The sequence below is a fragment of the Mesoplodon mirus genome (assembly GCF_964341445.2).
Source record: "Mesoplodon mirus genome assembly, chromosome: 7".
Classification (NCBI taxonomy): domain Eukaryota; kingdom Metazoa; phylum Chordata; class Mammalia; order Artiodactyla; family Ziphiidae; genus Mesoplodon; species Mesoplodon mirus.
This window is the reverse complement of record NC_138983.1, coordinates 62452836-63606268: the sequence shown is the minus strand read 5'-3', so window position 1 is coordinate 63606268 and position 1153433 is coordinate 62452836. Positions and strand designations below refer to the sequence as shown.

General features: G+C 41.1%; 9 protein-coding genes and 1 pseudogene across 25 annotated transcripts; 4 read left to right on the top strand and 6 right to left on the bottom strand.

The window, feature by feature from the left end:
• The first annotated feature begins 32972 nt into the window (after positions 1–32972).
• On the top strand, positions 32973–154377 carry IRAG1 (inositol 1,4,5-triphosphate receptor associated 1). 4 transcript variants are annotated; one of them, XM_082626809.1, is made up of 21 exons: positions 32973–33329; positions 76145–76302; positions 91376–91476; positions 92987–93057; positions 94735–94908; positions 95968–96045; positions 96792–96844; positions 97053–97097; positions 98350–98967; positions 101160–101238; positions 116236–116359; positions 119785–119815; positions 122457–122597; positions 123084–123215; positions 125229–125370; positions 133107–133156; positions 133667–133774; positions 135445–135509; positions 144695–144814; positions 146138–146269; positions 151298–154377. In XM_082626809.1, the coding sequence occupies exons 1-21, from the start codon at positions 33263–33265 to the stop codon at positions 151539–151541; spliced, it is 2733 nt and encodes a 910-aa protein (XP_082482935.1). In that variant the 5' UTR covers positions 32973–33262; the 3' UTR covers positions 151542–154377. The 4 variants fall into 4 exon arrangements, with proteins under 4 accessions (XP_082482935.1, XP_082482934.1, XP_082482937.1 ...); XM_082626808.1 differs by having other exon boundaries at positions 97050–97097; XM_082626811.1 differs by lacking the exon at positions 95968–96045.
• LOC309807842 (ras-related protein Rap-1b-like) lies at positions 102861–104030 on the bottom strand (annotated as a pseudogene). Its single transcript has one exon. The product of its transcript is annotated as a ras-related protein Rap-1b-like (transcript).
• Positions 154378–157626: 3249 nt separating the features above from the next.
• Positions 157627–171456, top strand: LYVE1 (lymphatic vessel endothelial hyaluronan receptor 1). The gene is made up of 6 exons (XM_082626299.1): positions 157627–157915; positions 161379–161550; positions 161660–161799; positions 168056–168361; positions 169000–169078; positions 169621–171456. The coding sequence occupies exons 1-6, from the start codon at positions 157831–157833 to the stop codon at positions 169805–169807; spliced, it is 969 nt and encodes a 322-aa protein (XP_082482425.1). The 5' UTR covers positions 157627–157830; the 3' UTR covers positions 169808–171456.
• Positions 171457–188842: 17386 nt separating this feature from the next.
• Positions 188843–244117, top strand: RNF141 (ring finger protein 141). 4 transcript variants are annotated; one of them, XR_014294557.1, is made up of 7 exons: positions 188844–189305; positions 206824–207017; positions 210116–210224; positions 224247–224428; positions 229564–229671; positions 234384–234601; positions 243417–244117. XR_014294557.1 is itself a non-coding variant. In XM_082626815.1 (6 exons), the coding sequence occupies exons 2-6, from the start codon at positions 206875–206877 to the stop codon at positions 234532–234534; spliced, it is 693 nt and encodes a 230-aa protein (XP_082482941.1). In that variant the 5' UTR covers positions 188843–188924; positions 206824–206874; the 3' UTR covers positions 234535–237766. The 4 variants fall into 4 exon arrangements, 2 of the variants coding, with proteins under 2 accessions (XP_082482941.1, XP_082482942.1); XR_014294558.1 differs by having other exon boundaries at positions 243413–244116; XM_082626815.1 differs by lacking the exon at positions 243417–244117 and having other exon boundaries at positions 188843–188924; positions 234384–237766.
• On the bottom strand, positions 240632–284684 carry AMPD3 (adenosine monophosphate deaminase 3). Of its 2 annotated transcripts, none has more exons than XM_082626813.1 (15): positions 284652–284684; positions 273263–273488; positions 266914–267118; positions 263512–263674; positions 261065–261284; positions 259068–259197; positions 254753–254947; positions 252797–252928; positions 252084–252247; positions 251238–251364; positions 248422–248585; positions 247273–247393; positions 245955–246128; positions 244238–244348; positions 240632–243173 (listed from the first exon to the last, which is right to left on the bottom strand). In XM_082626813.1, the coding sequence occupies exons 2-15, from the start codon at positions 273481–273483 to the stop codon at positions 242997–242999; spliced, it is 2304 nt and encodes a 767-aa protein (XP_082482939.1). In that variant the 5' UTR covers positions 273484–273488; positions 284652–284684; the 3' UTR covers positions 240632–242996. The 2 variants fall into 2 exon arrangements, with proteins under 2 accessions (XP_082482939.1, XP_082482938.1); XM_082626812.1 differs by lacking the exon at positions 284652–284684 and adding an exon at positions 284190–284295.
• A 119172-nt stretch (positions 284685–403856) lies between these two features.
• Positions 403857–406167, bottom strand: ADM (adrenomedullin). Its single transcript, XM_082627789.1, has 4 exons — positions 405981–406167; positions 405447–405565; positions 405145–405294; positions 403857–404938 (listed from the first exon to the last, which is right to left on the bottom strand). Exons 2-4 carry the CDS (start codon positions 405542–405544, stop codon positions 404623–404625), a joined length of 564 nt encoding a protein of 187 aa, XP_082483915.1. The 5' UTR covers positions 405545–405565; positions 405981–406167; the 3' UTR covers positions 403857–404622.
• A 9242-nt stretch (positions 406168–415409) lies between these two features.
• SBF2 (SET binding factor 2) lies at positions 415410–890382 on the top strand. Of its 7 annotated transcripts, none has more exons than XM_082626802.1 (40): positions 415410–415606; positions 499813–499898; positions 623926–624063; positions 642634–642756; positions 644068–644178; positions 645847–645952; positions 667475–667607; positions 668860–668968; positions 679904–680017; positions 683319–683396; positions 684515–684628; positions 685162–685290; positions 688355–688453; positions 698594–698798; positions 703159–703268; positions 704638–704787; positions 758434–758502; positions 816102–816227; positions 818561–818823; positions 820459–820631; positions 821465–821538; positions 822998–823193; positions 826573–826700; positions 828097–828272; positions 830879–831024; positions 833017–833215; positions 839288–839484; positions 841773–841913; positions 850414–850598; positions 855835–856011; positions 858477–858578; positions 859294–859479; positions 877395–877521; positions 879641–879768; positions 880938–881171; positions 882262–882366; positions 883783–883976; positions 884889–884976; positions 887361–887492; positions 888508–890382. In XM_082626802.1, the coding sequence occupies exons 1-40, from the start codon at positions 415552–415554 to the stop codon at positions 888604–888606; spliced, it is 5505 nt and encodes a 1834-aa protein (XP_082482928.1). In that variant the 5' UTR covers positions 415410–415551; the 3' UTR covers positions 888607–890382. The 7 variants fall into 7 exon arrangements, with proteins under 7 accessions (XP_082482928.1, XP_082482927.1, XP_082482929.1 ...); XM_082626801.1 differs by having other exon boundaries at positions 816057–816227; positions 888508–890381; XM_082626803.1 differs by lacking the exon at positions 623926–624063 and having other exon boundaries at positions 816057–816227; positions 888508–890381.
• A 26034-nt stretch (positions 890383–916416) lies between these two features.
• SWAP70 (switching B cell complex subunit SWAP70) lies at positions 916417–1001984 on the bottom strand. The gene is made up of 12 exons (XM_082626814.1): positions 1001793–1001984; positions 978075–978215; positions 960788–960961; positions 936760–936987; positions 934514–934660; positions 933252–933360; positions 931355–931536; positions 926458–926565; positions 924690–924856; positions 919264–919462; positions 918215–918311; positions 916417–917851 (listed from the first exon to the last, which is right to left on the bottom strand). Exons 1-12 carry the CDS (start codon positions 1001889–1001891, stop codon positions 917745–917747), a joined length of 1758 nt encoding a protein of 585 aa, XP_082482940.1. The 5' UTR covers positions 1001892–1001984; the 3' UTR covers positions 916417–917744.
• Positions 1001985–1065148: 63164 nt separating this feature from the next.
• WEE1 (WEE1 G2 checkpoint kinase) lies at positions 1065149–1079788 on the bottom strand. The gene is made up of 11 exons (XM_082626567.1): positions 1079084–1079788; positions 1077417–1077622; positions 1076891–1076954; positions 1076369–1076541; positions 1075763–1075884; positions 1071809–1071955; positions 1069224–1069319; positions 1069043–1069128; positions 1067493–1067663; positions 1067255–1067400; positions 1065149–1066480 (listed from the first exon to the last, which is right to left on the bottom strand). The coding sequence occupies exons 1-11, from the start codon at positions 1079657–1079659 to the stop codon at positions 1066327–1066329; spliced, it is 1941 nt and encodes a 646-aa protein (XP_082482693.1). The 5' UTR covers positions 1079660–1079788; the 3' UTR covers positions 1065149–1066326.
• A 16511-nt stretch (positions 1079789–1096299) lies between these two features.
• Positions 1096300–1153222, bottom strand: ZNF143 (zinc finger protein 143). 3 transcript variants are annotated; one of them, XM_082626798.1, is made up of 16 exons: positions 1153128–1153222; positions 1136223–1136337; positions 1135813–1135905; positions 1134882–1134965; positions 1134266–1134349; positions 1132181–1132377; positions 1131546–1131620; positions 1126328–1126447; positions 1124677–1124752; positions 1122950–1123075; positions 1121349–1121528; positions 1114666–1114893; positions 1112039–1112187; positions 1109705–1109866; positions 1098134–1098280; positions 1096300–1097286 (listed from the first exon to the last, which is right to left on the bottom strand). In XM_082626798.1, the coding sequence occupies exons 1-16, from the start codon at positions 1153167–1153169 to the stop codon at positions 1097203–1097205; spliced, it is 1962 nt and encodes a 653-aa protein (XP_082482924.1). In that variant the 5' UTR covers positions 1153170–1153222; the 3' UTR covers positions 1096300–1097202. The 3 variants fall into 3 exon arrangements, with proteins under 3 accessions (XP_082482924.1, XP_082482926.1, XP_082482925.1); XM_082626800.1 differs by having other exon boundaries at positions 1136223–1136341; positions 1153128–1153208; XM_082626799.1 differs by having other exon boundaries at positions 1134266–1134346; positions 1153128–1153205.
• Between the last annotated feature and the right edge of the window lie 211 nt (positions 1153223–1153433).

Here is a 1153433-nt window from a genome sequence, read left to right as displayed (position 1 = left end):
TCCTGACATCTGCTGGGCTTATAGACTTTCTAAAGTTCCCACATTTATCCCTTAAATGAATCCGGCGACACTTCCATTTGGCTGACAACTTTGCATGTGTGGATGGGTTCAGTGGGGGAGACGGTAAAAGACCGGAGAGGGCCAGCTTACGTTTCTGTTGGCATTTTATGGTTTTTAACTTGGAGCGACTGGTTGTTAAAATGAAATGGCTTCACTCCCAGTTGTAGCTAAGGCTCCAAGATCCTGGCACTTGCCAAAGTAAGATCACCTCTGAGTCCTTGCAAAGGGGTGGCCTCTCACTCATTTAAGGATATGAAAGAGTTGAAGTCAAGGGGGCCAGGAGGAGTAGACATAGGAGGGAGAGTTTGAGGCAAGCTGTCCCTGTGCTCTGAGCCCTTCCACTCCAACTCTAGAAGAGGTCCTGGAAGGCCTGAGCATTTTCTACCCTCAGGAAGCCCATAGCTGCCACTCCAGAACCATGCCACACTAGCCACAGTCTCAACAGCAAAAGGATATTCCCGTGAGCCAGTGTCTGGGGCCACCTGTGCCACAGGAAAAGCAAACACCTCCATGGCAGACTCATCAGCAGAAATAGCAGAAGGGATGGGAGCTTGGCTCACACCTGATTCCTGCCCTCCAAATCTTGGTTTTGTGTGTCTTACTGAGTGGAACCTAAATCCTTTCCAGAGCGTTGCCTGCAAAGAAGTCTGGGAAATGTAGTTTTATCTTAGCAGCTCCCGCAGAGCAGGGAACACCAGAAGGAGGTTGGAATGGGGGCTGAGCATCAGTTCACCTGATCTAACACATTCCTAGTCACACTCTGAGGCCCACATCAGATTCTACCTCCTTTCAGAGACTCCTCTCCCACTGTCCTCCCTCCCCCAGGAGAAAACTTTGTCCTCTGTGTTTCCACAGCTTATATAATCCAGTATGACTTGTCAGTCTCCTTTGTTAAGCCAAAAGGTTTTTCTTTCTTTTTTAAAAAAAATATTTATTTATTTTGGCTTCTCTGGATCTTCGTTGTGGCACGTGGGATCTTTAGTTGCAGCATGCATGTGGGATCTAGTTCCCCGACTAGGGATCGAACCTGGGCCCCCTGCATTGGGAGCACAGAGTCTTACCCACTGGACCACCAGGGAAGTCAAACTGAAAAGTTTTTTGAGGGCAGAGAATTTTTTTTTAAATTGTGGTATAGTTGATTTACAATCTTATATTAGTTTCAGATGTACAACATAGTGATTCAAAATTTTTATAGATTATACTCCATTTAAAGTTATTGTAAAATATTGGCTATATTACTTGTGCTGTACAATATATCCTTGTAACATTTATTTTATACAGAGTGGTTTGTACCTCTTAATCCACTACCCCTGTCTTGCCCCTCCCTCTGCTCTCGGCATTTGTAATCACTAGTTTGTTCTCTATATCTGTGAGTCAGCTTCTGTTTTGTTATATTCATTTTATTTTCTAGATTCCATGTATAAGAGATAAAATAGAGTATTTGTCTTTCTCTGTGTGACTTATTTCACTTAGCATAGACTCCAGGTCCACCCATGTTGTGGCAAATGTCAAAATTTTATTCTTTGTTATGGCTGCGTAATATTCCATTGTATGTATATTTATACCACATCTTCTCTATCCAGTCATCTGTTGATGGGCACTTAGGTTGCTTCCACATCTTGGCTGCTGTAGATAATGCTGCTATGAACATTGGGGGCATGCATCTTTTCGAATTAGTGTTTTCGTTTTCTTCAGAGATATACCCAGGAGTAGAATTGCTGGATGATATGGTAGTTCTATTTTTAATTTTTTGAGGAACCTCCATACCTCCATACTGTTTTGCACAGTGGCTGTACCAATTTACATCCCTACCAACAGTGTACAAGGGGTCCCTTTTCACCACATCCTGGCCAACATTTGTTATTTGTGGTCTTTTTGCTGATGGCCATTCTGACAGGTGTGAGGTGATATCTCATTGTGGTTTTGATTTGCATTTCCCTGATGATTAGCAGTGTTGAGCTGGAGGGATATCTCCAGCTCTGTTCTTCTTTCTCAAGATTGTTTTGGCTGCTCTTGCTCTTTTGTGTTTTCATACAAATTTTAAAGTTATTTATTCTAGTTCTGTGAAAAATGCCATTGGTATTTTGATAGGTATTGCATTGAATCTGTAGATTGCCTAGGGTAGTATGGTCATTTTAACACTATTAATTCTGTCAATCCATGAACACAGTATATCTTTCTATCTGTTTTTGTTAGTCTTCAATTTCTTTCATCAGTGTCTTATAGTTTTCTGAGTACAGGTCTTTTACCTCCTTAGTTAGATCTATTCCTAGGTATTTAATTCTTTTTAATGAAATTGTAAATGGAATTGTTTCCTTAATTTCTCCTTCTGATAGTTCATTGTTAATGTATGTAAATGTGGCAGATTTCTGTACATTAACTTTGTATCCTCCAGCTTACTGAATTCACTGATGAGCTCTAGTAGTTTTTTGGTGTCAACTTTAGGATTTTCTATATATAGTATGTCATCTGCAAACAATGACACTTTTACTTCTTCCTTTCCAATTTGGATTTTTAAATTTCTTTTTCTTGTCTGATTTCTGTGGCTAGGACTTCCAACACTTTGTTGAATAAAAGTGGCAAGGGCTTCCCTGGTGGCACAGTGGTTGAGAGTCTGCCTGCCAATGCAGGGGACACAGGTTTGAGCCCTGGTGTGGGAGGGTCCCACATGCTGTGGAGCAACTAGGCCCGTGAGCCACAACTACTGAGCCTGTGCGTCTGGAGCCTGTGCTCCACAACAAGAGAGGCCGTGACAGTGAGAGGCCTGCGCACCGCGATGAAGAGTGGCCCCCTCTTGCTGCAACTAGAGAAAGCCCTTGCACAGAAACGAAGACCCAACACAGCCAAAAATAAATAAAAAAATAAATAGATTTATTAAAAAAAAAAAAGAAAGCGGCGAGACTGGGCATCCTTGTCTGGTTCCTGATCTTAGTGGAAATGCTTTCAGCTTTTCACCATTGAATATGATGTTAACTGGGCTGATCATATGTGACTTTTGTTATGTTGAGGTCTGTTCTGTCTACACCCACTTTGTGGAGAGTTTTTATCATAACTGGATATTGCGTTTTGTCAAAACCTTTTCTGAATCTATTGCAATGATCATATGGTTTTTATTCTTCAATTTGTTAATGTGGTGTTTCACACTGATTGATTTGCGGTTGACGGCGGGGATTTTGTGTGACTCATTTTTGTGTCTCTTGAAGCTATACAAGGGCTGATAGGTTATGACTGTGGTGGTTTTAGAATATGCCCACAAATTCTTCTTGCTTCAAAAAGTGGAGCCTCATTCCCCTCCTCTTAAGTCTGGGCTAGGCTTACTAATTTGCTTCTAATGAATAGAATGTGGCAGAAATGATGTGTGACTTCTGAGTCTAGGTCATAAAAGATGTGACCTGATCACCCCTGGATCACCAGCTCTTGGGGAATCCAGCTGCCATGTTGTGAGGACACTCAAGCAGCCCTATGGAGAGGGCCACAAGGCAAGGACCTGAGGTGGCCTGCCAACAACCAGCAGTAACTTGCCAGGAATTTTCTTCTCCCAAGAGGGAAACTTCCATCTGACCTGGGAGGACATTCAAGGCTCTTACTTCCCCTGATCCATTAAAGTGGTTACAAACCACAGCTTGTTGACTTGCCTTTGTTTCCTATGAGTTGAGGCACAGTGGACAAGATAGAACTGAGGCTCTCTGTCTCCTCTGTTTTCATTCAGTGTTACTGGTTGGTTTTGGCCAAGCCTGATTAATCGAGCCGAGAAAGGTGAGAAGGGATATCAACAACTCAGAATCCCCTCACCTCTCCTTGTCGAAGAGGAGTTTGTGGGCCTGGTGAACCCCAGGTTTTTTGGCATGGCTCTCACAAGAGGAAGGAGAACCTATCAAGGAGTGGTCTTCCGGGCCCCATACAACCCTGGGGCACTGCGTGCGGGTGAGTGCTCTGGAAAGGCTGAGGGAGAAGGGTTGTTAGCCAGCAGTAATGGAAGAGCATTAAGCCTGGCTTTCCGAGCAGTGCCTCCAACAGGAGAGCCCACTCTCTCTCAGCTTCCTGAGGCAGTTGGGGAAAAATGAGCATACTAGCTGAGGTAAAAATTTGGTTCTCCAAGAGGGCAGGGCCTTGGCAATCCTTGGCCTGCTTTCCCCATGCTGAAATCCTACATTTTCTTTTCTTTCTTACTTGCACAATCAATACATTTTCATTGTAAAATAAACAAAGTTCAAATAATACATTTATATGGAGTAAAAAAGCGAATGCTCTCCATTATAACCTCAATCCCATTTCCTCCCCACAGGAAAGAAACTACAACTAACAGATTGACACAGAGCCTGCCAGACCTCATGGATACATAGGTATCACACTGTATATATGGCCCTGTAACTTGTCTGTTTGTTTCATTTGATGATAAATCATCAACATCTTTTGTTCATTTCAGCACATACAGAGCTAACCCTCTCTCTTTTCTAATAGCGTTCTAATTTCCATAGTATATGTGAGAGGAAGAGGAAAACTATGCTAAGAATAACCACTTTTCACTGCCTTCTCTGGAGTGGGGAGTGAGAGTGTTGAATGGAGCATTTGGGGGCTTTGGGTGGGGGAGTGTTGGGGAAGGTGTTATGGAGAGCTGAGTTGCTCTTTATAATGGGGGGGTGGGATTTGGAGCCTCAGAGGACATCTGGTTGGACAAATGAAAAGGGGTGAGGGGAATGCAGGAAGTCAGAGGTTGTTGGCAAGATGGAATAGAGTGCCCTGCATAGTGATACCTCCACACAGCCCTCACATCTTTAGCAAGCTTACTAAATTCATGAATGAGTATATTCCTCATCTCTTGAATGTTTCCTTAGAATGACATTGCAAGGGTGCTATTACTGGGTCAAAAAGCAGAATTTCTCTACAGTTCTTGTGACATTGTTTGTTAAACTTATCCCAAAGCGCTGTAAGAATTATGCTGCTACTTATAAAATTTTGCCTTTTCAAACTGTACATTAGATTAGAATATACAAATAATGACATTTAAAATGCTTATCCATGTCCCACAGAAGGTAGGGTGAGGAAGTCCTGCAATGGTGTGAAGATGGGTAAGTAGAGCTCAGAGGGAAGCAAGTCCCCTGTCACCAACTTCCTGAAGGCTGGCCTTGGTCCCAACTGGCGAAGCCCATAAGCTCGTATCTGAGACCCCAGACACTCAGGGAAGCGATGGTGGCTTGCTGATAGTGGCTAGGAAACACTTGGGAAGTGGCTGGGGCACATCTGCTGGGAGTATTAGGACCCTATCTGGTAGGAAGTCAGGGCTCAGAATCAGGAGAGAAATGAGGAAGGCGTGTTCTGTCCAGAGCTGTTAAAGGCCTTTCATGACCCTTGGACTTGAACCAGGCAGAGTAGGGCAGAGAAACCCCAAATGAAAGCTAGGATGGCTCTAAGCCTGCAGTTGGGGCAACTGCCTTACACGGGATTTCCCCCATTTGCTTCATTTGCACAAGATAAGTTATTTCTCCAGTAGTTAGACAAGACTCTACCTTGTTCCCACCAAAGTCAAACCCACGGGCATCAGCCTCAGAGACCAGTTACTTCTGACCTTGGGCAGCATCTTCCTTGAGGGGCTCCTGTGGTCTCTCCCCACCTTCTGGCCTTGAATTTCAGCCTCTTTGGTCTCTGTGGGTCCCAGATCCTGCATTTCTGCCCCTGTCCTGACCTTATTCCTTTTCAGGCTCAATTCCTAATAACTGCCCGTCTGTTTCCTGCCTTCACAGAATTCTCATTGGCTTTTCTTAGTGCCCAGTGCCACCCACCCTGTAGAACCATGACTGAACCTGTCAGGTCCATGAATACTGGCCTCACCCTCTTGCCAAATCCTGTCAGCTGGGCCTCACCTGTTGGCCCTTGCTGGCCTGTCATCCACCCTGGCTCCTGTGTGGCCATCTGGGAGCTGCCAGGTGTTTACCCCGGTGGCATGTCCAGAACCCCATTGCGTTGACAACCATCAATTGAGTGTGTCCACATGGGGAGCACGACTACCAGGCAGAGCTCACGTGGGCCTGGTTCCCACAACAGAATTATGCATCAGGACTTCCCTTCTTTCTGAGGCAGTGGTGGGTGGTGTGGAAAAGAACACGGATTTCAGAGTCAGAGGGCAGAGTTCAAATCTTGGCTCCACAACTTAATACTTTGGGCAAATTTCTTAACCTTTCATAGCCTCAGAGCCCTCGTTTGGAAAAATGAGGATAAGTAAAAGTACCTGACTCATTGGGTTGTTTTAGGGCTAATTGAAATAAGTGATGATGATTTATAGTGAGAATTTTTCAATGGTAAGAGTGTTCATTTGTTAGGGATGTCATAACAAAGTACCATGAACTGAGTGGATTAAACAACAGAAATATGTTTTCTCACACATCTGGAGGCTAGAAGTCTGAATCAAGATGTCTGCAGTGTTGGTTCCTACTGAGTGCTGTTCGGCAAGAATCTATTCCAGGCCTCTCTCCTTGGTTGTAGATGGCCATCTTCTGTGTCTGTTCACATGGTGCTCTCCTTGTGTGTGTGTGTGTGTGTGTGTGTGTGTGTGTGTGTGTATCTGTATCTGTCCAAATTTCCCTCATTATAAGACACCAGTCATTGAATCTGGCCCACCCTAGTGACCTCATCTTAAGTAATTACATCTGCAACGATCCTATTTCTAATATGGTCACATTATGAGGTACTGGGGGTGAGGACTTCAACCCATGACAGTAAGTTGTCATTATTTGTCAGGAGCTCTTATAAAGCCCTGATGACTGATGGGATTTTAGTGGAATTCAATGGTAACCATTCAACCTTCTAAGTGAACTGCGTCCTACTGAGATACCTATTGTATCAGTCACTCACTGGTAGTGGCAGGTTTGTGGGGCCCCATAAGCCTCCAGGTTTGTGTGTAGGAGCTCATCTTACAGAGGTTTTTATTTTTCCCTTTTCCCTGAGCAGCGGCGGCAGTGGTGGTCGGGTGGTGGACTCCCAGTGGTCACACAGGCTATATCCCTGAGCCTGCTGTGCATGCTGGAACCCTAGGGCTAGGGCCAAGGCCAGATCCTCTGTTCACCTCCTTTTCCTCCTACCTCCAACCCAAGTCACTAGGAAGAAGCTTCCTGCCTCACGGCAAATGCCCACATCTCCGGGAATTCGTTCCCTGAGAAGTGCAGGGGATGACAGCTCACCCTGTTCTGTAGGAAACCTGGGTTCCTGTGGGAGGGCAGGAGTGCAGGCAGTGCCCAGAGCTGACAACCAGGCCTTCTTTATGCCAGACCAGAGGAAGTGGGGAAGCTGAAGCCAAAGACGTCAGGGTGTGTGCAGAGTGAAACAAGCCTTTTCATGACCTCTATCACTTCTGCACACCTCAAGCCATCTTGATGCTGTTCACGGGAGTGCAATGTCATGGCTGACTCTCCCTGCCCCTCCTCCAAGAGAGCCATATTCTGCCCTGAGAAGGACACACAAACGAGGGTGCTTGAGTCTGGGCTGCATGCTTCTGGCATTCACGTCTCAGCATCTTAACACCCAGGTGACCTGGGTTCGCACAGTTGTTGTGTCTGCTTCTCACTAGGTCAAGGCTCTGTCTCTCAACACTGCGGCAGGATTTATGTGGCTGGAGACAGTAGTGAGCCCTTGGGATGTGGTCATGCCTAGGGACACTGCGACTTCCTCCCCAGCCTCATCCTTGAGGGCGTGCTGGGTTTGTGAGGGCACAGGGCCAGAATCTCTATTCTTTCTTTCTTCTACTAACTGCCCCAGAACTCCCTGTCTAATTTCATCCTCTAGATCAGTTCAGCTTCAGCAAATATTTATTGAATATACACACCATGCTAGCAATTTAATACACGGCACTCCCTCAAAGAGTTTGCATTCAAATAAGGGTTAAACTGAAACACAGGCAGAGAGTGATAAGGATGGCTACTTAGATGATGACAAGTACTTAGAGGCAGAGAGAAATGAGAAGTTACTTCCAACTAGGAAGGCTTCATGGAGGAAGTGGAATCTAAAAAAAAAACAAATGTGGTTATGAGGAACCTAGGGACAGGACAGGAGTGAAGACACAGAATGGACTTGAGGACACGGGGAGGGGGAAGGGTAAGCTGGGGCAAAGTGAAAGAGTGGCATGGACTTATATATACTACCAAGTGTAAAATGGATAGCTAGTGGGAAGCAGCCACATAGCACAGGGATATCAGCTCAGTGCTTTGTGACCACCTAGAGGGGTGGGATAGGGAGGGTGGGAGGGAGACACAAGAGGGAGGAGATATGGGGATATATGTATATGTATAGCTGATTCACTTTATTATACAGCAGAAACTAACACACCATTGTAAAGCAATCATACTCCAATAAAGATGTTAAAAAAAAAAGAATAAGTTGTAAAGAATGGCTAGGATTTCAATGAGTGCAGAGACAAAGGAGGGCTTCAGAGGGGAAAGAATAGACTGAAAAGATAGGACGGTTGGAACATGCAGAGCGTTATAGGAGAACAAGAATTTAAATATGGCTCAAGCACAGGGTGGGGATCCGTGTGAGACTAGAATGGGAAATGAAATGAGAAGGGAAAGTTGTGCCTCTTGATGTCCCATTGAGGGATTTAGACTTATTCTCTAAGCAGTGAGGATGACACTGAAGAGGTTCAGACCAGCTCGAGCACCTGATCCTGACTGCGCCTTAAGAAAACTGATGGGGTAGCTTTCTGTGCAGTGGATTTGTGTGGTAGGAGTTGGGGTAGGGAGGGCAAACTGCAGCCTGCTGCAATAGTCTAGTAGAGAGGTGAGGTGGGGCCTCAGATGTCTGGGTGCGTCAGGAGTCAGAGTGGATGAATGATTACTTACAGCAGTATAAGCAGGAGGGCTGGAGGCCAGGATTACCTGTTTTCTTCCCCAAAGCCCCCAGCTGGGCAGGTGCTAGGGGAAGTGACCCAATGGCAGGTGCACACTGTGGATTCTGATTGGCATGTGTGGTGACCAAGGGGTAAGCAGCAATTGTTTCACTGTCCCTCAACAACATGGATCTAAAGTAAGTTGGTGATGCATCTCTGACGGTGAACCTGAGGACAGGGAAGCCCAAGTCAGCAACAGCTGGAATTCCAGATAAGTAGCCTGGAGCCAGGAGTTCTGTTATGGATCCTGCTTAGTTGTGCATTTTGACTGGGCACTTTCTTCATTCTCTTCCATACTCAGGCCCCTTGGTCAGATCAGCAAGTGTCTGGGCTAGCTTGTCTTTCAGGTTTGTCCTTATTCAGGTGCCAGAGTCCAAGAGTCATGAATTCCATCCTCGGGCCTGATCCCTGTAACCTGAGCTTCTTCCCCAAAGTCTCCCAGGTTTTCCAAAACCCAAGCTTCAGTTGTAAAAAATATATAAAAATACCAGCTGGTCCTGTGCCCTTTGGGCATCTTTTCATGTGTCTGTTGGCCATTTGTATGTCTTCTTTGGAAAAATATCTATTCAAATCTTCTGCCCATTTTTAAAAATTTTATTTTATTTTATTTTTTTATACAGCAGGTTCTTATTAGTTATCTATTTTATACATATTAGTATATATATGTCAATCCCAATCTCCCAATTCATCCCACCACCACTCGCCCCTCCCTGCTTTCCCCGCTTGGTGTCCATACATTTGTTCTCTACATCTGCATCTCTATTTCTGCCTTGCAAACCAGTTTATCTGCACCATTTTTCTAGATTCCACATATATGCGTCAATGTACGATATTTGTTTTTCTCTTTCTGACTTACTTCACTCTGTATGACAGTCTCTAGGTCCCTTCACATCTCTACAAACAACCCAGTTTCGTTCCTTTTTATGGCTGAGTAATATTCCATTGTGTATATGTACCACATCTTCTTTATCCATTCATCTGTCGATGGGCGTTTACGTTGCTTCCATGTCCTGGCTACTGTAAATAGTGCTGCAATAAACATTGGGGCGCATGTGTCTTTTTGAAACATGGTTGTTGGGTTTTTTTTGACAGTTAGACCTGAGTCTTTTTATGCTAGGTTTCATCAAGAGTACACAGTCATGGAGGAATATGATAGGTCAAGGAGTAAGAGGTAATTATAGTAAACTTGGGGAAATCTAACAAGGCCTGCTTGTTCAGATTCTTCCAGGTGTCACTTTGTCTTTGGAGACAAGGATGTTCCTCTCACTTGAGGGTTTTAATGCTTCTTTCAAGGGAGAAGGGCAGAGGAAGGTCAGAGTGACCTTCTTGCTTCTGTCATTTTCTCAAATTTCTTCTTAAAATATACAGTACACCAAGATGCCATATTTTGGGGTAGTGTGTCCTGAACCCCATCAATGTGTACTATTTGAATGCTCAGTTTATAGACTTTGGCTCTCACTCATTTATTCCAAAGCATGAAGCACTTGTGAGAAACTTTTTTGTTTCTTGGGGCATATTTTCCTTCAAACTGGATTCTTCATGTATCCTTTCCTTGATATGTTTTTTCCTTTCTTTTTCTTTAAATTTAATATAATTTTTTAATAGAGCAGATTCTTATTAGTTATCTATTTTATGCATATTAGTGCATATATCCCAATCCCAATCTCCCAGTTCATCCCCCCCACACACACTGCTTTCCCCCCTTGGTGTCCATACGTTTGTTCTCTACATCTGTGTCTCTATTTCTGCCTTGCAAACCGGTTCATCTGTACCATTTTTCTAGATTCCATATACATGGGTTAATATACGATATTTGTTTTTCTATTTCTGACTTACTTCACTCTGTATGACAGACTCTAGGTCCATCCACATCTCTACAAATGACCCAATTTCAGTCCTCTGTATGGCTGAGTAATTCCATTGTATATAAGTACCACATCTTCTCTATCCATTCATCTGTTGATGGACACTTAGGTTGTTTCCATGTCCTGGCTATTGTAAATAGAGCTGCAGTGAACATTGTGGTACATGACTCTTTTTGAATTATGGTTTCCTCAGGGTATATGCCCAGTAGTGGGATTGCTGGGTCGTATGGTAGTTCTATTTTTATTTTTTAAGGAACCTCCATACTGTTCTCCATAGTGGCTGTATTAATTTACATTCCCACTGACAGTGCGGGAGGGTTCCCTTTTCTCCACACCCTCTCCAGCATCTGTTGTTTGTAGATTTTCTGATGATGCCCATTCTAACCAGTGTGAGGTGATACCTCATTGTAGTTTTTTTTTTTAATTTAATTAATTAATTAATTTATTTATTTATTTTTGGCTACGTGGGGTCTTCGTTGCTGCGTGCGGGCTTTTTCTAGTTGTGGCGAGCTGGGGCTACTCTTCGTTGCGGTGCGTGGGCTTCTCATTGTGGTTGCTTCTCTTGTTGCAGAGCATGGGCTATAGGCGCACTGGCTTCAGTAGTTGTGGCTCGCAGGCTCTAGAGCGCAGGCTCAGTAGTTGTGGCACACGGGCTTAGTTGCTCTGCTGCATGTGGGGTCTTCCCGGACCAGGGCTCGTACCCATGTCCCCTGTATTGGCAGGCAGACTCTTAACCACTGCGCCACCAGGGAAGTCCCCTCATTGTAGTTTTGATTTGCATTTCTCTAATAATTAGTGATGTTGAGGAGCATTTCATGTGCCTCTTGGCCATCTGTATGTCTTCTTTGGAGAAATGTCTATTTATGTCTTCTGCCCATTTTTTTATTGAGTTGTTTGTTTTTTTAATATTGAGCTGCGTGAGCTGTTTATATATTTTGGAGATTAAGCCTTTGTCTGTTGATTCGTTGGCAAATACTTTCTCCCATTCTGAGGGTTGTCTTTTTGTCTTGTTTATAGTTTCCTTCACTATGAAAAGGCATTTAAGATTCATTGGGTCCCATTTGTTTATTATTATTTTTTATTTCCATTACTCTAGGAGGTGAGTCAAAAAAGATCTTGCTGTGATTTTTGTCAAAGTGTGTTCTGCCTATGTTTTCCTCTAAGAGTTTTATAGTGTCTGGTCTTACATTTAGGTTTTTAATCCATTTTGAGTTTATTTTTGTGTATGGTGTTAGGGAGTGTTCTAATTTCATTCTTTTACATGTAGCTGTCCAGTTTTCCCAGCACCACTTATTGAATAGACTGGCTTTTCTCCATTGTATATCCTTGCATCCTTTGTCATAGATTAGTTGACCATAGGTGCATAGGTTTATGTCTGGGCTTTTTATCCTGTTCCATTGATCTCTATTTCTGTTTTTGTGCCAGTACCATATTGTCTTGATTAGTGTAGCTTTGTAGTATAGTCTGAAGTCAGGGAGTCTGATTCCTCCAACTCCGTTTCTTCCCTCAAGATTGCTTCGGCTATTCAGGGCCTTTTGTGTCTCCATACAAATTTAAAGATTTTTTGTTTTAGCTCTGTAAAAAATGCCTTTGGTAATTTGATAGGGATTGCATTGAATCTGTGGATTGCTTTGGGTAGTACAGTCATTTTCACAATACTGATTCTTCCAATCTAAGAACATGGTATATCTCTCCATCTGTTTGTGTCAACTTTGATTTCTTTCCTCAGTGTCTTATAGTTTTCTGAGTACAGGTCTTTTACCTCCTTAAGTAAGTTTATTCCTAGGTATTTTATTTTCTTTTGTGGCAAAGGTGAATGGGATTGTTTCCTTAATTTATCTTTCTTATCGTTCATTGTTAGTGTGTGGGAATGCAAGAGATTTCTGTGCATTAATTTTGTATCCTGCAACTTTACCAAATTCATTGGTTAGCTCTAGTAGTTTTCTGGTGGCATCTTTTGGATTCTCTATGTATAGTATCATGTCATCTGCAAACAGTGACAGATTTACTTCTTGTTTTCCCAATTTGTATTCCTTTTATTTCTTTTCCTTCTCTGATTACCGTGGCTAGGACTTCCAACACTATGTTGAATAATAGTGGTGAGGGTGGACAACCTTGTCTTGTTCCTGATCTTAGAGGAAACGGTTTCAGTTTTTCACCATTGAGAATGATGTTGGCTGTGGATTTGTCATATATGGCCTTTATTATGTTCAGGTAAGTTCCCTCTATGCCCACTTTCTGGAGGGTTTTTATCATAAATGGGTGTTGAATTTTGTCAAGAGCTTTTTCTGTATCCATTGAGATGATCATATGGTTTTTATTCTTCAATTTGTTAATATGGTGTATCACATTGATTGATTTGCATATACTGAAGAATCCTTGCATCCCTGGGATAAATCTCACTTGATCATGACGTGTGATCCTTTTAATGTGTTGTTGGATTCTGTTTGCTAGTATTTTGTTGGGGATTTTTGCATCTATATTCATGAGTAATATTAGTCTGTAATTTTCTTTTTTTGTTGTATCTTTGTCTGGTTTTGGTATAAGGGTGATGGCGGCCTCGTAGAATGAGTTTGGGAGTGTTCCTCCCTCTGCAATTTTTTTGAGGAGTTTGAGAAGAATGGGTGTTACTGCTTCTCTAAATGTTTGATAGAATTCACCTGTGAAGCCATCTGGTCCTGGACTCTTGTTTGTTAGAAGATTTTAAATCACAGTTTCAATTTCCTTACTTGTGATTGGTCTGTCCATATTTTCTGTTTCTTCCTGGTTCAGTCTTTCAGGGTTATACCTTTCTAAGAATTTGTCCATTTCTTCCAGCTTGTCCATTTTATTGGCATAGAGTTACTTGTAGTAGTCTCTTAGGATGCTTTGTATGTCAGCGGTGTCTGTTGTAACTTCTCCTTTTTCATTTCTAATTTTATTGATTTGAGTCCTCTCCCTCTTTTTCTTGATGAGTCTGGCTAAGCTTTATCAATTTTGTTTATCTTCTCAAAGAACCAGCTTTTAGTTTCATTGATCTTTGCTATTGTTTTCTTTGTTTCTGTTTCATTAATTTCTGCTCTGATCTTTATGATTTCTTTCCTTCTACTAACTTTGGGGTTTTGTTTGTTCTTCTTTCTCCAGTTCCTTTAGGTGTAAGGTTAGACTATTTATTTGAGATTTTTCTTGTTTCTTGAGCTAGGATTTTATTGCTATATACTTCCCTGTTAGAACTGCTTTTGCTGCGTCCCATAGGTTTTGGATCATCGTGGTTTCATTGTCATTTGCTGTAGGTAATTTTTTATTTCCTCTTTGATTTCTTCAGTGATCTCTTGGTTATTTAGTAGTATATTGTTTAGCCTCCATGTGTTTGTGTTTTTTACGGTTTTTTCCCTGTATTGATTTCTAATCTCATAGTGTTTTGGTCAGAAAAGATACTGCATATGATTTCAATTTTCCTAAATTTACTGAGGCTTGATTTGTGACCCAAGATGTGATCTATCCTGTAGAATGTTCCATGTGCACTTGAGAAGAAAGTGTAATCTGCTGTTTTTGGATGGAATGTTCTATAAATATCAATTAAATCTATCTGGTCTATTGTGTCTTTTAAAGCTTGTGTTTCCTTATTAATTTTCTCTCTGGATGATCTGTCCATTGGTGTAACTGAGGTGTTAAAGTCCCCCACTATTATTGTGTTACTGTTGATTTCCTCTTTTATAGCTGTTAGCATTTAGCCTTATGTATTGAGGTCCTCCTATGTTGGGTGCATAAATATTTACCATAGTTATATCTTCTTCTTGGATTGATCCCTTGATCATTATGTAGTGTCCTTCCTTGTCTCTTGTAACATTCTTTATTTTAAAGTCTATTTTATCTGATATGAGTATCGCTACTCCAGCTTTCTTTTGATTTCCATTTGCATGGAATATCTTTTTCCATCCCCTCACTTTCAGTCTGTATGTGTCCCTAGGTCTGAAGTGGGTCTCTTGTAGACAGCATATATATGAGTCTTGTTTTTTTTTATCCATTCAGCGAGGCTGTGTCTTTTGGTTAGAACATTTAATCCATTCACATTTAAGGTAATTATCAATATGTATGTTCCTATTACCATTTTCTTAATTGTTATATGTTTGTTTTTGTAGGTCATTTTCTCCTCTTGTGCTTCCCACCTGGAGAAGTTCCTTTGGCATTTGTTGTAGAGCTGGTTTGTTGGTGCTGAATTCTCTTACCTTTTGCTTCTCTGTAAAACTTTGGATTTCTCTGTCAAATCTGAATGAGATCTTTGCTAGGTAGAGTAATCTTGGTTGTAGTTTCTTCCCTTTCATCACTTTAAATATATCATGCCACTCCCTTCTGGCTTATAGAGTTTCTTCTGAGAAATCAGCTGTTAACCTTATGGGAGTTCCCCTGTATGTTATTTGTCGTTTTCCCTTGTTGCTTTTAATAATTTTTTTTTGTCTTTAATTTTTGTTAGTTTGATTACTATGTGTCTCAGCATGTTTCTCCTTGGGTTTATCCTGCCTGGGACTCTCTGCACTTCCTGGACTTGGGTGGCTATTTCCTTTCCCATGTTAGGGAAGTTTTTGACTATAATCTCTTCAAATATTTTATAGAGTCCTTTCTCTCTCTCTTGTCCTTCTGGTACACCTATAATGCAAATGTTGGTGCATTTAATGTTGTCCCAGAGGTCTCTTAAGCTGTCTTCATTTCTTTTCATTCTTTTTTCTTTATTCTGTTCTGTGGTAGTGAATTCCACCATTCTGTCTTCAGGTCACTTATCCGTTTTTCCGCCTCAGTTATTCTGCTATTGATTCCTTCTAGTGTATTTTTCATTTCAGTTATTGTATTGTTCATCTCTGTTCTTTAATTCTTCTAGGTGTTTGTTCTTTAATTCTTCCAGGTCTTTGTTAAACATTTCTTGCATCTTCTCGATCTTGCCTCCATTCTTTTTCCAAGGTCCTAGATCATCTTCATTATCATTATTCTGAATTCTTTTCTGGAAGGTTGCCTATCTCTACTTCCTTTAGTTGTTTTTTGGGGGTTTTATCTTGTTCCTTCATCTGGTATATAGTCCTCTGCCTTTTCATTTTGTCTATCTTTCTGTGAATGTGGTTTTCGTTCCACAGGCTGCAGGATTATAGTTCTTCTTGCTTCTGCTGTCTGCCCTCTGGTGGATGAGGCTGTCTAAGAGGCTTGTGCAAGCTTCCTGATGGGAGGGCCTGGTGGTGGGTAGAGCTGGCTGTTGCTCTGGTGGGCATAGCTCAGTAAAACTTTAATTCGCCTGTCTGCTGGTAATGGGGCTTAGTTTCCTCCCTGTTGGTTGTTTGGCCTGAGGCGACCCAGCACTGGAGGCTACAGGCTCTTTGGTGGGGCTAATAGTGGACTCCAGGAGGGCTCATGCCAAGGAGTACTTCCCAGAACTTCTGCTGCCAGGTTCCTTGTCCCCGCAGTGAGCCACAGCCACCTCCTACCTCTGCAAAAGACCCTCCAACAATAGCAGGTAGGTCTGGTTCGGTCTCTTATGGGTCACTGCTCCTTCCCTCCAGGTGCTGATGTGCACACTACTTTGTGTGTACCCTCCAAGCATGGAGACTCTGTTTCCCCCAGTCCTGTTGAAGTCCTGAAATCAAATCCCACTAGCCTTTGAAGTCTGATTCTTTGGGAATTCCTCCTCCCATTGCCAGACCCCCAGGTTGGGAAGCCTGACATGGGGCTCAGAATCTTCACTCCAGTTGGTGGACTTCTGAGGTATAATTGTTCTCCAGTTTGTGAGTCACCCACCCAGTGGTTATGGGATTTGATTTTATTGTGATTGTGCTCCTCTTACCAACTCACTGCAGCTTCTCCTTTTTCTTTGGATGTGGGGTCTCTTTTTTGGTGAGTTCCAGTGTCTTCCTGTCGATGATTGTTCAGCAGTTAGTTGTGATTCCAGTGCTCTCGCAAGAGGGAGTGAGTGCATGTCCTTCTACTCCTCCATCTTGAACCAATCTCTCTCTTCTGCCCATTTTTTAATTGGGTTATTTGTCTGTTTGATGTTGAGTTGTGTGAGTTCCCTTCTGTAAGTAGTTGTGATTGTGGTGTGCCTTTGGGAGGAGGTGGGCTCAGGTTCTTCCTACTCCACCATCTTGGCCACATACCAGCCATCTTTTGCAAGTAATGGCAGGGACTGGTTTTTGAGAGAAGTTATAGGCATTTGGGGGATTCCAAAACTTCTGTTTCACATGAACTCATTAGTCTTTTTTTGGGAGGGGGGGCTTTCATTATTTAAGGCAGTGGTTCTCAAATTTCAGTGGGAATTTCTTAGAAACCTTGTTAGAAATGACAGATTTCCCTGCACTACCACCTCCAATCTGGGGTAGAATCCAGGAACATCAATTTAAAGCATGCACAGAAGGTGATCACATGTTGAGAAACACTACTTTAGGAGAAGACTTCCAGATGTAAGCCTGCCTTGACAGAGTAACTAGGGGAGGATATACAATTCCAATTTCATAGAATTGTATTTTTATTTATACAGGGGATTTCGTTGAATGCAAAACCAAATGCAATAGGATTTTTAGGTTATCAGGAGACTTTTCTTTTAAATACATTCACAAATCAGAAAAGAAATCTCTCACTGAGTGTTTTCCTAGTTTTGGTTCAAAGCATACGGTCACCCTTCTAAGGGTAAACTTTAGCATGCCATTTGTTCGGGTGAAATGGTAATTGCTGACTCTCCAAATGCCAAGTGTGGGACTGCTTAAGGCCTTGAACGGTCTGGGCCTCCCACAGAAAGACTCTGGCACTTGGAGTATTTTCAGTGTTTTAAAATTCCTGAGTTGTTCTTCGCTGGTTAGGTTTGTTTCTAGAAATGGGAACCTCTCCTTGTGAATTAGGACAAGTTAGCCTTCTGCTTGCTGTACATTTCCTGCAGGGTGTGCTTTGGGGCTCTGCCCCTCTTGCCTCTTTTCTAGCAGAGCTGGACGCTCCCACTGTGGGAATGGTGGCAGAGAGTTGCAGCCAGAAATGGACTCGAGGAGGGGAGGTGACCATTCTTGGCAGATGAGGGAGGGGTATGGAATCCAGGACACTGCAGAGCAACCGTGACCTTTAGGGCTGGACCTGAGGAGGTTAAATTTTGACTTTCAGGATGTGGAGACAGAGAATGGGAATCTTTCTTTGGAGAGGCTCCTGGCGCTACAGTAGCAGAGGGAGTGTCCAAGAGAAAAACAGGCAGAGACAGAAAAAAAGAAATGGGGTCAAATTAGAGGAGGAAAAGGGACTGAAGAGGTGAGTATCAGAGGGAGGTAATCAAATGTGGTTTAGGGAGAAAATTCTGGAGTTAGAGAGGTTTGGGTTTGAATCAGAACTCTACACCTGCTAACTCTGTACACTTGGAAAGGATACTTCACCTTTATAAATCTTAATTTCTGTAAAATAGGGGTAATAATACTACCTACTTATAAATTCTTTTGTGGATTAAAGTAATTCATATGAAGTGCTTAACAGAGCTTATCTGGCATATGGTTACTATTGATTGCTAACTGTTACAACCATAAGCCACCTTCTTGATTTTGCATATAATTGTTATGAACTGCCTTCCCAGCTTGGAGTACAACTAAAATCATCTTCCTTAAAAATTTTAAGCACCCACATGCCTGTCTTTTAGCAGGAAGTCCAGTATCTTCCACTGGAGGTATTTTTTTTTCCCTTGAATTTTCTAATAACCTCAGAGGCTTACTCAGTCCAAAGGGACAGTCCTGCCTCCAAACACTAGGCAGAGAGAAGACCCTAGAGTCTCATTGGTCCAATGATGATTTTACTGCCCCTGTTTTTGTTGCCATCGTATGGTGTCATAGTTGAAAACATGTCTCAAGTAGTTGTGGATTGTTGCCATAACAATGCCCTCACTAGTCTAGAATTCTCTGTGGTAAATTGTCTCTACCCTCCTTGTGAAAGGATTATATTTCTCACTCCACTGCTGTCCAGCTTGGCCCTATGACTTGCTTTGGCCAGTGAGATGGAAGTAACATGTACTGCTTCTAATCAGAAACTTCAAGAGCCATCACTCTCTCTGTTTTTCTTCTGCCACAAAAATGGCTCTGTGGGGTTGCTCCTTCACTTTGAGTCCTGGAGTGAAGAGTTTATGGGGCAGACCTACAGCCAAACCATGGCCAGCATGTAATATGACTAAGACATAAACCTTTACGGCTGTAAGCCACTGAGACTTTGGAGAGTTTTGTTACTGTAGTGTAACCTTCTCTAGCTGACTGATAGAACCTCTTGGGTCACAGGAGTGTCTCTTATTTAGGTTCTAAAGTTACAGCTCTTTTAGTTCATACATTTGACTCAGGCATTACACCCAAAGCGCACCACCATGTCAGGATGGCTTGGTTGAGAGGGACCTGCAGCCCCAGCTACCTGCTCCACCAAACCCCCCACCTCCCTCCTCCGTGACCACTTAGGCTCTTGTCACTAGCTAGATCACCCTCATGATGTGTTCCCCTCTGGGGCCCTTGGTATCCCTTTCTGCTCACAGATTCCAATTGGTGCCCTCCCAATATGTCAGTGATATTGTAATAATGTTCCTGCAAAAGGAAAGGGTCAGGGGCTCAATGCCCTTGTCTCCTATACAGATTTACCGCAGTAGATATATCACAGATGTTTGGGAGAGGTAGTCTTTGTCAGGCTACAAGAGTTTGTTACATCTCTTTCCTGTGCACGAGTATTTATTTGCCTTATATTTGTTAGGGGAGGTCACTCAGCTGATTTTTTTCCCCGCAGTAGATACAATCTACCCCAGTGTAGTTTGCTATTCCCACTTCTAACCATAGCAAACACTATAGGGTTTTTTGACATTTACATGAGCAGTCCCTCTGTTATATGTAGATGTTATATGGAGGTCTTATTGAGAGGACCTGGGGGCAGAGGGAAGACGTAAATGAGTCACAATGAGGCACCATCATTTGTCCTACCCCATTCTCCTTTTTCTCCTTCTAAAAACTCCAAAAAATAAGATTAAACTCTGAGAGTTCAAAGAATTACTCTAATGCAAGATGAAAGGAGAGATCACTCAGGTCTTCATATTAACACAGCTAGTGAAGGTATGTGAAGGGTCCAAGGTCAGCAGTGGATCTTTGAAGCAGGAAGGAGGAGGGCAGACTTAGCCGGACTCAGGGAGAGGAGCTCTTGATACAGGGAGTGGAGTCCTTTCAGTCACTGGTGTCTGTTCTCCCTCTGCCAGAGGGTGTAAGCAACCAAATAGCATTTTAGAAGTGTGTCTCTGGCTGCTCTGGGGGGACTGGACTGGATTAGACAAAGGCAAGAGTAAAGACAAGGAGACTCATTAGTAGGAAGTAGAAAAGAAACAAGTTTATTGAATGAATAAATGAATACTGAGATGTGGATTTTAAGCTATGGCTTGAGTCCCTACGCTAGCCAAAGGACATTCTCTGCAGTGTGTGTCATGTTCCCTAAGGACTGTGGTGGGTCTTCAGACTTCTGGAAGAGTAAAACCCTTCCCTACTGCTCTCTTCCACTGACCCTACGGATCCCCACTCTCTCCCTTCCTGGCAGGTCCCTTTGGCTGTAGTCCCTGAGATTCTATCCTGTTTTTCTTTGAGCAAATTGGCGTTTCTGGAGCTTGATCACCAACTGGTATTAAGTCTGGTTCTGTGCTTTGGCACACTCCCCTTCTTCATCTCTCGTAGTTCTGAGATGTGTCTTGCTTAATAGCAGACAATACCTTTTTTCAGAGCCTTTCTGGTTCACATGATATTTTTAGCCCATCAGAATCCCCACCCCACCCCCTATATCCACATTTGAAGCACAAGCAGATTCCTGTGGGTCATGGGTGACAGTCTCCATGCAGAGCCAAGGTTGCTGCCCAAAGCTATGCATCTTCCAGGGGGTAACTTCTCCACTCAGTCCCTTATTGCTCTTAGGGAGCCCATCACCCAGGTGCCCTGCCCTCAGGGTCCTGCCGTACAGTTTTCCATTCCCAGAATGCTTTCAACATTCAGGAAAAAAAACAAAAACAAAAACTGAGCAGCATCCTCATCCAAGAAAAATGAGGGCAGTCCCTAGCACCCCTCAAAACTAGCTTTTGAAGAATCCAAAACATGCAGATGTCTTTTGCTTTTAATCTAGAAGAAGGAAGGATGATCACAAAGGAAGGCTCAGATCCAAAGTGAATTCTTTTGTCTAGTACATGGTTTATTTTAAATGTGAAAGTTCAAGCTTACAAAAACAAATGGATTGGATTGGGCATTTGTGAATTCTGAAGCATAGACATTTCTCCATGTTTGGAGGATGTGCTCAGATATTTGTGCAATTTTTGTCATTGTTGAAATAAAAGAGGTACTGAGCCTGAGGAACATTGCACCCAGAATGATGTGACAAATAAATAAATGATGCTACAGGGCCCAGAATCCCAAGGAGGAGAAGGAGAGCAAATATGGCCCTGGTTGGTATTATCTTCATATGGCCCCAGGGTACCTGGTTGAAAAACCTCTTTCTGATATATCACACCATAAGTTGGGTAGATTTACTGATTGAATGGAATAAATTGGGCAGGTAAACTGCCATCAAGAGGACTGACCTACAGAAATGTTCTTCCTGCTTTTCTTCCATTTTTACCTACCTGATTTTGTTAAAATCTCTTTTTATGAACTTGACTTTAGATTGCACTGACTTCTTCAGGCAGCTTTGAGAAAGAGATTTCCTGGGGATGAAAATCAAATTCATTGTCAGCAACTGGATTGAAGGAAAGAGCCAGGGCCTTGAGGTGTTCAGGTCCAGCTCTTTCAAAGAATGGCTGTGTGGTTCTGGATAAGGTATTTCATTTCACTCCCTTAACTGGAAAATGCAGACTGAACATTTTTGGGCAATACATTTTGAGAATAAGCGATGAATATAAATTGCCGTGTATAGTACCTGGTACAAAGTAAGTCTTGTAAGTCATGATATAACTCATGATGGAGAAGAAACACTCTGCCTGCTTTGTGGGGGCAAAAGAACAATTAGGAGGCAATTGCATTGATGACATGGCAAGAAATCATGGAGGCCTAGACGAGAGTAGCAGCGGTAGAAGTAGCAAGAAATGGTCAGATTCTGGACCTATTTTGAAGATAGAGCCAACAGGATTTTCTGATCGAGTCCCTGTAGGGTGTGTGGGGAGCAAGAAGGGAAATCATGAATGAGTCATGTTTTGTGTTTGAGCAGCTCGAAGGATGGACTTGCATTTTACTGAGATGGAGAAAGCTGAGGGCAAAGCAGGTCCTGCAGGTTGCATGGGTTAAGTTGGAGCTGACTATGAGACACCCAAGAGGAGTGTTGAGTGGGCAGTTGGATATATGACTTTGGAGTTGGGGGCGATGTCCAGACTGGACACGAGCATTTGAGAGTCTTCAGAGAGTTTAAATAGGTGGTATTTAAAATCACGAGCTCGAATAAGATCCTCTTGGGAGTGAGTGCAGTTAGAAAAGAATCTAGGTCTGAGAACCAAGCCCTGGAGCCGCCCAGCGTTCCCTATCAGGGAGATGAGGAAGAACAAAAGAACCTCACCCCCCTTCTCCTCTTCCTCTTTCTTCTTCTTTTGTTGTTATGAAAGGGGACTGTTCTATTTAATTCAGTTAGCCTTCACTTGAACAAAACTACTTGCAAGAGTTCTTTTGGGTTTGCTCTTAAAAAGTGATATATGCTCCTCGCAACTTCAAAGTCTTTTAAAAAGGAAAAACACCCAACTCTGGGCTGTGGAAGAGGCCTCGTGGTGCAGGCACCCAACCAGTAAGTTAGTACATCTGGAGATCAAGTTCCTCTCAGGATTAGTGAAATCGAGCTTTTGTTAGAATTAATTTAATGGTGCAATGTCAACTTGCAAACCTCAAAAATCCTTTTATGCTTCACATCTCTTTCCCTTTTTCATAAAAAAAAACCAAAACCCATACCTATGTGAAGCCAGAAAGGACAATCTGAGAAAGTTTGGCTTTTCCTTTGGTGAGATAAACAATCTTTTGTATCATGGCACCAGCACAGAAATCCTGTGTTTGAAGAACACGCTGAGACTGCAGAGTTACTCAGGATAGTTTAGGGGAGGGCAAGGTAGGGATAGCTCAATTTTTGTGATAAAGATCTGGGTGCCTTAGTGGACAATGGGTTTTCGATGAGCCAAGAATGACTTGGTTGTTACAAGAGCCAACACAATTGTAGGTTGAATTCAAAGAGGTCCTGGCCATAGGAAATGAGAATCCCCTGAATAAAGAGGCTGCTGGTTGGTTGACGCCAGTATCTGGCTCTAAAAAGGGCCACTGTATTTAACGCATGGCCCCAGCTCTGACTCTTAGACCAGAGAGAGATACCTCCTCCAAAGGTAGCTAATGACTTAAGAGACTTGGCTTAAACAGACAAGCTAAGCCAGTCAGATGTTCTTGAAAATCTGAAACAAGACACTTGTCAGGTGGTTGGGGGAAGGAAACAGCTGGAGCTGAGAGACCATGTGAGCCACAGCAAGGGAAAAGTCCAGAAAAAGCAAGACTAGAGAGAGGAGAAGGAGGAGGGAGCAGATGCACAGAGAGAAGGAGAGAGAAGGAGAGAGGGGCGTGAGAGGGAGAGAGAGACAGGCAGAGAGAGAGGGTTACATGGCCTGAGGAAGACAGAAGGATAGAGACATTAAGACAGACAGACAGAGTAGGGGCCTCAGGTCCCGACAGCTTTCTGCTCCCTTGAGGTCTGGGTATGCTTTCTTAGGTTTGGGGGGGATTCAGTTATCACTGGCACAACCCCCTTTACACTTGAGCCAGCCAGCGTGGCTTTCTGTTCTTTGCCACTTAGAGAGTCCTACACTAGGGCCCCTGTCTTTGAGGACCTCAAAATTAGGTAGGGGAGGCAGAAAAGCTCCAACGACAAGTGACAGATGTCTAATATCGAGTTTCTCTTCGGTGTGCTCCAGCATTCCCGTGGGCTATGAATGGGAAAGAGTAAGGCTGAGATGCTGATTCCTCTCAGCTCTTTGAGTGTGTTGGTGAGGTCTGGGGCCACCATAATCCCCAAATGACCACCGGCAGCCATGAACAGCTTTGTCCATTTACACCCGAGTACAGGTATGTAAGCCATGAAAGCTCTGCTCTGATGGATGTGTGTGAGCACAGGGTCCAGGGCAGCCCAGAGGAGGAGACAGACTCATCCAGACTCCTCCAAAGAGCAGTACCGTCTTCTCTGAAATCCTCCCCAGTCCTCTACCCACTTTTGGGATATCTAAGATCACTCTGGTATCGTAGTCCATTCTTATCCACATCCTCCTTCCCTTTTCCACCCACCCATGTCAGCACATAGTTGCTGAGCGCATGATGAAATGAGCCTCATTGCCATCACATCCAAGACCTCATCAAACCCCATAATTAACCCCTGCAAATTGACTTCTCATTCCACTTATTGACATGGCCCTCCCAAGTGTCCAGTAGCTTGTTCACGATCTTCACCTTTGACTTAAAGGTCTCCTAGAGATCCATATTTCTAAAATCTATGCCACCCGTCTGGACCTCTCTCAAGCAACAGTACTTGCAATCCTGTATTTCTAACCATCTTCTGGGCATCTCCACTTGGGCATCTCCATTTGATTGTCTGCATCCAGGCATCCCACCAGCACCTCACACTGAACTCATCTTTCTTAACCAGTGAGCGCCTGCTCCTGCCTGCCCTTTGGCATTAGCCTTTCTCTACCTGTCCAGGGGCAAAACTCTGGAGTCACCCGACCTCTTCTTTCAACCCCCCACATGCAGTTAGGTCACAAATTTATTGAGTCTATGTCTTTCTGCCCACCCTCATCACTGCTGTTACCACTTCTGTGCAGAGCTTCATATGTCCAGCTGTCCGTGTGTCATCTCCACTGGGATGTTTCATAGTCATCTAAAACTTAACATGTCCAAAATGGGACTCTTGAGTCTATTACTCCTGTCCCCCAGTTCACTTTCCCATCTCTATAAATGACTCTATTATATATCCATTTGCTCAACCTGGTCATCCTAGACATCTTCTTCTCTCTTGAGAGCCACTTCTTTATGGGGTGTTTTAGGAGCACCCAGGCTAATTAATGTTTACCCCAGCCACCCCACCATAGCCATGTGTTGTTCAAATATTGAGGTACTTCCCTGTCAGTTGGTAAACAGCTCCTGCCCCGAGACCCCTGACTGCTCCTCAACCACCCCAGTTTCCCTGGACTCCCCCCCAGAATTCCCTGGATCTCCCCATGATCTAGCAAGAGAAAAGTTCATGCCTGGAACTGCAGGGGACCTCTAGGACCCAGCAACGCCAGCAAGACAGCCATTGGTACCTATTTTAATTGGCCAGCCTGTGGGCCATAACAGGTCTTTTGAAGATAATCCCCAGTGTTACCCATTTTGAAGAAGAGGAAACGACACTGGAGAGATTAATTTATCTCCCCACAGTTCCTTGGAATCCATATGGCTCCAAAGGACATTTATCACTAATCTCCTGACTGGTCCCCCTGTCCTAGAAGAATCTTCCCAAAGCCTTGCTCTCATCACGCACTGGTCCTGCTTAGAAACCTCCTGGGGCTCCCAACCCACATGGAGTTAAGTCCAAACTCAAGCCTAGGGTTCAAGGTTCCCTTGTAGTCTGACCATCTCAGCCCAGACCCATGACAGAACCCCTGCCACGGCAGCCCTGAGCACTTTCCCGCTGCCACACTTAGGCCCACACCACTTACTTCTCTAGGGACCTCATCCCAGACCCACTCTCCACATCTTGGAACCTTGACCTGTGTGGGTGCATGACTGCCTCAAATGCCCACTCCTCTAGAATCGAACCTTCCTTAATGCCCCCACATCTTCTTCCTTGGAATGCCTGCAGCCCTTAGTTCAAGTTCAATGAGCCCAGTCCAGCCCATCCACGGTACTCACCACGTTCTTCCTTATAGAAGAGTTTTACTCTAACGCCTTCTGTAAGCATACCGACAGACAGTTTGCAAGCCACTTTTACACACCCTATAGTCATAGATGTTACTTACTTTCTTGACTCATATACCATAAGCTCCTGGAGGTCAGGAGTCACGTTTTGCTCGCCTCTGCAACCTCACTGCCTAGCAGAGGCCCAGGCCCAGGGTATGTGCACAGTGCATGTCCTTGAAGCAAATGGGTAAGTCGTGGTCTGGAGGCAGAGTGGAGAAAGTGGAGCACAAGTTTTCCAGTGGTTGTTCCCTCCGGGGCTGGCCTAATGCAGTTAGGATGCCAAGATCTTTTCTCTCCCCAGGGCACCCTGGGACCACTTGTGAATTCTTACTTTATTCATGGGTTATAATCCTTTATTATCATTAGTTACTTTGATGCTCATGTTGCCTCCGATTTCGCCAGTGAGAGCCCCTTCAAGTGGTCCTCTGTACTTTGGACATGTCACCATCATTCTTGAAGCAGTTCCTTACTTTTGGGCACAGTAAGATGTTCCAGGCTCAACTTGAACTTTCCCATCCCAGCCCTAGAATTACCCACTTCTCCAGGGAGCCCTGGATCCTTTTACTGGCGAATGGTATTTATAAACCAAAATTTGTGTGCAAAGTGTGTTCATTGCTACTGGAGCATCGTTATTTCCAGTGGACAGTTCAGTGGACAGAGCTAGGAAGTAGATATATGTCGTGAACACACACATCTGTATATATGTATATAAATGTAAATAAATATGTTTACATGTACATGCCCATATACATATCTACCCATCCATCCATCCATCCATCCATCCATCCAGTTTATTCCAATACTATAATTCCAACACAGCACTGCATGGTTTATTCTATTTTCTCTCCTTTCCATATTTGTCATTCCCTCCTGTGACAGTGAGAAACTTGACTCTCCTTATTTACAATGTATTTACTAATTTAGTTAATCCTAGAAGGCACAGAAAGCATTTTGAGAATTGCTAATCCGTATGTCTATGAAAAAGAAGTCTACTCAGTATTTGTTTACAGCTCTTCTTTCCCTTTAGCCGGAAGAAGGCATTTAGTCCAAATGCTGTGTACAAAAGTTACTTGAGGTAGTTCCTTGCCAGCCCTTTCTGCCCACAGATTTTAATCACCCCTTTGACTCTACATCTCATTTCTGTCCTTGTCACACCTGGCTTTTGAAGTCCAGAGCCTCTCAGGGGCACCACAGTGGCTGAGCCCCCTTCTCTGGGGGTTGTCCTGGGTCCCAGCTTCATTAGGCAGCCCTCCTCCATCCTCTTGCCTGTTCCAGAAGTGTGTGCACTCATGCCCCACCCCATCCCCTTTATGGCTAAGGATTTGTTCCTTTTTAAGGCTTCCTTTGCTATGATTTTAATGGGATCCTGGGAGGGAGAGGAGACACCTTATGTTCCCAGTCTGCACTCTTGAACTTGACATCCAGGGACTCTAGAGTCACAAAGATCTGGGTTCACAGATTGTGAGGCACCAGCAGGCTACTTGACCTCTCCATGTCCTAGATTCCTCATCTAGGACTTGGGGATGAGAAGCCCTGCATCACGTGGGTTTGGTGAGGACTGACTAGACCTTATGTGTAAAGTAGCCAACATAGTGCCTGGCATCATGTTCAGTAAATAACCCCTGTCATTGTCACCTTCACTGACACCTGGATGCCATTCCTGCCGAGTTGGCCACTCCTCTGTTCGCTTACTCATCTGGGGCCTCCTAAGTGCTGGGTATTGCGCAGAGTCCCTAAGTATAAAAGGGGTGGGAGGCCAGCACTGCCAGTACGGTTATCCCAGCAGCCAGTCCCTGAGCTGGCAGCGCTCTTGGCAAGCTGCTGCTGTTCCTGGCTTGGTCTCCCTCAGCCCCAGGACGTGCTTTTGGTCTGGGATTTTTAAACTTTTTCCCTGGCCTTGAGTCAGAGGGCCTGTGGGGAGAGCTTCCCCCAGCTGTGCGCCAGTTCGCCTCAGCTGGCGCACCTCTTTGATGCTGAGGACACATGATTGTCTCTGATGGGACTGAGTGATGAGCTGGAGATTTTGGTAGAGTGAGGCCAAATCCCTGTGTGGCTCCAGGAACGAGGATAAATATAGCCCGAGTAATTGCTCATGCTCTTTTAAGGAGTAAAAGTCAGCTTTCAGGCGAGCTGTGAAGCTCCATGACCAGGACAGCAAGGGACTCAGTGCCTTTTTTAGAGCTGTGGTCGGCACTCCTTGTGCACTGCTGGGTCCCAGGCCTCCAGACGCTGTTTCCATTTAAGTAAGGGGTCACCTCCACTGGTCTACACCCCATGAGGGCAGGGATGGCTCTGAAATGTCCCTACCACAGCTCACCAGCCAACTCTAGTGTGGCACACTCAATAAACATTTTAAATGAATATACGAGCTATGAGAAGGCTATATTTTTAAAATAAGCTTTAGAATAAGATCTGTAGTCCAGTTAACAATAACGTACCAATGCCCACTTCCTGGTTTTCGTATCAAACAACAGCCATATACAATCTCACCACTGGGGGAAGCTGGGGGAAGGTACATGAGACTCTTTGTACTATTCTTGCAACTTCCTGTGTGTCTGTAAGTATTCCAAAATAAAAAGTAAAAAAACAAAAATAACCTTTCATCAGGCTCATGCCAATACTCTGACATTTGGGGGAAGCAGTGCTGGAAGATGAATTGATTAAATCCCTGTTTCCAGCAATGCTTGTTTTTCATTACTATTTTTGAATGCAAACACATGACTTATTCATATGATTCAAAACTTTAAATGTATAAGAAAGATATACAGTGGATACTCTTTGCCCCAGCCACTTAGACTCCCTCCCCATAGGCAACTAATGTTAATGTTATTTGTTTCTTGTGCTAATTTTAGCAAGATTGTGTGCACACACACACATATGTACTTGTGAGTATGTGTGAATATGAGCATATTTGTGTGCACGTATATATATCTATACTGTCCCGTTATCTTACTTTTTCCACTTAACCATGTGATCTTGGGGGCTTTTCATGTCACTACACAAAGAGCTTTCTCATCCTTTGTTGTGGCTGTACCCATCACCTTTTATGACCCCCAATTGGTGGACATTTATGTTGTTTCCAATCCTTTTGCTTTTATAGACAAAGCTGCAATGAATAATCGTGTTCATTTGTCATTTCCCAAGTGTGGGAGTGTGTTTGTACAATAAATTCCTAGATGTGGAATTGGGTCAAAGGATACGAGCCTTATAATTTTGATCATGCTAAATTGTCTTCTATAGAGCGTGCTCCATTTCACACGCCCATCAGTAATGTGTTTTATGAAATGCTTGTGTTACTGCAAAGATTTTAAAAGTTATTTGGTGACCCCTTTGTGAAAGCTATGGGCCTGTACCCAAGAAAAACAGAAATCACACAGTGTGTGTTTTTTTTTTGTTTTTAAAAAATGTTTGGCTGCGTTGGATCTTTGTTGCTGTGCGCGGGCTTTCTCTGGTTGAGGCGAGCAGAGGCTACTCTTCATTGCTGTGCACGGGCTTTTCATTGTGGTGGCTTTTCTTGCTGTGGAGCACGGGCTCTAGGCGCACGTGCTCCCGTAGTTGTGGCTCGCGGGCTCTAGAGCGCAGGCTCAGTAGTTGTGGCGCACGGACTTCGTTGCTCCGCGGCATGTGGGATCTTCCTGGACCAGGGATCGAACTCGTGTCCCCTGCATTGGCAGGCGGATTCTTAACCACTGTGCCACCAGGGAAGTCCCCACACAGTATTTTGCATACAATTTCAGTTGGCTCAGAAACCCCTGAAGGCTATCTATAAACTCCAATTTAAGAAGCCCTGGCTGAAGAGGAGGAAGTATGGTACAGAGGGGAGAGCTTTAGGGCCAAACCACGTAAGTTCACCTCTTAGCTCTACCACTTACTGGCTGTGGAACAACAGAGAAGTCTTTTCGCCTCTTCAAGTCTCAGTTTCCTTTCCAAAAGAATGGTGTAATAATTCTATTTCATAGGGCATTTATGAGGGTACATGCTTTTATGTAGAGCATCTAATATAGTGGTTGGAATATAGTAGGTGCTCAACATACAGTCTGTATACACATATACAGACACATAGAAACACACACACAGACACAGACACAGACACACGCCCTCCCTCACGTGCACACGAAGACTTCAGTTCCATTTCTTTGGTTTTTTTTGGGTTTTTTTGACTGTGTTGGGTCTTCGTTGCTGTGCACGGGCTTTCTCCAGTTGCGGCGAGCAGGGGCTACTCTTCCTTGCGGTGTGCGGGCTTCTCATTGCAGTGGCTTCTCTAGTTGTGGAGCATGGGGTCAAGGCACATGGGCTTCAGTAGTTGTGGTGCACGGGCTTAGTTGCTCTGCGGCATGTGGGATCTTCCCAGGCCAGGGATCGAACCTGTGTCCCCTGCATTGTCAGGCAGATTCTTAACCACTGTGCCACCAGCAAAGTCCCTTCAGTTCCATTTCAACCTGTTTCTAGTTGTCTTTGTAGTATTTGCTGCTAGATTCACAAAATCAACTTTTGGAGCATCATTCCCTAAAGTGAGGTCTTTGGACTAACTACATAAGAATCACCTGAGGGCCTTAATTAAAATATAGATTCCTGGGTCCCACTTTAGATTCACAGGATTAGAATTTCTGGAAGAGGTGTCCAGAGAACTTCACACTTGGGGGTTCTATTGCACAATGAAGTTGGAGACACAGCACTAAAGAGTTTGGTAAATTCCTTCTGTTCCCTATACCTGCAATTCTAGTAGTTACCACCATGTGGCTTTACCAGGGGGGCCTGTTCCCAGCAGGTGTATAGGGGTGGACACCTGAGAGAAAGCATGACTAGTAACCAGGAGAGTCGCCTCTGGTTCCATCTGCAAAAATACAGTTATTTATGGGTGTGACAGACGGCATGCACTGCAGTCTCATCAGGAATCTCTCATAACAAGCAGGGAGGAGAGATAGTCCAGGACTGGATGCCCATGGAAGGGGCTGGAATGGAAGCCCAGTGGGCCAGGTTTGGCGGAGAAAGCCTTCCATGGCTGGGGTGACTGACCCATGGCCAGGAGCTGGGGATAAGGACTGTGTACAGCCAGGCAGCTGTCACCAGGAGGCCTTGAGGCTACAAGCCTTGAAGCACCAACCCCTAGAGCTCTCAGCATGACAGGTGAATGCTTTCTGAAGTGGCAAGTGATGGCCCACGGCTAGAATTGCCAGATTTAGCAAATAAAAATACAGGATGAGCAGTTAAATTAGAATTTCAGATTAAAAAACATATTTTCTTTTAGATATACAGATTGCCAACAAACACATGAAAGGATGTTCCACATCACTAATCTTAGAGAAAGGCAAATCAAAACTACAATGAGGTATCACCTCACACCGGTCAGAATGGCCATCATCAAAAAATCTACAAACAATAAATGCTGGAGTGGGTGTGGAGATAAGGGAACCCTCTTGCACTGTTGGTGGGAATGTAAGTTGCTACAGCCACTGTGGAGAACAGTATGGAGGTTCCTTAAAAAACTAAAAATAGAACTACCATATGACCCAGCAATCCCACTACTGGGCATATACCCTGAGAAAACCGTAATTCAAAAAGAGTCATGTACCACAATGTTCATTGCAGCTCTATTTACAATAGCCAGGACCTGGAAGCAACCTAAGTGTCCAACGACAGATGAATGGATAAAGAAGATGTGGCACATATATACAATGGCATATTACTCAGCCATAAAAAGAAATGAAATTGAGTATTTTGTAGTGAGGTGGATGGACCTAGAGACTGTCATACAGAGTGAAGTAAGTCAGAAAGAGAAAAACAAATACCGTAGGCTAACACATATATATGGAATCTAAAAAAAAAAAAGGGTTCTGAAGAAACTAGGTCAGGACAGGAATAAAGATGCAGACGTAGAGAATGGACTTGAGGACACGGGGAGAGGGAAGGGTAAGCTGGGACAAAATTAGAGAGTGGCATGGACATATATACACTACCAAATGTAAAATAGATAGCTAGTGGGAAGCAGCCGCACAGCACAGGGAGATCAGTTCGGTGCTTTGTGACCACCTAGAGGGGTGGGATAGGGAGGGTGGGAGGGAGACGCAAGAGGGAGGAGATATGGGGATATATGTATATGTATAGCTGATACACTTTGTTATAAAGCAGAAACTAACACACCATTGTAAAGTAATTATACTCCAATAAAGATGTTAAAAAAATAATAAAAATAAAAAACATATTTTTTAATATAAGTATGTCTCGTGGACTTCCCTGGCGGCGCAGTGGTTGGGAATCCGCCTTCCAATGCAGGGGATACGGGTTCAAGCCCTGGTCCGGGAAGATCCCACATGCCACAGAGCAATTGAGCCCGTGTACCACAACTACTGCGCCTGCGCTCTAGAGCCCGCGAGCCACAACTACTGAAGCCTGCACGCCTAGAGCCCGTGCTCCGCAACAAGAGAAGCCACCGGAATGAGAAGCCCACGCCCTGCAATGAAGAGTAGCCCCTGCTTGCCATGACTAGAGAAAGCCCATGCGCAGCAATGAAGACCCAACGGAGCCAAAAATAAATAAATAAATAAAAATAAGTATGTCTTGTGCAATATTTGGGACATACTTATAGTAAAAGATAAGTGTTGTTTATCTGAAATTCGGATTTAAGTGAGTGTCCTGTATTTTATCTGACAGCCCTACTCAGGGCTTCTCTGAGCTGCCTCTAACTGCAGAAGAGGGCTGGAGCCCATATGTGACTGGTTCAGGGCCCGCAGGGTGTGCTGCACCCAAGGTGATGAGGAGTGAGTCAGGGCAGGGTGTGGACTTCCAGGAGAGAGGCAGCCCTTCCTCACCTGTGTCCAGGCAGGAAACTAATTTCTGTTGATCAGCAAGTTTGAGGTGCTGGCACTCTGCTCAGCCCTTCAATATTATCTCATTGAATCCTCCTGCAACCCTAGGAGTTAGGCACATGTGATCACTATGATTCCCACTTTAGAGATGAGGAGACTGCTGGGTCTCCCTGAGGTTAAGAGCACAGGACTGTCAAGTGGAAGAGAAGGAATTGAAGCCCCGGGGCTGGTGCCAGGTCTGGGATTAGCTCATCTTCCAGGCCCTTCTCTCTGTTAATCCCAAGGGCTTAAGGTGGGGAGCAGCCTCCACCTCTGAATCCCTGGGACAGGAAATGTTCCCAGTTTCCCTGGCACTGGGCCAGGGTCTTGTCCAGGCTCACATGCTTGCTGGAGACTCCAGGCTGGGAGACAGATCTGCCGAGTTCCCCTGCTCCCCGTCTGGCCGGGACATGCCCAGCGGCATGAGCTGCCCATGGGCACTGCCCTCCGCTGTGCCGGTGCCCGTGGGAGGGGCCCAGGGCCAGCTGCTGCCTCTCAGGCCCAGCCTGCGCTGAGCCCCGGGGTGGCCTGGCCAGCTTCCCTGCCGTTAGCCCCCTGAGCCAGGCCAGAGGGGTCCCTGAGGAGCTCTGGGCTCTAAGTCCCAGCCCCTCTCTGAGGAGGCGGGCAGCGGGGCTCGGCAGCCAGAGGCTTCTCAGCTCTGAGCTCTGGAGCCAGATGTAACATTGACCTTAAATGGTAAAAGCTCCCCAGAGTGAAGAGAGGCTGGCCGGAGGAGGAAAGGGGAATAACTCAGTTTTAGGTAAGTCGTTGCTATCTCCAAGAATAACCTGCCTCTTCAGCTGGGAGCAAGGGAACACTTCTCCTCCTTAAAGGTACAGGGTGCTGGGATGGGGGCGCCTGACTTTAACTTTCCAGGGGAGTTGGCTTGGTTGGATGGCATTTCAGCCGAGTATTTTTATTGTTGCTGTCATAATTTTCAAATAAGCAGTGAATCTTGCCCGTCCTAACTTAACTAAATTGTGCTGCTTTTGCTTGCTGTTAGAAAGCATGCACAGGTTAGGGTGAAAATGTGGGTTCTGGCTGGGGATCCACAACCCCAGATTTCCTGTGGGCCCCTTTGGAGCAATAGAGGGTCCCCAGATTACATAAGCCAGCTGGTCAGGGCTTTCCCCACACCGCCTGCTACCCCTTGCCCAGCCCTGCTCTGTGCTTACTTATGCCTCTCTCTGCCCCCCACTCCCACCCTGTGCCACCCGCCCCCTGTCCCCCTTGGACCTGGTGCTGGCCCAGCCCTGTCTCCCTCCCTCACCTGCCCCTGCTTCTGTCCCTGCACTTCCCATCCTGTGTTCTGGTCACAGCCCCTGTTTTATATCCCTGTCCCCATCTCTCCTGTCTCCAGCTTTGCCCCCGTGCTCCTTCCCTGCACCCTCAAGGGGTTGCCTGTGCCTTGTCTGTGCTCCTAGCCTGCATACCTCCAGGAGCTCGGAGTCAGAGCTATTCCTAGAGTGAGCGGCACTCGGGCTGTCTTTCTCCAAAGGAAAGGCCAGTGGAAGCCAGAGGCCAGAGAGGGGCCCAGCTGTCTGCTCCCTCCTGCCCAGTAAACGGCTGTAAAAGCCTGGAGATGCTCTCTAGATTGAGTAAATACAGTGCGGGATCTGGGACCCCTGGCTGGCGCTCCCACCTCCCAGAGCTTGGCAGCTGCTGCTTTTTTAACACTCACTCTTCAGGCTGCTCTTTGAGGGTCTCGGGGGAAGTAACGCAGCCCATGGGTCTCCTACAGGAAAAGGGAAGCAGCTTCCCAGGGCTGTTAGGCTGGGAGCACTAGGGAGCCAGACCTGCCAAGGGTTCTGTTGTCCCCACCAGGGGGCAGTGACGCGCTGGTGAGACAGGTGGACTCTGGACTGCCCCTCAGCCGTCCTCCCTGTGGCTTGGCAGTCAGCAGAGGGACTGTTTGATGAGGAGGAACAGAGGCCCTGATGGGTGGGGAGGAGAGATTTAGGAGCCCCCAGACTCTGCTCTGAGCTCTTTGAGGCAGGCGGATGGAGATAGAGAACTCAGTTCTCTTGTAGTAAAAGCAAAAGGAAGCAGGAGAGAAAATGGATATGAATTGACTTTGTGCCAGGGTCTGTGCTAGAACTGTTATTTAATTTAATCCCTGTGGTAGAGATGAGGACATTGTGGTTGAAAGAGGTAAAGCAATATGCTGAAGGGAACACAGTCTGTAGGTGATGAGCAGGGATTCCAGCTCAGGCCAGCTTGGTCCAAAGTGGGCACTTCCAGTGTTAGATGCTACCCTGCCTCTAGTTAGTAACCAGGGTCTCAGGCAGTTATTGAGCATCACAGTCCAAATGATGGGAAAATCAAGGGGATTGCATTTGCCCCATGAACCTTGGAGGCCAGACCCTGAATTCAGGTGACAGCCCAGGGCAGCCTCACTGGTTGAGATGCAGAGGCAACACGACTCCGTGACCTTGGACACACCCTGCCTTCTCTGCGAGGGCCTTCCCCATGGGAGAAGGAAAACAGGTCAGCCAGACAGACAGAAAACCTCTCTGCTAATCGGCTACAGATGTAAAAAAGGAGTTAGAGAAAGCTGGGCTTAATCACCTCTCATTACTTTCTTCCCAGTACTTTTAAATTTATAATTCTTATTCAGAGTTTTTCCCTGGTAATAAAAGTAATGTGTATTCTTTGCTAAACTTTCTTGGAAAATATAGAAATAAGTATAAGTAAGAAATTCAGAAATAAACATAAAGAAATAAAAGTTCCCTCTGGAATCCTATCACTCAGAGATAAATATTGTTAATATTATGGTGTGTTTCTTTCTTTATATTTCTCTATATTTTATAAAACTAGGGCCTTACCATGTGTGGTTTGGTAGTCTGATTAAAAAAATTTTTTTAAGGGAATTCCCTGGCAGTCCAGTGGTTAGGACTCGGCACTCTCACTGTGGTGGCCTGGGTTCAATCCCTGGTAGGGGAACTAAGATCCTGCAAACCGTGAGGTGCAGCCAAAAAAAAAAAAAAATTTCTTTTTAAAGACTTTATTTTTTTAGAGCAGTTTTAAGTCACAGCAAAGTTGAGAGGAAGGTCCGCATAGAGATTTCCCAGATCCCCCTGGCTCCCACACACGCAGAGCCTCCCCCAACATAACAGCCCGACTGGGGTGGCACATTTGTTACAACTGCAGCTGATGAGCCTACACTGACACATCATAATCACCCAAAGTCCGTGGTTTACCTTAGGGTTCACTCTTGGTGTTGTACATTCCATGGGTTTGGACAAATTGTATAATGACATGTATCCACCATTATAGTATCATACAGAGTATTTTCACTTCCCTAAAAAATCTTCTGTGCTCCATCTATTCATCCTTCCCCACCAACCCCTAACAATCACAGATCTTTTTACTGTCTCCGTAGTTTTGCCTTTTCCAGAATGTCATACAGTTGCAGACAAACACTATGTAGCCTTTTCAGACTGGCTTCTTTCACTTAGTAATATGCATTTAAGATTCTTCCATGTCTTTTCATGGGTTGATAGCTCATTTCTTTTTAGTGCTGAATAATATTCCATTATCTAGATGCACCACAGTTTATTTATCCATTCACCCACTGAAGGACATCTTAGTTAGTCTTTTTTTTCAATTTTTTAAACACCGAAGTATAGTTGATGTGCAATATTATGTAAGTTACAGGTATACAACATAGTGATTCACAATTTTTCAAGGTTGTACTCCATGTGTAGTTATAAAATATTGCTATATTCCCTATGTTGTACATTATATCCTCGTAGCGTATTTATTTTATACATAATAGTTTGTACCTCTTAATCTCCTACTCTTATCTTGCTCCTCCCCCTTCCCTCTCTCCACTGGTAACCACTAGTTTGTTTCCTATATCTGTGAGTCTGTTTCTTTTTTGTTATATTCACTAGTTCGTTTTATTTTTTAGATTTCACATATATGTGATATCATGCAGTATTTGTCTTTCTCTGTCTGACTTATTTCACTTAGCATAATGCTCTCCAAGTCCATCCATGTTGCTGCAAATGGCAAAATTTTTTTCTTTTTTATGGCTGAGTAGTAGTCTGCTTTTTTTTTTTTTTTTTTTTTTTTGCGGTACGCGGGCCGCTCACTGTTGTGGCCTCTCCCGTTGCGGAACACAGGCTCCGGACGCGCAGGCCCAGCAGCCATGGCTCATGGGCCCAGCCCCTCTGCGGCACGTGGGATCTTCCCGGACCGGGGCATGAACCCGTGTCCCCTGCATCGGCAGGCAGACTCTCAACCACTGCGCCACCAGGGAAGCCCTAGTCTGCTTTTTTTAAACTGAACATTCTATCATGATTATTTCCTCATGTCATCAAAGATACTTCAAAACATGATTTTTAAGGGGTTGTATCCTACCAAATAATTTTAGCTGTGCAAAATTTAATCATCATTCCTCTCGTTGGGCATTTACAAATGTGGTTTTTCTTTGGGGCCTGTCTCAGTGGCACACACATGATGGCTTTTCTGTCCCTTTTGTGGAGTTTGGAAACTCTGCGCTCCCAGGTGGGCTTATGCAGTACGCCCTAGGGTGTGGGCTTGTTCTGCAAGACGATATTAAGTGAGATACTGACTCAACTCAAAACACATGGACTCACATCGGAATTGCCTTTTAAGTTCTTTTCTGTCCATCTGAGTTAGCCCAGCAGTGCGGGTGCTGCAGGACTTTCAGTACTGAAACCAGACGTCGGGCAAAACCAGGCAAATCAGGGCAAGTTGTTGTCCTGGGTTTGAACCTAGTGTGCCTTCAACATCTTTCACATGCTTGTTTTTCTCTCTTCTTGAGAAAATGAGAGCAAGTCGTGGGCTTGGAGGCTTCGTCAGGAATAGCTAGAATTTAATAACCATTTTCACTAAATGTATCTTTACAACTAACCCCTCTCTGTTTGTGGTATAAGTGGTACTGACTTTTCCACAGATGGTAGGGGTATAAAGTTTCCTTTTAAAATAAATGTGATGACAGGGGAAGCTAACACTTGCTGAGCGCTTATTGTGTGCTAGGTGCTGTTTCTAATGCTTTCCTTGCAGTTCCTCATTTCATCCTCCCAGCAGCCTCTGAAGTAGTTACTACTGTTATCCCTATTGTACAGATGAGGAAACTGAGGCACAGAGAATGTAAAGAACTTGGCCAACAACAGAGAGCTGGTAAATGACCCAGGCAGGACTGCAACCCTGGCTTTCTGGCTCATTGCCAGTCAAATGAAAGAAGATTAAACCAATAACTATATAGGTGGCAAACAGACATGGGAGAAAATGTGAGGGTGGTGTGCAGATGACTCAAGTTTAGGAAACATTGGCTTGGAGGAAACTGGGGTTCTGTGAGCAGGGGTATCAGTGGGTACAGGATGGGGTGGGGGGAAACTGAGCCACCCCAGCAAAACCAAGGGAAAGTTAGAAACCTGTGGGCCTGTGGGAGAGGCTGAAAGGGATGGGGCCATCCAATGATCACAGCAGGGCTGCATGGCTGGGACGTGGTGCAGAGGGCATGGTGGTCACCCCACGAAGGGACACACAGAGGCTACAGGACATTCTGCCACTGACAGGCTAACCTGGAGGGTGTTTCCAGAGAGCCCAAGGTTCCCAGTTCATCAGAAGAAAGTTTGAAGATACCCTTGCCTTTACTCATACAGGTGTGGTCAAAAGAGCACTGCCTCCAAGTTGGGAGGAGGGCTTGGCCTTGACCAACTCTTCCCTTGTGATCACAGTGGGAGCTGGTGCCTGGAGCTTGAGGCAGCATCTTGCCCTGCTGGAGAGCGCAGGCCCTGGAGTGACCATGCGACTCCACCACTGACCAGCTATATACCTTGAGCCACATCTAACCTCTCCAAGCCTCAGTTTCCTCTCCTGTAAAACAGAGATAATGATGGTGCCCACTTTGTAGGGTTAAATCCCTCAGCCTGGTGTCTGCTCTTAGCACCCAGTAAACATTAGGTATTATTATTTCTAGCCTCTGTCCGTCCCCCCACCCCAGGGATTCCATCAAGGACACTTCTGGACTGGTTGTGAGGCTCTGACTGACCATAATTCTGGGTCCCAGTCTCACCTCCATTAATACGCCAAGGGCAGTAGCAGACTTACGCTCTAGATGACTGGCCATTGGTACCTGGTGGGGTCTTTAAGGAGGCTCAGTAAAAACACCTTCTTCCTCCACTTAAGTTCTAATGCTCATCGAGAAGTCAGCCTAATATCACTCTTATGACTGATAAAGTTAATAGGAGAATGTGGTTTCCATTCCATTCCAAAGGCAAGCAGGCTTTCTAATATTGAATTGAGCAGACTGACCTGCCAGCCCTATGTAGTGCCCTCCAGGGGAGGCAGGCCCCTTTAAATCTTAGAGCCTGGAAGGGCAGAGCAGGACGTGTGTCCCAAGAGGAAGGGAAGAGGAAAGGTCCGACTCTTCATGTTACCACTTCTTGAACTCACCATCAGACAGCCATTCCCCTGGGGCAGAGCCAGGAGTCTTACATTTTTGAGGCTCCTTCCACACGGAAAGAACAGTCACGTGTGGAGAAGAAGCATTATGCTTCTAACAGAACTGCAGTGATGGTCTGGCCCAAGTCATGTTGCTAAGCTGCAGGGCTGCCATGTGGTCCCAGGAGGGCAGGCACCCTCCAGGGACCCTGCTTTCTGCCTGATGGAATGTCACCCTTTCTCCTCCTGAGATGCCTGGGAGGCACCTGTTTGAGGACAAGTGCTTCCCTGGACAAGATAAGCATCCAACTAGAAGTATCTGGTGTGATCTTTTTCTTTTTTTGCATGGAAGTTCCATTTAGGCAGCTCCAGCGAGGGAGCAAATGACCATTCTCTCCTCTGGGATACTTCATATAGACAAGAGAAGAGAGGGAAGGAAACTACCTTTGTTTGGACATGCTGTACATGCCAGGCATCTTGTGTATAATAGCTCATTAAGTCTGTACTGTGGCCATATAAGGGAGATATTTATGAGCAACTGATTCAAGGAGGTTAGGCCACTTATCTAAGACTGTTAACTAGTAACCAGTAAGTGAAGAATGGGATGTCAAATCCAAAACTATCAGACCCCCAATCTGTAGCAATTCCCATCACTCTGTGGCTTATACACCAGGCCACAGTGCAGAGTGAGAATGTCCAGCCCTTGTCCCTGCTCCTATAGTTTGAGCCCAGGAGGCCCCCGCACTGCTGCTCAGAGCAGAGGCCCTGAGCTTTGGGAGCAGGAGTCTGGGGCAGCTGTTCCACTAGGCCAGCTCTACTTTGCATCTCTCTTTTGTCTCCTTTTAGCCCGTGACTGTCTTTATCAGGTCTCATAACCTTGTCCATGAACAAGGCCCTTCTTCTGTTTAGTTGGAAAATACAAGTCTAGAACCATGAGCTTTTTATTGGCAGGAAATGCCATGTCCTACATTGTGAGTCTTGAGTCACTCTCTCTGACTCACCAAGGCTTGTGTTGGAAAAGTTCATAGATAGGCCATGGTCACCCAATCTGCCACAGAGGCAGCATGGAGTAGGTTGGGACCTCAGGTTCTCAAATCAAATGACCTGAATTCAAGTCCCAGCTCTGCAACTTACCGTGTGACGTTGGGGGAAATGATCTAACTTCTGTCTTACTTTTCTTAACCGTAAAATGAGGCTGATGGTGATAATGATATAACTTGATCAAAGAGTTGTTGTGAAGATGAATGGATTGATGTATCTACAGTACTTGTATGTGTATAAGTACTCAATAAATAATAACCGTTATTTAAGCTCCGATTAACATCAAGCACAGGTAACTCCTCTATTTTGTGTCTCCAAATGGTCAGGTTTCCCTAAGGGCTATCTTGCCATGATATTTTCAATTTGTTTGGGGATTAGTTCCCTGGTAAAAAGACTGTAATGTCCTTCTGGACTTCTTAGCTCAGACATATTTCCTGTTGCCCAGCTGAAACAGGAAACTGGTCCCTGATGGAAGGTGATGCTGATGAGGCTGAGTATTGTTAGGAGGAATCTAGATGGTGGATGCCAAAAGGACTCCTTAAGGATCATGATCTTGGGGATATTCAGGGTCCTGGACCTATCTCTAAGCCTGGTCTTTGGTCTGGAGTTGATTATGTACATGGAGACTGACTCATGATAATCAAACTCACAAGAGACTGAAGTATGTAATTCTGAATGTCTGTGTGCTAATGTATGGGGAGGAATTACCCTTTCCAGTGACCACAGTGCCTGGGAGGTGGAGATTTTGCTCAGAAGGTGGAAAGTTCTGAGGGCTATTTCATGTAGGCCATAAAGTGGCCTGATAGCCATCTCTGCCTACAACAGAGAGACTCCCCCAGAGCACAGGAGAGGTCTCTCCCCTGGGAACTTTAGATAAGCATTTCTCTTTGGAGTTCGCTTTGTCTTCTGTAGAAAGATGGGATTTGTTGGAAGGTAGTTCAGAGAATCAAAGGAAGGAGTAGACCGTTAGGCTCCAGGAAGACAGCCCCCAGGGCAGTGCTAGGAACTTGCCAGTGTTTTCTCTAGAGCAGAGGGGTTCTCTAAGGCAAAGGGTTTTTGACGGTTCATCTCATCAATTAAAAAAAATTTTTAGTATGCATTTATGTGTAATTTAATTTATCTCTAATTTATGTGTATTTATTTTAAATTAGATTCATGAGCTACTGTATTAATGTGAGTTATTTTATAAAACATGTAAAATTAGAAATTTTAAAGGCTGAGAAAGAGAAAATACTATTTGAAAATCTTGCTTTATGTTTTTAACAGTGCCAGCAGCTTTTTTTTTTTTTTTTTTTTGCTTTCCTTAAATGAGTATTCTTTTTTTTTTTTGCTGTACGCGGGCCTCTCACTGTTGTGGCCTCTCCGGTTATAGAGCACAGGCTCTGGACGCGCAGGCTCAGCGGCTGGCTCACGGGCCCAGCTGCTCCGCGGCATGTGGGATCTTCCCAGACCGGGGCACAAACCCGTGTCCCCTGCATCGGCAGGCGGACTCTCAACCACTGCGCCACCAGAGAAGCCCTAAAAGAGTATTCTTTAGTAAGAGAAATGTGATTAATTATGCCTCATTATATTTTAAGATCTCAGCACTTTGGAGAACCCCTGGCTTTAATGACTGTCATGGTTAAACCAGCCACTGTACCAATCAGTCTCCCAGTAAGGAACCAAATCCAACTCAATTGGCTCAAGAGACTTTAGCAAAAGGACTATTTATAGAGGTTTGGAAACCACAAGGGATGAGGCCCAGGTACACCCCAAAACTAGCAGCATCAGGGAGCCGTTACCAGCCCTAGCCAGGAGTGGTGAGAGAAGAAAATAATGTGATTGGAAGCCAGTGAAGAGCTGGGGAAGAGGGACCATCCAGGATGAGCTGTAATTAGGGAGGGATACGACCACTGCCACAGATGTAGCATAGAAGAAAGGAGGGGGCAGGGAAGGAAATGCCCAACCTGTCTCTCCCCCCACCTCCTGCTGGCCCATTGGCCAAACTCAGCCAGCAACCATGGAAGCCCAAGTGATGCATCCCATAGTTGTCATCTGGGAGCAGAGAATGGATCCTGGGGCAGGGCAGGGAGAGGGAGGGCAGGCAGAGGATAGCCAGCTCAGATAGCTGATGTGGAAGAAGGTATCCTTCCCTACGGAATTCCAAGTGAACTTTTCAGTTTGATCCACCAGTTTGTAAAAACCTTTTTGAGAGTTGCTTGTGGTGTTAGCGGTAGTAATATCTTCACTCCACATTGTTTGCAGGAGGCTTGTAAGGGACTTGCCCATTTTATGGTGGTTGGCTTGGTTAAAACTAGATAAATATATTTCATGAATCCACTTGGGCACATTCAAGATGTATCATACTTTGCTGAAAGCAAATGACTGCATGAGTGCGATGTCAGTCCCTTAGCATTGGAGAATTTCCCGTTTCCTCAGGACATTTCGCAAACTGGTTGTGATAGTGACCTTTCAACATTGAATGAAGGCACCATTGCCAGTCTGCTTATTTAATACTAAGGAAGTAAGAATAAATAACAGTTTCCAACTGTCTTCCCATATTCCACTGGATCATCTTACATAGTCCCTGGGCATGCATACCCCACCCTGAAGACGACTGCACTAGCACTCAGCTCCTATCTTGACCAGGTTCCAGTGGTTCCTAGTCTCTGTCCAAGGTCTTGGGGGAGAGACCCCGATGGGCCCAGCTTGGTTGGGTCTGTACCAATCAGCCATGGTCAGGTGACAGGAACATGGGGTATCGATGTGGCCATGGGGAGCCATCCCTTGTATATAGGGGTTCCTTTTAGAGAAGGGGAAATTGCTGAAAGCAAAAGTCTCTCCAAAAGATCTTGTCACATACTTATAATTGTCTTCCTGTCCTGCCTTCTGGAGATCCTGGTCAAGCCTCCCATCTCTTCAGCATTTACAGACAATTTACAGACAATTACAGACAATTTACAGACAATTTCTTGGGTTACTTCCATAGATGACTAATCATATCCCTTGCATGTGGTTTTTCACATGGCTGTACATCAGATGGCAGCTTTGTTTTCCTGCTGTTATCTCCATGTAGAGCCAACATTCCCAACAATTCTGGGGTTCACAGGACCTTACACTGGTTGGGGCAGACTATTTCTCTGGTTAGCTGGGTTCAGCAGAGAAAGATGGGTGTGGTGATTACATCAAGGATCTGGCACATTTAGATCCAAAAACACTTGCAAGTTGTCCCTCTATCATGACTCCTACAGACTGTAAACCACAGAAGTTGCATAGGCACGGGAACAAAGAAAGCCTGACTTCAGAGTCCTGGACGGGGAGGTTCAACTTGCTGAAATCCCCAGGAGCTTGTTTCACTTGACAATAACAAGAGTAATAATAATGTACTTATTTCTATCACAGCTATCATTGATTGAGCACCGGCTACATAGTGTGTTAAATGCTTTACATACATTATCGCATATTTCTGCAACGCCTTGTAAGATCAGTAATAATAATATCTATATTTTACTGATGAGAAATCGAGGCTTTCTGAGGTTCACTCGGGTTTACACAGTGGAAAGTGGCAAGGTCAAGGCTAGGTTGCCCTTGATGCAAAACACACACAGCCCATCAACAGATAGAATCTCACACTTGGAACTATCAGGCCAGGAGGAGATAGACGCTGGGCCAGTAAGGTTTTTCAAAAGGTTAGATCATTATGGGTTTATTGAGAAGTATTAAGGGAAGCTAGAACCATGGCAGGTTTAAGGTGGTTCTTGATAGATAGTGAGTGAATAAAAGAATGAACCCTCCCAGGTCTGAAAACAGTAAAAGCTTTCCAATATCCACCCCTGGTGCTGAAATGAAGACAGCATATAAGCAGTGGTCCCAGGTCCTAGGCTTGGCTCTGCTTCCAACTCATTTTGTGCCCTTGAGCAGATCACTGCTCCCTTCTGAGACCTTGGTTTCCTCATCTGTGAACAGTTCATCCTCCAAGGCCCAATGGTTCACCCCAGTGATTGCATGATTGAGGCCAACCCAGAGCAATACTTGTGTCAGACGCTGAGTCTGTGACAAAGGAGGATAGCAGATATGTTAGAAGGGTCAGCTGTTATTGTCCGTTCTCTAAAAGCCCATGCAGTGCTTTTGGGGACAGTCAGAACTGGTATCAGGTCCAAAGTAAATGGATGGCTGTGTTTTTAAGAAAACATTTGCTGCTGAAGGGACTGCTTATTCATTCTCTTTTTGTTAACAAGGCATTTGACTCATGCTTTGGACAGTTGCTGCTCCGATCATTGTCGCTAATAAAAGCAGCCTCTGGAGCTTGGTCCCTCTTCCCTTACACTATGGGGCCAGCTGCTCCCAGCCCTCCAGCTCTAGGAGCACATGAGTGTGTCCTATGGGGTGGGGATCGGGGACAAAAAGACTGGAAGTCCCTTGGAAGGGATTTGGGGCACCAGAATTTGGGGGCCTCCAAGAGGCATTGGGTACCCCTCAGAGCTCCCTACGTGGAGATCTGGAGAACTGAGGAGACTCAGAAAGATGGTATAAGCAGCTAACTACATCTTGGGGACTAAGTCTAATGCAAGTTGAAATGCCCATTTCCATCCTATAGCCAGAAATTCTAGAAGAGACCATCCTATATGGAATATATAGCCAGCACTAAGTGAGTATATGAATGCCAAGAGCTCCTGGATGGTCTTGGCTGCCAAAACCATTCTCTGTTGTCCAGTAGTACATTCTCATTCTGTATCTCATGTGATCCTCCCAGAGGACCATGGAGCCATGTGATCTGTGTCACTTTTCATGAATTCTTCAGATTTCACAGTCTTATGCACTATAGATAGCATAGCTCCTTCCATTGCCCCCACCCCTGCCCCCAGGGCCACAGTAGGATTTTGGTGGGCTCTAGGCTTTTTTTTTTTTTTTTTACTTTTTGGCTGTGCCACACGACATGCGGGATCGTAGTTCCCTGACTAGGGATCGAACCCACACCCCCTGCAGTGGAAGCGCGGAGTCTCAACCGCTGGACTGCCAGGGAAGTCCCTGGCCCCTAGGCATTTTTGCCTTCATGAGCCCCTTCTTGCTTATGAAATTTATAACTCTGTTGGTATAAAGATAAATATATTAATGTTATATTCAAACATTTTTTTACCTAAAAGTTCATTTTTTTTCCTTCTGACTCTTAAACGCGATTAAAACATTTTAATGGACACTAGGCGCTGTTCCTACCGGATATAATGGATGAGTCAGCCCTGCCCCCTCACCTTACTGTTCAGAGCGTGGTCTAGGGACGAGCAGCATCAGCGTCAGCCGGGAGCTTGTTAGAAATGCAGACTCTCAAGTGCCGCCTCAGAACTACTGAACCAGAATCTGCAGCTTGACAAGACCCGCAGGTAATTTGTGTGTGTATTATAGCCTGAGACATGCTGTCTACCACACTGTCCCATGGTACCGCTGGGGATATCTGGATCATAGGTCACACTGTTACCCCAAATTACAGCAAGAAGTTCCGTAACAGAAAATCCTATGTGGAAGATAACATCTAGCGTTAAATGGCTGTGTAAATGCCAAGAATTCCTGGACGGCCCTGTGTGCCAAAGGTGTGCTCCTCTGTTACCCAACTGATGTTCTCCCTCCTCTACCCCTCCCCCGCCCCCCACACACACTCAGTGGAGAAGTCAGTCCCAGGCGGAGGGGTCTGACCTCTTTTGCTTCTGAGTTGGTCCTTCCAGTTTTTCTGTGAAGCACCTGGCCTCCAGAGCCATCTCAACAGAGACAGAGGCAGATGCAGGAGGCACAGCCCTAAGTTCCTCTACTCGGAGGTGACACCAGTCTCTTGGGCAGAGCTAGTTATATGGCCCCAGCCAACTGCAAGGGAGGCTGGGAAATGCAGGGGAACACAGGAGTATTCAGGGAGCACTAACCATCTCTGCCCCAAGTGGAGAATCAGTGAGACAAGTAACAGCTACTGCAGGGCCTGAGGCCTCCCAGAGGCAAGACATTAAGAAACTGGGATGTGAACAACTAGAGACTCAGAGCTTGCAGAGAAGTCTTTTAAGAGCTGAGAGAGTTAACTCAGAGACAAATGCCTGCCCTCCCCCAAGGTCTTACTCTTCCAGTAAGGGGGAGGGAAGAATCAACTGGGCAACAGAGAATGGTTTTGGCAGCCAAGGTCATCCAGGAGTTCTTGGCATCCATATACCCACTTACTGCTGGCTATATATTCCATATAGGATGGTCTCTCCTAGGACTTGTTGCTACAAGATGGAGACTTAGTCCCCAAGATGCACACTTAAAGCCGCTAAGATTTTAGGTCGGTTGCAGCAGCTACTGTAAATTACCCTAATTCACTACCCAAGCACCCTTGTCATAGACCCCTCTCCCACTTCCCCAGAAGGAAAGTGACAACCTGTCACTCATGCTGTGCTCTCCTTGTGGCTTGACCATCCAGCCTCTGCCTGCTTAGTGCTCTAACCCCACCTGCTCTGTGCCTTGCCCCTGGATTAGAGGCTTACTACGTTCTATGTTATAGGGAAGGAAACTTGAGATCCCACTGGAAAATAAGTAAGGAGAGTGCAGAATCTTGGTCTTCTGACTACTATGTGCCTGTCTGTGAGGGAGAAAAAAATGAAGTAGAAATAAAAGGAGGGGGCTTCCCTGGTGGCGCAGTGGTTGAGAGTCTGCCTGCCGGTGCAGGGGACACGGGTTTGAGCCCTGGTCTGGGAAGATCCCACGTGCCGCGGAGCGACTGGCCCCGTGAGCCACAAATGCTGAGCCTGCGCGTCTGGAGCCTGTGCTCCGCAACGAGAGGCCGCGATAGTGACAGGCCTGCGCACCGCGATGAGGAGTGGCCCCCACTTGCCGCAACTAGAGAAAGCCCTCACACAGAAACGAAGAGCCAACACAGCCATGAATAAATAAATAAATAAATAAATAATTTTAAAATAAAATAAAATAAAATAAAATACTCCCAGCAGAAAGAGCATGGGGGGTCATGCTGCGGCAGACTCAGTATGTAATGTATACCTCGGCATGCCTCTGCTTTAAAAAAAAAAAAAAAAAAAAAAAAGAAATAAAAGGAGGTTTTCACAGGCATCAAGGATAGGAAGGGTTATTCCTAGGGAGCCACAGCTGTCTTTTAATTGGCTTTGCACCATCTTCATTAAGAGGTTTTATAGGGCTTCCCTGGTGGCGCAATGGTTGAGAGTCCGCCTGACGATGCAGGGGACACGGGTTCGTGTCCCGGTCTGGGAAGATCCCGCATGCCGCGGAGCGGCTGGGCCCGTGAGCCATGGCTGCTGAGCCTGCGCGTCTGGAGCCTGTGCTCCGCAATGGGAGAGGCCACAACAGTGAGAGGCCCGCGAACCGCAAAAAAAAAAAAAAAGAGGTTTTATAATATCAGAGGCCACTGTTGGCCTGGGGGCGAGGCTCGAGAAGGATTGAAAATGCCAGCTAACATCTAGTGAACACTGACTATGTGCTGAACATTGTTCTAAGAAGCTTACGTGTAGAATATAATTTACATCGTTATCATCATCCATGTTTTACAAATGAGGAAACTGAGGCACAGATAGAGAAAATAACTTGCCCGTGGTCACGCAGCTACTATGCAGCAGGGCTGAGATGTGATCCCAGGCAGCTTGGCTCCAGAGCCCACGTCACAACCACCATGCTCCCTGAGCTCTGGATACCCACTAATTAGAGGGCTTGGGGGCATCTCTGACCAGTACTATGAGGAGGACACATTGAGCTACTCCTTGAAAAAGGAGTCATTCCATAGTCATTCCATTTGACATTCCGTAGTCAAATAAGTCTGGGAAACTCTCTATACTTTCTCTCCCTCTCGGAGATTTATCCTGCATCTTTGCTTCTTAAGGGCTGAGAAAGCCTACAGGACAGAAACCTGCCTCATGCTGTCATCCGCAAGTGTATCAAAATGTGGAACCTTATTTTCAGAGCTCATAGCAGCACCCAGAATGAGGGTTGCAGAGGACATACTTTGGGAGAAGCTGGCTAGGGACATGTGTGCTTGAGTGGATGCGGCATCTAGAAAGCCCTCACCCCTTGCAGGACTGCCAAGGCAGGCTCTAAGGGGGCCAGGTCAGTTCCAAAAGCTGGGAGGCAGATGGTGGCCAGAGTGGGGACAGCACGGGCTCTACTGGTTTCCAGTCCTGCCTGGTCACCCTCAGCTCTGTTGCTCTGGAGGAGTCGCCACAGGGCACTGAGTCTCAGTCTCCTCATCTGCAAAATAACATCTTCCTTCTAGTGCAGTCGGGGGATTGAGTGAGCAGATGTTCCTAAAGCGTCAGGGACAGTGGTATGCTCTGATGAATGGTGAATGTTGTCATTCTGTTGTCTATTTTGCTTGCCTTATTCTTTACAGTCTTCTAGGTGGTTCCACATGGAACTAGGATATAAGGGTTGGAAGCTTCCAAGGAGCAGGCTGGGCCAATTCCACCCTGTCAGGCTGGAGGTTGTTGTGCCTCTTTTCTGCTCCAAAGCAGGTCAGGAGACTCCCCAGTCCAAGAGAGAGTTTCCTCCTGAGAAGGGGAAGGGGATGCTCTCGGGTTGGATGAAAGAATAAGGAGGAAATGTCAAGAGCTGAGGTGGAGCTGTGGGACACACTCAGATTTAGCTCCAGATCAACATCAAAAGGGAGCATTAACCCAGGACTCCAGCAGGTCCCAGAAGATCCAGAAAAGGCAAAAGTTGATCTCCCTGCTACAGGCAGAATCCGCCCCAGGAAAAATGTTCTGATTCTGAATGAGGTGCCAACTGGCAGAGCGTGTGAAGTCTGCGCCAGCACTGACAAGTCACCTAGCAAGGTGCATTTCTAGACAATGAGGGACCTGAGAATACATTTCAGAAGGCGATTATTTTTAAAAAGGCCTTGGACAGAGAGGGCCACTGTGGTTGTGTGGAAAGGGCGCTGGGCTGGGAGTCAACCTCAGCTGGGCCCCTGATGGCTGCGACCTTGTCAAGTCACACCACCCCACGGGAACTCAGCCTCTTCATCTGAAAAACAGACATAATAGTATCTACCCTGTAGTATTTCTGTGAGGGACAAATTAAACAGTGGATCTTAAGTAGCTTAGACAATAGAAAGCTCTAAAGAGCAAGAGGTTAATATTAAAAACTAGGAACACCCTTTAAGGATTGCCATCAGGAGACAACCATCAAGATGAAATAGCTTCCTTCTAAAAAGCTGATGGACTCTCCCAAGGTGAAGTCAGCCAAGCGGACCTAGGATGTTGGTGAAGATTAAAGACCACAAGTGTAAGAGGCTTCCCAGTAGATGCAGAATTACTATCTGACCCAGCAGTTTCACTCCTAGGTATATACCTAAGAGACTTGAAAACAGGTGTTCAAACAAAAACGTGTGTAATGATGTTTATAGCAGTACTGTTCACAATAGCCAAAAGGTGGAAACAACCTAATATCCATCAACTGATGCATAGATAAACAAAATGTGATATATCCATGCAATGGAGTATTATTCAGTCATTAGAAAGAATGAAGTACTAATACACGCTACAACCTGGATGAATCTTGAAGACATGAGGCTAAGTGAAAGAAGCCAGACACAAAGACCACATACTGTATGACTCCATTTATATAAGATACCCAGAATAGGCAAATCCATACAGACAGAAAGCAGATTAGTGCTTGACAGGGCCTGGGAGGAGGGAAGGAATGGGAAGTGAGTGCCTAACGGGTATGTTTCCATTTGGGGTGGTGAAAAAGTTCTGGAACTAGGTCGTGACGATAGGCGCACAGCATTGTGAAGGCACTTAATGCCACTGAACTGTACACTTTAAAATGGTTTAAACTGTACAATTTATGCTATGTGTATTTTACCACAATTTTAAAAAAGTTCCTGGTGAAGAGGAAATGTGATCCCAAGGCTAGATTCCCCACTCCTAGAGTTCAGCTGAGGGGAGGGGGAGGGGCTTCAGAGCTTGTCGGCTGGAAGCTGAGGTCTCGTGTCAGCAAATTTACCAAGGGCCTGTGGCAGGCAATCCTTGTGTGAGGGCCCCAGGGGGCTCCAGAATCGAGGACGACATGCTTCCTGCTCTCAAAATGTATATACATTATTCTCACTAAGGACGGACTGACAAGTACTATAGCTGACAAGGGATTAAGTGCAGGGCAGTGGGCCATTCATTCTGCCCTGGTCATCTGTGCAGGCTTCTCGGAAGAGCAGATAGTTGAGGAGGTGGAGGCTTGGCAGGTTGGTGAGGAGGGGAAGGGCTTCCAGGGAAAGGCACGTGGTGGGTACGGGGTGGGGGGATGTTTCTGAGTGGGGAACGCGGTGCTGTGAATCAGGCGCGGTATCTGCGGAGTCGGGGGATGGGGGAGAGGGTCCCGAGAGAGATGCGCTCCAAAGGCAATTAGGTCAGCTTGTGGAGGGCCTTGAAGGTGGAGCTGGGGAAGTGGGGACTTGCACTCCAGGCCGGGGGGAGCCAAGGAGTCCTCTAAGTAAGGAGTAACATGACTAAGCCCGTGTTCGAGAATGATCAGTGTGGAGGAAGATGGCCTGAAGACAAGGAGGCTGAGGACGGGAAGGTGGGCTGTGGCCTCATCTCTGCAGGGCTCAAGGAGGCCCCCTTCCTCCCCTCAACATCCCCGCCCCAAGAAATGACAGCGGGAAGGGTAAACCAAACTGGTGAGCTTTGCATTAGCCAAGATTCTTGTTTGCATGGAACAGAAACTCATTCAAATTAGATTAGGCAAGAACCAGAATTTTCTGGGTCTCATAACTGAGAGGTCTAGGGCAGTTCCAGAAATAGCTGGATCCATGGGGCTTGTTCCCTCTTTCTCTCAACTGTCCTTGGGTTCAGATCTCTCCTTAGGCAGACTTTGCCTCTCAGCGGCACTGTGGCACACACAGGTCCTGGCTTACAGCCTCCTCTCAGAACCCCCAGCAGCAAGAATTCCCCCAGTCATTCCAACGAAAGTTGCCAAATTGAATTTATTGGCCCATTCTTAGTCTCGTGTTCATCCCTTGTGAATCACCAGGGCCAGTGGTGTTCTGATTGGCCAGGGCTGACCCCACCCACCCCAAGCACAGAGATGAGGAGATGCTGCTGTTACCAGAAGAGGGGGGACTTTCTGCTAAAGGGGCATAAATTGTAGCTGTCTCCATAAAGCATCAACCCTGTGCCAAGCCATTTACACATCTCATTTCATCCTCTCAGCCATCCTGAGGTGGAATCGGTTACCTCCCTTTTACAGAGGAGGAAACTGACTTGTAAGCTAACTTGTCCTCCCTCCCTACCCCAGCCCCAGCACTTTCTCTGTTCTGTGCTGCATAGCATCTCTTAGGGACGCCAAGTACAGCCACTAAGGAGGGTGACAGCTAAGGAAATGAGAACTAAAGCGCATGATCTTTAAGCTGAGAGACACTCAGACTGCATTCAGTCAGACAGCTCATGCAGGGGTTGGAGATCCTGACCACTTAGCTGTTGGAAGATCGGAGGTCAGTCCAGTTGTTGGAGATGCTCCTTCTCTGCCTCACTTCTGTCCCGTGAGCCAGGCAGCTGGGAATCACTGTTGATCAGGAGGTGGGAGAGTGGGGGTGTGTGCATCTCTAGACATGGAGTACAACTCAGTGGTGATGCAAAAGCATTCACTGCAGACAACTTCACAAACACCATAGCTTCCCTGCCCTTAGCAAGACATCGCAGAAGAGGGTGATGGGGCATTTGTCAGGGAAGAGGGAGTAAAGGGCATTCACGCATAGAGCACAGGATGTACAAAGGCACTGAGGCATGCTTGGCGTGACAAGTCTTCATGATGATAAAATTCCCTGGGAACCCAGAATAATTCTATCAGGGAGAGACAGGCTGCCATGGAAATGGCTTCCTGTGGCATCAGCACCAAGCTAGAAGCTCAGGCTTCCCCAGGTGATTCTGCTTCCCTAGTCTTCATTTTTAGGAATTAATTTACAACTAATGACAGAGAGTCACCCAGGTCACTCTCTGCCCTTCCAAGCCATGTGCCAGGTTAAAGGCCTTTGACTTGGTAACAGCAAGCAGCATAAATCTAGAGCATTTCCTGTTTGGGCAACAGGGCAAGTGATGCAGTGTCAAGAGGGCCTGGGCAGGAGTGAACACAACCAGCAGAGCTTAACGGTTGCCCAGATCCCCACTGGGGTCTGACACAAGGCACTCTGGGTGAATGGAGATGTTCTAGAAATACTGACATCCTCAGGGGACTGGCCTGGCCCAGGGTGGAAGGCAATTTTAGATGCTCGACTACTATTTTTGGATTCACTACTGCTCCAAATGGTGGGCAGCCATGGAGGCCTTCAGGGAACCCGAGCACTGTTTCCCAGCACAGCTCTGATTCAGCCTGCCCAGAGTGCAGGCCAGTGCCCACTCCCCGCATGCTCTGGGTTTTGTGCACTTCCTAGTTATATGCTGGTAGACAGCACCCAAAGCACCCAATACTAACTCCTGCAAAGAGAATTCATCACACACTAATACAAAGGGATCAACCACCATCTTAGGATATGACTCAAGACTATGTCAGGGATACTGTGCAGCTTGGACTCTGGCTAACTTAGGAGAAAAGGGATCAGAGCCAGAGACATCCAGAAACTTCCCTGGCTTTCCCTTCTCAGAGTTGGCTGAATCAGGCAGGGAGCAGATTCTGTGCAGGGAACAGAGTCACTTTTCCTGTTGAGCTGAGATTTCCTCTCACGTGCTTGTCAGCAGTAGAGGGGCCACAAGACAGGGGAACAGGCAACACAGGATGCCTTTATTGGGCTAGCTCTGGATGGACGAAAGGAATATATAAGAATGTGCTCTGGGAACTTTCCAGCTGAAAGCCCAGAGGAGCAGTGCTGGTGTGCTTGTCACAGGTCACATTCCTTTCTGTTTCCAAAGCTAGTCCTTACTGATGAAGGGGAAGAGTGCAGGGGATCTCCAGACTGCGATGAATCCTGTCCTTGAGCCTCGTTTCATAGAGACCTCAAGACGTCATTCCCGTTTGTGCCCATACCTGGAAAAACAATATATATTTGAAGGTCTTTGCTAGCAGAATTCTAAATGCCTCAGGTGAGAAATGATGTACCCTGCAAAGATGATTTGACTTTTGGGAATGTTACATGTGTTGAGTGTGGTCTGGAGTGAGTGTGTGGATGTGGATGTGCAGTGTGCATACGTGGGCACACGTGCTGCATCCCAGCTCTCACCATCCGTGCCTTGAGTGCCTGATGAGAGCTCTGTCTCTTACTGTGGAGCTCAGTGGCTTGCTCTACCTGGTTTACTGCTGTACACAGAGCTTGGCTTTGAAGGTGATCAGTAGATATCTGCTAAATGGAAGAACAGACGAGCGATCTGCACGTGCATCTTGGCAAGTTTCTCTTTCTTTTGGGCGTAGTCTTGTCTCCACGTCTCTATGTGTCTGTCTCTCTGAGCTCATGTCCCTGGTCCCTTCATCTCTTCCTATTTCTTTTCGTCTTTCTGTTGTCTCTTTCTCCTTCATTTCTCCTCTCATAACCCCATACACACACATATACTCCATCTCTTTTCCGCAACCTGTCTCCCTAAATTTCTTGTTGTTTTCTTGTTTTTCTTTTCTCTTTTTGGGGGGCAAAAGTTTCATTTTTAACAGCTTTGTTAAGATATGATCCATATACCATATAATTCACCCAATTAAAATATACAATTTAAAAATATACAATTCAATGGTTTTTAGTACAGAGAATTGTGCAGCCATCACCACTATTTAATTCCAGAACATTTTCATCACCCAAAAAGAAACCTGTATCTATTAACAGTTACTCCCCATTCCCCCACATTCCTCTAGCCCTAAGCAACCACTAATCTACTTTCTGTCTCTATAGATCTCTCTATTCTTGACATTTTGTATGAGTGCAGTTATACAATACATGGTCATTTGTGACTGGCTTCTTTCACTGAGCATAGAGTTTTCAGGGTTCAACCATATTTCAGCATGTGTCAGCACTTCATTCCTCTTTATAGCTGAATAATATTCCATTGTATGGATATACCATATTTTATTAATCTATTAATTAGTTGGACATATGGCTTGTGTCCACTTTTTGGCTATTATTAATAATGCTGCTATGAACATTGTGTACATGTGTTTGTGTGGACACATGTTTTCATTTCTCTTGGGTATATACCTAGGAGTGGAATTGGCAGATCATATGGCAAATCTGTGTTTAACCTTCTGAGGAACTACTAATGTGTTTTCCAAAGTGGCTGTATCATTTTACATTTCCACCAGCAATGTATAAGGGTTCCAATTTCTCCATATCCTTGCCAATTCTTGTTCTTATCTGTCATTTTTCTTTTAGCCATCCTAATGGGTGTGAAGTGGTGTCTCATTTTGATTTGTACTTTCTGATGGCTAATGATGTTGACCATCTTTTCACATGTTTATTGGCCATTTGTATATCTTCTTTGGAGAAAGGTCTTTTCAAATCTTTTGTCCATTTTAAAATTGTTTTTTGTCTTTTTATTACTGATTTGTTAGAGTTTTTATACATTCTGGATACAAGTGCCTTATTAGATATATTATTTGCAAATATGTTTTCCTCTCCTATTGGTTGTGTTTTCACTTTCTCAATTGTACCATTTGCAGTTCAAAAGTTTTTAATTTTGATGATGTCCAATTTACTTATTTAAATTTCTTTTGTTGCCTGTGCTTTTGGTATTGTATCTAAGAAGGTACTGCCTAACCCAAGGACACAAAGGTTTACTCCAGTGTTTTCATCTAAGAGTTTTATAGTTTTAGCTCTTCCATTTAGGTATTTGATCTATTTGGAGTTAATTTTTGTATATGGTATAAGGAAGGGGTCCTACTTTATTCTTTTGAATGTAGGTATCCAGTTGTTTCAGAACTATTTGTTGAAAAGACTATTCTTTCCTACATTGAATTATCTTGGCACCCTTGTTGAAATCAACTGACTATAAATGTAAGGGTTTATTTATGGACTCTCAGTTCTGTTCCATTGATCTATATGTCTATCTTCACATACTACCCAGCATCATGTTATCTTACTGTCGTTTTATCTATTAAGTTTTGAAATCGAGAGTTGTGAATTACCCTTTTTTCCCCTTCTTTCTTAAGGTTTGTTTTGGTTATTCTTGGTCCATTGCATTTCCGTATAAAATTTAGGATCTGCTTGTCAGTTTTTGAAAAATGGCTACTAGAATTTTGGTAGGGATTGTGTTGGATATATAGATCAATTTGGGGAATATATCATCTTAATATTAAGTTTTCTGATCTATGAACATGGGATGGCATTCTATCTATTTAGGTCTTTAATTTCCTTCAACAATGTTTTGTTATTTTGAGAGTGTAAGTTTTTCATTTCTCTTATTAAGTGTATTCCTAATTATTTTATGCTTTTTGATGCTATTATTAATGGAACTGTTTTCTTTTATTTTTTTAATATTTATTTATTGATTTAGGCTGTGCCAGGTCTTAGTTGCGTCACACGGGATCTTCGTTGCAGCATGCGGGATCTTTAGTTGTAGCATGCAGACTTCTTAGTTGCAGCATGCAGACTCTTAGTTGTGACATGCGAACTTTTAGTTGCAGCATGCATGCGGGGTCTAGTTCCCCGACCAGGTATCGAATCCGGGCCCCCTGCATTGGGAGTGCGGAGTCTTACCCACTGGACCACAAGGGAAGTCCCTGGAACTGTTTTCTTAATTTCATTTTTGGATTTTTCACTGATAGTGTATAGAAATATAGTTGATTTTTGTATATCAGTCTTGTATCCTGCAACCTTGCTGAGCTTGTGTATTAGTTCTAATAGATTTTTGGTGGATTCCTCAGGATTTTCTCTGTATACGATTATGTCATCTGCAAATAGTGATAGTTTTACTTCTTCAAAACCAGAATTCTTGGGGCCTACTCCAGAGCATTTTTATTTCATTAGAGGGTCCTGAAAGGAGCTTTGTGGCTGGCCTAGAGAAATACTAAAGCAGTTATTCCCCCAAATTCATTGATACCAATTCCAAAGATTAGCTGTTTGAAAAAGAATTGAATTTAAACCCGATATGGCTAAGAAATTCTGTCAGTAGCTGTATTCGTTTGCTAGGGTTCCCATAACAAAATACCACAGACTGGGTGGCTTAAATAACAGAAATTTATTTTCTCACATGTCTGGGAAAGTCCAAGATCAAAGTATCAGTAAGTTTGTTTTCTCCTGTGGTCTCTCTCCTTGGCTTGCAGATGGCCACTTTCTTGCTGTGTCCTTACATGGTCTTTCCCTGTGCACACACATCCCTGGTGTCTTTCTGTGTGTTCAAATTTCCTCTTCTTATAAGGACATGTGTCAGACTGAATTAAGGCCTAATGGCTTCATTTCAGTGTAATCACCTCTTTTAAGACCCCATCTCCAGATACAGTCGCATTCTGAGGTGCTGGGGGCTAGGGCTTCAATATGTGAATTCTTGGAGAACACAGTTCAGCCCATAGCAATAGCCTCACTGGTTTTCCTCTGAGAGATCGGATTTCTGGTTAGTTGCAACTAGTGAAGCCGGAATTTATTTAAATAACCCATTCACAAGACTACCAAATGACAGTGACCTGCAGCCAGAATTAAAAGGCACTGCCTCTAGTCCTGAGCTAAAGGATCCTCACTTGTGATCTTGCATGTTCCTTGAGCTCACTTTTGTCAACCTGCCCTAGAGGCACATCAAAGAGGGTCCAGCCATCAGACTCAGACATGCATATAACACCTAGAACCTCTATTTATACTGCCTGCTTGAAAGAAAGTAATTCCAGATTCTGCTGGGTAAACAGTATGGTGACATACTTGCGTGAGGAGTCCTTCTGTGAAGTGAAACGTGAAGTTCTTAAATGGAAAGATTCCCGTGAAATGAACTTTAAAGTTCTGAAATGCAAAAGCTCACTCTAATTTTGTTCTTTTTTGAGCAAAGAGTCAGCTGTGGAAGTTCAAGATGCTAACTATTCTTTGCTCTTTAATTCTTACAATAGCCAAAAGCAAAATTAGTTACGTCTATAGAAACCAGAAATCAAGCTTTCTCTCCAGGTATTCTGAGCTGAGGATACATCTCACTTCAGCTGGTGAAATTATCTCCCTCTTTCCTCTGCACAGTCTCTGCTCCCTTTTTCAGTCTTTTATTTTTAACTCTCTTGCCTTCTGAGTGTTTTTTTTTTTCTTTTTCTTTTTTTCCTTCTGAGTGTTTTTATTGACATCTGGCCACAAACCCTTTTAGCAGGCGTTGTAAATCACCCATAGGGAAATCAATAAAAACCAGTTCAATTCATAGTTAATAACTGATTTGCTCCCAGATAACCAGGATCCTGCAGCCTCAGAAGTTATGCCCATGGGGGGATCTGCAAGGAGGGTGAAGGGTAAGGGGGGCATTGTGTTCTGAAACAGGAGGTGGGCAGCCAGCTCCCAGAAGCTCAAGGAAGGGATGGACTTTGGCCTATGTCCATGCTTTTCTCATCTGGCCTCCAGGGAAAGCTCTGTGTTGCCATTTCATCCAGCTCAGATTTTTCCAACCACATCAGTGGCATTTTCTTATCTTCTAAGAATCTGCTTCAGAGTTAAAGTATCTTCTTTAAGCCTCTAGAAGGGGCAACAGGAATGAACTGCTGGATTTGTTGGGGAGGGAGAAGATGGCAGAGTAAGTTACTGTAGCACAGAGGCGTGGAAGAGGAAAGAAGCTCTGTCAAGCTGTCTGTTGTCAGGCCACTGCTTTCCGTCCCCTCCAGGGGTCAAATGTCAGAACTTTATTGTACAGAAGGTGAAAGCTAGGCCCAGAGAAAGGCATGACTGGCCCAAGGTCACAGAGTGGTTTCATAATGAGGTCACAAAGAAATGGCCTCACTGCTTTGAAATCCTAGTTTTCTTCCCAAAAGGAACTTTTCTCAGGAAGTGCAAATTCATGGGTAGTCAGAATTTTAAAAAAGTAAGCCTCCAGAGAAAAAACATCAATCAGCTAGTTCATTTATTAAAGAGGAGTACATCAAATTGCCTACTGTAAGGGGCATCTAACAGTTTGGACCAACCATTTATGCCCTCTTGGGTAAGGGGAGCATACTAATCTTTGAAAAGAGAATTTCCTAGAAGGGGGTTTTCCTCTCCTCTCCGTCAAGGAGAATATTCTTTTTTTTCTTTTTTTTTTTTGAAAACATCTTTACTGGAGTATAATTGCTTTACAATGTTGTGTTTCTGCTGTATAACGAAGTGAATCAGCTATACGTATACATATATCCCCATATCCCCTCCCTCTTGCGTCTCCCTCCCACCCTTCCTATCCCACCCCACGGAGAATATTCTAACTGCAAGGCCCAAGGTGCTGGAGTTGGTGGGAGTCAGTGAGATCCTCTGTGGTGCCCTGAGAGCAGGGTCTCCCCTGCCCCAGGAGGGAGAATCAGGCTCACAAGTAGGACTGCAAGGTAACACTCAGAATGCCTGATTTTACTCCCCAAGTAGCCCTGGTTTCCTCAAGTTGAACATCTCTGACCCTCCAGGAAGTCTTGTCCCCTCTCCCCTTAGGTGTTTTCAGAAGACATATGCATGTAATCTGGGTTAAAGAATTATTTGATTCAGTTCAACATTTGCCAAACCCTAATTATGTATCTGGTGCTGGGGATACAAAGATGAAAAGACTGGGTTTTGAAGGATGAATAGGAGTCTGCCTTGAAGCCCAGTGAGTTGCTGTCAGCCAAGTGGGGAAGACCAACCTGAAAACAAATAATAGGAATTGTGTTAGAGCAGGTTTGGCCAACTTTATTTGTAAAAAGCCAAATAGTAAATATTTTAGGCTTTGTAAGTCAGATAGTGTATGCCTCACCTACTCTACCTCTGCCCTCGGAGTGTAAAAACAGCCATAAACAACGCATAAATGAATGGTTGTGGCTGTGTTTCAATAAAATTTTATTTACAAATAGAGTCAGTGGGTCGTATTTGGCTCAGAGGCCAAATAATTTGCTGAACCCTTTGTCTCAGGAATGTCATCATAATATGGGAACCAACCCTCCCAAGCGTCCATTTTCTGGTTTGTTATCAGCCTCGCTCACCTGGAAGTGCAAGTGAGAAATTTCCAGAAGCTTCAGCATTTCCAGAAGCTTCTTAAGAATGACTCAGCTTAAACCTTGGATTAAACTCTGCTGTTTACCAAACAGTTAACATAAGGACAGGTACTATACATATAACAAACTGCAATTTAACAGACAGAATATACGGGAATCTGATGTTAAGGATAATAACTTCTCTATGATGACTTGGTGAATCCTTAGCCAGAAAAACCTCTTCTGGTCCTGTGCTGGTGTTTTTTTTGTGCCACCCCTGCTGCCGGGTTCCGTATTGCCCTCATCATGGTGTGCTGAACCGAACCCTGGGCTTGGAGACAGACTACCCTGAGCTCAAACCCTGTTTACAGTGCTTGGTAACTGTAATGCCTGGAGCAAATTACTTAGCCTTTCTGAGCCTCTCATCTGTAAAATGGGAATAATAATATCATGCAGGGCTGTTGTAAGGACTGAATATGATAAAAGGATGTAAAGAGCCAGGTAGAGCACCTAGTGCAATAAGTCTGGCTTTTCTTCTGCTGATGCCTCGGAATTGTTTCCATGCACTCACCGTCTTCATTGTGGGAAGATGACAACTCTCCTGGAGAGAAATCCTCTGTGGTTCCTTCCTGTCTCAGATCATTAAGCAGCCGCAGTTGCTCATGCCTGTTCAAGTAGCAGCATACTGAAATTCATGTGCCTCAGGCCACCAAAATTTGCTGTTGGGACAGTCATTCCCAGGCTCCTGCCTTTACCTCCCCGCCCCCAGCCTCCCAGGCCATTGCACATCACTGTTTACCATAGCCTGCTCTCAAGCTGTGCTTAAAGACTCAAATCCTGCATCTATTTGCATAAATCTGGACACCAAGGGAATTGCTCCATTTTACTTAAGCACGTGGTTTCTTGCGGCCACAGCCTCCATTCAAGGAGCATCTTTTGAATTGACCAAACTGCAAATGCAGTTCAATTCAGATTCTCTTGGTGAAGAAAAGACCCCAGCTGAGACCCACAGCTGCTCCTGTCCCCTCCACAGGCCTCGCTGGGTGAGGTGTGAGCTTCCTCCTTGTCCTGCAAACTGAGGTCCTCACCCCAAACTGTGGGGCTGGGGTCCAGGGCAGAGGGCGGCAATCATGTTCACACAGCCTCCCGTTGCTGGGGTCTCAGGGTCTGCTCTCCTGGGGAGGGTTAACAGGTGCCATCTGACTCTGAGCCGAGGGGTAGATGGCATGAGTTCCTGGTGGTCATCTTCAGGAGGCAACGACATTTGAAAATCATTTAAAGGTTGAAATTTGACTCAACAAACACGTCTTTGTGTTCACTGTGCTATCTTTTAGGCAGGAACATGCAGGCTGCTCAAACCTAGTTCCGCCTCTGGAGGCTGAGTTTAAAAGAGTGTGTGTGGGGGCTTCCCTGGTGGCGCAGTGGTTGAGAGTCCGCCTGCCGATGCAGGGGACACGGGTTTGTGCCCCGGTCCGGGAAGATCCCACATGCTGCGGAGTGGCTGGGCCCGTGAGCCATGACCGTTGAGCCTGCGCGTCCGGAGCCTGTGCTCCGCAACGGGAGAGGCCACATCAGTGAGAGGCCCGCGTACGGCAAAAAAAAAAAAAGAGTGTGTGTGTGTAGTAGGGGGAAGGGTGAGAGGCAGGCATCGTTGTGGGGGTGGGTTTGGGTGGGGCTTCTGGGAGGATGCTGAGCCCATCAACAGGTGCAAGGGATGCAGAATGAGGAGCAGGTTCTGAGGACAGGGACATGGTGATAAGTTTAGTCAGGGGATAACTTAGGGCAAGAGCATTTGCTCCAGATCTGAGTTTTTCAGATCAAACTCTCATGTAGGCAGCAGAGTGATGAGGGAAGCGAAGCCTTTGGTGTTGAGAAAGACCCTGTAAAGCCAGTTTTCAAAGAATAAGCTGTTTGTCCCAGTTGGAAATCTTTATTGCAAGAGCCAAAAAAGCCAACATAAGCCAGTTTAAGCAGAAAGGGGTATTCATTGGTTCTTGAAACATAAAAGGCCAGGGATATCAGGCATGGCTTGATCAGGGCCTTAGATGATAGCCTCAGAACCTAGTTTCTTTTGGCTCTTTGCTGTGTTCTCTTTCACACTGATTACATTCTTAGACAAATTCTTTATCATCACAACAAGGATTCTGTTTTCACCTTCTTAGATTCAAGGTCTGCAGTTAGGAGTAAGAATCTCATTCCCAGGGATTTCCCTGGTGGTCCCAATGCAGGGGGCCTGGGTTTGATCCCTGGTCAGGAAACTAGATCCCGCATGCCACAACTAAAGACCCAGTGCAGCCAAATAAATAAATAAATATTTTAAAAAAGAAGAAGAATCTCATTCCCAGGATGCCCAGCAAAGTCTTACTGTATCTCATTGGCTCTGGCTGGTCACATGCTCACCCTTGAACCAATCACTGTAATGGGGAAAGTGATACAAAGATGGCCTCAAACTGCCTCCAGCACGGGTGTTGCCAGTTAGACTCCTCGCCACTGATTGTATGACTGCTCTCAATAGGCTCCATGGACCTCAAACTCATGGGGCAGGAAGTGGGGCACAGTCTGGCAACTTAGCCAACCCTGTACTGAGATGGGGAGACTGAGGGCAGAGTGGTGAAGGAACTCATCCCCACACAGGCCGCTGATGTCACAGTCTGCTCTTCACTCCCCCAGAAGGCTCCTGTCACCAACCCGTTATAATCCTTCCTTTGGCCTCCTGAAGCACATATTGGGCGTGACTCTGCCCTGCAGCCCAGCCCAGGTTATCGGGCTTATTTCCACAGCTTCCGAGAACTAGGATTCCCAGCGTGGAGATAAGTAGGGGGTGGGACTTGAGCTGGGTGCTCCATCCCAGCAGGGAAGAACTATCTACTCTGTTTGCCTTAGATGGAGCAGCTGCTTCCTATCTGCCCCGGGGGATGCTGTGAGAAGGACTTTCAGTTCTGTGCCTCAGCTAGGGTTGCCCTTGCTGGCCCTGAGGTAGGGCTGTGATGTGGAACAATCCAGACCCCCTGTTCGGAAACCTCTGCCAATAACTCTTGTTCTGTCTCTTCGGAGGTTAGATAGGAACAGGAGTGACTCTGCTCTTGAGAAAGAACAAAGATCCCATTTTAGGCACAGAAGACCCAGATCTTAGTCCTGACTCTGTCACCTGACTGTGTGACCCAGCACAAGTCACTTTACCCCTCTGAGACTCGATTTCCTCATCCGTGGAATGGAAATATAATACCTCCCTCACAGAGCTGAGAGGGTTCAAAAGCTAATAAATAATATCATACATACTGTGCTGTGTGTGGAGTAGGCCAGATGAAAGGTGTGGTTTGATTCCTAGAGTCCTTTCTTTCAAAAGAAGGATCCACCAGGTACTGAGCTCTGGACCCGCACTACGTTTCCACAGCTGGGAAACGTGATGAAAGCTCTCTGCCTTCAGGCTTGGCAGATGTGGTTTTGTACAGGAAACCACTGCGTGGCAGATGGGGGCAGCTGTAAGGTGCTATCATGGACCAGAGAGCACACAGCATCCCGGAGAGGTCAGGGAAGGCTTCCTGGGGAGGCAGCCTTGAAGGACACTCTTGGAGCCCCAGTGCCCAGCACGACACTGACACTGAGAGCCACTCACATGTGTTTCTTGAATGAATGAATGATTTAGGCAGGCACTGTGCAGACCATCTTTTCCTTCTGACTTTCCCAAACCAGTTCCTGCATGTAGACCCTGATGGTTACTCCCCAGAGCAAAGCTGGGAAGGGAGAGGGAGAAGGAGGGGTCATGGAGGGAAGAATGGCAAAGAAAGGCATGCTGGGAATTGGACATTCATTTGTTATTTTTGTTTGTTTGTTTGGGGATGGGGTGTTGCCGAATCAAGGAAGAAATTTTATTTTATTTTACCTTTTTTTTTTTTTTTTTTTTACCATTTTTTTGGCTGTGCTATGTGGCTTGTGGAATCTTAGTTCCGCCACCAGGGATCGAACCTGGGCCCTCGGTAGTGAAAGCGCAGAGTTCTAACCACTGGACCGCCAGGGAATTCCCAAGAAATTTTCTTTTGGTTTGGAACAAAGTTCCCAAGGTGGTAGGGCGCTGTTCCTGGCTTTTTTCAGATTGGCCGCTCCTGGTGGCTCCCTTTAATTTCTCAGGACACCAAAGAGACTATCTTTTTTTTTTCTTTTAACAATGCCATTATTTACTATGCAAGTAAGTCAGGCTCATTGTAGAAAAAAATGGGAAAATAGAGACATAAATATTCAAAAGATATTAGATTGAATTTATTCATAATTCCATTTGAAGATAACCATTTTTAACATTTGGGTTTCAAGATGGTTATCTTAACTTCTTTCCCCCACCCTCATGAATAGATAGAGCCATATATCAATCTACATATATTTCACATAAGATATATATATATATATATATATATATAGATGATTTTTAAATGAAAGTAGAATCATGCCAGCTGTTTTTCTTCCCCCTCAACCAATATATTGCGAACAAAAATGACTATGTCTAAAGCATCAAACCTTTACGCCTTTGAAGCATTTTGGATGGAGATGTTCTAAAATGGAACTCGCTCTCCAGTCTTTCCCAAGGAGCCAGCATGGGAACTCTGCTTCATTCATGCTCACCGTAGACATGCTGTCTGTACGGCAGGGATGAATGCAGGGCCTGGGAGGCTGTCTAAGATTGGCCCGGACCCAATGGCCCCAGGGTCTGGGCCACACAGAGTGCTTGTGTCTGCTCTTCAGAGTGTGGCTGCTTCCTTCCTTGTGGTCAGTTGTGTTTTCTCACTGTTTTTAATCTGCTGTGGGCTGGAAAACCAGAAAACCAAGCCCAGAGAGGAGCATTATCTAGGTTTTAAGTCAAGTCCTCTGTTGCATCAGGCACAGGTGATTTGTGTTATCAGTATTTTCTTTCTCAGATGTGAGTAAAGGAACACTTCTTAAGTATTTATTATGTTCTGGATACTTTCCATGCCTATTTTATTTAAATCTCACAACAACACTTTGAGAGAAGTAGCTTAACCCCTGTCTTACAAACAGCAGACTGGTCCCATAGAAGTTCATTGCTTTGTCAAGGGCCACTGAGCTGTAAGTGCCAGAGCTGTGATGGGACCTGGTCTGTTTCACTCCCAAATCCCTGCTTTTCTCCTTGTACCACGTCTCATGCTTGCTGCCAATTCTGGGCTGGGTTTGGTTTGATATCATTGCCAGGGGCAGGGCCACTGGACTGTGGATATGCTTCTGCATGGAGCAGGGCTTGGCTCCCACGAAGGTCTGAGGCCAGGCAAAGATCCGTCTCCTCAGGCAGCAGCTCCAGGGCCTGGACAGCAAGGAGAGGCCTGTAGAATCACACATCACCCAGAGAGCCCATGGGAGGGGGCCTCATCAGTCTGTAGAGAAGGCCAATCTCTGCTTAGCTGACTGGCCTTCTCAGATAGTGCTCACAGTTGGCACTGCTTATTGGCCTTGATTTGAATTAGATTAATTAGCAGGAAAAGCCCAGGAGAACATTTTCTCATGGTATAAATCAGAGGGGGCAATTGGTGGCTGCAGACCAAATCTTGACCAGGGATGTGTTTGTCTGGCCCGCCTGGTGTTTCTCTAACTTTTTGAATTACATTTAGCATTTATAAATTGGGAGATTTCATATTTAAACATCTGGGATTTGGGCTTTTCTTGAAAAATTGGGAGATCTAGCCAACAAAGATGGGTATTTTTTTCATGACCCCCCCCCCCAGTTGAATAGTAACTGTCCCGGTTAGATGGCACCTGTGCTCTGTGGTCAGCCACACCCCATAATGGCTGTCATTCATCTCACCTGCCTGGCCCCTGAAGGATCTGAATTTCTCGCCTTTACACGAATCCTAGTTTTACAGAAGCTAGTTGCCAATTAAAGCAAAGCCTTCTTAATCTGTTTATTAGTGATATGGTTTCATTCATTAATTAATTCAACCAACATCTAGTGAGTGGCCATTATGTGTTTTACCCTGTACTGGATGTGGGTCATAAATATATGAATATTTATTCAAACAGTCATAAAAATGTGAATAAGGTATAGTCCCTGCTGTTGAGGTGCTCAAATTCTAGCTGAGATGAGATCTGTGCAAATTGCTCTGGGAGAACAGAGAAGTGTGGTAAACTGAATAATCCTCCCCTGCTCCCCGCCAAGATGTCTGTGTCCTAATCCCTGGAACCTGTGAATATGTTACCTTAAATGGAAAAAGGACCTTTGCAGATATGATTAGATTAAGGTTCCTTAGATTTGGAGATCATCCTGCATTAGCTGTGTGGGCCCAGTGTAATTCCAAGGGTCCTTATAAGAAGGAGGCATGACAAAGTCAGACAAAAAGGAAATGTGAGGATGGAAGCAGAGGTCAGAGAAGAGAAAAGATGCTACACTTCTGGCTTTGAAGATGGAGAAAGGGCCACCAGCCAAGGAATGTAGGCAGCCTCTAGAAACTGGAAAAGCAAGGAGATGGATTCTCCCCTAGACCCTGCAGAAGGAACACAGCCTACTGATACTGATTTTAGCTCACTGAGACTGATTTTGAACTTCTGACCCCCAGAACAGTAAGATAATAAATCTGTGTTGTTTTCAGAGACCAAGTTTGTGGTAATTTGTCACAGCAGCTATAGGAAACTAATACAGGAAGGGAGAAGTTTTTTCTGGGGTGAATGAAGGAAAGAATATTTGAATTAGATGAATAGGAGTTCATCAGGTATAGAAAGGGAATGGAAGGCAACCCAGGCATAAGGAAGAGGATTATGCAAAAGGTATAAAAAAGCAGGGCATGTTTGAAGGTTGGCTATTGGTTCATCGTGGCTGGACCATAGGTGTATGATGGCTGAAATAATAGATGAGGCCAGGGAGAGGGGCTGGAATCTTGACTTAGAACTGGTTACATGGGAAAAGAGACCAGTTCTAAGTCAGGATTTCTTATAATCTCAAAGATTATAATAAAGGGAAGGGTGATCCAATTTATGTTTTAGAGAGACTGCTCTGGCATCTTATGGATGGTGGCTGGAAGGGACCAGACCAGAGGTAAGGAGACCAATGAGACTGTTGCAGTGACCCAGGTCACACAGAGCCATGGCTGGGATGGTGACTACGAGAAAAAGGGAAGTGATCAAAGACACCTGAACTAGGATTGACAAGACTTAGAATCGAGCTGAATGTGGGGAGTGATGACTGCTGGGTTTTTAGCTTGAGTGCGTTCACTAGCACACAGGAGTGGGCTTGTGGGAGAGCAGGGCTGGGGGCAGGAAGAAATGATGGGTTCTGTTTGGGACATGGTGAGTGTGAGGGGACCATAGTGCACATGGGAAGAGTTGCCTGAGGGGCTCAGTAGTGTGCTGGTAAATGGTCAACAGCTGGCTCTATGGGAAAAAAAAGACGTTGATATATAGCATTTGCTGACTCCTGCGATATAAATACTCCCATCATGACCAATTTTAAGTTACTAACTCAACATCACTAAATGTGGAGTTGGGAAGAGGTACACGGTCAGGCACCAGCATACCACTGGAGAAGTTCCCACAAAGTACAAGAAGGAAGGGCCTAAAAATCCACCTCCTTCCCAAGACAGGCTCAGTGACTCACTGAGGCCACACACCTGGGGAAGGTAGAACCAGGCCCAGAATCTAGGAGGCAGCTTCTGGTCCTCCACTGATTAGAGGCAGCCTCAAGCCCTGCTGATGGCCCCTTGGTGCCCTGGTCAGTTTTGCAGACCCGGGAATACCGTGTGGTCCTTGACCCCAGGACAATGACTCATGTCACTCTGGAGTGAGTGACTCAGGGAAGAGGCTGCTGGGTGGCCTGGAACAAAGAGAAATGGGAGGGATTTATTTCTCCTGGAAGCTCAAAGGGGGGCTCAGATACTTTTCTGCTGTTCCCTGTGCCTTTGAACTGCCTCCGATTAAGCAATTGCACATATTTCCAAGAAGAAAGAAAATTTTTTTCAAGTGGACTTAGTTTTTAAAAAAAGAATTGCTAAAGTGAACAAGCTGGAGAGGAAAGCTGGGGAGATGTTCTGGCTTACTTCCTGTCCTGGCTGAGGCCGGGGCTGGGGGTAGATAGAGGTCTCGCTGTGACTTGACCACTTTTCAGGGGGTGTAGAACATGGATCCCAGGCATTTCAGGGTTTCTCCAACCCTTCCCTGCTTCTAGAGTGGCATCTAAGGTCCAAGGGGCTTCCTGAGTGCCAGAGAGTCGGGGTGAGGAGGGCGTCCATCATTTGACAAGGTGATCCTCCTGTTTCTGTCAGTCCTTGCTTAGTAGGTAACTTCTGAACCTGCCTTTTCAAGGCACCTTCAGGTCTAGCAACTGTCTGCTCCTAGGTGCACAGAAATGATTGTGTTCTCCGCCCCGTGTCCCCCACCCTACCCGCTGTGAGGATGTCTAAAGGCCTCATCTATCAAGTCATATCAAATAGCCATTTCCTCTCTCTGGGGTCTTCTCCTCTGGGTTCTGTCTGGGAAATGGGGCCCAAGACCTCTCTGCTCTCAGATTTGGGGATCTTTTCCCACTTCCCCAGGGAAGCAGGGCACAGGCCCCGTTCTCAGGGACTCACCAGAGTCTACCCTCTCACTGCTTCCACTCCACTTTTCCTGTCTTTCCTTTGTCCCATAATCTTTACTAGTCTTGGGTTGGGGGGAGATTTACCATTACGTAGGATGTTTTTGCCCAAATCCTTTTTTCTGTGCACTGAGCCCTTCCCGTTTCCCTAAGGGCTAGCTCTTTGTGATATATAAGGCAGAGATAGACTCCCTTTCCTCTATCTCCTGCTGCTACAACTGCCCCCAGCCCCCCTCCGAGGCAGTGAGCACAGAATGGCCTCCCTGTTTGCCCGAGGGGAAGGGCAGTGGGGGAAAGGAGATGTGAGGGGAAGCAAGGAGTCTGTTAGGATTCCAGACATGCCACCTATCTTGAGTAGCCCCTGCACGCCCCCCACCAGCCGAGCATCGTGCACACTCATGTACTCTTCCTCTGGGGGCTGACCCGGCCTCCCCTCTTGGATATGGCCCTGGCACAGGTCTCAGCAGATGCTGGCTCACCCTCAGGGCTAGAGTGGGTTCTGAATCAGGGGAGGAAGGCACCCCCAGCCAAAAGAGCCCATGAGAGACCCTTGGGACTGGAGAGCATGGCCAGAGTGTGCAGACTCCAGGCCAGAGTGTCGGGAGTGCTCAGGGACTCCTTGCCAAAGCACCGCTGTGCCGCAGCCCCTGTACTCCCAGCCCCTGGACCATAAGGATTGTGCTGACGGGGAGAGGTCATTGAGAGGGTCCCTTCCGGTCCCTCATCCTCCCCTCTCTGTTGCCCCCGAGGCCCCTTCCTTCTACCCTTCTACACCCCACCCTTGCTCTCCACTCCTCCTTTCAATCCAAATCTGCTTTCAGGATGGAAACTTGGGGCTCCCACTGACATGCCGAGGACTGTGCCCCCTTCAGTCATCCATTCTCCCATTTATCCTGTGCAGCCTGAGCACTTGCACCAGATCTCAAGCTAGGTTTCATCTCTCCCTTGCAGAATAACAGCCTCTGTGCTTTGGGAGTCAACACAGGGGTGGCAGAAAGGTCAGGGTCTTTGGAACCAGATAGACTCAGGACTGACCACAGCACAGAGCTTGGATGACCACAGTGCAGACCTGGGCTGACCACAGTACTGCGTGCTGTTTCTGTAAACCCACCACTGCAGACACTGGTTGCCCCATAGCAGAGTGAATGGCCCCTGGTGGGTTTAATTCCAATTATGTCTGATGGTCTTTTATCTGATTGTCAGTACAGAGGAGAAGCCCTCTGTCTCCTTAACTTACCAGAAACAAAGCCAAGAACTCTGCCACCCAGGATGAACACCAAACTCTCTGGGCCTTGGTTGGGCTTTGGTGATGCCGTGGCTCAGAGGGCTCCGCTGCCCAATTCAGAGAATGGGAAAGGAACTCATTGAGGGTATAGTCTGTGCGGCACCCTGTGTGTATTTCCTAATTTAATCCTTACAACAACTTTAAAATGTATGTACTGTTGCCTCCATTTTACAGATGAGGAAACTGAGGCCAAGAGGAGACTAATCCAGCAAGAAAGAGGCAGAGGGAGAATTAGAACCCAGTCTGCCAAGGTCCAGAGCCCTCTCACAGCATCTCAAGGTTAGGAAGCAAGATAGGGCTGTTGTGAGGGAGACCCCAACTTGGACTCACTTGTGGGGTACAGGACTCAGCTTCGCAGTTGGCCATGTCTAGGAACCCACAGAGGCACCTCTTAGCACTTTGAGCTGATCTCTGATGCCCAGGGAGATTTTCCAAGTGTATCCAGTGCTGCCTCGGGGAAACACAGGGAGTTGGGAACATCTTCACCCACCCAAGATCAGAGGCACTGCCAAGGGATGCCTGCTTTCACAGCATGGACACATCAGCTTATTATTTACTAAAAGTAAACCTTTCAAGATAAGAGGCCAGAAGGCTGACATGTGTAGTGGGGCTGGGGGGTAGGGTTCTGGGACCTTCTCTGGCTGCTCCTCACTCACAGGTGTGGCTTTGGTCAAGTCCCTGCCCCTGTCTGGGCTTGTCGGATGGGAGCAGGGGTAGGACTGGCCCTTCTCCAGTGGCCTCCTTGTCATCCTCTGAGTTTGCAGAGGGACTGAGAGGGATGTGTGTGCAGCCACCCCAAACAATTCCCTCCATCGAATTCTTCATCTAGAGATAGACCAGTGGTATTAATAGCAACTTAATCTCTTTCAAATTCTTTGTGCTGCTAAAATGAAAGCAAAAATTCAAAGCTGGGAGAACAAAAAAAAACCTCCCTTCTGAGAATTCTGAGTCACTCCAGAAAGGTCAGTGGAGTCTAGGTTAACTCATTATTTCCCAGAAGCGCCTCTGGCTCTTCCGACACCCAAAGCTTAACAGAGGGAATATGAGAGCCACTCAGTTTGCAGGCTGTGCTCCTGGGACACCGTGGTTTCAGAGCGGGGTTTGGTCTCTTCTGGACTGGTCACAAGGCTCTGGGAGAGGCATCCCAGGGGCCATTGTAAGAGGCCACTGCTTACCAAGAATGCCACCCATGAGCTAGTGGACTTGGCCCTGCAGGGAGCTGGGGAGTCAGACCGACCTGTGGTTGACTTCCAGCACTGCCACTCATGGGTGATGCGACTTAGGGCAAGTCTTTGAGCCTCTGTTTCCTCATCCGTAAAATGAGACTAATCATAATGTTAATAATAATAGTACTTACACTATCCACCTCAAGGGTTGCTGAGAGCACCAAAGGGGATGTAAAGGCCCTTGAGAAATCATGACTCTTAATGTTGGCCCCTGTGCCTGCTGGCACATAGGCAGCCCCACAGGAAGCCACCCCACTCCCGTGACTGAGATGCGCAGGATGGAGGTGTTCTGCCAGTTGTGGATGGGCATGCCTGTGCTTTACGGCTGCTCTGTCAGAACAGCCCCCTCCTGCCCTCTCCCCACGGCCCACAGGGTCCTACAGCAGCTATTCCCAGGGGCAGAGTCTCTGCTACTCACCTAACAAGTGTGGGCCTTTCTGGGGTGAAAGGTTGGATGGACAAACTAATGGACAGTTGTATAAATAGAAGATTAAGAAGTTGAGTGGTTGAACACATAGACCCACAAACTGATGGAGGGATGAGTGGGTGAGCTTGCCACCCTACATAGTGGGGATCATGCAGCCTCTGACAGTGGGCCTGCTCTTTTTTTTTTTTTTTTTTTTTGCGGTACGTGGGTCTCTCACCGTTGTGGCCTCTCCCGTTGCGGAGCACAGGCTCCGGACGCGCAGGCTCAGCGGCCATGAATCACGGACCCAGCCGCTCCACGGCACGTGGGATCTTCCTGGACCGGGGCACGAACCCGTGTCCCCTGCATCGGCAGGCGGACTCTCAACCACTGCGCCACCAGGGAAGCCCTGGGCCCGCTCTTTTGTCCCTGTAAATCCCCTAGCCTCACAACCTGCTGCTTCCTCTCCCCTGCCCCACCACTATCTTATCCCCTCTGGGAATGCACACTCCCACTCTCCCCTGCAGAACAGCGAGAACCCATGTGGCGTTCAGCTGCTACACACTAGCCAAACTCCTGGTGGAGGGGCCAGAGTAGAAGAGGGGAGAGACAAGGGGCCTTGAATCAAACTAGCCTGGGTTATAATCCTTGGCCTGCCACTTATTAGCTGTGTGATCTTGAGCAAGTTGTTGCAGCTCTCTGATCCTTAGTTCCTTAATATATAAAATGGGAATAATAAACAAGATAGCATCTGAAATGCACCTCGCATAGTGTCCAATGTTCAGTAGGCAACCTAGAAATATCTGATGAATAAAAAGGAATAAAAGTATATTAGTTTGCTTTCTTTAATGAATAACCAGGGGCAGATAAAAATATTTAAATGTGGTTTAGAGGCTTTTGGCTTTTTCGGTGACACAAATCATTGGATAGTTATTCCAGCAGAGGCTTAGATAATTTGTGCCAGGAACAAAGGTAGCTGGAGCAGTCAAGTTGCTTCACTTCTCTGCACCTCAGTTTTCCTTCCTGTAAAATAGGCCGAGCTGTATAGTTAAGCACTGGCTGGGGGCAGAAAGAGTAGAGTCCAAAGGGCTGATGGCTCTTGGCAATGACCCACCGAACCCTTTGCTGATGAAGCTGGAGAGGCAACAAGAAGGGCCCTGAAAATGGGTTAAAGAAGGAGCGGCTCAGAGACCAAACATCACTAAATATTTTCTCCTTTTTTGGGTCGTTGCTCTAGATCACCACTTCCTGGAGACTATATTCTAAACTTTGCTGTGATGGATGCAAGGTCCATGTGCCCACGAGCTCCAGAGGAGGCCAGATGTCACCCTGGGGGAGGGACTCTGCTTTTACCTTGTTATTTTAAGCAGCGAGTTTACAATAATGGATGGGAGAGAAAGCGATGGGGCAGGAACAGCGTGGGAATGGCTTGGGAGGGTGGGGCTGCTGGGGCTCCCCCTGAGGAGCTCGGGGTTCCATCCTGTCAAGGGTGGGACCTCAGCCAGCCTCCACTCTGCTTTATCCTACAGCAGCTGACACCTCTTAGTGCTTGTCTGACTTAATTCGCTTCTGTTGTACTTTGCTTTCTGACCCAGGGACTGACTTAAGGTGTTTCTTGAGGAGCAGGAGGTGAAGGAAAGGAAGTAGAGGTATTTCTGATGCGACTTTGGAATTCCACGGTCCTAGAATCCTATGGGATGGGGCCCTCAGATCTGTGGTTTGTTGTGATTAGGAGGAGATCAGGATTTCAGGGACTCCCAGGGCTGGAACAGGCCCCTGAAGTGGGTTAGGAATCCTATGACCCTTGCCCCAGCCTTTGATGAAACTCTCCCAGGAATGGGGAGCTCATTACCTTAAAGAGCAGCCCATTTCATTTCCCGATGGTTCCAACCACTAGAAAGTTTTCCCTTGCCTTGATCTCACCTTTCAGTCATTGGCCATGCATCTACCCTTCGGGGACAATAGAATTACATGAATGGCTTTCAAATATCTGCAAAGAGATTTTATTTCTTCCTGTACCTTCTCTTTTCCAGGCTAAAGGTCTTTAGTTCTTTAAACACAGATTCTTGTCCTGCTTCCCCTTTTTAGAACATGCCCCAGAGCGTCTGAATCCCTCATAGCATGCAGAGCACAATATACTTCATGTAGATTAAGACATAAAAGAAAAGCAGAACTGCCAGCTTCCCTGTTTTGGAAACCATGCTCCTATTAAGACAGCCTGGATGGACTTCCCTGATGGTGCAGAGGTTAAGAATCCACCTGCCAATGCAGGGGACACAGGTTTGAGCCCTGGTCTGGGAAGATCCCACATGCCGTGGAGCAACTAAGCCCGTGTGCCACAACTACTGAGCCTGCGCTCTAGAGCCCGCGAGCCACAACTACTGAGCCCTCGTGCCACAACTACTGAAGCCTGCACACCTAAAGCCCATGCTCTGCAACAAGAGAAGCCACCACAATAAGAAGCACACACACTGCACTGAAGAGTAGTCCCCGTTTGCCGCAACTGGAGAAAGCCCACGTGCAGCAACAAAAACCCAATGCAGCCAAAAGTAAATAAATAAAATAAATAAATTAAAACGGTATTTAAAAAAAAAAAGACAGCCTGGAGACCTGCACACACATTACACATCATTTTAAGAGTTTTCTTGGGATGTGTAGTGCACTTTTCTGGTAGAATTGGGGTTTGTGGGTATTCTTTTGCTACCCTCAAACTCTGTTACCATATGCTTTGCCCAGCACCACTATTGTCACTGCGGCTGAAATCCAAGTCAAGGTGATGGTAATCAGTCACAGAGCTTACCTTTGGGCAAACCTGATGCTGAGTTTACTCACACAGAAACAACCTGAGCTGGGAGGCACAGCACGCCCTGGCCCCAGAGCTCTCATTCCCAAGAGCCAGGTTAAATCTGTCCTCTTGGCCATGACCCACCTTCCTGTCTCACCTCCTCCACTAGACCTCCAGCTATTCTGTTCAGAGAAATTCAGTCAGCATTTCAGTGTTCATGATTCAGTCTAAACACCATTCTAGCGTGGACTCTTCCCTAAAACTGTATTCCACTCGTCCCAATTTCTGGAGTTAGGGACCCTTTTCTGGGATCCTGCAGCTTCTCACTTCCAAAGTGTTTACCTCCTTATCTTGTTTTCCAACCTCCTCCCACCATTGGACTCCATGTTCCTTGAGGGCCAAGACCACATTTTCATGATCCTTATGGTAGAGTAGGTGTGAGTGTTGGTGGTGAAGGAATGAATGACTGCTCACGGATCATCTTCTTGAGATGAGATTTCTTGAGCCGACCAGCAGGGGTCACCCCAACTGTTTCAGAGCCGAATAGGGCTCCCTGTCCACCGCAGAGAGTGACAAAAGCCAAGATGGTGGTCACAATGACTAAAACTCCAGGGCTAAAGTTCTCCAGTTCTTTAAATACAAGTCAACAAGCATTTCTGGATGAACCTCCTGGGTATCCGTGATCAATCAGACCCCTTGCCTGCCTCAGGGAGCTCAGTCAAGAGGTGTGTGTTAGCTGGGGGTGTCTGTCAGAGCTGTGACTGATGCCACATCTGAGCTGCACCAGAGCACTCTGGCTCTAGGGCCTTCGCAAGCCATTTCTGTGGTACAGGAAGAACACCTGGTGTCCTGGGCGAAGGCAGGGCTTCCTGGCTTCTCCTCCTGCAGCCTCCAGCAGACAGCATCTTGCATAGGACCCAGGGTATAGTGGATACTCAGTAAATGGCAATGTCCTCCATTTGCCCTGTGTGTGTCCCAGCAGCCCCCTGACTGCAGACAAGGGCAGGGTCTGAGGGCGACATCTGCCTCTGGTGCCTTTCATCTGCTGTCTCCCAGAGCAGCTCCTTCAAGGAACCTCGGAAGTTGCAGAACCAGGCTGGTTGTTGGTTTTTCGGGTCCCTGGAGGTGTCATCCATCCCCCTAGGGCAGGGCACCTAAAGGAGTTTAGGGGTGGGAAGAACCCAGGCGGAGCCCTCTGGACCTTCTGGGCTGCAGAACAGCATGCAGGTAGCCTCTGTGAGCACCTACTCCATGCTGGGTGCTCTCTTTTCATCCTAGGGACAGTCCCACATGGGAGGCATTCTTATCTCTGTTCCCCTGATGAGGAAACCGAGGCTCAGAGGTGAAGCAAAGGTTCAAGGCTACACAGCCAGTGAGTGGCAGAGTGAAGACTCAGATCTAGGTACCTGGTTCCAAAGCCTGTGTTCTGTCTACTCTTTCTGCTCTCCTGCCTCTCCAGATGGAGACCTGACATGACTGGTCCCCTTTTCTTAGAGGAAGCGGAGGAGCCAGACCCATTGGCTCAGGTTTATTGGAGAGATTTTGGTCCCACACCTCTTGACTGGCAAGAAACATGAAAGTGTGAAAGCGCAGTTAGTACTTACAAGTAACAGTCGTTAGTAGTTACAAGTTAGTACAAGGAGTTACAGGTTAGTAGTTACAAGTAAACCCAGTTCAAACTGACTTAAACACTAAGAGACTTAATTGTTTCTGTAACTGGCTAGTTCAGAAAGAGTTTCAGCTGCAGGTGAGCTTTGATCAGGGCTCCAGCTCCGTTTTTCTGCAGATCTCCGGGGTCTGCTCTCCTCTGGGTGTGTCAGATTTCTCCTCAGTCTGACCTTCCTCATGGAAGCAAAATGGTGTCTGCAGCACCAGGTCTCACATCTGCACACTCCACCACCCGGAGCAAGAGAAAGCATCTGGGTCCCAGAGCATTGCCACATGCTCATTGGCTTAGGCTGGATCCATTGTCTATCCCTGAGCCAATCACTGTGGCAAGATGGATGAGATTATGCTGACTGGAGTCAACCCCAGCCAGGCCTTACCCCATGGGGAGGGTTAAGTGTAGCTTTGGGGAAGCAACCCAAGGTTGCTGAGGGCAAGCCCTGCACAAGGCACAGGAGATCCACCCTGGCTGAGCCTCCAGACTCATGACTTTAGCAGGCCTGACAGGTCCAATGAGAGCTGTCCTCAAGTGAGAGAGCCCCGTACTGAGGGTTAGAAGAGCTGCTGAAGGGCATGAGGTGAGCCATGGGGCAGGAAGTGGGGAGACACCATCCTTTCCTCCTCCCCCACCTGGCCAAGCAAGGCTGTGTGGTGTAGTGGCCTCCAAATCAGGAAGATCTGGATTCAGATGCCTTGTTCTTTGTATGATTTGGGCAAGTGACTTCTCTCTGAAGCAGTTCTCTCATCTATAAAATGTGAATAGTAATGCCTGCATCAGAGGTCATCGTGAGGATTAATTCAGGTGATGTCGGTAATGCTCCTAGGATAGTGCCTGGCGCCCAGTAGCTGCTCAACACATGTGTGACAAATACAAGTCTGGCTCCCAATGGAGTGTCCTCCATCGGCTATGGGTTTGAGGAGTTCGAAGCACTCTTCTCCCTCCTGGGATGGCTGTGTTTACTGTATGGCCCAAATTAGATGCAAAATCTCTGGGTCACCTCTGACTTTGTAAACAGAGCCAGGGAGCAGGAGGAAATGCAATTCCAAATGCCCTCTGCTCGCCTATTTTAGCCCTTGTTGATGCAAACTCAAGCAGGCTCTCTCCGCGGCTTGTGGCACCTGGAAACGGGACCCAGCATGGGTCAGGGATGGGAGTGGATTTGACTTGTCCTTTTGGCGTCTCCTCAGCCTGTGGAGCCCAGGCCTCTTGGAGCATCTTTGGGGCTGACGCAGCGGAGGTTCCGGGCGCGCGCAGCCACTCCCACCAGGAGGCTGCCATGCCCCACATTCCCGAGGATGAGGAGCCCCCCGGAGAGCCGCAGGCAGCCCAGAGCCCGGCCGGCCAAGTAAGTGCCTCCCCCCCTACCTGCAGCCCGCCCGGCCCGGGCCACGCCAAGCACCCTGGGCTGAGGCCACATGGTTTGCTGACAGCCTGTGAAGGCTGCAGTGGGCCTGGGGAAGGTGTGCAGCTTCCACGCTGAGGAATAAATACCTAAAGGTCGTTTGAATTGACCAGGGTCCCCACACATCCTGAGAGTGCTACCTTGTAGGCTGTGTCTGACTGAGGCCCCCTGGGAAGTCACACCACCCTCCTAGGATGGAGAGAGGCTCGGAGGAGGACCGTCAGCACGGAAGGCCTCGTATATCAGGGTCGTGGGCACGAGCGCAAGGTCACTTAAAGTGAATCCACTTGAAATGAAGGTCAAAATTGCTCAGTAAATAGTGAAAAAGGGTTTCAGTGAGATTTTATTATAAAAAAGGAAATGATGAAAGTGAATTAAAGGGGCTCATTGAGATTGTATTGTACAAATGAAATGGTGAAGACAAGTTATTTTTAGCTGTAGATATTCCAAAATATAGCTTATACGCTAATTTTTAAAATGAACACCGAATCTTAATCAAGTGCATTGACTTTGGTATTGGTATATTTTTTATGCCAACAAAATGAGCTTTTCATGTGTTATCACAACCTTCACATTTTACTTTATAGCACCTTCATTAAGAGATTCTGTTTGTTTAATATTTAAGGGGTTCATGCATTTTCCTAAGGACCTCTTTCAATCCCTCAATATTCAAATCGTTCCCTCATGAAGAACCTATCTTGCCATCATCCTCATAATTCTGACTCCATTTGTTAACTGGTCCGGCTCCGTCTGCTGCCCATTGGTCTAAGACCTTGTACGTGAAGTTCTCAGACATGGTTTTGTGAACTTCGTGAACTTTGCAGTTGGTTTGCACTGAAACTTATATCATCCTGTTGTATCTGACACTTCTCCAAACTGCCCTGTGCCAGAGGGATAGACACTTGTTAAGTGAGGGAAGCTTGTACGAGTGAGCATTAATGTGACAAGTGGGCAGATTCTTAGTGAACAGTCTCATGTTATGATGACATTTGTTTTCTTTACATATCATAACTGTGGGAACTAAGATAATAAACACTTAGAAAAGAATGGCCTCTTGTATCCCCACATCCCAAGCTCATGGGATTGAGATGTTGCAGAACTTGGCAGCCTTGGAGAGCCCTTGAATTTCTAAACGACAGTGAGCCAGGCCCCCATGCCTTTGGCTGCAGGCACCAGCTCAGGTCTTTATTGAGCCCCGCTCCCAGAAATGTCCTGGGCTACGGTAGGTGCTGCTCACCGGTGGCTTTCAGTGGCTCTGAGTTCTTCCTCTGCTCCTCCACGGGTGACATGTAGTCTTCCCCAAACTGTGTGCTCTGCTATTACCCCCTTCCTGCAGCTGCTGTTCCTTACCACGTGTGGACAAGTCCCCCAGAGACTTGCCAACAGTGGACTGTAAGGTTTAACCAACAAAAAATTTCCTAGTCTACTGAAAGCTTGGAGTTTAAAGAAGGGAAGGACAACACAGGGTAAAATACATCCGGATTCAAATGTCATGGCTCCCTATCCTCAGGTCACAACTTTCCCAGGTTCTGTCCCCTTAGCATCCCCACCTCCTGGCCCTGGACCACTTCTTGCTGTGGTCATCCCTGACCCCTTCCACTTTACTCACGATGATAGTGCCCTTAAGCCAGACTCTGATGCAAAATCTAGCTCCCGAATCCTGGGCAACTCCCCCAAACAGCTGCCATGCCCTGCTCCCCAAGAATAGAAGTGTTCCTAAAAAATAAATAAATGAAAGATGGGCAGAGATGCAGCTCCACCCTCAGTGAAGAGATCCTTTTACAGTGAGTTCAGTTCCTCTTGGTTCTAAACCTCTCTAATTAAAAGACACTTCAAACCTTCTCCTCAAGAGACACAAAACCAGACAGCACGAAAGCCCGCTGGCCTTTCTGACCATCATGGCTTCAAACCACACGTAGGTGTAGCTTCACTGGGTCAGAGGTGAGGGTGAGTTTCTAGGGCCGACCAAGCAGGGAGAGGGCCCCATGAGCTCACCACACAGCTGAGGGTTAGAGACCACCTAGCTGAGCAGCAGAAACTCCAGATTCTGGCCCCCCACAAGCTCACTTTCCCTGTGACCTTGAAGCAGGACCAGACTTCTATACTATAGACCATGGGCCCTCGTGGTCTCTGAAGGTCCTTCAGATGCTCAAGGAAGACAAGACAATAAAGAGACTGTTTGCAGGTCCCAATAGCCTCTGCATTGCCAGCATCCAGTGGGAGAAGGACCCACGAGGAACTCAGTTGAGCTGGAGCCAGGATGCCCAGATCCTATGAGGGAGGACCATCAGCACAGGATTTAAGAACGTGGACTCTGGAGTGAGACCAAGCTGGGCTCAAGTCACAACTCCTCCACATCCTGGTCAAGAGACGTGATGCTGAGTCTGTTAACTTTACTGTGCCTCTGGTTCCTCATCTCTTCCCTGGGCAGGTGTTAGTGGCTGCCTTCTGGACTCTTGTCTGCTCAGCCCAACTCTTGAGGACCTTCTTTGGCCTGAGGGACCATGGAACTGGGACAGGTTAGACCCCAGACTGAAGGCCACATCAGATTCAGTATTATTTTATTCTCTGCCCCGACTGACAGGCATTGGGCCTCCCTGAGTTCTCTAGAAGCCCACAGGCATCATCAGTGAAGAGGATCTCGCTCTACTGCACCTATCAGATGACCCACATTGGGTTTCTCAGGCAGCCACAGCCTCAGGGGAGGGTCAGGCCTTGTGAGTTGGGCCAGAGCCTCCAGGGGCCAAAGCCTGAGTCCCTGGGAGCAGCAGAGGCCATGGAAGCAGGGTTGGCCAGGAGGGCTGGGCTGGAACTCCCAGTACTGTGTGAATTCCCACTCTGTGAAGCAGGCAAAGAACAGAGCATCCTTCTGACTTTACAGCTCCCCGGGGTCCAGCCCTACTTCTGGTTCCTCAGGCCCCAGCCCTCATTTCCCATCACTGACATGAGCACTAGCTGAGGCCTTCTCACACAAAAACACAAAAGCCGTAGGCCTAGATCCTGTTTTTCTTTCTGCACGTACACATGTATACACACACTCACACACACGGATGCTAAACACACTTTCACTCACACACAGACTCACACAGACAGACGCAGACAGAAAGGCAGACCCTTTAGGACCCTAATCAGAAGCTGTAATCAAAACCCACAAAGAAATAAAGCCTCCTGACAAAGCACTGTGTGAGACTGCATCCTGAGCAGTGTTTCCTGGGTTGGCCCTTGAACAGGGAGGAGCTTAACGGGATGAGCTTGTAGCCAAGAGGTTCTTGCAGGAATAGAAGCTGTCAGGACAGAAGCCTAGGACCTTAGGGGACCCCAGAATGACAGGCCATCAGAGCTAGAAGGGATCTCAGGTCACAGGAAGTCCCTTCCTCCAAAGGCAGGCAAAATTCTGCATAGTGTAAGTCACCTGGGAGCTTGTTAACCCCAGATTCCTCTGCCGACCTAGACCGGCTGAACCAGAGTCCCCTGGGGTGGGTCTGTGCCGTTGTTGGCAGCTCTGTTTCCTGGTCAAGCTGGAGCCTGACTCTCCCTCAGTTCTGCCCTCACAATGGCCTGTCGTGGGGTGAAGACCCACAGATGCAGGACAGCAGTTTTTGCATCTTCCCAGAGCCTCTCTGCCTCTGGTTCTTCCAGACTTTGCTGTCATGACAGCCTTCAGAGCGTCCTCCCACCCCTCCCCTGCACACATACCAGCCTGCATCTGCCTCACCGTGGGGCACCAAACTTGGCTCCAGGCCCCAGAGGCAGTGTGACCAGGACACCAGCTCTTTCCAGGCCTGTGGCCAGCAGCCATATCAGAAACTCCACTCACTGGGACCAGATGGCCTCCTCAGAGGGGCCTTACAAACCTGAAGGTGTGGGGAAGTTCATATTAGCTATAAGAACCCAATTTTCCACCTGGTAAACCCCCCATCCTCCTCCAAGGGTTTCAGGAAGCCCCCAGGGACAGGTCAGTGCTAGCTCATAAGCTGACCTCACATCTTTCACATCATCTGCTCCAGCATCCCTCTGACCACCACTCCCTGACCATCCCCTCACTCTGTTCTCCATTATCCGCAAAACCACTAATAACAGCTAACCTCTTGCCAACAGGTACTACACTATTAACTCATTTAACTTCCAAGCCACCTTATGAGGTAGATATCATCAGCCCCATTTCATAGCTGAGGAGACTGACGCACAGAGAAGTTAATACCTTTCTCCAATGTCACACAGCTCGTAAGTGACAGGCCCAGGATTTGAACCCGGGAAGCCTGGCCCCAGAGCCCACACTCTTAGTCTCTGCCCTGCTCTGGGGCCTCTGTGAGAGGTGCCTGGACCAAGGGAATACCGTCCTCTGCTCCTAAAACCACTTGTCTGAGAGGGCCGACCTGGGCCCTGCAGAACTCACCACCACATAAACCCCGAAGCACCGCAGCTTGTGGCACTGGGTCTCACCAAATGCCTTCTGCCTGCCATCCTCTCAGTTGTGTGAGCCCGTGCAGCCAGGGGACGAAGCTCCATGTCACACATCTTGCCCAAAACCCCAGCTGCCCCTGCCCCATCCTGTGCAACCCCCTTCCTCACTCTCCTTCAGTCGGATGATGAAACAGCCCAGTTGGATGGGTACTGACCCCTAGAAACCCAGGCCACTGTGCTGTTCCTGCTTCAGGCCACATATACCCGTTACTCTCACCCCAGGCCTCCCTGAGCACTTAACTTGGTACTGGACTTTCAGATCCTCTAGACAGAAATTGATGCTTAACCCTCATATACAGCAGCGTCTGGTTGACAAGATCACTGCAGCGCTCAACTAACCAGTGGCATCCCTACTCTCAACCCAACCCCTATCCCTAAATGTTAGTTAACTAAAAATGAGGTTGGAGTGTTTTTTTGGAGAAGCAGCCCTCTGCATCCAGCCCTAACAGGAAGGGATCTGTTTGTGGAGCTCTTAGAAGCTCTGACCATGAAGCTGCGGGGTCTCCCCTTGTTATGGCCCAGAACTGGAGAGCATGGTAGCTGCCACCATAACAAACCTGGAACTCTCTTCCTGCTTAGCGTAGTAAGAGACCCATTCAGGCTTACCACCATCATCCCGCACAGCTGTCCTTTAAGAAGGGTTCCAAGCAGTGTTCCCCAAGCAACCAGGGAGTTATGGAAGGTGCAGCAAATGCTTCCGTTCCATAGGAACATGAGATATAAGCTATGTGGCAGAGTGGAAATGGCCTGGGCTTCACACCCCTGTGTTACAGTAATAGCCTGCACCCTCCCGACTAACCCAGTGAGAGCCCTCATACCGTGCTTCCTATGTGACGGGCACTGCTCTCAGCACTTTACATACAACAACACTAAGAGGTTGGTATGATTGTTATCCCATTTTCCAGGTGAGAAAACCAAGGCAGGGAAGTACACTCTAATCCTTAGAAACTGGGCAGTACCTTGAATACTCCACTTGAGGATTTTGAATTCATACTTATCTCATCCCACCCTTTGCAAAAACAGCCTCCATTCAGATCTTCAATGAAATATCTTCAAGTAAATTATCAGTAAAGCATTAGAGTCTGATGTACAAGATATTGGAGACATCTACTGGGCACCTGCTATGTGGTCTCATCTCCCAAGGTAGATATTATTATTATCTCTATTTTATAGAAGAAACTGAGTCTTTGGGAGGTTGTGTGATTGTCGAAGGTCATATGGTTGTGTCGTGGTTGAGTGGAGATCCAAACCCATTTCTGCTGAGCTGTTCCCGCTGCCTTTGTCTCCTTCCCTGGCTCCAACCAGCAGTAAAACCAGTGTCCTGGACACCAGAAGCCCCAGGTATGGGAGGCAGGTGATTGATGCCCCATCCTCTATGGAAAAGAAGCTTGGAAAGGGTCAAGAGGACTGTTCCACCAGGATGGCTTTTGGTGGTTCTGGTCAGAGAGTAAGAGCTATGAGATTGTAGCTGTAGACGTGCCTAGGACAGAGCAGAAAGTGCTTTAGAAATGTTGGTTGTTATTACAGATGGTCAGGAATGTACATTACAATTATTTGTCCTTGGTTCCTATGGTGAGCAATGGAGTAGCTTGTCATTTTTTGTCTCTCTGAGTCCCCTGTCAGATTGCATGCCAGCTACTTAGGGTCAGGGGCTATGTGTGTGTCTCCAACCCTCAGCATAAGCTCTAGCGTGTGGTAGGAGCTTAGCGAGGGAGGGAGAGATGGATGGATGGATGGTTGTGTGGATAACTGGCTGTATGGATGATTAAATGCCTAGACTTAAAGGAGGAGGAGATGGACAGGAGGGAGGATAGAAGATGACAGATGAATGGCTGGCTGGCTGAGTGATATCCCCCTACCCCACAGAGTAAGGCTATAATAGACACTGTGTGCACTGTTACACTCCTGAAGTCTGTGACATGAGAGTAAAAACAGTGATGAAGAAGGCAGGATAATCTGGGGGGTGTTGACCCCTGACTGCTAGGAATAGACTGGACAATGGCAAGAAAGAGGGTCCACGGAGGCAGGGCAGGCCATGGGTGCATGGGGAGATCCACACAGTGGGCGTTGGGAGCCTTCAGGAAACCGGGATCTGGTCCTCAGCGCTTGGCAGGGAGGAGCCCCAGGTCCAGCCGAGCTCAGCAGAGGCACTTCTGCTCTCTCCCATGCTCTTAGCACTCGCTGCTGGAATAATCATTTTTTCCGCAAGTCCACAGAGGGTCCTTTTATCCTGTCACGAGAGTGCTAAGTCCTCTTTGCGGCCAGGGCCCCCTATCCAGAGGCAGTCCCTGTTTGCCCTCCAGGCTGTGAGAGAGGGACCTGGGGATACAGCTGTAACAGTGCCTACCCTCTATCACCATCCTCACTGTCACTGTCACCCTTAAAACAAGCCTGGAAAAGGGGGATTATTAGCTCCACATAATGTTTGAGAATTTGAAACTCAGAGAAGTTAAGTGACTTGCCTGAGGTCACCCAGGTGAGATTCCGGTGTAGACCTCCCGACTTCACCACCCCACACTGCCTTCCTGCACAGTCCTCTTCCAGGCTGTCTGCCAGCATCCAAGCGCAGGAGCTAAACTCCCCACTCCTGCCTGGACTGGGGCTGGTCTGTTGCCCAGAGCTTCCGAGCCAGGCCTAGTCACGTGACATTGGGGAAAGGAAGCTCATATTCCCGTCTGTACCACTGGCCTATATTTATCCCTGCACCCAGGCAGTTAGGAAACTGTTGTGCATTCCTGGGAATTTATGAGCGAAATAAACATTTAAATGTTTCTATAAGGTTTATTTAAGGAGAACAAAATGTGACCTGCTGGCTTATTAAAGGGTGAGCTTTCCGGGAGATGGCCCAGCTCCCGCAGTGCTCGGCTGACTCCAGGGAAGGGGAATGGATCCCTGGGAAGGCTGGGCCCCTGGAAGGTGAGAGAGGTACCCCTGCTGTCTTTCCTCTAGTTGTGTGTTCAGCCTGGAGGGCTTCCTGGAGGAAGGGGCTCGTGAGGGAGGGTGCAGCTGGGAAGAATAAGAGAGGCATGTCAGAGGCCTGCAGAGCACCGGGAACCAGGGGAAGTGAGACCCAAGATCTGGAGACGACTTGTAAGGGCAGTGTGTGTACCGGGAAGGCCAACAGGCCTGGTGTTGGTCTCTTCCCCTATTTACCAGCTGTGCGGCCCTGGACATAACATGTCTGTTTTTTTTGTTGTTGGTAAAGTGGGGATTGAAGTGGGAAAAGAGGGGAGAGAAAAGAAATGAATTAATTCCCTAATTCCATGCTCAGGGCTTTTGCTTTCATCTTCTCATTTCCTCTGCACAATTCTGTGAGGTCAGGAGGTATTATCACCCCAAGTGGTTCATGGGTGTCCTGAGGTTCATTCGCAGAGTTGCTAGGAGGATTATGAGAAAACACACGGAAAGTGTCTGGGCCAGAGCCCCACATGCAGTAGGTCTGAGTAAATGTCACTTCCCTCGATCCACGTTTGTGTCTTTGCCTCTGCTCTATGTAAAAGGCATCTCTACTTTGTCTGAGATGCAGATGGTGAGAGAGGGAGTGGAGCCAGGTGAAGGTGGCCTTGGAGGTGGGCTTCCCTGGGTCATTGATTACTTGGGCTTGTGTGGCCAGATGCCCTAGGGAAGATGCTCTGTGGCTCTGTGACCAGAAGGGTGAGGCCCTCCTAATTTAACTCCAAAAGGTTGTTCAGACACAAAACGAAGAACGACAATCTCCTCAAAACCAAATTCCAAAGTCATTAATTTAGCCCCAAAGTTACCAATAACAGAATATAACATCTGACACTCATTGAGCATTTACTAGCTGCCAGGTACCCTTCCGCGAGCTTTCCATCTGGAGCTGCCAGATTTAGCAAATGAAAATACAGTTATGTCCATGCACTATTTGGGATATACTTACACTAAAAAAATGATTTGTTGTTTATTTGAAGCTCAGATATAACTGGATATCCTGTATTTTGTCTGGCAATCCTATTTCCACACCAATCTGTGGAATTCTTGTAACTACCCTGTGAGATAGTTATTTTACAGATGAGGTAACTGAGGCACAGAGAGGCGAGGTCACTTGCCCAAGGTCACACAGCTAATGCGAAAAGCTGTATGATGAATTAGTGTGGCTCCGGAGCCTGAGGCCCTTGAAGTCCGGAAGCCAGGAACTTGCCTGGTGAACTCTGTTTGAACCCGCTGACCCACAAGCTTGCTTGAGGCCCCGCCTTCTGTTTCGGCCATTCAGAGTGGGAGCAGGGATGGGTATTTACACTGCATTAAAACCTGGCAGAGTTCACCCAGAGGACCGCTGGAATCTTCCCACACTCTGCTGATTACTGTCTCTCTAGTACCTGCTAAAGTGAAAGCCAGCCAGCACAAGACTGAATGGTCCCCACAAAATCAGTTTTGCAGAAAATTAGAAGTTGCCCAGAGCTTTCTGTGAGCTGATTAGGGAGGGAACAATTTGATTTTATTACCATGTAGTTTGCACACATTGGAAGGAGAGAGTGAGGATATTCCAGGACATTCCATCAGTGTATTAGAGGATTTCTCCCTGATTGTTTTGTGTCTCCTGATTTTTAAACAGCTTCAGACTGGGTGCGTCCATGGTTACATGCTTGGTGCTTGCCACCATGGCTTGTGTCTGCCCTTCTGTGTGGGGACCTCTGCTCCTGACCTTCCTCTGAGTGAGGGTGCCTGCAGCCCCATGCGTGACAGTCACCTCAGGAGAGCTTTGCTGCAAGTGGCCTTTCACCAGGAGGCAGAGAAAACTCCTACCAGAAAGCAGCTCCTCCAGTGCCTTGCAGACCATTACCTCACAGTGTCAGCATTAAGGGCATCCGGCCTGGGCGCCACCTGGGATGGGGTAGGGGTGAGGAGGAGGGTACTTCCACCCCACTCCCCATCCCACTGTGCTAACTGGGATGCATTTCAGAGGCTGCCTAGTTCACCTTTGCCTCCAGGCCCTAGCATAGACCACAGCAAGCGCTAAGCATTCAAGAAACGTTCGCTGTATGAATGGACAGAACAAAGCATAATAATGTGCAAATGTTTACAGGCTGGCCCCCTCCCTTAGACTCTAAGACTTTTGAAAACCTCTGTGGAAAGAATTTAATGGAGCTGGAGGAATAAGCTTTGGGGGGGAGGGGGGGAGGGAAGGAGAGAGGGAGAGAGGGAGGAAGAGAGAGAGAGAGGAGACTGGGGCGGGGGGTAAGCAAGTGAAGAGTCAAAGGGGAGAGGTGAGGTGAGGGTGGGAGTTAAGGTTTGTTCTTTGAGGTGAGAATGAAGAGTGGACTTCTCTCTCTCTTTTTTTTAAAATAATTTTTATTGGAGTATAGTTGACTTACAATGTTGTGTTAGTTTCTGGTGTACAGCAAAGTGCATCAGTTGTACATATACATATATCCACTCTTTTTTAGATTCTTTTCCCATATACGCCATTACAGAGTACTGAGTAGAGTTCCCTGTGCTATACAGTAGGTCCTTATTCGTTAACTTTTATATTTAGTAGTGTATATATGTCAATCCCAATCTCCCAATTTATCCCAGAAAACATTTGCTTTTTATCTGCTGAACGATTCTCTAAGGCAGACTCTCTCAGAGACTCGCCCACCTGGATCACAGCTTCATTGGCTTTCAGATCAAATAGTTTAACTTCCGGGTCAAACCATGGATGCTAAAAGAAGCATATATTTCTCTTTATCTGCTAGGGATGTCTGTATTTATCAAATTGTTCCCTCCTTTTTATAGTTTCGTCTTTTTATGTCTTATAGTTTATTGTTGGTGACTTCAGATTGCTTTGGGAAATAGGTAGTGTGTCAACAAAATTAAATAAATAAAACTGCATTCTACTTACTTAGCAGCTGGAATATATGAGACTCTTGGAAATGGGTGTATAGTATAACCCGAGCACCACCACCACAATTTTATTTCTGGAATACAACATGCAGAAATTGGCCCCTTCTGCCCCCTTATGTAGACCTAGCCCTTCATCACCAGTGCATGCTGGGAATTTGTAAAAGCCCCTCCAAGGGATGTCAGAAACCATATGATATAACAAACGTGAAAATGATATTTTAGCCAAAATGCATTTCTTCTTGTTTACCAGAGGATTCATACAAGAAAGAAATTCTCTAAATGTGATAAACATGGAAAAGGTGATTTTCAGAGGCCAAATTTTCACTGTAGAAATAAATTCCACCGAGGGAAGGAACCTCACACATACTATAGGCATAGACAGTGTTTTGATTGGCATTGCCATGGTAACAGTCACCCATGAGGCCATACGGAAAGAAGCTCCATCAGGATGTTGTGGAAGTTACACGGCCACGAATAACTTCTAGAGATCTATTGTACAGCAGAGTGCCCAGAATTAACGCTACTGTATTGTGTACCCAAAAATTTGCTAAAAGGGTAGATCTTATAAGTGTTCTTATCCTCATCATCATCATTATAAAAAAAGAAGGCAGGAGGAAATTTTGGAAGTGATGGATAGGGATTGTGGTGAGGGTTTCACAGTATATACTTATCTCTAAACTCATCAAGTTGTATACATGAAATATGTATAGCTTTTCATATGTCAATCACACCTTAATAAAGTGGATTGAATAATAAAAGGTGATGTGGGTGGAGAAGGCTTTAAGCACAAACCTCCTGCGCTCCAGAAAACCAAGACAGGCTAAGAATCATGGGTCACAGGAGCAGTAACTCAGATGCTTTTGGGGCCAAGCAGGGAGTGTGAATGACCGAAACAAGCCAGCGTGAGCTGACTCCAACCAAGGGTTACTCGGCAGAACTGTGGAACCAAGATGGCTTGATCTCCTGTTTTTTTAGGAAAAGTAGGAAATCCAGACCTTTATGGGGATTCTTCTAATTATGAAATGTTGGTAACTAATATAAAAACTTGTAAATGCTACTCACAACAAACAGGCTCCCAGGTCTCCAATTTTCACCTCTGAGCTCAGAAGATAGGATTCAGAGGATGCTAATTCTCTAACAGATCCAAGAGGCCATGTTAGCAAGAAACCCTTTTAGTGATGTGAACAGAAGCCTCTGGGAAAACTTCAGCCCTTTCTGCTCCTGAGAATCTACCCAGGAGAAACACCTGACCCCTGCCCCACATTCCTTCCACTTCACTGGCTCTCCCATTTAGCTTGGCACTGCCTGGGCACTGCCTGCCCCAGCTCCATCATCACCTGCCATTTTGACACTCTGCTTCCCCTTCCTGACCTCAGCAGCTCCCGTGGGTGCTGTTCCACTGTGTGTCCTCAGGCCCCACACCATGACCCAAGATCCTCTGCTTCCCTCCTGGCCCCTTGGAAGGAGCCAGCCCCTCTGCTGCTTGCTGGTCTCCCACCAGTGAAGCCTGGTGGACAAAAGTTGGGGAGAACTGAGTGGAGCTGCTGTTCATCTGAGTGATAACCATGATTAATGGGTATTTGTAGATCAGATGACAGTTATAAAAGGGCATACACATTCATCACTTCATTTTATTCACACAAACATCTTCTGAGACCGCAGGCCATTGACTACTTTATAGTTATGGGAACTGAGGGACAGTGCAACAAGAGGACGAAGCAGGTGACTAGCTCATCACCAGCCCATTAGGGTGAAACTATCCACAGAAGGAGTTGTTGCTTTTGGGGAACCTTCCTGAGTGTCTCTTCCAGGAGGAGTCTTTGACAAGAAGGATGTATATCTGCGTTCTTGGAGGGACTGGAGCTCTGGGGTCATGAGGACAGGTTGGCCAGTCCTGGCTTCAGCCACAAGCATCATGCTGACTCCCTGTCACGCTACCTTGGCCAACCGTGCATATCCAACTGGAGAGTGACACGGCTCCAATTTACTAGAGAGCTCCTCAAAATTCCTATGGGGCAGAAGGCTGCTTCAGTAACAGGGCCTCTTCCAGCAACTCAACCAGTGGGAATCACGGGGATCCATGGATGGATCTGCTGTCAACATTTCTGTTTTCTCTTTGGGCCGTCAAGTCCTTCCCGGGCCTAATCCTCAGTGTTCTCCATCTCCAAAACCACAAAGACCAAACTCACTGGAGTAGCACCCAAGGTCCTTCAGAAGCTGGCTCAACCTCTTATTCTGGTTTCATATTTTGCCCCAACATTAGGTTCTTGGACCTCATTATAACATGTCAAGCAATCCTCTAAAGCATTTTCAGGAACTGAGGACAAGAGACCAAATATTATAACAAAAGATGTTTCCCCAAGCTTTTATCACTCAGAAAGTTCCAAGTGTTTGGGGAGCGGTGAGCCAGGAACTGTGGATGAAGACCAAATATATATGAAGAATATATTTTTGTCATCTGAATGACCAAATATATACATTTCTTATAAATCACAATATGGCAGCCCCCATCCCTGGGCCCTCCTATTTCACATACTCTATAGTCTATGCTCTAGCTACATTGTGAATCCCTAATGCCCAGTTATGCCTTTCACTTATGCTGTTCCCTTTGCCCCAAAACCTCTCCCCTAATATCTTTGTCTTGCAAACTCCTATTCATCCCTCAAGACCTAGCTCAAATGTCCCCTCCTCTTGAGAGTCTTCTCCAGCTCCCCTCCTGAGAGAGTTTTCTTTCCTTTTCTTTGAGCTTTCACAGAATGGGCTTCATCCCTTATCACCTTATACTTATTATAAGTGTTAAGTACTTCTCTGTATCCCTTGCTTGGCTGTGAGCTCTTGAGGGTCTTTGTATCTCAAACTGCCCCTGGCACATGATGGATAACTAAACTGTGTTTGTCGAATGAGAGAGAAAAGTAATCTGACAGTAACATTACCATTTATTGAAAACATCAGTCATGTGCTAGGTGCTGTGTCAACATTATTTTTAATCCTCACATCAACCCTGTGAGTTAGATTTTATGATCATGGGGCACAGAGTGGTTAGATAACTTGCCCAAGGACACACAGCTAGCAGATAATGAGCAGAAATTTGAGTGCAGTGTGATTCTTCCAAAAGGCAGTGCTGCTTCCTGCTCCTCCTACCCAGCCAAAGTCCCTGCCCAAACTTCCCTTCCATGTGCTCGAGGATTCTGAGGGCTTCCCCCTCCTCCCATCACTGCAGCTCCCTCCTGCTGAAAGGTCCTGGAACACAGGGGTCCAGCGTTCCCTGGCTAGACACAGAGACTCTTCTCCAGCTCACCCAGCCTCATGTTTGAGGCCAAGGGAGGGAAGAGATGCAAATAAAAATGGGAAAAGCTGGTTTCACTAAAAGTTGTGGGGTTTGAGAAGTCCAGATGGTACTGTACAGTACCCACTTGACAACAAAGAATAATGTGAAAAGGAGAGAGAGCCTCCTCCTCACCTTGCAAGGAGCCAACACCTGCATACCAAGGGCTCAAGAACACAGCTCAGCCTGGCTCTGCGAGAGCAGCCCCCGGGCCATGGCTTCAGTGGGGCAGGTAGGGGTAAGAGCAGTTAATGCGCAGGGACTCCAGAAGGACACGACCTCCAGAGACAGTGGCCATGGGCACCTGCTGCTCTGAAGATTCAGGAGGCCACACCAATAGTACAGGTGGTGTGACATGCTCGGGAGCCCAGGGAGACAGGACTTTGGCAGGGAGAGTAGGGCATTCACAGAGGGCCCGGGCTGTACCCACCAGTAAGGGGGCAGGGCAGAGGAGAAGGCAAATGATAAAGGGTCATATGACAGGACCTCTGGAGAGTCTCCCAGACATAGCTGGGAACAATTCTGAGTTGGAAATACCGCCATAGCACGTGGCAGAAGAACCAGAGAGATACTGTGTGTTACTGTTAACTGGTCCTATTTTTACCCCCAGTACACTTAGGTGTAGGAAAACACAGGTTGATATGCATCTTCATGGATCTTATTGTATATCCTATACAGTATTGTTTTTATTTCATTCATTCATTTACTCACTCAACAAGTATTTTTTCTACTCCAGATAGGGTTTTACAACTCACACAGCCACTAGCAACATAACAGTATACCAATTTCACTACAACTTCTCCAACCTAGGATGTAATAACTCTTTCGTTTTGATGGTTAGTAGTTTTGTTCTATTTTGTTTAGTGGTTGCAAACTATCTCAAAAATCTAAGGATTGGTTCCCAACTTTTGTTATTTCAGAAATGTGTATTTATGTAGATAAACATTTTTACAAAGTTACAAAAGTTAAAGCGTGTTCCATTATCCATGGAACAAATCACCTTTATTGAAAGGTCACAATTAGCCAAATGTAGGGCGTCACTGAGTATTGGGAATGTGTGGTGTCACTGCCTTTTCTGCTGGTCTCCATCCTTCCCCAACCAGGCTGGTTGCAGCCTGAGGACCCTGCACCATTCTTTTTCTACATTGTTAGTGAGAATTAACCTGGGATGGCTTAGAAGTTCCCTAATCTTAGTGCATGAAAATAGACCAAGTTAAGCTCGGTAAATGAAGGAGAAACTGCCTTTTTTTCCCCCCCTGAATAATCCAAATCAACAGCATTTGACCCTTGTCAAGAAGTCTCTAAGTGTCATGATACGTGAATAAGGGCTCCAGCTCCTGGGAGCTTAACTCCATCTGTGTTTTTGTTCTAAACAACCAGGGCCCTCCCACCGCAGGAATATCTTGCAGTCCACCCACCATCATCCTGACTGGGGATGCCAGTTCACCGGAAGAAGAAACTGACAAAAACCTGGTCAACAGGTAACCTCCTATTTGCCTAATCTGTGCTGTAAAGAGCAATATTTCCTAGCATGTGCGGATTAGACAGCTCTATTTTTTACAGATCTTTTCTTCGTTCTTGATCATTTTATTGATGAAATACAATCAAGCAGTTTTTCAAAATGGGAGAGAGACCTTGAGATTTTTGCATTATCTTTTCCCCACAAATTATTTCTTCTCTCGTAGATTTGGCTCTTTGCACTTTGTTAACCTTTAAGAAAAGCACAGCTCATAGCAGGGGAGTTTTCCATAATAACTGCCCAGATATTTTCAAACAGACCTAAAAGATGAGAATTTTTTACTAGAATCCTGCTTCTGGCCAAAGTGGGTCCTGTGTGGAAGATGATCTCCTGGAAGGGACACTGGCTCACATGCACAGGGATGTCCCTGCTTCGGTTTTACACAGCACTAGCCCATGCATTGGTCTAGCTGGAATGAGATTTTCTAAGTTTAATTTCCAAAAAGTTACAAAGATAATTCTAATACAGATATATAGTGAGCATGTGTCAAAGATTTACTTAACTCATTAACGAGGGGACCATCAGGATAACAAAGCCAGTTCAAAGGAGGATATGAGAAATGGATATACGTAGTATAATCAGTGAGGATGAAAAGAAAGCTGGAATAAGATTGCTAAGTTAGAGACTTCCCTGGTGGTTCAGTGGTTAAGAATCCACCTGCCAATGCAGGGGACATGGGTTCAATCCCTGGTCTGGGAAGATCCCACATGCCGTGGAGCAACTGAGCCTGTGTGCCACAACTACTGAGCTTGCGCTCTAGAGCCCGCGAGCCCCAACTACTGAGCCCTCGTGCCACAACTACTGAAGCCCACGCACCTAAAGCCCATGCTCTGCAACAAGAGAAGCCACCGCAATGAGAAGCCCGTGCAAGTCAACAAAGAGTAGCCCCCGCTCGCTGTAACTAGAGAAAGCCTGTGCACAGCAATGAAGACCCAACGCAGCCCCCCAAAATAAATAAATAAATACATCTTTAAAAAGAGAAAAAAAAAGATTGCTAAGTTAGATACAAGATAGGTTAATGTTTCATGGGGCAATGAAACCTTATTTTTTATCTTTTCTCCCCAACAGAAATCATCTGCATCTCTACCAGGCAATTATTCACAGTTTATGAGTTTTCTGCAAGTTATATATTCACTCAGAGTCTGAGCCCTAATAAATACTAAATCGTCAAAGTTACAAAGGGCAGTGGTTCGAAAACTTTAGAGAGCATCAGGATCACCTGGGGTTGGGGCCGGGGCTTGTTCAGTCACAGATAGTTGGGCCCCATCCCCAGAGCTTCTGATCCTGTCGGTCGGTGAAGCCTGAGAATTTGCATTTCTAACACACTCTCATATTTTTTCGCCCTTGAAAAAATAACAAGCTTGTAAGATGATGCTCTAGGATGACTTTGAAAGAATATGCAAGCATCTGGTTACCTATTTACCAGCTGTGGACACATTTTCCTAACAAGATGACTCTGTTTGGTCTTTCAGAGCTCACAGTCCCCACAGGAGGCTTTCTCACCGACACCTGAAGGTTTCCACTGCTCCCCTGACTTCTGTGGGTAAGGGCTAGGCCGATTTGTCTTATTTCTGCCACCGGAGATAGGGGTCCAACTGAAGGTGTGTTTGAGTAGGAAGACTGAGGTCTGGCAGCTTGGCCGGGCTTAGCCCCTTCCCCTCTTCTGCTTCTCAGATTAGTAGTCCAGAGGGGAGAGTATCTGAGTTGTGATTTAGAGAGTCGGACAGATAGACAAGAGGGAGGAAAGGTCATTTCGGCGGAGGAAGCAATTGTGCTGCTGAGCAGGAGCCATAACAGAGCAATTGCCTGCTTGGCTGTGGGTCAGGACTCTTGCAAATGACAGAAACTCAATTTAAACTAGCTTATGCCAAAACACATTAAAAATAAATAAAAGCCAGGGTCTGTGTTTTCAGGGAGTGCTGAGCCCAGATGCTCATGTTGGGTCATTAGCAATCATCCCATCCCATCTCCCAAGTTTCCTCTCTTGTGTGCTGGCTTCCTTCTGGGCAAATGGCTACGAGTAACTTACATCCCTTCAGTGAAAAGAGAGCTCCTCTTCCCCATATACCCACCACCATTCTCAGAGCTGCCTCTCATTGGCCTCCATGGCCATCCCTGAACCAGTCACCCAGGGGGACTGAATTCATTGGCTGGCTGAGGATGGCACTTGGGTTGAGATGGGCAGTATTGTTTAGCTCCTTCCTAACATGACTGAGACTCAGACGAGTTTCACCTGGTGCAAACCGGGGAGCTATGACCAGAAGGAAGAGGAATGGAGGCTGGAGAGGCACAACGGGAGCCATTCACTAGCAAGGGGCTGGAGGAGAGGAGTATGTGAGATCAGGAAAAGTGGCTGGGCGCAGTTTGGCATCTGGACGTCACACTGGGGACCAGGAGGAATCCTGATGAGCTGAGGCAGGAGAATTGCATGGTCAGATATGGCCCTTAGGAAGGTCACTGTGATAGGCAATGGAGGATGGGATGGAGCAGATAGCCTGGAGGTGGAGGACCTGTGAGGTGGCTGATATAATTGTGCAGGTAAGTTACAGCTGATGAGCAAGAGTGGCAATGAGGCACAGATTCCAGAGATACTTACTTGATGCTGAGTTGGTTGGACCTGGGGGCAGCTGAGGAAGAGGGAAGAGTGTGGAGTGACTCCTATGTTTCTGAGCAGCTGGGTGAGAGGTGGTGTCACTCACCCAGGGAATGCGTCCTGGAGAAGGGGCACTTATGGAGAAGGATGGGGGTAAACAACGTGAGTAGAGGGAGAAAGGAGGGAAGGTGGCCATGGGATTGTGTCTTTGGCCCATGATCTTTGGAGTGCTTCCTTTATCCACCAATGTTAAGCTCACTATCTTGTTAAAGAAACAGAGACCGAAGGAAGAACACTAGGGGAGCAGATAGAACAGGTGGGGCTCCTGATGGCCTTCCCTTATGGCAGAGTTGAGGACAGTACTGGGAACCTAGGTGGCTTCATGGCCATTTGTGATAGAGGACCTGCCACATCCACCAGCTACAAGCTGGAGGAGTCAGGCCTGCTGGGGGAGCCCTGTCTGTCCCCACGCAGCCCTCTTCAGGACCCCGCATCGGGCCAAGGTTTGGCTGGCCAAGTCCCCTCTGGGCAGTGTCCCTGGGCTGAGGGGTAGGGGCTGGGGACAGGGCTGAGGTTGGGGACCAAGGATTCCGTGGCTCTCATGCCGTGCTCACCCTCCCTCTGCAGACCCTGCGGGGCACATCATTGACCTGGTAAACGGCCAGCTGCCAGACATCAGCATCTCAGAGGAGGACAAGAAGAAAAACCTGGCGCTGCTAGAGGAAGCCAAGTCAGTGAGTGAGCGGTTCCTGACCCGCCGCGGGAGGAAGTCCAGGAGCAGCCCCGGCGACTGCCCGTCAGGTAGGACGACAGGTGGCCACCCTGAGCCCCTCCGATGGGGGCGGGCGTTGGGGAGGGCCCAGCCCCAGCTGCAACAGGAGCCCTGCTTCCCAGGGGCGGCCCTTGACGCGCCTGCCTCCAGGCCTCTTGGGCCCAGGAGGACTGAGCCTCCTGGAGAGGATCCTGTGAGGAGAGGGCATCTCGCCCCGTATCAGAAGCTCTGAAATACCGACCCAACTCTAGCCCAGAAAACTCTGCTTTCCATTTTTGGGGGTCTATGTGTGACCATTGTGTTTTCCTGCTTTGCCAAGAAGTGCTAGCCCATATGACACCCGTGAACTTGACCTAGGCTCCCCAGTCCCTGAACCCTGCCTGGAGAGAAACCCTCTGTGTGATGCCTGAGTGCACAGACACCCAGGCCACCCTGCAGGGTTGGAGTCTGTGTGGTCTCCCACCATCTCCAGGAGGCCCTGCTCTGTGGGCACCTCCTCTGCAAAGGTCAGGAGACGCCGGCCCTGGCTTCCTCTCCCTGACCTCCAGCTGTGCCCCGGGAAGGATCCTAGGGAAGGGAAGTGTGGTCTTTGGTGTCTCTCTGGAATTTCTGGATTAAAAGAAAGGTTTTCTGAAATTCTCCTGCTATGCCTTTGGCTAAAGTCACTCTTTTTCTTGAGCAAACATTTGGGGCAGTTAAACAAGTCTGTACTTAGGAGGGAAGGGGCACATTTGAAATCAGAGCCATCCTGGCAAGTGTAGGAGGTATAGCCTTTGGAGCTGTACCTGCCAAGCAACGCCAGGTCCTCTGTTTCTAGAAGGTGCTTTGGGGTGAGGCCAGGTAGACTGAGGAGTGTGACCCCAATCACCCTCCCTCTCCCCCAAGTGACCCCAGCGCCCCCCCTGTTGGGCTGGCAGCAGGGAGGCATTGGGCTGTGGTAGGAGCCTTATATGGAGTCCAGAATCAGCCCCTGAATCTGACAAGCCAGACCCAGTCCCCAGAGGCGAGAAATACCTGAAAGGATGTCTTTGTTAGGCTGAAGTCCTGAACCTTCACGAATGCTGGCCAATTTGTGTCTGTCTCCACAGCTGTTTCCCCAAACCTCAGCCCCGGAGCTTCTCCTGGGTCCTCTCAGAGCAACTGCCTCACCGTCCCCAAGCGGCCTGGTGAGGTCTACCTCCCCCCCAAACCCCACGGCATTGCCCACTCTGGCTCCCCGCCTTGGGTGGCGGCTCAGTCCCTCCCCTGGGCCCCAGGACTCCTGTCCTGCAGCCTTCCCAGTCAGGACCCCCGTTTGGCCCCCTCCCGAGGGGCCTGGCTGGGCTGCCTCAGAGGAGGAAGATGTGCTTTCTTTGGGGTTTCAAGCTAGCGTGGGGAGGTAGGCCTAGCCCCGGATGAGGATGGAGGGAAGGGGGCTATGGCTGGAGCCCTCTGCCCAGAGAGGACCTGGAGAGAGGTCACCTCAGAGCTTATTTGCAAAGGCCTCTATTTGGGCCACTCTCTGTGTTTTGACTGCTTCCCTTTCATTAGGCTGCGTTCAGGGCCACACCCTCAGCTCAGCCAGGGTAGGGGTGGGGTGCCAGGGAGAGCAGCCTACCCTTGTCAGAGCTGCGGGGCAAGCTCAGGCGCGGGCCAGGCAGCCCGGGTTCGGATCCCAGCGCTGACACTCCGGCTGTGTGGCCTTGATTTCCCTCTGCCCCGGCCTCCTCATGTGGTTTCTTTGATGATTAGATGGGGGCTCCCCACAGAGCCTGGCATTGTGAGAGGTACTCAGCAAGCACCGGCATTACTGGCTCCTGGGCCCGAGGGACCCAAGGGAGGACACTCTGGGGAGGTAGATGCGTTTTTGCTAAAGGGACAGCTGAGGGTCTGGGGTGCTGGACATCACTCGCCAGTGTCTGGACCATTTTAGGTTTGGATGCGTGCAGTGGCCCAGGGTCCCCTCTGCCCGGAGCACCACCACAGGTAACGGGGCACCGTTTGGGGTTTCTATGTCAACTAGTCTCTCCTCTAACCCCTTAACACCTGAGAGGCCCCTCCATGACCCGCTGAAGGCGAGGGTGCTGGGTGGGGGAGACATCGACACCACTGTAGGGGTCTGCTTGAGGGCCTTTCAAGAGGAGATTCGGTCTCTTCACGTTGCTGACTGACTCGTGTTTACTTTCTCCAGCAGAAGGGGGATGAGGCCGAAGTCTCTTCACCTCCCCTTGGCGAGCCTGTGAGTTTGAGGTCTGCCCAGTTTGGATGATTTGAGTGTGGGAGACACGGTGTCCCAGAAGCCTAGGCTGGCCCTGGGCAGCCTGCCAGTGGGTGTGCGTGAGTGGAAGGTCAAGGCTGAGGAAGCTAGAAGGTTCCTCTGCCCTACGGTGACTGGAAGTCTGAGGTGGAGGGGGTGAGGCTGTGGGATTCAGTGGGGATGACCTCCATGGTGGTCCTGCCCATAGTCCTACATTCCCAGTCAGGCTGCTGCCAGAGGCCAGGGGGACCACTGGACCCAGCAACAGCCAGGCAAGACTGCTGCCCCCGTCAGCTCTGGTGAAAATTGCAGGAAAGCTCCAGCCCCTAGCTGGGACTCTTCCTGGGGGCAGCCTGAAAAACCTCATCTTTGCTGATGAGCAAACGAAGAGCCCCACACCTGCTTAGAACCACCTGCTCAAGGTGGTGTCAAGGGCAGCATAGAATATAATCTCATCTAGAACTAGGTCTGGGATAGAGTCCTCTGGTAGAGTTTCAGCACACACACAAGGCAGCACACACAAATACCCAGACAGACCCACGAACCTGCACCTCACAAAGCAGGTTTCCCTTGGGAAATGAAAGAAGAGTACAGAATCTTGGAACTTCTGAACAGCAAGCTATCAGCTTCGCAAGAACCCCCTTATTCAGTGATCTATAACCTCTTTTGGATCATAGAACGCTGAGAGATTGCTGAAAGCTGTGGACTCTCTTCCCAGAAAAATACATACAACACACAAACACACATATACACTTGTATATAATTTCAGGGAGTTCACAAACCTGATGGGAAATCTGAATCCCTAAGAGTTAAGGGCCTTGCCAGGCAGAGCCAGGACTAGAATCTGGGGCAACAGAGTCAAAGCCAAAACTTGTGGCTGCCCTCCATTCCACTGTCCTCTGCAGCGCCTAGCCCTTGGGAAGTTCTTGGCAGGTTTTGAATGGCAGGTCCCCTTATCCTGTCTGTTTTACAAACCTCAGGCTTGTTTGTAGGTCCCCTTTACCGGCTCAGATGTGATTGAGAGGTCCTCCCTTTCTACCTAGCCCATACCTCTCCAACACCTCCCCACCCCTACACACACACATACACATACACATGTGCGCACGCGCGTACACACACACGTGCAGGTCCCTTAGCAGGGTCCATGGGGATAGAGACCCCACAGCAGAGGTGAATTCACCCTTCTCCCCTCCAACCTGCCCCCGGGGTCCCAGCTCTACCTTGTCTTTTTCAGAATGTCCTCAAAGGGCTAGCTGACCACAAGCAGAATGACCAGAGGAAAGTGTCTCAGGGCAGGCTGACTCCTCGCTCTCCCACAGTTGAGAAGTCCAAAGAAATTGCAATAGAACAAAAGGAAAACTTTGATCCCCTCCATCGCCCAGAGGCCATACCCAAGGGCCCAGCTTCTGGCACAGGCAGTGGTGGGAAAATGGCCCTGAACAGCCCCCAGCCTGGCCCTGTTGAGAGCGAGCTAGGGAAGCCGCTTCTGAAGACAGCCAAGGAGGGCAACCCTCTGCCCAGAAGCCCAACCCAGGGCTCTGGAGGGGTGGCTCCCCAGTCCCCCCAGGGGAAAAGTACAGTCGGAGAGCCCACAGGGTCCAAGGTTGGCTCCAAAGCTGAGCTGTGGCCTCCTGCATCCCGGCCGCCTCTGCTGCGGGGTGTCTCCTGGGACAGCAGTCCCGAAGAACCCGGCCCCCGGCTGCAGAAAGTGCTTGCCAAGGTGCCGCTGGCAGAGGAAGAGAAGCGTCTTTCAGGCAAAGCTAGCAGCAAGCTGGCCAAGGCTCCTGGACTTAAAGACTTTCAGATACAAGTGCAGCCAGTGCGGATGCAGAAACTGACCAAACTCCGTGAGGTGGGTTCCCGGGGGCCTGCTGGGCAGGGTGTGCGTCCAGGTCCCCAACCTGGGCTGAGGGCCTCTGGGCCGGGCTCACCTGGGCCTGGGGCAGGGCAGCTGTGGCCCAGACGTGGGCCTTGTGGAACCCTGAACTTCCCCACCCCGAAAACCAGCCCACTGGGCAGCATGTCCTTCACAAATATCACCTTTCGTGCCTTTACCCTGCTCACTCGGGTGAGGTCAGCTGGTGTAGAGCTGCCACACAAAGCCACATTTCAAGGGGAAGGTGGGTATATGGAAGGACACATGGGCCCTGAGTCCTGGGCTGTGTTTTCCTCTCTAACTGGAGCTGGTAGTTCATGAACAAGAAGCCTTTGATGGAGCACCTTGTCACGCCTAGGATGGGGCAAGGATGGAATGGCTTTTCCCTCTGTCTTGCCCCCCAAGCTTTCCTTCCTGATACCTGTTAACAAAGGGCCTCAAATCCATCCAAACATGGCCGTGAGGGGCTGCTCCCCCTGTGGTGAATTTCTTCTAACACCCCTGATGTCCCTAACTGTCACTGGCCATCAAACCAGGCACAGCTGTCTCTCATGGGGCTACTGCCCTATTCATGGAATGACTGGGGGGCATCCAGAGATGCAGGGGGAGAGAGCTCAGGGTGTGAGGAAGAGAAGAGTTTAACAGGACAAAGAAATCCTTACCCAAGCCCCACTTCCCCAGAGGGCCAACCGAGGCCACACGTCAAGGCAGCCGGGACTCCCTGGGGTGGGGCCTGGCACCCGCACAGCTGGAGTTGGATGAGGCCCTCCTGGCTCCCCTACAGAGGGGCCATGGGACAGGGAAGGAAAAGAGGCACTTGACAGCTGTCAAGAGCAAGTGTGGGGTTGGGGGTCTGCACTAGCAGGAATGCGTTCCAACCATGGCCACTATCCTGCACAGAAGCCTTCTGCGTTGGAGGCTCCGGGGGAGCTGGGGCCTGGCTGCTGAGGTTAAAAACATTATACACAGAAAAGCCCACCCAGCCAGGAAGACCTCACTAACTAGCGGGTCAGCACAGGCGTGCAAGGACCTCCTCTGGTGGGCCGCAGCACCAGACCCCTGGGGAAGGTGACGCCAAGGAGGTCAGACAGGCATTTGCCTTCACATGCCTCTGGGCAGCAGAGTCTAGGCCCAGGTGACAGGCCACCCCCAGACCCCTGCCAGTTCCTCTATGCAGCAAAGAAAACCACAGAGAACCTGGAGGCCCCATCCCACTAACCACTGCCCTGCGTCTGACCGCACCTCCAGCCCAAGCCAGGGTGCTGAGAGCCGCTTGGTTGTGGGCCTCTGGTTAAGGAAACAGGTCAAGGGCCCTGGCCCATGACTTCCATCTGGGCCAGAGCTCCCTCTGCTGGCCCCTTCCTCTCCTTCACCCAGGAGGAAAACTGTCCAAGTGGCCTTTGCTACCGGGACACTGAAAATACCCTTAGAAGCACAAGTCGCAGGCCCAAGGAGCTCTGTGTGGCATTTCCACTTGGGAGCGCCGGTCTTGGACTTGGAACAGGTGTGAGCCTACCTGTGCCACATACCTGCCGTCAGCATCCCCATCTCTTCTCGGCTCTGCTGGCCGAAGCCCCCAGGCAGCAGTGGCTATTGGCCTGCTGCCTTGGGACCGCAATCTGCAGGCCTCATTTGTCTGGAGAGTTTAACAACTCAAGAGGTGCCATCACAGGCCACTGAGGAACTGGGGGCAGGGGAGGTCACAAGTCCTGAAAGTGGGCACTCACTGCCCAGAATAACAAGGCAGGAAGCTCCAGGCAGCTCAGAGCACAGCCATGAGATCAAACATTGTTTCCATCTTTGGCGGCTCCATACACACCCAGGGGACCCTCCAATCCCCAGAGCCCTGGGTTCTGCTTCTGTTTGTCCTCCAGCCTTCAGCCACCATGTGGCTGGCAGCTCCCTTGCCCTGAGGCTCACAGGCTTATTTAAAAAGCCAGCCATGTGAAGGACCATTCCTGACCCAAGGAATGGGGCACTGATGGTGGAGTTTCCAGCACCTTTACAGGCTGGGAGAGGAGCAGTCTTCCTGGTGCCCCTCAGATGTCGTGACTGTCCCCGCCCCGAGTGCTGCCCCGTGAGACTGAGGGGTCACAGAGCCATAGAACCAAGGGAAGAGTCTACCCTGAGGTCACCGTCTGAAACGTTGTCTTTCTTTTCCTAAAAAGGAGCACATCCTGCTAAGAAATCAGAACTTAGTGGGGCTCAAGCTTCCAGACCTTAGTGAAGCGGCTGAGCAGGAAAAAGGTAGGTGGGATTGGGGAGATGCTCTCCTCAGGCTGGGGCTAGCTTCATTTTCTCCAGATCAAAGAAGGTGAACGTGTAAACACTGCACATCCTGTCAGGGCCTTTGTCCATCCCAGTGGCGAGTGTGGAACAGACAGAGCAGGCCCTCAGTAAATATTTGCAAATAAGTGAATCAGATGGCGTTTCCTGCCCACTCAGAAAACCTCTAAACTTGTCTCTTCCAACCAGCCCCCCTTCTGGACCCCTCCAGCCCTCCCTGAGCCTTGTTAGCACCTAGTGGGTCTGGAAGGGTGACCCAGGCCTGAACTTCTGATGCTTCCATTTCCTTTTCCTTTTCCTCTCACACCCAGGAAGCCACCCAGATAGAACAGTTCCTCTTTCTGAGACATCAGAGTCATCTCTTGCTTTCTAATCTGCTGTTACTACAAAGTCCAGACCCCAGCCCTTCCCTCCTGGTGGCTGCAAGGCCCCACCCACCCACTTGCCAGACTCGCCTTCAGAAAGTAAAACTTGGGGTCTCTTGCCTCACCTCCACCCCAGCTCCCATCTCCTGACTCACTTCTCCCGATGGCTCACGCTACTTGTGGTCATTCTCAGCATAGAAACCTTCTGCTTAAGGATTGTTCTGTGGCTGTGTCCAGGGTGCCACCAACCATGTTGGAAGCCCCTAGTCTGAAATATAGTAACTAACACCTACCTATTCAACATTGACAAGAAGATTCCCAGAAGTAAAACGTCCAACAATTTTTTTTTTTGGCAATCCAAATTTATTGAACTACTGATGCTAAGTTATGTAAAATTTCACCACTTTAATTAAGGCTTTTAGTTTATGTTTGGCCATCTCAAAAGGAGTTGTAACATTAGGTTGTTCAATTTAAATACTGTGGCTCCCTGTTGGATAGACACACAATCTTTACACCCAAACGTTAATGCATACAAAGCAACAAGGCATTGTTAAATAAAACAGCAATAGTTATGCAACTTAGGCCTTGTGACCAATTACACATAATTAAAATTACTTCCCACATTCACATCCACGGTACTCATCCACCATTTAACATCTCAACCAAAACGTTACACATTTGAAACAATCACTAACAGGCAAAAATACTAAACCTGTATATTTGGTATTGCAAATACACTTATGCACGAGCAAGCAGGGGATTCACAGTGAGAATCTACAGCTGCAGAAGACTGAAAATGATTTACAAAAATTGTTAAATCATTAAAAGATTGTTTGAAAATATACACTTCTTGTTGTAGACCCCCACTGAACACACAACTATAAACATTGTTCCCTATGTAAACAAAACAGGAAACATAATAAAAGATTTGAAAAGTCTGGATATTTCCTTCCCAACAGATATTAAAGGCAACGTCTTTAAGACATCATACTGAAAGGACTATCATATCTTAAAGACAAGATCACTGTCTCCACAGGTTTTTAAAAATTAAAAAACTATATAGCTGTGTTAAAGCACTTATTTGTACAATACAATGATAATGACCTTGAATTTGTTTTTGTTTTTTTTTTTTTTTTTGCTGTACGCGGGCCTCTCACTGTTGTGGCCTCTCCCGTTGCGGAGCACAGGCTCCGGACGCACAGGCTCAGCGGCCATGGCTCACGGGCCCAGCCGCTCCGCGGCATATGGGATCCTCCCAGACCGGGGCACGAACCCGTATCCCCTGCATCGGCAGGCGGACTCTCAACCACTGCGCCACCAGGGAGGCCCGAATTTGTTTTTTTAAAATTACAATAAGTTACAAGTATCAAAGAAGTGAAGTTATCTGGAGTAGTCTATATAGGAGCTCTTTGGACTTTCTTCTATTATGCTAAAATAGTGGTGCTTTTAGGATTTACATTATTGTACTCTCCAATACAAAATATGGGGCGTGTTAAAGTATACAGTACACCATTTTCACACATGTACAACATTGGTGGATGAAAAATGTCTCTTAACAGTAATACTGGATTGTAGCCTCTGGTTTTACCAGCTGCATACTCTAGGGCTATTATATAAGTAAAAATCTCTCTTGTGATACTGGAAAGTGATTAGAATGTGCAAACTGATGTAGTAGCTTTCATCCGCCTCTTAAAGGGTACCACCACAGAAAGTCCGTTTAAGATGTTGGTAGGTTTAACAAAGTTGGAATGCTGGCACTGTTGAATTGGGCAGCAGTTCTTCAGACCTGGCTCAGAGCTACAATGCATTTAGTATCTTAAAGCAGCTGACATGACAACTTTTTGCGGGCCTTCCCAGGCACTGGAGTTTTTCTGTTAATTTGCCACACTAGGTCATGAAAGATCTCATTAACATTTATTTTTGATTTTGCAGAGGATTCTAAGAATGCACAGTTGTTCCATTGTCTTGCTAAATTTTGACCTTGTTCCTTTCCTACAACTCTTTCTTCTTCCAAGTCATACTTATTACCAACCAGAATCATTGGAGCATCATCAGTGTCTTTAACTCTAAGAATCTGTTCTCTCAGATCTTGTAAATCGTTAAATACGGACTGTGCTGTGATGGAATAAACTAACGCAAAGCCTTGTCCGTTTTTCACGTACAAATCCCTCATTGCTGTAAATTGTTCCGTTCCTGCAGTATCCAAGATGTCAAGCATACACTGTTGTGCATTACTTCAACTTGCTTTCTATAAGAATCTTCTATCATAGGATCATATTTTTCAACAAAAATTCCTTGAACAAATTGTACAGTCAGAGCAGATTTTCCAGCTCCTCCTGAGCCAAGAACAACTAGCTTATACTCACGCATGGTGCAAACTTGTAAAATCTAGTACTTCTCGCACTGTCATCCGAGTCCCCGCAGCCAGCGTTGCCTCGCGCTCCCTCCGGGTCGCTGCTACCGGCGCTGCCGCTCCGGCTGGCTTACATGCCTGACTCTCCAACAATTTTTTAAAGTACTAATTTAAAAAAATTAATCATCTTTAGATGAAATCTTTGGAAAAATATGATATACTTCTCTACTTTGAATTTCGAACTTGTTTATTAAAGCAGATTTAAAACCCTAGGAAAAGATTTATCTTAAAATTTCACCCGCAACCCCATAAATTCTGAAAAAGCAACCGTTTTTATTCTTTCCAGTATTTACCCTTATTTATAATTTTTTCACAGTTGATTTGGTGGTGTAGATGTAACTCCCTGTTTCTACCTTTTTTTTTTTTTAAGATTTAATTTTATTTATTTTTGGCTACGTTGGGTTTTCGTTTGCTGTGCGTGGGCTTTTTCTAGTTGTGGCGAGCGGGGGCTACTCTTTGTTGCGGTGCACGGGCTTCTCACCACGGTGGCTGCGGAGCACAGGCTCTGGGCGCGCGGGCTTCAGTAGTTGTGGCTCGCAGGCTCAGTAGTTGTGGCACACAGGCTTAGTTGCTCTGCGACGTGTGGGGTCTTCCCAGTCCAAGGATCGAACCTGTGTCCCTTCCATTGGCAGGCGGATTCTTATCCACTGTGCCACCAGGGAAGTCCCCTGTTTCTACTTTTAAAATACTTATTTCGCGACTAATTCCATTATAGTTTGACTTGTCCTCATAGTTATCATTTAATGGGTGCGTAGTTTCCTTTTGTATTGATGTATCTATTGTCGGGTATTTCAGATGTTTACAGTTCTTTTAACTATGATTAACAACACTACTGTAAACAACTTTGTACTTGTAGGGTTTTTTTCTTTCTTCCTTTAAGTTACTCTCTTGGGATACATTCTCAGGCTTGAGAGTCACGGTGTCAAAGTGTAGGAATATTTGTAGGAATATTTGCATTTACCATATTACCTCCAATGGGTGATGCTCCCTATAGACTGAGTGAGGGGTCTTCTCACTAAACACTACCTGCTCTAGACTTTGCTTTGCTCTTGCTCCTCATTGGCCAGAATGTAATGAGAACAAGATGATCCAAAATAGCAATTACTACTATTAGTAGTAGTACTGCGAAATACCATTCCATTATTACTTCAGTTAATCTGCTTAAACTTAAAATTTTAAAATATTTTTTTCTTAATGGGTGAATTAACTATTTATTTCTTTACTCATGTGTTGATTTGGGTCTTGGGTTTTTTGTTGGTCATACATGGAGATGTTATAGATAGTAACCGTTCTTTGGCTGTATTTTTTGTCAATACTTTTTCATTTTTCATTTTTTTTTTTGCCTTTGAACAAAATTTGTATTATTTTAGAGAGATCATAAAGTTTTTATACAGTAATTTTAGCTTATCTTTTCCTTTGAAAGTCTTCTATTATTTAAATCATTATAAAAATATTACTTCTCCTTAATTGGGATAGCAAATCTATTTTCTGGTAGTTTATCTACAGTTTGATTTATTTATATTTATTTTGCTAATACCTCTGAAATTTGTTTTAAGATATAGGTATTTGAAGACTTAAGATTCTGTTACCTCAATAATATTTTAATAGTGTTTATATTTCTTATTACATTGTGGCTTAGATAATCATACACTGCATCTTTTTTTAATGTATAGCAAAGACTGGTTCTGGGCCCTTGATTCTGTTTTATTCTGATCAGTATTGTACCATTTTAATTACCGCTGCCTTATAATATGTTCCAGTGTACAGTGGGTTACTTCTCCCCCATTGCTCTTCTTTTTCAGAGTATTCATTATATTCTAGATACAAAGATTCAGTGCAAATTAATAGAGCAACTGGACAAGAATTCAGGAGATTGGAGTTCATGGCCAGACACCACTTAACGGTGTCTGGTGTTATGTTCCTCGGCCTCTGTGGGCCTCTGTTCCCTATTGGACTAGGACGCTTCAGAAAGCTCTTAACTCTAACCTAAGATTTATGGATTCTGGGTCTTTTCCAGTTTTGCCTCTCACCTACCTATTCTCTAAGTGAAATTTATGTCATCATATACAACATTTTAATTGTGATTGCTTTAAGGCTACACACTGGATTCAGAACTGTCCTAGTTTTGTTTGTTTTACAGTTCATAGATTTTTCAGTTATTTAGTTTGCAAACATTTAGTTCTCATTCAGGCACGTGGTTTGTCCCTCTATTAATTTAAGTATTCCTTTCTTTTTCCTGTACTAGATTTAAGGATCTTTGTAAAGGTCTTCCATATCTCTTATTGAGACAAATTCTACATGATTTATAATTTTGCTTATTTATGAAGAAGACTTTTTTCATTAGATTTTCCTAACTGATAATTAGTGTCATAGATGAACGCTGCTTGGTATTATACACGTTTCTTGTATAATAAATATTACTGTTAACAAATGGTAGAGTGGTTATAATAGTGGTTAACTAGCATGATTATTATAACTAGGGTGATTACTATGTACCAGGACCCATGCTAAGCATTTGACAATATTTCACTTAATGCTTACAGCAACCCTGAGGGGTGGGTCTTATTATACCCATTTTGCAGATAAGGAAATTGATTCAGGGAGATAAAGTTCACATGGTAATTAACTGCTAAAGCCAGGATTGGAACCCAGATGTGTCTAAATCCAAAGGCTCTTGACCACTTTGCAAAATACCGCATTTTTTCACATTCACAACCTGTTATTTTATTTTATCAAATTCACTATTTGTCTTAGTTGTGTGCTTGTGCATGTGCATGTGTCTTTCTCTTGTATATCTGTATATATTTTATTATTTTGGCAACATTCTCTAATATGACAATGCTGATAAGGAGAACTCTTGCCTTTTTTCTGTTTTTAATTGAATTTTTTGTGTGTTTTTCTTTCAAGGACCATGTTGTACCTAATTATTAAATAGATGCACTATTTTAACTTTTTATTATTATTTCATATTTATATTATCACTAAATAGGAGAACATATAATATGTAGAAAGATAAAATATATAAGAATATATTATTTCATGTATTATTTTATATTTTTATTTTTCATTATTTTAAGGAAATATATTCTTCTCTTCCGAGTTTTAAGATTCATGTTGAATTTTGTCAATTTGTTTTGCATATCTATTGAAAGAATCATATAAATTATATCATTTAATATATTAACTAATAATTTTCCATATATAGAAATAAACCCTTACGGTCCTGCAATAAAATGCATGTGGCCATGGTGTACTTTCTTTTATATTTACTACCAAATTTTCTATGTAAGTAACTCTTTTAAAGTATTCTGCAACCTTCCTGCTTTAATTAAGATAAAATCTAAGTTGCTTTGACATGAGGCCCCAAAGTATGCTAACCTATAGGAGAGAGAAGATTGTTTCATGCTCAAGTAACAATTCTAAGGTGAGCTGTCGGGTTACAGGTGGCTCTGCTCCATGTGATCATTCGGAGACCCTGGTTTCTTCTCTGTTGTCATTTTGCCATCCCCTGAGGTATTACACTTGTCTACATGGTTGAAGCTGGATCATGGGTAAATCTGTGTTCCAGTTTGTAGGAAGGGGAAACAATGGAAGTTCAGAGCAGGCTTTTTTTTTTTTTTAAGTAAACTGGGAGTTGCATATCTCTTTTTAGCTCCCAGTTCATTGGTGATGATGTGGCATGGCAATACCTAGCAGCAAGAGATACTGGGGAATGTTGTCACTAGCTGGGCTGCTGGCCATATGTCCATATTAAACTCCTTTCACATGGAAGCAGAGGAGGGCTGATTTTGGTGGATGACCAGTTGTCTCTGTCACATTGTCTTTTTTACGTAACAATATTAGAAAGTTTCTCATTTAGTGCATATGGAGCTTTTAGTTTTTTAATAAAATTTAATACTGCTTTGTAGCATTCTGTGGTATGAGGAACTATATAAATTGTTTGACCTTTGTCTTATTGATTACTATTTAGGTTGTTTGTATTCTTTCTCTACTATAAACAATGTTATAATGAACATTCTCCATGATGTAACTTCATAGAAATGCATGAGTTTTTCCATGGGATAGTATCTTAGAAGTAGAATTGCTTGATCAAAAGGTATTTATATTTAAATATATATGCATACTGCCAAGTTAACTTACAAAAAATTATAACAATGTAGACATCCACTACTACAACAACACCTCACTATTTAATACCAACAGGGGACAAGATAGATCTTAGAAATAAAATTACCAGGTAAATGAGTTTGATTCCTATAAACACTAAATTGTAAAAAATTAACCATGGAAGGTGTTCAGTGAAGGTACCCTCCCTCCCACTTTTCTCTCATTTCTAGAATCTGAGTGGTTAAAAGCTCAAGCTTCCCCACTTACCAGCTGCATAGCCTCAGGCAGGTTTCTTATGCTCTAGATGCCTTGTTTGCTCATCTATAAAATGGGGGTAAGAATAGTACCTACTTCACTGAGCTGATGTAATGTTTTTCTGTGATACTGGTCTTTATTCCAGCAGGAACCTGTCATACATTTTAATTCCTGTCATCAAGTTTGTAGAATTCTTTCTTGCCAGCTAAGTGGGACATTGTACTCCGTGCTCCACAGTATATAGGGCAGTCTGGAGATGTGGCGGGCAACCACATGTGCTTGATCAGCAGAGTTGTGACTTCCTTTTCCTACATTCTGAAAGCTCCATCAAAGAGCCTCATCCCCGCCTGTACCTGGGACCAAAGGTATTGTAAACCCCCCCTGGGAGCTGGAGAGTCTGGCCCCCTTAACAGTTTCTAAATACAACAGTGCCTATGAGCTCATTGGGAAAAACTCAAATCTCCTGATGATTGTTGGCTGTTCCTTTGGGAGATGGGGAAAATCTAGAACATTCTGGAGTCTTAAGAACTTTGGCTCTCCTTTGGTTTCTGAGGACTTGGAGCCTCTCTTCCCTGTTGCATCTGGTCTTTCCAACAAGCCAACCAGTTCTCTTCACAGGGACCCTTTGAAGGATGTTTGGGTCTTGATCATCTGCAGGTCATTTCAAGCCAAAGACATGAGGCTGACTGTGGACCCGTTCCTGGGCTGCATGTTGGGGGTGCAGAGGTGAAGGAGGCTCAGGCCCTGCCGTCATTACCAGTCCCTTGGCTCCCTCAACAACCTCCTATCCCATCCCTTTGCTTGCACTCCTGACCTCCTCATCCAGTTCAATCCACCATCCACAGGCAGCGAGAGGAATCTCTGAAATGCAAATCTGGTTCAGCCTCTTCAGAGGCTTCATTCTGCTCTCAAAATGAGCACTATAATCCTTAGTAGAGCTTAAGAGGCCCTGTGCGATTAACCCTGCTCACCTCCCCAGCATCTTCTAGGACCACTCTCCTCCTCCCTCTCAACGTCTTGGCCTTGCTTCAGCAACTCGTTCCTCCTCCTTCTTAGGCTTGGCACATGCTGTTCCCTCTACCGGCAATGTTCCTCCTCTCTTCCTCTTTGCCTAATGAACTCCCATTCAGTCTCTAGATATCTGCTCAAATGTCACCTTCCTAGGGAAGACTTTTCCAGCATGCTCCAGATGCTTCTCCCTTATAAAATCTATCATAGCATGAAAAGTAACATTTGGGTATTTCTCTAATTAATCTGTCCTGCCAGGTAACAAGCTCCCAGAGGACAGTGACACATCTGTTTTGCTCAGCATTATATGCGTAGCTCCATGCTCATTGCCTGGAGCGTAGTAAGCACTAAATAAATATTGAATAAATTAATGAGCTCACCCTCACCTTGTAGGAGAGGAAACACAAGGGTAGACAATGTCATTACAATACATTGTGTTAAGACTTTAAGACCATAAAGTACCTAGGAACACAGAGGAAGAAGCAGCCAGCTCAGTAGGGGTGAATGAGTCAGGGCAGGATCCTTGGAGGAGCACCTTGGAGCTGAGGAAGAGAAGGGCATCCCAGGCAGAGGGAATAGTGGGAGCAAAGGCACCCAGGCATCTTCTAACACTTGGCATGTTCCAGGAACAAGGAGTCCCAGGTGAACCAAGTGTGAGCCATGTGTCCCAAAGAGATGGGCAGCAAGGGTGGAGTGGAGGTGGGAATCAGAGAAGGTAAAGTTCTTTGAGGTCTAATTAATGAGTTTGAACTTCCTTTAGCACCCCTTGCAAAGCCAGAGAAGCCTGTAGGTAAGGAAGCATGAGGATCAAAGCTGAGTCTGAGAATAATTCTTCTGGACAGTTTATGAAAGCTGAGGCTAGAGGTGGGGAGACTAGGTAAGAGGGTATGGAAGCAGCCTGGTGAGAGGTGATGGGACTGTAGACTGAGATGGACAGGAGGGAACGTGGGGAGGATAGGTTTGAGAGCCATTTGGAGATCAGCTTGGCAGGACTTGATGAGGGGATGGGGTGGAGGGAGAGACCAGAAAGACCAACAGGTGTGTGTCTGCACAGCCAAGGGGGTAATGGTGCTATTAATCAGGGTGGGAGCACAGGAGAAGGAGCTCCCTTAAGGAGAAAGACAACACATTTGGGTTTGGACACCTGAATGCCTGTGGGAAGAAGCCTGGATGCCACAGTCTGACAGAACTGGCTTTGCATCCTGGCACTACCAGTATCTAGGTGGGATCCTGGGGAATCTACTTAACTTTGCTGAGCTTCAGTTTCCTAGTTCGCAGCGTCCCCAGAAAATGAGCTTAGCAATATTTGCTCTGCAAGGCTATTCTAAGGAGTAAATGAGAAAGTGCATCTAATGCAAGCTTATGTTTGATCAATGGTGGCTGTTGAAGTGGTTTTTGTTATCCTGATCCAGCGGGTAATGTCTAGGAGGTGGCTGGATATCTGGACCTGGACGTTGGGAGAGGTGTGGGCTGAGCCAGTCCTTCCAGACACCCCAGTCTGGGCTCAGGGCCCTCAGGTCTCAGGCAAGGAGAAGGCCTACCTGAGAAAACAGATCAGAAGAGAGTTGATCCCCAGGTCAAATATCTTTGACCTTTTGGGGGATCATCCTGGACCTTAGCACATATTTAACCAGAAGCCCCCAAAGTTACTTTTCCAAGTCCTGGAGATTGCCAGAAACAAAAGCTTTCATTGGAATGAGGTGGTATAGGCAGATATTTTAAAAATAATTTTACTGTTTTTATTAAAAATAGCTCATCGATTATCAAAAAATTCAACTAATAGTGAAAAACACAAAGAAGAAAGTAAAAATCGCTTACATCAAACATCCCCTTTCCCACAAATACAGAAGGAGTGAGGGAGATTATAGATTGCTCCATATACTTTTTTTAATAAAAAGTATGAAAATTTAATTGAACTTGAATTAAAGTGAAGTGAAACTGTAGGGCTTGCTGAATTTTGGTAATTGCTTCCTCCAAAAAAAAAACAGGTTAGTTTTAAAAGTTTTAAAATAGATATTATGAAATGCATTAAGGGTTTGGAGTCATTGAGGTTTGTTTTTATATTACATATTTCAAGTTTGGATTATTGCAGGGAAAGATGAGAACGGCAGTATTTCTTCCCACTTTCATATTTCTTCCTAACCTTTCCATCTCCACCTATACAAATGATAAGTTATTCTTTTTATACTCTCAAGGTTGTAACATTTACATTCCATTCTGTAACCATAATTTCCATAGTTGTTTAGCTTTAAGCTTACATGTAAATGAATTTAATGTTCACCACCAGTCCCTTTACTGTGGCTCACAATTCCCAAGCTTATGATTTTGATTTATGTCTTGTTTAGCTGGATTTCATCATCTAATAGTTTTCCTAGAAGGGCTTAGAGGTTCCTTGAATTCTAGCATGTTTGAAAACGTTGTTCTTATTCTTGAAGGACAGCTTAGATGGTTATAAATTCTGGATCACTTTTTTCCCCAGAGCTTTGTAGATGCTATGCTGTATTCAGTGTTGTAGAGAAGTCTGAGACCAGCTTATTTCCAGCACCTCTCAACCCTCACCTTTCCCTGTAGGTTACTTACTCTTTCTATGAGGGTAGTTGGAGAAGCATTTTTATGTTCATATATAGCTATGGATCTATATAAGATATATATACATGCATAGAAAAGAGTAAGGTTTTATATATATGTATATATATATATAATATTTTTTTTCTTGGTGTGCTTTTTCAGTCTGCAAGTTCAGCTTTTCTCTCAGTGGAGGAAATTTTTTCTTCTCTTATGTCTTTGAATGTGTTCTTTGTTCCTTTTGTTTTTTCACTACTTCAGAGCCACCATAATCTGTAAATTTCTCATCAGTGTCTCCACTGTAGGTCCATTACTCTACCTCTCAATACTTTAATCTTTCTTTCCTTCTTTACTTCCTTGTGCTCATCTCAGTCTCCCCCACTAATTCAGCTTGAGGCTCTATCTGTTTTTTTTTTTAAATTTTTATTTATTTATTTATTTATTTTTTCTTTTTGCGGTATGCGGGCCTCTCACTGTTGTGGCCTCTCCCGTTGCGGAGCACAGGCTCCGGACGCGTAGGCCCAGTGGCCATGGCTCACGGGCCCAGCCGCTCCGCGGCATATGGGATCCTCCCAGACCGGGGCACGAACCCGCATCCCCTGCATCGGCAGGCGGACTCTCAACCACTGCGCCACCAGGGAGGCCCTCTATCTGTTTTATTCCTTCATATTTCCAACATATTGGTTAGTTCTATATTTTTAGAATTTTTTGCTTCATTTTGTTATTTTGGTCTTCAGTTTGTTTCCTTAAATTGTAATCTTCTTCCATTTTGTGTGATCCTGTCATCTCACCTCTGATTCCTATTTTCATTTTTTCAGGTTCTAATTTCTCCTTGAGTCAAAACATTTGTGGTATACATTTTGCACAGAAATGCATTTTATGCGTTTCTTGCATCTATGTTTCTATTCTGACATCTGTCTCCAGCATGTTTCTTTTCTTCTTTCCTTTATACCTTCCCCTCCTCTTTCCTTCCTCTTTTGACGATACTATTTTTGTGTAGTTGCCATGCCATTTGTTTTCATTTAATTTTTTTTTGATATGGACATTTCTCCTGGATGTTCTCTTGACCTAGATATATTGTGTAGGTCAATTTTCACTGATTTTTTCCTACCTTTTCTGAGATCTCTGTCCTCCTGGCAGCTCTTAGTTGAGGACTGGGTATTTTGTGTCTGCTTTGTCACTGCTTGGGTGGTGGGGAAAAGAGGAAGTTCAACTGGCGCTGTGGGTAGTGGTGGTTGTGGGTTGGTTTCTGCTCTTTTTCTATAACTTTGTTAATAGTCTAACACTTGAATTTATTCCATTGAAGTGGGGGCATATCTTGTTCCCTTGGGTGGGCAGTAGTGGGCATGGATTATTTCACCAGTTCAGGGTAGAATTATAGGGACAATCTGCCCACGTGTTTATTTTCCACACTTAACCCAACTATTCCCAGCAGCCACTCTCACTCCCCTGCCAGATAAAGGAAGGAAAAGATAGACAAAATCCAAAGAGTTTGGCCACTCTGCTATTTCTCAGAAGTGCAGGATGGGGGTAGGGGTTGTGACAGCTTCAGTTGGGGCTTTCTATGTGTCTCCTGTCACTCACTCTATCAGAAGGGATTGTTTTATTTATTTTCTCTTACTTTCCTTTCTGGTAAGTCCCTCTGTGTTGTTTGAGATCATCAGCTCTGGTAGAATACTATGCTGTCATTCTGCTTTTCCTCTCCCCTCCTCCTCAGTATGAAAAGCAAATAGCAGCACAAGCAGTTTTTGTCTTGTTGGAGTGTTCTTATGATGGGATGGATATCCTTCTACTCTAGAGAAACTTTCTGAATCGCCTCTGCAGCTTGCCTGCCCATCCCTCGGTCCACTTCTCTTCCAGCTCTGTAGTCACAAAAGTGACTACAAAAGTTTGTCACAACTTTTCCTCTCACATCTTCCTCTCAGTACTGATTCTTTGAGGGAGGAAGAAAGGGTTATCAAGGGTGGGAGCCCTACATTTATTTCTAGTAAGTTCTGTTTTTCTCTGGCCATTATTTTTAAAGATTATTGCCTTTTCCTGTACTTGAGAGTTGCTGATCTATTTTTAGTTGACTTTAAATTTTTTGTTGTTGTTATTGTTAATTTGGTTGAGATCAGGAGGGTGGCAGGTTCTGGGATCACTCTATGTATTTATTTATTTATTTATTTATACTTTTTATTTACTTATTTATTTTTGGCTGCGTTGGGCCTTCGTTGCTGTGCGCGGGCTTCCTCTAGTTGCGGCGAGCAGGGGCTACTCTTCGTTGCGGTGCGCGGGCTTCTCATTGCAGTGGCTTCTCTTGTTGCAGAGCATGGGCTGTAGGTGCATGGGCTTCAGTAGTTGTGGCATGAGGGCTCAGTAGTTGTGGCTCACTGGCTCTAGAGGGCAGGCTCAGTAGTTGTGGCACATGGGCTTAGTTGCTCTGTGGCATGTGGGATCTTCCCAGACCAGGGATTGAACCAATGTCGCCTGCATTGGCAGGCAGATTCTTAACCACTGCACCACCAGGGAAATCCTGGGATCACTCTTAAGACAGCCATTTTAACAGGGCTAGAAACCCATCCCTTTTTGGGGAGTGGGGTTCTACCTAGGTGACTTTTCTAGGCAAAAGCCCCTCGTATGACTTCCCTGTGATTATTAGACCTCATACAGTTCTGTCACAATCATAGATTTCTCAGGAGCCCACTGCTTCATTATCTCTCTGCTGGGTGCAGTGGGGAATACATAAAGGTAGAGTGTGACCAGAGGCACCACAAGGTTTGCCATCTGTCACATGGAAACGTCAGACAGCAGTAAGTGCCAGGACAGAACCCAAGAGGTGACAGGTAACTAAGAGAACTAGCTACCTGATATGAGTCGAATCTCATATCCAAAGAAGAATCGCTGACTGCCCTGACTCTGACAGATGGTCCTCCGGACTTTTCTGGATTCCTTGAGTACCAGGAAACTCATGAACACTGTTCAGTTATCGGGAAGCTCAAAGTATTTAAACATTGTTTACCTGGAGCCAAACTATACCTCCTCTTTTCTCTGCATGGTCTCCCTTGGTGAGGCTTCTAATTCACATGACTCCCAATCTTAGCTCCATTTATATGGCTACCACAACTTTGCCCATAGTCCTGATCTCTGGTCTGGACTGCAGTTCTGGAAATCTGTTGGGTCAAACCCATGAAAGACGGCAAAACATGGATAACTAAAAGTCCTGCGTGCAAATGGAAAATAACCATTGTATGGGACGAAGATACCTGATTTGGTTTAAGTAAAAGAGATTCAAGGCTTTTAATCCTAAATGTGCTATGAGCCCATAGTGTAGGGCAGAGCAAGTCTGTGCTAAATGAATAACTAATGTCAATGCCAAGACCATTTGCCACTGTGCTCCTGAGCTAAGAGCTTGTTAGAGCACATCTGGGCTTCTGGGACAGCAACAACCAGAATGTGTGCAGTCAGGGGATGGTATCTAGAGGCCACAGTGAACAGTTGGGAAAATCAGGCTAAAACCTGGAGAAGGGAAGCTTTCGAGATGTATAAGAGCTGTCTTCAAGCAGGAGAAAAATTTGTGGGAAAGAGAATACTTGGTTTGTTCTTTCTGCCTTCAGAGCACAAACCCAGGACAGGTTTAGGAGATTTTTTAAAAAAGGCTATTTATTGGTTCTCTTGATGAGGAGGCATCTATTTCTGAGATCTGTAAAAGATCTAATGACCTTAGCTTTACTCTGGAAAAACCCTGTTTCTACTCCTATCTATGGGGATATGGAACCAGATGCTGACTTCTAAGTAAGACACAGATGATAGAACTGAATTCATCTGAGGAAGAATAGTTGGGCAGCAGGCCTCTTGAGAAGCCTGCCAAAGAGAGGGGACTTTTCCAAACTTTATAGCCAAAGAGCCAACAATTTTCCAGTTGCCAGAAACCAACCTCAGACCCCAGACACAAGAGCCTGCTTGGTACTATGGAGAACAATGGGAAGAACATAGAACTTAGAGCAGATAGAATTATTTGAAGCCTATGCCATTTACCAGTTCTGTGACCTTAAGCAAGTTATTAATCTTGCTGAGTCTTAGTTTACCCACCTAAAAAATGGGATGATTAAGGTCTAGCTCATTGGGTCATTGTGAGGATAAAATAACAATTATAAAGCCCCTGGCATATAACCAGGTTCCAATAAATGTTAAAGCTATTCCTTGCCTCCTGAAGCAAATTGCCAAGAGTATTACATTTTATAAATTAAACACTTTTTTTTTCAGGGCCCCCTTCTGAACTCTCCCCAGCTATTGAGGAAGAAGAGTCAAAGAGTGGCCTGGATGTCATGCCCAATATTTCTGATGTGCTGCTTCGCAAACTGCGGGTCCACAAGTCTCTCCCTGGAAGGTAAAATTGGGGCATGGGTTGCACAAGACCCCACGTTGGGTGGCCCCTGTATTCAATTGTAGATAGGACACAGGAGCACCAGACTTGATTTTTGACCCCAGAAGGGTCAAAGTCCAATAGTTCAGACAGGACTAATGCACCCAAAACAAAAAGAATAATAAAGGGCCAGGTGAGGTGGTTCAAACTCAAAGAGGAGCAGGTGGGGTTCATAGGTGAACAATGCCACCAAGAAGGTGAAAAGACAACCCCCAGAATGGGAGGAAATATTTGCAAAGCATGTATATGATAAGGGACTTGTTTCTATAATATATCTACGAAGAACTCTTATAACTCAATAAAAAAACAACTAATTTTTAAATTTTTTAATTGAAGTGTAGTTGACGTACAGTATTATATGTTACAGGTATATAACAGAGTGATTCACAATTTTTAAAGATTATACCCCATTTATAGTTATCATAAAATATTGGCTATATTCCCTGTGTTGTACCATATATCCTTATAGATTATTTTATACATAATAGTTTGTACCTCTTAATCCCCTACTCCTATCTTGCCCCTCCCTACCTCCCCCACAACTGGTAACCACTAGTTTCTTCTCTATATCTGTGAGTCGGCTTCTTCTTTTGTTATATTCACTAGTTTGTTGTATTTTTTTAGATTCCACATAAGTGGTATCATACAGTATTTTTCTTTCTCTGTCTGACTTATTTCACTTAGCATAATACCCTCCACGTCCATCCATGTTGCTGCAAATGGCAAAATTTCAATTCTTTTTTATGGCTGAGTAGTATTGACAACTAATTTTTTTAAGTGGGCAAAAGATTTAAATAGACATTTCCTCAAAGAATATATATGGGGGTCAATGAACACATGAAAGGATGCTCAGCATCAGTAGTAATTAGGGAAATGCAAATTCAAATGGTTTATCATGAATAATAAATGATAAATTCATTAAATGAATGATTTATCATTTATCATAAATGATTAAAATGAGATATAGTTTTATATCCCTAGAATGGTTTTAATAAAAAAGATGGGCAATAACAAATGTTGGTGAGGATGTGGAGGAATTGAAATTCTCAGTAAAATGGTGCAGCCACTTTGGAATAACAGTTCATCAAAAAGTTAAACATACAGTTACTGTATGGCCCAGCAATTCCACTCCTAGGTATATAACAAAGAGAAATGAAAATATATGTCCACACAAAAACTTGTATATGAATGTTCAATAACAAGCATTTTTCATAATAGCTAAAACTGGAGACAAACCAAATGTCCATCAGCTAATAAATAAATAAAATATGATATATCCATAGAATGGAATACTATTCAGCCATAAAAATGAAATGCTTATATATGCTACCAGATGGATGAACTTCAAAAACATTATGCTAAGTGAAAGAAATCAGTCATGTGTTGTATGATTCCATTTATATGAAATACCCAGAATAGAGAAATCCACAGAGACAAAGTAGATTAGTCATTGTATAGGGCTGGGGATTGGGGGAGTGACCACTAATTGGTATAGGGTTCCTTTTTGGGAGGATTAAAAAGTTCTAAGATTGACTGTAATGATGGTTGTACAATTCTATGAGTATACTAAAAACTACTGAATTGCAAATGTAAGAGCATGAAAAAAAGGAAAGAACAGTAAATGCAAAGGCCCTGGGGCCACAACGACGTAAGTGTGTTTGAAGAGCAGAATGGCGAATGTGGCTGAAGAGTGGGAAGAGTCCAGTAGGGGCCAGTTCACAGAGGCCTTTGATTTTATTCTAAGGCCTGTTAAGGCAGTTTGAATTCTGGGGCACATCCAGGGTGGTCTCCTTGTACGTCACCTGCTAGGCCTCCACCTTTTTGGAGGGTAATGGTTCTGCCCCTCCCTGCCTCTGCCAGTTCATGAGGCATAGCTCTCTGCTTCAGGAGCTGACCTTGTCATGTGGCTTCTTTACCTAAACCACACCTCCCTGGGTCCTCAGGGCCTTGTACATTTTTCAAAAATATGTTCTATAGCAAAAAAGCAGAACGTGAGTAATCAAGGTAGAAAAGTAAGTTTGGTTAATAATTGATGAAAATGTTAATTTTCACATAATATCCAAACAAAGCCAGGAATCAAACTCAAGCTCAGTGAGTTTGATAACCCATTTAAGCAAGATGTGCATGTCCTATATGACAGCTGAGATTGTGTTGGCCGGCCCCCAGAGGAAAGGGCCTGACAGGTGGGCCTGTGGCCAGAACTGCAAGCCTCAAACAGCTTTGCACTTGTTTATCTCGTGCTCTGTACTCTGCTGACTTGATGGCCATGGGGTCTTGTTGCCTCATCCTGACAGGAAGGTTCTCATAGTCCCTTGTCAGGGGTGAGAACCAACCCCTTGCAGAGATTGCTGACCCCTACCTTTGCTCTCGGGGTCCCTCCACACCCGTCAAAGGGAGGAAGCTGTGTTTCCTGAGAACCTTATCGATGGCCTGCTGTGTTGCCAAGTCCTGTGACGCCAGTAGGACTCCTCCCCGTTCTCCCACCCCAGCACAGGAAAGGGCCCGTGCATTATTTACGTCGTCCGGGTTTCAGAGCACGGCTAGTTTTAGTCACCAGCCAGAGCAGCAGCCGAGCAAGGGTGCAGAGTGAAGGATGCTTGCTGTGGGAACCGCACCCTCTGCACCAGCTGGGGCTCTCTTGCCCAGTCTCTGATTCCAGCCATCAGAAGAGGCTCTTGCTGTGGAGAAGAGCTCTGGCCACTCTTTCCTACTGTCTGTTCTCTGGCTCACATGCACCCTTGTCACACCCCTCGAAGGCAGGAGGAGGGTCAGGCTTTGCAGACGTGGGCAGCCCCAGAAAATTTATAATGGCTGTTCGGATGTATACAACTTGTGAAGTATATAGCTTGTATAGTCTTTTATTAAGTCCTCACAGCATGCCTGTGAGTTAGTCATAATAATAAACATCTCCTGAGTGCCTGCTGAGTGTGGATGTCATATGAATATACACATATGTACATATATATACACATACATACATGTGTGGACGTCATATATAGGTGAATATAGACGCATATATAAACACATTTATACATACATATATGTATTCCTTATAAGACTCCTGCAAGGTAGATATTATTCCCAATTTACAGATGAGCAAACTTAGATTAAATAACTCATCCAAAGTCACACTTAGTAGAGGTACTGGTGGAGCACTGACCCCAGGATCTAACAGTTTCCACCATCCTTCCTCTGCAGGAGTCACTATCTTGGCGAATATCTCACGGGTTACAGAACTCGCACAAAGGGTACCCTGCATCTTTTCCATCTCTCCAGCCCTGCTTACTCTAATTCCTGGAAACACCTGGTCTGATTGCTGTTCAAAGGCACCTTTTGGTTTATTTCAAAGGTTGGATAAAGTTCATTTGCATGTCTTTTCTTTTTCACAGTGCCCCTCCACTCACTGAAAAGGAAGTTGAGGTAAGTAACTCCAGTATTTTATGAAATTGAGTATTTGAGCTTAAGTGGGTTCATTCAAAACATTTCCTTCTCCAGCCTCTGCTCCTGACATTTTTATACAAACATGAGAATGAGTGGCCATGGGGGGAATATGGGCATCGTGATCAGCCCTACTGAGCCACCAAGCCCCCGACCACCACTCCAGTTAATGGAAGATTTTGACAAATTTCGTCAGGGATGAGAAGGTAGCTGGAAGTTCCACATTTCTTCAACGGTTGTTTGTTTTCTTTAAAAACATGACTTAGATACACAAAGCAGCTGGGAGGCTGCAGAACTGAATCAAATTTATTTCAAAATTGTTAAAAGATGGTCAGATTTCACATTTCAGACTTTGGTCTGGAGGAAGAAGGTGCTTTCCTTCCGAGGGTTTCAGACGTAAGGAAGCCAGCTCAGCCAAGGTGGTGGCTATGCTGTCAGCTCTCCCACCTTCCCTGATTCTCCCATGCTTCTCCTCGGGGCCTCCTTGTCTCTGTAGAGAAGCTGTCCCAGTGGGGCTGGTGAGTGAGCTGAGAGGAATTTGCATTTCATTCTGGCAAAGGGGTAGATGGTCACAGAGAATGCATCGGAGGTGAGACAGTGAGGACCTCCGACACCAGCAGTAGTTTGTTTCCATGACAATTACATTGGAATTGACAGAAGGAAGGGAGCAAGAACATGGATGATTCCAGAATACTTCACTCCAGGTTGGGAGGATGGAAGATTTTACAGTCTTAAACATGGTTTAGGGCTTCCCTGGTGGCGCAGTGGTTGAGAGTCCGCCTGCCAATGCAGGGGACACAGGTTCGTGCCCCAGTCTGGGACGATCCCACATTCCGTGGAGCGCCTGGGCCCGTGGGCCATGGCCTCTGAGCCTGCGCGTCCGGAGCCTGTGCTCTGCAACGGGAGAGGCCACAGCAGTGAGAGGCCCGCGTACCGCAAAAAAACAAAAAAAAACAAAAAAAAAACAAAACATGGTTTACCCTTGATAACAAGAAAACGAACATACACTTGCTGAGACCCAGGAGACCACATAAGCAAAGGGAGATGGACTGTGTAAAATATCTGGCACAGATAGTAAAAATTACCTGGCACACAGACATAGAACTTACAGTCTATGGCACACACATATCCATCCTTTCAGCTGACCCCCACCACCATCAGCTCTGAGAAACAGGTAGAGCGGGAAGCAGAACAAAGGAGGAAACTGAGGGACTAAATAAGTTATCTGAGATCCCAGACCCAGTGCTTAGCAGAATCAGCATTTGGAGCCAAGTGTTCTGACTGACTTCAGGGCTCTTTATATCACACTGCCATTAAGGGGATAACCCGGTTATAGAGAACTAAACATTGAGCATTATTGATAAACTTGACTGAGGCTTACACAAGACAGAGAATCCCCATCCACTGACGCTGGTGGTGATGGCTGTGGGCACTTTGGTTAAGGGTGTGCTCCTGTCCTCAGGTGTGTGCTGACACAATCTGTGCTCAGCATGGTGAGAGGAGCGCAGCCTTTGGAATAAGATAGTCTGAGGCTGAATTCTGGCTCTGCTACTCCCTTGGGACACCTTGAACAAGTTAATGACCTCTCTGCTCTCGGTCTCTTTACCCCATAAAGTGGACATAACAGTTCCTATGGCAGAGGATTGTTGAGGGATTAAACAAGCTAAGGTGTGTAAAACTCCTGCCAGTGCTGGCGTATAGCAGATACTCAATAGGGAGTAGCCTTCAATGTGGCCCTCATCATCGTCATCATCGAGCAGTTCAGGGTCTTCAGTTCTCCGTCTGGAGATGTCTGCCCACCGTGGGCCATGTTACATAAACTTCAGATGCTCAGGCAGAATCTACTCACCCTAAGGGTGTAAATCTTCTACCACTTGACACAGGCAACGTAAATGAAGGCTGTGAAAATGAAGGCCATTGCTTCCTTCCTGTGTAGAGTCCATCTGTCTATTTCTCCTCCCCAGTAGTTTCCTATTAGACCAGGAATTCCATGTCTGATCAACACCACCTTTCAAAGTTCATTCATGCAGGCTGCATTTTTGGCATGGAATATTTGTTCCAGAAAGCTTCTCCTAACAGAATCATACTTGGCTTTGTTTAATCTCCTGGCAGCTTGTGAAAGCTGCTTTCAGCGTAGGGTTTGGAATATTCAGATAAGATGCTGGTTGAAGTTTGCTTTGAGTCAACAGGCTTACATCTCAAGTGGGATTTCTTTAAATACAGTGGTTGCATGTGAAATCTCTAAAACCCACATGCCATAAATCCTAGCATGAATCCAAACTGCTTACACAATCAGCTGTGTTGGCCTGAGTTTATCTAAACCCATATACAGGATGTTATTTTCTTGACATTCAGGAAAAAGCAAAGTGTTATTCTCTATTCTTTTTCAGTAAAATGTGTTTGGTCTTCTGGTCCTGGGAAGGACCTAGCATGGACCTCAGGTTACTATTTCACCATCTTTTGTGCAGTTTACTTCATTAAGGGAGAGTTTCACTTGTTCTTGACTGCTTTGGGGGCTGGTTCCAGGAGCTGATTTAAAATCCTTGAGCAAAAAATCCACCAGCAGCCTTGCTCCCTGCAGTAACTCCTCCTAGCACCTCTCCAACACTCTTGTTCCCAACAGAACGTGTTTGTACAACTGTCCTTGGCCTTTAGAAATGACAGCTACACCCTAGAATCTAGAATTAACCAGGCGGAAAGGGAACGCAACCTGACAGAGGAGAACACAGAGAAGGAACTGGAACACTTCAAAGCTTCCATTACGGTAATTGTGGAGCCTGATTGGGGAATCCTTGCAGGAGACACTGTCCCCAAGGGCTGTGCGGGGTCTCCTGCTTTTCTCAGTCACCAAGTAGAGTCTCCTGAGGTGAGAAATGGGGCCAAGGCCCTGAGCCAGGCAGTCTTCCTCAGAGCTGGGAGGAGCTGAGGCAGAGATCCCGAAGGCTTGGTTACCTCAGGGCTATAGTTAAGGCCTCTGAGCCCTTGGCAGCTTCTCAGGAGGGGGCTGGATGACCTGGGATGGCAAAGGGAGCACCCTGGAGACCAGAGACCCAGATGTGATTCCCTTCCTTCAGGCCAGCCAGCTATAGAGTGTCCACATTGGGCTTCTCCAATCCCAGAAGTAGCCATCACCTGGGCCCTGCCGAGGCCCCTCCTCTCGGCCAGGATGGGGCCAGGGCTCGTCTTGTGACAGCCCTGGTCAAGTCTTGGTCTGTGAGGACCCCATGTGATGTTCCTTCTCCCTCCTCAGTCCTCAGCTTCACTCTGGCACCACTGTGAGCACCGGGAGACCTACCAGAAACTGCTGGAGGACATCGCTGTCCTGCACCGCCTGGCTGCCCGCCTCTCCAGCCGAGCCGAGATGGTGGGGGCCGTCCGCCAGGTGAGCTCTGCTCTGTCCACAGTAACTGGAGCAGTGATGTAAGCAGTGGCAACTACAGATACTGCTTATTGATGGCTTCCTCTGTGCCAGACGTCCTACGTCCATAATTGTGGTCGTCTCAGTGTATTTTTGATGGACCACTAAATTCTTGAGGTGCTCCCCAGAAAAAGCTTTCTATGGATACCTACATTTGAGAACTACTGCATACTACCTTCCTTTCTTGGAGATTTCTAATGCATGTTGTCATAAGCAAGGCTTTGAGAAGTCCTGTAATGAAAAAGTCTGCTTAACATTACCAACGTATTTCTCAAATGTATTTGAGTAAAGAATCACTTCCCCCTTCTTGTTCCCACAAAATACCTATTCAACTCCCAGGGAACTAGTATTTGGCAAAATGTGCTTTAGGAAAAACTGCTTTGTTTCATTAATCCTCCCAGCAACTCTGTAAAGTAAATAATCTTATCCCCTGATGAAGACGTGAAGTCTCAGAAAGGTAATAGCACTAGCGTGGGGCAAAGCTGGGGTGCAGGCCCAAGTCTGGCTCCCTCGCAGCCACTTTGAAGTCGTGAGGCACTCAGGGTGCCACCCTGATCCAGCATGGTGTTGTGGGGTCAGACTGCCTGAGTTCTCATCCTGGCTCCACAAGGATTCACTGTGTGGCCTCGGGCCTCTGTGCTCCAGCTTCTCCAACCATATAATGCGGATGCTGACAGTATCTGCCATATAGGGCACTGTGACACTTGTAAAGCACCTGGATGTCATTATCACTGTTGCTGTTACTGTGGACCCGTGTCCTGCTGCATGGTTTGCATGACAGGGGTGTTCCTGGGGCCCAGCCCTGGGCAGTTCTCATAGAATGAAGGAAGGACAAGCCACGGGGTTGTCCCACCCGTGTGCTTCTGGGGAAAGGGCACCCAACTCAGCAGCAGCACCCAGGAAGCCACTCCAGCTGGGAGCAGCAACAAAGGGAGGGCTTTAGGGAAGTGGCTGGTCTCAGCTCAGGGCTGTGGGGACTTTGTCCAGGGGACAGTCACTGAGCGTGTCCCTCTGTGGACAGGCAGGCCGCAGGCAAGGATCTCTGAGGGATCCGCGGGGTGTCAGTAGAGAAGACTCCTCCTCATTTTGCACAGCCCTCGTGAAAGTGTTTCTCAGCCCACGCACGGCTCACTCCAGCCTTCGCCCTTCTCCAAGTGGCTTCCGTGTCTCTGTCCTCACTGTCTTCTCTGGTTCCACTGGACTGGTTCAGGCACTCATCCTCTCTCCTCTTGTTTCTCTTGCTGCCACCAGTCTCACACCCTTCAGTCCAGTCTCCACTGGCGACCTGATTATGATACTCCCTTACTTTAAGACAGTCGATGGCTCCCCTCTTCCTTCAGAATAAGTCCAAATTCCTTAGTCTAGCATTCAAGGTCCTTCACAACCCAGCCCTAACTCACCTTTTCTTCTTGCGAACAAACTCAACCATTTGCTGTTTCCTACATGAGTAGGATGACCTGTGCTTTTCTGGCTTTCCAGACAATTCTGGTATATGCTTATTGTCCCAGCATAATTCTTGATGGCAGTCCCTTTCACTCTCCAAAGGATCCTGTCTGGAGGGGAAATCCTCACCTCGATAGAAGCCTTGTGATGTCCTGCCTCTGGACCTTGGTTCTCGGAGTGCCCTGGCTAATGCTCTTTGTCTCTCCTGCCCATAGCTATGTGCCCAGGCCCTACAGCACTTCACTCCGTCTCAAGAAGCCTCCCCTGACCTATTCTCTGCAAGCAGAGATGACTCTGCTCCCTCTCATCTCCTGAGGCTTTGTGGCTGCGCTCATCCTTGTTATCCCTGAGTGCAGGTGCCTGAGCCCCGTCTCAACTCACATCCCAGACAGCAAACTCTTAGAGGGCAGAGTCACGTCTGATTGGTCCTTGTATCCTTTCGAGTCCCCCAGCCCAGAGCGTGGCTCAGAGCAAACAGTGCTGATGAGCTTTTCATCCAAATGCCCTGTGTGTTCACACTCTTCTTCCCTGCAGGAAAAGCGCATGTCGAAAGCAACAGAAGTGATGATGCAGTATGTGGAGAACCTGAAGAGGACGTATGAGAAGGACCATGCAGAGCTCATGGAGTTTAAAAAACTTGCAAATCAGAATTCAAGCCGCAGCTGTGGCCCCTCTGGTAAGGAACTGGGTTCCTGCCCACCCCCGACCTTGGCCCTGTGATATTGGGTCCCTGATGGACCCAGCCTAGGATCATACCTATGGGACAGCCCCGGGGCCTGTGTTAGGGTGAGCAAAGCTTGCTGCCTGGCCCAATGCTGCCCACAGGGGCCTCACAGTCACTGTTCCTGTGAGCTTGGGGGCCTGGAACCAGAAAGCATGAATGGCCCCCAAGCAACTCCTGATAAAAGTAACCAGAGAAGCTGATCACTGATGCAAAGCCCATAGGCTGCAAGAATTCAAAACCTCCTTTGTGAGAGTGGCACACCCCAAACCTTACAACCTTTGTGCTTTGGGGTCCCCACTTTGGGCAGCACATGCTAAGGAAATTGCACTTTATCCTGGAAAGCATTAGGGATCCAACCAAAGATTTTAATCAGGGAAATGACATGATCATATATAGTTTAGAAGATTCCCTCCGGCAATGATGTGGCAATTACATTACTGGGGTAAAGCCAGAGACAAGGAAACCCACAAAGCGACTATTACAGTAATGCAGGTGAGAGATGGAGTCTGGGCAGAGGGGTGGAGTGAGAGCCTGGGCAAAGGAGATACTGCTGAGATAACTGTTAGACTCGTGGGCAAGACAAATGCTTTAAAGAAATACTCTTTTTTAAAGAAGTTCTATACAGATTGCTATAGAAGCACAGAGGAAGGGCCATCTGATTCCACTTGATATTGAGTTGCTGTGGTTTTTGTTTTGTTTTGTTTTGTTTTTTATTTTTTTATTGAAGTATAGTTGATTTACAATGTTGTGTTAATTACTGCTGTACAGCAAAGTGACTCAGTTATACATATATATACATTCCTTTTCATATTCTTTTCTGTTATGGTCTATCACAGACTTTTTTTTTTCAGGAGAATATCATTGTTATTTATTTATTTATTTTAACATCTTTATTGGAGTATAATTGCTTTACAATGGTATGTTAGTTTCTGCTGTATAACAAAGTGAATCAGCTATACGTATACATATATCCCCATATCCCTTCCCTCTTGCGTCTCCCTCCCACCTTCCCTATCCCACCCCTCTAGGTGGTCACAAAGCACCAAGCTGATCTCCCTGTGCTATGTGGCTGCTTCCCACTAGCTATCAGTTTTACATTTGGTAGTGTATATATGTCCATGCCACTCTCTCACTTCTTCCCAGCTTACCCTTCCCCTTACCCGTGTCCTCAAGTCCATTCCCTATGTCTGTGTCTTTATTCCTGTCCTGCCCCTAGGTTCTTCTTGACCTTTTTTTTTTTTAGATTCCATATATATGTGTTAGCATACGGTATTTGTTTTTCTCTTTCTGACTTACCTCACTCAGTATGACAGACTCTAGGTCCATCCACCTCACTACAAATAACTCAATTTCATTCCTTTTTATGGCCGAGTAATATTCCATTGTATATATGTGCCACATCTTCTTCATCTATTCATCTGTCGATGGACACTTAGGTTGCTTCCATGTCCTGGCTATTGTAAATAGTGCTGCAGTGAACATTGTATCACAGACTATTGAATATAGTTCCCTGTGCTATACAGTAGGAGAGTTGCAGTGTTTTAAAGTAAAAGTAGGAGTTCTCCAGGCTAAAGGGAGAAATACACCCCGAGTGGAGGAAACAGCACGTGCAAAGGCGTGGAGGTTGGGCTGAGAAGACTACGAAACAAACAGTCTGCTGTGGTTTGGGGTGTTGGAGTGTGACAGTGACATGTTGAAGGTAAGACTTGTTAGACCAGGGCCACATGCCAGGCCCTGTGAACAATCTGGGTCTTTGTCCTCCAGGCAGTGAGGAGACACCGGTGGGTTTACACCAGCCGACATAGTCAGATTTTATTTTTAGAAGATTGCTGACTTCAGAGTGGACGATGCATTAGGAGAGTGTGGACATTGAGGGATGGAGAGACGAGTTAGGAGGCTTTGCCGCAGTCCAGGAGAAGGAGGATGGTGCTGTGGACCTGTATCTTTCCTTGGGAGCTTGCCAGGGTTTGGGCTCTGGCTGATGAGGTGTGGTGTTAGCAGGAGAAAACAGACCTTTTAGCAACAGGAATCCCTGTTGGAATGCAAACATCCGTGTTACCAAAAGCAGAAGGAGGGAAAGTACACAAAGTATAACAGATGGAGAAACCTTTATAAACAGGAGGTTTCACAAGTTTCCTGGGGAATATCAGTGACGCTTCCCAGGGTCCAAAGGCAGCGTACACATGCTCCAAACCGTCTACTTCGGTCTTGGCAGCAAGGCTCCTGACCCACATGCATCTGGGCCTCTAAGAAACCTCTCTCTGTCAGTGTTGGAAGTTGGAGAAGCTACCACCAAAGAAATCCTAACATGTGTACTCTTACAGTATTGTCCTGCAAGGTGCAGGGTCTCCTGTGAACCACCTTACCCACGATTTATGGAATGAGCACAGTTGCCCGTGAGTCTCATCCATTCATTCTACAGACATTTATTGAGCATCTCTGGTGTGCCCACGTGATACTGGAATACAGAGGTGAAGTGTACCCAGCCCCTGACCCAAAGAAGTTCCCAACCTGTGGTGAGGGCGGGGCAGTGTAAGCAGTGCTGTGACAGATGTAAGCAGATTTTATGGGCGCACATGGCAGAGTCCCACATTCAGTCTGGGGGCCTGAGAAAGTGCTTACAGTCAGACGGGAGCCGGTAGTTGAGTGTTGAACGGTGAATGGGTAGTTTTCACACATCTGTTCGCACTCCACTGTTTTTCCAAGCTACACCTCAGCTTGGGCTGGTGCAGAGGGGTCGGATGTGCCCATCAGATACTCTGTGACCATTCCCTGATGGTGGTTGTTATTTAAGCTTTTATATGACTTCTTTGTCATATATGCAATCTTTGTCTGTGCCTGAAGACTACAGTGAAAGAAAAATATCTCTGATTTCAAGAAAGGTGATACACATTCAGAAGAAAAAAAAACATCTGTTTTTTTTTTCTGAATATGAAACATGCTGATTGCCTGCATTTTGGATTATTTCCTTAAGGTAGATTTCCAGAAGTGTAAATACTAGCTCAGGGGAAAGGAATATTTCGAAGGCTCTTTTTTTTCCATATAAATAAGATCTTTATTAAACAAACTGAAACAGAGAATTGAATAGTCACTAGGGAGCTTCAGGGGAAAAGTCACTTTTACCAAATATCCAGAGAGGGAAAAAAACACAAACTTCAAATGACAGGAGTTGTGACCAGAATCATCAATAAAGTAGTGTCATTGCAATGCCTAGCTTTTAGACGAAATTAATCAAGAGTCAATATAAATATCTCATAGATTCTCTCTAGTCATAGTACTCCAGGTTTACCTTTAAAAAATGGGAAACAAGTGAGGTTTGTTCTCAAGGCATCTTTTCCCACTTAGAGACCTTCATGTTGTCCCTTGACTCAAATATATCCCTGAAATCTTACCTTTGTCCATTCTACTGTAAAAAATGCCCCAGTTTTGTGTTCAATTCCTTGTATATTTGCTCTCTATATTTAATGGTGACAAACTAATATATGCTCAGTTTTCTGTGATTAATAAAGAACAGTCATTCCCTCTGTCAGGTGGATTTGCATTTTAACAGGGAATTCTGATGACAGACAGATTCAGAGTTTATGTCACTAATCTTTTTTTTTCTTTATACAGCAGGTTCTTATTAGTTATCTATTTTATACATATTAGTGTATATATGTCATATAAGGCTCTTAAAGCAAATTATTTCCAAATAACCCATTGATATTTCCATTTAATGGGTAACGGTGATGTTCAATTCATTGTGCCACGGACATTCTTGGCTTTTCTTTTTGAAAATATTTTTGATTTTGATGGGCCAATATCGTATCTCTTCCCATAGTTTTAATTTGTATTTCTTGACCTTTTCAAATATTTATTGGGCATTTGTATTTCTACTTGTGTAAATTCTCTAATTCTTTGCCCACTTGTGAGATTGGTATTTTATTAACTGTATGAACTCTTCATACACAAAGAATATTTTCTGGTTCTGCTGTTTTGGCTGACTGGAAAACTTGAAAATCCTTTGACTACAAATACTTAGAAATTTCTGCTGGATAAAGTGAAGCAAACATTAGTCTAAAAGAATAGCTGGGGCTTCCCTGGTGGCGCAGTGGTTGAGAGTCCGCCTGCCGATGCAGGGGACACGGGTTCGTGCCTCGGTCTGGGAAGATCCCACATGCCGCGGAGCGGCTGGGCCTATGAGCCATGGCTGCTGAGCCTGCGCGTCCGGAGCCTGTGCTCCGCACCGGGAGAGGCCACAACAGTGAGAGGCCCACATACCGCAAAAAAAAAAAAAAAAAAAAAAAAGAATAGCTGAATCCACAGGAAAAGAAATTGAAATACTCAGATACAAGAAAAGAAAAGAGAACTGAAACCAAGCTGACCCTGCAGCTTTCCTTGAGGATAGAGTCAGCCTCAGCTATCTGGGCTCTGGGCTTTTGCACTCACACGCAATCTGAGATGAGGCCTCGGACACCCAAGGCAGAGAGTTGACTCTGAGCCTCCCATAGAAAGTTAAGACTTTCCGAGGACTGCATCTGTGGAACACTCACCAACTCACAATGGAACAAATCAAGGAAGTTTATCTGTTTCACCCTGGGCTCTAGTAAGAAAAAAACACTTTCTCCTTCCTCATAGGAAAAGTGCATGCCCACAAAGTACATGCCATAACAAAAGTGATGATGCAATATGCAGAGATTCTGAAAAGAACATCACAATGGTGCTGCTAGGAACACTGCTGGAAACAAACATAAATCACTCTGGAGAGACACACCCTGTGCCCAGGAGACACAGGATCCTCTAAGTAAAGCTTCACAGAAGATGAGTTTACAATATAGAATTATAAACTAGGAAAACAATGTACCACAAGCAGGAATCATCAGACACCCAAACCACAGGATTATATGATAAAGATAGCAGATAATAAAACAATCTGATACATTTTTTAACGATATGTGTAAAATTATTAAAGGCATAAAAGAACAAATCAGAAATATGAGAATAGAAGAATACAACCATCAAAAAAAGAATAAAATAGAATCCTAGAAATGAGGAATAGAGGCGTGGAAATTAAAAACTCAGTTGTTTAGGAGTGGTAGTTATTAGAATTGAAGCTATTCCTCAATATTCAAATCTCCTCTTCCTGAATGTGCCCATTCAGATGGGCACACTTCTTCTCCATCCCCTTGAAATTAGGTGAGGCCATGTGATTTGGCATTAAATGTCAGTGGAGGGACATGTGTCGCACTTGAGCTGAGGTCCGTAAGAACTAGTGTGCCATTTGCCCTATGTTTCTTTGTCCAGACATGACAACCATCACTGCTCCAAAATAGTAGAAGCTCCATCAGCCTGAGTCTTGAGTGAGGGGATGCAGGGCAGAGCCTGCTGCCAACTCATAAGCAAATGGACATGTAGCAAAAGCAAGAAATAAATCTTAGTTGTTATAACCCACTAAGGCTTTGGGGTTGTTTATTATTGTAGCATAGCCTAGCTTATCCTGATTGGAACAACATTTACAGCAGATTAGGAACAGTTGAGGAAAAAATTTGTCAACCAGAAAACAGATTTGAAGAAGTCACCCAAAATTCAGTTCAGAGGGATAAATTAATTTAAATATGAAAGAAATGTGATACGAGATATAGAATGAGAAACTTCAAAATACTTTTATTAGGAGATCCATAATGAGAGAATAAGGGAGGGAAAATATTCAAAGGAATTTCCCAGGATCTGAGAATTTTCCAAAACTAAAGAAAGACATGAATCCTTGCATTTAGGAAGTACAGAGACTCCCAAGCAAAAGAAACAAAAACACATCAGAGAGAAACTTTAGAACCCCAAGGACAGAGTGCAGTTCTTAAAAATAACCAGAGAGAGAAGACGGATTATTCACAAAGGAATGGCAATTTCCAAGACCAATAATAGTACCAGGAGACAATGAAGTAGTGTCCAAAGAGCTGAGAGAAAATAACTGTCAACCTGGAGATAATACTACCAAGTAAACTATCATGCAAGCTTGCGGGCTTTGTAAAAACATTTTATGGCAACAACTGAGAAAGGTTACCTCTCACAGATCCTTGCTAAGAGAACAACTAAAGGATGTACTTGGGGAAAAATAAAATTGAGATCAAAAGAAAGTCAGAAGCAAGAAGGGATGGTGATCAAAGACATTTGTAAACATGTGGGTAAATCTAAATAAGCATTCACTGTGTAAAACAACAATCATCATAATTTGGGATTTCAAAAACAAAGTGAAATAAAAATACTGAAAAACAGGGACTTCCCTTGTGGCACAGTGGTTAAGAATCCGCCTGCCAATGCAGGGGACATGGGTTTGAGCCCTGGTCGGGGAAGATCCCACATGCTGTGGAGCAACTAAGCCTGTGCGCCACAACTACTGAGCCTGTGCTCTAGAGCCCATGAGCCAAAACTACTGAGCCCATGTGCCACAACTACTGAGCCCGCGTGCCACAGCTACTGAAGCCCGTGCACCTAGAGCCCATGCTCCACAACAAGAGAAGCCACCGCAATGAGAAGCCCGCTCACTGCAATGAAGAATAGCCCCCCACTCGCCTCTACTAGAGAAAGCCCGTGCGCAGCAACGAAGACCCAAGGCAGCCAAAAATAAATTTTAATTAATTAATTAATTTTAAAAATACTGAAAAACAATATAATTTAAGTTCAAAGGCATGATCATTTTTTTAAGGTTGATTCAAGAAAAGGATAGAGATCTTGATTCATTTAAAATCTAATGTCATGTAACATGTTAAAAGTTTAAGGGGGCACACTAAAGATTACAACTAAAATATATAAATTCCAAACCAATTTGGGGGGAGAGAAGGTTAGAAAAAATTCAATTAATGAAGCAAATATAAACTACAAAATGAGATGGTAGAAATATATCAATCACAAGAAATATAAACAACTTAGACTTGTTGGTTAATAGAAAACCTCAGATTAGATTAAGAAAAAGTGTTAGTTATGTGCTTTTCAAGAGAAACACCTAAAATACATGAATATGAGGAATAGACAGCTATACAGACTAGATGGTGTTGGTCAAACTGAATCAAACTGAATTGAGCTGTCAAAAACCTTTCTCTACACATACTGGTGTTTTCTAGTGGTAGTATTATCCAGGTGTGGTGCTAAATATTTTACATGAATTTTACATATTTTACATATCACTTAATATATGTACTAAGGAGAAGAAAATCCAGGGGTGCTAGTTTCTTTTGTTCTGAATTATTTTGTAGATGACATATTGAAATTACTGTTGTCAACAAGTTTCCATTTTTTATTGACACCACACCTTCCTTGCCCATAATTTCTGTGACTGTACATTCCTTGAATGAGCAAGAAATGACCCAATAAGCCCTGGATTGCTACGAGGAATCTTCACATACTCTCCACGGCATAACCCAGAGACCGTGTGGTGGTGTGAGGTGGAGACCAGAGGTGCAAGACTAGGGATTCTCATAGTGCCCAGAGGAGTTAGGATGAAGGCTGTGTCCCCCAAAAAAACCCACTCTGCAGATGATTGTCTCAAAAGGTCAAGTGTCAAATTCAGTGACCTCTGCACCTAGGCCCTTGGGACATCCCTTGAGGGTCAGTTCTGGCCCATAGATACCTTGGCTTAGTTTCTGCTATCTGCTTCCTGCTGGAGCCTACTCTGAAAACTAACCTGGGTTCTTCTCTGTTCCCTCCTGCTGCAGAAGATGGGGTCCCTCGCACAGCGCGGTCCATGTCCCTCTCGCTGGGAAAGGTATGCATGTTCAAGGAATACTGGGGAAAGAAAGACAGAAGTTTCCACAGTCAGCCAGGAAATCAGTCATTCTTGGATCCACAGGTTCTCACTCAGCTTCCGAACCTTGCTAGCTCATCCTCCAACCTTCCCTTGCTCGTGGCTTCCAGGACTGCACCATCTCTTTAATGAACATGAAATGATGCACAAACTTTGGTATTGCCATAGATCATTTTCATACACTATCCAGGGTTTCATACACTGTCCAATGACTGGGCGTCATTTCTGTTCCATCTCTTCAGGATCTGAGAAATTAAAATCAGAACATGTTGAGAAATCACTCATCACTAATAAAAAAATTTGTTAATTTTGGCCACTCTCTCTACACCAACCCCCAGCACCATCACTACCCTAAAACCAGGATATCCATTGAACACAGCATTTGGAATTAGTAGGCATTTCCCAGGCCTTTCTGAACTTTGGGTGCTGCCCCCTCCATGACAGTAGGCCTGATCCCTTCTCTTCCCACAGAACATGCCCCGCCGGAGGGTCAGCGTTGCCGTGGTGCCCAAGTTTAATATCCTGAACCTGCCTGGCCAGTCACCCAGCTCATCTCCCATCCCCTCCTTACCAGCCCTGGTGAGTATGATAATGCTTGCCTCCTGGGCCTCAGGCTCACAACTATGGGGGTGACCTGGATGGGGTAGGGTCAACAAAGTGAGGAAATTCCCAGCACAGATTCTGGGCTATGGGTTCAGAAGCCTCAGTATAGACCAGGCCCCAGGTCTTGTACTGCCCTGAGAAGACTCAGTGTCCTTGAGCAAGGTGCTGGCAGCTCAGAGAGTGTTCCTTGCAAAGCGTGTGTCTTTTCATGCTTAAACCAGAACCCTCCACTCTGCAGTGGGTTTAAGCAGCTGAAGATTGCATTATGGAGTACTTGGTAAGCTGAGCTTTGAACCCTAGGCCCTCTGATTCCAGAGCCTGAGTTCTTAAACTCAATGTTACCCTGCTTTGATTCATTACAGCGTTGTTTACAACATTGAAAAATTGGAAATAGCCAGAATTCCCATTAGTAAGAGATTGGTTTAATAAATTATGAAAAGCTCAATAAGGGGTTTCTATGCAGCTGCTAAATATATGATTAAAATATAAAATTTTATTTATCGACATGAAAAAAGTCCATAATTTATTATTAACAAAAAGCAAAACCCCAGTATATACAGCATAACTCTGTTTTGTAGTTTAAGAGTGTTTTTCTGTGTGTAAGCAGAAAATTCTGGAAGAATGTAAGTAAAACTACTAATAATGGTTATCTCTGGGCAATGGTAAAATCACAGGTGATTTTAATTTTCTTGATGCCTCTTTATACTTCTAGAGTAAGAATGTATTACTTATAATCAGAAAAAAAAATCCACTTCAATTTTTTTTAAAAACAAAGGCTATTCCTATAAACAAAATATTTTCTAGATTCCAGAACTTTGTGAATCTGGTTAATCTTACCTAAAACTCTTAGGAGAACTAGTTAGTGGTTTTAACAGGGACTATTTCCCATTCTATACTAAATGTATAATGTGGCTTCCAAATATATATATATTCCTTTAGACTAGGGGTTAGCAATCAGGGCTATCCATTAAAATCACATAGGGTACTTCTAAAACATTCAATGCCTAGGCCCCAACCTAAGATTGTGGATTGGATCAGTACTTTAAGAAAATATCCCCCAGGCGATTCTAACATACAGGCAGAGTTGAAAGCCATTGCTTAAACCAAATCCATTGCAGCAAAACAACGTGGTATTCCTGGGGAATTTATTATAAAGAAATTTCTGATGCCTTGAGCTTTTAGTAATGGCAGGTATCTCCTGAGCGTTGTGCTTGGAACTGCATCTCGAGGGCAGTGATGGGCTTGTGTGAATCCATCCCAGGGGCCTTGGGACCTGCATTTGGTAGGAGCTTCCCTGGTATTTAGTCCAAGTCAGTAAACAGGGAATAGAGAGAAACCGATGGCTCCCTTCCAGAATGGAGCCTCAAGATGTAAACTCTTTCCCTTATTCAAGGAAACTTGGAAGAGAGAAGGAAAATGTGCACATTGCCTGTGCTCCAGAGGGAAAGAACACCCAGGAAAGGAGGGCAGAGGAGGCCTGAGGAAGGGCCAGTGCCTGGGCTCAGATACAGATTAGAAAGCTTGGGGAGGGGGAAGGGGAAAGAGGGGCAGCAGCAACCCCTCCCCAGCATCATCGGAGACCTGTCGGCCCTGGCTTCTTCCTTCCTAGCTGATCCTCAATTCTCTGTCTCCTGTTTTCCATTCAGTCAGAATCACCCAATGGGAAAGGCAACCCACCTGTCACCTCAGCACTGCCTGCACTTTTGGAAAAGTAAGTATGTCCCTTTTCCTCTTAACTTTGGGGATCTCTGAGGAAAATTTCCCCAACTCACCTTTCCTCCCAACCTCACCCCAAAATGCGATGGAAAGCGAATTAAGTTCTAGGGGAAATGAATGGGACTCTGAGACCCACAAAGATTTCAGACCGAGTTTGCGAAATTCCTGGACCAGGAAGATGCTGCAGCTGAGTCCAAGTGTGCCTCAGTCCCAGAAGAGCCCAGAGGGGACAGAAGCCTTCTTTATTCAATGGGATCCTTTGGGCTACAGATACAAGAAAGCCCCAACTCAAAGGGGTTTAAATAGTAGGTCCACAGATGAGGCTTTTCCAGATGTGGTACAGCAAGGCCCCAGCTCAACCTCTACAATTTCCTTTTCTCTGCCCACTTTGTATGTTGACTTCATCAGCAGGTTTATGGCAAATGGCTACTACTTCCAGGTATTTCATCCAGATGTGACAACATCTAGAGGAAGAAAGGGACTATCTCTTTCCATGTTTCTTTCTTAGGAATGAACTCAGGAATCTTTTTTCAGTCTTCCTTCTTATCTTGTTAGCAAATTTGGAACACGCTCCCTTTCTGAACCAATCACAGGCTTTAGGAATGAGATTGTCATCATGGGCTTAAACTATGCCCTAGAGATGGGAAGAGCATGTCAGCTTCCCATTGACCAAAATGGCTTCATGAAGAAGAGTAAATTCATGAGCAAAATCACGTTGCTTTTAGGAAGTAGGAGGGAGAGTGAGTATTGAATTCGCAACAAACAGTGTCTGCTACCCTGACTTTTCTAGGCACCTATGCAATTTGCAGGTCTTTTTATCCTCAGCCAAAGCAAGACAGGCTATTTCTACATACTCAGAAGAGTTTATAACTTGCTTTTCCAGTTCTTTCATTTGCTTGCTGGAAAACATCTGGATCACAGCTGCCACCTCTCAGAACTTTCCCCATGTGTCTTTCCTCATTTGGTAAAACATACACCTCTATTCTTCCTTCTTCCTTGCCTTGAGACAGCTTTAGTCCTTCATTTTTCATTGATGTTAGAATAGTTTTGCTTGACCTGGCAAGGAATGTCTGTGTTGGGCCCCTTTTTTAGTACAGACAAACTCCCAGCTCCCCACCCCCAGACTCAGCCTGTTTTCCTCAGCTCTCAGAACATGCAACCACCAACCTATCGTTCAGTGACTCTCCCCCCATTAATCTTGACGTTTGCGAGGCAATTCCTCACTTTGCCACCTCACCCCAAGAAAGCTAACAAGTTCTTCATGTTGTGTAGGGTGCTTTTGTTTGTTTCTTTGTTTCCTTGTTTTCTCGATCACTACAGGGACATTGTACAGGGGTGACAAACTAACAACCACGTGGAAGTAACCGAGGCTACAGAATTTTACCAAGTCCCTAAAGTCATAGTGTCTAGTCCATGGTCTCTGAATTTCTCCAGAAATGGCCATCTGATGCCCTGCGTGAGAAGCACACTGAAATTCTCCCTTCCAGTCCTGCCTTTGGACACACCAACCCCTTTTTCCCAACAAGGCTCCATTCCTAACTGTCGACCTGCAGAGCAGGTCAAGGCAGAAAATCTATGTCCCCTCTCTCCCCAACAGACTCTCATGATGGGGCAGGACCTGGACTCTGTAGAACGAATGCTCAGGCCTGCTGAGAGCTTCCATCTGAGGCAGTGGAGGTCATCAAGTACCTGAACTATCCTTGGTAGGAGCAAGTGAGGTGCAAAATTGGGGACAGCAGGCAGCAGCCCTGAATCAGGAGTGGCAATGAATGAGGATCAATGGTGGCAGCACCATTCCAGGGCTTTAGAACCAGGAGAGAGAGGGACAGAGTGAGGATTCAGGCAAATCAAGCAAGAAGCTGTCTGCTGCTCATTCTTATGGGCTATTCAGAGAGACCACCATGATACATTACCCATGCTGTAGTTGACTTGCCTGTTGGGAATATACCCAGCCTATAAAGACGGCTGCAAAAAGGGGAGGGGATGTTCAAAGGAGGAGGGATTCAGACTAACAACAGCTTCCCCCTCTGGATTTCTAAAAGATGCTAAGTAATTTTCATCTAAATTTATAGAACTGGAAATATTGATTGCCAAGGGGCTGACAATGAGACAATCTGTGAGTGAAAATGAATTCGTATCTTCATTCTAACAGAAATACAGTTGATTCTAGCCACCTTTTCCACACTGTTAAAGAGAAATAATGCATTATGTGTTAATATGCATTGCTTTCTAGATTGCTGTATTTAAATGATCTCACATTTCCCTAAGCATACAGTGACTAAGCAGGTAGGGAATTGGCTAAACACATGAAAGATGATGAGAAGATCATACTGCCTGTGGATACTTCACAAGCAAATACCTAACCGCAGACTGCACTCCCAATATGACTTGAGAGAATTCTGAACCTTGTTCTTGCAGGTCACTTCATAGTAACCTGTTCTTCACCTCAACAAGGGTCTAGGAACCTGTAGATTCAGAGAAAAATATAGAGAGTGATATTTAAAATTAGTATTAAAGATTAAAATAGAACAAGGCTCAAGAACAGTTTCATAAGTAGAAAAAGCTATTTATTCATAGTCTTTCATTTTTCATTCCTTCAACAATTAATAACCAAGAGCCAGGCACCTAGAATGCACCCAAGGAGCTCACAGTATAATGGGAAAGACAGATGGGAAACAGCCTATTGTAATACAATGTGATGGGTGATATCAGAAGGAAGTACAGGTTACCAAGGGAATAAGACACAAGAAAATGATCACTCAACCCAGTTTTGGTATGGAGGTGGGGGGACGGAGGCTTAGAAAATGTTTCCTCGAGGAATTTACTTTAAAAGTGAAACATGAAGGTTATATAGTTAACCAGGTGAATAGGAAGTTAACAACATTCCATGCTCTAAGGCAAGAAAGTATGGAGTAGTCAAGGAACACTACTGATGATTTATCACATGCTTACAATACTTATTATTTATTACATGCTTACTTTTTGCCAAATGCTGTTCTAATTGCTTTACATTAATGATCTCATTTAATCCTTAAAATAATACCATGAGGCAGGTATACTATTAATATCTTTATTTTATAGATGAGGAATCTGAAACTCAGTGAAATCATCACTTGCCTGAAGTTACACAGCTAGTAGATAGCAGAATTCATGTGCTTAACCTCTTAATAGACCCTCAACTGGAAGAACAGAAAGAAGTTCAGTGTGACTGGTGAGAAGAGAGTGGATTTAAGAGCAAGTTTTGAAAAAGCTCCTGTGAGCTATTGTGAAAGAACCTGGTGACTGCCTGGGTGTGGAGTGGAGGGCAGAGTGGATGGGAGCAGAGGGTGTACACAGAGCCATTCAGTGAGGGATCAGCACCATCATAGATGTGGATGGTGCACAGGGCTGGTTTCATAAGGGGGCCATTATACTGCTATATCACAGAGCAAATTTTCACTATAATTTGTAAAATAACCATTTGGTACACTTTTGGAGCCCTCAAGATAAATTGCTTAAATTTATCTTGACATTATATGACATTAAATATATACAGTAAACAACTCCCTTCTGCTGATAGTATTCTGGAATGGATTAGCCCTCAATCAACTAGTAGTGGACCCCAGAAACCCGGGATTGAGTAACAGAGATTAAGGAAGCTATTGTAGCTCAGGTCCCCCGGGCTGGGCTTGTCTGAGGGAGCCTTGGCAGTGGGGGTGGCTTAGAGACCTAGGTGAGCCCGAGAAGGTAAGATCTGTCCATTGGAAAGGATTGGAGACACTTTCAAATATTGAAAAAATAGACTCTGTGGAAAAAATAGACTCTACTATATCTGCAGGTCACACAACACATTTTGATTAAACAGCCCCTCAGGTTACTGAGAGCTGAGCACAGTGACAAATGTTTTTGACCCAGTGGACATGAGAGAACAATGAGCCTCATTCTAATTAATCATCCCCAAAAGAAAGCATACAAGATTATGGGCTAGGAATAGATGCCAAGATCCATGAGTGTCTGGCCCAGAAGTCCTTAGGTGGGCACAAGCTGTGCTCAGCTCCACGTTTATAGGCATGCATAGGGATTCCTTCAGCTCAGCCCAAGCACTGAGTTCTCAGGAAATAGTCATTTACATAGAGGACCTGCCCATTTTGTAAGATTAATGGGCAGGGATGAGATGAGCCACGGTGAAGTCAATACAACTCAGCAAACAATTAAAGGCACTTACTATGTACCAAGCACCATTCAAACTGAAACACAGTCTGTCTCCCTGCAATCACAGTCATATGGAGGGATGGACATGTGTATAAAACATAAAAGCTCCCTAGCTCCAAGTTATGCTATAAAAGAGGTGCAATGAGGGTATAAAGGGAGAGAGAGATCAACTTTAACCAGAGGGTGTGAGACAGAGGAAAACATTAACAACAGTTCCACAAAGGAAAAGGTATTTGAACAGAGTCTTTAAAATGCATAGGGAGAAAATTCCAGATAGTTCGAGAAGATATTTAAGAAACTATAAACTCAGTCTAAGGGTCAGGAAATAACAGTAAACATTTTACACCCTACCATATTTCATAAAATAATTGCTTTCCCTACCCTTGGCTGTAGCTGTATTTTTCTGCTCTTGTTCTAGTCATTAGGTCAAATAGGAAACTGCACATTAGGCAAAGATCGCATGGAAGGGAGTGGATAATGTAATTTTAAAAAGGAGAAATGTTATGAATAGCTGATATTTTTAGAGCGTTATCTTTCTTGTTCACAATGGGTTTTGGTTTCCAGCCTGATGAAATGTAAATTTTACAAGGTCTGAGGGAAACTAAGACATGGGTAACTGATGCCAAGAATGAGGAGACTCACTCATAAAGCCTGTCTGAGAGGTCAGGGAGGGTGACAGCTGTGATCTTTCAGAGTCCTGGCTGAAAAGCTCTGCTCGCTGTTCTGCCTTGTTCGAGGGCTCCTCCATGACAAGACTCCCATTGGGATTCCAGACACCTAGGTAAGCTGCAGGATTTATAGAGAAGGCATGGCCATTAGGATACTTCCTTTAAACTCATGATTTCCTACCTCAAATAGGCTCCCAGCACCGTCAGCCATCCAACTATGATCTTCTAGCACGTTTGTCCCCCCACCTCCACCCCATGATTCTTACACCTGCTCTTCCCTCTTCAAGCCTTCCTAGACCTCCCTACCTCTCACTTTTAGCAGATGACCTTGTCTTCCATTTTATAGAGAAAATTTAAGCTATCAGATAGGAGGATCCCTCTCATCTTCCTTTGCCAAACTCCGAGCTCACCATCTTCATTTCCTTCCTGCCTTTGTTATGACCAAGGAGAAGTTTCTCCACCTTTCTAAGGTCTGTCCCTACTTTCTTTTTTCAAAGAATTTATTCCTTTGGTCCTCCCCTTTCTCTCATCCCCTCTACTGGATCATTTCTATCCACATTCAAATGTGCTTTCATCCCTTGACCCACTTTTTCAGCTACGTGTTCCCCTGACACAGTCTTCTATTCCCTGTCCTTGTCAAATTTCTGTCTACGTCTTCCCCTTTCTCACCTCCCATTCTTCCCTCAGCCCGTTCCAATCTGTCTTTGCTTCTACCATGTAACCAAAGCTCCTCTTGACCTCCATGTTATCCAATCCAATAGTTGCCTCTTCTGTACTCATCTGACTTGGGCTCTCAAAAGTGTGTGCGTGACACACTTAATGCTCCCTCCTTGACACGCTCTCCTTTTGTTATCAAATGGGGGTCCCACTGCGCGCTGCTTATAAAATCACTACTCACAAATAGTAGAAAGGAAAGGTGCCTTTAATCAGAATGCTGGCAATCTGGGGAGATGGTGGACTCAGTGTCCCCAAAAACCACCTCCAAAGATTCTGCTCAGCCATGAAACTTTTAAAGGGAAGGAGGGAAGTAATCTCAGTTAGTCATTGGGATGGGGATCAGAGTGGTCACCATCCCCCCACTGCATGCAGGCTCATTCACTCTAGATGTTATCTTGTTCACACAGTTTGACCACACTGTTTGTTTGGGAGATTACTGAAGGGGAAGCTAGGGAAGAGATCTGGTCATCTGTTAATTACTTATTCTTCACTTCTACCTCTTTGATCTACGGAAAGAACCAACAAGTTAGTCAAGGTATCGTGTAATCAAAAGATTTGAAAGGTGTGTGTGAGCTGGAGATGAGTAGAGCATGGGGGTGCCTGACTTAAAAGGGGTAAGAGACCTGTACTCAGAAAACTATAAGTTACTGATGAAAGAAATCAAAGATGACACAAACAGATGGAGAGATATACCATGTTCTTGGATCGGAAGAATCAATATTGTGAAAATAACTATACTACCCAAAGCAATCTACAGATTCAATGCAATCCCTATCAAATTACCAAGGATATTTTTCACAGAATTAGAACAAAAAATTTTACCTTTTGTATGGAAACACAAAAGACCCTGAATAGTGAAAACAATCTTGAGAAAGAAAAATGAAGCTGGAGGAATCAGGTTCCCTGACTTCAGACTATACTCCAAAGCTACAGTAATCAAGACAGTATGGTACTGGCACAAAAACAGAAATATAGATCAATGGAACAGGATAGAAAGTCCAGAGATAAACCCATGCACCTATGGTCACCTAATCAATGACAAAGGAGGCAAGAATAAACAATGGAGAAAAGACAGTCCCTTCAATAAGTGGCACTGGGAAAACTGGACAGCTACATGTAAAAGAATGAAATTAGAACACTCCCTAACAGCATACACAAAAATAAACTCAAAATGGATTAAAGACCTAAATGTAAGGCTGGACACTATAAAACTCTTAGAGGAAAACATAGGCAAAACACTCTTTGACATAAATCGCAGCAAGATCTTTTTTGACCCACCTCCTAGAGTAATGAAAATAAAAATAAACAAATGGGACCTAATGAAACTTAAAATCTTTTGCACAGCAAAGGAAACCACAAACAAGACGAAAAGACAATCCTCAGAATGGGAGAAAATATTTGCAAAGGAAGCAACTGGCAAAGGATTAATCTCCAAAATATACCAGCAGCTCACGCAGCTCAATATCAAAAAACAAACAACCCAATCCAAAAATGGGCAGAAGACCTAAATAGGCATTTCTCCAAAGAAGACACACAGATGGCCAAGAGGCACATGAGAAGATGCTCGACATCACTAATTATTAGAGAAATGCAAATCAAAACTACAATGAGGTATCACCTCACACCAGTCAGGATGGCCATCATCAAAAAGTCTACAAACAGTAAATGCTGGAGAGGATGTGAAGAAAAGGGAACCCTCTTACATCCTAGGTGAGAATGTAAATTGATACAGCCACTATGGAGAACAGTATGGAGGTTCCTTAAAAAACTAAAAATAGAACTACCATATGACCCAGCAATCCCACTCCTGGGCATATACTCAGAGAAAACCGTAATTCCAAGAGATACATGCACCCCAGTGTTCATTGCAGCACTATTTGCAATAGACAGGATATGGAAGCAACCTAAATGTCCATCAACAGAGGAATGGATAAAGAAGATGTGGTACATATATACGATGGAACATTACTCAGCCATAAGAAGGAATGAAACTGTGCCATATGCAGAGACATGGATGGACCTAGAGACTGTCATACAGAGTGAAGTAAGTCTGAAAGAGAAAAACAAATATCATATATTAATGCACATATGTGGAATCTAGAAAAATGGTACGGATGAACCTATTTGAGAGAACAAACGTATGGACACCAAGGGGGGAAGGTGGGGTGGTGGGATGAACTGGGAGATTGGGATTGACATATATACACTACTATGTATAAAATAGATAACTAATGAGAACCTACTGTATAGCACAAGGAACTCTACTCAGTGCTCTGTGGTGACCTAAATGGGAAGGAAATCCAAAAAGGAGGGGATATATGTATACATATAGCTGATTCACTTTGCTCTACAGCGGAAATGAACACAACATTGTAAAAAATGTTATTCCAAAAAAAAAATCGTCACAGGAAAAAAAAGTTAGTTACAATATAGCTTTGCTAAAGTGACAAGAAAATGGGCTTCCTGCTGAGGGCGGTTTCCTGCAAAGAGCTGCTTACAGTCTCTCAGCTCCCAGGACTCCATGCTCTCCGGGTTCTCCTCTTACCTCTGTGGCTGCTACTTCTCAGCTCCTCCACAGGCTCCTCCTTCTCCACCTGAGCTAAGGACAGAGATGCCTGTGGCTTGGTCCTGGGTCCTCTTCTCATCTTTCTTCATACTATGTCCCCAGACAGTCTTATCCATTCCCCTGGCTTTAAATACCATCTATATTCTGAATATCTCCAGCCTAGAGCTCTTCTCTCACTCACTTTGGTATATCCAACTATCAACTTGACATCTCCACCTGGATACCTCACAGGCATCAAAAATCTTGTGCAGAAGTTAACCCTTACCTCATTGCTCCTCTTCAGTTCCTCAAACATCTCCACATCTTTTGTATCCCGAGGTGTTCACACATCCTGCATCCTCTACCTGGGAGGATCTTCCCTCTGCTATAGATGTGGCTGACTTCTCATCTTTCAGGTCTGTGCTTCAGTTACTCCATCTCTGAGAGGCCTTTTCTGGCCACTCAATCTAAGCAGATTCTCTCCTCATTATTTTCTGTCATTGCACAGAGTTTATTTCTCTCATAAAAGTTATCACAGTTTGTAATTAATTTCATATTTTTTCTTTCCTTTTTGGGGCATTGTCTCCTGCTGTGCTCCGTGTTGGCAAAGACCTTTCTTTTGTTTTCTAATGTATCCCCAGCATATTACAAGGTGCCTGTGACTTAGCACTGGGTAGATATTTGCATGAATGAAGCAGAAGATGGACTACAGGGATGGGATGACTCTGAACATTTGGTCCACCTCCATCTTCCTCCTCTTAGTGCCCTGGAGCTCCCAATATCTGTCTGTCCACTCAGAGCATCTCCTGCAATAAGAATAAAAGTGGATTTGAGAGCAGGAGGAAAAAGGCAAGCTGGTGCAGTACTTGATGTCTGGGGGCCTAAGGAGGATTCATGGACTAAGGCCTTTATAAAATCTTAAGGTAGAAAGATTGAAATAAATTCAATCCAGAATGAGTTTCCTCACTTCCGGCCAGGAACAGACCAAAGACATGGTTTGGTTTTCAGAAGTTCCATCTGTCCCTGAAAGGACACCCTGTACTTCCTTCTTCTTGCTAGTGGGAAGACAAACGGGGACCTGGATTGTGAGGCCTCTGCTTCCGTGCCAACTCCAAGCTGCCTGGAGGGGTTTAGCCAGGAGACCAAGGCCAGGATGGAGGAAGAAGCATACAAGAAGGGGTGAGTCAGCCTTCAGCAGCCCTGAGGTCACCTGGCATTGCTCAAAAGATACCTTCCCACGGGCCTTTCCTGTCTCTGAGAGGATTTAGGGAAGCAACCCGTGGCCCTGGGACCTCCTTGCCTGAGTAAGGAACTACATAGGAAAGAGCAGTACTGTTCCACAGGAAAGACAGGAGGAAACGAGGCAAGAGGGTGTGGTAAATAATAACTAGGCTGCCCTCTTTTTTAGGCAGAAAGCCACCAGAATGATCTGGAAATCAGGGGCCCTGGGTGGGTTCCTCTTGGTGGTGCCTGAGGCTTCCTGACACATGCCCAGAGCAGTCACGCCACTGCCAGCAGTGCCCAGGAGCAGCTGCAGCCCCACTTCCTGGACCTGCCTCAGCCATCCCTTCTTCCTGTCAAAGGAGCCCTCTCAACTTCCAGCCGCCCCCTTCTCTAATTGAGCTTCAATAGCACTTTTGGCTCGTTGTCAGTCACTGATGAGGCAGAACACTGAGCAAGGCCCCAGCTGAGCCAGGTAGAGAAGTACCTCTGACCAGGTACCACATCCTGAGCTGCTTTCCCAGTAGCTCCTGAGGGAGATACAGCTTCCCTCTGATGTGGGACCTGTGGGCTTTGGTGTGGTGGCCACCTGCACCGTGGTGGGGTTGCCCCAACCCAACTGTGCTAGCCTTAAACACTCAGCTGTAGGACAAGCAAAAAGTATGTTCAGGGTGATATTAAACCTGGGAGAAGGAAGTCAGAGGGTTTCCCTTGGCAAGCCTGTCTTTTCACCCACACCTGTCCTCTGTACTTAGAATGCTTCCATCAGCTTTGTGAACATTTACTGTGAACCTGTGTGCCTTTCACTTTCACAAAGCTTCCCAACAAGCCTGTGTGACAGGTGTCACCTTCCCTAGGTCAAGCCGTATGCCTGGCACTTCCTCAAAATGTTCCAACATCCGTGCAATGAGTGCCAGCCTCTCCTTTTTACAGGGGAGGAGCTGAGGCTCCAAGGCCACACAGTCCTTAGCATGCAGTCCTTAGCCCTCCCAAATGGTTTGTAGAAGAATCCAGCCAGGAGACTCTGCACCCATATTTTTTCCCTGTCTCTTTTGTCACACTTTCACATAAACAGGAAGAATGGCCAAGGGGTGAGGGGAAATCATCCTGACAGGAGCCACCATAGGATGCGGTGGAGCTTCCCAGCTTTTTCCTATTGTGTGGAACCACAGGAAGTGAGTGTGTAATCATCAGAGATGCTCAGTGCCTCCTCTAGCAACTCAGGAAAGGATGCTCCGCCCCTGGCCTTTCCAGACTCAATTGTTTGTTGTTGCCTCCCAGATACCAGGAAGGTCTAAAGAAGACCAAGGAGCTTCAAGACCTGAAGGAGGAAGAAGAGCAGAAGACCGAGAGCCCTGAGGAAGCTGAAGAGGCAGAAGAAGCCGAGGAAGAGGAAAAGGAGCAGAGAAGCAGGTTGGAGCCCTCGCCATTGCTGAAATGGGTCCCAATTCATTTCATTGCACAACATCCCTGGAGGTGCCAGTCCAGGGCAGTTGTGGGTCTAGGGCCCAAGTGAGCAGCCAACAGAAACCAAGAGGGCACTCATGTTGGAGGAGGAGGCAAAGGAAATCCCAAAGAGCTCAAATAGTTAATAAGAGGACGTTTGCAAGAGCTGAGGGGTCAGAGGTTGTCAAGGGCTGGGCCGGCAGCAACCAGCAGTTCTCAGGAGCTGAGAAAATGCAAGGGACCACAGTTAGCTCATTGCCCAACCATTCCCATGAAAGAGCCAAGTTCAAGGAAGTTGGCCTGAAGCCCTAGAGGGGAGCTGGGACAGAGAGAACACAGGGAGGTAGGGGATGAACTCAACTTTGTGGCAAAGGAAATGTACAACAGGTTCCTTCCATGGTGATCAAACAAGTTTGGTCGCCTGGACATTGTCTCCACTTTGGTTTGGAAATACTTGGATTTTTCCTTTTTAATATACTTTATATTTCAAGTGCATTTTCCACTAAATCATGAAAGATATATGTAACAGTAGATAAAGGTAATGTAGATCCTGCATCTTGCCCTACCTGTGCCCTATGGATTTAGCGACATATCGACGTCCTGGATTTTAACAGAAGGCCCCAATTTCTTATATCTGGCCCTATTATCTCTGTTAGTACATTCAAACCAGAAGTCTTGAATTTTGATTTTTTAAAATGTAGTTACCGCAAACTTGGAACACTTCACCAAAATCATTGTTTTTAGACTCCCAGGTTACCTTGGGGTCCAGGATGGCTTCAGCCAACAATGATCAATTAATCAAATCAGCTGCTTCCTTTGGGACAGGGTATGTGTCTGTGGCTCATTGCTGGCAGACTCTGGAAATCACATGCACCCAATGAATAAGGTAATAAAATGCGGATTAGAAGTGAGATGGACATGCTTCAAAACACATAGGAATGACCAGGAGAGCCTAGTTGGTGGAAGATTCAACCAGAGTGAGAGGTGTCAGCCTGCATGAGTCAACCCCAGTGTTCAAGGGGAGAGCTGGAGAAAGGGCTTCACTGTTGGAAACAAACCTGTGCAAGGGCACACCACCTCCCCTAAGGAGAGAAGCCCAGTTTTCACAGTGAAAGCACAGTCCCTACTCCAAGTGGCTGGTTCCTATCCTTCTTGGTCTTCTGTCCCTCCTGGGTGTCCTCTGCTCTTGTTTTCCAGGCCACCAGACTGTCATCGCTCCTTTAATGCCGTCAAGCCCAGGCCTGGACTTCAAGCCCTTTCTTTGTCTCCCTTCAAAACAGAAACACAGGCTGGGACTTCTAACCCTTCCAAACACTGAGAAAGAACAAAAGAGAACTAAACAGAGAGAGTAGAGTACATGGAATATAAACAGTCTGGTTTACAAAGCACAGGGCTGGAATCCTTATCTAACTAATTTGATCTTGGGAGGTTGTCCCTCCCATTTCATGAAATCCCAGAGGAAGTGAGCCTGTGCCTGGCTTCCCCTCTGTCCAGCTCCTGGTCAGTAGCACATGGCAATGGCCGCCCTTTGCATCCATCGTCCAAGAGTATCCTCTTGGTCCTGCTGATCCTGAAAGGCCTCGTTCTCTTTCTTTCCCAACTTCTGATCCCTCTCAGATTCACTTCTTGGTCTTATGAACATGCCTGTACCTCAGGTGGTGGATACCAGGCATCAGCACAGCCCTGAGGTGGGTCCTCGACCTTCAGCACGTGGTGTAGCTTCACCTGTTCAGGCCCAGCAGTGTGGCATCATATTCTCTATAACGATAGACACTGCTATCCTAGATACTGCCCACCCACAGTTACAGGGTCCCTTCCTCACCTGTCACCAAAACCAGACTAGCCCTGAGAGCTGTTGTGTTCAGTGTCAGGCAATCCATTCATTCTCAAATCCCTTACATACACAGTTGCCTATAGGCACCTGTACTCAAGCATAATTCCCCCCATGAAATTTTGGCATCTCATTAACAAGCAAGGTCTAAGGTTATTAAAAGTTCCATGTCCTACTTAGTGCATTTTAAAACCACTGGGCTAACCCCAGCGGCTGACCCCTTATTTAAGAGATTCAACATCAAACACTAGAGTCTTTTTATCTGAATCTCTCCTCTATTATAATAATATGTAATAATATAATCTGTTGTCAATATTACTTTCTGGAGGATCAGCTTAAGTGAACTTTGGGTGAATCAACCCAATATCTTAACCATATTAAGACACAGAACACAGTCTTCTGACATTTAGGTAATGCATGGAACAAGTGAGACTCATAAGATGCAACAGGGAACTGTTGTCTTTTCTCCCACTGTCTGTTCACACTGGCTTTTTGGGGTTAAGATGATACTAGGCAGACTCCTTTACTCTTCCAATAACTCTCAGAAAATAGAAGTCCTCTGGTCAAGTTTAAGTCCCAAGAATAACCTCATTTCAGTAATGAAAATGGCCAGTTCCCTGAAATAGTCAAAAGCCTGAACTTCTCCCCATACCTCCTGGCCTCCAGCTCCACTCTGCTTCAGGAAGGAAGCCTATAGTGGAGACGGAGCTGACTTCTTGCTCTCTGTCACTCCTGCCCTCCACCCCAGCTTTGCTAATGCAGCGCCTGACCTCTCCAGAGCTAACGTTGGGAAAGGGGATGGAGATTAAGGGTAGGAAAGGTATTACCTGACTGGTCTTCTTGTGAGCGGGTTCCAGGCCTTAGCAGGCATTTAAGGTTGACCTTCTGATTTTGTTCAGTGTGGTGTTTTATGGGACCTTCAGAGAAAAGCACCCCTCCTATCCCCCAGCTCACACATGTTCATACCATTTCTGAGGATCTCTCAACTGCAGGTCCCCTTGTGAGGTCGAATGCAGCTCTTCTGGCCAGCTACTTAAAGTCCTTCTCTCAGTTCTTAGGCAGCTGGAAGTACACCTTCCACGCTCGGCTTCTAGGTAGCATTTCCGGGCAGGGTCTATGACATCCCATGCCAGCCTTCCTTCTCCTGACTACATCCAGTTAAGGTGAAATATACACTTTTGATTCACTAGTGGTGGGAGGATGGTTTTCCGTATCGTGGCCCCCTGCTCTGATGCCACCAAGCAGTTCAGCAAGATTCTCACTCTTCACATCTCTCAGGTGGGAGTTACACACAGTCTACTCAATGTGTCCCCAGATTGCAACATATCAAGCTCACCAAGCAGCATCTCCGAAGCCCCTCTCTCCAGGCCCAGGTGAAGGGGCAGCAACCTCACCCTTCCCAATGGAGGAGTAGGTAGACCTCAGAACAACCAAAAATTGATTTCCAAAGGAATTCTATTTCTAATCTAGTTCCATTTCTAACAGCTTTTGTAGGCTGGAAGTGGGTAACCAGCTAAGGGTCACGAAGCCAGATCTTGCCCTCCTCCTTTGCCAGCCCACTTCAGGATGGGGTGAGAGTGGGATTCTCCCTGCTCCAGCAGCTTGTTTTGGAGCACAGAAATACAGCCCAAAAGAAAGACTGTGTCTTAGCATCCAGTTGTATCTGAATAGAAATTAAAGAAACTAAATGGGGCTGAAAGAAACTAAGCTTCCATTTCCAAATTCTCTCTCCCCAACAGTTGTGAAAGTAACCAATGATTTTCACCTCAGCTCATGTACTCACTGTTTTGCTTTGCTTAATTGTTCCTGAAACAATCATCAGCGGGTCCCACATGGAAGAGAAACCAACCAGTGCTTTAGCATCCAAGGCAGGCACTCTGAGCATCTGATCCCTTTCTACGGAGAGTATGTGTTGAGTCTCTACCACTGTCAGGCACCTAGCTCTCTGCTATTAGAGACAATAGCTAATCTGCTATTAACTCTCTGAATTAGAGCTCTCTGCTTCTCAGCAAATGGTCTGCATATTTCAGTGTCTGTGTGAGCCTCAGGATCTTCAGAAAGACCTCATGTCCCTTTTCTCACCTCTTCCATTTGGTGATCCTCAGTATTCTCATTGTTATTTTTAAAAATAGATCCGGGATTAGAAACAGGAAGAAATTCTAGCTTAATGAATGTGTCCAAGGCTTCTCCAGAGAGCTCTAAGAATGGACTCTTCAAAGCAGACCATCTGACCAAATGTCTTTTCAAGGGGCCACAAAAATGAGTGGAAAAATTGAAAGGCAGTTGGGAAAAGAGGAAGAGAGAAAAGTGGAGTGAAGCAGGCAAACAACAGAGGGGGAGGGATGAAAGGGAAGGAGGGAAGAGAGAAAAGAGAGTTGAGAGGGAAGAGAAAAGTGTGGAGAGAGCAGAGAAAGTGGAGGAGGGGTTATTTGGGAATGAAGATGAATAGGGCTGAGAAAACATCTGGAATAAGTCACCCAGAGGTTGCTGGAGGCTACGGGTCCTCTGGAGGGCCCTGGGACAGTTTGAAGTGAGCTCTTGAGGTTGATCTGGTTCCTTGAATTACTTGTCGAGTAATTTATTACTCGACATTGAGAGTCTTCTAGGAGTTTATCACAGTCCTTCCACTCTAGATACAGTCAGGTGTGGAACTGAGGACAACAAATTATGCATCTGAACATGGAGGCGGGGGACAGGTTAGAACTCGGAACTGATCGCTGATACCACTAAGTGCAGAAAAGCTGTTGGTCCTGTCTGGATGCATGGGAGAATGGGTCAGCCAACCTGTTATCTTGGGGCTTGGGAGAGTTCAGATATCAATGACCATCTCATGAGTAGATGAGGCCATGTGCGAATGGATGAATGATCACACAAATAAGTAGAGTGTTCTAGCCTAGACTCTCCCAATATACAGGCTATAGACTGGTGGCATCAAAATCACCTGGGGAAAAAATTTAAACTATAGTTTCTTAGACCATACCTTTGGAGATTCTTATTCAGTAGACCTGGGGTATTTTGAATAATTGCTGCCAAACAACTCTATGCACAGCTGAGTTTGAGAACCACGGCTCAAGACAACATGGAGAGTATTCCAGATGGAAGTTCTGGGCATCGTATATGTGCCCAATATACTAAACCCTCCACCTATGTTTTTCATTTGACAGCAAACTTGAAGAATTGGTTCATTTCCTACAAGTCACGTATCCCAAACTCTGTCGGCACTGGCAAGTCATCTGGATGATGGCCGCAGCAATGCTGGTCTTGACTGTTGTGCTGGGGCTCTACGGTTCCTATAACTCTTGTGTGGAGCAGGCCGACGGGCCCCTTGGGAAATCCACTTGCTCGGCAGCCCAAAGGGACTCATGGTGGAGCTCAGGACTCCAGCATGAGCAGCCTACAGAGCAGTAGGAAACCCGACAGCCAGCCAGTGCCCTGCTCCAGCACACAGCCTGCTGCCCTTTCCCCAAGCATGATGTGTCAGGCCTGGGCGTGGGCACACCACTGCTGCCGTCAGGGGAACAAGCAGGGGTTCTTTCACACTCGGCACCCCTATGGGAGCTACTCACACACAGTAACTGATGTTCTTGGAGGATCAACAAAAAGCATCAGTGGACAAGGAAGTGGCCTTCACCAGGGAACTCCAACGGAAGGGATAGTTGCCTGCGTCAGCTCACATGGCTGGGGAGAAACAAAACACTTTCCTTATAGGCTACAGTGCGAAGCCCCCTCCCCCTCCCCATTTTCCTCTCTGCCATTGATCCGAAATCAGGAAGGATTGTGTCTAAAGGCTAACTCTGCCCCCAAGGATCAGACCTGGAATTTGGAGTCTCACATGAGTATCTTCCCATTTCCCATCTCATTCTTACTGGCTCTCCTTCAGCCTTCCCTTCTCCCCTTTGCAATCAGAGTTTCTCTTTAGGGAAGTCAGAAAGGTTTCTCAGAAAAACGTTTAGGCTGATTTTTAGCTCAGTGCTTGAAATGAAATGGGAAGATGTAAATGAACATATATTCCTCTGTACACATACACAGAGCACACTCGCACACAGAACACGCATGCATGAAGCCAACTACCCTCCAAACGTGTGCTCTGGGTATGTGTTAGTGTTAAAGCCAACCCACAGATTTTCACTAGGTGTGGGGCAGCCACCAGGCACCTGTTCAGTGAGCTTTCTACGTGGACTTAAGATGTTTGAGAAGCACTGAAAACTCATGGCTTCCATGGCGAACTTGCTGGTCTCCATTTCCAGGGCTAATTCTGAGCTGCTGTAGAGCACAGTCTATCCCCTCTTTGTTCTCTCTGGTTGAGAGCAGTTAACCCGCCTCTCAGGGGGAAAGAGGAGACATGATGCACTTTCAGCTTCGCTGTGCCCACATGCGAGTGTGCATCTCCACTGCAGTGTTCCAGTTTTAATGGCATTTCCAACCAAAGTGTAGGTCTCAGAGAGTTCCCATTGTTTAGCAGAAAACTGAGAGTGCATCCCACCTCCAGCTGGACTTCTCGCTCCACCTTGAGAGCTGCCGCCTGCCTTCTTGCCTCGTCAGTTCTGGGGGGTGCTGGTTTCTGTGTGGGTTTTATGGTGGTGGCTTTGCTGTCGTTTTTGTTTTGCTGTTGACATGTGTTTTTGTTTCTGACACTCATATAGAACTTCCTATGAGCCAAACACTGTATTAGGTATTCTATAGGGATTCATTCATTGAGTCCTCAAGAAAAAGAAAACACTGTGACTCTTCCCATTTTCAGATAAGGAAACTGAAGCACAAAACATGCAAAGTAACTTGCCAAGGATACCCAGTTAGTAAATCATGGGGCTGGAAGTCAAACCCAGCCAGGCCGGCCCCAGGGGCTGTGCTCTCCACCCCTGCACTAAGTTGCTTCTTCCAAAGGTCTCCTAACTGGACATCTTACATTCCAGTCCCACTCCCCTGAGTGGCCCTTCAGCCACTCCAAGCCATTTCTGGTTCCCAGACTAAACTGTTTTCTCTCACTAGTTTTTCTTCTGCCGCTCTCCTCTTTTCTTCTGGTCACTCCTCAGGACCAAGTGCAAAAATCATCCCCGCCATACACCTTTAATGGCCCCCCTCCAACTCCCCACCATACCCCACATAATAGGTCACACCCTTCTCTGTGCTTTCTGGCACTTTCTAAACATTTTCATTACTACTACTAATGACCATTACTATAGTGTATCAGAATAACTTATTTATGTGTCTGCCTTTCCTAGCATTTTTCCTCAAAGACAAGAACCATGTCTTACCCATTCTCTGGGTAAGTGCCTAGCATGGTGGCCGATACTTGGGAGGGTATCATTAAATGTTGGTCAAAAGAACAAGTGAGCATTCAAGGGGGTGGAGAGCAGTCTGGGAACAGCTGACGTTTTGCATACTTCCCAACACCAGCATCATCACCACCAACAACTCAATGAAAAAAATAACATCTTTATTAGCCTCGACTTGTTCCAATATTTTTCAGTCTACTCTGTGACCTGATTAGCAACAACGTTTCCAAGCTCAAGGGCTAGGCTTGATGCAACCACTCCTTTCAGAAAGACCCACCTAGGTTAGGCCCCACTGTAAAAACAACCTGCTGTTCTAAGGGGAGCATCCTTTCCAGTGGCTAGAAAACCACTGTGAGAGAAGCCCAAGCCAGGGTTGACCAAGGATGTGCCATTAAGGTAAAGAGGTGCAGATCATGGCAGACGGACTTTGGCTGCATGCATGGATGGTTTGCCCTGCCTCTTCCAGGGGGACTGGATACACTGGAGGACGTTTAGGCCCTCAAAGCCAAAGACAGGATACAAATGGAGCTCCAGAGAGGCTGGCTGTGGGCTGGCAACATCCAGTCTCAGCCTCCCGTGAAGAAGGACCAGGCTGAGCTGGCCCATCGCCCACTTGGTCACAGGGTTCCCACCTCTGCTTCCTGTTGAGACAAAGGCCAGGAGAGGAGCTGCAGTGAGCTCTTGACCCTCCAGCTGCTCCACAGAAAGGCCTGCAAGAATGCTTCCAGACCAGGCCCTCAGCCAAACGACTCTGTGAGTAAAGGGAGGTTGAGGATGAGAAGGAACAAAAGAGTAACCATGTTTCTAAGGGCATTCCTGAAACAGGACTTGGGGTAATTCTTCAGGAAAAGCAAAGATGACCTGAGGCAATTGGAACTGTTGCCAAAGCAGCAGTGAAATGGACAGAAACAGGCCCTGTATTTCCAACAGTGATATTGATCTGAAATAAAAGTTCCCTTCAAAATGCCTCTGAGGTCTGACATTTCTGCTTGGCTCTAGGACTCTCTGTAGTTACTCCCTGTGTACAGCCTGGCAGCCTAAGTGGAGAGGGAGATGCTGGATTTGTGTATCACTAAACCTCACACAGGTGTGCTAGCCTTGAAATATAGAGTGTCACATACCTGAGTTTGAAAATAAAAGCACATTTCCAAACCTTTGGTAGCAGCTGAATGCCTCCTCATTTTGTGGAGCTGGGCCACAACCTTGCCCAGCCCTGAATTAGAATCTACTTTCGGATAACAGTGCCTCCCAGAAGTCCCCAGCCCTCGGGTCACTATGGGCTCCCTCCCAGGGGCTGGATCAGTTCCTCTCCTTCTCATCCTCATTCCTGATCCTAGTTTCCTGTATCTTCCTGGCCTATGTTTTTTTTTGTTTGTTTGTTTCTTGTTTTTTGTTTTAATTCAGACATTTTGCTGTGATAGAGACTGTTAAGTTTTCACCAGTCTGATTTCCACATCTAGATTTTATTTTTTTTTTAAGATTTTTTTCAGTGTGGACCATTTTTAAAGTCTTTTGTTGAATTTGTTACAATTTATGTTTCATTATTTGGTTTTTTGGCTACGAGGCACGTGGGATCCTAGCTCCCCGACCAGGGATCAAACCTGCAACCCCTGCATTGGAAGGTGAAGTCTTAACCACTGGGCCACCAGGGAAGTCCCTAGTTATATTTTTTAGTCTTTTCTTGCAGCTAGGGGCAAGGGAATGTGGACCTTCCAGATCCAATTTCCTACATAGACTCTCCTGCCCAGTACTCTCTATCCTCTATATTCCCCCTTCTGCCTGTCGAATTCAGAGCATTCAGTTGAGGACCTGAGGCCCGAGAAGTTGGTGGGACCACCAGGTGGAAGCTAAGTCTTTGAATGGGCGCTCACAGAATTCAACTGTGACATGAGCAAGAAATAAAATTTTAGTATATTAAGCCACTGAAATTCAGGAATGTTTGTTATAGCCATTAGCCTACCCCAACTAATGCATACAGAACCAGAAACAGGGTACTTCAACAACAAATTTTCAAAGTATGAAACCCTGGCTTAGCAGTCAAGTGGCAGGAAACCAGAACACTGATATCAAGGACTAGAAATATGGTGACCTATGTTGTGAAGAAAACAAAAATACTTGGTAAAATTGTACCCATGGTAACTTGAAAGACAGTCCATGGGCAGCCTATAGCTCTAGGAGAAGTGACTGGAAAGAATCAGAGTGTTGGAGTGTGTGAACCTTTATTGGCTGCCTTTTGAGAGGCATTGCAAGAAAAAGAAGTACTTGGGAAAGAAATGGCTATTTGGAAACAGAAAGGAAAGAGGATATAGAGTTCTTAGATTGAGGCTTAGAAAACCTGACTCCTTCTAAACCCCAATCAGACTGAAAAGAGCTTGAGTGAAAAAGAAGCAATAAAACTTTTCAGCTGAATTAAGATCAGAGCAGCCCTATGGTAAAGGCCAGATTAAGAATATGGCCCTTTCATCTGTGGTTTCTAATGAACTCAGGGTAGCCACCACTAAATTAGAGAGGGGGGAGCATAGGGCTGAGAAAAATAAATACATCTTGAGAATTGTGACTGGGAAAGGATTGGGGGTGTGATTATTGCACATGGAATCAAATGGAAGCAAATAGATCAGAAACCTAAGTTTGTGAGGGAATTGTATTTATTGAACAGAGATACAAGCCAGGACTAAAAACTCCTTTGATTGTTAAGTTAGAAAACAACTTTTGGGATCCTAAGCTTATATCAGCAGAAATCAGATTGTACAAGCTGTGCTACCCCCAAGGAGCCCGTACTCCCTAATTCCCACTACAAATGTGGCCAAGGAAGATTCTATCCAATGAAGGTGGACATGGGACGTGAGAGTTTCTCCTAGAAAGCAGAATCGGGGTCTAATCAAAGGTAGGTAACTCTGGTTGGCAAAATTTCTAAAATGCCTCCCCTCAAGATGTACCCCCTACCCCAATCCCTGGAACTTTTGAACATGAGACATCACTCTTGTTATGTTACATGGTGTGGTTGACTTTCAGTAGGGAGACCCTTTCTGGTTCTTTTTTTCCCTTCCTGTCTTCCTTCCTTCTTCCTTTTTGTAATACTTTAGCAAATGCTTGAAGGCTAACTGTCTTTCAGGTGTGATGCTAGCTTTAAGGATAATGACGAAGAGAACACAATTTCTGCTTTCCTGTCTCTCTGGCTCCATGGTGATAGAGGGGTCATGTATATTTCTGAGGTCCCTGTAACCTAGGTCTTGTGCTCACCCAAGTAATGAGGTCTAAACTACAGCTATTTAAGGGATATTCCCCTGGTCCTTTAGAAGCTCTCTATGTTTGTGCAGAGAAGATTCTCCTTTCATTATTGGTATCTTCCACACCAATATCTAACTTTATGACCAATAACTTTTGTACGGGAAAGAACTAGTTATCCATACACCGTTCCTATAAATGACATTCCTTTTGGAGAAAACTAATAACCCTTTTCCCAAGGCATTACTCTCAAGCCAGAATTCCGTAATTGCCATGGAAGATAAACCACTGAAACTCTAGCAGGGGAAACAGAGAGTGCAGACTGCTTGTGCACAGTGCAGATAAATCTCACATTCATCAAACAAAAAAGAGGAAGTCTAAATTGAATTTTCACCTACCAGAATATGAGAAGTTTATCAAAGAGAGAGTTACTATATAAAGGACCCCTGTGGTGACCACTATTGTGAAGTATTAAATGACTGATTTTGTAAATTGCCCCCCTAGTCATGTTTTGCATGAATTTTAATGTGTCTGGTTTCTTTGAAGCAGGAATCACCTGTAGCAGGGTAGAAATTTCAAACATATAAAGAAATCCTGAAGGGAAGCATGAGGACTCTGTCCTTGGTATTTAAATAATCATTCATTTTCATGAGCCTCAGCCTCATTCCCCCACAGATCACAAGGATATGCAGTCGGAAAAAGAAAAAAAAAAAACCCACTGATAGTGGGAGGAAAAGCAGCACAATCCATGCTCAGTCTCCTTTAGAGACAGAGGCATTCCTAAGAGTATATAACTGAGTGGACTCCACAGTCAACAACGAACTGCGTAAGAACCGAGCTGGCGGGGGAGGTAGGTGGTGGCAGGGAATATGGGAATTGGGGAAACCTTCAGCAGTTCACCCTGTGCTATCTGCCTTCCTCGTTTGTGTGTTTTCTGAGTCAGCATTAGCTAAATTTTCCAGAAAGCCATCCACAAAGTACAGCCTGGGCATTCAAGGGACGTCACTCATTTCCCCTAGTGACCTTGACAAGTCAGAAGCTTGAAAGCAGGGAAATCCGGATGTCTCAGTTATGAAGTGGAGCCGTGTGGGCCCCCACTTACTTCCAGAAGTCTCCATCCAGACTGGTGATCGTCTGCCTCTGATACTGCTGGTGCCCATCTGAGGTGCTCCTCTGGCTCTGAAGGGGCTGGCACAATGGCCAAGTACTTCAGCCTGGTGTTGTTTCTTGCCTCCATCTGGACCACAAGGCTCCTGGTCCAAGGCTCTCTCCTCACAGAAGGTAGGTTTCTTACCAGATTGCCAACATGAGGCAAGGCAAGATCTTGCAAATTGTCCTAAGACTACTAAGTTCTTGACTGAATTTCTGGGGTGGGATGGCGCTCAGTGTCAACAGAAGATCTCATTGGTAGTATTGCTCTGCCAGAAATGTTTTCACCATGTTGTCAACTTCACCAAAATGATTCTCATTTACCTTTATGTTATCTTGACTTTTATTTTTGGTTATGGGATATTTTTAATGAGGATATTTTGAAACAAAACATTGAGGAGAAATCACTTGTTTTAAAAAGTGTTTCATTGAAGAAGCAAAGCATGATTGTGAAAATTTTTAAGCAATCACCAAGCCTGGGGAAAATGGTTAACTTTCACAGAATATTGGCCTGTTTTATATTTTTGGAAGTGTCAGTATCATTATTTTTAGTTTTACTATACTATCATGGAATGCTTACGTTTTTAATACGCAGTAAATGGCAAATTAACTGAAAAAAATCTGTGAAAATGTAGGTTTGAAAATTAGTCATCAGCTCCCTACCAAAGGAATGACTTGAAATGATTCCTGGGCTTTTGAGCTGCCTAAATGGTAACCTCATTCTGCACTGTAGGCAAAACAAAATTGTAACCACAGATCACTCATTGCAGCTCTGGGCAAATGAAAATATGAGCACTTTAAAAGGAAAATTATGTGTTCCTCTGTTGGAAGATGCCCTGAGGTATAAAATATGTCAGGAACAGGCATCCAGAGTTGATTCCGATATTGTCATACTCCATTTTATGAGGGAGGTTAGAGTTAATATGGTTGATTTTTTTTCAAATACCAGAACTGTTACTTTCAAATAAGTTTGGCCCTCTTTGACATCTCCCTGGGGAGACTATTCACTTTTCCCCCAAATACTGCCATTAATCCTCAAACTATTATGGAAATTGTTCTTTGACATTGACTCAGCACAGTCTTTGGACCATCCTCAATAATGGCAAAATTTTCCTAAGGGAATTGAAATTTTGGAAACAACTGAAAGTTATACAGAGCCATGATTAGGAAAAAGGTGGTTGATGAAGGTGAGTGGATGAGGATGGGCGCTAGTATTTTTGAGGGCCTATTTTTATGTACTATATATAGTATATAAAATATATATAAGAAATATATATATATATATTTCTTAAGAAGACACTTTATAGATGAAGGAACAGGCTCAGTGAGGCCAAGCAACTTGCCTAATGTCATGAAGGCAGTAAATAATAAAGCTTGGGTTTGAATTCAGCTCTGATTCCTAGGTATATACTGTTTCTACTATGCTTTTTGTTTCCTAAGAAAGCTTGAGGAAGGGGTTACTCGAATATCACTTGGATTCCAGCTCCCTGTTTTTGTCCTTAAATAGGAAAGCATAAAATCTATGAATATTTGTTGACTGTCTACTGTGGACCCAGCCTCCACTAGGTACAAGTTATATAATTTTAAAATTCTGGCAAAAATTCTGTAAAGAAGATATAACCATCCCCCTTTTACAGCTGAGAATGCTAACTTGCCCAAGGTCCCACAGCCAATTAACAATAGAAGAAATATTCAAAGCTAGGTCTATTGCCAAGAATAGGTCTATCATTACTCATAACAATAATATTTAGAGTAAAAATGATGTATGATGAGAGTATCAAGACCACATGACAGTGTAATTAATATACCTTCTCTACCGGTATTCCCAAAGAAGCAGCCATAAGCAAGCTTATGAGTGAAATGGGCCAAATTCCAGGACAAATGGTGTGTTCCAAGAGTTCAGCTCTAGTGGTGTGTGTGTGTGTATGTGTGTTTGTGTGTGTGTTCATCTTCCCCCCCATCGCACAGTGGGAAGCAGAACAGTGTCCTAGTTAAGAACTGAGGTTTTAGTATCAATCATAATTGGGTTTGTGCCCCCAAACTGCCACCTAGTTGCTGTATATCCTTGGGCTCAGGAAAGTTACTTAATCTCCCTGAACCTCAATTTTCTGTCAAAACAGACAGGGTTTGGCACAGAGTGGCATCTACAGGTGATAGAAGTTGGAATTAACATTGACATTGGTATTAATATTAATATTAATATAGTATTAATATCAGTGTTGGTGTAGGTATTAGTGTTAGCGCACACCGTCATAAGAGGCTGTTCTGTCACAAACACTCATATTGGGTGTTGGCTCTCTGGTCTCTCTTTTGGTGAGAGCAGCGTCTGGAAGCAAACAAGGCTATCCACAAATACCATACATCATGTTCATTTCCCTTCCCCCAACCCTCTGCTCCACACCAAGGTCACATGGGGGACTTAGAAATGCTCCTTCCATGTTTGCAAGAAGAAACTTGCTTTAAATTTAAATACCACCTTAGACAGTGGTCAAAGCATTTGACTAGGAATCCAGTGCACAGATCTGTGTTCAAGCAATTACTTGGGAGATTGAAATGCCCTTTTACGGACTTTTGTGGATGAAGCCCAATTGGAACAAAGGACCAAAATGCAATGCAACTTTGCAATTTCATACAGGTCTATAAATCCCAGAACCCAGAGAGAAGGGATCAAAGGAACTCTCAGATTTGTTAGATTTTGAGTAAGATATTATTCACACCTGTTCAACTGCCTCAGCTTCCCTAGGGAGGTCAGTCATTAGCAGACTAAAACCAAAGTGCTTTGAAGGTAACATAATGATACTATGTTATGATTTATTGAGTGCCTACTATGTGGCAGGCACTATGCTAAGCATTTTTATTTGAATTAACTCATTTCCCTTTCACCACCCTATACAATAGATACTGTTATTCTTTCAATTTTCTAAATATGGAAACTGAGGCTCGAAGAGATGAAGTTAACCAGCCTAAATTCACAGAGCCAGCAAGCGACACAGGCTAGATTCAAATCCAGGTCTGACTTTAAAAGTCTACTTCCTTTATTTAGTTTCTCTGCCATGCAAGCTTTACGATCTGACTCCTCTAGGAACTTCTGAGTAAGCCTGCCCCCCAATGGTCAGAGAAGGTTCACTTTCTATTATACCAAGTGCAACATTTTTCAGCCCATCTCAGAAATAGTGCTGTCCCCAACAGACATTGGAGTATTGTTCACTATTCTGTTAACCAGAGTCCTGGATTCTATCTTTCTCAAAGTCTCAGACCCTTCATTTTATAGACTCCAAAAAGGTTTGCAGAAGCTGCATCCCCTAGACCGCACCCCAGGAACTGGTAGCCAAAGCCTCCATGTAGTGAACAAGGAACCTGAGTGCAGTGAGGGACGATGGACTCGGACCTGGTGAGAGGTACAGCATGGATCCGGGCAAGCACCTACCTAACCCAGCAGGATGTCCTTGTGGAAAATGTCTGGTCTGTGTCCTATTATTTCTAAACTTCAATCCCAGCTGCTGCGTTGAGGCAATGATGCTCTACTAGGAAGGAGAGCCTGAGGGCTAGGGGCAAGGACAGCAGCACACTGAGGGCCTATGTGATTCCTTTGCAGAGCTTTCCACCTCAGGACCATGCAGAATCATGGGGGTCACTCTTGTGAACAAAAAGACACACCCGCAGCTGAATTTCACAGAAGCCCAGGAGGCCTGTAGGCTCGTAGGACTAACTCTGGCCAGCAAAGAACAGGTTGAAGCAGCATGGAAATTTGGCTTTGAGACTTGCAGGTGAGAAACAGCTGGATTCACAAACACTGTGGGAGCTCTTTTGGCTCTGTGTTCTTGTTCAGCAACAGAGATCGATGCATCCACTCAGTTCATATGTATTCTGTTACAGCTATGGATGGGTTAAAAATCAGTTCGTGGTCATCCCTCGGATTATCCAGAACCCCAAGTGTGGGAAGAATGGGGTGGGTGTCCTCATTTGGAGAAGTTCACTCAACCAGCGGCACAGGGCCTATTGTCACAACTCATCTGGTGAGTCAGATCTGCAGCCTCTCCACATAGCATGTTTTGTCTGGATTTCAATAGTTCTATAACCATTCTGAGAAGAGTAACCCTGAGCAGTAGCAGAAGCAATCATGGTGATGGCCACTGAATCCTCCCAAGACTGCCTCTTTGACCAGGGTAGAGGTGTCCCTCTCAGAGCAAAAAGTTAGAGAAAATATGACAGATTGACAACATAGGGAGAAGGCGTCCCTGGAGGCTCCATTACCCACCCCGCCTTCATCCTACGAGATAAACAGGATGAAGGGAAGGAAACATCCACTATGGACAAAGCAAGGTACTAAGTTATCTCGCTGAACCTTGACAATCTCCGTAGGAGGTGTGCTTTATCATCCCTATTTTGCAGAGGACATAAGTACATTCGTCTAAGGTCTCCTTACTATGAAGACTCACACATAGATCTAACTCTTTCCTTTATCCCACATTCCTTTACAGGAGTGGAAATTCAGATGCTATATTAGATGTTTTTAAGAACAAGACCCAATTTTCATTTAATGAAGGAAGGAATTAAAGCTAGAAAATAGAACTGATTTGCTCACAGTCATCCCTTTAACCTTGTTGGGAGACCTTGGAGGCCTTTAGCCCAAGTGCTTTACCTAAGTAACTTCTCAGAAAGTTTTTCTTTGACTAAACACTTGTTCTCACTTTATCATAAGAACCTCTGTCTGATTTATTACTCTTCACACATACTCATAAATCTGACCTTCTAAAGGTCAGATGGCTCAGTGGTCATTCTCTAAGATCCAAGAGATAAAAGTGCACCAGCAGTGTTCTGTTGCCCAAAGGCAGCATAAGGTCCGAGCGGTTCTGTGAACCAGGGAGCCTTGGCCCAGGAAGGGCCGTGAAAGAGACTTTGTCCACTTCACTCACTTCATGGATGAAACGACTGTAGCTCAGAATGGAGGTTTACCTTATTCAAAGTCTTACAGTCAGCTAGAGGCCGAGTCAAGACTGGAACATAAGCTTCTTCCCATATTTTTTCACCACCCTCCTCCCCTCGCCTCTGCCGCCTGTCTATCACTTTTGGCTGCGGAACTGGTGGTTTGCATGCTTGCTCATCTGACGGCCAGTCCATGCCGGGTAAATGGCCTGGGCTTTTAACTTCCCGGCCTTCCTGCCAGCTGTCAGTGCAATGATAGGACACCCGGCCCTATGGACTAAATGAAAAGGAGTCAGGGGAGATGACTTGGATTTACATGTTTCCTCGTGGTTTCATTTAACTGGTATTTCCATTCCCTGTGCTTCCTATATACTTAAAGTTAGGTGTAGAGGCTTGATTAGATTCATGTTTACTAGGTTTGGCAAAAATACTTGATAGATGATGTTGTGTCCTTTAGATCATATCCCAACAGAAGGCCCTTAATGTAGGTATGTCCCACTGTTACATGCTAACTTTGATCATTTGAATAAGACGGTGACTGCCAGACCTCTCTAATGAACTCAGATATGTTTTCCCCTTTGCAATGAGGAGGTAACCTATAGTGTGATATTTTGGCACCATGCAAATAGTCTGGCCCCCCAATCATCTTTTTTTTTTTTTTTTTTTTCTTTTTGAGGTACACGGGCCTCTCACTGTTGTGGCCTTTCCTGTTGTGGAGCACAGGCTCCGGACGTGCAGGCTCAGCGGCCATGGCTCACGGGCCTAGCCGCTCCGCGGCATGTGGGACCTTCCCGGACCAGGGCACGAACTCGTGTCCCCTGCATCGGCAGGCGGACTCTCAACCACTGTGCCACCAGGGAAGCCCCCCCAATCATCTTTTACCTGATAGTTCAAGCAGACATTGATGATCCTAGCTGGAATCAATTATTATATGCAGGACTGCAAAATGATAATTTTCTAAATCTATTCTTCCTTCTAAATCTATTCTTCCTTCTACATTCTAAATCTATTCTTCCTTCTAGCTGGCATTCTTTGATAAAGAAGAATATCTCTCTCTCTCTGTCTCTCTCTCTCTCTGTCTCTCTTTCTCTCTGTCTCTGCCTCTGTCTCTGTCTCTCTCTCTCTCTCTCTCTCTCTCTCTCTCTCACACACACACACACACACACAGGTCCTCCCTCCCCTTTATACAACCATGGACATGTAGCATTTTACTTACTCTGTGTTCAATATGTTATAATCAATTTTACAATTATTATTCTTTTTGATGCTCAAATTGTCCCAAATTTGGCGAGTGGGAGCCCCTTCTAGTTGACTTTTGTTTTCATCCCATTAGTATTTGAGCAAGTCATTGCTTTCTGGCATGATAACATGTCCCAGGCTCACTTTGTACTTTCTTTATCCCACACATGGAGTCAGCCATTTATTTCTCCAAGGGGCCTTGGTTCTTTTTAGTAGAGAATGTTGATTCAAAACCAAGATCTGCATGCAAGTTGTTCTCATTACTACTCTCATTTTCATGGCTTCTCGGTCCTTTTTAGTGGGCAGCTAGGAAAAAATATACATATATATATTGCATTTGCATTGATATTTCCAACTCAAGTTTAACAATTCAAGTTTTTTCTTTGTTTACTTTGTTCTATACTTGCATGTTTTTTCTCTTATATGGAAAATTCTTGTTCCCAATAAATAATATATTTTCTTATCCTACAATAATTTCAAAATTATAAAAACAGCATTATTAGGAATAATAAACCTACTGAATGGAATTTGCAATTCCTTCACGTTTCTTTTAGTCCTCAGAAGACATCCCTCTAAGGATGTACTCTCAGAGAATTGTGTACAAAAGTGACTTGAGAAAATTTGCTACCCTGTGTGCTTATGTTATCATTTTGAAATAAATCAGGTTCACCTGCTTCTGTTTGCTGTCTTTGTGAGGAACAGAGTTATCCTAGCCCTCATCTTCTCACTAACCTAGACTTACCCTATGCTTCTTTGTTTTTGTAACTTTCTTTTTTATTGCTATCTTGTGAGCTCTGAGGATCACAGTAACCCTAAACCTGACCCCAAACCTTATCCTAATTGTCTTTCTTACTGCTATCTTTGTGAGCTTTGGGAATCAGACCAAAGTGCTTCTAGTGCTCGGCGTGCACCACCTGTTTCATGCTGTTCCCTCTGCCACAACGCCCGTCCTCTTCATCACCTGGCTAACTTGTATTCTTTATTCAAGTCTCAAGTACCGTCTTCTTCAGGCAGCCTTTCTATACCCCTGACTCCTATCTTTCCTCTTGGACACCAACCACACCGTGTCTAATATCTATCAAAGCATTTGGCACATTCTAGAGAAATTATATTTGTAGTTTGGAGGGAAGGAGAGCCAGGTCCTAACACTTCCAGGTGAGACACATTGTGCCCCCAACCAGTAAGGGACCACGGGATCAGATTGCCGTTGCTCCCTCACACGGCGGCCTTCCTGGCTACACTTAATGAACAGAGAGGCAAAGGAAACTAATTCTTACAGATATTACAGATTATGCCATAGATTCTGCTAGGCCCTACACATTTACTGTTTCATTAATCCTCAGTGAAATGATACAAATGTACCACTTCTACTTTCCAAGAGAAGTAGCTGATGCTTAGAGTGTGATTTGCTGTGGCAACAGTCAATAAGGGACAGAGCCAGGATTTAAACCTTGAGCCCTGCCACTTCCACGTCACCTTCCCTGGTGATGACCACACGTCCGTAATATACCAGGCCCAGGGTGGGTCCTTCACATGAGTATTTTTTAAAAGTTCCCCAGATGATTCTAACCTGCAGCCAGAGTTGAGAACCACTTTCCTCTAGAAGATCTCTAAGATATAAGTTTTAGAATTCCAGATACTTCCGCGTTCTCCTATTTCTGTGCAATTGCAATCATCTCCTTCTTGGCTCCTGGTTGCCCTTTCTCCCATCTCTATTTCATCCTCCACACACCTCTTCTGATGATTACATCCCTCCTCCTCTCCACAGCCTTGGGTGGCTTCCTATCAGAGACTCTGATGTGAACTATGAAGACTTCTGCACATAAAACTGGGCACATATGAGAACTTCTGTATATCAGTTGGAAGGTTTGCTGCCCCCAGTTGAAAATTCCTTCTCCCACAGAATAAATTCCAAATTCTTTACCATGGCAATTATGACTCTTGATATACTGGCTCCAACCTATCTTCCCAGTCTCATCTCCTACTTGCAGTTTTTCATGCTCCCCGTCATACACACACCCTACACGCCAGCCACACTGTGCTCCTTGTCATTTTCTGACATACCTACACTTTCAAACTTCTGGATTCTTGGGTTACGCTGTTCTTATTGACTGGGATATCCTATTCCCTCTTCCATACTACATGACCTGGAGCTCTATTCCAGCCATACCAGCCTTCTAGTCATCAAACATGCTGAGATTATTCAAATTCAGGCTCTTGAATTTCCTGTTCTCTTTACTTGGAATGCTTTTGCCCTAGATCTTCAATGACTTGCTACTTTTCATCATTCAGCTTAAGGTTTCAGCTTAAGTATCACCTTCCCAACGAGACTTACTCTTATCACCTTATCCAAAGTATCTGTCCCCATTCCTGCCCCTTCCAGTTTGATCCTTATCCTGTTTAATTATCTTCTCAACATTTATCATCCTCTGAAATTTCTGGCTTATTTTTTATTTTATTTTATTATCCGTATCCTTCTTTCCAATAACACATAAGCCCTTATGAGCAAGGACTTGGTCGTATTTGCACCACATCCCTAGCATCTAGCACAGCACCTGGCACAGAGTTGGAGCTCAATAAATATTTGTTGAATGAGCGCATTAACTGTCCACATCCTGCTCATGCCGCCTCCTCTGTGAACTCCCAGTTATCGCCTCCTAGCCTCATCAAAATACTTCTGTCCTCTTGGAAACAGGAATCATCCCTTATTTGTCTCTGTATTCTCAGTTCCCAGTGCAGTATATCGTGTTCAGTATACTTTTCCCCTGATATTAAAAACTGTTCATTTTTTTGAAGGAAGTATATGGCACCTGCTTGAGAACGGGAAATGTAGCTAAAAATCCAGGGCGGCATTGGTGGTATAGTGGTGAGCATAGCTGCCTTCCAAAGTCCAGGTCAGAGGTCAAGGATGATGCCTATTTGAATAGAGGTCTTTTCAAAATGAAATGAATAGTATAAAATATTGACTGAATGCATGTGGGGTCAAAATGTTTTATCATGTTTACCATGGCCTTGGTTGGTAACTTTTACTTAATTTTCAAAAATAATAGAATAACTTCTTCTTCATGACTAACATTCCAGCTGATGCTACCCACTGTCACAAATAACTAGAGATTTAAAAGAGATGCAAATGCATATTGTAATATATTGCCTGGCTCTGCCATTTCCTGGCTATGTGATTTTAGGCAAATTATTCAATTTCTCTGAATTTCAGTTTCTTCCTGTATAAATGAGGGTTTTATAAAATTGTTTAATGAACTGCCATGGTTGACTCAGAGCAAGATGTTCAACAAATATTAGTTTCCTCTCTACCACATTCAACAGATTGGAGAGCAAACCTACATCCCTCCCTTGTCTCCCATCTCCTTAAAAAAAATTTTTTTTTTTGATGAGCACAGAGAAATCTGGTTTTAGTAGATCTCTGTCCTCAATTGGTGTCATGTGTGTATATTTGGTCTCCCCATCTGCTCCTTTCTTCATTTCACTTTTCCTTCCTTCCTTTAGACATCAAGTATTGAGCATGTACTATGTGCCAGCCACATTGCACATACCATGATGACCAAGACAGACAGGAATCCTGCTTCCAGGGAGCTCACAGTCCAGTGGGGAGCAGTGTAGTGAGAATCATGACAAGGGAAGTACAAGGAGGTACAAGAATGTATGTCTAGGGATCCAATCTGGTCTTCAAGTCTGCCTAAGAAAGAGATATTCAGTCGGAGACCTGAGGGACAAGGAAGAGTTAATAAAGAGGGGCAAAGAGTCTTACAAGTGAAGAAAGCATCCAGGTCAAAGGTTTGGATGTTAGAGGAAGCATATCAAAGAACTGAAGGAATTCTAGCATGGCAGGGGGAACGAGAGAAAGACCGATCAGGTGAGGCTGGCCATGTCAGCAGGGGCCAGATCATGGAAGGCCTTATAGGCTGTGCAGTACAGGCAGTCAGGGAAGGATTCTAAAGGAGGAAGTGATATGATTATATTTACATTTTTCTAAGACCATTCCAGCTGCAGTATAAAGGGACTGGAGGAGAGTAAGACTAGAGACAGGCAGACCCATTAGGAGGCTATTGCAATACTTCTTTCTTATTTCACTTTTCCCTCCCCGGACAGATACCTGGGTTAACTCATGCTTTCCAGAAATTATCACCACCGATGATCCCATATTCAACACGGAAACTGCAACATACACAACAGAAATGATTGTCAGTGAGAGTACACACTCAACGTTGTCTACTGATGGACCTGACTCTATTACACCCACTGTGGCTCCTGCTCTGGCTTCCACTTCTATTCCACGGAAAAGAAAATTAATTTGCATAACAGAAGCTTTTATGGAAACGAGCACCATATCTACAGAAACTGAATCATATATTGAAAATAAAGCGGCATTCAAGAATGAATCTGTTGGGTTTGGAGGTAAAAACTTTCTGTCTGCATTATGTGTATGTGTTTGAGTGTGTGTGTGTGTGTGTATAGCAGACAATACATAGAAACTAGCCTGTATCCAGATTGAGCACTCAGGACCTGACAAATACAAATAAAAGCTTAATGCAAATTCAAATTTCATAAAGTTCTAGAACTTGAGGTCTCTAAAGAGCCTTAATGATTAAACTAAAAATCATGGGTCTAAAATAGCTTCACTTTTAAAACGCAAAGACTTTTCAGAATAAATTACTATCTATTCATATGCAGAAGTTTTTAAAGTATATATACACACCTTAAATGCCTATGATTAGCAAGTTAGTGTTCCTATTTAAAGGGTCTTACACTTGATTTGCTCCAAACTTGTCACCTCAAGGCCACAGGGAGGAAATGGACTCTGTCATATTGCAACTTTTAGAGTAGGGAGAGCATGAGGCAAGGCCAAGGATTCTATAGGTAGGAAGCAAAGAAGCTCATGTGGGCCCAACTCCCCAAGTGGCCCCTGTGTGGTCACAGAGAAGGCTCTTCCGCTCTGTCTGTGGTCTCCATCACGTGTAAGGATGAGTCATTAGAAGAGCAGTGCACAGTAATGTCTACATGGAGGAACAAGGCACGGTCTCTGTCTCCCCCAGGTGTTCCCACGACCCTGCTGGTGCTTGCGCTCCTCTTCTTTGCTGCTGCAGCTGGCCTCGCGGTTTGCTACGTTAAAAGGTGGGATTGTTGGCACATGGTCAGTCTCGTCATCTTTGTCACATCCATATCTTGTGTTTATCCAGGGTTGTTATTGACATTTCCTTTGTCCAAATGGAGATGGCAATACTCTTATACCATAAATGTTCTCCCTCACCTCACCTGTCCTCTCTACCACCCAACCTTTCCTATTATTTCAGCACTTGTATGTTATCCGGCCTTTAGATATACGTCAATGGCTGTCCCTTTGAATATCAAGAAATAAAAAGAAAAGCTTGACATCTAGGGAAAAATGGATATGCTTTATTTGATTTTCAATTCTTTGTTTTTGATGAGAGGGTGTTAAGGCCAGCCTAAAGTTTTGCCTGTAAACTTACTGTCCTATCTAATTGCATCCATCCAGGTGGGGATGGGTTAAAGTATTTGAGGGTGCATGTGTTAGCATCTCTCTGAAATAAAAATACCCAGTGTACTATGCCAATATGGGCCATCACAAAACATTATCTGTTGTTTGATGTGTTACATAGAAGTCTCTCACTTTAATTTTGTGTTTATGCCTACAGGTATGTGAAGGCCTTCCCTTTTACAAACAAGAACCAGCAGAAGGAAATGATAGAAACTAAAGTAGTGAAGGAGGAGAAGGCCGATGATAGCAACCCTAATGAGGCATCAAAGAAAATGGATAAAAAACCCGAGGAGCCCAAGAGTCAACCCAAAACCACAGTGCGATGCCTGGAAGCTGAAGTTTAGATGGAAGCTGAAAGAAATAAGAGGACACACCTGAGGTTGTTTTCCTTCCTGATACACATCCTGGTCCCAGATGGGGAGCCTATAAAAGGGCCAAAGAACCAAACAAGCAAGTCTACCCTTGGTTCCTAACTAGAGTCAGCTCAGGGCTACCTTTGGACTCTGGAGTTCACCAAAGGGAATTCCCTTTTCCTTATTGCAATCCTTTCTGGATCCTACCCTCCTACCTCCAAAGCTTCCCATAAACTTTCTAGCCTGGTTATGTGTTAATAATATCCCAGTGAGAGAAAGGAGCTTGTGCAAAGCACCTAGACCTCAAACAGCTAATCAGAACATGTTTGTCAAGAGGCCTTTAGGCTGCCTGAGAATAGGTGAGCTGAGAGCCAAGAAACCATTGAGATCAAGGCTTTGTCTATTGATTGACTCTACAGCCCAGATCCTTTCTTCAGCTCTGGAAAGGAAACACTTATACCATCTGGCATGTCCTTCTGAGCCAGGCAAGAGAAAAAGAAGGAAGGAAAAGTTTAGCAACTGAAGGACATGGAGATTCCCGTGACTTGAGACCTAATCTCTGTAAAACCAAAATAAATAGAGAAAAAGAATAAGGCTGAGGATATTGACAGCATTTGTCAGGGACTGTAAATACAGACAGGGTCAAAGTGTTCATCTCTGAATAATTCTAGTTGGAATCACTTTTTAGAACTTATACACACTTACTTTTCTCTCTCTCTCCTGCTGCTGCTATTTTCTCTAGAAGAACATACTTTCTAGGGAAAAGAAAGTATATTCTTTTCTCCCCCCAAAAAAAATCTCTTAAAAATTTCTATTTTTATCATTATAGAAATTATTACTGAATAAAATTACTGTGTTAAAAAGCAGTAAAATTTAATAAACATTTGCTGAATGCCTACTATATGTCAGGTACTGTGCAAGTTATTACATTCTATAATTGAATATTATTAATAAAAAATTGCATATAGTAGAATGTATGAAGCTTATTTTTTTCAGTGTTGATATCCCCAGCTTTCCACTTCCAAAACCAATTTTTTTTTTTGCTGAGACTAATCTACTCATTATTTTCTCGTGAATATGGCAACAATTGTAGCCTTAATTTATTATTAACATACCTAAAAAGTACATCATTACCTCTATACACCAAAGTACATTTTTTAGATGTCATTAACCAAATGTATCACTAGCTCTTCTTTTTCCAGCAAAAGGAGTCTGAGAGGTGCAGAAATATTTGTGCTAAAAAATAAAAGCATTTAGAAAATTCCTTTGCTCTCTTATTTACATAGATGCTTTATACCTTTCATGCAAAACTGAAGTGATCTGTTGTTTGCAAACGTAAGAGAGACAATTTTGGTAGCTGAAATACATTTGAAAACCCAATAGTATATATATCACTATGTGAGGCTCTTCTTGCTTCAGATGGTCTTATTTTAAGTAGGTCAAGTATACACACATAAATTAGTCCTTTACTTTGGATTCAGGTCCTACATTCCAATCTGTTCCAGAGTTCACAGGAAGCTGGAGATTCAGATATCTCCTTTGTCCTGTTTCTCTAACTTTCTCTCCCCCTCTCTCTAGCCTTTCTCTCTGAGACTGCTAATATCTTCTTTCCCTCACCAGTAACCCCACAATTCCATGATCCTTTCAACTCAGAGGCCATACCTGTTGGCATAGTCTTTTATGGTTGTCCCACAAATATTAAAATTTGGTTTAATTGCCAAGAATTAAACATCAGGAGATTTCATAGATTTGTATTTCCGTTCCCTTGAAAACCGGCAAGATCTGGAACTAAAGAACCCATATTCCCTCATAGCCATAGTTACTAATACTGAGCAGTGGCTGCCCCCTTTAAATGGGAGATGCTTTCTCCACCTCACCACAGTCCTCACCACTCTATTGCAACCTCACACCAAAGTAAAGGTGCCATTTCCTATGGATTTTATAGTACTATTGCCTTTTTTGTCCACACCCAGCCCATTTCACTCATTTACAACCTACCTGGCCCTGAGCTCTATGAGTTTAAAACTCTGATTTGTCAGTCCTTAAGCTTTATCAGCCTCAACCAGTTCTCAGGGAGTGAAGAAGAAAGGGAAAGAGCCTAAATGGTGGTCTTCTGTGTTTGCTAACTGGAAAACAATCAGATCTTCCACACTAGGTCTCCCATCCGTGAGCATCTACCATATATTAGGATACTATCATCTTCTGTTAATTTAGACAAGAATATGCCCTACTCAGGAGGAGAAAGGAGGAAAGAGAAAAACCCTACCTAGCCACATATAATCACTAGATAGACCAAATGTCAATTGCAAAAATACTGACGAAAATGTAAAACTTCCATCATTATGGAAAAAAGGAAGGAAGGAAGGGGGGGGGGGGAGGGAGGGAGGAAACTATCACTTATTGAGCACCTACTAAGTGACAGTCATTTTCACATGTTGTTCTGTTTAACTGCCACATCTTCCTTGAGAAGGATTATTACTGTCATTTTTTATTAATTAGAAAGTTGGATTTTTAGAAGAGTTAAGTCAGTTTTCTGAGGTCACGTCTAGTTAAGTGATAAAGGTAAGATTCAATCCCAGGTCAGAATGACCACAGAGCCCACACTCCTTTCCCTACAATACCAGGCTTTCCTTGCAAATGACAATGTAGGGATGTAAACCATTCCAATATGCAAGCTTGAAATCAGTCACTTGGCAAAAACTACAGAGGCAAAATAAGAAAGACAACTCAGGACTCTTTTCCCAACTTCAGGGAATTTTTCTTCAAAGCCATTGCAATAACAAGGGAAAAAGAGAACCACTAAAAAACTTTGAGAACTGCTCCTTCCCTGAGGCAGACACCAACCTCAGCAAAGACTTACCTGATCCAGCTCATATGATCAGAAAATGTAAGGCTCAGAAGGACCCAAGATAAGCTCCTCTAAACTCTCTTTTCTTAGCTAAAAAAATGGAGCCCAGTGTCACGGACAGCTAGAAGTAGAACCTATTCTAGAAGTTTCCTTCTTCCTAGTCAGATTCCCTTTACTCTCCATTGAGCAAAGAGAAATTGGAATATGAGGGGCCATCCCAGGTCAGACCTACAATGCAGCCTACCAAAGACAGTCTTCAAACGAGGCAGGTAGACAGCCATGTGATTGTATTTGCAGGTGGTGCAAAGGATTTCCCTGACCAGAAATGACTCTTCTCTATGCCTGTGTCTCTGGCTCAAACATTACAGATCCACTCCTTTGGACAAAGGTACTCTGTGTTGGGAAGGAGTCCCCTGTAAAATTGCATGCTTTTTATAAAGTCCAGGCCAACTGTCAGATATTAGCATGCCAATACGGGCCCAGTAAAGACGAGCTGATTTCCAAGGGCAGAAAGCAGGATTAAAGCAGATGGCTTGAGACCCAGCACATGCTTGCATATAGTGGGAATTTCTAAATGTCCATTGGCTTGAACAGAATTGAAGCATATTGACTTTAAAGCCAAAGAATTTTACATTTTATTGCCCTTCTCTAGACCTTTAGCTAGTGCCCAGAGCAAAATCAGTTGCTCTGGGGAAGAATGGGTTTCTAAAGCTAATAATAATATGCAAGTAAATAAATTCTTCCTAAGGAACAAGAGGGTCACTCACACACTAAAAAAGAAAATGTTTGTCTCCAAACAGGAAGAAAAGCAATTATTTGTCAGTTCAATCTCCTAGTTAAATGTAAATAAAATTTAGTTGTTTACCCTATAATAGTCTACATGCAAGGTCAGGTTTGAGCTCAGAGCATTTTAATAATACTGAAGTCAGCTGGGAGCACTCTTTTTTTCCCTATTTCCACACTGTACTCTTTGGAAAGAAGTCACAACGTATAGCCCATGCTTAAGTAGGGGAGTTATGTTCTGCCTCCTTGAAAGTGGAATGTCTACATAAGTTATTTGGCATTCTCTTGCACATGATATTGATTTATTAATCTCCATTAATATATTCAATCACTTATTTCTATCAGTATGGACTCATGAATATTTATTTTCTACTTTAGTATAATCTAACATTATGTAATTTTTTCTTTTTTTTTTTTGCTCAAATTGCTCCAGCTTTGGCCATTGGGAACTCTTTCCATTTGCTCCTGTGTCCTTTTGACCTACCCCTATCATTGTGTTTTTATTGGGCACTTCCTTACTTTCTGGTACTATACAATGATCCAGGAGTTAGAAGGCAGAAGGAAGGAGAGACCAGCTTTACACTACTTCAGCTATTGCCACAGGCAAGCATGATCGTGGAGATACTGGGCTTTTCTGTGGCAAAGTTCCAGAAGCTGGCCTAGCTTCATGGGTGGTGGGAGGCAACTACAGTCGTAGTAGCTTTCAGACTTAGTTTCTAAGCCCTTCCAACAATATTGTAAATACCTAATTTCCCTTGTTAAGGTTTTTCTGTTTAAAATAGTTGGAGAGGTTTCTGTTTGCTGCAAGGGAACACTGACAAAAACAAATGATTCTTGAACACATTTTACAATTTGGCCTCCTTATCTCAGATTTGAGAATCCTTATCTCAAATCTTATCTCCAGTCATTCCTGCAAAGATACTTCATGATGCAACTACACAAGAATATTTGCCATTCCAGAATGTAATCGGTGTTATGCCCTCTCATCTTTGCAAGTGCTCTTCCTTCTGTTTCAATGACCTTTGCTTTTCTTCCTTATTGTTTCGTTATCTGTTGCTGCATAACAAATTACCCCTAACCTTAATGGCTTATAATAACACTTATTATCTGGAGTTGTTGTGGGTCAGGAATCTGAGTATGGCCAACCAGGCCTTCTGCTTCAGGGCTCTCACAGAGCTGCAGTCAAAGTGTCAGCCAGGGCTGTATTCTTCTCAAGGCTCTTCTACGGGAGGAATCACTTTCAAGTTCATTCACATGGTTGTTGGCAGGATTTAGTTCCTTGTTTGCTATTGGCCAAAGGCTGCCCTCGGTACTTTCCCATGTGGAATTATTGGGGCAGCTCACAGAATGGCAACTTGCTTCATCAGAGCCAGCAAGGCTGAAGAGTCAGAGAGTGTGCTAGTAAGATGGAAATCATCTTTTACACCTAATCTTGGAAGTGATATCTTATTACTTTTGCCATATTCTATTCATTATAAGCAAACTACTATGCCCACCTCATACTTAAGAGGAGGGGATTATACAAGGGCATGAATAAATACCAGGAGGTGGGGGATCACTGAGAGTCATTTTAGAAGGCTGCCCCCCATGACATTAATGATTCTTCTCATTCCTTCTCTTTGCAACTTGTATATCTATGTTAGCATATGCCACATGGTATTATTGTTACTTATGTTAGAAAAACTCAGTCTTCTTCCTGTGTGTCTTTCCTTTACTCTCACACTATTGCCACACTCACAGCACTTCTGACATCAGATATGTGTGGGGTTTTCTCCACAACAAGCATTTCTCTGGGACACCAGCTGGGTATCCTACAAGTTAACACAATTCTGACGCAGTCCACCTGGAGATAGTGTCAGAGGCCACAGGTTAAGGGTTCAGTTCTATGAGCCTGCCCCTCCCTCCTTCAGACACCAATCAAATTCCAGGTTGTTACCCATGCTTCTAAACCACTGGCTATAAAGCAGAGGTTCCCACGACCCCTTGCTCAGGTGATCAATTTACTAGGATGGCTCACGGAACTCAGGAAAACAGTTTGCTGTTTACCAGTTTATCTAAAAGGATGTGATAAATGATACAGATGCACATCCAGATGGAAGGATGCACAGGACAAGGTATGTGGGAAGGGGTACACAGCTTCTATGCCATCCCCAGATGCACCACGCTACCAGCACCTACAGGTGTCACCAACCTAGAAGCTCTCGGAACTCTGCACTTTGGGGATTTTTATAGAGGCTTCATCACATAGGCATGATCACTCATTAAGTCCATTTCCAGTCCCTCTCTGGAGAATGGGGGTGTGGCTGAAAGTTCCAAGCTTCTGATCGTGACTTAGTCTTTCTGATGACCAGCCACCATCTAGAAGCCTACCAAGAGTCACCTCATTAGAACAAAAGGCACGGCTATCACCCAGGAGAAAATTCCAAGGGATTTAGGAACTCTGTCAGGAACCACGGTCAAAAACAAAATATTAGAACAAAAGATGTGCTTTTATCACTTAGGAAATTACAAGGGTTTTAGGCATTCTGTGCCTGGACCTGAGGGTACTATATGTATGTATTAGCACACACATAGCTGGCTCTCAGTAAATGCTGAATGAATGAATGCATACACTTGTTCGGATTTCATGAGCTCCAAGTCAATACCTTTATCCAGCTCTCTGTATTGAGTGTTAAGATCATTCAGTACAGGGCCAGTGGTTCCTGACCACCCAAATATTGTTCTTCCTGGTGACTTTTTTCTTGGTTTAGAATGCATTTGTGAACAAGCCAGAAGAATACATAAAGGCTATTGTATTTGAACTTTACTCTGAGCTGACCATTGACTCACCTCTATGAGTAATCTCATATTAATATTTATTTTAGCAAGGAAACTGCAGTGTTTTGGACTGTGGTCAAGTTAAAGAAAGTTGAGCTCCCTCAGCAACCACAAAACCAATAAATATAGGCAAAATTTGGCTCCTCGGTCTCTAGACTTTTACTTTAGTCTTTGAAGTCTAGGGTGCTTTCTTGGCAGCCTGAAATTCTGCATACTAAATTCTAAGATTGTCTAGAAATTAGGACCATTTGGGGGCATTTCCAGACTTTTTTTTTTAACTACTCCAATCATTGTTGTTATTTTGTTTGGGTTTTTGTCTTCAGGTAAGTTGAAGACATTCTTCTGTGATCAAAAAAAAAAAAAAAAAGACAAAATCAGTTAAAAGTAAAATCTCTATGAATATCAAAAGACCTAATAGAATACTATGTTGTGCATATTCTTTTACCTATGAAGATTATCATTTCATCAAAAGCTAAAATTGTAAATAGTAGTAATAACAAAGACTTGGATGTTACAAAACTGCATAAAGCTGCAGTATCATAGCAAAATATCTTAAAATCACATCATGTTTTCTCCACTAGTGGATTTCTTAAAAGATTCTATTAAAGGTGTACTATCAAGTGGAACTTCTATGTAGTAGAGGTATGGGGAGGAGATGTCTAAATCTGAAGATCCAGCATGGAAACTATGCTTGGGTTATAAATCTGGAAAGGGGGGTGGGATGAGGCATATGCCACTGTTAGACATCAGAGATGATGTGAACTCACCATGGGTATTGACTAGTGTCTAGGCAGAGGCAAGAGGCAAACCTGATGCCAGTGTGGACAGAAACATGGCTTTGTCTGTGGGACATCTTGACCTATGTCTGAAATCCAAGTGCAGGTAGATCAAAGCACTAAGATGCTCAGTGAAAATGACACAATGATACTTCAGTGAGTAAGCTGGGTAGCCTGCATCTGCATGGGGAGAAATGTCATGTGGTGCCAACCAGAGCTGGGGAACACTTCAAACTTTACCGGAAGCAAGAGAATATTCCCATCCTTGCTCCCACCTCTGTATGTCCACTTTTTAATACCCCCTCATGAGAAGAGTCATTGCTAACCTGATTGATAAAGACCAGGACCTCTAGTAGGCCTTATTTTACTGGTGAGTGGAGTTACTCTGCATTTAAGCTTGGGACTTATTCATGGCACTCAACTGTCAGCTTTCTGCCTCAGATCCTGGCATGGCCTGGTCCCTAGAGGCACTGTAGCCATCCTCATCCATCACTTCCACACTATATATGTGGTTAGATAAGTGGACTTGTGGCTCCCGTTGCATCCTTTTTTGGACAGTAGTTAGGCTTCCAGCCTTAAGCCCTATGCCCAAAGCAGCTTCCACAGAGAGCCCTGCATTGGGGTTTATTGGCTGATATAAATAAAGTGTGGGTAGAGGCAGAGATCATTATCCTTTTTACACTATCTATACTTCCTTTATTCTCCTTTTCTAGAATGATGGCTTGGGAAGCACCAATGTAATCTGCATTTATCTGGCTCTGTTGAACCAGAATCCTACTCCTTGAAAAAAAAAAAAGTAACCCTCCGTGTTTATCCAGAAGCAGGCAACTCAGATGTGTTCACGAGCAAGTATGGTCACCTTCCACCTGGCACTAAGTTTTTTCCCACTGCTCTTGGTCTAATTCCACTCCAGTAAGTGCTATCATATCTTCCATTAGGCACTCTGGCCACTTCTGCTTGTTTCTTCCTTTTCCCACCAAGCACCATGACTGTTTCCTCTAGGTATCAAGAAATCTACCAGGCACCACAGTCTCTACTGAGTACTGTTTCTATTTCCTCGGGGAACTGCCACACCAACAAGACACCGCTGACTTTGCCAGACTCTGCTGCTGCTTCCCTGATAATATCCTCTGTGGCATCTACCAGCAATGCTGCTTCTATTGATGACACCTTGTCTACTAGAGACTGCTGCTTTTTCCTCTAGTCACCACAAAATTCTGCAGGCACTGCCATCTCTACCAGCTATTATTGCAGTTGCCTGACACCAGTGCTGATGCACTGGAATCCCTGATGTACCAAAGCTAAGGAATGTGCTGGATAGGCTTGTTGGATTTAGCAAAACAAACACCAGGATGCCCAGTTAAATTTGAATTTCTGGTAAACAATAAATAATATTTTAGTCCCAGTTATTTGTGTGAAGTAACATTTGGGACATAGTTACACACACAAAAAATCTGTTGTATACCTGAAATTCAAATTTAACTGGGCATCCTGTATTTTATCTAGTAACCCTAGTGTGAAACAAGTGGATGATTAGTGCTTCTCTCTCCATTTGTGATTAAATCCATTTGAAATGGACCAAACCAGTACTTACCATAACCTAATATTCTGACTTTTTAGTGCAGACAGCTGTTGCAATTTTTATTAACATCCCTCTATAAATCTATGACATGGACTTGATTCCATGGGAATTGGTTCATGGATAAAATCTACTTAAAATCACCTCATTCCAGCCTACTCTCCATCCCATGACAAAGGCTTTATTAGGCAATCATTCATAATGGCCTGGCTTCCTTTTCCCTTCAGATGAGTTCTCTCCATAGAGGAAAAAAAGAGCAACAGAGGAGGAGGTTATCCCAACCAGATATTAAAACATATTATAAAGCCCCTATAATTAAAACAATGCAGTACTAGTACATGAAAAGACTGATCAAGATTTAAAATCTTGTAATATTAAATTTAAATTAGGAATATCAGTATGAACTCTAGATTGTTATTTTCTTTTCAGTTTCCCTAGTTCTGTCTACTGAAAAAGACTAGAAGTAATGACAATCCAATAGCTATGGATCTATCTAGCGACCAGATTGGATCTCTACATACCATTCCCCAATAAAAGGATCCAGAATTCCTTGGAGGAATGGTAGTTCCAGATCTGGAGCAGGAAATATAGAAGATAAGCCAGGGACCAGAATGTAAGCAAGCTATAAAATTCTTGTCAAAAAGACCATATACTGTGACTACCATTGGCTAAATATGGGACAATATAAATATCAAAAGTAATAATAAATGCAATTGATCAAATATATAAAACCCATGAATTCATAATTATACTAAAAACGTTAAAATTCCACACATTGGACACAATTGCAAGTAACTAGGTACCAACTCCTTAAGAGGAAAGAATTTGGTATTTCCCCTGTCTTTCCTGTATGGAAGTATTTCAGTGTAACCAAATAGCCTTGGTTCATAAGGAAAAGTTTTTTACAGAAGTGATGTTACTGAGTTCTGATAATTAGAAAATCATGCTAGTTTTGTAATCCCTAATAAAATGGATTCAGACTACCACCATAATGGATAAAGGCATTAGATGAAATATTGATGGGAACCCCAGTGACCAGTCTTAATAAAGCAGATGTCACGGGCCTCCTGATGTGATGCAGCATGAAGCACACGGCACAACCTATGAAGTATTCATGCCAAAACAGTTGAACATGAAACAAATCAAGCCTCTAAAGCCAAACTGCATATATGGGAAATATGGCAAGAAAAGGGAACAAGGTAAATGGAGGAAAACAGATAAATCCAGAATGTAGGGAGAGTCTATACAACCACTGACCCAGAGTGATAGTCCTTATGCGTTTAGGTAGCTAAACCTTGCTCCCTCGTTATTCAATCAAACACTCACCTAAGTGTTGCTGTGAAGGTATTTTGTAAATGTAATTAAAGTCTGTAATCAGTTGACTTTAGGTAAGGGAGATTATCCTACATAATCTGGGTAGGTCTGATTCAATCAGCTGAAAGAATTTAAGAGCAAAGCTGAGGCTTCCCAGAAGAAATTCTGAGTGTGGTGGTTTCCACTCAGGCCCAAGAGCTCCAGCCTGCCCTTCCTGACAGCTTGCTCTATGGATTTCCAGCTAAGCCCAATAGCCCCGACCACTAAATCAATTCCTTGCAATAAACTTCTTAGTTTATACTTCCTACTTGCTCTGTTTCTCTGGTTGAACCCTAACACACCCAGTTTTTGTAACAAGTTGATAGTATGAAAAAAGCAGGAGAGACAGACTGTTCTAAATTTTAAAAACCTTAAAATTTAATGATCAAATGCAATGAGAGGCCATAAAGGGCTACGCTGAGATCAGTGATCACAGGACATAGTGAGGAAGGATTGTTTGGATCCTAATCCAAAACAAATTAGTACAAATTTACTATCTGTAAAAAGACTTTTTTTTTTTTACATAATCTGGGAAATGTAATTATGGACCAGCTGCTTCTAGTCCTTGTTTTCCATGTAGCAGAGTGCTAAACTGACCTGGGTTTTGCTCTCCTGGGATAGACTTTATCATTTCCCGTTCATCTGTCTCTCTGACAACAAGGACCCAAAAAAACCAAGGTGAAGAGCTTCCAGGATTGGAGCAAGTAATCTCTACGTTGTTCTTGAACTTTCTCCCTTCATTTCCCCCAGCCCGGTCCGTAGGCATTGGATTGATCCTTCCTTAGACTATACGTGATAATGGTAAGGTTTGAGGCTCACATTTGCACAAGGAGAAACATGACTTCTTTCATCTGTAGTATTATTAGGCCCAGCTGGTTTAGGAAAAAACAGACTTCTAGAGGGAAGAGCTTAAAGGAACAGAGACGGCTAATTGCTGGAAGTAAAACATTGTTGTGAAAGGATCTGACAGCGAGGGAAGAGAATGTTAACTTGTCTCTTAGCCAAAAAAGGTTGTCAGGGAAGTGGATTCCTCTGGTTTCAGTAAGGTAGAAAGTGTTCAAAGAAAAAGCAGAAAATGGCAGAGGAGTTGTTGGCAGGAAAACGGGAATTCCTAGGGTCAAACTGAGATGGCTGAGGCAGAGAAGAAGCTTGCTTAAGGTAAGGGATGAGTTATGACAAAGGTAAGTGGGCCATGAAGAGTTGTGTTAAGATCAGTGATCACAGAACATCGTGATGAAGGATTGTTGGGGAGGGTGCTCGGAGGTGGCTTGGATTGACCGGATAATGCTGGGGATAGATAGTATACAGAGCTGACTCTCCCCAAGATCCAGATAGATCTTTGGGGCAATGGGGTGGTAAATTCATCCATTTAAAACAGTTCCCAAACACTAAGGCCCATTTTGTTGACCTGCTCTGGCTTAATATTGAGTACCAGCACCTTAATGATGTAGACTTAAAAGATAATATTTTAAGTTGCTTGGTCTGGCAGCAAGATACAAGATAGACTGAAAAAATATGTTTCAGGATAGGTTGATCGGCTAAGGTATACTAATCTATCTGTGGAGGTGGATCTAACATGGAACTTAGACTGAGATGATAGGAATAAACAAGAATGGGTTAAACCCAATAGTAAAATACAGTAGCTAAAACGTGAGGTTCTGAAATCAGACAGTGGGTTTGAATCCCTGCTCTGCCATGTATGCACTATATGAACTTGGGCAAGTTATTTCACCTCTCTAGGACTCTTTTCTCTTCTGTAAAATTGAGATGATCTTAGTAGCTTTAAAATCTGTCTTTTAGGACCATTGTGAGGCTTACAGGAGATAATATATAGAGAACACTAAGAACGCAAAAAAAAAAAGGATTAAAAAAATGAGAAGAAATTTTAAAGAATGTACAGGATACCATGACAGAATACTTTAGGAGACAGAAAGAAATCTCTTCATATGATTGAGCCTGGGAGACCAGAAGGAATATTGAGGCCACTTTGATATAGAAATTGTTGAGTTCAGGTGCCATTACTGTGGTATTCATTCCTATGGGAGATACCCTATGTAATTAGGGAAGTACAGGATTGATGCACCAATGAAAGTTAACAATTGGCAATGTTGATTTGGGAATCATCTGTATACAGGTGATAATTGAAGCTAGGAGTGCATGAGCTCTCCAAATGTTTAACAAATAAAAGCAGAGGGCTGAGGCCAGAGCTTGAGAAGCAGCAGCCTGAGAGGAGGGATCAATCAGATGTAAAAACCTCAAAGTGCAGCATCCTGGAAGATGATGCTTTCATCTCAACTGTAGGTGACTCGTTGTTCCTCTGTATTCTACACTGATCTAATTAAAAGCAGTAATTAGAGTGAAAGCAGTACATTGTGAGGGGAAAGCACTAGACTAGTGGCCAGAAAATCTGGATTCTAACCCAGCTTAGTTAATTTGCTCTGTAGTCCTTAGTTGAATCATTTCCCACCTTTGGATCTCAGTTTCCTCATCTATAAAAGAAAAATGTTAGACCAGATGATTTATTAGACAGTTCTTTCGACTTTATGATTTTATGAATTACATACAGGAAGTTAAAAATGTTTACAATCCATAGCCACTGAAAACCTTCCTCATATATTCCCACAGTCCTGTCACAGATGTTTAGTAACCTTACGAAAAGCAGGAGACATTGGACATACTTTCCTAGAAAAGTATTTCAAGTCTCTCAAATTTTCCTGGTCTTCACAACAGGACGGTGTTTACTACAATTTTATTGAAGCCTCTGTGCTTTAACTGGAAAATACCTATATAAACTATGACAACCTGAATACACATTACAAATTGCAAGATTCATTATAAAAGGATCCTTCTTATAAAAGGATTGCCTTAGAGGTTTCTTCTCCCATAACTCTTCTTCAAAGTTTTTCTTGAAATTATAGTTGGGGCTTCCCTGGTGGCGCAGTGGTTGAGAGTCCACCTGCCGATGCAGGGGACACGGGTTTGTGCACCGGTCCGGGAAGATCCCACATGTCGCAGAGCAGCTAGGCCCGTGAGCCATGGCCGCTGAGCCTGCGCGTCCGGAGCCTGTGCTCCGCAACGGGAGAGGCCACAACAGTGAGAGGCCCGCGTACCGCAAAAAAAAAAAAAAAAAAAAAATTATAGTTGATTTACAAGGTTGTGTTAGTTTCAGGTGTACAGCATAGTGATTCAGTGATATATATATTCAGATTCTTTTCCACTATAGGTTATTACAAGATATTGAATACAGTTGGACCTTGTTGTTTATCTATTTTATATTTAGTAGTGTGTATCTGTTAATCCCAAACTCCTAATTTCTCCCTCCCCCCATAACTATTAATATTTATATTTATGGTTTCCTACAAACATTCTTCCTACACTTTTTCTATATACGAAAGAAAAATAAAGGCTTCCTTATCTTGCTACAAAACAACTTCATAAGACCTATTCCAGAGAGAATCCTAACCTCTTCTATTATGGTTTTTAAGATAATCCTTATTACTGTCCTATTGTTTTACATTCTAGCTAATTCATTATGCTTGTGCAAAGTTAAGAAAAAAGCTGTAGTGATGAAAAAGAACTATCTAGAGATGTCAATAATAACACTAAATTAATACTAATTTTTAAATGTTTTAGTCTTGTAGTCTTGCCTATAGTCTAATCCTCACTATACTCTCCATGAGGTATAGAAGAGTATTGGCCCTGTTTTACAAAAATTTTTTTTTTGGACTTCCCTGGTGGCGCAGTGGTTAAGAATCCACCTGTCAGTGAAGGGACGATCCCTGATCCTGGTTTGATCCCTAGTCTGGGAAGATCCCACATGCTGCAAAGCAACTAACCCCTTGTGCCACAACTACTGAGCCTGCAGCCTAGAGCCTGCAAGCCACAACTACTGAGCCCACACACCACAACTACTGAAGCCCGTGTGTCCTAGAGTCCATGTGCCTCAACTACTGAGCTCATGCGCCACAACAACTGAAGCCCACGCATTCTAGGGTCCACGTGCCGCAACTACTGAGCCCATGTGCTGCAACTACTGAAGGCCATGCTCCTAGAGCCCATGCTCCACAACAAGAGAAGCCACTGCAATGAGAAGCCTGTGCACCACAATGAAGAGTAGCCCCCACTTGCCGCAAATAGAGAAAGCGCACATGCAGCAATGAAGACCCAACGCAGCCAAAAAGAAAAAAAATTTTGTAATAAAATTAAATTAAAAAATTTTTTTTCTTTTCAGTTGCACCAGGTCTTAGTTGCAGCAGGCAGGCTCCTTAGTTGTGGCTCGTGGGCTCCTTAGTTGTGGCACATGTGCTCCTTAGTTGAGGCTGATGGGCTCCTTAATTGCAGCTCAGGGGCTACTTAGTTGTGGCATGAGTGTGGGATCTAGTTCCCTGACCAGGGATTGAACCCATGTCCCCTGCATTGGGAGGTGGATTATTAACCACTGCACCACCAAGGGAAGCCCCCCCAGTTTATAAAATTGAAGGCAATTTGCAGAGTGATTTTCCTGATTCCCAGGCTCAGATCAGGCTGAAATATAAAGCCTCTTAAAATGTTAATAGATATGTCTTTTTTCCCCAATATCATTAAGGTATAATTGGCATATAATAAACTGCACATGATAGAAGTGTACAATTTGAGAAGTTTTGACACATGTATATACCTATGAAACCATCACTATAATTAAGAAAATGAACATATCTATCACCCCAAAAAGTGTCCTCCTGCCCCTAAGTAATACCACCCTCCCACTCATCTCTACCCTGGCACATTTTCATCCCCCAGCCCAAGTAACCACTGACCTTTGTGTCACTATAGTTTGGATTCTCTAGAATTTTATATCAATGGAATCACACAGAATGAATTGTTTTTTAGTCTGGTTTCTTTCACTCAGAATAATTACTTTGAGATTCATCCATGTTGTTGAGTATATCAGTTGCTCATTGCTTGTTATTCCTGAGGAGTATGCCATTGTGTGGATAAACCATAGTTTGTTTTCCATTCACCTGTTGATGGACATTTGGGTTGTTTCCAGTTTGGGCCTATTACAAATAATGCTGCTATGAATTCATGTGTAAGTCTTTGTGGGTAAATACCTAGGAGTGGAATGGCTGGATCATATGGTAGGTGTATATAGGTCTTTTAAAAATAGCCAAACTTTTTCCCAAAAAAGTTGTATCATTTTACATTCCCAACATGCAGTATATGAGAATTCCAGTTGTTCCACATCCTTGCCAACACTTTATATGATCAGTCTTTTTAATTTTAGCCATTCTAATAACTAGGGTGTGCAGTGATATCTCATTGTACTTCTAATTTGCATTTCCCTAATGATAATGATGTTGAGCATCTTTTTGTGTGCTTATTTTGTCATCCATATATTCTCTTTGGTGAAGTGCCTATTTAAATTTTTTGTCCACTTAAAAAAATTGGTTATCTTCTTATTGAATTGTAACATTTCTTTATATATTCTACTTAGAAGTCCTTTGTCAAATATACGTTTTGCAAATACTTTCTCCCAGTCTGAGGCTCACCTTTTCATTTTCTTAAGTATGTTTTGAAAAGCAGAAGTTTTAATTTTGAGGAAGTGAAACTTATTACATGTAATTTTTTTCCTTTTATGGATTGTGCTTTTTGTGCCGTTTTCTTAATCTTTGCCAAATCCAAGGTCACTAAGATTTTTCTCCTATGTTCTCTTCTATAAGGTTTATAATTTTAGCACTTAAATTTAGATTTATGATCCATTTTTAGTTAATTTTTGCATATGATATAAGGACAGGATCAAGATTCTTTTCTTTATTTTTATTTTTAGCATATGTTATCCAGTTGTTCCAGCATCATTTGTTGAAAAGATTATCCTTCCCCCATTGAACTGCTTTGGCATATTTCTTGAAAATCAATTGACCATATTTGTGTGGGTCTGTCTCTGCACTCTATTCTGTTACATTGCTCTATTTGCCTGTCTTTACACCGGTACCACACTGTGTTGATTGCTGTGTCTCTTATAAAGTCTTGAAGTCTGGTAGTCTAAGTCCCTCAACTTTGATTTTCCTTTTTTTTTTTTTTTTTTTTTGCGGTACACGGGCCCCTCACTGCTGTGGCCTCTCCCGTTGCGGAGCACAGGCTCCGGACACGCAGGCCCAGCGGCCATGGCTCACAGGCCCAGCCTCTCCGCGGCATGTGGGATCTTCCCGGACCGGGGCACGAACCCGTGTCCCGTGCATCGGCAGGCGGACTCTCAACCACTGCGCCACCAGGGAAGCCCTCAACTTTGTTTTTCTTGATCAAAGTTTGGGCTACTCTAGGTAGCATTTTCATAGAAATTTTAGAATCAGCTTGGTAATTCCCACAAAATGAACCTGCTATGATTTTTATTGGACTTGCCCTAAGTCTATAGATCAATTTAGAGAAAAATGACATTTTAAAACGATTGAATCTTCTGATCCATGAACATGATATATCTCTGTATTTAGATCATTAATTTCTCTCACAATATTTCAGAGTTTTCAATTTATATGTCTTTCACATTTTGGTCAAATGTATCCCTAAGTTTGTGTATGTGTGTGTTTGTTTTGGGGGTTTTTTGCTGCTAAATGGTATTTAAAACATTTCAAAGTCTAATTTTTCATTGTTAGTATAGAGAAATAAACTGATTTTTATACACTGACTTGGTATCCTTCGAAACTCACTTCTAGTTCTAGTAGATTTTTTTGTAGTATTCTAAAGTATTTTTGTCTGCAAATACAGTGTTCTTTCTTTCTTTCCAATGTAATGCCTTTTAAAAATTTCTTTGTCTGGTTTTGTTGCACTGACTAGAACCTCCAACACTACATTTAACTGAAAGCAATTTTTTTCAGAGAAATAGTCCTGACTCCTGGCCCAGATTAGGTTCAACTATAGGACCTTGTTGAATTTAATTAGATTTTTAAAAATCATTATGTATGGTTCATCATTAGGCTGTTAGTTTTTACCACATTCATATATTCATCAAATGTTCAAATGTTGAAAAATTACTGCATGCCAGGCTTTGTGCTGGTTGTCAGGGAGACAATCCTCAGTACACTCTCCATAAGGTATATAAAAGGAGTACACATAACACAACACTGTAAATCAACTATACTTCAATAAAAAAAGTTCTTAAAGGGATACACAGACACATGGATCTGGCCCTAATGAAGTCTCACCACCTCACTGAGGCAGTTTAGAACAAGAGTTAAAAAACACAGGCTCAGGGTTTCCCTGGTGGCGCAGTGGTTAAGAATCCCCCTGCCAATTCAGCGGACACGGTTTCGAGCCTTGGTCTGGGAAGACCCCAAATGCCGCAGAGCAACTAAACCTGTGTGCCACAACTACTGAGCCTGCGCTCTAGAGCCCGCAAGCCACAACAAGAGAAGCCACGGCAGTGAGAAGCCCACGCACTGCAACAAAGAGTAGCCCCCGATGACTGCAACTAGAAAAAGCCTATGCGCAGCAACGAAGACCCAATGCAGCCAAAAATAAATTAATTAAATAAATAAATTTAAAAATATATACTTTTTAAAAAGCACAGGCTCAGGGTTCAGTCAGCTTGCGTTTGAATCTGCCTCTGCTCCTTACTGATTGGTTGACCTTGGAAAACTTGACTTTCTTAAGCTTGTTTCTTCAACTGTAAAATGAGAGTATTAATACCTACCTCATAGGACTGCTGTGTGGATTAAATGAATTAATACCTTTAAAGTACCTAGAACAGGGCTTGGCACATAGTAAATTGTCAACAAATATATCTATTATTAGAGGGCAAGATTAGTTCTTGCAAGGTAAATCTACAAATGACTGGGGAAGGATGTGTGGCAACATGCACAAGCATAAGAAGTAGTTTAATTTAGCTGCTAAGCATAAAGGCGATAGTGAGAGTCATACCTGGGTCTAAACCCTTGCTCTGCTGTTTATTGGCTGTGCAACTTTAAGCGAACTATTTAAACAAGAGCAATGCCTGTAAAGTGCCTAGTAGAGTATTTGGCACACAACAGATGCTTAATATACAGCAATTATCCACTACGGACGTTCTGAAAAGCCATGATCTCGCCAACATGTGTTCATAATAATAATAGTTGCCATTTACTAGGGCTTACCATTTTGGACTCTCTGCTGGTTACTTCCTATATATTCTCTCTTTTTTTTTTTTTTTTTTTTGTGGTACGCGGGCCTCTCACTGTTGTGGCCTCTCGTGTTGTGGAGCACAGGCTCCGGACGCGCAGGCTCAGCGTCCATGGCTCACGGGCCTAGCCGCTCCGCGGCATGTGGGATCTTCCCGGACCGGGGCACGAACCCGTGTCCCCTGCATCGGCAGGCGGACTCTCAACCACTGCACCACCAGGAAAGCCCCTATATATTCTCTTTTATGCTTCTTAATCTAGCTAGGTGAGCATAATGGGCCCCTTTCATGATAAAGAAACGAAATGATCTTTGTGTAGCTATAACCAGTGGGAGGTTGGAGGCCTAATAAGTAGTGGCTTGGAATCCAAGCCTTGACCAAACCGGGGCTCGCAGTGCCTTTGCCACTCGCTGGGCTCTCGCTCAGGGGATGGGGCCAGGAGAGCCGGCACCCGCCAGGCCGCACCCACTGAGGCCCCACGGAGCCTTAGCCTCGAGGAGCCTGTCAGGCGAGGCCTCTTCCGCCGCCCCTAGGGCACGGCCCCCTCCTTGGCCTCCGCCGCCACACTTCCCTATCGGATGGCCTTCGGGACCGGGGCCTCGCAGGTCCTCAGGAGAAGCTGAGCCAGCTAGCAGAAATTCTGGGGAGGAAGGTTGGGCACCGTCTCTAAGCAACGCGCTGGGGCGGGGGGGGGGAGGTGCACGCCTTGTACGTCACCGATGTGCGACCGGGTAGCGGCCGGAGCCGCCGCCACCGCCTGCGGGTCTGAGAGGCTGGCTGAGGCGGCGCCGCTGCTGCCGGAAGCGCGATGCCTTGAACCTGGGGTGAGCTCCGTAGCGCTGGTCTGTCGCCGCTTCCCCTGCGCTGCTCCACAGCCCTTGGACAGGGAGGAGAAACGCCGGCCAGGCCTCGAATGCCGCGCCGGGCTTCCGTGGGGAGACAAGCCCCGACCCGCCGCCGCCGTCTCTAGGCCTCGGCTTAGGGTGTGGAGCTGGCTTGGGAGGCCCTTCCGTGGTCGCACTGTCTCTAAGCCAGTGGTTTCCAGTGACAGAGCGTGGAAGTGGCTTGTCCCGTTTTGGGGGGGAGTGGTTCTGGGGGATCAGGAGACAGCTTTTCCTCCTCGAGCGCGGATCCGCTTTTGAATGTTGCCGCCGGCGCAGTCAGTCGGCCCTCGGACGTAGCTGTTGGTGCAGGTGCGAGTGCAGGTGCGCTTGAGGCGGGGTGGTGGGTGTGTTGAGTTAACGCGCGAGTGAGGCTAGAAACCTGTGCGCGCCCCCCACCCTGGACACCCCAGTTAGAAACCCTTGCCTGGGTGATGGCTCAGAAATGGCCAAGTCCGTCTACTTAACCCGTCCTCCCGTTCTAAATTAGCTTAGGCTGCTCCCCTTGCCAAAGACCTGGCCTTGTCGAACCAGCCACCGTGAGACCCGGCAGAGACCAGAAGTTTTCTGGCTACTAATTGTAGTATTCATTCTTGGAAAGGAAACTTTCTGTGTCGCTTTTGAAATGATTTCTTTGTTATTTTTATCGTGTTACAGAATGTGAGTTTACTATTATTGTTCAAATTTATCCCCAGCCCCTTTAAAATTGCAGTGTACGTCCGTGTTCTGACCCTGTCCTATTTCACCGTGCCAGGTGATGCAGTTCTCATCTCTGGCGTATTTCTAAAGCGGCCGTGACACTTCCTATGGCTTCTTAGATCTTATGCATGAAGTGATTCTTTTCCACCTCCCCTCCTCCCTGCGCGCCCATTCTTCCTGCTGTAAAATGAGCTCCAAACGTTCTGAATTTCATCTGAAACATGAGGTGCCCCGGACTAACGATCCTAAATTAGTCGCCTCTATATTGGAAAGCCTTCTGAGAAGTGATGCTTTCTGAATTCAGAACTCAAAAATAGTATGAATATTTCTCCTTTCCTCTGATGCTGCCTGGCTGCAGTTTCTAAATATTTCCCTCCAGGATATGGTTGTGTGTTTCCAAAATGTGTTCTTTGTCATTTGATAAAAGTGAGTTTTATATTTGGTGTGTGTTGTCTGATCCTTCTAAGTTCGCATTTAAGCACTTGACACACTTCCTTTCCCTTTCTCTTCCCCAAAAAGCAGAGAATGTCCAGAGAGAATTCTTACAAGTCTAGTTAGTGCATTTTTCCACATATTAAATGTATTTAGTAAACACCCTGGTGATATCAGAAACCCATGTTTTCAGTCTCCAAGTACTATCCTTTTGTAGTTTTTCTTTGCATAAAATTTTTGTCTGATTAGGGTCTTTGACCCCAGAACAGGCATTCTAGACTCTACAGTGGCTCTGACTAGTCTGATAGTTTCACCATGGTCTGTAATAACTGCTGTTATTTTCTTGTCTTGCAGGACAGCTGATAATCAGTTTACAGATCTAGAGTTTGAGTAAACAATGAGTAATAAAATAGGGACCTAGTTTTTAGTACTTAGTTTTTTTCACTGATGCTAAAACGGATTTAACAGTGAAAATAGTTGATGATTATTTCAACTATAAATATCTCTCCTGTAAGTAAAGAAGTTGATACAAAATTTCATGGAGGTCTCAGAGAGGTTTTCTAAATCCTACAGTATTTGTGAGCTAGTCATCTTGTACTTCCAGGCTTTTCATCTTTGCTTTAATCCTTTTATGAATGGATATGGTTTAAATTTTCATCAAGGTTTTTTTTTTTCCAGTTACCCATGATGTGCTTTACAAAGAATATTTGAACTACAGCAATTCATTTTGTTAGAAAAAGCACTGATCAAGTGTATGTTACCACCCACTAGGGAATGTGGCATTTTTAGAATCCTTGATATTCTTATGAGTTTCAAAATAACAATTATTCTTTATTTAGAAAATCCTTCAAATGTTTTTTTGAAAGCACATTGTTGTCCTGCTTGAAAGGACTAAATTATAGGGGCACAATAGTATGAGAGCTGCCAGTTCTTTGAGAAGTCTTGACCAGAGATTTATCTTTTGCTGAATTCTATGCCAGTGGTTTGCAAATTAAGTTCCTATTCAATACTGCTGTTTCATGATCTAGAGGGAAGTATTTTGCTTATACCAAATAATGAAAATTTCTCAATTTACATAAACATTAATGATACATTTTTACAATTTTATATTTTTTCTTCCATGTATTTTTTTAACTTCAGCTTCTCTGCAACTAGTAGATGACTGAACAAGTTAACAAAACCCAAAAGAATACCAAGTTAATAAAAAACCAGAAACTGTCAGCAATAGTTACTGTATCCATTCATAAACATTTATTGTGTGCTTATGTATCTGCCAGAAGAGAGAACACAGCTACTACCCTCAAGGAGCTCACAGAGGGGGATGGTCAAGTGACCTAACTGATGATATGTGCTGTGATAGAAGAATGTGTCTAGTCACCAAAGACAAACATTGAAAAACCTGTGGCGGGTGACTAGAGGGTGGCCTCAGCAGATTGTTTCATGAACGTGCATGCACCCTTGATTGTGGTTTTATTGCATCTAGATCACAGAGTCATATTTTTATGCCCATGATGGACATTGACATTTATCATTTTATGGTATTCAAAATGAACTGTAAATCCTGGGCCCTCTCCACTGAACCAGGTTGAGAACCAATTTTCCGTGTTCTTTCAGTAGTCTCTAGATAGTGTTCCCTTTTAATCTGAGGAGTTAATAATCAGGTTTCCCAAATACCTGATACCAAGTGGAATTATAAGATAACAAGTTAATATGCTACCTCAAATTATAAATTTTACTCAAAGTTAGGACTCCAGTTCAAAACAATGCAGAAACAAAAGGGACTATTTTCTTTTTTTCGGGTGTGGGGGGGTACTGTTTACTGAGGTATAATTGATGTCAATATGATATAAGTTTCAGGTGTACAACATAGTGATTTATAATTTTTAAAGGTTATACTCCATTTATAGTTATTATAAAATATTGGCTATATTCCCTTTTTTGTACAATATATCCTCGTAGCTTACCCATTTTATACACAATAGTTTGTATGTCTTAATCCCCTATCCCTATCTTGCCCCTCCCCTTTTCCCCCTCCCCACTGGTAACCACCAGTTTGTTCTGTTATATCTGTGAGTCTGTTTCTTTTTTGTTATATTCACTAGTTTATTTTTTTAGATTCCATATATTAGTGATGCATATGGTGTTTGTTTTTCTCTGTCTGACTTCAGTTTCAGGTGTACAGCAAAGTGAATCAGTTATACATATACATATATCCACTCTTTTTTAGATTCTTTTCCCATATAGGCCATTACAGTGTACTGAGTAGTGTTCCCTGTGCTATACAGTAGGCCAATATTAGTTAACTATTTTATATATAGTAGTGTGTATATGTCTTTTTCTTTTTTAAGAAGATGTTGGGGGTAGGAGTTTATTTATTTATTTATTTATTTTTGCTGTGTTGGGTCTTCGTTTCTGTGCGAGGGCTTTCTCTAGTTGTGGCAAGTGGGGGCCACTCTTCATTGCAGTGAGCGGGCCTCTCACTATCGTGGGCTCTCTTGTTGTGGAGCACAGGCTCCAGACGCGCAGGCTCAGTAGTTGTGGCTCGCAGGCCTAGTTGCTCCGCGGCATGTGGGATCCTCCCAGACCAGGGCTCGAACCCGTGTCCCCTGCATTAGCAGGCAGATTCTCAACCACTGCGCCACCAGGGAAGCCCATGTAGTGTGTATATGTCAATCCCAATCTCCCAATTTATCCCTCTCCCCCTTTCCCCTTGGTAACCGTAAGTTTGTTTCCTACATCTGTGACTCTATTTCTATTTTGTAAATAAGTTCATTTGTACCATTTTTTTAGATTTCACATATAAGTGATATCATATGATATTTGTCTTTCTCTGTATGACTTAAATCAGTCAGTATGACAGACTCTAGATCCATCCATGTTGCTGCAAATGGCATTATATTTCGTTCTTTTTTATGACTGAGTAATATTCCATTGTATATATGTACCACATATTCTTTATCCATTCATCCACTGATGGAGATTTAGGTTGCTTCCATGTCCTGGCTATTGTAAATAGCACTGCAGTGGATATTGGGGTGCATGTATGTTTTCAAATTATAGTTTTCTCTGCATATATGCCCAGGAGTGGGATTGTTGGATCATATGGTAGCTCTATTTTTAGTTTTTTAAGGAACCTTCATTTTGTTCTCCATAGTAGCTGTACCAATTTACATTCCCACCAAGAGTGTAGGAGGGTTCCCTTTTCTCCACACCCTCTCCTGCATTTATTGTTTGTAGATTTTTTGATGATAGCCATTCTGACTGGTGTGACGTGTAGGTTTGATTTCATTTCTCTAATAATTAGTGATGTTGAGCATCTTTTCTTGTGCTTGTTTGGCCATCTGTATGTCTTCTTTGGAGAAATGTCTGTTTAGGTCTGCACATTTTTTGATTGGGTTGTTTGTTTTTTGAAATAGAGCTACATGAACTGTTTGTATATTTTGGAGATTAATCCCTTGTCAGTTGCTTCCTTTGCAAATATTTTCTCCCATTCTGTGGGTTGTCTTTTCGCGTTTATGGTTTCCTTTGCTGTGCAAAACCTTTTAAGTTTAATTAGGTCCTGTTTGTTTATTTTTGTTTTTCTTTTCATTACTCTAGAAGGTGGATCAAAAAAGATCTTGCTGCGATTTACATCAAAGAGTGTTTTGCCTATGTTTTCCTCTACGAGTTTTATAGTGTCTGGCCTTACATTTAGGTCTTTAATCCATTTTCAGTTTATTTTTGTGCATGGTGTTAGAAAATGTTCTAATTTCATTCTTTTACATGTAGCTGTCCAGTTTTCCCAGCACCATTTATTGAAGAGACTGTCTTTTCTCCATTGTATATTCTTGCCTCCTTTGTCGTAGATTAATTGACCATAGGTGCATGGGTTTATCTCTGGGTTTTCTATCCTGTTCCATTGATCTATATTTCTGTTTTTGCACCAGTGCCATACTGTGTTGATTACTGTAGCTTTGTAGTTTAGTCTGAAGTCAGGGAGCCTGATTCCTCCAACTCCGTTTTTCTTTCTGAAGATTGTTTTTACTATTCGGGGTCTTTGTGTTTCCATACAAATTTAAAAAAATTTTTTGTTCTAGTTTTGTGAAAAATGCCATTGGTAATTTGATAGGAATTGCATTGACTCTATAGATTGCCTTTGGTAGTATAGTCATTTTGACAATATTGATTCTTCCAATCCAAGAACATGGTATATCTTTCCATCTGTGTGATCTTTGGTTCCTTTCATCAGCATCTTTTAGTTTTCAGAGTACAGGTCTTTTGCCTCCTTAGGTAGGTTTATTCCTACGTATTTTATTCTTTTTGCTGCAATGGTAAATGGAATTGTTCCCTTAATTTCTCTTTCTGATCTTTTGTTGTTAGTGTATAGGAATGCAAGAGATTTCTGTGTATTAATTTTGTATCCTGAAACTTTACCAAATTCATTGATGAGCTCTAGTAGTTTTCTAGTAGCATCTGTAGGATTTTCTATGTATAGTACCTTGTCATCTTCAAACAGTGACAGTTTTACTTCTTCTTTTCCAATTTGGATTCCTTTTATTTCTTTTTCTTCTCTGATTGCCATGGCTAGGACTTCCAAAACTACCTTGAATGAAAGTGGTGACAGTGGACATCCTTGTCTTGTTCCTGATCTTAGAGGGAATGCTTTCAGCCTTTCACCATTGAGAAAGATGTTAGCTGTGGGTTTGTCATATATGACCTTTATTATATTGAGGTAAGTTTCCTCTATGCCCACTTTCTGCAGAGTTTTTATCATAAATGGGTGTTGAATTTTGTCAAAAGTTTTTTCTGCATCTATTGAGATGATCATATGGGTTTTATTCTTCAGTTTGTTAGTGTGGTGTATCACTGACTGATTTGTGGATATTGAAGAATCCTTGCATCCCTGGGATAAATCCCACTTGATCATGGTGTATTATCCTTTTAATGTATTGTATTCGAATTGCTAGTATTTTGTTGAGGATTTTTGTGTCTATGTTCATCAATGATATTGGCCTGTAATTTTCTTTTTTTGTGATATCTTTGTCTGATTTTGGTATCAGGATGATTGTGGCCTCATAGAATGAGCTTGGGAGTGTTCCTTCCTCTGCAATTTTTAGGAAGAGTCTCAGAAGGATAGGTGTTAACTCTTCTCTAAATGTTTAGTAGAATTTGCCTGTGAAGCCATCTGGTCCTGGACTTTTCTTTGTTGGAAGTTTTAAAATTACTGTTTCATTTTCAGTACTTGTGATTGGTTTGTTCATATTTTCTGTTTCTTTCTGGTTCAGTCTTGGAAGGTTGTACCTTTCTAAGAATTTGTCCATTTCTTCTAGGTTGTCCATTTTATTGGCATGTAGTTGTAATAGTCTCTTATGATCCTTTGTATTTCTATGGTGTCAGTTGTAACTTCTATTTCATTTCTAATTTTATTGTTTTGAACCCTCTCCCTTTTTTTCTTGATGAGTCTGGCTAAAGGTTTATCAATTTTGTTTATCCTTTCAAAGAACCAGCTTTTAGGCTCATTGATTTTTTTCTGTTTTCTTCATCTATTTCATTTATTTCTGCTCTGATCTTTATGATTTCTTTCCTTCTACTAACTTTGGGTTTTGTTTGTTCTTCTTTCTCTGGTTGCTTTAGGTGTAAGGTTATGTTGTTTATTTGAGACTTTTCTTGTTTCCTGAGGTAAGATTATATTGCTATAAACTTCCCTCTTAGAACTGCTTTTGCTGTGTCCCATGGGTTTTGGATCTTTGTCTTCCGTTGCAATTGTCTCTAGGTATTTTTTTGATTTCCTCTTTGATTTCTTCAGTGATCTATTGGTCGTTTAGGAACATGTTGTTTAGCCTCCACATATTTGTGTTTTTTACAGTTTTTTCCTGTAATTGACTTCTAGTCTCATAACGTGGTCAGAAAAAATGCTTGATATGATTTCAGTTTTCTTAAATTTGCTGAGGCTTGATGTGTGGCCCAAGAGGTGATCTATCCTGGAGAATGTTTCATGTGCACTTGAGAAGAAACTGTATTCTGCTGCTTTCGGATGGAAGTATATATTTATATATATTTATGCTGCTTTTGGATGTAAATATATATTTATATATATTATATAAATATAAATTAAGTCCATCTGATCTAATGCATCATTTAAGGCCTGTGTTTCCTTATTGATTTTCTGTCTGGATCACCTGTCCATTGATGAAAGTGGGTTGTTAAAGTCCCCCACTATTATTGTGTTACTGTCAGTTTCTCCTTTTATGGTTCTTAGCATTTGCCTTATATATTGAGGTGCTCCTATGTTGGGTGCATATATATTTACGATTGTTATATCTTCTTCTTGGATTGATCCCTTGATCATTATGTAATGTCCTTCTTTGTCCCTTGTAACAGTCTTTATTTTAAAGTCTATTTTGTCTGATATGAGTATTGCTACTCCAGCTTTCTTTTGATTTCCATTTGCATAGGATACCTTTTTCCATTTCCCTCACTTTCAGTCTGTTTGCGTCCCTAGATCTGAAGTGGGTCTCTTATAGACAGCATACATACGGGTCTTGTTTTAGTATCCATGCAGCCAGTCTATGTCTTTTGGTTGATGTGTTTAATCCATTTACAATTAAGGTAATTATTGATATGTATGTTCTTAATGCCATTTTGTTAATTGTTTTGGATTTGTTTTTATAGGTCTTTTTCTTCCTTCTCTTTTGTTCTCTTGTCTTGTGATTTGGTAACTATCTTTAGTGTTGTGTCTGGATAGCTTTCTCTTTTTTGTGTATGTATCTACTGTAGATTATTGGTTTGCAATTCCCGTGAGGTTTTGATATAGCAATCTATATATATATGATTGTTTAAGTTTCTGGTCTCTTAATTTCTAATGCATTTCCAATATCCTGCATTTGTACTCTCTTCTCACAGTTGCTGGCTTTGATATCATATTTGTGTGTGGATGATTTCCTACCTTTACTTTATATTTGTCTTTACCAGTGAGCTTTCCCATTTGTAATTTTCTTGTTTCTGGTTGTGGCCTTTTCTTTTCTGCTTAGAGAAACTCCTTTAGGATTGTTGTAAAGCTGGTTTGGTGGTGCTGAATTTGCTTAGGTTTTGCTTGTCTGTAAAGCTTTTGATTTCTCCATCAAATCTGAATGAGACGCTTGCTGGGTAGAGTATTTTTGGTTATAGGTTTTTCCTTTTCATCGTTTTAAATATATAATGCCACTCCCTTCTGACCTGCAGAGTTTCTGCTGAAAAATCAGCTGATAACCTTATGGGGATTCCCTTGTATGTTATTTGTTGCTTTTCCCTTGTTGCTTTTAATATTTCTTCTTTGTCTTTAATTTTTGTCAGTTTGATTAATATATGTCTTGGTGTGTTCCTCCTTGGGTTTATCTTATATGGGACTTTCTGCACTTCCTGGACTTGAGTGAGTGTTTTCCTTCTCATGTTAGGGAAGTTTCCGGCTATAATCTCTTCAAATATTTTCTCAGGCTCTTTCTGTCTCTCTTCTCCTTCTGGGACCTCTATAATGCGAATGTTGGTGCGTTTAATGTTGTCCCAGAGGTCTCTGAGACTGTCCTCATTTCTTTTCATTGTTTTTTCTTTATTCTGTTCTGCAGCAGTGATTTCCACCACTCTGTCTTCCAGCTTACTTATTTGTTCTTCTGCCTCATTTATTCTGCTGTTGATTCCTTCTAGTGTGTTTTTCATTTCAGTTATTGTATTGTTCATCTCTGTTTGTTTGTTCTTTAAATCTTCTAGCTCTTTGTTAAACATTTCTTGTATCTTCTCGATCAGTGCCTCCATTCTTTTTCTCAGATCTTGGATCATCTTTACTATCATTACTCTAAATTATTTTTCAGGTAGATTGCCTATCTCCACTTCACTTAGTTATTCTTTTGGGTTTTCATCTTGTTCCTTCGTCTGGAGCATATTTCTCTGTTGTCTCATTTTGTGAAACTTTCTGTGTGGATGGACTCCTTTCCACAGGCTGCAGGATCATAGCTCCTGTTGCTTCTGGTGTCTGGCCCCTGGTGTGTGAGGTTGGTCCTGAGACTTGTTCAGGCTTCCTGGTGGGAGAGACTGGTGCCTGCCCACTGGTGGGTGGAGCTGGGTCTTGTCCCTCTGGTGGGCAGGGCCGTGTCAAGGGGTGTGTTTAGGGGTGGCTGTGACCTCAGTACAGCTTTAGGCAGCCTGTCTGCTGATGGGTGGGGCTGTGTTCCTGTCTTGCTGGTTGTTTAGCCTGAGGCGTCCAGCACTGGAGCCTGTAGGCTGTTGCGTAGGGCCAGGTCTTTGTGCCAAAATGGGGACCTCCAGGAGAGCTCACGATTATCAGTATTCCCTGGGGCCTCTGCCACCAGTGACCTTACCCCCACAGTGAGCCACAGACAACCCCTGCCTCCACAGGAGACCCTCCAAACCCACAGGCAGGTCTAGCCCAGGCTCCTATGCAGTCACTTCTTTGTGCTGGGTCCCAGTACACATGAAATCTTGTGGGCGCCCTCAAGAGTGGAGTCTCTGTTTCCCTCAGTCCTGTGGAGCTCCTGCACTCAAGGCCCACTGGCCTTCTAAGCCAAATGCTCTGGGGGCTCCAATTCTAGGCCCTCAGGCTGGGGAGCCTGACATGGGTCCCAGAACTCTCACTCCTGTGGGAGAATCTCTGTAATACAATTATTTTCCAGTTTGTGGGTCGCCCATCCGACTGGTATGGGATTTGATTATATTGCAGAAGTGCCCCTCCTACCATCTAGTTGTGGCTTTTCTTTGTCTTTGGATGTAAAATATCTTTTTTTGTAGGTTCCAGTCTTTTTTGTCCATGGTTGTTCAGCAGTTAGTTGTGATTTGGGTGTTTTCATGTGAGGAGGTGAGCTCAAGTCCTTCTACTCTGCCATCTTGTCGGGAATCGAGAGGTTACTTTTGGTTTGGATACTTGCTGCCTCTTTCCTCAGTGTGTGTTGGCTGTTATTCTTTTGATATGAGGTGTGTAGGTGCAGCAGGCCATGCACACACCTGATACAGTAGGGACAGCAATTGGCTCTTCCTCCCGTGTATCCCAGTGGCAACCATAGTCCACACAATCCCTGGACAGCAGGGGCAGTGCTTGACACCTGCTCGCTGCCTGTGCACACTCCCCAGATGGTGGGGGCAGCAATTGCCGCCTGCTCGCAGGTTTCCCAACAGTAGCGGTGGCCCACGCCCCACCCCGGGACAGTGGGGGCAACACTTGGCACCCATTCACGGGTCTTGCAGTGGCGGCCCTCGCACTCCCAGGACAGCAGGGGCAGCAACTGGATCCTGCTCGCAGGTCTCTTAGTGGTGGCGGCTACCTGTGCCCACCTCTGGAGCCCATCATGACAGTGGCGGTGGCCTGTGCCTGTCTCTGGAGCCCACAGTGGCAGTGGCAGCTCACACCTGCCCCCAGAGCTTGTGTAGGTGGTGTTCTGTTGCCTGAGACCATGCGTGCAGGGAAAGAAGCTCCTATAGTGGTCCCACCCCTCTCCTTGCACACCCCCCAGCAGTGGCACCTTGCCTCTTGGTTGGCCCAGGCTTCTTCTGAGCACACCCTCAGTTGCCACACTCTAGCCTCTTCAGGCTGTCTCCACACAGCCAACCCCGGTCCTCTCCCTGGGTCTGACCTCCGAAACCTGAGCTTCAGCACCCAGCCTCTGCCCACACCGGTGGACAAGTGTCTCAGCCTGGGGAGTACAAGGTGATGGTACCAACATCTGTTCAGGTCACTCTCCATTTTGCCTTCCACAATCCCGTTTCTGCACTCTGCTCAAGGCTCCAAACTCCCCTTCCATCCAGGCTGATCTCCCCGCCAGTGAGGGGACTTCCCAGGGTGCGGGAACCTTACCTCCTTCACAGCTCCCTCTCTAGGGTGTAGGTCGCATCCCAATTCTTTTCTCCTTCTCTTTTCTTTTTTTCTTTTTCTTTTGTCCTTCCTGGTTACATGGAGGTTTTCTTGCCCTTTAGGAAGTCTGAGGTCTTCAGCCGGTGTTCGGTAGATGTTTTGTGCAAATCGTTCCACTTGTAGATGTGGGTTTTTTTTCTTTTTTTTTGCGGTACGCGGGCCTCTCACTGTGTGGCCTCTCCCATTGCAGAGCACAGGCTACGGACGTGCAGGCTCAGCGGCCACGGCTCACGGGCCCAGCCGCTCCGCGGCATGTGGGATCTTCCTGGACCGGGGCACGAACCCGTGTCCCCTGCATCGGCAGGCGGACTCTCAACCACTGTGCCACCAGGGAAGGCCTGTAGATGTGTTTTTGATGTATTTGTAGGAAGAGGTGAGCTCCATGTCTTACTCATCTGCCATCTTGATTCCTCTCCCTCATGTAGTTTTGATTTGCGTTTCTCTAATAATTAGTGATGCTAAGCGTTTTTTCATGTGCCTATTGGCCATTTGTATGTCTTCTTTGGAGAAGTGTCTATTTAGGTCTTCTGACCATGTTTTGATTGGGGTTTTTTTATTATTATTATTGAGTTGTATGAGTTGTTTGTATATTTTGGAAATTAAGCCCTTGTCAGTTGCATCATTTGCAAATATTTTCTCCCAGTCCGTAGGTTGTCTTTTTGTTTTGTTTATGGTTTCCTTTGCCTTGCAAAAGCTTATAATTTTGATTAGGTCCCATTTGTTTATTTTTACTTTTATTTCTATTGCCTTGGGAGACTGACCTAAGAAAACATTACTACAGTTTATGTCAGAGAATGTTTTGCCTATGGTCTCTTCTAGGAGTTTTATGGTGTCATGTCTTATATTTAAGTCTTTAAGCCATCTTGAGTTTATTTTTGTATATGATGTGAGGGAGTGTTCTAACTTCATTGATTTACATGTGGCTGTCCTGCTTTCCCACCACCACTTGCTGAAGAGACTATCTTTTCTCCATTGTATGTTGTTTCCTCTTTTTTCAAAGGTTAATTTACTGTAGGTGTGTGGATTTATTTCTAGGCTTTCTGTTCTGTTCCATTGATCCATATGTCTGTTTTTGTGCCAATACCACACTGTTTTGATTACTGTAGCTTTGTAGTATTGTCTGAGTCTGGGAGGGTTATGCCTCCATCTTTGTTCTTTCTCCTCAGAATTGCTTTGGCAATTCTGGGTCTTTTATGGTTCCATATAAATTTTAGGATTATTTGTTCTAGTTCTGTGCAATATGTCATGGGTAATTTGATAGGGATTGCATTAAATCTGTAGATTGCTTTGGGTAGTATGGTCATTTTAACAATATTAATTCTTCCAATCTAAGAGCATAGAATATTTTTACATTTCTTTGAATCAGTTTCCTTTATCAATGCTTTATAGTTCTCAGCATATAAGTTTTTCACCTCCTTGGTTGGGTTTATTCCTAAGTATTTTTTCGGGGGGGTGTGTGTGCAATTTTAAAAGGGATTTTTTTTTTTTTTACTTTCCCTTTCTGGTATTTCATTGTTAGTGTAAAGAAATGCAACAGATTTCTGTATGTTAATCTTGTATCCTGATACCTTGCTGAATTTATCTACCAGTACTAGTATTTTTTGTGTGGAGTCTTTAGGGTTTTCTATATATATTATCATGTCATCTACATATAATTAAAATTTTACCTCTTAAAACCATTTTGTAACTCAGTAAACAAACAACTAAATCTCTTTAATATCTGTTTGGTGGGCATATTGATTAAACTATCATTAATATTTTACATGAAATCTTAAGACCATATATTTCAAAAGTTTAATTTTTTCTTTGTTAAGAATTGTAGGTATAATTTAAAGTTTTCAGTCTGGTTGATTAGAATATTGTATTGCATTTTTATTAAATCAGTACAGGAATGCTAGAGGGAATTTAAGTTTCACTTTGGGAGTGAAATATTAGGTTATTTCACTTCTCATTAAAGCAAAAAATTTCTCTAAAACACTAATTAGATGAACTTCTTATTTTTGCTTAAACACCTCCACCTTTTCAGTGAATGCAAGCTCACATGCTTTGCAAGACAGCCCTTAACCCTTCTGGATAATTATGGATTATAGGAAATTCTTATATTGACCTGAAATCAGCCTAATTTATACTGGCCATTCTGGTCTCTGTAATTATATAAAGTAAATATTACTTCCCCTTCCACATGAAAGCTCTTCAGGTGTTTGAACAAACCTGTCACCATGCTCCATGTTGTTACTGAACTATGATTATCTAGAATAAATTGCTTTGTTTCCTCTTCTAGATCTGTAACATCTTGTGTGCTTTCCCAAATATATTCAAATGATTAGTGCCCTTTAAAAGTGTCACTGCTTAGAGCTGATTAGAGAACTCTGGTGTGTTGGAACCATTACAGAGAACAGTGGAACTAGGCTCTTGCTCTGGACATCTGCTTCTAGCAAGAGTTTAGGATTATTTTAGCATCTTTCTTACCGCTATTTACTGTTTACTTATTTTGACTGGAACCCTCAGACTTTTTATATTTTATTTGCTTTTAAACATAACTTACCTATGTGCTTTATGTGCCTTTCAAAACATTCAGGATTTAACTTTTAGTCATATTTGACATAAAAATGTATTCGATTTCAGAACATCAGTATCCATTTTCAGTCTTGATTCTGGTATTCTGTGGACATTATTCATTCATTCCAGTTTCAGTCATCCACAGATTGGACAGGCATGCAGTCTTGTCTTTGTGTCATAAACAAAAATGGTAAACATCCCACCTCTTGGTGCCAATCTCCCTCTCCTTCTGCCTAGGCTTTAGTCGCTCTGGCTTTTTTTGTTTTTTTTTCCAACCTCTAAGTCACCATACTCCTTCCTATGTTAGGCACTTTCTATAATCTCTGCCTGGAATGTCCTCCCCTTGCCATTCCTCTATCCCTCTCTTCTCTGGCTAACTCTGACCGATAGCAAATCAGATGTTTGCCCAAGGACTTCTTCCCTGTCACAAGACTAGGTCAAGTCCCCCTTTTATAGGCTTTCAGCACCCTATACTTGTTTGGCTTAGCACTTATTATTTTGAAATTATGTATTTATTGGTGTGATTGTTGTCTCTTCCCCACTGAATCAGATGCTCCATGGTGGCAAGAACCCTGTTTCTTATACTCACTATTGTATCCCCAGAACACAGCACAGTGCCAGGCATATGGTGCTTGTTGAATTTAATTTTTTAAAAGGCCATGTAACAGTGGCTCCCTAACACCAGTCTACAGCCTTTGGCTCCTGATGATGTTTTCACACATCTGGATTAGAACAAGAAAAATAAGGACCATAGTGTTACTGTATGTAGTATACGTCAGTGTGAAATTACTGCCTTCTTGGGAAGGACTTTTATTCGAGTATTATATCCTTCTATTTCCTAGGTTATAAGTTATTTTTTAAATTTTTGTTAAGTTTTAGGGATTTTTTCATTTATTTTTGGAAACTATCCTTACTTAGAATAGAAATAAATGTGCAACACCATGGTGCTTTGAGACTTTACTAGACTATGAAATCCAGAAATTACTAATGTTGAGTACTCTAGAGACCTCCTCTAAGCTAAAATCTTTGTTTCTCTTTGAATACGATTGCTATGAATCCACTTGGCTATATTTAAAGTATATAATTTTGCCTTCAGAGATGTTTTTTTAGCGGCCTGGATCTTCCTCAACAACTTCCTTTCAATTATCTCTGTAATACATATTCATCATTGCCAAGTAGGCTCAGATTCAAAACAGTAATTGTTGGGTTTTCTCTTTAGAACAGTTGTACTTTTCCTATATTTAATGTGACTAAAAGAATAAACCTCAAATATAACACATTAAATTTGAATACAAAGCAAAAATTTCATATTTATGGTTACTGAGAATTCTTATTGTAAATGATTTTATATTTTAAAGTTATATATTTTATAGTTTAGAGTTATAACTTTTCATTTTTTTGATTAAATGATAAAGCAGGTTTCCTGACAAAATTTTTACTATAAATTGTTACTATTTCACCTGCTTTATATGATATGAGTGTTAATTCAGGTGAGGTAAAGTGATAGTCTTTGACTTGTAAATAAAATGGAATTTCTTGTAGGAGGGGGGAGGATCAGATTCTTTTTAATTTTAATGCTTTTTTCTTTTTCTAACTTTATTTTTTAAAAAAACTCTAATATTAGCTTTGTGGCTTTGTTAATTTAACCTCTCTGCTTATTTCCTTAGTTATCTTGTTTCTTCATCTGTGAAATGGTTATCATGAGGATTTAAATGACTAAATTCATGAATACATATAAAGTACTTAGAAGATTGTGTTACACAGTAGAAGTGGTGAACGAATATTAGTTGATTTTACTATTACTAGTAGTGGTATTCGTATTGAATTGGGATTTCCTTATTCAGCTGTAGAATATATCAGGATACATAAATTTATCTTATTTTCTATTTTAACCATATCTCAGTGCTTAATATTTTGATAAATCATTATTTACCAAAGGAGAAAAAACTCTAGAATAAACACATCCAACTCTTCTCTAGCCACAATACATAGAATTATATCCTTCAAGACTTTAGAGTGATTATTAAATAAATGTCTTGTGATTAAATTTTAAGTCAATTCAGTAATTTATTGATCTACATTGATAGTAGATTATTAAAGTAGTGATCCAGCCTTTTAACTAAAATATCACCTTCATATTTAGAAAACAAGTTATATAAATTCTAAATTAAAAATACCTAGAGGGGCTTCCCTGGTGGCGCAGTGATTGAGAGTCCGCCTGCCGATGCAGGGGACATGGGTTTGTGCCCCGGCCCGGGAAGATCCCATATGCCGCGGAGCGGCTGGGCCCGTGAGCCACGGCTGCTGAGCCTGCGCCGTGGTCGCTGAGCATGCGCGTCCGGAGCCTGTGCTCCACAACGGGAGAGGCCACAACAGTGAGAGGCCCGCATACGGTTTAAAAAAAAAAAAAAAAAAAAAACCTAAAGGAGGGACTTCCCTGGTGGCGCGGTGGTTAAGAATCCACCTGCCAGTTCGGGGGACATGGGTTCAAGCCCTCGCCCGGGAAGATCCCACATGCCCTGGAGCACCTAAGCCCATGTGCCACAGCTCTTGAACCTGTGCTTTAGAGCCCATGAGCCACAACTACTGACCTGTGTGCCACAACTGCTGAAGCCCGCGTGCCTAGAGCCTGTGCTCCTCAACGAGAGAAGCCACCGCAATGAGAAACCCATGCACTGCAACGAAGAGTAGCCCCCGCTCGCCACAACTAGAGAAAGCCCTCATGCTGCAACAAAGACCCAATGCAGCGAAAAATAAATAAATAAATAAATAAATAAATAATTAAAAAATAAATACCTAGAGGAGTTAAAAAGCAAAAGCACTTTTTTTCTAAGCAGAAAATGTAACACAGTTGAATTAGCTAAGAAGTCTGTTTAATTTACATATATTTTACAATTAAAAAGTTGTACATTTATAAATAAAGTAATTCTACAATAAATTTTTTAGCTGATCTATTTATATCACGATTATACATCACAGTATATCATAGCGTTAAAGAATATAAGCACTAGAATCTAAAAAACATGAGTTCAAATTTCACTTCAACCATTTACCAACTTTTTCATATAAATTTATTATTTATTTTTGGCTGTGTTGGGTCTTCATTGCTGTGCGCGGGCTTTCCTTCTAGTTGCAGCAAGAGGGGGCTACTCTTTGTTGCGGTGCACAGTCTTCTCATTGCGGTGGCTTCTCTTGTTGCGGAGCACAGGTTCTAGGTGCATGGACTTCAGTAGTTGTGGCACGCAGGTCTCAGTAGTTGTGGCTCGCAGGCTCTAGAGCACAGGCTCAGTAGTTGTGGCACACAGGCTTAGTTGCTCCGCGGCATGTGGGATCTTCCCAGACCAGGGCTCCCTGCATTGGCAAGCGGATTCTTAACCACTGCGCCACCAGGGAAGTGCTACCAACTGTTTAACTTTTTGGGGGGGGTGCTGCGTTGGGTCTTTGTTGCTGCTCATGGGCTTTCTCTAGTTGTGGCGAGCAGAGGTTACTCTTCGTTGTGGTGCGCGGGCTTCTCATCCAGTGGCTTCTTTTGTTGCACAGTATGGGCTCTAGGCGTGCAGACTTCAGTAGTTGCAGCCCCTGGCCCCTAGAGTGCGTAAGCTTCAGTAGTTGCAGTGCATGGACTCAGTAGTTGTGGCGTGCAGGCTCAATAGTTGTGGCGTACAGGCTTAGTTGCTCCTTGGCATGTGGGATCTTCCTGGACCAGGGATCGAACCTGTGTCCCCTGCATTGGCAGGCAGATTCTTAACCACTGCACCACCAGGGAAGTCCCCAGCTGTTTAACTTTAGATAAGTCACTCAACTCCATTTCCTTATCTGTCAACTAGGAATATAATAATGCCTACCTCTTAGGGTTATTGGAAGAAATAAATGAGATAATATATGAAAGCCCTTAGTTTGGAGCCTGACATGGTAAGCAGTCAGGAAATGTTCTTAGGAAAATTATATGAGGTAAACAAACTTCCTGTTAAATACAATCACTTAAATGCCTCTGTGTGTGTGTGTAATGGTTTTTAACTTGGCAAAATTATAGGAATTCACCCTCCCAATAAGATAAATGAATCCTGTATTCTCATTTACCTGTATGATCTTTAAAAAATAGAACTGTAAATCTTTACTTTAAAATATAGTTGTTTAAATAAATTCCACCTTAGGCTCATGTAAGTCTGTTGAGATCTCACTTAAAAGTATTCCTGTTTTTCTTTATTTTCTTGAAGGGATGGGTATGTTGCCATTTTTATATTACATGTAAAAGTAACTTTTATGTATATTTGACAGAAACGATGTGAAGCAACACTCTTTTTGGATTTCATAAGACATCATTTCATCATGGGACAGCAAATTTCGGATCAGACACAGCTGGTTCTTAACAAGTTACCAGAAAAAGTAGCAAAACATGTCACATTGGTTCGAGAAAGTGGCTCCTTAACTTATGAAGAATTTCTTGGAAGAGTAGCAGAACTTAATGATGTGTAAGACTTGCTCTTTTTCATTTTATTTTCTCCCCCTGACATATTGTCCCAGTGTTGTGACTGTCTGAGAGATAACCACATGTATTGGTTGGTAAGAGAATGTTTTCAGCGGCAGTTAGCAAATATTTATTGAGTACTTTTTTTTTTTACAACTTTATTGGAGTATAATTGCTTCACAACGGTGTGTTAGTTTCTACTTTATAAAAAAGTGAATCAGTTATACATATACATCTGTTCCCATATCCCTTCCCTCTTGCGTCTCCCTCCCTCCCTCCCTCCCTATCCCACCCCTCCAGGCGGTCACAAAGCAACAATTTGAGTACTGTAAGACTTTCTATGTATCTATCTAAAAATATGTTATAGGACTAAAAGAACAGAAGGAACTTAAAACTGAATTTTGAACACAGGCATGTAAATTGACCCTTGTTTGAAAGCACTAAAGGAGGTGCATAACAGAAGAGAATATACCAGTTAGTCATCTAGAGAAAGGTGCCTAGGATAGTCAGAGGGCACTTCAGGTTTCTGAATATCAACCAATTCATCTAGTTAATAAATAAATCTTCTGTGTTTGTTCATTGAACCATTATTTTGCCAGAGAAATATATATATGGTAAGAATTCATTTGTCATCACTGAAGAATAAGGTATTTTGTTTATAAATATTTTCTAATTAGCTATCATGTTTACACCTCTACTTAACTCTTGAATAGATTTCTAAGATGGAGTATAAACTTCTCTGCCTCCTTAGCACATCCAATAGAACAGCCTTCTCTTTGTGAATTATTCTTTATTAAATCAATTTTTATACTGATCTGTATAGAAGCTATTAAAATATACCGAGCTCTGTCCCTGAATGACCCCAGATTGTTATACTTTTAAAATATTCCATTTTTGTTTGTGTGTTCTCCCTTAGTGACAGGAGAGCAGATGTCGCTTCTTTCTATTAAGTCTTCCTCTAGCAGCACCCATCTCCGCTCTCTTTGTATATGTGTCTTCTGTCTCCCTGGGGGTATAGTTATAACTTATTGTTATTGCCTTTTAAATGAGATCTTAAAGGTTCTTTCTTTAGTCTATTCAACTTAGCTAACGTTCACTGAGCACATAATATGTGTAAGGCACTCTGCTGACAGTCAGACATTTTAACTGAGGCCTGAAGTGATTACCCAAGTATCAATGGCAGATCCAGCTTTCCCCGAGTCTGAAGATCTTTCCACTATCCCATATTACCTCTCCTTAAACCCCAAAAAGGCTAAACAAAATCACCAAGCAGTTTGGAACCACTTAGTATATATACATTTATATTATAGTCACTATTAATAGTTTAGGGTAAAATACATGAATGTACTCCTTAAGCTTTACAATAACTATATTGTATAAGAGACATATTATACTTGGCCATTTAGAACACATTAGATAAAGAGAAGGAAATGCAGTCTTTTTATGGACATGGCTGGAGGGTCCTATTATTAGCCAGTCATGAAGAATAAAGCATTCTTAACTCTTAAAAGTTATCTTAGAAGATCATTTCTTTTAAGAACACTGGATTTCACTCATTAAAAACAGACAAACCAAAAAAAAAGCCCTGTATGGATATATGGATGGATCCTGTGTAGATGTATATATATATAAATGCATAGAAAATGAACTGGAAGGATATACACAGCTCTCTGGGGAGGTGATGGAAAAGGGGAGCAGAGAAGGGAGATTTTACATTTTACTGTGTATATTTGTGTATTGTCTGATCTTTTATAATAAAAATGTACTCATGGGTTTTTAAAACTCTAGCATTTTACTTTGTTCTTTTTTTTTTAAAAGATCATCCAAATGGTAACACTTGAGGCATTACTTCTGAGACTATATTCTTAAGGAATAAAATTCGATTGAGAATTTAATAGTATCATAAGAGTGGAATTTTTATGTTTATTGTGTCAATTTTTTTGAAGAGTAATCAATGACATTTGCCATCCCTTTAGAGTCTTAGAACTTATATACAAAAAAACCTAGTCTATTATATGAAATTTTGTTTTTTGGCCTAAAGATACTGGATAAAATGTGTCCTATGAAAACATCCTCAAGCTAAGCTTAGTGTGTAATATAGAGGTGATGGTAAAAGAGTATCTCCCTTTTATTTATTAGCTCAGAATGTTTCTGACTGGATTTGCTTCTTAAAACCAATTCCCCTGGGTCAGAGTTGGGATTTCACAAGTTCAGTGCTGTCTGAGAACTATAAAGTTAAACCTACACAAAAGACGCATGGCTTGATAGCTAGAAAACAGAACTGGGAACTGGCAGTACTACTTTCACTGGCAGACTTTGTTACCTAGGGCTAGTTACTTAATTTTCAATGGCCTCAATTTATTTAGCTGTAAGTTTCTTAGTTCTGAGTGTGATATCCCCACTGGTGCTCAGAGAGAAATGTGAGTAATGATAAAAGGGAGCTGCAATACTTATGTCTTTGAACTGATTTAAATTGGCATTGATGCATGATATTGAGTTATCCTAAAAAGTGTTATATTTTTATGTTAGTATCCTGTTGCTTTCTAAATCAGAATTACTCTGCTAGGGGAGGACAGTAAAGTTACATAAGCGTCTCAAAATCATTTGCTTCATCCAGTTTCAAATTATCTGTAAAAATTGTCTTCAAAGAGGTATATAAGTGTTGTTGCTTAAGGAAGGACTCAACCAAGATCAAGATTTTTTCACACTTTATATACATCTGAGGCACTAGTCAAAATATGGATAAATGAAACCAGCTAAAGTTTTTCTTTTAAGTACCTGATTCCTTGCACATGTTTTTCCTAGCTGTCTTTGTTAGAAATTTAAAGACCATTGAGATATAGATATGAAAAAAATAGATTTATAAATATCATTCCACTATGCTTTCCACCTTGAAAATTAAATTGTATGTTTATAGTCAAAACATTCTCTATCCCTATATTTTAAAAATCTAATTATTACAATCACCATTATTGTTATTTGTCTTTCTGTGTTTTCTTCACATTTCCTCCTCTGTCTTAAACTTTCTTGAATCTGGTTTCGTAGCTCCATTATTTTACATGACTTTTCATAAAATTAACGAATGTGTTTACCTCTTTTCAGAACTGCTAAAGTGGCTTCTGGCCAGGAAAAACATCTTCTCTTTGAGGTACAACCTGGGTCTGATTCCTCTGCCTTTTGGAAAGTGGTTGTACGAGTAGTCTGTACCAAGGTGAGAGTGATAGAGATTTCCAACTCTGAGCTTAAACTATTTTGGTGGTTAGAACCACATTTAATAGTATAATATAATATAGTGGAAATAAATGTTTATAATTTGGTTGTTATCAACATTTATTTGTAAAACCATATAAAACAGTTTTGATACTATTTTTGCCTTCCAGGTTAACTGTTTGAATTTCATTGGTTGTATAATTGCCATATAGCAGAGATTTATTTTTTGATTTAATTTATTTATTTTTGGCTGTGTTGGGTCTTCGTTGCTGCATGCAGGCTTTCTCTAGTTGCGGCAAGCAGGGGCCACTCTGTTGCAGTGCAAGGGCTGCTAACTGCGGTGGCCTCTCCTGTTGTGGAGCACCGGCTCTAGGTGCTCGGGCTTCAGCAGTTGCAGCATGTGGGCTCAGTAGTTGTGTCACACAGGCTTAGTTACTTCACGGCATGTGGGATCTTCCCAGACCAGGTATTGAACCCGTGTCCCCTGCATTGGCAGGCGGATTCTTAACCATTGCGCCACCAGGGAAGCCCCAGCAGAGGTTTTTGATAATCAAGGAAAGTGGCAGTAAACGCTCATCCTTATCTTGTACCTCTCTTTTTGGATTTTAACTGACTGTGGAATCCTAAAGTAACACCCTACTTAGCTCTAAGATGACTTCTTAAAAATTGAGTGTCTCTTAGTTCATCTTTAAATTTTAGATAATAGAGTATATCAACTGTGCTAAAAAATATGATGGCAGCTGTCATAGAGTATTAGGAAGCCTCATCCACTAATGGGTAGATTAGAATATGTGGTTCTTAACCTTTTTGAGGCCATAGAACTTTTGGTGAAATTGAAGGCATGAATTTTATTAAGCTTCCTCCTATCCCAACCCCTGCTCTAAAACACAATAAAATCATCCACGTGCATATAAACAATAAGTTGAGCATTCATGAATGCCTTTATTTCAACTCCTGATCAATCCATGAAGAACTCCTGGGTAAGGAGATTTTTTTCTTTTGTATCATGGACCCTGGATGTTACCCAAATAATATGCCACATTTCCCCAGTGGGTTGATTGCCACTACTATGCTATAAGTGGAGTAGGATTGATTGTGTTTAGTTGATCGAATTTGAAGGTCTAATTATTTAAGTAATAAAAGAACTTTAAAAAGGATTAGAGGAACAAAGACAGAGAGATCTTAATTCCAGACTTGGCTAAGTGCCTGAAGTTGAATGGCGCCTGTTAAAGTTTACAGTTGATTTAGAGAAAATACATAGTATAGTTTAATACCACTCAGCTGGGTCTATCAACACTGAACATTTGCTTATTGATTTTTTTTAAGTCCAAATGTTAAAAAGCACTTAATAGCTGCCAGAGAACCATCATTCAAAAATTTTTTGCATTATTCATCACAGAGGTAGTTAATGTGATACTAGTGTGGTGTGGGTAGCAGTGTAACTTTATATAGTGTATAATATGTCACAAATCATAGTAACAGAATACACACTGAAATACAGCTTGATCCAAGATCACATTTTGTTATTTATACTTAGATTACTGGGCTCAAAAACTGTATACCAGGGCTTCCCTAGTGGCACAGTGGTTAAGAACCCACCTGCCAGTGCAAGGGACATGGGTTCGAGCCCTGGTCCGGGAAGATCCCACATGCCGCTGAGCAAGTAAGCCCGTGCACCACAACTACTGAGCCTGTGCTCTACAGCCCATACACCACAACTACTGAAGCCCACACGCCTAGAGCCCCTGCTCCACAATAAGAGAAGCCACCACAAGGAGAAGCCCACGCACCACAACGAAGAGTAGCCCCTGCTCACCACAACTAGAGAAAGCCCGCACGCAGCAACGAAGACCCAACACAGCCAAAAATAAAAAACAAATAAATAAATAAATTTATTTTTTTTTAAACGGTATACCAGGGCTTCCCTGGTGGCGCAGTGGTTGGGGGTCCGGCTGCCAATGTGGGGGACGTGGGTTCGTGCCCTGGTCCGGGGGGATCCCGCGTGCCACGGAGCGGCTGGGCCCGTGAGCCATGGCTGCTGAGCCTGCACGTCCGGAGCCTGTGCTCCGCAACGGGAGAGGCCGCAGCAGTGAGAGGCCCGCATACCGCAAAAAAAAAAAAAAACTGTATACCAAACACATATTTTTCCATTTTCTGTTTGTTTTGGGGTTTATATTATATTTATATTAAGTTCATTAGCGGTTTTTTACAGTGTTATAAATATGCATACTCCCAAAAGAACTTTGGGAATCTGCAACTTTTGAATTTGCAAAGGAATAAGGTAAGAAGAAATGAAGAACTGTGCTTAAAACATGTAAAACCATTCAAATAGACTAAGTAAATCCCATACGGTACTCCCATCATCTTCGAGTTTACACTGCACATAATCTTTCAGGACTATTTGAAAGTCAACTTCAGAGGACACATGGGTGAATTTATAAGAACTGTAGTGACAAAGGTCATTTCTGAGAACTGTGCATTCTTTCTCCTTTTCTTGCTCTCTCTTCCACAGTAACCATCCAGCTGATCTTTTCAGTTTTACCTCTACTAAGTTTCACTTGAGTTTATTTGTGACACAAAGTTCACACTCTCAAGGAGACTGTAACTAATGCTCAGGCCCCTCTTTCTTCTCATCCAGATTACTTTAGATTCTGTGATTAATCTCCACGCCTTCAGACTCTTCTCCTAATTCCAATTTATTTATTTATTATTATTTTTTAATAGATCTTTATTGGAGTATAATTGCTTCACAATACTCTTAGTTTCTGTTGCACAACAAAGCGAATCAGCCATATGCATACACATGTCCCCGTATCCCCTTCCTCTTGAGCCTCCCTCCCATCCTCCCTATCCCACCCCTGTAGGTCATCACAAAGCACCAAGCCGATCTCCCTGTGCTATGCTGCTGCTTCCCACCAGCCAACTATTTTACATTCAGTAGTGTATATATGTTGATGCTACTCTCTCTTCTCCCCACCTTCGCCCTCCCATCCCATTTCCTCAAGTCCATTTTCTGTGTCTGTCTCTTTATTCCTGCCCTGCAACTAGGTTCATCAGTACCTTTTTTTTTTAGATTCCATATATATGCATAGCATATGGTATTTGTTTTTCTCTTTCTGACTTACTTCATTCTGTATGACAGACTCTAGGTCCATCCACCTCACTACAAATAACTCAATTTTGTTTCTTTTTATGGCTGAATAATATTCCATTGTATATATGTGCCACATCTTCTTTATCCATTCATCTATCAATGGACATTTAGGTTGATTCCATGTCCTGTCTATTGTAAATAGAGCTGCAATGAACATTATGGTACATGTCTTTTTTTTTTTTTTTTTTTTGCGGTACGCGGGCCTCTCACTGTTGTGGCCTCTCCCGTTGTGGAGCACAGGCTCCGGATGTGCAGGCTCAGCAGCCATGGCTCACGGGCCCAGCCACTCCGCAGCATGTGGGATCTTCCCGGACCGGGGCACGAACCTGCGTCCCCTGCGTCGGCAGGTGGACTCTCAACCACTGCGCCACCAGGGAAGCCCCATGTCTCTTTTTGAATTACGGTTTTCTCAGGGTATATGCTCAGTAGTGGGATTGCTGGGTCACATGGTAGTTCTATTTTTAGTTTTTTAAGGAACCTCCATACTGTTTTCCATAGTGGTTGTATCAATTTACATTCCCACCAACAGTGCAGGAAGGTTCCCTTTTCACCACACCCTTTTCAGCATTTATTGTTTCTAGATTTTTTGATAATGGCCGTTCTGACCAGCGTGAGGTGATACATCATTGTAGTTTTGATTTGCATTTCTCTAATAATCAGTGATGTTGAGCATCCTTTCATGTGCCTCTTGGCTATCTGTATGTCTGCCTTGGTGAAATGTCTATTTAGGCCTTCCGCCCATTTTTTAACTGGATTGTTTGTTTTTTTGATATTGAGCTCCATGAGCTGTTTGTATATTTTGGAGATTAATCCTTTGTCTGTTGTTTCATTGGCAAATATTTTCTCACATTCTGAGTGTTGTCTTTTTGTCTTGTTTATGGTTTCCTTTGCTGTGTAAAAGCTTTAAGGTTAATTAAGTCCCATTTGTTTATTTTTGTTTTTATTTCCATTACTCTAGGAGGTGGGTCAAAAAAGATCTTGCTGTGGCTTATGTCAAAGAATGTTTTTCCTATGTTTTCCTCTAAGAGGTTTATAGTGTCTGGTCTTAAATTTAAGTCTTTAATCCATTTGGAGTTTATTTTTGTGTATGGTGTTAGGTAGTGTTCTAATTTCATTCTTTTACATGTAGCTGTCCAGTTTTCCCAGCACCACTTACTGAAGAGGCTGTCTTTTCTCCACTGTATGTTCATGCCTCCTTGTCGTAAATTAGGTGCCCATATGTGCATGGGTTTATCTCTGGGCATTCTATCTTGTACCATTGATCTATATTTCTGTTTTTGTGCCACTACCATACTGTCTTGATTACTGTAGCTTTGTGGTATAGTTTGAAATCTGGAAGCCTGATTCCTCCAACTCCGTTTTTCTTTCTCAGGATTGCTTTGGCTATTTGGGGTCTTTTGTGTTTCCATTCAAATTGTAAAAATTTTTGTTCTAATTCTGTGAAGAATGCCATTGGTAGTTTGTTAGGGATTGCATTGAATCTGTAGATTGCTTTGGGTAGTATAGCCATTTTCACAATATTGATTCTTCCAATCCAAGAACATGGTGTATTCCTCCATCTGTTTATGTCATCTTTGATTTCTTTCATCAGTGTTTTATAGTTTTCTGAGTACAAGTCTTTCACCTCCTTAGGCAGCTTTGTTCCTAGGTATTTTATTTTTGTTGCAATGGTAAATGGGAGTGTTTCCTTAATTTCTCTTCCTGATTTTTCATTGTCGGTGTATAAGAATGCCAGAGATTTCTATGCATTAATTTTGTATCCTGCAACCTTAGCAAATTCATTGATTAATTCTAGTAGTTTTCTGGTGGCATCTTTAGGATTTTCTATGTATAGTGTCATGTCATCTGCAAACAGTGACAATTTTACTTCTTCTTTGCCAATTTGTATTCCTTTTATTTCTTTTTCTTCTCTGATTGCTGTGGCTAGGACTTCCAAAACAATGTTGAATAGTACCAGTGAGACTGGGCAACCTTGTCTTGTTCCTGATCTTAGAGGAAATGGTTTCAGTTTTTCACTATTGGGAACGATGTTGGCTGCGGGTTTGTCATATATGGCCTTTATTATGTTGAGGTAAGTTCCCTCTATGTGCATTTTCTGGAGAGTTTTTATCATAAATCTGTGTTGAATTTTGTTGAAAGCTTTTCCTGCATCTATTGAGATTATCATATGGTTTTTATTACTTAATTTGTTAATGTGGTGTATTACATTGATTGATTTGCATATATTGAAGAATCCTTGCATCCCTGGGATAAATCCCACTTGATCTTGGTGTAGGATCCTTTTAATGTGTTGTTGGATTCTGTTTGCTAGTATTTTGTTGAGGATTTTTGCATCTATGTTCATCAGTGATATTGGCCTGTAGTTTTCTCTTTTTGTGACATCTTTGTCTAGTTTTGGTATTAGGGTGATGGTGGCCTCGTAGAATGAGTTTGGGAGTGTTCCTCCCTCTGCTATATTTTGGAAGAGTTTGAGAAGGATAGGTGTTAGCTCTTCCCTAAGTGTCTGATAGAATTCACCTGTGAATCCCTCTGGTCCTGGGCTTTTGTTTATTGGAAGATTTTTTTTTTTTTTTTTTTTTTTGCAGTATGTGGGCCTCTCACTGCCGTGGCCTCTCCTGTTGCGGAGCACAGGCTCCGGACACAAAGGCTCAGTGGCCATGGCTCACGGGCCCAGCCGCTCCGTGGCATGTGGGATCTACCCGGACCGGGGCACGAACCCCTGTCCCCTGCATCGGCAGGCAGACTCTCAACCACTGTGCCACCAGGGAAGCCCTATTGGAAGATTTTTTTTTTTTTTTTTGCGGTACGCGGGCCTCTCACTGTCGTGGCCTCTCCCGTTGCGGAGCACAGGCTCCGGACGCGCAGGCCCAGCGGCCATGGCTCACGGGCCCAGCCGCTCCGCGGCATATGGGATCCTCCCAGACCGGGGCACGAACCCGTATCCCCTGCATCGGCAGGCGGATTCTCAACCACTGCGCCACCAGGGAGGCCCCTTATTGGAAGATTTTTAATCACAGTTTCAATTTCAGTGCTTGTGATTGGTCTGTTTATATTTTCTATTTCTTCCTGCTTCAGTCTTGGAAAATTGTACCTTTCCAAGAATTTGTCCATTTCTTCATGGTTGTCCATTTTATTGGCACATAGTCGTTCGTAGTAGTCTCTTATAGTCCTTTGTATTTCTGCAGTGTCAGTTGTAATTTCTCCTTTTTCATTTCTAATTTTATTGATTTGTGTCCTCTCCCTTTTCTTCTTGATGAGTCTGGCTAAGGGCTTATCAGTTTTGTTTATCTTCTCAAAGAACCAGCTTTTACTTTTATTGATCTTTGCTATTGTTTTCTTCATTTTAATTTCATTTATTTCTGCTCTGATATTTATTATTTCTTTCCTTCTACTGACTTTGGGTTTTCTTTGTTCTTCTTTCTCTAGTTGTTTTAAGTGTAGGGTTAGAATGTTTATTTGAGATTTTTCTTGTTTCTTGAGGTGAGATTGAATTGCTATAAACTTAGCAATTTCTTAGAACTGCTTTTGCTTCATCCCATAGATTTTGGGGCGTCGTGTTTTCATTGTCATTTGTTTCTATGTATTTTTTAATTTCTTCTTGGATTTCTTCAGTGATCTCTTGGTTATTTAGTATCTCACTGTTTAGCCTCCATGTATTTGTGTTTTTTGTTTTTTGTTTTTTTTTGCGTTACGCGGGCTTCTCACTGTTGTGACCTCTCCCGTTGTGGAGCACAGGCTCAGCGGCCATGGCTCACAGGCCCAGCCGCTGCACGGCATGTGGGATCTTCCCAGACCGGGGCACGAACCCGTGTCCCCTGCATCGGCAGGCGGACTCTCAACCACTGCGCCACCAGGGAAGCCCGTGTTTGTGTTTTTTACAGTTTTTTTCCTGTAATTGATTTCCAGCCTCATAGTGTTGTGGTCAGAAAAGATGCTTGATATGATTTCAATTTTCTTAAATTTTCTGAGGCTTGATTTGTGGCTCAGGATGTGATCTGTCCTGGAGAATGTTCCATGTGCCCTTGAGAAGAAAGTGTATTCTGCCACTTGCAGGTGGAATGTCCTATAAATATCAATTAAATCTATCTGGTCTATTGTGTCATTTAAAGCTTGTGTTTATTTATTTTGTTTGGATGATCTGTCCATTGGTGTAAGTGGGGTGTTAAAGTCCCCTACTGTTATTGTGTTACTGTCAATGTCCCCTTTTATGGTTGTTTTAGCATTTGCCTTATGTATTGAGGTACTCCTGTGTTGGGTGCATAAATATTTATAATTGTTATATTTTTTTCTTGGATTGATCCCTTGATCATTATGTAGTGTCCTTATCTCTTGTAACAGTCTTTATTTTAAAGTCTATTTTATCTGATACGAGATTGCTACTCCAGCTTTCTTTTGATTTCCATTTCCATGGAATATCTTTTTCCATCCCTTCACTTTCAGTCTGTATGTATCCCTAGGTCTGAAGGGGGTCTCTTGTAGACAGCATATATATGGGTCTTGTTTTTGTATCCATTCAGCCAGTTTGTGTCGTTTGGTTAGGGCATTTAATCCATTTACATTAAAGGTTATTATCGATATGCATGTTCCTATTACCATTTTCTTAATTGTTTTGGGTTTGTTTTTGTGAGTCTTTTTCTTCTCTTGTGTTTCCCACTTAGAGAAGTTTCTTTAGCATTTGTTGTAAAGGTGGTTTGGTGATGCTGAATTCTCTTTAGCTTTTGCTTGTCTGAAAAAGCTTTTGATTTCTCCATCTAATCTGAATCAGATCCTTCTGGGTAGAGTAATCTTAGTTGTAGGTGTTTCTCTTTCATCACTTTAAGTATATCCTTCCACTCCCTTCTGGCCTGCAGAGTTTCTGCTGAAAAATCAGCTGATAACCTTATGGGGACTCCTTTGTATGTTATTTTTTGTTTTTCCCTTGGTGCTTTTAATATTTTTTTCTTTGAATTTAATTTTTGTTAGTTTGATTAATATGTGTCTTGGTGTGTTTTTCCTAGGGTTTATCCTGTATGGGACTCTCTGTGCTTCCTGGACTTGGATGACTATTTCCTTTCCCATGTTAGGGAAGTTTTTGACTATAATCTCTTCAAATATTTCCTCAGACCCTTTCTTATTCTCGTCTTCTTCTGGGACCCCTGTAATTCTAATGTTGGTGCATTTAGTGTTGTCCCAGAGGTCTCTGAGATTGCCTTCAATTCTCTTCATTCTTTTTTCTTTATTCTGCTCCTTGGCAGTTATTTCCACCATTTTGTCTTCTAGCTTACTTATTCGTTCTTCCCCCTCAGTTATTCTGTTATTGATTCCTTCTAGTGTATTTTTCATTTCAGTTATTGTGTTGTTCATCTGTGTTTGTTTGTTCTTTAATTCTTCTAGATCTTTGTTAAACATTTCTTGTATTTTCTCAATCCGTGCCTCCATTCTATTTCTGAGATCCTGGATCATCTTTACTGTCATTACTCTGAATTCTTTTTCAGGTAAATTACCTATTTCCTGTTCATTTATTTGGTCTTGTAGCTTTTTACTTTGCTCCTTCATCTGTGACATATTTTTTTTAACATCTTTATTGGAGTATCATTGCTTTACAATGGTGTGTTAGTTTCTGCTTTATAACAAAGTGAATCAGCTATACATATACATATATAAAATATGGAACGCTTTATGAATTTGCGTGTCATCCTTGCGCAGGGGCACGCTAATGTTCTCTGTATCATTGCAATTTTAGTATATGTACTGCTGAAGTGAGCACTGTGACTTGTTTTTTTGCCATCTCATTTTTTCTTTTTTTTTTAATGAGTGGGATTGTGTTCCTGTCTTACTGGTTGTTTGGCCTGAGTCTTCCAACACTGGGGTTTGTAGGCTATTGGGTAGAGCTGGGCCTTGGTGCCGAGATGAGGAACTCCATGAGACCTCGCTCCGATGAATATTCCCTGGGGTCTGAGGTTCCCTGTTAGCCAGTGGTTTGGACTCGGAGTTCCCACCACAGGAGCTTCAGCCTGACCCCAGGCTCATGAACCAAGATCCCACAAGCTGCCTAAGGTGGCAAAATAAAAAAAGAACAATAACAAAGTAAAAAATAAAATTAGACTGGGAAACTAACAGATATGTTAGGAAGAATATAAAAATGAAAATATAGATGAATCAACAACCAGAAGGTACATCAGTACCACAATAGTAAAAACGAGGAGGAAGGAAAAGAAAAAAAAAGGGTTGGGGGGAGGCCTTGGCTGTGGAGGGTGGGGCCTAAGCATTGGTGAGGTTTGGGTGGTGGGCGGGGACAATGCTCAGGACCCACAGGGCTGGAAAAGGCCCTGTGGGCTGTGGGGGGTGGAGCTTAGGCTCAAGGAACAGAAGAGGCCCAGGTGTGTCCCCCCACCCCTGGTCTCAGAGGGCAGTGGACCTCACCTGGGAGTCCATCAGGCTTCCTGGGCTCAAATGGGTGGGGCAAACGCCCTCCTCTCCTCTGGTCTGGGAGGGCCCCTCCCACCTACCTCTCCTCATCTCCTCGGCTTCCCTCCTGTACCTCCAAGGACCCACGTGGCCTGGAGGGGATTTTGAGGGCAGGGGATCGGCCTGGGAGCTCATCAGGCTCCCCGGGCCCGAATGGGCAGGGCAATTGCCCTCCACTCCTCTCCCACTCTTCCCAGAGAGTCCCTCCCGCCTGCCTCTCCTGATCTCCCTGGCCTCAGGGCACCGATCCTGTCTGGCCTCCCCTTGTCCTCCCGCCTCAGTCCCCCATATGTCCTACCAGTTCACTTTGGGGTTCCTCCCATCTCCTTGGGTGTCAGAGTCTCCCACCAGTGGCTGGCAGTCACCTTAGTTGTGGGGAGACGCTAACCCCACGTCTTCCCACACCGCCATCTTGACTCCACCTCAGTTCTAATTTATGATGCTGTGAGAATAACCTTTCTAAATCACAGCTCTCATCAGATCACTTTTCTGTTTAAAATTCCTCAACAATTCTTCCTTGGCTTCAAAATAGTCCCAACTCTTTGACCTGGCATTTGAGGCCCGCTACAATATGGCTCCAAGCTATGTTTTCTGTTTTACCACTATCCCCTTTTGCAATCTACAGTCTGACCAGGCTTAACTAATTTAAGGCTGTATAGCTGTTACTTTCCTATCTCGATGCCTCTGCTTACTGAGTTCCCTCATCTAGAATGTCCATTCCTCTGTCGTTTAAATTGCCATCAGATACAAGTCACAAAAAACCCTATTCCACCAGTTTAAACAGAAACAGTATTTATTTTCTCACTTATCAAGAAACCCTAATGTAAATTAGCTCCTGGACTGGTTAATTCAAAGACCTAGCAGATCCCTCTTTCAAACTCATTGGGTCAATGTTAGTTCACATTCCCCTTCTTACACCTACACTGGCAGAGGGGATGTGATTACTGTGATTGGTTTAGATGAGACTGACCAGGATTGACTCCTGAGTCATTTCAGGGAGTGGTAGTCACCAAAACAAAATTAGAGCACTACGGGCACAGTAAAACGTGGGAATGGCATTTGGATAATCAGCCAGTAGTTTCTGCCACATCTTTTATTTGCATGTCTAAATTTGAGGTCTCCTTAAAGGTCCACCTCAAATACCATCTCATCCATAAAGTTAACCTAAAGACATTCTTCTGGCTCTTCTAAACTCCAAAAACACTTTATTTATACTTCATGATTAAATTTTACGTTATGACTAAAATTATTTATTTAGGTTCTTAGTTTCCCTAGTAGATAGTAAGCTCGTGAGAGCAGGAACTCTGTCTAGATTCATCCTTGTATCTCTTACAGCCTGTAATGCTTAGTACCTGGTAAGAACTCAATATATGTTGAGTGAACAAAAATCTGTTGAAGAAATATTCTCATTTTAAATGACTGGGATAGGTTGAAGCTTTCCTTGTGTATTGATATAGTATAGTACCTAAACTACATTCTCCATCTTTGTTTTATAAATTACTCAGCTCACATCGAAGGGCCCAGTAGAAACTGTAGAAAACTGTAGGAATATGAATGTAGCAGATTTCTGATCCCTTAGTTTTCTGTTGCTCTTCTTTGGCAAACACAGCATTAATGTTTGATTTTACTATTAGTCAAAAGAATTTTTTTTGCCTCAGTATCTCTAACCATTATATCTTTATGGTGATTAAACATCATCCTTAAAATAAGATTCTAAGTTACAAAAACAAAAGTATTAAAAACATAGGCAATCAGACCTTTCATTTGTATAATTTTTCTTGATTTTAGATCTAAAGAAATGTTTTATTTGCATTTCTTAATTTCTTCTTGAAAGACTCTATGAGAAGTCATTGTTAATGTTAGAAAAAAAGAGTTAAAGTCCAGTATAAAAAGCTGATGGTAGACTGAAATTTTATATTTCTTAATCTTAAGCAACTAAAAGCCAACTTACAGTAAGACCTTAATCCTGAGTATCTGCTATCTGCTGTGACAGTTATACTCAAACATTATAAAAAATAATCTAAATAATGTTTAAATGGAATATTTTGTGGGAATAATATTAGAAAAATTAATGGGTTAATTAAAATTATGGACTAAGGTGGCTGTTAAGAAGCTTCATGAATTATATTATTTTCATCCGTCTTTTTACTTAGACCAACACCTTGGAGTCATCCTTGACTTTCTTTCTTTCTCTCTTATACCCACCCCACAGTCAGTGTATGAGTGAATCCTGTCAGGTTTCTCTTCAAAATATATTCAGAATGTGACCAACTCTTACCATTGTCACTACTATCACCTTATTCCTAGCAACTATCATCTCTCACTGGGATTATTCCAATAGCCTTCTAACTCGTCTCCCTGCTTCTGCCCTTGTCCCCATTATGTCTAGTCTCAGCACAATAGCCAGTCTATTCCACCTATAATCTGAAATGAAATTAGATCTTATTACTCCTTGGCTCAAAACCCTCCAGTGACTTGCCATGCCCTTGGAGTAAAAACCAAAGTCATTACTATGAACAGCAAAGTTCTATACATTCTGTCCCCACCTCACTCTCTAACCCTATCTTCAACCACTCCTCTCTCTCTCATTCTGTTCCAGCCACCCTTGGCTCCTTGCCAGGTTCACTTCTGCCTTTGCACTTGACTGTCATCCTGGAATGCTCTTTCCCCCAGATATCCATATGACTGATTCGTGCACCTCTTTAGTTCCTAAATGTCACCTACTCTGTAAGGCCTTCCCTGTAGCCTTTCAGCATTTTCTCTCCTCTGTTTAATATTCTCCATAGCACTTATTTCCATCTTATCTAATCTGTATTTTATTTGTCTGTCTCTCCTACCTAGAGTGTAACCTCCATGAAGACAGGGATTTTTGTCTGGTTTTTACACACTATGTCACCAGTGCCTAGAGCAGTGTCCATAGTACCTGTAACACCCACGTAATGGGTACTCGATAAATATTTGTTGTGAGAATCGTATGATTATAATAATTACAGTTTGTAGGAAGACTCACGGATATAGAGAACAAACTAGTGGTTACCAGTGGCAGGGGTGGGTAGGTAGGGGCAATATAAGGGGAGGGGATTAAGAGGTACAAACTATGAGGTATAAAATAAGCTACAAGAATATATTGTACAGTACGGAATATAGCTAATATAATAACTATAAATGGAGTATAACCTTTAAAAACTGTGAATCACTATATTGTATACCTGTAACTTATATTGTACATCAACTATACTTCAATTTAAAAAATTGCAGTTTGATGAGCTTTGCTATTAAATACTAAGTTTATATGAATTATTCCCTAATTTCTAAACTGTGCAGTTCCAAAGGAAGACTGGCCCAGTTTCCTCAACCCTGAAAGTCTTATTTTGTAAGCCTGTATAAATTCCTATCACCTTTAATGCTATTTATTTGTTCTCTACCCCATGTATAGTCTTTTATTACAAAGGATCTTACATATTTGCATCTCTATAGAGACCTTACCTTCCCCAAATTTAATGAATTTTCTGATTATTAGAGATGGTTCTACCATTTTCACAGTATGGAATCTGATTCATACTTGATTCTGTTTTTTCTCTTACTGCCTTCTCAAGTAATAATTAATAAATGCTAGTTACAAATATTATTATTTTATTCAAAATATTGAACTGTTGCTATAATCATGTCTTTTTAATATAACCTAACTATTGTACTTCACTTTCTCATGTCTCCAGATTGTAAGTTTGTTATATAATAGAACTTAAGATATTCAAGAAGGAAATCTGTTGTTTCAGTTATAGTAGAATGGCATGTGGTTGTTGGATTCAAATAAATCTTTAATTAAAAAATTCTGTAGGGGCTTCCCTGGTGGTCCAGTGGGTAAGACTCTGCACTCCCAATGCAGAGGGCCCGGGTTCGATCCCTGGTCGGGGAACTAGATCCCACACGCGTGCTGCAACTAAAGATCCCACATGCCACAACAAAGATCCTGCATACCGCAACTAAGACCCAGCACAGCCAAAATAAATGATAAATGAATAAATAAATAAATATTTTAAAAAACTGAACCTTAATTTTTTAAAAAAAGAAATTTTTTAAATAAATTAAAATGAAAAGGATTGTCAATACTGATCTCTAAAATTAATTTCTTAATTCTGGGAAAGTTGCCTGACCTCAACAACTAAACAGGATGATGGCTAATCAACCCTACAGGTTATTTTGAGTATCACATGAGATAATATTGTATATTTTGAACCCCACAAATGTAGGGGACATGATATTATTCATTTGCTCAGACTTTTTGCTCTCTTGTTAGGTAATTTGCAAACTTTGAAAACTTCTGTTTCCTAGGATGTTTGACTAAATATTTGTTCCCCTTTTTTGGGAAAAATCGATCAGAAAAATTATCAAAAAATTTTTTCATTTTCTTTGTATTTTTAGATTAACAAAAGCAGTGGCATTGTGGAAGCATCACGGATCATGAATTTGTACCAGTTTATTCAGCTTTATAAAGACATCACAAATCAAGCAGCAGGAGTATTGGCACAGAGCTCCGCCTCTGAAGACCCTGATGAAAACTCATCATCTGTAACATCTTGTCAGGCTAGTCTTTGGATGGGAAGGTATACAGTTCATAAATAACATGTTTCTCTTATTTTCCAACATGCAAAGTACTGAAATCGCATTAATATTTTTGCTGGTGTTCTCCGTGACATCTTAAATCACATTACTTTTTGTCTCAGTTGATATTATATCCCAGATATGCTTTTGGATTATTCTGTGTTTCAGGACATTGTTAGAGTGCCAAATTAAAGAAAAACTAAGGTGGCTCACACCAGGTAATGTTTCTGTCAATCTAGTTTCCATGAATCCACTCTGCGCTCTACTTGCTTGCATTTAATGACAAAGGATATAGTTAGTTAATACCCCTCTTATAATAGGCATTTAGGTTCTTAGACAACCAAAGCTCTTCAGGGAATTAGGTCCAAGAATCTGGCAAAACCATTCCAGTTTTTCTTAAAGATATCTGACTAATTGGAGCATTAACATTGTAAATACCATCTCCAGGACTTGGCAGTCCATTCAGGAATGAACAAGTAGTTGGTGCACATATCGCATGTACTGAGTTACCAGAAGGAAATGAAGTCAGACAGCGTTTTCTGTGATGGTGCTTGTTTACTCAGGCCTAATATATTATTGTTCTATCTAAACTTTCTTTTCCTTCTCTATAATACTTTTGGCATGTGAAAGCTCCCACCTGTTGCCATTTGACAACCATGACCATAATTTAACTTTATAAATGCATCATTGGAAAAAGGCTTATGTGGGTCCAGACATGTTGACATCCTGTCTTATTGTCATACAGGGTAGACAGCACAAATCTGAATTGACAGTGTCTTTTAACTTGAAGTTAAGAATATGGTTAACAAGAACTTCTTTTTTATTGCTCCATTTACAGTTGCATTTTCCTATCCATTCTTAACCACCTGGTTTCCAAATACTCTGTTGTAGTAAGATTGTATTTTAACTTATCATTTCCTGTTTATCTTTAATAGGATTGTTTGGTTTTCTACGTTTGGGCTGTACAAGTGTTGCTGATGAAATGCCAAATGAGTTTTAGAGTATTATAGGCAGGATTTTGGCTTATCTTTTCTGTATTTTGTAAAGTTAATCTTTCAAAGACAGGCGTCTGATTTTCTGCTTTTTTTCCTCTCCCTCTTCAGAATCGTGACTTTTTTTTGAGTATTTTGAAAGTTGACAATAGTATTTACTAGTAAATAGTACTTACTAAGCTCGATGGTAGCAAATTAATTGAAAGTAATACTTTTTTCTTATTGCAGTCATTGTAATGAAGGAGGTAAGAGTGTTATTCCTTTTCATGTGCCCTTGCGACTGGGAAACTCAATGCCTGATTGGTAGGTTAGGGATGCTTCTTGCCTTTGTATGTTTTTTTGGTTTTTTTGTTACACCCTGATATACTTAGTTCATAGAAAAATAGACTTTTCAAGTTGAGAGGGATCTTAAGAGGTATTTATTTGGTTCAGCCTTTCATCTGGTGCCTATTTCTATTAGTGGTTTATATTTATTAAGTACTTGTAGGGTATTAGGCATTGTGATGAGTTCTTTACACGTATAAACTCATTAAATCACAACAACCCCATAGGAATACAATTATTGGTTCATTACAGATGTAGAAACAGGTTTAGACAAATAAATGACACGGCTAGAAATTGGCCTAGCTGAGATTCACATTCTGGCCTGTCTGGCAATACAGCCATGCTCGCAGTCTCTGCATTAGTACTCTCTGGTGCAGGAAGATCCTATACTAGAGTGCTTCTTAAACTTTAATATTCACTGGTTTTGAGAAGGAGCTTGAGATTCTGTCAGGTTCCCAGGTGTTGTCACTACTGCTTATCCATGGATAGCACTTTGCATAGTGAGACTTAACCACATTTAGCCAAGTGGTAGTCCAGCTTGTACATGAACACCTGCAGCTGTAAGGGCCTCACTGCCTCAGACAGGCAAGCCTTTTGATTCACAAATAGCTTTAATCACTATGTAATTTTTCCTTTTGCATTATTTTCCTCAGAGCCAAAATCTGGCTCTCTTGGGACAGCACAGCACAGATTCTAGAACCAAATTGCCTGTGTTCAAATCCTGGCTCTACTCCTTACTGTGTCACTCTGGACAAGTTACTAAACTCTCTTTCCTCAGTTTCCTCATCTTTTAAACGAGGATGACAATGATAAGATCTACTTCATAGGACTCTTGGAAGAGTTAAGTGAGTTGATATATGTAAAATGCTTGGGGGCTTCCCTGGTGGTGCAGTGGTTAAGAATCCACCTGCCAATGCAGGGGACACGGGTTGGAGCCCTGGTCCGGGAAGATCCCACGTGCCACGGGGCAGCTAAGCCCATGTGCCACAACTACTGAGCCTGCGCTCTAGAGCCCGTGAGCCACAACTGAAGCCTGCGTGCCGAGAGCCCATGCTCCACAATAAGAGAAGCCACCGCAATGAGAAGCCCGCGCACCACAACTAAGAGTAGCCCCCACTCGCCGCAACTAGAGAAAGCCTGCACACAGCAACGAAGACCCAACGCAGCCAAAAATAAATAAATTAAATAAATAAACTGCTTGGAACAGTGCCTGGCCCATAAAAAAAAAAAGTCTGTAAAAGTTAACTATCATTATTCTTAAATTATTATTGTATTCTACTTATTTCAGTGACAGTACCCTCTGGAAATCCACCAAACAAGTCTGTTCTCTCTTTCAGCCCTTCAAATACTTGAAAACAGAAATCAGATTCTCACTGAGCCTCTGTTCTCCAGGATAAGCCTCCCCGGTTCCTTCGGCCTTTGTTTGTATAGGTCTCTTCTATATCCCAGAGGCTTTCCTGGATGATCTTTTATTTGTCAATTTGTCTTTCAGGGTAGGGGGCAGAGAACTGAATTCTCCACTTTACAAGTGGTCTAATAAGGACAAACAGAGCAAGACTCTTCCTCCTTCCTTCTTCTGGTCACTGTATTGCTAGGAAGGTAGCAAGAAAAGTGAACATAGTACAGCTTCCACTGGCTGCTTCTGTGTCTCCTGTTCTTTCTTTTACCTCCATCCAGAATGCTGTTCTTTGTAACCCTCTACTCCTCAGTTTTAAACTCTAACCTTCAGGACTCTGTCACTCTTTATGGATTCAATTATATTCTCTGCTACTGACACCCAAGTCCATATTCTTAGACATAAATTGTAAACTCTTCAAGAGCAGAGACCCTAGTTCTTCTGGATCTGGCACAATACGTGGCACCTAAAAGGCATTTAAACATTTAAATGAATAGAGATAGAAAAATTCAAATACATTAGATCCACATCCATCTAGGGTTTCATTCAGTTTCCCCATTTCAATTCAGGGGCTGCCCTCTTTTATACATTGCTAAAGCATAGCATTTAATCTATTACCACATCCTGATGATTTGTCTTTTGTAATGCCACTTAGACCAGGCCCTGATTATCTCCCAGGTGAATTGCTGAAATAAGGATCTGATTGGTGTTCCTCCCTCTAGACTGTCCTTCATACTGCTCTCCCAATTAATCGCCTACAGCATTATTTCCAATGGGGGTTCACTTTCCCCTTGATTAAACTCTGTCAGAACAAGTTTAAACTTATTATTTTGACATACAAGGATCAGATTATCTCTGCTATACTTAAGCAATCTTTTCTCTTATTTTTCTCCCCGGAGCATGATGTTAGCCTCCTTGTTACACACATATACAGAGTTTTGGGTTTTTTTTTTTCCTACCTCTATAGCTTTGTTTATTCACATAGAATGTCCTCTGTCTGTCAAAATCCTATCATTTTTTCTACCTCATCTTTCTGACAAGTTTGAAATATACTGATTTCTTCCTTCTTTACTTAGCACTTACTACATGTAATGCACATTTGACATTTGCTTATCTTCTATATACAAATTGACAGATTTTAAAATACTATATAATGTCTTATATACAGTGGTAAAGCACAGCAGGGAATAAAAACATGTTAGAGATAGTTCCTACCCTCAAGAAGCTTATAGTCCAGTGGCTATACTTTGAAACATTTAATTTTTGTATAATTATAAAAGTAGTACATACTTGATGAAGTAAACCTAAAAATTACAGAATAGCACAAAGATTAAAAGCAAATTAAAATCACTTCAAGAAACATGTATTGAGAACCTCAGACAAACTCATTGTATTCAAAGAACTTACAGTTTATGGATAGACCAACCAACAGACCAACCAATAAATAGCCAATTAAAATACAGTATTTGGGCTTCCCTGGTAGCGCAGTGGTTGAGAGTCTGCCTGCCGATGCAGGTGACACGGATTTGTGCCCCGGTCCGGGAAAATCCCACATGCCATGGAGCAGCTGGGCCCGTGATGGCCGCTGGGCCTGCGCCTCTGGAACCTGTACTCCGCAACGGGAGAGGCCACAACAGTGAGAGGCCCGCGTACCACAAAAAAATTAAAAAATTTTAAAAATAAAATAAAATATAGTATTTAAGTCCTTTAACTGAGGAAAATGTTGGTTTTGAGAGCATAGAGAAGATGGTATCTTGAGCTGAGTAACTGAGGTTGGAGTTTACCAAACTCACAAGGGTATGCCAGGAAAGGAAAACACCACATACAAAGGTCCTTGGCTCATTCAGGGGCATTCTGAATTGTGGCTGGAGTAGAAGGTTCAATATCTCTTTTCTTCCCAAGATGAAAGAGCTCTTTGAGGACAAATAACTTTGCTTTCTAACTCTTTTGTATTTTATACAGCAAGCACCTGATCCTTAAGACTAAGCTATTCTTTCACTTATATGCCCATTATCAGCAGTAGCATAACAAGACCCTGATGGCAGGATCCCTATTTTAGAAAGCTTTGTATCCTGCATGGTGAATAAATCATATATTGGTTGAATTCATTTATAAAAATTCAATATGATTAAAATGGGCTAAGTTATTTTCCAGTTTTGGTCCATATTTTCCTTTTAACCATCTCAGGATTTATCTTTTATCCAGTTGTTTCTTTATGGAATTTGCCCCTCTAGTACTTCATCCCTAATATATTTGCTATCCCTAAAAGATAAGTTAATTTACTCTGATATTGCATGAGTCATATTGTGCTTTATGTTGAGGGCACATAGATGCTTGATAATGCTTTTTAAGGCAATGGAAACAAAGTTTACTGCACAGTGACAACAGAGAATATCATTGCTCCAGCTCAGTTTTCACATTGCAGGGTAAAGCAGCTGACTGACGAGGAGGAGTGCTGTATCTGTATGGATGGTCGAGCTGACCTCATCCTGCCTTGTGCTCACAGCTTTTGTCAGAAGTGCATTGACAAGTGGTAAGTAATCTGCTGCCTTCATGGGTTAGGCCAAGATCAAGAGGGAGAGTGTATATGAATAAACTTCAAAAAATGCAAAAATATTATAGTTAAGTATAAGAGATTTTGTTCTTTAGTACTTTGGATTTTATGACATGCCTCCTACTGGTTAAAATATTTTTATACCTAAAGTTTATAAAATGTGGGGATGTATCTTAGTTTTGACAATTTACTTTTGCTGTAAGGAGATTTGTGCCTGTCTAGAGTCTAGAATCAAACATTCCCCCTTTTCTTCTATTTTCCTCCTCATTTCTACTTTTTTCCTCCATGTATGATTAGAAAGAATAATATGAATCCTTGAATATTGAATATTGGACCTGGAGAGAACTTTAGAGAACAGCTAGTCAAGCTCATTATTTTACAAAATAAGAATCAAGCGTTCAGGAGAATTTATAATTGACATACAATATGTCAATTATAACTACATATATTTAAAGTACAATTTGATATATTTTGATATATGTATATGCCCATAAAAATCATCATCACAATCTAGGTAATGAACAAATCTCTCACTCCCAAAAGTTACCTCATGCCCACTGTAAGGTCTCCTTCCCCCACCCCTTCTTCTAGTCCCCAGACAACCACTAATATGCTTTCAATCACTATAAAATAATTTGGATTCTCTATAATTTTTATAAATGGAATCATACAGTATGTACTCTTTTTTTGTCTGGCTTTTTTCATTCATTATAATTATTTCAAGATTTACTTATGTTGTAGTATGTATCAGTAGCTCCTTCCTTTTTATTACTGAGTAGTATTCATTGTATGGATATACCACAGCTTATTTATTATCCATTCACCTGTTGATGGACATCAGGTTGTTTTCAATTTTTGGCTATTACAAATAAAGCTGCCTTTATATATACTTTAAATGTACATTTGTGGACAACTGCTTTTATGGACATACATTTTGTTTTTTCTTGGATAAATAACTAGAAGTGGAGTGGCTAGATCATACGGTAGGTATATGTTTAACTTTTTAAGAAACTGCCCACTGTTTTCCGAAGTGGCTGTGCCATTTTACACTCCCACCAGCAGTGTATGAGAGCTCCACTTGCCACACAACCTTGCCAGTGCTTGGTATTTGCCAGTCCTTTTAATTGTAGCCATTCTAATAGATGTGTAGTGGTATCTCACTGTGGTTTTAATTTGCCTTTCCCTCCTGACTGATGATGCTGCGCACCTTTTCTTATGCTAATTTGCCATCTGTATTTCATCTTTGGTAAAGTATTCATTCAGATCTTTTGCCCATTTCTTTATTGGGTTGTTTTGTATTAAGTTTTGAGTGTTCTTTATGTATTATGGATACATGTCCTTTATCAGATATATGATTTGCAAATATTTTCTCCCACTCTGTGATTTATCTTTTCATTCTCTTAAGAATGTCTTTCAAAGAGTAGACATTTTTAATTTTGATGAAGTCCAATTTCTCAGTTTGTGATTAATGGATAATGATTTTTTACTGTCATATCTAAGAAATCTTTGTGTAACCCAAGGTCACAAAGGTTTTCTTCCATTTTTTCTTCCAAAAGATTTATAGTTTTTAGGTTTTACATTTTGGTCTATGATCTATTTTGAGTTAATTTTTGTATATGCTGTGACGTGTGGATCAAAAAATTTTTATTTTACGCTTACATAGCTTTCCAGTTGCTCCAGCACAATTTGTTAAAAAGACTATCTTTTCTTCACTAAATTGCCTCTTCACCTTTGTTAAAATCAGTTGTTAAAGCACAGGTGAGACTATTTCTGGACTCTATTCTGTTCCATTGACCTATTGTCTATTTCACACCAATACCACACTACATAGGTTAGTGTAGCTTTGTAAGTCTTAAAATCAGGGAGTGTTAATCCTCCAACTCTGTTCTTTTTCAAAATTGTTTTGGCTTTTCTAGATCTGCATTTCAATGTGAACTTTATAATCAACTTGTCAATTTCTACAAAAAAGCTATAAGAATTTTGATTGGGATTGCATTAAATAATTTTGAGATTGTTAACTTCTTAACAATACTGAGTCTTCCAACCCACATCACAGTATATTTCTTCATTTATTTAGGTCTTCTTTAATTTCTGTCATCAATATTTGTAGTTTCCAGTGTTGCATATCCTTGACAGATTGATCCCTAAGTATTTTATAATTTTTATGCTACTTTAAATGGTATTTTAAAATTTCAGTTTCTGATTATTATATTTCTGTGTACTAGCAATAAACAGATTTTGTGTATCTATCCTGCAACCTTACTGATTTATTTATTAGCTCTGATAGCTTTATTGTAGATTCCATAGGATTTTATCAAGTGTGTGAAAAACACTTTTGAAAGATATTTTTTCTGGATATAGAATTCTAGACTGAAAATATTTTTTCTCTCAGTACTTTAATGACGTTGCTCCCCCCCCCCCGCTTCTTGCTTATATCATTTCCTTTGGGAAATCTGCTCTCATCCTCATCATTTTTCCTCTGTAGGCAATGTGCCTTTTTTTCTCTGGCTGCTTTTAAGGTTTTTTCCCTTTATCACTGATTTTGAGCAATTTGATTGATGTGCGTTAGTTTTCTTCATGTTCCTTGCACTTAGGGTTCATTGAGCTCCTTGGATTTGTAGGTGTATAGTATCATCAGTTTTGGAAATTTTTCAGCCAGTATTTTCTGAAATATTTTTTTCTGTTTTCTTTTGTCCCCTCTCCTTCTGAGACTCCAGTTACTCATGTATTAGACCACTTTAGGTTGTCCCACAGTTCACTGATGCTATTTTCCTTCTTTTTTGAGTCATTTTCTCTGTATTTCATTTTGGATAGTTAATATTGCTATATCTTTTCAAATTCATTAATCTTTTTTTCCTGCAATGTCTAACTTGCCATTAATCCCACCCAGTGTATTTTTTTCTTCAGATATCTTAGTTTTCATCCAGAAGTTTAAGTTATTAATATCTTCCAATCTCTGCTTAATGTTTGTCTTTCCTCTACTTTTTTAATATATGGAATATAGTTATCATAACCTTTCATTTTCTTGCTGCTAATTCTAATATCTGTGTGAGTTCTGGATTACTTTTGATGGATTTTCCTCTTCATTTTGGGTTGTATTTTTATACTTCTTTGTATGACTGGTAGTTCTTAACTGGGTGCCAGACATTGTGATTTTTTTACCTTTTGGGGTACTGGATTTTTTTGTATACGTATAAATATTCTTGAGCTTTGTTCTGGAATATAGTTACTTGGAAACAGTTTGATCCTTTTGAGTCTTGCTTTTATGGTTTGTTAGGCAGGACCAGAATGATGTTTAGTTTAGAAGCTAATTATGCCCCACTAATGAGGCAAGACTTCAGAGTACTCTACCCAGTGCTCTATGAATTATGAGGTTTTCCACTCTGGCTGTTGGGAACAGGCAATGTCCCAGACCCTGTGTGAGCTTTGGTTACTGTTCCCTCAAATCCTTTTGGGTGATTCCTCAGCCTCAAGTAGTATCCTCACATGCACACACTGATCATTACTCTACTGAATATATCTACGGGGACCTTCAGTAGACTCTGGGATTCTCCCTTTGTGTAGCTTTCTCCTTTGCAGTACTCCACCCTATGAACGCTAGCTGCTTTGGCTTCCCGAGGTCCTCAGCTCTGACTTGTCAACTCAGGGAGTCTACCGGGCTCCATCTCAGTCTCCCCTGCTTGCTCTGTAGCCTGGAAACTCTCAAGGACAGTAAGCTGGGCAATTATAGGGCTCACCTTCTTTTGCTTCCTGTCTCTCCAGGGTTATAATCTTTTGTCATCTTATGCTTAGTGTTGAAAACCATTATTTCACGTATTTTGTCCAGTGTTTTAGTTGTTTCAAGTGGGAAGATAAATCTGTTCCCTATTGGCCAGAAACAGAAATTGACTGTTTTAAAATTGTGACTTTTGTGCACAGAAAAGCACACAATTATCTTGAAAAATATCTCTGAGGAACCAGAAATGAATCTGAATTATATATGCCAGCTCTACTTTCACATTGAGTTTTTGGAACAGATTTCTAAATTTTTGCACAAAAGCCAAGGAGCAATTGATATAATTTAATTACTTTGGTCTCAGACTTCACTGAGAGATGAAGAGAAAAATATTTTCCCTCTATGACATGTTTCTGGCTCAAATATGTTATTTTTGAAATTTCCAAAATAATGTTTGACGAGACAAAAAATCCCTTTGGAAAACATAATCTTATTTAAGTGATTATATATAAGCTCTTTTCTCCCCCCAAAATTACTCTGCATGTAAAGTTCATTTATTATTTTAAACCTTGAATGCTTCCATTCCATTGTTTATAGCAGCAAAAGATAGGAAAAAACCTAAATGTCCTTCTATGGGAGACAAGTTAAATGAAGTATGGCCTATCCAAACAGTGTATGTTTATTTTGAATAGACAGCTCTAACATGTGCTGATACTTGTAAAAAGAGCAGTGATGTATAGATACACACAAGCTTGGTCATGCCTGGTCTATCTCTAAAAGAATGTATAAGAAACTGGTAACAGTGGTTGCCTCTGGGGATAATAATTAAAGACTGGGATAGGAGGAAGAGATATATTTTTCACTATATACTTTTATGCTGTTTACTTTTAAAAAACAACATGTACATGTATTGTTTCAGATCCATTTTTTAAACAGAAAAATAAAACAACTGTTCTTTATTTGACTTCTCTAATAGGAGTGATCGACACAGGAATTGCCCGATTTGCCGCCTACAGATGACTGGAGCAAATGAATCTTGGGTGGTGTCAGATGCACCCACTGAAGATGATATGGCTAACTATATTCTTAACATGGCTGATGAGGCAGGCCAGCCCCATAGGCCATGACCTTGGGGTGAAGTGTTCTGTTGCTAATGTGGGCTACAAACACTTTGGTCATGGCGGAAGAATGCAGGTATGTTGTAGGACAGACACAGAGAAGTCAATTTTCCCCACCCTCTTATTTTCGCTATTCTGACAATTTGTCCATTTCCTTTGATAAACTTTCCATGTCTTCCATTTATGGTAAACTAAAACTTGCTACTGTTTTAGACCATATTTTCCTATTGTTTATCTGTTCTAATATATATTAGGACTAATTGCTCTTGAATCCTTTGCTGAGGTAACAGCAACATTTCCAGGGGCTTCAGAAATACTATTATTTTTCAGGGCAAGAGTATTCTGGAATCTATTTAGTTAGGTTTAAAATAAACCTTGAATGTTAAAAAGCTGTAGCCATCTGAGAGAAAATCTTAAATGACTGAAAATGTAGAATACATCAAAGTGCATGTTACTACTTAAATTAGTCTTACTGCTGGAATCTAAGGAGTATGTATGCCCCCTTGTGGTTAGCTATTGCTCCTTTTATAGTTTTTACTTGAAATAAACCACAATTATTTCATAGCTTTAAGTGTTTTGGAACTACATGTTTTTCACTTAAAAGTCTTCTCCCCCCTCCCCCATGCTGTATAATTTGGATTAGGACTATAAACTTGGGCAGGACTTTGCCTTGTAAATGGATTTCTGCTGGAGAATCTTCTTGGCTATTCTGGAAATGCTTCCCACAGCTGGGAAACTGTTCTAAATAGCTTTTGATAATACGTATGCATCTTACCGTTTCAGATGGAAATTTTTCTTCATCACAAACCCTAAATTTTATGTCCAAATTATGATAAATCATTCAATATTGGTTTATGGTGCTTTTATTTTCTTAATTTGAAAGCACCTTTCTGAGGTCCCAAAGTCTTCAAATTTCTTAGATTAAGAGAGAAGAAAATGGGGTGTAGCCTTTTAACCATATGTACATAAAACACCTCTGAAAGTTAGGAGATTGACTTTCTTACTGTTTCACTGCATTTTATTTGAAATACCCTGAAAGAGTATAATTATGTTCAGTGGCATTTGAACAATTTTTTAAAAATTTTGCTTATAAAGTAAAATTTTTATTTTATGCAAACACTAACATTTCAGCATATAATAAACTAGGGCCTGATGTCTTTAAAAAGTATTTTAACATTCCACGTAACTTTTCTGATTTACTATTGGTAAATTGCAAATGTTACTATTTTCTAAAGTACCAAAGTATACAATTTAAGTTGCTGCTTATTGACAGAATTTTTGGATACTAGGGACTTTAATAGGCATGCAAACTAAGTAATTCATTTTTAGGAAAAATGTCTGGCAAAAGGTAGCTTGATTTTACCCCCAAAATACTGATAACTAATTGGTTGACATTCATGCTGGGGGCAGCTCACTACCAAATAGCTAAACACTTGCTATGGATGCTTATGCAAGTAGAGTACTGGGGACTGTAGCCTATCAACCTGGCAGTGCACTTGATGGCTGTGTGACCTAGAGAAAGCCCCTTCCTCTGGTTTGTAGGTTCTTACTTTAGAAACAGACTTTATCTGTGGTTTTCACACTTTATTTCAGCAATAGAACTTTTTTTTTCAAGTAAAAATCTTACTCAGAACCCTTACACACACGTGCTGCACATGCATGAACACACACACACCCTACCCCACTAAATGTCATTTTATCATTATAAATTTCCTTATATAAACTTTATATACCATAATAACTAAATATTTATGAAGTCAACCAATGAAAACATGTATTAATGCACTGGTGATTACCAGTATATTGGAATTTGATGAGTAATACAGTTGTATGATGGGACTTGTTTTTAAAATTTTTTTTCCAAAAGAAATAAGTCAAAATCCAGAACTCTGAATCTCCTCCATGGATTCTTAGCACTCCATGGGACCTATTTTGAAAACCTTGAGACAGAGAATCCTCTGAGGTGTTTTCCAGCTCTAAGATTTTAAATTGTCTTTATGGATTAGATTTTCTGAGTCTCATTCAGCTTGCCCAATTTAAGAATGTTTCTGAAAATGAACAAAGTGGCTTTACTGATTTTTGGATCTTTCCAGGTATAGCCAATGATTTTATCCCCCAGAATCCTTCACCTTTCAAGGAATTATTTAACAGTGAGCCCAGTGACTTGATATTGCCCAAACCTTTTATTTTCCAATATGAGCTCCAAGACACTAACTGATCTACTGTGAAATTAAATGTTTTTACTAGCCTTATCAAATAAAGGAGCACAGTTTTTTGCTCACTCCATTAAACTGGGTGATAATTCTTTAGATGTGAATGTTAGGTAGGTTCTACTGTAATAGCTAATCGTAGAAGTTATAAATTTGTTTAATGGATGAAATGTATACTTTTTGTATTCTGTACAGCTTGTCTTTTTTAAATATGAAGTACTTAAACGCACTTACTATGATAGGAAATATGTGTGCCTTCTAGGATTTATGAAGTGGTTTCATGAACTCTTAAGAAATTTGTTTTATAAGTTATAAAGTTTCCCTATCTTAACCCAATAACAAAGGGTTTACTCATAATACTGTAGAACTTTAGTTTGAGAAAGTGGATTTGACTATGTACTGAATTTAGAAGTTGAAAATAATAGTATCTGTTTTATTCTTAGGGCAAACTGACATATTGTGCAATAAATAATCTTTAGCAAGTAAATTTTAGCTAATTGAAGAGATTTTTTTTTTCTTATCATGTAGTTTCACATTCTTATATACTGTGTTTATATTCCTTAGAGGACTATTTTGTATTGTGCTCTAGGGGATTGTAATGTTTTTGTGCTGTGTTTTAAAACTCATTTCAAACTTCCCTCTTAGAACTGCTTTTGCTGCATCCCATAGGTTTTGGGTCATAGTGTTTTCATTGTCATCTGTTTCTATGTATTTTTTAATTTCTTCTTTGATTTCTTCAGTGATCTCTTGGTTATGTAGTAGTGCACTGTTTAGCATCCATATATTTGTGTTTTTTACAGTTTTTTTTTTCCTGTAATTGATTTCCTTCCAATCTCATCGCATTTTGGTCAGAAAAGATGCTGGATACGATTTCAATTTTCTTAAATTTTCCGAGGCTTGATTTGTGGCCCAAGGTGTGATCTACCCTGGAGAATGTTCCATGTGCACTTAAGAAAGTGTATTCTGCCACTTGCAGGTGGAATGTCCTATAAATATCAATTAAATCTATCTGGTCTATTGTGTCATTTAAAGCTTGTGTTTATTTGTTTGGATGATCTGTCCATTGGTGTAAGTGGGGTGTTAAAAGTCCCCTACTGTTATTGTGTTACTGTTGATTTCCCCTTTTATGGTTGTTTTAGCATTTGCCTTATGTATTGAGGTATTCCTGTGTTGGGTGCATAAATATTTATAATTGTTATATTTTTTTCTTGAATTGATCCCTTGATCATTATGTAGTGTCCTTATCTCTTGTAACAGTCTTTATTTTAAAGTCTATTTTATCTGATACGAGTATTACTACTCCAGCTTTGATTTCCATTTGCATGGAATATCTTTTTCCATCCCTTCACTTTCAGTCTGTATGTATCCCTAGGTCTGAAGGGGGTCACTTGTAGACAGCATATATATATGGGTCTTGTTTTTGTATCCATTCAGCCAGTCTGTGTCTTTTGGTTGGGGCATTTAATCCATTTGCATTCAAGGTTATTATTAAGATGTATATTCCTATTACCATTTTAATTGTTTTGGGTTTGTTTTTGTGGATCTTTTTCTTGTGTTTCCTGCCAGGAGAAGTTCCTTTAGCATTTGTTGTAAAGCTGGTTTGGTGGTGCTGAATTCTCTTAGCTTTTGCTTGTCTGAAAAAGCTTTTGATTTCTCCATCTAATCTGAATCAGATCCTTACTGGGTAGATTAGTCTTGGTTGTAGGTGTTTCTCTTTCATTACTTTAAGTATATCCTTCCACTCCCTTCTGGCCTGCAGAGCTTCTGCTGAAAAATCAGCTGATAACCTTATGGGGATTCCTTTGTATGTTATTTTTTGTTTTTCCCTTACTGCTCTTAATATTTTTTCATGAATTATATTTTGTTAGTTTGATTAATATGTGTCTTGGTGTGTTTCTCCTAGGGTTTATTCTGTATGAGACTCTCTGTGCTTCCTGGACTTGGGTACCCGACTATTTCCTTTCCCATGTTAGGGAAGTTTTCCACTATAATCTCTTCAGATATTTTCTGAGACCCTTTCTTTTTCTCTTCTTCTTCTGGGACCCCTATACTTCAAATGTTTGTGCATTTAGTGTTGTCCCAGAAGTCTCTGAGATTGTCTTCTTTTCATTTTTTCTTTGTTCTGCTCCTTGGCAGTTATTTCCACCATTCTGTCTTCCAGCTCACTTATTCATTCTTCTCCCTCAGTTATTCTGTTATTGATTCCTTCTAGTCTATTTTTCATTTCAGTTATTTTGTTGTTCATCTCCATTTGTTCTCTAGTTCTTCTAGATCTTTGTTAAACATTTCTTATATTTTCTCAATCCATGCCTCCATTCTGTTTCTGAGATTCTGGATCATCTTTATTATCATATCGCTGAATTCTTTTTCAGGTAGATTGCCTATTTCCTCTTAATTTATTTGGTCTTGTAGGTTTTTACCTTGCTCCTTCATCTGTAACATATTTTTTTGTCGTCTCATTTTCTTTTTTTTTTTGGATGGCTGGGATTGTGTTCCTGTTTTGCTGGTTGTTTCATCTGAGGCTTCCAGCACTGGAGTTTGTAGGCTGTTGGGTAGAGCTGGGTCTTGGTGCTGAAATGAGGACCTCACTCTGATGAATATTCCCTGGGGTCTGGGAATATTCTCTGTCAGTCCAGTGGTTTGGACTTGGAGCTCCCACCACAGGAGCTCTGGCCCAGCCCCTGGCTTGTGAACCAAGATCCCACAAGCTGCATGGGGCAGCAAAAAAAAAAAGGAGAACAATAATGAAGTGTAAAAAATAAAATTAGATTAGAAAACTGATAGACATGTTAGAAAGAATAAAAAAATTAAAATATAGATGAAACAACACCCGGATGGTAAAACAAAACCATGATAGTAAAAAAAAGAGGAGGAAAAAAAAAGCTTGAAAAGGCCTTGGTTATGGGGCGGCGGGGCTTAGGCAGGGATGGTGTTTAGGTGGTAGGCAGGGCCTATGCTTAGGACCCACAGGGCAGGAAAAGGCCCTGGGGGTGGGGGAATGGAGGGGGGCTTAGGCTCAATGCAACAGGAAGGGCCTCAGCCCTGGGGCGGAGGAACAGGTCCAGGACCCCAGCAGGCTCGCTGGGCCTGAGTGGGTGGGAGAAACACTAGGCACATCCCCCCAATCCTCTGATCCCACAGGGCCCCTCCCCATTGTCCTCTCTTCTTCTCCCCCCCTTCCCTCCTATGCCCCAGGGCCCACGAGGCTGGAGGGGGCCTTGGAGAATGGAGTACCAGGCCCAGGAGCCCAGCAGGCTTCTCAGGCCCCAAGTGGGTGAGGGAGAAACGCCTGCCACACCTCCCCTGATCCTCCCGTCCCAGAGGGCCCCTCCTGCCCACCTCTCCTCATGTCCCCGCCTCCCTCCTATGCCCCTAGGACCCATGCAGCCCGGAGGGGGCCTTGGAGGGCGGGGGACCTGGCCTGGGAGTCCAGCAGGCTTCCTGGGTCCCAGTTGGTCAGGGGAGACACTAGGCGTGCTCCCCCTTGATCCTCCAAGCCCAGAGTGTCCCTCCAGGAGTGGAAACCCCTCCCCTCTCCCAACTACCCCTCAGGTGCATTGGTCCTGTCCAGCCTCCACTTCTCCTCCCCCGTCACTGCCCCCTTATCCTACCTGGTTGCTCGGGGGTTCTTCCCGTCTCCTTAGGCATCGAGGTCCCCCACCAGTGTCTGGCAGGCACCCTAGTTGTGGGGAGACGTGAACTCTGTGTCCTCCCCTGCCACCATCTTGACTCTGCCCCCTCTATACTTGTTCTTTATAACAGTCGTAGTTCAGGTAGAGAATACCTAGGTATATTACCAACATACCACCTTCAGTTGTATCTGCAAACCCAGAGAAAGGTCAATATTGTTTCACCAACACAGCACTCAAACAAGTAAAGAGAAAACCATAGGGATGTGCTTTCAACTCAGCTTTATCCAAGGTAAGAGAAAGTAAAGGCCCAGGACAGGCCTTAGTAAATACCAACCCAGGAGCTTGATTGGCTTTTATGAGGCAAAGAACAATGATATTGATCATTTCAACAATGCAGTTTGAAGTAACATATAATGTGAACTTGAGCCTTTTAGAGTAAGCAAGGGATAACATGCCTCAAAAACCATTCTTTTAGAAATGTGGGCTAGTATACAATTGGTTTTGAGTCCAACTGGGATCACAAAAGAAAGTAGAGATCCACCCAAAAAGGCCAATTAGGTACAATGATGTAATAACAGTGCACAATGCTATAGAAAAAGGTATCTGAAAAGCTTGCAGGACAGGTAAAATCCAACAGGCGTTGGCTGAACAGACTGAAGTTATATCCAAGGAAAAGGAAATGACCATGTGAGGCTTTGGTCATGAACTGTTACAGCAAACGTTAGAGAAAAAAAGCAAAGTTTTACCTTCTGGGTTTTGCTTTGTAAAGCTTACTTTGCAAACTTCAGTTCAAAATTTCTGAGTTTTCCTAGTGAATGTCATCCATATCTGAACCTTAGTAAAAAGATAAATTAGTAGTTATTATTGATAGCTTTTCATGATGCCCATCTTTCTTAAAAACTTAAAGATATGCCTTAAATAGTTTAAAACTACTAGTCTGTTAGCCACAGTCCTAACAGACTTTAATAATAAAAACAAAGACTTGATACAGATAAAATGACAATGAAAAACTGTACAATACTTGCTATGTTAGGGCAAAAGTATACAAATGGCTTTTCAAAAAATAGTGAATGCCTAACACAAATACTTGGTTTTCATTCAATTTCATGATTAGCTGTAAGATAGCACGTCTGCCTAGTAAAAAGACTACATTTATTGTTCCGTACTAAGTTGACCAGTAGAGGTGATAAGCATTATAAAGTAACAGGACAAGACAATCTAAAGTCAGATAAGCATTTTCACAGGCAAAAATAGGGTTCTTCTAACTCTGTAATAATTCAGAAGGGCCTCCTGTAGTCTGCATTTGCCCACAGAGATAGACAGGAAGGTCCTTGAGCAGCTTGGTGAGTACCAGAAGCACACATCCTTAAAAAGTTGCCAAAAGAGGAAATTCATTCATTTATTTAATATACATTTATTGAGCACCTACTATGTACCAGGCACTAGTAACACAGATGAAGAATACATTGGTAAAGCTTAAGTTCAGACTAGTCTTTAAAAATGCTTTCTACCTGGCCCCAGGGACCACTTATATCTTCTGAAGAAGTCTGCATATTAGGTAAAGGTGAGATTTCACCTTGGGGGAAAAAAAATGCACCAGGTTACAGTGACAAAAAAAATCTAAATTTGTGAGGTCTGATGGAAAAAGAACTGGATTAGGATTAGAGAAACCTAGTTCTAGTCCTATTACTTATTAGACCTATGTGACCTTAAGCAAACTTTACTTCTGTAGCCCTAACTCTTCATAAGTAAAATGATAATTGGGCTACAATCATAGAATATTAAAGCCAAAAGGAATAGAGGTCATCTAGTCCTGTGCTTTTCAAAGTCCTTAGTTCAAATGTAAATACACAGAAGCCCCAACGTAAAACTGATGAAAGCAGAGTCACCTTGAAGAAGTAAAAGCAGCACCCCAGAACCTCACTGCCCCCTGCCCACCCCTGCCTTGAAGTGGTCCAGGAGGGGAACTCACAGAACACCACCTGAAAACCACTCATCTAGTGCAAACTCTCACCTTTCAGATGAGGAAACCAAGACCCAAAATAGGAGTGATGGTTGTGATGTGAATATTTGGTTTCCTAAATAGAAAGGGAGGAAGGCTAAAGAAAAGTTTTAAAAACTCATTAAAAAAAAAAACGCAACAAAGGAAGTTTTCTAATTCTTTCGAAGTAGCTCCTTTATGAAAGGGAGCTTTGAAACAGATTTTAAGGCAGCCAGCCCATCAGAGGCTGAAATGAACAAATACCAACTAGTCTGCAGGGCCTATAAAGAGGACCGTGGCAGAAAACCACACAGCCCTCATATGTCAGTGGGCACTGGACCACGTAAGATCCTGGCCCCAACAATGCAAGCATTAGCACTTTCAAGAGAAACATTTGGAAAATTAGGAATGAGTACAGACAAGTGTCCAGCTCCCAGATCCCCAAGGAGGATTCACCATCTATTACTCAAAATATTAACAGAAGTGGGCATGTTAGACCTTAAAGTGAACAGTGCAACCAAAAATCACTAGTTTGAAAGTTCTTCACAGGCATCCTCTCTGTGGAGGATAGTTTGGTATCTTGAACACTGTTAATCACAGCAGATTTGAAATTAAACCAGAATGTTAAAATGCATGTCCAGTACTCGACTACTTGGTCAGGGCTGTGATCTCTTCTGATTTCATGGCGTCAGACAGGAAGCTGAGCTCATTGCATAAGGTCTCATATCGGAACGCCATCCGGATCTGAGCAACATTTGTCTTTCGAATATCATTTCCTTCAGGTCCCTCTTTATAATAATTTTGTCCCAGAAATTTTTGCTTTTCCTGTGGACCAAGAGATATACGAATGAAACAATATACCTTAGAATCACTTTCTGTATCCACATGGAAGCTCTGACATTAACCACACCAAATCAGGCTAGTCCTCCAAAGCAGGTCCTCTGTCAAGACATCTTTCCCCACAGAGCTCTTACAAAATTCCTCCTGGCCTCCCTCTCCTCGAGGTTGTCACCCTAACAACCACATTCATTCCCTTCATTTCTAACTGTGCTTTCCTTGATCAGAAAGGCAAGAACTACAAGAGCTGCTGGCAATGAAGAAGGCAAGGTGAAGGCGTGAAGACTCTAGCAAGGCTCTCCCGGGAGCTGACAAGAGCACACAGGTGTGTCTGGGGACAGCCAGTCCAAGGAATCAAGTCCCCACAAAATGAATCTTGAGCCTTAACTCTTGTCTGCATCAGCATCCAACAAGAGCAGCAAGATGCAGCCCTCTCCCTGTACCAGTGACACCACCCAGTGGAGGTACCCAGGGACCTAAGACACCATCTGGAGCAATGGTTCTCAACCCTGGCTCCATGTCAGAATCACCTAGGGAGCTATAAAAAAATTTTTTTAATTACTGATGTCTGGGTCCCATCCCTAGAGTTTTCTATTCAATCTAGGTACTATTCATCTATTCAAGAAGTATTGAGTGCCCACTATGTGCCAGGGTCTATTCTAGGCCCCAGGGATATAATGCTGAACTTACATTCTAGAAGGCAAGACAGAAAAACACATGACTACATATGGCAATGTCATATAATAATAAATGTTATGATGGAGAATGAGGGCAAGTGTGTGGCTATTGTAGAATGGGTGATCAGGGAAGGCCTCTCTGAGGAGGTGACATTTGAGCAGAGGTCTGAAAAAGGTGACAGAGCATCCATGAAAATTCAGGAGTCTCCACAGCGTTCTCCCCTAGAATATGAATTTTCAGTATGACAGAGACCCTGCTTGTTCTGTTCATCCCCAGTCCCAGGGCCAAGAAAGTGCCTGGCACACAGTAGGCATTCGATGTACACGTGTGTTGAAAGGACAGGAGGGACGGGGTGGTGCCATCACATGGCGTACCTGATGCGAGAGGCCGCTCTGCAGCACGCTGTTCCTGGCGATCTCACACAGGTCACACGTGCTCAGCTTCCACACTTGAGCCGCAATTGCATATTCTTCCATAAGTGCTTCCTAGATTCCCCCAAAGTAAATGTGTTAGATGGGAGACTATCCATTTCAATGCTTCATATATTTCCCAAGCTAGAAACATCAGACTGACATTGCAGATTTCATTTTTCTTTAAGGACTGGCACCTGAATAATCAAACAACATCCCCCGCCCTTAAATTACAAATTCCAGAGATCTTTTTTGTGTGAAAGCTCAGGTTGCCAAAGACAGATATATCAAAGAACACCTACAGATTTATCTGTTGACCAACACATGTTCCAAGCCCTGCGCCCATGACTGGGGATGCCAGCCTTCTCTCCTGTGCCTGTCTCCCTGTCGTGCACACTTTTAGTACCCACTCTATAGTCTTGCTTTGTATTTAACACATTTTCTTAAGATCATCCAAAATAAAAGTTAATCTGGGTAAAGAACAGAGATGGAACGTTAAATAGGAACGAGAAGTGATCAAGGATCAGTAGTGAGATAGTGTTAGCCCAGAAGCATTTGGGTTTGAGCTGTGCTTACGCTTTGTCCTCTGGGATGTGAAATGTCTGACATTTATCACAAGCCCTTCCATCACCTCTTTGCCACACCATTGCCTCTGTATTGTAGAGCAGTGGTTCTGAAAACATGGTCCCAGCATTCATGAGAGTCCCCAGGGCCTCTGGAAGGTCCTCCCTTTTCCAACTATGCATTTTGTGAGGCAAGATTTTCTTCATACACTTTGATAAAAGTAATTTATCACAGCAGATTGACTGCAGAGCAGAGATGAGAATCCAGCTGTCCTCTATTAAACTAGACATTAAAGAGATTTTCAAAATGCCATTCTCAGTATTTTGTTATTGTAGTTTGCAGAAATATGGTTATTCTCATAAAAATTGCTAAGTTTGTTAACATTTAATGATTTATTAGCGTTATTTTACATGAGTTAACATTTTTCAATTTCACACGGTTAAGTATCACTAGATACAAGGCATGTCAACCACAGCTCTCTGAGGGCCTCAGTTCTTCAGAATATAAAGGGGTCCTGAGACCAGAAGCTTGGAGCTTGGAGCCTGTCCTAGAAGACCCAGGCACCTCTATTTTTACTAATCCATGGCTGGTCTTATCAGTACCACCCAAACGTGCTCGTACACTAAGTGACTGGTCCCTATGCATGGCATCGCCTTTCCCTTCCTCTTCAGTTTCCCAGAGATCCACAGTGTGCTAGTAATAATAGTGGTAATAAAAATGGTACCTAAACATCTTTAATACATGCTGTACGCAGACACTACATTAGACACTGATTCACTATCTTAATGAATCCTTACAATAAGGTAGAGGTGGACATAGGGACAATTTTATCCCTATTTTACACATGAAGAAGGATAAAATACAGAGAGGTCAAGTAAGTAGCTCTACCAACATCACAGAGCTAGTGAATATCAAAGACGGAAAATGAAAGGCAAAGAAAAATCCTCAAAGATTCAAGAACCCCGAGGGCTCCTGGAAGGAGCGCTTCCCTCACCAGAAAGTAACCTCTTGTCTTCAGTGGGCCACCAGTGCCACCCCGAAGGCAGAGCTGAGCCGTGTGCTCAGGTGCTGGCAGTGGGAGGACCTACAGTCCTTGTCTTCCCCCTAAAGTCCTCACCTTCGTGTAGTGGAACTGCATGGGGTCATCGGTGGAGAGAGAAACATGCAGTCCCTTATGCAGGAATTCCCTCAGAGGGTTTTTGGAATATTCGAGGAACAGACTGTTGTTGCTAAGAGGAGACATGGCAATGGGGATCTGAGCAAGGTAGTAGAGATACTGCAACACCGGACTCTGCAAAAGAACCACCAAACTCAGGAAACAAGAGCCAGCGAGGGGAGGGAGGGATGGGGGAAGCATTCACCAGGGGAAACCAGGGGTCCGGGCAGTGTCTGCAGGAGCCCCCAGTCACCCCGAGCTCCAAAACGCCAGGACCCCCAGGCCCACCCTCCACATTTACCTCACTGCTGCATCAGGGCCCATCCCTCCCTGGGACTGCTCTCCTGCCCACTAAGCGCTCCCTCCTGGCTCCAGACTAGAGGCACAGCTCAGGGCAGGAAGGGAAGGGCACCTGCAAGGCCCCGGGCTGACCCCAGCCTACGTCCTCAGCTGCCCTTCCCCAGGAGCTGACCACAATAGGTCAGTCCTGGAGATGCCCCACTTTTGTTGCTTTGCGCTCTGACCACAAACATTCAGGTTGAGACTGTAAACACTGCAGCTCCTCGGAGGTGGGAAGGGGCAGACCTGACCGGGCTAGAGTGGTTCTCTGACGTAGCACCCACCCCACACAGAAACGTGAAACACGGTTCGCCCTCCCCAGGACCAGGGAAGGAGAGGAGTTTGAACAAATATCCTTCCTATGGAAGTGAGTCAAAATACGGAGAAGACAATGCATAGAGTTCATGGTAGCATGATTTACATGAGCAAAAAGTTGGGTGGATTCTGTGCAACAGCTGGAGCCTGGCTAAATCAGTCACAGCCCAACCCAGTGGCGGCCGTCCTTTCAGCAGCCTTTAGAATGAGCAGCGCAGAAAAACGCTTGTGATGATAAGTTAAGGGACGAAGAAGGAACCAAAAATCTGTGTTCTTTATGATAATAAGCATATTAGAAATATGTTCTGGAAAAAGATGGGAATTGGAAATACTAAAAAGCTAATAGTGCTGTTTCTATTAAAGTAATAACAATAAGGACTTTTTTCCATTTCTCCATTTTTTTGGAAAATCTAAATTGTGATGTATTTGGCTATATTTTTTCATAATTAAATATGAAGCCAAGAGACTACAGACGGCACAGCCCAGAAAAAGGCCTGGCCTTCCTGCCTCACTGGCCAGAGCCTCCCAGGGCGCAGGCAGGAGCCCAGGTGGTCCCACTCCTCCCCAGGGCAGCCCCGGGCAGGACTGTCACTGCAGGGCAGCCATCTGTCAGGGGCCCGGTTACCTTCTTGAGGAGCAGCCCGTGGGAAATGTTGTCGGCAGTCAGGAAAGCAGATACCAAGTGAGTGATGGAGCCAGACTCCCCGCAGTGAGGCCGGAACAGGAACGTGCTCAGGCCCCGTTCCCTGCAGACATGAGGCTTGTGGTGAGAAAGAACCCCTGGTCCACCTGCCCCGGGGCCCATGGGCCTGCACTGCTAGCTCAGGGCCCACTCCAGGGGAGACAGTCCCCCATGGCAGGGTCCGCACAGCTGAGGCAGGGCACCCTGGAAACCACCTCTCCCCAGGTGCTGAGGCCCAGGCCCAGAGCTCCTCAGAACCAAGAGACGTCATCTCTGGGAACAGAGAGGGCCTCGTCCTCCATCCTCTCCTCCCCTTCCCCAGGGCCTGGTAGCCCAGATTCATAGACCTTCAGAGCAGGAAAGCCCACAAGAAACTGTGGAGTCCAGCCTCTTTGTTATAAAAAGGGGGTAAACCCAGATGTCAGAAGCCACTGAGCAGGGCAACAGCAGAGCTAGAACTAGAGCCCCTGCCTCAGAGAGCTCAGCCCAGGACTCCAACCCTGGCCGTCTCCTTTCAATCATGGTCCCACTCAAAACTTCCACACCCACAAACTAGCGCTGGCTGAGGCTGAGCTCTGAGGCCCCATGGCCCAGCAGGGGTGGGAGGATGCTAGACGTGTAGGGAGGGACTGGCTCAGCATCCTGCCTCGTGGGCCTCGCCTCCGTGTGTGTGCTGGGGGGAGCCTGGGCGTGAGACCACTGGATGGAAGCTCTGTGAGCGTGTGGATGCAATCTGTTCTGTTCCCTATTATGTGTCCCGTGCCCAGGACGGTGCCTTCACATGGCAGGTGCTGTGATTCGCTGAATGGATAGACGCACGTGTGAACACCATTGGTGTGGAGGTTAGTGAACGTGTGTCAACAGGTCCTGTGTCTCTATCATATCAGGGACAGATGTGCACACGTGTAGGTGTTGGTGAGTGTGTGTATGGACGTGTGTCCAGGCATGGGGTCTGGCTGCCTTGTATGTGTGATCGTATCTGTTGCAGCAGGCACGCCTGCATGTGTGTGTCGCCCTGTGGGTACGTGCCCTGTGGGGTGGGCTCAGGAGCACCCCCTGGTTTGAGGTGTGCACAGGGGCCAGCTCACCCACCTGCGGAGGTTGTTGAGCACCATGATGTTGGCATACATGTAGTACAGGTAGTAGCTGTAGGGCGGGTTCTGCTCGCTGGTCCAGACGTCTGGGCTGGGGCTCTTGTCTGAGAACATGTGATCGCTGTGCTTGGACTCATCATCCACGCTGTCAAACCCCGTCACCTGGACAGGAGGAGGGGTCCTGCGTCAAGCCAGGGCAGACGAGCTGCCAAAGGCCTTAGTATATGTGCAGCTGAAGTGAGCCTGCTAAAGGCGTTGGAGCCCAGGCCTCTCAGGTGTGAAACCTCAGCTGGGGACCCCATGGCCTGCCTAAGCCACATTCTTCCCAGGGATAGGGAGTGGGCACAGCGCCTCAGTCTGTCCCTCCGGGGCTTCCAGAGGTACCCCGGAAGTCAGTCTGGAGAGCGCCAAGCCCCTGTGTGGTGGCAACAGTGAAGGGAAACTCAGGCCAGGCCAGGTGAATGGTGAGGCAGCTACACTCACCTCCCATCCTTCGGCTGTGCCATCAGCAGCGGTGACAACAGCTGTGAGGGGGAAGGGGACAGGCATTTCCCCTGCACCTACTGTATGTCAGGCCCTGCTTGAAGCACCTACCACACATCAGCTAACTTAATACTCAAGTGACCCTGTGAGGGAGGGCTTGGCTGACAGCAAAGCAGGGCCAGTTAAGGAGCTTCCCCATGTGAGACAACCAGCTCTGAGCCTAAATGGGCTCAGGGTCTGCACTGTTTGGGGCTGTAGGTGGAGGATGCCCTAGAGTGGCCATGATGTCCCAGGTGTGGCCAGCTGGGATGCCTCTCAAAACAGGCCAAGGTGTGCGCCATCCAAGAGGGCCCCTTGGCAGGCTGAGCCATGGCTCTTGGGGACGGCCCCCCAGGCAGGGTCAGAGCAGCTCAGGAGATGCCCATCCTCCCACTGCACTTACACCTCAGCTGGGGCCCACACTACGCCTCCAGGGCCCCACCCAAGTCACAGGCTTCCCGTCACCTGCTCCCAGAGGTCTGGCCCTGACGGAGGATGTACCTGCGAAGACCCAGCTCTCAGCCTGCATGCAGGGCAGTTTTGCTCCTGTCACTCAGCCACAGCTCTGCTTTGGGAAGGGGCCCCTGAAGGACCGGCTGAGTCGCCTGTTCCGAAATGGCAGTAGGGGCCCAGAGGAGCAAGCGACCACCAGGGTCTTGGCAGAATCTTCCCTGTCACGGTCATTATGTGTCAAAGGAAATGACAGGGTCCCACTGCAGCTCTCAGCACAGCCTGGACAGGTCTGGGTGCCGGGGCGGACCTTGAGTTCCGCTCTCCTCTGCGCTCACTAGCTCCATGCTGCACCTGAACTCTGGGGGCCCAGCACGGGGGCAATGTCAGCCCCTCTCCTGGGCTCTGCTAATGCAGGGCCCCAAACTGGGCCTCCCATAGCCTCAAGCACAAAACATGTCCAAACCCCAACTCCTCCTCCCCAAGCCTGCTGTCCCCCCATAGTTGGCAGTGTACCCTGAAAGGCACACCATCTGCTCCCCAACAAAGCCAGGCGCCGGGAGGCTCCCCGTGACTCTTTCCCCTTGCTCACCTTCAGGGTGTGCCCAGGCCCCATCCATTCTCCACCCGTGCCCACCGCGCCGCCCAGGGGCCCTGCCCACCGTCTGTATACGCCTCACTTTCTTTAATGTGGGGATGACAACACCTGGGCCAGGGCCCTGGGTACGAATTCCACTTCTGCCCCTTTTTAGCTCTGTGATCTCTCAGTTTTCATTTCCTCACGTGTAAATCAGAGCTAGTAGCTTCACAGGACGGTTGTAAGGATAAAGTGAGATAATCCACAGTGTCTAACACACAGCAACACATAATCATGCTGCTTACTATTAACACCTACAAAATGATGTCAAGGGGGGCAGTCGTGAGGCTGAAGCAAGATCACGTCATGGCGTGCATCACCGGAGCAGGGAGCGAATAATCAGTGTGAGCTGCGACTGCTGGTTCAAGCCCCCCGCAGTCTCCATTGCTGGAGCAGGCCCCTGACTCTCACCTTGCCCCCTACCCCCAGCTCCTTCTGTTCCAGACCTTTTTTCACACAACAGCCTGCAGGGTGTTTGTCTAAGACATAAATTCAGTGCCGTCCCTCAGCCCCTTCACTCCTCCCTGGCAACCCCCCAACTCCCCCAACCCCTACTACACACACACTCACACACACACACACTCACTCAGTCACCCCTCCCTCCCCCACCCCCAGCCCTCTGGTATCTTCCCCACCTCCCTCACTGTCGGAAACCATCCCCATAAACTCTACCAGGCACTGAACTTGCTTCTCACCACCTGCAGCCAACTCTATTCTGGGCACCCAGGGGGCGGGACCAGCTCCTGTCCCCCTGATGCCCTTTCTGGTTAAGTCTCTCTTCCACCCTTCTCACCCTCTCCCACAACTAACCAGATAAATATATTTTGTGGGGCTTGTGTACTTAACCAAACAAGGTGGGAGGACCATTGGTTTCTAAGCAAAAGCAGGAGCCTGAAATGTCTGCATTTGTAACAACCTGAGGCTACAGCTGGGACAGAGGCCAGTCCTTCCAGCCCCACCTGGTCAGGAACTAACTCCTCAGTCTTTCTGCCTCATGGCTGCCTTCCCAGCACCCCACCCATGCCCGCAGGGCTGCCCCAGAGGAGCAAGCTCATTATTCTAGAAATTCAGCTTCTTGGGCTGGCCACCTCATGCCTGGGGCACACCAGTGACAGGATCTTAGAAGGGAAGGCTGACCCAACTCCCCCAGAATCCTCTTGTCCCTCCCTCACTGGGCACATTGCCTGGGTGCCACCCACACTTACATATCTGAGGAAGAGGTGAAGCTCTCGGTGATCTTGAGGATTAATGGTGGCTTCAAAAAGGGGCAGGAAGATGTTCTCCAGCATCTTCCCAAAGCTTGGCAGCAGCTTCTTTGACCTAAATATGTCACTGGGGGAAAGCGGAGACTTGCTGATTAAGGTGGACCCAACAGCCCCCTTGGCCCATCAGAGACAAGCCCCCCCGGTCCCTTCCCTCAGGCAGCACAGATCCCCATTTAAACACCCAGGGTAGAGTCAGAGGTAGGGCTCCAATACAGATCCTCCCCTCCTCGCCAAGTTCTGCAACACTAGGCATTGGTGGCACACTCAACACCTACCCATACCCATCAGAGAGCTTTCTCCAGCTAGAGGCCAAGCTGGGAGCGGGGCGCTGGGATTCAGGCTGATCCAACTCACTCCCCTCAGCTCAGTTCCCCTAAACTACGTGTCCCAGGCCCATTAAGGGGCCACATTGGCCAGATTGGAGAGGACAGTGGTGGTCTGAGTCATATCCAGGGAGAGGGCCAGCAGTGTAGGCCCCCATCAGGTCATTCAGACCCTGGGCCTCACCCAAAAGGATAGCCCATCCTCAAACCGCAGTGACAAGAAGATGGGCAGTAGCTAGTTCCCACCAGGCCTCTGCACATGTATGTTCTTCAAAGAACAGAGTTGAAGTGTCACAAGGAGGTCTTTGCCAACCACCCCGCCCTGTAGGAAAATCCCTGGGGCAGAGAGGCCTAGGCTGGCACTGGAACAGCCCCTATCCCTCAGTAACACAGACTCAGCAGCTCCTGTGGGACAGGTTGGTGACCCCAGAGGACACAGGTAGACAGCAGCTGCCTCACTTACTAGATCCGGGGCACCTGGATGATCCAGCGCATGTTGGGTGAGTAGACCTTGTGCTGGATGAACCAGCGGGCCAGGTTGTGCCACTCCTCAGGACTGCAGCCGTAGATGGAGAGCCGTGGCTCTGAGTACTGGTACTTGCTCTCCTCCAACTCCTGGGCCACCTCCTGGCACCAAGAAGAGCTCAGGTCAGCCCAGAGCACCCCAGCTGCTAGATCCTGCAGCTCCCTCAGCCACCTGCTCCTGGGCTCAGAAGGCCTGATGTAAATCCCCTTGCTGCCACGTCAGCACTAACTCCACCTTCCTAGGGAAGAAGGCCTTGGACAGCAGGCCTTGGACCTGCACAGTCACACACATGACCAGGCCAGACAGCAGAAGCATCTCCAAATGGGGCTAACCTATACCCAGTGCAGGCTGCAAACACACAGAGCAGCACGCCTGGATGCTGAGAGTTGGGCCAGCGGTGGACACCCTCCCCCTCCTCTTGCCTGCAGTCAGCACAGTCCACACACAGCACAGCCTGCACACTCGGGAGTCAGTGGCCAGGGCCACAGCACTTGGCACCCAGGCACCTGCACCTCGCCTAAGCTGGATGGTGGATGGATGGGGATTCACGAAGGGGAAGAGGATAGGAGGCCCTGCGGGGCCCCCACCCCATGAAGGCAGATGCTGTCATGAATCCAAGGAGGGCTTGGAGAGGTCCAGGGCTCACCCACCTTGACCATCCGAGCAAAGTACTCTCCTCCCAGGTAGTTTTCAGTTTTCAAATACAGGTCTCGGAGCTCACTGGCCCCCACAGGGTTGTATTTGGAGTTGAACTTGTCAAAGCGGTGGAACGTCTGCCGGCCCTGGAGAGAAGAGACATCAGCCAGATCACCATGCTGTTCTGCAGCCACCACACACATAACCCCTCCAGGCCTTTACAAGGTGGCCTCTGTGAGCCACACTGAAAGATACCTTCTGTGTCAGTTCTTGAATGAAAACTTGCAAAGTCCCAGGGCCAGGATCATGCATCCTTACTCAGCCAGCACTGGAGTCCTTTTGTGAGGCCCTCTGTAAAGGAGGATCAAGGGCCTCATGCCTCCAGGAGCAGGACTGGCTGAGTGAGCCGAAAATACTGAACCATCAGTAATAACGTGTGTCCTATTACTGTTTAGGCTTCATAAGGCATTTTCTCCACATTGCCCCATTCAGTGTCTGGTTTAAGATTTTTTTATTGTGGTGAAATGTACATAACACAAAATTTACCTTCTTAACCATTTTTAAGTATACAGTTCAGTGGTATAAAATACATTCACGTTGCCATGCAACTATCACCACCATCCATCCCCATAACTCTTTTCATCTTGTAAAACTGAAACTCTGTACCCACTAAACAATAGCTCCCCCAGACCCTGGTAACCACCATTCTCCTTTCTGTCTCTATGCGTTTGCCTATTCTAGATGCCTCATACAAGTGGAATCATACAGTATTTGTCCTTTTGTGTCTGGCTTCTTTGACTTATCATAATGTTTTCAAGGTTCATCCATGGATGTAGCAGATATCAGTACTTTATTCCTTTTTAGGACTGAATAATATTCCAGTGTGTGTGTGCATTTTATTTATCCATTCATCTGTTGATGGACACTTGGTTTGCTTCCACTTTTTGGCCACTGTGAATAATGCTGCTATATAAGCATTAACATGCAAGTAACAGTTTTAGTCCCTGCTTTCAATTCTTTTGGGTACATACCTAGGAGTGGAATGGCTGGAATATATGGTAATTCTATATTTAACTTTCTGAGGAACTGCCATACTGTTTTCTATAGCAGCTGCAACATCAGTTAGTATTTTAATAACTTTGTAATGTCAGTAAGGCACGTGGCAGTCACCATTTTATAAGCAAGGAAATAAAAGCTTAAGTGAGTTGCTTAAGGGCACACAACTCCTAAGTGGAATTAGAACAGGGACCTATCTGACCAAGTCACACACTCTCTTCCCCTGTCCCAGGGCTGCTCCCAGCCCTGTTACTCTCTGAGGACAAACTACCTCTCACAGTCCCCATGAGACAGGCTGGGACCTGGGACTCCTTGCTGCAGTGCTTCAGTACTTGCACCTGGACAAACGTCTCCTCAAGCAGCAAAATGCAAAGAAACTATATGGGACTAAAAATAACCGTGTGCATGCACAGTTGGGGCAAATTATGGACAAAAGATACAAAGAGACCAAAAAACCCAACTGCCACTTCTGAAGAGCCTGGAGCAAAAACAGGGTGTTGGAAGCAAAAGCAAGGTACTGAGCATGCCCCCTGCACTCAACACCACCAGAGGGGTGGGCAAACCATCTAAGCCACCACTCCCGCCCGACCCCGGGACACATCCCTACCCTTAGCCCATATAAGGTACTAGCTCATCCCCCGCTCAGGGAGCGAGCACGCAACGGAACCTGTTTGTTCTCGCTCCCCCCTGCTGCAGCAGGGTCCCCAATAAAGCCTTGCCTAAATTTCTTGTCTAGCCTCCAGTCAATTTCTATTGATCGGAAAGGCCAAGAACCCTGTTCCGTATCACCCACAGCTAGAAGAGAAAGAGATGCCTACACGGCCAGCCTCTCTCCAAGCCCAATCCTGGCTCCTTTCCAGAGGGCTGAGCCCCCCGCCAGGACTGCACGAGGCCCTGCGGCCGAGCCCACTCACCGCATGGACATCCAGCGAGTCCACAGTGAGGTCGTACGCGTCCATGTGCAGGCTGTCAAACACCTGCCGCAGGGTGATCTTCCGGCCCCTCTTCTCGGCAACTGTCCTGTCGGGCTCTGTCTGGTACGTATGCTTGATGAAGCGCAGCAGGTGCTTCTGGTTCATGCAGGCAGCCGCGTGGATGTGCGTGTCCACCTGCAACACAGTGGCCCCCAGCACGTGAGCTGGGCCACCTCCCCCGGCAACAAGAGCCAGGACACCCAGGCTTCGGTGTGGAGCGCAGAGCCTCAGCACCTGCACTGACGCCAGATCCCCCGCCCCATTTCTTCTGTAGACTTTGGAACTGGTCTTCCTCTGTCTAGCCTTGCTACCCAATCCCCCTCCTTGCAGCATCAAGAGATCTTTTTTAAATGTAGGTCAGACCCAGCCACTATCCCTGTTAGCAAATCATCAGTGCCCCCCAAGTGTTCAAGATAAAGCCTAAGCTCCTTAGCCTGAGATTCAAGGCTTACTTCAAGCCTTAAGTCTCACCTTGCCACTGCCCTGCTCTCTGCTCCAGCCAGGACACCCCACTTACAGGTGCCCGAGGTGCCATGCTATTCCACACCGTGTGTCCTCAGCCTGGCATGCCTTCCCTCCTCCCCACCAATCCATCCACCAGGAAATTCCCCACGATTTCCTCCACGTGGCAGCCTGTCCTGATCCCCCAAGCACAACGGATAATTTTTTCCCTTGCCCAACCTGGGACTCTAGCACAGACATTCCTGTCACTGTTTATGTCCTCCAATCTGATCTAATAATTTTCTGTCTACTTCATCACTAGGCTGGGAGCTCAGTCCTCAAGGACAGGGACCATGTCTGATGCATCTAAGCCTCCAGCGCCTACCCCAGAGCCTGGTATGATGTTGAATGGATGGATGAATGGACCAATGAACAGGTGTGGGAGGTTCCAATAGTTTCGATGGTATCCGCAACCTCACAGAAACCTGAGGACCCACCTAATGCCCCACAAAATCCCACACTTGCCATTGACCTCTCTGGAACCCTCAGAGCATTCCCCTCAGCCACTAGCCCTAAAGCAACGGAGCCCTGGCTAAGCTGAGGGATGGCCTGAAGTCACAGTGAACATCCTGACCCCCTTCCATGAGCCCAAGGGGCCTGAGGGAGGTTCCCCCAGGAGGGTAGCAGCAGCCTCACTGACCAGCGTGCTGCCAGCTGCCAGCCCACACTCTGCAGTCCCTGCTGCAGCCGACTGGGCACTCTGCCAGGGCTGGGGTGAGGAGGCGGCTGACCTCAGGCCAAAGAATGCTGTCCACAGCTGGCCAGGCATCTCCAAGTCATGCCAAACCAGACATCTGATCCATTGAACCTCTGTGAGCTTTTTAATCAGCCAGCCCATATCACTGACCAACATCACTCACTCACCAGGGCCCCTCCTGCCCTTAATCCTGCCACTCCTACCAGAAAGACAGACCACTAGGCATCAGAGAAAGGAAGCACCAAAAGTGAAAATGTCATCCACAGCGCAGTACACGGGCTCAGGCACAACACGGGTGGGCTGGGCTCATATGGGACACACAAGCGGAGGTCAGCCGGAGTTATCTCATCTGGACACAGCTGGGCTCAACTACCTCAGCATGACTTAGCACATTCTGGGCTTTCTTGCTGTCCTCTAGCATACGAATGACACACTGCAGTGGGTGCAGCCTGTCCTCATCCCCAGGAATCACTAGATGAGGGAGGAAAACAACTGGATAATCCAGGAAGCATCTGATCCAAACTTCAGAATTACCAAGGTGATTATTTTAGGAACAAGTAAAAGAGCCTGTCATTGGAGGTCAGCATTTTCAATTCACCAGAAGATCCAAGAGCATTCCTTACTTTCATCTAAGATCTGGGTCTAAACAAACAGTAGAGTTTCTAAACAGGGCTGGCCAATACCTGGCCCCTAAGCTGACTATTTCCAAACCCATGGCAAACATAAGTAACCAATTACAGCACTCTTCACTAAGCTTCGGGAGTAGCCTCAGGTAGCCACTCCCAGTTGGTCAAGTTTGGCACAGAAGGTGAAACCTATCTGCTATCCCTGATATGACACTTAAACCGAAGTGGGTAAGGCCTAATCTTACCCAGCTCCCAAGCAGCGAACACATTCAGCCCCTCATTATCAGCTCTGAGCAGAAAACAGTCATCTCAGTTACACAGTCCTGCTGGTTTGGCCTCATGGGGCCATAACCCATGACCTGATGTGATGTTGCAGGTAATTTCACAAGTACCGCCCACACTGACCCACAGCCAGGCACAGCTCCTGCCTCAGAGCAGGACCCTGGCCTGCCCCCATGACACTGACAGCCACTTGGAAGTATGGAGGCCACCTCCCAGCCCATCCTGAACTTCAGAAAGTCAGCTCTCCTCCCCTAGCACAGGCTTCCAGGGTAAGATGAAACAGCCAGCACTCAGGAGGCAGGGAGGGGCAGGCACAGCCTGACCTGGACCTGCGTTTATGGATAGCTGTGGTGCCAGAGAACAGCCCACTGTGTCAGAGCACGGGGCTCAAGGCCATCTCTGTCCAGAGAGCACATGAACCCCCAGACTGACAGGGAACGCGAGAATGGGCTCTGGTATGTAACCACAGCCCCTTCGCCCTCTGGCCCCTAGGACTCTCACCCTCATAGTGGCCAGAGAGCGCAAACACCCACTGGGGCCCCGCCTTAGAAGCAGACAGTGTCGGAGCCAGTGCGGTCAGGTTCAGGCAGCAGGAAGCAGTCAGGCCCAGAGCGTGCACGTGGGCAGAGGGCAGGGCTGCGCAGGGCTGGGCAAGGAGTTTTCTTGGACACCCATCTGGGCGTTGTAGGGTTCCTTCGGGCAGGGCAGAGAGGAGCTGACCTAATGACGGAGGCACCCAGCTGTCTGAGCACCTGAGGATCACAGAGAAGAAACAGATGGTGCTTGAAGGTGAATATGCCACGGAGGTGGTGTCTAACACACATCCTTTCACCTCTGCCTGGAAATCCCCGAGACTCTTCCATGAGCCTCAGAGCCCAGGAGCAGAAGCCTAACTTGCACTCTGAAGGCTCTTGATCCCATCCAAGTGGGATGCGGCTTAGCAGAGGTGATCTCGGGGCCTCGCTGGAGAAGGCCGTCCATGTAGTACTGCTGAGAGCTCCCAGGCAGGGGGTCAGGGAGGCCTGAGCTGGGCTCCCCAGAGGAGACAACCTCCTCTGGCCTACCCTCCCTTGTCAAAGCTGACCCCAGGGAGGGGGTGGCACTGGGACAGAGGCCCCTGTGGCCACGACAACCCTGCTGTGACTCAGTTCAGATGTGGCCACCCCTCCTCCAGGCATAGCCTCACCCCACCCTTCTCCCGGGGCTTCTGTCCCAGAGCAGCGCCACACCCCCGCCCGCCTCTCTGCCGCCTCTGACAAACCCGCGGGCCCTTGAGTGATCCAGAACCTCACCCACACCTGCAGGTTCACTCCCCACAGCCCGCCACGAGCCTCTGCCCCCACCCCTGAGCTCCAGCCACACTGCACCCCTTGCCGCTGTGCCAGCACCCTCGCGCTCCCTCCCGTCTCAGGGCCGCTCTCCCCCTGCCGCTGCTTGTAGCCACAGCTCCTCTACCTGCTGGGTCATCACTTCCACTCCCCGCCCTGCCCTCTGCCCGGCAAACTCCTACTCAAAGTCAGCTCAGTCCTGGCCTCTCCCTGAAAGACACCCCAGTCACACACCTATCACACTAACAGTAACAGGCTGGGAACTGCTGGTGGACAGGAAGTGACTCTCATTAGGCATCAAAGGCCCCACGCTTGGCACTGATCCCATGCTCGCTGTATATTTGTCACACGGAATAAAATGGCAAAGCGGAAGGCCGTGATCATTTAACCTGCACGTCGGCCCCGACTGCGGCCCCTGCAGGCTGCGGGCCCTGAGCTCTCCACTCTAGGGGAAGTCCAGAGAGGGGAGCACATCGGATGCTCTTCCTTAAATACGCCCCATCCAGAAGGAAGCAGGGCCACAAACTCCCAAGTCCAAAGGGGTCTTAATAGCCTTTCTCGATCCATGATACATTTAATACATTCTCCACTCATAACCAATTAATAGGCCATGCCCTGTTTCTCAAGAAGGAGGGCACGTTCCAACAGATACACAACACGGACAAAGGTTTCCACCGTGTCATACCAAGTACCACCTGAGGCGTGGCCTGCTGCACGGAAGGCAACTGGCCGGTCTTCCCTCTGTACATAGGAAGGCTACGCGGGGGGCCGAGCCCGGACGGGCCAGGGCCCCGGCTCTGGACACCGGCCGGCTCACGCACCTTCCTCACGTTATAGAAGTCTCGGTGAGGGTTGCTCTTCAACTCCTTGAACTCGGCCATTTCATTGAGCATCTCGTGAAGGCTGAACTTGGATTCCAGAAAGTTCAGTCGCCGGTGACAATACGTCTTCCTGCAGATTGGGAAGGGGGAGAAACCACAGTTGAGGAGAAGGCACAGCAAGCTCTCCAGTTTGGAGACCTCCAGTGTCTGCGGGGACCGACCCCTGGGCAGAAGGTCAGGACGGAGCAGGGAGGGACATGGAGGGGCCCGCTTCCTGCAGACCCAGCTGCAGTGTGGAACCACAGCCATGTGAGTCGATGGGGGCAGTAGAGAGCTGACTGTAACCTCACACGGGTTCCTTGACTTCTAGCCTCACTGGCTTCGTTGATTCATCCCAAGCTGCTGTCTCTCGTGAACAGATATGGAGCCAGCAATGCCCAAGACTTGAAGCGAGCGTTAAACGGCCTTGTGTGTGTGAAGGGCCCGACTCAGCAGAGTGGACACTCAAGGAAGATCTCCCTCCTTCAGCCCTTCCGTCTTTCTTTCCTCCCATCTATCCTCAGCCACCTTTCATTCCTTGAAAAGAGTTTCACCTCTGCCCAAAAGATTGATAATACAGTCAAACCCTAAGGCGTGACCTGCCCACCTTGGCTGCAGAGAACCACCCTGTGACCAAATGACATCCCCCAAACCCTGAGACCTGAAGATTTCTCAGTTCTGAGGCTTCAGGATGAGGGGAGGATATTCTGCATCATGGGCAGACTAGAAATGTAGGGGTGTTGTTACCAGGACAGAAATCTCTGCAAGGATTGATGTCCCCACCGGCTGGCAAAGGCCACTGCGGGTGGAAGCACTCACTATTCTCAGCCAACTGCCAGGTGCCTGTGTCCACAGCCATGTGGAACCTTCAACCACAAGCCAGGCCACTCTGCTTCCCTGTGGGCCCCAAACACACACAGCTCCTTTAGCACCCAGTCACTGAGACTCTTCCTAAAAAGCAACTGCCAGCCCTGCACCAGCACCATCATCTGTCAGCTGGATGAGCCCCAGAGCCAATTCCCAAGGCCATATCACCCAGTCCCTTCCCCAGTGGGACCCACCATGACAGCTTTCCGGGCAGGACAGCCACTGCTCACACACGTGGGGAGCTGTCCCATCCCCAAGGCTTCCCCTCAAAGCTCCTGCTCTCATTGGCTGAGGCAAGCTCCCAGGAGCTACCCTTTCCCCTCCCAGCTCTTACGTCTGCCCTGAGATCACCGAGGACCAAGACCCACTCTGTCCATCCCTTCGGGGCCCACCCTCCCGCCTTGGACACTGGCATCACCCCATTCCCAGCAAACCCCAAAAGGCAGGGAAAGAGATAAGTCCCTCAGCCGTGACCAGCTTCCTCACCCTCCCCCAGACCCCCAGTCCTGGCTGGGTATTCACAGCACAGCCGCTCTCAGAGGGGCTCAGGGCCCGGGCAGGCTGAGCCTCCGCTGCTGATTGGCTGAAGTGCTCACCAAGAAGCAAGGGCCCAGGAAGACAGCTCCCTGCCAGGTCAGCTCGAGCCAAGCCTACAAGCAACACGGGGGTTGTGGCTAAGTTCCCAGGCTCCCTGTACTCTCCCCTCCAGAAACACAGAAAAACCAACAGAGGAAGCAACAGTCTTCATCACTCCCCCACCTACAGTAAGGCCCTAGGCTGGTAACTCTCCGCAAGGCTGCCGTCCTGCCTGGGGGGTGGGGAGTGACCACCCTTGTAAGGTGCACAGGTGGCCACCGGCAAGCAGGTGCCCCACACCTGCGCGTGCAGAAGGGACAGGTAGTAGCAACTTTAAGAATATGCCAGCCTGTGAAGGAAGATTGTGACAGAAACCCACAAAGCACTGGGGAAAGGGGAAACCACTCTCTTTCTGGGGTGGTTTAGCTGAGGGGAAGCCCAGAGCAAGAGGCCTCTCCCGGTCCCTTCCTATAGGACAGCACCCCTGCAAAGAGAGGCAGACTCGGGGGGCTTACGTGGGGCCATGGGTGATGAGAGCCAGGATGTGGCTCATGTCCACCGTGTAGGTCTCCAGGTCCGGGTAGGGCAGGCTGTGGGGCTCCTGGCGCTCCAGCATCTCTGTGTTGTCGTACACGTAGAGGATGCCCCCCTGCATGCGGACCAGGAAGCCCAGGTTTCGGGGAGCATCATCCAGGCAGTAAGGGTCTTCCTGGGGCAGTGGGGGAGGGTGGAAGTCTGCAAAACAGGATTGAGTAAAGGCCAAGTGCCCCTCACCTCAGGAGCTCATAGGGGCTCAAAAGTCACGTCCCCACCGAGGCCTGCCCCGGTTGTCTGATCTAAAACCTAACCACTCCCACTGCCCCCGATATCTCATATCCCCTTCCCTGCTTTATTCTGTCTCCTCAGCACTTGCCACTATGTAAAATAATTTCTCTTCTTTACCTTGGGTAGTATATGTTCATTTTGTTCACTGCTGTATCCCCATTCCCTAGAACGGGCCCCGGCACACGGCTGGCCCTTTACTGTTTTAACTGAAATGAGCTTCAGCCTCCTGGGTACTTCAGGGACACGAGGCTTATGAAAAAGGGCAGCTGTGTCTTCTCCTAATAAGAGAACAGAGAGAACCTGGCACTGCCCGGTGGGAATAACTGTCCCTGCCCTTCCACATCTTCCTGAGCCCAGGGAGGCTCAGGGGCTAGATGAAGAAGCCATCCCCTCCACAAATAAGCACAGAATAGAGAAGGTCTCCCCCAGAGACAGAGCTGTCTGTCCCTAGGCTGTGGGCTGTTAGCCCCCAGGAGCCAGAAAATGCCTCTCCGCTATTTCCCAGCTACGACTTGGAGCAAACAACTTTACCTCCTGAACCTGTCTGCTCACCTGAGGATGACACCCTGCCTTAATGGGCTGTTGTGAGGGCTGCACTAGCAGGTAGAGGAAAATGCTTTGTAAACAGTAACACACCGTAGGGCATTATTCTCACTACTCTCATAGTGGGTTTTCCTGGCTCTCGATAAGCTCTGTTCTGGCCAAGCAACAGGTTATGCTGAGCAGCAGTAGAACTGGGGGCTTCAGCCCTGCACATCAGCCAACCCCGCACAGGGTCCAGCTGCCTGGCTGCCACCCCAGGCAGGAGGAAACCCTGGAATCTTCATCAATGGAAGCAAGGAAGGCGGAGTAGCTGCCTGGGCGTCCCCCATCCGTGCTCGGAACAGACTGCCCTAGAGCAGATGTGAGGCATCACAGGGGCTTCAGCAGCACGGGGGCGGGGAACTGATGCCCCCCCACACACACACCAGGCACAGCCACAGGCCAGCTCAGGAGTCCCTGATGTGTGCCAGTGCCTGTGAGACACACGCAGTCCAAAGGCCTGGGGGGACCACTGCCTCCACGTCACCACACTCACACCCGGGCCCCCGGGGACTCTGTTCTGTATAAAGTACACCTTCGACAGTCATTCCTGCCTGCCCTTGCCAACACTGGAGCGGGTAGGATCAACTTCCCTCAGACAGATAGGGAAACGGGTTTGGGAGGGCTGAGACTTACCCAGGGCCCCAGGTAGTAACAGATGCCCAAAGTCGAGGTCTCAGAGCTTCAAGGAAAGCAAGAGACAGGAGACATCTTGGCACCAACTCCCCCCAGGGGCGTAGCCAGGGTCCAGGGTGCTGGCACAGACTACCAGGCCCTCATCCGATCCCCCACCACCAACTTTCAAGATCGAGGTTTCCTGTTGTCTTCATTCATATTAGCTAACTTACAGCCTCTACTGCTCCTGGGTCTTTCACAGGCCAAACAGACTCCACCAGAAACCATCCTGCCTTCTCTGACCCCTCCTTCCCCAAACTCCACAGCATCAATGTAACTCCTATTTACCAGTCACTCCCCAGATGCCAGAACTGCACTAACCACGTCATGTGCATTCTCTCGTTTCATCCTCACAACTGGCCCAAGAGATAGATATTATTAGTACTCCCATTTTACAGACTGAGAAACTGAGGTTTGGAGAAATACCTTCCTTGCCCAAGAAAGTGGTGGAGCTTAGATCGGAATGCAGGTGTGTTGGACTCCAGAGCCAACTTCCCTGCCCTGGGAACACACCCTCTCTACTTACCCACACGCCACCCACCTCACCACCAATCTGGCATTTACTGTCTGATTGTGTTTAAATATCCAGCATGAGACTGCCTGTCTCCCTAGAGGACTCCCAAGATCAGGGACTGTCTTTCCCCCCCTCCCCTACCTTGTCTCTCTCAACTTATACAGCCCAACCAAGGGCAAGGCACACAGTGCACATGGAATCAATCCTTGGGGAAACCAGCAAAAAAAATCAGTGCAGGAGAAGCCAATACCAGGGCTCTGCCCTTAAAACACCATCTGGGGGAAATACATCCAACCAGTAAAACCTCCTGGCCAACCCTCAGGCCATGCCCTGCTTGGAAGCCCACCTGCAGCCACAGCGCCATACCTGGGAGGCCCTCTTCCAGAGGTGGAGCGTCTGCCTGCCAGTGACCCAGGTACTGGGCTGTGGTGCGTGGGAAGCGGTGGTAGGCGAGCCGGGCATACTTCTCCCGGATCAGCAGGGCCTTGGCCAGGCTCTTGGCAGCCTGCTCATAGTCCTCCACGGTGATCTGCAGAAAAGGGTTCACACAGCAGGCCTGAGACCACTGACCTAGCAAGACTTGCCACAAGGTTGGCCCTTGACTGGCAGCAGGGAACTTGGGTTTGGGGAGCATTCCCACCACTGTGGGCCCAGGGGCTCCCTGTGCTTGAACGGTTTGTACAAATACCATGGTTAATGCCGGACACCCAAGTTCCTTCTGGGAGCCTGGAATTGAGGGATGTGCTCTGCAGACGTGTGGCCAGCCCCAGTGAAAACCTTGGCTGCTGAGTCTCTAATGAGCTTCCACGGTAGAGGACACTTCACACATGCTGTCACAATTCAACGCTGAATGGATTAAGTGCGTTCTGGTGACTCCACTGGGCGCGGTTGCTAGGAAGCTTGCTGCTGGCCTCTTCCAGACTCTGCCCCATGTACCTCTTCCCTTTGCTGACTTTGCTCTGCAGCCTTTCCCTGTAATAAATCCTAGTCCTGAGTACAGCTCTGCGCCGAGTCCCAGGAGTCCTTCTGGCAAATCACTGAACCCGGCAGGGGTCTTGGGGTCCCCCAACACAGGAGGAGACTTGGGGCTGTTGGGAGAGAGGCAGGTACCCCAGCCTGCACACCGCAGGCCAGCCTTAGTGCGGCTGATTAAACCACAAGCCAGCTGCTGCTGCCCCCGGCCCAAGAAGAGGCACAGCCTGGACCATACCCCTGATCAGGGTTAGCATCATCATTTTCAGTTGAGAAAATACATGGTTTCTTCGGAGGTAAAGCTAAAAACTTCTGGGTGCTCAGTCTGCTGCTTTGCCAACCCCAGGCTTCTGACTCATCTGGTAATCACCCCAGTTCACCCTGTCAACAAGCACTTGTGTGTTATGGGACAGACCCTTTTTGTAGATTTCATTTTGGTCCTCACTGCAACCCATTTTACAACTGGGGAAACAGAGACCCAGAGAGGATAAATCACAGGAAGTCACGAAGTCAAACTTCAGACCCTGATCTGATTGAGTCCCAAAGCCCAAGTATGCTCTGCTTTCCCAGAGCTGCCTCACACTCAGAGATAAATGAGATAAATTCCCACCTTCCAGTGGGCTCGTTAATCTTTGTCTGTTGGGAAGGACAGGTGTGGAAGAAATCTGAACGTGCTGGGGGAGACAGTCATTCATAAGAGGGGATGGATATGAGATGCAGCAGAGGGAGATACAAGAAGGAGCACAGAGCCGGAAGGCTGGGGCCTGGACCGTGACCCCTCTGGCTTTAGTAAAAAAAAAATCATTTTTAGTTTTGAAATGTTGTAAACATACAGACAAGCACTGGAGATAATATGACAGACGCCCATGTATACCTTCCAGAGCTAACAATTTTAATATTTTTATTGTTGTTTCAGATGTCTTATATGCTTACATAAATAAATCATCTCAGATAAAAGCTAAAACTCTGCCCTCCTCCACCCACTCCATCCTCAGAGGAAGGAAGTTGGTATCTATCTTTCCCATGAACATTTTTATACTTTTACTTTTTTTTTTTTTCTTTCCTTGCTTCTTGTTAAGGAAGGAGCTTCTCCTTTCCTGACTCCAGGTGTCCCCATGAGGGGGTGTTAATTCCATTTTACACTTTCTGATGGCTTAGGAGAGCAGCAGGAATAGGTGAGCGGACAACACCGTAGACACAAACATGTCCCTGCCAACAATAAAGCCAAATACTCTGTCTGCAGGACCGAGGGACTCAGCAGGGCAAGGGGCTCAGGCCACAGCTGGAGGTATCAGAGACGTGCTCAGAGTCCCAGCGGACCAGCCAACCTGTAAGCACTTCAGGCCTCATGCCTGGCAGCTGACCCACTGGGGGCCAAGGCGACCTGCAAGGTCAGCCTGCCTCTCGTGGACTGATGGCTCTCTGGGGACCACTCGCCAGTTCAGGGGCTCTATGCCCTACAATGTGCCAAGCAGGAGACGGATTGAAAGAAGCTAGTTAATGCACCAGGCCAACGTCCTCCCCACCTTCCGCTGGCTGTCAGCCCCCCTCTAGTCTCCCCTTCCACTGTTCTGCCCACGTGCCAGAGGCTGGGTGGACACCACGGACTCCTGGTCAGGATGCTGTATCTCCAGACAAGGCCTGTGCTGTTTCCAATCCAACCAAAATTCCCATCCATAGAAAGGAATTTAAATAAAGTATGGTTCATCCACACAGTGGAATACTATGCACTTGTGAAAAAGAAATAACAAGGACGTTCTTGATGTATTGATATGGCATTATCCCCAAGATGTACTGTTACATGAAAAACCTAGGCTCAGTATAATGTATAGTAACTACCATTTGTGTAAAAATAAATAAATCAACTACATGGGCATAGTAAACTGTAGGTACACAGGCCATCTATGTGAGAACACACCAGCAACCAAAACCAAGGATTGCCTCTGAGGAGGGGAATCGGGTGGCTAGAGGACTGCTATAATTTTTGTACCTTTTAAATTTTAAGCCATATGCAAGGATTTTCTATTGCTCAAAAAATAAATTTTTTTAAGCTAGAAGAAAATGTATAGAAGAGTAATAAGTCACTTTGCTTTCTCAGATACACTATATATTCTAAAACTACTGTTAAAAAAGACGAGAGAATAACAAGGCCAACTGAGGCACGGGTAGTAGGTTGAGGGCCAGGGAGATGGAACCAAACCTGGCACTAAGTGATATTTCTCTTCAAGAAACAAGCAATAAAAATGCAACATCCAACCAGGTGAAAGTAGCACATTTTCAGTGACTAAGTTAACCGACTTGGTGCAAACCAAGCTTGTTCATTTTTTTGTCAAGACCTGCTCGCCCTGCTTGGCTGGTCTAGCCTGTATTTAAGGACATGAGTCCAAGCACAGAGGAGGAGCTGAATCAGCAATAACTGATTGCGCACAAACCAATCAACCCCAGGACTTAATCCATTCAACATCTGGGAACACTAAAGAACCCAAGCTGGAACCGTCCCCAGTGGGCTACAGGGACAGAGAGCAGTGTTTCTGGGCCCAGAGAACATATGGAACCTACGGGCCACACGGTGTACCAACATGCAGCCCCTAGGCCCTCCTCACAGGGAGAGCAGCACCCTAGACACACACCTCACCTAGAACCCTCCTTCTCTCCAGACTCCTGTGCCTCCTGTCTGCCACCTCCCAGACACCCACAGACCAGGCCAGGCTTCAGGGCTGGGCGGGACCCCACGGGACCCCAGCTTTGGCACAAGGCACATACAACACTCACACAGCCCCCGCAGAGACGCCTTACCCCAGCACAGTAGTCTCCACTGATGGTGACCCGCTGGAACTCGGGCATGGCATAGGGCATGGATGCGGGCTGCGGAGGGGCTCCGGGGAGCACAGGAGCTGCGGCAGACGTGGCTGGGCAGGCTGTCGGGAGGCCCTTCCAATCTTGCTGCGTCGGCATTTGCAGAGACAGGGACTGGGACCGAATCATCTTAAAACTTTTCTTTCTAAAAGTCGAGGACAAGGAAAAGTGAAAGAAAGCAGCAGCGAATTGGGGCGAGTGATGAAGAGTCTCTGTTCTGGACATGGCAGGAGAATTTGTCTCTGATGAATCAACGGTGCTGGTCCTACCGTTAAGAAGTTTCTAATCATTTGTGCCTTCCCCTCACACGCGTCTCTCTGCATGCAATATCCCAGACACCCCTCCTTGCAGCCACTAAGAACTGCTGTGGCCTGCGTTTGCAGGGCACGTGGAACATTCAAGTAGGCAAATGTCTCAGGAGACAGAGGGCAGACCACCCTGCAGGAGTCTAACATCAAGGGCAGGTGAGGTGAGCACGATGTCGAATCAACCACCATGCTATCTTCAGATAAGACAAACTCTGAGTCCCAGCATATGAACAGTCTCAATCACAGTGCACTTCACAATGTTACTAATTGGGGGCATTGGAGCCAGAAGAGATTGTGACAATCAACCAGTCCCACCTCCTGTTTTCACAAAGGAAGAGTCAGGGGACCAGAGATGGGAAATGGCTTATACAAAGTCACGGCAAGGTGCAGCTAGCCCTTAGCTTCCCACCTCCCTAGTACCCTGTCACCCCGGCTGCTCCTTCCTCTAGCCTGGCATGTGTCCTCCTGGCCGCTGCTGGGGCAGGCACAGATCTGTAGCTTTGTTATGGGAAAGGGACTGATCAGTGTCAATTTCAGGTCTCTCTGGACCTGTCACCTTGGCACCAAAAGATGATTTCACAAACTCTTGGGGAAGTAAGCACAAGGTAGGTTTAAAATGCCACGAGCTCGTGCTTATCTGCAATACTGATTTGTGAACCCTCACCTTCCTCATTAACTAATTAGTAATGTTTCAAATGACACCACCCCAAGTCCTAGGATCTCCAGACATAGAGTTAAGCAGCAGGGAGGTGAGGCCATCAGCACTCCCCTCTCCCACGTCTCTCCCCAGCACTGCCACCCAGTGATGTCCAATGCCAGCTGACTACTTGCCCTCCTGTGTCACAGGGCCCAGCAGCCTCCTGGGTACTATCCCAGCACAACCAGGGCTTACAGACACCAGCGAAGGACTCAGTGACAACCGTGACCCACCAGAGCCCCTAGAACCCCTCCTTTTCTCCAGGCACCGGCGACACCTACAGGGTGTGGAGAAATCAGCTGATCTCCAAACGGACCTTATGACTCACCCAGAAGCAGCTGTCTTCTTCCTGGCACTTGGACAGGTCTCTTCTCACAGATTCACGGCTGATTTTTCAGGAACCACCAATTTCTCCCTGCCCTGTCTATACACCACTGCTTGCCATGGCTCTCTGGTCCTTATCTGCCCACATGTGTTATCACCTCTTTGAGGACAAGACTGTTTAGACCTGGAAAGTGGAGGCGGCCCTTTTTCAGAAGTCTGTCTTTGCCCTGACCCCGACCCTACCTAACAGATGCACTGAGTTGTTCAGGAAACCCAGGCTGGACTCCAGGAACCTCCAGCCTAGGCTTTCCCCAGCCCACCATCCATCCATCACACGGAGCTGAGTCAAGTATCCTATTCCAAGGAAGATACCAACTCATGCCTGTCAATCATTCCTCAGAGGCAGACTCACCTTGAGCAATGAGGTTCCCACTTTGGCATCTTTTGGATGTTCACACCGAGAGGAAGAGCCGTTACTTTCGGCTCCCTCTCATATTCTGACAGGGTCAGCCAGACCCTGTGAGACTCTGGCTTCAGTGTCACCCACACATCTGCCAGGTCACTGTTTTTATCTCTATGCCAACTATACCCCTGCAAGCCTCAGCCAATGCCGCCTGATGACCAGTCCTGCTAAGGAAAAGCAAGGTGACATCTAAGGTGAGAAACAGGTAAAAAAGTTAAAAACAACAACAACAAAAAAAAACCACCACAATCAGAAAGCTGGAAGGCTGCCTGAGCCAAAGCCACCCGACTTGTCCAAGGAATGTCCACATTCCTCTGTCCCGGTGAGGAAGCCAGAACCCATCCATTATGGCTCCAGCCTTGGTCTTCAGGTGAGCCCCAGACTGTCACATATGAACATGGGCTGGGAGCTTGGACTTTGCAGGGATAAGGGACAGGTTTAACAACAGATGGGGCAACTCCTTAGGGCCCACACGCCATGGGCAAGGGCTTGGAATAACCAGAGCTAACCACTAAAGCTCATCTCTAAGAAAAGCAGAAAAGCTAAACGGAGCCCAAGGAGAGGGCCCTGTGTTCATCTTCTATGGCTGCACTACAAATTGCCACAAGCCTGGTGGCTTCAAGCAGTCCCCACTTGCTGGCTCGCAGCTCTGTAGGTGAAACGTCGGCGTGGGCTCAGCTGGACTCTATGTCCGGGGTACTGAAAGGCCAAACCCAGGCTGGCCACACTGGGCTCTTAGCTGGAGACCCTGGGAAAGAATCCACTTCCAAGCTCATGCAGGTGGTTGGCAGAATTCATCTCCATGTGGGCCTAGACTGAGGCCCAGGTTCCTCACTGGCTATTGGGCAGGGGTCGCCCTCTGATTCTTGTATGTAGCGCCCTCCATCTTCAAAGCCCGGCACAGCGCCTGGCTCTGGCAGGAAGGCTCCATATTACCACTTATATTCCAGAATTTCAGGGAGCAGCCAAAGACAAAGAGGAAGCTGCGGAGGAGAGGGTTCCTCTTCCGAACGATTCACATCTGAATATTTGCATAACGGTCTCTACTGAACAGCGAGGCTGAAAGATAAAGCTGGGGGCGCACAGCTCCAGAGGATACTGGGACATCTGACAGGCAGTCTAGGGACCAAGCTGTCCTCTGGCAGAAAAGAAGCCAGTGGGCAGCAGGGAGCTATGGTCCAGCTTTTCCCTCCATTTCATTCAGAAGCCGGCAATTATACCCTGGGGAGCAGCCCCCAGTGTCATTCCAGTGTCTTCTCGTGGAAGCAAAGACCCCAGCCCTGACTGGAGGTGGGACAGCCTCGTGGTTAAAATGTGGGGTTCTACCTTCCAAAGACGTGGATTTTAGTCTCTGCCCTGTCACTTACTGGCTATGTGTCCTAATCAGCAAAATCGAGATAAGAATATCCACTTGATAAGCTTCATGTGGGGCTTAAAGAATGAAAGTAAACGGCACAGGCCAGCACTTAGCCCACAGTAAGTAGTAGCTGCTGTTGCCGCCCATCTCTGCCGCAGGAAGCTGGACAAATAGTTAACATCTCCATGGGGCTTACTGTGATCCAGGCGCTGCCCCAAGCCTTTTGCGTATGTTAATTCCCTCATTCCTCACAACACCCCAAGAAAGTAGCTCTTTACCATATCTACTTTACAGATGATGAAAAACTGGGGCACAGAAAGGTTTCCTAATGGGCCCAAGGTCACAGAGTGTACCAGGGAGTGGTAGAACACAGTGGCCCAGAGAGCCGTGGCCACCCTGAGGTAGTATCTGTGGTGGCAGTGGAGAAACAGGATGTCTTTCTTTTGCCGCACATACACTGCTCACCGACACAGGCCAAGTCCTGGGCTGGATCCTGAGGATCCGGTGGGAGCCAGATAATGTGCTCAAGGAGCTTCCAGTCAAAAGGGGCAGACAGGGGCTTCCCTGGTGGCGCAGTGGTTGAGAGTCCACCTGCCGATTCAGGGGACACGGGTTCGTGCCCCGGTCCGGGAGGATCCCACATGCCGCGGAACGGCTCGGCCCATGAGCCATGGCCACTGGGCCTGCGCGTCCGGAGCCTGTGCTCCGCGGCGGGAGAGGCCACAACAGTGAGAGGCCCGCGTACCGCAAAAAAAAATAAATAAATAAAAGGGGCAGACAGATGCAAACCAAGACCATCACAACCTAACAAGTAGAGAAGGAGAAAAATTTCTGGAGATGAGCTTACAGAGGAATTTCTGGAAACCACGGAGCATCGTTTGGACTTAGAGTAAGAAGGCTTCTATTTTGCCATTAGCTTGGGCATTGATAAGAAGAGAAGACTCGGGCCTCCCTGGTGGCGCAGTGGTTGAGAGTCCGCCTGCCGATGCAGGGGATGCGGGTTCGTGCCCCGGTCTGGGAGGATCCCATATGCCGCGGAGCGGCTGGGCCCGTGAGCCATGGCCGCTGAGCCTGTGCGTCCGGAGCCTGTGCTCCGCAACGGGAGAGGCCACAACAGTGAGAGGCCCGCGTACAGCAAAAAAAAAAAAAAAAAAAAAAAAAAAAAGAAGAGAAGACTCTCTTTTGCAGACGTCAGGCCCAGTGTCGCTCTGTAATGGAAACTGGCCTCAGAAACCTATTTCTAGTAATACGAAATGCCAGGTCTCCTTCTCATTATAAAGGGTCCAAAATGCTCAATTCTTAAGACACAGAACGCCCTGCAGACCATTCAGTTCATAACGTCAGCCCTCTGTTCAGTCAGTGCAGTGTGGACCAGGGTCTCCCCCATCAGGCTCTTCTTTACCCTCCAGGGATGACCTGTCCCCACCTCACTCAGCACAAGGCCGGCACTCAGAGCTGGCCGATGGCACCAATGACCCCTTCACTTCACAGCCCCTCAGAGGAAGGAAAACACTTATTTTTTGGATAATGAACCTCTGTTCTTGCCTTCATACAAGTACTTGACTTTTTTACTACTTTCCAAAAAAAGTTAAGGAAATACTGAAATTCTGTCCTACCAAGAAAGGAAAGGACTTGCCTTTTAAAATAAGGCGGTACCTTAGGAAGGACCTGATGATGGACTAGGTTGCAGAGAAAGCCCAAGTTCTACTACGTTAGCTGTTGGGGTCTGCAGTATGCCAGCCAGCCAGGCACCCAGCTACAGCCCTGCCAGACACGTTCTCAAAGCTTTTTATTCTTTAATTCTGCTCTCCCAGGTGAGATAAGCTAAAAGGGTGAGGGCTTCCCAATGCACTTGGACAAAGATCCAAACTATTGGGTTGGGTAAAAAGTTTATTTGGGTTTTTCCGTAACATCTCGCAGAAAAACCTGAACAAACTTTTTAACCAACCCAATGCTTATCAGGGAGCACAGACCAATCTGATCTGGGCCCTGCCTACCCCTCCAGCCGGAGGTCATAGCGCTTCCCCCTTAACCACACCTCTACCCAACATGGGCCTCCTTGAAGATCCCTGAGGGCCTTTGTCCTGGCTGCTCCACCTGTAAGACTCTCACCCAGCTCTACCCAGAGCTAGCTCCTTTACACCCTTGCATCAGCTACAATGTCACTTCCTAGGAAAGACCTTCCCTAAGTACCCAGTCGGAAAAAGGACTCTCCCTCTCCATGCGTCAGCTGGCAGCTGGCTAGGTTTGGCCAGTGGCAACCAGTGGGGGAAACTGGAACATGCCAGAAGGATTAAAGCCAGGTATCTCTGCCTCCATCTCTGCCTTGGGAGGCATCTCTGCAGCTGTTGCCTCTCCCCCTAGGCTACATTTTCCACTGACAAGGCCACCGCATTTCCAACTTCTCTACCCCAGGCTCCAGCGACACCACCTCTCTCCACTGTCTCTCTGCCTGGGGTGGTGGCTGCTTCCTACTGTGTCTAATCTCCAGGCTGCCTCTCTCCCCACTGCTTACCTCCTCAGTTCTCTACACCCTGTAACCAATTCCCTGCATGAAAATCCTATTTCCATTACTCAAGTAGTTCCTGTCTTTCTGGTTAGACCCTGACCAACACAGCACTTATCATAACTTGTCATTTTTCAATTAAGTGATCCAGTCACTTAATTACTGTCTAGACCGGCTGTAAGCTCTACAGAGCAGGGACTATATCTAACTTGTTCACTAATGCATCCCCAGTGCCCAGCACAGCACCTGGCAAATAGTGAGCTGAGTTAATTAACAATGCAAAGTACATATACATTGTTAATTAACAATGCAAAGTGATGAAAAGAAGTAAAACTGATGTTTCCCAAGAAATCCAAGTTTTCAGAAAGAAAACAGAAAGGTCATTTGGAAACGGTGTGTATTTGTGCACATGATTTGTTATTAAAACATCAGTAGAGAAAGTGGTTTTTGATCTTTTCAACCAAACAAAGGCACCAAGACACACTTCAGTGAATAAGTGGTGAGTTCAGTAGTCTTGGTTAAGAAATAAACTCAGTACCCAAGACAGCCACGTTCACACGAAGCGTCTCATCCGGGACACACACCCACAGCCCGCCTGGGTCTGAACAGCCCCACACAAGTCAGGGGGACAAACCTTTTCGCAGTCTCCACAGACTTCTGCTCCGCCAGCTCCTTCTGCAGCTCCCTCTCCTTGGCCTCCTTCTGCCCGATGGGGCAGTCCTCGGGGACGGTGAAGAGGGACAGGGCATCTTTGCTGTCCTCTTCTCGGAGCACTTTAGCGAACACCTTCTCAGCCAGGAGCCGGACCTGCTCGTCCACCTCGGAGATGTTCAGCTTGGGGAACTGGCGCGGCATCTCGACTGGCAGAAAAAGAACCAGCGTGAGCCTTCAAGAATTACTGGACCACCTGAGTCACTGCTGCGTGGCAGGGGAAGATACCGAAAAAAGGGCCAGGTGCCCTAGTCCCTGTGGTCAGCTGTCTACTTAGGAACTCCCCAGACCAAACCCCGCAGGCCAGTTTTTAAAACTAGCTCCCTAAGTGACTGGATGTGAAGGGTGTAGGTCCAGTTACATCTCACGAGAAAGCAAACGTTCAGAAGCGAAAGAATGAACGGTCCAACCAAGTCTACTTCTGTTTTCCTGAACCCGGGGGATCCTTAGCGTGTGGGCAGCCCCGCCCTTCCCGCCTTGGTTTCCATGACAGATCAGGAAGATGAGCATTCAGAAGCCCCGTCCTGCAGGCTACGAGGAGGCTGTGCCACATACTACAACGTCCAGACTTGCTCCCCACTGCACAGAGGGGAAGACGGAAGACCAAAGGGGTTAATGATTAGCATAAGGTCCCAGGAGATCCGCAGCTACATGCCTCACCACATAAAATGAGGCCTTTTGCTGAAATGAAATCATAATTCCACCATCTCCCAGACCCTCTGGAACTTCTAACAAGACAGCAAATAAAATAAAGGTTTGGGGACAGGGAGACTCTTTACCTTTCACAACGCGACTGAAAACTCACTTCCTCAAAGAAGCTTGCCCTTCTCCTCCCCTCTGCACACTGCGTTCCTCACTGTCAGTAGCTGGTCTCAATCACCTGGTTGGCTCCTTTCTTTCCTGTCTTTCTGCCTGTCTGTCTTTCAACACTTACATAGCCCATAGTAAGTACACTCCGCCAAGCCCTGTAAATTTACTAGCTCAGTTAATTTCCACTTTACAGATGAGAGAAGGAAGGCAGAGAGAGCTAACTTGCCCAGGGTCACACCTCTAATAAGTGGGCAGAGACCTGAGCTGTTCTCAGTCTCTGGCTCCCCTGGCCCTTTCCTCTCTAAGCCTCTGCTGAGGGATTTGAATGCAGGCACCTGGTTCCTGCATCTGTCCTCTAAACCACTACTCTGTGCTGCTTCTCTCTGCCTATTTGGGGGTCAGGGCAAGTGTCCTCACTGTCCCTCACGCTTATGGAACAGACCAATACTGCATCCTCTCCACAAGCCACCTTCACCAGGAGCGGCTCTGGAAGAGGCGTTTCCTGTCCATCCAGTTTCTTTAAGGAGGGTTTAAAGAGAGAGGTGGCTTTGTCAGCCACCAGAGGAGGATGAAGGTGAGACAGGGCCCAGTTGCTGCCTGGCAGGGAGAGGAAGCAATTACCAAGGAGGAGGGACTCACTGAACAACCTCGGGGCAGTCATTCCCTCGGCCTCACAGCGTTCTCACCTGTGAGATAAGGGGATTAGACTAAGTGATCTCCAAGGCCCTCTCAGTTCTAGGTACCAGGGGGGCTTCTGGTGCCTGGGGAGCCTTGCTGCTCTGGTCTCCTCTGCGGCACGTGGGTCTAATTCATGACACAGACAGGAATGAAGCAAGCAGGCTGGTAACGGGCGGCAAAGTACCCCTGTGGGCCCTTAGACTGTGAAACCAATTTCCTCCTTCCCCCCAACCCCGCCCCCAGGGCCAGGCCTTTCTTGGGCCTCCTTCACCCTCAGGGGCTTGAGTGGGAGGGAGCTGGGAGGAGAGAGGCAGCCCAGCATGCAACTGCTGGTCTGCGGCAGCAGAGACCAAGACTGCAAAGGCCTATCCTGCAAAGATGAAGAGGAACAGCTGACTGTGGAGATTTCCACATCCTGATAGCAGAGAGAAGGGGAAGCTGGAAACTATCAGAGCAGAGGCCAGAGAAAAAGGTGACAGAAGAAAGAAATGGAGAGAAAGACAAACAGCTAGACCCAGGAGGAGCTGTTACGGGAGAACAAAGCTGGGCCCCCAGCCCTCAACTCTAAGGCCCTGGGCAAGTGCAACATTCCAAAACCTCACATCGCATCTCAGAAGTAGACCTCCAAAGGGCCCCAAGCGAGAGGCAGCAAATGCCATAAACCATTCAAGCATCTGACAGAGTAAACCCACTTCTAGAAATTGCTTCTAAGAAAAGAATCTGAAGGAAGGAAAAAGCACAAACATGTTTACCTGCACTCTTCATATAAATAGCTTTAAAATGTCCAAATGAGAGCATACTCACTTGAAAAAAAACATTAAGCAACCAAAATTATAACTATGAGGACAGTGCAATCACATAAAAAATACCTTGTGAGAACTTCCCTGGTGGCGCAGTGGTTAAGAATCCGCCTGCCAATGCAGGTGACACGGGTTCGAGCCATGGTCCGGGAAGATCCCACATGCCGTGGAGCAACTAAGCCCCTGCACCACAACTACTGAGCCTGCGCTCTAGAGCCCCCGAGCCACAACTACTGAAGCCCACATGCCTAGAGCCTATGCTCCACAGCAAGAGAAGCCACCGCAATGAGAAGCCCGCACACCACAATGAAGAGTAGCCCCTGTTTGCTGCAACTAGAGAAAGCCCGCGCACAGCAACGAAGACCCAATGCAGCCAAAAATAAATAAATAAATTTATTTTAAAAAAAATTACCGTGGGAGATAACAGCAAATGAAAAAATTAATACATGAAACTGTACCTGTGCTTTGATTACAATGATAGGAAAATGCATCCCCTCATGGGCGAGGGCTGCAAGAGACACACACTCAAATGACCAGATGGCAGGATCACCTGTGTGACAGGCAATATCTGATTTTGATCATTAATGCTATTGTAATGCCATTTGCACAGAACAAACAAGATAGGGCTTCCCTGGTGGCGCAGTGGTTGAGAATCTGCCTGCTAGTGCAGGGGACACGGGTTCGAGCCCTGGTCTGAGAGGATCCCACATGCCGCAGAGCGGCTGGGCCCGTGAGCCACAACTACTGAGCCTGCGCGTCTGGAGCCTGTGCTCCGCAACAAGAGAGGCCGCGACAGTGAGTGGCCCCCACCTGCTACAACTAGAGAAAGCCCTTGCACAGAAACGAAGACCCAACACAGCAAAAATAAATAAATAAATAAATAAACTCCTACCCCCAACATCTTCTTAAAAAAAAAAGAAAGAAAATGAATAGACTTAAAAATTATAAAAAGAGAAAAATATGAAAACTAATCAAACCTTTACATCCCAGGTTTTGGCAATCAGGGTCCTCTCCCACCTAACCCACACCAGAGAGAGGCTGGTCCAAAGGGAATTCCATCACTGAGATCCATCTCTGCATTAGTTCTTGCCTTGGATGGAAGCTGCCCACCATCACCTTCCTACACCCCACACAAACACACACAGGCCTCACCCAGCCACACCCCACTAGGTACCCTCAGAAATGGGCACTGTGGGGGGGTCCTTTGTGTCTGAGGGCTCTTACGCCAGATCCTGCCATGTTTTTCCATGAAGCATTTTTAGTTTGCTCAAGTCAACTAAACACACTCTTCAGGATGCATCTTTCTACAAAAGATCTTCCTTTTTCTTTAGCTCAAATAGCTTTCATCAGTCTTCTCCAAACTTGGTCCCACTAGAAGTCAATACCTGTTGCTATGAAACAGGTCCTGTGGTCAGTTATTAGGCAGACGCTGCATTCCACAGCCTCTTCACCCCAGATACACAGGGCACACCAAAGACTTAAGGATCACAGAGTACCATCTCCCCATAGACCCCTTTTTGTCAGAATCCCTATGGATCTCCTACAGAACTACTACCAATGTCTTAAATAATTGGTGAAGTCTCCATTCCATGCTTTAGTATTGACCAAGTAACCCAGCTGGGGTGCTAGGCTAAGTCAGTGGGCCTTAGGAGCCTTCTGGACATTTGCTGTCTCTTGCACATCCTTGGCAGACAGCTCCCACCTGCCAACCCCTCCCTCCAGAGCTTGCCTCTCTTCTCAGACCCAGAGACCCCTGCCAGGCCAGGCATGCGGAAGAAAGCCCACCATACACACGCCCAGCAGAGCTTCAGCTCCAGCTGCCAGTTCAAGCCTGGCTTTCAACCACTTGTCAGCTGAAGCCAGCAGGCTTAGGAGGCTCAACTGTGAGTTCACCCGCATTGGCTAGTGATACAGCTTATGTCGTTGTTACATATAATACAATACCCTCCAATGAGCTTGGAGGCAAAGTGTCCCGAAGTCAGAAAGCTATAAAACACCACCAATTTCAACAAACAGGAACGTTTTCATAGCATCATGGCCCCTCCAGAAAGGGAGCACAGTGCCTCTTAAATCCCCTCCTCATACAAATGATGCTGTTTCTTGCTCTTGCCAGACTCCCACAGTTAGAACCCATGACACAGACCTGAGCCTGGCACTGGAGTCTCCATGGCTGATTCTGAGGATGCCACCCAGGTGACGCACTTGGGCCAAGGGCTGTGTGCTGCCAGGGAGGCTGAGCTGAGTCAGTGTAAGTGCAGCTAGTCGGGTTCTGTCTGCTGCTGGGGTGGGAGGTCTCTGCTTTGCATATCTGTGAACAGCCCTCAGCAAAAGCAGGAAGAGCCTGGGCTGCAAATTCTTCCATGAATATGAAATGGAAGTGGAAAGTTTCCAAGAGTCCTCCAGGGCCCAGGTAATGCTAGTTATCATGGCTGCTGTGTCCAGAATGCAGCGTCCTGGCCCCGTTCACAGCCCTCTTCAGAGCAGGAAACTAAAGCAACTGCTGCCCAATGCAATCGTGCATTCAGCCTTCCTGACAAACCACAGACGATAAGCCACAGCCTCCCTCGAACGTCCAGACCCCTCCTGAAAGCTGAGCACTAAACTGCAATACCATCACCCGTGCTGCTTCCGTTTTGAACCCCACCTCGGGCTTGGCCTGGTGACCCGGTTCATCTTACCAAGGGAAGTAGTCTATACACACAGGGCCTGCCCTGGTCCCCTCAGAGGGTCCCCCAAAGGGCCCCCAAACAGTCCTGAGGGCACCCCAGGACTGGCGGGGGGAGCTCTGGGCCAGTTGCCAATAAGAGCCTCTCCCCACCCCCTCTAAAAGAGGGAAGGGCCAGGAACTGGAAAGGACAGGGACTCAGGGGGAGGGGACATCTCAGCGCAGGAGCAGGCAAGGCTGAAGAGACGGGCATGCCCTGTCTCATTCCTTCCCTTCTTCCCTGAAGAGAGCTGCACATCACAGGTGACAGGGCGGCCTGACCAGCTCTGCCAGAGCACACGTGCCTGCCCACCCATCCACACCCAGGGAAGAAGTGCCTCCCGCCTGACCCACCCAAGCCCACCTACCCCAGCCTCCCCTTCTTACTGCTGCTCCCGGCTCCCACGTGGGCCTCCAGCTCGGAGGAGCCTCCTGAGCGCCGGCTGGACGCGGCCACCCAGCCACCACAGCTGCCGCTCTCCCTGCCTCAAGTGACCCGCAGAGCAGTCAGGGTGGATCACAGCAGCATCACAGGTCGCAAAGCTCCACTCTTCATCTGCCGTTTAGGAGGATGGTCCTCTGTGGGGAAGCTCACAACAGACACACAGCTTCCCCGGGACTCAGACCAACAGCATGGGTCTGGGAAATAACCATGAGCAAAAGGGCTATTTCTGTGGTGCTGTCGAAATCCTGGGGAGAAGCGCCCAGATAGGATGGGGCCAGTTGTTTACCGGGAGGCTGGCTCCAGCCCTGACCTGGGCCTGAGTCACCTCCTCACGTCCAATCATGAGGTTGTGCCTTCCTGAGCCCACATAATAATTCCTGTGGGTACAGAGCAGGATTACAGGGTTGACACACGATCCTCAGGCCGCTGCTGGGCTTTAGCTACCCAGAGATTATGACCCCCCTGTCCTCACAGCTGTTTCATAAACAGTGCAACCAGCAGGCTACAAGCAACCTAGAGGGAGGGTAATGTGTATTCATTAAATAATTAAATGACCTTAAAATGGAAAAAAAAAAAACCGGAGCCCTTAGTACTATCCTGCCAGAGGGAGGAGAGGCAAATGATTCCTTCTGCTAGTGTGCTTGGGGGGCGGGGTTGGGGGCACGTAGGATGGGGTTGCCATGGGAGCATCCTAGCCCATGCATCTGAGAACCGACTTAGACCCAGCACATCCAAGGAATCTTATTCTGCACCTTTAACCAGACCGTGGATACCCTTGGTCTAAACAAGCATTTTCCAAAGTGTAGTCTGTACAACATAAAAATGTCAGAAGGCTTGGACAGTACTGCATACCACAGTCCTTTATGGGGATTCACACACAATTCCTACTACCAGGTTCTAAACATCTGAGAAGTCCTCCAGTCAAGAAAGCTGCTTAACTTTGTTTAACCCAACACACTTATTTGACCCTCCCACCACTGCCACCATAGGTAAAAAATACCCATTAATATCCTGGGCATAGGCTTTGGAAAATGCCTTCCACTTTGAGCCTTCATTTTCCAACCTGGAGAAAGCTGCCTTCCTGGGCCCCAGTGACCAGTGTGAGATCTACTCCATCATGTCCAGAGACAGGCAGCAGACCCACTAAGATGACACAGGTTGGGACAATGGCCAAGGGTCCCGCTGTAGGGATACAAGACCCTCCAGAACAGCTTAGGAGGAAACTGTGGCTCTGTTTTGGGAGGGCAACCCTTGCTCAGGACCTAACAATTCCACCTTGAGCCTAACCTGTCTCTGCTCCTCGTGGCCCAGAAGTCCCCCTGGATGGAAGAGCACTGGTCCCAAACGCAAAGCCTTTTCCTTTATGAAGGAACATTAAGACAATCTACGATACTACTGAATGGAAGAAAATATTGCTAATGATATAACCGATAAGGGGCTAATATCCAAAATATCAATATAAACAGCTCATAAACTCAACATCAAAAACACAAACAGGGCTTCCCTGGTGGCGCAGTGGTTGAGAGTCCGCCTGCCGATGCAGGAGACACAGGTTTGTGCCCCGGTCTGGGAAGATCCCACATGCCGCAGAGCAGCTGGGCCCGTGAGTCATGGCCGCTGAGCCTGCGCGTCCGGAGCCTGTGCTCCGCAACGGGAGAGGCCACAACAGTGCGTACCGAAAAAAGGAAAAAAAAAAAAAAAAACACAAACAACCTGATTAAAAAATGGGCAGAAGACCTGAATAGACATTTTTACAAAGACGACATACAGATGGCCAACAGGCACATGAAAAGATGCTCAATATCATTAATCAGAGAAATGCAAATTAAAATCACAATGAGATATCACCTCACACCTGTCAGAAAGGTTGTCATCAAAAAGTCCACCACAAATAACAAATGCTGGCGAGGATGTGGAGAAAAGGGAACCCTTGTACACTGTTGGTGGGAATGTAAATTTGTGCAGCCACTGTGGAAAACGGTATGGCAGTTTCTCAAAAAGCTAAACACAGAACTACCATATGACCAAGCAATTCCACTCCTGAGTATATATCTGAAAAAATGAAAACACTAATTCAAAAAGATACATGCACCCCAACGTTCACAGCAGCGTTATTTACAATTGCCAAGATATGGAAGCAACCCAGTGTCCATCAACAGATGAATGGATAGAGAAGATGTGGCACATATATACAATGGAATACTACCCAGCCATAAGAAAAAATGAAATTTTGCCATTTGCAACAACATGGATGGACTTGGAGGGTATTACGCTAAGTGAAATAAGTTAGAAAAAGACTAATACTGTATAATATTATTTATATGTGGAATCTAAAAAATACGAATGAATATAACAAAAAGGAAACAAGACTCACAGATATATAGGACAAAATAGTGGATACCAGTAGGGAGAGGGAAGTGGGAGGGGCAAGATAGGGGTAGGGGATTTAGAGGTACAAACTATTATGTATAAAATAAATAAGCTACAAGGACATATGGTACAACACAGGGAATACAGCCAATAACTTATAATAACTATAAATGGAGTATAACCTTTAAAAATTATGAATCACTATATTGCATACCTGTAACTTATATAATATTATACCTCAACTATATCTCAACTTTTAAAAATAGACTTTAAAAAAAAAGACAATCTATGATAACCAGACCCAGGCCTGCACCTCCCACCCAGGAGACCAGACTGCATTCACTTTTTTTTTTTTTCATTGCCATGAGATAAAGACCTACAATATTTATTAGGTTCAAGGACATAAAGTTATTGTGCCAAATCAGATTGCATTCACTGTTATCACTTAAGTGTCCCTTACAAAACCCCAACAAACAGGAAAGGCTGGAATCAAATTATGACTCATCCAAAAAGATACGACTCTCCCCTCCCCAAAAGGGTGCTGTAGGGTGGCCTATAGGGGCCCACTTTCCTTCTCATTTCTGAGGTGTGCATGACTCAAAGAGGCATTGGGCAAAGGGGCTTTGCCCACTATATATCACCTCCATGACAGACCTTGCCCACCTCATTCACTATTGTATCCCCATGCCTGGAATATAGCAGGTATCAAGAAATACTTGTTGAATGAATGAACGCATAACATAATGAATGAGTCAGTGAGCTAAGTGGTGAATCTATCTATGCCAGTGTCAAGAGTCAGTTCGGTGTGTGGTTAAGAATATGGATTCAAGCCAGACTACCCAGGTTGGACTCCTGCCCCACCACTAAGTTGCATGACCTTGGGCAAGTTACTAATTTCTCTGGCTCAGTTTTATTCCCTCTAAAATGGGGATAATAACAGTGCCAACCTCATAGGTTGCCATGACAAATTAGTTGGCACGTGTAAAGTGCATAGAATAGTACCTGGCATATAATGTGTGCTTTATAAGTATTATCTCTTGACTCATTATCACCCTGATACCAGGTGCGAGAAAGTCCAGCTGGGAAAATGAACATGACCTTTCATGTAGACACCAAATCCTTTCACTCAACATTATTTACTGAACACTATTATGTGACAAGTACTCTCTCAACTCCTATTTGGGTGCAAGGAGAAGGCAACCATGTTCAAATGTGAAACCGGATCAGGAAAAAGAGCCTTCTCCTCTATGAGTGATACCTCTTGCTGACTTTGCATGGCCAGCACCCCAGCCTTGAGCCCATCCTCTTGGGCCCTAGCCCCTCCTAGATCAGAGCCCAAAGCCATGATCTCCTGTCCTAGATATGCAGCAGCACACAGAAGAAATAAAGGATTAATATTTGGGGGGAAGAACCAGGGAGGCCAATGAGTAGCTTTTGGGGAGTGAAGATCTTCTCCCTGCTTAACCCTAAGGCTACATTTTATCTGCCCATATTTTCAAAACCAGGGATTGATTTCAAAGCCATTTGAAGAGTGAGTCACCTAGTGTGAGGACAAGGAAAACAGGTCTCACCTGTCCAAGAGCTTCCTGACCTTGCTGAGAGCCACTCACTCCTTACTGAGGATCTCCAAAGAGCCAAGGTTGGGCTGAGGGTGGGGCTCAGAGGTCCCAGAGTCTTCCAGCAAACCACCCACATAAGTCCCATGATTCTTAGTGCAGCCCCGAACCGGCATCTTCAGAGTAAGCCGGCCCCTCAGAGTTGCAGCCAGGTCAGGCTAACTACTCCAAACCTGCTAACACTCCAGAAGGTGAGTGCTGACAGGGGCTCTGTCTGCCTGGCCCTATGGCTTGACTACCACTCAACACTGATGCTTCACAGCCAGAGGAGGAATTTCTCCCATGAGGGTTCCAGCTGCAGCCAATTCCCCCCTAAAGATGGCCAAATGTTGGTCACCACATCCAAGGGGATAGCCAGCAAGGGCTCAGGACCATGCTGAAATTCCTACTAGTGCTTCCAGCTTTCTTCACTCAGCTCCTTTGCTAATTTGTCATCACTAAGCTTCCAGCCACATACAAGGACCCAACAGTTAGTGTAAGTGACACTCTAGTTAGCAAGCCTCTCCTACTCCAGGGCCTCTCAAGACTCACCCCAGAGGCCTCTGCCAGCCAAGTCAAGCAGTTCCACTGGCAAAGCAGCTACCAGGAAGTTCAAGGGCAGAAAGCAGACTGCCAGATGCAGTACACCTACCTCCCTTGCCAGGAAAGAGCCAAAGAGGTAAGGATGAAGGCCTCCAATGACCCCATCACTCAGCCATCCTGTGCATCCCCCTGCCTCCAGGTGGAAATCCTCAGCCCTTGGTATCTGGCCAGTCCTCAGGCACTAGAAAGTGGTCCGGGCGCTTAAGTGGCGGCAAGTCCCGAGTCCCATAATTTCTCTAAACCTTTCGAATCCAATGTTGGTCGCCAGGGAGCCGAGATGTGGCGGGCTCACCTGAGGCCTCTGGAGCCCAGGCCACCACAGGGACTGGGACAGGAGCACAGCCCAGGGCCCAGGCAGGGGATGAGCCCGGGATCGGAGCCGCCGCCTTAGCGGGCGGGGAAGCCCAGGGCCAAGATTCCGACCTGGGGGCGCTCCGACTCCCACTGTGGGCCGCCGGGGGCCGCGAGCCGTGGGCCCAAGGTCAGCAGGGCAGCGTCGCGCGCACTCACGGGCTTCAGGGGACAGGGCCATGCAGTGGGCCGAAGAGGGCGGCCCGCAGTCTGGAGCGCAGGTGGCGGCGCGGGGCAGGGCGCACAGCAAGCGCCGCAGAAGGGCTGCCCCACCCTGCCGCCGACCCGCGGAGCCCGGGCCAGGCCTCGCCCCACAGCGGGCGCTGGGCGGGAGCCGGCGGTGCGCCCCGCGGCAGGGACAGGGGCCGGCGGTCCCGGGGCGCGGTGCTGCGCCGCGCCAGCCCAGAGCTCCCGGGCCGCCGGGCGGGAGGAAAAGGGCCGCTTCCGCAGGGGAGAATCCCGGGGGTCTCGCGCCGCCCCAGCCGGTGACCTACCTGGGCGCGGAGCAGAGGACAGGAGAGGAGCCAGCGGCAGAGGGGCGCGGGCCGAGCCGCCGCCGCGGAAGTCTGCCCTGTCCGCCGCCCGCCCACCCGGCCAGGCCGCCGCTACCTGAAGCGCAGGGCCGCACGGCCAACAGGAAAGGAAACTTGAGAGCGCCCGGGACGCGGCGGCCGCCGCCCTGTCCCTCAGCCGGAAGCGCGCCCGCCGCAGCCGGGGGGTCAGGTCCAGCCCGGCATCCCGCACCTCGCCTCCGCGGTCATCCCCGGGCCCCAAAGCTTTTCTCACGATGTTCGGATCTTCCCAAACCTCCTCCCGTGCCGGGACTTGTCCCAAGGAGAAACTCTGGGGTCAGCGCCCCCAACCAGGTGACTTACTCCCTGGAGCTGAACTGACAGTCTCTGTTCTCCAACCCTGTGCTCTGGCTTACACACCCGCCCCTCTAAGTCCGGACTGACCTCTTAGTTGCCGAAGCCAGTGGGTGCTTTGTAGCCTCCCCTAGTCGCTTCTCCCCAGCCTTTGAACCTGCTGAGCACACCTTCCTTCCTGCAACTCTTGGAGTACAGTTTCCAGAGTCAGAGCCTGCAACCACCTCCCCTTTCTCTCTCCAGATTTTCTACACACCTTAATGACTGCAGCTTCTCAGCCTCCAGGGCCTGGCTTTTCATTGTGGTGGTGTTCTCTGGGGTTCCACTGCTGGGCTGCCTGCCCCTTCTGGGGATCTCACCCACTCCCATGTTAAAACCTCCTGCCTGCTAATGACCCTGGAAACTCCTCTCCAGCCCAGAATGCTCCAGAGCTGCAGATGGCATATCCAACCAACTGGACACATCTCCACTAGAGGTTCCTAGGCTGGAGGAAATGTGTCCAAACTCAAACTCCTAATTTCCTTCCAGGAACGTGCCAGAACCTACCCCCATTCCTGTGTTTCCGTAACCAAGCAGGACCCTATAAGGCCTTCTAGGAACAGACTCCTCCCACCCTCCCTGTCCTCCACCTGCCTCTTGTTTATAGAAAAACTTTAGCATCCTAGGCCTTTCCTGAGTTCCAAATTTAATCAGAGAAGTGAGAAAATGCAGAAGCAAAGGAAAACAGTCAAGTAAGACAAAAATAATAATAGTTTAGCTATAAAACAAAGTCAAGGACCTTTAGTTCCTCTTCAAGGGCTATATAGATAATATTCTGAGCCATATGCTTGAGCTGTTTTGCAGATACTGAAACCTCCACCAGGTGGAAGGCATTAACTGCATGCTGATCAACAAGCACATAGACCCCAGACAATTAGAACCAGAAGGCTGATGATGTTGACTCCTAATTATCTCACCACCCATCAGAAGAATGTCCAGGATCTGATCACCCACCCTGTTACCCTCTCCCTGTCTTTAAAAACCCTTCCCTGAAATCCATCGAGGAGTTCCGGTCTTTTGAGCTTTAGCCGCCAGCACTCCTTGCTTGGCCTTGCAACAAATGCTGCACTTTCCTTCACCACAACCCAGGGTCAGTAGTTCGTCAAGTGGACCCAGATTTCATTAGGTAACATTTCCAGCCTTCTGCGTGACAGCACCACCGCCCACTCCCCCAAGCCACACGCGAGAGCTATCCTCCACCCCTTCTCCCTTCCATATCTCACACCAGTTAGTCACCAAGGAGGAAGGAGGAAGTGAAACTATTCATTAGTGTCCTGATGGTGGCAACTGCTTTCACATTGTCTCATTCGTGCACCAAGTTTTATTCCTTCTATGTCCTAGCCTGATATTTACAATTTATTTGTAAGTTATATGCACATGTAACTATATAAATACATTATGTATTATAAGGCATGCTAAAAGTCATTACAGGGTTTGGTAAAGATGAAACAATAATCTTAAATTGTTTCAATTTTAATGAATGGTACATTATACCTTTTTCCCTTCACTTTAAAGTTATTAGCAAAAATCTGAGAGCAACATGATTAAAAATGATTTCAATCAATCTTAGTTTAATATTGTATGAGACTAGAAAGTATGCTTTTAAGTTCAGTTAATGTCAATACTTAGTCCTAATGGCTGTTAATTGCAAAGCAAAACCAAAAACCTCACAAAGACAAATACACCCAAATAAAAAAGTTCTGGGTCTCCCTGGCAGCCCAGTGGTGAAGACTTCTCCTTCCAATGCAGGGGTGGGGGGTGGGTTCCATCCCAGGTGTGGGAGCTAAGGTCCCACATGCCTCCAGGCCAAAAAACCACAACATAAAACAGAAGCAATATTGTAACAAATGCAATAAAGACTTTAAAAATGATCCGCATCAAAAAAAAAATTCTTTCACTACACTTATTAAATCACAATTCTCACTGCTTAAATCCCATCTACCAATTTTGCAAATGTGAAATTCCCCCAGAAGACTCTTCTTTGTCCATGAAGCCCACATTCCGAATGATGTTTTTGTTATCGAGCAAAGGTTCACTGCCTGATGTGCATAGGAGCCAATAATATGGCACTGGTTTTGAGGGAGAAGAAGCTTTATTGCGAGGTTGACCAGCAAGGAGACAGGAGGCAAAGCTCTCAAATCTATCTCCTTGATCCAGGGTTGGGGTGAAATTTAAGAGGTATGGGAATTTCAAACTTGGAAGCTGATTAGCTAGTCTTGAGTCAGAACATATAAACTACTCGTGCTACTGGAAGCCAGATTTTCCTTATTGAAGGACTTCTCCCTTTGCTTTGTTAAGAGTTCCAGTGGCAACCTTTTGATTCTTTGACTGTAGACTGTAGATTCTGTAGACTGAAGATTCTCCGTTGGGGGTCATCCTGAAGAGATGGCTTCCCATCTTGCACTGCTGTTTCTGTAAAATAACTCAAGGTTTGATTAATCAACCTATTTAGAGAGGCAAAACCAGTTTAAGCTGGGGCTGTTTCAACAACCTATTTAAGGAGGCAAAAACAGTTTAAGCTGCTCAGTGTTTTATGAGCTGTTTCATTTTCATCAGTTGTTCCTGCAGATATTTTTAACAATGGGATTTTTTTTAATTCCAGAAACTCTTTATTTGGAAGAATGTAATATAGGTTTAAAAAGTGTACTTCTTAATTTTGAAGACAGTGGCTATGACAGTCTATATAGTTGAAACTGACACACTTCATTTTGGCATTAAAATCACATGATAATGGAAACAGTTACAGCATCAATTTTCAAAGTGCTTTCCCCATAACATGATTATTTTAAAGCACAGTTACAGTCATTGCTAAAATATCACCTATACCTGAAGGGATACCTTGTGTGACTCATATGGAGTCCCTCCCTGCCCCCAACCCCAGTTTTGTATTCCAGTCTGGGCAGCCACTGCATTGGTGTTTACTCTTACACATAAAAACCACAGCATGTTATACTAGATATATCATTCACATTATAAACACATCTTTTCTTTAGTAGATCACAAGAAGTATTTCTTTATGAATGCCATCACTGAAAAGACTTTAAGTAAAACATATTAGCAACTGGCATCCAACCATAATCCAAATTCCACAACACATAATATGTTCTAAACCATTTTTCCAAATCTTTGACGATGTTTTCTGTGTGTCTTTCAACAGAATGCATTTTTATGTGTTGCCATCTTCTCTCTGTACCAATTCAGTCACTTTAATCATGGCAAATAGAACAGTGGGTTTTTTCCAACGTATTGACTGACATTTTGCCTTTTACTATTAAATAAAAGAGATTTTACTCAAAAGAGGTTTCTAAACATGTTTATTACATTTAATAATAGTTCACAAAACTACACAACTAAGTATTGCATGACTTGGAAAAAATCATAGAGATTTGTCTTCATGCTCTGGGTGTATAGAATGTACGTATCTTGCTGATCATGATGGCATATTTATATAATTATTAGCTAATACCTCAAAGTGCAATATCCCCCTAGGCTGGTTGTTAACTATAGTGATGTAAATCCGTATTTTGAGTGGTCTTTTTTTATACATTTGAACTTTTTTCTGATAGACTTCCGTATCAGAGATATCATCATAATGGATCTCATATGAATAGCAGGGAATTGTTAGCTCTGCTATTTTTCTGAGTTTGCTTTTGCTTGCACTATCCATATTACAGTGTCCCTTCCAAGACCCCCGCAGATACTAAAATCCATGGATACTCAAGTCCCTTATATAAAATGGCATAGTATCTGCATATAACCTATGTACATCCTCCCGTATACTTTAAATCATCTCTAGATTACTTATAATACCTAGTACAATATATAAATAAATACTATGTAAATAGTTGCCAGGCACACTGCAAATTCAAGTTCTGCTTTTTGGAACATTCTGGAATTTAAAAATATATATATTTTCCATCCTCAGTTGGTTGCATCTGCAGATGCAGAACCCATGGATACAGAGGGCCAACTGTATTTTCAATCTATGGATTTCTTCGCAGAAATCGTTTCAAGCTACTTGTCCCCTTTGTGAGAATTAGTTAAATGCTAGTTAGATGATATAATCTACCTACCACCTGGGCTACAAGTAATTCGTAATACCTTGCGATCCACTTGAAAGTAACTGGAACAGTGAAGGTGCCACTGTCACCCCTCCCCTAGGTAGTAGAATCCCCTCTCTTCCCTGAGGACACTTCTTCTATGACACATGACATGGACACCTGACAAAAATGTCAAGTAAGGGTGACTGAATCCATACAGTAAATATTGGTAAATTTATTTTTACACTAAAACATAAATACAAACATACCTCATTTTATTGTGCTTCGCTTCATTGCACTTAGCAAATATTGTGTTTCTGACAAGTTGAAGGTTTGCGGCAACCTTGCATGGAGCAGGTCAGTGAGAACACCAACTAGTAGCAGCCAACACACCCGTCTGCCCGCCCCACCTCCATCCCCCAGCAGCACCACCAGCCTCTTCTCCATGCTTCTGCCACCAGGGGCAGACATCCTGAGTCCCTTCTCCTCCTCTCTTCCAATCAGCCCTTCCCTCCAATCATTCAGACCTGAACGCTTTGGAGAGCACTGGGCCCCGAGCTGTGGATTACCTCCAAGGGTGCTCTGACACTGGCGGATGGGGATTATCTGAGCATTTTTGGAAGCCCAGGGGTCTGCGCTTCATCCCCCCAACCCCTACTAACACTGTCCTCTGGGTAATTGTTCCACAATGCACACACGCACATCCAAGATGGGTATGGCAGCCTCCAAATAACCAATTCATCTGTCTCCTTTTATTGTCTCCTGAACTACAGAAGCCAAAAATCTCACCCAGGAGACAATAAGAAGGGGGTTCTGCTTCTGAGAGTGCTTTAGCAGAGTCTCAACAAATAACATTCAATTTTCAAACCAAAGTGCCCCCGGGCCTTCTACTAATTGAATGAACTGAAATCATAGCATATGGTCTGGAAACGGGGCAGAAATAGGTCCATCAGGAGTATGTAGTGGCTGGAAAATGAGTGCTCCGGGCATGGAAGGGCACTGTGGCCCCCACTGATACTGTAGCGTACAGCCTTCGCCCCACCTGCCTCCCCACTCCAGCTGGAGGTTCAATTCCAACCCACCCCGGAATTTTTTTTTTTTTTTTTTTTTTTGGTGCAACGCACGCCGGATGTCAGTTCCCTGACCAGAGATTGAAGCCGAGTCGTGGCAGTGAAAGCCTGGAATCCTAACCACTAGGCAACAAGGGAACTCCCTCCTCCCCCCTACAATTTTTAACTCCTGTGTGGTCAATCATCCCTAAGCAAGCTGGAGTCTGACAGTAGGTCCCCTTACAGTTAACAGCCGGTTCCTTCTTTCTGAAATGGGTTTCTAGAAAGGAGAGAGACAAACCCGAGCACTTTGAAAATTAGCATGAGTGTGAGCTAGCCCCTAGACCCAGAGCACGTGCACTCAGGATTGGAAATGGAGCTGTTGTGACAGGAAGTGGGGAGATGTCCCCATGCCCGGCCCGCAGTGGGGCTGGTGTGGAGTCTTGGGGTGCCTGGGGACCTTGGGCTTAGAGTTCCCCAGTCACTCCTCTCTGGACTGGAGTGAAGAGGGTAAATGAGTGGAGATTTGAGGCTTGGGGCCCACAACACATGACCACAGAACACCCTCTCAGTAGGCAGGGGGATGTTCCCCAGGACACACCTGTCTGCTTGTGGGCACACGGTCTCTGTATTTAAACTGAAGTCTGGGAATTAGCAACCCCCTTCCCCATCTAAGAATGGCCTGTTGTCTCTGACTTCCCTTCAGGACTCTGCACAAGATAATGCTTGGCTGTAGCTCCAGCTCACCCCCAGCTCATTCCCAGAACTTGAATTTTTGTGGTTTTCATACTCTCTGAACTCTACCATCAGCCTAACCATTATACCATCTGGTGAGACTGCGGTTGGACTCCTATAGATGGGAATCACAGCCTCAAACACCTTGCACATTTAACTCATTGTCTGAAAGCCCCAAATCATCTGCCCCCAACTCCCTTCATCTCTCCCTCTATACTTTGAAATTCAGGTGTCAATTTCTAGCATGACTATAGCCCTCCAGAACTACTTGGGAAGGAGGAGAAGGAGGTGGGTAGAGTAGAGCCTCACATGAGGCAGTGACCTCTGTCTCCTGGAGATGCAGTCTTCCCCCATTGCCGCCTACACACACACACACGCACACACACAGGCACACACACATTCCCCTTAGGCCATACTCATTCCCAAGATCCCTTCTGGCTGCAGCTTCTAGCACTCCCAGTCCCAGGCCATCCTCTTCCCAATCCCTGAATCCCTGATTCAGAACTGCCCACCCAACCATTTAATGAACAATAAGGTCAAAGCCTGAACCAAAAGCAAGAGCCTGTAGCTGTCCTTTCCCACAGTGTCTGCTTCCCAGTTGAGTGTCAGACTCCAGAAGGCTGACCACCATCAGTGTGACAGTACCATCAACACCCAATCCATCCTCAGCTCTGTGGATTCTACCAGGGACATCTGGAGGAATGGGAGCAGCTTAAATTGTATCCAAGAGAAGCACAGGCATTTTTCCAGTTCCTGAATTTCTATTATTTAAGAATGAGCCTAACTATGATCTCACTGAGGATAATGACACCTCTGGGTGAGGGAGGAGGACTCTGCATAAGATTTTGATTTGGGAAATCAAAAATCAGAAAATTGTGATGATTGCACAACATTGTGAATGTAATTGATGCCACTGAATTGTACACGTAGAATTGTTCATGTTACAATAGAAAATGTTATGTTCTATATGTTTTACTACAATAAAAAATGGTTAAAAGAACCAAAAATAATGAATTAAAAAAAAAACTGTTATTTCACAATTCCACTGTTTCTTTGCACCATTAACTGTGAAAAGACCCAGGGCAAATGGCTCTTTATCAACTATCCGACTACCCCCAAACCTTCAGGCAAAGTGGTTTCAGAGGTGCCCTGAGGGAACAAAGAAGGAAGAGTCATGTTCCATGCTGGAAAGACCCAGGAAAGAAAGGAGAGTGGCTGTCAGAGGAGAGGGGATCCGCACATAACAAGAAATGAGAACCCAAAGGTCACTATGAAGCAGAAGCTCCACCCAGAAATCCTCAGAAATCTTGGAGAGAACACTGGACGAACCCCAAACAGTTCAGGGTGGGCAAAAGTCCCTCTGGCTTATGATTTGTCTAAAGGGTAAGTCTCTGAGAAAGAGAAACAAAGCAGTTGGAAGTCACTGATATCTATCACCTGTCAACTGTTCCCAAAAGGTAAGCCCCAGTCCTTGGCCCATCTGCATAGTTCCTGTCTACAATCACATTCCAGACAATCCCCACTTGAGCCAGGTCAATTTCCAGTGACATATGGCAAAGTTCAGATCCTTTCTAAATAAACATTGCAAAAGCTTGTGGTTTATCAATAATTGAGTATTCTCAAATGTATTATTTGGAATTAGATTCAGCTGAGGATAACAGAGACCTAAAATAACAAGGAGATAAATAAGAAAAATATTTTTTTCTCTTTCTTTCTGTAAATAGTCCAGAGTTGGGAATTACGGGCACTTCACAAATCCTCTGACTCTTTCCAGCCACCACCCTACCTGCCCTCAAGTGCAGTCTCATCCTTGTGGGACTTAGCAGTCCCCCTTCCTTTGCTAAGAAAAGCCTACAGATAGATCTTCAGCCATTACTTCCATGTTTCATGAAGCAAGAGGGAAGAAGGACCATATAGGGGTTCTATTTTTCATCTTGTGAGGAACCTCCATACTATTTTTACAGCAAATGCACCATTTTGCAATACCACCAACGGTGTATACAAGGGTTCTAATTTCTCCACATCCTTACAACACCCATTGTCTTCTGTTTTCTTGATAATAGCTATCCTAACAGGTAGGAAGTAATATCTCATTGTGGTTTTTATTTGCATTTCCCTGATGGTTAATGATGTTGAGCATATTTTCATTTACCTGTTGGCCATCTGTCTGTCTTCTTCAAAGAAATGTTGATTCAAGTGTTTGGCCCATTTTTAAATTGGGTTATTAGTTTTTTTGCTATTGAGTTGTATTACCATATGATCCAGCAACCCCACTTCTGCATAGTTATCCAAAAGAATTGAAATCAGGATCTCAAAGAGATATTAGCATTCCACATTCACTGCAGCACTATTCACAATAGCCAAGATGAAGATGCAACCTAAATGTCCATCGATGGATGAATGGACAAAGAGAATGTGGTATGTCCATACAATAAAGAATATTCAGACTTAAGAAAGAAAGAAATCCTGCAATATGTGACAACACGGACGAATCTTAAGACATGATGCTAAGTGAAATATGCCAGTCACTGAAAGACAATTACTGTATCAATTCCACTTATATGATTCTTTTCCATTATAGCTTATTACAAGATATTGAATATAGTGCCCTGTGCTATACAATAGGTCCCAAATGTCTTTTAATGAAGCCACCATATCATATTTCCACTTATCTCGCATTGGCCACACTGAGAAGTTCTGTAACATCCAAATATAACTCCCATAGATTTTGTGATTAACTTGATTACACCAGGCCTAAAATCTCACATCAGAGAAAGCAGGGAAAAATACAACACTATGCAGTTTAGATATCCTCGCCACCTTAGAACTTCTCCAAGTTGGTGTCAGTGCACCATGATATTTGCATAATCATAGCAACCACTCTGAGATCCAAGGATCTAAGTTAAGGATAAACATTTTGGCAATTTCAGGGAAATCAAAGGAGTTGTCTTTCATGCTGTGAGGGCAGGACTCTATCTGACTGAAAGATTCTATCTGACTACCCTTCCTCATGAAGTCCTAATGTCAGCAGTTACCATGCTGGTATCTGGCATTACATGCTCCCACCCTGCTAGTGTGGTGTCAGAAAAAGGTCTTTTCACAGAGCAATGCAGGGAATATAGGCCCAAGATTAGCAGAACTATATACTGTGGTTCACCTGCTCTTTTTTTTTTTTTAACATCTTTATTGGAGTATAATTGCTTTACAATGGTGTGTTAGTTTCTGCTGTATAACAAAGTGAATCAACTATACATATGCATATATCCCCATATCTCCTCCCTCTTGCGTCTCCCTCCCACCCTCCCTATCCCACCCCTCTAGGTGGTCACAAAGCACCGAGCTGATCTCCCTGTGTTATGCAGTGGCTTCCCACTAGCTATCTATTTTACATTTGGTAGTGTATATATGTCCATGCCACTCTCTCACTTCGTCCCAGCTTACCCCTCCCCCCCCCCCATGTCCTCGAGTCCATTCTCTACGTCTGCGTCTTTATTGGTTCACCTGCTCTTACTTGGGAAGCCAGTCTTGACATGTTCTAAAAGTCCTTTGGGCAGTCATCCATGAAATATCTATTGAGTACCTAGCAGGTGTCAGGCTCTAGGTCCTAGAGCAACAATGGTCAGCAGAACACTTCTTGCCTTCATGGAGGTTACAGCTATTTAGCAAGACAGGACATTAATCAAATGACCGCCTGAACACATAACTTCAAGAGTGATAGTGCTGGAAAGAAAAGTACAAGAGCTCTAACAGAGCACAACAAGAAAAACTGACGTCCTTCCAGGTTCCACACCTTGGAAACAGCATGTGCAAAGGCCCACGGAGAATTTAGGGGAACAATACCTGAGTCATTTTCCCCCATTTTATTTCTGTCACATATTCATCATTGGAAATTCTGTAAAGATTACACAATAAAAGCTCCATTTCCAATGTGTATAAATCTCTTATTTTACTAAAGGAAGTATCACATGGCCTGGGTAAATAAAACCAGATTTAGTGCTCCAGGGTGGTGATGTTTTCAAATTAACTTTTCCAAATCCTGTCACTTTTCCAGCATTTATTAAATTTATAATAAACCTGTTTTTAAATTCCTCATGCCCACCCTCCCCAACCCCTCATGTTTTCTGGATGTTTCCAGTTCTGTCTCTCTCAAACATTCCTTCCATGTGAGTATATCCTGAAAGTCAGTGGGGAAGAATGTCCTCCCATACTGTTTTGTGAGCATCTTTGTTCCTTCTGCCAAAGCTGTAGAGGGGCCCGACTCTGTGCCGGCACTCCAGGGCCAGGTCTCACCCCTCCCACCCTACTCCTGCTTCAGTGGGCTCTAGCTTTAATCACTCATTCCCCCCCAGGGTCTGGACTTCTGCTCAGCCCTTCTCCAGAGAGAAAGTGGAATAAGATCTGGGTGATATTAATGGTCCTGCTTCTTAATACCACCACCCCACCCACTGCTTCAAATCAGATCTGTCTGATCTCTACCCATCCCAATGAGTTAGGCATAAATGCATTGCCAAATTCCATTCCTACCAGGGATCCCTGGAGTATGTCAATGAAGTTACACTCTCTGTCCTTATCTTTTGTCCTTTCCCCTCCTGCAGGCATCTACTATTTAAAGCCCTGTCCCCATACTCCATCTCCAGAGCTGGTCCAGAGGGCCTCCCCAGGGCCATCGACAGAATGGCTTCTATATCAGTAGGGTCCCAGAAGCAAACAGATGCTACCTTCATATTAGGAAAATTGACTTAATAGGTAATTTCATAGAGGGACTATTTACAAAGACGTGGCAAGGGTGTAGGGAACCATGAAGATTTGTATGATACTCAAGGGCTAGTAGTATCAGGGCGTCACCCTCCCTGGGCCTGAAGGGGGAAGGCGAAAGAGCATCTGCACTGATTCCATGGCAGGCTTCCAATAAAGCCAGATTCCAAGTCATCTTACTTGTCTCGTATTACCTGGCCCTTTGGTCCTGGTAGGCCTTTTTCCTCACAGCTCTAGCCTCCATCTCCAGACCCCTCCCTAAGCCCCATGCAGAGGTTACTCTTCAGCATAGGGTTTTCCTGTCTCTAACCTGGCCCACAGGCCTTCCTATGAACCCAGTGGCTGCAGGCACCTGGCTGAGTCCACCTGTCCCTGTAGCTTCTCTCTCTTCCTCAGTTGAGGATCTGAGAACAGTGCTAAGAGTCACCACCTTGGCCCTCTGACCTCTGGCCTCTATGTTAGCTGGTGACTGGTACCCAATCAGGCTGAACATTGAAGTCATGGCCAATTTTTGTGGCAGCCTGATGTGGGGGTCTTGCAACTCTCCTTTTCCAGACCAACATAGTTCGGTCCACTCATGGCTCAGGCAGCTGTATCCAATCCGTTTCCAGGATTATCTACCATGAGAAGGAAGGATCCCTCCCACCATCCCCTCCCTGTCCTCCATGGGTCACTATTACAGAGGACACAAAGCAAGGTGGCCCAAAACTCCCACAGAAATCAGTGAAGCAGCCCTGTTTTTATTCACTTTCCATTATAGCCCCTCCCTCTGAGGATGGTCAGGGCAACACGAGCAATGTGCACAGGCTTGACCCTCTCCCAACAGGTTCCTAGATCCTTCTGAGAGCAGACTGCTGCCTTACCCCCTCCCCACAACTGCTCCAGACACACCTAGATGCATCTAACCTGGCAGTCCTGATTCCCAGCACACCAGGCTGTCCCACCAGGACCATGGCTCGGTTACACTTTGATGAGGGTCAGCTCTGTCCAAGCAGTCACTCACAGACTTTCCAAATATTCTTCTTTCTGTTCAACTGTCAGAAGCTGAAGTCATGCAGCCCACTGTGTAAAATGCTCTCTGTCCAGTGGATGGGATTTCGGGGGGACAAGTTAACTTCAATTAATGTCCTTCTTTACACCCTGGGATTGATAATTGTGTTTTTAAATAGGAAAAAAATGCAAATGTAAAAAGATGCTTACCAAAATCATAGAGTAATGTAGTAAATGCTTATGATAGAACACTAAGTTATAAAAGTACAACACAAAGCATGATTTCAACTATGTGAAAAATAAAAGAAGTGAAATAAAATAAATAAAAACCCAAGCATAGAAAAAAAAAAGTGACAGGAAACTTTTTTTAAATACAACTCTAGGTTCTGGGAAAAAACCTCTTAGCTTGGAAGGCCCACCCTGATTCTCCAACAGGCTGCCCACAACCCCATTTCTGCCCCAGACCTCTGGGTGTGCTTTGGTCAGTAGAGAAGACACCATGACTAGGAATTTGATTTTATCCTAGGTAAGGAAAAGCTATATGTAAAAACTGGAGAGTTTTGAGGTGCCTTAGAATAGGAGGGATGGGAAGAGAAGAGAATACGAACTGTGAGGGAAAAGCTTAAATAGAGAAGAGAACGCAAAAACCTGGCTATGGGGCAGGGCCAAACCAAAAAGAGAAACAAAGAAAAATTTCCTATGGGATGAAGAGGAAGGCGTATTCAATGTAAAGTTATTTCCTATTGTGTGCTGTGCTGTAATACCCCTCCATTACCCCCACATATTCAGTAAAAACCTCTTATAACAACAATCTCATAATATTGATATTTGAGTAAATAAAGGAGAAGAGGTCTTCTGCAATATGGACCAATACAGGAGCTGATGTAAGACAGGCCCTCTTACATTAGCCACGATAAGTTAGGCTATGGCAACCTATTCAAAACAAACAAACAAAGCTCAGTAGTTCAACACATGAAAGTTATGTCTCTTGCTCATATCACAAGCCAATGCAGGTCAGGCAGCTTTCCTGCATGGCTTTCCTCCAAACAGTGACTCAGAAATTCACACAGTTTCCATCCTGCACTTTCACCATCTAAGAGTCTTTCACTACTTGATCAGTGGGAGAAGGGAGGTAGTGTGGTCAATAACACTACTGAAGCTCTAGCTAGAAGAAACCTATACCATTAAATGTATATATTAAGGGACTTCCCTGGTGGCGCAGTGGTTAAGTATCCGCCTGCCAATGCAGGGGACACAGGTTTGAGCCCTCATCTGGGAAGATCCCACATGCCGCAGAGCAACTAGGCCCGTGTGTCACAACTACTGAGCCTGTGCTCTAGAGCCCGCAAGCCACAACTACTGAGCCCACGTGCCACAACTACTGAAGCCTGCGTGCCACAGCTACCGAAGGCTGTGCACCTAGAGCCTGTGCTCCACAACAAAAGAAGCCACTGCAGTGAGAAGCCCATGCACCGCAACAAAGAGTAACCCCCGCTTGTCGCAACTAGAGAAAGCCCACGTGCAGCAACGAAGACCCCACACAGCCAAAAATAAATAAAATTAATTAATTAATTTTTAAAAATGTATATATTAAAACAAAAGAAAAGTTGAACACCAGTGATCTAAGTGTCCAAATCAAAAACTTTTAGAAAAAAACACAGCAAATTAAACACCCCCCCCAACAAATAGAAGGGAAAAATAAAGATAAGAGCAAAAATCAATGAAATAGAGAAAAAGACATGCAATAGAGAAAATCAGCAGTCAAAAGTGTATTCTTTGAATAGACTAATACAATTAATAAATGCCTGGCAAGGCAGATCTATAGAGACAAAAAAATGAGAGAGAGAGAGAGAATACAAATACCAAAATCAGGTATAAAAAATGGGATATCACTACAGACCTTAAATACATTTAAAGGACAATGAGAGGCTATTATAAGCAACTTGATGCCAATAAATTGGCATTCTATATGTGCATATTTATGCCAATAAATTGGAAATTTTAGGTGAAATATTCAAGTTTGTTAAAATACAATTTACTGGGCCTCCCTGGTGGTGCAGTGGTTAAGAATCTGCCTGCCAATGCAGGGGACATGAGTTCAAGCCCTGGTCCGGGAAGATCCCACATGCCACAGAGCAACTAAATCCATGCTCCACAACTACTGAGCCTGCGTGCGCTCTAGAGCCCATGAGCTACCACTACTGAAGCCTGTGTGCCTAGAGCCTGTGCTTTGCAGCAAGAGAAGCCACCACAGTGAGAAGTCTGTAAACCACAACAAAGAGTAGCCCACGCTCACTGCAACTAGAGAAAGCCCGTGTGCAGCAATGAAGACCCAATGCAGCCAAAAATAAATAAATAAAATAAATAACTATATTAAAAAAAATACAATTTACCAAAATTGCCACAAGAAGAAATAGAAAATACCAATAGTCTTATAGCTATCAAAGAAATTGAATCTGGCATTAAAACTCTTCCACACTGCAAGCCCAAATGGAGTCACAAAAATTTAAGGTATAAATAATACTGATGTAAACAGATGCATCCAGAGAATAGAAGAGAAAAAATATCCAAACTCATTTGGTAAGTCTTGCAAAACCTTGATACCTTGATATCAGAGAGACATTACAAGGAAGAAAGATTACTGCCCAGCGTTGTAGGCTGAAAAATTTAGAGGAGCACATGGCAAGCCTATGTGGTAAACAAATAACAGTCTCCACCACAGTGTCCTCTTCTGGTCATTAAATATCCCTTTGTTCCCTTCTTCCCACAAATAGAACACCTTCAACTGCTCTTCATGGAAAACAATCCAAACTCCAATGTGTCATTGCATTTCTCAGTCCTCTCTGTCAGGAACAAATGTGACTTCTTTTAGACTGTGAACTAAAAGGGCAAGTTGTCTGTCTCATACCCATGCCAACATACCAATGTGCAGTGATGGAACAGGAAGAGAATAACTTCACTTAACACTCCCATTCAGAAAGGGGAAGACTGAGAGACCCACAGGGGTCACTGTTCCACAGCTACACTGGTATGACTCTGCTGAATACACTGGTATTGCAATGCTGAAGTACCAACGGGCAGACGTTAGAATGGCTGCCTAGCCAGGGGCAGGAATTCTCCCCTTCACTGTTCTTTGTGATCCTAGGCACCACCATCTGAGAGGCTTCCTCTTGGACCTTACTCTCTTTGGCCACATCTAAAGAGGGCACTGGAGAGAATGTTTTCTTAGGGGCTGTGCAACTTCCTGCACAGTTTTAAGGCTTTTTTTTTTTTTTTTTGCGGTACGCAGGACTCTCACTGTTGTGGCCTCTCTTGTTGCGGAGCGCAGGCTCCGGACGCGCAGGCTCAGCAGCCATGGCTCACGGGCCCAGCCGCTCCACGGCATGTGGGATCTTCCCGGACCGGGGCATGAACCTGTGTCCCCTGCATCGGCAGGCGGACTCTCATCCACTAGCGCCACCAGGGAAGCCCACAACCAGGGAAGCCCGGAACACACCTTTAATCAGGTATTTTCCATGATTCACTTTAACCAGTTGAGATATTTCCTTGGGCCCTTGTCACGCAAAGTCTTTTAAATTCCCATCTCTTTCTATCTGGGAACTAGATGCAGTCAGCTTTTCTAACTCTGCAGGCCTCAATATTCTGGACTTTGTCTATTCCATTTAATTTAATTGGCAAAACAGCCAATCCTATGCTTTTTTATTTTAAGTTGAGATATAATTGTGACCATAATACTCACCCTTTTAAGATGTACAATCCAGTGTTTTTTGCTATACTCACAAAGCTGTGCAACCATTACCACTGTCTAATTTCAGAATATTTTCATCACCCAAAAAGAAACCTCGTAACCATTAGCAGTCACTCCCCATTTCCCATTCCCTCTATCCCCTAGATTCATCTGTTTTCTGACTCTATAGATCTGCTTATTCTAGGTATTTCAGATAAATGGAATATGTGGTCTTTTGTGTCTGGTTTCTTTCACTTAGCATAATGTTTTCAAGGTTCATCTACACTGTAATATGAATCAGTACTTCATTTCTTTTTATGGTGGAATAATATGCCATTGTGTAGATACACTATACAATAAGCCCCCTACATGTGAACTTTCAAAGATATGAACACGCATTTGGTTCCAGCAAGGAACCAGAACCTGTGTCATCAACGTCAGGCACGAGTGAAGTTGCAGCTTGCCTCCCCCCACCCCCGTCTCCTATTGCTGATGATCCTTCAGGTCTACCATCTCCCTCCTCCAGTCAGTAACTCTTCTTGCTTGTTCACTCGATGCCAGTCCCTGTATGCCAGCTGTTGTACTGTACTACTGTACTTTTCAAGGTACTGTACTGTAAGATTAAAAATGTTTTCTTTATGTTTTGTGTTTGTTTGTTTTTTATGTATTATTTGTGTAAAAAGTATTATAAAACTACTACATTACAGTACTATATAGTTGATTGTGTTAGTTGGGTTCCTAGGCTAACTTTGTTGGACTTACGAACAACTTGGACTTACGAACGTGCTCTCAGAATGGAACTTGTTCATATGTAGGGGACTTACTGTATTTTGTTTATTCATCTGTTTATGAACATGTGGACTGTTTCTACTTTGGAGCTATTATGACTAACGCTGCCAAGAACATTTGTGTACAAGTATTTGTGTGGATGTATATTTTCATTTCTCTCAGATAGATATCTAGGGGTGGAATTTGTGGGTCATATAGGAACTCTATGTTTAAGATTTTGAGGAACTGTCAAACTCTTTTCCAGAAAGGCCATCCCATATGACATTCTCACCAGCAATGTATGAGGGTTTCAATTTCTCCATATTCTCACCATCACTTGTCAGTGTCTCTATTTGACTATAGCCAGCTTAGTGGGTGGGCAGTTGTATCTCATAGTTTACTTTGCACTTCCCTAATGACTAATGATGTTGAACATCTTTTCATGTGTTTATTGGACATTTGTATATCTTATGTGGAGAAATGTCGATCAGATTCTTTGCCCAGTTTTTTCTTTTTCTTTTTTTTTTTTTTTTGGCCATGTGGGGCGACATATGAGATCTTAGTTCCCCAACCAGGGATCGAACCCTTGCCCCTGCAGTGGAAGCGCAGAGTCTTAACCACTGGACCACCAGGGAAGTCCCCATTTTTTTCATTTTCATTCATCTCAGAGTATTTTCTAATTTCCCTTGGGATTTCTTCTTTGATCCATTGATTATTCAGAAGAAATATGTTTAATTTCAACATGTTTGTGAATTTCCTTCTGTTATGGCTTTCAAATGTCATTCTGCTGTGGTTGGGGAACATACATTATTACAAACTTTTAAAATTTATTGAGATTTGTTTTATGGCTTGACATATGGTCCATCCTAGAGAATGTTCCATGTGTACTTGAGAAGAATGTATATTCTGCTGTTGTCGAGTGCAGAGCTCTATTTCTCTGTTAGGTCTAGTCTGTTTATATTGTTGTTCAAGTCTCTTAATTCCTTGTTGATTATCTGTCTATCCTTTATTATCTGTCTGTTCTATCCATTATTGAAAGTAGGGTACTGAAGTCTCCAACTATTATTGTAAAACTCTATTTCTCTCTTCAATTCTCATTTTTCACTTCATGTATTTTGGGGCTCTTTTGTTAGATGCATAGATTTATCATTTTATATCTGCTTGTTGGCTTGATTCTTTTATAACAATAAAAGAATTAAAATGTTCTTCTTTGTTTCTAGTAATAATTTTTGTCTTAAAGAGTACTTTGTCTGATATTAATATAGCCATTCCAGCTTTCTTTTGGTTACTATTTACATGGTATATCTTTTTCCATCCTTTTACTTTCAATCTATTTCTGTCTTTGAATCTAACATGTGTCTCTTGTAGACAGCATATAGTTGGGTCATGGATGTTTGTTAGTTTGTCTGTTTGTTTGATTTTTATTCATTCTGCCAGTCTCTGGCCAATTCTATTCTGAGCTCATCTTTTTTCTTGTAATACCTTGACAACTGCAGCCAACAGTAGTCAACATACATTACTAATGTTCTGTTTTTCAATCTCTTCTCCTAGAAATGTCATATAAATAAACATGGATTCTGCCTCCCAAGTTAGATCGATTTTTTTAAAAGATTTCCTTCAATTATTTTTATTTATTTATTTATTTTAATTTTTGGCCACACCCCACGGCACGTAGGATCTTAGCTCCTTGACCAGGGATCGAACCTGCACCTCCCTCATTGGAAGGCAGAGTCTTAACCACTGGTCCGTCAGGGAAATCCCTAGATCAATTATTGATGTTTCAGCATTAAAGCAGTGAGAGGGACTTCCCTGGCTGTCCAGTGGCTAAGACTCCGCGCTCCCAATGCAGGGGGCCAGGGTTCGATCCCTGGTCAGGGAACTAGATCCCACATGCCGCACCTAAGAGTTCACATGCCTCAACTAAAGATCCCACATGCTGCAACTAAAGATCCCACATGCTGCAACCACAAAAAAGATCCCACATGCCCAACTAAAGATCTCACATGCCGCAACGAAGGTCCTGTACATGGCAACAAAAATCCCGCCTGCCACAACTAAGACCTGGTGCAGCCAGATGGATAGATAGATAGCTAGATAGACAGATAGCTAGATAGACAGATATTAAAAATAAATAAATAAAGCAGTGAGATATTTCCAGTCTCCAACATTAGTTTTCCCTTCAGCATACCACCAGACCATTAAGCTGTTAGAGCAGTACCCTACTTAGAGGTACCAATATCTCTATGAGTAAGAAATTTATATTAGAGTACAATAAGCTGTACTGTGGTAATAAAGAAACCCAAAACTCTAAGCGGTCTAACCCAACAAAGGTTTATTTCTCACTTATGTCACTATCCAATGCAGGTCAGGCAACTGTTCTGCATTGCCCTCTCCACGCAGTAACAAGTTCCTTACAAATGGCAATTTAGTCATCTCAGAGTTCTTAACTTCTAGAACCATAGACAGGACAGAGAGAGTGGCTGATAGCGCAGGGGGTTTATTGCCAGGCTTAAAATCGTATATATCAATCCTGCCTACGTCTAATGGGCCAGACTTAGTCACATGTCTCTAACTCAACCGCAATAGAGATGGAAACTTTACATGAATACATTGATATTTGGTGATCACTAACGGTCGGCACCATACTCCTCTTCCCTATATATACTAAAGTTTCACCTCTGAAGTGGAGGAAGATGGTTAAAGTTCACTATTTTGTGAATACAGGGCATCCAGAACAGGAGGAGCCATCATGGCTTAAGTGCTGTGGGCTCTGGAGCCAGGCTGTCTGGGTTCAAATCTTGGATCCACTACTTAATAATAATTCTATTGCCTTACAGCGCCATACTTCACCCCTATAAATTTCAGTTCCTCATCTTAAAGTGGGGATTAAATAGTACCTAGCTAGCTCCTAGGCTTATTGTCAATATGAAATGAGACAATTCATGTAAAAACAGCATAGTACCTAGCACACAGCAAGTATATCGTAGATGTTACCTATTATTAAATAGGTTAAAGAGCTATAAAATAATGGGAAAGGAAACCATACAGTGAATATTATTGCCACTAATGACATTTTCCTCTGCATGCCTGATTAGAAATGTGTTTGTCTGGGGAGCTCTAAGCAGTGGCAGGAAAGTGTAAGGCCAGACAGACAAGGTGCTAATGGGACTATTTATGTGAGAGGAATGGGCATCTGATAATGGTATTAGCTCTCACAAGCACATGGTCCAAGCCTGAGAATGATCCCCTGAGTACTTAGAGAGGAGGAGACTTAATTGGAGTGCAATTTAAATTTTGATGACACTCCTACCCACAGGAGAGTGGAGCTGCTTGCATGGTATCAAGAGGTTTGGATTCTACTTTGACTGCCTCTGATATTCCAAAGCATACAGCCCTGCAAAGCCCAGGAGGACAGGCTTTCCTGCTTGAAGGAAACCAGCAAGTGTATGTCTATCAGCACCACTGAGGGGGCAAGGGGGCTGGACTATGATCTCTTGTTGCTGCTGCAGCTAAGAGGTAATGTTGCAAGGGGACCAGAGAGATAAAGTCCTCACCTGAGTTGTGTGTGGTGTGTCCAGTGTTTGAATCCAGAGTCTTCATCTGAGAGCACAGTGGTTAAAAGCACAGGTTCTGGAGTCAGATTGACTGAGTTCAAACCCTAACTCTGACCCTGAATTAACTGTGTGAATCTAAACCTGTCACTAACTCCTCCAAACCTGAGAGTCTTCATCCATGAGCTGAAATTTATATTACTGTGTTGACTGTCTTCTATTTGCCCTTCCATATCCACTCTCCAATCTTCTCTACACAGAAGAGTAGAGGAGTCTGGGAGGCTGGACTATAAGAACTGTATCAAGGGGGAATTCCCTGGTGGTGCAGTGGTTAAGAATCCGTCTGCCAGTGCAGGGGACACGGGTTCAAACCCTGGTCCGGGAAGATCCTCCATGCCGCAGAGCAACTAAGCCCGTGCACCACAACTACTGAGCCCGTGAGCCACAACTACTGAAGCCTGTACACCCAGAGCCCATGCTCCACAACAAGAGAAGCCACTGCAATGAGAAGCCTGTGCCCTGCATTGAAGAGTAGCCCCCACTCGCCGCAACTAGAGAAAGCCCACACGCAACAACAAAGACCCAACGCAGCCAAAAATAAATAAATAAATAAAAATTTTAAAAAGAACTGTATCAAGGGACTCCTTTGCTCTTTGGCTCTGGTTGTGTCCGAGAAATGGGCAGGTGGGAGGAGAGTGAAATCTTGATATTTATTTCCCTAGATCCCACACTGCTGGGTTGCTGAGAGTTGGTTGTGACCTTCTCCCCCAAACCACAGCTACTTTTCAGGCAACCTTCTCCCTATAGCTTTCTCTACAGGTTTCAAAACCACTACTTCCTCCTTCCTCTTCAGGCCTGGCACGGAACAGCTCCCCACTGTCACGAGTCCCAGGATACTCTAACATACCTCGCTGCTTTCCCTAAACTCTTCCCTCTTAATCTCCTTATGAATGCACTTAAATGACCCACTTTTGAGTGCCAGGACCTTGACTGACACAACTATTTGCTTGTAGTAGGTACCCTTTGGGTGGCTAACTGTTCACAGTGATTCCCTTTCTCTGAGAACAGCCCTGACACAAAGGCAAGCGGCCCCAGTGGCCGTGCCTGTAATGCAAGTCCCTTCAACCTGATTGGCCCAGAGATAGATACCTGACCCAATCAGATTCTCCCTCAAAGGAATGTGTTATTTGGAACAAAGAGATAGCAGGGGCTAGGAGCCAATAGGACTGCCCAGATTTATCCCCTAAACCCACGTTCTAAGAAGCCTACAAAAGTAGGCAAGTGTGGGTTTCTACCCTTCCAAATTTTGATTGTTCAACTCTGCTTCCTATCCCATGAGATATCCTATTATCCTTTCAGTACATTTCTTCTTTACTTAGCTAGCCAGAGTTGGTTTCTGCTACTTACAGTTTAGAGAACCTCAGTAAACATGGCATCTCATTGGACTTTTATGAGATAATATAGGTAGGGTATTTAGCACAGTGCTTGTGTATGGTAAGCTCTCAATAATTTGTAGCATTTATTATCTACAAAAGTGGAGCTAATAAGAGGATGAGTAAGCAAGCCCCAGACTAGGAGAAAATATTTGGAAAAGATACATCTGATAAAGGACTGTCATCCAAACTACACAAAGAACCCTTAAAACTCAACAGTAAGAAAATGAACCAATTAAAAAATGAGCTAAAGACCCTAACAGACACCTCACCAAAGAAGATATACAGATGGCAAATAAGCATATGAAAAGATGTTCAACATCATATGTCATTAGGGAAATACAAATTAAAACGACAATGAGATACCACTACATGCCTATTAGAATGGCCAAAATTCAGAATACTGACAACACTAAATGCTGATGAGGTTGTGGAGCAACAGGAAGTCTAATTCACTGCTGATGAGAATGCAAAATTGTATAGCCACTTTGGAAGACAGTTTGCAAATTCTTACAAAATTAAACACACTCTTACCACACAACCCAACAATTGTGCTCCTTGGTATTTTCCCACATGATCTGAAAACATGTCCACACAGAAACCTGCATACAAATGTTTATAGCGGCTTTATTCATAAATGCCAAAACTTGGAAGCAACCAAGATGTCCTTCAGTAGCCTACTGGACAAATATACTGTGGTACATCCAGACAATAGAATATTATTCAGCTCTAAAAAGAAATGAGCTTTCAAGCCATAAAAAGAATGGAAGAAATAAAGGCACATGGACCCTGAGTGATTATGATGTGTCAGTGTAGTTTCGGCAAAAGAAAATAGAAAGAGGTATGGACATGAGACAATATATGTGACTATACTAAGGTACTCTTTTGACCATATGTCACTGAACAAATGTGAGGACTATTAATTACCAAAAGGGTGCTCTCAGGGGGGTAACGTAAATGTGTAGCCCATGCATGTGGTCATGAAATGGTTAAACACCAAAACCCCAGTGACTACAGATGGAAGATGCTTAATGGTAGGAGACCAGAGGGTGGGAATCAATGACTGGGCAGTAAGGAGCCTTTGGCAGTCAGCATCCACCCTTATCAACAGCCCGTGCTCATGGCCTGGCCCAGTGTGAGGCACAGAAGGAAGCTGACAGAGACACTAAGATGCATCTAGATCCTGCTCTTCAACTGGATGAGGCTGGCAGAAGCTCCCTGGAGGGATCTGAACCAGGGAACTTTGGAAGCAAGGCTGGAAAGAGAGCTTTTAGCCAGGTGGCAATAACAGAGTAGAGCCAGCAGCATGGACCAAATGTCAGGTAGAAAAGGTAAAGTGAGGCCAAAGATGAAAAATGCCAGATTGAGAACAGGAGGGATCAGGAGCGAGCCAGAACACAGTATGCGGGGCTGTCGGGGAAGGTTCAGATCCAAAGTTGTAAACCAGAGGGCATTAGGGGCCCGCTTTTTTTTTTCTCAATTGCAGTATAGTTGATACACAACATTTTATAAGTTTCAGGTATACAACATAATGATTCACAATTTTTAAAGGTTATATTCCATTTACAGTTATTATAAAATATTGGCTATATTCCCCGTGGTGTACAGTATATCCTTGTAGCTTATTTATTCTGTACACAGTAGTTTGTACCTCTTAATCCTCTACCCCTATCCTGCTCATCCCCCTCCTCTCTCCCCACTGGTAATCACTAGTTTGTCCTTTATACCTATGAGTCTATTTTTTTGTTCTATTCACTGGTTTGTTTTCTTTTTTAGATTCCACATATAAGTGATATCATACTGTATTTGTCTTCCTCTGTCTGACTGATTTCACTAAGCATAATACCCTCCAAGTCTATCCATGTTGTTGCAAGTGGCAAAATTTCATTCTTTGTTATGACTGAGTAATATTCCATTGTATATATACATCACATCTTCTTTATCCATTCGTCTGTGGGTGGGCACTTAGGTTGCTTCCATATCTTGGCTGCTGTAAATAATGCTGCTATGAACACTGGGGTGCATATATCTTTTTGAATTAGTGTTTTCACTTTTTTTTTTTTGGATAAATATAGGGGACTGTTTTCATGTTATGTTGACTCCGTGGCCCAAAGGCTGTCACTGGAATCTTGAGAAGTCCATGCAGAGCCAGACACATTGGATGAAATTATACCTCCTCAAAAGCATAATCACTACAGACCTGCTTGTTTACTGTGAACTTTGAGCAACTGCTGGTGGAAAGGCTGGGAATTTTCCACTCTTGACACTAAATCCCAGTTTCAGAAAGTATATCATTTCAGGGTAGATAACGCAGTATACAAACAACTTGAGACAAAAATGAGGATTGAGAACTAAAACCAGGGGCTTCCCGGTGGCGCAGTGGTTAAGAACCCGCCTGTCAATGCAGGGGACATGGGTTCGAGCCCTGGTCCAGGAAGATCCCACATGCCACGGAGCAAATAAGCCCATGTGCCACAACTACTGAGCCTGCACTCTAGAGTCTGTGAGCCACAACTACTGAGCCCCCATGCTACAACTACTGAAGCCTGCACACCTAGAGCCTGTGCTCCACAACAAGAGAAGCCACCGCAATAAGAAGCCTGCACACTGCAACGAAGAGTAGCCCCCGCTCACCGCAACTAGAGAAAGCCCGCACACGGCAACAAAGACCCAAGGCAACTAAAAATAAATAATAAATAAATAAATTAATTAAAAAATAAAAAAGGAACTAAAACCAGGGTAAGACAACAAAAGGAGAGGATGCTAACAGAATCAGGACAGAGATGATTCCTCAGCCACAGCTGGCTGTTGTTGTCATAGTCCCCTAGTGAAGAGGAATTAGCATCAATAACTGAAGAACTCTTCATCTTCTGTGTGGTTTCCTGTGTATATCCATTTGCTTCAGTCCACTCCCATAGTTCTCATCCCCCAGTGTCAGCTCAGTCCTTCTAGACTAACCTTTGTGTTGTCATTGTCTTTCTAGAGTTCCAAGGAAAGCCATTCACTGGCTTTGGTGATAAGACACCTGCCGTTATAGAAAGACACCTTGGCCTGGTGGCTTCCAACAGGCAGTCACTGCATAGATCCTGGTGCCCAGATTGGGCAGACCCGGTAACAGCTCTCCCTGCCTCCCCAACCCACATCCTTAGAAACTCATAGAACAAGCCAGAATGTAAGAGAATAAGGCCTGAACAGGCCTCATCACAATGTGGGTATGCCACTTATTACACAAGCGCCTGAGTTAATTAAGAAGCAAGATCTGGACTAAGAACTGGATCAGACATAAGGAGGCCCAAGAAACAAGTACACAGATCACTGAGATATGACCAAGGAACTTGCCAGCAGCTGTGCTTCTAAGACAATAAGAATGTGTTGCTGGGAGATGCCCAGTCTTGCAAGTTGACTGAGCATCCTGCTTCCCTGAGTCACTGATGGGAGCGCAGTCACGGCCCCAGGACTGCAGGCAAGGCGGGAGGGGTGGGAGAGCTCTGCAAAGCCCCCTTGGGCAGCTGCTGCTCCCCAGCTCACCTTAGGGTAGAGCCTTCCCTGGGTTATGGGCATCAGAAGAGGCGGCGGAGTTTCCAAAACTTGGTCCACCACTTCCCTAGTTCTGTAAAAATTCTGCCGGAGCGCTGTGACCACCCTAGAGCCTCAAGTCACTCACAGAGGAAATGTGCTCAGGCGCCCGGCTTCCCACTTTGCCTTCTTCAAAAGGTGAACATTTTCTCTCTCCCTCTTTTTTAATAAATATATTTGTTGCTATTTTTGTGTTTGTTTTTTTCCCCAAATCAAAACCTTTAATAACCACACAGCAACACAAAGGAAAGGAAACTGCTAAATAGTCATTTCCCAGACTACAGCCCAAACTCCCAAGGAGAATCTGTGTCGCCACATCTTCTCTGAGCTGCAGACCACAGATTCCAGTTTTAACGTAGAGGCAAAGTGAGCTTCTTTGAACCATTCCCTTTAAAAAGAGCCACAAAGGAACACCCTGTGTGTCACTCCTGGACTTTCCTACACAAAGGAGAGCAGGGAATTGGTTCCAGGTACAAACAACACACCACGCCATCCTTCGGATAGTCTCAGGACCATCCCAGACGTTCCACGGCCCACACTTGGTGGAGCTGACTGACCATGTGGAAAACTACCCACAAAAAGCTGTGGGAGACAGTTGCGTGGAAAGTTACAGAATGTCCCAAGAGAAAACTGTGCTGCTTGGGGCGGAGGAACAGAGCAAAACCTTTGCAGAGCTGTGCCACTGAGCCAGCCTCCCACTCCCAATCTTCTTGTCCTCCCCTTTGTCCTTCAATTCTGCTTGCTGACTCTATATAAAAGTGCCAGATCTCATGTAATACCCTAGCCTAGAGTGAGGAAAGGAAGCAGAAGTTCAAAAGACAAAATTTGGAGGTGACTGTGCTACCTACATCCCCTTCTCTGGGATCTGTCCCTGTTCCTATTCCCTTTAACTTAACTGGTCATTCATTAATTTAATGCACAGATATTTATCCAGCACCTCCTGTATTTCAAGCACTGTGTAAGTGGAGAAACACACACACAAAAAATGAACAAGACAGGGCTTCCCTGGTGGCGCAGTGGTTGGGGGTCCGCCTGCCGATGCAGGGGGCACGGGTTCGTGCCCCGGTCCGGGAGGATCCCACGTGCCGCGGAGCGGATGGGCCTGTGAGCCATGGCCGCTGAGCCTGTGCGTCCGGAGCCTGTGCTCCGCAACGGGAGAGGCCACAACAGTGAGAGGCCCGCATACTGCAAAAAAAAAAAAAAATGAACAGGACAGACAAGGGCCCTTCCTTAGGGAGCTAATTTTTTAGTGGGAGAGTTAAATTATATGCAAATAAACAAATAAAGAAGGTAAGTTTGGATAATGATACTTGCCATGAATTTTTTATTTTGTTTTATTTTTAAATAAATTTATTTACTTTTGGCTGTGTTGGGTCTTTGTTGCTGCTCGCAGGCTTTCTCTAATTGTGGCGAGCAGGTGCTACTCTTCGTTGCGGTGCTCGGGCTTCTCATTGTGGTGGCTTCTCTTGTTGTGGAGCATGGACTCTATGCGTGCGGGCTTCAGTAGTTGTGGCTCATGGGCTCTAGAGCACAGGCTCAGCAGTTGTGGCACTCAGGCTTATATGCTCTGCAGCATGTGGGATCTTCCTGGACCAGGGATTGAACCTGTGTCCCCTGCATTGGCAGGCGGATTCTTAACCACTGCGCCACCAGGGAAGTCCCACCATGAATTTTTTTTAATGCAAATAAAACAAAGTGATATTCTAGAGAGTCATTTGGGAGAAAGGTTGCCTACTCTAGATAAAATAGACTAAGAAAACCTCTCTGAAGAGGTAAATATGAGCTTTCACATGAAAGAGAAGGAGCTGTGGCTGCAATGAACATTCTGGACAAAAGGAAGAGCAAGTATAAAGGTCCTGGGGCAGAAATAAGAGAGCAACAGAAAGGCCAGTGTGGCTGAAGCCTGTAAAACAAGAGAGGGTGGTAGAAGGAGTTTGTAGAAGAGCAGAGGCCATGGTAAAAAGCTTGGGTTTTATTTTAAAGGGAATAGGAAATCACTGGAGAATCTTAAGAGAGTAGAATAACCTGACAGACATTTTTTTAGTACAAACTCTCTTCCATATTTTATTTGCTAATGGACAGCTGATTTCTAAATTAAGAACATGTTTACAAGACAGGTGAGGAAGTTATTCATCCCAATCCATTAGCAAGTCTTGTTTTGACTGAATTTTTAAATAACTTCTGATAATTAGTGCATCTTGGCTCTTAGATTTCAAATGACATGAAAGAATCTATTTTCTTTTTTATTTAGAATTATTGTATATTTAGCCCAATCCAAAGAGTTTCTCCCAATGAAACAAATGGTTTGAATAATTCCTTAATTCTCACAAGGAAAACACATGCTGTCCATACACTCCCATCACCAAATTTTAAATGATCAAAGTGTAGAACTCTATTTGTGATTAGGTCAGGAGTTAGTAAACTTTTTCTGTAAAGATCCATATAGTAAATATTTTGGGTTTTGAGGCCATAAGGGCTCTATCACAGCCTCTCAACTCTGTCCTTGTAGTGCAAAAGCAGCTGTAGGCAATACATAAGTGACTGCATATAGCTGTGCTCCAATATGACTTTATTTATAAACACTAAAATTTGAATTTCATATAATTTTCATGTGACATGAAATATTATTCTTTTGATTTTTTTGCAAGATGTTAGCACCATTCTTGGCTTAGGGTTCATATAAAAACAAGTAGCAGGCCAGATTTAGCCAGCAGGCTGTCATTTCCTGATTCCTGCTTTAGGTGAATTGGGGCCTGATAGATATTTTTAATGGAATCATTTTGGCTGCAGTGTAGAAGGTGGCTTATGGGACATGGGGAGCAATGGTGGAAGCAGGGAAATCAATCAGGAGGTAATTGGCATAGTCCAAGCAAGACATGATGGCAGCCTTGATGGGGTAGTTGCGGTGGAACTGGAAAGAAGTGGACATAATAGTACATTGTGGAGGCACTGACAGGGCTTGCTGATGTAGTAAATGGGAGCAGAGAAGGAGAGAACAGAGTGAAGCATGATCTTGTGTTTTGGTCTTGAACAACTGGATATGTGGGCATGTCATTTACTTAGATGGAGAGCACCAGGAAGGAACAGGTTCAAGGGAAAATCAAGAGTTCTAGTTTGAGATGCTTGTTAGGTATGTAAATAGAGATGTCCAGTAAGTTGGAGTTCAGGGGGTATCGGGGCTGGAGGTGGATATGTGGGGGTCACTGGCTTTTAGGAGGTATTTAAAGACCCAGGACTAGATCAGATCTACTAGGGAAAGTATATAGGTAGAAGAGAGAAGAGGGTCAAGGAAAGAGTCCATGGGGATTCTCAGAAGAGGGAGAATTAGCAAAAGAGAGTGAAGGTAGCCAGTGGATGAAACAGACAAATCAGAAGAATGGGTCATCTTGAAGGTCAAAAGAGGCCAGTTGTTCACGAAGAAGGGAGGGGTCAAGTATGTGGGATGCTGCTGAGAGACAGTATTGCGAGGTCAGTGAAGTGACCTCTAGACTTGGCAACATGAAAATAATGTGTGTCCTTGACAAGAAGAGTTTCAAAGGACCGATGGAGACATAAGAATGTCTTGAATGGTGACTGGGACTTCCACTTAAGCATAGGGGGGTTTAAACACATGTGTATCTCCATTCCCTCCTGACACCCACTAAAGTAAAAGTGATGACATAAAAAAGAATGAGTCCACAAGAGCAAAGAAAATGGCATGACGGTGACAGAGGACAACAGAAGTTAATAAACCCTTAGAAGAGGCAAGAGGCTGGATAATGTCAACTGAGCAAAGCAGAGAAAGCTGAAACCAAAGTGCCTGCAAAGGGGGAGGTGGGGATGCCAACAAGAAGCAAGCTGGTTCCATTCAGTGAACCCCAGCAAGGCTCATGAATTTGAGCCAAGGTGAGAAATGGGGCTGAAAACAGGAGGATAGGGAGAAAGTCTTTACAAGGAAGAGTTGGCTTTCCCAGAGTCCTTCCCTAATCCTGCCCTGCCAGGAAACTATCATGCTGGGAAATAAATGGTTTAGTCTCTGCAGAAACAAGGATAAGAGATCCCTGGCACAGGGAAGGTAAAGGTGAGGCGCCAGACTAAAAGCAGGAGAGTTGAATAAAATTTACATACTGATTGGTGAGGCTCCTATCACCCTACCTAGCTCAGCAGCCAGCCAAGCTTATAGCTCTCTCTCTGTAGCAGACAGAGAAGCTGTGGGCAACACCCTTCCTGGGCTGGCAGCCAGGTTGGCCGTGTGCAAGCAGAGGAAGCCAGTCAAGATGAGAGGAGAGAGAAAGCTGCGAAGATGAAAGATGCTGCTGCCCCGGGAAGTGGGGGCAGCTTTGGGTGCCAGGATCAGGCAGGCACTGCCAGGATCAGGCAGTTCTTCCTCCCCGAGGCTATGAGATTGCCCAGTGTATCCTCATACAAGCACCCTTACAAGGACAGCTTGAGTGGCTCTGACCTTGACCTTGTAGCCTGATGATCCCAAACAAAGGCAGGAGGCATCCTGTAGAAGGCTGATTTTCCAGACCCTGTCCAAGCCCCATTTGCAGCCTTCCTTGATCACTGTTACGCAGGGGGTGCCAACTAGGCTGCAAGCTGCCCCTCCCTCAGGGGCTCTAGAATGGCCAGGAGGAGCCCAGCTGCAGGTCTGGAGGGTCTGGGAAGGCAAGCATTGTCCCACTTCGTAGAAGGCCAGGTTGTTAGACAGTATCTTGTGTAGCCACCACATTTTACAGATAAGGAAAGCCAAGCACAGGGAAGATGAGCAACTTGCCTAAAGTCACAGAACTTAATTACTGAAAGAACTGCTCAAGGATAAAATTCAGTCTCTTGACTTTCAGTCCCTGACCCTTCCACTGCCCTACCTTCCCTCCAACATGCTCAAAGTCCACTTTAACAGGTGAGATTTAGTTATTTCTGTGGCACGACTGAAACCAAAATACTCAAACATGGCACTTTGGATTCGCTTTTGCGTGGCAGACAACATGCTAAATGTGGAGTCCAGCCATGTGGATTCCAGTCACACACCCACCTCTCATTCTGCGGTATCACTTAGGCAAGTCACTGGCCCACCTCTCTGGATGTAGTTTTGTCATTTGTAAAAGGTGGAGAGAGTGACAATACTCAGAGCAGAGGAAAGAATGCAAATCGCAAGGGTCTGGGAGGAGAGCCTGAATATGCTCCTGAAACTCAAGATTTCTGTCCGGGCTCCCCATTCTCTTAAACATTTATGCAAAGTTTGCATTCTATTCCTATATGTATATTTGTTTTAATAAACATAGATGGGAGTGGTATTGCCCATAGATAACTCACATCAAATTGATGCGCCAGGAAGATGGTCCATATTTATCCTAATTTGGCACAGCATTGCATATCCCGATTTGAGACGTCCAGGGCAAGAACTCTGAAGTATTTTCAGCTACTAACATTCTATAAAACTTCTCAAGCTTCAATAAGTCCAGTCTCCATTCTGCTGACATGGGAGCCAACATCCCCAAATCATCCATTCCTGGAAGAGAAATCAAGTCTTGATGCTATTAAGCTCCTCCAACACCTGAACGGGGACCAGGATTCCCAGGGGATATCCTGGTGACTACACTGCTGTCTTGGAAGCCATGAGACTGGAGCAGACACCGGTGTTAATTGGAAGCTGGAAAGAATGAAATGTTGCCATTTGCAACATAGAGGGACCTAGAGATTATCATGCTAAGTGAAGTAAGTCAGACAGAGAAAGACAAATACCATGTGATATCACTTCTATGTGGAATCTAAAAAAATGATACAAATGAACCTATTCACAAGACGGAGACAGACTCGCAGACATAAAGAGCAAACTTACAGTTACCAAAGGGGAGAGGTGACGGGGAGGGATAAATCAGGAGTTTGGGATTTAACATATACACACTACTATATATAAAATAGATAATAAACGAGGACATACTGTACAGCACAGGGAACTCCATTCAATATTCTGTAATAACTTACATGGAAAAAGAATCTGAAAAAGAATGGATATATGTATATGTATGACTGAATTCCTTTGCTGTACACCTGAAACTAACAGAACATTGTAAATCAACCATACTCCGATATAAAATAAAAATTAATATAAATTTAATTTTTATATTAATTAAATAAATTATTTATTTAATAATAATTTATAAAACAATAGATTGTGGGTATCTGGTGGGTCCACACCCACCAGACACCCACAGTCTAACCCTGGTGGCGGCCACTACCACGGCTGTCACACCCAGGGGCCTTGTTTTGAGCCTCTGTCTCATATTCCAAGGCTTTCTCTAGGGGCTGCAGTTGAGGCTGAGGGGAGGTAGAGGAAGGGGTTGTGGGACTGCAGAGCCCCCCCTAGACTGGAAGAATAGAATGCACACCCAGCAGCCAGCAGCCAGCAGTCTACTTTCCTGGAAGCTTTAGTGGAAGCCAATAGCATTTAACTCTTTCAGACCCCACTGCAGTGTGGACCATACCCCTCATGGTGGACCCCCTAGGAGTTCCTAAAAGAACATCCTGAATTCCCCTCCCGAGCACTGTGGCAAAGCTTCCTGACCGCCTGAAGGGAAGGATGAGAGCTCTCTCTCACAGCCACTCCTTTGCAAATGCTGCTGAAAATTACCATCCTCCCGCCTCCCCACCCACTTCTGCAAAAGTGCCATTTGCTCCCGGAAGGCGTCCCCACGAGCCCCACCTCCGGGCAGAGTTCGACGCTCCCTCTTGAGCCCCACCTCGTCGTTCTGTGCAGTTCCTTATTAAAGCATACATCACCTGACACGTGCATCCCCCTCCACGCTCTAGGCTGTGAGCTTCCTGTCAGTGTCTATGCAGAGCCTGACGCTAGAAGCTCTCCGTTTACTGTCCTTTGTGAAGGAAAGAACAAACGCGTTAAAGATGGAAGCAGCAGCCACAGCTCGGGCCAGCGCCACAGAGGGCAAGCTGCGTGGCTCCACCCACCAATTTTCCAAAGCCACCCAGGTGCCTCCACTCGATCCACAAAATACCGGGCCTCAGAGAAATCCCCTTCCTGCCGCCCAAAATTGCCCTTTCCCACAGCAGTTATCCCCTAGAGCCCTCAGCAAAGGCAACCTGAGAGTTGACTCCCTCTCAACAGACCACAGCAGAGGGAAGAGCCTGGGTCCCCAGCTTCCATAATTAGACCTTGGGGATGCTGACGGAGCTCTTAAACTCCTGCCTGCGAGGCCTGATTCTCCCTGGGAGAGGCAACCAACTTCTCTCTCCAGCAGGGCAGGGCTCCAGCAGGAAAAGCAGGACCATGTCTGGGGCACAGATCTCACTCCCCCTGATCTCTGCTTCCTCTCTCGCTGTCCCCACCCCATGGCAATGCTCCTGCCAAAGTCCCTTTCTGTAGCCTTGACCTTGTCACCGTCTGCATCCCTCCCTGCCCTGTGGTGTTACAGGGCTCCTTCCTAGGTCCCCAACCCTCCTCGCCCCTGGATGCCCTGTTAGTCGACACAGGAGAATGTTCTGGAGTAAGTGACCCACAGGCATCCTCCGTGACTGAGGTCCCTTGAGGACAGGCAGCAGGGGCTGGCTAAAGCTCCCAGGTTCCAGCCAGACTGGATAGGTCCCGCTAATGAACTGCCAATTCAATTCCAGCCAACAAGTATTACCAAGGCCCACTCTGGGCCTGGCCCTGTTTTAGGTCCTGGAGGGACACACACAGCCCAGACCAGCCCCTGAGGGGAGGCAGGCCTGAGAACCCAAAATTATAATCTATTAACTATACAGAGAAGATAGTTAGTGACGGAAAGGACAGAGGGAGGGAGGGAAGGGAACGGAGAAGAGGTCAGGGCGGCCAGCCCACCGATGGCCACACCGACCCGGGAGCAGGACTCTGTAGGCTGACTTCCAACGGAGGAGCAAGCGAAGGGAGCCAGGGATGCTATCCAGCTTCACTATTCCTGAGCCAAACTGCCATTTTCTCTCACATAATTCACAAACAGTGGGCGCAGGAGACCCCCCAAGGGACAGGGTGGGGGAGGGACAAGAGCTATGCCGCAACACCGCCCTGGGGCACCAACTCCTGATGTCAGGAAAAACCCGAGAACAAAACCCAAACGACTGTGCAAGTGACAAGGAGGAGGAAAAGGGATAAGGAAAGAAAGGATCCAGGGGCGCAGAATGAGAGTAAGGCGTGGGGCCCAGGAAGGAGGAGGCAGGAAGCAAAGCGGAGCTGGCTGAGGACGCCTGCGAATGAAAGCGGAGCTAAAGGCATGCAGGTGTTAAGTATCGCGCATGCCCAGAAACAGGCCCTAACCTGGCCCTTCCCACAGGGACACTGCTTACCTGGCCTACCTACTCTAGGTACCAGGGGCAGTGACTACAGTGGACTCTTGGTCCAGTGTCGAATTAGTTCCCTATAATGGTACCTGAAGGGGCCCCTGCCCTGGACTTTATTCAGGGAGTCACCCCACACAAACCTTGGTATAGACCTCAAAACACAGAATTTGGTTACTCGTAACCTTTGGTTCCTAACACATTTCTATGTCAATTTATGGCCCTCTTTTATTTTAATTTGTCATGCCAAATGAGTTCTGAAAACTTATTTGAAAGTCCAAATCAAATGACTGAAAGTCAAATAATACATTTGTATATTATGGTTGGGGGTTGTACTCAGAAAGTTCTTCAGGGGCTGAGAGAGAACTTCTGGTTTAGGTGCAAAACAAACAGGAACTGAGAGAACATCTCAGTAAAGCTAAAGGTCATGGCATCTTTAACTATGTTGAACACCAGAAATCCAAGAGCCATCCCTTTCCAGAAGCCCTGCACCCTCAGGATCCCCATACTAAACACACCTCTCCAGACCAGCAACTGGCAAGCTGTGCCCAGCCAGCCAAATCCAGCCCACCATCTGTTTTGTAAGGCCTGTAAGCTAAGAATGTTTTCTCCATTTTTAAATGGCTGGAAAAACTCAAAAGAAGAATCACATTTTGTGACACATAAAAATTACATGGATTCAAATTTCAGCGTCCATAAATAAAGTTGTACTGGAACGTGACCACAGTCATTCACTTCCATGTTGTCCATGGCTGCTTTCAAATGACAGGGCAGAGTTTAGTGGTTGCAACAGAGATGGGACAACCCAAAAGCCTAAAACACGTATCTAGCCCTTTACAGAAAAGTGTGCCAACACCCGCTCTAGACCAAAGTCCAGGAAGGGGATTTAAGACCCAAGTGTCTGACTGTTCTCTTGTCTCTCATTCTTCTTCTTCCTGGGGCCAAGAAGTGGGCGTTGGTTTATTTCCTTTACATAGATCTTTCCCATTTCTGACTCCAGCCTCAGGAGTAAACCTTAGGGACTGGCATAGGCACCCTCCCGAGGCCAAAGCTTTCTAGTAGGCGTGCCTCCAGTGGGCCAAAGGTGTGCAGCAAAGTGGTGTGATGTCTGCAGCCCCGGCGTGCTCGGGGACCTGGAGCACGTGGGCTGGTCACTCCTGGGGAGAGCCTGGCCTACAGCTTCTTGGAGGGCCGCCCCCTTCAAGCAAGCCCCCTTAGGCACAAGGACACTGATCTTCCCCCAGTCAGAGAAGGGGGCCCCCACCACCTGCACACATCCCCCAGCCACCAGCTGCAGAGTGTGCCACTGCCTGCTGTGCACCAGGAGGAGTGTGTCCCAAGTGCCCAGGGACCACAGAGTGCCCACCAAGGGGGCAGGGGCAGGGGAAGAAGAGAGGGAGGGAGCTCCTGGCGGGCACAGCATCAGATGGCAGCCCTAAATCTCTCTCTTCATGCATATGTACACAAGCCATATAATTTATTGTCCAAACTGGTACACTTTCTTTTTTTAAATCAACTTTAATAAGGTATCATTTATATGCAATAAAAGGCACCTATTTTTAATATACAGTACTATGAGTTTTAACAAATGTATAAGTGGATGATCTACCAGGGTGACCACTGCCACAACCTAGATAGAAAACCTTGCCTAAATTTCCTACGTAGCCCTTTGCAGTCATCTCCCACCTCACCCCCAGCACTGCCCCAGACAACTATTCATCTGCTTTCTATCACTACAAATTTGTTGTGCCTGTTCTAGAATTTCAAATAAATGAAATCAATCATACAACATGCATTTTTTTGTGTCTGGCTTCTTTCACTCAGGATAATGTTTTTGAGATTCGTCCATGTTATATGTATCAGCACCAGACTGATGCAGTTTTGTTTTCTGGAGTGAAAGGAGGTGCTATGAATAGTCATGTCAGGTCAGAAGACATAAATCAGAACCCTTCAGGACTAATCAGGACAATGGTTACTCTATGTATATGGGCTGCTTCTTATCTTTTGCAGCAGCTGAACTTTTTTTAGTTACATCCGGGCTGGCTGCAGGGTGACTTCTCTAAAAATGCATGTGTATTCTGCTAATTAATGCTTCAGCATTATTTCAGTACACTCAAATCCAAGAGATCTGATGGATGTTAAATCCAATGCCTTATCACAAGAAATTTCAACACTGCATTAGTCAATGGAAGGTGAGAAAAAGCTTAGAGTCTTTCAATGTAATTTCAACTGCTATAAATTTTTTAGTGGCTATAAAGTTGTTTTTAATGTTTTATCACCAGTTTGTACCAATGAATTTTCTTGTCAATGATGATTATCAAGAATTTGAAGAAATAATTAAAAATCTTGATCAGAAGTTTCATGTTTCCATTTCAGTTTAAAATTAGATATAAAAAGAGATGTGAGTGGAAGCCAGCTCACGTTTAACCATAAAATATTTGAAATAATTTTATTTAGAATTTTAAACAAATTCAGTATTACTATTTTCCTTTACTTTGTATCTTACTATAATTTCAAAACATGAAAAAGATGATATGCACTTTCCCACTAAGCCCAAATATGTATCCCCAAGTCCCCTTCAGTTTACCCCAGTGCATCATACACATTCTCATTTTCTATATGAATGGGAAAGCTTTAGGCATCTCAGCCCCAGTCTATGGGAGAAGTGGTGGCCCTGGCTGGAAGCCTGCTCTCTCGCTGAAGTCTCTCCTGCCCTCTAGTGATAATCTTTGTAACTGGGTCTCCTCAGGAAAACAATAATGTAAGGGGTAATTAAACATATCAGTTTTACATGTGCAAAAAGATCACAGGCATTATGCCTGCTTTGGGTCCTGGAAGGTGCAAGAAGCCTTCACGGGCATCCCCCCTGTTGCTCCATAGGGCCTGGAGAGGCCCAGGCTGTAGCTCCTATTCTGTGATTCCACCATCCCTCTCCACCCTCATCTTCTCCGCTACCACAGATGGGCAAAATCTCCACCATCTCCAGCCAGAAGACCACCTTTGCCATCACCTAGAACCACCAGCCACCGAACTCCTTCCCCACTCCCACCAGATGCAAGGACCACAGGAGGGGAGAGGGGAGATGGAAGCACCCACCCTGTTCAGCAATCTGATGTCAACAGGCAAGCTCCAGGCCCCAGGTATCCAGGGAATTTGGGGTCCCCTCGGCACATTGTGGGAAATGAAACCAACTCTGCCATACACATTTCCTGTACCTCCACCCCAAGGTAGCGACCCAGGCTTTCAGCCCCTAGCAGCAGCAGGTAGCAAGTGGCCACAAAGAGGGAACACAAATCCCCTCAGCTGATAGATGAAGTACCAGTTTCAAGGTATCAATGTGTAGTTACACAAGTGAAAGTTATATGAAAATTGGAACATATAAAAGTGAGGCTCAGGGCTTCCCTGGTGGCACAGTGGTTGAGAGTCCGCCTGCCGATGCAGGGGACACGGGTTCGTGCCCCGGTCCGGGAAGATCCCACATGCCGCGGAGCAGCTGGGCCCGTGAGCCATGGCCGCTGAGCCTGCGCGTCTGGAGCCTGTGCTCTGCAACGGGAGAGGCCACAACAGTGAGAGGCCTGTGTACCGCAAAAAAAAAAAAAAGTGAGGCTCATTTATGCAGGCAGCAAAAATATTGTTGAGGACAACAAAGTTCTCCTCTGAATGGGAACTATAGACTATTTACTCTTGAGGTAACTTAAATTCTGCTGAGTGTAAATCCAGAAAACTGCAAATTCTACATATTCTGCTCTAGTATTCAGTTCTAGCCCATCTTCATGTGCATCTGCTACATTTGGAGACCTCTGCAGTCCAGAGGCCCTTGCTCCCTGTCTATGCCCCACTTTTCCAGGTCAAGACCCAGAAATCCATTTGGGGAAGAGCTGTCAGAAGGTTAAGTCATAATGAGGGAGTGACAACTTCATGACTGCTGTGATGAAGGACATCAGAGGAACACAGAATTTCTCTCCCAGCCTGTGCTTCTAAGTGGGACCTTCAGAAGCACACAACCCCTCCCCAGGTGTGCCTGCCAGGAGATTAAGTCCCAGACTTGGTGTCTGATTAACCCCTTTTCCCTGGGACTATGTGAGCAGACTTACCCTGGGCTGCAGACAGTAGCCAGACAGTAATACAAGTGGCACAAGGCAGGTGCAATGGTGCCCAGGTGGACAGGCTCTGGGCCTGCCTCACTTGGACCTATAAAACAGCTCTCCTGAGGCCCCCAGGCTGCCAGTCTCTGGATCGGTGGGGCCTCACCTGACCCTGCACAAGACAGCAGTCATTAGCAGATGAGTGCCACTGAGTCACTGTGGGACTGAGTTCTAATGATCTCCTGAAGAATCATCCCCCATCACTTTGGTCTTAATAAAGATGAATTGTATCATGGGCTCTATATTGGGTAGGACTTTTTTGGTTGCAAGTGATTAAAACACACACACATACGCACACAAAGTGTGCAAGCAAAAAAAGTTCAAGCAAAAAAAGGGCCCATGAAACTAAAAAGCCCCAGGGATGGGCAGCTTTAGGCAAAGCACCTTAAGGGGCTCAAATGATGGCATCTGAGCTCTGCCTCTGCCCTGCTCCTCCTGTTGACTTCAATCTCAGATTTCACAGCTAAGGGAAAATGATTCCCAGCAACTTCAAGCCTTCATCTTCCCAGATGCAAGTCCAATGGGAAAAGATCAAGTCTCTTCCCCAAAGCTCTTGTTCAAGTCATGGAATTTACTCTGATATATGTCTCTCTTTTTTTTTTTTTTTTTTTTTTTTTTTTGCAGTACGCGGGCCTCTCACAGTTGTGGCCTCTCCCGTTGTGGAGCACAGGCTCCGGACGCGCAGGCTCAGCGGCCATGGCTCACGGGCCCAGCTGCTCCGCGGCATGTGGGATCTTCGTGGACCGGGGCACGAACCCGTGTCCCCTGCATCGGCAGGCGGACTCTCAACCACTGCGCCACAGGGGAAGCCCTGATAGGTGTCTCTTGAGCGACATGCCATAACCTGAACTAAGCACTGCAGTCAAGTGAACGGAGTAGGACACACACCCAACTTGTCCAGGCTGTCTCTCCCCGAAAGTCTGGCCACCAAGGCAGCAGCAAACTCAAGTCCCCAGTCCTGAGTCAAATCAACCTGCCCATGACCACTTCCGGGTCTCCTGGTTTCGTCTCCTACAGAACTCTTTCTCCTCCCACCTTTCCTTTTCTTCCCTGGGCTGTCCATGCAGAGACCTACCCCACTGAGCCTCTCCAGGTCAGCTGGTTCTCATTATAACCTGCTTCTCTGTGCCCCTCCCCACCCCCAAGGTTAGACCTGAATTCAGGGACTGAGAGACTGTCCCCAAACCCTCAGGTCTTTTAGCACCAGGCAGCCAGAATTCCCAAGAAATGCTAGGAAAGACAGAGCTTCTCTTTACTCAGGTGCCCTGAGCGCGCCCCGGCCAGCCTGTCTGGCACGGGAGACCAGCTGTGGCTCCAGGGGTGGTGTGTGAAGGACTGAGCAGTCAGGGCAGACTAGAGCAGTTCAGGAAGCAAAAGCTCTCATCCAGCTCCCTCCTAGATGGCTCAGATGGTGAGGGGTCTTAAACGCCATGCCAAGGGGCTGACACTTTAGCCAACAGTGCCAGGAGATGGCGAGTAGTCAAAAGGCTTATGGGCTGGATAGATGAACAGACAAGTAACCTGAGCCCAGAGAAGAAAAGCGACTTACATTACACAGCAAACAAGTAGGAGCAGGGAGACCAGACTCCAGGCCTTTTTGTGCCATCCTGGGGTCTGGGCTGCCTTCACCTCAGCAGGGTGCTTTGGGAATCCCCAGAGATCATCAGCCAGGGTTTCACTTCTCAGGTGCTCTAGACCTGGGCTCCTGAGCTCTGAGCAAAAGCGGGACCCTGGGGATTAGAAACTTGGACACAGTCAGAGACAACCAGCAACTGGGAAATTTCAGGAAGACTCAAGCTGGCGCCCAGGGTTGAGGCTGGGGAATTAGAGAGAGACTGAGTTCTCTGAGAGCGTGGTAGAGGAGAGGCAGAGGGAGGCAGCCCAAACAGCCACACTTTGCTCTGGCTGAGGCCAGCCAGACTCTGAGGACAACCCATGCCTGACAAAGCCCAGAGCTCACCATTCTTTATGAGGGTAAAAATCCCCGAGGAAGCTGTTGTGGGGGAGATGGGCGGGAGGAGGTGTCACCTCTGGCCTTCAGAAGCCTTGGCATTGCTGAGCCTGACATTTTGCCCCGGGGAACAGAGCTCCTCTAAGGCTGTCATTAACAGAGGGCAGGGGCTGGGATTAAGGGTGGAGGGGCAGAGGCTTCTGGTCCCCGGTTTAGGCAAACCTGAAACTAATCTAGGGCAGGATTAGTCAAGACTTCAAAGGTGAACAAAGGTCCAGAACTTCCATGCTATCTGGCTCACCACTGTATCCCCAGTCCCTGGAACAGCCTGACAAATAATAGGTGATCAATAAATACCTGTTGACTAAACAAAGGACTCTTGAGAAGGGTCGGGGGAGCAACTTTTCATTCCTGTTTGCTGCCCGCAATCCCCTCTCTACTGCGCCGGCACCACGTAATAAAAAGCCCAGGCAGGAGTCAGGCCAACAGTGTTTACAGTAGTTGGTGGAGAACTTACTGTCCTCAGAGCAGCAGGCCACCCCAAGGAGAACTGTTCACCCTTAGCTCTGCCAAACATGTTTGATGGATGCAAAAGGTATTAGGCTGTAAGTCGGGAAATTTAAGTCTTAGGGACAGCCAGCCTCTAACAGTGACAGATGTGAAAGTGCTTTGAGAACATTTTCACATTTTATGGTCTTATACTATCCCCATTTTATAGCTGTGAAAACTAAGATTGTAGGTAGCACTAGATTACACAGCCGAGGAGTGGCAGCGCAAGCCCTCAGGTGGCTGCGACCGTAAGCACCCCGTCTGCGATACTGCTCCAAACCCAGTCTGAAATCACCTGGGGGTGGAGGGTGGAGGCAGGGAGGCGACTGTCTACGCGCCCAGGCGACAGGCCTGGCGGCGCCCCCTGCCGTCCGTCGCTGGGGCTGCCGCTTCTGGGCTCGGCGCTGCCTTCCCTCGGCCGCCTGGACGAGCCTCGGTCCCTGCTGCAGGCAGGTCTGAGCTTGAACGCGCTGGGGTGCTGGGGGCTGGGGGCTGCTCGGACCTTGTACGTTTGACGCTACTCTCCAGTCTGGATCGTTCTATCATCTTTCCCCAGAACAGAATATGGAAGAGCCGGGGTTAGGAAGGAGGAAAGAAAGAAGAGGGAATATGTATAAAATAGATGAGCAACAAGGATAGATTGTACAGTGCAGGAGTTATAGCCATTATCTTGTAATAACTTTAAACGGAGTATTATCTGTAAAAATACTGAATCACTACGCTGTACACCTGAAACGAATACAATATTGTAAAGCAATTATACTTCAATTTAAAAAAGGAAGGGAGGGAGGGAGGAAAGGAGAGGGAGAGCAAAGGGTGAAGGAGAGGAGACATCCAGCCTCCCACCACGGCCCATCTGTTTACTCTCACTTGGGGTCCTGGGCATAAACCGATGGTCAGGAGAGCCCCATTTCAAGACATAGTTCTTTGAACACCCCCCAGAGGGCTGTGACCAGCTGTGACCAGCTGTCCCAGGCTCAGGGGCTCCACAAATGAGCAAGACTTAAGCTTGTCCCCTCAAGAAGTCACAGCCCCATGGTTGGGGATGTGGGGAATGGGAGGAGGAGATGGATAGGGTCACCTTCCATCCAGCCTGAAAATTGCTGTGAGGAAGCAAATCCAGGCGCTGGAAGTGCTGAGAAGGAGATGACTGTCTCCACCTGAGCGGTCAGGGAAAGAGGAGAGCCTGGGGCTGCCACTGCAAGGATACATCAGGGGCAGGGTTGTTCCAGACCGGGGACGAGTATCTACAAGGACATGAAGACGTGGTCACCATGAGGAACCCCTGCCGCTTCCTCTGGCTGTGGACTCCCCCTTGGAGAGAGCAGCCTCCAGTCCAACCTCGTATTTCCCTGTTTCTGCACAGCCTGCCCTGGAGCTCCCAGATAACCTCCAGGCTCTGGACCTCTCCCAGGTCCCCCAGTACACGTCAGCCATCACCCTCTGGCTCTCTTGACTCCTGGTCCCCTGTTCCCTGATCCCCACACCCTTTGCCAACGAGGGCTGTGGGAGGCTCACTTATGGAGGAAGTTTGACCCCACTGTGAGTCACACTCTCCATCTACCAGGGAGCCTTCCTGTAGCTCCTCATTCAGCCCAGGAGTCTCTCCACTTCTCCGGCCAGCAGGCTGCCCTTATCTTCTCCCTTCAAACCCCCCAAACTTCCTTTGCCAACCTCAGTATTTTCAGGATAGCCTCTGCATCTACTCTACTGAGGCAGGGGTCTTCAGCTGACACTCCCTTAATTTCTCTTTCTTCAAATCTATACCTCTCTCATCTCCCATTCTTTCCTCTTAACTGACTCCCCTTTTCCAGTCTTACCCATCTCCTGTCTGTGCTCCAAACAGCTTTCTGATACCTCTCGATATATAGATGATAGATAGATAGATAGATTGATAGATGGATGATAGATAGATAAATAATATATAATATATAAACTCGTATGTGTGTGTGTCCTGTTGGTTCTGTTTCTCTGGAGAACCCTGACTAATACACCCCTTCCCTCCACTTCACCCACAGAGAGGGACATAGCCCAGGCTTCCTTGCATGGAAATTCAAATAAGTGTGACAACATCATGAAAGTCCCAGGAGTGCTATGACCCTCTTCTCAGGCATCAGGGGCCCAACTCGAGCATCATCCTGCTGGCCTATCCTGCAAATCTTTCCAGGAATAGCCTGGCTCTCGGCCCAACACTGAGGAGGTCTCTTGCACTGATGAGACAAGATTACTAGAAAATGGATTTAATTTGAAGAAAATGTTGATAACTGTGACAAACATTCACTGTGCAGATTACATGTCAATGCTAGCGAGTCACCCAAACCTCTACTTCCATCAGATTTAGTCATTCATTCACTCACCCAACAAATATTTATTGAATTCCTACATGTGCCAGATCCTGTTTTAGGCTTTGAGCATGCAGTAGTGAATAGTTACATTCAAGCAGGGAAAGACAGACAAGAAACAAACAGATAGATATGTAATATGTTACAGGGTGATAAAGAGCTATAAAGAAAAATTAAGCATGGTAAGGGATGGATAGTCTGGAAAGATGACCGAGGGAGGTGTCTGATTTAGGAAGGATGCCTGGAGAAAGCTTTTCTGTTAAGGTAGCATTTGAACAGCAGCCTGAATGAGGGAATGGGCCACACAGGTCTCAGAAAAGCTTTCCAAGCTGAGGGAACAGCAAATGCAAAGACCCTGAGACGTAACGTGCCAGCATGGTCAAGGAACAGCAAGGAGGCCAGTGTGGCTGGAATAAAGTGAACAGGGAGAATGTAGTAGGAGAAGCAGTGGGAGACCAAGTCACAAAGAGTCTTAGGTTAGTGATAAGAACTTTGGATTTTACTCTGAGAAAGATGAGAAGCCATTGGAGTGTTTGTCCAGGGTTGTTGTGCTAACTCCATAAAACTCATAAGGAGTGGAGAAAAAAGAAAGGGGGAGGTATCCAGAGCTCCTGTGCCCGCCACTCCTGGGCCACTAGGTGCCCCAGAGAGACCTCTGTGACTGCACTTTCAACAGCCATTGCCTTGGCTCCCTACATTGTCTCATCCCCAGAGGGGGATAGGTTTTAACCTTAGGGAGAAGCACCTGGGGATGGGAGAGGGTAGTGAGGAAGAAGGACCACCAGGGCCGCATGTTGACTACCATCTCTCCTCGTTGATGCTGGTGCTTTCCACATTGCTTCCACTATCTCTCTTCTTTATAATCTTGACAACTGTCCTGTCAACATGCCACCTTAAAAGTGGTCTTGTAGCAAATGTGCCCATGGAGACAGCTGCCCCCCTTCTCTTGGCCCACCAGAAGTTCATCTGCACCCTGTGCCTTCTCCTTGATTACTGAGTATTGCAGCCTTGGAGCTTGAAGAGGTACCTTCTTGGGTCAAGGTGCATAGAAGCTTCTCTGCTCTTTCCTCACGTTCTGTTCCCACCATCAACATTCTACAGTTATGGCCAACTGCGTCAGGCCCTACACACCACTTCATTCCATTGTGAGGTGGAGAGTTGGGAAATAAAGATGTAAGAAAGGAGACCGGGGTTGGGAGGGAGTGGGGAGAAGTAAATCAAAGAAACGAGGAGCAGAAGCAGGCACTTCATCCCTGGAGAAGTAGCTCAGGAAGCTCTGCAGATGAGAGCAGGGGCAGGACTCTGCTTCCCCAAATGTGTCCTATAAAGTCAAGAATGATAGCAGCGGAAACCCCCACTGGAGGGTTCCTGGGGTCAAGTCACAGTCTTCTCCCGCAGAGAGCTCAACCGTGGGAGAGAATGGAGCCCTAGTCAGGAAAATTCCTCCTGGTGGGAGAAGCACGCTGTGTTCTCCTGCCCCAGAGAAATAAAATTTCTCCTCCTTGTCCAATTCTTCCCTTCCTGCCTTGGCTGTCAGACACATCTGAGTGCCCCCCCTCTGCCCTCCCTCCACATCACGTGAAGCTATGTATGGTTTCTTAGGAGTGAAGAGTTGCAGTGACTCAGCCTGGCCACCTGCATCCATTTTCCAGCTCTTTGGCCTCTGGCACATTCTTGGGGATGGCCTCCACACCACAGAGCAAGATGTGCCATCTCTGCCTTTGTTGAATCCATATCCAAGAGGATTTTTCCATGATTTGTCACTTTCTGAGAGGGCTTACATAAAAACTGTTTCTAGGGCAAAGCAGAAAAATAATCAATGGAATTTAGAGCAATCCTAGGAAAGGCTTGTTCAGTGGAGAAGAGAAAGCTCCCTGCCCCAACTGAATCACTACTCCTGCACATTCCTGATCCTGCAGGAACCCAAGAGCCCTCGCTCCTATGAGAAGGGCATCCTGGGACCCACACCCCAACCTCTTTCCTCAAGGCAGCATGGAAAACCTTAGCTCTCGTGCAAAGCTGCCAGGGAAGCAGATAGAAAGTGTCCTCCTGTCTCATTAGTCTCCATGTGCTGATAGCATTGATTAAATTGACTTCAGCCCAACCTCTTCTCCGAGCTCCAGTCTCATTTCTCCAACTGCCTACTTGCCGCATTTGGACATGTCTAATAGACATGCCCAAGTCTGAACTCTGGATTTCCTCCCTCAAACTCCAAAACTTCTCTGCTTGCAGTCTCCATATCTCTGTTAATGGCACCGTTATTCACACAGTTTCTCAAGCCAGAAACATGGGAGTCATACATGGAGTCTTCCTTGCCTACCACATCTGAACCTCCTGTTCTATATCCAAAATGCGTCTCCAGTGTCATGACATCAGATCTCTCAGCTGAAAGACTGCAATAGTTCTTACCTGGTCTCCCCGCTTTCATGGGGCCCTCTCCAATCTACTGTCCCCATAGCAGCTACAGTAATCTTTTAAAAATATAAATCAGATCACATCAGCCCTTATCTAAGCCTTTTCCCTTTCTAACTTTTTTACCATGACCAAAAAGCTGTGCATTAATATGTCTCCTGCCTACCTCCCTAGTCTCATTTCCTGCCACGTTCTCATTTGCTGTACGTCAGCCATGCTGCTTTCCATTCCTGGAACACATTTTCTTTCCCATCTCAGGGCCTTAGCATATTTTATTTCCTGCTGCCTGCGCATTTTTGTCCCTCCACCATATCCTTCAGATCTCAGCTTAAATGTCACTTCCTCAGAAAGCCTACTCCCAACATTCTTTCTAAATACGTCTCCCCTCTAATTCCTTGCTGTTCTCTTTTGCTGTTCCATTTATTTCCTATATAACACTTAGCCGGCTAGCGTTAATTATTGTTTACATGTTTATCATCCATCTCCCCCGCTTTTTTCTGTCGTTCCCACAAGAACGAGCCCAGGCCCAGAGGTGGACACATCAGTGACTCTGGCTAGGTGGTGCTGAGGGGACAGAGGCAGGGCACAAGGGTCCCTGAGGGAAGAAACCATGTCTGACTTGTTTATCACGGTGTTCTCATTGCACAGCACAGAAACTGGCAGAAGCATTAACTGAGTGACTGGACGGATGAGTGGGTGGGTGGGTAGGTGGATGAGGGAATTTCAGCCTTGGGCAAAATCTTTAGGAACCATGTCCAAGGAAGAGGCAGTGATTAGACAGAATGGACCCTGCATCTGCAGGAACCTTACAGACCCAAGTTCAGGGATGTAAACAATGTCATTTCGGTAGCTGGATTGAGAAAGGGACTGTGAAAGGTCAGCCTAGAGTGTACTCAGGTGAAATCTGCCTGCATCATGGCAGGGAGAATTAAAATCAAAAGAATGAGGAATAGAGTCTGCTTTTCTCCTTCTTCACCTTTGACAGAGCCGTTTAGATTCCGGTTAATCCTGTCGGTTGATGATTGTCCTGACATAGGATGATCCATAATATTCTGGGACGTATTTACATGACAGACTTGACTCTAAAATGTCAGCATCCCTCACTGGTACACTAGGAGATCAGCTCCCTGGGGAAAGGGCTGCTGCACACTGACCCCCAGCAACCCTCACAACCAACAGAAGAGAAACCTATGGAAAGGAGAGAAGACTCCAATAGAGGGTCTAGTGGGACAGGAAGCACAGCCCACGCTAAGCGTTACTAGAATGGGCACACAGAGGAAGCATGCAGGGCCAAGGAGAGGAACAAGAGAAGATGGAGAGGGCTCCCTCATTAACCCCGAGCCATGGGTTCCAGCCCAGATAAAAAAGGCATTTCTGATTGGCATTAGTATTTAAGACAGCCAGTCCAATAGGCAGAGATGACAGAGATGAGAGGTGAAGTAGAATCAAATGAAGCTAGATCATGGTGCCCAGCGTTTCCTGCATCAGTGGCTGAAGAAATGGACAGCAGTTCAAAGGTCGTAAGTGGATGTGGGGCCCCAGGCAGTCTGAGTTCAGGGAAGTATTACCAAGTGAACTAGGAAGAAGGGACCAAAGTAGAAGCCCAGTCTATAGATATCCCAACACAGCGAAGCAGGAAGAGCCCAACCAGAGGCCCAGCCTGGTGCTCCCCATGCCAGGTGTACCCGTAGGAAGATGATTCCAAGCCCCCTGGAATGGACTGAGGCGGCCATCAGGATTGCCTCAAGCCCTGGCCTGAGCTCAGCCTTGGAAGTGGCCACATCAATGATTGCCGTCGTGAGGTGCTGGAGGGACAGAAGCCAGAGCAGCAAGGTGTACACAACACTGACAACATCCCAGAAAACATCAGCATCACTTCTCACACCAAGATGGTGGAATGAAAGAAAAATGTCATTGTCAGGTGCTTTGGATGACCAGGAGATACCCAATTTCCTTCCCCTGCAGGGGTCCTTCAGGAGCTAGCTGTCTAGCCTGGCCTGGGGACTCTCCTCTCTAGCCTCAAGGAAGGATCTCTCCACCAAAGGCCATTTTATGGCTCGCTAGTTTGAGCCAGGACTCAGGAGAAAAAGGCACCCCTACCCTGCCCTGCCCTGGCCTTCCCTTCATTCCGTCTTAAGAAGCAGCTTCCAGGTAAAGTAGACAAGAATAAGGGGCCATCCTTCCCCCAGGAGCCTCACAGCTCTGTGAGAGATCACCCTATCCGGGACCTATGACACACACCTTCTGGTAGCTTCCCCAAGGGTTGCAACTAGCCACACCACCGGTGTTTGGCTCCCAGCTCACTCCAAGGTCTGCCAACAAAATTCTCTCTAATCAACACTGCTCGTTCTGGAGCTGCTCCCACGGGGAAACAGCATGGGCAGAGTCTATTTCACAATTGTTGGCTTCGCATCAGGACCAAAGGAACAGGGTGTAGTGGAAAGAGCACTGGGTTGGGAGTTAGGAGTCTGGATTTAGCTCTGCTTCCGACACTCACAGGCGAGCCTCCCTGTCCTGTCTCACTCACAATGGTACAGTGGGTGGAGGAGAAGCTGTCTGTGATGTGCGTCTTACTGTAAAAGCACTTTTCGTAAGAAGAGGCCCAAGCCAGGATCGGCTCCCCTTCCCCCCATTTATACATGTGACCCTGATCCCTTGGCCATAGATTATCAAGAGTGAGCCTGTCCCCTACCAGGCCCAGTGAACACCTTTTCTCAAGTAATCTGGAATTGGGGAAGCAAGAGAGAGAAAAGGAGGCTCATGTGAGCTCAGGAGCAGTGGGAAATTGTGTTTTCTCACTGCGCAGTCTGGAGAGCAGAGCTATCCAACCTGCGGTGAGACCGGAAAACGAGAAAGATATGCAGGAACTGGCAGCCATGAGGGCAAGGAGAGCTGTGTGCACTTTTAGCTCTGGGTTTCAGGGCTCCCTGAAGCCCAGATGTATCTTTTTTTTTTTAAGGTGGCTTTTAAAAATGGGTCCTGGGACTTCCCTGGCGGTCCAGTGGTTAAGACTCCATGCTTCCACTACAGGGGGCGAGGGTTCAATCCCTTGTCAGGATACTAAGATCCCGCATGCCGCATGGCACGGCCAAAAATAAATAAATAAAAATTAATTAATTAATTAATTTAAAAACCACTTAAAAAAAAAAAAAAAAAAGGTCCCTCCCAGATCCCAAGTTTCCAGACAGCTTCTGAGTGGTGAGTGCTGACAGGGGCTGTCATGGGTCCCACTCATCACTGCCCTCCGGGAGGCCAGGGCAGACGCTGGTTCACATCTGCATTTCACCCCCACCCTGTGCTTTGGCCGCAGAAGATGCTCTGTCAATTTTTGTCAGGTTAAGACAGATGGAATCCAAAGACATCCATTCCTCTCTGAGGGATGCTCCCTGGAGCCAGGCTGGCAGCTGTCCCTCCCTGTGCAAGGTTGTCTTTGGTGCCAGCCTCACGGCCAGTCCCATGGAATCCATGACCTGCCCGAGCCCTTCCGGCCCTGCAGCCCATGACCCTGTGTGAGCCCAGGACTCACCCCCAGTGCAGCTAGCCCACAGCTTCCCAGGTTTTATTTTCATTAACCCAACTGGAAAATTGGACTGCATTCAGGATTGTGCTGAAAACCAGATGCTGGAGCTGGGCTCCGGTTTCCTAGATAAACACACTGGAATAATATGCATCTACCCATGAAATGCTCTCTGTGGCGGCACGTGGCAGCTCTCCAGAAGAAAGAAAAACAGTGTCAAAGCTCCATTTGAGGCTTCTCACTCCCCCTTCCTGGCCAGAGGCTGGTGAAAATAGCCAAGTTTTTTGTTGGCCCCATTGCCGGCCAGCTCCCTCTCTGCTGGCTCTCCTCACCCTCTCCCCATCTCTGGCCGGGAACATATCAGCTTCTAAAAAGAATGTCAAGCCTTCCCCAATTCCCCTGTCTGGATGAAGGCCCTTCTTCTGAGCTCCCAACACACTCTGTGGACCCCCATCCTCCAGCAATGAGGGAGTACTGTGATTGTGTGGCTCATCTGATTCCTCCAGAACCACTCAGAAGCTCCTTGACATGAGGGAGGGAGCCTTGTTCTCTCTGGCCCAGGATTGGTGAAGATAGTTGTTAATGTTGCTGAATGAATGAATCAAAAGAAGTCACACCAGCCACGCGTGAAGGAGGCTTGGGTTCCGGAATGGAACCTCTTGCTAATATTGATTGCCTTCTGTAGCCTGGGTTTTTTGTGCTAACAGAGTTTCTACCACTCTACTGTGACTATCTAGAGACAAGCATTCCCCAAAGGAGGTGGCGGGGTTATCTGTAGGAAGGAAGTGGATGAGGGGGAAAGAAAACCTCATGCAGCTACCACATCCCTTGGGTCCATCTCCTCTAGCAGATGGTGGACTCTTTGAGGGCAGGGATTTGCCATTATCCCTTCTACGCCCACACCAAGCATGGGGTCTGCTGCAAAGTGAAAGCTCAGTGAGCACTGGATGAGTGAAAACACTCACGCAGAGAAAAGCAGACCGTTGCCCTCCTTGGCCCCTCTGGACCTTGGCCCCTCTGGACCTCAACTGCTCAGGTGAGTGGTAAACATCCTATCACACTGTGCACTGGGGAGCAATGTGTGAGGATGATCACATGGATTTGCAGGACTGCCAGGGGAAGCACAGTTACAAGCCCAGCTGTTGTTGTCAGGGACATTTCCTTTTGACCCACGCACATAACTGCAGTTCTGCTCCAGTCCACACGGTGTTTCTGTGTTCTGAGGACAGTCAGATCCCAAAGAGGCATTCAACCGCTGCCCCCTATCCTGGCCCTTGGCCCCAGTCATTAGCCAGGACAGAGGTCAGATCTTCTTCCAGGAGAGTAGGGAGAGCAGAGCAGATTTCTCAGTAACCTCACCATTTGATATAAAAGCAAGCAAATACCAAAAAAGGCTTGATATAGACGATAAAATGTAATCAACATAAATGCAAATTAGGTCATTCCCTTCTTTATGTGGAAAGGGAATTAAGTGTTTAAATTAAGAAGACTGGGACTTCCCTGGTGATCCAGTGGGTAAGACTCCACGCTCCCAATGCAGGAGGCCGGGGGAACTAGATCCCACGTACATGCTGCAAGTAAGAAGCCTGTGTGCCGCAACTAAAGATCCCACATGTTGCAGTGGGGATCCTGTGTGCCGCAACTAAGATTCGGTGAAGTCAAAATAAATATATATATATATAATATATTTTTTAAATGGTGTAAAAGGCAAAGGGAAATTCTCCTTTGCCTAAATAAATAAATAAGACTGAAATCAGCACAATTATGGTGGCAGCTGTAAAGACCACTTTTATTTATAAATGACGATGACACCGTTTTTAATGTATTTCAGACTTCTGTGTGACTGCTTTTCTAGGAATTACAGCATTTGCTTTCGTTCTAAATAAATGACAGCTTCTATAGGAGGACTCAGTTGAGAGCCAGGAGGCCCTGAGACTCCCAGAATCTGGGAAATAGGTGTCCTGTTCTGATAGAGGGAATCAGAGGTACACCAGAGAACAACTAAGCCACTTCCATTTCAGCATCTTCCGATGGCCTGAGTATATCCTTTATCCAATTTTCTAATAGCACTTTTGCCTTTTATATAGGCTTATGTTTGCTATATATATTTTATGAATCTCAATATTTTGTTATATACTGATATATACTGCAAATTCTCCCCCAACTCTACCATTTTTTTTTTTACTACCTTCTTGATCCATGTGTGAGTTCACTGTTTGGACCTGTTGACTTTTCTCAAGGAAAGAAACTGTGAGACAAACCCAGAGATGAAAACTCAAAGAGGAAGGATCAGAGACTGAGAGAGGGAGAGCAGAGGCTCGGAAAGGTGGCCAGGGGCTGAGAAGAGGAGAGTCAGAGAAAGATAAGAACTAGAGAGTGGGGGACAGAGGTCCAGAGTTTCTTTTGTGTTTGTAATCTGTTTATGGTGTCTTAGCTTGCACAAAAGTTTTCAGTATTATGTAGTCAAATCTGCCAGCCTCTTCCAGGCTTCTAAATTTTTGTCTTACTTAGAATGGTCTTCCCCACCCCAAGATTTAAAAAATACTCTCATATATTTTGTTCTAAAATGTTTTAATTTTGTTCTTTAGTATTACTTCCACAACTGAATTTTATTTCTGTATATATGTGGGATAGGGATCTAACTTAATTCTTTTCTAAATGGATATCTAATAACACCACTTATTATGTAATTGACCCTATTCCCCTCCCTTTATCCTCTCATCTGAAGTATTCATCATATGCTAAACTCACACATATAGATGACTCTGTTTCTGGACTCTCTATTCTGTTCCATTGAATTACGTGTCTATTCCTATGCCAAAACCACAATGTTTTAATCATTGTAGCTTTATAGTATATTTTGATATTTGATAGGGCATATTCTTCACCATTGTTCTTTTTCAAAATGTTCTTGGCTAGGCTTGTGTCTTTTCTCTTCCAGATGAACTCAAGAGTCTGTGGTCAAGTTTCACAAAAAGTTCAGAACACATCAAATACTCTGTTTCTAAATGTTCCTCCTTTTCCAGTTACTAATGTGTTTTTCTTCCCCCCCATCCCCACCTCCTGGAAGCAGTACACATGGTCATCAGCAAGACACTCCCCAGATTCTAAGAATTAAACTATTAAAATCCTCACATTCTCAATAAAACTAGAAACATGTAAAAAGCTATAATCATAGACTATTCCTGGGATCAGGAGTAGAAAGAGCAAAATCTAATTAAGTAGGTTTAACAAATTATTTTTTAAATAAAAAGAAGGAATCAGTCATAAAGGGTATTGGTCAGTGATACAAGTACAGTAAAAAAAAAAGTATGAGCATAAATGGAAACAGAAACAGTATCCAATTTATGACTCGCTACAATACAGTGACGGAGAGGGTGTAGCATGTGCTACATGTGCTCCACTTCTAACCCCTTAACACCATCCATTTTGGTGCCCATCAGACCACCTTCTAACTGCCTCACCTGTGTCCTTTGACCTGAGGACTTTCTCTGGCCACCAGGCTGGAAAGTAAGTGACATATCCATACACACAGTAGGCTGGATATGTCAGCCAGTTAACTACTGAACTCCACCCTGTGGTCAGAAACATCACTCAACCAATGACTTTTGATAGTTGATGGATAAAGAACCTGGATCTCTTGCCCCTGGGGTGGGTTAACAATGAGATGCACATTGTACACTGCTTCTCAGAGTCCCCAGTAAGATTAAGTTCCAGTTGCCCACCATGGTAACTTGTTTCATCACACACTTGTACTGGCTTCCTTCCCTTCCCCATTTCACTTCCCCACTCTGTTACCACTGATTCTGGGACCACCTCCCAAATAAACTACTTACACTCAAATCCTTGCTTCAGGGTTTGCTTTAGGAGGGACTCAAACAGAGAGGGTCAGCTTCTGAACCCAAGATCTTAACCTAACCAGCTTCAGTGGCAGTTTTCCCCCCATCCTAGACATGAGGGGAATGACCGGTCAGAACCTGTTGCCATGAAAACTCGCCATCATAAACCTATCTCCCCTTATTCTGAGTCCAAACTCACCAAGCAACCTTCTGATTATGACCTGGCTTCCAGATGGTTTTTCTATAGAAAAAGAGGGGATACTGACTGAAAGCAGCAAATGCCCAGCCCCCAAAGAGCTTTATTTTCTCATTGCCAATGAACACCTGGAAAGTAGGTGAAACTTACTTTCACCTACAGTGAAACCCTGTTCTGAGTGAGATGGAGCCACCCTCAGTATTGACAAAATTGCATTTCCAAGACTGCCAGGCTGAAAACCAGACTCTGGGCCAAGGTGACTTCCCCAAGTAAAGGCTGCTTTATGAATAGCCTAATGGAAGCCAATCAGCCTCTCCTGCCAGTACCTGACCTGGCCATACACCTTTTTACAGGCTTTAGTGGCAATGCTCCACTCCTATTAAGTGAAGCAATAGATAGAATCACATTTTTTCAAAGCTTTCTGTTACTCCTGGCAGGAAAATCTCTGTGCACCCTCAAGAATTTTAGTTTCCAGGGTGTTCACAGCTCCAGGCCATCCATTTCCAGTTAGACTTCTCTCTTCTACCTGAGTCATTCTAGACTGCTGGTCATGGGCATGATAATCATAATTCTGAATGTTCTGGAACATCCCAGATTTCAAATATTCTGAACATTAGCTTTAAAACATTAGCATATCCTTGAAATGATAAGATTTCAGTGTCCAACTAACCTCTCCCATATTGCATTAGCACTGGGAAGTAGCCCAAAACAATTTTTGTAAGATGATGTATCCTTGATGTTGATTTCGATCTGAAAATCCTGTTATAGAAGATTCCTGAGCTATTACACATACACAAATCCCTGAGCTGTTTCTAACTCAATCACTCAGGCTCTTATAATTAGCCAAAGTAATCCTTTATTCAGACTAATTTCATACACCTTTTTATATATTGTTTTGTGTATCCTAAAGAATAAAACGTCTTGAATCGAATCTCCCTTACAACAAAGTGAATGTCTTAAGAAAGAAAGAAGAAATAACAAGAGAAAGACAAGCCATCATTCACAGAACACCAGTGGCCCCGTGGCCCCGTTGAGATGGGGAGATCTGGTGGTTGCTGTGGAGCTGTCCGCCAGGCAGGTGCTGACAAGAGTTGAACAGGGGCTGCCCTCTTCAAGAGTTTTGAAAGAGCCCCATCCTCACCCCAGCCATCACCCCACCCCCAAAGATATGTGAAAAACTATTAGAATGTAGGGAAACATAGGCCATGTGCCCCGAATGGAGTAGAGAAGACAATAATTGGTTGGCAGAGTCTTCTGAATCTTCTCCACTCAAATCCAGATATAATATCTGTCCAGGATTCCTTTTCTCTGATTGTAAACATTCAGTGCAGTGGCTGCTGTAGATGCCTCCAGGGGGTCTTGTAGTCCCTACAGTTTCTAATTCTGGCAGACTTAATAGGAAAAGAGGACTAGCTGCTGGAGAGGGAGAGGTTGTGGCCCCAATCCCTATCTCACACCCTGACATTACCCTTCCTTCTCCAACTTCCAAATCAAGAATGAGGGCCTGAGGCCCTACCACCTCTCCTTATTTAATAGGGCTTGGAGAAAAATATTGCCTGCCTTTGAAGTGGTGCGTTGGATGTGTGTGACAGGCTGGCTGGCACTGAACAAGTCACTCTTCCCCTCTAGGCTTGGTCTCATCATATGTAAAGTGGGGAAATGCCAGTGACTCAAAACTCTTTTCTTGTCTCCCTGTCCTCGGCCATCTTCCCTCAGTTACATGCCTCCCTGGCAGGCTATTCACAGCCTTTTTGCAAAGAGTTTCTGCCACTCAGGTTCTCCATCACTGAAGACTCCTGACATGAGCTCTGGGAGCAGGGGCCTAGTATAGAACCATCATGGGTATCGGATGAACATGAAATACTTGGTTCTGGAGTATATGGGGTGGGGGAGGGTGGTAAGGGCAAGGAAACCCCAAATGTTAGGGAACTCCAGAAACTTGTCTCCTCTTCTTTAAGATAATCCTTTATTTTTAAAACAATGATACATTTAAGGGACTTCCCTGGTGGCACAGTGTTTAAGACTCTGTGCTCCCAATGCCAGGGGCCTGAGTTTGATCCCTGGTCAGGCAACTAGATCCCACATGCATGCCGCAACTAAGAAGCCCACATGCTGCAACTAAGAGTTCTCATACCACAACTAAGGAGCCCGCTTGGCACAACTAAGGAGCCAGCAAGCTGCAACTAAGGATCCTGCCTGCTGCACCTAAGGAGCCGACAAGCCACAGCTAAGGAGCCTGTGAGCTGCAACTAAGACCCAGAGCAACCAAATAAATAAATACTTTTTTTAATGATACATTTTTTTAATTTTAATAGTTTTTATTGAATTATAGTTGATTTACAATGTTTCAGATGTACAGCAAAATGATTCATTTTATATATATATAATATATACTACATATGTATTACATATTCTTTTTCAGATTCTTTTCCATTATAGGTTATTATAAGATATTGAATATAGTCACCTGTGCAATACAGTAGGTCTTTTTGGTTATCTATTTTATATATAGTAATATATATCTGTTAATCCCAAATTCCAAATTTATCCCTCCCCCCCTTTCTTTTTGGTAACCATAAGTTTGTTTTCTTTTTTTTTTAATTTTAATTTTATTGGAGTATAGTCGATTTACAATGTTGTGTTAGTTTCAGGTGTACAGCAAAGTGATTCAGTTATACATGTACATATATTCATTCTTTTTTAGATTGTTTTCTCATATAGGTTATCCCAGAATATTAAGTAGATTTCCATGTGCTATACAGTAGGTCCTTGTTGGTTATCTATCTTATATATCCCATAAGTTTGTTTTCTATGTCTGCAAGTCTATTTCTGTTTTAAGTTCATTTGTATCATTTTTTTTTAGATTTCACATATAAGTGATATCACATGATATTTGTCTTTCTCTGTCTGACTTACCTCACTTAGTATGATAATTTCTAGGACCATCCATGTTGCTTCACTTAGTATGATAATCTCTAGGTCCATCCATGCTGCTGCAAATGGCAGATACATATTTATTATAACAAATTCAAATAATAGTGAAAAACACAAAGAAGTTATTCAAAAATCTTCAAAATCCCTTCACCTCAAAATAATCAAAATAATCATAGCTAACATAAGTAAACATCATTGCAGATATTTCTTTCTATAGATGTACAGAGAGAAGGATAGATAGGCAGGTAACTAAGAAGGGAGAGTGGTTGGATGGATGGGTGGATGGATGGATGAATATTAATGAAATAGTCAGTTAAAAAGGGATCACCCTTCACATACTATTTAGTAAAAGGTATAAAATGCTGAAGTAAAGCTAATGGAATTAACTACCTTCATTTATTCTCCACAGGAGATATTATTTCTCAAAGATACCTCTAAGGTTAAGAAAACACATTATGAAAAAAATTAAGAGACTTGAATCGCTATGCGTTTTTTTTAACAAGCATCAATTTTAGACAGTATCAACTGATTGGCTGCTATCAAAGGTAAGGAAATTAACACCCTTTTGTTCATCTCATTTCCAGCACCCCTCACTTCCCGAATATTATGAGCAATACTGTTTTCTTTTTCTATTTTTGTGTCTTAATATGAGTCATTGTCAGTGCATATGATCAGGATTAAATGGTGCATGTAATGGAGAAATGTGATGACATGGATTTCTATTACAGACAACAAAAAATAACCAAAAAAGAGAAAAATTAATTTTTTATTTGCCTATATCAGTGCAATAATAATTTCAACTATTGATGTGAACCACTGACCTTGTATGTGCCTAATAACTATGTATCACAAGAGTAATTATATATGATTGTCTTCAAACGTCAGATCTTAAAAATAGTAATAAAATTAAATGAGTGGTCAAACTGGATTACCTCTAAGCCTTTTGCAGTGCTATGACTTTGCCCGGAGGGATCCTCATCTGAGTTCAGAAGAGACTTGCCCTGTCTCAGAGCAGAGCCAGACTTGAGAATAATAACAATCTCTAACATTACTCAGCACTTACTGACTGCCAAGCACAGGGTTATGAACTTCACATAGATTGGCTCATTTAATCTCCCAACATTCCAGTGAGGGTCGTGCTATATTCTTAATTTTAAAAGTGAGGGAACTGAGGCAGAGTGGTTAAGTAATGCTCAAGATCCCACAACTAGTAAGTAGGTAACCCTAGATTCAAATGCTCTTCAGGGTAAATAGCAGAGCTGGAATATGAAAACTCCCCCAATCTCAGTAACTCACTAGCTGTGTGGCCTTGGGCTAATCACTCATCCTCTCTGGGCTATAGAGTCTCCTATAAACTAGGGACTAATAAGGACTTTCCTGCCTGGCACCCAGGGCTTCACTGGGGATCAAGTGAGCAGTGCCTGGAAAACAGCTTCCTAAAGCAGCATTACCACCTTCCTCCCTGCCAGAACTCAGTGTGGCACACAGCCGGTGGCCTTGGTCAGGACTCAGGCAGGAATCAGCCTCTGCTGATGAGAAAAACATTACCCTGAGGCCACAAAAACAAAACAGTCCTCCTGCCAGAAGACAGTTACATGGGGTAGGCAAGGAGTTCCGACGGCCGTGAACACTTTACATAGTTCATGTTCAGGGTGAATTCCAGCAGGACGCTATTTGTTCATTGGGTTCATTGTCAAACTACTATTTCACAGGAGAAGGCATTGCATGGAAAGAATGTCAAGAGGGCGCCTGGCTATTGTCTCCACTCCCTTAGGCCAGATCTATTTCCACGGGTCCTGAGCATTCATCCTGCCCTGGAGCAGACACGCTTGTCCTGGCCCAGCCATCAACCTGCCTCTCCAGATGTGATGCCTAAAAGGTGAGGACCAGAGGGAGGCCATTTCAAAGCCTCAGTCCTCATGAAGAAAGAGGCCACCAGGCTGGCCTTCTGAGCTGCAGAGGCCCTGGGAGGCAGGAGAGCTGACTTCTGGCCCTGACTCAAAACCATGACGATGAGCAAGTCCCTTGTCCCCTCAGGGGTTTTGTTTTTCTATCCATAATACAAGGATGCACTCCCAGGGCCCTTCTAACTCTGCACTCTCATGCTGGCTATTTTGGGGAGAGGTGCAGCATGGATATGACTGGCTGTGATTTATCCGGGAGATTTCCAGAGAGAGGAATTAAGCAAGAACCTGGAGATCAAAAAAACACTCAAGTTTTGCATCCTTAATCTAAAACTAGTTTTATCTCTGAAACATACTATTTGTTGTAGCCAGTTTGCATTACTGTACACAAAACTTTTAGCATCTATGTTTCATACTGGAAAGACCCACATGATATAAGTAAGCTGTATCCTGAGTTTTCAGAATGCTAAAGCACAATTTATCATATTAAGAAGATAAATTTGATAAGCAAGAATCTGGAGACCACAGACTATGATGAACTGCAGTTTAAGAACTCTGGCTGACACTGTAAAGTCATAAACCCACAGCAGTTGGTCTATAGGGCAGAGGAGAAGATAGTAATGCTGAGGAGCATCTGGGGACAAGGGTCTTTAATAAATGGTCACTGGTACCCTGGATTATATATTATATGCAAAGCACAAGGAGAGAGGGAGGGAAGGAGAAGCTACAGAAGCTTCCAAGAGGAATGAGACATAAGCCCTCATAGGGCTTATAATGAAGGTAAGAGACAGCTGTGGACTGAGCCAAGAGAGGAACGAGGGGGTGTGGAGCCCCTCTTAGATCCTGTGCTACGCGTGGCATCATCAAAGGTAAGGGTCCTCCCTGGTGCTTGGGTGGGAAAGCTGGCTAGGCAGACGGTTACTCTTAAATACCATCCCAGAGCCTTGGAAAAAAATAAAGCGGTCAAAGGGCCTGGGAAGCAGATGGCACTTCAGTTTCACACCTCTCAGCCAGGCCTCGTATCTCTAAAGGACTTCTGCTTCTCAGTGTGCAAAAAGCAGGAGCCACAGCTCCCTTCCCAACTGCCCACCCCCAGCACCCAGGACCTCATACCTTTCAGAAGAAGCCAAGATTCCCAAACCCGTTTCCAGATCCGTCACTTACCTCATCAGCCACAGGGCTTCTCTCTGAGCCGGGTCAGGATCCCACCTCCAAAGGAGCCTGCAGGAGCAGGAGAGAGTCTGGATTCTCCCACCAGATCATCCGGAGCACAGGCTGTTTCTGCCTTGCTGGCTTTCCGTGCTCTGCTGCAGGTCAGGTCTAACATGTAGCCCAGACAGACAGAAACAGGAGCTGTTCATCTGGAGCTCAGCCCTGGAACGATGGCTACAGTGCTGTGGGACCACAGCAGGCCTCCCTCCTGCACAAACCTGAAAGGCCTCTGTGACCCAGGGCTTCGTAAAGGTGGCAAAAGGATCATTTGAAAGACCCAAACTCATCCTATGTGATCAAACATATATTGCTGTTTACTAATTATATATATATATATATATATATATACACACACACACACATATATATAAAACATAACTTGCATTACATAATGTAATATATATTACATTATTATACAATAACAATTGCAATTATATAATAGTTATATAAAATTACATTATATATAATAATATATATACAGTGTGTGTATATATATATACACACAGTGACTGTGACTAAGTGTGACTACAGTGTCATGGCCACAGTGGGGGCCTAGGATGAACTGCCAAACCCTCCTCTCCAGTCCTGGCTCCAGGTAGAGTTTCTGTGATGGTCTGATTTCATCCTTCCTGCCATGACCCAACCGTGTCTCACTTGCTCACTCACTTCCTCAACTTGTCAATTCATATCCCACACAGACCCACATGAAACCTCATTAGAACGGTCATTTTTTAAAATATTTATTTATTTATTTGGCTGCGCCAGGTCTTAGTTGCAGCATGTGGGATCTTTAGTTGTGGCACGTGAACTCTTAGCTGCGGCATGCCTATGGGATCTAGTTCCCTGACCCGGGATCGAACCCAGCTTCCCCGGCATTGGGAGCATGGAATCTTAACCACTGGACCACCAGGGAAGTCCCTAGAACAGTCATTTCCTTCTATCAGATCCCATTTACTAACTGATGATAATTCCCCAAATCTCCTTTTTTAATTTTAATTTTTAATTTTTTTACGTTTTATTAATTGATTGAGTAAAAGAAACCATATCCTTATGACTCCAAAACCCAAGTCTCTTCCCCTTCACCATGTTGTGAAATATGATTCCTGTAGATGGCTTAAAAAGACCCAGAGGCTATATACCATTTAGGATAGATTTCCCTCTCAAAATGTAAGCATTAAAAAGACACTCTTCTTGGAGGTACAGAGTGGACAACAGTTATTTAGCGAATCCTCTTGTGCAGATGTGCCCTCGCTGGTGCAGGTACATGGGGCTGCGTGGTGGGCTTAGAAGAGGCTGTGGGCACTGAAGATGTAAAGACTCAGCTCATGGACCCCACCTTGCCCCTGAGCCCTGGAGGCACTCAGCCATCCTTTCCCCAACAATGGAAACACCCCTGCCCCACTCTACACAGTCCCTGGGTCCCTGAAGACTCTGGAGGGTTGAACAGTGGAGAGGAGAATCTGTTTCCTTACAGACAGAGGTGTCCAGGAGGGCAGGGTTACCGAGGCCCGCAGGAAGCTGCGGAGGAAGGGAGAATCACAGACTTTGAGGACCGATCCCCCGATCCCAGTGTTGCTGGTAGGGTAGCCTGTCTCCAAAGATGTCCCCATCCATTCCTTCCTTCTCTCTTGGATGTGGATGGTGGCCACCACAACAGGGGGTGGGGGAATCTGATTTCCCTCTCCTTAATCTTAGCTGGCCTTAGTGACTTTCCTGACCAAGACAATGCAGTGTGAGTGACATTCTGAGATTAGCTTGTAAAAAGCCTGCAGCTTCCACCTGGGACTTTTGGAATGCTTGCTCGGGGGAAGCTTGCCATCACGCACGAGCCCTCCATATTATGGGAAGGGAATGAACATTTAAGGAACCTACTGAGTGCTGGGTCAGAGCATGGAGTGAACAAGAGGGACAAGGAGCCCTGTTCACATGTTTCTAGGTTGTAACCCCCTGGAGAAGAAGCATGACTGTAGCATAAGAGCTCGGTCTTATTTTTGTCTTGTATTGTCCCTCCAGTGACTAGACTAAACCCAGTAGTTCCCAAATGTTCAAATCTTTATTTTTAATTGTGGTAAAAAACACATAACAGGGCTTCCCTGATGGCGCAGTCGTTAAGAGTCCGCCTGCCGATTCAGGGGACACGGGTTCGTGCCCCGGTCCGGGAGGATCCCACATGCCGCGGAGCGGCTGGGCCCATGAGCCATGGCCGCTGAGCCTGCGCATCCAGAGCCTGTGCTCCGCGACGGGAGAGGCCACAACAGTGACAGGCCCGCGTACCACAAAAACAACAACAACAACAACAAAAAAACACATAACAAAAAATGTACTGTCTTAAAGCAGAAGCTAACACACCGTCGTAAAGCAATTATACGCCAATAAAGATGTTTAAAAAAAAGTACTGTCTTAACCATTTTCTCAGTGTATAGTTCAGTAACGTGCAGCACATTTGCAACGTTGTTCCCATCTCTCCTTTCGCAATTGCCTAAAATTCAGTCTTTAAGTGACAGAGTCCTCATTTGCTGTGATTAGATTGTTCCAGGGATTTGACTCCTATTTGCTCCTGCACAGATCTTCACCTCAAATGCCCTCTGCCAATTGCCATTATGAGCTATCTGCACATTTTGTTGACTTGGTGGATAAAAGCAGGTCAGTTCTCTGCAGCCAAGAGCCTTAGTCAGCCTGTGGCATGGTCTCTCTTCCAGGGGACCTGGTCTCACAAAGGAGCCTACATGTGCTTAGAACACAACCTGAGCTGGGTCCTCCATGTCAGATGCAGGGACCAGAGGACTGTGCCTTTAAAAGTGGAAGGTGCCTGCCCGTGTGGCCCCTGCTTTGACTTTTGGAGGAAGCAAGTTATGCAATGTCAGTTTCTTCCTCTGTAAAATGGGAATAATATCCACCTTATAGATTATTTCAAAGCTTGAAAAATATGATGATGTACATGAACTATTTTACTTTGAAGTCAGACATAGCAAGTGCTTAATAAGTGGAAGAACAGTATTTGTTGTTGTGGTTATTATTATTGGACCCCAAATTTTCCCAAGCCCTGCAAGGCTATAAGCACAAGTGAAGGTGCTTTAAAAGCAATAGGTCCAATTTCACCAGCTTATTGCTCCCCATCAACAACTTAGGTCCTCACTCCTATGGAAGGTGTCACCCATCTCTGGGGTATCCAGTACTCTACAGGGTTCTACGGGTGTGCTGGAATTTTTGCAGGGTCACACTAGCTCTCTCTCTGCGTGTCACACTCAGCAAAGTTGTCCTAAAGTAATGTGGGTGGTGCACCAATGTTTTACATTCTTTGTAAAATGGTTTCAGTGTTTATCACAAGACAGACTCGAGTGAGTCTCTTGGGACTGAGTCAAGAGATATTTCTAAGGGATAAGACACCAAGCTGTGTTCACATTTCCTGCCCCCTCCTCCCCTGCAACTGAGTGCCGTCCAAAGAGGTCCCTCAGCAATGATGTGTAAAGGCAACTGGTGGCCAAATCCGTCCCAGAGCAAGGGACATGGCCTAGGCTAAGTTGAGATCTATCATCTTTATTGTACTCAGCTTTGACATCCCCAAAACAATCTCCCCAGCACCTGCCCTGTATTAGTTATTTATTGCTGCATAATGAGTTATTCCAAATTTAGCAGTTTAAGACAACAAACATGTATTATGGAGTCAGGAATTCGGGAGCGGCTTAGCAAGGTGGTTCTAGAAAAGAGTGTCTTGTGAGGTTGCAGTCAAGGTATCAGCCAGGGCTACAGTCACCTGAGACTTGATTGGAGCATCCACTTTCAAGCTCACTCACAGGGCTACTGGCAGGAGGCTTTAGTTCCTTGTCACAGGTCTCTCCATAGCATCTCATGACAGGGCTTCACCCGGAGCGAATTATCAAGAGAGAGAGTGACCAAGACATAAACTGCAATCTTTTATAACCTAATCTGAGAAGTGACATACCACTACTTCTGCCATATTCTGTTGACCTCACAGACCTACACTGGTACCAGGTGGGAGGGGACTATACAAGGGTGTGATACCAGGAGGTAAGGATCACCAGGGCCATCTTGGAAGCTACCATGCACCCTCTGCCCTCTCCCACTCCAGCCTCTGCAATTTTGCCTGAGGAGTGCCCACCTTTCTTCATGGTCCAAGAGGGGACTTTGGGGGCCCCGAGGATGGAGCTAAGCAATGACAAGGTAACACTGGGACCCAAGGATATGTGTGCAAAGGACAAGAACTAGGAAAAGAAAGAGCAGGACCGAGAAGGACAAAAGTAAATCAGAGGGAACAGAGTCTTGGGAGGGAAAAAACAGGTCTTCCAATACTGTGAGAGAGTAAAACGTGGGAATGTGCAGGGGACCTGGATCCTTCATGAAGCAGAAATAAGTGATTCATAATAACACAGGTTTATTTCCCTCTTATGCTACCTGTCCATGGCTGGGGGCTCTGCTCTACAACTCCTCCTTGGGAGCCCAGGCTGATAGATCAGCCATCATCTTGAACATTGCCCAAACTGTTGACAGAAAGAGAGCTCCAGAGGGTCTGGTATTGTCAACGAGATGCTCTGGCCTAGAAGTGATGCACACCCCTTCCATTCCCAACCCATTGGCTTCAAGTGGTCACTTTGGCTCCAGCCACAAGGGTGCCTGGAAGTACAATCTTATCATGTGCCTGGAAGAGAGGAGAACTGGAAATATTTAGAAAACAGCACTAATATTCCTTAAAGTCTAAGAGAGGTCCAAACTTTTCAGCAAAAGGCAAGGAAGAGGTTAGGGCTGGATCCTGGGGCCTAAGCTGGAGTATAGCAAAATGAGGCTTTTCCATGACTGTGCTCTAAACGTCTCTCTGCTGGTTACTCCATCACCCTGGGTCCAGTTTATCCTTTGCTGCCTCACACAACCGTTCAAAGGAGCAAACATCTCGCAAGTCCTCTGTGTCAGGCCTAGGTCATTCTCTGACCCTCCCCTTTTACTGTACGCCTCCTCACCCAACCATTTGATTCAGGGGGAGGATGCCTAGGCACCAGGTCACGCACACCCCCAATTTCATGCTCCAAAGCATGGCCAGACTGTTGAAATCCCTGGGGACAGCCCCCAACCCACTTCCCAGAGATGAGTATACCTCTGCCCCTGGCCTGACCTCCTGCCCATGGTTCTTGGTAGACAGATATAGACCAAGCACCCATCAGACCTGAAAGGTCCCTGGAGAAGTAAGGTCCTTGCCTGCTGAGGCCCCAGTTCTCTCCCTTTTGACTAATTCAACTACTGGGAATGTCAAGTTCTCACCTACACTAGCCAACCCAGCCCACCTAACCTAGGCAAAGGTCCCATCTCCCCAGCAGGCCTTGAGACCTGGAGGTGGATGGGCATGACACATGGTAACACTCTGGCTTCTCTCCACACTACGTCCTTGCAGCTTTGTTGACATTCTCCCCTTCAAGAACAGACTATGTTAGAGCTGGCTTAGTTATTGTCAAGGTCTAAGTACTCCATTCACTCACTCACAGATTAGGAAATATCCATGGTTCATCAGTAGGACTAATGCTACCTGACTCCAATCTCTTACCACCCACCCCTAAGCATCCCTAACAAACATACATCACAGTGAAATCAGTGTGTTTGCCATACACCTCTAGCTTCCCCTTCCACCAGATTGCCTCCCAGCCCTCTCAGTGGAGAAATTCTGGAGCCAACGGTGCCCCTAAAGCCTGAGGCATTCAGAGATCAACTCTCCAGGAGGAGCATATCCATGGAAATTCAGGACATTTGTCACATGAACTTTGACATTAAATTTCACTCTTAGGGGCCAATCTCATCGCCCGGTTCTCTATTGAAAACAGTTACAGTGGTAACACTCCAGGGGGAGGCAGACGGCCTCTGAATGGGGCAGCCAGGAACTCCTCATGGATCAGGTGGTATTTAACTTGGGCCTTGACAATTGGGAAATTTCTCAGCAAATGATCATGAGATGGGATGAGGTCAGTTTAAGGGAACAGCATGAACAAAAGCAAGGAGGTGAAAATGTGGCTGATGAATAGAGTATGTACAATGGAGCAGCGGAGATAAGGCTGGAAAGACAGCTTGAAAGCTGGTTGTAGAGAGCCTTGAAATGTCAGCTAAGGAGTTACCTTGATTTCACAGGAGAGATAATAATCAGATTAATGAAGAACTTAACTAACATCTATAGAGTGTATACTAGGTCAGGCATCAGGCCAAATACTTTATATGCATTATTACCTCACAACAGCCTAACAAGTTGTTGTTTTCCTATTTTAAAGATGAGGAATGTTGTCACAGAGAGGTTAAGTTACTGGTCCACGGTATGTAAGTGACACTCCCAGGGTTCAAACCCAAATCTGCCTGACTCTTCACCACTAGGTGAGATTAAATAGTGAGCAACAACATACTTAACAGAAGTGACTCCCATGGCCTTGGCCTTAAATGGCCTCAGGGGAGATTGGCAAGGAAAGCGTCAGCCTGAGCCAGATGGTTCACGGAATAGCTCAGGCCTCGCCATCTGGTGTCATTCACAGCTGACAGCTGAACAGAAAGCCTGAACAGACAAGTTGTCTCAGGTGGCAGGAAAGGACGCGAAAGCAGCATAGGGGGCGGAGGGTGTAGAGGTGTAAGTCATAGATACCTCTTGGGCCCCAGATGTCTCTGGGGATACCAGTTCATGTTGGACACAGGTCCAGATGAAATGTGACCCTTCTGCACTCTGGGACTCCCAGAGCTGCCCTGCCAGACCACAGCAGGCCTTTTCAGAGGTGTCCTTTGGCAGAAATGTGATTCATGTTTCCCCTGTGAGGGCAGAGTCCACGTTCTGGATCTATTCCGGCACTGTCTTTCTTCAGAGACAGCCTGTTCTGTTCACTGCAGCATCCACTTCTAACCAGTTGCTCTGGAGAACTTCCAGGGGCTTCAAGACACCCACGAACACTGAACCTGTGGAAGTAAGCCCTGTTCTCGATGCCTCTGGCTACAGGAACCCATAAGGACACATATGGTGGCCAGAGGGCAGGTGAGGGCAGCAGAGAGCTGGAAACAGAAGCCCCGGAGAGAGCTAGTGACTGCAGCTGGGGGAGCTCCTGGAGGAAGTGGGAGGGGCACACTGAGAACCTCCAACTGCCAAGGAAGTCCCCTCCCCTGGGTTCACCCGGAGGCCAGCTCAAGTTGGAGCATAGATGCTAGGGGAGTGCAATGGGAAGTCCGACCTAAGGAGAAGCAGAGAGATGCCAGAGACAATAGCATCGAGAGTCCAGAAGAGGGCGGGGAACATGCTTTAGGTCACCAGGGGTCCTAGAAAAGCTCTGAGCATGGACCAGCCTTGTTCTCCCCAAGCCAGGAGAGCAGAGAGGCATAAAAGCAAAGAAAAGCTGCCCAGTTCGTTTTATGAGGTCATCATAACCCTGACAACAAAACCTGTCAAGAACAGCATAAACACAAGAAGAAACAACAGACAGTCTCACTTTCGAATATGGACAGAAAAATTTTGAGAAAAACTTTAACGAATTGGATCAAAGCACATTAAAACAAAGATCCGTGATACTCAAGCAGGGTTTATTCTAGCGATGTAAGGATGGTTTGACATCAGGAAATGTATTTAAATTATACAGTTCATCAATAAGAAAAATAAATCATCCAAATCTAGATTCTGAAAAGCATTTGTTAAAATTCCATATCCATTTCTGTTGGTTCTTTTTTTCTTTTTTAACAGTTAAAATTTTAGGAAGAGTAAGATTATCTCTTTTTTTTTAATTTATTTTTTTCTTTCTTGACTGTGCCAAGAGGCACGTGGGATCTGGTTCCCCAACAAGGGATGGAACCCACGCCCCTGCATTGGGAGCACGGAGACTTAGCCACCGCACCTCCAGGGACATCCCCTGATAACCTCTTATCATAATGAAGACCAGCAATATCTTACTTAAAATTGAAATACTATGGACTATCCCATTAAAATCAGTAACCAGAAAAGGATGTTCAGTCCCACCATTATTCTTTAGTATTGTTCTAGAAGTTAAGGTCAATGAAATAAAGGAAAACATAAAAGAGAAACAAGAGGTGCTAAGACAAAATTATCATTATTTATCAAATCTATACCTTAGTTATCAATGCTATATGTTAAAATTCCAAGATAATGTCCAGAAAAAAAATAGTAGTCAAGAAGAGCTTAGGGCTTCCCTGGTGGCGCAGTGGTTGAGAGTCTGCCTGCCGATGCAGGGGACACGGGTTCGTGCCCCGGTCCGGGAAGATCCCACATGCCGCGGAGCGGCTGGGCCCGTGAGCCATGGCTGCTGAGCCTGCGCGTCCGGAGCCTGTGCTCCACAACGGGAGAGGCCACAGCAGTGAGAGGCCCACGTACCGAAAAAAAAAAAAAAAAAAAAAAAGAAGAGCTTAAAAAATCACTCAGAATAAAAGAAAAGTGAATTAAAACAATGGGCAATGTAAGTTTTCTTAACCCCCTAGAATGATAGCTATCAAAAAATTTGAAAACATGTCATTGGGCTTCCCTAGTGGCTCAGTGGTTGAGAATCTGCCTGCCATTGCAGGGGACACGGGTTCGAGCCCTGGTCCAGGAAGATCCCACATGCTGCAGAGCAACTAAGCCCATGAGCCACAACTAATGAGCCTGGGATCTAGAGCCAGTGAGCCACAACTGCTGAAGCCCGCATGCCTAGAGCCTATGCTCCTCAACGAGAGAGGCCACCGCAGTGAGAGGCCCATGCACTGCAACGAAGAGTAGGCCCTGCTCACCGCAGCTGGAGAGAGCCCGTGCACAGCAGCAAAGACCCAACACGGCCTGAAAGAAAGAAAGAAAGAAAGAAAGGAAGGAAGGAAGGAAGCAAGCAAGCAAGCAAGCAAGAAAGAAAGAAAGAAAGAAAGAAAAGAAAGAAAAGAAAGAAAACATATTGATAAGGGTGTGAGTAAATAGACACTCTCATACATTGCTGATGGTACTGTATCTTGGTACAGCCTCTATGGAGAGCAATTTGTCAATAGTTAAAAATTATAAATGTACATGCCTTTTAATCCAAAAATTACTCTTCTAGGAATTTATCCTATGGGTATCCTTGTATATATGTACAATGTTATTCTTTTTTATTTGTTGTTATTATATGAAAATGGAAACAAATATGTATCAATGCTCAATAAACAATTATAGTGTCCATTCAATGGCATACTGTGCAGCTTAAAAAAGAACAAAGAAGCTTTTAATATATTGAAATGGAATGAACTCTGAGATAAAATGTTAAATGAAAAAGCAAAGTACATAAGACTGTGCTAGTTTGCTATCATTCGTACATGTATTTTTAAAATAGGAAAAATTATACTTACATATTTACTAGTTTATGCATAAAATATGGATGCACATAAAAATATGTATAAATACACAAGAAACTAGTAACATTTGTTGCATCTGTATACCCTTTGCTATGATTCGATTTTTAAGCCAAGTAAATATATTACTTGTAATAAATACATTTAATTTTAGAAGAGCTGGGGAAAATGTTTATAAGAAGGGTATTGGAAATTCTTTGTTTTGTCAGATATGAAATATATTTTTAAACTACTCTTATTTTAAACATCACAAAACTATAAAACTGACAAGAGTACTGACAAACATTTAAATTAATAACTTAAGCTATGATAAAGAAACATTGGAAATTAATAAGGAAATGCCAAATTATTCAACAAATGTCACTGGAAAAAATAACTCTTTGGCAAAAAAAAAAAATCATATTCTCACCTGACACCAAATAAATCCCAGATTGTTTAAAATTTTAAATGTGCAAAATAAAACTATATAGAAACTAGGTTGAAATATTTGAGTAGTTAACTGATCTCCAGATATTGATGGATTTTCAGTTTCAAACGTTAAGTCAACCCCTCATTCCTGGGATAAGCCGCACTAGGTCATGATATATTATCTTTTTCATATACTGTTGGTTTCAATTTGCTGGAATATTAAGAACTTTTTAATCTGTTCAGAAACAATATTGATCTTTAGTTTTCTTGTAGTATCTTTGTCTGGTATTGGTATCAGGATAGTGCCAACGTCCTAAAATGAGTCAGCTAGTGCTCCTCTTCTATTTTTTAAATGAGTTTCATAGAATTAGTATCATTTCATTCTAAATTTATGGTAGAATTTACTCATTAAGCATAAAGCTGTTCATAATATTTTCTTACTGCTTTTTAATATCTACATGATCTATAATGATGTCTCCTCTTTCATTTCTGATGCTGGCAATTTGTATCTCAGTCTGGTTAGAGGTTTATCAATTTTATTGATCTTTTCAAAGAACAAGCTTTCAGTTTTATTGACTTTCTTTTATTTTTCTGTGTTCTATTTCATTGGGTTCCACTCAGTGATTTCCTTTCATCTACTTATTTCGTGTTCAATTTGCTTTTCTTTTTCTGCTTTTTTTTTAAGGTGAAAGCTTAGACCATTGACTTTCAGACCTTTAGACTCTTCTAATAACATTTTTTTCTAATAACATTTAAAGCTAAAATTTATCTGAAAACACTGCTTTAGCTACCTACCACCAATTTTCATTTGTTGTATTTTTATTATCATTCAGTTCAAAATAGCTTATAATTTCCCTTCTTTGACATGAGGGTTATTTAGAAGAGTATCATTTAATTTCCAAATATTTGTGAATTTTCCAGTTATCTTTTTGTTATTGATTTCTAAGTTAATTCATTTTTAGTCAGAGAATGTACTCTATGTGATTTTAATTCTTTTAAATTTATTGAGACATTTTATGACCCATTATGTGTTTGTTCCACCTTTGTGAATGTTCCACACGCACTTGAAAGAAATGTGTGTTCTGTTGTTCTTGGGCATTAAATGTTCTGTAAATGTCAATTAGGTCATGTTGGTAGATGGTGCTCAAGCCTTTATTCGTACTGGTTATCTGTGTTCTACCAATTACTGAGAATGGAATGTTGATGTCTCCATCTATAATTGTGGATTTGTCCATTTCTCTGTTCACTTTTGTCTTTTTTTTCCCATATATTTTGAAGCTCCAATTGAGTGTATTCACATTTAGAATTATGCCTTCTTGATGAATTGACCTTTTATCTTTAGGAAATGTCTCACATTATCCTTGGTAATATTTCTTGTCCTGAAGTCTACTGTTTTATATTAACATAACCTCTCCAGTGTTCTTACAAGTGTTTACAAGGTATATCTTTTTCTATCCTTTTAATTTTAACCCATCCATGGTTTTATATTTAAGGTGAGTTTCTGTAGACAGCACAAAGTTGGGTCTCTGTTTTTAACTGGGATGTCTGGAACATTTGTGCTTAATGTAATTATCTGTACGGTTGGATTTAAATGTATCATCTTACTTGTTTTCTACTTATCCCATTTGTTTTTTTGTTATTTCTTTTTTTTTTTTCCTTTTACTGACTTCTGTTGGATTACTTGATTGCTTTTTCAGTATGCCATTTTATCTCTACTTATTTGTAGTTTTTGGCTACAGTTATTTAGAAGTACTTTCTTTTTGCCTCTTGTTTTGTTTTTAGTGATTGCTTCACATTTTATATACACATATTTATCCTATCACAGTCTACCCTCAGATAATATGCCACTTTATGTATAACATAGACCTTATAACAATACGCTTCTATTTCCCCATCCCATGCCTTGTGCTATTGTGGTCATACATTCTACTTCTACCTATGTTACAAGCACTATGAAACATTGTTATTATTTTTAAACTGTGAATTATTTTGTAATAAAATTTTTAAATGAGAGGAAATTCTTTTGTAAATACTCACATGTTTACCATTTCTTCCACTCTGCTTTCATTCATGTAACTCCAAGTTTCCACATGGTGTCATATTTCTTTAGCCTTAAGAACTTCCTTTAACATTTTTGCAGTACAGGTGATAGTCACAGATTCTCTCAGCTTTTATTTACATGAAAAAGTATTTCTTTTACCTTCATTTTTAACGGATATTCTTCCTGAATAGAGAATTCTAGGTTGACAGAGTTTTCTTTTAGTACTTTAAAGATGTTGTTAGAAACAATGGCTTGTTTTTGTAATCATTCTTGTCTTTGTTCCCCTGTATGTAACGTATCTCTGAGTTTCTCTGGCTGAGTTTAAGTTTTGGAGGGTTTTTTGTTTTGTTTAGTTTTGTTTTGCTTGTCATTAGCTTTCAGCAATTTGATTATGTTATGCTTTGGTGTGGTTGGCTTTTTATTTTTCCTGCCTGGGATTTGTTGTACCTCTTGGGTCTGTGGATTTATAGTTTTTATTAAATATGAAAACTTTTTCTGCCATTATTTCTTTGCCCCACCCCACCCCAAATTTAGGACTCCAATTATGATACACATATTATACCACCAGTTATTGTTCCATAGGTTATAGAGCCTCTGATCATCTTTTTAGGCCTTTCCCCCCTCTCCTCTGTATTACAGTTTGGATAGTTTCTATTGCTTCTTCTAATTGAGTCTTCATTTCTAAAATGATTTTGTCTGTTATTTCTAATTCTTTAGTTGTTATATGGTTTCTAAGTTTTTTTAATTCTGACTTATGTTGTTCTTTAATCTCTTGTTTTGAAACAGAACGTTGTATTTTGATCTCCATTTTGAGCATGTCTCTCTGGCATGCTTTCATTGTCTGTGGGTATAGTACAATGCTGCTTATTGTTTTTCCTCATAGAAATTTGACCTTGATACTTTTCTGTTGATTAATTTATGGGAGTATAGTTTCCCTGAATTTTGTTCAAACAGCTTTTCTAACTTCACAGATCTCCCTCTTCTGTTGTGTCCATGTAGTGTCAAAAAGTGGCAGTCTGGGCTTCCCTGGTGGCGCAGTGGTTGAGAGTCTGCCTGCCGATGCTGGGGACACGGGTTCGTGCCCCAGTCCGGAAAGATCCCACATGCCGCAGAGCGGCTGGGCCCGTGACCAATGGCCGCTGAGCCTGCGCGTCCGGAGCCTGTGCTCCTCAATGGGAGAGGCCACAGCAGTGAGAGGCCCACGTACAGCAAAAAAAAAAAAGGGGGGGGGGGGCAGTCTGCATTCTAAAATTAAAAGTTTATTTTTTAAAACAGTTTTCCTTCTGAGAGTTCCTGGTTCTTTTCTCTTTCCCCACTGTTATCTCAACCTTCTCTTACTTCAGTTTTTTTTTTTTAACTTTATCTTGTCAATTTTTATTCCACTCCTACAAGTTTCCCTTAGTGTGGGGCCCTATCTTTAAATGACACCAGGACTAGTCCGTTTCAAGAGTCCAGGTTCAAAGAGGCTAGAGTGTCCCTGTTCCTTTAGGCCTTAGCACAAGCCCTCTGTTCTCCTCCATCACTGGAGTGGGCAAACTCCTTCCAGGTTTAGCTCCTGCTCTCAGATTGACCCTCCATGCTTCCATCATGTCTGATATTTTCTCATAATTTCTCAGGTTCATCAATTCCCTGTGGCCTCCCTCTACTTCCTCCCACATAAATGCCCAAACACATTGTGGTTGCTGGTGCTTGTATTTTGTTACCTAGTTTTGTTACAAATGTTGACCCTAGGTCTTTAGTTTTTTTAACTAGTTGCTCTGTCTGTTTTTTATGTGGTGATTCAAGAAGATTCAAAATCTATGCTATCCTGCTCCTGCCATCTTCTCACAGTTCAAATATGTAGCATTTTTAAAATCAGAGCAAGGGTGGGGAACATTAGATATTCTGAAGTACATTTTACATTCCTTTTGTAATTTAACCACGGCAATAGAAACTTAGAATAAATTGGCTGAGACAAGGAAGAACACCCAACACATTTGCACTGATAATGTATGTAGCATTTTGTATACTCCTTTTTTATGAAATAATTTAGTATATGCTTTTCTTCTTTGGTACATAATCTTCATAGTGATCTTTTTAATGCCTTCAGAATACTCCACTGAGTAGAGGTACCAAAATTTACTCAGCCTGGCCCTTATCATTGGACACATGGGCTGTTCCCATTTTTCTGCTGCCTCAGATGATGTTATCAGAAATATATGTGTGCACTTAGCTTTTTTGTTTTTGTTGAATTATTTCCTATAATAGAATCCCAAGAGTGGGATTACTGGGTCAAGGGTAGGAACATCTCCCTGACTCTGGCAATCTATAATTTGAAAATATGTTTTGAGAATTATTTTTCTCAGTATAGGGGAAAGGTTAAGACTCAGTTGTTGATGGTAAGGATCACATAAAGGAAATAGGACAATTTTCCAGGATCACGGCTATTCTATCCTTTCTCCCAGCTGTCAGTCTTTCCTGTTTATTTTATTCAACTTTCATTTTTCATTGATTTAACCAACACTTATAGAGGGCTTACTGTGTGTCAGACACTGTTGTCTCTCACCTACACTAGAGTGAACTCACAAGTATGGGTGGTGCTCTGCTCAATGACTGGAAGAAAGGGGCCCAATCCGGGTATGCCCTGGTCTATACTCTCTACAGCCATGAACGGTGCTGTGGCTCATCCTCAGCTGACCCTTCCTGAATGTCTGAGATTGCTCAAGAAACCCTAGAATCTTTTGCTTCGAGAGCTCTGGTACCAACAATCCATCCTCCCCCATAGGCAGGTTTAGCCCCATTCTAGAGTAGCTTTGAGAAAAGATTGGACCCAAGCAATTGTAATTGCATTAGCTGATATAGTTGCTGATATAAAATAATCTTGTTATTTTATCCCCCAAAAGCTTGTAAGCTAGGACTAAACCCCAAGGTCTCCTAGTCACAACCTGACGGCTATACTGATTCAGTTCATACCCCTGACTTTCAGCCTCAGTTTCCCTGTCTTTCCATTGCCCCATGAAAACCGAATTTTGCCCTGAACTCAAGTTTCCATGGCGTGGGTTCTGGTTGTTCTTCTGAGTCCCTGTCTACCCTGGCCAGGTTTCCCTCATAGAGGGGCTGGACCCTACTCCACAACTCCCAGACACTGGTTGAGTTTGTGTTAAATGGCCTGAGTATTGAAAACCGATTCTGCATGTATCTCTACTTTACACTCCATGGCTGCCCCCGAACGCTTGATGGAGCCCTGCAGTCACAAGCCCTGACCCACAGCTAGCCTGACTTCACCACACCTTTATAGTCCCCGCCAGGACCAGTAGACTCCCAGGACCCATCCCATCTAGTCCCTGTGCTGAGGAGCCTATATAACTCATGTCCAACCCTGTTGAGTTAATAATCATCTTCCCAGCCACAATGTTTTACAAGAGAGGAACCCAAGGGCCATAGAGTGAAAGTGACCTTGCAAAAGTCAATAGCAATTTTGTATCAGATCTAGGCCCAGGGCCCAAGGTTCCTCACTCCTAAGAGGAAACGAGTAAGTGGAAGACCAGAGAAGAAATTTAGGAATAGATTACACAGCAAAAGTCTAATTACAAGTCCTGAGGGTCTCAGGATGGGGAAAGAGAGGCAGCAAAATAGGGGTGTGAAGTCAGGAAAGTAGCTAAATTGACTTTATGTGCAGCCCTAGACCATCAGATCGGATCTAGTTAAATACCTCTTGCATCTCCAGAATGTCCCAGGGACCTGAAACAGGGTTGGGCCTATAAGTGCAGGTCAGGGGCTCACATACATAGGCCAAGGAAAAAGAAAGGGTAGAAAACTGAGGAAGGACATAGGGGCCAGGAACCAGACAGGGCCTGACACATATAGATGTTCAGGTAGTCCCTCACGTCAGCTGGGACCTCCCTGTATCATGAAGATTAGGCAACCTTTGCTCAAAATACACACCACCAGGGTCTTTGGAAGTCGAAAGCTTTCTCTAGGATTTCTGTAAATGCTCAGGACACATAGATTCTCATGTCCTGCTTCCTCAGGGTAATGTTCTTTGAGTACAGTCTTTGTTTAGCACCATATCAATCTAGGCACAAAATTTAGCCCTTTCATGGAAAAAAATTCATATGTACCATACATAAGATTAATATTTGTTTGGGAATTCCGTGGCGCTCCAGTGGTTAGGACTCGGCGCTTTCACTGCCGTGGCCCAGGTTCAATCCCTGGTTGGGGAAGTAAGATCTCACAAGCCATGTGGCGCAGCCAAAAAATTAACATTTGCTTCAAATGTTGAGGGGGAGTCACAGGGAGGGAGTCCCATCACTCACTGTACAACAGACCACCTAGGAATCCTCCTTGCACATTCCTGCTGTCCTCAGGCCCTGCAGCCACCCCTGTGATGATGGTTTTCTCTATTAGCCCCAATACCACAGCTTCCCACACTGCACCCACCCTCACATACTCCTCTGGTTTCTCTGTCTTCCTTCTCCCTTCTCTGTCCTCTGCTCTTTCCTCTTTCTGCCATCTCTCCAAAGTCAGAAACAAATTCCCTTTCCTGTCTCACCCAGAGAGGCTGGCGTAGGAGGTGGGTTGGGGCATATTCTTGCACACCCACTGCTTCTTCACCAAATTCTTTTCTCAAAGTTACTTCCCTCCCATAGAGGAATTCAAGTGCCACATGTTAAAGTAATTCAAATTTTTTTCCACCTCGATATACATGTGTAAACAAGAAGTATGCAGAACTATTCTGATGCATAGTTCATGCCTGACCAAGCGCTATGATTGTCCTGCTCAAAATGGACTGATAAGAAAGTTTAGAACATCCTGTCTGATTCAGGAGTGTGCCTGTGGCCGCGAAAGCTCAGCTGAATCCCATAACTGAGCCTGGGAAAATTGGATTTGTCTTGTGCCCCTTGTGAAGACAGTTTACAAACTGCTGATACAGGAAAGACACCAAGAGTGGAGTGCTACTTTTTTTAAATGAGCCCAAAAGTAAGTAGTACCTATGACACTTCCATAGAATCATTCAAGGTTTCTCAATTCTGCATGGACTCTTAGAATATTCTCAGGTTGCAAACTTTGGGCTGAAATGTGATATCAATCTAGTTCCAAAAAAATGTGCAACAGTATCTCATATGATCAAACCAGGTGACCAGGTAAGCAATAAAGCTTCAAGATATGTGGTTTGTTCTAGTTACTACCTAGTGGTGTAAAACAACAACCAATTTATTATTCTCAAGGATTATATGGGTCAGGAATTCAGAAAGGGCATAGCAAGGACAATTTGTATTTGTTCCACAATGTCTGGAACCTCAGTTGGGAAGTCTGAAAGGCTGGAAGGTTACTCAATGACTAGGTATTAGAATTATCTGAAGGCTCTTTCACTCATGTCTGTAACACTGGAACAGCTACATGTGGCTTCTCCATCTGGGATTTCTCATAGCATGGTGGTTAGGTTTTATGCTAAGAGGTCCTAAGGTGACCCCCAATGATCCCTACCTCCTGGTATTCACAACCTTGTGTAATCTCATCCCCTTGAGTAACTTGCTTCTAACCAACAAAATACGGTACATTGATGGAATATTCCATCCGTGATTAAGTTACAGAAGATTAAGAATCAGATTCTCTCTCTCTTGCTGGCTTTGATGAAGCAAGCTGCCATGTCGAAGAGGCCCACATGGTAAGGAATTGAGGGTTATCCTGGCCAACAGCCAGTGAGGAATTAAAGACTTCAATCTGATAATCCTCAAAGAACTGAATCCTGCCAACAACCATATATATGATCTTGGAAGTGGATCCTTCCCCATTTGCACCTTCAGATGAGACCCCAGCCCTGGTTGAAACCTTGACTGTAGCTTTGGGAGAGATCCTGCAGCAGAGGAGCAAGCCAAGCTGTGGTCAAATTCCTTACTCAGACAAACAGAGATAATAAATGTGTGTTGTTTTAAACTGCTAAGTTTGGGGGTGATTTTTTACACAGCAACAGATATCTAATATAGGTTCCAGGACTGAGCATCCCACAAGGACCAGGCAGAAATTGTATCACTTTTTATGACCTGGGCTCAGTCACATAGCATTACTTCCCCACAAAGTCACAATCCTGTCCAGATTCAAGAAGATGGAACATAGATCCCGTCTCTCAAAAGGAGGAATGTCAAAGTATCATCATGGGAACAGCATGCGGGAGGAGAGATGGTATTGTGGCCATCCCTGGAGAACACAGCCTGCCTGCCGCATGACTCTTTGGCCTTGTCCCATAGCAGGGCTTGAAGTGCTCACGTGTAAATTTTAAGAAAGATTTATTTTTTGGTGCTATCTTGAAATGGAGGTTTTGTTTGTGCTCCTCCTGAAATATCTCCTCTGCTTTTAAGAAATGCCTAAACAATATCTCAGCATGTCACAAGATGAATGGGAATTGGCCCTCCTGCAACCAGAGAGACCTCAGAACCATAATTTCCAAGAATGTGACCAAATATCTGAAGTACAAGCTTCTCTCCCCTTCAGAATGACTCCTAATGAATTACAACATTGCCCTGGCTACATGTTCTGAAACATTCCAGCATTGCCCCATACTCCATGCCAGCTGAACAGAATCAGGACAGTGAAGGAGGAGAATGCAGTGGGGAGAACCAACGGACACTCAAGCCAGGCTGACTCCACGGGTGCTTCCACACCCCACAGACTCAAAGAACTGCTGAGCAAGAAGGCATCTTAGAAGTCGATCAGCTCAACTTACACTAGTAATGATAGTAATGCAGTTAATAAAACCTGACTGTAACAGCAAGTCCTTTACCACAGGATGACGTAGATTTTAGTATCCTGATGTAACTCAAACATGTCAAATTTTCAGTTTGTAAACTCCTGCTTCTGCTTAATGCCCCAGTCGCTGTAGCTTAAGCCCCATCCCACTTGTCTTCAAGAAATCCAAGCTTTTACCAAGTTCCCCTGGGAATGCCTATGTGACTCACCCATTTCTCCTGTACTTTCCACCTCTCCCATACTTTGCCTAGCCCCACGTGGAGGATCCTGGGTCTGAACATCTGCCTCCCTCAAGATACAACTTTCCTAAGCCCAGACACTGCTCTGCCCCAGCATAAGCTATACAGACCCTTCCCCTATTTTCTCATTGTGGTAACACAGACTTAGAGAGAAGAGAATTACAACAGAGAGAAACTTAAAACCCGATATTTTTGCTCCACTTTCCCAGGCTCCACATTGGACTTCTACACCCTACTGCTCTACTGCTGCCATGGGGCAAGGGCCAGCCTGCTTCCCACAACGGTGATACTCTTCATTCCCCAACTCCTTACAATCCAGATAAAAGATGTGGGTATTTCCCCACACTCCAATCCAAGGCCCATCTCCTTTGTCTTTATTTCCTGCTTTAGGATTGATCTTATTCCAGGAGGCCAGAGAATTGAAGTGTCCATTTCAGGGAAAACTCCAACTTCTAAATGATGTTAGAAAAAGCATTCTGACCATAGAATACCATGTATATGACACTACAGGCTAGACAATCTTGAGCCCCATAAAACCCAGTTAAGTTTTTTTTCACATTCTCTCCTCTGACAAGAATTTATGACGAGGGTGATACAGCCTTCCAGACATCTTCAATGTCTGAGCAAGTGAGTTTCTACTATTTACTAGTTGAAAATGGCTCATCCATTTTCTAAAAGCAATAATAAACAGGCAGATGTCTGTCTAAATAGATACTGAGGAAATAAACACTGCTCCAAAAGAAACCCTTTGGAGAGATTAACTCTGTCTAATATAATGAAAATGTTTGACACAATTTTACTAACCATTTTAGGTTATTGGAGCCACAGAATATCAGACCCTCCGCATTCCAGAGTAAGATCTTTGCTCTACATTTGCTTGGCCCATAGGATGCACTTCCTAGACTTTTCCTCTTTAGGAGACAAAACTGCTCACGAATTTTAGATCACAGTTCTTTTTCAATCTCAACTTATAGGGACAGAACAGGTATAAAGATGCAGACACAGAGAATGGATTTGAGGACGCGGGGAGGGGGAAGTGTAAGCTGGGACTAAGTGAGAGAGTGGCATGGACTTATATACACTACCAAATGTAGAATAGATAGCTAGTGGGAAGCGGCCGTATAGCACAGGGAGATCAGCTCCGTGCTTTGTGACCACCTAGAAGGATGGGATAGGGAGGGAGACACAAGAGGATGGAGGTATGAGGATATATGTATATGTATAGCTGATTCCCTTTGTTATAAAGCAGAAACTAACACACCATTGTAAAGCATTTAAACTCCAATAAAGATGTTAAAAAAAACCCCAAAATCCAAAAATCTTCGGGTCCAACTTCAGCGAATTTCACCTTGTTGCACCAACTTTATGGATGGAGGAAACTGAGGTTTCGTGAAATCCAATAACTTGCCTGAATGACACCATTAGAAAGTGGGAGAGCTGAAATTTAGAACACTAACAGCCCTAGGTGCGCTGGGCCTTGCCACTATACCAGGCCACACTTGGTCTGAAAGGAAATGGTACGTATCACAAAAACATGCTGTGTGAAGACAAGCCAAGCATGCAACAAATGGGTCCCATTCAGCTTGGGATTACGGGCAGAACAAACAATAGAGCAGGTTTCAAAACGAACTTCCGTTTCCAGGATGAGAAGGAAACAGAGGGACATGAGCTCTTAGGAGACACCTGCAGAGAGCAGGGACTCAAGCCAGAGAAAGGGCGTAAAGAGCCTGAAAACAGAAGCTGAAAAGAGAACGCTACATTCATTCTTCCATCCCGCAGATTTTCACCAAATGAGTCCTTTGTGCCTGGTTTTGTGCTAAGCCACAGGCACATAACAATGAACAAGTCAGAGTTCCTGCCCTCCTACACAGTCTGGTAGAAGGGGCAAACAAGTAAATATAGAACCTGCATCCCGCTGATTCAAATGAAAGGGACATCCTGATTAAAATATCTATGGCAACTCTGAGACTATTTGTGCCCAAGCACAGCAGGAGCCTGCACGGGTTGTCATTTCCTTTGTCTACCAACTCCGTTGTACCTGGAGTAGAATCCCTGGGGCCAGCTCTGGCTGGGCACCCAATGGGATCCCTCTAGACCTCTGGACGGCTCAGCCTCCTTGTAAGCGTTTTACCCTGGAATGGTCTGGACTTTGAGGTACAATGCGTGACTATGACCACTGTCAACAGGCAATGACACAAAGCAACTGTCGTTTTTGGCAACAGCCAGTTGAGCAAATGCTTAATTCAAAAGCCTCTTATAGTTTTTGTGAAAACAAATTACATCACTTGCTTACCCAGGAGTCTCCCAACCAGGCTAAAGAGTGTTTTCTTTTGGGAGTGGGCATGCGGGAACTCTGCATAGAGTGAAGTGGCACAAAAGTCTCCATATCTCAGAGGTTTGTCATGCTCTCAAGCAGAGCCCTTGGAAAACCCGCTTGGCAGGGAGGCAGACATTCTGAGAAGTCTCTGCATGCCAAGGCCTGTGCTGTGTTCAGGGAGATGCAGGAGGTCAGCTGAGGTCAATAGGGAAATAGACTTTTACTGAGAGACTTCCATGGGCCAGCTGCAGGGCCAGAGTGTTCACATACCTTATCTCATTCAATCATAACACGTGTGTGCTTAGCTCCAAACATCACCCTGGACCCACCTCAAGGCCAATACTTAACAAATCCACCTCTAAAGCAGTGGTTAGTGATACAGTGTTCACCACAGATTCCATGGGGACAGAAACAGGACACTTACATTGCAGACAACTAGTAAATCTTAATGCAACACCCTCATTTGTCTTCTCCCTCCTCTCCTCCCCAGTCTCTGTAATTTTCCTGTAACAGGATTCTTCCTCTCTCCCTCTCTCTCTCTCCTTATATACACAGCTTCTTTTTTTTTTTTTTGCGGTACGCAGGCCTCTCACTGCTGTGGCCTCTCCCGTTGTGGAGCACAGGCTCCGGACGCGCAGGCTCAGCGGCCATGGCTCACGGGCCCAGCCGCTCCGCGGCATGTGGGATCTTCCCAGACCGGGGCACGAACCCGTGTCCCCTGCATCGGCAGGCGGACTCTCAACCACTGCACCACCAGGGAAGCCCTATACACAGCTTCTTAAAAGTCCCCTCCATCTCTCTGCCTGTGACTTGCCGAACCCCATACACAGAAGCCTAATATTTAGCCCAAATGCAAGAATATCATATTCCTCAAGCAGGACATTTGTGAGTTTCACTTTGTCTCATTCATTCATTTAACAAGTAGTTATCAAGTGCCCAGCACTGTTTTGGGTCCAGGGGATTAGCAGTGAACATGATAGACAAAAATATCTGCCCTCATATAGTTTCCATAATCTTATAGCAACACATTTTTATCTATAAGAAAACTGAGGTTCATGGTCAGTTGATCCCACAGAGTCAGACACCTGGAGCCCAGGGACAAAATCCAGCCCAGAAAATGTAGCTCTCAGGACCTATGCAGGGTCTCAGGTGCCCTGCCAGCACCGTGGGGTTTGTGGTGAGACTGGGTGCCTAGAGCCTGGAGAACTAAGTATGGGTGTCATGTTACAAGAACAGCACTTTGAAACAAGTAAGTCTGGGTTCAAGTTCCAGCTCAACTACCTACTTGGACTAGTTACTTAATCCTCTTTAAATCTCCTTATTCCCATCTGTAAAATGGGGATACAAATTAAACCTACCTTATAGACTGTGATACACACACACGCACACACACACACACGGTATCTAGCACATAGTAAGCTTTATAAATATTAGTTATTGTTTATTTATTTATTCACTTACTTTTGTTGTTATTATTAGGGGGATCAATGGACTACATCGTAGTAGACCCTCACAACTTGTCAGCCCAGCATCCTTTTTCTTCTGGGAACAGACTTTCTCATAATCACCTCCCCACACATTCCTAACCTTCTGACCAACCAACTCTCCCCCTGAGGTTTTCATGGAAGCCATCATGTTAGTACAATATGACCCCTCCCTCAGACATTGAACAAAGCCGGACTAATCAGAATTCTTCCCCAGGAAGTTTGCAACCGGAACAGGAAAGAGGTATCAGTCTCCCTCCAGGGAGGTGAACCTATTGCTCCTAGCAGCCATGTTTTCAGCCACATGGACTGAGGAGCAGTAAGGACCAGTCTGCAATAAGAACGTGGAATGAAACTTTTGTGCAGAGAGAAGCAGAAATGAGATAGGGGGAGCTGTTCCAGCATTTGAGAGCCTAGTTCCACTTTTTTTCTTGAGGACCAACTGAGATCTTGTCTTTGAGTTCCAGGAGACAATTTTCTAAGTAAATTCCTTGTTTTTCTCAAGCTGCTTGGATGTGGGATTCTATTCTTTGCCATTAATAAGAACCCTAATTAAATACAGGTCTAATCCAGCAGGCTTGGCCTTGATAATGGGTAACACAAGCCTCTTAAAGTCTTCTCTCTAGGAAAATCCAATTTCCCCTTAATAGTCAGGTCAAATATCCCCAGCCAGTTTAGTAACCCCCTTCTTTTCCTGTTGATTCATTGGCATGAGGAGCTTGAAGTGGCCAGGTGGTAGTCTTCACTTCCAGTTTAATGGTACCGTTGAGGTGTTCCCTGAAGGAAACATTGCTCCCTTGGGAAATAAGACTTCTAGACCAGCAGAGCCTAAAATGATAAAAATAGAAAGCAAAAATTTCACTAGTGGACCGCTAAATATGAGAGTAAGAGGAACCTCTCCCACTTCCCCAGCTTGATTCCTGGACCCATAAAAACTGGCTATAGGAGAAATACCAACATAATTTGGTCACTAATTTAGAATATATATATATATATATATATATATATATATATATATATATCCTGGAGGACATTGCCCCAGCTCTGCAAGATGTTTCCACCCAGCTGGCACTGTAATTAAGCCTTAAAAGATCATACCACCACTTTATCAGGGCAGCTCCTTCAAGGTGATGGGCAACGTTGCAAGACCAGTGAATTCCATGAATGTGAGCCCATTGCCACACTTCGTTTGCAGTGAGTTCCCTGGTCAGAAGCAATGCTTTGTGAAATACCATGTGAATATCACAATCTATAAATCCCTGGATAGTGGTTTTGGTAGAAATACTGTGAATAGGGAAGGCAAATCTGTAGCCAGAGTAAGTGTCTGTTTTACTGAGAGCAAAGTTCGGTCCCTTCCATGATGGAAGTGATATTTTGTAATCAAACTTCTACCACGTGTGGCTGGTGCTCCCAGGGAATGGTGCCATAATGAATGCTCAGCATTGGTCTCTGCTATTAGCAGGTTGAACGTTCGCCAGTGGTGATTGGAAATCCATGTTGCTCAGTCCATGAATAACCTCCATGGACCACTTTGTTTGGTTTCCACTGGACTAAGACAGGAGTGGCTGAGGAAAGAAGCTAACAGATGTCCACAGGCATGTTATCTCACCCACCTGCTTATTAAGATCCTCTTCTGATGAGGTTTCTGTTTGGTAAGCATTCACATGGGACAGAATATCTTTTTTTTTTTTTTTTTTGTGGTACACGGGCCTCTCACTGTTGTGGCCTCTCCCGTTGCAGAGCACAGGCTCTGGATGCACAGGCTCAGCGGCCGTGGCTCACGGGCCCAGCTGCTCCGCGGCATGTGGGATCTTCCCGGACCGGGGCACGAACCCGTGTCCCCTGCATCAGCAGGCAGACTCTCAACCACTGCACCACCAGGGAAGCTCGGGACAGAATATCTTAGCACTATGTTCATATTCGGAGAGTTCTAGCCACAGACCTCTTTCTCAGACCTTGTCATCAATTCTCCAGTCATGATCCTTCTAAGTTTTGACCATCTAAGCAAACCATTAGCCCCAGAGTCAATATAAATCCATACTTTTGCCCACTGGAAGAATTTTCCTTCACTCTTACCTTTGGAAGCCATCCATCATGGCAGGCCTACAGTGCGGCAACCACCCACTTTTGGATAGCATCAGCATATTGTACAGACCCATCTTTAAACCAGGCTTGGAATTTTTCCTTGTCAGCCAACTTGTCATAGGAAACTCCCCAAGAAGCCACAGATTCGGGTTGAGAGGGAAAAGGCAATGTGATAAGAACACAGGCCATAGGCATCTGTGCCATTTTCTTATACAACTTATTTGTGCCTTCAGAACTTGCTTGAGCCTGATCTCATACATACCATTTCCGTTTAATGATGGAATGCTTCTGTGAATGCCCAATTTTATGGCCTGGAGGGTCAGACAACATTCAGTTCATTATGGGCAACTTAGGTTGCATGGTAACTTGACTCGTGGTCAAGCATTCAGTCTCTACCAAGGCCCATTTGCAACCTAGAAACTGTTTCTCCAGAGAATAGCTGTCTTCAGAAACTGGTAAGCTTTGCTCCAGAATCTTAATAGTCTGGGCTATGATTCACCTACAGGAGACTGCTGAAGTGTCCCTACCTGCCACAGGCACTTCAAGCACAACTGGATGCTGTGTTATACAGCCCAGGTGGTAGAGTGGTTTGCACGGCAGTCTAGATCTGAGGCGGAGTCTTCTCTTGTTTGGGGTCCCACTCCAAATTGGCAGCTTTTTGAGTTTCTCAGTAAATTAGTGAGAGTTGCATGTCTAAATGAGTTACATGTTGCCTCCAAAACCTAAAGAGACCCAAGAGGTATTGTACCTCTTTCTTAGTGGTGGAAGGGACCAGATACAGTAACTTTTTCTTTACTTTGGTAAAGATAACTCACTGTGCTCCAGATCACTGGACCTCTAGAAATTTTACCAAGATGGCAAGCCCCTGGATTTTTGTGGTGTTTATTTCCCACCCTGTGGTTGAATCTGTGTTTCCAGTGTATCTAGAGTAGTTGCTACTTCCTACTTACCAGGAAGCAGGATAACATCAGCATGATGTCATCCATCTGATGAACCGGGATGATTCAGAATGGAAAGGCAATCAAGTTTCCTTGCAACAAAATTATGACATAGGGCTGGAGAGTTGATACATCCCTGAAGTAGGATAGTGAAGGGATATTGTTGGTCCTGCCCACTAAAGTCAAACTGCTTCTGATGGGCTTTCTTAACAAGTATAAAGAAAAAAACATTCAGATTAACAGCTGCATACCAAGTGTGTTAAATTTTTCCAGCAATGAAACTACATCTGTAACCAACACCTGATTAGATTTACAATAATTCACTGTCATTCTTCAAGATGCATCTGTCATAAAGTTGGTATTATTATACACATTTACAGATGAAAAGATAAAACCACAAAGATGTTCATACTCTATTAAGGTGAAGAGCCTAGATTTGAATGCAGCATCTATTAGGCTTTATCATTATCTTATCACAGTCTTTATACCATGATCGCTCCCATTTGGGGCATGCAATCACCTTTGATCTAAGTCCTGTAAAGACCTACCAAACCCTACAGAGATTATGAGAGCATTAGTCATCAGAAAAGAAATGCTGTTCCCAGCAGACTTAGAGGAAGTGCCTGATAGAGGTACTGATTACACAGTAGTTACTGATTACACAAACCTTGTCTTTATCAAGGTTTATTTGTCTCCCTGTAGTAGATGTTATAGATAAATAAACAGATAATTACAGTGCAGTGTGGTTAAGTGCAATGATAAGAACAAGTTCTGTAGAACAAGTAGGAGGTGCCCTTGTGGAGTGTGGGAGTCAAGAGACGTTTTCTGAGAGGACACGATACTTGAACAGAGACGGATCAGAAGGAGTTAGGCAGACAAAGTGAGGCAGGGCAAAGGCTGGGACAAGGAGAAGAAACTAGTAGACGGGGCAGGAAACGCCAAGGCCCTGAGATGACAGCGAACACAATGGACTCATTCAGTAAGTCTGGACCTTAGAACGTAAAGGAGGGAAGGACAAGAGATGAGGCTGGGGGAATTCCCTGGCAGTCCAGTGGTTAGGACCCTGTGCTTTCACTGCTGAGGGTGCAGGTTCAATCCTGGGTTGGGGAACTAAGATCCAGGGGTGGCCAAAAACAAAAAAAAAGAGACGAGGCTGGAAGGCCAAGCACTGGCCAGATTGTGACAGAGCTTATAAGCTTTGTTAAAGAGTTTATATTTTATCCTGAGGATGATAGGGAGTCATTGAAGAGTTTTAAGCAGAGAGATAGCATGACAGTTTTACGTTTTAGAGGTATTATTAAAGCTACAGAGTGAAGACAGGAGAATGGGAAGCTACTGCAGTAGCTGACAGAGAAGACAATGGCCTAAACTAGGAGGCAGCAAGGAGGATGCAGAGAAGTGGGTTGGCTGGAGACACAGTTGATAGACTGTTTGACGGACGTGAAAGAGAGGAGCTGGGGATTACATTCAGCAGTTAGGAGGGTTTGTGAGAATTAGGGTGCCATTCTCTGCAATAGGGAATACAGTTTAGGGATAAAATGTTATGGAACATCCAAGTGGTAATGTCTGAAAGGCCATAGGAGTCTGGAGCATATGCAAAACAAATTTAGACTGAGCCTCAAATATGGGAACCATTCAGCATATGGTGATAACTAGAGCTCAGGAAGAATGTGTAGAGTGAGACCATAAGAGGAAAATGAAATATTAATGGTGAAATCCCAACGGGAAATTCAGTGAAATTGTTGGGGGGAGGAATCCATGCCAACTGAAGGTCTGGGGAAAAAATTCCATAGAAAGGGAATTCACTTTTGAGCATAGGTATTCAGGATTAAGTGTTCAAAGTATCACAGCTAACCATAATAGTTAATATTTATTGGATATTTACTATGTACTAGGCATATTTCTAATTGTTTTACATTTATTATCTCCTTTAATCCCCACAATAATATCACTATTTTATAGATGAGAAAACTGAGGCATAGAGATTTAGTAATATGCCCCAAGGCACATGAGACATTATTGACATATAACATTATATTTATTGCAGATGTACAACATAATGATATGATATTTGTATATATTGTGAAATGATCTCCTCAATAAGTCTAGTTAACATCCATCTCCATACATAGTTACAAAAAAGTTTTTTCTTGTGATCAGAATTTTTAAGATCTACTCTCTTGGCAACTTTCAAATATACTATACAGTATTATTAACCATAGTCATCATGCTGTACATTGCATCCCCATGACATTTATTTTATAGCTGGAAGCTTGTACTTTTTAACCCCCTTCGCCCACTTCGCCCATTTTGCTCACACCAACCGTGCCTCTGGCAACCACTAATCTGTCCTCTGTACTCATGAGGGTGTGGGGTTTTTTGGATGCCATGTATAAATAAAAGCATATGTGGTATTTGTTTTTCTCTGACTTATTTCACTAAGCATAATGCCTTCAAAGTCCATCCATGCTGTCACAAATGGCAAAATTTCATTCTTTCTTATTGGCAAATAATATTCCATTGTACATATATCCTACACTTTCTTTATCCATTCATCCATCCAAAGGACTGTTTTCATTCCTTTGGATAAGTACCCAGAAGTGGAACTCATATGATATTCTATTTTTAATTGGTTCCACAGAGGCTGCACCAATTTACATTTCCACCAACAGTGCACAAGGGTTCCCTTTTCTCCACATTCTCACTGAAACTTGTTGTTTCTAGTCTGCAGGGTTGGCATTTGAACCCATGCTTTCTCATTCTAGAACTTGTAATGCAATGCCTCCTCCCGTGAGAAACAAATTACTGTTTATTTTACAAGTCACGTTGTAAAGTCTCAACATTTAATACTCTGTGGCACAGGAGTCCTCACTCTGAAGCTAGGTCTTTTCAACAGAGGAATATTTTTATATACATTTTTTAGATATGCTATCAACTGTAGCAGGACTGCTGAAAATGTTATCATGTGCCAATTTCAACCTCTCCTGGTTCTCAAAGTGATTTGCACCTTAAAAACATAAACCAGAAAAGATGATGGTTCTTCAAAAGACCTGACCCTCACAACTGAAACTTGAAGCAAGAACTCAAAGAGGGTTTTACTACACAAAACATAAGGATTGCCTTACATTGATGCCCAGCGACATCATTGTCAACGTTTTCTATGTCTCATAGTTAAATGATTAATCATGGTCAAAAAGTTATATGCAATTTTTAAACACCTGAAGTAGAAGCTTAGACTGTATCCATGAAATATGTTTTTCTAGAAGGGAGAAGTAGTTTGGATGCTAAAATATTGACATTCCGCAGATGTTCTAATGGTTTATGTAGATAGAAAGTTAATTGACATTAGTACTGTCCTGATTTTTCCAGGCTCTCTGGCAATGTCACTTCTCAGACCCCACTTGAACAGCCTCTAGAGGATTTTTATAATAAAAAACTAATATACATTGGTACATGCAGACAGGAAATTTTGAAAGTGGCACAGCACCATGAGGATTGTGTTTCCCCCAGGGACAGTAGTAGCGATGGAGCTGATTGGAGATGGGGGAATTTATATGCTTCTATTATTTAAATATAGTTTTGACACATGTATTGTAACAATAGCATCCACCTGTGAATAACAGCAACAAAACAAAAACAAAAAACAGTGGCTTAAAAAAGCACTGGTTCTCAAACTTGGCTACACATTGGAATCCCCTGGGGAATTTTAAATATTACAGAATCTTAGGTCCCATCACCAGAAACTCCCATTCAACTGGTGGTATAAAGGGTCATGTAAACATTGGGTGAGTTAAGCCTCCACAGGTGATTCTAATGGGCAGCTAAGTTTGAGAGTCAGTTTACTGGTGTAAAGAAGTAAAGGCTTTTTTTTCACATAACACAAAATCCAGAAGTGGGTGGACCAGAACCAGCCCAGTTGCTAAAGGATGTCATGATGAAATCAGGCTTCACCATTCTCAGCTTACACTTCTCATTCTCTTCGTAACAAAAGGGCTGCTGTCTCCAGGCATTGTATCTAAGCTCCAGGCTAGAAGTCAGAAGGGCAAAAAGCTTCTCCTCACGTATCTTTGCCTTTCTATTCAGAAATGGAACCCCACTGCAAGGACTTCTGGGAACTCCTCATGAACCCAGACTGTATTTCGTGGCCACCTCCAGTTTTAATGAGATCTTGGAATTTATGTATTTTGCTTTCCAGCCTCTACAGTAAAAGAAAGAAGAAAGAGGGCTTCCCTGGTGGCGCAGTGGTTGAGAGTCCGCCTGCCGATGCAGGGGACACGGGTTCGTGCCCCGGTCTGGGAAGATCCCACATGCCGCGGAGCAGCTGGGCCCGTGAGCCATGGCCGCTGAGCATACGCGTCCGGAGCCTGTGCTCCGCAACGGGAGAGGCCACAACAGTGAGAGGCCTGCGTACCGCAAAAAAAAAAAAAAAAAAAAAAAAAAAAAAAAAAAAAGAAAAGAAAAAAAAAGAAAGGAGAAAGTGGTTTCAATGGTTATTAAGTGAACCAATCTACAGCATCTGCAAAGCATGGCTGTATTACTTTTGTAATTTTTATAAAATGTAAATATAGTAGTACAAAGACAATAAATATAGTGGCATAATGACATACTTGGGAGCACTTTCATCATAACCTGACCTGTCCACCACTCTATTTTCCACTTATATAACTCTCTAAACCCCAAACCTCTCTGCTACTTTTTCTGAGGCTATATTAATTAGTTAATATAGCAGCCTTTTCAAGTCCCAAAGTCTCATTCCGGTAGAAAAGAAGCAGTCATTAGCCTAAGCCTGGTGAGTGGAATGACCACAAAATCCTCCCCAAAGTCCTGGCCTCCTTTCGCCTGATAGTCTCCAAAATAAATTTCATTTCTCTACTGACCTGAAGTTCACATTAAACTATTTGCTGCCAAGGGTTTGAATTACTGCAGATATGTCCCTTGGGTTTATCCCAGTTGAATTAATAATCAGCGTCCCCACCATAATCTCTTGTTTGGCAGTTGCTCTTATTCCACACAACCTCCCTCCTGAACTCAAGACTCATGATGTCCAACGCCTGCTGGACAAGAACATCTTGATGGCCCACAGGCAAATCAAACTTGGTATGTCATCGTGATCTCATGATGTGCCCCCAGCCCAAGCTCCTGCATTCCCCTTCTCAGTGAATGGGCAAGTCCAGTGATCAAGTCGTTCAGACTACAAAGTCTCAGAACTGTGCCCAAATCCTCTCTTTTCTTTATTTCGTACATCCAATCAGTTAAATCCTTTCAGTTGTACCACATATATGCTCTCTGACCTGTCCCTTCTCCTCTAATTCAGGCCCAATTCCTCTTCTACCCGGATTATATAGCAAAAATCACTCAAATGTCCAGAGGGTAGCAAACCTTGCACCTTCAAGAAATGGAAACAAAAGCCAGTGGGGGGCTTCCCTGGTGGCACAGTGGTTGAGAGTCCTCCTGCCGATGCAGGGGACATGGGTTTGTGCCCCGGTCCGGGAAGATCCCACATGCCGCGGAGCGGCTGGGCACATGAGCCATGACCGCTGAGCCTGCGCATCCAGAGCCTGTGCTCCGCAACGGGAGAGGCCACAGCAGTGAGAGGCCCGCGTACCGCAAAAAAAAAAAAAAAAAAAAAAAGCCAGTGGGGTTGAAGCATTAAGAGCAAAGAGTAGAGTGTCAGGAGGTGAGGTCAGCAAGGCAGGCTGGGTCCAGATCCCAAAGGGCTGTGTAAGTCATGTTAAAGAGTATGATTTTTTTCTTCCAGTTTTTTTGAGATATAATTGACATACAGCATTGTACAAGTTTTAGGGTGCACAGCATAAAGATTTGAAGTACATACACCATGAAATGATTACCACAAAAAGTTCAGTAAACATCTATCATTTCATATGAAAAGAAAAGAAAAAGAAAAAATATTTTTCCCTTGGGGTGAGAACTTTTAGGATTTACTCTCTTAACAACTTTCAGATGTAACATACAGCTGTGTTAATCATATTTATCATGTTGTACAATACATCCTTAGTATTTATTTATCTTATAACTGGAGGTTTGTAACTTTTGACCACCTTCATCCAATTCTCCCTCCCCCCTCCCCTCACCTCTGGTAACCATGAATCTGATCTCTTTTTCTATGAGTTTTATTTGTTTGTTTTTGAAGTATAATTGACCTATAACACTATATTAGTTACTGGTGCATGACATAGTGACTCCATATTTCTGTACATTACAAACTGTTCACCGTGATAAGTCTAGTTACCGTCTGTCACCATACAAAGATATCGTATTATTATTGACTATATTCCCCGCACTGCACATTTTATCCCCATGACTCATTTATTTTATAACTGGAAGTTTGTACCTCTTAATTTCCCCATCTATTTCTTTCCTTCCTCCACTCCCCTCCCATCTGGCAACCACCTGTTTGTTCTCTGAATCTGTGACTCTGCTTCTGTTTTGTTACGTTTGTTCATTTGTTTTGTTTTTCAGATTCCACATATAATTGAAATCGTACAGTATTTGTCTTTCTCTAGATTTTTTAATTCAATAATTGTGATGGTATATTACTCAGCCATAAAAAAGAATGAAATAATGCCATTTGTAGCAACATGGATGGACCTAGAGAATATCATACTAAATGAAGTAAGTCAGACAAAGACAAATATCATATGATATCACTTATATGTGTAATCTTTAAAAAATGTTACAAATGAGCTCGTTTACAAAACAGAAATAGACTCACAGACATTGAAAACAAACTTACGGTTACCTAAGGGGAAAGGGGTGGGAGGATAAATTAGGAGTTTGAGACTAACAGATACATACTACTATATATAAAATAAGCAACAAGGACCTACTGTATAGCATAGGGAACTCTATTCAATATCTTATAATAACCTATAATGGAAAAGAATCTGTAAAAGAATATATAACTGAATCACTTTGCTGTACACCTGAAAATAGCACAACATTGTAAGTCAACTATACATTAATTTAAAAAATTAAAATGGAAATAATAATAATTGTGATAGTAAGCCATTGCAAGGCTTGCCAATGGAATGGTGCCAACTTAATATACTCCATCTAACTCACCCTTCGCACTGGCCCCAAATCACTCTTGGAAAACATAGGTCAAATTATACTGAAAAATCCATAGTACCCAGAATTCCAGTGTAATCATGAGAAAAACAACAGCCAGATTCCAATTGAAAAGCATCCTACAATATTCCTGACCAATACTCCTCAAATTGTCAAGGTTACTGAAAAGAAGAAAGTCTGAGAAACTGTCACAGACAAGAGGAGCCTAAGGAAGCATGACAATTAAATGTAATGTGGTGTTCTGGATGGGATCCTGGAACAGAAAAAGGACATTAAGTAAAAAGTAAGGAAACCTGAATAAACTATGAACTTTAGTTAATAATAATGTGTCAATATAAGATTCATCAATTGTAACAAATGCCACTATGATATTATAAGATGTTAGTAATAGAAGAAGCTGTGGGGCTACGTGGGAACTCTCTGTACTGTCTGCTCTGCTTTTCTGCACATCTGAAATGTTCTAAAAATTAGTATGTCAATTTAAAAGGAAAAAAATCTCTACAGTAATTGCCTAGTTCCTTAAGGACAAAGGCTAAGCTTGGAAGTACAACATGTACTTAGGGCATTTTCCCAAGCTAATTGTTTGTACTCCCTGCACCCCCAAATTATACCACAGCCGCACTGAGCATTTAACTTTTCCTCAGACATTCCAGGCCCTTTGGTGCCTCTAAGGCTTTGCACATGCTGTTCCCTCTCCCTGGAATGCATACTCTGCCCTCCTCAGATTAGCTAATTCTACACTAATTCAACTCAAATGCTTCCCTCAACTCTCCCAATTCACTTCTCCTGTGACATTCCATAGCTCTTGAAACACTCACACATTTTCTGCCACAGCAAACCCTAGAAGAGCAAGCTGCCCAGATCAACTACCTCTCCTTCACTCCCAAGGTCTGAGCAACTCACCTAACCATCTCTATCTTTTACATTTTCCAAGGCAAAAGTCCAACAAAAGTCCAGTAGGAACCCTCCCGTGACCAAATTTCAGGGGATCCACATCAAACTCCCAAAGTGGTCCTAATGAATACCTTCTTACTCACCTGATGTGATAGGAGAAGCTCTCAGCCCTACTGCTTAGGATAGGCAGAGATAAAACTGTACAACTTTTCCTAAGAAATCCTCTTTGCAAGTCCTCTCTTTTCCATGCTTCTTCTATCTTTGAGGTAAGTGAGCAGTTTAATTGATTCTGTTATCAGTTTCAGAGATCTATTGGGTTGGCCAAAAAGTTCATTCGGGTTTTTCTGTATGATGGCATGGAAAAGCCCGAACAAACTTTTTGGCCAACCCTATACTTCAAATGTCTTGGCACTCACTTTGCTCTGCTGTTTAGCATATGGCACTGGATATGTCTATAAGCTTCAGCATCCCTTCCCATACCCTTCTTTGTGCCTTGCTGTGCTACAGAGGCTGGAAAGTTAAAAACTACGACTCCCTTGCAGCCAGGTTACTAAATGCAGTTAAGCAGCCGCACGTGAGCCTGTCCATAGAGTAGCTCTTAACATGGGTGCTTGCTTCCCAGTTTCAGGGATAAAAGAGAGAGAGCGCAGAGGAAGAGAACAGAAACAAAGGGAAAGAGAAAGGGCGGAAACACAAGAGAGAATGTCACAGGGAAGTAATGGTCTTTTGTATTTAAAACTGAGGTGAACAGCAATGTCCTACTGTATAGCACAGGGACCTATATTCAATACCCTGTAATAAACCATAATGGAAAGGAATATGAAAAAGAATATACATATATATATATACATATATAACTGAATCACTTTGCTGTACAGCAGAAATTGACACAACATTGTAAATCAACTATACTTTAATAAAACAAATATTTAAAAATAAAATAAAAATAAATAAAACTGAGAAGTGACATCCCATTTTACTTTGGTTGTAATCTGTTGGTCAGAAGCCAGTTACTAACCATTTAGTAATTACGATAGGACGTGTATACCAATAGTGGGGATCACTGTGAGTCACTGTGGAATGAATATGGTGATATAATCACTGAAAGTCAATCAGGCCAAGAAACTAAGGTAAGACTTAGAATTAACGGAATTATTGAGATTAAAGATTACCCCGTGCTCACTGGATGTCATAATCAGGGACTCATCAGGCTGAACATAAATCTACATTAAAGATGAATAAAAATGTTCAAGGGCGGGCTTCCCTGGTGGCGCAGTGGTTGAGAGTCCGCCTGCCGATGCAGGGGACACAGATTCGTGCCCCAGTCCGGGAAGATCCCACATGCCGCAGAGTGGCTGGGCCCGTGAACCATGGCCACTGAGCCTGCATGTCCGGAGCCTGTGCTCCACAATGGGAGAGGCCACAACAGTGAGAGGCCTGCATACCGCAAAAAAAAAAAAAAAAAAAAAAAATGTTCAAGGGCAACAATAAGATATGGTAATATAGATGGAACAGTACCTGCCTCAGTATTTACATAAAAGGTAATATTGCATGTCATTTATATGTGTAAAACAATTTCACTCAAATAATTCATATTGGAGCTATACCCCTTTGGGTTTCGTGTTTTTTATATATAATTCTTTTTTTCATTTCTAATATCTTACTGGTCTTTTTTTTTTTTTTGGCTGTGTTGGGTCTTCGTTGCTGCACGCAGGTTTTCTCTAGTTGTGGCGAGCAGGGGCTACTCTTTGTTGCGGTGCGCGGGCTTCTCATTGCGGTGGCTTCTCTTGTTGTGGAGCACAGGCTCTAGGCACGCGGGCCTCAGTGGTTGTGGCTTGCAGGCTCTAGAACGCAGGCTTGGTAGTTGTGGCGCACGGGCTTAGTTGCTCCACAGCATGTGGGATCTTCCCGGACCAGGGCTCGAACCCGTGTCCCCTGCCTTGGCAGGTGGGTTCTTAACCACTGTGCCACCAGGGAAGCCCCCAGCAGTACATTCTTGAACACATTAGTTCTGGTGGCAGCCCCAACCCCAGCTACTCCAGCTCTTCCAGTGATTTTGAAATCTGTATTAAATCCTGTGCTTAAAATATCTAGAGTGGTTTCTATATCAGTGTTAGTCTGCTTGGGCGGTCATAACAAAATACCACAGACTGGGTGGATAAAACAACAGAAATTTGTTTTCTCACAGTTCTGGAGGCTAGAAGTCCAAGATCAAAGTGTCGGCAGGGCTGATTTTCCTGCGGCCTCTCTCCTTGGCTTACATAAGGCCGCTCTCTTGCTGTCTCTTCACATCGTTACCACTCTGTGCATACACGCCTCTGATGTCTCTCTGTGTATCCTAATCTCCTCTTCTTATTAGGACACCAGTTAGATTTGATTGGGGCCCATCCTAATGGGCTCATTATTTAACTCAATTATCTCTTTAAAGTTACTCTCTCCAAATACAATCACACCCTGAGGTACTGGAGTTTAGAGCTTCAGTTATGAATTTTAGGGGGACACAATTCAGTCTACAACAATATCCTTCCCTGAAAGCTGACTGATACATATATCTTGATGTGTCAGTCCATACTTCCAATTTAACATCCTTTAACAAATGAATGGATCAGTGAATGAATGATTGAATGAACATGGCAGAGCTTCACAGCAAAAGCCCATTCTCTAGTCACTACCTTCTCTTCATAAAGTTGCTGAGTTTCCCTTCCAACCTCTTCCCTCTGGCTCTTCATCCTGCAGTTCTTATGGAAGGCAAAAGAGACCCACCAGTGGTATATTAGTCATCTATTGCAGCTTAACGACATTACCACAAATTCAACTGCTTACTATGACACATTTATTATCTCATAGTTTCTATGGTTCAAGAGTCTAGCCGTTACTTAACTGAACCCTCTGCTTAGGGTTTCAGAAGACTGCCATCAGGTATCAGCCAAGGCTATGCTCTCTTCTAAGGCCAGCCTAGAGAAAAGTGTGCTCCAAGCTCACTCAGAACTCAAGTGGCAGAATTCAGTTCCTTGTGGGTGTAGCATTCAGGGCTTCATTTTCATGGTGACTGTCAGCCAGTGGCCACCCTCAGCTCTTAGAGTCTGCTCACAGGTCCTTGGCACTTGGGGTTCCCCACATGGCTATTTGCTTCCGCAAAGCTAGAAGAGCCATTCAGCAAAATGGCACTAAGATTATATATGTAACCAAATCAATAATCATGCACATTCCATCACCTTTAATGTACTCTGTTGGTTAGAAAGAAGTCACAGGCCACATCCGCACTCAAGAAGAGGGGAGGGCTTCCCTGGTGGCGCAGTGGTTGAGAGTCCGCCTGCCAATGCAGGGGACACGGGTTCGTGCCCCGGTCCGGGAGGATCCCACATGCCACGGAGTGGCTGGGCCCGTGAGCCATGGCCACTGAGCCTGTGCTTCCGGAGCCTGTGCTCCGCAACGGGAGAGGCCACAACAGTGAGAGGCCTGCGTACCGCCAAAAAAAAAAAAAAAAAAAAAGAAGAGGGGAATAGGGACTTCCCTGGTGGAGCAGTGGTTAAGAATCCGCCTGCCAATGCAGGGGACACGGGTTCGAGCCCTGGTCCGGGAAGATCCCACATGCCGCAGAGCAACTAAGCCCGTGAGCCACAACTACTGAGCCCGCGTGCCACAACTACTGAAGCCAGCGCGCCTGGAGCCTGTGCTCCGCAACAAGAGAAGCCACGCGATGAGAAGCCTGCGCACCGCAACAAAGAGTAGCCCCTGCTAGCTGCAACTAGAGAAAGCCAAAGACCCAACGCAGCTAAAAATAAATTAAAAAATAAAATAAAATATTTTTTTTTAAAAAAAAAGAAAAGGGGAATATACAAAGGTGTGAATGCCAGAGTTGAAGTTCAGGGAGGTCACCCTTGAGAGTCTACTTACCACAACCGGCTTCTGCTTTCCTGGCTTTTCCTCTTCCTCTCTCTGCTGTAGTCTCTGTGATCAGGACCCTGTGTCGATCTGATAACCAACAGATAGAAGGAAGCAGCATGGGACCCTCACCTCAATCAAGTACCTCTTTTAGCACAGCTGCCTGTGCAGGAGCTGTCTGAAGGCAGAGAGCCCATCAGTTTTAGCTGTCCTAAGAGCAGCAGAAAAATTCAAGCTGAGTGTGTGGCACACTCCTCTGCAGCCCTTAACACATGGGCCCTTGTTCCATCATTATGTGCTTGTTTTATGACCCCTATCAGATTCCAAGCATCTGACCAGCCAAGACCTTGCCCATTTTTTTCTTTTTAGTTCCTTGTCATTCTGAGCCAAGATCTGGCATATGGTAGATGCTGAATATTCTTTAGGAAGAATTAATTAACTCCATAGTTTAAAGACAAATGATTGTGATGTCAGAACCTGAAGCATTTAAACAGACAATTTATTAAACACTTCGAAAAGAATGAGATCCATACAAACGAGTTCTACTCAGTAACAGAAAAGTAGCTAGAATAGATTAAATGAAAAATGATGTTTCTGTGATTATGTTTTTTAAAAGTAAAAAATTATAATAATGGATATGGATAATGATAATAAATAGCACGATGGTTATTGTCAGGCATAGTCTACATTTTATTCTTCTGTAATGTGTGACACTTACATTTTGATTTAAAACAATGAAAAGGAATTAAAGAACACTAGGAAACCAAGTATCTCATCAATTAATCATGCCTCATTTCCTTTTTTTTTAAGTATGTGGTTATTAAGCAGATGATTCAGGGAATCCAATTTAATTCAGCAAACATTTATGAGACCCTACCACATGCAAGATATTGGGTAAGTGCCAGACTTCTAGGGGTCAAAATGCCAGAGGCAATGTAACTTGATTTCAGTGAAGCCTTAGACAAAACATCTCACGAGTCACTGATAGATAAGGTTGGGAAGGTGAGTGGTATAAAAGTATTGTGACATGGTTTTGCAGCTGACTAAATAGTCATATCCACAGAGGATTGATAAATAACTGGTGTCCATCAACAGGAAGTTTTCCATCAGAGTCATCCTTCTTTTACCCTGCCTTAGTCAGCAGTTTTCTATATGAATTGAATGAAGAAGATAAACACAAAGTTTAGAGTCATAGCTAAGAGATGAAAGAAGCAAGATGCAAAATAATCTGCACAGCACGAAATTCAGCAAGGATCATTATTCAGCTGTGTATTTTGTTTAAAAAAAAATGACCGTACAAATTCATGGGGATTCCTGGCTTGGCAGCAGTTCATGTAAAAAGCAACTGGGTTTTTTATTGACCACAGCTTCATTATGAGGCATTAATGGAATGTGGCTGATAAAAACAAAGGTGAGGGCAATTCTTGACCACAGTCATAAATCTCATGTTCAGATAAGAGGCTGGCAGGTCAGTTCTGTTCTAGTCGGATCTCGTAGGAGTTCTATTTTCACTTCTAGGCATCCATTCCACTGTTGGAACATGGTACCCTTAACCCATTTTTATGAAGAAATGTTTTCTTACACTCCTTCTCCATCCTGTGTTCTAGTATATTCCAAAAGCAGTGTGCTAAATTGGGACAAACGAGCTCTATCTTCGTATGCAGCAAGATTGCAAAGCAGTGATGTCACGTGAACAAGGTCCCTTACAGAGCTTTCAGTCCTGCCAGCTTTGTGTCAACTTATTCTTTTATTGCAGTCTCCTCTCACTAGGGACGCAGGACTAAATCTAGGGGTGATGAAATGACCAGAAATCTGACTTACAGCCCTCCGACCACAGTCACAACACAACCCTTTGTCCATGAACCAGGCTGTCTTGCCTACATCCTTATCTTTCGTGCCAGGACTCCAAGACACCAGCCTTGCCAACCTCCTATAGGAGTCTAAATCCACCTTTTAGTCTGCAAACTGAGATCCCTGCTACACTTAAATAAGTCACTAGAGTGAGATAGGTGAAGTTCTCCTGTCCCCCTCCAGTAAAAACGTCCCCTCCCTCATCAGGAATCCCTCCCAACTCTGAGGTCCCCTTATTCCTCAGGCCTGGTGAGAACTGAGAGTAAGGAAAAGTGTAAGGAAGTGAGGAGGGAAATGAGGAAAGAGAGAAGGGAAGAGATTGACCCTGATCCCAAAGATAGGTCCTTTTGTTATTTCTCTAGCAAATCATGGTTCTCTCCTTTCTTCCCTCTTTTTCCCCCAACCCTCTTCAACACATATACTTGCCCAGGGTCTAGGGGAACCCCAGGCTTATAAAGCCCATTCCCTCCAAAGAGGTTGATCCTAAAACTAGAATCAGTCCAGCAAGGCCACCCCCAGCCCAGGCAAGATGCCCAAACCTCTAAACAGGCTAAGGTCTAGTTGGGATCTGCTGAGTCAGACCCTCTTCTTCCCTAGCCCCAACAAAGACTTGAGAAATGGTGGTCTGTCCCACTAATACCCTTGGTCTGGAAGGGTGGAAGTCATTTTTATACGTTAGGCTCTGTGCTAAATACTGTGAATGCATTATCCCACTTAATACCCATGATAAATCCTGTGCTGTGATGTATCAGTTAAAGATGTCTTCCCTTACAAGAACAGAAAGCTCAACTCAGAATGGCATAAAGTAAAGGGGAGTATTGGTTCACACAGTTGAAACAACAGAAGTAGAACAGGCTTCAGGATGGGTCGATTTAGGAGTCCAGAAACTTCATCAAGGCGTCCTCTGCTTTCCATCTCTCCACTCTGCCATGCACAGTGAGAGCTACCAACTAGAGCTGACCCCTGTTGCAGTCGCAGAGTGGGACCACATATAACCCCCATCTTTATCTAGCAGGAGAGAGGGAACATTTTTTTTTCTGGGGGTAACCAGTAAACTTCAGCAAGCTCATTGGCCTGAATGAGGCCAGCACTGGGTCTATAATAATGACCTGGAAATGGAATTGCCCTAGGCTGAGGCTTCGGGAGCAGAGAGGTCTGCTCCTGGGGAGAGATGTGAATATCCTAACAAAAGTCATGGTAGTTGCCAAGAGAAGGAGAACAGATGTCTGGGAGGCAACCCCATGGCTCTCTTACGAATACATTACTGCAATTTTGCTGATGAGAAACTGTAGCTCGGAGAGGCTATGCAACTTGTGTAAGTGGAGAAGGCAGGATTCTCACCCAGGCTCTCTGGACCAACACCAGGATACCTTGAGAACCAAATTAAGAAAAGCCAGAATAAGGGCTTCCCTGGTGGCTCAGTGGTTAAGAATCCACCTGCCAATGCAGGGGACACGGGTTCCAGCCCCGGTCCGGGAAGATCCCACATGCCGCAGAGCCACTAAGCCCGTGCGCCACAACAACTGAGCCCGCACTCTAGAGCCCACGAGCCACAACTACTGAAGCCCACATGCCTAGAGCCCATGCACCGCAACAAGAGAAGCCACCTCAGTGAGAAGCCCGTGCACCGAAATGAAGAGTAGCCCCCGCTTACCGCAACTAGAGAAAGCCTGCGCACAGCAACGAAGACCCAACGCAGACAAAAATAAAGAAAAAGAGAAAAGCCAGAATAGTCATCTCTTCACCCTCAGCCAGAAGTGTGTGGGTAGGAAAGGGCAGCTGGGGGTTCATGAAGCTGGGAAAATCTCAGCCACCATCTTGACACCTGGAAACCACTGAATCAACCCACCGCCCAAACCTGAGACAGCTTGGAATCCCACATGAGCTGATACAATACCTAGCCCAGCAAATGTCTGTAAACTAAAGTGAAGAGACCACAGATCTATTACCCATGAAGGTGAGTTCTAGAGCACTGCTTCCCAAGTCTGATCTGAGTGAAATCCATGCTGTGGGTTAGCCTGCAAACCTAGCCACAATGTATAACATTGCTCCTCCTGGGGGATGTCTTCCAAGTTCCCAAGGACAGATTTGCAAATAGACTTCTGGAGCACAGCCCCATCCACTGCTGGGAATTGCCTTTCTTTGACTTGTTTATTCAAGAGAGCTGTTCTGGACTTTCACCCAGCAGCTGCCTGGCAGGAGGTGACCTGGCTTTGGCCAACAGAGGGTGGGGACCGCAGGACGGTAAAGCTGCTAGCTACTGCTCAGTGCTAACTAGGCACCAAGCTATACCATAGGAAAGGAGAAGGGCAGAACATTTAGAGGCCATAGTACAGCTGGTTTCTGACAAAGGACTTCACTTAAGGAGTATGAGTCTCCAGTCCCACACCACTTCCATTTGGAAAGGGGGAGACAATGTCTCATGCACTCACGTGGCCCGAAAAGTTTTTGCAATTTTTGAGTGTCAGTGAGTGTAAATGGTCCTTTAAGCAGCTGCTGTTTCTCCTCCCAGTTGAGGTCTCTCACAAGGCAGCATCAGGTTTGAGCATCACAGCCTGCCGCAGCCATACTGGCCTTGAAGATTTCTGTGGTCTATTTTGAGCGATTTTACTGTTCATGGTCCTGGCAAATTATCCACTTTCTGACAATATTTAGAGTCTGATGTAAGTGCAAACTAGATAATGACCTTTAAAGTCGTGGCATGATGTTCTGTTTAAAGCTTTAATTTCTTCCTCAGGGCATCTGCAAGGTCCTCTGACCCCTCTGAATGGCCCCTTGGAGACTTCCCTAAGTTTCTGTCCACTTGCTGGGGCAGGGCTGGTGTATGATAGGCAGAATTTTCACGTGTCTTAGGCCATGAGGAGCTTCTGAGCCTGCAGAGACCATTCCTTACATTTTGACGCTGTTACAGCCTGTTCTGAGATGCATAACACTGACCAACTCATCCGAGGCATGTCTGTCTCTCTGGACATTTTAGGATCTTCCCCAAAACACATGTGAGAGCATGTCACCAGCTCCCCGCAGTGAGCCGTTACTAGGACTTGGCTAATATTTCAAGCTTGACATGGCTAAAACAATACCATATCTGCAGCTTAACTTTAGGTGACTCATCAGAAGAGCTATTTTAAACAGAATTTGTAGCAACTAAGATTACATTTGTTCTAGGAAAAACAGACTGAAGGGACAAAAGGCTAATGCTAATGCAATATTTTGAAATGCTCTTTTTAAGCTCATAGAAGCCCTGCTGTATTCTCTTGACAGCATCTTAGTTACCAGGCACAACAGGAGGGGCAAGAACCGGTAACTAAAACACTCAAACTACCGTGTCCTGGCACCATCCGGCGGGAGTGTGTGTTTATCAGAGGACAGGTTTGCAGAAATAGTGATCTTGTTCATCTAGTCACTGGGGAGCCTCATATGTACCTTTGCAAAATAACATTTGTCAGGATAACCTTATGATGGGCAGAGTTTACCAGTCACCTGCTTACCTTATGGTCATCTTTGGTTCACTTGGCAATCACTGCACTCTCTTCCCCACCCCAGAGTGCAGAACCAGATTGAGGACTCTGGCTCTGACATTTGGGCCAAGACAAGGTTTCTACAGGGAGCAAGGGATCAACAAATGCATGGGACGGTGAGGTCCCATGCTACTCAAATCAAACACACAGGTAAATACCAACCTCATTGTTTTCCTCAGAAGTTGCTTTCCTTCCCGAAAATTAAAAATCCAGAAGCTTCAAAGCCTGAGGCTGTCAAGATAAATACAGTGTACTACTGTATGCTCTCACTCATATGTGGACGCTTAAAAAAAATTGAACTCATAGAACAAATGTATGGATACCAAGGTGGGGAGGGTGGGTGGGCTGAATTGGGAGATTGGGATTGACATATATACACTGCTATGTATAAAATAGAACCTACTGTATAGCACAGGGAACTCTACTCAATACTCTCTGGTGACCTAAATGGGAAGGAAATCCAAAAAAGAGGGGATATATGTATACGTATAGCTGCTTCACTTAGCTGTACAGCAGAAACTAATAACACAACATTGTAAAGCAACTGTAGTCCAATAAAAATTAATTTAGAAAAAATTGAGGGCTTCCCTGGTGGTGCAGTGGTTGAGAGTCCACCTGCCGATGCAGGGGACACGGGTTCGTGTCCCGGTCTGGGAAGATCCCACATGCCGCGGAGCAGCTGAGCCCATGAGCCATGGCTGCTGAGCCTGCACGTCCAGAGCCTGTGCTCCGCAACGGGAGAGGCCACAACAGTGAGAGGCCTGCGTAGTGCAAAAAAAAAAACCAACTTTGAACTCATAGAAACAGAGTGTAGAGTGGTGGTGGCCAGGCACTAGGAGGAAGGGAAAATAGTAGATGTTGGCCAAAGTGTACAAACCCTCAGTTATAAGATGAATAAGTTCTGGGGACTTAATGCACAGCATGATGACTACAGATAACAATACTGTATTGTATACTACTGAGAGGTTAGATCTTAAGCATTCTCACCGCTCACACACACACACACACACGCACAGGTACACACACACACACAGTAACTATGTGAGGTGATGGATGTGTTCATTAACTTAATTGTGGTGATCATTTCACAATGTGTACATATATCAAATCATCACAGTGAACACTCTAAATATACACAATTTTATTTGTCAATTATACCTCAGTAAAGCTGGGGGGAGAAAAAAAAAGAAAACCTAAATAATAGAGAATCTCCAGGAGGGGAGAACCTCCGATGGGAATCTCCACGACCCAATCTAGTCCACCTGAGTTTTCCTTCTCGCTTAGGGTCTCCCACTTTTACCTCCCATTGCGATCATCACATTAGCCCCCTCAGAGAGATGCTGATATTTCTTCAGTAGGATACAAACCCCTTCCCTGAACTCTTCTTTACATAGCTGAGACAGGCTGGAACTTTTCCAAAGCCTTTACAAAATTCTGAGAAAGAACAAGGGTATAAACAAGAAAATACATGAAGCATAAGCACAGCCAGGCTTGCACAAGACATTAACAATGGTAATGTTTAGGGAATGAGACATGCAAGGAGGAATTTTATACATTATACTCTTCTTGTTTGATTTTTCCAAGAATTATATTTGATTTATAAGTAGTACACATACATTTTGATACATACAGTATTAGTTGAGTTTTTTGTTTGTTTTTGTAAATTTTTTTTACTGAGGTATAGTTGATGTACAATATAAGTTTCAGGTGTACAATATAGTGATTCATGATTTTTAAAGGTTATACTCTATTTATAGTTATTATAATATACTCACTGTGTTACCTGTGCTGTACAATATGTCCTTATAGCTTATTTATCTTATACATAGTCATTTGTACCTCCTAATCCTCTACCATAGCATTCTAGATTCTGTGATTCATTCTACCCACAGACTTTACCCCTAATTAAATCCGAGACTCTTCCTTCTGTTCCTTTCTACTCCCAACCCTCTCTAACAGATCTCACAGACCTACTGGGGAAACAATGGGTGATGAGTCTGATCATTCCACAAACATGTCACTACGTGCCAACTATCATGCCACACACTAAATAATGGGCCATGGCTCACCTTCAAAGCTTATCAGTACAACTCAGATGCCTTTTCTCTTTGACAGGAGAAAGATTAAGTGTTATTTCCTTAAAACTTCATTCCTGCCCATCTATGAAGTCCCAGATCTTACATTTTTTAAAAAAGAGGAAGAATTGGCACTTAGAATTATATGAAAGCATACTTAATAGATTCATTAATTTCTGCCAATAAAAGGATCTTGGTTGAAAGAATTCTCAAAAGACAATGGAAAGGAACTCATTTACATATAAATGGATCTTCCAGGAGACTGCAAAGAAAAAAATCCCACTTTCTGATTTGAAACAACAAAAAGCTACTAATACAGTCAAGACTAAGAGGTCTCTGTCCTCTGGGTGCCTCCAGTAAGGTGACTAAGGGCCCTTACGAGGCCCATCTAAACTTGTAACTACTAACTCTTCCCCTGCTCTTTACCTATGCTTCGAGGAGATACCATTTCTCTCCTCTGTCTCATCATCTAACCTGGGCTCAAGAATTCTCACCTGGGAGTGATTCAAATTGGGTTAACCTTCATTTTCCTGGGGACCCCTCTTCCTTAATCTGCCTCAGTTTCCTCAAGGATAACAAAGATAAAGCATTTGGAGACATCACAAATGAACCTCATCCCAAGGTTTACAGCCTCCTCTTCTGAGAAGAACACTTCAGAAGGGCACGTCTGAGGAAGAGTATCCACTGACACACCCGGGGGAGAACAGTCTGTGCCTGGGGAATTTGCCTTCAGTTATGGCTTTCATGACATCATTAGCCCATGATGAAAGGACACCCAAACCTTAACCTCATTGGCCAGACCCCTGCATGGACTTCCTTGGAAGGTTGCCAGGGGTCAGGGAGTCTGCCCTTCCCTCCTGCGCCCTAGCAAGTTTGTACCAAGGGATGGGACAGACAGGACTTAATGGCCTGAAAGAAGGAAGCCACCCGTTTGGCCCAGCAATCCATCCTAGGAAATGACAGGCCAGCTGGTACCCAACTCTACAAACATGTATTCTGAAATCCCCCAAATTCTTCAAGGCACTTTGCTAAAATAAATCAACGCATAACCATTCTAGAATCATTTCAAGAATTTATTACTAAGAAAACAGCAGGTGGCAGCAAAGTTTTACATTTTTTTACCCTTTGGGTGAGAATGAAAACAAAGCATCATGGAATTATCTCCTCATCTCTGAGTCAGCCAGCTGGCTCTGAAAATGGCACACTGCCATCTTGTAATGTGGAGAATATAGAGTCTTCTTGAGTGCGCTCTGTGCACTGTGACAAGAGAACCAAAAAAACTGTCACCCCAAACCAGAGACCTGCCTGGTTCTTTGCAAGCCAGGCAGGAAAGTGACCAGCACAGAATGGCCGGATCACAGAGCAAGAGGCTGTGGCTGTGAGTCTCGTGTTCTCTTGCCCAATGTCAAGGAGTTGCTCATTCACAATGGGAAGGCCGTCATAGAAACCCGAGTATGATTAAGTGGAAGTATGTCTAAAAATTGTGTGTACACTGCATAGCATTTTCACCATCTATTATGATGTAACCCACAAGGTGAAATGTGTGGAGAGAGAAAGATAGGGGAGACAAGGGGGATTTTAAAATCTGGTCTCTGGTGCAACTAGAGATTTAGAGACCTCTGAAGGCTACATCACCACCCCACGGCTGCTGAAGCTCTGGGCTCAGGAGCAGGCAATGCCAAGATCACTGTCTGGTTTGGTCTCAAATGTCTTCCTTGCCTTAGTATTGTGCTTGGCTCCCAACTTCAAGTTGTGGCTGGAAAGTTTCCATTGCCCCAGCACAGCACTGGAGTTTGGAACCCAAGTTTTGGCTGAATTGTTTTGCAGAAAAATCCAGTTTTGCCTTTATGAATTGACTGGCCAGTTTATTTCATCCCAAAATGGTACATCAGAACTCTCTCAGACCCAGTTTAGATTGAGCTGCTTAATTTCCATCCAGGAGGAAATTCTCTTCCTGTTTAAAGTAGGGATGGAGAGGGGGGATGGGGCTGGAGGATTTTGCATATTTGTTATTTTTAAAATACAAAACTTGTTATTAAAAAAAAAAAGGACAAAATTGAAGACCCTGTTTTCAAGATCCTAAGCAGATTTTATGAACAGATGTATTTGTGGGTTTTCTTTTTGGAAGTGGAATTGACAGAAAAGTGAGTAACTTTGGTCTTTTGTAAGTTATATAACTATATCTGAGGCATTAGCAGCTTCTGGTGATCAAAGAGAACATTCCTGAAAGGTGCAGTGAAGGTAGGAGAAATCAATTTATTTACATAACATGAGGTTTCAGTGCCAAACACACAATATTTTTCTTTCCTGCAGAAAATGTGATCTTGCTCTGAGGGCTTAAGGACAAACTTCACAGCTCTCTGCACAGAAAGGGTACTTCAAAATTATCTACTAAAGAAAACATTTTATGATTCCTTTGAATGTAATAAACAATATCTTTTGAGGCAACTTGCAGTGAATGTTCCAAAATTTATATCAGCATCTAATTCCCTCTCTGTATGTTCTACACTCCCCAAATATGATGTTAAATCATTTAACACGGAGAATTGACAGCACCAGGAAAATATTTGGATAACTGTCTGGAGTTGCCATTATTGGCTTTAATTATGACCTACTGGCTCTTGGGTCCTGAAGCAGCCAGAAAATGAGATTTGTGTGCCAAAATATTCATTAGAATTCCCTTCTCAGTCATTGTTCAGAAAGCAAAAGTTTCCTTCTGGCCCCCATCTTCAGTGCTTTTAAGTGGAATCATTAATATGCCAGATTTTTTAAAGGATCAGTCAAAAAACAAGATTATGAGCATACCTTGTATTTTGCATTTAAAAAAATCTTGAAAAGGTCAAATGTCCCTTTGCTCTTTTTCTGTTACCCTGAAGAATTATTTTGCAGCCATGAAGTTAACAGGTACTCTCCCCCCAGGCCTCCTCCCCCTGCTTTCTTGAAAAAACATCATCCTATAAGCTTTGGAACTGGAAGTACTAGTGAAACACAGCTTGAGCCTCCAGAGGAACTAGTCAGAAAAGATGATCTAATTTTTTTCTGCTCTTCAGTGTTCATTTCTCCCTGAATATAAGATCTTAGAATGTTGGAGCTAGAGGGGAGGAATCAGAGATCATTGATTCCATCTCCCAGTTATTAAGGTGACTGATTTAAGGTGATATGGTACACCTACTGTTTCAGCTCTGGGTTCTGGTATGGGGAAAGAGCAGGTGCTTTTTTTAAATCAGGGCATCCTTAGTTGTTACTATTAAAAAGAGTTGCCATTTAATGAGCATTTACTACACTGCCAGGCAGCAGCTGATGCTTTCATATACGTTGCATCATTAATCCTCACAACAAGCCTATAAGGTAAATATCATTATCCCCATCTTATAGCTAATGAAACTGAGAATCAGGTTAAGGGAATTGCCCACAATTACAGGGCTAGAAGAAGGAAGAATCCATGGGCAAAATCAAGACTGCCTGACTTCAAAGCCTGTGTCCTTTACTCTTCCCCCATGCTGCCTGCCAAATGAAACAAGGCCAGAGTGCAAATCAAGTTGGGAGATCTTGGGCTCACACCACTTTAATTTTTCAAATAATGGGTGAGGAAAGAGTCCTCCACAGTGATAAAGTAGAGAAGGATGCCTGTGTCAAGCAGTCCCCGGTTACCAGAACTTGCAAGAGATCAGCAGGGACCGTATAGATGAAACTATTTCCCATTATCTACTCGTCATGTTTAACAAGGCAGTTTACTCTGAAAGCTTTTGAAAGACTTCCCAGCTTTTCATAAAAGTTGGCTGATTCGATGTTGACAATTTGTCTTTCATTTAATAGAAAATTGGTGAGGGAAATTTGGGAAGGATGCTTATTTTGGGAAAAAATAATTTGTATTTTTTTTTAATGCTCAAGGTCAAGAAGGGCTAGGAGAGCAAATGTGGTATAAATTAGGGAAGTTTATCTGATGGTTGTCCACAGTGGCACAGATGATGGAGTTACTGCCTGGAAATGTTTGCATTTCCCATTGAAACATAGTTTGGGAAAGAAACTTTGACGTTTTAGAAAAACTAATAAAGTTAAGATAGAATTGGAACGTTACATGTTAAAAACCATGAGATGGAGACATTCAGGGGAAACATCCAAGTTTGTTAACTGAGGTGCCAGTGAAAACTCTTTGTAAACTGAAACTTTACTGTCTCTCAAAGAGAAAAACCATATACCTAGATAAGTTATAAATAACCTGCCTGGTCCTTGCTCCTTCTCTCTGAAGAGGAGGTAACTCAAACCCCACTGTAGGTAGGTAGGTAGGTATGCGCCTGGTCAGGGAGATTTAAGGAGCATCACTTCCATGTTGGGTTATTTCAGTGTCAAATCACCTGATCCACTGCTACCCTGCTAATCCAAGCCAACATCACCTCTCATCCAGACCAGTGCAGTCACCGTGTATCCAGTGCCTGGAACAAGGACGAGCATAGAGTTAGGAGCTTAATAAAATATTGTTGATTGATTGAATGAATGAGTTCCTGCTTGCCCTGAATTAGTGTCCCAGTCCTGGTTCCCTGACCCTTGATGTGTGCCTGGTACTGAGACCCAGCCATGATACCCTACCTCTAGGACTATATCTCTGCCCTGTTCTCTCCAGTCCCTTTGACAGCAGTGTGTTAGTTTACTCAGGCTGCCATAACGAAATGCCATATATTGAGTGGCTTAAACAACAGAATTTTTTTTTTCTACAGTTCTGGAAGCTAAAAGTGCCAAAGGTTTGCTTTCTTCTGAGGCCTTTCTCTTGCCTTGGAGATGGCCACTTTCTCTTTCTGTCCCCACACGGTCATCCCTCAGTCCCCGTGTTATCTCTGTCCTAATCTCCTCTTCTTACGAGGACACAAGTCAGATTGGATTAGAACCCACACATAAGACCTCAGTTTACCTTAATAAGTCCTCTTTAAAGGACTTTTCTCCAAACACAGTCACATTCTGAGGTTCTGAGGGTTAGGACACCAACTATGAATTTGGGGAGGAGAGACACTATCCAGCCTATAACAAGCTGTCACAAGCAGAGTCCTCTCTCTGCCTCCTACAGCTGGACCTCCCTGGGGCCTGCCTGTAGTTTGCTTCCAGGATGCCCATTGCTGTGCTCTCTGACCTTTTTTTTTTTTTAAATTTATTATTTTTTTGGCTGCATTTGGTCTTAGTTGCGGCACGTGGGCTCTCTAGTTGTGGCATGTGGGCTCAGTAGTTGTGGCACGGGCTTAGTTGACTCACGGCACGTGGGATCTTAGTTCCCCAGCCAGGGGTCCAACCTGCGTCCCCTGCATTGGAAGGCGGATTCTTTACCACTGGACCACCAGGGAAGTCCCCTCTCTGCCATTCTTGATGACCTGGTGCTTCCTGCTGTTCCTCTTTGCCGCCAACGCCTTACAGCACAACCACCTGTTGTCTGTTACAGCACCCTGGGCTGGCCTTCCTCCCATCACCTGCAGCTGGTCTTCTCTCCAAACACGTGCCCCTCCTGGCTGCAATTAACCTTTCTATTTCTGGCTGTGTTAATGGGTACAACCCTAAATCTAGAACTACTGTTAGAGGGGTGGGATGGAGAGGGTGGGAGGGAGACACAAGAGGGAGAGGATATGCGGATATATGTATACGTATAGCTGATTCACTTTGTTATACAGCAGAAACTAGCACCACTGTAAAGTAATTATACTCCAATAAAGATGTTAATAAATAAATAAATAAAAGTACTGTTAAAAAACAAAATTCAACTGAATAAATTTGAAGAACTAATTGGTTCTGCTCATCGATTCGCGAACGGGGCAGCATCCCACCTAGCAACTAGAAGGGTGCTCCGAGGGGTTGTATAAAATGGAAGGTTTCTATAGGAAGAAGGATAGGGTGAGGGAACTATTAGCAAAAGAAAAGAAAGGATTACTTTTAGGCCAGGACATCTTTTGGGGTCGGGGGGAGGGAATGGCAAGGCTTTTATCACACACATCCCCTCTGGGGGATGGAGAGGGCCTAGTGACAGATTACCTCATAGGTGCTGACCCCAAAATTCCAGGCTGGTTGATTAAGATTACATTTCTGGGGAAGGTCAAAACTGCAGTTAGGTCAGGTAATAAGCCTAGGTTTGCTATCATGGGCTTTAGCACAGGTGATGCCATCTGGGGCCTGTAGCTTTTTCTTTAGCACTACATACAAACATAAACTAACTCTTGGTCTCAGTCTGTTATGATCACTAGGGTGCATTTTTGAAATAGCTGAAGAGTGATAACGTCTGGGCTGAACAAAGTTAAGTGGCCTCACAAAGATAAAATTTTACTCACAAACACACAATGACATTATGGCCCACCCACAAGAGAATCTAGTTCAATTGGTTTGGGATGTGGCCCGGTGTCAGTGCTTTTTTAAAAGCTCCCCCAAGTGGTTTTAACAGACGGAAAAGGTTAAGGATGACTGCTCTAACTAGCAGAACAAACCCATCAAATTGAGACCAAAAACTAGGCTAGAACACAAGAGTACAACTAGGCTGGGAAATCCTGACCCATTTGTGACTGTGAATGTCCTGCAGGGTCCAGTCCTGCGCAAATACAGAGGTTGGTGGCCCTCCCTCCAGCTCACCACTCCTTTGGTGTAAAGTGCCCTGCCCTTTGATCTAAGAAGTTGGAGGTGGCTTATTAGTGTCCTCTGCCACTCAGAGCAATCTGGATGGGGCTCAAAAATTACTCTGGACACAGACAAGTGTCATTTCTGCTGGACCCTCTGGCTGTTGGTGATGAAAGATCCTTGGCAGTGGTGAGAAGAACAGCTAACATGGCCCTTCGACTCAGCAACCGTGGGACTCACTCAAATGGCAGATGGGCTCCAGGCATTGATCAGCCTCCAAAGGCTTCCTGAGGCCAATCTGCAGTCTCTCCATGATGCTGTCCTCCTCTTGGTGGGACTCTTCCCCCAGCCCTCCCTCCAACCTCCTAAGTCCTTGCTCTCCCGCAGCCCAGAGAATGCTGGGGTGAAGAGGCTTAGTCAGGTTCTCCTTCTAGACTCTTTCCAACATGTTTAGGGCAAAGTCAATCCCTCATGCTTCCGGGCCTTCCCTTTTGATTCTCAAGGGCCTTTTCTTCTCTCTACAAAACCTGGTACTCTGCAAATAAAAGGCTTTGGCTTTCAAAACTATTGTTTTTGACGTGGGCTTCAAGAGGCTATTTTAAAAGTCAGAAAATTGAACATTGACTGCTTTATTCCGACTCTTTCTTTCTCTTCACATTCCGGTTTTACCAATCCTAATTCTCCTTGAGCAATGCCTCTGATTTACTAGGGGAAAGGTCAAGTGGAAAAAGTGTAGCAAAGAAAAGCACAAAGATTAACCTTTCAAGATACTCTCTCTGTGTAAGAAATACTGCGACATTGGTCACTCCAGTCCCCCACCCTGACCCCACCCTGACAAGTGAGCAGGTCAGGATGTTCTGGCTGACTCTACACAGGGAGAGTGAAGTGGAGAATCAAGATTTATCTTGATAATAAAAGTTCTAAGTGACAATTATTAAAACCTTGTTTTCTTCAACAAGTCAATGGCATGAAAATAAAAGGGGGGTGGATTGCTCTAGATTAAAAGAAAACTTAGATATACAACAATCTTGTTTGGAGTCTGTTTTGAACTAACCACTGTTGAAAGACATTTCCAAGACAATAAGGCAAATTTGATTATGGACTGGGTATGAGAGGATACGACAAAATTATTGTTAACGTTAAGTGTAACAATAGCTTTGGTTATGTAAGAAAACATTCTTTTTTCATTCCTTTTTTCTTAACAGATGCATACTGAATTGTGTGTGAGTGAAATGATATGATGTCTGGGGAAAAGAGAAGAGAAAAAGGAAGGAAGGAAGGAAGGAAGAAGGAAGGAAGGAAGGGAGGGAGGGAGGGAAGGAGGGAGAGGAATAAAGGGCAGGGAAAACCAAACACTCTGGAAAGAAACAAACAGAAAAGAAAAAGGGATAGATGAATTAAGTGTGAGAAAATCTTGATAATTGTTGATTTTAACAATAGGTATATGGGAGTTCATTATGTTATTATCTCTAATTTTTGTGTAAATTTGAAAAGTTTTATATTAATTTGTAGAATTGTTAACCTGGTACAGGAAAAGACAGACTGAGAATGGAAGAGGATAAAAGGGCCAGAAAGAAATTCAAATATTTAGTGTTTAAGATTTATTGCAGGGGGGAGGGATAAACTGGGAGATTAGAATTGACATATACACACTACTATATATAAAATAGATAACTAATAAGAACCTACTGTACAGCAAAGGGAACTCTACTCAGTACTCTGTAATGACCTCTATGGGAATAGAATCTAAAAAAGAGTGGATATATGTATATGTATAATTGATTCACTTTTCTGTACAGCAGAAACTAACACAACATTGTAAATCCACTATACCCCAATAAAAATTAATTTAAAAAATAAAAAAATAAAAGAAATTTTTAAAAAGATTTATTGTATTACTGATTTGCAGGCAGATGAATTCTTTTTTTTTCTAAAGTTTTTATTGTTGTTGTTTTGTTTTGTTTATTTGGCTGCACCAGGTCTTAGTTGCAACACACGGGATCTTAAGTTGTGGCATGCAGGATCTAGTTCCCTGACCAGGGATGGAACCCGGGTCCCCTGCATTGGGAGCAAGCAGTGTTAACCACTGGACAGCGAGGGAATGAATTCTTTCTTCAAATAAACTCTGACATGGGACCCCAACATATAAAACAAAAAAGAGTAGAACTGCTCCACTTGAGGCTAGAGAGTCTACTTTTTCTTCCTCCTTGTCTCCCCAGGAATCTGCAGAAGTAACTCAGGGAAACCCTGTGGCTCTATAGGACACAGTTTGAAAACCTCTGTAGTATATGATGAAGGAAACCTCTGAAGTACTGCAGAAAATGCGTGTTACTTAGTATATGTGTTAGACAACTGCTAACTATTTGGGAGAAAAATATAAAGTTAAATCTCTACTTCATATCATATACCAAAATAAATTCCAGTTGCATTAAAATGTTTAAAGTACAAAATGAAATCAGAAGAGTAATAGAAAAATTGATGAATATTCTAAAATATTAAGACAGAGAAGGACTTCCTAAGCAAGCCAACAAAGGCAGAAAAATTAGTATCTTTGATTATATAAATATCTAAAGTTTTATAGGGCAAAAAATAAATCACACTTCACAAAAAGGAAAAAAAGGAATGTGTGTATGTGACAAAACTTTAATATTCTTAATCATTAAGTAGAATTTCAAATCAATAAAAAAAGACAAACACTCCAATAGAATAAAAAGATCAACAACAATAAAACAATATATATGAGGACATATAAATTATCATAAAGATATGAGAAATATTTCATCTACTATTGATCAAAGAAATATTGTAAGTTGAAGTAATAATGAGAATAGTTGATAATGACTCCTATTTCTGGTGATAATTGCAGACTAGATAAGCTGAAAATTCAGCTACTATAAAGCATCTAGAATGCTAAGCAAAGTATACTTAACGTCCTTTTAAATGGATAACTGAACCCCCATGAAAATACAGAAAATCCACAGGAGACCAAACCAAAGTAACTAAAAACCAGAATGGAGAGCTTTAACTGAAAAGTAGTTTCCTGGACTTTGGGGAGGGCTTTCCTCTCCCTGGTAATAGAGAGACTTGCTTAGGGACAGAAGAAAAGGAATTGAGACACTCAGGTAAATCCAGGATCCTCCAAAGGCTACACCCCACTTCTCCAGCACAAATGCACAGGTGCATGGTTTAGAAACACTGAATCAAGAAATTAGTATTAAAAATGGTCCCAGGTTGGTAATAACTCTGGGGCAATAAGAAAAAGCAAACACAAAACTCTCTGGAGCAATTCACCTCAACCCAGAATCACCATAGATTAAGTTTTAATAAGATGAGCTCAGAACCCAAAATTACAGAAATAGGAGGAAACAAATCATGATGACTAAGAGTCAGCTGATAAAGATTATAGAGTTATTAGAATGAAACTACAAACTAAATATGTTTAGAATTATTAATATATATAATGCAGTCTAGAAACATAGGAATAGAATAAAACTTTCTAATAAGAAATATCATTTTTACCTATCAAATGACACAGTATTAAAAAAGAAGTATAGTGCTCAGTGTTTCTAAGAATATAGGAAATTGACATTTATAGACTGTTAGTAGAAGTAAAAACAGATCATTCCAGAGGTCAAATTGGCAATATGTGTCAAATATTTAACAAAAAAGTACATACTTATTGGCTCAATAAGTTTACTTGTTTTTTTAATTGAAATATAGTTGACTTACAATACTATATTAGTTTCAGGTGTACAAATAGTGATTTTTATAGATCATGCAAAGTTATCACAATATTATTGACTATATTCCCTGTGTTGTGCATTATATCTCTGTGATTTATTTTATAACTGGTAGTTTGTACCTCTTAATCCCCTTCACCTATTTTACCTATCTCCCCATCTCCCTCCCCTCTGGAAACCACTAGTTTGTTCTCTGTATCTGTCTGTTTCGGTTTTGTTATATTTATTTGTTTGTTTTGTTTTTTAGATTCTACCTGTAAGTAAAAACATACAGTATTTGTCTTTCTCTGTCTGATTTATTTTACTTAGCATAATACCCTCTAGGTCCATCCATGTTGTTGCAAAAGGCAAGATTTCATTCTTATTTGTGGCTGAATAATATTCCATTGTATATATATTCCATTGTATATACAATGGAATATTGTGATGGGGTATATATATATATATATATATATATATATATATATATATATATATTCTCACATCTTCCTTACCCATTCAACTGTATGGACACTTAGATTTCTTCCATATCTTGGCTATTGTAAATAATGCTGCAATGAACATAGGGGTGCATATATCTTTTCAAATTAGTGCTTTTGTTTTCTTCAAATAAATACCCAGGAGTGGAATTGTTGAATTGTCTGGTAGCTCCATTTTAATGTTTTTGAGGAACTTCCATACTGTTTTCCATAGTGGCTGTACCAATTTACATTCCCACCAACAGTGAAAAGGATTCCCTTTTCTCTACATCGTCTCCAACACTTATTTCTTGTCTTTTTGATGATAGCCATTCTGACCTATGTGAGGTGATATCTCATTGTGGTTTTGATTTTCATTTCCCTGATGATGAGTGCTGTTGGATATCTTTTCAATGCGCTTAGTGGCCATCTTTGGAAATGATATCTTCTTTGGAAAAATACCTATTCAGGTCCTCTGCTATTTTTTTAATCAGACTGTTTTTTTGATATTGAGTTGTATGAGTTCTTCATATATTTTGGATATTAACCCTTTATCAGATGTATAATTTGCAAATATCTTCTCCCATTCAGTAGGCTGCCTTTTTTTATGTTGATCGTTTCCTTTGCTGTCCAAAAGCTTTTTAGTTTGATGTGGTCCCACTTGTTTATTTTTGCTTTTGCTGCCCTTGCCTGAGGAGACAGATCCAAAAAAATTTTGCTAAGACCAACATCAAAGAACACCCTGCCTATGTTTTCTTCTAGAAGTTTTATGGTTTCAGAGCTTACATTTAAGTCTTTAATACATTTTGAGTTTATTTTTGCATGTGGAGTGAGAAAATGGTCTCAATAATTTTACTTCTAAGAATTTATCTTTAAAACAATTCATAAAATTACCCTAAGATGAATACACAGGGATGTTTATTCAGGAATTTTTCATGGCAAAATTGTAGGGGGTGGGGAGAAGTTTAATGTCCAATAACAGAGGAATGGTTAAACAAATTAGGATAATTTCATATTATGAAATATCATGCAGGTAATAAAAATGATATTGTACAGATTTATTTACTGACATGAAAACATGCCACGAATATACTGATGAGTAAAAAAAAAAAAAAAATCAGGTTAGAGACCAACCTGATCCCACTTTTTAAAATTTGTGTGGCCCATTAGGGCAAGTCCAAATGACCAGTAAATAAATGAAGATGTGCTAAAATTCAGTAGTAATCAGTAATGGAAGTTAAAACAATAGTGCCATATTACTTTATACTCTTTAGGATGGCAAACATGAATCCATACAGAGGTCGGCAAGGACACAGGGAGACGGGGAACTCTCATGCACTGCTGGTGGGAATACACACTGGTACAGGCATTCTGGAGACTAATCTCACAAAACTTAGCAGTGTCTGTAGAAGCTTTTGGATGCCATTTCTGGATATATAACCTCAAGAAATTCTCATTCAGATCCACAAGAGAACATGAAACAGGATGTTCATCTATACATTATTCGTGGCAAATAGGTGCTGGAGGCCAACCAAGCGTCCCTCATTAAGAGGCGAGAAGTTAAATGTGGTAGATGCATTATTACTCCATAATGTGCAGCTATGAGAAGAAACAATCTACTTGGATAATTATTTTTTTAAGTGTTCAGTGAGAAAAGCAGGAAAAATTTTAACACAATATATTTGTATGTTAAAAACACATAGTCACAAAACAACAAAACAGATTTTACAGGATTATATACATGTAATAAGTACAGATATCAAACAGGTTGAAGACAGTTCCTATGGAGGAGATGGGAAGGGGAATGGGAATTAAAGGAGAAAAAATAAAGTAAGGAAAACAAGAGAGAAGGCTTGCACAGACCAATAATAACAACTTAAACTGAGAAGTATGCTTAATTCAGCTCTCTGCAGTTGAGTTCAATTTTTTAAAGTGTGTATGTATAATATGTAAAAATGTCTACAAAGGTAAACTCTAAAATAATGGTTAGTTGTCTCTCCGGGAGTGGTATAAAAGGAAAAACTTTTCTTTTTTTCTATACTGGATAAATATTGTATAATAAGTAAAATGCATTTATTAAGTCTCAAAAACTCATCTTAACACTCAGAACTACCTTCCTGCTTTTGGATAAAATACAATAACCTACTAAATTCAGCTGCTTGTGTGGTCACAGTCATTTTATTATTTTTCCAGAATGTTCCAAAATAACTCTGAAACAAGACCAGTGGGACCACCAAATAGCTATCTAGCCTCACCCTTCTTCCCATGCAAATGAAGACCAAGCCTCCAATCAGGCTTTGGCATAAACCTCTGTGGAAGCCAGGATAACAAGGCCCTTGGAGTCCCCACTGGGGAAAGGAGGGGCAGCACTCATAACCCTGTCAGCTCATGTAGCCTCTGAAAAGACGGCTTGGGCAGCAGTTGACAAAGACAAAGGTTCCACCTAAGGGTGGAAACTCTATTTGCAGCTTTATAGACACAGGTGTCCTTCCAGGCGACTCAAGACCTGCAGTGTGGGACTGGGTTTGGCCAGGAATAGCTCAGAAGGCCTACCCCTCAGAAGCCAGCTTTTGAGGCCTTCAGGTGTATGTTCTAACTATATTTGGCAACAAAAACCAAAGAGGTCAGTGGCTTAGCTCAGGGAGAAAAAAAGACTATTTCTGATTATAATCCCCACTTCAAACCAGGTCCAAGAATTTAAAAACTCACTCCATTTATTTATTTTGCACTCACTAAGCATACTGCTGAAGCAGTTCTGGTTTCCAGTCCTACCAGTCTCGTGTAAATCCTTCAGAACCACAGGTGTAAATCACCTACCCAAGCCATCCTCATATTAGAGGATATCTGGGGACATCTGGCTTGAGAATCCAAATGTTAAAATTATTCCATCTTACTCTCTGTGTCTTCATAGCATCAAAATAGCCTGTGCCACTTGAGTGCAAATCCAGACTCCAGCCCTGATTACTCACTGTGTGACCTGGGCTAAGTTACTTGATGTCTCTGAGGTTCAATTTCTTTATCCACAGACAGAACAGAGATAATAACACCTACTCCACAAGGCTGCTGTAAGAATTAAATGAGCTAAGCTATATAAAGTGGCTAGGAGAATGTCTAATACAAAGAAGGTGCTAAAAAAAAGAAGCCGTTTCCATTCCTCCCCATCACTCCCTTCCACGCTTAGCTGTTCAGCCAAGGTGTGGGCATTTCAAGAAATTGCTTGGTACGTTGTGTTTGATTACAAATGGATGGTACCATTCCCACAGCCAGCAACAGTAGCTACAGATAAAAGCTGCGACTACTCCTCAGCCGTCGACAGGTCGGATCAGCCACAAATGACTCACCACTGTTGATAAATGATGTGTTCTTGGCATCAAGAGACCTTATCCTGACAGGCTTTGACACCTTATGAAAAAGAAACCAGAAGGAAGGTTGAATGGCTCACAGAGAAGGTCCTCAGGGTTTGATGGTGACCTTCAGTCAATTCTGAACTTGTACCAGACTGGTGTTAGGAGGGTCTCCTGTGTCTTCAGACATGTCTCCAATCACAGATTTTTTAGTTGGGAAGGACTCCAGCTGAGCAGCTGCCTCTTCATCTCAGAGCTGAACCATCTCCTTCACTTGCCTTAGATTCCCTGAAGGGAGTCATAAGACTCCCTGGGCAGAAGGCAAATGCCTGTTCCCTGCTCGGAATAGCCCTAAGCTAGTGCCCAACCTGACTTTGGCAGCTTTGTCTGCTGGTTGAAACTCTGCCAGGGTGAGGTTTGGCTGAAGGGCTCTGTGGCTATTGGACAAACCTTGGCTCAAGGAAAAGGGTGAGTATTTAATCCCAAGCAACTGTCTGCAAGGCTTAAGTGTTTGCAGCTCTCTGGTTTTTGTAGCCCCTTCAGACCACCCAGAACCACTCACGGGCATGGGAATTCCAAAACTGGATTTTTTAGTCACTCTTTCATTCTTACATCCCCTGTACCTTGCGCAGTGCCTGGCACAGATCTCCCGCTAAGTGAATATTTACTAGAAGGACCTTAAGGAAAGCATGGTCTTTTGCTACTTTTGTAACCCCTTGAATTCTGATGAACCTCACTAAATTGTTAAGATCAAATAGGACAATGAACTGTATGAAAATTGACACTGTCAATAGCCAGGTGCTCAAAACTGAGGCCTCAGATGGTCTTAAGGAAATTTCATGTACTAGGATCTACTTTCTTTGAAACTGAAACTGCTTCAGGAGCAGGTTTTCTCTGGACCCCAGACCTATGACCCCTTTCAGTGTCATGGAGGCTTTTTCTGAAAGGAACTATTCTAGGCCCTCAGAAGGGACCTTGTGGAATGCGATTGATCCAAAAGTCCCAGGAGAAGGTCCGCTGCCCTGGAAACATTTCCGTTATCCAAACTCACCCTCAGATTTTCTTCACCAGGAAGGTTTCTAAGATCACCTAGAAGCACCAACATTTCAGTCATGCTTTGAAGTGTAAAGGCCAGGGAGTCTTTCTGGAAAGGACAAGCAGTAGCACTCCATCCTGGGTCTTCAGGATACTGGTTGAGACAAATAGGGTAGAGACATCAATAGCAGGGTGCCTTCCCTTATCCTCTTCTTCTGTCCTAACTGTTTTCACGTCCCCTGCCCTTCTAGTCACTCACTGGGGCTTAGTGTCTGGCTTCTATCACCAGAACTGGGGGTCAACGGTCTAAGATGATAAGGTATAAATTTAAGCAAAGGGGAGGAAGGAAGAAAGAAGGGAGAGAGAGGAAGACTGGAGAGAAATGGAGAAAAAAATGAAAAAGGCTTGGGAAGGAGGAAGGAAGAGGAGAGCGGCAAGGGGAGGCGGAACAATGAAGGTCTCAGGCCGTCGCAGGCGCACGGTTCCGGCGGCACGTCCGTCCAGCCCGCCTCCCGTCAGCAGCTGCACGCTGCGCCCCGTGTGGGCGCTGAGTCACGGTCCCAGAACAGGGAGCCGCCGTGCAGGTCTAGGGGGGGCCGGCCCTGGTTGGCATCTGCAAACTGTTTTTTTCTTTCCTCTTTCATTAAGGCTGTGTGCTGACTCCCACGTAGGAGGACTTATTAAACCGCACGTACTGCCTGAAGGCTCTCTGGCGCGTCGGAGGCGGCCGGCTGGGGGCGCCGCCGTATCGCTTATGAGCCAGGCCACTCTCTGGGGCACTGGGCCGGGAGAGGACTGGGGTCACTGGCCCGGCTGCGGATTTCCCGGAGGAGCTCGCACTTCTTGCTGGAGTCGCTTCTAACTTTAGCCCCGCTGCAGCAGGGGGACACACCTCAGCTGGAAGACCTCGGAGGCCACCCCAACTCTCCGAGGTGCGCTTTTGCGCAGGGTCCCGTGAGCAACTCCACAAAATCTGGGACTCTGTTGCGTAATCGGGAGAGTCCAGGCTCGCCTCCCCACTAAGGGTTCACCCTACCACAACCGGCCCGGCCGCCACACGAGGCTGTGACCTGGAGCATCTCCTCGAAGCCCGGACCCCCACGCAAGACACGCTCTCCGCATGTCCCACCAGAGAGCGTTACTCCGACAGCTCAGCCAGCGCGGAGAACAGCCAGCACGCGCCAGCGCAGCCGTCCTACCTTCCCACGCCAGGCGGCTGGACCCCAAAGCTCCCGGACCCCAGGGCTCCCAAGCGGACCAAGACTGGGGACACCCTCCCTCCCAAGACTCGTGACCCGAGAATGAATCAGCATTGAGACAGTTTATTGGTTTGCTACTTCGCATATCACCCATTTTATGTAAATAGATTATACAGACATGGTGTTTTCTTCTTCCACAAGAGGCAACCAGTCTCTCTTTCACGCACACACGCTCACATTCCACGCAGCACACAACGTTACACCTCTCTGAGACGTTCACGTATTAAAATAGAGGGGAGGGGAACAATATAATTGCTTTAAAATGCCCTTAATACAATATATAACGTACAAAAATATCTCTATATTTGAAGTTACAAAAAAAATCTTGACACAACAAACTTAAATATTGATAATTACCTCTGTATATACAACACACATTGCACTTTTCCTCTCTAGGTTTTGGAAAGTTCAAGTAATAGTGAGGCTTGCGCCCCGGTGGGGTGACACCCCGTCAGAAATCAGTTTGTGGGCGGGCACGGCAGTGGCTCAGACCCTTGCCCCTGGGGGTCTCAGCATTTATTTCGCAGTTTCTCCTCTCCGTGAGCCTGGCAAAGGACACTCCTTTGGATTCCTCTGCACCCCCTCCCCACCCGGGGCACCCGGGCCAAATTAGGTTGAAGAGAACACTGCCTCCGAGGTGGACGGGGTCCTGCAAAGCCAGGGCTCGCCGCCGGACGGTGCCTCCCGGACTCGGTCTCTCAGGGCTGTCTCAGCCCGGGTCCCATAGGCTGAGAGGCTCGGCTAGGGGAAGTCCTCCGTCCCGGGAGGAGCCGGCGGGATGCATGTGCGACTGTTCGCTGCTGCCACAGGCGCCTAAATCCTGAGGGTGGCGAACACTTGATGAGCCCGGGAGGCCGGGGCCGCGCGCTCCTGTGGCTCCTGGGAAGACAGAGTCCGTCCCAGGCCGGCCTCGGGCAGGGAGCGTCGGCGCCGGCGGCCGTAGCCCTGGGGGCTGATCTTGCTCCTGGGGGCGACGCCGTCCTTGTCCTTGTCCGTGAACTGGTAGATCTGGTGCGCCAGCTTCTGCACCGTGCACGTCCCGAAGCGACAGCCAAAGCTTCGCAGGCTCTGGAAGTTGTTCATACTCTGGCGGTAGCGCTTGACTCGGATGCGGGCGGCGTCCGGACTGCTGGAGAAGGGAAGGAAGGCCACATGAGACCCCCATCAAGCAGGTCTTTGGCCCCAGCCAGCGGGAACGGAGCCATTCTAAGACCAGAGGGAGCTGCTAACTGCTACCTCCATCTGAACTGCCATACAGCCCCGATGATCCCCAGGGCCAGGGCAACGGAGGAGAGCTCCCCTTGCCCACCCCGCGACGGCGCCCCGCATAGTTACCTTGCCTGGGGGCTGCGAGAGGCGCCCTTCACATCCTGCGGCCGAACGAGAGTCTGGGCAGGCCCTTCCTTCACGTCGGCGAGCCCTGTGGGGTAGCTGCTGGACTCGCGAAGTTCTCTTTTTCCACGACTTAGAGCCCACTTATTCCATCTAAACAACACAAATAGACTCGATTCGCAATCGTCCAGGCGAGGTCTTGGCCCATCCCTGATCCTGTTCACTTCTAACCCCTCGGGGACCAATGGTTAGTTTCCCTTGTCTTGCAGGTACCAGAACTGGGGCAGGCGCTGCCTGCGACTCACTTCTTTCGGAACTCTGCCGCCACGTCGAGCCGTGCGGTGTCCGCGCCTAGGAAGGCGAGCGAGCCCAGATACATGAGGGCGACGGGAACCAGCTTCATCCCGGCGTCGATGCGTAGACCCTGGGGAAGGAGAAAGAGGAGCCGAGCGTGAGCGCCCGGGTCTGCCGCACCGCCGGGCGGGGCACGGAGGCGGGCGCTCAACCCGCGCTCTGCCGGACTCAGACGCTTATCTCCCCGGGGCGCAGAGAGGCGCCAGCGGCATTTGCACCCGCCAGGGGGGTGACAGGCCCCGCAGGGGAGGCCGCTGCCCCGCGCCAGGCTCCCAGAGGTCCCCCGTTCAACTTCTCGGATTGGCTGACGGAGCAGAGGGGACTGGGTCTCTGGAGTTCCAGCTGTGTCCACAAGCTGGGCCCGGGATGTGGGACGCACCCGGCAGAGGACCCTCCAAAGTGGATTGTACCCCTCACCCAGCGCTCCTAGTCTCCGGCCTGGGCAAGCCTCCCCACCTTTAACCCGCCCGGCCCGCGGTGCTTACCTGCTTGAGGGGGTGATCTGTCGAGATCTTTGGAGGATTAAGTCTGAGACGTCGCTCTGGCAGTGGCAAAACCCCGACGTCCAAGCTGCGGTGAGAAACCAGAGGTGGCAAGGTTCGACCCGTTCCGCCTAGTGTCACCAAGAAACCACTGAGTGGCCGGCTCTCGTTCCTCCGCTTTATAAGAGCGCAGGGGGCGGGGCCTAGGCTGCCCTCGCGCCCTCCCTTTCCTCCCTAGGGCGCGCGCTCTGCGATCGGGCGCGCGCATTGCTTGCCTGCGGGTGTGGGGTTCGGAGGTGAGGTGGGGGTCCCTCATGCTTAGAGGGCTCAGAGATGAGCTCCAGGAGATTGGTGCAGGAACTGCCTCAGCCCTGACTCACTGGGCACAGAGTTCAGACCTTAAGCCGGGACGAAGCAGAGCCGGTACAACCTCTTGGGGGTCCTTACCTAGGACTTATGCAGCCCAGAGTGTAACGTCTTCTGGCACACAACTGCAAGAGCCAGCGCGGGGTATCACGCGGATGACCCGAACTCCGGACCTCTGGAGCTGTGGCCTCGAGTGGACCGCGCCCCGTGCCGGCTCGGCGCCTGACCTGGCCGCGACCCCAGACTTCAGCAGAGCCTCAGGGGCAGAGCACAGAGCACAGCTGAGAGAAGGGGGGCTAGCCGAGACTCCGGGGTTCTGAGGATGGGCTAGTAAGATTTCGCAATAGGGGCAAGGCTGATTTGAGAATTGGGATTTAGAAGAGGGGACTTACCTGAAGTTTCAGAATTTGCATGCCTATTTGGAAATAAAGGAATAACCAAAATTAGGACGAAGAATACAGTTTCATTTTTTCCCCTTTTAATCCAATTATGCCTTATAAGGTTACAACCTGAGAGTTTGCCTGGCTGCCCTCGGAGCCTTCATTCACCCCTTGTAAACGTGAGGATGCTGCCAGGGAGCACACTAATGCTTCACGTATGTTAATCCCTTTACAGTTTACAAAGCATGGCCACATCCTGATCTCCTTTGATCTTCACACCTACCCTTGAGTTAGCCAAGGAAGGTAACGTCAACTTTCTACCTGGTGAAATGAGAAAACTAAAGTTCAGAGGGGTAAGCATTTGCCCAAAGTCACACCAACGGTGGTAAACAGTAGTGTCCTAGCTCGGCCCCGCAAGCATGCACGGCCGACTGGACTGGGGCGCCGCGTGGATTTTTCTAGGCTAGTGCCATCATCTTGTCAAGGGAGAGAGGAGAGTCCTAGCCCCCGCCCAAGGATTTATGCCTTTTCATGATGAATCACCCCCAAGCACGTTTGTCACCCGTTTATGCTCTTCCATCACTGCTTCTTGACTTCACTTTCTTACTTAACTTCGGGAGGCCAAACTAGGGAGGGAACTTAGCCCCGCGGGACTCCCTACTTCTTGCAGGAGGGCCTCTGGTGTCCTATCACCCACTTCCCTGGATGCAGGTCCTGAAGCCGAGGGCCTAGACTGAGAGGCGGAGGGCGCGGGACCACTGGGACCCTGTGGTGCAGCTTCTACTCTCACCGTACGGCAATTCTCTTTGTGGACCTGGGCAAGTTATGCACCCCACCCTCTGGTTTCCCCATCTATAACTTGCCCCCAGCTTCCTACCTGCTCTGCCACACTGGTTCTGAGACCCAGTGCACAGGACCTTGCCTGCCCTGGGCCGCGCACTGCTGGCTCAGCCGCCTTTTCACTCCCAGGACTGACCGGTGGACATTGCACCTGGGAAGGAATGGCCGCGCCGAAGTTATTTATTCTGAGGGCTCTTCTGCGAGGGGGTCACCTGAGCGGACCTGAGTTCCAGCTGAGGGTGGGGGGTCAGATTCCTGGCTCGGGCTCGGGGTTGGGCTGGGGACGCCGAGGGTCGGAGGAGTGCAGCGCAGCGCACTGGCTGGGTTCGGGCAGCCTGTCTGGTTTCAGGGCAGTTGCCGCAGTAGACCGGGTCTGGCGGCTAGTCTGCCTGCACCGCAGACAGCAGGTATTACTGAGCGCCTGCTCTGTTTCCAGGAGCCTCCCCAGACTAACTATTCTGTTTTGCTCGCTCGTCTCCCATTTCTCAATGCTTCCTTTCAGTTCGTCCCTTACGAGTCACGCTCTTCGCAGCGACCCTGTCCAGGACCGGCTGTCTGTCAGTCTTGTCTGAGGATGCGACATACTCGTCGCCAGCTTCCAGCTGGGTCCGCGCCAAGACAGGTTTTTACTTTCATTTCCCCGGCGCGCGCCTCTGGCTGCCGGGGAGGTCAAGGACAGCTGGGCGCCGGCCCACAGCCAGGGAAGGTCCCGTGGTCTGGACTCGTTCCTTCCAGTTCCCACCAGCCCTGGGGGGTTTGGTCTACAGAGGACTCTTCAGCTGTACCTCGTGGCCTCCCGGCTGTGTCCTTTAGGAGAGCCCTGGTTCCAGGAGAGAGGGAGGGTGGAGGGGATGGGGGAAGGGACCGGGGACGGAGCTCTTGGTGCAGACTTCGCTTTGAGCTGCTGGAGGCTTCAAAAAGCAAACCCAACCCAGAAGTGGAGACTCCGCCGGGCTCCAGTGCCTACGCCAGCAGCATAGCGGCGGTGCCAGGAATTCCCACCTGAGAGCCTTGGCACAGTGCTATCAGCCCAAGTGTGTCTTACAGCTCTGGCACTTAGAGGGCTGACGCTTGAGAACTCCGTCAATTCTTTAAGCCCTGTGTTGGCAGCTCGGGGTTTTGCTAGAACACCCGTATCTTCGAAAGTGTGTGTGTGTGTTTGCTTGGGTCGGCGACAAGGGCCGGAAGGTTCCCCAAAGTGTCGTGGAGTATAAGTCGAAAAAAAGATATAAAGTTTTCCAAATGTTGGCATCTATTTTTTCCCTTGGAACCTGAGGTTCGTTTACTTTAACAAAGGGGGAAAAATCACTAGAATGCATTCACGGTTAAACGTCAGATATAGAAGGAAACAACTTAAGGACTTCTGCTTCTGGCAATTTGTAAACGTGGAGTTTCATCCATTCAAGTTGCAGCGATTGTAGATTCACACAAAGTACAAGGAAGGAAGGAAGGAAGTGAAGGAAGAAACATCTTTAAAATCTCACTGGCAAGACAAGTGAAAGAAGCAGAAGAAAAGAAATTTTGGTTGATGAAGATCCACTTCTTTTGTGCCCAAGAATTTAAAAAAAATAAACCCCCAAAGCACTGTAATAATTGTGTGTATTCTGACATCATATATACAGACATACAAATATGCTGAAGCCTTGTTGTATAATGGTATCTCAACTTCTTCACATTCCAACTGAATTATTTTTAGGCCCTAAATCCAAACCTTATTCTTAGTAATGTAAGGAGTTTTAAAAAATTTTTGGTGGTGGTTTCTCAGCTAACACTGTGGACACAATCCCTAAAGCCAGTGTGACCACACTCATGTCATAAAGAACAGAAATGAGAAACAATAAATAATATTAATAATATTTAAAAGAATAACTAAACTTGAATAGCTAAGTGCATTGCATAATTACCTCTGATGCTTCTTTTTTCAAACAGGAAATTTTACAATGCATTTATTGTTCATATGGTTCAAAATGCCTCGGCTAAGCTGAGGGCTTGTTTACCAAGTCCATTTGAAAACAAGTTTCAAGAAGCATCCGGGAGTCATAACACCAAGTGGTTTAGAGAAAGGAGCCAATCAGCTACTCAGATTTAGTCACAGGAAAAAGTAAAGCAGGATACAAAGCTCAGGGCACTTTTTTTTTTTTGGAATCTCTGACTTCTCTAAGAAGCTAATAAGATATAGATCCTTTCCAGAAAAATGCACATGTACATAAACCAACTTAAGTATAAAATAAGCATACGATTTCAGGAGATTGACCAAGTAAAGAATGCTGACACAGAATAAAAAGCACTGTTTCTATAGCATTAATTTCTGTCTTGGAGTGGTAGAGGCAGGGAGGGCAGTTAACCTCTCTCTTTCTAGGGCATAGAATTTTCCAGAGCATCAGCACAAAGAAAAGTAATGCTTTTGCTGCCTCATTTCTGTGCTCTTGCACAAAACATATGGACAGAAATAATCAGTCCTTGTATGTGATAAAGAAGACAAACCTCCCTGAAGCTTAGGGAATATAAGTTGCTATAGGACAGATGAAAGAGAACACAGAGAAGATGGTTAACATATAGAAGCTTCTTATACTAACAGCTATAACAGAATGAGGTGAAATGACTTCAAGAGAAATTTCTACTGATGGCCCAATGAATGGCATTAATAAATGGAGTATAAAAGAGATGATTCGGGGCCTCCCTGGTGGCGCAGTGGTTGAGAGTCCGCCTGCCGATGCAGGGGATACGGGTTCGTGCCCCGGTCTGGGAGGATCCCACATGCCGCGGAGCGGCTGGGCCCGTGAGCCATGGCCGCTGGGCCTGCGCATCCGGGGCCTGTGCTCCGCAACGGGAGAGGCCACAACAGTGAGAGGCCCGCATACCGCAAAAAGGAAAAAAAAATAAAAAATAAAAAAAAATAAAAGAGATGATTCGACCATTTGGGGTTATCCCTAGACAATGAGAATGGTGTCAATGAGAGCAACCATCATGCTACCTGCCTCCAGGTGGGGATACTGTACTATCAGATTAGAACTGTAGGAATGAGGCAATTCTAATGTATGGGCCTACATGAGTTGAATGTTCATTCATTCCTTCAACAAACATTTACCAAGCATGTATTATATGCCTAACTCTGTGCTAAATGCTGGGCATACAATAATCAACAACGCAAGCATCATTCTTGCCCTCAGTGAGCTTACAGCGTGGTAGGGTAGCCAAACATAAACAAATCCTCATAGGAATAAATACACAATTACAGATTGTGGTAAGTGTTCTGAAGGAAAAGCAAGATTAGGGGGACCTAACGTTCCAAATATAAGGAAGAGCATAGGCAAATGCTTAGAGATGAGAAAGAGCTTGGAACACTAGGGAAGAAAAAAGGAGGCCAGTGTGGTTGAAATGCACTGAGTGAGGGAGAAGAGAGGCATGAAATGAGATTAAGGAGGTCATCAAGGTTAGAGTAAATAGGACCCTTTGAGATATGATGAAGATTTTGCACTTTATTCATAGCGATTTGGGAAGCTTGACAGGTTTGAAGATGGGAGAGACATGATCTGATACACATTTATTTAAAAGATCATTGTGGCCATTGAATGTGATGACTGGATTAGGGAGGAGCAAGAAGGGGAGCAGTGCAGTGGTGGTGCCCTGGAGCAGGGGTCCCCAACCCCCGGGCCATGGGCCAGTACCTGTCCGTGGCCTGTTAGGAACCGGGCCACACAGCAGGAGGTGAGCAGCACGCAAGCGAGAGAACCTTCATCTGTCTTTACAGCCACTCCCCATCTCTTGCTTTACTACCTGAGCTCCACCTCCTGTCAGCATTATCTTGAGTTGTATAATTATTTCATTATATATTACAGTGTAATAATAATACTAGAAATAAAGTGCACAATAAATAGAATGTGCTTGACTCATCCCAAAACCATCCCCCCACCCTCGTCCGTGGAAAAATTCTCTTCCACAAAGCTGGTCTCTGGTGCCAAAAGGGTTGGGGACCGCTGCCCTGGAGAGATCGGAGAGGGCCTAGTCCTACCATAATCTCAATTAGTCCACCACACACACACACACACACACACTCCACTCTAAACTTCACCAACAGAGCTGGCTTCATGGATGTGCACCCTGTTCAGTCACACAGGACCCCACACTTTGTTTCATGCTCTGCTTGTTGCTGTTTTGAAATTCTTAATAATTTTTGAACAGAGAGGATCCTTTATTTTCATTTTGCTTTGGCCTCTGCACATAACATAGCCAGTCCCACTCACCAGATAGACATGCAATCTAAGTAAAAACAGTCTGCAACCTCTCACAGCACCTATCTATACTGCTAATGTCAGGGATACTTTACGTGAGTGTCAGAATTCAATTATTCATATAATCACACATGTGAAATCATTTGTAGGACAATTTCTATTAGCCATCTCTGAAGCCTCCTTCCTGCACCCTAAACAGACACCCAAGGTAGAAACAGTATGTTTCCTATACAGATTTACTTTGAAGACAGGGTTCATAATCCACTTACTGTCCTGAAGTTTTACCTACAGGGAAAGTCTGGGATCATCAATGAAGCAGGGAAACCAGTTAGGAAGCTCTTGCAATAGACAAGGTGGAAGGTGATAGTGGCTCAGACTAGTGGGGTGGCAGTGAGGTGGGGAGAGAAACTTACATATTTGGGAAGTAGGATCAATAGGACTGAGTGAGGAATGTGGGGCTGAGAGAGAGGCAGGTGTCAAGGGTAGCAATCATTCAGTTTCTTACTTGGGCAACCGAGTGGATGGAGATGTGGCAATGGATCAGGGAATTATCTACCACAGCTGCTTAGTCTCCTTTGTTACTTGTTGGTAGAGACTGTTTGAAGAGGCCCCAACCCTGCCTGCAGATGTTTGGTCAAGTCGAACTCTCATATTGCCTCTTTGAACTGTAGTGGCTAACCACAGGAAGCACTTGAAATGACTGTACAGATCAACCACTTACTCCACGACAGCCAAATGTAGGAGCAGCAGGTTGATAATTCTTGCTGACTAGTAATCAGCTCCTTTTTGACTTCTAAAGCATAAAGGAAAGGCATCTGCTGTGTACACACCATCATTGTATTGCATAGTCTTCCTCCCTCCCTGCCACCCTTCAGTAAAACAAATCTGAGTTTGTTTTACCCCTCACTCTTTGGTGAGAGGTGATGGTGGTTATCTCAGGGGATGGTCTGGCCTTCAGCCAACCTCAGTAATCAGGCTGCCTTGTCAGGGCTTATCAGTTTCAGCAGACTGGCAGCTGTTGGCCGAGAAGCAAAGCACAGTTCCAGTGTATGCTAAATATGTTCACATGTATATTCAAATACATGATGCCTTTATATACATATACCTGGGGTATGTCAAAATCCCTATGCTACAAAACACCCATTTTCAAATGGTCTGGCAGCCTACCTATGACCTAACAGGTGAAACATGTCTAAATGCAAACAGCACTTGATTTGAGGCTTGAAAACAGCTAAGCTTTGATTTAAAAAAAAAAAATTTAAACCAACACTTGTGAATGAAATAAAAACACATTTTAAAAGTAAAATGTGACATCCTACCTCATGTCATATATAAAAATCAACTCAAAATGGGTCAATGGCCTAAAACAAGAGTAAACTATGAAACTCTTAGAGGAAAACATAGGAGTAAATCTTCCCTTCCAAGGAGTGATCTTGGATTTGGCAATGGATTGCAATGGAAGCCAGGCAATATGACACCAAAGCACAGGAAACAAAAGAAAAAATAGATAAATTTGACATCACATTGTATAATACATACAATGGAATATTATTCAGCGATGAAAAAGAATGAAGTACTGATACATGCTACAACATGGATGAACCTCGAAAACATTATACTAAATGAAAGAACCCAGACACAAAAGGTCACATATTGTGTGATTGTATTTATATCAAATATCCATATTAGGTAAATCCATAGAGACAGAAAGCAAATTTGTAGTTGTCAGAGGCTGGGGGAGGGGAAAATGGGAGTGACTGCTTTACGGGCGTGGGCTTTTCTTTTGGGTGATGAAAATATTTCGGAACAAGATAGACGGGGTAGTTGCACAACATTGTGAACGTACTAAATACCACTGAATTGCACACTTTAAAACGGTTCATTTTATGATGTGTAAATTTCACCTTAAAAAAAGTGAAATGGGGAAGGAACATGATAGCTGCCTTAAAAGTCAGAAAGGCTATCATACAAAGATAGATTTTATTTTTTCTGGGTATTTCCATGGCGCAAAATTGGGAGAAGTTACAGGAAAACTCTGAGTAACAAGGAAGAACTTTCTAACAATAGGGTTGTTAAACAGTGGAATGGGCTAGCTCCCAGGAAAGTTAAATTAGGCTTTACTAAAAGTGATCAAGTTGGATGATGAACTCTCAGGGAATTTATAGAGAGGATTCTTACTTGAGGTTTGACTGAAGCATTTTAGTTTTAATTGTTTTCAAGATCAATCTGTTATCTTGCCGCCACCTCTGCAACTAGGCTGATTCAGTTTGACCATGTGCAATTTGCAAATGAACTCCTTGAGTTAAAGTATTCCTTCCTGGGAGTTTCAGTTTCTAGCACAGCCCAACCCTCTCAATCTGCGGGTGAAAAAAGCACCACACAGAAAGAGGAAATGATCAATGACAGTAAACTTTCAGTAGCTGAGACACCAAATCTCTGAACTCACAGTTCAGAGTTCGAGCAGCTTCCTGCTGGTAGTTGGGGGAAATTGTATGCATTCACTCATTAAACATACTCGTTAAGCACTTAAGACACTTTGCTAAGAGCTCTTATATGTAAATGAGGGGTTAAATCCTCAATTAATAATGAGTAGTGACAAGCAACCAGGAAGATAATCATATTTGCAAATCATGGAGATTCCCACAACTTCAGTCTACCACTTGTAACGTATCCTGCTACTAAAACTTCAGGAGATACTAACAGGACAAAGCAAGCTCATCTGGATGCCTCACTTGCCAAATTCGGAACGATCAATAAGAGGTGCAGTAAAAAGAAAGCGATCTAGGTAATTCCTAGATTGGATGATGAGATCCACTAATTCATTTTAATTGCATTGTTTGAACAGGGAAGTTAGAAGTTCCTGCTCCTGATGCAAGAGCCCTGGGACCGCTGCAAGGGGCGAAACCCTAGACGAGAAGGGCTCCCTTGGGAGAGACAAGCCTCCTCCCTCGGATTCTGTTGTTCCGGGCAGTTCAGGAGGATCCCGGGGATGCCGCGTTCTTCGGAGGAATCCAGCCTCCCCAGGCGCTCTGGGGGAAGCCCAGGCCAACCGCCCCCAGCCCACCCAGCACTAAAGCACGAGGCGCCTCTGAGGATTGAGCAAAACCCTCTTCCTCCTCCGCCTACTCGGTGGCATGTTCCTAAAATTCCCATCTGCACAACATAAACAGGAAACGTGCAGCAAAAGCCCTGGCGGTGCAAATTCCATGCTTCCAGTCGAGGGCGGGAGAATCTCGTCTTGGGAAGGGGAGGGGGAGGGGGGAGGGGAAGCAGCAAACTTTCCAGGGGACCCCTCAACCATCCCTGTCTCTTCTTCCCATACCCAGAAAGAAAGAGTGGAGAAGGCGGAAGGAAAGACACCCTGCTTTAGGAAAAATAGTGGAGTGGGAGGTGGGCCGCGGAGGGGCAGCCAGGCCTCAAAGTGAACCACCCCAAGCGGCTGCGGTGGCGGCGTGTGGTAGCAATACGCCCGGCAGCCCACTCCCCAAACCAGCTGTCCTAGCGGCGCCAAGAGGGTGGGGGTGGGCTCTCCGCCGGGGGGTCAGGTCAACCAGCCAGCGCGGGTGGGGGCGGGGGAGGAGCGGACGCTAAGCGCGGCGCAGGCGCAGAGCGCGCCTCGGTTGTCAAACATGGCTGAAGTGCCGCCGCTGCCGCTACTGCTGCTGCAGGGAAAATGCTGAGCCCTCCCGGACCGGGTGGGCGGCGGCGGCGAAGGCGGCAACGGGCACCCGCTTCCCCGGCGCGGCGGCGGCGGCCATGGCCCGGCTGGCCGACTACTTCATCGTAGTAGGCTACGACCACGAGAAGCCAGGTAAGGGTGTGGGACGGGCGCCGCCCCCGGGCCTCCCCGCCCCCGCCTCCCCGGCTGCCGTCCAGTGGGCTCCTCGGGGCCGGGCGTCGCGGCCTGGAGGCGGGGAGGGCCGGGGCTGGGCCCCGGCTGAGCGGCGCTCGGCGTCCGGCCTTCTTGGCCCAGCTGAGCCTCGCAGTGGGCGTGAGGGGCCGGCACGAGGGGAGGGGGAGGAGGAGATCGCGTCCTCCGGGCCCGGGGCGGCCAAGCTGGGTCAGCTGGGGCGAGTCTGGGTGCCGCGACCCTCGCTCTGGAGGGGGCTGGGTACTAGGGGCAGCGCCCCGGTGCCGGCGGGATTGGGCCAGGACCGCGGGGCTGGTAGGGCGGGAGCCAACTGTGCTAAGTTCCTCGGGGATAAACTTCTGCCCAGCATCCTGAGTGAGTAGCGAGTGACGCAGGGGGCTGTCCTCTCCGAAAGGAAGTGCTGAGAGTCCTGTGCTCCCTCACCCCTGAGCTGGTGGGGGCCTGTCTAGTCACCGCGCCTGTGGACGCGTGGTACCGAGGAAGGGGAAAGGATCCTTAAACTTCTAAACATTTCTAGGAAATGTGCCTCGTTCTTTCAGAACAAATGTGACGGTTATTTCAGAATGAGTCTGAACACTATTTTTTTTAACATCTTTATTGGAGTATAATTGCTTTACAGTGTTGTGTTAGTTTCTGCTGTACAACAGAGTGAATCAGCTATACGTATACATATATCCCCATATCCCCTCCCTCTTGAGCCTCCCTCCCACTCTCCCTATCCCACCCCTCTAGGTGGTCACAAAGACCCGAGCTGATCTCCCTGTGCTACGCAGCAGCTTCCCACTAGCTAGCTATTTTACATTTGGTAGTGTATGTTTGTTAATGCTACTCTCTCACTTCGTCCCAACTCCGCCCCCCCCAAGTCCTGAACACTGTCTTTTAGGTAAGGACCGTTAGCAGACCTCTGAAGGTGATCTTGTTTCACTTTAATGTGTGTTTTAATTCTTTTCATTTGTCACAAAATTTTCCTCATAAGGAACAATCTGGCAAATGCATTGCATTTTAATTTAATTGAGGGATTTCCACAACTGAAGAGAATTCAGGGTTTATGCACGTTTATTTTTGTATCTGTATTCTTTTGTATTACTGTATAGCTACACATAATGTAATAACTTGAGCTGGGGAAGCACGTCTATTTCAGCATAATTCTGGTCGCACATTTGCAAGGAATTTTAGAACTCAGCTAGACAGTCCCTTCATTTTTCAGAGGAGATGCTGAGATTGTGTTTTGCTGATGGTTGCAGCCATTTGTAGCATCAGAATACCATTGTTCTACCCACTATTGGTCTACTGCCCCTTTCACTATTCCTCTCCTGATAACTTCCTTTAGCGGGGACCTTTTATATTGTTTAGTCCTTCATCACTCTTGACCTGATTGAGGTTAACAAAAGAAGGGCTTGGGCTATGTTTAAAGTATTTTCTGGCTCCAAAATTTTATTTGTTATTTCCTAGTAATTTTGCATAGTCTGCTGTCTCTTTCTTATTACCAAGATTAACAATATGGAGGATCACAGTTTGTTTTTAACATTATTTCATTTTTAGCGACATTGGGGTTTCCCCCCCCACCTTTAAAAAAATTTGAAACAATCACAAACTTGCAGAAAACTTGCAAGTACGGTACAAAGAACTCTTTACTCCCTGAACCATTTGAGAGGAAGCTGCTGACCTGATGCCCTCCCTTATCACCCCAGAATGCTTTAGTGTGTATTTTCTACAAACAAGGTTATTTCCCTACATAATCACAGTACAATCATCAAAATCAGGAAATTAACACTGGCATAGTACTCCATCTAGTTCTCAGACTGGTTCAAGTTTTGTTGATTATGCCATTAATCTCTTTACTGGCAAAAGGATCCAGTTCAGAATTAGGTATTGCATTTATTTGTCACAGGACCATCTCATCAGAGGTGAGGCAAGCTCTTGGATGGCTTTTGAGCTCAGCTGAGGCATCGTACTGATATTCAGGAGTTTGCTGCTTGCGTACTTATTCTCGATGGCGATGAATTTCGTTTTCATTTACTTTCAGTACATTTTTGGCCATGTGCTGCATGACTTCTTCAATCTGAAACAATTCCTTCGTCTTTTGATTTTCATAACCTTGACCCTAATGAAGATTATAGGGTCGTTATTTTGCAGAATACCTCTCATTTGGGATTATCTGTTCTCTTATGATTAGATACATACAGGTTATGTATTTGGGCAGGAATATCACAGAAGTGGTGCTCATTGCATCCTATCTGGTGTAAAATTTCAGTTTGTCCTATTATTGGTGATTTTCACTTTGATTACTTGATTACTTTGATTATAAGCAATGTCTGCCAGGGTTCTTCACTCTGAAGTTAATATTTAATAGTTAATTAATGAATGGTTTTTGTGAGGACTTCTTTGAAACTATGTGTCTTGTTCCTCATCAAACTTGTATTCCTTTATGCATTTATATCTATGGATACATGGTTTTCTTCATGTTTTTTTGCTGAGTTATATTATTACTGTTTATTTAGTTCAAATTATTCCTCTTTTGGCCAACGAGAGCCCATTCAAGCTGGCTTCCATGTCTTTATGACATGTCCCCACCATTCTTTGAGCATGTCTTTACTTTTTGGTATAAGAAGATGTTCTGGGCTTATCTTGTACTGTCCCTCCTTTAGTTCTGGAATCAGCCATTTCTCTAGGGAGACCTGGATCCTTTTAATGGATAATGGTATTTAGAAGCTAAGATCTCCGTGCTTGTGTGTTTATTGCTGTTGTATTTTTACTGCTCTCAGGCTTTCTTAATGGACTGAGCCGGGGAATATATGTATGTGTACACACACACACATATTTATGTCTATGTTTATTTGTTTTTCCATATATATTGAAAACTGTGAGTTCCGACCAGTACCACTGATTTCATTCGCAACACTCCAGGGTCCAGTCTAGTTTTTTCCTTTTTTATATTTGTAATATTCTTCTCTGACAGTGAGAAATCTGGCTTCCATTATCCTTAATATATTTACTTCTGTGTTCAGTCTCCCTGTATTTAACCAATCTTTCGTCTTTGCTACCACCCTCTCCTCTCCTGGATGCCTTCCTCTCTCTGCTGGGCTCAGATTCTTCATTCTTTCTCTCCCAGCCCCGTGTCCCTGTCAGGACCTAACAGGCCATACCAGGATGCCCCAATACAGGGACAGCCTTTTCAACCTGCCCTGGCTTCGGCTCCCCATGTCAGTTTCCCCACTGTTTGTGGATATACTTCTCACTCCCCTTAGGTTCTGCTTCCATGTGGAGTACGACGTCGTCCTCATTCCGTGCTCACCTAGTGCCCCATGCCAGGCTGCCCCTCTGCTTTGACACCCTCCTTGCAGTGCTTGGCCTCTGACTAAACTCATTTGGCCGTTCCTCCCCACATAGAGTACCTCTTTGGTTCACTTGGGCTCTGACAACCCTCACCCCACCCCAGGGCTATAATGACTACTCTCTATCCCACAGTAGGGAAAGGGAAGATTATTTTTTAAAGTAACAAAATCCAGAAGCTTTTATAAATTGTAGAATCTTGATAGCGAGATGTATTCTTTTTTTTTTTTTTTTTGACTTGGGATGATTTTTCTTTTTTTCTTTTTTGTTTTACATCTTTATTGGAGTATAATTGCTTTACAATGGTGTGTTAGTTTCTGCTTTATAACAAAGTGAATCAGTTATACATGTACATATGTTCCCATATCTCTTCCCTCTTGTGTCTCCCTCCCTCCCACCCTCCCTAGGATAATTTTTCTTTAGTCATGTTTATTGAAGTATAATTTACATGCAATAAAATTCACTTTTTTAACTAAACAGTTCAGTGGGTTTTGACGGATGTATACATAAGTGTAGCCACTACCGCAATCAAGATATAGATAGAGAACACTTCCCTCCAAAAAGCTCTTCTGTGCCCCTTTGCAGTCAGTTCCCTCCCTAGCCTCTGGCAATCACTGATCTATTTTCTGTCCTTGCGCTTTTGTCTTTTCTAGAATGTCTTATAAATGGAATTGTATAGTTTTTTATGTCTGGCTTTTTTCACTTACAAAAATATGTTTGAGACTTATCCATCTTGTATGTATTGTCAGTTCCTTTTTATTGCTGAATATAATACAATTTGTTTATCCGTTCACCAGTTGGTGGACTTCTGAGTTTCTGGTTTTGGGCTATTATGAACAAAGTTATTCTAAACATTTGCAGACAGATCTTTGACTGTTCATATGGTTTCATTTCTCTTGGGTAGATACTTAGGAGAAGAATTGCTGGGTCATATGATCAGTGTCTGTTTAACTTTATGTGAAACCACCAAACTGTTTTCCAAACTGGCCGTGCCATTTTGCATACTTACCAGCAATGTAAGAGAGTTCCAGTTAGTCTTTTAAATTTTATTTATATTATTTAAAAAATTTTAACCATTCTAGTGGACATGTAGTGGTATCTTATTGTGGTTTCAATTTGAATTTTCCTGGTGGCTAATGATGTTGAGCACCTTTTCATGTGCCTATTGCATTGGAATATTTTTGTAAAGAGGCTGAGCAAATTTTTACCCTTTTTTTATTGGATTGTTTGTTTGGCTTCTTTTTTAAATTTATGTATAGTTGATTTACAATGTGTTAGTTTCTGCTATACAGCAAAGTGATTCAGTTATACATATATACTTTCTTTTTTTATATTCTTTTTCATTATGGTTTATCTCCCTGTGCTATACAGTAGGACCTTGTTGTTTATCTATTCTGTATGTAATAGTTTGCATTTGTTGGCTTCTTATTACTGAATTTTTAAGTTCTAGATACAAGTCTTTATCAGGTGTTTTGCAAATATTTTCTTCCAATCTGTGGCTTGCCCTTTCATTTTCTTAACAATAGCTTTTGAAGAGTAGGTGTTTTAATTTGAATCACTTTTTAGGCATTAGAATAGTTTTGTATATCTTGAGTTGTATCCTTTGAGTAGTTCTTTTTATGTAAAACTCTCTGTAAAAAGTTACTGGGAGAGGACTTCCCTGGTAGCGCAGTGGTTAAGAGTCCGCCTGCCAATGCAGGGGACACAGGTTTGAGCCCTGGTCCGGGAATATCCCACATGTCGCAGAGCAACTAAGCCCACGCACCACAACTACTGAGCCTGTGCTCGAGAGCCCGTGAGCCACAACTACTGAAGCCTGCGCTCTTAGAGCCCATGCTCTGCAACAAGAGAAGCCACCGCAATGAGAAGCCCGCGCACTGCAACGAAGAGTAGCCCTTGCACAGCTAGAGAAAGCCCGGGCGCAGCAATGAAGACCCCACAGAGCCAAACAAACAAACAAACAAAAAAACACAAAAAACCTTTAATAAGTAAAGAATAAATCTAATTGAGTCTGCAGGCCTTTGTTATAAAGCTTTCTTCAGGAGTTAGTATGATTTTGTTACCTACATCTCTCTAAAAGCTAATCATACTATGATAATATGATTCTGAAATGTTCTGTGTTTAATTCCAGAATGTTCCTGGAATTACTTGTTCAACATACTAAACTATTTTTGTTCCTAAAGTATCTTTTCAATTAATAATACTTTTTAGTTGATTCTTTTCATATTTCTATTTTAAAGTTGAGTTGAAAGAAGAAAACCTTGTCTTTTGAAAAATTACTTTTACAAACTGGAAAAAATAATACATGCTATTTGAATTATATGCAAAGAAGAGTGCTTGACACATAGTAGATGTTTAATAAAGGTGTATTGAATGAATACCCAGTTGCTGAACATATGGAAAATACAAAAACTGTAAGGAAGGTGAGGGATGGCTGTAGTTATGAAAGGGTAACAGGAGGGATTTTGTGGTAGTAGAACTGTTTTGTATCTTGACTGGGTGGTGGATACATAAGCCTACATATGAACTGCATAGAACTAAATACACACAAACACAAATGAGTACAGTAAAACTGGGGGAATCTGAACAAGAAAGTATATTGTATTAATGTCAGTATCCTAGTGTTGATATTGTTCTATAATTTTGTAAGATGTTATCATTGAGGGAAACTGGGTACAGAGAAATGGGATTTCTGTATTCTTTCTTTAATTAATTAATTAATTAATTAATTATATTTTTGGCTGCGGGTCTTTGTTGCTGCACGTGGGCTTTCTCTAGTTGTGGCGAGCAGGGGCTCCTCTTCATTGTGGTGTGTGGGCTTCTCATTGTGGTGGCTTCTCTTGTTGCGGAGCACTGGCTCTAGGCGTGCGGGCTTCAGTAGTTGTGGCTTGCGGGCTCTAGAGTGCAGGCTCAGTAGTTGTGGCACACGGGCTTAGTTGCTCCGTGGCATGTGGGATCTTCCAGGACCAGGGCTTGAACCTGTGTCCCCTGCATTGGCAGGCGGATTCTTAACCACTGCGCCACCAGGTAAGCCCTGTATTATTTCTTAATAGGTGTCTTAAAATAAAAGTTTAATTTAAAAAAAGCTATAAGGAAGATAAAAGACACCCAGAGTAGCCTTATTTTTTTCCTTAACATCGATGACATAGGGAAAGGTTATTCTATTAAATTCCAGAAAAACATAATCTTCAGTGGCTAAATTATTACATCTTGTGGGTATATTAATAATGGGTATTATAATGGGTATAATAATGACTTCATCATTTACTTTATTATTGGATATTTAACTTGTTTCCAATTTTGTGCTCTTTTGAATACTACAGTAAGTCCCCTACATACGAATGAGTTCTGTTCTGAGAGCACGTTCGTAAGTCCAGTCTGTTTGTAAGTCAAACAAAGTTAGCCTAGGTACCCAACTAACACAATCGCTATATAGTACTGTACTGTAATAGGTTTATAATACTTTTCACACAAATAATACATAAAAAAAAACACAAAAAATAAAACATTTTTAATCTTACAGTACAGTACCTTGAAAAAAGTACAGTAGTACACTACAACAGCTGGCATACAGGGGCTGGCATCGAGTGAACAGGCAAGAGGAGTTACTGACTGGAGGAGGGAGAGGAGGTGGGAGATGGTAGAGCTGAAGGATCATCAGCAACAGGAGATGGAGGGCAAGCTGCAATGTCACTCACGTTTGACGTGGATGGCACAGGTTCTGGTTCCTTGCTGGATTCAATTCTATCTACCCTCTTGAAAGAATGATCCAGTGATGTCTGGGTAGTAGCTCTTTTTTTCTCATCATAGATGACACGGCAGCACTGGATTGCGTTCTGAACAGCTGCTGCAACCTTTGTGTACGGTTCTACGTTCTGGTCCTGTGCCTCAAAAACTAACAGTGCCTCCTCAGATAAAGAAAATCCCTTTGCCATTTCCTGTGTTGTGAATCTCTTCAGTTCTTCACCTACTTCTTCTTCCCCTTGCCACTCCACTGTCTCAATTATTTTCACTTTTGTTTCCATCGTTACTGCTTGGCATTTCTTAGCAGTACCAGTTACATCACCGCTGCTTTTACCCTTTTTCCGGACATCCTGGGCTTGAAATAAAGATACTGTACTACTGTATTCTATACAGTACTGTACAGTAAAGTACACAAACGCACAACCACTCGTAGAAGATGCACGCGCTTGACAATGTACGCCAGACACATGAACTAACTTGCCTGATTGGACATGCGAACGCCTGTTCGTATCTTTGAAAGTTTGTAACTTGAAGGTTCGTATGTAGGGGACTTACTGTACTGTCATGCTGAGGAGAACATAGCTTGAAAATCACTGATTTTTATGACAGTCTGATTTTGATAATTTGAAATTAAGAGTTTATTTTCCTGACTTTGCTTATGTACTGTGGTACAATAATTAGAAAATTTCATTTGTTTCTAGTAGGTGAAGTTACTTAGCCAACTGTCTTTATTTTTCTTATAGTTTTTACTTTCTCGTACTTTGAGATTTGTGCAAGAAAAATTGTTAATGACCACATGGGTTAATTCCCTTATATGCCTTTACTTTTTTCTTTTTGTTTTCTTTTGCTGTCCGTTAATACATTTAGAATTTCATCCATTTATTTAGATGGTATTTAACTTGGAATGAAGTATTATAATCATTTGAGGTTCTTGCATTCTTTCATATCAACCTGCTTAAGTATATTAGAGAAAGCATTTGAAATATTTTATTTAAGCAGTATAAGTGAGATAAGGTAAAAGGTAAATTTATGCACAATACCTGAGGTGTCATAGTCTGAGACATTTAAAAAATTGATAATTGTTTATTATTGAACCATTGTAATTCATAGTCAGCCTGGATCCCCTCCCTTCCCCCATTCTATATTGAAGTAGTTGGGATTTCTTGGTTGCTGTTTGTTGCCAGTTGTCAAGAACCATCTGGGATTCATTGATTTGACAGGTATTTATTGCTTTCCAGGCATTGTGCTAATTGCTAGAACAAAAATAAATGAGTAAGGAGTAAGATTCTATCCCTAACTTAGTCATTAATGGAGAGTCTTGAAATAAGTAGTGATAAATGAAGAAGGTGGGTCCACTTTAATGAGGGAGAGAGAAGGCTTCTTATGAAAGGCGATGTTTAAACCACGGTATGCAGGATGAATATGCATTTGCCAGGTAGAAAAAAAGGGTAGGGGAGGCTATGGGTAGAGGAGGCTATAGGCAGAGAGAAAAACATGTAAATGTGTGAAATGGATTGTTCCAGGAATGGAGAGAAGTATAGTGTAAATGGGAATTGAGGTAAGCTTTGATGCTGGAGTAGGTTGGGGTCAGATTGTGAAAAGCTCTGTGTATTAGGCTGTGGAATTTATAGCTTTCACTCTGTAGACCGTGGGGTCTGTTGAAAAGTGGGGATTCTTGAAAATCAAGAAACATCTTAGAAATGTGACTCAAATAGCAATGGACTGGAGGGAGAAAGAACAGTGTGAAGAAACTCAGGAGCTTTTACGGTGGGAATAGAAAGGAACGTATGGATTCTAGAGAAATTTGAAAGCTCATATTAGCAAAATTTAGTAGTGAGTGGATGTGAAGGGTAAAGGAGAAAGAGTAGTTGAGGGTAACAGTTTCTAACTTGGGTAAGTGGGTGGGTGATGATGCTGTGAATGCAAATGGAGAATTTAGGGGAAGAAATGAATTTGGATGAGGGAAAGTAATGCTGAGGTTAGTTTTGATATGTTGAATTAAATGTGCCTGCCTATAATCAAGGTAGAGATGTCATTTAAGTGTTCACATATATGGATCAGGAGGTTAGGAGAGAAGTGAAGATTAGAGATATAGTTTGGCAATTACCAGTAGCCAGCTGATTGTCAGAAATAAAGAAAAAAATGAGATTGTTTAGGGAATGTGTATAGAGTGAAAAGAGGAGTGGCCTAAGAATTGAACCCAGGGAAAATTCGATATTTAAGAGGTAGATAGAGAAGTAACAGCTAGGAAACTGGATAGGAGTGGTTAGAGGTATTGCAGGAGAACCAAGATAGAGTGGTATTGTGGAAACGCTGAGTGTAGAGAATTTTGAGGATGAGGAAATGATGAATAAATGTGAAATACTCTGAAGATGTCATGTATAATGAGGACTAAAAATAATATCTTTGGGCTGCTGTAACAAATTATCATAGACTAAGGGGCTTAAACAACAAACATTTATTTCTTACAGTTCTGGAGGCTGGGAAATCCAAGATCAAGGCACAGGCAGGTTCGGATTCAGGGTCTCGTGAGAGGTCGCTTCCTGGCTCATAGATGGCCATCTTTTCACCATATCCTCACTTGGTAGAAGGGGCAAGGAAGCTCTCTGGGGTCTCTTTGATAAGGGCACTAATCCCATTAATGAGAACTCTGTCCTCATGACCTAGTCACCTCCAAATACCATCACTTTGGTCCCACCTCCAAATGCTATCATATTGGGGATTAGGTTTCAACATATGTATTTTGTAGGTGGGGGGACACAGGCATTCTTTATCTATGACAGATAGACTCATAGACTTGATAATTAGGATGGTGACTTTAGAACATTATAGTTGTAGGGGCCGAAGCCAGTTTGATAAATGCACATCCCAAGTCATATGCTATATAAACCTTATATAGTCCAATTTATTCCGTTTCTTTTTAGAAGTTCACTATGACCTGCAACCCATGGCTTGTGGAAAGAGTCAGAGGTGACTTCAAAATTCCAACCTTGAAGGTCTGGGATACTTGTGAATCCATGACTTAAATAAGAAGATTGAAAATGTTTTTCTTTTAAAATTACTTATTTGTCTTTGTTGGCTTGGAAGATCATGGGTTTTACTTTATAGTTATCCAAATGAAGCCTTCAGAAGATGGACAGGCAGGGGCTGAACACAACGACTTGAGAGTCCTTAGTGTAGATAGAGCTGTGACACTGTGTGAGTGCCCTCAGAAAGTCGGTGTGGAGACAGAAGAACAGAGGACCAAGGCCTGATCTTTGGGGAATGCTCTTGCTGAGAGGATGGAAAATAAAAGGAAGCATAGAAGAAAGAGAGAGTTTGAGAAAGACATTTAATTTTCCCCAATGGTTGTTCTTCTTCTCGATGTTGACAGAACCCCTGATTTTTTGGCTAGTCATGTAGCCATGCAGGAGAGATTGTTTTCAAGTTACTAACATACAGAGACATGTGAATAAGTTCTGGCCAGTTGGATGTAAGTGGAAATGATGCACACAGTATCCCAAAAAGTATTCTTAAAGGATGAGGGTACGTTTTTCTAGCTTTTTTCTTTCCGGAGACTGGCATGCTGATATAAAGACTGGGAGCTCTAGCAACCATCTTGGGCCATGTAGGTAAGGACCCACATCCTAGGGATGTCAGAGCAAAAAGCTGGAAAGAACTTGGGTCCCTAATGACTTATAGTGGAATTGTCATAGCTGCCTCTGGATTTTTTTTTTTTTTTTTACATGAAAGACTGTAACCTTGTATGTTTAAACCACTATAAATTAGAGTTTTCTGTTGCATATAGCTAATCTTAATCTAGGCACAGAGGTGGAGGAGATCAGTATCCAGAGTCAAAGAAAGTGAGGGAATGTTTCTCAGCATCAGGGGTGGCAGATAGAGGTCAGTGAGATGTGAAATTAGTGAAGATCTTTGTGTTTCATAAAATTTTAGAGTTGAAAGTTAACTGTACAGATCATCTGATTCAATCCAGTTTATGGATGAGGAACCAATGTGCCCGTGCCCCCTCACCCCTTCCCTGCATGTTTTTGCCTATGAATGGTTACACAGCTGTTGAGTGGTAAATCCCGGACTATAAGTTTCCTGATGCCTGTACTCCAGTCCTTTGAGAATTTATATCAAGGACAGTCTTACCCCAGAATTGTTTCAGCTGGAATGTTGTGTTGTAAAACGAATAGTAAACTTTAAACAGGAGAAAGGATAGGAAGTGGAGGCAGCAGATTAAGACCATTTGTTTGAGTCACCTGAATTTTGAGAGGTAAGAATATCTGTGGGAAAACTTGGAATGCCTTCTCTTCAGGATAAAAAGACTTTATTTTTTTGTATCCCAGAGTTGTCTGACTGATTAGTGCTTAATAAGATGTGTTTAAATTGAATTGCAAGAAATAGCGTGGTCCATTGAGAGTTTAAAAAAATGTATAGGACAGATTTGAGCATACATGAAGGCAGAAATAAGAATGGAAATCAACAGAATGAGAGCAGTTATGCTGGAGAGGGTAGGGATAGGTATGGGAAGAAAGTTCCTTAGGACTTGAAGTCTCAAGCACATGTATATAGGATACAAATACATATATATATATCAGTGAGCTCTGAATACTCCCCTCTAAAAAGAGTATGCTCTTTGGAAAATAATATTGCCATTTCATTAGTCTTGGAGATATTCTATAATAGTGTCCGTCAGAACATTTCACTGATCAGCTGTGGGCACTTTGTGGGAGGTGACAAGTCACATAGGCATATTATAGAACCAGAGATCTACAAGTAAAATTAGCATGAATGGACAGGGTACTGTTGGGAAAAGATAATGGTAAAGTGTGCTAAGAGAGAGGTTTCAGGGTAAGCTTTAAATTTTAGATACAAGTATCTAAAAAATGAATTTCTAAGAAACCTAATCTCTCAAAATAACTTAAAAAAAACTCCAAGTGTTTTTTTAAAAAATTATTTATTTACTTATTTATTGGCTGCGTTGGGTTTTCACTGCTGCGTGTGGGCTTTCTCTAATTGTGGAGAGTGGCGGCTACTCTTCGTTGCGGTGCGCGGGCTTCTCAGGGCGCAGGCTCAGTAGTTGTGGCGCATGGGCTTAGTTGCTCCGCGGCATGTGGGATCTTCCAGGACCAGGGATCAAATCCATGTCCCCTGCATTGGCAGGTGGATTCTTAACCACTGCACAACCAGGGAAGTCCCTCAAAATAACTTTTTGAGCAGCAATTTTATTTCCCAGTTGTAGGTTAATTTATATATTGTAGGTTGTACCCAATATGATGATAATTTTCATTAAAAACAATTATAACAGTGAAGCCATTGACTAAATCATTGTATTGGTAGACTAGTATTACTTTTTTTTAAAATTAATTAATTAATTAATTAATTATTTATTTATCTATGGCTGCGTTGGGTCTTCATTGCTGCCTGTGGGCTTTCTTTAGTTGCGGTGAGCAGGGGCTACTCTTCTTTGTGATGCGTGGGCTTCTCATTGCAGTGGCTTCTCTTTTTGCGGAGCACAGGCTCTAGGTGCCTGGGCTTCAGTAGTTGTGGCCTGTAGTCTCAGTAGTTGTGGCTCGTGGACTCTAGAGCGCAGGCTCAGTAGTTGTGGCACACGGGCTTAATTGCTGCGCGGCATGTGGGATCTCCCTGGACCAGGGCTCGAACCCGTGTGCCCTGCATTGGCAGGCGGATTCTTAACCACTGCGCCACCAGGGAAGTCCCCCCACTAGTATTTCTTAATTTTTTTAAAAAATTTATTTTTATTTATTTATTTTTGGCTGCGTTGGGTCTTTTTTGCTGCACGCGGGCTTCCTCTAGTTGTGGTGATCAGGGTCTACTCTTCGTTGAGGTGTGCGTGCTTCTTATTGCAGTGGCTTCTCTTGTTGTGGAGCATGGGCTCTAGGTGCGTGGGCTTCAGTAGTTGTGACACACGGACTCAGTAGTTGTGGCTCACGGGCTCTAGACCGCAGGCTCAGTAGTTGTTGTGCATGGGCTTAGATGCTCCGTGGCATGTGTGATCTTCCCGGACCAGGGCTTGAACCCGTGTCCCCTGCATTGGCAGGCAGATTCTTAACTGTGCTACCAGGGAAGTCCCATTCCACTAGTATTCTTTCTTTTTTTTTTTTTTTTTTTTATGGGCAGGGGTCTTTCATTTACTTATTTATTTTATTTTTTTGCTGTATGTGGGCCTCTCACTGCTGTGGCCTCTCCCGTTGCGGAGCACAGGCTCCGGACCCACAGGCTCAGAGGCCATGGACCACGGGCCCAGCCGCTCTGCGGCATGTGGGATCCTCCCGGACTGGGGCACGAACCCGTGTCCCCTGTATCATCAGGCGGACTCTCAACCACTGCGCCAGCAGGGAAGCCCTCCACTAGTATTCTTAATTTTAAAGATTTGCTATTGTCAAAGCTGAGATCATTAAATATCACAAGATTTAATGTCCTGGGTTTTTTTTTGTTGTTGTTGTTGTTGTATGCGGGCCTCTCACTGTTGTGGCCTCTCCCGTTGCAGAGCACAGGCTTCGGACGCGCAGGCTCGGTGGCCACGGCTCACGGGCCCAGCCGCTCCGCGGCATGTGGGATCTTCCCGGACCGGGGCACGAACCCGTGTCCCCTGCATCGGCAGGCGGACTCTCAACCACTGCGCCACCAGGGAAGCCCTAATGTCCTGTTTTTAATTATTGCTGACTTTGAGTAATGATTTGGGTTATGCAGTTGTTCATAAAGTAAATGCTATTCATTTAAAGTTCTCATTTCTGTAAGCTACACTGAAGGAAAATATAACTTTTATAATTTCATAATTATTTTACTTTCCCTTATACATATCAATGTCTTCATTGTAGAATTTTTCAGAAGAAATTTTTTAGTTATATCTGTAAGTTTTCCATTGTTTACTGAACAAAATGAATGAAAAATTTTGCCTGTGGAAATATTTCATAGAATTGTTGCTTAAGTGTAAATGGTTTTCAAAGAGGCTAGATTTTTAAAACTGTATGTACAGTTCTACAGATACTGATTTTTCTGGAGTATAGAGCAAAAAGATTAAGAAAGGAAAAAAGCTTGTGTTTTAAGGGAGCATTAACACTATTATAGGGAAGTCCCAGAGAAATAGTCCTCACTCTCTAAAATGTCTTAACGACAGTATGATTTATTGTGTAATAGCTACAGGTTAGCGCTCCAACACTGTGTTAGTTTCCTAGGGCTGCCATAACAAATTATCACAAGCTTGGTGTCTTAAAAAAACAGACATTTATTTTCTCACAGTTCTGGAGGCTAGAAGTCTGAAATCTAGGTGCTGGAAGGGCAGTGTCCCATGAAAACTAGAGAAGAATCCTTCCTTGCTTCTTCCAGCTTCTGGTGGTCCTAGGCTTGCTCTATTTGTGGCAGCATAACTCTGATCTCTGCCTCATCTTCCATGGCCTTCTTTCCTGTGTCTCTGTGTCCAAATATGCTTTCTCTTATAAAGACACTAATCATTGGATTTAGGGCCCACCTTAAATCCAGGATGATTTCATCTCGAGACCCTTAACTAACTAATACTGCAAAGACCCTATATCCAAATAAAGTCACATTCTGGGGTTCTGGTGGATGTGAATTTTGTGGGATACTATTCAGCCAACTACAAACACAGTGGTTCATGCAAGTTTTGTAATGCTAGGTGTTTGTAAATATTAGGAAATTTATCTGGACAGAATGCTAAATCTAAGACTTAATTTTTGGAAAATAATTTTGTGATAGAGTATACATTCAAAGGCCAAATGTATTTTAAGAAAATCATTCCCACAACATTACAAGTTAAAACATTTTAATGACCGAGGGCTTACAATGACCAACATCCAGCTGGGTGCCTGGAACCTTCTGAATGTATGGCGGGGGCAGGGGAAGAGAGGCTTGAAGCATCTGGGACCTGAACTACATTTGTGGTCTCCTTGGCAACATGCTCTATCTAATGGAATTAAACAGAAATACTTGAGTCTCCCACTTGAAAAAAAAAAACACACAAAAAACAAATAAACCAGCATTTGCTATAAATACTTGGGTGAATAACAAAAAATTCAGAATTTCTTGGAATATATATTATATATATATTTATATAGCTTTGCACGTAGCTTTTAGAATGGTTTAGATTTATATATGTTCTTTGTTCTAACTTTTACTAGCACCATCTATTCTCTCCATATTATTATGTTAGTAAAGTCTACAGATAACTTTCTTTGGCTGTGTCACATAGCTTACATTTATTTCTTTAGGCATTTGCTTCACATGCAGAGACTTATCTTCATTTTATCCGTTTAAAAAAATTAGAGTGTTTCCACAAACATTATCTCAATAACTCTTCTTGGTAACACAGTGAATTACCCTGTGGAGTCTATCAAAGTTAAATAATTAGCCCACTTTCACACAGATCATAAATAGAATTAAATAGGATTAAATGGGACTTGAACTTGATTTTCTGACTTTACATCAATTTTTTTAAAAAAATAAAGAGTCTAAATCAAAACTTTTATTTATAAATACATTGTAGGGACTGGGGGTGAAGAAGAGTGAGGGAAAGGAATAGGGAAGGGATTTTTAGGTGAGGGGACAGTAGTGCAAAGGCACTGAAGTGATAAACCATGAATAGGTCTTTGATTTGGCTGAAATATGGGGACCAGAAGAGGAGAACTGATAAGTAATAGTATCAGAACCTGAGAAGGAGTGCTGATAGGTAATAAATGAAGATTATATTAGAGTAGCCAAGACAGTTCCCCCCCCCCCCAGCTATTTTTGAGGCTTGTCACTTTTCATTGCATTGTTTTCTTGTCCTTCTGCACTTAATCTCTGGAGTTGAAATTCTTGATGCTTTGGAAATCAAAATTTAAAAACCTGTTGCACAAGAAGGTTTAAAAATGTTTCCATAGAACTTTGGCAGTCAGGAAGGTAAACTTGCTTTTGAAAATATTTTTCTGTTGCAAAGTATGGTTGCTATTTTTTGGTATAACAGGTAAGTCTGGACTCCTAATTACGATGAGAAACATTTTCCCCTTAACTTATCAGCAGTGTCCTTCGTGGAAAGTTAAGTGTTAAACTATGCAAAGTGATCACTGTAAAAGATCATTAGCTATAATCTCAGAAAAAAATTGCTTCTTTTCAAGCTTCTTAAATTTAATGCTTTATCTGGTTATAACTATGACCAAAAGTTGAAGAGGATTTTCAAGTTTTGAAACCTAAACATGTTGTAATCTATAGTATTATGAATACCACATAAGTTCAGAGACAACAGTGAAATATCATTTTGTTTTACATGCTCTTCTAAGAAGAAGAGTGTGTGCTTGCTGTAAGAAGCCACTTAGTGGACCTTCACAGGTACATATAAGTAAAAATAGTTAGAGCCTACAGAATTTTATTTTATGTTAAAATATTATTTTGGAATAGTGAATTGTTAAAGTGTTATACGTTCCCCAAGAAGCAATTTTTGTTTTACCCCTTCTAGCATATTGGTGTTTTGTTTTGTTTAAGATTCTTTTGCAGCCTTGCAACTGAGGAGGATTGGGAAACCTGTTTTTTTATGAAAGACTGTTCATCCATAGAATAAAAGTTAAGGAGAAGTCACATAAGTGAAAGTAATTTTGGTCTGTAAGGTGTATATTTGGATTTAGAAATTAAGAGCACGAAATTAAAACAACGTTTAAAACATCCCACAAATAACTTAAAATAGTTTAGTTTTACATTGCGTAAGTAGGATATCACAGAAGATAGGAGTCATACCTACCAAGTTGTCCCAGAGAATTAGGTTCCTGAGGAGTAAAATATTTTTTTCTGGTCTTGGAATCAGGGTTATGACACTAAATTCTTTTAAAGCAATGTTGTGCTTTCACAACTATAAGCACAAATGGGGTAACACAATTGCTTGCTTTTTTTTTTTTCTTTTTTTGCGGTACGTGGGCCTCTCACTGTTGTGGTCTCTCCCGCTGCAGAGCACAGGCTCCGGATGCGCAGGCCCAGCGGCCATGGCTTACAGGCCTAGCCGCTCCGTGGAACGTGGGATCTTCCCGGACCGGGGCACGAACTCGTGTCCCCTGCATCGGCAGGCAGACTCTCAACCACTGCGCCACCAGGGAAGCCCTCAGTTGCTTGCTTTTATAGGAAGCAGGTTAATTGCCTTTGATTTCAGACTGGTGGTTTGGTTTCCTTTCTCTACAGTCTGTGCATCCTGTTTTACTCACATCTTGACTTTACCTACTTGTTAGACCAACTTTCTGACTGATCTTTTCTGCTTGGCTCTTGAATTACTCTTCTGTTCAGGTGATTGGAAACTCTGCTCATCTATTTTTCTACCCAGTTTTGACTCATACTGTCATGGTTTGGTGCATCAGTATATTCCTGCTTTGACCTGTCTATTGCTAATCTGTTTTATATTTTACTTATTGTAGTAACCTACTTGTTACAAATATTTCAAACAGTACAGAAAGTTGCTGACTCTTGACCGTAGTACCTATCTCTTCAGACCTTGTCGCAGTTAATTTGGCAGCTAATTTGGTTCTGTGTACTTATACAGAAACTTTCTAGTTCTCTTAATAAAGTGAAAACTCCAGTCTTCCAAGGTTGTCAATGGAAGGAAAGCCATCACATGGGAAGGGTTGGTTTGACCTCAGAGCCCCAATAGAGCCCCAATTCTTCCATTTTTCTAGTGTTCTCATAGAACACCACTATTTTCTTCACATTCTGACTCAAATAACTCCCTCTCCACCCAGTCATTTCCCCTTTGTTTGCTAAGACACAGCTTAAACAAGGCTGGATTATTGAAAAAAGACTTTTCTAAAGGCTAAAAACAAAACAAAAGGGTAACAAAGCCAGAGAGTAACTTTTAAGTCAGTTATCTGGTTTGCAAAGTATAGTTTATTCCTTTTCCGTCTGTGGTCTCCTAAAGGGAAAACTGTCCTGCCTACTTTCTGGCCTCCTTTCATGTGATGGAGGTCATCTTTCCTATTAACATGTCTCCTTAAGTCTAGGCCCTAGGTGGGGGCCAATCAGACAGTCTATTCCTGCCAGGTTTATATAGGGTCCACTTTCCTGGTTCTAGTTTTCTATCCCAAGGATCTGTCTCAGGACTGGGATTCAGGAGATATTCCATTCCTTACCCATTGGCCTATAGCACCAACTGGTCTGCTGTATTAGAATTCAGTGCAAGAAAAGGAGCTATACACCAACAGAAGTGTGGGAATAGGACATCTTTGTGTTTGTACCTGTTTTCCATCCATGGTCCCAGCACTGAAAAAACTTTGATGTTACCTAGAAATATGGTCATAACATTCATGATTCAAATCAAAGCACAGCTAAACAAGCATCATATTTTCTGTTACTTTTAAAAGAAAAATAAGTTTTGTAGAACTATGTAGAACTATGTGTTCATATTTATTTTTAATTGATGATTTGTAATCTTTCCTGTTTGATTTCAGTCTGAACAAATAATGATACCATTTTTATTACTCAGTAAGCATGAATGTTAGTTGAAGCAGTTTTTAAAAGACAATACCTTAAGTCCAAAAACATCTAGATTCTGGACTGATTTAATTTTGTACAGTTAATTTAATGATTTCTGAAAGCTGTCCCTATTGTTTTCTTTTTCTTCTCCAGTATAATGGAACTGTTTTCTTCTACTAATGATTAAACAGAATAATTAGTTACCAAAGCATCTAATTAAGAAAAACCAAACAAAACGGTATAACTCATCTTTTCTTCTATGTACATATTACATAGAGACTTACAAGGGATTGTTTATTTTTAATGGATAATTTAAAAGAAATAGTATGGTGAAATCACCATGTTTGCCAAGAGTTATTTGTACTTGTGGGTCATGAGGTTTGAAACTATTGAAGAAATTGTTGAAAGACTTAAGGAAATAATGTGAGTAGCTGATAATTGGCAAATAGATAAGCCTCAGCTATAGTGAACTACTTGCCATTGTCCTAAGGAATCAAGATTGTTCTTGACTTTGCAGTTGCTAGTCCTTTATTGTTATCTGTCTTTGTCTTTTCAATTATAGCCATCCTAGTGGGTGTGAAGTGGTATATTGCTGATATTTTAATTTAAGATATATTTCCAGAGATTTTTGTGTGCATCCATATGCATCTATATCTATCATTAGTTTTATTTTAATTCTTATAAAATAAGTTCATAACATCTGTTCATTTATGCAGTATGTGTTTTTAAAATTTAACTGTATATTAGTGGCAGCTTTCCATATTCTAAAATATATGTGTGTGTGTATATATATATATAGTAGCGTTAATTTTTATTAACTAAAGTGTTTTATCATTTTAACATATAATTTAATGTACATGTAATTATAAATGTGATGAATTTGTCTAGCTGAATCTTTGCATTCATCTTTAATTTACTGTGATAAGTAGTTAAAGAGAGAGGCAGTAAAGTTAAGTAGTTAAAAGCATGGGATGGAGTCAGATGATCTGGGTTTGATAACTGGTTTTGCCTCTTACTAGTTCTGACTTTAGACAAATTATTTAATTTTTCTGTGTCTGAGTTTCTGTATCTATAAATTGGGATGATAATAAATAGTAGTATCTACCTCACAGAGTTGCTGTGAAGATTAAATGAGTTTATTCTTGTCATTTATTTATGTTTGGTACAGAATAATTACATAAATTTTAATTCCTTAAAGTGCAATTGCTGGTCAAAGGATATGTACATTTATATGAACATATGTTAATTTTCTGCGTAGCATACTTGCTTTGAGAATCATATTCTATTCCCTGTGGTTCCAGGGAAAGTGTCCTTGTTACTCCCACCCTGTACCTTAAGCTGGGCCATTTAGAGTCATTCATGGGTCTTTTCTTTTGGAAGGAAAAGAATTCTACTGGGATGACTAAGGTAGGATAATGTAACTAAGTTGGGGCTGTCAATGTCTGTTTTCTCTACAGTATATAGAGAGTATGTCTGAATATTGAAGAGAGGCAAAGATAGCCAAAAACTGAGGAGACAAAACTTTGGCAACATCATTTAAACTTCTGGTTCCAGCCATTCCTGAAAGCCAAAAGAACATTTTTAAAAGTAGTTTTGAGGTATATTGCTCAATTGTCTTCCAGAAAGATTACATCAGTGTATACTCCCATTTTCTTCAGGGGAATTTTTTTTTTAGTTAATTAATTTATTTGTTATTGGCTTGTGGGATCTTAGTTCCCCCGACCAGGGATTGAACCTGGGCCCTCAGCAGTGAAAGTGTGGAGTCCTAACCCCTGGACTGCCAGAGAATTCCCTTCCTACAGAAGAATTTTAATTAGAAAAAAAAAAAATCCACTTAACAAAAGTTATTGCTTAAGCAACAACAGGAAACTGCGTAGTTTCATGAAGGCGAGAATGCTAAGGGACAGGATCAGGGAGATCAGACCTTACACCTAATTCAAATTCTGTCTCTGAAACATAATAAAGTATTACTTGTCTTTGGCCTTTATTATAACCTAAAAATATTTAAAACCAGGAATCTGAGTTTTGGAGATTCCAAGGTCTTCTCTTTTGTATTTGCCTGATTTATTCAGACCGAAAGAGTTCCTTGAGGGCTTGGTGCAAATAAATCCCAGTATTCTATGAGTAGAAAAGTCTTTGAAACTGGAAAGAAGTCTTTTCAGCAGACATACTTTTTTATTATTTTAGTAGACTACTTTATCTAATGGGAGCTGAACACTTATTTACTATTTATTTATCGGGTGGACAGATTTGTAGGGCTTTCTTTTTCAGTGATTTCCCTAATAGATTGAGTTAGGAGAAAGAATTTGTATCTTCCTTGGAAAGGCCCATTTCCACGGATGAGACCATTCTGTAGATGACTTCTTTTCCCTTGAGTGTTGTAGCTCTTTGTGTGTACTTTACTAATTTAAAAGATCAACTAGTGCCATGATTTGAAGAAAAGTTAATTTGTTCAGAAATTTGACATCTAAAGTTATTTTTTTCCATCAAGCAAATATTCAATTGTTATAGTTTATTTAAATATAAGATTTGAAAACTTGAAATTGAAGATTCTTATTTAAAGCAAATAACTAGTTTTGGGACAAGTTTTTAAGTAAAAAAAAAAAATCTGTTTACAGTTAATGACATCTGCTTGTAGGTAAAAATATGTCTTTTTTTTTCCAGCTTAATCTGAGTCTAGTTACGTTTAGAGAGAGACATCAAGTGTCAGAACAAACTTGCAGTAGAAGGTAGTAGTTGGGACTGGAGTGAATTTTATAAATGCTTTATATAATTATCCCACACAGTTGTATGGAATTTGAAAAGAATGTTACTTGTTTTTCTTTTGAGACAGATATTTTACCAAATAATTTTAGCCTGAGTAAACCAAAATCCACACAGGATTAGATTAATAAAACTCTTTTTTTTTTTTAAGGAGGAAAGAAATGAGAGGGGGCAACAATAAAGATTCATTTGGGATAGTTAATAACTGAAGGTTTTTGAAATTACAAGTTAGAGCATTTAGGGAAAAGATGGACTTGACTCTTCTATTTAAAAGAAAAGTTAGTAGCCTTTTATAAGTGGAGTACCAAGTGGCTTCCTTTTAGCCATTCAGTCAAGTGTCTGTTGAGTGATTGGAGAGTGGGTGAGGGATGTTGGCTTTGTTCTCAAGGAATTTATTTAATTTGCTAGGCTTGATCAATCTCATTAGCAGAGAAATGGAAAATTCTTCTTTTGAAAGGCTGACATCTATACCAGTATGAAATGTAATGACCAGGTAGTTTTGGACAGGTATATGGCATCAAGAAGATACTAGTAGGGGTATGTAGGTATGGACTAGAAGGTGGAACTGCTTACAGGGAAAAAAAAAAAAAATCCACCTAGATGTCTCATAGGAACTGGAAATTCAACATGTTCAAGTAAACATGTTCCTCTTCTAGACCTTTTCCTCTTGGTCATTTGCCCAAGTCAGAAACTTGTCACACTTTTCCCTTTCTTCCTCACTTTCACTTCACAGTGTTTTATTTTTCTTCTTAAATTTTTCTCACATTTCTCATTTTTTGGTCTGTTCCCACAGTTAATGCCATCATTCAGGCCCTCCTTTCAGTTAAATTCTTCTCCAGCTAGTTCCATACTGCTACTAGAGTAATTTTTTTCAAAAAAAAATGTTTATGTCACTCTGTGTTTAACCTTTCAGTAGTTTGCCAGTGGCTTCAAATTTATACCCAGGATGCCTCAAGGTATCTAAGCAGTGGCAGTGGCAGAGGAAATCTGCATTACCTGTACAGTGCACGGTGTCTTACATGACAGGGATGTTTCTTCTCTACCATGGTGAGTGGTGTTTCCTAGTCGTTTACAGCCTCAGTGCTCTGTCCTTGGCTGAAAGGTCTCTGTCCAAATAGTGTCCTTTCCTGCTCTGTACCTTTGCAGTGAAGCTCTGCATGAGACAGTATAACTCATGGGTTGGTCACAATTGAGCATAAATTTCATTCATTCATTCATTCGCACCGGGTCTTAGTTGTGGCATGTGGGATCTTCGTTGCAGGAGGCTCAATCTTTTTTTAGTTGCAGCATGCGAGATCTTTAGTTGTGGCATGTGAACTCTTAGTTGTGGCATGTGAACTCTTAGTTGTGGCATGTGGGATCTCGTTCCCTGACCAGGGATCGAACCTGGGCCCCCTACACTGGGAGCATGGTGTCTTAGCCCCTGGACCACCAGGGAAGTCCTGAAGAGAAATTCTTGGGTCAGACAACCTGAGTTTGAATTTCTGCTTAACCATCTACTGGAGTGTGACTGGACAAATCATGTAATTTACCAGTGAGCTCAGTTTATCCTCTGTAAACTTGGGTTAATAGTAATAGTAGTACCTGATTCATAAGATTGTTAGGATTAAATGAGCCTATAAAGAGGATCTTCTGCCTAGAAGAAACAGCATTCAAAAATGGCACCTGGGCTTCCCTGGTGGCACAGTGGTTGAGAGTCCGCCTGTTGATGCATGGGACACGGGTTCGTGCCCTGGCCTGGGAAGATCCCACATGCCGTGGAGTGGCTAGGCCCGTGAGCCATGGCCACTGAGCCTGCGCGTCTGGAGCCTGTGCTCCGCAACGGGAGAGGCCACAACAGTGAGAGGCCCGCATACCGCAAAGAAAAAAAAAAAAAGGCACCTATTATTTTTACATGTATGTATATATGTTCTTAATACACATATATAATATTTAGGCATGTATCACAAAATTTCAGTGGGGTATGGTTTTTTATTGAGTTCCCTGAATGTTTTCATATTAATTAGCAGGAGATACAGAAATTTTAACATATTTAAAAAAGAGATACCTTGTGTTGATTATTTTGCTGATTTCTGTACTTGACTGTGAGCTCTTTTAAGACAGGGACTGTATCCTATTCATTTTTAAAAAATTGAAGTATAGTTGATTTACAGTAATTGTGTTAGTTTCAGATTATTTTCCACTATAGGTTATTATAAGATATTAAATATTGTTCCCTTTGTTATATAGTAAATCCTTATTCCTTATCTATTTTATGTATAGTAGTGTGTATCTGCTAATCCCATACTCCTAATTTATCCCTCCCCCTCCCTTCCCTTTTGGCAACTATAAGTTTGTTTTCTATGTCTTTGAGTTTGTTTCTGTTTTGTATATAGATTCACTCATATTACTTTTAGGATTCCACATATAAGGGGTATCATATAATATTTGTCTTTCTGTCTGACTTACTTCACTTAGTACGAAATTCTCTAGGTCTATCCGTGTTGATGCAAATGGCAATATTTCATACTTTTTTAAAATGGCTGAGTAATATTCCATTGTGTGTGTATATATATATGTGTGTGTGGTGTGTGTGTATATATATGTATATATATATTCAGATATATGTATGTGTATATGTATATACACCACGTATTTTTTAAATAAATTTATTTTACATTCATAGTTTGTTCGAGTAGAGGTTCCTGCATTTCTCTTGACAATATTAGTTAACATTTCTGGAGTTTGAATCAATCATAGTCATCATTAATGTTTTAAGAGTACAGTAATCATTCTCTTGGTTATTCATACATGGCAGTGAGGTCAACACCTCTAAACAAAGTAAATTGTAGTTTCTTCCAGAGTTATAACAATTGAGATGAATTTAGAAAAACTTGTTTGAGTATTTGCTATGTCTGATACTTTCAGCTTCATGTTTTTTCTTTTGAGGACAAAATGTGGAATTATTAAAATTACTATAAAATATGTATAATGTATATGCTTATTTCCTTTTGCTCATACCTAAATGTTGATTTCTTATGCTGATACATCTTACTTAAAAAGAGGATAACAGAAGATTCTTAAATGTTTTATTATTGTCCTTTAACAGGTATAGAGAAAAGGTATTTGTAAAGTGACAGGAAATTTAAGATCCTAAATGTAAATACTATGTATAATTTTTGAAACATGAAAGTAGCAAAACTTCTTTAAGATTAATTAAATGTTGTATTGAACAATGGGAAAATGTTGACCAATTTTAAAGAATGGCATCGCTTTTTATGTAAATGTTTTTTCATCTTATGTGATCATAGAATTATAGACTCCATATAACTGCCTGAGGATACTTTTATCCTCAAATAAAGATGCTCAAATCTGGTGCCATAGCTCTTCACAGAGTATTTTCAGAAAGCACCAACCAGTTCTTTTTGCACATGTAACTTCAGTAGTTGAATTCAGTAGGTGTAGTATATTTCATTAATAGCCAAGGACTCAAAAAAAAATCATGGGCACTTGGTTAAAAGTTATAATGGTTTTTATTTTAGTTTTCAGACGTATGTATGTGTGTTGTATATGCATATATGTGTATATATTGATATTTAAGTTGACTGATAGGTTTAGCTGTCTTTTGGAGGTTATGGCTCATTAAAGAATTTATACTTACAAAGAAAGAATAGTCAACAGATCACTACAGTCTTTCTTATTCCAACTCTCAAGAAGCAGCCCCCAAGAGGCTTACACTCTATTTTATAAATATAAGACAATATGTGAAAAGATAACTAACATAAAATTGCCAATTGAGTGCTCTTGGCAGTAAAACTAGTGGTCAGAGGCTGAGGGTGATAGGAAAGGGCTCATAAATAACTGATTTTGAGTTGAATCTTGAGGGATTGGGTAAGTTTTTTTCCCTCCCTACATTTGTATGAAAAATTTCAGGGAATTCCCTGGCACTGCAGTGGTTAGGACTCCGCACTTTCACTGCTGGGGCCCGGGTTCGATCCCTGGTCGGGAGGACTAAGATTCCCTCAAGCTGTGTGGCCTGACCAAAAAATAAATAAATAAAAAATCAAAGCTGAAGGAAATTCGTAGTGACCACCATAGCCTACTACTTACACTGTGCAGTTAACACTTTATCTATTTTTTAAAATAAATTTATTTATTTTTGGCTGCGTTGGGTCTTTCTTGTTGCGTGTGGGCTTTCTCTAGTTGGCATCGAGTGGGGGCTACTCTTCGTTGTGGTGCATGGGCTTCTCATTGCAGTGGCTTCTCTTGTTGCGGAGCACAGGCTCTAGGCTCGTGGGCTTCAGTAGTTGTGGCTCGCGGGCTCTAGAGCGTAGGCTCTGTAATTGTGGCGCATGGGCTTAGTTGCTCCGCGGCATGTGGGATCTTCCTGGTCCAGGGCTGGAACCCATGTTTCCTGTATTGGCAGGCAGATTCTTAACCACTGTGCCACCAGGGAAGTCCTTACCATATCTATTTTAAATAGTTTTTTTTTTTTTTTAATTTTTTTATTTTTTAGTGGTACGCGGGCCTCTCACCGTTGTGGCCTCTCCCGTTGCGGAGCTCAGGCTCCGGACGCGCAGGCTCAGCGGCCACGGCTCACGGGCCCAGCCGCTCCGCGACATGTGGGATCCTCCCGGACCGGGGCACGAACCCGTGTCCCCTGCATCGGCAGGCGGACTCTCAACCACTGCGCCACCAGGGAAGCCCACCATATCTATTTTATCACATATTAATTCATCTGTTCATTTCTCTATCATCCATTTATCCATCTTTTTTGGGAATACACTTCAAAGTAAATTGTTAATATTAGTGTACTCCCTCCTAACTAGTTTGGCCTGCCTATCATGAACTAGAATGCAATATTTTTTGGACCTTTTTTCTTTTGATGTAAAATTTACATATGATGAGGTATACAAATCTTAAGTTTACATTCTTGGAAATTTTACACATCTGTATAAACCAACCCCCTGTCAAAATGTAGTATAGCACCATTACCCCAAAATATTCCCTAATGCCTCTTCCCAGTTCTTGTCCCCACCTTCCCAGAGGTAATCACTGTCACCGTTCTGATTGTTTTTTCACTCTAGATTAATTTTCCCCATTTTAGAACTTCCTGTAAATGGAATTGTACAGCATGCTCTCCTTTATATAAGGCGTCTTTTACTCAGCATAATGTTTTTGACCCATATTATGTCATCAGAAGTTTATTCCTTTTTTTTTTTTGCTGAATATTCTGTTGTGTGAATATAAAACAGTCTATCCATTCTATTGATGGATACCTGGACTGTTTCCAGTTTTTGGCTATAATGGATAAAACTTCTGTGACTATTCCTTTGAGTGCTTTTGTGAAAATATTTTTCGTTTCTCTTGAGTAAATACTTAGCAGTTGAATTTCTGGGTCATAGGTGGGTGTATGCTTAATTTTATAAGAAACTGCAACATTTTTTCCCAAAGTGGTTGTACCGTCCCTACCAACAGTGCCTGAGCGTTGTGGGTATTCCACAGTCTCATCAATATTTGGCGCTGCCGGTCTTGTAAATATTTGGCCATTCTGGTGTGTGCGTAGTAATATCTCATTGTGGTTTTAATTTCTCGATTTCTCCAATGATTAATATTGTTGATCACTTTTTTCTTATGCTGATTGATGAAGTGTCTGTTCAAATCATTTGTCCATGTCAGAGTTGGGTTGTTTTTCATTTTATTATTGGGTTGTTACTTTATATGTAGTAGTGCCCAAATATGAGCTCAAGTTGTGCCTTTAGTGAACACAGATTCAATTACTTGTGAAAGATAGTTAATCTTATTGAAGTAAAAATAATACAGACTTTTATTTTTACCAACACATTGTGGGTGGTGGGGGCAGGTTAATAAAAAAAGTGGGCTTTTAAAATTTTGATATACTTTCTCAAGTTATTCTAACTAATTTCTTTGCTATCAAACGGGAACTCAAACTAACTGAATAGAGGAGGGTGATACAGATAAATAATTATTAAAATAACTATGAATTATTCCTAGGAAGTAAATGACTGTTTCAATATACAAAGTGAATCTAGTATGATCCAGGCATTAATAGAGTTAAAAATACAGTTAGTAAATGGTAATGAGATCACTTGTCTTTGGATTTGAAATTGTTTGTTATTAAAATACCTCAATAGAAACTACTATGTATTTGTTTCCTTTGTATTTCTTGTTATTATAGTAGGTTTGTATATTGATACCAAATATAATAATCTTAGAATAAGAGAAATAACTTATTATTTTGTAAAAGTTTATTTTGTTGTCCTTTAAAAGTTGTTATGTTTTGGAATCTTTTAAAATGTTGATGCTTTAGATAAGGTGTATCTGGCATTGATGTAAAATTTTTACCCCATTGTGGAAAAAAATTCATTTCATTAAGATAAAAAATATTTTCAGAGTATTTGATATTATTATTTCTGCAAAATGTACAAAGGGGTGAAAGATTCCCTAGAGTTAAGACATTGTGGTTAGTGTACTAGTAAATTAAAAAAAAAATCACCAGATTTTTTACATCCAGAATAAGATTTTTTTTCTATCTTAGTTATGGTCTAAGGACAAGATTTTTATATTGAATGAGAGAAAAATGGGACATTTTTCTTCCAGGTAGCCGTATACCCAGCTAAAAACCAAAGGTTCCGTTACTGAGTAAGAGGGAAAAACAGATACTGGGGGACAACTAGCAGCCAGGTTGACTCTAAGCCTAGGGAAGTACTGATTGAAAAACAAATCTACCTGTTTTGTCAAGTTCTTGAGAGGAAATAGTTATAAATATTTGAAATATAAATAAAGGATAAAAAACCAGAAACACATGGTAGCAAAAGTAGATAAGTTAATGTCACATCTGTGACAATATATTATCCCCCAGACATTCCTTTATCATAAACAAAAGAGTGGAGAAATGCTGAAAACTATTAGACTTTCCTAGTTAAGCTGCATCAATATTTTAATGTTTACTTAGATTGACCACATTACTTCCTCTCATCTTTCAGATTTATTGCCATCTCTAACCATTCCTAAATGCTCTGTGAACAATGACCAGTTTAGCTAAAAGTCTCTTTTCTGTGCCAAAAACCCCCTGCTCCACTAATTCAAATTATAGAAAGAAAACTCTGGCCACAAAATTAAGAGAATTATCTAAGATCATACATAGCTAGTGGATGGCAGAGCCATAAACCCAGGTCTCTTCACCCCAATACCGAGGCAACTATGTCAAATAAAGAAAGAAGCACAACTGCTGTTACAGTCTGATCAGTAATGGCACAAAGTCCCAGTTCCTCCCACCCAGCTAGTCATTTGGTCTCATTGACACCAACTAAGTGAATTATTATGCTTTACTTAAAGGATGTGGGTGGTAGTATTAAGCAAGATGGACTCTTTCTGATTGTCAGAACTATATGCAGATTCAATTAAATTACTTCATATTGAGAGTTTAGTGTAAGAGTAGTGTGGAAGGACAGGGACAGTCTCCACAATCAGGCCTCATTGAGAACTGGAACACTAGTCAGAATAAAATAAAATTGGTATCCCAACAGGGACTCTGACTGATCATTGTCATCATTCAGTTTCCTGATTCTGCCTCCACTGTATCTGTAGATATGTTTTACTCTTCACCATGATTGCTCTCTCTGCTACATGGTTTCTACTGTCCTGCAGCTTCTGCTTACTGCCTTCTTTGCTGTCTCATATTCAGATCCCCTAAGGAAGAGGATCAGAATGAGTTAGTTCATCATTTTGTAAGACAGAACTACTGGACAGTTCTCAGGTCATGCTAATTTATAAGCCAGAACTCGTGATAGAAAGCATAACAAGTGATGCAAGCCCTTAGAGCTGCTTTTTCCAGAAATGAGCTGTGGTTGTTGCTAACACTCAGAGCATTATGTTCGTTTATATACATTTGGTTTAAAAATCAAAACATCATTAGGTGAATTCAGACTAAAAGTCTGGCCTGCCCTCTCCAGAGCACAGTCTCTCACCATATTGTCACCCCCTACACACATACTCCTACATAGCAGATCTCGAACAATAACCTCACTTCACACCACCCCCCCATAAATTTTACTCCTTGGTGTAGAAAATTTAATAGCCTCTCTCCTATTGATATCGTTTCTGTGAATTGAGATTCTCCTTTGAACCCATATTTATTCCATATTTACCCTAAAATGAAGTCTGACGCATGAATTATGCTAGATAAAACTATTCAGATATAAGATAACTTCCTATTAGAGAAGAATGATTGCCCTAACTGGTGCACCCAAACATTTTCTAGTAGAAACACAGGTAATTTTACAGATCACCATTTATTAAGTATTTACCATGTTAGACACTGGGCTAAGCACCTGAGGGGATGTATCACAGATTAGAAAACTGAGGCCCAGAAAGGTTAAATTCTTATCCAAAATCACACCTAGTATATTGCAGAGCTAAAATTCAGATCCTATCTCTGTAACGTCAAAGCCTGTATTTTTTTTTTTTTTTTTTTTTTTTTTGTGGTACGCGGGACTCTCACAGTTGTGGCCTCTCCCTTTGCGGAGCACAGGCTCCGGATGCGCAGGCTCAGCGGCCATGGCTCACGGGCCTAGCCGCTCCGCGGCATGTGGTATCTTCCCGGACCAGGGCACGAACCCGTGTCCCCTGCATCGGCAGGCGGACTCTCAACCACTGCGCCACCAGGGAAGCCCAAAAGCCTGTATTTTTAACTATCATCCCCTACCGTCAATGACTGCTAAGTAGAATTACCAATAGTATTTATTTTATTTTATTTTATTTTTGGGGGGAAGGTTTATTTATTTACTTATTTACTTACTTGTTTTCACGCATTTTAAAGAATCTTTGTTTTGGACTTACAGTGACCCTGAACTTTATATAATTATGGAATCCCTCTCATTGTTTAGGAAGATCACATCACTGCATGGGAGATATCTCTATAAAACTGGTATTCAATAACACATGTTGATGATTATAACAAAGGTTAAGAAATATAGTATGTGTATATAGGTATATATATTTGCATGTATACATATACATACATGTACATATACACATACACTCTTATTAAACATATGCACATACACTCTTATACATACATATATATAAATATTTCATAGACTTGATGCAGAGAACATTTGCTCTTATAAACAGCTTTATTGCTTAATTGGTAATTAGGTCCTGCTGGCTTGTCTGCGGCATTAACATAAATTGATAGAGAACCTCACCAGGTGCATTCAATTTAAAAAATTTTAAAGCAAAGTATCATGTTTACTACTTGGTTGCATTTTGAAAATATAATAGAATTACTGAAAGTATTTTATAACACTAACTAATCCTACCCCCCTAAAAAAAGAAAACCCCCACTGTACTCTAATGGAATGCTTCTTCCCCCAGTACTGCTCAGTAAGATAGCTATTACACAATAAGAGTTCTGTGACAAACTAAGTGTGGGAAATGTTATATTAAAGAGCTTGTCAAACTTCCATATTGCAAGGATTCTCAATTTTTTTCTTTTTCTCCCCTCTCTTTTTTTCTTTCAGAATTTTTAAATACACCATTCCACACTGTGAATCTCCAGAAACTAAATACATTTGGCAGAGTTTCCTATATATATTTAGTCAAAGTTACCACTCTTCACAGGCCATTGACTAAAACTTCTGTGAAAGGCACCTTAGAAAAATATTCATCTAGTAAAAGTTTCACATGACCATCTTTTTCTTCGATAGTTTCACCTAAACTAGGTCAGTTAGTTGTCAATAAATCTTATGATATTTGAAATATCAAATGGTGAAATGTCATGGCTATGTTGAGGGCCAGTGACCATGTTTTGGATCATGTAACTTTACCTCTCTTCAGAAATGACAGGATAGGAACTCAAACCCATCCACTTATATGGTCTGCCTCAGAAAGGTGAGATGGGCCCATACGATTTAGCTCCCAAAATGGGAAACAAACAATAAAGCAGAGGGGCTGGAAGAGCCACACAGCAGCAGTAGGACAGCTAGTAAAAGTCACAAAGGAATAGGAAACTACTAGGGAGCAAAGGAACTGGCCAACAGAAAAAAAAAAAAAAAAAAGGGAGAGTAGTTACATAACAGAGAAGTTACGTAGAGATAAGCAAAATCCAGGCTGTGTGCCCACATTTTGGGGCTTGGTCTAGCTCCTGTGAACCAAGCCCTTGGATTTCTACGAGATCTTTGTTGAACCCTTATACTAACCTCCCTTTCAGTTGAACTTGCTTGAGTAGCTCTCTTTTCCTGCAACCAACCTCACTTATATTCAAATGAGGAAAGTTTGATAATTTTCACTGAAATGAGGCAGGACAACTCAGGTGTTAAAAAAGAGTATAGATTGTAGAGTTGAGATTGAATGCTTGAGATTGAATCCCAGGTCCTGTACTGTAAGATGCAAAACTTTGGACAAGTTACCTAAAGCCTCCATTTCCTACCTGTAAAATGGAAATGATGAGAGTATCTCCATCAGACTGTAAGGATTAAATGAGATGTTTATAAAGTGCTTTGTATATATGAAAAACACTGAATAAATGTTAGCTATTATTATTACTTTACATGTACTTTTCTCTGACTCAACATAAAAATCTTGTTCTTAGACCATAACTAAGAAAGAAGAAAATAAAATCTTATTTCAGGATGTAAAAATCTGGTAAATATTGTTTTTTTTTTAGTTTACTAGTACTCTAACTACAGTGTCTTAACTCTAGGGAATTGCTCATCCTTTGTACATTTTGCAGAATTAATAATATAAAATACTCTGAAAATATCTTTGATCTTAATGAAATGTTTTTTTCCACAACAGGGTAAAAATGTTAATTAATTAATAATTTTTATTGTAGCTAGCTGTGGTGATATGATTAAATACTAAACAGTAAGTCACATTCAACTTCTGGGAGGTGTTCTTAAGAGAAAGGAACACAACCTTCATTATTACTTTTCTTTCCTGCTGATTAGAAGGTAGATGTTATGGTTGGAACTTGAGCAGCCATCTTGGACAGGAACTAAAAGCCATATATTGAAGATTGTAGAATGAAAAGATAATTATGGCTCCTCCATACCAACCTTGGATTATTTCATTTGTGTGAAATAGAAATTTCCATTTTGTTTAAGCTACTCTTGCTTAAGGTTCCATTCACTTGCAGCCCAACCTAACCCTAACTGATATACCTCCATGTCTGTAGATAAAACTTATATTACTGTTTTTGATTAAAAATATTAGACTGTATTTCTTGACTTCCCATCATGAAAATGGGGATTGACTTTCACCTTACTGATTACACTTGCCTGCACAGACACACTTCCCACTCACCTGGCATCTTCTCAAATGTTACATTGTAGTTTTGGTTAAGTCAGTGTTCAATGCTTTCATTTTGACTATGTAAATGAACTTAGTAATTATCTCTTTGTTGTTTGTTTACTTAGTTTTTGTTGCTTATTCTTCGTTCAAACGCAGCTAATTCTGCCAGTTATTTAAATCTCTCCATCAGCTTTATCTTCTTGAAGATCTCTCTCCTTGGGCCTACTGAGGTGCTTTATGTATTAGTTGTTCTATATGATACACCACTGATATCCGGGAATTTTTCTTCCGCATCATTCTGAAGATTCCCTTTTCTTTCCTCTTCCTTGTGTTGGATCTCTTTATTCCCAAACCTCACCTCTTCTTTCTTGTTTTTTCTCTTAATTTTGTTGGAGCGTACCTTTCAGTGGCATCTTGAGAAAGAGTAAAAAGGAAGTAACATTCCTGGGGCCTTGCATGTCTGCAATGTTTATATTCTTGATTGATAATTTGAATTGGCTAGAAATCATTTCCCCTCAGAAGTTTGAAGTTATTGATCCATTGTCTTTTAAATTTCAAGATTGCTGAGAATCCAGAGCTACTCTGACTCCTAATCCTTTATGTTGTGCTCAGTTTCCCCTCCCTCAAAGCTTTTGGGATTTTTCATTTATTCCTGATTTTTGAAATTTCTTGTCTTGAAGTGACTCTTTTTGTATTCATTATTATAGCTATTCAATAGCCTCTTCCAAACAGGTAACTTAGGGACTTACACCCTTCCATTCTCCACTGTCTGTGTTCTTTCTCTCTGGAACTCCTGTTTTCATCTCTTTGGGTTTTTTTTAAAAAAATTATGTCTTTTTTCTTCCACCTGTTTTTTTATTTCTACTGTCATTAAAAATATTTCAGCAGCTCTTTTTGTCTCTGAATATTCCTTTTCATAACATTTTCTTGTTTTTTATGGATATGGTAGCTTTTCCTGTGTCTCTAAAGATATTACTGATTTTAAAAATGTTTCTAAGTCCCAAAAGACTTTAAAAAGTCTTATTCTTCTAGATTTTTTCCCCCACTGTTTCTTTTGGTTTTGATCTTCCATGTTAGAGGCTTTCCTTAGCTTCCTCATGATCTTGTTTTGGACTACGGCCTTCACTATTGCACGATCTTGCTGGAATTGGGTTTGATAACCTCCCGGTCTTTTGGGTTTGTCACATTTCTCAGAGAAGGATCTTCCCATCTTCTGCCTGGGAGGTATAGGTTTGGTTGCCAGAATTTTAGGAGCCAGGAAGGAGAAGATTGTTGGGGGTTGCAACACTCACTATGTAAACTTTTAAACCATTTCTTCTCTTTTCAGTTTGAAATCCTTACTCTCAATTGCTAAATATTCCCACAGCCGAGTTACCCTCTCTTTTATTTTTTCCTGATGTTAAGCCTCCACTCCTCAGCTAGGATGGAGCAAGGACAGTCACCTAGGTGTACAGAGAAGGGAGGGTATCTGGGGATCTAACTGCTTCTTACCTAGGCTTTCGTACAGTTCACACCCACCCTTCACTTCTAGAATTGTCTGGTACTGCCAGTTTTGCTTGGTATTGCCAGAGCTGTTGAGCATTCTGAAGTGTATATTGGGTAGCTTCTTGTCATTTTCCCCATGGTTTAGGATTTAGTGTTCTGAGGGTGAGCTAATTCAGCTAAATTTATCCAGTTGCTTTTCAACTTCTAGACTTGTGTTTTATCCTCTCCTGTTTTTTCCTTTCTCTCTGTAGTTGCATTGCTAATTATTGTATCTTTGGTAGCACCTCTCCTTTATTTTAAAACTTTGAAACAGGAAAAAAAAATCGACTTCAAGTATAGTAATTTTATTTGCTTATGGACTGTAATACCCAATCAAGTTTCTTCAAAGTAATTTAAAAATTTCAGAATTTCCTGGATGTTAATTTATATAGAATAAAATGCACAGAACGTAAGTGTACAATTTTAGTTTTAACAGACAGATACACCCTTGTAATGTAAATCCCAATCAAGACCTTGAATCTTAACTTGGACAGGCTTCTAGCATGGTTATTTCAATGTTCGTAATTCTAGGATCAAGCTAGGATTTAATGAAGCATTAATGAACTGCTGTTCTATTTCATGTGGGACTCTTAGGTGCTTTTGAGATATCAACTCATGTAAAAAAAAAAGACTTTACAATTATATCTCCATAAAACTGGAAGAAAAAACCAAAAACAACAACAGCAAAAGACTTTAATTTTTAGAGCAGTTTTATTTAGGTTTATGGCAAATTGAGGGGAAAGTACAGAGTTGCCATATACCCTCTACCCCGGTGTGTACAGCCTTCCCCACTATCAACATCCTGCACCAGAGTGGGACATTTGTTACAGTTGATGAACCTACATTGACACATTATCATCACCCTAAATCTGTAGTTTACATTAGGGTTCACTCTTGGTGTTGTACATTCTGTGGGTTTTGACATTATGTCATCATACAGAATAGTTTCACTGCCCTGAAAATCCTTTATGTTCCACCTATCCATCCCTCCCTCTCTCCTGAACTCTTGGCAACCACTAATCTTTTTACTGTCTCCATAGTTTTGCCTTTTCCAGAATGTCATATAGTTGAAATCATACCATATGTAGTAGCCTTTTCACATTGGTGTCTTTCACTTAGTAATATGCACGTAAGGTACCTCCGTGTCTCTTCCTAGCTTGATAGCTAATACTGTTTTAGCGCTGAATATTATTTGTCTGGATGTGCCACAGTTTATTTTATTTTTTTATTTTTTATTTTTTTGCGGTATGTGGGCCTCTCACTGTTGTGGCCTCTCCCGCTGCGGAGCACAGGCTCCGGACGGGCAGGCTCAGCGGCCATGGCTCACGGGCCCAGCCGCTCCGCGGCATGTGGAATCCTCCCAGACCGGGGCACGAACCCGTGCCGCCTGTATCGGCAGGCGGACCCCCAACCACTGCGCCACCAGGGAAGCCCGCCACATTTTATTAATCTCTTCACTTACTGAAGGACATACTGGTTGCTTCAGAGTTTTTAGCAATCATGAATAAAGCTACTCCAAACATCCATGTGCAGGTTTTGGTGTGGACATGTTTTCAGCTTCTTTCGATAAATACCATGGAGCACCATTGCTGAATTGTATGGTAACAGTATGTTTAGTTTTGTAAGAAACTGCCACACTGTCTTCCAAAGAGGCTGTACCATTTTTCATTCTTACCAGAAATGAATGAGATTTCCTGTTGTTCCACATTCTTTTTTTTTTTAACATCTTTATTGGAGTATAATTGCTTTATAATGTTGTGTTAGTTTCTGCTGTATAACAAAGTGAATCAGCTATATGTATACATATATCCCCCATCCCCTCCCTCTTGAGCCTCCCTCCCACCCTCCCTATCCCACTGCTCTGGGTGGTCACAAAGCACCGAGCTGATCTCCCTGTGCTGTGCGGCTGCTTTCTACTAGCTATCTGTTGTACATTTGGTAGTGTATGTATGTCAGTGTTACTCTCTCACTTCATCCCAGCTTGCCTTCCCACCCACCCCCGTCCCATGTCTTCAAGTCCATTCTCTACCTCCGCGTCTTTATTCCTGTCCTGCCCCTAGGTTCATCAGAACCATTTTTTTTTTTAAAGATTCCATATATATGTGTTAGAATACGGTGTTTGTTTTTCTCTTTCTCACTTAATTTACTTTGTTTGACAGACTCTAGGTCCATCCACCTCACTACAAATAACTCAGTTTCGTTTATTTTTATGGTTGAGTAATATTCCATTGTATATATATATGCCACATCTTCTTTATCCATGTTCCACATTCTTACCAGCCTTTAATGTTGTCAGTGTTTTGGATTTTGGCCATTCTAATAGGTGTGTAATGGTATCTTATTATTTTAATTTACAATTCCTGAGTGAAATATGGTATTGAATGTCTTTTCATATGCTTACATGCTTCCTCTGTATGTCTTCTTTGGAAAGGTGTCTGTTTAGATCTTTTACCCATTTATTTTTTAATTTTTAAAATTTTTAATTTTTTAAAATTTATTTTATTTTTAGCTGCGTTGGGTCTTTGTTGCTGTGTGTGGGCTTTCTCTAGTTGTGGCGAGCAGGGACTGCTCTTCATTGCGGTGCATGGGCTTCTCATAGCAGTGGCTTCTCTTGTTACGGAGCACAGGCTCTAGGTGCTGTGGCTTCAGTAGTTGTGGCACATGGGCTCGGTAGTTGTGGCTCGTAGGCTCTAGAGCGCAGGCTCAGTAGTTGTGGTGCACAGGCTTAGTTGCTCTGCGGCATGTGGGATCTTCCCGGACCAGGGCTCGAACCATGTCCCCTGCGTTGGCAGGCGGATTCTTAACCACTGTGCCACTGGGGAAGTCCCAAGATCTTTTACCCATTTTTAACTTCTTGGATTGTTCATTTTCTTACTGTTGATTTTTAAGAGTTTTAAAAAATATTTTGGATAACAGTCCTTTATCAGATACACTGTTTGCAAATATTATTTATTTACTTATTTTATTGAAGTATAGTTGATTTATGTTGTGTTAATTTCTGCTGTACAGCAAAGTGATTCAGTTATACATATATATACATTATTTTTAAATATTTTTTTCCATTATGGTTTATCATAGGATATTGAATACAGTTCCCTGTGCTGTACAGTAGGACCTTGTTGTTTATCCATTCTATATATAATAGCTTACATCTGCAAACCCCGGCCTCCCATTCCATCCCTCCTCCAACTCCCTCCCCCTTGGCAACCACAAGCCTGTTTTCTATGCCCCTGAGTCTGTTTCTGTTTCATAGATAGGTTCATTTGTGTCATATTTTAGATTCCACGTTTAACTGATATCATATGATATTTGTCTTTCTCTTTCTGACTTATTTCACTTAGTATGATAATCTCTAGTTGCATCCATGTTTCTGCGAATGGCATTATTTTGTTCTTTTTTATGGCTGAGTAGGTATTCCATTGTATATATGTACCACATCTTCTTTATCCATTCATTTGTTGATGAACATGTTGGTTGCTTCCATGTCTTGGCTATTGTGAATACTGCTGCTGTGAATATAGGGGTGCATGTATCTTTTTGAATTATAGTTTTGTCTGGATATATGCCCAGGAGTGGGATTGCTGGATCATATGGTAATTCTATTTTTAGTTTTCTGAGGAACCTCAATACTGGTTTCCACAGTGGCTGCACCAATTTACATTCCAGCCAACAGTGTAGGAGAGTTCCCTTTTCTCACACCCTCTCCAGGATTTGTTATCTGTAGACTTTTTAATGATGGCCATTCTGACTGGTGTGAGGTGGTACCTCATTGTAGTTTTGATTTGCATTTCTCTAATGATTAGCAATGTTGGGCATCTTTTTATGTGCCTATTGGCCATCTGTATGTCTTCTTTGGAGAAATGTCTATTTAGGTCTCCTTTGCAAATATTTTTTCCCAGTCTGTGGCTTGTCTTCTCATTCCTTTGAATCAACTCACTTTTTAGAAGGGGAACCTGAAAAAGATTGAAGCTTAACAAAAGTTCTGATATTAGAGGATTGTTTATAATTTTATAATTTGAGGTAGGTCTTTAGATAAAAAACGTTACAAGCACCACTTACATGTTCAGAGCCACTTAAGATTTTTACTAATTTTGAGAAATACGTATCAGTTACATTAACCTGTGTGTTATTTAAAAAACACTTTAGTTACCCTGCATCGTCCACTTAATAAAATTACTCCATCATCTTGCTTCAGCCCCTCTTTCTAGTTTTTATTTCTTGTTTTCCTTTATACATATATAATGCACCAGCCAAACTAAACCACTCTGTATTCCCCACAGACCTCAGAGTCAGGGCCTGCTTGTCCTGTGTCCTTCTCTTCTCTATTCAAAATTCTCTATCCTTTATTTATTTATTTTGGCTGTGCTGCGCGGCTTGTGGGATCTTAGTCCTCTGACTTATGGTTTGAACCCACGCCCTCAGCAGTGAAAGTGTAGAGTCCTAACCACTGGATTGCCAGGGAATTCCTAAAATTCTCTATCCTTTAATTCCAGTACCACCTTTTCCATAATGCCTTAGGGAAGACTATGAATCAGACCTAAGAATACAATACAAAATTTGGAAAACTTACTATGTAAAGATGTTTATTGCAGCATTGTTTATAGCAGCTAAATACTGGAGCCAGTAATCTTCAGCAGCCATGGAATGATTATAATTAAAAATGTTTTTGGAGCATATAGAAACATGGAAAGATGCTTATGATATAATTGGGAAAAAAGTGAAAATCTAAAATCATATATGCAAAATAATTTCAGCTCTGAAACACACCCAAATGAAGAGAGTTGAAAGGGGGAAGTACATCGAAATAAGTTGTGTTAGAGTGGTCGAATTGTGTTTTTTCCCCTCTTCATTTTATAAATTTTATGTAATATAAGTAAAATTAAATAATAAGTTGCTGTGGTAAATATTTGTGCATTTTAGTTTACCGTTTAAAGGATTGATCAAAGTGGTAGGAAAACCCCAAAATGAAGCACATAAAGTGCTGAATATTGAGTAGCTGCATTGAAAGGGTTTGTAATGTTTTACAGTTAGCTATAAAAGAGTTATGTACTTTGAGTGACAAGGAGAGCTGAGAGGCATCTGAATTTGATGTTTGGATAGTGTGGAGTTGGTGAAATTTTAATTTTCTAGTGTCTGGCTCTTTGAAGAAGATAAGACATTATAAAAAAAATCATGAGGTATTGCCTGTGAGAAAGAAGGTAAAATAAGATGGGAGTACTGATGAATGCAGATACTGAAAGGACGTAAAGAAGGGCAAGGACAGCCACATAAACAAAGATGAATATAAATGAGAGGCACTGGACTATAAAAATAGTGTGGAGAAGGCCAAAGTTTGTAATGAAGCTTGTGACAAATGCTTAAGTCCATAAAAAGCTTTTACAATTGTTTTAGGAGCAGTATCAATAAAGAAAGAAAGAATAGTCCTGCTGTTTGGTACTGAGGTGTTATATTAATAGATTGTCAGAGAAAGCAGAGCGTTTCTATTCCCATTTGGCTTTGCTCTCCTCTTTCAAGATGAATTGTCTTTAGATTGAGGAGGATAAAAAGGTTGTTGTTCTTTTATAATTAGTTTTCAAATATATCTGTTATGTAAGATTTCCATGTTTGTTGTAGATAAATTTAAAAAAACAGACCAATATGGGGAGAAAAACGCCACCCACGTTTATGTCACTCAGATATAATTCTTGTTGATATTTTGTCGTGCACCCTCTCAGAATTATTTTCTGCATAATGTATATATGCAATATATTTTTATAAAAAAAGATAAAACTATTATTCAGTAGTTTCTTCTTTTTCTCAGAACTTAATTTTCCCAGAAGTACGCTCTAAAGTTTTCCACGTCAGTACATATAGACTGCACCATCTCTTAAAAAACTTTTAATGAAATTACAGCATGCATAAACAAATTACACAAACTACACAGCTCAGTAAATACTCCCCCAAATGAACACACCCATGTAACCACCACTCAGTTCAAGAAACAGACCATTATCAGTACCCCAGAAGCCCTCATTATGCTCCATTCCAATCAATAACCCTTCCTCCTCTCTAAAGATACACTTCTGATTTATAATTCCATAGATTACTCTTGCTTGTGTTTGAACTTCCTATGAATGGAGTAATACAGTAAGTATCCTTTTGTGTCTTTCTTCTTTTCACTCAGCATTGTGTTTGAGATGCATCCATGTTATGTGTAGTGTGTTCTGTTTTCGTTATTGTGTAGTACTCCATTTTATGAACAAACTGTAATGCATTTATCCATTCTACTGTTGGTAGGCTTTGAGTTGTTTGTAGTTTATTTTGTTTACTGCTGTATGTACATAGTGCCTAGTTTTGTGCTTGGCACATAGGAGACGTTCAGTGTTTGTTGAATTTAAGAATGAAATGTTTCAGTTTTCTTGACAGTTACTATTGAATTTTCTCTGAATTATCAAAGGCTAATAATATAAATAGATACTTTTATCCTCTTCCTGCTAGTGTAAGGACTTTAAAACACTTTAACTGCATTTATTTCTACTGACTTGTGTGCTGCTGTTGTAGTTTAATTCTATTTAAAATTTAAACGCTATAGGAAATTGTAGCTATTGTTTAAACAGTCATTCATTTAAGTTTACTCACATATTTAATCAGTTACGTTTTTTTCCCTTCCTGGTTCTTTAAGGATTCTATCTGGCAAAATATTTCTTCTGCCTTAATTAAGCACACTTTATTTATAATAGCCCCAAACTGGAAACAATGTAAATGTCCATTAATAGATTAATGTATAAGCAAATTGAGATATATTTATACAGTTGAATAGTGCTTAGCAATAAAAAGGAACAAAATATTGATATACAGAACCATATGAATGAGTCTCAAAATAATTATGCTGACTTTTCTGTGTGTAATTCTGAGAATTCTCTGTTTTTGTTTGAAAGAAGTTTTGCTTGAAAGAAGTTTTTGCAGGGAATAGAATTCTAAGTTGGCAGTTGTTATCATTCAGTTTGAGGATGTGTTTCTATTGTGTTCTGGCTCCTATTGTTTCTGTTGAAGTTAGCCTAAAGTCTAATTTTTCTTTCCTATTTTTTAAAAAAATAAATTTATTTTATTTATTTAATTTTGTCTGCGTTGCGTCTTCGTTGCTGCGAATGGGCTTTTTCTAGTTGCGGCGAGCAGGGGCTACTACTCTTCATTGCGGTGCACGGGCTTCTCATTGCGGTGGCTTCTCTTGTTGCGGAACATGGGCTCTAGGCGCGCGGGCTTCAGTAGTTGTGGCACGTGGGCTTAGTAGTCATGGCTCGTGGGCTCTAGAGCGCAGGCTCAGTAGTTGTGGTGCATGGGAGTAGCTGCTTCGCGGCATGTGGGATCTTCCCGGACCAGGGCTCAAACCCGTGTCCCCTGCATTGGCAGGTGGACTCTTAACCACTGTGCCACTGGGGTAGCCCTAATTTTTCTTTCCTTGAAGATAATCTGATTTCCACCCTTTGGCTGTTTTACGCATTTTTTTCCCCTTTTTGAACTCAGAATGATTTTCTTTGTACTTATTTGCTTGAGTTTCATAGGGCTTAGTCAGTCTCTATCATGATGTTTTAAAATCAGTTTTCAAAAATTTTAAGCCATTTTCACTTTGAATGCTCTTGTGTCCCATTTTCTTTCTCCTTTTGGAATTCCAGATACATGTATATTTACTTTCCCACTGTATCCCCTCTGTCTTTTGCTCCCCAACTTTTGTTTTTGATATATTCCATCCTTTTGTCTCTTTGTGTTCTGCATGTTTTCTTCTGACCTACATTCTGAGCTGCTGTTAATCCCACCCATTGAATTCTTAATTTTGGTTAATTGTGTGCTTCAATTTTAGATTATTTACTTTGTTCTTTTGTAAAAAAAGATATCAAGTTCTTTGATGATTTATTACTTATTTCTTTGAACATATTAAGCATGTTGTTTTAGGTTTATTGAGATATAATTGATGTAAAATAAACTGCACATATTTAAAATGTGCAGTGTTATGAGTTTTGATATGTTTATACTGGTGAAACCATCACCATGATCAACATAATGAACATATCCATTACTCCCCAATATTTCTTTATGTGCCTTTGTAATCCTTGCTTCCTACTCCTTTCTCCCTTATTACTTCCCATCCCTAAGTAACCACTCATCTGCTTCTGGCACTGTAGATTACTTGCATATTTGGAAATTTATATAAATGCACAACATGTACTTTTTGTGGGGGCTTCTTTCACTCAGCATGATTATCTTGATATTCATCCACGTGGTTGTGTGGATCAAATAGTTTCTTTTTATTGCTGAGTAATATTCCATTGTATGGCTGTTTGACAAATTGGCAAAATTGAGATTTGTTGATTCATTCATCCATCAAAAGGCATTTAGGTTGTTTTCAGTTTTGGGCTATTACAAATAAAGCTGCTAGGAACATTCTTATAGAAGTTTATGCATGGGCATGGCTTGGGTATTTTGCAGTCTGTTTCTAATAATGCTATTTTCTGGATTCCTGTGGGAGCTTTATTGTTGCTTTAAAAAAACACTTTCCTTTTATGCCTAGTCATATTTGATTGAGCGTTGGATATTAGAAATAGAAAAGTTACAGAAGTAACTGAAGGTTTAGGATGAAGATTTATGTTTGTTTCTGGCAGGTGGCTAGGGGCACTAGTGATTCTGTATCACCTTAATCCAGTTTTAAGTATTGAGATGATTTGAGGTGGGACTGTAATCCCAAGGATAGTCAGTTTATTTTAGGCTTCCTAGGGAGTAGCCTTTCAGTGTTTGGACTCCAAATACTACAGGGTTTTAACTATACTTCTTTTCTTGGTGGACTCTGGACTCCAGTATTTGTTCTCTATCTCTACGTACCTGTCAAAAGCTCTGCTTATCTTCTAAATCTTCAGCTGGATTTGCAGAATTGTGCTAGGGGAAAAGTGGCCCAAAATGCTGATCTTACCTCTAGGTTTTCTTCTTTTCCTTCTGGATCTGTGTCTTGTAATTTTTTTTTTTTTCTGTCTTGCTTACTCTAATGCCTATGATCCGATGATTTTAACATTTTTCAGCTTTTCTAATTGTTTGCATTGGGAACGTTGGTCTAAATTACAGACTACACATTACTAGAAAGGAAGGTCACTGTTTAAATTGAACCTTTTTTTCAAATATTCATTAGTTATTTTATTTTTTTATTTTAATTTTTTTTAACGTCTTTACTGGAGTATAATTGCTCTACAATGGTGTGTTAGTTTTTGCTGTATAACAAAGTGAATCGGCTATACGTATACATATATCTCCATATCCCCTCCCTCTTGCGTCTCCCTCCCACCCTCCCTATCCCACCCCTCTAGGTGGACACAAAGCACCGAGCTGATCTCCCTGTACTATGTGGCTGCTTCCCACTAGCTATTTTACATTTGGTAGTGTATATATGTCCGTGCCACTCTCTCACTTCATGCCTGCTTACCCTTCCCCCTCCCTGTGTCCTCAAGTCCATTCTCTATGTCTGCATCTTTATTCCTGTCCTGCCCCAGGTTTTCAGAACTTTTTTTTTTTTTTTTAGATTCCATACATATGTGTTAGCATACGGTATTTGTTTTTCTCTTTCTGACTTACTTCACTCTGTAGGACAGACTCTAGGTCCATCCATCTCACTACAAATAACTCAATTTCATTTCTTTCTGTGGCTGAGTAATATTCCATTGTATTTATGTGCCACATCTTCTTTATCCATTCATCTGTCGATGGACACTTAGGTTGCTTCCATGTTCTGGCTATTGTAAATAGAGTTGCAATGAACATTGTGGTACATGACTCTTTGAATTATGGTTTTCTCAGGGTATATGCCCAGCAGTAGATTGCTGGGTTGTGTGGTACTTCTATTTTTAGTTTTTTAAGGAACCTCCATACTGTTCTCCATAGTGGCTGTATCAATTTTACATTCCCACTAACAGTGCGAGAGGGTTCTCTTCTCTCCACACCCTATCCAGCATTTATTGTTTGTAGATTTTTTGATGGTGGCCATTCTGACTGGTGTGAGGTGATACCTCATTGTAGTTTTTATTTGTATTTCTCTAATGATTAGTGATGTTGAGCATTCTTTCATGTGTTTGTTGACAATCTGTATATCCTCTTTGGAGAAATGTCTATTTAGGTCTTCTGCCCATTTTTGGATTGGGTTGTTTGTTTTTTTGATAGTCCTAGTAGTTTTCTGGTAGCATCTTTAGGATTCTCTATGTATAGTATCATGTCATCTGCAAACAGTGACAGTTTTACTTTTCTGATTCGGATTCCTTTTATTTCTTTTTTCTTCTCTGATTGCTGTGGCTAAAACTTCCAAAACTATGTTGAATAATAGTAGTGAGAGTGGGCAACCTTGTCTTGTTCCTGATCTTAGTGGAAATGGTTTCATTTTTTCACCATTGAGAACAGTGTTGGCTGTGGATTTGTCCTATATGGCCTTTATTATGTTGAGGTAAGTTCCCTTTGTGCCTACTTTCTAGAGAATTTTTTGTCATAAATGGGTGTTGAATTTTGTCAAAAGCTTTTTCTGCATTTATTGAGATGATCATATGGTTTTCATCCTTCAGTTTGTTAATATGGTTTTTCACATTGATTCATTTGCGTATATTGAAGAATCCTTGCATTCCAGGAATAAACCCCACTTGATCATGGTGTGTGATCCTTTTAATGTGCTGTTGGATTTTGTTTGCTACTATTTTGCTGAGGATTTTTGCATCTATGTTCATCAGTGATATTGGCCTGTAGTTTTCTTTTTTCGTGACATCTTTGTCTGGTTTTGGTGTCAGGGTGATGGTGGCCTTTCTCAGTTGGCTTTAAACAAATGTTCCTTGTTCACATGGCTGAGACTCTTTCAAAGTTGGATCATGGTGAGACTTGCCTAGCCCTATCCTGCTTCCTTTAATCTTTCACAGGCATTGTTCTCCAGTACATCTCTTGCACTCCTGTCTCCATCTTAGCATCTTCTTCCAAAGGGCCCAACAGATACAGTTATTTAATACTGATATAACATTATTATTCATCAAATATCCAAATATAAAACTATAATATTAGCACCTCAAAAGAAACATTTATTTCTCTAATTTATATATCCCTTTGGATTCTTCTACAGGTAATTTAATTATAGGATGAGATTTAGAAAATATTACTCTACAACATTATGAAAACAAGTGACACTCTTTACTGGTTAAAGGGTTTATTTTTTGTATCAAAATAATGAATCTTCAGGGAGAAAAAAGATTGTTATAAAATATTAAAAACAAATATACTGAAGACTTTTATCATTTTATTTGGGATTTTAGTTGAGGTAGTTGTTTTTACCCCTGCAAATGTTTTACTCTGACACCAAGGATGTGTTTTTTCTGAGCCAATTTCTAAGCTAGTGTCCTAGCTTGATTAATTTTCTGCACAGCAGTTAACTCTATACAAAGTCTTAGCCAGCTCAGTGGGGAGCTCTAGAGCAAAGATTGCTTCTTAGAGGAGTCCCATGTTAGGTAGAAATGGCCATGTCCTATTATCCCAACCATGCACAGTCATTGGTTGGGGTATTTCTGTGAAGATTGTGGTTTTGGCTAGAAAGCTGTGGCAGAGCCTGAAGGCTCTAATAGCTATTTACCTTCCCTACAGGTGTATTTTATGTTCTTTCTTGAAAGGAGATCTGAGCAGCTCATCTCCTTGGCTGCCATACTAATCATTGTTTTTTTTTTTTTTTAAAAGAGAATTATCATAGGTTGTTCAAAATAATACAGAATTTTGGGGGTAAAATTTTTTTTTTTTGGTTAGGGAAAAATTTATTTTTCCTTAGCCTCTTAACACCAATAGGCTAAGGAAAAATAAATGGATACTTTTTAGTTTAGAAACTCTTAAAAATTAGTGGTATAGGTAAGATTATAAATTAGGGATTACTCAGAATAAGAGCATCTGAACAATGGTATGGCAGTAGAAAGATTTTTTTTTTTTAGGGGGAGGTTTGGCTCCATAGTTCTTCTTATGCTTTAAGATAAGGACAAAATAATTCTTCCTGTACAGTTGTAATGAAGATTAGGACATAAAGCTTATCACATATGTGAAAGAAGTCTTGTCAAAATATGATAAAAATGGAGAGAATTGATAGAAAGGACATGGTAACTACTTTAAAAGGGAAAATTAAAGAGCTCAATTTGTACATCAGCATGAGACTTTCGAGGAGAAGACATGGTAAACAGAAAATATCTACAAAATAGAAATAGAGTTACAGATGTAGAAAACAAACTTATGGTAACCAGGGAGTAAGGGGGGAGGGATAATTTGGGAGATAGGGATTGACATATACATCCTACTATATATAAAATAGATAACTAATAAGGACCTATTGTATAGCACAGGGAATTCTACTCAGTAGTCTGTAATGGCCTATAATGGGAAAAGAGTCTAAAAAAGAGTGGAGGGCTTCCCTGCTGGCACACTGGTTGAGAATCCTCCTGCCAATGCAGGGGACACGGGTTTGAGCCCTGGTCTGGGAAGATCCCACATGCCGCGGAGCAACTAAGCCCGTGCGCCACAACTACTGAAGCCCACGTGCCTAGAGCCCATGCTCTGCAACAAGAGAAGCCACTGCAATGAGAAGCCTACGCACTGCAACGAAGAGTAACGCCTGCTCACTGCAACTAGAGAAAGCCCGTGCGCAGCAGCAAAGACCCAATGAAGCCAAAAATAAATAAATTTATGAAAAATAAATAAATAAAAAAGAGTGGGCATATGTATATGTATAACTGATTCACTTTGCTGTACACCTGAAACTAACACAACATTGTAAGTCAACTATAGTCCAATAAAAATAAAAAAAAAGTTTTAATGTATGGCCAGTTAGCTCCTTTGATAGCAAATACTGGTTTAGGTTTGACATATGCAAATAAATAAATGTGATTCATTACACTAATATAATGAAAGATAGAAGTCATTTGATCATCTCAATAGATACAGGAAAAGCATTTGACAACATATAACATCCTTTCATAATATATACCCTAAACAGATTGGATGTAGACGGGACATAATAAAGACCATTTTTGACAAATCCACAGCTAACATTGTACTCAACAGAGAAAACTGAAAGTGTTTCTTAAAAAAGAAAAAACAAACAAAAAATAGGGACCTCCCTGGTGGTCCAGTGGCTAGGACTCCACGCTCCCAATGCAGGGGGCCCGGATTTGATCCCTGGTCAGGGAACTGGATCCCACATGCCACAAGTAAGAGTTTGCATGCCGCAACTGAAGCTCCCTCATGCCTCAATGAAGATCCTGCACGTGACAATGAAGATCCCACATGCCGCAAATAAGACCCAGTTCAGGCAAACAAACAAACAAATAAATCTGTGTTTTGGACATCTATGATAATAAATAAAGATATATGCTATTCTTAATAGCTGTATACTCTGTCTTTTCAGAAAATAAATTGTGCCTACCATTACTGGACCCTGACTGATATGTGAATATACTATAATTTAAACAATTTACTAGTACCAAATAACCAAATGATATGTAGGTCATTTAAATTTAAATTCAATATTACCTGACAGTGTTGCAGCCTACAGGCTTACACATGTCTCCTGACTGCTTATTTCTGTTGTATAAAGTTTTAGAAATGAAAATCCTTGTTTAAAAAGCATGCACATTTTAAAAACTTCTGAAACATATTACCAATTGACCTCTATAAATTTTGCCAATTTACACTTCTGGTAACAAGGTATATGAATGATTTTTTTCCCCTTTAAATCCCTTCATCAGCTCAGGGTATTGTCAGTTTAATTTTTGCCAATCTGATAAATAATGAATGGTATCATATTTTAATTTACTACAGATGCTGCAAGTGTCTGAGTCTAGAATGATGAAATGTTCCTGGGAAGTAGTAAGAATAGCTTCCCTTGGGATAGTTAGAAATTAACTGCACAGATTATTTTAAGAACTTCTGTGGTAGGGTGAATTAAAGATGGCTTTTAATGGAATTAAAGAAATAAAAGCAAAAAACCAGCTTTCTCCTTTTTTTAAAAAAAATGATGTAGTCAGTCATTGTCATCTGGTTCTCCTGTGGAGATAATAAAGGAAATATATACACAACAATTACTAGGAAATAGATTTCTATTTATAATAGCACAAGTACAACCTCTATGACTTCTCTTTAGGGACAGAGAGTACTTCTTATTTAGGACTTAGATGTTTACTGTTTTCTTAAGAATATTCTTATACTACTTAGACAACTGCTTTCTTGATAAGATACTGGGTTTTCAAAATGCTACATCTGCTTAAAAGGTCTTTTTCATTTTTCTGGCAAAATTTAATAGTCCACTTAGGTTTTTTCTTTATAGAAGAAGAAATGTTTTTACTTTTATTAATTTAAATTGTTAAATATTATGAGTTATATTCTCACATTTGTGGTTTTTTAAAAATAAGTTTATTTATTTATTTATTTATTGCTGTGTTGGGTCTTCGTTGCTGCACGCGGGCTTTCTCTAGTTGCAGCGAGTGGGGGCTGTTCTTCGTTGCAGTGTATGGGCTTCTCGTTGCGGTGGCTTCTCTTGTTGCAGAGTACAGGCTCTGGGCATGCGGACTTCAGTAGTTGTGGCACGCGGGCTCAGTAGTTGTGGCTTGCGGGCTCTAGAGCGCAGGCTCAGTAGATGTGGCGCACAGGCTTAGTTGCTCCGCGGCATGTGGGATCTTCCCTGACCAGGGATCGAACCTCTGTCACCTGCATTGGCAGACAGAGTCTTAACCACTGCGCCACCAGGGAAGTCCACACATTGGTGTATTTTAAAGATATGCTCCTGATGTGGATGAATTTGGAATATTGCCAATGATTTTATATATATATATTATATATATATATAATATATAATTTAAAGTATTTTTCATCCTGATTTGAGTAACACAGATTCTCAGGGACAGTAAAGGAAATATTTTATATTCTCTTTATTTTAATAAAAATTTTGCATGAGGGCTTCCCTGGTGGTGCAGTGGTTAAGAATCCGTCTGCCAATGCAGGTGACAGAGGTTCAATCCCTGGTCCGGGAAGATCCCACATGCCACGGAGCAACTAATCCTGTGCGCCACAACTACTGAGCCTGCACTCTAGAGCCTGCGAGCCACAACTACTGAGCCCGTGCACCTAGAGCCTGTACTCCGCAACAAGAGAACCACCGCAATGAGAAGCCCAGGTTCCGCAAGGAAGAGTAGCCCCCGCTCGCCGCAACTAGAGAAAGCCCGCATGCAGCAATGAAGACCCAACGCAGCCAATAAATAAATAAATAAATAAATTTAATTTTAAAAATTTGCATGAACATTTATTTGTCAAGCCAGTCTCCTCATGTTTCCCTATCCCAATATGGTAAACTAAGATGTCAAGTAAACTATTTGAAATGAAGCAATAACGAGATGTGTGAATACTTGAGCCTGTTTTTGGCTTTCAGTTAATTAAAAAAAAATTATTAAGCATCCTCAGTATTCCTGTTGTATTAGCTATCAGGTGTCCTGGCAAACCATGCAGATGTGGTCCCTGTTTTCATGGAACTATAGTCCTGTATAGGGGTCTCAGACAGTAAAAAGCAATGTAAAGGAAAGCAAAACAAAACAAAGACACCATAATTCTGATTTGTGACAAATGTTATGAGGGGAAAAAAATAGTGCAGCATTAGAGAATAATGTGGAGACATGTTTTGACAAGGTGCTCAGGAGAAGCACTTTGAAGAGGTGACGTAGAAACTTAACCTGTAAAGGATCAGAAGGAGTTAGCCATTTAAATAGCTGGGTATCTTAGTTCAGGCTGCTATAACAAAGTACCATAGACTGGTTGGCATGTAAACAACAGAAATTTATTTCTCAGTTCTGCAGGCAGGAAGTCCAAGATCAGGATGCCAGCACTGTTGGGTTCTGGTGTGATGGCCGCCTTCTAGGTTGCAGACTACCATCTTCTCATTGTACCCTCATATGGTAGAAAGAGGGTGAGAGAGCTTTCTGGGGTCTTTATAAGGACATAAATCCACTCTGCCCTCATGACCAAATTTTCTCCCAAGGATCCTCATTCCTAATGCTATCACATTGAGGACTAGGATTTCAATGTATGAATTTTAGTGGGGGGGGTACTCGATTATTCAGTCCATTGCACTAGGGGGTAGACAGGGTAGGGGGAGTAAGCCAGTTTGAGGGAACAGTCTGTACAAAGAACTGTATAAAAGAACTTGATGTGTTCAAGGAATTGAGAGGAGGACCTCTATCACTGAAATATAATGGGTGAAGTTGAGACTAGAATGGGATGAATGAGGCTGTAGAAATAGGGACTATATCACACAGATCTTGGACGCTTAGTAAGGAGTTTAGGTTTTTATTCTAAATGCAGTGGGGCATCAGTGGAGGAGAGTGACATAATCCGTGATTTGTGGCTGTTGTGAGAATAATAGAAGGGCAAGAGGGAAAATAGCAATCCACGTAAGGAATGATGATGGCATGAGTAGAGGCAATAAAAATTGAGAGAAGTGGATGGATTCAAGATATATTTAGGAGGTAGAAATGACAGGATATATTGAGGAGTTGAATGTGGGACAGGGAGGAAACAACTGATGTCCCATGTTTCTAGCTTGTTAGATTTTATAGTCAGTTAATAAAAATATTCAACAGTGTATGCCTACTGTATTACTTTTTATTTACATTCCTAGTTTCATAAAATGGCTAAAACTTTCAAATATACAGTTTGGGAGAGGTGTCTTAGTCTGTTTGGGATGCTTTAACGAAAATACTGTAGACTGGGGTGGTCATAAACAACAGTAATTTATTTCTCATAGTTCTGGAGGCTGGGAAGTCCAAGATCAGGGTGCTGGCAGATTGTCTGGTGAGGGCCTGCTTCCTGGTTCATAGACAGCCATCTTCCTGCATGGCAGAAGGGGCAAGGGAGCTCTCTGGGGTCTCTTCTGTAATGGCACTAATCCTATTCATAAGGCCTCCACCACCATGACCTAATCACCTCTCAAAGGCTCACCTCCTAATACCATCATATTGGGGGTTAGGATTTCAACGTGTGAATTTTGGGGGACACAAACATTCAGTCTAAAGCAGGAGGTAAAGAGACTTCATGGGAATTCCCTGGTGGTGCAGTGTTAAGGACTCAGCGCTTTCACTGCTGTGGCCGGGGTTCAGTCACTGGTCGGGGGAACTAAAATCCTACAAGCTGTGTGGTGCGGCCAAAAAAAAAAAAAAAAAAAAAGAGAGAGACTTCATAACTGGCATATAGAGGATTACTGATAAAACATCCCTGAAAATATAGCATAAATTAATAATAAAAATTATTTATACACAAGGTTAATGAAATGTTTATTGCCTAAAGGACATTGTTTATCCTAGGTATGTGTTAAATATTTGTTGAATTAACGAATGCATTTCAAGCCATTTCCAGTGCCCTTCATACTTTCTGAAGATCTGAGTTTCCATCTAGTATCATTTTCCTTCAGCCTAAAGAAATTCTTTTAGCATTTTGTGTGCCAGTCTGCTGGCCCTGAGACTTTCTTTCTTTTTTCCCCTACATCTTTTTTTCTCTCTATTCAAATTCTGTAATTTTATTGGTCTATTTTCAAGTGTACTGAGATTTTTTCTGTCATTTTCATTTTGCTGTTAAGTTCGTCCAGTGAATTTTTCGGTGTAGGATATCTGTTGGTTATTATTTTTTATTTTTTTTGCGGTACGCGGGCCTCTCACTGTTTTGGCCTCTCCCGTTGCGGAGCACATCCGGACACACAGGCTCAGCGGCCATGGCTCTGGGGCCCAGCCGCTCCGCGGCATGTGGGATCTTCCCGGACTGGGGCACGAACCCGTGTCCCCTGCATCGGCAGGCGGACTCCGAACCACTGCGCCACCAGGGAAGCCCCTGTTGGTTATTTTTTAATTTTCTTTTGGCTTGTTAAGCTTTCTTTTCATTTGTTATGATCAAAATTTTCTCTGCATCATTGAGCATAGTTGTAATACTTGTTTGAAAATCTTGTCTACTAATTCTAACATCTGAGCAATCTTTTACTTAGTCTCAGTTCTTTATCTTTTCTCTTGAAAATGGGTCACCTTTTCCTGATTGTGTTGTCTGTGAAGGAAGTTTGGATTGTATCCTGGACATTGTACACATGAAGTTGTGGAGACTCTTGAATTCTGTTATATTCCTTTAAACACTGTTGATGCTTTTGTTTAGAAGGCGGTTAACATGATTGGACTCAAACTCTAAGCTCTATCTCTTGGATGGTAGTCTTAATTCAGTTCTTTTATCCTTAGCTGGGCTTCCTATGGTTTACTCCTTGCAAATGTGGTTCAGAGGTCAGCTAGAAACTTGGATAGAGTTTGTACCTAGATTTTGTATCTCTCCCTTTCTGGCTGTCTTCATTCTGAGATTCCTCTTACTTTTCAGCATCCATGGTGTCCCTGAACTCTGTCTTCTGGTTCTTCAAGATAGGAAGGTTGTGAGGTTTATATTGGAGTTTTAGGAACCCCTGTGGTACTGACTGGACTTGCCGTAGGAAAAAAAAGTGAGAAATTCACCTGTACTGCTCTATTCCAAGTATTGACTCCCCTCTAATTTAATATGCCTTCTTTTGGTTACTCTTCAGTGCCTTTAGGTAGTTATTTTTGTATTTCGTTCCCGAATTACAGTCGTTATCTGATTTGGTAGGCACTTACTCAGCGATACCAGAAGCAGAATTCTCCCTTGTTCCTTTTTGCTTTTATGATTATATTCCCTATTATAGATACCAGCTTTTAGAAATATCACGTTTAATTAGTTAAGGAATTGTTATTTTGAATATTGTCTTGTAAATTGCCTGACTCAAAGAGAGAAGTCACAGTTCCTAATCTTGAGACAACATTCTAGTGGTAAAGAGAAAATAGTAACATAAGTGAAAGGAGACATGATAGGATAAACAGAGGGATAGAATACTATGAAGAGCACAGAGAAAGGGAACCTTAACCTGGTCTGGTGGGGAAGAGAGGAGATGCAAAAAGACTTTCTGGAGCATGTGATTTCTGTGTTGTATCTATGAGAAATAAGGGTATGCCAGCTGAAGAAGAGAATAAGGGGCTTCTAAGGAAGAAGAGAGAAGCCCATAAATAAATACGTGGGGGCCTAAGAATGAATGACCCTTTAGAAGAATTGCAAGTAGTTTTGGTGTAGCCAGAGTTATGAGGTGTATATGGGGATGTGTGAAAATATGAGGCCAGAGAGATTGGGCTAGAGCCAGGTCATTAAGGGCCTTGAATGTCATGCCAAGGACTTTGGACTTTATACGTAGAGGGAAGACATTGATATTTTAAATGTGGGTGTGACATAATCAAATTTGCATGCTAGGGCTTCCCTGGTGGCACAGTGGTTATGAGTCCGCCTGCCAGTGCAGGGGACACGGGTTCGACCCCTGGCCCAGGAAGATCCCACATGCCGTGGAGCAACTAAGCCTGTGTGCCACAACTACTGAGCCCGTGCGCCCAGAACCCAGGCTCCCCAACAAGAGAAGCCACCGCAGCGAGAAGCCCGCACACTGCAACGCAGAGTACCCCTACTCGCTGCAACTAGAGAAAGCTCGCGCACAGCAACAGACCCAACGCAGCCAAAAATAAGAACAAACAAATTAATTAATTTTAAAAAAGTTTGCATACTAGAATGATTGTTTTGTATCAGTGTGCAGAATGAGGAGAAAAGGGAGAGAAGGATACCAATTAAGGCAAGAAATTTTGAAGGCCTAAGGGAGTGGTGGTAGAGAGGAGGGAATTAAAATGAGAATTTAGGAGTAGAAGCAGTGGGTGTTGGTAACACATTTGTTGTATTTGTTGTGTTAATGAACAAGAAGTCTAGAATGTTTGGAAGTTATTCTTCCTCTCAGAGGTTGTTATAAAATAGAGCAACATCTCTCTAGGGCTCAGAGATTTTGTTTGCTTATAAATATTATGAGGAAGCAATGGCACAATTTGGCCTCTGGTAGAGGCATCGTGGTCTCTGACTTGTAGCAGTGAGTGTTTTGTGGTTTCATAGCGATGATACTTGTGGAGTAATTAATAGAAAAAACTATTCAAAGTTGTCAGTGGTCATTTTGTTTTTTATTTCCTTGAGTATGTAATCACAGATTTTACTACTTATTTCCCATATTGTATGCACTAGTAAATGTTGTATTTTTAGTTGGTTGTTTTTGTTTCGTTTTTCAAACAAAACAGTTAAACTGAAGAATATAAAGTAAAAAGTCTCCCTTACTTCATCCACCCTCATTCCTGCTTCCTTTGAAGTAATACCTCTTTTCAGTTTGTTTTTGTTTTGTTGGTGGACACATAGAGGAATGAATATGTTGAACAACTTTATACAGCATCTGTTGATTCTCAAATATGAAAGATGTGGGATTTAATAAACCTAATAACTAACTTATCCTTCTACCTCCTCATATTTGTTATGTTAATATTGTTAGTCTAGAGGGTACTTTATTACTTTAAATACTATGAGTAAACTTAACGTTTCTTGAATTATCAAATGTATAATGTCTGCTGATTACTTACTATGAAAGGAAACTAATATGCTTTCTACGTGTCTTTAGTTCCTGTATTTTTTTTAAATTAATCAATTAATTTATTTTTGGCTGCGTTGGGTCTTCGTTGCTGCGCGCGGGCTTTCTCTAGTTGCGGCGAGCGGGGGCTACTCTCTGCTGCAGTGCACGGGCTTCTCTTTGCTGTGGCTTTTCTTGTTGCGGAGCACAGGCTCTAGGTGCGCAGGCTTCAGTAATTGTAGTGCATGGGCTTAGTTGCTCTGCGGCATGTGGGATCTTCCCAGACTAGGGCTCGAACCCGTGTCCCCTGCATCGGCAGGCGGATTCATAACCACTGTGCCACCAGGGAAGTCCCAGTTCCTGTATTGTTTGTTGTGACTTTTTAGAATACTCATTTAGACATTAATTTATTTACAAGTTTAAATATTTGCTTTTTGCTAAGGTGAATTGTCTCTTATCTCTTAGCTTTCTGCTTTTTAATCCTTTTATACGTTATTCTGAGTTAATTATTCTTCCACATTTCTTTTTTTTTTGACTGGAATTTACACTTATTTATTTATTTATTTTTTATGGAAGTATAGTTGAATTACATCTTCCACATTTCTTAAGTTGTTTAACTCTATTTGGACACTATATGATAAGGATTAGAGTAATGTATAATAGGAAAATTACTCAGTTCCATTAGAGGAATTAGGAGAGCAGGATGGGAGAATCATGCTTATGGTCTTCAAACAGCTAAAAAGCTGTCATGTTAAAGAAGGAATAGAAATACTCTTTGAATCTGGTGACATCAGGTGGTGAGAATACTTGGAGAAGATTTTGACTCAGTGTAAAAAGAACAATGTTTTAAGATAGTTTAGACATTTCCAGTAGGGTGATATAATCTCTCAGCCCTCTTTTATTTATTTATTTATTTATTTACTTATTTATAAAATGTTTTATTATTTTTTAATAACCACTTTTTATTGAATATAATTTACAGTCTTGTGTTAGTGGCAGGTGTACAGCAAAGTGATTTAGTTATACATATATCTATCTATTCTTTTTCAGATTCTTTTCCATTATAGGTTATTACAAGACATTGAATATAGTTCCCTGTGCTATATAGTAGGTCCTTGCTGTTTATCTGTTTTATACATAGTAGTGTGTATATGTTAATCCCAGACTCCTAATTTATCCTCTCTGCTGCCCCCCACTTATAAGCATATTATAACCATGTTTGTTTTCTATGTCTGTGAGTCTGTTATTTATTAGCACCCTTTTAGCATCATTCTTTTCCTTTCCTAGTTAGAATTCCATAGCTATTCACTTCAACTTTTAAAAAATATTTATTTATTTATTTATTTAGGTTGTGCTGGGTCTTAGTTGCGGCAGGTGAGCTCCTTAGTTGTGGCTCAGTGGCTCTTTGGTTGAGGCATGTGGGCTCTTTAGTTGTGGCAGGCAGACTGCTTAGTTGCGGCTCACCGGCTCCTTAGATGTAGCACATGGCCTCCTTAGTTGTGGCATCTGAACTCTTAGTTTGTGGCATGCATGTGGGATCTAGTTCTCTGACCGGGATTGAACCCGGGCCCCCTGCATTGGGAGCGCAGAGTCTTAACCACTGCACCACCAGGGAAGTCCCATATTCACTTCAACTTTAGTCTAACTTGCCCTCAGCTTTTCTGTTCTCCTGATTGTCTGAATCTAACATTGAATGAGCCTCACAATTCATTTTTTTCTCTTATGTTTTAGAACTGCTAAGTCCTGTTGGAGATCACATAACCATTTGACGCCCCCCCCCACCTAAATATTTAGAATGAGATATTATGGAAGTGCAGAAAAGGAACACTTAAATTGGGACACAAGGTACCAGGAAATATTTCTAAAAGGAAATGACACTTGAACTTAATCCTGTAAAATGTGTAAGAGTTAACTTGGTGATGGGAGAAAAGGAGAGTTTCTGGCAGAAGGGACAGTATATTCAAAGGCAGATAGATGAGTTTGAATGGATCCGACTTGTTTGGGCTGCTTTATGAATAGGCTGTTGAAACTAGAGTCTCCATAAGGATATGGATGAGAGTTAGGTAAGGCTCAGATTGTTAGGAATTTGACCATTATCCTGAATGTGGTGGTAAGTCAGTTAATTGGAGTGACACAGTGTACAAAACGCTGGCAGCATGGAAGAAAATGGTTTGGAGTAAGCAACAGTGAACTCAGGGAGAACAGTTAGGAAGCTATTGCAGTAGTCCATGCAAGAAATGATGAGGACCTAAAACAAAACCATTGTAGTGGACGTGGGAGAATGTTGCAGTTCAAAATTGTAAGAGGTATATGCTTGTTATTGATACAGGGGATTGTTCCTGTAAGATGTCATTTACCTTAGTCTGGAATCTAGTTTTCAGTAATGCAGGCTCAGGAAACTGCATTATTGATAGGTTAAAATTCAATATGCCTCTTGGAGAATACCACTTTTAAAAATGACAGTGTAGAAATGTAAGTTTCAGAATGAGTGTACTTAATAGTCTTCCTGACCAGTACATTCTCTCCCTGTAGGCTACTCTGTTTCTGGACATGATTTAGGTTCCACCCTTCATATACACTTTGATTTGGAACTGAATCAGGTGGAGATAGAGGTGGGGGGTGGGCTTGAATTTTGCTGGCATAGATTGTGAGGGAGATAGACTTGTTCTGAGTTAGCAGTTTGTGGGGGTGGTTTCCTAATTTAGTGGGTGTCTTTCTATTTCTGCAGCTTCTGCAGCAGCTTCCTTGTTTGCCAGCTCCCTGTACTGATGGTGACAGCTTTCCTGATTGTGGCTGAGGCAGAATGTTATATGGGTTAGGAGTTTCTGGAATCTCAGTTACTCTAGAGCCTGTCTCTCCATTTTTCTAGTGATTTTGTGAACATCTGATTCTCTTTTTTTGAATTTTTGAATTTTATTTATTTTTTTATACAGCAGGTTCTTATTAGTTATCCATTTTATACACATCGGTGTATACATGTCAATCCCAATCTCCCAATTCATCACACCACCCTCCCCCCACCCGCCACTTTCCCCCCTTTGTGTCCATATGTTTGTTCACTACATCTGTGTCTCAATTTCTGCCCTGCAAACCAGTTCATCAGTACCATTTTTCTAGGTTCCACATATATGCGTTAATATACGATATTTGTTTTTCTCTTTCTGACTTACTTCACTCTGTATGACAGTCTCTAGATCCATCCACGTCTCTACAAATAACTCAGTTTCGTTCCTTTTTATGGCTGAGTAATATCCTATTGTATATATGTACCACATCTTCTTTATCCATTTGTCTGAACCGAAATTGGGTCAAAGTCTAATCCAGTAAGTTGTTGAAATACATGTAGGTTGAATCTACAGCTTAATCAGATCTCTTAGGTGTAAGCTGGGGCATTGATTGGGAAAGAATGAGATTCCAAGAATTGGAATGTGTTTGGATGACTCCAGAAAATCTTTTTTTTTAATTTGCTTTTTATTTTATTTATTTATTCTTTTGGCCGCACTGTGCAGCTTGCAAGATCTTAGTTCCCCGACTGGAGATTGAACCTGTGCCCTCAGCAATGAAAGTGTGGAATCCTAACCACTGGACTGTCAGGGAACTCACCAGATATTCTGAATCTATGATTTTTACTGAACCTCCCTTGCCAGCAGAAACAGCCCGTCTTTCTTTGACTGGTGAGAGTGGTCCTGCCTTGCTTAAAGTTGCTATAATGACCTCACCTTGTAGAGTCATGTCTGTACTCAATCCCATCCCTACCTCTAGACTTACATAGCTAGAGTCAGATCCTAGCAAGTCCAAAGGGCCAATTTCGAAATCAAAGACAAGTTTTATGCATCAAAAAATTGAAAGAATTTTACTAATTTATATTCGCAAAAATCTAGGAAATAGATACAAGATTGGATTTTGAGGCTGCTAGATAAGGAAAGAAGGGATCCAATTTTAGTTTGGGCCGAATTTGTTAATGTAGGTTCACCCACAAGAGATTTCAGATTTGGTGATTGCTCAAGCAGCAAGAACTGGTTCTAATTGTCTGCTTGTTTTGTTGACTGAAACTTCAAATCAGTAGTGACCTACATTGAATGAAGTTAAGATGCCAGAGTTGAGAAGTTAGGAATGTTGGGGAGGTGAATTTATTATGTTCAGCTGGCTTTCTTACTCACTAATTATGTCCTCCCAAGATGGATGTTCTCTGCCAGCTTTAAGAAAATACCGTGGTGAGGGGAATGCTGGCATCCTTAAAAAGTGCTGTAGTGGCAGTCTTGTCTTTTCTTGGTATGAGTATGAGAGATGCTGCTATAAAATGGGCCCCTTTAAGTGAGTGGGATCCTGGAATGGCAGAGACAAGTAACAAGTTAACCGTCAGAGGCAAGGTAGACAGTGGTTATCATAGCGGATTGACATGGAGGGGCAGCTCACTAAGGTCTTAATTGATCTGGATGCCTGAATTAAAGCAAACAAACAAGCCAAACGAAACACCTTAGGTCTGATAAACATAGGATTGATTTTAGGTCAGCATACTGGAATCACCTAATCCCCATACCTTTATCACTTCACATATCTCGAACTCCCTGGATAAAGAGGAGGCAAGGTACTTTCCTTTGAGGCAGTTAATTATTTTTAATAGCCTTCCCTAAGGAAAGGGACCTTTGGCCATATACGAGTGTGACTGTACATCAGGGAAGGGAAAATACTAAACCTTTCAGGGATTACTGGAACCTGAGCTAATGCTAATTCCTAGTGACTCGGGATGCCACTGTGTCTGTCCCACCAGGCAGAATGAGAGCTTATGGAAATCAGGTGTGAAATGGAGCTTTGGCTTGAAACTATTTCACAGTGCTGCTTGTGGGTCTGTGAATCCATCCCGTGGTTATATCTAGTTTCTTAGTGCATATTTGGAATAAATATGCTTGACAGCTGGGAGAATTCCCAAATTGGCTTCCATATCCATGGATTAAGAATCATTATGGCAGGAAGAGCCAGGTGTAGCCCTCTGGAGCTCTCTCTTTCTACCAAGATAATAAACCAAAAGCAGTCTCACATCCAGAATTACAGAGATTAGTGCTGCATTAAAGAGTTGAAATGTTCAGGGTTGGAAATGTTCAGGCTGCATTGAACTCTCTTGTCTGTGTGGAAGATAGGTAGATCTTGGAGAATGATGATGTATTACCATAACCTTCATCCACAACTCTAGTTCTGTCTGGTTCTATCTGGTGTTCCACATGTGGTCTCTTCACTAGAAACAGACCCTGGCACCCGGTGATTAACTACTGATCTATCAAATGCCTTACCAAAAAAAAAAGGGGGGACCTTCCCTGGTGGTCTAGTGGTAAAGAATCCACCTTCCAGTGCAGGGAACGTGGGTCCCTGGTTAGGGAACTAAGATCCCACGTGCCACAGGGTAACTAAGTCCACATGTTGCAACTACTGAACCCGCATGCCACAACTAGAGAGAAGACTGCACCGCAATGAAAAGATTCCTTGTGCCGTAACTACTGAGCTTGTGCCTCTCAACTAGAGAGCCTGCATGCCGCAAACTAAAGAGCCCACACACTCTGGAACCTGCGCGTCACAACTACAAAGCCCACGCGCCCTGGAGCCTGTGTGCCACAACTAGAGAGAGAAAACCTGCACGCCACAACTAAAGAGAAGGCCGTATGCCGCAACCAAGAGCCCACGCGCCGCAACGAAAGAGCCCACGTGCCTCAACAAAGATCCTGTGTGCCTCAACTAAGACCCGACACAGCCAAAAAAAGAGAAAAGTATATATATATAGCCACACACACACATATGCAAAGATCATCAGAAATGACCAGCAGTGTAATACCACCATATTGTCACCATATTATCTCCATGATTAGGTTAGTTTTTTAGCTCTGTGCTATAATTTAGTCTATGGGGATTTCATTCATCTCACTATCTCAGAGTGTATCTCACTGGTCCCCTACAAGGATGACATAATGCTCAGTGACAGGACTTTGGGTTAGAGAACTAGCAAGCACCCTAGAGCCTTTGTAAAGACCCAGCAGTAGTACATGAAGCCCATAAAAATTTTAAGAATCTGACACCTTAGTGAAGTTTCTCACGTGGCAGTGTTTAGGGATATGTTGAGATGTCCCTTCTAAAGTAGAAGATAAGCTACTGCATCTTATATCCCCTGCTACCAGTGAAGCTGAAGAAGCTGGATCCCTGAGACCATAGATATGTCTTTAGTCTTGGGCTCCTACTTCTAGACTTCCTTTATATGAAATGAAACAAACTTCTCCCTTGTTTAAGCTGCTAATATTTTAGGTTTTTGTCATATGCTGCTGAACCTACTTCTAATGGCGGCACTGAATACCCAGATGGGTAAGGTGCCCCTCTCCGAGACAGGGAATGGAGGAGGAGAAGATACAGGTTTTGTAGAAACGATGGAAAAATCCCATTTTGATCATGTTTAATTTACTGTATCTGTGGAAATGCTCAGTAAGGGATGTAGATGGCATTGGGAGATTGAGAAAGATTCTGTTTTATCTGGTAGAAAAAGGCAATGTTTGTTTTTAAGAGAATGAAACCTCAGGGAAAACAACCAGCCTTATAACTCGTTCACTTCTTTTTGTAGGACAGGAAGTTTGATTTTTGAGAAGAATTGAGCAGAAAACGCAAGGCTTGCTGGTATCTGTGCTGGTAGTTCTGCTCAAGGTGAACTTTGAGTTGGAGATAGGGAGTTAGAAATGTGAAAGAAAGAGACGGGGAGAATGCTGTAGGTAGAGGACATGTTTAAACTGTATTTGGGAAGAAAAAATTTAGCATCTGTATTCCTTTAAAGACCTGATTGATTTGCAAGGCACAGTTTGCTAGAGATTCTTTCAAACTCAGAGATTTCCTGCCTTCTCCTTTATTGAGTTAGAGTTAGGGAATCCATTGATAGGAACATGCTGAATGAGTTTTAATGAGAAATTTAGGTGTATCACGCCTGATTGCATTGTGTAACAAACAGGAGTCTCTTGTTTAAGGAAGATGAACGTGATGACCTTTGCTGTTGTCAATAACTTTTCTCCTTAGTCTAAAAATGTTCTATTTTAGAATTCTTATGCTAAAACTAAGTACCTGTCACATAATAATCTTATCTTCAGTTGGAGGGAAACTTAAACAACATAGTGAAAGTGATACCGCAAGTCATAGTAGAGAAGAATTGTATTTTAAATGTGTAATTTTTTTATTCTAAAAGGATCAAGGTATTATGCATACAACCAAAATAGTGTTTTTAAACTGTTTCTAAGAAAGTTGTCTGAAATCTTTATGTGGGATTACTTTTTCTGCTGTATTATCAACAGGGGCTAAATATTCTGTGGTGTCACGGTAATACATTTCTATAATACTTTGAAAGGCATAGGTACACTGTTATATTAGAAATTCCAGAAAACCCCAGCTGTTTCTTTTTCTCTTCCTCACTTCTCCTTTCCTTCCATCTGTGTTCTTTCTATCCTACTGTATCTATCCCTCTTTTTTTTGTAAGGTTGCTGATTTCTCAGTATTACACACTAAGCATGTTTTTGTGGATATTCAGTTTGGTTTAAGATAACTTTAACCAGTCTAAAAAGAGATCTGTTATTCTACATCATACAAAATAACAGTGTTTAAGCAGTAGCCTGGGGTTCTTTGTCAGCAGATGAGTTATTGAGGCATAGTTTAAATTCATATAGTTTAAATGAGTAGTTTTCCTAGCAAGGTAATCTGTCTGCAGATTTTTATCTACTCTTTAGGTTGGCAACCATAGTTTTGTTCCCTCTAGTGGTAGATGTATGTATTTCACATTTTCTGGTGTCTTACCATGCATAGAATTTTAGAGCCAGAAAGGGACCCAAGATCACTTTATAGGTGAGAGACTGAGATTCAGAGAAGTTAGAGGATTTGCTTAAGGTTACTATTTAGAGATTGAGCTAAGACAAGCCTGGGATCTCCTGGTTACCAATGTAGTGTTCTTTTTTAAAACAAGACTCCATGGTGTATGTATATATCTGTGAGAACTGTCTTAGATTAGTTAGAAGGTACTTACTGTGGGAAGGTATTTATATTTTGAGTTATTTCTATTTATTCATAATTACTGTTGATGTCTTTAGTGTAGTGGTCCTTTGAGAAATAGACCCTTGGAAGAGTGACCAAGATAGAAAGGGAAATGAAAATCATATTTGCCTTTGAGAAGACACAGTAGTTGTCTTTAAGTAGTTGAAGGATTACTTGTCGGAGAAGGGTGAGCTTATTTTTAGCTTGTTACATTGAGTGTAGTAAATATTAATTATTGAATCTCTGGGCTTTCCCTGGGATGGCCTAGTTTCTTTCAGTAGAATAGGAAGAATAGGAGAGAGTCAGGGCCCTAGAATTGGACTTATCTACAGGGTCCTACCCAGATTAAGTTCTGTGTTGAAAGAAGAGTTAATTCCGGCAATTACTACCCACCTGCCCTGCTACAGTACAGCAACTAAAGGTTGCAAGTCAGGCAAGCAGTAAAATTCAAGGTTAGAGAAGTTTTAAGTGATCCAAATGTTGTTGGACTGAGGATAAAGAATGGAGAATATTGCCCTGGAAGGAGGTTTAGAGCCAGTTGACATCAAGACACCAGCCATTGGTTGAGAAGCATATTGAGTACTGGATTTAGGGTGACTTGGATTCACATTTGTGGGCTGCCGCTTATTTATACAATGTGACTGTGGGAACATTACCTGGTATGTAAATTTATTTCTTTATGTGTAAAATGGAGATTAATATTTTTATTTCATAGCTTGTTAGGATTCACTCATGTATAGTAACTGCACAATAAATATTATCTGGATCTGATCTGAAGATGTCTGCCCTGAACAAAAACAAAACCCCAGTCCTAGGGAGACTTGGATTCTGAACAAATATTTCAACATATGGAAGAACTTTCTAATAATTTGGGAAGTAGTAATTTCATTTTTACTTAGAGATGTTAAGGCAGAGGCTAAACAACTGTTGAGGGATATTGTAGAAGGTATTTAAACATTGAATTGAATTGTTATACTTTTTGTTTAATTATCAGATGTGATTTATGAAACTCATGAAGAGAATTATAGTTTATCGTATGTACTCATATTTTTGCTCTGTCCATTGTTCTTCTTTCCTGATGCTCCAGTATTGCTTCCTTTATCATTTCTTTTGTTTGAACAATTTCCTTTAGCTGATCTTTAAGGATAGGTCTTTTAGTGGCAGTTTCTTAGTTTTTCTTCATCTGAGAAGGTCTGGATTTCCCCTTCATTCCTGAAGGATATTTTGTTGGAAATAGAATTCATAGTTGATAGTTCTTTCTCTCAGCACTTAATAAATGTTGTGCCACTTCCTTTTGACCTCCATGGCTTCTGATGAGAAGTTTGCTGTCATTTGAATAGGTGTTATCCTGTAGGCAACATATTGTTTCTCTCTTGCTTCTTTCAAGATTTTTTTTTAAGTTTTCAGAAGTTTAATTATTATTGTGTCTTGGTGTAGATTTCTTTGAATTTATCCCATTTGAGGTTTCCTCAGCTTCTTGAATTTTTCTACTTTGCCAAATTTGGGAATCTTTCAGCCATTATTATCTCTGAATACTCTTTCAGTTACACTCCCTCTTCTCCTTCTAGTGCTCCAGTGGTATGAATGTTAGATACTTTGTTATGGTCCCATGGATCCTCAGGGCTCTGTTCTTTATATTTTATTTCCTCACATTGTTCATAATCGGGTAAATTCTATTGATCTGTCTCAAAGTTCACTAATTCTGTCCTATGCTGTCTCTATTCTACCATTGAATCCTTCTACTGATATTTTTATTTTGGTTATTTTATTTTTTAGTTTTATAATTTTCATTCATTTTATAACTTCTGTTTCTTTGCTGATATTTCCTATTTTTTCCTTTGTTTCAAGGGAGTTTGGGATCAGTTATTGATGAATTTTTATGACAGCTGCTTTAAAATCCTTGTCATATGTTCCAACAACTGATTCATGTCTCTTTTGGCATCAGTTGATTTTTCAGGTTTGATTTTCCTGGTTCCCGGTACAATGGATGTTTTACAAATTGCATCCTGGATATGTTGGCTGCTGAGTTAGGTATTCTGTTTAGATTTAGCACATGGACCATTGTCTAATTTTGTAAGCTGTTGTTCCAGTGGCAGTTTAGTTTTCAGTTCTTAGCAGTGTTATTTTGGTCTTCTTGGTTTATCTGGTTCTCCCACTGTTCCAGGCTAGTGCTGTCTGAAGTGGAAGAAGAAGATGTTCCCCAGGCTGGGCTGTCTGATGTCTCTTGGTGGGGGAGGGGAATCTCAGACCCACAGGGCCTAAAATGTTGAGTTGACATTTTTTTCCTTTAAGTATTTTAAAGATGTGACTCCATTGTCTTTTAACTTGCATTGTTTATAATGGGAAGTCTGCTGTCATTTTTTTTACCTTTGTTGCTCTTCATAACATGTCTCTTTTTTTCTGGTTGTTTTTAAGATTTTCTCTTCATATCATTTTAAATTAATTTGACTATTATGTACCTTGGTATAGTTTTCCCCAATTTTTTTTGTGTGTGTTTGTGGTTTGTTGAGCTTCTTGATCATTGGGTTTACAATTTCTATCAAATTTGGAAAAATAAAATTTCATCAAATTTGGCCATTATTACTTCAGATATATTTTGGTCTCCCTCCCCCCTCCCTGACTCCTGTTACATGCATATTAGGCCAATAGAAGCTGTTCCACAGCTCACTGATGCTCTGTTTATTTTTTTGCAGTCTGTTTGTCTTTCTCTGTTTCATTGTGGAGACTTTATATCACTATAACTTCAAGTTCATTGATCTTCTTTTTCTGTAGGGTCTAACTCATTAATTCTATCCAGTGTATTTTTCATGTCTGTATACCTGAAAATATGCAACAAAGTTATAATAACTTTGAATGTCCTTATCTGCTAATTTCATCACCTTTGTCATTTTGAGTCTGTTTCAGTTGACTGATTTTTCTACTCCTTATGGCTCATACTTTCTTTTCTGCTTCTTTTCATGCCTGGTGGTTTTTGACTTAGATGTTAGACATTGTGCATTTTACTCTGTTGAGTGCTGGATATTTTTATGTTTCTATAACTGTTCTTGAACTTTGTTCTGGGGTGTAATTAAATCACTTGAAAATAGCTTGATCTATTTGAGGCTTGTTATTCAGTTTTGTTAGGTGGACCCTCAGCAGCATTTAGTGTAGGGCTGATTTTTCCACACTACTGAGGCAGTACTCTTCTGAATTCTCTACTTGAAGCCCTGGGAATTATGGCAGCGTTTTTCTTTGTTGGTTGGTTGGTTTGTTTTCCCACTATTGGTTATTGGGAACACAAGCTATTCCTGGCCTTATGTGAGCTCTGAGGCTCATTCTCTCTGTTCCTTTCATGTGGTTTATTCCCTGGCTTCAGGTGATTTTTCTCATGTTCAAGTAATGAGTACTCAGCTGAAGACTCAGGTAGATCCTCTGTAGATCTCTGGACTTCTCTTTTCCTGTGAATCTCTCTTCTCTTTGGTATTCTGCCTTGTGAACTCTAACCTCTTTGGCTTTCCTGGACCCTCAACTCTATTGCTTCAACTCAGGGAAGCTGCTAGACTTCACTTGGATTCCCCTGTCTTGTCCTGCAGTCTGGAAACTCTCACCAGGGAGTAAGCTGGGGCCGTTGTAGGACTCATTTGTTTATTTTCTCTCCGAGTTTACTGTCATCTACTGCCTGATGTCAGTGTCTGAAAGCCATTGTATTTTTTTCTGCTTTTTTAGTTGTTGCAGGTTAGAGGATAAATTCAGTCCTTGTTGCTTTCATCTTGGGAGAGGTGGCAGTCCCTAAAGTAATGATTTTGGAATATTTTATTCTGTAGCCAGTGGGAGAATCATTTAATGATTTTAAGCAAGGGAGTTAGTGTGATGAACTGTGACTTTGCAGAGCTTATTTCCATACTGCCAGAAGCTTGAATATGTTGGAGTGAAGAGGAGCAGGAAGATGATGAGGCTTTAGCCATCATTTAGGTGAAAGATGATGAGAATTTGAACTGTTGGAGTGATTGTGAATGACGCTGCGGCGTGGGCACATTTGGTAGATATTTGGAGCTATAGACTTGATAAGGCTTTCTCTTTTAAAATATGGATATGCAACTGTATAGTTTTTACAGCATTTCAGACTGTGAATAGCTTTTCATGCATTGCTGTGAAAGAAGGCATTTTTATTCAGTAAGAAGATGCAATCTGAAGAACTTTATCAAAACGCTAAATCACATATTTAGTTTTAATTTCAATTTGTACTCTTTTCTCTTTTCCTAAATCCTGACCTTTAATCTCTCAATCACTGGATTTATACATTATCAATATACTGTGAGTTTAATAGAAGCTAAGGTTATATAGCTATTGTTGACTTATTATTTTTAATGGTATACCTTGTTCTCTATGTATTCTGTTCAATTTTGAAATGCATTCTTTTTCACTTCTGTGAAAGCCCATGGGCTTTTTGCTAAATTTAACTCTGGAAAAAAATAGTTTGTGTGTTCTAAATAAGCCTTTTGAATAATAGGAGATTATACTGGAAATTCGGAAAATCATATTGCATTCCTACCTAAATTTTTGAATAACCACAAAAAGGCTTGTTTCAGTTGAAAAAAACAGACTTCTTTGATTAAATACTAAATGGATCAAATATGAAAGTCTTTTGTGGAATGATTTCCTGCATGCTTTCTTTTCAGTGAATGAACAGTTTTTATTTTCCTTATCCTTTGAAAGTCGGTCTTTACTGGCACAATTAGATCTTGTTTTGGTGAGCTTTGATCTTCTGATTATTTTGGCATTATAGCACAAGTCTTCTGATGAATAAGCAGACATTTTAAAAAATTATCATTTGCTAAAAAGCAGATTTTGTAAATCAAGGATCAGGAGCTTGGGACCTGCAAGACCCTCATCTTAATTTTACCTGTGAACAAGTAAATTAAGTTTCTGCTGATCAGCTTCTACCCTGTTAAGATGTATAGATCAGTTATATATATTCCTGAAAGGTCAGAAGTTCTGATTTTCTAGCATTGTGTTTTTGCTTCACTCGTTTCCCCTTGAGGGTGATTTTCTCAATGAAGAAGAGAAGAACAGGTGCTAGGCAGAGTGCTGAAGTTGCAGATTGGGGATAGAATGGATAGAAGGACTGGTGCCAATGTCCATAATGTGTGTGTAGCATGTTTTGACCAAGACTTTTTCCCCGTGGACATTTTAACTCCAGTTGGGAAAATAAAAAATTTTAATCAGACTTATGCTGATATTGATGAAGTGTTTTTGGAAAATGCTTTCTGGAGGAACTCCTTGAGCGATTTTTTAATATAACACAATCAAATAATTTCCATTTTTTCCATTTTTGTTTTTATTTTACTGAAATAGTTTTTAAGATTTTGTCAACACCTATCGAACTGTTAAAATGGTCACATTCTATGAAATGTATGCCCTCACTTAAAAAAATTGAGTAATATAAATACAGTGAGTAACAGACATAGGATCTAAAACATGCCTGTGCTAGGCTAACTAAAGAAATTTAATAGGTACAACTTGAGTCTGCAACAGTGTTTGTACAGTACAGGATAGCATCAACATGTTTAAAAAAAGGTTTACATGTTTCATTCAAAAGTCTTGTGGTAACCAAAAGACCTAATATAATTAACACTTTAAGCTTCATTGTTAGTAGCACAGTTATTTAGAACAACAGTTCTCTATACTGCATCACTTAGATCAACTCAGTAATCTGAAGTTCTGTGTTCAGCTCTGAGTACTACTCAGGCAAACTGGCACACGCTTATTTTGTTATAATCGTGGTCATCATTATCATCATCATCAACACTTATATAGTGTTTACCATGCGCCAAGTGCTTGTTGAAACACCTTACATGTATATTAACTCATATTTTTCCTGACAAGAGCTCTTAAGAGGTAGCCCTCTTTTATGTATGGGGAAAACAATGAAGCACAAAGAGATAATGCAATTTTCGTAGAGTCAGGTAGCAAGTAAATGGCAGAACTGGATTAGAATGCGGGTAATCTAGACCCGCACTCCATATTCCTAACCCTGTAAAAAAAAAAAAAAAATCACGTTGGGATCTGTGGGACAAACTGAAACTATTTAAGCTGAATAAGTAAAGATCAGGGAGAGGAGGAGGCAGGGGATAAGATTTTTGTTAGTTATATTCAAATATTTGAAGGACTACAATGTAGAAATGGGACTAAATTTATCCTATATAGTCCCAGGAAGGAGCACCGTGACCAGCAAGCAGATATTATAACAAAATAGAATTTTTTTTTTAGTTCTTTCTTTCATGTCAACAAAATCAGATATCTACTAATGTAATGAAATATTGTTACCAAATATTTTAGTTTTCTAGGGCTGATGTGACCAAGTACTGCAATTTGGGTAGCTTGAAGCAACAGAAATTTATTCTCTCACAGTTCTAGAGATTAGAAGACCAAAATCAGGGTGTCGGCAAGGTTGGTTCTTTCTGGAGGGTGCTGAGGGAGAGTCTGGTCCATGCCTGTCTTCTAGCTTTTGGTGGTTGCTTGCAGTCCAAGACATTCTTTGACTTGCAGGTCTAACATTCCAGTCTCTGCTTTTGTCTTCACATGGCATTTTTCCTGTGTATCTGTCTGTATCTCTGTTTTCTCTTCTTCCAGGGCACTGGCCATGGGATTAGGGCCTACCCTAATCCAGTATGACCTCGTTTTAACTAATTAAGACCATATTCTAAATAAGACCATATTTCCAAATAAAGTTTTATTTTGAGGTTCCAAGTAGGCATGAATCTTTGGGGTACATTATTCAACCTAGTACACCTTATAACTAAAATACATTTTAGTTATACACCTCATAACTAAATTCATTTCCTATCTTCTGGGGCTTAGAAAGAGTTTTAAATTATTTAAATTCATTTAAAGATACCTATTTTTAAAGATTAAAAACCGAAATGTATGCATAGAGAGAGCCAGAGAAGAAATAGTTATTCTCATTAAATTTTTTTAATCTGTGAATTTAGTTTTATTTTTGATTCCATATATAAAATATTCTCCTTAAATTTGAACACAGTTGTCTTCTTAGTTTGTATTCACATATTACATTTAGTACTTAAAAAAATAATTTGATAGATTGATGATAATACTGCACATCATAGTTAAAGTTTCCTGTATCAGGTTCTCAGAAAGATCTTCTATGATAATCATCCAGATATAGAAGAGGCTGCCTTGGGATATTGTACATTTCTATCACAATATCTTCCAAACAGACTAGAGGAACATGTTCAAATATAGAGAAAACTATTACAGGAGGAAAATATACATTACAGATGAATTATGCTAGGACTCTTTCATTCTTCCATAGATTACAATGGATTCCATTCTGACTATAGGCAAAATTTAAAGAAGATGTATTCCTTCCTGATTGTCTTAACTCTCTGGTAGCAGAAGTATTTAGTCATGTAAGCACCACTGCATTAAGAATAAAGAAAATTTCCATCACTCTAAAAAATTCCCTCATACCTCTTTTATTCAAGTCGATCCCTAATACACATCCCTAGGCAACCACTGATTTGCTTTCTATCACTATAGAGTAGACATCTTTTCTTCAGTTTCACGTGAATGAAATCCTGTAGCAGGTACTCATTTGTGTTTTGCTGCTTTTTTTTTTTTTGCGATATGCGGGCCTCTCACTGTTGTGGCCTCTCCCATTGCGGAGCACAGGCTCCGGACACTCAGGCTCAGTGGCCATGGCTCACGGGCCCAGCCATTCCGCAGCATGTGGGATCTTCCCAGACCGGGGCACGAACCCGTGTCCCCTGCATCGGCAGGCAGACTCTCAACCACTGTGCCACCAGGGAAGCCCTGTTTTGCTTCTTTTGATCTGCGTAATTATTTTAAGATTTATCCATGTCGTTACATATATCAGCAGTTTTATTTTTTAGTGCTGAATTATGTTACAATGTATGAATATACCACAATTTTTTAAATCCATTTACCTATTAATGGCCCTAAGTATTTCATGATTTTTAATGTATGGCATATGGTTTTTAAATTTTAGTTTTTATTGCCAGTATGTAGAAATCTATTAGTATATAGAAATACAATCAATATTTTATATTGATCCTTAGAAGTCTTGCTAAACTCATTTATTAGTTCTAGTAGCTTTTTAAAGATTTCTTAGGATTTTCTATAGGTTATCTTCAAATAAAGACAATATTACTTATACTTTTCCCATTTGTATACCTTTTGCGTCTTTTTCTTATTGTATTGCACTGGTTAGCACTTCCAGTACAGTGCTGAATAGAAGTCATGGTAGTGGACATCCTTTTTCTGTATCTTAGTGGAAAAGCATTTAAGTCTATATCCATTAAGTATGATGTTAGCCATAGGCTTTTTATAAATGCTTTTTAATGTATTGAGGATGTTTTATTTGTTATTTGCTGAGTGTTTTTTAAAATCATGAATGGACATTGAATTTTGTCAAATGCTTTTTTCTGCATCTGTTGAGAGACAGTCATAGGGGTTTTCTTTTATTGTCCAATTTATTGATTGATTCTAATAACAGTACCACATTGTCTTTTTAAATTTTATTTATTTATTTATTTATGGCTGCATTGGGTCTTTGTTGCTGCGTGCAGGCTTTCTCTAGTTGCAGCAAGAGAGGCTACTCTTTGTTGCGGTGTGTGGGATTCTTAGGGCTCTATGCACGTGGGCTTCAGTAGTTGTGGCACACAGGCTTCAGTAGCTGTGGCTTGTGGGCTCTAGAGCACAGGCTCAGTAGCTGTGGCACATGGGCTTAGTTGCTCCACGACATGTGGGCTCTTCCCGGATCAGGGCTCGAACCCATGTCCCCTCCATTGGGAAGCGGATTATTAACCATGGCGCCACCAGGGAAGTCCCTACCACATTGTCTTGATTCCTCTAGCTTTAATTGTAAGTCTTTTTTTTTTTTTTTTTGCGGTACGCGGGCCTCTCACTGTTGTGGCCTCTCCCATTGCGGAGCACAGGCTCCGGATGCGCAGGCCCAGCGGCCATGGCTCATGGGCGCAGCCGCTCCGTGGCATGTGGGATCCTCCCAGACCGGGGCACGAACCCGTGTCCCCTGCATCGGCAGGCGGACTCCCAACCACTGCACCACTAGGGAAGCCCCTAATTGTAAGTCTTTTTTTTTTTTTTGTAATTTTTTTTATTAGTTTCTGCTTTATAACAAAGTGAATCAGTCATACATATACATCCGTTCCCACATCCCTTCCCTCATGCATCTCCCTCCCTCCCACCCTCCCCATCCCACCCCTCCAGGCGGTCACAAAGCACCGAGCTGATCTCCCCGTGCTCTGCGGCTGCTTCCCACTACCTTTCTTAAGTCAGGTAGTATAAGTCCTTTTCTGCTCAATTTTGATTCTACTCCCTGAAGTTTCTCCAGTGTGGGGGCTTAAACTGCTCCAGCAGTTTTAGTCCTTGCTGCAGAAATGTTGTCCTTGCCCTTCCATTTTGAGCTGCTGCTCTCAAATTGGCCATTCTGCTTTCTAGTGAATACTTGTTGGCTATTTTGGGGTCCTCCTGTTCTCAAACCATTACTGTTGTTTCTTCCTTAATCTGCACAGATGCAGATACTTTCCAGATTTGGTGGATGTTTATGGTTTTTCTCCCATTGGGGTATTTCGGAGATACCTTTTCACCTAGTTTTTTTTTTTTTTTTTTTTTGCGGTACACGGGCCTCTCACTGCTGTGGCCTCTCCCGTTGTGGAGCACAGGCTCCGGACGCGCAGGCTCAGTGGCCATGGCTCACGGGCCCAGCCGCTCCGCAGCATGTGGGATCTTCCCGGACTGGGGCACGAACCCGTGTCCCCTGCATCGGCAGGCGGACTCTCAACCACTGCGCCACCAGGGAAGCCCTCACCTAGTTTTCTTATGCATGTTGTCCATGAGTATTTGGTTGTGCTATTTTTAAAAAAATTATTGTAAAAAATGCATAATATAAAATTTATCATCTTAAAATTTTTAAGTATACAGTGCATCAGTGTTTACTACGTGTGTGTGTGTGTGTGTGTGTGTGTGTGTGTATGTTGGTTTGTAACAGATCCCTAGAACTTTTTCAGATTGCAAAACTGAAACTCTATACCCAGTGAACAAAACTCCCCTTTCATTTCTTCCTGAGCCCCTGTCAACCACCATTCTACTTTATATTTCTAGGAGTTTGGCTCCTTTACATTTGTCATATAAGAGGATGCAGTATTTGGCTTATTTCACTTAGCATAATGTCCTCAAAGTTTATTCACATTGTAGCATATGACAGAATTGCCTTCTTTTTTAAGGCTAAATAATATTCCATGTATGTATGTACCACATTTTCTTTATCCATTCATCTGTTAATAGATGTTTTGGTTGCTTCTACCTCTTGACTATTGTGAATAATGTTACAGTGGACATGGATGTGCAAATGTCTCTTTGAGATTCTATTTTCAATTCTTTTGAATATATACCCAGAAGTGGGATTGTTGGATTATATGATAATTCTATTTTTAATTTTTTGAGGAGCCTCCATACTGTTTTCTACAGGGGCTGTACCATTTTATATCCTAGACAACAATCCACAAGAGTTCCAGTTACTCTGCACCCTCACTAACACTTGTTATTTTCTGGAATTTTCATAGTGGTCATCCTAACCTGTGTGGTTTTGATTTGCATTCCCTAATTAGGTTAGTGATGTTGAGCATCTTATCATATGCTTGTTGGCTATTTGTAGGTCTTCTTTGCAGAAATGTCCATGTAAGTTCTTTGCCTATTTTTAAATTGGATTTTTATTGTTGTTGTTGAGTTGTTGGAGCTCTTAATATATTGTAGATATTAACTCCTTATCAGATATATGGCTTGCAGATACTGTCTCCTGTTCTGCAGGTTGCATTTTACTGTGTTGATTGTTTCCTTTGCTGTGCAGAAGTTTTTAGGTTTGATGTAGTCCCATTTGTCTATTTTTACTTTGGTTGCCTGTGTTTTTGATGTCGTATCTGAGAAATCATTGCCAAATCCAATGTCATGAAGCTTTTCCCTTTTGTTTTCTTCTAGGAATTTTGTAGTTCAAGTCTTAGGTTTAGGTCTTTAATCCATTTTGAGTTAATTTTTCTATGTGGTGTAGGGTAAGGGTCCAACTTTATTCTTTTGCATACGGATATCCAGTTTTCCCAGCACTGTTTGTTGAAGAAACTATTCTTTCCCAATTGTGTAGCCTTGACACTTTTCTTAAAGATAATTTGACCATATACATGAGGGTTTATTTCTGGGCTCTCTATTCTGTTACATTGGTCTTTATGCCAGTTCACTGTGATATTTTGATGCTATTTTTTATATGGGAATTCAGACAGATTGATGAGCTACATTTCTGCTACCTCCATCTCCATCTTCTCTCAGATTTTTGCTTTTTATAGATTTGAAGAGGATGTCTTCTGTTTTCCACCATGTAATTAATAAAAGTGTTGATTGGGACAGGGTAAAACAGATATCAATTAAAGGCTGTCCTTTAGGTTGCCACTGGTTTCTTAATAGGCTTTGGATACTTCACTTACGTTAAGGAGATAATATTAACAATGGGAGCTCCTTTAAATTATATTCTTCAAGTAAAGGAGTAAGTCTTAAATTGACCTAATTTTTCTTGTCCCAAGCCTGTCTTTTGTGGAAGATTCTGTGCTGCTAGGTATGTAATCTCATTGTTAATAGCAGCCTTGTGTGATGGGCATTATATTAACCATATTTTGAGGTTGAGAAAACAGATTTCGAGAGATTAAGTGTATTTTTCAAGGTCACAAGACTATGAAATAGCAGAGCCTGAATTTGAACCTAAGTCTGACTAACGTCCAAGTCTGGGTTCTTTCCATTATACTAATCAGAGGTCAGATATACTATGTCTGCAATGTTTCTTTATCAGAACTCTTCTACTTCCTGTCTAAGGACAAATCTATGTCGATTCTGTTCTTGTCCTCCTTGGGAGAGATGAGGAACAGTTAGGAACCAAGGGATGGGCAATCTGATGAAAATAAGAGGACATTTTAGATGATGTATTGTTCTACATTATCTGTTCATTTACTTGTAAAATTATTTCAAAGGTTAGTCATAAAGGTTACTGTTTCATTTGTGTAATATTCCTATTTAAAAGTTTCTGTTAATTCTGTTAATTCTGTTAATTCACTATTTTTTCCCAACTGTTTATTTAGGTAAAATTGACAAATAAAATTTAAGATATTTAAAGAATACATCATGGTGATTTGATATAGATATGCATTGTGAAAGGATTCCCCCATCTAGTTAATTAACTCATCACTTCACATATTTATCTTTTTTTTTGTTTGGAAAACAAGTTCTACTCTGTTAGCAAATTCCAGTTTTACAATACAGTGTTACCAACTGTAGTCACCATGTTTTACCTTAGATCCTCAGACTTATTCATCTTATGGTTGAAAGTTTTTACTCTTTTACCAGTCTCTCCTGTTTTCTACCAGCATTACTCTAAGTGAAATACAGCAGACAAAGACAAATACCCTCTTCATTAATAAAGCTAGGGGCTTCTGCTTTTGCATGTAGATATTAATAAATTTACTCTGTTATTTGGTTTATATATTTGAAATGTGTTAGCCAGTCAGAAAGTCCATACTTTAATTTCCATAATTATTCATGAATAGTTTTGCAATATTACATGTAGACTGAGTGTAAAGTTTGCTAAGTGTATAAATCATCTGAAAAACAAAGTCACTGTGTAAAGAAGTCACCATGTATATGCATCATGCACTTTTAGACAACTTGAATTGCATTTTAAAAATTGAACTATAGTTGATTTATAACATCATATTAGTTTTGGGTGTACAACACAGTGACTCAGCATTTTTATAGGTTATACTCCATTTAAAGTCACTACAAAACAATGACTGTATTTCCCTATTCTGTATAGTACATCCTGTAGCCTATCCATTTTATACATAGTAGTTTGTACCTCTCAGTCCCCTACCCCATCCCGCCTCATAGCAAAAAGAGAGACAGACTCACAGGTATAGAGAACAGACTTAATGAATTGCTTTTTAAAGCATGAAAGAATGTCTGCTTTTAAGATTTTTCTTTTGGATATACCATTACTTATCATTTTATTTGGGTTCTCAAGAAATTACATTTCTCATCATTGAACTTAAGTGATGCTGCTATTATGTCAAAATAGGAATAAGAAATACCTCTATTCCAAAATTTGGAACTTTTTAGTTTTTCTATCCCTTATTTCCTTAGACTCATGACCTGATTTCTAAACAGTATTATTTTCTTCCCTAATCTTTACCCATTGTTATACTGTGCCTACCTCTGTCCTTTTATTGACAAAAATTAATCATTTAAGTGCTGTTTAAAACCCCAATTCAAGTTTTAAATGTTCTCACAGCAGGTTTTATCCTTAGCACCTAACACAAGGCCTGGCATTGCGTTATTGTTGAATAAATGAATTGCTGTAGTAGTCTGCTTTCCATATTTTTTGAATTTGTCCTCTTACCGTTCTGCCCAGTTTTCCAGACCACAAAAACTAGTTGCTTGTACTAAAACTTGTTCTAACCATTGCTTTCTGTGGCAGTTCATTCTGTTTTTGATAGTTCTCATTCTCAAAAGGTTCTTCCTTTATATTGACTCAAAAATCTCTCCTCTGAATTATAGTTTTTGGCTCTAGTTTGCTCCACTCTATCTTCTTCCACATAATAGCTCTTTACATATTTGGAGAAAGTTCTCATGTGTGCTTCTTAACTTTTTAAAAAAAGTTTTCTAAGTCTTCTTTTTATGTAAAATTTTCCAAACCCTTTACCAGTTTGAAAGGGCTTGATCTATCAGAGTGCCTCTTACAGTGTATTATAGTTTGGATTCTTTACTGACAAGGAATCATAGGTCCATTCTAGCTTAAGAAGGAGGAATATCATTACAATACTTAAGAAGTTTGATGACAGATGCAACAGTGCTGCCAGAGTTTACTGGAGGTAGACCTGTTCTACTGGCAAGTCTCTGCCGGGGTTTCTGCTGTTCTATAACTGGCTTTACACATGACTCCCTGTGGTTGCCTGAGCTCGCAAGTCTTGATACATCTTTTTAGCTGCTTTAGGCTCTCATTTCTTCTATTCAGAATTTCCTAGCAGAGAAATCAAATTTGTCTAGGATACCTTTTACAGCCAGGTCACTCTGGTCATAAGGTGCTTGCTGGTTTATAAATGCCCTTGCCCACCTAATAGTCCCATTCATTGACTCAACAAGTATTTTATTAAGTATCTAATATATACCAGTAATTGTTCTAAATGCCTGGGATACATCAGTAAACAAAGCAGGCCAAAATCACTGTTTTCACTCTAGTGAGGTGAGACAGACAAGTAGCAGTAAATGTGATAACCAAAAATAATGATTTCATAATTTCTCTCTGGCTGGTGAGAGGAGAGAGACAGGATTGTGTGCTTCTGAGCATGACTGCTGCCCTTCACTGAGCTGTGGGTGGTGCCATTTGCGATAGAAGGTGATATGGGCAGCTGGACTTCATAAAACAAGTCCAATGTAGATAACCATTGATCTAGTTATTTAGATAAATATACAGAAGATTTAGCAAATTACGCATTAGAGTAATTTCTCAAAGTTCAGAGTCTGTGTTAAACAAATTAGTATATATTTTGTACGTTTACACTTTAAGCATACACAAGCCACTTCAACGATTAATTTTTGTCAATTGGTACAGTCAACAAATATCAACCATCCTGTTTTGTATAGAGCAGAGTATTACATTTCTTCACTTAGTTAACCCCTACTAACTCTTCAGTTCTTCTGCAGATGAACTTCTTCCTTATACTACTGGCAACTCCACACCTATAGCATACTACTTAGTAACCCCCGAGAATACTGTTTGACTTTCCTGGGGTTATCTGGTAAGGCTAAAACAGTTACTTTGACTGAGATCATCCTAGGTCACTTGCTAATCCTTGTGGCTGGGTTGGGTAGTCTGGCAGCCCTACCAGGACCCAAGGGAAAGTGGCTTACCACACATAAAGGAGGGAAAAGTGTGCCTGATCATGCCAGTATTTCCTCACCCTTCCTAAATTTGTTTGGGGCAGTTTGTCTAGCATTTGCACTTTTTTTCAAAAAAGGCTATTTCCAAATGTGCTGGTATCCTGCCAGGAGTCCCCCTTTTTATGTATAAACTCCATTTGGTCATCATATTTCTTGTTTTTATGATGGGGTAGAAGAGTAGGGGCTGGAAAGAAACACATGGAGGCCTTGACTAATAACCGTCCCCTCTGTTTTTCAATTTAGCTGCATGCAGTGCAGTGAACAATCACAGTTTTGTCTGCCTAGCACCTCTCCTTTCTAAGAAGTGGTCCCCTTTCTTTTAAGGAATTTCTCTCTCTCCCTACCCAGTCACCCAGCCCCATTTAATACATAGTGCAAATAGGAGCTGCTTCCACAGCCACTCACTCTGACTTACATGACCTATTTCACCTCTGGACATAATTATCAGTCCACTGGTGGACATCTGACTCTAGAACAGTCTTCCTTCAATGTGGCTTGCTCCTCAATGTAAAAGGTCATCTCGTCAGCATTCTTAAATACAAACAGTACTTCCTATAAGACTGGTTTTATATAAATTATATAAACTTGGGAAATAAGTTTAACCGTTCAGACTAAACTCTTAAAATCAAGAAGCAAGAATCAGACAATGTTTGTTTACCTCTCTAAGGTATTTTTCTAAGTTCCTCAAAAGTTGTTAGGTGCATCAGTTTACATATTTGATATTCAAAACCAAGTTATTGTAGCTCTTTCCACATTTTACTTGTGAAGTATCATTTTAGCATTTTTATTTTTGCCTTTTTATAACCTAATTTCCATTTACAAATAACTTTATCATATGAAATCTATCACTCATGAATCATATTTCTATGTGCACTTATAAATGTTACATCAGCATTTCAAACTAACCTTTCACATTATTGAAAGACTGCATATCATTATGAAATCAATAAATAATATGTTGCTCCTGGAGAACTTTTGAAAGTTATGCTCCTGCTTACGAGGAACTTTTTTACTTCTCAAATTGGCAGTAACTAAAACAAATTTTAGTTGTTGGTGAGGATGTAGTGAAAATGCCAGTCTCATTCTTATACACAGAATGTAAAAAAATTATTAGTATCTTTCTGGTGAGCCCTTTGGCCTTGTGTGAGTCTTTAAAATTGTCATATTCTTTGATCCATTAGTTGTATATCTAAGAATTTTTTGGGCAAAAGTGAGATGAGGATAAAGATTTATATAGAAAGATTTTTTGAAGCATTACTTATAATAGAGAAAATAGAAAATGCATATTATGATCAAGGATCCATTATAAAATATTAATAGTAAACCATTATATAAATCTAGGTTTAGTATTATCTCAATTCTGATGAAAAAATGCATGTATGAAAAAAGCCTAGGATAAAATGTTAACAGTAATTGTCTTCAGGTGTGGGATTATGGGTGATTTCTTCTTTATATTTTTATATATTCAAAAAATTTCCTGCAGTTAACATTTGTTATTTTTATAATTAGTAAAAATTAATGTGTTAAAATATTTTCTGAGCCTGCAATGCATGAGGTATGACTTTCAGAACTGAATAAACAATATAGGAACACCTGGTTAAGTATGATGAGATAAATAACATGCATTTCTCACTTTTTAAAAAGAGAGGAGGGCTTCCCTGGTGGCGCAGTGGTTGAGAGTCTGCCTGCCGATGCAGGGGACACGGATTTGTGCCCCGGTCTGGGAAGATCTCATATGCCACGGAGCGGCTGGGCCCGTGAGCCATGGCCACTGAGCCTGCGTGTCCGGAGCCTGTGCTCCGCAACGGGAGAGGCCATAGCAGTGAGAGCCCCGCGTACTGCAAAAAAAAAAAAGAGAGAGGAGATGTAAGCTTAAAACAGTTTCTGTCAATATTAACGAATCTATTAAACATTTAGCTCCATATGAACTAAGTGCGAGGCATTCAGTATGCTAAGTACTTGGGCATATAAAGATGGTACTGAAAGAACAAGAAGCTTTCTCTCATTTCTTCTGTAAAGTTTTCCATGGTTTCTCTGCTACATTAGGTTAGGTTCTCTTCTATCATTGTACTTACCATGATATACTGAAATTATCAGTTCATTTTTCTGTTTCTCCTAATAGCTTATCAGTTCCTTGAGGATAGGGGCCATATCTTTTTCATTGTGTATCCCAGTATCTAGTAATTTGTTGAATTAGCCTTGATGTGAATGTAAGAAGTGGTGATGCTTGAGGTGGATTTTGAAAAGTGAATGCCTATGATAAATCACTTTTAGTTTACTCTTAATGAAATCCTTTATTCCCCTATAATGATGGGTATATGAAGAGTTACTATACTGCAGCAGTTGTTAATTTTAATTGAGAATGTTTTCATTTTGCCTTTGTCAAACGTGACCTTGGTTTTAGCAGATAGTTCAGAGTTGGTCAGTAAAATGAACTTAACTTTCCGTTTATCTTTTAAAGGTAAGATTTGGTCATAAAGTGATTTTAAAGTCTAGGTGAGGGCGGGGGGGAGTTCAGTTCACAGGGATGAGGATGAGAGATGATAGTGAATTTTTTTAAATTGAATCAGATGTTCACCCTGACACTAAAACCAGAAAAAGATATCACAAAAAAAGAAAATTATAGACCAGTATCACTGATGAACATAGATGTAAAAATCCTGAACAAAATAGTAGCAAACAGAATCCAACAGCACATTAAAAGGATCATACACCATGATCAAGTGGGATTTATCCCAGGGATGCAAGGATTCTTCAATATATTCAAATCGATCAATGTGATACACCACATTAACAAATTGAAGAATAAAAACCATATCATCATCTCAATAGATGCAGAAAAAACTTATGACAAAATTCAACTCCCATTTATGATAAAAAAAACACTCCAGAAAATGGGCACAGAGGGTATGTACCTCAACATAATAAAGGCCATATATGACAAACCCACAGCAAGCATCATACTTAACGGTGAAAAACTGAAAGCGTTTCCACTAAGATCAGGAACAAGACAAGGATGTCCACTCTCGCCACTGTTATTCAACATAGTTTTGGAAGTCCTAGCCACAGCAGTCAGAGAAGAAAAAGAAATAAAAGGAATACAAATTGGAAAAGAAGAAGTAAAACTGTCACTGTTTGCTGATAACATGATACTATACATAGAAAATCCTAAACATGCCACCAGAAAACTAATAGATAAAATCAATGAATTTGGTAAGGTTGCAGGATACAAAATTAATACACAGAAATCTCTGGTATGCCTATACACCAACAATGAAAAATCAGAAAGAGAAATTAAGGAAACACTCCCATTTACCATTACAACCAAAAGAATAAAATACCTAGGAGTAAACCTGCCTAAGGAGGCAAGAGACTTGTACTCAGAAAACTATAGAACACTGATGAAAGAAATCAAAGATGACATAAACAGATGGAGAAATATACCATGTTCTTGGATTGGAAGAATCAATATTGTGAAAATGACTATATGACCCAAAGCAATCTACAGATTTAGTGCAATCCCTATCAAACTACCAATGGCATTCTTCACAGAATTAGAACAAAAAATTTTACAATTCGTATGGAAACACAAAAGACCCCGAATAGCCAAAGCAATCTTGAGAAAGAAAAACGGACTTGGAGGAATCAGGCTCCCCGACTTCAAACTATACCACAAAGCTACAGTAATCAGGACAGTATGACAGTGGCCCAAAACCAGAAATACAGATCAGTGGTACAAGATAGAATGCCCAGAGATAAACCCACTCACATGTGGGCACCTAATTTACTACAAAGGAGGCAAGAACATACAGTGGAGAAAAGGCAGCCTCTTCAATAAGTGGTGCTGGAAAACTGGACAGCTACATGTAAAAGAAGGAAATTAGAACACTCCCTAACACCATACACAAAAATAAACTCCAAATGGATTAAAGACTTAAATGTAAGGCCAGACACTATAAAACTCTTAGAGGAAAACACAGGAAAAACATGCTTTGACATAAATCACAGCAAGATCTTTTCTGACCCACCTCCTAGAGTAATGGAAATAAAAACAAAAATAAACAGATGAGACTTAATTAAACTTTAAAGCTTTTGCACAGCAAAGGAAACCATAAACAAGACAAAAAGACAACCCTCAGAATAGGAGAAAATATTTGCAAATGAAACAACAGACAAAGGATTACTCCCCAAAATATACAAACAGCTCATGGAGCTCAATATCAAAAAACCAAACAATCCAGTTAAAAAATCGGCAGAAGACCTAAATAGACATTTCACCAAGGCAGACATACAGATGGCCAAGAGGCACATGAAAATATGCTCAACATCACTAATTATTAGAGAAATGCAAATCAAAACTACAATGAGGTATCACCTCATGCCGGTCAGAATGGCCATTATCAAAAAATCTAGAAACAATAAATGCTGGAAAGGGTGTGGTGAAAAGGGAACTCTCTTGCACTGTTGTGGGAATGTAAATTGATATAGCCACTATGGAGAACAGTACGGAGGTTCCTTAAAAAACTAAAAATAGAACTACCATATGACCCAGCAATCCCACTACTGGGCATATACCCTGAGAAAACCATAATTCAAAAAGAGACATGCACCCCAATGTTCACTGCAGCACTATTTACAATAGCCAGGACATGGAAGCAACCTAAATGTCCATCGACAGATAAATGGATAAAGAAGATGTGGCACATATATACAATGGAGTATTACTCAGCCATAAAAAGAAACAAAATTGAGTTATTTGTAGTAAGATGGATGGACCTAGAGTCTGTCATACAGAGTGAAGAAAGTCAGAAAGAGAAAGAACAAATATCATATGCTAACGCATATATATGGAATCTAAAAAAAAATGGTACTGATGAACCTAGTTGCAGGGCAGGAATAAAAAGGTAGACATAGAAAATGGACTTGAGGACATGGGGTGGGAGGGCGAAGCTGGGGCAAAGTGAGAGTAGTGTCGACATATATACACTACCGATATAAAATAGTTGGCTGTTGGGAAGCAGCAGCATAGCACAGGGAGATAGGCTCAGTGCTTTGCGATGACCTACAGGGGTGGGATAGGGAGGATGGGAGGGAGGCTCAAGAGGGAGGGGATGTGGGGACACGTGTGTGCATATGGCTGATTCGCTTTGTTGTGCAATGCAAACTAACACAGTATTGTGAAGCAATTATACTCCAATAAAGATCTATTAAAAAATTTAAAAGAAAAGTAATGAAGCTATCAGTGAAGAAAAACAAAATTTGAATCAGGTGTTAAGGTTTCCTTTGCTTAGATGTCCAAATAATCAGAATGTTGTTGCTTTTACTTCAAAGTGAGTTGGAACAACATGTCGAACATGCAAACACATGAAGCTCTTAAAAAGTATTGCAGAGGGACTTCCCTGGTGGTCCAGTGGTTAAGACTCTGCGCCCCCAAGGCAGGGGGCCCGGGTTCGATCTCTGGTCAAGGAACTAGATTCCACATGCTGCAACTGAGAGCCCACATGCTGCAACTAAAAGATCGCGCACACGGCAACGAAGGTCCTGCTTGGGGCGACTAAGACCTGGTGCCGCCAAATAAATAAATAAATAAATATTTTAAAAAGTATGGCAGAAAGCAATTTAGACCTAACATGTACTCTCTAGCCCCAAATTACTCACAGATTATATCCCCAAAGTTCAATTTTAAGTTGATCTGGTTTTTAGTGTCACAGGGTAATTTTATAACAATAATGCTATATATAGTCCAATGGTTTTCAACCAGAGGCATTTTTGGCCCCCCAGAGCACATTTGGCAGTGACCTGGAGACATTTTTGGTTGTAAAAACTTGGTGATTGTAGGTGGGGTGCTATTAACTTCTAATGAGTTGAAGCTAAGGATGTTGCTAAACATCCTATAATGCACGGGATAGCTCCCAGCCCCCTGCCTCCAACCCAACAAGGAATTATCTGGCCCAAAATGTCAGTAGTGCTGATGTTGAGAAACCCTGTCTAGACAATGGTCAAGTTCCCAGGCCACTCTAAAAATCTTTATTTAACCCAAAACAGGGCTTATAACCCATAACTGAAACTTAGTGCTAATGGTATCATTTCATTTGTCACTTAAAATTACTTTGTCTCCATAGAAAAATTCTTCTTAAATATCAACTTGAGATAATGAGAAGACAGCTTTCCTTACTGGGAACAAAGTGCAGTTGCTCCCATGGTGTGGAGACTCCAATTTCAGTGCCTCTGTCTGTTCTCCCTAGCTTTTCATATGTGTTACTCTTTTGAGAGTCTATAGGATAAGGATTGCCTATCATTTCAGTGTTATGTTTAGAAGGTAGTTTTAGACCCTTTAAAACTTGAAAATGTTTAATCAGTATATCAAGTTATTCAACAAATATTCATTTAGAAATAAGTATTAATATAATGAGTATTCAGACTTTTAAGTACCCTATAACCATATTCACTTTGATTTTATTAATAGGGTCAGGAGCAGGTCTGGGGAAAATAATCCAGAGGTTTCCACAGAAGGACTGGGATGATACACCTTTTCCCCAGGGAGTTGAACTGGTAAGTTGGTATTGTTTTATTATACTTTTATAATGATATTTTTCTTTTCATGTTTCATTTATGGTTATATTTATGTTGCAGTTACTTTTAAATAATTTGGTGATTTAACTGTAACACATTATTAGAAATAATCGCCCTAATACAGTAAACTTTGAATATACTGATTCTGAAATGTCTGTTTTGCTGTTCTTTTTCCTGTTTAATCTTCTCTTTAATATTAAAGATGAAACAGATGATTTTTATATACCTGGAAGCTGAAAAATTCCTCTGATTCTTTTAGTCAAAATCTTAGCCTAGTAGCTTCAGTGATAGTGTGTCACTAATCAAATATTATATTTTTTTCTGAAAATTTCTAGGTTGTTGTTTTAGTGAAAACTAAACAAAAACACAGACAAACAAAACCAAAGGTTGGTTTAATAGTGACCAGTCATGGTTTGAGTTTGGCCTTGAAATCAAAATCTGAATTCTTTCTTTCCAGTTACAGAATTTGTATGTTGCTTTATAATAGTGCAATTCAGCTGCTTTATTTTTGTCAGCCATTTTAAAGGAATTTAATGGTTGAGCATAATTTGTGATGACCAGGACATTCTATCTGTTGGTGGATCTATGGTGGTAAAATGAGAGACTGAAAAGATGATCACTAAAGTATTTTTCAATATTACTATAAAGTTTAGAGAGTGCGTATATGTGTGTATGTATGTATGTTTGTGTATTCACTTATATTGTGTGTATGTTTACACACACACACATATATACATGAGCAGTGTTAATCAAAGCAGTTCTTGTTGAGTGATCATTTGGTATAATATGGCAATGAAGAGGAGACTGCCTGGGTTGAAATCCCACCTGTACGGTATGACTTCTGAAAAGTTATTTAATTTCTTGAACAGTCGTCTTCATCTATAAAATGAGGATAATGATAATACTAATCTCATAGGGTTGCTGCAAAGGTAAAATGGGAAAAATATAAATAAAATGCTTAGAACAGTATCTTCCATAAAGTTAAGTGCTCAATAAATGAGGTGGCTTGTTAATGTTATTATTGTTACTGTCATTGTTGCTGTTTGTTTGACATATTGCAGCACCTCCCCCAGAGGAAGAATTGTTCATTCTCTTGTTAGCCTGGATCAGAAATATTTATTAGGAATAAAACTGATGTTAAAAATTATGAATTTTCTTGTCCTAGCAAATGACTGTCCATCTCTGCCTTGCTGAGGATAAAAGGTACATTTCTAAATGCTTAATTTTGATTGTTAAACCCAGTTTTGTAAAGAAGGCTGTGGGTTCTGTAGACACACAGAGAGGGTAAATCTTGAGTTCAGGATTAAAACTGGGGAAAGAATGTGAGGATCTTTGAGATAATAGAAAATACATAGTGGTCTCTGCCCCCAGTTCCTTGCACAGAGCTTCTGAAGTCCGTCTGATTTCCTAAGTGATATGAGCGTCTTTGATCCCGGTTCCTGACACAGGGTTCCTGAAACCTTTGTAAGTTCCTGGGTGATATGAATGTCTTTTGTTCTAATGAGGCAACTCTGGGTGGGCTCCTGGATGGCTCCTGGATGGGGGCTGGTCACTGGAAAGACCAAGCCATGATTAGAAGCTTGGAATTTTCAGCCCCATCTACTATTCTCTTGAAAAGGGAGAAGGGCTGAAAATGGAATTAATGATTGATAATGCCTACGTGATGACATCACCATAAAAATCCCCAAAGTTGGGATTCGGAGAGCTTCCAGGTTGGTGAAACATGCACCTACTGGGAGGGTGATGCACCCCAACTGTACAGAGAGAGAAATTCATATGCTTGGGACCCTCCCAGACCTCACTCTATGTATCTCTTCATCTGGCTGTTCATCTGTATTCCTTATCATATTCTTTAATAAACTGGATAATGTAAGTAAAATGTTTTCCCGAGCTCTATGAGCCACTTGAGTAAATTAATTGAATCCAAAGGGATGGAGGTCACGGGAACCTCCGATTTATAGCCAAGTCGTACAGAAGTTGTACTACTGTACAACCTACTTGCGATTGATATCTGAAGTGGGGGTCAGTCTTGTGGGACTGAGCCCTTAACCTTAATCAGTGAGTTAAATTGTAAAATTGTAGGACACCCAGCAGGTGTCGTGGATAATTGCTTGTTTTGGGGAAAAAAAAAACCCACACTGGGTGACTAGAAGTGTCAGAAGTCAAGTGTTCTGGGTAAGGTAAAAGTTACCACACAGATGGAAGAGAAAAGTAGGTTTTTAAGGGAGCCCTTGTATTCCTTTCTCTTCTCTTCCACATGCCTGTAAATAGTAGTAATTGGTCTTATGGTGTGGATAACTGGTGTTTGTACTATTAAAGCTTTTAAACTCTGCTTCACTGTCCTTTTTAGTAATGATTGAAAGGGGAACATTTTGGTACTGGAGACATTATAGAAATTTTTGTGAGTTCCTACCTCTCCTCACATCAATGTGTGGATGGATATAAACTACATCAGTTTGACAATATGAACAGTGAACCACCTTCATAAATTTCAAGAACAGCAGACATTATTGGGTCAGAGAGAGATCATGATTTGACTCTAGCTATTTAGCTATCACTGAGAAGGAATAATTTTTGTATTTTGAAAGCTAAGGCATAGATACTGTGATGCCTCTGATATTTCTCCAGTAGTGATGGAGAGACACATGTTGATTTTAATACTTAGTAAATGGATATTTTTTCTTTGTGTGACAGACACTCCCATGTTCAAGTGCTGTCAGTGTCTCTCCAATAACAAGTAGAGCTGTGTGCTGCTGGATTGGTGAAACCGAGGTGTTAAGAGGTAGCATAACTTTTCCTCACCTAAGATTTTCCTAGATGACATCTTGGCTGATTCTTTGTGAAGCACTTCAAGATTTTGGGAGCCAGATTAATATTTAAAGAATATTTGATGTGCTGGATTACATTGGGAATTTTTTCTTTTATTTTTTTCGTAATTGATAGCAATTCTCATCTTCTAATGTCTGTTGTGCTTTGTCAGGTACAGAATAAATTTGTTTATCTAACAAAGCCCATTTTTATTTTTTATTTAAAAATTTTTTAAATTTAATTTTATTTTTTTATCTTTTGGCTGCGCTGTGTGGCACGTGGGATCTTAGCTCCCCGACCAGGGATGGAACCCGTGCCCCTGCAGTGGAAGTGCAGAGTCTTATCCACTGGACTGCCAGGGAGGTCCCCAAAGCCCATTTTTAAAACATAATAGAACATTAACTGTTAAATTTTTGTTGTCTTATTATTTATGGCTTTGTGCTTTACTTTATATGTTAGGGAGGTGCAACTATTCTGCATATTAACAGCAATAACTCGAATAACTGTGATATACTGTGTAATCTAGAGCAACTCCTGCAACTTCAAGACCAGAGATAGGCTTAATAAAATTTTAGTCTAATTGAAGGTGATTTGGCTCAGAGCCTAGGTGGTTTTTTGATTCCAAGGTGGTAGAGACCCTTTTGTGATGATTTACATGGAAAAACATCTTACCCTACCAAGGTGGTAGTAGCGGAACAAGTTTTTAGCATGTAACATTAATGTTAATATTTAACAGTTACATACAATTCACAGACTGTGATGAACTCACAAATTAGATGATTAGAGGTAGTATGTCTAATTTAAAGATAGGTAAATTGAGGATTAGGAAGTTTAAACGGTTTCACTAAGGTCTAGCAGCTCAGATGCAGCAGAGCTAGCATTCAAACCCAGGTTTTTTGACTCTTAGTCTCAGGCAAGATCTGAGAGTATTCTGAGAGTATTCTCAGAGTGACACTTTAAGCTATGGTTAGCATTTGGACTTTAATGTAAATGCAAGATCTGAAAACAGGATTCTATAATTTGGAAGAACTGAGGTTCAGAAATGTTAAAAGCATGCTGTGTTAAAAGAATGCTGTGTTGCCTCTTCAATAAGTGCTGCTGGGAAAACCGGACAGCTACATGTAAAAAATGAAGTAAGAACACTCCCTAACACCATACACAAAAATAAACTCAAATGGATCAAAGACCTAAATGTAAGGCCAGACACTATAAAACTCTTAGAGGAGAACATAGGCAGAACACTCTATGACATAAATCACAGCAAGATCCTTTTTGACCCACCTCCTAGAGAAATGGAAATAAAAACAAAAATAAACAAATGGGACCTAATGAAACTTAAAAGCTTTTGCCCAGCAAAGGAAACCATAAACAAGACCAAAAGACAACCCTCAGAATGGGAGAAAATATTTGCAATGAAGCAACTGACAAAGAATTAATCTCCAAAATGTACAAGCAGCTCATGCAGCTCAATATCAAAAAAAACAAACAACCCAATCTAAAAATGGGCAGAAGACCTAAATAGACATTTCTCCAAAGAAGATATACAGATTGCCAACAAACACGTGAAAGAATGCTCAACATCACTAATCATTAGAGAAATGCAAATCAAAACTACAGTGAGGTATCACCTCATACCAGTCAGAATGGCCATCATCAAAAAATCTACAAACAGGGCTTCCCTGGTGGCGCAGTGGTTGGGAGTCTGCCTGCCGATGCAGGGGGCGCGGGTTCGCGCCCCGGTCCAGGAGGATCCCATGTGCCGCGGAGCAGCTGGGCCCGTGAGCCATGGCCGCTGGGCCTGCGCATCCAGAGCCTGTGCTCTGTAGCGGGAGGGGCCACAACGGTGAGAGACCCATGTACTGCAAAAAAAAAAAAAAAAAAAAAAAATCTACAAACAGTAAATGCTGGAGAGGGCGTGGAGAAAAGGGAACCCTCTTGCACTGTTGGTGGGAATGTAAATTGATATAGCCACTATGGAGAACAGTATGGAGGTTCCTTAAAAAACTAAAAATAGAACTACCATTCAACCCAGCAGTCCCACTACTGGGCATATACCCTGAGAAAACCATAATTCAAAAAGAGTCTTGTATCACAATGTTCATTGCAGCTCTATTTACAATAGCCAGGACATGGAAGCAACCTAAGTGTCCGTCGACAGATGAATGGATAAAGAAGATATGGCACATATATACAATGGAATATTATTCAGCCATAAAAAGAAATGAAATTGGGTTATTTGTAGTGAGGTGGATAGATCTAGAGTCTGTCATCCAGAGTGAAGTAAGTCAGAAAGAGAAAAACAAATACCGTATGCTAACACATATATATGGAATCTAAAAAAAAAAAAATTGGTTCTGAAGAACTTAGGGGCAGGACAGGAATAAAGGCGCAGATGTAGAGAATGGACTTGAGGACACAGGGAGGAGGAAGGGTAAGCTGGGACGAAGTGAGAGAGTGGCATGGACATATATACACTACCAAACGTAAAATAGATAGCTAGTGGGAAGCAGCCACATAGCACAGGGAGATCAGCTCGGCGTTTTGTGACCACCTAGAGGAGTGGGATAGGGAAGGTGGGAGGGAGATGCAAGAGGCACTGGATTTGGGGATATATGTATATGTATAGCTGATTCACTTTGTTATAAAGCAGAAACTAACACACCATTGTAAAGCAATTATACTCCAATAAAGATATTTAAAAAAAAAAAGAATGCTGTGTTATTAGAAACCAACTTCACTTATTTTTTCGGAGGATAAACCTGGATTCAGAGCATAGTATTAGACTTGAAATTATTTTCTGTTGCCATCTTTCTTGCCCACACAACAAGTATTTCATGTATTTAAATTCTAAATGAAAGGTATTGTAAACAGTGCTGCAATGAACATTGGGGTGCACGTATCCTTTCGAACCATGTTTTTCTCTGGATATATGCCCAAAAGCCAAGACATAGAAGCAACAGATGAATGGCTAAAGAGGATGTGTACATATATACCATGGAATATTACTCAGCCATTAAAAAGAATGAAATAATGCCATTTGCAGCAACATGGATGGACCTGGAGATTATCATACTAAGTGAAGTATTGGTAAATCAGACAAAGACAAATATCATATGATATCACTTCTATGGGGAACCTAAAAAAAATCTAAAAAAAAATGATACAAATGAACTTATATGAACAAAACAGAAACAGACTGACAGATTTAGAGAATGCACTTATGGTTACCTGGGGGAGGGATAGATTGGGAGTTTGGGATTGACATGTACACACTGCTATGTTTAAAGTAAAATTCCTTTCCATGAAAAAATAATAAATGAAAGGTAATTCTGTTCAGACTGAAGACTAAACTTTATGACTTGTGGGAAAGGATTTAAGGCATTCATTTGCTAATAAGTCAAATCCCAAATTTAATTTAGAGGATGCTGAATTTAGTCTTGCTGCTTTTGTGTAAAGAAATTGCCTTCTCTTTCTTTTCTTCTATTGAGAAATGCTGAACTTTAATTTGGATGGTTTTTAAAAATAAAAATATGAAAATAAGCTAAACCAAACATAATGACTGCTTTTCCAATTCTGGGATATTTTTATCTTTTTCTTGTGCCTTTTAGGCATACATGGAAACCACAGACAGTCATATAAATAAAGTTTCAGTTAATTTTAGAGACAATATTTCAAAGAAAATTTAAGAATTGTTTTGCAGAGGCATTCTATGGCTAACAATCTATTTCTGATTATGGGAAGAAATATTTTTATTGGCTTGGTTTTGGGCATCAACAAAATAGTATTGTTTAGGCACTAGCTCTTTTTAAAGATGCCCTGTCTCAGAAGTGAATTTTTATATATCATAATTCAGAAAACATGCCACAATCTTCACTAGGGAATGCCTGCACTGAGGCATTTGTAAATCTTTCTGATTTTTTTAGAAGACTAAAGTACTGTGATAAAAAATGTTGTGGCTTGAGTAAAAGAGGATTAACCGTGTCATTAGAATTTCTAAATTTGTGGTTCTTAAGATATTAGTTCATTTATTTAAGTTATAGACTAATGATTTGACTACCTTCAATATGAATGCAGTTTTCTGTAATTATAAGTATAGATTGGGGAGAAGAGGTAAAAAAAATCTTGTATTCAGCATTCTTCAGTTGTAACATAGGAGAAGTAGCCTTAGTATGGGATGCTATTTGAGGGCAGAGAAGTAAGTATAAGTATCATGTAATATTTTAATTCTTTAAGTTGTTTAGAATGCATTGAATACCGCAAATGGGCTAGCAGTTGTCCATCTGACCTAGATATAAATACTGTTTGGTCAGGAAACTGAGTGTAGAAAGGATGGAAGAGAATTTTCTCCCCTCTTTGTAGAGGAATATGCGTGAAAGGAGAATGAGAAAGGTAGTGAACATACTGGATGACAGAATCAGGGTTCACAAAGATTTTAAAAGGCTGGAGTTATGGGCCTTTTATATAAGAGGATTAAATATAATAGGTGAAAATGTAGATCCTGCATGTGAGTATAAAAAACTAGCTGTATAAGTAATATTTAAAATAAAGATAGGTCAGATACTTTCCCAGCCAGAGAGATTTGAGAAATATAAGAAGACAACTAAAAATAAAAAATATATAATTATAAATGAGACCTATGAAAGATACTGTAGGTAGCATCTAAAGCCTCTGTGGTGAGGTAGGGTGCTTGGTGATGAATTTAGTTTTAAAGCTGGTGTAAAGGATGTGTGGAAGAACTCTTGCTTTTGCATAGAGTTGAGGCTGAAAACAAGAACATTGCTATGAAGTATGAAGACATGGCTTTTTTAAATTTACTTTTTTATTGAAGTATAGTTGATGTACAGTGTTGTGTTAATTTCTGCTATACAGCAAAGTGACTCAGTTATACATATAAATACATTCTGTTTTATATTCCATTATGGTTTATCCCAGGATATTGAATATAGTTCCCTGTGCTATACAGTAGGACCTTGTTGTTTATCCATTCTATATGTAATAGTTTGCATCTACTAACTCCATACTCCCAGTCCATCACTCCCATACCCCGCCACCATGGCAACCACAAGTCTGTTCTCTGTGTCTGTGAGTCTGTTTCTGTTTCATAGGTTCATTTGTGCCATATTTTAGGTTACACATCTAAGTGATATCATATGGTATTTGTCTTTCTCTTTCTGACTTACTTCACTTAGTATGACAATCTCCAGTTGCATCCATGTTGCTGCAAATCGTATTATTTTGTTCTTTTTTATGACTGAGTAATATTCCATTGTATATATGTACCACATCTTCTTTATCCATTCCTCTGTCAATGGATATTTAGTTTGTTTCATGAAGACATGGCTTTTGAAACATACTAAGGACTACAAAAAGGACTTTTTAAAGTTATGTTCACAGCAAAGCAAGTGGATACAAATGGGGTTTAAGCTGGAAAGTGGTGGTTTGAGCTCACATTTTTGTTTCCTACTCCCGAAGACACAGTTGTCTCTTTGAAGTAATAAAACTGCATAGCAGGTAGGAACTCCATCCTGTAGATGGAGTCTAGAGGATGCATCTGAGATAGTGGATTCTCTCAACATCTCTGAGGTAGAAGCTAGTCAGTCTTGGTGTTATTCTTCTCACATTCCTTGATGCTTACTAAGGTGGTTTGTTATACTGTACTAGACTTTCAGTAGCTTACAATTCTGCTTATTTTACTAATGTATTGATAGCCTCAGTTATGCTAGAGAATCACCTACCCAGTCTCCATGGTCTGCTCTCAGAATCACCTCAGGAAAGGTTTTCTTACCATGTTGGGGTCCTGCTATCCCTAATGCTTTGACGCCGTAGTGAACTTCCTGAAGAAAATGTAGAACTACAGTACACAAGCCTGACCTACTACAAATTCATGTTGTTTGCAAACAGCCTGGCCCCGTTACCACACAGAATACTGCTACTGATCTCTCATGTAATTTCTGTCATATCACCACTATGGGTGGTTCTATACTTTTTAATGTCCAGTTCCTTGTTCTATTCTTCATTTTCCATTGATACCAAGTATTAACTTTAAAAAGTCTTTTCTTGAGTTTATCTCTTACCTATTATCCTGTTTCTTCTTCATTATAAAATGTTTCAAATGATTCTTCTTCATTTGCTGTCTCCATTTCTATAAGAGACTGGTGTGGTACTCTGGAAGCAATATGGGACCTGAAACTTTAAAATCTTAAGCAAAGTTAATTTTCTTTCTGATAATACTGCTTTTCCTACAGGACTGTTATCAGGTGATTGTCTATTAATATTTTAATAAACTATAATGTTATGATTTCTTGCTGTCCACTCGCATCTCTTACATCCATCTCACCCACATTTCAGAGGTTTATTCTGAAGTACAGTTTATGTCCTCTCCATTCTGGAATCACAAATTTGAAGTTTAGTAATATTTTCTGAATTCATTAAGGTAGTAAATACTAGATGTTATAATAGGTGAACCTTGAAGCCTTAGTGGCTAGAATGAAACAAGCTTTTTTCTTTTTACTTGCATAATCACTTACTTGATTAGTGGCAGTGGTGTAGACAGGAGTGTGGTTTGCTGTCTTCAAAGTGTGGTTCTCAGGGTCATCTTGGGCATCAACATTCAGTTGGCAGAGTAGTAAAAGAAAGCATGGAGGTGGGTTTTATGGGGTAGGCCTGGGAGGCTGTATACATCACTTCTATCCTGTTCCATTCATCAGAAATCAGTCATTTAATCACAGTTAACTGTAATGGGAGTTTGGCAAATAAAGCCTAGATGGCTGCCTAGGAGAAAAGTGAAACAGATTTAGTGAACAACTACCTTTCTTCTGCCACAGTGTTCTTGCTGAAATTCAAAGGTCTTTTCCCTTATCTTAATTCTCCTTGACCACTTTATTTTTTGACGTCATTAATTCAGTCTTTGTGGTAAAGTAAAAAATGAATACTGTATTTAGTTTTTGTCTCTGTTCCTGGCACAAAGTTCCTGAAATCTTTGGAATTTACTGTCTTTTGTATGTTAATGAGATGGCTTATGAATTTAGGGAACCCTAGGCAGCTTCAGGAAGGGGACTGATGTGCCACAGGAACCAACCATGTGGTTAGAGGGTTGGAAATTTCAGCCCCACTGGGGAGGGGAGAGGGACTGGAGATTGAGTTCAATCACCAATGACCAATGAGCTAGTCAATCATGCTTACCTAATGAAGCTTCCATAAAAACCCCTAGATGAAGGGATGTAGAGATCTTCCAAGTTGGTGAACACATCTATGTGCTGGGAAGGCAGTGTGCTTGGAGAAGGTGTGGAGGCTCTGTGTCACCCCCTCCCTCCGTACCTTGACTTGAATATCTCTTCTATTTGGCTCTTTTTGAGTTATATACTTTACAGTAAACTGGTAAGTGTAGGTAAAGTGTTTTCCTGAGTTCAGTGAGCTGTCCTAGTGAATTATTGAACCTGAGGGGGACAGTCATGTGAGCCCCTGAATTTTTCGTCTGCAGGCAGAAGTGTGGATAACTTGGTCATCCCTTTTGCAGCTGGCATCTGAAGTGAGGGCAGTCTTGTGGGGCAGAGCCCTGACCCCTTGATTGTGGGGTCTGCACTGACTCTGGGAAGTTAGTGTCATAAATGAATTGAATTGTTGGACACCCAGTTGGTATTGGGAAAAAACACATACTTGGTGTCAGAGAAAATACAACAGTCTTCATCATGCTAATTTTCTCTTAATGTCAGTTAATTCTCTTCCATTTTTCCCTATTTTTGTTTTATTTTGTTTTTGTGGCCCCCTTACTACAGACTTTCTGTAAGATTCAGTTTTCATTTTTTGGGTATTTTGTTTTCTCTGGGAAGTGATAATATCACTATTCTGTCAGTCTTTTGTAGTTGAATCCTAGTCATGCCTTTGATTATTGTTTTCTGCAATCCTGTAATCTAAGTGTATAGCGTACACGTCTCAGACAGAGCTAAGCCATATTTTGGTATCTCTTTCTAATACCGGACTTCTAATGTGGGGTGGGCTCTGGTAACAAATAGCCTTGGAAGGTTAATCAAAGTTAGTTCTTGCCTTATTTCACTTGTAGCAATTTGTCCTATAGCAGAACTGACACTTGGATAAATAATATATATTATTCAAACCAGATTGCTTTTGAGAGTGAAAGGTAGTGAATCGGAAAACATGCATCCTGAACAAATTGATTTTTATGGTTACTTATACATATGCATGTGTAAAGTTATTCATGGCAAAAAATTGGAAACTACCTAAATGTCCATCAGTAGGCGACTGATTGAATTAGTGGTGCCACAGTCATTCATCAGAATATAATGCAACTGTTAAAAAGTATGAGATAGAAGATGGCCAACAAGCAGATGAAAAGATGCTAATGTCACTAACCATTAGGGAAACACAAATCAAAACAACAGTGATGGGCTTCCCTGGTGGCGCCGTGGTTGAGAGTCCACCTGCCTATTCAGGGGACACGGGTTTGTGCCCCGGTCCGGGAAGATCCCACATGCCACGGAGTGGCTGGGCCGGTGAGCCATGGCCTCTGGGCCTGCGCGTCTGGAGCCTGTGCTCTGCAACGGGAGAGGCCACAACAGTGAGAGACCCGTGTACCACAAAATCAAAAAACAAAAAACAGTGAGATACCACTTCACACCTATTACAATGACTAATATAAAACACAAAGTGCTGGCAAAGATGTGGAGAAATTACAGTCCTTGTATACTGTTGGTAGGAATGTAAAATGGTACAGCTACCCTGGAAAATGATAGGGCGGTTCCTCAAAAAATTGAGAACAGAATTACTGTATGGTCCAGCAATTTCACTTCTGGGTATATACCCAAAAGAACTGAAAGCAGGGACTCAAATAGATTTTTGTGTTCACACGTTCATAGTGGCATTATTCACAGCCAAAAGCAATCCAAGTATCCACTGACAGATAAGTGGATAAACAAAATGTGGTATATACATACAATGAAATATTATTCAGCCTTAAAAATGAAGGAGATTCTGACACGTGCTACAACATGGATGAACCTTGAGGACATTATGCTAAGTCTATGGGTATAGATTTTCAGTTTTGCAAGATGAAAAGTGTTCTGGAGAGTGATTGCAGGACAATATGAATGTACTTGACACTACTGAACTGCACATTTAAAAATGGTTAAGATGATAAATTTTATGTTATGTATATTTTACTACTATTAAAAACTTTTAAGAAAAATATGACCTAGAGCTTTATTCAGGGACGTTATCTCTAAGACACATTGTATAGCAAGTAGCCAAAGCAATTTGGAGAAGAAAGAACAAAGTTGGAGGACTTGTACTACCTGGTTTCAAGGCATACTGTAGAGCTCAGTATTCGTATGTGGTATTGGCTTAAGGATTGTCTTTTGTAGATCCATGCTACAGTCTAGAAGCAAACACACACATTATGGTAAATATATATTCAATAAAGTTGCCAAGGTAATTCAGTTGTGAAAAAGATAGGGTTTTCAACAAATGGTGCTGAAACAACTGAATGTCCATTTGGGAAAAAAAAGATAGCCTTGACCCTGCCTCACACCCTACAGAAAAATTAATTTGAAGTAGATCATAGACTAAATGTAAAGGCTAAAAGTATAAAGGTTTTTAAAGGAAAACTTAGGAGAACATCTTTGCAACCTTTAGTTAAGCAGAGACTTTAAATAGAACACCAAAAGCATGAATGAATAAAGTTTACCTGGAATGCTTGAAAACTCTTGAAAAATAGTGTATCATCATGCAGAAAAGGTGGACAGTCGGATAATAAGAAGTCCCATTTTGTTTCATAGATTTCACTTCGATCTACAGAATCTCTGAATCCTACTTGGACCTTCTGTTTCTGGCTATTTACCTTTAGTGAGGAGGAGGAGACTGGAAGAAGTGAGGGGACATAGGAGATTCTAGCAGCAATTCGCCTAGGGTCTCAGAGCAAAGTTTTCTCAGGTATTATCTATTCTACTGAGCCAGGTTTTCTTTGTCAAGCCAGAATTTTGGATATATTCAAATTTGTGGGGCGACTTTTACAAATAGAACTTCTTTATCAAAATTTTAATTGCTATAGATGGTAGCCAACTTTAGATATAAAAACATTACTATATGTGAAAGACTTTGTGATATGGAGGAAAGAATATTGAACTCTGGGATTTTATTTATCTGTCTGTATCAGTATATATACCTATATATATAGATATATAATTTGATTAAAAAAGGCAACAGCTATTAAGAGAATATCAACTCTCTAGGTCATATAATCTATTTTCAATGGTATATAAGGAATGATATTTTGATACTATCCATCCCCCCACACCCCAGTTCTTGTTCTAATCAAGTTCTTTGGTGATCCAGACATACTATTTACTGCATGAAATATGTTCACATCTTTTTTCTTGAGTTTGTATTGTGCTTTGAGTATTCATGTGGAACTTACCCTGCTATGGATATGGTCATTTTTCTTATAACTTAACAAATGTGTCAGTTTTAAAAAATGAAGTATTTGGTGGCCTCTAGTGGTACTTATGTGTCTTTTTATAAAAAGTCACTAATATCACCAATGTACAAAATTTTAGGTGGAGATTTACTAAATCTTACTAAAACTTACTGAAGAAAAGTTTTTTAATCTTTGAGAACTAAAAGTTTATTAATCAGTTATAAATCTATCAGTGATGTGGCTGTGTCTGTTATAGTAAATTTTATCCTTACTTTCAAGACATGCATTGAAATTTTATATATATATATGTGTGTGTGTATATATATGAGTGTGTGTGTATATGTGTATATATATGTGTGTGTGTGTAATATATGTCTTTTTTAAAAAATAAATTTATTTATTTATATATTTTTTATTTTTGCCTGCGTTGGGTCTTCGTTGCTGCGCATGAGCTTTCTCTAGTTGCAGTGAGCAGGGGCTCCTCTTCGTTGCGGTATGCAGGCTTCTCATTGCGGTGGCTTCTCTTGTTGCGGAGCACGAGCTCTAGGCACGCGGGCTTCAGTAGTTGTGGCGTGTGGGCTCAGTAGTTGTGGCTCGCAGGCTCTAGAGCACAGGCTCAGTAGTTGTGGCTCACGGGCTTAGTTGCTCCGCGGCATGTGGGATCTTCCCGGACCAGGGCTGGAACCCATGTCCCCTGCATTGGCAGGCGGATTCTTAACCACTTGCCACCAGGGAAGTCCCCTATATATACGTCTTTCTTCGAAGTATTTCTGTTTTGTACTTATGTCAGTAGTAGTTTACTATTGCATTGTACTGAAATGTGTCCATAAAGGGGGATGGTAGAATGATTTCTGACATCTCCTTAAATATAATAAAAGCTAAAAATAGGGACAATATTTCATAAGTTAATCATAAAGATAATCAATCCTTAGTAAAGTTTATTTCTTTAAACAGCTAATTCTAGCTAGCTTAAAGATACTTTAAGTTAGGCCAAGAATTATCCAGAATCTGAAATATATGTGGAAATTTCAATCATTTCATAAGTTGGGAAAATTTGTATAAATTCAAGCTTTGGAAAGCTAAAGAGAAAAGTGACAATTTTAGGTAAGTTGAATTTATTTTAAGTGCTGAAATTCATCTCCATTTTTAGATATTGAAATCCAGGTCATATAGCTACTTACTATTGGCTGAGATGATAACAAAAACCCCTGGTCTTTTGACTCTCTGCTAAAGCTTTTCTAAAACTAAACTAAAATACTCTATTCTTGTGTTAGATGAGATAAGCTAATTTTTTAAAAGTTTTTTTTTCTGCTTTAAAAAAAATTAACAAGATAAGTCTTATTTTAATTAGGAAGCTTTAACTGGCATTGGAAAGACATGAATAGAAAAATGTTAACTTTAAAACAATAAAATCAGAATGGTCTAATGATACAAATCTTTGGTAATTAAGAAGCCAGCAGTTTTTATTTCTTCCAAAGATGGACCATATTTACAAGAAACACACCGTAGTATGAGTGAACTCAGAATAACTTTGATTATGACAGCCTTAGTGTTCTAATGAAAAAGTTAGATTCTACTATTGGGTTCATAACTGACTGGAAGATCTCGTTAAGCCTAGTAAGATCTTCAGTATATTTCTCCAATTCAGTACTATGTACTTACTTTGGAAATAGGAATAAACTGCTATAAAACTTAAATGAGAAGTGCTATCAATTTATGAATTAATTGTGGTTTCCATTGTTTGTGGCTTCCATTGTTTGAGGTTTACTGGGCTCTTTCCTCAGTCAGTGACTGCTTTTCCTGAGACTTCTGAGCACTGATAAACAAGATGAGGTAGAATCTTGGATTCTGGTTAAATGTTTTTCTTTCTGGCAGGTCAGAGAGGTGGAAGAAGAGACATTTTCTTAGTTGAAAAGAGCCACAGGAAGGCTCCCTGCTCATAAGTAATATCGATATTTTCTATTTATTCCATCAGCTAGAAATTCTTTTAAACTGAATGTGGCTTCTTTAAAATTTCTGGAATATGCATTTCAATTTCACGTGAATATTTACTTATATTAATATTGTTCTATCTAGGTAATGCCTGTAATCTTATTTCACAGAACAGCCTGTTGTTGCCTCTTGGTGATGGTGACAACTTTAAGTAGAATGATGTGATGCTGCTGTTACTAAAAGTGAAGAATTGTTTCCTAAACATGAAAAAGGCGTAGAGGTAGAGTCCAGAAACTAATAACTTAGATATAGATCTCTGGTGATTTTTATCTTTATTTTATTAAATTAAAAAAATTTTTAAATTGAGGTATAGTTGACTTACAATATTATGTAAGTTTCAGGTATATAGCATAGTGAGTCACAATTTTTAAAGGTTATACTCCATTTATAGTTATTATAAAATATTGTCCCTGGGCTTCCCTGGTGGTGCAGTGGTTGAGAGTCCACCTGCCGATGCAGGGGACACAGGTTCATGCCCCGGTCCGGGAAGATCCCACATGCTGCGGAGTGGCTGGGCCTGTGAGCTATGGCTGCTGAGCCTGCGCATCCGGAGCCAGTGCTCCGCAACGGGAGAGGCCACAACAGTGAGAGGCCCGTGTACCGCGAAAAAAAAAATATATATATATATATATATTATATATGTATATATATATATATATGTTGGCCCTATTCCCTGTGCTGAACAATATATATTTGTAGCTTATTTATTTTATACACAGTAGTTTGTACCTCTTAATCCCTTACCCTTATCTTGTCCCTCTTTTTCTCCCCACTGGTTTGTTCTTTTTTTGTGAGTTTGTTTCTTTTTTGTTATATTCACTGGTTTGTCTTAGTTTTTAGATGCCACATATAAGTGATAACTTATAGTATTTGTCTTTCTCTGTCTGATGTATTTCACTAAGCGTAATACCTCCAAGTCCATCCATGTTGTTGCAAATGGCAAAATTTCATTCTTTTCAATGGCTAAGTAGTATTCCATGGTATATACACACCACATCTTCTTTATCCATTCATCTGTTGATGGACAGTTTAGTTGCTTCTATATCTTGGCAGTTGTAAATTGTGCTGCTATGGACATTGGGTGCATACATCTTTTTGAATTAGTGTTTTTGTTTTCTTTGGATATATACCCAGGAGTGGAATTGCTGGATCATATCTGGTGATTTTTAAAATAAAGATTATTAAAGTGCTAGCTTGTGAGTACTTACAAAAAACACTGTTTTGGTTTTTTTTTGTAGTTTGCTCACCTGTCCAGAATTTTGCTTTAAAATTTATAGCCATTTTGAAAATTTGGCTATGATTCAATGCCAGTTCATTCATTTAACAGATATTTATTGAACACTTACTATGTGTCAGTCACTGAGATGGGTGTTGATGATATTGCAGTGAACCAGATAAAATCCCTGTCTTCTTAGAACTTGTAGAGAATGGACTGACACTAACTATAATGAATAAGTAAATTATATGGTACTTGAGAAGTGATAAGTACTATTAAAAAATAAGAAAGTATTGGCAGGAATAGTATAGCCCATTAGTTTATAAGTAACCAAGGCAGCCAGTTACCTGTTGCTGCTTGCCAGATAGTCTAAGGAAAGCAAATGAGCTAGGTTAACTAGCTTTTAGAGTTCTGCATATTTTTGATTTTACAAAGCAAATTGTAACATACTTTAATCTCACCAAATTATTATAGAAAATATCTTTAATATGAAGTAGTGATGGATGTTAGTTTCTTGGATTAAAGTAGCCAAAAATTATTCAGACAGGTGAGTTGTACATGACTGTGGTTATAACTTTCTGTAATCAAATAGGTTACACATTTAGTGTACAATCTATTTGTATATGATACACTATTTTTAAAAATATTTGTATTCCATTCAAGGACAAAGAAAAGAGTAGACAGATGTATCACTCATTTGCAGTTTATCATTAAAGCAAGTTAGGCACAAGTAAAAAAAAATCTTACATATTTCTAAATTAATTCTGTAACTGAGCAGTTGCTTAACTGATACAGGACTTTTCAATTTGAGGCTTCTAAGGAAAAAATTATTCTATGTACTTTAAAAAAATATATTTGTTTTTTAAATATATATTTTTAAGTGATATATTTATATTTGCTTTTTTGGTTTTTTTTTTGGCTGCGTTGGGTCTTCATTGCTACGTGTGCGCTTTTCTCTCTAGTTGTGGTGAGTGGGGACTACTCTTCATTGTGGTGCGTGGGCTTCTCATTGCGGTGGCTTCTCTTGTGGCAGAGCACGGGCTCTAGGTCGCGTGGGCTTCAGCAGTTGCAGTGCGCGGGCTCAGTAGTTGTGACGCAGGGGCTCTAAAGCGCAGGCTCAGTAGTTGTGGCGCACGGGCTCAGTTGCTCCGTGGCATGTGGGATCTTCCCGGACCAGGGCTCGAACCCGTGTCGCCTGCATTGGCAGGAGGATTCTTAACCACTGCGCCACCAGGGAAGTCCCTCTATGTACTTTTGATACTAGGGGATTTTCCCCCTTAATTATTTGTTAGTGTACATAGCACAGCATTTAAAGATTTATTCTTTTAATGCAATCCATGAACTTGATCATTTTTTTAGATTAATTGTCTAGTTTCAAAATATAGAAATATATAAACAAGGTTAATTTGTCCTTTAGGATCAGTAATGTTTAGTGATTCTCTTTTACTCATTTTTCTTTCTTTTTTCCTGCTTGACAAAGATTTGTATAGAAAGACTGACTGATGGGTTATGATGCAGCCTCTAGTAACTGGTAGACATCTCTCTAAAGGTTCTTCCTATAATGAAGTGTGACCCTTATTTAAAATCTTTACTGGGGTAATGATAAAAATGTCATGTGATCCTAGGGTTTGGAAAGGACCTTAAAGGTTTCCTGGTCAAATTCCAACCTCCTTTTTGATGGTTAAATTAGTTTGTATACAATAGTCTTGCCAAATGGTCATGTAGCTTCCAGTGATTCATCCTTAAGTATGTTCTTAGTGCCTGTTAGGTGCTGGACAATGTGTTGGGTGCTGGGGATACAACAATAAATAAGACAGATGTGGCCCATGCCCTCAGATTCAGTCTAATAGCATTTTTTTAGTGACGATAAACTTGCTCTTGTATATATATTCATCTTCATAGTTTTATACACATCATCTTCAAGGGTCTTGTTCTACTTCACAAATTTATAAGAATATTAACCTGACCTATTCAGGTTAATATTCCAGCTGTTGTTCCTGTACTTGGAAATACTATGTTTTTCTCCTTCAAAATCCTGTTTCTAAATTTGTATTAAAATATATACATACTCATGTTCTTTTTTTCAAAATGTGGTGGTTCTAAAATGTTTAGATTTGTTGGTAAATTACAAATATAAGACTCTTAACCTAATAGATTGGACTTTCTAAACCATATGCAGGGCGGAATGTTAAATCTTACCTACCCTATTTAATTATTTTATACTGAGTGCGATTTCAGACACTTACATGATCTAGTTGAAAGTGATTAAATGGGGATCTGGTCCATGTAATGCTGGATGTTACACTATGTACATGTACATTTAGGATCTTAATTCAGTTGCCTTCTGCTTTTCAAAAAGAAATTTCACCTCGGACAAATCTTTGGACATTATTTTTGGCTAGCTTTGTAACAGATCATATTAGAGACCAGAGACTAGTGCCAGCTATTGCTAGTAGAATCATGAGCTCTTGCTACTGCTCTGGCAGTCATTTTTAGAGGTGTTGCGGTGCTGCAAGGGAATGAAAACATTACAAGAACATCGTATAATGAGAAGTTAATATACTCCATATCACACCATATTAATATCTGTGGCAAGTTTCAAATACCAATATTGATGTATTTTATAATCTCAAATCACCTCAGCCCTCTGGTTCAGGTAGCTATTCCTATATGTGGAGGTAAGAGCTCACTAATTGAATAAAGTCACTCAGTGGTCAGTTACCACGCAGCTAGAGGAGGCTTTTCTTCCAGATTTAAAACAGGAATAAAATAGGATGGTCCAAGGTGTAGGTCAGAATTAGCTACTATTTCTTTCTGTCTCTCAAGAGAAAGAGCAGAAGATAGCACTCCCCACATCCTAGCACAAAGGTAGCTGGGAAGTGAGGAACCCATATGAAGGACCTTCAGAGGTGTTCTAGGGCTTCGGATGGCTCTCTGGCTTGGAATAGATTAGAATTTATGAAGGCTGAGAGCACATAAACTGCAGTAGGTTAGTGTGGAACTTGCCAAGCGATGCTCGGTGCCACTTGGCTGGGCCATCAGTGTGTTGAGGTATTGAGACCACTGATGTGAGCAGTCTTGATTTACCATGTGTGCTATGTAAATAACATCTGTGTTGCAGGAAGTGAAAAAGTTTGGAGAGCACTGTGATTTATCCTATGCTGTGGACTGTTTTTAAGCTTGTTCACCTCTATTTTTATTTGTTTCTCCCTATTTGGTAAAGTCCTTTTTAAAGTCTCCAAACTGTCTCGTTGATGCTCATTGGAACCAAAATGGATTAAAGGAAGCACTGTGCTCCCTTGAGGGTCATATAAGTTATGATTATGGTAATTGAGAGCACCCTACCCCCAAGTGTAAAGTTTAAAAGATCACTTGATCCAGCTACCTTTCTCTCCTGTAGATTTTATTTCTAGTGCTAAAACCTTAAAGTCTCTATGTGTTTCATTTGAATAGGGAGTATATTAGTACATTTTTAAAGTTTTGCTTACCCAGTGTTTTGGTATATATCTGGAAGGGAATATTAATATATAAGCTAAAGAGATGGGCTGAAATTAATAAGGAGAACTTTTATGGGGAAACGTAAAATATTTTACTATAATTTTATGCCCCATATAACTTAATAATAAGAGGCCTGCAGTTCGGTTGGTGTGAGCTATTGGCTTCTTAAAAAGCTGATGCAGTTTTTGGCTACACAATCACCAGGATAATAATAGGAGTGGAAATGGAATATGTATTTAATTGACAGGGTTTGGTTGAATGACTAATTGAATATGAATGCACTGAAGGGCCAAAAGTTATCTCACGGATTCAGATTTGGGTGACTAGGGGAGTAGCAGTACCTTGACAAGATAGGGAGAAAGCAGAAATAATTTTAGCTCTGTCCAGTTTTACTCTGCAAATGAACTTAAGTTGTAATACCTAAAAAGACAATTTGGTAAAGTGATTAAGAGCATGGACTCTAGAATCTGACCATTTGAGTTTTAATTCTGGCTTCTCCACTTAGTAATTCGGTGGTCTTAAGTCTTACTTAAAGACTCTGTGCCTCTTTTCATCAGTCTAATAAGAATAAAAATAGTATTTTGACTTACAGGATCATTATAAAGATCAAATGAATTAATACACATAAAAGTGCTCAGAATAGTGCTTGTGCGTAGTAATCATTATGTGTTAGCTGTTGTTACTATTGTTATCTTTTATTAGGGTATGTTTTCCAAAATAATTCTGTGATTTTGATATAAAACTTAGTGATATAAAAAGGATTTCTTTCATTTGGAGCAGTCCCAGGAGACTTCATTCTCTTTCCTTTTCTGCTTTCAATACCCTCTCAAATTTGTAGAACCAAGGTGTGGATTGATTAGTTATGCAGTTTTAATTATTAAATCGTGTTAATCTTACTGCATATTTTAGGGAAGTGGGAGAAGGAAAAGGTCTTCGAAAGTGTTTTATTACTGTAATTACAGTTCTTTTTGATTATTTAAAAAAGCCATATTGAACATGTTTATTTCCTACTTTTATCATCCTCATCTGGACACTGTGTCTTAGCTCAATTAAAGTCAAAGCTCTGGTGTCAGATTTCATTTTTTTACTCCACCTCACTCCATGACATTAGCTTTGTTCTCCCACGGATTTATCTGATCCTTTGGACTGTCCTATACAGGTAAGGTTTTGCTCACCTCGACTCTCATACAGTATGGAGTGTTCTCAAGGAACCTATAGGAAGCAATTTGCTTTCTCGGAAAAACTAAGACTAGCCTAAAGACTTACCTAGGAAAGCTGTATTTCAGAACTTACAGATGAAAGGGACAGTCTGAAGAAAGCTATCAGACTGAAGTAAGCCCCACACATAAAGGGAACTGTTAATCTTGGTTAGTTAATCTTGGATCTGTGGAAATCATGTAGTCTTGGATTTCCTTCTCTCTTATTTCCCTCTACCCATCAATATTTAAATAAGCTATGCATACCCATTTCTGTCCAGTCCTTGTGAATATTTAATGAGCCTGTCTATTTAACTGCATGCCTGATAGAATTTCGAGGGGGCCTAGCAATTTGGTACCCATAACTACCAAAAATTGTGGCTGTTTTATTTATTTAAATTTTATTTTTATTTTTATTTTTTTTTTTTATTTTATTTTTTTTTGCGGTACGCCGGCCTCCCACCGCTGCGGCCTCTCCCGCTGCGGAGCACAGGCCCGGGACGCGCGCACAGGGCCCAGCCGCTCTGCGGCATGTGGGATCTTCCCAGACTGGGGCACGAACCCGTGTCCCCTGCATCAGTAGGCGGACTCCCAACCACTGCGCCACCAGAGAAGCCCCTAAATTTTATTTTTAAATAAAGTATATTTAAGCCTGTACCTAAAATAATATTGTTCTCAGCTGAATTCTAATATCCCTTCAAGAGAAGAGAATGCTATGCCATTTCAGTTTAATGTTCTGTCTAGTTGCAAGGAAGAGATAGCTTTAAACCCTGAGTTCTTGTTTCAAACAGTTCTGCTTTGGGTGTTCAGCATTAAGTTGTGTCTGTTTCACTCTTGGCTATGCCTGCCATTGTGAATTATATTCTTCCATTGCCCCAAAGGGCAGAAGTTTCATTTAGTTCCATTAGTTGTCAGCAGCATTCGTTAGGCTTAAAGAAATCACATCTTTTTTTTTTTTTTGTCTGCGTTGGGTCTTTGTTGCACACGGGCTTTCTCTAGTTGCAGCACGCGGGGGCTACTCTTCATTGTGGTGCATGGGCTTCTCATTGCGGTGGCTTCTCTTGTTGTGGAGCACGGTCTCTAGGCGTGCGGACTCAGTAGTTGTGGCTCGCGGGCTCTAGAGCTCAGGCTCAGTAGTTGTGGTGCATGGACTCAGTTACTCCACAGCATTCAACTGCATTCAACAGAAAACGCGAACAATAGTGGCTTAAATGAGGTGGGGGATGAATTTTTCTTTCCTGTAACATAAAAAAGTCTGGAGTTAGGTGATTTGATGTTTTGAGCTAGGTGTATTGCCATCCCCAGTAAAATCTCCTAGTGGGAGAAAAGAGGGAAAAAATAGATATTGGGTGGGCGGCTAACAGTCTCTGCACATCTTTCAATATAGAGAGTTCTTATAGGGCAGCCCTCAGTAAATCATCCCTGGACTAATCATTTGTGGCCAGGAAATTAAGGTTGGTTCATCTTCTAGTCCTTGGCTTTGCAAGTCATAAAGAACAGCTTTGGCTTGGTTTTTGAAGAAGGCATAGAGTAGTGTAATTAGCAAGCACTATGAGGCTTTATGATCTGTTCATTAAGAGTAAAGTTATTTAGCTTGTTGTGGAAAGAATGCATAACCGGATATGTATGTATGTGGCAGCCAGAAAAAAGGATTGACAATTGCTATCTTTAAGTAACCTAATCTCATTCCTAATTCAGAATCTTTGATCTTTCCAAACATGGTGATGTCTTTCATTATATATTCTATTAGAATTGTATTTTTTTAACTTCAAGGCCAGTTCACTAGTGTTTACTTAGTAGCTTTGAGTATTTAGCCAATATTTACCCTCTCCTCTTCCCACCTCAAGTATCATGAGAAAAGAAACCCTTTGTTTTTGCTCATCTTTGTATCCCTAATGCCAGGCATGTATGAGGTACTAAATAAATATTTGGTGAATAAACGATTGACTGAAGGAACAAGAATGGTAGCATTCTGTTTTACTTTGAGTACTCCAAGATTGGGAATCTGCTATTTTAGGAATTCACCTTTTCAACTTTTATATAGCTCTAGAGAAACAACATAATAGAATAGAAACAATATGACTTTGGAGTCTTTTGTACAACAAACTGTTTTTGATCCCTTACTACGTGTCAGATACTGCTGGAGTTTCCTTATTTCAAGGAAAGAGAGAGACAAATTCATAAACACTTTAATTATTGAACTTACTGTGGTAAATGCTATATGTGTACACTACGTTCTAAAGGTGCATACAGAAGTAGTTAGCCTAGATTGGAACAGTGGGTTTGAAGTGAGCAGGGTTGCGGTCCAAGAAGCCTTTCCAGAGGAGAGGCTACCCATGTGGTAAGAATTAGCCAGGTAAAGGTGAATGGGGATTGTGTTCCAGCTTGTGCAGAGGTACAGATATGAGGATGCAAGGGATATGGGGAGTGGCAAAAGGCATAGGAACCAACTATGAAGGTCCTAATGAAGGACTTAGACTTTATCTGGAATATCATTAAAGACATTTTCGAAACAATTTATTTTTCTCTCTGCTGAAAGGGGAATCACGTTTTATCTTTTAGAAGATCTCAGAAATACAGAAAGGTATATAAAGAAGAATGTGATTACTTGTAATCTCTTCAACCAGAGACAACCACTGTTAACATTTTGGTGGACATACTGCCATAATTCCTTAGTTTCTCATCCTTCTCTCTTTCTTCCCTCATTTTCCCCTTTTCTTCTCTCTTTCCTCCTTCTCTCTTTCCTCATTTTCTGGCCAGATTTTGTTGGCCCTTATGGCAAGACTTGAAGGACTCACTGAAGAAAGAGGTTAAGGTGTGGAAAGGGGTAGAGTTTTTGTCTTGTAGTCATCTTTTGAAATAAATATGATAGAAAGAGGCATAGTTTTGGGGATGGAGAGTTTGAATTTGGTTAATAGGTATGCATTTTTTCCCACAAACACTTAGAGCACTGAGTATGTGTCCATTTCTATTTTAAGAGCTTTCAAAAATTACGTATTTAAATCTCATGACAAACTTACAAAGTAAGTATTACTATTTCCATTTTATAGATGAGGAAGTTGAGGCACAAAGAGGTCAAGTAATTTGTTTGTTCAAGGTTCACATAGCTGTAGAGCATGGAATCCAGACTCTGGATTTGTATCATGGCATTCTGGCTCCACCATTCATGCTCTTTACACTATACTATCTCTTAGGTTGAGGCCAAAATGTATGTGAAACAGTCAAATAAATATATCTAGCAGGCGTGTAGTTAGTTATGCATTTGAAACCCAGGGGACAGGTCAGTCTTGGGGATATAGATTTGGAAGTCATCACATAGGAGGATACTAAAGTCAGGAGAGTTAGTGTTTCTAGTATTGTCAGTCATGTTCTGTGATGGTACTGAATGTGCCTTGTTTCCTGGTTACTTTTCTCTGGGAATCTCGCTTTGGCAATATTCCTTTTTAAACTGTGCCTTATAACTAGATGTAGAGTTGTACTGCAGAAAAAATGACTGTATTTTCCCACTTTGAGATAGATATTACTTCTATTAATGTGACCAAAGCTGCTTATTGCTACTTTTTTTGGTTTCCTTAAAATAAGTATACTGTATTGCCTCAATACATATATTGACTTTGTGGTCACCATCCCACACCTGCTCTTCTTTGGGTTTTGTTTACATAAAAGTGTGCCAAGATATATCTGCCCCATAAGGTACTTAATGGTTTTTTAAGGGCCAAAATGAGAACTTTATATGATATCTGTAATTTATTTGAAGTTTGTAAGTGTATTCTACCTAGCCATTTTACTTTTCCTTGTCATTAGGGAAGGAGTCAAAGAGCAAAGGAAATTTCCAGAAAGAGCTCAAAATATGCAGAAACTTTCCCCAATGTTCCTGCTTTTCAATGCTCTTAGACATCAGATGTGTGTCACAGAATTGACTTATACCCCTTTAAGGGGGCCTTGTATGAAAAAGGGAAAATCAGAACAGGGGATGTGAGGAGGTCATTTAAATTAGTTTTGCTTATGTGTAGCACCTTATCAGATCAGGTAGAAGAATTTTTTTTGCTTTTTAAAAAAATTACCGTTCTTTGTCCTTAGGAGTATGGTTGTGGATGTTTGGTGGTTAGCAATTACACCACATGTGATAAAATTTAGACATGTTATATCTAAAAATATTTAGGTGAATATGAGAAAATATTGGGTTTTGTGAGAAGAAATTTTTAACATTAGAAAAACCTACTTTCCAATCATTTTAGTTTATCATTGTTATTATTTTTGCTTTGATGATTGGAAGGGTAAATTTTATATAGAAATGGGTTTTATTTAGCTAACTGAGATATTCACTTATTTGCAGTAAAGCAAATGATCTGATAGCTTGACAAATTAGATCTTTTAATAAATTTATTTATTTATTTATTTTTGGCTGTGTTGGGTCTTTGTTGCTGCTCGCGGGCTTTCTCTAGTTGCAGAGAGTGGGGACTACTCTTCATTTCAGTGCATGGGCTTCTCATTGTGGTGGTTTCTCTTATTGTGGAGCATGGGCTCTAGGCGTGTGGGCTTCAGTAGATGCAGCACACGAGCTCAGTAGTTGTAGCTCACAGGCTCTGGAGCTCAGGCTCATTAGTTGTGGTACACGGGCTTAGTTGCTCCACAGCATGTGGGATCTTCCCGGACCAGGTCTTGAACCCGTGTCCCCTGCATTGGCAGATCTTTTTAAGGATATAAACAATTTAAAGTGTTTGGCAGGGATTTCCCTGGTGGCACAGTGGTTGGGAGTCCACCTGCCAATGCAGGGGACACGGGTTCAAGCCCTGGTCTGGGAAGATCCCACATGCTGCGGAGCAGCTGGGCCCGTGCGCCACAACTGCAGAGCCCGCGTGCCACAACTACTGAAGCCTGCACACCTAGAGCCCATTTTCCGCAACAAGGACAAGCCACCGCAATGAGAAGCCTGCGCGCCGTGGCGCAGAGTGGCTTCTGCTCGCTGCAACTAGAGAAGGCCTGCGAGCAGCAATGAAAACCCAACGCAGCCAATAAATAAATTAATTAATTAATAAAATTTAAAAAATAAAAGAAAAATAAGTGCTTGGGAATTTTCCTCACTTGTAACTGTTCCTGTAATGTGAGAATACCCATAGGTGTGGAAAAATAAAATTATGAAGACATTAGAAAAGTTATTCTATTTTAGGAGAAGTTGAAAATTGTCAGAAATAGAAAGTTATTTAGTTATTTAATTCTGTATATATATTACCTTTAAAATATATATGACCATCCCCTCTGAAGTAGAAATAAAATGAAATTTTGACAAAAAGAACATAAAGAGTTTCTAGACTATAAAGATATATATAAATTTGGGGAGGGGGCATTGCCCCAAAGTTTCATTTTATATCTCTCTTTAAAAAATTCAAATATATGGCGACAGTATATCTTTTAGTGTGCTGTCTCAGCCTTTCTTGAACGGAGAATGTTTTAAACCCTTTCAAATTCTCTTAAGTTTATTTATTTCACCTTTTTTAAATATGTATGTCAGCAGAATATAGCAGTGGTGTTACAAAATTTAATGTCTCTCGCCATGACTTTTGCATTTTCTAACATTTGAATATTCTGCTGTGAGGGAAAATAACTTGTGGATAAGTGTGACCAGTGTATAAAATTGTTCTCTTCCTAGTGATAGTGAAACAATTACTGAATTATAACTATTAGCAAAAATATAGATGCCTAGCACTTGTTTTCTGCATGACTGACGTAGCTCACTGAAATGACTTATCTGTCCATTACAATAAAAAGTAAATCTGGGGGCTTCCCTGGTGGTGCAGTGGTTGAGAGTCTGCCTGCCGATGCAGGGGACATGGGTTCATGCCCCGGTCTGGGAAGATCCCGCATGCCGCGGAGCGGCTAGGCTCGTGAGCCATGGCCACTGAGCCTGCGCGTCTGGAGCCTGTGCTCCGCAACGGGAGAGCCCACAACAGTGAGAGGCCCACGTACTGCAAAAAAAAAAAAAAAAAAGTAAATCTGGATATTTAGAGTTTAAAACCAAAGCTGACTATATAGAGAAAGAGTATTCGGTTCTCAGGAAAGCTTTCAACAATAAAATAGGTAGTCAGAATTTTGTAATTTTGATGGAGTCAGAAGCTGGGAAACTTCCCTTCTTTTAACTTAAATCAGTTTCTGGATTTATTTCTAAGTGTTATAATAGGCTACATTGTAGATACATGGGTGAATTAGAAATAGAGCAGCCCTCACAGGGACTGAAACCAACCCTTAAATTATTTTAACTCCTGATTGGATTAAGGTTATCTGCTATTTATGATGTCTTTAGGCTAGCTGCCTGCTAAAAGAAAACATAAATTCACTTTGGAGGAAGATATCATCCAGAGTCTCATTATCTTCACCTTAAAAAACAACAACAATGTTCAGCATACAGTTGAAAGTAATCAATTCGAGGAGATAAGACAATGTGACAGAAAACGAAGATAAATAATAGTAGAAACAGACTCACAAAGGATTCAGATAATGGCACTAACAGACAAGACTGTGCTTTAATATGTCTAGGGAAAATAAATGATTTAGTATTTTGGCAGAGTATTGCAAACTAATAAAAGAACCAAATGAAATTCAAGAACTGACAAAATAGAGTAACTGAAATAAGTAACTCAGAAGATTAACTTCACAGCATATTAGGCATTCCTGAAGAGAGAATTAGTAAACTGGAAGATAGATGAGAAGAAAATATTCCACCTATTTCATGGTGAGGGTTAAAAGGGTAAAAAATATAGAAAGGAGTGAATTAGAAAGAATCAGTGTATAAAATATCCCAAGAAATCTCCAAATACTACTAGAACTAATAAATGAGTTCAGGGAAGTTGCAGGATATAAGATCAATATACAAAAACTAATTGTTTTTGAATAGACTAGCAACGAACTAGTGGAATTCAAAATCAGATGGAAATACAAAAGACCTAGAATAGGAAAACAAATTTGACAAATATGAACAAAGTTGGAGGACTTACACTAATTGACTTGAAGCCATATTGTTAAGCTAGTGTTCAGAGTAGTTTAATATTGGAGTCAGGATAGATAATGGAACAATACTAATTCTATCAATAGAAGAGATAATCCAAACATAGACCCCCCCCCCCCCCACAGTCACACAGACACAAACGCACACTGATTTTTTGGCAGAGGTACAAAGGTAATTCTGGAGAAAGGATAGCCTTTTCAACATGGTGCTAGAACATTTTATAGCCATATTAACAGGTGAACTTCCATTCGTATCTGAAGAACTCCAGATAGATCATAGATATAAATTTAAAGCAATAGAACCTCTTTTTTTTCCTGATCAGTCTATCAATTTTATTAGTTTTATTCATCCTTTCAGCAAACTAGCTTTTGGTTTCATTGATTTTTCTCTGTTGCTTTTCTGTTATCAATTTCATTGATTTCCATCCTCTATTATTTTCCTTCTGCTTACTTTGGGTTTAATCTGCTCTTCTTTTTTGATTTCTTGTGGTGGAAGCTGAAGTCATTGATTTGAGACCTTTATTCTTTTCTAATAAAAGGTGTTTAGTGCTATAAATTAATCCCCAAGTATTGCGTTAACTGCATTTCACAAACTTTAATAAATTGTGTTTTCATTTTAATTCAGTTCAAACTATTTTTTACTTTCCCTTTTAAATTATTCTTTGACCCATGGGTAATTTAGAATTGTGTTTCTTAATATTTTGGGATTTTTGTGGGTAATTGTTCATTTATTTAAAGGTTTTAAATTTAATTCCATTGTAGTCAGAGAATACAGTTTTGTGTGATTCAAATCATTTTCAATTTATTGAATGACTTTTTGTTTATTTTCTAAAAATTTATATTTATTTATTTATTTATTTTTGTCTGCGCTGGGTCTTCGTCCCTGGGTGCATGCTTTCTCTAATTGCGGTGAGCACGGGGCTGCTCTTCCTTGCGATGCGTGGGCTTCTCATTGCGGTGGCTTCTCTTGTTGCGGAGCATGGGCTCTAGGCACGCAGGCTCCAGTAGTTGTGGCCTGCGGGCTAAGTAGTTGTGGCTCACGGGCTCTAGAGCGCAGGCTCAGTAGTTGTGGCACGTGGGCTTAGTTACTCCGCGGCATGTGGGATCTTCCCGGACCAGGGCTCAAACCTGTGTCCCCTGCATTGGCAGGTGGAATCTTAACCACTGCACCACGAAGGAAGTCCCTTGAATGCCTTTTACATGGCCTAAAATATGTTCTGTCTTGGCCTCTACCACTTACATATGATGCTGTTATAATTTTTCTTCTTGGTAATTATAACAGTGTCCCATCCAGTGTTTGTTACTTTATCACTGCCTACATTTCACTATTGCCTGAGTTATTATTCCTGAATACCAATCTGATTTGGTCACTCTTGACTTTCTCCAAAAGTCGGGCGTTATCCCACTACCTATCTGCAGAATGAAATTCATTCTCTTTATCGTGGGAAACAAGGTTAATTATTTGGCTACAAGTTATCTTTCTAAGAAAGCCTCATCTAGGACTTTTATCCTTTCTGCCTCTTTCCACACATTTTGTATTCCAACCATGTTAAGCTGGTTTTCTTTTCCAGAAATACCTTATAGCATGCATTTCCTATATATCTTTGATCAAGTTATTCCTTTCTCCTGGAATTGCCTTTGTCTTCCCTTCTTGCTTTTCATCTAACACTCAGGCCAATTCTGCTGCACCTGTGGAACTTTCTTTGCTTTCCTCTGCTGATGTCTGCTGTGTCCTTGATTCATTCTTTTTTTTTTTTTTTTTTTTTTTTTGCAGTACGTGGGCCTCTCACTGCTGTGGCCTCTCCCGCTGCGGAGCACAGGCTCCGGATGCGCAGGCTCAGCGGCCATGGCTCACGGGCCCAGCCGCTCCGCGGCATGTGGGATCCTCCCGGACCGGGGCACGAACCCACGTCCCCTGCATCGGCAGGCGGACTCTCAACCACTGCGCCACCAGGGAAGCCCTTGATTCATTCTTAATATGTCTTATGGTATGCTTTGATTTTGGGTGCCATATTTATGTAGGCATTCAGTGTTCCTTCAGATCTCAATAGTGAGGAAATTAAGACAATATTAAGAGGTTCTTAAAAATTAATATATTTGGTATCCTTAATTCAGCACATGGATCAAGGGGTTCAGGAATGGCAAAAAATTTAAAGTTATCTTTTAGAGTAAGTTGAGCACTGGATTCTAGGTTTTCTGCACCTTTTATTAGTCATCAACATTAAAGACAGAGTTTACAAATGGAACAAAATTCCCAGCTCAGTTTTCAGTGAATCTTAGATAACACCAAGCAGTTTGACAATGCTACAGAAAACAATGAACTGCAAAAAGAAACTGAAAATAGTTTATCAACTGATGTCTATAAAATTATATGTTCCTGTAGTTTAGTGAAGGTATTAACATTGATGATTAGTTGGAAAATGAAATTATGGGTGATGTAGATATGTTACACGTAGTGACAGAAATAGATGGATCTAAATATGAAGAAGAGGAGCAGTTGAAATTAACTCCAAAGCTAGAAATTACTTCTGTGATAGCCAGAGCTGCCCAAGCCTTATTTTATATTATATTCAAAATTTAGTATAAGTTATGATAAAACAATAGAGAGAATATCTTGAAATAATATTTCTTCTAAACAATGTAAAGATTTCTCATTATAATAAAATGATATATATATATGTTTTAAGTTAAAAATGTCAGAGGTGTTTATCATTTTTTATGATTCTCAGCTTTAACTTGTTTGATCAATCAACTAATTACCTGTTATACACTTTGTTATCTATAAAGACTTGTTTGAATGGGAATTGTTCTTATAGCTAGGAAAATAAGCTGTGTGCAGTAGTAATGTTTGGATAGCACTTTACTGTTTTCATAGCCCTTTTAGGTGTGCTGTTTCTTGGGAGGAAGGAAATACTAGTGAAAGTTGTCAATAGGTATATGGAATCTCATGGTCCTTCTACCTAATCGGTGGAAGAAGGATGCAGAGGAGAGGCTAGGTGAGCAAAGAAATACTAAGGGATTTTCTGAGTAGCATTACAGAAGCTGTTTAGAACTTGAACTATACTGTGGACATTTTTAGAGGTGTTAAGTAAGTATGGTATGTTAGGCATAGCTGAATATACATGTTTTCAGATATCATTGAATCCTTGAAGGTTAGAGATCATGTATATCAGAATATTAGATTTGATGATAACACAAATCTGTTCTCTTCTAAGAGAGATGCATTCCAACCTTTAGCATAGAAGGTTGGGAGGAACCCTTTAGTTGTCAGGAGTCTTACGAGAAGTGCTGACTAGTGTTTCTCTAATGATTTCACCCCAATTCCAGAAGGTTTTAGTCATGCGTGACTGTGAATTTAATACATTAGGTAATTGCTCCAGTTCTGTCTTTATCCTTATTTGGTTTTTTATCTTCCCATTTCATGCCTGTTCTTGTTCTTATTTAGCAGTTGACCTTTTCATATGGATTTGGCGGGTGGGGGGGAACCCACTACGCCACACCAGCAACTAAATGCCTCCATCTCAGACCTGCCATATTTATAAATGTTTTTCTTTAAAGTGTTTGTTAAGTCTGAGCTGTTCTATCCAGTTGCAAACTGTGGGATATTTGTTTTAAAGTAGAATTATAACATGATCATTTGTTTTCAAGGTGAAACATTTCCAGCTGAACTGCTTAAAAAATAACTTTTGTAGTCTAGATAGTTTTAGTCAATAAAATATATTTATTTAAACACAACAGATCAATGTAGTTAAAACAAACTTTTTTTAAAAACCAATTTTAAACCATGTCAGTCAACTTAAATTTAAATGTTAAATTACTAAATTTCCATTTAAATATCCCATCTTCCATCAGTAATGCTATTCTCCAGAAATAGCTAATCTTAATCTGTTGATCTTAATCTTCTCTATTGATATTTGTTCAGTGAATGAGAACAGTGTCCTGCCCCTGCACCGTCAATTCCCGATCTACAGATTCCATGAGCATAATAAAATGGTGCTTAATTTAAGCTATTACATTTTGAGATGGCTTATTATGCAGCAAGAGTAATTGGAAAATAAGTGGAATTTAAACATGCTAAAGAGAAAAGGCATTTGTACTGCTTTAGCAAAAGTCCTGAGATAGGATATTAAGTTGTCTGAAGCTTAGTATTTATTTTGGATTTGGAGGGATGTTAGGTCATAACAGAGAAGAGAAGGCTGCAGAGGTGGTAGGGGCCAGTTGTTTATGGCTCTACATAATTCATTAATGGGTTTAAATTTTTTTCTGTGTGCAGTGAGACCATAAAGATTTTTTAAGTATAGAAGGTGATATAGAAAATGACTGTGGAACTTATTGTCTTTCTCTTACATCATCCCAACTTCCTGGAATGCGTCTTCAAGTTCATTTATTCTTATATGTGTTTACTCAGCAAGCATTTGTCATACATATTCTTTCTGACAGGAGCATAGTTCTGGTAAAGTGTGAAGGCTTATGTTTTTGTTTTGTTCTGTTTTTGTTTTCATGAAATTGTATACAGTCAAAACAAGGGTCTAATGCGAAGGCTAGCTATAGTGTTATTTATATCTCTCAACAGATTAAAAATTACCATGGCTTTGTGCATACATTAAGTAGTCATGTTGAACATTCAGAGCATGAATATGGTAGAAAAGACTTGAAGGTTAAATCAAGATCAGAAAATATTATTTGGTGGGGATACACATTTCTGTGGATTTGTGAAAACTCATTTGTTGATATCTGTGAAAAAGCCTTGTGGGAATTTGATGGAGATTACATTGAATCTGTAGATCAATTTAAGGAGAATTGACATTCTAACAATATTGATCTACCAAACTATGAACCCAGATTTCTTTGCATTTATTTAGGTCTTCTGTAATTTCTTTCATCAGTGATTTGTAGTTATCCTGCAACCTTACTAAAATCACTTATTAGTTCCGTGAGTTTATGTTCATTTTCTTTCAGTGCTTTTACTTTTGATTATTCCTATTTAAAAAATATTCTTGACTTTCACATCATGATAGCACACTTGTGATTCTGCTGTCTTAGTCAGTATGACCTTTTAAAAAACATTTTCATCAAAATGTTGTCTTGTACAGAAACTAAGAAAATATGTTTTTCTTCTAAGTCTTTGTTTTACTTTATCTTATATTTGTTTATTACTTACCATTTTCTACCAGAATTAGGTTCTGAAAGGCTTTGTCAGTCTTTCCTTAAAAAGCAGTGCTATTTTATTTTTTATTTTTTAATATTTATTTATTTATTTAGGGCTGTGTTGGGTCTTCGTTTCTGTGCGAGGGCTTCCTCTAGTTGTGGCAAGCGGGGGCCACTCTTCATCGCGGTGCACGGGCCTCTCACTATCGCGGCCTCTCTTGCTGCGGAGCACAGGCTCCAGATGCGCAGGCTAAGTAGTTGTGGCTCACAGGCCTAGTTGCTCCACGGCATGTGGGATCTTCCCAGACCAGGGCTCGAACCCGTTTCCCCTGCATTAGCAGGCAGACCCTCAACCACTGCGCCACCAGGGAAGCCCCAGCAGTGCTATTTTATTTTATTTTATTTTATTTTATTTTATTTTATTTTATTTATTTATTTATTTATTTGCGGTATGCGGGCCTCTCACTGTTGCGGCCTCTCCCGTTGCGGAGCACAGGCTCCGGACGCGCAGGCCCAGCGGCCATGGCTCACGGGCCCAGCCACTCCACGGCATGTGGGACCTTCCCGGACCGGGGCACGAACCCGTGTCCCCTGCGTCGGCAGGCGGACTCTCAACCACTGCGCCACCAGGGAAGCCCCAGTGCTATTTTAATATCTAGAATATTTGCCATCTGAAAATATATTTTAAGGGAACAATAAAGCAAGATATCAATACAGAAAAATTTTTGTAGTTCGAAAAATAACATGCTGTATCATTTTACAAATCTGACTTTGTTAATTGCTTTGGTGCTTTTATAGATTACTTCAGAATAGGGGTAATAACTAGTGTTACTTTCTTTCATTGCATATTGTTTCACGTGGGATTCTCTCACAAGGGGCTAGCAGATATCTTCCTGCCATGCCTTTGTTTCATCTCTCTTTACAGGCAGAAATTCATGTAATTGACTAAAGGCTCCGTGCCTAATTAATGGGAGAGGTAAGAACGGGGGCCCAGATACATCAATATTTTATAGAGTAACCAAGGATTGAGTGGAATTAATAACAATTTAAGAAGGGGAATACTCTCATGAGACGATTGGTTTTGTAGCAGACAAAATCTTTCACGTCTGGATACATATTTGGTGTCTACTTACAGTACCCACCTTTATGAGTTCAACCTGAGTTTTGCAGAATGATTCCCTCCAAGTGTTTGTGTCAGTTACATATCCTATCAATGCATTGCCAAGTGGTACCTTTCTTTAGACTGTTATTCTCTTTGGAGATATCTCATCTTGTAAACAGTCTTAAAATAGTCAGTATAAATTCTGATTACAGATACCTTCTCAAACTTCTGGCTAGTGGAAATAGTTGTACTGGTTGCTTAAAATCAGTCTACAAGTTTAATGTGGTTGATAATGGAAGCGCTAAGAAGTCAATGCCTTTATGGCATTATAGTTTGTCATTTTTGACATTCACGTATAGAAGTCATTTTTACAGTGAATGGTGACTTCACACCAGAAACTCTTTTTTTTTTTTTTTGAGAGCTAGCACAATATGACCTCTGGAATTTAGGTAGGTAGAAGGAAAAAATGTTTTGATCCAGCATAAACTAGTCTTGAAAAGTAAGGTTGTTATTCTTAGAAATTGTGGCTTTGTTTGATGTAGAAGCTTTCTACAATAATTCTAATTTTCAAAATAGGTGTGAGTCACACCTTGTACTACTTTGACATTACGGAAGACCTGATAACATAGTCCCCTTAGATACTGAAAAATATAAAGCCAAACTACATTCCCAAGTCTGTAGCAGATGAGGAAATTAATTTACATTTACATCTAAAAGGCGGATACATGAAAAGAAATTAGAAGGCTTTGTGCAATATTTCAGTTCATAGACTATCCTTATCCAAGCTTGTTACTAAGAGAAACGTTTAAAATGTTCAGAAATGGTGCAGTTCGTGCCTGTGATACAGGTTACTTACCTGCTAATGATGATGACTTCAGTATGTGCTTCTTTCTCAGAATTTCAGAATTAGCAATGAGAGAAATCTACGCTGAAATCTTGGAGGAATGATGTTTCTTAAGGAAAGGTGCAGAGTTACAAGGCTCAAGAGCTTAAAGAGGATGGATAACTTTTACTTCTGTTCTTATTAACCTGAAGGTTACATCAAATGCTGAAAGAAGTCAGATTTGAGCACCTTTAGGCTTAGGTACTTTATGGCATTTAAATGTTCCATGAGATTATATATCTGGGCAACAAATTTCCTCAGCATTCTGTCATTTTTATCCCTCCTTTCCCTCCCCTTCCCTGTTCTCCCAGCCTTACCTCAGAATTTATTTGAACAATTGATTGTCACAGAGATGAATATTAATACCTTTATTTAAATTAAAAAATAATTTCACATTTTTTCTCGTAGAAGTTAAATCCAGTTTAACTGATTTGACAAGTATTGGTGTTGTCAAATGAGTTATATGGCACCCATTTTTTGTAAATTGAACTAAATTTGTAGCTTGAAGATTTTTTTTCTTTTTTTTTAAAGAAGATGTTGGGGGTAGGAGTTTATTAATTAATTAGTTTATTTTTGCTGTGTTGGGTCTTCGTTTCTGAGCAAGGGCTTTCTCTAGTTGTGGCAAGTGGGGGCCACTCTTCATCGCTGTGCGCGGGCCTCTCACTAACGCGGCCTCTCTTGTTGTGGAGCACGGGCTCCAGACGCGCAGCTCAGTAGTTGTGGCTCATGGGCCTAGTTGCTCCGCGGCATGTGGGATCCTCCCAGACCAGGGCTCGAACCCGTGTCCCCTGCATTAGCAAGCAGATTCTCAACCACTGCACCACCAGGGAAGCCCAGCTTGAAATTTTTGATTAAAATATATTCAGAGGCTGAGAGAATTTTTAAAATTTAATTTAAAATATCATTTTCACTTATGCTTCCAGAAAAGTAGAATAGATGTACTTTTCCTTATTTTCCCCACCAACTACAGCTAAAGTCCCTGGACATTCTATTTTCTTTCTTTCTTTTCTTTTTTTCCTTGCGGTACGCGGGTCTCTCACTGCCGTGGCCTCTCCCGTTGCGGAGCACAGGCTCTGGATGCGCAGGCTCAGCGGCCATGGCTCACGGGCCTAGTCTCTCCACGGCATGTGGGATCTTCCCGGACCGGGGCACGAACCCGTGTCCCCTGCATTGGCAGGCGGACCCTCAACCACTGCACCATCAGGGAAGCTCTTCTTTTTCTTTTTTAAATAAGAAGATTCTTAGGGTAAAGGCAGACTAATAACGGAACTCTTAAAGGTAAAGGGACTTGAGTAACATGGTAGTGAGATCTTGGGTTTTTTGTTGATATGTATATCCCAGACTGGGTGTTGTAGAAGTCAGCAACCCAGCAATGCCAGTTGGCACAAATGGGGGGGTAAAAAAGGGCAAGAAAAGCATGCTCTGTCTAAAGGGAAAGGGGAGCCTACCAAGACAACAACTTTTAGGTAATAACCATTCTATCCAAGCACCACAGAAAAAAGACTGCAGCTGCACCTCTGCCCCAACTGCAGTGGTGTCAGAGAAGGCTGAGTGGAAATTCAATATTTTCATTAAAGTCAGGACTTTCATCCATGAGTGGTGAAGAATCAGTCCCCTTCTGTTGTCACAGAAGCCACATGGAGAGGCTTATCTTCTACCCTTACCTGGCAGTAAGGAGGCACCTTTCTTCTACACAGTAGTGATATCAGAGGAGGCCTATTGGAGAGTCAGGCCTTTTACCACCACCTACCACTAATGAGGCCACCACTCATGGTGTCAGTGAAGGCAACATGGATAGCAGCAATGAGGAAGCCCTGCCCTTTCCAATCAGAGTAGTATCAGTGCAGGCCTAGTGGAAAACCTGAACTTCTGCCTCTGCTCAGCAGTAACAAGGATCCCCTTCCCTGATAGCATCCACAGAGACTGAGTAGGGAAACTGGACTTCCACACCCATCAGGTGATAATTTGGCAGTACCCTTTTTCCCCTGCCAGAGCACTATCAGAGGAGGCATGCTAAAATAGAAGATTTGACTAAGATCTGGAATTTTATACATAATATTTTAAATTACTAGGCTTCAAGTGAAAATTAATCATAATACCAAGAACCAGGAAAATCTTAACTTGAATGAGAAAAGACAGTTAACAGATACCAACACCAAAATGACACAGATGTTAAAATTATCTGACAGTGATTTTTAAAGCAGCCATCATACAAATGCCTTTACAAATGTAAAACAATTACAAACACACTTGAAACAAATGAAAAAGTAGATTGTCTCAGTAAAGAAATAAAAGATTCAAAGAAAAACTAAATGGAAATTTTAGCACCAAAAAATACAATTACTGAAAATTTTAAAAAAGGGAGAAAACCCCTCAGTAGATGGACTCAACAGCAGCATAGAAAGGACAGAGAAAAGAATCCATGAACATGATGATAGAGCAATAGAAATTTCCTAGTCTCAACAACTGAGAGAGAATAGAACAAAACAAACGAACAAACAGTGAATAGAGCTTCAGGTACCTGTGGGAGTATATAAAAGATCTGGCATTCATATCATCAGAGTGCTGGAAGAAGAGAAGGAGGGTGGGACTATAAAACTATTTGAAGAAATAACAGCAGGAAAAAATCCCATTTGGCAAAAGTTTATACAAACTTACAGATTTAAGAAGCTGAGTGGATTCCAAAAAGGATAAAGCCAAAGAAATCTATGCCAAGGCACATCATGGTCAAATTTCTGAAAACCAGACAGTCTTTTTTTTTTTTTTTTTTTTTTTTTTTTGCTGTACGCGGGCCTCTCACTGTTGTGGCCTCTCCCGTTGCGGAGCACAGGCTCCGGACGCACAGGCTCAGCGGCCATGGCTCACGGGCCCAGCCGCTCCGCGGCATATGGGATCCTCCCAGACCGGGGCACGAACCCGTATCCCCTGCATCGGCAGGCGGACTCTCAACCACTGCGCCACCAGGGAGGCCCCCATGAAAACCAGACAGTCTTGAAAGCAGCAAGAGAGAAATGACACCTAAGCTATAGGGGATATATATATTTTTTGTTTAACATCCTTATTGGAGTATAATTGCTCTACAATGGTGTGTTAGTTTCTTCTGTACAACACAGTGAATCAGCCATACAGGGGACATTTTTTTGAGTGACAGCAGATTTCTCATCAGAAGCTATGGAGGCCATAGAAAGTGATGTAGCATTTTTCAAGTGATTTGAGGAAAGAACTATGAACCCAGAATTCTGTATGCTTCAGGAATGAGGGAGAAATCAAGACATTCTCAGATGAAGAAATAATAAGTGTTTATGTCATATCATACAAAAATGTATTTGGTCTTTGTTCCCAGTTCCTGCACAGAGCTCTTAAAAGCCTCGAATTTCTGAATGATAAGGAGTGTCTTTTATTATTCATAGTGAGTCTCTTCCTATCACACCTGGGTTTATGCTACTGAGATAACTTAGGGTGAGGACTCTCGACAGCCTCAGGAAGGCTCTGGTCCCCAGAAAGACCAATAATGGTCTTTCTGGCACTTTCCGCCCCACACACTGACCTCCAAAAAGGTGAAGGGGGTCTGGAAATAGAGCTCTATAAAAACTCTTGAACAGTGAGATTCAGAGAGCTTCCAGGTTAGTGAACACATCAGCTTGCTGGGAGGGTGGCACACCTGCACAGGGTATGGAAGCACCATGCCACTCTCCTTTGTATACCTTACTCCATGCATCTCTTCCATTTGGCTGTTTCTGAGTGGCATCTTTTAAAATAAACTGATAAATGTAAGGACAGTGTTTGCCTGAGTTTTCATATGTATCAAACAACAGAGTTTCAAAAATGTGAAGCAAAACTAATAGAACTGAAAGGAGAAGCAAACAAATTTCCATTTATAGTTAATAGACTTCAGCACCCTTCTCTCAACAGTTGATAGAACAACTAGACAGATAATCAGCAAGGATATACTGTCAGGCAACAGGATCTAGTCAACATTTATAGAACATTTTATGTCCTGTAAATCTATAATTTTTTCAGGTTAAAAATTTTATAACCTGAAAAAATTTTAAAGAATTGAAATCATACAGAGTATGTTCTGTGACCACACTGGAATCAAACTAGAAGTCAAACCACATGACAGATGTCCTACAAATAAGTGAATGGTTAAACAAACTGTGGTACATATGTACCATGACATACTCAGCAATAAAAAGTAATAAACTGTTGATACACTCGACAGTGTGGTTGAATCTTAAGGGCATTATGCTGAGTGAAAAAAGTCAATCTCACAAAGGCACATAGTATACGATTCCATTTATATAGCATTCTCAAAATAACAAAATTACAGAGGTCAAATTAGGAACAAATTAGTGGTTGCCAGGGGATTGAGGTGGGAGAGGGAGTTGGGTGGAACTATAAAGGTATAGCATGAGTGACATATTTATGATGATGAAATAGTTTTATTTCTTGTTTTGGATGGTGATTACACACATATATACAAGCGATAAAATGACACAGAACTATACACATTATACTAATGTCAGTTTTCTGGTTTTGATATTGTACTATAGTTGTGTAAGTAGTAACCATTGGGGGAAAATGGGTGAAGAGTACAAGAAGCCTCTCTGTACTCTTTACAAGTTGCTTAGATTCTATAATTATTTCAAAATAAAAAGTTAAAGTATTGTTTTACCAGAGGTATATTTAATAAAATTTTTAAAATTTTCCATCCCTTTATAGTATATTTGATTAAAGAAGTTGTCTCTAGGTGAAAGAGTAACACATATAATTAATATTCATAAGATAACTTTTTGGAAAGCCATTTTGTATACTTCTCAGAAAATGAGAAACTAAATCATCCTCATGTCTGGCTACAAATATTTTTGCAAGTTGGATGATTTCCAGTTAATTGCTTTCAATTGAAGTAAAGGAGGACCTGATCATTTCACAATATATACAAATATCGAATCACTATGTTGTACAACTGAAACTAATGTAATGTCATGTGTCAATTATATCTCAGTTTAAAAAAGCAGTTGTGACAAAATCTTAATAATTTTTAAGCCTAGGTGATGAGAATATACATGTTCATCAAATTCTTTTTTTTGATATTTGAAAATTTTCATAATACAGTTTTTAAGCTTAATGAAAAAAATATTGAAATGACAGTGTAGGGTTTAGAAATCTCACATACTAGCCTATAACTAAACAAGAGTGAAAGCAAGAGATCAGTTAGTTTGTTAGCTAGTTAGTTATTTAGTTAATACAACAGCTGTATTAAAAAGAGTATAGTGGTTTGAACCAAGCAATGGAAATGGATGTGGAGAGAAGTGGTTGGATGTGCAATATATTTTACAGATCAGACCCATGATTGTTGAAGATTTTTAGATGAGTGAAGGTAAAGTGAGCATCAAGGAAAATAAAAACAGACTACATTTTAAAAAAATTACAGAGGATCATAATTTATTAGTTTCCCTCAGTGCTTAAGCACAGTGCATGGCTATATGTTTAATAAATAGCTATTGATTACTTTGGGGAGAGGAGAGAAATTGTATGCAAGTAACAACAAAACCATTTTTCTCAAAGCTTCTTAGAACCAAGGAAATAATAGCAAAGGAGCAAGAAATAGTATTCTGTGGCAGACATGACTCTTTGAGCCTGGGGTCATTGTTCGGATATTATCTGCGTTGGTCCAGGTGGAGAGAAATTCCTGTTTTGAGAGCTGAATTACACTAGATAAGAAAACAAGTAGAAAAATAAACATTTATTCATATAAGAATGATTAGAAAATACAGTTCAAAAGAAAACACAGCTATTTCCTCTACCTGTTTTAAAGTGATGAAAAGTTCACAACTCTATAAATTCACTACCTTTTATTTTGTTGAGCATTTTCCCCCAGAAATTGAGTTTATAAATTAATAAAACTGACAAAATGTATTATTTCTCACTTGCAGCTCAAACAATAGGTTTTTTATTTTTTTTAATATTTTTTTAGGACTTTGAAGTTCAGTACTGTCATTTCATCTAATTCCACAGTCATCAAAGTCTTTAACTAGTGTGTGATGTCCCACTACAGATTCTTTAACTGGCATGTATTCTTGGTATTAGAACATGTTGTAAGATAGGTGAGGACTAAGATAGATTGATGTTCTCTGGTGATCCTTGCAAAAAGATAACCTTTGCTTTTAGTTTTTAGGAAGACAGAATATTTTTGAAGGGAAGAGTGTTTATTGTTAATGATGTAATAAGTATCTATGTAAACTCTTTGGACTTTGTAAAACATTAGTTATTTCATTAATTTATTCAGCAGTTATTTGAATGCCAATTTTGTGCAAAGGTATAAAGAAGGAACCACGATGAAATGGGTAGGAGGGGCAGAGACGCAATATAGTCAAGACCCACACTCCCAAGTAGGTGACCTACAAACGGGAGGATAATCAAAATCGCAGAGGTTCTCCCCAAGGAGCGAAGGGTCCAAGCCCCACATTGGGCTCCTCAACCCAGGGGTCCTGCACTGGGAAGATGAGCCCCCAGCACGTTGGACTTTGAAGGCCAGTGGGGCTTGTATTGGGAAAACCTGGAGGGCTGTAGGAAATGGACTTCAGGTGAAGGACAGGTACAAAATCTCACATGTTTCAAGACCCAGCACAGAGGTGATAATTTGAAATGAACCTGGGTCAGACCTACTTTCTGATCTTAGAGAGCCTTCCAGAGAGGCAGGAGGCAACTGGGGCTCTCTCTGGGGACATAGACACTGGTGGCAGTCATTTTTGGGAACTCAGTCTACCACAAGGACACTGGTACTAACAACACCGTTTTGGAATCTTCCCTCTAGGCTGTTAGTGCCAGGGGCTTAGCTGCCCACCAGCCAGTCTGCGCCAGTGCTGGGACCCCTCCAGGCCAAGCAGCCAGCCATATGGGGACCTAGGCATGCCCACCAGATGGCCCAGGACCTGGCCCTGCCCACCAGTGGGCTGACATCAGCCCCAGGATCCCCCAGGCACTAGCCCCACTCAACCACAGGTCAGCACTGTCCTTGAGACCACCGCCACCTGCAGCCAGCTGCCTTGGGATCTGGCCCTCCCTACCAGCAGTTTGGCACCAGCCCCAGGCCCTGCAGCCAGCCATGCCAGGACCCAGCCCCACCCACCAGCAGCTGGCAGCCTCCACATGAGGCAGGGCCTGCAGCCAACTGCCCAGGAGCCAGCCCCACCCACCAGCACACCCACAGTAGTTGGCCCCACCACAACAGAAGGGCCCACTCAGCCTACATATTGGGCACCCATAGGTCACATACCTTTGTTGACCAGAGGGGAGTGTGTTGCTGAGTCCCATAGAATGTTTCCTGCGTAAGACCACTTCTTGAAGATCAGGAAATATAACCAACCTACTTAATATGTGCAAATAAGCACAGAGAATTAGGCAAAATGTGGTGACAGAGGATTATGTGACAAATGAAGGAACTAGATAAAACCCCAGAAGTAAAACTAAACAAAATGGAGATAGGCAGTCTACTTGATAAAGAGTTCTAGATAATGATCATAAAGATGCTCAACAAACTGGGGAGAATGGATGAACACAGTGAGAGTTTTAACAAAAAGTTAAAAAATATAAAGATAAATCTGAGCGGAAGAATACAATAACTGAAATTAAAAATACACTAGAAGGAATCAACAGTAGATTAGATGATACAAAGGAATGGATCAGTGAACAGGAAGACAGAGTAGTGGAAATCACCCAAGGTGAATTGAAAAAAGAAAAAATAACTTTAAAAATAAGGACAGTTTAAGAAACCTCTGGGACAACATCACGCATATTAACATTCACATTATAAGGGTTCCAGAAGGTGAAGAAAGAGAGAGAGGGGCAGAGAACTTATTTAAAGTCATAGAAACTGAAAACTTCCCTAACCTAGGAAAGGAAACAGACATCCAGGTCCAGGAAGCACAGAAAATCTCAAACAAGATCAACCCAAAGAGGTCCACATGAAGAAACATTGTAATTAAAATGGCAAAAATTAAAGACAAAGAGGGAGCATTAAAAGCAGCAAGGGAGAAGCAGCTAGTTACATACAAGGGAAACGTCCATAAGACTGTCAGCTGACTTTTCAGCAGAACCTTTGCAAGCCAGAAGGGAGTGGTGCCATATATTTAAAGTGAGGAAAGGGGAAGGCCTACAGTCAAGAGTACTGTATCCTGTAAGGCTTTCATTCAGATTTGATGCAGAGAGCAAAAGTTTTACAGACAAGCAAAAGCTAAAAGAGTTCAGCACCACAAAACCAACTTTCCAAAAAATGTTTCCAAGAATGACTTCTCTAAGCGAAAAGGAAAAGACCATGACTAGAAATATGAAAATAATGAAAGGAAAAAAAATCTCATTTGTAAAGGCAAATATACAGTAAGGGTAGAAGATCAACCACTTATAAAGCTACTAGGAAGGTTAAAAGGCAAAAGTAGTAAAATCATCTATATCCACAATAAGTAGCTAAGGGATACGCAAAACAAAAATATATAAAGTATGATGTTAAAAACATTCAGTGTGGGGGAGAGAGTAAAAATGCAGGGTTGTTAGGGTTATTAGAATGTATTCAAACTTAAGAGATCAACGTAATATAATCTCTCCCTCACACACAGACACACGGGCGGGGGGATGCAAACATCATGGTAATTACAAATAAAAAATCTGTAATAGATACATACACACAAAAAGGAGAAAGAAATCCAAGCATAACACTAAAGATAGTCATCAGATCACAGGGGAAGAGAGCAAAAGATGAAAAAAGGAACAAAAATGAACTATAGAAACAACCCCTAAACAACTGACAGTAAATAAGTACATACCTGTCAGTAATTACTTTCAATGTAAATGGACTAATTGCTCCAGTCAAAAGATACAGAGTGGCTGAATGGATTTAAAAAAAACAAAAACAAAAACAAGACCCATATGTATTCTGCCTACAAGTGACTCACTTAAGATCTAAAGACATGTACAGACTGAAAGTGAGGGGATGAAAAAGATATTTCATGTAAATGTAGAGAAAGTGGGTGTAGCAATACATATATCAGACACAATAGACTTCAAAACAGAGACTAACAAGAGATAAAGGGCATTGCATAATGATAAAGGGATCAATCGAGCAAAGATATAACACTTGTAAATATATATGCACCTAACATAGGAGCACCTATATACATAAGGCAAATATTAACAGACATAACGGGAGAAATTGACAGTAATATAATAGTAACAGGGGACTTTAACACTTCACATCAATGGACAGATCATCCAGACAGAAAAGCAATAAGAAAACACTGGCCTTAAATGACATAGTAGATCATATGGATTTAATCAATATATAGAGGGAACATTCCATCCAAAATCAGCAAAATACACATTATTTTCAAGTGCACATGGAACATTCTCCAGGATCATATTCTAGGTCTCAGTAAATTTAAGAAGATCAAAGTCATATCATCTTTCCCAACCATAACAATATGAGACTAGAAATCAACTATAAGAAAAAAACTGCAAATAGCACAAACACATGGAGGCTAAGTAATATACTAAATAACCAAGGGGTCACTGAAGAAATCAAAAAAGGAATTAAAAAAATACCTGGAGGCAAATGAAAATGGAAACACAACCATCCGAAATCTATCAGAAACAGCAAAAGCAGTTCTGATCTGATTTTTATGATTTCTTTCCTTCTGCTAACTTTGGGATGTTTTTGTTCTTCTTTCTCTAATTGCTTTAGGTGCAAGGTTAGGTTGTTTATTCGAGATGTTTCCTGTTTCTTAAGGTGGGATTGTATTGCTATAAACTTCCCTCTTAGAACTGCTTTTGCTGCATCCCATAGGTTTTGGGTCGTCGTGTCTCCATTGTCATTTGTTTCTAGGTATTTTTTAATTTCCTCTTTGCTTTCTTCAGTGATCACTTCGTTATTAAGTAGTGTATTGTTTAGCCTCCATGTGTTTGTATTTTTTACAGATCTTTTCCTGTAATTGATATCTAGTCTCATAGCATTGTGGTCGGAAAAGATACTTGATACAATTTCAATTTTCTTAAATTTACCAAGGCTTGATTTGTGACCCAAGATATGATCTATCCTGGAGAATGTTCCATGAGCACTTGAGAAAAATGTGTATTCTGTTGTTTTTGGATGGAATGTCCTATAAATATCAATTAAGTCCATCTTGTTTAATGTATCATTTAAAGCTTGTGTTTCCTTATTTATTTTCATTTTGGATGATCTGTCCATTGGTGAAAGTGGGGTGTTAAAGTCCCCTACTATGAGTGTGTTACTGTCGATTTCTCCTTTTATGGCTGTTAGTATTTGCCTTATGTATTGAGGTGCTCCTATGTTTGGTGCATAAATATTTACAATTGTTATATCTTCTTCTTGGATTGATCCCTTGATCATTATGTAGTGTCCTTCTTTGTCTCTTCTAGTAGTCTTTACTTTAAAGTCTATTTTGTCTGATATGAGAATTGCTACTCCAGCTTTCTTTTGGTTTCCATTTGCATGGAATATCTTTTTCCATCCCCTTACTTTCAGTCTGTATGTGTCTCTAGGTCTGAAGTGGGTCTCTTGTAGACAGCATATATATGGGTCTTGTTTTTGTATCCATTCAGCCAATCTGTGTCTTTTGGTGGGAGCATTTAGTCCATTTACATTTAAGGTAATTATTGATATGTATGTTCCTGTTCCCATTTTCTTAATTGTTTTGGGTTCGTTACTGTAGGTCTTTTACTTCTGTTGTGTTTCTTGCCTAGAGAAGTTCCTTTAGCATTTGTTGTAAAGCTGGTTTGGTGGTGCTGAACTCTCTCAGCTTTTGCTTGTCTGTAAACGTTTTAATTTCTCCATCAAATCTGAATGAGATCCTTGCTGGGTAGAGTAATCTTGGTTGCAGGTTTTTCTCCTTCATCACTTTAATTATGTCCTGCCACTCCCTTCTGGCTTGTAGAGTTTCTGCTGAGAGATCAGCTGTTATCCTGATGGGGATTCCCTTGTGTGTTATTTGTTGTTTTTGCCTTGCTGCTTTTAATATGATTTCTTTGTGTTTAATTTTTGACAGTTTGATTAATATGTGTCTTGGCGTATTTCTCCTTGGATTTATCCTGTATGGGACTCTCTGTGCCTCCTGGACTTGATTAACTATTTCCTTTCCCATATTAGGGAAGTTTTCAACTATAATCTCTTCAAATATTTTCTCAGTCCCTTTCTTTTTCTCTTCTTCTTCTGGAACCCCTATAATTCGAATGTTGGTGCATTTAATGTTGTCCCAGAGGTCTCTGAGACTGTCCTCTGTTCTTTTCATTCTTTTTTCTTTATTTTGCTCTGCAGCAGTTATTTCCACTATTTTATCTTCCACCTCACTTATCCGTTCTTCTGCCTCAGTTATTCTGCTATTGATCCCATCTAGAGTATTTTTTATTTCATGTATTGTGTTTTTAATCGATGCTTGATTCATCTTTAGTTCTTCTAGGTCCTTGTTAACTGTTTCTTGCATTTTGTCTATTCTATTTCCAAGATTTTGGATCTGGGAAATAGAATCTTGGATCATCTTTACCATCATTATTCTGAATTCTTTTTCAGGTAGACTGCCTATTACCTCTTCATTTGTTAGGTCTGGTGGGTTTTTATCTTGCTCCTTCTCCTGCTGTGTGTTTTTCTGTCTTCTCATTTTGCTTATGTTACTGTGTTTGGGGTCTCCTTTTTGCAGGCTGCAGGTTCGTAGTTCCCGTTGTTTTTGGTGTCTGTCCCCAGTGGCTAAGGTTGGTTTAGTGGGTTGTGTAGGCTTCCTGGTGGAGGGGACTAGTGCCTGTGTTCTGGTGGATGAGGCTGGATCTTGTCTTTCTGGTGGGCAGGTCCACGTCTGGTGGTGTGTTTTGGGGTGTCTGCAGACTTTTTATGAGTTTAGGCCACCTCTCTGCTAATGGGTGGCGTTGTGTTCCTGTCTTGCTAGTTGTTTGGCTTAGGGTGTCCCGCACTGTAGCTTGCTGGTCGTTGAGTGAAGCTGGGTGCTGGTGTTGAGATGGAGATCTCTGGAAGATTTTTGCCGTTTGATATTATGTGGAGCTGGGAGGTCTCTTGTGGACCAGTGTCCTGAAGTTGGCTCTCCCACCGCAGAGGCACAGCACTGACTCCTGGCTCCTCAATTTGGGATGATGTGTTGTCTATTCATGTATTCCACAGATGCAGGGTACATCAAGTTGATTGTGGAGCTTTAATCCGCTGCTTCTGAGGCTTCTGGGAGAGGTTTCCCTTTCTCTTCTTTGTTCTCACAGCTCCTGGGTCTCAGCTTTGGATTTGGCCCCGCCTCTGCGTGTAGGTCGCCGGAGGGTGTCTGTTCTTCGCTCAGGCAGGACAGGGTTAAAGGAGCAGCCTCTTCGGGGACTCTGGCTCACTCAGGCCGGGCGGGAGGGAGGGGCACGGAGTGCGGGGCGAGCCTGCAGCGGCAGAGGTCGTCGTGACGTTGCACCAGCCCGAGGCGCGCCGTGCGTTCTCCCAGGGAAGCCGCCCCTGGATCCCGGGACCCCGGCAGTGGCGGGCTGCACAGGCTCCCGGAAGGGCGGTGTGGGCAGTGACCTGCGCTCGCACACAGGCTTCTTGGCGGCGGCAGCAGCAGCCCCAGCGTCCCACGCCCGTCACTGGGCTCCGCGCTTTCAGTCGCGACTCGCGCCCGTCTGTGGAGCCCCTTTAAGCAGCGCTCTTAATCCCCTCTCCTCGCGCACCAGGAAACCAAGAGGGAAGAAAAAGTCTCTTGCCTCTTCGGCAGCTCCAGAGTTTTCCCGGACTCCCTCCCGGCTAGCTGTGTCACATTAGCCCCCTTCAGGCTGAGTTCTCGCCGCCAGCCCCAGTCCTCTCCCTGCGCTCTGACCGAAGCCCGAGCCTCAGCTTCCAGCGCTGCGCGCCCCGGCGGGCGAGCAGACAAGCCTCTCGGGCTGGTGAGTGCCGCTCGGCACCGATCCTCTGTGTGGGGATCTCTCCGCTTTGCCCTACCCAGGTATGTGGGGAGTTTCTTGCCTTTTGGGAGGTCTGGGGTCTTCTGCCAGCGTTCAGTAGGTGTTCTGTAGGAGTTGTTCCACGTGTAGCTGTATTTCTGGTGTATCCGTGGGGAGGAAGGTGATCTCCGCGTCTTACTCTTCCGCCATCTTCGCAAAAGCAGTTCTAAGAGGGAAATTATAGTGATAAAACCCTACCTTAGGAAACAAGAAAAATCTCAAATAAACAACCTAAACTTACACCTAAAGGAACAAAAGAAGAAGAAACAAAACCCACGGTTAATAGAAGGAAAGAAATAAGGATCAGCAGAAATAAATGAAATAGAGACTAAAAGACAATAGAAATGAGAAATGAAACTAAGAGCTGTTTCTTTGAAAAAGTACACAAAATTGATAAACTTTTAGCCAGACTTATCTGGAAAAAAATAGAGAGGGCCCAAATAAATAAAATCAGTAATGAAAAAGAAGTTACAACCAGCACCACAGAAATACAAAGGATCAGTAGAGATTACTACAGACAATTATATGCCAATAAAATGGACAACCTAGAAGAAATGGATAAATTCCTAGACAGTCTCCCAAGATTGAATAAGGAAGAAGTATGAAATATGAATAGACTGATTACTAGTAATGAAATTGAATCAGTAATCAATAACTGCCAGCAGGCAAAAGTCCAGGATCAGATATCTTCACAGGTGAATTCTACTAAACATTTAAAGAAGAGTGAACACTTATTCTTCTCAAACTGTTCCACAAAAATTGAAGAGGAAGGAATGCTTTCGAACTTATTCTATGAGACCAGCATCACCCTGAAACCAAAACTAGAAAAAGACACCACAAAAAAGAAAATTACAGGCCAATGTCACTGATGAATAGAGATGCAAAAATCCTCAACAGAATATTAGCAAATTGGATTCATCAATACCTTAAAAGGATCATATACCATGATCAATTAGGATCTATCCCAGAGATGCGAGAATTGTTCCACATCCGCATATCATACAGTTTGATACACCACATTAACATATCGCAGAATAAAAATCATAGGATCATCTCAGTTGATACAGAAAAGGCTTTTGACAAAATTCAACATAAATTTATGGTAAAAACTCTCAAGAGGTATGGAGGGAATGTACCTCAACATAATAAAGGCCATGTCTGAGAAGCCTATAGGTAGCATCATACTCAGCAGCGAAAAGCTGAAAGCATTTCCTTTAAAATCAAGAAGACAAGGATGCCCACTCTTGCCACTTTTATGCAATATAATATTGGAAGTCCTAGCTATAGCATTCAGACAAGAAAAAGAAATAAAAGGCATCCAAATTGGAAAGGAAGGAGTACAACTGTCACTGTTTGTAGATGACATGATACTATATATAGAAAATCCTAAAGATGCCACCAAAATCTATTAGAACTAATAAATGAATTCAGTAAAGTTGCAGGATACAAAATTAGTATAAGGAAATCTGTTGTGTTTGTATACACTAACTGAATTATCAGAAAGAGAAATTAAGAAAACAATGCCATTTATACTCACATTAAAAATAATAAAATGACTAGGTATAAATCTAAGGAGGTAAAAGACCTGTACTTGGAAAACTGTAAGACACTGATGAAAGAAATTGAAGATGAGACAAAGAAATGAAAAGATATATTGTGCTTGTGGATTGGAAGAATTAACATTGTTAAGATGACCATACTGCCAAAGGCAGTCTACAGATTTAATGCAGTCTCTGTCAGAATACCAATGGGATTTTCACAGAACTAGAACAAATAATTCTAAAATTTGTTTGGAAATACAAAGACCCTGAATAGCCAAAGCAATCTTGAGAAAGAAGAACAGAGCTGGAGGTATCGTGCTCCAGGATTTCAAACTATACTACAAAGCTACAGTAACCAAAACAGTATAATACTGACACAAAAATAGACACATAGATCAATGGAACAGAATAGAGAACCCAGAAGTGAACCCACACTTATATGGTCAATTAGTCTATGACAGAGGAGTCAGGAATATACAATGAGGAAAATACAGCCTCTTTAATAAATGGTGCTGGTATAACTGGACAACTACATGCAAAAGAATCAAACTAGAGTGCTTTCCCACACCATACACAAAAATAAACTCAAAATGGATTAAAGACTTGTATGTAAGACCTGTAAGACGATAAAATTTCTAGAAGAAATTTTATGTAACATACTATGTAGTATGCTCTATGTAGTATGCTCTTTGACTTTGGTCTTAGTAGAATGTTTTGGATCTGTCTCCTCAGGCAAGGGAAATAAAAGCAAAAATAAACAAATGGAACTATATGAAGCTAAAAAGCTTTTGCACAGTGACGGAAGCTGTCAACAAAGTGAAAAGGCTGCCTACTGAGTGGGAGAAGATCTTTGCAAATGATATATCTGAAAAGGGGTTAATATCCAAAATATACAAAGAACTCATACAGCTCAACATCAAAAAAATTTTTATTTTAAAAAGGGGAGCAGGTCTGAATAAACATTTTCCGAAAATTCAGATGGCAGACATATGAAAGGATGCTGAACATTAGTAATGATCAGGGTAATGTAAATCAGAACCACAATGAGCCATCACCTCACACCTGTCAAGATGGCTATTGTCAAAAAGACAATAAATAACAAATGTTGGTGAGGATGTGGAGAAAAGGGAACTCTTTGTGCACTGTGGAAAACAGTATGAAGGTTCCTCAAAAAATAGGACTACTGTTTGATCTAGCAATCCCACTTCTGGGTATTTTTCCAAAGAAAACAGAAATGCTAATCCAAAATGATATATGCACCCCTGTGTTCATTGCAGCATTACAATAGTCAAGGTATGGAAGCAACCTAAGCATTCATTGATAGATGAATGGATAAAGAAGATGTGATTAATATATATTACTCAACCATAAGAAAAATGAAATCTTGCCGTTCATTACAACATGAATGGACCTAGAGGGTATTATGCTAAGTGAAATAAATCAGATAAAGACAAATACTGTATGATTTCACTTATATGTGGAATCTAAAAAGCAAAACAAATGAGCAAACATAAAACATAAATAGTGTTGTAGATACAGAGAACAAACAGGTGGTTGCCAGCAGGGAGGGTGGTAAAGGGATGAGTAAAAATAGGTGAGGGAGATTAAGAGGTACATAATTCCAGTTACAGAATAAATTAGTCATATGAATGAAATGTACAACATGGAGATTATAGTAAGTAATTATCTAATATCGTTGTATGGTGGCAGATGGTAAGTGATTGTGGTGATCATTCTGTAATATATAAGAATATTGAATCACTATGTTGCGCACCAGAAAATATCAGTGTTGTAGGTCATTTATACTTCAAAAAACAAACAAAGAACAAAAAAGAGATCGGATTTGTGGTTACCACAGGTGGGGTCTAGGGGTGGGGAAGGGGGAATTGGACGAAAGTGGTCAAAAGGTACAGACTTCTAGTTATGAGATAAATAAGTACTAGGGATATAATGTACAACATGAATAATAAACACTGCTGTATGTTATGTATGTATGTTGTTAAGTGAGTAAACACTATGAGTTCTTATCACAAGGAAAAATTTATTTCCTTTTGTATCTATATGAGATGCAAGATGTTCACTAAACTTTTTGTGGTTATCATTTCATGATAGATATAAGTCAAATCATTATGCTGTACACCTTAAACTTATATAATGTAATATATAAATTATGTCTCAATAAACTGGAAAATAAAAGGAATGTATTTAATACCACTGAATGATACTTTTAAATTGGTTAAGATGTTAAATTTTATGTTTTTAAATTTACTGCCATAAAAATCGGAAAAAATACATAACATGAAATTTAGTGTCTTAAACATGTTTAAATGTACTGTTCAGTGGCATTAAGTGTGATCACATTGTGGTGAAAGTCACCACTATCCATTTCCAAAACTTTTTTATTCATCCCATACCGAAACTCTGTACTCGTTAATAACAACTCTCCGTTCCCCTTTCCCTTCAGTCTCTGGTAACCTCTATTCTCCTTTCTGTCTCTGTGAATTTGCCTATATTAGGCATCTCATATCTGGGGAATCATATAATATTTGTTGTTTTATGTTTTGCTTATTTTACTTAGCATAATCACTTCAAGATTTACAGTATAGCAAGTATCAGAGTTTAGTTCCTTTCTAAGGATAAGTAACACCCCCATTTTATGTATATACTACATTTTGTTTAGCCGTTCATCCATCAGCGGACATTTGGATTGTTTTCACTTTTTGGCTATTGTGAATAATGCTGCAATGAGCATGTTGTGTGCAAATATCTCTTTAAGTTCTTGCTTTTCAGTTCTATGGAAGTATATTCAGAGATGGGATTTCTGCATCATATGGAAATTTTATGTTTAAGTTTTTGAGGAGATCTATTTATTGAATTTAATATCTATTTATTGATCTATAGATAGATAGATCTATAGATCTATTTATTGAATATAATATTTTACTTGAACCTGTTTAATATTGCTTACATCTATTCTTACTTTCTCATCCTGCATGTTTTATGTATTATAGCTAGGTCAGATTACATGCTCCATTTTTTTTCCAATCCTCTGTTTCTTTGGTTGTCTGCTTTGTTCAGTTTGCCTTCCAATCACTTTTTTTTTAAAATTTATTTTTTATTGAAGTATAGTTGATTTACAATGTTGTGTTAGTTTATGGTGTACAGCAAAGTGATTCAGTTATTCATATTCTTTCCCATTATGTTTTATTACAGGATATTGAATATAGTTCCCTGTGCTATACAGTAGTACCTTGTTATTTATCCATTCTATATGTAATAGTTTGCATCTGCTAACCCCAAACTCCCAATCCATCCCTCCCCCACTCCTTCTCCCCCTTTGCAACCACAAGTCTGTACTCTATGTTTATGTGTTTCTGTTTAATAAATAAGTTCATTTGTGTCATATTTTAGATTCCACATATAAGTCCCATCACTTTTTGATCTGTCAATACCCTGGCCATCTGTCAAGATCTAAATACTGCTTCATTGATAAATAATGGAGTTAAAAGGTGACAGTAAATTAGAAAACCAAAAATATAATTGATAATAAAACTCAAAACAAAAGGTGTGCAAAATAGGCCAATCTAAAAAAAATCTAAGAAAAGAAGAAAGAAAACAGTAATATACTGCCTCAAGATTGAGATAGGCAATATATCTGCAGATTTAGAGGACATTAATAATAAAGAATAAAATATTTGTGCAGTTTAAACATATACAGTTTTTAAAATCTCAGTGAGGCAGATTACTTTTTTAAACAAAATGTAAATTATCAGAATGAATCTCAAGAAGTAGTAGAAAACCTGAACAGATTGATAACAATGGATGAATAGAAAAAAACTGGTACTATCCAGGTCATCAATGTTGACATCAGCAGTCATAAGTCATGTTGATAGAGTGTACCACTTGATAGTAATGCAATGAGAAAGGTCTTTACTTCTGTGACATTCTTCCTCAAACCCATAACAGCAGTATGGATATGAGAACACATCAGACAATCCCAAGTTGCAGGACATTCTCCCAAATTTCCAACCAGCACTTTAAAAAGCTGTCAAGTTATAGGAAGAAAAAGAAGAAAGGAAGAAAAGCAAAGTTTAACTGTCATGGATCATAGGAGACTAAGGAGTCATGACACTAAATGCATTTTGGTATCCTTAAATAGAAAAAGGACATTGGTGGACAAATAAGAATCTGGATAGAGTCTGTAGCTTAGTCAATAGTATTTTACTGATGATAATTTCTTAATTAAGACAAATGTACCATGGCTGTATAAGATGTTTAGAGGAAACTGATAGAGTATACAGGACTTCTATTATATTTATAGCTTTTTTGTAAGTCTAAAATTATTCTAAGGTAAAAAACTTATTTAAATAGTTAAGAAAAGAGTTGTTAAAAATTTGTCATAAGAAAGGGCAGCATGCCCATATGGTTTTATTGGCCTACTGCCTTTTCAAGTGTAGCTCATTAACAAGCAACTGATAATTCTTAAATTGTTAGAACAATTCCAGAATGTTGAAAATAAAGAAAGCATTGCAGTGAATTATATGAAAGCAGCATCAGTTTGAGCAGTAGTACAGAAAACCTAATGAAGACAGGAAAAAGGAAAAAATAATAGGTGCAAGAAGCCTAAGCAAAGTATTGGATAATTGTAGTGTTTTACAAAACCATCCAGATAATAGGGATAAATCTTCAGTTTTTTCTACTGATATTAAAGAGGAAGAAAGCAGAACAAATATTAATAGTATGTTATCCCCAAAGTATCTGTCATAAATAAACTATTAAGAGGAAGAATGAATACTTTTACTCAGTAAATTGTGTTTGTGAGTTAGGCCTCATGTCTCATTTCTTACTCCCATTTCTTTTCCTCAGTAATCTTCCTTTCTGCCTTTCTCTTTCAAAGCTGAACATTCTTAGATTCAGTTTTGTAGTATCTTGTGATACTCTAATCCTGAAGCATCCTTTGCTTTCAGTAGGGACAATGGAGGGAGGGTTTCCTTCAGTTGAGTCAGATGGTTGGAATGGTGAAACTAGGCAGGGAGAGGTAAAGCCAAAGTAATGAGCTACTTAAGTGGTGATTCATGAAAGAGGCAAAATTGGGTAGCTGCTGGAAGAAAGCAGGAGAAAGGTGTAGATAAGGTGTGTGTATGTGTGTGCTGCACCTGCACAGGTATGTGCCTTGTAAGCTATGTACCTTTCTAAGTTCGCATACTAATGTAATTTAATCTTTGTTTGATGAGTAAAGCTACTCAATATGAGTATCAGTTCTCGTAATACGCTGTAATAAGCGATATTTCAAGTAATATGCAGGGTGTAGGTAGAAGGACCAACCTAGATGATTGTGCTGTTCCTACTTCCATGTCTTCATCTTCAACCCTAGTGTATTTATATTTGTTATATATTAGAAAATCATTTCATTAAATTTGCTAAAATTGTGTGTAAACTGATAGTTTCTGATAACTCAAGTGAGAGCCAAAGGATTCTCCGATGAGGAAATCAGACTTTTTTTTTAAACATTTTTTTTAGATTTTTTTTTTTAATGTGGACCTTTTTTTTTTTTTTAAGTTTTTCATTGAAATTGTTACAGTACTGCTCCTGTTTTATGTTTTGGTTTTTTGACCGCGAGGCATGTGTGATCTTAGCTCCCTGACTAGGAATCGAACACGCACCCCCTGCATTGGAAGGCGAAGTCTTATCCACTGGACCGCCAGGGAAGTCCCTCAAATGCCTTTTAACAAAGATTTTTTTGATATCTAACTTTTACTCCCTGTTTGCTTATTTGGCCTATTTTTAGGGTCTTGGTTGTATTCTGCATAATTGAGGGTAATGAACAAGTGATGATGTTGGAAATTTCTCATGATTCAAGTATGAAGCAGATTTTGAGGACCTGCGTTGAGTTCTAGCTCTAAACTCTAAAATATATAAGAGGTATACAGTTTATTCTACAGGTCTCCAAGTAAATGCTTGGTGGGTACCAAAGAATATTCTTATATCAATGTTAGTTGTTTTGTTTCTAAAATAGTCAGCCTTAGGTGAAATAAGTGGCCAACTATGAGCCAGTCATCTTGAAAATTGGCTGTGAGGGTACCAGCTCTTGAGTACCTTTGCCTTGTAGTTGCTTAAAGTTTCTCCTTCTTACCAAGTGAAAAAAAAATTTTCTTATCTAAAGGACGTTAAGGCTTTATATGTAAATGTCCTGGGGAGAAATCATAAACATTCCCAAATTCATATTAAATCCTTTCTTAAGAACAGAATTGAATTGAAAGAGAATACTGTATAGAAAAGGGGCTTCCCTGGTGGCACAGTGGTTAAGAGTCTGTCTGCCAATGCAGGGGACACAGGTTCGAGCCCTGGTCCGGGAAGATCCCACATGCCGCGGAGCAATTGAGCCCATGCGCCACAACTACTGAGCCTGCGCTCTAGAGCCTGCAAGCCTCAACTACTGAGCCCACGAGCCACAACTGCTGAAGCCCGCGTGCCTAGAGCCCGCGCTTCACAGCAAGAGAAGCTGTCGCAATGAGAAGCCTGTGCACCACAATGAAGAGTAGCCCCCGCTCACCACAATTGGAGAAAGCCCGCACGCAGCAACAAAGACCCAATGCAGCCTTAAGTAAATGAATGAATGAATGAAATGGAGAGACTGGGGAGGTTCAAGGAAGGAAGAAGTCTGAGCAGGATGGAAGAAGCAAACCAGTTTTGCCTGAAGGTTTTGACTATTTTCTAAGTGTATTTCAATCATTACCTCTCTGTGCTTGATTATTTTCTCTTCTGAATGTCAATTCCATGTTCACAGCAGCATTAGTCACAATAGCTAAAATGTGTAAGCTACCCAAGTGTCCACTGACTGATGAATAAAGAAAACGTGGTATATACATACAGTGGAATATTGGCCTTAAAAAAAGGAAGTTCTGTCACATGGTACAACATGAATGAACCTTGAGGTTCATTGTATGCTTGTACTTATATGAGGTCTCCAAAGTAGTCAAAACTCTTAGAAACAGAAAGGAAAATGGTGTTTGCCAGGAGCTGGGGGGCCGACGGGGGAAATAATGAGATGTTCAATAGAGATTCAGTCATGGGTGAAGTTCTAGAGATCTGTTGCATAACAATGTGAATATAGTTAACACTATTGAACTGTACTCTTAAAAATAGCTAAGATGGCAAATTGTATGTTATGTGTTTTTACCACGATTAAAAAATTTAAAAAATAATTTATACTGAGGCCTGCCTGCCAAGATAATTCTGATTTATATGATTTGGGTTGGGGTCCTGGCATTGAAAAATTTTTAAAGTCTCCCAGGTGATCCACAGCATAGTCAGGTTTGGAAACCATTGAAACAAACAAACAAAAAACCCCCATAAAAACATGTTTAAAAAAAGGAATTGTAGGATAAGCTGCAAAGTAGATGATATCAGGTGATCTTGTAAATAATTTCTTTCCTGGAAATTAAATATTCTTTGGTTTACCTACTGTCAAATTCTAACTTACTAAACAAATCATTTATTAATTCAGCCATAAGGAGTTGAAATCAGAGAACCCTTTTAATAGTAAATTGAAGAAATTGGTAAAAACAAAAGTATCAAGTTCTCCTATGAATGATTTTCACCAATGCCTACATGCTAAGAATTTTTTTAAAAAATATTTATTTATTTATTTATTTGGCTGCGCCAGGTCTTAGTTGCGGCATGTGGGACCTTCGTTGTCGCGTGCGGGATCTTTAGCTGCGGCATGCGAACTCTTGCAGCATGTGGGATCTCATTCCCAGACCAGGGATCAAACCCAGGCCCCCTGCATTGGGAGTCTTAGCCACTGGACCACCAGGGAAGTCCCAGCATTTTTAAATCTACTTTTAACTTTGTAGTGGTATACATATAGTTAAATAACATTTATTTAACCTAAACTTTTCCTTATTTGAAAGATTAAATGCTGTTCAACTAGAATTATGCTTGCTGTTGTTTTATACTTCCAACATTTTTATCTGTACGTATTTCCATATTGTCACTTTCTGGATTTTTCAAAATAAAATTTGTTTCTAGTTTGTTGTTGATACTAGTATTTACCCATGAGAATCATAAATGGTGAATATATTTGATGCAAAGGCAAGGGGTAAGGGAGTACTGAGACAATTTTCATCATTATAGGGTTTTAGAAAGTATGGTGCAGATCAGAGTCTCAGTTGAAGGTGGCAGACTTCTTCACTGAAATATATTAATAATACAAATATTTTAATTTTCTGAGTCTGGGATTTCTGTCTTAAATAAATGCTAATATAAAACTGTTTCTTTGAAAACAGTTTTCGTCCTGAGCGTTGCAGAATATCTACTGGCAGGATATTAACTTGGAATAGCAGACTGTTCTTTTTTTAGTGGCCTTTTTCCTGCAGATGTGACTTTAACAGAGGAAGGTGTTTTTTTTGTTGTTGTTGTTGTTGTTTTTCTTTTGTGCTCCCAGCAGGTAATCAGCAGTAGAAGTTAAGACAACTGTCATTTGTTAAATGAACTCTGTTCAGTTTAGATATAGAATGTGTACAACTGTTTAAATGAGATTTCTAGTGTTCTTAAAAAGTTGTTTGTTTTTTGAAACTCCTCTAGGTAAATTTTAGAGATAAATTTTGAGTACCTCAATCATATCACCTCTGATTTTTGGTAGGGGGGGAGAGAGCAAATATATTTAGTTTCTGTTCTAAAATGGGAGATGAAAATTTGATGGTAACATTTCCTTATATCCAATTATCACATGACATTAGAAAAACAGGATGTATGCTACAATCAAATATTATTTATTACAGAATCTTAAAAATGCTTTGTAAATACTTTCCCCTTACGTTATAGTGTACACTTTCTGATCACATTTTGAATTTGATACTAAGGCAGAATTAAGTTGCTTTATGCTAAATTAAGTATTCAAAATTTTATTTAAATTTTTTATTAAAGATTAATATCTCATTGAATAGGAATTTGACCCAGGCTTAGTTACATATGTGTGTATGCTTCTAACTCTTATCCTGACACTTGACTTTTTGCATTTTTCCTTTGTTGTACTACAGTCCCTGTCGTAATCTGGAATGCAAAAAGAACTTCCGGGAAGGACATAGTATTACTTTAAAAATGTGCAAATAGGAATAGAGTCATCAGTCAGTGACTAAGGATAGCTGAATTCAGTTTTGCTGATGTTTAAATTGTCTAATGTCCTGTCTTTCAGTGAGACCGACATTTGGCATTCAATATCTGGGATTGTGGGTGAGGTGAAAGGAAAGCTGAATTCTAATAATGAATCAGGGCAGGAACTGAAGGAGGCTTTGTTTGTTTCTTTTACTTGTTTTATAATAAGATCAGTTGTTTCAGTGAATAACCAGGTTGTAGTGACATGAGGAATTGCACGTTGCTTGTGGGATGCAGAACGACATAGGAACGGCCAAAATTCTTTTCATTTATCATAAATTCCAGAAAGAGAACTTTTGACCAGAAGTATCACATTCCTTTTTTTTTTTTTTTTTTAACTAAACACTGTTCGTTCCTTAGGGAATACAGCATTCCAACTTTACTCGAAATCCCAAATGGAATCATATTGCATGATTGTAATCAAAAAAAAAATGTGTAAATAGCACCCAAGAGAGACTCAAGACTGCTTTACCAAGGTTAAATACAACTTTGTGACTCTAAGCAAGTCCATATCTAATTGTCTCTCTCTCCTCCCCTGCCAGTAACCACACCTAATTTGTATTGGAACTTTAATTCAAAATTCATAAACTTTCAGTCTAATTGGGAAAGAAGAATATCAGTGGGTTAACACGGAAGTAACAGAAGTATATAACGGCCCTGTTTGTGATTTTATTTTTTATATTAAGCTAAAAAGCAAAATAGGACCAGGGTTTGAAACATACCTTTTGTTTTGCTCCGTACCTCATGTGCCAGTACTATGTTGAAGGTAAAGATCACTAAAATGGGCTTTTGTCTAGGTTGAACTGTTTATATTTAGCTCTTTGATCTGGGCATTTCATTTACTTTCTCTGAGATTTAGTTTCCTTTTAAGTCCTCCTTTTTTTTCTGATAGAATTTTTCTCATCTAGTGTATAAGAGAAAGGCCTGATGATAGTTTTCATATTTCCAAGGCTTCTTAAGATCTAAGTTAGGAAAAAGCAATAGTTATGAAACAAATAGATACATATTATTGATAATTTATATAATAGTGTCTCTAGCTACAGCAGAAACTGAAAATTAAGTAGGTTAAGACTTGATTTGCTTTGGAAGGTAGGGTAGGATTTTATTCGTTAGGAAGAAGGTGATGGGAGGAAGTGAACAGATAAAGGTAGGATTGTAGGAAAGATGGGGACTTCCTTTAACAGAATGACCTGACTGAGGCAGAGATGCAGGGAGGTAGAAGTGGGGAAAAATGGAAATTAAAATTGCATAAATTTATGAAGCCAGATAATGGATGGCCTTGAAAGTGGTGTAAAGTGTGTATTTGAATTAGGTGGTAATAAGAAGCCATTACAGATTCTTGAACAGGAGAATAACATGACAAAAGAAGTGTTTTAGAAAATTAATCTATCAGTGCTTCATTGGAATGTTTGGAAGAGAACATCTGAGTTTTCCCTGATGCATAAATTCTGTCCTGGCATTGGAAATCAGCAGTTCTTAAAGAGTTCACATTTTTCCACTGTATTTAATTATCTTACCTGGTATGTGACAGTCAACTTTATTTATGTATTCTTACTTTCTGTTTCAGAGCAGCATCACAGTATAATCTTTTTAAAAAAATTTAGCAGACACTTAGGGATTCAATTTGAATTAAAATTCAATCACATTTGGTGCTACAAATGCAGATACCTCAACCAAGGTAAAACTCAGATGAACAGATATTTTATGAGCACAGCTGTGTTTGCAGTGGTTTCATAACTAACTTCTCTGCATAATCACCAGCAGGTTTCTTTTGATGTTAGTTGGGAGATCCATCCTGATTGTAGGAACATTGAAGTGTGAAAGGTATGTCTTAGAACGGAGATAACATGATGTTTTTATAATGCTTATAGCAATATTATATGTCTGGTAGATTTGGAGTCTCAGTATTTTATACTAATAATTGAAGTAATAAAATAGTGGGGAGTGTTGTAGGATTTGATATCCAGAATTAACAGGAAAGAAAAAGAATACTTACCAGAAACAGAAAATCAGATATGTATACTACTAATGAATAGTAAGTGAGAGTGTAGTGTATTTCTGTGTGTGCACACGAGCCAACAGCTTTGGACCTCAGATCTTTATGTCTAAAATGAGGGTAGTATTTCTGGCCCTGTCATCTTCCCAGGGTGGTTGTGAGGAACAAAGGAAAGATGCTGTATTTTAAATTTACTTAGGGGATTATATAAACTCTTAACATATTACCCAAATGTATTTATTATCATTATTATTACAATTACTTCTGAAAATATACAGTAAAATATGTAATTCTTTATTAAAAAGATGATTTATAGAATAGATTAGAATTGCCAGTACTTGGGATAGGAGTATACATTTCTGGGATTAATTGAATGTATTATTATTTAAGAGAAACCATCTAAAAGAATGTCACATTTATTTGCTCACTGCAGCCAGGAATTCCAGTAACAATGGTGAAGTATTCCATATCATAATTAAAATAATAATATAAAATAAACAAAAAGGTTCATACAAACTCTGTACAGACAAACTTATTTCCTTGGTCAGGGACCAGTGAAATTCCTTGGCACCTGGCAAAAGCAAATGAATATGTATGTCCTTTAGGGCATACATAGATCCCATAGAGTAAAGCATCCTCTGCTGAAGGTTGTACACATTGTAAACCATAGGAGGAAACTACCATGTGGAGAATGAGTAGACACAATAGGCAAGAGAATAAATAAAACAAGAGCTGGAGATAATAGGAAAACCTTAAAGAGACTGTAAAACAAGTTTGAGATTCACAGATACAGAAACCAAGCTAGTAGTTACCAAAGGTGAGAGGAAAAGGGGGAGGGGCAAATTGGGGGTATGGGATTAAGAGATACAAACTACTATGTATAAAATAGGTAAGCAACAAGGATATATTGTATAGCACAGGAAATTATAGCCATTATTTTGTAATAACTTTTAATGGAGCATAATCTGTAAAAATACTGAATCACTATGCTGTACACCTGAAACCAATATAATATTGTAAGTCAACTAGACTTCAGTGTAAAAACTTTTTTAAAACCAAGTTTGTTTAAAATGATTAGAAATTAAAAGAAGGAATAGGAACCATACTGTAAAACTTGTGTAATATGAAGAACAGGGAGACTTGAAAGAGACCAAACAATGCTTAGAAATGCAAAAATACAGTAATTGAAATTAAAGTGTCAGTGATTTTCATTCACCAAATTTTTGCATTCTTTCTATGTGCCACAATGTATTTCTTACTATAGTATTGTATAATCATTTGAAGAGAGAATTAGTTAATTTGAACAGGGATTTAAGGATACAACCCAGAAAACAGCACAGATAAAGAGAAAAAATATATATAAAACATTTTAAGAACATGGAAGGCAGAATTACAGGGTCCAACTTATGTCTAATAGAAGTTTCAGAACCAGAAAATAGAATGAATGAGTAAGAGACAATATCTGAAAGGAGGATAAAGGCTGTAAGTTTTCAAAGATTAAGGAAAATCATGAGATTTTAGATAGAAGAAACACTGTGTTCCCCAAACAAGATGCATAAAAATAAATCCACACTTAATAATAATATGTACTATTTATTGAGCACTTATTATTTGCCAAGCATGTTCTAAGTGCTTTACATGTATTATTTAATTGCTTCAATAATCTTTGGGAAAAGTACTATTCTTACTCCTATTTAAAAACTGAGGAAAGCCCGGAGAAGTTAAAAGCTCACTCATGTCCACACAACTTATAAATGATGGAGCCAGTATTTTAACTTGGGCAAATTCCCCTGATAACATTGGTCAAGAAATGGTAGAAGTAGTACACACGAACAGTATTAGAAATATAAAGGGCTCATGTTGAGATTTTTTAAAAAATTATAATAGCAACTTTGAACAGGCTTATTCTAAAAATGAAAATTTTGAATAAAATTTAGAATTTCTAGTTTTCTAGAAAAATATACATTACCAAAGTTGACTAAAGGAAATAGAAAATCTAAGAGAACTCTAACCGTTAAAGAAATGGATTCAGTTTTTTAAAACTGTGTGTAAGGGCTTCCCTGGTGGCGCAGTGGTTGAGAATCTGCCTGCTAATGCATGGGACACGGGTTCGAGCCCTGGTCTGGGAGGATCCTACATGCCACGGAGCAACTAGGCCCATGAGCCACAACTACTGAGCCTGTGCGTCTGGAGCCTGTGCTCCGCAACAAGAGAGGCTGCGACAGTCAGAGGCCCACGCACCGCGATGAAGAGTGGCCCCCGCTTGCCACAGCTAGAGAAAGCCCTCTCACAGAACCGAAGACCCAACACAGCAAAAATAAATAAATAAACAACTAAACTCCTACCTCCAACATCTTCTTTAAAAAAAAAACAAAAAAACTGTATGTAAGAAGCATCATTCTGTTATTTTACTTGTGAATTTTACCAAAGTTTCTATTAGTAAGTTACCTCTGTCTTATATGAAATGTTCCAGGAGGTGAAAAATTGAGTGATTTTCCCATTTAGCACTTATCTCTAACTTATGTTTTACTGCCCTACTGGAAAATAATCCTTATGAGGACAAGGGTCATGCCTTACTTATTTGCCAACTGCATCTTTAGCATTTAGTGGAATACTTGTCATATGGTAGGCTCTCAGTAAATATTAATATTTGACTGAAAAATATAGCAATATTTTAATTAATGTTTTAAAATAGTTAGAAATATTTAATAGTCATATTCTTTTTCCTTATTTGACCTATCATAATTCTTATAGAGAATATTAGATGAAACAAGTTTGTGTATATTTTGATATTTTATGTTTTATTGTGTGCAAATATTTATTTTTTGAGGCTTTAATAAAATACATAAGATTTTAGAAGTATACCATTTTATTTTTTTATTTTTTAAATTTATTTATTTTATTTATTTTTGGCTGCATTGGGTCTTCGTTGCTGTGCACGGGCTTTCTCTAGTTACGACGAGTGGGGGCTACTCTTCGTTGCAATGTGCAGACTTCTCACTGCAATGGCTTCTCTTGTTGCAGAGCACGGGCTCTAGGTGTGTGGGCTTCAGTAGTTGTGGCACGCAGGCTCAGTAGTTGTGGTGCACAGGCTTAGTTGCTCCATGGCATGTGGGATCTTCTTGGACCAGGGCTCAAACCCGTGTCCCCTGCCTTGGCAGGCAGATTCTTAACCACTGCTACACCAGGGAAGCCCAAAGTATGCCATTTTAGATGTGTTAATTAACTCAATGCGTGGGGGAATCCTTTCACGATATATACGTGTATCAAATCATCAGGTTGTACACTTCAAGTATCTTATAATTCCGTGTGTTAATTATACCTCAGTAAAGCTGAGGGAGGGGGGAAATGCCACCCAAAAAAGCATATTATTTTAAGCATGTATATTATTATTAGAGAATGATCTCTCTCAGATACGACAGTTCTTTGGTGCTTTAAAAAGATAAAGAAAACTCCCCTTTTTTTTCTCCATCATAAATACACAGTTTTAATGCATTTTTCCTATTTATACTTCATCCTGTTTTCAATATACTAAGTTTTTGTCTTAATAGGAACATTCTCTCATATTCTTTTTCTTTTATGTACTTTATTGTTTAAAGACCTATGTCAGATTTAAATGATTTTGCTTTCCCTCATCTTACCTTTTCTGTTTCTTCTTTTTGCCTGTGTATTCTGTTTCTTGCATCCTACAAATTTTACTTTCTCCGAAGATGTTTGCTAATTGACTCACCAAATAGCAGTTATCCTTATCTGATTATAAGTGTCAGATTTATTATCAGGTTTTTTGTTTTCCTTTCATGAGTTTAAATAAAGGAAAAGTCAGCTATATTTTAGAAACCAAGGGTTCAATCTTATCATGTATGGAATGTGACATTTCAGCTCATGGCTAGTGTCATTCATATTTTATTCCTTGAAATCAGAGATTTTTCATCTTTCTGCAATTCAGAGGAACTTCTATGTTCAAATTAAAGTATGAAGTTTAAATAAAACATAACTGGTTTCTTCTTAAATGAAGAGGAGTTTTTGTGCTTGATAGTTTTTTTTAATAATGAAAACATCTGTTTTCTTAAGAGCACTTAAGTTAAATTTTTGTTCTTAATTTATTTGTATTTAAAATCCAACCACAATTACTTACTTCCAGAGAGGAATTGTTAGTGAAACTAAGAGTTATTGGCACAACATCAAAATTGTACATTAAATAAATACGTGTGGGTGTAAAATGATGTTTCTGGTGCTTTAGAGAATTAGAAAAGAAACATTGGTTCTCTGATTTGAGTTATTGCGCAGTTTTACTGAAGTTCATAAAATGTGTTCTTGTCTACTACTTCACACTTATTTCTGATACATGTAGGAAATCAACCCCATCCCTCAGGTAAAAAAGAAATTATTTGTATAGTATTTCCTACCTGGAAAATTTCTTCTTTTAGTTTAGAATTTAAATTTTTGGAATATTCATAAAGTGTTTCTATGAACGCATCTAAAATTATATTATTATTAAAATTAAAATGGGTTGCTAAATTTAAAATATTCATTTTATGTAGGATATTATAATTTTAACATTTTATTAAATCACTGAAAACATAAGGACAAAAATTGTCAGTTTAATGTGCTTGTGAGTATGTTTAGATTTTTGTGATGTGCACTGATGCTTGATTAGCTGTTATTTCTTAGTGCATTAGGCAGTTTTCATATAAAATATTTATTTAAGTCACACCCACTTACAACTGTCATAACTAATTAGCATGTGTGTACATCTTTTTCCTGGGTAAAATTAAACATTTCAACAAGATCACCCATTTTCCTGATTAAACTTTGTCTTCTTTTTTAAATTTAAATAGGAACTGTTAAGTATTTAGAGGATCTCTGATGGAGGGCAAAGGAAATGTATGTGCCAGAGGATCCATTTTTGTTTGTTTCTAGTTGGTTGAGATCTTAATACAATGGTGGTTGGTTTTTGTGATATTAAATTTCTTGATTTTTGAACTTGTGTCATTGGTATTATAAAATGACTTAAAACTTTGAGACCATGCAATTAGATTCAGGTGTATGACTAATTTTATTAAGTCTTGCTGTGATTCATTTATTTCCATGTAGAATTTTTTCTCGGATGTTGAAGTCATGACATTTTAATAAAATTGTAGGTGTATTTTTCTCTTTATTTTCCAATAATATCCAATATTTAATAATATCAAAAGAAAGTTGTTTAAAACAATTTATGTTATAATTAGTATGGCTACTGAACACTGAGAAAAATGGTGGATTATAAATGTTAAATTGATTCTCAGTCACCAGTTACTTTAATGTTCATTGATAATGTAGCAACTGTATATATAGTTTGGTTAATTTAGTAATAATTCAATAAATGACTGCTTTAGAGTAGAAGACTCAAAAAAGATTTGTAGGATTTCCCTTTTGCAGCCTCTGATTTTAGTGTAATTTTAAGTGGCCTCAAATAAAGGCAGTGAAGAAATGTTTTATTTTTCAAACATATAAAATACATCTGGAAGAATAAATTCACATCTGGTTCATGGATTTCCTCCATGGAGATGATCCAAATTCAGTGTCAAGATTAGAGTTTGTACTCATGGGTTTGCAGAATCTTGTACGGAATTTGAAATATTTTGTTTGGAAGTAGTTGGGGAAACAATTGATTCAGATGTTTGTGTTAAGTTCTAATTTTAGATCTATTTCTCCCTCATTAAAAATAAAAATGTTTTGTGCTTCATAATATAATCAAGGTACTTGTAAACACTTTATATTTAAGAAGATATTTTGTGTCACCATTCTCAAGCATTATTTTATGAAAGAACAATTAAAATTTTAAACTTATCAGGTCATGATCATTGGTGACCCTTACCATTAGCAGAAATTTACTTCTTGTACATAATGTATAGTCTCAACTATACTGTCACACTTCATTGACTCCATTTAGAAGCAACAACAGTTATTTTTTAAAATTGTTGTATTCTAAATTCTGCCCAAATGGGCTGTATATGTTTAGAATATAATGGTATATATACTCAGTTCCTCCCTCAGCCTCACAATGGCTAAAAAAATGTATTTGTGTCTGAATGGAGTCCCTAGAGTAGCATAAAGTAGAAGCATTTATGGGCTCAATCCAAGAAGCATGTGAACTAAAAATAATATTGTCAAACTTTTATGAATTATTTGGCTTATGCAGTGAGATTGCCAAACCAAGCTGCTAGTCATGTGAATTAAGCATGATATACTAGAACAAATGGGTGTTGCTCATTAAAGAGGGTGTTTGTTATTTTTCAAGGATTACTTTTTCATCCTTTAACGTATATTTTTCACATAGTAACATAGTAAAATTTATTTGTGGATAAATCTATGGCTATTTGTTTTTCTATATATTTTTTTAACTTTGAATTTTCTGTGGAATAGAAAAATGCATTTTGCATATGTGTCTAATTTAGTGGTTTCTGAACAATATGGCAAGAATTTTTGTGTTTCAGCAGATTTTCCAGTGCATCACCAAACTGTAGGTATTATAAGAGTCTAGGAAGGGGCCAGTCATTGAAAATTCCTTCTTTACTCCTTTACTCCCTATTTTAACCCTTCCTCCCACTTTAGTCATTGGCATATAAAGTTTTGTTCTTGGCAAATGAGAATGAAGATGGAAACATTAATTTTTGGGGGGTCATATTTATACTTAGTGTTACTGTTAGAAACTCTGGTTTCTTGTACTGGTGCAAACAGCCACCTTAAAAAGTTATCTATTCTCATTTGCTTTTGCAACTTTCTTTGAAGTTTTGTGCTCCCCACTTTTTGTTCCATGGTTACCACAGGGAACTCTGAATGAACACTTCATTGATACATTGATTCTTTTCATGTATTACTAATTCACTGTTACCTTGACTCTTTTTCTATATATATGTATATATTTAGCTTTTAAAAGTATTTCTTGAGGGTCTACATAGCAGGCAGTGTTCAGAGTAATGATTTTAAGCTGCCTGATTTACCTTTCTTCCCTTTCAGGTAGTAGAACTCCTTCTTTAGCCTCTGTCATTCATAATTTACAGCTCAGTTTGTTCTGCTATTCTTTTTGAATTCCATATCCTTTCCTAACCCTTTTCCCTTTATCTTACTTCAAATTTGTGATTGCTTACTTTGTTCAGTACCATATGATGGTTGTATTTGGAGACCCAGATTCAGTAATGAAGGTGTTCTTATTGCAGAAGGTACACTTTAATAGTTTTTAACATACGCATATATCCATGAAGCCACTACCACAAGCAAGATAATGGACATATCCATTACCTCAGAAGTTTTTTTCATGACTCTTTGTAATCCTTTTTTCTCATTGCTCCCCATCCCCAGACAGCCACTGATTTGCTTTCTGTCGCTGTACATTAGTGGGTTGAATGGTGGGCTCTCAAAAGATACATACATTCCATTCACATGGAACCTGTGAATATGACCTTATTTGGAAAATATAATTAGGTTAAGGATCTGGAAATGAGCTCATCCTAGCTTAGGTTGGGCCCTAAATCCAATGACAAGTGTCCTTATAAGAAAAAGAGAGGACATAGAAAGGAGAAGGTGATGTAATGGAGTTAGAAATTGGAGTGATTCATCTACAAGCCAGGGACTGTCGAGTACTCCTGGCAGACACCAGAAGCTAGGCAAGAGGAATAGAACAGTTACTTCCTCGGAGCTTACAGAAGGAACCAACCCTGCCAACACCTTGATTTTGGATTTCTGGCCTTCAGAACTGTTACAGAACAAACTTCTGTTGTTTTAAGCTACCCAGTTTGTGGTAGTTTGTTACAGCAGCCCAATGAAGTAGATAAAAGATTAGTTTTCATTTTCTAGAATTTTATGTAAATGGAGTCATACAGAATGTACTCTTTTTTATCTAGATTCTTTCACTCAGCATACTTATACTTATTTTGAGATTCACCTTTGTTACATGTATTAATAATTCACTTTTTATTGCTGAATAGTCATATATATGTATATGTATATACACCACATATGTAGTCATACATATGTATATATTTACCACATATATATGTATATAGATATATATGTATATATCGACCACGATTTTTTGATCCATTCACTTTTTGATGAACATTTGGTTATTTCCAATTTTTTGCTATTATAAATAAAGTTGCTGTGACATTTGTGTCATCTTTGTGTGGACATATGATTTTATTTCTCTTGGATAAATTTCTAGAAGTTGAATGGCTGGGCATATTTGACTATGTATATGTACATATTTAGCTTTTTAAAGAAACTGCCAAAGTGTTTTTTGAAAACATTGTGCCATTTTACATTCCCTCAAGTAGTATATGAGAATTCCACTGCTGCCGCATCTTGGCTAGTTCTTGGTAGGGTCAATCTTTTAATCTTTAGCCATTGTACTGTGTGTAGTTGACATCTCATTATGGTTTTAATTTTCATTTCCCTAATGACTCATACTATTGAGCAATTTTTCATGTGCTCATTTTCCATCTGTATATCTTATTTGGTGAAATATGTGTTCAAATCTTTGGCTCTTTTTTTAAAAATTTTTATTTATTTATTTATTTGTTTATTTTTGGCTGTGTTGGGTCTTCTGTTCTGTGCATGGGCTTTCTCTAGTTGTGGCGAGCGGGGGCCACTCTTCACCGTGGTGCACGGGCCTCTCACTGTCGCGGCCTCACTTACTGCGGAGCACAAGCTCCAGACGCGCAGGCTCAGTAGTTGTGGCTCACAGGCCTAGTTGCTTCGTGGCATGTGGGATCTTCCCAGACCAAGGCTCGAACCTGTGTCCCCTGCATTGGCAGGGAGATTCTCAACCACTGCACCACCAGGGAAGCCCCTGGCTTATTTTTAAATTAGGGTTTTTGTTTTCTTATTATTGAGCTTAGAGATTTATTTGTTTTAAAAATTCTATCTGGATACAAGTCCTTCACCAGGTATAAAATTTGTAAATATTTTTCTCTCAATCTGTATAATGTCTTTTCATTCCTTTATAAGTACCTTTCAAAGAGAAAGAAAATCTTTAATTTTAATGAAGTCTAATTTTATCAATATTTTAATTAGCTCTGTGTGTGTGTGTGTTGTTTCAAAATGCATCATGTATACTTCAAAGGGGTATATTTTATTTATGGAAATTACATCTCATTAAAACTGATTTTTAAAAAAAATTTGGGATGCAGCAAAAGCAGTGCTTAGAGGAAAAATTTTTTTACCTTTAAAGGATTATATACTAAGATGAAAGATTTAAAATTAATGATTTATGTTTCCACCTTAAGATATAAAATGATCACATTAAATCCAAGGTATAGAGAAGGAAGTAAAAGATAACGATAAAAGTAGAAATCAGTAAAATAGAAAACCAACAAAGAGAGAAATAGCCATCCAAATTTTTTTTTGGAAAAAATTTCAAAAATTGAAGTCGTTGTCAAGTCTAATAAAACACACACTTGCATACACAAAAATTATTGATATTAGCAATGAAAGAGCTTATCTTACCATATATTCTACTGATATTCAGAAGAAAATAAAAGAATGTTATGAACAACTTTATGCCCATGAATTTGATGAGTTAGATGTAATAGACAAATTTCTTGAAAAAAATATAACTTACTGAAACATAAATTGAAAGAGAAATCTGATTAGCCCAGTATCTAGTATAGACATTGAATTCATTGTCAGAACCCTTTCTACAGGGAAATCTTCAGTGATGAATTCTTTCATACATATAGGAAGAAAGAATACTGATTTTATACAAACTCAGATAATAGGGGAGACAGAGGACGGAAGAATTCCAAAGTTATTCTTTAGAGGTCAGCGTAAGGCCTCACACCTAAACTCAATAAGGATGTTAAAAGAAAATTGTGGACAGCTAGCCCTTGTGAAAGCAGATGTGCAAATCCTTACCTAAATATTTCACATCAAATCTTAGCAATATTTAAAAAGCATAACATATCATGATTCATCATAATCAAGTGGAGATTTACCCATGAATGCAAGGCTCATTTAATATTTCAAAACCAATCAGTGTAATTCATCATATAAACAATAAAAGACAAAGCGACCATATATATGGTTGTTTCAATAGAAGCAGGAAAAACATTAAAATAATTGAATATCCATTCATAATGAAACAGTTTTCCCTTTATATAAGGACTGTAAGTAAACTTCCCTAATCTGGTAAAGGTCATCTTCAAAAAACTTAGAGCTAACATCCTACTTAATGGAATTATATTGAAACAAGTTCCCCCTAAGATTGGGAACTTAACAGAGATGTTCTCTCACCATTTATATTCAACATTGCTCTGTTGTTCAATAAGGTGAAATAAAGGAAACGCATAACTATTCGAAAGGGAAGAGTAAAACCATCTTTATTTGCAAATGATGTGTGTGTTTGGAAAATTGTACTCTACAAAACAATAACTAGAACTAACTAAATGAATTTGGCAAGGTCTCAGGATACAAAGCCAGTATGATAAATGTGAATTTTCTTTCTGTAGTCTAGTGGCCTTAAGTGGAAAAGGCCAATTTTAACAGTTTCTAAACACATGAAATACTTTGGATTAATTTAAGAAAACACACAAGGCCTCTAACTGAAAACTCTGAAACATTGTTGAGATAAATTTAAGAAGATAAAGCAATAGATTGGATTAGATTTCATAGAATTGTCAACATTCTTCTTGTTTTAATATATTGTTTTAGTATAGCCCCAAACATAGCAATCCCCATGGAAGTTTTTGGTAAAAGTTAACAAGATGATTCTAAAATTTATATAGAAATTCCAAGGACCTAGAACAGCAAAAAAGTTTTGAAGGACAAAAAAGCTGAAAGATTATATTCTATAATTTCAAGATTTACTATAAAGTTGTAGAACTCAAGTCAACATTGTATTAGAATAAAATATACAAATACTGTGGGTCCGAGGAACAGAATAGAGAATCCAGAAAAAGACCCACACTTGAAAAATCAGTTGATTTTGCCCAAAGTGACAAAGCAGTTCAGATAGCAAAAGGAATACTTCTCAACTAGTGAGGCTAGAATGCCAGAAACAACAATCAGTTCTAGATAGACTATAGATCTAAATTAAAGTTAGAATTATAAAGCTTTAAATGAGATGCTTAGGAGAGTATCTCTGCCACTTTGGGGTAGGCAGATATTCCATACGAGGCAAACAATAATCATAAAAGAGCAGACTGATAAGTTAGACTTCTTCAAAGTTAAAGGATTTTCCTCATCAGCCACTGTTAAGAAAATGAAAAGACAAGTGACAGATTAGGCCAGAATACTTACAAAACATATATCTGACAAAGGATGTGTATATAAAATGTCTAAACAGTAGTCTACAACTCTGTTATAAAAAGAATGTTACTTGTGAGATTAGGTTTTGAAAGGACTACAGCTTCCGTCTTGGGTGTGCTCTCTCACCTTATCTGTCTCTTGAATAACTGCCTTTGGGGAAGCCATCTGCTGTATCTTGAGGACCCTCAGCCAGCCTATGGAGAAGGCCATGTAGGGAGGAACTGAGGCCTGCCTACAGCCATGGGAGTGACCCTGGAAGGAGATCTGGAACCCAGCCATGATAGACTTCCTGCAGTCTTGGAAGAGACCATGAGCCAGAGCCACCCAGCAACTAAACTCTTAGAGTCTGAGCCAGAGAAACTGAGAAAATAAATGTTTGTTGTTTTAAGCTGCAATTTTGGGGTAAAAAGTCTCCTTAACATGTATGTGCCTGAAGACAGAGTGTCAAAATATGAGGAAAAAACTAATTGGAACTACAAGGACACATGAACCTACTGTTATAGTTGTGGACTTCAGCACCCTCTGTATCAGAAATGTTCAGATCCAGTAGGCAGAAAAGTAGTAAAGACATAATTGAACTCAACATCATCAATCAACTGGATTATAATGGACATCTATAGAATACTTCATCCAGCAACTGCAGAATACACATTCTTCTCAAGCTCACCAGTTGGAACATTCGCCAAGATAGACCACATTTGGAGCCATAAAACACACCTTAACAAATTTAAAAGACTGGAAATCATACAGTGTCTGTTCTCAGACAACAGTGGAATTAAACTAGAAATCAGTAATAGAAAGATAGTTGGAAAATCCCAATATACTTGGGAATGAAAAATGTATTTCTAAATAACACATGGGTCAAAGAAGAAATCTCAAGAGAAATTTTAAAATATTTTGAACCATTTCAAGTGGATTAAGGGATGGTAGGTTGAAATAAGGTTTACATTTATTTGTTCAGATATGTGCTTCTCATTCTAGCAGGTACTTTTTTTTCTTCTCTCAGATTCCATGTAGCTCCATTATAAAATATTACAAGTTAGCATTTATTAGTGCTCACAAGTATTTGGGATTTTTTTTCTGTTTAGAAAAAAAGAATGTGCTTAAAAATAATTATTTTTCAAACAGTAAATAATTATAATTTTTTGTAAAAAGCATGGCTTGCTTTATTTATTTATTTATTTATTTATTTATTTATTTATTTATTTATTTCGGCTGCACTAGGTCTTCGTTGCGGCACGCGGGGTCTTTTATTTGTGGCATGCGGGATCTTTAGTTGCAGCGTGTGGGATCTAGTTCCCTGACTAGGGATCGAACCTGGCCCCCTGCATTGGGGCACAGAGTCTTAACCACTGGACCACCAGGGAAGTCCCCAAACAATTATAATTTACTACGAGAATAGAAATTACATGTTCATTATTTATTGGCTTTAAAAATAACAATAGAAAAGTATTTAGCTTATGTTTATTATATGTAGTAGTATGTGATAATCAGTTTCTGAAGTTACACATAAAGCAAAATTCTTGTATTGCTAAGGTAATCTTATGCAATTTGATAAATCTGTATGGTACAGAGATAATATAAAACTAAAGTTCCTTGACATCAGTCTTAGCAATGATTTTTTTTTTAAACTGACAATAAAAGCAAAAACAAATATAAACAAGTGGGACTACATCAAACTAAAAAGCTTCTGCATCACAAAGGAAACCATCAACAAAATGAAAAGGCAGCCTACAGAATGGGAGAAAGTATTTATAAATCATATATCTGATAAAGGGTTAATATCCAAAATACATAACAGCAAACTTGAAGTATTGGGTTGATGCTCTTTTTTATGTTGGGAAGTTTCCTTCTATTCCTAGTTTGCTGAGAGTTTTAAATCATAAGTGGATGTCATATTTTTGTCAAGTATGTTTTCTCTATCTATTGAGCTGATTGTATGGTATTTTTCTTCAGTCTCTCTCTGTCTCTCTTTTGACTTGACAACAGTGTGTTTATTTATTATTTATTTATAATTTTTAAATTGAAATATAGTTGATGTAGTGTTGTGTTAGTTTCCGTTGTACAGCAAAGTGATCCAGTTATATACATATATATATTCTTTTTTATTTTCTTTTCCATTATGGTTTATTACAAAGTATTGAATATATTTCCCTGTGCTATACAGTAGAACCTTGTTGTTTATCTATTTTATATGTAGTAGCTTGTATCTGCTAATCTCAAACTCCTAATTTATTTCTTCCCCACTCCCTTTTCCCTTTGGTAACCATAAATTTGTTTTCTATGTCTGTGAGTCTGTTTCTGTTTTGTAAATAAGTTCATTTGTATCATATTTTAGATTCCACATATAAGTAATATCATATGGTATTTGTCTTTCTTTCTCTGACTTCACTTAGTATGATAATCTCTAGGTCCATCCATGTTGCTACAAATGGCATTATTTCATTCTTTTCTTTTGGCTGAATAGTATTCCCTTGTGTATATATACCACATCTTCCTTATCCATTCATTTATGATGGACATTTAGGTTGCTTCCATGTCTTGGCTATTGTAAATAATGCTGCTATGAACATTGGGGTGCTGTATCTTTTTGAATTTGAGTTTTCTCTGGATATATGCCCAGGAGTGGATTCAGTCTCTTGATTTGAGGAATTACACTGATCAATTTTCAATTATTGAATTAGCCTTTAATTCCAAGGATAAACTCTACTTAGTAGGATGTATTATTCTTTTAACATATTACTGGGAATAGTTTGCTAATACTTTGTTGGGAAATTTTCATCAATATTCATGAGAGATATTGGTCTGTAGTTTCTCGTTACGTCTTTGTCTGGTTTTGGTCTCAAGGTTATACTCAACTCAAAAAATAGGTTTGGAAATATTACTTTTCTATTTTTAAGAAGTTTTTATGTAAAATTAATATTACATCCTCATGAATTGATTAATTGAATTTGCTTATGAAGCTGTAAGGCCTAAGACTCTTTTTTGTAGTAAGGTTTTAAACTAGAAACTTCAGAGATACAGGACTATTCAGACAGAATATCTGTTTCTTCGAGTGTCTTTCAAATTTTGTGTCTTTTAAAAAATTTGTCCATTTCATCTGAGTTGTTGAGTTATGGGCACAGAGTTATTATAGATACTCCCTTATTATAGTGTTAATGTTCTTTTGATCTGTGGTACTTTAAAGAAATTCCTGATATAGATAATTTGTGTCTTCTTTTTCTTTGTCCATCCGGCTAGAGGTTTATAAATTTTATTGAACTTTTCAGAGAACTAGCTTTGGTTTCTTTTTTTTTTTTCCTAATCATTTTTCTGTTTTCTAGCTGATCTTTTTTATTATTTTTATTTATTTATTTATTTTTGCGGTACACGGGCCTCTCACTGTTGTGGCCTCTCCTGTTGCGGAGCACAGGCTCTGGACGCGCAGGCTCAGCGGCCATGGCTCATGGGCCTAGCCGCTCCGCGGCATGTGGGATCCTCCCGGACCAGGGCACGAACCCATGTCCCATGCATCGGCAGGCGGACTCTCAACCACTGCGCCACCAGGGAAGCCCCAGTTTTTGTTTTTTTTAAATTTTTTTTTGTCAGGATGTTAAATTTAGTCCCTCATTACTCCATCTTGGCCCATCATTTACTTTTCAACTGTTTTCTTATCTAAATGGTCTTGAAGGGAAGATAGCTTTTGTACCCCTTATAATATGTAGTACAGGGCCTTGTACTCAGTCATTGCTTATTGTGAATTTTTCTTATTTCTGGAGTTACTTGAACTGAATGGAAGAGGAAAATAAAACAGAATAGTAAAGCCATCATCTGACTGCATTTCCCCTGCTTGTCAAATGAATGCTCTCTGAAGCCTGGTAAAAGAATTTCTATACTCCCTCCCATCTGACAGCTCTAGCCCTTACAGCTGGATTACTGGAACTACCTCCTTAACCCCAACCAGATATTATGTGACCCAACTGGTCCATTTAGCTTTAGTTTTTTTTTTTTTTTTTTGTGGTACGCGGGCCTCTCACTGTTGTGGCCTCTCCCATCGCGGAGCACAGGCTCCGGACGCGCAGGCTCAGCGGCCATGGCTCACGGGCCCAGCCGCTCTGTGGCATGTGGGATCTTCCCAGACCGGGGCACGAACCCGTGTCCCCTGCATCGGTAGGCGGACTCTCAACCACTGCGCCACCAGGGAAGCCCTAGCTTTAGTTTTTATAAGAATGTGTAATTTGTCAGCTTTGTAGGATGTTGAGAGGGGCAGAAATATATGGGAAAATCACAGATTAAGAAACAATCTCAAAAGAATTTCTCTTGATGATGACTCCAAATTGTCCAGTTTCATTATTAATCTGAAGATTTAGTTTTCTTTTCTCAAAAATTTTCAGCAATTATTGTTTCTTCACCATTTATTTTAGTACTTTTTCCTTAAACTCCCATTACATGAATATTGGAGCCTCTCAATATATACCTTATATGTCTTTTAGCTGTGGTTTCAATTAAAATTTTTTTCTGATTCTCTGTGCTGAGTTATTGGTCAGTGTATCAGGGCTTTTTTCTAATTCAAGAATTCTGTTTTCATTTTATCTGGAGAAGAGTTCATTTCATCTATTGATTTTTTTTTTATTTCAATGACTGTGTTTTTCATTTTCAGATTTTCTAATTGGGTTCTCTTCATACCTAGATTTCTTCTCCTGCTTTTGTTTTCATTATTTCTTGTTCATTTTCAGTTGAAATTTTGCTTTCATTTATCTCCATGAACATTCTATATGAACTTAGTTTTAAAGTTTTTTATTTATTTCTACAAAATTATTTTCATATTGAGTAAATTCATTTTGATTATTGATTTTTCTGACTGTAATTTTTAGCAGTAGATTTCTCTGTATGATTCTGAGTATTGGTTTGCTGCTCATTTTTCTGCCATTGTCGTTCCTCCCTCTCTATTCATACCTATCTGTCTCTAGGTATTCAGCTAATTTTCACTTTAACCCTCCTTGTCCCCAATCTAGAACTAACTCTTGTTCCAGAATTTCAGTGATTCTATCACCAGTTATGGTGGAGATATGACAGAAACATTCAGTACTTTGATTCCATTTCTGGTACTAGGTTAATAGGTTATGTCAGCCCACCTCCCCCCACCCCTGCCCCAAGGCAGGAATTTTTCTAAAAGCCCTAGGTGAAGGTTGACTGCTGTGTGTGTGTGTGTGTGTGTGCGCGCGCGCGCACGCGCGTGCACGCACATGTGCACGCACTTACAGGTGCCTGTGCATTTACTTGCCTCCTTTCTTGAACCAGCTCATTGCTTAGAGGCAAGGGCTGGTGTGGTGCTGATCTCTGTCACTCCTGTTTAAGTAATCTATAACCAGGAGGCCTGAGCTTTTAACCAAATTTACTTTTTTTTTTTTAACCATTTCTGTTTCATTACTGGCCATTGGAGTTGTCTATCTTGTTTTGGAACTTGACTATGTCTTTTTTGTTATCTTTCCATATATTGTATATGTCCTGACCGTGTTTTTGGTGCACAAGTAGTGATTGAAGGTTCACTATTACACCATCCTGATTTTAACTCACATTCCTAGGTGAGTAGCTTTCAGAATAAATGTACAGGATTTAACTTCTCTTGATTGGACAAGGAAAGGCAAAGAAAACTCAGGATTACAAATCAAAGGTTATTCTTCTACTGGGGTTCTGCAACAGATAATATATAAATGGTTTCTTTATACAGTAATGCTAACTTGTGATTGCTTAGTTTCATTCTAAATTCTGTGAGTTAGTTCTCCATGAATATCTGCTACCTAAGTCTTCTAAACTGTCGTACAAAGGGACACTGTTATCCTAGAAGTCAGAGTTCCTGGAGCCTACCTGGGTGAATCTGGGCACATTATTTAACCTTTCTGTATTTCAGTTTCCTCCTTTATAAAACAGGTATGTCTGCTTTCACTATCTCATGGGATAGTTATGAGCACTGTGGAAGATAACAGTCAAATTCAACAGAGTTTTACTTAGCACCTATTTGGAGAGAGACATAGTGCTAATATTATGTTCTAGGGAAATAATTGAATAAAAACACAGCCCTATGGTTATTAATCATATAGTGAGACATACAGCCTGTTTTATAATCAGTTGTAGTACAAGGTAGTCTGGATAAATGTTCAAATACAGATATTAAACAAAGAATTAAGAGGACCCCAATAAAGGAGCAATTTAGACTTGAGGAAATGAGTGAACACTTCACTGAGGCACTGATTCTTTGATCTCAAGCCCTAGTGCTTTGAAAAATGCCAAGGTGCTATGTAAACGTGAGATGTGCTATTATTTTATTTTATGTTTCAAACAATTTCCCATGAGCTAATCTGATTGGAGACCACTTAGCCATTTCTTCTTTACCTTTTTGTTTGCTGTGTAGGTCTGACCTTTCTATTAAATCTTCATTCTTTTTGGTCCTGATGCTTGGGTCTAGGCACACTCTGGTGGTGTGACACTCAGTCTTTCTTCTGTGAATGACTGATTTAGTTGCTGCTTTTTCAAGGGAAAAGTTTTCTCTGTATATTTTATTGTTTGATAATTTATAATTGAAAGGAAGATATTCCCCTCCAGGCTGCTTTTCAGAGATTGTTACCTCTGAAGTTCCAAGGAGACACTCATTTTGCTATTATCCAGATACATTTAGACTGAGCGTTTGCAGTAGAACATTTTGTTCTATTTGCTGTAATTTTTTTTCAAGGGACCAAGATAAACAGCTTAAACAGATAACCATCTCTGGTTGCTGTTTCTAACAATAATATTTAGCAGCCAGTGAATATTCTGCAAGTGCCTTTCTCAGAAAGGCTGCATTAAGTAAACAAGTAGTAAATATTCTGGGTGACTGATAGATGATAGAATTTAAAGCCAGCCAGCTGCCCATATCAGGCTAACACATTGTTTTTCTGTTTTGGTAAATATTAATACTCATCTTGTTTAGACAGTTCTTATCAAAAACAGTGTTAGCATTTCATACCAAACATATTTTTATAAAGCTCGTGAGAGCTAAAACTAACAAATTTTGAACTGCTTGAAACATTAGTTTCCTTAGATGTATATTTTGACTTATTTCCAAATCACAAGTTATACTGTATTCTGTGTTTTGTAAAATGATAGCTTTTGTGCAGTGTTCTAGTCAGTTACCATTTACAGTAAAACTTGGGTTGTTTTTGCCATTGAAATCTTAGCCATGGATTGAATTGATACTTGGAATTGATACTGTCATTTGATCTTTGGCTGACAAAGGGTTTTATTACAGGTGTTTTGTGAGGTTTATGTCCTTAGTACTTGGTGGTATCTATACCAGGTATCATTGAGATTTGAAGTATCATTCTTTTGCAGACTTATAATACCAGTCTAAGAGATGTAGCCATTTCTAGTACCCTTGCCTCGGTCCACGAAAAAGACAGCTACTGTATATATATTTCAGGTTCAGATGTTTTCCTGAATTATATTATATTCAAGTAACAACTATGTGTCATTGGAATCACCAGAAACACTAGAACATAAACTGCCACAGGGCAGGGACTTTATTTTTCTTATTCTCTTTTAGTGCTTGGCACAGGGTAGTTGTTCAATAAACTAATTGAATTAATTACCATCAGTCTCAGGGTCACCATCACTGCTCCCGTTGCTTATAGAAATGCTGACACATGGATCCTGTCCTTCAGTAATGCCATCTGTCTGGTCCCTCTGTTGTCCCACCTTTTATGTCTCAGGTGAGACGTTTCCTCTGTTCCATTCATCAGTTACTTACTAGAACCCTTATGTATAATAGCAGTAGCAATAGTAATGAAGGTGATATTGATTGCTAGTATATCTGAGTACCAGCTGTGTGACAGGCCAAAGGTTCTATAATAGTGTTTATTAATCATCTACTATGTACCAGGTACTGTGCTAAACAACCTACATGCATTGTATCATTTAATCTTATCCACAAAATATGAGGTATTTTATGTTCAAGAAAAACTGAGGTTTAGAGAAATTAGGAAACTTCACCAAAATCATAACCTCAGTTAAGACCAGAATCAGGACTCAGTTCTTTTCTGTCTGGTGCCAAAGACCATGAAATTATCAAGTTCAGCCTTCTTTATGAACCTGCTTTTCAGTATATCTGATAAATCTAGCTTCTGGTTTAATATGTCAGTAAGGGGTTCTAATTCTTTAGGAGATAGTTAATTCTCTTTGACAGCTGTAATTATTAAAAGGTTTTTCATAATATTAAGGAAGTATGATATATTTTTCTGTAACTTTTTAACTATATGTCTTAACATAAAGTGTTCCAGGGATAGCCAAGATAGAATGAATCCATCCTTACTAACACTGGCTATACTTAGCAAATTGAATTTAATATAAATATATTATATGTCTAAACAACATTTGCCTGGCTATAAGCAAGATATTTCTTTTAGATGGATTTAAAATGGTGTGTGTGTGATGTTAAAAAAAAAAAGAAAAAGACTCTAGAGAGCTTAATGGATATATTTTAAATTTTCTATATCCTTTATCTAGTCTATACCTGTATCCATATCTAGTAAACAGAGATAGGTAATGGAATTCAGAGCAAATGTTTTTTAATCAGCCTAAATGAAATCACATACAATACTGATTAAAAGTAAGTGAAAGGGATTGTGGTGTGAGGAATATATAGCTATTATAAACTTTAAGAGGTAGTAAAATCCACACAATTAAATCACGTGTGAAAATCTTATAAAATTTAAAAAAACATTTTGTTTCTAATTTTAGTTTTTCTATTTTATCTTCTTTTGCTAGTCTAACTAGTTTGTTTTGGTTTTACTACCCTTCTCGGTTGTTGATGACATGGTTAGCTGTGTTTTTGTTAGCCCACCATTTCCTATAGATAATCCTTTCTAAGAAGAATATTGGTTTAGATATCATTACAACATTTGTGTTTTTGTTATATACTGTGTGTCATATAGAGTGCTAATAAGCATTGGGCAAAGCATAGTTACAGGTGGAGTTCTCACCTCAGTTTTCTATTCATTAAATACATAGAAAAATGAAAACATCAAAATAGAGAGAAATGAACTCCCATGTACTCATCATCCAACTACAACTGTCATTAACCTTGGGTCATTCTTTTTTTCATCTATAAGCCCTATCCACTCACCAGCCTCACACCCACCCTGTTGGATTATTTTGAAACAAACCATAGATATTAATTGGACCATATGAAATTGTCTGTATCCATCCCTTTTCTATCTACAAAATGATAATTCTGTATGGTTCGACTTAATATCATTTCAGTCATAAATATTTCAGTATGTATGTCTAAAAGATAAGACCTCTTTTTGTTTATTAGCACAACCACAATGTCATCATATCTAAAAACTTACCAATAATTTCTTAATATCACCAATATCCAACAGTCTTCATATTTCCTCATTTGGGTATTTATCCTTCACTATTTTAGATGCTTGAATCAACATATAAACAAGGTCCACATATTGCTTTTAGTTGATAGGTTTCTTAAATCTTTCTTAATTGATAGTTTTCTTCTTTCCTTGCAAGTCATTTGTTAAAGAAATTGCTGTCTCTTAATTTCAGTTTAATAAGGAATTTAATAATTTTAATAATTAAAAAATCAAAATAACAATTTTAGTAATTTTATTTCAATTTCAGGAAAAGTATAGGAAACATATAAGTGTAACTCAGTATATGTAAAAGCCTACTTTTTTTTTTTGAGAAGTAGTTGATTTACAATATTATATTAGTTTCAGGTATACAACATAGTGATTCAATATTTTATAGATTATACTCCATTTAAAGTTATCATAAAATATTGGCTATATTCCCTGTACTGTGCAACATATCTTTAGAGCTTATTTCTTATTTATTTGATAGATAGCTCTATCTCTTAATCCCATACCTCTATTTAGCCCCTCCCCTTTCCCTTGGCCCACTGGTAACCACTAGTTCTCTATATCTGTTTCTGTTTTGTTATATTCATTCATTTTATTTAGATTCCACATGTAAGTGATAACATTTGTTTTTCTCTGTCTGATATGTTTCATTAAGCATAAAACTGTTGGTGGAAATGTAAATTGTTGTAGCCACCATGGAGAACAGTATGGAGGTTCCTCAAAAAAAAAAAACTAAAAATAGAACTGTTATATGATCCAGAAATACCACCCATGGATATATATCCAAAGGAAACAAAAACATTAATTCGAAAAGATACTTGCATCCCAATGTTCATAGCAGCATTATTTATAGTAGGCAAGATATGGAAGCAACCTAAGTGTCCATCAACAGCTGAATGGATAAAGATGTGGTGTGTGTGTATGTCCATCTTTCCTCAGTGACCTGCCTATAATCAGCACCTTCCATTCTATGCATGTTGTTCTGATGTCTGACTGCCAGTACATATGATTTTTAGCTTGGGGGCTTTCTTTGTCCCCTGGAGCCTGCTTTGCCCCTGCACATTGGCAGGCCAGAATTTCTAGGGAATTCATGCCTCATAGGAGCAGCCAACTGATGACTGACAGAAATTGAGGGGAAAACCTCTAGCTCCCTTGCCCCTTGAGTGGGATAACTGTAATGTAAGCCCTACGCTGACTCTCAGTGAGACAACTGAACTCCAATTGCCCACAGATGTAGCCTGCTCATTAATGTACACAGTGGCTGCCTTCTCATTCCTACTTCCCTACTACAGTTTCCTGGGATTTTTTCCCCAAACAAACTACTTACACTAAAATCCTTACTTCAGGGTTTGCTTCTAGGGAAACCATAACATAAGTTGTGGCACACTTAAACCTGCCTTTGTTCCCCCTGCTAAGTAATCAGAGACATCTGGGAAAAAATTCCGTATATTTGGCCTTAAACACTCAATTTGGTCATGTTTATTTTTTTAATTCTCATAGGCAGCTGCTGGGATTAATAGAATTTTGTCTATCATTCTTAAAATTTTTTTATTGTTTAAATTATTATGCAATAAAATTGACCTTTTTATTTGTTTGGTATACAGATATATATGTATTTTAAGACATGTATAACCACCACTACCATTGGGATACAAGACGGTTGCATCATTCCAACAAACTCCCTCATGCTATCCCTTTATTGTCATACCTCCCACCACTTGTAGTCCCTGACAACCAGCGATATGTTCTCTGACTGTAGTTTTATATTTTCGACAGTGCCGTATAAATGGAGTCATACACTGTGTAACCTTTAGGTCCTGCTTCCTTTCAATTAGCATAATGTATTTGAGATTCATCTAAGTTGTTGCATGTATCAATAGCTTGTTCCCTTTTATTACTCAGTATTCCATTATGTGGGTGTACCATATTTTTGTTATCCATTCACCTACTGAAAGACATTTAAGTAGCTTCCAGTTTTTGGCTGTTACGAATACCGTACTGCAAACACTCATGCACAAGATTTTGTGTAGACCCATTAGTTTCCATTTCTCTTGGGTATATACCTAGGAGTAGAACTACTGATTCATGTGGTAGCTGTATGTTTGACCTTTTGCTGAACTGCCAGACTGTTTTTCAGAAGAGGCTGCACTGTTTGACACTTCCACCAGCAGTTTCTCTACATTCTTGCCAATACTTACATCAGCCTTTTTGATTATACCCATCCTAATGGGAGTGAAGTACTATCTCATTGTGTATTTTATTTGTACTCCCCTAATGACTAATGTTGTTGAGCATCTTTTCATGTGTTTTTGGCTATTTGCATATATCTTCTTTGGATAAATACCTATTCAAATATTTGCCTATTTTCTGATGGGATTGTTTGGTTTTTTTACTGTTGATTTTGAGAGTTCTTTATATATTCTGGAGACTTGGCTTTTAATTTTCTTAACAGTGTCTTTATTACAGGAAAAAAAATTTTTTTAATGAGTGCTCTTTTTAAAAAATTTTATGTATTTATTATTATTATTTTTTGGCTGCATTGGGTCTTCACTGCTGCGCATGGGCTTTCTCTAGTTGCAGCAAGTGGGGGCTACTCTTTGTTGCAGTGTGCGGGCTTATCATTGCAGTTGCTTCTCTTGATGCGGAGCACGAGCTCCAGGCATGTGGGCTTCCGTAGTTGTGGCACGCAGGCTCAGTAGTTGTGGCTCGTGGGCTCTAGAGCACAGGCTCAGTAGTTGTGGCGCACCGGCTACTTGCTCTGCAGCATGTGAGATCTTCCCAGACCAGGTATCGAACCCGTGTCCCCTACATTGGCAGGCAGATTGTTAACCACTGTGCCACCAGGAAAGTCCCCAGGCAAAAATTTTAAGTTTGGTGAAGTTTGAGTTAATTTTTTTTTAATGGGTCCTGCTTTTGGTGTTATTTCTAAGAAATTTTCACTTAAACCCCAGGTCGTGAAGATTTTCTCTTGTGTTTTCTTCTAAAAGTTTTATGGTTCTGTGTTTTATATTTAGATCTGTGGTCCATTTGGAGTTAATCTTTGTATAAGATATGAGGTTTAGATTGAGATTAATTTTTCTTTTTGTATGCGTATAAATGACCTGTTGTCCCAGCACCATTTGTTGAAAAAAGATCATTCTTTCTCAGCTGAACTACTTGTGCTCTTTTGTCAAAGATCAGATGGCCATACTTATATGGGTCTATTTCTGAACTTCTATTCCATTGACTTATGTATGTCTTCACCAATACCACACTCTTTTTTTTTCTTTTAACATCTTTATTGGAGTATAATTGCTTTATAATGGTGTGTTAGTTTCTGCTTTATAACAAAGTGAATCAGTTATACATATACATATGTTCCCATATCTCTTCCCTCTTGCGTCTCACTCCCTCCCATCCTCCCTATCCCATCCCTCTAGGTGGTCACAGACCACCTAGCTGATCTCCCTGTGCTATGCGGCTACTTCCCACTAGCTATCTATTTTACGTTTGGCAGTGTATATATTGTCCATGCCACTCTCTCGCTTTGTCACAGCTTACCCTTCCCCCTCCCCATATCCTCAAGTCCATTCTCTAGTAGGTCTGTGTCTTTATTCCCATCTTACCCCTAGGTTCTTCATGACTTTTTTTTTTTTTTTCTTAGATTCCATATATATGTGTTAGTATACGGTATTTGTTTTTCTCTTTCTGACTTACTTCACTCTGGATGACAGACTCTAGGTCCATCCACTTCACTACAAATAACTCAATTTCGTTTCTTTTTATGGCTGAGTAATATTCCATTGTATATATGTGCCACGTCTTCTTTATCCATTCATCTGTTGATGGACACTTAGGTTGCTTCCATGTGCTGACTATTGTAAATAGAGCGGCAGTGAACATTGTGATACATGACTCTTTTTGAATTATGGTCTTCTCAGGGTATATACCCACTAGTGGGATTGCTGGGTCGTATGGTAGTTCTATTTGTAGTATTTTAAGGAACCTCCATACTGTTCTCCATAGTGGCTGTATCAATTTACATTCCCACCAACAGTGCAAGAGGGTTCCCTTTTCTCCACACCCTCTCCAGCATTTACTGTTCCTAGATTTTTTGATGATGGCCATTCTGACCAGTGTGAGATGATATCTCATTGTAGTTTTGACTTGCATTTCTCTAATGATTAATGATGTTGAGCATTCTTTCATGTGTTTGTTGGCAGTCTGTATATCTTCTTCGGAGAAATGTCGATTTAGGTCTTCTCCCATTTTTGGATTGGGTTGTTTGTTTTTTTGTTATTGAGCTGCATGAGCTGCTTGTACATTTTGGAGATTAATCCTTTGTCCGTTGCTTCATTTGCAAATATTTTCTCCCATTCTGAGGGTTCTCTTTTGGTCTTGTTTATGGTTTCCTTTGCTGGGCAAAAGCTTTGAAGTTTCATTAGGTCCCATTTGTTTATTTTTGTTTTTATTTCCATTTCTCTAGGAGGTGGGTCCAAAAGGATCTTGCTGTGATTTATGTCATAGAGTGTTCTTCCTTTGTTTTCCTCTAAGAGTTTTATAGTGTCCAGTCTTACATTGAGGTCTCTAATCCATTTTTATTTTATTTTTGTGTATGGTGTTAGGGAGTGTTCTAATTTCATTCTTTTACATGTAGCTGTCCAGTTTTCCCAATACCACTTATTGAAGGTACTGTCTTTTCTCCACTGTATATCCTTGCCTCCTTTCTCATAGATTAGTTGACCTTAGGTGTGTGGGTTTATCTCTGGGCTTTCTACCTTGTTCCATTGATCTATATTTCTGGTTTTGTGCCAGTACCATATTGCCTTGATTACTGTAGCTTTGTAGTATAGTCTGAGGTCAGGGAGTCTGATTCCTCCAGCTCCACTTTTTTCCCTCAAGACTGCTTTGGCTATTCGGGGTCTTTTTTGTCTCCATACAAATTTTAAGGTTTTTTGTTCTAGTTCTGTAAAAAATGCCATTGGTAATTTGATAGGGATTGCACTGAATCTGTAGATTGCTTTGCGTGCTATAGTCATTTTCACAGTATTGATTCTTCCAATCCAGGAACATGGGTATATCTTTCCATTTGTTGGTATCATCTTTAATTTTTCATCACTGTCTTATAGTTTTCTGCATACAGGTCTTTTGTCTCCCTACATAGGTTTATTCCTAGGTGTTTTATTCTTTCTGTTGCAGTGGTAAGTGGGACTGTTTCCTTAATATCTCTTTCAGATTTTTCATCATTAGTGTATGGGAATGCAAGAGATTTCTGTGCATTAATTTTGTGTCCTGCAACTTTACCAGATTCACTGATTAGCTCTAGTAGTTTTCTGGTGGCATCTTTAGGATTCTCTATATATAGTATCATGTCATCTGCAGGCAGTGACAGTTTTACTTCTTGTTTTCCCATTTGTATTCCTTTTATTTCTTTTTCTTCTCTGATTGGCATCTCTAGGACTTCCAAAACTATGTTGAATACTAGTGATGAGAATGGACATCCTTGTCTTGTTCCTGATCTTAGAGGAAATGCTTTCAGTTTTTCACCATTGAGAATGATGTTTGATGTGGGTTTGTCATATATGGCCATTATTATGTTGAGGTAGGTTCCCTCTATGCCCACTTTCTGTAGAGTTTTTATCATAAATGGGTGTTGAATTTTGTCAAAAGCTTTTTCTGCATCTATTGAGATGATCATATGGTTTTTATTCTTCAGTTTGTTAATATGGTGTATCTCATTGTTTGATTTGCATATATTGAAGAATCCTTGGATCCCTGGGGATAAATCCCCCTTGATCATGGTGTATGATCCTTTTAATGTGTTGTTGGATTCTGTTTGCTAGTATTTTGTTGAGGATTTTTGCATCTGTATTCATCAGTGATACTGGTCTGTAATTTTCTTTTGTTGTAGTATCTCTGTGTGGATTTGGTATCAGGGTGATGGTGGCCTCGTAGAATGAGTTTGGGAGTGTTCCTTCCTCCACAATTTTTTGGAAGAGTTTGAAAAAGTTGGGTGTTAGCTCTTCTGTAAATGTTTGATAGAATTCACCTGCGAAGCCACCTGGTCCTGGACTTTTGTTTGTTGGAAGATTTTTAATCACAGTTTCAATTTCATTACTTGTGATTGTCTGCTCATATTTTCTATTTCTTCCTGGTTCAGTCTTGGAAGGTTATTCCTTTCTAAGAGTTTGTCCATTTCTTCCAGGTTGTCCACTTTATTGGCATAGAGTTGCTTGTAGTAGTCTTTTAGAATGCTTTGTATTTCTGCGGTGTCTGTTGTAACTTCTCCTTTTTCATTGCTAATTTCATTGATTTGAGTCCTCTCCCTCTTTTTCTTGATGTGAGGCTAATGGTTTATCAATTTTGTTTATCTTCTCAAAGAACCAGCTTTTAGGGCTTCCCTGGTGGTGCAGTGGTTGAGAGTCCACCTGCTGATGCAGGGGACATGGGTTTGTGCACTGGTCCGGGAAGATCCCACATGCCACGGAGCGGCCAGGCCCGTGAGCCATGGCCGCTGAGCCTGCACGTCCGGAGCCTGTGCTCCGCAACGTGAGAGGCCACAACAGTGAGAGGCCCACGTACTGCAAAAAAAAAAAAAAAAAACAGCTTTTAGTTTATTGATCTTTGCTATTTTCTTTGTTTCTATTTCATTTATTTCTGCTCTGATCTTTATGATTTCTTTCCTTCTGCTAACTTTGGGTATTGTTTTTTCTTCTTTCTCTAGTTCCTTTAGGTGTAAGGTTAGATTGTTTACTTGAGATTTTTCTTGTTTCTTGTGGTAGGTTTGTATAGCTATAAACCTCCCTGTTAGAACTGCTGTTGCTGCATCCCATAGGTTTTGGGTCGTCTTGTTTTCATTGTCATTTGTTTCTAGGTATTTTTCGATTTCATCTTGATTTCTTCAGTGACCTCTTGGTTATTTTGTAACGTATTTTAATCCTCCATGTGTTTTTTTTTTTTTTTTTTTTTTGCGGTACGCGGGCCTTTCACTGTTGTGGCCTCTCCCGTTGTGGAGCACAGGCTCTGGACGCGCAGGCTCAGCGGCCATGGCTCATGGGCCCAGCCGCTCCGCGGCATGTGAGATCTTCCCAGACTGGGGCACGAACCCGTGTCCCCTGCATCGGCAGGCGGACTCTCAACCACTGCACCACCAGGGAAGCCCATGTGTTTGTATTTTTTATGTTTTTTTCCCTTCAGTGATCTCTTGGTTATTTTGTAACGTATTTTTAGCCTCCATGTGTTTGTGTTTTTTACATTCTTTTCCCTGTAATTCATTTCTAGTCTCATAGCATTGTGGTCAGAAAAGATGCTTGATGTGATTTCAGTTTTCTTAAATTTACTGAGGCTTGATTTGTGACCCAAGATGTGATCTCTCCTGGAGAATGTTCTGTGTGCACTTGAGAAGAAAGTGTAATCTGTTTTTGGATGGAATGTCCTATAAATATCAATTAAATCTATCTGGTCCATTGTGTCATTTAAAGCTTGTGTTTCCTTATTTATTTTCACTTTGGATGATCTGTCCATTGGTGTAAGTGAGGTGTTAAAGTCCCCCACTATTATTGTGTTACTGTCTATTTCCTCTTTTATAGCTGTTATCAGTTGCCTTATGTATTGAAGTGCTCCTATGTTGGGTGCATATATATTTATAATTTTTATATCTTCTTCTTGGATTGATCCCATGATCATTATAGTGTCCTTCCTTGTCTCTTGTAGCATTCTTTATTTTAAAGTCTATTTATCTGATATGAGTATTGCTACTCCAGCTTTCTTTTGATTTCCATTTGCATGGAATATCTTTTTCCATCCCCTCACTTTCAGTCTGTACGTGTCCCTAGGTCTGAAGTGGGTTTCTTGTAGACAGCATACATATGGGTCTTGTTTCTGTATCCATTCAGCAAGACTGTGTCTTCTGGTTGGAGCATTTAATCTATTCACGTTTAAGGTAATTATTGACATGAATGTTCCTATGACCATTTTTAAAATTGTTTTGGGTTTGTTTTTGTAGGTACTTTTCTTCTCTTGTGTTTCTCACTTAGAGCAGTTCCTTTAGCATTTGTTGTAGAGCTGGTTTGGTGGTGCTGAATTCTCTTAGCTTTTGCTTCTCTGTGAAGCTTTTGATTTCTTCATCGAATTTGAATGAGATCCTTGCTGGGTAGAGTAATCTTGGTTGTAGGTTCTTCCCTTTCATCACTTTAAGTATATCATGCCACTCCCTTCTGGCTTGTAGAGTTTCTGCTAAGAAATCAGCTGTTAACCTTATGGGAGTTCCCTTGTATGTTATTTGTCATTTTTCCCTTGCTGCTTTCAATAATTTTTCTTTGTGTTTAATTTTTGCCAATTTGATTAATATGTGTCTCAGCGTGTTTCTCCTGGGTTTATCCTGTATGGGACTCTCTGTGCTTCCTGGACTTGGGTGGCTATTTCCTTTCCCATGTTGGGGAAGTTTTCCACTATAATCTCTTCAGCTATTTTCTTGGGTCCTTTCTCTCTCTCTTCTCCTTCTGGGACCCCTATAATGTGAATGTTGTTGCGTTTAATGTTGTCCCAGAGTTCTCTTGGCTATGTTCATTCCTTTTCATTCTTTTTTCTTTATTCTATTCCACAGCAGTGAATTCCACCATTCTGTCTTCCAGGTCACTTATCCGTTCTTCTGCCTCAGGTATTCTGCTATTGATTCCTTCTAGTGTAGTTTTCATTTTAGTTATTGTATTGCTCATCTGTGTTTGTTCTTTAATTCTTCTAGCTCTTTGTTAAACATTTCTTGCATCTTCTCGATCTTTGCCTCCATTCATTTTCCGAGGTCCTAGATCATCTTCGCTATCATTATTCTGAATTCTCTTTCTGGAATATTGCCTATCTCCACTTCATTTAGTTGTTTTTCTGGGGTTGTATCTTGTTCCTTCATCTGTTACATAGCCCTCTGCCTTTTCATCTTGTCTGTCTTTCTGTGAATGTGGTTTTTGTTCCACAGGCTGTGGGGTATCTTTTTTGTTGAGTTCCAGTGTCTTCCTGTCAATGACTGTTTAGCATTTAGTTGCGATTCTGGTGTTCTCGCAAGAGGGAGTGAGAGCACGTCCTTGTACTGCCATCTTGGTTCAGGGCCTCTATTATTGTTTTTATATACTGCAAGATTTGATTGGCCAATGTAGTTCTTCTTGCTTCTGCAGTCTGCCCTCTGGTGGATGAGTCTATCCAAAGGCTTGTGCAAGTTTCCTGATCGGAGGGAGTCGGTGGTGGGTAGAGCTGGGTGTTGCTCTGGTGGGCAGAGTTTTGTAAAACTTTAATCTTCTTGACTGCTGATGGGTGGGGCTGGGTTCCCTCCCTGTTGGTTGTTTGGCCTGAGGCAACCCAACACTGGAGCCTACCTGGGCTTTTTGGTAGGGCTAATGGCAGACTCTGGGAGGGCTCATGCCAAGGAGTACTTCCCAGAACTTCTGCTGCCAGTGTCCTTGTCCTCACCGTGAGCCACAGCCACCCCCCACCTCTGCAGGAGACCCTCCAACACTAGCAGGTAGGTCTGGTGCAGTCTCCTGTGGGGTCACTGATCCTTCCCCTGGGTCCTGATGCACACACTACTGTGTGTGTGCCCTCCAAGAGTGGAGTCTCTGTTTCCCCCAGTCCTGTCGAAGTTCTGCAGTCAAATCCCACCAGCCTTCAAAGTCTGATTCTCTGGGAATTCCTCCTCTTGTTGCTGGACCTCCAGGTTGGGAAGCCTGACGTGGGCCTCAGAACCTTCACTCCAGTGGGTGGACTTCTGTGGTATAAGTGTTCTCCAGTTTGTGAGTCACCCACGCAGCAGTTATGGGATTTGATTTTATTGTGATTGCAACCCTCCTACCGTCTCATTGTGGCTTCTCCTTTGTCTTTGTATGTTTGGTATGTTTTTTGGTGAGTACCAGTGTCTTCCTGTCAATGATTGTTCAGCAGTTAGTTGTGATTCTGGTGTTCTCGCAAGAGGGAGAGAGAGCATGTCCTTCTACTCCACCATCTTGGTCAGGGCCTCTATTATTGTTTTTATATACTGCAAGATTTGATTGGCCAATATTTTGTTGAGCCTTTTTTGCATGTATCTTATTCTGAAGCCAGTTTTTAAAGTATACTGAGCTTAGTATACAGTATGTAATTTTATTTTATAAAATGTCTCACCTTGGGCAATTTTTCCCTCTTCAGATCTGCTAATGAGTCATTTTTTCCTTGGGTAGGTTGTATCTGTTTTTTCCTTTTGTTTTGTAAATGTTTCCCTTAAAAATAATACCTCTCATATATTACATTCATTTTTTGCTTTTTAGATGAGGTTGTGTTAGCGGGATCCTCGACTTTTATTTTCTTTAAGTGTAAGACTTAAGACCTAATCTTTCTTTAAGATTATTTCTCAGGTTTACCTTCTTCCTTGCTATTCTGAAGCACTTTAAAGGACAAGAATGCAAATGAATGTTTCATACATGATGTAATTTCTCAAGTTTAATTTTCATGTAATATGAGCCACGTTATGTATAGGCTTCTTGAAGGAGTTGGTTGAAATCAAGATTTCACTGGGTTGTTTGTTTTTAGATATCATGGTCATGGAACTATAAGTGGAAAAGCCCCAAATGATAGCATTCCTTCCATTTGTCATCCAGGAAATTAGTAAAATTCCAGTATTTATAAACTGGAAAGAAAGTGGAATTGTAATGGAACTCACCTTATTTCCTCTATTTAAGCACTAAATTTTGAATTTATTCTAAAAAAAACCCCAAGGAATTCTAATGACTATTTGTTGATTTCCATTTTACAATGAAAAATATATCTGTAACTGTCCCTGAAATTCGTATTTCTTCTTTTTATTTTATTTTTTTATTTTTTTGCGGTACGCGGGCCCCTCACCGCCGCGGCCTCTCCCGTTGTGTAGCACAGGCTCCGGACGCGCAGGCCCAGCGGCCATGGCTCACGGGCCCAGCCACTCCGCGGCATGTGGGATCTTCCCGGACCGGGGCACGAACCCGTGTCCCCTGCATCGGCAGGCGGACTCTCAATCACTGCGCCACCAGGGAAGCCCTGAAATTCGTATTTCTGACTCTTAACAGGGCAGTGAGCTTCAGGAAGTGAGTAGATATGTTGGGCCTGAAAGATTTTGAAATGTCAGCTCTCTGTACTGACTAGAATCTTTACTTTCCCATAAAATTACAAAGTCTTTATGATAAAATTAATCTTTTCTGAGAGCTGTTTATAAAATTTCAACTTCAGTAGCTATAATCTTTTTAATTAAATTAATTTATTTTTGGCTGCGTTGGGTCTTCGTTGCTGCGTGTGGGCTTTCTCTAGTTGCGGTGAGCGGGGGCTACTCTTCAACGCAGAACGCGGGCTTCTCATTGCGGGGGCTTCTCTTTGTTGCAAAGCACAGGCTGTAGGCGCGCGGGCTTCAGTAGTTGTGGCTTGCAGGCTCTAGAGCACAGGCTCAGTAGTTGTGTTGCACGGGCTTAGTTGCTGCATGGCATGTGGGATCTTCCCGGACCAGGGCTCGAACCTGTGTTCCCTGGATTGGCAGGCGGATTCTTAACTACATAGCCACCAGGGAAATCCCAGTAACTATAATCTTAATAAATTCTACCTTAGAGGCTATACAAAATACATGAAATGCCTATATTAAAAAAAGCAAAACTAAATATTTGTAAGTGGTGAAATGGTTACAGTGAATCTAGATAAGGAAAGATGGGTTTCATTGCCCTGTTTGAATTAAAACTTAATACTTATATGCACGCATACATGTGTATATAGAAGGTGCAACAATATTTGGAAGGAAACACGTAAAAGTATTAATAATAACTTATATGGCTGGAGGTGAAGGGTAGAGTGTCCCTGTCACTGGGTTGGGCAGCAAGAATTTGAACGTTTTCTTTACAAACATTGATATTTCTTGGATTTTAAACAACAAAAACAAATTCATTAAGTATTTGTTTTAAAAATTTTAAATAATATGAATAGTTGTCCATTGGCCCCTTGAAGGCAACAACACTGTGAATTGCTTAGAGCTTAAAGGTAGAGAAGAATTTGAAATTAATTTGTTGAAATTAATTTGTAGGAAGTAACTGGGTGTAGGTAGGTTGAAATTAATTTGTAGGAAGTTGAAATTGAAGTTGAAACTAATTTGTGGGAAGTAACTGGGTGTAGGTAGGTAATAATTATAGTGATAAAGATAATAGCAATAGCTACTATTTATTGAATCTTTACTGTTTGCTGGGTACAGGTTTTAACATTTTAGGTGCATAGTTGTAAAAAAAACACAGAAGAGTTGAATACAGTTCTGTTTTATTCAAGAATCCTGTGTTAACCACAATTATGGAGCCTTAATAATAAAAGTGGAGAAGAAATAGGAAAACAGTATTATAAAGACATAGCTCTGGAACTGCATGAAATGGTCAGATCAGTGGTGTATAGGACCACAGGACAGAGGGCTTGACCTTGGATTCAAACAGAAAAAGACAGTCTTTCTTCTGAGACCAAAATGCGGCTTTAGGAAATAACATTGAATGGAAGAGTTTAAATAAGATGAGCTACCTGAAAGTTCTATAACTCCAGTAGTTCGTTCCCTAAGACAGGTGTCCAAGGATTAGAAAGGGTGGATTATAAGCAGATAACTCAGCTGCCTATGATTTATCCTTTAAGTCACTTAAGTAAGCACTTAATCTTATACGTGTAAATATATGCAAAGTAAAATTTCCCTGTGTGGGTATTGTGCTGAGGTGACAATTGGAGGTCACTTGCAAGCAGCAATAGATCAGGGAACCCTATGTGCAGGGAGAATTTTTTCTGCGGGACCTTCTCCATTAACATGATGCTTCATTTCATTATCCTTTACTTTTAGAACACATAACAACAGTTAATCTTTCCTTGAGCAAGTGTAGGAGGAGATCAGTTCTCCTTATATGTGTGGGTTTATTTCTGGACTGTCTGTTTTATTCCATTGATCTATTTGCCTATGTTTACTCTAATACCACACTGCTTTTTATTACTCTGGCTTTATCACAATTCTTGAAATCAGGTAGTGTTAGTTCTCCGATTTTGTCTTTTTCTAAGTTGTTTGAGCTATTCTACATCCTTTACATTTCAATTGGAATTTTAAATTCAGTTTTATAATTTCTACCAAAAACAAAAACAAAACCCTGCTGGCATTGGTATTGGAATTGCATTGAATCTATAGATTTATTCAAATATGTGTTAATTTGGAAGGTTGACAGCTTAATAATATTGAGTTGACCAACCCTTGACCAAAGTATATCTCCCTATTTATTTAGGTCTTTAGCTTTTCAGCAGTATTTTGTGGTTCAATATACAGGTCTTTCATATTTTTTGACATATTATCCCTATTTCGTATTTTTGATGCTATTGTAAATAATATTTTCTGATTGTTCACTCCTAGTATGTAGAATACAATTGATTTTTGTGTATTGATCCTACAACCTTACTAAGCATCACATATAACTTCTAGACACTTTTTGTAGATTTTCTACATTGACAATTATATTGTCTGTGAATAAGGAGTTTTATTTCTTCTTTTCCAAAGTGTATACCTTCCATTCCTTCCTCCCTCCCTCCCTTCTCCTAATTGCTCCAGCTGGAACCTGTAGCCCAAAGTAGAGTAGATGTAGTAATAGTGGGCACGCCTGTCTTGTTCCTGATCTTAGCAGGAAAGCATTCAGTTTTTAAATATTCAGTATGATGTTAGCTGTAGGTTTTCCATAGATGTCTTTTATCAGGTTAAGGAAATTCACTTTTACTTCTAATGTGTTCAGAGTTTTTAACAGAAATGATGCTGAATTTTTTCAACTGTTTTTTCTGCTTCTTTCAAAATGATCATATTGCTTTTCTTCTTTAGTTTGTTATATTTTCTTATGTAAACATGTTAAAATAATGAATTACATTGTTTTTCAAATGTAAACCAACCCTTTATTTTTGGGACAAATCCTACTTGGTCATCATGTAGCCTTTTGCTATATTCATAGATTCCGTTTGCTAAAAAGTATTTTTGAAAGAATTTCTGTGACTGTGTTCATGAGCGCTGTTGGTAGTTTTCTTTTCTTATAATGTTTTTTGTCAGGTTTTGGTATCAGGGTAATACTGGCTCCATAGAATGAGCTGGGGGTTATCCTATACTTTTCAGATTTTTAGAAGAGTTCGTGTAGAATTGCTATTATTATTGATTCCTTAAATGTTTGGTAGAATTCACCAATAAAACCATCTGGGACTGTAGTTTTCATTGTGGGAAGATTTTTAACTACAATTTCAATTTCTTTGATAAATACAGAGTTATTTAGGTTATCCATTTCTTCATGAGAGAGCTTGGTGGTTTGTGTTTTTTTAGTGAATTTGTTTATTTTTTCTAATGGTCAACTGTATTTGCAAAAAGTTATCCATAATGTTCTCTTATGATCCTTTTAATATCTGTAGACTCTCTAGTGATATCATCTCTCTCACTGCTGATACTGGCAATTTGTATCTTCTCTTTTTTTGTTATCAGTCTGGCTAGAAGTTTATTAAGTTTTTTGATCTTCTCAAAGAACCAACTGTTACTTTCACTACTTTTTTTCTATTGTGTCTGTTTTCTGTTTCATTGATTTCTGTTTTGATCCCTATTATTTTCTTTTTTCTGTTTACTTTGAATTTAATTTTCTTTATCTAGTTCTTAAGATAGAAGCTGAGTTCATTGACTAAGACCTTTCTTCTTTTCTATTTTAAGTGCTTTAACTTTCCCCTTAAGTACTGCTTTAGTAGCATCTCACAAATTCCCCTTAAGTCCTACTTTAGTAGCATTTCACAAATTCTGATAGGTCGTCTTTTCATTTTCATTTAGTTCAAAATACTTTGTAATTTCCCTTTTGATTTCTTCTTTGACCCATGAGTTATTTAAAAATGTATTATTTAGTTTCCAGTATTGTGGATTTTCCAGAGATTTGTTTTTGATTTCTAATTTAATTCCCTTGTGGTATGAAAACATACTTTTTATGATTTGAGTCATTTTAAATTTACTGCAATATATATATATATATATATTTTTTTTTTTTTTGCAGTACGCGGGCCTCTCACTGTTGTGGCCTCTCCCGTTGCGGAGCACAGGCTCCGGACATGCAGGCTCAGCGGCCATGGCTCACGGGCCTAGCCTCTCCGCGGCATGTGGGATCTTCCCGGACTGGGGCACGAACCCATGTCCCCTGCATCGGCAGGCGGACTCTCAACCACTGCGCCACCAGGAAAGCCCATACTGCAATATATTTTATGGCCCAGAATATACTCTGTCTTGGTAAATGTCTGAAGTATGCTAGGAAAGAATGTGTATTCTGCTACTGTTTGAGTGGAGTGTTTTATAAACATCAATTAGGTCAAGTCTGCTTGATAGTATTGTTCAAATCTTCTACATTCTTAGTATTTTTTTGTCTACTTGTTTTATCAGTTATTAAGAGAGAGATTTTGAAGTCTTTGACTAAAATAGAGGAAATCTGTGTCTTTTTACTCACAATTCCATCTGATTTATTTCATGTATTTTGATGCTCTTTATTAGGGGCATAAATATTTAGAAATTTATGTCCCCTTGATGAATTGGCCCATATATCATTATAAAATGCCTTTTTAGTTCCTGTTAACATTCTTTGCTCTGAAATCTGTATTAATATTAACCAAATTTCTTTTGGTTAATGTCAGCATATGATATCTGTTTCCCATCCTTTTCCTTTTAACTTCTTTGCGTCTTTGTATTTAAAGTTTCTTGTAGGAAGCATATAGTTGGGTCTTGCTTTTTATCCAAAGTTATCATCTCAGCCATTTAATGTGAGTATTAATAGAGTTAGGCTGGAATCTTATTTTACTGTTTCTTATTCATCTCATTGGCCTTTTCTTGCCCTTTATTTTCTTCTTTGTTTTAGATTGAGTATTTTTCTTGATTATTCCATTTTACTTCTTCTGTTGTCTTATTAGTTTTAACTCTTTGTTTTGTCACTTTTCAGGCTTATACATCTTTAACTTATGGTGTATTTAACTTAACATTCTACATTTAAGTGATACTATACAACCTTTCCTATGGTATATGGACCATACAGTACTACTGTACTCTGGCATTTTCCTCTCCTGACTTTTGTACAATTGTTGACAAACATTTTACATTTATATATACTATAAACCCCATGCCACAATGTTATTTTTGTTTATATAGTCAATCATCTTTAAAAGACACTTAAATAATAAGAAAAAGTCTTATTTATTTACCCATGTAGTTATACTTCTGGTGCTCTTCATTGTTTTGTATGGATCCATTTTTCATCTGCTGTTATATTTCGCTATTATTCATTCAAATGTTTTTTTCTGTTCCTCCTCCTCCTCACTTCCTTGATTCTTATTACTCATGTGTTAGGCTGATTGAAGTCCTAGAGCTCACTGATGCTCATTTCGTTTTGGAGGGTTCTTTTTTCTCTCTGTATTTTATTTTAGATAATTTTTATTGGTGTGAATTCAAGTTTACTAATCTTTTCTTCTGCAATATTTAATATGCTGTGTATCCCATCCTTTTTTTTTTTTTTTTTTTTGTGGCATGTGGCCCTCTCACTGTTGTGGCCTCTCCCGTTGCAGAGCACAGGCTCTGGACGTGCAGGCTCAGTGGCCATGGCTCACGGGCCCAGCCGCTACGCGGCATGTGGAATCCTCCCAGACCAGGGCACGAACCCGTGTCCCCTGCATCGGCAGGTGGACTCTCAACCACTGCGCCACGAGGGAAGCCCCCATCCATTTTTTAAATCTCATACATTGTAGTTTTCCTCTTTATAAGTTGATCTGAGTCTTTTATATTTTTCACGTCTCTATTTAAATTTTCAGCATATGGGAATCAGTAATAGTAACTCTTTGTGTCTTCTTTTTGCTCATTGTGATATCTCTTTCAGTTCTATGTCAGGTTTGATTGATTATTCTCCTCATTATGGGTTCCATTTCCCTATCTCTTTGCATGCCTGTTAATCTTTTTTTTTCTTATTTTTTACTTTTTTTTTTTTACATCTTTATTGGGGTACAATTGCTTTACAATGGTGTGCTAGTTTCTGCTTTATAACAAAGTGAATCAGTTATACATATACATATGTTCCCGTCTCCCTCGCTCCACCCTCCCTATCCCACCCCTCTAGGTGGTCACAAAGCACCGAGCTGATCTCCTTGTGCTGTGCGGCTGCTTCCCACTAGCTATCTATTTTACGTTTAGTAGTGTATATATGTCCATGCCACTCTCTTGCTTTGTCACAGCTTACCCTTCCCCCTCCCCGTATCCTCAAGTCCATTCTCTAGTAGTGCTGTGTCTTTATTCCTGTATTACCCCTAGGTTCTTCATGACATTTTTTTTTCTTAAATTCCATATATATGTGTTAGCATATGGTATTTGTCTTTCTCTTTCTGACTTACTTCACTCTGTATGACAGACTCTAGGTCCATCCACCTCACTACAAATAACTCAATTTCTTTTCTTTTTATGGCTGAATAATATTTCATTGTATATATGTGCCATATCTTCTTTATCTTCTTTCTCATCTGTCATTGGAAACTTAGGTTGCTTCCATGTCCTGGCTATTGTAAATAGAGCTGCAGTGAACATTGTGGTACATGACTCTTTTTGAATTATGGTTTTCTCAGGGTATATGCCCAGTAGTGGGATTGCTGGGTCATATGGTAGTTCTATTTTTAGTTTTTTAAGGGACCTCCATACTGTTCTCCATAGTGGCTGTATCAGTTTACATTCTGACCAACAGTGCAAGAGGGGTTCCTCTTCTCCACAGCCTCTCCAGCATTTACTGTTTGTGGATTTTTTGATGATGGCCATTCTGACTGGTGTGAGGAGATACCTCACTGTAGTTTTGATTTGCATTTCTCTAAAGATTAGTGATGTTGAGCATCCTTTCATGTATTGTTGGCCATCTGTATGGCCAATGTCTATTTAGGTCTTCTGCCCATTTTTGGATTGGGTTGTTTGTTTTTTTGATATTGAGCTGCATGAGCTGCTTGTATATTTTAGAGATTAATCCTTTATAAGTTGCTTCATTTGCAAATATTTTCTCCAATTCTGAGGGTTGTCTTTTCGTCTTGTTTATGGTTTCCTTTGCTGGGCAAAAGCTTTTAAATTTCATTAGGTCCTATTTGTTTATTTTTGGTTTCATTTCCATTTCTCTAGGATGTGGGTCAAAAAGGATCTTGCTGTGATTTATGTCATAGAGTGTTCTGCCTATGTTTTCACTAAGAGTTTTATAGTATCTGGCCTTTATTTAGGTCTTTGATCCATTTTGAGTTTATTTTTGCGTATGGTGGTAGGAAGTGTTCTGATTTCATTCTTTTACATGTAGCTGTCCAGTTTTCCCAGCACCACTTATTGAAGAGGCTGTGTTTTCTCCATTGTATATTCTTGCCTCCTTTATCAAAGATAAGGTGACCATATGTGCATGGGTTTATCTCTGGGCTTTCTGTCCTGTTCCATTGAACTATACTTCTGTTTTATGCCAGTACCGTACTATCTTGATTACTGTAGCTTTGTAGTATAGTCTGAAGTCAGCGAGCCTGATTCCTCCAGTTCCGTTTTTCTTTCTCAAGATTGCTTGGCTATTCGGGGACTTTTGTGTTACATACAAATTGTGGAATTTTTTTGTTCTAGTTCTGTGGAAAATGCTATTGGTAGTTTGATAGGGATTGCAATGAATCTATAGATTGCTTTGGGTAGTATAGTCCTTTTCACAATGTTGATTCTTCCAATTGAACATGGTATATCTCTCCATCTGTTTGTATCATGTTTAATTTCTTTCATCAGTGTCTTATAGTTTTCTGCATACAGGTTTTTTTTCTCCCTAGGTAGGTTTATTCCTAGTTATTTTATTCTTTTTGTTGCAATGGTAAATGGGAGTGTTTCCTTAATTTCTCTTTCAGATTTTTCATCATTAGTGTATAGGAATACAAGAGGTTTCTGTGCATTAATTTTGTATCCTGCTACTCTATCAAATTCAATGATTAGCTCTTGTAATTTTCTGGTAGCATCTTTGGGATTCTCTATGTATAGTATCATGTCATCTGCAAACAGTGACAGTTTTACTTCTTCTTTTCTGATTTGGATTTCTTTCATTTCTTTTTCTTCTCTGATTGCTGTGGCTAAAACTTCCAAAACTATGTTGACTAATAGTGGTGAGAGTGAACGTCCTTGTCTTGTTCCTGATCTTAGAGGAAATGGTTTCAGTTTTTCACCTTTGAGGATGATGTTGGGTGTGGGTTTGTCATATATGGCCTTTATTATGTTGAGGTAGGTTCCTCTATGCCTACTTTCTGGAGGGTTTTTATTATAAATGGGTGTTGAATTTTGTCAAAAGGTTTTTCAACATCTACTGAGATGATCATATGGTTCTTATCCTTCAGTTTGTTAATATGGTGTATGACATTGATTGATTTGTGTATACTGAAGAATTCTTGCATTCCTGGGATAAACCCCACTTGATCATGGTGTGTGATCCTTTTAGTGTGCTGTTGGATTCTGTTTGCTAGTATTTTGTTGAGGATTTTTGCATCTTTGTTCGTCAGAATTGTTGGCTGTAGTTTTCTTTTTTTGTGACATCGTTGTCTGGTTTTGGTATCAGGGTGATGGTGGCCTCATAGAATTAGTTTGGGAGTGTTCCTCACTCTGCTGTATTTTGAAAGAGTTTGAGAAGGATAGGTGTTAGCTTTTCTCTAAATGTTTGATAAAATTTGCCTGTGAAGCCATCTCGTCCTGGACTTTTGTTTGGTGGAAGATTTTTTTTTTTTTGAGGTACACAGACCTCTCACTGCTGTGGCCCCTCCTGCCATGGAGCACAGGCTCCGGACGCACAGGCCCAGCGGCCATGGCTCACAGGCCCAGCCGCTCTGCGGCACGTGGGACCCTCCCAGACCTCAGCACGAACCTGTGTCCCCTGCATCGGCAGGCAGACTCTCAACCACTGCGCCACCAGGGAAGCCCCAGTTTGTCCATTTTATGGCATATGGTTGCTTGTAGTAATCTCTCGTGATCCTTTGTATTTCTGCAGTGTCAGTTGTTTCTTCTTCATTTTCATTTCTAATTCTGTTGATTTGAGTCTTCTCCCTTTTTTTCTTGGTGAGTCTGGCTAATGGTTCATCAATTTTATCTTCTCAAAGAACCAGCTTTTAGTTTTATTGATCTTTGCTACTGTTTCCTTTATTTGTTTTTCATTTATTTCTCGTCTTATCTTTATGATTTCTTTCCTTCTGCTAACTTTGGGGGTTTTGGGTTCTTCTTTCTCTAATTGCTTTAGTTGTAAGCTTAGGTTTTTTGAGATTTTTGTTTCTTGAGGTAGGACTGTATTGCTATAAACTTCACTCTTAGAACTGCTTTTGCTCCATCCTGTAGGTTTTGGGTCATCATGTTTTCATTGTCATTTGTTTCTAGGTATTTTTTGATTTCCTCTTTGATTTCTTCAGTGATCTCTTGGTTATTTAATAGCATATTGTGTAGCCTCCATGTGTTTGTATTCTTTACAGTTTTTTCCCTCTAATTGATATCTACTTTCATAGCGTTGTGGTCAGAAAAGATACTTGACACGATTTCAATTTTCTTAAATTTACCAAGGCTTAATTTGTGACCCAAGATATGATCTATCCTGGAGAATGTTCTGTGAGCACTTGAGAAGAAAGTGTATTCTGTTGTTTTTGGATGGAATGTCCTATAAATATCATTTAAGTCCATTTTGTTTAATGTGTGATTTAAAGCTTGTGTTTCCTTATTTATTTTCATTTTGGATGATCTGTCCATTGGTGAAAGTGGGATGTTAAAGTCCCCTACTATGATCGTGTTACTGTCAATTTCCCATTTTATGGCTGTTAGCATTTGTCTTATGTATTGAGGTGCTCCTATGTTGGGTGCATAAATATTTACAATTGTTACATCTTCTTCTTGGATTGATCCATTGATCATTATGTAGTGTCCTTCTTTGTCTCTTTTAATAGTCTTTATTTTAAATTCTATTTTGTCTGATATGAGAATTGCCATTCCATCTTTCTTTTAATTTCCATTTGCATGGAATATTTTTTTCCATCCTCTCACTTTCAGTCTGTATGTATCCCTAGGTCTGACATGGGTCTCTTGTAGACAGCATATGTACAGGTCTTGTTTTTGTATCCATTCAGCCAGTCTGTGTCTTTTGGATGGAGCGTTTAATCCATTTACATTTAAGGTAATTATCGATATGTACGTTCCTTTTCCCATTTTATTAATTGTTTTGGGTTCGTTATTGTAGGTCTTTTCCTTCTCTTGTGTTTCCTGCCTAGAGAAGTTCCTTTAGCATTTGTTGTAAAGCAGGTTTGGTGGTGCTGAATTCTCTTAGCTTTTGCTTGTCTGTGAAGGTTTTAATTTCTCCATCGAACCTGAATGTGATCCTTGCTGGGTAGAGTAATCTTGATTGTAGGTTTTTCCCTTTCCTCCCTTTAAATATGTCCTGCCACTCCCTTCTGGCTTGCTAAGTTTCTGCTGAAAGATCAGCTGTTAACCTTATGGGGATTCCCTTGTATGTTATTTGTTGCTTTTCCCTTGCTGCTTTTAATAATTTTTTCTTAGTATTTAATTTTTGGTAGTTTGATTAATATGTGTTTCATTGTGTTTCTCTGGTTTTATCCTGTACAGTACTCTTTGTGCTTCCTGGACTTGATTGACTATTTCCTTTCCCATGTTAGGGAAGTTTTCGACTATAATCTCTTCAAATATTTTCTGAGACCCTTCCTTTTTCTCTTCTTCTGGAACCCCTATACATTGAATGTTGGTGTGTTTAATGTTGTCCCAGACGTCTCTGTGACTGTCCTCAATTCTTTTCATTCTTTTTTCTTTATTCTGCTCCTTGGCAGTTACTTCCACCATTTTATCTTCCAGTTCACTTATCCATTCTTCTGCCTTAGTTATTCTTTTATTGATTCCTCCTAGAGTATTTTTAATTTCAGTAATTGTGTTGTTCATCACTGTTTGTTTACTCTTTAGTTCTTCTATATCCTTGTTAAATGTTTCTTGTATTTTCTCCATTCTGTTTCCAAGATTTTGGATCATCTTTACTATCATTACTCTGAATTCTTTTTCAGGTAGGTTGCCTATTTCATCTTCATTTATTTGGTTTTTTAGGTTTTTATCTTGCTCCTTCATCTGTAACATATTTTTTTGTCTTTTCATTTTTTTTTTTTTTAATTGGATGGGTGGTGCTGTAATCTTGTCTTAGTGGTTGTTTGGGCTGAGACATCCAGTACTGAAGTTTGTAGGCAGTTAGATAGAGCTGGGTCTTGGTGCTGAGATGAGGACCTCCGGGAGGTCTCAGTCCAATTGATATTCCCTGGGGTCTGATGTTCTCTGTTAGTCCAGCAGTTTGGACTTGGAGCTCCCACCATAGGAGCTCGGGCCCGACCTCCGACCTGGGAACCAAGGTCCCACAAGCTTGTGGCACTGTAAGAGAAAAATAAGGAAGAAAGAAAGGTAAAAGGAACAGTACAATATCAAAGAATAAAAACAAAATAAAACTAGAAAGATAAAAAATATATTAGGAAAAATAAAACTATAATTGACACAACTGCAGCAAGGTAAAATAAAACCACATCAGAGGGCTTCACTGGTGGCGCAGTGGTTGAGAGTCCGCCTGCCGATGCCGGGGACACGGGTTCGTGCCCCAGTCCGGGAAGATCCCACATGCTGCGATGCGGCTGGGCTTGTGAGCCATGGCCGCTGAGCCTGCGCATCCGGAGCCTGTGCCCTGCAATGGGAGAGGCTACAACAGTGAGAGGCCTGCGTACCGCAAAAAAAAAAAAAGCACATCAGAAAAAATTTTTAAAAAGGCGGGTGGAGCAACAAGCCAAAAGGAAAGATCACTAACAAATTATAAAGAATAAAGTAAAATTAGAAAAATAAAAGATTTATTAGGAATAATAAAAATATAAAAGCATCAACAGCAATGAATCAACAAGGTAAAACAGAACCACAATCTAAAAGAGGAAAAAGGAAAAGGAAAAAAGAAATAAAAAAGCCTTGGCTGTGGGGGTGCACTTTAGGCGGGGGTTGAACTTAAGCAGGGGCGGGTTTTAGGGTGGGGTGGCACCTAGGCAGGGGTGGTGGGGTGGTGCTTGAGCATGGGGCGGGGCTTAGGCGAGGCGACTTTCAAGTATGTGCCGGGGTCTCTGCTTAATACCTGTGCAGAAGGGGAGAGGCAGCACGTGGAAAGGAGGGCCTCTGGTGTGTGGAGTTCCAGAGTTTGGAGGTGGGGCCCTGAGTGAGGGTGTGTGGGTGGGGTTTAGGCCCAGTGCATTGGAAGGGATCTCCAAGTGTAGAGGTAGGGCCCTGGATGGGGGTGTTGGTGCAGGGCTTCGGCTCAGGAGGGAGGCTCCGAGGGCAGAGGATTAGACCTGGAGCCCAATCAGCTCCCTGGTGCCTAAGTGGACAGGGAAAGCATTGGCCCTGTTCCCTTCCATTCCTCTGCACCCCTCCCCCTCTGTCTCCCCCAGGGTCTACCCCTGTCACTGCTGGACCCCTAACCATGGGTGGGTCCCTCTGGGTGTAGGAACTCCTCCCCTCTCCCAGCCACCCCTCAGGGGTGTGGATCCCAGAGGTCCGACCTTTACTTTTGCCCCCCTCATCCCTCCCTCCCACTCCCTCAGGACCTGAGTGGCTGGAGAGGACCTAGGTGGGCAGAGGATCTGGCCCGGGATCTCAGCAGGTTCCTGGGGGTCCAAGTGGGCAGGGGAAGCCTGGCCACACTCCCTTTTGATCCTCTGCCCTCCCAGTGGTTCCCCAATTTACCCGTTTGGATGTGGGAGCCCTTCCCCTCCCCCAGCCGCCCCTCAGGGTCGCCAGTCCGTTCCTGCCTCCACTTCTCCTCCCCCTTCACTCCCCCCATGCCCCACGTCCTACCTGGTTGCTGGGGGTTCCTCCCATCCCCTTAGGTGTCTGTGGTCCCCCCCCGGTTCCTGGTAGGTGCCCTAGTTGTGAGAAGACTCGAATTCCGCATGTCCTCCTAGTACGCCATCTTGACTCCCCCCCCACCCCCAGCAGGCGGCTTCTTAACCACTTCACCACCAGGGAAGTCCCTCTTATTGTCATATTAAACCTGTTATCTTCTTTCATATTTCTTTGCTGCTTGTATTTTTTTTTAATTGCAACTTTAGAGGGTTTTCAAGAGCTCTTGGAGGTAAACTCATTTGTTTCATCTGCCATGCTTAACTAGAAGTCAGTAATAACTTCTCTTTTGCTCTTGGAATTGTTTTAAATTTGTAAATCATGTACAGTTGTATTTTTTCAAAACTTGGATGTTAGAAGCTATTCTATTCTCTTTGGAGTTTGCTTCTTGAAATTTTTATATTTAGAGGCTTATGTGTAGGGCTCTTCATGAGACTGATATGCCAAAATGTTCAAAACTTGAGAGATTAGGTTAGCTTATCCTGTAACTTTGAGAACATATTAAAGTTATGAATAAGATCTTTTTAGAAATTACTTGTTGCTGATCTCAAGGAGAGCTGTTGATTTTTATAAGTTCTTATATCTGGCTACATGACTAAACTCTTATTTACTCAAACAATATTTAGTCAGTTTGCTGGGATTCTCTAGGCAGACAAATCATATTATCTTATACATAAAGTTTTATTATACTGATGAGGAGAGTGTAATGTTGTGTAGTAGTAATAAAATATCTGAATAAAATATCTACTAAAAGCATTATAGGTGACCCATTTAAATTGTTTCATTTAAAGCGGATTGTTTTGGATAGTCTTTTAGAAGTACACTTCATCAAAAGCTGTTCACTAAAATTAGGCACATGTGTGTGATACCCATTATTCTGTGGATAATAAATATTTGAAAGTTTCCCAACTCTTAGATTGGCTTCTCTTCCAAAGTCTTACAACCACTGTGTTTTCTCTGAACTTTTGAAAAATATCTGTCTAAAGTATAGAGCACACACCTGACATTGCCATGGCCTGGCTTGGCAATGGAGTTCAGTTTCTTAAGGCTTCTGTTATGTTATTTCACAAGTCAATTTTTTGGTCGGAATATAGTTCATAGTAACAGTTCTTTGTTATCACTTCTTTTTTGTCCTTTTTAGAATTCTATCAGCAAAACAAAGTAATTTTGGGGTTGCCTAACCTTTAAAAAGGAATTCAAGGGCAATTAAACATTTTTTGTGCTCATTTTGGTTGTGCTCTACAAAACCAGTTCTTCCCAAAAAAACATAATGAGACATGCCTGGGAAGATTTATATAATACCATGCTTATCCCAGAATTATTAAGAAAAAAAAATGTGAATAGCACAAACAACCCACAATAGAGAATTTGTTATGTTGTGGTGCTTACCTATATGCTGGTGTAATATTCAGTCATTAAAAATAATTTTCTTAAAAATATGTAGTTACATGGGAAAACGCATATGTTACAGAAGGTGGAGAAAAGCAGGACTTATAACTGTATGTATAAGATATCCCATTTTATATAAAAAGTACATCCAGAGATAAATGGTTGCAAGGGAAGGTTGTATGTAAAGAACTTAGTTCATTTTCATTTTTTCTTTTCTGATTTTTCTACAGTAAATTCATATTAGCATAAAATAATATCCACAAGGTGATATACAAAGATAATTCAGCAGTGAGAAGACACAGTTTGCAGAGATACAGAGGCTTGAATTCTAGTCCTGCTTTTATCACACACTAGCTGTATCACCTTAATGTCTCATAGCCTTGGTTTCATCATTTGTAGAATAAACCTTGTGGGATACAATTATATATAAAGTGTTTCACAAATATGAGGGATTATTGGCACTTATCTTTTATTTGCAGTAGATCTATTTGCACATGATCTACTTCATATATTTGGGCAATTAAAGAAACAAGCAAGTAAACAAAGTTGGTATTTGTAATGCATTAAATGTGGAGCCTAAAAATGTCTGTCAGTTCTAACCTTGCACCCTTGAGGTATCATTTGTTTCCAGGTTATGCCAAGGTCTTGAAGAAAACTGGAACTGAATAAAGACAGATAACATCCTGAAAAATGAATCCCCATATTGGCTGTTCCCAGATATGTTGTAAAATTTTTATGAGCATGATCTGTGGGAAATGATGAGAGTCAGGTGGAAGGGAATAGTCAAAAACATACATTGTTACATATTTATGAAACAGACATATATATGGTATGTCATTGATAGTATCACTCCAAATAGATGTGTTTCCTCAGTGACCTGGAAAAGGAGGGCAAAATGTAGACCAGTCAGTTATGACAGTCAATTCTAAACAGTTTAGGTTTTGCACCTGTGATAGCATTTTTTCCCCCTGTTTGCCAGTAAAGACACTGGGGAGAGCAAAATCCTGATTTTTATCCTGTTTGTTTAATGCTTATCATTCTGCTTACTATCTTTTAGTGACTACTGTGTTTCCAGCTGTCTAAACATTCTCTCACATTCCTGTGAGAAATGTGACTCGAGCTCAGGTTCAAGAAATGCAGTGTCCACTCCCTCATTGTTTTTTGGTTTTGTTTTGTTTTTTTTTGGCCACACTGTGAGGGGAATCTTAGCTCCCCGACCAGGGGTCTAACCCAGGCCCTCAGCAGTGAGAGCATGGAGTCCTAACCACTGGACTGCCATGGAATTCCCCTCTCATTGTTTATTACTTTCTCAGCACGCTTTTAGTTAAGATTTGAAATGATTAAACCAGCTAGCATTATTATATTTCAAATCCAAATCCTATGAGGAATATTTCTCATTAATAGTGGGATCATCTCCTGATACACCAAATTCGATTATTACTTAATCTTATGATACAGTGAATTTGAAAAGTAGACATTTAACTGGAGGTTAAGGCCATTTCTTTTCATCCATTGAAAAAGCATTTCTGTAAACTCAGTTATGTGAACTATTGTTTATTTATTGTGTATTAATATATTTCATTTGAGAATGCAACATCAAAATTTCTTATGAAGTATGATTCTAATAATATTACTGCATAGTATGAAATAATTCCTTTACGTAGCTGTATTTTTATGTATGAAATAAAGGATCTCATGTGTAACCAGTGTAACCAGCTATCTTGGCAGCTTCTTTGTGAAAAATTTAGTAAAAAATATCTGACCAGGCCTAGCATGAATTACCATTACTATCTTAGTTGTGGTCACATTAAGCTTAGTTTTGAAGAAGTACTTATTGAATCCAAAAAGAGGATCCTTGGAATTTCCCAGAAGTTTTACTGTTAATACTTTTAAAATCAGAATTCCTGTTATAATGTAAACTCGGGGAAATGAGGCCATTTAAATAACTAAGGAGGTCTTCCTACCTAAACTCTCATATTCTCCTCCTGGATGTTATGTGTTTATTTTTTTCTATGAGAAGGAATTTTCTTACAGCCTTCTTTTTTTTAAAGGGACACCTTTAATTTTTTTAATTAGAGGTTGAACAGTAAAATGTGGTTTAGTGAGCTGTAAATTTATAGATATGTATGAAGGTCTTGGAAAATATTGAGTGACTGTTATCCCAAGAACCTTCTACAACATTTCACCTTTGAGAGATCATTAAAATTAGTCACAGTAATGCTATGGACATCTTTTGTTATTCTGTAGTATTTTTATTATATTCACTGTATGTGTAAAGCATTTGAGAAAAGTAAGCATGAGTTGATTTTTCTAGTTTTAGCAGCAAAATATCTGATTGCTTATTTAAGTAATATATCTATTCACCTACAAAAGTTAATTTGTTATTTGTGAACACTTCTCTGTGATGAGTACCTTTGATTTGAGAAATCAGTAAAGTTGGTTGAGTTGGAACTAACATAAAGAGATTTAGTTTAATCCTTACTGAAAACCTATAGTTTCATTTAAATTATGTGAAAATACATAGTTGTTATTCTGTGGTGTATAGCTTTTAGTACCGTTTGCCAAGCCTAATGAGCAGCTGTGATAATGAATGACAGACCTCTAAGAGAATGCGATTATTTGCTATTAATTCACAGAACTGATTCACTTTATATCAGAAGACTTGTTTGTCGAATGAGTAGACCTGATGACACAGGCTCTGTATCATTATATTATTTCATACCCAAGCTCAGACACGAGTATTTTGAAAGACACTTCTGGGTTTTGTTAAACCCAGAAGTTTAACCTGTTAAAACTCCCTGGTTCTGCCAAAGATTATACCTTTCTGCCTCCTAAGTAGCTTAAGCCAAGGCTAGTTACACATTAACACTCATTCTTACTAGAATAGCAAGTCTCATACTTTGGGGGTCTCACACTTTATACTCTCACAGATGACTGAGAATCTGCGAAGAGTTTTGTTTATGTAGTTTTATCTATTAATTTTTGTGTTAGAACTGACAACTAGAAAAATTTAAGCTATTTCGTTATTTTAAAAAGGACAGTAAACCATTGCATATTAAATAGCATATTTTTTGAAAAAATAACTGTACTTTCCATAACAAAAAAGATAGGGAAAAGAATGGTATTGTTTTACATTTTTGTAAATATCATTGATATTGGCTTAATAAAAGACAGCTGGATTCTCATACCTGCTTCTACATTCATGCTTTTACAGTACGTTGCTTTGGTTGAAGTATATGAAGAAAATCAGGTCTCACGAATATGTAGTTGGAAAGAGGAGTATTTTTATAGCCTTTTCAGATACTTAGGAAACTCTTGTTTGAATACTACACCAACACTCAACAAATAATAATATCTTAAAGGCTAGTTGCAATGTGAGATATATAAATGCATCAATGAACTGTTTTTTACTCTGCTACGATAAAATCTATTGGTTGGCTTTGCACTTTGAAAGATCTTTTATCCATGCATGATTTTATAACATCATGCGTTAGTCATTTGGCAAATAGGGATCAATGAGTTATGCAGATCTTCCAAATGTTGACACCTATAGTATTTAAAATATTACATTAGTTAATAATACTGTCATATTAATCAGGAATGCAAAGCTGTCAGGCTCATGATGGTGCTTGAAAGTTCATTTTATCATTGGTAACAAACAGTCTCAGATTTGTACCTTGAAGTGACAGGCCCATTTCATTCATTTGAGACAATGTCTACCAAATACATAAGACTGTATAAGCATGTTTGTCAGTTATTCTTTCAAGTAAAAAATGGTGTTCTTGGGGGAAAAAAGAGAACAGTACAGCTCACAACTTAAACATCTACACAAGTAGTTTTTCTCTAAACAACTATCATACTTCTGTATACAGCAAAAGTGCTTTATGTGTATTTACTCTTTGAAACAGAATATTTTAAAAGCTGTATACTCAAGGGTCAAGTTAAAATGAAATTAAAATGTTTATTGCTTCATCAAGGAAATTATTAATGGAAACTTTTTTTTTTTTTAAACTGCAAATGTGTAGCTTTGAAGAATACAATGACTACAAGTATAGTTTGGTGCTGCTGCATTGATTACTGTTAAGTTACCAGCAACTTTACCCACCATTACTTTTCCACCATTAATGTAAATGTCAACAAAGTGAAAGAAACAGCCAGTTCTTAGGACTAATATGATAATAGTTTTGACCACCGGGACTCCTGTGATTCTGTTTACCACACTTTGAGGGCTATTTTTCTAGAATGAAAAAGGCTTATGGTGGCCACAGGAATGCCAAAGATGTAAAGTCATGAAACTTAGATAAATGAATTATTGAGGGAGAAATATACATGTAAACAAATTGACAAGTCAACTTTTCTGTCCCAGATTAGTAAAATATATAAGTTTAGTGCTATATATAGGAAGAAAAGGTTATTATAATTATTTATTATAAGAATGTATAAAATGGTTTGGAACACATGAGTGGAACCGCTTGATTCTTTGGTTTGGAGGGGGCTAGAGAAACTGGGGAGCTTCAGAGAAGACTTCACAGAATAAGTGATACTGAATTGCTCAATAAATATTTGTTCAATGAATTACTATCTCAAAACACAAATGTAGTAGAGAAAAATATTTTCACTTAACTAATTAATGTGTCCTTAAGGTTTTCATGCTATTTCTTTATGTATTCCTTATGATGTCTGCTCAAGGAAGTCTGGTAGAATTTTTCATTTGGTAGAGAAGCTATGAACGTGATTAACGTGTCTCTCTAAATGTAGGAAGTCATCCAAATATTACTTTTTTGATGTCTCTTTAGACTGAGTCAAGGAGTCAATGAGGCAATGAAAGCAGAGGAAGGAAAAAACTAGTAAAGAAGGGGAAAGAAAGTGTTATAGCTGTGATGATAGAAACTAAGGTTAGGTCAAAGGGGGTAATAATCATAATAACTAACACTTACCATGGAATTATATGGCAAAGGCTATTCTGAGTACTTTTCATGTGTTACCTTGTATGAGCTTCCCAAGAGTAGTAGTAGATAGGTTCTAATATTCTGCCTTTTACAGATGAGGAAACTAAGGCACTGAGAGGTTAAATAAAGTGCTCCAAATTACACAGTTATTAAGCAGGGTAACAGAAGGCAATCTGGCACAGAGAGCTGCTGTATTGGTGAGCTCCTTTCTATTTCTATTCCATCTCCAACAATATTGTTATCCAGATATTTTTTTCTTCATGTTTTTAGAGATAGACTGTACTTTTTAGAATACTTTTAGATTCACAGCAAAATTGAGCAGGAAGTACAAAGAATTCACATATATTCTCTGTTCCCCAAACGCACAACTTTCCACAATATCAGTATCCCCCACCACAGTGGTACATTTGTTACAGTCAATGAATGAACTTACATTGGTCACATCATTATCAACCAAACTCTGTAATTCACCTTAGGTTTCACTCTTAGTGTACATTCTAAAGGTTTTCACAAATGCATAATAAAATGTATCCACAGTTACAGTATTATACAGAATAGCGTCACTGCTCTAAAAAGCCTCTAAATTCTGCCTATTTATGTCTCCCCAACCCCAGGCAACTACTAATCTTTTTGCTCTCCATAGCTGTGCATTTTCCAGAATGTTAAGTAGTTGGAATTATACCACGTGTAGCCATTTCGGACTGGCGTCTTTCACTTAGTAATGTGCATTTACGTTTCCTCCATGTTTTTTCATGGCTTGATAGCTCATTTCTTTTTAGCACAATAAAGTACTCTGTCACCTGGATGTGCCTTCACCTACTGAAGGACATCTTGGTTACTTCCAAGTTTTGGCAATTATGAATAAAGCTGCTATAAACATCCATGTACAGGTTTTTGTGTGAACATATGTTTTCAACTCCTTTGGGTAAATAGCTGAATTGTATGGTAAGAGTATGTTTACTTTTGTAAGAAACTGGCGCACTGTGTTCCAAAGTGGCTGTACCATTTTGCATTCCTATGAGTGATAAATAAGAATTCCTGTTGCTCTACATTCTTGTCAGCATTTGGCATTGTCATTGTTTTGTATTTTGGCCATTCTAATAGGTATGTAATGGTATCTTATTGTTTTAATTTGCTTCCTTTATGAAATTGAACATCTTTTCATTTGCTTATTTTCCACCTTTATATCTTTTTTGGAGAGGTATCTATTCAGATCTTTTGCCCCCTTTTTAATTGGGTTGTTCACTTTCTTTTTTTTTTAATTTCATAAACATTTATTCACACTTCTAGAATGCAGAAAAGAAATTAAACTGTATGTACTTTTGATTCAGATTGAACATTTATTCATTCATCAGACAAATAAATGTTCAGTAGTTCTTATGAGTTAGGCATGGTCCCAGTTCCTGGGGATGAAGCAGTGCACTGTCCTCTTTAACTTATACTTTCGTTTCACAATAGAAAACATTGTTATGACATTTATCATATTATTTTCTAAAATGCTACTGGAATACATGAGTAAAAATAAAGCTAAAACACAGTTAATCTATCCCAGGCAGAACAAGACTTTATAGAAAATGTTGAAATTTTTTATTGTGAATAACTCACTGTTGACGGTTTATGGATTTTTTTTTTACATCTTTATTGGAGTATAATTGCTTTATAATGGTGTGTTAGTTTCTGCTTTATAACAAAGTGAATCAGTTATACATATACATATGTTCCCATATCTCTTCCCTCTTGCGTCGCCCTCCCTCCCAACCTCCCTATCCCACCCCTCTAGGTGGTCACAAAGCACAGAGTTGATCTCCCTGTGCTATGCGGCTGCTTCCCACTAGCTATCTGTTTTATGTTTGGTAGTGTATATATGTCCATGCCACTCTCTCACTTTGTCACAGCTTACCCTTCCCCCTCCCCATATCCTCAAGTCCATTCTCTAGTAGGTCTCTGTCTTTATTCCTGTCTTACCCCTAGGTTCTTCATGACATTTCTTTTTCTTAAATTCCATATATATGTCTTAGCATACGGTATTTGTCTTTTTCTTTCTGACTTACTTCACTGTATGACAGACTCTAGGTCCATCCACCTCATTACAAATAACTCAATTTTGTTTCTTTTTATGGCTGAGTAATATTCAATTGTATATATTTGCCACATCTTCTTTATCCATTCATCCAGTGATGGACACTTAGGTTGTTGCCATCTCCTGGCTATTGTAAATAGAGCTACAATGAACATTTTGATACATGACTCTTTTTTTTTTTTTTTTTTCTTGTGGTACGCAGGCCTCTCACTGTTGTGGCCTCTCTCATTGCGGAGCACAGGCTCCGGACACGCATGCTCAGCGGCCATGGCTCACAGGCCTATACGCTCCGTGGCATGTAGGATCCTCCCGGACCGGAGCACGAACCCGTGTCTCCTGCATCGGCAGGCGGACTCAACCACTGTGCCACCAGGGAAGCCCTGTTGAGCATTCTTTCATGTGTTTGTTGGCACTCTGTATATCTTCTTTGGAGAAATATCTATTTAGGTCTTCTGCCCATTTTTGGATTGGGTTATTTGTTTTTTTGTTATTGAGCTGCATGAGCTGCTTGTACATTTTGGAGATTAATCCTTTGTCAGTTGCTTCATTTGCAAATATTTTCTCCCATTCTGAGGGTTGTCTTTTGGTATTGTTTATGGTTTCCCTTGCTGGGCAAAAGCTTTGAAGTTTTATTAGGTCCCATTTGTTTATTTTTGTTTTTATTTCCATTTCTCTAGGAGGTGGGTCAAAAAGGATTTTGCTGTGATTTATGTCATAGAGTGTTCTGCCTATATTTTCCTCTAAGAGTTTGATAGTTTCTGGCCTTACATTTAGGTCTTTAATCCATTTTGAGCTTATTTTTGTGTATGGTGTTAGGGAGTGTTCTAATCTCATACTTTTACATGTACCTGTCCAGTTTTCCCAGCACCACTTATTGAAGAGGCTGTCCTTTCTCCACTGTACATTCCTGCCTCCTTTATCAAAGATAAGGTGACCATATGTGCCTGGGTTTATCTCTGGGCTTTCTGTCCTGTTCCATTGATCTATCTTTCTGTTTTTGTGCCAGTACCATATTGCCTTGATTACTGTAGCTTTGTAGTATAGTCTGAAGTCAGGGAGCCTGATTCCTCCAACTCCGTTTTTCATTCTCAAGATTGCTTTAGCTATTCGGGATCTTTTGTGTTTCCATACAAATTATGAAATTTTTTGTTCTAGTTCTGTGAAAATGCCGTTGGTAGTTTGATAGGGATTGCATTGAATCTGTAGATTCCTTTGGGTAGTAGAATCATTTTCATAATGTTGATTCTTCCAATCCAAGAACATGGTATATCTCTCCATCTATTTGTATCATCTTTAATCTGTTTCATCAGTGTCTTATAATTTTCTGCATACAGGTCTTTTGTCTCCTCAGGTAGGTTTATTCCTAGATATTTTATTCTTTTTGTTGCAATGGTAAATGGGAGTGTTTTCTTGATTTCACTTTCAGATTTTTCATCATTAGTGTATAGGAATGCCAGAGATTTCTGTGCATTCATTTTGTATCCTGCTACTTTACCAAATTCATTGATTAGCTCTAGTAGTTTTCTGGTAGCATCTTTAGGATTCTCTATGTATAGTATCATGTCATCTGCAAACAATGACAGCTTTACTTCTTCTTTTCCAATTTGGATTCCTTTTATTTCCTTTTCTTCTCTGATTGCTATGGGTAAAATTTCCAAAAGTATGTTGAATAGTAGTGGTGAGAGTGGGCAACCTTGTCTTGTTCCTGATCTTAGTGGAAATGCTTTCAGTTTTTCACCATTGAGGATGATGTTGGCTGTGGGTTTGTCATATATGGCTTTTATTATGTTGAGGAAAGTTCCCTCTATGCCTACTTTCTGGAGGGTTTTTAATCATAAATGGGTGTTGAATTTTGTCGAAAGCTTTCTCTGCATCTATTGAGATGACCATATGGTTTTTATCCTTCAGTTTGCTAATATGGTGTATGACATTGATTGATTTGCGTATACTGAAGAATTCTTGCATTCCTGGAATAAACCCCACTTGATGATGGTGTATGATCCTTTTAATGTGCTGTTGGATTCTGTTTGCTAGTATTTTGTTGAGGGTTTTTGCATCTATATTCATCAGTGATACTGGCCTGTAGTTTTCTGTCTTTTTGACATCCTTGTCTGGTTTCGGTATCAGGGTGATGGTGGCCTCATAGAATGAGTTTGGGAATGTTCCTCCCTCTGCTATATTTTGGATGAGTTTGAGAAGGATAGGTGTTAGCTCTTCTCTAAATGTTTGATAGAATTTGCTTGTGAAGCCATCTTGTCCTAGGCTTTTGTTTGTTGGAAGATTTTTAATCACAGTTTCAATTTCAGTGCTTGTGATTGGTCTGTTCATATTTTCTTTTTCTTCCTGATTCAGTCTGGGCAGGTTGTGCATTTCTAAGAATTTGTCCATTTCTTCCAGGTTGTCCATTTTATTGGCATAGAGTTGCTTGTAGTAATCTCTCATGATCCTTTGTATTTCTTCAGTGTCAGTTGTTACTTCTCCTTTTTCATTTCTAATTCTATTGATTTGAGTCTTCTCCCTTTTTTTCTTGATGAGTCTGGCTAATGGTTTATCAATTTTGTTTATCTTCTCAAAGAACCAGCTTTTAGTTTTATCGATCTTTGCTATCATTTCCTTCATTTCTTTTTCATTTATTTCTCATCTGATCTTTATGATTTCTTTCCTTCTGCTAACTTTGGGGCTTTTTTTGTTCTTTTTTCTCTAATTGCTTTAGGTGCAAGGTTAGGTTGTTTATTCGAGATGTTTCCTATTTCTTAAGGTAGGATTGTATTGCTATAAACTTTCCTCTTAGAACTGCTTTTGCTGCGTCCCATAGGTTTTGGGTCGTCGTGTCTCCATTGTCATTTGTTTCTAGGTATTTTTTGATTTCCTCTTTGATTTCTTCAGTGATCACTTCGTTATTAAGTAGTGTATTGTTTAGCCTCCATGTGTTTGTATTTCTTACAGCTGTTTTCCTGTAATTGATATCTAGTCTCATAGCATTGTGGTCGGAAAAGATAGTTGATACAATTTCAATTTTCTTAAATTTACCAAGGCTTGATCTGTGACCCAAGATATGATCTATCCTGGTGATGTTCCATGAGCACTTGAAAAAAATGTGTATTCTGTTGTTTTTGGATGGAATGTCCTATAAATATCAATTAAGTCCATCTTGTTTAATGTATCATTTAAAGCTTGTGTTTCCTTATTTATTTTCATTTTGGACGATCTGTCCATTGGTGAAAGTGGGGTGTTACAGTTCCCTACTATGAATGTGTTACTGTCAGTTTCCCCTTTTATGGCTGTTAGTATTTGCCTTATGTATTGAGGTGCTCCTATGTTGGGTGCATAAATATTTACAATTGTTATATCTTCTTCTTGGATAGATCCCTTGATCATTATGTAGTGTCCTTCTTTGTCTCTTCTAATAGTCTTTATTTTAAAGTCTATTTTGTCTGATATGAGAATTGCTACTCCAGCTTTTTTTTGGTTTCCATTTGCATGGAATATCTTTTTCCATCTCCTCACTTTCAGTCTGTGTGTGTCTCTAGGTCTGAAGTGGATCTCTTGTAGACAGCATATATATGGGTCTTGTTTTTGTATCCGTTCAGCCAGTCTGTGTCTTTTGGTCGGAGCGTTTAATCCATTTACATTTAAGGTAATTATTGATATGTATGTTCCTATTACCGTTTTCTTAATTGTTTTGGGTTTGTTATTGTAGGTTTTTTCCTTCTGTTGTGTTTCTTGCCTAGAGAAGATCCTTTAGCATTTGTTGTAAAGCAGGTTTGGTGGTGCTGAACTCTCTCAGCTTTTGCTTGTCTGTAAAGATTTTAATTTATCCATCAAATCTGAATGAGATCCTTGCTGGGTAGAGTAATCTTGGTTGTAGGTTTTTCTCTTTCATCAGTTTAAATATGTCCTGCCTGTCCCTTCTGGCTTGCAGAGTTTCTGCTGAAAGATCAGCTCTTAACCTTATGGGGATTCCCTTGTGTGTTATTTGTTGTTTTTCCCTTGCTGCTTTTAATATGTTTTCTTTGTATTCAATTTTTGACAGTTTGACTAATAAGTGTCTCTTGTCTTTCTCCTTGGACTTATCCTTTGTGGGACTCTCTGTGCTTCCTGGACTTGATTAACTATTTCCTTTCCCATATTAGGGAAGTTTTCAACTATAATCTCTTCAAATATTTTCTCAGCCCCTTTTTTTTTCCCTTCTTCTTCTGGAACCCCTATACTTTGGATGTTGGTGCATTTAACGTTGTCCCAGAGGTCTCTGAGACTGTCCTCACTTCTTTTCATTGTTTTTTCTGTATTCTGCTCTGCAGTAGTTATTTCCACTATTTTATCTTCCAGGTCACTTATCCGTTCTTCTGCCTCAGTTATTCTGCTATTGATCCCTTCTAGAGTATTTTTAATTTCATTTATTGTGTTTTTCATTGTTGCTTGTTTCATCTTTAGTTCTTCTATGTCCTTGTTAAATGTTTCTTGCATTTTCTCTGTTCTATTTCCAAGATTTTGGATCATCTTTACTATCATTATTCTGAATTCTTTTTCATGTAGACTGCCTATTTCCTCTTCATTAGTTAGGTCTGGTGGGTTTTCATCTTGCTCCTTCATTTGCTGTGTGTTTTCCTGTCTTCTCATTTTGCTTATCTTACTGTGTTTGGGGTCTCCTTTTTGCAGGGTGCCGGTTTGTAGTTCCTGTTGTTTTTTTTTTTTTTTTTTTGCGGTACATGGGCCTCTCACTGTTGTGGCCTCTCCCGTTGCCGAGCACAGGCTCTGGACGCGCAGGCTCAGCGGCCATCACGGGTCCAGCCGCTCCGTGGCATGTGCGATCCCCCTGGACCGGGGCATGAGCCTGTTTCCCCTGCGTTGGCAGGCGGACTCGCAACTACTGCGCCACCAGGGTAGCCCAGTTCCCGTTGTTTTTGGTGTCCGTCCCCAGTGGCTAAAGTTGGTTCAGTGGGTTGTGTAGGCTTCCTGGTGGAGGGGAGTAGTGCCTGTGTTCTGGTGGATGAGGCTGAATCTTGCCCTTCTGGTGGGCAGGTCCACTTCTGGTGGTGTATTTTGGCCTGTCTGTGGACTTATTATGATTTTAGGCAGCCTCTCTGCTAATGGGTGGAGTTGTGTTCCTGTCTTGCTAGTTGTTTGGCATAGGGTGTCCAGCACTGTAGCTTGCTGGTCATTGAGTGAAGCTGGGTGTTGGTGTTGAACTGGAGATCTCTGGGAGATTTTCACCATTTGATATTACATGGAGCTGGGAGGTCTCTTGTGGACCAGTGTCCAGAAGTTAGGTCTCCCTCTGAGGCCCAGCACAACTCCTGGCTGCAGCACCAGGAGCCTTTCATCCACACAGCTCAGAATAAAAGGGAGAAAAAGTAGAAAGAGAGAGAGAGGGAGAGAGGGAGGGAGGGAGGAAGAAAAAGAAGATGAAAGAAAATAAAATAAAGTAAGATAAAATAAAGTATGATAAAGTCAAATAAAGTTATTAAAATAAAAAATAATTATTAAGAAAAAAAATTTTTAATAAGTAAAAAAAAACCCAAAATCGGACAGGTAGAACCCTAGGACAAATGGTGAAAGCAAAGCTATACAGACAAAATCTCACAAAGAAGCATACACATACACACTCAGAAAAAGAGGAAGAGGGGAAAAAATAATAAATCTTGCTCTCAAAGTCCACCTCCTCAATTTGGGTTGATTCGTTGTCTATTCAGGTATTCCACAGATGCAGGGTACATCAAGTTGATTGTGGAGATTTAATCCACTGCTCCTGATGCTGCTGGGAGAGATTTCCCTTTCTCTTCTTTGTTAGCACAGCTCCCGGGGCCCAGCTTTGGATTTGGCCCCGCCTCTGCATGTAGGTCGCTGGAGGGCGTCTGTTCTTCGCTCAGACAGGACGGGGTTAAAGGAGCCGCTGATTCGGGGGCTCTGGCTCGCTCAGGCCGGGGGGAGGGAGGGGCACGATGCGGGGCTAGCCCGCGGCGGCAGAGGCCAGCGTGACGTTGCACCAGCCTGAGGTGCACCGTGCATTCTCCCGGGGAACTTGTCCTGGCAGTGGCGGGCTGCACAGGCTCCCAGGAGGGGCGGTGGGGATAGTGACCTGTGCTCTCACACAGGCTTCTTAGTGGCTGCAGCAGCAGCCTTAGCATCTCATGCCCGTCTCTGTGGTCCGTGCTGTTAGCCGCAGCTCGAGCCCATCTCTGGAGCTCCTTTAAGCAGCGCTCTTAATCCCCTCTTCTCGTGCACCAGGAAACAAAGAGGGAAGAAAAAGTCTCTTGCCTCTTCAGCAGGTCCAGACTTTTCCCTGGACTCCCTCCCGGCTAGCCGTGGCATGGCGCACTGACCCCTTCAGGCTGTGTTCATGCTGCCAGTACTCTCCCTTTGCTCCGACCAAAGCCCGAGCCTCAGCTCCCAGCCCCGCCTGCCCCGGCGGGTGAGCAGACAAGCCTCTCGGGCTAGTGAGTGCCGGTTGGCACCAATCCTCTCTCCACTTTGCCCTCCGCACCCCTGTTGCTGTGCTCTCCTCTGCGGCTCTGAAGCTTCCCCCCTCCGCCACCCGCAGTCTCCACCCGCGAAGGGGCTTCCTGGTGTGTGGAAACCTTTCCTCCTTCACAGCTCCCTCCCACTGGTGCAGGTCCCGTCCCTATTCTTTTGTCTCTGTTTATTCTTTTTTCTTTTGCCCTACCCAGGTACATGGGGAGTTTCTTGCCTTTTAGGAGGTCTGAGGTCTTCTGCCAGCGTTCAGTAGGTGTTCTGTAGGAGTTGTTCCACGTGTAGATGTATTTCTGATGTATCTGTGGGGAGGAAGGTGATCTCTGCGTCTTACTCTTCCGCCATCTTCCCCCAGCCTCCTCCTTGTTCACTTTCCTATTGTTGAGTTTTAAAAACTCTTTGTGTTTTAGATGACAGTACATTATCAGATATGTGTTTTGGAAATATTTTCTCCTAGTCCTTAGCTTGTCTTCTCATTTTCTTGACAGTGTCTTTCACAGAGCAGAAGTTTTAAATTTTAATGAAGTCTAGCTTATCAATTATTCCTTTCCTGGTTCATGATTTTGGTGTTGTATCTAAAAAAGTCATTGCCAAAACAAAGATCACCTAGGTTTTCTCCTTTGTCATCTTCTAGAAGTTTTATAGTTTTGTGTTTTACATTTAGGTGTGTGGTCCACTTTGAGTTAATGTTTGTGAAGGGTGTAAGGTCTGTGTCTAGATTCATTTTCTTGTATATGAATATCTAGTTGGTCCAGCACCATTTGTTGAAAAGACTATTTTTTCTCCATTGTATCACTTTTGCTCTGTTGTCAAAGTTCAGTTGATTATATTTGTGTGGTCTGTTTCTGGGCTCACCATTCTGCTTCATTGATCTATTTGTCTTTTCGCTGACTGGTACCACACTGTCTTGATTACTGTAGCTTTTTTTTTTTTTTTTTTTTTTTTTTGGCAGTACGTGGGCCTCTCACTGCTGTGGCCTCTCCTGCTGCGGAGCACAGGCTCCAGACACGCAGGCCCAGCGGCCATGGCTCACGGGCCCACCCACTCCGCGGCATGCAGGATCCTCCCGGACTGGGGCACAAACCCATGTCCCCTGCATTGTCAGGCGGACTGCCAACCACTGCGCCACCAGGGAAGCCCCTACTGTAGCTTTATAATAAGTCTTGAAGTCAGATAGTGTCACTCTTCCAACTTTGTTCTCCTTCAATATTGAGTTGGCTATTCTGGGTCTTTTGCCTCTCCATATAAACTTTAACATTAGTTTATCAACATCCATAAAATAACTTGCTGGAATTTTGTTTGGGATTGCGTTGAATCTGTATATCACACTGGGAAGAATTGAAACTTGACAATATTGAGTCTTCCTATTGATGAACATTGGAATTGCTCTCTCTTTCTCTCTACTTAGTTCTTCTTTGATTTCTCATCAGAGTTTTGTAATTTTTCTTATATAGATCTTATACATAATTTATTAAGTTTATACCAAAGTATTTCATTTTGGGGGGTGCTAATGTATGAAGATTGTATTGTGTTTTTAATTTCAAGTAACAGTTCATTGTTGGTGTATATAGGAAAGCAGTTGGCTTTTGTATATTAACCTTGTATCCTGGAAAGTTGCTGTAATTGCTTATTACTTTCAGGTTTTCTACATAGACAATCATGTCATTTGGGAAAAGATAGTTACGTGTCTTCCTAATCTGTAAACCTTTTATTTCCTTGTTTTGGCTAATTGAATTAACTAGGACTTTCAGTACAATTTAGAAAAGGTGTGGTAAGAGGTGACATCCTTGCCTTGTTCCTAATCTTAGCTAGAAAGCTTCTAGTTTCTTATGATTAAGTATGATGTTATCTGTAGGTTTTTGGTAAATGTTCTCTGTCATGTCAAGGAACTTCCCCTCTATGCTTAGTTTGCTGAGAGTTTTTATCATGAATGGCTGTTAGACTTTCTCAAATGCCTTTTCTGTATCTATTGATATGATCATGTACTTTTCTTGTTTAGCTTCTGGATGTGATTAATTGACTTTCAATGTTGAACCAGCCCTGCATACCCAAAATGAATCTTATTTGGTCACGGTTTGTAATTCTTTTCATACATTGCTACATTCAATTTGCAAATATTTTGTTGAGGATTTTTGCATCTGTGTTCATGAGAGATACTGATGTATAGTTATATTGTAATTTCTTTTTCTGGTTTTGGCATTAGGGTAATGCTGGCTTTATGGAATGAGTCAGGAAGTATTTCCTTGGCTTCAGTCTTCTGGAAGAGATTGTAGAGAATGTTTTAGTTTCATCCTTCAGTGTTTGGTAGAATTCACCATGAACCCATTGCGGCATCATACTTACTTTCTATTTTGGAAGATTATTAATTCAATAATTAATAATTCATTTTCTTTAATAGATATAGGCCTTTTCAGATTGTCTACTTCTTCTTCTGTGAGTCTTATCAGATTATGTCTTTCAAGAAATTGGTTCATTTCATCTAGATTATCAAATTTATGGGCACAGAGTTATGCATAGTATTCCTTTATTATCTTTGTAATGTCCACAGGATCTATAGTGATGTCCCTTCTTTCATTTCTGATACTAGTAATTTGTATCTTCTTTTTTATTTTTAGTTTGTCTGGCTAGAGACTTGTCGATTTTAATGTTTTTTTCAAAGAACTAGCTTTAGGTTTTGTTGCTTTTCTCTATTGATTTCCTGTAATAGATTTCACTGATTTCTGCTCTAATTTTATTATTTTTTTTCTTCTGCTTACTTTGGATTTAATTTGCTCTTCTTTTTCTAGTTTCCCAAGATAGAATTTAGATGACTGATATTAGATTTTTCTTCTTCTCTGTGAATTCAGTGCTATAAAATTCCCTTTAAGCACTGCTTTTGCTGAATTCCACAAATGTTAAGCTGTATTTTCATTTAGTTAAAAATATTTGAAAATTTCTTTTGAGATTTTTGTCTTTGATCCATGTATTACTTAGAAGTGTGTTGTTTAATTTCTGAGTATTTGGAGATTTTCCAGCTATCTTTCTGTAATTGATTTTTAGTTTAATTTTATTGTGGTCTGGGACATGCATTATATGATTTCTATTCTTTTAAATCCATTAAAGTGTATTTTATAGCCCAGAATGTGGTCTGTCTTGATGAACAAGATATCTTTTTCATTGTACTGAATTGAAGAGTCTTAGATTAATGACGATATTTAAAAATAATTCTGTTTTCTGTCCATGGTAGATACTGAGCACTTTATCTTCAACTTATTTCATGATTTATTCTAATGGTGCAAAGTTTTCATCTTAGTTCTCTGTTCCTACATATGCCAACCCTAGTCTCAGAATGAGTGGCATCTGTGGAAAATCTAGGCTGTCTTCATAAAATGCATATGCACATTAGTGAAAGTATTCTACATCATGAATCTGCAAGTGATTTTTAAAAAAATATTGGCTGAAGTAACATATCACATCTGGAAATTTTTTTAAATGGGGAGACATTTCTCAGGAATTTATAACTAATAAATTTACCTTATACTTTTAAGATGTGACCTTTTTTTTTTTCTATCTCATTTAGTTTTGTCAGCCTGGAGGGTGGCAGCTGTCCAGAGAGAGGAAGCAGCCAACGTTTTTTGTGGTGGTCCTGACAGATATTGACTCAGATCGACATTACTGCTCATGCCTAACCTTTTATGAGGCAGAGATCAATCTTCAGGTACAGCAACTTTTCTAGCCAAATTACAGCCAAAGAGACACCATTTAGGAATCTTTTTATTATGCCATATTTGTTTTTGTTAGAAGAGCAAGTTTGAGTTCTATGAGCTATTTTAAAATGACTGAGGTACTATATTGTTGAAGAGAGCAAGAAGGTAAAGTTATTGTCCAAGTTTAATTGTTCTTTAAAATATTGCCTCCCTGGTGGCGCAGTGGTTGAGAGTCCGCCTGCCGATGCAGGGGATACGGGTTCGTGCCCCGGTCTGGGAGGATCCCATATGCCGCGGAGCGGCTGGGCCCGTGAGCCATGGCCGCTGGGCCTGCGCATCCGGAGCCTGTGCTCCGCAACGGGAGAGGCCACAACAGTGAGAGGCCCGCATACCGCAAAAAGAAAAAAAAATAAAATAAAATAAAATAAAATATTGTTCATAATCTGCATACTTCTAAGAATAGCATCTCTGCAAATTGGTTTATTAAGAAGATTTGTATCCTCTCCTGATGAACCTGTGGTTTTTCCCTTTCAGTCTTTCTCCTGAGGTGTCTTTCACAGAATATAGAGCGTTTAATCAGAATGTTTATAAATCACTTATCACAATGCTTGATATTATTTTTTAAGTGCTGAAGTAACTGTTAACTCATTATTATTAGTGGTGGTAGTATCAAAATGATGGGACTGACATTAATAGGCTAGAACTATAGAAATTATAGGGTCTTTCAGAGAATTAGCTGGGGTTCTCTCAGTTTCAAACAACTGGATCTACTGTCTCTAATTTATTCAGAAAAGGATTTATGAGAAAGTATTGGGTAGTTTATGTAATTTCATGGGTAAGGGGTGAGCAGGGAACCAGTTCTGTTTACTAGGAACTGCCTGGCTTGGGGCTGTTCATACTTTTTCAACCTTTTATCACTTGACACTTATGATGTTGGGTACCAGACAATACAGCCTTCACAATAATCACACCAAAAAAATCCTTTCTCCCATATGTAGCCACTGTCACACATTGGTGACTTCTGCTTTAAGTGTCATATGGGTTGTTTCCTTGTGTCAGTCAGATTGCATGCAGATCCCCCCCACCAAAGGAATCAGAAAAACTTTGTTGTTGTTGTTATTTGTTTCTTTGTTTTGCTTTCAAGGCCCAATAGTATGAGAAGGAAACTATAAAACAGTTTGCAGGATGTTATGTGAGCCAAATGCATTATCTGCTGTGCTTTCTGCTACATACAGATGAATGAGTATCACCACCAGGGAAAAGGATTGGCTTGCTTTCTGAAATGACCTCACAAAGGAGCATTTGTTATTTTTGTTATTTTAATTAAACGCCAAGATCTGAATTTTCTGGATGCAGAAATTTCATTTTTCGGTACAAGAGGAGACAAACCACCTTTCATGGTACAGACTCACATTATCCAAGTTGATTAGACTGATGTATTAAAACCAGCATGCTAGCTTTTTAATTTACAGTGATAAGTTAAAAGGTTATACAAAACAAAATATACATTATCTATATTATCAGCACATTTTCTCCTTGTTGTCAGATCTTTGTGGGAAGCCATATCAAAATCAGAAGCATTTTGATTGTGGAATCAAACTAAGGAATATTTGATGTCAAATATTTAACACCTGCCAGATTAACACAGCCCATTGTTTATACAGTTGACCCTTGAACAACATGGGCTTGAACTGCACGGGTCCACTTATACACAGATTTTTTTCAGTAACTATATACTACAGTACTGCATGATCCATAGTTGGTTGAATATGTGGATGCAGAGGGTCAACCGTAAAGTTAATATGTGGATTTTCGACTGCACAGAGGGGTCGGCGCCCCTAAACCCTGCATTGTTCGGGGCCAACTGTTTTTGAAATTAGGCATTATGTTGTCAATTCAGACAGAGAACTTAGATGTCTATGATTCTAGTCATTTCTGTCCTGATTAGCGTTCGGGTGGATGTTGCCAACAACTAGCCAATCCAATCCCATTTTGGTCAATTCAGTCTAAATAAGAAAGAATGTTCTCTTGTTGAGAGCCTTGCTGTCTTTTTCAGGTGACCTTTCATTTCTCAATCCTTTGAACATAAGTCAGTGCTGAGAATGCAGTATTTTCTTTTATTTCCATATTCTTGAGGGTACCTCTTTACAACTCCCTAGGATTATCTAATGAAACTAACTGTGATTATTTGGGTTCTTCTTCTTCTCTCCATCATTACCAACCCCTTACCCCCCAAATAAACTCACAGAAAAGTAATACATTAAGACAATGTAGGGGGTTCCAGTCCAAGATGGTGACATAGGAAGCTTCTGAACTCACTCCTATGGGCACACTGAATCCACAGCTACACACGGAGCAATTTCTGCTGAAAGAAATACAGAAACTAGCTGAGCAATTCCTGTATAGCAGGCAAACAAGAATATACCCACACTGAAGTGAGTAGAAAAGGCTGAGATGCAGTCTCACCATAAATGTCCCCTGGCAGAGAGACATGCAATTGCAAAGCAGCTTACAACTTCCAGCTCCTCCCCTGAGGTGTGAAGGGTTTGGACCCAACATCTAGCCCCCATCTTTTTAGACTTCCACTTGAGGTGAGGACCCAAAAACACCTAGCTCTGAAAAACAATGGGGCTTTTATTCATGAGACCCACCAGACTATAACAAGCAAAGAGTTCTTAATGGGTTTTCAAGGATTTGCTGTGGCTCAGCATGAGGAAGCAGAAAGAAACACCCATCTCTGTCTTTGCCTGAAAGAATCCTGTTTGCATACTTTAAAAGCTACTGCCTGAGGGTCAGGTTTCTAACTTAGCACACATCTAGGAGCTAATTTTGATTCTCTTTGGAGACCAGGGATCTGGCAGGTTCCATCTCTGTTCTCTCTCTAGCCTGCTCCAGTTCACTGGTTTCTTCTTGGAAAGAGCTTGTGCACATGTCTGGCGCCCCAGATTTTGCAGCTGCTGCCCAAGGAACACACCCTTTTAAACCTTTGACTCTGTGGCCAACAGGACTTGAGCTCCCAGGTCCCACAGGAATGTAGCAAACGAAGTTCTTAACTGGCTATCCCCTAAGGCTCAGCGCAGAGGGAGCAGACAGAAACACCCATCTCCCAGTCTCCACTGAAAGATACATATTTGTATACATTAAAAGCTGCTTCCTGAAGGTCTGGCTTCCAATCCACCTGAATCTAGGTGCTGACTATGATCCTCCCATTTGGAACATTATCAGGTATTGGTATACCCTCAACTATGGTGAGCATTAAGAATAAAGTAGGCTGCTTGGACCATCATAAAGATTTGAGAGACAACCAAGAGCTAGGGCAGGTTTGAATAATAAGGTTCATCTCCTACAAGAGGCCACTCCTTCAGGACTAGGAGAGGTTGATGTTTTAAATAATGCATAGAAACCAACACAGAGAGTCAAGGAAAATGAAGAAATAGGAATATGTTCTAAATGAAAGAACAAGGTAAAACCTCAGAGAAAGACCTTAATGAAGTGGAGATAAGTGATTTACCTGATAAAGAGTTTAAAATAATGGTCATAAAGATGCTCATTGAGCTCAGGAGAAGAATGGATGAACAAAGTAAGAATTTCAGCAAAGAAATAGAAAGTGTAAGAAAGTACCAAATAGAAGTCACAGAGCTGAGGAGTATAATAAGTGAACTGAAGAATACAATAGAGGGGTTCAACAGCACACTACATGACACAGGAGAGAGGATCAGTTCACATGAGGACAGGACAGTGCAAATCATCTAATTAAAACAGCAAAATGAAAAAAATGAAAAAGAATAAAGATAGCTTAAGGGACTTATGAGATAACATCAAGCAAACCAACATTCGCATGATAGGGGTCCCAGGAGGAGAAGAGAAAGAGAAAGGGGCAGAAAACTTACAAGAAGAAATAATGGCTGAAAACTTTCCTAACCTGGGGAGAGAAACAGATATTCAGATCCAGGAAGCCCAGAGAGTTCCAAATAAGATGATCCCAAAGAGACCAACACCAAGACACATTATAATTAAAGTGTCAAAAGTTAAAGACAAAGAGAGAATCTTAAAACAGCAAGAGAAAAATAACTTGTTCATAAAAGGGAACCCTGATAGGACGATGATCAGATATTTCAGCAGAAGCTTTGCAGGCCAGAGAAGAGTGGCAAGATTTATTCAAAGTGCTGAGAGAAAAAAAACTGTCTATCAAGAATATTCCACCTGGCAAGTTGTCCTTCAGAGTCGAAGAAGAGAAGAAAGAGTTTTGCAGACAAGCAAAAGCTAAAGAAGCTAATCACCACTAGACTGGCCTTACAGGAAATATTAAAGGGACTTCTTTAAGCTGAAATGAAAAGGTGCTAATTAGTAACAGGAAGACATATGAAAGTATAAATCTCACTTGTAATGGTAAATATATACTAAAATAAAGATAAATAAAGAATTTTGAAACAGCAAGGAAACAACAAATTGACAGTAGTAAATACATACTGATCAATAATTAATTTAAATGTAAAATGACTAAATTTTCCAATTGAAAGATGTAGAGTGGCTGAATAGATTAAAAAAAAACCAGGGCTTCCCTGGTGGCGCAGTGGTTGGGAGTCTGCCTGCTGATGCAGGGGACACGGGTTCGTGCCCTGGTCCGGGAGGATCCCACATGCTGCAGAGCGGCTGGGCCTGTGAGCCATGGCTGCTGGGCCTGCGTGTCCGGAGCCTGTGCTCCACAAAGGGAGAGGCCACAACAGTGAGAGGCCCACGTACCGCAAAAAAACAAAAAAAAACAAAAAAAACACCACAGAGACCTAGAACAAAACTCACTTCAGCTTTAAGGACACACATTGACTGAAAATGAAGGGTAGAAAAAGATACTTCATGCAAATGGAAATCAAAAGAAAGCTAGGGTAGCTATACTTAATATAAGACAAAATGACTTTAAACTAAAAACTGTAATAAGAGACAAGGAAAGTCATTGTATAATGTTAAAGTAGTCAACTCATCAAGAGAGTATAACACTTGTAAATATTTATGCATCTATTATCAGAGCACCTAAACATACAAAGCAAATCTGAAGGTAAAAATTGATAACAATACAATAATAGTAGAAGACTTCAGTACCCCACATTTAACAATGGATAGATCATCCGGACAGAAAATCAATACAGAAAACTGGATTTAAACAGTATGTGAGACCAGGTGGACCTAACAAATGTATATAGAATCTTCCATGCAACAGCAGCTGAATAAACATGCTTCTCAAGCACATGTGGGACATTCTCCAGGATAGGTAATGTGTTAGGCCACAAAACAAGTCAATAAATTTAAGAAGATTGAAATCATATCAAGCTTCTTTTCCAGCCACAAAAGTATAGTACTAGAAATCAATTACAAGAAGGGAACTGGGAAATTTACAAATATGTGGAGGTTAAACAACATACTACTGAATGGGTCAAAGAATAAACTAAAAGGAATAAAAAAAAATACCTTAAGACAAATGAAAGTGCAAATACAGCATACCAGAATTTATTGGCTAAAGCAAAAGCAAAAGCAGATATAAGGGGGAAATGTATAGCAATTAACACCTACATTAAGAAAAGAGTAAAATCTCAGATAAGCAACTTAAGTTTACACCTGAAGGAGCTAGAAGAAGAACAAACTAAGCCCCAAATTAATAGAATGAAGGAAATAACAAATATCAGAGTGGAAATAAATGAAACAGAGTAAAAAGACAATAGGAAAAAAATCAGTGAAACAAAGAGTTGGTTTTTTTTGAAAAGATAAATCGACAAACCTTTAGCTATACTCAGCAGGATAAAAAGGTAAAGGACTCAAATAAAATTAGAAATGAAAGAGGAAATGTTAGATTTGATACCACAAAAATACAAAGACTCATAAGACTACTATGATAAAATACACACCAACAAATTGGACAGCCTAGAAGAAATGAATAAATTCCTACTAACATACAACCTACCAAGTCTGAATCATGAAGAAATATAAAATATGAACAGACCAATAGTAGTAAAGATATTAAATTGGTAATCAAAAACGTCCTACCAAGGAAAAATCGAGGACCAGATGGCTTTACTTGTCAATTCTGCTACACATTTAAAGAAGAATTAATAACAATCCTTCTCAAACTCTTCCCTCCCCAAAAAAAGAGAAGAGGAGAAAACACCTTCAAACTCATTTTACAAGGCCAGCATTACACTGATACCAAAGACAGACATGGGCACTACAAGAAGAGGAAACTACAGGCCCTGATGAACATAGATGCAAAAATTCTCAACAAAATAAAGGCAAACCAAATTCAGCAGTACATTAAAAGGATCATGTACCATGATCAAGTGGGATTTATTCTTGAATGCAGGGTTCAACATATGCAGATCAATGAATGTGATCCACCACATTAACAAAATAAAAGGATGAAATTCATATGATCTTCTTAATTGATGCAAAGAAATCTGTCAAAATTCAACATCCATTCATGATAAAACTCTCAACAAACTGGGTATAGAGTGAACATACTTAAGCATCATAAAGGCCCTTTATGACAAGTCCACAGCTAACATCATACTCAGTGGTGAAAAGCTGAAAGTTTTTCCTCTAAGATCCAGTACTAGTCAAGAATGCCCACTCTTGCTACTGTTATTCAACATAGTATTGGATGTCCTAGCTAAAAGAATTTGTCAAGAAAAAGAAATATAAGCCATTCACATCAGAAAGGAAGAAATAAAACTGTCTCTATTTGTTGATGACATGATATTATATACAAAAAATCCTAAAGACTACCAAAAAACTGTTAGCACTAATAAAGGAATTCTGTAAAGTCGCAGGATACAAAACTGATAAACAAAAATCAATTGAGTTCCTATACACTAACAACAAATGATCAGGAAGAGAAATTAAGAATATAGTCCTATTTATAATCACATGAAAAAGAATAAATACCTGGGTATAACTTTACCAAGGAGGTAAAAGATCTGTATCCTGAAAACTGTGTGAGACATTAATGAAAGGAATTGAAGAAGACACATATAAATGGATGCTAATGGATTGGAAGACTTAATAATGTTGAAATGTGCAGCTCTAAGAAATTTACAGATATGGTGCAGCCCCTATCGAAAGTCCAGTGGCATATTTCACAGAAATAAAACAGAATCCTAAAATTCGTATGGAACCACAAAATATTCTGAATAGCCAAAGTATTCTTGAGAAAGAAGGTTAAAGGTGGAGTCACACTTCCTAATATCAAAGTGTATTACAAAATTTTATTAATCAAACTGTATGGTATTGGCATAACAACAGACATGTAGATCAATAAAACAGAATACAGAGCCCAGAAATAAACCCATGTGCATATAGTCAATTAATTTGCAACAAAGGAGCCAAGGATATACAGTGGCGAAAAGATAGTCTATTTGATAAATGGTGTTTGGAAAATTGGACAGCTATATGCAAAAACAAACAAACAAAAAAACAGGATCCCTATCTTACACCATACACAACAATAAATTCAAAATGGATTAAAGATTTGAATGTAAGGCCTGAAACCGAGTAAGTTCTAAAAGAAAACTTAAGGGGTGAGCTCCTTAACAAAGGTCTTGCCAATGACTTTTGGCAAAAATAAGTGGGACTGCATGAAACCAAAAGCCTTCTGCACAGCAAAGGAAACTATTAACAAAATCAAAAAGCAACCTGCTGAATGGGAGAAAATATTTGCAAACCACGTATCTGTTAAGAGGTTAATATCCAAAATATATAAAGAACTCATGCAACTCAATAGCAAAAAACCAAACAATCCAATTTTTAAATGAGAAAGGACTTGGATAGACATTTTCCCAAAGAAGTCATACAACAGGTACATGAAAAGATGCTCAACATCACTAATCATCAGGGAAATGGAAATCAACACCATAATGAGATATCACCTCATACCTGTTAGAATGGCAATTTTCAAAAAGATAAGAGGTAACAAGTGTAGTCAAGGCTGTAGATAGAAGGGAACCCTTGTGAACTGTTGGTGGAAATGTGAATTGGTGCAACCACTATGGAAAATAGTATGGAGGTTCTTAAAAAAATTAAAAATAGAACTGCCTTATGATCCAGTAATCCCACTTCTGGGTATGTATCCAAAGGAAATGAAAACAGGGTATCGAAGAGTTACTTGCACTCCCACGTTCATTGCAGCATTATTCACAATAGCCAAGATATGGCAACAAGCTAAGTGTCCATCAACAGTTGAATGGATAAAGATGTTTTATATACATGCATACATACATATGCACACACACATATATTTCATACATACATACACACAATGGAACATTCAGTCATAAGAAAGAAGGAAATCCTACTGTTTATAACAACATGGATGGTTATGCTAAGTGAAATAAGTCAGAGGGTGACTAATACTGTATGGTATCAGTTATATGTAGAATCTTAACCAAAAAAAAAAAAGTTAAATTCAAGAGAAATAGAGAGTGGAATGGTGGTCACCAGGGGCTGAAGCTTTCTAGAAATAGGGAGAGGTTGGTAAAAGAATACAGACTTTCAGCTATAAGATTAATAAGGTCTGAGGATCTCTCGTAAAACATGATGACTACAGTTGATAGCACTGTATTGTATGATTGAAATTTACTGAGCGTAGATCTTAAATGTTTTCATCTCCCCCCCACACACAAAAAAATTATCTAAGGTGATGGATGTATTAATTAACTAGATGGAGGATACCTTTAACAGTGTATCCGTACGTCATATCACCACTCTAAATATCTTAAAATGTTGTCAATTATACCTCTATATACCTGATTAAAAAAAGACAATTTAGCAGGTGTAAAGAGATTCTAGGAAGCCCAATTTAACTTACAGAAATGAATACAGGATGACATTATAGCAGGCATTTTTGGAGAGGTTCTAGGAAGTCTTGGATATTTTTCAAACTTTTCATTTGGAAATAATTTCAAACTTACAGAAAAGTTACAAGAATATTGCAAACATCTATATACCCTTTACCTATATTTGCCCATTTAAAATATTTTGTCCCATTTCTTTATTATCATAGATATTAATTCTCTTTAATAGACCCATCTCCCCTTACTCCCTCTTTCTCCTTACACACACACACACACACACAGAGAGAAATTTTTTTCTGAACTATTTGAGACAAATTTGTGTGCATCATTTCCCTTTGCCCTAAAGTCTTCAGTGTATGTTTCATAGGAATAAGTATTTTCTTATGTAAACATAGTATGGTTATCAATATCAGAAAGTCAATATCAATATCATACCTTTATCTCATCTACCATCCATTCAATTTTGTCATTTGACCTAATGCTCTTTATGCTCCCCCCCCTTTTGGTCCTCCAGTACAGGATGTAATTTAAAATTCTGTATTTAATTATCTTTTGTCTGTCTTCATCTGGAATAGTTGCTCAGCCTTGGACATTTTCAAATAATGCAGGTCCCAATGCCCCTTTTAAATAGAATGCTTAATATTTTTTGTTTTTCTGATGTCTCTCACTTTAGATTCAGGTTATGCATCAGTAATTGGATTACTACCAACATTTGGAATACTAAGTGTATGTCCTACTAAGGGCACACATCTGGAAATACACAATGTCTGTCTGCTACCCACCTGCCTTACTGATGCTGTTCTTTTTGAGTACCTAGTCTGGTGATTGTCAGATATCTCCATTGTATAGTTGCTATTTTTTTTTTCTTTGCTTGCAACTAATAAGCCATGAGTGGTAAGATACTTTAAGACTATGCAAATATTCTACTACTCATTAATTATCCCCCCTGCCAGATTTAGCATTTAGTGATGATTCTTGCCTGTGCCAATTTTTATTATGATGGTTGCAAAATGATTATTTTCCAACTATGCACGCTCTCTACCTGTACCTTTACCAGTCAGCAGTTGACATTTTACGTTTTCTGTCTTGTCTATCTATGTGAGTTACAGATTCATGTATTCCAGTTTCTTTTTTCTTCAGTAGTATATAATTAATGGTTTTCACTGTTTTAATGCACAGATTGTCCAAGATTTGACCAGTGGGCAACCCTTCAGAGTGGTTCCTTTGTTCTCTTGACAAGCCCCATCAGGTTTTTTTTTAGCATTTTTAAACTTTCTTACATAACAAGCTGATCCAGGATCATCTTCTTCCTTCCCTTCCTCAACCTTGAAATCAGCCAATTCTCCAAGGAGCCCTGGCTCATTTGAGTAGGGAATAATATTAAAAACCAAGATTAGGGTTCTTGTATATTTGGAATCAATGTTTCAAAATTATTTTTCTTTTTAGCTCAGATATTTTCCTATTTGCCATTTTAACTGGACCAAAACATTGTAATTTATTTAGTATTTACAATCACCTTACAGAAAGTTAGAGTCTGCTTCATATGAGTTTTTTAAGATTCTGAAAATGTAAATAAGTTATAAGAGTTCTGGCTCCTATATAAGTTCACTTAGGTAGTAGACGCTAGCCAGAATTATGTAACAGCTTTTCTGTGTGAAGAACAGAGAGATAATATCTTTTGGAATTGGTCCAAAAATGGTAAAAACAATGAGCTAATATTTGAAAAAGATAATATTAAAGCCCAGATGATGTTCCTTTCTAGGTCATCATTAATGTTGTTCCCGTTTTCGATGTGAACAGTTAATTATGTACTTTAAAAAAAATGTGTTTTTTGCATGCCGCGGAGCAACTGGGCCTGTGAGCCACAATACTGAGCCTGCGTGTCTGGAGCCTGTGCTCCGCAACAAGAGAGGCTGCGATAGTGAGAGGCCCGCGCACCGCGATGAAGAGTGGCCCCCGCTTGCCACAGCTAGAGAAAGCCCTCGCACAGAAACTAAGACCCAACACAGCCATAAATTAAATAATTAATTAATTAATTAAAAAAGATTTTTTTAATGTGTTATTCTTTTATTTTTGGATCATATCATCAATTCAAAAATAGATCTTTTAATTCTCATTTGGTGTGAATTACTTCATACCAAATATACTATGGCATATTATTTGGAAGCCTAAAGAAGAGGAACTTAGGGATACAAACTATCCAAAGTATAATTGTACAACTTTAAAAATGTTGGCTCTTATCTTTCTAAGATACAGTAACACTGTCAAAAATCACAAGCATTAATTAAACTTTTGATAACATATTCCCAGAATTATCCAACTAGGCAATGTGATTATAAAATTTTTTAAGTAATCAGTAAAATACGATAGATGTGAGGTTGCTTTATATGACTTACCTTAAAAAATGATAGACCTGTCTAAATTTTTTATTTAGTTGTATCAGTTTGGAGTCTTTTAATGTGTTTGTAAACGTGTTTATGAACCAATAATGATGCAGTTCAGACTAAAGACATTTTGGTATGTTAGCAAACGAAATGTGATCAAAGAAAAGAGGTGAAATCAATAAATGTACTTCGGAATGACATTGACATATAGTAGGTGCACAATGAAGGTTTTATTTTCATTTTTTATTATGGAAATTCTGAAACAAATAGAAAATTTAAGTGAGTAGTATAATAAATCCCATTACACTTGACCCAGCTTTAAAAATTATCAGCATTTTGTCAATCTTTTAAAATCTAAATCCTTGATTTTTTTTTTTTTTTTTTAGGGAGAGACATTTAAAAGCAAACCCCAGACACCACATTTCACCTGCAAATATTTTAGTATGTATCTCTAACTGGTAAAGGCTTCTTTAGATTACCAATCTGCCATTATAATTTTTTTTTAATTTATTTTTTTGTGGTACGCAGGCCTCTCACTGTTGTGACTTCTCCTGTTGCAGAGCACAGGCTCCGGACGCGCAGGCTCAGCGGCCATGGCTCACGGGCCCAGCCACTCCGTGGCATGTGGGATCTTCCCGGACCAGGGCACGAACCCATGTCCCCTGCATCAGCAGGTGGACTCTCAACCACTGCGCCAACAGGGAAGCCCTATAATTTTTAACAAAATTAATTACAATTTTGAATAACCCCTTAATATTATCTAATATCCAACTTACATATTTTTAAATTTAAAAAAATTGTCTCAAAAATGTCTTGGTTTATTCGAACAAGTTCCACACGTTGTATTTGGTTGATATTTCTTAACTTCTTTCTGTAACAGTCCCTCTTCTGGGGGTGGTAGAAGAACTGGGTCATTTGTCCTATGGGATGCTCTATATTATAGATTTGGCTGATTAATTCTCCATGTTATTTTTTAACTTGTACCTCTACTCTCTATAGTTTCCATAAAGTAATATTTAGATCTAGAGGCTTAATTGGATTCACGTTCAATTTTTAAAGGAAAAATTGTACTGTACTTCCTATTGTGTTACATCAAGATGAACTTATTTTCTGGTTGTTCTACTTTTAGTAATTTATGATTGATTTGTGGATTTGGGGTAGTGCCAGCCTTTCACTTAATAGTTTGGGATCTATTGATGATCATTGACTAAATACCTTATTTCAGTAGGAATTGCAAAAGATAATTTCCTCATACTATTATTCCTTCTGAATTTATTGACTGAAATTCAACTATTAAAAAGAACTTTCATTGACCACAGTTTGATAGAGAAGACAATTGTTTCCCCTTATTTTTAAAAATTTTCAAAATAGTAGATTGGTACCCTAGCAATCTTCAGTAGTGACCATTTAAAAAATTATCATTATGAACTCATGGATTTTTGTGTATTTGTTGAGTTTCAATCAGCTGCGATTTTTATTTATTTTGATTCTGTTAGTCTTTGACAGATTCTTTACTTTTTGACTAAGATGAATAGTCTCATTTTGTACATTTTTCTGGCCCAAATATAGAATGTCATTTCTCCAGGGAGTCCTGGTTTCCTTTACTAGAAAATAGTATTTAATAAGTTCTTGATTGTATAAATGAATTATGAACACTGGTATGATGCTTAGTACAGTGTCTGGCATGTAGAATATATGTTACAGTTATTGTTTTCTTTTATATTCTCATATTAATTAGCCTAGAACTGTGGTTCTTAAAGTGCAGTCCCTGGATCAGCAGTATCAGTATCACTGGGAAATTTCTTAGAAATGTAAATTCTCAGACCTACTGAATCAGAAATTTTAGGGGTGAGACCCAAAAATCTATTTTAGCAAGCCCTCAGTGATTTTGTTGCACACTGAAGTGTGAGAACCACTGGTCCAGAGTAGAAGTTCCTAACTCATCTGGTGCGAATGGGCCACAGGCATGCTGAATAGTTTCTTAGCGCAGCTGTAAAGCACCCTAGCTCCCAGCAGTCTTGTCCATTTTCTAATCTTTTCAAATCTTATTTTACTTTATGAAATGTGAGAATTAATGAAACAGATGTTAAGTATAATATATTTATGAAATAAACATTGTATTCACCTAGCCTCCTAAGGATATAGAACACAGGAATATATACATATTTCAGTTTCGTACATTTTCTGTCCTAAAATAGCTTGTGACAGCCTTTCTCAGCATGTGTTCCATAGGGCACTAGGTCCTCTTGATGCTCTGTAATAAAGAGGGTTTCAGTGATCCAGTAAGTTGTAGAAATAATTTATATTATATCTCCTTTGCTTGGCATTGTAGAAATAATATTTGCATATCAAAGTCTGAAAAATCCTGCAGTAAAGAAACCTTTTTAACTTGGCTTTAACTTACTGTTTCCAAAATGTTTTGATTAGGAGATCTTTTTTGCTAAACAGTATCTGTTAGCTTCCAGCAGAAAACACTTTGGAAAATGCTGCCTTATGAGTATATTTTTTTAAAAAAATTACAGACTATGCACCACTTAAAAATACGGAGCTTTCTGGGTGGATATATAGTAACCCTACAAATGAATTTGTCCTACCTTTGGAATACTGTAGCACACAGGAGCTGCTGAAGGAGGAAATATCAAGATATTCTCTTTGCTAGAGGTAAACTGGATTCTGAACTGAAGACTACTGGCCTGATTTGTCTGAAGCCTTGTTATCCTAAAATTTGTATGTTTCATGTAGTCATTATTTTCCAGACCAATGCAAGGATAAACTAGGTTTTGTCATATAGACGTGTCAACATGATTAAGGGATTATTTGGCAAGAAATGAAGAAGTTTGCTGGGGGAACTGTGGACCTTACAGAATTTTGCAACTCCTTAAAACTTATTTCCAATTTTGGAAAATCTTAAAGTCCTTAAATTGCTTAACTGAGGCAACTCTATATAATGGTACACTGTAATAAATTACTTATTTTCAAAAAGGAAATGCAGAACTGGAAGTTTTTTACTTGCATAATTCCGTTCATCCTTTTAAAATGACTGTTTAACAAAATTTTGTAGGGAGAGTTAGTATGAAACAGTGTTGTTGAAAATGAACTTAGCACAGATGATATTGGATGCAACTAGTCTTTTCAAGATAGAAGAGACAGGAATCAAGCATCAGGAGGACAACAGAGATGAGACTGAAGTATTTGACCTGAGTGATAGGATAAGCTTCTTAAAGATTGTGCCTATCTGCTATATGGAGTCATTCCATAAAGTCAGTATTCTAATAATTTTTAGCTTTTTGATCTTAGGATATGTTTAAAAGGCAGTAGTACTTTTAGGGCAGATTGCTATGGTGGGTACTAATTTATCCCATATTACTGAAGCATGAAGACTATGAGAGCTACATCGAATGTAAACTACATAGAAGCTGGGAATCCCACTAGCAGATGTGGTCCGTAGTAACAATAGGTAGAAAAAATATCAATAAATGGGCAAGTTGTGGCATGTGCTTATGATACATATAAGAGATAAGGTCACATTACAAGTCAGTGTGAGGCAGTTCAGTAAACAGTATTTAAGGTAAATTTGTATCTTTAATGGGACCTACTAAAACCAAGGAATAATCTTAGCTTAGAAGAAGGCTTGTAAATACTGTTCAATGAGATAAAATACGTGAAAATGTTTTATACTATAAAATGTTAAATTTCCAATCATTATTACAATATCTATTACATTTGTGTTCTGTGTTTTTGATTTCCTGCTTATTGTTAAGTTTCTCACATCTTTTTGACATGTGAAAATCTGTCATTGTAAAATGCAAAACAAAGTTAGTAACACTACATAGTATTACACAAAAGGTATTCTAGCAGCTATAAAGAAGAGGCACTATTCCCTTACATGATAGATTGCTTATAGAAAAATTTAACCAAAACCACGTCATTACTATCTCCTGGAATAAGCCTTATTATAAACAAGAATTTTTTTTTAATCAAAGCAGTACATTTTGGTTTGAATAAAGGAATATGAACTTTCTCTAAACTTGGGACATTGTATTCTTACAGGAGAGCTATTGGAATTAAGAATAACAGCATCTTATGATTTATAGCACATTTACAAAGTAAAGGTCAAAATCTATAATAAAAAGTGATGTAAAGACTATGGCTGAGTCCCTTTGCTGTGCACCTGAAGCTATCACACCATTGTTAATTAGCTATACTCCAATATAAAATAAAAAATTAAAAAGAGATGTAAAGAAAAATGGAATTGGGCTTCCCTGGTGGTGCAATGGTTAAGAATCCGCCTGCCAGTGCAGGGGACACAGGTTCACGCCCTGGTCTGGGAAGATCCCACATGCCACGGAGCAACTAAGCCCGTGCGCTGCAACTACTGATCCTGCACTCTAGATCCTGCGAGCCACTACTGAGCCCGCCTGCCACAACTACTGAAGCCCGCGCACCTAGAGCCCGTGCTCTGCAACAAGGGAAGCCACTGCAATGAGAAGCCCGCACACCTCAATGAAGAGTAGCCCCCGCTCGCGGCAACTAGGGAAAGCCCGCACGCAGCAATGAAGACCCAAAGCAGCCAAAAATAAAATAAAGCAAAAAAGAAAAAAAATTTTTTTAATTAAAAAAAAAGAAAAATGGAATTGTTTTTATTTAATATTGATTAACATTATATCGGACCTTTTTTCTTTTTTTTTTTTTTTTTTTTTTTTTTTTTTGCTGTACGCGGGCCTCTCACTGCTGTGGCCTCTCCCATTGCGGAGCACAGGCTCCGGACACACAGGCTCCGCGGCCATGGCTCGCGGGCCCAGCCGCTCCGCGGCATGTGGGATCTTCCGGGATCGGGGCACGAACCCGTGTCCCCTGCATCGGCAGGCGGACTCTCAACCACTGCGCCACCAGGGAAGCCCTCTTTCTTGTTAATAGTTATTCCAGTTAGTGAATATTTAATAAAAGGATAGCTTTAAGAAATGACCAATGCATTCTATTTTATGTTTAGGTTAATGCAGGTTAATGGTCATTTATATGAAATGGTTATGCACTTACTCAAGCTGACTTCTCACGGTACTCTAGGGCATGTATCACGATCTCATAAAATTGTGGATAGCTTTATCTCTTTCAGGAATTTTAGTCATTCTTCTGTCCTGAAAGGACAAAATTTGTTAGTAATCCATAAAGAATATGATTCATTAAGTGTGGAAATCTTTGGTAAATTCATATTCATCACGTTTTTATTATTTCTAAGAATTCCAGGAACCACCCAACCTAATTTTAGCTTTTGCTTTGTAACAAATGAAAATCTTTCAAGAGCATATGGATCTTATCACACATAATAAAAAGTAAACAGATATTTCCCTTTGGATATGTGCATTCCATAGACATCTAATACTTGGTTACATTTCACTGTATAGAAACTATACGAGCTCCAAAGGAGATAGAAATACAGTTCTTGGCCTCCACAAGTAGGGGGAAAAAGCTTCCCTTGGTAAAATACCCAGAAAACTAAGAAAATTCATTCCTGCATGAATGCAGTGAACAAATATTAAGTAAGTATCAACTATGTGGCCAGCTCTTGGTTTAGTAACCAGGAAATTACCAGTGAACAAAACAGAAATCCTGGTCTTTGTGGAGCACATTCTAGTGGAGGAGATAAACAAACCAGAAAACAAATATAGGTGAAATAGATAATATGTTGTCATGCCATGGAGAAAAATAAAATATATTTTATTTTTATTAAGGAAGAGGATATAGGGAGTGTTAGGGCATTGCAGTTTCAAGTAGGGTGCCAACAAAGGCTTAACAGAGCAGAAGTTTGCTTGAATGAAGACCCAAGGGAGATGAGGGAATTATTTATTGTATCTATTCCAGGCAAAGGAATAACAAAGTGCTTGAGACCCTTATGTGGGAGCATGCCCAGCATGTTGGAGGAGCAGCAGGGAAGCAAAGTGGGGCTGAAGAGGGACAGAGGAGACTAAAGGAAGCTGTTAAAATAACCCAGACAAGTGATGATAGTGGCCCACAGTACTGTGGTAGCAGTGGAGGTGGTGAGAAATCAGGACTGCTGACAGTTTGGATACGGGTTATGAAAGAGAGGGGAATCAGGATTTTTGATTTGCTAAATGGGAGGATAGAATTTCCATTAACTGAGATAGGGAATACTGCAGGAGGAGTGGAGTTTGGGAAGAAAGGTTGGAGCTGTATTTTGGACATGTTTGAGATACCTATTAGTCATCTAAGTGGAGAGGTCAAGCAGGCAGTTGGATATGGCATTTTGTGGCATGTGGGAGAGAGGTTTGGCAGGAGAGATAAGTATGAGCAAATGTGTGACATGTTGATGAACTGTGCTAAGAATTAATAGTAGGAGAAAAATCAGTAAAGGAAAGGCTTCAGGAAGGAAGATAATTCCTAAGCTGGACCTTCGATTAATGGAAAAGAAAGAGAAGAGGATTCTAGTTAGGGAAAATGTCCTAGCATCTTAGAACATTATATAGAAATCTGAATACTTTACTACCTTGGTTTCTTTTTCTTTTCACTTGGAAATTTTATAGTGCGTCATATAGTATTATGGAACAATAGGTGCACAGGAAATATTTGTTGACTAATAAATGAGAATAATATTTTTCAAAGTTTATTTTATTAACTAGTATTTAACCACTGAACATTTAGGGTTTTAAAAAAATTCTAGATATTTTTATTGTGCTAAAATATGCATAACATAAGCTTTACCATTTCAACCACTTTTAAGTGTACAGTTCAGTGGCACTAGGTACATTCTGAAACTCAGTTTTGTGTATAAAAATATCCTCTGTTTTCAAAAGATCAGCATTGTTGCTTCTGAGCAAAAAGAATTTAGAGCTGATTGGGCTTTACTTTTAAGAGCAATGAGTATTCTGCAACATAATCCTAAATGATTATCGCTTTTGTTTGAAAGATTGGGAGAAGTCCAAAAAGCAAAAATGAAAAATAGTGCCTTACTTCTAAAACAGAATTTTTCTTTCCTTGAAAACTGAATTTCCATTAAGTGAGTGTCATTTGTATTTGTATGGGGTCACTAATGAATGTGTCTTATTTACCTTTGATTACTGGTACCTCACACAGAAACCAAATGCTCAAATAAAATTGTGGTATATATCTGGAGCTTAAGGAGTTTTCAAAAATGAAATAAGTATGCCCTGTTTCATAATTTCTTTGCCTACTTGCTTCTCAGATTCCTCTCCAAGTATGTTTATTTTTAGTTTGAGTTTTGTAAATTATATTTTGTAATTAACTTTGGATTTTGTAAATTACATGAAAGTGTGTGATACGTCTATATTTTGTGAGTTATAAACCTAAGATATTGTCCGTCTGTTGATTACAGTGTCTCTTTCTTTAGGGAACAAAGAAAGATGAGATTGAAGGTGAAGTGGAAGTGTCTGGTTTAATTCAGCCTGCAGAAGTGTTTGCTCCCAAAAGCCTGGTGTTGGTATCCAGATTAGATTATCCAGAAATTTTTAGGGTAAAGAACTCATAGTTGTCATTATTGATTCATATTATTGTATAAATCTATTTTGAATGAACCACGGTAGCAAATTCTTTGCATCTAAAATATCTTTAAATTGATTAGGAATTCATCAATAAAATAAAATTACTGTGAACAGAAGAAATGTATTTCATGTTGGATAAAATAAGTACCTGAGTAAGTTAATATGACTATTTAAACTTCTAAGGATGTAGTGTTTGTTTTAAAATAGGTCCCATCTTTACTGACTCCAAAATTTATGAATCCTAAAGAAATCATTTGATTACCTGTATCAAATTTAAAATGCATTACTAATATAACAACTTAGTGTATTTTTATTGATCTTCTTTTTAGGAGTCCAGGTTCAAGGAAATAGGATAAGTATTTGTGATTTCAAATAGTTGTGATCATACTGCTATCCATATAGCTCTAAAATATTGTTTACTTCCAGATATTTTATTTTTTTAGATAGTTAGAATTTGCAAATGTAGAAAAAATTTACTTTAGTTATAAATACATTTAAACTTTGCAAGAAGAGGGCTTATTTTTCTTATTTCAGTGTAATCTTTAATAATAGTAATGTTGACCATTGTCCAGAGTCACAGATCTTCTTTGGAAGGTATAAACTATACCTTAAAATTTCTCAAGGATTTGGGAAATTGATACATAATTTCTGGAAAACTTTTTCATATTGTTGAGATTATATATATTCTTAGTGTCAAGATTTCAATGACAGTGGCTAACTCCTAACAGATACTAATTTTTTAGTTATAAGTTTTAATAAACTGATAGATTCATATGATTACATTTTATCTTCCACTTTACCACCTACCTTCTTCTGAGCTTAAAGTGTTAATCACATCTTGTCTCTATTTTGCTGTTCTTTGTAATAATTCACATAAGTTAAGTTTTTCTGTAGAATAAATGTTCTGAATTTATAAGAATCACAAAACAAGATAAAGTTTCTAAGTTTTTATCTTGAAATTTGGAGTTCTGCAAAATAAGTTGAGACAGAAACAGTTTTAAGCCCTACAAATTTGCTAGAGTGGTTATCTAAGCACAAACACCTGTTTTACAAATTATGGATTTCTGCTTTTTATAAACTCATCTCAAAAGCTCATTTAGAGCTTCTGGTTCTGGAGGAAAATTTAATAAACTTAATAACATTTGCTGCTTAAAATTTATTCCATGGTCACTGTAGAATCTACTAGGTTCAAAGAGAAATTTTCCTGGAAGCAGATGTCACAACAATTTATTTTTAGTGCTTGCTTTTTCCATGAAATAACTACATGCATCTTTTCTTTTCAGGCTTGCCTAGGTTTGATCTATACTGTATATGTGGACACTCTGAATGTCTCCTTGGAAAGTCTCATTGCAAACCTGTGTGCGTGTCTTGTCCCAGCAGCTGGAGGGTCTCAGGTAAATAGAATAAAAAGGGAGATGAAGAGGGCCTGCTTCTCTTCTCCTCTCCTCCAATAAATTTAGTTTATGAATAAAAGGAAAGAAAGAATTCTTCAAATATTTTCATTTTAAAGACGATCTTAGTTTAATTAAGCATTGTCCCTATGGTCTGCCTTCTAGAGACTCAAGATTCCATTCTTAGGTCATAGGGTTAATTTTAACACAGGGTTCACCTTTCACATAGCATAGTTAGAAGTCATATTCTGTGTAACTTGAACTCTAGCTTACGCTTTCTTGGAAATACACTTTTTAAAGTTGAACTTCAAATGTGTTCTTTGTACCTTTCTTATTATTCCTTTGTATGGTTATGCCTCATTTTATTAACTTAAAATTTTTTTCAGTGATAAAAATTAGGAGGTAACATTAAGAAAACTTTTAATATAATTCTTTGTAACATTATAACTACTTCTGGATAGATTAATTCATTTCTTCATTTCCCTGGACAAAAGCAATTATATGTGGTCCTAAAACCATTTTGTATGTTGTGTGTAATCTTTAATAGAATAGCTTGCATTTAAGCTTCAAAAGAGGAGGGCTTATTTTTCTCATTTCAGTTTGCTACCTTTAGTAATGATAATGTTAACCATTGTCCAAAATCACAGACCTTCTTTGGAAAATATAATCTATACCTTAAAATTTCCCAAGGATTTTGTCATAGATTGAGCCCATGAGGACATTAACCTCTTCTACTGAAATAAAACTTTCTCAAAGTGGCATGTTTTTCATCTTCTGTATGTCCTGAAATTTTTATATTCGTCTCTGAAGTAGAAAAATGAGAACTTCAGTTGCTATGACTTAATATTTCTAGAGAACTTTTTTTTTAAAGGCTCCTTTCCTTAAGTCCTAAAATTGATTAGCTGATCACTTATTTTGCTTCTTCTTTTGTAATACTGAGGAAAAGGACAGCCCTCTAAAAATTACAGTTTTTTATCCTCAGTCTGATAGAGATGTTACTTATAGTAAAAATGGCATCTTTTTTCCATGCCCTTTGCCTTTTTAGCTGTCTCCTGTCTTTCCTAGCATCTTTTGGTTACTCTTAAGGTTTTTTTCCTCCTGCACTCTCCTCCCTCATTCTCCCATTTCTGCTATAAGGGCATAATATGAAATGTGAGTTTGGTCACGATTGGACCTAAACTTTAAAGCAGCCGAGTTGTTTTATGAGCCTTTATTAAGATGGGAATTTTGTTGACATGATTTTATTTTATTTATTTTTTAATTTTAAAAACATTTTTATTGTAGCTGCTAGAAATTTTTAAATTACATTCATGGTTCATATTACTGTATTTCTTTTGTTTTTCCACTTTTATTGACATATAACTGGCATATAAATGTTAGCTTTAACATTTTACTATTTTTTAGTTAAGTAGTATTATCAGTGATTTGTGTATCTCATGATTACTAAATTTTCACCTTTCAACTACTGAATTTTCTTGTACCGTATTCACTTGGACACAAAGTAACTTGAATGTTTTGGGCTGCATTATTGCCCTTCGCATCTGTTAATTGGTTCTTATATGGTCATCATCTGCTTTAAATTTGAACTTCAAAGGGATTTTTTTATCTTAAGAAAATGTCTGAAAAGAAATCATTTATGGTGTGTGTGTGTGTTTTCCGCCCATTCTGCAGAAGCTGTTTTCCTTGGGTGCAGGAGATAGACAGCTGATCCAGACTCCCTTGCATGATAGTCTTCCTGTCACAGGCACTAGTGCGGCTCTCCTGTTCCAGCAATTGGGTATGTCTTCTCCCATTTTCAGTGTTCTTATAAAAGCCTATGAAAAAGAGATTGATTTTAAGCCTACATCACCCGACATAAATCAGGAAAATAAAAAGCAAACCATTAGATAACTGATATATAAAATACATAATTATATGAGTTCTAATCTTAACTAATATTCATTCTTTTTTAAAATTAACCCAGGCCCCTTTTGCTCTTAAGTCAATTAAGCTTTTAGAAAGTAAACATATTTTCTGTGCTTTAAAAGGCGAATAGATAGTATATTTTGTTTTTCCTTAGATGAATTGCTTTTATAGAAACCTTGTCAGATAGAACTAAAAGTCCCATCCTTTTCATCCCACCACCTGTATCAGGACTTTAATTTTCTAGCAATGGCTAGGATGATGTATTAGGGGGAGGACACTAGAAAGTGCCCTCTGTACATTGGACAACTCATACTTCATTAAAGGAGTACTATAACTTAAAAATGAGTATGTTTTAGACCATTGCTGCCAGAGATTCCCACTTACTTTACCTCTTACTTATCCTTTATATGTACCTGTGTAAGAGTGTTCCACTCTCTTTGATTCAGTCTTTCTCATTGTTCTCCATCTGTGTTTGTCTTCTTCTAGTTGAATTGAAACATTCCCTTTCCTGGGGCTCATAGTCTAGTAGTTCTCCATGGAATTCTTAATTCCTTGCACAAAAATTCTACCTTCTTATTTTCCTCCTATCTCATGTTGAATTTTACTCCCTGCTTAACTCTGAAATTTATCTCTCCTTTTTCTTTAGTGGCCCCATCCTAATTCTTCTGCTGTGACTTCAGTCAGTGAAATTTAGAAAGCCTTAGAAGAGATTAATGTAAATACAAGTAGAGTTCTAGTATCCTAATAAAGATGAATGGTGACATCAACCCCAAAGTAGTAGTTCTGTATTACATCTGCCCCCACCTTAGGGGTTTAAACTCTCAAAAATTACATATTCCTTCTCTTCCTCCCTGAAAGTTTCTGCTCATTGAGTCATCTCAACCAAGTTCTAATTTAATTAAAGCTATTTTCCTTAACATGTGAAATAGGTACTGTCTCCCTGGTGGCACTTACTTCTCTAAAGAATATCTTGTTGACTAAAACCTCCCTCCACAAACTTTGGATATAATCTTAGGGGTTCATGGACTACCTGCAGCCTGTCCATGGTGCCTCCTAATCACTGACTGAATTGATTTTAGCTAACCACTATTCACCTGACCTTTTTCAGTTAAGAGGGCCTGTATACCTCTGAAGGGTCAGTCAAAGCCAAAGGTCTACCATGAAGAGGAATAGAAGGATATGACACAAAATTTCACATTCCCAAATGCTACCATTGATCTTATACTTAATGAGCACCTTATAAACCTCTCATGCTTTTGCATTTTTACAGTGATCTGAAGGGGAGGGCAGGGATTGTTACTGGCATTAATGCCCAGGACCCAGGGATATTAAACATTCTTCGTGCATAATATATATGCACCAGAAGATTTTTTACCTCAAATACTAGTAGCACTCCTGATGAGAAAAACTGCTATAGATAAAGTATAAATTTATAAAACCTGGACCTCTCTTCCAGTAGTGATGGCCTTTGTAATCCAGACTAACCCTCTTAACAATGAATACTAGGAAAGCTATACAAGTATAAACAACTTCTACTTGAAAGCGTCAGAAGCAGTAAATAATGACCAAACCATGGTCCAAGAGAAGAAAAAAACCTAGAGAAGTGAACCAGATATTTGGGACCACTTTTTCCCAAGCATCTCTTGATTTTGAAAGAAGTTACTGAAAAACTGATCTCCATACTATTGATGTCCAACAGCGAAGGGGAGAATCGGAGTTCAGATTTTACCAAGGGAAATTCCTTTACAAAGCTCTCTTGCTTTGAGTTGGGACCATAAAGGACCACATCCTGGGAGAGAGTAAATCACAAGTAGACAGTCCACCTGAGGAACTGAAGTACAGCTTGAAATCATTTCAGTTCCTAGAAACAGATTAAAATGATCCTTGGGCCTCCCTGGTGGCGCAGTGGTTGAGAGTCCGCCTGCCGATGCAGGGGATACGGGTTCGTGCCCCGGTCTGGGAGGATCCCATATGCCGCGGAGCGGCTGGGCCCGTGAGCCATGGCCGCTGGGCCTGCGCATCCGGAGCCTGTGCTCCGCAACGGGAGAGGCCACAACAGTGAGAGGCCCGCATACCGCAAAAAGAAAAAAAAAAATAAATAAATAAATAAAATGATCCTTAATGCTACTATCTTTAGCCTTATAGTAGGAGTAAAAGTAAATCCTTTATGGAGCAAGATAACTGCATTCTAGGCCTCCAATATATCTACAGATTTTTACATGTATGCCCAGTACTCTCCAAAGAAGACATACAGATGGCCAAGAGCACATGAAAAGATGTTCGACATCACTAGTTATTAGAGAAATATAAATCAAAACTACAATGAAGTATCACCTCACACCTGTTAGAGTGGCAAACATCAAAAAATCTGTAAACAGTAAATGCTGGAGAGGGTGTGGAGAAAAGCGAATCCTCCTACACTGTTGGTGGGAATGTAAATTGGTACAGCCACTATGGAGAACAGTATGGAGATTCCTTAAAAAACTAAAAGTAGAGCTACCATATGATCCAGCAATCCCACTCCAGGGTATATACCCAGAGAAAACCGTAATTTGAAAGGATACAGGCACCCCAATGTTCATTGAAGCACTATTTACAATAGCCAGGACATGGAATCAACCTAAATGTCCATCGACGGTGGAATGGATAAAGCAGATGTGGTACATATATACCATATATACCAATATATGTGGTACATATATACCAATATTACTCAGCCATAAAAAAGGACGAAATAATGCCATCTGCAGCAACATGGATAGACCTAGAGATTGTCATACTGAGTGAAATAAGTCAAACAGAAAAAGACAAATATCATATGATAACACATGTGGAATCTAAAAAATGGTACAAATGAACCTATTTACAAAACAGAAATAGAGTCACAGATGTAGAAAACAAACTTATGGCTACTAAGGGGGAAAGGGGGAGAGATAAATTAGGAGATTGGGATTGACATATACACACTACTGCATATAAAAGATAACTAATAAGAACCTACTGTATAGCACAGGGAACTCTATTCAGTGCTCTGTAACAACCTATAAGGGAATGGAGTCTAGAAGAGAGTGGATATATGTATATGTATGGCTGATTCACTTTACTGTACAGCAGAAACTAACACAACATTGTAAATCAACTATACTCCAATGAAAAAATTAATTTAAAAAAATAAAGCAGACCATCAAGTTAAAAAAAATAACCAGAAACATGAGGACTAAAGCTATCTGAAAGAAATATAAAAGAAACCATAGACAATATAAAAGGTAGTTATCGGATATTAAAATAACTATGCTTAAATAGTGAAGGAGATAGACAGTCAAGAGTGAGAATTTAGGGAGCGACATCAGCAAGATGGCACAATAGGAAGTCCCAGTCCTCGTTCTCCCACAGAAATATCAATTTAACAATTATATACAGACCAAAAAACCTTTGTGAGAATTCCAGAAGCTACTTAAGAAGTTGTGGTACCCCAGTTGATCACAGAGCTGACTGAGAACAGCTACATTGAAACAGGTAAGAAGAGCAAGTTCACTTTACCTGGTCAGCCTCACCCCCAAGCCAGCACAGCCAGCACTGGAAGAGAACGCCCAGCTTGCAGCTTCTCCTTGGGGGAAAGGGAAGGAGAGAAGTGGAGTGTCCGTCCAATGTTGAGATTTACAAAGGGCTGGCCAAGAAACTGGTTTTTGTCTTGCCATATTCGGAGCACTGACAGAATTAGCATATTTTGGATGCCTGAGGGCCACTGGAAGCAAAGAAGAATGAGGGGTGGCTTGCTGCCTTGGGAGAAGGTGCACAATCCCTTGGGAAGGAGGGAGAGGAACATTAGCATTCCAGCTTTTCAGAGGGCTGCCTGAAGTGGAGGAATGGGAACTTTAGTTTACTGCTAATGGGAGTGTGAATGGGACAGCTACCTTGGAATACAGTTTGACTTTTTAAAAAAGTTAAATAAACCAAATAATCCAGCCATTTCACTCCTAGGCGTTTACTTAAGGAAAATGATAGCATTGTCCATAAAAAATATTTGTACATGAATGGTCATATCCATATTTTTATAAGAGTGAAAATCTGGAAACAAGCTTAGTGTCCATAAATGTAATGAATAATGGTTATGGTAATGGATAAATAATCTGTGGTATATCCATACAGTGGAATACTACTAGGCAATATAAAGAAATGAATTGTTGGTACGTATTACTACATGGATTAATTTGAAAATAATTATACTCAATGAAAAAAAACAGGGCTTCCCTGGTGGCGTAGTGGTTGAGAGTCCGCCTGCTGATGCAGGGGACGCGGGTTCGTGCCCTGGTCCGGGAGGATCCCACATGCCGCGGAGCGGCTGGGCCCGTGAGCCGTGGCCGCTGAGCCTGCGCTCCGCAACGGTAGAGGCCACAGCAGTGAGAGGACCGCGTACCGCAAAAAAAAAAAAAAAAACAAGAAAGAATGCATCTTGTATAGTTCAGTTTCTCTAAAGTTCTAGAAAAGCTTCAAAAATAAATGAAAAAGAAATTATCGAAATAGAACATCATTTTACAACCCTCGCAGAAGAAAAACAGGCAGATATTATGTTCCTAACCTTGCCAAACACTACCTGTGTTTTGCCAGAGAACTTAAATCTGATTCTGATCATAGGAAATACAGAAGATGGGGAACATGTTGCCCCAAGACACTACAGTTGTCAAAATCCAGGCTCTAGGAAACTATTGGTCAATGTCCCAGGTTCTGTTTTTTTTTGCGGTACGCGCACCTCTCACTGTTGTGGCCTCTCCCGTTGCGGAGCACAGGCTCTGGACGCGCAGGCTCAGCGGCCATGGCTCACGGGCCCAGCCGCTCCGCGGCATGTGTTATCCTCCCGGACCGGGGCACGAACCTGTGTCCCCTGCATCGGCAGGTGGACTCTCAACCACTGCGCCACCAGGGAAGCCCGTCCCAGGTTCTTTAACATATAAATGACAAGGAATGAAGGAGGAACCACTAGATTAAAAGGGATTTGAGGGACTCCCCTGCTGGTCCAGTCGTTAAGACTTCGTGCTTCCACTGCAGGGGGCTTGGGTTCGATCCCTGGTCAGGGAACTAAGATCCTGCGTGCCACGCAGTGTGGCCAAAATTTTTTTTAAAAAAAGATTTGAAATACCTCCCATTTTTAATAGAGTGAGATTGAACTATAGTGTCTAGGGATGCAAATGTCTATAGGAGAAGTCAGGAAAATGGTCAGTAAAGTCAGGATATTGGTTACTTATGGCAGTAGAGAGGTGGTTGTGATTAGAGGCACATAGAAGGGGCTTCTAGGGCTGCTAGCAAAGTTCTTTCTTGACCTAGGTAGTGTTTGTAAGATAATTCATTAAGCTATACATTTGATTTGTATGCTTTTCTACATTTGTCCTTTATCTTACAATACAAATATTTAGAAAACTTGTACAACTATTTAACTCTTCATATGTACACCTTTTATTTTTTAAAAAAGTACAATGCTTGAATAAATTAGAGATTTTATCCTGAGACAACAAAAAGTCTAGAGATAGGCAGTACAGGACTGATATATTGATTCCTAAATGTCTTCAAGGGAGAGTATGGAAGTTCTACTCTGTGCTTTTTCCTTATTTATTAATAGGGAGTTTTCCCTGACTTGACTGGGAGCTTCAAGAACTGCCTTGTCTTATTATTCTTTGCATTCTGTATATCTGGCATAGTGCCTCGGGCACAGAAGGCATCAGTTTTTCTTGAATAAATTAATACACTAGCCATGAAGAAAATGGCAGTCATATCTCCTAGGAGAGTTCTGTGTATGGATGAAGTGCACCAGAACACGATGATTAGCCATTTGAATATCAAATTTCATTATTTTACTCTCTAGTATTTTGAGCTTAGTTATCTTTTGCTTACATATTCAAAACTTACTTTTCCAGGGAAAGAATAAGGAAAAGATAAGAAGGGAAAGGAGAAAGAAAGATGCTTCTAAAAGAGCACTGTATGCAGAGTTGTAGTTCTCAGAGCATGTGGTACTGATAATTCTGCTAAAGGCATGCTCTTATCACCAGTCATTTTGGTTGGACTGTTGTTGAAGGTCAGTATTAGACCATTATCAGAGTTCACTACCTGGGTTGGGGGTGGGGTAGTGGTGGTAGATTTTACAAAGCACAGACAGGAAGCAGATAAGACTCTAGGATTCTTTTGTAGCCTTGACTAGTTTTCCTGTAAAAAGTCTAAATGTAATTACAGCATTTCCTTGGTTCTTCTCTCCAAGGATTGTTATGATAATGCCTTTGTTTTTCACAGTTTCGGAGGTCTCTGTGTTTGCCTGGAGTAATCATGTGGACTGCTGCCATTACCCGCCTCATTCCTTAAAATTTTCTGTTAACCATCGTCATCTCCAATTTAACACCTATTTTATTTATTTGTTTGTATCTCTTTGTAGTCTATGTGAATTGTTTTTGTTTACCTGAAGACTTGTGTTTTGTGTGGAAAATTGTAATTTTTTTACATTAATAAGACTATATTCACAAGAACTGGTTGCTATAGCCCCTCTGATTTTTTAATCTAATCCATAGCTCAGTTATCCTTCCTTGACCCAAATAATTTTGTGAAATTCTCATGACATCTTTTGTCATATATATTCACCTATAATTTGGTTTCTAACTATAAATACACTAGTTTTAGAATACTTATTCCCTAATTTTTATAGTATACTATTTATTAGACATTTTTAAAGTCACAGACTAAAATGATCTTGGGCCTTTAGCTATTGTCACTTTGTTTCCATAGTAAAACAACATTAGGCATGTAACATCTGTGTTTATTGGTATTTTATTGACATATATATAAGTTTAAGGTTTACAGTGTGGTGATTTGATGCTTGTACATACTGAAAAATAATTACCACAATAAGATTAGTTAACACCTCCATCCCCTCACATAACTGGTATCATTTGTGTGTGTGCTGTTAACATTTAGCATCTACTCTTTTCACTGTTTTCAAGTATGTAATACAGTATTGTTAATTATAGTCACCATGCTGTACATTAGATTCTCAGAATTTATTCATCTTATACCTGGAATTTGTACCCTTTGACCAATATCTTCCCACTTCCCCCACCCCTTAGCCCCTGGCAACCACCATTCTACTCTTTATTTCTGTGAGTTCAGTTTTTTTAGATTCCATATATAAATGAGAATATAGAGTATTTGGCTTTCTCTATCTGACTTATTTCACTTAGCATAGTAACTTCAGGGTCTGTCCATGTTGTCATGAAAGACAGGGTTTCCTTCCTTTTTATGGTTGAATAATATTCCAATGTACTATATGTATATTTTCTTTTTCCATTCATCTGTTGATGGACACTTAGGTTGTTTCCATGTCCTGGCTATTGTGAATAATGCTACAATGAACACATGAGTGTAGATACCTCTTTGAGATACTGATTTCATTCCCTTTGGATATATACCCAGAAGTGGAATTGCTGGATCATATTGTAGTTCTATTTTTCATTTCTTGAGGAAGCTTCATACTGTTTAACCTAGTAGCTGGACCAATTTACATTCCCACCAACAGTGTAGAAGGATTCCCTCTTCTCTTTTGATAATAATCATTCTAACTGTTGTAAGATGGTATCTCATTGTGGTTTTGATTTACATTTCCTTGATGATTAGTGAAGTTGAGCATCTTTTCATGTGCCTGTTGGCATTTGTATATCTTCTTTGGAAAAACATCTATTCGAGTTCTTTGCCCATTTTTTAATCTTTTTTTTTCTTTTTGCTATTGAGTTGTATGAGTTCCTGATATATTTTAGTTACTAATATCTTATCAAATAGATGGTTTGCCTGTAATTTCTCCTATTCTGTAGACTGCCTTTTCGTTTTGCTGATAGTTTCCTTTGCTGTTCAGAAACTTTTTAGTTGGTGTAGTCGCACTTGTTTATTTTTGCTTTTGCTGCTTGAGCTTTGGGTGTCACATCCAAAAAATCATTGCCAAGACCAATATCAAGAAGATTTTTCCCTGTTTCCTTTAGTAGTTTTATAGTTTTGGTTCTTTTATTTATTATTTAATACACTTCGTGTTATTTTTTGTGAGTGGTGTGAGATAGGGGTCCAATTTCATTCTTTTGTGCACGAATATCCAATTTTTCCAGCATCACTTGTTGAAGAGACTGTCCTTTCCTCATTGAATATTTTTGGCTTCTTTGTCAAATATTAGTTGACTGCATAAGTGTGAGCTTCTTTCTACACTCTCAATTCTATTCCATTGATCTATGTGTCTGTTTTTATGCCAATACTACACTTTTTGATTATTGTAGCCTTGTAATATAGTTTAAAATCAGGAATTGTGAAACCTGTAGCTCTGTTCTTCTTTCTCAGGATCCCTTTGGCTATCTAGGGACTTATATGAATTTTAGGATTGATTTTTTTTCTATGTCTATGAAAAATATAATTATTTTGATTGCATTGAATCCATAGGTGGTTTGAGGTAATATGGATATTTCAACAATGTTAATACTTCTGATTTATGAATATGGGATATATTTCAATTTATTTGTGTCTTCTTCAGTTTCTTTCATCAAAGTGTCATAGTTTTCAATGTACAGATCTTTTACCTCCTTGGTTAAATTTATTCCTAAGTACTTTATTCATTTTGATGCTACTGTAAATGGGATTATTTTAGTTCTTTTTCAGATAGTTCATTGTTAGTATATAGAAATGCAACCCATTTTTGTATGTTGATTTTATATCCTGTAACTTTACTGAATTTGTTTATTAGTTCTAACAACTCTTTGGTGGAGTCTTTAGAATTTTCTATATATAAGATCATATCATCTGCAAATGGAGACAGTTTTACTTCTTCCATTCGGATTTGAATGCTTTCTATTTTGTTTTCTTCCCTAATTGCTCTGGCTAGGACTTCCGGTACTATGTTGAAGAGGAATGGGCAGCCTTGTCCTGTTCCTGATCTTAGCAGGAAAGCTTTCATGCTTTCACTGTTAAATATTCAGTAAGATGTGAGCTCTGGGCTTGTCATATGTGGCATTTATTATGTTGGAGTATGTTTTTTCTATACCCAATTTGTTGAGAGTTTTTATCATGAAAGAATGTTCAATCAGATGTTTTTTCTGCATCTGTTGAGATAATCATAGGATTTTTTTAATCTTTAATTTCATTACTGTGGTATATCACATTGATGGATTTGTATATGTTGAACTTTCCTTACATTCTGGGAGTAAATTCCAGTTGACCGTTGTATATGATCCTTTTAATGTGCTGTTGAATTTATTTTGCTGGTATTTTATTGAGAATTTTCATGTCTGTGTTAATCAGTAATATTGGCCTGCAGTTTTCTTTTCTTACAGAGTCCTTATCTGGCTTTGTTATTAGGGTAATTCTGGCCTTAGGGAATGTTCCTTCCTCTTCAGTTTTTTGGAAGAGTTTGAGAAGAATTGGTATTAATTCTTCTCTAAGTGTTTGGTGGAATTCACCAGTGAAACCATCTGGTCCAGAACTTTTCTTTGTTGGGAGGTTTTGATTACCATTTCAATCTCCTTATTCATTATTGGTCTGATCAAGATTTTTATTTCCTCATGATTCCATCTTGGTATAAACTTTTTTATATGCATACTTCCTTTTTGCTCACCCATATTTAGTCAGTTTTTCATTAGCAATTATTGAGTCAATATTTCTGTATATTATATCTAATACTAAATATAGATTTTTTTTAAAATTACTAAAATAGCTAGAGTTTTCTTCAGTTTATCTTATAAACATAATTTTTCCTTTTTACATAAATATCCTTAAAATGTTGATTGTAACCATAACTTGCTATTTAGAAAGTTATTTCTGCTTTTAAATATTTTAATGGAAAACTTCTGGCATTCTCTCTTTTGTCTTCCTCTGGAATAGCTTCTGTTTGTAATGCTATATAATTAATCTTAAAGTGACATTAACTTTTATAAGAGTATCAAAAATAATTTATGTTCCTGAAATAGAAAGAAGAAAGATGTCAGAGGAAAGAATGAAGGCTTAGGTTGTGGAAAATGGTTCTCTTTAAAGGTAACACCTTTAAGAAGAATATGTTGATTGGTAAACTTATGAACCACATGATTAGTGCATCAGTTGTAGAATGATTTTTGTTCTTTTTCCTTAAATGATCAAAATCTAGTGTCTTGGATCATATTACTATTTTCATTAGTTTTCCTAGATTATTCATGTAGCATTATTGTTTTAGTCTTATTCTCAGTTATAATGGAAAAAAATGAAGTAGCCGTTTTTTTTCTCAATACATGTAGTTTAAAAGGTAGTTGGAGGGACTTCCCTGATGGCGCAGTGGTTAAGAATCCACCTGCCAATGCAGGGGACACGGGTTCGAGCCCTGGTCTGGGAAGATCCCACATGCTGCGCAGCAACTAAGCCTGTGCATCACAACTACTGAGCCTGCACTCTGGAGCCCGTGAGCCACAGCTACTGAGCCCGCGTGCCACAGCTACTGAAGCCTGCGCACCTAGAGCCCACGCTCTGCAACAAGAGAAGCCACCGCAGTGAGAAGCCTGTGCACCGCAATGAAGGGTAGCCCCCGCTCACACGCAGCAACAAAGAGAGAGAAAGCCCACATGCAGCAACAAAGACCCAATGTGACCAAAAATTAATTAATTAATTAATTTTTAAAATTAAAAAAAAGAAAAAAAGGTAGTTGGAGAATTTGCGGGCACAAGAGTTTAGACCGTTACTATAAATGGCATGTTGTGCTCTAGGTAGGAAAGAAGGAAATAGGAAATTTAGTGTTTTACTGTAACTGTATTTAGGATTAATCACTTTTTGACCGTTTATAATTTTATTTATTTATTTAGGGCTGCGCTGGGTCTTTGTTGCCACTCGTTTGCTTTCTCTAGTTGCGGCGAGTGGGGGCTACTCTTCGTTATGGTGCACGGGCTTCTTGTTGCGGCGCACGGGCTCAGTAATTGTGGCATGTGTGCTCAGTAGTTGTGGCTCGTGGGCTCCAGAGCGCAGGCTCAGCAATTGTGGCACACTGGCTTAGTTGCTCCATGGCATGTGGGATCTTCCAGGACCAGGGATCATACCTGCATCCCCTGTGTTGGCAACCGGATTCTTAACCACTGCACCACCAGGGAAGTCCATCATTTTTTGACAGTTTAGATGTCAACTGTTTGTCTTGGGGATTTGAAACAAATCTTCTCACTAGTCTGTTCTGGAGCACTTTTCTGAAGAAACTTCTTACCATGTCTACTTTATTACAGAGTCCTAAGAATTTCTAGGGAAGACTGTTCAATTTACGTTTTGGTAATAAATAGCACAAAGAATAAACTTTCTATAATGCCGATCTGCAGGAGTATATTTTTCTCATCAGATGTTTACAAAACCATTACCATGTGCTAGGTCCTGTGCTAGTCACTACGGATATAAAGGTGAAACAACCTCAGCCCTTATCCCAGATAATACTTTTAGCCTAGTGGAGAAACAGATACATTTTAAAAATTACAGTACAGTATAATTAGTGCAATAATAGAGATACTAAGAGCTAACTCTTACTAGCTAGAAAAGTGGAAGAAGGACATTCTAGGCAGAAAGAAGAACATAAGCAACGGTAGAGAGCCATGACAGGCCTTCATGAAATAGTAAGATGTTTGATGAAGCTTGAGCATTCAGCAGTAGTCAGAATGTTATCAGGAAATTGATTGCTTTCTTTTCAAAATTAAACATTAAATATTTATGCTAGTTTTATAAAGGAAACCATTTTTAAAATACCAAAGACTGACAGTCATTGACCAATGGAGTGCTTGTTGACTAATGTACTATGCTTGCTAGAATTACACATAAATAAAGTATGTGCTTGCTACATGATATCATTTGAGGACAGTTCATAAGAATCCTGATTCAAAACTATCTTCTCCATTTTCCTTTTATGGCATTTAAATGCTACCACTAAATAGTTGCCCCGTCTTTGAATTGAGTTATCCTTTAATGAACGCAAATGTCTGAGGCAAGATAGCTATTAACTGTTATCCACCATTGTCACAAAGTTCTCTTGTGTAAAATATCATTTTGCTCTGTTTTTGGCCCCGCGCTGCGCAACATGTGGGATCTTAGTTCCCCGACCAGGGATCAAATGCGTTGGCCCACTGCAGTGGAAGCACTGAGTCTTATTAACCACTGGACTACCAGGGAAGTTCCTCTTTGAGCACTTTAGAGATTAATCTTATAAAATATGGTTATTCCAACAATTAAGTATGCAGCTTACAAATGGTGGCAAGATAAATTATCCTCTTTTCTGTGCTCTGTAGCATTTTTTACAGGTCGCTGTTCTGTTGTGTGTTAATTATTTTTTTACCAACCTGCCATCTTCACTGAGCTGCGAGCTCCTACAAACCTGCCTCAGTTTTTTTTATATCTATCCCTAGAGTTTAGCAGTTTCTTATATATCTCAGCAGCTAGGTAAAGGTTTAACAGTAGAGGCAGGGAAGAAAGGGGAGAAGAAAGTTTTTTTTTGTTTTTTTTTTTTTTTTGCATTACGCGGGCCTCTCACTGCTGTGCCTCTCCCGTTGCGGAGCACAGGCTCCGGACGCGCAGGCTCAGCAGCCATGGCTCACGGGCCCAGCCGCTCCGTGGCATGTGGGATCTTCCCGGACTGGGGCACGAACCCGCGTCCCCTGCATCGGCAGGCGGACTCTCAACCACTGCGCCACCAGGGAAGCCCAAGAAAGTTTTAATTAAAAGAATTCGTTCTGCCAAGGCACTTGCTTCCTGTTTGTTCCTCGCTTTAATTCTCCAGTTATTCACTCTATATTATCCTTTCCCTTTGTTTGCTCTTCTGCTCCTAAAGCCTCTTTTGTTTCCTGCTTCTTAAATTGAAACATTAAAGTAGATTTAAAAACCTGGTCATTCAGAACAGGCACAGACTAAGAATCTGGACCATTTGGGGTTGATGTGATTACCCTTGACCCAGAGAACCAATTGTGTTGATCAACAAGGAAGGAAATGTGCTATACCTTTTTACAAAGTTTTGCTTGAGTTGGTCTTCTGTGGATTGTTACTTGGGCTATAGATATACAGTTGTAGATTTGAATTCTTTGTGGTCATAAGTATTTGTTAAATGACTTCTTGTATTTAAAGATTACCAGATTGCTAAACTCTACTTATAAGCATGTAAAGTGTACTTAATTCATGTCACATTCAAGGGAATAAGCCCATGTTCATAACCACTAAAATATACCGATGCATACTTGCCCAGTTCAGTTACATTTCTTAGTTATTTTTTACTTAGAAGATTTCCATTTATAATATATTTGGAAATAATATGCTGAATTTGTAACAAATATTAAACATTGCTTCTCAGTGGTAGTTACAAAACTAAACTATATAAAGCTTTAGATAATCTGGGAGGGTAGGGATTTTGTTTTTCTTCATTATTGTATTCCTGATACCTTGTGCATAGTAGCTACTCAACAAATAACAACCGAATGAATGAGAAATCTCCTTTTTCATGACTTGTATTAAGCCATGGCCATTGTTAAGTTTTCTCCATTGTGGATTGACAGAATTATAGTAAATTGTTTAAGGCTTTTGGAAATATAGCCTGTCTTGAAAACCATGGCCTTCAGTTCCTCAATTTGCCCATTTCAAAGCTGAGACATAGTGTTCTATTTGTGTAACATATCGTTATTATTCAGAGAAGGGGAGGATTCTGGAGAAAAGTTTTGGGTGTTGTTTTTTCAAAACGGGAAACAAATATGTTCATTAATGTTTGATGCTATGAATTTTAGAACTTTAACCCCTAAAGAAAAGTTAAGATCAGGAAGTAATTTTTCAGAATGTTTTACTATTTAAATAATCAACAGGATGTGTATGTACCATTATAGTGAAATCAGCAGTAATTATCACTGGAATGTTTGTTTTTCATATTGTTTTCTCTACTGTTATTGTGTAGCTTTGGATGGACGCTGGCTACCAAAGACTAGGAAACAATTCAAGGTTATTTAGAAAGCTGATTATGACTAGTAGTTCAAAGAAAATGAATTTCTAAATAACTCTGTGAACACAGCAACAAGTGTTGCTAGTTAGGAATAAAAACATTAATGTAATTTCTTAAAATATTTGAGATTGTTAATTATCTAAAGCTGAAGAAAGCATGTTATATTTAAAAATACAAAGTTTAAGCAATCCTTCAGTTAGTCACAGGTAAATTTTATTCTATATTACATTAAATAATTTTCTGGATAATGAGAAACTTACCCTTTAAGCACTAGAATATTATCCCAACTCATTTCTAATACATGAGACATAAATCCTCTATTAGTAAATATAGTCTAATATTTCACCCCTTGATATCACAAATTGATTGTTTTTACTGATATAAGTAGGTTAGAGTCCCTTAAAAGTGCATGCCTTCCTTCTTCACAATTTATCTACTACTACATGATGCCAGCTATGACTTTTATTTTCTGATGGATTATCTTTTTTGTGAGGGATTACAGAGGGTTCACATGGGAGTGGAAAGGGAAAAGTTCTTCCCTAGAGTCTTCAGGAAAAAAGCTTGGACTCCTTACTATGGTATACAAATTCTTCATGAACCTACCCTTGGCAAAACTACTTGTAGGTCTCTCTGAGTACCTTTTCCTTCCTCAGTCCTCTGTTTCTTTGCACATGGTCTTCTGTCAACTTTGAAAGCCTTACTGCTCTTGTCTCCCTAACTCTAACTTCTGCTTATCCTTCAAAATACAACTCGAGTGTCAGCTCCTTTAGGTGGGCCCAGTGTGATCATAAAGGTCCTTAAAAGATGGAAGAGGGAAACAAAAGAGTCAGTGTCAGAGTGGTGTACTCTGACATCACACAAGGGACAAAGACTCAACCGGCCTTACCAGCTTTGACGATAGAAGGGAGCCATGAGCTCAGGAATGTGGGCAGGTGCTGGAAGCTGGAAAAGCCAAGAGTAGGGCTTCTGACCTCCTGAACTTTAAGATAATATATTCATGTGGTTTTAAGCCATTAAGTTTGTGGTAATTTATTATAATAGCCATTGGAAATTAATACAGCTGCAGACTTTTTTAATATAAATTTTTATTTTTAAATGCTTTGACTCACAAGAAGTTGCTAAAAATGGTACAGAGAATTCTCAAGAATACATCACCTACCTTCCCCCAACAATAATGTCTTATGTAATCATAGTACATTATAACAACCAGGGAATTGATATTGGCACAATACTATTAATTCAAGGAAGGAGTGACACTTCTCTGAGTAGACCTTCTTATGTAGTTTTGACTTCTCAAAACTTATTTAGGTCTCACGTCTTCAGAAAACAATATTAGATCAATCATGATGGGAAGAAATAAAAAAAATTAAAACTGAAAGCATACAGAAACAAACTCCACTCTCTTTCATATGAATAACATAACCATACTGAAGAGGAAAAACTAATCAAAGTAACTTATAAACACAGTATTTGACTATATAACCTCAGTTTTGGAGAGAATTGCAAATGAATTGTTAACTCCTTTTTAGTTGGTGTGATTTTTTTTGAGTTAGAATGGCTGAAAAAATCATGCAGTTTATATATAATATAAGATTTAGCAAATGAATAAATGTGTGTATGTTATTAGAATCCAGGGTTCTCACTGGAAGAAGGGACATACAAATATGTATTGGAGTCAGTGGGGAGACCCTATGAGAATAGACTGGAATTGAAAGTAATGATGTGGACTCAGGATTTCTCAAATATATGTATATGTGTGTATACATATATATGTGTGTGTGTCTGTTTGTCTTTATGCATGTATACGTGTTCATGTATGTGCATGTATCTGCTGTATCTGCAGAAGTAGCCCAGAAACAAAGACACCCTAGAAGAAATGATCTAACATTTACCCTAAACCCCATTATCCTTGATCTTTAATGCCATTCCTCACAAAAAGGAACCAGCCTCCTTGGAGAAGTGGCTGACTTCAGAGCAGGGACAGGGTAGGTAAAATATGAGCCTGGATTATTTTGTCAAGCCAGAAAGTAAGAAAAAAAAAAAATGAGTTCATGTCACAGGGACACAAGAACTAGGTTTAAAAGGGTGCCCACTGTCTAAATCTAGGACTTAATTGGCACAAAAATAATTAAGGGCAGTAATTTCTTATAGAATGTTGGAATAAAAAAATAGAAATCCCAAAAAAAAAAGAAATCCATGAGTCCATACTGATAATGCATATATAAATAAGCAGGTTAGTGGGGGAATAAATGAGGGTTCTACTTATTGCAGAATGTTGAGTGCTGACTGGTGAATGTGGAGGAAGTGCTGGATTTGGAAAAGCATTTTATGATTGTCATAGTAAAGACTGATTCACATAGTAATTATCAATAGATGCTAAATCTAGGCAGAAATTTTGGTGAGGAACAAGATATTTGCATGGTCTAAAGTGTCTGAACACAGATTGCTTATTAGTTATAAGGAAAAATATGAAGTATACATTAGAGAAGTTAGATAGCAATAAAGTTTAGGTGAACAAAATTGTCATCACCAAGGATAATGATTCTGGTTATGGCAGTATGAAGAGTTAATCCTCTCCCTAAAGAATCAGTGTGAAACTAGACAGAAATTGTTGTACAGTTATTGTACAACTATTTCAGTGCTCTGGAAATTGACCAAAAGCAAACAACAAACTCAGAAGCATTTATTCATGCTAGACCTTTGGATAAGAATAGTAGGAACCTGCAGCATTCTTACCTGGGGTGACTCCCATCTTTCCCACATGTCAGTACTATCAGTGAAAATGATAGTTTTGCTAGGGCAGGGCTGGCCATAAAACCAGCAACTTTGCTGCCAAAAGGGGGGAAAGCTTAAGCCCACAGCATCATTGTCAGGAAAAATAATATTGAATCCAGAAGGAAATGAAAGGGAAAAAACTCTAACTCTGCTTGTCTAAGTTATAATCCTATTTGGGGCTAGTGGCAGACCTGCTAGAAATTTAACAGGAAAATCCTGGTAATGAGAGAGTCATAGGAGGGCTAGATGAGACACAGGACCAAGATGGCAACATAGGAGGCTCCTGAATTTCACTCTTTCACAGAGAGCTACACATGGAGCAATTCCCTGTGAGAGAAATCCAGAAACTAGTTAAGTTACTCCTGTACCTTGGGCTCCTAAGAAAATACCCACGTTGAAATGGGTAGGAATGATGGAGATACACTCCTGCCATAAACCCCACTCCTTGCACAGCACCAAATAATGGAGAGGGAACCCCCAACGCCCAGCTTCTGCCTGAAGAGCCAAGGGTTGGGGCCACACATCTTGAACATCAACTTTTAAGGCTCCCACCTGAGGAATGGTTCCCTCAAACTCCTTGCTCTGAAAGCCAACAGAGTTTGTGTTCACAAGTCCCATAGGACTATAGAACACAAAGAAGCAGTTCTTAATGGGTGTGTGAGCACTTACTGTGGTTATCCCTCCAGGCTCAGTGCAGAGGAAGCAGGCAAAAATACCCTTCTCCCAGTGTTTCCCTAAAAGGTGTTTGACTGCATACTTTACAGGGTACAGCTTCTAATTAACACAGAGCTAGGTGCTGACTGCTGTCCTCACCAGAGCCTAAAAGAAAAAAGACTTACTTCAGCTTTCATGATACATATACACTGAAGGTGAAGCTATATAAAAATATATCTGGGCTTCCCTGATGGCGCAGTGGTTGAGAGTCCACCTGCCGATGCAGGGGATACAGGTTCGTGCCCTGGTCCGGGAAGATCCCACATGCCACGTAGCGGCTAGGCCCATGAGCCATGGCCGCTGAGCCTGCGTGTCCGGAGCCTGTGCTCCGCAAAGGGAGAGGCCACAACAGTGAGAGGTCCGTGTACCACACACACACACACACTATATATATATATATATATATATATATATATATAATGCAAATAAAAGCCAAAGGAAAGCACAGATAGCTACATTGATATCAGACAGAATAGACTTTAAACCAAAAACTGTAATAAGAGACAGAGTCATTATATAATGATAAAATAGTCAATTCATCAAGAGGTTATAACAACTAAATATTTATGTACCCAACATCAGAGTACTTAAATATATAAAGCAAATATTAACAGAGCTGAAGGGAAAAGTTGACAGCAATACAATAATAGTAGAAGACTTCAGTACCCCACATTCAAAATGGATAAGTCATCCAAACAGAAAATCAATAAGGCAAATAGTAAGGACTTAAACAACATGTTATAGCAGATGGACCTAACAGACATATACAAAACCTTCCATCCAACAGCAACAAAATATACACATTCTTCTCAAGCACACATTGAACATTCTCCAGGATGAATTGTATATTGGGCTACAAAACAAGTCTTAATAAATTTATGAAGATTAAAATCATATCAAGTGTGTTTTTCAACCAGGATGGTGTGAAACTAGAAATCGGTATCAAGAAGAAAACTTTTAAATTCACAAATGTATAGAGATGAAGCAACATGCTCCTGAACAACCAGTGAGTCAGTGAAAACATCAGAAATATCATGAGACAAACGAAAATGGAAAAGCAAACACCAAAACTTACGGGATGCAGCAAATGCAGATCTAAGAGGGAAGTTTACGGTGATAAATATCTACATTAAGAAAAAAGAAAGATCTCAAATATCCTAACTTTACATTCCAAGGAATTAGAAAAAGAACAAATGAAGCCTGACGTTAGTAGAAGGAAGGAAATAACAAAGATCAGAGCAAAAAATAAATGAAATAGAGAATAAAAAGACAGTAGAAAAGATCAATGAAACTAACAGCTGTTTCTTAAAAAAGATAAGTAGAATTGACAAACCTTTAGCTAGACTTAGGAAAAAAAAGAGAAAATACTCAAATAAGTAAAATCAGGTATGAAAGAGGGGACATGACAACTGATACCACAGAAACACTAGGGATCATAGTGAGTACTGTGAAAATACCTACAGTTAGGTAACCTAGAAGAATGAATAAATTCCTAGAAACATACAACCTACCAAAACGAAATAATAAATAGAAAATCTGAACAGAACAATTACTAAGGAGATTGAATCAGTAATCAAAAACATTCCCAAAAGGAAAGTGCAGGACCACATGGCTTCACTGGTGAATCCAACCAAAAATTGAAAGAAGAATTAATACCTGTCCATTACAAACTCTTCCAAAAAATGGAAGTGGGAACACTTGCAAACTCATTTTAAAAGACCAGGATTACTACCCTGGTACCAAAGCCAGACTTGGACACTACAAGAAAAGGAAACTAGAAGCCAACATCCCTGATGAACTTAGATGAAAAAATCTTCAACAAAATATTGGCAAACCAAATTCAACAACATGTTAAAGGATCATAGACCATGATTGAGTAGGATTTACTCCTGGGATGCAAGATAGTTTAGTGAGCAAATGAATAAATTGTTCTCTTTGAAATGGTTAATTTTATGTTATGTGAACTTTATCTCAGTAAAAGAAAAATTTAAGGTTGTGGAAATGCTCCATATTGAATGAGAATAAAGAAACATGACAGCTAAATGGAATATTGAGCTTAGAATGAATCCTGATGGTAGGGGAAAAGCTCCAAAGAATAACATTGAGTCAGTGGACAAAATTGGAATACAAATGTAAGATTAGACTTCAAGTATTGCAACATGTTTAATTTACTGAGGATGATAACCATACTGTGGTTAGGAAGACATTATCTTTATTCTTACAAAAAACACACTGAAGTATTTAGGGGTAAATGTCGTGATGTGTACATTCACATGGCTTAGAAAAATGTGTGTGTGTTTGTAGAAAGAGTCAGGGCATGCTAGCACATAAGTACAAATGTTAAAGCAAGTGGAGCAAAATTTTACCATTAGGTGAATCATTGTGAAGGGTAGATGGGTGCTCTGTTCACTATTCTTGCAACTTTTCTGTAAGCTTTAAATTATTCCCCCCCCAAAAAAAATGTTTAATGTATCTATGATCCAGTTTAACAAATGTAGCATCATAGATATAGTTGAAATTTCCTGTGTATGCCTTCTCATCCCAGAGATGTATACTATCCCGAATTTGGTATTTTTTAGTCCCAGATATATCTTTATATTTTGACTGTATGTTTGTATATACCTGAACAATATATAGTAGCATTTTGTATGGTTTTAAACAATATATAAATGCTGTCATTCTATAGCATCACTTTATGCCTTACTTTCCTCATTCGATATTATATTTGGGAGAGTTATTCATGTTGATATATGTAGCACTAACTCTCTTATTTTCACTGCTGTAAAGGTATCCCAAAAGTCTTAGTGATGTTTTAATCTATCTTAAATTCACAAGTATAAATGTTACAGACCTACCCCCAAAAACTTGAAAATTGTATTTAAATTTCTTTATAATTATTTCATTTTATAAATTTTGTTTTTTTTTCAACATCTTTATTGGAGTATAATTGCTTTTCATTTTTTGTTTCAGTCAACATTTGCCATCTTCAATCAGAGGAAGTTTAATTTATAGTATGATTTTACTATAATTTATTCTTCATTCTTACATTTAGGATGTGCCCACCTTTTTCATTGTTTAAATACTTCTACAACGTACCTTTTTGTACCTTATCTTCTTGAGTACATGTGAGAGAATTTCTGTGATAAATAACTCATAATGGAATTACTAAAATTACTGTAATAACTAGGTGGTAAGGTATATGCATCTTAAGTTTCTTTATATTCCTCACAGCAGTATGTATGATAGTTCCTTTCCCTGCCATCCTCATAAAAACTTAGAATTGTTAGGCTTTGATTTTGGCTATTGTAGTAGGTTTAATATCATACCTCATGAATTTATTAGGTTGAATTTTTCTGATTATTAGAAGTTTTGGAGCTTCTTTTCATGTTTATCATTTTGATTTCTTCTTTTGTAAATTGTAAATTCATATTATTCTCTTACGTTGCTTTTTCCTTGTTGATTTTAGTGGGGATTTTTAAAGTTGTCAACAATGTGCTATTTCCAAGAAGTAAAGAAAGGTTGATGTAAAAAGGTGGAAAAAAGATACACCAGGAAAATTTCAATAACAAAACTGGTATGGTTATGTTAACATCAGACAAATGGACTTTAAAAGGGAAAAATGTTATTAGAACAATGCCAAGCATCTAAAACAGAAATTTAAGTACAGACCTTGGAGATTAAGTTGAAAAGAAGGTAATAGTGTATTTCCAAACAACTAATATATTCAATGAGTGTTACACTGATTAGACAAAACTGAAAGTTTGGGAAAGAAATACCCTTAGGCTCTATGGAATTTATAGTTTAACCAAATATTTTTCTTCAGAGGTTTTTAAAATATTGGCTTTTTCATTCCATGTCATTCTAAGTCTTTGTTGGCAGCACATGTAAAATAAATGCATGCATTTGGTAAGCATTTGCTCTTTGTGTTTTCAGGAATTCAGAATGTCCTCAGCCTCTTCTGTGCAGTCCTCACAGAAAATAAGGTTCTCTTCCATTCTGCAAGTTTCCAGAGACTTAGTGATGCTTGTAGAGCCCTGGAATCATTAATGTTTCCTCTTAAATATAGGTGAGAGTTTTTATTTGGTATCTTTATTTATTCCCAAATCATGCATTACTTATCGATGATCAGTCAAAACATCATAGCACGACAGTTTTGAACGACAAGGGCATATGTTACAAAGTTACATTGTTATAGGAGTCATTATTCTGATAGGAATTAGCCTGGAATTTGGAACTTTTCCAAGTTGTCTATTATTGAGTGGTGATTTATTTCATGAAAAAATAATTAATTTGAATAGTATTGTCAGCAACATTTAATTCCCTTTGAATATAGTAGGAGATAAAAGTCTTAAGATAGTACTGTCTGATTATTTACTATTAAGGAATTATTATTAATTTGAAGGGTTATAGTGTATTATGGTTTTATTTTTTAAAGAGCCCTTTTTTAGATATATACTAAAGTATGTATAAATGATATGTCTGGGATTTGCTTCAAATAATATGGTAGGGAAGAGAACAAAAATGGGTAGAAATATGTATGTGGCCATGCATTGGTGATTGTCAAAACTGAATTAGATACATGGGGCTTTATTTTCCTTTTTTCTCTCTATTTTGAGGGGGGGAGAGGGACGTTAATTTTTCATAATAAAAAGTAAGAAATAAAACAATCTAAGCAAGTGATGACTGAGAGTGCTGTAAGTAGAATATTTTAATACTCTTTTTATCCATTTGGTAATCACAATATCTAGGAAACTTAAGTTTATACAAACTAGAAAAAATTTAGACAGTCTACAGATTTTATTAAAAAATTTTTTTAACCTATGTGCTTTTCTTAACTCCTGGATAAGAGAGCATACTAAACCTTTGTTTTTGTACCTTGCCATTCTTATTGAATACAAAAATCAAGTATAGAAAATGGAATTTGAATGATTGTTTTATATAGACAAATAAACCATCATCAATATTGAGGGAACAGACCAATCAGGGAGTGAGTATTACCACCTGATGTCAGATTGCTGTGTAAGGAAAAATTATTTCAAGCAAGTTTGAACAACCTAAAGAGACTGCTTGCCTAGGGGTAAGGGATAAAGAAGCTGCCCTTGTTTACTTTATATCTTGTTATATTGGATCATATCTTTCACATGAAGATTTTTTTGAAATCATTTTTCTCCAAGAATTTAATATTAACAACCCTGAGAATATTATTGATAATTTCTAAACATAGGTAATCTAAAATTCACACAGCATAAAAATGAAAGAAAGGTATGTTATATGACCGAAGAACAAATATATCTCATGTATATTTTTATTATTTCCAGTTATCCTTATATTCCTATTCTCCCGGCTCAGCTACTGGAAGTTCTGAGTTCCCCAACACCTTTCATTATTGGAGTACATTCTGTCTTTAAAACTGATGTTCATGAGCTTGTAAGTATTCATCTTTATTTTTATTTTATTTTATTTTTTTAACATATATATTGGAGTATAATTGCATTACAGTGGTGTGTTAGTTTCTGCTTTATAACAAAGTGAATCAGCTATACATATATCCCCATATCTCCTCCCTCTTGTGTCTCCCTCCCACCCTCCCTATCCCACCCGTCTAGATTGTCAAAAAGCACCGAGCTGATCTCCCTGTGCTATGCAGCTGCTTCCAACTAGCTGTCTGTTTTACATTTGGTAGTGTATATATGCCCATGCCATTCTCTCACTTTGTCCCAGCTTACCCTTCACCCTCCCCACGTCCTCACATCCATTCTCTACGTCTGCATCTTTATTTCTGTCCTGGCCCTAGGTTCTTCAGAACCATTATTTATTTATTTATTTTTTAGATTCCATATATATGCGTTAGCATAGGGCATTTGTTTTGCTGTTTCTGACTTACTTCACTCTGTATGACAGACTCTAGATCCATTCACCTCACTACCAATAACTCAATTTCGTTTCTTTTTATGGCTGAGTAATATTCCATTGTATATATGTGCCACATCTTCTTTATCCATTCATCTGTCATTGGACACTTACGTTGCTTCCATGTCCTGGCTATTGTAAATAGAGCTGCAGTGAACACTGTGGTACATGACTCTTTTTGAATTATGGTTTTCTCAGGGTATATGCCCAGGAGTGGGATTGCTGGGTCATATGGTACTTCTGTTTTTAGTTTTGTAAGGAACCTCCATACTGTTCTCCATAGTGGCTGTATCAATTAACATTCCCACCAGCCATGCAAGAGAGTTCCCTTTTCTCCACACCCTCTCCACAATATACTGTTTGTAGATTTTTTGTTGATGGCCATTCTGACTGGTGTGAGGTTATACCTCATTGTAGTTTTGATTTGCATTTCTCTAATGATTAGTGATGTTAAGCATTCTTTCATGTGTTTGTTGGCAATCTGTATATTTTCTTTGGGGAAATGTCTGTTTAGGTCTTCTGCCCAGTTTTGGATTGGGTTCCTTGTTTTTTTGGTATTGAGCTGCTTGTAAATTTTGGAGATTAATCCTTTGTCAGTTGCTTCATTTGCAAATATTTTCTCCCATTCTGAGGGTTGTCTTTTCGTCTTGTTTATGGTTTCCTTTGCTGGGCAAAAGCTTTGAAGTTTCATTAGGTCCCATTTGTTTATTTTTGTTTTTATTTCCATTTCTCCAGGAGGTGGGTCAAAAAGGATCTTGCTGTGATTTATGTCATAGAATGTTCTGCCTATGTTTTCCTCTAAGAGTTTGATAGTGTCTGGCCTTACATTTACGTCTTTAAACCATTTTGATTTTATTTTTGTGTATGGTGTTAGGGAGTGTTCTAATTTCATCCTTTTACATGTAGCTGTCCAGTTTTCCCAGCACCACTTATTGAAGAGGCTGTCTTTTCTGCATTGTATATCTTGCCTCCTTTATCAAAGATAAGGTGGACCATATGTGCCTGGGTTTATCTCTGGGCTTTCTATCCTGTTCCATTGATCTATATTTCTGGTTTTGTGCCAGCACCATCTATCTTGATTACTATAGCTTTGTAGTGTAGTCTGAAGTCAGGGAGTCTGATTCCTCCAGCTCCGTTTTTCTTTCTCAAGATTGCTTTGGCTATTTGGGGTCTTTTGTGTTTGTATTCAATTTGTGAAATGTTTTGTTCTAGTTCTGTGAAAAATGCCATTGGTTGTTAGATAGGGATTGCATTGAATCTGTAGATTGCTTTGGGTAGTATGGTCATTTTCACAATGTTGATTCTTCCAATCCAAGAACATGGTATATCTCTCCATCTGTTGGTATCATCTTTAATTTCTTTCATCAGTGTCTTATAGTTTTCTGCATATAGGTCTTTTGTCTCCTTAGGTAGGTTTATTCCTAGGTATGTTATTCTTTTTTTTGCAGTGGTAAATGGGAGTGTTTCCTTAATTTCTCTTTCAGATTTTTCATCATTAGTGTATAGGAATGCAAGAGATTTCTGTGCATTAATTGTGTATCCTGCTACTTTACCAAATTCATTGATTAGCTCTAGTAGTTTTCTGGTGGCATCTTTAGGATACTCTATGTATAGTATCGTGTCATCTGCAAACAGTGAGAGCTTTACTTTTTATTTTCCGATTTGGATTCCTTTTATTTCTTTTACTTCTCTGATTGCTGTGGCTAAAACTTCCAAAACTATGTTGACTAATAGTGGTGAGAGTGGACAACCTTGTTTTGTTCCTGATCTTAGAGGAAATGGTTTCAGTTTTTCACCATTGAGAATGATGTTGGCTGTGGGTTTGTCATATATGGCCTTTATTATATTGAGGTAAGTTCCCTCTGTGCCTACTTTCTGGTGGGTTTTTATCATAAATCGGTGTTGAATTTTGTCAAAAGCTTTTTCTGCATCTATTGAGATGATCATATGGTTTTTCTCCTTCAATTTGTTTATTTGGTTTATCACATTGATTGATTTGCATATATTGCAAAATCCTTGCATTCCTGGGCTAAACCCCACTTGATGATGGTGTATGATCCTTTTAATGTGCTGTTGGATTCTGTTTGCTAGTATTTTGTTGAGGATTTTTCCATCTGTGTTCATCAGTGATATTGGCCTGTAGTTTTCTTTCTTTGTGACATCTTTGTCTGGTTGTGGTATCAGGGTGACGGTGGCCTTATAGAATGAGTTTGGGAGTGTTCCTCCCTCTGCTATATTGTGGAAGAGTTTGAGAAGGATAGGTGTTAGCTCTTCTCTAAATGTTTGATAGAATTCGCCTGTGAAGCCATCTGGTCCTGGGCTTTTGTTTGTTGGAAAATTTTTAATCACAGTCTCAATTTCAGTGCTTGTGATTGGTCTGTTTATGTTTTCTATTTCTTCCTGGTTGAGCCTCGGAAGGTTGTGCATTTCTAAGAATTTGTCCATTTCTTCCAGGTTGTCTATTGTATTGGCATATAATTGCTTATAGTAATCTCTCATGATCCTCTGTATTTCTGCAGTGTCAGGTGTTAGTTCTCCTTTTTCATTTCTAGTTCTGTTGGTTTGAGTCTTCTCTTTTTTTTCTTGATGAGTCTGGCTGCTGGTTTATCAATTTTGTTTATCTTCTCAAAGAACCAGCTTTTAGTTATATTGATCTTTGCTCTTGTTTTCTTCATTTCTTTTTCATTTATTTCTGATCTGATCTGTATGATTTCTTTCCTTCTGCTAACATTGGGTTTTGTTTGTTGTTCTTTCTCTAATTGCTTTAGGTGTAAGATTAGGTTGTTTATTTGAAATTTTTCTTATTTCTTGAGGTAGGATTGTATTGCTATAAACTCCCCTCTTAGATCTGCTTTTGCTTCATCGCATAGGTTTTGGGTTGTGTTTTCATTGTCATTTGTTTCTAGATATTTTTTGATTTCCTCTTTGATTTCTTCCGTGATCTCTTGGTTATTTAGTAGTGTATTGTTTAGCCTCCATGTATGTGGTTTTTTTTACAGTTTTTTTCCTGTAATTGATATCTAGTCTCATAGCGTTGTTGTCTGAAATGATATTTGATACGATTTCAGTTTTCTTAAATTTACCAAGCCTTGATTTGTGACCCAAGATATGATCTATCCTGGAGAAGTTTCCGTGAGCACTTGAGAAGAAAGTGTATTCTGTTGTTTCTGGATAGAATGTCCTATAAATATCAGTTAAGTCCATCTTGTTTAATGTATCATTTAAAGCTTATGTTTCCTTATTTATTTTCATTTTGAATGATCTGTCCATTGGTGAAAGCGGGGTGTTAAAGTCCCCTACTATGATTGTGTTAATGTCAATTTCCTCTTTTATGGCTTTAACATTTGCCTTATGTATTGAGGTGCTCCTATGTTGGGTACATATTTACAATTGTAGTATCTTCTTCTTGAATTGATCCCTTGATCATTATGTAGTGTCCTTCTCTGCCTCTTGTAATAGTCTTTATTTTAAAGTCTATTTTGTCTGATATGAGAACTGCTACTCCAGCTTCCTTTTGGTTTCCATTTGCATGGAATATCTTTTTCCATCCCCTCACTTTCAGTTTGTATGTGCCCCTAGGTCTGAAATGGATCTCTTGTGGACAGCATATATATGGGTCTTGTTTTTCTATCCATTCAGCCAGTCTATGTCTCTTGGTTGGAGCATTTAATCCATTTACTTTAAGGTAATTATCGATATGTATGTTCCTATTCCCATTTTCTTAATTGTTTTGGGTTTGTTATTGTAGGTCTTTTCCTTCTGTTGTGTTTCCTGCCTAGAGAAGTTCCTTTAGCATTTGCTGTAAAGCTGGTTTGGTGGTGCTGAATTCTCTTAGCTTTTGCTTATCTGTAAGGGTTTTAATTTCTCCATCGAATCTGAATGTGATCCTTGCTGGGTAGAGTAATCTTGGTTGTAGGTTTTTCCCTTTCATCACTTTAAATATGTCCTGCCACTCCCTTCTGGCCTGCAAAGTTTCTCCTGAAAGATCAGCTGTTAACCTTATGGGGATTCCCTTGTATGTTATTTGTTGTTTTTCTATTGCTGCTTTTAATATTTTTTCTTTGTATTTAACTTTTGATAGTTTGATTAATATGTGTCTTGGCATGTTTCTCCTTGGATTTATCCTGCATGGGACTCTCTATGCTTCCTGGACTTGATTCTTCTGGCACCCCTGCAATTCGAATGTTGGTGCGTTTTAATGTTGTCCCAGAGGTCTCTGAGGCTGTCCTGAATTCTTTTCATTCTTTTTTATTTATTCTGCTCTGTGGTAGTCATTTCCACTGTTTTATCTTCCAGGTCACTTATCCATTCTTCTGCCTCAGTTATTCTGCTATTGATTCCTTCTAGAGAATTTTTGATTTCATTTATTGTGTTGTTCATCATTGTTTGTTTGCTCTTTAGTTCCTCTAGGTCCTTGTTAAACGCTTCTTGTATTTCTTGTATTTTCTCCTTTCTATTTCCAAGATTTTGGATTATCTTTACTGTCATTACTCTGAATTCTTTCTCAGGTAGACTGCCTTTTTCCTCTTCATTTGTTTGGTCTGGTGGGTTTTTACCTTGCTCCTTCATCTGCTGTGTGTTTCTCTGTCTTCTCACTTTGCTTAACTTACTGTGTTTGGGGTCTCCTTTTCGCAGGCTGCAGGTTCATAGTTCCTGTTGTTTTTGGTGTCTGCCACCAGTGGCTAAGGTTTTTTCAGTGGTTTGTGGAGGCTTCCTGGTGGAGGGGACTGGTGCCTGTGTTCTGGTGGATAAGGCTGGATCTTGTCTTTCTGGTGGTCAGGACCACGTCCAGTTGTGTGTTTTGGGATGTATGTGACCTTATTATGATTTTAGGCAGCCTCTCTGCTAATGGGTGGGGTTGTGTTCCTGTCTTGCTAGTTGCTTGGCATAGGGGGTCCAGCACTGTAGCTTACTGGTTGTTGAGTGGAGGTGGGTCTTAGCATTGAGATGGAGATCTCTGGGAGAGCTTTCACCATTTATATTACGTGGAGCCGGGAGGTCTCTGGTGGACCAATGTCCTGAACTCGGCTCTCCCTCATCAGAGGCACCAGCCTGACACCCGGCCGGAGCACCAAGACCCTGTCAGCCACACGGCTCAGAAAGAAAGGGAGAAAAAAAGAAATAAAGAAAAATAATAATAAATGAAATAAAATACAATAAAGTTATTAAAATAAAAAATTTAAAAATTAAAAAAATTAAAAAGTAATAAAAAGAAGAAAAAAACAAGAACAGAAGAAAGAAGAGAGCAACCAAACCAAAAAAAAAATCCACCAATGATAGCAAGTGCTAAAAACTATGCAAAAAAATAAAAAGAAAAAACGGAGAGACAGAACCCTAGGCCAAATGGTAAAAGCAAAGCTCTACAGACAAAATCTCACAAAGACTCATACACATACACACTCACAAAAAGAGAAAAAGGAAAAATGTATATATGTCTTTTGGGAAGTCTGAGGTCTTCTGCCAGCATTTAGTAGTGGTTCTGTAGGAGTTGTTCCACACGTATTTCTGATGTATTTGTGGGGAGGAACGTGATCTCCACATCTTTCTCCTCTGCCATCTTGAAGGTCTCCAGTATTCACCTTTAAATTGCCGGTTATTGCAGTCAGAGATTTATCATATTTTTTTGAGTCCTGTAACATTTCAACTAATTACTATATTCGGATCTGTTGCATTACCAATAGAAAAGATTGGCTGGAAGAAAAGCATCACTCAAAAATCTAAATACATTAGATTTATTTAATGTATACATTTTTCCTTATAGAAAGTACAGGAGACTTATAAAATGAATTCATTAATGTTTTAAAATTCCCCTCTTTTTGCATGTTAAGTTTATCTTTCTGTAATCTTCATCCTATATATGAGAAAGGAAGGTAAAATTATCCATTAATTTATACTTTTGTTATGAGTGCTTTAATTTATTCATATTTCGAAATGAGGCCTGTGTTAATGCTGATTGGCTGATAACTAAAATACAGAAAGCATTTGCAAAAGAGTGAAGGGTTTTAGTGGAATACAAGTTCAGTATGAGCTCCACCATATTATTCTGTTCTCAATGCCATATGAATAAAATACCAGAGAGAGAAAGTAATGCTCTGTATTCAGCCAGCTCTGAAATAACAGGTTTATTTCTCTGTACTGCACTTTAAGAGGGACTGTAACAAAATAATGGGCTTCAGAGAAGGACATCTAGGATGTCAAGAGTTTGGAAACTATTTTGTGAGGCCCTAAGGAAATTTTCTCAGGTAATAACTTAATGTTATTTGATAGCTAAAGATGAATATTTAAGTAGCTGTCATAGAAAAAAAGGTTAGAGACTGAAATAGAATCAGTGGGTATAGTGGATATGAAAACAAATTTCTCCTCAGTATAAGAGTTTTCAGCTAAATAGAGCTGCCCAATGATGAGACTTGGTTTCCTTATGTGAGGAGTATACTCTCAGGTAGTGTAAGTAGAGTGCAAGGAACAGGTTGCGTGACACTTTTCAGGGAGTTTAAGAAAAATGCTTCACTGAAAGGTTGGGCTATATGACATCTGTGATCCACAAATCCTGAAAAGTTGTAATTCTAATTTTGTTTTAGTTTTAAATGCCAGCAAAGAGGTAAGCTCTGTAGGTACTTTTACGTAATTACAGTTGTAATCAAACCATAGGTGTTATGTAAACTGACAAAACACCATTCTACATTGCAGTTATAAACAGGACCCTTATTCATATATTAATCATTCTTTCTAACCTTATATATTGATATCTAGTTCCTGTTTAACTTTGATATCACCATATAAAAATCTGTGTAAATCAGTAATCATTAAGTAAAACCTCATTAGTACTAATTAGAAACACACTCATCTATCTGGTTTGTAGGTAATTTTTTCCCACTGAATATAAACTGTCCCTGGAAGTTAGACAAACCAAGTGCTGACAAAAGTAAATTTCTTAATTTTTTATTGAATAAATTAGAATTAATTTTAATCCTATTATCAACATAATAACTTCAAAAAATTTTGGCTAGTTTCTCTATTACATTTTTACATGTTATTTTATTTTATTTATTTTTTTGCCATGCAAAATTATCCCCATTTATTGTGGTTCAACTGCAGACTCTATTGCCTCTGGTGAAGGCACGCAGCAAGTTCTTTTCATAAATAATATCCTTCAGGACGGCCCCTTCCTGTTTTACACAGAATTGTCTTAGAACTTGGGGCCAAAGTAATTAAAAAGCAAGCCAATGACAAACAAAGACTCCTGAGGCCAGTGGTACTAAACTCACAGGCCAGAAGGGGGGACCCTGTGACCTCTCCAGGAGCTGCCTATTCAAAAGCTGACAAAATGTAATCTCTAAATACAAAATTCCAATTATCAAAAACAAATAGTAGTTAAGCTTTAGCTACAGTAGGTACTTCCTCTTGGAACAGAGAACTGTCTCACACACCAGAAGGTAAAGGGTGACGCAAAATCCCATCTGCTGGTCAAGCCAAGTGCCTGTTCAAGAGGCTGGGGACAGGGCTGAAGGAAGAAGGCAGCCATCAGCAAAGACCCCACCAGCCAAGCAAGTGGTCCCCTCCGAGGGCACAGTCTCTCGTGATGCCAGGTGTCCCAACCTGGACCTCAGCACATGGGTTACCCACTGGGGTCACATAATCTTCCTAATGATGTGATTCTGCCAAAACGCACATTTTTTTCTTGACCAAAGACTCTGATTTGGCAAACTAAATCCTAGCTTGGTGCTTGCCCCTTCACAGGGACATGATTCAGATCCTTATGTAAACACCGCAAGAACAGCTAATGGAATCAGAGCGCTGAGCTCTCATTTATGACACAAACTATTGAGATGACATTCTTGATTCATGTCACTTTCAGAGATTGTGGTCACTAAAAAAGCGCTTCAGAACACTTCATTCCTTCCTACTAAATGCAGAAATGTGCTGAGATAGGCATCACCAGCAACTTCTCTTGTTTTTAAACGCTTAAAAACAAAAGGGTTTTCCAACCATAAGCCAGTCCTCATGTATCCTGCATCCCCTAAGGGGGACTGAGGCATAACACAGACAACTACAAAATATGCCCTAGAAAAATGCAAGACCCTCATAAAACCAACATCTCCCCACCAAACATCCCACTAAGTCAGCAGAGAAGTGGTGAAGGCTTATCAGAAAACACAAAATGAGTATTAGAGAAATAGAGCTTGAAACACTGAACATGATTTCCTCATGATCCTTCTCGCAGCCGTGCGTCCTCTCCTCCTTGCTGCTCCAAAAGGAGGGATGCCCCACTCCGGCAAGGGAAGAAGGAGCCCAGGAGACAGCGGCCATCCTTCCCTCTGGATCCGGGCACATGCCAACTCTGACTTACGGGTCAGAGAATTAGGTTCTAAGAATTCAATGCTAATTGCAGTAGTTTTGCACTGGGGAACGTTTGCCAGAATTGCACACAGCCATGGGGCTGACCAGAAAGCTGAGTCCATCTTTGTGGCTGGAGATGTTTTCAGTAACCCTCGCACTCCTCTGCTCCACTCCTGCACCAGTCCTGTGCCTACCTGAGCAGTGGAATTAAAGCAGTGGAACCAATCCCCCCTCAGCTGGGTTATACTTTCACTGGTTGTCAGAAGTTTCTGGTACTGCTTGGGGGAGGAGAGGAGGACTGGCAGAACATTCTGCCCTGCTTGCTAGACTCTGCATGTCATAATGGTACAACGTGTATGAGTTTGGGTAGCTCTGCCGGCTGTACTGGAAGTGATCTGTCAAGATGTTGTTGCGGCCGTACTGATAGTGCCCGTGCTGGGGGAAGAGGATGCTGTTGTGGGGCTTCTCTAGCGGCCTCCGATGATGCTCCTTACTGCTCAGGTCCCCTGTCGTGACAGGGAGGGCTTCCGGGCTTGCTGATTCGTATCTTACTTGGTCTTATTGCACAGAAAGACCCCCAGGATGGCCGTCATCGTGCCCAGGACGTTGGTGCTGGTGACCGGGTTTCGCAGCATGATCAGGGGCACCGTGATGACCATGATTCTTTTGGTGGCATTGGCAACCGAGTAGCTCAGAGGGCTGATGAAGTTGAGGATGCTGAAGGCAATGATGTTCTGGGCAAAGTTACAGAAGCTGCTGACAGCCAGGAGCAGAAGCATCCAAGGCCACTGGGACACATAGGTCAGGTCGCTGCTGACCAGGAAAGCTCAGAGGTCCACCAGGACCCACGTGGGGATCATATAAAAGACAGCATGGCAGCCCAAGATGTTCCGCAGCTGGAGATGGTGGATCCTTGACTCTCGTAATACCTTTTCAGAGAAAATATTCTGAAGTGAGAAGCACAGTGTGGCAGCAGGGGCGCTGACAAGCCCCCACATGTCGAAGGACAACTTGGTGACCGTGGCCAGCAGGACGCCTCTGATGATGGGGATGAGTGACAGGTACACCTTGGTGCTCTGTTTCTCCATGATGATCCAGGACAGGAGGACCACCCAGATGGGCATGGTGGCCTTGATGGTGTGCGCGTAGGACACGGGCACCTTCCAGATGCTGATGTGCGCAGACACTGACACGAAGTACTTGCCGAAGGCAAGCGGCAGCACGTAACGCGGTTAGAAGCGCGGCGGCCACAGGCGGCTGGGCTGCTGATGCGGATGGGGCCCAGGGCACAAGAAAAGCGGCACCAGGGGCACGCACCAGGCACAGAGCAGAGGCGGGAGACCCGTGCACAGCGCCAGGATATGGCACAGCGACAGGGTTACGGGGAATGGGAAGGCGCTCTGGGTCACCTTGTTGACCACACTGCCGCCCGCGCTCAGCGCGTAACGCAGCAGGCCGAGCGCCGCCACCCGCGCCCTCGCGCACCCCGCCACCTCCGCTCCGCGGCTCCCAGGCCCCCTGCGCCCCCTACCTGTTACTTTAAAACAGACTTTGTAAATGCTAAAAATCAGCTTCTTTCTTAACTACCTAAACAGTACCATTTTGATGTATACTAATTGCTTTGCTTGTTAACTCTTATAATGATTACTGTATTATTTAGCATATGGCTTAACTACTGTAATAAAGCATGCAAAATACAATGGCTAAAACAAAATGGAATTTTATTTAGCGCTCATGCAGCAGTTTGTAGATAGAAGTGTTCCATTATGTCAGACCAGTTTGCTCCATGAACTCATTCAAGGTCCAAACTTCTTTGCTTCTTGTTCCTCCACTAGAATCCACTTAGGCATTGTCATCCTCTGAACGTTCAGGGTTTGGTTACTGCCAGTTCATAGTTTCAGCTATGGGAAGGGGAAAGAAACGATAGGAGGGCCTTACATCCCCTCTGTTTTGAGTGCCTGGGAGTGTGCACATCACTTTTCATGTTCCATTGGCAGAAACTTAGTCACACACCATACCTAATTTCAGAGGAAGCTGGGAGATATACAGTAGCTGGGAAGCCAATCTAGAAATACATTTTATTAATTACAGATTAATTTTTTTTGTCTTCTTCAGTTAGATGTAATCATAGCTGATTTGGATGGAGGCACTATTAAAATTCCTGAATGTATTCATCTCTCTTCCCTTCCGGAACCACTTCTACATCAGACTCAAGCTGCTCTTTCTTTGGTATGATATATTTTTATAGTAATTTTCTCTTGATTTAAATCTAAACTAAGATAATTGGATATCATTTATTGACAGTGTAATTACTTAAAAAAGAGATATCTTCTTAAAACATGAATATATTCTCATATAATGTTAGAATAAGATTATTTATTAGATATTATCTAAAGAATATACTTTGAATCCTAACTGAATATTTGTTCTACATTCATTTTTTCACTCAGCATACTTATTTAGTAGTTACTATATACTGAATACTGTGCTAGGTATTGGAAACACACCTGTGAAAACAAGACCAGACTATGCCTCGAAATCCCTGAATCTCCTAACATCCCTCATTAGAAGCTAGCACCTGTTCCTTTTCCTTCGCCTTCCTTATTGACATCTCATTTCTCTTTGGTAGGTGTGCTTCTTGCAAAACAGTGCGATAACAACTGGTCAGTGTTTCCAAGTTACTACAAAAAAGATGTAACCTAGTGATAGATTAAATGTCCAGCATTCTGTGCAGTGAAGCTTTAAGAAATATTGTGACTTGGGTGTTTCTCATTGAAACAAATTTAATTTTTTGTCAACCTTTGTTTATTTTTAAAAGTACAGTATTTTATTTTACTGACATTTTAGGTGCCCATTTATCCATCATCAGAAATTTGAAACTTAGAAATTTTGCATTCCCTTTCAAGCCATTACTAGAACTAAGACCTTCATATTCTTCTTGAATAGTATTCCAGTCTGAGCTGTTTAAAATCTTTTTTTTTTTTCCCCCTTAAACAGGAACTTAGGAACTCAGAAGTCTAGGATTACCAGGAGGGATTTATTCTCAGAAATTTCCAAATTTGTGTTAGTCCTTATGTTGTTATAGTGGATTCTATGGAATGGGAACATTTAGAGAAGACTGACTTTTCCTAATATAATTTGTAATCTGGGATACTAGGTGTGATAGAGTAAAAAGCAACTAGTTTAGGACTTGGGAGAACTAAATTCCAGTCTACATCCTGCCACTTGATATTTTGAGCAAATCACATTACATCTCTAGGCCTCTGTTTCCTAGTCTTTATCAATAGGATGAATGTTTTATACAAAGGATGACAAATGACTGTTTCCCAGAGTGAAGTATTGAGATGATTTGGGGTGGTATGTGGCAACTTTTTTTATTTTAATAATTATGTATTATAATGTTTACTAAAAATAGCATACAAAACCTGTGACTTCACAGATGGTATCATCTAAGAAAATACTAGATTTAAAGAGATAAGATAATTTAAAGACATTTTAAAGAAAAATATTAGCTAAATAATTGCATCAGTTGTATATGGATATAGCAAAAGCTGAGAAGGTAGTATTTGAGTGATTGAAAAAAGTTTTATGTTTCTAGAAAATTAAATAAGTTTTAAAATCTTATGTATGATTACTTAATGATATTTTTAATTATGCAGGAATTAAGTACCAAAATTAACAAAGATTAAGATTTTAGTTCTTAAATCAGTGGCTCTTGGTAGAGGTTCTGCCGCACACTGGTAAACCTTAACCTACAACACCTGTGCCACCAAGTTTAATCAGTGAATAAAATTCATTTCTGATAAAACTGAGTATGCCTATTTATGTAGTTTTCAAGCACTATGGTGGATTATGTACTACAGTGTACATGAGAACATAGTATACTGGCAAAATAGGACCAAAAAGAAATCACATTTGATGGACTGTGTGGGAGGTTCGACACACAAGTATATGAGCTTCATTTGGTCAGTAAATAATTGTAATCAAATGGTTACACAGTACTCCAACTGTATAATAATCATGGATAATTTTATAGACATGAAGATTTTATTATACTGTAGTAATGATTTGGTGATTGGATTGTAAATATTATCGATATTTTGGTGTTGTGCATAAGTGTTGTTTTGAGTCCTTTGGTCTATTGTAAGTATATTACGAAATGCTGAGTATTTGAAAATGATTCTGCAAAGACAAAAATTTGCTACATAATGATACAGAGTTATTTTTTTCTTTTAAGTCCTGCATGGACCTTTCCCACCTGCTCCCCAACCTGCTTTCCTTCAAAGCCTAACACAGATGTTAGTTACCTTCTTTTTTAATTTTCCCTAGGTTGAATTAATTATACTTTATATTCATATATTACTATTTTATATATTTATAATACTTGTCACATTGTGTTATACTGTTACCCCTCTGGACTGTGAGGTTCATAAATTTATTTCCTTTCTCCTCAGTATTTTAATTAATTAACGAATTAATTTTTAATTACACTAAGAAACATAAAAACAAATGCTTAAGATTTTCAACTGTAGAGACAAATAACTCTGCCTTAGACCATTCTGTTCCCAGAAGTGACTACTGTTTTACAGTTTAGTGTGTATTTCAGAACTTTACATTTTCATTTATATATATATCAGTGCATGTACATATATAGATTTAGGATTTATTTTGTTTTATATTCAAATAAATGAAATCACACTATGTGTGTTTTTCTAGAACGTGGGTTTTTTTAAATAATTTATTTATTATTTATTTATTAATTTTTGGCTGCATTGGATCTCTGTTGCTGCATGCTGGCTTTCTCTAGTTCCAGCAAGTGGGGGCTACTCTTTGTTGCGGTGCGCGGGCTTCTCATTGCAGTGGCTTCTCTTGTTGTGGAGCACAGGCTCTAGGCGCACAGCCTTCAGTAGTTGTGGCGTGCAGGCTCAGTAGTTGTGGCTCGCAGGCTCTAGAGTGCAGGCTCAGTAGTTGTGGCACATGGGCTTAGTTGCTCCGCAGCACATGGGATCCTCCCGGACCAGGGCTCAAACCTGTGTCCCCTGCATTGACATGCAGATTCTTAACCATTGGACCACCAGGGAAGTCCCTAGAACATGTTGGGGTTTTTTTGTTTTGTTTTGTTTTGTTTCGTTTTTGTGGTATGCGGACCTCTCACTGCTGTGGCCTCTCCCGTTGCGGAGCACAGGCTCCGGACGCGCAGGCTCAGCGGCCATGGCCCACGGGCCTAACCGCTCTGTGGCATGTGAGATCCTCCATACTGGGGCACGAACCCGCGTCCCCTGCATCGACAGGTGGACTCTCAACCACTGTGCCACCAGGGAAGCCCTAGAACATGTTTTTTAATTAAATGTTTTTTCTTGCTTTTCACATAGTACAGACAGAGCTGCCTCAGCTAACTCATTGTATTTCATGGAGGGAATATATTGTAATTCATGTACTGACACTTTTTCATCTTAATGCCCCAGGTAGATCAAATAATAGATTTTATTGATATTATGATCTTTTACGTAACAAAGCTTCTTTGCTTTAGATTCTACACCCAGATTTGGAAGTAGCAGATCATGCTTTTCCCCCTCCACGAACAGCTTTATCCCACTCAAAAATGCTGGTAAGAAGTTTAATATTTAAATTTGATGTTTTTAAAAAGAGTTGCTTTTCTTTGTATGTTTTTCAAAGAAGCTGAGTATAGTGAGAGTTAGATGGACAGCCTAGTAAAGGTGTGCCAAATTAGAAATTAGGAGAATTGTCACTGACTGACCTTGTGACCTGCTCAAGGAGAAGCCTCAGGCAGTACACTGACTGGGAGGGGAGTAAGCTAAGACTGTTGCTCTGAGGAGGCATGAGTAAGTATGGGACAAAAAATCAGAACCTAGATTAGAGCCTGAAAAAGTGTGCCAAGCATCAAAAGGGTCAGGCAAGGATAAAAAAGGGAAGCTTACAAAAAATGGAAACACAGATTATTAGTTACAGGAGAGAATTAAGTTTAAGGAGTGAGTGGATGAATGTAGCTCCAAATGGAAGCCATAGAAGAGTGAATATATAACAGAGACCCTTTTTTTATTTTGATTAATGCATTTCTTAGAGATGAGCTTTGTGGTCAGTAAGGAACATTATAGAGCTGCACACCTTTGACAGATTATGAAGCATTTTTAACTGTTTCTTCGTCAATTAAATAAGAGGTTGACTAAATCTGTAAGTTTCCTTAGAGTTCTAAAACTATGATTTTTAAAAAATCAGAATTATCAAAACAGATTTTTGTCATACCTTATTAATATAAGAATAGATTTTTATAAATTGGATAAACTTTGGAACAATTTCATAATCCTTTAAAATACAGTCTTGAGTGTTTTCTTTTGTATTTGTGACTGTAATTCCTTTGATGGATATAAAAATCAAATGACTTGGGAAATATGCCCTTCTCTTACATGGTGAAAGGGGAGACCCTGTGATTTATGTTTTTTTCTGAGAGGAAAATTGGATGTACTAGAGGCAAGTTTTGTTTGGTTCAGCTTTTAAAAGAACTATTTAACGGCCTCTACTCTCCAACAATGGGACAGACTAGATGCCCATCACTTAATGCTGCCACAAATGAGACTTCTGTGTAGGAAGCACAGACAGATTTATTAAATAATCTCTCAGATTCTCTCCAACTTTTTGACTTTGTGGTTTTTTGTTTGTTTTTTTAAGAAATTCAATTATCTAACATATTTCTTCTTATATTTTCAGGATAAAGAAGTGCGTGCAGTTTTTCTTAGATTATTTGCACAGCTTTTCCAAGGATATAGATCATGCTTACAACTCATAAGAATTCATGCAGAACCAGTAATACATTTTCACAAGGTAAGATATAATACCATATTGTATGTATCCAAAATGTGAACTCTAATTTAATAAAACAACTTGGTTGTCTTTTTCTAGCCATGTATTTTGACCTTAATTTATCAAATGTGATTATTTAAAATCTCTGCTTTTTGTGGTTAGGTGATAATTTTTTTCTTTTTTTATTTATTTTTATTGGAACGTAGTTGATTTACAGTGTTGTGTTAGTGTCAGGTGTATGATAATCCTTAATAGTACTGTGGAGCTGACATATTTTCCTTTATAGTATGATAACTTTAAGTTGATTTTTCTTTTAAAATTGAGGTTATTTCTGATTTCCCCTCCTGCTTTACAGACAGATTCATTTTTATTCTTTTCAATACATGTAGTATTTCAGGTATCAAAACCCTTTTAAAGAGGAATGTATTTTTTAACAATACATTTATGCATGAAGACATTTATTCAGACTTTGATCTTTCTATTATATTTCTATTTTGATCATTCATCCATTACTAAGTGATAAGTTATTCATTTCACATTTTCTTTCTTTACAGACAGCTTTCTTGGGACAGCGTGGTTTGGTTGAGAATGATTTCCTCACAAAAGTTCTCAATGGAATGGCATTTGCAGGTTTTGTTTCAGAAAGAGGTCCTCCCTATAGATCCTGTGATCTTTTTGATGAGGTATAGTTCTTATCAAATGAATGCATTATTTACACACAAAATTAGACTAGTAGATAAAAGTAGAGCAGTAGTGTTTTAAACATTTAATCAAAATCAAAAATATTTATTATTATGCATATCAGATCTTGATGTTTATAATGTGGATTAGAAAAATTAGAAAAAATATATAATTGGATGTCTCAGAAATACATAAAAATCTTGAACAACTGAATTTTTTTTTTTTTGGCCCCGCTGTGCAGCTTGCGGGATCTTAGTTCTCTGACCAGGGGTGGAACCTGTATCCCCGGCAGTGGAAGCGTGGAGTCCTAACCACTGGACCACCAGGGAATTCCCTTGAACAACTGAATTTTAAATATTTGATTAAAATCTTTTTGAAAAATTGACAGTGATTGTATAGATAGAACTTATCAGTTTTATAGAGAGAAAGATCTAAGTTCAATGTATAAATAGTTTATTTCAGACTGCAGTTACATTTAGTCTATCAGTGTCCTAGAGCCATAGTTTAGCTAAGCCATTCTTTTTTTTTTTTTTAACTGTTATCTTTATTTTAATCAAAGCTTGGAAAATAAAGTAGGGAAGACAATTTCAGTTCCTCGGTAAAAGATGGAACCACAAATAAGGGTGTTTTCTTAAGTACTAATCCTTGGAAAATATAGCAGATTTCAAATAAGAATTAGCACCTTCTTTGCATTTAGCTAAGCCATTCTTACTAATCAATAATCAACATTTGTCTAGCTCCCTTAGGAGATACTAAGTATATTTAAGACAGATTTAGTCTCTTATCTTCAAGGAATTGGCCATATAAAGGAAAAGTTAGGGCAGATGCAACTCAAAATAAGGATCCTATTTTTTGCTAGTTGTGATTTTTCTTATTGTAATGCATCTTTCCATTTATCATTTAACTATGTTCATAGCAGCCCATTCTGGTGGATAGAACAATGACTCTTACTCCCATTCCAATTTCTGGAAGAACATTATATTGGAACCAATAAATGTAAAAGTTCTTAGAAGTCTATAAAAGAAAAACACTCCTGGCACCCAAGGTAGTGAAGAATAGTAATAGTGATCATATTATGCTGCTGGTGGTTTTATTTTATGTAGAGCAGTTAGGAATCAAGGTTTTAAAGATGCTTGATTCAGAGAAGGGTCTTTTATTCTCTGTAAAGATAGTTAAGTAAGGTAAGAATGAAAGAAAAGGCACATGTTTTAGTTCTGAGTATGGAGATCTGCACCAAATGCTTTACTTAATACTAACACAAAGCATGTGAAGATCTGGGAGAGATTGCCCTGAGGTGGACAGTTTTTTCTGATCACTGTTGATCTCTGATTCTCTAATATGATTGATCATTGATTATCTAATACTAACATATCCAGCCGTTAGATCTTGAACTAAGTAATTGATACATAATGTTTTATGTGGATGAATTAGGTGCTCCCCAGGGTCCTTTCTAGCACCTATGCTTTATTAGTCTCTGAAGCATTCTAAATAGTAACATTGCTTTATGTACCCTTTGCTTTCTATCCAAATTCCTTTAGTAGCTCTCTCTGGCATCTTCATCACAACTAATAACCCAGATTGATTACTTCCAGAAAACTTGCTTGCTGGCTTGCCACAGCCTCTGACTGTATTTGTAACTCCTTCCCTTGTCTGAAGTACTCTCTTTCTCCTTTTCAGTCCATTTTCCATACTCTGCTCATATCTCACCACCTCCTCCAGACCTTCCCAGAGTAGAGGACTCTGAGAGCCACTAGTCTGCCTTAGCCTGTATTTTATGTCCCTAACTTTATATGGCAATTTGTCTTTTATTATGTTCATTTATATACACAAGGGATAGATAGATAGATAGATAGGTAGATAGATAGATGGATAGATTGATTCTTCAGTTTGGAAACAACGATAAGGCAAGGACTCTGTGTGAGATTCCTATTGGGTCTCCCCTTAGTGTTCATCCAGTTCTGTGTTCTGTCTACAGTGATGATTTTTGATGTCTTATTGATGTTGTTACTTGAAAACCAGTTATTTGTATGTTTACTTCAGTCAAGGGCTTAAAAAAAATGGGACACCAGACCTAAGTAATTTCTTCTTCTACCCTCTTTGGCCATTTAACTGGTTTGCAGGGGAATGTGCTTTTAGGAAAATTGCACTTGCTCCTGGGAAAGGGATCTTTGTTTTCATTTAGCCACGGGCACCCTACCACACACAAGGCTTATGGAGCTTGGAGTGACAGCTTGCACTGTGTGTTGTCTTATCCCCACACTCCCATCAAATAGACCTGCTAGAAGGAAAGAAATGTTTGACTTTCTTCGGCAGTCCTTCTGAATCCTGGCCTAGAAGAGGTGGGGTCATAGTTTTATATGTCTGTCTGCTCCAGTGAATCTATTAGTTCCTTGCATGAAAATTCCTACATTATACCCTTTAAAAAAATCTATCTGTTTACCTCTTCCCTATACCTCATTTTTTCCTGTCAGTACTCTTTGTTCTACTCCAAGTGTAAACGCTAGCACAGTTCTCCCAGTAAGTTAGTTGGTTAGGAAATGGATCAGAGTTTATATAATTTGAGAACTAGAAGGAACCTAAAGGTCATCTTGTTCTTCCGTCTTATTTTAGAGATGAAGAAACTGAAGCTCAGGAGTTTTAGTGACTTGTTTCAAATCATGCTGTTAGCATGCTAGGACTAGAGTGACCCAACTTGAACATTTGGTTCATATTTTGTGAGTTAGGGAAATGTTTGAAGACTTTCTGACCATCTGAAATTCTCTGAGAGAATTCTCTGAGTGAGGCCTGGAGAATGAGAGAAGAATCTGAGTTCCAGAAATGACTTTTTCCAAGAATAAACAGGACCCTAAATCATCAGAGAGAGACCACCAGAACATGCAAGGGCTTGATTGACTCTGTAACTGTAGAATAGAGGCAAAACCCAGTAAAAATCGAAAATACTTTGTTTTAATAATAGTATACATTTTGGATGCTTTTTGGTTTGCAAATTGTGTGAAATTTTCACACGGTTTTCTATATTCAGCATATTTGGGAGTTGATGTTTTACCATTTGATTCTTTTTCCAAGTTGGTAGCTTTTGAAGTAGAGCGAATTAAAGTTGAAGAAAATAACCCAGTGAAGATGATAAAGCATGTCAGAGAACTTGCTGAGCAACTATTCAAAAATGTAAGTAAGTGTATTTATTTAGACAGTCATTAATTTTAAAAGTATTAATAAAGTATTTTGTTTGAAAAATTAAAAAGCTTTGTATTCCTAGTGATTATCTCTTTTGTTCTGATTTAAAACCTTTGGGACTATTAGTTACAAGATATTACAGTTGGTACTGTGCATCAAAATAGACCTCACTTTTCAAAGTGATTTTCCTGTCAATTGCTGTATTATGAAAACATATTAGTCACAATTTTCCAGTTTATCATTTGCCTTCATTGTGATTTTCATTTAGGTCTCTGTCTTCTTAAGAGCGTATTGAACATTTTTGAGATGTAGAGATTAGACTCATTGGAAACCAGAACTGCTTCAGACAGAGCTGACCAATTTACTCTGCTTTAGCTTTGTACAGTGATTGTCCACTGTATCAGGAAAAACTTTTGAGTTGTATTGTTTTGAACATATAGGGAGTGAAAAGCTGAAAGAAAGAAAGTAAGAAAGAAAACTGTCAGGTGACTACAGAAACTCAAGGGTGAAAATATTCCCTGAGAGAAGAAATACAATAAGTTAAAAAGACTGGAATGTGGTAAAGTGTGCATTTGGATACCAGGAAAGAAGAAAACCTAAGATGCACGCAGAAAAGTGGATTGTGGCTAATGATTTCTCCTGTGTGTGAAGCTTTTCAAGAGTTGAATCTTTTTACTAAGTAAAGGGAAGTAAGTGGGAAGTATGGTTTTCCAGGGGAAAGTTGAGGGAAGATGCATTTTAAAGGAAATACAGTTAAGAAAGATTTGGGGTTAGTATCCTGGTATTGTATAACTTCATTATTTGAATAGGTGGACCTTTTTGGATGTTGGATCATTAGTCAGTGCTTTGTCACATCCATTCGAAATCTGAGAACCAATTGGATAAAAACATGAATACTAAACTGTGTTTCTTTGCTTCATATTATTCAGTTATTTATGAATTTTATTCCTGAAGTTATTTTAAAATTTATCCCTTGGACTAATATCCTAAATTCCACATTTATAACTGTGTCCAATATAATAAATCTGTTTCTTGATTAGTATGCTGAAACTTAAAAAGAATTCTGTCAGAAGGAAAACTTGTGTTCTGTGCTGGTCTTTGCCATGTATTGTCAATATGATGGCTGTATAGAACTAATGTGTAGCGTGATCACATGAGAAAATTCTGTTGATGTATTGTAATAATAATAAATATTGAGTGTTTAGCACAACATGCCGGGCATGGAATTAAGCACTTTACATACATCATCTCTAATCCTTATAACAATGTAAAATAGGTGTCATTATCCCCATTTTACTGGGAATAATTGGCTCAGGATCATATGGTTATTAAGTGATTGAATCCAGATTTTAAATTCAGGAATTTTCCTCTATCCAGTTCCTAAGACTATCTTCTTTCACTCCATTAGGCTGGCTCATCTCCAATTGGAAAAATAGTGGTACTTCCAAAGGCTGACTTTATACTTTTTTCTTTATAAAGCTCTTTAATGTATTTTCTCATTTGACTTGAAAATGGCCCTGTGCAGTAGATAGGGCAGGTGTTGATATGTGAGGAAATTGAAGATTAGAAAGGTTTTTTCCTTGCCTACTAGGAGTGATTTATTTATGGATTTCAAAGAATAGCAAAACATCAAATGAGAATCAGTGTTTGAGACTCTGGGACTGATCCCTTTAATAACTGAATATCTGTTTCTTGCATTTTTACAAGACTATTCCAGAACTGCAAAATTTTATAGCCAGTAAGTGACCAGAGCTGGGGTTGTGACCCAGGTTTGTCTCTATTACAGGACAGAATATGCAGTGTATGTAAGGGAGTGTGCCAAGCCATTTTGATGCAAAAACAAAGTAACTGAAATATAATGATAGCTTAAATTTAATCTGTAACTTAACGATGGGTAGCTTACACTAAGCCAAAACAAAACTGAAAACTGCAATAAAATAAATACCTAGTAATTACATGTTCTTAAAGGTGATTGTAAAACACAAACAGCCCCCATCCTATAGAATAGCACTTTTAAAGTGATCATCGTGAGGGATGTATTACTAGGTAAGATATGGAAATCGCCCTTCAAATGTACTCTGCATTTCTTGAGCCCTTGCTGGGCTTTTTCCCCTCCACAGTCTAATTCTGTTCCATTTAATTTAATCAAATCTATTCATTCAGTATGTATATTAGGTACCTGCTAGTTCCAGGCATTTTCTAGGTACATGATTCCACTAATATCCTTGAGAAGGGGATACACATACATGATGAATGAGTATTTGAAAATATTCCAATGGATTATCATCAGAGTTTATGAGATTCCTTCCAGTTCTGTGATTCTAAATCCATGATGGTCCTAAAGTAAATACAAAGTTTTTTTCTGAAATAAATACAAAGTTAAAAACAGACATGATGGTAAAGTTACTTTCTTGGGTTGTGCAGGAAGTTGAGGGGAGGGAGGAAGGATGGTCTCAATGCAAGGAGAATAATCCAGATGGTTCTATTTTTAACTAGTCTTTTTTTTTTATCACATTTCTAAAATTCCCTTTTGGTAAGCAAAAACCAACCATATAATTTGACTGTTTCCTTATTATTGGGTTAGAATTGAGACCTGGTGATTCCATTCAGATGTTTGTAAATACTTTATTGCACTGAAGTCTGCTATGTGTATCTAGCCTCTCTCTTTCACTTCCCTTTGAAGTACCTCAAAAACCAACGTTAACTGTCCAGTTTCTTATCATCATTCCCTTATAGTGCTTTTCAGTGAGTAGGGGTGAATTGTAGGAATGTGAGTAGACATGAGTAGGATGAATTGCAACTGGGTTTAGCTGTTCTTTTAACTTTCTGAAGCTTCCTAAATAATTAAGAAAAGTGTTTGGTCAGTTTGGTGGAGAAGGGAAAGGGAAGGTGGAATGAAGACGAAGGAAAGGAATAAATCCATTAGAGACAAATGTGTATGTGTTGGCAAAGTTATGCCATGAAGATTTTTATTGGTACAGCTTTTCTTTCCATGCCGGGTTGATTATACTGTGTCTGCCTACTTTGGCTATCAGAATTCTTGATGTCTACAAGACAGCACATTTAGCTACTCACCTGCTCTTTCTCTATGATTCTTGGTGTACACTTATAAAAGACAACTAGCTGAATGCAAAATGAGAATATTAAGATAGGTCAGATCAAGAGCTTTATAAACATCTGTTCCAAGGCAGCAAGAAATCAATTGGACATGTGTTTTACTGTTTTACATAGTGCAGTTTTTCTAATTTGTGTTTCATCTGCAGTAGTACATAAACATTTGCTAGACTGTGTAATCTGTTTTCTTAAAAATTAAAGGAAAAATGAGAGGACTTGGACTTTCTTATAAAGTAATATGAGATTTCTATTTGTGCCTAATAAGTATTTCATTGCCCAGTATTGAAACAAATAAGTCTGAAAACTAATGAGAGAACAAAGCCCAAATGCAGGAGTAGCCATTCTAAATCACATAAGATCTGTTCCCTTTACATTTCTGCAGAAAGTTAATTTCACTCCCAGGCACATTCAGTCTACACTGATGATATTTGTACTCTTTGCCAACTGTGAATAAAGGAGTTTGTTGCTGTTGTTATAGGAAGGAAGTAAAATATTGCAGTCATCTTTCATCTTAAAAAGTCAAAACATAAACAACTTACTTAGATTGTTAGGATGAAATGAGGCCCCCACCCCAAAGTGTAAAAATCAGGTTCCTTCCTCCACCCTGTCTGGTTTGCTTGTCTATTTTCAGTCGGGTTTACCATGATATAATCTACAGGTAGTAAGATTTACCCTTCTTAACGTGCGGTTTGATGGGTTTTGGCAAATGAATGAGTTTTGCGGCCACCGCCACCACACTAAGGCTGTAGAGCATTTCTGTCACCCCAAGTTTCTTCTTAATGCTCCCTTAGAGTCACATCGCCCTGCCACTTCAGACTCTTGGCAACTGATCTGTTTTCTGTCTCTGTATTTTTTGCTTTTTCCATAATGTCATGACATAGTTTTTCGAGTCTGGTTTCTTTCTCTTAGCATAATGCATTTCAGACTCACCCATGCCACTGCATGTATGTCATTCCTGTTTATTGTTGAGCAGTACTCCATTGTATGGTTATACCAGAGTTTTATTTACCTGTTGAGCAAATGAAAGACAGTATTGGCAATTATGAGTAAAACCACCCTAAACATTTGCACAGGTTTTTGTGTGAACATAAATATTTATTTCTCCTGAGTTAATATTTAGGAGTAGGATGCTGGAAAAATGGTAACACAATGTTATCTCTGTAAGAAACTGCCAGACTGTTTTCTTAAGTCTATACCATTTTTGCATTCCCGCCAGCAATATATGAGGGTTCTGTTTGCTTTGTGTCTTCACCAACACTTGGTATCCTCAGTTGTTTTTTTGTTTTGCTTTGTTTTTAGCCATTTTAATAGGTGTGTGGTTTTATCCTTCTATGGCTTTAATTTGCATGCCAGCGGGTGAGTGAGAGTATTAGGTCTCCTAGCTAATCACTTTGTGCTTTCTTGGTACTTGTAAAAAGACTTGTCTTAGACCATGGAGCCTCCATCTAGAGTCATAAATTAGAGCAGTTGCTCTAACAGGGGCAAACTCTGTACCACCAGAAATTTGTCAGCATCTGGAGACATTTTTTGGCTGTCTCAACTAGAAAGGGTATACTAGTAGCATCTAGTAAGTAGAGGCCAGGGATGCTTCTAAACATCTTACAGTATACAAGACACCCACTTTTCCCTGCCCCCCACCACCAAACAAAGAATTATCTAGCCCAAAATGTCAATAGTGTCAAAGTTAAGAAACCCTGAATTAGGGCAACCAGCACATTACATATTGAAGTCATACACCAAATTTCTTTGTATTAAGGATGAGACATTAATTCTATTAGGTGATCATTGAAAGGCCTGTGATGATGGAAAATTGAGTGTCTCATTCCATCAAATGTTGGGTTCACAGCCAGGCAACTCTAAAAAGTCCAGTTACATTTTTTCAGTGTTTAACGATTTAGTCCAATTGATAGTATTGGTTTCAGCTGTATTTAAAAGGATTTTTAAGAATTTGTGTAACACAGGTCTAGGTATGATTGGTGCACTTTAAATAATTATTAAATACCTAAATTAATATGGGAAACTTGGTAAACCCTGACAAGGTCACATTGATTTGTCATTCATTGCTGAGACCAATGTGTTGGAAGAAGTTTTTTTTCCCAGTGTATCTACTTTGAATTTCCAGTAGGGTTTGGGGCTTTTTGTTTTGTTTTGTCTTGCTTTGCTTTGCTTTTATTTGAAGTGCTTTCTCAGCCTTGTTTTTTGTAAGCCCTAGGCATATTCTCATTTAGCTTGCCAAAAAAGAGAGAGAGAGAGAGAGAGAGAGAGAGAGAGAGAGAGAGAAAAGAAAAATCCATGTTTCCAGACCAGATGGTGTGTGTGTCATTTTTTCAAGTCTGAGAAAATCATTATACCTCCCACTGCTATAGTATACTCTCAAAGCAGGATTACAGAGCCCACTTCTTGAAAATCATTATCCAACTTTAAAATTCCCTCTAAATGATAGTACATTTTGCCAGCTTTCTTGTTGCTTTGGACAGAATTATGTTCACCATAAGTATGTAGTTGTCTAAATCCTTATTACTTTATATTTGCACTTCTCTAAAATCAAAGATGAATATTTGGCTGCTTTTTTGTTCTGTTGGAAAATAATGCATTTCCTTATTTCAACACGGAGATTCAACAATGAAATTGGGCTGCGGTTTTTAATGAGCTCAGTAATCTTCAAGGGACTGATCTAAACACATTTGGAGTTACAAATTTTAGCATGTTTCCAAGAACATGCAGAGTTCAACGAACCTTAAAATGTCTCTCATTTCTGCTGTCTTCTCAGAAGTCATTATGTGACTAAGGTGGGTGTGAGGTGGTGAGTGTGGTCCTTTATTTTTACCATACTGCCCGCTAGAGGGCAGCAGCGTACAGATACGGCCACCAGAAAACCAAATAGTACTAGATCTTGGAGCATGAGCCTTTTTTGAATTTTCTAAACACAGTTGAATATATTATCATTTAGTAACTTTAGCCCATAATCTGAATTTTTATGAAGACTATCTGTACAGCTAAAGGATAGCCTCAGCTTTGAACTTTGTTTTAAAATCATTTTTTAGAATGCTTATTATTCTGAATTGGGTATGGATTTGGTTTACAATATTCCAAATTGCTTATGAGGAAAAAAATACTATTAGCGACAAATAGCTATATCTTTTCTTTAATAAGTGATTTTTATTTAAACCCTCATTGAGGGTTGTCATTATTGTTGTTGTCATTGTTGTTAAAATATAAGTAGCTGGTGATATGATGGGAACCCTGGGAGAAAGAGAGGTGGTTTTAGTTTCAGAGGCATGGTGTCATGCCATAGAATATTCAGTGACTAAACATTTTTCAAATAAATATACTCTAGACTTTTGGAAAAGAGCTTTCAGATTTATTCTGGGGAAGTTGTGTGTGTGTGTGTGTGTGGTAAAGCTTTCCTATAACAACTTGTTCCACCCTCACAAGAACCTTGTGAAGTAGGTACTATATTATTATCTTCCTTACAGATGAGGAAACTAAAACCCAAGTGCTAAGAGAATTGATACTGCACCGGGTCATGCTACTAGTGAGTGGCTAAGCTAGGATTTGACCCAGGCAGTCTGATATCAGAGACCATGAGCTAAAAATACTTTGTTGTATTACCTTCTCTCATTGAATTGTCTAACTTTTCCTTCTGAATTATAGTGCTTCCTGTCTCTATCACATTTTCACATATAGTCCTGCTTCTGGGCTTCTCTATTCCATTAGCCCTTTAACCCTTCAGTGATACCAGTTACCATACTGTATTAATTATTAAAGGTTTGCATAAATTTTGATATCGGGAAAGTTTGACTTCTCTATTTACTCTTCTTCAGAATTGCCTTGACTATTTTTGGATCTTTGATCTTCCTTATAAAGTTTAGAATGAATCCATAACATTACAGAATTTTGATTAGAAACAGTCAATATGTGTATCTTTATTTTTCTAAACCACCTTAAGTCATTTTTGGAGCAAGAGAGAAGAATATATAGTAAGAGAGGGAGAGAGATATACTAGAAAAGATACTGGCATCACTAAGAAGATTTCTACTTTTATTTTTCCATTTTTTAAAATTTGTTTTAATGAATATTATTTATATCATAGGAAGTATATTTAAAGTTTTTATTTTATTATAAAGAAAATAAGTATAGATAGAAATGGAAGTAGTGAAGAATGTACTTTAAATGATTCAAACTCAAAATCCACATGAATTACCTCCCCCTCCTGAAAGAAATATCTGCCCAATGGGTTTTAGAAAGTTGATATTTATAACTTTTGAGAAGACGAGGTATCTTAGATATTGTGCCTAAAGAACAGAGAAAAAACATACTGCTTTTGGAAAAGGGCAGTTTCAGAAACTCTGGACTAGTGATATTGGTATTAATCCAGGTGTAATTTTAGAACAGATTTTTCAACATATAGTTTAGAAAGTGGTGATTGTGAAGACTTGGCATAGGAATTTACTTATTTTTTCCTGTCTTTGCTAACGATATAAGGGGAAAATACAAAGTGTGTATGAAGGCTACTTTGGCAAGAACAAGTTTTCAATCTGATTTCACCTTCTCAGGAACCTTTTAAGAAAAGCGTAAGTACAGGCATACCTCAGAGACATTGTGGGTTCAGTTCCAGACCACTGCAGTAAAGCGAATATCACAATAAAGTGAGTCACACGAATTTTTTGGTTTCTCAGTGCATATAAAAGTTGTGTTTACACTGTACTGTATGTAGTCTGTTAATTGTGCAGTAGGATTTGTGTCTAAAAAAACAATGTACATGCCTTAATTTAAAAATACTTTTTTGCTAAAAAATGCTAACCATCATCTGAGCCTTCAGCAAGTCATAATCTTTTTGTAATAATAACATCAAAGATCCCTGACCACATATCACCATAACAAATATAATAATGATGAAAAAGTTAGGAATATTGTGAGAATTACCAAAACATGACATAGAGACACAAAGTGAGCAAATACTGTTGGAAAAAATGGTGCCAGTAGACTTGTTCAACACAGGGTTGCCACAGACCTTCAATTTGTAAAAAACCTAGTATCTACGAAGCACAATAAAGTGAAGTGCAATAAAACAAGGTATGCCTGTATATACTTAGGCAAAGTTATTTATCCAGCATCACATAATGAGCAGAGCAAAAACTAGAACCCAGGCTTTTGACACTTAAAGGAGTATTATTTCCATTGTATTGCTGAGATATGCTCCCTATATCATCTGCTGTGGTCCAACCTTTCCTTTTCTGGGTCTGGGTCAAATAACCAAAAAGAATTGTGGGGAGCAGCTCTGGTAGATAATGAGAGTTGGCCATTTTAACTGTCCAGAGAATGTATAGGGCAGTATTGAGCCTAATGTACAACATGAATAACACAGGTTCAGGAGGGAAAAGAAATTTTCTGGTTGCAAAGAATAATAAATGCAAGAATTGGTCTAAGAATGATTGTATAGCAGCCTTCTTTAGAGAACTTTGTAAAAAGGACGGACTCCACTCTGCCCGTAGTATTTGAAATATAATTCTACTTAAGTAGTAGCTGGATAAAAGTCCATGCCAGCCCTAAGGGTCTATGAAAATATTAGCTGACACAATTTAATTACTGCAATTCTAATATGTGTTCAACATTGTGTCCCACTCATTAGGATACAGTAGGAAGTAGTTTAGGGTGGCTGCTATGTGCCAGGCAGTTTCTAGATGCAATATGTATACAGCAGAGGATAAAAAAATAGTTTATAATTGATCAGAATGTCTGTCCTCTTGAGTTTCATTTTAATGAGAAAAGGACAGACAATAAACAAGTTAAATAGAATTTGTAGTATGTGAGAAGGTGACAAGGAAAATATAGTAAGGGCGGTAGGGACTGTGTTGGGGGTATCATTTTAGATAGGGTGGCCATGAAAGGTGGCATTTGAGCAAAGACATGCAGGAAAAGAGAGAGGGTGCTGTACAAATTGGTGGGAGACAGGCATTCCAGGCAGAGGGAACAGTTAAGTGTAAAGACTTTGAGGCAGGAATTAGAAGGCCTGTGTAGCAGGAGCAGAATGAATGAAGGAAACAGTAGTAGGGCACAGTCATGTAGAGAAGCCAGGTCTTGTAAATTATTGTAAGAACTTTTTGTTTTACTCCGATTGAGATGAAGAGCTATTTGAATGAACAGAGTAGTTAGGTGATGATTTGACATACTTTAACTAGATCACTCTGTCTGCAGTGTTAAAAACAGAGTGAGGGTAGGAGCAAAGGATGGAGCAGGGAGACTGGTTAAGAGACTGTTCTGTAGCAACATGAGAGATACTGGCTTGAACCAAGGTGTATTGAAAAGTGGTCAGGTTATAAATGTATTTTAAAGGCAAAGTATAAAAGGTTTGCAGAGGAATGGATAATTCACTATTAGAGAAAGGCATTAATGATTAATGATGAATGATTTTCACCAGAGTGATTGGAAAAAATAAATATGCCATTTACTGAAGTGGGGAAGACTGTAGAAAGCAGATTTGGAGGAGGTGAATATTAAGTGCTCCATTTTGGACACATATTTACAATGTTATTTTAAATCCAAATGGAAACACTATGTACAGGTGGTTGAATATACAGGTATGGAGTTCAGGAGGAAGCTCATTTGGAGATAAAAATTTGTGAATCATTGGTGTTTTATGGTTTAAAAATAAGAGACTGGAAGTTATCACCAAGAAAGTAAGTGTAAATAGAAAAGTGGCCCATGGTCTGAGTCCTGGGGTATTCACATAGTTAAGAGATTAGGGAGATGAAAAATAAACAAAGATGTAAGAAGAAGACCTAGAAACCAAGTGAAGAAAGTGTTCCTTGAAGAGGAAAAAGAGTGATCAGCTGTATCAGATGCTGCTGGTAAATCATGTAAGAAGTAAGATTCTAATACTCTATATTTTATGGCATATATTTGAATGTATGTACAATGTCTCACCTCTCTGATTTCAGTTTCTGTCTTTCTGGCTGACAATCTGCCATTGTTCTTTTAACTTTGGAATCATTTTACGTATGTTTGATATCGCAGGAAAATCCAAACCCTCATATGGCGTTTCAGAAAGTTCCACGTCCAACAGAAGGATCCCACTTGCGAGTTCATATCCTTCCTTTCCCAAAGATTAATGAAACTCGGGTACAGGAATTAATACAGGAAAATCTTGCCAAGAACCAGAATGCACCTCCTGCTTCAAGAGTGGAAAAGAAATGTGTTGTGCCCGCAGGTCCACCTGTTGGTATGTATTTGTCCATTTATTTGTTTTAAAACTAAACCTTTTGAGGACTTCCCTGGTGGTCCAGTGGTAAAGAATCCACCTTCCAATGCAGAGGACATGGGTTCGATCCCTGGTCGCAGAACTGGGATCCCACATGTCACGGGCAGCTAAGCCCGCGTGCCACAACTACTGAGCTCGCGTGCCTCAATAAGAGAGCCCAAGTGCCGCAAACTACAGAGCCCACGCGCTCTGGAACCCCTGCGCCACAACTACAGAGCCCACGCACCCTGGAGCCTGTGTGCCACAACTAGAGAGAGAAAATCTGAATGCCACAACTAGAGAGAAGCCCGTGCACTGCAACAAAGAGCCTGCGCGCTGCATTGAAAGATCCTGCATGCCTTAATGAAGATCCCATGTGCTGCCACTAAGACCCAATGCAACCAAAAATAAATAATAAATAAATCTTAAAAGGAAAAATATAAACCTTTTATCAAGATATAAGACACAAAAACAGAAGTGCACGGCTTGATGAGTTTCTACAAAGTGAACAAATTCGTGTAACCAGAATCAGCGCTATCAATACCTAGAAGCACTTTTCCATTCAGTGCCCCTCACAGGGTAACCATTAGCCTAACTGCTCCCACTGTGGAATCTTCTCTTTTTTAAAAACCATTGGGCCTCCCTGGTGGCACAGTGGTTGAGAGTCCGCCTGCCGATGCAGGGGATACGGGTTCGTGCCCCGGTCTGGGAGGATCCCATATGCCGCGGAGCGGCTGGGCCCGTGAGCCATGGCCGCTGAGCCTGTGCGTCCGGAGCCTGTGCTCCGCAACGGGAGAGGCCACAACAGTGAGAGGCCCGCGTACAGCAAAAAAAAAAAAAAAAAAAAAACCGTTATATTGAGATGTAATTCACATACCATAAAATTCACCCATTTACAGTGTGCAATTCAGGATTTCCCTGGTGGCGCAGTGGTTAAGAATCCGCCTGCCAATGCAGGGGACACGGGTTCGAGCCCTGGTCTGGGAAGATCCCACATGCCGCGGAGCAACTAAGCCTGTGCGCCACAACTACTGAGCCTGCGCTCTAGATCCCGTGAGCCACAACTACTGAGCCCATGTGCCACAACTACTGAAGCCCACATGCCTAGAGCCCGTGTTCAGCAACAAGAGAAGCCACCACAATGAGAAGCCTGCGCACCACAACAAAGAGTAGCCCCTGCTCACCACAACTAGAGAAAGCCCGCACACAGCAGCAAAGACCCAACGCAGCCAAGAAAAAAGTGTGCAATTCAGTGGTTTTTAGTATCTTCACAGAGTGCATTTTCACTGTCTAATTTCAGACATTTTCATTCCTCCAAATAGAAACACCCATACCCATTAGCAGTTACTCCCCACCCCACCCCCAAAACCACTCCTTCCCCAGCTTTAGGCGGTAATCTACTTCCTGTCTTTATAGATTTGCCTATTCTGGATATTTTATATAAATGGAATTGTACAACATGTGATCTTTTGTGATTGGCTTCTTTCATGTAGCATAATATTTTCAAGGTTCATCCATGTAGCATATATAGTACTTCATTCATCCATGTAGCATATATAGTACTTCATTGCTTTTTGTGGCTGAATAATATTCCATTGTATGGGTATGTATCACGTTTTGTTATCCATATATCAGTTGATAGACATTTGGGTTGTTTCTACTTTTTGGCTACTAATAATAGTGCTGCTGTGAGCATTCATGTGTAAGTTTTTGTGTGGACATATGTTTTCAGTTCTCTCAGGTATATATCTAGGAGTGGAATTGTTGGGTTATATGATAAGCCTGTGTTTAATGTTTTGAGGAACTGCCAGGCTATTTTCCAAAACAACCACACTCTTTTACATTCCTACCAGCAATGTATGGGCATTCTGGTTTCTCCACATCTACTAATGTAGAGTATCTTCTCATGTGCTTATTGGCCATTTTTATATCTTTATATGTTGTTTAATTATTTATTAATTATTTATGTTTATGTTGTAATGTTAATAATTTATGTATCTTAACATTTATGTTATATAGTAATGTTAATATTACTTATTATTTACTTAATAATGTTAATTTGTTATTATTTCCCTAAGTATTAACAGCTTTTACTTCAGTGTTGATTGTACTTTCACATAGAGAAGAGAATGGAGGAGAAGTAGACATGTTAGGGTAGTTATTTTTTGAAGGGTTTGGTCATTTAACTTTAATATCTATGAGCTAGTTGAATGCTTTCTTTAAATACCCACATGAACAGATTAGAAGTTGGTTTAAATTTTAATTTGCTTGAATTGTAGCCTTGTCTCAATATTGGTTTTGTATAATCTCTTTACTTTCTTTATTTTCAATCAGCATCAAGTTCTTTTTTTAGATGCATATGGAATGTCTCATTGTAGTCAGTGAGAGAGTTACACATGGCTCAGTATTTGTCCCTGCATGCACTTCCTGTAAAACCAGAATGAATGAATGAATGAACAAACGAACAAATGATGAATGAATGAGTGAAAGACGAATACAGGGACCTCTGTCCAAGTTTCTGGTTCATTTGAGTTGATCAGAATTAGGATTTCCCTTGTATTAAAATTAAAAGGTATGAATGTTTCATTTTACATGATACCTATTTAATATGAATGTAGAATTGCTCTGTCACTTTAAGAGCCATTCACATTTTGAGAGGTTAATTAGTTACCAGCTATTCCTCAGAGGGGCCAGAGTGATGATGAACACTATTCAAATGCTATTTCAAATGCTAGAAATAGCATTTGAAAGCCAAAGCCTTGGGAAGGAAGCCCTGGAAGGTCAAATACCCATAAACCAGAGTTGTTATCAAATGTTAGAAAGCTAGTATTAGAATGCCACAACTGGGGATTTGGCCAATGCCTGATACATCAGTAACTCTAAGTGAAGAACTTTCTTCTGGGAATGAACTAAGTCATAGTCTCCAAAGGAAAATAATAATTCCCAGATGGTAAACAGATTCATTATAAGAAAATGTGGGGTTTTTAATGGTTCATCCTAAAGAAAATTTAAAATGCTGCTACAGAGATTTTAGAATTAAAATTTTATAAACATAGGTTAAAGATGTTACTCTCTCAATAAAGCATGTGGTCTTATTTGGAGACTAAGAAGTTTTCTTCTCTAAATGTAGATCAATTTCAATTTCAGTCTATGCCACTGACCTACACGTGTGGGAAGCACCAGAGTGCAAAATTAAGAATGCACATTTCAGACAGAAAAGTCATATGAAATAATCTACTTTACAGTCATGGTCATTAATGTTAATCTTACATGATTTTAAGTGATTTCAAGAAAACTATAGTAAAAACCAAGTAAGATTGATTTCCTGATTCTGATAAAGCACTCTAGTTATGTAAGATATCACCATGGGGGAAGGTGATAAATGCATGGATCTTCTCTGTACTAATTTGCAACTTTTTGTAAGCTTATAATTATTTCAAGATTTTTAAAAGTTTAAAAAATTATTTGAAGGATATAAAGTTTCGTATTGATGAAATGAAAGGAATGCTAAGAGTAAGATATGGTGGTCTTTCTTGTTAGGTAAGAGCAGCCATAAAATATAAGGCTTAAGAATTATTGATACTGCCTCATTTGTACAAATTATATAGTATAGTTCTTTGTGAAATTATACTTTTTATTTGACAAATACTGCTTTAATTTATATCTTTCTAATATTCTTTTAATAAGTTAAATTTATTTTAAGTAATTTAAGCCTATGTAGTACACTAGAATTATCCAACCTTGTATAGTTGACAGGTACTAAGTTCACAGAACTGAGAAGTGACTCTCCCACATTTTTATAGCGACTCTTTGGCCATGATCTTTTCTCTTTGTGTGCAGTGCTTCTTCCGGTCACCTGTACTCAGATTTGTAGAACCTAATTTTTTGTGGTATGTGGTTTTTCTTTGGTAATATGTTAGAAATATCAACTTCTTTTTCTGTTAGTAGTCAGTCCTCTCACATATGAGTGTTAGCTATTTTTGTCATGATCTTGTACCCAAAATATTTTTTATCTGTTTGTTTACAATTAAAGGAAAAATTATTACCTTTGCTTAATAAAATTTTACTGAGCAATGTAAATATGAATTAATTTGCCTAAGAGTTAAGTACAGTGTTAGAATCTATCCTGTGAAATTATCCTAAATAACCCATTGACTAGCCTGCCACTTCACAACCTAAAAATGTAATCAAAGTGAGGAAATGAAATACTTTCAGTGTCATGTAACAAGGGGGAAAAAACGCTTAAGTCTTGGTCATGTAAACAGAGTCATAAACTGTAATATTCCCCTTTTGTAATTGCTGGAGGAGTTTAATTTGTGTTTTCCTTATACTCCTTTACTAGTTTCAATAATGGATAAGGTGACAACAGTTTTCAACAGTGCACAGAGATTGGAAGTTGTTAGAAACTGCATCTCATTCATATTTGAAAATAAAACACTGGAGACTGAAAAGGTAATAAAATGCCATCTTTCCCAAGTAAGCATTCATCACATCCCTTTCAGATTTCTATGTTTAGCTTGCCTACTGACCGCTCCTCTGATTCAATCCCTTTTCCTTATAAAGTATCCTTTCATTGTTTTGATCATTTTAAATGAACAGTGTCTAAGATTTAAAATCTTAGCCAAGCCTAATTATATGGCAACCAGAGAAGTACTGATAGTCATTTCCCCCCCCTGGAACTTTTAAACATTGTTCATTAATTCTATTTTGGCATATTACTTAGAAACTTAACATCTAAAATATAATTTTATTTATTACAAAGAATCTAGTTAGACAAAGTAATGAATTATAAAAATTGTGTTATTCATTTAAATATGCCTTGTTAAAGCACATTTTCTTGCCTTCTTTAATAAAACATACTAAACATATGTAACCTTTCCTTAGTGACTCGTCATAATTCTGAACATTTATTACAAGGGGCTAGTAAAACATGTAAAATGAAGTTTTTACCCTTGCACTAAATGACCTCAAGCCTCTTTATATTTTGAGTTTTTTTGGTATCCATTTTTTTCTTATGGTTGAAGTGTTACAGGCTTTCTTTTGCTTCTCTTGCTTTCAGCTTTCACAGCCTGTTTCCTGTACCCGTTGTAACAATATTAGGTCCCCCTACTCTCAGTCTTCTTCCCTTCCTTCTTATTTGCCCCTTTGTTCTCATTTTAGGTTTTCAAAGTTAAATTATTACTTTATGTAAAGTAAATTAATTCAGCTCTAAAGGTGAAATGGAAGAGGCAGTCTTGTGGGTGATGAAGTAAAAGAGTTTTAGTATATACACCTAGAGATTTCTGTTTGTTGCTCTGAGTTTTTTTCCTTCTTAATTATGCTTTTGAAATAAGAAGAGATTGCAGAATTTTCCAGTCATAAATTAAAACTGAGTAGTGATTAAGTTGCTAATCACTTTAAAAGTATAAAATCACCCATGATTCTTGTCATTTTAATTTTTCCTTCTATTCTTGCCATGGAGATGTGACCAGTTATTGCAAGAACGTGTCTAAGTGTCTGTGGTTTTGACTCATAATCTGAAGCAACAGTTATTTTGGTGACCACAATTTTGATGAGTTTTTTTTATGAAGTTTAATGTTTTCTAAATGTATCACATAAACTAGTCCTACTTATTTTCATGCTGCCTTACAAATAAAAAAATCACTATAAATCCATCTGTTTACAGTTGTCCTTAACAGTACATCACCTCTTTTCTAGCAGTTTAATTCTACTAATAACTCTGTTAAATGGTTTATAGGATACACGTGAGTTTTCAGCATGATTGAAAGTTACTTTTTTTACAGTGGTACCTTTTGTTCATGTCTTCCTCTCTTGTCCTCAGACCCTTCCTGCTGCACTGAGAGCCCTTAAAGGAAAGGCAGCAAGACAGTGTCTCACTGATGAGCTGGGTTTACATGTTCAGCAAAACCGGGCAATATTAGACCATCAACAGTTCGACTACATAATAAGGATGATGAACTGTACTCTACAGGTAACTTTTAGTTCTTTCAGATTATCCTTCTTATTTGAGAATACTCTTTATTTTTCCAGGCGATTCAGTAATTACCAATATATCAGGTTCTTGAGCCTTCTGCACCTAATAGGATGAAGAGCCAATATCCATACCATTTCTGTCAGAAACACTTATGTATTACTTGGCATAAATATTAAGAGTTTTTTGTTTTTTCTTGAAAAATATTAGGTTATTTTACTAGTTCTATAAGTACGCTTTCTGAAAATGAAAAGTCATCTTTAAAACATTCAGTTATATATTACATAATGTCTGTATTCACGTCAGCCCTTTTCAGTCAGTTTTCAGTTGTACTATTAAAGCAGAGGGCAATGAATGGTGGGGTAATCCAAATGATAAATGAATTACTCAGTTAAGTGTTTACTAAGTACTTTGTGTGGGTAAAGCACAAAAAAAATATTTCCAGTTGGCTTCAACATATGTGTATTATCTTACAGAGATAAACTTCCCACACAATAATGAGGACATAGTTTAGGAGAAGCAAATAATCTGATTTCCCTATCCTGTCCCTGTGACATTGGCATCGTATTCTTTGTAGGTGATGCAAAAATTCTTTCTTAAACTTTTTGCACAAAGAGAAAAATAAATATTAGGATTTCAAAGACTATCTGTGGGACTCCAGAGAAACTGAGTAAAATGCATGTTAAATTCTGGTAGATTGGAAAGTGAGAATTACAGGGTATAATTAATAATAACATTTGTGGATGAAAGAAGGCCTAAAGAAATGGAAAGATATACCATGTTCATGGATTGGAAGACTCAGTATTATAAAGATATCAGTTCTCCCCAAAATAATCTATAGAGTTACTGCAATTCCTGTCAGAATCCCAACAGAAAGAGCAAAAGTCTGAGAATTACCAACATACTCCTAAAACAAACGGCAAAGCCTGGGAATTGGCCTTGTCACATATCAAAAATTAGTTTAAAAGAAGACACACAAATGGCCAAAAGGTAAGTGAAAATGTGCTCCATGTCACTAATCATCAGGAAAATGCAAATCAAAATCATAACGAGATACCACCTCACATCTGTTAGAAAGGCTATTATCAGAGACACAGGGGATAATAAGTATTGGCAAGGATATGGAGAAAAAGGAACCCTTGTGCACTGTCAGTAGGAATGTAAATTGGTGTAGCCACTATAAAAAATAGTATGGAGATTCCTCAAAAAATTAAAAATAGAACCATACCATATGATCCAGCAGTTCCACTCTGGGTATATCCAAAGGAAATGAAAACAGGCTATTGAAGAAGTATCTGCACTCCCATGTTCACTGCAGCATTAGTCACAATAGCCAAGATGTGGAAATAACCTAAATGTCCATCAGTGTATACATGGATAAAGAAGATGTGGTATATATACACAATACAGTGGAATATTATTCAGCCATGAGAAAGAAGGAAATTCTACCACTTGCAATAACGTGGATGAACCCTGAAGGCATTCTGCCAAGTGAAATAAGCCAGACAGAGAAAGACAAATACTGCATGGTATTATATGTGGAACCTTAAAAAAAAAAAAAGGTCAGACTCTTAGAAACAGAGTAGAAAATGGTTGCCAGGGGCTGAGAGGTGGAAGAAATAGGGAGAGGTCGATAAATGGTACAAACTTTTAGCTATAAGATGAATAAGGCCTGAGGATCTAAGGTACAACATGGGGACTACAATTGGTAACACTTTATTATATAACTGAAATTGCTAAAAGAGTTGAACTTAAATGTTTTCACCAAAAAAAAAAAAAAGACAGATAAATATGTGAGGAGAGGTGTCATTTAACTGAGTTGTGGGAATCCTTTCACAATGTATACATATATCAAATCACCTCAGTGCACACTTTAAATATCTTACCATTTTATTTGTCAGTTATACCTCAATAACACTTAAGAAATTTTTTAATTAGTTTAAGATTGTAGTAATTAAGACAGTGTGTGGCACAATCATAAACAAATTGGCCAGTAGAGCAGAACTTAGAGTTTATAAACAGATGTACACATGTTTGGAAATGTGATTTATGACAGAGTTGGTGTTTCAGATTAATGACAAAGAGGTAAAACATTCAATAACTAGTACTGGGACAGTTGGGTGACCATGTACACATAATGAACCATGTACAGGAAAAATGTACCAATACCTCACACTATACACTAAAGTCAGTTTTATGTGGATTAAATATTAATACTTAAATATGAAAAGCCAACCTATATAGTCTTTCAAAGAGAATAAATGACATAGCCTTATGACTTTGGGGGAGGGAAAGATTTGTTAAACACGGTAAAAAATAGTGCCAATCTTAAAAGAAAATATTGTTATATACCACTTTTACCTCAGTTAGAAAGAAAAGATTGGTAAATTTGACTACATTAAAATTAGAACTTCTGTTCTTCAAAAAATACCATAAAGAGAATGAAAATGTAAACTTCAGAGTGAGAGATGTTTGCAGAGCATATGACTACCAACTGATTAGTACTCAGATTATAAAAACTCGTACAAATCGATAAGAAAGAGACAACCCAAATTTTAAATGGGCAAGAGACTTAAAGTATCCCAGAGAAAAGGAAATCCACTTGGATAATTAGTGTATAAATAAAATGACATTTTTAAAAAAGATGATCTATGTCAGTAACTGGAGAAATGTAAATTAAAACCACAGTGAGATAGCATTTTACATTCACTGTTTTGTAATAATTGTATAATTGGATAATATTAAGTATTGGTGAAGTTATCGAACAAATGGAGCATGTAAACTCTGCTTGTTAGGGTGTAAAATGGTACAAAGATTTTCTGGTAAAGCTGAATATGAACATATTCTATGACCCAGTAATTCCACTCTTAGAGGAGATCTTACCCACATACACCAAGAGATATGCACAAAAATGTTCATAGGAACATTGTTTGAAATAGAAGGAAACTGGAAACAACTCATATGCCAACCAGCAGTAGAATGAATGTATAGATAAATTGTGCTATTTTCTTATGTTAGAATATTATTTAGCAGAGATAATGAATGAATTGCAGCTATAAGGAACAATGTGGATGAATCTTAAAGAAGATAATTTTGTGCAAAAATAAAGAGGCAATTCAATTACAATATGCTTTCATTCATACAAAATTCAAAGCATGTAATATATTATTTAGAGATATTTAAGTTAGGGATAGAATATATGTGTTAAAACTAAAATGAAAAGCAATGTGTACATATATTAAATCATCACATTGTATACTACAATTTTATCTGTCAAATGTACCTCAATAAATCTGGGAAAAAAGAAAATTAAGGGATAATAAGCAAAATATTGAAGAAAATTACCTCCAGGAGACAGAGAGGAAGGACATGAACATAGAGATCTTCAAAGGTAATGGTAATACTCTATTTCTTAAACTATGTATATGGGTGTTAATTGTATCGTTATTATTTATAATCTTATAACTTATACACATTAATGTCTTAGGGTACTACTGTTACTTTTTTTGCAGGGCATATTTATCTTTTTTTTTTTTTTTTGCGGTACGTGGGCCTCTCACTATTGTGGCCTCTCCCGTTGCGGAGCACAGGCTCCGGACGCGCAGGCTCAGCGGTCATGGCTCATAGGCCTAGCCGCTCCGCGGCATGTGGGATCCTCCCGGACCGGGGCACAAACGCGTGTCCCCTGCATCGGCAGGCGGACTCTCAACCACTGCGCCACCAGGGAAGCCCGGGCATATTTATCTTTTAAAACCCATTTCAAGTGATACCTTTCTCAGAAATTCTAACTTAAAATCTAGCATCAAAAATGTAATCTTGTTTAAGCAAATTGGCAAGATAGGAGATGATTCACCTTTACTGGAAGTACATTCTTACTTTAGAGCATGAGAGACTAGCTGTAATAGTTTATAATAGCAAAAATTGAAAGCATCCTAAATGTTTACCATTTGCATTTTGATTAATCTAATTATGGTAGAACTCTTCTTCAGAATACTGTTCAGTTACTGAATAGAAAGAGGTAGCTCTATAATATGTAGAGCTATAATATGTAGCTCTATAATATGTACCCATATGAAAAAACTTCTGTTATGTATTGCCAGGTGGGTGGGCAAAAGGAAGTTACATAAAGTAGATATAATTCTATTTTTGACCTAAAATTACATATATGTATGTATGTATATCATGGTAAAAATCTGGAAGGATATTTACACTAAATCCTTAATAATGGTTATCTCTGGCATAGATAGAAGAGTTTTGATTTCCATTTAAACTTTTCTCTGCTTGAAATACACACAAGCATAATTAAGTTATATAAAACATATAACAAGCATATTTTATAACTTAAAAATGATTCTCATTTTTGTAGGAAGGAAATTATCAAACCTTTATGAGAAGAATAAGACATAATAAATTTACCCTAAAAAATCTCACGTCTTTTGCTACTTTGGTTACTTTCTTACAGTTACTTTGGTACTGTCATTATAGAGAACAAAGGACTTAGACTAATAGATCAAGGTCACCAGAAGCTATAAAGTTAGGTAATTTCCTGATTCCCTATAACTGGTGATAAAACTACAAAAACTGATTTAGGGAGCTTTTTTCCATTTGTACTTTATGTGCTATAATTAACTGAAGAACTAAGTTATAAGGCTTTCTCTAAACTTAATTTTAGCATATACTAATTAGTAATTACTTATAGAATAGCGAGGTACCCTTGGGTTACAAAAATATTCCTTTTCATTTGAATAATCATATTCTAGGGGTAAAACTTGCATTTTTTTTTTGGTGTTGTTTCCAGATACACCTGTACTGATGAACACTTAATATTTTAGAATTCACTATTTCATAAATACATTAAAATATATCCTGTCTTTCTTCCAGCATGTGCTGTTGTTTAACATTATAGAGAGGCTCTTTTCAGTTATAAATGGGTTCACATGTGATACTCTTATTTTAATGGGTTATTTATTACCAACTTGGGATTTATTAATATTTATATTCTTGTTGCAGCAATGTTACTTGTGGGGATTTAACATGACATTCTGAACATTTTTTACAAAAGCATAGAATTTCAAGGCAGAGAGGCCAAACATCTGTGTTGGTGTTTTAAGATAGAAACATTAAATGAACCAATTTTTAGGTAGTGATTCAGAAACTTTAGTAATTTTTGCTCTTCGTGATCTTGAAGTTATTCTGTCTTTTCTGTCCTCAAGGGAAAATTAAATGGAACATGAGTACTGCCAAGGGGTTATTTTGTTTATCAGGTTCTTTCACTGCCAAGATAATTTTTTAAAGGACTTGTTTATAGAGATTATAGATTATTCCTATGTATCTTCTCATCTCAAATAACTGATCGTATTTTAGGTTTTTTTGTAACTGAGATTACTACAAATCTCTTCAAAAATATCATGGCCTTAACTCTTTTCATTTTAGCAGATCTATGATTTTTGTGTCAAGATCTTAGCTAAGATCTTTTCACAGTAAATTATAATTTAAAAACCCAGTAAAGTCCTCCATTTCCAGCATTATAATAAACTGCATGTTATGAGGGACCCTCTCACTAACATAGAAATAGATCTTAGAAAATTGAAACAACAACAAAAATACCCCATGATTTTGATATATAGTTTTTCCCAAGGAGAAAAGGAAATCTATAATAGGCCCCTCCTCTACTCTCAAGAAAAGGACAAATAGGAAAGACCAAATTCTGAGCTCTTAGCAGGTAGGGAAACCAGATTTGTGAGCACAATTAAGTCGACTTCTGTAAAGAGAGCTGGTTGAACCTGAGAGCTTTATTTACAGCAGGGTAGGACACTGGAAGAGGAATAAAATAATCCCTCTTCAACGGCATGCCCCTCACCCTTGCCTCCAGAAGAGGCAATTGTAAATCCTTTCTAGAATAGTGCAGCCACAATTTAGGCAGTCAGGATTCCCACAGATAAAATTCAGTAAGATATGAACTCACAATTTTAAAATGACCAAATACCAAAGAAATGAGCCAATATGAAATAGTGTCAACAGAAACAACCAACAGCAGATTGAGATTGAGACTCCCAAAGGCTTTATATATTGGCATTATTCAATATGAACATATAATAATTAAAATACTTAAATAAATAAAGGATCGAATACAAAATAAGCAAATAACAAGAAACTAACAAAAATGGCCAGGTAAGTTTAGATTATATAATCAGTAAAGTAAAAACTCAAAGTATAGGGAAAACCCAATATTGTTACGATGTCAGTTCTCCACAAATCAATCTGTAGCCTGAATGAAATCCCAATAAAAACTGCAGCAGAATTTTTTCTAGAAATTGACAGGATGATTCTAAAATGTATGTGGAAATGCAGAGGACTTAGAATGGCCAAAGCAATCTCGAAAAAGAACAAATTTGGAGGACTTAACACTACCTGATTTTAAGACTTACTGTTAATCCACAGTAATCAAGACAGTGTGATACTGACATATCAAATAGATCCGTGGAAAAGAGCACTCAAAAATAGACCCGCATTTATGGCATTTTTGACAAAGGCACCAAAGTAATCCAATAGGGAGAAGAAAGTGTTTTCCACAAATAGTGCTGAAATAACTGAATATATCCATATGGAAAAAAAGTGAACCTATACCTCTGCCTCACATCAAACACAAGGATTAACTTGAGGTAGAGCACAGACATAAACATACAATATAAAACAATAAAGCTTTTAGGGGAAAGCATGGAATAGAGTCATGACTTGGGAATGAGCAACAGTTTCTCTTTTTTTTAATAATTAATTGAATATTCATTGCCACTTGTAATCTTTATAACTGGCAACAGTTTCTCAGGTGACAAAAAGGGATAACCAAAAAAGAAAAAATAGGTCACTGTACTTCATCAAAATTAAAACTTACACTTTTCAGAAGACAGCATTAAGAAAATGAATAGTTAAGACTAGGAAAAAAATATTCCCAAATTGTAAACGTGACAAAGAACTGATGTCATGTTTATTTAAAGAACTCCTACAACTTAATAAGGAGAAGCCAAACCAGTTTTTGAAAATGGACAGTTTGAACAGACACTTCACAAAATAAGATACGTGAATGGTCAGTAAAAACATGGAGAACTGCTCAGTATCAGTCATCTGGGAAATGCAAATGAAAACCATTATGAGATACTACTATATAACCACCAGTATGGCTAAAATTAGAAAGACTGGCAATTCCAAATGTTGACAGAGTTGTAAAGTACTTGGAATTCTCAGGTTTTATTGTTGAGAATGTAAACTGGTACAATCACTTTAGAAAAAAGACTGGGAGATTCTTATAAAACTAAGCATATACCTATCCTATGATCCAGTAATTTCACTCCTGGGTCTTACCTTAAAAAAATTAAAACATATGACTATAAAAAGACTTATACAAAAATATTCATAGGAACTTTATTCATAATAGCCTAAAACTAGAATCAGCCCAGGTGCCCATCAATCAGAGAATGTTTTTTTCTTTAACTGCCATATATCCGTACAATGTAATACTAATCGGCGATAAAAAAAAAAAAAAAAAAAAAAACAGGCTAGGGGCTTCCCTGGTGGCGCAGTGGTTGAGTCCGCCTGCCGATGCAGGGGACACAGGTTCGTGCCCCGGTCTGGAAAGATCTCACATGCCGTGGAGTGGCTAGGCCCGTGAGCCATGGCCGCTGAGCCTGCGCGTCCAGAGCCTGTGCTCTGCAACGGGAGAGGACACAACAAAAAGGTTAATGACACGTGCAACCGTATAGATATATCTCAAAAACATTATGGCATATTTGTCAAAACCCAGTGAACACTTAAGGTTTGTGCATTTTATTGTATGTAAATTATACAGCAAAAGAAGAACCTATAAACAAATATTGACCTCTAATGATATGCATGCTAAAGTACTTGGGGGAAGTACAACTGATGTCTGCAATTTACTTTGAAATGCACTAAAAATAAGATGGGTTAAAGGATAGGTAGATGAATAGCTAAATGATAAAGCAAGCGTAGTAAAATGTTAATGACAGTCTAGGTGGTTAGTATACAGGTGTTCACTGTAAAATTCTTTCAATTTTCATATATATTTGAAATTATTTGGGTAAAATAAGTAAACAGAAATAAGTACATAATTACAAAAAACTCATTGGATGGGTTAAACATCACACTAAATGCAGTGAGAGACTTGTAGTGAACTGGGATGCAGATCTGAAGCAATTACACATAGTGGAGCAAAGAGACAAGAAGATGGAAAATATGGAAGAGAAGTTAAGATACATGGAGGATATAATGAGATGGTCTAACACAGTGCTATTCAAAGTAGTAGTCTGTGACAAGGTAAGGAACTTGTGCCAGAATGTGAATCAGTGGCTTTCTCTTCATTGAGAAAGTCTTGCATAAATAAGTAAGTAAGTAAGTAAGCAAGCAAGCAAGCTACTCAACAGTGGGCTTAGTATGACTTCAACTGGCAGTGGTCAGTATCTCCAAAAGTAACTAAGGGTCCTGCCTTATTAAAAAGCATAGGCTTCACAGTCAAGCCTCAGATTTTGTCACGGCTGAAAATTCTAGTTACCAACAAAAAATTTTTATAATATTCCATTGGTTACTGGATAAATTCTTATATTGGGCATCTTAGGCTAAGGGCTCTGAATAATATAGGAAACCACATAGAGGTTTAAAAGTATGAGAAAAATGGGGGCTTCCCTGGTGGCGCAGTGGTTGAGAGTCCGCCTGCCAATGCAGGGGACACGGGTTCGTGCCCCGGTCCGGGAAGATCCCACATGCCGCGGAGCGGCTAGGCCCATGAGCCATGGCTGCTGGGCCTGCGCGTCCAGAGCCTGTGCTCCGCAACGGGAGAGGCCACAGCAGTGAGAAGCCCACGTAATGCAAAAAAAAAAAAAAAAAAGTATGAGAAAAATGGCTTATCTTCTGGAACACAATCTACAAGTTTTTGTTTGTTTGTTTGTTTGTTTGTTTTGCGGTACGCGGGCCTCTCACCGCTGCGGCCTCTCCCGTTGCGGAGCACAGGCTCCGGACACGCAGGCCCAGCGGCCACAGCTCACGGGCCCAGCCACCCCGCAGCAAGCGGGATCCTCCCAGACCGGGGCACGAACCCGTGTCCCCTGCATCAGCAGGCAGACTCTCAACCACTGCGCCACCAGGGAAGCCCAATCTACAAGTTTTTAAGGACACTCAAGCACTGCTGATGACCAGTCCTATGTAAGAGGTAGCAAATTTGAGAATTTTGTTAAGTGCTGTGTTCTGAATGTGTCCTCCCAGATTCATATGTTGGAAACCTAGTGCCCAAGGTGATGGTATTAGGAGGTGGGGCTTTTGGGAGGGGATTAGGTCATGAAGGTAAAGACATCACAAACTAGATTAATGCCCTTTCACAAGAAAGCCAGCAGAGCTCCCCAGCCCCTTCCACTATGTAAAGATATAACAAGAAGTCTGCAACCCTCAAGAGGGCCCTTACTCAACCATGCTGGCACTCTGACCTTGAATATATACACCACATCTTTATCCATTCATCTGTTAATGGACACTTAGGTTGCTTCCATGTCTTGGCTACTGTGAATAGTGCTGCTATGAACATTGGGGTGCGTGTATCTTTTCAAGTTAGAGTTTTCATCTCTTCCGGATATATGCCCAGGAGTGGGATGGCTGGATCATTTGGTAGTTGTATTTTAGTTTTTTAAGGAACCTCCATACTATTTTCTGTAGTGGCTGCACCAATTTACATTCCCACCAGTAGTGTAGGAGGGTTCCCTTTTCTCCACACCCTTTGTAGACTTTCTGATGATGGCCATTCTGAACAGTGAGAGGTCAGAATTTCACTAAGTGAAATAAGTCAGAGAAAGACAAATACTATATGATATCACTTATATGTGGAATCTAAAAAATAATACAAATAAACTTACTTACAAAACAGAAACAGACTCACAGACATAGAAAACAAGCTTAGGGTTACCAAAGGGGAAGCCGGGAGGGATAAATAAGGAGTATGAGATAGCAGATATACACTAGTATATAGAAAATAGATAAACAACAAGGATTTACCGTATAGCACAGGGAGCTATATTCGATATCTTGTAATAACCTATAATGGAAAAGAATCTGAAAAAAAAAAAAAAATATATATATATATATATATATATATATATATACTGTATCACTTTGCTGTGTTCGTGAAACTAACATAATATTGTAAGTCAACTGTACTTCAGTTTTTAAAAGAAGAGTATATTAATCAGTAGAATACATCTTTTGCTTGAGCAGGGTATGTATTTTACTCCTCTCCTCCTTTCTCTTCCTCCAGACATTTACTGACTTCTATCATGTACTAGTCTCTGTAATAGGTACTAGACATACTGAGATGATTAAGATATCATTTTGGTTCTTAAGGAGTTCACAGTCTAGAAGGAAAAACTCACAGGTAAACCGGTATATGTAATATAGTGGACTATGCACTGATAGAGGTGTGTGAAAAAGTGCTACGAATGCTGTTACGGGTTACTGGGTTTAGAGTGGGAAGGAGATGGTCACAGAGGGCACTTGTCAGACAAGGATTGGGAGGGAGAGTGTTCCAAATAGACGAAGTTGCTAGTAGAAAAAAGTATGGAAAGCACCTGTGTTTTTGAAAATCAAAAAATATTTCAGTGTTGCCAAGTGTAGTATAGAAAGGTGGTGGGAGATGAGATAAGTAGATAGAGTAACTTCTGGTTAAAGTGAACATTGAATACATACATTTAACCTCAGCTACTACCCCAAAACCCTAAAACAAAAGTAAAGAGTTTTTTTAATGTGTAAACCCACAGGCAAAACAAGCTAGGAGACAACAGCAACAACATTTTAGAAACTAGAAAGCTGATAGATGAGTGCCTTTACTTAGCAGCCCTAAGAAAGACTTTTCCTAACTAACAGTTGTACAAGCCTTAAAGCACCCCAGTTTGCGGAACTGCAAAGGGCTTAGGAATTAGAGATATCAAGTTATCACTGAAAGCAGGAGGTTAAGATGGAGCTAAAACATTAAAAAGAGGATTAGTTGAAAGTCTCCTTAAGGTGCAGTTGGAGTCCCCTCTCAGATCTTTTCCAGTTCCGTGTTAACAGCCAACTGCCTCTCCTTTACGCTGGCAGAGTATTAGAGGTTGGTTGGTTGGTTTGTGTATTTATTTTTGAGAGAGAGAGACAGAGTGTGAACAGGCCAGGGAAACACTATGTCTGGCTGAGGGAAATACTGTTTTGCTGCAAACAAGGGAGTAAAGTGAGTGTCAGATATTAAGAATACCAGTCGACAACTTTCCCCCTTCAGCTCCTAGAACTCTGGCAGCCTTCCCTCAAGCAGGACATTGGAAGACAGCTCTCTGAGAAATGTGACCAGCCAAAGAGGAAAAGATTTTACTAAAAATACTGAGATAAGAGTTTCTTAACAGAACAGCTCAACCAGGTCATGCTATAATGAAGCTCTCAGTCAACAAGCTTCACCATGGACACGTTCTTTTTCTTTTGTCATTCTTTGGTTTACCTCTTGCGAAGGATGACCTAAGCAGAAGGGGTCAGTTAAACAAAGTCAGTTCCTACTCCCCACCATTGTTCCTCAACTCTGCTTTCATTCTCCACGCCCCTTGTAAGAGAATCATCTAGTCAGCATCCATAATTATTCTGTTCTTTTCCTTCTTGGGTACCTCTATTCCTCTGACTGCCTCAGACAACCTCAGCTTTCTTTTGGCTTTGAAACAGGGTCATCCACAATCACTACTACCCTCTGGAAATAGGCTCAGAGAAATAAAGTAATTTTCTCAAATCACACAGCTTGTAATTTGAAAGGTGAATCCTAAATCTAATTTTTTTTTATTCTTGCCTTTAAATCACCGATTTACTGTGTTCTTCAAAAACTGTGGCAATAGGTGCTATATAGCTAAATTTAAGTTTAGATCAGGAACTTAAATTCTAGAAACTTGTGGATCTTTATTTTTATTTTTCCTAAATAACAATTGCTTTTGAAAAACCCCAACCTTAACTGAGTGAAAACAGACCTTGTTTTTATTGTTCATCGTTGTATACCCAACATCCAGCACAGTACTTGGCACATAGAAAGTATTCAGATATTGTTTGAATACATGAATGATTACATAATTTCATGGAAGCAGTAATTATTGAAATAAGAGTCTGCTTTTCTAAGTTACTTATTAAGGAACCAACTTGGTTGTCAACACTTTGAATTTCAAATATAGGAGAAAATTCATTAAGAAGTTAGCTGTTCTAACTGCTGTAAGGTTTAGGCCAAATCTTTGGCTATCACCAACTCAACCAGTGAGAACTCATTGATAAATCTAGTGGAAACTTTTCAGTTCTTATTTATTTATTTGTTTGTTTGTTTGTTTATTGACACATGGTAGATTTGATGATGACCACTGGCCACTTCTGTGCAAAACCCTCTTCCCTTATCTTTGATGATACCATTTCTCCTGACTTTCTACTTCTTTTGAATCTCTTTTTCAGTCTTTTTGGCAAGCCTTCTTTTCCCCGGTCCAGCAAGTCGTTATGTTTATTTGCATCTTAAATCTTCTCCCAGTCTAAGATTCTACCTAATCTTATTCATCCCCATTACTGTCTTCTACCTAATCCTTCCAAATCTTCCTCCAGAACTGAATATCTTGCTGGTTGCTCTCCATCTTTACTTGAATGTCCCAAAGCTATTTAGATGTTATGTTCCAAACTGAAATAATCACCTTTTATCCCCATTTTCAGCCATCATCCACAACCTCTTCCTCCTGAGTTTCCTGGTTTAACAAATGGCACCAAATAAGCCAAAAACATAAAATTAGTCTCTTAGCCTTATTCTCATGTCTGATCAGCCACTGAGTCCTATAGAGTCTGCGTTCCTATGTCTCTTTCCTGATGTCTCTCAACTCCTATCCACTTTTCTCTATCCTTAAATTCCAATATCTTGATTTAAGTCACCAACGTTTCTTACCTCTTTTACTGCAGCAACTTCTTAACTGGTCTCCCCACCTCTCTCCTGACCCATCCCCTTACTTTATCTGTTTCCTTGCTTTACAAAAGTGATATTTCTACAATTCAGGTTGGATCTCATCACTTCCCAACTTAAAATCCTTTCCCCATGCCCTCAAAGTAAATTCTGATCATATCTTTGCTCCTTCCTACCTCTACAGCCTCTGTCAATCCTCTGGCCTTTGCACATCTTACTGCCTTAGTTTGGAACACTAATTTTTTCTACTCCCTACTCCCTCAATTGTCCCTTTCACCTAGCTAAGTCCTAGTCATCCTTTACTCTTAGTTTAGATGTCACTTCCCCCTGGAAGCCTTCTTTGGCCTATCAGCTTTAGGTTGGTAGCCATTTCTGTGTGCTTCTACTGTATTTTGTACTGCGTCCATCCTATCCACCGTGATCCTACAATAACACTTACACTTACCACATATAATGAAATTACCTATTGGCGTACCTATATTCCCCATTATGTCTGGCATGAAATAGTCTATCAGTACAACTTGGATGAATGAGTAAATGAATAAGTGAATGTAATATAAGTAGCTGCTTACCTTATCTGGTTAGAGTTTCAGTTCTCCACAGCTTCCATCCTTAAACAGGTCGGTAGCTTTTATTCTTTCTTGGCTATAATCCAGTTCCCAACCAAAGCTAGCTAGCCTCTGCTCACTTTTGTATCTCTGTGCACGGGAATATCTAGGTGAGAAAATCTAGATGGATGGTTTGATAATTCACAACCTCTGCTTGAAAGCAAAATTTAAAGTTCACATATAGCTGGCAAATACTGTCCCAATCGACAGTACTGTCATCGATATATTGGGTGGGCCAAAAAGTGCCTTCAGTTTTTTAAGTAAAGATTAAAGACACATTTTTCATTTTCACCAAGAACTTTATTGTACAACATATTCACCATTTTGTTCCACTACCTTCTGCCGTTTCTCAGGCAACTTCATAATTCCATCTTCCCAAAACTTTTTATCTTTTCAAGCAAAGAACTCTCCCACGTGCCTTTTACAGTCTTCCAGGGAATTGAAATTTTTTCCATTAAGAGAATTTTGTAAAGACCGAAATCAATGGAAATCCGAAGGTGCAATGTCTGGTGAATACAGCTGATGAATTAGAACTTCCCAGCCAAGCTGTGACAGGTTTGCTTGGTCATCAAAGAAATATGTGGTCTTGTGTTATCATCCTGATGGAAGATTATGCTTTTTCTGTTGACTAATTCTGGATGCTTTTCATCTAGTGCTGCTTTCAGTTGGTCTAATTGGGACCAACTTGTTGGGACTAATCCTTTGGCTTTCCAGAAGGAGCTCATAATAGAGGACTCCCTTCTAGTCCCACCGTATACATAACATCACCTTTGGATGAAGACCGGCCTTTGGTGTGGTTGGTGGTGGTTTATTTCACTTGCTCCATGATCTCTTCCATTCCACATTATTGTACAGTATCCACTTTTCATCGCCCGTCACAATTTCTTTTAAAAACGGAACGTTTTCATTACATTTAAATAGAGAATAGCATGCAGAGATATGGTCCAGAAGGTTTTTTTTGCTTAACTTACTTGGAGCCCAGACATCAAAGCGATGGACATAACCAAGCTGGTGCAAATGATTTTCAACGCTTGATTTGGTTATTTTGAGTATGTCGGCTATCTCCCGCGTGGTATAATGTTGATTGTTCTCAATTAATGTCTCGATTTGATCTCTGTCAACTTCAGCTGGTCTACCTGACCATGGAGCATCGTCCATTGAGAAATCTCCAGCACGAAACTTTGCAAAGCACTTTTGACACGTTCAGTCAGTCGCAGCACTTTCCCCATACCTGTACAAATCTTTTTTTTTTTTGCATTTCAGTTGTGTTTTTACCTTTCTTGAAATAATAAAGCATAATATGCTGAAAATGTTGCTTTTTTTCTTCCATCTTCAGTATTGAAATGGCTACACAGAAATTCACTAATTTTGAAAAGTCTTTTTTTAAATGTATGCTGATATGACAGCTGTCACATACAGTCTAACAAAATTGTTTCAAGTGAAGTTAAAGACAACTAAGTGCTACTAGAGCCATCTTACAGAAAAAACCAAGCGAACCTTTTGGCCCACCCAATATTTAAAGCATGAGTGTTCGTATCTACTGTGTTAGAATCCCAGGGATGAAGCATCTTGTATTTTTTTTAAAGTTCCACAGGTAAACTTGACACGTAACTAGAGTTGAAAATTCAGTGTCCTGTTATATGGTGTAGTAATTTTTTAAGCTTTCCTTAAAATTTTTAAATGTGCATTTCTGGGCCCCATCATCAGAGATTCTGATTTGGTAAGTCTGTAAGGGGTAGATTAGAGCCAACATTTAGAACTTTTCAACAGCAAAAAGGACAGCTTTATTGATATGCAATCCATCAAATACTCTTCAGTCATTTTCAGGAAAGCTGAAAATGGATTTCTGCATTGTCAAAGAGGTTGGACTAGATGTCCCCCAGATTCCTCTTATAAATTCTGTCATCTCAGGACCCTTTTTTTCATCCTTGCTTAGTAGGAGCAATTGTGACCCTCTCTAGTTCATAACACTATATCATCTTTGGTCCATGCAAGGTCCCATTCTTGTTTTATTCATTTATTTTTAAAGTTCTTCTTTCTTTTTTAATATTTATTTATTTATTTGGCTGCACTGGGTCTTAGTTGCAGCACACGGGTCTTTAGTTGCGGCACACGGGATCTTTTAGTTGCGGCATGTGGGATCTAGTTCCCTGACCAGAGATCGAACCTGGGCCCCCTGCATTGGGAGTGTGGAGTCTTAACCACTGGACCACCAAGGAAGTCCCTATTCATTTATTTTTATTACCATCATGCTCCCAATCTCCCTCAATTTTTTTTTTTTTTTTTTGCGGTACACGGGCCTCTCTCACTGTCGTGGCCTCTCCCGCTGCGGGGCACAGGCTCCGGACGCGCAGGCCCAGCGGTCATGGCTCACGGGCCCAGCCGCTCCGCGGCATGTGGGATCCTCCCAGACCAGGGCACGAACCCGTGTCCCCTGCATTGGCAGGCGGACTCTCAACCACTGTGCCACCAGGGAAGCCCTCCCTCAATTATTTTAATGTGTTTAATATATTATTTTCAATGTAGATGTTGTTTAAAATTGCATATTATTTAGTGCACATGTATTTTTAATTTATGTAAATGGTGTAGTACATATTGTTTCTTTTTCAATCAGCATTATATTTTTAATATCATCTTAGGAGGCTAGTGTAAATATGATTCCAAAACCAAATAAATACAGTAGAAGGAAAGAAAAAAATAGTCCCACTTTTCATATCAAGGTAAGTGCAGAACTCTTAAATAAAATATTGGCTAATTGATTATATTAGTGCATTAAAAAAACCAAACCATCATGATATAGTAGAATTGATCCCTGGATCCTTTCAGTATAATTCACCACATTAATAGATTAAAGGAGAAAAATTATTATTATCTTAATCAGTACAGAGAAGGCATTTAATAAAATTCAATGTGTATTTGTGTAAAAGTTCTTAGCAAACTGTTATTAGAGAAAAGCTTCCATACTTGGTAAAACCTACATACCAAAGACCTATAGCAAACCTTTTACTTATTGAAGAAATGTTATGTGTTCCCTTTAAGACTGTAACAAGATAAAGATGCTTACTTTTATCACTACTATTAACAATGTGTCAAATCATTATATTGTATACCTAAAACTAATATAGTGTGACATGTGAATTATTTCTCAAAAAATGTTACAAAGGGAAAATGAGATCCAAGGATTAGAAGAGAAAGAAAAAACTGTCATTATTTTCAGATGATATGATCCTCAGCCTGGAAAAAGAGCCACATTGACAAATTAACTACTCAGATGATTCATTTATGAATCTAAGACCAATCTACAAAACTCAATAGTATTTCTTTTTACCAGCAAAAACCAACTAACAAGTAAAAAAATTTTCTAATTCTCCCTTTCTCTCCCCTTCCTTCTTTCCTTCCTTCCTCCTGTATCCAAGCACCATTGGGCAGGCTCAGGCAGGGCAGTAATGGTAGCCAGACAGAGGCTGGATCCCATACTTACAAACACACAGAGTGTAGATGAATTGGTATCGGTGGCCCAGTGGAATAAGAGTACTATTTATAGTCAGAAGACTGACCAAATTAAGTAAAGGTATTGAGGATATTTGTAGCCAGGTTTTTCACTGATAAAAGAAGAAAGTATAAGTATGGAAAAAGAGAAGCTAGCATGAATCTTACGGTTTTGAATAAATTAGGGCTAATAATGCCAACTCATGATTTTCAACATATATACATTGAAAAAATATGTGGAAATGTGTGTGTATGTCTGTGAATATGTGGGGGGAGGGTGCATATATATATTTCCTAGCTCTATTTATTGAGAGGGCCAGGCAGCAGAAACACCCCTGTATAACAATGAACACACCTAGTATCCAGATCTTGGTTTCTAAATACCAGTCTCCATTAAAAGGAAGAAATGACTCCTTGAAGAAATTACTAGGGCCAGGACTAGAGCAAAGAAAACATAAGAAAGGCTTTATATTTCAGAAAGTACAGAAGCGCTCAAAGAATGAATGAGCTCTAGTTCGACTTTTTTTATTGTGGTAAAATATACACATCATTAAATTTAACATTTTAACCCTTTTCAAGTGTACAGGTCAGTGGCATTAAGTACATTCACACTGTTATGCAAAAACATCACCACCATCCATCTCTAGAACTTTTTCCATCTTCCCAAACTGAAATTCTGTACCAGTTAAGCAGTAACTCCCAATTTCTGCCTACCTCCCACCCCAGCCCCTGGCAACTATCATTCTACTTTCTATCTATATGAATTCAACTACTCCAAGTACTTCATGTAAGTGAAGTCATACAATATTTGTCTTTCTGTGACTGGGTTATTTCACTTAGCATGATATCCTTAAGGTCATCCATGTTGTAGCATGTGTCAGAATTGCCTTCCTTTTTTTTTTTTTTTTTTTTTTTTTTTTTTTTTTTTTGCTGTACGCGGGCCTCTCACTGCTGTGGCCTCTCCCGTTGCGGAGCACAGGCTCCGGACACACAGGCTCCGCGGCCATGGCTCGCGGGCCCAGCCGCTCCGCGGCATGTGGGATCTTCCGGGATCGGGGCACGAACCCGTGTCCCCTGCATCGGCAGGCGGACTCCCAACCACTGCGCCACCAGGGAAGCCCAGAATTGCCTTCCTTTTTAAGGCCAAATAATATTATACTGTATGAGTATAACACATTTTGCTTATCCATTCTGTTGATGAGCATTTTAGGTTGCTTCTACCTTTTGGCTATTGCAAATAATGCTGCGGTGAGCATGGGTATACAAATATCTCATCACGTCCCTACTTTTTCTGCAAGCAAACTGCCTTTAAGCCTTCAAGTTTGCTTGCAGGAAAACTTAATTCTCTTTATCACAGAGCTGCATATACATTAGCTCAGAAATTCAAAGATCCTGAAAGAGGAAATCCAGCTGGAGGAGCTGCAGGCCTGACTGACAAGGTAGCCAGCAGATCGGTAACAGTATGTGCATGCAGCGCCTAACCCTACACTGACTTCTGAACATAAGCATGGGTACTGCGTCACTTCCACCTTCCACATCTCTGGCAACTCTAACTCAGAACTGTACAGTGAAGGGAATTCTGGGGACTGTAGTTCCAGCTTAGCTAAATTGACATAGTACAAAGTCACTCCACTCTTCTTCCCCGTCAATACCCTCATTTAACATGAGACCCTGTGAGGCTGTGAACTCAGTTTGTACTGTAATTCAGTCACCTAAGGGTTAAACTTTGTTATGATAGTTACACATCTCAACCCTGCAGCTACAGGATCTTATTTCATTTATCTTTTAGAGTAGTCATAGAAACTTTCTAGTCCCTTACCTGAACCTTGTGATAGAAATTTAGCATCTTGACCTTATTATGATCTTCCTTCAAATTCTCTAGTGAACGTTGATACAGTGGGCGAGGATTATTGTTCCTCTTATTTGAATTAAAATATGGCAACACTTACTTGGTTACATAGGCACTTGATTATGGTTGTTTATAGGTGTTAATTTAGGTAACTGTTTTGCTTTTGAGTGCCATGGACTACCAGTTTCTCATTAACCACTGGCAAAAGATTTATTAATGCTTTTTGTTTTTAATAATTATTTTTATCAAAACTTTATTTTTTCTTTAAGACTTTATTTTTTTAACATCTTTATTGGAGTATAAGTGCTTTACAGTGTTGTGTTAGTTTCTGCTATATAACAAAGTGAATCAGCTATATGTATACATATATCCCTGTGTCCCCTCCCTCTTGCTCCTCCCACCCACCCTCCCTATCCCACCCCTCTAGGTGGTCACAAAGCACCAAGCTCATCTCCCTGTGCCATGCAGTTGCTTCCCACTAGCTATCTATTTTACGTTCGGTAGTGTGTATATGTCAGTGTTATTCTCTCACTTCGTCCCAACTTGCCCTTCCCCCTCCCCGTGTCCTCAAGTCCATTCTCTACATCTGTGTCTTTATTCCTGTCCTGCCCCTAAGTTCATCAAAACCACTTTTTTTTTTTTTTTTTTAGATTCCATATATATGTGTTAGCATACAGTATTTGTTTTTCTCTTTCTGACTTACTTCCCTCTGGATGACAGATTCTAGGTCCATCCACCTCACTACAAATAACTCAATTTCGTTTCTCTTTATGGCTGAGTAATATTCCATTGTATATATGTGCCACATCTTCTTTATCCATTCATCTGTCGATGGACACTTAGGTTGCTTCCATGTCCTGGCTACTGTAAATAGAGCTGCAGTGAACATTGTGGTACATGACTCTTTTTGAATTATGGTTTTCTCAGGGTATATGCCCAGTAGTGGGACTGCTGGCTTGTATGGTAGTTCTATTTTTAGTTTTTTAAGGAACCTCCACACTGTTCACCATAGTGGCTGTATCAATTTACATTCCCACCAACAGTGCAAGAGGGGTTCCTTTTCTCCACACCCTCTCCAGCATTTATTGTTTGTAGATTTCTTGATGATGGCCATTCTGACCAGTGTGAGGTGATAACCTCACTGTAGTTTTGATTTGCATTTCTCTAGTGATTAGTGATGTTGAGCACCCTTTCATGTGTTTGTTGGCAATCTGTATATCTTCTTTGGAGAAATGCCCATTTAGGTCTTATACCCATTTTTGGAGTGGGTGGTTTGTTTTTTTGCTATTGAGCTGCATGAGCTGCTTATAAATTTTGGAGATTAATCCTTTGTCCGTTGCTTCATTTGCAAATATTTTCTCCCATTCTGAGGGTTGTCTTTTGGTCTTGCTTATGGTTTCCTTTGCTGTGAAAAAGCTTTGAAGTTTCATTAGGTCCCATGTGTTTATTTTTGTTTTTATTTCCATTTCTCTAGGAGGTGGGTCCAAAAGGATCTTGCTGTGATTTATGTCATAGAGTGTTCTGCCTATGTTTTCCCCTAAGAGTTTGATAGTTTCTGGCCTTACATTTAGGTCTTTAATCCATTTTGAGCTTATTTTTGTGTATGGTGTTAGGGAATGATCTAATCTCATACTTTTACATGTCCCTGTCCAGTTTTCCCAGCACCACTTATTGAAGAGGCTGTCCTTTCTCCACTGTACATTCCTGCCTCCTTTATCAAAGATAAGTTGACCATATGTGCGTGGGTTTATCTCTGGGCTTTCTATCCTGTTCCATTGACCTATATTTCTGTTTTTATGCCAGTACCACACTGCCTTGATTACTGTAGCTTTGTAGTATAGTCTGAAGTCACAGAGCCTGATTCCTCCAGCTCCATTTTTTGTTCTCAGGATTGTTTTGGCTATTAGGGGTCTTTTGTTTTTCCAAACAAATTTTGAAATTTTTTGTTCTAGTTCTGTGAAAAATGCCAGTGGTAGTTTGATAGGGATTGCATTGAATCTGTAGATTGCTTTGGGTAGTAGAGTCATTTTCACAATATTGATTCTTCCAATCCAGGAACATGGTATATCTCTTCACCTATTTGTATCATCTTTAATTTCTTTCATCAGTGTCTTATAGTTTTCTGCATACAGGTCTTTTGTCTCCTTAGGTAGGTTTATTCCTAGATATTTTATTCTTTTTGTTGCAACAGTAAATGGGAGTGTTTTCTTGATTTCACTTTCAGATTTTTCATCATTAGTGTACAGGAATGCCAGAGATTTCTGTGCATTAATTTTGTATCCTGCTACTTTACCAAATTCATTGATTAGCTCTAGTAGTTTTCTGGTAGCATCTTTAGGATTCTCTATGTATAGTATCATGTCATCTGCAAACAGTGACAGCTTTACTTCTTCTTTTCCAATGTGGATTCCTTTTATTTCCTTTTCTTCTCTGATTGCTGTGGCTAAAACTTCCAAAACTATGTTGAATAAGAGTGGTGAGAGTGGGCAGCCTTGTCTTGTTCCTGATCTTAGTGGAAATGGTTTCAGTTTTTCACCATTGAGGACAATGTTGGCTGTGGGTTTGTCATATATGGCCTTTATTATGTTGAGGAAAGTTCCGTCTATGCCTACTTTCTGCAGGGTTTTTATCATAAATGGGTGTTGAATTTTGTCGAAAGCTTTCTCTGCATCTATTGAGATGATCATATGGTTTTTCTCCTTCAATTTGTTAATATGGTGTATCATGTTGATTGATTTGCGTATACTGAAGAATCCTTGCATTCCTGGAATAAACCCCACTTGATCATGGTGTATGATCCTTTTAATGTGCTGTTGGATTCTGTTTGCTAGTGTTTTGTTCAGGATTTTTGCATCTATGTTCATCAGTGATATTGGTCTATAGTTTTCTTTCTTTGTGACATCCTTGCCTGGTTTTGGTATCAAGGTGGTGGTGGCCTCGTAGAATGAGTCTGGGAGTGCTCCTCCCTCTGCTATATTTTGGAAGAGTTTGATAAGGATAGGTGTTAGCTCTTCTCTAAATGTTTGATATAATTCGCCTGTGAAGCCATCAGGTCCTGGGCTTTTGTTTCTTGGAAGCTTTTAATCACAGTTTCAATTTCAGTGCTTGTGATTGGTCTATTCATATTTTCTGTTTCTTCCTGATTCAGTCTTGGCAGTTTGTGCATTTCTAAGAATTTGTCCATTTCTTCCAGGTTGTGCATTTTATTGGCATAGAGTTGCTTGTAGTAATCTCTCATGATCTTTTGTATTTCTGCAGTGTCAGTTGTTACTTCTCCTTTTTCATTTCTAATTCTATTGATTTGAGTCTTCTCCCTTTTTTTCTTGATGAGTCTGGCTAATGGATTATCAATTTTGTTTATCTTGTCAAAGAACCAGGTTTTACTTTTATTGATCTTTGCTATCATTTCCTTCATTTGTTTTTCATTTATTTCTCATCTGATCTTTACAATTTCTTTCCTTCTGCTAACTTTGGGGGTTTTTTGTTCTTCTTTCTCTAATTGCTTTAGGTGCAGGGTCAGGTTGTTTACTCGAGATGTTTCCTGTTTCTTAAGGTGGGATTGTATTGCTATAAACTTCCCCCTTAGAACTGCTTTTGCTGCGTCCCATAGGGTTTGGGTCATCGTGTCTCCATTGTCATTTGTTTCTAGGTATTTTTTTATTTCCTCTTTGATTTCTTCAGTGATCACTTCGTTATTAAGTAGTGTATTGTTTAGCCTCCATGTGTTTGTATTTTTTACAGATCTTTTCCTGTAATTGATGTCTAGTCTCATAGCATTGTGGTCGGAAAAGTTACCTGATACAATTTCAATTTTCTTAAATTTACCAAGGCTTGATTTGTGACCCAAGATATGATCTATCCTGGAGAATGTTCCATGAGCACTTGAGAAAAATGTGTATTCTGTTGTTTTTGGATGGAATGTCCTATAAATATCAATTAAGTCCATCTTGTTTAATGTATCATTTAAAGCTTATGTTTCCTTATTTATTTTCATTTTGGATGATCTGTCCATTGGTGAAAGTGGGGTGTTGAGATCCTTTTAATGTGTTGTTGGATTCTGTTTGCTAGTATTTTGTTGAGGATTTTTGCATCTGTATTCATCAGTGATATTGGTCTGTAATTTTCTTTTTTTGTATTATCTCTGTCTGGTTTTGGTATCAGGGTGATGGTAGCCTCGTAGAATGAGTTTGGAAATGTTCCTCCCTCTGCTATATCTTGGAAGAGTTTGAGAAGGATAGGTGTTATCTCTTCTCTAAATGTTTGATAGAATTTGCCTGTGAATCCATCTGGTCCTGGGCTTTTGTTTGTTGGAAGATTTTTCATCACAGTTTCAATTTCAGTGCTTGTGATTTGTCTGTTTATATTTTCTATTTCTTCCTGGTTCAGTCTTAGAAGGTTGTGCTCTTCTAAGAATTTGTCCATTTCTTCCAGGTTGTCCATTTTGTTGACATATAGTTGCTTGTAGTAATCTCTCATGATCCTTTGTATTTCTGCAGTGTCAGTTGTTACTTCTCCCTTTTCATTTCTAATCCTGTTGATTTGAGTCTTCTTTTTTTCTTGATGAGTCTGGCTAGTGGTTTATCAATTTTGTTTATCTTCTCAAAGAACCAGCTTTTAGTTATATTGATCTTTGCTCTTGTTTTCTTTGTTTCTTTTTCATTTATTTCTGATCTGATCTGTATGATTTCTTTCCTTCTGCTAACCTTGGGTTTTGTTTGTTCTTCTTTCTCTAATCGCTTTAGGTGTAAGGTTAGGTTGTTCATTTGAAATTTTTCTTGTTTCCTGAGGCAGGATTGTATTGCTATAAACTCCCCTCTTAGAACTGGTTTTGCTTCATCGCATAGGTTTTGGGTCATCGTGTTTTCATTGTCATTTGTTTCTAGATATTTTTTGATTTCCTCTTTGATTTCTTCAGTGATCTCATGGCTATTTAGTAGTGTATTGTTTAGCCTCCATGTGTGTGTTTTTTTTACAGGTTTTTTCCTGTAATTGATATCTAGTCTCATAGCGTTGTTGTCTGAAATGATATTTGATACGATTTCAGTTTTCTTAAATTTACCAAGGCTTGATTTGTGACCCAAGATATGATCTATCCTGGAGAATGTTCCATGAGCACTTGAGAAGAAAGTGTATTCTGTTGTTTTTGGATGGAATGTCCTATAAATATCAGTTAAGTCCATCTTGTTTAATGTATCATTTAAAGCTTGTGTTTCCTTATTTGTTTTCATTTTGGATATGTCCATTGGTGAAAGTGGGGTGTTAAATCCCCTATTATGATTGTGTTACTGTCAATTTCCCCTTTTATGGCTGTTAACATTTGCCTTATGTATTGAGGTGCTCCTATGTTTAGTGCATAAATATTTACAATTGTAATATCTTCTTCTTGGATTGAACCCTTGATCATTATGTAGTGTCCTTCTCTGCCTCTTGTAATAGTCTTTTTTTAAAGTCTATTTTGTCTGATATGAGAATTGCTAATCCAGCTTCCTTTTGGTTTCCACTTGCATGGAATATCTTTTTCCATTCCCTCACTTTCAGTTTGTATGTGTCCCTAGGTCTGAAATGGATCTCTTGTAGACAGCATATATATGGGTCTTGTTTTTCTATCCATTCAGCCAGTCTATGTCTCTTGGTTGGAGCATTTAATCCATTTACATTTAAGGTAATTATTAATTTGTATGTTCCTATTACCATTTTCTTAATTGTTTTGGGTTTGTTATTGTAGGTCTTTTCCTTCTGTTGTGTTTCCTGCCTAGAGTTCCTTTAGCATTTGCTGTAAAGCTGGTTTGGTGGTGCTGAATTCTCTTAGCTTTTGCTTATCTGTAAAGGTTTCAATTTCTCTGTCAAATCTGAATGAGATCCTTGCTGGGTAGAGTAATCTTGGTTGTAGGTTTTTCCCTTTCATCACTTTAAATATGTCCTGCCACTTCCTTCTGGCTTTCAGAGTTTCTGCTGAAAGATCATCTGTTAACTTTATGGGGTTTCCCTTGTATGTTATTTGTTGCTTTTCCCTTGCTGATTTTAATATTTTTCTTTGTATTTAATTTTTGATAGTTTGATTAATATGTTTTTTGGTGTGTTTCTCCTTCGATTTATCCTATTTGGGACTGTCTGTGCTTCCTGGACTTCATTGACTATTTCCTTTCCCATGTTAGGGAAGTTTTCAACTATAATCTCTTCAAATATCTTTTCAGATGCTTTGTTTTTCTCTTCTTCTTCTTCTTGGACCCCTATAATTTGAATGTTGGTGCATTTAATGTTGTCCCAGAGGTCTCTGAGACTGGTCTCAATTCTTTTCATTCTTTTTCTTTATTCTGCTCTGTGTTAGTTGTTTCCACTGTTTTATCTTCCAGGTCACTTATCCGTTCTTCTGCCTCAGTTATTCTGCTATTGCTTCCTTCTAGAGAATTTTTGATTTCATTTATTGTGTTGTTCATCATTGTTTGTTTGCTCTTTAGTTCTTCTAGGTCCTTGTTAAACGTTTCTTATATTTTCTCCATTCTATTTCCAAGATTTTGGATTATCTTTACCATCATTACTCTGAATTCTTTTTCAGGTAGACTGCCTATTTCTTCTTCATTTGATTTGTCTGGTGGGTTTTACATTGCTCTGTCATCTGCTGCATATTCCTCTGTCTTCTCATTTTGTTTAACTTACTGTGTTTGGGCTCTCATTTTCACAGGCTGCAGGTTTGTAGTTCCCGTTGTTTTTGGTGTCTGCCCCGAGTGGGTGAGGTTGGTTCAGTGGGCTGTGTAGGCCTCCTGGTGGAGGGGACTGGTGCCTGTGTTCTGATGGGTAGAGCTGGATCTTGTCTTTCTGGTGGGCCGGACTGCATCCGGTGGTGTGTTTTGGGGTGTCTGTGAACTTAGTATGATTTTAGGCAGCCTCTCTGCTAATGTGTGGGGTAGTGTTCCTGTCTTGCTAGTTTTGGGCATGGGGTGTCCAGCACTGTCGTTTGCTGGCCATTGGGTTGAGCTGGGTGTTAGCAGTGAGACAGAGGTCTCTGGGAGAGCTCTCACCAATTGATATTATGTGGGGCAGGGAGGTCTCTGGTGGTCCAGTGTCCTGAACTCTGCTCTCCTACCTCAGGGGCTCAGGCCTGACACCAGGCTGGAGCCCCAAGACCCTGTCAGCCACACGGTTTCTCGTTTTGTAGGTAAAGTCTCCAAGCCGGCTTGTAGGTTTTGCCATCTCTCTGTCAGCAGGAGGGACTTCTTGTTCAGATATGTGCTGCTCCTGGTGCACGGTGGCTGGGTCGCCAGGCTCCTGAGTGTCCTTGGCGTGACAGGGGTGCCGTGGGTGACCTGCCTGCTTTCCTCCACCAAGAACCTGCCCCTGCGTGGCTGTGTGTTCTTCCCCGAAGCCCACACAGCCCACCCAGGTGGGCCACACCTGGCTCTCAGGGCTTTATTTTTTAAGAACAGTTTTAGGTTCACAGCAATATTAAGAGAAAGGTATAGAGATTTCCCATATGTCCCTTGCCCCCACCAATGCATAGCCTTCCTCATTATCAGCATTTCCCACAAAAGTGGTACATTGTTACAATTAATGAACCTACATTGACATATCATAATCACCTTAAGTCCACAGTTTGCATCATTCTTGGTGCTATGCATTCATTAGGTTTGGACAAATGTTTAATGAGGTATATCCATCATAATGATATTATACAGAGTATTTTCACTACCCTAAAACTCCTTTTCATACCACCACCACCACCACCAATTATTAATGCTTTTGAATCTAATCAGATCAACGAACCAAGTCCAGATTTCCATCCTTAGGTTGCTTTTTTCCTGTAATAAGTTCTGGTACAGGTCAGGAAAATCCTTAAGTAGCAATCTTCATTTTCTGCAAGTTTGTTTTATTTTACTTATCTCAGTTACATCTGTCTAAATGTGTAGAAACACCAACAATAATTTTTAAAGATTCTGGACAATAAAATGCTTTTGCAAATGGAATTTAAATTCTTACCTAGTTATATCAGATCTCATTGAGTGTTTACTATACATTTCTAAGGGACACTTGATGGAAATTTGACGGACTTCTGATAATCGTAGGGTTGACATTCTATATACTGATTATTTGAGAGCAATCCATGATAAATAGTAATTTGTATTTTTGCTGAGGTAGAAATATGAACTGTACATGTAATGCTAGTGTTTACTAGTGGGACACTTAGCTAGTGTGTAAACCTTGAGAATCATTACCCATTGTGCATCTCAACTTGACCTTGGTTTCAAATAGTCATTGTGTGATTCATGAAATTCTATTTGTGATATGGTAATTGTGACATATGTATTGTTTAAAGAGTAGTAATAAAGCACACATGTACCCAACATCTAGTTTAAGAGATAGAACATTCATATTAAAGTTCTTGGGAGTTCCACTCAACTGCTCTCCGACTCTTCCTCTCCCTTAGAGCTACTCTCCTGAATTTGATGTTATTCATTCCTTTGCTTTTCTTCATGGTTTACCCCATATGTGTACTCTTAAACTATAATTCAGTTTAGTTTTGACTGCTTTGACCTTCATGTAAGTGGAATCATCCTGTTTTTTCATTGATATAGTAAGTATTTTTTGAGTAACTGCTCATAATGATCACCTGTGTTGATACATGTAGTTATGGTTTATTTATTCACTGCTGTGTGAGTCCATTCTACTGTTGAAGGATATTTGGACTGTTTCATTGCCCCAGCAATGAAAGCAGTGTTGTAACTCAAGCAGTATTGTATGACCATTCTTATACACTGATGCATTTGTGTAAGAATTTCTCTTGAATAAACACAGGAATGGAATTGCTGAGTCAAGAGTATGTGCAACTTCAACTTTACTAGATTATGACATTATTTTCTAAAATATCTTTATAAATTTACATTATTGCAGTAGTGTATGAGAGTTTCTTTTACTTCACATCTTTACCAACTTTTGGTATTAAAAAATTCTTAATTTTTAAATTCTGCCAGTCTGGTCATTATATAAGGGTATATCATTGTAGTTATAATTTGCATTTCCCTGATAACTAATAAAGTGGAATAATTTTTCATGTTTATTGGCTTTGCATATTTTCTATGTAAGGAAATGCCTATTTGCTTCTTCAGCCCTTTTTTCTTCTGAATTGTTTATCTTTTTCTCTTTGATTTGTAGGAGTTCTTAATATATTCTGAACACCAATCCTTTCATGTTGCAGGTATCTCTTCCTAGATTGTGGTTGTCTTTTCCTTGTCTTTCTAGTACATTTTGATGACTATAAGTTTGTAATCATTTCCTTTATGATTTGTACTCTTCTTATGTCTTGTGCAAGAAATACTTCCCTTCAGTGAGGTCATAAAGATATGCTCATATCCACTTAAAAAGTTTAATAAATTTTGCCTTTCATATTTAAGTCCTTTAATCTATCTGAAATTGATTTCTTGTGGATTGTATGAGGTAGAGATCCAGTTTATTTTTTCCAAATGTATAACCAGTTGCCCACAGGATGATTTATTTCTATAAATATCTTTTCTCCAGTGATTTGCTGTGGCCCCCTCTTCACACACCACATTTCTATAAGTATATGGGTCTATTCAGGATTTCTGTTCCATTAATCTGTTAGCCTGTTTCACAAAATCATCTCATAGTCTTAACTAAAGTTTATATTAAATTTTAATACCCACGAGGCAAGTCCCCATGCTTTGTCTTCTTCAGAAATATCTTGCCTCTTCTTTGCCCTTTTTTTTCTATATAATTTTAGAATCACTTTGTTGGATTCCATAAGAAAATCTATGGGGACTTTGATTAAAATTACATTGAATCCATAGACTAATTTAAGGAAGAACTGACATTTTTGCAAGTCTTTCTATCCATAAACATGGTATATTTCTTAATATATATAGGCCTTTAATGTCTTTTAATAACATTTTATGATTTTCTCTGTGAAGATTTTATACATCTTTTGTTAGATCTATTTCTTGTTGCCCTATTTTTCTTGTCTTTACTGTTGTTTGTATTACAAATTGTGTCTTTTTAAAATTACATACTCTAATTGCTTTTTTTCTGATTTATAGAAATATAAATGTATTCATTAATATTGCAAACTTCCTTAATTCTTATAATTTGTCTACATATTCTTTTTAGTACTTCGTGTTGGCAAGCATATAATCCAGTAATAGTAATGCTTTTTGCCTTATTTTAAAAATTTTATACATTTTATTTCTTTTTCTTATTGTCTGGCAGGAATTTATAGTATAACATTAAATAAAAGTGATAGGACTTTTCTTTTAAAGTTTCATTATTGAACTTTATATTTGCTAAAAGGTTTTTGATAAGTGTCCTATATCAGATTAAAAAGTACTCTTCTATTCCTAGTTTAAGAGTTTTTATCATTAATAAGTATTGAATTTTATGAAATGCTTTTTCTGCAACTATCAATTGTTTTTATGGATTGTTGAACTTTATGTGTTAGGAGTTTTTTCCCATGATTGTTTTCATGATTGAAATTAGCCTATACCTTTTTATATTGTCCTTGACTGGTATTGGAACAAGGTCACATTTAGTTTCAGAAAATGAAGTAGAGAGTGTTCCTCTGTATCTCTCTCTGATATAGTGCATATTAGATTGAAATTTCATGTTCCTTGAAAGTTTGTTAGAGCTCATTAGTAAAGCCATCTGAACTTAGTGTTTTCTTTGTAGGAATATCTTAAATTTCTAATTATAGACTGTTGAAATTTTTCATTTTCTTTGGTAATTTTTTCCTAGGAATTTGTGTATTATTGACTTCTCTCTTCTTTTTTAAGAAGAAATACCCTTTGCCTTTGTAATTTTTCCTCTATTTGTATTATTCCCTTTTGTCTACTTTTTAATTTTATTCTATTATTTTTGACTTCTTAAACTACAGGTTTAAGAGGTTCCCAAACCTCCTAAGTTCACAGAGTCCTTAGTATCTCAGCAATTTTTTCTTGGTGCCCCCTGGGCCAAAAAAAAATACTTAACAGCTTCACTTCTTAAGTAGTTAGGGCCAGCTTAATATGTATTGATGTCCTTGAAAGTGAATAACCATTTGAAAAAAATACACATAAATTGAAAAAATTAATACTTTTATTTCATTTTTAAATAACTACAATCGTTTACTAATGGAATGTGCGCTTCTGTTAAGTACTTCATAGCTGTTCAAACCATGATTTGCACTACCTACATATCCCGTTCCATCTTGCTTTTATTATAGTACTTGCTTTTAAATCACAACCACTGAATACCCCAGCTTCACAAAGATATGTTGTTGATTGTAATGTAGCACAATCTAATGTTGAAAATGTGCATTACCTCCAGCTAGTTGTTCATGCAAGGTCAAGAGATGTTGAAAGATGCTATATTTCCTCTGAACATTAGAATTATATACCATGTCACTTCTGTGATTTTGATGTAGCACCACAGGATGACTCATCTCACAGTTTGGGAACCAGGGTTCTAAACATTCTTTTTAATTACTGTATAATATTTCATGGTGTGGCTGCAACCCAGTTTTTTTCAAGCATTTCCCTATTGATGGGAATTCACTCTCCGTCCAGCTTTTTTCCAACACAAAGCTTCAGTAAACAACATATGTCTTTGTTTACTGTGTTAGTTTTGTACTTCTGTAAGTTAGATGCCTAGGAGTGGAATTGCTTGCTCAAAGAGTGTGTGTGTGTGGGGGGGCGTATATGTAAGGCTATATATTTGTCTGTATATGTGTGTGTGTGTGTGTGTGTGTATTTTTAATAGGTATTGCCAGATTGCTTTTCAAAAAGGCTGTTACGTTTCATGTTTCTGCCAATTTATTGAGGGTATCTCCTTCCCCACATCTTTGCCAGTGATAGGTTCAGTTGCTCTTTTCAATGTTTGCTCTTTCACAGATGGGCAAAAATGATATGGCAAAAATTACACATAAAGGATTTTGTTTAGTTAACTTCTGATCCCCAGCACCTTAAACAGTATTTGACCCATGAAAATTTTCAGTAAATATTTGTCGAATGTGTGAATCAGGAATAAATGAATCAACCAGCCAGCCAGTCAGTCAATCAGCTAATCTCATTGTTCATTTAATTTGCAATTCTTTGACTGTTACTGAATTTTAGCATCAATTTAGATGTTTGTTTGACCTTTCTGGAGTTGTTCTTCTGTGACTTGCTTATGCTTACCTCTTGCCCACTTTTCTTTTGGGTTATTTGACTTTTTCTAGCCATTTTATAAGAACACTTTGTTTAATGTACATATTGCCCTTTCAGTTTTTTTCCCAAATACATTTATTCATCTGTTGGCTTTGTATTTTATCTTTTGCCATAGGAAAACTTAATTTTTTGTTCAGATTTTGGCTGGTTTTTTTTAATAACCTCTGTATTTTCATTCTAATTAAGACCCTTTTTTCATTCCTAAGATATACATATTGTCTGAATGTTCTTGCAAGATTCTTATTCCATCTGGAATTTATCTTTATAATTACGTAGTATATCGTAAGTGTCCAATTTTATTTTCTTCCAAAAGGATAGCCAGTTGATATCAGCACAACTTATTAAATAATTCATTGCTTTACTGTTGAATTGAATTACCACGTTTGTCATATATTGAATTCTCATATATACTGTAACTTATTTCTGGATTTGTTATTTTAATCCATGGATATTTATATATATCTAAACCAATACCATATTGATTTAAGGGACTTTATTATGTTCTGATAAAACAAGTTATCCTACAGTGATATTCTTTTCTGTATTTTTTTAGCCATTCCTGGCTATTGATTCTTTCATATAAACATTAAGATAATAATATTCAATTCCCCAAAAGATTCCATTAGAACTGAAAATGCAAACCCAATTGAAATTGCATTTAATTTTTATGTCAGTTTGGGGAAAGTTAATATTTTATTATATTAAGTCTTCCCAACCAATAACTGGTTTGTTTTATGCCATTTAATTAGCTTCTAAAGTTTACTTCTCATAAGTTTTTTGCTTTTTTAAATGTATTATTCCCTAGTATTTGATAGTTCGTATTGCTATTGTGACTGGAGTGCTTTTCCCATTTCCATTCTAGTCACTTTTTCCAAAAATAAATTAAAGCTGTTGATTTCGTATATTTTATATCAATCCATTTTACTAAATTCTCATACTAATTTCTGTTTTCTATTATAGTGCTTGGGTTTTCTAGGCATATAATAGTACCAGTCCCCCAAAATGATAGTTTTATTTCTTCTTTGCCAGTGTTTACACCATTTACTTGTTTCACTTTCATGTCTTATTCTGTTTGCCAGAACCTCCCAGACAGTGTTAAATAAAAATTTCATGGAAGTCATCCATGTCTCATTCCTGATTGAAATGGTTAGTGTTTTGTCACTTAGGGTAATATTTATTATTTGGCTTTAGTGGATGTTTCTTATTATATTTTACTAGCTTTCTTGTATTACTGTTTTACTTAGTTATTATATGTATTGGCTGATAAATATTTTTATGGATTTTCAGCATCTATTATAATAATATGGTTTTCTCTCCCTTAATGTGTTGATAAAATGGATTAAATGGATAAATATCCCGAATTGAACCATGCTTGTGTTCCTTTACCCTCCCCATGAAACTTGTGTTTTTTCTCTTTGGAAGCGTGTAAGATCTTCTCTTTGACCCCAGTCTTCTAAAATTTCACAATGATGTCCCCTGATGTCATTAGGCTATTTGCATGTGTTGTGCTGGATACTTGATAGGCCTTTTTAATCTGGAAGTTCCTGTCCTTAAATTCCGGGCAATTTTCTTCAGTTATTTTCTTTGATATCATTTCCTCAGTTTGTTCTTCTGGGATTTATACTCTTCAGATGTTGGCCTTCTTGGACCAGTGCCCTAATTTTATTTTCTATTTTCTCTCTCTGCCTTTTTGATTTACTCTCTGGGAGATTACCTCAACATTATCTTCCAAACCTTCTATTAAATTTTACATTTCAGCTATCATATGTTTTCATACCCAAAGACACTTTTATTCTCTGAATATTCCTGTTTTTGGTATTCTAGTTTTATTTCATGAATGTAATAGCTTCACATATGTGTCTGAAGATATTGACAGAGAGCGTGGGGGGGGGAGTGGGGGAGGGGAGAGGTGCTTGGTTTCTGCCTCTCCATAGTTTTCTCAGCCAATTTTTTCTTTTGGTCTTTGTCTTTTATATCAGAAGCTTTGCCCAGATGTCTGGTAATATTTGGTTGTCTGTTTATAGGGTAACCCTCAATATCAACAGCTTTAATTTTATTTTATTTTATTTTTATTTTTTTTGTGGGAACATGGAGTTGGTCATATTTCCCAGAAAATTATGTGGGCTCCTCCCTGGAATGCAGAAACCTGGCTGCCAGAGTTCTAGGAGCCCAGTAGAGTAAGAGGGTTAGGTGTCCTAACATTTGGTATGTAATATTTTACTTAATTTTGCTCATTTTCAGTATGGTACACCTACCTTCAACTGGGTCTGGTGTTCTGCAAACCAGGGAACATGATACCTCCAGCTTTGTTCTTCCTTCTCAAGATTACTTTGGCTATTCGGGGTCTTTTGTGGTTCCATAGAAATTTTAGGATTTTTTTTGTTTTATTTCTGTGAAAAGTGCCATTGGAATTTTGCTGGGGATTGCATTGAGAAAATAATATCTTTATTGTCATTTAAGTGGGGTTTTACGAGGAAGCAAATTCAGATGTGTATAAAATTTTCAACTTTAGTCACCTACAAAGTAAAGTCAAGTTATCTTAGAATGGCATCAAAGCCATGCCTTTCTTTCTAGCCTTGTATTTATCACCACATGTCATCTTACTAGTTTAAATTCCACTCAGCCACATTCTTTACAGTACAATGACCAAACTACGTTTTGCCTTTGTACCTTTGTTCAGTTTTTTTGTCCTGTAATGCCCACTATCCTTCAATTTCCCCCCTAACTGGTGAACATATCATTCAAGCCTCAGCTCAACTTTTATCTTTCCTGTCTTTCTCAGGTCAAAATGGCCCCTATACCCATCTCTTATATACTCTTACCATAGCACTGATAGTAGTTTTTTGTAACATTTTAAACTGAACTTTTAACATATAATAAACTGGACATATTTCAAGTGTACAACTTGATAACTTTTTTAACATGTGTATACACCTATGAAACCATCACCACAGTCAATATAATGAACTCTGTGTCTGCCTCACACTTCACACTTCAGTGAAATTCACTTAACTTGGATCTCACCGCAAAAATTGGCTGAACTTTAAGCAGGTGTTTAGGGCCAGGAATTGGAGGTGCACTTTTAAAAGGGTGAGGAAAATCAATTAGGTACAGACACTTGGCCAGTAACGTGGTTCATTCCAAAAGGTCACTACTAAATGCCCCCTCCTGCAGTTCAGAACATGACCACCATGCTCCAGGAGGAGCCAGGCTAGAAAATGGTCTACAACCTATTTTAGAGTCAAGAAGACATGTTCCTTTTTATATAACTTTTCATTCTTTAAGGTTACTCAACTTTTTGAAAGGTTCAAAATTTCACAACCATAGTAAACAGTTGTCATTATTTTTCTGTGCACTAAGAATTATATTTGGACTGAAATATTCTAACCATGTTTTCGTAGAGTCTCACCGTAGCAAAAAATCTTCCACTTGCTTTAAATCTCTTATGCTCTCCATTATGAAATTCAATTCTGGCCTTATCTGTGTTATTGTTGTTGTTTAATTAGGGTATGTTTCAGAGCAGGTTTTACAGTTTGAGGAATGACTTTTCTGTCAACTATACAACAGAAAGTCATTCAGCCAAGGTTTTGACCACTGCCATGGCCTCTTGAGACACTTCTTGTTAGAGATGAAGTAATGTAATTTTAAGGACACTCTTTCCTAATGTGGTCTGTGATGAACACGTTTTGAGCCTAACATTGTGTTCTGTAAACTTCATGTGACTAGCTTCTGGAATCTACTTTTGTAGCCAAAGTATTTGTAGAGGATATTTGCCTAGATAGCCAGAAAAAGAGGCATCCTCCTTCTTGATGAATATTTTAATAATTGAACCAATTGAAATCATAAATGGAATTCAAAAGGGTTTTGACAAAGAAGAAATAAAAATAAAGGTCCTTAGAGATCATTGAGTCCAAACTTTTCTAGATGAAGAAACTAAGGTCCAGAGAGGTGAAGTAATTTCCTCAAAACCACAGCACCAGATAGTGACACACTGTGAATAAGAATGTGGTCTTTTCTTTTTTTTTAAAATGAGATATTTTCCCATAGATTTTATTTTATTTTATTTTATTTATTTATTTATTTTTGCTGTATTGGGTCTTCGTTTCTGTGCGAGGGCTTTCCCTAGTTGTGGCAAGTGGGGGCCACTCTTCATCGCGGTGCACGGGCCTCTCACTATTGCGGCCTCTCTTGTTGCGGAGCACAGGCTACAGACGCGCCGTCTCAGTAGTTCTGGCTCACGGGCCCAGCTGCTCCGCGGCATGTGGGATCCTCCCAGACCAGGGCTCGAACCCGTGCCCCCTGCATTAGCAGGCAGATTCTCAACCACTGCGCCACCAGGGAAGCCCAGAATGTGGTCTTAATGTTGTTCTGTCCTGTGCTTTTTCCAATATACTGTACATAGTCTTTAAACAATAAAATAGGTTTTGGTCTATAACCATGAAAACATTTCTTCACATTTATTTAAAGGAAAGTTTAAATAAACTAGCTCAATATTTGAAACTTCTCTTGAGGCGAATAATAATGCTTTTCTTAAAATCAAAATCACTGGGCCTCATTTCCCGTGCAGAATAAGAATATATATATATATATATATATCATCATATATATCATCATATATATATATATCATCATGTTTAACCTTTATATATTTTTTAAACACTGCATCTAAAACCATATGCAAAATAGCCATTAACTGGCATATAAGAGGAAAAAATTAGAGATGTAAAAGAAAAGAAATGAATCCAAAGAGCCTATTCATCTTCCAGTTCAGCTCAGATGTCCCTCATTCATAAAGCCTTTTCTGATTTCTCTGGTGGAATCACTCCCTCATCTATGCTCCCATAACAACTTTTTCTACTTCACTTTCTCCTGTGGCAAGTTGAACACATTGATTTTCATTAGATCTTGTTAGGCCTCTCTACTGGTTCCACTACCTTGTAAGCCCTGTCATGTAGGGACCATATGCAAGTTTTCACTTTGTAGGCCCATATTTATTGGTTGAAAAAAATGAAAACATTTAAGTATAAACTAAATAAAATAAACTTATTTCTTCTAAGCATTTAGATTTTAGTCTAAAGTATTTGGTGCCGGTTACTTTAAGCAAATGTAGAGTAATTTGAATAACACAAAATCGATCACACATTGACCTAAATCTAAAGTCAAATATAGCCCTATTTTTCTAGAATGGTTCACGGTTGTATCAGAAAGGATAGTTGTACACTGTAGGCCAGTGTTCTCAAAGTTTAGCATGTATTGGGATAACTGGAGAGCTTGTTAACACACAGATTGCTGATGCCCACACCTAGATTTCTAATTCAGTGGGTCTGGAGTGGAGCCTGTGAATTTGCATATTTAACAGGTTCTCAGGTCACACTACTACTGTCCAGGGACCTCAATTTTCTGAAATGGTATCATAGGTAAATAGACTAAGAAGAGAGGAGAGACAAGCTGAAGAAGAGAAAGAAGGAAGTGTGGCAGTGTACACAATGAGTGGGAGGATTAAGGGAAAGAGCAGTTGTGGAGCCCTGACAGAACACCAAAACATTAGAAAGACGTGGCCTTTCTCCACTTCATACTTCCCTGACTGGGGTGCCACTCACCTGACACTTATCATTCTGAAATAAAGGCACTGAGCACCACAACCAATCATTCTGAAATAAAGGCACTGAGCACCACAACCAAACTCACTCTCTACTAGCCAATCAATTTTGTTTCAGAAAATAGGCCTTCTTCTGCAGCTGGTCTTTTCAAACCAGTGCTTTGAAGGACAACTTTTCTATACAGCACTAAAATCTCAGGGATAAAAAGGTAAAATTGTAAGGAACTCTTAGATGATGTCTTTTTTCGCATATAAAGGAATAAAAACCTTATCTAGTGGAGGAGAGTCTAATCATCTGTAGCCTGATCACAAAATTCCTTTATGTGTATGCTCTGAAAGACAGACTAGGTATCTACTAAGGCATACGTGTGCTTATACTAGTGCCCAGAGTGTCCATGTTGGGTCTTATAAACTACACTCAAAACTGATAACTCCTCTCTGTGTCAGGAGCTTGGCCTGCTTTTGCCTTTCCCTCCTGTACCTTCCTCCCCCTACTCCTGTACAAAGCTTAGTTGCCCAACTTAGAATATATTCTTTCCCCATCCCAATTCTGCCTGTCTTTTCATTAAAAAAAATATATATATTCCTGATGTGTCTTCTCCAACAAGGATTCCTCTCTTTTTTCCAGTAACTTTGCCACTTCTCTCCTCATGTCCAGCACCTTTGCAGTTTCTACAGCCCTTACTGCCTTTTCTCAGCTAGTTGCATTCTATTTTGTATGTTTGTGTGTTATTTAGGAAAATTACACCCAGAAAGAAAAGGTCTGATTTTTTTTTTTCCCAGAGAATTCCGGCCAGTGGTGTGATTTGTTTTCCCGTAAGGAATAGGAATTAAGTAAATATTTGGTTGATTGTTCAGTTTCAAGGTTAACTCTCATATCCTTTCAAAAATACTACGGCTCTGTGTGTGTATGTGTGTTTGTGTGTGTTCATTCCAAAAGTTTTGTAGAAGAAACATACATAGTTCTCTAAAATATTTAATTAAGATCAGAAAGAGAATTTTCTGATAGGCTGATAGGCTGTCACGCCAATCATTTGGCAGGTAGGCTTTAGTGTTCCAAAATAAAAAATTAGACCTAATTTCAACCTGAGATTTAAGGCCCAAGGTATGTCACTAATATTTGCACATTGTTGCCTAATGAGTTGTGCATGGTTGCTATACAGTCCTGATACATCTACCTACTTACTGAATTTTATTTACTATTTCCTCAGTGACTAGATGACTATATAAGATACTAATAATTTTTTTTAAGGAATGAACTAGAGGCTATTTCGAATTTTCTTGCTGGAAAATCACATAGCTAGGAAATGTGAAGGAAGAGATATTAAAGTATTCTAAAAAGGGTGGCATAGAGAAACTTCTAGAAATTATAAACTCTAGAATGACTTGATTTGGGGCGCCTGGTCACTTATCTCCACACATTTATTTCCATATCCCTTCTGAAACTCAACTAAAAGGGATAGTAGAGGGATTTTTAAAAGATAAACACAATTCTACAAGGACAAAGAAAACAGGTAAAGAAATGTTAGCACAAAATTTTAAAAGACAGAAAGCACATGAACAAGTGTTAACTGATTTTTCAGACATGAGAAAGCTGAAATTAGGAAGATGGGGGAAAACAGAGAAGCATTCTGAGTTCTGATACAGAACTCCCCAAAGGCTCAGAAATTGGTTGGAGTAAAGAAGTTATACCTGTGGTGAAAGCCCAAACAAAGGTAGTAAATATGAAGAAGAGGGAACAGATAACAAATGTGATAAAGACAGAATTAACAGTATTTGATTCAACTTCAAGAGGGCAATGATTATATAACTGTTTAATTCAGAGCCCCCAGTGCAATGTACCTAGTTCAACTAAAGATATTTGTTGGATGGATAAATGGAAGCAGGATCACACTGGAAGCATCAACTTGATATCTGACTGAATGTGAGAGTATGAGGCGATAGAAAAGGTTTCTGGCTAGTCGACTGAATAGATGCTTTTCCAAGATAGTATGGAAGAGTGTCAGGCTTGAAGATATATGTGAGGGCTGGAGATAATTCAGTTTAAAATATATTGAGTTTGAGGTCTCTACAACAAATTGGAAGAGCCCAGTCAGTTGGAGCTGAGGAGAGTTGTCTAGACTGGAAATACAGTGGCACTCTATCTCATAGAAATGGTTGAGCCAGCCTAAGGAAAGTAGGTACTATAAGAGAGGAGATCTAAGGATTGGAGGAAAAAAACCTGAGAAATACTGACATTTAAGGGGTGGGCAGAATAATAAAACCTATAAACATTGAGATGAAAGGGTCATAGATGTAAGAGGAGAAAAGGTATAAGAGGAGAAAATGGGGTCATAGAAGCCAAGGTAGGAAATTAGTTTAAGAATGAAGTGACTAGGAAGAATGCAGGCCAAGGTGGTAGAGTAGGGAGACTGTGAGCTCACCTCCTCCCACAGGCACACCAAAATTATAGCTATTTACAGAACAACTATTGATGAGAAAGATCAGAAGACTAGCAGAAAAGATTTTCTGCAGCTAAAGATATAAAGAAGGAACCACAAGTAAAGTAATAGTATAGTCAAGACCCATATTGCCAGGTGGGCAACCCACAAATGGGAGGATAATTACAATTACCAAGGTTCTCCCCAAGGAGTGAGTGGTCCAAGTGCCGCATTGAGCTAACCATCCCGGGAGTCCTACACTGGAAAGATGAGCCCCCAGAATGTTTGCTTTTAAGGCCAGAAGGGCTTACTTTCAGGAGAGTGAGAAGGCTCTGGGAAATAGAGACTCTTCAAGGGTGCACATGAAATCTCACATGCTCCAGTACCCAAGGCTGAAGCAGTAATTTGAAAGGAGCCTGGGTCAGACCCACCTGCTCATCTTGGAGAGCCTCCCAGAGAGGCAGAAGGCAACTGGAGCTCACCTTGGGGACATAGACACTGGTGGCAGCCATTCTGAGAGTTTGTTCTGCCACCTGGACACTGGTGCTGGTAAGAGCCATTTTGGAATCTTCCCTCTAAATTATTAGCGCCAGGACCCAGCCCCACCATCAGCAGGCTGGCTGCCTTAAGAGCCCTTGAGCCTACAGCCACCCTGGAATGTAGCCCAGTCTACCAGGGGGCCCAGGACCTGGCCCCACAAACCAGTGTGCCAGCACTAGCCCTGGGACCCCCAGGGCCCTGCAGTCACAGACCCTGGGACCCAGCTCCACCCCAGCAGGCCAGCACTAGTTCTGAGACACCTTGGACCCCTCAGGCAGCTCCCCCAGGATCTAGCCTCTGAGATCAAAAGGGACTGGCATGATATACTTAAAGTGATGAAAGGGAAGAACCTGCAACGAAGAATATTCTACCCAGCAAGGCCTTCATTCAGGTTTGATGGAGAGATCAAAAGTTTTACAAACAAAAGCTAAAAGAGTTTGACACCACCAAACTAGCTTTACAAGAAATATTAAAGGGACTTCTTCTAATTGAAAAAGAGGAGGCCACAATGAGTAACATGAAAATTACAAAAGGAAAAATCTAATTGGTAAAGGCAAATATACAGTAAAAGTAGTAAATCAACCATGTGTAAAGCTAGTAGGAAGGTTAAAAGGCAAAAGTAGTAAAAATCATCTATCCGTGATAAGTAGTTAAGGGATACACAAAACAAAAAAATGTAAAATATGTTGTCAAAAACAGTAAATGTAGGGGGAGGTGAGTAAAAATGCAGGGTTGTAACAGTGTGTTTATGGGGGGGTAGGGGAAGAAGTAGGTGACGGAGATTAAGAGGTACAAACTTCCAGGTGCAAAATAAATGGCACAGTTTGAAATGTATAGTGTGGGGAATATAGTCAGTAACTATGTAACAGTATCTTTGGTGACGTAGCGTAACTAGACATAGTTATCATGGTGATCAGTTTGAAATGTATAGAGGTATCAAATCACCATGTTGTATAACAGGAGCTAACAGTATTGTAGGCCAATTATACTTCAAAAACAAACAAACTCAGAGAAAAACAGATCAGATTTGTGGTTACGAGAGGTGGAGGGTCAGAGGAGGGGGAATTGGATGAAGGCAGTCAAAAGTATGAAATTCCAGTTATAAGTACTAGGAATGTAATGTATAATATGATAAATATAGTTGACATTGCTGTATGTTATATTTGAAAGTTGTTAAGAAAGTAAATCCTGAATTCTTGTCACAAGAAAGAACTTTTTTTCTATTTCTTTATTTTAATATCTGTATGAGATGATGGATGTTCACTAAACTTATTGTTATAATCATTTCATGATGTATGTAAATCAAATCATTATACTCTATACCTTAAACTTACACAGTGCTGTACGTCAATTGTATCTCAATAAAACTGGAAGAAAATTTAATTTTTTTTTAAAGAATGAAATGACTATATAAAAGTAAAGTTAAATTATATGAATAGGGCTTCCCTGGTGGCGCAGTGGTTGAGAGTCCGCCTGCTGATGCAGGGCACGTGGGTTCGTGCCCCAGTCTGGGAGGATCCCACATGCTGCGGAGCGGCTGGGCCCGTGAGCCATGGCCACTGGGCCTGCGCGTCCGGAGCCTGTGCTCTGCAGCGGGAGAGGCCACAGCAGTGAGAGGCCCGTGTGCCGCAAAAAAAAAAAAAAAAAAAAAAAAATTATATGAATAAATATACAATTTATGACTTGGAAAAATAGGAAGCATAGACACCAAAGTGTTACATTGGTTGTTTAAAGGTTGTGGGATTTATGACAAGATATTTTTCTCTTTTTTTTCACTTACCTGCCTTTCCTAGATCTTTTATAAAGAAATGAAAGTTTGTGAGTTTTTTTAAAGGAAAATAGTTTTTAAAAAAGAGAAAATATGTGTTTAATCTTAACAAATGGTATAGAGGTTAAATTAAATGTCTAAACATAATTCATTTGGTTGGCAAGTAAGAGGTCACAGGTGGTGACCTTTGCCAGTGAAAGTGAGGACTGCGGGAGGGTGTTGAGAAGGCCAGAGCCAATCCAGAGGGGGTTGATTTTCTGACTAGTGTCTAGTTTTATGTTGTCTTTAAGAAATAAGTTCAGAATTTGCAAACATTGTTTTCTTAGGATTCCCAGAAATGCTTTCATGTTACTATCCTGACCTTAGGTAACACTTTACATTTTACTGAGTGTTTTTCTTATCAGTGTGCCAGAAAAAAATGTATTTAAACATAGGATTGATAATTCCTTGCCTATTTATATTTAAGGATGGTGAGATATGGTTAATTGCGTCTCACTTTTCACATATTTCATTCATTGTGTGGAACCTGATTTTGACTTTCAAAAAGATTTTCATAAATAATGCTGCCAGTGAGTCTTAACAATTTAAAATTTTTCTGCCAATGTCTATTTTTAACTCTTCACAATGGCATTCCAGAATATTATTGAAAATAAGAGCCAGTTAAGTTTTTTTTCTGATCTTACGTTATCATTGCTTTTACAACATAAATCATGAAGAAAATTGTCTCTAGTTATTTGCGGTAATTGGTTATATAAGTATTTGATTATTTTATCTTTTGCTAATATTATAAAGCAGCATAATGATAACCTATGGATTTTTTTATATTTATTTATTTCATTTATTTTTTTTGGCTGCGTTGGGTCTTAGTTGTGGCACGCAGGGTCTTTGTTGAGGCGTGCAGGATCTTTTGTTACAGCATGGACTTCTCTCTAGTTGTGGCACGTGGGCTCCAGAGTGCACGGGCTCTGTAGTTTGCGGCACGTGGGCTCTCTCATTGAGGCATGCGAGCTTAATTGCCCTGAGGTATGTGGGATCCCAGTTCTGAGACCAAGGATCGAACCCGCGTCCCCTTCATTGGAAGGCAGATTCTTTACCACTGGACCACCAGGGAAGTCCCTAACCTATGGATTTAAAATGCTAAAAAGAGGTGTTTGTTTTTGTTCATAACCTCACTTATATACATGAAGGCTTTTCTAATGTAGAATGCTTTTCTGTAGGTTTTATTTATTTATTAGTCCTTCTAAATGTGACATATTAGCCATTCTAAATGTGGCAGATTTATAATTCACTTTCTTTTTTTGTCACAGGAATTTAAATTACGGCCTTTTTGAGGGGGAGGGGAATATAGGAAAGCAAACAAAAAATATGTTATAGTAGCTACCTTGAAACTATGTAAACTATATAAATTATTCATGTTATCTCTTCGTGGTTAAGTCCACTGGCTTTTCCATGCTTTGAAGATAGAGGAAGCAGTTTATCAATTAGAATTTCTTTTTGAAGCTCTCTCTTTCCTTAGCTTCCATGATGCAACATTTTCTACATATCCTCGTACCTTTCTGGCCATTCCTTCTCCATCTTTGAAAGCTCATCCTTCTCCACTTGGCCTTTAATTTTTAAAGCCTTATATTATTTATTCATTTATTTTTGTCTCATTCTATACTCACTTCAAGGATGGTCTCTTTCACACCCACAACTTAAACTACCACCTACATGTTGATGACTCGTAAGTTTATTTTTCTACCCCAGACCTTTTCTCTGAGCTCTACACCTTTATATCCAACTGGATACCTGGTACCTCATTTTCATGTGTCAAAGACGCTCAGCTTTAATGGTTACAAACTGAAGTCATGATCATGCATTTCCTCTACCCCTCAACCCTCAAACCTGATTCCCTTCCATTGTCCCTAATCTTGACAAATGGCACGACCATTGATCCAGTTACGCGAACTAAAACCTGAGTCATCCTTGACACCTTCTTCTCCTTCATCTCTAACACCAAGTTATACTGATTTTTACCCCCACAAAAACCTTTTAACTCAATCCACTTATCTCCTGCCTCCACCTGTAATACCCCAATCAAAGCTACCATCATCCCACTTAGATTGTTATAATACCCATCTAAGCATTCTTCCCACATCCACTTTTGTTCCTGCCCAAATGTATTCATTGTCCCATAGCCAATAGTGAGCTTTTCAAACTACAGATCTCTCTTAGCTTGGGTTCCCCAGAAAACAGTGTGTGCTACTACTTTATTAGGAAGTTGTTTCAGGTTGGAAACAGATTCTGAGGCAGAGTTTAGTGCAAAGGATGTTTGTTAGGGAGTGGTCTTTGGATCAACACCTGTGGGAAGGAGGGAAAATAAATAGAATTGGCAAAAGGAGAAGTCAGGCAACATTGTGAGCTCAAGGATAGCCTCAGCCTAACCCACACAAAGTTCTGGAGCTGAAGTTGTCCCACGTTAAGTCAAAATGGCTGGGTATGGACCCACACCTTAATCAGTCATTGAATATTTGCTGCTTCGGGAAGGGCTGTTGACAGCACTGCCAGTCATGGAGGCAACAAGTCCTCCCTTGAAAGGGGTGTTTGGATAAGGCATTCTCATGATCATCCCTTGTGCTGCTCGCCTCCACTTCTTCACAGGTATTCAGGAGCAGTTCCTCCAGAATTCTAGTGTGCCTTTCTTGCTGAGGGAAACTTAGAAGAGGGTAAGTGGGAAAAACTTTTCCCCCTGCAGATGTAGCTGATCGTAGGATTGCAAATGATGCTAACTTCCCTTCTTATGACCCAGACCCTCATCCTGGAGGGGTCTTAGTCTCTGGTCACTTTGTGTTTCTCATCCCAGGGTTGCTGCACTTGTTCATTTTCCATCAGAATTTGGCAAGGAAGTACCAAGAGGAACCCAAGGACTTAACTGGGTGCCAAACATATTCCTCCATGTTCCCATTATGTGACATTAGCCCTACCTCCCTGGAATTCAGGTTCAGTTATTTCTACCAAAATGATGGCTCCTCCAAATGTAAAATAGATAGCTAGTGGGAAGCTGCCACACAGCACAGGGAGATCAGCCTGGTGCTTTGTGACCACCTAGAGGGGTGGGATAGGGCGGGTGGGAGGGAGACACAAGAGGGAGGGCATATGGGGATATATGTATACATATAGCTGATTCACTTTGTTATAAAGCAGAAACTTACACACCATTGTAAAGTAACTATACTCCAATAAATATGTTTTAAAAAAATGATGGTTCCTCTTGTCTGCCAATTTCTGGGCATTAGGAGTATAATGTGCCTTGGTGACAGCTGTAGTTTATAGATTAATGAGATTCTTGTTTTGTCCCTTGGTAAAAATGTTTCTCCTTTGGGGACTGGAATCTATAACCTTGCACAACTCAGAGTTAACAGCAATGGAAAGTGCAAATTCTCTAAGTGGGTCACTGATTGTGATAGTAAGCAGGGCTTTTTAATTCCTGGATCTGCTACAGAGCCCCTTCTTCTGGGCCCCACTCAGGGCTGGTAGCTTCTTGTGTCACCTGGTATGAGCCTGTACAGTAATCCCAGATGTGGAATATGCTTTCTTCATAGCCCGAAGAGGCCTACCAGAATTTTTGCTTCCTTCCTCATGATGGGAGATACAAGATGCAACAAATTGTCCTTTACTTTGAATGAGATGTCCCAGCAGGCCAGAACCTTTATAAGGTTTATCTCCCATGTTCTGGAGTGCATGTCACACCAAGGTTTCCAACATGGTAGCCACTTCTTGCTCATCCAGCCTGATTAGCATGATGTCATCAATGTAGTAGATCAGCATAATATTGTATATGATGGGGCTTCCCTGGTGGCGCAGTGGTTGAGAGTCTGCCTGCCGATGCAGGGGACACGGGTTCGTGCCCCGATCCGGGAAGATCCCACATGCCACAGAGCGGCTGGGCCCGTGCACCATGGCCGCTGAGCCTGCGCGTCCGGAGACTGTGCTCCGCAACGGGAGAGGCCACAGCAGTGAGAGGCCTGCGTACCGCAAAAAAAAAAAAAAAAAATTCTATATGATGTTCAAATGGTCCAAATTTCTTCCAACTGAATTTGGATGGGAGGGGCTTTAGTTAACATATACCTGAGGCAAAAATTGTAAATGCTTCCCATTGTCCATTTCATGTAAATGCAGGCTGTTTCAGATCCTCCTCTCTGATAGAGATAGAAAAGAACTTACTCACCACATCAGTGATTGCATGCAACATACCCACGACCATGATAATTTGCTGTAGCAAAGACAAAACATCTTTATTATAAAACTGCCATTGGAGCTACCACGTGATTGAATTTGCTATAGTCTGCTTTTATCCTCCAGATCTGTCTGGTTTCTACAGACACAAGACTGGAGAATTAAACAGAGATATGACAGAGACCATCACTCCTGCATCCTTTAGATCATTAAGAGTAGAACTAATTTTCACTATCACCACCAGTAAATCCATATAAAATAGGAACTAAAATTTCATACCAAATAGTGGGGGGACGGTTTGTTTGATACATTATATTTAAAAGAAGAAATATAAAATTTTAACAGATATTTAGGTTATAATTTTTACCATATGCTGATATTTTTAGAACCAAAGTACAAATCTCACTTTTGTCTGGGGAAGGGAAAGGTATTTAAAATAATTTTCCTAACGAAATTGCATCATGGCTTACTTTATGTTTGGCTTTTACAGCACTGTCCCAAAGATGATCATTTTGCAAAAATATTTAAAGCCTTCCGTATTTTTCTTAAGGGACTCCCTTTAATCCTCTGACATCAAATCATTTTCTTTTAAAACACTTAGCATAAAATCATCCGAACTGGTGATCTCTTTTTCACTTGACCTAATTTTGTTAGATTTTCCTTTGTCAGTATGATTTGATAAAAGTAATTCTTTGACATTGCTATAGTAGACTTTATGAAATCCTATATGTTTACAATGGTGTGTTTGATGACGTAAATAGAGATAGAGGCCAATGTTAATTAAGAATGTGTGTTTCAGCAGTGACATGATGATGATGATGATGATGATGATGATGATGATATGGTGGTGATGTGTTCTTTTTGCCTTGATTCTCTGGATCAAAATTTTGTTTGGGAGATTCATCCATGATTTTGGATATAATTATAATTCATTTATTTTCACTTTCATGTAGTATTGTTTTGTATGAGTATACCACATTTTATTCATCGTACCAGATATCTTTTTTCATTTGTCCTATTTGACACTCACTGGACTCTTTGCATATGAAGACAAAATTCTTTTTATTGTTTCCTTTGCTTTCTTCTACCTACTTTGTCCTCTCTTTCCAGCACTCCTATTAGGTGTATTTTAGAAGCTTTGACATGATCCTCTGTATTTCTTAATTTTTTAAGAAATTATGAAGATAGAGATGAAATAAAAGGATACCATGAGGGAAGAAAATTAACTTCCAGCCCTTCCTTTGCATTTTAATTTTAGCAGCCACATTTTAAGTTTTCAATTGCTTTTTCACAGATGTAGTATAGTTTCAGCCTCTTTTGAGGAAATTATTTATAATTAGTGGAAAGTTTCTTCTTTTGCCTGAATTATATGTTTCCACAGATGCCATCTTTAGATTCAATTGCATTTGAGAGGCAACAGGGCATAGAGCTTTAAAGCACAAACATTGGAGTGAGACTACCTGGGTTTGAGTTCTGGCTCTGTCATTTGTGCCCATGTAATCTCAGGCAATTATTTAACCTCTGAGAAACTCAGTTCCTTCATCAACAAAATGGATATAATTATAGTATCTACCTCCTAGAGGTGCTATAAAAATTAAATAAAATAATTTCTGTAAATTCATACTGAAAATATGTTTGATACTTAGTAAGCACTCAATAAATGTTAGCTATTATTACTGTATGCCAGGTTCAGTGTCCTAGTTTCCAGACATAAAATTGAAGCGGACTTGCGCCATTCACTCAAAGACTTAAAGCAAAGCTTGATATTATTTGTCAAGTCTAGCATTCATCTTCTGTCTCAACGAGAGTAACGGTACATATTAAATAACCATAGTGTTCAAAATTGTGATACATCCTCGATGGATATATTCATAGATTTAGCATTAAAATGTAACCTGAGGCCGAAACAACAATGAGTCCTACTGCTTATTTTGTACTTAGTGCCATAATTCGAAAAGGTGGGAAAACACAAGGGCATGCATATGGAGGTGCCAAGGAGGAAGAGTGTAAATGATAAAGCAAGGCATGGGTGCTATTCTAGGGGTATTAGATGTGGTAGGAGGTAATTATGATGTGGGATAGAAGATGATAAATAAAGCAGACTGACTAGACCTGCGGCTTATAGCAGGAGAGCCATATGGTCAGGTAAGTGTGGAGATGGGTCCACACCATGGAGGGTTTACAAGTTTGGCAGAAGAGTTTGGTCATTATCCTGTAATGGTCAGAACATAGCTGACATTTTTGAGCAGGAGACTAACTTGATATACAGAGGTATTTGGGGCTTTGGTAGTTTTAATTTTTGTCCCTATGTAGAAGATACAAATGTTCTCAGTGTTTTGGACAATTCAAAAAAAATTTTTTCTGAGCTATATCAAGTCTAAACTCAAGAAAAGTCAGTTTTGTAAGACATTCTGCCTTTCAGTCTTTTTTTTTTAATGTTTACCTATATCGTTTTTGAGAGGTTCCAAAGTTTTACAAAAATGGGAATGCTGGTCGTGACAGTCCAAAGGTATGCAAATCAAAATCTGAAGTAATTGAGGGTAATGAGAAATTAAGATTGCAGGGCTCACTCTTCAGTTGTAGGAGGAAAATTAAAGGTAAACTACCTAGCAAAGTTCAGAATAAAACATGTATAGTCATTCAAGTCCTTGCAGGCTTATAAATTGCCTGGTATGTCTGTAACTACTTTGCTATTACGTGGCCAAAACACAGGGGATTTCAGGATGTGTATTTATGGACTGATTCCCCAACAGATAACTGCACTATTCTGGAATGCTATTGCTATGTCAATAGTTGTACTTATTGTTTCAAAATTTTTTCCATTTTTCAATCTAATTAACTTAGAATATCTCTAACGTGATTTGCAAAGAATTTTATATTTATATTTTGCAATCAGCATTTGACTGGCGCTCAGGTTTGAGACATGCACTACAATGTGTAAACATTTTATAAGATAATAAATAGCCCCTAAATGTTTTATGATTGCCTGTTCCCTGCTAATTGGTCATGGATTGAAATTCCCCATTGTTTAATTTTTTTTTAATTTGTGGGAAATTTTTATAAATGAGTGTGTGGGACTTCATATCACAGCTGTTGTCATTTAAAGTTTGGACAGCATCATTACAAATGAAGCCCTGCTGTGAAATCAAAGTCAAAAGGCATCTTGGCATCCCAGCCATTTCCTTAGGAGAAGATTACAGCTCAAGTCTGTTGAACTTTATTGCCTTGGGCCTCATGACAGTCTTCAGAAACATGCAAGGCATTTCTGTTAAAGAAACTCAGATGTGCTAGGACACAGGGGATGACATTCTTGTGCATAGCAGTGTCCTAAGCAAGAGGGTGAGGAATAAGTCAGGAAGAAAAAGATGATTCACCCTTTTTGCCGTATTCTGGGATTATTTTATAAAATCCATGGAGATGACAGAGAATAGGAAAAAGGTGTGGTGTTTTCCTACAGGGCCTATATACTTTTTCCAGTTTTACTGAGGTATAATTGGCAAATAAAGCTGTAACATATTTAAAGTGTACAGCGTGATGACTTAATATACCATACATTGTGAAAGGATTCCCACAACCGAATTAATTAGCACATCCATCACCTCACAGATTTCCTTTTTGGGGGAGGGGTGAGAATACTTAAGTTCCACTTTCTTAGCAAATTTTAATTATATGATACAGTATTATCAACTATAGTCACTATGTTATATATTAGATTCTCAGACCTTATTCACCTTATATGTACTCTTTTACCAACATCTTCCCATTTCTTCTTACAATAGTTATCTTTTTTTTTTTTTTTTTTGCGGTACGCGGGCCTCTCACTGTTGTGGCCTCTCCCGTTGCGGAGCACAGGCTCCGGACGCGCAGGCTCAGCAGCCATGGCTCACGGGCCCAGCCGCTCCGCCGCATGTGGGATCCTCCCAGACCAGGGCACGAACCCGTGTCCCCTGCATCGGCAGGCGGACTCTCAACCACTGCGCCACCAGGGAAGCCCAATAGTTATCTTTTAACCAGAGTATTTGGTCTATTTCTGCTATTATATTTTTATTTATTCCTACTATCTTATTTTGTTCTTTTTTGATTGTTTCCTTTTTCTGAGTTTCTTTTCCTCCTTCTTGCTTTCCTTTGGATTATTTTTCTTTCAGTCCATTTTTTCCCCCACTAATTTAGAAGTTGTAACCCATTCTGTTCCTTTGGCAATAACAGAGAAATTTAAATGTTTACTTAATTTATCAAAATGCCGCTGCAGTCCACCACCTTACAATGTCTGTGCTACTGTGGTTGTATATTTTAGTTGTATCTTATTTTTCTTTAATACTGAAAGACATTATTTTTGTGTTTTACATAGTCAGTGTATGCTTAATTTACTCATATATTCATTACTTCCCTTGCTGAATTATCGTTTTATATCTCAGACTTTCCATCTGGTTTCAGGTGGCCCTAGGGGGTCCCTACCATAAGGTAGTTCTCCTAATGGACTTCCTACCTTTAATGATCGCTGGGTTTTGTCTCCTATCTTTTGAATCCTTTGACTTGTTCAAAACTAATACTCAAATTTACTTTGCTCACCAACTGTTCTTGAGGTAAAATTGCACTTTAGTGCTGTATCTCTCCAGGTTCCCACTTAACTTATATTTTGGCCTGAGTGTTCCTTACTTTCTTGCCAGTTCATTGCCTTGCATTAAAGATTTTTAAATATATTATCTAGCATTTTTAGTTCTTTACAGTAAAAATGCCTGTCAGTATATGACCATAAGTCAAGAAATAAAAGCTCATAACTAAGTTTTAAATGACCTTTTGGTTTGAGTGCTCTCAGAAGATTTTTTATGATATTAAATCATTTTTTCAAAATATATTTTTCTGGACTTCCCTGGTGGTGCAGTGGTTAAGAATCCGCCTGCCAAGGAAGGGATCACGGGTTCGATCCCTGGTCCAGGAAGATCCCACATGCCGCAGAGCAACTAAGCCCATGCACCACAACTACTGAGTCCGCGTGCCACAGCTACTGAAACCCACACACCTAGAACCTATGTTCCGCAACAAGAGAAGCCACCGCAGTGAGAAGCCTGCGCACCGCAACGAAGAGTAGCCCCTGCTCGCCTCAACTAGAGAAAGCCCACACACAGCAACAAAAACCCAACACAGCCATAAATAAATAAATAAATAAATAAATAAAAATAAAATAGCAATTGCCCTCAATTTAAATATATATTTTTTTCAATTGCTTTCTAAAAGAAATGTTCTTAGTCAAATTAGGTTGGAAATGCTGCCACCAAATTCCCTTCATCCAGTCACAATATAAAGCCCTGAGAAGTCCTACAGTTTTTTTAAACAAAAACATAGTACTTAATTTTGTTTACCCAGCATTTCCCCAGTTTCCCCCCAAGTAACAGCTATCAGTACTCCATAAAACTAGTGTTTGCACAACTGTCTGAGGACACTCTCCCTGGTTTTCCCATGGAAGCCTCTTAGGTAGGCCTGAGTCTCCATTGTAGAACCAAGCTTCTCTCTCCTAATAAGTTATATTTGCTGAAATATTCAGGGATCCTGCTGGTTAATATAAGTTCTGTTTATTTGCTTTTTATGGAAATGAGGTGTTTCCCCCTTAGAAATGGGGACCACATTGACTAGCAGCCATATCACAGAGACCTTGTTCTATCAGTGACCTTTCTTTTTCAACTCTCTCTCCCTTGGATTTTCCTCCTTGGTGTACTTAGGTCCCTTCTAATTCTTATAGAATCAAAGGATTACGTAGAATCTTAGTGTTCATCTGGTTCAACCCTACCAAGATTCATTCAGCTACCCATTTGGATGTCATAACTCCTCAAACAGCTTCCTTCCCTTTACAACTATGAGCATTTACACTCAGGGCCTTTTTTACTCTACTCACTTATACCCTCATCATGTCACCAGTGACCTCTTTGATTCACAAGTTTCTTGGCTTTTTCTCAGTTTTCATTTTACTGAATTTCTCTGGAGACTTCAACACTATTGGTCGTTTCTTCTTCTCTTGACAACTATAGTACTGCTTTCTCCTACTTCTCTTTCCCATCTTGATTCTCCTTTATTCCTTCTCTATAAATATATCTTTCCCAGGTTTCTGTCCTTAGCTTCTTCTCCTCATTTCTCTCTCTTCTTGAATTTATTCCTTTGTTCATTCACTTATTCGTTTATCCAATAAATGTTTACTCTGGTGAATTAATTAATTAGAACTGTTACTTTTAGGACAGTATAGGAAGTTTGAGCCTATCTTTTAGTTATTTTTTTTTAATTGGGTCAGAGAATGTCACGTATCTGAGAATGATTCTTTATTACAGAGATTTGTCTTGTAACCCAGTATTGTTTCAGTGTTTTCTGGAGTTGGACAATCAGTGTATTCTATAGCTGTGTTTTTCATAGTTAAAAATGCATGAAATTCTATTAAGAACTCTTTTAGCAGGTCATAATACCAAATGTACTCATTCTAAGCAAGACTAGAATTAGAAGAGATGCCCGCCTTTGGTCCATGACTTCTGAAAGAGTTTCCTCCTTTTTTTCCTCAGAGCAGAACTACACCCTCAGCCCTGCCAAGCCATAGTAGTATTTTGAAATAGACCAAGGTTGTCTATGGTGTATTTTCTCTTTGCTTCTGACTCTTTCTCCTTTTTCTAGGGGCCCTGTCCCTGACACCAGTGCCCTTTTGCAGCTTTAAGCCTCCAACTGCTCTGCTGTTGAGGCCTGTACTCCCTCCCTCACATTCCAAAATCAGTGCTGGCAGCTCAAAAAACTCATATCCGCCACCTCAAGAATATGAGGAAAGCAATCAAGTACAAAAGGCGGTGTTCAGAGGAAAACGCACCAGGCCAATAGGTAGATAAATCTAAATTCCAGTACTGGCTGACATCTAGGCCTCTTTTTCTCATCTGAAAAGTAGAGGAATTGCATTGGAATAATTGATACTAAGGTTTCAGCTCTGTGAGTTTAAAATCAATTCATACAAACATATGAACAGCTGATAGCTGATGAATTTGCATTTTGATGGCGATAGTTATATTATCTAAGGTTGGGGCTGAAATTACTATACCTGACCTCTCTAAGGGTATTACCCTTGAGCATTGTTCCAGGCCATGGTCCCCCTATGTCTATTCAAGTCACTGTTGTTTTAGGTATATATCCAGAAGTAGAATTGCTGGATTATAGGGTAATTCTACTTTTCAATTTTTGAGGAATTGCCATACTGTTTTCCTAGCAGCTGCACCATTTTACATTCCCACTGAGATTTTCTGACTGTCCCATTCCCCAACAACATTTCAGCCAAGGGGTTTTGGCATCAGTGGTATTTCTTGCCTGATCAATAACAGAATTTTACATATAAACCCTTCATGTGTAAGACTAAGAAAAAATATATTATTTCAATTATAACATACATCCCAGTCTTAGAGAAGTTAAAATGTGGGGAGAAAATGTGTATCTCAGATTCAATGAAATATAGTAGTTAAATATACTAAAACCCCCTCCAAAAATTTTTGGACAAATATGCACAGCTGTAAACACAATTTTTGTAAAACAGGAAAGTAAAAGTAGCTACTCACCAATAGTGTATGAAAACATCTTTCTCAAATGTATTTTTATATCATTTCTAAAAGAATGGGTTTCAGGGGACTTCCCTGGTGGTCCAGTGGTTAAGACTCCATGCTTCCACTGCAGGGGGGCATGGGTTCCATCCCTGGCCGGGGAATTAAGATCACACATGCCACGTGGCACGAGCAAAAAAAAGAATTTTTTTTTAATTAAAAGAAATAAAATAATTTTTTTTAAAAAAAGAATGTGCTTCGGGACAGTATTTTTTCATACTTTTTTTCACACTTATCTAGGTAAGCCTTAATGACAATTTGAAATAAAAGTAAAAACCCCTTAGGACAGTAAGTAATGTATCATAGATTTTTGTTTCCACATATTTGTGATTTCTGGTAAATGTCCTAATAATGCTCATTTCTCTCGTTTTGTTTAAGGATTGTTCAAGTTTAGAAGAATATAACATTGCCGCAGCATTACTCCCTTTGACCAGTGCTTTCTATAGGGTAAGTTTCATTGGTCTATATATAAGTCATTATGATTTATATAGATGTATTTAGTTTGATTTATCATGGAACTACATCAATTGCATCCCCTTAGTGTATCTAAGACATATCTGTGGTTATATTTGTTATAACGTTTATTGCATGCTATATGTAAAAAATGTATAATGTTAAATCTTCTCCTAAGATATAACCCCACCATTCCATCCCTACTTTATTGTTCTTTAGAGCACTTAATAACACCTGAAATTGTGTTGTGTGTTGGTTAGTTTACTTTTGACTGTTTTCCCCCACCAAAGAAAATAAATTTCATGAGGCTGGGATATTATCTGTCTTATTCATTGCTGTATCCCAGTGTCAATCAATAAATGTTTGTTGAATGAATGAATGAACAAATGAACAAGCTAGATAAATAAATGGAGGCAGAAATTAGAGTTTAACTTCACCAGCAATTTCTATGAACCTTCTGAAAATTTTCCAGAATGTTCAGTGCTTTTTTTAATTCTGTCATTTATTGTAGTTGTCCTATCCATGCCTTTTCATAGAGAGATTAATTCTTAGGGCAGATAAATCCAGCAAATTCTTATTCCCTCTTTTCCTATGAAGGACTTGTAAGGAGTTAAATAGCCACACTCTGAACAGCACATTGAATACGTCCTTCTGAAATGTACAGTAGGAAGCAATAAACCTGTGACAGCCAGGCTGACTCACTGTGCAGCTGTGTGCAGGTAGCTTCAGGAAGCCCAGGACTTATGGAAGGACTTGTGGCTAAAGCTACTCCATGTTTCATGGGCTCTAAGCCAGGAGAGATTATCAAATATTCCTAGATCTGTTTTACTAGAGAACTAGGCACCAGATAAAGTGCCTTAGCTGAGTGATGAAATGATCCATGCCCTTAAATGCTGGCGGTATTCTCTTACTCTTTTTGTTCTGCCCATCCTTTTTGTTTCATCCACCATTTCTAACTGATGAGGTCTAGCCCCCTTCCTGCACTTAGTAGGTATCCAATAAATATTTCTTGATAAACTCAGTTTTTTAAAAACTTTACTTCAAATGATTTGTCCACAGTCTCTGAGTTAAAGGTCTTAACCCAGAGGTTCTCCATAATCAGGAACTCTCTCTGCTGCTAACTCACTTGCATTCCTCTTTCTTCCTCCTCACCCTCCCATCCTCTTCTAAAACAGAAAATGGAATTTATGAGACTCACACTTCTGAGACCTGGCAGGTCATACTGAGCATGCTCAGGAAACAAGGACAAATCTCAAAAATGTTCAACAAATGAATTTGGGTTTAGAAACTAATGAAAACAAGCTGGAGCTTAGGCATCATCTTTTGGTTTTCCCTCGTCAGCTTGAACTTATCTCCAGGCCCACTCTAGTTTTTCTTAAATGCATACATACTAGTCTTCTCAGAACTCTCCCTAGTAGTTCTTCATCTTATTCCCCTCCTGACATGGAGAACAATGTTACAAAAATAGGTCAGGCTCTCCTGTATCTTAGGCCACCAAGGAAATTTGTCTCCATATCTATCTCAGAGGAACCAAAAAACTTGGTTCTAACTAGCCTTCGTATGGGCCCTCATTTTCTTTGTTAAAGAAAATGGCATTTAAAAATTTTCCCACTTTAACATCTATTTTTTAAACTTAGATATTATGTAGAAGTAAATAAGAAGAAACATAGGGGAAATAAGAATTGGCAGTAGAAACTCAATTGCTCAAGAAATCCAAATTACTTAAGATTTTTTTTAAGCTGGATCATTTATCTGTTTTATAGTGTATATTAGTGAGGGTTTGATCATCATAGCAGAAGCACCACGAGTGATAGGAAGTAAGGAATCTATTATAGGGACCAGCTTTTATACTGTTATAGAAGCTGGGGAAGAAGTTTATGGAAAGCTTTGAATTAGGGTCTGCCTGTGGCCCTGAAGTCACAATAGATCATCAGGGCAGCAGTCAGGAAGAAAAGCTGGGCATACAGGGAAGAACAAGGACAAACTAGAATCTGTGTATGTCTTTTAAAGTCCTCCAACCTCAAGAAAGCAGGTGACCTGGAAAAGAAGCAGCATTATTGGCCATGGAGCTACACATGTGCCTGGCCCTGACTAGGAGTAGCTAAAGGAAGAGATCCAGAAGGAACTGGAGGAAATGTGAGCACAGTTCTTTCCACACATCAAGATGGTCCAGCAGATCTGCAACAAAGTGTATAAGATACAGCAGCACCTGGCATCCTATACTGACCTTCAGAGTGTAATGGCTGCTGTTTCATTTTTGCCTTCCAAATCTTAGACACATTTCTCTGTAGTCAACCCTAACCTAGAATCATGGAGGAAGGAGAATTCTGGGAAATACTGTTCTAGCTTAGTTTAGTTTACACAGTACAAAACCATCACACCGTGTTTTTTTGTTCTGTGGAAGTTTTTAATGCAATTAGTTAACAAGTTGGGCTACATGCCATGCTCTTCTCTGTGTTATCAAACTTAATAATACAAACTTATGTTTTATGATGGGTTTATAGATTTAATTTTTTGTTGTTGACTTGGCTTGATTTTACTTGGTTTCTTTTGGTTTAATTTGATTTGAGCATGAAAGGTCCAGTTAGGCACCAGAAACCATACCAGTAATATGAACAGGAAAATTTTAATATAAGGAGTTATTAAGTAGTAATAGGGGATTAACTACTAAGAAATAAAGAGAATTTTAAACTTGGAGTGTGCCACTCCCCAACAAGACCGAGATTCAGACCTTGTTGGAGAGGTGTTTCTCTGGCCACTGGATGGCACTGAGGTGAACTTCACTGAAGGGCCACAGACTAAGGCTGGCAAGCAGGAAACTGCCTACTGGAGTTCTGGCAAGACTTGCTAGGAATCCACTCACTAGGGTACCACCGAAACTCGCAAAGTGGTGAGCACAACTGGCTGTCCCACACACGACTAGCAGGTACATGTCACAGGAACAAGAAGAAAAAAGCATACCAGAACCAGGAAAAGAAACCACTTCATATTGCTCTGTCCCTACTGACAAAGCTTAATATTGTGCCAACTGGCAAAGGAGAAATTTTTACCGGTCCAGCTCCAGCACCACAAAGCAAGGCAAAGAAAGGTAGATTTGGAGGAAAGAGGCACTGCACTGATAACCAACAGAGAGGGTTAGGGAGTGGATCATATTGATTCTTAGATACTTTCTGAACTTGTATCTTATGGGAATGTAAAAGGTTACTATGCCAGGCAGCATCTTGGGCAGCAAGATGAACAAAACATTGATGTGGCCACTAGGAACTTACATTAGTCTTTATAATACAATAAATAATAAATAAATAACCAAACTGGTCTACAGTTTCATCAGTCAGATGGACATTTTCTTAAAGTAGTACATATGCATGGTTAGAAAATTCAGAGAGTATAGAAAGATACAAAATGCAACATAAATGCTCCCTTTCCCACCTCTACTCCATTTCTTCTGACAGTTGATTTCTTCCTGGGAAAAAAACATTGTGTATTATTGCTAGGATATGCAGATAAAATTATCTTTTTTTAAACTAAAATGATCAAACCATTCACACTGTTTTCTCACCTTGCTTTTTTCACTTAGTAGTACATCTTGGAGATCCTCCTATATACCTAATTATTTTTAATGACTGCATACACACACACACACACACACACACACACATGTATTTTTTTTAATAGTGGAAGTCAAAGCCTGCTCGGGTAAGGAGGTAGGCGAGAGGATGGATCAGGTATCTCTTTCTTTCCTTTCCTTTCTCCTTTCCTCTTTCCTTTCTTCTTTCCTTCCTTCCTCCCTCCCTCTCTTCCTTCTTTCTTTCTTTCTTTCTAAGTAAACCAGCTATTTTTTTAATTGAAGTATAGTTGACTCACAATATTCTGTTAGTTTCAGGTGTACAGCAAAGTGATGGACTTATTTTCTTCAGATTATACTCCGTTATAGGTTATTACAAGATATTGAATATAATTCCCTGTGCTATACAGTAAATCTTTGTTGCTTATCTATTTTATATATAGTAACTTGTATCTGTTAATCCATACTCCTAATTTGTCCCTTCCTCCTTCCCCTTTGGTAACCATAAGTTTGTCGTCTATGTCTATGAGTCTGTTTCTGTTTTGTATATAGATTCATTTGTATTATTTTTAGATTCCACATATATGTGATATCATATAGTCAGAGAGGGTCTTTCTCTGTCTGACTTACTTCACTAAGTATAATATTCTCTAGGTCCATCCATGTTGCTGCAAATGGTAATATTTCATTCTTTTTTATGACTGAGTAATATTCCACGGTGTGTGTGTGTGTGTGTGTTCACGTGCGTGTGTGTGTATATGTGTGTGTGTGTGTGTGTGTGTGTGTGTGTGTGTGTGTGTGTGTGTGTGTATATACCACATCTTCATAAGCCAGTCATCTGTTGATGGATACTTGGGTTGTTTCCAATGTCTTGGCTCTTGTAAATAGTGCTGCTGTGAACATTGGGGTGCATGTATCTTTTTGAAGTATAGTTTTCATTTTTTCTGGATATGTACCCAGGAGTGGGATTACTGGATCATATGGTAGCTCTAGTTATAGTTTTTTAAGGAGACTCCATACTGTTTTCCATAGTGGCTGCACCAATTTACATTGCTACCAACAGAGTACGAGGGTTCCTTTTTCTCCACGCCCTTTCCAGCATTTATTATTTGTAGACTTTTGATGATAGTTATTCCAACCAGTGTGAGGTGATACCTCACTGTGGTTTTTATTTGCGCTTCTCTAGTAATTAGCAATGTTGAGCATCTTTTCATGTGCCTCTTAGCCATCTGTATGTCTTCTTTGGGAAAATGTCTCTTTAGGGCTTCTGCCCATTTTTTGATTGGGTTTGTTTTTTCAATATTGAGTTTTATTAGCCGTTTGTATATTTTAGCTTATTAACCCCTTGTTGGTCGCATCATTTGCAAATATTTTCTCCCATTCCATAGGTTGTCTTTTCATTTTGTTGATGGTTTCCTTTGCTGTGCAAAAGCTTTTAAGTTTGATTAGGTTCCATTTGCTTATTTTTGCTTTTATTTCTTTTGCCTTGTATATTTTGAGACTGATCTAAGAATATACCACTACGATTTATGTTAGAGAATGTTTTGCCTACATTCTCTTCTAGGAGTTTTAGGGTGTCATGTCTTATATTTAAGTCCTTAATCCATTTTGAGTTTATTTTTCTATATGGTGTGAGGGAGTGTTCTAATTTCATTGATTTACATGTAGCTGTCCAGCTTTCCCAACACCATTTATTGAAGATACTGTCTTTTATCCGTTGTATATTCTTGTCTCTTTTATCATAGATTAATTGACTGTAGGTATGCAGGTTTATTTCTGGGCTCTCTATACTGTTCCATTGATCCATATGTCAGTTTTCATGCCAGTACCATGCTGTTTTGATTATTGTAGCTTTGTAGTATAGCCTGAAGTCTGGAAGGGTTATTCCTCCAGCTTTGTTCTTTTTCCTCAGGATTTCCTTGGTAATTTTAGGCCTTTTTTGATTCCATATAAATTTTAGAATTCTTTGTTCTAGTTCTGTGAAAAATGTCATAGGTATTTTGATGGGGATTGTGTTAAATCTGCAGATTGCTTTGGGTAGTATGGCCATTTTAACAATATTAATATTTCCAATCTAAGAAGATTGGATATCTTTCCATTTCTTTGAATCATCTTCAGTTTCCTTTATCAATGGTTTATAGTTTTCAGCATGTATTTTCTTTTTAATAAAAAGATAATTATGTATATACTTACCATTCTCATAAAAGCGAAGTATTTTATTGGCCTAGATGAAACAAATGTTTATCTTTTAGAGCTTTACTTAGAGTAAAAGATGTTCCACTTGCAACATTATCTATATTAGATCTTAGGGAATTTGTTACACCACAGCCACCATAAGTTTAGGGTTTTTTCTTTTTCTCTACAGTTCCTTCACACTTTTTTCTACTTCTATGAACTTGTATGTATTCCATGTGTCTTTAACTTATGAAGCCTTTCTTTTTCTTTTTCTTTTTTTTTATATTTATATATTTTTTGGAGATCAGTTTAATACAGATGAATTGTCTATAAAGGTGGGCAGATCATAGTAAGAATTCAAAAAATGTAAAAAAATTTTTCACCTTCTGCTTTTTTTTTCTTATTAGTCATCCATTTTATACACATCAGTGTATATATGTCAATCCCAATCTCCCAATTCATCACACCACCACCACCACCCCTGCCTCTTTCCCCGCTTTGTGTCCATACGTTTTCTCCTCTACTTCTGTGTCTCAATTTCTGCTCTGCAAACCAGTTCATCTGTACCATTTTCAAGGTTCCACATATATGTGTTAATATACAATATTTGTTTTTCTCTTTCTGACTTACTTCACTCTGGATGACAGACTCTAGGTCTATCCACCTCACTACAAATAACCCAATTTCGTTTCTTTTTATGGCTGAATAATATTCCATTGTATATATGTGCCACATCTTCTTTATCCATTCGTCTGTCGATGGGCATTTAGGTTGCTTCCATGACCTGGCTATTGTAAATAGTGCTGCAATGAACATTGGGGTGCATGTGTCTTTTTGAATTATGGTCTTCTCTGGGTATATGCCCAGTAGTGGGATTGCTGGGTCATATGGTAATTCTATTTTTAGTTTTTTAAGGAACCTCCATACTGTTCTCCATAGTGGCTGTATCAATTTACATTCCCACCAGCAGTGCAGGAGGGGTCCCTTTTCTCCACACCCTTTCCAGCATTTGTTGTTTGTAGATTTTCTGATGATACCCATTCTAACTGGTGTGAGGTGATACCTCATTGTACTTTTGATTTGCATTTCTATAACAACTAGTGATGTTGAGCACCTTATCATGTGCCTCTTGGCCATCTGTTATGTCTTCTTTGGAGAAATGTCTATTTAATTCTTTGGCCCATTTTTGGATTAGGTTGTTTGTTTCTTTAATATTGAGCTGCATGAGCTGTTTATTTATTTTGGAGATTATTCCTTTGTCCGTTGATTCATTTGCAAATATTTTCTCCCATTCTGAGGGTTGTCTTTTCATCTTCTTTATGGTTTCCTTTGCTGTGCAAAAGCTTTTAAGTTTCATTAGGTCCCATTTGTTTATTTTTGTTTTTATTTCCATTACTCTAGGAGGTGGATTGAAAAAGATCTTGCTGTGATTTATGTCAAAGAGTGTTCCTCCTCTGTTTTCCTCTAAGAGTTTTATAGTGTCTGGCCTTACATTTAGGTCTCTAATCCATTTTGAGTTTATTTTTGTGTATGGTATTAGGGAGTGTTCTAATTTCATTCTTTTACTTGTAGCTGTCCAGTTTTCCCAGCACCACTTATTGAAGAGGCTGACTTTTCTCCATTGTATATTCTTGCCTCCTTTATCAAAGATAAGCTCACCATATGTGCGTGGGTTTATCTCTGGGCTTTCTATCCTGTTCCACTGATCTCTATTTCTGTTTTTGTGCCAGTACCATATTGTCTTGATTACTGTAGCTTTGTAATATAGTCTGAAGTCAGGTAGTCTGATTCCTCCAGCTCCGTTTTTTTCCCTCAAGACTGCTTTGGCTATTCAGGGTCTTTTGTGTCTCCATACAAATTTTAAGGTTTTTTGTTCTAGTTCTGTAAAAAATGCCATTGGTAATTTGATAGGGATTGCACTGAATCTGTAGATTGCTTTGGGTACTATAGTCATTTTCACAATGTTGATTCTTCCAATACAGGAACATGGTATATCTCTCCATTTGTTGGTGTCACCTTTAATTTTTCATCACTGTCTTATAGTTTTCTACATAAAGGTCTTTTGTCTCCCTAGGTAGATTTATTCCTAGGTGTTTTATTCTTTTTGTTGCAGCGGTAAATGGGACTGTTTCCTTAATTTCTCTTTCAGATTTTTCATCACTAGTGTATAGGAATGCAAAAGATTTCTGTGCATTAATTTGGTGTCCTGCTACTTTACCAAATTCATTGATTAGCTCTAGTAGTTTTCTGGTGGCATCTTTAGTATTCTTTATGTATAGTATCATGTCATCTGCAAACAGTGACAGTTTTACTTCTTCTTTTCCAATTTGTATTCCTTTTATTTCTTTTTCTTCTCTGATTGCCGAGGCTAGGACTTCCAAAAGTATGTTGAACAACAGTGGTGAGAGTGGACATCCTTGTCTTGTTCCTGATCTTAGAGGAAATGCTTTCAGTTTTTCACCATTAAGTATGATGTTTGCTGTGGGTTTGTCATATATGGCCTTTATTATGTTGAGGTAGGTTCCCTCTATGCCCACTTTCTGCAGAGTTTTATCATAAATGGCTGTTGAATTTTGTCAAAAGCTTTTTCTGCATCTATTGAGATGATCATATGGTTTTTATTCTTCAATTTATCAACATGGTGTATCACATTCATTGATTTGTGTGTATTGAAGAATACTTGCATCCCTGGGATAAATCCCACTTGATCATGGTGTATGATCCTTTTAATGTGTTTTTGGATTCTGTTTGCTAGTATTTTGTTGAGGATTTTTGCATCTATATTCATCAATGATATTGGTCTGTAATTTTCTTTTTTTGTAATATCTTGGTCTGGTTTTGGTATCAGCGTGATGGTGGCCTCATAGAATGAGTTTGGGAGTTTTCCATCCTCTGCAGTTTTTTGGAAGAGTTTGAGAAGGATAGGTGTTAGCTCTTCTCTAAGTGTTTGGTAGAATTCACCTGTGAAGCCATCTGGTCCTGGACTTCTGTTTGTTGGAAGATTTTTAATCACAGTTTCAATTTCATTACTTGTGATTGGTCTGTTCATATTTTCTATTTCTTCCTGGTTCAGTCTCAGAAGGTTGTGCTTTTCTAAGAATTTGTCCGTTTCCTCCAGGTTGTCCATTTTATTGGCATAGAGTTGCTTGTAGTAGTCTCTTAGAATGCTTTGTATTTCTGCAGTGTCTGTTGTAACTTCTCCTTTTTCATTTCTAATTTTATTGATTTGAGTCCTCTCCCTCTTTTTCTTGATGAGTCTGGCTAATGGTTTATCAATTTTGTTTATCTTCTCAAAGAACCAGCTTTTAGTTTTATTGATCTTTGCTATTGTTTTCTTGGTTTCTATTTCATTTATTTCTGATCTGATCTTTATGATTTCTTTCCTTCTGCTAACTTTGGGTTTTGTTTGTTCTTCTTTCTCTAGTTCCTTTTGGTGCAATGTTTGATTGTTTATTTGAGATGTTCCTTGTTTCTTGAGGTAGGCTTGTATAGCTATAAACTTCCCTCTTAGAACTGCTTTTGCTGCATCCCATAGGTTTTGGATCGTCGTGTTTTCATTGTCATTTGTCTCTAGGTATTTTTTGATTTCCTCTTTGATTTCTTCAGCGATCTCTTGGTCATTTAGTAACGTAGTGTTTAGCCTCCATGTGTTTGTGTTTTTTACGTTTTTTCCCCTGTAATTCATTTCTAATCTCATAGTGTTGTGGTCAGAAAAGATGCTTGATACGATTTCAATTTTCTTAAGTTTACTGAGGCTTGATTTGTGACCCAAGATATGATCTATCCTGGAGAATGTTCCGTGTGCACTTGAGAAGAAAGTGTAATCTGCTGTTTTTGGATGGAATGTCCTATAAATATCAATTAAATCTATCTGGTCTATTGTGTCATGTAAAGCTTGTGTTTCCTTATTAATTTTCTGCTTGGATGATCTATCCATTGGTGTAAGTGAGGTGTTAAAATCCCCCACTATTATTGTGTTACTGTTGATTGCCTCTTTTAGAGCTGTTAGCAGTTTCCTTATGTATTGAGGTGTTCCTATGTTGGGTGCATAAATATTTACCATTATTATACCTTCTTCTTGGATTGATCCCTTGATCATTATGTGGTGTCCTTCCTTGTCTCTTGTAACATTCTTTATTCTGAAGTCTATTTTATCTGACATGAGTATTGCTACTACAGCTTTCTTTTGATTTCCATTTGCATGGAATATCTTTTTCCATCCCCTCACTTTCAGTCTATGTGTCCCTAGGTCTGAAATGGGTCTCTGTAGACAGCATATATATGGGTCTTGTTTTCGTATCCGTTCAGCAAGCCTCTGTCTTTTGGTTGGAGCATTTAATCCATTCACCTTTAAGGTAATTATTGACATGTATGTTCCTGTGACCAATTTCTTAATTGTTTTGGGTTTGTCTTTATAGGTCCTTTTTTTCTCTTGTGTTTCCCACTTAGAGAAGTTCCTTTAGCATTTGTTGTAGAGCTGGTTTGGTGGTGCTGAATTCTCTTAGCTTTTGCTTGTCTGTAAAGCTTTTGATTTCTCCATCGAATCTGAGTGAGATCCTTGCCAGGTAGAGTAATCTTAGTTGTAGGCTCTTCCCTTTCATCACTTTAAGTATATCATGCCACTTCCTTCTGGCTTGTAGAGTTTCTGCTGAGAAATCAGCTGTTAACCTTATTGAAGTTCTCTTGTATGTTATTTGTCATTTTTCCCTTGCTGCTTTCAATAATTTTCCTTTGTGTTTAATTTTTGCCAGTTTGATTACTGTGTGTCTCCGCGTGTTTCTCCTTGGGTTTATCCTGTATGGGACTCTCTGCGCTTCCTGGACTTGGGTGGCTATTTCCTTTCCCATGTTAGGGAAGTTTTCGACTTTAATCTCTTCAAATATTTTCTCGGGTCCTTTCTTTCTCTCTTCTCCTTCTGGGACCCCTATAACACAAATGTTGTTGTGTTTAATGTTGTCCCAGAGGTCTCTTAGACAGTCTTCATTTCTTTTCATTCTTTTTTCTTTATGCTGTTCCACAACAGTGAATTCCACCATTCTGTCTTCCAGGTCACTTATCTGTTCTTCTGCCTCAGTTATTCTGATACTGATTCCTTCTAGTGTAGTTTTCATTTCAGTTATTTTATTGTTCATCTCTGTTTGTTTGTTCTTTAATTCTTCTAGATCTTTGTTAAACATTTCTGGCATCTTCTCGATCTTTGCCTCCATTCTTTTTCCGAAGTCTTGGATCATCTTCACTATCATTATTCTGCATTCTCTTTCTGGAAGATGGCCTATCTCCGTTTCATTTACTTGTTTTTCTGGGGTTTTATCTTTTTCCTTCTTCTGGTACATAGCCCTCTGCCTTTTTATCTTGTCTGTCTTTCTGGAATGTGGTTTTTTCAAAGCCTTTTTTGAAGGTAGTGCCTTAACAGCTAGGTTTAAATTATTAGGGTTAGTTTTATGGTGAAAAATAATATAATCTTTTACATTCATGTTATGTTTATTATTTATATGGTGATTTCATTCTCAGTTCAGCAAACATTTATTAGGTGTGCGAAGCCCTGTGCTTAAGTTTGTTGCAGAGTTACAGATGAATAACATGGTCCTTACCCTCAAGAAGCATACCATCTAATGTTGTATCCATTAACTAACTACTGACAGAGGAACCATTTCACAGTTAATGAATAATATTGGTCTACTGTTTGTTTACTTAGGTCCTTTTTATTCAAAGATCATGTTTGTTAAATTAAGAACCAAAATATATACTCAGAGTTTAAAGCAGGGGTTCTTGGCTAAATGTTACTTTTTGGGGAAGAAAAATAATTAAAGCATAAGATAAAGCCAATACTCAGTGCAGAAGTGGAACCAAAATCAGATACCCCTGCATTACTCTTCCCTAGCGATAGCACTGAGCAACAGTGAAGGCCATGGGCCCCTCTACTATGAACCACCATTTAGTACCTTCTCCTAGTGACCCATGTAACTTAGGGTTACCCTGTTGCAATTCTTAATAACCCGAGTAATCTGGAGAGTGTCCAGAGTCTATCAAAGTATCCCAAATCCCTCCCATTATGTCTTTGATGCACATGTATTGGTTACTGATGCTCAAAATGACTCCCAGGAGAGATGACACTTTCTCCTTTGGTACGCACTGTGGTTTATGTTTACCTGGGGAGGAAAAAGCAACACCCTATTTACCTCAATTCAAGCACCCTGATGTGTTGCCTTCCCAAATTCCAAAGATCTCCATATGCAGATGGCACTTTGAGAATGTTTATTGATTTACTGATTGAGCTAGGTCTTATTTCACCATAAGAGCATTATTCAGGCTCTCATTCGCAGTAGAAATAGATTTCTTCTTCAAAATCCTCGTTTCATTTAGCATGTAAAAATGTGTTTTCTAAAATCCAGCCACATGGAAGATTTATTTTTATTAATAGGTTTATTGAGGTATAATTTAAATACCATAAAATCCACTTGTTTTAAGTTTCATTTCAGTGACTTTTAGTATACTTATAGCATTGTACAAGTATCACCACCATCCTATTTTAGAACAATTCTGTCACCCCAAAAAGAAATCTCATGCCCATTTACAGTCACTCTCCACTCTCTGGCAACCACTAATATACTTTCCGTCTCTATAAATTTGCCTTTTCTGGATATTTTATATAAATGGAATCATACAATATATGTTCTTTTATGTCTGGCTTCTTTCACTGAGCATAATATACTTGAAGTTCACCTATTTTTTTAGAAGATTTCTTTAGGGCTGTTAATTATTAATGAAAATATTTTCACACCCTTAGTGCTTAAGTCACCTTCTGTATTGTTTCAATTTATACCTAATTCAAATGTAATATATAATTAATTATCTTTTAATAAGTATATTAGAAAAAATATGAGATGTAAAGCCTGATTTCTCAGTTTGAAGGAATGTATTTTACATTTCTCTCTACCTGAGTTTATAGTTCTTAACTTTTCCATTGCTAAATTTTAACTTTTGCTTATACATTCTAAATGAATATCCACTAGCTTATCTGAGTAAGTAAAATTTGAGACCTAGGTATCATTTCCTTTTCAAAATATAAAAGCCCAAAGTAAGTATATTCAGCATAGTATGTTAAGAAAATCTTTTGAAAATCTGAAAAAAAAAGTCATTTGTGTAAACCTGGCTTACCTAATCAGTCAGAGAAGCAGAAAGTGAACATTAAAGCATGGAGAATCACAGAATTTGCTAGTAGATTTCCTGAATGATGACCTTCCTGCCACCAGACTCTAGCAGTAATTCTGCACCCAACACCTGACCCCCCAAAATAAGTAAACTAAAATCTATTATCTGTGTCTTTCATGTCAAAGTTGTATATCTCTTATGTAAGCCTGTGCACCTAATAGAACATAGTAAAGAACAGAAATCCAGAGGAAGGTGATAGGAATAATATTTATTGAATTTTTACTGTGTACAAGATGCTACATTTGGTTTACTGTACCTAATCCAACTCAGTGAGTATTATTCCCATTTTAAGACAAAGGAACTATGGCTTAGAGAGAATCTGTACCACTGAGCAAGTAAGTGGCAGAGCCAGGACTCAAACTCAGTTGTACTTGACTCCAAAGCTCGTATTCTTTAACTATAATACAATTCCCCATGTGAGTCCCAATTATGCAGCATACTTCTTGGAGTTTGGGGTTTTTTTGTCTCTTTGCTTAGAGGTATTGAACTGGCATCACTCCTACCTCCTCATTTCTCCAATCATTTCATCCATATATCCAGCAAGGCTGTTTCATTAAGCTTTGGCTTGGAGAAGGCAAAGTTAGGCGATGCTGATTAACTGTATATTATGGTTAATTTAATAAATAATTATCACACATCATTATTTATAAATCTCTAATTTCCACATATTTCTAATATAAAACATACTAAGTACTCAGAGTCACACCAGATGCAGTTTTGCATTTCTTTGATGACTTAGAAGTTTCTTGAATAACTAACTGGCTTTGCCTCTTAGTCATTAACATGGACCCTACTTATCCTACTATAGATATGATCCTACTATAGATTCTAACTGATGGAATATTGCTGCTAGAAGAAAAATCTTATAGCAATAAAAAATAGATATTTCATCAGTCTTCATTTTTCCCCCATTGGTAAATGACGAGAGAGATTCTTAAAAATCTACAAAATAGGAAAAGAATTTTGTTTTTCTTAGACTTCATTATCTGGATACATTGCATTTCCTATAACAGGTCTCAAAGAATTACATTTTTGGCCAAAAAAAGAGGGGGGATGATGAAGGGTCTTTTTTCATCTTTTTTGTGCTGTAAAATCAAATACTAATCTTAAAAATGTCAGCAGAACAATGTTTCAAATTGAAGACAGGAGTCAACACTGGGCTGAATCCAAATTTGGCCTGGAAAAGATATGTGAATGAATGTGTTCATTATAGCAGATGCCTCCAGTGCAGCAGAATTTTAGAATGGCCAGAAAAAGAGTATCTTGCTTTTACTTCTTCCCTTTATTTTCTTCTTTTCTTTGGGACAGCTTAGCATTCCTCCTCCTCCCTCTCAGCACAACCTCTTCTTGCTTCTCTCACTCTTTCTTTCCAGTTTTACATGGCTGCTCCTTTCTCCCGGTCCTCCTGGAAAACCTCTATAATTATATAATTAGTTTGGAATTACTGTTCTTTATTAATACTAGTTTAATATTCATAGTTTAAACTAGTGATACAAGGCAATTATAGAATAATTTACTCTAACACTCAAGAACAGATATTAATTATTATTGTGTTTTCCAGTGAAGAATTAACAAATATTTATGGAACATTTTTCTGGCCTTTTCAACTTTTTCGTATTATATTCTCAAAGGTCGGGGGCCCTTTTATTCATTCTTCGGGAAATAAGACAGCCTACCAGTAAAATTCAGTTTAATAGACATTGAACTACAACGACCATGTCCCAAGTGTTAGTAATACAAAGTGAACAGTCAAGGTCTCTGCCCTTAAGGAGCACACATGCTTACAGAAAAGATAGATTAGTAAAATAAATCACAACGTAAGTGTTCTAAAACAGGTATAATGTAAGTACTATACATACATTAATTCCTGGTGCAGCAAGGAACACTACAAAGAAATTAGGACAGTTGTGCCTTGAAAGATAAATAGGCATTTGTCTTACAGGTGGGGATGAGGTGAGAAGTGGGTGGGCAGGGAAGACATAAATACTACAGGCAGAGAACACACCATGAACCACTTAGTGGGAATTGTGACTAGAGGTGGAGGCAGAAAGACAAGGTAGTCTGTGGCTAGTCTATAGAGGGCTTTGTGTGCCATGTTAAGGAATTTGAATAATGTTGTATAAATAACGAGGATTTTTTACTTCTACGCTCATAATTTTTTTTTAAGGTTTAAACAAACTAAGAGCAAGAACAAGATTTGAAGGAACATGGTTACTTGTAAATGTAAAGTTACTTTAACCACTTTGGTAGAAAATTTTATTTCAACGAAGTATCTGTCTACTTTGCGTAAAACTCTGTACTACGAATTGTGTGAGTTGCAATGATGCATAAGACATGGTTTCTGCTATCCATTGATTATGTAGTAGGATAGATAGGCATGAAAATCACTAGTACTAAGTAGAATAGGTGGAGACAAAGTGAACTGTTAAACTAGTAGGAGTGTGTCAAGGATTAAGGAGACTAATCTATACTTTTTTTAATCCTCCATAGTCTCCCTTATGTAATGACACCATGATTTGTGGGAATTCTGTTTTCTCTTCCTCCCATTTCCTCTGGGTTCAGGCTATGCTGTGAGTTTTGTCCCCTCCCTCACATGGGGGCATTCTCCATCAGGCTTTCTAATCAACTTTCCATGCTTTCCTGGGCTTATTTGTCATTCTCTCCTCGTTTCCCTCTTTTCAGAACCCTCTTTCTGTTATTTCTTCTGCTTCAGCCAGTCTTAGAGCGTCCTTCAACATTAATATACATGAAAGCTACACAAATCAAGACACTTTTATTAGTGTTCTAGAGAAAGTTGTTATTCACAAAGGATAATTAGTTACCAATAATTAACCTTCAACCTCAGGATTTATTATCAATATTCAGTCAAAACTGTTAACCCCAATCATTCTCTGAGAAATAACCAGCTCGGAGGAGAGACCTTTTCTTCCATTATTATCATGTAGCAGAGTCGAGTTTGAAGTACAAACTACCATTCAACGTGGGGGTCAAACCAGATGCTTGGGAACAGAAAGATGATCCGACTTTACTCTCTTCTTAGTTTTTAATATTTATATTTTTTTGTTCTGGATTTTGGTGCCTTAAGTGAGAATAGTGTCTACTTTAGTAAGAGATTGAGAGAATATGGTGTAAGTACAGTTATTGTAAAGGGTGTTTAATATTACTAAGAAAAGATCAGAATCTTGGTTACATAAAATCCTCAGCTAAATTCCAGAAATTTTTCATAAGTGATTTGGGCAACATCCTAACCTTAAAAGGAGAGTTATAAATGCAGATTTAAAATATTTATGTGGAATGGATTAGACACCATTTACTTAAATATTCTTGAAAAGATTCTATATAGTGGTGGTGTGTGTAATTACTTAGTTTTACCCAACTTAGTTTCCTTACTAATACTGGTTGATTTATTTGTTTAATTTGGTTCACACCAAACTGAACATTACGTATAACCTTCTCGTGTGTGTGTTCTCTGGACCTAACTACAGAGCAATTGTCTGTGTATTTTCCCAGTGTCACTAGGGCCCAATTAAACTGAATGACAGATTAGGAATAATGACATCAGTAAGACCCCATGCATAAATTGTCTTGTGACTATGACAGGCATTAATGTTAATTTTAGCATAACTCTTATAGCTCTTGGCTATTGAAAGAAAATAAATAAAAGAATAATAAAAATCATAACTACTTTTATTGAGTACTTCTGACATACCAGGAACAAATAAGCTAAAAGCTTTATATGCATGGGATAATAATAACTATTATTATTCCCATTTTTAAAATATAATCATGCTATTTTAAAAAATTCTTCCTTAACATATGGTCTGACTTCTTGTCATCTATTGGTAAAATTTGGGCTTGTCTGAAACGCACATATCTAGATTTTAGAAAACAGGGTGAAAGCTCATGAAATAATTTTTTTCATGGATTTTCTAATACTTGATAGTTTGTATTTATATACAGAATTCACAATGAAATCTTAAAAATTTACCCACAAAGATATTTTCAGAGTCAAAAAAAAAAGTAAGCCATATTTGAAGCCATTTAACTTGTTAAACCTCAGAAAATATTTTTATTATTCAATAATACATTAATATATTTTTAATTGAAGTATAGTTGATTTAAAATATTGTGTTTCATGTGTACAGCAAAGTGATTTGGTTTTTATACATATATAATATATATATTCTTTTTTCAGATTCTTTTCCATTATAGGTTATTATAAGAAATTGAATACAGTAAATCCTTGTTGTTTATTTTATATATAGTAATGTGTACCTGTTAATCCCATACTCGTAATTTATCCCTCCCCCCACTTTCCCCTTTGGTAAACCATAAACTTGTTTTCTATGTCTGTGGCTCTGTTTATGTTTTCTATATAAGTTCATTTGTATTCTTTTTAAAATTTCACATAGAAGTGATATATAATATTTGTCTTTCTCTGTCTGACGTACTTCACTTAGTATGATAATCTCTAGGTCCATCCATGTTGATGCAAATGGCAATATTTCATCCTTTTTTATAACTGAGTAATATTCCATTTGTATATATGTACCACATCTTCTTTATCCACTCATCTTTGATGGACACTTAGGTTGCTTCCATGTCCTGGCTATTGTAAATAGTGCTGATATGAACATTAGAGCACGTGTATCTTTTTTTTCTATAAAATTTAATTACTTATTTATTTATTTTGGCTGCACTGGGACTTCGTTGCTGCACACAATGCTTTCTCTACTTATGGTGAGCGGGAGCTACTCTTCATTGCGGTGTGCAAGCTTCTCATTGCGGTGGCTTCTCTTGTTGCCGAGCATGGGCTCTAGACATGCAGGCTTCAGTAGTTGTGGCACGTGGACTCAGTAGTTGTGGCTCACAGGCTCTAGAGCGCAGGCTCAGTAGTTGTGGCACACGGGCTCACTTGCTCTGCGGCATGTGGGATCTTCCTGGGCCAGGGCTCGAACCCGTGTCCCCTGCACTGGCAGGCAGATTCTTAACCACTGCGCCACCAGGGAAGTCTCCACATGTATCTTTTCGAATTAGAGTTTTCATCTTTTCCGGATATATGCCCAGGAGTGGGATTGCTGGATCATATGGTAATATGTTATATTATTAACATGTGCTGGGCTGTCTTTTGTAGGGAATGATGAGATGATGGATGATGTCCAGCCACCACAAACATCACAAAGACTGTAGAACTGATTTCAGGAGAGGAATTGAGTTCTCTCTTAGCCATCCATTGTTACATGCCAGATTCCCTTCATGATTAGTTCAGGTTATAAAATAAAATTTTCATTGTGGAAAGCTAAATACTCTTAGTGAGATCAAATATTTTTTTTTTTTTTTTTTTTTCTGTTTTTTTTTTTTTAATTTTTATTTTTTTATAACAAATTTAATCAGTTATACATATACATATGTTTCCATAACCCCTCCCTTTTGCGTCTCCCTCCCACCCTCCCTATCCCACCCCTCCAGGCGGTCACAAAGTACCGAGCTGACCTCCCTGTGCTATGCGGCTGCTTCCCACTAGCTATCTACCTCACGTTTGGTAGTGTATATATGTCCATGCCGCTCTTTCACTTTGTCACAGCTTACCCTTCCCCCTCCCCGTATCCTCAAGTCCATTCTCTAGTAGGTCTGTGTCTTTATTCCTGTCTTACCCCTATGTTCTTCATGACATTTTTTTTTTCTTAAATTCCATATATATGTGTTAGCATACAGTATTTGTCTTTCTCTTTCTGACTTACTTCACTCTGTATGACAGACTCTAGGTCTATCCACCTCATTACAAATAGCTCAATTTCATTTCTTTTTATGGCTGAGTAATATTCCATTGTATATATGTGCCACATCTTCTTTATCCATTCATCCGATGATGGACACTTAGGTTGTTTCCATCTCCGGGCTATTGTAAATAGGGCTGCTATGAACATTTTGGTACATGTCTCTTTTTGAATTATGGTTTTCTCAGGGTATATGCCCAGTAGTGGGATTGCTGGGTCATATGGTAGTTCTATTTGTAGTTTTTTAAGGAACCTCCATACCGTTCTCCATAGCGGCTGTACCAATTCACATTCCCACCAGCAGTGCAAGAGTGTTCCCTTTTTTCCACACCCTCTCCAGCATTTATTGTTTCTAGATTTTTTGATGATGGCCATTCTGACTGGTGTGAGGTGATATCTCATTGTAGTTTTGATTTGCATTTCTCTAATGAGTAAAGATGTTGAGCATCCTTTCATGTGTTTGTTGGCAGTCTGTATATCTTCTGTGGAGAAATGTCTATTTAGGTCTTCTGCCCATTTTTGGATTGGGTTGTTTGTTTTTTTGTTATTGAGCTGCATGAGCTGCTTATAAATTTTGGAGATTAATCCTTTGTCAGTTGCTTCATTTGCAAATATTTTCTCCCATTCTGAGGGTTGTCTTTTGGTCTTGTTTATGGTTTCCTTTGCTGTGCAAAAGCTTTTAAGTTTCATTAGGTCCCATGTGTTTATTTTTGTCTTTATTTCCATTTCTCTAGGAGGTGGGTCTAAAAGGATCTTGCTGTGATTTATGTCATAGAGTGTTCTGCCTATGTGTTCCTCTAAGAGTTTGATAGTGTCTGGCCTTACATTTAGGTCTTTAATCCATTTTGAGCTTATTTTTGTGTATGGTGTTAGGGAGTGATCTAATCTCATACTTTTACATGTCCCTATCCAGTTTTCCCAGCACCACTTATTGAAGAGACTGTCCTTTCTCCACTGTACATTCCTGCCTCCTTTATCAAAGATAAGGTGACCATATGTCCGTGGGTTTAACTCTGGGCTTTCTATCCTGTTCCATTGATCTATCTTTCTGTTTTTGTGCCAGTACCATACTGTCTTGATTACTGTAGCTTTGTAGTATAGTCTGAAGTCAGGGAGCCTGATTCCTCCAGCTCCATTTTTCGTTCTCAAGATTGCTTTGGCTATTCGGGGTCTTTTGTGTTTCCATACAAATTGTGAAATTTTTTGTTCTAGTTCTGTGAAAAATGCCAGTGGTAGTTTGATAGGGATTGCATTGAACCTGTAGATTGCTTTGGGTAGTAGAGTCATTTTCACAATGTTGATTCTTCCAATCCAAGAACATGGTACATCTCTCCATCTATTTGTATCATCTTTAATTTCTTTCATCAGTGTCTTATAATTTTCTGCATACAGGTCTTTTGTCTCCTTAGGTAGGTTTATTCCTAGATATTTTATTCTTTTTGTTGCAATGGTAAATGGGAGTGTTTCCTTGATTTCACTTTCAGATTTTTCATCATCAGTATATAGGAATGCCAGAGATTTCTGTGCATTAATTTTGTATCCTGCAACTTTACCAAATTCATTGATTAACTCTAGTAGTTTTCTGGTAGCATCTTTAGGATTCTCTATGTATAGTATCATGTCATCTGCAAACAGTGACAGCTTTACTTCTTCTTTTCCAATTTGGATTCCTTTTATTTCCTTTTCTTCTCTGATTGCTGTGGCTAAAACTTCCAAAACTAGGTTGAATAAGAGTGGTGAAAGTGGGCAACCTTGTCTAGTTCCTGATCTTAGTGGAAATGGTTTCAGTTTTTCACCATTGAGGACGATGCTGGCTGTGGGTTTGTCATATATGGCCTTTATTATGTTGAGGAAAGTTCCCTCTATGCCTACTTTCTGCAGGGTTTTTATCATAAATGGGTGTTGAATTTTGTCGAAAGCTTTCTCTGCATCTATTGAGATGATCATATGGTTTTTCTCCTTCAATTTGTTAATATGGTGTATCACGTTGATTGATTTGCGTATATTGAAGAATCCTTGCATTCCTGGAATAAACCCCACTTGATCATGGTGTATGATCCTTTTAATGTGCTGTTGGATTCTGTTTGCTAGTATTTTGTTGAGGATTTTTGCATCTATGTTCATCAGTGATATTGGCCTGTAGTTTTCTTTCTTTGTGACATCCTTGCCTGGTTTTGGTATCAAGGTGATGGTGGCCTCGTAGAATGAGTTTGGGAGTGTTCCTCCCTCTGCTATATTTTGGAAGAGTTTCAGAAGGATAGGTGTTAGCTCTTCTCTAAATGCTTGATAGAATTCGCCTGTGAAGCCATCTGGTCCTGGGCTTTTGTTTGTTGGAAGATTTTTTATCACAGTTTCAATTTCAGTGGTTGTGATTGGTCTGTTCATATTTTCTATTTCTTCCTGATTCAGTCTTGGCAGGTTGTGCATTTCTAAGAATTTGTCCATTTCTTCCAGGTTGTCCATTTTATTGGCATAGAGTTGCTTATAGTAATCTCTCATGATCTTTTGTATTTCTGTAGTGTCAGTTGTTACTTCTCCTTTTTCATTTCTAATTCTATTGATTTGAGTCTTCTCCCTTTTTTTCTTGATGAGTCTGGCTAATGGTTTATCAATTTTGTTTATCTTCTCAAAGAACCAGCTTTTAGTTTTATTGATCTTTGCTATCGTTTCCTTCATTTCTTTTTCATTTATTTCTGATCTGATTTTTATGATTTCTTTCCTTCTGCTAACTTTGGGATGTTTTTGTTCTTCTTTCTCTAATTGCTTTAGGTGCAAGGTTAGGTTGTTTATTCGAGATGTTTCCTGTTTCTTAAGGTGGGATTGTATTGCTATAAACTTCCCTCTTAGAACTGCTTTTGCTGCATCCCATAGGTTTTGGGTCGTCGTGTCTCCATTGTCATTTGTTTCTAGGTAGTTTTTAATTTCCTCTTTGATTTCTTCAGTGATCACTTCGTTATTAAGTAGTGTATTGTTTAGCCTCCATGTGTTTGTATTTTTTACAGCTCTTTTCCTGTAATTGATATCTAGTCTCATAGCATTGTGGTCGGAAAAGATACTTGATACAATTTCAATTTTCTTAAATTTACCAAGGCTTGATTTGTGACCCAAGATATGATCTATCCTGGAGAATGTTCCATGAGCACTTGAGAAAAATGTGTATTCTGTTGTTTTTGGATGGAATGTCCTATAAATATCAATTAAGTCCATCTTGTTTAATGTATCATTTAAAGCTTGTGTTTCCTTATTTATTTTCATTTTGGATGATCTGTCCATTGGTGAAAGTGGGGTGTTAAAGTCCCCTACTATGATTGTGTTACTGTCGATTTCTCCTTTTATGGCTGTTAGTATTTGCCTTATGTATTGAGGTGCTCCTATGTTTGGTGCATAAATATTTACAATTGTTATATCTTCTTCTTGGATCGATCCCTTGATCATTATGTAGTGTCCTTCTTTGTCTCTTCTAGTAGTCCTTATTTTAAAGTCTATTTTGTCTGATATGAGAATTGCTACTCCAGCTTTCTTTTGGTTTCCATTTGCATGGAATATCTTTTTCCATCCCCTTACTTTCAGTCTGTATGTGTCTCTAGGTCTGAAGTGGGTCTCTTGTAGACAGCATATAGATGGGTCTTGTTTTTGTATCCATTCAGCCACTCTGTGTCTTTTGGTGGGAGCATTTAGTCCATTTACATTTAAGGTAATTATCGATATGTATGTTCCTATTCCCATTTTCTTAATTGTTTTGGGTTCATTATTGTAGGTATAATCCTTCTGTTGTGTTTCTTGCCTAGAGAAGTTCCTTTAGCATTTGTTGTAAAGCTGGTTTGGTGGTGCTGAACTCTCTCAGCTTTTGCTTGTCTGTAAACGTTTTAATTTCTCCATCAAATCTGAATGAGATCCTTGCTGGGTAGAGTAATCTTGGTTGCAGGTTTTTCTCCTTCATCACTTTAAGTATGTCCTGCCACTCCCTTCTGGCTTGTAGAGTTTCTGCTGAGAGATCAGCTGTTATCCTGATGGGGATTCCCTTGTGTGTTATTTGTTGTTTTTGCCTTGCTGCTTTTAATATGATTTCTTTGTGTTTAATTTTTGACAGTTTGATTAATATGTGTCTTGGCGTATTTCTCCTTGGATTTATTCTGTATGGGACTCTCTGTGCCTCCTGGACTTGATTAACTATTTCCTTTCCCATATTAGGGAAGTTTTCAACTATAATCTCTTCAAATATTTTCTCAGTCCCTTTCTTTTTCTCTTCTTCTTCTGGAACCCCTATAATTCGAATGTTGGTGCGTTTAATGTTGTCCCAGAGGTCTCTGAGACTGTCCTCTGTTCTTTTCATTCTTTTTTCTTTATTTTGCTCTGCAGCAGTGATTTCCACTATTTTATCTTCCACCTCACTTATCCGTTCCTCTGCCTCAGTTATTCTGCTATTGATCCCATCTAGAGTATTTTTTATTTCATTTATTGTGTTTTTAATCGATGCTTGATTCATCTTTAGTTCTTCTAGGTCCTTGTTAACTGTTTCTTGCATTTTGTCTATTCTATTTCCAAGATTTTGGATCTGGGAAATAGAATCTTGGATCATCTTTACCATCATTATTCTGAATTCTTTTTCAGGTAGAGTGCCTATTACCTCTTCATTTGTTAGGTCTGGTGGGTTTTTATCTTGCTCCTTCTCCTGCTGTGTGTTTTTCTGTCTTCTCATTTTGCTTATGTTACTGTGTTTGGGGTCTCCTTTTTGCAGGCTGCAGGTTCGTAGTTCCTGTTGTTTTTGGTGTCTGTCCCCAGTGGCTAAGGTTGGTTTAGTGGGTTGTGTAGGCTTCCTGGTGGAGGGGACTAGTGCCTGTGTTCTGGTGGATGAGGCTGGATCTTGTCTTTCTGGTGGGCAGGTCCACGTCTGGTGGTGTGTTTTGGGGTGTCTGTGGACTTTTTATGATTTTAGGCCACCTCTCTGCTAATGGGTGGCGTTGTGTTCCTGTCTTGCTAGTTGTTTGGCTCAGGGTGTCCAGCACTGTAGCCTGCTGGTCGTTGAGTGAAGCTGGGTGCTGGTGTTGGTGTTGAGATGGAGATCTCTGGAAGATTTTCGCCGTTTGATATTATGTGGAGCTGGGAGGTCTCTTGTGGACCAGTGTCCTGAAGTTGGCTCTCCCACCTCAGACAGAGGCACAGCACTGACTCCGGGCTCCTCAATTTGGGATGATGTGTTGTCTATTCATGTATTCCACAGATGCAGGATACATCAAGTTGATTGTGGAGCTTTAATCCGCTGCTTCTGAGGCTGCTGGGAGAGGTTTCCCTTTCTCTTCTTTGTTCTCACAGCTCCTGGGTCTCAGCTTTGGATTTGGCCCCGCCTCTGCGTGTAGGTAGCCGGAGGGCGTCTGCTCTTCGCTCAGATAGGACAGGGTTAAAGGAGCAGCCTCTTCGGGGACTCTGGCTCACTCAGGCCGGGAGGGAGGAAGGGGCACGGAGTGCGGGGCGAGCCTGCAGCGGCAGAGGTCGGCGTGACGTTGCACCAGCCCGAGGCGCGCCGTGCGTTCTCCCAGGGAAGCCGCCCCTGGATCCCGGGACCCCGGCAGTGGCGGGCTGCACAGGCTCCCGGAAGGGCGGTGTGGGCAGTGACCTGCGCTCGCACACAGGCTTCTTGGTGGCGGCAGCAGCAGCCCCAGCGTCCCACGCCCGTCACTGGGCTCCGCGCTTTCAGTCGCGACTCGCGCCCGTCTGTGGAGCCCCTTTAAGCAGCGCTCTTAATCCCCTCTCCTCGCGCACCAGGAAACCAAGAGGGAAGAAAAAGTCTCTTGCCTCTTCGGCAGCTCCAGAGTTTTCACGGACACCCTCCCGGCTAGCTGTGGCACATTAGCCCCCTTCAGGCTGAGTTCTCGCCGCCAGCCCCAGTCCTCTCCCTGCGCTCTGACCGAAGCCCGAGCCTCAGCTTCCAGCGCTGCGCGCCCCGGCGGGCGAGCAGACAAGCCTCTCGGGCTGGTGAGTGCCGCTCGGCACCGATCCTCTGTGTGCGGGTCTCTCTGCTTTGCCCTACCCAGGTATGTGGGGAGTTTCTTGCCTTTTGGGAGGTCTGGGGTCTTCTGCCAGCGTTCAGTAGGTGTTCTGTAGGAGTTGTTCCACGTGTAGCTGTATTTCTGGTGTATCCGTGGGGAGGAAGGTGATCTCCGCGTCTTACTCTTCCTCCATCTTACCCGGAAGTCCGAGATCAAATATTAACCTACTTTTCTAGAACTACTTGCATTGACCAGCCCAGACTGTGATTTATAATTCAAATAACATCGATTTACACTTGATATATTTTAAGAGAAACTTTAAATTATACTCACTTTAAAATAGAGATCAATTAAACTTTTATCTGATAGTATCTTGTTTAAATAGCTAATGAGTGTAATAGTCTCATGAAAAGAGGAAACCCTGTGCCTCCTCCAAGGAACCTGATGAGCATCTTACCCATTGCCACCATGTCAATTGTGAGAAAGCACTGCCTGGAAGAAAAAAGAGCTAGCATCTTGGTGGGACCCACAAGTTACAGAGAAGAAATCCTACTTTATTTCCCTCTGTTTGCATCCACTGACTATTCTTTTTTTTTTTTTTTTTTTTTTTGCGGTACGCGGGCCCCTCACTGTTGTGTCCTCTCCAGTTGCGGAGCACAGGCTCCGGACGCACAGGCTCAGCGGCCACGGCCCACGGGCCCAGCCGCTCCGTGGCATGTGGGATCCTCCCGGACCGGGGCACGAACCCGTGTCCCCTGAATCGGCAGGCGGACTCTCAACCACTGCGCCACCAGGGAAAGCCCCACTGACTATTCTTGAAGGCATGAGATTGTAGAGTCTGACATTTGGCTAGTTACTTCCCCCTTCATTTCTGCTCCTGGGGTAGTGGAAGGTGGCCATAAAGACAGCATGGGTGTTTAACTGAAGACATTTAATGAATTACAGTTAGTTGAGTGCAGCCTGTATTCACTTTTTTAAAGGGAGTGAGTGGGTGGCAAGAGTTCTCCTAACATTTTTATGCATTTGGCTCTGGTTGTGATGTATACTTAGAGACAAACCAGCTGCATGTCTTTTCCACTGAGCACACTGCTATTTGTAATTCATTTTCAATAGATCACTTTAGCAATCGTTTATTGAATACCTAATACGTATAAAATGCTGCAGGCATGTTGATGATGATGATGATGATGATTGATAGTGATAAAGTATATGAAGCATTTCCTATGTGCCAAGCATTGTGGCTAAGCACTTTATGTGCATTAGAAGATCATAATCTTTACAACCACCCCATGATCTAGATATTATATTCTCCATTTTACATTTGAGGAAACTGAGTCTAGATAAATAACTTGCCAAGGTCATACAACTATTAAATGGGAAAAGGTGGAATTCAAACCCAGGGACTTCCACTCTGACAATGTAGCATACTAGATGTTCTGAAACATCCCTGGCCAGCACTCCCACCACCAGCAATAAAACACTGAATATGTAGTGTAAAATAAAATATCTTAGTAAATGCATAACTACGCACAAGAACGTCAGGGAAATCTTCGTGGGTGAAAAATGAAAAGGAAGCAGGAATCAAGGTGGAATGCTGCTGCTGGCTAAAGCTGCAGCTAACCTGAAAGCATCCAGCTGTACCCTGAACCTAGAGCCTTCGGCATTGGGTGGGGAGACTGAAATCTATAGACAAACTTATAAATTAAAAAACATCTAAGCCCATGGCAGTCTCTTGCCTGGATTATTACCCTCTTATTGGTTTCCCTGCTTCCACCTTTGCCCCTTACATTCTATTGTCAACACGGCTGCCAAAGTTACCCTTTTAAAACATACATCAAATCATGTCATTCCTCGGCTAAAACCCCGCAGTTGCTTCTCATCATACTCAGAGGCACTTTCTTAAATTAACTCCATGATTTTGTCCCTCAGTTCCCTGTCTGTGTTTAAATGTCATCTTCTCAGTGAGGCCTATCCTGATAACCCTGTTTAAAATTTTACCCATCCCTCTCCAGCACGCTTAGTCCCCCTTCTCTACTTTTTTGTGGGTATGTGCACATCACATATATTTATTACATTTATTTTCTGGGTCTTGCCACTAGAATGTAGGCTCCAGGAAAACAGAAAATTTCATTTGTTCACTGATCTATCCCCTTCTCCTACATTGTGTCTGATACACAATCAGTCCTTAATGAAGGAAATTAATGAAAAGGGAAAACAAAAATACAGTACAAGGGATCAACAAAACCCAAAGTTGTTTTCTGAAAAGACTTTATACTCCAGTTTTGTTGAACTCCAGAATCCATCCTTTTAACCATTACACAGTATACAGTTTCCAAAATACAACTTCCTTCCACCTTCACAAAGCTTACCATCTAGTGAGTGGGCACTGGAATCAGATTGACTGGGACTTAATAGCTCTGTGAGCTTAGGCATGTTATTTTACTTCTCTTTGCCAGTGTCATTAACCATAAATAAGGATGATAATAGTATCTACCTTATAGGGTTATTATGAGCATTAAATGCTGTAGCACATGTAAAGTGCTTTACTGACCAGCACATGATAAGCCTTCAATAAATGTTAATGACTACGGATGATATTTTTGTTATTACACTTTCTCCTCCTTTTCCTTGTGTCAAGTTTAGCTGAGTTCTCCCAGGAAGTGTTATAAATGTGGTGAAAGCCAATCAGAAGTCCTATAGGTGGACACATTGGTTGTCTAACACAAGAATCAACACTCAAACCAACTGTCCAGTTAATTCTTATTGGCTCTGTGCTGAGTTTTTTTGTTTGTTTTTTTGTTTTGTTTTCAGAAGCACCAAAGATGTATTTATTGCATTTTCTTAGCATAAAAAGCACTGTGCAAAAGTTGTGCTGAGTTTTGATGGCAGTAACAGACCAGTGATGTGAGGAAGGAGGGGAGTTGTAGACGAATGGAAGACATGGTCTATGTATTGCTCTTGGATCAAGAGAGCTTTGTGATAACGCTCCAGGGGCTCCATAAGAACAACCCTCCCCCCAATTCACACATACAGATCTGCACACCACTCTACTTATCAGGCTGTACACTCCCTACTGAAAGGTCATGTGCTGATTACTTGAACTGAAAACAAACAACATATGACTGACTTCCCAGTGATATCATGGCAAATATATGGTTTTAAAGGTAGACTGTCACTAAACATTTGACACTTTGGGGTGGAAGGAATCTAAAAGTCAGGCCTGCTATCTATTCTTCCTATCCTCTTTGACGAGATTGCAAACTCAAATGCTTAAAGACACCAAACTGGTAATGTAAATGATTGAAGTGGAAATATATAGAACTGCAGAATGCTTGTTCCATGTTAAGAGAACATCTTCTATTTAGTTCCATTCTTTTGTTGTTAGGCAGAAATGTGGGCAAGTGTTGCTGGGTCTTGCACTTTTCAAAATAAGACAGAGATCTGGGGTTTTTTGGTTTTGTTGTCGGAGGGGGGGTTGGTTGGTTTGTTTTTAATTTTATTGAAGTGTAGTTGATTTACAGTGTTGTGTTAATTCTGCTGTACAGCAGAGTGACTCAGTTTTATATATACATTATATATTCTTTTTCATATTCTTTTCCATTATAGTTTATTACAGGATATTGAATATAGTTCCCTGTGCTGTACAGTAGGACCTTGTTGTTTATCCATCCTATATATACTAGTTTGCATCTGCTAACCCCACACTCCCACTCTATCCCTCCCTCAACACACACACCCCAGCAACCACAAGTCTGCTCTCTGTGTCTGTGAGTCTTTCTGTAGATATGCTCATTTGTGTCGTATTTTAGATTCCACATATAAGTGATATCATTTGGTATTTGTCTTTCTCTTTCTGACTTACTTCACTTAGTATGATAATCTCTAGGTCCATCCATGTTGCAAATTTTTAAAATTTTCCTAATTATTAATAATAAAATTCAAAATAAAACAAAAGAACTGCAGGATGCCAGTTTGTAGCCTTTGCTATAGAACTTCTGTGTGGATCTGTGAAGAAAACAATGAGAAATGCAGCATTTTAACTTGAAAGACAGGTCTGGCTAAAGGTATAAATTTGAGAGGCTTCTAAAGAGAGATGATTACCAAGCCCTACTGGGAGGAGAGAGAAGAGAAAAAAATCTGTGGAATGAGGAAAGGAAGAAAGGCCAAAGGGTGAAACAGCACAAGAGAATCACATGTAGATCAAGAGAAATTGCAAAATTCCTGCTTTCAAATAGAAGTTAAAGAAAGTTGCTAATTTAAGCAGTCTTTCAGTAGGTTATGTAGTGCCATTAAAAATCAACTAATTTATTTTACAAGAAAACAGTGAGAATGGAAATATAATTATAAGCTGAAGCTAGGCTCCACCTTACTCTACAGTTGCATGGAATTTGATGTATTCTCTTGGCGCCTCCAAGTACATTTGAAGGAAGGAGGCATTCCATCTGCTGAAAAGTCATACTGGAAGATGAGGGCAGGGCTGCAGAGTTTCTGTAAGTCTGATTCTGCCTGAGCCTTAGTATACCTGGTGTGCCAGATCCCGTTGCAAGATTCTAGGGCAGTCAAATAATTCCTGACATACAGATTTAAAGGTAAAAGTTTTACAACAGAATAACTTAATCAAAACATAAAAATTTGTTTGAAAGTTTTCATCTTCTAGAGAAAATGGACTTCTCCCAAAAGTATATCTCTTCTTACTTTGCTATCACCATGTATAGAATACAGTATAAAATGTTTATATCCCCCAAAGTTGAGAAGGGAACTATCCAGGCTTAATGAACTTGGTGGGGGGGAGGGGAGTGCAGGGACATGACTGTGAATTATACAGGTTTAGACTAGACAGGGTATTTATGGGCAACATGAGGATTGGAAGAAAACATTAGACTATAGATTTTAAATTATTTAAAGAATATTCCGGGCTTCCCTGGTGGCGCAGTGGTTGAAAGTCCGCCTGCTGATGCAGGGGACACGGGTTTGTGCCCCGGTCCGGGAAGATCCCACATGCCACGGAGCGGCTGGGCCCATGAGCCATGGCCGCTGAGCCTGCGCGTCCGGATCTTGTGCTCCGCAACGGGAGAGGCCACAACAGTGAGAGGCCCATGCACCGCAAAAAAAAAAAAAAAGAATATTCCACTTTTTAAAATAATGCAATTAAAAGTACATGAACTACTTTGGAGTGTTGACATCATGTATAGTAATAGGAAGTAATTACACTATTTCAATATCTAGGTCCCAAAAGCTTTGGTTTATATATTGACTACCTTAGGGTGTTTCCATGAAATGTTTGGAATGTGTTTACATGATTGAATACATAACTTATTTTGTTAGGCTTTCCTTTAGTATTACCAAGAATAATTGGAGAACAGTGGTTAATTCTTGATTTACCTCAGAGGACACATGGTAGAGCCTAAGTGGGAAGTCAGAAACCAGACACAGGTGCAGTGCCTCCCATAGGGCTTGAGCAGATAGAGATTCTCCAGGGGCAGGGTTCTTATGAGCACGTGTATTTTGCCCACCCACAGCTCTGCGACAAACGCCTGTCTTCATTTCAGTTATACTCCAGGAAAAGTGAAATCTGCAACCTTGGGTTAAGGAACAAGTGTGCCATCAAAGCTATAGGATGAAAATGCTATAGGATTGGAGAGTTAGCTTCCTACTTAGAAGAGCAGTGGGAAGGCTAATGCAATAGAGGAGCAATTCCTAACCCCAACCCACTTCCCTTTTGTTTCTTTCACATACATTGAATTACAAATAAGATTTCATTTGAAGAAAAGCCAAAATTGCATTTTAAAAAAAGGTTTGAAACCCACCCCCATCTTTAAATGGTACAGAGCATTTCACCAAAAAGTTTGTTGAATTGATTATTCAGCATTCAGTACAATAGCCCAAGTTCCCAAGTCCCAATCATTTATTTCTCTAAATGAGCTCTTATCCTTTTACCTGGATCCACTCAACCCTGATCACATTAGAATCACCTGGAGTGCTTTTAAAGACAGCAGATATAAAAATCCTATCAAAGGCCAGTTAAAAGCAAAATCTCTGGGGCTGAAGACTGGATATCAGTATCTTAAAAATTCCACAGTTGGGGCTTCCCTGGTGGCGCAGTGGTTGAGAGTCCGCCTGCCGATGCAGGGGACACGGGTTCATGCCCCGGTCCGGGAAGATCCCGCATGCTGCGGAGCGGCTGGGCCCGTGAGCCATGGCCGCTGAGCCTGCGCGTCCGGAGCCTGTGCTCTGCAACGGGAGAGGCCACAACAGTGAGAGGCCCGCGTACAGCAAAAAAAAAAAAAAAAAAAATTCCACAGTTGGACTGAGAGGTATTTAAGGATCCCAAAACCCTGAGAATCTGTCATTAACTTTTGTGAAAATACTAATGATGTCTAATATAACTTAACATACTTTACAAGTAGACAGTGGGTCACTCTTTGCAGATGACATGATACTATACATAGAGAATCCTAAATATGCTACCAGAAAACTACTAGAGCTAATCAATGAATTTGGTAAAGTAGCAGGATACAAAATGAATGCACAGAAATCTCTTGCATTCCTATACACTAATGTTGAAAAATCTGAAAGAGAAATTAAGGAAACACTCCCATTTATCACTGCAATAAAAAGAATAAAATACCTAGGAATAAACCTACCTAAAGAGATAAAAGGCCTGTATGCAGAAAACTATAAGACACTGATGAAAGAAATTAAAGACAATGCAAACAGATGGAGAGATATACCATGTTCTTGGATTGGAAGAATCAACATTGTGAAAATGACCATACTACCCAAAGCAATCTACAGATTCAATGCAATCCCTATCAAACTACCACAGGCAGTTTTCACAGAACTAGAACCAGAAATTTCACAATTTGTATGGAAACACAAAAGACCCCAAATAGCCAGGCAGTGTTGAGAAAGAAAAACGGAACTGGAGGAATCAGGCTGCCTGATGTCAGACTATACTACAAAGCTGCAGTAATCAAGGCAGTATAGTACTGGCACAGAAACAGAAATATAGATCAATGGAACAGGATAGAAAGCTCAGAGATAAACCCAGGCACCTATGGTCACCTTATCTTTGACAAAGGAGGCAAGAATATACAGTGTAGAAAAGACAGCCTCTTCAATAAGTGGTGCTGGGAAAACTGGACAGCTACATGTAAAAGAATGAAATTAGAACACTCCCTAACACCATACACAAAAATAAACTCAAAATGGATTAAAGACCTAAATGTAAAGCCAGACACTATCAAACTCTTAGAGGAAAACATAGGCAGAACACTCTGTGACATAAATCACAGCAATATCCTTTTTGACCCACCTCCTGGAGAAATGGAAATAAAAACAAAAATAAACAAATGGAACCTAATGAAACTTCAAAGCTTTTGCACAGCAAAGAAAACCATAAACAAGACAAAAAGATAACCCTCAGAATGGGAGAAAATATTTGCAAATGAAGCAATGACAAAGGATTAATCTCCAAAATATATAAGCAGCTCATGCAGCTCAATATCAAAAAAACAAACAACCCACTCCAAAAATGGGTGGAAGACCTAAACAGAAATTTCTACAAAGAAGATACACAGATTGCCAACAAACACATGAAAGGCTGCTCAACATCACCAGTCATTAGAGAAATGCAAATCAAAACTACAATGAGGTATCACCTCACACCGGCTAGAATGGCCATCATCAAAAAAGTCTACAAACAATAAATGCTGGAGAGGGTGTGGAGAAAAGGGAACCCTCTTGCACTGTTGGTGGGAATGTAAACTGATGCATCCACTATGGAGAATAGTATGGAGGTTCCTTAAAAAAAACAAAAATAGAACTACCATGTGACCCAGCAATCCCACTCCTGGGCATATACCCTGAGAAAACCATAATTTAAAAAGAGTCATGTACCATAGTGTTCTTTGAAACTCTGTTTACAATAGCCAGGACATGGAAGCAACCTAAGTGTACATCAACAGAAGAATGGATAAAGAAGATGTGGCACATATATACAATGGAATATTACTCAGCCATAAAGAGAAACAAAATTGAGTTATTTGTAGTGAGGTGGATGGACCTAGAGTCTGTGATACAGAATGAAGCAAGTCAGAAAGAGAAAAACAAATACCGTATGCTAACACATATATATGGAATCTTAAAAAAAAATGGTTCTGATGAACCTAGGGGCAGGACAGGGATAAAGGTACAGACGTAGAGAATGGACTTGAGGACACGGGGAGGGGGAAGGGTAAGCTGGGAGGAAGTGAGAGAGTAGCATTGACACATATACAGTACCAAATGTAAAATAGCTAGCTAGTAGGAAGCAGCTGCATAGCACAGGGAGATCAGCTCGGTGCTTTGTGACCATCTAGAGGGGTGGGAGGGAGGCACAAGAGGGAGGGGACACAGGGATATATGTTTACATAAAGCTTATTCACTTTGTTATACAGCAGAAACTAACACAACATTGTAAAGCAATTATACTCCAATAAAGATGTAAAAACAAAGAGAGACCTGTGGTTTACAAGAAAAGCTGTGGAAAAACAACACATTTTGCTTTACTGTTTTTCTTACAAAACAAATTCATTTGTTTAATTGGGGGTCGGGAGTTGGAGTTGCAGAGACTATACTTGGCCAAAACTGAAATCTGTGATCTTTACCATTCAAGAAAGTTAACTGAAGCTGACATGACTTCTGGGAAGTGCATTGCAGCTGACATCTGGGCATGCCCCATGCCAAAGTGTTATCATGAGAAACTGGTCCACCAGGAATGGAATTTGAATCCAAAAGATTGAGTAAAAAAAAAAAAGAAAAAAGTTATCTGGACTGTATCACCTTTTTTGGAATGAACAAACTTAAAATTTTTATAGCATAATTCTTTCTCTAGTGGGATGCTGTGTCACAATTGGCAGTTACTTGTTCTTCCTAACACAACTCTATTCTGTTTCACAGGGCTTCATCCCAATGTTTTAAAACCTTGTAAGTGACAGTACATTTTAGAACTACCATCCCAGACTCCTGCAGAGTGCTAAACACATCTTTGGTACTCTGAAATATGTTCGTGGTTATAGTATAATATATCCTTAGGTACCAGTGTGGTGCAGAAAGCCTCTGTCCAAATGCAAATCTTATTTTATGTAACCATTGCTTCAATTTATTTATGTCTTTTATCTGTCATCTTGCTTCTCGGTCTTGAAAAATTGAGATTCTATATCCAGAAATGCTTTAGGAATGCTTACTATGCTGTAAAAGGCAAAGGAGCTCTGTATCTTTATGTTTATGATTGACATTTGTGTAATCTTAAAACACCATTGACCCCAGATCTTTTTGTTTTCCATGGGTGAGCACTTGTCGAAGGCAGTAAAAAGATTAAGGTACACATCTCACAGGATGAACGTAAATAAATTATAAATATTTCCTATCCCTTCTCCTCCTTAAATCTGAAAATCATACTTCTTGTTATTTAAGTCATTGATTAAAATGGTAAAAAGAGCAGAACTTCAAAGCAGGCCACTTGACACTTCCTTTTCGGATAGTGTCGATCTACTTAGCAAATGTGATGGGAAAGGTAATTTGGAATCTAATCGCAGAATGCCTAGAACGTCATGTTATGAGTTTAGATTAATGTTATTCTCTAGTCACTAAGAAGCATGCAATAGCATTCTCTAGAACAAGGCAGTGACCTGCTTATGTTTCAGAAACTTAACAGCAGTGTAGAAGATGCTCAGGAGGATTGAGAGGTTAGAGGAACAGAAGCCACTTAATAGGCTAGTGTAGCAGGTGAGTGTTGATGAGAGTACTTAAGGAGAGATCCACAAAGAAAGTTATCTATAGCATGGTTTGCTTTTAGCAAGGGAGACAAACCAAATGCCTATGGAGGCCAAACAAATAAGGCAAATGAATTAATTAAACAGGCCAAAGGAAGAGACTATCTAATGAGGGCAGCCCCTCAGCCCCAGCAGTTGTCACCATGTGGGAATGCAGGAATATTTTTACCACATCTTTCAGTTTTTCAAAAGAAGTTAGAAATTTAGCTTTTATGTAGAATCTTTTCATTTTTAAATGTTGGCTTAATTTTTTAAAAGGCTTTGACAGCCAAAAAAGAAACACATCTGCAGCCAGATGTAGCTAATAGGAGGCTGACTTTACAACCTGTAGCTTTTAGCTTCATCTGGTTGTGAATTCTTGAGTGTAGTAGGGAAAGGGCCTAAGGATAGGAATTTTAAAACTTTTGATGAGATACAGCCTGATAACCTAATTGAGGAAAGAATGTAAAATGCAAAACTTATGACTCTCTTTGGATAATGGAAGCAAAGATTTTATTAAAAACTTGTCCCTAAAAAGCACTTTATACATAGATTATTCTTCTAGTTTAATTTTGCTTAGGTAGCACTGTTTCCTTCTTATTAGTCAGCATTGTTAGCATTTTTGAGTAATCATAGATTTGATGGAGACTTGTGGAGGAGCTGCTGAATTACGGAAGAAGTTATTGCAGCAGAAAATAAATTATGTGGTGCTATAAATACTTAACTCAGTGACTCAGCAAATTCCCTTTATGTCCAAAGGGAAACGTTTTGTACCTAACTCACGAAGTCTGTTTTTAATTTCTGCAGCCTTGCAGTTGTCCCCGTTTGTCACTGATAGATTTTTCTGTGGTGAGAGAGGCATAAAGATAAAGAGAGACCATTTTCAGAGGGAGATTAAGTACTGGGGAAATGAAAGCAGGGAGAACGCTCAGTCATAGGACTGCTTCAGTACTGACGGCAGGGGATTACCAGGAAGAAGTCAGAGAACCAGCTGGAATGACCGTGAGAAATTAAATAGTTTTATTATACTCTTGGGTGACATTTCCAGCTAATAAAATTAGAATGAATATTGTAATGTTAGAAGCAAACCACTGGAAAACATGTAATTAACTTTTTAAAAATTCAACAAGCATTCTGTATATCCCCAATACTCATATTTAAGATACTTTAACCAGACATTTGAGTTGATTCCAAGATGTGCCAGAGATGGCTTAAGAGAGAAATGATATGTACACAAAAATTTTTAATTATTTGTGTTTAATTGATTAATAGTTTAATGCTTAGTTTCTAAAACCTAATAAATTGTTGGCCTTTTAATAAATATTTATTATCATCTCTTAATGACCATGTGAAGATAGGAACAATATAGGAACTGATTTCACATAATACATTTTCTTATAAAACAGTAGGGTATTAACTTCTTTAAAAAAAAACCCTCTGTACCTTGATTATTTTTGTTGTAATACAAATACTAATACTCTTTATTGCTATTACATTGTACTACATTGGCAGCTAAAATCTGTCAGTAGTTGTTCTATCTTATATAATTCTGAGAGAGGTTTTAAGGTGGCATTTTAGCACATTCTTGAACAAAAATAGTCCTAGATGTAAATAGAATGAAATAATTGTTAGAGAAGTATAAACAAAGTTCTGTATAAGATAGTGTCTTAGTCTGCTCAGATTGCCATAATAAAATACCATAGACTGGGTGGTTTAAACAACAGGATTTTATTTTCTCACAGTTCTGGAGGCTGGAAATCCAAGATCAAGTTTCCAGCCAATTTGATTTCTGGTTAAGGACTCTCTGGCTTGAATCCACCTCTTGCTCTGTCCTCATAGGGCCTTACCTCATGCATATGTGGGGAGGAGAGAGGGGAGGAGAGAGAGAGAGAGAGAGCTCTCTGGTATCTCTTCTTATAAGGGCACTAATCCTATCAGATAAGGGCCCCATGCTTATGACCTCATTTAACCTTAGTTACTTCCCTCAAATACAACCACACTGGGGAGTTAGGTCTTCAACATACGAAGTTTAGGGAGGCACGAACAGTCCTAACAGATAGGAAATAGAGAGGGAGTAACCAGGAAAGGCATTTTGAAAGAGACCTTTGAATAGGCCTTTGGAGAATGAATAGGATTTTAACCATTAGAGATTGGAAGGACAGATTCCAAGTGGCAGAAATAGTTTAACCAATGTCATGGCAATGGGAAAGCAAAGAATATGTTCAGCACACAGAGCATTCAGCTCTTTCATCCTCAGGATGATATCTACATAAGTGAATAGTACTCAGGAAGTCCAGAAAGAGAGGATGTGGCCAAATTATTTAGTATCTTATAAAACATCATTTCCTGGTTTCAGTACTGCTCTAACTAGCTGTGTGACCTTGATTATGTCACTTTACTTCTGTGTGTCTTAACATCCCCATGTGTCAATGAAAAAATTCAACTATCTCTGAGGTTTCTTTTAACTTAGGGAGTCTATACTTAAAAAAAAAAAGTAAGTGATTTAAGTTTAACACATGTTATGTGTTTGTGTGTGCCTGTATACTTTCACATTTGTGCTCTCACACCAGCAGATATGCATACTTCTGCAAGTGTTTGATGATAGGCATAAAAACCTACTGTCACTTAGGTGTGTTGAACTTGAACTCCTCCCACCTCTCCATGAATTAGGAACATTTCTCTGCATGTTCCAAGGACCCAAACTGGACCTCCCAGGGAGAACTGACCAGGCAAACTGGGGAGACAGATGATTTCCCCAGCCTTGTTCCATGCCCTTTTCCAACTTCACTGGCCCTCTTATTTTCTCCTGCACCAGACTTCCAGTTTCCTAATGACTGCTTTTTCTACCCTGCTAAGGAAATTTAATCTCAAAGCCTTTTTCGTATTCATTGGTAGGCACCTGGCTAAAGGTACCCCCAAACCTTCAGGGATATTTGCCTTTTAGTAGGAACTAGACCTTAAACTATAAGAAAGAAACATGAATAGTAAAATTCTAGACATTAATAAATGGACATAAAATCTGAGAATTGGGGTGCAGAGGTGCATTTTCTGGTGTTCCTAAAATCCTTAGAAGTGGGAAATGATCCCTTGGAGCTTAAAAACCATCCCCTAGAAGAGTTTAGTATAGCTTTACAGCTATTTTATTCTTAGCCTGGACCTGTCTTAATTATTTTTAGCCAGATAATACTGTTATTTACTTATTTTTTAGAATTTTGGGTATACTTGTGGACTTACCATGCAAACACTTAGGTAACTTTGACGTGATCTTTATGATTCAGTAGATAATTCTTCTTGGGAAATGGCTACTAGATCAACAGCTTGTTCATCATTCTAGAGGCTCAGTCTTAATGAATCTTTCCAAAATAAATAAGGAACAGTAGAACTGAAATTGAAGAAGAGCTGTTTTCCTCAAAAACAAGGGCATATTTCTTTTCAAGAAATAACCTTTTCCCCCACTATATATAGTCAACTTATAATACTGAGTTTTTCTTCTCAAAAATAGGTTGGTCTGCCTCTATCAGATACACATCCAAGTCAAAAAGGTGTTGTCTTTGTAATGAACTTAGGTGACTCATCTGAGAATATTCTATCTGTCAGAAGCACTTCAATGTCCAGCCCTAGTACTCACTGCTCTGTGGCCTCCACTTTGCATGGGCATCAGCTTCATGACTCATACCAGCTGTCCACCACTTGTTCTCTGAAGACCACAGTTTCAAAATATAACCCTTAGAAAACAGTTGCAGTTACTTCACCTGCAATTGACTGTACTATGGATGTAACCTATAATTTGAGTCTTTATTTGGTCATTGACAAGAGTCTTAAGTTTTTGAGTCAAAATTTCAATAAAATTCATAAATTTAGGCCCCAAGATGTTGATTTCGTTGTTTGTAAGGATGCTTTCAGGACTTACTTTGCTTTTCATAATTCTAACAAAACAATTTAACAGTGTGTGTGTCTTTGTGTGTCTAGAAAAGTTGAGTAGATAGAAACTAAGGAAGGAGAAGATGTACCTCAAAATTGTAATCTAACAGTACTGTGATTTCTGCTTTCATCTAGTAAGAAGTAGAAAATAGTATAAGGAAGAAGTTCATTTTTCTTGAGATTATTTACTTGGTAATAAAACTCAAGTTAAAAATCACTTGAAATCAAAGCTTGCTGATTGTGTTTTCCCTCTAGATTCTTTGTTATCAGAACAGTCTCTAAGATAGTGATAACATTATCCAAATTTAATCAGAGGATTTAAATTCTAAAGTTTAATCATATAAGAAAAGAAATGTGTTTTTCCAGGGGATACATCTTTGTCTTTTTTATCCTAATATAGTAGTGAACTGTTAACATGCAGGACATCTAGAGCTGGATGACTACTGCCAGCTTTCTAGGTGTCTGGCCTGCCTGGCTGCCTCTGTATATCCCTAAAACTGCTTACTGTTCCTCTACCCAGGCAGGCGCTTATATTTTCCAGAGATATCCATGACTACCCACATGGGCTTTCGGCTGTTGCATATGACCTAGTACAACTATGCCTAATGCAACTATGTTGCACATGACCTAGTACAACCTTGGCATAGTTGTACTATTTACTAAATACGTATTAACTGCCAGGTACTATGCTAAGTGTTTTCCATATCGAATCTTCCCACCTCCTTGGGGCAGAGCTAAGCTGACATGAAATTAGCACAGACGGTACACCATAATTTTCTTAGTTTTGCTTTCATAATATACCTTCTGAATTACCAAGGCTGTGGTGAATGACTACTACCATTCATGATTGTGAGCTCATTTTTTTCTTTTTTTATTGTGGTAAAACACACATAACATAAAATTTACCATCTTCACTGCTTTTAAGTCTACAGTTCAGTGACATAAAATACATTCACATTGCTGTACAGCTATCACCACCATCCATCCCCATAATTCTTTTCATCTTATAAAACTGAAACTCCATACCTATTAAACAATATCATTCCCCATTCACTTCTCCCCCTATCCCCTGGTAACCACCATTTCATTTTCAGTCTTTATGATTTTGACTACTCTAAGTACGTCATATAAGTGGGACCATACAGTATTTGTCTCTCTGTGACTGGCTTACTTCACTTAGCATGATGTCCTCAGGGTTCATCCATGTTATAGCATATTGCAGAATTTCCCTTTTAAGACTGAATAATTGTATGTATATACCATGTTTTGCTTATCTATTCATCAGTCGAAGGACACTTGGGTTGCTTTGACATTTTAACTATTGTGAATAATAATAATGCTGCTATGAACATACCTGCACAGATATCTTTTTTTTCTTTTTTGATTTTTTTTTAATTTTTATTTATTTATTTTTGCTGTGTTGGGTCTTCGTTTCTATGCGAGGGCTTTCTCTAGTTGTGGCAAGTGGGGGGTCACTCTTCATCGCGGTGCGTGGGCCTCTCACTATCGCGGCCTCTCTTGTTGCGGAGCGCAGGCTCCAGACGCGCAGGCTCAGTAGTTGTGGCTCACGGGCCTAGTTGCTCCGCAGCATGTGGGATCTTCCCAAACCAGGGCTTGAACCCATGTCCCCTGCATTGGCAGGCAGACTCTCAACCACTGCGCCACCAGGGAAGCCCAGATATCTTTTTAAGGCTCTGCTTTCAGTTCTTTTGAAGTAGAATTGCTGGATCATATGGTAATTCTATTTTTAATTTTTTAAGGAATTAATCATACTGTTTCCCACAGCAGCTATACCATTTTACATTCCCACCAACAGTGTACAATGGTTCCCTTTTCTCCACATCCTCACCAACACGTGTTATTTTCTGATTTTTTTTTTTGAGTAGCCATTCTAGTGGGTGTAAGGTGGTATCTCATCGTAGTTTTGATTTGCATTTCCCTAATAATTAGTTATGTTAAGCATCTTTTCATGTGCATATTGGCCATTTGTATATCTTCTTTGGAGAAATGTCTATTTCAGTCCTTTACCCATTTTTAATCAAGTTGTTCTGTTGTTGTTGTTGAGTTTTAGACGTTCTATATATATTTTGGATATTAATCCCTTATCAGATATATGATTTGCAAATATTTTCTCCCATTGTGTGGGTTGCCTTTTTGCTCTGTGGATTGTGTCTTGATGCACAAAATTTTTAATTTCATGAAGTCCAACTTGTCTTTTTTCTTTTGTTACCTGCACCTTTAATGTCATATCTAAGAAATCATTGCCAAATCCAATGTCATCATATTTATATACGACACTAATACAAATCTTTTTAGACCTGTGTAGCACAGTGTAAAAATTGCTTTTTAGTGATTACTTCAGGTCACTGAAAAGACTCTCCAAGCCCTAGAAAGGTGGTTTTCCTTTCATCTCTGATAAAGTGAAATCCAAGAATCATTAGTATCACCAAAGCTATTTTTAGAGTAGCTAATCTATAATTTTTATCTAGGAACAATATTCAATTCCATCAGCAGAGGAATGAGTTACTTTAGAACATGCGCTATTTTCGGTAAATGTATAGCATCTTTGCCTTTGTCACTCCATCTCTGGAATCTGCCAAGACAGTAGGGCTTGGGCATTGGAACCAGTGGTTGTCAGTGCCTCTTCCACCCTCACTTGTCAAACCGTTGCATTGTTCCAAATGTCAATTCTCTCACTCTAGATCAATTTGCTTAGATCAAATTCCTCTGTGCTCCAGGAGGAATTTTGTACATACTAATGAACAAAGACAAAGAAACAGTATAGATCATCTACTCTGAGCAGTATAAGTCAAGGGAATGGCCTCTTGTAAATTAGATTTCAGTTAATGGGTATCTTTATAGAAATGTATCCTTGGGCTTCCCTGGTGGCACAGTAGTTAAGAATCCGCCTGCCAATGCAGGGGACACAGGTTCGAGCCCTGGTCTGGGAAGATCCCACATGCCGTGGAGCAACTAAGCCCGTGCACCACAACTACTGAGCCTGCGCTCTAGAGCCTGCGAGCCACAACTACTGAAGCCTGCGTGCCACAACTACTGCAGCCCGTGTGCCTAGAGCCCATGCTCTGCAACAAGAGAAGCCACTGCAATGAGAAACCCGTGCACCGCAACGAAGAGTAGCCCCCGCTCACCACAACCAGAGAAAGCCCGCACGCAGCAATGAAGACCCAACGCAGCCAAAAATTAAAAATTAATTAATTAATTAATTAATTAATTTTTAATAAAAAGAAATGTATCCTTAAGACAGAGATTGCATAATAGATTGAGGCCAAATCACAAAATTTTAATATCCAGCAAAACTTTACAATATCCTGATTAATTTTTTTCTAATTAACCTAGGATTAAAACTGTAAACATTTCGGGGAATTCCCTGGAGGTCCAGTGGTTAGGACTCCATGCTTTCACTGCCAAGGGCCCATGTTCAATCCCTGGTTGGGGAACTAAGATCCGACAAGCCATGTGGCATGGCCAAAAAAAAAACCTTAAACATTTCATTTCAAACCACATAGTTGAAAATCTTATTTTGGACTACTTTCCTGCCTTGATAAATACAGTAAAATAAGCACAATTGGCCAAACTTTTTATTTCAGTGTTTTTTAGAACTTTGGGTTTATTATTTGAAATACAGTTCTTACCTAGGAACAGAGATTCTGTAGGCAAAATTTCAATAACCTGCCGAATCTTAGCTGAGCCTAAAACATGCCCTGCAAGGTTTGGAGTTTGAATTTGTCATTTTTCTGAAATCTCTCAAGTACTAGGGATAAATACTATACCTATGGTTGCTAGAGAGTAAAAACTCTGCATGACACAATAGAGCTTTATTTCCAGACCACTCAAGGGCCCACATATTTTGTAAGAACAAAATTCTAAGATAATGAAAGAACTTTAATACTTGCTTCTAGGTCATTATAATAGAAGTTGACCCATCCACTAACTTAGTCTAAACATATTTCTTTTCCGTGTCTCAATTTACATATTTGTAAAAACAGGTTTCAAAAGAATGTTCTCTGAGAAGCAACTAATAAAAATTATTTTCTACTGGGGCTTCCCTGGTGGCGCAGTGGTTAAGAATTCGCCTGCCAATGCAGGGGACACGGGTTCGAGCCCTGGTCCGGGAAGATCCCACATGCCGCAGAGCAACTAAGCCCATGCGCCACAATTACTGAGCCTGCGATCTAAAGCCTGTGAGCCACAACTACTGAGCCCTCACGCCGCAACTATTGAAGCCCACGCGCCTAGAGCCCATGCTCCGCAACAAGAGAAGCCACCGCAATGAGAAGCCCACGCACCACAACGAAGAGTGGCCCCCGCCCGCCGCAACTAGAGGAAGCCCATGCTCAGCAATGAAGACCCAATGCAGTCAAAAATAAAAATTAAAATTAAAAAAATTTTTTTAATAAAATAAAAATAAAAAATTTATTTTCTATTTAACTTTATTCCACATATAATAATTGCATTTTAAAGTGTTTTCTAATTTAAGACCTTTCAAAGTAATATATGTATATAAGTCAGAAATATAAAGATTACATGGTTTATAACAAAAAACAAAGGTCCCTGCCTTACTTCCAAGATCTGCTTTCCAGAGACAATCATGTTCAGTTGTTCAGATGTTTCTTTTGGTATTTGGCTTAGTGTTTCTAACATGCTTTTACTGCTATTTCTTAATTTTACAATGTTAGATGTTATCAGTTTACTTGGAATATGAAAATTTAGATCTCCTACTTTCACCACCATACCACCTCTACATATTCTTACTTATAAATTCCCTCCCTCCTTCCATTCCACACAAGTACCACCCCACCTGGCAAAAAGTCTGATGCCATAGTGATTTCTAATCCTTTGTGTCGCCCACTTTTTTCCTTGTGCTCCTTTATAGGATTCTCCTTTAAGGATTAAGTGTCCCTAATGATATACTTTAATGTGGTTCTTTTTTCATTCTGTTTGCCAGACATGAGATGGCTCTTTCAATTTGAAAATCCATGCCCTTCGATTTATTTATTTATTCATTTATTTAATAATCTGTTTTTCCTATTTTTCTTTCTCGAACTCCTACTAGTCGGATACTAATGCCTAGACTAATACTCTATTTTTTTTCAATATTTTATTATGAAATTTTTCAAACAGAGAGAAAAAAATTTTTAATTTACAGTAGACATCCATAAACCTACCGTCTAGAGTCTAGTATTAACATTTTTTCTATCTTTTCTTTATACATATCTATCCATCCATCAATCCATCTTATTTTTGATGTGTTTTAAAGCAAATTATAGTCAACATATAATTCCAGCACTTCAACACACATGTAGTTTTGTAGCGAGAATTGTAATTAGAGTTTGCATTTTCTTCTTTTGAGGTAAAATTTACATACAAACTTATGTGTACATTTACTAAGTTTTTTTAGTAGTTTTTTTAAAAAATAAATTTATTTATTTTATTTATTTATTTTTGGCTGTGTTGGGTCTTCGTTGCTGCATGCGGGCTTTCTCTAGTTGTGGCGAGCAGGGGATACTCTTGGTTGCGGTGCGCGGGCTTCTCATTGTGGTGGCTTCTCTTGTTGCCGAGCATGGGCTCTAGTCACGCGGGCTTCGGTAGTTGTGGCACGTGTGCTCTAGAGCACAGGCTCACTAGTTGTGGCGCACGGGCTTAGTTGCTCCGTGTCATGTGGAATCTTCCCAGACCAGGGCTTGAACCCGTGTCCCCTGCATTGGCAGGCAGATTCTTAAGCACTGCACCACCAGGGAAGCCCTTAGTAGCTTTATTAAGGTATAACTGACACATAAACTTACATAGTTAAACTGTACAATTTTTTTTTTTTTTTTGGTACACGGGCCTCTCACTGTTGTGGCCTCTCCCGTGGCAGAGCACGGGCTCCGGACGCGCAGGCTCAGCGGCCATGGCTCACGGGCCCAGCCGCTCTGCAGCATGTGGGATCTTCCCGGACCAGGGCATGAACCTGTGTCCCCTGCATTGGCAGGCGGACTCTCAACCACTGCGCCACCAGGGAAGCCCCAAACTGTACAATTTGATTTGATAAGTTTTGACATATATATGTATATATATACATGTGTGTATATATACATACACATACACATTCCCGCATGGAACCATCACCACAATCAATATAGTGAACATACTCATTACCCCCAAAAGTTTCCTCATGTTTCATTATAATCTCTTCATCTCATCTAACCTTCACCCCCTTCCCCAGGAAACTACTGATCTAATTTCTGTCACTACAGAATTTGCATGTAGTTAGAATATTCTGTGGTTATATATAAATGTAGTTATACAGTATATGATCTTTTTGTCTGATTTCTTCAGCATAATTATTTTGAGATTCATCTATGTTGCTGCAGTTTATTCCCTTTTATTGCTGAGTAGTATTCCATTGTAAAAAAAAAAAAATCCCGCAGTTAACCTTTTGGTGAACATTTGTTGTTTCCAGATTTTATCCATTACAAATAAAGCTACTGTGTTGTACACAGATCTTTGTACGGACGTACATTTCATTTTTTCTTGGGTAAATACCTAAGAACAGAGTGGCTGGATCATATGGTAGGTGTATGTTTAACTTTTTAAGAAATGGCCGAAGTTTTTTTCCAAAGTGCTACCATTTTATATTCCTTTCAGTAGTGAATGAGAGTTCCAGTTCCTCACACACTAATGTCATTGCTTTTAATTTTAGCCATTCTATAGATATGTAGTGATATTTCATTGTGATTTTTATTCTCATTTCCCTAATGACTGATAATCTTGAGAGTCTTTTCATGTGCTAATTTGCTTTCTGTGTATCATATTTGGTAAAGTGTCTATTCAGATATTTTGCCCATCTTTTAAAACTGAATTGTTTGTTTTCTTACTGTTGAATTTTGAGAATTCTTTACATATTCTGGATATAACTCCTTAGCAAATTTATGATTTGCAATGATTCCTAGAAGCCTTAGAGTATTAGGTTTTACATTTAAGTCTATGATTCCTTTTGAGTTAATATTTTTATATGGTACTAGATATGATCAAAGATTCAATTGCTCTGACACCATTTGTTGCAAAAATTATCCTTTCTCTACTTAATTGCCTTACACCTTTGTCAAAAATCACTTTTCTATATATATGGGGGGTCTGTTTCTGTATATTTTGTTCCTTTGATCTATATATTTACCTTAACATCAGTCTTGAATATCATAGCTTTATAATAAAAGCTTAAAAATCAAATAGTGTTTCTCCTCCAATTTTGTTCTTCTTTTTCAGAGTTGTTTTGGCTATTCTAGGACCTTTGAATTTCCATATGAATTTTAGAATGTTTTTCCATTTCTATAAAGGAAAAAGCCTTCTGGGATTTGGATTGGGATTACATTGAATCTTTAGATAAATTTAGAGGAACTAACATTTCAACACTATTGAATCTTCCAATTGATGAATGAGATCAATCTCTCCATTTATTTAGGTCTTTATTATTTATTTAGGTCTCTCAGCTTTTGTAGTTTTCAGTGTCCAGGTTTTAACATATTTTGTCAGGTTTATTTAACCCCTAAAATATTTTAGGTGTTAAAATATTTTAACACCTGAAGTATTTCCTTTTTTATGCTATTATAAATGGTTTTGATTTTGTAGTTTCAGTTTTCATTGCTAGTACATAGAAATACAGTTGACCCTTGAACAACATGGGAGGCTTAGGGGCACCAATCTTTTATGCAGTCAAAAATCCACATAAAACTTTACAGTCCACCTTGTGTATCCATGGTTCTCTGTTCACGGATTCAACCACCTACAGATCATGTAGTACTGTAGTACATATTTAGTGAATAAATCCACATGTAAATAGAACCGCACAATTCAAACCCATGTTCAAGGGTCAGCTGTACAATTTACTTTTGTATATTGATCAAGTATCCTGCAACCTTGTTTAACTCATTCAACAAGTAGCTTTTTTGTAGATTCTAGCAGATTTTCTGCAAAGACAATGATGTTATCTACAATAAAGACAGTTTTATTTCTTCCTTTCTAATCTGGATGCCTTTTATTTGTTATTCTTGCCTTATTTCAGTGGCTAGAACATGCAGTACAACGTTGAGCCTGTACTCTTCCTGATCTTAGGGGAAAAGCATCCAGTCTTTCACCATTAAGTATGATGTATAGCTGTAGGTTTTTCATAAGATGCCTTTATCAGATTGAGGAAATTCTCTTTTATTTCTAAATGCTAAGAGTTTTTATCAGGCATTTCATCATATGCTTTTTCTGCATTTAATAGTCATATGGTTTTTCTATCTCAGTTTGTTATGGTGAATTACACTGATTGATTTCAAATATTAAACTTACTCTGAGTTCCTAGCATAAACCTCACTTGGTCATAAAGTACAGTTGACCCTTGAACAATGTGGGACTTAGGGGCACTGACCCTCCTTACAGTCGAAAATCCATATATAACCCTACAGTTGGCCCTCTGTATTCAAGGTACCACATCCTTGAATTCAGTCAACCACAGATTATGTAGTAATGTAGTACATATTTAATGAAAAAAATCCATGTGTAAGTGCAGTTCAAACTTGTGTTGTTCAAGGGTCATGTATTATTCTTTTACTGTGTGCTATATTTGATTTGCTAAAATTTTGTGTAGAATTTTCACATCTGTGTTCATGAAGCCTATTGGGCTTTTTAAAAATTTTTATCAAGGGACTTCCCTGGTGGCTCAGTGGTTAAGAATCCGCCTGCCAGTGCAGGGGACATGGGTTCGATCCATGATCCGGGAAGATCCCACATGCCATGGAGCAGCTAAGCCCCTGAGCCACAGCTGCTGAGCCTGCACTCTAGAGCCCGTGAGCCACAACTACTGAGCCCGTGTGCCACAACTACTGAAGCCTGCCTGCCTAGAGCCCATGCTTTGCAACAAGAGAAGCCACTGTAATGAGAAGCCCACGCACCACAATGAAGAGTAGCCCCTGCTCGCCGCAACTAGAGAAAGCCCACGCACAGCAATGAAGACCCAATGCAGCCAAAAATAAATAAATTTATTTTTTTAAAAAAGAAGAGAAAATCTTGTATAAAATTTTTATCAAAATATAGTTGATTTACACATATTGGTTTATTTTTGTAATGTCTTCTGGTTTTGTTATTTGTGTGACACTGACCTCATAGAATGAGTTGGGAATTATTCCCTTCTCTTAGATTATTTGGAAGAGTTTGTGCTAAAGGGGTATTAGTTCTTTCTTAAAAGTTTGGTAGAATTCCTAGTGGAACCATGTGTTGAGAGTTTTCTTTGTGGGAAGATTTTTTACTAAAATTTCAATTTCTGGAATAGATATGGGCCTATTCAGGTTATCTGTTTTCTTTTGTTTGAGGTTTGGTAGTTTGTATAAATATCTTTCAAGGAATTAGTCCATTTCATCTAATGTGTCAATATTGTCAATAACAAAGTTATTCATAGTATTTATGATCCCTTTAATACCTGTAGAATTTCTAATAATGTTACTTCTCATTCTTGATAGTGGTAATTTTATCTTTTTTCTTTTTCTAAGCAGTCTGACTAGAGATTTATCAATTTTATTAATCTTCCCAAAGAACCAGCTTTTTGTTTCATTGGTTTTCTTTATTGATTTTCTGTTTTCTGTTTCATTGATTACTGCTTTAATCTATATTAATTGCCTTCTTCTGCCTGTTTTGACTTTAATTTGCTTTTCTTTTTCTAATCTCTCTAAGTATAAGCTAAGGTCATTGATTTGAGACCATTCTTTTCCAATACAGGCATTTATTGCTATAAATCTCCCCCAAAGTATTGCGGCAAAGATTTGTGGCATCTCACAAATTCTGATATGTTGTGTTTTCATTTTCATTTAGTACAAAGTATTTTCTAATTTCCTTTTTTATTTCCCCTTTGATCCATGAGTTATTTAGTTTCCAAATATTTGAAGATTTTTCTAGATACCTTTCTGCTATTGATTTCTAATTTAATTCCGTTTTGGTCAGAGAATATACTTTGTATTATTTGAATCCTTTTAAATATATTAAGATTTATTGCCCAGAGAGCATGTTTTCTTGGTAAATGTTTTTTATGCACTTGAAAAGCGTGGGTTTTTTGCTGTTGTGCTGTCAATGTCTATCAGGTTAAGTTAGTTGATAGTGTTATTCAAGTCTATTATATTCAAGTATATTATATCCTTGCTGATCTTCTTATTACATTTCCATTAATTACTTAGAGATATTGAAATCTCCAACTATAATTGTGTATTTCTCCTTGCATTTCTATCAGATTTCATTCATGTATTTTGAAGCTCTCTTGTTTGTACATAAACACTCTGGGGTTTTATGTCTTCTTGATTAATTGACCCTTTACCATTATGAAATGACCTTCTTTATCTGGTGGTAATATTCTTTGCTTTGAAATCATCTTCTATTAACATAGCCACGCCAGCTTCCTTTTGACTAGTGTCAGTATACTATATATTCTTCCATCTTTTTTTAAAGTAAACTTTCAGAGCATTTTGACATTTACCAGAAGTTGCTAAGACAGATAGTTTCCATGTGTACTTGCCCAGTTTCTCCTGTCAGCAACCTTTTTTTTTTTAAGTGATAAAATAAAGAATACATAGCAACCTTTTAAAAAAGTTTTATTGAGATATAATTCACATGCCATAATAATGCACCCATTCAGAGTATACATTTCAGTGGTTTTTAGTGTATTCCCTTTCACCATAAGCAATTTTCAAACATTTTTATTACTACAGAAAGAAACACCATACCCATTAGCTGTCACTACCCATTTCCCCTCATCCCCCGAGCCCTAGGCCACAACAAATCTACTTCCTATCTCTATGTGTTTGCCTGTTCTGGACGTTTCACATGAATGAAGCCATGCAATATGTAATCTTTCATAACTGGCTTCTTTTACTTAGCATAATGTTTTCAAGGTTCATCTATGGTATAGCGTGTATCAGTACCTCATATTTTTTTACTGGCACGTATTACATTGTACATATATACTACATTTTATTCATCAGTTGATACACATTTGGGTTGTTTCCATCTTTTAAATTGAGATATAATTCATATACTATAAAATTTACTCTTTTAAAGTGTGAAAAGGGCTTTCCTTCTCTATGTAGTAGGGGATTTCAGCTTTATCTGATCTTCAACATTTGTTACTGCTTATAAATCCATTTTATGACATCTAAAATTTTATTAACATCATTTACCTGGTGTCTGTTTTCTCATTCTCTTTGTTCTTGTATATTAAAAAATTTTTTTTCTTTTGCTGTCATTTCAGTGGAGTTCAGGGAGCAAAAGAATATTCGATCTGCCACATTTAATTTAAAAATCTCTTAAAATTATTTTTGAAGAAGGAAAATAAATTGTTCAAAATTCCCTTACCTTTAATTCATTTTCATTTTATCTTTTTCCTCCCAGTCTTTGTGTACTTACAGACATAATCATAGCATAATTGACTTGTTTTTCTGAAATATAGCATAAGCACTTCATTCATAAGCACAGTATCATATTAACCACTTTAATGGTAGCATAATATTCTTTTGTGTTAATAATGTACCATCATTTGTCTAACCTTTCATCTCTATAGTTAGACATTAAAATTGCTAACTTTGGAGAGGGTATAGCTATTAAAGATAATGCTATAATAAACATTTTTGTTGAGCTTTGGGGCCATTTGCAAGTACACCTAGTAAGAACTATGACTCACCAAATTCCTCCATTTCCTGTGCCAGGACTCACTGATGCCTTTATTCTATTGCTCCTTTTGCAGTTACACCTCAGAGAAAATACCTTGTTATGTATCTGCTAGTCTTTTTGCTGATTATATTCTCCCAATCAGGTACTTTATCCCCCCGGTTCACAGTGCTGTTATAAACAACATCATTAGGTTCATCAGTCCACAGCTTCCAGTAAACACTTATGGATAGATTTTTTTTGGCTTGTTTCTAAACAGGTTTAAGAATAGTTAAATCAAATATGTTTAAAAATCTGCGAGTTTGTAAAAATATGAATTTAAAAAAGAAAAAGTAATTGTTCATCTGTAATAGATGCTGGAAAAACAAGTCATTTTTTTTATTTTTGGTGGTTTTTTTAATTTTTTAAATTTATTTTTGGCTGCATTGGGTCTTTGTTGCTGTGCATGGGCTTTCTCTAGTTGTGGCGAGCGGGGGCTACTCTTCATTACAGTGCATGGGCTTCTCATTGCGGTGGCTTCTCTTGTTGCAGAGCACGGGCTCTAGGTGCACAGGCTTCAGTAGTTGCAGCACATGGGCTCAGTAGTTGTGGCATGCGGGCCCTAGAGTGCACGGGCTTCAGTAGTTGTAGCATGTGGGCTCAGTAGTTGTGACTCATGGACTCTAGAACACAGGCTCAGGAGTTGTGGCACACGGGCTTAGTTGCTCTGCGGCATGTGAGATCTTCCCAGACCATGGCTCGAACCCGTGTCCCCTGCAATGGCAGGTGTATTCTTAACCACTGCACCACCAGGGAAGTCCCCGAGTCATTGTTTTTAAAACTGATAAATGAAGGGATAAAATCATGTTTTTATCCTGCTTTCTAATATACACTATATGTTTGGGTCTCCAAACAGTTGATGAGGGGAAGTTTTTCTTTATAGAAATATTCTAGCTAATAAGTGAGGAAGTAATGGTGGAATGAAAATATCAGTATTTTATTGCTCCTAATGATTAATGAATCGAGGCATTGACCATCAGTGGCCTTTAATATTACAGAAAAAAGGACACCCAGATTTGCCTCTTACAATAGTATCTCCATGAAATATTCTTGCCAAACAATCAAGCCTGAATCTGATCACGCTTCTAGATCCAACTACCAATTTGCAGAAAATGCAGAGGACAAAAGAATATGTCACACGAGACCATTGGGATGCAGTCAGCAGCCACCAGACGGATGGAAGTTCTGTTGGACAAATAATCCAGTTTCTTCAAAAAATAGATTGCAAGTGGTGGGAAAAAAAGAGAGGCAGACAGACAGGTGGTAGAGAAATCTGTAGATTAAAACCAACCTCAGAGATATATAAACTAATGTAATATATGGACCTTATTTGGGCCCTTCCTGAGTCAAACAAACTGATTGTAAAAAAATAAAATAAAAATAAAAAACAAGGAAAAAAACAAAGAAAAACTTTTTAACATTTATAAGATAAATTAAAAATTTAAACACTGACTAGATATTTTATATTAAAGAATTATTGTTAATTTTTTCAAATAGTAGATTTGTAAAAAGTCTGTGTGAAATAATTTCTCATTAGAAAAATAACCAATGTACAATAACCCAAAAATGTTTATTGGTACAGATAACAATGGGAATATTTCTTAGGCTCCTCTCAAGTAGTTCCAGGAACTATTAAATCATACTGAAACTAATAATCAAAGTTGACAGTTGACATGAACCATTGTTTATAATAGCTAAAAGGTAGAAACAATACAAATATCCATTAACAGGAATATTAAATATCCATTAAGGGAATGCTATATATTCATACAGTGGAATTTCACACAATAGTTAAATTGTGATTAAGAAATTAAATTCTTAGCTAAACTACCTGGGTTTGAATCCCAGCTCTGGTTCCACCATTTCCTGGCAATATTCTCTTGGACAAATTACTTAACTTCTCTGTGCCTCAGTTTCTTCCCCTTTAAAACAAGGGTAACAATAGTACTTACCTCAGTGGATCATAAGATTGCTATAAATACTAAGTAAGTTGACAAATATATATAATGAGAGATCAGTACAAGTTAGTTACAATAACAATAATAATAATTATTATTATTATTACCTTAATAAGTCTAGCAACATAATACATGAAAAGCCAAGTGGCAGAATAAAACACAATATGGTACCTTTTATATAAAGTTTAAAAACGTACCAAAAAGGGGCAGGGATTTAGATCCTGTTTTGTGTTTTTAGGAATACGAGACCCAGGCAAAGGACTTGACAACAAGCTAGTATTTGATTTCTACTAAATTCTGGACCACGAAGGAAAGAAATTGATTCATCCTCTCTTCTCTCAATATTTACTAAGCAGCTTCATACAGAGAATCATTAGAAGGATACCTGTCATTCCAGCTACTGACACTGGCACATCAAATGAATACTGGGCAATGCTTGTCTAAGAATATACTTCCTGTGTAGAAATTTTGTGCCTGGATCTTCTAAGCAGCCCAGGAGAGGTTTAGACCATTACGCATTTGAGGTTACTTGCACTCTTCAGTATCAGGTAGTTGAACAGGAAAAACTGTGGTAGATTCTCACATTACCTCCGTTTAACTAATTTGATTACTCACCTTTCTGTAAACCCCACTGACTAATGAACACAGTATTCATTGTTGTAGGCCACTCTCTTTCTGTCCCTTCTGAGTTGTTTGTTTACAAAGAGCCAGGTGTTTTGTCCCAATTAATTATATAGTTTAATTAAATATTACATAAATCAATGAAATATAAGATGTATACTTTGAAAAGCTTTAATAAGGAATAAAATGCAATATAATCCTGTGTATTCTTTATGGATATAAACAGGTATAAAAACATAAATGGGAATGAAAAATACCTAATTCAGGATCATTGTTGCCTCTAGGATAAGAGAGAAATAGGATCAACAGAGGTACACAGTAGGCTTCAACCAGATCTATAATGTTGTATGTCCTTTGTTTTAAAAAAATGCACAAAGCAAATATGTTTAAGATGTGGTTAAGAGTTGATAAATATAGGTTTTGAATACACGTTTTTCCCATTCCTGTCTTCCTTTTGTTTGTCTCTCAAGGCTAAGCATTTCACCAAAGTTCATCAGAAAATAATCAGAAGTTAATTCTTTTTTTTTCAACATCTTTATTGGGGTATAATTGCTTTACAATTGTGTGTTAGTTTCTGCTTTATAACAAAGTGAATCAGTTATACATATACATATGTTCCCATATCTCTTCCCTCTTGCGTCTCCCTCCCTCCCACCCTCCCTTTCCCACCCCTCTAGGTGGTCACAAAGCACAGAGCTGATCTCCCTGTGCTATGCGGCTGCTTCCCACTAGCTAGCTATTTTACATTTGGTAGTGTATATATATGTCCATGTTAATTCTTAAAGTGACTTAATATGTGGACTCCACAGGCCAGTGTAGAATCACAAAAGGGCTGGCTGGCACCATCCCTGAACTGTGCAGTAGGGTACACTTGTATTCCAGTGTCCAGAACTGGATAGGAAATACCCAGCAATTTAAACAGTGAATCTTTGTATTCTAATTATTCTTTTTAAGAACATTACATATTTATGGAATCACTCCTCCCAGGAGCTTTTTCTCCTGAAATCTGGCTTCCCTCTGAACTCCCTAAATGAAGCCTTGGGCCTAGAGAGCGAACGTATCTAGCCAGACAGTCCTTAGATAGGCCTCTCATACTGATATCTTAACCTTCCCTTGACCAACTTGTCTCTGAGATGACTTGTATCCATTTATTTGGATTTGAATCTGGCCTGCTGGTTAATGAGCCCCGTGAAGTTTATTCTCCATATCTTGTCCCATGCTGGGTTTCCTTTGAATGCTTTGTGGAAAATGAATGGCATTGCTTAATCTAGTACTTTCAGAGCTATTTTTTCTAGATAAGGAAGGAAGTCAACACATTCTTAAACATCTCATAAAATTGCATGGCAAAATATCACTTGTTTATTTAGGATAAAAATCATAAGAATTATTATGAAATGTAAAGTAAATATTATTGCCAAAATTGAAGAGGAAAAAAAGATGCCATTTGACAACAGTATTACCACCACCCTCAAACCTTCATTGTGGATTGAGTCTCATCTCTGTACAAAATAAAAGGTCATAAAGCTGGCATATGGGCCAATTCGAGAAACCATCTTGGGAAAGTCTTTTTTTTCAAACCAAAAAAGTGATCAGAATCATGAGATAGTTTTATCTACAGGTGCTTATTTTCTTTGTTTACTAAAACTACTATTAACACTATCATAGAACATAATGAATCTGAACCCCTAAGCAGTATCATTGCATCTTTCTCTAGATAATTATAGTTTTGTTTTGTGAAATATCTTAGTTTTTGTATCTTACAGAAATGACATAGAATAATGGAAAACCTTACCTCTGTTCCCTTTTCTTCTACCCATCTTGCTGTGTGACCTTGGGCAAATCCATTTTCTTTATGGGGTCTCTCAAATGTACAGTGAGGGCATGCAGTATTCACCTTCCACCCAACTTTCTAGCCCAGTCAGAATGCATGGCTCCATTTTGCAATTCTTATTTTTAAAAAAGCCTTATATGGATGGAATCTAGGCAGAATAAGGTGCTACTGCCCTCTGCTGGCCCTAAGAACACACCTACCCACCAGTGCAGTGGATCTGCCCATCTGAACAGCAAGGAACTCAGTGCCCCTTGCTTGCACTTGAGAAGACACAGCAGGAAACCACAAAGAAAGGAAGTACATTTCATATTTGGAAAAATAATAATATTTAAAGTATTGGGGAATTAATGATTTCTTATGAATGTATCAGATGCCATCACCATTTGTGACTGACTTGCCACCTTATCCTATAATCCCTTCACCTTGCTGTCGTTCTCACCTAGTAAACAAGCTGTGGGTTCTGACCCTTTGGGCCACTGTCACTGTTACACCATTTTTCTGCTTTGGAACACATTCAGTCCACTTTTGTTCAAAAGATTTAGGGAAGTTTTTACGTATTCACTTGTAGTTTGTGAACAAACAGGTAGATAATGACTGGTATGTGCCAAGGAAAGTGAATATGCAGCATCAGCGAGAAAACTGCTGAAAGAGGAAGGCAGGGCTTCATTAGACTCTCAGATTCCTACAGCGCTCTGTCAAGTTATAATAAGAGATTTATAATTAATTATAACTTTCTGTTTTGTTGATGATCCTAAAAGGACTACATGTGAGAAACTGATAAGAATTTGTTAAGAGCTCAGTTTTTCTGAGCTCACCTATATTAATATAATTTCAGAACTCCAAAATTTTAGAATCTGTTGTTACATTGTGTTTGTAAGAAATGGTGCTGCCTCTGACTATACTCAAGGGAAAGGCAGTTGAGAATTATGCTTTTACCTTGTTTAAATTTTATGCCTTTAAAATCTCTTTCACAATAGGCCTATGCACTGCCACTGAGGTCACTGTTATTTCTTAGAGTGGTTGGGGCAAAAAAGAAAACAGTTCAACCCACATCTCAGGTGTCCTCAAGCAGAGTATAGAAGGAGTATGTGACTCACAGTATCTGTGGCTCACAGAACCACACACATTTTGTCCTTGATTCCCATAGGTAGAGAGTAGCTATGTCTTAAATGAGCAGTCTTTGCACAGCTTCCCCTTGGGGATCTCCTGATACGTGCTTCATGGTCAGTTCCAGCTTATAGCCCTTAAAAGAGTTACGGACAATCATCCCAACAGCAGTGCATAGGCCTATCTTGAAAGGGACTTACATATGGGATGCAGAAGTACACAGACTCTACTAGGCAAAATCACAGCCACCCCACTTCCAACTATATAAGTACTACATTTCATGGTATACATGGTGCCTATTCCAGTTGTAGGTTTAGTCTGTTCTGAACCAAGAAGGAAATTAATTAGCATGTACTGAGCATATAATTTTTACCAGGAATCTTATACATTTGTTATGCATCCCTAAGAAATGAACCAACTTTTTGCTACATAACTGTTATGTATATAACCTTAATAGTGATCTTCAGTGTCCAACATTTTAGAAGAGAATTCGCTTATTAAATTACTTCAAAATAAAACTTTAGCTCTACTGATAGAATACAAATAAACTCAATTCTAAAGAATAAAACAGAACAAAAATTATCTGTCTATTGAAAGTATTATCAGGTATTTGCTGAGAAATAATGGATTTAAAATTTTTTGAAACATCTTTAACTTTTCGAGGTGAAAGAAACAGCTATGGAAAGGTGACTCAAATCATTTACTGAAGTTTGGCAATTGTAAGTTGTCCATAAAATTTAAAACACAGCATTAATTAAAATCATATCAGAGGTTTCAAGGCAGAATATTACTTTGGGAAACAAAATCCTAAAGTGAAGGAAAAGAAACAGTTGTGCTAAACAGTATTTAATTTATTTATGATTTGCTTTCAGTTTCTTTGCAAGATAATTTGCTATAGTAAAAAGAGCAGGGACTTTGGAAACAAACTAACTTTGGGCTTGAAACGTAGTTCCACCACTTATGTAATTGCTATACGGCTTTGGGCAATGACTTAAACCTTGAATTTCTGTTTTCTCTTCTTTAAATTGGCAATAATAATGTGCATCTTACGAGATTTTTAGAATAAATGAGATGCATAAATATTTATGAGGAGCCTCAAGTGACTGCAGAGTTAGTTTTCTTTCCCTCTGTTGTTAATCACAGAGTAGGGTTTACTCTGACTTAGAGAAGCCCAGCAGGAAGTTCTGGAAAGGAAGGTTTGGTTTGAGATTACCTTCCCACGCCCAGACTTGGTTACCAGAAAATGCCCCAGAAGCCCGGGACAGTCATCTATGGATTATGTGAGCCAGACAGCAGCCTCGGTAGGGAGGTAAATGGCTGGAGTGAGCAGGAGGGAGGGTGCAATTCCTCTTGGGTCCCAAATTCATGATATGCCCTCATTCTGTGTGCAAGGCGAAGCTGTAGGCTCACTCGCATTTCAATTAGTGTCCCCCTAACCCCACCAAAATGTACTCTACTGCCAAGTAGAAGAAATTTTGAATTATCTGGAGTTTTATATTTAGGTTGTCATGAATTTTATTATATGTCCTAATTGTAATAAGAGCTACCAACTCTACAGTGCTTGCTGTGTGCACAGTACAGTGTTTAGGTACTTTTCATATATTCTCTAATTTATATAATTTGATTTTTAGCTGTTGCTAAAATATCCATTTTAATAAGTAAAGTGACAGAGACCCTGAAGGATTTGATAGCAAGCCCAAAGTTGCCAGTTAAAAATATGTAAGTTGCTGATTGCTAAGCTTATACTGCCATAAGATATTGTTTAAATAAATCCTTGTATCACATTCATGATTATCTGTGGCCCCTGTAACCTTCTGAACTGTCATGACTCTGTCAGCCCCATGGTGATGTATATTGTGTGTTCTCACAGAAACTGGCCCCTGGAGTCAGCCAGTTTGCTTACACCTGTGTACAGGACCACCCCATTTGGACGAATCAGCAATTTTGGGAGACAACCTTTTACAATGCGGTGCAGGAACAGGTTCGATCCCTGTATCTCTCAGCCAAGGAAGACAATCATGCCCCACATCTGAAGCAAAAGGTAAGATAAAGAAAGGTACTTGAGTGGGGCTGTGGTCCTGGCTTCAAGGAAAGCTTACTCAGGTATTCCCAGGGCCAAAGGAAATCTAGCCACTTCCTACCAGTGTATTTGGGGTTTACTTTAGGAAGCCCTCTGGTGAGCATCTTTCTCCTGTTGATTTCTGACATTTTTTTCCGTAATAACTTCTTACTACAGTTCTGTAGCACTAGATTTGTTTTATTGTATTTTAATAAATAAGAATTCCCTGGAAACAATTATAGGAAGTTGAACAGAAAGAATAAACCTAAAATACCTAGGCAGATGTCTTTATGCAATTAACTTCTTGAAGGAATGTCAAATTAAAGTCAGTTGACTCGAAAATAAGTGCTCAAAAGTATGCCAGCAATAAATCTAGGTCTTCTTTTAGGAGTATTCTATATGTTTCCATATATTTTTATCACCATGAAATAAATTTAAGGAAACTATCAAGAAAATAGTTTAAAATAAAGAAAATTGGTTTTAATTTGAAAGAGCAGTTTAAATTTTTCTGAAATTTTGAAATGTCATACACTACCTGTCTGGTCTTAGGCAATTCACTTTACCTTTCTGTGCCTTATTTCTATATTGGTAAAATCAATAGATAAGATTATTGTAAGATTTTAATGTCTAATACAAGTAAAGGACATTGAAGAGTTCCTGGCACATACTAAATAATAACTGTTAGAAATTACTGTCCTCATTCATTGAACTTAAAGCAGCACTAAGGGCTGATTATCAGTATTGATTCACTTTAAGAGTAATTTTTTTTAAGTTTTTTTAATTTATTTTTTTATTGAAGTATAATTGAAGAGTAATTTTTAATCCTACATGCTGGGCTAATACATTGCTGCTGATCCTTTCCTCCATTTTAAATTTGCCTTATATTATGTGAGATAAATGAACCTCGATAGCTAAACTGAAACTACCTAGTAGTCACATATTTCTATGACCTCAAGTAATTTTAAATATATTATTGATCTATTATTGAGTATGATAAGAACGGAAACTTTAATAACAAATAGCACTATATGACATCAATCTGATATTTCAAATTACTGTTTTACAGTTAGCTTTAATTGTTTTTTCTTAACTTAAAACTCTGATTTTTCTTTCAAAACACCAGATGTACTTGGAAAAGGGGTAACTTGTAGCAGATCCAAAGAGTATTAGCTCGAAGTCATATTCTAGAAATATTGGCCTGGTGGGGTGCTTTTGATAATTTTTAAAGAAGATGTGGTGCTAACATTGGTATATCTCAAAAACGTTCATAGAGCAAATACATGTCACTGCTTCTGTGTCCTTTATTCTATAAAAGTCTGTCTCTGAGCCCCAGTTTAGGTATGAGTGAGACTATAGATATACCAGCTCTTCATAAGCTGTAAAGTGCTGTGCAGATGTGGGTTACTGCTGTTGTTTAACTCTTCAGCCTATAGGAAACCCCTCCTAAAAATCCCATGGACATCTATATACCCATGTGGTGATAATGTTTGATTCCCATATTTACAAAGAAACCTAGCTCTATTTTTTTGTGACTTTGGTCATCCTATCTTCTTCTCCAAGGAGCAGAAGAAAAGAAGCAGCAGAGTATTAGAAAATGCTACTGGCACATTTGACCTGAGCATTAATAGGTACTTCAGGTCAACGATTTGTTATAACTGGCAACTTGAAGGGGATAGAGCCATAGAGATAAATAAATGCAGTGAAATGTTAGCAATGAGAAGTGTGTACATCTTTGTTTTGCTGCTGCTTCCTTGTGTTTGTCATGTGGCTCCATTCAAGGCCTGTTGGAGCTCAGAAAAAAAGACGTTTCATGTTGTTATATTTTGTTTACATATTTTCATTTTTACTGATATAGGTATTAGATAGATGAATCATTAAAACATCTTCCATGACTTTTGAAGCTCATGTGAAGTGATAGATTTGGATTTTCTTTAATTTTTATTATTTTTTTAAAGTTTTGGCTACGTTGGGTCTTCGTTGCTGCAGATGGGCTTTCTCTAGTTGCAGCGAGTGGAGGCCACTCTCCGTTGCAGCGCACAGGCTTCTCATTTGCAGTGGCTTCTTTTGTTGTGGAGCATGGGCTCTAGGTGCAAGGGCTTCAGTAGTTGTGGAACACAGGCTCTAGGGAGCACGGGCTTCAGTAGTTGCAGCATGCGGGCTCAGTAGTTGTGGTGCACAGGCTCAGTTGCCCTGCAACATGTGGGATCCTCCCAGACCAGGGATTGAACCCGTGTCCCCTGCATTGGCAGGCGGACTCTCAACCACTGCACCACCAGGGAAGTCCCAGATTTGGATATTTTTGCTTTGGTTTTTAGGGTAAACTGCCTGATGACCAATATCAGGAGAAGACAGCAATGGACCTGGCAGCCGAGCAGCTACGCCTTTGGCCTACTCTGAGCAAATCAGCTCAGCAGGAGCTGGTGCAACGTGAGGAAAGCACTGTCTTCAGTCAGGCCATTCACTTTGCAAACCTCATGGTCAATCTGCTAGTTCCACTAGATACAAGTAAAAACAAGCTCCTAAGAACGTCAGCACCAGGAGACTGGGAAAGTGGGAGCAACAGCATTGTTACAAACAGGTACCAAATGTGGACACACAGAGACCCTCCTATTCTTCTTGGCTTAGCACAGAATATAAAGTATTTCGGGTAAATACTGCTATACATATTTCAAAAATTAACCATTTTCCACATCTTCAGACTTGCTCAGCTTTTCTCTATTAAAAGACTTTCACTACATCCAACTATTGTTAATCACCTCCCATACTCTCTTCTCTTTTTTGACCTCTGATTTTTCAAATGTCTCAACCACTACTGATCCAGCCCTTCAGTTACTTTCCACCACAGCAATTTACAGAAAGCACTCTGGAAAATTACTAATGAACTCCTTCTTGTCAAAGTGATTAGTTGTTTCTTGGCCCTCCTTTTCCTCAGTTTATCCATTGCATTTGCCTATAATCATGTCCTCAACCATTCCTTGCTCTTAACCCTACTACTTCCCATACCACTGAGAATAAAACCATAAGGCCTAACAGGATCTGGCCCCTGGCTATTGCTCAGACCTTATTTCCTATCACTCTTCTATCAACGAAACTGGTATCCCTGTTCAACATTTGAGGCATGATACTGCCTCAGGGCCTTTGTACTTCTTGCTCCTGCAATCTGGAATACTCTTCCTGAAATAGTCATAAGAATCACTCCCTCACTTCATTTAGTTCTCTGCTCTAATGTCACCCACCCAGAGAGGCCTTCCTGACTTCCCTGTCTTAAGTAGCACATCCATCACTTGCTCATACCTTTTTTTTCTTTCATGACATTTTCTACAATCTGATTTACATAGTGAGTGGCTAAGGCACCTAAGTTCGTTAATGCTTTGGGATGGTGTGATGGCCAAATGCACTGCTTTGCTTTACTTCTAACACTGATTCAGCTAATGTGGTTGGATTTGGAAGAAAGAGAAGTGAGTAGTTTAGAATTGGCAGTGAGTCTTTTCCATGACTAGCAGTCTAAAAGAAGTCATAGGAGGCAGGAGTATTTATTGAATTAAAAAAAAAAAAAAAAAAGCAACACGGGCAGGTATCACACTTCCACATTCTGCTCCATTTCAAATTTATTCCCTTCTTTTGCATGATTTGTATCACCTACAGACAAATGATGGTTTCAAAGTGACCAAAATGGTTGTGATTCACTGACAGAAAGAAAAATATTGGCAAGAGAAGGGTTCATAGGACAATTTTCTTCTTCCATTTGGAAAAATACACTACTTGCTGAAAAAGGTTCTTTTACTTTGCCTACCAGGGACATGTCCCCCAGTTGCCAAAGGTCAAAGATAGCCATATTACTTTGTCTGGCTCCATGTGGCAATTAATTTGGAAGGACGAGTTTTTTTAGAAGGTTCAAGTATCAGATAAAATTTAATGTCTCTTTTTGTTTTATTTTCTGTGGTTCGTGAGTTCCTCTTAGAAAAAATGACAGAAGGTATTCCTTACAAAAACAAATCTGGATCCAAAGAACAATGTCTGACAATAGCTTCCAAATGTAGGCAAACAGAACATCATGTTTCACCACTATCACTTATAGAGAAGCCATGGAGTTAAGTGAGGTTTCTACTTGAGTATACATCCCTTTGAGCAAGTTTAAATTGCTATGGAAGATCACTGTGATATAGTAGTCATTTGTTTTACTGACCATGATTTCTTTCCTTGACTTTCTTAGTATTGCAGGAAGTGTAGCTGAGAGCTATGATACAGAAAGTGGGTTTGAAGATTCAGAGAATAATGACATTGCCAATTCTGTTGTGCGTTTCATTACCCGATTTATTGACAAAGTTTGCACAGAGAGTGGAGTTACTCAGGATCACATCAAGAGCCTGCATTGCATGATACCAGGTAATCGCCTTGCAGATATTAGAGAACCAGAATATTAGAGATAACTGAATAAGAATTATTCTTATGGGTCTGTTTTCTCCAGCATAATACTTGGCTTCCATGTAGTTTAGCCTGCTATTTATTTTTGTTTCGATTAGTTTTTTTCAATAGTTTTAAATTATAGTAAAATATTTCATAAAATTTGCCATTTTAAACTTTTTTAAGTGTAAAATTCAGTGGCATTAATTATATTCACAGTGTTGTACAACTGTCACCAACTGTCTATTACCAAAACTTTTTCATCACCCCAAACAGACACTGTACCCATTAAGCAACAGCTCCCCATTCTCCACCCTCTAGCCCCTGGTTACCTCTAGTCTACTTTCTATCTCTATGAATTTGCCTATTCTAGATACTGCATATAAGTGAAATCATATAATACTTGTCCTTTTGTGTCTGGTTTATTTCATTGAGCATAATGTTTTCAAGGTTTATCCAGTTGTAGCAGGTATTGTAACTCATTTCCTTTTATGACTGAATAATACTCTAATTGTATGGATATACCACATTTTATTTACCCATTCATCTGTTGATAGACACTTGGATTGTTTTGACCTTCTGGCTGTTGTGAACAGTGCTACTATGATTATTCATGTACAAGTATCTGAGTCTTATTTTCGGTTCTTTGGGGTATATACCTCGGAGTGGAATTACTGAGTCATATGGTAATTCTGTGTTTAACTTTTTGAGGAATCACCAAACTATGATTAGTTTGTAATTCTAAAATATCCAGAATTTGTTTTAATTCTGCTTGTTTGGTACTCTTTCATTTTGAATACTCTGATTCATCCCAGGGATTGTAGCTATGCACGTTGAAACCCTAGAAGCAGTGCATCGAGAGAGTAGAAGACTTCCACCTATACAGAAGGTAATTATTCCAGACTACATGCTTTCAGAGTATAAAATCTCTTAAAAAGAGCAACAGTAGACAGTTGTGCCCCAGAAAGTACCTTCTCCTAACCTTCTACAGAGACCAGCTCTAGTTTTAATGATACATTAAACTTTGAGAGGAGTTTACATGTAGATCCTCATAAAAAAAGTACAGTGAAACAGAATAGTGGATCAACAAAGGAGCAATAATAACCTCTTGTTGAGTCTACTTTTATAGGCAAGGCATAAATTATGAACATTCTAACTTCCAAGCCCAAGCCACGATTTTATGCCCTGCCTATTTCCCCCAAAAAATGACTTAAGGCAATTACCATAAAATCACCAGGTTCCTGACTCTGTATGCATTACAAGCATACATCGCAAACATCTGGGAAGTCTATTAAAAGTTGAGAAGCCTGAATCCCAGCCCAGCCTCCTGAATAGGAGTACCCTGGGACTTGGCCTGGGAATCTGTACTTTAACAAGCCTCCCAGATGATTATTTTGCAGTTAGTCTGGCACCAGTCTGTGGGACTAGGGTTCAAGACCCTCTTACCTATATAACAGAACTACTAAAAATAAATTCAAAGGAGAAATCAGAAGCCAGATGGAAAGGAGAGATAATTCTATCAGAAATCTGACACACAGTGATCATTATACTTTGGCTTTACATTTAGCTCTGAGGTTCCTAGAGCCAACAAAAAGAATAGTGCTGATTTATATAGTTTTTATTGCTCAGTGAAAAAAAAAAAGCATATTATATCTTCAGGAGAGATGGATTTTTTTGAACCCTTCAGGGGAGTGTATCTTGTGGTTACTTACTTCCCAAGATGTATAAATGGTCATAGCTTGGCCAGTTTTTGTGTTAATCTTTATAAAAGGCTAAGAAAGCCTCTTCAAAGATGCATCCATTTTTTAAAAATATTTGTTTTTTCAATTTTCAAAGTAACAATGCTTTTGTATAAAATTGAAACATTAAAGAAGCACACATCGTACAAAATGAAAGTCCCCCATGGTCCTCCTCACCCCGACCTCTACCCTTAACCATGATAGCACCACCTTTAACAGTTTGGTTCATATTCTAAAAGGGGATCATAATATACACACTGGTTCATAGCTCTTTTTTTACTTAGCAATGTATTCTGGCATCTTTTTATGTTCACATATATAGATCCATGTCATTCTGTTTAATGGTTGCAAAATGTTCCATTGAATAGGTATCTCAAAAAGTTTAGTAATTTCCAATGATTTTACTGTGAATAAGCAATGCTGAGAAGAATCTTTTTACATTTGGATATAGAAACATCATTTCTGCCTCTTCCCAAATCTGTTTACTCATTTTGGCTACTTGGGAAGTCTGGCTTAAATTTTTTAGATCTGTAACTGCAAAGATAACCTTGGTCCAAGTGTTGGAAATCCCACTAGAGTTGTGTTTAAATTAACTTTCTCTGTTGCTAGCCCAAGATTCTTAGACCTGCTCTACTGCCAGGAGAAGAAATTGTTTGTGAAGGTCTTCGAGTCCTGCTGGATCCTGATGGAAGAGAAGAAGCCACTGGAGGCCTTCTTGGAGGCCCTCAGCTCCTGCCAGCAGAAGGAGCCTTGTTCCTCACCACATATAGAATTCTGTTCAGAGGGACTCCCCATGATCAGCTAGGTATGGCTCATATAATGCCATCAGAACAGGGTTATCTATGTGCTACATGAGGCTTTGATTCCATCTGTTTGCAGTGATTTGCAAGTCAGTTCAGATTCAGAGTAAGCCCGTTTTACCACACAGCTTTTTTTTAGAACTTTTGTCTTTCAAAGCTAATGATAATTTGGATCATAGATTCTTATTTGAAGAACCAAAGGTATCTTCTAGAGAGCAAACCATGGTTCATCCACTGAAACTATAATAATTTCATGAGGCAGCATTTTGTGACTTAGGGATATTCATAGTATCCAGCTACTAACATCCTCTGCTGATTTGCCCCACCTTCTGATTCCTGCAGTAAACTGTAAGGCTGAGGTTTTCCAGACTCATGATCCCTTTTGTGGAAGGGTGTGCTAAGCATTGCAGGGCTGTACAGCACTAACTAACCAACCCCACTTCTCTCATTCCATTTCAACTAACCCCATTCCTCTCTTAGCAGACCTCTCTTCTATTCAGAAGACCTCTCTTCTAAGAAGATACCTCTCTTCTATTCACTAAACTCCCTCAACTTCTATTTTCTACTACGCTCTACAGTCTTCTGTATTAGAAAGGAATAGCATACCTTATCAAGTTCAAATTATCTTTTTTAAATCTTTATATAAACTAGTCTCTATATAAACTATTCTGGTTGATAGAAAAAGCATATAAGGTTTTGGGTAAAATTACTGAACTCCAAATCAAGAAGCTCAGGTTTAGATCACTGTTGACCAATCTTGCTATCTTAAGTGAGTCCCCTAACCTCTCTGAGTTTCAATTTACCCTTTTATAAAATTAGGGAATTGGGCTTGCTTGGTGATAATGCAGTCGCTCTCAGCCTTGACTGCGTATATGAATTATCTGGGAAGCTTTAAAAAAAAAAGTTTTTTTTTTTTCTGGGCCTAACTCTCAAACAATTGAATTAGAATCTGTAATAGGATTCTAGGAGGGGGAAGACCCAGACATCTGTGTATTTTTGTTACATACTGAGGACTGAGAAACATTGGGATAAATGGTTACTAGAATTCTTTCCTCATCTGAAATTATTTACTCAATAGCATTTGATGAGTGTGTACTATGTGTTATGCACTTTGTTAGACAGTGGAATTCAGATGTATAAACTGTATTATCTTCAAAATCTCACAGCTGTATAATCCCTTGCTTAGATAAAATCAAGATGGTTTATTGGTCATAAAGATTGCTTACCACATGAAAAGCAAAAAGCTCATAAAATTCAATAAAGAAAATGAATCAGCAGGAATAGTTGTGCTCTTCTGAAAAAGAGTGAAAAAGAGAGCAAAAATTCTCAATCCTCTCCTGTCATGTTACTGTAAATAAATTACATTTGTATTTGTAAGCAAGTGTATTTTTTTTTTTTTTTTTTTTTTTTTGCTGTACGCAGGCCTCTCACTGTTGTGGCCTCTCCCGTTGCGGAGCACAGGCTCCGGACGCACAGGCTCAGCGGCCATGGCTCACGGGCCCAGCCGCTCCGCGGCATATGGGATCCTCCCAGACCGGGGCACGAACCCGTATCCCCTGCATCGGCAGGCGGACTCTCAACCACTGCGCCACCAGGGAGGTCCGCAAGTGTATTTTTAAAACTAAATATCTAGTACTTAAAGCATTTTTTGTACTAAAACCTTTGTGAGCTCAGTGGCCATAAACATATATTTTGGGCATATAAATATATGAGATACTTGGTCATTTAAATTGCTCTAATTTATGTCTTTTAAAGAAATCAAAGCCATATTTAGTGTGAAAGCTTGTATTGGTCTCTTGTTTTTTCTTGACAATTTTTGGGTTAATTTCACATTTTAGGAAAATTATTTTCATCAGAGAAAAGTTTTGTATTTGCCTCTTTTATCTCTCTTTTTAAGTTAATTTAAATTTTAAATTTTCTCTTTTAATGCCACATAGAAATCTGATCATTTGACATGTGTTACATAAGCATAAGTCATTTAATACATCTTAGAACTTAAATCCTGTGTATGTCTTGATTTTGTTTAGTCTCTGGGTATGAGTCTAATATAAGAGAATTTTCCAGGTTAGGAATTCAGAAGTTCAGGGACTGAGGAATTCTGATAATAATAAGTAGATTACTTAATATATGGGCTCTTAAGTCAGATAAACCTAGTTCAAATCTCACCCCCTTTGGCTTACTAGCTGAGGGGCCTTGCCCATTGCTCCTCCTTTCTGTTACTTGTACCGCTGCCTGAAATGCCCACCCTTTTCCCCTCTGCAGATCCAAACCTACATTCTTTTCAACGCTCACCTTCTCTCTCACTTCTTCCAGGAATCAGTCTCTAGCCATCTAGCGTGCAGAAGTCTTCTCCCCTCTGAAATATTTAAAGCCGTGTTCCCTCAAACCTAGGAGCTAATTGCATGTTGTTGTATTCTGTATTCTGCATGTGACTTTCCTCCCCCGTGGGGAACTGTGAGCTCTCCAAGGGAAGCTTCATGTGTGCTACTTCTTTTCTAGATGCTCATCTTCATACTCTCAGGTAGTTGATAAATAATTATTTGTATTTTCCCTTTCTTGCTTTAATATTTAAACTCCTGAAAATCTTGGGCCTAAGCCCAATCATATATCTTCTGAAGGCACATATACATAATATAGCACCTTTATACAGAAACAAACTTTAACAATCTTTTCTCTTTTGCTTTATTATTACATTAAATATGATAAATGTCTTTTAAATATTTGAAGATACTTCTTTTCTTCTGTATAAAACCTACCCTTCCTCTAAGATACCTTAAACCAGATGATCTTGTGTGGCACATAATAGGCTGGGGAACTAGAATGAAGACTGGCAGGCTGGGACAGTTCCTTCACTCTGGGAAAGGATTGTTTCTCAGGAATGAATTGCCATGCAACAAAATTAATGAATGCGATTCTAGAGTCGTGGCACTTTCTCTCACTGCATTCCGGGACATTGTCCTCTCCAGACACATTTCTCCAGCAGAGGCTGGTGAAATGAGCGCAGAGACTCTAGAAAAGAGCTCTAGAAAAGGGCTTCCCTGGTGGCGCAGTGGTTAAGAATCCACCTGCCAATGCCAGGGACACGGGTTTGAGCCCTGGTCCGGGAAGATCCCACATGCCGCGGGGCAGCTAACCCCGTGAGCCACAACTACTGAGCCTGAGCTCTAGAGCCCGCGAGCCACAACTACTGAGCCCACACACCACAACTACTGAAGCCTGCGTGCCTAGAGCCTGTGCTCCGCAACAAGAGAAGCCACCACAATGAGAAGCCCGCGGGCAGCAACGAAGACCCAATGCAGCCAAAAATAAATAAATAAATTTATTTTAAAAAAAGAAATGAGCTGTAAAGTGCTGTTGCTTAGTCTGTACCCTGTCTTCCTATAGTTGGTGAGCAGACAGTTGTGCGAAGTTTTCCCATTGCCTCCATCACCAAGGAGAAGAAGATCGCAATGCAAAACCAGCTACAACAGAATATGCAAGAAGGACTGCAGATCACATCAGCATCTTTTCAGGTATTAAGAAAGGGAGCCATTCGTCTGCTGTTTAAAAGTTTTCTACAAATGATGTCATGGCCACTTTCCTTTGATCATATGGTCAGGAGTTAGAGGATGAGGAGAATCAGAGGGTCTGAGAGGGTAATCTTTGATTGAGTCAACTCTTGAATGGTATTGGATTTAATCCTCCATTTCCTGAGCCCTGCGGTCAACTCAGAGTAATAATAGATTATCTGTCGATATTCAGTGATCTTAGAAATTCAGATACACACAGTTGACTCTTATTCTGTGCCAAGTCATACCTCAGTTTGTGTTTGATAAAGTCTTTAGACAGAAAGCATCTCTTGGGATCTATTTCAGAAGGAAATGCCCTGTGGCTCTTCTGTGGAAGTGGTAGAGCTCTGAGAATTACAGCTAGGTCTAAGGTTCTAAGTAACCCCTGATGAAGCAAAGGTTTTTTCAGGGAGCTCTGAACGTATCAGAACTTGTGAAATTATTGATGCAAACCAGACACTTGGAAGAGTGATCTTTTCTTAGTTTTCCTTTTTTTATAATTCTCGGTCTGTGACATTGTGCTCTTCTCACTCTTCCTGCCTTGCCTCTGACTTCTCAGATTTGCAGGGTTCCAGTTCTTGCCTCGTTCCTTGCAGGCAAGAAGCCCTCCCTAGTACCTCCATATGCTAATTGTGTGAAATGTAAGTCTGCTGATCTCTAGGCCCAGACCTTCTCTGGTCACCTGAGAGCACTGACCTAGAGATTTCTTCACTATTCCAACTGCCAAAGGACTCTAAACTAGAATGCTGCATGGGTCTACTGGCTAGGATTCTAGTCAAACTGAATTTTTTCTTCCTGGATTTATAGTATCTCTGGGTAGGAAGAGACCTTCTTAGGCCAAATTCCCTATCTAGAACCAACAGTTAATAAATGAGAAGGACATGTTTCCTACTCCAGCCACTATAAGTTAATTTCCCTATCCCATCATAGAAAAAAGATAGTCTTGAATTCCCTGGCGGTCCAGTAGTTAGGACTCCGTGCTTTCACTGCCAAGGGCCTGGGTTCATTCCCTGGTCAGGAAACTAAGATCCCATAAGTCGTGTGGCTCAACCAAAAAAAAAAAAAAAAAGAAAAGAAAAGAAAAAAAGAAATGAAAAGAAATTGGGAAAAGATAGTCTTAAAGAAACTCAACTTCAAGATACACGATTTTCCTTGCCAGCTAACCACCTATAACAAGTAAACCATTCTGAGCCTTTTTTATTTTTGAAATTTTTAAATTTTATTGCATGATATCCAAGGTCCCTTCAACTTCGAAACTCTTGCCATTAGTATTATTATTTTTTTGTTATTTCAGTAATTTGGGGGAAGCTATCTGGAAATCCTTAATGTTTCTGATATGTTTAATTTCTTTTGTCCCTAGTTGATTAAAGTAGCATTTGATGAAGAAGTGAGTCCAGAAGTAGTAGAGATCTTTAAGAAACAGCTGATGAAGTTTCGTTATCCTCAGTCCATTTTTACCACCTTTGCTTTTGCTGCTGGACAAACTACCCCACAAATAATTTTACCCAAGCAGAAGGAAAAGAACACTTCCTTTCGGTAAGAATACAGGTTTCTTCATTTCAGCCCTCCCATAGTTGACTGTCAGGCGAAGTGACCTATCTTTTGGGTCAGTATGTGACTGTTCTTTTTGTTTGCTGTTTTGTCACACCCATTGAACCAAGCTCAGGAGTTACGGAACAGCAGCATCAATATATGTAACAATCATGTCCATTGCTCATGATGCATTTTTAGAATATGAAATTCTCTTTTCCGTTTTTCCTGTACTGATCGCTTTCTAACTTCAGTTTTCATTAATATCCAGGCCTAGTAGACAGTTTTGCTCTGGTCTAGAGATGAGAATGTTTATTTTTTCTTTTTTTGTAACTTTTTATTTAGATATAACTTCAAATTTATAGAAAAGTTACAACATAGTACAAAGGATTCCTGTATACCCTTTACCCAGATTCACCGGTTGTTTGTTTTATTCCATTTTCTTTATCATTTTCTCTCTCATATATATATTTTTTCTAAACCATTTGAGTTACATATATAGTGCCCCTTTATCCTTAAATACATCAATATACATTTCCTAAGAACAAAGACATTATCTTATATGACCACAGTACAGTAATCACAACCAGGAAATTTAATTGTCATAAAACTTTTACCTAACCCAGATTCCATATTCAAATTTTGCTTATGAGCCTTTACAGCTACTTTTTTTTCTGTCTGGTACAGGATCCAATCCAGGATCAGGCATTTTATTTACTTGTCATATTTCTTTAGTAGGAATCTTTATTTTCTGATGAAAATGTTGAGGAATTCATGTTGAAACTTAAATTTCAGTTATTACAAAATAACAATTGCTTTAAAATTCTCTTCAGTTAGTGATAAAATATAAGGCTTAACATTTCAGTCCATTCATCATCAAACACCTGGAATTTGAGCATCTGCTAGTACAAATTACATATTAGGGAGTACTCTGCAGATTTTGGAGAAAAGGCCTTCCTTTTGCCTGAAAGTGGGGTAGGTTGGGGATTATAGGTGATTTGAAGTCACAGACAGTATGTCATTTCTAAACAGCTTTCTAGGCAGTTACAATGGTAAGCCAAGCATCTTATCTTAGCACTGTGGGGTCACAGGGGAGCCTATGATATTCATTATCTCAGCCCTCTATGGAAGAAACAAAGCTTTGTATGGTGTTTTATGTTTAGAAACTGTCAGAGTGGGGTTGGTTATATATATATCTATAAAATCAAGCTGATTCTGTCAAGCTACAACAGAGATATAGCAATTTTAAATTTTAAAATATCTTAGAATTGTCTTGCATATATAAAACAAAAGATATAGCTCTAGCTGGAAAAAATTCAAAAATCCCATTGAGTTTAAGTTACACCTGAAGTGATTCACAGTAGGCTTAACTTAGGAAATATCAGCATTCTGTGATTTCTAACAGCTATGTAAAACATGCTCATAACCCTCAGATTTACACTTCAGATCACTAAAGACAAGGTCTGGTAAAACTATTTGACAACAAAAGAATCCTTACTACCTTTCATCAAATGACAAGAAAACACAAAAGGAGTTCTGTTCTTTGCAATAAAGAAGAACATAATCAAAAACAATCTTACTTGAAACCTTCATCTCAATATGATTATTCAGGAAATAGGTTCTTTGTTTACTTCTTTGAATTGTAGATATCTATACCCAGAATTTCTATCAGCAAGAAAAAGTAAACCATTTAAATAAATAAAGTACTTTTAGGTCCAAATGACTTAAATCCTAGTTTCTCTTTAATTAAAGCTGACTCTCAAAAGGATACTCAAATTTCTGGTTTCTTATTTTTTCTCCTCTCAAACAGGGGAATGATTTTACTCTTTTCTGTATCTCAGAAGGCTTCTAGTGTCAGAAGGCAGGACACCACACATACACATTTAAAACACTTAAGAAATATGTAAAGGTGTTGCCAGTTATAATTGTCAAGATCTTAAAGAAAAACTTATGCGTTAGTAGAGAGTTTGAATCAGCAGAGGAGGAGGCAGGTTGGCTTTCTACGCAGGAGGACTTCCGCAAGCATGGTCTGTGGGAACTGGTGGGGGGAGTGGCATGGATAACCAGAGTGGGTTAGGGGTATGCTTGACCAAAAAGCCAAACTGAGGAGTTTAGATGGGGAATGATAAGTAGTCTGTGTCCCACTCTAGGTTCTTGCACTTTTTGCCTAAAACAGTGTCCTGATGACAGCAGTGTTTTATGGGAAATTAGTCTGCTGACATATAAAAAGTGATCTAAAGAAAGAGAGGCTTGGGCCTCCCTGGTGGCGCAGTGGTTGAGAGTCCGCCTGCCGATGCAGGGGATGTGGGTTCGTGCCCCGGTCTGGGAGGATCCCATATGCCGCGGAGCGGCTGGGCCCGTGAGCCATGGCCGCTGGGCCTGCGCATCCGGAGCCTGTGCTCCGCAACGGGAGAGGCCACAGCAGTGAGAGGCCCGCATACCACAAAAAAAAAAAAAAAAAAAAAAAAAAAAAAAAAAGAGAGGCTTAATGAAGGTCTGGACAATGCTAGTGGCTGTGGGAATAGAGAACAAGTTGAGCAACGTAGGTATCAAAAAATATAAGTGGCATCTTCATATTAAATTGACATTCTCTTTGGTTTTGTGACTTGTAGCACCTTCTCAAAAACAATTGTGAAAGGTGCCAAAAGGGCAGGGAAAATGACAATTGGGCGGCAGTATTTATTGAAGAGGAGGACAGGGACAATTGTGGAAGAGAGAGTGAACCGTCCTGGATGGAATGAAGAGGATGACATATCTGGTATGTGAGAACTTGTTTTTCCTTCATGAATGAACTTTGTATCTTTCTTCTTATATGAGTAAGAACAAGAGACTAAGACATAGCTGCACTTAAACCTGACTCTCAAAAACCTAGGTCTATCTAATAAGATGGGAGGCACTTACAGCTCCTCAGAACTGGGGAAAAAAGTTTTTTATTTTCCCAGTATTCCATTGTTCAGATAAGATTTTGTTAAGTTATATTCCTCCTCTACCAAATCCATAGAGCTGATTGGCCACTGTTATGTGGGTCTCATTAAAGGGAGAAGGAAAGAAACCCCACTACATAGAAAATTTAGGTATAAAGTAGTCCCCCATACGTTATTGTTGTGGAATAAGAATAAGGAAATAAGGGCATTAAATATTCAAAGTTGAAGATTTGAGGTTTTGGTAAGAACATTGTGGGTGCTCTTAATCAAAATGGGGGGCCTAAGATGAAGGCATTCTTAGATGATAAGAAAAAAGTGCCTGCTAAATATTTAAAAGAGCAGAATCTGGGGAGCTGAGATAACTCTCAGTCAGGAAAATAAAGGCAGAAAACTAGCAGCAAAAGTTATTCCTTAACCTAGTGTCGAGTATGCTTATGGAATTAACACTAGAGAGAATCTGATCTAATAGAGAGGATGCCATTGTACCCTTTTCTTTCTCAGGCTCTTAGATTCAATCAGTGATTATACAACTGCTACTTTTACTCCTACTGATAACAACAAGAACATTTTAAAGAAAGAAACCTCATCTTTAGAGAGATCACTGGCTAAAGGTCTCCATTTCAGTATGTGTATCTACGGGCTTGCCTCTGGGGGCAGTGAAAAGACCATTTATTGGAACCCTGGCTTCTCATAGTCACATGGAAAGCCATACAAAAACTACCGCTACCCATCACTATTGACTTCTAATTCAAAGATTTTATGATTTCACAGAACAAAAACTTATTCTATGATAGTTATTGCACCAAAAGACCAAATTATATAATGCTCTTTGCTCCTCTAAAGATAAGAGGCCAACACAAATAAAACTGATACCTAATGATATATTTGCATTGTGAAGTTCACAAACTAAAGCACAAAGTCTTACAGAGATAAGCTGGGTTTTTTTTTTTCCTTTTAATGGAAGAGAGCCATATCATTCCCTTTGACTTTAGAACTTTGAGTACATTTCGAAAAACTGAAAGCTTTATTTGACTTCTCTCACTTTAAAAATAAACAGGGAAGTAAGTAAAGATAGTCTTTAACATGGAAATTTTTTTTTTATTTAGAACATGCAGTACCAATTAGGAATGTTGTTTCTTTTTAAATCCTCCCTAAAATACTTCATTATTGGGAATTCTTCCAACATCTAAAATCTTAAAGGATTCTGTAACCTGCGATTGCAAAATTGTGAGGGAGTTTCCCATATATACCACATCCTCTGACAAAATATAACTTCTACCAAATACAACTCCTTCATACCTAAGAAAGGTCATTTCCCACTAGTGAACTTCTGCTTAATCTAAAAATTTCTAATAAAAATTTATGCTGTTTGAAGTTAACTGAAACCTGGAATGATGAGTTTGTGTAGTGATCATGTTAGAGATCAGTTTTACTGACAGGTTAGCCTCTCACAAAGTATGAGTGTTTATTCTATAGAGTTCTAAACAGAAATCACTCCGGGTGGACATTAATAAGCAAGCCTGACTGAAACAGAGAAATATGGGTAATGAATTCAAAATTATATTGTTCCTAGAAATTTTGAGTTACTTTCCCTGACATTTTGAGTTAGTTGAGCTCCTGATATTTTATTTCCTGACTATTAGTGTTTTAATTTATGTTTAAGCATAATGATTCCTCAGAGAAGTTACATGATTTAATTTTGGTATACATAGCACCTCTAGCCCTAATATAAACCTCTCCTGGTTAAGGATCCTCTTCAGAAGGAAGTTTTTAATCCTCTACTTTGAGCTATATCAGTTCTTCAAAACCTGTTTCTGCCGTCACAGTTTCAGATGATAGTGAACTCCCCACAAGTACCACCCTGAAGGCTTCAGAGAAATCTACAATGGAACAGTTAGTGGAAAAAGCTTGTTTCAGAGACTATCAGCGTTTAGGTTTGGGAACCATAAGTGGCAGCTCTTCGCGCTCAAAACCAGAGTACTTTCGAATCACTGCCTCCAACAGGATGTATTCACTTTGCCGGAGGTAAGTCTGTTGGTGGTGTCCAAGAAGAGACCTTTCCTTCCTTCCATTTGAATCTTGAATGGGCTATTTGCATCCATAGCACAGAGAGAAAGAGAGGTGCTAGAAAACAGGAGCAAGGTGTCCAGGGGTATGTGTGTTTAAGGGACACTTTTTATGCAGCATGTGCAAGCATCTCACTGACATTCTCAGAAGTACAGTTTTATCACTGAACAGTGCCTACATTAGATCAGACAGTGAATGGTAAAAGGTTTTGTCTGCTTTATGAATTTCCCATATTTGTCTTTCTCTTCCCATTTGCCTCTCTTCTAACATGTCTGAGATAACTTGAGTAAGAATAGAATTTGCCCAGGCAGAGAGGAGAGATGAAAATCTGCTATAGGTCAGGGGTCTGCAAACTTTTTCTTTAAAGGGCCAAATAGTACATATTTTCAGTTTTGCAGGGTACTCAACTCTGCCACTGAAGCAGCCATAGACCATACATAAATAAATGGGCAAGGCCAGTTTTGGCCCACAGGCTGTAATTTGCTAACCCAAGTATAGGTAGGGTTTCCTTATGCTGTCTAATTAGAATTTTTTCAGGAGATATTACTTAAAGAATGTAAATGAACACATTTTCTTTTTCCTGTTCTTCTGTCTATTGCTGTTTTATATATCTGTTTAGCCCTATTCCATGCTTTATATCTTTTAAAACTACATTTCTACCATCCACAAGTTTAATCATTTTCATTTCCAGGTAAATTCTATTCTTTGCATTTATAAATTCCTGGTTTGATTAAATACAATAATGCTGTGAAAGTACTTTGTAAGTTGTAAGCCTTGTACATATTTTAGAAAGTTGTCTTAATGTTACTATTAGTTTCAATCCTACTGTTCTCAAAGAACTATAGATATCTCATTTTAAATGACAATTTAAATGTACAAATACCAATGTTAAACTTGAGAAACAAATTGGGAATATAGTGTGAGATTTGAGACAAATAAAATTTGCATTAAGTACTGAAAGGCTGTGATTTTGTTGAGTATGCAGTAATTTTCCTGATACTCTATCATTCTAACTATATTCTCTTTGTATATAAGTATAAGTGAAGGTGTAAGGTGTGATGTCCCACTATTTGAGAAGCTTGCTATCAAAATCATACCTGACAGTGAGAAAACAGACATTATTTATCATTTCAATCTGTCAGAAACAAAATAAAATCTTAATAGAACACTTACTATAAAGAACTTACGGTGATATTAAATAACATAAATCCCTCAAGCTATTAGAAGGAAGGAAATGGAATAATAAAAAATAATCCAAAAGAATGCAAGAAAGGAGAGAAAAGGAAGTATGGAACAGATGGGACAAATAGAAAGCAAAGACTAAGATGGTAAATTTAAATTCAAATATATCAGTAATTATGTTACTTATAAATTGATAAATGCTCCAATTAAAGGAAAAAGATAATCAGAATTTTTTAAGCTTTATGCTGCTTTTAAGGGCTTTATCTAATATACAAAGATTACAAAAAGGTTGAAAGTGAACAGAAAGAATACACCATGCAAAACTACCTTTAAAAAAACCTATTGTCACTATATAAATATTAAAGTAGATTCTTAAAGTAAAATTTTACTAACAATAAAAAAGCGTGGTTCATAATGACAAAAGTTTCATTTCATGCAGAATTTATTATGAACAAGTATAGTTTATTACAAGAATACAGAACTGGCTTGACAAGTGAAAATTAATCGTCATAGTTCACCACATTAAAAGAATTACGAAGTGTTTTAAGTTCATTGTATACAGAAAAGCATTTTATAAAGTATAATATATATTTATGATTTTTTACAAAAGAACCCTAAGCAAATTGGATATACAGGGGAAGCTCCTTAATCTCCTAAGTGTCTAAAAAATCCTACAGCAAAAAGTACTTAATGGTAAACTATTGAAAACTTGTACTCTGAGATCAGGAAAAGAATGCCCACTATCACCACTTCCAGTCAATGTTGTACTAGAGGTCTTAGGAAGTACAAAAAGACTAGAAAAATAGATAATAAAAGTCAGAAAGATTGAAAAGAAAGAAATAAAACTGTATTATTCACAGATGATCTGATTATACACATAGAAAATCTGAAGGAATCAACAGATAAACTTGTTATATTAATAAGTGAATTTAATAAGGTCACTGGTACAAGGTCATTATACAAAAATTAGTCATATATGTACCAAAAACAAATAATTAAAATATGAAATTTTAAATGATGTTATTTTGGTACTACTGATACTACTTAAAGTCGCACTAAAAAACATTAAATACTTAGGAATAAATCTAATACAAGATGTGTAAGACCTCTACATGGAACAGTCAAAACAATATTAAGGATCATTAAAGATACAAATAAATAGATATTTAATGTTCTTGGACTAGAATATTCAATATTCTAAAACTGTGATTTCTCCAGACATTGATCTATAGATTCAATGCAGTCACAATCAAAATCCCAGAAAAATGTTTACAGAAATTGAAAAGATGATTCTAAGAGCTACACTGAAATGCAAAAGGCTAGAAGTAGTCAGGATAGTCTTATAGAATAACACTGCAGGATATGAAGAATTTTTATAAAGGTACAGTAATTAAGGCAGTATGGGATGTACACAGGAATAGACAAACAGACCACTGGAGCAAAAGAGGGAATATAGAAATATCTCAACATATAAGACCACTGGGTTGGGCTTCCCTGGTGGCGCAGTGGTTGAGAGTCCGCCTGCCGATGCAGGGGATACGGGTTCGTGCCCCGGTCCGGGAAGATCCCACATGCCGCGGAGCGGCTGGGCCCGTGAGCCATGGCCGCTGAGCCTGCGCGTCTGGAGCCTGTGCTCCGCAACGGGAGAGGCCACAACAGTGAGAGGCCCGCATAACGCAAAAAAAAAACCACTGGGTTTAAGATAAAGATAGCACTTACGAGCAGTGGATAAAATACGTTTTTTTCAATATATGGTACTGGATATCCATACAAGAAAAAAATTAATTTTGACCTCTACCTTACACTGCATAGACAAAAATCAATTCCCATTGATCTGTAGATCTACCCGTAAAAGGTTAAAATAATTAAAAGCTTCCAGAAGACAGGAGAATATCTTCATGACCTTGAAGTAGGGAAAGATTTAAGACAGGAAAAACACTATCCAGAAAGTAAAAAATTGATTAATTAAGAAGTCATATATCAGAAGACATCATTAAGAGAGTAAAAATGCAATAACTAATGGCAGAGGGTATCGTCTTTTGTGAGGATATCCTGGTGGGCAATAAATATCTGAAAAGATGCTTGTATGGCTGTTAGCATAACTGATGCCATCTTGGGCCCTTATGGTTTCTCCTGTCTTTCGCTGACCCTACCAAGCACTGTACTATGCAGTGAATCACTTCTCTGTCATCAAGAGCTTTGTAGTTAATAGATATTGTTTAATGATCATTAGGACCAGGTAGCCTCTATGCTCTGTTAGTCCCCAAACAATGATGAAAACCTTCCCTTAAGTATTACCAGTACCCATGAGACTAGTTACCTATTCATATCTCTTAACTTGAGAATGCACATCCTGTTTCCAAGCACCTACCCCCATACCCTAGGTTAACTATAAAATTGTCCCAGTGGCCCCTCAGTGGCTTGGAGTGCAGTTGAGAATGTTTCCTTATCATTATTCACCCGATCTAGATCCCACCCTATGAGTTAGTTACCCTGTAATAAACTGATCCATTAATTATATGGAGCTGCCTGTCTGATTTTTTAGTCTCAAGACGCCTTCTCAGTTTGCTGGGTACTTTTGGTTCCCTCCATCCTCCAACAATGCTCAACCTATTAGTCTTCAGATAAGTACAAATTAAAGTCCCAGTGAGACTGCTTTATACCTGCAAAAATGGCTAAAATTTAAAAGACCAGCAATACAAAATGCTAGTAAAAATGTTGAGCAAGTAGAATTCTTTATTGCTGGTGTGACTGTAAATCGGTTAAACAGCTTTAGAAAGCTGTCTGGCAGCATCTACTAAACTTCTAGACATGTACTGAACAGTGCACAATCTGTCATGTATCTGTTGGAAATTCTACTCCATCTAGGAACGCATATGTTCTCCCAAAAGACAACTGCAAGAATGTTCATGGCAACATGTTTCTTACATAGTCAAAAACTAGAAACTACTCAAAATCAACAATAGAAGGATAGATAAATAGTATAATCACATAGTGGGATATGATACAGCAATGAAAATGAACAGACTACAGTTATATGCAAAGGCATGGATGGGTCTCATAAACATGCTGTTGATCAAAAGAAGCCAGACACAAAAAAATAAATTCTATTCGTTCCTTTTTTGTTCAAAAAACAGGCAAAACTCATCCATGTTGTTAGCAGTCAAGGATAGTGATAATCTTTGAGGAGGAAGAGGGAGAAATAGTGATTGGGAGGTGACACAAGGGGATGCTGGTTATGGTCCATTTCTTGACCTAGGTGCTAGTGATATGGATTTCTAAAAAGAAATAGAGGGCCCTAAATAATGGAACTGCTTTTCAAGTCTTCATGAATGATTATGTCTACAGCTAGGTCTCTTTATCAGTTTGTGGTATTAGAAGAATACAGCCTGTAACTTCCTGAGGCATGGAAGTACTAGGTTTTCAGAATACTTCCAGGGTATCTCTGGTTAAGTATAAATGTCACTGATTTGTGCACAGAAAATGGTTAACATGTTAAATTTCATGTTAGGTATATTTTACCACAATAAAAAAGTCACAAAAAAAGACATGGGGCTTCCCTGGTGGCGCAGTGGTTGAGAGTCCACCTGCCCATGCAGGGGACATGGGTTCGTGCCCCGGTCTGGGAAGATCCCACATGCCGCGGAACGGCTGGGCCCGTGAGCCATGGCCGCTGAGCCTGCATGTCCGGAGCCTGTGCTCCACAATGGCAGAGGCCACGGCAGTGAGAGGCCCGCGTACCGCAAAAAAAAAAAAAAAAAAAGATATGGATTAGAGGTTAGGAGGTTATTACTATGAAATCTCTTTGGTCTGATATTTCTAAATAAACTAAAGGAAAGAAATGCTCTGAAAGCTGCCTGTCTTCTAGTACTTAGTAATCTTTAAAAACAAGGTCTCTTGTCTGTTTTTCATTTTCCCAGCATCATATCCTGTAACTTTATGAGCTAATCTTTTTTTTTAATTATCAACATGTAGTATTAATAAAATATTTAAACGCACTTGACATTGGAACGAATTGTTTTCATACCAAAGATCATTTGGTTTTAATTTTTAATCCTTTCACCATCTCTGGCAGTCTAAATATTAGTGTACTCTATTCTCTGTTGTCATTTCAGCAATCCAATGAGTTGACAGTTTGTTTTGTCATTCTCATAAAGTTGACACTAATACATTAATCTTGGGACTTCCCTGGTGGTGCAGTGGTTAAGAATCTGCCTGCCAGTGCAGGAGACATGGGTTCAATCCCTGGTCCGGGAAGATCCCACATGCCGCAGATCAACTAAGCCCATGAGCCACCACTACTGAAGCCTGTGCGTCTAGAGTCCATGCTCTGCAACAAGAGAAGCCACTGCAATAAGAAGCCCGCACACAGCAACGAAGACCCAACACAGCCATAAATTAATTAATTAATTTTTAAAAATACATTAATCTTGCAATCTTTATTTCAAGTCATGTATAAGGCAAGGGAAATCATGTTTAACAGAAGCCTTTTTAATAATTCTATGTAACGTTTTCATTTTCTAAGCTTGTTCCTCAGCAAAAGGCTGCAGTATCACCGAAGGAAGCTTATTAAAAAATATATATATACAGATTAGTGGATGAGTTAGTTGTCTTCACCATCTAGGCCTTTTCTTCTCAACCCCTAAAGAACTGAGTTGAAACTTAGTTTCATGTTTGAAATATATATCTTACCACTCCACCAATATTTTTGAGTCTTAGAAAATTACTATGATATTATGATATTCATGTTCTTATATTCTCTTTCTCTCCATTTCTTTTTTCTTCTCCTCTCCCCACCCCTCCTTGCCCACCCAAATTATTCTCTTTCTCCCTTCCATGTCCCTAAAGCTATCCTGGCCTTTTAGTTGTACCTCAAGCTGTACAGGACAGTAGTTTACCAAGAGTAGCCCGCTGCTATCGACACAATCGCCTGCCTGTTGTATGTTGGAAGAACTCAAGAAGCAGTACCCTACTTCTGCGATCTGGAGGATTCCATGGGAAGGGAGTAGTTGGCCTTTTTAAATCTCAGAACTCCCCTCAGGCAGGTAAGCAGCTCTTTTACAGCAGTATTCTGATCCTTCCACTTCAGATTATTTCAAAAAATGAAGGAAGTAAAACCTGGGAATGCCAGTTGTGCCCTTTCATCGAGCCTCTCACACATAGCCTTTTCCACTGTGCTATATACATGTACAGCTTAAGAACTAGACTTGACAATGTGGGGCTCCACCTTGAATTTGCCATCTTGCTTAATATGTCTGTTTATATTTGGATTTTAATAGAAATTAACATAATGAAGTCTTTGGTTCTAGGCTGTTTTCACTTCACAAACCAGAGTATCCACAGATGGAAACAGATTACATATACTAATCATTTTCTTTTCTTTTGGGAAGCATTCAAATATATTTAACAGCTTCAGAAGCAAATAGGGATTCTGTCCCATGTGGTATAAGATATCCTATCTCATTCCTACAAGACACACACACACACACACACACACACACACACACACACACACACACACACACACACACACACACACACACACACACACACACACACACACACACACACACACACACACACACACACACACACACACACACACACACACACCCCCCCCCCCCCCCCCCCCCCCAAAATGCTGCTTTAGGAGCTCTCAAGCAGAGAGGTTTTCAGGAAGCCAGAGGCTGGCCAACTTAAGAAAAAAGATATACTAAGTGCACTGCCCCTTTTTCTGAGGATATTTTTGAGCACCATGTCTGAGGTCTGAAGTCAGTCAGGAGCTATATTTTGCTAACCTTTCTCATAACTTCTAGCTTAAAGTAGATGCTCAATAAAATTAAACAAGGGCCGCTAAGATATCAGATCCAGTTTAGGGATGGCTGCTGCATTCTTTCCTCTTGGGAAATGAACTCACTCAAGTTCAGTGGTTCAGTAGGTAGAACCATGTGCTTTTTGATATCTCTTCTTTATTCTCATCCGTTCCTTCCTGAAAGTTAACAGTTGGCCAGTACATCTTTGATCATTCAGTTGACCAAGGGCTGACACACACCACGCTATGTTGTTGTTGTTGTCGTCGTTGTCGGTATTATTTCACCTGGCATTTTTGTGTAATTGAAGGCAGTTGGCTTTTAACTTTTTCTGCCCAGAGGAATCCTCCCAAGCCACATAATGGGTATAATAGAACACAGCATATGTAGGTTATATAAAGTGAGAGAATCATTTCAGCATTAATGAGCATATCACTAAGCATTAATGAGCATATCACTGAACTTTTAGTTAGAAAAACTGAAATTGTTTTATTCCCTTGGTTTCTTATTTTTCAATATAAATTTACTATATTTCACATTTTTGAGCTCACACATTTGCTCACATTTTAATATCTTTGCAATTGGAATGCAACTTACAATTCATGTGATCAGAAATAATTGTGTCATGGTTTAAATGGCAGAGTTTTTAATTCTTAGTACATAAAATTGTGGTGCATCTTATAACTGATGACATTTTAGAGTTTATAAAATATGTTGGCACTTAAAGTTGATAAAATACAATAATATAGTAATGCTAATTATTTATTTCCTATTCACCTTGTAAGAAAATTTGTTAATATCTATTGTCCTTCCAGTGAATCCCTCCCGATGCCACTTTAAAGTGCCTGGGCCAATTTCAGTGATTCTGTTTCACTCCACACAAGCCAGGCTCAGACTCCCTCCAACCCAGAATTGCTCTGACAGTTGTTTCCATCTGTGCATACGTTTTGATCCTCTTTCAGAAGGACCAGGGAATTGAGCAGCAGCTGCTCTTGTCTTCTCATCTTCCTTCTCTCTTCCCACAACAACCCTCTACAAGTTCATATCCCCTAGGCCTATGTGACAGAATTGGAATAAAATTGCTGGTACTGGGCTATTCTCACCTCTGCTCATTCTGGGATGCTGAGGGAAACTGCTCCATCCTCTGCTCCCAAGCAGTGGCATGGACAGAGTGGTTGGGGGAGATCATCAAGGACGTGTTGTCTTTTATGAATCTTTATTCTGAGTCGATTGGTTGATGAGAAACTGCACCTGTGCTTCGGAGGACCGGCTGTATGCTGGTTTTCCAGACCTGGGCTCTTTCTGGAAGGATGATGAGGCAATCAAGAAGTAGGTGTGGTGAAACCCATATCATAGGAGGATTACCATTTAATAGTTTGGAGCTTTAAGTGGGGCTGGTTTCTATATTTGGGTACGGTAACTTGAAGACCATATATAGAAAGAATAAGCATATGTATATAGAGAGACCCTGTTTTATTAACATAGATACAGTTTGTTTTATTCAATATCTTTTCCTTTTATAGCTCCTACCTCCTCTTTAGAATCTTCCAGTAGCATAGAACAAGAAAAGTACTTGCAAGCGTTACTGAGTGCAGTTTCTGTCCATCAGAAACTCAGTGGCAATAACACCCTTACTGTCAGGCCAGCACTTGCTCTGTCTCCAGGTAAGATTTAATACTATTTTTCTTCTTGACAACTATGAAAGGTCATATTCATTCCTAGGGTTAGTCTCTTTAGTTATTTGCATTGTTCCTTCAACATGACCCCTTAATGTTTTACCTTGTGGGGCTATAACTTTATTTTATTTAGAAATCAGGGTACCACTATTAATTTCTAGTAAATAGTAACCAAATTTAGAGATTTAATTATTTCCTTTTTAAAAGAGTAATAGGAGAGGTGGTGGGAAACATAAAGTCATGTGGTTTTTTTTTTTCCTGGAATCTGTTTTACATAGACTTTAAAATATTACAGAGTTGAATGTGTAAGTTGAACATCTGTTTATTAAATGTATATTTATTAAAATCATCATGTATAACTTTGAAATTCCTGAAATTTCTGCAGCCTTTTATGATTTGCAGTACAGTTTGTTTTCACTAGATTTGGATGAAGCCATTAAGACTTGTACTAATATTCTGTTTCAGTTATCATGTGATGGAACCCCAAAGGGTTCATGTAGAGGTAACCCTAATGTGTTAGACACAGGAGCATGTGACTTGAGAAGTTGGTCTCCTTGGCTTAATCAGCTATTTGAATAGCTCAACATAAGCAGAAAGTGGCTTTTCTTGTAAAGTAACACCATGCATGCCTTGTTTCATTTATCATTAAATTCTCTGATTGCACTTGCCAAACCTAACTCTCTATAATCTTGCAGATGTGTGTATCTCTAAGGAAATAGTAACAGTGCCTTGTTATCTCTATTATAGCTTTGGGTACTTAAAAAGTACAATGTTTGGCAGCAATTAGACATGCTACACATGAAGATAATTTTTTGTCATTTGAGTAATGTTAACACGAACGACATGGTTTTTGTTCTTCTTTTTGGCTGACTTTAGGGACTGAAAGGAGGACGTCAAGAATGTCCACTGTGCTTAAGCAGGTAGTGCCAGGACATTTGGATGTAAACCCATCCAATAGCTTTGCTCGAGGAGGTTAGTAAGATTGATTTTGTAACTGAGCACTGATACAACCTTAAAAGCAGAAAACTTTTTTCTAGATAGTTATACTTCAAATCAACTAATTATGGTTAAATTTGTTTTTAATTACCCTTTTCTAAACGAATGATCAAATTTATTACTAGCATGGTGACAGATGAGTTTAGCCTCATGGGACAGAGGTATAATAATTGCTGAAATCTTAACATACTGATGAGTTTGGAAGCACTGGGACGGGAGGGGAACATATCTAAATGGTGACTCAGCTCTGGCAGCATTCCATGATGCTTCAAGTTTGCAGTGTAGAAAGACTGAGCACAGAAGCATAAACACTTAGGGAGACATGATCCCAGACTCAAAGGCTGTGCCTCCAATGCCTGTTATTTTTACTCCTGTTCTCTGAAGTGCTAGTTTGAGGAGTAAGAGACAGTGGTTCAGAATCAACATAAAGACTCTATTTTACAAAATTCACTTTTTTTCCTTTTGAAAACCAAGATTACTATGCACATCTCCTGGCAGCCATATTGATTCTTTAGATAACTTTTTTTCCTACCTCATCAGAACTTTCTATGATGGCAGAATTTCCTAAGAGCTTTCACCCTTCTTTAGGTATCTTCCTAATCAGGCCTTAAGGTCATTGTATTAATTTGCTAGGGCTACTGTAACAAAATGCCACAAACTGCGTGGCTTAAACAACCATTTGTCTCACAGTTCTGGAGGCTAGAAGTCCAAAACGAAGGTGTTGTCAGGGTTGACTCCCTCGGGGGGCCGTGAGGAATAATCTGTTCCATGCCTTTCCCCTAGCTTCTGGTGGTTTGCTGGCAATTTTTGGCATTCCTTAGCTTGCAGAAGCATCAGCCATATCTTTGCCTTCATCTTTACATGACATTTTCCCTGTGCATCTGTCTCCACATTTCCCCTTTTATAAGGACACCAATCATGCTGAATTAGGGGTCCACCCCACTCCAGTGTGACCTCATCTTAACTAACTACGTCTGCAGTGACCCTATCTCCAAATAAGGTCACATGTTCTGAGGTACTGGGGGTTAGGACTACATCATAAGAAATTTAACAGGGGGTAGGGACACAGTTAAACCCATAACAGTCATATGTAACTTTTTCCAGAACTTTTAAAATACTATTGTTTTAAAGTTTAAGATACAAACTTCATTCTTTTCATCATTTCTTTCTTTGTGAATTTGAACTAAAAGATAGTACAGTGACTTTCTCCTAAGGTTTCTGGTATTTTTGTTGCCAAGAACTCCTGTCACAATGTGGTCCGAAGTTGCAGTTCTCCTTATTGCTTTATTTGCCATCTGAAAGCTTATATTAGCAGGCACGTCAGAAACTTTTCCCTTTAACTTTTAGTAGGATGCAACTTCTGGCATGTCTGGTTAGTTGAAGCCTTCCCATCCCCACCCTGCTCTTGAGTTTTGCCTTTGTAAACTTCATCAACAACATGTTATCTATTCCTCCATTGGGCCAGGTGACCTGTAATATAAATTTTAGGTACAAAACTGTCTCTCCTTCTGTGTTGGTACCTAAGGCACAAGGATATTCACCAATCTGTTTCAACTACATTATCTTTGCTTTTTTTTTTTTTTTTTTTGCGATATGCGGGCCTCTCACCGTTGTGGTCTCTCCCGCGGAGCACAGGCTCTGGACGCGCAGGCTCAGCGGCCATGGCTCACAGGCCCAGCCGCTCCGCGGCATGTGGGATCCTCCCGGACCGGGGCACGAACCCGTGTCCCGTGCATCGGCAGGCAGACTCTCAACCACTGCGCCACCAGGGAAGCCCTCTTTGCTTTTTTTATATTGGCCTCAGACTCATGGCTTTTTTATACAAGGGAATCCCCACTAGTGGTTACATTCTAGTCATGAGTCCATTCTTTGCTATTCTCAAAGGTACCTGGAAGGCTGTATTTACATTTTAGGATTGAAATCTCCTATTTAATCTGTTTATGACCCTTTCTATGCATAATGAGGCCATAATTATTATTTCTGACCCCCTTCCCAAATATTTTCTTCTGAAAATTCCTGTAAACTTAGTTTCCTTATGACAGTTTTTGCTCCTAACCAGGTCCCCTTCATTCTGGTATCTTAAGCTAGGATCCAGAAATGCAAATCTTATTATTTTACTCCATCTCTTAATTCTTCATTCCCAAGGCCTCCAAATCTCCCAAGGTCCCAGTGATTAACTGTAAGATGAGATACAGCTGTTTCCTGGCACCTTCAACTTCTTCTGTGATCCCTGGAGCTGCTTTCCTTTGTCTCTTCTGATAGCATCATCCCTCTCACAAAGAGCAGCAGGAATGGACTGGGGCAAGCAAGTTTGGGAAATCTCAGAAGATTCCCTATTAACATGAACATGGCAGGTAGACACACACTCAGATTGGCCAGGGCAAGACTATATGTAGACACTTGCATGCCCTGACATTAGTTCATTTCCTTGTTCCCACCCTCGAGTAGAGTCTCTTCATTCTTCCAGAGAGCTAGGTACCACTTCTCCAGCAGTTCCTCATTTACCCTGTGTGGGAAGAGCCTCCTATCTCGAAATCTCCCTCCTAACCTTCTCCTTTTTCCTCGTCTGTATTTTCACTGTTTTTCCATTCCTTTCATTGTCATAGGATCTTAGTTACAGGTTTCCTTCTTATGTTATTTCCACTGTGTGCCTTTCCCACTCTAATGAGCCAGGGTTTAGACTGACCTTCACCTTCTCCTTCACCCTTTTTCAGTGAGGGTGGTCACTTAGCGTTCAGCATGCACATTGAAGAGTTCCTAAGCCAGGGGAAGCAACCTTTTTGATGCAAAAACCAGTTAAGAAAAAATGAAGATGTGAATAGATCACATTGCTTTTCATTGAAAATTACAATAGCTTTTATGCCCCATGGGGAAAATGCAAGTATTTGAAACTTGGATAAATTATCTTGTTGTATAGAAAAATGCCATGAGAAAATCTGCCTCTTAAATATAAAAATGAAATACCTGGGTATATTTGAGAAGTAGCCACATGGAGGCAGCTTTTAAATTTTTCATCCTTTACATTTTCATAGCCCTTTCAGTTCCTCTACAGTGTTATTTTATCCTTGAAATAACCTCCAGGACAGGTACTTTAGGAGGCTTTGAGAGATGACGTGACTTAGCCAAGATCATTTAGCAGACAAGAGCATAACTGGGACTAGGATTAGTTCAGTCCATTTCAGTGCAGCATTCACTGAATATAGCTTATACCTCATGCACTGTGCTAGGCATAAGGTCACATCCATAAATTCAATACCCTGTCGTCACATCCAACCCAAGCATCTCTTTTCCTTCTCTCCTTTGTTTGTTCTGAACAGAGTAAAGGGAACAATACCATTGCTTAGGAAACGCTCATGCTCTGAACAACACTGCATTCCCATGGGTGGGATGAACTGTATCACTTCTTCCCTGAAACAGTTCCCTTAGCCAGACCCTGCTGGACAGATCCAGGGTCACATGGTTGCTTAGGTGACAAGACACTAAGAGTTTGGTTCAGTTACATTCAAATTCAAGCTGCAGTCCTACCACTCAGTGTATGATATTAAGCAATTCAGGAAACTTCGTAATTTTCAGTGTCCTCGTCTGTAAAATGGAGATAATAAATAGTATTCTAGCTTTAGAATAGTTATGGGGAATGAATGAAATAATATATGTAAAGCACTTAACTTAGTAAGTGGCTCGTTATTAATAGGAGCTCAATAAATGTTAGTTCCATTATTATTGTTGAGGTTGTTGTCATTATTGTTGCGTAATACTCCACTGAAATGGGAGGAAAGTCTACATTTGTATGTAAATTACCTTAAGGTTGCTTCTCACTGGCCAAAGGCAAGCAGATAAAGGAGAATGTGTCTTAGGCCTAGACCAGTAACTTTCAAACTTTTTTGATCATGGCTCACAGTAAGAAATACATTTTATATCTATATGTATACGTATACATTTTATATCACAAAGGTAGTACTAAGTCACAATGCAAAATGTATATAGACTATAACAAAAGTTTCATGAAACAATATTCATCTATACCACATGCAGTGCTCATAGTATTTTCCACTCTAATCTGTTTCACTTCTTCAAAAATACTGGTTTGACCTTCTAAAATGATTTCACAAACCACTAAGGAGGACCCTGCAGTTTGGAAAAACACCACTCCAGGTCGGTGTTACATGCTCAGGACAAGTATTTGACACCTAGGAATCACTCAGGAAGCTAAGCAGACCTCACCACCAATGCAGTAGTGTAATGCCTTTGGTTAATGTGACTGCCAGATGCAATTACAGCTCTCCAAGCCCTGTGCTGACCCCATATCAGTATAGCCTGTTTTCTCATTGCTGATTTTCTGCTAGGTGATAAACACTTGGCAGTTTTTCATTAATGAGGCTCTGTTTGAGAAAGTGCTTAATTTTTTTTTAATTAATACCCTTTTCATTCTTTCAGGGCAAATAATTGAGTTGAAGGTATAGTAGAGAACTGCAACAGCTCATATGTATCAATTTTCAAAAAGAAAATAATCAACAAATGTTTGCAGTACCTAGATATCAGGCTCTCAGTATGGATATAAGAGTAAATGTTATTAGGTCCCTGCCTTTTGGAGTACACAATCAAGTAGAATAAAATGTGCAAATAATCACAGTGCAATGGAATCAGAGTTCAAATAGAGCTGTCTACAACTCTAGGAGGACAGTCAAGAATGCTTTTCAGAGGAGTTTACATTGTTCCTGGATCTTAATAAGAAGTTTGTCAGGTAAAGAAATGGGAGAGGTCATTCTAGGCCAAGGGACTAGCATAAGAAAATGATATATTTAGGGAACAGTATCTCAGAATTAGGAACCAACCACTCAGGCTTCACTGTAAGCATTTAATGATCCATATTCCAATAGGAAAGCTTAAAACCTTGGCAGGAAGGAGAGTAGTTGGCTTGCACACAGGAGTCCCTGTGCCTGTTTCATGCTGTTCCAGGTCTTTGTTCTGTCTTGCAGTAGCATTCTCTGTGTATAATCAGCCAGTGCCTCTGCAACCCTTAGCTTTCTGACTTCCTTTGGCCACTAAAGCCATCAAGGCCCTTCATTTCCTACTTCCAAAGGAGTGAGGCAGAAATGAAAAATCACTTACGATGATTTTTCTTTTATCAAATTATGTCACATTTTATGCAGTTTTGAAATGGATAGCTTAATAATCCTGCCATTAATGTTTTCAATCCTGAATAAGTACAGAATCATTTTCCTGAAGTGATTTGAGCAGTTCCTTTACTCAGGAAAGAATATAACTGTAACTCACTGCTCACCATTTTTGTTATTACCAGGTAAAGTTTGCGATAAGTCACGAAGCACTTTCTTTCTGTTGGAAAAAAACAATATTACTCAAATTACAAAAGTATTATCTTTGATACTGCCTATCATTTTGGTGCAAATAGGGATTTTAGGAGAAGTCATTATGTCAACCATCACAAGCTGTATTTTTAGTGGCATTGGGTATTGTCACAGGGTCATAAATTTTTGCTGCTTGTAACTATCTATCTGCTTATGGAAAATAAATGGAATTTCCAAATGAAAAGAGGAAAAAAAGAAGATAGTGTGGCAATGCTTAATGCTCTACTGCAAAAACATGCCCTTTGTTATTCCAAATGGTTGTTAGAGGTTCATTCCTGATATGATGACCTTGCTCAAAGAACAAACATGTTGTACAACACATCGTATTTGCCAATCAGTCAGCCTCCTTAAATACTAGGGCCAGTGTATTCCTAACATTCACCCCTCCCCAAATTCCTTAATTTTATTATAAAAATTTGTTTCTCACCAAATGACAACCTCCAAAAGCTTATTCCATTTGGTATAATTTTTTAGTGGCACTCTTTGCTGCGCTGTCCATTTCACTGTGCTTATAATATTTATAAACAAGTGCTGAAATTTCCTTTAACAGGCACTCAGTTCATCTTTTTGTGTGACTGTGCAGCTTTTTATTTGTTAATCAAATCTTCTGCTTTTAATATATTTACATTTTTCCCCTATCATTAACTTAATGTTTAAAATTAACCTGTTCTTTTCTTACTCCATTTGCTCTGATGTTTGCTGCTATATACATTTCATTCCTTCTTCCTTCTTTAATCTCACCTACCAGTGCATGGGTACAGAGATAAATGTTTTACTCAGTCAAATACCAAATCTTCAGCTAAGGGAAGAGTCCATTATCAAGGTACTGTATTATCTGTCCTGATGTGTCACTCTTTTTAACCATCTTCATATGAAAGCATATGTGTTACAAGTGACTTTTTTCACATTTGTTTGTCAAATTATCTTTATTCTCATCCACATTCTGAATTTCCTCTGTGATTCCATTTACCAAAAAATTAACACTTGCTGTAACATCTAAGAAAATTCATAGGTTATAATAGAAAGTTTCATCCATGTTAAGCAGAAATTTACAATACCTTTTCTTGAGAACTGGTCTCCTGACCCTATAGATGCTTATAAAGAGAAGCAGATGTGACATTATCATGGTGACTTGTAGTCACCTAGAAACATGGCTTGATTTAACATTTGGCAAAGATTAAAGCTTCTCAAAGAGCCTTTCCAAATCTAGAAAATGCAGTTTAGGGAAGCAGTGGCAGTGTTATGTACCACTGTGACTCCATCACCAGCCTGAACACTACAGTCTGTGGGCATTTGTAAGGAGCTCTGTCAAATTTGGGACTTATTATATGCCTTTGTGTTTAGATATTTAATATTTGATAGTCTCACTTGCATATTAGAAATCCTTGATTTTTCTAATTAATATAATTAAGGTCAACTTATGAGATCCTTCCAGTAGCTTAGCTTGACCTTTCCCTTAGAAGACATCTGCTTCTGACTATACCTTTAAAATAAAGCTTCCTAAGACTCAGTGAAATGCACATTACTAAATTTATAACTTCTCACTGTTTTTCCTGGATACTGGGGGAAAAAAGACTAAAATATAACTTTTACTGACTTAAAATTACATTATTTTGGCATGATACACAAATATTAATTCTCAGATTTTAGTGGGTTTAGTAAAGTTCTAATTTATTTCTTAATGTGGTTTTCTTGTTGAATTGACTGACTAAAGCAGAATAATGTTCCTTCTTTCTTGAAGCCCTGAGAAATTTACTCCACGTTCTCCTTCCTAGGCTTCATTATTGCGTCCTGCCCACATTATTTCTTTCCTAGAGCCAGTGCACTCTATTTGTGATACCAGTATTTACTTATAAATACTGAATTTATATCAGTATACAAAAAACAGAATTGACTTGGGTGACTTATTAGTTTCCTCTGAGCCAAATGATTTTTGAAATGCTATATTAATAATGCTTACATGATGCAAAAGTAAATGACAAATGACCAATATGATACATGATTACTTAGATGAATTAATTTGCTGTTACCTCTAAAACTGTACCCACAGAGCATGCATCTTTTTCCCTATTCAGTGGCATTCTCACATCAGATTATCTCACTCAATTGTTTTGACTTTTGTGAAGGTGTTTGGGCAAGTCTTCGCTCTAGCACTCGCCTGATCAGCTCTCCAACATCCTTCATTGATGTTGGCGCCCGGCTGGCAGGCAAGGATCACTCGACGTCCTTCAGTAACAGCACTTACCTGCAAAACCAGCTCTTGAAACGCCAAGCAGCCCTTTATATATTTGGTGAGAAGTCGCAGCTAAGGGTAAGATTTCTTTTTCTCACTTAGAAACTTCATGGCTACATGAAGGCAGTGTATAAAACTTATTTCATAAACCAGCTTTCCTAGAATTTTTTTTTTTTTTTTTTTTTTTTTGCTGCATGGAGTCTTAACCTGGAGTTAATAATCAATCTTAAAAAAAAATTAGCTCCTGTATATGTATACATGTATGTCTACCTGTATTTATGTAGATAGAGATACACATGCATATACACAATGCATATTTATTAGGCATGAAAATAAGTGCTTATTCATAATCATTTTAAAAATCAGCATAAATATCAGGAATATTAGGGAGTGTACATTAAAAAAATAAGGCTTATTCAGGCTGTGTTTTTCTACTGTCTTAGTTCAGCTTCCATAGGAATCTGTGCCCATGGCAAAACAGATGTTTTTGTCCTTGTAAACCTATTGATAGAGCTACAGGAAGGAAGAGTGGAAAGAAGAGTATGGCACTGCATATGGAGGCAAGGGAAGGCCAAGGCTACATACACTTCTTAAGTTACATTCTTTAAGAGTTCTCAAGACTATATAGAGTGACACATGTCCTAAGACATGTCAGAAAATGTAAGATATTAGCTGGTAATCAACTTTATTCTTACTTTTTTTTTTATTAATTAATTTATTTATTTTGGGCTGTGTTGGGTCTTTGTTGCTGCGTGGACTTTCTCTAGTTGAGACGAGCGGGGGCTACTCTTCATTGCAGTGCACAGGCTTCTCAATGTGGTGGCTTGCCTTGTTGCGGAGCACGGGTTCTAGGCGCACAGGCTTCAGTAGTTGTGGCTCACGGGCTCTAGGGCACAGGCTCAGTAGTTGTGGTGCACAGGCTTAGTTGCTCTGTGGCATGTGGGATCTTCCCAGACCAGGGCTCGAACCAGTGTCCCCTGCATTGACAGGCGGATTCTTAATCACTGCGCCACCAGGGAAGCCCCTTTATTCTTACTTTTAAATTATTATGTTAAAGAGCTTCACTATGCTCAAGTCCCATAAATTGTAAAGATAGTCTCTATCTCCAAAAGCAACAATAATTCCTTGGGGTTTAATGTTTTTGCAGTTCACACATTACAGAATAAATTTCATTACTACTGACAGGTGTGTGGGAAATAAAAGTATTTGGGGTTTTGGGGGGGGTTTGTTTTTGTTTTTTATTTTGACTGTGCTGGGTCTTCATTGCGGTACACGGGCTCTTCGTTGTGGCGCACAGGCTTCTCTAGTTGTGGCGTGCGGGCTCAGTAGTAGCGGTGCGCAGACTTAGTTGCCCCACAGCATGTGAGCTCTTAGTTCTGCAACCAGGGATCGAACCCGCGTCCCCTGTATTTGAAGACAGATTCTTAACCACTGGACCACCAGGGAAGTCCCTAAAAGTATTTGTTAATTCAGAAATCCCCTCAAAGTTTAGTCCAGGCTTCCCTGGTGGCACAGTGGTTGAGAGTCCGCCTGCCAATGCAGGGGACACGGGTTCATGCCCCGGTCCGGGAAGATCCCACATGCCGCAGAGCGGCTGGGCCCATGAGCCATGGCCGCTGAGCCTGCGCGTCCAGAGCCTGTGCTCCGCAGCGGGAGAGGCCACAACAGTGAGAGGCCCGTGTACTGCAAAAAAAAAAAAAAAAAAAAAAAAAAGTTCAGTCCAGTGCCCCAGTGAGCACTGGACAATCTAGACAGACCTTCAGCTGAACTGTAAAATGGAGGCTGTGAGTAGGATCCCACATGCTTGGTCCTCAGGATGCCAGTGACTGAGTCAGCTCTTCAGTGGCAGTCTGGCTTTGCTAGGTCTTCTCCCACTGCCTGGACTACTGCAGTCACTTAGTCACCAAGCTTTAGGGTAGAGGGAATGAAACTGCTGGGTAATGCTCAATTTTTAAATATGCACATGTGTCTTCTGATACAGCAGATAATTTTATATCCAGAAAATAGTTGGGACATTTTTCAACAGTAGTCCAGGGATGCCTGCACAGCCTCCTTGGCACCAGTGTCTTTCCCAGAGCACAGACTGCACACTTCAGCACACCTCTTATTTTTGATCTGAGTCACTCCCCAAGGTTTGTCTCCTGAATGCTCACCTCTGCTATTCCCTTTGTACATCAGTCCTCAGATAAGCTGGGTGATCATGCATATATGAGTAAGAAAGACTGACCAATTGGACCCTTCCTCCTTTCCTCCCTCTCTCCCTCCCTCCTTTCTCTTTCTTTCTTTCATCAATAAAATACTATATTTAAAAAACGTAATTCCATAATTCCAAACATAATTTCTGGCACAATACTTATTAGGATTTTTGTATATTCCTTCACATTTTGCTTTTTATTAATTCAACTGTGTCTGTAGAGTATGGGTGCATGTCTGTCTGACGTGTGCCATAGTCTAGCCAGCACAGTGCTGCCTAGTTGCAGCTCCACACCTTTTTATCCCAACAAAGGAAACATAGGAAAGCAAATAAGTGACTCATTCTAAACAATCTGGAATTGCCCTTATTTACCTTTTTTAATTCACATACTTTAATATCTTATACTTAGTAACAAATACTTCGTAATCTTAATAGTGTGTCGAACACGATGGTTGATAACTCCTGCTTTATAAGGTAGGTATACCTAGCTCAAGTATGGTTGGGAAATGGAAAGGAATCTAGTTTTTCTGAAAAGTAAACTATTTTTTATATATTATAAGTTTAAAAAAAAACTAATATGACACGACACTCTAAGTCAATTTTCCAATGAAAATTTTAAAAAATAAAGTAGATAACCAACAAGGGCCTACTGTATAGCACAGGGAACTATACTCAGGAATATAAATGTTTAAATGTCTTGGTAAATATATCTGGATTGTAATAATATGTTTTGAATTGCATAGAACGTTTAAAATAAAGCAAAAAAAGATTAAAAGAAAAAAACTAACAGGGCTTCCCTGATGGCGCAGTGGTTGAGAGTCCGCCTGCCGATGCAGGGGACACAGATTCGTGCCTCGGTCTGGGAAGATCCCACGTGCCGCGGAGCGGCTGGGCCCGTGAGCCATGGCCGCTGAGCCTGCGCGTCCGGAGCCTGTGCTCCGCAACGGGAGAGGCCACAACAGTGAGAGGCCCACGAACCGCAAAAAAAAAAAAAAAAAAAAAAACAGAAAAGAATTCATGTTCTCATAGTGCTAAGTTCTTTATCTCAAGCCATCTTTCCATGTTGTATAATAGATTTCATATTTATTTTAATCACTGCATAACTTTTTTTTAAACATTCAGTCCTTTTTTTAATATTTATTTTCTTTTTATTTATTTATTTTTATTTTTCGGCCGTGTCTGGTCTTCATCGTGGCATGTGGGATCTTCGTTGCAGCATGACGGATCTTTTTGGAGTGGCACGCAGGCTTCTGTCTAGTTGTGACGTGTGGGTTTTCTCTCTCTAGTTGTGGCACGCGGGCTCCAGAGCACATGGGCTCTGTAGTTTGTGGCACGTAGGCTCTCTAGTTGAGGTGCACAGGCTCAATAGTTGTGGCGCGCGGGCTTAGTTGCCCCGCAGCATGTGGGATCTTAGTTCCCCTACCAGGGATCAACCCGCGTCCCCTGCATTGGAAGGTGGATTCTTTACCACTGGACCACCAGGGAAGTCCCGTAACTTTGTTTTGTTGGATGTTTCGGTTTCTTTCTTTATCATCTATAAGTAAAACTGCAGTCACATTTTCAAGCATATAGCTTTTTATTTTTTATTGAGATACAATCCACTAGAGGATTTTTTCCTACATTTTAGATTATTTCTTTAGGCTAGCTTCCTAAAAGTGGAATTATTAAGACAAAGAAACTTTTTTTTTCTTAATATACAGTGGTAATGCTGTTTAAGAAAAAAAAACTTGAGGGTTTTCACTTTTTATTTTAAAACTTTAATAGGCCTTTAAAAAATAAATAAATAAAGTAACCAATATGAAACAGACCCAATATATAAGTCTTTGGCAGCAATTTTTTTAAATTGTAAAATACAAATAACATAAAGTTTACCATCTTAACATGTACAGTTCAGCAGTGCTAAGTACATTCATATTATTGTACAGCCAATCTCCAAAAAGCAGTTTACTCTTAGAGAAGCAGATGATCCAGTAGAGTAATTTGGGCAGAATGTGAAGAAAGTGAAAAGAACATGAGAAAATTAATTCATTCTTTGGCATAAGAAGTTAGAGAACTTTTAAATCTTCTTCAGAAGTAGGCAACTAGATTATCAAAATAAACTATTTCAATGGGCCACCAATTTAGCATTCTTTAGTTAAAATTGCAAACTTACATAGAAAAAATTCCATATGGATTAAAAATATAAATGATAGGGGCTTCCCTGGTGGTGCAGTGGTTGGGAGTCCGCCTGCCGATGCAGGGGACACAGGTTCATGCCCCGGTCCGGGAGGATCCCACGTGCCGCAGAGCGGCTGGGCCCATGAGCCATGGCCGCTGAGCCTGGGCGTCCGGAGCCTGTGCTCCGCAATGGGAGAGGCCACAACAGTGAGAGGCCCGCGTACTGCAAAAAAAAAAATATATATATATATATATATAAATGATAATACTGAAACAAAGATTGATATATGTGTCATACTGAGTGAAAAATATTGTCCAAAAGTTAGAAATCAACAAAGCCTTTCATGTTTTACTGTATATTTTTTTATTATTGGCTTTAAAAGAGTAACTACAATATTAGTAGTCGTAGGACAGTGAGATAGTGATTTTTATTTTCTTCTCAGTGTTTATCTCTGCTTTTTTTTTCATTTTCACAATGACTATGTTTTACTTGCAATAATAAGAAACAAATGTGTATGTTTATAAACTTTAATTTGTAGAGCTCTGGAACCTCAACAACATATTACCTTTTAATTATAATTCACATCATGGGGAGACTTAGTTTACAGTTTGGGATTAATCATGCTGTCATGCGTCATTGGTTGCTCCTTAGACCTCAGGTTCATGGCCTTGTAAGTAGCTTATATTTGGTCCTATAAGCTCCATCAGGTTCCAGTCTACTAGTAGCCTCTTCAAGTTCTCAGAATGACAGCAAGCTAAGTCAAACCACTAGACTTTACTGAATGGTTCTTTCCAGCAATACTGACACATTAGCGAAACAAGATTGACTTTCTTGATCCACTGCAGCCCCTGCAGCTCTTTGGCCTCAACTAACTGTATATCGCTAAGCATTACCCTGTTGAAAACATTGTTCTTTTACCTATAACACATCGTCTGCCTAATTCTCTGCATCTTCATCCACAGAACTTCAAGTTAGAATTTGCTTTAAATTGTGAGTTTGTTCCTGTTGAATTTCATGACATCCGACAAGTGAAAGCCAGTTTTAAAAAACTGATGAGAGCTTGTGTCCCAAGCACCATCCCTACTGACTCAGAAGTGACCTTCCTGAGAGCCCTGGGAGACTCTGAGTGGTTCCCACAGGTAATGTCTGGAGCAGCTTATCTTATAACTCAAGGAAAGAGAGGCCCAAGTGGATATACAGGATTGATATTTGAGGAAAAAAATATTGTGTTCCCCACTACCTGACATTCTCCCTTGATTGTGTGCCCTCTGTAAAGGCCTTTCCGTTCCAGGGAACCATGTGATATAGGAAATGAAGGGGTAGAATTCTCCATCCCTGGGTTTTTCTCTCTCTGTTGTTGAAACTTGCTTGGTCTCCATAGGATGCTAAGAAGGAGATTATTATTTTTAGATGGAAACTTTTTGATATACAACAAATTTAAACAACATTTATAGGGCTCCTGCTCTGTTACGAACAGAGTAAGGATCCAGGACAGGATGTAATTTCTAGGTGACTCCAAGGGGCTTTTCCTCTTAACTTTCTCACTTTCTATTTGTCTCTGCCTGTTCTGTGTCTCTGGATTCACTCCCAAGCCAGCCCAACAAAGGCACATTGGATGCCCTGAAGCCTACCTAAGGTTTAGGAAAAACCACATATCCTTCCTTCAGCTAAGTCAAGCTTGGGATGTTTTTAATTGAACGCTTATTGAGAAATTAAGGAGAAATAGGTATGCCAGCACACCTAACCCACATTTCTTCCAAACCACAGGATGAAGGGTATTTATGACATGCATGTTTTAGACACTGATGCAGATATTTGGCCAAGAGCCTCTCTGCAATACAGCCTTCAGCCTTGTCTTTAGGCCCCTGGCACTATGTCCATTATTCCTTCTCCCCCTGTAGGAGCACACAGCCCCTCTATCCCCTGTCCACATTGACCTCCAAGCCTCCCGCCTCTCTTTTTTTTTTTCCCTCCTGCTTCTCTTGAGGAGGAAAAAGGGTTGTTTCCCACAGTACATTGGACTAAAAAGAAAAAAAAAAAAAGCCAGGAAATGATATAAGTACCCAGGGCAGTGACTATTCTCAAGGTACTTAAACTCTAGGAAAACAGCCACATATACAATTAGCTATTATATGAGGCTATGTTAATTACTGTTAAGGCAATTCAGGATACTTTGAGTACCCATGGAAGGAGCTGATCAATACTCCCTGCTGTCCCTAAGTTACGAGCCCCAGCCCCAAAGTGTTCCTACCACTCAACCTATCCATCTGTGTTTCTCCTATTCTGTGTTCTACTCCTTACTTCAAAGTGGATTCATATCAGAAGTTAATGACTAAAAACAATGGAAAACATTGCCCCACTTGGGATACTGGCAGTTTAAAAGTTAACTCAGAGCACATGCTAAGCCCAAGAGAATTCAGGCCTGGTAATAGTTGTGTTATAGGAACAGTGAGTGAGGACCTTCCCATTCTTGAAGACGACATGTACCTTGTTCCTGTGTTTAAAATAGCCTAGCTCTGGGATGAACTGAGAGAGTGACTTGGACTTATATATACTACCAAATGTAAAATAGCTAGCTAGTGGGAAGCAGTCGCATAGCACAGGGAGATCAGCTTGGTGCTCTGTGACCACCTAGAGGGGTGGGATAGGGAGGGTGGGAGGGAGACGCAAGAGGGAAGAGATATGGGGAATGTATGTATATGTATAGCTGATTCACTTTGTTATAAAGCAGAAACTAACACAATTGTAAAGCAATCATACTCCAGTAAAGATGTTAAAAAAATAATTTAAAAAAATAGCCTAGCTGTGTTTAAAATATGGGGGTGGGAATGTTTTGTTTTCGTTCAGAGTTGGATTCATTCTACAAGTTATGTCAAGTGATGTTTAAAATTTTTTTTAAACCAGAATGTTAAACATTTAGTTTTGAAATCTATATGCTTTGCTCACACCCTAATTGTTCATTAGGGACTTGGAGTCAGTTGTCTTGGCTTAAAAAGTTGAGCATAAATAAAGGTTTTCTTCCCATTTAATACACAGTACAAATACTTTAGTATATAATTCACATTTGATAGAAGCAATATCTTTTGTAATTTCTCTGGGGAGATGCATTATATATATTTTGTAATATTTTTCTTTCTCCTGAGATTTTTTTGTAGGTATATTTTCTCTAATATTAGAGGTTTTTAAAATGAAAAAAGTATACAATTCAGTACTTTTTAGTATATTTACAAAGTTGTGCAGCCGTCGGAAATAGAACTCACTATACCACATAAAAACAATTTTAAATCTAATAACTATGTTGCGAGGGCCACTTAGAACCGCACTCTTTTCCACTGGAAAGAATTATAGCTCTTCTGCTTTGAGGGGAATCTTGTAAGGTCAGTTTATTTCATTAAGTATCACTTGAACACATTGTTTTAAAATGTGTCATTGTTTAATCTTGATTTTGACAAAGAACTTTAAGTATTTAAAATTTATATGATTCTTTTGTCCAAATATTTGAATCCCTAACTTGTTTGATTATCTAAGGTTGATAGCAAGTCTGTCTGTTTTTGGTGCTCAGAAAGCACTTGGTCTAATTGTGGCCTCCTTTCTTATCTCTTAGCTTCACAGGATATTGCAGCTCGCTGTGGTTGTATCAGAAGTACTTGAGAATGGTTCCTCAGTTTTGGTGTGTTTGGAAGAAGGCTGGGACATCACTGCACAAGTAAATTATTAAAACATATTTTCAGATATTTAATTTTATATTTGTATTTTAATTCAGTTATTTTAAAATTCTGCAGATGAATCTTTTGTATAATGACTAATGTGTTTATGGACAGAGAAAGTCCTCTGTTAACCACCACCTGGTATCCATCAAAAAGCTCTGTGCTGTGAGTTTCCAGGCCCTACACAGCCTGGAGCTCTGGCTCAGGGCATGAGGCTCCCACACCACAGAAGCATCATGCAAGCATGACCAGCGGTGTAGGACATGGGCCATCCTTCCCATGTTTTGTCAGTCCTTTCTCTGGTTCTCTGTAAGCCCCTCCTTTACTCACTCCAGAGTGAAAAGGAAAAGTGCAAATATAATCTACAGTAAAACATTAATATACATCTGCCAAAAAGTAGATGTAGGTTTGAACTGATCCTCTGACCTTATTAATTAACCTAGGAGAAGGCCACAGTCAGCAAACTGGCCAGGCAATGATTAAATTCTTAATTCTCTGAAGGAAAATGTAGCCAAAATGAATTTGAGTCTCAGTTTTTAATGGAAAGTTTGTAGAATTAATTCACTTAGCTGTCCTGGAACAGTTAGTGAACAAATTTGCCATCCAGGTAACTTTACTTGTTAATTAGCTGTCATCAAAAGGAAGTGCTTTGTCTTAGAAGCAGGAATTTTTCAGGACTGAAAGTAATGAAGTATCCAACTGCTTGTACCCTAGGTGACCTCCCTGGTTCAGTTACTCAGTGACCCCTTTTATAGGACACTTGAAGGCTTCCGGATGCTGGTCGAAAAAGAGTGGCTCTCTTTTGGTCATAAATTCAGTCAGCGGAGCAGCTTGACCCTCAGCTGTCAGGGCAGTGGTTTCACTCCAGTCTTCCTACAGTTCTTAGATTGTGTACACCAGGTAAGTAGAGCAAGCTTAAATCGACTTGATATAAGAGAAAGAAAAGACGTAGCATTTACTGAGCATTGCATTGCTGTGCCAGGTACCTTTATGTCACAGCTCTGATGGACTCAGCCATAAGACTTGCTAAAATTTCAGCAGTAGATTCCTGAAAATGGAAAAGAAAAAGAACTAGTTGGTTTCTGAAACTAGGCTAACTGAGCTGGCTCCCAAGTGAAGCGGGCAGCACTCTAAATTACCATCTAATGTAACGGAGCAAACTTGGCTTGTTCTCGAAGAAGGTTTGATCTAGTGTAGAACAGCAAAACTCTCTAGGTGTTGGCCGACCCTGAAATCCAGCACGTAGTCTTCCCATTTCGGGAGGACCCTACTTTATGCCTGAAAATATAGGAGGTAGAGCTTAACCCCCTAGAGAAAGAATCAGGGCCCGACCAGGCAAGCCTCTGAGGTTGAGAACAATGCCTCAGTTCTACTGGGTGGCATAATCAGGGCTAATCAAGAGACCAGACAGAGGGCTTCCCTGGTGGCGCAGTGGTTAAGAATCTGCCTGCCAAGTTAGGGGACACGGGTTCCATCCCTGGTCCGGGAAGATCCCACATGCCGCAGAGCAACTAAGCCCATGTGCCACAACTACTGAGCCTGCGAGCCACAACTACTGAAGCCTGCACACCTAGAGCTGGTACTCTGCAACAAGAGAAGCCACCGCAATGAGAAGCCTGCACACCACAATGAAGAGTAGCCCACGCTCACCGCAACTAGAGAAAGCCCGTGTGCAGCAACGAAGACCCAACACAGCCAAAAATAAATAAATAAAATAAATTTATTTTTAAAAAAAGAGAGAGACCAGACAGAAACCCAGGTATATAATCCAGTCAAACCCAGTGGGAGCTGGGAGTGGGGGAGATGTGAATGCTCTGGGCTCCCTCTTACCTTCACCTCAGGCCTTGGTCAGTATTGGGCTTGAGAATTGGATGGCACTGGGTTTACAAGTTGAAGGCATTGGCACCAGTGGCTAAAATGGCCTAGAAAAAGTAAGGTTGACACTTTTAGCCTGTTTCATCTGCACCACAACAGTGAATGGGTTCTGGCATGTCAAATATATTTGTCAGAACAGTGAGCCTCTTTGAAATTGAAATACATTGGCCTCAAGTATCTGTTGGAAAGAAGAGTAAAAATGTTTTTAGGAACCAGTATTGGAACTAGGTCATCTTATGTATGGTTATGTTTTGTTTTGTTTGTTTTGTTTTTTATTCCATTAATCACTTGATCAGCTCTATCAATTCACTTCATAATTTTTAAAAAATGTATTTACAGTGTATAATTCAGTAGTTTTTAGTATATTCAGAGTTGTGCAATTACCACAAGCAATTTCAGATTATTTTATCACCCCAAAACAAACTCCATACCCATTAGCAGTGACTTTTCCATCGACCCCATCCCCTACATACACAAACACTGGAGGTTGTGTTTTTGATTGCTCCAATCAGCTTCTTAAAGAAAAGACCTATTGAATAATTTTAGTTGATTTGAGTAGTATCTGGAGAAGCTAGTCACAAGGTTGAGCTTATACTTTTAAACTCTTTGCAGCAAATTATATATTTGCTTCCTGTTTGAATATTAGCTTTTTTATTCAGACATCTTTTGGCAAATACATGAGGGAGAAGTTTGAAGTCCATTGTCTCTAAAACAGAAAGCTTAACTGAGACTAAAGGAGAGGAGCAAGCATTTTTTCTCACTTCTGGATAGCTGAACACATACGAGTTCTTCATGAAAGCACTTCTTATCCTGCACATTGTCTTATTATGCTATGCACAGGCTATTTCCTGCCTCCATGCCTATATCCCACTACCATCTGCAGTCATCATTACTGATATTTCTTGACCGCTTACTATGTGCCAGGCACTGTTCTCAGCACTATATTTTATTCCATGATTCTTTCTAAGTAATCTTTGAACCTTTTCCTGGCCCCTTCATTTGTATTCTTATGAACCGTGTACAGACTTCTTTGGTAGCATCTGTACACTAGAATCTATCTATTTGTACGTGTCTGTTGCTACTTAGACTGAGAATTCTTGGGAGAAGGGTCTATGTTATATTAATCTTCATATCCCTAATATCTAATGCAATTATAATTTTAGTCTCTGGAATGTAGTAGACCCTCAATAAATACATATAACAAGTAAATAAATGAAAATTTGAATGACCACCTGGTTCAGCCTTGTTGAGGCTCTCACCACCCTTCATTAAGACCATCTAGGATGTCCTGAGTTGCTAATAACATCTTCTATGTGCTCAGATATGAAGCTGTTACTCTCTTTTACAAAAATCTTTAAAGCAGACAAAAAACTTTCAGTGGCTCTACATTTCTTAAAGAATTACTCTTCCTCACATCCAATTTGAATATAATAATGTCAAAATTTCACTTGAAAGGTTCTTAAGGATCCTCACTGGATGCCTCTGTTGTCTTAATAAGTACACTCAACCAATTTTACCCCTGCATTGAAATAATATCACTCTTGGGCTTCCCTGGTGGCACAGTGGTGGAGAATCCGCCTGCCAGTGCAGTGGACACGGGTTCGATCCCTGGTCCGGGAAGATCCCACATGCTGCAGAGCAACTAAGCCCGTACGCCACAACTACTGAGCCTGTGCTCTAGAGCCCATGAGCCACAACTACTGAGCCCATGTGCTACAACTACTAAAGCCCGCACACCTAGAGCCCATGCTTCACGAGAGAAGCCACTGCAATGAGAAGCCCGTGCACTGCAACGAAGAGTAGCCCCCGCTCGCTGCAACTAGAGAAAGCCCGTTCACAGCAATGAAGACCCAACACAGCCAAAAATACATAAATAAAATAAATAAATTTATAAAAAGAAAAAAAAATCACTCTTTATTCAGTTGAATACCAGATGAAGCAGTTGACTTGCTTTTAATGTCTTTGGCCTATAAAAATGGATATCTTTAAAAATTAAAATCACAATCTTCATAATGTGGTGTTCACACTTAAAGAACATGTAGGGATTAAAAAAAAAAAACAGAAAAAATCAAACCAAGAACTGGTTCTTTTAAAGGGTAAACAAAACTGACAAACCTGGCCAGGCTCTCCAAGAAGAGAGAGAGAACCCAAAGAGAAAAAAGAAATGAAAAAGGAGAAATCTCAACTGATATCACAGACATACAAAAAAACATAAGAGAATACTATGAACAATTATATGCCAACAAATTTGACAACCTAGAAGAAATGGACAACTTTCTAGAAACATACAGCCACCTAAATTGAATCAAGAAGAAATAGATAATTTGAACAGACTGATCACTAGAAGTGAAATAGAATCTGTAATTTTAAAAAACTGCCTGCAAACAAAAGGCCAGGACCAGATAGCTTCACAGGCAAATTCTACCAAACATACAAAGAAGAACTCATATGGATTCTTCTCAAACTCTTCCAAAAGACTGAAGAGAAGGGAACACTCCCAAAGACATTCTGTGATGCCACCATCACCCTGATACCAAAACCATACAAAGATCCCACCAAAAAAGAAAATTACAGACCAATATCTTTGATGAATATAGATGCAAAAATTCTCAACAAAATATTAGGAAACCAAATCCAACACACATAAAAAAACCTCACAACCAAGTGAGGTTCATCACACATTCACAAGTATGGTTCAACATATGCAAATCAATCAGTGTAATACACCACATTAAGAAAAGTCAAAAACCACATGATCATCTCAATGGATGCAGAAAAGGCATTTGACAAAATTCAACATCCATTCATGATAAAAACTCTTACCAAAGTGGGTACACAGGGAACATATCTCAACATAATGAAAGGTATTTATGACAAACCCACAGCCAATGTAATACTCAATGGTGAAAAGCTGAAAGCCTTCCTACTAAAATCTGGAACAAGACAAGGATGCCCACTCTCACCCCTTCTATTCAGCATAGTATTGGAAGTCCTAGCCACAGCAATCAGACAAGAAAAAGAAATAAAACATATTCAAATTAGAAGGGAAGAGGTAAAATTGTCACTATATGCAGATGACATGATACTATATATAGAAAACCCTAAGGATTCCACACAAAAACTACTAGATCTAATAAATGAATTCAGCAAAGTAGTAGGATACAAGATTAACATTCAGAAATCAGTTGTATTCCTTTACACTAACTATGAAATAGAAAGGGAATGTAAAAAAAAAAAAAGTACCTTTTAAAATTGCACCAAAAAAAAAAAAATACCTAGGAATAAACTTGACCAAGGAGGTGAAAGACTTTTACATTGAGAACTATAAAACATTAATAAAGGAAATTAAGGAGGACTCAAAGAAATGGAAAGATATCCCATGCTCTTGGGTTGGAAGAATTAATATTGTTAAAATGGCAGTACTACCCAAAGCAACCTACAGATTTATGCAATCCCTATCAAATTACCCATGACATTTTTCACAGAACTAGAATGACTCAAAAATTTATATGGAATCATAAAAGACCCAGAATTGCCAAAGCAATTCTGAGGGAAAGAAAACAAAGCAGGAGGCATAATTGTCCCAGACTTCAGACAATACTACAAAGCTGCAGTAATTGAAACAGTGTGGAATGAGAGGAATGGCAGGTAAAGTCACCCATGTAGACTTTTTTTAATAAGAATTAAACTGAACCCATGTCAACTTTTTTTTTTTTTTTTTCCCCTTGGCCACAGTGCTTTGTTTGCGGGTTCTTAGTTCCCTGACCAGGGATTGAACCCAGGCCCTTGGTAGTGAAGGCATGGATGGAGTCCTAACCACTGGACTGCCAGGGAATTCCCATAATTCCCATGTCAACTTTTTTAAAAGAATTAAACTGAGAATAGGACACTTGTTTACAAACTTCTTTACTGAGTATTTTAAGATATCATCCATATTTGAAAATATCCATATTTTTGGTTTCACATATTTTTATCCTAAAATTAACTTAAACCTTTTTTATGGCTGAAATAAAAGTTTGTAACTGTTTCTTTTTCATATAATATGTTGAGGTAACATCCTCAGATTTCAAAGGGTGAAATAAAGTTTAAAGGAAGTAAGTTTAACTGCTGTTTCCACAAATGAGGGATTAAAACTCTAATGACAACTTCCCCCACAGAAAATAATTATAAAATGAGACATGGGGAAAGGAAACTTTTCAACAAATGGTATTGGAATAACTGTATATCTATATAGAAAACTATGAACCCTGACCCTTACATCATTCACAGAAATTTACCTGAAATGGATCATAGATTTAAATGGCTAAAGGAAATTATTCAAGCAGAAAATAAATGATAAAAGAAGGAATCTCGGGATATCAGGAAGGAAAAAAGAACAGAAAGTAAAATATGGATAAATACAATAGACTTTTCTCCTCCTCTTCAGTTTTCTAAATTGATGGTTGAAGCAAAAATTGTAACAGTTTTTGATGTTCTCAATATATGTAGAGGAAATAGTTAAGACAATTATAAATGGGGGAGCACAAAGGGATGTAAAGGGAAGTAAGGTTTCTACACTTCACTAAAATGTCAACACCAGTCAACTGTAACAAGATATGTAATGTAATACCCAGAATGACCACTAAAAAAGCTACATAAAGACATACACTCAAAAACACTATAGATAACTCAAAATAAAATTCTAAAAAATGTTCAAGTAATCCACAGAAGGCAGGGAAAAGAAAACAGAAAAAAAAAATAGAACTGAAGACAAAAAGTAAAATGACAGACTTCAGCCCTAACATACCAGTAATTGCATTAAAAATGGAAATGGTCTAAATAAAACATGACATAACAGTATGCTTTTTATAAGAAACTTGGTTCAAATATGAAAGTATTGTTATAGAAGTTGTATTTATAATAGCCAGAAATTGCAGGAGGGAGGGGACAAAATGTCCTGAAACAGGTAAATGGCTAAACAAACTGGTGCATCCGTACCATGGAACACTATTCAGCAATGAAAAGGGGTGAGCTGCTGATATAAGCGACAATTTGAATGGATCTCAAGAGCATGATGTTGAGTGAAGAAAACACAATCTCCAATGGTCACATACTGTATGATTCCATTTATATAACATTCTCAAAATGAGAAGATTATAGAGATAGAGAATAAATTATTGGTTGTGAGGGTTTGGAGATAGTGGGGGAGGGGAATGGGTGTGACTATAAAGGGGTAGCATGAAAAACAAACCAATTGTCCATCAGCTGGTGAACAAATGAACAAATTCTGGTACATGCATGCAATGGAATACTACTCAGCAAGCAAAAGGAATGAAATGTTAATATACACAACAATATGGATGAGTCTTAAAATCATGATCAATGAAAAAAGTCAGATATATCTCATCACAAGGGACTTCCCTGGTGGCACAGTGGTTAAGAATCTGCCTGCCAATGCAGGGGACACAGGTTCAAGCCCTGGTCCAGGAAGATCCCATATGCCATGGAGTAGCTAAGCCCATGTGCCACAACTACTGAGCCTGCGCTCTAGAGCCCGCAAGCCACAATTACTGAGCCTGCGTGCCACAACTACTGAAGCCCGTGTGCCTAGAGCCTGTGCTCCACAACAAGAGAAGCCACGGCAATGAGAAGCCCGCTCACTGCAACGAAGAGTAGTCCCTGCTCACCGCAACTAGAGAAAGCCTGCACGTAGCAACGAAGACACAATGCAGCCAAAAATAAATAAATAAATTTATAAAATAAAATTAAAAATCTCATCACAAGGAGAAAATTTTTTTTCTTTTCATTTTATCTATATGAGATGGTGGAGGTTAAACCTACTGTGGTCATCATTTCACAGTATATGTAATTCAAACGATCATGCTATAGCGTTAAACCTATACAGTGATGTATGCCAATTATTTCTCAATAAAATCGGGTAAAATGGGTAAAAAAGACTACAGACTACACAGTATATGATTTCATTTATAGGAAACCCTAAAAAAGGCAAAATGGTAGTGGCAGAAAAACAGATCAGTGGTTGCCTGGAACCAGTGGTCAGGGGAGGGGGTCGACTTCGAAAGGACATGAGCAAACTTTATAGGATGAGGGAACTGTTCTGTATCCTCACTGTGGTGGTGGTTATACAAATGTATAACCAAATGAACAGTGACCAAAACTAATCAACTGTAGGCTTAAAATAGGGAAATTTTAGTATATTTAAATTATACTTCACTGAATATGAAAAAAAAATTTAATGAGTAAGTCCAACTTCTTAGTAAACTGGAGTTCTAAAAAAAAAAAACCAGCAGCTCTCTAGTTTCTCTAGAGAAAAATTTGCCATTGTGATACCCAGAAAGTACCTATAACCCTGGCTGCCTGCTTTCTGGAAGCACGGTAGGAAATAGGTCCAGGGAAATCCCAGTTAAGTGTGCAGAGTTTTACTTTTTCTGTACTGTTTTCAGTCTCATCATTAACCCAGTTGTGCGTGGTGTTCCCAAGTCCAGAACTTACCAAGTTTGGTTTTTCCAGAGAACAAACCTCTAATCTCTTGCTTGCAAGAAGGTAGTCATGAGGTAGGAAAGACTACATGAGATAGGAAAGGACCCTGGAGGTCTCACCACTGCCTCTCTAGACTTACAACTAGTTCTCATTTTTAGCCCCCCTTTTCCTCCTCTATAGGACTTGGGCCTCTGAGTCCTGAGCCTTTCTGGGTTTACAGGGCAAACTGTTACCTTTTCAAATCATTTTCATCCCAGTGTAGCTTCTCATCTCCGGTCACTTTCTGCTATTCTTCCTTCTGTTTTCCATCTTTCTGAATTTTCTTGGCCTGCTACTGTCTCCCCTCCCTTTCTCCCCACCTCGTTTTCGACTTTTACCTTTTAAAAATTCCTTTCCTTTAATTGAGGGAGAGTTGCTGGGGACTGAGTTTGTATGGCTGAATTTGGCTTAAGTTAAATACAGTATGAAATGTGTTAAATACCCATATTCAACTTGCAGAATTCTGCATACCTAAATATTAGAGTCAGCAAAAGAATCTACTCACAATCAGTAAGAAATTTCAGTTAGTTCTGAAACTGAAAACAAAAGTTGACTTTTAATGAAAACTCAATTATTTGTAGGTGAATGCTTCACAAACTGTAGAAAATAATATTGTTCCGGGTCTGAAGACTCCTTTAGTATGATTTCAAATCTGGTCATACTGCATTAAAAAAAATTAAAATATAAATTTTTAAAACTTTGAACCCTTCAACTTAATACTCTCACACATAATAACCTGAGTTCAGGCAAGTCATGGCAAAGTGAGTCTGTGACATTAACTGCAGTATTTAAAGAATGCTTGGCTATGGTAGGTGTCAGTTTTGGTGAAGTAGATTATTTTGTGCTGAAAAGGGACAATTTATTCATTCAAAAACAGAAGACTATAGTTAACAAATAGAGCTTTTGATTCTTGCTGACTTAATTATAAGGTAGTGTTTCATCATCTCCGACATAGTGGTTTTAGGCATTAGAAAATGCCTTCTTCGAATACCTTTCAACTGAACACTAATGGTTTACATGACTCTGGCTTTTGCCAGACAGTTCGAATTAGTGCTATCCTCAGTCTCTCAGGAGCACAAAACAGAGCCAAGCCTCAACAACATTTTAAAAAATAAGTGCAAAATTATGCAGCAGCTAGCAAAACTTCCCCAGGTGGAATGTGTTCCCTGCTTATTAACCTTTTCTAACATGCGGAATGCCAAAAGGCAGTCCATGGACGTATGCCTAGACTTGCCCATTAGTACTAATAGAGTTACAAAGAAAACAGATGAAGCGCTGATCTCAAATTAGAACTGCCTCATCATATAAAAAGCCATTGTTTGTGCCAGTGTATCCAGGTGTCAGATGAATTATAAATGCTAGATCAGTTTCATAATAGCAACATCTGGCAGATTTTTTGTTGCTTCTAAAAGAAATTGGCTTAGCTCAAATGATATCATTACAGGATGCTTCCTTTTCTTAAAATAGTTGAACCAAATTCAGAAGGAAAATACATCCAAATACAAAAAAAAATTTTTTTTTTACCTAAAATTTCTTTTTAAAATATAATACTAAGGGAAAAGATATGTATAATATGAATGAAAGCATGACGTATACGAAAGCATCTCCTTTATTCCAGCATTAGAGTAAATCTTTGAGTGCGTCTTAGAACTTTCTCATTATTTCCTACTTTGAGAAAAGCAAGTAACAGTTATAACTTTGCCTTTGAAGTTTATTCAAATTGTAAATTGACTCACTCTGGTCTGGCTTTGTGGTATGATTCTCCCTACAGTTACCATATGCCAGCACTATGCTAGGTCCTATTCCAAAGAGAAAACCTATTTGCCTTTTAAAGATACGAGCTTTCCCTGTGAGTGCATGTGTGAGGAGCTAAGTCGCTCTCACATAGGTCTATTACTCTAAAATTTATCCATGCATATTGGCAAAATAACTGCAGTTAATTGATTCATGGTGTATTCAAGAGTTTCTGGTGTCCGCCTGCTTCCCAGTCAACTGAAAATTGGCAAAAGTTGACACACTCCAAGCTGATTTATAACAAAGCAACTTCACATTAAAGCTTTTAATATTTGAGCCCATAAAGTAAGTCTGAGTTTGCCTATCAGTCCCATTTACTAATTTTTGATCTTTAACAAATTATTCAGCCTCTCTGTGCTTCAATTTCTTTATATATGTATATATCTCAGAAGGATTAAAAATCTTATGTGAAGTGTTTGGCACAGTACAGAAGGTATACAATTAATGTTTATTAAATCTTAATCTGTGAAATAACAAAAACTAGTGTTAGCCACCTATTTTTCTAGGGTGTGTCTAACATACCCATAATTTTTTAAATGTTGATACCATTAAATATAGGGTCTCTTATAGCTTAATATTTCTAATTCCTGAAAGCAAAATCCAATTTTAACTTATTATATTTTATTCCCAAAATGTTGATCTTTCCTGGGATTTGAGTCATAGCTTATTTTTATGGGCCTTTAAATTTTACAAAGTACTTAATGGCATATGGGCAAAAAATAAGACCCTATAAATTCATATTTCTCCAAATTCCATTTCAGATTCTCTTCCTATAAATAAGTGAAATTGGCAGATTTTACTCCATAATGGAAAACAAAACCAAAATGCCTCAAACAGCTTAGTCTTAGTATTTTAAATCTGTATATTTTTTCTCTTCATCAAGATAAATGCAAAATTATTTTGAACAACAGAATCCAGATGATGACTGAAAGAGGCCTAAAACTCTATTCATCAGCATATTTGGGGAAATGCTCACATAGAATTAATTTATAGGCTGAGATGCCTGTCATTCCCAATTCTACATAATACAGTAAGGCTAAGTTTATTTGAAACAGACTTGCCTTTAGGCCCCCCAGATCTTGTGGCCAAGAATAAAGAAAACTAATGAAACCAAAAGCTTTTGTTTGAAAAGATCAATAAAATTAATAAACCTCTAGCCAGACTGATCAAAGAAAAGACACAAATTACCAATATTAGAAATGAGAATGATAACATCCCTACAGATTCTACAGATATTAAAAGGACCATAAGGGAATATTGTGAACAATTTTGCATCAATAAAATTAAAAATTTAGTTGAAATGGACAAATGCCTTGAAAGACACAAACTACCCCACTCACTCAAGAAGAAATACATAATTTGAATACGCCTATGTCTATTAAGGAAATTGAAATTGTAGTTAAAATCTTTCCACACTGAAAACTTCAGGCCTAGGTGGCTTCACTGGTAAATTCTACCAAGTATTTAAGGAAGAAATAATAGCAGTTCTACAAAGACTCTTAACAGAAAATTTAAGCAAAGGGAGTACTTCCCAACTCAGTCTATGAGGCCAGCATTAACCAAGTCTGACAAAGACAGAAAAAGAAAACTATAGGTCAGTATCCCTGATGATCATAGATTCAAATTTTCTAAACAAAATTTCAGCAAATCAAATTCAACAATATATTTAAAAGGTAATATACCATGGTCAAATGGGGTTTATTCCAGGAATGCACAGTCAGTTTCATATTTGAAATCAATGTAACTCACCATATTAAGGAACTTAAAAAAAAATACATCATCTCAATAGATGCAGAAAAAGCATTTGACAAAATATAATATCCATTCCTTGTGAAAATTCTCAGGAATCTTCTCAAACTAAAAATAGTATCTATTAAAAAAAAAGTACAGCTAACATCATACTTAATAGTGAAAGACTGAACACTTTCCTCCTAAGATCAGGAACAAGACGTGAATGCCTGCTTCACCACCTCTGTTCAACATTGTACTAAAGGTCATAGCCATGCAATAAGGCAAGAAAATGGTAATAATAAAGACATTCACGGGACTTCCCTGGTGGTCCAGTGGGTAAGACTCCACGATCCCAATGCAGGGGGCCCAGGTTTGATTCCTTGTTGGGGAACTAGATCCCGCATGCCTCAACTAAGTCTGCGTGCCACAACTAAGAAATCTGTGTGCCACAACTAAGAGTCCACATGCCACAATGAAGGTCCCTTGTGCCGCGACTAAGACCTGGCACAGCCAAAATAAATTTTTTTTAATTAAATCAAATTGAACATTTGGGGGGAAAATTAAATGATTTTAAAAAGACATCCGTGTTAGAAAGGGAGAAGTAAAACTATCTTTATTCACAAACAATATGATTGTCCATGGAATCTATCCCCCCCCCCAAAAAAAGAAAAAAAGCTACTAGATTAAATGAGTTTTTAGCAAGGCTGCAGAATACATGCTCAGTATACAAAAATCAATACTGGCAATAAACCATTGGAAAACTGAAACTTAAAAATCATTACCATTTACAACAGTATCAAAAAACATGAAAGAAATCTAGCAAAATACATTAAAGACCTGAACACTGAAACTATAAAACATTACTAAGAGAAATTAAAGACCTAAATAAATCAAGAAATACCTGTTGTTCATGGATCAGAAAACTCAATGTTGTTAAGATGTCAGTCTCCCCAAATTAAAGATTCAGTGTAATCACAATAAAACTCCTAGGAGGCTATTTTGTAGAAATTGGCAAACTATAAAATCCATATGGAAACGCAAAGGATCTAGAATAGCCAAAACAACTTTGAAAAAGAACAAAAGTGGAGGACTAGCACTATCTGATTTTATTATAAAGGTATAGTAATCAAGACAGTGTGATAATTGGTACAAAGATAGACAAATAGATCAATGGAATAGAGTCCAGGAATAGTTCCATACATATATGATATGTGGACAACTGATTTTTGACAAAGATGCAAAAGTAATAGGTAGAAATATGATGTTACTTATTTGTGGAATCTAAAATATGATACAAATAACTTACTTACAAAGCAGAAACGGACTCACAGACCTAGAAAACAAATTTATGGCTACCAAAGGGCAAAGGGGGTGGGGAGGGATAAATTAAGAGTTTGGGATTAGCAGATACAAACTACTACATTTAAAATAGATAAAAAAACAAGGTCCTACTGTATAGGGAACTGCACAGGGAACTGTATTCAATGTCCTGTAATAAACCATTATATATATATGGTTATATAATATCCATTGGATATTATATAACCATATATATATATATATATATATAAAACCATTATATATATATATATATAAAACGGAACCACTTTGCCATACACCAGAAACTAATACAACATTGAAAATCAGCTATATTTCAATAAAAAAATTTTAATTAAAAAAATTTAAAGCAATAGGTAGAGAAAGACTAATCTTTTCAACAAATGGTACCAGACAATTGGATTTCCAGATGCAAAAAAAAATTAACTTCGACCCATACCTTGCATCAATATAAAAACTAATTCAAAAGGGATCATAGATCTTAAATATAAGATCTACTATAAAACTTCTAGAAGAAAACATAGGAAGAAATCCTTGTGATCTTGGGTTATTAGGCAAGGATATCTTAGATTCAACACCAAAAGCATCATCCATAAAAGAAAAAATTGATAAATTAGACTTCGTCAAAATTAAAACCTTTTGTTCTTCAAAAATCACTGTTATGAAAATGAAAAGACAAATCACAGAGTGGGAGAAAACATTTGCAAGTCATGTCTGCTGGAGGACTCGTATCCAGAATATATAAAGAATTCTCAAAACAATATATAAGAAACAACCAACCTATTTTTTTTAATGGCAAAACATTTATACTGACTTCATCAAAGATACATAGTTGAAAAATTAGCACATGAAGATACTTGACATCATTTATCATTAGGAAATGCAACTTAAAATCAAAATAAGATATTACTAAATACCTATTTTAATGACTAAAATTTTAAAACTGACCACCCCAAGTGTTAGCAAGGATGTGGAAGAACTGGAACTTTCTAACACTGCTGGTGGGAATATAAAATTATACCATTGTTTGAGAAAACAGTTCTTAAAAACTTAAACATACCTACCTACCAGGTGATTCAGCATTCCATTCCTAGGCAGTTACACAAGAGAAATGAAGTCCTTATGCCCATAAAAACACTCATACATAACTGTTCACAACAACATTATATGTAATAACCAAAAATCTAGAAGCAACCCAATGTCCATCCACAGGTGAATGAATAAACAAATTGTGGTATATCCATGCAGTAGAATACTACTTAACTGTAGAAAGGAATTTACTACTGCTAACCCAACAACATGGATGCATCTCAAATAATTATGCTTAGTGAAAGAAGGCATACAAAAAAAAAGTACATACTTATGATTCCATTTATATAAAGTTCTAGTAAATGCAAATTAATCTGTAATGACAAAAAGCAAATCAGTCATTGCTGGCAGAGGAGGGTGCAGGAAGATGCAAAAGGAGCCCAAGGAAACTTTTGGGAGTTATGGATGATATGTTCACTATGTCGATTGTGGTGGTGATTTCACAGATGTGTGGAGATGTCAGAAGGTATCAAATTGTACACTTTAAATATATGCAGCTTATTGTATGTCAATTATACCTCATTAAAGTTGTTTAAAAAAATCCTGCGGCTAACAAACCTCTAAACTCTCATGCATTCCCTGTAATAAGTTCTTAGAGGCAGTCTCTTTGGCCTGATCCCATTTCATCTATTAAAACAATACTTAACAGAAGGAGAAGGAAGCACGTGGATTGTGCCTTGTGGAGACCACTGTGGTGGGATACAGCAGAAGAGGCCAGGTGTCCCATTGACGAGGAAAAAAAGCCAATTAACTGGACAAACTGAGTCCCTGGGATGTAGGACTAAATGGTGGAGAAAGCACCAGATTTTGTCTTGTGAATACAGTCAGGTCTTTGTTTCTCATTATGGTAAAAAGACATTTCAGAAAATCCCTTGTATTTCTTAATGTTGGATTCCAAATGCGGTTATCTAGGCATTAATCAACCCAGCATTTGATTCAGGTCAATTTGATTTTTTTTTCATTGAAGAAATTTTCATATGCTTGTTGCGTAAACTGTTGCTACACAGTAAAAAAAAAAAAAAAAAATTGTTCCTACTCCAGTATGGGGACAGACTGTTTTTCTTTCCCCAAGCAGTTAGCAACTGCAGGTGCCATTGTGGCACACAGATGCAGACACTGCTGCCCCCAAGCTCTCACACGTTAATGTTTTCTAAGCACCAATTCCAATTCAAGCAAGGCTGGTGCCAGCGGCCTTGGAGAAGTGTTTAGCTTTTCTAACGTAATTGTGGAGTGCAGGGTTTGTGGTGAGGCCAGTCACTCAGTACCGTGGGCTATGAAAGCATTTTTCCACTTGTAGAGGAGTTTTGCTTCTAGTCCTAGCATCTGATCTCCCTGAAATGCCTGTAAGTTCAACTTAAGGTCGTACTCATTATCATTTCCATTCTACTTTACCTCAGAACTGGGTCATTAAAATTATATTCCTAAGCATATTAAATATCAGAATAATCAAGGAAAGATACAGCTATGTGTGAGGCAAGTGGTTTTTATGGAGAACAGTCATTGAGAGAAATGTTTTGTTATTCTGGAGCTTTGTTTAATACGTTTTTAAAAGAGTTTTTAGAACTGTCGTGGACTGGGTCAGTGGAAATAGCCCTGAACTCTTCTTCCCCTGGACACAGTGAGCCAACGGTCTGGACTGTGATTACCAAGGTTTATTCCAAGGGCTGTTGGGGCAAAGTTGTTTATGGAGCTCACCCCACCCAAGCACATTGCAGATTCTCCTCCCTGAGACTCTCAGATTGGTAGAGAACCAAATTCTATCCTCTTGGGCCTGTCTCCTTCTTCTGTCCTACCACCCACAATCCAGGTCACCCCCCTCCATCATGTGCGCACCAGCCCCTTGAGGTGGTGCTACTGATTCTGAACCAGGAACCCAGGCTAAAGAGTTTAAGTTCTAAAATGTAGAATATGGTGCACAACCTCGCTATTCAGAGCCACATCCCAGTTGTCTCATGGAAAGCGTTCCTGTCCTGGGGAGACCAGAACCAACTGGAAGGGCAGTGGCTCAGGTCAAGAAAGCAGGTCCACAGTATACAAGCCCATTGCTTAAGAGTCAAACTCTGTTTTAATACATCTTCTTAACATCCATTTTATGTTGTATTACTTATGATCTAACATTTTAGTTCAATGTAAAAGCCAGAAAAAATGTTATAGGAAAAAAAAACCTTTAATCATCACAGAAAACTAGGTTTCTAATCAGATGATAAACATTGATAAAATCGCTGATATCCAGATCATGACTTTAAATTCCCACTGATCTGTTGGGTAATCAACATATTGCACACATGTCTGCTCTGTTTGGCTGACCAAGTGTTGGTCTACATTGCCAAATTAAAACATGGAGAGGAAAGCTGGCTTTTAGACAGCCTGCCTGCAGTACTCATTTGAAACAGCTTTTAAATAAATACAATTATGATTGGAACTTATCTCAACCAAGCAAAATTCTCTAATTGGTCATGAGAGAGTGAGCAATCCAAAGGTGAGATTGCTGGGTGGACTGGAGAGCGTCACAAGGTCATCAGCCTATCTTCTGCCAACATGAGATGGCTCCATGGAGTCTGCGTACAGGTTGCCCAAAGCACGCTATAGCTCAGTGTGACCGTTCCGGACTCTGCCTTGCTCCCACCCTCCCATGTCATTCCCTCATCCTTATTCCTCTCCCAGTGACCTCACTAAGTTACTGATGGAAAATTAATGTTAAAAGGCATAAGCTCCTCCCCCTTCCCTTGGCACTTGAACATACCTTTCTTTTTATCTACTCTTCTGTCCCTCCTCATTTTTAAGGCTGTTCCCTGTTTCTGGACCCTTAGCCTCATTCATTCTTGCTTTCCCAGGGCCTTACTCTCTTAGTTATCAGCTCTTTCTCCACAGTTTATTCTCTCTCTATTGGCTCCTTCTACATTGCCCTCAGACAGTCACACATTTCTTTTGTCGGGAAAACGTCTCTTGCTGTCCCCCCAAACCACCACCTTCTCTTCTCATTCCTGTCACTGCCAAACTTCTGTAAGTATAATTTTTCTTATTGTATTACACACTATTACACCACAAATGCCTAGAAAGCAAGAACCACAACTTAATGATAATTTGCACATCAAGTATCTAGCACAGTATAAAGTAGTGAATGAGGCACAACCCGAGGAGCCTAGCAAGCCAGGGTTCAAATGTGGGCTCACTGGTTGCTGTGAATGACCTTGGGTAAATTATTTAATCTTGCTCATCTTCAGCTTCCTCATTTGTAAAGCGGGGGAGGGGAGGGTAATAATTCTCATCTTCACAGGATCTGAATAGACATTTTTCCAAAGACATACAAACGGCCAAAGGTACATGAAAAAGTGTTCATCACTCACTAATCATCAGGAAAGTACAAATCGAAACCACAATGAGACATCACTTCACACCTGTTAGAATAGCTGTTATCAAAAAGACAAGAGGTAACAAGTGTTGGTGAGGATGTGGAGAAAAGGGAACCCTTCTTGGGAATGTAAATTGGTGTAGCCACTGTGGAAAACAATATGGAGGTCCCTCAAAAAGTTCAAAATAGAACTACCGTATGACCCAGCAGTCCCACTTCTGGATATATTAGAGGGAATGAAATCATTATTTCAAAGAGATATCTGTACTTCCACATTCATTGCAGCATTATTCACGATAGCCAAGAAGTGGAAATAATGTAAGTGTCCACCTATAGATGAATGGATAAAGAAAATGTTATATATATAAACATGAGAAATTCATTCAGTCATGAGAAAAAAGGAAATCCTGCCATTTGCAGCAATGTGGATGGAATCTGAGGGCATTATGCTAAGTGAAATAAGTCAGAGAAAGATAAATACTGTATGATCTCACTTATAGGTAGAATCTAAAAAAGCCTTACTCATAGAAACAGAGTAGAATGGTGGTTACCAGGGGTTGTGGGCTGGGGGCGGGGGGATGGAGAGATGTTTGTCTTCCAGGTATAAGAGGAGTAAGTTCTGGAGATCCAATGTACACCATGGCGACTATAGTTAACAAATACTGTATTCTATACTTGAAAGTTGCTAAGAGAGCAGACCTTAAATGTTCTCACCACCACCAAAAAAAAAAAAAAAAAGTAATTGTATGAGGTTATGGAGGTGTTAACTAACCCTGTTGTGATAATCATTTCACAATAGATATGTGTATTAAATCATCACATTGTACACCTTAAACTTACACAATGTTATGTCAGTTATATCTAAATAAAGCCAGAAAAAAATAATGCCTATCTTGCAGTGTTGTTATGGAGATTATATGAGATTATGTTTATAAAAAAACCCTAGCATGGTGTCTGGCAAAAGGCTGGTTCCTTTCCGACTTCCACTCATGGTAGGGATTCAGTTGACTGAGTGACCAAATGGTCTCCTGCATATTTCAGGTCAGCACTCAGTGGCATGGTATCCACTTTTTGTTCCATTTGATTCTTATTCTTTTCTTTGCCTTGTGTGTTTCAGGTTCACAACCAGTATCCAACTGAGTTTGAATTCAATCCCTATTACTTAAAGTTCTTGGCTTTCCACTATGTGTCTAATCGCTTTAAAACATTTCTCCTGGATTCAGACTATGAAAGATTAGAGCACGGTACGTGTTTGCATGCCCTTGTTCCACCTTTTTTGTTAGTTTTATGTGTTTTTAATTAAAGACACTAATAAAATAACCACCCCCAAGTGTGGCAAGGCCACTTTAAGGTTTTGCTCTACAAACTAAGAAAGCAGAATGGACATGAATGAGTGAGATTATGTGCTGTGTTAGCTCTTAGGGGCTGCAAGTGGTCATCATGTAGCACCTTTGAAAAGTTAAATCTGCTTATTACTATTTTACTATCTCCAAGCAGCATCACTGTTTGTGGAGAAACACTTGACTCATAGTTTTTCCATCCCTGGTACACTCTGGTAGGTAAGCTGCCTGCCCCTGGAAGCAGTTTGTATAGCAGTTACGGCATGGGCTGTGGAGCAAACAGAATAGTTAAATTTCAGCACTGCCAGTTACCAGCCGAGTACTTTGCAGAGGTTAGGTACCTGTCTGAGTTTCCTCATCTTTAAAATGAGGATAATAATATCACCCACCCCTTTGGACCAGGATGATCACATTAGGAAATATTTGTAAATTTCTTAGCATAGTTGCTAGCACAAAGTAAGAGCTCAACAAATTGTAGACATCACCGTTGTTATTATAATGTTTAATAGCAGCAATAGTCGTAAGGAGCAGACTCTCAAAAGCCAGGCAGCCCCTGTGAAGACGTTTCCCCAAGGGGACTTTTACATTCTTACTTTTGCTGTTTTTATAGGGAGGGGGAAGGGGGATACACATGAGTATGTTTGTTAAGAAGACAGGTAAATAAAGAAAATCAGTATATATTTCCTATTTTCAGTATATTATATATACCTGAATATTCATAAAGAAGGCTCTCTTAATGGCTGAAAATATTTACTAATGTTCTCAGTTTAAAATATGAAAGCAAAGAAATACTGCTTTTCAGTGCATGCTATTAAAATTATCTAGCATGATATTTCATACTTTTGGTAAAGGAGACAGCACTGATGAGACCATTTCCTTTCCTGTTTGTACTTCCAGACCTTTGTTGACTCATAAAATTGTCATTCCACACATCATAATCAGAAACCTTAATTTTTTAAGCACCCATGTGTTGGGAAGACATTAAGTAAAGCTGGTTACAGTGGACATTAGAGTCACTTGGAGAACTTTTTTAAATGACTGATGTCTGGGGCCTATCCTCAGAGATTCTGATTTAATGGGTCTGAGGTGAGACCTAGGCACTGGGATTTTTTTAAGCCCCTTTTTTTTTAATGAGTGGCCAGGGTTGAGAACTACTCTTCTGCCCTCTACAGTTGAAAGGTAGAGAAGAAACATTAATTAGTCTCAGGGGCCCCTCATATTATAGGATTTTGTGCAGCCTTGGGCATGAGACCTACTTTTGTGATAAATAAAATGCTTGTTGACTTTTGACTGAATCTTTTCATTCAAAGCAAGACAGCACTGCTACAAGAGGCACCCTTCCTGGCCTTTTAAAGAAATACCTCCTGCCTCACCCTAACACCTCTTCCTCTCTATTAAAAATGAAGTGGGCCCATGTGAGTAACAGATTGACTGTTTGAAAGGTACAAATATAGTACCTGAAGTGCCCCGCCTAAATTCAGCTTTTGTGTTTAACTCATCCAAGGATACGGACCACATCCTTCTGACATCCAAAGTCTCCATGACCATGATTTGTGGTATATATAAAATACCAAAGAAAACACTTTAAATAGCTTCATAATAAACAGCCAACAACTTAAAAAAGAAACATAAAGTTATGTTTTTAACTGAGTTTCATCAAATCATTTTCCTCCCATTTTCTCTTGAAAAATGTGTAGAATGTCTCCTGGCATGGACCTCTTTGAATCCAGATATAGACGCGGGATGTCGATTGGAAGGGAGTCATGCTGTCCTGCTAAATGCTTGGGAAAACTTTATCCCAGGTTTTCCTTCCATTTGGATTTGTTTCCATATAGCTATGAAGTCCATTCCTATCTTTAGCTTTGCAGTCATTTTCTAAGGCTTCTGCACATGCACTGCTGTTTCTAGAGCCGTGTGAAATATTCCATTTTTCATCTGCTACATGCATCATATTTTTAGGCAAACTGTTGATTTATCTGACTTTTGTTTTGCTGATTTTTTGTTTTGGGGGGGTGATTTACAGGAACTTTATTTGATGATAAAGGAGACAAGCGTGCCAAAAGAGGAATTTGTATTTGGGAGTGTATCGATAGAATGCACAAGAGGAGTCCCATTTTCTTTAATTATTTATATTCACCAGTGGAAACAGAGGTACAGAAAGAAAGCATTTATGTTTCATTTTTGGAATATTTTGTGTTAAAGTTTTCGTTACTTTTTGAGCGTATATAAGCTGTTTAAGCGTTTTATAAACATTCAACTAGGTTTCATACCAGAAGCTATTTAAAAGTTGATACACTATGGGTTTAGGTTATGATGGAATGGAGACTGATACCAAATTCTTGACCACAAAAATTAGAAGCTGGCCCCTGAAACATAGAAAGGATAACTTCAAGAAAGAGCAAGTCAACTTTCCCTGGGAAGAAAGAACAAACAAAACTTGAAACCTTAGCAGGCCGTGTAAGCAGAAAAGATTTCCCTAAGTCCATTTGTACCAAAGCCATGGAAGAACCCCTATGAGAAGCAGGGATGTTTGGAGCCCAGCCCAAGAAGGATGACCTCTCAGGGACAGCCATCCTCTGCCATGCATGTCTGCATGAAATAGGCTCTGCAGTGGAGTAGACCACCTTACTCAGGGGCAAGAAGGCCTGGCCCTGGGCCCCATGCAGTAGGACCTCACCCTGGCCTTTCTCCAGATGCACCCTTCTCATGAGGTGAGGTGTATGAGAAACCAAGGTACACGCTTGGATGCCTCTCCTTCATCTAGACCATGCTCTGGCCCTTCAAGATTCCTTGCCCAAATTCAAGTTACTCACCAGACCACTTCCCCAAGCCTGTGCCCCAAGCCAGTGAATGTACCCCTAAGCCAAAAGGGCAGCTAAGGAGTAGCTGTTTGGACAGGGAGTAGACAAGAGTTTAGCTGCATGGGCTGGGGTATATACACATGTTCATAATAGACCCTCAGAATATAGGACAGAGCTGGGTCAAGAGGAGCAGGGCTTTAGGCCAAGAACTGGGAGCTGGGACCAGCTTTCCCAGTGCCACTCCTTCCTGGTGTAGAATTCCCAGAAGTCCAAGAATTCTCAATTGGAGCCTGGCCTTCTAGGTCATTAGGAAGTTATATTTGTCAAGGTAGGAGCATAGAACATATTTTATCTAATAGTTATGTTGATGTATAATGTTTAAATATATAGATATATGGTATTTGAACCTCTATTCATACTTTTTCCCTGGACCCTGCAATGTTAGGGGCTGGCCTGCCAGTAAGCTTGGGGCACTTTGGGGTCAAGATGAAACTATATTTCAGAATTTTCTTTATACAGGCCCTGAAGCCCAATGTAAACGTTTCCAGCCTCAAGAAGTGGGATTACTATGTAGAGGAGACCCTTTCCACAGGGCCTTCATATGACTGGACAATGCTGACCCCTAAGCAGTTCCCCTCCGAAGACTCTGAACTGGCCAGAGGAGCTGGGCCCCAGAGCCAGAGGAGAACAGTGTGGCCATGCTATGATGATGTCAGCTGTGCTCAGCCCGATGCTCTCACCAGCCTTGTCAGTGTAAGTCCGCCGTGTGTAGACACACTCCTAGCGCACCAGGGGACCTGGAGGCACATGAGGCCTCAGGAACTGACCTTAGGTAAGACTGGTTCACCAGCTCCTGGACACAGCTCTCCTTACTTTGGGTTAGCATTATAGCTAGCACTACAGGAGTATGAGGACACCAGATTTGCTCCCATGGATCAGTGGGGAACCAGGCTCAGGTACTGGCAAAGAGTCTCAGTAAAAATGAGCTTTTCAGCGTTAGAAGGAAGCATTCGAGTAAATGGAGCAATTTTGCAGCTTCGCAGCTGTTTTAGCTGGCCAGGCAGCCTGAGTCAGGCCTGGGTAATGGCTTTTGTGGGTGCCTTACTTCCTCTGGTCAGAAGTGTGGGCAGCTGATGGCCTGATGGGAGCACCGCCAACCATCTTCTACAAGGAATATTTTGGAGTGAAGCCATCCTGGCAGTAGCTACCCTGATGAGAACAGCAGCGCTGAGGAAAGGGTTTGAGCCCAGATTTGGGCCAAACAGTTCCTGAAGAGTCTTCTGCGTCCAGTTTCCTGACCAGGAGGAGCGCGCTTCCGTGAAAACACTGTCACAGAGGCTGCTGCTCTGCTGTGCAGCTTCCCTGTCTGAAGGAAACTCCATTCCTTGGGCATTTCTTGGTTCATTGTTTCTACATCTGGTTTGAATCATCAGAGCTGAGGGGTTCCTCTGTCAAGGACAGACTTCTCATATACCTCAGCTATTACAGTTTGGACACCAGCCCAGTGCTTGACCTTTTGCTGTGGCCATCAGAGGTCCTATGGGCTGGCCAAGGGTGAAGGTGTTGGGGATATTTATCTCACCTCTCTATTTAAGCCATCTGTACAAAAAAAGGCCCAGTTACAGATCCTAATAAATCATCTTTGCCACAATGCATCACACCAGCTAGAGCTCCCACCTCTATTCCTGGCTTGGGAGACTTCTGAGGCCCCATGCTTACCATGGTTTTTCACTGCCCTCTGGCCATGCTGTTCTTCTAGTACAGAGGGGGTGTGGCTCTGGGGAACATCCTGATTTCTATGAAATACTTATCTGTCAGAAAACCCCTTTTAATTACTTTGCAGGAAATTGAAAGACTGGAGCATAAACTGAACCAAACAGCTGAGAAGTGGCAGCAGCTATGGGAACGGGTAACTGTGGACCTTAAGGAAGAGCCCAGAGCAGACCGTGTGAGTTGGCAAAGCCCTCTGAAGAGCTACTTCTGAGCTTCTGGAGGGCGCTAGGTCAGGTGGGGCCTCTGCCACAGGTAATTCAGGAGGTTTATGGCCAAAGGGAGGGTCATGCCCTGAGGGTCCAGGGCAGAAAGCTCCAGATGACTGGGTACTTCCTGAGTGTCTCACTTTACCACAATGACATAATACTTATGTTCCAGGGCCCTGTATCCAGGGGAAATTACTGGGTTCTTTTCTGTCTCAGCGCCTCTGTGGTTTCAGCTGATCTTCTACCACATGAGGGAGGAGGGGAATGCCAAGACCTTGTTTGCGCCAGAGAAATAATCAGAGAAAATGAAATGTTTTAAATGAGCAAAATATGCTGCTTTCTGTTGTTCACACCCCCTTTTTGTTTCTGAATTAAGGAACATTTATCGTAAAAATAGTTTAAAACCAAATACTCTTGTTTTCTGCATCTCACAGCCCCTTCACCTGTAGTATGTGGAAGGGCTGTGCTGAGCACCATCCACACTTTGCATTCTGTTAACCCACAGTGAGGGAGTGGTGTCTCAGCTCAGGCACGCTGGGACAGGCTCAGATCACACAGCTGATAATGTGGGGCGGCCACCAGTCAAACCCACATCAGATTGACTCCAAGTGCAACAGAAGGGAAGTTAGGACAGATGAGTGTTCTGAAGAGCACTTCAGGAAAGGAGAGGTCGGCAGGGTCAGATGTCACAGAGGAGTCAAGGAGCAGGGAGTGTAGAAGGCCTCCAGTGTGGTAAGATGGGGTCCTTGGGGGCCTTCTCTTGCCTTCAGATGGCAACTCAGGAGCTGTTATCAGACAGGCCACAGGTAGGTGATGTCTTACTGCTTTTTTTCTCAGAAGAATAAAATAGTTTCTTAATTTTTTTTTCTGATTATGAAAGTGAGATATGTGTATTCCTTTAAATAAGACAATACACAGAAAGTTATGAAATAGACAGAAATCACCCAAAATTTATAACCTAGAAATAAACCACTATGCCATCAAACTTGTTTTATAATTCTAAACACACATATAAAAGGGATTTACTATACATGCAGTTTTAAAAACCTGCATTTTTTTTTTACTTAATATGTGGCATACATGGCCTTCAGTTTGTCACTGTATGTAAATCAGCATCATTTTTACTGGCTGTCTAGAAGTCCATTGTATGAAAATACCTTTTTTTTTTTTTAAGCAGTTGCATAATGATAGACATTTAGGTGGTTTCTAGTTTTCTGCTAGTTTCCTAAAAAAATTCCAGGGTAAACATCTCTTTATATATATTTTACATATACATATATATGGTCCAGTTTTTTCCTTGAGGTAAATTTTTAGAAGTGAAATTATCGGATCAGTTGCTTAAAGTCTTTGGAAAGCTTTCCTAGCTCCTGTTCTGTCTTTTTCAGCCCCAGAGACACCCTTTGGGCTCCCCAGGAATTGTGTCTACCAACCTCCCTTCCTATCAGAAGAGGTCTCTGCTGCATCTCCCAGACAGCAGCATGGGGGAGGAACAGAACGCCAGCATCTCCCCATCCAACGGAGTGGACCGGAGAGCAGCCACGCTGTACAGCCAGTACACGTCCAAGAATGATGAAAACAGGTTGACATTGCTGAGCCCTGCCGGGTGTACTGAAAAGGCTCTCCCCACCCTGCCCTGGGCCACACCGCAGGCCCTTTAATAAGCTAGGCCTGTGCCGTGCCGCCTTCTGTAAACTTAAAATGGATCCGCTTTAATCCTTTGTCTCTGTTTTAAATGCGTTAGATGGTTCTTGGAAGAGGAAAAGTCAAAATTACAACTAAAATAATGCCAAGAGGTTGTAGTTCTTTGTGGCGGGTCCTGATTGCTATTGTCTCGTGTCTGCCAGATCTCTTGAGGGAATATGTGTTAGTGAGCACTTTTTCAGGGGCAAACTTCAGAAATCCAGCGCATGCTAGCTCAAGCAGAAAGGAATTTACTCACATAAACTGGGAAGGCCAAGGATGTGCCAGTTTCTCACACAGCATCTTCAAGCTTCTGTTGTTTGCCAGCTCTGCTTTCTCCTATGGGCTGCATCTACCCCAACATGGTATAAAAAATGGCTACTGGGCTTCCCTGGTGGCGCAGTGGTTGAGAGTCCGCCTGCCAATGCAGGGGACACGGGTTCGTGCCCCAGTCCGGGAAGATCCCACATGCCGCGGAGCGGCTGGGCCCGTGAGCCACGGCCGCTGAGCCTGCGCGTCCGGAGCCTGTGCTCCGCAACCGGAGAGGCCGCAGCAGTGAGAGGCCCGCGTACCGCAAAAAAAAAAAAAAAAATGGCTACTGAGAGCTCCAAACCTCACAAGTTTGGTAATTCCAGCAGAAAGAGGCAGCCTTTCCCCAAAGGTCTAACAGAAAAATTCTAGGGGGAGCTCTGATCTTTTTTGGACCATCTGGGGGAAATAGAGGCTTGACCAACAAAAACAACAGATATCCCCTTTACAGCACTTTTTAAATGAAAAATTAAATTAACTGCTATGTCATCATTATTTCTAGGTCCTTTGAGGGAACGCTCTACAAAAGAGGGGCTTTGCTGAAAGGTTGGAAGCCCCGCTGGTTCGTTTTGGATGTAACAAAACATCAGGTAATAAATACCATCACAGCCTATAGAAATCACTTCTCCCTAGGCTAGGCTCAGTCCCCGGCTGTTGTGTGACTCTTAGCAGAAAGGCACAGCCTTCATGTACAGAATGCTTTCCTAAGGCCTTTCATATGCTGCCTGAGGCTCCTCCATGGACCCAGTGAGGAGCAGTAGTCCTGAGACTGAGCACAGCAGCCTTCTGAGAGAGTGCAGGTGTGTGCAGGCAGAGGCAGTGACTGCTGAGCCCAGAGCATTAAGAGCAATAGAACTCTGCTTTTTAACGCTCATGTTATCTCCTGCTGTCTGCTCTTAAAACCCAGACCAAGAGAGGACCTGAGGTTTTCAGCTTGTTGCATACCACATGCACATACAGAACCCGTGCCTATGAATACTCCCCAGAATACACATTACCTTCATCTTTGCAGCATAACACATCCATTCAAAATCAAGGGTGTTCATTTATTCAACAGACATTTATTGCACACTTTATCTGTGCCCATCACTGTACTTGGTACTAAAGAAGGCATCATTATCCCTCAAAGGTGACAGCAACAGAGGATGGAGGGAGCCCTGAAATAGGCAGAAGGGGATGTGCCCACCCAAGCCTGAAATCCACAGTGGGCAAGTACTAGACTGGACCTCCCAGACCACGCTGGGAAGTCTTTTCCCCACTGCTAGGTTCTTTGCTGTGGCTGTAGCACCCCGCACCACCCTGAGTGTCAGAATCTTTGCTCCAGTGATCTTGGTTGGGGTGGAACCCAGCCCTTCTGCACCCTTCACTAGTGAGACTTGCATGGTCTCCCACGTTCTGACCACAGACCTCACTCTACCTTGGACCTGACCAGTCAGCCTTGAGCAGCTTCTCAATGCATTTGTGTCCAACATGGAGTCTGTTCAGAAAGATACGGACTGTTACGCCAGTACAGTGCTCTTGTTGGACCTGCATCTAGATGACTTCTGACAGATGAATACTTTGCATGGGGACCCCCTTTCCCTCTGCTCAAGGAGTTTCATAAAGGTTACACAGAATCTTTGTAGAAGAACATAGAGAAGTTTTTACAGATATGCAATGGAAGCCCTTTTTAGGGGGCTGGACTTTAAACAACATTGTCTCTGAAACCATAGAGCCTACACTGTGTAGAAAAGTTCCATTAAATCACTAAATATAACAGGAGAATGTCATAATTTTTCTATAATTTACAATTACATCAAATTATATTTGCATTCTTGCCAGTCTTTTAGATTTCTTTAACACGAAAGGTATATGGTTTTTCTGTTTAGTCCTACTCATACTATGCCTGAAGGGAGAGGCAGAGAAAAGTCTGAGGCCAGAACCACAGAGACGGAGGCGCCAAACACATTCCTGCCGTGTAGATTATAGAGGGTGAAGTCCAGACTAATTTCGTTAAGAGTGATGTCCAGTCCTTCCACACAGTAACACTCAAATGTTGAGCTATTTATTGTTTTTCAAAAGTCATTTTATATCTACCTGCTATTTGGAAACTTGTTTTTTAAATATAAGATAGCTTGAACATATTTTCCTACCAGTTCATAATAGATCTTAACATTTTTGAAATGTTGTATAGAATTCCATATTATTGATGTACCATCATTTAATTAACCAACACCCTATTGACAGATATCTTTTCAATTGTTAGCTAATAAAGGCAGTGCTGAAGGAAACCTCTTTATAGGTGTGTCTTTGCATGCTTGTGGGAGTGTTTCTGTAGGATAAATTTCTAGAGGTGGGAAAGGTGTATCAATAGGTATAAACATTTTAAATTTTAGTTCATATTGCCAAATTGTCCTCTAAAAGGCTTCTGACTAATTATATCCCCACTAACAGTGTTTGAGAATACCTAGTGCCTTCCATTCAACCTGAATATTGTCAGGCATTTTAATATTTCTTAATCTAAGTGAAAAGTGAAATCTCATTGATTTCATTTACTTTTCTTTGATCAGGTAGATTGTTCATCTTCTCAGATGTTTATAGGTCACTCACATTTCTTCTGTGACTTGCCTGTTGAAATCCTTTGACCATTTTTCTATTAGATTATCTTTTCCTTCTCAATTCTAGGAATTCGGTATGTATTCTAAACATTAACCCTTTTTCATATGTTACATATATATATTTTTTACAGTTGTTAGTTGACTTTTTCTATGTGTAATACATTTATTTGTTCAAATTTCAAAAAAATATGTCTTTTTCCACCTTTCTCCCAGCTGTCTAATTCCTCTTCCTAGAAGCAACCAGCGTTTTTAACTTCTTGTCTATTCTTTCAGGCATAGTTTAGCAAGATGTGGGAAAGCATTCAAATACATTTTGAAAAGCCATGCTGTTTTCCCTTTCTGTGTCTCTTATACCCCATGTATCTTTTTGGTTCCAGCTGCGATACTACGACTCGGGTGAGGACACAAGCTGTAAAGGCCACATTGATCTGGCTGAGGTAGAAATGGTCATCCCTGCTGGCCCCAGCATGGGAGCCCCAAAGCACACGAGTGACAAGGCTTTCTTTGATGTAAGTCGATCTTGCCTTTTCTTGGCTCTCTTTGCACGTGATCCCTTATAATCCATCCACCTCCAAGAATCATGGGGCCTCAGAGCAATTGGTGGTAACTGCACATGGGTCACAGACCCACCCCGGCTGTGGGAATTGCTACAGAGCTTGAACCCAGCACTCTTCATCCCCAAACCTGACCTCTCCCTGCTGTCCATATGTCTCAGAAAGGCTGCACATCACTTTGCACAAAAGACTCCTTTAAAAGGTATTCAACTACACGTGGAAGCAGATGAACTCCTTGTTAAATACTGTTAGTTATTCACTCACCACCTACTGTCGAGAACAGATATTACTTCCCTTTGTATCCATTGATCTTCATGCTTGATCATCCACAAAAAAACATCCTTAGTCACACATGATGACTGTGTGCCCTAACATCTTCAGCAGTCCTTAGGTGGGCCTTGGGGCATTTTATGGGCCACATGATAGGGACTTATCTAATCCCCAGAGCCAAGCAGGACTTCATATGGAACACAGGTCATACTCTAGGGCCCTGCTCAGGCTATGAAGCCATTTCCCTGACTCTGGGCTGCCAGTGTGGCCCCAACTGAAGACTTAGAGAAGGGGATGGAAAGGGGACATGAAAGCCAACCCCATCATGGTGTGGATGAAGCTCGGCCTTCCTGGCGCCTGTGCTGCACCGGTGCAGTGCATGGGCGGGGCCAGAGACTCCAGCTGTTCCTGACCCTCTTCCTCAGTCAAGGAAGGCCCCGGGAAGATGCAAAGTCAGGCTTTCCTAGTGTGTCTCTCTTCTCTGCCAGGCCTTTCTGTTGACATCCCCCTTGACTTTGGGGGCCAGGAAAGTATAATGACTCTAAAGGCAATGACAGTATGATAGTGGGAGGCAGAGAAAATAACAGAGGTTCTGGGGCAGAACGGAAAGGGAAGGTCACAGGGATTTATTTGCTCACTTGCCCAAAGCCATAGACTAGCCCTGCCCTTCATCTCTGGTTCTCTTCATTTGATTTTATAGCTCAAGACCAGCAAACGTGTGTATAACTTCTGTGCCCAGGATGGACAGAGTGCCCAGCAGTGGATGGACAGGATCCAGAGCTGTATATCTGACGCCTGATGCCCATGGTCAACCCATGAAGAGGGAGGAGGGGCTTGTGCTGCCAGATAGGAAAAAAGTGTGTGAGTCCTTGAGGAGCTGACAGCTTCCTGCTGGTTCTGATCACTCATCCTAGGGCCTAAGGTTCTCCTACCCAGACTTACCCATTCCCCTCTTTTAGCAGTTGCTAAGTCTGCTTAGCCTGAGTAGATGTGTTACACAGGTCTGGTCAAGAGCCCTAGGCCCTCCCTGTATCTTGCACTAGGTTGTTCTAACAGGGTCTTCATGGTTAGGGATCAGAAGAATGCTTCCTGAGCCGACCGTCATCCATCCCCTAGGCAAAGTGGCTACCACCTACCTGGGTCCTTCTTCATGAAAGATAGATAGATCCTTTTTGTTCTCCAAGGTCCTAATATCCTTGGAGAGCTTTCTAACAAGCAAAAATCAAAATCCTCCAAGACTATCTTCCATTCTGCATAGAATAGGTTTCCCATCAAAGGCTCCTGTTCTTACTGCCTGACCTTAGAGATGCTCAGTTCTCTGGTGCTGTCAAAGGTGCTTCCGTGATACCTGCTCGACCACTGGGGTTCACAGCAAGACCATCAGTGCTCAGTGGCAGGCAAAGGGGGGCACACAAGATTATCCTGATGGGAAAAGATTGTCCAGAGAATGATGCAGTAATCACCAGGCCAATGCAGGAAAATACTGCTTCCAAAACACTGAATTTTCTAGGCCAAAGGTGCCCTGAGGATGCAGGACTTTGTGTTCCCATGTATTCTTCTGCTCCCTGACAGCTTCTTACACAAAATAACATGCAAAAAGCTGAATGCACTAACTCACAAAACAGACACTTGCACTGAACTAATAAAGTGGAGATGTTTGAGAGACAGAAGCCAGCTGTTTATGACCACACGACCCCTATGACAAGGGCTGTGTAAACCAAGGTCGCATTGTGGTGTGACTGGATACCCAAACGGCACCTCTGCACATGAACAGTAGGGACTTGTTTGGTCTTTAGGTTTTCTTTACTTTTGATAGCCTGTGTTTGTTCAGCTTAAGACACCAGGAATGCTGTTTCTCACGGCGCACAGAAACAGCTTTTCTGCAACAGCCGCTGCGGTTGGCTGGAGTCGTAGGTAGCTAGATCATTACATTTGTTTTGAAATGTTAATATGTTAAATACCAAACTAATATTTCAAAAATATGTATATATGAGTTCTTATATCCTTGTTTTTCAGATAGTCTGCTTATAATTTAATATAAAATTAACTGATTCATTCATAAAATTTCAGTAGTGAAATGGTTCCCTTTTTAAAAAGCCGCTTTGTAGATTAAAAATAAATCAGATTTTCAAATTTAAAGTTATCTACACACTAGAAAATAGAACTGTGTTAATATATAAGAAATTGGGGGATGATAAGAATGAAGGATTTTTCTATCATTTTCATTTTATAAATTGCCACCTGTGAAAATGGTTTTTGCACATTATTTGTATTTTTCTTTGTATATGAAATAATTTTTTGTACTCTGTAAAATATGGAGCCCGTTGTACCCTCAGCTATTTGAGACTTTACACAGTGCTTCTTTTGTAACTGGATTCTTGTAACTTTCATGAAGGCGCTACATGCCTTGCATTCACTAACCACCTTGAATTAAATTTATTTCTTAAGAAGAATCATCCCTCATTTACTGAAATAAAGTTCACTGTGCATTGCTTAGCACTCAGAAGGCAACATTTATGATTCATACGTGGGGCTAAAAGTTCAAGGGTAAAATGCAGCATAACCCATTTCTTGCCTTGGTTCTCTTAATGTCATCACTGCCCTTTGCTCAGGAAGTAACCAGAGACACTGGACAGGCTGGCCTGAGCTTCTGGGTTCTGGATGCACTGCTGCAGAGTTTAGGTAAGAGACCTGAGGCCACCACTCTCACCCAGAGCCTCCAGTGAGCTGTGTGAAACTGGTTAAGTCCTTTACCTCTTCCCGGTCGCAGTTTCACCACCTGTGGCATATGGCAATTTGTGAGAACTTTAGGCAGGAGAATTTTAACTCTAGTTTGGAAGGAGGTTTTTCTGCTTCAGGAAATAGCTAAACAGCACAGATGAAGGATCAGTGCTTTCAGTTCTGGACAACACTTCCTCTAGATAAGCCCTTGGAGTTTACCTTGGGGACTCTAACTACATCTCGAATGGAGCCATCAGAATGCAGGTTCTCCTCAGGGCTGAACCTCTAAGTCTTGACATCCAGGAGCCCTCCCTGAGGGGGACCCCCAGGGTGAGGCAGTGGCATCCCCCTCCTGAGCCTTCAGATCTCCTCAGTCTAGGGGCTCGTGTGACCCAGGCCAGGGCCCTCAGGCCCTCATTAGCCCCAGGCCTCTCTTCTGAATGGCTGGCCCTGGGACCTGCCATTCTGTCCTGCTGTGTCCCTGACATTCAGTAAGGAGGGCAACAGCTGGGACTGGGAGTTGAGCACAAGTGTCAGGACGCCCTGCATTCCGCCCGTCCTAGCTGTGACGGGGAGAAGGGCGCTAGATTCCAAGGAAGAAGGACTGGGGCCCCTGCCCCTGCGGCTCCTGTGACAAAGCCTTTCTCCTCCAGGCTCTTGAAAGATGCAGACCCGAGGGAGCACAGGAGCGCAAGCCCCACTCCCCAAAACCTTCAGCCCAGGTTCTTTATTCTTACCTCCCAAACCCTTCGCCCAGTGGCCTCCCTCCAGAGCCAGAGCGTTAACTGTTAATGGTACGGCTGGTTTGCTTCTCAGTGAAAATTGACATTTATAGATACTTCACTAGGAGTTCTTTTAAGAGTTGTTAAGTAACCCCATTATCTCATAAAGAACTTCTGAATAATCTCAAGATTTTAGGCTGATAACCAGGAAATGCCCTCAGCTATGGCAACCAGCAACCAGAGCTATGAAATAAGCCAAAAATAAAGCAGTGCTGATGAAGAGATAGGGCTTGGAGCAGCACTGCCAAATAAATACATAATGCAAGCCACTTGTGTATCTTTTTTAAAAAGTAAAAAGAAATAGAGGGACTTCGCTGGTGGCGCAGTGAATAAGACTCCGTGCTCCCACTGAAGGGGGCCAGGGTTCCATCCCTGGTCAGGGAACTAGATCCCACACTCCACGACTAAGAGTTCCCATGCCACAACTAAGAGTTCCCATGCCACAACTAAGGAGCCCACATGCCGCAACTAAGGAGCCTGCCTGCCACAACTAAGACCCGGTGCAACCAAATAAATAAATAAGTAAAACTTTTTTTAAAAAAAGAAATAGATGAAGTTCATTTTATAACATTTGATCTTATTTTCAATAATATATTTACCATAATCTATCAAAAACACTATTTCAACATGTAATCAATACAAAAAATTATTAATGAAGTATTTTATAGTCTTCGTTCATACTGAGTCCTCAAAATCCAGTGTGCATTTTGCACTTACAGCACATCTCAGTTTGGACCACTGTGTTATCTTTTTTCCGACACCACTTCTCTTATGAAATGCATGTCATTTTCCCACTCCATTCTCCAGTTCTCCCACACCAGCTGGGTGTCCAGCAGCACATCCAGTTCTGATACATCCTCCCCAGAGTCAGCACAGACCCCACAGTTAAGGGCTCAGTCCCATAAGACTGCCCCCTTCAGAGGCCAGTTGCAAGTCCCGGGGGCCATGAAGAACGCAAAGAACTCAGGAAAATACTTTGCTTATGTTTACTGGTTTGGCGTAAAGGAAACAACAGCAGCCGCATGGAACAGATGTGTGGGGCCAGGCTTGGGAGCAGTGAGTGGCGTGGTGCCTCCATGCCCCCTCTGGGTGTGGGCGTGCCGCCCTCCCAGCACTTCCGTGTGGTCACCAACTGGGAAGCTCTCTGGGTCTTGTTCAGGATGTTTTCATAACCCACTCTCCAGCCCCCCTAGAGGCTGTAGCTTCCCACACTATTCACACGTTGTTCCTTCTGGTAACCAGTCCTCATCCTGAAGCTATCTAGGGGCCCCAGCCTGAGTCACTGCATTCACATAAACACACGTGTGGTCAAAGGGACTCATTATGAATAACAAAGGCACTCCTTTCACTCAGGAAATTCTAAATGTTTTAGCAACTCTGTACCGCAAACCCAGGACAAAGACCCCCCCCCCAAAAAAAATTTGTTTTTTATTATACCACAACTAGCCACATTCCAGTGCTACCATGCTAGGCAATGCAGATTTAGAGCAAGTGGCCTGCTCACAGCAGAACCAAAGTGGGAAGAGCTGGGAGGCGAGAGACCCGGGTGCTGGCTCTGTTCTAATTCACTATATGACATTGAACCTTTGCCTTAGCTCTGCAGGCTTTGACCTATAAAATGAAGGACCCAGATCTGTGATTTTGTGATTCCAACGGTTCACCTTTGCAATGATTGAGATTCCAAACTGAGATTTAAAGGATTTGCTGAACAAGACCAAATCATCTATAAATCAACGCTTCTTAAATTATAGTGCGTGTATGAATCACCTTGTTAAAATAAAGATTCTGATTCAGGAGGTTTGAGAAGGGGCTTGACATTCCGTATGTCTAATAAGCTCCCAGGTGACGCTGAGGCTGCTGGTCCAGAACCCTGCTTGAGGTGGCAGGTGTGTTAGCCCCAGCCCTCTGAGAAGCAGGCCCAGAACGGGAAGGAAAGCGGGCGAGGCTGGGAGGGCCAGGAGACCTGGGTGCAGGTGTGACCTTGTGAAAGACAAAGGGAAGGGAGGGAGGAGGAAAAGTTGGGTGGGAGACTTAGACTGTGGAGCAGTTCTAAGGAAGCCTGGCGAGACAGGTGAGAAGTCCTCAGGAGTCGTCAGAGGAACCCCACATCTCCCAAGGGTGGGCCTGCCTGGGAGCCCTGCCCCGCTTAGTCATCAGCAGGCAGCAGCCAGGGAAGCAGACACGGTAGTAGATTCCAGAAAGCACAGCTGGGGCAGACAGTCACGCACAGTCCCTGCAGTCAGAGACCCGGGGGAAGTCTCACGGCGGTTGCAGTCCACCCCTTGTGGCCAGGTTCAGAGAGCAGGTCCTCCCTGTTTCCCTTGGGCCTCTCTTCCTAAGGGAGACTCAGAGGAGAGAAAGAGGGGAGTCGGAGGGCTAACTACCCTGTCATGGAGTTAATCTCACGCTCTCCCTCCCCTACTCTCCATTTTGAATTCCCCTCACTCTCAACAACCTCAGCTTGCCTGGTGACGTGACCAAAACCTTTGATGGGGGAGGAGGGACCTGAATACTTGGTAATTAGACCTGTCTCAGGTCAGGGCTGCTGCACGGGTCCTTTCTCAGTTACAGTGGGGATTACTTGGAGGTAGCTAGAGGATCACCCAGCACACACCTTCCTTCCTGCCCCCATCGTGTAGAAGCAGCCCTGCCTTCTGCTGATCAGGGTCAAGGATCCCTGCTGGTTCCTGGACACAGGAGTTCTAAGCATCCTGGTGGCAGCCATGAACTATAGTGCAAGGGGACCTTTGCTGTGTCCCGGGCCAAATGCTAAGCTGCGTGGAATTCCACACCTTTGGATCCGGCCTTCTGTAAGTCCCTGGGCAGTGGTGCTAACTGAGGCTCTGTGGTCAGGAAAGGGAAACCCAGAAGCGTTCTCTATCCCTGTGAAGATGAACCACTGGCCCTTCCAGGATGGAAAGGGCCTGATGTAGCTGACTTGCCCCAGGCGGGAATAGTGCCACATGAGGGCTCAGCATAGGTCTCTGCTGCTGGCGGGCTGGACACTGAGGGGCGGCAGTGCCTAGAATGGCCTTGGTATGTCTGTGCTTTGGGGCCCATGTTAGCCTTTGCATGGCTTCTGCCTCTGCCATTGTGGCCACTCCACTCATGCTCATCGTGCTGGTTCTATGTAGCCAATGATAAGGACCAGCTAGCATCAACCGTCCAGGTCATTTTGTTTACTTGCTTAAATTCACTGCCTTAATGTGTTGGGTGCTTTCTAATGGGCATTAACACGTGGCACTAAAATCTTCATGTTTTCTGCCGTATGTCCATCCACTTGTCTCTCCCCCACATCTCCTTGTCCCCAGTTTTCCCATCCTTTTCCTTCCAGGCCCCTGACCAAACAGGCCATTTGGCCATTGCCCAAGAGTGTGTGTGTCTTCTCACTACCTTGGGCCAGTTTTTGTGCACGAAGTACATGACCAAGTCCTCTGCTCACAGCTCTACCCAGTGGGAATATTTTCCATTTCCCTTTACACCTCTGTCATGCAGCCACAGTCCATCTTCAGCTTGTACCCATGTACCACATCAACCCATCCATAAACCAGGCTCAGGCTTTTTCTTCCTCTTTCAGCTGGTTGTACAGGACCCTCCATGTGGCTATAGGTACCAGCCGGGGGACAGGCACTGGCTATGTCCTCATGCGGTTTACTGGTGCCCTCTGGCCCCGCTCAAGCTCAGCCCCAGAGGGAGCATTTCCATCTTATGAGTAGTCTACTGCCAGGCCCATCTGACTCTGAATTGATGCACCCAACAGACCCCCAACTCAGAATGGGCAGTTTCAGATGCCCCATATGGTGTGCCCCAGTCAAATGTTCCAGAGCTTAGGAACCAGAGCCTAGTAACGTGCCAGAAACTTTCTCAAAAGGTGTGTGATCCTCTGTTGCCAATCGCATAGCCTTGCTGTAGAATCCCAGGGGCCTACCCTGTGATTCTCCCACTGGGACTTCCCACAAGCTTCATACTACATCTTTTCCCTTTCCCACTGCTGACACTTCCAACACCAGAGAGTCTGCCAAATTATATGACCCAAGTGGCAGGACTGCTTGCACTGCAGCCTGGACCTTCTGCAGTGCCTGTTCCTTTTATGGGATCCACCTACAGCCAGCAGCCTTCCATGTCACCAAGAGTAATATGCTGTCTGAAGCCCCAAACATGGGTACCAGGCACCATGCTGTCTTCACCATTGTGAAAGAGACAAGATGTAGCAATTTCTTTTACTTGGGAGGGGATATCCTGGCATACCCCTGGCCACTGAACCCCTTACAAACTTCACTGAAGTGGCAGGTCCTTGAGTCTTCGTAGGTTTATATGCCACACTCTGAACTGCATGTGGTCTCGCCAGGCCTCCAGCACAGAGGCACCTCTTGCTCATCCTGTCTCATCACCATGGTGTCACTGATGTAGTGGAGCACTGTGGTACTCACGTGGCCCTGATCTCTGGGGATTATATTATGACAAAGAGCATATTATCACAAAGGGATTATATTATGACAAGCATAGCCCTGAGGCAAAACTGTAAATGAATATTGTTGTTCATCCCATGTGAATGTGAGCTGTTTCTGATCCTCTTTTCTAACTGGAGTGGAAAAAGAACACATTTGCCAAATGACCGCAAACCACATACCTAAGGCCTTATTAATCTGCTCTAGCAATGATTCCACATCTGACACAGCAGCTGCAAACAGGGCTATCACTTGCTTAAGCCTGAGACAGTCTGCAGTCTTCCTCCTGGATCTGTCGATTTCTGCAAAGGTCGCACTGGTGAATTAAATGAGAAATGGTAGGACCACCACCCATTCGTCCTTTAAGTGGTTAATGGTGGCATTCATTTCTGCCGTAACCCCTAGGATGAGATGTTATTTTTTATTTTCTACCTTGAGCAGGGTGAGGGAGTGAGAAGGCACTTTCAGAAGTTTCCACTTGGCCTCCTCTCCTATGAGAGCTCCTACCCACTGGGCCAGGCACCCAATGTGGGGTTACCCCTACTATCAGAGCACCTGAATTCTAGTTAAATACTGGAGTACAAGGGACTGCCGGGTGGGTTGTAGACCCAGTGAGCCCACTGCAAGCTGAACTGTAGCCAGGATTCCACTTGCTACCTGACCTCCATAGGCCCCGCTCTGAAAAAGGGCCTGTGATGATGCTTCGAGTCTCCAGGTGTTAATGTCAACTCAAACTCTGTCTACTGCTCCCCTTTCTCTAATGAAATGGGGAGCAAACAAATGGCCGTAGACCTTTGGGGAAAAACTGAAGGAATCCCCGTGATACATACTGGTTGCAGTTTTGCAGGGTCCTTCGTCCTAGAGGCTTGGCCACCTCTTCAGTCGATGGGTTCCATGTCTGAAAACTGGCTCAGGTCTGGGAACTCAGCAAGGGACCGTGACTCGCTGTTGCCCTGCCTCCTGCTCCTCCACGCCCGTCTGCTTTCCTAGCTGTTGATACGAAGCAGAGCCTACTGGCTGCCCGTCCGTCTTGCCCCTAGGGACACCATGTTCTGTTCACCATCTCTACAGATTTCTGTAGGGCAAGCCCCCTTGTCTGCCCTCTGCCTTGCCTGTCACTACTGGCCTTACATAATACATCATTCCAGGTGCCCATTTCCCTCAGCTGTCGTAAATTTCTTCTCTACCATCTGCCAGGGGAACTTGGGTATTTCCATTTCGTTGAGTGCCGGCCTCTGCTTTTTCCAGACCTCTAAAAGAGTCTGCTCCATCCCCTGGCATCCTAGCTAGGGTAGTAAATCTTGTGTCTCAACAAAGTGTCCTCACGTCAATGGAATCTTGCTTATCCGGTCTTATGCTCCAGCTGCCTTCATCAAGCACTCTCAAACTCCAATCCCAGGAGCATCCCCCTCCTCCTGCCAGTATCCACGATAGTTCCTATTCTTTCACGAGATAGTCTCTTTCCCCCTTATCAGGTCCAGCACGTCCCCAACCAGATTATTCTGGAATTCAACCCTAATCATTGTCCTTGGCAGACAGGAGAGAAAGCAGGGGCAAGTCCTGGGAGGGCCCTGTTGCGGGGGCGAGGCCTCTGTGGCATCTTTCAGTGCAGCAGAGATGGCAGTTCTCATGAGGAAGGGTGGGTCACCCCTGCCAGCCCAGAGGGTCAGGGAAGATGCAGCACCAGTGACCTCAGGGGTGCCATGCAGATGCCTTCAGCTCAGGTCTCAGGGTTCCAGATTTCCCCAGCTGGGCCCGGTCCTCACACAACTACCTTGGCTGAGGGCTCAGACTCATCTGGAGCTCTGCAACTCTATTTGTCTTCACCTGCCACTCAGCTGTACCTGCCCCCCACTCCAGGGGTGAGGGCCCCTTTTCAGGCACACACACCCCCGGGCCCCCTGCTGTCACTCACCCACTGGCTGCTTGTTAGCGGCCTCTGTGGGGCATCAGGACGAGCGAGCAGTGACCAGCCCATCTTCTGAAGGCACTGTTCCCCCCTTATTTTTCAAATGCCTGAATTATCACCCCTGCCACAGAATTCTTCTCCTCTAGGAAATTTTCCCAAGTCCTCACCAGTGAAATAGTTAGCATTTGAGCTACTACCTGTTCTAGGGACCATCTGGGGCACCCACCAACCAGGATGGCATCCTCCTGCCCTCCCCTCAGAGTGAGACAGTCTCAGGTCCTCTTCTTACTCTGCTTCCTCAGACCATTTATGTCAGTTCTGGTCCTTAAAGGAGTAGACAGGAAGACGGGATTCTATGTGCAAGAGATTTCTGGGGGTAACACCTGTGAGGGAAGGCGGCCAGGGAGCGGGGGGCAGCTGGGAGGGACATCAGACTCATGTAGGTTTGACCCCTACGGAGGAGAGACGGGAGGACAGAAGGTGGAGCACAAGAGTCTTAGGCTGCAGTTCAGATCTAAGAAAGCAACAAGGCCAGTGGGGGAGAGCTCGTGCCAAGACTGCCTGTCAGGGCAGTCCAGGGACCTGAGAGCAAATGGTGACGGGTGTCAGAACACTGCAGCGCGGGCCAGTCTGAAACCTGAGAGGTGCATTTTCATGGCCACCACCAAAGGTCTAGGGGCTTGTCTCTCTTGGAGCTCCAGACTCAAAGGAACAAAGGTGTCAGCCTTGTCTACCTGAGGTCAACGTCCACTAAGCAGAAGAGGGAGGCAGAAGCGAGCGTCAGAGTGATGTGATAAGAGAGAGACTCAGTCAGCCATCGCTGACTTTGAAGACGGAAGGGGCCATGAGCGAGGGAATGTGGGCAGCCCCTGGAAGCTGGGAAAGCCTCCACGAAGGAACACAGCCCTGCTGACACCTTCATTTTAGCCCAGTGAGACCCATTTTGGACTTCTGACCTCCAGAAATGTAAGATAATAAATCTGCCGTTTTAAGCCACTAAGTCTATAGTAATTTGTTACAGCAGCAACAGAAAACTAATACAGCATCATACAGATGAACTGCCGTGATACACGAAATTACAGAGATGTGTGTAGGGCACTAGAGCCCTGGGCAGGGATGTTGCATGGGGGATGGCCCAGGGAGAGGCAGGAGGGAGGCAGAGGGTGGAGGTGTTACGGAAGGTATGGGCTCGGGGGTCTGGGCTGGGTTGGGAAGGAGCTGCTGCAAGGCCCTGAGGGGGCCGCTCACACACACGCAAACACAGTCCTGACACACAGGCAACAGACAAGGGCTGCGAGTTCACACACGTACACTTGCACGTGTACACACCCCAGTGACGTAGGTGCTTACACATGCAGACGCTGTCGGACACGGGCCCACCCATTGCCTCTGTCAACATCCAAATTCCCTGGGGGCAGCTGAGTTTAGCAGGTGGGGCTGGGGGGTCCCTGCCATGACCCCATCAGTTGAGCCTCACCAAAGGGAGGTGACCAGAAGTTATGTCTCTGCCCAGGGCCTTGGTATGTGAGGTGCCATGGTCAGCCCTAATAAGGGGCACGTTCCCCCAAACCTCTGACTGTAGGATGGCACCTACTATGAATGGGCCCATCACCCCCCACTATGGTGTGTCCGTCTTTTCAGGCATTTGTGTATCATTCCTGCTTGCTGTGTGCTGATGCCTGTTCTGGTTATGCTGGACCCCAAGTAAAATAAGCCACTATCCAGACATGCAAGGTTTGATATCTAGTGTAATCAAAGCTGACAGGGTCAGGACAGCTAGGGGCCTGTGGAAAGATGGGAGGAGATCCTAGTCCAGCCCTGAGGATCACAGAAGACTTCCCTGAGTGACTGACATTTATGCTGAGTTCACGGATGCAAAGGTGCACGGAGGAGGGCAGGGAAGGCAGTTAAACCAGGTTGTGATGCAGTTTAAAAAGATCTCCCTAGTGAAGAACACACCGGGGAGAGTGAGAAGGGAGGGCAGCTCGCAGCCACTGTGCTTGTTCAAATTTGAGAAGGCAGTGCGGCTGGATAGATGTGGGAGCCTCGGAGACAGGCCTGAGGTGGCATCTGTAGGACCTGGGGCCTGACTGGTGGGTGGAGGGGAGGGAGGGGGAGGGGCAGTCAGGACAGGCCGGTGGATGCCTGGGACACCTGAAAATGTCCCCAGCCTCAGAGGCAACTGCCGGGAGACAGGGAAGGATGGCCAGGTGGAGCACAGGTGCCCTGGCCCCGCCACCCCAGGAGGCCACTTGCTGCTTGGGGGGAGCAGGGGGCACCCGCGGAGCAAGGGCATGCGCAGCCCTTCCGGGCTGTGGGAGGGGTTCTGTCCCACAGTGTCAGGCAGGAGACCTTCTGCCCAAGTCACAGAGCCACCGAACCACTTGACGGAAAGAGAGAAATGGAGCAGCCCCTCCCTGCTCTGCAGCTGAGGGGCCAGTAGTTTAGAAAGGTTAACTCACTAGCCCAAGGTCCCACGGTAGCGTCTGACAGAGCCAGGTCTGCACCCAGGCTTGTGTGACTGCATCCCCGGCTCGTCCTCCCCGGCATCATACTTCAACCGGGCCAGGGACCCATGACCTCTGCCTCCCCCTGGGCCTGGCCAGGCCACCTGGAGGCCACTCAAGGCCAGGACTCCACAGCCTCAGCCTCCTAGGGCTGGACCAGGACGAGAGTTCCATCTGTGCGTGGACTAAGCTGGGATCCTCCACCGGGAGGACACACGGGCCCTCAGCTGACTCACAGCTTGCACGCACGCCCTCCCGCCACAGGCTGCCCACCCCACAGCTAGACCACCTGGGAAGCACGATCCCAGGCTGGAAGTGAGGGTTCCTGCCTCCCTCCAAGAGGGGCACAGACCTAGCCCTCTTGTCCTCCACTGTCACACAGCTCAGCAAAGCTGGGTCTTCCAGGAAATGCAGCCCTGGCCAGAAGAAACAGAGTTGAGGGCTTAGAACCAGGATGCTTGTGGGATCCTGTGAGACCTGGTCCTGTCTGAGCCTCTGTTTCCTCATCTGAAATGTGAGGTTGGGCTCCTTTACCCTAAAGCTCCAGCAGCTGGGATGGACTTTTGCCCTGCTCTACAGCCCCTGGCCCCCCTCCAGCCAAAGGGCTGGGCGGCAGAGGCCTTGTCCCTGCAGAGGGGCCCCGACTCCGGCCTCAGCACGTCCACCTCCTCACTCCCCACAGGTCCCCTGAGGTCCGGCGTGGCCCCAGCCAGAGGAATGTGAGCCATTCCCGGCATCTCCTCCCCTGTGGCCAGCCCGGAGAGGGGCTGGGGCCTCTGGGCCACTCTGACAGGAAATTAGCTGGGCCTGGCCTTCCCCACTACCAGCTGCTCCGCTGACCCTGACCCTGTGTTTTCCGAAACCTGATACTGCAAATTTCACAGCCTCTTCTAGGTTCCTGAGGAGGCCTGGCTGAGCTCCGTGTCTAACGAGCCTCCAGCCTACACGCAGCCTGCCCTCCTGCCCTGGAGACTCCAGCTCCTGCTGTGACCCTAAGCCGGCCCTACCCTCTCCAGGCGAATCGTCTCCCATCTGTGTGTGTGAGAGCGTCTCTGACTGTCCTCCTGAGTAGCAGGCCCTGTGCCCCCGTGAACCACAGCAGTGACACAGGTGGGGAACGTGCGGAGGGGGAGGGCTCTCTGGAAAGAGGAATGGTCGTCACCCTCTTGCCTGTGACTTGCTTTTTAACTTTGCTCTTTTGTAGAAGGATTCTAAAAGAAAACCAATAAAATGCACCTAAGCCATCAAAAAAAAAAAAAAAAAAAAAAAAGCAGAATCCGTGCACGAAGCAGCTGCAACATGGAAAACGGGCCAGAGGCACGTAAGAGAGGATGTGGGGAGACCACTTAGGAGGCCGTTGTGGTCCAGGGAAGAAGGACGGTGGTTTGGATTCGGATGGGGCAGTGACGATGCAAAGCGCTGCACACAGTCCAAAGCGACTGAGGCAATAAGATGGGGCGAGATGTGGTCATCTGGCCACGGAGGCCCACGGGGAGAGGTGTCAAAGGCCTCCAAGTTTCTGAGGGGCACAGCTGGCTGGTGCCTCTCACCGGGCGCTGGCCAGGGCTGACGCCGGACGGGACAGGACGGTAAGTTTGGCCCTGGGCCCGTGGAGGCTGCCGTGCCTTTGGGACAGCCTCGTGGCAAGGAAGGGGCTGGAGGCGCACATCTGGGGGACAGAAAAGTAGGGACGGTCATCCAAGCCGAGGGCGAGGGCTCAGAGGAAGAGGGAAGAGAGGCAGCCTGTGGCTGCAGGGCACTGGGCGGAGGGCGGATCTGGCAGGAGGGGCGCCAGGGGTGTGGAGAGAAGCAGGGGAGGGCGGTGCCACCCACGGAACGGAGAAGAGCGGTGGGAGAAGCCAGGAGTGCTCGGAAGGCTGGAGGGTTGGGGCGCTGCGGAGCCGGGGAGGGGCTGAGAAGTGGGCTCAGCGCTTGCTGGAAGAAGCCAGCGACTTGACGGGGCGCGTCTGAGTGGAGGGCGGAGGGCAGAAGCCAGACCCTGGTGGGCGGGCAGGTATGTGAGAGGGGAGGAAACGGAGACAGGCGAACAAGCAGCTCTCTGGAGGACATTTACTGGGAATGGGAGGCAGCAGCTGGAGGGGATATGGGATCAAAGGGGCTGTCTGTTCGCTTTTTAAGGCAAGGGAGACTTGAGCATGTTTCCATGCTGCTCAGGAGGATCCCGTTGAGACACGAGGTTGGCAAACCTGAGAAAGCAGGGTTGACAAACAGAAGGACGGTTTGGGCCAGCAGGGGGCTTGCCTGGGCCCCTCTGCTTGTCTGCAGCTGGGCCAGAGGGGGCACGACCCACAGCCTCCAGCCCGGGGCGTCCTCGCTGCCCACCCAGCCACACTGCGCCCCAGAGGCGCCGGGAGCGGCCCCAAGAGCCATCCTGGCCGGTTCTGGCCTGACAAGAACACCTTCTCTGGGATGCTGAGGTTAGGGAACACTGGAATGGCTTCCAGCACTTCCGAGGGCAGTTCCCGAGGTACAGGGGGCATGCAGGGGTTCAGGGAAGGGGCATCTCTGCCCTGCGCACTGGGCTGGCCAGGGCACTGCCCCTGATTTCTCCATGTGTCCGCCCCCAGCCTTTGCTGGCCAAATGCACGCACCTTATGGATCCCATTTAACCCTAGCTGTGGAGGGCAGGGATTGGAGGCAGCCAGACAGACAGTGCTGGGCAGTGGCAAGGGTGCTACATCTCCAGGGGAAGAGCCATAGGCCCCAGGCCTACCGTGGACAAAGGCCTGTTGCCAGTGACAGGACGCCTGGACACCTGCTGGATGCTAGCCCTACCCCTCCACCTGGCCTGGCAATGCCACCTTGGCTGTTGTTTTGTAGGACAATCCCAGGCACCCCAGAGGGCAGTGGTTCTCAGAGCATGGTCCCTGGATCAGGAGCACCAGCATCCCCTGGAAACTAGTTAGAAATGCAAACTCTCAGGCCCTACCACGGATCTACTGAATCAAAACCTCTGGGGGCTGGATCCAGCAGCCTGTGTTTCACAAGCCTGCCAGATGATTCTGAAGCACCACTGCCACAAGGGTTCAAGCCACCTCTCCCTCCATTCACTGTCCATCCATTAACCTAAAGTTCACATACCCATCCATCTAGAGTCATCATCTACCTGTCATTTCTCTATCCAATCTAATCATCCGACCAGCTACCAATCAGCCCTTTTAACATTCTGTCCAGCCGCCTCTGCCCATCTGTCTGGTCCAGTCTGACCTGATGGCTCATTGGCCTAAATAAAGATTCCTTTATTCATATGACATACACACCTAGTTATCAAGTCACTATTCTCACAGCCCACTTATGCTAGAAAAGAGTATTTGCAGCTCTAGTACCTCCCCTTGCTGAGGAAAATGCACACAAACATTTCTTTCTGCATAAATCTTGAGGGTTATATCATATGTATTAAGTGAAATCAGTTCTACTTCCTTAACCCTGATTAGACCACAGCCTGGTTCTTGGGATTCCTCAACTAAGGCAACTGTGTTTCTGTGTGCACTATATATATATATATATATATATATATATATATATATATGCATGTTTGTGGGATATATGTGTGTGTGTATACACGCACAAATACACAACTTGAGTAGCCTGGCAAAAAACTCTGCCCAAAGAGGTTGTCTGTGTTCAAGGTGACAGACTTAGCCAATCACATGGTGCCTTCCCCGGAGAGGACGACTGTTAGGTATTACTGAGAAGTCAGGTCCCTTCACGCTGCAGACTCCATCCTGAGCGACAATAAGCTTTCGTTCCATTAAGTTTCCCGTTAACTGAAGTTTTCCATCAAGCCTGCCGCTCACCTCTGCTTTGGAAGAGTGGGACCCAGAGCGACGGTACAGCTCAGGAGCTGCGGGGACCCCGGGAACCCACCACGTCCCCGTGTCATTATCCGAGACAAGGGCGGAGGGGGCCACACTGCAGTTCCTCCTCGTCCAGGCTGATCTGCACGACCACCTCCCCGGAAGCAGAGCCTGCAAACACCGGGCGGGACTGAGAACCAGGAACTGCTGTGTCCACCAAACCTTCACTCCAGCCTCGTCCTTCCTGAGCCATCAGCAGCTCTAGGTGACGTTCACTCCCCCCAGCTTCAGTCATTTTCTTCGCCCCCTCGTCTGCTGCTCTCCCTCCGGCCCCACTGGCCGCTCCATCCAGGTCTCTGTGGAGGTTGGTCGTCCCCTAAACCTCAAACACTGGCGTGGCCCAGAGGTCATGCCTCAAACCCTTTGCCTGTCTGCACTCTCCTTAGATGAGCTCATCGTCCCCTGGCTTTAAATGCCATCTACATGGCACAAGCCCCCCATCGGGACCCCAATTTCGAGCTCCTTCCTGAACCCCAGATTCTTACATCCACCTGCATCTTAATATCCCCCCTTGAGCATCAGTCTGCAACGCAATCTGAACTGTGATGTAACGCCTCTCCCTGCACCGCCTCCTGCCAAAAAAGACAACTTACTTCTTCAGAAACAGGAGCTCGATCTTCATAGTCGCCCTGGCCAAAACTTTTAGGGTGATCCTTGACAGAATTTTCCTCTCTCTCACACCCACAGCCCATCCATCAGCAAATCCTGGTAACTGTGCCTTCAAAGCACATCCTGAACTGGACCACCTGTCACCACCTCTGCCACTGCCGCCCCGGTCCACCTCCTGGATTTCTGCAGGAGCCTCCTAACTGTCTCCGTGCCTCCACCTCTAGCCTCTTCAGTCTGTTCTCAACACAGCAGCCAGATGGCCCTTTGAAAATATAAGAGCCTGTCGCTTCCGTGTTGAACATCCTCCAATGCCTTCCCCTCTTTCTTGGGGTAAAAGTTTAAGTCGTAACGATGGCTTGTAAAACCCTTGGTGATCAGTCCCTCTGCTAATCTGACCTCACCTCCTACCTCTGTTCCCCTTGTTCACTCTGCATCAGCCACATGGGCCTCACTGATGCTCCTCAAACATGCAGAGGGGTCCCGCCTCTGGGCCACCGCACTAGCCATTCCTTCTTCCTAGAACACTCTTCCCCCAGATATCGTCAGGGCTCACCCCTCGCTTTGTTCAGATCTCCGCTCAAATACTCCCCGATCGGAGACATTCCCTGAGCATCCTCTGCCCCTCTCCACTCACCTCCCACCTCCTCGCCCTGTGCTGCCGGCTCCACAGCATGTAACCACCTCGCATGTAACTGCTTAGCGTCTGTCTCTCCCTTTAGAAAGCACACTCAGCAAGGGCAGTAGCTTATTGTTCACAGTCTATTTTTCGGCACATAGAAGCAAGGCTGAGGTGCAAACAGGCACATAACCAGTCACTTGATAAAAACTTGTGGAAGGAAGGAGCAAAGAGTAGCTGAGAGGACGACTGCTGGGCCATGAGGAGGAAAACCAAGCCAGCTGGGAGAGGCGTGAGTGAGGGCACCAAAGAGCAGAAGCGACCAGACCAAGAGCTGCTCAAGACACGGGGAGAAGCCACGGTCCCAACCTTCGTGAGGCCCGGGCGCCAGTGAGGTTTGCAAGGCACCCAGGTCACAATCATCCCCTGCCCCTTTCCTGATGACATGTGGTGGGGGGGCGGGTTGTTCCTTGCAACCGAAACAGCCTTGACTTCCAACCAGCCACCCATCCACCCCTACTCCTAGCCTCCCAATCATCCAGACATCTCATAATTCTACATCTAATAATTCATCTACAAATCAAACAGTCCATGGGCCCCTCCATCCCTATAAGCATCCCTCAGCCTAACGTCCACGAATCCACCCGTCAGCACATAACCAACGACCTCTTCATACATCAGCCTTTCAAAACACCCATGGTAGAGCAGGGCCAGCTTATGAAAGGGTCTTGGGCACCAGGCTAAGGCAATCCAACTTTACTGCTAAATAGGGGGGAGTTATGGAAGCGGAAAGCTATGGAGCTTTTGAGCGGAAAAGTTATATAATCAGGTCTGTATTTTAGAAAAAATAATGCTGGCAACAGTGAACAAGATGGACTAGAGGGGGTAGTCTTAAGGCAGGAAGATCAGTTGGGGTAATGCTGCAATATTCTGGATGATGAAATAGGGCAGAGGCATAGCCGCTAGAGAAAGGAAGAGTCAAGCTGCAGACGGGGAACAGCCCTGCAAGCAGGTCTGCCCAGATGGGGGACCATCTAAGAGGCCTTGGTTGGGCGCCCACCAGAGGGACCCAGGCACCGTGCTTGCCCCGCCCTCAAGTGGGGCTGTGCCTCCTGCACATTTGGCCCAAGACATCCAGGAGAGGTAGTTCCCAGGGTCCCAATCCAGAAGTGGTCCTTTCTGGGCCCATCTGCAGAACCCTCTGCCCTACAGCTCAAGCCGCTGACACTTGAGTACACAGTCACCCACCAGCTCTAGTCTCACACTTCAGCCCTGGCTGTGGAAAGCTGGGGCCTCTTCTCTGTTAATTTTCTCCAACTCCTCAGAGGCTGGGCCTCAGGCCCAGTGAAGTCACGGTCTGGGAGGCAGCCCTGGCTCCCTGCCGGCCCACGGAGGCTATATTTGGAGCAAGACAACTCCCTGCAGACACAGACTCGGGACCCACCCTGCAGCACTGCCCCAACCGATTTTACCGAGTTTACAGGAGTTTCCAAGCAGTGTGGGTGTCACTCACATCTTCACGTGTTTGTTCATTTACTCATTTGTTCACTCATTTATCCATTCCACAAATATTTATTGATCCCCTGGCACGATGCAGCAGGATGCATGGCGGCACGTACACATACACACATACATATGGGTACCTGCGTCTAAATAGGGAAGGCAGAACATACTCTTGGTGCCCTCCCTCAGGGTTCAACAGCTCTGGTGACTCAGAATCAGGTGCATGCGGCGTCATGCACCTGTGTGCACGTGCGCCCAGGCACGTGCTCTCGGAGGAGGTGGCCATTACTCAGCCGCATGGCGTCTGCGCGTACCTGTGTGGATGCGTCTGTGTGTACGGGCGGAGCAGAGGCTCCTGCCCCCCAGGGGGTGAGGAAAATGGTGGTGACTGACTCAGCTGCATACAGTGACTGAGCGCCCGCAGGCCAGCTATAACTTTGTGGCCTTGCTCACTTGCCAAGCCAAACAGCCAGTGCTAGGTGCAAATATTCTATACAGAGGAAGAGAAGGTCCTGAGCAGGAGAGACTGAGCAGCCTGGACGCAACCCCATTTGCCCCGGGGCACCCCACCTGCCCCTCCACCGCAGGAACAGGGCCCCCCATCTGGAGGCTCGGAGGCCATGCCCCCCACTGACTCTCCAGCACCCTCACCCACCAGTCCCAGGTTGGCGCAGGCACGTCGCGTACCAGTGGCCCAGAGGGGCGGGGCTGCCAGCCCAATCCACTTTCCCACCACACAAAAACCCTTCTGTTTCCACCATGATTGCATCTTTCTTCAACACGCGAGCCCAGTCGTGGCTTAGCAAGCGCGATCGGGAAGCTTTTCTGACCTCTGGGGCTCCAGACCCACTGCCTGGGCTGCTGCCCTGCCCCTGCCGGCACCCCCATCTCCTCATCTGTGTCCCTCGCCCTATCTATGCCCGCTGTCTCTCCTTATCTGTCCCAGGGTCTATCTTTGTCCCTTCTCCAGGCAGGCTGTCTGCAGCAGAGCCTTCACAAAAGCAGAGGTGCTGACAGGGAGGGAGTGTGGGGAGGACACTCCGTGTCCTTTCTTGAGCCTTATTGGGAAAAGCGAAGTTGCTGCTCAGGGCGCAGGCTGGAATTTCGCCCTGGATGACCTTGCTTAGTTTGCTGGGGCCTCCCCGGGGAAAGCCAGGGTCAGGCCAGGCAGGAAACAGGCCCCTGCCTGTTGGCTGCTCCGCCTCCCTCCTCACCCACTCTCACCCCTGCCGGCAGCCTCCAGCCAAGAGCGTCCGCACAGGGCCGAGGGCTGCCCCCTTTCCGAGGCGCCTACAGAAACAGGGCCCCGGGCTGTGTGCCCCGGGGGGCGGGGGAGGGGCGAGGCATGATCAACAGGCCTCCGGGCGCCAGCAGGGCCCTCCTTAGGCCCCCAAGAGGAAATCCCCAGGGGCTGAGCGGGAACGGGGGCTCCCACACTCGCCCCACGTGGCCCCCAGGCCGGCCTGAACCTGCCCGCACACGCACGTGCTGGGAATGGCTGGGAGCGGCCCTGGAGTCGGGACACCTGGGTTTTGCCCCAGATCCCTCGTGACCTGTGTCCCCTTGGGCAACTGCCTAACTCTGAGCCTCACCTTCCTCATCGGTAAAATAGGAAAGCAGCGCCAAGCTTCCGGGTTGTTGAGGATAAAATGAGCTGACGGCAGGGCTCGCTCCCGGTGGGGCCACCGCCCCGCCCCCGCCGGACGCCTGGCCCGAGCCCGCGGGAGCCGCGGAGCAGAGTGCCTGGTCCAGGCGGGACCCGGGTCCGCGGCACACGCCTGCCCCCTGGCGGCCCCGCGCCCCGCACGAGGGTTTTTCCCCACAAAGCGGGGACCTTTCCCTGCCTCCGGGTCGGGGCCACTCGAGAACCTGGTCCGCTCGAGGACCTGGTCCGGTGGCTCTGGGTGTGGGATTGCCTTTGCGGGGCGGGTTAGAGCGCAGGATTTTGTTCTCTTTGCATCCCTGTCCATTTTCCACATTGTGTGGGTGTTACCTTGTGATAAGAAAAAATCTTACAAACATTACTGCTTTTTTAAAATCACATGGAGCCTGTCCAGCCAAGGGAATTCTGGAAGTTCTGGGTTTTCTAGCGTCTCCATTGGCATGAAGTCTCCCAGGGTTGGCTGGAAGAAAGGAAACTAGGACTTGCGTCATTGGAGTTGATGGTCCACCCTCCGCGTTTGCTGGGATTAACTTTCTTTAAGAAGAAAGGGAAACGTGTCCCCAACCTCAGGATAGAGTGGGGTAAAAGCCACCAATGAGAGGAGAGTTGTAGGGCGGGTCAATCAAGCGCTGATGGTGCCCAGAGGGACTGTATTGGGGACATATTTGAGACCAGGAATTTATTTCAGAAAGGGGCTATTAACAAGCCAACATTTACGAGGAGGCTGCCTGCCCTTCCCAAGCACTGGGCTTGCCTTTGGGAGAGTTCATCAGAGCTGAAGCACCGGTGCGAGCCGTACCCCACTGGTGCTGAGGGGGAATCAGCAAGAACGCTGGGTGAGGCCCCAGAAGGTACAGTGGAGAACAGCTCTGGCCACCACAGAGAAAAGCTGAAGTGGCCACAAGGAAGACACACTATCTCTGAGGGGAAAGCAGAGCCTGGGGTCCTTTGGGGTCTCCTGGGAGGCGGCCATCCCAGGCCCTTGAGATCCACTTTGCAGCCTGCTGGGGCCCTCCAAGCAGCTGGTGTGACTGGGTAAGTGGGAGCCTGGCTGGGAGGAGCCTTCACTCTAGGCCCTCACTTATTCACTCACAAGTGACACCTGCCCGTGGAAGTGTAGCCCCCATGACTGACCTACCTCAGTCACCTGTGGGATTTCCTCAGAGCTTACCAGTCTGCCGGCAAAATCCCCATTGGGGGACCTGCCCCGGCCAAGATGGAAACCCCTCACCACAAGACTCTAACGAAATGCACTGAGACAACACATCAGCAGGGAGTATGTCTCTGCGAAGTGGAGAAACCTGAGCCGCTTACGCATTCCCTCACCGATGAGGGACAGGTGTGCCTCCATGTGTGACATCCTTACAAGGACACATTCCCTCTGAGAACGGAGACTCTGAACCCAGCTCACCCAAGGTGACACCACAAGGCAGAACCATGAGTAGGACCCAGGTCTGCGTCACTCTGAAATCCAGGTTCTTTCCAACTCAGTACTTTTGAAAGCCAAGCAGTGACCAGTTAGAATCTCAGCCTGTGAGGGCAGCCACTGTAAAAAGAAGCCATTCACGCTGTCCCTTTATCTTACAGCTAATTGGGGTGTGAGGAGAACAGGGCCTTGGGACTTGGGGATGAAATCTTCTACGTTTTTTGGATTCCCTGCATGTCCCTTGTGAACAAATATTTCAGGTGTGAATGGCCTCCACATGGGAACAGAGCCCAGTCGGCAGCATGGGGCAGTGCGTGGGGGGGTGGGGCCTGGGCTCCGGAGGGGCTGCGGGACAGGTGGGCATGGAGGCGACCGCAGTCTCGGCACCCCTGAAACCAGCCTGTGGGCTTAACAGTGCATCTTCCCAGGGGAACCAGCCCCGGATGGTCCTGGCTGACCCATAGGAGGGGTAGAGACTTTGAGAGCAGAGGAGAGAAGACAGGGAAGATAGGACCCCAGGGAGGCTGCTCTCAGAGACCCACCGTGTGAGTGAGCGGCCAAGACGCTGCAGGAGAACCCAGAGCTCACCTCCTCTCACAAGCACACCAAAATTACAACTATCGGGCTTCCCTGGTGGCGCAGTGGTTGAGAGTCCGCTTGCCGATGCAGGGGACATGGGTTCATGCCCCGGTCTGGGAAGATCCCACATGCCGCGGAGTGGCTGGGCCCGTGAGCCATGGCCGCTGAGCCTGCACATCCGGAGCCTGTGCTCCGCAACGGGAGAGGCCACGACAGTGAGAGGCCCACATACCGCAAAAAAAAAAAAAAAAATTACAACTATCTGCAGGACAACCATCGGTGAAAAAGACCAGAACCTACCAGAAAAGATCTTCTACAACTAAAGACATAAAAAAGTGTTGCCAGAGCTGCTCCAAGTCTTTGCTCAAAACCCATCAACACCCACCTTTAGCAGGAGTGTCCCTGCTCACAGCCTACCAACGCCCCCCATACCCTTTAGCAGGAGTGAACATAAATCTTTAAAGGGTCCAGAGATGAGAAATGAAACTACTCACACAAAAAAGAAAAACCAGCAAAAGTGGATATTTAAGTTTATAATCTAAAAGCTCTCCTCATTTAACCCTACTCTTCCAGAATCTGGTAAAAAAAAAAAAAAAAACACGGTGTTAACTTATAACATACGTTCAATTTGCTCTATCTTCTGGGCTTCAACAAGGAAACACTGACGGCAAATTTAAAATGTGACTAGCTCCTAATTTACCGCCTCTGTAGAGCTTCTATGTTTTCAACCAATGTTCTGATTCTAGGCTTTTATTCTGTTAAGAATATATTTTAATGATATACTTAGTTGTGTTGTATCTGTCAAGGATTTTATTTTGGTGACATTTCAAAAGATTAGTTTTTAATCAGCCTTCTGGTAAAACTTTACATTACTGAATAAGAAAAGCAGATTTTTAATGGTTTAAAAAAAAAAGAAGAAAAACCCAGATAGAACCAGCCGGGGCCAAGATGGAGATGAATCTGACCTCCAACAGACCCCAAGTCTCATTATACATTGATTTTACTACATTAGCATGTTAAATAACACACCTACCAGCAGCCAAGACCAGATATTAAGGACCAAAAAAGGATAAAAAGGGGATGGGACCCCACTCCCTCAGAAAAAGCCCTGCCCCTTCCCCGCAGACTGATGCATACGCTTCCACATAGAAAGCCTCGCTCCTCCTCGCTTTGTCTTTACTCTTTAAAATTAACTCCCTCCCGCCAGGTGGGAGAAGTTGATCTTAGTTCCTGCTTCTCCATTCTCTGGCCACCGAGTAAGCCTATGCTATGTCAATTTCAGCTTTGGTTTCATTATCGGCTGCTTGAACCCAGAAGGAAAAAGAACTCTACCCCACCAAGGCAGAGAGACTCAGTTGGGCCAAAGGGCCCAAGTAGGGTCCATACGACTTAATTCGGTAACAGAAGGAACCAAAATGAGACAGGTAGGAGGGACAGGCTCGCAATATAATCAAACCCTATTACCCCCGGGTGGGCGACCCTCAGACTGGAGAATAATTATAGTGCAGAGTTCCTCCCACAGGAGCGAGAGTTCTGAGCCCCACGTCAGGCCCCCAACCCAGGCGGGGGTCCAGCACCAGGAAGACGACCCCCAGAGCATTTGGCATTGAAGGCCAGTGCTCCAGGCAGTTAGCAGGAGCCCCTCAGGACCGGGGGAAAGAGAGACTCCACTCTTAGGGGGCGCACACAAAATCCCACGCACACCTGGGCAGAAGCAATAATTTGATAGGAGCCTGGGCCAGACCTACCTGCCGGTCTTGGAGAGTCTCCCGGAGAGGCAGGGGGCATGGCTGCGGCTCGCCCTGGGGACGAAGTCACTGGCAGCAGCTTTTCTTAGGAGCTCCTTCTGCGGCGTGGACGCCGCTGCTGGCGGGCGCCATTTTGAAAGTCTTCCTCCAGCTCATTAGCCCAACAGCCTGCAGGTGCCGGCGCTGGGACGCCTCAGGCCAAGCAACTAACTGGGCGAGGACACAGCCCCAGCCTTCTAAAGACAGGCTGCCTAAAAGACTAAAGAGCCCACAGCTGCCTTTAGACGCAGCCCTAGACAAGGCCCTGCCCATCAGAGGGCCAAACCCCAGCTTTACCCACCAGGGGGAAGAAAACTACAGTTCCCTAGCTGGGGCCTGGCTAGCCCTGTCCACTTGTCCACTCGTCTGTTCATCCCATTGCAGATGAATGCAACCTTCAGGACACCCTGAACCTCATACCCAGGTGTGTCAGGAACCACCCCCTGCCCAGCAAATGATTTAAAGCAAGCTCCAGGATGCCTGGGTCCTGCAGCCAGACTCCAGGAACCAGCTCTGTCTGCCTATAGTCCGGCACTAACCCCAGGCCCTGGCTTCACCTGCCAGTGGGTGGGCAACAGACCCAGAGTCTTCGGGACCCTGACTCTGCCCACCAGTGAGCCAGCACTAGTCCTGGGGCCTCTAGGGATGAAGGAACAAGACAAAACCCCAGAAGAACTAAGTGGGGGTAGGCAATTTACCGGAAAAAAAGAGTTCAGAGTAACGATCGTAAAGATGATCAAAGAACTCGGGAGGAGAATGGATACACAGAGCGGGAAATTAGAAGCTTTTAATAAAGAGTTAGAAAATATAAAGAACAACCAGAGATGAAGAATACAATCACTGAAATGAAAAATACACTAGAAGGAATCAACAGTAGACTCAATGATACAGAGGAACGGATCAGTGAGCTGGAAGACAAGAGTAATGGAAATCACTGCTACAGGACAAAAAAAGAATGAAAAGAAATGAGGACAGTCTAGGAGATCTCTGGAACAACATCCAATGCACTAATATTCACATTATAGAGGTCCCAGAAGGAGAAGAGGAGAGAAAGGGCCTGAGAAAATATTTGAAGAGATAATAGCTGAAAACTTCCCTAACCTGGGAAAGGAAACAATCACCCAAGTCCAGGAGGCGCAGAGAGTCCCATACAGGATGAACCCAAAGAGGAACACACCAAGACACATTGTAATTAAGAGACCCATTGTGGGCTGCTGGTCAAAGCAGAGAGTGTTGGTTAAGGGGAAGAGGCTGGGTGATACGGGACAGGAAATGAGAGATTCAGATGGGGAAGAAGGGCCAGCTGCGGGGCTCAGGGCTGAACAGAATGGGGGTTGCTAGACAGAGCTTCCCTCTCCCACTCATCACGTCCCCCTGGCCCTCAGCTGGGCCCTGAGGACTGCTGTTGAGGAGGTGGACATAAACAGTGAGGAAGGCCTTCATTCCTGTGGGTGCACAGCCCTGAGAGTCAGTGTGCTGCATCTACGTGGTAGAGGTGGAAAAGGAATCTGAGGCGAGCCCTGGATGGAATTTAGTCCACCACAGATTCACCCACTACTCAAGGCCAGAGACTCAGCAACCTCAGAAAGGTCAATGGAAGCTGAGCACACGACTAGGAGGGGTCAGGGCCACTCCTGAGGGGTGAAGCAGGGACACGCAACCAGCTGCGTGATGGGAGACAGAAAAAACTGAGATTAAAAACATGTGACATCAACTGTATTTAAAGGACCCAGCAGGGGGCAGGTGCTGTCATGAACCACATCCTGGAAGAGGGGTAGATTTGGCCCATCCCCTTCCAGGTCCTTCTCTGCAAAGTTGAGGGCTTTGGACCAGCTGACCCCTAGGGACTAGCCAGTCCAGCATTCTAGAGGCACTAGTTACAAAGAGCAAACTACAAATCTTGAGTGTAAAGTTGATATATTTTACTTATGTAACCGCTACCCATTTCCAGCATCCCAGAAGGTTCACTTGTTTCCAGTCAATAACCACCCTTCCCACCCCCAGCTAACCACAATTCTGACTTCAAAATCCACAGATTAGCTCTGCCGGTTCTGGAAATTAATATAAATGGAATCAAACAGTATTTTCTCTGTGTTTGGTTTCTTTGCTCAACATAATGTCTGTGAGATTCATCCATGTTGCTGCATCTCTCAGTGATGCTATTTTTAAATAAAGTATGGTCTCCTTGGTCTGAATATGCCACCTTCATTGATCCGTTCTCTGCTGATGAGCGCTTTGGTTGTTGCTGGTTTGGGTCATCCTGAATGAAGCTGCTGTGAACCTCCTTGCAGGGCCTTCTTGTGGACACGTGCCTCGTTTCCCTTGGGGGAACCGCTGGCCCATAGGGTAGGTGTTGTCTTTAGCTTGAGTAGAGATCACCATATGGCTTCCTAAAGTTGAGGGGTGACTTTTACAGGTCTCAAAATGAATATAAAAATAAGGAAGGAAGTAGAGAGAGAGCAAGAGAAAAGAAACAGATAGACCTTAAAGTATTCCCAAGACTTGATTCTTTCAGTAAATGTTGAGCCCCTACTATGAACTGGTAACAGCTGGGCCACGCCTCTTCCCCACTTCCCGTGGCCTGGCGTCACCTGATCCCTGCTCCACTAGGGCAGCTGTGCCTTGCTGGCACAACCCTGAAGGCACAACGGAGGCTTTGCCAAGTGTAACAGGCACCAGAGCTCTGTGAGGTACATCACCAGCCAGGCCGTAAATCTGAACACTCATCCCTCACCAGCTGCTGAATGGTTCCGACAGCCCCTCCCCGTGCTTAGCCACTCACATGAAGAAATCAAGGTCATGGCAGCTTGACATTTCATGCCTCAGCAACCTGCATCCCAGGGAGACTTTAAAGCATATCCAAAGCCATTCCCTTTGCACCTATGCTGAAAAGGCATTTACAGAGTTCCTGAAGCACAACGGCCCGCACTGGGTGAGCCAAGGCTCCCGCCCTCTGCTCTCTGCCTGCTCACAGAGCACACGGCCACTCTCCCCCGACATGTGCCCCATTTACACCAAAGAGGTCACTCCTGGTGCTCCTCCTGGGGAAACCCTGACTCCAAGAGACTGTTGTGCTCCGAACCTAGATCTTGCCTTTCTGCAGAGAAGGTTTTCTCAACCTCAGCACTAGTCACATCTTAGGCCACGTAAGTCTTTGTTACAGGGACCGCCCCGTGAATTGCAGGATGTTTAGCAGCATCTCTGGCCTCTACCCTGTAGAGGCCAGTAACAAACCCAGTAGTGACAACTAAAATGTCTCCAGACACTGCCCCTCCAGATTTCTGCTTGGGGGGTTCAGGGAGTATCATCCCTGGTTGAGAACCACTGCAGTAGAGAAAGAAGTTAGGGACTTCCCTGGTGGTCCAGTGGTAAAGAATCTGCCTTCCAATGCAGGGGACATGGGTTTGACCCCTGGTCAAGGAACTATGATCCCACATACTGCGGGGCAACTAAGCCCGCGTGCCACAACTACTGAGCTTGCGCGCCTCAACTAGAGAGCCTGTGTGCTGCAAACTACAGGGCCCACGCACCCTGGAGCCTGCGCACCACAACTAGAGAAGAGAAAAAACCCGCACGCTACAACTAGAGAGAAGCCCGCGAGCTGCATCTAGCAACGAGCCCGAGCACCACAACGAAGATCCCGCGTGCTGCAACTAAGACCCGACGCAGCCCAAAATAAAAGTTAAAAAAACACCAACCAGTGTGTTCTCTCCTCTAGAAGGAAATGATCAGTTTTCCAAGACAATCACGCTGGACTGAGTGGGCCTGCTTAATCCACAAGAGGCGTTTTAATCTTGGCAACTGTGTAAAACCAAAACAAAAAAACCACACTGTTTACTCTGGTAAAACTGAAAGAAAAACTGAGAGGCATAAAAAGAAAATTCGGGAAAGCAGAGGTAAGAGGATTTGGAGGGCACAGCAACAATGAGGGAGAAATCATCTTTGTAAGTTCCCGTTTGTGAGCTGACACATCCACCACGGTTTCCCACATGAGTGACTCAAATGCCAAACTTGAGGCCATAGCTAACTTCGTGATAGCACTGGTTTGGGGGCTCCCAACTGCAAACCCAGTGTTTTCAGGAAGTGTCCCTAAATCCAAGTTCATTTCATTATATGAAAACATGCACACACACACACAACCTTATCCTCCTGTCCTATCGAATCAGACAGTTGAAAATGTATGCTCTTCTGGTATTTTTTTATTTTCTTACTGATTCCATTTTACTAAAACAAAAACCATACAAAACACTTTTAATATATCTTAGAAAATTAGCAAAAAAATTAAGTTCAGCATATTACATTGTACAATATTTAGGTAAGAATGTTTGAAAATTATAAATACTTTGTTCCCTCTCAACATAGCACATCACAAAAATACATTTTTTTTTTTTTTTTTTTTTTTTTTGCGGTATGCGGGCCTCTCACTGTTGTGGCCTCCCCCGTTGCGGAGCACAGGCTCCGGATGCGCAGGCCCAGCGGCCATGGCTCACGGGCCCAGCCGCTCCGCGGCATATGGGATCCTCCCAGACCGGGGCACGAACCCGTATCCCCTGCATCGGCAGGCGGACTCTCAACCACTGCGCCACCAGGGAGGCCCTACAAAAATACATTTTAAAACTCTTTTCATGAATGATTCCTAGAAATGATCATATCTCTATTTATCAAGGAAAAGGTCTGATTAGGACAAGCATTCACAGACACCTGAAATGTTCTGTACAGTAACTACAAAAGTAAAACCAAGGGGTCTGCCGGCACTTGGACAGTTGAAACCATTTTAAATATTAGGAGGAATTCAGTTAGTATCAAAACATCATTCCAAATGGGATTTACTTAGTTCATCTCTGTGCTGTCCTTGACTCGTAAGTATCTATCTCAGCCAAAGCATTGTTTGAAAGACTTCTGCCTCCTTGAGATAGTGCCGCTGGGGGCAGGATGCCAACCGGTCACACTGCATGAACCTGCACAACCAGAGACACGGACGGCAACCGCTTGGTCAGAGCGAGGACCACGTGCGGGAGAAATGCCTTCTCCAGTAGAGCAGCCGTGGTCACAGGCAGTCCACGTCAACCGCGGGCCACGGCGAGCAGACCGGCCCATCTAGGTTAGGAACAAGCACTCGGAGGAGAAAGAACAACGGCCCGGCCCGCAGAGGTTCTGGTAGCTGGTGAGCTGAGCGCCGCTCGCTGCCAGCCACACGCCGCGGGTCGATGAGGGCGCCGCTGCGCTGTCCGAGTGCCGGCCCCACCGGCAATCTGAGGGAGCTAACGGGAACTTTCAGAAGCTGAAGTTTTCAGAGAAAGGGTAAATAAAGAGCTTGACGATGCTGACTTTTTTTTTCTTTTCAGGTAAGCCCTTCTTTACAGGCAGATAAGGAAGAAGGCTTCCTTAGTATACTGACCAGGAGGCATTGAAAGAAGAAGAGTTAGAAGCAGCAAAGCCAGGTCCTTTTGTCTTTAGCATAAAGCTTTCCAGTTATACTCAGAACCTACATAACTGATATGACTTCTGCTCACTCCGTGGCCTTCTTTCCTTTCCAGCTCTTCTCTCTCTCTTCAAGTTCTGCCTGGGTGAAAGCTGCAGGGCCCCAGTTAGTGATCAGATGAGGGTTTTTTGAACCTAAGAGACAAACATGCATTAAACATAGGAAGTCTTATATTCTTCAATTAACATTATCATTTTTCCACAGACAAAGGAGTAACTTTTCTACATTATTTCTTTGAGGAACATCCATAAAGGTTATACCAGCCAAAACAACTAGAAGATGTATACGAAGGGGATTAACCAGGGCCTCTTATCTATCAGAGGGCAAGTGATTATTCAAGAGAAATTTACTGTAAACCGCTGGGTTTCTGTATATTTGGGCTGAGGAAGTTTGTTTTTTGTTTTTTGGGTTTTTTTTTTTTTAGCACAATTCAAGTACACAAATAAAACAGAAAAATAAATTGACTAAATATCTGATTACTTCAAAGAGTGTGTTACCTGGTTCTATCAATCGAATTAACCCTTCATGCTGGGCCACTCTGTCCTTCCAGCTCTTGGTCTTGTTAGTTGCCATCTCCAGCTTCTTTTTAACTCCCTGGAACAAAAGCAGATTTTAGACTATGCAAACACACAGGTAGTTTAAGAGTCAAATAACAATGATTAGGCACTTACTATACACTAGTGGATTATCTCATTAAATCGTCACAGCCATAAGAAGCACGAAATATTATTATCCCATTTTACAGATGTGGAAACTAGGATTCAGAGCAGTTAAGTAACCTGCCCGAGGTCACACAGAGGACCTAATTCGCACTAATTATAGATGAATATATAAGATCCTTGTGTGCCAGTTACGGCTTACTGCCTCTCGGCTCCAAATCCACCCCTCGCTGTCTTGCCTGTGCTGTTAGGCTAACGTTCCCTCGCCAGCTGGCACCACTTAAGTTTCGTTAGTGGAGGGGCTGGCGGGACACTGGAGGAGGCTCCACTGTGCTCTGCGCAGCAGCTCCTGCGGCAAGTGGGACACCCATGGTGCTCACACCAGTGGGGTTTAGCGGCACCTCCACTGTGGGCAGCTTCCACCAGCGCCCCAGAGGGTGGCTTCCCAGTCTCAGCACCTCGCTGAGCTTTTCTGCCACCCAGTGGGCGAAGGCCATGCCCTCTCCAAGAAGGACTGGATCACAGCACTGGGCTAAGGGAGCAAAGAGGATGTGTTCCTCCCCTGGGCTCTCTGCCTCAGCCCTAGAGGCAGTGGCTGCTTCCTGTGTCTGCCCTTCCTGCAGCTCAGAGTTTTCTTTGCTGCTCAGGAGCTAATCCCCTGTTAGAGTTAATGGTCGTTTATATTAAACCTTCCCTGTTCATATTGCCGGTGTAGTTTCAGTCTCTTGATTGGACTCCAACTGTTACGCCCCATCGCCTGTAAAAAAATTCCTACCTACAGCTAAACTCAATTCTTACACCGCTTCTTACAGTAAAGCAAATATCCTGTTGTTTTAAATGTTTAAGAATATTTAAATGCACGTGTTTGCAGGGCTGGGTTTAATGACCTCGTACTGCTCAAGTGCTTGCTTCCGCTCAAGCTCGAGCTGTTGCAGCTGCTCCACGGCTTCCTGGAGGGCCTGCTCTTTGACGGCGCGCTGGTTCTCCAGCTCCTGCTTCTCCGCCTCCGTGGTGCGAATGGCCTGCTGCTGCTCCAAATGCCACTTCTCCAGCTCGGCCCTCTTGGACGACTCTTCCTCCAGCAACCTGCGATGCGAGCTCGGCGTCAGACCCGCCCAGTCACCGCCCCTGACCCAGCAGATGACGGAGCACACCAGGGCCACAGAGAAGCCTGAGGGTCATCTAACCCACCGCTCATTTCACAAGAGGGAAACTAGATTCACAAAGTGGCTAAGGTGACTCATGAGTCCTGCTCCAAGCTGTTTCACCCTTTTATGGAAAAAAAATGACAGTAAAAGTAACATGCGTTGAAGGTTTAACGGGCCAAGAAGGAAGTGTGTTTTCTCAATTAATCCTCCCAATAAACTTAAGTACTATTATTATTCAGTTCAGAGATGAAAAAAGTGAGGCACAAAGGTTAAGTGACCGGCACTAGGTCATTCACCTGGCAGGCAGGTGGTAGGGCCATGTTTTGAAATTTGCCGGGTTGCTATAATATTAAAACATTTTTTATCTAGCGAAAACCTATCACCAAGGAAAAAGCTGACTAATGAAATCAAGAGAAGAAGGAGCTGACAAAAGGTCGAGTAAGCAGACACCATTTACTAACGAAGCGCTGCCTGTCAGGCTCTTCACCTTCACTGCTGCTAACCCTCCACAGTTCTGCGAGGTGTTATTATCCCTGCAGATGAAGTCAAAGGGCTTAAAAGTATGATGCACAGGTAAGTAATGGATTTCAACCCAGGCCTGTGTGACTTCAAAATGTTATCTTTTAATAACAGGCTACCTATCTGAGGATATCCAGCTATGCCGGTATTTAATAAATAAATTAACATGCAGCCCTACCTGTACCCAAAGTGTAGACAATGTGGTCAGTTGCCAGCCCAGGACAGGACGCACCTCTACCGGCTTGACCATCAGAATTATGGTAACAAGCCACACGGCAGGCCAGTCACGACTACCTAAGAGCATATGTGCTTCTAAAACTGACAACAGCAGAAGTAACGTAACAGACTCTACAGCCCCTATCTGACTACCCCAATCCCCATCCCCAGTCCCACACCACTGTAAGAATTCCCTCTACAACATCCTACAGGATGGTTCTCCAGTTCTCTGTGATGGACCACGCTTCACAAACCGGGTCAGTTTATTTCTGGCAGCCTTGATTCTTAGGAAGTTCTTCCTCAAGTAAGATGAGCTCTCCCATCCCCTACCCAGGGTTCCACCAAGGGCCAATCTGCACCCTCTGAGACGTCCCTCAGAGTGTGACATCCGCAGCGAACACAACACTGCCAACGTGGGCTGACCAGTGCAGAGCGGACTCACTCACTCAGTGTGTATATATTCCACACCGTCCATGTGCTTTTCTAGGCACAGGGGATACAACAGTGAATGAGACCGGAAGGATTCTTCATCCTAGTGGTGAAAGTCTGGAGGGGAAGGGACATTTGCAGGAGGTTAGGCTGCCCAGCCTGAATCCCCTTCACATGTCTAGGGATGTCTTGATGGAAGCCACTGACACAAAGGAGCAGAGACAGTGAAGAATTTATCTTTTGGTGGCAGCAACCTCTAGTGTCAAGTGATGGCAGAAGCAATGGGGACAACTGACTGACCGACCCACGGTGCCGGTGTCGACATCAGTGGCACTCTTGCTGGGCTCTTGCCGTGGCCTGGTCAGGGCTGCTCAGCCTCCCTTGGTTCCTGCCTGTGTTCAAGGCCTGGCCACCTGCCTTTCTGTGGAATTGGTGAGTTTCTCAAGAACCTTCCAACAAATGCTTTTATTGCTTTAGCTAACCCAAGTTGGTTTCTGTGGTTTACAAACAAGACTCCTGACTAAAGACTTGAAACTCTCTGTGACTCAGTTTCTTCATTTATAAAAAAGGAATAGGAACTATACCTACCATCAAAGGTTTGCTGATCCATTAAATGTGATAATGCAGGTAAGGTACTTAGAACAGTGCCTTCCATGTCATAAGTGCTGAATAAATATCAGCTCATATTATTATGGTGGGACCACTACCTCATTTGCTCCGAATACTTCATGAAGGCTGCCTGAGAGTATATGAGGTTTTTGGCAATCAATCATATAAGGGAAGTAAAACCCTGAATCTTTTCAAATGAGCTGCTATTAAGCCAAGTATCCTGGATCCTATACTTGTTCTGTTGATATTTTAAATTATCTTCTTGCTCTAAAACCATCATTCCAGCCTGTCAACACCTTTTTTGAATGCTTATTTGACATTCTATGCATTGCATATCTTCCCCATCTGCAGATGAGCTAAAGGAACAGAAACCAACATACTCCGAGTGACTACCAAATCCAGACGTTACATGAAACTCTTTGCAAGCATCCCCTCCTTTACCCTTCAGAACAACCCTACGAGCTTATTGTATAGATAAGGAAATGAAGGCTGCAAGAAATGAACTAACTTTTCTAAAATTACACAGCTAGAAAGTACCAGGGCTGGGAATCAAACCCAGACCTCACTCCAGGGCTCAGCGCCAACCTGCCTTCAAATACATGAAGAGTATTATCTCATGGAAGAGACTGTTGTTCCACATGGCCCCATGAGTAGAACCTGGCTCCATTCGTTCAAAAAAGACTCCTTGGGCACTTACTGTGTGCCATACACTGTACTAGTTGCTGGGAATACAGACCTAAGGTACGCTCCTAGGCCTCACAGACACAAAAATTTAGTGGGTGGAAGTTATAATCGGACAGACTATGGCTCCGTCTCAAGAACTTTCCAATAATTGAGTTGTCCAAATGTTAAATGAACAGTTTCCTTCTGAGTTCCCATTCAGGAGAGGATAGATAACCTTCAGGATTACACATTAAAAAAAAAAACCACCTTCAATTTTAGTGGGGAAAAAAAACCCCAACAAGATCCAGATGGCTCAAGTCAAAGTTCTTGTATTTAAACAATTCACTACAAAAAATATCTCTGGGAAAATTTAAGACACTGACAGAGAAGGCACCATACATTGGAAGAATAATGAGATGCCAAACGTTCCAGGAATGACTTGCTGTTGCTTAAAGAAAGGACAGAGGCTAACTAAAAAGCCCTCTAGGGCTTCCCTGGTGGCGCAGTGGTTAAGAATCTGCCTGCCGATGCAGGGACACGGGTTCCAGCCCTGGTCCAGAAGATCCCACATGCCGCGGAGCAACTAAGTCCGTGCTCCACAACTACTGAGGCTGCACTCTAGAGTTCACGAGTCACAACTACTGAGCCCACGTGCCACAATTACTAAAGCCCATGCACCTAGAGCCCGTGCTCCGCAACCAGAGAAGCCACCGCAATGAGAAGCCCACGTACCGCAACAAAGAGTAGCCCCCGCTCACCGCAACTAGAGAAAGCCCGCACACAGCCAAAAATAAAAAATAAATTAAAAGCCCTGTATATACACCCTCAGCCTAAGATTATGTTACAGTTCATTAGTGCCAGACTTAAATGTTTCTATCTCAACTCCACGATGACTTCCCTTGATTTCCTACCCAGAAAGGCCTACCCTGAGTGGGAGCAAGGAGAAAGCCCCCTTTACCAATCTGACAAAATGTCCCTCTGAATCAGGCCCAGCCTCCTGTGACTTCGGCAAAGAGATGGACTCGCCTCGCTTAAAAATGCCCACTAGAGGGCGCGAATCTGTCCACTTCAAGTTCCAAAAACTAAGGTAAAAGAAAAACAATTTAGAGTAGTAAAATTCATAAAATGGCCTTATATACCCCAAGAAAAACTAGTTCGTTTTTGTGCAGTAATATCAGCTTATTGGAGCAGAGCTGTATGTAGTAGTTATATTTGCATTTAAAAGGTTGAAACCGGGCTTCCCTGGTGGCGCAGTGGTTGAGAGTCCGCCTGCTGAGGCAGGGGACACGGGTTCGTGCCCCGGCCCGGGAGGATCCCTCGTGCCGCGGAGCAGCTGGGCCTGTGAGCCATGGCCGCTGGGCCTGCGCGTCCGGAGCCTGTGCTCCGCAATGGGAGAGGCCACAACAGCAAGAGGCCCACATACAGCATTTTGCCATTTACTTAAATCAGAGTGTACAAAATAATTAGCCAGAGCTTTTTTTTTTTTTTTTTTTTGGCCGCATTGCACAGCATGCAGGGATCTTAGTTCACTGACCAGGGATAGAACCCGTGTCCCCTGCAGTGGAAGCACGGAGTCCTAACCACTAGATCGCCAGGGAATTCCCTAGCCAGAGCTTTTTAAATAACAATACTCATGCCTGGACTCCTATCCACAGTTATTTTGATTTAGTAAATTTGTGACAGGCCCTACATGAGTACTTTTTAAAAGCTTTATAGGTGATGATGATATTTACCACTGGTTAAAAACTACTGGCATCAATTATCCAAAATGGTCTTACTCAAAACGTCACTCATTCTATAAACATGAAATACTAATACTTTAATAAATTTCTAGAGTTATCTGGTTCCCTTTATGATCTAATCTCTGCCGTGTCATAATTAACCTCCCTCAAAGCTTCAGAGAAGTAAATATATATAACATATCTCACCTGTGAATTCTCTGCACAAGGCGATCTATAAACTCTTGACATCACAAATGATGAGGAGGTTCAAAAATGTCTAATGTCCCTTAGAATGTCTCTCTTTGCAAGTCACATGGGACCAAACCTTCCCATGCAGTGGATGGTGTGCTAACATCACTGCCCAATGACAACAGGGTGGTGGTTCCCATCCCCTGGTTAACACCATGGTGAACACACACTTGTGGGACCCATAAATGCCAGGCAATGTGCTAGGCATTTAATTTTCTATTTGGAAGATAATTTTTTCCTTAATGGAATCAAACTTTTCAAAACCTAATTCATTTATTTTTGAAGTCATTTTTGGCAACACACATAACAAAGAAACCTCCTTTTTTCTTTCCTCCTGAAGATTAAAAGAACATCTGTTGCTGCTCCACGTGTGGCATGGCAGCCGTGGGAAATGTACCCCAGCTCATCCCACAAGTGCTCCTAAAACAGGGGGCGTAGCTTAAAGCACAAGATATGCCTGCACTGACCAGCTGGGGAAACAGTTTTTAGCGCTGCATCCCCTGACATGACATCTTAAAGAAAGCAAATGGGGAAGCAAGTTAGAAACTGGGAGAGGGTAGCTGAGGCCTGTCTTTAGCCCTAGAAGCAACGGTCTCCCAGCGGCCCAGACTGGGAATAAATAGCCCAGCCAGCCAAGCCTCCAGGGTCTCTCCAATCTGTCAGAGACCCCTCCCTCTCCAGCAGAGTTAGTCATTCCTAGAAAGTGTATGAGGAGTCCAGGCAAAGCACATATAGCACAGAGGATGAGGCGATCGGCACCTGGCCTGAAGCTTCCGCACAGTCTCTTCATCTTGCCGGGCCTGCCTCTCATCCTCGAGAGCCTCCTGCAGCTTTAGGTACATGTCTTCCAGCTCCTGGACCCGCTGCAAATACTGTTCCAGTTCAGAGGATTTCTGGGCAACCTGTTCTTCCATCTGCTGCCTGATCTGATGGTATAAAAGAGTCATGTTTAAACTCAGGTTGACTTCGCCCTCAGGGAAAGCCTCCCGCTCCACCACCACCCTGAGTGAAGCCGCAGCACAGCCCACAGCCACAGCCCATCAGGGTGGACAGGGCCCGTCCTTCACTCCCCAAAGACTGAGGAAGCAAGAGCACCACAACCAGTGCCAAGACCCAAGACCACAACCAAAGAGCCTGGGTACACAAACTACACCCTAAACGCTGTTCTCCCGCCCTGGTATATTTCTCATCCCTTTCACTCCACATTTCAGACTCAAGAAAAAAATATTTCCCTGTATAATTTCTCTTTAAACTCCTTTCTGTCTTAAAATCACCATCTTTCTACCAAGAGTCTCCTCTAAAGGGAATGAACCTTTTCCCAGTCAGAACGGCCGAAGGGTTAACATAAGGGGGAAAGGAAAGACTGGCCTGCAGTGAGCCCTTCCGCACTTACCTGGCTGCCCAGCACCCTGTCCCTTCTCCCTCCCTAGGGCACCTCTGGCCCCCGGGGAACCTCAAGCACTTAATTAGTGTTCTAACACATTTATGGTTTCTCCATTCTAGCAAAAAGAGCTTTGAATCTCTGCCTTATAAGTTAAAAGACAAGGACATCCTAAATGCAATAACATACGCATTAGCATACGTCTCTGCAGTTTATAAGATACTTTTACTTGCATTAGCTTAGTTCACCCTCATAAGGGTCATGAAGGATCATACGACTATCCCCCTAATTTGAAGAAGAGAAACGAGTTATTCATTCATCAGCAGGAGCAGAGGACACGAACCCAGACCTTCTGGCCGCAAGGGCAGCACCCCCCATGTCACACGTGCCTTCTCCTCGCGACACAAACACGTCCACTTCAAGTCTGAGCAACAAAAAGGTGCTAAAGGGAATGTCACAGCACCTGTTTAATAGGCCCTGGGCCCAGCCCTCTCCCACACACTGCATGCAACTCATGTGGGGAGACCTGTGTTCCAATTAACCAGCTTGCTGTCTGAAGCGACCTGGACCTTGGGTCTCTTGGGGATGAGAACCTCTAATCAGATGATGAGTCAGAGCTGCCAAGAGGGGCAGACCAGCATTCATGTGTTCTCCTGACTTCAGAACCCTCACTTTGCTCATGACAGAGGTGCAACGTCATGGAACTTATGCTTACTTTTTCCGTAGCTATTTATTTTCCAAGGCAAGACTCTGAAGGCTGAAAGGGATGCTATTAATAATTGTACCAGGATGGCAGGGACTGTCCCAGGCAAACCAGGCACTTTAGTCCTCCTACCCACAGTACTTATCATCCCATTCCATAAATTTCTACTTGGGGGTCTTGAGTGCAAGGTTTACCTTTATATCCTTGGCATGGTGCCTGGCATATAGAAGGTGCTCAATAAACCGATAATGAAAGAATAACAAACATGTAACTTCCCCAGGAGCCCACTTCAAGTCAGCAGCAGAGCCAAGCTGGCAAGATGATCTCACTCTAGCCTCCCAGCTCTTCACCCTCCACCAACCCAGGCTGGCCTTTGCCCCTCTGCCGACCGGGGCTGGCTCTGTGAGTTAAGGCCGCAGCACCTCTGGGCATGCGGTACTCACAAGCTTCTCCCGCTCCAGCTCCGTGCTGAACCTGGCCTGTAGTTCCACTTGAGTCTGAAGGCGCTTCTTTTCTTCTTCTGCTGCCCGAGATGCTGCTTCTTCTAGTTTCTACCCAAAAACCCATCCACAGAAAAGCAGGGAATATTACAATGGAAGTGCATTTGGAGAGAAATGGTCACACTTAAACATTATGGAGGAAGTCAAACATTCTCAGTGTTCAATAAAGACAGAATAAAACTTATAGATCCACTGGAATTCCACTCCAACAATTTTCTCAGTCAACAAACAAAACAAATTAGGTAAATGAATGATTCCTAATGACTCTGAACAACATTTTACCAAGAAAATTTTAGTACAGTCATTAAGTTAAATTCACTTGCAAATGCATTCATGAGGTTCGAATCTATTTCTTGAGCTTGTCCTATACAGTTTTGTCATCTTAACATTATTCCTTAAAACTTTATCAGAGCTCAGCTTCCCAAAGGGTGCATGAGGAACTCCACAGACCCTTTCCCAGGCAAAACAACATTTAGAAGAAAAGCAAAAGCAACCATTTAAAGTCGCTGGGAATTATCCTAAAAGCATACAGCAAACGGAGAACACTTATCCAAGAAAATCAACTGAATCTCAGCAAGAACAGTGAAAGTCTATGGCATGTGAGCCACGGTGCAGCCCCCTCTCTGCCTACTGCTCCCCCAACCATGGCAGTGGAAGGAGGCTCTACCCCATGGCCATGGTACCAAGAACATAAGGCTCCCTCTCTCCTCAGTTTCCAATCTAGGGCTAAGGTAACTCACAGGAGGGTGCAGACAAAAAAATGTTGCTTGCCATTCCAATAAACAAAGAATATTGCCCACCATCAAGCCATCAGCCACTGCAGCTGTCCCAACAGTGTACCCTGAGAGGAATTCAGGATGGAGGAAAACAGGATACTGGCCTTAGATAGTTAAGATGCATATCTAAGAAATAATTTTAACGAGCTCAGATTTGCATCTTCCCATATATTGAGAAGCACTAAAATCATTAACTTGAAATATCTGTTTTTTGTGATTAGCAGTAGCTACATGTTTTGTTTTGTTTTTTTTCAACAAAAACTCCTTTGTATCCTGGCTCCCTGCTTACCTCTTTGGAACAGTTTCTCAGAGCTAAGAAGCTTTCTCCCGGGCTGGCTAGAGTCCTCAGTAAAGTCCCCGAATAAAACATAACTCTCAGATTTTAAGCTGTGTTTTTTTTCAGTCGACAAGACTAACAAACTAAACCACAGGCGAGCTAGAAGTCTGACAGGGGAAGCCAGGGGAAGACAGCAAAGAGGCCCCGTGTAGTAGGAACAAGTCTCAAAGACAGGCCTCAAAAACTACATGTGGGCCAGAATTTAAATATCAGACTGTGGGGCAAGGTAGGTCCCAGGGCATTGTTGAAAACAACAGAGCAATCACTGTGAGATGAACAACTGGAGGTGATACCAACAGAGGCAGCCGGCTTAACAGAGAGCTGACAGACTAACAGAGATCAGAAATGGAGACGAAGAGCTCTGCTGCCACATACAAAAATAAGCTTAACATAGATTAAAGACCTAAATGTAAGACCAGAGACTATAAAACTCCTAGAGGAAAACACAGGCAGAATACTCTTTGACATAAATCACAGCAAATTTTTTTAATCTATCTCCTAAAGTAAAAGAAATAAAAGCAAAAATAAACAAATGGGACCTAATTAAACTTTAAAGCTTTTGCACAACAAAGGAAGCCATTGACAAAGCGAAAAGACAACTTACCAAATGGGAGAAAATATTTGCAAATGATATGACCAATAAGGGATTAATATCTAACATATATAAACAGCTCATACAAATCAACATCAAAAAAACAAACAACGCAAAACCTTGTACACTGTTGGTGGGAATGTAAACTGGTACAGCCACTGTGGAAAACTGTATAGAGGTTCCTCAAAAAACTAAAAAGCAGAACTACCATATGACCCAGCAATTCTACTCCTGGGTTTTTTGGGTTTTAATATATATATATATATATATATATATATATATATATTTGTTTGTTTGTTTATTTATTTATTTGGCTGGGTCAGGTCTTAGTTGCAGCACACGGGATCCTTGTTGCGGCATGCAGGGTCTTTACGTTGCAGCACGCGGGCTTCTCTCTAGTTGTGGTTTGCAGGCTGCAGAGCACGCAGGCTCAGTAGCTGCAGTGCACGGGCTCTCTAGTTGCGGTGCACGGGCTTAGCTGCCCTGCAGCATGTGGGAGGTTAGTTCCCTGACCAAGGATCGAACCCGTGCACTGGAAGGTGGATTCTTAACCCCTGGACCAGCAGGGAAGTCCCCACTCCTGGGTTTTTATCCAAGAAAAACAAAAGCACTGATCTGAAAAGATACATGCATCCCAATGTTCACAGCAGCATTATTTACTATTGTCAAGATATGTAAGCAATCTAAGTATCTATCAACAGATGAATGAATAAAAATAGATGTAGTGAATACATATCTACAATGGAATACTACTTGGCCATAAAAAATAATTAAATTCTGCCATTTGCAGCAACATGGATGGACTTGGAAGACATTATGCTAAGTGAAATAAGTCAGACAAAGAAAGACAAATACAGTATGATATCGCTTATATGTGGAATCTAAAACATACAACAAACTAGTGAATATAACAAGAAAGAAGCAGACTCACAGATATAGAGAATAAACTAGCAGTTACAGGGGGAAGGCAAGATAGGGGTAGGGAAAGTGGGAGGTACAAACTGTTGGGTGTAAGATAGGCTTAAGGATGTATTCTACAACACGGGGAATATAGCCAATATTTTGTAATACCTGTAAAAGGAGTGTAACCTTTAAAAATTGTATAAAACAAAAGAATGCCAAAAAAAAGCCCTGCTGACACCTCGGTCACCCCCAAGGCACTGTGTGCATGCCCAAGGTTGTGCTTTGGAGGAGGACAGTCAGAGGCTGCACACCATGAGGCAAACAGACTCCACTGAAATAATCCAGCCAAATCATGAAACAAATAAATGAGCAAACAACAATAACAAGCCTTTGGGGGAGGGGTGAAAGCCATATCTAGAGTTGCTACAATGTATTATCTAAAACATCCAGTTTTCAACAAAAAATTATGAGATGTGCAAAGAAAAAGAAAAGTGTGACTCATACGCAGGGAAAAAAGCAGGCAATAGAAACTGCCTTTGAAGGGGCCCAGATACTGGATTTAGCAAAGACTTCAAAGAAGTTATTATATGTTCAAGAACTAAGGAAGCCATGCTTAAGGAACTCATAGATGATATGATGATATCCCATCAAACAGACAACATCAATAAAGAGACAGAAATTATAAAAAAGAACCAAATGGAAATTCTGGAGTTGAAAAGTACAATAGCTGAAATGAAAAATTCACTAGAGGTTCTCACACATACATTTGGGCTGTAGGAAGAATCTATCAAAGATAGATTGATAGGAATTATGCAATCTGAAGAACAGAGAAGAAAACAGCATCAGAGAAATGTGAGACACCCATTAAGTACACCAACATTCACATAACAGGAGTATCTGAAGGATAGGAAAGAGAGAAAGGAGAAGGAAAAATATTGGAAGAAATAGTGACTGAAAACTTTCCCAATTTGATGGAAAATATTAACCTACATATCCAATAACTTCAACGAACTCTAAGATAAATACAAACAGTTTAACACATACATCATATCGTACAGACATACACATCATAGTAAAACAGTGGAAAACCAAAGACAAAAAGAAAATCTTGAAAGCAACAAGAGAAAAATGATTCATCACACATCAGGAAACACCAGTAAGATAGACAACCAACTTCAGAAACAGAGGAAGTCAGCACAGAGTGTGGCATTTCCAGGGGTTGCAAAGGGAGAACCCCACCAGGAATTTGGGGCCTTAAACTATGCCACATCCCAGGGCATAGGTGCTGCACAGGAGGACACAAAAGGATGCCTGAGCTTGTGGTTAGCAGGTGCTCAGTGATTCAAGGCAGAAAGGATCAACCCAAAGGCACCCCAAATAAAGACCATGACCACACACTGGGGACTCAGCACCACACCCAGAATTGTGATATACACAACCGAGGAAGAAAGTTTCCCAGTGAATGTCAACTATCTCATACAGCCTGTGGTACTTGACCTCCTAGCTCTGAGATGGAAAGAGAAGCTGACCCAGACTGTATCTGTGACTCCAAACAATAAGTAAAACCCCACAATTCTAACACTAAGGGTCTTCCAAGATCCTCATGAGTGAAGATGGGAGCTAAGGGGGAAAACCTAAAAAAGCAACAGATCCTGTCCAGTTCACCAAAAGTGACCTTGACATCCTTAGGGGAATACAATGTCTCATCTTTCTCTGACAAAATTCAACTGTGCTCGGGCTTCCCTGGTGGCGCAGTGGTTGAGAGTCCACCTGCCGATGCATGGGACACAGGTTCGTGCCCCGGTCCGGGAGGATCCCACATGCCGCGGAGCGCCTGGGCCCGTGAGCCATGGCCGCTGGGCCTGCGCGTCCGGAGCCTGTGCTCCACAACGGGAGAGGCCACAACAGTGAGAGGCCCGCGTACCACAAAAAAAAAAAAAAAAAAAAAAAAAAAAAATTCAACTGTGCTCATTGTTCTTATAAATGTTCTTTTCTGGTCAATGAAATGTCCCTGCTACCCTGAGACCCTCATAACTTTCAAGGGCTGGGTAAACCAGGGCATCTCACTCAGTGGTCTAGATATACTTCCTACGAGCATAGTTCACAAAAAAAATCTCTCTACGGTTGCATTAACCTAGTCTTGGTAGAACCAAAGCTCTACCAAGTAAGTGAGGTCGCTGTGGCTTCTGCAGTGAAACGAGAGCCCGCCCCCAGCCCAGCGTCCACGCCTACCTTCCTCACAGTCTCCAGCTCCTGCTGCTTGTTTTCATTTGCCACCTGGAGCTCCTTCATCTGTCGCTCCATCTCCTCCTGCTCAGCCAGCACTTTCTTCCGGAGTTCTTTCCGACGCTGGCGGGCTTCTTTGTGTGGTGGGGGGCTGCCCAGCTTCAGCAGATGGATGGTAGAATGGATGGCTGTGAAAGGCATGGGAGAAAAAACAGGGAATACCCTTTATTCTTTATAAGCCTAACATGTAGATGGCACAGTGGGAATAAAACCAGAGACCCAGGATAATTCTGATCCTGCCACGGAGCAGTGGTGTGACCGTGAGCAAGTCACAGAACCTCTTACAGCATGGGTTTCTCATCTCTAACATGACAGAGATGATCTCTGAAGTCCCTTCCAGCTCCAAAGTTCCGTAACTGCCTATCTGTGCTTAAACAGATCTTGATTTGGGAATATCACACACATTTGAGGAAATCCTATCACTTCCAACTCCCTTTCCTATACTTCCCAAAAGGCCAGGTAAGAACAAGACATAGCAAGGGCTAAGATATAAAGTTCCTGGTATCTGATTTGCTACCTGCTGTATTTAGTCTGCCCCTCATCTACACCTTATGAAACCATCTCCCTATATACTCCCTTCCCGAGGTGATAAGAGCAGCTACCATTTATTGAACATTTGCTATATATATACCCTTTACATGCATTATATAATTTTTATGTGAAATCTGATTTCTTTCCTGATTGTTTCAATTATTTAAAGAGCTAATACTTTCACATTGTTCAAACTCAAAAGCATGAAAGGACATAGATGAAGTCTCGCTCCTACTCCTATCCCCCAGTACTGAGTTCTCCACTTCACTAGCAACTAATGCTAACAGTTTCTGTGCATCTTTCCTGAGATACTTTGAGCATATACAAATAAACATGTATATACGTTCTCCATCTTCTGTTGACACAATGTTGGCATAACACACTCTTCAGAGCCTTGGAGAGCTTTCCATATCAGTACATACGGCACAGTACTGCACAATTCTCCACTGTGTAGCTGTACCATAATCTGTTCAACCACTCCCCAATTAATGGACATTTCAGTTGTTTGCAATCTGTCACAAACATTCCTGCAATGATGTGTCATTTTTTAAACGTGCAACTATATCTTCATTTTCTAATTATGAACCCTCACAACAACCTGAGCGGTCGATACTATTATTTGCCCCATTCCACAGAAGAAGCAAGCTGCTACAGAATTCCTAACTCAACCCCAGAAGCCCAGGAGAGAGGATTCAGACCCAGGTACACTTGCCTCAAACTCTTAAACTACATCAAAATGACCATAATTTTCAATAAAACAATTTTACCTATGTTCAAGAATATAACATTCAGAATCCTCTTTCATGATTAAAAATAAAATCTCATAAATAGGGTTTCATTCTTTACTAATTTTGGAGTAATACTTTAGTTTGAAAGTTATTAAATCAGAAGTTTGCGTTCTTGAGATAATTATTTGAAACTAGTGATTTCTTGTGAAAGTAACAGGTCTTGAAAATTACTTGAAGTATTCAAAAGTTATTGCACAATTCCTCTTTTGTTTTACACATTACTAAATACTCAAAATGGCTACTTTAAAATTCTTTATGGTCCTTAAAAGGGGAATTCCATGTTCTTTAAATAGTAAGAGTAAAAAAACCTAAAATGTCCAGTTTATAATTTTCCCACAAATTCATCAGGCAAATGAAATTGATGAAAATTTTGGGAACTCCTCTCACTTTGTTTTTCTTCTAGCTACTGTTTCACATAGAAATAACTATAGACAATGAGGAAACAATGCCAAGTATCTTTAATGAGATCCAAAGCTGAAAGAGCTCTCAAGTTATATCATGACAAGTAATAAAAATTACCTTACCCTGAATCCACTCTTGTTTCTTCTTCTTATCTGAAGCACTGATTTCAAAGGTCTTATCAAAACATTTTATGAGAAAAAGGCATTTCTTTCCATCTTTGTCAGGCAAGGACTAAGACAGAAAGCAAAATTAGTCTTTAAAATTTTATTTTCAAGTATTTAGATTAAGTTCAATCTTAATTATTTATATAAGAAGTACCTATAAATGAATATTACTGATTTACTAATGCTCCCCCCTAGGCAACAGTACTTATGGTAAAAATGACCCTGGATTAGTGTACTACACCTAGACTGGGAGAACCAACACCACCTGATGGGCCATGCTTTGGGCTTTCCTGAGCACAGCAACCCTTGTACCTTAGCACATCTCTTAAGGGAACCCTGGAAGATATACCCATGGACTGTTCCAATAGGTCTTGACTCCTATGGGATATGAGGCTTCTAACCCAGGGTGATTCCCACACCCTCCAGATGCGTCTCTCCCTTCCTTGCACCAGGGGTATTGTTGCTGGCAGGCTGTGGTTCTTGTCCTATATCCTTGTAAGTAGACTGGTATGGCCTATGGTAATCTTGTGAGTCTCCATGTTTACTTGAATCTAAGAAGACCCCTTACTGGGCACTGCACACCCTAAGACATTAATACATACCATTTCATCCATCAAAACACATTATCATTTATGAATGAGATCTTAGGTATTTTAAATGTTCTTCAACAAATACAGATGTGGCAATAGTTCAGCTATAAATTAAAAACTCAAAACTTTATGTTCTTGAGGACTTCACTTATTTACCAAATTAACAGCTGTGACTAAAGTCACAGCTAAAAGTCACCCTAAGCCACTTCTGAAAGTCACCCTAAGTATTCCAAGGCAATGCTCACATCTTCTTTTGGTTTATTTATTACACTCAAAATGGCCCAGGTTTTCTAATATATTCATGATTTCAAACACTTTCTTACTGAATTTTTTTTGCTTTATTTTCTTATTTATGACTCCATTTTACTCCAGAAATGATCCCTTAAATGTACAAATGAGATTTAATCCCTATATTTTATTCTCCAGTATAAGAAAATAAATTCACATTAGAAAAAAATTTTGCCAGGTATCTAATTTTTTGGTTCAGAAACTATGGCTACTGTATGCCTATATTATTTTGGAAATGTAAATTTTAAGATTATTTTTAAGGCTCTGGAGTCTAGAAGAAGGAGGATAAACTACTTGAACAGCAGGGGGCAGCACTGGAAAGAGGTAACGGTTGACTCTTACCTCCACACAGCAGTTCTCATCCAAGAGAATGTCTCCTTTCTTATCTTTCAGATCCTCACTCACATAGTAAGAAATTATGTTGGGTTTTAATACAAACCAGCGTTCAGTCCAGTTTTTCCGTCTATGGCCTTTTTTCATCATGTAACCCTATGAAAGATTAAATCTGATATAAACTCCTGTCCTTTTATTTATAAGAGCTGATACCTCTTCCTTGATATTCTTGCTTACTCCATTATCTGATGTGTGGCCTTGAATACATGAATATCAAAGGTTCTTGCCCTTTGTGGATCATGAACCCTTTGAAGAGCTACAAAGGCAGGGCACTATACCTAGTCAAATTCATGCAAGCATGTGCAGATAAAAGTTTACATAGAATTTTAGACACTCAGAGATATCTCCTCCCCCCACCCAAACCCCCCAACCTTGCCAAAAGCTATAAGCAGATAAGAGACTGCAGGACCCCCTGACGTTAACAGCATTGTGGGGTTTCTTTTTTAAATACCTTATCTTTTAGGGATGCCTACTGAAATATTTATAGATAAAATGAAATGTCTGGATTTGTGTCAAGATAAGACAGGAGAGCTCAAAGTAGGCGGGGAGGATTAACCAGGTATCAGTGATTCCTAGGGCTGGGTGATGGGTATACGAGAGTTCATTATACTATTCTATCTGTTCCCTTTAAAACAGAAAACACAAACACATGCACGCACGCACGCACGCACGCACACGGTGATTCTGAGATTCTCAGTAAATCTAGACCTAGACCTCACAGTGATTCTCAGTAAATCTAGACCTCCATCAATGAAAATGCTAAAACCTATCAGTCAACTTGGCCAAGCATATCTTCTCAGCCAGTCACCCTCTGGCACCAAAGTACCTCTCTACCTGACCTCACGATTCTGGAGGAACTCTGTTCCAAAGGAGCAGAAAAAGAACTGGACCAGTAGTTAGGCTACTGGCTTCTAAGTATAGCTTCTATGCTCACACTTACTAGCCCTGTGCTTCCTTCCCATATATCAGCATCAAAGATGTATAATTAAAAATTTTACTTCAGCAAAACTGCACATTTATTATAGGCCAAAACCCTTCAGTACTATTCAAGAATAACTCACATTTTAAATAGTCAATCTATAGGTGCTGATAGCTTGTGGTAGACTATACACATGGTTAAATATATGATAATATCTTGGCTGTACCATTTGATTATTATACTAAGTTCTAATCATATTACTTGTTCAGTTTGCTAATCCTTGAACATTTAAGCCAAAGCTATCTCATACTGAAATTCATCTGTAGTTCTATATTCTGCCATCCTAATCTGTCTGGAAATTCTCTTCAGACAGAGACCATGTCTCATAACTCCTTGCAGCACCAAAAACTTACACAAATTAGGCCTCAATTAATTTTTTTGATGGGCTCCATTTGGAGAAAAGAGCAAAAACAATATCACCTAACAGAGCAAAGAAAGGACCAAAGTAAGGAAATCCCAAATCAGAGCTATTACTCAATGTAATAAGGTAAGAAATCTAATCTAATCCACTAAAAATATATAAATTCTACTTAATAAGCATTAAGCCTCCCATATGTATATCAGATGCTATGCAGGTGCTGAGAAAACAAACTTTATAATCTAATATGATAAACACAACTTTACTATATAAAGGTATTTTTTCCCAAAAGAATATTTTTATGATTTTATAAAAATAATATATATCATATATATAAAGAGAGATCAACATGTATAAACATATATCATAGTAAGTCCAATAATAAGAAAAGAACAAAGAATAAAATAAAATTCACAGAAATCCCACAATCCAGCGGCAATCACTTTTAACATTTTGGCACTCATCCTTCCGGACAGCTCTACAAACACAAATCACATTGCATGAAAGGGATGACAAGACACCTACTGTTCAACAAACTGTTTTTTTCACTGAACAATATGCCATGGGATCTTTCAGATGAATAAGTATGGATGTACACGTGACATAAAAGTACTTTAAAAATGTTTAGAAATGTGATCATTTAAACAGTTATTTCAAAATAGTAATTTCCCAATGCTTAACTGTAATTCTTTACAATGAAAGCCTAACACAAGACTGGGAAAATAAGAAACTTTATTCCTGTTCTAAATCAGTGTAAAAGTATAAGTGACTTAGACTCATCTTTGTGATGCAAATTTGTTTTATTTCAAACATGTCAAATTCTAAAGGTGAGGAGAAATAGTGTTATAGGACTCTTACCTGTTTCAGCACATCTAATATAAGCTCATTAAAGACCTCGTTAATTGCCATGGACACTGTCTGCCGATCCATGCCTTTGCTAAACTGTCCATTTCCAATAAGCTCAATCAGTTCCCACGCGGAAAGGCCATATTTATTGTCATCAAAGTTGATTTTATAATTTTCAAATTGTTCTTGTTGCCAACCTCCTCCCATAGCTTCTGTAAGTTTCTTAAGCAGGTATTCAATCTAAATAAAGAATTTTTAAAACATTATTTCATAGCAAGAAAATAACTTTTAAACTTAGGTATGTACCTGTGTTACTTACACTGAAAGGTCAATTTATAAAATATTCTTTTATAGTGCCAAAAGTGTATCTTTCAAGAATCATGATACTACCAGGGAGAAGGGTATGGATAAAATGCCATTGATTCTATATTAAACTAGAATAAGTAATCAAAAACTGGAACCTTTAAGAGTATAGTATATTTGCATACAGAACTAAAGCAAACTGCACACATACTATCATACACAAACTAATTGATGTGATCTGATTACTCTGTTGGATTTCAATATATCAGAATATTAATTTTACTGAACAATAAGCATCTCCAAGTATGTACAAGTTAGTCACCAATTTATTAATTTTCCACATAAGCCAATTATTTGAAATTAATGCTGCTGCTTCTCATTAGAATGCTGACAACGTTGTAAACAATGGTGAATTCCTAGCCTGGGCCAGAAAAGTCTATTAAATCCCAAAACACATAGCTTTGTATAGAAAAACAGTAGAAAATACTGCACGCATCCTTCCAGACAGCTCTACACACACACACATCACATTGCATGAAAGGGATTACAAGACACCTGCTGTTCAACAACCTGTTTTTTTCAGATGAATGAGTATGGATGTACACGTGACATGAAACTACTTTAAAAGTGTAAATGAAATAGTAACAGTTAAACAAAACAGTGATGCAAAAATACTGAATGAGAATTGATCTCTCTTATCTTCTGGAAAGCCTGGGTATCCTACAGTGCTCTCTCAAACTCAACATGTCCAAAAATGAATGAATCATCTCTACCTTTCAAATGGCTTCTCCTCCAATTATGGATTTCAGTTGGGAACAACACCATTCACCCATGCCAGGACCCTTTTCCCCACTCCCTTACATCAAATCAGTGACAAAATCCTACTGTTTTCACCTCCCTTCTTTAAACTCTGCCTAGCTTCCTATCACCTCAAAGATAAAGGCCAAGCTCCTCTGTGTCCCCTGTGATCACCCCTGCACACTGTCTCTAATATATTTCCTGCCGTGCCCTACTGCAGATTTTATATTCCACCAATAACCACCATCAAAACAGATTCCAAGCATGTTCTGTAAAGGGCTAGCTTGTAAACATTTAAGACTTTCTACATCTCTTTGTTCATTTTTTTTTCTTCTTTGTTCGTTTTTTTTTTTTTTTAACAACCTTTAAAAACGTAAAAACTATCTTAGCACATGGGCTATACAAAAACAGGCTATGTGGGTTGAATTCACCCAGCAAACTGTAGTTTGCCAACACCTGCTACAGATTATAAGTAGTTTACCCATTTAACACATTTTTTATGCTTCTATGCCTTGTCCCATGCTGTCCTATCTAGATTACCTTTCCCCATTTCTCTACCCAGCTAACTGGTATCTGTTCAAATCCTACATTGTCTATAATATTCCCACTCAAAATAGTCCAAAATGTGGACCAGCAGCATCAGCATCACCTGCAAGCCTGTTGGAAATGAAGAATCTCATACCGCACCAAAGACCCCAAAATCAGAATCTGCATTTTAACAAGAACCCCTAGTACTTCCATATGCACATTAAAGTTTGAGAAGCACTGCTCTGGTAAAACTGCTCTGACCCAGGTCAGGTGTTCCTCTTCTGTGTCACTGCACTCAGCATACTGTATTGAAATTATCTCTATACTCATACGCTGCCCCCTGTAGATTTTCTGAAAACCTTATAGGAGGGACAATGTCCCACTCATCTTTGAATCTCCAGAACTCAGAATCATACATAGAACGTAGTAGAGGTCAATTAATGAAATGGAAATAAACTAAGCTAGGTCTCAATTTTCTCATCTATGAAATGGGTATAATAACAGCCATCATACAGAACTACTATGGGGATAAAATGGGACAAAAATAGAACACTGTGCACAATATCTGGCACAGTATGTACTCCATCAATGTTACTTCCTTCTGCACTGAGTAGAATATTATTCAACCATTTAACATTACATTTAAGGCAGATTGGTTCAAGATGGCGGAGTAAAAGGATGTAAACTAACTCCTTCTTGCGAGCACACTGGAATCACAACTAACTGCTGAACAATCATCGACAGGAAGACACTGGAACTCACCAACAAAGATACCCCACATCCAAAGACAAAGGAGAAGCTGCAATGAGATGGTAGGAGGGACACAATCACAATAAAATCAAACCCCATAGTGGCTGGGTGGGTGACTCACAAACTGGAGAAGAATTATACCACAGAAGTCCACACACTGGAGTGAAGGTTCTGAGCCCCATGTCAGGCTTCCCAACGTGGGGGTTTGGCAACAGGAGGAGGAATTCACAGAGAATCAGACTTTGAAGGCTAGCGGGATTTAACTGCAGGACTTTGACAGGACTGGGGGAAACAGAGACTCCACTCTTGGAGGGCACACACAAAGTAGTGTGTGCATCAGGACCCAGGGGAAGGAGCAGTGACCCCACAGGAGACTGAGCCAGACCTACCTGCTAGTGTTGGAGGGTCTCCTGCAGAGGCGGGAGGTGGCTGTGTCTCACTGTGAGGACAAGGACACTGGCAGCAGAAATTCTGGGAAGTACTCCTTGGCGTGAGCCCTCCCAGAGTCAGCCATTAGCCCCACCAAAGAGCCTGTAGCCTCAAGTGCTGGTCGCCTCAGGCCAAACAACCAACAGGGAGGGAACCCAGCCCTACCCATCAGCAGACAAGCAGATTAAAGTTTTACAGAGCTCTGCCCACCAGAGCCAACACCCAGCTCTACCCACCACCAGTCCCTCCCATCAGGAAGCTTGCACAAGCCTCTTAGACAGCCTCATCCCCAGAAGGCAGACAGCAGAAGCAAGAAGAACTACAATCCTGAAGCCTGTGCAGCAAAAACCACATTCACAGAAAGACAAAATGAAAAGCCAGAGGACTATGCACCAGATGAAGGAACAAGATAAAATCCCAGAAAAACAACTAAACAAAGTGGAGATAGGCAACCTTCCAGGAAAAGAATTCAGAATAATGATAGTGAAGATGATCCAGGACATTGGAAAAAGAATGGAGGCAATGACTGAGAATGCAAGAAATGTTTAATGAAGACCTAGAAGAATTAAAGAACAAACACACACCAATGAACAATACAATAACTGAAAAGAAAAATACACTAGAAGGAATCAATAGCAGAATAACTGAGGCAGAAGAACGGATAAGTGACTTGGAATGGTGGAATTCACCGTGAAACAGAAAAAAGAAAAAAGAAGAAAAGAAATGAAGACAATCTAAGAGACCTCTGGGACAACATTAAATGCACCAACATTCGCATTATAGGGGCCGCAGAAGCAGAAGAGAGAGCAAAAGGACCCGAGAAAATATTTGAAGAGATTACAGTGGAAAACTTCCCTAACATGGAAAAGGAAATAGCCACCCAAGTCCAGGAAGTACAGAGAGTCCCAGGCAGGATAAACCCAAGGAGAAACACGCCAAGGCACATAGTAATCAAACTGAGAAAAATTAAAAGACACAGAAAAATTATTAAAAGCAACAAGGGAAAAACAACAAATAACATACAACAGAACTCCCATAAGGGTAACAGATGACTTCTCAGCAGAAACTCTACTGGTGAGAAGTGGGGGGCACGATATATTTAAAGTGATGAAAGGGAAGATGCTACAACCAAGATTACTCTACCTAGCAAGGATCTTATTCAAATTTGATGGAGAAATCAAAAGCTTTACAGACAATCAAAAGCTAAGAGAATTCAGCACCACCAAACCAGCTCTACAGCAAATGCTAAAGGAACTTCTCTAAGTGAGAAACACAAGAGAAGGAAAAGACGTACAAAAAAAAAAAACCAGGGCCTCCCTGGTGGCGCAGTGGTTGAGAGTCCGCCTGCCGATGCAGGGGATACGGGTTCGTGCCCCGGTCTGGGAGGATCCCATATGCCGCGGAGCGGCTGGGCCCGTGAGCCATGGCCGCTGGGCCTGCGCATCCGGAGCCTGTGCTCCGCAACGGGAGAGGCCACAACAGTGAGAGGCCCGCATACCGAAAAAAAAAAAAAAAAAAAAAAAAACCCAAAACAATTAAGTAAATGGTAACAGGAACATACATATCAATAATTACCTTAAATGTGAATGGATTAAATGCTCCAACCAAAAGACACAGGCTCGCTGAATGGATACAAAAACAAGGCCCATATATATGCTGTCTGCAAAGGACCCACTTCAGACCTAGGGACACATACAGACTGAAAGTGAGGTGACGGAAGAAGATATTCCATGCAAATGGAGATCAAGAGAAAGCTGGAGTAGCAATACTCATATCAGATAAAATAGACTTTAAAAAAGAATGTTAAAAGAGACAAGGAAGGACACCACATAATGATCAAGGGATCAATCCAAGAAGAAACTATAACAACTATAAATATAAATGCACCCAACACAGGAGGACCTCAATACATAAGGCAAATGCTAACAGCAACAAAAGAGGAAATCGACAGTAACACAATAATAGTAGGGGACTTTAACATCACACTTACACTAATGGGCAGATCAAGCAGACAGAAAATTAATAAGGAAACACAAGCTTTAAATGAGACAACAGACCAGATAGATTTAATTGATATTTATAGGACATTCCATCCAAAAACAACATATTACACTTTCTTCTCAACTGCACACGGAACATTCTCCAGGATAGATCACATCTTGGGTCACAAATCAAGCCTCAGTAAAATTAAGAAAATTGAAATCATATCAAGCATCTTTGCTGACGACAGTGCTATGCGATGAGAAATCAATTACAGGGGAAAAAATGTAAAAAACACAAACACATGGAGGCTAAACAATAAGTTACTAAATAGCCAAGAGATCACTGAAGAAATCAAAGAGGAAATCAAAAAATACCTAGAGACAAATGACAACAAAAACACGATGATCCAGAACCTACGGGATGCAGCAAAAGCAGTTCTAAGAGAGTACTTTACAGCAATACAATTCTACCTCAAGAAACAAGAAAAATCTAAAATAAACAACCTAACCTTACACTAAAGGAACTAGAGAAAGAAGAACAAACAAAACCCGAAGTTAGTAGAAGGAAAGAAACCATAAAGATCAGATCAGAAATAAATGAAATAGAAACAAAGAAACAATAGCAAAGATCAATAAAACTAAAAGCTGGTTCTTTGAGAAGATAAACAAAATTGATAAACCATTAGCCAGACTCATCAAGAAAAAGAGGGAGAGGACACAACTCAATAAAATTAGAAATGAAAAAGGAGAAGTTACAACAGACACCGCAGAAATACAAAGCATCCTAAGAGGCTACTATAAGCAACTCTATGCCAATAAAATGCACAACCTGGAAGAAATGGACAAATTCTTAGAAAGGTATAACCTTCCAAGACTGAACCAGGAAAAAACAGAAAATATGAACAGACCAATCACAAGTAATGAAATCGAAACTGTGATGAAAAATCTTCCAACAAACAGAAGTCCAGGACCAGATGGCTTCACAGGTGAATTCTATCAAACATTTAGAGAAGAGGTAACACCCATCCTTCTCAAACTCTTCCAAAAATTTGCAGAGGAAGGAACACTCCCAAACTCATTCTATGAGGCCACCATCACCCTAATACCAAAACCAGACAGAGATACTACAAAAAAAGAAAATTACAGACCAATATCACTGATGAATATCGATGCAAAAAGCCTCAACAAAATACTAACAAACAGAATCCAACAGCACGTTAAAAGGATCATACACCACAATCAAGTGGGATTTATCCCAGGGATGCAAGGATTCTTCAATATACGCAAATCAATCAATGTGATACACCATATTAACAAATTGAAGAATAAAAGCCATATGATCATCTCAATAGATGCAGAAAAAGCTTTTGACAAAATTCAACACCTATTTATGATAAAAACTCTACAGAAAGTGGGCATAGAGAGAAACTACCTCAACACAATAAAGGCCAAACCCACAGCAAACATCATTCTCAATGGTGAAAAACTGAAAGCATTTCCTCTAAGATCAGGAACAAGACAAGGATGTCCACTCTCACCACTATTATTCAACATAGTGTTGGAAGTCCTAGCCACAGCAATCAGAGGAGAAAAAGAAATAAAAGGAATACAAATTGGAAAAGAAGAAGTAAAACTGTCACTGTGTGCAGATGACATGATACTATACATAGAGAATCCTAAAGATGCCACCAGAAAACTTCTAGAGCTAATCAATGAATGCAGTAAAGTTTCAGGATACAAAATTAATGCACAGAAATCTCTTGCATTCCTATACACTTACAATGAAAGATCAGAAAGAGAAATTAAGAAAACAATCCCATTCATCATTGCAACAAAAAGAATAAAATACCTAGGAATAAACCTACCTAAGGAGGTAAAAGACCTGTACTCAGAAACCTATTAGACATTGATGAAAGAAATCAAAGATGACACAAACAGATGGAGAGATATACCATGTTCTTGAACTGGAAGAATCAATACTGTGAAAATGACTATACTACCCAAAGCAATCTTAAGATTCAATGCAATCCCTATCAAATTACCAATGGCATTTTTTACAGAACTAGAACAAAAAAAATCTTAAAATTTATATGGAGACACAAAAGACCCTGAATAGCCAAAGCAGTCTTGAGGGAAAAAAAAAAGAGCTGGAAGAATCAGACTCCCTGACTTCAGACTATACTACAAAGCTACAGTAATCAAGACAATATGGTACTGGCACAAAACAAAAATATAGATCAATGGAACAGGATAGAAAGCCCAGAGATAAACCCAGGCACCTATGGTCAACTAATCTATGACTAAGGAGGCAGGGATATACAATGGAGAAAAGACAGTCTCTTCAATAAGTGGTGCTGGGAAAACTGGACAGCTACAGGTAAAAGAATGAAATTAGAACATTCCCTAACAACATACACAAAAATAAACTCAAAATGGATTAAAGACCTAAATGTATGACTGGACACTATAAAACTCTTAGAGGATAACACAGGAAGAACACTCTTTGACATAAATCACAGCAAGATCTTTTTTGACCAACCTCCTAGAGTAATGGAAATAAAACCAAAAATAAACAAATGGGACCTAATGAAACTTAAAAGCTTTTGCACAGCAAAGGAAACTATAAACAAGATGAAAAAACAACACGCAGAATGGGAGAAAGTATTTGCAAACGAATCAAAAGACAAAGGATTAATCTCCAAAATATATAAACAGCTCATGCAGCTCAATATTAAAAAAACAAACAACCCAATCAGAAAATGGGTGGAAGACCTAAACAGACATTTCTCTAAAGAAGACATACAGATGGCCAAGAAACACATGAAAAGCTGCTCAACATCACTAATTATTAGAGAAATGCAAATCAAAAGCTACAATGAGGTATCACCTCACACCACTTAGAATGGGCATCATCAGAAAATCTACAAACAGCAAATGCTGGAGAGGGTGTGGAGAAAAGGGAACCCTCTTGCACTGTTGGTGGGAACGTAAATTGATATAGCCACTATGGAGAACAGTATGGAGGTTCCTTAAAAAACTACAAATAGAACTACCATATGACCCAGCAATCCCTCTACTGGGCATATACCCTGAGAAAACCATAATTCAAAAAGAGTCATGTACCAAAATGGTCATTGCAGCTCTATTTACAATAGCCTGGACATGGAAACAACCTAAGTGTCCATCTTCGGATGAATGAATAAAGAAGATGTGGCACATATATACAATGGAATATTACTCAGCCATAAAAAGAAACGAAATTGAGCTATTTGTAATGAGGTGGATAGACCTAGAGTCTGTCATACACAGTGAAGTAAGTCAGAAAGAGAAAGACAAATACCGTATGCTAACACATATATGTGGAATTTAAGAAAAAAATATGTCATGAAGAACCTAGGGGTAAAACAGGAAAAAAGACACAGACCTACTTGAGAATGGACTTGAGGATATGGGGAGGAGGAAGGGTAAGCTGTGACAAAGTAAGAGAGAGGCATGGACATATATACACTCTCAAACGTAAGGTAGATAGCTAGTGGGAAGCAGCCACATAGCACAGGGAGATCAGATCGGTGCTTTGTGACCGCCTGGAGGGGTGGGATAGGGAGGCTGGGAGGGAGGGAGACGCAAGAGGGAAGGGATATGGGAACAGATGTATATGTATAACTGATTCACTTTGTTATAAAGCAGAAACTAACACACCATTGTGAAGCAGTTATACTCAATAAAGTTGTAAAAATATATATATATATTAAAAAAACAAACAACCCAATCAAAAAATGGGCAGAAGACCTAAACAGACATTTCTCCAAAGAAGACATACAGATGGCCAAGAAACACATGAAAAGCTGCTCAACATCACTAATTATTAGAGAAATGCAAATCAAAAACTACAATGAGGTATCACCTCACACCGGTTAGAATGGGCATCATCAGAAAATCTACAAACAGCAAATGCTGGAGAGGGTGTGGAGAAAAGGGAACCCTCTTGCACTGTTGGTGGGAATGTAAATTGATACAGCCACTATGGAGAACAACATGGAGGTTCCTTAAAACACTAAAAATAGAATTACTGTATGACCCAGCAATCCCACTCCTGGGCATACACCCAGGGAAAACCATAATTTAAAAAGACACAGGGAAGGGAGGAACCAAGATGGCGGAGTAGAAGGACATGCTCTCACTCCCTCTTGCGAGAACACCGGAATCACAAGTAGCTGCTGGACAGTTATTGACAGGAAGATGCTGGAACTCACCAAAAAAGATACCCCACATCCAAAGACAAAGGAGAAGCCACAATGAGATGGTAGGAGGGGCACAATCACAGTAAAATCAAATCCCATAACTGGTGGGTGGGTGAATCACAGACTGGAGAACACTTATACCACAGAAGTCCACCCACTGGAGTGAAGGTTCTGAGCCCCATGTCAGGCTTCCCAACGTGGGGGTCCAGCAACGGGAGGAGGAATTCCTAGAGAATTAGACTTTGAAGCCTAGTGGGAACTGATTGCAGGACTTCAAGAGGACTGGGGGAAACAGAGACTCCACTCTTGGAGGGCACACACAAAGTAGTGTGCACATCAGGACCCAGGGGAAGGAGGAGTGACCCCAGGGGAGACTGAACCAGACCTACCTGCTAGTGGTGGAGGGTCTCCTGCAGAGGCGGGGGGTGGCTCTGTTTCACCGTGGGGAGAAGGACACTGGCAGCAGAAGTTCTGGGAAGTACTTCTTGGCGTGAGCCCTCCCAGAGTCCACCATTAGCCCCACCAAAGAGCCCAGGCAGCCTCCAGTGTTGGGTTGCCTCAGGCGAAACAACCAACAGGGATGGAAGCCAGCCCCACCCATCAACAGTCAAGTGGATTAAACTTTTACTGTGCTCTGCCCACCAGAGCAACAGTCAGCTCTACCCACTACCAGTCACTCCCAACAAGCCTCTTAGATAGCCTCATCCATCAGAGGGCAGACAGCAGAAGCAAGAAGAACTACAATCCTGCAGCCTGTGGAACAAAAACCACACTCACAGAAAGATAGACAAGATGAAAAGGGAGAGGGCTATATACCAGATGAAGGAACAAGATAAAACCCCAGAGAAACACTAACTGAAGGCAACCTTCCAGAAAAAGAATTCTGAATAATGATAGTGAAGATGATCCAGGACCTCAGAAAAAGAATGGAGGCAATGATCGAGAAGATGCAAGAAATGTTTAACAAAGACCTAGAAGAATTAAAGAACAAACAAACAGAGATGAACAATACAGTAACTGAAATGAAAACTACACTAGAAGGAATCAATAGCAGAATAACTGAGGCAGAAGAACGGATAAGTGACCTGGAAGACAGAATGGTGGAATTCACTGCTGTGGAACAGACTAAAGAAAAAAGAATGAAAACAAATGAAGACAGCCTAAGCCTCTGGGAAAACATTAAACGCAACAACATTCACATTACAGGGGTTCCAGAAGGAGAAGAGAGAGAGAGAGGACCTGAGAAAATATTTGAAGAGATTATAGTCGAAAACTTCCCTAACATGGGAAAGGAAAGAGCCACCCAAGTCCAGGAAGCACAGAGAGTCCCAGGCAGGATAAACCCAAGGAGAAACACATCGAGACACATAGTAATCAAATTAGCAAAAATTAAAGACAAAGAAAAATTACTGAAAGCAGCAAGGGAAAAACGACAAATAACATACAAGGGAACTCCCATAAGGGTAACAGCTGATTTCTCAGCAGAAACTCTACAAGCCAGAAGGGAGTGGTGTGATATACTTAAAATGATGAAAGGGAAGAACCTATAATCAAGATTACTCTACCCGGCAAGGATCTCATTCAGATTTGATGGAGAAATCAAAAGCTTTACAGACAAGCAAATGCACCACCAAACCAGCTCTACAACAAATGCTAAAGGAACTTCTCTAAGTGGGAAACACAAGAGAAGAAAACGACCTACAAAAACAAACCCAAAACAATTAAGAAAATGGTTATAGGAATATACATATCGATAATTACCTTAAACGTGAATGGATTAAATGCTCCAACAGAAAGACACAGGCTTGCTGAATGGATACAAAAACAATACCCATGTATATGCTGTCTACAAGAGACCCACTTCAGACCTAGGGACACATACAGACTGAAAGTGCAGGGATGGAAAAAGATATTCCATGCAAATGGAAATGAAAAGAAAGCTGGAGTAGTTATACTCATATCAGATAAAATAGATTTTAAAATAAAGATGTTACAAGAGACAAGAAAGGACACTACATAATGATCAAGGGATCAATCCAAGAAGAAGATATAACAATTATAAATATATATGCACCCAACATAGGAGCACCTCAATACATAAGGCAACTGCTAACAGCTATAAAAGAGGAAATCGACAGTAACACAATAACAGTGGGGGACTTTAACACCTCACTTACACCAATGGACAGATCATCCAAAATGAAAATAAATAAGGAAACAGAAGTTTTAAATGACACAGTAGACCAGATAGATTTAATTGATATTTATAGGACATTCCATCCAAAAACAGCAGATTACACTTTCTTCTCAAGTGCACACGGAACATTCTCCAGGATAGATCACATCGTGGGTCACAAAACAAGCCTCAGTAAATTTATGAAAACTGAATCATATCAATCATCTTTTCTGACCACAACGTTATGAGATTAGAAATCAATTACAGGGAAAAAAAAGTAAAAAACACAAACACATGCAGGCTAGCAATACGTTACTAAAGAACCAAAAGATAACTGAAGAAATCAAAGAGGAAATCAAAAAATACCTAGAGACAAATGATAATGAAAACATGATGATCCAAAACCTATGGGATGCAGCAAAAGCAGTTTTAAGAGGAAAGTTTATAGCTATACAAGCCTACCTCAAGAAACAAGAAAAATCTCAAGTAAACAACCTAACCTTACACCTAAAGGAACTAGAGAAAGAAGAACAAACAAAACCCAAAGTTAGCAGAAGGAAAGAAACCATAAAGATCAGATCAGAAATAAATGAAATAGAAACAAAGAAAACAATAGCAAAGATCAATAAAAGTAAAAGCTGGCTCTTCGAGAAGATAAACAAAATTGATAAACCATTAGCCAGACTCATCAAGAAAAAGAGGGAGAGGACTCAAATCAATAAAATTAGAAATGAAAAAGGAGAAGTTACAACAGACACCGCAGAATTACAAAGCATCCTAAGAGACTACTACAAGCAACTCTATGCCAATAAAATGGACAACCTGAAAGAAATGGACAAATTCTTAGAAAGGTACCACCTTCCAAGACTGAACCAGGAAGAAACAGAAAATACGAACAGACCAATCACAAGTAATGAAATTGAAACTGTGATTAAAAATCTTCCAACAGGGATTCCCTGGTGGCACAGTGGTTGAGAGTCCGCCTGCCGACGCAGGGGACACGGGTTCGTGCCATGGTCCGGGAAGGTCCCACATGCCACGGAGCAGCTGGGCCCGTGAGCCATGGCTGCTGATCCTGTGCATCTGGAGCCTGTGCTCCGCAAGGGGAGAGGCCACAACAGTGAGAGGCCCGCGTACCACAAAAAAAAAAAAAAAAAAAAGAATTCTTTCAACAAACAAAAGTCCAGGACCAGATGACTTCACAGGTGAATTCTATCAAACATTCAGAGAAGAGTTAACACCCATCCTTCTCAAACTCTTCCAAAAATTTGCAGAGGAAGGAACACTCCCAAACTCATTCTATGAGGCCACCATCACCCTAATACCAAAACCAGACAGAGATACTACAAAAAAAGAAAATTACAGACCAATATCACTGATGAGTATCGATGCAAAAATCCTCAACAAAATACTAGCAAACAGAATCCAACAGCATATTAAAAGGATCATACACCACGATCAAGTGGGATTTATCCCAGGGATACAAGGATTCTTCAATATACGCAAATCAATCAATGAGATACACCATATTAACAAACTGAAGAATAAAAACCATATGATCATCTCAATAGATGCAGAAAAAGCTTTTGACAAAATTCAACACCCATTTATGATAAAAACTCTACAGAAAGTGGGCATAGAGGAAACCTACCTCAACATAATAAAGGCCATATATGACAAACCCACAGCAAACATCATTCTCAATGGTGAAAAACTGAAAGCATTTCCTCTAAGATCAGGAACAAGACAAGGATATCCACTCTCACCACTATTACTCAACATAGTTTTGGAAGTCCTAGCCTCGGCAATCAGAGAAGAAAAAGAAATAAAAGGAATACAAATTGGAAAAGAAGAAGTAAAACTCTCACTGTTTGCAGATGACATGATACTATACATAGAGAATCCTAAAAATGCCACCAGAAAACTACTAGAGCTAATCAATGAATTTGGTAAAGTTGCAGGATACAAAATTAATGCACAGAAATCTCTTGCATTCCTATATGCTAATGATGAAAAATCTGAAAGAGAAATTATGGAAACATTCCGATTTACCATTGCAACAAAAAGAATAAAATATGTACGAATAAACCTACCTAGGGAGACAAAAGACCTGTACTCAGAAAACTATAAGACACTGATGAAAAAAATTAAAGATGATACCAACAGATGGAGAGATATATCATGTTCTTGGATTGGAAGAATCAATATTATGAAAATGACTATACTACCCAAAGCAATCTACAGATTCAATGCAATCCCTATCAAATTACCAATGGCATTTTTCATGGAACTAGAAAATTCATTTTAAAATTTGTATGGAGACATAAAAGACCCCGAATAGTCAAAGCAGTCTTGAGGGGAAAAAAAGGAGCTGGAGGAATCAGACTCCCTGACTTCAGACTATACTACAAAGCTATAGTAATCAAGACAATATGGTACTGGCCCAAAAACAGAAACATAGATCAATGGAAAAAGATAGAAAGCCCAGAGATAAACCCACGCACCCATGGTCAACTAATCTGTGACAAAGGAGGCAAGTATATACAATGGAGAAAAGACAGTCTCTTCAATAAGTGGTGCTGGGAAAATTGGACGGCTACATGTAAAAGAATGAAATTAGAACACTCCCTAACACCATACACAAAAATAAACTCAAAATGGATTCTAGACCCAAATGTAAGACCAGACACTATAAAACTCTTAGAGGAAAACATAGGAAGGACATTCTTTGACATAAATCACAGCAAGATCTTTTTTGATCTACCTCCTAGATTAATGGAAATAAAAACAAAAATAAACAAATGGGACCTAATGAAACTTAAAAGCTTTTGCACAGCAAAGGAAACTATAAACAAGACGAAAAGACAACCCTCAGAATGGGAGAAAATATTTGCAAACGAATCAACAGACAAAGGATTATTCTCCAAAATATATAAACAGCTCATGCAGCTCAATATTAAAGAAACAAACAACCCAATCCAAAAATGGGCAGAAAAGCTGCTCAACATCGCTAATTATTAGAGAAATGCAAATCAAAACTACAATGAGGTATCACCTTACACCAGTTAGAATGGGCATCATCAGAAAATACAAACAACAAATGCTGGAGAGGGTGTGGAGAAAACGGAACCCTCTTGAACTGTTGTTGGGAATGTAAATTGATACAGCCACTATGGAAAACAGTACGGAGGTTCCTTAAAAAACTAAAAATAGAATTACCATATGATCCAGCAATCCCACTACTGGGTATATACCCAGAGAAAACCGTAATTCTAAAAGACACATGCACCCCAATGTTCATTGCAGCACTATTTACAATAGCCAGGTCATCGAAGCAACCTAAATGCCCATCAACAGATGAATGGATAAAGAAGATGTGGCACATATGTACAATGGAATATTACTCAGCCATAAAAAGGAACGAAATTGAGTCATTTGTTGAGACATGGACAGGTCTAGAGACTGTCATACAGAGTGAAGTAAGTCAGAAAGAGAAAAACAAATATCGTATATTAACGCATGTATGTGAAACCTAGAAAAATGTTACAGATGAGCCAGTTTGCAGGGCAGAAGTTGAGACACAGATGTAGAGAACAGACGTATGGACACCAAGGGGGGAAAACTGCAGTGGGGTGGGGATGGTGGTGTGCTGAATTGGGTGATTGGGATTGACATATATACACTGATGTGTATAAAATTGATGACTAATAAGAACTTGCAGTATAAAAAAAAAACAAAACAACTAATACAAAACTTTTTTTGGGTTATTTGTATGGAAGTATGTTAATATAAATGTTTCAGACATTACATGAAATTTCTAAAAATCTTATATGTTCTGGTATAATGTTATAAGTCATAATTCTAGTTATTACTTTAAAATGTATATCTCAGAAATAACTAAATTTCCTTGTCAATTGCATTATTATGAACTTTCATCAAATCTTTAACCGTGGTCATTTTTAAATCTTTTGTCATTTACAGACAGTTCTGGGTGTACTCTGATGCTTTTGCAAATTTGTTCCTATAAAAGGGTTTCATCTTCAAGGAATTCATTTAAAAGACTCTGAGAAGTACAGGTTTCTGGTAACTGACTATACTGCTGAACTGAATTAATAAGCATTTTCAGAACTCTAATGGAAAACTGATGAATTCATAAAAGTGCTAACAAAAGATCAAGATGAAAAAAAAATTAATTACATGGGACTGAGTGAACTGATGAGGATGATTATAATTTTTGTGACTTTCTGTTTCAATAAACAAACAAACAAAAAAGACACATGCACCCCAATGTTCATTGCAGCACTATTTACAATAGCCAGGTCATGGAAGCAACCTAAATGCCCATTCACAGACAAATGGGTAAAGAAGATGTGGTACATATATACAATGGAATATTACTCAGCCATAAAAAGGAACGAAATTGGGTCACTTGTAGAGACGTGGACGGACCTAGAGACTGTCCTACAGAGAGAAGTAAGTCAGAAAGAGAAAAACAAATATCGTATATTAACGCATATATGTGGAATCTGGAAAAATGGTACAGATGAACCAGTTTGCAAGGCAGAAACAGAAACACAGATGTAGAGGACAAACACATGGACACCAAGGGGGGAAAGTGGGGGGGTGGGGGGGGATTAACTGGGAGATTGGGATTGACATGTATACACTAATATGTATAAAATAGATAACTAATAAGAACCTGTTGTATAAAAAATAAATTAAATTTTTAAAAAACAGAAAAAATAAAATAAAATTACATTTAAGAAAGCATTTATGAAATAATATTAAGTGAGGAAGAATGCAAAATTAAATTTACCCATGATCTCCACTGCACAAAGGTTATATAAATATTTTGAAAAATACTAGAGCAAAATATTAGAGCCTAATTTGTTACAGATAGGATTGTGAATTAATTTTTTCTTTCTCTTCTTTGCACTTCCAACAACTTGATTATAATGTCGTTTGTGAAATAACATACTTTAACAGAAAAAGAATGCCAACAATAGGAAAAACATGTTTGCAAAGAAATATACATTCGCAAAATATCACAAGGTCAAAAAATATCAAGAGTTCTATTGTAATTTGATGAGATATTATAAGCTCCTCTTGTATGCAGATTATCTAATACCCTAAATCTAGCATACAGTAGGTATTCAACAAATGTTTACTTGCTGGAGAAAAACACACTTAGGTCTTTCCTTTCTCTTGCTGAAGATGTATCATCTGCTCTTTAGCTTATCAGATATGATTTTCTTGGTTTTAAACAGAAGTAATAGGGATAGGCAGTGGAAAAGAGAAAAAGAAAATTATTAAGCAGAAAAGAAAGGGAAAAGGGAAGGAGAGAACAGGACAGAAAAGAGAAGAAGGAAAAAAGCTTAAAGGCAATAAGACACAAGAGAGAAAAAGTCAATTATATAAATAACTGACCAAAGTAAAATAACTTAGAGGTGTTATCATGCACAGAAATTCAATCTCCCTAAGGCAGCAAAACGAGGGCCCATGCTGCCTGATCACAACTTGGGATAAAGGTTGTACAGGCACTACTAGAAGTTTTAGTAGTGAGGCCATGGGTGTCGCCACATGCACGGACAGGATAACAAAAAGTGGGCATAAGTCAGGAAACAGCTTTAGCTTTTCCTCACCTACCACTGTGAATGAACCCGTGCCCCTCGTGCTCTGAGCTTCAATTCCTCATGTATATTGGAATGTCTTTAACATTGTTTCCTGTTAGCAGCAAACTCAGCTCTAGAAGCAGCTTCCCAGATTCATCCTGAACCTTTCTGAAGGTGTCCTCCCCCAACCCTCCAGAGTTTGTCATCAGCACCGAGCTTCTGCTCTGCATTCCCAGTGACTGTTCCAGGCAACTAATCTAGATTCATTTCCTATTGGCTTTCAATACAGTCATATACTTATCATAACCAAATATCTTAAGGACCTCTTCGTTCATTATATTGGGCCAAGGAGAGACAAACATTCCCATTCTCAGTAACTATTCAATGATACTAAATAATAAATCACGTACTGCCGTGTTAGTCTGAGTGGACTGCACCAATTCTAAGAGCTCATTCAGTTTCAGGAAGCAGCTTACTTCCTCCTCCCAAGGCAAGTTGCACCAAAAATAACAAAGAATAAACTTTCAAGCTGCATGTGATTTCTGAGGCCTCTGGCTCCAAAGTTTATTTGTTAGAAGTTGTTCCCCTGTAATCATTGAAGAGGGCCTTTATTAACTTAATAACAATTCAGATTTTATTTCTTAATAAAGGATCTCTTAAAACTATTTCAGGTTTAATATTTACTTGCAAGAAGGCAATTCTTCCAAGTAAGTGACAAACATCCTGTTTTGTTCTTGGCTCTGTGGGAAATGAATACTAATGTAAAAACTATACTTTACAGACACACATTTCCAGGAATATCATTTGACAAAAATTATAGAACCATCTCAAATGAGGACATGCAATTTCTTGACTTTTGGTACTAAGTCACTTTCACTTAATTTATTCAGTATTCTTGATATTGATTGATATTCTGGGTGATGGGAAACTGAGTCAAAAGCAAACTTACCCCACTTATGTTATTCATGTAACTACCACTGTTACTTATATCTCATATAGTATTAATCGAAGCTGGAGAATTAAATCTTAACTTAAAAATATTTTGGACTTAAAATGCAAACCATCATTATGGTCAATGACTTATTGGAAACATAAAAATTACTTTAAATTTATAAAGCCTAAAAACTGTTTGTAATAATACAAATCAAACTCATTCATGACAAATTAAGACATTATACTTCAAATTTTATTCTTAAATGTACATTTTCATACTTAATTTTATTAAAATCTGTAAATCTAAAACTCATTCAAAATATAGTTTTTTTAACGCTATTAAAGTACTTAGGAAGGAAACAAACTCTAACAGAGAATGGGCACCTTAAGACATGACTCTACTGTTTCTCATCAACTGTGAAACCTTGACTTTGCAGCGCTTGGCAAAGGCCAGGAGATGTGCTAGGAGCCCAGTAAATACAAGGCCGTACGTTAAACCTTAGGAGGCCAGTTCAGCAGCCAGACAAAGCAGTTCCACTGAAATCTGTATTAACGATCCCTTCTTTCCCCCCACAAGTACTCCTGACCACAGAGGAATAATCTGTAAAACTAACTCTATTTCTACTTCTGATTAGAAGAATGCTGAGGGAGCTAAGGACACCAAAACAACACAGTTAAGTCCAAACAATGACATGACAAGGTATACTACTTGACTATCCTGACAAGTCAAAAAGAGGCCATTCCCTTCTCAAATAAGATTAACTTGTTTAAGAGAGGACGAAGACATTCCCGTCAGCCTGCAAAGAGGAAGGCAAGCAAGCAGTGAAGTCTTGGCTGGGCTCTGGGTGCATAAAAATAAAGTCATGGCCCACATCAAGTCTTATGTAGGTCCCATTTTTTCGGGCCACCTAGAGCAGAAATCTTTTTTTTTTTTAAATAAATAAATTTATTTATTTATTTTTGGCTGCGTTGGGTTTTCGTTGCTGCGTGCGGGCTTTCTTTAGTTGCGGCAAGCAGGGGCTACTCTTCGTTGCGGTGCACGGGCTTCTCATTGCGGTGGCTTCTCTTGTGGCGCACAGGCTCTAGGTGCGCGGGCTTCAGTAGTTGTGGCATGTGGGCTCTAGAGCGCAGGCTCAGTAGTCGTGGGGCACGGGCTTCGTTGCTCCGCGGCATGTGGGATCTTCCCGCACCAGGGCTCGAACCCGTGCCCCCTGCCTTGGTAGGCGGATTCTTAACCACTGCGCCACCAGGGAAGTCCCGAGCATAAATCTTTTGAGTGTCATAGGCAGAGCAGTCAGGAAGCTGATGCTGACTGGCTCCCTCCACAGCCTGTGACTCAGTGATAATCTAAAGCTAATGACAAGTCCTCCACATCAAGTAAGAACTGCTTTGAGGAATATGGTAAATCTCCTTACAACCTAATTTCTAATTCTGAAATCAGGACAAAGCCACTTTCAAGTCCACTGTGAATATTTTAGGGATCTAAAGATCACGGGTAAGAGACCCACCCCATCTCCAGTTCTAAAGAAAATGCAAATAAATTTACAACACTAAGTATAACTACAAAATGTCTTAAAAAACAATCCTGGAGATTTATTAGCACAATTGTTCCAAGCAGCAGCTAGGTTTTTTTTTTTTTTTTGAAAGATTTCCTTATAGTCACTGTTGTAATATAGTTTTTTTTTAACATCTTTATTGGAATATAATTGCTTTACAATGTTGTGTTAGTTTCTGCTGTATAACAAAGGGAATCAGCTATATGTATACATATAATCCCATATTCCCTCCCTCTTGCGTCTCCCTCCCACTCTCCCTAAGCAGCAGCTAAGTTTTAAAAATACCATTAGAATATCTTTTTCTACATCTATCAACATTCTAGTCCCTTCTATATGTTTCCGTATTAAGAAAATTTTTCTGGACAAAAATTCCATAGCATGTTTTATTTTATTTTATTTTATTTTATTTATTTATTTTTTTGTCGATACGCAGGCCTCTCACTGTTGTGGCCTCTCCCATTGCGGAGCACAGGCTCCGGACGCGCAGGCTCAGCGGCCATGGCTCACGGACCCAGCCACTCTGCGGCATGTGGGATCCTCCCAGCCCGGGGCACGAACCTGTGTCCCCTGCGTTGGCAGGCGGACTCTCAACCACTGCACCACCAGGGAAGCCCAGCATGTTTTATTTTTTATTTCCCCTTTCACATACATGCACAATTACATTATTATTATTATTAAGCACTAAGAAATTGTCCCCACCGCTACAGTGAAACTGCCTTCTCCTTGCTTACCAATGACCACCTAATTGTTAAATCCAAGGGCAACTTCTCGCTCATTATCCTCTAATTTTTCTATAGAATCTAATGCTAGGAGCTACTTTTCTGCTTCTTAGAACTTTTTCTTTCTTTGGCACCCATGACTCAACACTCTTCCAGTTCTCCACCAACCTCACAGACTATCCAATTCTGCTTCCTTTACCAAATCTTTACCTCCTCCTGCTACAGAAATGGGCCCAAGGTTCTGTCTTCAGCCCTCGCTTCTCCCACTATTGTCTCTTCCTCCCTGATCTAACCTACTCCCATGGCTTCCCTGTCTCTGTCTCCAGCCCTGGCCTCTCACAGCTCTAAACGTACTCTTTCAGTTCAAACAGGACAGCTCCACAAGGATGATCCACTCAAAATGCCAAATGTACCAAACCCATCATCATACATCATATCCCCAATTTGTTCACCACCCTGTCATTCATTCATACACACACACACACACACACACAATTTAGTGAGCATTTATCATGGAGCCAGACATTAAGTTAAATGCTTCATATACATCAACTATCAGTCCTCACAAGAGTCCAGTGAAGGAAGTAGTGATCCCCATTTTCCAGATGGGGAAACCCAAACAGGGAGATTAAGTAATCTGTTCACAGTCACAGAACTAAAAAGTGGTCAGGGCTTCCCTGGTGGTGCAGTGGTTGAGAGTCCGCCTGCCGATGCAGGGGACACGGGTTCGTGCCCCGGTCCAGGAATATCCCACATGCCGCAGAGCGGCTGGGCCCGTGAGCCATGGCCGCTGAGCCTGCGCGTCCGGAGCCTGTGCTCCGCAATGGGAGAGGCCACGACAGTGAGAGGCCTGCGTAGTGCAAAAAAAAAAAAAAAAAAAAAAAAAAAGTGGTCAAGTATGGATTTAAACCAGGCAGTCTGATTTGAAAGACCATGCTTTAAGCAAGTATACTATATTACCTCCTAGTCGCCCAAACCTGAAACTAGTCTCTATCTCTGTACAGCCATCACGTTCTAGTTAGAAAGGGCATGTGTCATTCTTTTTGACTGCCCAGCACCTAACCCCCTTCTTATGTCTGGGGAATTCCCAATATGGAAGCTAAAAACACAACTGGACACTTTCCAGGCCTCCTTTGCAGCTAGCTCATGGCATGTGACCTAGGTCATAACAATTAGATGCATCATGCCCTGCCTGTGATTGAGAAATAGGCACAGAAAACTCTCATGGTAGCAAGAACAGTTACTTGCAGGAAGATTTGAGTTCCTGGACAGCACCCAGTGTGCAGGGCCAGAGGTGTTCCATGGTACAAGTACAACACGCATTTTCCCTGTGGTTTCTCACTGCATAGCCTCCACACCTGGTTTTTCAGCCATCATAGCCATTCTGTAAGCTACCCAACATCCTTTTTAAAATTCCCTTTTTGGCTTAAATCAGTCAATCCAGCTGTTTCAAAGACTGGCAATTCAGTCAAGCTGGATACCTCACTCATCTCCGACACGCCCTTCCTTTCCTTTCCTGCCTCATATAACCTTGCCCACTGTTCCCTCCAACCGGAAGTCTTCTCCTCCTCTGCCTTCTCCATTAGTCAAAATTCTTCCGTCTTTTAAGGCCCAGCATAAATGCTACTTTCCCACTAAATATAATAGGTAACACTTAATGAGCGCTTTCTAAGGGCCAAGCAGCCTTCTCATTTGATATTCACAAGAGCAGTTAGGAGACAGATACTAGCATTAGCCTTATTTTACAGTTGAGGAAACTGCAGCAAAAACTAATGAAGTAAATTGCCCAAGGTCACACAGCTAGTGAGCAGTGTTGAAGCCAGAATTCAAATCCAAGAAATCTGACTCCAGACTCCTGCTCTTAACCAAGGAACACCAAATTACAGCCCATGAGTCAAATCTACCCCAGCTGCCAAATCTGGCTCTCAGCCTGTTTTTATACACACTTGCTCCAAGAATGGTTTTTACATTTTTCAGCAGTTGGAGGGGGTAAAATCAAAAGAATAATAATATTTCATGGTCCATTAAAATTATATGAAACTCAAATTTCAACATCCATAAGTAAAAGTTTTATTAAAGCACAGGAACATATTGTCTTGTGGCTGCTTTCATGCTATTAACAGCAGAGTTGAGTAGCTATAACAGAGACAATATGGCCCAGGAAGCCCACAAAACCTCAAATATTTTCTGTCTGGCCCTTTACTGAAAAAGTTTAAGACCCTGCTTTTAACCACTACATTATACTGCCTCTCTTAAAAAGCCTTCCCTGATCCCCGACCTCCCTCAAGCTGGAATAAATCTTTCCCTTCTCTGTATTTGCATGGCATTTGCATCTCTCTTATAACAGGTAGTTTATTTTGCTTTGAATTACACTTGATTTTTTTCTCTTCCTTGAGCAGACTGCATATTCCTTGAAGGCAGGAAGTCATCTTTTTCACTTTGTATTCCTCTTATTGCCTCATTTACTGTTGTCAGTCGATAAATCCTTGCTGACTTGAAATAAAATATGGCAGTGTGAACTTTTAAACAGATTTTCCTAACACGAACATGAATCATACAAATAAATCACAGACTAGACTCATGCTGGCAGGATGGGTAATAATGGGCACCCTCAATCACTACTGGTAGGTATATAAGTGGTACAGCCTTTCTGAAGGGCAATTCTGCTTCGTTCGTCTCATACCCTGAAAGTGTGCATTTCTTAGGACTTAGAATTCCACTGCTGGAAATTTATCCTACAGAAATAAGCAGACTAGTGTGCAAAAATGTACGCAATAACATTAGTCATAGGAGCTAACATTTACTGAGTACATATCACGTGCCATGCACTGAGCTAAGTCATTTATTTTTTCCCCCTAGTCGCGATTTAATTATTTTTTTTAATTTTAGATTTTTTATTGAGGTAACATTGGTTCATAACATTATATAAGTTTCATGTATACAACACTGTATTTCTAATTCTACATGCACTATAGTGTGCTCACCACCAAAAACTTAGTTTCCAAAAAGTTGACCCTCTTTATCCCTTTCACCCTTCCCACCCCTACTTCCCCTCTGGTAGCCATTGTTCTGTTCCCTGTATCTACATGTTTTTGTTTGGTTTGGTTTGTTCGATTATTTTGCTTGTTTGTTTATATTCCATATATGCATAAAATCATACAGTATTCCTCCTTCTCTGACTTATTTCACTTACTGAACTAAGTCCTTCAAATACAGAGCCTCACAACCCTTAGAATAAACATTTTTATGAGCCCCATTTTATAGATGAGGAAATTAAAACTCAAGAGGTTAAATCATTTGTCCAAGGTTAGGGGATTACAAATGACTTTTTTTAAGGGGAGGACTACAGTTGATTAATCTGAATATTATTAGTCTTTTCTAAATTTACTACTGTAATAAGCATGTATTACATGGATCATTTTTTAGGGCAGTAAGAGAGCACAGAATCCTTACTCCTGTATTCCCCCTGCGCCCCCCCCATCCCCCCGCCCCTTGGAAGCTCAGGGAAAATAACCCAGAACAAAACAAGCAAATGTCCTTTTTCATTTACTTTAGAAAGTATGGTCTTAAAAAAGTCTCCATCCTTGACTTTGAAACAAGAATAGTTATTTCCTCACATAAATCAGCCTTGAGAACAACATTCTGGATCCTATGTGTTTCCCATATAGCATCACTCAGCCATTTCTTATGGTTTTGCCAATATGTAAGTAGACAGAAAATTATGTTGTGACTTGTACTGAATAAAGACTCTCTGAACATGAGGATGGATTTGTCTATAATTATAGCAGTTTAGAGAGGAAGAGTCCCACCCTGTGTGCAAATCTCCATGGTTACTGCATGACCCTAAATCACTAAGTTTTGGACTTTTTTGGATCCAAGCTTTTTTGCCTCTGATCCAAAAACACTAGTACAGGATCTCCTTCCATATCTACACTGAAATAACACAAACACTTCCAAGTTAGATCTATTAAATGCTAAGATGGCCCTGTAAAGCTTCCCAGAGCCACACTTACCTCTTCTGGCACAATAATTAGTGGGTACTTGTCCTCAGATAAAAAGTTGAAAATAACCCATACTTTAAATGCATCATCTTCTGTAATGAGCAGGAGACTCTTTGCGAGGTTTTTTTTGACACAGAGGGTCCAACACATCCTATTGAATTCAATCTTGTCAAAGTTGTCTTGGACCTAAAAAGGAACGAGGAAAAATTCCAATGAACCAGGCCAAAATAAGCAGCATGTAAACCAAGTAAAACAGAAAGACAAAGCCTACTACAGGCTTCTATTTTAATCAATCCAATTAACCAATAACCATTTCCTAAGTAGATGCTTAGGTACCACACTTTCAAAGACTCAATTAAGAATGTTATATTGAGGGACTTCCCTGGTGGTCCAGTGGGTAACACTCTGTGCTCCCAATGCAAGGGGCCCAGGTTCGATCCCTGGTCAGGGAACTAGATCCCACACGCAGGCCGCAACTAAACATGCCACAACGAAGATCCCACGAGCCACAACTAAGACCCGGCACAGCCAAAATAAATAAATATTAAGGAAAAAAAAAAGAATGTTATATTGAGCCTGACACTGAAGCAACATCTGCCCATATCACTCAGTCGGCACATAAAATACTGGCTTGTCAAATAGTTTTTTTTTCATGTATAAACATTATCTTCTAAACAGATTACCAATCCTGATACAGAGAAGTTGAGAATGTCAATTACTCAGTATGAGCTACATGCAGATATCTCATCTTTACTTATATGGTCAAAGAAGATACTTTCTCTTGGGAAAAATTGTTGAACTGAAATTCTAAAAAGACAGCTCTGCCACTCAGTCATTCAGTTATGCATTCAACATTCTCCCAGCGTCTACTATGAGACAAATACTATGCTACAAATTAAGGATATAAAGGTGAAGAAGAACTTGGCCGCTGCTCTTAGAATAGTCACAGTTTATTAGGAAAAACAGACATGCAAATAGACAAATTTTAACATAACACAGTATATAATTCAATAGTTTTTCGCTCATTCAACAGATAAAATTTAGATAGTAATTATTATCTGCCAGAGACAATGCAAAGATACTGAATATACTACTAGCCCATGTCTCCAAGGGATGTCAAGGCAATTACAATATAGTGTGATAAGTATTCTATAGAGGTAAGCAGAGGATTCTGTGGGAACACTGAGGAGCTAACCCAATCTTAAGAACTGGGGGAAGATTTGCAGAAAAAGTGACATAACAGAGCTGAGTCCTAAAGGACCACCAAGAGTCAAAACAATTTGAGAATGAGGTAAAGAGTGTTCCAGGTAGAACAGAATGTGAGAAAGTCCAGAGGCAGAAACAACCATGGTTAGTTTGGAAGAACTGCAGGAAGGTTAATGTGAATGGGGCACTTGGTACTAGAGGGCGGTATGAGTCAAGGCTCTTTATAAGTGCAAATAAGAGAAATGATCTTGAGTTCCTTTAAACAGATAAGGAATTTATTGGAAAAGCAATGGGTAACCTCAAAGATCCAACACAAGGGCTGAAAAATCCAGACTCTGAAACTAAGCCGTTACCAATCTAGGCTAGGCAGTCATAACTACAATTGAAACTACTCATGGTACCAGCGGGTGGAGACACGACTGCCAATATAACATGAGGCCATCACTGTTGCCACTGACCCAGTCCTTGATCCTCCGTGTCCCTCAATGCAGATTCAAAGTCCCACCAGGTCACATTCCTATGCCCTAGCTGCCAGGGAGCAGGGAAAATGAGGATCCAAACTTTTCAATATCTGAGATGTGAGATAGGTCCTGTCCTCCACCAAGACACTGTGGAATTTCCCAGACATAAGAAAAGAGTTGATACTGGTCAGATGAAAAAATGACAAATGACCACTGCATGGGGCACAGTGAAAGACGAGGCTAGAGAGGTAGGTGAAGACCAGATCATGAAGAGCCTTATAATTCACAGTAAGGAGTTAGGATTTATCTGTACTGAAAGAGAGGGAGGGGGCAACATATACAACCTGCATTTTAAAAGCCATATTGGGGACAATATGGAAAATGTACGGGAGCAGGCAGAGCAGGTGACAGGACAACATGAGCAAAGCATTTCTTTTTAGAGAAAGATGAATGAAGTGTTGTGTGTCATGTAAGGAAGAAGTCACTAGTTGGCTGCAGCAAGAAGTTTCTCTCATTCTCTGGCTAGAATCTGTCATTAGTAAACCAGTCCCCCACGAGTAAGAAGATATATCCTTTGTGCTCTGCCTTGAGCACCCTGTCTCAGTCTGACACCATTTCCCATGCCCCCATGGTACACAAATGACCCCATGAAGGGAATAATAACTGCTGCTTCTCTTTTTTCTTCTCTTCTGATTTCTTTATTTTTCTTTAAGACCATTTATTGAGGACTTAGCATATGCTTGGCATTGTATATGCAGTTTGTTATTTAAACTTTGTATTGGCCCCATAAGGTTAAACACTCTCCCAATTTTACAGATCAGGAAACAGAGGTTTAGAAAAGTTGAGGACCGGGCTTCCCTGGTGGCGCAGTGGTTGAGAGCCCCCCTGCCGATGCAGGGAACATGGGCGCGTGCCCCGGTCTGGGAATATCCCACATGCTGCAGAGCGGCTGTGCCTGTGAGCCATGGCCACTGAGCCTGCGTGTCCAGAGCCTGTGCTCCGCAATGGGAGAGGCCACAACAGTGAGAAGCCCGCGTACCGCAAAAAAATAATAATAATAAAATAAAATAAAATAATAAAAAAAGAGAAGTTGAGTACCAAGTTTACATGGCTAGTAAATATCAAAACCAGGGTTTAAAATCAAAGCTCAAATTCTGTCTCTTCTCTGTGCCAAACTGCTTGTAGAATTCAGTAGATGGAGGACATCTATCTATGTGATGGAAGACATCTCTACAGGACTAGTTTGAAAGGCCACTACTATCAGCTCTATCTACCCACACCCCTAGAAAGCACTAAGTGGAAGATATGCCACCAGGGAAAATGACATGTGCATGAAAGCATACAGTCTTACCCTGAGGAACAAGAAGCGATTCTATGTGTATCATGAGGTGAATTATTGAGTTCCTGAGGGGGAGTGGCTAGATTTATGGCTAGAAAAGCAAACACAGACAAAAATCACAAAGAGCTTTATAGTTTTAAGAAATAGCCTGTAGGAAACTCCCAAGTTCAGAGCAAAGAACGAGCAGGTCATCTGCAGCCCACATTAGTACTTTGCAGAAAAGACAGTATTTGAGGCAGACCTTGAAGTGTATCGAAGAGTACAAGGAAAAGTACTCCAAAGGATAGGAAAGGAAATGCCATGAGCAAAGGCATGGCAGGAGCAGCACACCAACCATGTTTGGGGATGGCCACAGCATGAAGAGGACACAAGGGAGAAAGAAAGACAGGTGTTCAATTATGTGAATCTTCAACCTGCAGTTCTGGGAAGACATTTAGATGGAGGTGTCCAAAGACAATCGAGGAAGGAACTGTAACCTAACAGAAGAGGCAGATTTGTGAATCAACTGCATGTCGACAATGACTGAAGCCACAATGGTCAGTGAGATCACTGAGAGAAAACATAAAGTGAGAAAATAGATGGAATCAAAAACAGAACCTCAAGGGACTCACACATTTACAAGCAAGAGGAGGAAGAGGAATTATGATGACTAGAAGAACAGTCAAAATGGTAGGAGAACCACAAAGACATGAAAACTGAGTGAGGAAACAGTAAGAGGAAGGTTTGAACAACCCAGGAGTCTCCCTTTATCCACAAGGGATAAATTCCAAGACCCCAGTAGATGCCTGAAACCACAGGTAGTACTGAACCCTATATACACGTGTTTTTTCCTATACATATAAATCTATGATAAAGTTTAATTTATAAATTAGGTACAATGAGATTGACAACAATAATTAATAATAAAATAGAACAATTACAAACAATATGTTGTAATAAAAGTTATGTGAATGTGGTCTCTCTCCCTCTCAAAGTATCTTACTGTACAAAAAAAAATTTTTTTTAATAAATTTATTTATTTAATTTTGGCTGTGTTGGTTCTTCATTGCTGCGTGCAGGCTTTCTCTAGTTGCAGCAAGCGGGGGCTACTCTTCATTGTGGTGCTCGGGCTTCTCATTGTGGTGGCTTCTCTTGTTGTGGAGCATGGACTCTAGGTGTGTGGGCTTCAGTAGTTGTGGCACGTGGGCTCAGTAGTTGTGGCACAAGGGCTTAGTTGCTCCGCGGCATGTGGGAGCTTCGCGGACCAGGGATCGAACCCATGTCCCCTGCACTGGCAGGCGGATTCTTAACCACTGTACCAACAGGGAAGTCTCTTACTGTACAAATTTAATGCCTTTTCCATCTTCAAGCACTTATCATGTACTTGGCCATAACTTTTGCGGTTTGAGGTGCAACAAGAAAACTAGCAGAATTTCTTTTTCCTTCTTCACAATTTCATGGATAGAAGATTCGTTCTTACCAGAGATATCAGCAAACTCGGCATTACAGGGTTTTTTTTCCTTATTAAGTATAGAAGTTTCACCTTTTCACTTAAAGGAAGCACTTTAAAGCTTCTCTTTGGCTATCTGAATTGCCAGCATCACCACTCTTGTGCTTTGGGGCCATTTTTAAGCAAAATAAGAGTTACTTGGGAATTCCCTGGCAGTCCAGTGGTTAGGACTTGGCACTTTCACTGCTGTGGCCCTGATTCAATCCCTGGTTGGGGAGCTAAAATCCTGCAAGGCTCGTGGCACAACCGAAAAATAAGAGTTACTTGAACACAAGGACTGCAATACCCCAACAGTTGATCTTATAACTCAGATAGCTATTAAGTGACTAATGGGTGGGATACACTGGACAAAGAGACAATTCATGTCCTGGTGTCCTAGGCAGGACAGGGCAGAGAGGCACAAAGTTTCATCACGCTACTCAGGACAGTGCACAATTTAAAATTTATGAATTCTTTATTTCTGGAATTTTCTATTTAATATTTGCAGACCACGGTTGACCACAGGTAACTGAAACCATGGAAAGAGAAACTATGGATAAGAAGGGGCTACTGCAGTGCCAAATGCTACAGAGAAATTAAGGAGGAGTCGGTTAAGAAAAGACTACTGGTTTTGCAATTCAGTGGTCACTAGTTAGTTACCTTCAAGATAGCCGAGAAGTCTGGATATAAGTCAGACTGCAATGGGATCAGAAACCAAGCAAATTCTCCATAAATTAGTTTTCCCAGGAAATAAATAGTGGCTTTTTGGTGCAAGTTCTCTGTGTCTTATTTAATTTTAATAAATTGTCTGTTTGGCTTATTACTTCTCTATATTCTAATCTACTATTCTTTAGTTTAATCATGATGAAAGGTAGAAGTATATCAAACGATGGCATTTACATCTTTAAAAAAAGAAAATATCAGATCATATATGAAAAGTCCACAACTAACATCACACTCAATGATGAGAAACTAAAAGCTTTTCTCTTCTCTTAGAGAAGAGATGAGGAACAAGACAAGGATGCCCACTCTGACCACTTCTATTCAACACAGTTCAGAAAGACTCAGCCAGAGAGATTAGGCAAGAAAAAGAAATAAAAGGCATCCAAATTGGAAAGAAAGAAGCAAAATTATCTCTGTTTGCAGATAAAATGCTTTTTCTTACGTAGAAAACTCTCGAGATTCCACCCAACAATTGGTTTATTAAAACTAATAAACCAATTCAGCAAACTTCCAGGATACAAAATCAACCCTCAAAAATCAGTTATGGGGCTTCCCTGGTGGCGCAGTGGTTGAGAGTCCGCCTGCCGATGCAGGGAATACGGGTTCGTGCCCCGGTCTGGGAGGATCCCACATGCTGCGGAGCGGCTGGGCCCCTGAGCCATGGCCACTGAGCCTGCGCGTCCGGAGCCTGTGCTCCTCAACGGGAGAGGCCACAACAGTGAGAGGCCCGCGTATCGCAAAAAAAAAAAAAAAAAAAAAAAATCAGTTGTGTTTCTATACACTAACAATGACAATCAGAAAAGAAAATTAAGAAAACAATCCCATTTGCAATAGCATCAAAATGAATAAAATACTCAGGAATAAACTTAACCAAGGAGGCAAAAGACTTGTACATTGAAAACTACAAAACATTACTCAAAGAAATTAAAGACAACACAAATAAATAGAAAAACACTCTATGCTCATGGACTGGAAGACTTAATATTATTAAAATGTCTATACTATCCAAGGCAATTTACAGATTCAACACAATCCCTGTCAAAATCTCAAAGGCATTTTTTTTTTTGCAGAAACAAAAAACATCATCCTAAAATTCATATGGAATCTCAAAGGTCCATGATAGTCAAAACAATCTTGAGATGGGACTTCCCTGGCAGTCCAGCAGTTAAGACTCTGCACTTCCAATGCAGGGGGTGTGGGTTCGATCCCTGGTTGGGGAACTATGATTCCATATGCCTTACGGCACAGCCAAAAAATTTAAAAAACAAAAAACAATCTTGAGAAGAACAAAGTTGGAGGCCTTATACTTCTTGATTTCAAAACCTATTACAAAGCTAATAGGTAATCAAAACAGTATGGTACTGGGGAATTCCCTGGCGGTCCAGTGGTTAGGACTCCACGCTTCCACTGCAGGAGGCATGGGTTTGACCCCTGGTCAGGGAACTAAGATCCCACAAGCCATACAGCACAGCCAAAAACAAAACAAAACAAAAAACAGTATGGTACTGGCATAAAAACAGACATATAGACCAATAGAATAGAACAGGGAGCCCAGAAATAAACCCTAATGTATACTGTCAAGTGAGCTTTAAGAAGGGTGCCAAGACCACACAATGAGGAAAGGACCATCTCTTCAACAAGTGGTATTGGTAAAACTGAATATCCACATGCAATAGAATGAAGATGGACCCTTATCTTACACCATGTTCAGAAATTAAGTCCAAAATGGAGTAAAGATCTAAATGTAAGACCTAAAAGTACAAAACTCCAAGAAGAAAATATAGGGGAAAAGCTTCATGACATTGGAATGGGCAATGATTTCTTGGGTATGATTCTAAAAGCACAGGCAACAAAAGCAAAAACAGACAAAACTACATCAAACTTAAAAACTCCTGCACACAAAGGAAACAATCAACAGTGTGGAACATGGGTGAAACAGTCCTTGCCATCCCAGAACTTACACTCCAGGGGGGTAATAAGATATCAAACTATACAGCAATAACACAACCACTTATGTGGTGAAAACTGTGGCAAAAAGGAAAAGCACAAAACGTTGCAAGCATACATTACAGGAAAGCTGGTTAGATCTAGAATGGGTGGGGTGCTACCTGGAGAAACCTCCCTGAGGAAGTGACAATCAAGCCAAGACCTCCACATTACGGGTGGAGGAAACTTTACAGCAGAGGAAGCAGCATGTCTGAAGACTCTGTGGCAGGAAGGGTCTTAGTAATCTGAGGAAGGTCAAGGTGGCTGGACTGAAGTGAACAAGAAGGGAGGAGAGAGGAAGAAGAGGAGGCTAGAGAGGTTGCAGAGGCCAAATTGAACATGGCCCTGTGTGCCATGATAAAGATGTTGGACTTACCTTAAAACAACAGCAAGGCACTGAAGGGTATGGATTCAATATTCAATATTACCTCAATGAAAATAAATCCATAAATTGAAATGGTCTCTAGGTCTGTTCTAACTACAAAAGGTCTAGAAATCTATGATTCCATACTCCATCTCATCTACAATTACAAACTGTGCTCCAAAATTCCAGTTTGTATCACACATATTAAATCAATAGTCTCACATTTAATAATAATGGCTGCTAGTGGTTTCAAGGTGTCCAAATGGAGGATAATTTCCCAGAAAGAAAGTGTAGAGTCGTTCTTATTTTTAACATATAATTACTTCACACCAAAATTCATACATATGAAGAATAAGGTATGACGTCAATTCTGACGCAAAGCACTAAAAGTATTTACAAAACTAAACTCACATGTTCTCTAAACTAGAAATTTCATACAAACCAGCTCAAGACTAAAGTGGCTGTGGAACAGAGACAGTTCTCAGAAGACAGGGAAACTGGCCAATTTGACACTTTAGAAATTGACTGTAGAAATTTTTTTTCTCAGAAAGCATTCATACTCTTTGATCAGTAATTCTACTTCAAATAATCTATCCTAACAAGTGAATCCGAGTCAGATAAAGATTTATCTAGGATAGTCACTATTATTTATAAGAGTGGGAAAAAAAATTAAAAGTCCACCAAAAAGGGAATGGTTATAAAGTCACAGTACAAAACTATTATACAGTCACTGAATACCACTTAGTACCTGGGTGACCTTGGGCAAGCAATTTAACCCAGGGTCCGTCTCATCTTTAAAATGGTGGTAATGATGGTACTTAACCTACAGAGTTGACATAAAGACTTAATTAGAAACCTGTTTAAAACATTTAGTACCTGATACACAATAGACTCTAAATAAATGTTAGCAACTGTATACTCAACGTCTTTTTTAAAAATTTAATGATATGGGACAATATTAATGTTAAGTGTTCAATATGATCCCAACTTGAAAAATAATATATAAAAACATATTTTTAAAAACAAAAACTTGGGAATTCCCTGGCAGTCCAGTGGTTAGGACTCCGTGCTCTCACTGCCAAGGGCCTGGGTTCGATCCCTGGCTGGGGAACCAAGATCCCACAAGCCGTGCAGCGCAGCCAAAAAAATAAATAAAATAAAAACTCAAAGCAAACATATAAAATGTTAACAGTAACCGTCTCTATATGTTAAAGTTATAGGTGATACATATTTTCTTAATAAGTTCCTTTTTTTCTTAATTTCAACAATATCCTATTATTGCCTTTACAATAAAAAAAACTTTAAGAACAGTATTTTACATTAATTATCACGGAGATGCAAATCAAAACACAGTAAGAGGGCTTCCCTCGTGGCGCAGTGGTTGCAAGTCCATCTGCCGATGCAGGGGACGCGGGTTCGTGCCCTGGTCCGGGAAGATCCCACATGCCACGCAGCGGCTGGGCCCGTGAGCCATGGCCGCTGAGCCTGCACGTCCGGCGCCTGTGCTCCGCAGCGGGAGAGGCCACAACGGGGAGAGGCCACAATGGTGAGAGGCCCACGTACCGCAAAAAAAAAAAAAACACAGTAAGATTCATACCCACTGGAATGCCTATAATAAAAAAAAAATGTCGGTGAGGATATGAAGAAATTGGACCCCTCAGCCATTGCTGGTAGAAAAGTAAAATGCCCAGCTGCTTTAGAAAACAGCTTGGCAGTTTCTCAAAAGGTTAAACACAGAGTTGCCACATGACCCAGCAATTCCATTCCTAGGTATATACCAGAGAACTGAAAATATACATCCACACAAAAACTTGAACATGCATGCTCACAGCAGTAAATTCATAATAACCAAAAAGTGGGAAAAACTCAAATGTCCATCACCCAATGTGCAAACAAAATATGGTATATCCATAATGAAATATTATTCAGCCATAAAAAGAAATGAAGTACTGTTACGTACTACAACATGGATGAATTTTGAAAACATGATGTTAAGTGAAAGAAGACATACACAAAAGGCCACATATTATGATTCCAGTCATATTGTATGAGTTCAGAATAGGTAAATCCATAGAGGTAGAAAGTAGATTAGTGGTTGCCTAGGGCTGTGGGAGAGGAGAGTAAGGGCTAATGGGTACAGTTTCTTTGAGGGAGGGTAATGAAATCTTCTAAAACTGATTTTAGTGATGGTTGCACAAAAATGTGACTATACTAAAACCCACCAAATTGTACACTTTAAATAGTTAAACTGTATGGCATATGAATTACATCTCAGTAAAGCTGCTATTCTTGAAAACAATATTTCTTTAAACTACATCACTCTTAGATTTATATTGCTGGCCAAAGTATTCAATGACATAAAGTCATCCATGTTCTCAGCAGGGAACCTCTTTAATCACTCCAAAGTTTTTAGTCCTGTGTAACTTTACAAATCTGATCATAATGTAGAATCCAGGGCTTCCCTGGTGGCCCAGTGGTTGAGAGTCCACCTGCCAATGCAGGGGACACGGGTTCGTGCCCCGGTCCGGGAAGATCCCACATGCCGCGGAGCGGCTGGGTCCGTGAGCCGTGGCCGCTGAGCCTGCGCGTACAGAGCTTGTGCTCCGCAACAGGGGAGGCCACAACAGTGAGAGGCCCGCGTACAGCAAAAAAAAAAGTAGAGTCCAACTTGACCATTGTACCAAATTAATACTATATAACTTTCAAGCAACAATGAAAGAAAAAAATAACATAGGCTATAGGACAATAGAAAGAACTGTACAAAAGCATGGTTTGGAGAACTGAAGAGCAGTACCCCTTCCTATTAAATGATACTTGTTAGGCATACATTTGACAACATTTTGAGTGTGAAGGCATATTCATTCCACTAAAAGAAATTTGAAAACTCATTTTATAGGAGAACTATAACTAACACAGGAAGAGCAAGCATCCGGTAAGAAAGTAAAAATGTCCAACCTAGGGCTTCCCTGGTGGCACAGTGGTTGGGAGTCCGTCTGCCAAGGCAGGGGACGCGGGTTCATGCCCTGGTCCGGGAGGATCTCACATGCCGCGGAGCGGCTGGGCCCCGTGAGCCATGGCCGCTGAGCCTGCCCATCCGGAGCCTGTGCTCCGCAACGGGAGAGGCCACAACAGTGAGAGGCCCGCGTACAGAAAAAAAAAAAAAAATGTCCAACCTAGGAAAACAGAAAGCAGAGACTGCTAGACTCTAGAAAAGGGACATTATATTGAACAAAAATTTTTCTCTTTGTGTGTTTTTCTTTTGTGTGTGTGTGTATATGTTTCCCAAAAAAACAAACAAACAAAAAGGATTATGTTAGAAAGCAGCAAATTCCCCAGTTAGGACTTGGCTTATTGCCAATGGATTACTGGTTTTTAATCATCAGATAGCCCAGACCAACCTTTAATGTGTAGAATCAGGGAAAATAACTGACCATGATTTGGACCAAAAAGCCTATTAGGCTATTAAATTTCATGAAAGGCTTAGTTTGCCTCATAAACATGCTGAGGCAGAACTAGTTTTTTATGTAGTCTACTAGGGCTCAATAGTAAAAAGTTAACAATATAACACTTTCTTCAATTACTCACTATCAGATAAGCCAGGCACAGTGGGTTTTTTGCCCAAAAAAGGAGGGTGGGGCTTCCCTGGTGGCACAGTGGTTGAGAGTCCACCTGCTGATGCAGGGGAAACGGGTTCGTGCCCCGGTCTGGGAAGATCCCACATGCCGTGGAGTGGCTGGGCCCGTGAGCCATGGCCGCTGGGCCTGTGCGTCCGGAGCCTGTGCTCCGCAACAGGGGAGGCCACAACAGTGAGAGGCCCACATACCGCAAAAAAAAAAAAAAAGGGGGGGGGGTGGGGGGAAGCTCACAAAAAGTTCTTCCTAGATGTTCACAGAATCCTATTCTTTTATTTATGTATGTATGTATGTATGGCTGCGTCGGGTCTTCGTTGCTGTGAGCAGGCTTTCTCTAGTTGTGGCGAGCGGGGGCTACTGTTTGTTGTGGTGTGCAGGCTTCTCATTGTGGTGGCTTCTCTTGCTGCGGAGCATGGGCTCTAAGCGCACAGGCTCAGTAGTTGTGGCTCGCGGGCTCTAGAGCGCAGGCTCAGTAGTTGTGGCACACGGGCTTAGCTGCTCCGCGGCATGGGGGATCTTCCCGGACCAGGGCTCAAACCCGTGTCCCCTGCATTGGCAGGTGGATTCTTAACCACTGTGCCACCCGGGAAGTCCCCAGAATCCTATTCTTTACTAAAGAAGAAATCTAACAAATAAAGAAAAAGTTAACAATCAGCGGAGGCAAAATATTTGCTACAAGAACACACATGTTAATCATCTGAAGCCTCAGGAAAGCTGAAAATAAATTCTATCAATGTGAAGAACAACAGGAATTATTCTCTCTGAAGCAGCAAATATAGAAACCAAATAGAAAAATTACTTTTTTGCAAAGCAAGTTTCATTATAATCTATCTCTTGGTCTCAACCCCTTCTGAATAATTCTCTTAGGCAATGGCAGAAAACCTCTCAAATAACCTGGGGGAAAAATGACCAAAATGAACACTGAGGAACACCAGATACTAATTAAGAAGAAAAAATCACCTTAAAACACTTGAGAAAGAACCTAAGAGAACTAGAAGGAGGCTGAGCTAGTCTGAGATGATCAGAATGGCTTTTAAACCATTCTACCCCTGCCCTTACATATCCAGTAACTGGAAAACATTAATTCTGGAAGGGAGTAATTAATCCCTCAAGAGTACATAGAGTTGAAAGAACACTGGTCTAGAAGTGAAATGGCTTAGGTTCAAAATCTATCTACCCCTTTTTAGCTAGGCAACCTTAGGCACTCTATTTCCTCCCGAGTTAAGTGGGGATAAGAATTCCAGTTACGCATCATCACAGGATTACCATGAGGATCAAATGAGACTTTATACACACACATACACACACACACACATACACACACACACACACACACACATATATAGGAAAGCACATCTTGCAAATGTTTAATCATTTCATATGTTCATTGCATAACTGATGACAATCTCTAAGTTTTTATGTTAACATTCTTCAGTCACTATTGGCATTTTTTTCAACCAAGTTTCAAAACAAGGCACTAATCTTTGCTCAATTTAAACCCACACCACAAAAACCTTGCCTGCTTTATTTGGATTGAAGGCCAGGCAAAATTCCACTCCAGGTGGCTAAGCAATAATAAACAAGGGCTCACTGTTTCATCACATCCTCACTTGCTCTGTGAATAAAGTTTTTCTCCAAATTTTGTGGCTAATTTTGGACTTTTTAAATACTGCTGTATCTTCTCCCCCAGTTACAAAACTTTTAAATACCTAAATATTAAAACAAAGAACATTTTAAAACTTTAAAATTCAAGATGTTTAAAGAGAGTTACATCAAGGAGAACAAAATATGGTATCAGGGTACAGCACTTCAAGATATTCAACCATGTTTCTCTATCTACTAGTCCAGCCCACACAAATTCTAGCACTGAAAAACAAAGCAACTTCCAGATTTCTGAGAATCCCCCAGTATGTTTCATTTATATATATATCTTTTTAATATATATAAATTTATTTATTTTATTTTATTTATTTTTTGCTGCATTGGGTTTTCGTTGCTGTGCGCGGGCTTTCTCTAGTTGTGGTGAGCGGGGGCCACTCTTCATTGCGGTGCGCAGGCTTCTTTCTCATTGTGGTGGCTTCTCTTGCTGAGGAGCATGGGATCTAGGTGCGCGGGCTTCAGTAGTCGTGGCTCCTGGGCTCTAGAGCGCAGGCTCAGTAGTTGTGGCGCACGGGCTTAGTTGCTCCACGGCATGTGGGATCTTCCCGGACCAGGGCTCAAACCCGTGTCCCCTGCATTGGCAGGCAGATTCTTAACCACTGTGCCAGCAGGGAAGTCCCTGTTCTATATATTTTAATAACAGACATAATTCTGCTTATTGTCTTTAGTTTTTAAGATTAAACACATGCACAGAGCAGGTCATCAAACATTTGCTGAATATAAGACATATTTACTATGTGAATTTGGTTTTGATTTTGTTTAAATAAATTGAAATTTTTGAAAAGTAAAAATATGATGAGGTTATAGTATCTGTTTTAAATGCATTTTTGTATTTTAAAAGTAGGGAAGACAATAAGTTTTTATTTTTATTTATTTAAAGTCCATGATGCCAGAGTGCTAACACATACTTTAGGGGAAAAAATTAGGGAACTAGCCATTGTTTGTCCTAGACGCACAGAGAAAGGGAGTCCTTTGGGTTTGATGGTCCATTGCAGACTGACTGTCTTGTTTCTAGTTCATAGGGCCTAAACTTGATTAAAATAGATATTGGGAGAACAAAAGAGGGATGTACCTAATTTTAACCCCTTCTGTGGGATCTGGGCATGCACCATATCCTAACCACTTGTCTTAGGCTTTGTTAATGGAGTATAAATATTCTCACCACTATGGTTGTATTCAAACCCTCTTGTCTTTTATTTAAATTAGTGCACAAATATCAAACGGTAAACTCAAGGATTCTGAAGCTGTTGTAACTAATCATGGTTAAGAGAATTTCTTTAAGATACAGAAAAACAAATACTATATGTTCTCAGTTATATGTAGAATATTTAAAACAATGAACTCAAAGAAATAAGAGAGTAGAATGGTGGTTGTCAGGAGCTGGGGGGTAGGGGAAATGGCAAGATGCTGGTCAAAGGGTACAAACCTCCAGCTTTAAGATGAATAAGATCTGGGATCTAGTGCACAGCATTGTGACAATAATTAACAATACAGGACTATATACTTGAATGTTGTTAAGAGAGTAGACCTTAAAAGCTATAACCACAGGGGGAAAAAAAAGGTAACTATGGGAGGCAATGATAACACAACTAACCTTACCGTGGTAATCATTTCACAATATATATATGTATCAAGTCATCATGTTGGGGGACTTCCCTATTGGTGCAGTGGTTAAGACTCCGCCTGCCAATGCAGGGGACACGGGTTCGAGCCCTGGTCCAGGAAGATCCCACATGCCATGGAGCAACTAAGCCCATGCACCAAAACTACCGAGCCTGCGCTCTAGAGCCCGAGAGCCACAACTACTGAAGCCTGCACACTTAGAACCCGTGCTCCGCAACAAGAGAAGCCACTGCCAAGAGAAGCCCATGCACCACAACGAAGACCCAACACAGACAAAAATAAATAAAATTTTTTAAAAAGTTAGATTATAAAAAATCACCACGTTGTACACCTTCAATTTACATACATTAGGCGTCAATAATATCTCAATAAAGCTGGGGGAATTTTTTCTAAATAAAAAGAATTTCTTCACCAAAAAAGACATATTTACTTATAATACAACTATAAACACAAATGAGCTACCTGATTAATAAACAGAAAGGCAGCCCAAAAAAGCTTTAGAAAATAGTACAGCATCATACTGTGAAGTTTTGAAACCTCACACATCAGTTTCTGTATAATCTGTTTGAATCTTTTTTATCATGATATAATTCACATTCCATAAAATTCACCCTTAAAATGTACATTTTAGTAGTTTTTAGTATATTCACAAGGTTTTGCAACCATCATCACTATGTAACTCTAGAACATTTTCATCACCCCAAAAAGAAATCCCAAACCCGTCAGTAGTCACTCACCATTCCCACTTCCCCTCAGCCTCTGGCAACCACTAATCTATTCTATATCTCTACGTGTTTGCCTATTTTGGATATTTCACATAAATTGGATCACACAGTATGTGGCTTTTGTGAGTCTGATCAAGTCTTTCATTTCATTACGGTGTGGTTTCTCCCTCTGCAGTTGTTTCTAATTAAAGCATGACCAAGTATATGTATAGAACATACACACACAAATAAAGAGCAAAAAATTGTATTGTGAGGCTGATATGGAATAATAGATATAGGTACAAAGAATACTACCTAGATGAATACACTGTAATTTGGACAATCTTTGCTGCAAAATTTCTGAAAAATATAATGTGATTTTTAAAAAGAATTTTGACCAACATTTTGGCATTCTCCATACCAGTAACTTAAATTATTATTATAAATTTTAATTACTGTACTTTGCTTTTATAAAAAAGACACTTAACTATAAAAAGAATTTATACATATAAATAGCTATAAAAATCCCAAAAAAGTCAACAGAAAAAAATATGTCAATAGTTATGGTATTTAGGTGATTGGAAAACAGGCTTTTTAATGTGTTTTATTTTTAATTTAAAAGTATTATCAGGGCCTCCCTGGTGGCGCAGTGGTTGAGAGTCCGCCTGCCGATGCAGGGGATACGGGTTCGTGCCCCGGTCTGGGAGGATCCCATATGCCGCGGAGCGGCTGGGCCCGTGAGCCATGGCCGCTGAGCCTGCGCATCCGGAGCCTGCGCATCCGGAGCCTGTGCTCCACAACGGGAGAGGCCACAACAGTGAGAGGCCCGCATACCGCAAAAAAAAGAAAAAAAAAAAAAAAAAGTATTATCACTGTCACTTTTTGAAAGACATTTTTGACATATATCAAAAAATTTCAAGCTTAGTGTTATAAATAAGCAAAAGCAGTAATTCCCAACCCTTCATGTGCATATATGATTACTTTCACACCTAAACTAAATGTACATGATATGGAAAGATGACACTAATATATTGTTCAGTTAAAAAAGTAAGTTGAACTATAGGTAGCATAATCCTATTGGTATAGAAACAAAACACTATGTATTGCGTAACTGTGTATTTGCCTGTCTATAAAAAGGTCAGCAAAGATATTCATCAAACAGTTGAAAGTGGTTACTCCTGTAGAGTCAGACTAAAAAGGGTAAAGAGGTTTTACTTTTTATTTCATATATTTGTATTAATTGACTATTTAATAACAAAGCTACCTTTTGTAATTTTTAATCACCAATGTTTTTAATTAAATGTGCCATCAATTTAGATTATTTTCTTTAAAAAAAATAAAAGAACATTAAAGTCAAAACTTTAATGTGTCAATTTTTAATTATCCAAACCAAGGGAGAAACCAAACCCAGCAGAAAATACCAATATGGCTTCCAAACACATAATCTTTTTTCTTTCTTTTTTTTTTTTTTTTGCGGTATGCGGGCCTCTCGTTGCGGCCTCTCCCGTTGCGGAGCACAGGTTCCGGACGTGCAGGCTCAGCGGCCATGGCTCACGGGCCTAGCCGCTCCACGGCATGTGGGATCTTCCCGGACCGGGGCACGAACCCGTGTCCCCTACATCGGCAGGCGGACTCTCAACCACTGCGCCACCAGGGAAGCCCACATAATCATTTTTTATAGCATCTTTACTCATAACATATCCCAGAGGAAACATCCAAGTGGCACCCGAAAAAGTCTAGGATGAAAGTTTTGCTGTATGATATCTATAAAGATAATTAACATCACATTTTACCCCATCATATCCATGCTTTAACAATCATTGCCAGTACATGTGGAACCAGAATTTAAAAAGAAAAAACAGCTCCCTAAGAGAAGACAGGTACAGGTTAATACAGAATACTTAATTTCCAAAAAAGAGCCAAGTCGTAAAAATATCGAACGAAGTTTTAGAAGATACTGGAGAAGAGAGAGAAATAGGAGTACTGTCAGTCTCATTCTTTCTTTCCTTTCTGATTTATCTCGTGATGCTTCACACCTAAACTCCTTAGTGAACTCACCAACAAGGGGCTATGGGGCCCACTTGAAATGTGCAATCTGAACAATGCTGTAAGCAGGAAGAGATTAGAGTCATACCTTTTCCAAAATGAACTTGTTTAAATATGGCATGTAGCCCTGATTGGAGACAGGCCCCTCATCATCATCCCGGAAGTGCTCTTCAAGGGCAACAGGGTCATGTGGAACCTTCAGCACTGTGCACAGGTTATGGGAAAGGACCTAAGGGAGAAAGAGGGTAGTTTAGAGGCATCCACTAACCAGCACATGGCACCTTCACTGTCCGAACACAACTGGCTGCTCCCTGTCCTGGGGAGAGAAAGATGAAGAATAAATTGCCAGCTGCCAGCTCCCCACCTGTTACCCATAGTGTCTCATTGCCTCCCCAGGTTTGGTCCACTTCAAACAAGTCTCTCTTACATGCCCTACAATGAGCCAGGCTCCATGCAATATCTGTGACTACCAGACTCCTTGTAGTCTTTTATTAATTGGCCCAAGTTAGAAAGAAAAAGGGGGGAAAGAGCAAGAGAATGTGTTTAAAATTAAACTTCTCCTAAGTAGAGCAGTCAGTGAAGTAGAGCTGTAAGAGAAAGAACCTGGTTCTGAACAGCTGCAGCTGGGGGTTCTGGACGAGGTGGCTGACCTGGGCCCAGCCACAACCTCTCTGGGCTTCAGTTCTCTCCTTTGTTCAATATAAAGGGCCAAGTTAATATACAAATATACCAGATATTAATTAGTAATCTCTAAGCATGCAAACATCTCTAAAATTCTATGATGCTAGGCTAAGTTTTCAGGATGAGTATAAAAGAGTATAAATATAAAAAGAGAAAGAAATCAAGGGCCCGATTTAGAAATACATGAAAAATCAAGAGCAAAAAAATCTTAGGAGTCACCAAAATGGTTGAAAATATTCTGTCAAAAATCTGCATCCTGGGGCTTCCCTGGTGGCGCAGTGGTTGAGAGTCCGCCTGCCGATGCAGCGGACACGGGTTCGTGCCCCAGTCCAGGAAGGTCCCACATGCCGCGGAGCAGCTGGGCCCGTGAGCCATGGCTGCTGAGCCTGCACGTCCGGAGCCTGTGCTCCGCAAGGGGAGAGGCCACAACAGTGAGAGGCCCGCATACCGCAAAAAAAAAAAAAAAAAATCTGCATCCTGGTCTTGCATAATCGAAGTGCACATTTTAACATTCAGGTAGTTGAGTTAGCAGTCTGGGCTCTTTCAGTACTACTCTTGTTTCTTATTAAATGAAAATCTAAATATAAAACTTAAATCCCTTCCATTCTATTTGTGCATTCTAAACAGGTCAAATTACATAGCTAAGGCCATGCTGCCTCTAACACAGAATCTTATTAGATGTTAAATCCCAGGTTAAAATCTTCCCTATTTGTCTTAGCCCTACCCATTTAATCGCTTAAGGAGCCAAATTCACCTCAATTAATACTTTCAATTCCATAAAGCAAGTTACTTTTTTCTGCATACACATATTTCGTTAGAATTTTTTAAGATTAAAAAAATTAACCTATAAAAAAAATTTGCGTATCTTCTTTCTACATTTGCTTTGTTTCTCAAAACTTCATTTATGTGAAGATCCTTTTCTACATGCTCTACTGGTTTTAAGGAAGTAAGTAAAGTAAAGGAAGTAAACTCACAAATGGTTATAAATGAAGTAATGAAGACTTCTATCAGCCCCTACAAAGCAGGCTGTTTTTCTCAAGTAAAACTTCTATTTGCCAGTAGTAGAGCACATGAAAAGGGCACGGTGGAGCTTTTACTGAATCTAGCACCACAGTCAGCAAAATCCTAAATAGACATTTCCTTTCTCTATGTACCTAGTAAAACCTATAATTATCTACCTCCAAAAAGGTTTTGTGAGGATCAACTTCAGGAATGTAAGGAGCTTAAAAACTGCAATATACCATGGAAATATAGAGAAATAAAGAGCATACTCCTCATATAAGGCTCAACGGTCATTCAAATTTTAAAATTATTTGGGACTTTACTCAAGTAAAAATTCCCAACCACAGGTTAACCTATGGTACGTTCATAAAACGTTAAGAACAGTGAGGAACTCATGGGTAGTGATACGTAAAGATCTACAAGATAACTTAAGTGAAAAAAGCAATGTACCTAAGACTACATATAGTGTGTTATCTTTTGTGTAAGAGGAAAAGGAAGAAAAAATAAGATACTCTAGAAGGATATATAAGAAACGAGTAACCATGGGGAGAAAACTAGTATGACTGCAGACCAGGAGCAAAAGAAGATTTCTCACTGTATCTCCCTTTTCATTAAGTTTAGGAAAAAATTTTCCCTATTCAAAAAACATAAAAACTATTTTAAAAATTACACACACACACACGCACATGTATATATACACAAATACACACACACATACACACACAGACATATATACACACACATATATATACACACGCACACACACACACACACACACTTTTCTTAATGGCCAGCTTAAGCCCATACAGCTAAATCTACTTATCTTCGAACTCTACACTTTTTCTTCTACATTAACTTACTCCCTAGGGATTAGGTATAAAAGGAAGACATATTCCACAGCAATGTACCATGACTAATGGATGAATAAGATGTAAGGGCAATAAATGAGCTCAGAAAGAATAGTGTGTGCTGCAGTGACTTCACAGACTAAGTGACATGTAACCTAGGCCTTGAAATAAAAAGAGCTTTTGGATAGGAAAAGGGCAATTGGAAAGCTTTCCAGTAGAGAAATAACATGAGAAAAGTAACTGATTAATGCAAAATCCTCAGGGTACAAAAAGCATACACCAATCTCTCTCACACCCATCCCTTTCTTTGCCTTTGGGTTTCACAGATCCTCCAACTAAAGCCCTGGCAGGGGCCTTAGATACCATATTGTCATCCTTCTCATCTTATAGATGGTGAGTACTGGCTCAAAGAGATTAAATTTGTTTTTCTTGACTAAGGTTACTTAGGAGAACTGAGACTAGAAGTCAGGTTTTGTAATTGCTGGTCCAACACTCTCTAGTAACGAGGAACATTATGTTTCTAGTTTTCTAAAGTCAACAACATCTTTGCGTAGCTGCTTTAGTTCAACCAGTGATCCCACTGAAGGTTTAGATTTAAACTCTAGACTTCAGCCTTGGACAATTAAATACAGGGATAACTAAATCCAGTGATAACTTTCTCAACCACCTTCATTTAGTTAAGCAAACTGTGAGGGAGGCAGCAAGTTATAGTAAAGGGCCCTGGAGGAGGAGACCTCAGTACCAGCCCTATTCATGTGGTCTGTTCCTGTACAGTGGTTTGCCATTTACCCTTTTTAAATATTAGCATATTTTGCTACTTACTCGCTTAGTCTCAGTATCCTCACTGCAAAAGGAAGAGTTGGTGACTTGTCTCTAAAAATAATGTTTTTAAAAGCTCAATCCTTAACTATCAACCCAAACTCATTTCATGAACTCAACACAAAGAACTATAATTTAGATCAGAAATTCGGCTTTTTTCATTGTTAGTAAGGCCTAGAACTGGGAAGTCTTCTTCAAACAAAATAACAAACTGAATAATAGATAAGTGGAAAAGTTTTATAACTAAAAGAAAAAAAAAATGTGCCATCTTTTTTTTTTTTTTTGCGGTACGCAGGCCTCTCTCTGTTGTGGCCTCTCCGGTTGCGGAGCACAGGCTCCGGACGCGCAGGCTCAACGGCCACGGCTCACGGGCCCAGCCGCTGCGCGGCATGTGGGATCTTCCCGGACCGGGGCACAAACCCATGTCCCCTGCGTCGGCAGGCGGACTCTCAACCACTGCGCCACCAGGGAAGCCCTGTGCCATCTTTTAAACTTTAAAAAAATTTTATCAGTAATTTTTTTAAAGCCTAGACAGTATCTCAAGTTTTTTTTTAAGTAAAAAGTAATTGTATTTTAAAAAATACAGTAAATTGTATTGTAAAATTGTATTGTAAAATTGTAAAAGTAATTGTATTTAAAAAAATACAGTAAAAAAAAGTAATTGTATTTAAAAAAACTAATTCTTGAAGGCCAGAATATAAACTAATAACAAGAAGTAAAATCTCCATAAGCTTAAACAGCAGTTTATGCTTTTTAGAGTAGACTCACATCATCCATTAGTTGGTTTTAGTCTCACCCCTGGAAAGTAGATGGTATTGCTGCTTTACAGATGAAGAGGCTGAGTGAGAGATAAGGAGATGACCCCAGATGACAGAGTTTTATGTGCCGTGAAACTAGGTCTAGAACCCAAACCTTATACTTTGGTGCCCTTTCCCTGCCCTGCCACATTCCCTCTCCTCCTGGAAAAACAGAGAGCCCTGCCTATACAAAAGTGACATGCATGCTGTGGCCATGCATGCATGTTATTGCTAAGGTGCAGTGATGGACTGGTGCCCACCGGTCAGTTCTCCAGCACCCAGCAACATGGCTGGAGCTATTCAGCGGAGCCAACTTAAATCCAGTGGTGAAGAACACATCCGTCTAGAAATCTGGGACCACTCTCTCTCTGGAAGCCCTCATCTCTCAGCACCCGACTTTGGGGGAAACTGTTCCAAGAGGTACTAGCCTCCCCTCCAGATGCGGAAGCTGGAAAACAGATGAGGACAAAAGCAATCAAGAGGAAATAGGACTACAAGTTCTTGATTTGTAGAAGGACTGCCCCTGAATCACTCTAATCAGTGTTTGCAAGTTTTTTGAGAAAGCTGAATTTATCCTACTTCAAATGCCTGCTCCTCCAAAGGCCATTCTTTCAACGCCCACATAATTGCTAAGCAACTTTGCTCTCAGGCCCCGATCTGAAGAATAAACTATTGTTACTACAATAAAAGATCCATATCCATGCCAGACCCTCATCTGTCCAGTTCCTTCATAGCTGTCTGCTAGTGCCTCTGCAGGGCCTCCGCTGACAAGACATGACTAATTAACTGCTCGTGTGGTCTGTTCCTTTTCAGCGGTTTGCCATTTACCCTTTTTAAGCATTTTGCTCCAACTATTGTGAAAAGATATCAAGGATGATGAATGACTAAACAGTATTTTAACACACATGAGAACCTAATGCTTACCCTCCTCCCTCCCAAAGATGTAGAGATTACAAAGGTTCTCTGAAATGAGCCCCCCAGTCACAGACTGTTTCCCTTTACAGGATGTGCGTAATGGGCAAAATTCAACACTGAAAAAAAGGGGGGTAGGGATCTCTATTCCGACAAGCTTATCTGAACCGACACAATTACAGAACTATAATTCATAATGGGCAACCTTTTTTTTTTAATGTGAAAATTCCTGTCTGATTTATAAAATTTCAAGCTCAGGGCGAATTACCAGAAAACTCTTCCTAACAGAATGACCAACTTCCTACCAGTGCTATGCCCTGCCTTAAGAGCATTGTCTTAATAGAAGTCCCGCCCCTTACCACAAGGACTCATTTTCCCTTTCCCGACAATAACTTTTCATCCTGCTTGTCACTGCTTAAGGCCTGCTTGCTTTCTCTTAAATTATCTTTATCATACTCAGCCTCAGAAATCTCAGTCGTCTCTGACTCAGTCCCTGAATGCAATCAATCACCATCCTAGACACTTTTACCAAATTTATCTTCAAGGGCTGCTGACCTCACATTATCACCTTGTCTGAAACTCATCAAAAGCCTACAGAAGTAAAAACCAAAGAGGTATCTGAGCTCCGTATTTAAGTCACTTGGCAAGCCAGCCCCACTTTACATTTGTAGCCTTATTTTTTCCCACCCCTCTGCACCAACTGTACAAATCTAGTCAAACAAGCTTACTCACAGCACCCCAAACGAACCCTGTATCACTCCCCTGCCCCCTCCAGGCCTCTGCTCTAATCACCCCTACATGTCCATTTCTACCTAACATAACTGCCATCCCTTTCTGAAGCCTCCACCACCCAAAATCAAGATGGTCTGCCCCGCTCTGCATTTCCCAAGCACTCTATTTCTTATCTTACACTACCACACATGATTTTCTCTCCCATAAGACTGTAAATTTCTGAAAGGCCCATGTCTTACCTACCCTTGCATCCCCACAGCATTTAACATGCTACTCAGAATGCAGAAGGCTTTCAATAAATGCTGAACAAATTCTTTCTAAAAATTCTCTTTTCACAGTAAAACCATAATCCTTTAACAATGACAATGCTCTTAGGAAATAGCCTACTGCTATCTCCTTATTTCATTGATAAAAAGACTGAGGCCTGAGACTCGCCTAAGTCACAAACTGATTAGTGACAAATCAGAAACAAGAACCCAGGTCTCCTAACTGCCTGTCCCACAATCATGCCCTGTACTGGAAACATTCTCTTTTGCCTAGTCACATCCTTCAAGACTGGGTTATTCTTCATAAACTCTAGGAAACCTTCACCGCCCCGTCTGTCCACTGAACTCCTATTCAGCACTTAACGTGAATTCTGTTTCACATACCAGAAATATCTCAAATACCTAACTGCAGCTCAGTAAGGGAGGAAACCCTGCCTAATGTTGTTCTTCCGTATCCTTTACGGTGACTAGCAGAGGGTTAAGGGAGGACTCAGTGGGAGCATAACACTTATGGACACATTAAGGAAGGATATCTAACTCAAAACCATCTGTCGAGATGTGTCCACAAACGTATACCATTGAACTACAGTATATGCCACTGGATTACATCCTACATAGACTACCTTTAATAAGTTATCTTGGATAATTCACTAAGTTAGTCCTCTTCAGAAATCAGAAAGAAAATATTGGTAAATTTGACCACATAAAAATTTGTAAATTTCCCTTTAAAAAGAGACACTATAGGGCTTCCCTGGTGGTGCAGTGATTGAGAGTCCGCCTGCCGATGCAGGGGACACGGGTTCGTGCCCCGGTCCGGAAGGATCCCACGTGCCGCGGAGCGGCTGGGCCCGTGAGCCATGGCCACTGAGCCTGCGCGTCCGGAGCCTGTGCTCTGCAACGGGAGAGGCCACAACAGTGAGAGGCCCGCGTACCACCAAAAAAAAAAAAAAAAAAAGGACCACAGACACGAATAGAAAATTCACAAAAGAAGCTAATGACTAATAAGTATAGGAAAAGATGCTTAACTTCACTAGTGATCAACATAATGCAAACTAAAAGAGCTACTACTTTTTGCCTGAAACACAACACCTGGTGTTTGAGCAGACACGGGAGTAAAAATTGCCAACACCCAACACTGGAGAAGGTATAGAGCAGGTTTTCTCTGTCACTGCTGACATTTTAGGCCAGATAATTCTTTGCTGGGGAGCAGGGGGAGGTGTCCTATGCATTGTAGGAAGTTTAGCATCCCTGGCTGAAAACATCAAAACACCTCAAATATCTGTGAATAATAAAAGTAGTTAAACAAAGCATAACTCATCAACACAATGAAATAGCTCATAGCCATAAAGGATGATGCTGTCTGTATCTATGTGCACTGACATGGAAACATGACCCTAACACACTGTTTAAGAAAATAGGCTACAAAAGCTTATGAAATAGGATCCTATTTATATAAAAGGATATATATGTATGAGTATATGCACACGTGTGCATGCATGTGTATACATGTAGGAAGCAAGGGAGATAGAGGGAGAGAGAGGGAGGAAGGACGGTGAGCAAAAGATGTTAGAAAATCACTGCAAAGGTAACTGCCTCTGCCTTTGGTGGTAGAATTTCGGGTGCTTTTACCTTTGTCTCTATACTTTTTTTTTTTTTTAAGATTTGTTTAATATTTATTTATTTTTGGCTGCATCGGGTCTTAGCTGCAGCACATGGGATCTTCATTGAGGCATGCGGGATATTTTGTTGTGGTGCCCAGGCTTCTCTCTAGTTGTGGCGGTGGGTTTTCTCTTCTCTAGTTGTGGCGCGCAGGCTCCAGGGCACCTGGGCTCTGTAGTTTGCGGCACGCAGGTTCTCTAGTTGAGGCACATGAGTTGTAGCACACAGGCTTAGTTGCCCCGCAGCATGTGGGACCATAGTTCCCTGACCAGGGATTAATCCCACGTCCCCTGCATTGTAAGGCGGATTCTTTACCACTGGACCACCAGGGAAGTCCCTGTCTCTATACTTTAAAGTAGGGGTCCCCAACCCCCAGGCCATGGACCAGTACCAGTCCACAGCCTGTTAGAAACCAGGCTGCACAGCAGGAGGTAAGCAGCAAGGGAGCAAGCAAAGCTTCATCTGTTGCTCCCCATAGCTCCCCATCACTCACATTACTGCCTGAACCATACCCCCCTGACGCCCCCATTCCATGGAAAAATTGTCTTCCATGAAACCGGTCCCTAGTGCCAAAAAGGTTGGGGACCTCTGCCTTAAAGTATTGTTTGAATATTCTATGTTCTACCTTTATAATCAGAAAAAGTGAAGCTTTTATATTTATGTAAAATTTTTAAATTAATTTTTTAAATTAATTTTATTAGTGCTCTCTATCTGGGGTTTCAGCTAGAGAGCACCAATAATATTAAAAAATATGAAGAGAGGGGCTTCCCTGGTGGCGCAGTGGTTGAGAGTCCGCCTGCTGATGCAGGGGACACGGGTTCGTGCCCCAGTCTGGGAAGATCCCACATGCCGCGGAGCAGCTGGGCCCGTGAGCCATGGCCGCTGAGCCTGCGCGTCCGGAGCCTGTGCTCTGCAACGGGAGAGGCCACGGCAGTGAGAAGCCCGCGTACCGCAAAAAAAAAAAAAAAAAAAAAAAAAATGAAGAGATCATTGTAGGACTATAAAGTTGCTGAAATTAACTCACTTGAGTCATTCACAAAGAACTATGCTTTGCCATGCCTCTTGAAGAAGCCACACTATGGGCAACAAAGTCTCCTGATCTGGGCAGCCTCCTTAGATTCCAGCCTCCCACTGGATCACAGCATAAACAAATGTCTTTAAGAAGGTAAATCAGGGACTTCCCTGGTGGTCCAGTAGGTAAGACTCCACACTCCCAATGCAGGGGACCCGGGTTCGATCCCTGGCCAGGGAACTAGATCCCACATGCATGCCACAAATAAGATTCGCATGCCACAACTAAGGAGCCCGCCTGCCACAACTAAGACCCAGAGCAACCAAATAAATAAATAAATTTTTTTTTAAAAAAAAGGATCCTGCGTGCCATAACAAAGACCTAGAGCAGCCTAAATAAATAAATATTTTTTAAAAGGAAGATAAATCATGTATAAGAAGATTTAACTCCAGTAAGCTTCTGTTTCTATCTCTCCCACTACTCTGTAAGCTCCTTAAAGAGAAGATCTTTATTGTATCTTTCCTGCAATATCAAAACCTAATAAAGTGCCTAGGGTAGAGTGCCTGATGTCAACAAATGTTTACTAAATGAGTCCCATGTAAGAATTTTATTTTTTTGTTTTTTTGTTGTTGTTGTTTAGTTTCATTTAGTTTGCTTCTCTATCACCTTTATTTAGATGTGGGTCTTTTAATGTATTTCACTATACTACCAGTATATTCTTTCCAGGAAGAATTTTTGTTTAATTGGAATCTCTAATTCAGGTCATTTTTGAAGTAAAAAAACAATACTTCCATTAGTTATTAGCACTGCCAGAACTAGCAGGCATTACTCATCTGACCTGAGATCTAGTAAAGCAGTCCAATTTCTAAAAATTCCACTAAAGATTTTTGAGGAAAGGACTCAAGAGGAATTAACAGTGTATGAGAGAGAAGTCTAGAGCAGAAGACAGAGAAATTAGATAGTTCAATTTAGTACACTCTTCTCCAAGAGGAGATCTGAAGCCACAGTGTACACCCAAGGTGATGATAAAGATCACAAACCTGAGGTTTACCTCTGCTGCCCCATCCTCTGACCACTCTGTCCCCTTGTCCCCTTCTAGTCACTATAATATGGCTTCTTTCTATCCCTATCAATGTCATGAAATTGCTTTTTCAAAAAGATTCTGTGGTAGACACAGAGCTGCACCACTCAAGAAAGGAACTGCTGCCCTGCTACAAGGACTGTGGTTAGCTGAGAGCCTCTAGTTATTAGTACTTTCGGGGTCCACCTCAGCCAATGACTGAGCAAGCTGGTGACACCATTTCTCCCCAGGGTGGACGTCCTCTAACAGGCCATCTTTGCTCCAGAGCTCCTGGTTTTGTTAAGTCTGTATCATGATTTGACAGCTCCTTTTCCCAATCCTGTTTCCTCTCTCTTTTCCCATAAGCGTTTCTTCCCAATAACCCTTTTGCACTCCCAACTCTGTCTCAGCATCTGTTTCCTGGAGAACCCAACCTGGGATAGATACCTTCTAAACAATTCACTCTCCCAAGTCTCTGGCACTGAGCAGTCTGGATCATCCTCTCAAGACTTTTTTTGGTCCCATGATATACTATTTTCTAAATTTCTCAAAGAACTTACTCTACCTTGGTCTACCTTTATGGGGTCACCTCCCTTACACTTCATTCTCCCAATCTGGACATTTCTCTGACCTAACTCCTCCAATCTTCACCACAGACTAGGTAGGTTCCCTTCCTCTGTGTTTCCCAGCGCTGTGTACTTTATATCATATTTGAATTGTCGGTTTGCTGATCTATATCACTCACAAGACTTCAAGCTCCATGAGGGTAGGGAGCATATCGGTTTTGATTCCCACTGCCACCATCCCAGTCTAGCACGCATCAACTTTCATAGAAGTCCCCCACTTGGTTTCCCCATCTCCAGCCTCTCCCCTCATGTCAACACACCCACATTGTTAGAATAATCTCAAAACTCTACCTTTGTCATATATCTACCCCCAAAATACTAATAACTTCCTCTCTTTACAGGATCAGTTCTAAACTACTCATTCTAACATAGTCAACAAATACATATTAATCATGTATTCTGTACGAGAACGAAATCATCTAAAATGTAACCCCGTCTCCCTTTAAATCCTAATTTTCCACCATGCCTCAAATCAAACACTACTCCACACAGAGTATTTCCTTACTGCTCACAAATACTCCAAGTTTTAGCTCCTGCTCTTATCCACAATGCCACCATCATACCTGTCATCTTTCTGTGACTATACTGGACAAGATTTGCCCCATTCCCTCCAAAAGCTGCTGACATTCCATCTCCTCCATGAAACGTTTCTTGTCTACAACTGTCTGCATCTTTTTTTTTTTTACAGATTTATTTTATTTATTTATTTATTTATTTATTTTTGGCTGAGTTGGGTCTTCGTTGCTGTGCGTGGGCTTTCTCTAGGTGCACAAGCCGGGGCTACTCTTCATTGCAGTGTGTGGGCTTCTCAGTGTGGTGGCTTCTCTTGTTGCGGAGCACGGGCTCTAGGCGCACAGGCTTCAGTAGTTGCGGCACGCGGGCTCAGTAGCTGTGGCACACGGGCTTAGTTGCTCCATGTGGGATCTTCCCGGACCAGTGCTCGAACCCATGTCCCTTGTGTTGGCAAGCAGATTCTTACCCACTGCGCCACCAGGGAAGCCCCTAAAACTGTCTGCATCTTTTTCTCTATTTCTTTTAAACTTCTACAGCAGCTCCATCTGACAGAAATATGCAAACTACATATGGAATTAAAATTTTTTAATAGCCACATTTTTAAAACATAAAAAGAAACAGGTAGGGCTTCCCTGGTGGCGCAGTGGTTGAGAGTCCGCCTGCCGATGCAGGGGACACGGGTTCGTGCCCCGGTCCAGGAGGATCCCTCATGCCGTGGAGCGGCTGGGCCCGTGAGCCATGGCCGCTGAGCCTGCGCGTCCGGAGCCTGTGCTCCGCGACAGGAGAGGCCACAACAGTGAGAGGCCCGCATACAGCAAAAAGAAAAAAATAAAAGAAACAGGTAAAATTAATTTTACTAATGTATCCAAAATATTATAACCACAACACATAATCAATATTTTTAAAAGAGATATCCTATGTTATTTTCTTGTACTAAGTCTCTGAAATCCTGTGTATATTTTATATTTACAGCACATCTCAATTCAGACTAGCTACTTTTTCTTTTTTTCTTTTTTTTTTTAATATTTATTTATTTGGTGGCTCCAGGTCTTAGTTGCAGCAGGCGGGTGTTGCGGCATGCGAACTCTTAGTTGCAGCATGCATGTGGGATCTAGTTTCCTGACCAGGGATGGAACCCAAGCCCCCTGCATTGGGAGCACAAAGTCTTATCTACTGGGCCACCAGGGAAATCCCATGGACTAGCTACTTTTCAATGCTCAATAGCCAGATGTGGTTAATGGCTAATGTACTGGACAGCCTGGCCTACAGCCCTCATTTTCCACACTTTCTAGAACTTGCTTATCCGTTATCTTGTTGTAGTCATTTCATGTATTATCTTCTTTACTAAACTGCACACTCCTCAAGGTAAGGGACAATGCTGTATATTTTTCACTTCCCCAGAGTCCCTAGCAAAAGGTATAGATTAAAACCTTCAAATTTATATACTGTTTTGTAGATCAATTTTATTCAACATCAGTGTTTGGTAAGAAACAGTTGGCTAGTAAATGTTCTGTTGTAACACATAGAGGTTGTGAGCTCCATCTATTCAAGCAAGTATATTATTAAAATGTCTTATTATTCCCATTTAACAGAGAGTCCTAAATACAATAAGCAAAGCAAATTCCCCAAAGTCACCCCGGTGAAGAACTTCAGAATTCCAACCTAGTTCAATCTAACAGCCTGGTGTCCCATTATCTAACAGCATTTTCTCCAATCATCACTGAAGGAAGTCACTGAGAGTTAAGTCAGCTGCCTACCAGCTCCTGCTCTCAACTCCAATGTAACAGCATCTGCCTGAGACATACAACACCCTATGAATGAAAAGCACTGATGAGGAATAGACTGGGAGTTTGGGGTTGGTAGATGCAAACTATTACATTTAGAATGAATAAACAAGGTCCTAATGTATACCACATGTATAGCAATATCCTGTGATAAACCATAATGGAAAAGAATATAAAAAAAGAATGTATGTATGTGTATAACTGAGTCACTTTGCTGTAGAGCAGAGATTGGCAAAACACTGTAAATCAACTATACTTCAATTAAAAAAAAAAAAAAAGAACTGATGGAGATGTGCTGCCTGGTAATGCAGGTAGTGCTCCATCCTCCCAGAGGTGCCTACCCAGTGAAATATAATACCTTCGACATTGTCCATCTGACAGAACAACTTTTATCCTAACTGCTGTCACTTCTGGTTGCTAAGCCATTGTGGCTGTAAAGCTAAATATTCCTAAGGAAGCAAAAGGTAAAGAAGGCATAGAAGAACCTTGAGACGAAAAAACTAATTTTTCTGACATTGTAGAAATCTCTTCCTAACTGTAAGATCTCCTTATATGAAATGTGACTACATGCAGATTTACTCCCAAATACCTTTCTACAATTAAAAATTAATTTCTGAAAACTGCAGTTTCAAGTAGACACAGATTTTGGGTTAAAAAAAAGGAATCTGAAGGTAGAATGAGAAGAAGGAAATAAAGCAGAAAGCAGAGGAGAAAAATAGATTTATGAAATGAAGCCTTGGGAAACATAATTGAAGCTGAGGCAAAGACTAACTTAGACTTATGTTGCAGGATTCAGATTCCAATGTGTTAATAATCATTGAAGGGATTACAATAACCCTCGCGGTGGGGGGGGGCGGGGGGGGATGGGGAATGAGAGGGCAAACTGAATAAGTGAGAAAAGGTTATTCAAAGCCTCTTCCGTCTCTAGCTTCCAGTTACTATGTACCTCTGGGACTGCAGTAAGACCCCAAAGGAAATACAAAATGGGGACCAGGAAGGTTAAGAGCCTCTGAGTCATAAGATTAGAAATGCACTGGCTATTAAGATGGAAGGCCACACACACAAAAGTGCCTCTTGGATTGCGTATTATCCTCAATAAAGCAAAAGTTTACATATATTTCAAAAAAACAAAAACTTCCAGTCTATCTTACCGAAAAGTTTCTAGCAAGTAAGAAACGGAAAAAGGAAATAACCCAGAATCCATTATTACCATTTTAAGATTTTTAAATGTCTCTTACATGCTCTTTATTTGGAGAGCTGTCTTTACTGTTTCATTTTGGTGAGATACAAAAAATATTTACAAAGACTTTCACAGGTTCGCTTCTGGGTCATGCTCTGGTTCTCTAAATGGGGTTTTTTTTTAATTAGATTTTTAGAACAGAAACAACTTTAACCACAGGGGTTAACGAAACATAACACTAAAGATTAGGGAGGGAATACTATACATGCCAAGTTCACAAGAATTAACCAAATCTTTTACATTGTGTTTCACACAATAAAAGCCCTTTACTGCAACTTGCTTCCTTTATATTTTCAACAGACCACTGGCCTGGCTCAATTACTTTTGTAACTAGCAAGATTAAAAATTTTTGAAGCTAAATGCCTACATGGGAACAGAACACATAACATTATTCACAAGATACGTAAATCAACTGCAGGGCAAAAATTAAAGAACATTTAGCTGAAAATCTATCATTGAGAAATGAATAAAGATTCAAACTACTCATGTTGTTCCTCAATTTTTTTTCATTTACATCCTCACTAGTTGTGAGCTCTTTTACTTCAAAAGGGCACAATTTAAAACAAAACAAAACCCTGCATTTCTAAAAACAACAGGATAAGAGTGCAGAGCCAATAAGCTTATTCAGGACATTTCCAGCACTGACATGTAATTCACACTGCAACCATAATTGTAAAGTAAAATTATAACAGACGTTGGAAAACTATCACTAGATTTTGCCATATTTAAGAAGACAACACTAAATATAACAATAAGAGTACTAATTTTAAGGTACTTTTTTATTGAAGTATAGTTGATTTACAGTGTTCTGTTAGTTTCAGGTGTACAACAAAGTAATTCAGTTATATATATACAGATATATATTCTTTTCCAGGTTCTTCTCCCTTATAAGTTATTACAAAATATTGAATATACTATACGTATTATGTATAGTAGTGTGCATATGTTAATCCCAACCTCCTAACTTATCCTTCCCTCCTCCTTTCCCTTTTGGTAACCACAAGTTTGTTTTCTATGTCTGTGGGTCTGTTTCTGTTTTGTAAATACGTTCATTTGTATTTTTTTTAAGGTTCCACATATAAGTGATATATGATATTTGTCTTTCTCTGTCTGGCTTACTTCATTTAGTATGATAATCTCTAGGTCCATCCATGTTGCTGCAAATGGCACTATTTCATTCTTTTTTATGGCTGAGTAATATTCCATTGTGTGTGTGTGTGTGTGTGTGTATACACACTACATCTTCTTTATTCATTCGTCAGTCAATGGGCATTGTAAACAGTGCTGCAACAAACACTGGGATGCATGTACCTCTTTGAATTATAGTTTTCTCCAGATATATGCCCAGGAGTGAGATTGCTGGATCATATGGCAATTTTATTTTTAGTTTTTTAAGGAATCTCCATACTGTTCTCCAAGTGGCTGCACCAACTTACATTCCCATCAACAGTGTAGGAGAGTTCAATTTTAAGATACATTTTGATTTCTGGAAGGAATACAAAAAAAACTAGTAACAATGGTTACCTCAGGGGCAGGTAACTAGTGTGGGCCAGGGGTTGGAAGAAACTTACTTTTCACTTTTGTAAATGCCTTTTAGTACATTATGAATTTTATACCATATGTAAATATGAACTATTCAAAAAGTTTCTTTTTGATGTACATTTGTTTAAATGATAGGCTTCACCTTTTCAACTTCTTGGAATTGCATGTATTTCTAAGTAACACTGGAGATTTAGTATCTTTCTGCAAGACCATCAAAATTCTAAATAATTTGAAGATAATTTTTAAACAGCAATGGAGAAGAAAATAATTGTTGCTTCTCCTTCAAACAATATGTCCAATACCTATTTCCCTTATGACTTTTGCAAATTTACATAGCCTAAAAGTAACAATGTCTGTTTCAGATGGCATATTAATAAAGTTTACTAAAATATGGAATCCACACATAAATGTCCCTCATTAAAAAAAAAAAAAAGACAAAAGAAGGGCACAAACATCAAAACCAAGGGAAAAATTGGTGAAAAAAAGTTCAATAATGTTTACTCAGCCACCTACATGTATGTAGCACCTTCCTATAGATATAAAGAAAAGTTTCCATCAAAATTTCTCCCAGGGGCTTCCCTGGTGGCGCAGTGGTTGAGAGTCCGCCTGCCGATGCAGGGGACACGGGTTTGTTCCCCGGTCCAGGAAGATCCCACATGCCGCGGAGCGGCTGGGCCCGTGAGCCATGGCCGCTGAGCCTGCGCGTCCGGAGCCTGTGCTCCGCAACGGGAGAGGCCACGGCAGTGAGAGGCCCGCATACCACAAAAAACAAAAACAAACAAACAAACAAAAAGAATGTGTTTCTGAAGATTTCTCTCCCACCATAAGCCTATTGCTATCTACTTCAGCAGCTGAAAAGTAGATCTCCACACAATTAGAACAAGCTTAACTTAAAACAATAACTTAGTTTAGTATCCCTCTGTATTCTGGCCTGAAAAATAGTGACAGCAAATCAATGACAATTAAAATAATGAGTTGCAGGCTTCCCTGGTGGCACAGTGGTTAAGAATCCGCCTGCCAATGCAGGGGACACGGGTTCGAGCCCTGGCCCGGATTAACTAAGCCCATGTGCCACAACTACTAAGCCTGTGCTCTAGAACCCACATGCCACAACTACTGAGCCCGCATGCCACAACTACTGAAGCCCATGCACCTAGAGCTCGTGCTCCACAATAAGAGAGGCCACCGCAATGAGAAGCCCGCGCACCTCAACAAAGAGTAGTCCCTGCTCGCCGCAACCAGAGAAAAGCCCACGTGCAGCAATGAAGACACCACACAGCCAAAAATAAAAATAAATAAAATAGGGCCTCCCTGGTGGCGCAGTGGTTGAGAGTCCGCCTGCCGATGCAGGGGATACGGGTTCGTGCCCCGGTCTGGGAGGATCCCATATGCCGCGGAGCGGCTGGGCCCGTGAGCCATGGCCGCTGGGCCTGCGCGTCCGGAGCCTGTGCTCCGCAACGGGGGAGGCCACAACAGTGAGAGGCCCGCATACCGCAAAAAAAAAATAAATAAATAAATAAATAAATAAATAAATAAATAAATAAAATAAATAGCTTCATTAAAAAAAAATGAGTTGCCTTCTAAAAATCCAATTACAGATTAAGCTAATAGAGCTGATGACTGCTATGGGGGTGCACAGGCTGACTGTGCGGGTGGAGACCTATACAGCTACAACTCAGGTAGGGAGCCAGAAATGCCACAACTGGAGCCAAAGAGACAGAGGTCCCCTGGAGAGGGTACACAAATTGCCAGGAGGAAGCTCAAGGAAATCACAGGGAATGTGGGAGGAAGAGGGAGAAAGAATCAAGGTAAGGAAAGTGAGGCAGAGTTGGTTCCCTATTTGTTGGAGGGCATGGAGGTGAGAAGGGGTGTTCTTTAATGAAGATCAAGATATTGACCTGCAGTGACCTCATGCCCAGCTGTTTTAACAAGAAACGTCACTGTGGCTAGAGCAGGGGTCCCCAACCCCCAGGCCGCAGACTAGTACCTGTCCACAGCCTGTTAGGAACTGGCCGCACAGCAGGAAGTGAGCGGCACACAAGCGAAGCTTCATCTGCCATTCCCATCGCTCCCCACTGTTTGCATTACCACCTGAACCATACCCTGCCGCCGCCCTGTGGAAACACTGTCTTCCACAAAACCAGTCCCTACTGCCAAAAAGGCTGGGGACTGCTGGACTAGAGGACAACCCAACATCTACTTCTATAGTAGCTTATGTAAGTCACAAGTAGTTTTTAAATTCTGTGCTCTGTATTTTTATCTTATTGCTAAGTTTAATGAAAATCTATGTTTGCCTCAACAAATATCTTTTATTTTTAATAAATTTTTTTGGCTGCGTTGGGTCTTTGTTGCTGCACATGGGCTTTCTCTAGTTGCGGCGAGCGGGGGCTACTCTTTGTTGCAGTGTGCAGGCTTCTCATTGCAGTGGCTTCTCTTGTTGTGGAGCACGGGCTCTAGGTGCACGGGCTTCAGTATTTGTGGCATGCGGGCTCAGTAGTTGTGGCTCACAGGCTCTAGAGCGCAGGCTCAGAAGTTGCGGCTCTCGGGCTTAGTTGCTCCATGGCATGCAGGATCTTCCCAGGGATCAAACCTGTGTCCCCTGCATTGGCAGGCGGATTCTTAACCACTGCACCACCAGGTAAGTCCCAACAAATATCTTTCTTATGTTAATTTTTTCTTTGTATTTTAAGTTTCAAAATTTATACAGATGGTAATTTTTGTTTTACTCAAAAATATGCTATTACTCTTCAATAAGTGGTGCTGGGAAAACTGGACAGCTACATGTAAAAGAATGAACTTAGAACACTCCCTAACACCATACACAAAAATAAACTCCAAATGGATTAAAGACCTAAATGTAAGGCCAGATACTATAAAACTCTTAGAGGAAAACATAGGCAGAACACTCTATGACATAAATCACAGCAAGATCCTTTTTGACCCACCTCCTAGAGAAATGGAAATAAAAACAAAAATAAACAAATGGGACCTAATGAAACTTAAAAGCTTTTGCAAAGCAAAGGAAACCATAAACAAGATGAAAAGACAACCCTCAGAATGGGAGAAAATATTTGTAAATGAAGCAACTGACGAAGGCTTAATCTCCTTTAATATGAGCTGCGCAATATCAAAAAAACAAAAAACCCACTCCAAAAATGGGTGGAAGACCTAAACAGACATTTCTCCAAAGAAGATATACAGATTGCCAACAAACACATGAAAGGATGCTCAACATCACTAATCACTAGAGAAATGCAAATCAACACTACAATGAGGTATCACCTCATACCGGTCAGAATGGCCATTATCAAAAAGTCTACAAACAATAAATGCTGGAGAAGGTGTGGAGAAAAGGAAACCCTCTTGCACTGTTGGTGGGAATGTAAATTGATACAGCCACTATGGAGAACAGTATGGAGGTTCCTTAAACTAAAAATAGAACTACCATTCAACCTAGTAATCCCACTACTGGGGATATACCCTGAGAAAACCATAATTCAAAAAGAGTCATGTACCACAATGTTCATTGCAGCTCTATTTACAATAGCCAGGACATGGAAGCAACCTAAGTGTCCATCGACAGATGAATGGATAAAGAAGATGTGGCACATATATACAATGGAATATTACTCAGCCATAAAAAGGAACAATATTGAGTTATTTGTAGTGAGGTGGATGGACCTACAGACTGTCATACAGAATGCAGTAAGTCAGAAAGAGAAAAACAAATACCTTAGGCTAACACATATATATGGAATCTAAAAAAAAAAAAAAAAAAAAGGTTCTGAAGAACCTAGGGGCAGGACAGGAATAAAAACGCAGACGTAGAGAATGGACTTGAGGACACGGGGAGGGGGAAGGGTAAGCTGGGACGAAGTGAGAGAGTGGCATGGACATATATACACTACCAAATGTAAAACAGATAGCTAGTAGGAAGCAGCCGCATAGCACAGGGAGATCAGCTCAGTGTTTTGTGACCACCTAGAGGGGTGGGATAGGGAGGGTGGGAGGGAGACGCAAGAGGGAGGAGATATGGGGATATATGTATACGTATAGCTGATTCACTTTGTTATACAGCAGAAACTAACACACCATTGTAAAGCAATTATACTCCAATAAAGATGTTTTTAAAAATGCTATTAGTTAATAATAAAATTTAGGTATAAAAAATAAGCTTTTTGACTTGTGGTTGCCAAGTGGAAGGGGAGGTGAGAGAGGGATGGATTGGGAGTTTGGGATTAGCAGATGCAAACTATTATATATAGAATGGATAAACAACGAGGTCCTACTGTACAGCACAGGGAACTATATTCAATATCCTGTGATAAACCATAATAGAAAATAATATGAAAAAGAATGTATATATGTATAACTGAATCACTTTGCTATACAGCAGAAATTAACACAACACTCTAAATCAACTATACTTCAATAAAGTAAATTTTCAAAATTAAAAAAAAAAATTTTTTTAATAAGCTTTTTGGGGACTTCCCTGGTGGCACAATGGTTCAGAATCCGCCTGCCAATGCAGGGGACAAGGGTTCGAGCCCTGGTCCAGGAAGATCCCACATGCCCTGGAACAACTAAGCCCGGGCGCCAAAACTACTGAGCCTGCGCTCTAGAGCCCGCAAGCCACAACTGCTGAAGCCCGTGCGCCTAGAGCCCGTGCTCCGCAACGAGAGAAGCCACCGCAATAAGAAGCCCTCGCACTGCAAGGAAAACCCAACACAGCCAAAAGAAAAATAGTAAGATTTTTGTACTAAACTGGGGGCCCTCAAGGAAAATATTTACTAATTATAGCAGTGACCCAAACACATTTATCTAAATGAGTACTGTACTGCAAAGAAATCTCCCTAAAAGTCAAAAATAAATTTATTCCCAAGATGATGCCAATACTCCAAACTTTCACAACTTCTCTTCACAAAAGAAGAAATAATGTAGTTTATGAGCTACGGCAGGGAAGAATCAATATCATTACAATCTCCAAAATATATGTACATAATAATAATAAATTAACTCTCAAAGATAACAGTCGATGTTTTCCTTGAAAATCTCTTCTTCCTCAGCACCAGTGTTGCCCCAAAGTGGTTCTTATATCCCATTTCTGGTCCCCTGGCTTCCATTCTTACTCTCACCACCTACTCTAGCCATTTCCCAAGGCCACTGTTGAACCTCTTCTCTCCTTTTTCCAAGCTTCAACTACCAAGATCCTGTACCAACAGCCCCACACTTACCCAAGGACATCATCTCCAGCTAAATATCCATCCATCAAAAACTCTTTCTTATACATACACACAAACACACTCATACCCTACACTCCAATCAAAATAAGTTACACAGAAGTCCCTATAAATGCCTGATTAATTCCTGTGGCCTGCAGTAGTTCATAGGGATCCCTTAGAGCTAAAAGCAGTCAATAAATACCCATTGAAAGAATGAATGAATGAATGAGTGAACAGGATGGGCTTAATCCTCCCCCCATTTCCACATAATCACATTCTAGTTTCTTCAGAGGCAATTTCAAAGCTTTTTCATGAAGTAATTCCACCAGTAAAAAGTACTGGTCTCTTCCTCTAAAATCTCATGGGCTCTTATCCTCTATCATGTTCATCATGGGCTCTTATCTTCTATCGCATTCAACATCTTCCTCTCCATAGTATTCCTGTATTTCTTATCTCTACCACCAGATCTTACATTTTTTAAGGATAGGGTAATTGCCTAAGTAATATAATCTATATATATACACAGAACGACAGAGAGAGACTTCTCTAACGGTTGCCTATTCTTTTAGTTTGCCTACCAACATTTAAACTCTTTGAAGGCAAAAATTCCTATGTTTCTTTTTCCCCCACCTTCACTATCATATCACCCTTAGAATTAGACACAGTATCTAATACATGAAGTGTCACCACTCACGTCAAAAACTGTGAAGGTAATTCAAAAAGACAAGTGTCCAAAGTATTTTAGAATGCCCATACAGTTTTCCAAAGCGATAAATTTTAACCTCACTTTGGGTATGCAATTTTTAGTCTGCTATTTAATAAATCAATTGTATGATATTTCCTCCAAGGAGATATTAACTCTTAAGAGCCTAAAAATACGGATCTTTTTATGAAATTAGCATGGTACCTTACACAAAGTATACGCAAAAGGTTATTTATGAACAAATGAATGAATGAGCAAATTAAGGCAACTCTATTCCTAGCCAATGGATCAATGAACGTCAAACTTTAGAGTCAAAACTCCAAAAAGGAGAGAACTAAATAGAAACTTTTAATATTTCCAATTCCAGAAACACTGGCAAGATGAACAGAACTCAATCAATCCCAAAATCTCTCAGTTAAGCAGACAAAGAGACAAAATACAACTGCACATTTGCATTATCAACATCCTGTGGGTAAAAGCTATGCACTAGGATTTAATACTTCCTGCCAAGCCTGCAGTCAAGAATCCTCTGGACACTTTTTCCATAAGCAGCCACAAAGACAAATTTGAATGGTGTACAACAAAAGTAATAGAAAATATTTCGTTGATGCCATCAATTGGAAGAGAAAAAAATGAAAAAATCGTGAAAACAAAACAAACATAAATCAAACAGTCAAATGGTAACCCAAAATCGAACATCATAATTAAATGTAATTGGTCTAAACACACCAATTAAAAGATTGTCAGAATGGATTAAAAAAAAGAACAAGACCCAACTACATGCCATCTACAAGAAGCTCACTTTAAACATAGTGGTATAGGTAAATTAAAAGTAAAAACAGTGAAGAGTAAAATGCAACTCTATTCATAATCACCAAAAAATGTAAATAACACAAATGTTCTTCAAGGGTGAATGGATTAACTATGGTACATCCATACAATGGAATATTGCTTAGCAATAAAAAGAATTATTGATACACAACAACATAGGTGAATCTCTAAGGCATTATGCTGAGCAAAAGAAGTCACTGTCAAAAGGTTACATACTGTATGACTCCATTTTTATGACACTGTAGAAGAGACAAAACTATAGCAATTAAGAACAGATCACTGATTGCCAGCAGTTGAGGAAGAGGGGGGCAGCATGAGGGAACTTTTGGGGATGATGGACTGATGGAACCCTGATTTTGGTAGTAGTTATACAAATCTATATATGTTAAAACTCAGAACCATCCACCAAAATAGTCAATTTTACTCTGTTAATTTAAAAAATAAAGTCAAATAAAGATTAAATGGATGATCTCTATGAATCCTTCCAGACTATGTTTTTATGAATGAGAAAAAAAAGAAAAGGGTAAAAGGAAAACAGGCAGAATGCTAAGTCCTACTGGCATAAAAGCCACTAGTCATAAGAACCTCCTGATTACTGCACAAAATATACAAAGCAAACTCAATCTTCAGAAATTCACTCCCAGAAGAGGCTAAGAAAACCAGACATTCAGATCCAAAATGTGTATATTTTTAAACGCCTATGAATGGCTCTTCTTGTCTGTTTCCATATTTTACACTTTCAAGAAGCTGCCAATTTCTCCTGGCTAAATGCCACTTACCCTGCTTGGGGTTACTCAATTTACAAGCATTCCTTTATTTATACCTTATACGCTCATTTAATGATGGGGTCTTTGGCAGTCACAATAAAGACTCTGCAAAAGCACTTGCTTTTGCAAAGTGCCAGATAAGAGCTCCTCACCCGGAAACTAAGGTCCCTGCGGCACAGGGCACACCCTCGATTCGTTCCAGACCTGAGGACGCTAGGTCTTCCTCCCTAGTCGGAAAGGGTACCCCACCGCCAAAGCGCCCCAAAACTGGAGGCCGCTGCGGGCCGGGCTCTGGGGCACTTCACTCTTCTCAGAACTGCCTGGTTGCCTAGAGGGCATTTGGCCGTTTTGAGAACTGCCCCGGTGCGGAGCGTGCCCCTTAGAGGGCTCTAACCAGTCACCTTGGGCAAGTCCCTTCCTCTCCCAGAGCAGGGAGGAAACTTTGGATAGGTTTCCTAAGGGAGCTTCCCACCGCCCTCTCCGAGTCAAACTTTCTGGGCCTCCCGCGCCAACAGAGAGACCAGTTCGCCCCTCAGAGCCCCCCACCCTTGCTCACCACGAGCCCTGAGGGAACTAACGCACCGGTCCGAGCGCGAGGCCCGAAAGCAAGAGGGAAGCGAAAAATGCCAAATCCCGGTCTCCGCTCCCTCCACCCCGAGCAGGCCGCTCGGCCGCATTCCGGTCCGCCATTCCTTATGGTCACCACCCGCCTGCCCGCTTCCACCCGGTGGTAGTAGAGCACGCGACGGGGAGGGGAGAGTGCGGGCCCGCGGTAGGCGGGTGCGCCCACCTTGAGCTGGGACTTGGAGACCTTGCCGCTGTGGTCCAGGTCGAGCGCGGTGAAAGCATGCCAGATGGCCTTGAGCAGCTCGTCCTTCAAGCCGCCCATGGCCGCGGCCCTGATACCCCGGCTGCCGCGACTGTCCTGCCAGCCGCTCGGCGCGTCTGACGCCCCTGGGCCTCTGCCGCCACCGCCCGCCGCGCTGTCACCTGACAGCGGCAGACCCCGCCCCCGCCGGGCCCCGCCCACTCGGCGCCCGCGGGGAACCGCGCTGTGCAGCTGGAGCGCTGGGTCCGGTGGCCTGCCTCTCCCAGCCGGTGGGGACGCCCGGCGTTTTTTCCCGGCTAGAACGGCAAGCGCCACCACGCATCCCCCTAGTGCTCCCAAGACCAGCTCGGGCCATTTTCGGTGCTCGCATGCCCCCCAAACAAGGGCCCCTATCCCGAGAAAAAATATGAGAGTCCAGCGTCCCACAGTGAAAAATGGAGACCTGCTCCTGACCCGGGGACGGGGTCACTGTCTAAAGAGGCCAGACAAGATCCCCAAAAGTCCCCGGTCAGGGGCTCAAATGCTGGCACAGTACCTAGTGGGAGAGGAGGGGGAGGGGAAGCAGGGAAGGGCCTCAAAGGAAGTTGGTTCATGCATTTCGCAAACGTCTCTTGATGCCTACTGTGTAGTGGTCTCCGGGGGCAAAGAATTGAGGTTTAAGGTGGGTTTAGAAATCAGAGGGTCAGGCAACCTTTTCTAACTCTCAGCTGTTGAGGGACAGTTCACAATTTAGGAAGGGTTTGATGTGGGTAATGCTGCTGTTTCTTGATGTTTCTGTGCTTGCATAATAGGAGATCTGGAAGGACCCCAGCAAATCACTCCACCCATCTTACTAATCAGAATGGTTGGACCGTTTAAAAGAACCTATCTATGCCCGGAAGAGCGTCCTCCTCATTGTAGATGTTCATTTGACATCTGTTAACAATGATCACTTGACCTCTTTGGGCTTCAAATGTTCCACGTATGAAACGAGCATGGTTGCTCCAGACATTCTGGAAGGGTTCTCCTAGTGCTCACATCCTAAAATAATAAATATCGCTGGCTGACTCCAGTCTGATTAAGTCACCAGGCACAGTGCCTTGCATCTCCAATCCAAGACCAAATCTGGACAAAATGGAGAGAAAAACAAATACCAAGAGTTTTCAAAGGGAAACGGTTCTCAGATGAAGTTTGGTTTTGTTTTCCTCTTTTATGTTCCTAAATGCACATATATGAACTTTATTAAAAGAAAAAGGGTATCATAAGGAAGGGGGATTTGGAAAGAGCAGAAAAGGAAGGAGCAGCTTCAGTGAGCTTCAGGCCAAAGGGAACTTGGTGGGGCAGAGGAAAGGATGGCCCAGTTGAAGGGAAGGGGCAAAAGCAGAGGGACTGTCAGTCTCTCACTGTGAGGGCCCTAGAGGCCCCACTTCTCCATTTGTCAGGACTTTTCTTGCTCTGCCAGAATCCAGTCTCTATCAATGATCTTCCCCAACTCCAGCTCAAGTCTGCCAGTCAACAAAAACACAGGATTTAACCTCTAATTTCTTCATGCCAACTCAGCTTTCCCTAGGTAGTGACAAAAAAGAAACCCTCCTAATTCTCAAGGTTCAGATTAACCACTAGATGACACTCCTTCTCTCTCTGTATCTGGAAGCACCAAAAAGCTATTTCAAAGCTTTGGTGGGGGGGGGGGGGGGGGGTCACAAGACCAGTACATTCTGAACTTCCAAATTCCTACTTCTTGGACTTCCCTGGTGGCACAGTGGTTAAGAATCTGCCTGCCAATGCAGGGGACACGGGTTCGAGCCCCGGTCCGGGAAGATTCCACATGCCGCAGAGCAACTAAGCCCGTGTGCCACAACTACTGAGCCTACACTCTAGAGCCCGCAAGCCACAGCTACTGAGCCCACATGCCACAACTACTGAAGCCCGTGTGCCTAGAGCCTGTGCTCTGCAACAAGAGAAGCCACCAAAATAAGAAATCCACGCACCGCACTGAAGAGTAGCCCTTGCTCGCCGCAACTAGAGAAAAGCCCGTGCACAGCAACAAAGACCCAATGCAGACAAAAATAAATAAATAAATAAATGTATATATATTTTTAAAAGTCTTACTTCTTCCACAATCCCCACTCTCATAATCTGAACAAATTTTAAAGCAAAATGATGTCATGGAAGGGCTGTACTTTGGAACCTAACAGATTATATTAATTATCTACTGCTGTGTAACCAACTAACCCAAAATTTAGCAGCTTAAAATAATAATAAACATTATCTCATATTTTCTATGGGTCCAGAATTTAAAGGCCATATAGTTCTGGCCTGAGGTCTCCTGAGAGGTTTCAGTCAGGATATGGGACTGTAGTCCTCTGAAGGGGAGGCTGGTGCTGTAGAAATTACTTGTACCATGGCTCACCCACATGGACTTGTTCACAAAAGACCTCAGTTCCTCCCTGTATGGGTTCACCTACAGGCTACTTGAGTGTCCTTACAACATGTCAGCTGGCTTTTCCCAGAGCAGATGGTCTAAGAAAGAGAAAGGTGGAAGCTGCAATGTCTTTTATGATCCTGCCTCAAAAGTCACTTATCATCGTTTCTGCAATATTCTACTGATTACTCAGGTCAGACCTATTTAAGGTGGGAGGGGAAATACAAAAGAGCATGAGTATCAGAAGGCAAGAACCACTGGGACCCATCTTGGAAGCTGGCTACCACACAGATGTAGGGCAGAATCCAGACTCCACCATTTGCTTACCTATGAGCAAATATGAGGCTTCATTTCTTCATATGTCAACTTAACTAAACTGAAATTTAGTTCCCCAAATTTCCCTTCCCAGTCTGGTTGCAAGATAGGATTGGTCACAAGAGAAATTTGTGTAAGATTTGAAAGGAGCAAGTGAAGCAGCAGCCCTTGTGCTCTGAAGATGCCAGGTACCAGCTGCAGATTGTAAACTTGTTACTGACCTGCTGGCACACTGTTGGTGCAGAGCAGCAACTGGTCGCCAGCTCCTCCAGCTCCCACCACATCTCCTATTTCAGCTTCTCCAAGCCTCTGGGGCAAGGCACACATGTAGTTCTGTGGTAAATGCATCAACTTCTCCTACAGACCACCTGCATCAGCAGCATGAGAGAGAGCTATGGGTTCCGTTGTGTCCTCATAGGTTCCAGTTTGTCCTTGTGGATTCTAGTTTGCCCTCACTCTCCCCCAGTTCAATCCAAGCTGTCTTCCTGACTGCTAGCCCTGATGACCTATCAGTTTCAGGCCATATCTGGATGCAGAGGCTACAGCCTTCCATAGAATTCTTCACCAGCTTTCCTTTGTGATCCCTGGTTAGTTTCCTTTCATCCTCCAGCCATCTCCTTCCAGACTTTTTCTCCCCCAGTTTTTCCTACAATTGTGCTGTATTTAAGCCCTGTGATAAATCCTGTATTCCTTAGTGGTGCTGCTTCCCTGACCAGCCCCTAACTGATATTGAAATTTGTGAAGTTAGATATTGTTAATAAAAAGCATGTGTTACTGGCTTTGGGCAGAGGGGTGGCAGAAGCTAAAAGGATCTCAAGTGAAGGTTTGAAAGACAGTGAGGGAATTGTTGTTGAAGGTTGCTGCTTTCAGTTGAATTGTCTCTCCCCAAAATTCATATGTTTAAGTCTTAATCTCCAGTGTCTCAGATGAAGTTTTACAGAGGTAATCCAGTTAAAATGAGGTCATTAGGGTGGGCCCTAACCCAATATGACTGGTATCCTTATAAAAAGAGGAAATTTGGGGCTTCCCTGGTGGCACAGTTGTTGAGGGTCCGCCTGCCGATGCAGGGGACGCGGGTTCATGCCCCGGTCTGGGAAGATCCCACATGCCACGGAGCGGCTGGGCCCATGTGACATGGCTGCTGAGCCTGCGCGTCCGGAGCCTGTGCTCCACAACTGGAGAGGTTGCAACAGTGAGAGGCCCGCATACAGAAAAAAAAAAAGAAAGAGGAAATTTGGACACAAACACACAGGAAGAATGACATGTGAACATGAAGACAGAAATCAGGGTGATGGGTCTGCAAGCCAAGGAACACCAGAGACAGCCAGCAAATCACCAGAAGCTAGGAGACAGGCATGGAAAAGATTCTTCCTCATAGCTTTTTGAAGGGGCAAACCCGGCTGGTAGCTTGATCTTGTATTTCTAGCTTCCAGAACTGTGAGACAGTAAATTTCTGTTGTTTAAGTCACCAGTTTGTGGCATGTTATCATGGCACCCCTAGCAAACTAATAGAGTTGGACAAAACTGTTATAGCTGGTAAAAAGTTTGGCAACACTGTTGCCTGCGATAATGTAAAAACTAGGAAGAGTATCTAATGAAAACTAGTAAAGATACTTAATGATCTTGTGGATCTGGCTAAGGAGATTTCCAATCATAACATTGAAATTGCCAACTGGCTTCTACTATTTCTCTAAGACAAAATACAGAAAGGGAGTTGAACTAAGTTTGAATTGTTCAGTTTTCAAGTAGAATCTAGAGGGACTGTAAAGGAGCCAAGATATGCTGGTTTCAAAAATAAAATTCTTCCTCATCTCCAGTCTCTCCTGGTAACCAACAAGGAGCACTAGGCCTGCCAGTGAGCTCTATCGAGCTCTCATCTTATCTTGGCCAAAGGTCTGTGTCGAAGAAAAAAATCAACTGATAGTCAATCTAAGAAAGAAATGGAAGATTTTATTCAAGCCAACCTGAGGATTATAATGCAGGAAGCAGTCTCTCAGAAAGCTCTGAGGACTGCTCTGCCTGTTAGAGGTCAAAGCACAGGTATATAAGTTTTTGAGACAAAGGGTTCTACATCAAAAGACATACTGACAGTGGACACAATCAGATCTGCACATACGAAGCGGGTCATCATGACCCCTTATAAGATTAAGAAGGAAAACATTCTCCTAGGGCTTCCCTGGTGGTGCAGTGGTTAAGAATCCGCCTGCCAATGCAGGGGACATGGGTTCCAGCTCTGGTCCGAGAAGATCTCACATGCCGCAGAGCAACTAAGCCCGTGCGCCACAACTACCGAGCCTGTGCTCTGGAGCCCACGAACCACAACTGCTGAGCCCACGTGCCACAACTACTGAAGCCTGCACACCTAGAGCCCGTACTCCACAATGAGAAGCCACTGCAATGAGAAGCCCACACACCGCAATGAAGAGTAGCCCCCGCTCACCACAACTAGAGAAAGCCTGTGCACAGCAACGAAGACCCAATACAGCCAAAAAAAAAAAAAAATCTCCTAAGGAGGTCTGGGTAATGCAGAGGCACAACACACACTAAAGGGGAAGGAAGAGGCCCAAACAGGCAGAGAAATTTTTAAAATAAAATATGAATTTTATCCCATCACTGAAATGCCCTGTAATCAATGGGCACAATCTGGCAACAAGAAGCAGAAATGCTGAGCAACTGTGCCTGAAGCTGGCAGATGTGGGAGTGGTGTCCGGCCCCTGGCCACTCAGTGGCTGATAGCATCTTTGTGACTGCCATTACCCCAAAGCTTTCCTGAGAGGAAGCTTCTGGTTCCATGGGAAGTTTCATAAACTGATGCCAGGATTTAAGTTCTCAGAACCAGGACAAATTGCTGTCTCCTCAACTCGTGAAAACAGCTCTCTCTACCTCATGGGGTTATAGTGAGGATCAAATAAAATAACAGCTGTGAAAGCGTGGCATAGTCACTAAAGCCCATCCAAATGGGAGGGGCAATCGTGAAAAACAGGAAGGAGGAGAATAATGGAATTCTGATGCCAACAAGGACAAAACCCTCTGAGGCCTTAGGGTTGGGTGGTTTGCTTAAGGTGCAAAAGCAGCAAAATCTGATCTTGTAACTGTAAGAACTGTGTGACAGGGTTAACTCTGAAAGCCTCCTCCAACATCACTAGCTGGAGTTTAGGCTGAACCCCATGTTCTAATGAAAATCCTGATTTAATCATCTGTCACTGAGACCAAGGCCATATCTACTGCCCCATGGAATGCATGAAAACTCCATGTCAGCCTGACCCATTAAGAATAGGGATGAGGGGCTTCCCTGGTGGCACATTGGTTGAGAGTCTGCCTGCCGATGCAGGGGACGCGGGTTCGTGCCCCGGTCCGGGAAGATCCCACATGCCGTGGAGCGGCTGGGCCCGTGAGCCGTGGCCGCTGGGCCTGCGTGTCCGGAGCCTGTGCTCCGCAACGGGAGGGGCCGCAACAGTGAGAGGCCCATGTACCACAAAAAAAAAAAAAAAGAATAGGGATGAGGGTAGAGTTAGGAGAAGCTTCTCAGATGTGGAGATTGAGTCTTTTTTTTTTCATTTTATTGAAGTATAGTTGATTTACAATGCTGTGCCAATCTCTGCTGTACAGCAAAGTGACTCAGTTATACACATATATACATTCATTTTTATATTGTTTTCCCTTATGGTCTATTACAGGATATTGAATATAGTTCCCTGTGCTATGCGATAGGACCTTGTTTATCCATTCTAAATGTAATAGTTTGCATCTACCAGCCCCAAACTCCCAGTCCATCCCTCTCCCTCCACTTCCTCCCCCTTGGCAACCACAAGTCTGTTTTCCATGTCTGTGAGTCTATTTCTGTTTTGTAGATAGGTTCGTTTGTGCCATATTTTAGATTCCACATGTAAGTGATATGATATGGTATTTGTCTTTCTCTTTCTGACTTACTTCACTTAGTATGATAATCTCTAGTTGCATCCATGTTGCTGCAAATGGCATTATTTCGTTCTTTTTTATGGCTGAGTATTCCATTGTATATATGTACCACATCTTCTTTATCCATTCATCTGTTGATGGACATTTAGCTTGTTTCCTTGTTTTGGCTATTGTGAATAGTGCTGCTGTGAACATAAGGGTGTATGTATCTTTTGAATTACAGTTTTGTCTGGGTATATTCCCAGGAGTGGGATTGCTGCATCATATGGTAATTTTATTTTTAGTTTTCTGAGGAACCTCCATACTGTTTTCCATAGTGGCTGTACCAACTTACATTCCCACCAACAGTGTAGGAAGGTTCCCTTTTCTCCACACCCTCTCCAGCATTTGTTATTTGTAGACTTTTTAATGATGGCCATTCTGACCGGTGTGAGGTGACACCTCATTATAGTTTTGATTTGCATTTCTCTAATAATTAATGATGTTGAGCATCTTTTCATGTGCCTACTGGCTGTCTGTATGTCTCCTTTGGAGAAATGTCTATTAAGGTCTTCTGCCCATTTTTCTGTTGGGTTGTTTGTTGTTTTGTTGTTGAGTTGTATGAGCTGTTTGTATATTTCAGAGATTAAGTCCTTGTTAGACAGGGAGATTGAGTCTTGAGAATTAGTGAAAGTTCACAGGTAACTGTAGAAGAGAAGGAAGGACATTCCAGAAAGAAAGAGGTAGCTAGCTGCATGCACAGAAGTACGAAAGCAAAAAAAAAAAAAAAAAAAAAGAATGGTGCTTTGGCTATGTGATATCGTGATTTATAATAAATATACATTTGCTCTTTGTCCCATTTCTGGCACAGAGCTCCTAAAACCCTTAGAATTTCCTAAGTGTTGAGAGCCATAATGGTGTCGTTTGTTATGTTAATGAGGTGACTTTTGGAAAGAACCTAAGGATAGGGGCTGACTGCCAGAGGAACCAACCATTTGATTAGAGGGTTGGAACCTTCAGTCCCACCCCTTTTGACCTCTGGGGACGGGAGAGGGGCTAGAGATTGAGTTCAATCACCAATGGCCAATGACTTAATCAATTGTTCCTATGTAATGGAGCTTCCATAAAAACCCAAAAGGAGGGACTTCCCTGGTGGTCCAGTGGTTAAGAATCCTCCTTCCAATGCAGGGGACGTGGGTTCGATCCCTGGTCAGAGAACTAAGATCCCACATGCTGCAGGGCAACTAAGCCCACGCACTCTAGAGCTCGCGTGCCACAACTACTGAGCCTGTGTGCTCTGGAGCCTGTGCGCCACAACTAGAGAGCCCATGTGCTGCAACTACTGAGCCCACGTGCTCTGGAGCCCACGCGCTGCAACTACTGAGCCCAGTCACCACAACTTGAGAGAAGCCCGCGCACCACAATGAAGGGCCCGCGCGGTGCAACAGAAGATCCCACATGCCGCAACTAAGATCCCACGTGCCACAACTAAGACCTGATGCAGCCAAATAAATAAAAATATTTAAAAAAACAAAAACCAACAGACACAGGATTTGGAGAGCTTCCTGGCTGGTGAACCAGAACACATCCACATGCAGGCCCCAAACTCCACAGAAACAGAAGTTCCTGTTTTCAGAAACTCACCCTATGTATCTCTTCATCTGCCTGTTCATTTGTATCCTTTAATAACTTCTGTGATAAACCAGTAATCTAATAAGTAAACTGGTTTCCTGACTTCTGTGAGCCATTCTAGCAAATCAATCAAATCCCCAAGGAAGGGATCGTGGGAACCTCTGATTTAGAGCCAGTGGGTCAGAAGCACAGGTAACAACTTGGACTTGGAATTGGCATCTGAAGTCATGTGAGTCTTGTGGGTCTGAGCCTTTAACCTATGAGATCTGATGCTATCTCCAGGTAGATAGTGTTGGAATTGACACCAGCTGGTGTTGGAGGATTGCTTGGTGTAGGGAAAACACTCACACATCAGAATTGAAATCAGCATCTTGAAGAGATATCTACCCTCTCATGTTCATTGCAGAATTATTCACAGCAGCCAAGATACGAAAACAACCTAAATGTCCATTGATGGGGAGTGGGTAAAGAATGTGGCATATACATATATATATATACATATACAATGGAATATTATTCAGCCATTACAAAGAAGGAAATCTTGACATTTGCAACATCATGGGTGAACCTGGAGGACATTATGATAAGTGAAATAAGCCAGATACAGAAAGCCAAATACTGCATGATCTCACTTGTATGTGAATCTAATATACTCAAACTCATAGACTATAAGAGTAGAATGATAGTTGCCAGGGGCTGGGGGGAGGGAGAAGTAGGGAAACATTGATCAAGGGCACAAAGTTTCAGTTTTACAAGATGAATAAGTTCTGGAGATCTGATGTACAGCAATGTGAATATAGTTAACAATACTGTAGTGTATACTTGAAATTTGCTAAGAGGGTAGATCTTAAGTGTTCTTACCACCAAAAAAAAAACAGTAACTGGTAACTATGTGAGGTGATGGCTGTGTTAATTAGCTTGACTGGATGAATTATTTCACAATGTATACATATATCAAAACATCAGGGCTTCCCTGGTGGCGCAGTGGTTGAGAGTCCGCCTGCCGATGCAGGGGACGCGGGTTCGTGCCCCGGTCCGGGAAGATCCCACATGCTGCAGAGCGGCTAGGCCCGTGAGCCATGGCCGCTGAGCCTGCGCGTCCGGAGCCTGTGCTCCACAACGGGAGAGGCCACAACAGTGAGAGGCCTACGTACCGCAAAAAAAAAAAAAAAAAAAAAAATCAAGTCATGGCTTCCCTGGTGGTGCAGTGGTTAAGAATCCACCTGCCAATGCAGGAGACACGGTTTCGAGCCCTGGTCCTGGAAGATCCCACATGCCGTGAAGCAACTAAGCCCGTGCGCCACAACTACTGAGCCTGCGCTCTAGAACGCGTGAGCAACAACTACTGAAACCTCTGCACCTACAGCCCATGCTCCGCAACAAGAGAAGCCACCACAATGAGAAACCCGTGCACTGCAACAAAGTGTAGCCCCTGCTCACCTCAACTAGAGAAAGCCCACACGCAGAAACAAAGTCCCAACGCAGCCAAAAATAAAATAAAATAAATTTATTTTAAAAAATTCAAGTCATATACCTTAAACATATACTATTTTTATTTGTCAATTATACCTCAATAAAAATGGAGGGAAAATCAGCAATGTCAAAAAGAAAAAAAAATCTTCCATTCTTCACTCTCTTCCTTTCTTCCTCAGTGCCTTCCTTCCTTTTCTTCTTTCTTTTTTCCTTCCACAAATAAGTGTTGAGCATCTTCTCTGTATCAGGTATTGTGCCAGGCACTGGGAGTCCAACAATGAACATGCAGGTTGGCCCTTCCCCTCATGGACTTAAGAGTTGGATGGAGGTCCCGTCCTTTCTGCTGATGACTTGAGGAGGCCATGCCATGTGGGTGCCGCTGAGTTTACCACTCCTGGACTGTTCAGGGTCCCCAGAATAGCTTCCTGCTCCTTCTCATATTTCCAACCTCTCCCATCATCTAATCTCTGATACATTAGTAGAATCATCGGCAGATTTTACTTCCCAGGAAACAAAGAATGGAAACTTTAAAGTCGGCTTTCTTTCCTTATGATATTTGATTGATGCACCATCTTGTAACACATTATCAGACCCCTGTTTACCTGGTTATTATGTGACCATCAGGTTAATCCTATTTTCCTGTTCTTAGTACAATTTCTGCTTTTTTCATAATTATTTGGCTTACTTTTGTTCCCTGTATACATTCATCCCTCATTACACTGAGGGAAATATATACTTATACTTTATACTGTTGGGGAAGTGGAAATTTCCCCTTTACTCCACTTGAGTTCCTGTGGGACTAATAATAAAACTGACACAAAACAGATTAACAGGGAAAAAAAAGAAACAAATTTTAATTCATGCACTTGGAGGTGCCATAGAAATGAGACTTAAGAAGTGGCCAAAGCAGGCAACTTTTATACTTTTTAGACAAAATACCAAAACAAAACAATAAATTTGTGAAGAAGTGACAGGACAAAGAAACTTATGTGTTGGCTACTCAGTTAGTGAAGAATCTAAACAGAGTTCAGGTTTGTCTATACAGGCCTCATGGCCTGACTTCCTTACCTCTAGTAATAAGGGTCCTTTCTACCTCCAGATGCAGGGAGGGCACCTTTCACGTGAGAGACTGATTTCCTGCTTTCAGGGAGACCGAGGGGAGGGTCAGAGTGTCCCTCTTATGTTGGCCGTTTCTTAAGTAACTTTAATTCAAAATAATCTATATGCCATTGAGGCACATTTTGAGGTGGCCTGCCCTGAGCCCCAGAAATACACGAAATGTATTTACTAGAAGAAACAAAGCGGCCAAAAATAGTAACACCTACTTTGAAAATTAATAAGAATTTAAATATATTTTATTATATTTAGCCTCATTTGGTGTTTTTTGTTTGTTTGTTTTTGTTTTTTGGCTGTGTTGGGTCTTTGTTGCTGAGCGTGGGTAGTTGCGGCGAGCGGGGGCTACTCGTCATTGTGGTGTGCGGGTTTCTCATTGCGGTGGCTTCTCTTGTTGCAGAGCATGGGTTCTAGGTGCGAGGGCTTCAGTAGTTGTGGCGTGCAGGTTCAGTAGTTGCAGCACGCAGGCTCTAGGTCGTGCAGGCTTCAGTAGTTGTGGCTCGCAGGCTCTAGGGCGCAGGCTCAGTAGTTGTGGTGCACGGTCTTAGTTGCTCCACGGTATGTGGGATCTTCCCAGACCAGGGATTGAACCTGGGTCCCCTGCATTGGCAGGCGGATTCTTAACCACTGCGCCACCAGGGAAGTCCCATTTGGTGTTATAATTACCTTTTTATATGCCTCTTTAAAACTTTTCACTTTGAATCATGGACTTTAGAAATGTTATAATTAACTGTAATTATTATTCTTTTTTGATGCTCAAAAGAATCACAACACGACCGCTGAGAGCCCTGTTATATTGGCTTCAATGTCCAATCAGCACTATTTTAAATATTTTTGGAAGCATCCTTTTCTCAGATGTTACAGGCTCCTCCTTGTTCTTCCCTGTTCCAAGACATAGAATTGGCTATGCTTTTAAAGGTCTTGGCTTTTTTTAAGGAGCATAGTAGAATCCAAAATCTGGATGTTGGGTGTGCAAATCAATTTGGTAGCGAATAAAGTTGTTTCCAGGTGACAAACCTGAAGAATATCTTTCTTTCTAAGTCCACATCAGTTTGCATTAAATCTTTCCACTTTTATCCAACTCTTATTTATTCTAATATAAAAATAGTTATTTAATATACCTTCTGCTTCCTTAATTTTTAACCCCACACCAAATCTATGATTATAATCTCTTCTCTTTTATCATCTTTATTTGAATCATCTATCACCATTCAGAAGTCTCTTCATTGATGCAAATTTGTTTGCATTCTTTTTCTGGTCCAAAACAAATTTAGTGCTCAGCTGTAAGAAAGATTTTCTTAGCTGTTAACATCTATACCTTAGCTATTTATAAATGACCTGTGTTCTGTTTCAATTTTAATCCTTTTTTGGGAAGAATCTAGATATAAATATGAAACAAATGAACAGCTTAGTGTTGTAATCAAACAAAACTTGGTAGCAAAGCAAATCTGATACATATTTCATGAGTTGCTATTGTGATAATAAGATAATTAAGCATGTATGGAAAAGTTTGCATAAATGGTGGTAAGTATACACCTGAAGATAGTATGTCAAAGGTTAGATGGTAGGAGAGGTAGGGGAAGATTGGAAGTATGAAAAGGAGCAGGAAGCTATTCTGAGGACCCTGAACAGTCCTGGAATGGTGCTCAGCAGCACCCACATGGCATGGCCTCCTCGTCATCAGCAGAAAGGACAGGACCTCCACCCAATTCTAAGTCATGGAGGGACGGGCCTACCCACATGTTCATTGCTGGACTCCAAGTGACTGGCACAACACCTGATACAGAGAAGATGCTCAACACTTATTTGCGGAAGGAAGAAAGAAAGGAAGGAAGGCATGGAGGAAGAAAAGAAGGGAGTGAATGCTTAATATATAAGGCACGTTTATATTTCCAATCATTCCAAACAACTGTGTAAATACATAACAAAGGCAGTACAACCAATTATATAATACCAGCATACTTCAGAGATACTGTGGGTTCAGTTCCAGCCACAATAAAGCATATATTGCAATAAAGCGAGTCACATGAATTTTTTGGTTTCCCAGTGCATAGAAAAGTCATGTTCACACTATACTGTAGTCTATTAAGTGTGCAATAATAGCATTGTCTATAAAACCAATGTACCTACCTTCATTACAAAATATTTTATTGCTAAAAAATGCTAACCATCACCTGAACCTTCAGTGAGTCATAATTTTTATGCAATAGTAATATCAAAGATCGCTGTCCACAGCTTACCATAAAAAATATAATAAGAATGAAAAAGTTTGAAATATTGGGAGAATTATTGAAATGTGACACAGAGATGTGAAGTGAGCAAATGCTGTGGGGAAAATGGTGCCAATAGACTTGTTCAACGTAAGGTCGCCACAAACCTTCAATTGATAAAAAGCACAGCATCTGTGAAGTGCAATAAGCAAAGCACAAAAAAATGAGGTATGCCTGTACTAACTAAGCAAACCTATAAAATACATAATTTCAGGAAATCCCCCATGAAAGGTATAGGCATGACAAATGTCACTGATGGAGCAAGTAAAGTGTAATGATTCAAAGGGACCCAGCCTCCACAGGGTGTATGATTCCATTTGTATGAAATGTCCAGAATAGGCAAATCCATAGAGACAGAAAATAGATTGATGGTTGTCTGGGGCTTAGAGGAAGGGGGAAATGGGGAGTGACTCCTAATGGGTTTCCCACTGGAATGATGAAAATGCTCTAAAATTGGTTGAGTGATGGTGGCATAACTCTATGAATATACTAAAAGCTATTGAATCGTATACTTTAAATGGTGAATGGTATGGTATGTAAATTTTATCACAATAAAGCTGTTATAAAAGGGGGTAGGGCAGCCTGATGCATGCCAGCTCAAGGTTAGAAGGTGCCACCAAATCCCCTGCTCCAGCCAAGAATCAATTATAAATAACCCCAACCTACATAAATAACCTACAACCGTGGCCAGTATGAAATGGTATTATTTTAATTTGGGGTCTAGTAAAATCACTGTAACACAGAAAAGTATCAAAATAAATATTACTTCTACAAATAAGTATAGAAGTAATGAAAAAGAAATTAAATCCATGGTTTTAATATTTTGAAGTTCGACTTAAATGTGGTTATAGCCTTTGTGATTGTTTTATTTTCGTGATTCTGTCTGCTATTTGGGGTGTTGGGATGTTTCAGTGTTTGAGGAATCAGTCTTATTGGATTTGTGATTATAACTTGGATTGTTTAAGGATTTAAGTAAGTGATGAGGTGGTCATTATCGTGGACTTCTCAGTGCTCATTCCACTCTGAGATAATTAATAAAAGCCAACGTGCAGTCCCATTCTCCTTGCCAGTGATTGGTTTAGGAACAGGCATGTGATACAACTCTGGCCAATGAGGTGGGAGTTAAAGTCCATGTGGGGCTTCTGAGAGAGGTTTCCACAGTCCCAAAAAAGGGAAATAAAAGTCCCATTTTCTCTGAATTGTTGTGTCTGGATATGATAATGTCATTGCTGCAGCCACACTGCTACAAGCCTGAGGCCTCTACCAGGACACAGAGAAGGGCAGAACCAAGAGAATCATAATAAAGTGGAGCTGCAGCCTGGGCACACCATGCCCACAGCCCATCCCACCTCAGAGCTTCATGTCATGTGAGATAATACAATTCCTTATCGTTTAAGCCATTTTGAGTCGGGGCTTTCTTTTATTTTCACCCAAAAGAAACATTTTATAATGGGATTTAAATGTAAAACTGTAGTTTAAGAAACTTTTTTAAACGTATTAGTTTTAAAAATAAACAAATGGGACCTAATGAAACTTAAAAGCTTTTGCACAGCAAAGGAAACCTATAAACAAGACAAAAAGACAACCCTCAGAATGGGAGAAAATATTTGCAAATGAAGCAACCGACAAAGGATTAATCTCCAAAATCTACAAGCAACTCATGCAGCTCAATATCAAACAACCCAATCCAAAAATGGACAGAAGACCTAAATAGACATTTCTCCAAAGAAGATACACAGATTGCCAACAAATACATGAAAGGATGCTCAACATTATGAATCATTAGAGAAATGCAAATCAAAACTACAATGAGGTATCACCTTACACCAGTCAGAATGGCCATCATCAAAAAATCTACAAACAATAAATGCTGGAGAGGGTGTGGAGAAAAAGGAACCCTCTTGCACTGTTGGTGGGAATGTAAATTGATACAGCCACTACGGAGAACAGTACGGAGGTTCCTTAAAAAACTGAAAATAGAACTACCAAATGACCCACCAATCCCAGTACTGGGGATATACCCTGAGAAAACCATAATTCAAAGAGTCATGTACCACAATGTTCACTGCAGATCTATTTACAACAGCCAGAACATGGAAGCAACCTAAGTGTCCATCGACAGATGAATGGATAAAGAAGATGTGGCACATATATACAATGGAATATTACTCAGCCATAAAAAGAAACAAAATTGAGTTATTTGTAGTGAGGTGGATGGACCTAGAGTCTGTCATACAGAGTGAAGCAAGTCAGAAAGAGAAAAACAAATACCTTAGGCTAACACATGTGTATGGAATCAAAAAAAAAAAAAGTTCTGAAGAACCTAGGGGCAGGACAGGAATAAAGACGCAGACGTAGAGAATGGACTTGAGGACACGGGGAGGGGGAAGGGTAAGCTGGGACAAAGTGAGAGAGTGGCATGGACATATATACACTACCAAATGTAAAACAGATAGCTAGTAGGAAGCAGCCGCATAGCACAGGGAGATCAGCTTGATGCTTTGTGACCACCTAGAAGGGTGGGATAGGGAGTGTGGGAGGGAGACGCAAGAGGGAGGAGATATGGGGATGTATGTGTATGTATAGCTGATTCACTTTGTTATACAGCAGAAACTAACACACCATTGTAAAGCAATTATACTCCAGGAAAGATGTTAAAGAAAAAATAAAGTAAAATGAAACCCTCCCCCCCAAAATTTATTTGTTTTGTTTGTTTATTAGGCATATAAATTGGATAAATTGAGCATCAGTTATACCGGAAGTTGTAGGGAATGTTCCTCTGCACAGACAGAACCCCCTGGACTTTGAACAACCTAGAAACAGTGTGGTGAGGCAAATTTCAAACGGGGGTTCATGCCATTGATCCTCATATGAGAACCTACCAACCTACCAGTAACATGACACGTGTCTTCAACTGTGGCATTTATTATAAACTCAGGGAAGACATAGCTGCAAGAATCACCAACACTGACTTATGCTGGGATCACAACTGATTTCTGCTGGTATCTATAGAAATTACAAACACTGGCTTCTGGTGTAGGAAGAGAGGTTAGAGTGTCCAAAGGAACAGATCACTAGCAGCTGTGCTATCAGTGACCAAAGGGGACTTCACAGGCCAGAAGCCCCCAGTTTAAATGCCTTCAAGGCCCAGGCAGGATCCATACATGAAGGAAAATGAGTGGGAATGAAGCAGTAGGAAACGGTGCTCCCGTCTACAGGGAGCCTCTCCGCTCAGGCCCAGGTGATGCTACTGTGAGGAAATGCAGCTTCAGTGTTGCCAGATCTTCCCTTTTTCAAGAGAAGCCAAAAAACTGGATCATGTGAATCTTGTGGAGTTTTAGATTAGGGCAACCAATTCAACTAAAACAACAAAAACAAAACACTGCGGGGCCAAACAGCACACATCTACGGTCTGTCTGTGGTCCACAGGCGGCCAGTTTGCAGCTCAGCCCACAACTTTAGAGTACATCCATAGGGTAGACATATGTGGAAGTCTGCAAACATTTTCTTCCCACAGGAGCTTCTCAGACACTGAGACCTGGGGCTATATAGCTGAAAAGATGTAATTCATAGTAATAGCCCAGTAAGAAGGATTAGCTGCAAAACGCACACACATAGTTAAACAAAATAATCTGCTGCATGGGGCTGGTTGGTGTCTTCTGCTTAAATCTCAAAGACAAAGACAATTTTTATTTCAATCCTTGTCAGAGCCAAGTTGCTATTTGTGATTAGCTATCAGCATGGTCAGTCCTACTAAATTGCTTTGCTGTCTTCCCAGGCTTTATAAATTAGGATTCGTCATTCATCTGTAACCAAAAAATTAAAAGAGAGGGAGAGAGACTGAGACCACTGGTCCAAACGAGACATGAGTCCCAAGAGAGTCTTTTCACACCTCTCTGGAGCTTCCCAGCAAAGCCCAGCACAAGCTTCTGGTCTGCAGGAGTCACACAACAAATATTCCCTGGTTTCTTGTAGATAAGAGTAAACCCAAGGCCTGTGAATGCCTCTGACTCACAGAAAAATCTGCTCATTTTCATGGGTCTGTTTGTGTGTCATTTTTTAAAAATTGTGATATGACACATGGTAGCAGAAGGAACTTAGGCTAGATATTAAGAACAATTTCCTGACTAACAGACTGTGTAATATTACAGCACATTACAAATGAGGAAGTGGAGGCTCCATCTATGCAGGAGTTTTCCGCTAGGGTAAACGCCTGATTCTGTTGGTCAGATGCTATCACTGGTGAGGTGGGAAGGTGGCATTTGTATAATGTGTCCTCGCCAGCCTGCTCTTCACTCTTAACAAGAGCTGCCATTTACAAAGGGTCAACCTGCTCAATGTCCTAGGTGCTTTATCTTATCAAATCCTCATAGAAACCCAGTAAGAAAGATTATCCCCATTTTACAGATGAGGACACTGAAACCTCAGAGAAATGAAATAACTTGCTCAACTTCATCCTGTTAATAACTGGCAGAACTAGGATTAGAACTCACCTCTGTGTAGCTTCCAAGTCCGGGCCCTTTCTCTAAGGCTGTGCTGCTGCAGGTGCCTGGGCAGAACACCTGTGGCTACCTGTGGGGAAGAGAGACCAAACAGCAGGTTCAGGCAAGGAGAGTTATGCAAAAAAGTTGTGAGAACACTGCTGAGGCCCGAAGAGGAAGCCAGTGTCAGGAAGAGAGATAAAATGCCAACTGGGGAAGTGACAGAGACACGGAGGGGAGGTAAGGTCAAGGGATATCCTTCCAGAAATGAATCTGCACTGACTTGGACAGTCCAGGAAATGAAGATGGAGAACAGGGAGTTCCTTTTAAGCAACACCCAGCCTGTGTTCTCAAGCCCGCCAAGCAGCAGGCTGGGTGCTGCTGACCCGCCCAGATCAGATTTTCCTTTGGCGACTCCTGACCTGCTAACAGTGCCCTTGGACAATTCTCATTCTCACTCCCCCGCCCATCAGCAATTTTCTTTGACATACAGGAGCTAAAACAGTTTCCAACAATGACTCTGCAACTTAGTCAAGTGCTTATGTCCACGTTCACAATACCTATAATCATGTAATTTTCCTTCTCTAAAAAACTGTCCCTGTTGTTTCTGCCCTGTTAGGGCCCAGGTTTCTGGATTAGGATTATTGCTACCACAAAAGAGAGGGCAGGTTGAAAATTAGTGGGTCCCTACAGCCTCCATATATTTATATGTTAAGTCATATCGCCTTTCCTACAGCATGTGGCTGAAGAGTTAGTGTTTTTATTGCAAAATCAGCCAAAAAAGCAGGTCCAGGCCAACTTTGGAGCAACAGTCAGCTGTAGACTATTATAAGAGGTGACTTGGGTCCTTCATCCTCTCTCTTAAGAGTTCATTTCCTAAACTCCAGTATGGCCCCAGTAGCTCCAGTCTCTGTTCAGATAGGAAATCTAAGGAAATGAATACAACTGCAGAGACACAGAACAGATTCCCTGGGCTGGTCTTCCAGCTGCTCAACTAGATCTGATATCCAGTTCCCTTAATTAAACTCAAAACTTCCTGGATGCTCAGGCCTCAAGAAGCAGGAGGGAACCCCAAACCTGTCCTGCTGGTCAGTGCCTTTGGGAAATTCTTTCATTCAGTCTGTACTTTCCTGAAGCTCACCCTGCTAATAGTGAGGGCAGGAAGAGAAAAATAAACCAGAAATCAAATAAGTCAACAAATATACAAACCAGAAGGACTTTTCTTTTCTCTGAATGGCCTTTGGTTGGCCATGTCAACAAATCAATGCAAGGACACACCTTCCTGAAATTATTTCTCACCCTAACTCCAACCCACTATGAAAAAAGCTAGAGCTGACTTACCTATGACTGCATTGAAAATGTAAAGTTCTCCCAGGCCTTCAAGAGTTTGGCCTAGGGATTAGCACCATTCTGGGGAACGCTTTGGATTTTAGGCTCATTCAGTTACTCTGTGATCAATTTTTGAGTACTTCCTATTTTCTGGGTGCTGAGTTAGAAGTGGTGAAATGGCCCAGAGATGACTAGGACACAAACCCTGCTCCCTAACTGCTCAGGGTACAGTAGGGGAGATAAAGCATGAACTTGATGCTTCCTTGATGCTGTAATTAAAGGAAGAGAGTGCTTCATGCCACAAGAGAGAGAGAACGAAGAATAATCATCATTTATATTTGAATGGGACTTTCTGGGGTCAGTTTCCTTATATTATCTCATTTGATCCTCAACATACTTGTGATGGACATCTGCCGTTATTCTTATTCAGCATCCTTTCCCCCTTCTGGTAAGTGTACCCTAACTTCTCAGTGAAGAATCTCCACCCACCCACTCTGATCCTGTGTGCTGCTGCCAGGGCTGCACCCAGGGTCTGAGGCAGAACAAGTATCCTGGGCCGCAGCCAACCCAAGCGTCAAGTTCTCCTGGCCATAGTGACCACCTCAGGGATGGGAACATGACCCACTGAGAGCAATGAAAATTCATTGGTACTTTTTTTTTTTTTTGGCCACACCGCACAGATTGCAGGATCTTTTTTTTTTTTTTTTTTTTTTTTCCTTTCCTGAGGTACGCAGGCCTCTCACTGCTGCGGCATCTCCCATTGCGGAGCACAGGCTCCAGACGCACAGGCTCAGTGGCCATGGCCCACAGGCCCAGCCACTCCGCAGCACGCGGGATCCTCCCGGACCGGGGCACGAACCCGTGTCCCCTGCATCAGCAGGTGGACTCCCAACCACCGTGCCACCAGGGAAGCCCAGATTGCAGGATCTTAATTCCCTTGACCAGGGATCCAACTCGGGAACCTCGGCAGTGAAAGTGAAAGCACAGAGTCCTAACCACTGGGCCGCCAGGGAATTCTCTAGTTGGGACTTCTGAGAAAGAGATTCTCAAGTTTGTCTGCTGGACTTGAAGCATGAAGACTGTGGGTTCTGGAAATGCTTGCCACTCTTTGAACCTGAGCCTGAAGGTGACAGAGCGAAAAGCAGAACTGAAAGAAGGAAAGATACAGAGGCTTGATTATATCATTTGAGCTTTTTTTTTTTTTTTTTTTTTTTGCGGTACGCGGGCCTCTCACTGTTGTGGCCTCTCCTGTTGCGGAGCACAGGCTCCGGACGCACAGGCTCAGCGGCCATGGCTCATGGGCCCAGCCGCTCCGCGGCATGTGGGATCTTCCCGGACTGGGGAACGAACCCGTGTCCCCTGCATCGGCAGGTGGACTCTCAACCACTGCGCCACCAGGGAAGCCCTCATTTGAGCTTTGACTTCACCCATGCCTGAAGCCATCTCTGCCCCTAGACTTTTCACCTATATAAATCAATAAATGCTGTTTCATCAGAAGCCAGTTTGGGTTGGGTTTTGTTGTCACTCAAAATCAAAAAAGCCAAAAGAAATTTTAACTACATGGGGTAGATGTTTCTCTCTCTGTTTTATATAAGAAAAGTTGAGGCTCGGAGAGGTAAAAAGAGATAGCTAAGGAGTAGCAGAACCAGGTCCTGATATCAATTCACAGATTCAGTCATTTATACCATAGCTGCCTCCCTCAGTGACAGAAACCCAGAGGAAACGCAGATAACTTTAGGCTGGAAAGATTAGCCAGTCTTTGCAGGAGCACCAGTTGAAATGGACTTTGAAAGACAGGTTGGATTTGGCCTGAAGTGATGGCAAAAGTATTCTGGGTAAAGGGTAATATGCAAGGTCATGGATGTGAGAAATCTCAGGGGCATATGGAGAATAACAGGTACTTGGTTGTGTCAAAAGCATTGGGTGTGGGCTTCCCTGGTGTCGCAGTGGTTAAGAATCCGCCTGCCAATGCAGGGGACACAGGTTCAAGCCCTGGTCCAGGAAGAGCCCACATGGCACGGAGCAACTAAGCCCATGCGCCACAACTACAGAGCCTGCGCTCTAGAGCCCGCAAGCCACAACTACTGAAGCCCGCGAGCCACAACTACTGAAGCCCGTGTGCCTAAACCCTGTGCTTTGCAACAAGAGAAGCCACTGCAATGAGAAGCCCACGCACCGCAAGGAAGAGTAGCCCCTGCTCGCCGCAACTAGAGAAAGCCTGCACGCAGCAACGAAGACCCAACATAGCCAAAAATAATAAATAAATAAAATAAATAAATTTATATAAAAAAAGCATTGGGTGTATAAGAGAGCATAACAGGAAATAGAGTTAGGAACACATATAGGATCAGAATGTTTGGGGAACAATCTATAAAAATATTGAATCACTATGCTGTACACCTGAAACTAATATAATTTTGTAAATGAACTACACTTCAATTTAAAAAAAAAGAATGTTTGGGGAACTTGAACTTTATCCTGAAGGTCAGAAATTCCCAAACCCCACTGTATTAAACACTGGCTTCAATTGACCGAAACTCAATTTTCGCCAACTTAGTTGTACTAGATCTTGTAGATGAGGTTTATTGACACAGGAAAAAAGACTCAAAAGAACCCAGTGAGGAGAAAGAGTCAAATTGTTGGCTCTGAGTTCCAAAACGGTGTCTTGAAACCAAGACAAGCTGACGGAACTGAAGCAGGACTCACTGCTCACACAAAGAAAATGCTGGATAATTTTTTCTTAAGATGTATCTGAGACTGAAAAACACAAAGGGAAATTCCCAGGTGCCAGAAATCAAAAGGGAACCCAAAGCTATCATGGTAAGCAGAATGCGAAGCTGAGACATGATAGGTCTTAGGCATTAGGGATGGGATTTTAATGTTGCTGTGGCAGCAGAAGATGAGGCCTTGAGCCCTGACAAGGCCTGGAATTAGAATAAAAGTCCTATCTGCTCCCCACAGGAGGATAGAAAAACTCTGCTTATCAGCCTGGGGAAGGAGCAATAAAGTCTGCCATTGGCCTGGACGACAGGCAGAAAAGGAACCCTCGATGATAAATTAGAACCCCAAGCCTGTTCTGCACCAATGTGGGACCCGAATTCACATTATCCATCAGGTGCAGGTCACAAAATATTGAGCAAAATACAAATAAATGCCTACCTAGACATCATGGTAAAACTGGAGAACATCAAATATAAGAAATGAAAATCTTAAAAGCAACCTATGGAAAAAGACAGACTACCTACAAAAGATGAACAGGTTTTAGCAGACCATCATGAGCAACAATAAATGGAAGAAGACAAAGGAATATCTTAAAATAGCTGATCTACTGAGCTGCAAAGGACAAAGAGAATGAGAATCATGAAACTGTTGGGTAGCCAAGCAGAGAGTGATGTTTTAAGAACGGAGAAGTTATGACAAAAGCTGCCAAATAGTCAAGTACGATTAGGATAGAGAAACATGCATTGGATTTGGCAACTTGAACAGCATCAGTGGCTTTGACTTAGTGGTTTCAGTAGAGGGGTGGGGGACAGAAAGCAGGTGTGAGGAGATTGAAGTCAACACAAGGAACTGAATTTTTACCTCCCAAAACCCCTTAACTTCAAACACATAGCAAGCCATGACATTTTAAATTATAAAAATGATTTTTAAAAAAGATATAGCTGGGACTTCCCTGGTGGCACAGTGGTTATGAATCCGCCTGCCAATGCAGGGGACAAGGGTTCGAGCCCTGGTCTGGGAAGAGCCCACATGCTGAGGAACAACCAAGCCCAGGCGCCACAACTACTGAGCCTGCACTCTAGAGCCCACGAGCCACAGCTACTGAGCCTGCGCACCTAGAGCCTGTGCTCTGCAATGACAGAAGCCACCGAATGAGAAGCCCGCACACCACAACGAAGAGTAGCCCCCGCTTGACGTAACTAGAGAAAGCAACAAAGACCCAACACAGCCAAAAATAAATAAATAAATAAATAAAAAGATATAGCTGGACTCTCACATATCTCCATGAGCCAGAAATGAAATAGAAACACAGTAAGATCAATGGGGCCCATGTCTCAGGCTCGTGGGCTCCAAGTCTGGAAGCTGGACTTTGGCAGCTGGGTGGGTGTTCAGCTCCTGTGGGGGTAAAGTGCTCCCCTCAATGTGAGGGACTGAAACTCACGGCTTGACAGCAGAGGTTGATGTGGGTTCCACTGCTTGGGAAAAGAAGTTGAAGAAAACAGCTGTCAATCTAGGAACTCTGGCTTTATTAGAGCCTGGGGAGGTGAGGACACCTTGCTACCAGGGATTGTCAAGTTGTCTACTGGCCCTTGACTATATATGCCATATCCCTAATATCTGGGGCTGGAGGATCATAATCCAAAGCCCTGGCTCTAGGTTGAGCTCCAGAGGGCCAGATGGTGGCATCCTAAGAAGGGATGAGAGGAAAGTCAGAAAGAGAGAGAAATCAAACAAAAACAAATCTTTTCTCACTCGAACCATAATTCCAAAACATATGAAAGAAGCTACTTGTTGAGAAAGATGGCCTTTGAAATTAACCATCAGATCAGAAATTTTCTCAAATTTCCACTGGAAATTTGTAAAAGAGTATAGAAAGACTTTAAAATAGGTTGTTGAGAATGTTCAGAGATGAATGCATACCTTCCATTTCAAAAGGAAATTATTAAGCAAAAATGGACTGAAATGAAACAATATGAACAATAACCAATTAGAAATCCTTGAAATGAAAAATACCCTAATTGAAATCTAAAAGGCCATAACAGGGGAATTCCCTGGAGGTCCAGCGGTTAGGACTCCACGCTTTCACTGAGGAGGGCTGGGTTCAATCCCTGGTCAAGGAACTAAGATCCTGCAAGCCACACAGGGTAACCAAAAATAAAAAATAAAAAAAGGCCATAACAGGAGAAACTCTAGATTGAACACACTCGGAGAGTGAATTAGAGAATTGGAAGAGAGAACTCAGGAACTCACTCACAATATAACATGAGATAAACAGAAAGAAACAGTAGTTAAAATATGGAGAACAGATTAAAAGGTTTAAATATTTATATAATAGGAGTTCCAGAGAATTGAAAGAAATGGCAGAGAAAGAAATATTTGAAAAGTACTGAGTATGTTTTTTCCAGAATTGAAGGAAAAGCCTTAGGAATGAAAGAAATTTAGACTCTGCCAAATTATAATTCAAGAGTATTAGGGGAGGTGAATCTCAGCATATAAAAATTAAGAAATTCTTACCACTCACAGGCCCTTGCTAATGAACAACTGAGTTTTGATTCTAACATGTACATTTGTTCACATTTTAACATCTCTGAAATCATGACACATATTACAATCAATTGGCAACTTTTAGTTTTAGTTTTGTTTCCCCTTTTTAAAAAGAAGTCTAGGGCTTCCCTGGTGGCGCAGTGGTTAAGAATCCACCTACCAATGCATGGGACACAGGTTCGCGCCCAGGCCCAGGAAGATCCTACATGCCATGGAGCAACTAAGCCCGTGCGCCACAACTACTGAGCCTGCTCTCTAGATCCCACGAGCCACAACTACTGGGCCCATGTGCTGCAACTACTGAAGCCCGTGCGCCTAGAGCCCGTGCTCTGCAACAAAGAGAAGCCATTGCAATAAGAAGCCCGCGCACCACAACGAAGAGTAGTCCCTGCTCACCACAACTAGAGAAAGCCCGCGTGTAGCAACGAAGACCCAGTGCAGCCAAAAATAAATTAATTAACTAATTAAAAAAATTTTTTTAAGTCTAGATTTTTGTTTGCTTAGTTTTCTATGTCCTTATCCTAATGTATCTTCAAATGTTCCATCAGCTGTGTATATCCCCTCTCAAGTATACTTCTTCCCTTTAGGCATGCTATCTATCCCATCTCCTTGAAATCTCCTCTGGAGCCTTCTGACTTGTTCCAGTGGAAGCTGGTTGTTCTCTAAGCTAGCAGTATCATCATCATCTTGGATTCTCCATTCACCGTCATTTTGGGGATTTCCTTCACCTCTCTCTCATGATGAAGACCTGGTCCTCTAGTTCCCATTCTTTCTCCCTTTTGGTTTAACCCCTTGCTTTACTGGAGCAAATTCTCCTGTTGTGTCCCAAAAGTGCATAGGAAGTAACATTTTTTGAGATTTTGCATGTCTGAAAATACTTGACGGCTTGGTAGGGTTTGAATTCTAAGTTGAAAATTATTTTTTATCAGTATTTTGAAGGCATTTTTCCATTGCCTCCTAGCTTTCCATAAGAAAAGTGAGAATTCAGATGCCTTCTGATCTTTGAGGCTTTGTAGAAAACAGTTCTTTCTCTCTGAAAGGTTTTAGGAACACCACCTATTCTGAAATTTTTCCATGGAGTACGGATTTTTAATCACCCTGCTAGACTTTTAATGGACCTTTTCATACTTTATGATGGGACCTTCATTCCAGCTCCAAGTCTTACCAAGTCCAAAGCCTCATCTCCTGTTGCTGTAAAAACATTAAATCCCATCCTTAGGGCCTGAGACCTACCTTGTCCCAGCTTCTAATTCTGCTCATCATACTAGCTTTGGGCTCCTTTTTGGTTTCTGCCTCCTGGAAATTTCCCTTTCTTGCTTTTAATCTGCCTTGGTGATATCATCCTGTCTCATGGTCTTAAAATACCATCTATACACTGACAACTTGAAAATTATATATCTACAACAGACCTCTCCAAACCTGCATATTCAACTGTTCCTTCATATCTCACTTGAGTATCCACAATAGAAATCTCAAACTTAAAATTCCAAGCTGGAACTCCTGACAGCCCCCCTAACCCTGCCCCTCCCCCAGTCTTTTGCCTCTCAGTAAATGGCATTCTTCCAGGTGCTCAACCTGAAGACCTCAGAGTTACCCTGGACTCTCTGTCTCACACCTGCATACAATGCCATCAGCAAATCCTCTCAACTCTACCTTCAAAACATATCCAGAAACCAGTGAATTCTTACCATCTCCATTGCTAACGCCTTGGTCCAAACCACCATCCTGTCTTGCCTCAATTATTAAAATAGCTTTCAGTGGTGTTGGACTATCACTTTGGTGCCCCCAGTGAACTACAGCTCCTGTATTCATGTCCTTGAATGGTTCCTCCCCTCAGAACCCAGGTGGCCCTGCACCCGCTTTAAATAAGAGAATGTGGCAGAACTGATGCTTGCCAGTGCTGAGTTTAAGTCTTTAGAAGGCGTGCCAGCTTTTAATTTTACACTTCTGGAAGCCCTGCACTGTCATGTAAGAAGTCTGGCTATGGGACTTCCCTGGCGGTCCAGTGGTTAAGACTCCATGCTTCCACTGCAGGGGGCGTGGGTTCGATCCCTGGTCGGGGAACTAAGATCCCCCAAGCCACATGGCATGGCCAAGGGGGGGAAAAAAAAGAAGTCGGGCTACCCTGTTAGGGAGGCCCCTTGAAGAGGGAGAAGCTATAAAACTATCTGGAGGTGAACCAAGGAATCCAGCCAACAGCAAGAACTAAACTATCAGAACTGTGACCCCAGTGTTGCTGCTGCAGCCAGACCCCAACTGTGTGTGAACACATGTGAGCGAAGGAGCCATATGGGACATTCCAGGCCCCCTGAAATTGCTAGCCCTGCTGTGCTTTGTCTGAATTCCTGACCCACAGCACCATGAGTAACAATAAAAGTTTGTTGTTTCAGCCTCTAAGTTATGGGGTGGTTTATTTTGCCCCACATATAACATAAACTCTAGTGTCCCTGCTTCCTCCTTCACACAACTCCCCTCCCCGCCCCTTCAGTCTGTTCTCCACACAACAGTGGGAGAGATCCTTTAAAATCTAAACGAGGTCCTGTCACTCCTCTGCTCAGAATCCTCCAGTGCCTCTCATCTCACTCAGGGTAAAAGCAAAATCTTTACAATGGCCTACAAGGTCTCAGAGCGTGGCAAACTAAGGCCAGAGGGCCAGACCCTTGTACTGCACAGGAAAGAAGACTACTACACTTTTTTAAAGTTGTTTAAAAATTTTAAAGGAAAAAAAAAATTTTAAAGGAAGAATATGTGACGGACCATGTGTGGCCTGCAAAGCTTAAAATATTTACTATCTGGCGCTTTACAGAGAAGTTTACCAAACCCTGCCTTTCCCAGTCTGGCTCCTCTATGACTCTTTTTTTTTTTTTTTTTTTTTTTTTGCAGTACACGGGCCTCTCACTGTCGTGGCCTCTGCCGTTGCAGAGCACAGGCTCCAGACCCGCAGGCTCAGCGGCCGCAGGCTCAGCGGCCATGGCTCACGGGCCCAGCTGCTCCGCAGCATGTAGGATCTTCCCGGAGCGGGGTACGAACCCATGTCCCCTGCATTGGCAGGCGGACTCTCAACCACTGCGCCACCAGGGAAGCCACCTCCTCTATGACTCTTGGTCATTCCCTTTGCTCCCCTAGCTCCAGGCCAACTCCTCCTCGTCATTCCTTGCAGTTTCTTGCAGTTACACTAACCAGCCAGGCATGCTCATGGCCTGAGGCCTTTGCTCCTGCGCTTTCTTCCCCCAGGTATTTGCCCAGCTAACTCCTCTAGCTTCCTCAGGTCTTTACTCAAGTCACCTTCTCAGTGGGGCCTTAGCTGACCACGTTATTTAAAATTACAGTCCCCCCGCATACACTCCCTAACTCTCTCTGCTTTATTTTTCCTTATACCACATAACACGAATATGTAATTTTAAGTTTCTGTTATCATTGTTTATTTTCTATATTCTCCAATACAATGTAAACTCCATATGGATGGAAACATTTGCTTTCTCACTGATGCATTCTCAGGGCCTAAAACTATTCCTGGTGCACTGTAGGTGCTCAATATATATTTCTTGAATGCCCTATGAATCATGAAAACCACCACTTTCTTCTGTTTTCTGCGTAGCACTTGTCACTCGCTCTAAATACCGTATTTTGGGGTTTGTCCACCAACTCATGATAGTGGGGACCACAGAACAACGCTCAACAGATACAAAGTATTCAATGTAATATTTAGTCAATAAACAAATACACCTCCCATGCATCTTTTAAAAGAGGGAATGGGAAGTGAGGAGGTAGAAACACAGTAAGTCGACAACCTTCTCAAGAATTTTTGCTGTGAATGAGAGTGGAGAAATGGGATGGTGGCCGGGAGAGTAAATAGAATCAAGGGAGGGTTAAAAATGGGGATACAGGGCTTCCCTGGTGGCTCAGTGGTTGAGAGTCCGCCTGCCGATGCAGGGGACACGGGTTCGTGCCCCGGTCCGGGAAGATCCCACATGCCATGTAGCGGCTGGGCCCGTGAGCCATGGCCGCTGAGCCTGCGCGTCCGGAGCCTGTGCTCCACAACGGGAGAGGCCACAGCAGTGAGAGGGCCGCGTACTGCAAAAAAAAAAAAAAAAAAAAAAAAAAAAAAAATGGGGATACAAGGCATAACCAGATTGACACAATCAGTAGCATAGGAGAAAGAAGGGGATTAAAGAAGCAGAGTTCTTGGAGAGGTGAGAGCAGTGGGATACAGAGTGTAGGAGGAGAGGTTGGCTGGTGATGGGAGGGAAGAAGGAGCAGCCTCCAGCAGAGTTAGAGCCTCGTACGTAGGTGGGAAGATGAGGGAGTTCCCATCTCCTGGCTCCGACTTCCTGAATGAAGTGTGGGAGGTGAGGTTATCTGCTGAAACTAAGGGTGAGCAGGATATTGGAGGTTTGAGAAGAGAGAAAAGTTAGAAACCTTACTAGGGAAATGTGAGAGGACAGCTAGGCAGTTGTTGAGGGCCCATTTGGAGTCTGTAATCACAAATTTAAACAAAAGCAGTCAGCCCAGTTGGTGATTTCTCTTGAGCAACATCCAGTTACTTGGTTGCACGTGCAGAAAAGACACGAGTTGAGTTGAATCAGGGTGATTGTAGCAAAGCAGTGGTTCTCACTGTGTGGTCTCCAGGCCAGCAGCATCAGAATCACTGAAAACTGGTAAGAAATGTAAAGTCTCAGGCCTCATTACATATGTCCTGAATCAGAAACTCAGCAGGTAGGGCCCAGCAATCTGTGTTTAAACAAGCCCTTCAGGTGTGGCTTATGTTACGCCCAGTCAAGTTTGAGCAGCACTGCAATAAAGGGAAAGAACAAGAGACCTGAGGGTGCTTATAAGGAAATAATTATAATGACAGACTAGAGAGTCTAAACTGGAAAAGAAAGGAAATAAAGGCCTGAGGGACTGACCAATAGTGATAAAGGGGTGGGGATCAATGGCTTGGAATATAATGTGAATTGGGACTTCCCTGGTGGCGCAGTGGTTAAAAATCTGCCTGCCAATGCAGGGGACACGGGTTTGATCCCACATGCCGCAGAGCAACTAAGCCCGTGCACCACAACTACTGAGCCTGCGCTCTAGAGCCCACGAGCCACAACTACTGAGCCCACGTGCCACAACTACTGAAGCCCACGCGCCTAGAGCCTGTGCTCCACAACAAGAGAAGCCACCACAATGAGAAGCCCGCGCACCACAATGAAGAGTAGCCCCCACTCGCCGGAACTAGAGAAAGCCTGCGTGGCAACGAAGACCCAACACAGCCAAAAATAAATAAATGAAATAAATTTTAAAAAAGAATATAATGTAAATAATTGTAGTACAGCATATTCACTTTCTATTAATATTACTGCCAAATTACTACAAACTAAGTTGCTTGAAACAATACCCACTGATTATCTCATAGTTCTGTAGGTCAGAAGTACAGGTACAACATGACTCAACTGGGTTCTCTGCTCAGAGTCTCATGAAAGCTGAAATCAAAGTGTTGGTTGGACTGTATTCCTTTCAGGAGATTCTAAGGAGAAATCTCCTGAGATGATACAGGTTGCTAACTAACTTTAGTTCCTTGAGGTAGGAGGTGTGGATGGCGAACTCGGAAAACCTTGAACTCACCTCCTCCCACAAGCACACAACCATTTACTGAGCAACTATCTATGAGAACGATCTGAAGATCAGCAGAAAAGATTTTCCACCACTAAAGATATAAAGAAGGAACTACAATGAGATGGGTAGGAGAAATGGAGACACAGTATAGTCAAGACCCACACCCCAAGGGAGGTGACCTACAAACGGGAGGATCATCACAACGGCAGAGGTTCTCCCTAAGGAGTGAAAGGTCCGAACCACACATCAGGCTCCCAGCTCAGGGGTCCTGCACCAGGAAGATGAGCCCCCAAAACATCTGGCCTTGAAGGCCAGCAGGGCTGTGTACAGAGAGCCAGAGGGCTGTAGGAAAGAGAGACTCTGCTCTCAAAAGGCACATGCAGGGCTTCCCTGGTGGTGCAGTGGTTGAGAGTCCGCCTGCCAATGCAGGGGACACGGGTTTGTGCCCCGGTCCGGGAGGATCCCACGTGCCGTGGAGCGGCTGGGCCCATGAGGCATGGCCGCTGAGCCTGCGCGTCCAGAGCCTGTGCTCCACAACGGGAGAGGCCACAACAGTGAGAGGCCCGCGTAATGCAAAAAAAAAAAAAAAAAAAAAAAAGGCACATGCAAAATGTCACATGCTTCAAGTCCCAGAGCAGAGGCAGTAATTTTAAAGGATCTTGGGTCAGATCCACTTGCTGACATTGGAGAGCCTCCTGGAGAGGCAGGAGGCAACTGGGACTCCCTGGGGCACAGATGCTGGCCACAACCAATTTTGGGAGCTTTTTCTACCATGAGGACACTGGTTCTGGCAAGTGACTTTTTGGAGTACTGCCTCTAGCTTATTAGCCTGTGAACTTACCCACTCACTAGCACCAGTCCTGGGACCCCCGGGCCACAGCCTGCCCCACCAGGTCCTGGCTCCCCAATCAGCAGGCTGGCACCAGCCCCACACCCCTGGGCCATGCAGCCAGTCACACAAGGACCCATCGCCTCCCACCAGTGGGCCAGCACAGCCCACATAGGGGGCACCCCTAGAGCATATAGCTCTGGTGATAAGAGGGGAGTGTGCTGCTGAGGCTCATAAGACGTCTTCTACACAAGGCCACTTCTCCAAGATTGGGAAATGTAACCAACCTACCTAATACATAGAAATAAACACAAAGAATTAGGCAAAATGAGGAGACAGAGGAATATGTTCCAAACTGAGGAACAAGACAAAATTCTAGAAGAACTAAGTGAAATGGAGATAAGTAATCTGGATAGATAAAGAATTCAACATAATCATCATAAAGATGCTCAATGAACTCGGGAGAAGAATGGATGAACACAATGAGAAGTTTAAGAAAGAGAAAATATAAAGAAGAAACAAACAGAGCTGAAGAATACAATAACTGAATAAAAAATACACTAGAAAAAAATCAATAGTAGATTAGATGATACAGAGATATGGATCAGCAAACTGGAAGAGTAGTAAAAGTCACCCAAGTTGAACAGAAAAAAGAATTTTTTTTTTTTGGCTGCGTTGGGTCTTCATTGCTGCACGTGGGCTTTTCTCTAGTTGTGGTGAGCAGGGGCTACTCTTCGTTGTGGTGCACAAGCTTCTCATTGCGGTGGCTTCTCTTTTTGAGGAGCACAGGCTCTAGGTGCACAGACTTCGGTAGTTGCAGCACGCAGTCTCAGTAGTTGTGGCAGGTGGGCCCTAGAGCGTGCAGGCTTCAGTAGTTGCAGCACATGGGCTCAGTAGTTGTGGCATATGGGCTCAGTAGTTGTGGCTCGCAGGCTCTAGAGCACAGGCTCAGTAGTTGTGGCACACAGGCTTAGTTGCTCTGCGGCATGTGGGATCTTCCCAGACCTGGGCTCAAACCTGTGTCCCCTGCATTGGCAGGTGGATTCTTAACCACTGCACCACAAGGGAAGTCCCAAAAAAAGAATTTTTAAAAATGAGGATAGGGCTTCCCTGGTGGCACAGTGGTTAAGAATCCACCTGCCAATGCAGGGGACATGGGTTCAAGCCCTGGTCCGGGAAGATCCCACATGCCGCAGAGCAACTGGGCCTGCATGCCACAACTACTGAAGCTCGCATGCCTAGAGCCCGTGCTCCTCAACAAGAGAAGCCACTGCAATGAGGAGCCCGTGCTCCTCAACAAGAGAAGCCACTGCAATGAGAAGCCTGTGCACCACAACGAAGAGTAGCCCCCACTTGCTGCAACTACAGAAAGGCAGCACACAGCAAAGAGGACCCAACGCAGCCAAAAATAAATAAATAAATAATTTTTTTAAAGATGAGGAGAGTTTAAGAGATCTCTGAGGGGACTACCCTGGTGGTCCAGTGGTTAAGACTTTGCCTTCCAATGCAGCAGGTGCAGGTTCAATCCCTGGGCAGGGAGCTAAGATCCCACATGACTTGGGGCCAAAAAACCAAAACATAAAACAGAAGCAATATTGTAACCAATTAAATAAAGACTTTAAAAAATGGTCCACATCAAAAAAATCTTAAAAAAAAAAAAAGACCTCTGAGACAACATCAAGTGTACCAACATTTGCATTTAGGGGTCCCAAAAGGAGAAGAAAGAGAGACAGAGGGCAGAGAACTTATTTGAAGAAATAATAGCTGAAAATTTTCCTAACCTAGGCAAGAAAACAGGTCCAGGAAGCACAGAGAGTCCCAAACAAGATGAACCCAAACAGGTTCACACCAAGACACATTATAATTAAAATGGCAAAAAGATGAAGAAAGAATCTTAAAAGCAGCAAGAGAAAAGCAACTAGTTAAATACAAAGGAACTCCCATAAAGCTATCAGCTGACTTTTCAGTAGAAACTTTGCAGGTCAGAAGGGAGCTACCTGACATATTCAAAGTGATGAAGGATAAAAACTACAGCGAAGAATACACTACCTGGCAAGGCTATCATTCAGATTTGCATGAGAGATAAAGAGTTTTACAGACAAGCAAAAGCTAAAAGAGTTAAACAGCACTAAACTGGCTTTACAAGAAATATAAAAGGGACTTCTCTAAGCAGAAAAGAATAGATCACAACCAGAATTATGAAAATTACAAAAGGAAAAATCTCATTGGTAATGGTAATTATACAGTAAAGGTAGTAGATCAACGATTTACAAGGCTAGTAGGAAGGTTAAAAGACAAAAGTAGTAAAATCCCCTGTATCCACAATAAGTAATTAAAGGATACAAAAAACAAAATGATGTAAAATATGATGTCAAAAACATTAAACATGGGGGAGTGTAAAAATGCAGGGTTGTTAGAATGTGTTCAAACTTAGATTAACAACTTAAAATAATCACCTATATTTATAGGTTATTATATATGAACCTCATGGTAACCACAAACCAAAAACCTATAATAGATACACACACAAAAAGGAGACCAGAATCCAAACATAACACTAAAGATAGTCATCAAATCAGAAGGGAAGAAAGCAAAACAAGAAGAAAGGGAAAAAAAAAAGAACTATAAAAACAATCAGAAAACAATTAACAAAATGTCAATAAGTACATACCTATCAATAATTACTTTAAATGTAAATAGACTATATGCTCCAATCAAAAGATATAGAGTGGCTAACTAGATAGAAACACAAGACCCATAAACATACTGCCTACAAGAAACTCACTTTGGATCTAAAGACACAGACAGGGCTTCCCTGGTGGCACAGTGGTTGAGAGTCCGCCTGCCGATGCAGGGGACACAGGTTTGAGCCCTGGTCTGGGAAGATTCCACATACCGTGGAGTGGCTGGGCCCGTGAGCCATGGCCGCTGAGCCTGCGCGTCCGGAGCCTGTGCTCCTCAACGTGAGAGGCCTGCATACCACACACACACACACACACACAAAAAGACACAGACAGAAATTGAGATGATTCGGTAAAGGTATTCCATGAAAATGGAAACAAACAAACAAACAAAAGCTAGGGTTGGGGCTTCCCTGGTGGTGCAGTGGTTGAGAATCTGCCTGCCAATGCAGGGGACACAGGTACGAGCCCTGGTCTGGGAAGATCCCACATGCCGCAGAGCAACTAAGCCCATGCGCCACAACTACTGAGCCTGTGCTCTAGAGCCCATGAGCCACAACTACTGAGCCTGCATGCCACAACTACTGAAGCCCACATGCCTAGAGCCCATGTTCTGCAACGAGAAGCCACTGCAATGAGAAGCCCGTGCACTGCAACGAAGAGTAGCCCCTGCTCACTGCAACCAGAGAAACCCCGCACGCAACAACACAGACCCAACACAACCAAAAATATATAAATAAAATAAATAAATTCATTAAAAAAAAAAGCTAGGGTAGCAATACTTCTATCAGACAAAATAGACTTTAAAACAAAGACTGGTGCCACAACTAAGGAGCAGGTGAGCCGCAACTAAGCAGCCCTCAAGCCACAGCTAAGGAGCCTGCCTGCTGCAACTAAAGGAGCCCACATGCCGCAACTAAGACCTGGCGCAACCAAATAAATAAATAAATATTGAAAAAAAACAAACAAAGACTGTAACAAGAGACAAAGAAGGACATTACATTATGATAAAGGGATAGATCCAGGAAGAAGACATAACCATTGTAAATATATATGTGCCCAACATAGGAGCCACGTATACATAGAGCAAATATCAACAAGAATAAAAGGAAATTTTGACACTAACACAATAATAGTAGGAGACAAACACCCAACTTACATCAATGGACAGATTATCTAGACAGAAAATCAATAAGGAAACTGTCACCATTTGCAGATGACATAATACTATATATAGAAAATGCTAGACACCACCAAAAAACTATTAGAACTAATAAGTGAATTCAGTAAAATAGCAGGATACCAAATTAATATACAGAAATCTGTTACATTTCTTTACACTAACAACAAAATACAAGAAAGAGAAATTAATAACATAATCCCATTTACAATTGCATCAAAAAGAATAAAATACCTAGGAATAAATCTAACCATGGAGGTGAAAGATCTATACTTGGAAAACTATAAGACATTGATGAAAGAAATCAACGATGACACAAACAAATGGAAAGATATACCATGCTCATGGATTGGAAGAATTAACATTATTAAAATGACCATACTCCCTAAGGCAATCTACAGATTTAATGCAATCCTTATCAAAATACCAATGGCATTTTTCACAGAACTAGAACAAATAATTCCAAAATTTGTATGGAAACACAAAAGACCCCAAAGAGCCAAAACAATCTTGAGAAAGAAGAACAAAGCTGGAGGTATCACTCTCCCTGGTTTCAAACTATACTGCAAAGCTACAGTCATCAAAGCAGTATGGTACTGGCACAAAAACAGACACATAGATCAATGGAACAGAATAGACAGCCCAGAGATAAACCCACACTTATATGGGCAGTTAATCTACAACAAAGGAGGCAAGAATATACAATGGGGGAAAGACAGTCTCTTCAATAAGTGGTGCTGGGAAAACTGGACAGCTACAAGCAAAACTATCAAACTAGGGACTTCCCTAGTGGTCCAGTGGAAGACTCAGCACTCCCAATGCAGGGGACGCAGGTTTGATCCCTGGTCGGGGAACTAAGATCCCCCAAGCCGCGGGGCAACTAAGTCCGTGTGCTGCAACCACTGAGCCCGCACACTCTAGAGCCCGCATGCCACAACTAGAGAACCCGTGCACCGCAACTACTGAGCCCATGTGCTCTGGAGCCCGCACACCACAACTAGTGAGCCCGTGCACTGCAACTACTGAGCTCATGCAGTCTGGAGCCTGAGTGCCACAACTAGAGAGAAGCCCACACACTGCAACGAAGAGGCTGCATGCCACAATAAAAGATCCCACATGCCTCAATGAAGATCCTGTGTGCAGCAACTAAGACCCGATGCAGCCAAATAAATTAATTAATTTTAAAAAAAGATATCATAAGGAAGAGAAAATACATTTATGGTATTTTACTTTATCAATACCATGAACTTACATCCTCTGTTTACAGGATGAATCATCTGTCACCACCTTCATCAGTATTGTCTTATATGATACAAAACACTGTAGGTGTTATAAGTATCACTAATAACAGACATGAAAAATGAAAAGATAATGTAAAAAAGAAATTTTTATTTACAGGTATTCATGCATTGATAATGAAGCAGCAATATGATTGCTTTACGGTAGCCTAGTATAATTGATACAGCTGCTTCACAGTAGCTTAGCCTATACACTAATGAATCGTTATAAAATTTTTATAGCATATAGTATTATAGTCATATTCATAATATGGTATTGGAAACATTGTTACATTTTTTTAAAAACAACTCACCTGTGATGACAGGCTGATACCTGGTTTCTCCAGTTATCAGAGAGGCATACTGTACAGTAAAGTAAGTCTTTGAGAGCAAAGTTATAAAACAGTAAGAAAACTAACACATTATTAATTTTATATTAAATATCACTCACCTTATGCCTACGTAAGGATAGGGTATCCTCTTCAATACCAGTCTTGCACATGATGTTCTACAAGACGAATACTTAGGAGATGCTGATGCTGACACAAAAATATCTCATACAGTTCTTGCTGTGCAGGTATTAGACTTTCATACAAAGACACAAACATACACAACAGATAAGTTTATTAACTGTACCACATGATGATTATTTACTGTACATTAAGTGGAAGTGGATCATCATAAAGGTCTTCATCCTTGTCATCTTCACGTTGAGCAGGCTGAGCAGAGGAGAAAGAAGAGGGGTTGGTCTTGCTGTCTCAGGGGTGGCAGAGGCAGGAGAGGCAGGCACACTCGGTGTAACTTTATGGAAACACAACATAATTTGTCTGACGTATTTACTTTTTCGTTTCTCTAAAAATGTTTCTGTACGGTACCAATCCTTCTTCCACCATTTGCTTTAGTTTCAGTGCCCGTATCACAGAAGGGTCTATGTTGTAAAAGAAGTCAAAAGCAGTCTTAATTAATCAGAACGTTTCTGCCAGATTGTCTAACGTCAATTTGTTTTCTGGCACTGCTTCTTCTGTGTCTTCTTCCTCCTCGTATGACACTGGTTCAGAAGCACTCACCTCCATCAAGTCATCTTCTGTGAACGCCTCCGGTGTGGTGTCTGTTAGCTCTTGAATTTCTCCAAGATCCATATCCTGAAACCCTTCACTCTCCCACCTTTTTTGCCACATCCACAATGTCCTTCATGATTTCCTTGACGGGCTCTGTAGTAAATCCCATGAAGTCATGCACAACATCTGGACACAGTTTTCTCCAGCAGGAATTTATTGTTTCGGGACTGACGGCTTTCCCAGCTTTTTCTATAACAATGATGGCATCTTCAATGGTGTAACATTTCCAGACTGCCATGATGTTTTCTCTAGCAGGGTCCTCTTCCATAGAGTTGACAATCCTTTCCATACAGCACCATGTGTAATGAGCCTTAAAGGTCCTTATGACCCCTTGATCCAGAGGCTGAATTAGAGATGTGTTTGGGGGCGAGTAGACCACAATGACTCCTTCAGTGTTGAACTCATAGGGTTCTGGGTGGCCAGGGGCATTGATTGTCCCATATCGAAAGAATATAACAGGCAGTCTCTTACAGGCAAGGTATTTCCTGACTTCAGGGACAGAGTACCCATGGAACCAATCCAGAAAGAGGGTTCTCATCCAGACCTTCTTGTCGTACAACCAAAAGACTGGCAGCTGGTGTTTAACTTTTCTCTTCAAGACTCAGGGGTTAGCAGCTCTGTAGATAAGGGCAGTCCTGGTCACAAACCCCACTGCATTTGGCAAAACAGTAGAGTTAACCTACCCCTGCCTGCCTTAAATTCTGCTGCTCACTTCTGTTCCTTACTAATAAATGTCCTTTGTGGCTTTTTTTTTTTCAGAATAGGGCACTTTCAGCTGCATTAAAAATCTGTTCACGTGGATATCCTTTCTCTTCAATGATTTTCTTAATGGCTTCTGGAAACCTGTCTGCTGCCTCTGGTCAGCAGAAGCTGTTTCTCCTGTTGTCTTGACATTTTTTAAGCGAAACCTCTTTCTAAAATGATCAAACCATCCTTTGCTGGCATTAAATTCTCCAGCCTTGGATCCTTCATCTTCCTTTTGCTTTAAGTTGTCATGTAATGACCACTTTTTCTTGAATCACATTTGAGTTTACAGGTATGCCTTTCTTACAGCAATCCTGCTCCCACATAAAAGCTGCATTTTCAATACGAGATAAAAAGGCACTTCGCAAAAAGTGCAAGGTTTTCATTCCTGCTAGAGTAGCTGCAGCAATGGACTTCACGAATTTCTTTTTCTTTTTTTGCAATGGTCTGTACGCTGGATTCATTTGTCTTGAAATGGTGGACAACCACAGCTGCAGACCTCAATTTACGGTACATATCAAGCAACTCAACTTTTTCTTGTAATGTCATGACTTTTCTCTGCTTCTTGGGAGCACTTCCGGCATCACTGGTAGCACTTCATATGGGTCCTATGATGTTACTCAAGGTTTACAGTATTGCCTTAAACACAATGGAAAATACGTGAGAACCATGAGAGATCACTTTTTACTGTGATATGTTTCTGACTGGAGAGAGCAGTTAGTAGCTGCTCATGTGGAGGTGATTAGCCTCACAAAGCCTTTTAAGCAGTTACTCACAACACTTGACCTTACTGCAACAGCAACAGGATGTGGCTACAAAATTACTAGAGTAGTACAGTTAGTACTACAGTTAATTTTATGCAACTATGATTTAATACTGCATCTTTATGTTTGTTTACACTTCTCTGGCCTGCGAATGGCGTCATGTATGATCTGTGTTTGTGTACCTAAGTTTTGATAAATTTCAATTTTTTATCATAGATCTGTATAAATTTTATGGTAGTAAATGGTAAAATAGACTAGTATCTACATATATTTTATGCATTCGTGACATACCTAACTTTAAAAAAAGTTTCAATATTTCTAGGCCATGTGGTTTGTCTGAGAATTTTTTCAAATTGTCACAGATCTCAAAAAATTTTTCCAATATATTTATTGAAAAAATCTGCATATAAGTGGACCCACACAAGGTCATGTTGTTCAAGGGTGAGCTGAATGGGCAAGGCATATTAAAATTCATTTTTTATGTTCCCAGTTCCTTCTGAGTGTATTGGGTTAAATAAGAATTCTTTCTATCTGAAAGAATAAAATATATATGTAATATTAATTTGTTAAGTCTTGGTAAAGCCTTTCTGGTATGCTTCCCAGAAATTGAAAAGTGAGCGACTCTAACTGGGTAACAGTCCTTTTGAAAGTTAGGTAGTTTCCAACTCTTTTGCTTTCAACAAAACTGAAAATTGAGGTGTCAACTGATAGATTATTAAAAATAATTTTTGTTTAAAAGATTGCTATGTGATTTTTGGCATTTAATTCAGAAGGGGCTCAAATAATTGAGGAAGTCTACAATATCAAAACTCCTTACCCCACACACCTATGGTCAATTAATCTTCAACAAAGGAGGAAGGATATACAATGGAGAAAAGACAGTCTCTTCAGCAAGTGGTGTTGGGAAAGTTGGACAGTCACATACATCAATGAAATTATAACACACCCTCACACCATACACAAAAATAAGCTCAAAATGGCTTGCATAGCACAGGGACATCAGCTTGGTGCTTTGTGACCGCCTGGAGGGGTGGGATAGGGAGGGTGGGAGGGAGATGCAAGAGGGAGGGGATATGGGAACATATGCATATGTATAACTGATTCATTTTGTTATAAAGCAGAAACTAACACACCATTGTTAAGCAATTATACTCCAATAAAGATGAAAAAAAAAAAGCTCAAAATGGCTTAAAGACTTAAATATAAGACATGACACCATAAAACTCTTAGAACATAGGCAAAACATTCTCTGCCATAAATCGGACCAATGTTTTCTTAGGTCAGTCCCCCAAGGCAATAGGAATAAAAACAAAAATAAACAAATGGCACCTAATCAAACTTACAAGCTTTTGTACAGCAAAGGTAACCATAAACAAAATGAAAAGACAACCTATGGAATAGGAGAATATATTTGCAAATGATGCGACAAACAAGGGCTTAATTTCCAAAATATACAAACAGCTCATACAACTTAATAACAAAAAAACAACCCAATCGGGCTTCCCTGGTGGTGCAGTGGTTGGGAGTCCGCCTGCCGATGCAGGGGACTCAGGTTCGTGCCTCGGTCTCGGAGGATCCCGCATGCCGCGGAGCGGCTGGGCCCGTGAGCCATGGCCGCTGAGCCTGCCCATCCGGAGCCTGTGCTCCGCAGCAGGAGACGCCACAACAGTGAGAGGCCCGCGTACCGCAAAAAAAAAAAACAAAAAACAACCCAATCAAACAATGGGCAGAAGACCTAAATAGACATTTTCCAAAAAAGACATACAGATGGCCAACAGGCACATGAAAAGATACTCAACATCGCTAATTATTAGAGAAATGCAAATCAAAACCACAATGATATACCACCTTCACCGGTCAGAACGGCCATCATTAAAATGCCTCCAAATAACAAATGCTGGAGAGGGTGTAGAGAAAAGCAAACTCTCCTACACTGTTGGTGGGGATGTAAATTGGTACAGCCACTATGGAAAACAGTATGGAGACTCCTCAAAAAACTAGAGATAGAGTTGCCATATAATCCAGCAATCCTAGTCCTGGGCATTTATCTGGAGAAAACTATAATTCGAAAAGATACACACACCGCTATGTTCATAGCAGCACTATTTACAATAGCCAAGACATGGAAACAACCTAAATGTCCATCGACAAATGAACGGATAAAGAAGATGTGGTACATGTATACAATGGAATACTACTCAGCCACAAAAAGAACGAGATAATGCCATTTGCAGCAACATGGATGGACCTAGATATTTTCATACTAAGTGAAGTAAGTCAGAAAGAGAAAGACAAATACCATATGATATCACTTATATGTGGAATCTAAAATATGACACAAATGAACTTATCTACAAAACAGAAACAAACTCACAGACATAGAGAACAGACTTGTGGTTGCCAAGGAGGGAGGGGAGGGGAGGGATGGATTGGGAGTTTGGGATTAGTAGATGCAAACTATTACATTTAGAATGGATAAACAACAAGGTCCTACTGTATAGCACAGGGAACTATATTCAATATCCTGTGATAAACCATAATGGAAAAGAATATGAAAACGAATATATATATATTATAACTGAATCACTTTGCTGTACAGTAGAAATTAACACAGCTTTGTAAATCAATGATACTTCAATAAAATAAATTAAAAAGACTTCCATTCTCATTTACTTATTTTTGTGAACAATGTAATATTTAACCACCAAATAAAATATAGGCCAAATAAAAACAGAGGCCTATCATCTCATTGAGAAAAACATTTTTACTAAAATTTTTTCATGTTTATAATTATTTATCATAATTTATAACATCTATATTGTTCTGACAAATTATGTACTACTAATACTTATGATGCTAATTGAGTCCAGAAGAAATTTAACATTTATAATCTGATAATCATAGGAAATATTTTTTAAATTTCAATTCATATGGTTTTTTGTTGCAGAAAAGAATAATAATCAATAAAAAACTTCTAAGGCTAAAAATATGTTATATCAGGATAAAATTCCATGGGGAGAAGTGAAATGGATTTTGCACTTTCAATGGAAAAGTCCAAGGAGAAGATGCAAGATACAATTCCAACTTTAAAGAAGACCTTGGGGCTTCCCTGGTGGCGCAGTTGTTGAGAGTCCGCCTGCCGATGCAGGGGACACGGTTCCGTGCCCCGGTCCAGGAAGATCCCACATGCCGCGGAGCAGCTGGGCCCGTGAGCCATGGCCACTGAGCCTGCGCGTCCGGAGCCTGTGCTCCGCAACGGGAGAGGCCACAGCAGTGAGAGGCCCAAGTACTGCAAAAAAAAATAAAGAAGACCTTGTTTTCTTTTTTTTTTAATGAATAATGGTGGGCATCAAACTGCCATGGTATTTAGATCCTATTGATACATTTTTTAAGGTGCCAATATATGCAGGAATTCCCTGGTGGTCCAGTGGTTAGGACTCTGTGCTCTCACTGCTGAGGGCCGGGTTCAATCCCTGGCCAGAGAACTAAAATCCCACAAGCCACATAGCGCTACCAAAAAAAAAAAAAAAAAAGTTCAGTACGTGCAACCAGAAATTACATCCTTTGAAATTATTTAAACTTCTAATACAAATTCTAAAAATGATTGTGGGGAATACAGCAGCTCAAAAGTTTGAGGACTGCTGGCTAAAGACAACAGCAGGAAATATGTACCCATAGTAGGTGTATCAATGAATCTTTGTTGAATTTAATTAGCAGTAAGAGGCAGGGAGACCAAGAGGAGATTGTTACCATAGTCCATTCACTTTTAATTTTATTAATGGACTGGCCTCTCTGTATTGGGAACTGTACTATGATCTGGAGATCAAATAGTAACCAGGGCCCTGCCCTTGTCGAGTTGACAGGCCTGGAGAAAGGCAATGAGGCCTAAACCAAGGCAGTAGCATCGAGGGTAGAGGTGAGGGGATAGATGTCAGTAATACTGACACTTGCTGGCTTATCTACATGTCTTGTCTTTATTTCATGTCTTCCTTTTTTAAAAAATAAGACTGGGACTTCCCTGGTGGCACAGTGGTTAAGAATCCGCCTGCCAATGCAGGCAGGGGACACGGGTTCGATCCCTGGTCCAGGAAGATCCCACATGCCGCAGAGCAACTAAGCCCATGCGCCACAACTACTGAGCCTGCACTCTAGAGTCCGCGAGCCACAACTACTCAGCCCGCGTGCCACAGCTACTGAAGCCCACACGCCTAGAGCCTGTGATCCACAAAAAGAGAAGCCACTGCAATGAGAAGCCTGTGCACCGCAATAAAGAGTAGCACCCCTCACCGCAACTAGAGAAAAGCCCACGCTCAGCAACAAAGACTCAAGGCAGCCAAAAATAAATGAATAAATAAATAAAGTACATGAATATATAAATGAAGTACATGAATATATATAAAATAAAATAAAATAAAAAATAAGACTAACTTGCTGAAAGTCTAAGTCCAAATACTGAGGATGCAAATGCAGGGCCTTCTTGAAACTGAGTGATTTTATGACCCAGGCTCCACCCACCACCAATTTTTTAAATAACAAAAATAACTCCTGCTCATTTTAAGAATTCAAGTAACACCAAAGTGTAAAAGTGAAAAGTTAGCCTCTTTGTCCCATCCAATCTCATTTCCATAAAGGAACTGCAGTTACAAAATGGGATGATTTTTATGATGCCAGACCCAAGTGGGAGAGGATGTAGGCAGAAGTCAAAGGTGAGGGGGCCAGACTCCTGTGTCATGCTGCCCTGGATCCAGATCTTTGCTTGCCTTGAAGGTCTAAAGCAACGTGGCAAGTTATGCACACACAGACACACTCAGGATTGTAAAAGATGAAACTGTGACACCCTTTGTGTTTCCAGCTGCCTCTGGACTCCAGGGCCCAGTGTATTTATTTGTGCATAGCCCCTGCAAGCCAATTCCCCGTCCCAGGGTTCTGTTAACCCTAGTCCCCATCCATATCAGTCCTTTCAGGGACTTGTATATTTGAAAACCCCGCTGGTTAACCCAGATGAATCTCAAAATTGGTCTAATTGGTAGGTCTTCCCAGCACCCCCTCCACTGGCCAACACGTCCTGCCCCAGGAGTTGACCCACCTTAGACGGTACACAGCGGGCAGGAGTGGGGGACAGTAAGCAGGGTCTCAGCCTACACGGCTGTTTGGGAAGCATTAGAGCTCTGGCCCCATATTTGTGCCTCCTTGACCCAAGTCAGGCCCAGAGGTCCTGGGCAGCAAAGAGCAAGTGGATTTGCCACAGGAACACCAGCCAATTCAGTTCACTCTGCTTTCACTTCTCCCACCTTGGCAGCTCATATATGTGTTGGTAACCCTATGAGACTGAGACAAATGCCCTACTCAGGGAATACACTAGCTCTTTCATTCACTTGGATACTTCACCTTTTAACTCAGGAAGGCTCTGACTGGATACAGCATTGATTTTCTCCGTATTGTAGGAGCAGAGAACGCATTTGATGAATGAATGACTGAGTGAATGAATAAATGAACAAATACCTACATGGTCTCTCTAAGTTCCAGTTTTTTAAGATTGTCACTTTTTTTTTTTTTTTTTGGCCACACCATGCAGGCATGTGGGATCTTAGTTCCCCAACCAAGGATCAAACCTGTGCCCCCTGCATTGGAAGGCGGAGTCTTAACCACTGGACTGCTGGGGAAGTCCCAAGACTGTCACTTTTAAAATATCCTTCCATTCCTTGTCTTGGTTCCGGTCTTCATAATCTTTTACCTGTACCCTTCACCCAGCCCAGGAGTCTCAGCATTTTACTTATACTTGCTCTTGGTAGCTTCCATCATTCCCACATTTCAGCTTCAGCATCACAATCTGCCTTGGAGACCCTCAGACTCATCTCATTATGCTCTACATTCAACCATTCATTCATTCAACAAACATGTATTGAGCATCCACCATGTTTCAGGCACTGCTCTGAGTACTTGAGACACATCGGTAATTAAAAAAGACAAAACAGGGACTTCCCTGGTGGTCCAGTGGTAAAGAATCCTCCTTCCAATGCAGGGGACCTGGGTTCCATCCCTGGTCAGGGAATTAAGATCCCACATGCCGCGGGGCAACTAAGCCCACACACCACAACTACTGAGCCCACGAGCCTCAACTAGAGAGCCTGCATGCACCACAACCACAGAGCCCACACGCCCTGGAGCCTACGCATCACAGCTAGAGAAGAGAAAACCCACACACCACAACTAGAGAGAAGCCCGTGCACCGCAGTGAAGAGCCCACACACCTCAACGACGATCCCACATGCCGCAACTAACACCCAACACAGCCAAAAATAAATTAAATAAATAAATAATAAATAAATAAATCTTAAAAAAAAAAAGACAAAACAAAGATTCCTGCTCTGCAAAAGCTCTTATTCAAATATTTATGTATTTGAATACATAGGTCATGTGGTTAAAAAGTTAGATAAAAAAGAAAAAGGTAGAGCAGGGAAAGCAGGGTCAGAGTGCAGGCAGAAAGATGCTGCCAGGGACAGTCCCACTGAGAAAGTGAGCCAAGAAAAATCTTAAGAAGGTAAGGGAGGGCTTCCTGGTGGTGCAGTGGTTGAGAGTCCGCCTGCCGAGGCAGGGGACACAGGTTCGTGCCCCGGGCTGGGAGGATCCCACATGCCGCGGAGCGGCTGGGCCCGTGAGCCATGGCCGCTGAACCTGCGCGTCCGGAGCCTGTGCTCCGCAACAGGAGAGGCCACAACGGTGAGAGGCCCAAAAAAAAGAAGGTGAGGGAATGGGATAGGAGGGTAGCTGAGAGAAGAATGTTCTAAGTGGAGAGAACTGAGGTTGGAGTGTGTCTGGAATGTTTGAGAAACAACAAGGGGACTGGTGTCGCTGGAGCGAAGTGAATGAAGAGAACAGTAGGAGACAGAGGTGCACTCCTCTGCGTCAGACCGCACAGGGCCTGGTGGGTTCTTATAAGGACTTTGTTGGAGGGTTCTGAGCAGAGGAGGGACTTGCTCTGACATGTTTTGAAAGAATCCCTCTGGCTCCTGTGTTAAGAATAGACTGCGGGGGGGTGGAGGGGTGTGTAGAAACAGAGGAAATTGTAGGAGGCTACTACGGCAGTAACCCAGGCAACAAATAACTAAGAGAAGGTCCAACCAGGATGGAGGCAGTGCAGGTGGTGAGAAGTGTTTGGATTCAATTCTGGATATAGTTTGAAGGGAGAGCCAACAGGATTTCCTGACAGATTGGATGTGGGAGGTGAGAGAAAAAGTAAAGTATGACTCTCAGGTTTTAGTCTGAGCAATGGAAGAATGGCACCTTCATCAACTGAGGCAGGGGAGGCTGTGGGTAGAGCAGTTTAGGGGGTAAGATCAGATTTTGGGTGTGGACACGTTGACCTTGGGCTGTCGTTTTAGACTTTTAAGTGGAGATGTCAAGTAGATGTCAACTGGATAAATGGGGAGAGAGGTCTGAACTAGAGCTCATGCCTTCTCATGCTTTAATATCATGAGTTCACTGACATCTCCAAAATCTGCTGACTTCTCCCCTAAGCTGCAAGCTCCTATATTCCACCGCCTACTGGACTTAATCGTTTAGCTTTCTAACAGACATCTCAAATTTAACATGTCCAAAACTACATTCCTAATTCCCTGTCTCCCTCTACAAAACACAAACAAATGAACAAACAGCAAAACTCAAAAAAAAAAAAAAGGCAATTCCATTCTTCCTAAAACTTTAACTCATCTCTGACGGTTCCTTTCAAATTTCACATTCTAACCATCAACAAATCCTACTGGATCTACGCCCAGGCTAACTGTACCACCTTTACCAATGCACCCTAGTTCAAAGCACTGTATCATCTCTTGCCTAGATTATTAACAACCTCTGAACTCTGACAGTCTGTACTGCACAACAACAAAACTGATTCTTTTAAGAGGTAAATCAGAGCATCTCATTCCTCTGCTCAAAACCCTCTAATGGCTCCACTATCATAGGGTGTGGTACAATCCACCTTTCTGCTCACAACCACTTTCATCTTTCCCACTCACTCCACTTCTATCACACTGGCCTCCTCCAACATGCCAAGCACACGACTCTGCCTCAGGGCCTTTGCACTTGTGTTTCTTCTGCCTAGAAAACCCTTTCCCCAGATTTGCAAAAGGACTGCTCTTTCACCTCCTTCATATTTCTGCTCAAATGTTACCTTATCAAAAAAAATCTGCCCTGACTACTCTATAAAAGAAGAATACACCTGATCTCCCTCACCTGGCTTCATTTCTCTCTGTTGCACTTATGATTATCGGACAATGTAATATATAATACTTCATATTTAATATATATGTTTATTGTATGTCTCCCTTAACTAGAATTTGAGCTCCACAGTAGCACAGACTTTGTTTTGTTCACTTCTCTATCCTCAGTGCTTGGACCAGTGCCTGGCATGTAGTAGACATTCATTAAATATTTGCTGGATGAAGGAAGGAAGGAAGGAAGGAAGGCCGGCTTCTCTGGAGCTTAAGGGTTCATCATGACACCAGAAATTGGCTGGAGAAAAAAGACCTCAGCATGAACTCTCTGAACACAAGTTCATAGAATAACCACACACACACACACACACACACACACACACACACACACACACCCTCAATAACCTGAAACCCATGAAAATGTACAACAAAGGGAGATGATGAAATATGTTGTGGGGGGAAGAGTATATAGCCATTAAAAACACTGATTATGAAGACAGTAAAATGTTTATGGTATGTTAAGGAAAAGTAGTAGATTGTGAAATAGAACAGCTCTCAGTATACAATTATTGTGCTACTATAATCACAGCGATGCAAAATGCGTGCACACAGGGGAGCTGATGTTTAAAACAAATTATTGCGTTAGGCCTATTAATGGGATTGTGGTGGTGTTTAATCTTTTTTTTCCTTCACGAGTAAAAAAAAAATTCTTGTATTCTTTTTCCCTTAAAAGGAACACGTTTTAACTCCCTGGGCACACTGGCTGAGGAAAATCCCAGCCCAGTGAAGTCAGCACCCAAGTTCCCCCAGAGACTCCAGCCAGCGGAAGAGGGGTCCTGGGCCACGCCTGCGCCAGCCGAGGGCTGCCCCAGAGGCTGAAACCCAGTGGTAAGTGAGGCATAGAGCGTTTGCATGACTAACCCGGGGGAAAAAACCCACCAGAGAGTTATTTCTATTTAAGCGCAGAGAAATGCAGAAGTAAATCTACCTGAACCCAAGTTGGCTTTAAAACGAAACCAACAGTGCCCCTGGAGGGGTTTTTTTGGGGGGGCGGTGGAGGTGGGGAGGAGCCTCTGTAAGGAGGGAAAGTCAAGTCCAAGCTCTAATGACCCTCACTGGAGAACCAAACTCTTCCACTGGGGTCCAGATTCATGGGCCTCCGGCCCTCAGGAAGACCTCTGTGTTAGTGCCAAGGGTTCTGGATCTAGAAACCCACTGAACGTCAATTTTAGACAAGCTTTTTTTAACCAAACTAAGGTTATGAACATTGGTCATCATAAAAGATACAAAATTTCTTACTAGAAAAAGGCACATCACCCGCCAAATTGGAAACAATTTCAGGGTTGTCATGGACTCCCTAAATCCTAGACAATCTTACTTGGCCCTGTACCCCCAGATTAAGAATTGCTGCTGGGTCTCAATAAATACGTTTTACATACAATGTGTACAACGTGAGCGCTGTTTTTCGTCTCTTGATAGGTTTGTGATGAATAAATACCAACTAACTTAAAAGAAGTACTGAATTCACAGACTTTGTTGTTGTTGATGTTATGTATGTTCTCCAGGCAGACAGTAAACTCCCCTGCAGGTCCAGGAGCATGTTAAAAAGGGTCTTCTATCCCAGGGGTCCCCTATCCCTGCAGCAAGGCTGTCGTCCAAGTGTCCTTTCCAAGAGAGTGGGTCCTGCCGCCTCTCCCCGGTCCCAGGGCCCAGGCATTGGAGGGCGCCTCTGCTTTCCGGGGTTTTTTCACGGAAGTGCTGCAGCCGCTGGTTGGCTCACCTGTATTTAAGTTTTACTCTCCAATTATCAGCGGGTGTTCCGGACGTAGATTGTCGCCGCGTGTCTAAAAGAGTGAGCAGCGCGGGCCTGAGCGCGTGGCGCAGCCCTCGAGGGCGCTGCGGGTGAGCTCCCCTAATTAGAGCCCCGAGGGGCCCGGGCGTAGGCGGCCGTCACTGTTGCGGCGAGCGGCGGAATGTCCTGCCCGCGAGCTCCCCCTCCTGGGCGCGCCCGGAGGCCTGGCCCGACCCGGAAGTGCGCCGCCTTCCGGCCCGAGGGGCGCACCGGGCGCCGCGGCGTGGAGGCCGCTGTCGGGCTCCGGCTCCCGACAGGCCTCGGCCTCGGGCGGAGCGGCGCCAGGCCCGAGACTGTGCGGTTCCTGGACACCCTTCTCCCCGGCCCGGCGGCTCGCGGATTGAAGGGGAGACTGAGAGGAGAGGGGCGCATGGCCCAGCGCATTCCCCATCACTGACGACTCCAGGACGATCCCCCTCCCGGCTCTCTACTCATTCCCTGAGATGCTCCAAGACCTGATTTCGACTTTGGCAACCAAACTTGGTTGGTTCTAGAAGCCCTGGGTTGGCTCAGTCTGGGACTCATCTGACAATAGTATCTGGCGCACAGTAGGTATGTGTGCATCTGCTGAATAAATAAATATTTTATTTTTCATGCTTGATCTGTGTCTGCTTCAACAACACTTCAACAGTGAGCTCCTTGTGAGGAGTACGTACAGTCAGTGATGTGCCGAGAAGGATCGGGGTGGCCGGGGAAGTGAGGGGAAATACGCGGGCCCAGCGAGCAGCTTCTGAGTGAGCTGGAAAGTCAGTGCCCAGAAGCTATCCGGGCGCAGCGCCTGAGTGCCGCGGAATTCCGCGCAGACGGCCAGAGCCACGGGCCATGGGCCCTGGGGTCACGGAATTGGAAAAAAAGACGCTAAAGGGAGAGCCCGAAGGGGACAGTCCCCACCCGACTGCTGGATACAGGCCCAGCTCTAAGGGATACTAGAGACCCCCAAGAGACCTGAACAGAAGGAAGCCGGTCAAAAGGGCCCCAAATCTCCCTGCAGAGACAGAGCGACACATCCCCGCCCCCCCCGCCCCGGCCTGCGGGCTCGGAGGGCAGATACCAGTGGGCGAGCGTCCCTGCGGCCCTGACCCAGGCTGCTCAGGTCCTGCGCGGTAATGTTAGCCTGCAGGGGGCGAAACGTTCCTTTCTCCTGCTGGGCTGCGGCTGAAACCAGAGCCAAAAATAGAAGCTGAGATCAACTCAAAGGAATGAGACTGAACAAACATATGCGTGTGTCTAAAATCCTGATGGGACACACAATAAAGTAATACTCCCAAACACGGGTGTAAGGCGGGATTACTTAGTAAGGAATGCTCGGATAAATGAATGAAAACTTGGAGAAAAAAAAATTTAAGTTCCACAATATACCTCAAAATAAACTCCATGTGGATTAAAATTCTAAATATTTTAAAGAACAGTCATAGAAACACTATATCAAATAGGATAAAAACGATTTATGGCTAAATGTCAGCATTCTCAAAGCTGTAAAGCAATAGAAGAATGCAAAGGAAAACTAACTTTCAAAAATACAAAAACTGAACAGGATTTTTCAAAGAAAAACATCAACACCAAACAACAAGCAGAAAACCCTTCAAACGTATAAAAGCTTGTTTAAATACATAAAAACAACCAAGATATCAATAACTAAATAGACAAAGAAGTTAAGTCTGTAATTCATGAGGAGAAATAAAATTACTACACAAGTGCATGGGGAAACGTTCATTGTCCTTGAAAATCAAACATTTTAAACTTAAAACAAACTTGAAAAATATTGAATCATTGTGTTGTGCACCTAGAACTAATATAATATTATAAATCAATTACACTTTAATTTAAAAAAAAAAAAAACCTTGACATAGCACTTTACATCTACTAAAGTTGCAAAAGTGTTTTAAAATTTTAACGCATAATGTTAGCAAAGTAGAAAAATAATGGAGTCACAATAATACTTTGAATATTTTAAAAATTGATTTATTTTATATACATATTAAGACAATGATAAATTCATTAAGCTGAAGTGATATAGTCAAATATGTGTCATTTTATCTTCACTAAATTAACAAAACCTTAACCTCAATGGAAGGTGACATTGCAAAAACATTGCTTCACCCCATCCTCCTCCAGAGCTGGAGTTAGCCAGACATAAAATGCCACTTCTTCATTTTCAGTACACTCAGTCCGTTTCAAAATAAAGTATCTAAAGATATGAATTAAAGTACTGCCACAGTTTAGGGAAAGGGTCTTCAAAGTAAAAGCAAAAAAAGGTCTTGAGTGAGTTTATCCACTTTTGTGGTTTTCAATACCATCACTATGTTAATGATTCTCAAAACAGATTCCTAACCCGAACCTCTGCCCTGAACTTCAGACTCAAACATTTGTCTGTCCATCTGACCTCTCCAAATGGATGTCAAATGTAAATGTCCAAAACTGACCACCTGTTCTCCATCCCTCCTCCCCCAAACACACACACACACACACACACACACCATGGACAAAGTAGCTTCTCTAACAGTCTTCATCTGTTAATAGCAAGTCAATTCTTTCAATTGCTCAGGCTCCAAACTTGGAGTCATCCTTGAGTCCTCTCTTTCCTTTAAAAGCTGAATCAGGTCATCAGTTCTCTACTTAAAACCTACCATGTCTCTCCATCTATCATATCTGTAAAAGCTGAACTGCTCACTGTTCCCTAAAGGCCCCACCACCTCTCTGACCTTTTCTCCTACGCCTCTCCCCTCCCATTACTCCTCTTGGTCAGACTGGCCTCCCTGCTGTTCCTCAGATACACCAGGCACATGCCCACCTGAAGGACCTGTTTCCTCAGCCAGGAATGTTTTCCCCTCCATACTCAAATGTGGTACATGCCTCACTGCCTGCAGATCTTTACTCAAAAGCCAAAACAACTTTCTCAGTGAAACAAACACACAAAAAAAACCCTGCTTTGGATTTTCTACTTTATCACTATCTAAAAGTATATATATATATCTTTCACTTGTGTATTTTGTTTATTATCTATATTTCCTTAGAAGGTAAGCCTCTGGGCAGAGATGGTTGTCTGTTTTGTTCACTGATGTATCCACAGTGCCCAGAACAGTGCCTGCCACCACGTGGTGGGCAATGGATAAATAAATGTTCACTGCATAAATTAGAGGGGAAAGGAAAGCAGGTAATATAATGTGGTAAAGATCAGAGACAGGAGGAAACATTCTCATTAACAGAAAACCAAAACAAACAAACAAACAAAAACCCAGAAAACTAGCTTAGGGAGATTATTAAGAATACAGGTGTGGGAATTCCCTGGCGGTCCAGTGGTTAGTACTCTGAGCTGTCACTGCCGAGGACGCAGTTTCAATCCCTGGTTGGGGTACTAAGATCCCAAGCCGAAAGGCACAGCCAAAAAAAGAATACAGGTGTGGTAGTGCAAAAGTTTCTACAAAATATAAATAGGTGTCTGGGTCACCAAGATAGAGGCTGGAGGCCAAATGTTCTCTGACAAAGAAGACTGGCTCCCTCCCTAATTCGTAGGTTACATCAGGCTCCATCTTCAGAATCAGTCCCCTGAAGGGTAAGAATGCCAGAATCTGCACCATGCCCTGCCCTAAAGACATACCCTGGCCCTGGAAGGTGGCATGGAGGGGCTGATGGGACAAGGAGATGCCTAAGATAATGTTTGTCTCATTTAGGATACTCTCAAGTAAGGTAAGGTAACAGAAATATCAACCTCTCACTGCCTCTTTTGGACCATCACTCTGCTTTGAGTCTCCCTTCATTGGCACTGCCATCTTCCCACCTCCCAACATTCACTGGGAAATATTGCCATCAGCCTGGATAACTTAGTGTCTCTGTGGGTAATACCTTCTACATCTTAAAGTCTTTGACTCCTGTGTCCCCAATGAACTTTGCCCTTCTTGCCACTTAGGCCACTCATCCTTTGGCCACACTCTGAGCCTTGTCATCACCTTGAAGGGCTCCATTGTCTGACAAAACCCCCATTCTCCAAACATGGCCATACTTGTACCTCTCCTTCCCTTACCTCACCACCTCCTTTGTCTCCTTATCCTTCCATCTTCTTGTCAACACATACTGCTAAGCAGTGGTGGGGAAAATTCCTTTCCCCTTTGGACTGGGACCAGGGTCTCCTGTTCCAGCCCCCTGACATCTGGATTCTCTACCACACTTCCAAAGCTGCTCCCTCTAATGTCATGAGACTTCTATGTTGCTAGACTAGAGGGACACTTCAGTCCTTATCTTATTAGTCCCCTTCTCTACGTTGACCACTTCCTCATTCTTGAAATTCTCTTCTCCTGGGGCTACCAAGACACCTGTCACTCCTCATTTTCTTCTGTCTCCTTGGATGCTCTTTCTCCATCTTTGTCACTAGTCCCCTTTCCTCCATCAACCCCATAAATATTGTTGTTCTTTGGGTTTACTTCTCCTCTCATTTTACAAATCCTTCTCAGATTCTCTCTCTCAGGCCCAGGTTTCAATGATCACTCAAACGCCAATGATGCCCAAATCTAAAACTTGGGCATGGATATATAGCTGATCATCCACTGGATATTGCCACCAGTGTGCCCCTCAGGGACCTTAACCTTAATATGTCCAAAATTGGGGCTTCCCTGGTGGCGTAGTGGCTGAGAATCCGCCTGCCGATGCAGGGGACACGGGTTCGTGCCCCGGTCCGGGAAGATCCCACATGCCGCGGAGCAGCTGGACCTGTGAGCCATGGCCGCTGAGCCTGCGCGTCTGGAGCCTGTGCTCCGCAACGGGAGAGGCCACAACAGTGAGAGGCCCGCATACCGCAAAAAAAAAAATAAATAAATAAATTAAACTTTGTATTCTGTAACTTGAACTCCCCTCTCTCTTCACTAAGGCATCATACTCTGTGTGAAATGCCAGAGTCTAAGTTAAGACCAGCAGATGCTGCCTCTCCCCTAGATAGAAAGGGAAACTTGAATAGTACTCGTTATTACCAATTTAAGATGCATTAAAATGTCCCAAACCTTCCTTTGATTCAGCATGTTGGTGAATATAAAATCATTTACAATCTTATTTTCCTCTTAAAGTCCTGAGTTGCTCAACTGTAAATTCTTTTCCCACAGATGATTTCAGGGGGAAATACAGTGCCTTGGCCAGCTGCTCATCTTGGGTTGGCAGTTGAACATGAGTCATGCAGTACAGAGCAGGGTCTAGGTGAGCAGATACAGTGCATTTGTCTGCATGGTTAAAAATGAGTTTTGCTTTACTGCAGATATTCAGCTTTCTATGAGAAGAGGATGGGTCACATGTAAAGCTAAAAACAGATGTCCTATGAGAACACTCCAGGAAAGTGCCTAGGTTTCTGGGTCTTGTATTCTCTCCTGACCTGTGGGCTCTCAGAGGCAGGTCCCAGGTCTTTCTAGGACTGAGAGTTTCCTAGAAAGGCAGATGCAAGCTCTGGTAATGGAGCTTTCAAAACCGGCTGGGAGCAAAACAGTCCCTACTGACACAGCTCCCCTTGGGTATCACTGTGATCAAGGGATGCAGAGTAATCAGAGGTCTGAGAAAGAAGAAAGCTTGGATAGGATTAATTTAACCTACTCAGCCCATCATCTGTGTCAGAAAGACCTCTTGGTGCATGATGCAAGAAACCAAAAACTAACTAAATACTTTGAGAAAGAAAAACAGGGGCGTGGGGCTTACTGGAAGGATAAATGATTGTTTCAATAGCAACCAAACTAGAGGAATGGGAGGGAAACCCTGAGTTTGGGCCTCGGTCAGATATAACTGGAACCAAGGATTCAATATCTGGCGTTCTCTCTGCATGCTGGCTTCAACTTTTCCCACTACACACCGGACTCCTCGGTGAGGCTGAGTGCCAATAGCTCCCTGGCCTCTCACATCCCACCTGCCCCTGCAGAGAGGAATTGGCTTAGTCTCTCTCTGCTCTGAGAAGGGACTCTGGCCTGGCTCAGGGTGGGGACTGACCCCCATACTGAAACCATGCAGGCCCATGTCGGGGCCTTCCCAGTGACAGGCCCCTCTGTGTCCCCGCTGATTTTTGATAGGGAAAAGAGGCTATGGAAGTACACTGTGACCTCCTAAGCCCTCCTTGTGGAACAAAGAACAGGTCCCAGCAGGTAATGTTTGGGGAAGTAAAGAATGCAGAAACAAAGACAGGGCAGTCAAGCAGGAGAGTAGCCATAACTTAAACAATAAATCAGTCACAAGGACCCCCAGTTCTGTTTCAGAGGTAAAGATAAGTCTGACGCACATTCTTAAGTTGTTCTGCAGATACTAAAAACCCCACCAGGTGGAGGAAGTTGACTGCCTGCTGACCACCAGCACGTTGCCCCCAGACCGGTTGGACCCAGAAAGTTGATGATGCTGACTCCTGAAGTACCACCCTGGTACCTGGCTACCAACCAATCCGAAGGATGTACACAAGCTGATCACACACCCCGAAACCCACTCCCGCATTCTGACTTTGAAAACCCTTCCCCAAAAGCCATCCAGGAGTTTAGGACTTTTGAGCATGAGCGGCCCCTTTCTCCTTGCTTAGCACCTATAATAAACGCCATACTTTCCTCCACCACGACTCGGTGTCAGTAGATTGGCTTTGCTGCATGGGGGGCAAGCAGACCCAAGTTTGGTCTTGCAACAATACCACCGATGGCTGGGCTGTGAAGAGATCTGAGAGCCCTCTTGAGTCCAGTGATCACAGGATCAATCAGCTATGCCAAGGAGACAGGGTCCCAAAGCACAGACCCACTCACTGGGTACCCACCCCATGTAATAAGAACACTTCCCAGGGCAGAAAGAAGTACTAGAACATTACAATTACAATACTATAATTAGAACACAGGCATTCACCCCTAGCAAAGATTGCTACATCACTGCTAAGTACGTGTTTTTCAATCTTTACCCAAAACACAGTCAAATAGCCTTAACACATTGCCCATGCTAAGTTCAAGGGTTAAAGCACATGGGAACGTGGCTGAGCCCTCTCTCCTTGCTCTGTCAGCTGCTCTCCCTCTGCTGTACTTCTAAGGCATCAACCCTTCCCATCTGTCCCAAGCTGCCCGAAAGTGTCTTCACAAGCTGCCCTCCGTATTTCCCTCCCTCACACTATCTTATCTCTGAGTTGCTCTCTCTTTTTATTATGCCCAAAGGGAGAATCTTGAAGTCGCCTCCCTGCCAAGGGAAAATGCAAACAGATGTAAATCTGCATGTGCTCCAGTTTCACAGAAGGAGCCTGGTGGTTGAGGAAGAATTTCCTTCCCAGACCGAGTGCGGAGGAAAGGGAGAAGGGGAGGAGCGCTCGTGTCGCAGACTCCCCAGGGGGGTCTGGTTCTCTCCCTGGGTGAAGCCAGGGATTCTCTGGCCTCCAGATGTGCGAGCCAGTGTGGGTGAGCTCGTGGAGCCAGTGTGACACACGACTGACAACCAGTGAAGCAGTAGATGGGGGTTGTGCCAGCCTGATCCAAGCCAGGATCCAAGCCTTCTGCCTCTGGCTTGCAGTTGAATTTGGCTTTCTACACAGACCTTTGTAGTTCTCTAAGATTTAGCTCTTATTCACCTTCTAGCTACATTGGTTAAGATCTTCCCCCTTTAATTTCAGCCTTTACATAGAACCTTCTGCCCCAGCCTGCTTGGCAAGCACTCCAGCCAAGATCATAACAGCAACACCCCGGGGGCTCAACAGCAGCTGCCAAGGAATAAGAAAGGAAGAGAAGCCGTGGCCCCTGCCAAGGGCGAAGGGATGCTTAGCTCCAAAGCACAACCCTGCCCTCCACCTGCCCCAACTCCTGTCTCTGCTGGGGCTGCTCAGCGTTCAGGGACAAGGGGCTAGGAAGGGGCATGGGGGTGGCTATGCCCAAGGCTCAGGCACAGGGGCCTGGGCACAGAGGAGGCAGTACCGGGAACACTGGAGGCAGGAGGATGGTACAGGGGACAGGAGGAATAGTGCCTGCAACTGGCCTGCTAACGGAACAGACAGCAGGACCAGTGTTGCAGTAGGAACGGACTCTGGGCTCTTGCCAGAAGAGGGGGCTTGGAAGAGGCCAGAGTTGCAATGGTGATCGAAACTCTGCCCTCCTTTTCCTCCCAGAGTCATTTTCCTTGACTGACATGGCCTAGGACCTATTATATATTTTTCTTTCATTTGTTCATTCATCATTATTTTCAACTCTTCTCTGAAGAAGAATAAACAGAAATCCATATTTCTCAGCAGTTTATCAGAGAATTGAAACCCAGAAATGGAAACCATGAACCTCACAAAATGAATCTGGGTTCCCAGTACAATTGGGCAACACTAGCTCACTTCCTCTCCTCTAACGCACAGTACATCCTCCCCATCCCAATACCCCACACAGCTCCATTCCTCTGCTCCCTATTTACACTAATCCCTCTACCTAAGAAACCCTTCTATTGATACTTTATCCACTTGGCACACTCTTACTCATCTTTCCAGACCCAGATGAAGTGTCATCTCTCCTGGGAGCAGCAACATTCACCCCTCTCTCCACTGGATTAATTGCTTATCATTTTGTCCCCACAGTGGCTTATGCATGCCCTAAAAAAGCACTTATTGGGCTTCCCTGGTGGTGCAGTGGTTAAGAATCCGCCTGCCAATGCAGGGGACACGGGTTCGAGCCCTGGCCCGGGAAGATCCCACATGCCATGGAGCAACTAAGCCCGTGCACCACAACTACTGAGCCTGTGCTCTAGAGCCTGCAAGCCATAACTACTGAGCCCATGTGCCCCAACTACTGAAGCCGGTGAGCCTAGAGCACGTGCTCTGCAACAAGAGAAGACACCACAATGAGAAGCCCGCGCACTGCAACAAAGAGTAGCCCCCGCTCGCCGCAACTAGAGAAAGCCCACACGCAGCAATGAAGACCCAATGCAGCCAAAAATAAATAAATTAAATAAATAAATCTTTTAAAACAGTTTTAAAAATGCACTTATTTTACTATATATATAGTTAGATGTTTCTAATACCTCCATGTAACTGAGTGCAATGGAGAGGGTGGGGGATTACCTTGTTTGTATTTGTATCTCAGTGCCTAGCACTAGTTAGTAACCCCCAGCACAGTGCAGGTCCTCAAAATACATGTTGATTGAAAAAATGAACCAACGAATGTAATCGACAAAGTAAAACTGGGTGTAATTCTACTCCGTACTTCAGTCCATTCAACGTTGGAGCCAGGAGGGAATTTCCTGGCAGTCCAGGGGTTAGGACTCAGCATTTTTACTGCCGTGGCCCGGGTTCAGTCCCTGGTGGGAACTAAGATCCCGCAAGCTTCGCTGTGTGGCCAAAAAAAAAAAAAAAAATCTGGAGCCAGGAAACTGTTTGGGAACTAGGTCCTCTGCCTTCTCCAACTTCAATATTCTCTCCACCTCTCTGAATGAAGAGGCATAAATACCATCCTTTCCCAAATTTATATGTCAAATACAAATTTAAGACTCCTCGCTGGTTTTTATCTCCAGGTTCTTCACTCAAAAACAGCATCTTTGGGACTTCCCTGGTGTTCCAGTGGTTAAGGCTCTGTGCTCCCAATGAAGGGGGCACGGGTTCGATCCCTGGTCGGGTAACTAAAATCCCGCATGACGCACAGCACAACCAAAAAAAAAAAAAAAAAAAGCATCTTTGACCTCATAGCAATAGTGTATACAGACAGGAAAACAGACTGCACAGTCTAATTATTGTCTAAATCACCAGGCTGGGTAAGTCTCTTTAGCTGTTAATAAAACTGTGTGTTTTCTAATCCGGTTCAGCAGAGGTTAAGTCTATCGGCAGAATTCTTTCTGGAACTGCTGTGCGTGGTGCTTCACACAAAAGAACCACTAGAAAATTGATGCTATAACCACACGTAACCAGAAAAAATGAGGCAGGCCAGGATGGGATGCTGAGGAGCCTGCTGCCGTCACACACGAGTCTTAACACAGCAGGGGCCTTAACAAAGGGATTTATCAGGAACCCTAGAATCTTTGGCATAACACTTCTCAGTCATACAATGCCTAGAATATTTAATTCATGGCTGTCAGTTTAGAGAAATATGTTGCACCACTCAAGCTCTTTTAATTATAAGCAACAGAAACTCACCTCAATATAGCTTAGGACAAAAAGAGGAATAAATACAGTAACGGAACCAAACTAAGATTGGCTTCAGGGACTGATAACACTGTCAGATCTTGCTCTCCTCATTTCTCAGTTCTGGTTCTGTGCTGGTTCATTCTCTCCTCCTGCAATAGGCTTTTTCCAAGCAGTGGAAAGTCTGGCTTTCCCATCTTTGCCAACATACTAATAGCAATTGGAGAAACTTCAGGGTTCCAGGAGAAACTCCATTTGACCCAGCCCAGATCACATAGGTGCCCCTGGATTCAAGGGAGTAGTCTCATTACCAGAAATTTTAGGGCCTGCAGGTGTGATCACTGGACAAGTCTCTGCAAGTTGGCTGACTTGCCCAATTTGTACTGACTGCACATGCTAATAACCTCAAACTTTTTTTTTTTTTTTTTTTTTTTTTGGTACGCGGGCTTCTCACTGATGTGGCCTCTCCCGCTGCGGAGCACAGGCTCCGGACGCGCAGGCTCAGTGGCCATGGCTCACGGGCCCAGCCGCTCCGCGGCATGTGGGATCTTCCCGGACCGGGGCACGAACCCGTGTCCCCTGCATCGGCAGGCGGACTCTCAACCACTGCGCCACCAGGGAAGCCCTCAAACATTTTTAAAGTGTATTTTTTCTGATTACAAAATAAAGGCACATTGTTTAAAATATAGAAGGTTCATAAAGGAGAAAAGAGTGGGAAATACCCCACAATCTCACCGCTCAAATGACAGTCATTGTTAGGCCTCCATTCTTTTAATGCTTAAAAAAAAAAAATCCCTTATACAATTTTGCTTCCTGATTTTTTTTTCACTTTAACATTAGAACTCAAACATTCCCCTAAATCATAAAAATTCCTTGAAACTTTGCTTTAAATGGTTATATAGTATACTCTCTATGTATTTCTCTCATTTAGAAGGAAAGAATGCAGTGGGGTAGGGCAGCATTCCTAGCACGTGTGTGCATCTGTGCACAGGCACTTTTAGTTCACGGGATTCGATAAGAGGCCTCAGACTGGATTCCCCTCCCCCATTTCCTGCATTCCCCAAAACACTTCCAAACTTGTCTCATCCACACTCTTTCTTCCTCAGCTCCAGGCTCAAAGGACTTGCTATGAATTGGGCTAGTAGTTCAGCCAAACACTTCAGGTTTGAACACTGAATCTTTGTACCTATATCATCTGGGAAATTTGTTTTACCGCTCTAAATATCATGTGTAAAATGGGGATCTTTGTGTAGAATTCTTATAAGGATTAATGACATTATGTACGGAAAACATTTAGCACATAATAGGTAATCAATATATGATAGCACAAGACCCAGAGATTCCTCTCCAGCTGTATGGCTTTCTCCTCCCTTGCCCTGCTTTTTCAGCCATGTTTCTTAAAAATAATTTATACTTGCTGTCTCAACTTGCCCATCTCCCATTTACACCCAACTCACTGTAATCTGTCTTTTGTTCCCCCTCCATTGACACTGCTTGCCAAAGACCTAGTGAACTTCAGATGCATTCATGGAGCTTTGAGTCATTTCTTAATCTTTTCTGCATACAGTCACAGTTAACCAGCTTCTCCTTCAAACTTCTCTCTTGGTCTCCCTGATACCAGAGTCTTCCCAGTTTTCCTAATTTTCATACTGTTCCTTCCTGTGCTCCTTTGCTGCCTCACTCTGCCCTTTAATTAGTGTTGCCCTCAACTTTCATGTGTCTGGAAAAAGCATGATTCTTTGCTATGAGATCTGAGTTGAAATTCCGGTTCTCCTACTTACCAAATTGAGTTCCTAAGTTACTGAACTCACCTGAGCCTCCATATGCTAATCTGTGGAAAGGGAACTCCTCTCCTAGATAATCAACCTAAATGGGGTCATTGTACACTGAACCTGCATTTCCCATTGGTGTAATGGATTGGTAGCCATAAACTAGAATTCCAGGCCTAGAAACTCATTTCATACCTCAAGAATGTCAAAATTCAAAACAAAGAATATGCTCTTCAAAATATTTATTAACCACATAAAACTAAACAATATGAACTATAATATAAATGTTCCTTTGAGGCATTTTTCTTCATGGGCTGGCCGAGGTTTCTTAGGCTCTTAGTTCAACGAAGTTTGGACAGAACATGCCATCTTTTCCTGGTAACTCTTCCTAGAGCATACAGATATTTTTCCTTACTCCAGAGACCTTTGAACTGCATTGAAAATTAGGGTCATCTGCCACAAAAAAAAAAAAGCTCAATGACGTTCAGATGAAAGCCTTTCAAAGTTTTTGAAAGTTAAATGTTGGGGGAGGGACAGTTTCAATGATGCCTTACTCTTGCATTTATATAAAAACCTACTTTGCTGAGCTTGAGAAATGTCTAACAGTACAACCAGGTTTGCAGGAGAAATGTCTAGATCCACTCACTCCACAATGTCAATCAGTTTCAGTGATGCTTTTTACAGTTAAACAAATGCCTTCAAAATACTGAGGCAGTTTCCTCCAAATTCCTAGTTCCAAGCTTCCATTATGATTTTCACAATATCCAAAACACTTCCAAAATTTCTTTTGATCCATCCTGTTTGTTGATTGCTTTAACTGGCCTTTAATAATTTCACAAATAAAAATACCATAAGGATGCAACAACCTTGATCTGTTGGCTTAAGTCAGTGAGATGCTTTATGGATATGAACTGGGGAGGAAGAAAAACTAATGTCAGGATGCTGCTGCTTAAGAATTAGGAGACAGCCTAAAGCATTACCCAAACCCAGCTGTTACCAATTTTTTTTTTTTTGCGGTACACGGGCCTCTCACTGCTGTGGCCTCTCCCGTTGAGGAGCACAGGCTCCGGACGCGCAGGCTCAGCGGCCGTGGCTCACGGGCCTAGCCGCTCCGTGGCATGCGGGATCCTCCCGGACCGGGGCACGAACCCGTGTCCCCTGCATCAGCAGTCAGACTCTCAATAACTGCGCCACCAGGGAAGCCCACCAATTTTTTAAATACCATTTCTTGCCCTCTGGAACAGAGTAAAAAAATCAAATCGGCTCTTCAAAAGACATTAGTTAATTAATTAAAGGGGATTGCCTTGGATTCTTGGCAAGATAAAGGTAAGGCAACAGTTTCAATTTGTAGTCAACTGCAGTATGGGATTCCTACTACTCAACTGCATAATCAATATTTTAAAATTTTCTTCCTCACTGAAGTTAGCTTTCTAAAAAGTAATTTTATCAGTGTTAAATATCTGTCTCAAACAATAACAGGCCTCTGCATTTTAATTTTTCTGGGAAATTCTTCAATGCTTCCATATTAGCACTTGCAGCTGATTCTCCCGATTCTGACCTTATGCTAACAAGTTCTTATTCGATTATAAAAACAAACAAAACCTGTTCAATGTGCAGTGTGCCCATCTAATGAAATCTAACAAGTTCTCATTCCATTATAAAAACAAACAAAACCTGTTCAATGTGCAGTGTGCCCATCTAATGAAATTCTATCCCCTTGTTTCCATGCATAGACCTCCTAGTTCAGGCCCTCCTTACTTTTACACTGAGTTAGTACAATGGCTTTGAAGCCAATCTAAACCTAATTCCCACGATCCATTCTCTAACCTGCCACCAGCATCTTCCCAAGGTGTAGGTACATAAATTGTCCTTTGAGCCATCCCTCCAACATAGCACTTAACACATTTTATTGTCGTTTTGTGTTTACATGAATCTCCTCTATCTTATCCCAAGTCCCTAGTGGACAAAGACTATTTCTTTGGTCTACCAGTTAGTACATAAAAGGCACTTAACCTAAGTATACTGTATTGAATATGCCCAACTCTCATATCAGCTTTCAGAAAGCCTAAGAATTCCCTCTTTGAAAATCAGATTTCTTTCCTACTCAATCTACTACTCTTAAACAATATGTGAAAAACTTACTGCAAATCTTGATGAAAAACACCTGATTTTTTTCTTTGAAGCTAGTGCACTAGAAAAATGCACCTTAATGACTTAGTGATGTTCACAAACACCAATTATTCTATTTCTTATAGCTTTGTCTTCAGTGGCTGACATGTATTACCTGCTCCAGCCTACACAGCTTTAAGTTTTTCTGTCTTCCATACCTGTCAGCTTTTATATCTAATTTATCTGCACCAACTCCTCTAGTGCTTCTAAATTGTACTTTTTAACATGCCATGGGCTTAAAAGCTAAAATAATCAAGGTTGTTAGAAATGTTTATAGCAGAAAGAAATAGACCCTAATCAAGAGAAATGATGTACCCATGATCAAAAAGCCCAAGGATTTTGCAATGTTCATTTTTACCTGCTAAAAGGCCTTCACTGCTTACTCTCTGGTTCTAATCTACGTAGAAAAAGATGTCACATAGAATTAGCACTGTTAATCACTTAAATTTGCACTCTCAATTCTAAAATCCAGCCCAGTTTAGTGAGTTAAAACCCTCCCCACTTCAAAACTCTCTTCTGTGACTCAGTTCAAATTAAAAAGTTATGAGTCCTATCCATTATATTCACTTAATAATCTAAAGCTATCTTAAACCACATTATACATTTCTAGCAGATCAAATGCATAATATGCAATGTGATATAAAGATATTATTTATGACAATAAACATTGAGGGTTGATGGGTAAATTTTTGTTAAATCTCAAAATGTAACTAATGTAGACTAAAGCTCATCATTAAATAATCAGTGTTTCATATTCTGTCAAAAATGTGCCCTCTGCTTTTAGTATTTCATATACATTATACTCTACATTTTAAAATGTAGTGATAATGGAGATAAAATAGTAGAAAACAGGCATCACAAAGATTTAGACAATTAAGGTTAGCTCAGAGTGACTTTTAATATGCCAATCAATGTTAATAAAACACAAGTCAAACAGACTAGTGCAAACATGTTTTAAACCAAAATAGGAAAACAAACAATAGACAAATTCTATTTTTTTGCAACATCTGTTAGCCAGTATTATTAGTCAAATGGCTAATCACACATAAAACATATTTTGTGATAAGCTTGGGACAGTCAGAAGTCATTCTGGCATTTCAAATAGCTATGTACAGTATCACCAAGATTAGTTTATATACACAAATATTGAAGAGAAACCAGGCAAAACTTTTAAAAAACAGACTAACAATATAATCAAGTACAAAACTTGGGTGGAGGGAGGAAACATTTTTTAAAAAGAGTCAGGGAAGGGCATTATCAGGAAAAAGTACAAAACCAGTAATAATTATACTACATTAATACAGCATTCCAAAGTGGGGGGGGAAAGGTGCATTTCTCCAATGCACTAGCTTCAAAGTTCAAAGAAAAAAAAAAGGCAAATAGCTGCTTTTCATCAAGAGCAGCTACATATTTCACATAATTGTTTTAAAAAGAAAGCCTATTAACAACGATGATTGTTTAATGCTACAACTTTACAGCAAAGACAAAACTAAAATAGCAGCAAATTCACAAGGCAGTACTTCCACAGAATATCATTCCATGGTTCATGCAATGCCTACAAAGTGCTCCCAGTTGGATATACAAGTATAATTCACAATTTTAAAAAAAGAAATATAAGATTGACACACAGGTACATTGAAGGCTGAGGAGTACTGAGTCTCTTAGCATTTCCCTTTTCAAAGGGAAAATAGGTATGTAATAAAGCCCTTGAGTCCTTTTTTACAAGTCACTACAGGGAGAGATACCTTTTATTACAATGCAACAGCTAACTATAAGCAGCACACCACCACAGTGGTTAACCCTGGAAAGGCTGGTGTAACATCCAACAGTGACTGACATCCTACAGAAGACAGACTGGTAAAAGTAGACAGAAGCCTGATATAGCACTGGTCAAAATACAGCTTTCAACTGTAATTCACAAATAAAAGTCCTAAAAGATATTTCAGTAAAACTACTTACACCGATTGAGAAAGTAATTGCAAACTGGATTCTAGCAGTGATTTCAACCTAGCTTCCTCTTGTCACAGTTTTTTTTGGGGGGTGGGAAATGAGTAGTTCAGTATATGGTAAGGCTGACAGAGCGGTTCATTTTCTTTCCAATAAGTCGAGATGTTCTATTACTCTGGGTGGTGGACCTTGTGGCCATCCGGTCAGTGAAGAGTGCTCTTTCCTCAGCCGCAGCTTTTGCCATCTGGGCTTTCTTGAGTTCTCTAAGAACGTAAAAATAGGAAACAAGACTTTTCACTTACTGTGTTAATCCTAGGAAGGGATCCTAAGAGGCCAAATACAAACTACATTATCAGTTGGGAGATCTTTGCATGATATCATTACTCTAAGATGCAGTTGAGGAAAGAAAAAATACAATATTGTGAAAATCTCTTTACAGAATACAGACAAAAGGAAAATTCCACTTCCTCTTTATATGAACTGTGATGGCTATCAAACTAATGGCAAAGGAACCTTTAAATATTTCAAGTCAGTTTTATTAGGTTAGAATCAAAACGGCAGCAATAAAGCAAATGAATTAGAATGATCATTCCAACCAGTTTTCAAAAATGTCAGAGGTCATTCAGAGCAAATATGAGAATCATCTACTAACCTAATCGACATTTATTTCATCCTTTCATATAAATATGTAGAATAGAACGTTTCAAGGAAAATGTTAGTTTATGGTTGAGAGTGTGGAGGGAAAAAACTGATACCTGCTCATTTTAGTTTTTGTGACAATTTGGGGCTTGGGGATTATCACCACTGCAAATATATGCAAGTTAAAAAAAATTTTAAGTCCATAATTTCAAACTTTAGAAACAACACAAATTTATAGGTCAAAAACCAATGTAAAGCAGAAATCCCCAATCTTTAACCATATAACATGCCAAGCCACTATATTCTTCACTGATGGAAAGCCTAAATCATCTTTCATTAAAATTTGAGAATAAAAATGAGAAAGTAAAAACAAAACAAACAAAAACCCCATCACTTACTTCTGCAAAAGTGAATTTTTGAACTTTTCAGCATTCAGTTCTATTCGTAATTGTTCTGCACTCTTCCTAGAAGCAGACAGCAATACTGAATGCTTTACCAGTGCCATTGCTGAAGGTCTTCTCTCTGGATCGGGATGAATCATAACCTTAAAAAGAGAAGTAAAATTAATGTAAAGACATGCAATTTAATAAAATATTGAATCATGTCAATAAAGTGCCTCATATATAAAATGCTCACTTTTAGCAACTCTGTAAATTCTTGGGAAAGCACTTGTGGAATCCGAGGTAATCTACCCTGTCTGATTTCATGCCATTGGTCTCCATTTCTGGGAAGAGGCTCAGCACCAGCAGCACATACCACTGTGAGGGCAAGGGCAAAAATATCCGCTTTTGGTAGATGAGTATAGTTCTGTAAAATTAAAAAAAAAAGAAAAACTTAAGGGAATATAAAAATGGCCAAAATAAAGTAAGATTACACCTCAATGATGATTTGGGTGAGAAATAAAACGAAATTAAAATGTCCAATGCCACATTTAAGTTTAGGACCTATTCAGAGAACAAGCTAAATTGGGGGAGATTATTATTATTTTTTTTTAATGATAAAATAATATACACTCTGGGGTGGGAAAGTAAACACATTTCTAAAAGTATTTAGGCATTTCTAAAAGGCCTCTTCTTTATCACTAGCCCAACTCAACTCTCAGAAGAAACTCCTATCCCCCTAGGGGCATTCATATGAAAATACAAAACATACATACATCAACAAGTCAGAAATATGCATATACATATAAAACACAAATATACATATAAAAAGAACAATGGGGCTTCCCTGGTGGCACAGTGGTTGAGAGTCTGCCTGCCTGCCTGCCGATGCAGGGGACACAGGTTCAGGCCCCAGTCCTGGAAGATCCCACATGCCGCGGAGCGGCTGGGCCCATGAGCCATGGCCGCTGAGCCTGCGCGTCCGGAGCCTGTGCTCCGCAACGGGAGAGGCCACAACAGTGAGAGGCCCGCATACCGCAAAATAAATAAATAAATAAATAAAAATAAAAAGAACAATGGAATCATACACTTCATTTGTTCTACTTGTTCTATTTTTATTCAAAACTCTTATCAAGAAATATTTTGCAACACTCTTTTTGAAATAGCACTATTAACTATGTGCCATAATTTACTTAATCATTCCCTTATTGCTAAATACATACGTACATCGTTCTCAATTTACTTGTACATGACTATCTCTGAAGGAGAGACTCCTAGAAATGGAAATTCTGGGTCAAAGGGTACATGATTTTAAAATGTTGAAAGATACTAACATTTTTTTTTTAAGATTTTTTTGATGTGGACAATTTTTAAAGTCTTTACTGAATTTCTTACAATATTGCTCCTGTTTTACGTTTTGCCACGAGGCATGTGGGATCTTAGCTCCTCGACAAGTGATCAAACCCGCACCCCTTGCATTGGAAGGCGAAGTCTTAACCACTGGACTGCCAGGGAAGTCCCAATACTAACACTTTGATCCCCAAAAAGGCAATGCCATTTTAAAGTTCCATCAGTAGTGTATGGAAATTTCTCTTTTACTGCAACTCCACCACTGCTGAATATGATAAATCTTTGCCTTTACTGACTTTCACTAGATTAAATACGTCCACAGCTAACAGTTTACACTTTCTATTTTGTATTACCTTTCTACAAGTTATTAGCTTAAAATTTCAGTACATCTGCATTTACAGTTTTCTAGCAACTGGTAAGTGTTACAAAGCAAATGGCTTAAAGGAGAAAAACTACCTCCTGCAAAACTTCATTTGCAAGAAATCGGCTATCACCCTCTTCAACTTGTGGACTAGAGATCCTTGTTACATGCCCAAGATCACCTAGAAGTATTGAAAGAAATACAGTCAAGAATTAAAACAAACCAGCCTCTCCCTCTTTATTTTTAGGAAATAATCTGGTTATTTTTCTTTCTTACCTATTTTAAACATAACTTTGTTGGACACCCAGTCATCTTCATCTCCTTCTTCAGAGGCAGCATTTGGGATTGAAGTTCGAGATATGAAAATATTACCTGTCAAACAGTTATTTAGGTAAGCCATACTAACAGTTAACAGTTAAACCAAAGTTCACAAACAAGTCATATAACAGAATCAACCAGAAAGCTTTTAAATATATAGATTCTTATGTGTTCTACACCAAACCCAGTGAGAATGAAAATCTCAGGGGACAAGAACTGGGACTATATTTTCTAGGAATATATTTTCTGGCCTAGCACTGGTCCTTGAACACTTGGAAACCATTGCATTAGACCCTTGTCACCTACACACTGATCTTCAGCAGTTTTAATTACTTAGAAATAATACAAAAGGCAATTAACATACTAATTTGTGATGCTGCCAAAGAACAAATTTTAATCTAATGCTACAAGACTGGTGTGAAAAGAATAAGTCATGTAGCTATTGAGTTTGGCTGACCATACAGCATCTACATCCCAATGAGGTTCTGTGGTTCACTATTTCTGCTGTACACATTTTTTTTTTCTAATTCAGGTAAGCTCATGATTAACATAAGTTTTAGTGGCAGATTTTATTTTAGTAGTTTTATCAATATAGTATAGAATTTATAAATGTTACATTCACTAGAGTCATCTTTCCAATTTTGCTTTATTTACAGGACAACTTATTTTATGGTGATATTTGTAAATTTAAAACTTCACACACCTTAATATTTTCAACTTTTGTACTTGTAATATAAGCATCCACTATGTTTGTCTGACATTTAATACAAGCTATGAGTATGGGCAAACCTTACTGATCCACATTAACTGCCATCAGTTCAAATATAGTTTTTCCTTTTTGAAAATAAACATTTTAGCAAGTTAATGTACAAAAATTCTTCACATAATTCATATAATTAAGTTGTGCAAAATGATTTAAATTCCCATGAATCACACATATTTCCATAGATTAAAAAAGAAAAAAAAACGCACCCCATTAAATTCAACTTAAAAACACCTAGCCTACAATGTTTAACTTAAATCCATCAACCTTTTAGTTATAACTTCTAATTTATAGGATAGAGAAAGGAATAAGCTAGGAAGCAACCAGTCAAACCCAGAAGAAAGGATATCTTGCAAGACAAGGTCTGTATTATTATTATTATTTAAGTAGGGGAAGGGTAAAACCTAAAAAAGAAAAATGGATTTAACCTGGTGTAATGCATGGTCCTGAAATGGATACGAGTTTGGACGAATCAACTGTTAAGGACTTTGGTCAACTAGGAAAAATTTTAATATGATCTGGCTACTAGATGATATAAAAATTTACTGATATGGAAAGGTAGAGATAGTCGTCTTAAAAAAAAAGTTATGGGGCTTCCCTGGTGGCGCAGTGGTTGAGAGTCTGCCTGCTGATGCAGGGGACACGGGTTCGTGCCCCGGTCCGGGAGGATCCCACATTCCGCGGAGCGGCTGGGCTCGTGAGCCATGGCTGCTGAGCCTGCGCATCCAGAGCCTGTGCTCCACAACGGGAGAGGCCACAACAGTGAGAGGCCCGCATACCGCAAAAAAAAAAAAAAAAAAAGTTATAAAACAGTACGTACATTATGATGTTATTTTTGATTAAATGAGAGGGGTTTGCACTAAAATATTAGTGTAGGATTCACTTGCATACTTTTTTTTAGCAGCACTGACATTCTAACTGTAGTTCCAAAGATTAATAGAAGAATGGGAATTTAATTTTTTTTTTAGTCCACCTTGTCTATATTTAAAAATATTCTACAATGTACTAATTACTACTTCTGTAATACAATTTTGTTCCAGTTTAACCTAAAATTATGTAGGCCTAGACCTTGATTCGTACCACTGCACCTTCAGTTTGAAACCTCATAAGCCTTTGAAAGAATACTATGAGGTTGTTCTGAGCCATAGTATGGTCGATCTACTAGAGCCATTTATATATAAAAATCAATTTTTTAGCTGAAAATGATCGAACGGTAAAGAGAAAAAAAATAAAACCACTATGTTCCTAAACTCTCCAGTGCTTATTTATCTGCAACATTTTAAATACATTTATAATCACAATACATCTATCATTTTGTTTTCTGGGTCATACAGTGACAATTTTATTATTTCTTTTACAGACTAGAAATACCTCCAGGTTTGTAGCACCTATGTTTTCAAATTTCTCATTTTATTCTAATAACCATGTTAGTGGCACCGGCATTAATTTAAAATTATGGATCTATAGCCTAGTACAAGAGACGGGCTTTAAACACAGGTTCTTTTAGTCTCCCGAGTCCCACTCCGAGACCATGTGGTTCCCATAAGATGCCGCACATTTTTTTTTAACTTTTAGTAAAAATGAGTTTGTTATTTCAAATTTGGGATAACAAGGGAAGAGGTGATGGGAAATAAAACAATACTAATAAGTGGGTCAAAAATGTTTTAAAACTAACAATGAAAAAACAAAGTAAGATGTTTATGTTCCCATATTATTTTAATGAAGTCATTTATTCTCTATAACCCTAAAGAACACAGGTCAGAGGATCTATAATACTTACTAGGCTTTATATCCATGTGAACCAAAGACATTGAATGAATATACCTCAAGCCCCGGCCAACTTGCAAAAGGAGATCCTTCAACTCTGCTTCTGTAAAGTAACTCATGCTTCTGTAGTTTTCACTTATGGCATCAGCTAAACTTCCACCTAACAAACACAAGAAAAATTAGAATTTTCTTCTTCCTGAAATATTATTTTTCTTCCATCTTTACTGTATGACCACACGCAACCAAGAAAGTGACATTTTATATAGGACCTATTCTCTTCAACCTGTTTGTGAAATCAAAATTTTATTTATTCTTTCAGTAGGTAAAACACTCACATGGGTACAAAGTACAATGTAAAGTCTCTGTGTCTTATGAATACATACTTTAGCAATGCACCTGGTTCTCTTTCACAGAGTAAATCAATGTTATCAGTTTCTTACGTATTCTTTTCAACTCCTTTTTACACAAGCGAAAACATATTTTCATTATCTTGAAGATCATTCTCTACCAATATACAAAACTACCCCTTTCTTTCTTGTGTCTACAGAATTCCACTGTATAATTGAATGGTAATGCACTAACCAATCCCCTAATTGATGGACATTTAGAAATAATTTCCAAGCCTTTAATACTACATACTGTGGTCTCAGGAATAACTTCGTACATTGGTCATTTCACACGTATTTACTATATCTCCTACAAACAAACTGCTGGGTCAAAGGGTATGTACAATGTAATATACACATGCATAGGGTGTGTGGGAGACAGTGTTTTATTAGATATAGAATAAATTTCTGTAGCTGAGAGGGCCATTTCTGTTTATCCTGCAAAACCGCTTAGGGTTGGTATTCACACCATCAGTGCCAAGATCTGATTGCCTCTGAAAGCTCACATAAAATAACAGTACACTCAGTTTCTGATTTCAAAATGGCTAATACTTAAATTCTGCTAGCACAAGCTTATGTAAATCTGGGGATTTGGAAGATAAATCTGGGGCAATAACACACACACACAGAGTGCCCCTTAGAGAAGGCTGTACCAATTCATACTCCCATGTTTAATGTGTGAGAATGCCTGTTTTCCCACACACTTAACAAGAGTCTAAAAATTTTGTAGGTAAAAAACAGTATCTTAGTATCGTTTTAATTTATACTACCCTTACTATGAATAAGAACATAACCTGCTTTTATAGAATCAGTCAAACCAATTAGCTCATTTGTTTATACTTTAAAAAACTTTAAGTTTATACTTAAAAACTTTGTTTATACTCTGTCTCAGAGGAAACGAGGAGTTATTGTAATAAATAAATAAATAAATAAACCACTTCCACTTAAATCTTAGTTGGGAATAATAAAATCAGAACCAAGGTAATAAAATCTAGGTCAATGATATACTACTCAGAAAAGGAGGTCCTATAATTTAAACAAGACTGAATAACAAAACGTCAAATGTGTTTAAAAATAAATAAATCACACACCTGGAGAGTTTAGGATTAAGTATGTTTTCTGAACTTAACTTGAACAAATCTTGAACTGCAGGAGGGCTCTAGGATGGAGCAGGTCAAGAAGCCTGTCAGATAGGTGAGCTTGGAGTCCTAGATCAAGTTTACCAAGAAATAACATGGCTGCTTTTTAGTGGGTCTAGCAACTACAGCTAGGCCAGTTCCTTCTATCTTGTTGCTGAAAGGGCAAGAGGTGAGAAAAGCAAACCACTGATCTTATATTTCAGGTTCTCCTCCCCTATCGATCAACATTTTTCTACACCTGTTTATCAAGAGTAGAAATTCAGTCTATCACCAAACCAAGAAAAAAGGCTCAAAATGCAAACGATGTTTGAGACAATAAGGAAATTCAGTTAAGATAAAGGATATCAGTTAATCAACACAACAAATGAATGATAACAGAATCCTTCCCTGTGAAACTGTAGGAAAGGATCTAAAGACCAGGTCTATTAGGACATTCAAGGGTCTATGTGGAGAGAATGGTGGAAAAGGGAAACAAAAGAAGAGCTCACAAATGTATCGAGATAGCCTCACTGTCTTTCATCTAAGCAAAATAAACAACCATACAAAGAGGCAGTCCTATTTTACAGAGGTCTATTTGTTTTTTAAAGATCCATATTCCTTAAGTGTTTTACAATGCTCCAAAATAATAAACTATTTCAAAAGATTATTTTATAATCTAACTTTATTACAGGACAAGGTCTCTGTAATCTGAGAGGGTTAGCAAGATGGCTCATTCCCTCCCGACTCCCAGGCCCAAGAGTTTTCTCAAAATCATCTGAATGACACAACCATGTATCTGGACTGTGGCTGAAATACTTAAGAGAGCCAGCCACATCCAACAAGGTGAGAGGCAGAAAGAAACTAAAAGGAGATGGCGTCTAGCAAATATGGAGGGGAGAAGGTATTATGGTAAAGTTGTACTATTATTAAATGCAGTTACTAAAAAATGGAGGTTAAGAAACACAAGGCCATGGGCGATAGCTTCAAAAATGTTTTGACAGTATGAAGAGAAACATTTCAAGAGATGTGTGAAACAAAATAGCAGCAATGCTGTATACTGAGCACTTATTCTTTCAAGGGTGGAGATTAAAATGACAACTCAATGAGAAGTCAGGTATGAGAAATGAGTCTTTTACTTCTGTTTTGTCCATTGTTTTCAAATACAGAAAACCTGAATCTACTACCTATACCACTTATTTATTCACAAGCTATGAAATGGCTGGTCTTAAGAAAAAATGAGAATCAACAAAAATAATCTTTGCTACTCGACTGTTCATTAAATTCTAAATTCTCTAATATTGGGGCTTCCCTGGTGGCGCAGTGGTTGAGAATCTGCCTGCCAATGCAGGGGACAGGGGTTCGAGCCCTGGTCTGGGAGGATCCCACATGCCGCGGAGCAACTAGCCCCGTGAGCCACAAATACTGAGCCTGCGCGTCTGGAGCCTGTGCTCCGCAACGAGAGGCCGCGATAGTGAAAGGCCCGTGCACCGCAATGAGGAGTGGCCCCCACTTGCCGCAACTAGAGAAAGCCCTCACAGAGAAACGAAGAGCCAACACAGCCATAAATAAATAAATAAATAAATAAATAAATAAAAATTTAAAATAAATAAATAAATAAATAAATAAATAAATAAATAAATAAATTCTCTAATATTCACTGAAGATATACAGAAATAAAAATCCATCATATGTAAAGATTTAGGTATTTAATAACAGCTGTCTGTAAGAATCAGAAGTGAGGCCAGGACTCTGGTAAAGCTTTAATAAAAAAGGAAGGACACACGTTGATTGCTGAAGGACCTGCTGAAATTCAAAGCTATACAAAGGTCCAAAGTTAAACCTCTATAAATGCTTGTTTTAGCGGGGGAAGGAGGGAGGGAGGCACAACTAGGGAACTAAAAGAGCATAACTCTTACTTTATAGAAACATCTCAGTGCATTCTAGTGGTAAACTAGGTTGGATAGATGGAAGGGGGAGCAAGATTCAACAAATGGCTAAATTTATATCAATGGAGAGTCACTGTCATTTTATGAGTAACCAATATCAGTTTTAGCAGCACATAAAATGAAATGGAAAGGGAAGGCTAGATGAAGGGAGCCTGGATTATTAACTACTATATCCTCCACACACACTATGCTAAGTGCTAGGGATACCAAAATATATATGGCAAGGCTGCTGTCCGCTCAAGAAAATCAGTTTAATTTGAGTAACAGGCACACAAATAACATGCACGGTTCTACTATCCAGGTAGCAAGGACAAGGTTTTCAATATTAACTTCCACGTAAGAATTACTTGCACTTGAAATTCATGTTGAAATTCAAAGATCAGGCTTCTGATCTTTGAATTTACAAGAGATAAAAGATATACAGAGTTAGAGCAAGACTTTAGATTAAAAGAAATATCTCCTTGGTGTTCATTTTCTTGAGCTTACGAGTTTACAGGGGAACCATTATATTACTCACCATTACAATATTCATTCTGTATAAGCATATGATCATCTTCTGCCCATGCAGAGAAATATCGAACTACATGAGAATGTTGTCCAAGCACTGCATGAGCATATACTTCTCTCAAAGCGTTCTGCCTAGAAGTTTGAGATTAAGAGAATGGTAAATCATTTTTATTCAAGCCTGAACTGAGTTAATTTATCTGAAAGTTCATAAAAGAATCTTGACTTCTGGATCTATCATTATGCTGAAGGACAACTTGCTTGAAGGAGAGGGAGTTAAAACTCTGTACCAGATTTTTCCAAAGACTTCCATTAAAGAATGTTAGAAAGAAGGAAGCTTGCTGGCCCTAGAATTCAGAAGAGATGAAACTCCACTTTACTATGAATTCATGGATGCTACTAGAAATAAGAAATTTAAGTTAGGCTCCAAGATCAGACCCCTTATATTATTCTTCCAAGTCCAGTAAGAACTAATGGTACAAAATGAAATGGATCTGATTAAATCATTACAACTTCTCAAACGTTAGAGAATTAAATTCAATGATTGACCACCTAAAACCTTAACATTTGTAACATCATACTGAACAAAAGAGCAGAAGACAAAATCTTTAATACATACTCATCAACAGAGCCAGCCAATGGCTTTTTTGATCGCTTTATGGCATAAATGCATCCATCCAGCCTCTTCACACATTTAAACACAGAACCAAATTCTCCAGAGCCAATCTTCTCTAGCTCATGAAATTCTGTTGTATACCGTGACTTCATATTGCTTTCAGTAATTGTAATTCTCTGTAATAAAAAGTGTATCCATATATATATATAATACAAAGGTATGAAAATGATTTTTTCACTATGGTGATAGCACTATGTGTGAAATTTTAAAATCATATCTTATGTTTTGCAGGTGCTCTGTGGGAACTGTTCCATTTGTAAATGTGTTTTTGATGAACTTGTGAGGAGTGACAAATTCCGCATCCTCCTATTCCACCATCTTGACTCCTCCCTAAAAATTATATCTTATGTTTTAACATGCATATATGGTAGCTTGCATATGTGGCCTATTTAACATGTATATGTGGTAGCTTGTTAAGACGTAGAAAATCAAATTTCAAAAACAATAAAATCAAAAGCTATTTACTTTAGCAGGTCTTGTTTCATCTTCAAACTCATAATCACTGGCTTCCATGTCTTCACCACAGGAACTGAAAAATATTATTTTTTCCATCAACATATCTGACATATACATCAACTAGAGATCCAAAACTTTGTCTGAAAGGTATGTAACAAAATGAAAATTTAATGAATGAAAACAGAAAAGAAATCATTTAATTTTGTAATGACAAGATACAGCTCAACTGACGGAAATGTTGTTCTTGCTTAGATACACCAACACCACCACACATATCAAAATTAAAGCCTTTGTAAGTCAACCTTCTCTGCCTGTCTCATTTTGACACCAGCAGATTTCCTACTATCTAGGCTTTTTATTCCTTCCTTTCCCACACCACTCTTTTCCACAGGTGATTACTGAGAATTGCTAGTAATGGAGAAAATTCTCAGTGCATAAACTTCCATGTCATTCAGTTGAAACTAAATTTTAATAAGTATACCAAACCAATCTTGGGTGGTTGAGGAACCAAACTGTTGAATAATAAATAACTTACTCATTCCAGTATGTTCTCTTTCTTCTACGACACTGTCCTGAGGAATGAAGCAACACAGAATCTGGAGTAAAAGGATTAATATTCACTTGAGGAGTCTGTCGTATGTCAAATTCCCTTTTTCCTGACTTTTCTGTATCCATGAATAGAGAAACACCTCGGAGTTTAACAGAACTGGAATCGATTCCTCGAGCTTTGGAGAGCAAACTCTAGGAGGGGGAGAAAAAAAAAATGTTTAGGATCCAAGTGCTATAGCTGGCCTTCTCAACCTAACTTTCAACAAGGCTTTCAGGAGGCTGAATGTGTAGGTCAAAACAACACACAAGCCTTTGTTATCTTTCAAGCAAAATAAACAGTGGTTAACTTAGGAGCCTGAAGCTGGATACTAACCACCTTTTCTGAAAATAAGGTCTCTAACCCTAAAAAGAATATAAATGCAGACTAAAATTAAGTTCATTCTAGAGGATAAAAGTTAACAAAACCTTTCAATCCATCTAAAAATGGAAAGCAGTCAGGGAGCCCCATAAAAGCTCCCCTCCCCCATCCAAGTAGGGCTTTGAAAGCCTCCTCCGTAGGACTCCTCCCCTCACTTCCAGAGGGATCTTGCCGTGGGCAAGTCGGCCAGCAAACAGTAGAGCACAAAAGCACACATCTTCCTGAGGTTTATGACTAGTAACGGTACTGAAACTGACTCACTTAAAAAGGTGCATTTCCTGCATTAATCTTATAGATGCGGCACCTGTCTTAATTTCGGAAAGTGTCCGTTTTAAAATCTTGTGTTACTTCTAAAGTTCTAGAAGTGGTCATCTGCTTACTCACTAGCCATTCAGCAAACAGGTGCTGAACACCTACTTCTTTAAGATACCTTATCAACGGTATATGAAAGCCTGAGGGTCCAGGCAACAACACCAATGCTGGTTTTTAACAGTTGGACGTTCCTAATCCGGACACTTAGGCTGACCAAACTTGGGAACTGCAAACCCAAGGGTGTGAACAAACGCTTACCCAATAAATATTCTGTCCGGAAAGAGGCTTAAACGCTACCCCTGAGTTATTTACGAATCTTTTTAAGACTGTAAATGCTCGAAGGCCAGCCTTTTCTCCCAAGTCGAAGCGCAGTCTCCCTCCGTATCTCAAACTTTCCCCCATAAGACCACCTGATACGAAACGATAAGCGCATGAAATTTTTTTTTTTAACCGAACTCCTGCGTGCGCCGCCCAAATTACAGGACCGATCACTGCGTTTAAAAGGCACCAGATGGCTGCGGCGCTCGGGAGTGTCAGGTGGTCGGGCCAGGACCACTCGAGCATCATTCCAAACCACGTTATCGGTGCCACACTCCCAGCTGCCACGCTCGGGGCGGCCCCGACTCGGCTGGCGTTAAATCGTCAGCCACCTGAACGGCGCCGATCAGCCCCTTTGAAAGATGAAGAAGTTCCAGACGAGGCCCATTGTTCAGTTACTTAATCTTAACGGACAACTTCTGGGCAGGGCCCAAAAGAGGGGCTGCCAACTTTTTTGTTGCGGCGCAGAAGAGCGAGCGCGGGTGCGGCCCGGCGGTTATGTAACCGAACCCGGGCAGCGCCGCGCTCGGCTCCCGGCGCCACTGCCTTTTTAAAAGGCTGGGCCGGCTCGGGCTCGGGGCGCCCCAGCAGCTACGTCCTCTCACCTTGGGGGTGTGCGGCGTGTCGAAGAGCCGCAGCTTGCGGAAGGTCTTGTGGGGCGGGGTGCCCGGGTGGTCGGGCAGCGGCGAGCAGGGGCCCTCGCCAGCCCCGCGCGCCCCGCAGCCCCGCGGGGACGCATCTCCCGGGCCGCCGCAGCGCACAGGCGAGAACGAGCTGCCCAGAAAGTAAGCGGCCGCAGGCGACTTGACCGGCGACGAGGAGCCGAAGCCCTCTTCCTCCCACGAGTCGCCCTCGGCCCCGCCGCCCGCCGCGTCCGCGCCCGGGCAGGCGCCCCGCAGCAGCATGTCCTCCTCCAGCTCTCCGGGGCTGCCGGGGGCCGGGCCGGGCGAGCGGCGGCGCTCGGGCCCGGGCTCTGTGGGGCTCCGCGCGGGCGGCAGCGGCGAGTCAGGCTCCTGAAAGGCCGAGTCCTCCCCGGTGCTGTGGCCGCTGCCTTCCTCTTCCTCTTCCTCCTCCTCCTCCTCACAGTCGCTGCTGGGCGAGAAGATCAGCTTCTGCCGCAAGGTGCAGGAGGCCCCGGCGCGGAGGGGCGGCGGCGGCTGCTGCCGGCTCAGGAAGCTCATCGCGCCCACGGGGCCGGGGCGGAGGACCGGAGAACCTGGGCCCGCGGAGTCCAGGGCAAGGCCGGCCCAGGGGGCGGGTCCGCCACGTGCGACTGGGCGCGCCTGGTGACCGCGGCGGCGGGCCTGCGCGGCGGCTCCGGGACGCTCGGGGCGGCGGCCGGCGGCGGCGGCGGCGGCGGCGCGGACTCTTCTGCAGAGGCGGGGGGGCCTGGGCGCCGAGGCTGGGGTCTCCGCAGGTCCAGCAGCAAGTTCGGGCTCCGCGGCTTCCCGCGACCGTTAACCACGTGAGTGACCAGTCCACCAATCCCCGCCCAGCCCGGGGTTTGAAAAAAAAGGAGGGCGCGACGTAGCCCGCGGGGGAGGAATCAACTACGCGATTTTGGCGCGAACCCGCTGGCTCCGCCCCACGCCACGCCACGCCCTCCGCTCTGCGCGGATCCAGGCCTGGGCGGGCGCTGTGCCGTGGGCCTATGAGCAAGCTGGATGGCTGGGAGCTGGGTCCGCCACCGCCCGGACAAGGCCGGGCCGGGGAGCAGAGGCAGCCCTCTGGGAGGAGCGAAGGGTACAGACTGGACTAGGCCGAGCCGAGCGCAGCCCTGGACACGACTTCCTCGCCGCCTCTCCGACTCCCCGGAATCAGGAGCGGGACTTGCGACGGGGGAGCCCTCGGAGTCCCTGCGGGTCGCGGGGAGCGGGGGACCGCCGTGGCCCTTGGGCGCTGCCCAGGGAGACCGACCTCCTGTCCCGCATCCCTTTGGTGCCGGACCCTGGGGCTCAGTGGGCGTGGCTGTGGGGAGTCTGGTTGCAGGGTCGAGGTCTGAGTCGGGAATGGTGCCTCCGGCCTCTGGACCCTTGCGAACCGTGTGCAAATGGGTTAGACCGATACCGAAGTCAGCCGGAAGACGGACGCTCGAGTTCTCGAGGCGAGGTCACTGGATGCGGGGCGACCTCTGAGCCTCAGTTTTCCCCCAGAGAGTCTGTTAGGGGCCGGTGTGTCCGTCGCGAGGGGAGCGCCGGCAGGCCATGGTCCCCTCTGCCGTCCCCGCTCTCCACCGCCCGCCCCCCACTTGCCCACAGTAAATAAAGCAGCACCACACTCGGCCCTAAGCACAAAACCAAGTGCCCACCACGCGGCCACGGTGTTTATATTTGTTTGCCAGCACGTGGGCAAGTGTTGGCAAAACAGATTGGCTCAGCTCGCTGCAAATTTCAAAGCAACTTGAGAAAAAATTTCTCTAGTACTACGTCAAATTGTGATTTAATCCGTCCCTTACTGTAGCACATAGAAGTTTCTGACAATTTTTCAGTTGTAACCCCGTAATGAATATTGTTCCTTCTCGTGTTGTTTTTCCTCTGTGTTTTGTTTTTTATTCTTTAGGATACATTCAAAGAAGTGAGAATTACTGGCTCAAAGTATATATAAACTGCCACACTGCCTTTCAGAAAAAAAAAAATTTACGTTCTCACAAGCGGTGGATTAGAGTACACCGTTTGGGACTTCTGGACATCAGTGGGTACTTAATGTTTGTAGATGTAGTTTTGTTGTTTTGATTCATATCACTGGACAGTTTTCATGGGCTTAATGGCCATTTGCATTTATCTCTCTTGTCTTTTTCATATTGTGGCACTTTATGGATATTAACACCTGACCATATATGTTGTTCTAACACTTTTCAAAGGTTAAACTCAAGTTGGTTTTTAACAATGGAAACACATCTTAGTACTTATCACATGGAAAATTCCGTGAGATCACATAACTGAAGAAGCAGTGAAGGGTAAACAGTCATCTTCTCCAAATATTTGCTAACTGATGTATAAATGTGTCTTTTTTGTGTGTTAGTCCAAACTTAATTTTAAGCTCTCAGAAGACTGGAACTCAACCCTTTTGTATATATCAGAGAGCAGTGTTCTCTGATAATCCGTGGCCAAAGCCAAGGAGTGGTTTTTAGCACCCTCCCTCCAACACTTCTCTCCTAGTGAGAAATATAAATTCTTTGATACGGATAGTTAACATTTTCTCAATTTCATGTGAAGTGTAAATAAAAATAACTTTAGAAAACTTCTACTCTTTATTGATCTGTAACATGAGTTGTATGTAAAAATAGTGTGCTTCCTAGGTAAACAGAAACTTTAAAGCTGAGTAAACACCTCTCCAGAGCGAGGTTTTTGCCCCTAAGCCTTTCCTATATAGGAATCCTATATCCTCTGTCGTTACGCATACAAGCTCACGCTGCCCACCCCACCCCCCACTCTTTCACAACACCCTGCTTTATTCCTTAACAGGCTTATATCTATTTCAAAGTGTGTTGATTGTTTACTCCTATTCCCTTCTAGAAAATGAGGTCCTTGAGTATAGGGACATTTTCCATTTGTTTATTGCAGTGTTCTGATGTGGTTTAGGTGCTCAATATCTTCTGAGTGAATAATAGAGCCCTTACTTAAATATTTGTTGATTGGTTTATTTTTCTCTATATATTATTAATTCAAATGGTATAGAAGTCTCCGACTTACCCCTGCAACCCCCAGCCCAAGTCCCCTTCCTGGAGGTAAACAATCTTCTAACATTTTGGGGGTTTTGTCACCTCTTAACTTTTCCACCTCTCTGCTTCCCTGAACTGAGAGGTTCTTGAAATTGGCTGGGGCAAAAGGGCCTGGTTCCAGATGGGAAGGGAAGAGTTCTTGGTTCACACCCAGGTACTCACACAGAATAGGAAAGGTGAATTCCCAACAAATGTATAAAATTACTGGGGGAAAGAAGGAATTTTTAAGTATTGTTAAAAGCAGTAATCAGGGCAAGAACCATTTGACTTTCGCCACTTCCATGTAAAATAGATATTTCCGGCTCCAGACTTTCCACTGCACCCGGCATGGACTATGTAACACTCTTTGTTTACTTGTCTGGCTTCTCTCCCACCCAGCGCTGAGATCGAGTTTTATTCGTCTTTAGAGCTCCAGCAACCAGCAATGTGCCTTGGCCCCAAAGAAGGTTCTTAATAAATGTTTCTGGAATAATTAAAATGTAGTGTTCTTTAAAACAAAAGTGCCAAAATGAGTAAGAAACCCAGGCCCTGCCTCCTCCAGCTGAGAACAGGCACAGTGTTACGGTTTAACTGCAGCAATGTCCTAACTGAAATTCTAAATGATTGTTCCGATTTTTAAAATTTCATGCTCCTCAGAGTACAGCACTCACTGTACTAAGAGACGGGTTACGCCCACCTGCCCCAGGGCATATCTAATTCAAATTTCCTGTTCTTTCCCTACCCTGTGTTGTTTCTAACTGTAATGTTGCTAGGCAACTTCTGCCGACTCCACAGGCTTGCGGTAATGTTGTAATAACTGAGTGAAAATTTTGCCTCTGGGTATTGGGAGAACAAACTTAACCTGTTTATCTCCTTTAGACTGATGATTTAGCAAGTAAAAGGCTTTTTCATGCCACTGTTGTCAGCCTATTCACCTTCCTTAGCAGCAAAATAAACAAGATTCCTGCCCTGAAGACTTATAATTGAGAGTCCTAAATCACCTTCTCAAATACTTTTTTTAAAATAAATTTATTTATTCTATTTATTTTTGGCCGCGTTGGGTCTTTGTTGCTGCATGCGGGCCTTCTCTAGTCGCAGCGAGCAGGGGCTACTCTTCATTGCGGTGGGCGTGCTTCTCATTGCAGTGGCTTCTCTTGTTGCGGAGCACAGATTCTAGGTGCGCAGGCTTCAGTAGCTGTGGCACAAGGGCTCAGTAGTTGTGTCACATGGGGTTAGCTGCTCCACAGCATGTGGGATCTTCCCAGACCAGGGATCAAACCCGTGTCCCCTGGCAGGCGATTCTTAACCACTGCGCCACCAGGGAAGTCCTCAAATACTTATAATATATACAGCACATAAATATATGTGCATATTCTCACTAACATAAGCCATGAACTTTTGAATGAAAAGTCCTTCAGAACTAGGACCTAATTTTTCACAGTGATGTAAAGTCTCTAGGAATGTTTGTTAATACTAGCCAGATTTTACCCAAAGCTGAATTCTTTCCAGTTTATGTTTTTGATTCTGGCGAAATAATAACTTTTTCTAAAGAAGAGCCTACTCTGATAGATATCTAATTTTTTTAAAAAGCCATGTTGGTCAAGTCTGTTTTTCACTTAAAAACTAAATAATATGCTAAAAAAGTTAACCTGTCTTTCTTCATCTTGCTTAATATCTTTACCTATCTCCTGCTGGTTCTCTCAGCAAACCTCATCTCACTTCAACCCAGCTCTGTTACCAGATGCTGGTTGGCCCTAGGAATCCAGTTCTCAGGCTAGAAGGTGGTAACTCCTACCACTGCTCCTGTTTGACTTCTCAGGTATAGATTAGATTTCTCTCCTCTGTCACTTGCCTTAATACCCTCTGATGGATGACACTGTTTGACCATTTCACCACACGTTCATCAGCTTACTCTGTTACAGAATAATCAAATCCAGTTCCTCCTTAGTTGTTCAATGGATTAAATGTGAGACTAGCATTGTCCCTTATGAATAGTGTTCAATAAATGTTATGTGTGCTTTTACTTATAACAGTGTTATTCGAGAATATTCATACTTGTTAATGGCTTTATACTCAGTAAATGCAACATGTGATTCCTGGTGTCACCAAAATAAGTTTGCTTAACGTGGATCAACAGTTAAAGTTTGTGTACAACCAGCAAGGATAATCAAATCAGAACAGAGATAGTATTGATAAGAACTTGAAAAGTATAGCTAGGGAAGAGTGACCAGTTGAAAGCTTGTATTTTAATGAAATGAGCATAATTTATTTTCATGCCTAATGACTCTTTAAGGATTACTAACATACTATTTTCATTTATCCTTCTGACATTTATATAAGATCAAGGGAAGATTCCATTACATGCAATTATATAGATTATGTACAAAAACTTTGAGGATCTAAGATTCTCATTCAGTTTTTTCTTGAGGGCTTCAACACTGAGAGACCATGCTGGGATGCTTAACAGTTGCGTCTGTACATACACAAAACCTTGGCTATAACCAGTTTTGTTAGTGAAAGAAGCCTTCAGGCCTGCTCCCAGTTATCTCAGCCTTTACACAGGCCCCCCTAATCTTCAACGACTTGATAGTCCACTGCAATCAGTAAGGCCTGTGGCAAGAATACTAACTTTAAGACTTTTCCCAAGAGAAAATACTGACCACTGGCCATATTATTTCTAGATAAGAGAGGAGTTCTCAACCCACATTTAAAACTACAGCTCTGTGAGGCAGTTAGCCAAAACATCATGCTTCCTATTTGCTATTTTAGAACTTCTTTTTACTGGAATGGAACGAAGTAGCCCCATTCTCTCCAATATTACTTGCAAAGGGCTGCTTTTCTCTCTATTCTTCATGAGTTTCAATAACTGAAAAGGTCACTTCACAGAAATGTTATAAACAGGAGGAACCAGTAAGCGAGTTCCCAACAGAATGCTGGTGCTAAATACACAATCGGGTAATTGATTAATTGCCTCTCCTCCTGGGTTAGTGACATACACAGGAAATGACCCGGATGACCACGAGTTGTCTGCTGGCCACACTGTGATTATCTAAACCAGCTTTGTTCAGATTACTGCCGCACAAAAGATGTGATGACTCCTCTCCAGTGAGACGAGGGGCCCAGTCTCAGTAGGAGAGGGAAAGGAGATAAGGCAGACATCCCATGCTGGTCTTTTGTGAAGCAACAAGAGTGTGTTTGGGTATTGCTATGTTTTGATGACTCAGTGGTGAGTCAGTTTTAAAGTTCTGTAAAAGGCCTTGTTCAGCTCAGACAGGATTGAGAGATGAGCTCATCCAGTAGCTAGTGGGGTAGAGAGTATGCAGCAGTGTGGGATACGATCAGCTGATTGGTGGTGTAAATATGTACGTGGAATAAAACATACCAGTGAGGATGGACTAGCTCCTGAATGCAAAGATCAACTCTACCTGGCATCTTCTACTGAGTGCGTGCCATGTTCAAGCACCATCCATATCCTACCCACTGCCCCTACTTTTTATACAGGTCAGAATATGAGAAATGTCCTAAGTGCTTTGAAGGGAGCTGGGAAGGCTATAGTGCCAGCTATATGGTAGGCACCGAGCCAGATGCTTTACATATTTATCTTATTTAATCTTTATAGGAACCCTCCAAGAGGTATTTTTATTCACATTTTACGGATGAAGAAAATGAAACCCAGATACGTTAAATGCTTGTATCACACAATCATAGAGCCAGCATTACTGAGACTGTATTACTACTGACTTAAAGAATAGCTCTTTCTACCCTGTCAGAAATGGGGTAAGGTGAGGGTGAGAACTCACTGGGAGACTTGATGAAGACAGTGTCACAGGACCCAGCCGTGGGCAAGGCTAGTTGTGCAGTGTGCTGCTAGAGTCTGGACCGCAGGGCACACTTCCTGTATGGCGTGATTGAGGGGAGTGGGAATCAGAGACAGTCAGACTTGGCACCTCTACCTTTTTGTTATACCGTAAAATCCACATGTATTTTAAATTCTAAAATCAAGAGGAAAGATTATAAAGATTGATACTATGCTGTGTTGCAGAGGGTTTGGAGAAATGCATTCTTGTCTGCTATGGGGGTGGGTGTAAATTGGTACCACTTTTAAGAGATTGTTTTTTTTGTTTTTTTTTCTGTATGCGGGCCTCTCACTGTTGTGGCCTCTCCCGTTGCGGAGCACAGGCTCTGGATGCGCAGGCTCAGCGGCCATGGCTCACGGGCCCAGCCGCTCCGCGGCATGTGAGATCTTCCCGGACCGGGGCACGAACCCGTATCCCCTGCATCGGCAGGCGGACTCTCAACCACTGCGCCACCAGGGAAGCCCAAGAGATTGTTGGGTTTTTTTTTTTTTTTTCCCAAAATTAATTATTTATTTTTGGCTGGGTTGGGTCTTCGTTGCTGCGCGCGGGCTTTCTCTAGTTGTGGCGGGGGGGGGCTACTCTTGGTTGCATTGTGTGGGCTTCTCATTGCGGGGGCTTCTCTTGTTGTGGAGCACAGGCTCTAGGCACGCGGGCTTCAGTAGTTGTGGCACACGGGCTCAGCAGTTGTGGCTCGCGGGCTCTAGAGCGCAGGCTCAGCAGTTGTGGCACACAGGCTTAGTCCCTCCATGGCATGTGGGATCTTCCTGGACTAGGGATCGAACCCATGTCCCCTGCATTGCTAGGTGGATTCTTAACCACTGCACCACCAGGGAAGTCCCTAAAAGATTGTTTTGAATATTTCTGTTACAATTTAAATATTTATAATCTTTGACTCAGCAATGCTAGTAAACATTTCTACAGGTTTGCAAAAATATATAAAAGAATGTTTATCGTTGTATTAATTCATTCAGTAAATACTTAATGAGATTCCCCCGTGGGCTTGGCACCCTTCGGGGCACTAAGAACACGGCAGTGAAACAAACCAAAGTCCTTACTTTCATAAAACTTTGAGGCCTCTGGTGGAGACAGACAATATATAATTAAACAAAGGTACAAAAAATATCAAGTGGTGATAAGTGCTATAAAAGAAAAAGGGGGCTTCCCTGGTGGCGCAGTGGTTGAGAGTCCGCCTGCCAATGCAGGGGACACGGGTTCGTGCCCCGGTCTGGGAAGATCCCACATGCCGCGGAGGGGCTGGGCCCGTGAGCCATGGCCACTGAGCCTGCACGTCCGGAGCCTGTGCTCTGCAACGGGAGAGGCCACAACAGTGAGAGGCCCGCGTACAGCAAAAAAAAAAAAAAAAAAAAAGAAAAAGGGAGGTGTCAGGGATTAAGAAGTGGTAGAGGGTTGGAGGGAGGTGCTATTTTAAATAGGATGATCTAGGAAGGCCTTTCTGAGGAGGTGGCATTTGAGCAGGAATCTGAATGAAGTGAGGGAATCAGCCAAATGGAGATTTGGAGGAATTGTGTTGTAGGCATTGTTTAAAATACCAAAAATTGGAAGCCACCCGAATGTCCATTAAATAATAAGTAACCACGGTTTGCAAAATAATGAGATAGAGCTATATGTACAAAATGAAAAGATATCTAAGATACGAAAAAAGGTTGCAAAACTCTATAATGATTCAATTTTTAAAAATTAACCTAGAGTAAATATATTTACCACACGGAAGACATTTGGAGAAATATACAAAATTATCAAAAAATCTCACTTCCAAAATGCCTAGGTACCAACTAAAGAGAGAGCCAAGAGAAAGGCCTTATCATTGCTCTAAAACAGAATGGGGAAGGTGGAATATGGCACAAGTCCTGGAGACCCATACCCTGCCTTTCCTGACATACTAGGGCTCTCCTCTCTTTCTGATCACTGATGCCCTAGCCCTCCTTCCCTTTCCTCGCTTCCCCACCTCCCTATCTCCCTCCCCTGGCTTTGCTCTTGGGAAAGGAGCCTGTGCTTCTGTTTTCTTAGCCTGGTTACTTCATCTGGACTGGTCTTCCTGCAGGTCTCAGACAAACAGCTCTGTTCTCTGGCTGCAGTCTGTGGTGAGGTGCTGATAAGGAAGGGGCTTCCAGGAGCCCTCTGATTTATTACAGTCTCACTGTTAAGCACAGAATAAGAGGCTTTGTCCCTGGTTACCAGCTTCAGAATCTTAACTGAGCCAGGAGCTCAGTTTGGGACGTAGGATTGCTCACACACGCTCCTGCCAATTCTGACTGGATCACCTGCCTTGCCTTCAAGGTTCTTGAAGCAGCCCAGCCTTGTGTTTGATGCCTACCCCAACTCCCACCCACCACTACCAAGCTCTGCTGATTTCCAGGGCCCTGTGTGTCTGTGTGCTCGTAAACGAGTGGTTAGAAACAACAAGAGCACAGAAAAATGGCGAGGATGAAATAAAGACACAAAACATGTTCTGTGCTCCTGGATTACTTCTAACAATTTTTCAGTTGATTATTTTGGATTTCTAGGTAGGCAATCATATAATTGATAATTCTGTCCTTCTTCCTGGTATTTATGACTCTTACTTTGTTCTGTTGTCTAATTGCATTAGCTAGCACTTCCAGAACAACATTAAATAAGAGGAGAGGTGTTCAGTGGCTGGTTAGCTCAGTTGGTTAGAACATGGTGCTAATTATAGGAGAGGTAGAGAGCATTCCTGTCTTGCTCCTGACTTTAATGGGGATATTAAGAATAATATTGGAAAAAAAAAGAATAATATTGGTTGATAAGATGCGATTATGTGTATGTGTGCATGTGGACATGATTTATATCTGTTATATATTAGGGAAGTATTCTTTTCCTTTTGTCAGAATATTTATGAGGAATGAATATTCAGTTATATCACATTTTAGCATTTCTCTTAATTATTCTGCTTTTTCCTCTTTTTAATTATTTATGTGGTGAACTAGATGAGTAGATTTTCCTTCTATTATGCCACTCTATTCTTCTTGAAATAAACTGTAGTCAAGTTGTTTTCAGAACATACTGCAAAATTAAGTTCATGTATTTCATTTAGTCATTTTGCATCTATATTTATAAATGGAAATAGTCCATAGTTTTTCTGTTGTACAATCTTTATAGGACTTTTGCTTCATGAAACACTGGAATGTTTGCTTCTTCCTCTGTGCTTTAGAGCAGCTTTAATAGTATGAGAATGATTGATTATATGAAAGTCTGAAAGATGTTGCTCATTAATGTGTCTAGGTTCAGCTTTTTTTTTTTTTTTTGAGGTATTGCTTTTGACAGCTTTTGTCCATGGTTATTTATCTGTTTAGATTTTCTACTGTCTTTGAGTCCCTGTTGGTAATTTATATTTCCTTGAGTATTATCCATTTCATTCAGATTTTAAATTGTAATAGCACAGGACTGAGCAAAGTATTCGCTTGTATTTCTCATCATTTCCTCTGTACCCATGGTTATAAGCCCTTTCTCATTGTATATTTATGTTTTGTCTTTTTTTTTTTATCATGTGAGCTAGCGGTTCATCAGTTTTATTGTTTGCTTTCCTCCCACCCCAAAGAACTAGATCTTAGATTTACTAATCAGTTGTTTTTCTGATATTGAAATAATTCATTTTGCTTTTATCTCTATTAATTCCTTCCTTTTGCTTTCTTTAAATTTTGCTTTGCTGTGACTTTTTTTCCCCTTCTAATTTCCTGCATTGTCTGCTTTGTTAATGAACTTTTATTTTTTCTTATTCAGCAGTAAAAGTGTTTAAGGTCATGAATTTTCTTGTGAATACAACTTTGGCTGCATTCCATAAGTAATGTTTCATTGACTTATTTTTAAAATAATCTATAATTCAACTTTTTTAAACTTCATGTTGAGGTATAATACACATACAGAAAAGCAAACATATCAAAATATGTACACTTTGGTGAATATTCACAAAGTCAACACTCAGATTAAGATATAGAGCATTACAGCTACATAGTTTACAGGGTCCAATGAGAAATGAAAATGCAATGTTCCAGTTTTATTAAGAACTTTAAGATGGTGACAGCAGGGCATTAAACCACCAGTGGGGCCTTTCTAAGTGCAGGGCCCTATGGACATGCCCATGAAGCTAGCGCTTCAACTTCCCTCTGGGCTTTCTTCTCACCCCCAGCTCCCCTCCCTACCAAGAGTATCCACTGTCCTGACTTCAGATAATGAGAGTAGTTTGGCCCGCACTCTTAGGTCCAGCTTCCTTTGCTGAACATTCTATTTATGAGGATCATTCATACTTTTACATGCAGTTGAAGATCATACATTCTCACTGCTGTGTACTTAAGACTAGTCTATAATTTCGTTTTGGTCTGTCACTGATTGAAGAGTTGTTTAGGAAAACTTGAAAATTTTTCCTAGTGATTGAGTGCATTACACTGACTAAGTTCTAACTTCCTAGTCTCAGAGATGGAGCTAGAAACAGGCTCTTCTTCCTCCGAATGAGCAAGTCCTTAGAACACATATAGTATGACTAAGGAACAGTCAGCTTCAGAATAAAAAGCTCCTCCTCATCTTCTTCTGATACCCAACGAGGAAGAAAGAGGAAGAATGCTAGCCAAAGAGGGTAGTTAAAGGCAACAGTTTTTTAAAACTTCTCCAGAGTAGTAGCAGATGCAACCCTTGGGAACAAGGTCAGAGCCTGCTTGTTAGACTGGGATACAAGGGCAGGGCAGCAAAGGGCATTTATCCCAGTGGTTGCTGTCTAAGAACATGGGGTAGGAGCTTCAGCACCCTGTTGCATCTAATCATGGTTGACACTGGGGCCCTGGACTGGGCTCTGCCTTTGGGTGAGCAAGTGACTTTTCCTGTGGGATGGAGGAAGGTGATCCTGTAGACCTTTCCCTGAGACTGTGCAGTGTGATGCAGGATGCCAAACACTGCCAACAACCTGCCCATGAATTAATTAGGAGTGGGCTAAGGAGTGTTGAATATTGGTAGGAATAAGTGACTAGGATTTGGGACTCTTAGGCCTGGCAGAGATTTGCCCTGTAAGTGCATGTGTGAGAATATTTAGTCCTCAGCACCTTCTAGTCACAAGGATTGTAGCTGGCATCTCAGAACTGAATCTCAGATGCCCTCAGAAGTATTTCTTTGGTCAACACTGGTTATAAAGCCAAAAGTGGTTGCCAGGTTGAGCCAAGACACAAAACTACTCTCCAAGGTCTGGTGTGGGCATTTCCTCCTAATGTCAAACTCTGTGACCTGAGAAGGCAGTCAGGGTCCTTCTCTTCCTATCACTAACCCTGTTTTCTCCTAGCATGAAATGACTTCCTTCAAGATTAAGGATTGCCCTTGCCCAGGCACAGCCAGTTGATTTGTTCCAGAAGGAGCAGTGTGTAGCTGTTGATTGCTCCCTGAACCTACTTAGCGCCTCCTGCTGGTGGCTGACCCCAAGGCTTAACTAATTGCTTTCTTTTTGACTTTGATATACCCACAAAATTTCACCAGTTTCACAATAGTGAAGATCACCTTTTTTTTTTTTTTTTTTTTTTGCGGTACACAGGCCTCCCACTGTTGTGGCCTCTCCCGTTGCAGAGCACAGGCTCCGGAGGCACAGGCTCAGCGGTCATGGCTCACGGGCCTAGCCGCTCCACGGCATGTGGGATCTTCCCGGACCGGGGCACAAACCCGTGTCCCCTGCATCGGCAGGCGGACTCCCAACCACTGCGCCACCAGGGAAGCCCGAAGATCACCTTTGCAGAAAAAAATGGTCCATTTTTCTGTTGTTCCTGATTTTCCGTTTAAAAGAACATTAAGTAATTTCAGAATGTTAGAAAAGCTCTAATGCAGTGCGGAAACCGCTTGGCTGATCAGTTTCATCTGGGTAAAAGGTCTGGTGAGTGTACGAGCTGCTCCCAACTGGGACCCATTGCCCTCCCAGGGTCCTCATCGGCACAAAAGTCCTGTCACCGGCTTGTAGCAAAAGCTCCCTATTTAAAAAGATAAGGCAACTCCCTTGTGGCAGCAGAGATTTTACCTCTTTCCTTTTTCCTTAGAAATCGCAGAATTTATCTGGAGGGCACTGGGACTGAGTCTGCAACTCAGATTAGAGCTGTTTTCCACATCCTTTCTTAGGCAGATGGGCTTCTGGACAGATTAGTGAAGGTGCTCTGTCTTCTGGAGAGCTTTTTTGGATGCCTCCTGTGTGTCCAGGGAAACTCTGCAGAAGGGAAACAAACTGGGAGAAATTTGGGATTGACATTAGAGCAAGAATCCTATTTTCTGTCATTTGAATGCAGAAAAGTGAAAAGAAAAAGCTTTTGCCAGCTAACTTTCATTTTACCTATTCATGCAATTATCCTGATTCTTGAGTGTTCTTTATTCTCAGCATGACTTGCTTTCTGTCTTTCAATTTTAGCCGTGCTCTCGAAGCAAAATGAAATTCCTGTATGGAGAATTGAGGACTCTGTACCTCTCAAGCCAGGTGAGTTTAGAGCTTGAGGGAACAGCTAGAGGTGAGGTCCTGCTTTGCAGGACCTCCAGGAGTTATGGGGAAGTAGAAGTTCCCAGTTACCCTAAGGGAGCCCATAAAAGCGTATGATATATTCCCCAAACACGAGTCACACCTCTTGTGTGACAGCAAAAAGAGAATTGAAGAGCTTTCCTCAGCAGGGCAGGCTACATAATCTGTGGGGCTTAGTACAAAAAGACAATATGGGGACTCTTGGTCAAAAAGCAGGAAAAAAGGGCTGTTAAAGCTATACATAAAGCCAGAGATAAACAGCATAGATTCCACTTCTGTGAAGTACCTAGAGTAGTCAAAGTCATAGAAAGAGAAGTAGAATGGTGGTTGCCCAGGGCTGGAGGGGGCGGGGAGAGGGAGTTTTTGTTTAATGGGGACAATTTCAGTTTAGGAAGATGAAAAAGTTCTGGAGATGGATGGTGGTGATGTTTGCACAACAATGTGAATGTACTTAATGACACTGAACTGCACACTCAAAAACGGTTAAAATGGTAAATTTTATGTTATGTATATTTTAGCCTGCCCCCCCATACACATAAAGAAATATGTAAGCTTTTTCCTTCTTTTGCAGACTCTCTCAACTTGTCATGATGTTTTTTATTTGCTATTTAATGTCGTCCTAAGTAAAGAAAAATTAAAGACAAATTTTTAGCATGAATTTTACCCTTCGTCTTTATATTATGCAATACCAGTTTTAGATGAAAATGTCAAGAGTGTTTAAGTTGTATTTGGAATCAGTGAAATTACACAATTTGAATTTTGTGGCTCATTCCAGGAGGGTACTTTGAGCTGGCTAGAAGAGAAAAACAGATCCAGCCTCAGGAAAAATGGAAGGAAGAAGTGAGCATCCCCCTGGCGCAGAGCCAGAAGAAAGAACCCTCCAGGGCATAGGACTCCATGGGTGCCTGAGGCCGGTGGTCTCTTCGGCCTGACAGCTGCCAGCTTCCCCTTCCCACAGGCCTGCCACCTCAGCCCACAGCAAACAGGCTACTCCCAGGTGTCCTCAAAACTCAGAGCTGGGACGCACTCAGTACAAGGATGGGCAAGAGCTTGCCCCTGTCAAGACTCCGCTAATGTCGGCCGCCCACCAGGAGCACTGTGGTGCCATCAGGCTGGGGTGAGGATGGCTGCCACCATGCCCCACTCCACAGCATCCATGCCCCCAGCACCCACCTTCCTGCACTGGCACCAGGCCCCTGCCAGGCAGGAGAGTGGCAGTGAGAACCCATCCACGGAGGCCGCAGGGGTGGGAATGTGTGTAAGTCCAGGCTCCAAGCCCCCAATGCCTGCTCCACTGCTCCATGAGACTTCCCTTAACCCAAAGTTAAAGATAAAATGATCAAGAATTTCAAGACTGCAACCACAGTGCATTAAATCCCAAGTGCAGGGTCCTCAACAGTACTGGTCACATGTCCCGTTCCTCAGGCCAAAGAAAAGAGCATGTTTGGCTAGGGTATTCTTTGAAAGACCCCCTCATCCCTAAAGGAAACCTACCTAAGTGTAGAAGTGCTCAGTGGAGGGGCTGAAGCAGCCTTTCCCTTTCCTTTCCCTCCTGACAACAGACTCCATCTGTGCCCCTTTCCTTTTAGCTCCCCACTCCCCGCTCACTGTTGGTCAACTGGTCTACAACTAATCCATGCCAGGAAATGTAAATTCCTTGGGATGAGACATGGAATCCAGCCCGTTTCAGCGCTGAGTGCATGGCTTCCTGAGTTACTTAGTCCCAGGGCTGCCATACAGGAAGGCAGCATGTAAGACTGTCCAAGGTTAGTTTGCCCCTAATGGCCTGGGGGTGAAGTGGGGGTCCACAGAGCAGTGTGGCCCTCTGGAGAGCTGCCACCTGTAGAGGATTAAAGAAGCCAAATCCTTCTCTTTATTTCCTAAATTCTTATGAGTGCGGACTGTAGCTAATGTACTTTGTCTTTGTACTGGCCTCAATTTGTGTCTGGGATAGAGTGGAGGTGTTTTTCTCGGACTGAAATGTTTGCCTTGAGCATCGCCTGGATCATATTGCAGAGAGTTATGCTTCAACTAGCTCCATCCATCTGCTAGAATGTACTCTGGGGGAATTCCCTGGCAGTCCAGTGGTTAGGACTTGGGGCTTTCTCTACCGTGGCCCCAGGTTCAATCCCTGGTCCGGGAACTGAGATCCTGCAAGACGTGGAGCGGCCAAAAAAAAAAAAAAGATAGTATACTCTGCTTTCATCAAGGGTCTTGGGGGACTCTACAACTTCAGAGGGCTCCTTTCTGCACCCTGCACTAAGAAAAGCCCACACCAGCTTTACTAGCAACTCTCAGTACATCAGCTGGAGTCTTCCCTTGGGGCAGTATGCCACCTTCCTATGCTTCTGAGGTCCCTTCGCAGGAAGCCAGATAGGGAACAAACCAGCAGCACCCCTCTGCCCTTTTCTCTGGTGCCAGTAGGAAGGCATTTTCTTTTGAGCTGAGGTATAATCAGGCCCACCAGCCGCATCCAGCTCTGCACTGCCCAATCCAGCTGGCAAAGGAGCTGGGGCAAGGGAGAAACACCCTGGAACCTGAACAAAAGCAGATGGAAGGCAAAGCCTAAGGAGGCTGAGCTTGGGTTTTGGTTCTGGGAAGCACAGCAGGGCCCAGCTGAGGAGCTCCCTGTCGGCAGCCAGACCTGGGACCGGGAGGTGGGAGCACCACTCCATGAGTCTGAGATTCTGTTCTTCCTCTATCCCCCCATGCTGGCCCCTTTCTGAGCCTCAGCTGGGAGTTACGTGTGTGTTTAAATGTCTCTGTCAAGAATAGAGACTACGGGCTTCCTTGGTGGTGCAGTGGTTGAGAGTCCGCCTGCTGATGCAGAGGACACGGGTTCGTGCCCCAGTCCGGGAGGATCCCACATGCCGCGGAGCGGCTAGGCCCGTGAGCCGTGGCCGCTGAGCCTGCGAGGCCACAACAGTGAGAGGCCACGTACTGCAAAAAAAAAAAAAAAAAAAAAGAATGGAGACTGAGACAGTGGGTGACTGAGACCTTTTCTAATGTTATCTATCTATGAAGAGCTTTGAAGGGAAAGCAGCCAATCCCCCCGCCCCACCCTGAAGGGTTTCCCATTTCAAATGACTAAATCATGACCCTTTTTAGCAAGACTTCAAAGAACCTGATCAAAGATAACATTTATATTAAATAAAACAGCACATTTTTTCCTTTTTACTGTAAGGCTTGAAATGAAAAACAGCCACGTTTCAGCTCCCTGGCAAACAAAGCATGGTGAACAACAGCAAAGAAGGGATTGTTGCAGGACAACCCTCATACACCCTCCTCTCCTTTTTTTGGACCTTGGTAGACCCTACACTGATTTTCCAACATTAGAGATGGTTTTTCAGGTGCTCAGGTCATTGGGCAATCGAGATCACCAAAGCTCATCTTGATAACCTCTGCCACAGGTTATCATCTGAGAAGGCAGTTGTGGTGTGGTGAAAAAACACCCTGGATTGGGAGTCAGAAAGTCTGGGTTCTTAAGTCTTCGCCCTGCCTCACCACAGCTGTAAGGCCTGGGTAGACACTTAACCTCTTTGGACCTTCAGCTTCCTTATGTACAAACAGGAGTAGTAAATCCCACATATCTCACAGAATTGTTATGAGTAGATAAAAATGTATGGAAAAGTACTTATTTTGTGCTTGATACACAATATACTCTCAATATATGTGTTGTATTTTATTTGTGATATTTTCTACAACACTTCCCCCCACCTCCATACCAATTTAATGAAACAAATATAAAGGTAACATTTAAAAAACTGCTGTATTCAAAATTAATAATAAACTTTAGGGTAAATAAGCTTTAAAACAAAAGTACATAAGCAAAAATAAATAATTTACACCAACCCACTAACCTAATTTTCAGAGTAAAGCCATTTCCAATTACAGCACTATTATCCCGGGCTCCAGTCTGTGGTCAAACTTTGATAGTTTATTATTTTTAAAAAACAGTAACAAGAAACTGAACACTAAGGAAAATCTTTAACAAAACCAAAGTACTGGATTTAACTTTTTAATTTTAAATAACCAAACTTTGTAATTTTATATATAATCCAATGTAATGCTAATACAATTAGCACTTCAGCTTGAAGAGCTGTTATTTAACAGGGATGGAAAACTATAATGAATAGTCTTCAAACCGTAAGATACAAATAAAAATGAACAAGTATACAGTAGAACAAAAACTGCAGACACTCTACTAGCTGAGGGAAATATGTGAAGGCTTTACATCCTTTATTATCCATGATGGCTTTTGGAATTATGATTGTTTGATGTATAGAACCTTTGACATTTTAGATACAGCCTTTAATTTTTCACAGTAAGTTAAAAATCCATCATAAGACTCCATAAGACTTCACTGGTCTTGCATGTAGACTCTAGGATTTTGCAATCTGATAAAAGGGCAACATAAAAATTTACTGTATTGCCCTAATTTCATACTTCCTTGTACACAACGAATCAGTTTGGGAAATCTTTTCCAAGGGTTATATACACAAAAGTGTCAAGAATAAAATGTTCTCCACTCTTGCATAAAAATGTGTACAGTGTTTCAGGAATGGAAAATTTTTAATTTTCCTGGGCCCGGGCTTCATGGATCTCTGCTGCCTGAAGGTGAAAGGCTCCTCTTGCTTTATTGCTCCATTGTTCTAAGGATTAATCATCCAACCCTGGCGTTTCTCCTTGTTGGATCCTGGATGCTATTCTGATGGCTTCTTCCAGAGATGGCTGTTCTCCAAGCTGAAACAGGAACATACACAAAACCACAGTCAAGATGCCAAAGAAATGTAACATACCAGAAGTAAAATTTCTCTCTGTAACTCTGACACCTGGGCTTGTTAAGGTACTATTGCTGATCCACAAAACATAAAAAACAAATTCCTGATGGGGATGCAGTTTCTTTATTTAGGATTTTGATAAACCTTCACACATGCAAGGAACAAAAGATGCTCATCTTTTCCAGTGGAGATAGAGAGCTTCCTGAGCCTTTAGCTTTTATGCCCATAAACTAAATTAAAACCAACAGCTGGCATTTTCCTGAGTATGTTCTAACCCTTTTCCAAGTAAATACATTAAAAAAAAAATCTTCCCAAGGAAAGGTAATCTACACCTAGCATTCTAGATTCTCTGCCTGAATGCAGTGACTTGCCAGAGAATGTGTTCTTCACAGTCTTCTGACATTTCCCACCATAAAATACAGCTGTGCAGTGATTCTCAGAGGACTAACTTGGGGTCTATGTTTACAGAAGGTTCATTTCCAAGGAATAACTCGTAAGTGCTTTATAGAATCCTGCCTAATTAGACTTTTATTCTGAGAGTAAAGATAGCTGGCCAGGTACACACAGGTATATATATATACCAGGAGCTTTATTTTTCTTGTTATAAATTCCCCTAGAACATACAAGGATGGTAGAAAACAAAGTTTTAATCTGAGTCTACCTCAAACGCAGCAATTTCCTTAATGTGGCTAAGTAATACAGATGATTCTGTGCCCTGCCTCTGTGAAGGTTACGCACAAAGCAGAAAGTGCAAGGCTGAGAGCTGAGCAGCACTGCTGTCAATGGAGGACAGATGCCATCGTACCCACCTGAACTGCAATCTGGGTGCCGTTGGATGTTGCCACTAAGGTCAAAGGTCTGGTTTCTGTGGTTACTAAGTGATGGCTATGCTGTTGGTGCCCCATTTCTGATGATGCAGTGTGGAATGCTGCCAAGTCCTGAGCCACAATTGCAACCTTAAAAAATACACAGAAAAATTAAAACTATGATTTAAATAGGTTAAAATCCACTTAACACAAGGGACTGTCTTCAAATTCAAAAGGAAAACCTCCCTTCTGACCACACACTTGTAGAAGCCTAAAGCTGGAAAAGACCTTACATATTGTCTATTCTGGACTCTTTTTTTTTTTTTTTTTTGGCTGTGCCACGCAGTTTGTGGGATTTTAGTTCCCCGACCGGGGATTGAACTCGGGCCCTTGGCAGTGAGAAGTGGCAGTCCTAACCACTGGACCACCAGGGAATTCCCATGGACTCCTCTTTTTTATTTGAGCAAGTTGAGGCTCAGATAGAAGGGACGTATCTAAGGTTATGAAGTGAGCCAATGGCAAAACAGGGTAGAGGACACTGAAAAAATGGATTCGTTATGTCAGGCTCCATTAACCAGGAGAGACATGACTGTGCCTAGATTCTATTATCCCTAAGAGGCTGCCTGGGAAGTTACACACGTGGACTAATTCACACCTCAAATGTCTATTTATTCCCGAGTTTGGATCATTGGTAGATATACTATTTTCTCCTGTTTATCTGTTGCATTTAAAATTAGATTTCCATAAAAAAATTAAAAATAAAAAAATAATAAAAAACAATTAAAATTTTTAAAAATAAAAAATGACAAAAGAATAAAAAATAAAAATAAAATTAGATTTCCATTGGGAATTCCCTGGCAGTCCAGTGGTTAGGACTCGGTGCTTTCACTGCCAAGGGCTCAGGTTCAATCCCTGGTCAGGGAACTAAGATCCCGGCAAGCTGCATGGTGCTGCCAAAAAAAACCAACAAAAAAAAGATTTCCATTAACTAGGAAAACAAAGTACCAGTACCATTACTGACAAAATAGCAACTATCTTTTTTTTTTTTTGGTGGGGGGGCCTCACCATGGCCTGAGGGATCTTAGTTCTGACCAGGGATCAAACCCATGACCCCTGCAGTGGAAGCGCAGAGTCCTAACCACTGGACCGCCAGGGAATTCGAAGCAACACATCTTGTTATACTCACTTCCTCTTTTAGATTCCACGGAATCTTTCCATCTTGTTCCTGAAGCATCTAGTCAAAGTGGTTAAAAGTGCTTTTGTGGCTCTTAAACCAAAAATATAGCTTTTGCTATGTGGATAACAAAGAAAATGGCATCAATTACTTCTGTTATATGATATTTAAGAATTTTGTCCAGCCAAACTCAGAGAAAGAATAAGTTAAAAACTGAAACTTCTTTTTTACTTGGCCATTAATCCATTAAAAATGCTATATTTTAGAGCTAATAGATATTCAGCTTGGATCAATTCCAGTAATGTTCCATAGTCCAGCAACAGATTTCAGTATGGCAGTGGGGGAGTAGCTTATATTGGACTAACCTTTCCAGCAGATAACAATCATAAAGTGTGGAAAAAAATATGAAAAAGCAACCATTTGAAGGCAGTGGTGAATGATGAAAAGCAGGCAGGAAATGGAGGGGATTCTCAAAAGAAGGGAACCACACTGGGTCACATCTATGTTTAAATAGCTTTTCCACTGAGGGCACTCACCAGTCTGAGCAGCACAGGGCAACTTAAGCTATCAGATAATGGAGTCTATGGCTGCCAGAATGGCTATGTATTGAGAGGGATATCCTAGAAAGGAGAAAACCAGAGGGAGGGGGGCTCCCAAACCTGTGTATAAACTCCCCTCAATTCTTTAAGACCTCAGAACTGCAAACGTGTTGGGGAGGTTCCAATAAATCTCGTAGAAAGCAGCAGCTAGAAGGCTGAAAAGCTGAGAAGAGATTTCAGCGATACCACAGGACAGACAGGATTTAGAATTTCAATCCCACCAAGTTAAAGGGGTTTGAAAAATACCTCAGGCCTTCTGTTGAAACCCTAAGAGCCACACTTTAGGAGTAAAGATTGTATCCCAGGACTGAAGATTCACCCTGAGACTAAATGGCAAAACTAAAACAGAACTACTTTAATAAAGTATAAAACCCAGCCTCTGCAAGTAACTTAACTACCTGACAAAGCAAAATCAACATTCTTCAGAGAAAGATAACAAAATTAAGAATCTCTATAATGTATCATCCATAATGTCCAGAATACAATAAAAAAATTACCACACACAAGAAGAGGAAAATGTAACCCAGAGTCAAAAGAAAATGAAGTCAGTAGAAACAGACCATGAGATGACCAAAACGTTAGAATTAGCAAACAGGGACTTCAACACAGTTATTATAAATATGTTAAAAGGCTTATGGAATGCTTTAATAAAGTATACTACAGAACTACTTTAATAAAGTATAAAACCCAGCCTCTACAAGTAACTTAACTACCTGACAAAGCAAAATCAACATTCTTCAGAGAAAGATAACAAAATTAAGAATCTCTATAATGTATCATCCATAATGTCCAGAATACAATAAAAAAATTACCACACACAAGAAGAGGAAAATGTAACCCAGAGTCAAAAGAAAATGAAGTCAGTAGAAACAGACCATGAGATGACCAAAACATTAGAATTAGCAAACAGGGACTTTAACACAGTTATTATAAATATGTTAAAAGGCTTATGGAATGCACACAAGAGGAAATCTCAGTAAATAAATGAAAACTATAAAAAAAAGTAAATTCTACAATCAAAAATGAGAATATCTAAAATTATCTGAATGGGCCTAATAGAAGATGATGATGTCAAAAGAAAAGGTCAGTGAACTCTAAGATCAATAGGAATTATCCATCTGAAGAACCAAGAAAAAAGATTAAAAAAAAAAAAAGAATGGCTCCCCAGCAACTTGTGGGACAGTACCAAGTTAATATACATATAATTAGAGACCCAGAAGGAAAAGAGAAACAGAATGAGGCAGAATAAAAACTTTTGATGAAATTATGGCCAGACTTTTCCTAAATCTGGTAAAAAACAAATACCCCCCAAAATTATTATATAATGTTTTATAATATTATATATATTGTCTTATAATTATATATAAGAAACCTAGTAGATAAATACAAAGAAGACCACACCATAATTACATTGCTAAAAAAATCTAGAAAATAGCCAGAGAAAACCTGATATATTATATACAGGGGAACAATGATATGAAGATGGCTGATTTCTCATCAGAAACAATGAAGGACAGAGACAATTTAAAGTGCTCAAAGAAAAAAATTAACTGCCAACCAAAAACTCCATATCTAGCAAAAATATCCTTCAAAACAAAAATGTTTCTAAAAGAAGGGTGAAATAATATATTTTCAAATAAACAAAAACAGAATTTGTCACTGTAGGTCTGCACTACAAATAATGCTGAAGCATATGCTTCAGGCCAAAGGGATAATTCCACATGGAAACTCAAATCTACAGAAAGGAATAAAAGGCACTGGAAATGATAAATTAGTGGGTAAGTATAAAATATTATGTTTTCTGTCATCCTATAACTTACTTAAAAGATTAACTGTTTAGGGGCTTCCCTGGTGGCGCAGTGGTTGAGAGTCCTCCTGCTGATGCAGGGGACATGGGTTCGTGCCCCGGTCCGGGAAGATCCCACATGAGGCGGGGCGGCTGGGCCCGTAAGCCATGTCCGCTGAGCCTGTGCGTCCGGAGCCTGTGCTCCGCAACGGGAGAGGCCACAACAGTGAGAGGCCCGCGTACCACAAAAAAAAAAAAAAAAAAAAGATTAACTGTTTAATGCTAAAATATAATGTTGCATTGCCGGGGTTATAACATGTAAATGTAAAATATATCAGAGCAGCACAAAGAGTAGGGGCATGAATGAAAATATACTGTTGGAAGGTTCTTAGATTTTATGTAAAGTAGTACAATGTTAAGTCTAAGTAGATTTCAATACCTTAAGGATGCACATTTTAATCCCTGGAGCAACCACAAAACAGTAACACAGAAGGGTATAATTAGGAAGTTATTTGAGGAATTAAAATGAAATATGTATGCACCTAATAACAGAGATTTAAAATACTGGAAGTAAAAAAACCCCTAACAACTAAAAGGGAGAAATACAAATCCACAATCATAGTTGGAGATATTAATTCCTTTTTCTTAGTAACTAGTAGAACAAATATAGAAATGATTAATAAGGTTATAGAATATTTGAACAACACTATCAACCACCTTAACCTAATGTGTAGTATGCTACACCCAACAAGTGCAGAACACACATTCTTTTCAAATACATATGGAATACAATGGGAAATCAATGAAAGACACAGGGAAAACAAGTCTCAAATTTCAAAATAATGAAATCTTACAGAATATGTTCTCTGACCATAACAGATTTAAATTAAGAATCAAGAACAACAGGTATCTTGGACTTCCCTGGTGGCACAGTGGTTAGGAATCCACCTGCCAAAGCAGGGGACACAGATTTGAGCCCTATCTGGGAAGATCCCACGTGCCGCAGTACAACTAAGCCTGCTAGCCACAACTACTAAGCCTGTGTGCCACAACTACTGAAGCCTGCGTGCCTAGAGCCTGTGCTCGGCAACAAGAAAAGCCACCACAATGAGAAGCCCGCCCACCCCAAGGAAGAGTAGCCCCCGCTCTCCACAACTAAGGAGCCTGTGTACAGCAACGAAGACCCAATGCAGCCAAAAATAAATAATAAAATAAATTTATTAAAATAAAAAAGAAAACACATTTCCTTATTTAAAAAAAAGAACAACAGGTATCTAGAGAAGTACCAGATATTAAGAAATTAAGCAACCTACATGCAAATTAAAACCACAATGATATATCATTTCACATCCACTAGAATGGCTAAAATTTTTTAAAGTAACAACACAAAACGTTGATGCTGTGAAACAAACAGAAGTCTTATACATTGCTAGTGGGAGTGTATGATGGTCAAACAATTTTGGAGGACTGTTTGGCACTTTCATATAAAGTTAAATGTACCTCTACCCCATGGCCCAGCAATTCCACTAACAGGTATTTATCTAAGAGAATGAGACCATATGTCTACAAATATACTTGTACTAGAATTTTCACCGCCACCTTATTCACAATAATCAAAGATTGGAAGCACCCCAAATGTTCATCAAGGGGAGAATCTATCAAAAAATTGTGATATATTCCTACCACAGAATACTGTTCAGCAATAAAAAACAATGAACTGATGTTATAAACAAGAACATGGATAAATCTCCAAAATATTATGTTAAAAGAAAAAACCCCAAAACAGAAGAGTTCATACTCTGGCTCCACTATGCAAAGTTTAAGAACAAACAAAATAATACAGTCAGAATAACTAGGTGGAGACTGACTGGAAGGGGTCTCAAGAGAACTTTCTGGGGTGATAGAAATGTTCTAGATCCTGTTTGGGATGGGATGGGTGTATATGTTTAATAACTCACTGAGCTGTAAATTTAAGATCTGTACAGGGAATTCCCTGGCAGTCCAGTGGTTAGGACTCTGTGCTTCCACTGCCAAGGGCCCGGATTTAATCCTTGGTTGGGGAACTAAGATCCTAAAAACAGCGCGCTGTGGCCAAAAAAACCCAAAAAACAAACAAACAAAAAACCTGTGCATTTCACTGTATGTAAATTTTACCTCAATGAAGAAAAAACAGATTGCAGGCTAATATGAAAAACATGTTCAACCTCACCAAACAAATGAAAGTAAAAATATAATTTATCCTTGGCTTGTGAATTATGCAAATATAAAAAAAAATCCTAATGCTAGTGAGAATACAGTGAAAACAAGAACACTTTTAGATCCATGGCATGATTGCTAAAACTTTCCAGAAAATAATTTGGCAATATGTAGCAAGAAGCTTAAAATAGTTCATACCATTAATCTAATAATTCCATGTCTAGAATTTGTTTCCTATGAAAATAATCAAGAGGCTTGCACAACAATTTATGAATGTGGAATGAGTTAATGTTACGTATATCCATTTTATGGATTATTTTGTAAATATTAAAAATCCTTTTAAAAGAACGTTTAGGGACTTCCCTGGTATCACAGTGGTTAAGACTCCCAGCTCCCAATGCAGGGGGCCCAGGTTCAACCCCTGGTCAGGGAACTAGATCCCACATGCATGCCACAACTAAGAAGCCTGTGAGCCGCAATGAAGGAAAAGGCGAGCCGCAACTAAGGAGCCCACCTGCCGCAACTAAGACCCGGCACAACCAACCAAATAAATAAATAAAATATTTAAAAAAGAACATTTAATTGATATGAGAAAGTACTCAGGATGTAGTGTTAAGTGGATGACAAGCATACAAAATTGTATTATAATCCTAACTTTGTTCACATACGTGTACACACAGAAAAAAAGATGAAGTAAATAGTCTTAAATGTTGAGACTGGTTATTTTAACATCAAGGTAAATAGATGATTTTTAGTTTGAGTCTCTATTTTCAAATTCTCTTGGGTAGATACCTTTGAGTGGAATTACTGGATCATATGTAATTCTATGTTCAACTTTTTTTATTTTTTTTGCGGTACGTGGGCCTCTCACTGTTGTGGCCTCTCCCGTTACAGAGCACAGGCTCTGGACGCGCAGGCTCAGCGGCCATGGCTCACGGGCCCAGCCGCTCCATGGCATGTGGGATCTTCCCGGACCGGGGCACGAACCCGTGTCCCCTGCATCGGCAGGTGGATTCTCAACCACTGCGCCACCAGGGAAGCCCTGTATGTTCAACTTTTTAAGGAAATGCCACATTGTTTTCCACAGCAGCTGCACCATTTCACATTCCCATGAGCAATGCACAAGAGTTCCAATTTCTCCACATCATCCCCAAAACTTGTTATTTTCTGTTTTTTGGATAACGGTCATCCTAATGTAGGTGAAGTGGGATCTCATTGTGGTTTTTATTTGTATTTCCCTAATGATAATGATGTTGAATATCTTTTCATGCGCTAATTGACCATCTGTAAATCTTCTTGGAGAAATGTCTATTCAAGTCCTTCACTCATTTTTTTTTTTAATTTATTTATTTTTGGCCACGTTGGGTCTTTGTTGCTGCGCGTGGGCTTTTTCTAGTTGCGGCGAGCAGGGGCTATTCTTCGTTGCAGTGTGCGGGCTTCTCATTGTGGTGGCTTCTCTTGTTGTGGACCACGGGCTGTAGGCGTGCGGGCTTCAGTAGTTGTGACACGCGGGCTCAGTAGTTGTGGCTCGCGGGCTCTAGAGCACAGGCTCAGTAGTTGTGGTGCACGGGCTTAGTTGCTCCGCGGCATGTGGGATCTTCCCGGACCAGGGCTCAAACCTGTGTTCCCTGCATTGGCAGGTAGATTCTTAACCACTGCGCCACCAGGGAAGTCCCCTTCACTCATTTTTAAATTCGTTTGCTTGCTTTTTTCTTGTTGAGTTATAGGAATTCTTTATATAGTCTAGATATTTTTCCCCTCATAATATTATTATTTTATGATTTTAAAATATATTCTAGGGACTTCCATGGCAGTCCAGTGGTTAAGACTTCACTTTCCAATGCAGAGGGTGAGGGTTCAATCCCTGGTTGGGGAGCTAAGAGCCCACAGTCCTCTCAGCCAAAAAACCAAAACAGAAAACAGAAGCAATATTGTAACAAGTTCAATAAAGACTTTAAAAATGGTCCACATCAAAAAAATCCTAAAAAAAAATATATATATATATATATTCTAGATATTAATCCCTTATTAGATATGTGATTTGCAAATATTTTCCCTCATTCTGTAGATTGTCTTTTCACTTTCTTGGTAGTGGCTTTTGATGCAGAAGTGTTTTTAATTTTTTTTTTTTTAAGCCATTCCTCGTGGCTTGTGGGATTTCAGTTCCCCGACCATGGATTGAACCCGGGCGACGGCAGTGAAAGCCTGGAATCCTAACCATTAGGCCACCGGGGAACTTCCAAGTGTTTTTAATTTTGAAGAAGTTCAATTAATTTTTTTCTTTCATCACTTATCATTTTGGTGTCATGTATAAGAATCTCCTAATCCAATTTATCTATTTTTTCTTTCATTGCCTGTGCATTTGGTGTCATACATAAGAAATAAGATCATGAAGATTTTCACCTATGTTTTATTCTAAGAGTTTCATAGTTTTAGCTCTTAAGTTTAGGTCTTTAATCCATCTTGAGCTAATTTTTAATATATGGTATAAGATAAGGGTCCAACTTCATTTTTTCGCATGTGGATATACAGGTTTCCCAGCACCATTTGTTGAAAAGACAAATGAAAGGCCCTTTCCCACTGAATGATCAAATTCTGACTGTCAAAATTTAGTTGACTATATATGTGAGGGTTTATTTCCAGATTCTCTATTTTATTCCATTGGGAATATGTATTACTTTTGTAATCTGAAATTAACTAACTAAAATAGATGGAAAGCACTGACTCTTTAGTCTATACCTGCTAACTAGGCTTCCAAAGGCACCTGGAAAAAATGAGTCTCAGAAATGCAATTACCTTAATGACCAAAAAAAAAAAAAAAGACTTAGGGAAGGACTGACTACTTTCTTCCCATGCATGTAAAGAAATGGTTACAACCAATTTAAGTGTTACAGATAATTCACAGGTGGGGTCCAAACCCCCCAGTGGATAGCCAACGTTTGCCCGATGGCCTACATGTAGTTAACAGCAGAAGGAGCAGTAGCAGCAGCAGGTCCTCAAGTGAACCCCCATCCATTTTGTGATATCCCTAGTTGCTGGAAGCTGCCTGGCTTCATTCTAGCCCTCAAAGCCTTCTCTCTTGAGAACTTTTCTAGCTCACAGGCTACAGATAAGCTACATAAGAATGTGTGCTTTAGGGTCACTATCTTTCCAGACCTGCAACTGTACAAGGTGTATTTACCCAAGCTGGGCTATAAACCCATCCAGGAATCCTAGAGCCACGGAAATGACTGCAAACTGATTAGGTGGGACCATTCCATAAGACAGCCTGAAAGCTAGTGGTTGCGTTTTTTGTTTGTTTTGGCATAAGGTAAAATTAGAAACAATAAAAATGCATGGATCTTAGGTGTTCTGTTGAGTTTTGACAGTTAGATACAACTGTGAAACCACCAATTAAAACAAGATGTAGAATAGTTCCTTCAAATTTCATTCCATCAATTTCCTCCCCAGCCAAGCTGATTTCTTTCTGATTTCTATCACCATGGATCGTCTTGTCTGTTCTTGGATTTTGTGTAAGTGGAATCATATGGTGTATATTGTAGATGGAAGTGCTGAGTCATAGAGTAGAGGTATGTTAGACTTCATAAGAAACTGCCAAACAGTTCTTCAAAATGGTTGTAACATTTTATACTCTCACTAGTGTGTTGAATGTCCTAATTGCTTCATTTCTTTGCCAACATTTGGTTTTGTTTGTCTTTTTTATTTTAGCCACTTCCCTGTGTCTGAAATGGTATCTTTTGTGATTTTAACTTGCATTTCTTTGATGATTAAAGATGTTGAGCACTTTTTTGTGTTATTGCCTTTCATGTCCCTTTTTTTGTGAGGGGTCTGTTCAAATAAGCAATCAGATGATTTGCTCATTTTTAATGGGTTGTTCACCTTTTTATTGTTGATTTATAGAAGTCTGTCATGTATTTTCAATACAAGTCCACTGTCAGATATAGTGTGAATATCTTTTTCCCAGTTTGGGGCTTATCTAATCTTTTACTACACATTGTCTTTTGGTGAGCAGAACTAGTTTTGAAGAAGTCCAATTTATCAGAAAAGAAAAAAATTTATTATTAGTGCATTTTGTATCCTGTCCAAGAAATCTTTACCTTAAGTTTGCAAAAACATTCACTTTTCTTCTAGAAGCTTTATGATTCTGAGTTTTGTATTTCAAGGTGTAGAAAACCTTCAATTTTGTTCCTTTTTTCAGGACTGTTTTGGCTATTTTAGGTCCTTTGTATTTTCATGTAAATTTTATTTATTTATTTATCTATTTTTTTGTGGTATGCAGGCCTCTCACTGTTGTGGCCTCTCCCGTTGCGGAGCACAGCCTCCGGATGCGCAGGCTCAGCGGCCATGGCTCACAGGCCCAGCTGCTCCGCGGCATGTGGGATCTTCCCGAACCGGGGCACGAACCCGCGTCCCCTGCATCGGCAGGCGGACTCTCAACCACTTCGCCACCAGGGAAGCCCTCATGTAAATTTTAGAATCCGATTATCTGTATCTTCAAAAATTCCTGCTGGAATTTTTATTGTGATGGTATTGAATCTATAACCGAATTTAGGAAGAATGACAGCTACTAATTGACAGACTTTTTCACTGAACAGGGTAAGGTAGCTGCAGTGAAACCCCGCAATGCCTTCAGCATAGCACAAGAAGAGTTTTTAAATGTTATTAACCAATATCATTTATTTTAAAAGAAATGAAAAATTAAACTACAAAGAGACATTAGACTGGCAAAAATCCAAAGGTTTTACCACTGTGTTGACTATCAGAAGGGGAGGAGGCACTCTCAAAGGCTGCAGCTAGGAATGTAGATGGGTATAACCCTAGAAGGGAAGTCTGGGAATATCTATCACAATTACCAATGCATATGTTTTTTCACCCAGCAATTCCACTCTAGGGATTTATCTAGTAGCAGATGTACTCACACACATGCAAAATCACATGTGCACAAGGTTATGTGTTGTTTGAAACAGCAGAAGACTTTAAATAAATTATGGCATGTCCAATACAGTGGAATATGATATAGCTTAAAAAAAGAATGAGGAGGGAATTCCCTGGTAGTCCAGTGGTTAGGACTCGGTGCTTTCTCTGCCGGGGCTTGGGTTTGATCCCTGGTTGGAGAACTACGATAACTAAGATGCCTCAAGCCATGCTGCATGGCAGGAAAAAAAAAAAAAAAAAAAAAAGAGGAAACTCTCTATATAATGAAATAGAAAGATTTCCTAGATGTATTATTATGGTTAAAAAAAAAAAAAGGTGAAGACGAGTATAGAATTTACTACCATAAAAAGGAAAGGGGGGGAAGATGACTATTTATTTGTATTTGTTTGTATATGCTTAATGAGTTGTTGGGAAAATTATGCAAGAAACTGATAAAAGTGGATTATCTCTATGGGGGCAGGGGTAGAAAGAAGACTTTTCACTGCATATCTGTATATACTTTTTGATTTTTGAATTATGTGAATATATTATATATTCAAAAAATTAAATTTTGCAAATGAATTTTTTTTTCTAAGTATCTGATGATGATAATGATGATAGGAAGAGCAACCACTAATGAACACTTAATATATACTTGGGCTGACTACTTTATATGCATTATCTTGCTTAATCCTTCTATTAACCTCGTGGGGTAGATGCAATAATCACTCCTATTTTACAGATGAAGAAAAACTGAGACTCAGAGGGTTATGTAGCTAAGAAGTTGTAAAACTGGGATTCAATCTGAGGTTTGTGTGCTTAACCACTATATCACACTGTACATCTATGTAACGGTTTTGATATTGATATATGTATTGACTGATATAAAAGAAAAAAGCAATTACCTGCTGCCCTTCTGTACCCTCGGCGGTAACCATAGCAACAGAGTGTGTTCCTGCTGAGGAGATGACTGCATCATGAGCAGGTACTGTGATGGGTGTTCCGTCCTGTGTTACCATTGTGATGGTATTGCCAATGGCCTGCATGTCAGCTTGAGATATGTTGACCTGCAATACAATGCATTTTACAATCAGGCAATGTTTCTTGTTTTACCTGGCAGTCTTTATTAAGGGCTAGGCCTAATCCTTGTATAAGTCTACTCTGGGAGCAAATAAGCATTTTACAATGGAAAGAGGTCATCAGAAAAACTGCATATTCCTTTTTTTTTTTTAATATCTTTATTGGAAAAACTGAATATTCCTTAAATGCATTTACTCCTCTCCATCTCTACTGCCAATTTAGACCCCTATTTTTCTCTCATCTAATTTTCTGCAATACAATGTCTTTCCAAATATCTAGTCTAACCCGTCCCTAATCATCCTCTACCTTGTCACTTTTCTAAAAAACAAACAAATTTCATTATGCTCCCTGCTCAAATCCCCAGTGACTCCCCATCACTACAGTTCAGACTTCTTACATGGCACTCATGACCTTTCATCATCTGGCCTTCAACAGCTTCTCCAGATTCATCTTTCACTAATTCCAAACCAGCACACAAATATGGCACTCCAGCCACAACAAATCATTTGTATCCCTGGGAATGTCATATTCTGTTATATTTTTGTGACTTTGCCCTTTCCTTCACTCTCTGCCTGGCTAACTCATAAAAATTCTTCAAGATCCAGCTGAATGGCCATTCTCTACAAGGGCCTCCAAGATTCCTTCAGGAAGCATCATTTACTCCTTCCTCCAGGTTGCCACAACACTTTACATACCTGTCGATTATATACCCATCATTATGAGAAGTTATTGTTCATTTTAGGAACGCCCCTCTCCTACTAGACTACGATACCCCCCCTTCCAGTACTCCCCACACTAACTTTACCAAAATATCTGTCATTGGGTTCAATAAATGTTTGTTTTTTAATTGACCAAAGGAATGGAATAGAAATCCCTAAAGGAAATGGGAAGGTTATATCTAGAGAAAATACAACATTGGGATGGGGAAAATAGCTGCTTTAAAACATATGAAGAGGGATTAGACTCATTCTATATGGTCAGAGAAAAGCCATGAGTGGATGACACAGTGGTAAGTTCCAGTCTGATAAACCCTCAAATTATCCAGCAATGGAACAGACTGTCTCTTCAGAGAGAAACTGCCTCATCTATATGGGGGCTGCTGTAGAGGGAATTTCTCCAGTATAGGAAGGGAAGGAGGTTAGATCAAATGACCTCCACAGAGCCTATCTGTGATGACCTAATTTTTAAAAAAGGCTTAGGGTTGATGCTGAATTAAAATTGTGTTAATAAATATGTTAAATCTTATATGCCAATCAGTGGACAAAGAGTGCTGTGTAGAATTAGTGATGTCAAAAGTAAGGGGAAGAGGGATGAATGGGATGGTACAAGTGCTTTGTATTTTCCTATCCTGAATACGTTCTGCCTTCTAGTTAACATCAGCACATTAACGGTTATCAACACAAAGGGCAAATTAATCATGGGAGGTAAAGGTCTGAGAGAGACAGCTAAGAAGAGAGTTCTCCATGGAAGAGGTAGATATAGAAGGATAAAGAACCCCATATGTCTATTTCCACCAGTTATTAAGACAACCTTAGCTTGAGCTTAAAAATGAAACCAAGTCTGAATTATTTTAGGCTAGTGGCATCTAGAAAACAATGACAAGTTTGACTATTGAACAACAGCCATTATATTGCTTTTCCTAGGGAAATCAAGATACCTCTTCTATTAATTCTGTGAAGCTAGTTAAGTGAACTCCCATGATTCCAGGTAGGGAGAGAGTCACACTCCAGAAATTTTACAGATGTGCCCATCACTGACTTGCCAGGATCTTTTAATGATGTCCTCGTCACCTCAGCCAAACCTCTGCTGACTTCTCAATACTATCCCTTCTCTGAATTGGGTTTCACATGGATCTATTACTTTTCAAGCCCTCAATTTCACTGTGGTTCTGACCTTCACCAACTCACATTTGAACAATACCCATAACACCATTTGAATTCTACAGAGTCACAAACCTTCTCTCTTTACTAATCTCCCTGCATGTAGTCGCTTTCAACAGGCTACTGGAAAGCCTCCAGGAGATCCAGCACTGCCTACAAGCTAAACTCCAAACTCTGTGCCCCAATTCGAGGCTTTCCTCAATTGGGACCCAACCTGCCTTTCAAGCCCAGGCTCAGAGAAATATTATTTAACTTGTTTGACTTTTGGTGGGTACTTACATGCTGAGTCCCATCCTGGGATATGAGTGTAACCTGTTGACTCAACCCAGACTGGGTTACTGTGGCTACTTGTGTAGACACAACATCGTCCCCTTCTACACCTGTAACATACGTGATCTGGGACCCTTTAAGAACATCTTCACTTTGACCTGTTTAAAACAAATGAATTATTTATTTGATCAAACAACCAAGCTGTTTAGAAAACAGAGGAGATTTTAAATATTACAGAGAAAACGGACAAAAGTTAAATGGCATGTGTATTAAATTCTAAATCATGTTTTTTTTTCTTTGGCCATGTGGCATGTGGGATCTTAGTTCCCTGACTAGGGATTGAACCCAAGACCCTTGCATTGGAAGTTCAGTCTTAAACATTGGACCACCAGGGAAGTCCCTAAATTCTGAACCATGAAAATGGCTTCCAGCACCTCCTGCCAATCTCTCCACCTCCTCTTTTGCAAAGCCAAACAAAATCAAAGCAGACCAAACCAAACTTTTCCACATAAAGTGTAACTGTTCTAATTTTGAGAGACCTTGCTTATTCTCTTATTTGGACTAATTATGTGATACCATGCATGTGTGCTGGGGCAGGGAGTGGGGGAACTGTACAGGGAGACTAACTGGCAAATAACCCTTCCAACATGGCAAGTATGCACTAAGTCCTTGCAGTCACTTAAGAAGCTGCTAAAAATGATAAGACAACCTTCATAAACATTAACCACAAAACCAGAATGGTATGTAAACACAACATACTAACACTAAGTTACTTACTCTTTTAACACAAGTGACTGATTATAAGTCATCAGTACACAGTGACATCATTGTGTAAAGACAACGTAATGGCATATTATCTGGGTTAAGGTTAACCATTTAGTAAGTAACAGAACAGGAGCCCCCCTCCACTTTATTTCACAAAGAACCAGCAAGTAAACAGCAATTTCAATAGTCAATTACTGCCGTACTTGGCAACCAGGAAGATTACTGATCCCTCTCTTCTATTGCTTTCCACCTCTCATGATGCCAGAAAAAGGGTAAATATTTTTTTTTCCTTCAAAGAAGGACTTTATATGCTAATTTATGAGTACTTCTCAAAGTTATGGTTGATGCCTACACTCATACAGCTATAGTCATCATGGTGTAATCTCTATGACACTCATTACTTCATTTCTTTTTGTTCTGTTCCATGGCTATTTATTATATTTATTATTATACCATTATTCCAATGGGTTCAAAACCTAGGGGACCATATGGGAGAAAAGGAACATAAGCCCATCCTTATTCTTGGAAAAACAATCTTACTTTAATTTTTTTAACAAAATGTCTATTATTATAGTTTATCTTCTAGAACACAAGAAATTCTGACAATTTGAAATATCAACATTTAAGGAAGAGACTGAGGAAGCTTAAAAGAGGAACAGTCTTAAACCTAAGTTTGACATCATGAAAGTCTGCTTTCTAATTGCAACGATCTAGCAGCTGTTGTAATAATATCTAACCATGCACACTTACACTGCTTTGGCTAGAAAACAGCATAGCATTCAAGAGTGAAGGAACTTTGGGGAATTCCCTGGTGGTCCAGTGGTTAGGCACTTTCACTACCATGGACCCGGGGTTCAATCCCTGGTCAGGGAACTAAGATCCCACAAGCCATGTGGCGTGGCCAAAAATAAAAAAATTAAAAAATAGAAGAGTGAAGGAATTGTTATTTTCTTACTATCACATGATTGATATCTGAAAAGACAAATTAGAACTACAGGGAATTATTTGAGTAGACAGTGAATGATCTGTTCTTTTCCTTATTCTCCAACCATTTTTTTCCTACCTAAATGTTTTTCAACCCTTCAATACTAGTTGTTAAGAATGGGTAAAGATGTTTTAATTTTCAAATTTACTCCATTTAGGAGGTACTCAATGAAACACGACAACATATTTTTTGTTTGTTTGTTTTAGAAAAACCTACTTCATTTTACCTATTTAACTGTGATTTATTTAACTGAAATCATAGAATCTAATTCTCTAAAATATTTTTTCCAAGGGTTTATCCTTATTGAAATGAATGTTTTTGTCTCCTACAACACTACTGAATTATCTGGGAGTGCTTCACCGCTCTTATGATTAAGACCAACATCTTAATACACCCAAATAGTCTAGGCTGCCCCTGCCTTGCTGTGCAGTCTCATTTCATACCACCTTCCCAGGCAGAAGTGCCATGCTGGCCAGGCTTCTTTGAGTCTCTCCAATTTACTTTGCTCTCTCCCACCTCAGGGCTTTTCGTTTGTGCCAACCCCTCTATTTGGAACGTTCTCTTGCCTTTGCTCCCTGTTTACCACCCCCCCAACCCCCCACATCCCTGACTCTACACCAAGTTAACCCCTATTCACCCTGTAGATCTCTCCAAAAATCACTTCCTCAGGGGAGCCTTCTCTGACCTACGAGACTAGACTAACTTCCCCTCTTATATCCCAGAGCATTAAGCGCCTTTCTTTGATAGCAATCATCACAGCTGTAAATGATGTTTGTGTGACTATTTGAAAAACTTTATGATTTGAGAAAATGCTTTAAGTCATAAATTATGTTCATACCTATTGATTTTCAAACACAGACACAGATATACTGGAAAAAACCCTTACCTGGGGGAGGCTCAAAAAACGCTTCCTGCTCCTCCTCGATGGGCTCAGTGTCATTGTGAGCTGTCCGTTTGTGCATGGCCAGCGTGGAGATCTGCTTGTATGTCTTCCCACAGTGGTTACAGTTGTACGGTTTGGAGTGAGTGTGAACAACATGATGTTTGTACAAACTGGAATATTCTGTGAACCTTTTGTCACACCCAGGGACTGTACAAACATATGGCTTTTCCCCTAAGTAAAGAACAGCACACACATACAAAAAAATCAACTTTTACCTACGAAGGCATAATCATTCCATACCTTCTGGTGGGGGGAGGGGGAGGAGAGTGGGGGAGGGGGCAGAGAGAGCGAACCTCTAGTGGCAAAAATAAATAGCTGTCAAATCCCTTTCTATCCTGCTAGGAGGCAGTGCACAAGAAAAGACTCCTTAACTATGGTTTCAACTTGGCTCAAAAGGTGGTCTGCACCCTGGGTTTCATCCCATGCCTGAACACCACTTTCCCCTTAATTTCAAGGGATGTGAAAAATAAGGATGGAGATGTTTATTGCCCAGTTAACTCTAAGATTTGGTGAAACCTGTTATTGTTACCTGTAACTAGATAATCTAGCTATCACTAGTGATACTTTACTAATAATGGCAATAATAAATGCAATTATTAGTGTAACTAATGTAGCTTACCCTAAGGATTTTTTTTTTTTTTTTTTTGTGGTACGTGGGCCTCTCACTGTTGTGGCCTCTCCCGTTGCGGAGCACAGGCTCTGGACGCGCAGGTTCAATGGCCATGGCTCATGGGCCCAGCCGCTCCGCGGCATGTGGGATCTTCCCGGACTGGGGCACGAACCTGTGTCCCCTGCATCGGCAGGCGGACTCTCAACCACTGCGCCACCAGGGAAGCCCACCCTAAGGGTTTTTTAAAAAATATTTATTTATTTATTTTCTAAAAAATTTTATTTATTTGGTTGCACCAAGTCTTAGCTGTGGAAGGCGGGTTACTTAGTTGGGGCTCCAAGCCTCCTTAGTTGCAGCAGGCGGGCTTCTTAGCTGTGGCATGCGAACTCTTAGTCGTGGCATGCATGTGGGATCTAGTTCCCTGACCAGGGATTGAAACCAGGCCCCCTGAACTGGGAGCGCAGAGTCTTAACCACTGTGCCACCAGAGAAGTCCCACCCTAAGGGTTTTATAAGGATAATAAACAAAGATTTTCTAAAAAGTCTATGAAACATAGTTTGGACACTTCAGTAAATCTAAAAGGACACACATTTTATATTAACTTCACTTGACTTCTTGCATCCAGTCAAAAGCTATTAAATATTCACTAAAAACAACTCAATACAAAGTAATTCTTTTTCCATGAAACAGTCTGAGAACAATGTAGGCAGTACATATATTTTTATAACTTTTCATTATAGAAAATTTCAAACATACACAAAAGTATAGAGAAACAGTGCAATAAACCCCCATGTACCAATCATCTAGCTTCAACTATCAATTTATGGCCAATATAGTTTCATTTATTCACCACATATTTCTGCCCCCTCTTCCCACCCTGGATTATTCTGAAACAGCTCCAGATAGCATTCTATCTCATCTATAAATATTTCAGATTGTACAAAAGATGGATGTTTTTAAATAACAAAATCAAAAATAATTATTTAATATCATAAAATATCTAGACACTGTTAATATGTAGTGGGGGGAATCTAACACTGAGAGCAAACTGGCACAAATTAACCTAACTGTAGTATTTTTTCTTTTATAAATTTATTTATTTATTTATTTATGGCTGCATTGGGTCTTCGTTGCGCGCTCGGGCTTTCTCTAGCTGCGGTGAGTGGGGGCTACTCTTCGTTGTGGTGTGTGGGCTTCTCATTGTGGTGGCTTCTCTTGCTGCGGAGCACAGGCTCTAGATCGCAGGCTCAGTAGTTGTGGTGCACAGGCTTAGTTGCTCTGCGTCATGTGGCATCTTCCAGGACCAGGGCTCAAACCTGTGTCCCCTGCATTGGCAGGCAGATTCTTAACCACTGTGCCACCAGCGAAGTCCCCCTAACCTTAGTTTAAATGAATACTTGTAACCACTTAGAAGGGGTATGGGGGCCAGGGCCAGGGCCAGGGTTGGGGGTAGCAGGGGGAGAATAAACTAATTAAAGTAACTCATACACACAGTATTTGACTAATGCTCTCAGTCTTGGACTAGGCTGGAGTGGGGAAAACTGCAAACAAATCTTTAATTCTTCTTGGTAGGCTTGTTTATTGTAGTGTTATGGGCAAAACAACTCTGAAACTATTTTAGGTATAATACAGGATTAAGCAATGCATAAATGTGTCAATGCTGCTGGAAGCCAGAGCACTTACTATGGAAGAAGGGACATACAAATACAGAATGAGGGAAGAAAAGAGCTCTGTAAGATGAGCTGGAATTGGAGGTACTGGTGTGAACTCATATAATCTCTAAAATGTGCTTATGTGTGTATACATATGCATATCCTAGTTTGTTCTCATTTTACACCTTTCTTGGGTTAACTCCATCTTTGTCCATGGTTCTGAACACAGTAAAACCAACCACAAATAATAAAATCACTAATGTAATCTATAACATACGTCTTAGACATTAGTAATTGAGATTGCTTCTGTCCTTTGCCCAGCCTGCATTCTCAAAGCAGGGCAGGTTAAAGTTCTTATCTTGGGGAATGGTTGTGGGGGAGATATGACAAGGGCAAGGCCAGGCAGGGAAATGTCAGGCAATTCCAACTCAGAGAACCAGCCCTATTCATATTTAGGCTGGAGCAGAAACTGCCACTAGGTGGCACCAAACCACAGTCAAGATGGAAATGAATTTGTATTTTTGGTGGGAGGGGGGTTGTTTTGTGTTTTTGTCTTGAAATTATACTTTTTTAAATTGAAGTATAATTGACTTACAATATTACATTAGTTTCACGTGTATAGCATACTGATTCAATATTTTTATACATTACGAAATGATCACCATGATGTCTAGTTACCATCTATCAACGTACCAAGTTATTACAATATTATTGACTAAATTCCCTATGCTGTATATCCCATGACTCATTTATTTTATACCTGGAAGTTTGTACCTCTTAATCTCCCTCGCCTCAATTTCACTCATCCCCCAACCCCCTCCCCTCTGGCAACTACCAGGTTTGTTTTCTCTATCCATGTGTCTGTTTTTGTTTTACGTTTGTGTTTTATTTTTAAGCTCCACATAAGTGAAATTATATGGTATTTGTCTTTCTCTGTCTGACTTATTTCACTTAGCTTAATACCCTCTAGGTATCCATGTTGTCAAAAATGGCAAGATTTCATTCTTTTTTATGGCTAATATTCCATTGTATGTGTATCACATCTTTTTTTTTTTTAATATTTATTTATTTGGCTGTGCCGGGTCTTAGTTGCGGCATGCGGGATCTTTTAGTTGCAGCATGTGGGATCTTTAATTGCAGCATGTGGGATCTTTTAGTTGTGGCATGCAGGATCTTTAATTGTGGCATGCAATCTCTTAGTTGAGGCATGTGGGATCTAGTTCCCTGACCAGGGACTGAACCCGGGCCCCCTGCATTGGGAGCATGGAGTCTTAGCCACTGGACCACCAGGGAAGTCCCTGTGTGTATCACATCTTTATCCATTCATCTATCAATGGATACTTAGGTTGCTTCCATATCTTGGCTACTGTAAATAATGCTGCAATGAACACAGGGGTGTATATACCTTTTTGAATTAGTGTTTTTGTTTTCTTCATTAAAATACCCAGAAGTGGAACTGCTGGATCGTATGGTAGTTCTATTTTTAATTTTTTGAGGAACCTCCATATTGTTTTCCATAGTGGCTGTACCCATTTACATTCCCACCAACAGTGCAATAGGATTTTCTCTTCTCCACATCCTTCCTCATGACTAACTTGGTCACCAGGTCCTTTGCTGATACCTCTTCAATGTCTTTCATTTTTATCCTTCTCCATCTCACTCACTTCAAATATTCGAATGGCCCTTAATCAGTCTCCTTGCTTATGGTCTCATCTCCCTTTAACTTCTTTCTATGGCACTGACAGAGTGATTTTTTTCCTAAAAAAACATATTTTCTTGAAATCCTCTTAAGGCTTCCCCTCTGTCCATAGCAGTATTCACAACTTGTTAATGTACCATTTTCAAAGGAAACGGATTGTTGTAAATGCCCGAAAACATTTCCAGAGATATCCAGGGGTCTGCAGAATGCAGACTAACTTACACAACTAAAGTTCCATTCTTCAAAAATGTCTTTTCACTTTGAATTATCACAAGTTTACTCTTAATATCAGTAATAAAAACAATACATTAAAAATCTCCCTCTCGGGCTTCCCTGGTGGTGCAGTGGTTGAGGGTCCGCCTGCTGATGCAGGGGACACAGGTTTGTGCCTCGGGCTGGGAGGATCCCACATGCCGCGGAGCGGCTGGGCCCGTGAGCCATGGCCGTTGAGCCTGCGCATCCGGAGCCTGTGCTCCACAGCGGGAGAGGCCACAACAGTGAGAGGCCCGTGTACCGCAAAAAAAAAAAAAAAAACCAAAAAAAATCTCCCTCTCATTCACCTTTCCATTCACATCAAAAATACAACCATCTGGGCTTCCCTGGTGGCGCAGTGGTTGAGAGTCCGCCTGCCGATGGAGGGGACACGGGTTCGTGCCCCGGTCTGGGAAGATCCCACATGCCGCGGAGTGGCTAGGCCCGTGAGCCATGGCCGCTGAGCCTGCGAGGCCACAACAGTGAGAGGCCCATGTACCGAAAAAAAAAAAAAAAAAATCTGAAACTAACACAATATTATAAATCAACCATACTTCAAATATAAAAAAATACAACCACAAAGTGGAGAATCAAAATTAAAACGTTTTAAGGGGAGGGTGGGACGAATTGGGAGACTAGGATTGATATATATACACTACCATGCGTAAAACAGATAGCTAGCAGGAACATGCTATAAAGGACAGGAAGCTCAGCTTGGTGCTCTGTGGCGACCTAGATGGGTGGGATGGGGGAGGGTGGGAGGGAGGTCTAAGAGGGAGGGGATATAGGTATACATATAGCTGATTCACTTCATTGTACAGCAGAAACTAACACAACATTGTAAAACAATTATACTCTAATTTTAAAAAAATTAAAAAGTTTTGGGTAATTCCCCAGCAGTCCAGTGGTTAGGACTCGGCGCTTTCACTGCAGGGGGCCGGGTATGATCCCTGGTTGGGGAACTAGGAATCCTGCAAACCATGCAGTGTGGCCAAAAAATAAAAAATTAAAAAGTTTTGAGCTACAAATGACACCATCAAGAAATTGAAAAAAAAATCCCACAAAATCAGGAAAAAATATCTGTAAATCACATACCTAACAAGGGACTTGTATGCAGAATATAATAAAGAATTCTTATAACCCAACAACAAAAAAAGACAACCCAATTTAAAAAATGGGCAAAGAATCTGAATAGACATTTCCCCTCAAAATACATACAAATGGCCAACAAGCACATAAAAAGATGCTCAACATCATTAGCACACTAGGAAAATACAAATCAAAAGCACAATGAGGTAGATACCACTTCACACACACTATGATGGCTATAATCAAAAAGAGAGATAACAACAACTGTTTGCTAGGATGTGGAGAAATTGGAACCCTCATACATTGCTGGTGAGAATGTAAAATGTTGCAGCCACTTTGGAAAGCAATTTGGCAGTTCCTCAAAATGTTAAACAAAGTTATCATAAGATCCAACAATTCCACTCCTAGGTATATACCCAAGATACCCCCCAAAAAAAAAAAGGGAATTCCCTGGCGGTCCAGTGGTTAGGACTCTGCGTTCTCACTGCCAAGGGCCCAGGTTCAATCCCTGGCAAGGGAACTTAAGATCCCAAGAGCTGTGTGGTGCAGCCAAAAAAAAACACCACACATCCACACAGAAAATTGTACATGAATACTCCAGCAGCATTATTCATAATAGCCAAAAAGTGAAAGTAACTGGTAAACTGATAAAATTTGATGCATTCATATAAAGGAATACTAGTCAGTAATTAAAAAGGAAAGAACTACTGATATGATATGGCTGAACCTCAGTACTATTATGCTAAGGGAAAGAAACCAGACAATAAACACCATATACTGTACATCTATATGAAATATTCAGAATGGGAAAATCCATAATTGCTTATGGCTGGGGGGTAGGGTGGAGAAGACTGCTAACAAGTATGGAGTTTCTTTCAGGTGAGATGAAAATGTTCTAAAATTGGATTTTGGTGATGGTTGTACAACCCTGTGAATATAATAAAAACACTGAATCATATACTTTAAATGGATGAATGTACAGTACGTGAATTATATCTCAATAAAGCTGTTAAAAAATATATATCCATAGACACTCTGCAATAATTATGTCTACTATCCCTCCCTAAATCAACTGTCCTGGACAATATCTTGTCTGTCTCTGTATTTCTGGTGCCTGGCAGGGGAACACACAGCAGATGGTCAATAACTGTTGAATAAATAAATGTAAAAATACTAAGGTGAAGTTTTTTCAAGTTGCATAATCCATTTCTACCATGCCAAGTAGCAGGAAGGAGGGAAGAGATTACTTGTAAATGGTTTATAGGAGAGGCAGGAATTCAACTGAGCCTTGAAAGACAGAAGACCAAGAACTAGAGATCGTTACCTGTGTGTATCCTCACATGGTTTTTATAATTGGTTGCACTGGCAAATGCCCTCCCACATCCTGGTTCTGTGCAGTAATAAGGTCTTTCTCCTGTGTGTGTCCTAATATGCACTTTTCTGATATTCGATGTTGTGAAAGACCGACCACAGCCTTCAAAGTGACATTTAAAGGGCCTTTCTCCTGAAAACACAAAGGGAAATACATTAAATGGTGCAAAAATACACAGAAAATTGAAATGTCTTATCCTTCAATTCTGCCTAGGATCATCATGCTCAGACTCTAGCCTTTTTGTATTGAGCTTCCCTTTGAGTTTTTTTCTCTTTTTTTCTGTCAACAGCATCGTCTACTCCAAACTTAAATTTACATAGGAAAACCTGAATAGTATTCAAAACTCATCACTGATTACATGACTTTCCAAGATGGAATTACCCAGAAAGGCATATTAAAAAATGAGCTGAGAAAAGAAGACAAAGAAATACATACCATAAAGAAATACAAAAGAAAAACAGAGTCAAGAATAAGGATTAAGGTAGAACAACCCTAGAATCCCCTAAAAGCTTACCTCCTACTTTATTTATTCTATAATACTTGAAGAAAAAGGATTTTTGTTTTTTTTTAAATCTAGTGTCTAACACATAATATGAATCAAAAATACTTGCTGAATATATTACTATTCTCAGGAGCTTGGAGACGCTTGCCTCTGATATAACAGATAAAACTAAGAGCACGAATGAAATAGAAGCAGGGACCTACAGCTTTGTTCCTGAACACTGTAAAGCAAAGCCGATTTGGGATCATATTTGAACTAAAAGTTAAACTTTAATGAAGAATCCTCCATGAAAATCTGCTAAACTATCTCAGAATACTTAGAAGTATTTGGGGACAAAGCGATAACACTATGTTTAAAACATCTGCAGTAAAATCTCAAACTAAAGGACCTTATGCTATACTATTTAGTCAACAGCTTATAATAGCATCTCTTATCAACAGTTTCTGAAACTCTTCCAGCTCTGATCCAAAGCAAATAATTACCTTTATATTACCAATCTGCAAATAATCAAGTACAAGGAGGGGAGGGGAGGGGAGGGAAGATAAGAACAAAGTACCCTTTAGGAAAAGCAGAGAAGGTATTTAAGGATAGGGGAGATGATCACAAGGAAGTAACAAGCCTTTCTTTCTGAGGGGCTGTGAGGGGTTCAGACACTTTTTTTAGAAGCAGCTTAATGCAGAAGAAGCAGTACTAAACTGAGAAGGAATTGGGTGCCTTAGGTTCTGGTCTCTGTTGGGCTACTAAGTAGATGTATAATCCTAGGTAAATAAGCCTGCTGCTCAGATAATTCCTGAAAACTGAGAGGGTTGGTGGTCTAGAGCCATTGTTAATCTCTTGGAACATGAACCCCTTTGAGAATCTAACAGTGTTACAGGCCCTCATCCTGGAAAGAAGCATACATGCACGAATGGCAAACTGCATGGAGTCTGGGGAGTTTAAGAGAAGCCCTTGATGTTGACTCCCTGAAACGCTTCCAGAAACTACTTCCCCAAGTCCCTTCCTGCAGATTAAGAACTCCTGGCCTAGATATGACATTTCTTCACACCAGTACCTGTATGAGTTCTGATATGTTTTTGTAGATCTCCTGAAGTTTTGAAAGATTTAGTACAATTATCTTCTGAACACCGATATGGCTTTTCTCCTGTATGAGTTCTGACATGACTTTTTAATCCATAACCTTTAAGAAAAATTTAAAAGAAATGTAATTACACAAGACCCCTCTAAGCATGCCCATTGAGATTAAGTTATTGAAAAATACAGTAAACACCAAGGATATAATACTAGGCAAACACAATAGAATAACTATTAAAAAGGTACAAGAGTATGACAACTCAGGACTGTCCTGCTGAAAATTCAATAGTTTCATCTCTGTCTAGAAGAGATTGTGTGCTTCTTTTTTTAAAGTGCCCCAATCTTATTAGATGTTTACAACTCATACCCCAAAATCTTGAAGTAGAATCAAGACATGATACCCGGAGAAAACCATAATTCAAAAAGATACATGCACCCCAATGTTCACTGCAGCACTATTTACAATAGCCAGGATATGGAAGCAACCTAAACATCCATCAACAGAGGAATGGATAAAGAAGATGTGTACATATATACAATGGAATATTACTCAGCCATAGAAAAGAACAAAATAATGCCATTTGCAGAATATGGGTGGACCTAGAGATTGCCATAGTGAGTGAAGTAAGTCAGACACAGAAAGACAAGTATCATATGATACCCGCTTATACGTGGAATCTAAAAAAAAAGGTACAAATGAACTTATTTACAAAACAGAAGTAGAGTCACGATGTAGAAAACAAACTTACGGTTACCAGGGGATAAGTGGGGGGTGGGAGGGATAAACTGGGAGACTCAGAATGACATATACACACTACTATATATAAAATAACTAGTAAGAACCTGCTGTATAGCATAGGGAATTCTACTCAGTACTGTGTAATGGCCTATATGGGAAAAGAATCTAAAAAAAAAAAGGGGGGGAGAGTGGATATATGAATATGTATAACTGATTCATTTGTTGTACACCTGAAACTATCACAACACTGTAAATCAACTATACTCCAATAAAATTTTTTTAAAAATAAATAAATGAATAAATGGATGAATACAGGAAAAAAAACCTTATAGAATGTTACAATTAATATTTGTACTGTAAACTGTATGTAAATTTTACCTCAAAAAAGAAATATAAACAAATATTGAAAGTGTTAGTTACTGATATGCATGCTGAACTGTTTATGGTGGTATACTATAACATTATTTTTCATTTATATAAATTTTTGTAAATTTTCATAATAAAAAAGAAAAAATCCTGAGAAGCAAAACCAAAAAGAATCGCGACATGGAATGAGGAATAGGGTGAAGTCAGGAGGCCTGGCAACGGTCCTGGCCCTCCTGGATGTGTACCTGGGCAGGACCCGTCCCACTGCTAAGCCCCCATTTCCCATGGTTCCCCCTAAGGTCCATCCTAATGTTAAACTCTGTGTCAGCTTTAATGCTCGACTTTTGTTTTTCCTGCTAAAAGAAAGCAGAGTGTGGAGTGAAATAACAAACACAGTAGGCAGCAACAGGTCTGAGGAGCAAAATGAGAACACAGAGAGAGAACAGAGCAAGCAGGACAAAAGGCAGTAAGGGAGAGATTGGAAAACTAGTCACTGTGTGCCCACTAATTCAGACCAAGGCAAGGGGTCAGTTCCTGCCTCTGACCCGCCTCTGCTTGACCCCCAAGTGGAACCAAGAAACAAAGAAAATTCATGTTTTTACCTGTTGCAAATGCTTTCCCACAGCCTGCATGCTCACACTGATAAGGCCGGTCTCCTGTGTGTGATCGCTCATGCACCTGTTATTAAAACACGGGCATGAGTTTATTTCCTTGAGGCACTCCACAAGTGGATGGTCTCCACAGAGACCTTTTTTATTTCCCAACTGCTGAATTATGTTGTTGCTTGTATGTTATTTTTGAAAAACAAAAGATAACTTCTTTTCTCAAAAACTACAGGTCAATAATTCTCAATATAGACCAAATGTACGTTAAGAAGTACTCATTTTAAATAAGGAACAGGGGACTTCCCTGGTGGCACAGTGGTTAAGAATCCGCCTGCCAATGCAGGGGACACAGCTTCCATCCCTGGTCCGGGAAGATGCCACATGACACGAAGCAACTAAGCCCGTGTGCCACAACTACTGAGCCTGTACTCTAGAGCCCGTGAGCCACAACTACTGACACCTGTGTGCCACAACTGCTGAGCCCACGTGCTGCAACTACTGAAGCCCACACGCCTAGAGCCCATGCTCCATAACAAGAGAAGCCACCACTATGAGAAGCCCACTCGCCGCAACTAGAGAAAGCCCGCCCGAAGCAATGGAGACCCAACGCAGCCAAAAATAAAAAAATATATATATATATAAATTAAAAAATAATAAATAAGGAACAGGAATACTGGAGGTTTGAGTTTTTCTAGAGTGGTCAAAGGTGTTTGAATGGAACATGTATCTGGTGAGACGCAGGAGTACAGGGAGACGCTACACAACATAAGGCTAAGAGTGTGGAGGCTGCTGGCAGAGGGGCCTCAATCTGAGGCAAGGCTTCACTGCTGACCAGTGGTGTGGCCATGCACTTGCCTTCTCTCAGCCTCAAAGTCCTCTCTCTAAAGTGGGGACATAATAGTACCTATGATAGAGGGCTGCTGTGACAAATGAATACTCATGACAATGGCCAACATTTACTGAACCTTTACCACATGCCAGGCCATTCTCTTCCGTACTTTACATGTACAGAATTAACTAACTTAATTCTAACAACCACTCGTTGAGGGAGGTACTTTTATCATCCAATATTATAGATAAGGAAAATGAGGTACTTAAGAGGTCAAGTAACATGTAAACACTGATAAGTAGTGGAGATGGGCTCTAGGGCTGTTATTCCAAATACGCTAACTGCACACTTCCTGACACATTGTGCGTTATTCAATAAACGTTAGCTATTATTTTTATAGGTCATGGTATGTTGTGTTTAGCTGCAATCAAAATACTTGGCCTATGTATTTGACAAACAGGACAAATTAACACCAACTTTCACTACATTTCAGCAAATCACTGTTAATGGAATGATTACACATATATCTCCCATGTAATTACATAAATTTCACATTTGAGAAAAATGTATTCAAATATGTAGAGTACCCCTATCATGTGTCACGCAGTATGCTGGACATGAGGGAGCCAGAGATGAAGAAAACATAGTCCAAGCCCTCAAAGAGTTCAGTTTCTAAAATCTGCATAGGCTTTTGTATATGAGTGAATTTGTATCTTAATAGGTGGCGGAACACAATGGTGTCTGAATACTGCAAACACATTATATTGGCATTTAATGCCCTATTCTCATAACTAGACACAGCCTTTCCTTCATATATACCTTAAGATGATGAGCTGTTGTATATAATTTTCCACATCCGTCATAGCCACATCGAAAGGCCTTCTCTCCACTCTGTTGAGACTTAGCAGTTACTCTTGTTGCATGTCCTTGTAAGACAATCTAGATGAAACAAAAAGTATGATTTAAATTATTTATGCAGAAATAAAGTAGATGAAATTACAATTTTCAGGATAAAAAAGATAAAACTGTAATGTGGTTTTCCAGACTCAGGTCATCATTTTATGAAGATTCTATCATGCTGAGCCAGTTAGGTTAATTCTGTTCCATGGCTGAAGTCAGCAGCTCTGGAAGAAGTCAAAAGGAGATCCACAAGGGGGCATAGTCAGCGCTCACAGGTCGATTCCCACTCTAGAAAAGTCAAGCCAGGGAGCATCCATCAATGCATTATATGCAGGTGTTCCTTGACATACTCCAGGGAATTAAGTGTGTGTGTGTGTGTGTGTGTGTATATATATGTCTTTTAGGACATATGTTCTAAACAATGTAAAAATCATTTTCAATTTCAAAAGCAATGGAAAAGAAGGGGTTAGGTCATTTGAGTCGCCTGTGGGAGACATTACAATCCATATGATCCTAGTCTATACTTATATAGTGTTAAGTAGAAGATCACTTCTCTGGAACTCAACACAAGACTTTAAACAATTGCACTGATGTCAGAGGTTTTTTCAAAGGTCATAACCTATTTTAGGAGTTGAGGTACCATGAAAATTGAAGAATGACTTTCTACTCTGTGGGCATGTGGTGATGGTGCTGCCACATCCTATCCATGCAGATTGTCATACTTGGCTCGAAAATGACTCTGGGGCTTCCCTGGTGGCGCAGTGGTTAAAAATCCGCCTGCCAATGCAGGGGACACGGGTTCGAGCCCTGGTCCAGGGAGATCCCAAATGCCATGGAGCAACTAAGCCTGTGCACCACGAGTACTGAGTCGGAGCTCTAGAGCCTTGAGCCACAACTACTGAGCCCATGAACCTAGAGCCCGTGCTCCGCAACAAGAGAAGCCACCACAATGAGAAGCACGTGCACTGCAACCAAGGGGAGTACCCGCTCACCACAAGTAGAGAAAGCCCGCGTAGCAACGAAGACCCAATGCAGCCAAAAATAAATAAATAAAAATAAATTTATTTTTAAAAAACTGCCAAGCCAAAGGACTTTGATCTCCAATGTAAATAAAATTAGTTTTTAATGAAGTCAAAACTAATGGAAACCATGAAAAAGGGCCTTGGATTCTAACAGAACATGTAAAGCATCAACAATGCTGCATGATGCTAACACATTTACAAATTACTCATGTGTTACCTAAAATATTAATCAAATGAAACTCTCATTTGGTTTTCATAACCCCACGAGATGGGTAAGGCAAAGATTATTGTTCTCATTTAGCTAATAAGTCTCATATCCAGAGAAATTAAGTAATTTGCCCACAGTCACACAGATACTACATAGCAGAATGGAAGCTCGACTGAGATGTTTTTATTACAAATTACATGTTACTTTAATAGCACACTGTTCTGCTTAACTAAGGGTGGTGTAGCTAGAAGGCGATGACAACAGTCATAGCCTCCCTGAAACACACATATCCCATCATCCTTATGGTTCTTACAACTGAACACATGGGCATCCTTAAACAGAGTACTTCAGATGAGTGTTTTCAAATTCGGTACTACTGGGGCTTCCCTGGTGGCGCAGTGGTTGAGAGTACGCCTGCCGATGCAGGGGACACGGGTTCGTGCCCCGGTCTGGGAAGATCCCACATGCCGCGGAGCGGCTGGGCCTGTGAGCCATGGCCGCCGAGCCTGCGTGTCCGGAGCCTGTGCTCCGCAACGGGAGAGGCCACAACAGTGAGAGGCCCGCGTACCACCAAAAAAAACCCCAAAAAACAACAAAAAAACAAATTCGGTACTACTGACATTTTGAACAGAATAATTCTTTGTTGTAGTGGGGCTGTTCTATGCCTTGCAGGACATCTACCCAGTAGATGTCCCCAGTTGTGACGACCAAACTTGTCTTCAGACGCTGCCAAATGTCCCCTAGGGGGCAAAACTGCCTTCCCACGAGCACATTATGTTTTAGATACTCTAGGTCTTTCTTGTTCTATGAAATCTGGTTTCAAGTAAGAGATCAGCTCAGCAGCATAACTAGTATGCTTATGTTATAGATGAAAGAAAAAGCTCTAAACTGTAAGCATCACAATGAAAAAAAAATAAAGCTTTGAAACAAGACTGTAAAAAAATCTATCACATTAGGTATAGACCTCTTTACTTTAAAGTTCAGCCAGACACAGAATTACAACTTCTTAAGCAACTCTGGCAGAAGTAGGATGAGTACTAAGAGACAAACCAAGACGTTACAGGTCCTGCTTATTTGCAGGGGTTCTTCTGGGATATTTTGACCTTTTAATACCATGTATTGGGTCCTCATCCTCAACTATGGTACTCAATTGTTTTGGAGGATAGAAGATTCAGGAACTTCTGGTCTAGCACTTAATGAAGAGAAATATAAGTCACAAATACAAGCCATATATATAATTTTTTTTTTTGGCCATGGTGGGTCTTCGTTGCTGCGCGCAGGCTTTCTCTAGCTGCGGCGAGCAGCGGCTACTCTTCGTTGTGGTGCGCAGACTTCTCATTGAGGTGGTTTCTCTTGTTGTGGCTCACGAGCTCTAGGCACGCGGGCTTCAGTAGTTGTGGTGCACGGGCTTAGCTGCTCCGCGGCACGTGGGATCTTCCCAGGGATGGAACCTGTGTCCCCTGCACCGGCAGGCAGATTCTTAACCACTGCACCACCAGGGAAGTCCCCACATATATAATTTTAAATGTTCTAGTAACTACATTTAAAAAGGAAAAGGAAACAGGTGAAATTAATTTTAGTAATTATTTTACCTAGTATGTCCAAAATATTATCATTTCAACATGTAATCAACAGGAGACATTATTAATGAGATATTTTACATTCTTTTTTTTTTTTTTTTTTTGCGGTACGCGGGCCTCTCACTGTTGTGGCCTCTCCCGTTGCAGAGCGCAGGCTCAGCGGCCATGGCTCACGGGCCCAGCCACTCCGCGGCATGTGGGATCTTCCCGTCAAGGGGCACAAACCCGCGTCCCCTGCATCAGGAGGACTCTCAACCACTGCGCCACCAGGGAAGCCCTACATTCTTATTTTCATTGTAAGTCTTTGAACTCTGGTATGTATTTTACACTCACGGCACATGCCAATTCTGACTAGTCACCTTTCAAGTGCTCAGTAGCGACAACATTTGGACAGCATAGATCTAGTCTGTAAAGGAGAGGTACAAAGGGAAAAGGAGAAAAAGCTACAGTCAGAACAAAAATCCTATTCAACTTTCTTCATTTTCTTTGTCTATTGGCACAAACACCAAATGGTTATATATCTGCAGATAAAGAGTAAGCGTGTTTTTTACGACATTCTGTTTCAGCAGTTCTGAATTCCTAGTATGTTTCTGGGTTCAGAAATTAATTATTGATCGTAACAGAATTTTATGTTAATAGTATAATGTTATACGGACCAATGGTAAATTCACTCATTTTTTGTAAGACCTATTCTAGTTTACTACAAGTGTAGTTACACCTATCTTTCTTTAAAAATATTCTATTATTTAAAAACTTAATTGTTAGGCACTAATAAGAGACAGAACCCTATTGGGCCACTCCAAGGCACTGACCTACATCTCTTGTATATATTTACACTGTGTTTGCATTTTAGTAGAGTTTGACTTTGATAGATTTGACATACTGCAGTATAAAAAATATTAAAGTCTCATTTTATGAATTCAAAGACTTGAAAATTTTGCCAAGAATCATGTAGTTTCAAAGCTGGTGGGCTTAATGATTTACAAACTGTGTTTATATTACTGCTACTTCATGGCATTACTTCAGTGATAAACAGAAATACTGGCTATCCAGCAATGTTTAAAAGCATCAAATTTTTACCAGTGATTTCTTTTATTATTATTTTATTATTATTATTATTTTTTGCAGTACGCGGGCCTCTCACTGTTGTGGCCTCTCCCATCGCGAAGCACAGGCTCCGGACGCGCAGGCTCAGCGGCCATGGCTCACGGGCCCAGCCGCTCCGCGACACGTGGGATCCTCCTGGACCGGGGCATGAACCCGCGTCCCCAGCATCGGCAGGCGGACTCTCAACCACTGCACGACCAGGGAAGCCCTCTTTTATTATTTATTATTATTATAAATATAAAATCTTCTTGATAACCCCCAACAGTACTACTCAATGGCATTAAGTGGTGATGCTAATGCTCAAGTTAAAAAGTGTTGCCCTGAAGCAATAACTTTAGGAGTTAAATATGATAAAACACTTGGAAGACTGCAAAAAACTATGAGGGAGCAGTCAGCCAAATACTAGAGATAATCGCTGAGAAAAAAAGGAGCAGCATTAAAGCAGTAATATATTACAGTGATTATATAAGCTCCAAGAACATCCACCCACACAAACACCAACCCCTCAAACACAAAAATACATAATTCATAACAGAGTCTTGAAATTTAACTTGTAGATCTCCCAGAATGCATCTGTGACTACTCTGTACTTAACTACAAACCTTGGTGAGGCTCTGCAGCTCTAGGCTGTTATTTGGGTAAGGGATAGCCAAGCACTGGACACAAGGTGAGCATCTGAATCAAGGGCAGCCAACCCGTGGCCATCTGCAGCCCAGGAAGGAATCTGGTAGAAGCGGTAAAAACAGCTTTGCCCAGAAGGAACAATGACAATTAGCTAGACTGGACCTTCTCTCCAGAAGTTGAAAAGGAAAGTATGGAGGGAATCAGTTGTAAACAGAAGAAACAAAAACATATAAAAACCAAAGTAGCAAGGGTTAGTCAGTCACAGTAAGGGTGAAGGCCCAGAAAAAGGATCCACAAACTGCCGAGGGTGGGGCAGACAGAAGACCGCCTGGTCTCCAAAACTGCTTTGGACTCCAGAACACAAGCTTCATCTGGATTTCTGTGATATTTCTATTTCTTTAGTGCCACCTTCATCCATATAATGAATTCTGGGACCTGAGGAGGTAATCTGAGAAAGCTGCTGCCTAATGCATACACTGTTTTTCTGAACTGGTAAGATATTCCTAGGGAGGTAGTGAGTTCTTGCTTTCATCCCTAGAAGGGGTCAGAAATGCTAAGAGAAAGAGATTCTAATATAAAAAAGTAGCCTTACATACCTGCATTTTTTTCTCTTGCTCATTTTCTCCAATCATTCCTGAACCTGTTACGCTTTCACTTCCATCAATGGACACCTATAGGAATAAAATAAAGCTTAAAAAAAATTTCACATATTGATAACTGTTTAGGCTGGGAGATAAGTACATGGGTACATTATCATTTATTTCTGTTTATGTTTGAAAATTTCCATTATAAAAAATGGGGGAAAAACCTTTTAAGTTATATAAATGATATAATTTCAATGCAGGAAAAAAAACACAGCCCTTTTGATGTAAAACTTAATTGAGATTTTCCTTCACCTTTTCCAAACTCTAGTTTCTACTTTATAATTCATAAGCAGTTCCATTTATACCTCATTGTTTCTTTTATGGCACTCATACTTGAGTATATCTTTGTGTGAATTACCTGCCACCCATTTCTCTTCTATAAGCTTTTACTCCATTCCTTTTTTTGTCTTCAAATGTTTCTTTCTACCCTTCACTTCTTTTAAGATAAATGCTGATCTTCTCCTTGATGCTGTCTGATTTTGACTCTGAATTCCTAGTTTGTTATTTTTTTTTTTTGCTTTCTTTTCTTTTAGTGAAAGATAAAGAAGCTGTATCTGGGATGTTCTTCACATTGTAAAATGCTGTACCTTTGCTGCATACTGTTCCAAAGCACTGATGGTGTCGGGATCGATCGTGGCATCCCCAGTGTGTAGACCTGCCACTGTCCCATCAGCCTGAATTGCCAAGATGGTGTCAGACTGTGGGACTTGCACTGCATGGTGGATGTAAGCTGTGGTGCCGTCTTCCAGCTGAACTGCCTGTAATGCACTCTGGTCATAACTATCTGAGGGAGTAGAAGAGAATGCCATTAAATTAAAGGTAGTCTGATAAACAGTTACATATTTAAAGGATGAAGGGAATGAACTTTTATCGAATATTTACTATGAGCAGGGCCCATGTGCTTTACGTGTGTTATTTCATTCAATCCTCACAATGATTCTATGAGGCAGGTATATTTACCACCTTATTGTACCAATGGGAAACTGAGGCTTGAGGAAGTAAAGTCACTTTCCTTAGGACCCAGGAAATAAAAAAAACTAACAATTAACAGTCAAAAATCAGTATGCAGGGCTTCCCTGGTGGCGCAGTGGTTAAGAATCCGCCTGCAAATGCAGGGGACATGGGTTTGAGCCCTGGTCCGAGAAGATCGCACATGCCACAGAGCAACTAAGCCCGTGCGCTACAACTACTAAGCCTGCGCTCTAGAGCCCGTGAGCCACAACTACTGAGGCCTGTGGGCCACAACTACTGAAGCCTGTGCGCCTAGAGCCCGTGCTCCGCAACAAGAGCAGACACTGCAATGAGAAGTCCGCGCGCCGCAACGAAGAGTACTCCTGCTCACCAAAACTAGAGAAAGCCCACACGCAGCAATGAAGACCCAATGCAGCAATCAATCAATCAATCAATTTATTTAAATAAAAAAGGAGTACTAAAAAAAAAAAAATCAGTATGCAGAGAAACCAGGATCTGAACTCATGTCAGTATGACTCCATGTTTTTTTTCCCCCCTTCTAAATAACCATACTAAGAAACATACAGCATTGTGAAATAATAAATCTAGCCAATTACAGTGAACCTGTGATCAACTCCCACTGCTAAGGAAAAAACATTTTCAGAGTTTACTTTTCTCAACTTTAAATAAATTTATTACAAATTCAAATATTCTGAATTTTAAAAAATTTCTTCCTGTGGTTTCATAACTAAATATAGTCTTTTAAAACATTTACAGTCATTCTATAATAAAGTATTTTATAAAGTAATAACAATAGCTAATATGTACTGAGCATTTACTATGTGACAAATATTGTTCCAAGTGCTCTACATGTTGGTACACTTTGTCTTCACAGCTACCCTATGATGTGGATACTTATCATAAGCCTCATTTCAGATGATGAAATTGAAGCACAAAAAGGTTAAATAATTTGCTCAGGGCACACAGCTAGAAGACAGCAGACCCAGATTTGAACCCAGATAGTCTGGCTACAGAGCTGTGCTCCTTGCTCCTATGCATTCCACCTCAAACCCCTGGTCCTCCCTACACAAAGCTAATAAGCATGAACATTTTGCCATATTTGCTTCAGATAGTTTAAAATTTTTTATTTAGGGGCTTCCCTGGTGGCACAGTGGTTGAGAGTCCGCCTGCCGATGCAGGGAACACGGGTTCATGCCCCGGTCCGGGAAGATCCCACATGCCACGGAGCGGCTAGGCCCGTGAGCCATGGCCACTGAGCCTGCGTGTCCAGAGCCTGTGCTCCGCAACGGGAGAGGCCACAGCAGTGAGAGGCCCGCGTACCGCAAAAAAAAAAAAAAAAAAATTTATTTAGTTTTAAAGACCAACACAGGGGCAAAGGGCCTTGCTAAAGACATTATATTTAAAAGGAAGAAAAAAAATCAACAATTTAACTTTCAAATGTTTAATTTCATATTTTAAAAGCAGCCTCTAGTTGAAGTCTTTCAGGGACCAGGGGTTTGCTATTTCAACCTGTTACTGGACAACTCATATTATTAGAAAGTTTTCCCTTAGACTGTGCCAAAATCTACCATCTTATATTGAGAGAACAAGCACAATCCTTCTTTTACATGACAACAGCATTTCTGCAACTAAAGGCAGGTCTTATTTTTCCCACACTCTACCTCCCCCTTGTTTTATTCAAATGTTCAAAGCTAATTTACCTTTGGAGGTATGGTGAATAAACGCTGTAGTTCCATCTTCTAACTGCACTGCTTGCCCATCCTCTAAACGCAAACTGTCCCCTGCTCAAGAACAATGTTTACATTTAGATCCCATATTTTCTAAGCATATTCTGATAACTCAGCAACAACAGAGTCAATAAACCATTAAACACATCATACAAACCTACACTTCCTTTATGGATCCTTCAACATTTAAATAATTTCAGCAAAGCTGCTCTGAATAAGCATTTAAAGGTAAAAAGATATTAGAATACCTGTTTTAGGAATATTTACCAGGGAATAGGAGAATTGAAAGAAGGGAAAAAAAGAAAATGAGAAGGTGTGTAGGATTTATCTCAAATAATAGAAATATTCACTTAGAACTGCTGCCCATTTATCTCCAGAGTGCAGTCTAGTAATTTCTTTTCCATTAACTTCGAGAGAAAATCTCAATTAAGTTAAAATGGTCTTTAGATCCTCTCTTTGACATCTACCTATCTCCCCTTTCAGAAGGAGGCCTAGAGATCAGGACTAAGTTTAAGTAGTAAGAGGCAGTTGGAGGCAGCAAATACTTAAGTATGAGAATCAGAAGAGTAAGTAAATATCAAATACTTACTACTTTTAGGTATGGGTACATGTTGAACATAGGCAGCAGAACCATCCTCCAACTGAATGACCTGACCATCTATGAGTTTTCCATCTAGAACAAAAGATTTAAGCCAATAAATTAGCACAAGCAAAAATTCTAAACTTTATACAATTTCAAAATGATATCAACTATAAAAACATACACTACTTAAGATCATGTTCATCTTGATTCTTCCCTCAATGTTCTGAGGCAATTCAATAACACATCCAGTGATCCTACAGAAAGCAGAAAATCCTCCCTCAGCCATCCTTTCTCCCCTCCGATTTTCAATTAGACAAGTTCAAGAGGCAGAGTGGCTCATCTGAGCAAGCTACATGAGTCAAACCTCTATATACCTTTCAGAGCCACTTAGGGATCGTGACCCTGACCCCAGCGAAGCTGAAACTGGGAAGATAGAAAGATGTATCAGTGCACACGAGGCCAGCCGTCATTCTCATCCCAGGGGGCTACAAGTCCCTTGACTATGTATACACATGCTCAGTAGCTTTCCAAAAAAAACAAGGAATTTGAGAACTAGGGTATTTCTTGGAGCAAAGTAAAGACTGATTTAGAAACAATGTTATAAAAGCAAAACCAAATGGCTACTTTTATGCATATTTTGTAAAAACATTAAATAATAATTTAAAGGGAAAAAGTGAGAAAGGACTTACTAAAAATAGGTCAGGGACACTACCCCCTCCCCTCTTCCTCACTAATTCTGATACCCCAGAGTATCTTCCAAATATCTCAAAAGGTGTCCTCAAATTATCAAAACAAAATTTAAGTTAAACTGAAATTACTACCATATGTAGTACAGTGTCTGTAGGAGGGATTGGGAAGCGGTATAACTGCTAGGTGTTCCAACTCTGAGGTTATGAATTGCTGGTAATAACCAATGGGCTGTATATGAGGCACATACCTTTAGAATTGTGTTGTATATAAGCAGTAGAACCATCTGCAAGTGTTACTGCTTGCAGGCTTACACCTTCCATATTTTCTAAATTGTCACCATCTATTATAAAAAAAATAGTTATTTTCTTTAGATAACTATCATATGTGTGTGCTGTTTAATTTTTTTAAAAATAAAAATTAGTCAAAAGGCAGACTGCTTAACTTAGACTCAAATGGGATTTCTTACAGCATTTACAAAAAATATTTCTAAACCCTACTATACCAGCACCCATACCAGGGTAAAAATGCTCATAAAAAGGCTTAGCTTTGTGTTGCCTTTAGCTAAAGGAGGAGGAACAAAGTAAACAGTATTGTACGGTTTCATTTTCCCTTTAATATTTCCAAACCCACATGATCCCTTCAAATAAGATTGCTCACCTGCCACAGTTACTGCCTCTGTCAGGCATAAGGTAACATGCTGAGCCTCCATTCCTCCTCCAGGAAACTCTGTCATTCCCTGAGAATCTCGATTTATTTGGGCTAACAACATTTTCTACCTTGAAAAAAATGTAGGCATTGAGAACAAAGAACAATGTATATGAAATAAAATCTACAAACGATATTTATGAACCATAAAAAATTGCTACGGAAGTGAACAGTGTTTGAAATAAGCTGAAATTTCACTTCATATGCAGGGTAAAAGTATTTGCCCAAAGTCCAGAGCATGCTTTTAATAATTCATCAGTAAACTATTGGGCACACCCAAGACTTGCCCATCAGTTCTGTACCATGTCTAAAATTCCCATAATTAGTGTTCTTTGGGTTTAACATGGTTGAAGATTCCCACTTAGAATCCATGAATGGATTGAGTCAATCCTGTTGACTCAATCTTCAGAAATCTATGTGGAACCTGGCCACTTCTCACAAGCTTCACCATTACCTCCCTGACCATCTCTCACCCTGAGATATTACTGCAATAGCATCCTAACTGGTCTCCTTGCTTCTACTGTGACTTCCCTCATCTCCTCTCAACACAACAGTCAGATTGTCCTTTTGAATGAAAAAGTTAGATCACATCTCTCTTCTGCTCAAAACCCTTTGATGATTTCTCATCAGAGTAAAGCCAAAAGTCCTTACACTAGCCTATGAGGCCAATGATCTTGCCCCCATGTCTACTACTCTCCATCTCATTCATTCCATTTCAGCCACACTGGTGCCCTTGCTTTCCCTCAAACATACTGGATGTTCTGCTGCCTCAGGACCCTTTACATTTGATGTTCTTCTGCTTGAAACATTCTTCCTGGTATCTTCATTATTACTCCCTCATCTTCTTCCAGTCTTTGTTCAATGGCGCCTCAACGAGAGCTTCCTTATTCACCTCATTGCAAACTGTACCTCCAACCCCCTAATGATGATATTCCCCAGCCCTCTTCCCTCCTTTATATTTCGGCATAGTACTAATAAATTGAAATATTACATGTATTTACTTATTTGTTTTTTTTTCTTATCTATTTCTCCCTCAAATAGAATGGGCAGGTGTTTTTATTTGTTTGCTCATTGCTGACTAAAGTGCCTAAAAAGTACTTGGCACACAACAGACAAACAATTGGTGCAGAATAAATGGAGGAATGGCTCTTTTACCAATCATCACCACAACCCCCTTCCTCCCTTTTCCCATCTCCGGGTCCCATTACCTCGGTAGGCCTTGAGTTGCCTCAAACATGAGTTGGGATAATTTAGCTGCCTTGAGTCAGGGAACTGGATACCAGAGCATCTCTTGAGGACCTTTCCAGGTCTAAAAATCTGATTTCAGTGTCAATATTTAAAAGAGCAATATGCAGATAGCAGTAATAATTTGCAATTATATTTATGTTAGGACTACTTGAAGATTTTTGTTTTATAAACACTATAAACTACACCCTCTTTGGATTAGAGCCAGGGACTATGGTTTAGACTCTGAAAAGTTACCAGTGCTGTGATAAAAGTCAATCACGGGATGACTTTTCAGGGATTCCTGAAATATTTCTAATCTATAACTGTTCATAAAGCAGACTGAAACTTCAATACTTCCTTGCGCTACTTCTAAGGGCTAACAGAGAAGCCTCAAAGTAAAACTGGTACTCTGCTGTTAAGCCCCCTGATGAGTACAGGATTGGGACAGGCTAATTTTCAGAACAAGTACTGTCACTATATAACAGAAATAAGACAAGGAAATGGAAGGGAAAACACCTATAAAAATGTAGTAAGGGGCTTCCCTGGTGGCGCAGTGGTTGAGAGTCTGCCTGCTGATGCAGGGGATGCAGGTTTGTGCCCCGGTCCGGGAAGATCCCACATGCCGCTGAGCAGCTGGGCCCGTGAGCCATGGCTGCTGAGCCTGCGCGTCCGGAGCCTGTGCTCCGCAACGGGAGAGGCCACAACAGTGAGAGGCCTGCGTACGGCAAAAAAAAAAAATGTAGTAAGCACTCTATGATCTTTACAGTATTCATCTAGAAGATGAATTTTGAAAAAGGCAGATTACAAGTTAATTTGGGTCATGATGTTAAGAAATGCCTATGGTTTGACTGTAATTCAAGCATTTGTCCTTTTCATTGAATTATCTATAAATCTCCAAATAACTACATCAACAGGTAACTGATATATCTGCAATAAATACAAGTTATTTCTTGTCTGAAAGCTGGTCAAGTGTTAACTTTATTTAGGAAACCTTCAGGACCTATAGTATCTATCCTAAGGGAAAAAAATCTACACTAACTGAAACATCTTGAAGAGACAGCTGATTCCTGGACACAAGCTGCTGGCAAATACACGGGGTGGTGAAGGATTCAGAAGAGATCATAAGGGCACTACAATTACCAGAGATAATAAGTGATGGCAGGTACATAGCCCATCTTATTCTCAAAAAGGCTCTGTGATACAATTAATGCCCTTTGTTAGAAAATGATCAACTGGGGAAAATATGATAATGAATAAATGAAATAAATAAGCTAGAGATCAAACACTCTATAGTTGCTCATACCATACCCACCATCATGTCTTGATTATTTCTGGCACCAACATTTTCAGGTTGTGTGAAAATAAGTATGTAAGATACATATTACACCTTTAGAAAGGGCCACCTTGCAAAAGGTAGTCAGTTTCCTGTGCTTTAATAATGAATCATGGGCCAAAATCAGACACAGAGGAGGCTGTCATGGGGGCACAACAGGAATCTCAAATGAAGACATCTGTGTAATAAATAAAGTTCCTGCCTTTCTGGAGGATGATGATGGATATTAGCATAAGAGAAAAAAACACACTTATGAAATGTAGCAAATGTTATATCCAGAATATATAAAGAAATTCTACAACACAACATCAAAAAACTAATAACCCAATTAAAAATTGGACAAAGGACATGAATAGAAACTTTTCCAAAGAAGATAAACAAATGGCAAACAAACAGATGAAAATATGCTCAATATAACTGTCAAGGGAATGCAAATCAAAACCATAATGAGATATCACCTCATACCTGTTAGAATGCCCACTATTGGGACTTCCCTGGCTAAGTGGTTAAGACTCTGCACTTCTACTGCAGGGGGCCCAGGTTTGACCCCTGGTCGGGGAACTAAGATCCTGCAAGCTGCGTGTCACGGCCAAATAAATAAATAAAAATAAAACAAAAACAGTATGGATATTGCTCAAAAAACTACAAATAGAATTACCATATGATCCAGCAATTCCACTTCTGGGTACATATCCAAAAGGATTAAAAACAGAATCTCAAAGAGAGATTTGCACACCTCTTCACTGCAGCATTATTCACAACAGCCAAGAGGTGGAAGCAACCTAAATGTCCATCAACGGATGAATGGATAAAGAAAATGCAATTTATATATACACAATGGAATATTAGTCTTAAAAAAGAAGAAAATACTGTCATATGTTACAACACAGATGAACCTTGAGGACATTATTCTAAGTGAAATAAGCCAGTCACAAAAATACAAATACTGCATGATTCCACTTATATGAGCTATCTAAAGTAGTCAAACTCTTAGAATTAGAAAGTAGAATGGTAGTTACAAGTACTAGGGGAGTTGTTGTTTGAGGAGTATAGTTTCAGTTTTGCAAGATGAAAAAGTTCTAGAGATCTATCACACAACAATGTCCATATAGTTAACACTACTGTACCCTACACTTAAAATGGTTACGCCGGTAAATTTTATGTTGTGGGTTTTTAACCATAACTTTTAGAAAAAGGTCTGAACACATATGGAAAAATGTTAGGATCTGTTAAAAACCAAGTGGGTACATAAGCTTTTATTCAATTACTTATACAGGTACTCCTCCTTACATTTGATAGATTTCATAATTTTAAAAGTGAAAAATATCCAAAATTATTGGCAGGAAGAAAAAAATGTCTGAAAATTGATGGTTAAAATTAGTAACTAAATACTAGCGGACTTCATCCCTTAAAAAAAAAGAATCAGTGTTTCCTCAGTGGTATGAATCTACATCAGATGAATATTTTAAAATGTGAAGCCCTTAGATATTTCAAGTTTGGTCTAATTTGTTAGATACAATTATTACCACAAATTATTATGAAAATATACATCTAATGGCCCAGGTATAAAGAACTCCAACTACAAGTAACCTTTATTGTGGTAAGAAATGATACAAAAAGAAATCTAGATTAACAAATCTTAGGAAGCCACAGAAGCCAGGCCTTCAGAAATTGTCAAGCTCAGATCCTAACTTCAGGCTGGTTTCACCTCAACACTTAACAGAGAAGCTATGCCATTCTATTTTATTACCTGGTCTCAATTCCAAATTTTTGTCATAAATTTACTACTATACAAAGTGCTTCTCCATTTAAGCATGGCCATTTGTGCTGCATTTTATGACATCTCCTAACCTGGAATGAGGAAGTTCCTTAGTACAGCAACATAAAAATAGCAGGCTATCCTGTACCTTCGCAGTATGGTGACCCAGTAACACTGCTTTGATTACCATTTGTGGAGAACGATCTTTAAATCCCTACAATTTTATTTAAATACACCCAGGGAATAAGCATGTTCCACTGATGAAATGTAATTCAGTGAAGTACAGAGTAGTTAGAATGTGCTGGTGAATGATGTAGAATTTTCATAGGCTCTACAGAATGCTAAAGGGTAAAACTGAGGGATAGAGTGTATACTACCTATTTTAAAGACGTAGAATATTCTATCAGATGGGTGAAATGTTGGAAATTGAAGGCTTTCAAACTTTTTGCCAAGTTCCAGGACCATTCAGAAATAGAATATTTGAAACTGACTGGCAGGTAGTTGAGATGAGGCCTAGGAGACCTGAAACTAAAATACTTGAGAGAAAAAGAGGTGAGAAGAGACAAGAATTGAGAAATGGACATCTAGGTCTAGTCATCAGGAATGTCAATTTTGGTGATGGTTTGTTCTTAACTGAACCACTGATGTGAAAAAGAACCAAAAAAAAATCTATCTCAAAACTCAACAGTGTAGCATTAAAAACAGGGCTTGATAAGGGCACACCTGCATAGCTCAGTTTGCTAAGCGCACCCTGGCTTGCTTTCACTGAGACTAGGGAGTTTGAGGAAGCATCAGGAGAAAGAGAAAGGTTCTGATATATTCAAACTCAACTTCTGACATTGCTCTGTTAAAAAAAGCATAAAGTCGGGCTTCCCTGGTGGCGCAGGGGTTGAGAGTCCGCCTGCCGATGTAGGGGACACGGGTTTGTGCCCCGGTCCAGGAAGATCCCACATGCCATGGAGCGTCTGGGCCCGTGAGCCATGGCCGCTGAGCCTGCGCGTCCGGAGCCTGTGCTCCGCAACAGGAGAGGCCACAGTGGTGAGAGGCCCGCGTACCGCAAAAAAAAAAAAAAAAAAAAAAGCATAAAGTCATTTCAAAACTATGATGCTAGATTGTACTTTATTTCCCTCAAGACAAACACTGTGTATGTTAATATTTTATTACCCAAATTGCTCATCTTGTCATAGGTAAGGGAAGCAAAGCACTGTGAGACAATTATGAAAATGAGAGAGGGCACTCCTGAAACACAACTCTATAACAAAATTGATCCTTTGTCCAAAAAAGTACATTGAATAGGACACTAAACATGGATAGTTAAAACATACACCTCTAGTCAGAAAAAACTGTTTGTATAGGTCATATTTACGAAGCATTTTTCAGATCTAATAACTTATTTGATGGAATAGTCCTGAAGGGCCATAAAAGTTCTTGGGCTCTTCCAACCTCTTCTGAACACCCAAAGCAGTCCAGCAAACTTACATGTCTTTATTTCTTCATGGTGACTATTTAAAATATTTTCCATTTACCTCAAACTTTCTACCCCCACTCCCTCTCCTGCTATCCTCCCACCCCGTCTCCTTCACCACTTCATTTTCAGCAAATTAATCAGCTCCAAACTTCATGGAAAATATAGAAGTGAGCAGAGGAATTCTCTGCCAACAAACCTCACTTCACTGCATTTCCACACGTTTCTTCCTTCTCTCCTACAATATTACCTTCCTACAAGGTAAGACTAATCCTTCCAACCTGTACTCTGCATTTCATCTGTCTTTCCTCCTTAGGGATCTCAGGCGTCTCTCCTGTAAAAAGTTTCCCTCTCTCTCCCAGTTCCTTCCCATCAATAACTTAAAAAAACACAAAAACAGGGACTTCCCTGGTGGTCCAGTGGTTAAGACTCCATGCTCCCGATGTAAGGGGCCTGGGTTTGGTCCCTGGTCAGGGAACTAGATCCCTCATGTTGCAACTAAGAACCCGTGTGCCGCAACTAAAAGATCCCGCATGCCGCAATGAAGATCCCTCACATGGCAACTAAGACCCGGCGCAGCCAAATAAAAAAATAAATATTTAAAAAAACAAAAACAAAATCTCGCCTCTGACTCAGCTACTAGTCTCTCTTTCCTCCTTATCACAGCTAGATTTCTCTAACAGTTGTTACTAAGACTATTTCCTGATTTCCCACTGCTATCCATCTGGTTTCTGTCCCTAAGTATTGAAACTGCTTTGGCTGGTCACTAATCTCCACATTAACATGAAGTTCGATGGCCATTCCTATGAATGAGAGATGAAAATATTCATCCACAAAAAGACTTACACAAGAATGTCCATAGCAACTTTATTCATAATAGTTCCAAATTGGAATGAACTCAAATGTCCATCATAAAACAGATTAAAAGGCTGTGATAGGGGCTTCCCTGGTGGTGCAGTGGTTGAGAATCCGCCTGCCAATGCAGGGGACGTGGGTTCGAGCTCTGGTCCGGGAAGATCCCACATGCCCTGGAGCAACTAAGCCCGTGCGCCACAACTACTGAAACCCGTTCACCCTAGAGCCTTCACGCTACAACTACTGAAGCACACACACTCTAGGGCCCACGTGCTGCAACTACTGAGCCCACCTGCTGCAACTAGTGAAGCCCGCGCACCAAGAGCTGGTGCTCCGCAACAAGAGAAGCCACTGAAATGAGAAGCCCGCTCACCAACCACAATGAAGAGTAGCCCCCGCTCGCCGCAACTAGAGAAAGCCCTCGCACAGCAACGAAGACCCAACGCAGCTAAAAAAAAAAAAAAAAAAATGTGATGGATACTTTCCTGTCTTATATTGGGTTTGGTATCATTGACCTTTATCTCCTTCTTAGAACATTCTCTTACCTTGGCTTCTATGACTTCCACACGCTCCTGGTTTTTTCCAACTTCCTAGCTAATCCTTTTCCATTTCTCCTATGGGTTCCTAAATATTGAGAACCCACAAGTTTCCGTCCTAGTTTGTTTTTTCATTTTATGCACTTTTCCTTTTGGAATATCATATCCATTCCATTGGCTTCAAAGATCTCTGGAATTTATAAGCTCTTTAAAATCTATCTAGTCCTTTCTCTTAAGGGGTCCTGATCTATATATCTAGCTGCTTACTGGCCTTGGTGACCTTCATGGTCCACAGTCACCTCCATCTCAAAACAGTTTGCCACAAAATTCTACTTTTGTATTTTCTCCCTCAGTGATAAACGCAGTCACCTAGCCAGTAGTCAAATCCCCCTTATTCTCCAACCGATCACTAAGAACTATCACTCTACCTCCTAAATATCTGTCAAATCCATTCGCTTCTCTTATTAGGTTGTCTTAACTCAGGGTACCATCACCGCTTGGGTTACTACATTGGCCTCCTAAAATCCACTCCTACCCTCCTCCAATCTAATCTCCATAGCACAGTCCAAGTGCTTTCAAATCCAATCAGAGCATTTCTCTGTCTCAAAACCTGCAAAACTTTCCCTTTCTCTATATAGTCCAAATATCACGATCTGGATTCTACTCCAATAAGACGGACAATCATCCTGGGTTGCCCAAGACTGAGAAGCTTCCTGGGTCGTGGGACTCTCAGTTTTTGTTTTTGTTTTTTTGGTGGTGGTGGGGGACACTTTGTTTTAAAACTGGGATAGTCTTGGGCAAATCAAGACAAGTTGGTCACTCTATCTTCCAGTCTTGTTCTAGCACAACCTCACATTCTACACTCCAGCAGTACCGTTTAAAATTCTAGTAGTTAATGATACTGGTATCATTTAATAATAATATTAATTAAAATGTTAATAATACTAATAAATAAAAATGATTATAATAATAACTAACCCTTCCAAAATACTATATGCCAGGCATTACTACTAATTCATTTAATCCTTCTAGCAATCCTATGAATTAAGTACCATTTTATCACAATTTTGCAGACCAAGAAAGTGAAGCTCACAAAGGTTAAATGATGTCCTTAACTTCACAACGTAAGTAAGTGGCAAAGTGAACCTTCCAACCATTTGGCTCAACAACTTTTACATGAGCTGCTGGATTATTTGCCACTCCCAGAACAGCTCAAGGTGTCTCCTGCACCTGGGCTCTGAACACTGCTATTCATACCCTCTAGAATACTCTTCCTCCTCTCTTTACTTGGCTAAATTCTTCAGATTCCACCAGAAAGTTTTATCTGAACTCCCCAAATTGGGTCAGAATGCTTTAGATGTATTTCCCAAGATACTCTGTCCATACCCTTATAACAACACTTAGCACAGCGTACTTTAATTACCTGTTTTTCTCCAGACTGGAAGCAGTGTATTTACAGTAACCAGCTACTAAAACATATCTAAGGAGGATTCCCCTATAGATAGATTGGAAAGTATGGGTTATACCTTGGAAGGAATGCTAATGAGCGGTAGTATAACACTATACTTAAGAATAAGGACTCTGGAGCAAAACAGCCTGCTTCAAAATCTCATTTTACCACATATTATCTATGTGACCTTGGGCAAGTTACTTAACCATGCTGTGCCACAGTTTCCCTATCTGTAAAAGGAGGGTACTTCACACAGGTATTGTGAGGTATCTGTGTTAAATACAAAGCACTTGTAACAAACAGCACATGGCACTATACATATGTTTGCTATTAATGCTTATCAGTAGTTTAAAGCTAAATGAGAAGAGACTGTACAGCTCTATCTCTTGTCTTATTCACTGTTTTCTCCTGCTACTGTAAAAGGGTATTGCCAGAGGAGAAAGAAGACAAAAAAAAAAAGTTTCAGAGATGTGTTATTCAAGAGGAACTTTCCTCTTGTTCATGCTTTTCCTTTTTGAAAATATCTTTACTGAGATGTAATTCACATATCATAAAATGTACCCATTTGAGGTGTACAATTCAATGACTTTAGTATATTCAGAGTTGTACAAACATCCCACAACCTGAATTCACAATATTTTTATCACCCCTTAAAAGAAAACCCTACCTCCCCCTTTCTAAAGCCCTAGGCAACCACTAATCAATCTACTTTCTATCTCTATAGATTTGCTTATTCTGGACACTTCATGTAAATGGAATCACAGTATGTGGTCTTTTGTGACTGCCTTCTTTCACTTATACATAATGTTTTCAAGGTTTCTCCATAAAAAAATAAAAACTAAAAAAAAAATTTCAATCCATAAAAATAATGAATCACTATGTTGTACACCTTAAAAGAATAATGATGTAAATCAACTATACTTCAATTTTAAAAAGGTAAAAAAAAAAATCTCCTTTTCCTCCTGAAAGTCTTTTTCCCCAAAAAAGGAAGACAAAAAATAATTTCTAAAGGTGACTTTAGGGACTTCCCTAGTGGCACAGTGGTTAAGAATCTGCCTGCCAATGCAGGGGACACGGGTTCGAGCCCTGGTCCAGGAAGAGTAGCCCCGGCTCACCACAACTAGAGAAAGCCCGTACGCAACAATGAAGACCCAACACGGCCAAAAATAAATAAATAAATTTATTTTTAAATAAGATAAAATAAAGGTGATTTTAAGTAATTGACTTTTTTTTTAAAAAATTATTTATTTATTTTTGGCCATGCTGCCACATGTGGGATCTTAGCTCCCTGACCAGGTATCGAACCCGTGCCCCCTGCAGTGGAAGCTCAGAGTCCTAGCCACTTCACCACCAGGGAATTCCCTGAATAACTGACTTTTAATAAAAGACACTTATCTCCTAGTATATTTTCCTTAAATATTATCTTCTCAACAATAAGCATGTCCACTTACAAAAAGCTCCCCAGTTGAATCTAACATGCACTCCTCATTTAAAAACACAGATCTATAATCCATCAACTAAAAACATTTACATACATTCCTAGGTCTCAAATCAAACTGCCCCATCCAAAAGTCTGCCAGTGATTCTTTTTCCTCTCAGCATTTCTGTTTGAAAGGACAAATGCCAGAGGAAAGGGAAGACACTATCCAATAGGTAGGTGGGGACGTCTCCTAGGAATGTACCACGTTGTCATTTTTTTTTTAATTTTTTATTTATGTATTTATTTATTTATTTTTAGCTGTGTTGGGTCTTCATTGCTGCACACAGGCTTTCTCTAGTTGGGGTGAGCGGGGGCTACTCTTCACCGCAGTGCGTGGACTTCTCATTGCGGTGGCTTCTCTTGTTACGGAGCATGGGCTCTAGGTGCACAAGCCTCAGTAGTTGTGGCACGTGGGCTCAGCAGTTGTGGCTCACAGGCTCCAGAGCATAAGCTCAGCAGTTTGGGCACATGGGCCTAGTTGCTCCGTGGCATGTGGGATCTTCCCAGACCAGGGCTCGAACCCATGTCCCCTGAATTGGCAGGCGGATTCCTAACCACTGTGCCACCAGGGAAGTCCCTGTCATTCATTTCATATCAAAATACATCTTGTTTTCTGTCTGAATTAAACACAACACATTCCATATACACCATTAAGGTTTGCCAATTTATCTTTCCACTCTAATCAATTTGCCATATGGACTTGGCTATTTCCACCAAACCCAGACAACAGATTAAAATGATCAAAGGTCATCCTTGACTAAACCCTCATTCTTAAACTCACAACAGGGCACTTGTCAACTCCATGATTTTTTAAAAAATGGAACCATATATATGGGAACTCGGTATGACAGAGAGCATTTCATCTTTTTAATTTTTTTTGGCCACACTGCCCAGCTTGTGGGATCTTAGTTCCTGGACCAGGGACTGAACCCAGGCCCTCAGCAGTGAGAGTGTGGAGTCTTACCCACTGGACCACCAGGGCATTCCCCTCAACTCCATGATTTTTATCCTTCAAAACCTTTCTTTTCCAACTCCTCACACATTAATAACTACTGCACTAACTTCTTTACTGCTTTCTTTGCTCCAGTCTCTCATCCTTCCGGTCCAATAACACTGCCAACTATCTTATTTTGTCTTGTAACAGTAGAATTTTCACTGCATACAATATTGTAAGAAAAATTTAAGTTAATAAGATTAATTCCCACTAGCTTAATAAATCAAATCTTTTCGTTTCCTGGTTTTCTTCTTTAACTCTTGCTATCCACACACATACATAATTTTTTTACAGCATTACCTCCCAGAAATGGGACTAGGAGATGAGGGTGGACTGGGGACGGGCCTTTTAATTTCTACTGTATACATTCCATAAGTTAAAAAGAAATTTACCATGTATTATTTTCATGGTTTTAAAACTAGTTACTTTAAAAAAAAAGTTACTATAAACAGAAGCATTAATAAAGTAAGGAGCACCTAACTTTGCCTCAGGTATGCAAAGATGATTACATGTGAATATGGGCATAAGAAAGATAAGTAAACATTTCCTAGGGGTAGGAAGAGTAGAGAAGGCAGTCCAGACACAGGGAACAGCCTTTAATTGTCACTGGCTCTTCCACGTGCCTCTGTTGCTCACTACCAAGATCTCAGTCCATTATCATCTGAATCCTACAGTATTTGCTGATATTTGGCCTGTAGCCCTCGTCACTTTGAATTACCAATCATGTTTTAATTATTATAGATTTCATCTGTATGTTTTATAATTTGCCGGCCTGCTATGCATTTGAATCCTGCTCTCAGCTCCAGGCAATTAACCTGCTGCTGAGCTTCCATTTCCTCTTTTGATAAAATGGGAGAACACTCACCTGATAGGGCTGTTGTAAAAGAATTATGTGAAATAAATGTACATAAAGCCCTTAGCACTCAAGATGTATTCAGAACATACCAGTTTTCTTTCTACAGGTGAGGAAAGTGAGGTTTACAGAACCTTGTTTTTGGCTGAAAGGCTTCTGATTCCATTCCTTTCTCCTCTTAGTCCTTTTACTCCCACATCCAATGTTCCCAATTAGACTATAAGCCTTCTAAGGTAGGTACTGTGTCCTAGGGGTCGTTGGAATTTTGATACCTAAGATTATATGTTCAATAAACATCTAATGAGTTTAACATAACTCATGTTGCAGAGTACTTTTCAATGGTCCTCCATTGTACACATCCAGCCATGCATGCTGACCTAGTTCCTAGAACACACCTAACTCTTCCTGCTTTTGCACATATTGTTCAGTGTCACCTCTTATCTAAAATATCCATTCTACCACCACCCTTTTATTCTCTATCACAGAACTCTTATCTTCTTCGTAGCACTTATCAGAATTTCTTTTTTTTTTTTTTTTTGATGTGGGCCATTTTTAAAGTCTTTATTGAACTTGTTACAATACTGCTTCTCTTTTATGTTTTGGGTTTTTGGTGCAAGGCATGTGGGATCTTAGCTCCCTGACCAGGAATAGAACCCAAGCCCCCTGCATTGGAAGGCGAAGTCTTAACCACTGGACTGCCACGGAAGTCCCACTTATCAGAATTTCTAAGTGAACTCTAATTTCCATGATAGTAGGAACCGCCCTCTGTCCTGTTCACTCTTGAATTCCCAGTGCCTAGAAGAATACCTGGCACATGCTACATAATTACTAAAGATTTGTTGAACAAATGAATACAATTAGTATGAGGACATGGCTAGTTAACTGCCTAAAACAGGATTAAAGATTAGGTCTTCTTTTATTCCAATGCTCTTTTCATTGTGCTTCACTTCTTATATTACTGTATATTTTATGTTTATAGCATGTATAAACTGCCATTAATTTAAATGATTCCAACTTCTTGTGACCATTATATCCATACTACATAAATCTCTGTATTTTCAAAACGAGGACAAATGCATTCGTCATTATTTAACTTAAAGGTGTATATAAACAGCACAACATTCATGCTCTGCCATATTATGTACAGTAGTCAAAATACTGTATCATTCTAGGAACTACAGACATCCTATATTTTAAAAAGTTAAAGAAGTTGGTACTTGGTAGGTTACTGAGTAACTCAGTTGAGAGACTGGGCTTTAGAGCCAGTCACAGATTCAAGTCCGAGCGTTGCTGTATAATAGTTGGTCAAGTTACTTTAAACTTCAGTTGACGAAACAGGGATAACTCCAGTACCTGACTTAGGTTTGCAGCGAAGATAAGTTTATGTATATATGTACACCACTCAACAAATCATTTAACTCAGTGCCTAGCCAAAGTTAAGTGCTGAGTAAAGTGGGTTTTTTGTTCTGTTTTGTTTATTTTGCCTCGCCTCACGGCTTGCAGGACCTTAGTTCCCCAACCAGGGATTGAACCCAGGCAACGGCAGTGAAAGCGCCAAGTCCTAACCACTGGACCGCCAGGGAATTCCCGTAAAGTGGTATTTTAAGTACAAAAAATGTAGATAGGAGTTAAATGCCTGTGTCTCCACATTAATGGACAAGTTATTTCCACAGGGTAGAGAGTTCCCACTGCAGCACAGTTTTAAAATGGGGTTAGATTTATGGGAAAGTATGGAGAAAGCTGTATTACTGTTTTCGATTTTTTATTTCTATGAGGAAGAGGGAGATTTCCAGTCTAAATCCATCTTTAAAACAAAATCACTTGATTTTGACAGTACGGTAAAGTTTAAAACACTGTCTCAGGGACTTCCCTGGTGGCACAGGGTTGGGAGTCTGCCTGCCAATGCAGGGGACACGGGTTCGAGCCCTGGCCTGGGAAGATCCCACACGCCGCGGAGCACCTAAGCCCGTGCGCTGCAACTACTGAGCCTTCACTCTAGAGCCCAAGAACCACAACTACTGAAGCCCACGCGCCTAGAGCCTGTGCTCCGCAACAAGAGAAGCCACCGAACTGAGAAGCCCACGCACCACAATGAAGAGTAGCCCCCACTTGCTGCAACTAGAGAAAGCCTGCGTGAAGCAACAAAGACCCAATGCAGCCAAAAATAAATAAATTAATTAATTAAAAAACAAAAAACACTGTCTCACAAAAGCCATCCCTTAAAATGCAAATTAAGCAAAGAGCAATGACTCAAGCAACCCAACTCTTTAAAAAATCACTATGTCCTGGGCTTCCCTGGTGGCGCAGTGGTTGAGAGTCCGCCTGCCGATGCAGGGGACACGGGTTCGTGCCCAGGTCCAGGAAGATCCCACATGCCGCGGAGCGGCTGGGCCCAGTGAGCCATGGCAGCTGAGCCTGTGCGTCTGGAGCCTGTGCTCTGCAACGGGAGAGGCCACAACAGTGAGAGGCCCGCATACCACAAAAAAAAAAAAAAAAAAAAAAAAAAAAATCACTATGTCCTGAAATAAAGCCAGGAGCAAAAAGACTCAGAACTGGGTAAAACGTCAGATTAAAAACCAAAAACAAAAACTAGACAAAAACTTCAAAATTAAGTAATGATGAGAACATCAGGACTCAGAAAGTTCTCCTCCCATGATCATAAACTGTACCTACATTATAAACATTTAATAACAGCTAAAGTAATAGTAGAGGCACAATTCCCCAAAACAGCTAAGTCATCTTTCCATGAAGAATATGATGAATCCTTACTTCACAGCAATATCCCAACCTGCAGCAAAGGGCAATGGTCATTTTGCAAATCATATATCTGATAAAGGACCTTAATATAAGAAACTCTTAGAACTCAGTAATAGATAAAACAATCCAATTTTAAAATGGGGGAAAGACCCAAATAGACATTTCCAAAAAGAAAATATACAAATGGCCAATAAGCACATGAAAAAATGCTCAGCACAATTAGCCATTGGAAAATGCAAATCAAAATCCCAGGAGATACCACTTCATACCCACTAGGATGGCTACCATCAAAAAGACTGATAATAACAAGTGTTGCCAAGGATATGGAGAATGGGAGCTCTCATACACTGCTGGTAGGAATGTAAAATGGTACACCCACTTTGGAAAAGTTTGCCAGTTCCTCAAAAGATTGAACACAGCGTTACCGTATGACCAAATGACCAAGAAATTCTACTCCTAGGTATATATATACACACAAGAGAAATAAAAACAAATGTCCACACAAAAACTTGTTCCGCAACTGTTCACGGCAGCATTATGCATCATAGACAAAAAGTGGAAGCAACCTAAACATCCATCAACAGATGAATGGATAAATAAAAGGTGTTAGGTCCATACAGTGAAATATTTGGCAATAAAAAGAAATGAAGTACTCATATATGCTGTAACATGCATGAACCTTGCAAATATCATGCTAAATGAAAGAAGCCAGTCACAGAAGTCCACATACTGTGTGATTCCATTTTTATGAAATGTTGGGAATAGACAAATCTGTAGATTAGTGGTTGGGGAAGGAGGAGTGTTATGGGGAAATGGGGAGTAACTTAAGTGGGTACAGTTTCTTGGGGGGTGATGAACATGTTTTAAAATTTTGGTGATGGTGGCACAACTCTGTGAATACATGAAACCTACCTAATTATTATACTTTAAATGGGTGAATTGTAAAGATATATAAATTATATCAATAAAGCCAGTATTTTTAAAAAATAAAAGACAGTTATGGAAAAAATAGGCACTCAAGTATTTGTACACTAAATAATTTCCAAAGTAATCAAAATACACCTGGATAAATTAGTTACCTGTCTTACCTGAGCTTTTGTATGATCTCACTACCTATTCTCTTACTAAATACTTAACAATGAACTGAAACTAAGCACTTAGCAAGAGAATATATTAAATATTGCACAGATTTTTGTCAACTACAGCAAAACACAAGTATCTTCTAGCAAGGTTCGGGACAAAGCCGACCACAACCTCGAACCTACAATTTTTCACATCCCCACTAGATTATACCAGCTGATTAGACACTTCCAAAGGCTTAAACTGATCTTAAACAAATAATCAGTTTAGCAATTGTATTCTTATCTACTTTTTACTTAACTTCCTTAATGCGTAAACTTAAATGTTAAAAAAAGCAAAAGGGGAGAGAAGAAAAATTGATTTACATTCCACAATAATATGTTACAAAGCAACCAAAGCATTCGTATACTCTTTGGCCAAAACCGAGAAAAAAGGAGAATGATAAAAATGACAATTTCTAATACTGGCTGTTAGGCCTCAATGACCATTAAAAAAAAATTTTTTTTTTTAAGTGAGGGAAACAAGAAATCTGTGCACGATCGGAGTGGGAGGAAATTCTGGGTGCGATCTACAGGCGGGATGCCGACCGGGCCCTCGGCCAGTTCTGCCGCCGGCGCCCCAGCTAGAGCCTGGTGCCGACCGGGGTCCAGCGTCTCAGCCGGAGGAGCTTCGCCTCGGTGGCGCCAGGGGACTCGCTCCGCGCGGAGGTCAAGCCGAGAAGCGCCGCCGGGCTCCCAAGGGCTACACCCTCCCCTCCTTCACTCCCTCCCCTCGGCAGTCCCCCGAGGGGAACAGGCGGGGCGCAGTGCGCAGAGACAAGGGCGGGGGGGGGGTGCGTCCTCAGTGAGAAAAGCTCCGCCGCCCGAGTGGCGGCCGCGGGTTATTAATAAACTCCGCTTCTGCCCAGGCGTCTCTACCGCGGCCGGCCGTAGGATCTACAAGGCCTGCGGCGGAGGCTGAGAAGCCAGAGTCCGAGCCCGGGCCCTACCGGGCCCACGCCGCCACGCTGAGGGCGGCGGCCGGGCGGAGAATAATGCACACTGGGTAAAAACACATTTATATACGAACCTCCGAGAAAATTTTCCAACAATTCCTTCGTCCGACCACCATGCACCAGGACAGGAAACAGCCACCCGGCCCCTCAGCCCCGCAACCAGCATAGTGGGTCTGAGGCCCGCCCCCAGCCTCCATTGGGCTGTCATTACGTCACTCAGTGGACGCTTCCTTCTTGCCATTGGCTCAAATTTAGGCGACGCGAAAGGAGACCGCCTTATCCACGCCCCTTTTCCTGACGTCAGCCTCGCCTGGCCTTACAGCCAGCGCCTGAGTGGCTTACCCAAAGTGCGGAACCAAGTTTTCTGCTTCTGACTGGTT

Excerpts from the sequence above, each read along its gene's own strand:
- IRAG1 (XM_082626808.1), top strand. The coding sequence starts at position 33,263 with ATGGTAAAAGCTCCCCAGAGTGAAGAGAGGCTGGCCGGAGGAGGAAAG. Across the intron at positions 98,968-101,159 it reads AACTGACCAAACTCCGTGAG|GAGCACATCCTGCTAAGAAA; the intron begins GTGGGTTCCCGG and ends TTTCCTAAAAAG. Across the intron at positions 135,510-144,694 it reads CTGCCTGCACTTTTGGAAAA|TGGGAAGACAAACGGGGACC; the intron begins GTAAGTATGTCC and ends TCTTCTTGCTAG.
- SWAP70 (XM_082626814.1), bottom strand. The coding sequence starts at position 1,001,891 with ATGGGCGGCTTGAAGGACGAGCTGCTCAAGGCCATCTGGCATGCTTTC. Across the intron at positions 936,988-960,787 it reads TAATTATTGTGCCAGAAGAG|ATTGAATACCTGCTTAAGAA; the intron begins GTAAGTGTGGCT and ends TTCTTTATTTAG. Across the intron at positions 924,857-926,457 it reads AGCTGGAGCGGGAGAAGCTT|ATCAGGCAGCAGATGGAAGA; the intron begins GTGAGTACCGCA and ends TTATACCATCAG.
- SBF2 (XM_082626801.1), top strand. The coding sequence starts at position 415,552 with ATGGCCCGGCTGGCCGACTACTTCATCGTAGTAGGCTACGACCACGAG. Across the intron at positions 684,629-685,161 it reads CAGTAATACATTTTCACAAG|ACAGCTTTCTTGGGACAGCG; the intron begins GTAAGATATAAT and ends CTTTCTTTACAG. Across the intron at positions 758,503-816,056 it reads TGACCAGTGCTTTCTATAGG|AAACTGGCCCCTGGAGTCAG; the intron begins GTAAGTTTCATT and ends GTGTTCTCACAG.
- LYVE1 (XM_082626299.1), top strand. The coding sequence starts at position 157,831 with ATGGCCAAGTACTTCAGCCTGGTGTTGTTTCTTGCCTCCATCTGGACC. Across the intron at positions 161,800-168,055 it reads CTATTGTCACAACTCATCTG|ATACCTGGGTTAACTCATGC; the intron begins GTGAGTCAGATC and ends CTCCCCGGACAG. Across the intron at positions 168,362-168,999 it reads TGAATCTGTTGGGTTTGGAG|GTGTTCCCACGACCCTGCTG; the intron begins GTAAAAACTTTC and ends TGTCTCCCCCAG.
- ZNF143 (XM_082626798.1), bottom strand. The coding sequence starts at position 1,153,169 with ATGGTGGTCGGACGAAGGAATTGTTGGAAAATTTTCTCGGAG. Across the intron at positions 1,134,350-1,134,881 it reads TGTACCCATACCTAAAAGTA|CAGGGGACAGTTTGCGTTTA; the intron begins GTAAGTATTTGA and ends ATTGTTCTTGAG. Across the intron at positions 1,114,894-1,121,348 it reads CCATGTGAGGATACACACAG|GGGAAAAGCCATATGTTTGT; the intron begins GTAACGATCTCT and ends TTCTTTACTTAG.
- WEE1 (XM_082626567.1), bottom strand. The coding sequence starts at position 1,079,659 with ATGAGCTTCCTGAGCCGGCAGCAGCCGCCGCCGCCCCTCCGCGCCGGG. Across the intron at positions 1,075,885-1,076,368 it reads TTGGCTGGCTCTGTTGATGA|GCAGAACGCTTTGAGAGAAG; the intron begins GTATGTATTAAA and ends TCAAACTTCTAG. Across the intron at positions 1,066,481-1,067,254 it reads AAAAATTCACTTTTGCAGAA|AGAACTCAAGAAAGCCCAGA; the intron begins GTAAGTGATGGG and ends TTACGTTCTTAG.
- ADM (XM_082627789.1), bottom strand. The coding sequence starts at position 405,544 with ATGAAGCTGGTTCCCGTCGCCCTCATGTATCTGGGCTCGCTCGCCTTC. Across the intron at positions 405,295-405,446 it reads GCGGCAGAGTTCCGAAAGAA|ATGGAATAAGTGGGCTCTAA; the intron begins GTGAGTCGCAGG and ends TGTGTTGTTTAG. Across the intron at positions 404,939-405,144 it reads TCTCGCAGCCCCCAGGCAAG|CAGTCCGGACGCCGCCCGCA; the intron begins GTAACTATGCGG and ends TCCCTTCTCCAG.
- RNF141 (XM_082626815.1), top strand. The coding sequence starts at position 206,875 with ATGGGACAGCAAATTTCGGATCAGACACAGCTGGTTCTTAACAAGTTA. Across the intron at positions 210,225-224,246 it reads TACGAGTAGTCTGTACCAAG|ATTAACAAAAGCAGTGGCAT; the intron begins GTGAGAGTGATA and ends TTGTATTTTTAG. Across the intron at positions 224,429-229,563 it reads GCTAGTCTTTGGATGGGAAG|GGTAAAGCAGCTGACTGACG; the intron begins GTATACAGTTCA and ends TTCACATTGCAG.
- AMPD3 (XM_082626813.1), bottom strand. The coding sequence starts at position 273,483 with ATGCCGCGCCAGTTCCCCAAGCTGAACATCTCCGAGGTGGACGAGCAG. Across the intron at positions 267,119-273,262 it reads TCTGTGGAGACTGCGAAAAG|AAAGAAAAGTTTTAAGATGA; the intron begins GTTTGTCCCCCT and ends CTCGACTTTTAG. Across the intron at positions 246,129-247,272 it reads ACGGGCTGCTCCTCAAGAAG|AGTCCGGTGTTGCAGTATCT; the intron begins GTAACCGGGCCC and ends GTTCTTTTGCAG.